We start from the raw sequence: 1,140,180 nt of genomic DNA, 5'->3' as shown, positions 1-1,140,180 counted from the left end.
GGTCAGCAGCAGCTAGGAGAACATAGATGCTTAGGGGGTGGGGAGTTGGTGGGGATTTCCTGAGCTAATACAGGTCTGAGCTGGTCAGGCTTCTGTGGAAGTTTCCAGCAGCATGCCCCTCCCTGACTTCCAAGAGTCCTCTTCCAGGGCAGACTGACTGGCTTGAATACCTTTTAGACAAAACTGAGGCCACAGGCATGGCCCGCTCCCTCTATTGGTAGAAGTGCTAGAGGCCTGCCTACACTATTTCAGTGTGATCCGTGACCCAGTGGTCTTGGTTGGGATCTGTCAAAACTCGGCAGAGAGAGGGAGGGGGCCTGGGTACCACAGGTGAGATCAGGTTCAGAAAACATGGGACTGCTATTGAATATTTGGCAATGGTGGGCTGGAGGATAGAAGGGGTGTCATTGCTTAAAGAAGTGCAGGGAGCCCGGGTTCGATCCCTGGTTGGGGAACTAGATCCCGCATGCATGCTGCAACTAAGAGTTCGCATGCCGCAACTAAGAAGCCCACATGCTGCAACTAAGAAATCCGCATTCCGCAACAAAGTTCCTGTGTGCCACAACTAAGACCCACTGCAGCCAAAATAAATAACAAATAAATAAATTAAAAAAAAAAAAAAAGAATACCTCTTGGATGCTTCAGTCTGCAAGGCCTGGACTGTGAGTGCTGGGCCCAAGGGAGAAAGCCTATGTCAAGGAAGGCAGGCCCTATCACAAAGGCTTATTTTCCACAATCATAATGTCCCTCCTTCCCCCAGTTCTGGCTGCTGCTCAAGTGTAGACACAAACACATCTCAGCTAGTAGCTCGTCCTCAGCTGCAGCTGGAATCCCAGCTCTGCTCAGGCACCTGCTGCCCAGACCCCAGAGAGCCCTGTGTTTCCTAAGGCATGTTGGTGCCAGCTTGCTTTGAAGGAAGTGAGGCCCCAAAAGAGGGAGGGACCATGGAACTCATGGTCTTGATGGTCGCAGGCCCAACATGAAGCATGGGCTGGGCAAAATAAAAGCCTAAGGTAGACTCTGGGTCACTACCTATACAGCCCCGCATGCTAGCCCTGTAGCAATTCAGGGGTCTCCGTGAGAACTTGGCCCGGGAGTAAGTCCCCATGCCAGCTCTGGCAACTATCTCACTGCCTGAAAGTCCCTTCCCCTCCCTGTGCTTCTGTTTCCCCCGTTGAGAGAGAGGATTGTTCTACCCTCAACTCCAGCTCTCATGTTCTGTATTGGGACAGGTAGAGTCTGACACTTGGTCAGAAGCAGGGCTGAGATATAGCAGCCCTTGTGTGAGTCACTGATCACTGTGTGCTCTGTGCCACCACCAGCCAGCAGGTTGTCTGGCCAACCTTACCTCAGTGCCCCTCAGCTCTTGGAGCTCTGGTTCTCTCTTGAAATTCAACATCCCAGGAGTTCCCTGGTTTCCTAGTGGTTAGGATTCCAGGCTTTCACTGCTGGGGCCTGGGTTCAGTCCCTGGTTGGGGAACTGAGATCCTGCAAGCCGTGCAGGCAGAAAAAGGAAGGAAGGAAGGAAGGAAGGAAGGAAGGAAGGAAGGAAGGAAGGAAGGAAGGAAGGAAGGAAGGAAGGAAGGGAGGGAGGGAGGGAGGGAGGGAGGGAGGGAGGGAGGGAGGGAGGGAGGGAGGGAGGAAGGAAGGAAGAAATTCAACATCCCACCAGGCATTGATGTCCTTGACTAGGGTACAATTTCCGGGGCACTGCTGGGGTCGGGTATTCAAGCCAAGCGTCTGGAGAGTCGCCACACACCTTGCACAGAGGATGATTCTTCTGGGAAACTCATATCAGCAACCACGGCCCCAGTCTGCTGTCCTGGGCCCCCTCTACTTAGATCAGGCTAATATGGTCTTTACGGAAAACCTCCTGGCCGCCCCCTCCACTGGATCTTTCCTGCCCGCGCATGGGTGAAGGGTATATGGCACAGTGATGGCAAACAAGGATGCTGCACTTGGGCCAAGCCAGGACCCAGGTCCAAAGTCAAGAATAAAGAGTAATTACCACCGGAAATCAGGACTTCAGATCTGCCTGACTAGCAAAGGCCACATTTGCCTCTCGGTAGCAGTTTCCCTTAAGTGGTGCAAGAACTAATAGTACCCCTGCCCCAGAGGTGTTGAGTCAGTGATGATACAGTCAGAGAGCCCTGGTGGAGCCAAACGTCTATCTATCACTGGCTTGTGTCTTTCAAGGAAACCTTAGCCAGTCTGTCCGGCAAGGTCTGTGCAGAGGCAAGAAACCAAAATACCCTAAGCCTCACTCCTTCCCTTGTTGCTTCCCAGTGTCCCATGATCCTGGGGCAGGCACGAGATGTGGGCAGCAAGGTCAGGGAACACAGTGTTTCCTGGCACCTGCTGAACGGCCGCAGCAAGGGACAGTTCCAGAGCCAACAGGATGATAGAAGCCAGCCAGAGGGCCCTTCCAACATCCTCTCTGTGGCAGGACAGGGCACAGGAGGCTCAGGGATGGAAGGGATTTGCACACCTCCTAATACCACTACCCCCTGCGTGTCTGACTCCCTTCAATTCCCCCTCCCTTGACCTTCCAGCCTCTGCTCGAATATCTTCCATGGCCAAAAACTCATTGGCTCTAACAGCTGCCCTTCAATCTTTGGGTGGTGAGTTACCACCACCTGAGCCAAAGTCTGTCTCCCCCTGCTGTTGACCCTCCAAGGGCCTCCATGCTGGAAGCTTCGCTGACTCGTTGCCCTGGACTTTGTTTGTCCTTTGATATTCACTTCCTTCCAAGTGATCCATCTGTATACTTTTCTCTCCAAATTAACCACAAGCCCCTCAAGGATGGGGAGTATGTTTTCTATTTTAACCTCTACTCACTTCAACTCAGTGAATATGTCACACGATGTCTGCCTGGGTGATCAGGCCTCTGCCCCCAAGAGATGTCTGATCGATATGGATTGACCAAGAGGAATCATTGCTTAGTTTCCACTCTGATTCTGGAGTACAGACAAGCCTTGAGGCTATGGGCTTCGCTGACCCATAACCTGCCCTTCATTCTGGCTGTTTACCAGCTCACGCTGACCTCCCAGCCTCTCAGTTCAAAGGCAGAGACCCAGATGTTACCCCCACTACAACCTTTCCTCTCACAATTCTTGATATCTAACGGTGCTACTGAAATATCAGGAAGTTATCTCCCAGGAATATGTGACTACAGAAAAAGAGTTTATACACCACACAGAAGAGTTTATGAACCCCTGGGGCAAGATGCTCCCTAGAGCGCTCCAGGCACTGATGAGCAAGCCCTGGGCCTCGGTGTCTTCATCTGTGAAATAGGGAGAAAAAGTCTACCTCATAGGTTTGCTGTGAAGATTCACTAAGGCGATACACTTAGCGCAGGTATAATCACTAAAATGAATGGCAGCTATTATCTCAGCTAACACCGAAATGATCAACACCAAACTAGCAACCGTCAACTGTGACTATTTCAAATGCCTTCCCTCCGAAGAATGAGCATGTGCATGTGTAATGGGTGTAGAGGGATGGGAGAGAAGACTTAGTCTAAAGTGACATTGGAATGACCATGCTGCCACCAACTGTGGAGTCAGCTTCTCCAGCTAGACACCACTCTATCTCTAGAAAACAGGTCTTGGTCTCAGACTTATTGAACCCAATTCCCCAACACAGCCACTGTTGAGAGCCCTGGAGCTAGATGACTTTGCCGGTGGTAGGTGTGCCAAGGAAATGACTGGCTGACCCAGTCCTCCCATCTACAGTGTCAGCGTCTGAGCTTCCCTCAGGAGCTGCCTTGCATTCTGTCCTCCTCCAGGCCTGCATTCAGCCCCCAAGGTGCAGCTGTCTCTTGCTTCTCCCCTCGTGGCAGCTGGGCCAAAGGCAGCTGAGCAGAGGAGGGTGAAGGGACATGATCATTTCTGTCACTCAGGACAGCCTTCCTCTGGCTGAGCAGCTGTCAGATGGCTTCTGCATTACAGATTTTCTTTCTCATCTGAGTATGCACCTGCCCTCTGAGGCCAAGCTGCCCAGTCTACTCAGGCCCACTGTCTCTCTTCTTACCTGAAAAACCCACCACTTTAAACAGCACCGAACTACTCTGATAGAAATGTGTAATGTTGGAGATGGGTTCCAGGCAGGGAACCAAGTAGCTTCTGGAAATACACTAGAAAGTCCAAAGTGGATGTGGCTGGTTCTTCCCTATGTGTGCTCATGCTGGGCAGAACAAAAAAGTGAAGGGATTCTGCCATCAAGCTCGGGAGGAAGGCATAGCATTTTCCTGCCCTCATTGCACGGACAGAGGGAGCAATCTGCCCAGGTCTCCCGGTGGAGGTAGGACATTACCCCCCTGCCCTGTGCTTCCAGAGGCTCTTGCTGAGGCATACCACACCACCTGTCCTAGGGTGGCCAACTGTCCCGGTTTGCTCAGGACTCAGGGAGTTCCCAGGATGCAAGACTTTCAATGTTAAAGTCAGGAGCACCCGGGGCAAACCCTGATGAGTTGGTCAACCTAGCCTGTGCCCAAAATAGCAAGTCTGGGCCAGAGGTCTCCAGCCTCCCATCCTGCTCTGGGCTTGACTGCCCACGATAGCTGCAGTGAACAAGGTACCATCTGACAGGAAAAGCAGCGGGGTAGCGAGGGTCAAGCTGCTATGAAAAGCCTCCCAAGGTGCCCTGCCCCATTTTCAGCAGCTCTGCTCCATCCTTTCAACAACCCCCTTCCCTTTCAACTATGAGCCTCTGTACAAAGCAAGAGAAAATGAGGGGGTAGGAAAATGATTCTGGGGTTCCCTCCAGACAGCCCATACCCTAGGATCCTGTTAACATCCCCAGGAATGCGGAGCCTCCCTGTGCTGCTCCTAGGCTCTGGGTCCTTCCTTGCCAAGTTAGTCTACCTGAGCAAAACTTCCCTGTGACTCAGGAGCCAAGAGGAGGCTGGCCGTCCCATCCCCCAGGGACAAATGACATGTCACCCTTAAGATACTGAAGTGTGCCTTAGGTATCACTGAAACAGCCTCCTCTTGTTCCTGGCCTGTTTTCCAGAGTTGATTCCTTGCATAATTGATAGAGCAGGGAGTAAACCACCTTGTCCCCTGACAGCACATCCAAGGGTGAGTAGGTTAGGTGCCTTGAGGACACAGGATCTTGGGACCAGGGCAGCCCCTCCCAACAAGAGCTGCTTTATTCCAGGGAATTCCCCAGGGTTGTGTGAGAAGACAGCCCCCGCTGACCGCAGAGGGCACCCTCAGGACCTTCCTATTGAGCTTCTGCTAGTTCTGGTACCAAAAAAAAACCCACCAGGAATGTTTCCCTCAGTCCAGCATAACCTCCTCCGGGAAGACTCCAGTCCCTAATGTCCCAAACCAAGGATGAGAAGCATCTGTCTACCCTGCTCCTTAGACAAAAAGGTCTTGAGGGGCCGCCTGGGAGGAGGCTGAATCACGCTGCGTCCCCAGCTGTGGACCCAGAAGGGCTTGTGAAGCTCAGCAACAAACAGGCTGCCATCCACTAGCCAGGCGCCATGGCTGGGCCACCAGAGAATTCCTGCCGGGAATGGAATCTGGACCAGACTCCACAGTCAACCATTCCTAGATGAGAGGAACCAGAGGCCTTGGACACCAGCACCACAGAGTCTTCATCCTGGGACTGCCTGTGGGCCATGCAGCCTAGGGAGCAGTCTGAGGAAGGCCTAGCTCTTGCACACCCTGTGAGGAGAGTACCGGGCCCACCTCCATGCCACCCACTTCCAGAGATCCAGAGAAGACCAGCAGGCCCCGCTGCCTGGGAGTCTTCTCTTCCCAGCTTCTGGGGAGCAGCTCTGCTGCTGAACAGGCTGGAGAGCTGCAATTATCGAGACAGGATAAGAGCTATTTTGAGAAGGAGCCGTCCTGCTGCCAAGGCTTTTGACTTCCTAAACTAAAACAAGATGCATAAAGAAAGAGGGCAAGCTGGAGGAAAACAGGGAGGAACTTGCTCTGTCAAAAGCATCACATCCTGAATGAGGGGAAATACTAATCCCTTCCCAAAGGTATAGGTTTGCATCAAGGGGTGAACAAGAGGCTGGCTGTTAAGATATCCCCCCGCCGCCGGCTTTGGGAAGGAGTGGGTAACCTGACCGCCTCCCCGCAAAGTCCCTGCTGACTCCCTCTCTCCTAAGACCCTCCAAGGGCACTTATTCAGTCTGTTGCATTCATTTGAACATTTGAGCACGGACTATTTCATATTGTTGTTTCAATGTTTCCTGCCCATATGTCTTATCTCCCCGTCCAGATGGTAAGTTTCTCAAGGCCAAAGAATGTGTGTGCGAGGCTTCAACGGTTTCCTCAATAGTGCCTAGCAGAGTGCTAAGCATCTGAATAAAAACTCTTTATGGAAGGAAGGGAGAAAAGGAGAAAGGAAGGAAGAGAGAAAGGCAGGAGGGAGAGAAGGATTTACTGTCTTGCATGGAGATAATCTCTAAAAGTAGCTGCTCCCACCCACAGCTGAGCCCAGGGCCCAGGGCTAGACAAGCAGCCATGGCAGAGGGGGGTGGCAGCCGCATTTCTGGCACATCCCCCGCAGCTGTTCTGGCTGTTGTCCCCTGCCACACGCACATCTCATTTGTCTTTTGCACCTGTAGTCAACTGTCCATCCTGGGCTAGTCCATTAGAGGCCATGCTGGACTTTGGGTAAGGGAGAGATATGGCAAGACAAAGAACAAAGGCAAAAGAGCTTGGACTATCTTATCAAACATGGACCAAGAAGAATGAAAGTACTTATAGGAACAACGCACTGTGAAATCAGGACACGCTTTGCCAAATTCAGGACACAGGGCTGCCGAGAGCAGAGTTCACCTTGTGCCTTTCCAAGTTGAGGACTCAAATAGTGTGTAACCCAGAAAAATGTCCCCTTTCTGGAGTGCCCTAGGCTGGAGAGGGGAGAGCCAAGCGGGATGGGTCCAGTCTATGGCTTCCCAGACAGCCTTCCCACAGAGCACTTGGCAGGATTCATCGTTTGCCAAAAGGTCTCTACTCCTTCTCTCCAGCGTTGCAACTAGCTCTGGTACCTTCATGTAAATGCCCCTCTGGGGAGATGCAGCCCCACAGGTGCACAGCTTGGCAAGTGGAACACAGGCTAGATTTCAGCCCCTGCTTCTCTGCCAGGTGCCCTTGTGCAGTGAACAACCTGCCCAACCATAGGGAGCACCTCTGTCTGTCTCCTTTCACATCTGCTTCCATTAAAGGGTAAGAGAGGCACCTGGATAAGGGGGAGCACGGAAAGACGGGAAGTAACTTCCCAGGGGCGTTCTTACCTCCTCATCTGTCATAATGGAGAGAGTAGAAGCCAGGCATTCCCAGGGGGTCAGCAAATGGAACTCAGAGAGTGCCAACAGGAGGGGAAAAAGAGAATTTTACTAAAGATGTCCAGTGAACTTGGGCACAACCTGGCCCAAATCCCTTCCTAGTCCAAAGTGGCCCAAATAACAATGGCTAGCATTTACTGTGTGCTCACTGTTGCCAGGCACCATGCTAAGTGCTTTACGTGTAATAGCTTGGTGAGTCCTTGCAGGAACCTTAAGAGGAAGCCATTGTTCCTAATAACAGATGGGGAAACTAATGATTGGAGAGGTAAAATAACTTACCCAAGGTCACAGTCAGAAAATAGTGGACACAGGGCTCAAACCCAATAATAAAATTCTAAAAACCTCTCCTTTATGGATCTTTGCTCCCTCTGAGGGGCAGGACTGCTGGTGGGGACTGGACTGCATTCCCAGGGCTCTCTCCTCTCTAGGAACGTCCTCATCTAGAGCCCTGGCCTCTCTTGTGCTCATAGGGCTGGAGCATGTTTTGGTCCATAACGCTTGAAGCAGGAATTCCTTGCCACTAAGATGCTCTGTATTAGGACTGGTTCCCACCTTCCCTCCTATCAGAGAGGTCAAGAGCACAAAGTGAGTGTGGGGGGAGGGGGGTCAGACCCTGGGGATTCTCAAGTTGGCTGGCTGCAGGACCCACTGATATCCTCACCTAGACATCCCTGGAGAGCCTGCCAGGGCGGCAGCCAATAAGTACCTCCCAGATCCTGGGATGGGGGCTTGAAGAGGGTTCTGAGGAAGCAGAGACACACGTGGGGATACCCCCTCAACCTGAATAAGTTTGGAGTTAGCCCTGAGTGAGACCATGAAGCAGATCACTTGTGTTAACGGGGCTTTTGATGTTTGCTTTTTATCACATGGTAGGTAAAGACCAGCTAATCTGAAAGGCCATGGGCTTAAATCGTTCTCCATTCCAAAAGTGACTCCTTCCCATTAAAAGGAGACTCTTGAGAATGAAAAAAGTTTCCAAGTCCCAAAGAAATGACTCTAATGGTAGAATTTTAGGCAAGATGAGACGTTCCTCTGCCCCTTCAAGTCAGAATCCCAGCACGGGCCATCCTAACAGATCTGGCTCTGCGGATACAGAGCCACCCTCCCAACTGTCCTCCTGCCTCCCAGCCCCCCAGAGTGGACCCACAGGAGGGAAAAGCACAGACCTTTTAGCCACCAGATGACACGATTGTACATTTCCTCAGAGACATCTGAAAGTAACAGAGATTGTTGCTCTTTTTTTCTCTCTGTGGGATACACGCCCCCTCCCCTCACTGCTTAACATCTCCCTTTCTAGCTCCACGTTTCTCCACACAAAGGTGCCCTCAGCCCTTGATGTCTCCAAGAAGCTCCTCCAGCCTGAGACTAAATATCACATTCCCACCCTCCCTCTCCCTTTTTCCCCACCCTCTCTTTGTGCCACTGTTAATGCCTCTCCCCCCTTGGAAGTCTAAGTCCCAGCTCATTTATGGCCCACTTTGTGGCCAGAATATTTACCTGAGGACCCTATTCTCTTTACCAGCTCAGTTCTTTATCTTCACTCTCGGGAAGTAGCTTCCCACCCTGCAAACCACTCTCTACTACCTTCCATTGAAAGGCTAAGCAGCGTTGCCTGGAAGAGTCAATGCCTGACTCTGGCCCAAGCATCGTCATCGATGTCATTAGCTTGGAGCTCAGAGAAGCTGGTGGGGAAGGAATGGAGCAATGGGCTCAAGGAGGGGTCTAACTTTGGCTCTGAAAGGAGGGCAGCTCTGAGGCCCAGAATGCAGAGGGAGAACTTCTTGCCCACCCCAGCGTCCCACCTCACTAAATTGGGGCTGCACCTGGGTAGTCTGCTTCTTCACATACCCAAGAAGAAAGCACTAAACCTTTGAATGGGTTGTTTGGAGGTGTGCTTGCGGACCTGTGACACTTCCCTCAGCGGTTCCGGGCTTGGAGACTCCTTTGGTGATGGTGGTGGTGATGGACTTGGCTTCCCTCTCGGGGACATGAGATCCTCACAGAAAGGGCTTGATTCCATTTCAAAAAAGGACGTTGAAGGGTCTACGGGAGAAGGGGACTCAGGCTCGGAATCAAGTGTTATTGGCTGGCTTTGGGGCATTTCAACTTCAGGGTTGAGTAAGGCCCACCATGAGGAGTCTGGCTCATATCTCGGTAAGGACCGAGGGGGTAAGGGCCGAGGGGTCAGTTCCAGTTCTGCATGGACAGAGGGCTTTCCAGAGGGCTCTGGATGCCTAAGTGTGGGTCCTGAGGACACATAATTACTTTTTGAGGGTCTTGTGGTATGCTGCTTATAGATGGGCTCTGGAGTGACAAACGTGGAAGATTTGCAGGGGCTCTCAGACATGGCTCGAGATGTCACACGGGAAGCTGACTGTCCCCCGGGGGAGATGGTGACCTTGTGGCCACCCTCACTGTCTCCTTGGATTGAGGCCTTCACGTTGGGCTCCACTTCTGATGATATTAAGACCTTTGGGAAGGACTTGGTTTCAGTGTAGACAGAATGCTTGCGGATAGACTCAGGCTCTGGGAGCATAGAAACTTTGCGTCCACCATCCAAATCTTTAAGGAAGGAGAGTCTGAGCGATGATTCCAAGTTCATACTTGTATGCAAGGCCTTAGGGTCTGTGTAAATTGAGTTTTGACAGCCCATTTCAGATTCTTGGCCAGGGGTCCGTCTCTGGGTCGGTCGAGAGACTGTACAGATGCGGCTGCCGCTGCGTTCCGGGCTAAAGGGTCTCCTTGGAGATCTGATATTAGCAGCAGTCAAACTCTTTCGAGTGGGTTCAGTTTGGACTGCTTCATCCTTTGGATAAACCAAAGGCCTATGGGGAACTCTGACCCCTTGTGGGTACTGGACCTTGGAGGGTGGGTCTTCTTCTAAGATTGTGAAGTTGTCCTTCTGGTTGACAAAACTCAACCGGCGAGAGGATTTGGCCTCCGGAATTAATGAGTAGCGATTATTGATATCACGCCCTGGTTTGCTCTCACCCCATCTTCTAGCTGCTTGCTCTCTGGATGTACTAACATTCTGCTGGATCTGGACGGCATGGCGGTATGCTTCAGATTTTGATCGGATCTCGGTTCGACAGCTGGGTGCTCCGGAGAGGCCTGGCCCTGAGTGGGGGGCGATAGATCCAGGGGACTCTGAGGCTAAGTGGGGAATGGTGGAATGCCCAGCTTCTGATCTTCGATGGGCTGAAGGGATCATGGAGGCCGTGCCACGCCGCTGGCTTGAGGCAAGATCGTATTCGTGTCCTCGCTGAGGGGTTGTGTTAGTAACCTCGGCCCCTTTCTGTGCTGAAACTGCGACCTTGGACCCACCTTTAGTCTTGACCATAGGATAGATTGAGCCTCTGTGGGTAGAGCCCATATTTTAACGGCTGGCTTGTATTCAGGGTCCTGATGAAGCCTGAATATTTACCCTCAGTTTTAAAACCTGCTGTTCTTGCACTCCCACAAAGGTGGCTGTTGCTCTCCAAGTGTCTCCAATAGTCCCCTTAGCTACCTGCCTGGTGATGTCATAAAGGAAGGAGCCTCCTATGAAATATTCTGGGATACAGCCACAATTCTTCAGATACTCTTATGTAGTAACTGCAAGGAAACTGTGGATTTGTCTTTGGAGCTGACACCACCAAAGCTTTGACCAAGCTCTCAGCAAAACAAGGATTCCCTGGTGTGTATAACGAAGGCTGTAGATCCTCCCTTACTCTCCCCAGGTTCTAGGAATTCCCAGAGACTCATCCAGAGAGAAGGAATCAGCCTGAACATGCTACTAAGGCAAGGCTACTCAAATCAATCACGCTGTGTAGCCCCAGTTTTAATAAGGTGCAAGGTACAAAATTGTCCCAATTTGGTTTGGAACTGCACTATATATAAGGCAAAAAAATAGAACTCCAGCTTTTTACAGGTTTCATGGGTGATTTGGTTGGTCCTGGGGTGAAAAGCCGGGTTGCTCAAATCCTAAATTCTCACACATTCTTGGCCCAGGAGTGAGTGTAGGATTGTAGAAGGGATTTGGAGTCAGTCATCGGTTTCAATCACAAATGGCTACTTGTGTACCTTGGACAAGTTACTTGACTTGCATGAGACTTGGTTTCTTCATCTGGAAACCATTGCCTGGTAGGTGCATGTCCCACAATAAATGTTAGTGTCCTTTCTCATGATTCCCTCCTCTCAGCTATCATGATCAGCTGGACTCCAGTCCTTTCTTGATTTGAAGAGTGACTTTCCAACTTGGATGAGCATTTTGGATAAGAGAGAGACACTGTCATCTTTCTCTGCCTTTCACACACTGGTTCTCCCAGTCTCTGACACAGACCCTACCGTATCCAGCATTTCACAGTTGACTCTGAAGGGTCATGGCAGTTATGGGATGTTCAGAATCACTGTTTCTGGATCTTTATATTCCGACTTGATTAGAGACATAAAGTTAAAATTTTTAAAAATCCACTTTTTTTTTTGGACACAATGTGCAGCTTGCGGGATCTTAGTTCTCCAACCAGGGATTGAACCCGGGCACCGGCAGTGAACGCACCAAGTGCTAATCACTGGACCACCAGGGAATTCCCGGAAAACCCACGTTTTTATGTATCAGGAATCTCAATAGATTGAGAAACTATGAGTTACTGACACAGGGCCTATTTAGCCTTCTCTCGCTCCCGAGTCCCAGGTCCTTCTCTCACTTCTGCTCCCTGATTCCCACCTGCACCCCAGGCTCAGGAAAGAGCAGCAATGTTTTGTAGTACATAGTTTTCACAGTGCAAGTGTTTCATCGTCTTGGTTAATTCCTAAGTATTTTATTCTCTTTGATGCTATTATAAATGGAATTGCTTTTATAATTTCCCTTTCAGATGGTTCATTGTTCATATATGGAAATGCAACGTATTTTGGTATGTTGCCTTTGTATCCTGCTACTTAGCTGAATTCATTGATTAGTTCTAATGTTTTTGTGTGTGGACTCTTTAGGGTTTTCCACATACAAGCTCATACCATCTGCAGAGATAATTTTACTTCTTCCTTTCTAATTTGTATGCCTTTTCTTTTTCTTGCCCAATTGCTCTGGCTAGAACTTCAAGAATTATATTGAATAGAAGTGGTGAAAGCAAGAATCCTTCTTTTCTTCCTAATCTTTGAGGAAAAGTTTTCAGTCTTTCCATACCATGGAGTATGATGTTTGCCATGGGCTTTCAAATATAGCTATTATATTGAGGTAATTTCCTTCTATTCCTAGTTTGTTGAATGTTTTTATCATGAAGGCTGTTGAATTTTCTCAAATGCTTTTTCTGCATCAATTGAGATGGTCATGTGGTTTTTTTCTTTCATTATATTGATACGGCATATTACATTGATTGATTTTTATATATTGAAACATCCTTGCATTCCAGGAATAAATCCCAGTTGGTCATGGTGTATAATCTTTTCAATATGCTGCTGAATCCTGTCTGCTAGTATTTTGTTGAGGATTTTTCCACCAATGTTCATAAAGGATATTGGTTTGTATTTTTTTCTTGTAGAGTCTTTGTCTGGCTTTGGTATCAGGGTAAAACTGGCCTCGGAATGAGTTAGGAAATGCTCCCTACTCTGTAGTTTTTTAGAAAAGTTTGAGGATTTGGTATTAGTTCTTCTTTAATTTTTTTTTAATATATATTTATTTATTTGGCTGTGCCGGGTCTTAGGTGCAGCATGCAGGATCTTTGTTGCAGCATGTGGGCTCCTTTAGTAGCAGCATGCAGGATCTAGTTCTGCAATCAGGGACTGAACCCAGGCCCTCTGCAATGGGAGTGTGGAGTCTTAGCCACGGGACCACCAGGGAAGTCGCTCTTCTTTAAATTTTTGGTAGGCAGTCCAGTGGTTAAGATTTCACACTCCCAATGCAGGGGTCATGGGTTCAATCCCTCGTTGAGGAACTAAGATCCCGCATGCTGCACAACATGGCCACAAAAAAAAATAATAAAATAAAATACAAAAAAAAGTTTGGTAGAATTCACCAGTGAAGCCATCAGGCCCAGGACTTTTTTTTTTTTAACATTTACTTTTTTTTTAAAATTTATTTTCTTAATTTTTTTGGCTGTGTCGGGTCTTAGTTGCAGCATGTGGGATCTTCGTTGAGGCATGCGGAATGTTTCATTGCGACGCATGGGCTTCTCTCTAGTTGTGGTGTACAGGTTTTCTCTCTCTAGTCATTGCACACAGGCTCTGGGGCTCATGGGCTCTGTAGTTTGTGGCACGCAGGTTCTCTCATTGAGGTGCGCAAGCTCAGTAGTTGTAGCGCACAGGCTTAGTTGCTCCATGGCATGTTGGATCTTAGTTCCCCTACCAGGGATTGAACCGGCATCCTCTGCATTGGAAGGTGAATTCTTTACCACTGGACCACCAGGGAAGTCCCCAGGACTTTTCTTTGTTGAAAGATTTTTCAATACTGATTCAAGCTCCTTACTAACTGTAGGTCTACTCAGATTTTCTATTTCTTTGTGATCTAGTCTTGGTAGGTTTTCTGTGTCTAAGAATTTGTCCATTCATCTAGGTTGTACAAAATTTTCTTTGTTGCATATAATTGTTCATAGTATTCTCTTATAATCCTTTTTATTTCTGTAGAATCAGTAGTAATAGTCTCACTTTAATTTCTGATTTTAGCAATTTGAGACTTTTTTTTCTTAGTCCATCTAGCTAAAGGTTTGTCAATTTTGTTGATCTTTTTGAAGAACCAACTTTTGGTTTCACTGGTGTTCTGTATTGTTTTCTATTCTCTATTTCATTTATCTTTGTTCTAATCTTTATTTCCTTTATTCTGCTAGTTTTGGGTTTAGTTTGTTTTTCTTTTCCTAGTTCCTTAAGTGATAAAGTTACATAGTTAACTTGAGATCCTTACTTTTTAGTAAATATTTATAGCTATAATTTTCCCACTTAGTACAGTTTTTGCTGTGCCCTGTAAGTGTTGGTATGTTGTGTTTTTGTTTTAATTCATCTCATAGCATTTTCTAATTTCTTGTGATTTCTTCTTTGATCCATTGGTTGTTTAAAAGCGTGTTAATTTCCACGATTTTTTGAATTTTCCAGTTTCCCTTTTTTGTTTGTTTGTTTTTTGTTTTGCGGTACGTGGGCCTCTCACCGCTGTGGCCTCTCCCGTCGCGGAGCACAGGCTCCGGACGCGCAGGCTCAGCGGCCATGGCTCACGGGCCCAGCCGCTCTGCGGCATGCGGGATCCTCCCGGACCGGGGCACGAACCCGTGTCCCCTGCATCGGCAGGCGGACTCTCAACCACTGCGCCACCAGGGAAGCCCCCAGTTTCCCTTTTGTTATTGATTTCTAACTTCATCCCAATGTGGTAAAAGAAGAGACTTCGTATATCTATCTTTTAAATGTTATTGAGATTTAATTTGTGGCCTAACATATGATCTATCCTGGAAAATGTTCCACGGGTACTTAAGAAGAACGTGTATTCTGTTATTGTTGTTGGGTAGAGTGTTTTGTATATGTCTATAAATCTACTTGGCTCGTTGTGTTGTTTAAGTCCTCTGTTTCCTTACTAATCTTCCGTCTGGTTGTTCTATCCGTTACTGTGAGTGGGTTTTTGAAGTCTCCAATTATTATTATAGAATTGTCTATTTCTCCCTGAAGTTCTGTCATTTTTTCTTTATATATTTTGACAGTCTATCATTAGGCACATAAATATTTATCATTATTATGTCTTCTTTCTGCATTGAACCTTTTATTAATATATAATGTCCTTCTTTGTCCCTTGTAAACTTTGATATAGTCAACTGTCTGATAGTATAGCCACCCCTGCTCTCTTTTGGTTACTATTTGCATGGAATACCGTTTACCATCCTTTCACTTTCAACCTGTTTGTGTCTTTGGATCTCAAGTGAGTCTCCTGTAGACAACATAGAGTTGGATCATGTATTTTTTTTTTTAACATCTTTATTGGAGTATAATTGCTTTACAATGGTGTGTTAGTTTCTGCTTTATAACAAAATGAATCAGCCACACATATACATACATCCCCGTATCTCCTCCCTCTGCATCTCCCTCCCACCCCCCCCATCCCACCCCTCTAGGTGGTCACAAAGCACCCAGCTGATCTCCCTGTGCTACGCGGCTGCTTCCGACTAGCTATCGGTTTTACATTTGGTAGTGTATATATGTCCATGCCACTCTCTTACTTTGTCCCAGCTTACCCTTCCCCCTCCCCGTGTCTTCAAGTCCATTCTCTAGTAGGTCTGTGTCTTTATTCCTGTCCTGCTCCTAGGTTCTTCATGACCATTTTTTTTTTTTTAGATTCCATATATATGTGTTAGCATACGGTATTTGTTTTTCTCTTCTTACTTCACTCTGTATGACAGACTCTAAGTCCATCCACACCTCACTACAAATAACTCAATTTCATTTCTTTTTATGGCTGAGTAATATTCCATTGTATATATGTGCCACATCTTCTTTATCCATTCATCTGTTGATGGACACTTAGGTTGCTTCCATGTCCTGGCTATTGTATATAGTGCTGCAATGAACATTGTGGTACATGACTCTTTTTGAATTATGGTTTTCTCAGGGTACATGCCCAGTAGTGGGATTGCTGGGTCATTTGGTAGTTCTATTTTTAGTTTTTTAAGGCACCTCCATACTGTTCTCCACAGTGGCTGTATTAATTTACTTTCCCACCAACAGTGCAAGAGGGCTCCCTTTTCTCCACAGCCTCTCCAGCATTTATTGTTTGTAGATTTTTTGATGATGGCCGTTCTGACTGGTGTGAGATGATATCTCATTGTAGTTTTGATTTGCATTTCTCTAATGATTAGTGATGTTGAGCATCCTTTCATGTGTTTGTTGGCAATCTGTATATCTTCTTTGGAGAAATGTTTATTTAGGTCTTTTGCCCATTTTTGGATTGGGTTGTTTGTTTTTTTGATATTAAGCTGCACGAGCTGCTTGTAAATTTTGGAGATTAATCCTCTGTCAGTTGCTTCATTTGCAAATATTTTCTCCCATTATGAGGGTTGTCTTTTTGTCTTGTTTATGGTTTCCTTTGCTGTACAAAAGCTTTTAAGTTTCATTAGGTCCCATTTGTTTATTTTTGTTTTTATTTCCATTTCTCTAGGAGGTGGGTCAAAAAGGATCTGGCTGTGATTTATGTCATAGAGTGTTCTGCCTATGTTTTCCTCTAGGATCATGTGTTTTTATCCATTCTGTCAATCTCTGTCTTTTGATTGGAGAGCTTGATTCAATTACATTTGAAATAATTCCTGATAAGGAGGGTCTTATTTCTGTCATTATGCTATTTGTTTTCTGTACGCCTTATAGCTTTTTGTCCCAAATTTCCTGCATTACTGTCTTTTGTGTTTAGTTGATTTTCTGTAGTGAAATGTTTAAATTCCTTTCTCTTTTCCTTTTGTCTATTTTCTTTAACTATTTCCTTTGTGGTAACCATGGGGATTACATTTAGCATCCTAAAGTTGTAACACTCTAAGTTGAATTTGTACCAGTTTAACTTCAATAACATACTAAAACTCTGCTCCTTTACATCTCCATCCCCACTCCTTTCAGTTGTTGATGATACAAAATTATAAACTGCATTTAAATGCATTAGTCCCTCAAATTATGTAGAAAGCAAGATATGGAGTTAACAAACCATAGTTACAGTAATACTAGCATTTACACTAATAACTGCTCTTTTTTCCCTTAAACGTATTAGTGTCTTAAATTATGTAGAAAACAAAAAGTGCATTTACAAACCATTGTTACAAGAATACTAGCTTTTATAATTACCCATGCATTTACCTTTATTGAGATCTTTATTTCTCCATGTGTCTTTGAGTTACTGTCTAGTATCCTTTCATTTCACCTTGCAGGACTCCCTTAATCATTTCTTACAGGGTAGGTCTGGTGCTTACAAACTCTCAGCTTTTGTTTATCTGGGAATATATTAATTTCTCCCTCACTTTTGAAGGACAGTTTTGTCATATACAGAATTCCTGGTTGACAGTTTTACTCTTCTAGCAATTTGAATATACCAACCCACTGTCTTCTGACCTTAAAATTTTCTGATGAGAAATTGTCTTCCGATAATCTTATTGAGGATTTCTTTATATGACTATTTGTCTCTCTCTTACTGCTTTCAAGATTTTCTCTTTGAGAACAAACGTACAGACACCAAAGGGGGGAAAGCAGCGAGGGTGTGTGTGTGATGAATTGGGAGATTGGGATTGACATGTATACACTGATGTGTATAAAATGGATGACTAATAAGAACCCACTGTATAAAAAAATAAATTAAAAAAAAGATTTTCTCTTTGCATTTGTCTCTTTAAAGTTTGATTAAATGAGTCTCAGTGTGGGGCTCTTTGAGCTCATCTTATTTGGAGTTTATTGAGATTCTTGAATGTTTATATTCATGTATTTAATCAAATTTGGGGAGTTTTTGGCCATTATTTCTTCAAATATTCTCTCTCCCCCTTTTTCTCTCTTCTCTTTCTAGGACTCCCACTATGCATATGTTGGTCTGCTTGATGGTGTCCTATAGGTCCCTTAAGGCTCTGTTCACTTTTCTTCAATCTTTTTTCTTTCTGTTCCTCAGACTTGGTAATTTCATTGCCCTAGCTTCAAGTTTCCTGATTCCTTCTTCTGCCTGCTCAAATCTGCCTTTGACTCCCTTTAGTGAATTTTTCATTTCAGATATTGTACTTTTCAGCTCCACAATTTCTTTTTGGTTTCTTTTTTTCTATCTCTTTACTGATATTTCACTTTTTTTTTACACATGATTTTCATGACTTTCTCTACATCTTCCTTTAGTTCTCTGAGCATCTTCAAAAGTTGTTTTAAAGTCTTTGTCTAGTATATCTGTCATCAGGTATTTTTCAGTGACAATTTCTGTTGATTTATTTCTTTCCTTTGAATGGGTCATCTTTTAAATTTTTTTTTTGTTTATGCTTTGCGATTTTTTTGTTGAACTGGACATTTGAATCTAATAATGTTATAACCCTGGAAATCACTTTTTAGCAGGGTCTATAATCCCCCTGCTCAACCTCCAGCCTTCTATCACCCTCCCCACAACTTACTTTGCTCAACCACACTGACCTTTTGCTGCTCCAGTGTGGCGCTTCCTGTGGGGTCTTTGCAGTTGCTTTTCTCCTTGCTGGAATGCTCACCCACCAGAGTCACAAAACCTGGCAACTTCTTTTCATTCCAGTAGAAGCTCAAAGGTCACTTCTTCAGAGCAGCCTTCCCTTGAATATCTTTTCTAATGTTAATTGTCCCCCTGTGGAATCGTTATCACTTTAACTTATTTATCTTCTTCATAGCACTTATTACTAATAAAACTATCTATTTATTCATTTAATGGCTGTAGACTCAAGGAGAGGAGGATTTCTGCTTTGTTCACTATTTCTCCAGCACCTAGAGTGGTGCCTGGCACAGAGAAGTCATTCAAAAAACATTTGTTGAATGTGAGACTGGATGCAGTAGGCCACTTGAGGAGGCTGTTGCAGTGGCCCGAGAGTTACTAGTGGTCAGATGAGGGTAGCAGCAGCAGAGACACAAAGAAGTGGGTATAAGGGACATGTGTTTTGGAGGTTGAAACAAAGAAGTCTTTTTTCTTTTCCAATTTTTTTTTATTGAAGTACAGTTGATTTACAATGTTGTGGCAATCTCTGCTGTACAGCAAAGTGACTCAGTTATACGCACACAGACATATATATATACACATATATATACATACGTATAGTTTGCATATATATATACATACACACACCCCCACACACATATATATATAGTTCACATCTACCAACCCGAAATTCCCAGTCCATCCCTCTCTTGGCAACCACAAGTCTGTTCTCTCTCTGAGTCTGTTTCTGTTTTGTAGATAGGTTCATTTGTGTCATATTTTAGATTCCACATATAAGTGATATCATACGGTATTTGTCTTTTTTTTTTTTTTTTGGCTGCACTGGGTCTTTAATGCTACACACGGGCTTTCTCTTTGTGGCGAGTGGGGGCTACTCTTCGTTGCGGTGAGCAGGCTTTTCATTGTGGTGCCTTCTCGTTGTGGAGCACAGGCTCTAGGCATGCAGGCTTCGGTAGGTGCAGCATGCGGACTCAGTAGTTGTGGCACGTGGGCCCTAGAGCACGCGGTCTTCAGTAGTTGTGGTGCGTGGGCTCAGTAGTTGTAGCGCACAGGCTTAGCTCTCCGTGGCATGTGGGATCTTCCGAGACCAGGGATCGAACCCATGTCCCCAGCATTGGCAGGCAGATTCTTAACTGCTGCACCACCAGGGAAGTCCCTGTCTTTCTCTTTCTTACTTCACTTAGTATAATCTCTAGCTGCATCCATGTGGTGGCAAATGGCATTTTTTTCTGTTTTATGGATGAGTAATATTCCATTGTGTATATGTACCACATCTTCTTTAACCATTCATCTGTTGATAGACATTTAGGTTGTTTCCATGTTTTGGCTATTGTGAATAGCGCTGCTGTGAACACTGGGGTGCATGTATCTTTTTGAATTAGAGTTCTGTCCAGGTATATTCCCAGGAGTGAGACTGCTGGATCATATGGTAATTCTATTTTTAGTTTTCTGAGGAACCTCCATACTGTTTTCCATAGTGGCTTTACCAACTTACATTCTCACCAACAGTGTAGGAGGGATCCCTTTTCTCCACATCCTCTCCAGAATTGAAACAAGTAAGTCTTAACACATTACTGACCAGGTGATTTTTGCAGAAACTAATGCTTGTGGCCATAATATGCCTCGGGCCAAAAATGTGTTAATGATTGATATTTTGATGTAAGGAGTGAAGGAATGGGAGGAGTCAAGAATGACTCCTGGGTTTCTGGTTTGAGTGGCTGAGTGAACAGTAATACCATTAGTTGGAAGGGGAATTCTGAAGATGAAGAAGGTTTGTGATTAAGACCATGGGTTCAGTTCTGGGTACTACCAGTAAGACACCTGAAAGAAACCCAAGTGGAGACACTGAATACATGGGTAGCTATATGGGCTCAGAGAAGAGGTCTGGTCGTAAACTTGCAATACAAATCTGGAAGTTGTCAGCATATAGAAGCTAAGTGAAGCAACAGGTGTGAGCAAAGTCTCTTAGGAGGAAAGCTTGAAGTAAGGAAAGGTAGAGGTGAAAGGAATGTAAAAAAACAATCCCTTTTAAAATCACATCAAAAAAAAGAAAAAAACCTTAGGAATAAACCTGACCAAGGAGGTGAAAGACATATATGCTGAGAACTATAAAACATTAATAAAGGAAACTAAAGATGATTCAAAGAAATGGAAAGGTATCCCATGCTCCTGGATTGGAAGAATTGTTAAAATGGCCATACCACCCAAAGCAATCTCCAGGCTTAATGTGATCCCTATCAAATTACCCTTGACATGTTTCACAGAACTAGAACAAATAATCCTAAAATTCATATGGAACCATAAAAGACCCATAATTGCCAAAGCAATCCTGAGGAAAAAGAACAAAGCAGGAGGCATAACCCTCCCAGACATCAGACAGTACTACAAAGCTACAGTAATCAAAGCAGACTGGTATTGGCACAAAAACAGACATATGGATCAACGGAACAGAATAGAGAGCCCCAAAACAAACTTAGGAGTTTTATGGTGTCATGTCTTATATTTAAGTCTGTAGGCCCATTTTGAGTTTATTTTTGTATATGGTGTGAAGGAGTGTCCTAACTTCATTGATTTACATGTGGCTGTCCAACTTTCCCACCACCACTTGCTGAAGAGACTGTCTTTTCTCCCATTGTATTATTCTTGCCTCCTTTGTTGAAGATTAATTGGCCATAGGTGTGTGGAAGAGAACACAGGCAAAACATTCTCTGACAAAAATAAAATCGTACCAATGTTTTCTTAGGTCAGTCTCCCAAGGCAACAGAAATAAAAGAAAAAATAAGCAAATGGGACCTAATCAAACTTACAAGCTTTTGTACAGCAAAGGAAACCATAAACAAAATGAAAAGCCAACTTAAAAGACTGGGAGAAAATATCTGTAAATGATGTGACCAACGAGGGCTTAATTTCCAAAATATACAAACAGCTCATACAACTCAATAACAAAAAAACAAACAACCTAATTGAAAAATGGGCAGAAGACCTAAACAGACATTTCTCCAAAGAAGACATACAGAGTGCCAACAGGTATGTGAAAAGATGCTCAACATTGCTAATTATTAGAGAAATGCAAATCAAAACTACAATGAGGTAGCACCTCACATTGGTCAAAATGGCCATCATTAAAAAGTCTACAAATAGCAAATATTGGAGAGGGTGTGGAGAAAAGGGAACCCTCGTACACTGTTGGTGGGAATGTAAATTGGTGCAGCCAGTATGGAGAACAGTACGGAAGTTCCTTAAAAAACTAAAAATAGAGTTGTCATATGATCCAGAAATCCCACCCTTGGGCATATATCCAGACAAAACTATAATTTAAAAGATACATGCACCCCTATGTTCAAAGCAGCACTATTCAGAATAGCCAAAACATAGAAACAACCTAACAGATGAATGGATTAAGAAGTCTCAACAGAGACTCAACAGATGAATGGATTAAGAAGATGTGGTACATATATACAATGGAATACTACTCAGCCATAAAAGTGAAAGAAAGAAAGAATGCCATTTGCAGCAACATGGATGGACCTAGACATTATCATACTAAGTGAAGTAAGTCAGACAGAGAAAGACAAATACCATATGATATCACTTACATGTGGAATCTAGAATATGACACAAATGAACTTATCTACAAAACAGAAACAGATTCACAGGTATTGATAACAGACTTGTTGTTACCAAGAGGGAGGGGGGTGGGGAAGGGATGGATTGGGAGTTTGGGATTAGCAGATACAAACTACTATATATAAAATAGATAAACAATAAGGTCCTACTGTATAGCACAGGGAATTATATTCAATATCCTGTGATAAAACATAATGAAAAAGAATAAAGAAAAGGATGTAGGTATATCTGAATTATTTTGCTGTTCAGCAGAAATTAACACAGCACTGTAACTCAGCTATACTTTAATAAAGTAAATTTTAAAAAGAAAAGGTAAAGGCAGAACCCCAAAGGAGGCTGAGATGGAATAACCAGAGAAATAGAAGGAAAACCAGATTGTAACATAAGGGAGCCAAGGGAACAGTCTGAGAGAGCAAACTGGACAACGAGGCCAGAAGAGTGTCCCTGGGATTTAGGAATATGGAAGTCATTGGTAACGTTAGGATTGCCTGAGAATGGAAGGAGCAGAGTTCAGATTATAGTGGGTTGAAGAGTGAGGCGGAGGTGAGGCACTAAAGACAGCAGGTGTAGACAACTCTTTTAAGAACTCTAACTGCAGTGGGGGAAAGAGATGGGGCGTGGCTGGAAAGGGACGTGGGATCCAGGGAATACTTTTTTTTTTTTTTTTTGGCCGCACCACACGGCATGAGGGATGCTAGTTCCCTGACCAGGGGTCGAACCAGTGCCCCCAACAATGGAAGCACAGAGTCTCAACCGCTGGACTGCCAGGAAAATCCAGGGAATACTTTTTAACAATGGGAAAAATCCAAGTGCGTCAACTGATGAAAAGAAGCTAATAAAGAAGGGGTTGGAGATACTAAGAAGGGAGATAATAACCTGAGAAGGATAACTCTGAGCAGACAGAAGATGAGACTGGCCTTGGATGGGAAGAGAGACACTTCCTTCAGTGTAACGTGGAGGAAAGTATCAATAGAAAGAATACATGTAGAAAAGGTCCACCTCTAGTTTAGGGTAGACTGATTTACCTACAACTGTTCTACCTACAACCGTTTACCTACAACTGTCACAGAGACAGATGTGACTACTTGTTAGTAGTGTTGGTGGTGGGAAGCTGATTTGTTCCCATCTGATGGCTAATTTCTCTGTAAAGTTGGAGGTAAGTCATCTGTTAAATGTTGATGGGAAGTGAAGAATAAAAGTTTGAAATAACAGCTGCTGAAGAGTAGGAAAAGCAGCATACTAAAGAAATACAGTGAGAGTGCCACGTGCAGGAAAAGCACCAAGTATATAAAGTACCTGGCACATAACAGGTGCTCCATAACCAATAAACAATATCTATCAACATTATTATTGTTAACATTGGCCAATATTACATAGTCACTGGCCAGACAGAAGAGTCTACTCTGTAGACAAAGGATTACAAACCACGTCAGTGCAAGTCTGTAGCCTTTATGAATACTAATAGATCATACTGTAATTTCATATCTTACCATTTATCATGATATGTCTATTAGCTCTTACATTTTTATGTATGTTGGTTTTGTCTCACCATATAAAGCTTTTTGAGAGGAAGTACTGCATGTTACTAAGTCTCTGTATCCCTCAAAGTTTCGTATTATTTGTAAAGTAATTTGTCATGGGTTTCCTCTGGTTACAATGGCAAGCCACTGTTTCCTTGCTTTAAAATGGTCAAATAAACTTGTACCTTCCTGTTTTATTTGTGCAGGGTAAAATTTTGGGGAGCTAAGAACTGTATGAATATGACCGTCCACAAGAGGAACTATCCGGTTTTCACAAACAAAAGACCTACTACCTACAGATAAAATGTTAGCTGGCTAGCACCGCACAAGAGGCTAAGTTAGAGAAAATATTGTGATCTTTCTTACCATAGTTTCATTCTTCTAAGACACTAAGGATGTGAGGTGTAAACTGAAATATACAGAGATGATGTTTGTTCACCTTAAAGAGTTCAAAATATTTTGGGCTTTTATTCCTACCTACACTTTTATCATGTAAGTCAATTGTAGCTGGAACGGGAATATGGCAATCCCGGTGAAGAGGAGGGCAATATTTCTGTAATAAAACATGGATGACTGGTGCCAGTTTGTACGATGGGTGGTAGCAGTAGTTATTTACTTGTCAAACTTTATAACAGAATTCAAAACTTCTTTGCGTGGCAGGTCCTCTCCCAACAACTAAAACACAGAAATATATCTTACAGCTGAAACCTAACTGATATTAAAAGGAAACATTTTATTATATAACAGGAGTTGAAGTGTTTGAAAATTTATATTAAAAAACCAAACACCATTCTGGACACAACGAGAAAGCTTTACAATCAAAACTACCGTTTACTTTTCAGAAATCTGACTGAAAACAAATGGTTAAATGTGCTGCAAACAAACAAGTCATTCTGTCTATTGTGGCGGCTAAACAAAGTGTGAGCAATGGAACCACTGCCCTAATGGTGACTGAAGCAGACGAGGGAAGAAGGGAGCTCATGAGCAGGATACTCAAACGCAGGCCAGGAGTCCATCTATGGTCCACTTCCGGTCAGTCTGGCAAGTCACTCTGATCCAGCACGATTATCCTGAACAAAAAAGGGAGTTTCGAGTTGGTGTGATGTTTCTTAAAGACACAAACAACAGCCTCTTTTTATTCAACTGAATTCAAAGGAAAGAAACTTTGATCTTTATAATCAAGCGAGATTATGATAAGCTAGTGTATCACGGAAATGTAAAGCATTTCGAGAACAGCATCTTCTGTACTCCCTCCATCTAAAACCGTTCTTGTGGGACCTCCCTGGTGGCGAAGTGGTTAAGAATCTGCCTGCCAATGCAGGGAACACGGGTTCGATCCCTGGTCTGGGAAGATCCCACATGCCGCGGAGCAGTTAAGTCCATGCGCCACAACCACTGAGCCTGCGTGCCACAACTACTGAGCACACGCGCCACAACTACTGAAGCCCACGCACTCTAGGGCCTGTGTGCTGTAACTACTGAGCCCGCGTGCTGCAACTACTGAAGCCCACACGCCTAGAGCCTATGCTCCGCAACAAGAGAAGCCACCACAATGAGAAGTCTGCTCACCGCAATGAAGAGTAGGCCCCGCTCGCTGCAACTAGAGAAAGCCCACGTGCAGCAACGAAGACCCAAGACAGCCAAAAAAAAAAAAAAACCCTTCTTGTGCTGTCTACCAATTATGTAATCAAAGTTGGCATTAATTTCCCCTTGTATTTTAATTAACTATAAACATTAGCATTTTTAAAACTGAGTAACTCTGAATTCAAGTCTTTGTCATTGATGTTTATTTAGATACTGGTACATGTTTAAAGTCTATTCATGTTGTCTATAAACAATGGACTTTGACTTACAAACATCTGACATCTCATTACCTGGATGGTTCGGACCAACCCAGTCGCTTCCAAAAACAGGGTTTTAGTTCCTCTTGATAGGAGGAAGAAAAAACAACTTGATTACTTCCTGGGTCAAAGGGTGAGAGCATTCAGAAGTCACATTAGTACTCTCTCTAGTTTAGGGTGGACTGTTTTCTCTCCATCAATTGTCTTCTTCTACAGAGATAGAATCTTTCTAAAAACACAGATACTGGGCTTCCACTCCTAACATCCTGCAGCTCCCTGTCATAGCAATGGACACAAATGATGCTAATTTCACAAAGTCCCTGCATTATGTTCTCGGTGAATTCAATACTAGCTGAACGCTCACACACTCTGGGCCTTGTGCCAGTCAGGGTCCTGGAGGAAACAGAATGCACCCCCAGGCCCTTTAATGAAGTGACTACTTACAGAGGTGTTGTCAGAATTAAGGGAGCAAACAAGGTATGGCAAAGCATCCAGCAACTAGCAGCAGTGGGAAGCCATTATCACCCCTAAGTCTGAAGAGACTGGGGTTGGGGGGGGAGAGGCGGGGCAGAACAGTTACTGGAACCCAGTGAGAGCTAGAACTGGGAAGGATGGGCTGCACCATAGAAGCTGTGCTTGTTGAGGGACCTCACTTCCACACAGAGATGAGGTGCTGAGGTAGGCAGTAAGGCAAGTAATATCCCAACTATCTGATCTTCTGCTGGGCTCTCCCATTGGCCAAGAGGAAGCCGGCTGGCCAGGAAGCCCAGCAGATTCAGTTCACAAGGGTCAGCATCCTGGGGCACAAAGCAGGGCAGAAAAAGGAGAAGAATGAGAATGGACTGGGGAAGGGATAAAAGGGATACCAGATGATCTGAAAGAGTTAATGACGCTAACTTCCTGAGTAGGAGGAACTTAAATATAGGAGGGCATCATTTGTGAATGGCGCCTTAAAGCTCTATCAAAACAGTTTTGAAATTAAGGTTTGTACTTTTCACATTACTTGTAGACGCCACTTAAATTCCACAATTTATGATTTCTTATCTTTTGAAGACACATTTGAAGGAAAACGTCTTTCCAGACAATATGAGCCTGGCTGAAGGCTTGCTTTAGAAATAGAATTGGCTATTGTTACTGTTTTGTGATAAAGACATAATTGGCATTTAACAGAAAACCTGGGCTGAACTACAGGGGAAAAGTGTAGGAGGATTATGTATAGCATCTGGGAAACATTTCTAAATAACTTTGATGCTCATGGAAGCCCAAGGACTCCAGGTTACATTGTAAATGAACATCCAACTCACCTTCTTCAGAAGTCCCTAAAAAGCTTTCTGATTTCCTTCTCTCTGGCGTGATGCTTTCTTCCCCTTTTCTCTTCTTTTCACCAACTTCTTGATCTTTGGTATTTGTCTCCCTTCAATGACAATGACTTTGGTCATTAAACCATGTGCACAATGGCCAGGGGAACAGCACTGCACTCCCAAGGAAATATGATAATAACTAGAGCTAACTGTGCGTTCCCTATGGAACAGTTCAAGTGCTGTAATGTATATTAACTCATTTAATTCTCATCACAACTATATAAGGTAGTTAAGTGATGAGAAAACTGAGGCACAAAGAAGTTAAATTAATGCCCAGTAAGTCCTAGAGCTGGGATGGACCCAGGAAGTCTGACTCAGACGCTGCTCTCAACCACTAGGCTGTATTGTCCCAAAGGAAAAAAGCATTTCACTTATGTTGTAATCGGTGTCCTTTTTACAACCACATGTATTTTTATTACCTTATCTTCATTTCCTAAAACTCTCAATATCTAACTGCAGTATCTAACAATTGAAAACCACATTTGTCAAACCAGTAAGCAGAAACCAACTCCCCACTCAACTATAAGCTCCTTAAGGGCAGAGACATCCTATCCCTCTGCATCTCTAGCCCCTAGCACAGTGCTCAGCTCACTGACAGTGCTCAAAAGATGATGGATGAATCAAACTGACATGGTTTAGGGACTTTTCTTCTGTTTTCATCTGGTGGATATTCAAAATAAAATATGCAAAGTGAGAGAGAAAATAAAGCCAACTAGGGTGAAAAGGATTTTTTTTCCTCCTAACCTCTCATCACTAATAGAATCACAGGCTCTAAAGTTGGAGGAGGTTATCTATTACCTCCGTCCAAATGCCCTGGACCAGAGAGTCATGCAGCCTACGCTCGGGTGGGAGGAGCTGCTGTTAAAGTTAGTGTAGAGGCAGCTGTTTCTCTATCAGATTGCTGTGGCCATTAGAAAGCTTGTGCTTTACTGAATAAAAATCTCTTACTCTGCAGTTTCTAGTCAGTGGCTCTGTCCTTTGGGGCAGAAGAGAGTAAGCTGACTCTCTTCACTTTACAATATTTCAGGTATTTGGGGGCAGCTATCAAATTCTCTACTCCATTTGCTCTTCTCAGACTGAGCCTTCCCAGCTCCTTCAGCTGTTCTCACATGACAAGGTTTCCAGACTTCTAGCTGTTCTGTGGCCACCCTCTTCTGTTTGTTGACCGTTAAAGTGTGACACCCCAAAGGAGCCCCACATGAGTTCCAGGAGTCCGCTAGCTAGCCTAAGACAGCACCGTGACCTGGGCTGCACATTTCTGTCTGTTCAGCATCAGTGCTGCACTGACCTTTTCAGCAACTGCATCAAGCTGAGGTCTCATGGAGTCGCTGTCCATGTCTTCTTCAGGGGGAATTTCTTGAATTCTTACCACATCTCAAAATGCATGCTAAATGCTGGGCGTATAAAAATAAGACGTACTTCCCATCTTCAATGAAATTACAGGTGAGTAGGAGCTTCCGATCAAAAAATGCTCCATTAGGTCAGATCTCTCACATTCTATACTTTTGGATCTAAATGCTCACTTTTATCTTTCAGAGAAATCTAACATTTCCACCTGTCAAGACCATTTTGAAGCCACAGTTTATCTGCCCATCACATTAGCATTTATCCTTAGATTTGTGTTATCTAAAAATTTGATAAGCATGCCTTTTCTGATTTAATTCGAATGACCAATGAAAATGTTGAAGGTGACAGGGCCTAGACACAGCAATCTTAGAGGCCTGTCTCTATACTAATATCAGTCTGCTAGTCAGTATCTTGAGCACTGTGGGTGGCTGGAGGAAGAGGAGGGAGACAGAAGGCGGTGCTGGCTTATCTAGAGCAATGTAACGCCATCACCAAACATTCCTTCTCCGAGGAGTCCATGTACTTCCTAAAAAACTAAAATCTATCTTTTTCAAAAAACTGAACTAAAATCTAGTCCCCCTTCCTAAAAAAGAAAAAAAAATGATCCCCTGATGGAGAAGAATAACCTTGCCGAGCACTTGGGGAGACCCTGTAGCTCCGTGCTGTCCTCAGGTGGCTGCAGCCATCTTTCCAGGTCCTCATCAAGCGTAGAGTGAGCTCTGTGCAAGGGCAAGTGAAGAGAATTGAGACAGCAATCATTCCCCTTCTCCCTTGACAAGGAGGCGTAGCACTCTGGAGCGGGAAAGGACCTTCAAACTCCTGCTTTCACTATACACATGAGAAAATGAGAGCTCGGTGAGACTGTACCTGGAGTTGTAGTGGTCACTCAGATCCGATTTAAATGTGCACCAGAACCCTCCTTTAGCCTCTTGACAAAAAAGCCCAAAGTGTGATATTAGACTCTGTCTCAATTCTAGATCATTACATCAATTTCCACCTGAGGCTAGAAATGTACACTCATTCCCACAAGTTTTTCAGATTAAGAACTGCCTCTGAGGCTACTGGATGCAGAGAATGTGTTTTCAGAAGGCCTGAAAAGTCCCAACCATCTGAAAAAATATCTTCCACTCTGGCTTGGTGCCAAGGACTGAGATGACTGAGCATCTGTGGGCATCTACCTGTGTCTAGCATAGCCAGCCCTTTTGAAAAAGGAAGAGACAATGATAATAGTAGCTAACTTTTGATAATGTGCAAAGCACTTCATATCTGTATAACCAAATGTAATTTGGCCTTCTTGAGCTACTCTTCTTTTGCCTTAAATAATGGCTAGATATTTACCGAAGGTGTTTGGGGGAGATGGAATGAATGGAGTTACATCATACATTATAGACAAAAGGTTCATAAAACTTTTAAAAGTTTACCTTCCTCCCCCTTTGCCTCTTTGTCTTCTCTGTCTCACCCCCACACACACACCAAAAAACCCTCTCCCCACTTCCTCTCAGGTCCCAGGGCTCTAGTCTCCTCACTTCCTGTCCAGGTCTCTCTCTTTTCCTTCCTTGTGGAGAATAGTTTAGCCCTTGAAGAGCGTGACAGAAACTGGATTCACTACCCAAAAGTTATTCATAACACTCTCCTCCCTTACCTTCCTCTTCTACAGCAGCTGAAAGCTAAAAACTCAATTTCCAGTCTCCCTGGCAACCAAGGGTGGCCATGCGTCACATCTGGCCAAGGAGATATAAGTAGGCATCTGCTGAGAAGGGCTTCTAGGAAAGCTTTTGCTTTCCAGATAAAAAGACATAAAGTTGGCTAGACTATTCCTTTGCCCCACCCTCTTATTTCTGCCTGGAGTATGGATAGCAGCCACCTTGTCCAGGAGTTGACAAGCCTGAAAACAAAGGCCAACATGCTATGTCTGGTAGAGCAGAAAGCTCAGAAGAGCCTAAGTCCCTGGTAGCATCATTGAGCTGCTACGCCAGCCATGCCCTGCCAACCTCCGGGCTTCATGTCATGTGAGACAAACTAATTTAAACACGATGGTGGGGTTTTCTAACGTTTGCAGCTGAAAGTATTCTGCAGGGCTTCCCCAAGGATTTGCTGGTCCAGGGTGAGGATGAAGCAAGTGGTGTAAGTGTAGATCCATAGCCTCTCTTTCTTTAAAACGTAAACATTTTGTTCATCATGGATTTGGTTTTGCATTAGTATTGATTTTTAAAAATATGGCATCAAAATAGTACTTTTCTTGACTTCTGAGTTTTTTGGTGCCTCCTTCAATTTTGTGCCCAAGGAGTGTGTTGCACTCACCTCCCTCGAGTCCTGGCCCTGAATAACAGTTCGGACAAAGCAAGAAATGTTAGGAGGCAAAGGAGGTGATCTGAAGTGGTTTACCTTACAACACAGGTCAAAGGAGAGCTCCAAGTCAAGAATGGAATTGGGTTTCTTGAGGCAAACTTGTGTTTTCAGACTGAATTGTCTGGATGGTTGCCTCCATCTTCTCTTATTTGGCTAGAAAGATCTAAAAATTCTCTTTAAAATGCTTTGAAAGAAACTGAAACCGATGTTTGCCTCACAAAATGAAGTAAAAATAAAAACAACAAACAACAACTTTACAAGAAAAAAATAAATAATCCTATTAAAAAATGGGCAAAAGGGCTTCCCTGGTGGCGCAGTGGTTGGGAGTCCGCCTGCCGATGCAGGGGACACGGGTTCGTGCCCTGGTCCGGGAAGATCCCACATGCCAGGGAGTGGCTGTGCTCCGCAGCGGGAGAGGCCACAACAGTGAGAGGCCCATATACCGCAAAAAAAAATAAATAAAAAAAAAAAAAAAAAAAAAAAATGGGCAAAGGACTAGGATATTTCTCCAAAGAAGATATATAAATGGCCTTCTGCATATGAAAAGATGCCCAACATCGCTAATCATTAGGGAAATGCAAATCAAAACCACAATGAGATATCACCTCGCACCTATCAAAAAAACAGAAACACCACCACCCTGGTGGTCCAGTGGTTAAAACTCCGCGCTTCCACTGCAGGGGGCACAGGTTCAATCCCTGGTCGGGGAACTAAGATCCCGCATGCCGCTTGGCACAGCCAAAAAAAAAAAAACAAAACAGAAAATAACAAGTATTGGCAAGGATCTGGAGAAAGTGGAAGCCTTGTACACTGTTTGTGGGAATGTAAAATGGTGCAGCTGTTGTGGAAAACAGGATGGCATTTCCTCAAAAAAATAAAAATAGATTTACCATATGATCCAGCAATACCACTTCTGGGTATATATCCAAAAGAAATGAAAGCAGGGTGTGTTGAAGAGCTATTTGCACACTCACACTCAGAGCAGCATTACAGTAGTCAAAAGGTGGAAGCAACCCAGTGTCCACTAACAGATGAATGGATAAACAAAATGTGATACACACACACACAATGGAATTCAGCCTTAAGAAGAAAGGAAATTCTGATGCATGCTACATGGATGAACCCTGAAGACATTATGCTGAGTGAAATAAGCCAGTGACAAAACAACAAACACCGGAGGGAGATGCAAGAGGGAGGGGATATGGTGATATATGTATACGTATAACTGATACACTTTGTTATACAGCAGAAACTAACACACCATTGTAAAGCAATTATACTCCAATAAAGATGTTCAAAAAAAAAAAAAGAATAGTGAAACTCAGAGAAACAGAGAGTAGAACTGTGGTTGCTGGGGACTGAGGGGAGGGGGAAATGGGGAGTTGTTGTTTAATGGGTATAGAGTTTCAGTTTTGCAAGATGAAAAAGTTCTGGAGATCAGTTGCACAACAATGTGAATATACGTAGCACTACTGAAATGTACACTTAAAAATTTTGTGTTATATGTATTTTATAACAATTAAGGACTTTTTAAAAAAAAACAAAAAAAGCCTTTTAGGAATAGGGGCTATAAGGATAGTATGACAAGAGACCATTATTTCCTTATTTGTCAATATCAGAAGAAAAACTAATATAAACTAACACTATAGTTTTTTCAAACACTTTAAAAAAAAAATCCAGCTTTTTCTGTTACCTCTCTGTATCCTCTTCTAGATCCTGAGTTTCTTTGGTCCAAAGCATACTGCTGTCTTCTTTATTACTGTTAGTTTCTTGTTCTTCTAAATGCCTTTGATCTAAAAACAGTTGAAAGACTTAACTTTAGAACAAAAAAAATTTTGAGAAAACCTGCCTTAAAATGGAGTGCAGGACTTCCCTGGTGGCCCAGTGGTTAAGAATCTGCCTGTCAATGCAGGGGACATGGGTTCAATCCCTGGTCCGGGAAGATCCCACATGCCGCGGAGCAACTAGATCTGTGCGCCACAACTACTGAGCCTGTGGTCTAAAGCCCGCAAGCCACAACTACTGAGCCCACGTGCCGCAACTACTAAAGCCCGTGCGCCTAGAGCCTGTGCTCTGCAACAAGAGAAGCCACCGCAGTGAGAAGCCCACACATCACAATGAAGAGTAGCCCCCCACTCGCCGCTACTAGAGAAAGCCCGTGTGCAGCAACGGAGACCCAACGCAGCCAAAAAAAAAAAAAAAAATGGAGTGCAAAAAATTAAGGCTAATCAGTGGACCCTGAAGTCTGCAATGCACGGGTTCCCCTCTTCCCACAAGAGCAGGGGGCCAGGTGGCAATCTGCAGGGCGCCTGTATCCACAGCAGCTGCTTCTGAGGTCTGGGGAGCTCTTTGCCAGGCGAAACGGCAGGAAGCCTTGCCTGTGCCAAGGCTCGAGAGAGACAGAGGAAAGAAATGGCACATAAAAGAGGAGGCAAGAGTCTCTGAAAACAAATTGTACAGATTTATTCTGGGGGGCCACCCTCTTCCCATTTGTTAGATGTTTCCAGATTGGAGCCAGGGAAGGAATTTGGGTGGGGAAGGGTAGTGCCCTTTACTGTATGCCAGGCATTTTACATATGCTATCTCATTTCATCCTGCCAGCAGTCCTATGAAGGGAAGGAGACTAACATTTGTTAAGTATCTTACAACGTACCAGGCACTATGCATGCACATCATTAGGTAGGAGTTATCATTCTCATTTTACATATGAGGATAACTGAAGCTCAGAGACACTAAACAGTCTGTCATACCAAAGTAAGTAGTGGAGTCAGAATTGAGGTGGAGTGTGCCTGACCTCAAGGTCCACACTCACCCAAATGTACCACTGTGCTTCCAAGGACAGTTACAGCAAAATCTGATGAGAAGGAGCTGGGGATTTGGCTTACCACTTGCAGCGATGCCCAGATGACTTGCTGTGTTCTCATCCCGCACTGTGGATGAGGCCTGCTGCCGCTTCAGGTGCTCTGTCACAACATAGAGCAGAAAGCAACTTATTTCTTCTTTTGCATGTCACATCATCCTCTAGGGCAGTGGTTCTCAAACAGTACTCCTCAGACCAGCAGCCTCAGTATAACCTGAGAACTTGTTAGGTATGCAAATTCTCAGGCCACATCTCAGGCTTACTGAATCAGAAACTCTGGGGGTGGGGATGGTGTAGCAAGCCCTCCAGGTGCTTCTGATGCCTGATGAAGTTTGAGAACCACTGCCTTAGGCATCCAATCCCACGTAACACTAAAAATAAAAGTAAAAATAATGATGATGGGGGCTTCCCTGGTGGCGCAGTGGTTGAGAGTCCACCTGCCGATGCAGGGGACACGGGTTCGTGCCCCGGTCCGGGAGGATCCCACATGTGGAGCGGCTGGGCCGCTGAGCCTGCGCGTCCAGAGCCTGCGCGTCCGGAGCCTGTGCTCCTCAATGGGAGAGGCCACAACAGTGAGAGGCCCGCATAACGCAAAAAAAAAAAAATGATCATGATAGGTAACACTTGCAGAGCTCTAAGTGGCAGGTACTATTTCTAATTTGCATACATTAATTCAAGATTAATATTCACAATTAATCTTCACAATACCCTATGAGATTGATCACATTATTGTTATTCTTGTTTAACAGATGAGGAAATTAAGGTAAAGAAAGGTTAAGGAGGGACTTCCCTGGCTGGTGGTCCAGTGGGTAAGACTCCACGCTCCCAATGCAGGGGGCCTGGGTTCAATCCCTGGTCAGTAGAACTAGATCCTGCATGCATGCCGCAGCAAAGATCCCGCGTGCCACAATGAAGACCCAGGGCAGCCAAGATAAATATTTTTTTTAAAAAAAGGAAGGCTAAGGAACTTGCCTAGAATCACACAGATACTAAGAGGTGTAACTGGACTTTGAATTCAGGCAGTCTAGCTCTAAGGCTTATGCTCTTAATCTCTACTTTATATACTCTCTCAAAAAGTTGGTAAATTCAGAGTAGTCCAAATCTTTCCCTATCTCTGTTGGCCTAAAGTACACATTTTTGATCTGGTCTGTAGAGAGACAAAAGGCAAAGAATAAAATTTCCAGTTCCTAACAAATTGATCGTTAGACTAAGACAAGCGTCTGCTAAACTCAGTGCACTGCTTCACGTGTGTCAGGCGCTCAGTTTCCTCAAAGTGCTCCCCAGAGCCCATCAGAGAGACAGCTGGGAGGCAGCACAGACGGGATCCCTGGGCTCACCGGCACGGCCCTGTTGTGTGCAGGCACAGGTCTTGCCCTTCTAGCAGGTCAGGAAGCAAGCCCTCCCTGGCAGCCCCTGGGCATCAAGGGGCCCCATAAGGTCATTTAATATAATCTGAAATTTTTAAATCCATTTTTATCTTTGTTAGAGGTAGTCCCTTGTTGATCTTACAAGATTCTAAAGGACCCTCCCCTTTAGGCCCTGGACGGAAGCCTGGAGTTGTGGATGTGTGCCCTTCAAAAGAGTAGGTGTCAGCTCCAGGTCACTCCCCAAAGCTCTCCTGAGAGGAAACAACGAGAGTGATGATAAACAATAATCAGGTAGGCACACCCGTTATTAGGAGAAACTACTCAGGTGCCCTCTGCCCTTTATCTTTCTGGAAAATTACTGACCCATCTCAAAGTACAAGACATCGCCTAGAAACCTGGCCCAGATAATTCCCATAAGCGAAATGAGGAAGAGTTTCTGCAGAGCACACTGGGGTACAGCAGTGCCAAGAAGCCGGCTGCAGAAGCCTGGTGACAGCTGCTGAGATGGGGGGTGGGGGTCCACATTGTGACTGCAGAGAGAGGAGAGCAGGATCCAGAGGAAAAGTATCGCTAAGGTCTAACTGCAAAGGAGCCTACAAGTACTGTCCTAAGCCGTGACCAAAAAACAGACGGCACTGAGAATCTACCTGAGCGGGACACGAGGGGCTGACCTCTACTCTCACAAGCAGTAGTTCCATGAGTATGTGAAGGAGAGCAACTGGAGGGGAGGAATTTGCAGGGACCCCTTAGGGGGTTCCAGGGGAGGCAGACTGGTGCCGGGGTGGGAGCCCTAAGAGCCAACAACCCTGTGACCCGCACAACCCTGTGGCACTGGGCGAGGGGTGTGGTGAGGCAAGAAGGGCCTATGACTACAGAAAAGAAAGAAACCGAGGGAGGCTTTGGCAGCTCTGACCGGCTCCACCCAAGTTTGTAAGGCCAACAAGCCAGGGGCTAGGGGTTGGGTAGCCTAGACCGTATCTGTCCATTGAGTCATTCAACTCCCTCTTCCTGATGAAACACAAAACCTCAGGGACCCTGAAAATCAAGAGATTCCCCTTAGGAAACTCCCTACTGTTCCCATACCAAGAACTGTACCATCAGAGGTCTGATGAGATGTGCCCTCTGAGAGTGAGGGGCTGGTCAGCCAGGCTGTCACGAAGAGGGCAGTCAGTCCTCGCTGGAGAAGCAAACCACCTGCCCCAAATGTTTCTATCACCATGCTCCATTTACTTTCAGCATCAGCTCAGCTGGGCAGGCCAGCTGATCAGCTGCAACTAAAATTGAGCAGGTATCCCTCAGTCTCTGCCTGAAATGGAAAATTCTGGTCTCATTAGGTCTTGTGCCACTGACTTCCCTGCCCTCAGGAAAGGGATTCATCCACAATGCCAATACCTTTAATATCTCCTGCTAATGGCAAAACAGAAAGCATGGGGTGTTTTGGCCGAGTTGCCAGACTTCAGTATAGCTGAAGTATGGCTAGTTTGGTGCAAAAAGGAGCTAAGAATTCTTTTAATAAAACAAGTTCATCATAATAAACCACTTGAACATTGTTATTTCCTCTTAGAATCATTACCGTAGGCCCTTTAAGTAACAAAATGACAACAGACACAGACCAATTATCCTGGCCAGGCTTCAGTAGTAGTCTGAGGCCCATTTTATTGGAAAACTGTCTCTTCCAGAATTCTGTACATTCAATCAAACCTTTATATGGCCTGCAGTACTAGTGCTCTCACCTGAGACAAAGAACCATATGTGGTCAGTGACCATAAGAAGCAGGGCCATGGAGTATATTCTGCATTGAGCATGCCTTACCGATTTCGTCAAGCAGCTCCTGAGGTGGTGGTGGCAGCTCATCAATGTGATGTTGCGAGATGGCTTCTACTAGTTCTTAAAAAAGATAAAGGAGAAAGTGACTTACTGCCTTCCTAGACCTGAACTAGGTTTTCGAGGCTTCGACGTGGATGTGACTTAGGATTTCTCAATGATGAAACAAGCTAAGATGGGGAGAAAACCTCTTATATTAACGGTCCTAATTGAGACTTCATATGTGAAAGGCTTTACTCTCCCTTTTACTCTAAACCCTTTCCTACATCACACCTCACCTCAGTACCACTTGATCTGTGCCCCTCCCCAAGGATATTTGAGGGAGGTGAGGTATAAATTCTTACTAAGAGGCTGGGGTTCCAATTTGGACCAAGACTGCTGGAGGGATATAGAAGCTCTAGACCCGTCAAAATGAAAAAGTGGGAGGCCTTTCTCTACAGATTATCAGGCCAGGGGATATGGGAGACCATACTCTGGGCCTTCACGTAAGGGCTCAATTATAACATTAACCAAAACCCCTCAGCATAGTTCACAATATCTCTATCCCCCTGAGGGAAATTCTGAGTTGTACCAAAGACACAAGACAATAAGATTAATGGAGCAAAGGCAATTACACCTCAAGAGCTGTTAACGCTCTCATACCCTTTGATCTGGAAATTGTCTTCTAAGACTCTATCCTAAGGAAAAGATCAGAGGTTCAGATAAAGATTTCTGTACAAAGAGCAAAAGTTGGAAAACAACATAAATCTTCAACATAAGGGCATGGTTAAGCAACATAAGTAGAATGGACTACTATGCAGCCATCACATATATTTATGAATAATTTTTACTGACAAGTAGAAATCCTAAAATATATCATTAAAGAAAAAGAAGCAGGCCAGAGCTGATACACTATATGATCTCAACTATGCTAAGAAAAAGAATATATATATATATATATATATACACAGCCCCCAAATATATATATATATATTCTTTTATATATATTTGGGGGCTGTGTGTATATATATATATATATACCAAAATACTACAAGAGGTTAAAAAATGATGGTAGAGGGACTTCCCTGGCAGTCCAGTGGTTAAGACTTCGCCTTCTAATGCAGGGGGTGCAGGTTTAATCCCTGGTTGGGGAGCTAAGATCCCACATGCCTCGAGGCCAAAAAACCAAAACATAAAACAGAAGCCATATTGTAACAAATTCAATAAAGACTTTAAAAATGGTCCACATCAAAAAAAAACTTAAAAAAAAATAATGGTAGAATGGTCGTGGTTTTCTCTTTTAAGCTCGTCTGTATTCTCTAAGTTTTCTATAATGAGCATGTTTTACTTTTATAGTCAGGGGAAATTAGCATTTTTGTTTGAATCTGCTATAGCCATCAAAGAAGAGATGAAGTCTCCCTTAAACTGGTTTACTATTATGAACTTGTATTTTAATATTAAACACAGGGTACCTTTTGGCAGGCTCCTCCTCTGAGTGGCACGGGATGATGTGTCAGGTGCCTTGGCAATGCTGGAGGAACCAGCCCCAGTAAATGCAGGCAATCTTTTCTACAAGTAAGACATAAACATGGTAACCGACACGTGTATTAAGCTAAAAAGGCCTGTTAAGCTCAGTCATTTCCAAGATTAATCTCGTGTATCACTGATGGAAGAAGCTACTTGTTTTGTTGACTGAGTCAAACATTCAAACGTTATCTCCTCTCGGAAGCCTTCCCACCCCCTTTGCCTCCACAGCGCTCAGTTTTTACCTCTGTGTTACATCCTGCCAGTCTTTCTCAACAGGCAGTGAGCTCCTTCAGGGCGCGGACTTTCCTAGTCACTATGCCTAGAAAAGGGCCTGGCATAGTGCCTGGCACTTAGAACCTGCCCCATTAACAGTTTGTTGAACAAGAGCATAAAATTCTTTATTTCCCTACTTCAGAGTGAGACCTTTTGTGAGTCAAATGCCCAGAGAAGATGACAGTCGATTTTTCACTGAGGGCCAAACAAGTAATCAATCTGCCTACAGAAAGGTCAGTCAACAGGTTTTTAATGAGCAGAACCAAGTAAGGAACTTTCAGTTTTCTTGAAGAGACTACACATATGAAGTATGAGGGAGAGAGAGAAAGGAAACCAACAAACAAACAGCACGGGGAGGGGAAGGAAGCAAGGAGAAGGTACCATTAAGTGTTTTTACTGCAGATTATTGGTTCAGGAGTTCAGAAAAGGTAGAGATCAATCGAAACTCTCAGAGAACTAACCAGAGGAGGCGTCAAGAAGGAAGCAGAACTCAAGCCTCCTCTTAGTATGTAAGACATGGTTAGGTAGAAAGAACAATGCAGATGAACAATGCATCATAAGCTATCGCAGCAGACGGATCTTTCGAGAAATCGACAAACATTACCTCTGGGGGAAAAAAGAGGGCACAAAAACCCAGGATCCATTCTACAATACAGACTCAGAGAGGAGCCCCAGGGAAGCCTGGAGAGGATCCAGCTTATTTCTTGCTTTCTTCGTAAAACAGACACGGAGAAATCTTGGCCTTTTGGATCACTGACACCTTTGGACTCACTCCAAGAGTGTGCAGCGCAGAGTCAGTATACTTACGAGATTAGTCAGTCTTGAAGGAAGAGTTTCAGAGGAAGTAAGAAGGGAGTCTAGGCTCTTTGCTTTCTCTCGGACAGTTGTAAATTTATCAGACAAAGTTTGAATAGATTCTTGACTCTTCCAGAACGAGGTAGACCCTGTTTTAACCTGAAACGTGATACTTTCAAGACAGTCCTTATACTGACTAGAAGCTGAAGAAATTGACCCTGTTGTAGAAAAGAGGGCAGTTAGTGTCTGAATCCTTTACATTATTTAAAAACAACAAAAAGAAGCCCCCACAAAACTCTATACCTGGAACAGGGATTTTCCAAATTGTCAATAACTGAAATAATCACTGATCACTGATGATAGTCTCTAAACTTGGGAGAGACTACAGGGAGATTATTTGAACCACAAATATACTGGAAAAAAGGACACTAGAGAGAGGATATTTGATGCTGGCTGTATGCAGTTGCAGGACCCAGAGCTATGTATGTTTAAGCACAAGGTACTGTTTTAAGTTACTAACTCTAGAGAATCCAATGTATTTGCACTAAATTCAACAGTGCTTCAAGTACAAAGTAGACTCTGCATTTGCATGTCTCTATTGCTAGAGTTTAAAAATCTCCTTATAGCTGGTTAATCACCACCACCACAGCTACCTGGCCTCCCATGGGATTATTCCCTTCAGCTCTGACCCTAAAGAAGCCCCTCTGTACTGTGACAAAACACTGTGGGTCTGCTCCTGCAGCCTGGCTTCCCATAGCCAGCGAGGCAGGGGCTGTTAGTCCCTTTCCCAGAACGTCCCCCTGCTAGTTATTACCTGGGCTGAGCGGAGTGCTGACACTAGTAGGTGCGTGGTTTATTTTGGGTGTTTTGCATAAGACTTCCTTAAAAGAACTGCCTTGTTCATAGGAGATACTAGACAGGTCTTGAATGTCTGTCAGTGATCTAAAGAATTAAAAGCACAGAGTAATTGGGAGATGTTTACAAAAATCAAATACTATATTCCTAAGAGGTACTTTTTAAAGATGCTCTTCACAAAAATCTTTATTTGGCAAGTGGCCAAAATCAGAGAATATCTTAGAATATCCATAAGATATCTATAAGATATGTAAGATATCTTAAAGAGAATATTAGAGAATATCTTAAAAAGAGATACTAACTTTAAACATATCTCAGCAGCTAAAAATAAATTCCATAGGTGAAAGTCTATTTATGTGGCAAACAGATTTAATCTACCTCAAGTATAAACTTCTATTCTTCTTATCCCTGTGTTTCCTTGATTAAGATGCTGTTAATTTAGATCACTCATCACAACAGTTTTTTGGTGAAAGAAGAAACAGGCTCACATTAAATGTATACATAAAAATGGGAAGAACACAGACTCCTACAAACAAGGAAATACTCTTCCCCTAAAACCAAGACTTTGCACAGAATCCTTAGGCAACTTTTGGTGGCCATACATGTCTTTCTCTTTCATTTCCTTTGGTGACTCCTTTAATGTCTCCTCTTGTTCGTCTTCAATACTGTAAGAGAGAAAGTGAGAAAACTATGTAAATCCCCTGTCAGCAGAGTGCAATATCGTGGTACAAGGCACCAGTTACTGGCCCAGTGTGAGAGGCAGCTGGAAGGGCACTAAGCTCAAAGTGGAAAGTGAGGGTTCTGATCCTGGCTCTGCTACTGACTAGCCACATGTTCTCAGGGATGTCTGGGTATCTGTTTCCTCTTCAGAGGCTGAATAAATACTCTCTAAGGGTCAGCCCATCTGAAATCAGCCAACGATGCTACTGGCTGAGCAAGCTCCTGAGGAAATCAACAGAGCATGGGAACTTTGCTGTGGATGGATGATGGAGCAAAGGGCACAGCCATGGGGCCTTACCAACTGTGAAACAGCTTCTTGGCATGGAGTATCAGGGGAGGCCAAGAGAGGCTTGTGCCAAAAAATGGCCAGAAAAGAATTCTGAAGACAAACTTGACCTGCTTCTACTTTAACCAATATTTAAGATTCATTTTCAATATTCAAACACAAACTATAAGCCAGATCCCATGCTAAATCCTTCCAAATGTTTCCAATGTTTTTAATTTTCCAATGTTTTTAATCTTTGCACAATCCTGTGACACCAATGGTATAAAGGAAAGAGCATGGATTTTGGATTGAGTTGTGACTATTAATTCTGTTCACTAAATATTTGTTTCTCCTGCTAAGCACAATGTAGGACAGTACTTTCTGGCCCTCCTAATTTACATAAATGGCCATATGACTTGTTTTAACCAGTGAAATGCAAGTGAAAGTGATGTGATTCACTTTGGGGCAGAAACTTTAAAAGCCTAGTGCACAATTCACCATGTTCCCTTTTTTCCTGCCTCAGTAAGAAAGGAAGCACAAAGACGGAGTCTCCCTCAGTGTGGATTTCTGATGGAAGGTAGAGTAGCACAGAACACTCCTGGTGATGGACGTGGAGCACGAGCACAAAATAAGTTTTTGTTGCTTTAAGCCACTAAAATCTGGGGGTTGTGTGTTACATAACATAATCTAGCCTATCCTAATGATATAGCTACTTACTAACTGTACAACCTAAGGAAAAAACCCTCTGCTTTCTGTATTGGCAAAATGAGAGGGTTGTTATATGAATTAGATTTGACAAAACAGAGTACCTGGCATATTGTCACTACTTAGGAAATACTAGCTATCATTATTATAGATAAGGAAACTGAGGTCCAGAAAAGAGAAAGTAAATTGAATGCTATTGTACCAGGCACTTCATCTCTGTTATTAGTTTTTGAATTAATCTTTTTATTTTGAAATAACTGTATGTATATTCACATGCAGTTCTTTTTCTTTTTTTTTTTTAATCTATGGCTGCGTTGGGTCTTTGTTGCTGCACTCTGGCTTTCTCTAGTCGCAGCGAGCGGGGGCTACTCTTCCTTGCGGTACACGGGCTTCTCATTGCGGTGGCTTCTCTTGTTGAGGAGCATGGGCTCTAGAGCGCAGGCTCAAGTAGTTGTGGCACACGGGCCTAGTTGCTTCGTGGCATGTGGGATCTTCCCAGACCAGGGCTCGAACCTGTGTCCCCTGCATTAGCAGGCGGATTCTTAACCACTGCACCACCAGGGAAGTCCACATGCAGTTTTAAGAAATACACTTTACCCAGCTTCCCTCAATGGTGACATCTTGCAAATCTATTGAGCAATATCATAACCAAGATATCAACATTGATACAGTCAAGATACAGAACATTTCCACCACAAGGACCCCTCACGTTGCCCTTTTATAGCCATGTCCATTTCCCCCCCACTCCCATCTCTTTCTTAACCCCTAGAAACCACTCATTTAGTCTTTATTTCTACAATTTTATCATTTCAAGAATGGTATAAATGTAGAATCATATAGTAAATAACTTTGCAGGGGTTGCTTTTTCCACTCAGCATAATTCTCTGGAGACTTGTCCCAGTTGCTGCATGTACCAACAGTTCATGCTTTTTTATTGCTGAGGAGCATTCCATGGTATGGATGTAACACAGTCCATTAAACCATTCACTTGTTAGATAACATCTGGGTTTCCAGATTTTGGCTATTATGAACAAAGTTTCTATAAACATTCATGTATGTGTTGGGTTTTTAAAATATTTATTTATTTATTTGTTTGTTTTTTGGCTGCATCGGGTCTTAGTTGCAGCATGCAGGCTCTTCATTGCAGTGTGCGGGCTTCTCTCTAGTTGTGGCATGCGGTTTTTCTCTCTCCAGTCGTGGTGCGCAGGCTCCAGAGCGTATGCGCTCTGTAGTTTGCAGCACGCGGGCTCTCTCGTTGAGGTGCACAAGCTCAGTCATTGTGGCACGTGGGCTTAGTTGCCCCGCCGCATGTGGGATCTTAGTTCCCTGACCAGGTATGGAGCCCATGTTCCCTGCATTGGAAGGCGGATTCTTTACCACTGGACCACCAGGGAAGTCCCATGTATGTGTTTTCATGTAAACATAATTCTTCATTTCTCTGGGTAAATGCCCAGAAGTCATATTATTACTTTTAATCTCTATGTCAACATTCCCAGTAAGAATTCTTTTCTTTTTTGAATTTAGAATCTTCCATTTATTCAATAGAATTGAAAATATATTATTTAAGAGAGGTGAAAAAATAAAACTCAATGTTGTCTACAGAAACTTTCCTTAACCAGATGGAATTTCTCTTTCTCATTTGTAAAAGTAAAAAAAAACAAAGTAGCTTTTTCTTTCAAAAGTAGTATGCACCCATGGTGGAACATTCCAACAGCAAAGAAGGTTATAAGAATAAAAGAAAAACCTCTGGACTCTCTCTCTAGAGTTAACCACTGTATAGACTTCCAGAAATGTCGACACACTACAAGGATTATAGGTATCTCCCTTCCCTCTCATTTTTACACAGATGGTATTAAATTACATACACTGTTGTGCATTTTTTTCAATTAACAATATGTCCAGTGATGATTCTTATTGCTATTTTACAAATGGGGAGCTAGAAGAGAGGGGTTGAGAAATTTGACCAAGTTAGAAAAGCAGAGTCAGGATCTGAATACAGATAACAACTCCTTTTCACGACGCCTCACAATTCTGCTGAACAAGTCCTCACAAAGCTAAGCTGCCCAAAGCTTACTGTTATAACATGGTGGCTATTATATTTGAAGAAGAGCAACATGTAAATATGGGGCATTACCATCAAATAACATTACTTCTTTGAGTCTGAAACTGTGAATAAAATAATAGCATAGGGGGCTTCCCTGGTGGCGCAGTGGTTGAGAGTCCGCCTGCCAATGCAGGGGACACGGGTTCGTGCCCCAGTCCGGGAAGATCCCACATGCCGCGGAGCGGCTGGGCCCGTGAGCCATGGCCACCGAGCCTGCGCGTCCGGAGCCTGTGCTCCACAACGGGAGAGGCCGCAGTAGTGAGAGGCCCGCGTACCGCAAAAAAAGTAAAAATAAAAAAAATAATAATAGCATATACCTTTGTATAGGTTGGAATTGAGACCTGGTCAAAATTTCAGCTTTCTTTCCAAGGTTTTTTCTCATTTGGAACTTTTCTTCACCTGAAAGAATAAAGTACATGCATTTTTTAGTGAATTTTTGCCAACCCAGATGATTACTTTCATTCTCGAGAATTTTCCTTGGTCTGATCCAGAATAAGAAATAATCTACATAAACAGAGTGCTTCCTAGTTGGGTTTGGAGTGAGCACTGTAGAAGAGGTTTTTGCTCTGAAAGTTTATTTCCCTTGCTCAGAGGGGAGAACTATATTCTGACTCTCAGAATACAATCAAGCCATTTACTGGCCTTTCAGTTATAACTGCACAGTTATTTCTGGAGACAAATGTTGTTTTGTCTTTTCAGGAAGGCAAACTGACCTGGTTCCTGTCAACAGACACCAGGGGGCGTTGAAACCAAGAACTGTTTGTTCACTAAAGATTCCAAATAGAAAAGACCACTAAGAGCAACTAAGAGCAACTAAGCCCCTGCACCACAACTAGTGAGCCCCCGTGCCACAACTACGGAAGCCCACACGCCTAGAGCCCGTGCTCCGCAACAAGAGAAGCCACTGCAATAAGAAGCCCGTGCACCACAAGGAAGAGTAGCCCCTGCTCGCCACAACTAGAGAAAAGCCTGCGTGCAGCAACAAAGACCCAGTGCAGCCAAAAATAAGTAAAATTAAATAAATAAATGAAAATTTTAAGAAAATGAAAAGACAAGACCAATGTTCTGGGCATTCCCAGAACATTAACTGTGTCTCTTGGCCACCAAACACCACTTAATGAGTGGGGATGGGGTCTTGAGTACTAAGGAGCTAATTCAACTGTCTTCTGTTCTCGTTGGCCTCAAGCATCTGAAGTCACTCCTCCCCAGCTCTTAGTAAGGCCTCTGGACACACGGGGCCAGTATCCATTTTCCTTTCCACCATTACATAGCTCTGGTTTATAGAGAAGAGGACAGACAGACCAGCCTGCCCCGCTGGCAAATGCTCATGATCCGCCTGCCATTCCTTAGGTCCAGGAGGTAGTCTGGTAGGCAATGGGAGGCCCACTATAAAAGTGCCACCTTCAGCAGAAGCCAAGCTACTCTGAAACCCCACCAGTGGAGAAGCCTAGGGGTTCTTCTTCTTTCCACCCCTTTTGAAATGCCTAGAAAGCGTAAACACCTGGAAAGCATAAATGAATTCCTAATAAGCACAATTTAGACCTGGAGGGGAACTTAGAGATTTTAGAGTGTAACTTTCTCCTTTACTTTACATGGAGGGAAAGTGGGGCCCTCAGGTGGAGTGACATGCCCAAGGTAATGCACAAAAAAAATCAGTGGCAGAACTGGGCTTGGAACCCAGCATGTATGCAACTTTTATCCCTGTTGTATTGCCTGGTATGGAGAGGATATATTGATATATCAGAGCCCTAGTGAAAAAGGGGGAGGAGAAGGGCTAAAAGGAGGAAACAGAGTAGAAATCAGAGGCTTCTACATGTACTTTAGATGTTTGTATCCAACTAGCCCTGGTTTTCTGACCTGCCTGCCCCATAACTTCTCTATCCTACTCAACTCTCTTCCAAACACTAGTGAAGTGGCCATGTACAGGTCAGGCTCACACAGAAAGTGATCATGGGCAGAGGCTCCACAGAAAGAGCTGGGTGGCCAGAGACCCAGGTTTGGGAACTTTAAATACATATTGTCGTGAGAATTTAACTGTTCATCTAAAAGCTTACAGCTTCTTAAAATGCTTGTGCCTGTGACGGGGGCCTGCATCAGGTTAGAGATGGCAGCTGGAGTATGCAGCAGGAGGAAGGGAGTATGGTCGGAACCTAAACCCACCCAGCCTGGGTTCAGACTGTTGAGACACGACCCTGGACCGAGCTACATGGCTTAGTAGGTGGATAACCCTGGTTTTAAAAATGGATGGTTGCATACCTTAAAAGAGCGAAAGTGCACAATTTTTAAAATGCCTGTATCAGAACCTGTGGTTCACTTGTATCTTGTCTTGTGTCACACCCCAGCTGCTGATCCAAGGTTAATTTACCATGTAACGGGAAGCAGTTGCTAAGCTATAGAGAACCCAAGGCCTCCCAAGGGAAGGACATTACATTCACTGTACTGTTGGCTATTATTAACCCTTTGCTAAGATGCCAAGCAACCAAAGGAAAATGATGGTGGAACTCTGCCTTTTGGGGAAGAAAAGGACATGGAAACCTAGTTCTGGTTGTTGCTGTGTCAATAACTAGCTGTGTGGCCTAGGTCAATCCCTCAGGTCAGCTCAGCAAAGATAACTGAACACACGCTATGTGCCACAAAAGAGCCTGAAATCTAGGGAAAGAGACTACAGGGGGAAAATAGAAGAAGAAGCAACTGCTATAACGTATGCTATAAGAATGCAAGGGGAGGTATAAATAACATGATGTATGGATGTCATGAGACTAGTGAGGGGCAGGGGAAATCACTGAGCCTAAGTTTTCTCATCTGTAAAATGAAAGGCCTGGAAGGTTATTTCTAAGGACCTTTCCAGCTCTAAACATGTGTGATCTGACAGAAAGTAAAGATGAGGGACTCTCAAAGGAATCTGCCCTGAGGGCTTATTACCAGAGGCTTGAGGTCGGGCACAAGCATGTTGTATTCCTTCAAAGTCTTCTTCAATGGGACTTGAGGTCTGCAAAAGAATGAAAGAGCAAAGAAAGGAGGGTCACTGGAGGCAGACATATCATCAGAAGGTGGAGAGAGAATTTCTTGATGTTCTTAAACCTTGAAAATCTTCATAAGGTTCCTACATCTTCTATAGAAAAAGAACAAACCTTCATCACAGACATTAAGAACTTATTTGTACTATGTGTTCTTCCTCAACAACAAGCCCTCCCCCACCTCCCATTCTGAGGTGGAATCGGGTGACTTTCCCCTTCATCATCCCCTCCTCACCACAACCTTCCAACAAAGATGTTTTGATTCCTGGGAGCTTTATCAGAAAAGCCAAAGAAGGTAGGAAAAACGGCCCAGACTGCAAAGCTACTCTATGGGGTGACCAGTCAGAACACTGGTTCCTTTGAGGGGAGGCAGGGAGTGGGAGGAAACACAAGGAGGTCTTTTGGGGGATCAAGAATGGTCTATTTCTTGATTTGGGTGCTGGCTACATGAGTGTGTTCAGCATGTAAAATTTCATGAGCTGTACACTAAAGACGTGTGTAGTCTTCTCCGTTATACTTTTTATATACATCTACATGTTACATGTATATACATATGTATGTTACATGTATATACATATGTATGTATATATACTTATACATTTCTATTAAAGATTTTCTTAATGTCCCAGTCCACCATAAAACCAAGAATGTTTAAAGGATTAATAATGGAAAATTGCTCTAACTGAGTTTTCAGAAGCGCCAACAAGTGGAAACTACGCGTTTTGATGCATTACTGAGTTCTTCTTGTCAGTCAAATGCTGTGACTGACATGTACAATCCTCTCTTTCCTCTTCCGTACCTTCCATATTGGTAAAAGAACCCCAAGAAGTGGCAGGTTAGGGGACAGGTGAGGTAAAAATAACATAAGTAAATAAGAGAATCCAATAAGTTTCATTTTATAAATGAAAATACTCTGTACAAACAGGTTCTTGCAAAAGCTAGGCAGATCCCAGAGAAAGCCCTGTGTACTGGACAGCCTCACATTCACTGCTGACACTGTGACTCTATTCCTGGCTCTCTCACCACTAAATCTGGCCAGGCCAGGGCTAATTCCCTACATCTGCGTTTGCCAGTTCTTCACACAGAGGAATAACAGCAGGCTGCCTTCTCTTCCCTTCAGGAAGGATGTGTGAATTGGGTAACATGAAGGAAAGTGTTTTGAAAAAAGAAGTACAAAGTGCTGTACAAATGCAGGAGCCACAATTTTGGGAGAAATTGCTTATGACCTTCAATATCAAAAATCTTATTTTTCACGTTTTTTCAAAACACACAAAAACACTGATAAATTGACATTATATACTTTTATGTGTAAGCTATTTTTCTTAATAAAAATAATTTTAAAGGAATAAGGCAACAGAAAAGCTGAAGATGTACTTTATACTGAACTGTAAATTTTTACCTCTAGGGGCTTCCCTGGTGGTGCAGTGGTTGAGAATACGCCTGCCAATGCAAGGGACACAAGTTCAAGCCCTGGTCCGGGAAGATCCCACATGCCGTGGAGCAGCTAAGCCTGTGCACCACAACTACTGAGCCTGTGCTCAAGAGCCCGCAAGCCACAACTACTGAAGCCCTCATGCCTAGAGCCCATGCTCCACAACAAGAGAAGCCACTGCAATGAGAAGCCTGGGCACCACAATGAAGAGTAGCCCCTGCTCACCTCAACTAGAGAAAGCCCACGCACAGCAACGAAGACCCAATGCAGCCAAAAATAAAAACAAACAAATAAATAAATTTATTAAAAAAAATTTTTTTACCTCTAGAGCCAAGTTTTCTTGAGCAGTTGAGGAGTAAAAATATTCATGGTCTGGAGTTAAAACTTCATCTGCTATGTCTTCAGAAGACTCTGGTGAACAAGTTGGTTGCACGGACTGATCCTATTAATAAGGTAGGAAATCACTTTTAAGTTGGTGTTTATTGTAAACAAATCCCTTTACAGCTGGATGCAGTGTTAATGATGGGGTATCAAAAATTACTCTGTGGTCGGGGTGACACTCTCTGAGACCTTCCTGCCTACTTGCACCTCTGACCCTCCTTCCCCACTGTGAGCTGTGACCCCCTGGAGCAGGCCCTCCTTCCCCACTGTGAGCTGTGAACCCCCTGGAGCAAATGTGACAAATGACAGTCCTGAATCTCAACATCCTTACCTGCACAGTGGAAGTGGGGGGAGGTTGGGTGACCTTTTTGCTCTAAAATTCACAGGAAGAAAAAAGTCCCTAGACAACTCAAGCTGGGGACTGAATTTAAACACCCTGATCCTCAAGAGCCTAGATACAGTCCATGTGTTGGCATTGTCCTCCAGGCTGAGGCTGCTCAGAACTGGGACCCCCTCAGGTATTCCCGTTTAAAGGCAAGTGAAGAAGCATGATTTTGGGGCTTCCCTGGTGGTGCAGTGGTTAAGAATCCGCCAATGCAGGGGACACAGGTTCGAGCCCTGGTCCAGGAATATCCCACATGCCGCGGAGCAACTAAGCCCGTGTGCCACAACTACTGAGCCTGCACTCTAGAGCCCGTGAGCCACAACTACAGAGCCTGCATGCCTGGAGCCCGTGCTCCACAACAAGAGAAGCCACCACAGTGAGAAGCCTGCGCACCGCAACGAAGAGCAGCCCCCGCTCTCCGCAACTAGAAAAAGCCCGCGTGCAGCAACAAAGACCCAACACAGCCAAAAATAAATAAATTAATTAAATAAATTTATAAATAAAAAAAAGAAGCATGATTTTAAAAATAGCAATGCAATCTCAACAATAAAAACAAAATAAAGTAAGTTATTTCTTCAGCATCTCCACTCTACCCCTTCCTTTTTTGCTCTTTCTCTACATTCAGGCCCTGATCACCACATGGCCAGACAACTGGCTCCTTTCCTCATCTTCAGTCATCCCTTTGCAGAGGTTTTGTGGTTTATTTCCTTGGACATTGCTTTTGCCATACTTCCTCCTCTGTGCACTTAGCAGCTGCTTTCCTCAACCTCTCCTGTCAAACTGAAATTTCTCAGACAAGCTTGGCCTCCCATACATTCCCCACTTCCCTGACAGAGATGCTTCCCAGCCAAGCCAGTATGCTGAATGTGGCACATCCTTCCAGCCCTCACATGGGAGAAAGAATAAATTGTCCTGTGAACAGTTTGTGTGCTATGATTACTACAATAGTATGTTCTTCAAAAGACCTCTAATGTTATCACACCTGGCTTTTTACATTGTTTCATTCTCAGCTGCTGTTTATATTCTTTAAATGATCCTGGGCCCACGTCAATGGTGATTACAAAAATTCTGGTTCCTTGCTCTGGCTGGACTATGGCCCAACTGCATGCCTGAAGAATGCACTAAATCCCGGAAGCAAGGCTGTAACCCCAATGCAAATGCTAGGATATGACTGTATCCCAGAGATCTTGCTGAGGCAGAGGTTTCAGGCATGAACACCTTCCTTCCACTGAGTTGAAAGCTGAATTTGGGTCTTAGGTGACATTCCAGGTGAAGGTACTCCCATCGCAACCCTGGCCTTGTACTTCAATCTGACCTGAGTCACGAGCTTTGGTAGCTGACCGTGCTTTAAGAGTTAGTCTTGGGACTTCCCTAGTGGCGCAGTGGTTAAGAATCTGCCTGCCAATGTAGGGGACATGGGATCGATCCCTGGTCCAGGAAGATCCCACATGACGTGGAGCAACTAAGCCCGTGCGCCACAACCACTGAGCCTGTGCTCTAGAGCCCGCGAGCCACAACTACTGAAGCCCTCGTGCCTAGGGCCCGTGCTCCACAACAAGAGAAGTCACCGCACTGAGAAGCCCGCACACCAAAACGAAGAGTAGACCCCACTCTCGCCACAACTAGAGAAAGCCTGCGCGCAGTAACGAAGACCCAGCACAGCCAAAAATTAATTAATTAATTAAGAAAAAAAAGAGTTGGTCTTGTCTAGCCAACTTGACAGAAAGCTCAAGGGTCAGAGCTGAATATAACATTTGTCTGTGTTTTCCCCAAGCTCCGATATACACAATGCTTTGAGTTGAACTAACTCAAAAAGTATCAGGCAGGGCTTCCCTGGTGGCGCAGTGGTTGAGAGTCCGCCTGCCGATGCAGGGGACACGGGTTCGTGCCCCCGTCCGGGAGGATCCCACGTGCCGCGGAGCGGCTGGGCCCGTGAGCCATGGCCGCTGAGCCTGCACGTCCGGAGCCTGTGCTCCGCAACGGGAGAGGCCACAACAGTGAGAGGCTTGCATACCGCAAAAAAAAAAAAAAAAAAGTATGAGGCAGGGAGGAAAGACTTCTTCTTTCATGTCAGAGACACGAGGGCACATGCTCCAACAAAAAAGAACTAAGACAGATATTATTTCAACGTCATAATACATGACAACTCAGTTCTAGTAGGTCTTTGGGTTCAAGTTGGCTCTCCAGGCAGTATGACTCACGCTGTAAGACTGCTCAACAACCACAGGTGCATCCGAATTTTCTTGAAGGACTTCCCCATGCTCTGGCTGCTCATTTTTTCTGGGGGGCAGGTGCCTGGTACCTAATAATTATAACACAATCATTGTCATTTGGTGATATTCAAATGGCATGGAAGGGGCGAAGGGTGGCATGAGAGAAGAGATGTAGGCATATTCTGCCAAGGGTGGCCATGTTTCATATGTCAAATCGAAGTGGAGACTGTTAGGCTAGTCTGGCCCCAGCACGTGGCCCTGGATCAGCCACCCTTTTGCCTACCCATTCAAGAGCGATGCTTGACAAGGAACAGATTTTAAATACCAAAAAAATCCAAACCAATAGATTTTCTACCTAAGATAAATAATAATTTAGATGTACCTTCCTTTGATTTGCAAACAACTGTGAAACGATATCCCATGCCCTGACTGCAAGCAAATTACCAGGTAGAAATACACACTCTTCAGTTTTCACCTACAAATCTCTAAAAGTGATGACAGTAAATGCCATTTGTCTCTAAGTTCCTCAGGCATAGACTCTCTGAGAGCCACTGGAATTTTTCTGGCTTAAAATGCAACGCAAAGAAGGGGGCAGTACGGAGTGGCCTTCCACCAATGCCTTCAGGTAAAAGGTTCGATTCTTTGTGAGGTTAGACCCAGATCCAGGGTCAGTGCATGGAGATTATTTTACTTCCTTTGGACAAAGGAATCTGCTCTGGTAATAGAAAAACTCATGAATCTCTGGACTTCTTTACCTGTCTGAAGGACAGTGGGATTAGAAGGATATGCTGCTTTCCCCTGGAATTCAGGATTCCCAGACAGGTAGGAAAGAAGACCAAAGGAAATATTCTAGGAGGTTTACTTATTTTTGAGAGCTGACAACTTGATAGAGCTCACCTACCCTGACTCGTCCAACTGAACTTACCGCTGAAACTTCGAGGCCCTGGCTGTCTGCCATGCTGGTCACTGCTGCGGTCACTGCTGCGGTCACTGCTGTCTGTTTTGTCACACTTGCCATTTCCTCCTGGCTCATCATTTTTCTTGGGATGCTCTACAGCTTGCTGCCAATCCACGTGCTCAGGGACCTTAATGGGGGGCTGCAGCAGGGGATCAGGCCTGTTTTCAGCCTCATTTTCTAAAGTCACACTACTCTGAGGATGCCAAGGAGGTACTGCCAGCTGCCCAGTAGCTGCTTTCTCTGCCATTTCTTTCACCTCCGCTGGATGTAAGAGAAAGCAGCGTTTAAAAGATCACTGTGAATGCTGGAAACAAAAGCTTTAGATTCTTAAAGAGTTATATCATATTTTATAGCTCATATTGTCACAATGATTGCGTTTTTGGAATTGCATCATCCTTAACTTGGCCTGAAGCAGAGGAGAGAATTGATGATAGAGTAAGGGAAAGGCAGAATTTCAGTTAGTTACAGTGCTTTTTGCTGAATTAGAGTAAAAAAGTAACAGGAAACTTGTAGACGGACCTTCTTGCTGTGAAGATTTTATAAGAAAATGACATCTGAAGCCCCTAGTCTGTAGAGACTCATGGAAGGAATTCCATTGAGTCTGTCTAGCCTTTCTAGACCACGCTGAGCTCATATTTGGGGAGTACGCATGTATGTGTTCATGTGTGTTTTCACTCCCATTTTCTCTACTTTTGCAATGTCACTTACAAGATTAGACTGATACAAAAGGATAATGCCCACAAAATATGTGAAAGTGACACTGCAAGCTCTCTACCTTAATAATGTTATATATTAAACATCTATATTGTGTGTTTTTACTGCATGTGTTATATAGCACACATACATATATATATATGTATACACATGTAAAATAGAAGAATTTCCTATATAGTACAGAAATGAATAAAGCACTTCTCTCTGCAGTGTGTAATCAGAAAGGTCTTGCTTTTAAAATGGAACGATCTAAAAAGAAAAGAATATGGGAGAACAATGCAATACAGGCTGTGTACTTACAGATGACAACAAGGTTAGAAAGATACTTTAAATTTCATTTTGTTCAACAGAATCCATGACTTTATACTCACTTTTCCATTTTAAGTGTATCTCTCCAGCATCTTCATTATTTCTTGACTTTGTGTTACAGATTTTAGAAGACACAGATTCCATACTGATCCTGAATTGCATAGATTTGGAGGAAGGGAGTGAGTGGACACAAACACATCAGTTTGCTCAAGTTCCTGGCACAACCCCAAGCCCATCAACCCACCCGGAGGACTGTCCCCTATTACTCTGAGCAGTTCCTGAGATTGCACTGACTCCGACCCACCACCAGGGAGCACTAGACTTCCCAACGTTCCGCCCGCAAGGCTCTACCTGGAAGAGCCTCGGCCAGGGGTGGATGACGTGAGTGGTCCCTGTGGGTGGCCTGGCACAGTGAGGAGTGCACCACTGAGCTGTGTCGTTCTGGTTTGGGCACTGGACTCTCTAGGCCTTCCCTGGCTAAGAAATAAAAGGAGTGGGTTAGAAGATCTCGAGGTAGAAGACCCACAACTGAAACACAGCTGCACCAGACAGAATCCTGGTTACTTGGGCTGTAGCAGAGCCCTGCCACAATGCCACAGAACATAGGTGAAGGTTCAGTAGCTGTTCCTGCCCTTTGATCAGAATCCTCTGGTAATATGCACACCTGCATATCAGTGATAGCACAATAGCTAACATTTATAAAGATGGTCTTGAGGCACCAGGGGCTCTGAAGAACATTCAGAGATCTTCAGCCTAGTTTCACTGAGTTCGAGACCATGTCCTGCCACTGGCTAGCTGTCTGACTTTGGCAAACTTCAATCTCTCTGGGCCAAGGTTTCCTCGTCTGCAAAACAAGGGAGTTTCTTTTTCCTCTAAATATTCCATTATAATATATACGTTATCACCTATTAAACTAACTCTTTGAAAATGTGTGATCTATGGCATATATGTGAATTCCCTTTTATCCAGAATACCCCACTCTCCCACTGGATCAGAGTGCAGAGACTTTTGAATTGGAAAGGTCACATCCAATCAGTTTCTTTGAAGAGCAATTTGGCAATAGCTATCAAGAATCTTTAAAATGTTCAAACCCTCTGAGCTAGTAACTCTGCTTCTGAGAATCTATCAAGGACATAACCCAAAATACAAAAAAAAAAATTTACTGACAAGTCACTGTAGCCCTATTCATAACAGGAAAACAAAAAATAAAGAATAAAACAACCTAAAATTCAACAATTGGGGAAATTCAACAATTTCAAAGTAAGTTTACAGGATGTTTTTAATAACAAGGGATAACCATGTTCTAAGATAAAGCAAAAACTGAGGATACAAAATTGCCTACATGTATATAATTACAATTTTTTTAAGCATACAGAAAGAGTAGGTGGATTGGTAGCAAAGTGTTAAACTTTTCTTTAGTCAGTTTTTGTTCTCCTGGGGGAAGAGGGTGGAGCTGGGCAGGCGAAGCCACAACTACAGCTTTTGCTTTGTCATCCAGTGGCTATACTATCACCCTATATGCCTCTGTCAATGATGTGACTGCTAAACTCTCTGATGCCAGTTAGGTGGTTCTTCAGTTAATTTCCTTTGTAAAGGTAAAATACACTGATCTAAAATGTCTGGGCATTTTCCTTGATTCTCCCTTAATGTACATATTTAACCAAAATGAATGGAACAGCAAATTTGTCATTAGTTTTAGTCACCACTGGGGGTACGTACAAAATTTTCTTTCCAGGAGGACTGACTTCAAGCTGTGGATTAATGTTGCCATTTAACCACAGAAAAGGAAAACTAAATTGATATAATACTCTATCTTGAAAAACATTTATTGCTCCATTAATAATTCCTCCTATGCAGGGACTGCCCTGGTGGTCCGGTGGGTAAGACTCCGTGCGTCCAATGCAGGGGGCCTGGGTTCGATCCCTGATCAGGAACTAGATCCTGCATGCATGCCACAGCTAAGAGTCCACATGCCACAACCAAGAGTTCTCATGCCGCAACTAAGTGTCTGCATTATGCAACTAAGAGTCCGCATGCCGCAACTAAGACCCGATGCAGCCAAAATAAATAAATAATTTAAAAATAATAATAATTCCTCTTATGCAAAATAAAATTTGTTTTACCTAAGTTCTTAAAAACCCAGCATACGCATACACTCTCCTTCTGGTGATTTGTGCTGAAACCAATTCATTTTGTTGATCTGGCTAAAAATCAGAGGCCGCAAGGTAACAATGATACTGTTCAACCCCCTCCTTCTGTCCCCCAGAGTCAGTGATGCTTATTTTGAACAACACTGGTTTTCACATAGTTTGGTTTCTGTAGCACTGGTGCATGGAATACTTGGCAATTCTTTTTATAAGAAAAACCATCTGGGGACTTCCCTGGTGGTCCAGTGGTTAAGAATCTGTGCTTCCAATGCAGGGGGTGCAAGTTCAGTACCTGGTTGGGGAACTAAGATCCCACGTGCTGCGCGGTGCAACCAAAAAAAAACAAAAAACCCACAATCTGGGCAGTTTCAGAAAGGCAGGATGCTTTACTTTTGACAACTGATGAGTTCTGTGTGGCTAACCTGCCAGCCACTTGATGTCCCCTGCAAGTCTCCATTATACCACTATTCTCACTTACGCAACGGAGAGAACTTGCCAAGATCTGTTTCTGTGTTACTATGCCCCATCTCTCACAATCTCTTTGTCACTAGACATATGAAGATCATTAAGTGGCCTCAGGGTCACATGGGAGTCTAAAGACATGGTGACACAAAGAACAATACAATGTTAACCCACCTGCTGGTATTTTGGTTCCTGTTTCTTTCCAAACTGTCCTTGGCTCCGTGAGTGGGCTGAAATTGTTCACCTCTGCTCTGTTTTCCAGGACCACAAAGAGATGGCAGCTTAAAAATCAGTAGACATGTTTCAGTGCTTTGATGAAGGAATTCCTCTTCCCTTCACTCTCACATTCTATATATATATATATATATATATATATATATATTTTTTTTTTTTTTTTTGGCTGCGTTGGGTCTTCGTTGCTGTGCGCAGGCTTTCTCTAGTTGCCGTGAGTGGGGGCTACTCTTCGTTGCGGTGCACAGGCTTCTCATTGTGGTGGCTTCTCTTGTTGTGGAGCATGGGCTCTAGGCGCGCGGGCTTCAGTAGTTGTGGCACGCACGGGCTTAGTTGCTCCGCGGCATGGGGGATCTTCCCGGACCAGGGCTCGAACATGTGTCCCCTGCATTGGCAGGCGGATTCTTAACCACTGGGCCACAAGGGAAGCCCCTTCACATTCTATTTTTAAAGCCATTCTCGCTAAGTGTGTAGAACTAACCAGACCTCTCAAGACAATTTCATTTTGCATGTTTCACATCTAGTAACGCATCTCTTAGCTGGAGGCCTATACATAGAAATGTTGGCCCCCAGGACTCCAGGCTGAACAGGGCACAAGTGGAGAAGGAGCAGACAAAATAGACATCAAAAATCCCCAAACTTGGACTTCCCTGGTGGCTCAGTGGTTAAGAATCCGCCTGCCAATGCAGGGGACACAGGTTCGAGCCCTGGTCCGGGAGGATCCCACATGCCGCGGAGCAGCTAAGCCCGTGCGCCACAACTGCCGAGCCTGCACTCTGGAGCCCAAGTGCCACAACCACTGAGCCCGAGCGCCACAACTACTGAAGCCCGCACGCCTAGAGCCCGTGCTCCGCAACATGACACCACAATCAGAAGCCCGCTCGCCGCAACTAGAGAAAGCCCGCGCGCAGCAACAAAGACCCAACGCAGCCAAAAATAAAAATAAATAAATACATACATAAATAAACAAATTTATTTTTTAAAAAAATCCCCAAACTTTCCCCTATATTATTTAAGGCAGCAGGTTTTGTGGCAGGAGCCCCAGGCCCTGGGTTCTAGTCTGACCTTTGCTCAGACTAACCTAAGAGAGCCTTATGTTTCAGTTTCCTCATCCATAAAACAGGGACCATAATATCTACCTAAATCCACCAGGGGGATGCTATGAAAATAAAACACAACAACAAAAAAAGGCCACAATACTTCGGAAATAGTAGAAGCAAAATAAATGAAAGTCTATGCCCTTTATCCAAAAGAAAGACTTTGGGATCTGCTTACTCCAATTTTAACAAACTTAGTTAATTATATTTCCTAACCTATTAAGGCAACAAATGTGAGATTTGGGGATGGCAGCAAGGTGCCTAAAGGTGAGAAGATACATAAAAATGATCATAATCTCTCTGGAATATGACCTCCAGAGGCTCTTCTGTGGCGGCAGCATTGTACCATGGAACATCACAATAACAGATGTTCAGAAAAATGTCATGGTCACCAAGGAAAGGCCAGTATATATTTAGAATATATCCAAAATAGGTATTTAGAATAATGGGAAGTTTGTAATGTTTTCATTCAGTATGATTAAAAATTTGAGAATGGAGAAATTAAAAGAATGAATTTCAATTGTCTGAAAAAATCATTGAGGTGAAAATGCCTTACTCCTGATTATGCTAGAAAACCAGGGCACACTTTTTAAAGAACAATTGAAATACGGTGTAATCGTTTTCCCCATAGTCTCATGTACTAGTAGGTGGCTTCCAACAATGACTGTCATCAATTCCTTCCCTCCCTGCCATTTGGGAGCTGGAATCTACTTCCCTCCCCTTGAATCTGTGCGGGCTTCATGACTTTGACCAACAGAAAAGCAGCAGAAGTGACACTGTCCTAGTTTTTAAGAGGCCTGGCCGCTTCAGCTTTCACTTGGGAAGCCAGCTGCCATGCTGCAGAGAAGCTTGGGTGAATGAAAAGCCAAGCGTGGAGAGAGGCCCTCTGGGGGAGCCTAAGGCACCAGACAGGTAAGTGAAGCCTTCTTGGACCTTCTTGCCCAGCCCAGCCTCCAGCTGAATGCAGTCGAGGGGGTGATCCCAGCCGGTGCCACATGGAATGGAGGAATCACTCAGTTAAGCCCTGTCTTATTCCTGACCCACAGAATTATGAGAAATAATAAAACATTGTTATTTTAAGTCACTAAGTTTGGGCTTTTGTTGTTGTTGTCAGACAGCAATAGGTAACCAAAACACAGTATACAATAAAAGTTATTTCTAATGGTTTTCTAGCAAACTCTAACTTCCAATAGAAACAGAAAAATTAAGAATCTAAGTAAATTCTTTGTGCCTCCTCTTTACATAAAAACAAATGCCAAGGCTTTTCCAAATGTTCTAAGTGAGGACTGAAGCCTCACTGAAATTCAGCAAGGAACAGTGAAACAGCACGAGACTGGGAGTCAGAAACCTGCCCCTGACCAGCTGTGGGCCTCGGCAGTAGCGCAGCAAGGCATGGGGGTTAAGTGGGAGTCGTCTGCCCTGTGCAGGCCTAAGTGGGTGCACTGCAGGTGGAGGATTTTAAAACAATAATAAAACTCACCAAAAGCCTGCTTTTTATTACCATGAGCCAGAAACTCTGAATAATTTTAGTAATAAGATCTTCCTTCCAATGGTGCTGACCTCTCCTACTCCACCCCGCTCTCAGCCACACCAGTGGACCTTGGAAAGTTTAAGTCTCTGAGCTTGAGCTTCACACTCTGTAAAAGGATGGGCTCGATCCACCTCTAAAATTCTGATTCAAGAGGCAGCCAGCTCTGCATGTGTGAACTTGTTCAAATTCATTCGTTTAGTCCTTCCCTCAATGACTGTTTATCAAGTACCTTCTACGTGCTAGGCCCCCTTCTTGGTGTGGGGACACAGCATGAGTAAGACCCGTCCTTAAGAAGCTCATGGAGGAACCACTCTTCAACCCATGGTTTCTCACATCCTCTGAGGCAACTTCTTTGACTATCGAGTCCCTCTGTCCCCCACTGGTGTCTGAAATACTCATAGTAGAGCCTGTGGTTCATTCATCATAATATCCCAGGGTCTAATAAATAGCCTCTTGCTCTATAAATGTTTGTTGAATGAGTGAATGAATGAATGAATAAGCAATTTAAAATGGGGATTAATACCTGCCCAAGATACCATATTTGGTGAGCTGAACTCTATAAAAGTGTCAATACTTGATTATTTTAACCTATAGAACAACAACTTCACATGGTTCAAACTTCTCTGAATTTACAGAGAAGGACATGGGCTGTGTGCTGGGTTTGGAACAGGAGGTGAAGAGTTATCTATCTTGGGCTTCCCTGGTGGCGCAGTGGTTGGGAGTCCGCCTGCCGATGCAGGGGACACGGGTTCGTGCCCCGGTCCGGGAAGATCCCACATGCCGCGGAGCGGCTGGGCCCGTGAGCCATGGCCGCTGAGCCTGCGCGTCCGGAGCCTGTGCTCCGCGGCGGGAGAGGCCACAATAGTGAGAGGCCCGCGAACCACAAAAAAAAAAAAAAAAAAAAAAAAGAGTTATCTATCTTGGAATTCCAACCTAGAGGCCTTACTTCCCAAAGCCAAGAGGACCCCACTGTGAGCTGGCTGTGCTGACATCAGTCCTTGCTCGCAGGTCAGGGGCAAGGCTGAGCCCGGCTCCAGATCCTGCTTGTGCTGCCCTGCCCCCACTTCTCAGCCTTACCTGTTGGCCCTTCTCCGGCTGAGCCCTAGTGCTTTCTTCAGGGACTTGGGGGAAAGGGGTGAAAGGTGTCCAGCCACAGCTGCTTCTTTTCTTGGACCTTTTGCCAAAATGTCCTCCTTGAAAGTCTCTCATTGTTCTTGGAGACTTTGCTAGGGTCGGGCAGTTGCCCTCAGTGTCCGGCTGCAGGTTCCCTGGCAGCTGCATGGCAGGAGGAATATAGCTTGAAGCTTGGGGGCCCAGGGCTGAAGGCCAGTCATAGCCGTTTGCAAACTCTCTTGAGGAAGCCCACAGAGACCTGCCCTCCTGCTCCTTCTGTGTCATCTCAAGCTTATCTATTTTCTGTTGAATACTCCTCAGCAAATTGGCATTCTGGTGCATTAAGGTCTGTGAAATCTTTAGATTCAGCACACACTTACTGATGTACTGCTCGGTCAGGGACCTGTTGCTCACGTTGCCCTTGGCTCCTCTGGCTGGCTCAGGCAGGCTGGGTGAACTCAGTGAACCACTCTGCCAGCCCCAGTCCTCAAAGGAGAGCTCCGTGTCAGCTTCTGAAGAGCTGCTGTCTTCATGGGAAAAACAGCATGCCTCTCTCTCCATCTTTTCCAACTCTTCTTCCATGGACTTGAGTTCATCTACCTGGTTTTGTCTGGCCCCCTCAAGAGATGAACCAGTTCCTGGGGGCTCTTCCTCTTTGTCATCTCCCATGTCCAGGCAGCCTGAGTAGATTTCGTTGATTTCGAAGCTGCAGAGGCTCGCCTGATCTGGGCTGGAGCTCCTGGCCTCTTCCCCCACAGAGCAAGCAGAAGAAGCAGCGTCTTGGTTCTGTGTCTCCTGGGCCTCCAGACTTGGGTCTGGGACCAGAGGCTCTGGTGTTGCTTTCTTGGTGAGAGTGGAGTGACCCCTTGGTGAATGAAGCTGACCACCTGCTGAAAAGAGTAGCAACATGCAGCTGATTAAAGTAATTGCAGCAGCTCAGCAGCCTTGGCTTGTTGCTCCAGCAGCATGAGAACACAGAAAAAAGCTTTTTATCTTCCCACTCCCTTTCCAGTTAGGAAGACTACCAGATACACACACAGAGGGTGAGAGGGTATTTCTAACTATTTTGACGTGGGTTGAGATAGAAAATTTGGGGGACTTCCCTGGTGGTGAAGTGGTTAAGACTGGGTGCTCCCAATGCAGGGGGCCTGGGTTCGATCCCTGGTCAGGGAACTAGATCCCACATGCATGCTGCAACTAAGGAGTCCACCTGCCACAACTAAGGAGCCCACCTGCTGCATCTAAGACCCAGTGCAACCAAATAAATATATATATATGTATATGTAAGAGAAAAAAAAAAAGAAAATTTGGGAAGGATCAAACCCGGGAGGAAATGTTCTAAGCCTAAGTTATAGTATGTTCAAAACATGCATAACTTCAGGACAAGCAAATTACAGGCCCCTGAATCTTAGGACTAAATTCATACTTTACACTAAAGGTGTTTGAATATTCATGTCAGTTCAAGTTGTGCTCTTTGTGAGCATCTGATAAAAGAAGCTGAGACACTGCCCAAGAAGCCACTGCACTGAGAGATAATACCTCAAAAAATAACTCCAGGACTGAATACCCACCACCCCTGGTTGATGGTGTAAGCTCGCAGAGAATGGGTCGAAGGAGCCAAAGTAATAAGAGCTTGGAGGGCCATTCTGGAGGCTTCCAGGCCTGTCCAAAGAGTCAGAGAATAGTCACTTGGCTAGAATCCAAAGGCCTATGTTCCAGGTGCGTAATAAACCTGGAATTGTGAGCAAGCCACAACCTCTCTGAACCTTAGTTTTCGCATCTGGAATATGAGGGCATCAAGCCAGATGATTGCAAGGTCCTTTCCAGCTCAGAGCTCTAAGGTATCCAAGTGTACTAAAAAGCAGTAAGGCTTTAGAAGAAAGGTTGGAAGGAAACACCAAAATGTTAACAAATTATTTCTGACGAATTAAAATGTTAAGTAATCTTCTTTGTATTGTTTAGAATTTTCTATAATGAGCAGATAATAGTTTTAAATTTTAAAATCACCATTTTTATTTGTGAAACAATTAAATACATTCCTAAATCATACTAGAAAGAAACAGATTGTTACTGCACAGTTCTGGATCCAATCAAGGTGTATATGGAGCCCAAAAAGTTTAACTTAATAATTTTAAGGATCTTGATTTTTCCCTAAGGCATCCATCCTTCCCAGTATAAGTTATGAGTATAGTTTGGAGGAGTTGATTAGTTACAGCTCTCAGAACACATTCATGTCAAAACCTGTGGGTTAAGGCCATACCTGCTTCCTTCAGCTCTTTTATTTGCAATGGATGTTCTGAAGTCACTCCTAAACAGACATTGACATCAGGATGGAGTTCATATCTCTGCACCCTGGGACTCTCAGTTGGCTGAGTTCTCTGGGCTCCAATAAAATCCTGTAACAAGGGAAGTACTGGCAAGGACATATCTGCAATCATCTGAATGTCACTGGTGTTTTAGAAACATATCTAGGTGTCAAACAAACCCCCCGTTACCCCAGTTGGGTAGACTGACTGTAGTCCTGATAAATGAATTAACTGTTAATTACCAATATTTAAAAAGTAATAACAGGGACTTCCCTGGTGGCACAGTGATTAAGAATCTGCCTGCCAATGCAGGGGACATGGGTTCAATCCCTGGTCCGGGAAGATCCCACATGCCGCGGAGCAACTAAGCTCGTGCACCGCAACTACTGAGCCGGCGCTCTAGAGCCTGCGAGTCACAACTACTGAGCCCGTGTGCCACAACTACTGAAGCCCGTGCCCCTAGAGCCCGTGCTCCCCAACAAGAGAAGACACCACAATGAGAAGCCTGCTCACCTCAACGAAGAGTAGCCCCCACTCGCCACAACTAGAGAAAGCCCACGTACAGCAACAAAGACCCAATGCAGCCAAAAATACAAAAAAAAATAATAAATTTTTAAGGAAAGTAGTAACAGTAGCTGTCATTCATTGAATCGCACTGTGTGCCTACAGGGTGTCCCTTTTATGTACTGACACTCCGCAGCCTCCCTCCACAATTCCCTGCTGCCCTCACCAAGTTAGGCAGTTAGAATTTTCTTGGGAACACAGAAAGGGTGTAATGAAATGAGGATTTCCAAAATATCCTACAACTTGGTCTCTAGCTTCTTCTTGGTCTCTAACTCCCTATCCCCTGAGATAGGTAAGCAGAAATAAACTCCCAACAACTTCACAGCTTACCTTTAAGTCATTTTTCAGAATATACTGGATATCTTGAAGGTTCATAGTTCGGTCTTTCTGCTTGACCTGGATGCCTGACTTAACAATGTCATAGTAAGGTTTCGGAAGCCTGACATCAGCTTCTAAATAATTTCCCGACACTATGGTTTCTTTAATAACTGAGCCATCTAAGTCATCCCAGGGTATGCTGTCTGTTAAGGAAAAAGCCATAGGAAGGAGAGACATTAAGAAATCACATGAAATTGTCTAACCTTTGTCAAGTCACTCAACCTCTTTAAAATTAACTTCTTTCTGTAGAAAAACTACCGGAAGCCCAATAACAAAGGAGAAACCACTTGACCCAAATAACAGGGAAATCCCTGCCACAGAGACAGGAAAAAATAGTGTCAGACTCATGTAGGTATGGACTCTCTGCTGGCAGACCTAGGGACCACAAGGGAATGTTTCCTGGTGTCAAGTAGGCTTGCCCAATACATTCATGTCATGGAAGGTGTGGTTTTTGCCTCTGAGACTGTAAACACTGCTAAATGGGGGCTGATTCTCACCCCCTTAGTGAATGTGGCATGTATGCCTTCACCTTAGAGTTCTATATGTTTGGAAGGGTTTCTATGTCTTTTAAGTGACACTGCTTATACATACGCTGGATTCTGGGTGTGTTTGATTTCACAGTTTACTTCTCAGAGGCCAGTCCTTTCCCCTCGTTTATAAGTTCTTAACATAGAGAACAGACTTGCGGTTGCCAAAAGGGATGGGGGAAAGGAGTTTGGAGTTGGTAGATGCAAACTATTACATTTAGAATGGATAGACAACAAGGTCCTAATGTATACCACAGGGAACTATATTCAATATTGAACTATAGGGCTTCCCTGGTGGTGCAGTGGTTAAGAGTCTGCCTGCTAATGCAGGGGACACGGGTTCGAGCCCTGGTCTGGGAGGATCCCACATGCCTGCCGTGGAGCAACTAGGCCCGTGAGCCACAACTACTGAACCTGCGTGTCTGGAGCCTGTGCTCCGCAACAAGAGAAGCCGCGATAGTGAGAGGCCCATGCACCGCGACGAAGAGTGGCCCCCACTTGCCATAACTAGAGAAAGCCCTCGCACAGAAACGAAGACCCAACACAGCAAAATAAATTAATTAATAAACTCCTACCCCAAACATCTTCTTTAAAAATATATATATATTGAACTATATTCAATATGGTTTTTCAATATGAGAAACCATAATGGAAAAGAATACAAAAAAAGAATGTATATATGTGTATAACTGAGTCCCTTTGCTGTACAGCAGAGATTGCACAACATTGTAAATCAACTATACTTCAATTTAAAAAAAGTTCTTAAGAGGCACCTTACAGAGACCCACCCCTAAGCATTGACAGCAATATTCAGTTTAAAAACGCTCCTTGGATTAAATGCATTACCACTGACAGGCTGATAGGTGAGCTTTGCTGAGTCTTAAAGAACAGGTTAAAAGAGAAAGATTTCTGGGAGATCATCTTATACCTTCCATAAACCCAAAGAGGTTTCCTTAAAGAAGTTTTTTTTGCCCGTGTCCTGCATTTTCATAAAACTAAGTAACACTTGGGGGAAAAAAAATTCAACCTAAGAATAGGGACTTTGGTCACCATCAATGAGCTCTTTGATCTACCTGTTAAAATCTCCTGTATGATCACAGAAAAGCTGTAGACGTCTGACTTCACTGTGGCTGCCTTCTGTAAGATCACCTCCGGGGCGGCCCAGTTGTAAAGCTGGGTGGGGAGGGATACTCGAGTCAGGTCCTTGTGTACACCTCCATCCCGGCTACGGAAGGAAACACAAAGTAGGGCTCATGTCTTAAAGGATCACTGTGATCACCATGCCGCACATGTGTGAAAACATTTGCCTCTGAAGCCTGACAACCTCCTTGAGCTTCCAGAAACCAGCTAGACCCTGAGCTAACCCACACTGCCTGCTATTCCAACGCCTGCAACTCCTTACCGTTCCTACCCGAGCAGGCCCTGCCCTGCCTCCCACCTCATCTGGCCGCTCTCTCCTGCTCACTCACTCCTCTCAAGTCACAGGGGCCCTCTTTCAGTTTCTCCAGCATGTCAAGTACATCACCACTTCAGGTCTGTGCACCAGTGGCTTCTTCTGCGTGGCATGCTCTGCCCACAGATCCTAGCACGACTGGCTGCTTCTTGTAATTAAAGTATTAGCTCATAACACATATATGTGGAATCTCAAAAAAAAAAAAAAAGGTTCTGAAGAACCTAGGGGCAGGGCAGGAATAAAGACGCAGACGTAGAGAATGGACCTGGGGACACGGGGAGGGGAAAGGGTAAGCTGGGACGAAGTGACAGAGTAGCATGGACATATATACGCTACCAAATGTAAAATAGATGGCTAGTGGGAAGCTGCTGCATAGCACAGGGAGATCAGCTCGGTGCTTTGTGACCACCTAGAGGGGTGGGATAGGGAGGGTGGGAGGGAGACGCAAGAGGGAGGGGATATGGGGATACATGTATACATATAGCTGATTCATTTTGTTATACAGCAGAAACTAACACAACAATGTAAAGCAATTATACTCCAATAAAGATGTAAAAAAAAAAGTATTAGCTCAAAAATCACCTCCTCGGAGAGGACTTACCTGACAACCTAATGTAAAGTAGTCCCAATTTATTGGCTTCAGAGCACTTATTATCTGAATTTCTTGTTCATTGATTTATTGTTTATAATCTGTCTCCCCTCCACCAAAGTCAGCTCCACGAGGGTAGGCCACTTATCTGTCTCTTGTATCACCGTATCTCTAAACTTATACCAGGGCCTCAATGCTTACCTTTTGATTGAATGAACCTAAGACCCTTTCAAGAACCCCCTCAAGCCCCACCTGCTTTATCAAAGCCTTCTGAGACTCTTCCAGCTCTTCGTGATTGCTTCTTTTCTGAGCTCTGCCCTCTTGGGAACGAGCCCTCTCAGTTTAGCACTCAAAGGTTCACTGATTGGCTTGAATAACTCAACTTCACAACCAGGCTCTTTGAGAACTAAGTCAGAGTATCCTAAATGTCTTCTGGGCCAAAGAGAGTCCTCAGGGTGACCAGCACTGACTTCTGCCCACAGCTGTCATGAGCATCAAATGAGATCACACGTGTGGGAACACTCGGTGAACCATAAAGCACTAAGCAAGTAAGGAATTAATATGAACATTATGGTAGGCATTTGGTAAAGACTTGGTGACTGCTGGTTGATAATTAAGAATTAAGTTTTTGGGAATTCCCTGGAGGTCCAGTGGTCAGGACTTGGCGCTGTTACTGCTGGGGCCCGGGTTCAGTCTCCCGCGGGGAACTAAGATCCTGCAAGCCGTGCAGCGTGGCCAAAAAAAAAAATTAAGTTCCTAAAAAGCAAGTAACCAGAAGTTCTTTTTGCTGGCAAAGGAAAGCTTTTAGAGGATGGGATGGACTTCTCAGACTTTGAACAAACTTCCCTAAGTAATATTTCTTCCGGTAGAACTTTTGATAGATGGCAATGAGTTCAGGAAGCCATGAAGCTATAAAAGACCGTATTTTTGTTTTGTTTTCTCTCTTTTTTTAAAAAAAAAGATGGTACATTTAGACTCTTTAGTTGTATTGCTCAATAGGCAAGTGTGGCCTAGGTGTCATGTGAACAGCGTGGATACACATGCAAATATTATATTAGTATCACAGGAAAAGCAATGTCGTGTTTTATTGTCAGAGAGATATTCTGAGGATCTAGCACACTTGGCTCTTCACCTCGTAGGCTGACTGTCCAAAGGAGACACTTACTGACCCTCTTGGGCCTCTCAGGCTGCCTAAGGCAAGGGACAAGTTATTTACAATCAGGATTTATATCCTTTCTCTTTTACTTCCACTCTTCTGATCCCTCTTCCTTCTCTGTTAACGCTAGTGGGGTGTAGGAAGGGAGTTTCTTTTCTGGCTGTCATTCCATGGTAGTTATTTTTCTGGGCTTCAGCTCTGACATCATTAAAATTACATTTGGCTATGGCTATGTGATACCACTTGCAAGGTCAATTCCAGCTCTAAAGATTCCATTAAGAAGGAGCTGAAGAATAGGAGAAACTGCTGTATCATTTTTACACCAAGAGATGGAGTGCTACCCTTAACGATGACATTCAACAACTGTACCGGCCTGAATAGAGTGCTACCAAAAATAAATGCAGAACTGAAAGCTGTTTTGTATTCTTGGGTAATCAACTCACATTATGAGCTGTCAAATGTTGCTGACGGACATTTCTGCCCAAAGTTCCATTCTGAGGTCAACAAGCCCAAAAGAACTCACACTTTCCTACCCATTTACTTCACAGCCCCTCACTTGACCAGTCTGTGGACCCCAGCTTCTCGGTGCATCTCACATCTTTCCCTTCTATTTTGGTTCCTTGGTCACCACCAGGCCCTGCCCTGTGGCCTCCTGGCTGGTTTTTCTACCTTCAACCTCCAATCCATCCTGCCCCTATAAGCCAGGAAACGTCCTCTACCACCTGATTCTAGCCACAGCTGGGTAACCTCAGACCACCTCTTCACCTCTCTGGGCCCCAGTTTCCTCTTCTATAAAAGGACAGCGTTGGGCCTGGCCATCTCCAAAGCTCCATTTCACCCTAGGATTCACATTTCTACTGGAGAGCTCAAGTCAAAGAAACTGTTATACCTCCATTTCAACAACAGATGGCGCCGCATCACTGGCAAACAGCTTGGGTTCTGTCAGCCTTCTTGAAAAGCCTGTTATCAACGGCAAAAATGTCCAAATCCCTTAGGTTCTACTGCCCTTGAACACACAGCCAAAGTGGTGAACCCTGTTCTGAATCATTTCAAAGTTTCCCTTCAGCTAGACTCAACCATTCACTTCAAATGCTTCCTGAGCACTTACTGTGTGGCAGGCTTGAGGTGGATGCTAAAGATGAACAACTCACGGTCCCTGCCCTCTCGGACGGAGCTCGCCACTGGGGGGGCAGAAACACTCGGCTGCAGGCGAGTGAAATATGCTCAGTGAGGTGGGGACAGGGCTTCAGTATAGGCTTCACGGGGTGTGGTGGGAGACTGTGTCAGAAGTGAGTTTAAAAGGATAAAAGGGAGTGTCAGGTACTCCGGAGGCAAGGAGCAGAGCGCTGGGAAATGGCGTGGACTGAAAGTGTCTTCAGATGGCCAGGCAGAGTGGGAGGTGATGAGCATGGCACTGTAGGCGGAGCCCGACCTTGGAAGGCTTCTCACCCTGCAAAGTGCCGGGACTTAATCTTCTAGGCCATGGGAGCCACTGGGATTGAGAATGGACCAGATCTGAGACTGAGCCACTCAACTGGCGACAGCTGTTTGACCTCCACCGGTTCCCACATGGAAAACTGCTCCAGTCACACCCTAACTGTTCCCCTGCTTCTCTCTCGTCCCGTCACAGCCCCTTCTCCACATGGCAGGAGTGAGGGGGTCTGCTTAACCTGTAAATTTCAGCCATGACACCATTCTGCTCAAAAAAAACATTCACAGCATCCCCGTGTTCTTAGGGTTAAATTCAAACTCTTTGCCAAGGTCCATGAGGTCAAGCACAATCTGGTCCCTGCTCCCCTCTCCAGGCAGAGAGACCAAGGGCTCATGCGGTCAAGGAACTGAGTCTTTCCACTTCATTCATTTAAACAACATGCTGAGTTCCCACTTATTCTAGGCATCTGAGACATGGCAGCGGATAAAACAGAAATCCCTGCCCTGGTAGAGGTTTTCATGTAGTGAGAGAAGTATATTATGAACATGTGAGCAGCAAAGACCTGCTGAGAGACTCAGAAACAAAGCCTCAGCGATGGTGGTAGGTGAGGACCAGGGTAGATGGAGGTAAGCAGATCTAAGCCATGGGTCTGCCCGTGGCTGAGGCCTCACAGCAGCACAGGAACCACCCTGGGCCTAGGGCTCAGAGCTGTGGACGACAGCAAGGAAGCACAGGGGAGATCCTCTGCTCCCCAGAACCTAGGGGCAGGAGATAGGAGCCAGCCCTCAACTCTCAGGAGGACTCTGACTCCTGCCAAATGGGAAGTGAAGCCCATCCACCAACCCTTGAATAAGGGCATTGTTTTTTGTCACTGCTTCCCTCACAGTACTGATCCCCACCCATCGGGACCAGGACCGCAACGCTCACCAGCACCCATCGCCTTCTCGCGCCTTCCAGGATGCACAGCTGTGGTGCATTTCCCAGCCTCCCTGCAGAGGTGACTGGGCTCTGGCCAGTGTAAAGCGGGAAGCGACAATGCACACGCTGCAGGTAGTCCCTAAGCCCCGCTGCGTCCCTCCAGGCTTGCTCTTGCTCGTTGACCAGCATGCAGAGGATACAGTGGGGGGACTGAGGCCTGGGGGATGGTGGAGCCACAGCGGGGAGGAACGTGGAACATAGTGAATGCCGCCACCACCCCCTCCCACACACACACACACACACCAGAGTGCAATGTGAGTGAGAAATACTTCGGTTGTGTGAAGCCACAGAAAATTTTGAAAACTTATACGTGCTGGCTAATGTGTGCTCATGCTTGTTATTAAAATGAGAATGTCCTGAGCAGAAATAACTTCCCCAAAGTCCCTCTAACCTTGGCTGACAGGGCAAGGCATTGGGAAACCTCCTCCTCCATGGATTGCCAGCTCAGCCCCCCAATGAGGAGTCAAGCCCAGATCAGATTCTCTCTCTATAGCAAAGCACCCCCAGGGAGATCCTGATTGGACGTCATGATTGAGGTGCACCCACCTTTCCATCATGTACTCCAGGTTGGTCAGCCTCGCTTCCCCTGTGGAGACGATGTGGATGGCGTAGGAGCTGAGGGAACGGTGGATAAAGCCCCGAGAATGCAGGTATCTCAGGGCGTCGGAGGTCTGGAGTAGCAGGTGCACGATCACCTCCATGTGCAGTATGGGGAACTGGGCCCGCTGCAAGCAAGAGATCAACCACCAGAACAAAGGGGACTGCGGCCCCCGACACTGTAGAATGCTTTGTAGTTTCCAAAGTCTTTTCAACTGATCTCCACGACAGCCACATAGTGTGCCCATTTCATAGCAGGGAACCTAAAGCTCAGGGAAGTTAAGTGATCGGCCTAAGGGCCCACTGACCCAGGGCCCCTGGCTCCAAACCGGGGTTCCTTTCCCTCAGCCAAGCTGCTTGATACCGTGAAAAATGAGGAGAAAAGTCCTCAAAGCCTGGTACACACCTCCAGAGTGGGCCTGCCACCACCAGCAATGCACCTGCCCCGCTCTCCATCCCCAGCCAAGCCTGTGCTGCGGGAGAACCTAGACACGTAAAGGACACTCCACCCCCTACCCCAGTCAGATGACCTAGAGAGATCATCCTAGGAGGACAGAAATTCACTCACACCAAAGTACCCAATCATAACAGGTCTCTCCCCAGAGAAGGGGCATTTTAAGTTAACGTCCTCACCCAAGGAGAGGAAAGGGAACTAGGACACTAACAGGAGGTGCTCAGGCAGGAGGAACGGCGAGCCATTTCAGGGAAGAGCCCTTCCTGGAGGATCTCTTCTCACTCCAGCCCAGGGTCTTTAGAACAAAGTCATGGAGAAAGGAAAACAAATCTTTCAGGACCTCTCTGAAGCCACATGTCAGCCCAAAGCATGTTTCCCAAGGAGTCTGTGGGTCAGGGAATATGTCCCTGCCTCCACCAGGAAGTCTGAAAAGGGAGAGGGGACTGATAAAGACTTGCATATAAAGGTCCTGCAGGGCACCAGTGAAAATACTGGGAAGTAAGACCAGAGGCTGTTTGATTATAGTTAGCTAAAAGTGTGGCTATGTGATTTCTGGGTCTACTGAGCTCTTAGATGTCTGATAAAAAAGCAAGACAAACAGTAATACAATCACACTCGTTCCAACGTGCTCATCAGCCTTACATGGTGTGTTATATAGCTCCCACAGAGTAAAGAATGAAGAGGTTTCTCAACTCTTCTGCTGGGGGAGAAGGAAGAGGGAGGAAGGGAAGGGAGAGCTGGGGCGGGGGGTGGGGGGGAGCAAGGGAAAAACCCAGGGAAACGGCCATTTACCCGTTCATGGAGGACAGAGAACAGCGTGCCGACGGCGACACGCTCGTACACGAGGCGGGTCTTCTGCAGGCCCTGGAACAGGCACACAGCCATCAGCTGTAGCAGGTGAGGGTGCCGCAACTTGCTGCAGAGGGAAGGAGGCTTCTGATGAGGCAGAGGGAAGAGGACATGATGGAAGATGGGCGCTTTCCTTTCTTCTTGGCACCCTGAACGCACTCCATACAAATACTATTTGCACAGAATGTTCTTCCAAGAAAGGGGGATAGGGTGGGAGTAGGGGTCTCTGTTGGTGGAACCCTTGACCTTTCACTGATCAGAACCTGAGGGCTTAGAGTCATCAACGACAATGTCACTAAGAGCTACTAAGCAAGGCACTTTACACACATCAACTTGATCCTAACAACCAGTTGCAAGAAAGGTACCATTACAGTTACACTCATTTTAGAGATGAGGAAACCAAGGTCAGGGAGATGTCAGGCCCAAGGTCATAGACCCTCACATCAAAATCCACGCTGTGGGGACTTCCCTGGTGGTCTAGCGCTTAAGAATACACCTTCTAATGCAGGGGACGTGGGTTTGATCCCTGGTCACGGAACTAAGATCCCACGTGCCACAGGGCAACTGAGCCCATGTGCTGCAACTACTGAGCCCGTGCACCGCAAAGGAAGATCCCGCGTGCTGCAATAAGACCCGACACGGCAATAAATAAATAAATATTAAAAAAAAAAATCCATGCTGCGTCTATGAGCCCTTCCAGCGTCCTTGAGTCCCTTTAGGATGACTTCTCCAAAAGGAAGGATCTGGCTTTACAGGAGTTGAGTGATTTCCTCAGGAGAGAACTCGATGAGCCAGGGCCTATTCCAAGGCCTCAGCAGCCCTGGTATGAAACCGAGGATGGATTTCCTGCCCCTTTGAAAGATTAACCCCTGAGCCACAGGAAACTTAAGGTACTGAGACCCATCAGCGTGTCCTCAAAGGAGAGACATGGTTCCTCAGACACGTGGGTCTCCAGCAGAGCCATGCTCTATGAAGATAGTCTTGCACACGCCGACCTGATGGGCACAGGGCCCAAAATAAGGTGGGCCTCAGGGGCTGCAGAAGAGCCCGCCAGGCCTGAAGGCTGCACCTCAGAGACATGTGTCATGGGGAGTTGGTCAGCTGACAGAACTGAGCCCCTACCGTCCCCACACTCAGGCTATTCATGAGTTCTTCTTCTTTCTTGGCAGCCCTGGGAAGTCAAATCAACCTACAATGAGGAAACGCTGAGGCTGAGGGGGCTGGTCTCCACCCTCAGGCACAGCCCTGCACAGCCCCGAACTTGGGTCTGAAATGCTCTTGGGTTTTCTTCTCACCTGCTGTGCTCTAGCTCAGCAATTAACAAGTCAGCCAGCCGCCGCCTGCGGCAGTGCGGGTGGGTGGGAAGATGCAGCTCCTTCACTGTGACCCTGCTCCCGTTCCACAGCAGGCTACAAGGGCAGGAGAGAGTGGGAGCAGAAGGGAGTGAGCAGCCACTGCTTCAGTGAGGAGCTCTGTAGCCAGAGATCAGAGAAGCAGTGTTTATACAGACTCTGTAAAGCCCCCACCCCAGCACTGCTGGGTCCTCCCTCCTACCACCCCCGGGGGCCTAAAGCACTTCAGGGACTTAGTGCAGGTGGCAGGAAGTCACTGAAGGATTTAAGGGAGGGAGGGACTTGATCAGGTTTGTATTTTAGAAAGACAAGGGTACCAGCAGCATGGGGAATGGGAGGGCAGGGGTGGTCTGGAGAATGAGACGCCAGTTAGGAGGCTAGCCTGGGGGAGGGACAGTGATGACGTGGGCAAAGGCCACAGCAGGGGACAGAAGAAGAGGGGATGTGACAACAGATCTGCGGCACGGGCAGGAAAACAAGAAGCATATCTGCAGGGGGTACAGAGCCTTGCGGGTCTGCAGAGGCCTTTTTAGAAGGGTGTGACTTCTAAGCAGGGAAGAGGCCGCCAGGTTCAAGGAGGACAAGAGACCTTGGCCAGGACAGCTCCTGTGATCCCGCAGCAGGCAGGCCTCTGGGGACTGAGAACGTCCCAGGGGCTTTCATCACAGCCAAATCCTAGTACTGCCGCCTCTGCTGCATTTGGCTGGTGAGAGCCATGCAGGGCTTCAGTACCCTTTGACCTGAGGCCAGACAGTCACCCCTATGCTGCCTCTAATTCTCTAGAGAGTAGAAAGGTTGAAACACTGTCATGAGTAATCTTTCAGAGCGGTTGTTCTCAACAAGGGGCCATTTGGCCTTGTCTGTAGACATTTTGGTTGTCACAATCACAAATGTAGGGGGTTGAGGGGAGGCAAACACAGCTGCTACTGGCATCTAGTGAGTAGAAACCAGGGACGCTCCTAAACATGCTACAGTGCACAGGACAGCCCCCAACAATAAAGGATAACAAAAATGTCAATGGTGTCCTGGCTGAGAAATCCTGATCTAGACATCTGCTTTTCAGTGTGTCCTTGTGTTTGGGCAGAAACCCTCCACACACAAGGATGTCACTAAAGTCCATCCTTCCTGTGGGACTAAGTCTCACCTCCACTGGCCAGCTTCCACTTACTTGGTCATGACCATGTAGGGGCCACTGAAGAAAGAGAAGGCGGGCTCATCGTCAGCTTGAATCACTTCCTTTTCTCCAATTACTGGAAGAGATCCTAGGTAAGCCAGCTGCGTGCCCCCTGTGAGATAAAACTGAAAGCAAAGCACAGCTTCACATGGTGGGGAGAAACTCCTCCAGAACTTTACCAGCCAGCTAAAAATAGAGAGAGCTGCTAGTTATCAATTTGCTGAATACCCCTATGCACCGGACATAATTCTTTTTATTATCTTTAATCTTCCAAGAGGCGCTGCAAGGTTGTAATACCCTTTCCCTTTTGCTGGCGAGGAAACCAGAGGCTCACGGAAAGAGGTCAGATGCCGGCCTGAAGCACCAGGCCTCAGGCGCCTCTTGAGACACCCACAGAACATGCCTGGGGCCTTCGCTGGGAATTAAAGGATCATTGTCTAAAACTCCCCAAATCTAGCCCAAAGGCATTCAAGAGAACTCTCCGAGGTTTTCATCATTTTTCAGTAAGGACAAGAACACTAAGAGGTGGTACTTGTCCTGCAAGAGCAGTAAAGAACAAAAAAAAAACACTTTGGAGAGGGAGTATTTTAACTTTCCACAGGAAGGAAGAGTTGGACACAGTTGTGGGCCCTGGGGCCAGAGCCAGGGCCGGGTGATTCCCCAGTTAGTCCTGCAAACATTGAGTGTTGGTAGCAACCTCTTACCTTTCCAAAGCCAAAGCTGTAGATATTTTGGGCAGAAATGACTCCAGCTTTAGGCAGTCGGTTAGGAGAGCCATTAGGGCTTCTAGAAATATTTAAAAGAGGAGGAGAAAAGTAAGGATTAACTACCCATATCTAGAGGAACAACGCTGAACCAAGCTGTCAGAATGCGTCGTTGGTTTTGTCTTTACTGCTTGACAGTGGAAGTCAGCCTCTGAGAGGGCCGCAGTGACTCCCATTTCCTGGTATTCATGCCCTTGTGTAGCCACACACAGGTCAGAGAGGGCTGGCCTGTTAACCTAATGGAATACTGCAGAAATGACGGAGTGGTGTGAGTTCCAAGGCCAGACCCCCGGGACTTCTGCCCTGATCTCTCTCGCAGCACTTGCTCTAGAGGAGGCCAGTTGCCATGTTGTGAGGACACTCCAGCAGCCTAATGGGGAGGCCCAACACCCAGCACCAATTTGCTAGCCATGCAAGTGAACCACCTTGGAACTGGATCCTCCAGTTCCAGATGATTGCAGCCCAAGCTGCATCTTGACCACATCTTCATGAGAAACCCTGAGCCAGAGCCACCCAACTCAGCCATTCCTATTGGAATGGCTGAGTTGGGTGTAGCCATTCCTGACCTACAGAAATTATGTGAGATACAAATATTTATTGTTGTTTGAAGCCACTAAGTTTGGGATTAGTACAACAGATAACGAACAGAGATGGTCAAAGTTGGAAAGAATCATAAAGCATACCTTGTCCAACTTTCTCATTTTACAGATGGGAAAAATGGAGCCAGAAAGGGGAAACCTGCTGGCCTGAGGTCACAAAACAGCAGCAGGGACTAGGCTTTGGCTCTTTTAGAAGGAACTTGGTCTGCCAAGATCCTAACGCTGGCAGGAGCGGAGGTGTGAGAGATGGAAGAGCTGAACCAAGCATGGGCTCCAAGGCCAGATGGGGGATTTGGGAGTTTAACCTGATAGCCTTGGGGAAGACCCTGAAAGGGTTTTTAGCAGTGAGTGGCACAATTCGATTTTCATTTTTAAAAGGTCATTCTGGATGTTGAGTAAAGAACCAAGATGGACAAGAGTGGCAGCCAGAAGAGCAGATAGGAGTAACTGGTCCTCGAGGGAATCGTTAACTCATCTTGCATGAGAAGCATCCAGGTCATGAGAGGAAAACCAGGACTCAGTGTGCACAGAATGGGATGCGGGAGCCTGTGAAGAGTGTGACAAGTCTACTCACCCTGATCACAGAAAAAGATGCTGTCAGAGAAAATCAAAATGGAAAGAATTTTCCACATATAAATCCTAAGTCTTAAAGCCCAGGGAACTTAAAATAACTCTCCTGAGCATGAAGAGAAGCCTGGATGGAGCTCACCTCCTGCAGCTGTGATGGGGACAAGGGGAGGCTGCCCACCCAGGTGGCAGCAAGTCTTACACCAGCTTAAAACAGCCCAAGGAACCTTAAATTAAGCATTTGTGTCTTTTGCAACCTTAGGATATAAAGGATGCATGTTCCAATAAAGGAACACGTTTTCCATGGTTCCGAGATGACAAAAAAAAAAAGCTAGCCAGCTGCTCTGCTAAGAAAGTGTTTTCTGCTGGGCAGCCCAGGCCTGAAAAGTTCCTTCCTTCCCTGCTAACCATGGGGTGGTTCCCACTGGAGCCCAGAATTCATTTCCCCCAGACGTTCCTGGAAGCCGGGGGACAACTGAAGGTTTTCATGGCAATGTCCTCTCCCTCCAAGCTCACCCCTTTGGGTGGGCCAGTTGCTGGAAGGGACCAATGTGGAGGGGACCGAGGGCTCCCACAAGGAAGGCGGGGGTGATGCAGAACATCCCAGTCTGCTTGAGGCAGCACTCACCCCTGCATGAGGCCCCCAAACCGGGGCAGGCCACAGATGAGCCGCTGAGGGGAGTCAATCTTCAGGAGGTCATAGGAGAAGCCCTGGATGATGGCCTGCATGTGCGCGGCACAGCGCTGCATGAACTCCACCATCTGCAACACACGGCAGAGACAGTCAATGCCCACACAGCTAATGGCCACCCTGGCCTTCAGTGGGATTGGAATGGTCTGAGGGGAGTGCTCTGAGGAGACAGAAGCCCCCCACAGGGAAATCTCGGGAAAGGGAAGGGCCCAAGTGACTTCCTAAAGATATGGAATGAGATATGGAATGAGATTCCATATCCTAAAGACATGGAATGAGATTTTCAGGGAGCTCATTTGGCAATAATTGCCTCCAAATCCTTCATTCAACGGATGAGGAAACTGAGGCAGGAGGAGTATTTTAACTTTTGTCCAAGGCCCAATAGCTATTGAGCAGGAGAACCAGAGGGAAGGGACTCTGCCCATCTCCCCCTTCCCTCCACGTGCCCTTTACATTTGTTAGATTATTTAGCCCTCATTAAAACACATTATGCCTGCCAGCGAGTGGCTACAGACAAGTTACTTAATGTCAATGCACTTCAGTTTCCTCATCTGTAAAATGGGGACAATAATAGTACCTACCTGAGAGGGTTGTTGTAAAGATTAAATGAGTATTTAATTTAATTCAGAACGTCTGATGCACGACAAGTGCTAGTTAAGGGTCAGACGAAATTACAGTTGTTCTCCCTCCCCACTGAATGGATGACCAGAAAAGTTCACTAGACTTGCCCAAGGTTTACAGTTGGTTAACTTGCTTCAACCCAGGCCTGTGTGTCCAATGTCAATGGCAAGGCCACTACAAGTCCTGTGCTGCCCTCAGGACCAGCCTCTGCCCCTGGGCGCCTGACTCCCAGCCCTGTGCTCTGCCTTGGTTGTGCCTGCAGAGCAGGCCCACACTTACCGCGGTGCCGCGTTCCTTCCCTGCTGCCAGAGCCCAGGTCTGCGGGCTCTGACCCCTCTCATCATGGAGTCGAAGATCACCCCCTGCATCCAGCAGTTTGCTGAGGATCCACTGATTGCCTGAAAACGCTGCTGCATGGATAGGAGTGCTCCCATCAAAGCAGCGGCTGGAGATGGGGGAGGGGTACAATGAGTGTCCATGGCAACACTCTTCCCCTTCCATGGGTAACACAGGGCTCCTTTTCTACAAAGGCAACCTTTGGTGATGAGAACTGTAACACCACCATTTGTGAGGCCTAACAACACCTATCTGGGGCCTCACAGAAGCTTTATATACATCCCCCTTTTCCATGTTTACCTCCACCCTTCAAGGCAGTATTATTTCTCAATTTATAGATGAGGAAACGAAAGGGCAAAGCCAAGATTCACACCCAGGTATGGGTCTGGTTCGAAATCCAGTGTTCTTTCCCCACAGCCCCCGATACTGGCTGCCCTGAAGCAATTTCTTCACGTCTGTAGCACCCTGTGGTCAGGCTGGTGAAGCACAGCCTCACCAGAGACCACCTCATGTGAGAATGTCTCTACCTCCCAAGTCCTATGGTGAGGCCCATAGACCTTGGCATCAGCAATCTGGTCAAGCATCTACAGCTCAGAAAAATTTAACCAAAACCAGTAAACTATCTGAGACATGAAGGGACAGCCTTTGTGAGATGTAGAGATGTGATGTGTAGCTGTGGTTTCCTAACCTGGTTGCACGTCAGAATCACCTGCAGAGCTTGCTTGCTCTTTTTTTTTTTTTGGCCGCACCCAGCAGCATGCGGGATCTTAGTTCCTTGACCAGGGATCAAACCCCCGCACTCCCTGCAGTTGGGAGTGTGGAGTCTTAACCACTGGACCACCAGGAAAGTCCCAGAGCTTGCTCTCTTTAATTTAAAATGAAACACAAATGGTAGGAGGAAGCAGAAAGGGAAGGAGAAGAAGAAATAAAATGAAAAAGGAGATAATAAAGATAAGAAGAAAGTCTCCCAATTCCAGACCCATACACAGTTCTCTTGCCGAGAGGCAGCTACTGTTACAAGTTTTTGTATCCTTCCAGAAATTTTCTATGCATATACAAGTAGGAATAAGAATATGCTATATTAGGAATTCCCTGGCAGTCCAGTGGTTAGGACTCAGCACTTTCACTGCTGAGGGCCTGAGTTCAATCCCTGGTCGGGGAACTAAGATCACACAAGCCGCATGGTGTGGCCAAAACAAAAAGAACGTGCTACATTAACTGTTATGCTTTTACATTTTTTCATTTAATAGTATATCTTGGAGGGAATTCCCTGGTGGCGCAGTGGTTAAGAATCCGCCTGCCAATGCAGGGGACACAGGTTCAAGCCCTGGTCCAGGAAGATCCCACATGCTGTGGAGCAACTAGGCCCATGCGCCACAACTACTGAGCCTGCGCTCTAGAGCCCGCAAGCCACAACTACTGAACCCACGTGCCACAACTACTGAAGCCCATGCGCCTACAGCCTGTGCTCTGCAACAAGAGAAGCCACAGCAATGAGAAGCCCACGCACTGCAACAAAGAACAGCCCCACTCGCCACAACTAGAGAAAGCCCACGTGCAGCAATGAAGACCCAACATGGCCATAAATAAATAAATAAATAAAAAATTTAAAGTATATGTTGGAGAATTTTCCATATGAGAACATACAAGTCACCTCAATTCTTTTTTAACAGCTGCATAGTATTCCAATGTACAGATTTACCATAATTTACTTAATAAGTCATTGGGATATTTGTCAAAAATACAGATTCTCAGACTATACAACAGACTGAATCATAACCTGCAAGCATAGAGCCCAGGAATGTGTACTTTTTACAAGTTCCCCAGCTGACGCCAATGAGGCTGGCCTGTACCCAGGCATCTGGGAACCGCTGGGATATCTCATTGTGAGCTCTCCCTTATTGCTGGGTCTGATAAGCAGTCCAGCACACTGCGCTATGGGAAATGTAATATTCTCCTTGCTTTATTATTTTTTTGTTTATTTAGTTATTTTGCGATACGTGGGCCTCTCACTGTCGTGGCCTCTCCCTTTGCGGAGCACAGGCTCCGGACGCACAGGCTCAGTGGCCATGGCTCACAGGCCCAGCCGCTCCGCGGCATGTGGGATCTTCCCAGACCGGGGCACGAACCCGTGACCCCTGCATTGGCAGGTGGACTCTCAACGACTGCACCACCAGCGAAGCCCCCTCCTTGCTTTAAAAATAAATTTGTATAATGTTTTACAGCCTTCTAATCATTCTTCCCATAAATAGTAAGAGAGCTGGGTAGGGAGAGAGAAGATATTATTTGTCATTTCTTGTGAATGCTAAGGAAGAAAAAAATAATGTTTTCTATACCCAACTAACCCTTACAAGGGAATCCAGGTCCAAGTGATATCAAAATGTGTATTGTTTTATTAATTTATCCTAGAGGTTGAGAACTGGAGGCCCACAGATTGATTTGGCAACCCAGAGGCATGTTTTATTTGGTCCACATAGTGTTTATAAAAAGAATTTAAAGTAATGGACAATACTTAACACTTTGGGGATTTCACAATAAAAACTGGGATTTCCAGCCTCTTGGAAATTTGGAAGATTTGGCCTCCATGGCTTCCTTTTCTGCCCAGCTGCAACAGATGCTCCTTAGACAGAGCCTGTACCCACTGACCCCACTTAGTCCTGCAGGCATCTGACTCTGTGACCTCAATAAGCCCAGGCCATCACAGCATTTCCACTGAGCACTTAGGAATACAACTTCCCTCCAGAAATTTCCCTTCCCTTGATGGAACATATTTTTAAGGTACATGAAAGCATTCCTATCACAAAATAAAAAGCTACAGGGTCTGCCTTCTTCCTCTTGATATTGTCCTTTCCCACCTCCCCCTGGCATCATGGGGATTTCTAAAAAGGGAACTTCTTCAGGTGCTGGGCTCCTGGTCTCAAACCCTATCATTAACACAATGCACCATTATGGACCAGCCATTTAAACTTTCTGGAATATTAAAGGTTTGAATAATTTCTTCTTTAAAGAACCTAGCTCTAAACTTCCACAAAACAGATGCAAATGCAGATGACTAGAAAATGCTGCATTTTTGCTGAGGAACTGCAGGGCTAATATGGCCTCTCTACAAAGCTGTTATCTGCAAACATCAAGTGAGATAGCCCTTTATTTCTGAGTTTTGATATTAAACACTGATACAGTAGAGACAAATATGCAAATATGCAAGTCCAGAAAAATTCTGGAAGGAAACAAAGCAAAATGTGCACTGTTGTTATGTCTGGGTTTCAGAATTCTCATGCTGATTGGTTTTTTTCTTTATACTTCTCCAAGCTTCCAAGGTTTTTCCCACTAAGCAAACAATCTTATAACAACATACAAGCTTTCAACATCAATACTTAAAAAAAAAAAATTAAGCGGCCTCCTTCTGTAAGATGGGAAAGCTATTTTATGACTTATGATTGTGTTTATTCTGGCATTCCTGTGAAAATCGGCTGGAATCATATAAACGCTCGAAATCTGTTTCTGGTTCTGTCCAATGGGAACTGTAAAAATACCTGCTGTTCCCTGTCGAAGAGCTGGTTGTAAAGCTTTAGTGAGCTAGTGCCTGGGAAGGCCCTGGAAAAAGCAAAAGTCCTCCACAAAGAGAAGAAATGTTCACTTGTCGTTGATTCATTACATTGTGTTGCTGTTCCATATTAAAATTTGGACTCAGATTCTTTTAAACCACAACTACAAAAGTCATCCTGACAAAGTGATGCCAAATATATTAATTGGTGAAGAACTTGGTTGTGGGGTATGTTAAAGTGCAGATCATAGAAACTACAAAGCGCGGTGGAAATACATAAACAGTACTTGTTAATGACTAAATGAGTAGAAAGGCTCACTTATTTCACAGGGTCTAGTAAAACTGCTTAGAAAACTCCTTATTTACAGTTAAAAGCATGTTTCTGGTAATTTCCTGGTGGTCCAATGGTTAGGTCTCTGTGCTTCCACTGCTGGGGGCCCAGGTTCCACCCCTGGTTGGGGAACTAAGACACTGCAAGTTGCACAACCAAAAAAGTGAAATAAACAAAAGCATGATTCAACGTTAGGTAATACAAATGTATTTCATTGGCATAAATTAGTGAAGGTTCTTTTAAAATCTTACCAAATTAGTTTCCAAATACTTCAATTCATTTTAAAAACTTATTTTCTAGGTAGTGATGTCATTGTACTTACTGATTTGGATCTGATCCATAATCCACCAGGACATCAACTAATTTTGTAAGGCCTAATAATGCGGCAATAAAAAGCGCTGTCTGGCCCAGGGAGTTAACTGCATCGACATACACGCCTGCAAAGAAAACACCAGGATCAACACAAACACACAACAAAAATTAAGCTTTGTTTTTACAGTATTTTTAATGTATTACTAATGCAATTTCCCTTTTTTTAAGAAAAAGAAAAATGATAAACCTTCAGTAGTCCAAATAACACAGAAAGTCTCATATCAAAAGTAAACCACCATCTTTACCTTAAAGTGCTAAATACAGGAAAACGTTGCTAAAACATTTCACCACACGCTGCTACGCGGAAAAGGAAAAGCAAATTAAAATTGCTCTTCATTTTAAAATTCACCAACAGCCAACAATTTATATCATACACTGTATAAAAAGCAACCCACAAAAAAAGCCCAACGTCACTACTCCAACCATTTGCTAAAAACAGACAAAAAGAACAAACCACAACACTATAATCTCACTACATGCACTGCCAGTAAGAAAAATAACAAAACCCAACTCTCAACTATACCCACTTCAAAACACTGAACTCACTCCTGACTTAAGCCACCACTACAAACCCGATACAGCAGTAACACCTTAAACAACATTTAACAGCAATTCCAAAACACGATAATAAAACAAAAAAACCCTCCCTAACCAACTTATGGTACATAACATATGCACATGCCCTCTGACGCCTCCCGCAATATCAACCAAAATATGACGAATGTCTATCCATAATACATTATTCAAACCGAAACCACTCAGACTGCGTTCATCTCCCTCTTACTCTTCAAAATGAAGAGAAGAACGATCATCAACGGCTAAAGGCAGCTGCAAACACAACACCAAAAGCCAACTTCACGCTCAGGAGAGAACGCTCCATCTCTTCCTCGTGGGTTCGGGTGCTCTACACGTTCAGAGAAACTTCTCTAGTAACGAACTATAGAAATGATCCCTGAAAGTATAGTCTTAACACAACCGTCGCTGTTCTTCCGAGGTGGAGGAAATGCACACATATTTTACTGATGGTTACTTTTTCTTACACCGCTATTCTTTTTGAAATGTACACTGGAATACGTTGTCTGAAGAATCTTTCCACTACCGAAGCCGACAAAGCATTTTGAACCCTTCTACGTTTCAGAAAACATTTCAAGTTGTCAATTTAATTAACATACGGTTTTTAAACAGCCAATCACACGCCAGTTATTTCCAACCCCGCCCCGTTTCGCGCAGCAGTTCCGCAGCATCAAGATTACGTAAAACGCTTACGACTACAACGTGCGCCGCAGTTTGAGGACTCGCCTCGTTTTAGCCTGGCGCTGGAAGTGAGATGTCTCACGAGAAAAACTTACAAGACAAAGTGGATGCTGAAAGCAAAGACCCGAAGCCAAAAACCTATGACGTTTGCAAAGCACACCATTTATGTTGTGATCAAAATAGCAAACATATAAATATTATTTGGAATTTTTTTCCAAACCAAGGAATATTTATGTAGATAAAAATTGTCTTTAAATAAGCAAGATAATACATCATTACCCTGCTTAAAGCTTTAGTAGCTTCCCAACTCTTGGGCTAAAGATAGAATTTCTCTAAATAGTTTACAGGGACTTCCCTGGGGTCCAGTGGTTAAGACTCCGCTTCCACCGCAGGGGGAGCCGGTTTCATCCCTGGTCAGGGAACTAGGATCCCGCATGCCACAAGGCAAGGCCAGAAAAGAAATACTTTACAAGGTCCAGCACAGCCTGGCCCATACGCACCTCTCCAGCCTTATTTTGCACCAAATTCCCTCCCCCTCACTTCAGCCATAATGAACCACGTACTGTTTTCCACATACTCATCGTGTTCCTTTGCACAAGCTGTTCTCTCCGCCAGGAACGTTAGAAACGGTGGATATTTCACCTAACTCTGGAATATTCAATAAACCAATACAACATGGTGCCTGGCTTGAAATAGTGGGAAGAAAGTTAAACTTCTCATAAAGCTTGAAAAAAACTGAAAAATGAGAAAACATTCACTGCTGGAGAAGAGGTGGGAAAACAGACACTCCTAAATGCAGTTGGCAGTGTGAACTGTTACAATGCTTTTGGAAAGCAATGCGGCAGTATCTATTAAAAACCTGAACCAGAAATCCTGCTTTGAATATTAAAAACCCATTATGTAAAGATTCATTACAAAGTATTTTATCAAAGCATTGTTTCTGGTTATACAAAACTGCAAAAAAATAAATCTTAATATCCACCATTAGAGGCACAGCTGAATAAATTATGGTACATACAGACAATAAAATATTAAGCAGTTAATTTAAATGAATTAGATCTCTATCAATTAGAATAGAGATAGACAAGATGTACTATTGAAAGCAAAAATCTAATAAGCAGGCAGGCAACTTTAGGGAGTTCAATCAATGAGTGGTATTAGCTAAAATGATGGATTTAAAGCATCTAACAGAGTTTAGCAAGTAACTACTCTATAAATATTAAAAATTAAAATCCCAACATTCTTGTAACCACTAATAGGATTTAAGCTTAAAAAATAATTTATTTTGTGCAAGTAATACAGGTGCTTTCAGGAATGCCAAATTCAGTGGCACCCCATGTCTTGCTATGTATAGTACTGTAATCACAAGTGGGGTCCAGCTGCTCGCCGCTCAAAAGCCAATAAAGAGGCAAGCTTGGTGGACAGGAAAGTTTGCTTTATTTTGATGCAGGCAACGGGGTGGGGGGGGAGGTGGACTCCTGTCCAAAGGCCGACTCCCCCACCCCAACCAGTGGACAAGAGCTTTTACAGAGGGAAAGGACTACATGCAGAACCAGCACAGTCAGCTCTGACAGTCATCTTGAAATTGGTCATGCAGTGGTCTAACCAGTGCCATCGTGACTGTTTTGGGTACACTTAATCTTCAGTTCCAAGGTTGGTTTGTTTCCATTTCTTTGCGGCAAATTATCAGAATTGTGGCAGCTTGTGTCACGACTACAGCCTGGTCATCATGTAGTTAACTTCTTCCACCTGGCTGGGGTTTCAGTATCTATAAGACAGCTCACGGGATGTGGCTCAGAATATTACCTATAACCCTCGAGAAGGAACTAAAGGTCCTTCACTTTGATTACTGACTAAACTATTATGGTTTTTCCTGTTTGACTGCTTTTCTTTGCTTCTGTATTTTATCACTCCTCTCATTAAACTTATTCTTTGGCTAAAGTTTTTCCACAGACAAAAGGCAGGCTGAGGACATCGAGGGCAAGGTCTATAGGGTCCTGCTCCGTTTCAGTAGAAGCTCTTTAACCTGGGATTTATGGCATCCTATAGTCTGGTTCCAAGCTGCCTTTGTCTTTACTTCCTAAAACATCTCGTACATAACCTATCCTTCAGACACAACACAAACACACACACACATACACACACACACACTAAACTACTTGCCATTTGTAGGCTCCTTTGTTCTTTTGCTCCTGTATAAATTCCCTCTGCTCCATATTCGTTGAATAAACAACCAAATAAATAATTATAAACTTACAGTATCAAATTATCATCTATTTTCTTTAAGCATTAAAAACAAAACAAAACAAAAAAACAGCACAGAGCCTCTGAATATCTGCTGATATTGCACAGGTTGATTTCTCATGATTTTGTTGTCTTTTCATGTTTCTTGAAATAAATAAGTGAATTTCAAAAAAAAATGAGAAAAGCAAGTTGCAGAATGTGTTTAGCATGATACCACTTTCGTAAAGGCAGGTTAGCAACTTTAGAATATATGTATATCTTTGATTCCACTGGTTAAAATAATCTCTTTTATTTCTTTATTTACTTTTTATTTTTGGCTGTGTTGGGCCTTCGTTGCTGCATGCAGGCTTTCTCTAGTTGCGGCGAGCGTGTGCTACTCTTTGTTGAGGTGTGTGGGCTTCTCAATGCAGTGGCTTCTCTTGTTGTGGAGCACGGGTTCTAGGTGTGCAGGCTTCAGTAGGTGTGGCACGTGGGCTCAGTAGTTGTGGTTCGCGGGCTCTAGAGCGCAGGCTCAGTAGTTGTGGCACACGGCCTTAGTTGTTCCGCAGCGTGTGGGATCTTCCCGGACCAGGGCTCAAACCGGTGTCCCCTGCACTGGCAGGTGGATTCTTAACCACTCTGTCACCAGGGAAGCCCCTGTTTATCCTTCCTTCTTCTTTTTTTGGCCGCACTGCACGGCTTGCAGGATGTTAGTTCCCCCACCAGGGATCAAAACCAGGCCCTCGGCAGTGAAAGCACGGAGTCCTAACCACTGGACAACCAGGGAACTCCCTGAATATATGCTGTTTAATAAGGGCAGTTTTCAAAGGCATTACCACCTCCAACACGAAATTAAGCCTGCTTTTACTTAAAGGGAACTATATCACATCATATTCAGTAGAATTAAGAGATTTTGTTGATTTTTCTAGCCCATGGGTCAATGACAAGTGTGATATATTAAGAGACCCAACATAAAACCAGAAGAGATTCCTAAAGTAGATGTCAGGAAAAATATCTGATTTATTAGCCTGGAAAAATTTAAAAGGGAGTCTCAAAAATCAGAAGAAAAATGTTTAGATGAAGAAAATGAAAAACAAATCAGCGTACTAGACTAACAAGGCGAATTTTAAATTGCATTTAGCTAAACAAGCATCATAGAAGAAAAAATCATAGCACTGAGGGGGAAAAGAACAAACCATCTTAAAACAATTAAGGATATATCACAATTATGTTTAAAGCTACTTTAAATCCATTTCCCTTGTAAACCTTCCTCTCCTATATATAGCTCACTACAAGATCTGTTTGTCAATCAACAGAATATGAAGGACCAGACATGTATCTATTTCCCTGCAGTATATTCCAGGCCTAATTTACCCAGGAAAAGTAGCAACAGCACAGAAACCCTTCATTCAAAAAGGCAGATGGAGGATACTAACTACTTTAACACCCATTGAAGGGGGGGGGAAAAAGACTCAATTGCCATAGACTGACAAAATCACCTTTAAGAATAACATGAAGAAGGCTTCCCTGCAGGTGCAGTGGTTAAGAATCCGCCTGCCAATGCAGGGGACACAGGTTCGAGCCCTGGCCCGGGACAATCTCACATGCCAGAGAGCAGCTAAGCCTGTGCGTCACAACTACTGAGCCTGCGCTCTAGAGCCCGAGCCAAAACTACTGAGCCCACGTGCTGCAACTACTGAAACCCACGCACGTAGAGCCCGTGCTCCACAACAAGGGAAGCCACTGCAAGGAGAAGCCCGTGCACCGCAGTGAAGAGTAGGCCCCACTTGACACAACTAGAGAAAACCTGCGAACAGCAAAGAGGACCCAACGCAGCCAAAGATAAATTTAGAAAAAAAAAAATTTATGAATAAAGTAACAAAAACTGTAGTTCTGTGGTGTTCTGCTGCTTTGGGGGAGCCGGAGGGATTCCCAAAATGTGGTAATTCTGTACATTTTTACTGAATTTTTTTAAACTTTAGACTTATCACCTTTATTTTTAAACATCAGCACGTCTGTTTAGAGTTTATTTTCATTTTTTGTCTTTTTTGGCCCCGCTGCGCAGCTTTCGGGATATTAGTTCCCTAACCAGGGACTGAACCGAAGCCCTGGTGGTGAAATCACCGAGTCCTAACCACCAGGGAATTCCCGTAGACTATATTCGTGAAAAAATCACTTGCCACTTGAATACGAAAGGTTATGCACCCCAACCCCTACAAACAAAAACAATCACTTCAAGGTGGGCTACCCTTTTCTTTCAAAAAAAAAAAGCAACCATTTATACAGGACTTTAAACATGTTCCAGATCATGTACTGACCCCTTAACTTGAATCACGCCGTTTCATATTGGAAATAACCCTAATCATCAAAAACTTTTAAAAAGCAAATACAATAAAAAAAAAACCCTTTATCAACAAATGATTGGAGAAAAGGGATATGAGATAAACACAAGAGACTTGACTGACAGGGAGCAAAAACGCCTCTGTAGATTTCAATTAAGAGATAAGGGTCTCCCAATGGAAAGGAACTCCCTTCTACAAAACAGAAATACAACGAAGATCCTCTCAACAACCAGAGAACCGAAAAACAGCATGGACAGCAGGAGAACTTGAACACTGACTGAAAAATCACACGGTAAGCCACCCCAAACCCTGGCTACCTACGGACTATCGCGAGACACAAAAAGTGAAGCAAACAAGAAAGAGAAACACGAAAAAAAGCCACCCCCACTGTTCTTTAACGAGACACAACTACAAACGAACCCACTCAGACGGCGCTCTCTCCCTCTTTCTCTCCCTAAGGAAGAGAAGAACGATCATCAATGGCTAGTGACAGCTGCAAAAACAACGCCAAGAGCCAGCTTCACGCTCAGGAAAGGACACTGCGTCTCCTCCTCGTGGGTTCGGGTGCTCTACACGTTCAGAGAAACTTCTCTAGTAACGAACTATAGAAATGATCCCTGAAAGTATAGTCTTGACCATAGCTCGCAAGTCACTGCTGGGTCTGTGGGAGCCGCACACTTTACACTGACGGCGAGATCGTTTCCCCGTTCCTAAGTCTCCTGGAAAAAAGAGAAAGAGCTCTTCCAATACAATCTTTCAAATGCTATCACTTACCAACTCATTTTAACATTTTAACTGGAAATGTAATTTAACAAGTTTTAAAACAGCCACACTTAATTAACATAATACTGAATGACAGCCAATGACAACCCGCGTCTTTAAAGCCCAGGAGGCGTTCCCTCCACAGATCTGGTAAAACCACCTCGCCCCTGAAAAGCTATAAAGGAAAGGGTGGGCCGTTGCCTTTGCTAGTGAGAACCTAGCTGATTCCATTGAGCAATAAGATATATGTAAGATATATATTATCTTAGCTGTTTCGTTCAAAGCTGTCCTACAGGTTTGACTTTCAAACTCTGGTAAGAGGTCACCGTGACTGAGGCAGGGAAAGGGGGACTGGGTGGCTGAGAACCAGCGCCGGAAGGCAGAACCTTTTGGCTTTTTACCACATGACCGTACTACCTGTTCACACTTTCTGAGTTTTTAAAAGACACCTGGTTGCTGCATCTGACATCATTTCTTCCCTCCACAAATACCTGAGTGCCAGCTACGACAATACTAGCTACCATTTATCGTGAGCTTGACAGGCACCGGTCATCGTTCTAAGCGCTTTAACTATGAGATCAATACAAGTATATGCCAGTTTTATGGACAGGGGAACTGAGGCACAGAAAGGCTAGGTAACTTGCCTGAGGTCTGTTAAACAGCCGAGCTGGTAGGTGTCACCTTAACCATCATCCCAGTTTTCCATGTTGTAAAATAAAGACACTCTAGGCACTGGGCAAACAGAGGCCCCTACTCACAAAAAGCTTACATTCTAGTGAGGGAGAGAGCTGACGACAAACACCCAAGAGGACCAGAGGATGAGGCACGCAGAGGATTTTAAGTGTCGAGACAGAGAGGGACTTGGTGGCTACTTTAGATCTGGGTGCTCAGGGAAGGCCTCTCTTTGGAGGTTGCATTTAAGCAGAGAAAACAACGAATGGAAGGCAAAGACCCAAGGAAAGGAACAAGGTTGTGTGTTTCAGCAACTGAAGACAGCTGGAGAACACAGGGTAGGAGGGAGGGGGCAGGTGCAGGCAGGCAGGCAGGCAGGTATCTGCGGATTTTCCAGGCAAGGCCTGGGGAGCCTGGATTTTAAGTGTGAAGGGAAGCCACTGGGAGGTCTGAAGCTGTGGAGACCACTTGTGAGGCCACTGCCACCGTGTCTGTAGGAGACAGCACGGTGGCTCGCATTTGGGCTCGGCAAGGAAGAAGGAGAAACGTGGGCTGTTCCGGAAGTTGAGCTGACAGGATGGGACTCACTGGTGGACTTGCTGCAGGAGGTGGGGTGGGGTGTCAGGGAAGGAGGTTTCAAAGGCTGACATGTTGGTTTGTGCCTGGAACAACTCAATGGATGGTGCTGCTACAGGGAAGACTGGGAAGAGACAGGGATTTCTCTTTTAAAGGAGGGGCTGCCTCACAATGGCGGAAGGGAGTGCTCAACTACCCTACTTGCTTTAACTGATTTAACCTTTAGAGCCACCCCACGTGTTGATGCTATTAGTACTACACCTACCTGCTTTACAGAGGGACAGACTGGGGTCAAGGAACTTCCCATGAACCCACAGCTAATAAATAACAGACCAAGGAGTCAATTCTAGAGCATATACCGCTTCTCTCACAGCTCCCGACCTTTAAAGAGGACCAAGGACTAATTTAGGCTCACAGTGAAAGCTTGGCCACTGCGGATCCAGAAGGAGAAAATCATGGAGGAACTACATGGTGCATGGCTACAGTGGAAGAAAGAGAAATGGACTGCAATCTGGGGATGTGCTTCCAAGACCAGGAGCTTCAATAGCAGGGAAGTGGAGCGGGCACACCCTCAGGAGGTGCCTTTTCCTCACCTGCTGCCTAGGGTGATTAGTTAATTCCTTCTTTATTCTCAACTCTCCTACCCCTCCTCACCAGCCTCCCTCAGCAATGATCTTTCCTCGTACTTGGCAAAGAACTAGAAGCCCATCAGTTGAAAAGCCCCCAGTGTGGTCACATTCCATGGAGGAACCCACCTACCTCTGAACTCCTCCTCTTCTCTGGCTGACTCAAAGGCTTCCTGCCTGGGGGGAGCTGCTCCCTCCCACAACTCAATTTCTCCTGTTCCACTCAGTCTTTCCAACTGCATTCTCACTTGCTCTCCCAACCTAATTAAACCCTAAATGCATCCCCCCATCTTACCGCTTCCCCCAGCTGAATGCACACCCACCCCTATGCTCTCCATCACAGCCTGAGTTCTCCTGGGAGCTCTTTCCACCAACTGGCAAGCCTTCACATCCCTCCAGTGATCAATCCACCCCTACCTAGCCAGTTTCTGTTTCCGTTTCCCACACAGGGCCAGTGGATACTTTTCCATCAGCATCTTAATGTCTCATCTGCTCTCCATACACTTCACTGTGTCCCGCTGGGCTTCCATCAAGCACCCTCATGCGGTTTGCCGCCCACCTCTCTGGCTGCTCCTTGGTCTGCTGTGGGAGTTCTAACTCCTTTGCCATACATCCGCTAAAAGTCAGAAATCTCTCCTAAACGTGCCCTAAACTGAACTCTACCATCACTGCCCACCCCATTGCACCACCTGATTCAGTTCCTCCTCCATTTCCCCCGTTAACACATGGAACCACCATCCACCCATCTGTTCAAGTCCCAAGACCCGGCAATTATCCTTGACAGCTCCTCTCGCCCATACCGTCAGTGAACCTGATGAAATAAAATGTTATATTTCAAGGCAGGACTAGAAAAAATTAAACATAAAATTCTCTGTGTGTGTGTGTGTGTGTGTGTGTGTGTTTGGGCCTCCTCCCTCCTTCCCAAGTGCAGTGTGCATCTGCATTACACGTTAATCAGAGCACCTCAAAGATGGGAGTGCCCGCTCAACCGTAAAGATCCATATTTCTTCTTCATTCTGACACCAGCAATGGGACTTCTTAAAAGAATAGAGTTCTTTCTGAACTCCATAAGGGGTCACGGCGTCTTGCTGCTTACTCTGTACAAGCTCACCTGGACTACCTGTTCCTTGGTGAACTTTATGTAAATTATCAGTATGTCATTTTGAGGTACTACAATTCTCTGTCTGGAAAACGTATATGACTGTGTCTTCGACTTCTAACAGCTTTCTGAAAATCTGCTTCTTGTGTTATAATCCTCAGATTGGCTCAAATAAAACTCCCTTTTTTTCCTTCTTGATAGTTAATTGAATTTTCGTCAACAAATCAACCCCCCCAAGTCCTGTCTACTTTACCACTTAAATATTTTTCATTTCTGGTGTTTCTCTATCATCGCTACCATCTTCTCCCAGGTAGATGAATGCAGTAGGTGCCTAACTGGTCCTCACACTTGCCACCTCACCCCTCCCCATAAGTATCATCGCCACATAGCTTTTAGAGTGACCTTAAAGTGCACAGCTGATGTAGTCACTCTCCTTCAATAGCTGCCCACTACCCTTAGCTCTCTGCCCACCGTGCTTTGGCCAAACTCCGCCTTCTTTCATTCCTCCTCTGCGCTAAAGTCCTATAAACCCTAGTCCTACATATGTCGTATTTCCTTAGCTTGGACTGAGATACAGAGAAAGAAATCACCATAGAGGCCAAGAAGGGACGTCTGCCTAGCTGTGTTGGGAGAGAGTGACTCGACTGACAGAAAGGAGAGTAGAGAAAGGGGAGGTAATTTTGTTTCAGTACCCTGGGGCTGCACCTGTTGTGTGAAAAAGCTCATGACCTGTAAATCCAATCAGAAAACAAAAACCAAACTGCATCTGACAGATTCTTCCTCATTTCACTGAAAAAAATCACGGCTTACACAATAGTCAGGTCAGGATAAAGACCACATCTACTACACAGGTTAAAAAGCGTTGTGCACCTGGAACACGTGAAAAACAAATACAGAAAACGGCCCCCTAGCGGAAACCAATCATCTACATTCTGAGACAGTAACATAAGAAGAAACCACTGAGATGGTGTTCCCTCCCTCTACTTACTCCTCCAGAGGAAAAGAACAGTCATCAAAGGCAAAAGGCAGTTACAGAAGCAATACCAAGAGCTGGCTTCACACTCAGAGGAGAACCCGCCTCCTCGTGGACTTCGAGGACTCTACACAGGAACCTTGGAACCTCGTCCAGTAACAACCTATAAAAATAACTCCTAAAACCATAATAATGGCTTTAACCCCACAACTCTGCTGGGTCCGTGGCAGCCACATACTTTTTATGGATGGTGACATTTTTCCACATTCCCCTCGTTTCAGAAATATCATATTAAATGATTTTCTTTTCTTTCTTGCTTGCTTTCTTTTCTTCCTTTCTTCCTCTCTCTCTCTCTCTCCTTCCTCTCTTCCTTTCCCTTTTTTTTTGATCACACCGTGCAGCTTACAGAATCTTAGTTCCCTGACCAGGCACTGAACCCGGGCCCTTGGCAGTGAAAGCGCTGAGTCCTAACCACTGGACCGTCAGGGAACTCCCAGGAATATCATATAAATGATTTTCAAACTGTTGTTACTGAGCCAAACTTGGGTCTACTTGCCCACACACAGTAAAGCCAATTGACTGACACTTGGCTGTGGTGATAGACGGTGCAGCAGTTCACTGCAGGGCGCCAAGCAAGGAGTTCAGGCCTCTTAAGCACTGGCTACCTGGACTCCTTGCTTGGTTCCCCGCACTAAATGCTGCACTTGCCTTCACCACAAGCTGGTGTCAGTAGATTGGCTTTACTGCAGGCGGGCAAGCGGATCCAAGTTTGGCTCGGTAACAATTTTGGACTCAAGACCTTGGCGTTGCCAGCAAAAGGTCCCATAGGGTCCTGTTCAGTTACACTGTCATTTCATACACAACTTTAAAAAATTCTGAACACTCTTAAGAGGTTTTGTTTGTTTGTTTGTTTTGTTTTTTCCTTTAAGGAACTAAGACTTAGGGATTTCCGTCGAGGTCCAGTGGTTAAGGCTCCACACTTCCATTGCAGGGGGCGTGGGTTTGATCCTTGATTCGGGAACTAAGATCCCGCATGCTGCATGGCTTGGCCAAAAAAAAAAAGGAAAAGGGATACTAAGACTTACAGTTCTTAATTGACCTATTACAGACAGACAGACAGACAGACAATCAGAACCTACTGCCTTTCTGTTTCTAAAAACACTAACAACACTGCCGGGACTAATTTAAGACAAAGGTGTGCTCAGGTGCCTCAGATTAGTTTTCAAATCTTAAATACTACAGGCGGTGTCTGTGGGTGAGATTATTTTATTTTAATAAGATTTATTATTTAAATATTACTATATTTAAATAATAATGATAAATATAACAACAAAATTTAAATAATATTTAAATATTTAGATAATATTTAAATAATAATAAAAGATCTTCTTTTAACCTTTTAAGATCCTAAATTTCGATTTGAGCCTTTTGAGACATTCTGCTGGTTACTCACGTGAGTGTGGATGTGAGGGGTGCATATTGGGCTCACCTGGGTAAGTATTTCTCTCAAAATAATGTACCGGGCCAATCTTAAGTGTGGAACAAAGAGGTGTATTTTGAAGCACTTCTCTTCATTTAAAAAAAATATATATAGGGCTTCCCTGGTGGCGCAGTGGTTAAGAATCAGGCGGGCCCAGCTTCGAGCCCTGGCCTGGAAGGATCTCACATGCTGGAGAGCAACTAAGCCCGTGTGCCACAACTACTGAGCATGCGCTCTAGGGCCCGCGAGTCACAACTACTGAAGCCTGCGTGCCTAGAACCCGTGCTCCGCAACAAGAGAAGCCACGCAGTGAGAAGCCCGCGCACCGCAACGAAGAGTAGCCCCCGCTCGCCACAACCAGGGGAAGCCCTTGCTCAGCAACGAAGACCCAACGCAGCCAAAGATGAATTAAAAAAAAAATTTTTTTTTTGAATAAAGTAACAAAAACTGTAGTTTTGTGGTATTCTGGTGTTTTGGGGGAGCCGGAGGGATTCCCGAAATGTGGTAATTCTGTACATTTTTACTGAATTTTTTTTAAACTTTTAATTGTTATCACCTTTATTGTTAATCAGCAGGTCTGTTTAAAGTTCACTTTCATTTTTGGTCTTTTTTGGCCCCGCTAGGCAGCTTTCCGGATCTTAGTTCCCTGACCAGGGACTGAACCAGAGCCCTGGCGGTGAAAACACCTAACCACCAGGAAATTCCCGTAGGCTATATTTGTGAAAAAGTCACTTGCCACCTGAATACGAAAGGTTATACACCCCCAACCCCTACCAACAAAAACCATCACTTCACGGCGGGCTACGCTTTTCTTTGAAAAAGAAAAAGCTATCATTTCTACAGTACTTTAATACTTCCAGGCCATGTACTAACCCCCTAACTTGGATCACGTCGTTTAATCTTGGAAATAACCCTAAAAGATGGAGGAAACGGAAACTTATAATGTGTCCCCTTGAAGTCTAGAATATTCATCATCAAAAATTTCTAAAAAACAAATACAGTGAAAAAAATACCCTTAATCAACAAATGATTGGAGAAAAAGGATATGAGATAAACACAAGGGACTTGACTGACAAGGAGCAAAACCACCTTCATAGATTACAATTAAGGAATAAGGAACTCCCTCCTACAAGTCAGAAATACAACAAAGATGAACAAGAAACAACAACCGGAGAACCCGGAAACAGCAAGGTAAGCAGCAGAACTTGAACACTCACTGAAATCACACGGTAAGCCACCCCAAACCCTGGCTACCTACGGACTATCGCGAGACACAAAAAGTGAAGCAAACAAGAAAGAGAAACACGAAAAGAAGCCACCCCCACTGTTCTTTAACGAGACACAACTACAAACGAACCCACTCAGACGGCGCTCTCTCCCTCTTTCTCTCCCTAAGGAAGAGAAGAACGATCATCAATGGCTAGTGACAGCTGCAAAAACAACGCCAAGAGCCAGCTTCACGCTCAGGAAAGGACACTGCGTCTCCTCCTCGTGGGTTCGGGTGCTCTACACGTTCAGAGAAACTTCTTTAGTAACGAACTATAGAAATGATCCCTGAAAGTATAGTCTTGACCACAGCTCGCAAGTCACTGCTGGGTCTGTGGGAGCCGCACACTTTACACTGACGGCGAGATCGTTTCCCCGTTCCTAAGTCTACTGGAAAAAAGAGAAAGAGCTCTTCCAATACAATCTTTCAAATGCTATCACTTACCAACTCATTTTAACATTTTAACTGGAAATGTAATTTAACAAGTTTTAAAACAGCCACACTTAATTAACATAATACTGAATGACAGCCAATGACAACCCGCGTCTTTAAAGCCCAGGAGGCGTTCCCTCCACAGATCTGGTAAAACCACCTCGCCCCTGAAAAGCTATAAAGGAAAGGGTGGGCCGTTGCCTTTGCTAGTGAGAACCTAGCTGATTCCATTGAGCAATAAGATATATGTAAGATATATATTATCTTAGCTGTTTCGTTCAAAGCTGTCCTACAGGTTTGACTTTCAAACTCTGGTAAGAGGTCACCGTGACTGAGGCAGGGAAAGGGGGACTGGGTGGCTGAGAACCAGCGCCGGAAGGCAGAACCTTTTGGCTTTTTACCACATGACCGTACTACCTGTTCACACTTTCTGAGTTTTTAAAAGACACCTGGTTGCTGCATCTGACATCATTTCTTCCCTCCACAAATACCTGAGTGCCAGCTACGACAATACTAGCTACCATTTATCGTGAGCTTGACAGGCACCGGTCATCGTTCTAAGCGCTTTAACTATGAGATCAATACAAGTATATGCCAGTTTTATGGACAGGGGAACTGAGGCACAGAAAGGCTAGGTAACTTGCCTGAGGTCTGTTAAACAGCCGAGCTGGTAGGTGTCACCTTAACCATCATCCCAGTTTTCCATGTTGTAAAATAAAGACACTCTAGGCACTGGGCAAACAGAGGCCCCTACTCACAAAAAGCTTACATTCTAGTGAGGGAGAGAGCTGACGACAAACACCCAAGAGGACCAGAGGATGAGGCACGCAGAGGATTTTAAGTGTCGAGACAGAGAGGGACTTGGTGGCTACTTTAGATCTGGGTGCTCAGGGAAGGCCTCTCTTTGGAGGTTGCATTTAAGCAGAGAAAACAACGAATGGAAGGCAAAGACCCAAGGAAAGGAACAAGGTTGTGTGTTTCAGCAACTGAAGACAGCTGGAGAACACAGGGTAGGAGGGAGGGGGCAGGTGCAGGCAGGCAGGCAGGCAGGTATCTGCGGATTTTCCAGGCAAGGCCTGGGGAGCCTGGATTTTAAGTGTGAAGGGAAGCCACTGGGAGGTCTGAAGCTGTGGAGACCACTTCTGAGGCCACTGCCACCGTGTCTGTAGGAGACAGCACGGTGGCTCGCATTTGGGCTCGGCAAGGAAGAAGGAGAAACGTGGGCTGTTCCGGAAGTTGAGCTGACAGGATGGGACTCACTGGTGGACTTGCTGCAGGAGGTGGGGTGGGGTGTCAGGGAAGGAGGTTTCAAAGGCTGACATGTTGGTTTGTGCCTGGAACAACTCAATGGATGGTGCTGCTACAGGGAAGACTGGGAAGAGACAGGGATTTCTCTTCTAAAGGAAGGGCTGCCTCACAATGGCGGAAGGGAGTGCTCGACTACTGTACTTGCTTTAACGATATTTCTAAAGCTTGAACTTTGAAACCACATGGTGAGTAAGGAAAAAAAGAAACCTAACTTGGTTAGAAACAACCTACATAGCTAAACCGCTATAAGTGTAAAAAAAAAAAAAGCACTCTGATTGTTCTTTAGCGGAACAGAATTACAAACAAAACCGCTCAATGAGCGTTCTCTTCTTAAGAACAAGACCGATCATCAACATGTAGTAGTAACTGTAAAAACAACACCAGGGGCCGCCTTCACGCTCAGAATAAAACACTACATCTCCACGGCTTCGGGTGTTCTAACATGGCCTTCAAACTTTATCTAACAACAAACCACAAAAATTAGCTTTATATCTACAACCTTAATCTGGACATCGAAGTCCCTGCTGGGTACGTGGCAGCCGCCCACCTTTTACTGATGGCGACAGTTTTGTCAAGTCCCTCGCCCCCGGAGAAACATTTTTTATCTTATATCCCATAACTACTCCGTGAAAGGGCAAAGTTCAAAACACCATTTTCGCCCGTAAACCTTCCAGAAACACTTCAAAGCAGCAACAGGCCTCATCAACATACGGCTTCCTGGCAGGCAATCACGCGCTGCGCGCATGACTCCTACCCAAGGCTGCTATTACCCCGTCCCCTGGGTCCAGGACGGGTCGCGTCGCCCCTCTGTAGGCTAAGCAAACGAGCTTCCCGCCACCGATCCCTCTGGACTGCCTCTTGCCTGCTGGAGAAATCCGCTGACTTGGAGAGACCAGGTTTCCTTTGCCTTGAAAAAGAGAGTTGGGGGAAGAAGGACAAAAGAGGGACACAGAACTAGTGTAATCCCGCATAATAACGAAGGTACCCATGGTGGTTTATGAGGGCCTTCTCCATGATAGGCATTTTAACCCATTGTCTCACTTCATCCTCTAAACAAGTGAAGGAAAAGGGTGTGATTATTTCCCCATTCTCATACATGCTGGCTAGAGCATCCGTCACACAGGTCCTCAAGTGAACCACAGGTAGGTACTAGGTACATGTGGCACTGGATCAAGTCTGGGTTCTTTCTGGAAAGCCAAGGTGTTTCCATCAGGAGTTCTAGTCTCCAATTGAATTCATTTCTCTAAGAAAGCACTAAAGGGAATTCCCTGGTGGTCCAGTGGTTAGGACTCCCCGCTTTCACGGCAGTGGGCTGGGGTTCGATCCCTGGTCGGAGAACTAAGATCCCACGCAGTGGCAAAAAATTTTTTTAAAAAGCACTAAATACACCATCCCTCAAAGTTCAGCCTTGAATGACTGATCTTCCTGGCTTCCAAATCTCAGAGGAAGCCGACCCATTTACTTGTGGCAAAAGTTGGTCCCAGGGACTTCCCTGGTGGCGCAGTGGTTAAGAATCCACCTGCCAATGCAGGGGACACGGGTCAAGCCCTGGTCCAGGAAGATCCCACATGCCGCGGAGCAACTAAGCCCGTGTGCCACAACTACTGAGCCTGCACACTAGAGCCCATGAGCCACAACTGCTGAGCCCTCATGCCACAACTACTGAAGTCTGCACGCCTAGAGCCTGTGCTCTGCAACAAGAGAAGCTAGCACAAAGAGAAGCCAGCACACCACAACAATGTGTAGCCCCCGCTCGCCACAACTAGAGAAAGCCTGCGCACAGCAAAGCAACGAAGACCCAACACAGCCAAAAATAAATAACAATAAAATAAAAAAATTTATTAAAAAAAAAAAAGTTGGTCCCAGCTTCTCCTCAAAGAACACACCTGATATACGATGGTGGGTAACTGTTTTCATCATTTAACTTCCTGTTGCAAAGATGCTTCTGACGTCCTCCAGCATGCCAGAAAGCACAGTACTGCATGGACATACACGTGGTTTCCTGAATCAACCACATTTTTATTGCATCATAGTGACATGACTAACGTGACTCTCAGGTTCATCTCATCTAACCACTTCTAATAGAATCTCCTTAGAGACAGCCAAATGCTCTGAATTAAATCCCTTCAGGGAAACGGACAGTGTTGGGGCAAAAAGTTCTGGGACACATCTCCTTGGGGTCAGAGCAGGTTCCTTATGTCTTAAAGAGTTATAAAGTGCCTTCCAGTCACTTTCACCCAAGGGCCCCTTGTCTTTGGTCTGGGCCCTTCCTTATCTAAGACTTTTCCACTCTGTGTTTCTCCACCCTTTCTGTGGATCCCTCACCATCCATGCCATCCCTTGGCCTCCTATGAGCAGATTCTCAGCTCTCGTCACCTTCTCCAGATGCCTTCCCTCACTTTCCCAGCTAACAGTGACCACTATGTGCTTTGTGTCCCTAATTATCCTTGTAAGTGCCTCTACATAGCTCACTGTGTTATAAATGCATTTATTTTCCCCTACTCAACTGTGAGGTCTTTAAAAGCAGGAACCAGGTCATATTTATCTTTGCATCTGCAGTCCCTTGCCAGCCATAGTAGATGCCCAACAAATGCAGACTAACTGAATGCATGATGAATCAATGTATGTATTGTTCTTTCCCTCAACCTGGTAACTGACATAACTGTTGGGAACCACCTGGTTTTCCCCTCCTTTTTTCTCTACTCCTGCCCCAACAAGGGCACCCTGTCTAAAACATTGAGATTCCTGCCAGCAGGGTTTTCAGCCCTCTTCGCTTGATCATCCTTGGTTTCAAAACATGGATATGCAGACAGATCTCTTCTGGGCTGCTGGCTCATATACCCAGCTTCTATTTGATATTCCACTTAGCTGAATCACAGGTGTCTAACTCAGCTGGTCCAGACTGACTTCCAATAGCTTCTTTCCCAAACCTATTCCTCTTTCTGGCAATGACACCACATTCAACCCAGTTGTTCAAACCAAAAACAAGTCATCCGACTCTTTTCTCCCTCTCCTCACATACCTCAGAGCCTTCCGCAGCCAGAGCAACCATTTAGAAATAGAACTCTACTCTCAGGTATCTGGCACAAGAGCTCCTACAACCCTTGGAATTTCCTTAGCGTTAGGAGTGATAAGCGTCTCTGGGATGCTGATGGGATGACTCTCGGCTGAGGGGTTCTGGGATAGCTTCAGGATGGGCTGGTCACCAGAAAGACCAAGACCAATTCATGATTAGAGGGTTGGGACTTTCAGCTCTGCCACAACCCTCCACTTCAAACCTTGTCCCACCTCCAGCAGGAGAGAGGGGCTGAAGATTGAGATCAGTCACCAATGGCCAAATCCATCATGCCTAAATAATGAAACCTCCATAAAACCCCTAACTGATCAGGTCTGGAGAACTTCCAGGTTGGTAAACTGACTGAAGTGCTGGAAGGGTGGTGTACCCCAAGAGGGCATGGAAGCTCCAAGCGCTCACACACACGCCATGCCTTGCCCTAAATCTCTTTCATCTGGCTGTTCCTGAATTGTGTTCTTTGTTGTAAACCATATTAATAATTACATAAAATGTTAATGGACTAAACCCTCCAGTTAAAAGGCAGAGAGTATCAGAATGGATTTTAAAGCACAAATCCCAACCCTGTGCTCTCTACAGAAGACATATGTTAACTCTAAAGATATTCCATAAATAGTAAGCATAAGGAGTCTGAAGCGGCTGTACAGCAGAAGAAGTAGACTTCAAGACAACGAGTATTACCAGAGCTACGAAGGGACATCTCATAATGATAATAGGGTCGATTCACCAGGAAGCTGTAACCATCCTAAATACGGAGGCACCTATTACCAAAATCCTTCCAACAGCCCACGAGGCCTGGTGTGGTTTCAGATTACCTTGCCAGCTTCACCCCCATACCACTCTCTCCCACCACTTTGCCTTTTCCTCCAACTCAAGTGATCCACACACTTCTCTTTTCTATCCTCAGGGCCTTTGCATCCCTTTAAACCTCCCTTGCCTCCAACTTTTACCTTTTACTTCTTTCCCGTCAACGTTTCTTCTTTAGGGCCCAAGCCTAAATATCACTTTCTCTTGGAATTTTCCCTTGATTACCTCCCAGATGAGGCTGAGATGTACCTTTTGTGTTCCTTCGCCTCCTGCCCTTCTCAGGACTGCAATTACCGACTCATGTCTGTTTCTTCTGCTGGATTATACTCTCTGGAAGGCAGGGCTGTACATCTTTCCTTGGCTGCTCTAACCCCGAGGCTCAATTAATATACATGTAATAAAAAAATGAATGAAGTCTGGTCTGAGGTTCTGGAACTCATCCTTTGGGTTTTAGAACTCATATAATCTGTAGTATCTGGTCTTCTGAGTGGGATGAACTAAGCAGGATGCGATCAGGAAACAACTTCTCCTCTACTACCCTCAAGGACACTCTGTCAGTTAGTTCTCGCAGCCCCTCTCCTGAGAGGCACCTCAGGCAGATTGCATGCTCTTTCAGTCACGCTGAGGTAGTCAAAGCACAGTCTCATTTCAGGTAATAAATTGCCCAGTCCTTCTGAAATCAAAACCTCTTCCTTGCTCTTCCACTCCTCTGATCTCAAGGCTGTTTCTGACAACTCCAGAGCTGAAGCAGGGAGAGAACCAATGAGAAGACAAGCGGCAAAGGCCTTTGTATTTAGCTGATGCTCTTTGTTGCCTGTGGCTTTGTCCTAATGCCTGCTCTTTTGTGGGAGGGGTTAGTGGGTCCTTCAGGTATCTCCACTCTACTGCACACCGCCCTAATGCAGGCCATTGCCCTCTCCTGCTGACTTCTTTTTTTTTTTTTAATTTTTATTGGAGTATAGTTGATTTACAATGTTGTGTTAGTTTCTGCTGTACAGCTAAGTGAATCAGTTATACATATACATATATCCACTCTTTTTTAGATTCTTTTCCCATATAGGTCATTATAGAGTACTGAGTAGAGTCCCCTATGCTACACAGTAGGTCCTTATTAGTTATCTGTTTTATATATAGTAGTGTGTGTATGTTAATCCCAATCTCCAAATTTATCCCTCCCGTCCCCTTTACACGCTGATAACCAAAAGTTTGTTTTCTACGTCTGTGACTCTCTTTCTGTTTTGTAAGTTCATTCGTTATCATTTTTTAAGATTCCACATATAAGCGATATCATATGGTATTTGTCTTTCTCTGTCTGACCTACTTCACTTAGTATGATAATCTCTAGGTCCATCCATGTTGATGCAAATGGCATTAATTCATCCTTTGTTATGTCTGAGTAATATTCCACCAGTTATAAGTACTACATCTTCTTTATCCATTCATCTGTTGATGGACATTTAGGTTGCTTCCATGTTTTGGCTATTATAAATAGTACTGCTATGAACACTGGGGTGCATGTATCTTTTTGAATTAGAGTTTTCTCCAGATATATGCCTAAGAGTGGTATATGGTAGTTCTATTTTTAGATTTTTTTCTTTTTTGCAGTACGCGGGCCTCTCACTGTTGTGGCCTCTCCCGTTGCGGAGCACAGGCTCCGGATGCGCAGGCTCAGCGGCCATGGCTCACGGGCCCAGCCGCTCCGCGGCATGTGGGATCTTCCCGGACCGGGGCATGAACCCGTGTCCCCTGCATCGGCAGGCGGACTCTCAACCACTGTGCCACCAGGGAAGCCCTATTTTTAGTTTTTTAAGAAACCTCCATACTGTTCTCCATAATGGTTGTACCAATTTCATTCTCACCAACAGTGTAGAAGGGTTCCGTTTTCTCCACAGCCTCTCCAGCATTTATTGTTTGTAGACTTTTTGATGACAGCCATTCTGACCAGTGTGAGATGATACCTCAATGTAGTTCTGGTTTTCATTTCTGCTGACTTCTTGCTACATCTCCAGCCTCTCTGTTGGGATTCTTCCTTTCTTCATAGGTGAGGTCCGTTTAGATGGCTCAGCTACTCTGCATAGAGTCCACCTACCCCACAACTGATGAAAGTATGGCTACTCCAGAAGCTGATCTCTTATGCTCATCCAGCCAACAAGAACTGCTCCAGGTAGGAGGCAGATGGCAGTCCTCCTGACCCCTAAATTCCAGGTAACATGCCAGGTTCTATTCATGCTACCTTGGTGGCAGCTGGGGTGGGCTGGCATGTTTCTGTTGTTCAGCAGGCTGGGCCATAGGCTCCCAACTCTCCTGCTTGTAGGCATCACACATCACAACTCTCTCCATGAGGTTCACCTGAATGGCCTCTTACTAGGCTTGAGGCTGGGAAAGAGGGAAAAGCCACAGCATTCTATTCCTGTGAATGCCTTTGAAACAATCTTTCCACTGACACTCCCACCGCTACCCCATCACCTTCTCTTAGATAGGCCTGACGTGGGTGATGGAGTTGAAGGTCCAAGATCATTTTGGCCATCTCCTAAGAAGCCTTGCTTTAGACTGTGGGGGCATTTATCACCCCTTGTTCTTCACTCTGAGGATTTAGAAGAAATTTCCAGGCACAGATAAAGTCCTGCTTCATATCCAGTTATACCTGTCAACCTCATCCCCTGCTCTAGTTTAATGTCAAAAATTTGAAGATGCATTAAGTCAGAGAAAGACAAGTATTGTATGATATCACTTATATGTGGAAGCTAAAAATAAAACAAACTAGTGAATCTGACAAAGAAGACTCACAGATATAGAGAACAAACTAGTCCTTACCAGTGGGGAGAAGGAAGTGGGGAGGAGCAGAACAGGGGTAGGGGATTAAGAGGTACAAACTACAATGTATAAAATAAGTAAGCTACAAGGGTATATCGTACAACACAGGGAATATAGCCAATAGCTTATAATAACTATAAGTGGAGTATAACTTTTAAAAATTGTGAATCACTATGTTGTACACCTGAAACTTACATAATATTGTATATTAACTGTACCTCAAAAAAAAGAGTTTTAAAAAAAAGAATTTGAAGATGCAGAACATTCAGGAGATGTCTAGGAGATAAAAAATGTCCTAGAACTCTGCTTCTGATACTGGAGGATGTGGATAGACAGACACTAGAAGTCATAGCATACCTATCTTGAACATCAATTTTTATATTAAAACATGAATGTGTTATGAGGTAAAGTGCAAAATCTTTGAGGGGGTAGAAAACAGAAACTTTCGAATAAATTGAGTTCACCATCAGCCACTTCATCTATAGATTCTAGGGGTGGTACATGGAAACCCTTGAGATCTTTTTTTTTTGGCCCACACTGCACAGCATGTGGGATCTTATTTCCCTGACCAGGGATAGAACCTGTGCCCCCTGCATTGGAAGCACGGAGTCTTAACCATTGGACTGCCAGGGAAGACCCCAGAAGCACCTGAAAAGTTTTTGAGAGAAGTATTTTTGGGGTAGCTGGGTCCTACAAAAACTGGTGTTACGGGACTTCCCTGGTGGTCCAGTGGGTAAGACTCCACGCTCCCAATGCAGGGGGCCCGGGTTCAATCTCTGGTCAGGGAACTAGATCCTGCATGCATGCCACAACTAAGAGCCCGCATGCTGCAACTAAGACCCGGCGCAGGCAAAATAAATAAATAAATAAACATTAAAAACAAAACAAAACTGGTGTTACCTTTCTGGAAGTCCTCAGGAATACTGTTGAGGCAAATAGAGAAACACTGTAGAAAAATTAGGTCACCCTGACTGTTCCACAAACCAGCTGAGAGAAGCCTTATAAGCCTTCCCTTTAATACTAAGGAGGAAGAGGGGGAATCTCACAGGTCTTCTGGTTATTTTAGAAAAAGCAGGTCTGGATCTCTAGATCAGGGGCAAATACCAGCAGAGGTTTTGTTTGTGTATGTTTTTTTGTGTTTGTTTGTTTGTTTGTTCTTTCGAAGATTGCCTGAGCTATGTTTCTTATTTCTGTCTGCTCTACAGGCTGAGGTGCCTGTAGCCTACAGCAAAAAACAGAAACAAACCCAAAACACCCTGAAAACAAAAGTACCAAGTGCCTCTAAAGAGCAAGGAAGAAGAGAGCTGTGAAAACTGGCCTTCTCTCCACCATAGGCCTCAGAAGACTTAGTGGGCAGAGTAGATTTGAAGGAGAAAAGGGAATCAGGCAGAATCCAAGGTGGGTGGCTGGGGCCTGAGGAGAAACCCTCAGGAGCCTAATGGTTGGAAGACTTTATGGTTCCTTAGCACATAACAAAACAAAACAGCCTCCACCAATTTAAGACCGCTACTGAACAATCTGACTGCACTGGTAAAGAACATCTCATCTCTAAACTTAACTTCCAGTTTCCCCAAGAACTCACAGTTTTATGATGTACCTGGTTTTCCTTCTGATGTTATTCAGTGATGTGAATCAAGTCACATCTGCCATTTCAATACGGTGCCTACCTTTCTTAAGAATCTTCTTCACTTTCACATAGTTCCCCTGTTTGACATACTCGTGAAGCTGTGCTTCCAAGGAGTCATTTCTTAACGAACCAAGTTGAACAGGACAGGGAACTGGAAGATGAACGGCCCGAGACATCCTGTTTCAAAAGAAAGCAACATGCTCTAACTGAATCAGAAATGCAAGGAAAAAAATGTCGATTCTTTCACATTTCTTTCACTTCTTGTCCATTTTCATTGATAATGAACAGCATTAGGGGACAATTACTGAAATTCTACAAGATTAGGGACTTCCCTGGTGGTCCAGTGGTTAAGACTCTGCGCTTCCACTGCCAGGGGCCCGGGTTTGATCCCTGGTCAGGGAACTAAGATCCCACATGCCGCGTGGCATGGCCAAAAAATGTAAAAATAAATTCTACAAGATTAAAGTTTATTCTCAATGTTACTGTTGAAATTGAAGAACTCAACATATTTATCATCAATTCCTTGAAGTGAAAAAGTGACGACTACCAAAAATTAAAATCAGAAATACATGTATTTGTTGCGTCATTAAGACAATTAGGAGAGTATTAACTTTGTGGGATTTTTTTGTTTTGTTTTTTGCGGCTTGCGGGATCTTAGTTCCCCGACCAGGGATTGAACCCACACCCTCGGGAGTGAAAGCACGGAGTCCTAACCATTGGACTGCCAGGGAATTCCCGGAGGGTATTAACTTTGAACGGCTAGTATACAAATGCAGTCATTTATGTAGGAAAGTAGATAGTATGTGTGTTGGGTTCCCCGTTCAGACTCTGAAGTTCTCGTCCTGGCTCTGTCACCTCCCTAACTGTGTGACCTTGGAGAAATTATATAACTGATGGGCCTCAATTTCCTCATCTGTAAATGGGGGTAATAATAACCAGAGAGCTGCTGAGACGTTAAATAAAATCTTAGAACTCTGTAAAGTGCTTAGAACTCTGCCTGGCACCAAGGAGCTCTCAGTAGCTGTTAGCTGCTACTGTGCACACAAGAACCATGCAAAGAAGTTTAAACTTTCCACAGGTGTAGCATCCACACCTGACCAGTGGTTGTGGTATACCTACCATGTGTCTCACAGGTGACAGGTACTGTGTAAGTCACCTAAAATAGGATCACTGTCATCACAATGCTTGGTCTAGCAGGGCAGACAAGTGGCACCAGGCTGGTATTCCCCAGACAGTGGATAAGAGGAGGAAGCCCCATTTGCATGAATCAACAAGCGTGCATATCAGGGGCATAACTGAGTGCTCCATGGAGAGACACAGAGGGTGGGATATGAGGTAAAGTGAAACAAACACCAGAAAGGTTGACACATTCTGTGGGTCTTCCCCAGCCAAGAGGCTTTTAGGTTACTGAGAAGTAACTCCCTTTTAATTTAACTACTGATAAAATGTGGAAATGCTAATAACTTGAGTGTTTTAACTTTATTTTCTCTGTATTTGTTACTAGCCATGTCAGTGCCTATAGCATCCTAGTAATCACAACATTGTTAAGCAAAGCGACTCAGAAAATATTGTTTGGTTTAAGTATGAGCTGAAGCTTTTATAACTTTCCTTCCCCACCCCACCCCCCTTTCTGCCTCCCTACTATTTCCAGGCATTAAAAAGGAGTAGCATATTTCTATTTGATTTACATAGATAAAGTCTTTGAAGAGGTGATTAAGTTAAAATGAGGCTGTTAGAATGAGGCCATAATCCAATACAATTGGTGTCCTTATAAGAAGAAGGAGACACCCAGGGCACTTGCACAGAGGAACAACCATGTGAATAGGCAGCAAGAGAGTGGCCATCTGCAAACCAAGGAGAGAAGCTTCAGAAGAACCCGGCCCTATCGGCACCTTGATCTTGGACTTCTAGCCTCCAGAACCTTCAGAAAGTAAATTTCTGTAGTTTAATCCATCCAGCCTGTAGTATTTTGTTATGGCAGTCCTAGCAAACTAATACACTAATAATAGCTAGATATGGCATATGAATATGCATATAGTTTTATTTTAGTTTAGTAAAGGCACGGGTCGTTTTAATAATTATAAAGGAAAAAGTTTAATATTTTAAATAAATATTAAAAAAATAAAAAGTGCTTATCACCAATTGAAATAATCTACTAAAAAAAAAAGTGGAAAATATTCCTGAAAGGGGAGTCTACAGTTACTATCTCCACTTCATTCATCCATTCAGCTGGAATGGTCTGCTAGTGTGTTATTCTCCCCCATACCCCTGACAGTGGGCTGCTGGCCAAAGCCCCCAATATCTTCTTCTTTCTAAAAAAATATTTATTTATTTGGCTGCGTCGGGTCTTAGTTGTGGTGTGAGGGTTATTCGTTGTTCCGTATGGGCTTAGTGGCCCCGCGGCATGTGGGATCTTAGTTCCCCAACCAGGGATCAAACCCACGTCCCCTGCATTGGAAGGAGGACTCTTAACCACTGGACGACCAGGGAAGTCCCCCAGTATCTTCTTACACCTGGACAAATCCAATGTGCATTTTCAGGCTCTGTCACACTGGAACGTTCGCCTGTATGTAACACTGCCTTTATTCCTTCTTTATTTTATTGTGGTAAAAATATACACAGCATTGGGCTTCCCTGGTGGCGCAGTGGTTGGGAGTGCGCCTGCCGATGCAGGGGACACGGGTTCGTGCCCCGGTCCGGGAAGATCCCACATGCTGCGGAGTGGCTGGGCCCGTGAGCCATGGCCGCTGAGCCTGCGCGTCCGGAGCCTGTGCTCCGCAACAGGAGAGGCCACAGCAGTGAGAGGCACGCGTACGGCAAAAAAAAAAAAAAAAAAAAAAAAAAATATACACACACACACACACACACACACACACACACACATACATAGTATTTACCACTTTAAACAAATTTAAAGTGTTCAGTGGCATGAATATATTCACACTGTCGTACTACAGTCACTACCATCCATCTCTCCATACCCCATTAGATACTAACTCTGCATTTTCTCCCTCTCCCCTCTCTCAGGCCCTGGCAACCACCAATTTACTTTCTGTGTCTATGAATTTGACTACACTTGGTGCTTCACGTAAGTGGAAACATTTATTTGTCCTTTTGTGACCCACGTATTTCACTATGTCCTCAAGATTCATCCATGTTGTAGCATATTTCAGAATATCCTTCCTTTTTTAAGGCTGAATAATTTCCCACTATGTATATACACCCCATTTTGTTTATCCATTAATCCATTGATGGACACGGGTTGATTCCACCTTTGGCTATTGTGAATAATGCTGCTATGAATATGAGTGTTCCAATATCTCTTTAAATCCGTTTTCAATTATTTAGGGTATATACCCAGAAGTAGAATTGTTGGATTAATTTTTTCAGGAATGGCCATACTGTTGAGAAATGGAATACTGCCTGCCATATCAGTAAACAAAGGATGTCACAGTCGTGATTGCAGCCGCCGCCGACGGTGAGCTAGTGAGCCCTGAGGGAACTCAGGAAAGAAAAGAATACCTGCCACCTAGCAGCCATCAGACTGCAGTCACTCCGTAGGGTGAACCCTGAGGAAACTCAGGATATGAAAACACAGGATACTGGCCCCAGATAGCTGAGGGGCACATCAGAGGAATGATTTCGGTGAGCCCAGACTCTTGCATCTTCCCATACACAGAAAAGCGCTAAATTCCTTACCTTAAGATATCTGGTTTTCTTTAATTAACAACAATCTTCTGACGTTCAGACTATCTACGCTCTGTTGCAAAACTCATATATCCTGGCTGGCCCCCTCACTTCCTCGGAGCAGTTCTCTCAGGGTTACTTGAGATGCTGCCTCCCAAGCTTTAAGTCCTAAAAATCCTCGCCAAATAAAACAAACTCTCAAGTTCTGGGTAGGTTGTGAATAATTTTTTAGTCGACACTGTTTGCTATAGTGGCTGGACCATTTACATTATCACCAGCACTGAAAAAGTGTCCCAATTTTTCCAGATTTTCACCAATACTTGTTTTATTATTTAGTAATAGTCATTTTTATGTTTTTCAACCTTTTAAAACTTTTTATTTAATTGCATTTACACCAACACATGATGACTACATTTTGACATAAAATGTTTAAAATAATACAGGTAAGTTTAAAACCGCAGACCCGCTTCAGTTTCATACGTTTTCTACTTTTTTTCCCTAAAGCTGGAGAACATGCACGTTCCTGAGAATCTGGCCTTCGACTGAACTAATCATTTACATGCTAACAACCACTCCCTGAATGTTTTTAGTCTTACTCCCTTTTCTTCTTCAATCATCCCACTCTTTAAAAATGCCGTCTGTAGAGTACATAGTGAGGTAACTTCACTCTAAATTCCCCCTACACATTTCACTGTCGTAAATTTGGTCGTTTTCCCCTCGATGGACGCCAGCATTCTGCAAGAACGATAAACGCTGAATTAACAAACATCATCGCACAACTGCGAATCAAAAACGAAATTTTAAAGTTCTTGGTTCTACAACATCCATACAATTCTTAGCTCTCACAGTTGTCCCAGAAACTCGGGATACTTTTTAGAGAAGTTTACCTCTGAAAACACCAAAACTATGAAAACCACCCCAAAACCGCATTCTAACAAAACAAAAACATTAAACGCAGTTATTACACGCTACTGAGATAATTAAAATCACCGAAATTTCTATTTTTAAACTAAGTTTATCAGGGGAAAGCGCGAACGCAGTCCCCCACTACCACAAATTATGCAGTCGAGTTTCCCACATTTGGGGAAATCGCAGGGGTCAGCACATCCGGAGTGCAATGGATAAGCCTCGCCCTGGGAAAACCACCTTCGTGATCATGGTATCTCCCCTGCCAGGTAAGTATGACTTGCTTCAGCTGCCTGGCACCTCACCCTCAGATACGAAACATTTGACACTTACGGTCACTCACTTCACGCAAGCTCTAGACCCTCACTTACGAATAAAAACTTCTCCAAACTATAAAAACCCTGACAAAAACATTTCGTATACCGGAAAACTTGCAAAATAATAATAAATGTATGTACAATGTGAGCAAGACCAGCAGACACTGCGCTCATTTACATACGCCAAGCACTTTTAATGACGTCATTCTTCTGCGCGGGACAAACCTATCCGGGGTTTTGTTGATGTGGTAGGCTAAATAATGAAAAACCCTCCGTCCGCCCTGTCTACATCCTAGTCTTCGCAACCTGTAAATATTACTTCCTTTTGTGTCACAACAGATTTTACAGATGTAATTAAAGCTTTGAAATTAGGTGGGGCAACAGCATAGCGAATTACCTAGAGACCACCAATGTAATCAGAAACCCTTACACAGAAGACACAGATATCAACAGAAGGTGCTAAGCAGCGGGCTTTCAAAGACAGCAGAAAAAAGCCGCAAACGGACTTGCCGGCAAAAAACAAGGGAATCACCTCCTAAATCTCGAACGTCTAAAGTAAAAGAACTTCGACTGTTTTAAGTCCCTAAAGCTGACAGTAACTCACTGCAAACGCAACGCGACGAACTCCCTCATCAAACAAAGAAACGTAAGTTTAAAAATACGTTAAAAAAGAAATAAAAACTGACGTACGGTTAAGCCCAGGAAACAAAAAATATTAAAATTATTATTAGGGCAAACCTAAAAAAAACTAAAAGCAACAATAAAAACCGCTAACTCACTAACAACATAACAAAAGACAAATACTTTCATTTCAACATTTCATATCAGGGGAGAGCGCGAACGCAGTCCCCCACTACCACAAATTATGCAGTCGAGTTTCCCACATTTGGGGAAATCGCAGGGGTCAGCACATCCGGAGTGCAATGGATAAGCCTCGCCCTGGGAAAACCACCTTCGTGATCATGGTATCTCCCCTGCCAGGTAAGTATGAATTGTAGTCACTCCCTGGCACCTCACCCTCGAACTCAGCACACAATACACTTATGGTCAATTATATTCCAAGTTCTTTAGGCCTTTGGTTGGAAACTGCAGGATTATTCATATGACACTGACCAGGATACATCCTTTGAACGTTCAGCGGAAATTCTGCCCAGCGAAGAACGAAATCCAACCAGCAGGCGACGCGCCCCTCATCTACATATCCCCGCCTCTTGTCACTCAACGTCACTCCTTTTGGAGAAGCGGTCAGTTCGCTCTAGCTATGCCTCGTGCCGACCCCAAAGACGATCATCGACAAGTGTAGCTGAAAAGATTGTTCAATTCCTTGTCTTGGCAGGCATACGCAAAAATTACGGCGTAGATTTGTCACACGTCCTAGTACTGCGCCGCAGGGGCGGGCAGGGCAGTTGCGGGCGGCCGGGGGCGCGCGGCCCTCAGAGGAAGAGGGCCGCACTGTCGGTTCTGCGAGCCTGACTCGCTGCTCCACTATGGGACTAGGTCATACCCTCAAGTCTCTCTCAACCTCCATTTCCCAAAAGTGTAAAGTGGGAATACTACTGCCTGCCTACTTCACAAGATTTCTGTGGGAGCTGAACAGGAGAACGCGGGTCAAACGCAGCCTCGAGCCCCTCACCCGACCCAGGCCATTCCGCTCCTGGACAGGTGTCCGTGCGGTTGGGGACGCAAATCCGACTTCAGCAAGATTCAAACCTCTGCATGCTCGGCGCAAAGATAAGCAGCACCTGGCCTGGATTTGGTAACAAAGCGAGCGCTCCTCTGTTCTTTTTGGACAGCGAAAATACATGACACACTGTTTTCCTTTCTGCCCTTGCTGGCTAGGCTCTCTGGGCAAAACAACTCTGCATCAACTAGGGCGTCAAGGACTTGGTGGTGTGCGGGAGGCAAAACTTTACCTCTCCTCTGTTAGGGTCTCCGGCCCAGCCTGAAAATTACACTGGCATAGACGGTTTACCAGGATAAAAGCATACATATTTATTTAACAGAAGTGTACAGGAGCCCTCATAAGGAAACGAAGGCCCAAAGAAGTGGAAATCTGAATGTTTTTATATTAAGTTGAACAACGAGTGACAACTGTGGAAAAGTAACTAACATATATGGGGAGGCTAAAGGAAGATAATTATTTTAACAAGACCTGTTTGTACAGAAATCTCGGCTTTGTCCCCCTTCTCTGCAATGTTTCTTTCCCCTGGGTTAGGGAAAACATCTTTCAGTTGGGAGTTTTACCTCCTGCTTCTAGGAAGACAAAAGGAGGTCAGACCACTCTTCTTACATACTTGCTGTTTTTCAGTGCTTTTAGCTCAAAATAATCCTTATGCTAAAGTGACACATTTTGGGGTGGCATATTTTTGCAACCCTTTGGTAGTTATTTCCCTTAGTCCATATGATTTTTTAAGTGCTTTGTTTTGCATTTTGGATGGTATTTTTAATTATTAAAATAGCGATGAAATTTTCCTTGCAGGTAATTAGGAAAAGACAGAAAAGTGTTTTTTAAATATTAAAATTAACCACATTCCCACTACGAAATTACCACTGTTAACACTTTGATATTATATATGGTAACTCCAAGTCTCTACGCATATATATTTTTAATACAATTATACTACACACGATGTTTTGTAACATTTTACATTCATGTTGTTATATGTTGTCATAGATAATTTATATCAATGTTCTATCGCTTCTAGTTTATTGCCATATATATATAAAACAATGAACAGCCTTGTAGCTATATCTTTGTGAATAATTAATGATGATTTCTTAGGGTAATTTCTAGTAGTTTTCTCTGTTATTTTAATATTTTAGTCATCTTAAGAAATACCTTAAATTATTTGAGGGAGGAGAGGTGACATATGATATTTTTAAACTCTAAAAACTACTTTTCCCTGCTTCCTTTCATCTTTCAAAGTCCAGATCTCTTTCTAATTTCAGGGTTCATAGTTAATTATAAAAAGAACTTCAAGTTTGTTAAGAAGGAGAGGAAAGCCTAAATTGCAGTAACACTGCATGCAAAAAAGGCAGCATATGAAATAGAATATATACTACGATTAAAACTGTTTCTAAAAAGGCAAAATTTAAGACACTTAAAGGAAATACATCAAAATGCAAAGTAACATAATCATATCAGTGTCAATACAGAAGAATGGACTAATGTATTTTCCCCTACATATTCTGTAACATGACTATATTACTTATAATGAAAAAATAATTTAACACTAATTATATACATCTACTGCCCAAAATATGTTCATACATTTTGACCCAGAAATGTCATTTAATTTAACTATAGAAAGTAATTCTAGAGAAAAACTATGCCCTATGCATAGGGTGTTCATTATAGAATTACAAAAAAATCAAAATCACCCAAAAACCCTAGAATCAAAGCAAGAGAGAAAGGGAGTATTAAGCAAACAATAATAATATAATAACGATTAACAATGTGAAAGACATTTTTATTATTTAAGGTTAAGAGGGAAAAAGGTTATGAAACGGTATGTATACCATGACTGGAATTTTGTAAAAATGTATATCCTTAAGGAAAATTACTGGAAGGAAATGCACTGAAATGATATCAGTATTACTGGTTGTGAGATACAGGTTACAGACTTTCAATGATATTGTTAGACTGTTTTTTTTTTTTTTCATACAGAGAAGACCAAGTCCTGGTGGAACCATGACAAGAAATAGCTGGCACAGTATTTAGTTTTGAACACAGGCTTTACCATCAGATAGACTTAGATTCAATTTGTGATTTTTATCATATTTTAGGTATCTGTGCTTGATTTTGTCCTCTAGGAACAATGATAATTATTAGTAATAATTATGGTGAATATATATGTGTATATATACATACATACACATACACATACATACATACATATATTTATACACAGAATAAAACAACTCAGTGACCAACTAACTCAAAGTCCCCAAATAAGCCAAAGTGGAGAGGCACAGACCCTCCCTCAGCACAGTAGGTATTTGGAGAGTTCCCACCTACCTGGGGAGTGGTGGCACCAGCACACTTACCAACCTCTCTCAGATCATGGCTTCCCCTGCCAACTAAGATTTCTGTCCCAACAGACATGGCCCTCACTCTGTGAGTCTCACCTCATCTCTGAATTTCCACCCATCTCTTAGCTTCATCCGAGTCAAGGAAAGGCTGATGTTCAGAAATATCATGAGCGTGGCAGTAATTTTTAAAAGCTGCCTTTTGTTATATAAGTTTACAGAGCAGGTTCAACTGTCAAGAAGTCCATGGTGCCAACACACTGAATCTAAATGTCTACTACCAGGAAAGCTTGAGCAATTCTACACTCTGCACAGACACCCTGCATTTCAGGGAGCTGAACCCATTCACTTCTGATGCACACTGGCCCCGGTTTTGCATTTCCATCCACAGGGCTCTGCAATATAAACCACAGTCACTCTACTTAGACATTTACTAGATACTCTCATCCACAAAGTGTGATCCAGCCCATCTCCGTTATATGATATAATTTCATTATTGAACTACCTTTCTAATTTCATTCTAGGCAGTTGGTTTGCTGTTTCCATCGTATCCCTGAATGCCACAGCACTGAGTCCTCTAGGACTATCTGTGTCCCCCACAGATATGATTTCACAGATATTCTAAAGCTCTTTTTGCTATGCTGAGGGAACTATTTCTTTCTTTTTAAAATTTTTATTGGCGTGCAGTTGATTTACAATGTTGTGTTAGTTTCAGGTGTACAGCAAAGTGAATCAGTTATACATATACATATATCCACTCTTTTTTAGATTCTTTTTCCATATAGGCCATTAGTGAGTATTGAGTAGAGTTCCCTGTGCTATACAGTCAGTCCATATGGGAACTATATTTCTGATAACCACATTGCCTACTCCAGTATTTTCAACATTCACAAATTGTCCTTGAGTTTCTGTGAGTGCTACTAATGATGGAAAAAACAAAAACAAAAACCTGTTCTCAAGTTGTTACTCGTGTAAGTAGTAACCTACAGCCACTTAAACTTAAGGTGCCAGCAACTAGCCTAGGCACGGGCGATACTAAGAGTAATAATGCAGAGAGAGATTCTGCCTGTAATAAATAAGATCACAACCTGTAGGGGAAACAGACCTGCCAGAATTATAGGAGAAGAGTAATGAGCACTAATAAAAGGGTTAAGGACCACATTATGACTCTGAAGGATCCTACACACTTTTGCCTTTGTGGACCCTTCCTCCATGAAATACGTGTAAAAAGATGACATTATTATATACAACATTTTCTTCCACCTAAAAATTCATCTTTTTTTCTTTTGATTTTAAAAGAAGTGCTTTATGCAGCACTGTGCCTACAGTACCTAGTAATGTTTAAGTCCTTTCTGGGTTCAGTGGTGGTTTGGGTGGATCCCAGGCAGCTTCGCAGACAGAGAGTTGAATGTTGAAGTATGCATTTTCAAGATTGATGAGGGGGACTTCCCTGGTGGCACAGTGGTTAAGAAACCGCCTGCCAATGCAGGGCACACGGGTTCGAGCCCTGGTCCGGGAAGATCCCACACACCGCTAGGCCCGTGTGCCACAACTACTGAGCCTGCACGCCACAATTACTGAAGCCCGCGTGTGTACAGCCCGTGCTCTGCAACGGGAAGCCACCGCAATGAGAAGCCCGCGCACCGCAATGAAGATAGCCCCTGCTCACCACAACCAGAGAAAGCCTGTGCGCAGCAACGAAGATGCAACACAGCCAATAAATAAATAAATAAAAACAGTGAATTGATTTAAAAAAATATATATATTGATGAGGGAAGACAGGGCATTCCAGGAAGAAGGAGCATGTTATAGAAGTAACACAGCCAGACCTCCTGGAGACTTTTTCAAAATAAGGGAGAAACGATGTCCAATAGAATATAATGTGAACAACATGTAATTTTAAGCTTTGGTAGCCATATATAAAAGGGTAAAAGAAACCACCTGAAAATAGTTTTAATAACCTGCTTTACTTATTCCAATATATCCAAAATGGTTATCACTGCAAAATTTAGCCAGCCTAAAAAAAATTGAGATATAGTAACACTCCTTTTTTACATAACTAAAAATGTTCAAAACCCTTTAGGTAAACCTGCCCTTATGGCAGGTCAACTCAGATCCTAAACGTCAGATGGCTGAAGTTAAACACAATCCTACCAGGAAAAACCCTATACCTGGCAAAAGAATGTTTCATGGTGGCTTAGCATTTAAGATCTTTATATCACTCTGTCTCTGTATCATATTCACCACCACCCACTACGTCATGTGATAAATCCTTCAGTATTAGATTAAAATGAGCTACTAGACCCTTAGAAAAGAGTCTTGAATGACATGTCTTTAAGATACAAAGAGAACAGGGAAAAGCATGAATGCAGTCCCCCACTACCACAAATTATGCAGTCGAGTTTCCCACATTTGGGGAAATCACAGGGGTCAGCACATCCGGAGTGCAATTGAGGCAGGAGATAGATGGGCTCCCGGCTAGACATTTACAACTGGCCTCCTGTTCACACTTCCTGAACAAGTGGGTGAGAAGAAGATGGGCTCCAGGCCAGACACTCATTACCAGCACCCCCGTTTACACTTCCTGAAGCAAGAGCCAAACGGGCTCTATGACTACATATTTATGACCTGACTCCTGTCTGTATTTCTAGATCTGCACTTCGATATAAAAACCAGCAACAGAAATAAGGTAAATAACAGGACATTGGACATTTTTATGGAAGGGACAGAGTGGAACTAAACCCTATTGAAAGATCAAGAGGTCATACATTTCCCATCCTTAGGGCAAGGAAAACATTGCACATGTGCAGAAAGCCTCCTTGGGGGTCAAAAAGAGGGGGCACCACCGCATAATTATGTGATGCTAAGGCTGTCCCATAGGCCTCTGGGCTGGAATCCATCTTGGAAAAAAGTTCAGCACGGCGTGTTGGGGCGGCTCCGAGGGCAGGTCAGGTGTGGAAAAAGAAACCAGATGATTGGCCAAAGGTAAACAAAGACCCGGAAGACCTGCCCTATATAAATGACCTAACCCCTTCTTTACTGCACTCCTCCTCATTAGGGAGGACGCCCACATCCTTTCTCTCTGGGTGTGCATCTCTGCCCTGCTTCTGTCTTAACTAAACAGTTTCTCTGTGTGCTCTCCCAGTTTTTGCCTCCGTGAGAAATGCATTTTTCACTGGGGGCAAGGGCCAGGGGGTGCAGTGGCTAAGATTCCTGGTTTTCATCCAGGCTACCCAGGTTCAACGCCTGGGCAGGGAATCAAGATCTCGCTTCAGGCCACCACTCACTGCTGCCTCTCCAAGATCACAACGGATAAGCCTCGCCCTGGATAAACCACCTACGTGATCCTGGTATCTCCCCTGCCAGGTCAGTATGAACCGAGGTTGACCCCAGCACTACCCGCGGCTGCGCACACCACCATAAGGCCTGGGTCACTCCTGAAAGGACTCCAATTGGCCTTTATCTTAGCGATCCAAATAAACAGATTTTCGAACTATCTTAGTACTGGTAATAGATAATCAAGCACGTCTTTCCAGGAAACGCGGTTCCAAATGCCCTGTGTCTTTCATGGACCTACTCCACCTCCCGCCTTAGGTCCCGCGCAGCCCGGCAGGTCCGAGCCGGCAGCCGCGCCTCCTGTGGGCTGCTTCGGGAGGCCGCTTCCTCCAGCAACCAGCCCGACCAGGATACTTTCCTGACACAAACCCACCCCTCTCCCAACGCTGGCGTAACTGAAGGTCTCCGGATCTCCTTGTGTGGAGTCCCCTGGAGCAAACGGACGCGACAGAGCTTTTTAGTCGCCAGCCGACTTCAGCCGGCGTCCTTGCCTGGATCGCAACGCTCCATACCAGCCCCGCACCATTTCCTCCCGTTCCAAGAGCGGGAGGAGCAGAGCATGAAATCGAGAATATCCTGGCTACGTGCTAGCGGTTGGACTCCAATTCAGTGCTCACACTGCACGATTCGAGATAAGCTTCTAGCCTCTGAATCGGCTCCTCAGTTTGTACAGAATGAGGAGGAACCATCCAGTCAGATCTCCCACTCAGCTCAGCGCCCCGCCCCCGCCCAGGCTTTGTCTCCTGCCCCTGCTCCTGCCCTGTTAACACGCACCCACCCCACCTTCTGAGAATGGACAGTGTCCTCAGCGAACAGACGGGGTCCATTCCTACCTTTCCCTCTGGAGTTTTTCTTTCTCCTGATCTCTGTGAGTTTCTCTTTTTCGCTAAGAGATATATGTGAAAAACCTGTTTTGTTGCTGTTCTATTCTCCCAGCATTTTATGTTTTGAACCAGGATTAAGTTTCTGTTAGCCTCCTGTCTACTTATTGCCAGAGAGGGCCGTCTGACCTCTCAGTTCACTAGACTCTTCACTCAAGATCCCATTTGACTCACTAGCCCCTCATCCACCTCATCCCCGCCCCCCGCCCACCATGCTGCAGCACAGCACACTTGCTCCACCTGGTCCTAGATCCAGGACTCATCTCCTCTACACCCATTCTCCCCAGCACTGCTGGAGGAAGTTGTGATTCTCCCACTCCAGATTCATGCAAACCGCACCCACATCTTCACTGCTACTTGGCTTTCCTTTTATACATATCTTTTAAATTCCCTCAACCCTGATGTTTCAAACCTCTACCTAAACCAGTGGTTCTCAGTGACCATGCCACCACTCCCAAGGGGTAGTTTTGAAAATCTGTGGGGACATTTTTGTTTCCTTGTGTTGTCATGCCAATCATTTACATATTAAAATATTTTACTATAACATTTTATTTTTATTTCTCCTTTATATTACAGTTAGGACATTTATATCATTTGTGGGGGAAGTATATGTAGTTATATTTTCTAGGAACATCTTGAACATTCGTATTTTCTACGAACATACTATGAATAATAAAGGAAACATTACTACTCGCCAAAGGGGACCCTAGGTTTGACAGAATTGAGAACCACAACTGTAATCCAATCACACCCATATATCCTCTTTGTAGGAGGGAGAATAATTTAGCTTCTCTTTTATTTCAAAAGTACAAATGAATGTTCTTTCCCATCATCTACTGAATCAATGTCTGGGTATGAGACCTGGGTGTGTGCACGTTTAACATGCTTTCCAGGTAATTCTTACACTGAAGTTTGAGAGCCACTGGGCCCAGCCTCTCTGTTGTGTCAGAGAAAGAGACATCACCTTTCTTCTTAAGCCTCTCGTTCCACATATGCTCCCAATCCCATCCTCTCTGATCTCAGCCCTTTCCATTGCCCTGGGTTTAGCACCTCTCCTTTCAAACATACAAAGGTGTCCCTTTATCCAGAAAAGGACAGACCCCCTACAGTACTATCCTCTTGCTTTCCATAGTCCCCCTACAGTACTATTCTCTTGCTCTCCTTTCTTGGATCTTAGGAGTTAATTCATTGGTTTAACATCACATTTATGGAATAGCTCCTACATGTCAAGACACTATTCTGTGGCTTTACAGATGTTATCTCATTCAATTCTCAACAATTCCTTTTTAGGTTGTGCAGACAAAAGAAGAGCAAAGAGTGTTTTGCTCAACATCGAATTCTGCAAAGATTAACCTGCTGCAGTCACTGACCAACAGTGCACTCTGTGCTTCAGACAGAAGAGATTAAGGCGATAAAAGGATGAAGCACTCTGTGCTCCAGTCTGAGGAAATTAAGACAATAAGAGGATGCTCTGTGCTTTGGACAAACAGGCTCTTAGATAGTTAGATGTATCTCAGGAAGAATTTTAATGAACCCAGCTTCTTGCATCTTCCCATACAGGGAAAAGAACGAAAATCATTAACTTGTGATGTATGTTCTTTGTGACTAGCAGTAATCTTTTACCAAGTTACATACCTGACTGCATGTATTCCCCACCAAAAAAATCATATATAAACTAGCCTCTCCCTCACCTCTTCAGAGCAGTTTCTCAGAGCTACTGAGAGGCTATCTCCTGGGCTATAGTCCTCAGTAAGACCCTGAAGCAAACTTAACTCACAATGTTTACATTGTGCATTTTTCTTTCTATTGGCAGTTGTCACTATTACTATTATTCCCCATTTTAGAGATGAAGAAAATGAGGTACAAGACAGTTAGCTAATTTACCTAAAACCACCCAGTTAGACAGTAGCAGAACTAGTGAGAGTCCATGTTCTTAACCTCTACACTCAGTGGCTTATAGACTGATACACAGTTGACCATTGATCAACACAGGTTTGAACTGCATGGATTCACTTATATGTGGATTTTTTCCATAAATAAGTACTACAGGATCCAAGGGTGCAGATACAGAGGAACTGCAGATACAGAGGGCCACCTATAAATTACACACAGATTTTTGACTGCATGGAGGGTTGGTGCCCCTAACCCCCGCATTTTTCAAGGGTCAAAGCCTCATTATAGTCAGAGTCTACTAACCTGTGGAGAAAACATCAGGTTAGAAAGATTGGGAGAATTAATCTCCCGAGAGCAAAGCTGGAAAATCCTCCGAAACAATTAAAGTCCCTTTGGCATCAGGGAACCTAAGAGAGCAAAGGATTAGGACCCTCTCAGCGTCATGTGGTCAAAGAAATAGCGGAAGGTGTCCTCAAGCCCTGGAACTATGGGGAGTTTCCAAGATGTACTGATTGTTTAATTTGTAGACTGATTTCTTCTTCAGCTTCAAACTGAGCAACTTGGTCTTCTCCACTCCATTCACTAAAAGTTACTAATGTGGCCAACACATATTATACTTGTTTTCTTGCCATTTCCCCCTACTGCATCAAAAGCAGAAAATGACTGCATTTTTTCAAAGCTCACTAATGACTACTGACTATGAAAGTGCTCACCTCTGCTCTCTCTCCAGCTTTTTTCAGGGGGGTTCCTTTTCCTCTCTTGTTCTCTAATTGAGGCAATTCTGCAAAGCCCAGTCCTTGACTGCTGTATTTTTCAGCTTGCATGCTCTTTCCTCAAAAATTGATCCCACCTTCCTGATGCCAAATATGATGTGAATTCAACTATTCAACTAGGCCCGTTCTATAGCTTGCTTCCAAATCTTCATCTCATACAATTATGTCTCAACCCCAGCAGAAATTTATAAATAATACTCATATCCTGGGCTGCTGATTAACTGAATGGCCTGTCATCTCTCCAATATAAACAGCCAGTAGTAGACTCCAGACAAATGTGAGTTACTGGTAACTAAATACTGCTGGGAGTGGGAGTGGCAGAGCACCTTCTGGACTAGACTTTCGGTAGACCACAACAAAAAGAGAGCCTCTGCTGCCACAAACTATAATTGGAAGAGTCAGGGGGTGAGCTGCAAACTGGGAAACCAATTCTGTGATCTCTTCACAGCCACAGCTGCATGATCTGGGCTTTTACTACGTAACCTCCTCAGTAATCACCATACCTTGCCTATACTTTCCCCTCCATCCCCGTTTACTCCTCACTTCCCAAAATACCTGTTGTTGGATTTACTTCTCCTCCAAGTAGCACAACCTCTTTAATATAGTAGCACATTTGATTTTTAAAGTAGAGACGTCATCCTAAAAGTAAAGGCTTTTAACTCACACAGCCTTTCATTTACATAATTACATCACAAGCTCCCAGCTGACACATAGTTCCCCCCAACCTCAAATTTAAAAGATAGGAAAACAAAAAAGCCAAACAAAAAAACACGTTTTGGGAAAGAAGTTCTGATTTTAAAAGTAACCATTCAGCCTTTGGGAAAACTGAAGAGTACAAAGGAAAAAAATCACGGCAAATTCTACATTTTATGGTGTTAAGTCTACCCGCCAGCTCCCCGCCGTGGTTTGTTCGTTTATTGCCATTCCTTCCCCCCTTTTTTTTTTCGGTATGCGGGCCTCTCACTGTTGTTGCCTCTCCCGTTGCGGAGCACAGGCTCAACGGCCATGGCTCACGAGCCCAGCCGCTCCGCGGCATGTGGGATCTTCCCAGACCGGGGCACGAACCCGTGTCCCCTGCATCGGCAGGCGGACTCTCAACCAATGCGTCACCAGGGAAGCCCAGAGTATTTGTCTTTATCTGACTTACTTCACTAACCATAATATGCTCTAGGTCGAGACTTCCCTGGCAGTCCAGTGGTTATTTTTGTTGTTGTTGTTGTTAATATTTATTTATTTATTTATTTGGCTGCATCAGGTCTTAGTTGCGGCACTCGGGATCTTCGTTGTGGCATGTGGGATGGATCTTTCATTGCAGTGTGCCGGCTCAGTTGCTCTGCAGCATGTGGCATCTTAGTTCCCTGACCAGGGATCGAACCCACATCCCCTGCATTGGAAGGCGGATTTTTAACCAGTGGACCACCAGGGAAGTCCTGGTCCAGTGGTTAAGACTTCGCCTTCTAATGCAGGGGATGCGGGTTTGATCCCTAGTCAGGGAGCTAAGATCCCACATGCCTTGTGGCCAAAAAACCAAAACATAAAACAGAAGCAATATTGTAACAAATTCAATAAAGACTTTAAAAATGGTCCCATCAAAAAATTTTTAAAAAGATTATAAACTTTAAAAAAAATGCTCTAGGTCTATCCATGTTGTTGCAAATGGCAGAAATGCATTCTTTTTTATGGCTGGTTAATATTCCATTGTGTGTGTATATCTATATCTATATATCTATATATCTTCTTTATCCATTCATCTGCTGATGGACACTTAGGTTGCTTCTATATATTAGCTATTGTATTAAACAATGCTGTTATGAACAACGGGGTGCATGTCATCTTTTTGAATTAGTGCTTTCATTTTTTTCGGATATATACTCAGGAGTGGAATTGCTGGATCATGTGGTAGTTCCATTTTTAATTTTTTTAGCACCCTTCATACTGTTTTCCACAGTGGTTGCACCAATTTACATTCCCACCAACAGTGTACAAGGATTCCCTTTTCTCCACATCCTTGCCAACATTTGTTATTTGTGGTCTTTTTGATGATAGCCATTCCGACAGGTATGAAAATCATGGTTTTGATCTGCATTTCTCTGATGATTAGCAGTGTTGAGTATATTTTCACATGCCTGTTGGCCATCTGTATATCTTCTTTGGAAGAATATCTATTCATGTCTTCTGCCCATTTTTAAATTGGGGGTTTTTTTGATATTGAGTTGTATGAGCTGTTTGTATATTTTGGATATTAACCTCTTATCGGTCATACCATTTGTAAATATTTTCTCCCATTCATTAGGTTGTCTTTTTGTTTTGTCGATGGTTTCCTTTGCTGTGCAAAAGTTTGTAAGCTTAGTTAGGTCCCATTTGCTTATTTTTGCTTTTGTTTCTTTTGCCTTAGGAGACATCTTAAAAAATATCAGTACGATTTTTTTTTAAAGCATTTATTTATTTATTTTTATTTGGTTGCGCCGGGTCTTAGTTGCGGCTCACGGGCTCCTTAGTTGTGGCATGCGAACTCTTAGTTGCGGCATGCATGTGGGATCTAGTTCCCTGACCAGGGATTGAACCCGGGCCCCCCACATTGGGAGCACAGTCTTAACCACTGTGCCACCAGGGAAGTCCCTCACTTATGATACATGCCAAAGAGTGTTCTGCTTTGTTCTTTTGTAGGAGCTTTATGGTTTCAGGTCTGAAATGACAGTTTTGAATGGATCAGCCTTAGGTTCTGAAATGGTTGTTTTTAAAAGGGGGGATTAAAAAAGCACACAGATTGAGTTGTTTCCATACTCTAGCAAAGTTAAACATCTATTCCCAGTAGTACAAGAGACTCCACCACAACTCAGAGAAAAAGTCTCTACAGACTGCAGCCTCTCTATTTTGTGCGTGTGTGTGAAGTTTTTTACATCAGGCCATGAGCCAACACCTGCCTCAATCACTGGAGCCTAAAGTCACTTCTTTATCACTGCTTACCCATGGAGCTAAGGGGATTGATTATAAACAGGGTGAAAAGAAGCCACCAGAACGACTAAGACAGCAGTATAACCCTGGTAAAATCATTTTGGAGTTGTACCAGAGATTGGCCTGGTTTCTGTCAAGTCAGTTTTAGGACACAGTAACACCCGTATGTGACCCTGAGCACAGTCCAGACTGTGCCTATATTACTGCCTCACTTTTTCTCTGCCTGGCATTCAGAGCTACTTCACCTACTAGACTGCAGGCCTCTAGAGCAGGGTTTTTCTTTTTTCTCTTTTTTTTCAGTAGTAATGATTTTGTGTATTTCATTCTATCTTTTTATTTTTTTATTACTTTTTTAAACATCTTTATTGGTGTAATGCAGGGCTTTTCTTGTTTGTTTCTTTTAAAATAGTTGGAATATGGGAATTCCCTGGCAGTCCAGTGGTTAAGACTCCGTGCTTCCACTGCAGGGGCCTGGGTTCGATCCCTGGTTGGGGAACTAAGATCCCACAAGCCACATGGCATGACCAGAAAAAAAAATAGTCAAAATAACACAACATATAATTACTACATATATTACTTTACCCATTAACTTCATACTCTCTTTAAAAACTTACAGGAAGCATAATTTTATTATTATTATTTTTTTATTTTTTATTTTTTTTGCAGTACGCGGGCCTCTCACTGTCGTGGCCTAGACCATTGCGGAGCACAGGCTCCGGATGCGCAGGCCCAGCGGCCATGGCTCACGGGCCCAGCTGCTCTGCGGCATGTGGGATCTTCCCGGACCAGGGCACGAACCCATGTCCCCTGCAACGGCAGGCGGACTCCCAACCACTGCACCACCAGGGAAGCACTAGGAAAGATAATTTTAAATTTCTGCATGACAGTCCATCTTATGACTGGATTGTAATTCATATAATCATTCCCCTTATTACTGGACATTTAGGTTGGTTCAATTTTTCACTACTGTAAATAATTCTGGGCTCTGGATAGAGATGGTACATTGAACATCTATAAATTTCACTTCCTTCCAAAACCCCACAAAAACTTCGGAAAAGAAATTTTTAAAAGGCAACAACTTTCAAGGATGGAGAGACAGAAGGGACATGAGCAACATATTTTTGATAGTTATAAATGAGAAATGACTGAACTAGACCAGGGACCCCCAAATCTTAAGCCAGTTCTGGGGAAAGCTGAAAACTAACCCAACTGACACTGCAGAGTACTCAAAAAACTCCAGATTTAACAGTGCCAGAACCTCTAGAACCAGGTGAAATGAGAGAATACTAAGAAACCAGGCTGATGGAAAGCTGTCTCAGAAAAGATGTCCAAACCCCTCTCTCCCCATGCTGCTGGATAACCGGCCCACCCTGGCACTATCTAGAGTGGTGAGAAAGACAGGAGGAAGGTACAACTGAGGTCCTCTGGAGAAGACCTGAAGCTCAGGTAAAAGTTTAAACAGTTACTGAAAAGAGGATGTACATATGCATTCCAAAGGCTAAATGCTGAGACCTCCTCCCTCTCATCCTCCATTTAGTTTCCAGAACGCTGGCAACCAAGCCTTTACCTTCCAGGATACTGAAAGATTCCTCTGAGTAATGTGAACACCCTAGAACAAAGTCCCAAAGATGTTGACATGGGCTTCCTCTACAAAGGTGTAGGGAGATCACTGCAGGGAAGCAGAAAGACCGTACAGCCTCACCTTGACCAGCTCCCTAATTGTTAACAGGAGGAGACAATCATAATAGCAGCTCAACCAAACAACCAAAAGAAGACAATATGGAGGAGACAGACGATGCAAAAGGAAAAAAACTAAAAAAGAAAATAAAACACAATCATTAAAACCTTCAGAGATATAAGAAGATTTTGCATCTGAAAAATAAGTACAAGAAGTTATACAAAGCAGAAACTGAGAACAACAAAAAAAGAGGTCTTAAAGATATGATTGTAGAAATAAAAAACAGAATACATGGGTTCAGCAAAAAAGATGAATAGATGGAAAATACATTTTTTTTCCTAATTAGAGGACCACTGTAGGAGTTCTAATAACCAAATATGGAGAGTTCTAGAAAAATTAAAAACCAAGGGGAGGGGACTTCCCTGGTGGCACAGTGGTTAAGAATCCGCCTGCCAATGCAGGAGATTCGGGTTCGAGCCCTGGTCTGGGAAAATCCCACATGCTGTGGAACAACTAAGCCCATGTGCCACAACTACTGAGGCTGCGCTCTAGAACCTGTGAGCCACAACTACTGAAGCCCACGCACCTAGAGCCTGTGCTCCACAACGAGAAGCCACTGCAATGAGAAGCCTGCACACCGCAACGAAGAGTACCCCCCACTCGCCGCAACTAGAGAAAGCCCGTGCACAGCAATGAAGACCCAATGCAGCCAAAAATCAATCAATCAATAAATTAATTAAATTAAATAACTATAATAAAAACCAAGGGGAGGAAATCACCAATGAAATAATTCAAGACAATTTCTCAACACGGAAGACTTTCTGGTCGAAAGGGTCCTCATCAAGTGCCCCATACAATGAATGGCTATAAGATACACATCATTAGGAAATTACAAAAAAATGAAAATAAAGAGATAATTCTTCAACTTTTCTGAAAATGAAAATATCAGTCACATATGTCATGTAAACAGTATAAGGAATTAGAAAGTCTTCTCAATAGCTTCTAGAGGCTGTAAGTCAAAAAGTGATGTCTTTCAAATCATGAAGAAAAAGTTAACTCCAACCTAGAATCTGATACCCATTTAAACTATTACACCTATGCAGCAATCTGAAAGAACAAAGGGTTTAGGTAAAAGAAAAATAGAAGTAGATAGATCTCCAGAAGAAAAAAAAAAACCTGCATTTAAACTAATAAGACTACCTGATATGATTTACCCTATGGAAAAACCAGAGGCTATTGGAAAGTGTGGGAAGAATTAGGAATAGGTAAAAGAAAAGTAACCAAATGAAAAAAGGTAAAAATTAAACAGAGGGGGAGAATTCCCTGGTGTCCAGTGGTTAGGATTCCACGCTTCCACTGCAGGGGGCACAGGTTCAATCCCTGGTGGGGGAACTAAGATCCTGCATGCTGCACTGCATGGCCAAAAAAAAAAAAACCACCAAAAGGGGAAAAAAACTAACCAGAGGAAAAATAAAATTAAAGGAAACAATGACATTCAATGACAATGCTCTGCTGTGAATAATGTTTGCCTAAGAATAATATGAACACTGAATACTGATTTAACCAAGTGATTTAACCAAATGGTTTTTAAACTAAATTAGGAAAAATAGAGAAGAAATGGTGGTGCAAGAGAGCTAAATCTTCATTTACATTATCAAAAATAGGCAATGTCAAAAATGGATGCATTAAAGGATAATATTTTAGATATTATTTAAATATCTAATTAGATATTATCTAAATATCTAGATATTTCTGGTTTAGAAACACAGAGGTTCATAAATTTCAGAAGAATCAAATTTTAGTTGTTTTTCGAGTGGAAAGTGTCTCCGTCTGAAGGGGACCTGGAGAACAGGAAGAAGTAGGCAAAGAACTTAGTTTAGAAACCTAAAAGGACTATTTGATTTTCTAAACGAAGTATATGTGTTATTTGGATACAAATTTTAAAAACATGCTGCAAAATATCTGTACTTTGTGTCTCTCATGTTCAGTTTTAAACAAAGGCCCCAGAACAGCACTCAGGTAACTATCTTTATCAGGTGAGTACTTAAACTTAGAAGCCAACTGAGGGATCATATTTTTATATTTCAGGCCCTGGTCAGATTGCTGAGGGTCAGGAAGTGACTAAGTACAGATGGACAAGGATTTGTTCTAAAAGAGAAGCAGCAGGAATTGCTTTTACAAGACAGGTAAACATGAGTGTGAAGATCACTAGAAATCCTCAGAATAGCTAGATCTGGAAACTAGGAAGAACCAGAACACACCATACCCTGAAACTGAAACGCAAGCAATCAGCAGCACATACAGGAATAGCAGCTGTTTGCAGATATATTCTAGTTTACAGCAATCCATTCTCAAAGACACTAGTAGGGGACCTTTAAAAATACCCACATCCAATCCAGATGAAGCATTCATTATATAATAAATGAGAGACGGATCTATTAAAACGGTTCAAAACTCCCAAATTCAGGTACTGCAAAGAAAAATAGCTACTTAAGAGAAAAACATCCTGGTTATTTCAACGCCCTCAAGAACCTAGTTTTCAAATTGAAACTAAACCAATCAGAATTAAACCTTAATTCTCGTTTTTCACCGTACACAAAATCAGGAAAAAACCAAATAAAATTAACATTCATTTCACTGCCACAAACTAAACGGGTCTTCTTGCTTTGAAAAAATACCGCGGAGCGGAAGTTAATCATCCCTTTGCCCAAAAGCGTAAAACTCACACTCTCCACCCTCATACCTCACACCAATATAAGACCCCATTAACTTGGACTCTACCTGCCTAGGAGGAGACGTGGGTACATTCTAATCTCAGCGCCCTCTCTAAGAAATCACCAACTCCGATTTTTAACTATCACAGGCAAAGTACGAAAAGAAATCTCCCCAGAAACAGAAAAACTGAGACAAATTTTTTCTCAGAACACTACCCCTAACGCGCCAGAAACTGCCCAACCCATAGAATAAAAACCTACGATAACGAAACTTCCTTTAATAAACAAAAGAAACAGGGGAGAGCGCGAACGCAGTCCCCCACTACCACAAATTATGCAGTCGAGTTTCCCACATTTGGGGAAATCGCAGGGGTCAGCACATCCGGAGTGCAATGGATAAGCCTCGCCCTGGGAAAACCACCTTCGTGATCATGGTGTCTCCCCTGCCAGGTAAGTATGAGCTGCTAGTATTCGCTGGTACCTCACCCTCAGATTCAAATCACTCTAAAGATAGGGTCACTTTTCTCATGCACTTTACAACCCAACCCCCACTGCTGGAATACAGTTTCCAAACTATAATTACCATGCAGCAATATTTTGTATATCTAGATATTGCCAAATCTTAGGAAATACAATGCCTAGTGTAAGAATTACCGGCAGTCACTGCTCTTATCTACATGTTCCACACCCCTTTTGCTGATCTCATTCACTGCGTCCTTTTCCTGGTATAGTTAGTGGAATGAAAAAGGCAAAGACGCTCTACGGATATAAAGGTAACAAATTCGTTCCTTCCTTCAAGGGCTTGGAGCTAATGACGTCGCTGTGATTCTGGCGCAGTTCAGCAAGCCAATATTCACGTAACAGAAAGAGCAAGTCTGAAAAGATGAAATTTGGCAAAAGTACATTAAAAAATTCAGTCCAGGAAGTGCTAAAAATAGGCTGTCAGTTCAAAGCTTCAAGCAAAAGTACAAAATATGCTCTTTCAAATATGCAGCATATGATCACCCTCACTTGCAAGAGCAGTTACACAAACACTAATTCTAAACCAAGTAAGTGGAAAACTCACAAAACGCTCCCTCCTACAGCAGGTATTTGGATAAGCCGTAGGGGGTCTGTTCAGCTGGAGTGTGATGACCCTCACCGTTGGAAATCACTTTTGTGATCAAGAGTGTCTCCTCTCCTAAGCAAGACTAAGTTGTGTTTCGATTTATCCTTAAACCCTGTTGTGCCCAACATTACAAGCACAGGGTCATTCGTTTGCTTTTTCATGGGTGTCTGAAATCCAAAACAAGACTACTGAAGAATCAATCTATCCTACAAGAAACTCTGGGGACTTCCCTGGTTGCACAGTGGTTGGGAACCCGCCTGCCAATGCAGGGGACAAGGGTTTGATCCCTCGTCCAGGAAGATCCCACATGCTGCAGAGCAACTAAGCCCGTGCACCCCAACTACTGAGCCTGCGCTCTAGAGCCCCTGAGCCACAACTACTGAGCCCACGTGCCACAACTGCTGAGCCCGCAGCCACAACTACTGAAGCCCGCACATCTAGAGCCCGTGCTCTGCAACAAGAGAAGCCACCGCAGTGAGAAGCACGTGCACCGCAATGAAGAGTAGCTCCTGCCCGCTGCAACTAGAGAAAGCCCACACACAGCAACGAAGACCCAACGCAGCCAAAAATAAATAAATAAAATAAATTAAAAAAAAAAAAAGAAACTCCTGGGCCCTCCTACAGTATATTAGCCACTTCAAAAAGGGCAAATCCCGTCTCAGGTACTGGTTAATGTATCACATATTCCACATCCACATAATCAATATTATCATTCTTCTTAATCTCTCCTTCCTGCGTCAGTGTATATTAGAATTGGAGTTTCCAAGTTTAACTGTTCTTCAGTTGTCTCTCCAAAATCACACTAGAACTACCCTACTTCTCAAGTCTTTTTATCCTACAGAGGGACTCTTCTGGTATTCTCTCCTCCATCAAAATAAATTAACCAGAGTTTTATATCTTTTTTTTTTTTTCCCACCTGCGCCACACAGCTTTTGCAGGATCTTAGTTCCTCCACCAGGGGTGGATCCTGGGCCCACCACAGTGAAAGCACTGGGTCCTAACCACTGGACCACCAGGGAATTCCCAAGTTTTGTATCTTTAAAACAGAAAGAAATAACACTATTTGTAAAAATTATCTTATTAAAAACCAGCAAGCAATAACTGAGAACACATAGGTATCTGAGATGGAGAGAGAAAAAAATACTGGGGTGGGTGGAAGAAGGAGGTCATGATGTGAACTGCAGCTATTCCTGAAGTCTGTCTACCAGTTTGATTTTTATAAACTCTCTCCTCCAAAGAAAGTATTATGTAACATATATACTCATATACACATATACATAAACATACATGCATATGTAATCTAGAAACAAAATATCTGCATTTTGTTTTGTGAAATAGAAGTTAGACATCTTGAAATCTGGTTGGGAACCACATACATAAGGGAAAAAAGTGGTATCTATGAAGTAGACTACTGTTATCACCAAACAACTCTTAAATTCAAAATGCCATTTTCAGAAGATCTGTGAGTAGCAGTGCTTTCTTTTTATTTATTTATAAAGTATAGTTGATTTACAATATTGTGTTAGGTTTGGGTGTAGAACAAAGTGATTCAGTGTATATATATATATATATATACACACACACACATATATATTTTTTAGATTCTTTTCACCATAGGTTATTACAAGATATTGAATTTAGTAACCTGTGTTATATAGTAAGTCTTTATTGCTTATCTATTTTATGTATAGTAGTTTGTATATGTTAATCCCATATTACTAATTTTCCCCTCCCCCTGCCTCCTTTCCCCTTTGGTAACCATAAGTTTTCTATGACTGTGAGTCTGTTTCTGTTTTTTACATAGATTCATTTGTATTATTTTTTAGATTCTGTATTGTGATATCATATTGTATTTGTCTTTCTCTGTCTGACTTACTTCACATAGTATATTCTCCAGGTCCATCCATGTTGTTGCAAAAGGCAATAATTTCATTCTTTTTTATGGTTGAGTAATATTCCATTATATATATACATACACACACACACACACACACACACACACATATACACACTGACCACATCTTAAACCAGTCATCTGTTGATGGGCACTTGGGTTGTTTCCATGTCTTTGCTATTGTAATAGTGCTAGCAGTGCTATTTTATTTTACTTTTCATTTCATTTCATTTCATTTCATTTCATTTCATTTCATTTTTTGGCTGCTCGGCTTGTGGGATGTTACTTCCCTGACCATGGAACAAACCCAAGCCCTTGGTGCAGTGAAAGTAACCACTGGACCACCAGGGAATTCCCTAGCAGCACTTTCTTAAATAACAGAGTCCTTCCCAAGGCTAGTTTCAGTGTTTCATGAGAACTTCATTGTTACTGACCTAGTTATCAAAATGTCTGTCCAAGACAGTCTGCCTTAGGGCAAAAGGTGACTGTCCATTCTCTTGTAGCTCAAGCACATTAAAACATTAATGCTACAATCCTCACAGAAGCCCTGCAGAGCTTAACATCCTTTGAGGAGAGCCACAACATTTCTTTGATGAGAAAAATATAAGGAAATACATGCGTTTATGTTAAATACTAACATAAGTTAGCATAGAAAAAGTAGAGAAGCTTCTTAGTTCATTTTACAAAGGTTGCAAAACTCTGCTGCCAGAAAGAGTATTATAGATGTAATCGTCTCACAGATTAATCTTACTTATGAACAAAAATGCAAATCTCTTAACTAAGCCTATAAAATCTTTATGACCCGAATCTAATAGAATATTAAAAGAACATACACAATAACTAAATAGGTTTTATACCAGGAATATAGGACCTACGTACATAAAAGTATATGATAGGGACTTCCCCAGGTGGTCCAGTGGTCAAGAATCCGAGCTTCCACTGCAGGGGTTCGGGTTCGGGGAACTCAGATCCCTCATACTTTGCAGCGCGGCCAAAAAAAAAAAAAGTATATGATAAAGGTAGCATTTCATATAGGTAGGGGAAAACATCAATTACCTAATAAAGAATACTTAGAAAATTGGCTCACCACTGGAAAGGAAAAAAAAAATGCTTCCTTCCTTCCTCCTACTTTACATTTTAAAAAATCAGATAGATTAAAATATTCAAATTAAATCATAAACCATATGTAGAAAAAATACAGATGATTATGCTTATAATAATTTTGAAGAAAAGAAAGACTTTTTTTTGGCTGAGCCTAATGGCTTGCAGGATCTTAGTTCCCTGCACCCCCAGCAGTGGAAGCCCAGAGTCCTAACCACTGGACCACCAGGGAATTCCCAAGAAAAGACTTTCTATGCATGTTACCAAAGTAAGAATTAAATGTAAGTTTGCATATACATAACCTCAATAAAATAGAAAACTTCATAAAGTTTAAATACACATGACAAAGTGGGAAGATATCTGCAGTATACAGATTAGGTAAATAGCCTGTATGATACAATATGCATGTGAGAGAGAGTTGGCAGCATATGGATTTTGGTTTTTTGTGTTTTTTTCTTTTTGGCTGTGTTGGGTCTTTGTTGCTGCGCGCGGGCTTTCCTCTGGTTGCGGCGAGTGGGGGCTACTCTTCGTTGTGGTGCGCGGGCTTCTCATGCAGTGGCTTCTCTTGTTGTGGAGCACAGGCTCTAGGCGCGTGGGCTTCAGTAGTTGTGGTGTGTGGGCTCAGTAGTTGTGGCTCGCGGGCTCTAGAGTGCAGGCTCAGTAGTTGTGGCACACGGGCTTCGTTGCTCTGTGGCATGTGGGATCTCCCCGGTCCAAAGCGCGAACCCGTGTCCCCTGCCTTGGCAGGTGGATTCTTAACCACTGTGCCACCAGGGAAGCCCTTCTGTGTTTTTTTTAAATTTATTTTTGGCTGCATCAGGTCTTCATTGCTGTGCATGGGCTTTCTCTAGTTGTGGCGAGCAGAGGCTACTCTTCATTGTGGTGTGAGGGCTTCTCATTGCGGTGGCTTCTCTTGTTGCAGAGGGCGGGCTCTAGGTGCACAGGTTTCAGTATTTGTGGCACAAGGGCTCAGTAGTTGTGGCACATGGGCTCTAGAGCACAGGCTCAGTAGTTGTGGTGCACAGGCTTAGTTGCTCCACAGCATGTGGGATCTTCCTGGACCAGGGCTCGAACCCGTGTACCCTGCCTTGACAGGCAGATCCTTAACCACTGCTCCACCACAGAAGTCCCTGGATTTCGGGTTTTAACATCAGACAAAACTGAGCAGAATGCTTGGCCTTTCATAATAAACATTAGTTATTGTTTCTAATAATAAAAACATAGACCTATTACAAATACATATTTTAATTAAAAGTAGCCTAGTTAGAGACTTCCCTGGTGGTCCACTGAATTGCCAGAGAATTCCCAAAGATGGTAAATTTTACGTTATGTGTATCTTGCCACTATTAAAAATTAAAAGTGGGCAAATGATATAATGAGACAGTTACAATGATAAAATACACTTGGCTAATAAAATTATTATATGAAAAGACTTTTAACCTCTCTTAGTCATAAAAGATAATAATAACCATTTAAAGTCAATTATACCTCAATTTTAAAAACTCACCATTTAAAGACTGCTAAAGGCCAGTGCTAGGGTGGAGGCAGGAAAACCAGTCCTCATACACTGTTAGTAGGAGTGTAAGTCGTGCAAACATTTGGCAATGAGATTCAAAATGGGGAATTCCTTGGTGGTCCAGTGGTTAGGACTTAACGCTTTCACTGCCGTGGCCCAGGGTTCAATCCCTGGTCAGGGACCTAAGATCCTGCAAGCCATGCGGCCTAGCCAAAAAATAAAAAAAAGATTCAAAATGAAAATGTGCATACTTTTTGACCTAGGAATTCTACTACCAGAAATGTATTGAGAGAGAGACAGAGAGAGAGCATGCGCTTGAGAGTAACCACAAGGGCACACATGGGCATCCTCGAAAAAGCGAGCTCCAGAGCACACAGTACCTCATCACAGCAAAAAACTGGAAATAATTCAACTGTCTTTATAGGCTACTGATTAGAAAGATGGGCCTTAGGACTGAATAATATCCAGCCATTAAACTTAATTTTAAAATAGTTTTTAATCATATGGAGAAAGTTTTTGACAAAATATTAAGTGAAAAACAAGATATATACATTTCTTCACAATTTGATCACAACTATCATAACTCAAATAAATGCATTATATGAAGTTATAAGAAGATTAAAATAAACCAAAATGTTAACACTATTATCTCTGAGTGAAACTGAGTCCCCTTAAAACTGAGTTCCTCTGCTGAGTTTATGATTAACCTCTCAATTCAGAACTTTATTCCCTTTCTTGTCCTCCACCTGTTTCCCCTCAAGACTGTGGGGTAGCAAAGAAAAGGGAGGGATTGTAACTGAGCAGGACCCTATGGGGCCTTCCCAGGACAGAACCCCTGTCCCCATGTCCTCTGCCTGCCTTTTGTTTGTAGAAAAACTTTAGCCTCCTAGGCCTTCCAAGAGTTCCAAAGAGTGAATTTAATCAGAGAAGTGAGAAAATGCACAAACAAAAGAAAACAATCAAGCAAAACAAAATAATAATAGTTAATAGCCATTAAACAAAGTCAAGGAAGTTTAGCTCCTCCTTAAGGGCTATAGATAATATTCTGAGCCATATTCTTGGGCTGTTTTGCAGATACTGAAACCCCCACTAGGTGAAAGAAGTTAACTGCATGCTGACCACAAGTACATTGACCCCAGACAGGCTGGAACCAGAATGCTGATGATGTTGACTCTCAATGACCTCAGCACCAACCAATCAGAAGAATGTCCATGAGCTGATCAAGCACCCCACAACCGTCTCTCTCATCCTGTCTTTAAGCCATTGGGGAGTTTGGGTCTTTTGATCATTAGCTGCCCATAGGCCTTGCTTGGCTTTACAATAAATGCTGTACTTTCCTTCACCACAACCCAGTGCCAGTAGATTGGCTTTACTGTGCATGGTGAGTTGACCCAAGTTTGGTTCAGTAACATGAACTGAAGAAAAGATCTATGAACATGGAAGCACCCTAAATGTCCATTGACAGATAAATGGATAAAGAAGATCTGGTACATATCTACACATACACACACACACACACACACACACAAAATGACATATTATTCAGCCATAAAAAAGAATGAAATAATGCCATTTCCATGGATGGACCTAGGGATTATCATACTGAGTGAAGTAAGTCAGATAAAGACAAATATCATATGATATCACTTATATGTGGAATCTAAAAAATATGATACAAATGAACTTATTTACAAAACAGAAACAGACTCACAGACATAGAAAACAAATTTATGGTTACCAAAGGGAAAAGGGCAGGGGGTTAAATTAGGAATTTGGGATTAACAGATAAACACTACTATAAATAAAATAGATAAACAACAAGGACCTATTGTAGGGCACAGGGAAGTATATTCAATATCTTATAATAGTGTATAATGAAAAGAATCTGAAAAAATATATATATATGTATAACTGAATCACTTTGCTATATACCTAAAACATTGTAAATCAATTATACTTCAATTAAAAAAATTTTAAATAACAAAATAAAATAAAAAAGAAAAGGTCTATAAATCAGTTTTATGTTCTTTATATTTTTGGTATTTTATTTGTTTTCTACTTCCCACACGTATATATTTCCCACCTACTTAAGAGTACAAAACAAAAAAAAAATGAGAGAGGTCAATCACCTAATCATCCATTCTTTTAACAAATATATACTGAGCACCTCCTATAAGCCATACACTGGGCTAGGGGCTCTAGGAAAACGAGTAAAATCCACATGGTCCCTGTTCTACTGAATCTTTCATTCTAGTTGGGTAGACATATGATAAATAACTGATCACACAAAGACATCTGGTGTTATGAGAGCCTTAAAGGGGAGATCTGATCTAGTTTCAAGGGGGCTTGTTGGAGGTAGAGGTTCAGAGTCAGAGAAGAGATCAATGAATGCTGAGATTTGAAGGATAAATAAATAGTAGTTAATTGGGTGAAGCAGTGAGGCATGTTGTGGCACACACATGGAATTAAGACCAGAGTGGCTGGAGTGTAAAGAGTAAAGGTGAGACAGGACTTCCCTGGTGGTCCAGTGGGTGAGATTCCACGCTCCCAATGCAGGGGGCCCAGGTTTGATTCCTGGTCGGGGAACTAGATCCTGCATGCATGCCGCAACTAAGAAGACTGCATGCTGCAACTAAGACCCGGGGCAGCCAAAATAAATAAATAGATAGATAGATAGATAGATAGATAAAAAAAAAAAAGAGTAAAGGGGAGAGAGGGAAAGGATGCAACTAAAGAGGAAACAGGAGCCAGAACATGCAAGACTTTTTGTAAGTCTTATTAAGAAATTTGGTCTTTATCCCAAGAGTAAAATAGGGAGTTATAGGAAATGAAATATACTCTAGAAAGGACCCTGTCTGCAGCATGGGAGAACAGACTAGAGGGAAGGGGAAGACAAGATGCAGAGAGACCTGCTAAAAGGCTCTTGCAGTACCTATAAGAGAAATGGTGGGGACTTCCCTGGAGGTCTAGTGGTTAGACTTCACCTTCTAATGCAGGGGGTGTGGGTTTGATCCCTGACCCCTGGTCGGGTAACTAAGATCCCACATGCCTCACAGCCAAAAAACCAAAACATAAAACAGAAGCCGTACTGTAACAAATTCAATAAAGAATTTGAAAATGGTCCACATAAAAAAAATCTTCAAAAAACAAAAAAGAGAGAAATGGTGACAGCTTGGCCTAGAAAAAGAGACATGGACATGATCGAGATATTTTAGAGAGAAAATTGATAGGGTTTGCGGTTATAGTGAAGATGGAGACTTAAAGGGAAGGAGGTGTGGAAGATTCCTAGGTTTCTGGTTTGTGCAGATGGAAGGACGGATATTCAGTTCACGGAGGTAGGGAATGCAGGAAGAGGACAAAAAGATTTTGGGATGGGCTGAAGATAATGAGTTAGGTTTAAGATAGGCTGAGTTGGAGATTTAGCACTGTGCTGTATGCAATTAGATATTTGCATCTGGAGGTCAGAGAACAGGTTAGAGCTAGAAAAATAAATTTACAAATTATTGGTGTATAGTCACTGAACTGTGAATGTGAATAAGAGAGACAGAGAGAGAATGAAAGAACCAGAAAGGAGAGGAGACAACAGAACTGGATAGTCAGTGAAAGGTCAGCTATGGGGCCTTATAGTAACATTTCATGCCCTGGTTATGGAGGATAAAATTGTAAGTGAGTCAGAAAAGCCAGATGCCTAGGAATGAAATCAGAGTGTGGCATCACAAAAGTCAAGTGAGAACAATGTCTAAGAGTCTGGGGACAACAAATATTTTGAGCTCCCATTATGTACAAGGCCTTGTGAAATTGATATTGCTATTCCAAATGTACATGTTTGAGGCCTTAAGCTTTATCACAACCATCTCTAAAGCTAAACCTTGATTCAGAGGTTTTTTCTTAGTCCAAACAGCACTCATTTATCTTTCCCATTCTCAAATTCACTTGAACACGCAAGGTCACCAGTTTTAAAAGTTCTATGTTCTTATGCTAAAAGAAAATAAACTTCTCAGCTATAACAGAAATATTCACATTATTCCTCTCCCACAGCTCTAGAAAATAGCCCACTCAGCATGAAAATGTGTCCTTATTTGAATACTTAATTATAGATATTGACAGCATATCGGTAACTCACGCCTACCCTTAGTATTGTATCTAGATTACAACACAAGTCAGAAAGGCAACACACCTCAATAATAATCCTGATTAAGGCTCCATGAGGGCATAGATTCTTTTGTTAGTCCTGTCACCCTGAACAAAACTAGTGGTTAAATATTTAATGTTGCTTAAGTGATCCAATCTTCAATGTGCTAGTTTTAAATTGGGACCTGGGTAAACTGTTCACAGGATTACTATAAGGATCAAGTCAAATAAAATAAAATACGTAAAAGCACTTTTCTTTGGCACTTTACAACTGTAGGCATTGTTTTCCTTTTAAAGGCTCATAGCATTGGCACTCTGAGCTAGGTGTTCAATGAGGCTTTATTCGACTGAATATACATATTATAATATTTTTAAGTGGAGAAAAAACTTAAGATTTATTATGTACCTTTTCTGTCTAAACACTTCATATTTGTTCATTTAATCTTTCTTACAACCCCTAATGGAAGAAATATTATTATCTTCCATTTGCAGGTGAGGAAACTGAGTAACTTGCTGAAAGTTTCACAGTTGGTTATTTCCCAAGATGTGATACAAACCCAAATTTGTATGACTCCAAAGCTCATGCTAGTTTCCCCATAACAGTACTTCTCAAAATCAAGTAACCCTAAATTGCAAAGGAAAATAATAACATACTCGCAGGAAAATCTGGGAGACTACTGAAATATCCAGTTTAAACTGGATCTTTCTTCAAACTATTATGTTTATCTTAAAATTTATACTCGCATTTTACTCTACAATATATTAATGCTTGTTTAACAGAAAATGTTTTAACTGGCTCACCACTTATCTCATTCAATTCTTCCCTCTCTAAAGAAATATTTGAGAAAACCTGACAGTATAGGAAGGTGCACCTTCCGTAAAAATCCCACAGCATTATTTCCTGGCGCCTGACCTCATAAAACTGGATCCCAGTTTGAAAGCCTGACTATAGAGCAAACTGCATTAAAGATATCTTAAGAATGATGATGAAAACAATAATTATTATAGCAACTCAAGGGTCAGGATAAGATATTAATGATGCGTAACAGTATAACTACAGATAGAGTCGACTAGTTTAACTCCCCACTGCTAATGAAACAAAATTCTAACACGACCGATTCCACCGCGTTTCACTGAACGACCTGAAGAGCTATCCCTGAGTATGTTAACACCATCTCTTCTTCACCCAGGACCCTGGTTACTTGATAAGTATAAGCATGAATTCTCCCAGTGGAAAACATTTATGTAATGTTCCCTGTATGTCCAGATGTGTAACACACTAGAAGATAAGCAACGTACAGAGTGGCAAATAAACCACATTTTGACTAGTCCTACCAGACTTTTCCTGCCCTATCAAATGGGGGACACATACTTCTAGAATTTTCCCCCCACCCCCACTCCAAGAGCTACCTCACAATTTGGAGGTAGCTCAGGGAAGAAAAAAGGGTACTAGGTTTTAACTTCGGTTTCAAAAAAACTGCTCTGAGATTCCATGTCCTTATGCTCCTTGCGGCATGGCTGTGGGCATTGGAAATGTGTAGGATTTGCTAACGCGGTCAGCACATTTCCTTCCTTAGAGCTTATGTACTTAAAGGGCTCTGATTTGCAATATTTAGGGAGTTCCTTTAAGCTAGGAAGAAAGGTCAAGGCTAAGAATCGTCGCCTAAAGGAACGGAATGAGTTTCTCCCTTAAATTATACTCTCCTGGGCAAGGAAAGACTTCACAAGCCACCTTCCAAACCGCCTCTCAATTCCCCCCCAAATTCTCTATTTTAGAAGTGGCCCCTTGCCAACTCAGTGCCAGAATAGGAGTTCTGGCGTAGCCCAACTCCTCCCGCTCAAGGACCGGAGGAGCCCACGCCCAGCCCACTATGGGGACTATACTTGCGTACTTATCCAGCTACTTCTAGGCAGGCCGTGAAGAACTAACGGTCTCAAACCATCACGCTCCAGACTCGACTCGCGCGCGGCAAGACGTGGGTGGCTGCGGGGATTCGGCGCCGACCGCGCCCAGAGGCTCTGGGGGGCTGTCCCACAATCCCTCGCGAGAGCGAGGGCGGGAAAGGTGAGGGGGCCTAGCAAGGGGGACATCCGGCAAGAAGACCCAAGACCCTGGAACCCTATTACAAGGATGGAGAGTATTCTTTATACGACTGTTCCGTACCCCAAACCGGTAACATGCCAGTGTCTGTGCGTATCTTAGCTCCCATTCGGGGAGATCATTCCTACTAACAACCTTGAGGCCTCCACCCAACAGTTCAGGGTGGAGGTGAGGAAATGTGGTAAGACCCACTGGGCCTGGCTTTGCATCTTGCGGTCTCCATCCATCTTTTTATTGTCAGGATGTACGTTTGATATGCAAACTTTAAATGGGATTTGGAAGAATCACGATGGAAACGGGGCAACGTATGTAAGTGACCAGACTTCCGCACAGCCGCAGAGCCGCAGAGCCCCAAAGCCCAAGGCCGCGTGCAGCCACGCCGCGGACCCCACCCTTCCGCCTTACGTCTGACGTCACGTGGCGTGGCGGGTGCGCGTGCGCGGGCTTGGCCGCTTCTGCGTCTGCGCAACTACGGGCGTAGGTGTTCGGCTTTGAAATGCAGCGGGATTTACTGAGTTTGCCCCTGTCCCCAGCGGTGAGGGTGAAGCTGGTGTCTGCAGGTTTCCAGACTGCTGAGGAACTCCTAGAGGTGAAACCCTCCGAGCTCAGCAAAGGTAACGGACTCCCATTACAAGCTGAGGCACTCTGGCCGCTGTCGGGGCCGCCTCCATCCCCGTTCTCGGCCAGATTCTGCCGCCGCCCACCGCCGCGTTTACACCGTGAAATAGCTCCTTGACTCCACTTAAGTGTGGTTTGAATGGTTAGAACTGTGGTCTTGGAAACATTCACCAGTTGCTTTCTCTGCCAGTGGCTGCTGAAGCCTCTGAGGATTATCTCATTTATACTCAAAAGAACCCTTTTAACGTGAACTATTATGTTCAGTATATAGATGAAGGAACTGATGCTTGGGAGGCTAAGTAACTTTTCATTATGAGTGGGCTAGGAAGTTGTGGAGGCAGGATTGAAATCCAGACAGGCTAATTTTCGCTGTTACAAAATCCAAGGGGCAGGGATTAAATTTAAGAAATGCACTGTTCGTGATAGGATGAGGTAAATTAAGAGTGACAAAGGGAGTAGAATCCCCAGAACCTGGAGAAAGCAGTAGAAAGAAGACATCGCTTCTCTTAATGTAATTCACTGAAAAAAAAAACCCCAAACTCACATTCCAGAACACTGTAGATTATATGTTGGTGGGAACCACTTCCTTCTGAGGTACACAAAAGTGAAGCTGTCTGCAGTCACTCTCACTGTGCACATTACACTACAGTATGCCCAGAACTGTGTTATTAAGATAGAACAGAATTTTAAGGCATTTCCCTTAACGATTGAAAAAAAGGTTTCAACTCTCCACTCAAGAACAAATGTTGTAAAGCCAATGTTAACTATTTGTCTTAAGTCTTATGCCAAAGACTGTATCCCCCAAAGTTTGATGGGCTCATTTTCATTCAACAGGTTGGTTTTACAAAAAAGAAATGAGAAAATCTGAATGATAATAGTAGCTAACAATTATTAAGCATTTTGGATGGGCTTAGTGTTCTACCAAGGTTTTTATGTGTGTTGTTTCATTCCCATTTTGTAGAAGAAAAGTCTGAGGCATAAAGAAGTAACTTGCCCATGCGTAGTAACTACATAGTAAGTGGTGCGGTCAGGAATGAGAAACCGAAGTAATCAGATGAGTTAAGGCTCTTAAATTGGATGGAATTTTCATTTCCTTAGGACCATTAATGTCTTTTGTTAGCACCAAATTTATAGTTCATATCCTTACCCAATCAAGCACTGATATATCAAACTCATAAGTGATATCCTCTCCATTATTTCTTCCATAAGCAGCTTGTTTTGTAATTTCCATTTTACTTCTTAGGCCATGTTGTCAGGAATGAAATTGTATAGTTGAGGAAGCATAAGTGTATTGTTTAAGCTATTGGTGCATAAAATAATTTTTCTTATTAAATAGTTTGCAGTGATCCATGAATTTTTCATTCCAATGTTTTCATGAATAATACATGCACGTGCACTTCTTAAATCTGCATCTTGTTTTAGGCAGTTAAAGAGGCCATTTTTCATTCTTTTCCAAAAAATAATTTGTATACCTTATGAGAGCAAGTTTATTATGGCTTCCTAAGACCAAAAGAGATAGTAAAAGACCAAAGATATAGTAAAAGGACCAAAAGGAAAAAAAAAGGACATTTTCATTTCTACCTTCTGAGATAGATACTCTTGTAGGTACTCAGAAATGCTTTAGAGGCTTAGGTTTCTCAATTCTGTTTCTGAGGTAATAGATAAATCTTTTAAGTATGTGAAGACTAAGAAAATATAGATAAAAGCCTTTATTAACTTGAAAAATTAAATAGTTAATCGAATGTTACATTTTTATGTTTCTGTACTCTTGGCATCATTCTTGTTATTTAAAAATTAAAGTTAATGAAGACAACTCAATAACATATGACTTTTAAATTTCTAAAATCAGATGTTTTTGTTTCTGTTTCTTACTTTCAGAAGTTGGGATATCTAAAGAGGAAGCCTTAGAAACTCTGCAAATTATACGAAGAGAATGTCTCACAAATAAAACAAGTTATTCTGGTACAGCTGAGTCAGGCAAGAAGTGCACAGCACTGGAACTTCTTGAGCAGGAGCATACCCAGAGTTTCATAATTACCTTCTGTTCAGCACTAGATAATATTCTTGGGGGTGGCATACCCTTAACCAAAACAACAGAAATTTGTGGTGCACCAGGTGTTGGAAAAACACAATTATGGTAAAATAAAATGTTCTCTTACATTTATGTAAGTAACAGAGTATTGTGTTGTGGGTATACAGTTAGGAGACCAAAAAAGGCATGTATGTGCTCTTAATTTTGTGTGTCTGTATGTGTGCATCAAACAAATCAACATTTGCCTTACTTCACCCCATCTTGATAAATTGATACAATTATTTTGATATTCAAAAGTGTTTCTTTTGCAACAGTATATTGTGGTCAGTGGGGTCAATAAGCAGTCTTCTACTTTATTATAGAATTAATTCCTGAGAATATATTTGAAAGCCAAATGTTTGAAAGTAGATTTTTGTATAATAAAGGGTTCCATTCCCAGAAGCCTAAAAACCACTAAAGAGTCCTTAATTGTGGTTTTATAGGCACACCCTCCCCCTAATCCATTCATCAATTGATTCACATATGTTTGGAGACGTGGAGAGTCAACCATCTCTGTTACTTTGCAGAGTATATTTATACCTATAAAATATTTAGTGGTATCTAATGGGTTGTGATTTGGAGTTTGAAAAACACTGCCTTAGATGATCATGATAATGATTTGGTCATTTCAGTTCTTTCTCTTGACAGTATGCAGTTGGCAGTAGATGTGCAGATACCAGAATGTTTTGGAGGAGTGGAAGGTGAAGCAGTTTTTATTGATACAGAGGGGAGTTTTATGGTTGATAGAGTGGTAGACCTTGCTAATGCCTGCATTCAGCACCTGCAGCTTATAGCAGAAACACATATGGGAGAAGGTAAGTTGGCAAGTGCTCTTTTTTCTGTATAATAAAAGTAATTTTCATTTGTATCCATCTCAAGCAAGAGACCATTTGGAACGTGAAGCTTAATGACCGTGTACTAGTATTAAACTCTCATACTTCTCTTACAAATTGAGAAATGCTACACCTGGGCTGGCCTTTTTGTCCCCTTTTATGGCCCTCACTTTCTACTGCAGGAGCTCTGAGACAAACCTATATTTCAATGTATGACTTCAAATCATCATGCTCTGGCCTGCCAGGTGTTAGCTAATGTTACTGGACACCTTACTGTGAGTATTAAATGTTGTGTCAATGCATTTAGTGTATATTGACTTTCATACTGGTTTTTCCAAAAACCAAGTGTGGCCTTGAAAAATCATGTCTGGAAATGTTTGGAAAATTAGGCTGATTGACCTTATGTGGCTCTGAGTAGTATGTAATTGACTTCACAACTATGTTAATTGTATTGTTAAAAGTGTTGGGAAGTTTTTCTGCGCTTATTATGTGGAAATAAAGTGTTAGATTAAAAAAGTTTTTTTTAAGGTAATTTGTTTTCTAGTTCTTGTCCTTCAGTTACTCATAAAATTAAATGGTTTCTGGTTTGACTGTTTTCTTTTGCTTTTCTTTTGCTTTATTGTATTTTATTTTTTGGATGTGCATTTTTTCTAGAAATGTTAAAAAACATAAAGCTTTTCCTAAGATGTTTGTATTCCCTTTAAATGAATATAATCAGCTGAATATTTTTATTTTCATTGTAGTACTAGGTGTCCTTTTTAACCAATGACCAGTATATCTATTGAAAGTCCTGTAAGCTATCCATGTCACAGGTGTAATTTGTAATAGTGTCTTAAGATCTTGTAAATATTGTGGATGTAGCACTGGAATATAGTTTTTAATGAGTGGTGTGTGATTAAGCTGTTGTTTTTTGGTTAAAAATGAACTGGTTAAATGTATATTTGTAATAGGAAATATTTTCTGAAATTTAATTTCTTGGTTTTTCTTTCAGCATTAAAACTTAAGTACATTTTTAAATGCAATGATTTTTAACTTGTTTCTCTCTGAAATATGTCCAGAACCAATCTGGTTATTTTTAAAAAAACAAATCTAAGGAGAGAATTTTATATCATTGTTTCTACTTAAATACCAAATTATACTGTGCCATTTAAGGGAAAAATATGCTGCTTTTCAACATTTTTCCTTTTAACTTTTAATTTGGAGTCTTATGAAAAAAACAAGAAAGAAGTTCCATTGTGTTACTTCTATTCAATGGAAGCCAATAACTAGAAATATGAAAAGATAGACATTAAAACTCTAGTTGTGTATGTGTCTAAATTTTTAGTCTAGTATGTAAGGAAACAGTGGAAAAGGTGAAAATAAGAGGTCAGGAATTATGAAATGATAGTTTGTGAAATGACAGGTAAAACTATTTTAAAATTGTTTTGTTGTTTATTTCAGAGCACCCAAAAGCTTTGCAGGATTTCACTCTTGAAAATATTCTTTCCCATATTTATTATTTTCGTTGTCGTGACTACACAGAGCTACTGGCACAAGTTTATCTGCTTCCAGACTTCCTTTCAGAACACTCAAAGGTATGGCTCAATGTTTATCAGGTTGAGGAGGCTCTCTTTTATTCCTGATTAGTTGATTGTTTTTATCATGAAAGGTGTTGGGTTTTGTCAGATGCTTTTTCGGAATCAACTGAGACGATTATGTGGCTTTTTTCGCCCATCCTATTAATCTGGTGTGTTTCATTGATTGATTTTCATATTAAACCACCTTTGCATTCCTAGGATAAATCCTGCTTGATCATGATATATAATCCTTTTAATATACTACAAGATTCAGTTTCCTAGTATTTTATTGAGGATTTTTACATCTGTAATTGGTCTGTGGTTTTCTTTGCTGGTGATGTCTTTGTCTGGCTTTGGTATCAGTGTAATATTGGCTTCATAAAATGAGTTAGGAAGTTCCCTTCTCTACTTTTCAGAATACTTTGAGAAAAATTGGTGTAAATTCTTTAAACATTTTATAGAATTCACTGGTGAAGCCATCTGGTCCTGATTTTTTCTTTGTTGAAAGGCTTTTGATTACTGATCCAATCTCTTGTTATAAATCTATTCAGATTTTCTGTGTCTTCAGTCAGTTTTGGTAGTTTGTGTCTTTCAATGAGTTTGTCCATTTCATCTAGGTTATCTGATTTTTTGGCATACAAATGTTCATTATATTCTCTTTGTTTTTTATTTCTATAAGATTAGTAGTAATGTCCTTACTTTCATTCCTGACTGGAGTGATTTGCACCTTCTCTCTTTTTCTTAGTCACTTTAGTTAAAGGCTTGTCAATTTTGTTGATCTTTTCAAAGAATCAACTTTTTTTCTTTTTCTTTTTTTTAAAAATCTCTCTCTTTTTTAAAAAACTAATTAATTAATTAATTTTATTTTTGGCTGCGTTGGGTCCTTCATAGCCGCGCGGGCTTTCTCTAGTTGTGGCGAGCAGGGGCTACTCTTCGTTGCAGTGCGTGGGCTTCTCATTGCGCTGGCTCCTCTTGCTGTGGAGCACGGGCTCTGGGCACGTGGGCTTCAGTAGTTGTGGCATGCAGGCTCAGTAGTTGTGGCGCACGGGCTTAGTTGCTCCACGGCATGTGGGATCTTCCCAGACTAGGGCTTGAACCTGTGTCCCCTGAACTGGCAGTCAGATTCTTAACCACTGCACCACCAGGGAAGTCCCTCAAAGAATCAACTTTTGATTTCAGTGATTTTTCCAATTGTTTGTCTCTTGTCTATTTTGATTATTTCAACTTTAATTTTCATTACTTTCTACTACTTTATTTGGGATTAGTTTGCTCTTCTTTTTCTGGTTCTTTTAAGTAGAATTTTAGGATATTGGTTTGAGATCTTTATTTCTTTTTAAAAAAACATTTATTTATTTATTTGCTGCACCATGTGGCTTGTGGAATCTTAGTTCCCCAACCAGGGATTGAATCCAGGCCCTTGGCAATGAGAGTGTGCAGTCCTAACTGCTGGACTGCCAGGAAATTCCCTTTTTAAAAAAAATATAGTTGTTTAGAGCTGTACATTCTCCTCTGAGCACTGCTTTTACTGTATCCCATAAATTTTGGTATGTTATTTTTTAATATTCATTTATCTTTAAGTACATTCAAATTTCCATTTTGAGTTCTTTGACTCTTTGTTTATTTAAGAGTGTGTTGGGCTTCGCTGGTGGCGCAGTTGTTGAGAGTCTGCCTGCCGATGCAGGGGACACGGGTTTGTGCCCCGGTCCGGGAAGATCCCACATGCCGCGGAGCGGCTGGGCCCATGAGCCATGGCCTCTGAGCCTGCGCGTCCAGAGCCTGTGCTCCGCAACGGGAGAGGCCACAACAGTGAGAGGCCCACGTACCGCAAAAAAAAAAAAAAAAAAAGAGTGTGTTGTTTGATTTCCACATATTTGTGAATTTTTCAAATGTCCTTTTGTTGGTTTCTAATTTTATTCCATTCTGGTCAGAGAAGATAACAATGATTCCATCTTTATAAATTTGAGACTTATTTTGTGACCTAACATCTGGTCTATGCAGGAGGACGTTCCATGTGCACTTGAGAAGAATGTGTAGTCTGCTGTTGAGTGGAGTGTTGTATGTATAGATCTGCTAATTCTAGTTGATTTATAGTGTTGTTAAGTTTTTTCTTTCCTTGTTTATCTTTTGTCCAGTTATATCCATCATTGAATATGAGCTGTTTGAAATTGCCAGTTATTACTGTAGAACTGTCTTGTTTCTTTCTTTGATTTAAAAAAAAATTTATTTTTAAAAATTATTAATTAATTAATTTTTGGCTGCATTGGGTCTCCTTTGCTGCACGCGGGCCTTCTCTAGTTGCAGCAAGTGGGGACTACTCTTCATTGAGGTGCGTGGGCTTCTCATTGCCGTGGCTTCTCTTGTTGAGGAGCACAGGCTCTAGGCATGCGGGCTTCAGTAGTTTTGGCTCGCGGACTCTAGAGCTCAGGCTCAGTAGATGTGATGCACCGGCTTAGTTGCTCCAAGGCGTGTGGAATCTTCCTTGACCAGAGCTCAAACCCATGTCCCCAGCATTGGCAGGTGGATTCTTAACCACTATGCCACCAGGAAAGTCCTCTTTCTTTAATTTTATCAGTTTTTGCTTTATATATTTTAGGGCTTTGTTGTTAGGTCTCTATATATTTATAATTGTTATATCTTCTTTTTGCTTTTTTTGGCTTTCGGGATCTTAGTTCCCTGACCAGGAATTGAACCCAGGCCATGGCAGTGAAAACACCAAGTCCTAACCACCGCACCGCCAGGGAATTCCCTATAATTGTTATATCTTCTTAATGGACTGACCCTTTTATTATTATACAGTGTCCTTCTTTGTCTCTTGTAACAGTATTTGTCTTAAAGTCTCTTTTGTCTGGCCACTCCAGCTCTCTTTGGTTACTGTTTGCAGGGAATATCTTTTTCCATCCTTTCACACCTAACTTGTATGTATCTTTGGACTTAAAGTGAGTTTCTTGTAGAAAGCCTACAGCTGGGTCATTTTTTAAATCCATTCTGCCAATCTCTGCCTTTTAATTGGAGAGTTTAATTCATTTACGTTTAACGTGCTTGCTCATAGGGAGGTACTTCTGCCATTTTGCTGGGTTTTTTTCTATATGTCTTATACCTTATTTCTCAATTTTTCCATTACTGCTTTCTTTTTTTTTATTAGATAGTTATTTTCTAGTATACCATTTTGATTCCCTTGTTTCTTTTACTATATATTTTTTAGTTATTAGTTGCAAAATTGCTGGATCATATGGTAATTCTATGTTTAACTTTTTGAGGCCTTGCAAAACTGTTTTTCACAGTTGCTGAACCATTTTACATTCCCACCACCAATGCAGTGGTAAATGGGATTGTTTCCTTAATTTCCCTTTCTGATCTTTTGTTGTTAGTGTATAGAAATGCAACAGATTTCTGTTTATTAATTTTGTATCCTGCAACTTTACCAAATTCATTGATGAGCTCTAATTACCGTTTATTTCTGGTTATAAATTATTTTCTGGGGAATTCCCTGATGGTCCAGTAGTTAGGGCTCTGTGCTCTCACTGCCAAGGGCCTGAGTTCGATCCCTGGTCAGGGAACTAAAACCCCAGAAGCCATGCGGTGTGGCCGTAAATAAATAAATAAATTTCTGTATTTTCCTCAAAATATGGACCATGAGGTTGACTATTACAGAATTTTCTTGCATTTTGTTTACATCAGGATTTTTCCCTAAGAGGTTTTCATCAATTTGAACTTTGCTGAACTTATTTATCCATATCTGACCTATGCCATTATTTGGCAAAATTAAGCTACCAATAAGCACTTGATGGCTGTCCAATTCAGCAAAGAAGTTGCTCCCCTCACTGAGGAACAGGTACTGTTTTAACATAAACGCTGGTTGCTATTTTTGCTTACATTAACAAGCATGATGAAAGTGAAACAACAGAGGTGTATTTTTTTGCTGAATTGATTAGCTTCCTGTGTTACTGTTGTTGAGGAATTTGATGAATTTTTACCATTTCTGTTTTTCCTTTTTTTCTTCCCCAACCTCCTAATTTATCTCTCTCCTCCCACCTTTCCCCTTTGGTAGCCATAAGTTTGTTTTCTAAGTCTGTGAGTCTGTTTCTGTTTTGTAAATAAGTTTGTATCATTTTTTAGATTTCACATATAAGTGATACCATATGATATTTGTCTGTCTGGCTTACTTAGTATGGTAATCTTTAGGTCTATTCATGTTGCTGCAAATGGCATTATTTGATTCTTTTTTATGGCTGAGTAATATTCCATTGTATATATGTACCACATCTTCTTTATCCATTCATCTGTTGATGGATATTTAGGTCGCTTCCATGTCCCGGTTATTGTAAATACTGCTCCAGTGAACATTTGGTGCATGTAAATATCTTTTCGAATTTTGGTTTTCTCCAGATTTATGCCCAGGAGTGCAATTGCTGGATCATATGGTAGCTCTATTTTTAGTTTTTTGAGGAACCTCCATGTTGTTCTCCATAGTGCCTGTAACAATTTACATTCCCACCAACAGTGTAGGAGTGTTCCCTTTTCTCCACACCCTCTCCATCATTTATTGTTTGTAGATTTTTTGATGATGGCCATTCTGACTGGTGTGAGGTGATACCTCACTGTAGTTTTGATTTGCATTTTTCCAATAATTAGCTATGTTGAGCATCTTTTCATGTGTTTGTTGGCCATCTGTATGTCTTCTTTGGAGAAATGTCTGTTTAGGTCTTCTGCCCATTTTTTGATTGGGTTGTTTGTTTTTTTGATACTGAGCTGCTTGTAAATTGTGGAGATTAATCTCGTCTGTTGCTTCATTTGCAAATATTTTCTCCCATACTGAGGGTTGTCTTTTTGTCTTGTTTATGGTTTACTTTGCTGTGCAAGAGCTTTTAAGTTTCATTAGGTCCCATTCGTTTATTTTTGTTTTTATTTTCGTTACTCTAGGAAGTGAGTCAAAAAAGATCTTGCTGTGATTTATGTCAAAGAGTGTTCTGCCTATGTTTTCCTCTAAGAGTTTGATAGTGTCTGGCGTTACATTTAGGTCTTTAATCCATTTTGAGTTTATTTTTGTGTATGGTGTTCATTCTTTTTCATGTAGCTGTCCAGTTTTCCCAGCACCACTTACTGAGGATTTTTCCCTAAGAGGTAAAAAGACCAGAAATCTAGATGACTGGTTGTGACAGGAAGTATGTTCTTAAGTGCTTCTCACAATTTTTATGTTCTTACATTCTTTCTTTATGGGGTCTTTTTTTTTTTTTTTTTTTGTGGTACTTGGGCCTCTCACTGTGGTGGCCTCTCCCATTGCGGAGCACAGGCTCTGGACGCGCAGGCTCAGCGGCTATGGCTCACGGGCCCAGCCACTCCGCGGCATGTGGGATCCTCCCGGACTGGGGCACGAACCCATGTCCCCTGCATCAGCAGACGGACCTTCAACCACTGCGCCACCAGGGAAGCCCTATGGGGTCTTTATTGAGCCTTATTTTGTGAAAATGGAAAATATGGTTATTTTGCTGACATTACAGTATTTTGATACATCCTCAGTTTTTTCATTTTCCTACACTGAACAATTTATCTGTGATATGGGAAAGACCTCATATCTCTAATAAACCACTCTTAGTGTCAGTGAATAGTAAGAAAAGAAGGAATATCAAATGGAGTCATCCCATGATCCATTTACCCAAAATTTCTTCTTTGTTAGTTGCACAAAGGAAAGAACTGCTGGCAGAAGGGAATTACACTACACAAAATGTTTCTGAAACATAAAGAGTTTAAAACTCTCTTGGATTCCTAATTTTTATTTTAAAAAATTCACTTTGGAGGGAATTCCCTTCCAGTGGTTAGGACTCTGCATTTCCACTGCAGTGGGCATGAGTTTGATCCCTGGTCGAGGGGAGCTAAGTTTCCTACAAGCCACAGGGCATGACCAAAATAAAAATTCACGCTGGTAACTTCTTTTCTTTAAGATTTTTTTTCTTGATGTGGACCATTTTTATTTTATTTTATTTATTTATTTAAATGGTTCTTTTCTCATTTTTTAAAAGATTTTTATTATTTATGGCTGCGTTGAGTCTTCATTGCTGCATGCGGGCTTTCTCTCGTTGCAGTGAGTGGGGGCTACTCTTCGTTGCGGTGTGTGGGCTTCTTGTTGCGGTGGCTTCTCTTGTTGCAGAGCACAGGCTGTAGATGCGCAGGCTTCAGTAGTTGTGGCTCTGGGTCTCTAGAGCACAGACTCAGTAGTTGTGGCACACGGGCTTAGTTGCTCCGCGGCATGTGGGATATTCCCAGACCAGGGCTCGAACCCATGTCCCCTGCATTGGTAGGCGGATTTTTAACCACTGCACCACCAGGGAAGTCCCTGATATGTACCACTTTTAAAGTCTTTATAGAATTTGTTTCAACATTGCTTCTGTTTTATATTTTGGTTTTTTGGCCGCGAGGCATGTGGGATCTTAGCTTCCCGACCAGGGATCAAACCTGCACCCCCTGCATTGAAAGATGAAGTCTTAACTACTGGACTGCAAGGGAAGTCCCATGTTGGTGACTTTTTAAGTTCAGCTTTTATGAGTTGAATGACAGTGCTTGTTTTTTGGTTTTTGTTTGTTTGTTTGTTTGACAATGCTTGTTTTATTCTACCCACTCACACTCTGTACTTCATCGACTTTCTGTCATTCGGTATAATCTGCCTTTTTGAGAGACCAAGGAAACTCACCAGAGAATATTCAGGAGCTTGCTCCCTAAACTTGGAGAAAAGCCATGAGTGTGACAGTTACCACTTAACAGAACGTCCAGATCTTTGTATTTCAGCCACTTTCAGTAAAATCTGTACTGTAGAGAGGAAAACAGCCTATTTCTATTCTTGCATTATAGGTTAGGCTGTATAGCTCCTCTGGTTTGAGCAGAGAGGTCCTTGGATGCCCTAGATATTTGGGACTCGTCGCGAATACCCTAGGACCAAAACTTGCAATTATATAGTGTTTTCCTGTGGAGTATTTTTCTTCTTTTGATTTGAGTTAATGATCATTCCTAGTTATTGGATTCATTTTCCAAAAGTAGAAGCATATTTCCTCATTTTTTTGTGTAGTTCACAATGCAATGGATACAGACAGAACACTTAAAAAAAATTTATTGAAGTATTGGTGATTTACAGTGTCTTGTTAATTTCTGCGGTACAGCAAAGTGATGCTTCCCTCCTTCACCCCCCTGCCCCTTGGCAACCACAAGTCTGTTCTCTACAGACACAACACATTTTTAAGGTCAATCTGATTATGACATTTTTTTCCCATCGCTTTATTAAAAGTCTAGACAACCAGCAAAACAAATCAAGTCCTGATCTGTAACTGATTTGCTTGCTGATTTCCATGTAGTAAATACTGCTATCGGGCTTCCCTGGTGGCGCAGTGGTTGAGAGTCCGCCTGCTGATGCAGGGGACACGGGTTCGTGCCCCGGTCCGGGAAGATCCCACATGCCGCGGAGCGGCTGGGCCCATGAGCCATGGCCTCTGGACCTGCGCGTCCGGAGCCTGTGCTCCGCAACGGGAGAGGTCCACATACCGCAAAAAAAAAAAAAAAAAAAAAAAAAAAAACACACACGAAAATACTCCTATCATGGCTGGTATCATGTATGATGTCATTGGACATGGAGTAGAGAAGAAACAATGCACATCATTATGTAATGTTTGCACTATAAAGGTAAAATAGATGTAAATAACCTTAAAAGCATAGATAATAGTAAAATGTAGTAGGAATGAGTTTTCAGTATTTATTATCCATATTTTAATGTATATAGCTTAATTTTACTAATGACTGTATTTAATGATGGATTTGTAAAATTTCTAAAAATTTAGCACCTGGCTCAGGAGCTTGTAGGATTTGGCCTCAGCACACCACTGATTCTTTCTGATGTAATTTCCTCCTGTTCCCCCTCACTACTTTTTTTCTGACCCTTTAAACATGCCAAACTTGTTTGTGTCTTAGGGCCTTTGCCCTTCCGCATCCTTGTATGTGGGTTGTCTTTCCCTCCTAGAAGTTCTTATCCAGGACTCAGTTCTATTGAGTCCTTACGGATGCCTTCCTTACATCTAGTCTAAGTTAGCTTCCCTCTACCCCTTCACCTACTTATTCTTTGTCATTTCACCCAGTTTTAGTTTCTTTTTTGCTCCTATCATCATCAGAAATTATCTTATTCAGAGCTTCTGAGTTGGTGAACCCGTTGGGGTGCTAGGAGAATGGCTCTCGGAGAGAACATGGAAGCTCCGTGTCCCTTCCCCATACCTTCTCTATGCATCTCTTCCATCTGGCTGTTCCTGAGTTATATCCTTCTTTTTTTTTTTTTTTAATTGAAGTGTAGTTGATTTACAATGTTGTGTTAGTTTCTGGTATACAGCAAAGTGATTTGGTTATACATATATACGCATATTCTTTTTCATATTTTTTTTCCATTGTACTTTATCACAGGCTATTGAATATAGTTCCCTGTTCTGTACAATAGGACCTTGTTGTTTATCTATTTTATATATAGTAGTTTGTACCTGCTAATCCCAAACTGCTAATTTATCCCTCCCCCATCCCCTTTCCTCTTTAGTAACTACAAGTTTGTTTTCTATGTCTGTGAGTCTGTTTCTGTTTTGTAAATAAGTTCACTTGTGTCATATTTTAGATTCCACAGGTAAGTGATATCATATGTATTTGTGTTTCTCTTTCTGACTTACTTCACTTAGTATGATAATCTCTAGGTCCATCCATGTTGCTGCACATGGCACTATTTCATTCATCTTTATGGCTGACTAGTATTCCATTGTGTATGTGTACCACAGTTTCTTTATCCCTTCATCTGTTGATGGACATTTAGGTTGCTTGCATGTCTTGGCTACTGTGAAAAGTGCTGCTATGAACATTGGGGTACATGTATCTTTTGAATTATAGTTTTCTCCAGATATATGCCTAGGAGTGGGATAGCTGGATCCTATGGCACTGAGTTATATCCTTTTATAATAAACTTGTAATTCATTGAGTAAAAAAAAAGAAATTATCTTATTCATATATTTGTTTGCACATTAATTGTCCCTTACTTCACTAGAACGTAAGCTCCAAGAGAACAGGGATCTTATTTCTTGTTCCCCAATGCCTGGAACAGTGACTAGCATATAGTAGGTGTCAAATAAATATTTGTTGAATGAAGGAATGAATAAAAGATATAAAAATGTCTTACTAAAACAGTGCTTCACAAAAGCTTGTTCTTTAGCTTAGTCCTTATTAGGTAGAAAAATATATATAATCTTATAGTATTTTGTTTGTTTACATTTAGATTAATTTCCAGATTCTATTTGTTCTTGGATCTTAGGTTATATATTATACTAACTTCACCATAAGAGCCATTATTTAGATCAGATTAGAAATGAAACTGTCATGAAAATGTTTATCATCTGTAAGTGAACTTTCTTGATTAGAATTCAAGACAAATCTGCCTCTTCCTGAACTCTATCTTATGACAGATTCTGTAATGGTTAGTTGCCCTATAGTATGTTTTAAATTAAGAAGAAAAAGTATATCAAAAATTAAGCTTTTGGAAAAAAAACAAAACAAAAAAAAAACGGAAGGGCTTCCCTGGTGGCGCAATGGTTGAGAGTTCACCCGCTGATGCAGGGGACACGGGTTCGTGCCCCAGTCCGGGAAGGTCCCACATGCCGCGGAGTGGCTGCGCCCGTGAGCCATGGCTGCTGAGCCTGTGCGTCTGGAGCCTGTTGCTCCGCAACGGGAGAGTCCACAACGGTGAGAGGCCCATGTACCGCAAAAAGAAAAAAAAAATTAAGCTTTTGAAAAAGGTTTTATAATTTAATATTTGAGCGTTTGGTTTTTTTTTTCAACATAAAAAGAACCCTGAAGGTAAAATTGACATTTAGTTGAGAAATTGGTTTTGCTAAGATTTCAAGTGCTTTTCATCAGTACACCTCTGTAAAGACTGGGTGTAGTGGCAAATTGCAAGAAAATTGTAATTGCCCCTTTTTCTTTTGTTGAATTACTTTTTTAAGATGATAAATTATCAAACCAGAGTACATTTTAACTTTTGGTGACTAGTGCAGAAAGCATTGAACAGATTTATACCTGACCAAAATGAAGCCTTTGGAGAGTTGGAAATAGAACCCTGGGTTTTAAGGTTTTTTGTTTTTTGTTTTCCTGTGATGGACTCTGCTTTTTGGTTGCCATTTATTATTTTATTTTAAATACCAAACCTAATATCATTATCTCTTCTTTATTTAGGTTCGATTAGTGATAGTGGATGGTATTGCTTTTCCTTTTCGTCATGACCTAGATGACCTATCTCTTCGTACTCGGTTACTAAATGGCCTAGCGCAGCAAATGATCAGCCTTGCAAATAACCACAGATTAGCTGTAAGTATTACTACTAAAGGGAGTTTTATTATAAAGTCAAGATTATATAAAATGTTAAAGTCTAGGGAATTCCCTGGCAGTCTAGTGGTTAGGATTTCATGCTTCCACTGAAGGGGGCACAGATTTGATCCCTGGTCAGGGAACTAAGATCCCGCATGCCACACGCACGACCAAACATAAATAAATAAATAAAAGTAAAAAAATAAAATGTTACAGTCTAGAAATAGCAAAAATAGAATTTGCTTGACTAAAAGCAAATAATATAGATATACAGTTCTGAATGTAGTTTTGTTTTGGTTTGGTTTCTATAAAAAATATTAAATCCAGTCATAAGTGTTGTATATCAGTTTTCCTGGCAAATGAAAAGCATAATCAAGATGCCATGTTATAAAAATGGACTTTGATAAAGAAATGCCATCTTTGATAATTGCATTGTTTTCTTTGTAACATACTTGACGTTTTTCAGGTGAGCTCTTCCAACATCCCCATTTTTCTTTTACTCTTGAGTCTTTGATTATTACGTAGTGTATAATCACAGACTCAGATAGAAAAATTACATAGTGTAAACAACCTAGATGTTTAGAGGTGGAGCTAATGCTTCTAGATTTGTAGTGTGAGGAGAGACATAAAGATAAGTTCAGAAGTAAAGAGATAAAAGGAGTGAGGTAGGGGATTCCATGGTGGTCCAGTGGTTAGGACTCTGCACTTCCACTGCAGTGGGTGCGAATTCGATCCCTGGTCGGGGAACTGAGATCCTGCGTGCTGTGTGTTTGTGGCCAAAAAAAACCAAAACAAAAACAAAAAAAAGGAGTGAGGTAAAAACTTTTTTTTATTGCCTGTTTTCACTTCTCTCTTTGCAATCTCATCCTACCACTGACACAAATATACACACTTGTCTGGGAGGGAGATGGGAGAAGATCAAACTGCTTACCTTGATTTTCTTGTCTTCACCGCCAATTAGAGTCCTTTGCACAAGGCTGTAATACATCATGTGTAAATAACTCCTCAATAAAATAATTTCAAAACATACTTTTTTCTTTTGAGTTTTTAGATTTTTTTTTGCCATATGCTGAAAACATAGTGTCCTGTCTTTGAATTATTTCTTGGCATTAATTTGTAATTTAGCATTCTGTTAATATCAGTGAAGAGTCCCCAGTAGGGGGCACTCAAGGCTAATGGGTTGCATAGTTCCTTAGGTTTTTGTTTTTTAACAGAAATAGCTTCATCTTTTCTGATTAAAAAAGTAATCTAGGGAGTTCCCTGGTGGTCTAGTGGTTAGGATTCCAGGCTTTCACTGCCATGGCCTGGGTTCAATCCCTGATTGGGGAACTGATATCCTGCAAGCTGTGCTGCACGGCTGAGCCAAAAAAAAAAAAAAGTAATCTACATAACAACATGGAATACTATGCAGTGTTTAAGAAGAGTAATGTAAATATACATGCACTAACATGGAAGAAGATATATCCAGATATATGAGTAAGTGAAAAAATTCAACTTACATAATAATATATTTAGGGTGATCCCAATTTTTTTTTTTTTTTTTTTTTTGCGGTACACAGGCCTCTCACTGTTGTGGCCTCTCCCGTTGCGGAGCACAGGCTCCTGATGCGCAGGCTCAGCGGCCAGGGCTCACGGGCCTAGCCGCTCCGCGGCATGTGGGATCTTCCCGGACCGAGGCACAAACCCGTGTCCCCTGCATTGGCAGGCAGACTCTCAACCACTGCGGCACCAGGGAAGCCCTGTGATCCCAATTTTTGAAGAAAACAGAAGTTATATATGTACATTTATATTTATACATATGAAGAAAAAGATCTGAAAGGACCAAAACATTTACAGTAGCTACTTCTAGAGGTAGGACTTTGTGGGTTGAGTGTATATTTTCTCCTCTTAGTTTAAAATTCTTCTTTACTTGATTTTTAATTTCCCAGTTAGCATCTATAGAAGCATGTATGACCTTTGCTAATAAGTACATTTTACAATTTTAAGTTATATTTGCTTGCTGTAAAAAAAGTTTTAAGCAATCAAAAGTGTAGAAAGTAAGCAATTATATTATCTATTACCCAGAGTTGATTATTGTTGAGTTTGTTGTATATATTTTTCCAAACTTATTCTGTGTAAACATTTACATATTTTTTAAGTGAAATCATATTAAAATCAATCAAACAAACAGTTGTTTTTTACTTAATATACTATGAACCTCTTCCCATACATACTAGTTTATAAATGTACCTTACCTTAACATCTATATAGTATTCTACTGTATGGTTGTGGCATAGTTTTTTAACCACCTCTCTCTCTATTGATCGTCTTTAAAGTTGGCTCCAGTGTTTCACCATGTAAAACACCATGTAAAACACTGGAGTCAACAACTTTATATATGCTTCTTTGTCCGTGTGTCCAGTCATTTCTGAAAGTATTAAGCCAGTGAGATATCCCTATTTTTAAACCTTTTGTAATATATTATCAAATTGCCCTCAGAAAGCGTATCCCAAAGTATATTCTCTACAACAATGAATGGGAATCCTTTCTTTTTTTTTTTTTTAGTTCAGTGGGGAAAAGATAGAATTTTATTTATTTTGTTGATTTGAATAGTATAAAGAACTCCCATATAACCTTTCCCAAGGTTTGCTTTTTCATTCTTATTCTCTCTCCCCACTCTCTTTCTATACATACACAAACACACACACAGAGTTTATGTATATATTTTTCTGAACACTTTGAAAAGAGTTGCATATATCATATCCTTTTATCTGATAATATTCAGTGTGTATTTCCTAAGAACAAGAAATATTCTCATATGTGTCCACAGTATAGTTATCAAATGTAGGAAATTTAATATTGATACAGCACTTTAGTATATAATCCATATTCCTGTTCTGTCAATTATCCCAACGATGTCCTTCACAGCAAATTTTTCCCGTTCTTTTTGCCAACTGGAATCGCATATTGCCTTTAGATGTTGTATCTCTTTAGTTGCCTTTCTTTGTTTTTGTGACATTGCTGTATTGAAGAATAGAAGCCAGTGATTTTAGAGATTATCTCTTAATTTTGGGTTTCTGTGGGGACTTCCCTGGCCGTCCAGTGGTTAAGACTCCACGCTCCCAATGCAGGGGCACGGACGGGTTCAATCCCTGGTTGGGGAACTAAGATCCCACATGCCACATGGCTTGGCAAAAAAAAAAAAAAGTTACAATTTTGGGTTTCTGTGATGTTTCCTCTTGATTAGATTCCAATTATACTTTTTTTCTAAAATAGAAGATAGACTTTTTTTTGAGATATTTTGATTTACAATATTATGTTAATTTCATGTGTATAACATGCATGAGAATTCTTGTTTTCCCACTTCTTTACCAACTTTGAGTCTTTTAAGTCTTTGCAGACTGATATGGAGGGAGTCCTTCTAGAGATGCATTTATTTGATTATTATCAGAAAAAAATTTAACAGCTCTATTAGATATAATTAACATAGCATAAAATTAACCCTTTTAAATCATAGTTCAGTGCTTTTTAGTATATTTGCAGAGTTGTGCAACCATCACAGCTATCTAATTTTAGAAAATTTCCGTCACCCCCAGAAAGAACTCCCTTACCCATTAACCATCATTCCCCATTGCACCCTTCCTTCAGCCACTAACAACCACTAGTCTGCTTTCTGTCTCTATGGATTTGTCTTTTTGGATATTTTATATAAATAGAATCATACAATATGTGGTCTTTTATGTCTGGCTTCTTCTTTTTTTTTTTTTTTTGCTGTATGAGGGCCTCTCACTGTTGTGGCCTCTCCTGTTGCGGAGCGCAGGCTCAGCGGCCATGGCCCGTGGGCCCAGCCACTCTGCGGCATGTGGGATCTTCCCGGACCGGGGCATGAACCCATGTCCCCTGCATCGGCAGGCAGACTCTCAACCACTGCACCACCAGGGAAGCCCACAGAAGTATTTTTAAAGCAGTGAAGTTTATAATTTTAAAGTGATTATTACTTCACTATTTTTTTAAATTAATTAATTTATTTATTTTTGGCTGCGTTGGGTCTTCCTTGCTACGCGCGGACTTTCTCTAATTGCGTTGCTGTTCGTGGACTTCTCATTGCGGTGGCTTCTCCCGTTGTGGAGCACCAGCTCTAGGCGTGCAGGCTCAGTAGTTGTGGCGCTCGGGCCTAGTTGCTCCGTGGTATGTGGGATCTTCCCAGACCAGGGCTCGGACCCTTGTTCCCTGCATTGGCATGCAGATTCTTAACCACTGCGCCACCAGGGAAGTCCCCACTTCACTATTTTAAGACCCATTCTTTTTTAATTTTTTTGGCCGTGCTGCGCAGCTTGCGGGATCTCAATTCCCCGACCAGGGATTGAACCCCGGGCCATGGCAGTGAAAGCCCATAATCCTATCCACTAGTCCACTAGGGAACTCCCAAGACTCATTCTTTAGGAGCTTGGAGTAATCACACAGTAATTTTCATTTATGTCATGGTAAACCCAACATTTTTGCAGAAATACTGTTAATTATAAGTATATGCTAACAATGCAAATTCTTATTTTGGGATGTTGAACAACTAGTAAGCCAGTATGTCTATTTACAATTTCCTCAAGATGTGTAATGGATAATGTGTAAGATGTGTAATATTCTCTAAGCCAATGCTGTCTGGTAGAGCTTTCTACAAAGAAGAAAATGCTCAGGACTTCCCTGGTGACACAGTAGTTTAGAATCCACCTGCCAATGCAGGGTACACGGGTTTGATCCCTGGCGTGAGAAGATCCCACATGTCATGGAGCAACTAAGCCTGTGCGCCACAACTACTGAGCCTGTGCTCTAGAACCCACAAGCCACAACTACTGAGCCCACGTGCCGCAACTACTGAAGCCTGCGCGCGTAGAGCCTGTGCTCTGCAACAGGAGAAACCACCGCAATGAGAAGCCCACCTACCACAATGAGGAGTAGCCCCCGCTCGCTGCAACTAGAGAAAGCCTGAACACAGCAACAAAGACTCAATGCAGCCAAAAAAAGAAAAAAAGATGAAAATGCTCAGTCTGATATAGTAGTTCCATGGGTGTTGAGCACTTGAAATGTGGCTAATGCTGCAGAGGAAGTGAATTTCTAGTTTTAATTAGTTTTAAAAAGCTATATGTGGCTCATGGCTGCAGAATTGAATAGTGCACCTTTAACCAAAAAGTGTTGGTGTAAGTAAATATCCCAGTTGCTAAAGATTAAACACTTGATAGTGTGTAAAGAGTATTGTTCAACATGTTGTGGATGCCAGTAAGACATATATTTTAGTGAATTACCAATTTAAATTCCTGCTTAGCTTGTTCTGAGATACCTGGAATAAGGTAACACATGGGAAAACCACTATGGCACTTAAGGGGAGAGGAACTAAGAGGAAGTGCTGTCATCCAGTTTGTGCTTGACTGAGATCTAGATGGATCACAGATTTCTCCTTCGTAGATAAACAGAAACTTTAGGGTGTTGACCACTGTGGTGGGAACAGCCAAACAGCCTTTTCTTTTCAGTTTTCTTAAGAAATAGATGACTTTTTTAGAGTAGGTATCTTTTCTTATTGCTTTTCTTAGAAGTTCTTTATCAGTTTCAGCTTGAAGTAGTATCTGTCTTATTTCTGGAGGGAAGATCTGTATTGGAACAATATTTAAAATAACCATTTCTGGAGAATTTTAGATGAGAAGGTGCCAGATAATCTGACTTTTACTATATTAAGGTAGCCTTAAGCACTTTCTTTATCTCTACTCTAAAATTACTATCTTTTGGTACTTCCCTGGAGGTCCAGTGGTTAAGACTTCGTGCTTCCACTGCAGGGGGCACGAATTCGATCCCTGGTTGAGGAACTAAGATCCCGCATGCCATGCGGTGCGGCCAAAGAATAAGTAAATAAAATAAAATTACTATCTTTCTAAACATGGAATCTTTTCTATAGGCCACTATCTAATCCAAAAGAATTAGCAATATTTTTAGGCTTGAGGGCATCTGTGAGTAAGGCAACACCTATAGCTCTATTACCAGCAGACTAGCATAGTCATAATTTTTGGGTCAGTTGATCTGTTACTGGGTTTTATCTTTTCCCAGTTCTTCTATTATACTGTGCTCTCTTTATGATTTTAGATCTCTTCTCATAATTCTTTGCCTCAGTTTTTTTTTTCTGTAAAATCATAAGTGGTAATACTGTCTCTCCCCTAAAAGTATAAACATTGAGTTATTTATTAAGGATTTTATATTCCTTTGAGTAAATATATTCTAGAGAGGCAACAGTGGTAAAGAACACAGATTCCCATGTTTCCTGTGCTCCTAGTTATGAAGTTTTTACACATGGTCTCTTTAGATCTTTATGTATTATCTACTATATTTTTTTCCTTCCATTATCACAATAAGAACTTCTTTGTTCTAGTCTGTTAAAAAATGTTTTATATTCAGTAGAATCATGTATTCAGATAATTTTACTCATTTTTATGGGTAATATCTAAAAAATATATGAGAAAAGTTTTCATTACCTACATATATCTTTCTTTAAATTAGATTATATTCAGAATACTAAAATCATGTGACTATTTACTTGATAAATTTGGGAGGAGACTCACCTAATTTTCTCACATTTTGTTTTTGTAGGTAATTTTAACCAATCAGATGACAACAAAGATTGATAAAAATCAGGCCTTGCTGGTTCCTGCACTGGGTAGGCAATTAATCAAATAAACATTTTTAAATACATTTTTTTCTACCTCTTTCATTTGATGCTTGTTGAGTACTGTAAGCTCCATGAAAGTAGAGAAGACTGTCTTATTCACTGATAAATCTTAGTGTGGAGCACAGTGCCTTTAGATACTGACTCATCCTTTCAGTTGTTTAACATTTATTGAGCATCTACTCTCTGGCAACTCTTGTGTCAGGTACTTAGCATATAAATATTCATAAGATGACTCCCTCAGAAAGCGCAGTCTTAGGAGGAGTGGTGAATCCATTTAAATACAAATCAAACTGTAATGAATAGGCTTATGACTCTAACCTTACTCGTGGCTTTGTTAGAACACAGTGCTTCAAGGTTTATTTGTACTAAAATCTTTAAGAATATTCTGTCAGAGCTTTTGCTTTTCTTCTGGTGGTCTGAAATACGTTAGTAAGCCTGATGATAAGGAAGATTGACAAATATGTTGACTCAAACTACGAAGTTTTCTAAAAGCAAATAGAGAATAGTGATAATGATCTGCAGTATTGCCACAGATAGGTGAAAATCTATTAATCTCAGGATGTTACCCATGTACCAGGTTTTTTGAAACCAGATATACTTTTGTTATGTTAAATTAAGCAAAGTAAAACTGTATTTGGTCAGAGGCATTCTGAGAGACTTATAACTCAGTCAGTTACCATGTTCTTTTTCCCTCAGGGGAAAGTTGGGGGCATGCTGCTACAATACGACTAATCTTTCATTGGGACCAGAAGCGAAGGTCAGTATAGAAATAAGTTAAAAATTCTGAGTATTGGGTTAATTACACTGAACATTTATCAGTTTCTTAGAGCTAGTCCAGTGGATGAGATCTGCAGTGCCCCATGAACTAAAGCTTTTGTTGCCTTCATTACCTAGAGCAAACATAGAAACATGTTGTTATACTGCACATTTAACTGCCTAGGAAATTCTTCGGAATATTGAAATGATGGGGTGCTCCTGAAATAAGTAGGTGGCCAAAGAATGCTACCTTCTAAAGCTCTTTGAAATCAAGTACCATTTATTAACCATGCAGAGGGAGGTAGGTACTCTGTGTTCCTGGAAGGGATTGAAAGAAGAGTAAAATCAGAACAAAAGGAAAACTTTTGAGGTTAGCTTTAGGTTATGTGGAAAATAGGATGGTTTTTCTTAGTTTGTTAATATATTTCCTGTGTGAAATTGTGTCTGTTTTTGTTTTCTTTTATATTTTCCTGTCCTACTTTTATTATCCAGTTACTTACTTGCCTTTCACAAGTGTTGTTCTTTAAAATAAAACTGTGGCAGCATGAAACCTTTGTTTTTAAAGCTGCTGAGCAAGTGAACAAACCACCTTTCATTTTTTTTAAATAGGCAATTGAAAGCCGTGGAGTCTTTTATTCTATACTTCTAGAAATGTCAGATTTATGCCAACATCTCTGCTTTGAAGTTAATTGGTATAACCTAGAGAACTTGGTTTGGAAATACTCCAATAAAATAGGGAAATTGAGACAGCATGTGGGCAAAAATGGAAAAAAGGATTGCTTAAAGACATATTGGGTCTGGTCAGAGATACTATCTATTTCTTTTTCTGCATTTCTTCATTCTTGTACAAAGTGAAAAAAATCAAGCCTGACCAAGTTAGGTTTTACTGACCCTGAGCTCATAGCTGACCCTATTATATTTGTATACATCTTTTATAACTAGTTCATGCAGTTTGTGTCTCTTTTAAAGCTGGCATTTCCAAAGACCTCAGGTAACTTTTTTTCCCCATAATACATAGTGCTTTACATTCAACTCCCATCCCTCCAATTCTGTAAATAAGTCATTGTGTACTGGATTCACAAAAGCAATTCTTTTCTCAGCAACAAACCGTATTGTAAAGATTGGCAGCAGTTCTCCAGATGAGAGTCTTTTGAACATATCGCTTATATTTTCCCAGATTTAGGTTTCTGGAAAGCACATACCACTATTTAAGTGTTATTAGAAGTTCCCCTTGAGCTAGTATACAGTAGTAGTCTTCCACTATTATTCTAGTATTACATACTCACTAATAGAATACATCTAAGAAGTGAGAAAAATAATAGGAGCAGAGAAAGATGTTTCTTTCATCTTTTTATGCATTCGTCAGAAGGAGAAGTTTGCTGCCTTTGTCAAATTCTAGAAGTTAGCATTGGTTAGGCACCCATGAGATCAGAAAATCATCCTTACTTTCTTAAGAGTTAACCATTTTATGACTTCAGCTTCTTACTAATCTTTCCCAAGAAATTGGTGGCGTAGAACACTGACATTGAATAGATAGATTTAGGGGAAATGTGCTGTTCTATGAATTTTTACCTGTATTCCATACTGTCATTTTAATAAGTGCTTGCTTGTGCTAGGTATTTAACTGGGCACCTTGTATACAACATTTCATATAATCCCTTCAATAGCTATTTAAAAAAAATTAAATATAGTTGATATACCCTATTATGGAAGTTACAGGTATACAGTATAGTGATTCACAATTTTTAAAGGTTATGCTCCATTTATAGTTATTATAAAATATTGGCTATATTTGCTGTGTTGTACAGTGTATCCTTGTAGCTTATTTTATACATAGTAGTTTGTACCTCTTAATCCCCTACTCCTGTATTGCCCCCTCCTTCTCCCCACTGGTAACCACTAATTTATTCTCTATATCTGTGAGTCCTTCAATAACTCTTAGAAAACGCTGTACCAATTATCACTAGCAGTGAGAAGATCAAGGCACAGAAAGATTAAAAAGTAGTAAATAATAGCTACCATTTTTTGAATATTTATTAACTGTTCTTTATTATGCTAAGTGCTCTGTGTATGTATATATATAATTTCATTTTATTTTCCAAATAACTATGAAATAGGTAGTAGTATCCACATTTTTTAGCTGACTTTATAATAGAGTCCATTCCTTTTCTCCTATAATTGCTGTTTCTAGAATGTTATTATATTATTGCATTGATTGCCAGCGAATCTGAAGGTGTAGCTCTTATCCTCCTTTTTAGGTAAAAACCTTTTTCTCCAAACTGCTTTTTTTCCTAGGCTGTAGATATATGATAAGTAATGTACATACTTTATAGAATCAGAATAAGTTGACCTCGTTTAATAAAATCAACATAGTTTTGTTCTTCATTGTTTGAAATCTGATATCTTTAAGTTATTAAAGTTGTATGAAATCTTGTATGTGTTTTAAAATTTAGTTTATCTTGAAAGGATGGAAATAGAAACTCATGCTGGGGGAAAATAGTTATAAAAATGAACACTTATAGTTTGAGCAGAAAACTAAAGACCTTGACTAGGCAAATTTACATGGAGAATTGAATTTAAGTGTTCCGCCTCATGCCCCAGTCCCTATCTTCACTAGAAACGCCTGATTTTTACCCTTTGATTAATAATGGAATAACATTCCAATAGTTATTAAGAAAATACTTTTGTCTCTGTCCGGTATGTTGTGTGGGTTTTCCTCCAGTTTGCATATTCATGATAAGATGAGGCCAAGATTGTTCAGAATTATACCACTGTTTGCCAAGGAGATCTGGTGGTAGAGTGGAGTAATACATCAACACCCCCGCGCAGTGTTTCATATGTGTCTCAGTTTTAAAGCACAAATTGTGCTTCTGTCTTGTTTTTTCCTGACCTAAACTATGTAGTTCAGCCATATGTTAAGCTTCATCTCAGCTGGGGCCATGAGCCAAGTGATTCTTTGGTTTAGTTTGTTGTTTAAAAAGATCTCTTGAGGGCTTCCCTGGTGACGCAGTGGTTGAGAGTCCGCCTGCCGATGCAGGGGACACGGGTTCGTGCCCCGGTCCAGGAAGATCCCATATGCCGCGGAGTGGCTGGGCCTGTGGGCCATGGCCGCTGAGCCTGCGCATCCGGAGCCTATGCTCCGCAACGGGAGAGGCCACAGCAGTGAGAGGCCCGCGTACCACAAAAAAAAAAAAATCTCTTGAGATGCAGACGTGAAATATAAATTTTATTTTTACCTAGAAATTTGAGGAAGATTTTCAACCTTAATACTTAATGCCCATTTGATGTTAGGATTATTAATAAACATATAAATGCTTCTTAAAATCTTATTTGCTTTTTAATAATTTTCTCAGAGAAGTTGGATGTACTGGGTACCTTTTTGGACATATGGTGATATGAGGTGATTTAGATACTACTTTTTCAGAAGGTTAGCTAATTTTTGTTTCATTGAATCAAAAAGTGTGATTTTTTGGGGGGGGCTTCCCTGGTGGCGCAGTGGTTGAGAGCCCGCCTGCCAATGCAGGGGACACGGGTTCGTGCCCCGGTCCGGGAAGATCCCACATGCCGCGGAGCGGCTGGGCCCGTGAGCCATGGCCGCTGAGCCTGCGCGTCCGGAGCCTGTGCTCCGCAACGGGAGAGACCACAACAGTGAGAGGCCCGCGTACCGCAAAACAAACAAACAAAAACAAAAGTGTGATTTTTTTAATAAGATAGATTTAAATACTCCATGCCTCTATTTTTTCTGTTTTATTTTGCGTTAAAGATAGACCATCAGCCCTAAAGCATTGTAAAAGTTGATGATTTCACTCCCTAACACAATTATTCTTATATTACATATTACTTAACAGTTATTTTATTTATGCAGACAGTTGCAATTACAAAGATATGACATTTTGGATTCTTCTATTCTCATCCTGACAGAACAAACCTAAAAGCTAATGGATGATGGTCTCTGATTGCTTCTCTTTTGAATTATGCCTGAGTAGGGGCCAATTTCAAAATTAAGAGAGTACCATCATAAACCAAGATGTCTTTTTGAATTATTTTTGAAAACAAATCAACATTATATGACATTTAAAGAAATGATCCGTTTAACTCTGAGAGGCTATGATTTTTCTCGAAGTTAGAATCCTTATTTTGTACAGTTATATCAGTTGTTTAAAATTGTGGTAAAGTAGGGAATTCCTTGGCGTCCAATGGTTAGGACTGCACTTCCACTGTAGGGGGGCACAGGTTCGATCCCTGCTCAGGGAACTAAGATCCTGCATTCTGCGTGCTGCGGCCAAAAAAAAAATTGTGGTAAAGTATATGTAACAAAGAATTTACCATTTTAACCATTTAAGTGTACGATTCTGTGGCGTGAAGTACATTCATATTATTTTACAGTCATCACCACCATCCATCTCCAGACCTTTTTCATCTTCCCAAACTGAAACTCCATGCTTATTAAATACTAATTCCCCATCCTCCCCTCCTACCAGCCCCTGGGAACCACCATTCTACCTTCTGTCTCTATGAATTTGACTGCTCTAGGCACCTCATATAAGCAGAAGCATACAATATTGGTCCTTTTGTGACTGGCTTTATTTGACTTAGCGTAAAGTCTTTAAGGTTCATTGTAGCATATGTCAGAATTCCTTTCCTTTTTAAGACTGAGCAATATTCCATGGTATGTATATACCACCTTTTGTTTATCCATTCATTCATCTGTCAGGCACTTGGGTTGCTTCTACCTTTTAGCTATTGTGAATAAATTATATCAGTTTTAAAGTAATTTTTAAAAGACACTTTAAAAGTTTTTGCTTAGGGACTTCCCTGGCGGTCCAGTGATTAAGACCCCATGCTTCCACTGCAGGGGGCGCGGGTTTGATCCCTGGTCAGGGAACTAAGATCCCACATGCCACATGGTGCGGCCAAAAAACAAAAAATTTTTTTTCTTATACAGTTAACCAGTGAACAACAAGGGTTTGAATTGCATGGGTCTACTTATAGGCAGATATTTTTCAATAAATGTAGTATCTGTATTTTCATTTTACAGATCTTTTAAGTGTGGGGAAGAGTTTTTTTGTGTTCAATTGGAGATTAGAGTATGTGGAGTTAAAAGAGCTAGGGTTTGAGTCCTGATTCTATCTAAACTGTTTCAGCTTCCTGCCCTTGGGTGACTCATTTATCAATTCCTTTGTTTTTGAAGCAGAGTATTTGGATTTTGGACTGCACAGGGTTGGTGCCCCTAACCCCTGCATTGTTCAAGGGTCATCTGTATTTGTTGCTGTTACGGTATTTGAGCATAGTTAATAAGAGTTTAGAATTTTATTTCTCAACTGCTTTCAGCTTTCAGTTTTATATTATTTACTTTGTAGAGTACACAATAAAATCATACCTAAACAGACCTTGTCCTGTTTTGACAGCGATTTTTCTGAACATAAGCATTTTGAAAGAATGTGTTTTCCTAGATTATTTGTATTAGTATAATATGAGTATGTGTTCCTCATTTAAATACCAAGAAATTGTCTTAATAATTCCATTATAACACGTAAAAAAATACACAAGTACTGTAGAAAATTTGAAAGATGTAGATAACTAAACAAAAAAACAACTTTTACCTTGTAACAACAACTTAACTTTTTGATTGTAGTTTTTTTTGGTTTTGTTTGTTTTAATATTTATTTATTTATTTTGGCTGCGCCAGATCTTAGTTGCAGCATGCATGTGGGATCTAGTTCCCCGACCAGGGATCGAACGCAGACCCCCTGCATTGGGAGCATGGAGTCTTACCCACTGGACCACCAGGGAAGTCCCTTTGATTGTAGTCTTTTAGTAATTTTTCTGTATAATGTATATGTACAAACATTCATAAATGTGGGCTCATACAGTATAACTTATACTTCATATATTATTAATATTTTCCAATCTCATTAAATATTTTCTTCCACTTTATTTTCTTAAGTGTAAATAGCATCTTGTCATGTATAAAATAATTTATTTGAATCAGTCATTGGCCTTTTTGGTTGTTTTAAAATTTCACTTATGTAAACAAATCTATTGTGGGTTTTTTTGTTTTTTTTAAATTTATTTTTATTTTTATTTTATTTTTGGCTATGTTGGGTCTTTGTTGCTGCACGCGGGCTTTCCCTGGTTGCGGCGAGCGGGGGCTATTCTTCGTTGCAGTGCGCGGGCTTCTCACTGCAGTGGAGCCTGGGCTCTAGGCGCGTGGGCTTCAGTAGTTGTGGCACATGGGCTCTGTAGTTGTGGCTCGCGGCTGTAGAGCACAGGCTCAGTAGTTGTGGCGCATGGGCTTATTTGCTCCGCGGCATGTGGGATCTTCCCAGACCAAGGCTCGAACCCATGTCCCCTGCATTGGCAGGCGGATCCTTAACCACTGTGCCACCGGGGAAGCCCGTATTGTTATTATATGTAATAATTATTACATGTATATATATAGCTCTTGTTTTAAGGGAGTATTTTTGATATTTCTTTGCTTTCTGTGTTCTTAGCGAACAAAATAATAGAATTATAGTAAAAAGCTATGAATTTAAATTATGAAATCAGTCGTCTGAACTAATTAATTAAGATCATGTGTTTGTGTATATTTATTCTTTTTCTCTAAGCAGGTTGGCAACATTGTACAAATCACCAAGCCAGAAGGATGCTACAGTACTATTTCAAATCACAGTCAGTATTATTTGGTTAGAGTGGGATTTTGGTGTTAGTGGGCAGTAATTATCTCAAGAGAGCATTTACAAATTGCTTCTGTTAACTTCTGTAGGCAGCAAGCATATTTGAGGACAGCTTTTGACGCTTAGAACATTATCCCCAAAATAGTAGTATATGTAAGAATTCTCTAGTCACAATTAAACTGAAATTTATTCTTAAGAACAGAGGAAATACTTATTTATAGGGGAGTGTGTTCCGTGCCATGTGTAATGTCAGGATATTAGATTTTTAAAGTGAAAGTCGTTAAAGATTTTCAGAAAAGAAAAAAATACCAGCATTACTCATTTTGATCTATCATAGTCATCAAATATATCCCACTTTTTTCTTTTTTTATTGAAGTATAGTTGATATGTAAAATTATATAAGTTACACGTGTACATTATAGTGATTCACAATTTTTAAAGGTTATACTCCATTTATAGTTATTGTAAAATACTGGCTATATTCCCCATGTTGTACAATAATATCCTGGTAGTTTATTTTATGCATAGTGTTGTAGTTTGTACATCTCAATCCCCTACCTCATTATTGCCCCTCCCCACTTTCCTCTTCCCACTGGTGACCACTAGTTTGTTCTCTGTATGTGTAAGTCTGCTTCTTTTTTGTTGTATTCACTAGTTTCTTGTTGTTTTTTTAGATTCCACATATAAGTGAAATATATCCCACTTTAAAGTGTTAATTTTCCAGTAATTTTACATCATAGAAAATAAATTTTTGGCTAAAATAATGCATATTTATCAATAGTGTTGAATCAGATATATTCTTAGTGTCTCATTTTTTAAGGACAAAAACAGAAATAGAAGGAGATTCTGAAACTGAATTATCTACTTAGTCTTTGCATTTAAAAGTGCATTTAAAGTATCTAATCGGGACATTTTATTTTAGAGTATTTATTTTTATTGGGGTATAGTTGTTTTACAATGTTGTGTTAGTTTCTATTGTACAGCGAAGTGGAGTTCCCTGTGCTATACAGCAGGTTCTCATTAGTTATCTGTTTTATACGTATTAGTGTATATATGTCAATCCCAATCTCCCAATTCATTAGAGTATTTAATTGTGAAAATATTTCTAAAGTACCTGAGTAATTAGTGCATGTTAATTCCTTTCACCTCTTCTAATAGAGCCACTGTCAAGTTTGTTAGGATTGACTTTTAGAGAATATTTTTATAATGTACTGTATTTCTGTGTATGTGTATGTATAAGTAAAGACATACACATACTCTAGATAAAAATTACCCTATTGTAGCCCTGGCTATCTTTGAGGTTTATCCTCTTCATTCACAGTGGTTGATAACTTCTATCCCAAGAATAAAGTAGCTCTTTTATCAATTACTTTAAAATATTTGGAAGACCAGTTGTTATTTTAGATGTTCTTAAAGCATACTTGTATATTTTTTCATTTTGCAGCCTCAGGGATTTAGAGATGCTGTTGTTGCTACTGCATGTTCATTGCAAACAGAAGGTTCATTGAATATCCGGAAGCGGTCACGGGACTCAGAGGAAGAAAAGGAATCCAAAGACTAGTCTCAGAGTATACATGTGTATTGATGCTGTGAGAGATGCAGTGCTTACAAGTAGTAGACTCGTTACTTTAGAATATAAACACTATGGCGTGAATGAATCCAGTCTATATTAAGTGAATGGTGAATGAATGGATCAGGTCTATATTAAGTGAAAACACTTAACAAATAGGATTCTCTGAAAGTTTTTCTAAACTAAGCAGTGTTCTACAGTTGTATTTAACCCTGTTTTCATTTTCAATAACATTCAGTAGAGATGATACAGTTATTGTATTTTGCAAATGTGGAAAGCTGATCGCTTGTGGCCAATCTGAATTTAATATTCAGACTGTTTTCTCCTCCTTTCTTTGCCAATTGCCTAGACATTTCTAGGAAGAAAAGATTTTTTTCACATTCCTATTGTGCTCTCCTCTTTAAATGTAGCTTTGATAATTCTTAAAAATGACATGTTTCCATTATGAAGAAAAGCCAGCACCATGAGTCAGCATATCATTACATTCAGTTTATGAGTAGGATACACATTTTGGATGACCAGTCTGATCTTAGTGACCCCGATCCTAAAATCTAAGTCATTTGTTCATTTTTTAATGTTATTTTGTAACATTAAAGGAAGGACTTTAGAGTTGTTATCCCATCTAGAACATTGACTGGAACATATATCTATGTTGTCAAGTTGATAAGCTCACAGTCATTTATTTCTATATTTTTGAAACATGGTGTGATCCAGTTCTAGGTGTATTGACATTTTTCCTTTGAATAATCTTAATACTGCTTGAATAAATTAAAAATTTGGATTCTTGAGTGGTTTCAAAATTTAAAAATGTTTTGGTACCTGGTTCTTAGTGCTTCTTAATTCATTTACAAAATTTACTTTAACTCCCAGTGGAAGAAAATTATTTAAGTAATTGAATATTATATACCGTGACAACCATATTTTCCAGACTTCAGTGACAGTTGGTATTTCCTGTCCCAGACTGAACACTAAATTCATAAAATTTAAAAAATGTAATTATTCTGTAATTGATTATACATAGACTAACCATAGTTGGCAAGGACTTTTTAAAGAATGAAAATAGGCACTGCTAACAATTATACCAGGACATAAATCAGGTCTGTCCCAGGCAAATCAGGCTTATGGTCATCCTAATTATGTAAGACTAATTTCAAATGACTACTTTAGTATAGGATAACTAATTGTAACTACCTTATTTTTGAGCACTTTAAGGCATATGGTTTTTTTTTTTTGTTTTTTTTTTTTTTGTGGTACGTGGGCCTCTCACTGTTGTGGCCTTTCCCGTTGCGGAGCACAGGCTCCAGACATGCAGGCTCAGCGGCCATGGCTCACGGGCCCAGCCGCTCCGCGGCATGTGGGATCTTCCCGGGCCGGGGCATGAACCCGCGTCCCCTGCATCGGCAGGCAGACTCTCAACCACTGCACCACCAGGGAAGCCCCATATGTTTTTATTATAATTAATGCAATCATTATAAAAAATTACCTGTCATTTTATATTCTATCTACTCAAATCATAACGTCAAGAGAGTAAGGGGGTTGTTAAGTGATAAATATCAGTGTTACCAGGCATCAGATACTGTTAAGAGATCATTTTATAAAGCATTATAACACTGTACTTTAAAAGAACTATGAGACCCCAAAATGGATTAAAGACCTAAATGTAAGGCCAGACACTATCAAACTCTTAGAGGAAAACATAGGCAGAACACTCTGACATAAATCACAAGATCCTTTTTGACTCACCTCCTAGAGAAATGGAAATAAACACAAAAATAAACAAATGGGACCTAATGAAACTTAAAAGCTTTTGCACAGTAAAGGAAACCATAAACAAGACAAAAAGACAACCCTCAGAATGGGAGAAAATATTTGCAAATGAAGCAACTGACAAAGAATTAATCTCCAAAATTTACAAGCAGCTCATGCAGCTCAATATCAAAAAAACAAACAACCCAATCCAAAAATGGGCAGAAGACCTAAATAAACATTTCTCCAAAGAAGATATACAGATTGCCAACAAACACATGAAAGAATGCTCAACATCATTAATCATTAGAGAAATGCAAATCAAAACTACAATGAGATATCATCTCACACCAGTCAGAATGGCCATCATCATCAAAAAATCTACAAACAATAAATGCTGGAGAGGGTGTGGAGAAAAGGGAGCCCTCTTGCACTGTTGGTGGGAATGTAAATTGATACAGCCACTATGGAGAACAGTATGGAGATTCCTTAAAAAACTAAAAATAGAACTACCATACGACCCAGCAATCCCACTACTGGGCATATACTCTGAGAAAACCATAATTCAAAAAGAGTCATGTACCAAAATGTTCATTGCAGCTCTATTTACAATAGCCAGGACATGGAAGCAACCTAAGTGTCCATCAACAGATGAATGGATAAAGAAGATGTGGCACGTATATACAATGGAATATTACTCAGCCATAAAAAGAAGTGAAATTGAGTTATGTGTAGTGAGGTGGATGGACCTAGAGTCTCATACGGAGTGAAGTAAGTCAGAAATACCATATGCTAACACATATATATGGAATCTAAGGGAAAAAAATGGTCATGGAGAACCGAGGGGCAAGACGTGAATAAAGACACAGACCTACTAGAGAATGGACTTGAGGATATGGGGAGGGGGAGGGGTAAGCTGGGACAAAGTGAGAGAGTGGCATGGACATATATACACTACCAAACGTAAAATAGATAGCTAGTGGGAAGCAGCCGCACAGCACAGAGAGATCAGCTCGGTGCTTTGTGACCACCTAGAGGGGTGGGAGGGAGGGAGACACGAGGGAAGAGAGATGGGAACATATGTATATGTATAACTGATTCACTTTGTTATAAAGCAGAAACCATTGTAAGGCAATTATATTCTAATAAAGATGTTAAAAAAAATGAGACCCTGAATATTGACAAAGCCAAGTGTATTTTTTTTTCAAGTGTATTTCTTTTTGTTGCAACTCTTTTTAAATAAAATTTTCATATAGCCTTTCAAAGTTGTGCTGCTGAAAAGATATTTATTTTTCTAGTTATAATATACACTTAGTCCGCTTGGGCTGCAGAAACAAAATACCATAGACTTACACAACAGAATTTTCTCATGGTATTTTCTCAGTGTCCCAGTATGGTCTGGTTCTGGTAAGGGCTGTCTTCCTTGCTTGCAGACAGCTGCCTTCTCACTGTTGGCTCACAAGGACTTTCCTAGGTGAATGCGCAGAGATAGAGACCGTTCTCTCTTCCTGTCTTATAAGACCACCAATCCTGTGAGAAATCCACCCTTATAACCTCATTTAACATTAATTACCTCCTAAAAGCCCTATCTCCAAATAGTCACATTGGAGGTAGGGCTTCAACATATGAATTTTGAGAGGACACATTTCAGTCCATAGCATTCTGCCGCTGGTCCCCGCAAATTCATGTCCTCACATGCAAAATACATTCTATCCCAACAGCCCCCAAAGTCTTAACTCATTCCAGCATCAACTCTAAAGTACAAAGTCTGATTAAAATAATCTCTAAATCAGATGCCAGTGAGATTCCAGGTACAGTTTTTTTTTTTTAATATTTATTTTTATTTGGTTGTGCTGGGTCTTAGTTGTGGCGTGTGAACTCTTAGTTGCGGCATACGTGTGGGATTTAGTTCCCTGACCAGGGATTGAACCCGGGCCGCCTGTGTTGGGAGTGGGGAAGTCCTCAGGTACAGTTCTTTCTGAGGCAGAATTCTTCTCCAGCTGTGAACCTGTGAAACCTGACAAGTCTTTCCGAAATACAATGGTAGGATAGACATTCTCATTCTAAAGGAAGAAATCAGAAGGAAAAATGGAGTGATGGGTCCCCAGGAAGTCCAAAACCTAGCCAGGCAAATTCCATTAGATCTTAAGGCTTGACATTAATCCTTTTTGGTTTGATACTCTGCCTTCCAGGCCCACTGGCATGGCAGCATCACCCCACAACTCTAGGTGGAGGTTCTGCCCCTGACCTCTGGCAGAGGCCATCTGGCCTGTTGAAAATGAGGTAGTATCCCTGATGACCTCTGAATGGCCTTCAGGGTCATTTTTCCCTCTTCTTGAAGAATAGCTGATGTTTGCAGCAAAATATCTCTCCAGTCCTTTCAAATCCAAGAAGTCGGTCAGCCTTCCTTCACTTTGTCCTGTCTCTATCCCCTTCAGTTCAAACTGGCATTGTTTTGGCTCTTATAATACCATAAGCTTTTTATGGAGTGATGATCCAGCCACACCCTTGATGTCCTCTTCAGAACATGCTGTCTAATTTGCAATATAGATAGGCTGAGAATTTTCCAAATTTTTAGGTTCCGGTTCCTTTTTGCTTAACAATTTCTTCATATATCTCATTTTGCATTTTACTATAAACAGGAGGAGCCAAGCCACTCCTTCAGTACTTCACTTAGAAACCTCAGCTAAATAGCCAGTTTCATTACTTGGAAGTTCTATCTTCCACAGAACACTAAATTCAGCCAGTTCTTTGCCACTTTATAACAAGGGTCACCTTTTCTCCAGTTTCCAATAACATGTTCCTCATTTCCATTTCAGATCTCACCAGAATCACCTTTAATACCCATATTTCTAGCATGCCACCTCCAAACTCTTCCAGCCTCCACCCATTACTGTTCCAAAGTTTCTTCCACATTTTTAGGTATTCCTTAAAGCAACACCCCGCTTCTCAATACTAAAATCTGTAGTAGTAGCTTGTGCTGCCGTGGCAAAATCCCATAGATTGGGTGGCTTAAAAGAAGTTTATTTTCTCACAGTTCTAGAGGCTAGAAGTCCAAGATAATGGTGCTAGCAGGTTGTTTCTGGTATAATAGGAGATCTCTTCCATGGCCTCTTCTCACTATGTTCTCACATGATGGTTAGAGATTGAGAGCATGAGTGAGCAAGCTTTCAGGTGTCTGTTCTTATAATGGTGCTAATTCTATCATAAGGACCCTGCTCTTCTGACCTCATTTAACCTTAATTACCTCCTAAAAGCCCTGTCACCAAGTATAATCACATTGGAGGTTAGAGAATAAGAATAACATAAGAACTTTGGGGAGACACAATTCAGTCTGTAACACTATAGGAAACAAAATACACATAAGTATAATTAAAAAAAATTATATAGTATTGTAACCTGCTTTTTAAAATTCTTAATATATCCTCATGTATTCCACATAACTAAATTTTTCTTTGACTTTTTAAAAAATAAATAAATTTATTTATTTATTTATGGCTGCATTGGGTTTTTGTTGCTCCGCGCGGGCTTTCTCTAGTTGCAGAGAGCGGGGGCTACTCTTCGTTGTGGTGCGCAGGCTTCTCGTTGCGGTGGCTTCTCGTGGAGCACGGGCTCTAGGCGCACGGGTTTCAGTAGTTGTGGTGTACGGGCTCAGTAGTTGTGGCTCATGGGCTCTAGAGCACAGGCTCAGTAGTTGTGGCGCACGGGCTTAGTTGGCTCCGCGGCATGTGGGATCTTCCTGGACCAAAGCTCGAACCCATGTCCCCTGCATTGGCAGGTGGATTCTTAACCACTGCGCCACCAGGGAAATCCCTCTGTGATAGTTTTTAATGGTTGTGCATACTCTTAAAACTTCTTTTTGGAGTTTTAGTTATTACTGTATTTTTAGTGTTATAAACAACACTTCTAATAAGCATGTAAGTTCCTTTTTAAAGAAATCGAAATTATGATTTGTATCATAATGTATGATTTGTATTAATTTCCTCTTGCTGCTTGTAATAAATTACTATAGGTTAGTGGCTTAAAAGAGCACAAGTCTGGGGAGTTCCCTGGCAGGCCAGTGGTTAGGACTTTGAACTCTTACTGCAGAGGGCCCGGGTTTGATCCCTGGTTGGGGAACTAAGATCCCAGAAGCCATGTGATGTGGTGCAGCCAAAAATAAAATAAAAATACAACAAGAACACAAGTCTGAAAGCAGTTTCAAAGGGCTAAAATCAAGGTGTCAGCAGGCCTGCATCCTCCTGGAGGGTCTTTGGGAAAATGTTTCGTTGCTTTTTCTAGCTTCTAGAAACTGCCTGCATTCCTTGGTTCATAGCCCATCTTCAAAGACTGCAGCGTAGCATCCTCCAGTCTCTCTCTTTCTATGTTTCCATCACCTTTTTCTCACTCTCCTCCTGCCCTCCCTTTAAAAGGACACTTGGGATTACATTTAGGGCCCAGTCAGATAATCCAGGATAATATCCCCATCTTGAGGTCTTAATTTAATCATATCTGCAAAGTCCCTTTCGCATGTAAATTAGGATTCACAAATTTCGAGGATTAGGATGGAAACGTTTTGGGGAAGCCACTATTCAGCCCCTCAAATCATGTGGCAACATGATTCAAGAAATAATGATCTTTGGGTAATTCATATGTAATATGCACATTAAAGTTCAAAAAGCACTGGGACAGATATTCTACCATTTTTCAACTTTTCATAGATGGTTATTCCCATTTATGAAACAGAAAGAAAAAAGAGGATAGTTCCTTAGCTTTTTGCAAGCTTTATTTTTAAGGAGTATATTTTTTCTTAATTATAAAATATGTAGAACAGGCATACCTCAGAAATAGTGTGGTTTGGTACCAGGCCACTGCAATAAAGCAAATATTAAAGCAAGTCACACAAAATTTTTTGGTTTCCCAGTACATACAAAAGTTTTGTTTATACCATACTGTAGTTTATTAAGTGTGCAGTAGCATTATGTCTAAAAAAAAAGTACACACCTTAATTAAAAATACTTTATTGCCTAAAAATACTTTATTGCTAAAAACTGCAAGCTTTCTTTTTTTTAAAATATAGCACTCTTTTTATATATATATTTTTTAATTTATTTATTTTTGGCTGCGTTGAGTCTTTGTTGCGGCGCACGGGCTCCAGAGCGCGTGGGCTCTGTATTTGCAGCACGCGGGCTTAGTTGCCTTGTGGTACGTGGGATCTTAGTTCCCTGACTAGGGATCAAACCTGCGTCCCCTGCATTGGAAGGTGGATTCTTAACCACTGGACCACGAGGGAAGTCCCTAAAAGCTGCAAGCTTTCAACGAGCCATAATCTTCTTGCAAGAGTAACAACAAAGATCGTTGATCACAGATCAACATAACAAATATAACAATAATGAAGTTTGAAATATTGCAAGAATTACTAAAAATGTGACACAGAGACATGAAATGAGCAAATACTGTTGGGAAAATGGCGCAATAAACTTGCTCAGTAAAGGGTTGTCACAAACCTTCAGTTTGTAAAAAATAATATCTGTGAAGCAAAATAAAATGAGATATGCCTGTAATTTTTAAAACATGCAGACACTTTTTAAAAGTAATTCTTCCTTGGTTTTACAAACATTTTATCCTTTATTGAAACTGTATTTTTTCCCAACGTATTATCACTTTTAGCTTCAATTTTGGAGATATGTAACACAAAATATATAGTGCCTTATGATTTTGAGACACTTTTACATCATTTAATTTGATCTTTCTAGCAACTCTGTCAGTTAGGTGTGATAGGCTGGCCTGTATGCTTTCATTCTTTTCATCTATCCATCCCTCCATCCCTCCATCAATCCATCCATCCATCTACTGCGTAACACATACACATTTAACAACGGCTTGTATGAATAAATATTTCCAATAAGATTTAGAACCTTTGGTCATGCATAGGATGGTGTTTCTGAACATTTTTTATTATAAAATAAATATAGGTAATTTAATAGTGGTCTTTAAAATTTTTTTTTTAAGATTGCGATAAAATAGTACTTAAAATTTGCCATTTTAACCATTTTTAAGTGTATAATTCAGTGACATTTTTAATTGTTGTAGGACCATCTCCACTATTTTATTTATTTTTTGGGGGTGTGTGTTGGGTCTTCGATGCTGCACGTGGGCTTTTTCTAGTTGCGGCCAGCAGGGGCTACTCTTCGTTGCGATGCACAGGCTTTTCATTGCAGTGGTTTCTCTTGTTGTGGATCATGGGCTCTAGGCGCGCAGGCTTCAGTATTTGTGGTGCATGGACTCAGTAGTTGTGGCACATGGGCTTAGTTGCTCCGCAGCATGTGGGATCTTCCTGACCAGAGATTGAACCCGTGTCCCCTGCATTGGCAGGCGGATTCTTTACCACTGTGCCACCAGGGAAGTCCCTCCAGTATTTTAAAAACTTTTCATCACCCCAAACAGAGACTCTGTACCCATTAAGCAATAACTCTTCATTATTTCCTCCACCAGCTCCTGGTAATCTCTACTCTACTTTCTATTTCTATGAATTTGCTTATCATATATATTTCATATAAGTGATAAGACTCATACAATGTTTTTCCTTTTGTGTCTGGCTTATTTCGCTTAGCATAATGTTTTCAAGGTTCATCCATGTTGTAGCATGTAGAAGAACTTCAGTCCTTTTTATGCCTATGTAATATTCCATTGTGTGTATATACCACATTTTGCTTATCCATTCATCTGTTGATAGACATTTGGGTGTTTCTAATAGTGTTTTAATATAACTGTATATGAGTAAACTTTTTGTTTCTTGAAACTTTTATTGATTTTTATTTATCAAGTTTGGGACAGTTAATTTGTCTTTGGAATATTTTCAAGCTATTCCTAGTAGCTTAAATTTTAACCCTAATAGACTTATTTTCATTTCCCAGATCAGCTATTTTAATTTTCTCTCCAATTACTGTATTTTGTTTTTCTTGTTAATAATGTTCTTACTAAAATGTTTACAACTAGTTACCAGTGATAAAATTAAAATAAAATGTGGTAGAGAGAAGATAGGACTAGAGTCAGAAGACCTGGATCCTAATTCCAGCCGAGACATTAATAAGCCATGTCAATTTAAACACCTTTATTTTCTCATGCCCTTCTCTTATAAAATTTATAAAATAAGATAGGACTGAGAGGAGCTTCAAGATGGCGAAAGAGTAAGACGTAGAGATCACCTTCCTCTCCACAAATACATCAGAAATATATCTACATGTGGAACAGCTCCTACAGAACACCTACTGAACGCTGGCAGAAGACCTCAGACCTCCCAAAAGGCAAGAAACTCCCCAGGTGCCTGGGTAGGGCAAAAGAAAAAAGAAAAAACAGACAAAAGAATAGGGACGGGACCTGCACCAGTGGGAGGGAGCCGTGAAGGAGGAAAGGTTTCCACACACTAGGAAGCCCCTTCGCGGGTGGAGACTGCGGGTGGCAGAGGGGGGAAGCTTTGGAGCCGTGGAGGAGAGCGCAGCAACAGGGGTGCGGAGGGCAAAGTGGAGAGATTCCCGCACAGAGGATCAGGGCCGACCAGCACTCACCAGCCCGAGAGGCTTGTCTGCTCACCCGCCGGGGCGGGCGGGTGTTGGGAGCTGAGGCTTGGGCTTCGGAGGTCGGACCCCAGGGAGAGGAGTGGGGTTGGCTGTGTGAACACAGCCTGAAGGGGGCTAGTGCGCCACAGCTAGCCAGGAGGGAGTCCAGGAAAAGTCTGGAACTGCTGAAGAGGCAAGAGACTTTTTCTTGCCTCTTTGTTTCCTGGTGCGCGAGGAGAGGGGATTAAGAACGCCGCTTAAAAGGAGCTCCGAGATGGGCGCGAGCTGCGGCTATCAGCGCGGACCCCAGAGACGGGCGTGGGACGCTAAGGCTGCTGCTGCCGCCACCAAGAAGCCTGTGTGCGAGCACAGGTCACTATCCACACTGCCCCTCCCGGGAGCCTGTGTAGCCCTGCCACTGCCAGGGTCCCGTGATCCAGGGACAACTTCCCAGGGAGAACGCACGGCGCCTTAGGCTGGTGCAATGTCATGCTGGCCTCTGCCGCCTAGGCTCGCCCCGCACTCTGTACCCCTCCGTCCCCCTGGCCTGAGTGAGCCAGAGCCCCCGAATCAGCTGCTCCTTTAACCCCATCCTGTCTGAGGGAAGAACAGACGCCCTCAGGCAACCTACACACAGAGGCGGGGCCAAATCCAAAACTGAACCCCAGGAGCTGTGCGAACGAAGAAGAGAAAGGGAAATTTCTCCCAGCAGCCTCAGGAGCAGCGGATTAAATCTCGAAAATCAACTTGATGTACCCTGTATCTGTGGAATACCTGAATAGACAACGAATCATCCCAAAATGAGGAGGTGGACTTTGGGAGCAAAGATATATATATTTTTTTCACTTTTTCTCTTTTTGTGAGTGTGTATGTGTATGCTTCTCTGTGTGATTTTGACTGTATAGCTTTGCTTTTACCATTTGTCCTAAGGTTCTGCCTGTATGTTTTTTTTGTTTTGGTTTGGCTTTTTTTACTTCTTAAAATTTTTTTCTTAATAATTATTTTTTATTTTGTTTTACTTTATCTTCTTTCTTTCTTTCTTTCCTTCTATATTTTTCTCCCTTTTATTCTGAGCCATGTGGATGACAGGCTCTTGGTGCTCTAGCCAGGCGTCAGGGCTGTGATTCTGAGGTGGGAGAGCCAAGTTCAGACACTGGTCCACAAGAGACCTCCCAACTCCACGTAATATCAAATGGCGAAAATCTCCCAGAGATCCCCATCTCAATGCCAAGACCCAACTTCACTCAACGACCAGCAAGCTGCAGTGCTGGACACTCTATGCCAAACAGCTAGCAAGACAGGAACAGTGTACGAAAGGGAGACCCCAAACACAGTAAGTTAAGCAAAATGAGAAGACAGAAAAACACACAGCAGATGAAGGAGCAAGGCAAAAACCCACCAGACCTAACAAAGGAAGAGGAAATAGGCAGTCTACCTGAAAAAGAATTCAGAATAATGATAGTAAAGATGATCCAAAATCTTGGAAATAGAATAGAGAAAATGCAAGAAACATTTAACAAGGGCCTAGAAGAACTAAAGAGCAAACAAACAGTGATGAAGAACACAATAAGTGAAATTAAAAATGCTCTAGAAGGGATCAATAGCAGAATAACTGAGGCAGCAGAACGGATAAGTGACCTGGAAGATAAAATAGTGGAAATAACTACTGCAGAGCAGAATAAAGAAAAAAGAATTAAAAGAATTGAGGACAGTCTCAGAGACCTCTGGGACAACATTAAACACACCAACATTTGAATTATAGGGGTGCCAGAAGAAGAAGAGAAAAAGAAAGGGACTGAGAAAATATTTGAAGAGATTATAGTTGAAAACTTCCCTAATATGGGAAAGGAAATAGTTAATCAAGTCCAGGAAGCAAAGAGAGTCCCATACAGGATAAATCCAAGGAGAAACTTGCCAAGACACATATTAATCAAACTCTCAAAAATTAAATACAAAGAACAAATATTAAAAGCAGCAAGGGAAAAACAACAAATAACACACAAGGGAATGCCCATAAGGTTAACAGCTGGTCTTTCAGCAGAAACTCAGCAAGCCAGAAGGGAGTGACAGGACATATTTAAAGTGATGAAGGAGAAAAACCTACAACCAAGATTACTCTACCCAGCAAGGATCTCATTCAGATTTGACAGAGAAATTAAAAGCTTTACAGACAAGCAAAAGCTAAGAGAATTCAGCACCACCATGGAGAACAGTATGGAGGTGCCTTAAAAAACTAAAAATAGAACTACCATATGACCCAGTAATCCCACTACTGGGCAAATACCCTGAGAAAACCATAATTCAAAAAGAGTCATGTACCAAAATGTTCATTGCAGCTCTATTTACAATAGACAGGACATGGAAGCAACCTAAGTGTCCATCAACAGATGAATGGATAAAGAAGATGTGGCACATATATACAATGGAATATTACTCAGCCATAAAAGGAAATGAAATTGAGTTATCTGTAGTGAGGTGGATGGACCTAGAGTCTGTCATTGAGAGTGAAGTAAGTCAGAAAGAGAAAAACAAATACCATATGCTAACACATATATATGGAATCTAAGAAAACAAAAATGGTCATGGAGAACCTAGGGGCAAGACGTGAATAAAGACACAGATCTACTAGAGAATGGACTTGAGGATATGAGGAGGGGGAAGGGTAAGCTGGGACAAAGTGAGAGAGTGGCATGGACATATATACGCTACCAAACGTAAAATAGATAGCTAGTGGGAAGCAGTTGCATGGCACAGGGAGATCAGCTTGGTGCTTTGTGACCACCTAGCTAGAGGAGTGGGATAGGGAGGATGGGAGGGAGGGAGACGCAAGAGGGAAGAGATATGGGAACGCATGTATATGTATAACTGATTTACTTTGTTATAAAGCAGAAACTAACACACCATTGTAAAGCAATTATACTCCAATAAAGATGTCAAAAAAAAAAGATAGGACTAAATGATTGCTAAATTCATTGGTCAAAATTTTGTGGTTTCTGTTTTTGCAGAGGCGTTTATTAAATATTCACTTTAAATGAACAATACTGGAAATATGGAAGAGTGACATTTACACATTTTTAATTTTAAAAATCAATAATTCTAGGGTTTCCATTCCAATATATTGCATTTCAATTTTGAGACATGATGTTGAAATGTTCTATTACGTTTTAGAAAAACCCACTGAGTTGCAGGAGAGAGGCTGGCTTAACGTCAGTGCCTAAATTTACTGTTACTGTTAGAATTTACAGAACATTTTGCTCCCTTAGAACTGATTTTGGCATAAAACATGTTGACAAGATTTCATGTGTTTTCGACCACAATATATTCCTTTGCCTGTTTTCAGTTTTAGTTCACCATTGACTTAGGCCTTTCTTGCTTCAGCTATCCATTTGACTCTCGTTATGTATAGTAAGATGTGAGTTTTTAAATACATCGATACTCAGATAGTGATTTTACATATAGCTTATTTTATGAGAATGTAAAAGTTGGGGTCACTCAGAAGAGCTTGAGAACTTATGGAAATTATGTTCTACCTATTTTCAAAATTTAAAAATTAACACAGATGAGAAAAAGTGAAGTAGCAAAGTAAAGAGAATTTATATTAAGTTATATAAACCAAGGCAAAGAGGAAAACATAATTGATTATATAACTCTTGGTCTAATAATGGGAAACATAATTGCTATCATTAGCTCTTCAAGAGAAAAATGTTTTTCTGGTCTTTGTTTTTTATTTTATTTTTTAATTTTTTTTTTTTACTAAGCAATATTTGCACAAGATTTGAAATTCAGTGAAAAGTAAGTCTTCTTTCCTCCCCTGTACCTTAGTCACTCAGTTCATTTTTAGGGGGCAGTCATCATTACCAGTTTCTTGTGTGATCTTCTAGAGCTATTCCATGTATCTAAAATATAAATATAATTTTTCTTCAACACCTAAATCTTAACCCAAACTGCACCTTATTTTTGTATTGGTACATATAGAATTTTCTCAATTAAAAAATTACTGTGTGATATTCCATTGTACCAATATCGTTTTATTTAATCATTCTTAAATTGATAGATATTTAGATTAATCAAATTTTTCGTGAGGATATAAGGAATTGGTCAGAGTGTATGTGCATTTAGAATTTTGATCGATGTTGCCCACATATCCTCCAGAGATACTACCAATGTATACTTCCACCAGTGTTCTTTGAGAGAGGCTGTTTATGCCCTTAACATCATATTTTATCTTTTTTGCCAATTTGATAAGTTTATTAAAATGACATCTCATAGTGTGATATTAACATTTTCTTGTTCTTTTCTCTTTTTATAAGTGAGTTTGAATGTTTTTTGATTTGCTTACAAGTTACTCTGTTTCCTTTTCTATGAACTGACTGTTCTTATTTTTTGTCCATTTTTTTATTGGGTGGTTGGTCTTTTTAATCTGTGAGAGTTCTTTACATATTAAGGAAGGTATTAGGCCTTTGTGATATGGCAGATATTTTCCCCAGTTTTTCTTATTTTTTTGTCTCACAGAAATTAGATATTTATGTTGTCAGTTTTTCACTTTTGTTTGAGTTGTGTGTCCTATTTAGACCTTCCCATTCTATGATTATTAAATAATCCCATTTTTTCTTAGAGAACTGTAAACAAATGTAATTTTATGTTTAAATCTCTCCATCTGGAATTTATTTGTATGTTAACCATGGCCTTGAGTTTTGAATTTGACAAAGGGCCCCTGAGTAAGAGGTGTCTCAGAAGGCAGTTAGATGAAAAATGCCAATGTATTCTATCTTATATCAGCCAAACTCTAAAGGCAAGTTCTATGTAGGACAATTAGTGAAATATGGTAGTATTATAGCTAATGCATTTTTCTTCATGAATTTTGGGGTTTATTCATTCATTTATTTAATAAATATTAATTTTTTTTTAATCAGCCAGAATTGGATTCTGTTTGTAGTGACAGAATCCGGTTGAATGTGCACTTTTCTCTCTTAACCTCTAAAGAATTATTCTAGTCCTTATTTCAGTCGTCATGTTAATCCTCTTTTGTGTCCCAAATCAACATGTTAAGCTCTATCACCCATGCTCCAAATCCACTGCAATCTGTTTTAAATTAACAATGTCATAGTTTTATCAAATATTTGACATATATAAAACCAAACCCATTTTTCCCCAAATTGGTTTCCTTTTTCTACTTCATTTCTCTTAATGTCAGAACCTTTCTCAAAGACTTACTCTCATAATAACTACATATCTAGTCAGTTGCCAAATTATTAATTCTATAACAGGTATGCTCAAGTGTCAGCAAGTTGTACTCTAAGAACTTGGAAATTAGAGAAATAAGTTTGTTTTTTGGCTGTGTTGGGTTTCATTGCTGCACGTGGGCTTTCTCTAGTTGCAGCGAGTGGGGGCCACTGTTCATTGTGGTGAGTGGGCTTCTCATTGCAGTGGCTTCTCGTTGCAGAGCATGGGCTCTAGGCATGCGGGCTTCAGTAGTTGTGGCACACAGGCTCAGTAGTTGTGGCACGCAGGCTCAGTAGTTGTGGCATACGGGCTTAGTTGCTCTGTGCCATGTGGGCTCTTCCCAGACCAGAGATCGAACCCGTGTCCCCTGCTTTGGCAGGCGGATTCTTAACCACTGCACCGCCAGGGAAGACCCTAGAGAAATAAGTTTGCTCTCAGGATTAAACTATGGAATCTTCAAGACCCCTTACTAATAGTAGCTAACATTTACTGTATGTTACAGAAATAATAGGAAGGCAGAAAAAGCCAGCTTGGAAATACATAACCTAGTTAATTAGTTCCAGAGCCCCAGACAGCAGGGACCATAGGAATGGTCTCATGGTAGGAGCCCACTGAGGTGAATGAACTATCACCCTTCTCTATCCTTATTACTTGGTCAGAATTCAAAGTCAGGGGAGAGAATATTCTACTGACATAACTTAGGTCAGTGTCTGACCCCGGAATGTGGTAGCATCTGGGGGAAAACGTCAGTACAGTTATATGTGGCTTCTGCAAGAGGAGGCCTACCAAAACTGCATACAGTGTAGGAGAGGTAATTCCCTCAAAGAGATTGAGATGCTGCTAGCAAAGGGGTATAGCTGCCGGGCAACCAAAAACAAGGAATGTACATTTTAATTTATGACTTGCTCAAAGTCATACTACTAGGAAACAGCCTATCCGAAAGTCAAAATAAGTCTAACTGCAGAGTCCACGCTCTTATATTAATGAAGTGGTTCTCAGCTTGGGGTGATTTTGCCTCCCAGGGGACATTTAGGAGATATGTTGCTCATCACAATAGCTAGGGACAGGTGCCACTGGCATCTAGTGGATAAAGATCAGGTATGCTGCTAAACATCCTAAAATGTACGTTACAGGCCCCCATAACAAAGAATTACTGGGCCCAAAATATCAATTACGTTTAGGTTAGAAACTCTAACCTGGGAAAATATGGCATAGGGCCATATTCTTTAAATGTGTCAATCAGAAGTGTTGGCAAGCAATAGAGTATGGTAGAAAAAGGATCAAAATGGAGCTAACTTTGGTTTAACCACTCAAGCCCTGCTCAAGGGAACGAGGGTCCTTCTTAGATTGGTCCTGATAGCTGATCCTGATTGTGGAAATGGTTGCATGAGGCTCTCTTGGTTTGATGCTTTAAATATGAAATGAACTCTTGTCTGATCCCATGCACGTTAGTTATCAATTTGTTGATAGTTTGATTTCCCAGGTACTTTGGTTATAGCCAGATTGATACAATTGTCTGGTCTCAATGGAAGTAGTAGTTCTCATTGTAAATTCATATGTTGTCATTGTGATTTTTATACATCAGTTTCTTATGAGATTTGTTAGTGTCAGTTAAGATACTTCCGTGTAAGTAAGTTTGGAAAACTCAAATTTCTTTTTTTCCCCCAGTTTATTGAGACATAATTCAAGGTGTACATAATGGTTTGACTTACATATATTGTAAAATGATTACTGCAATAAGTTTGGTTAGCATCCATCACCTCATACAGATACAATTAAAATAGAAAGCAAAAAGAAAAAAAATTTTTTCCTTGGGATGAGAACTGTTAGGATTTACTCTCTTGACTTTCATGTATATCATATAGCAGTGTTAACTATAATCATCATGCATGTATCCCTGATACTTATTCATCTTGTAACTGGAAGTTTGTACTTTTTGACCACCTTTCTCCAATTCCCCCTTCCCCAACACTGTGCCTCTGGTAACCTCAGATCTGATCTCATTTTCTATGGGTTTGTTTGTTTTCGATTCTATAAATATGTGAGCTCATACAGTGTTTGTCTTTCTCTGTGTGACTTACTTCACTTAGCATAATGCCCTCAATGCCCATCCATGCTGTTGCAAATGGCAGGATTTCCTCATTTTACTTTTTTTGGCCACACCACGCAGCATGTGGGATCTTAGTTCCCTGACCAGGGATCGAACCTGTGTCCCCTGCAGTGGAACTGTGGAGTCCTAACCACTGGACCTCCAGGGAAGTTCCCAGGATTTCCTCATTTTTTTTGTGGCTGAATAATATTCTATTGTATGTATGTATATGTATATATGCATATATATATATATATACATGTATTCCACAATTTCTTTATCCAATAATCCATTGATGGACACTTAGGTTGTGGAACACTCAAATTTCTGAGCTTCCAAGTTTAAGTTGCTAAACTTTGTCATAAATTCATGCAGGTAAATGTCACTATGGTAGTTTCAAGATGAATTCTTTGACACTTCTCCCATCAGGAGGTTGGGGTATATTATGTCCCCTTCTCTTGTATCCACATGTGCCTATTACTGCTTTGACCAATAGAGTACCACGGAAGTAATGCTATTGATTTATGACACCAGGTCACACCTTCTGTCTTATTCACTGAAATACTCAATCTTGGAACTCTAAGCTACCGTGTAAGACCTCTGATTGCCCTAAGGCCATTGGAGACGTTATGTGTGGGCATTACAGTTGACGGTCCCAGCTGAGCTCCCAGTTAACAGCCAGCCTCAACTGCCAGTTTGGCAACACAATCAAATTAATATCCTGAAAATAATTTACATATTAGTCATTTTATTGCTTAATTTTTTTTCAATATAAATGGAAAAAAGTAGAATATGAGTGAGTCTCTTGGACATCTAGCCATGATTTTATCCCTAACCAACTGCTATCAGGCTGCAACCTCACGAGACCTGCAAGTGAGAACCACCTAGCTGAGCCCAGTCAACCTACAGAGCTGTGAAATACAGTAAAGTGCTTTTTGTTTTATTTACTTATTTATTTATTGTGCTGTACACTCAACCTATAATGTTCTATTTTAATTGTCCTAATCGTTTTCAAATTTGTCTCCCAGTTACAGGTAGTGTTGTTCTTTTTTTTTTTTAATTTTTATTGGAGTATAGTTGATTTACAATGTTGTGTTAGTTTCAGGTGTACAGCAAAGTGAATCAGTTATACATATACATATATCCACTCTTTTTTAGATTGTTTTCCCATACACACCATTATAGAGTATTGAGTAGAGTTCCCTGTGCTATACAGTAGGTCCTTATTAGGTCGTTTTTGTTTTAGCCACTAAGTTTTGCAGTAGTTTGTTTTGCAGCAATAGATAGCCAGAATAGCCACTTGAGAGCCTCTCTGGGTGGGTTACTGGCTCTTCCTAAGTTGCATCTTCAGGTGTCTTCTTAGAATTTCAGATCTTCCTGTAGAGTGTCTTTTAGTTTCTTGTGTTCATCTTCATTCCCACTGACACCATTCTCTTCTGTACTCTCATTATCTTCCATTGCCCAACTGATCTTTCAGACTTCAGTGTTTCTTCTGAAAGAATATTTGTATATTAATTTTCTTAAAACACAGTTTTCATCATGTTTCTTTCAAAAATCAATATTTTTGCCAATATTTGGAACAAATGTAATTCCATCTCCCAGTACAGTTTAGAGCTAATCTTGAACTTTTGCCATGACCATAAACTTTATACCTTAAACAGTCATAAAATTATTTTTTCAGAGATACAAAATTCCAGGATTTTATGTGACACTTAAAAAAGATACTTGAAAAATAATTTTATATATGAATGACCCAAGTTCATTTTGCATAAATATTGATTTGCTGCCTTTGTGCAAATAACTGCAATACATTGTGCAAATAACTGCATGCATTCAGGTATATGGAGGTTCTTCAAATCTTAATAGCCCCAACTTGCAAAATTACTGGAAACCACATGTGCTATATTGGTGCCAGATATGTCATTTATAGATCACTCTTTCATAAGCCAGAAAACCAATTCATATGCCCAAATCATTTCCTTTCTGGAGAAGCTACATTGTATCAGCATGGTTACCATGTGTGGTAATTGGTAATGTCTGTGCCACATGGCTTACTTTACCCTTGTCCAACCCAGCTATTCTACCACTTATGATTACCATATGTTACAGCACTCTAGGTTAATGGAATCGTTTCCATCTTCCCCTCTAGTCACAAATGTCACTGTGGCTCAATTCCATCAGCTCCACACTCAATGAAGAATAAAGTGTCTGGTATTATCTGAGCATAGGAGACACCTTTGTGTGGAGTTTTCATATTTAGTTGTCTGCTTCCTTTTCATTTAAAAAAGCAGTTGGCAAAATAAAATAAAATAAAATAAAAAAGCAGTTGGACTTTTTGATGAATGCTCCAGAGTGGGTAATAGGCATCTGCTGACTAAAAGAGAACATGATCAATATCACTCAATTCTTGCATGTATTTATTCTAAGTAAATATATAAAGGGAATTAGGGCTTCCCTTGTGGCGCAGTGGTTAAGAATCCACCTGCCAATGCAGGGGACACGGGTTCGAGCCCTGGTCCTGGAAGATCCCACATGCTGTGGAGCAGCTAAGCCCGTGTGCCACAACTACTGAGCCTGCGCTCTAGAGCCCGTGAGGCACAACTACTGAGCCCGCGTGCTATAACTACTGAGCCCGCGTGCTATAACTACTGAAGCCCGCGCGCCTAAAGCCAATGCTCCGCAACAAGAGAAGCCACCGCAATGAGAAGCCCGTGCGCCGCAATGAAGAGTAGCCCCCACTCTCCACAACTAGAGAAAGCCCACGCACAGCAAGACGCAATGCAGACAAAAATAAATAAATTAATTAATTAAAAAAAAATTAGATAATATAGGTTTTTTTAACCACCATAAAGTGCTTTTTGGTTTTTGTAAAGTGAAAACTAGTAGCAAAATGTTGAAGTGGATTTTTTTGAGTCAATTCATTTTATTTTTTAATTTTTAAAAAATGTATTTATTTATTTGTCTGTGCTGGGTCTTAGTTGTGGCATGCGGGATCTTCGTTGTGGCGTGTGGGATCTTTAGTTGTGGCATGTGGGATCTTTTAGTTGCGGCATGCAGGATCTTTAGTTCTGGCATGCAATCTCTTAGTTGTGACATGTGGGATCTAGTTCCCTGACCAGGGATTGAACCCAGGCCACCTGCATTGGGAGCACGGAGTCTTAGCCACTGGACTACCAGGGAAGTCCCTGGAGTCAATTCATTTTAGAAGAACCATTTATTATAGAAGGAATATATTACATCTTTGCCATTTATAGTATCCTCATCAGAAATTACCATCAACACCTGCCCTCTTCCTATTTCATAAGCATGTCATAATAAGTTAATTTTTTTTTATTCCTCAAAGAACTAAGCAAGATTAAAAAAAGATTGTTATCATTAATGGTTAAAACATTAAGAAAAAAGTTAGAACCTGTTTTGGGGACTTCTTTGCTTTTTAAAACTGATGAAAATAGTGCATGTGGACCTGTTATTACCTGATGTGATTTTTAATTTTGACACCTGTGGACTCTTGCTGCAGTATGAACATATTAGCCATCAAGAGAAGAGGAATAAACAGTAATATAGCAGTAATATTTTTGGCAGCAAATGGATATGATTTAAAAGTTATAATATTAATCTAGGATGTAGAGGATGTAGGTAGGGTATATTGAGAAGAAAGGAGGAAGATGTTCTTATTTGAAAACATTTATGTGCTCAGTTTTTTCAGTTGACAGGTATTCTCTTGCTCCCTACAAGTCAGTTTGACAACACAATCGAATTAATATCTTTAAAAGTGGGCTTCCCTGGTGGTGCAGTGGTTAAGAATCTGCCTGCCGATGCAAGGGACACGGGTTCGAGCTCTAGTCCGGGAAGATCCCACATGCTGCGGAGCAACTAATCCCGTGCGCCACAATTACTGAGCCTGAGCTCTAGAGCCCGCAGGCCACAACTACTGAGCCCACATGCCACAGCTACTGAAGCCTGCGTGCCTGGAGCCTGTGCTCCACAACAAGAGAAGCCACGACAATAAGAAGCCCGTGCACTGCAACGAAGGGTAGCCCCCGCTCACCGCAACTAGAGAAAGCCCGCGCAGCAACAAAGACCCAAAGGAGCTAAAAATAAATAAAAAAATATGTATATCTTAAAAAGTACTTATATATTAGTTATCGTTCCATCAATTGAAAAAATATGAATGAGAAATTACACAGTTTTATATTTGCAATATAACATTCGTCATTAGGCCTAGCCTTAAACATTTGCCTAGGCACTAGACCAGAGATATATGTAAGTCCCTCTCACAGTTTCCCCAATTATTAACATCTTACACTAGTGAGGTACATTTGTTACAACTGATGAGCCAATATTGATACATTATTATTAACCAAAGTACATAGTTTACACTAGGAATCACTCTGTGTTGTATGTTCTATGGCTTTTGACAAATGTCTAATGATTTGTATCCACCATTGTAGTATCATACAGAATAGTCTTTGCTTCCCTAAAAATCCCATGTTCTACCTATTCATCCTTCCCTCCTTACCCTTGAACCACTAGCAGCCTATTCATAATTTTTAATTCCAGGAAATCATTTACTGCTGACTTCAAGTAAACTCAGTGTTCGAGTAGTACCTTTGAAGACCTAAACTTGCTTTAATGTCAGCTTGGTCCATTTAAGTTCTTTTATATATATATTTTATCATTCTTTAAAGTATTATTTGTTATTGTGTCAATTGAGATCCAGTTAAGAAAACAGAGGGAATAGAATACAGGAAATTGGTTACACAAGTGATAGAAGAGCTAAAAAGCCAAAAGGGGAAGGTGAGGCAGTGTCTTAGTCTGGTTGGGCTGCTAAAACAAAAAAACCATAAATATGGTGGCTTATAAACAACAGGAATTTATTTCTCACAGTTCTGGAGGCTAGGAGTTCCATGAACAGCGTTCTGGCAGATTCAGTGTCTGGCACAGACAGCAGGCTTTTTACTGTGTTCTCACATTTAGAAAGGAGAGGGGTCTCTCTTGGACCTCATTTTTTTTTTTTTAACATCTTTATTGGAGTATAATTGCTTTACAATGGTGTGTTAGTTTTTGCTTTACAACAAAGTGAATCAGCTATACATACACATATATCCCCATATCTCTTCCCTCTTGTGTCTCCCTCCCTCCCACCCTCCCTATCCCACCCCTCTAGGTGGTTGGACCTCATCTTTTTTTTTTTTTTCTTTTCAGTATGCGGTCCTTTCACTGTTGTGGCCTCTCCCGTTGCAGAGCACAGGCTCCGGACGCGCAGGCTCAGCAGCCATGACTCACGGGCCTAGCCGCTCCGCGGCATGTGGGATCTTCCCGGACCGGGGCACGAACCCGTGTCCCCTGCATCAGCAGGCAGACTCTCAACCACTGCGCCACCTGGGAAGCCCGGACCTCATCTTTAATGGCACTAATCCCATTCATGAGGGCTGTGCCCTCATAACCTAATCACTTCCCAAAGGCCCCACCTCCTAATACCTTCACTTTGGGGGTTTGGATTTAAACACATGAATTTTTGGAGAACACAAATATTCAGTCCATAGCAGGCAAGATTAGGAAGCTAAAACCAGCTACCATCGCTAGGCTGATGGACAAATGGAAGAAGATGATGTTTCTGGAGCTCAGGGACTGGTGTCACAGACAAAAGCTGGAATTCCAATGGACAGGTTTAGAGGGAGCAAAGCTATAAAGGAGATGCAGCAAGCATTAGGACTGAGGTAGGGGACAGGGAAGAAATATCTTGGCTTTTTTCCTTTCCTTCCACCTTCCAATTTCCTGCCGATGTCGCCCACTGGGCAAATCTCAACTGGAAGTCAGCTGTCAAGGAACCTGGTGAATGCAGCTTGAAAGAGTCAGTATCTCTACAATACAGAGGAGAGCAAGGTAGGAGAAGGAATGGATATGAGAACAAAAAGACTAAACAGTAGTCAATTCTTTTTAACTTTAAAAATCAACTTTATTGAGGTATAATTTACATACAATACACTTATTTAAAATGTACACTTTGATTATTTTTGACAAATACACCTATATAACCACCCAGTCAAGACATCAAACATTCTAATCACCCCCACAAAATTCTGTCTTAATCCTTTGCCATGAATCATCCACCCCACATCAGTCCTAGGCAATCACTAATCTGCTTTTTGTTACTATAGTTTTGCCTATTCTAGAATTTCATATAAATGGAATCGTGGAGTATGTACTCTTCTGCTCCTGGATTGTTTTTACTCAGCATGTTTTTGAGATTCACCCACGTTTTTGTGTTTATCAGTAGTTGATTTTTTTTTTTTTTTGCTGAGTTGTAGTCCATTGTATGAATATACTCTAATTTGTTTATCCGTTCATCTACTGATGGACATGTGGGTTATTTCCAAGTTTGAGCTGTTATGAATAAAGTTATTGAAAACATTTATATACAAGGTTTTTTTGGTGATGTGTATCTGTGTATGTGTTTGGTGGATGTGTTTTCATTTCTTGTGGGTAAATATTTGGGAGAGGGATTACTGGGTCATATAAGAAACTGCCCAACTCAACAATTCTCTTTAATCTTTTTTATTTTTTAAATTTTTATTCTTTTGGCCGCACTGTGCGGCTTGTGGGATCTTAGTTCCCTGACCAGGGATTGAGCCTGGGCCCTTGGCAGTGAAAGCACTGAGTCCCAGTCACTGGACCACCAGGGAATTCCCCTCTTTAATATTATAAATATCATCATTACAATGAATGTCAATGAAAGAACATGTGCATTTCCTCCAAAGAGCTAAGGGTTAGAGGGAGAACAATTCTTATGACAAATCTCAAAAAAAAAAAACTTAAAAACACTTAATACATATGTCTTTTATAGCTCAATATTTTAAAATAGACAGCAAGAAAGGGGATTAGGGAAGTATAAGAGGAGAGGAACTGAAGAGGAAAGTAAAGCAATGCAAAATAATGACTAAAAAGACTTCTTGACGATGGCAAAATCATCTTACACAGCTGCTCTGAGATCCCAGCACTGCTGTCAGCAACCTTCTGGCAAAGCTACTCTGTCAAATGGATGCAATAGGATCCATACTGATCTTTTGTAAAGAAATATCTTTATTAAACTAAGCAAACACACCTCTCATTTATAGTAATGTGGAGGTGTAGCCTTTTTCTTTTAGTAGTAATGTTTCCCCAACATATAACACTTCCCTTTGATATGTGGGTTGAGTCATAAATTAATGTCACAAATGAATGCCACCTAGGTGAGGGGGGCAACTACATTACAAAATAGGAAGGTGTAGCTTGATGTGAATTGTTACAGTTGACAGCTATGTACTCTTGAACTAAATGTCATCATGTCAAATTCTGAGATATTAAATAGTTGCTGGAATGTAAAATTGTGGACATTTTGATGTTTTGCAGCCTTATAAGTTTTGTCAATCTTTTCTAGACATTCTGAAACGGAAATGAACAGGTGGATTGAAAACAAAGACAAATGAGGAATTTAGAGACTATCTTGGCATCTCATAAAGAAGTTGCTCTACACTGGTGATGTTTTAAACAAAACACGTATAAATACATTTAGCTTGTCTGGAAACAGACTTATTTATTAGGTCTTTCCATTTACTTTTGAGACAAAAATAAGTAGTTACAGAGGACTCATGTGCATTACTCACTATACGCTTTCTATCGTGTATTAATTATTCTCAAGCTAGGAGAGAACGGATGTCTATTTTACATGATGCCATAATGTACATTAGTGAGATCAACCCATTTACTCTTAAAATAACGGTATCACGTCAGGGATTTAGAATACAGTATTATATGAAAACAGTTGGCAGGGAGACTCCTTCTGCCATTAATAACTGACTAGAAATGGTATTTCAGACCCTAAATCCAACTGAAACCCAGAAACAATAAATGGAGAGGATGGGGTGGATATTTTGTGAACATGTTTTTCAAAGTAGAGAAAGAATCACTATATTTTTGCTGAATTGTATGTTGCCGTGGACATGGCAGTATGCAGTAATGATGCTGTCATCTATACAGCTGTATAACAACACAGCTTCTCCCTCTCCCACCCCCCTCAGTAAGGCTTAAAAATAGTAGGTTTGTGTGTAGTTTGGTAAGAAAATTAGAATAATTTAAAGTTCTTCCAGTTTCAATCTACAAAAGAAAAAGGCTCAGGGGGATGGGGAAGAAGAGCAAACAAAATGTACCAAAAAATACATATTATGTAATAAAGTCTAATATATATTACACAGACACTAAAGAAGGGTGTCTTGGTGTGCTGGAAAACTGATGGCTTTGCAGTGGAAAGACCTGGATTTAGTCCTTGTTACATCACTTGCGTGTGACCTTGAGCAAAGTCGCAATGTATTTAAGTCTCAGTTTTCTCATCTATAAAATGGAATCATGGTAGTATCTTCTAACTTGAGGCACTATTGTAAGGATTAAAGGGATGAAAATGACTCGTAAACTATAAAGCCTTTTAAAAATAAGGCTTTATAGACGTATTATTACACTGTGGAATCTTCAGAGGCAGAGAAGAGTACAGGAAAAAGGGTCTAGACAGGCTTTGGAAGCTTACAACCTGGGTTCTAATTCCAATGCCATGGCTAGTAGCTTTGACACCTTGAAAAGAGGAAATGTACTTAGGGACTTCCCTGGTGGTCCAGTGGCTAAGACTTCGTGCTCCCAGTGCAGGGGGCCCGGGTTCCACCCCACCTGCCGCAGCTAAAAGATCCTGCACGCGACCGGGCAGCCAAATAAATAAATAAATGTTAAAAAAAAAAGGAGTGTACTTAATCCTGTTTCCTCTTTTTGAGAAATGAGGATAACACCACTTTCTTCACAGAATCAAATGAGAGAATGTAGGCAAAGGAAACTACCACTTGGTAGGTGTTGGATGCCTTCCCCCCGCAAACTATTAAATTAGTGTCATCAACAACAAAAGGTGTTCACACTGTGGTATCTTTCAACAGATAAGCACCCTAAAGCAAGGCAGGACAGATAAGGAAAACTGAATCCAAGTGGGAACCAACAGCTAGACCTGGAGATGTCTTAGTTCGGTCTTATCCACTTGAGGTTAGGATATGCATACAATGAAGACATTCAGAGTTGGAGAGGGGACAAGTCGAGTGCCCTTTCGACTCCGCGGACTCGACGGGAGGGAACCTGAAATTCTTAATTAGAGCCGGTTGCCATGGCGACAGTCTCTAGGCAGCGTGGGCTGAGCTCTTCGTAGGGCTAGAGGGTGGGCCGTCGCTGGACCCCGCGCGCGCGCCCGCGACCAACTTTCCCTCCAGACCAGAGAGGGGCAGCGCGCTCCGCCCCCGCCCCCGGGCCGCGCACGTCCGGGCTCGGCGACGCGCACGCCTGCGGGAGCCCTCTCCGAGGAACCTAGTGCTGATAGCTCGTGCCGGTGCGGCAGTTAACCGCCCTTGCAGGATCCCGAGGCTCGCGAGCAGCCCCCTCCCCTTCCTGGGCTTCCCCCACCCACTTCCCGGTCGGCTCCGGGGCATGAGCAGCGATGGCCGGCTGCAGCCCCGAGGAGAAAACTTACCGGCGCTTCCTGGAGCTATTCTTGGGCGAGTTTCGCGGACCGTGCGGCGGCGGCGAGCCCGAGCCGGAACCCGAACCCGAGTCGGAGCCCGAGCCCGAGCCCGAACTGGTAGCGGCTGAGGCGCCCGAGGCTTCGGTTGAGGAACCCGGGGAGGAGGCGGCCACTGTAGCCGCGACGGAGGAGGGGGAGCAAGAGCAGGAGCAAGACCCCGAGCCCGAGGAGGAGGTGGTGGCGGCGGAGGGCGAGGAGGAAGAGGCGGCGGCATCCCGGGGGCAGTCGGCCGTGCCACCGCCGCCGCAGCCCCAGCTGCCGCCGCTGCCCCCGCTCCCGCGGCCGCTGTCGGAGCGCATCACCCGCGAGGAGGTGGAGGGCGAGAGCCTGGACCTGTGCCTGCAGCAGCTCTACAAATAGTTAAGTAGCGGGGCTTGGTTGGGGGTGGGCCCGCTGTCCCCGCCTCGCCGGCCTCGACGCGACTCCCTCGGCCCCTCAAACTGCTCTTTCCGCTCTTCATGCCCCCCCCCCCCCCCAACGCTGGCGCCTGGCGCGGTTGAAAGCGCCCCCGCTGCTCGGACTTGGGCTGTTGTCTGCGAGCTGCCCACGCCAGCCGCGGCCCCCGCGCCTCCTACCCGGCCCGGGAGCCGCCCCCCGCGCCCTTCCGCCGGGCGCCGTCCCCTGCTTCCCGCTTCTCCCCTGCCGCCCACTTCTTGCTCCACTTCACACACCCTTTCCCCTTCGTGCCTTGCAAGGTCCTTCCTTCCAGTCTTGAGAGCTCCCTCTTCCCAGCTCTCTTCTTCCTCCTGGAGGTTTCTTCCCACCCGGGTCTGCCTGTTCCCAGCCTGAGTCCCGTGTTGTTTGGCGGCGGAGAGACGGGACTCCTTTCTAGGCAGAGCTGCTAGGTGCTTCCTGCGTAACCGCAACAAAGATGATAATCCCAGCCCCAGATCCACAGGAGGAGAGACTGGACTAGATTTTCTGTCGGGCTCTCGGTGTTGAAAGTGTAGATGGCTTAATACATGGAAGCCTAGTATCTTCGTCTAACGACATTTGATAACTCACAGTTGAGGGAGGTGGGAAGGAATTGGGAGGGACGAGTGAGCAAAATTTTACATGCGAGCCTTCAGGTGAAAGACAGTTGTAATTCGTTAAAGTGGAAAACTCTGGCTGGTTTGATAAAATTGCAATTAGGTGCAGTATTTTCAGTCCATTAAGTAGATGGGGTAGGGGAGAGAAAGCAGGTGGCTTAGCTACACAGATGAAAGTCTAAAATAGAAAGGTCAAGGCTTTTCGTTTCATCCCAGTTTTTATGGGCTTGAAATAGAAAGTTTACAATTGCTTTTCTTTCTAAATGGAATTGTTCTGAAATAATGACAAAGGAGAATACGAACAAGTTTCCGAGAACACTGGTAAACCTGGGGAGTCTTTCCCTATTCTGCTGATAGTTGTAATGAAAGGTGTTACTCTGTACCCCTCAGAAAGTTTACTACTGCAAGATTCATTGCAGTTAAATTCACTTCTTGGATCTTCTCAAAAACTTAGATTAAGAGAAGGACCTGGAAAGTAAATGTTTTGTCTTTATCCAACCTAACAGACACCTGATCAAATCACTCTTCCTGTTAAAACAGAGGCTTGTCAGTAGGGAAAAAGTATTTAAATGTCTGCTGTAGAAGTGGACCGTGTTGATGTCCCACACTTTACACTCTATTTAAAATTTAATTTTAAAATACTATCTGGTTACCAAAGTAATAATGCTTTTGGGGAAATGTAAAAGATAAAATGGCATGTAATACCACTACCCAGATATAAACAGTATTAACATCTTAGAGTATTTCTTCCTAGTGTTTGTAAAGTATCATAGAAAAAGGCGTATGAAATGTCATTTTTAATACTATATAAAGACACTTAAGACTTCCTGCTTAAAATAAAACGGAAACGTTTACCAAAGTGGAAGGGTGTATCTCAGCATCAGACTAATTCTATTTTGACAGTTCTTACCTTTACAAATGCAGTTGCAGAATTAAAGAAACACACATTTAAATATTAGAGAAGGTCCATTTTTAAAAAAAGAGTCATTACTTTAGAACAACTTTGAACATGTGCCAAAGTTTTTTAAAAAATGAAATCTATATAAAAGATGATGGTAAGTAGATGTGTGTTTTTCCACATGGAAAGGAAGCAAGATTTTCAATACATGTATAAACTAGAAAAGTATTTAAATTATAAAATGGCCATCTAATTGAGAACAGAAGTTTAGATTTGAAGTAAAACTAGCAAAATTAAAGTTGGAAAACATTATTTCACCTTAAATCAGAGATTTCATCATATATACTGTTTTGTGCAGAAGCTATTAACCTATTTTTATTCAGATATAAAATGGCTGGCTTGTTTATGTAAAGTATCTTCAAGGTCCTTAACAGATTAAAAACAAACAAACAAACCCCAAAGTCTCACAGTTTAAAAACACATACTTTTAATGCTTTTATTTTTTATTTTATTATTTATAAAGGAAAATCATATCACTTAGCCACAAGAATCAAGACTGGAACATTGGAGAGAGAGATCATTTTCCTGTTCGCTTTATTTTACAGATGAGAGAACTGAGGATCCAGATTCAGAAATGACAAATTATGTACAAATGATTCCAACATTTCCATAATCTCTGAACCTCAGAACTCTCTGACATATTTGAAATGTTGGGTTGTCAAATTTCCTAGGAAATACTTTGAAATAATTCTGATTAGGGATATGTTGGAATTGCTAATTTGGAGAAGGTGAAGATTTTTTTTTCCCAAAATATTTTCTCAAATACCCACTCTGTTTATTTTGGGAATTCTTAATATTCTTTAAAAGCTCTGTCATGCTTGTCAAATAGTGGTAAAATTCTTAAATGAAGTTACCTGAAATATATATTCACCAATTTCACAGTTGGGACTAATGTAAGAAGAAAATAACACTGCGTATAATAACAGTTTCATAAGTTTCTAGCGTGTTTTTTTTCTGTTAGTATTTTAGAAATATACAGTATGAAACTGCTAAACAGACTGAGGTTCGCTGAAGAAAAAAAGGGTGCTTACCTTCTCAATACTGTTTATGTATACACTGGCTGAAATTTTACTTTTAAAAATATAGTGAATGTTTTTCTCACTATTTTGCTTCTCTCAGAGGTTTTAGAATAAGAACAGATATATTTATCATTCTTCATTTTGGTAAGCACAAAGTTTAGGATTAGCTTGAGATAAGCAGTTACTTAGATAAGTAAAGGATCAAGGTTTGAATGGACAAAATATGGTTATAATTAGCAACTTAAAAGTTTTTCAGTGTTTGGGATAGAATTTTGCCGTTAGCCTTCAAAATAGGAAATATGTACTTAGATATTTCTCTGCTAGATATAAACATGTAACATTTTGAAAGAAAAATAATTCAAAATGGTAAAAATCCCCTTGGATGAGAAAGATGTCTGTTGTGGACTGTAAGTACTTTTTTAAAAAAAATTTATTTAATTTATTTATTTTTGGCTGCGTTGGGTCTTCGTTGCTCTGCCTGGGCTTTCTCTAGTTGCTGTGAGCGGGGACTACTCTTCGTTGTGATGCGCGGGCTTCTCATGCGGTGGCTTCTCTTGTTGTAGAGCACGGGCTCTAGGCGCACGGGCTCTAGGTGCGCAGGCTTCAGTAGTTGTGGCCCGCGGGCTCTAGAGCGCAGGCTCAGTAATTGTGGCACACGGCCTTCGTTGCTCTGTGGCATATGGGATCTTCCCAGACCAGGGCTCGAACCTGTGTCCCCTGCACTGGCAGGCAGATTCTTAACCACTGCGACACCAGGGAGCCCCCCTAAATACTTTTTATAAAGGACCATTTAAACAATTTTGTTTCAACTAATTAAACCTTAAGAATCAATAATAAATTCATGCAATACTTTAGAACTGTATCACTGAATTAGTCTATTACTTGTCAATAAAATATTCCAATGATTTGGAACCTTTAGCTGTTAGTATAAAAATTATCTCCTTTACTCCTTTAAACTAAAATGCCCCCCAAGAGATTAAAATAAATACTTTCTAATGATATAATATTAGGATTTCTGAGGTTAATGAATCTCTTTGAAAAGGTGGAGGTGAGATATTTTATAGCTTTGAAATAATTTGCCAATAAAATTTACAGCTGATCTTGTAGCAGATATGAATAACCTTGGCTAGGCTACATGGGTCAATACTGTATTCTGTTTCTCTATATTTTACTGGGGATAAATCTATTTGTTTTAACCCAGAAGAAACAAATACTCTGAAGTCTTTATTAGAGCTATATGTCATTACGTTTTTAGAGCAGTTTTTTCCTCAGTTATTCATTTAGTCTGGGTTGGACTTCTCAAGGGGGGAGACAGATGTCCCAGCAGCCTGACAAAGTTAAGTACGTACAGAAGGTTTACAGTAGTAATGAGGGTGGGCACTTTAAAAATGGCTTGGAAAAGAAAATCATTGTTTATAGATACTAATAATTCAGTTATATTGAGTTATGTGACTCATTAATGACTTTGAGATAGGTTAGAAAACCATTAAGCTTTGTCTGTGTATATATATGGAAAAATACATGGATGCAAGTTATGCTACTCATTTAGAGTACCTTTTTTTCTTATTAAAAGGTAGTAAGAAGTAGCAAAAAGAAGAAAATAAATACCAACCATTCAGTGTAAGCCATACTTTTCAGGTTTTTCTTCTACCTCTCGGGCTGCCACTTCTCTGTGAGCTTTTAATACTCTGCCTCACCCTTTTATATTGGTATTTGGTCCTTGGTCTTTTCTTTCTTTCTTTTTTTTTAAAAAAAATATTTATGTATTTGGTTGCACTGGCTCTTAGTTGCAGCAGGTGGGCTCCTTAGTTGTGGCACTTGGGCTCCTTAGTTGCAGCTTGCCAGCTCCTTACTTGTGGCAAGTGGGCTCCTTAGTTGCAGCATGCAGGCACCTTAGTTGTGGCATGTGAACTCTTGGTTGCGGCATGCATGTGGGGTCTAGTTCCCTGACCAAGGATGGAACCCCGGCCCCCTGCATTGGGAGCGCGGAGTCTCATCTACTGCGCCACCAGGGAAGTCCTGGTCCTTGGCCTTTTCAAGTGCGGTTGACTTATTTGTCTATAGTCAACATCAATCTCTCCCATGATTTTGGTTATTGTAGTTATGCTAATGGCTCCTGACTGTCTCCGTCCCTGCTTTGACTGCTAATTGAATGGCTCTATCTAGATGTCTAAGTATCTTCTCAAACTGTCCAAAACTGAATTTAATCCTCCAACTCCCTCTCTCCCCCCTGCAGAAGACAAAACTAAAACCTAATTCTCTTTTTGGTCGGTTCATCCCTGATTTCTCCTTCTCTCACCCTCACATTCAGTCAAATTTTGCCTTATAAATATCTCATAAATATGTCCTTCACCATCCCCACTGTTATTGTCATCTCTTCCCAGTCTTACTCTTCTCCAATATATTCTCCCCAGTGTAGCCAAAGTGATTCCTCTAGAGTCTAGATTATGTAGATTGACTAATTATCACCCACTGCTTAAACATTTTTACTCTTTCCGTGGAGTTAGCCAAACTGTGAGGTCAAAGGCACAGTCCTCCAGAAAGCCAGGTCTGCCTGAGGCAGAAGTTTGCAAGGAGTTAGGGTCTAAATACAAAGTTAGAGGGAAGAGTCCACACAAGACCACCCTCACTTCTGACACTGACTGTAAGTTTGGGGTTTCTCAAAAACACCTCCAGATTTGATAATTCACTAGAAAGAACTCGCTGAAAGCTATTATATTAATGGATTATGGTTCATTATAAGGAAAAGATACAAATTAGAACCAGCCGAAGGACGGGATGCATGAGGTGCTATCTAGAAGGGTTTCAAATGTGAAGCTTCCACTGTCCTCAGCAATGTGTTTCTCTCTCATGGAGTATTGCCAACCCAAGAAGCTCACCTGAGCTGCAGTGTCCAGAGTTTTTATTGGGACTTACTGATTGATTGCTCACATGGTTGAACTTAGTTTCCAGTCTCCCCTCAGGCTGATACCATGTGATCCAAGGGGCCCACCCGAATAACGAAGACAATCCTATTACTTTAGAAATAGGGATTTAGAGGTTACTCCCAGGAGCTGAGGACAAAGGCCAGACCTCTCTTTGGGCAAAGCCAATTATTTACTGTACACCTTCATCACCTATTTCTCCATTGCCCTCCAGATAAAATCCAAACAAAGCTTTATAATCTTATCAGCCTCATCCCTGAATCACTATCCACCCAGTCCATCCCACCTCTAGAAGCTACACTTCAGCTGTTTTAGACTATTAATATATTAGTTTGAATGTGTTGTGTTTGCTCTTACCTCTGCACCTTTGGACATAACATACTATTCCTTCTTCTTGAGCTACCATGCTATCCCACCCTCACCTCACCCAGTCCAATCTCTTACCCATTCTTTAGGTCTCCATCTAACGTCACTTCCTTTGTTCACCAACCTCACACTCAAAATGAGTTAGGTGTCTCTTCCACATCCTCTTACAGAATACCCAGTGCTTACTCCTTTTGTAGCACTTGTTTATTATTTTTTTGTCCACGAATATTTATATATCTTTTACTTGACTAATGGTCTTCAAAATAAGGTGTACCCAAAATAATCCATTTCAGTGAAGGAATAAAATATTAAAGTCTTTTTCCTTGTATACAAAATATGAACTTAAGGGAATTCCCTGGCTGACCAGTGGTTAGGACTCAGTACTTTCACTGCCGTGGCCTGGGTTGAGTCCCTGGTGGGGGAACTAAGATATCCTGCAAGACACACGGTGTGGCCAAAAAAAAATAATGAAGTTAGGTGCTAGTAATATTTGATATATTGATTGAGGTTGGCAGCTTGTTCTGTACGACAACTGACTTCATGTCAGACGTGGTAAATGAGGTATCCTGATGAAGTGCAAGTTTCTTAGCTTAGAAGAGTTGACAGTGGCACCCTTACTCCAATTTTCAGAACATTATGAATTATTTGTTTACCTGCTCTCATTAAATTGATTCATTGATTATATTTACTGGTTCTAACAAAATTAGCCCTTACAAAATAGACAGTTGACTTTAAAGATTCCTGCAAAGTGCTTGCTTTGACAGCACATATACTGAAATTGGAAGGATACAGAAGATTAGCATGGCCCTGCACAAAGATGACACGCAAATTCGTGAAGCATTCCTGAGGAGACTGTTGCTCGCCATGGCCGACGAAAAGCCCAAGGAAGGAGTCAAGACTGACAACAACGATCATAATAATTTGATGAGGCAGGATGGTTCTGTGGTGCAGTTTAAGATTAAGAGGCATACACCACTTAGTAAACTAATGAGAGCCTATTGTGAACAACAGGGTTTGTCAATGAGGCAGATCAGATTCCGATTTGATGGGCAGCCAATCAGTGAAACAGACACACCTGCACAGCTGAAAATGGAGGATGAAGATACAATAGATGTGTTCCAGCAGCAGACGGGAGGTGTCTACTAAAAAGGGAACCTGCTACTTTACTCCAGAATTGTTCCTCCAGACCAAGAAGACATTCTCAATTAGAAAACCGCAATTGGATTCCATCACATCCTGACTCCTGCTATATAGTTTCTCTATTCTTTCATTTTCCCCTTCTCCATTCCTTTATTGTATGTAAAGTAAACGGTATACAAGCATATTGCATTTTTTTTAAAGTAAATGGCCAATGGTATGTTTTGATCGACATCAGATGGAGATGGAATGGGGAAAAATACTGGTTCTGTGAAGATACCCCCTTTTCTCCATTAGTGGCATGCTCATCAGCTCTTATCTTTATATTCCGGTAAGTTATTTTGCTCTCACTGTTTAACAAAAAAAGAACAACATAAAAATTCTTGCATACCTTGTTCGATTGGAGAATTTTAATGTTTTTCATTTATCATTGTAAAACAAAGGACAATTTTACAACTTCTTTGTATGTAGCTGTTACATGTTACATGTTACAATCTGTCTTTAAGTAGGGATAAATTACTCTAAAAGAAATGAATCCTAGGTAGTTTTCCCTTCAAGTCAAGTTTAAATAAACTTCTTGTTTAAAATGAAAAAAAAGATTCCTGCAAAGAAATCATGGGTTGAACATAATATTTGTAATGCAAATGTAAAAAGGAACAAAACTTAAGAGCCTATATTTCTCCCATCTTTACTTATATTAGATTTTTTTAAAGGTGATTATATTTGATGAGAAATCCACAAAAATGGAACTATTAAGTAGATTATGTGGAATACAGCTTACTCAAAGAAATACTAATATATTGCTGGTGAGAGTGGTGTGTATGCATGGATGTGTATGTGTGGAATTTGTATTTGTATGTATACACACATGAGAAATGTGTATCTACATTTGGGGTGGGGGTATTCATGATGCTCCAAATTTTTTTTTCTTTTTTTTTTTTTAACATCTTTATTGGAGTCTAATTGCTTTACATTGTTGTATTAGTTTCTGCTGTATAACAAAGTGAATCAGCTATACATATACATATATCCCCATATCTCCTCCCTCTTGCATCTCCCTCCCACCCTCCCTATCCCACCCCTCTAGGTGGTCACAAAGCACCGAGCTGATCTCCCTGTGCTATGCGGCTGCTTCCCACTAGCTATCTGTTTTACATTTGGTAGTGTATATATGTCAGTGCCACTCTCTTACTTCGTCCCAGCTTACCCTTCCCCCTCCCTGTGTCCTCAGATCCATTCTCTACGTCTGTGTCTTTATTCCTGTCCTGCCCCTAGGTTCTTTAGAACCATTTTTTTTTTTTAGATTCCATATATATGTGTTAGCGTACAGTATTTGTTTTCTCTTTCTGACTTACTTTACTCTGTATGACAGACTCTAGGTCCATCCACCTCACTACAAATAACTCAATTTCATTTCTTTTTATGGCTGAGTAATATTCCATTGTATATATGTGCCACATCTTCTTTATCCATTCATCTGTCGATGACACTTAGGTTGTTTTCATGTCCTGGCTATCGTAAACAGAGCTGCAGTGAACACTGTGGTACATGACTTTTTTTTATTTTTTGCGGTACACGGGCCTCTCACTGTTGGGGCCTCTCCCGTTGCGGAGCACAGGCTCCGGACGTGCAGGCTCAGCGGCCATGGCTCACGGACTCGGCCGCTCCGCGGCATGTGGGATCTTTCCGGACCGGGGCACAAACCCGTGTCCCCTGCATCGGCAGGCAGACTCTCAACCACTGTGCCACCAGGGAAGCCCCATGACTCTTTTTGAGTTATCGTTTTCTCAGGGTATATGCCCAGTAGTGGGATTGCTGGGTCGTATGGTTGTTCTATTTTTAGTTTTTTGTGGAACCTCCATACTGTTCTCCATAGTGGCTGTATCAATTTACATTCCCACCAACAGTGCAAGAGGGTTCCCTTTTCTCCACACCCTCTCCAGCATTTATTGTTTCTAGATTTTTTGATGATGGACATTCTGACTGGTGTGAGGTGTTACCTCACTGTAGTTTTGATTTGCATTTCTCTAATGATTAGTGATGTTGAGCATCCTTTCATGTGTCCGTTAGCAATCTGTATGTCTTCTTTGGAGAAGTCTATTTAGGTCTTCTGCCCATTTTTGGATTGGGTTGTTTGTTTTTTTGATATTGAGCTGCATGAGCTGCTTGTAAATTTTAGAGATTAATCCTTTGTCAGTTGCTTCATTTGCAAATATTTTCTCTCATTCTGAGGGTTGTCTTTTCGTCTTGTTTATGGTTCCTCCAAATTTTTTTGATAGAGTGCTTGAGCAAGTGTTTGGAGACAGCTGCATTAGATTATAAGCTACATGTTTGCCATCACATCCCTAGGTCAGTAATGACAGGGACATATACAACACACAGTAAATATTTGCTGATCCAATGAATGAGCCAAGAGATTAAAAATAAGATATTATTCTTACTACTTTCAACTGCTTTTTAAAAAACTTAGTAAATTTTGCGATTCTCATATTTTTAAAACTTTTTATTATAGGAAATTTACAGTATATAAAAAATAGTGTCCTTACCACCCAACCTCAGCAATGATCAATTTGTGGCCAATCTTTTTTCATTTATATCTTCACACATCTCACCCTACCTCCCATTATTTATATTCTGTGTAATTTTTAAATGAATACACAGTAATTTGATCACAATTCTATTAAACATTTTAGGTGTTACCAATTTTTGGTTGCTGTAAGAATATTTTGATGGTCATCCTTTGAGCACACCTTTGGTTTTCTTAGAGTGTATTTATATATAGTATATAGATTACATTAAATATATTCACATATTTAAGGCTTTTGGTACATAGTTTTTAAGTGTCTTCTAACAAGGTTTTACTAGTTTACTCTCTAAGCAGCTATATATAAGAAAAATTATTGGTGTTACGAAATGATTTAAACATTTAGAAAATAACAGAAAATAATAAAAATATCCATATACCCACCATTCAGTTTCAACAAATTGTTTAAGATTATTTTAAGGAAATAAAACATTTCATAAGGAATTGAAGACTTTGTTGTCACTGTCTTCTATGAACCCATTCCCTTTTCTTTCTTTCCAGAGGTAATCTGGGAGTTTGGGGAATGTATCCTTCTGCTCTATATTTTTATATTTTTACTACACGCATATTTGTATGGTCAGTATATGGTGGGCTTTTTTTGTTTTTGTTTTCATAAGTAGCTATCTTGAGACTGACCTTTTTAAAAAAGATTTATTCATATTGATACACATAGATATAGTTTTTTCATTTTAGCTACTATATAGCATTCTATATGAGTGTATTTTATTTATCCAATTTCCTATTGATGGACAGTTGAGTTGTTTCTAATTTTTGCATGTTATGCACTATAATGGTTAAAAATAGCTGCTCTAGTGGGTAAATCCTGAAATCTCAAAAGCTTAACATAATGTTAGTTTATTTCTTGCTCATAGAGTACCTTCAGTGGAGAAGGTGCTGTGTTCTATGGAGTGATTAAGGGACTCAGGCTAATAGAGAGTCTGTCGTCTTCAATTTGTGGTTTCCAAGGTTGCTCTAGGCATCAAAATACATCCAGCAAACATAAGAGTGGAGAATGGTATTGGAGGTTTTTAGGGGCCAGTCCTTGGAAGTGGCATATATAATTTTGTTCACTTTCCATTGACTAGAATTCCAGTCACGTGACACCACCTAGGGCCCACAGTTACCAGCAAACAAGACTGGGAAATGTAGTCACTGGCTTGGCAGTTAAGAAACAACTTCATACCATGTAGAAAAAAAACCACATAACTTTGGTGGATAGCTGGTATTCTCTGCTTTACAAATAATTCTACAGTTTGGACATGTCTCCTTGTGCATGTGTTCATAGATTTCTGGAGTATATACCTAGAAATGGAATTGTCAGGTTGAAGTTACATACACTTTTACTTTGTTAGATATTGACAGATAACTTTGTCCAACAGCACTGTATGAGAGGTCTGGTTTCTCCATGTTCTCACTAATATTTGAATTGCAGTACTGCTTGGCTTGTATTTCTACACAGCTGTGTGCCATTAATGCCACTGAACTCTGTTGGAAAGAGGAGAATACTTATAGGTGACTGTGGTCTTGGTTTAGGGCATTTTGGAGGAGGACACTTGCCTAAAAGTCTAGACCAGTGCTGTCTAATAGAAACATAATTGAGCCACATATATAACTTAAAATTTTCTATTAACCACATTTTAAAAATGGAAAGTGAATTTAGTTTAATAATTTATTTTATTTAACCCAGTGTATCTAAATATGTTATCATTTAAACATGTGATCAGTATTAAAATATTATTGAGATATTTTTCATTTTTTATAGCAGTTTTCAAAATCCTGTTTGTATCTTACACGTAAAGCAGATCTCAATTGGAATATCACATTTAAAATATTCAGTAGCCACTTGCGGCTAGTGGCTACCATATTGAATGGCACAGGTTTAGATTTAATAACAAAAACTTTAATTCTGTAACACATATCTGACATTTAATTTCAAAGTCATATTCATTTATTTATTTAATATTTATTTATTTATTTGGTTGCCCCGGGTCTTAGTTGCGGCAGGCAGCCTCCTTAGTTGCAGCTCCAGGGCTCCTTAGTTGCAGCTCACTGGCTACTTAGTTGAGGTATGCAAATCTTAGTTGTGGCATGCATGTGAGATCTAGTTCCCTGAGCAAGGATTGAACCCAGGCCTCCTGCATTGGGGGCGCGGAGTCTTATTCACTGTGCCACCAGGGAAGTCCCTCAAACTCATATTTAAAGGGATGCTCACTCCACCCAATTCATATTTATCTAGCCTTTAGAGAAATAGCAAACTGAATTTGTTTTTCCTAGATTTCTTTCTATGACTAGAGAACCACACACACACACACACACACACACACACACACACACACACACACACACACACACACACACACACACACACGAGCTTTTAGTTATTTATTCTGGCCATGCTGTACGGCATGCAGAATCTTAGTTCTGTGACCAGGGATCGAACCCATGCCTCCTGCAGTGGAAATGCAGAGTCCTAATAACCACTGGACTGCCAGGGAAGTCTGGAGAATAATATGATTTAGATTTAGATTATCGAATTGTTAATTTCTCCTCACATAGTTTATAGTGTGGTAGTTTTCTATTGCTGTGTAACATGCTACTGAAACTTAGTGGCTTAAAACAACATCCATTTACTATCTTACAGTTTTGTAGGTCAGAAGTCTGTTAATGTTCAGCTGGGTTCTCTGCTTAAGGTCTCGAGTCAAGGCTGAAGTCAAAGTGTTGGCCAGGCTGGACTCTTACCTGGAGACTCAGGGGAAGACTCCACTTCCCAGCCCATTCAGGTTGTTAACGGTCTAGATCTTTGTTATAGATCTGAGGTTCCCATTTCCTTGCTGGCTGTGGGGTGGTGACGAGGTGGGCTGATTATCTATTGATAGAAACCACCCACTTTCCTTCTCATATGACCCTCTCTGTCTTCATACCAGCAGTGGCACATGCTTCCTCATGCTTCAGTCTCTCTGGCTTCCCCTACTATCAGTCAGAGAAAGCTCTATGCTTGTAAGGGCTCATGTGATTAGATCAGGTCCACCAAGATAATCTCCCTCTCTTAAGATCAACTTGCCATATAGTATAACACAATCACAGGAGTTATATCAAATTAGTATTCACAGATTTTAGTGAGCATCTTTGGGAGACCATTTTAGTAATTCTTTGTGCTACAGTAGAGAAAGAAGATGGAAGAACATTTTAATTATTTTGTTTAGAGGTCTTTTAATTTCACTTCTAAATGAAAGAAAAATACCTTTCCCGTTTCTTTTTGTCTCTACTCCCAACAGTGTGGTCCAAGCTTCCATCACCTCTTGGCTGGCGGTAGCGGTACTCCTAACTGCTATTGCTTTTTCCACGTTTCCCTCCCTTCAGTCAGTTTTCCGTATAACAGTTATCTGGGTCTCACCTTGCTCAGCCACTATGCTTTAGTCACAGTGGTCTTGATTTAATTCCCAGAAACTGCCATGCTCTGTCCTGCCTCAGGGACTCTGTATTTTTGTTTTGTTTGCCCAAGCACCTTGCCCCCTTCTCTACAACTGTCCAACTCAACCATTAGATCTTATCTTAAATATCTCTTTCTCATAGAGGTGTTTCTTTACCTATGGTCTAAATTAAGTCTTGGTTTTTGGTTTCCATGGTATCCTTTACTTTTTCTCTATATCCACTTATAATTTATACATATATGTATTCATGTGTTAGTTATTTGATGTCTCTGTCCCACACTGAGGGCAACAGATAAAGAATGTTTTGTTTACCTTTGTGTATCCAGCACCTAGTACAGGTCCTGGCACATAGTAGGCACTCATTAAATATTTATTGAATAAATGAATGAATCTTCAACTTTTTCTCTGCTCGGTCCAGGTTGTTTCCTTTCTAGATTTTTATAGGCCTATTCTCATTACCTTCTTTCTCTTTGTTATTATTTTCTTCCTTTGCTTTACTCTGAATGGTGGAGGAACGTGGCTTCCTGTTTTATGTTATTGTTGGTATGTATTAACATTTTCAACTAGTGGCAGAAATATGTTTGCAGGTTTTTTTTTTTTTTTTTTTTGCGGTACGCGGGCCTCTCACTGTTGTGGCTTCTCCCCTTGCGGATAACAGGCTCCGGACACGCAGGCTCAGTGGCCATGGCTCACGGGCCTAGCCGCTCCGCGGCATGTGGGATCTTCCTGGACCGGGGCACGAACCTGTGTCCCTGCATCGGCGGGCGGACTCTCAACCACTGCGCCACCAGGGAAGCCCTGCAGTTTTTATTACTGATTAACACTCCACAATTTTGTAAATGAAAATTTTTGTGGGCTTAGAAGAGTAGTCTTATGTAAATTCTTTGAGAATATTGTGAACAATGACAATTTTGAAGCATTATAATACTTTGTAGAGAGTAATGAGCTAGTTAAAAGGTTGAGAGTATTCTTAATTCCTTGTGTGTATTTTCACTTAAGATATTACCTTCTGGTATATAGCTCGGAGGAAAACCAGTCCATTACTTCCTATCTTAGTTTAAGTCATCAAAGAAAAAGAACCAAAAGACTTTAACACAACACTGTAAATCAACTATACTTCAATTAAAAAAAATAAATTAAAAAAAAAAAGAACCAAAAGACTAATCTGCTGGGTTAGAAATAGCAAAGATAAGTTTTTTCCTGGTGACTTGATTTCATAATGAATTATAAGATTCCTACAGAAACATTACAGTTTTTGTTTTTTATAGATTTGAAGCATTTGACCTGCTTCTACCACAAGGCACAGCCTCTGTCTGATCTTTGATATTTATTCACATTTTTCTACTTTGTGAATCTAAAAACAAAAACTAAAATAAAAAAATAAATAAAAAAAAATAAAGTTTTTAATAAGCTTGTTTCTTGAGAAGTATATTGTGCTACAGCCAGTTTTCACATTTGCATATAAAAATAAGCAACAAAAATATAATGCTTTTAAGTTGATATATATATATATAATTTATAAAATTGTCTTTGAGGTGTGTGGTATGTAAAATTCTTTCTTAGGCTAAAACTCTAGAGGGCAAGAATCATGCTCTAAACATGTTCTTCACTGAACCTAACAAGTTATCACATAAATATGAGAGGTGATAGTCATTAAATCAGGCTATCACTGCTTTTGCAATAGGAATGACCTCTGAAGTTTTGGAATTTGATTTCTGGCAACACTGAATATTTATTAGTTCATATAGTCTTGGTTTAGGCAGCTTATAAATAATCTCATATATTACTTAGAAGGAGACTTGTATTATTCACAGTCTACTTATACAATCAGAGGAACATAAATATTTTCAGTTTTTCAAGGTCATATGGAAAGTTAACTGTGCATCTAAAAATAATTTTCAGTTTTTTAAGGCAGATAAATACAACTTTGCATTTAAATACCCTTTACCAGGGTAGTTTCTAATCATAAATATCTTTCTATAAGACTTGGTTAGCAGTGTGAACCAGAGGTTTACACCTCTGCACCTGAAATAATAATTGTACAGCTAGTAGTAGTAAGCTGCTCCTGTTTCTTTTGTTGCTACTACATTTATTGAGAGCTTGCTCAGACACTGTTTTATATTTAATACCTCAATTAATCCTTGAAAAAACTGTTTGATGTTAGGTTCTATTATTAGCCCATTTTGCAGATGTGAAGGCCAAGGCACAGAAAGTTTAAAGAACTCAAGTTTCCACCATCGGTGGTGTCACTAGGACATGAACCCAGGCAGACTGATTCCAGGGGTTATAGCTATAAAGTTCATTTTATAATTTTCATGCTATGTTAGAAACATGTTTCTATAGGGAAAAATCACAGTGAAGATGCAGTTCAATTGTTTGAATTTTGAGCACTGCCATTTCTGAGTTTAGGCTCTTATTTCTTTCCTTGATTACTTTGGTAGCCTCCTAACTAATGTGCCTGCCGTTAGTCTCTTTTCCCTCTAATCTAGGCTCCCTGGGTTTTCTGACATAATTGAATTTTCTCTAAAGATATCAAATTATTTCTTGCCTCTCTGCCTTTGTAGATGCTATTTCTTCCTCATGGAACATCACTTTCTTGGCTAACTATAACTAACCTACCTTTTGACGGAGAGAGGGTGGTTGGATTTTTACTATCTTCAACCATAAAGTGCTATAGTATTAACTATAAATAAAGAACATGCTAAGGTTTTTGCATCAAGTATTTTTCTGAACTCTGGCCTCTCATGAAAGACAAGAAAAAACTAAAAATTCATGCTGCTTATTGAAAACACAGTTGAAATCCAGAAATTCTTTAAACAGTAGACTGACAGAAAGTTCACAACTTGGTATATAGCTCATAAGGTGCCTGGAGATTATTTTTTTCCATTTTGTACTTGACTAATCCTGTAATCTATTTCGATTTTTTTTTTTTTTTTTTTTTTTTTTTGCGGTACGCGGGCCTCTCACTGCTGTGGCCTCTCCCGTTGCGGAGCACAGGCTCCGGACGCGCAGGCCCAGTGGCCATGGCTCACGGGCCCAGCCGCTCCGTGGCATGTGGGACCCTCCCGGACTGGGGCACGAACCCATGTCCCCTGCATCGGCAGGTGGACTCCCAACCACTGCGCCACCAGGGAAGCCCTATTTCAATTTTTTAACTTCGGTATTAATTGTTGAAGTAGCCAAAGACACCTATTTTCTATAGATTTTTAATGCCTAATATAATAGCCATGTACGCAACACAGTGTTTCTTGGAAAGAAATCCTTAAAAATTTTTTTAAATTAAGTATAGAGAGAAGTATTCTTTTGTTCAATTAGTTTGCAATCTATATTAATGTCATATATTCAGTATGTTATCTTTTAGAAGCCAGTAAAATACATACTGGTCATTAATAAGCAGTGGATTATGGATTAAAGCAGTGATCACTTATATTCTAGAAGTGTATTCCCATCATTGGGTCCTTATGCTGTAACATAGTTTTGGAATCATTATCGTTGTAAAATCATTATTTCTTTGCATAATGCACTCAAGAGTGGCTCAAAATAAAGACTGTCTTTTAGTCAGAATTCCATTTTATATATTAAAATATCCAGTTTATGTTCAACATATACATGATATTAAAGTAAAACTATCCTTGACTATCAAGGAGAGGAGGAAATAGGACAAGTGATATCACCTTCTAATGTAGATCTGTACAAATATATTGAAGAAGTGCACAGGCACGCAGGTCCGGCGAGTGTAGGCGCAAAAAGGGCGCAGCTGGAGCGCAGCTGGGTGTCTGGCTTGCGGGTGTCCGAGCTGCTGCGGCCGGAGAGGAGTGGCCGGAACTGCTTGAATATCCACATTTCAGTTTCTGCACCATATCAAGAGTTTTAATTCATCATGGATAATCTGTTAGCAGAAGAAATTCAGCTGAGGGCTAACCAGGTTACTGATGAGTCTCTGGAAAGTACAAGGAGAATCCTGGGTTGAGCCACTGAGTCTCAGGATGCAGGAATCAAAACTATCACTATGCCGGATGAACAAGGGGAACAACTAAAATGCAAAGAAGAAGGCATGGACCAAATAAACAAAGACATGAGAGAAGCAGAGAAGACTTTAACAGAACTAAACAAGTGCTGTGGCTTTTGTCTATGCCCATGTAGTAGGACAAAGAACTTTTGAGTCTAGTAAAGCCTATAAGGCAACATGGGGAGGTGTTGGAGACAACTCTACTAGCAATGTAGTATCTAAGAAGCCAGGCCGAGTGACAAGTGGTCAGCCTCAGCAAGCAACCACAGCAGCAGCCAGCGGCTGATACATTAAATGTATAACAAATGATGCTAGGGAAGACGAAATAGAAGAGAACCTGACTCAAGTGGGCAGTATCCTAGGAAATCTAAAAAACATGGCCCTGGACTTAGGCAATGAGATTGAGGCTCAAAATCGACAAATAGAACGGATCACAGAAAAGGCTCACACCAACAAAGATCGTATTGACAATGCCAGTGCCAGAGCAAAGAAATGCATTGACAGCTAAAGCTACTGCTGTACTTTATCATTTATTCACCTCCCTAGCTCCTCCTTCAAAGCCATTACCTTTCCAGAGTTTGAAATTTTGGTTCCACACTTTTCTAATCGGGAGATGATGTGGAAGAAGATCTAGGAATAACAGCCCCTCTATTCTTTTATTTTCTCTTTTTCCCTTGAGGGTAGGCTGCTGCTTAGTTTTCCTTCTAGTATTTTCTTTCTTGGTCCATACTCTTAGGTTGGTTTTCATACATCATGTATAATGTTATTTTTCATTCTCTCCATTTACTTAGCAAGTTCTCCTGCTTTCACAATTTGGAAGCATTGCCAAAGGCAGTCATGTAAAAGGCAGTGGGGGCAGGCACAAGGAGGAAAGGTAAGAGATAAGAAGTTGTTACCTCAGTAAAACCTGCAGACCCTAAAGCCAAAAGTTGCATAACCACAGTGAAGATGTAGTTGGGTTTAATTTCTATTTAAGTTGCAGTTATTGCCAATTTAGGCCAATGCTTGGTTTTGGAGCCTGTATATACAGTATTTTTGTTATACATCACAACTTTGCAACCTCTGCTTCAAAAAAGAATAGAATGGGTTTTCTTAAAGTGAGCTTAATTTCTGAACTCCTGGTGATTCATCTATGTACATAGATGCTATGATCCCATTTTATATTGCACCATATAGGAACACATGGTATAAATGAATGGCTTTTTATTTTCATATTATTAATAGTATCATGGTCCCATTACAGGCCTATTAACCTCATAAATTTGTTATTAGTCTTTGAAGAAAAAATATGTAAATATGTATATATAATATGAGAATTTCTCTCTACAGCAGGGCTTAAAATTTTTTGGAAAAGTTTGACAAAGTACATCACGTGAATTCAGATTTACCTCAATGCCAAGAATTATGTTTGGATAGGAAAAAAGAAACTTGTTTTGATCTCAGGTAGAAACTAGTTAGATTGCTTTGAGTTTTATGTAGCTTTAAACTGTTCTTAAAACTAGAATTTATTCTGTTTAACTAAAAATGATTCAGAAAATTATGTCTTTGGTTTACTTATTGATGATTGCACTGTGATTCTCTTAGCCTTTTGTATTCAACTTCCAGAATCACATTTGTTTAGATCCTGAACAGTGTTATAAGAATCTGATTGGTATTTGTCACCTTTATTTAAAAACTAGCTCCTGCACGCTTCAAAGCTATTAATGTCGACTGGTTTGACCAATAACCACTGTTTGATCCTTACAATTAAATTTTGTAACTAAAAAAAAAAAAATATATATATATATGTATAAGATCAAAATACATTGAAAATCAAGTATAAAATAAAAGCATTCTCTCAGAATGAGGCCTTATAAATACTCAAACCAATTAAACATTACAGTGGAAAAGTTCATTAAATATTACATTAAGTAATTAGTAATTTTTATATTCCTACATAGGTCAAAATTACCAAACCATGAAACTGAATTTCTTCTCATTTCCCCAAGGATTATGAAAGAGATTTTAATTAAGCTTTGCTATGTTAAGAATTTCCTTGATTTTAGAAAGCTGTTTGTATGTTACTACAGCTTTTCTAAGTGACTGTCTACATAAAGATAGCCTTATGTGTGGCTTGGTAATTTTGTGGTTAATGTATACCACGAAAAAGTTATTATAGGAATTCAATTCATGAAGCATATATGATCAGCTATGTTCAAGCAAGATATTGAATTATTTGGTATTTTGTAATATGTATAATTAGTAGTAAATCCTAAAAAGAATATGATTATAGTTAAAGACAGTGTCCTTTCGTGAAACTAATGTTAATGGCGTTTGTTTTCTTATTCACTTGTTTTTCACCTCATTATAGAAAGAATTTCAAGTGGCAGATTAATTTTACTATAATGGGAGTAATTATTTAGTCATCAAAAAAAGTTAAGTGTCTACCATATGCTAAGCATTGTGGTAAATGCTGCTTATACAGAAATAAAATACATGTTCCTTTCCTCAAGAAGTGTGTGGTTTAGAGAAAAAGTCAGACAAGTTAACCAGCAAGTACAGTACAATGTGAGTACGATAAAAATTATTATTAACTCTGATATGTAGGAGGTGATATACTAAGCGCATTACATTGTTATTCACTATTTTTAAATCAGGAAATTAATATTTAATAACATTAGTTAACTCATCTAAGGTCACACAGTAAGTGGTAGAATCAGAATTTGAACTCAGATGTGTCTGACTCCAAAGCTTTTTATTTTGCTGCCTCCCTATACTGGTAAGAGTTAAGACAGAGTGATGCAGAGGATTTATGGAGACCGTAAGGTGGGTGTGCCAATGTAGGCTATTAGGTTCTGGAAGAGGATGCTTAAATTAAGTTTAAAAGACTAAATAGGAATTAGCCAAGAGGAAGAGGGAGCTGAAAAGCTTTCCAACGGAGATACTAACTTGTGCAAAGGCATAGAGATGAGAAAGCATAGCCCATTTGGGGCTTGTAAGCCCTTATTTCTCTGAATAAAGGAGAGTAAACCTGCAAAAAAAAACTGGAGAAATAACCCCCAAATCATTCATTAATTCATTTATTCAGTCAATATTGGGCACTGTAGACTCTATTCACTGCATCTCTGGGATGATATTGGAATTTTTAAAACTACAAGTCAGAGAAATGCCACTAATGTTAACAAAATGCCACATAATCAGGAAAGAGAAGAACTTTATGCTCTTCTGTCCTCTAATTTGTTTTATTTGGCTTTTAGAACAGTGGTTTCTAAATTGTAGAATCTCTCTCTCACTCTCTCTCTCTCTCTTTTTCTGATCATTTCTCTCATCATACTACCTGATGCCAAACTGTGGAGATTTTAGAACTGAAGGCTGCCTAAAGTGTTCTCAATTCAACTATTCTAAATTCTGTTTACTTCCTAAAGATTTAAGAAAGGCTAAGTATGTTCCTCTGTAGCAGTATCCCCTGTATGACCTTATCTTTCAGGGGATAAATGTACTAAAAGTACTAAAGCAGATCCTTTCAAGGACATGTTTGGAGAGATAGATGCACATCAAGCTGCTAGGTGGATATACAGGACAACGCAAGACCATGACCTGGTTAGAAATCAACATATAAAATCTAGGAGGTAGGGAATGGTTTTTCTGAGTTTGAAGGAGTGATGTTTATCATTAGACACATTCAACATTCAGTGATATGATTATTAGTTTGTTTTCTCCATCTTTACAATCCAAAGAGATAGTCTTCAACATTCATTTCAAATGCTGTCTTCTAGTAGAAGAATTTCCCTCAGATCAGCTGGAAGTAATTATTCCCTCTCCCGAACTTCCCAGCATTTTATCTGTATCTTTTAAAAATACATCCAGTAATTCCTTCCTTTTTATAATGTCATTTATATGCATGTCTCATCTCCTCATTTAAACTGTGCGTACCTTCATGTTTGACCCCCGGCACTAAGCTTTGTACGTATAAGGCATTGAGCTAATATTTAATGAATTAAAGCATAGCATCCCTATCATAAGCTAAATCATTAGGGCAGTGTTTCTTAAAGTGTTGGACATTAATTACTTACTTCCGGATCACCTGGAATGTGTTGTTCCAAATGCAAGTTCCTGTGCTTCTGCCCACACCTACTGAATGAGAATTTCTATGGTTTCCAGTAATCTTGTTTTGAGTAAAAACACTAGATAATTATGATGTACACTAAAGTTTGAGAACCCACTGCCTTAGGGAGAATGCAGGAATCCAAATTAAAATTACATTGAATTGCAGATGTGCTTAATGCTAAAAATAATAAAGTATAAACCATAATGGAAAAGAATATTAAAAAAGAATGTATATATGTGTATAACTGTATATATGTGTATAACTTGCTATACAGCAGAGATTGGCCCAACATTGTAAACAAACTATACTTCAATTAAAAAAAAAATAAAAAATAAAGTAGCGAGACTTCCCTGGTGGCGCAGTGGTTAAGAATCCGTCTGTCAATGCAGGACACACAGGTTCGATCCCTGGTCCAGGAAGACCCCACATGTCGCAGAGGAACTAAGCCTGTGCACCACAACTACCGAGCCTGTGCTCTAGAGCCCATGAACCACAACTACTGAAGCCCGCATGCCTAGAGCCCGTGCTCTGCAACAAGAGAAGCCACCGCAATGAGAAGCCTGCACACCACAACGAAGAGTAGCCCCCGCTTGCTGCAACTAGAGAAAGCCCGCGTGCAGCAAAGAAGACCCAACACAGCCAATAAATAAATAAATAAATTTATATTAAAAAACGGTAGCATTTTGTACATAGCATATAAGATGAAAGTATAAGAAGAAAGAACTGAACAGGAAGATATTTTCAGTGAAGTTTTTCTGTATGTCAGGAAAGATCAGTGTTCAGTATTCTGGAACTTTAGTCTTAAAAAGCATATTTAGATGTAAATAATTTAGAATATTGATGACCATTTTCTTTGAATGCATTTGAAGTAAAACACCATGGTTTTATAACTAAAGACTAAGAAAAGGTGCTTTGAACATTCTTATTGGCACGTTCTTGTATTGCTGTATGCATAGATGTCTTTTAAGGCATGATTTCCTATAATATAGTTTGTGACTCATAGTTTTATTGTAAGAAGTAGTGTGGTTTAGATACCATTTAACCATATATGCTTCTCCTTATCTTTAACAACACATTGTATTTTAGATTTACTTGTCTGTGAATGTTTTTATCTGTGACTTTTAAAAATATGAAATTGTTGATAGATTGTCAACTATCTTGACTTATGTATTGTTTAAATTGATAAGGGCTAGGATAAGCTGTAGCAAGCAACTCCAATATAGATCTTCATCATCCAGGTAGTTCTTTTATTTCTAAAATATAAATTGTTGGGCTTCCCTGGTGGTGTAGTGGTTAAGAATCCAATCCGCCTGCCAGTGCAGGTGACACGGGTTCAATCCCTAGTCTGGGAAGATCCCACGTGCTGTGGAGCAGCTAAGCCCACACACCACAACTACTGAGCCTGCACTCTGGAGCCTGTGAGCCACAACTACTGAAGCCCACACACCTAGAGCCTGTGCTCTGCAACAAGAGAAACCACCGCAATGAAAAGCCTGCGCACTGCAATGAAGAGTAGCCCCCGCTCGTCACAACTAGAGAAAGCCCATGCGCAGCAATGAAGACCCAACACAGCCAAAAATAAATTAAAAAAAAAATTAAAATATAAATTGTTTTATAAACTTAAGCTGTTCTTATAATAGTAATAAAGATAAGAAGTGCTTAAAAAGTGCTTATAATGTAGAGAACTGGTCCAGATACTATGTATATATTAATTCATTTAATTCTCACAACAACCAAATGAAGTAGGCAGTGTTATCAACCACACTTTGCAGATAAGGAAGCTAAGGTATTGAGAAAGAAATTTGTCCAAGTTCACGTAGCTGGTAAGTGGCTAGGATATGAACCCCTACAGAGTAGCTTCAGAGTCAGCACTCTTAACCACTCTGCAATAATGTTATTATTTTTTTTAACTAGCACATAACTTGACTTTGTCTTAGTCACTATCAGGAGCATTTTCCAGCAATAGTAATAATAATTGGCACATGTTTCCAAGTAAAAATTTTAAACAAATTCAGCGTATATCTAAACATCATCTTTTTTGAATGGTCTTAATGCTATTCTTACTTTTACTGATTTTACGTAGTAATATCAAGATTTCTTACTTAAAATTAGTTGGCTGTCAAAAGATTGTTTTGGCAATCTGATTGACACAAGTGAAAGTCCAGTAAGTTTATTTTATTAATTTAAGTTATTTTTAAAATTTTATTTGTTTTATTTTTTGGCTACGTTGGGTCTTCATTGCTGTGCACGGGCTTTCTTTATTTGAGGCGAGTAGGGGCTACTCTTTGTTGCGGTGCACAGGCTTCTTATTTAGGTGGCTTCCCTTGTTGAAGAGCATGGGCTCTGGGCGTGCGAGCTTCAGTAGTTGCAGCATGTGGGCTCAGTAGTTGTGGCACGCGGGCCCTAGAGTGTGTGGGCTTCAGTAGTTGTGGCATGTGGGCTCAGTAATTGTGGCTCACGGGCTCTAGAGTGCAGGCTCAGTAGTTGTGGCACACGGGCTTAGTTGCTCCGTGGCATGTGGGATCTTTCCGGACCAGGGGTTGAACCCGTGTCCCTGCAGTGGCAGGTGGTTTCTTAACCACTGCACCACCAGGGAAGTCCCAGGTCCAGTAATTTTAATTTTCAGAAGCTATTGGAACACTTAACAGATTTTTAAAAAACTATATTTATTTATTTATTTTTGGCTGCATTGGGTCTTCGTTGCTGCGTGTTGGCTTTCTTTAGTTGTGGTGGGTGGGGACTACTCTTCATTGTGGTGTGCGGGCTTCTCATCATGGTGGCTTCTCTTGTGGAGCATGGGCTCTAGGCCCATGGGCTTCAGCAGTTGTGGCACGCAGGCTCAGTAGTTGTGGCTTGTGGGTTGTAGAGCGCAGGCTCAGTAGTTGTGGCGCATGGGCCTAGTTGCTCCATGGCATGTGGGATCTTCCTGGACCAGAGCTCGAACCTGTGGCCCCTGCATTGGCAGGTGGGTTCTTAAAAGCCACTGTGCCACCAGGGAAGCTCCACTTAACAGATTTTTAGAAAATAAAAAAGCTAGATAAATTTTCATACTGATCATTTTTTAAAATTATATATACAAGATGTTTAGTAATACATATTCTTTTTGATAAAGCACTGAAGTTTTTCTCTACAAAAAGTACATTTTTTTTCAAATTTATTTTTTTGACCATCCTGACGCAAGGCATGTGGGATCTTATCACTAGTTCCCCAGCCAGGGATTGAAATCGCACCCCCTGCATTGGAAGCGTGGAGTCTTAACCATTGGACTGCCAGGGAATTCCCAAAAACTACATTTTTTTAATTGGTGTTTCTGTGGTACACATGAAAATATCTGTCCTTGGTCTGTGTCATTTCCTTATTTTTAATTCTACAAATTGGTCATTTTAGGTGTCATTAATTGTTTTGTTTCAATAAATAAATACTGAAGGTGATTAAACCACCTTGTAAAAATAGCTAACTTATGAATGCTATATAGTAGGCTGTGTTTTAATATGTTAATTGTTTTTAAAAATCTGTCCCATCAAAACACTAACTTGTTTAAAAAGTTCAGTTTTAAAATATCACCAACCTCTGTTATAATCAGGACAGCTCAGAAGAAGAGGAGACGTAAATTAGAGAAACCTGGAATGGAAAATAAAGAAGAGAAATTTTTTTACCCTTAGAATAAAGGGTTCCACAATGAGGAGGTGGGCTCTAAGAATCTTGAATAAGAAGATCATAGGTATGCCCAATTAAGTGGCTCTTAATAACATTATTTTTATTTTTTCAGTGCAAATTTACAATCTAGTAAACTGAAAAACAGATGAACATTGAATTATCTGTGGAATTCTTAAGGAAGGGTCACTTTTATATGGGAAAAGATATTTCTTGTACTTTTATCTTTTGATCTATATTTTGTCATTTTGTTAATGGTGGAAAGAGAATAAACATCATTTTTTATGAACAAAATATTTTTTTCTAAGTTTGAAACCAGTATGAACCTTGCTGTAAATATTTAAGTTTTTAAAAATATAAATTAAATATTTGATTGTGCTACTAAACGTGTCATTTTACCTGATGGCTAGGAGGAGTCAAACATAGTCAAGAGGGGTACCTAATGAGTACCTTTAGAGAGTACGTAAAGCATTTACTAACTGTAGGAAGAATGATCATGTCTTATTTCTCAAATAAATAGAATTTTAATTTACTTATGCAAGGAAGTTATTCTGTATTTACTTATTTTATGTAGAGTTTCCTACTAGAATATAAGCTCCCTGAAGGCAGGGACTCTGTTTTACTTACCATCCTATCCTCAATACCTAGAATACTGAATGCTGAGTACATAGTAGGTTTTCAGTAAGTACTTGATGAGTAAATGGAATAGATGTTTATACATGTTTTTTATTGTGGTGAAATATACATAATAATTAACATGTTTTAAATGGCATTTTTATATCTGGTTAGATAAAAGACACATGCTCATTGTAGAAATATTTGAAACTATTATGAAACAGAAAAGTTACTTGTAGTTTGCAACTTCAAATAGCCATTCTTTAGGAATATTTTTCTCTAATTCTTTTTTATGCAGATATATTTATAACTAAATTGAGATCACACATACACATAATACATATAGTTTTGTGCCCTGCTTTTTTAATTTAATACTTTCAAGTGAGCACTTTTCTAAATCATTAACTGTTACTTGAAAACATGTTAAAAGGTTGTTAAGGGTCTAAGTGCAGTTTTGCTCAAAATTCACAATAATAAATACATTTTACTTTGTGATTAAGACTATACATAAACATTTAATTGTATTAAAAATTGTAAAGCAGTAGTTATGAAGTGTGATGAATTCTGATTTTTTCATATGTTGTTTTTTTGAAATATGCTTGTCACATCCCTCCAAACTGATTTTGCATCTCAGTAATGGGTTGCAGCCTACAGTTGGAAAAGTACAGTTCTCTTGTATGAGTATTCTGTAATTCAGTTATGCCCCTTTTATTGGACAAATTCGGTTCTTTCCATTATTTTGCCGGTAGGTATAAGTTCTTAAAAGTGTGTTTGAGCATATTTGCTTAAGTAATTTATGCTGGTTATAATAAATTGTTGCTAAAGTGTTAAAATGTAAAAGTCTTCTTTATCAGTTTGATGTATATCCTTTCAGATTTTCTTTTTTTCATGCAAAGGTGAGATACACTGTCAAATTATTAAAATTATTTTTATGGCCCTCAGTAGAGTTTAATAACTTGCCTTACATTGGTCCTGGGCATGGGCGTTATGTAATTTTTGTTAATTTTTTCCTCCAGTTTTACTAGGACACAATTAACACATGATATTGTGTTATGAAAAGTGTGCAAAGTGTAAAGTGACTTTCAGATTTTTCTATGCAGTCATTCACTCTCTATATCAATCTCTATACACACATTTTTTTCCCTAAACAAAAATGCTGTTATTCTAACACCTTTTAAGTTTTTTAGTTAATGTATCATGGATATCTTTTCATATCAACATGTAAAAAGTTACACCATTCTTTTGTCTGCTGCCTAGTATTCTGTTATAGGTAGATCATATTCTAACCTTTCCATTGTTAATGAAGATTTTTGTGTTGCTTTTTTTTTGGGCCACACCACGTGGCTTGTGGAATCGTAGTTCCCCAACCAGGGATTGAACCCAGGGCCCCCAGCAGTGAAAGTGCAGAGTCCTAACCACTGGACTGCCAGGGAGTTCCCAGTTTGTACTACCTTTAATAGTATATGAGGGAAAAAATTTCCCCATAGTGTTAACATTGGATATTTTCAACCTCAATTTTTGCCAGTTTGATGAGCAAAAAGTCCCTTTTATAATTTGAATGTATTGGATTAGCATCTTTTCATATGCTTATTGGCGATTTATGTGTCTTCTACTAATGCTTGCTTACAGCCTTTGTGGATCTTTCTATTTATTATTGATTTGTAGGAAATCTTTATGTATTATGTTTATTAGCCTCTTGAGTATTATATGTTGCAAATGGCTTCTCCCAGTCTATAAATCGTCTTTGAAACTTTATTATGGAATCTTTTTCTATTTAGAAGTTTAACTTTTTGTACTTGATCAAATCAGCTTTTTTTTTTCTTTATGGATTCTGGGATTTGTATCATGTTTTAAAGGGTATAACTGACCTTCTCCACTTATTTTCTTATATTTTCCTCTATACTTATAGCTTTTCTTGTTTATTCATTGAGAATTAATTTTTGTTTTTTGTATTACATTTGGCTACTTAAAGTTGATATAATTATTACTTCTGATAACTAAACAACTCTTATAATAAGGAAGATGAGTGAGTTTCTTTTTTGTGACTTTTTAAAAATTTTTTTACATGTTTATTTTTATTTTTTTGGCTGCACTGTGTGACATGTGGCATCTTAGTTCCCTGACCAGGGATTGAACCCACGCCCCCTGGTTTGGAAGCACCAAGTCTTAACCACTGGACCACCAGGGAAGTTCCAATCAGTGAGTTTCTGAAGGAAGTTCTAATTTTGTTAAAATGCTTGAATTGATGGTAAATATAGTTGGTTTGAGCATGAATCTAAGCTTTATAAGGAGTTGGAGTAAGGGTAGATATTTTTTGGATAGGAAAACGTTTGAACAAAAGTGCAGATTTCTCAGCAGGCTTCACAGCCAATCAAGTTCATTTGAAACATAACAGTAGGTTATTTGACAAATTGTTGCCTTGCTGACATTTTCTCTCTTAGACTATAAGGGGAAAATATTTATATATTTGTATGAGAAAAAATCTTGAAGGGTATACAAAAATTATTAGCAGTGATTTTCTCTGGATGGAGAGATTTCAGATATATTTAATTTTTTTTTCTACTTTGTTTTACATTTTTATCACTAAAAATGTTATTTGTTTAGGGACTTCCCTGGTGGCACAGTGGTAAAGAATCCGCCTGCCAATGCAGGGGACACGGGTTCGATCCCTGGTCCGGGAAGATCCCGCATGCTATAGAGCAACTAAGCCCGTGTGCCACAACTACTGAGCCTGTGCTCAAGAGCCCATGAGCCACAACTACTGAGGCCACATGCCACAACTGCTGAAGCCCACATGCCTAGAGCCCGTGCTCCACAACAAGAGAAGCCACCACAATAAGAAGCCCGTGCACTGCATTGAAGAGTAGCCCCCGCTCACTGCAACTAGAGAAAGCCCGCGTGCAGCAACGAAGACCCAATGCAAAAAAAAAAAAAAAAAAAATGTTATTTGTTTAGTAAAAATAATATAGCCGGGAGGTAAAGAATGCAGTGAAGGATACTGCTACTCTGGATCTATTTATAGCCAATTCTTCTTAAGGAAGAATTGCTTGGTGGATAGAAATGAAAGAAACCTTTGGAGACAACGTGACCATATCATTATATAGTTTGTTATAGCTGGGGTAGAGAATTCTAGAAGTGGTCACATATATACATACTCTAGATTGTAGGAATAAAACTTATAAAAAGTAAACAAAAATATATATTGTCATGACCTTATGACCTGAGACTAGGAAAGGTGGGAAGAACACAAAAATAATTGGACAATTATACAGTTACAGATTATAACGAGTTTTTTAAAAGGCAAAAGCAAATAAAACTACTTTGACTCCACTTGGAGCAATCTTAGCTCAGGTTTTAAAAGGACATTTATAGAAGATGAATATATAAAAGTAACACAAACATTTAAGTGTGTCAGAAAAGCTAAAATCCGGAAATCACAGATGTGAGGAATATACTAAAGATAATTATAAAATCTTAGTTATATTCAGAAACAATAATAAGGAAGATACATGCTTACTTAATATTAACAGCTCTTATTTGGTTTCCATATTTTCTGTCAAGGAGAACAATCTTTATGCTGTAACAACAAAAAATTACCTAGTAAAGGAGAATTAAAGTCCAGTATAGGTGAAATTAATTAAGGAGGCATCTAACTGCTCAATAGGACTTATTTTCATAACCTGAACTAGTTATATCTGAGGATGCTGTGCATACTTGTAGGTGAGAAAGCTAAACTTTGAGAAATTATTGGGAATAAGAATGGAAGTGAGCAACAGGTGAGGACATTGGCAGCACGTTGATCAAATTCAGAAATGACACAAAGCTTGTTGGACTTTTATGCAAGAAATGAAAACAATTTGTAAGTCCATAGCAACAAGCACTTAACATATTGGTTTAAATAAGAAATTTAGTATAACTGAATATATAATCCTGCATTTGGGTTAAAAGAAAAATGAGTTGAAGAATTGATGAAAAAGGATAAATAGCCTAGCGGGAGTATTTATGACAAAGGGAATTTCCCTGTTGGTAAACTTAATATGAATCAGCAGCATGATTTGCCTGCCAAAATTTGATTATTATGGTTTTCTGAACAAGGGAAGTTAGGCCACACCTAGCCTGTATCCAGATTTAGGTACCACATTTGAGGAAATTAGCATAAGTCCCAATGACCGCAGTATCAGGCATTTGTGGTGTAGAAAAAGAAGTAGACTTAATGTGAACCATAAAGTAGCTCAGGTACCAAAGATTATAGAAAAACAACTTTCAAACCAACAGAAGGAAGAATTTTCTAGTGCTTAGAAAATAACAGGCTGCCTTGAGAGGCAGTGGTTTGTGTGTGTAGAGTTTGAGCAAGGCTACTTTACTACCCAGGTAAAGGTGATACAGAGGGTGTTAAAATTTAAATGACTTTTTTTTTTTTTTTTGGCTGTGTTGGGTCTTTAGTTGCTACGTGGGGCTTTCTCTCATTGCGGCGAGCGGGGGCTACTCTTTGTGTGGTACGCGGGCTTCTCATTGCGGTGGCTTCTCTTGTTGCAGAGGGCGGGGCTTCAGTAGTTGTGGCTCGCGGGCTGTTGAGCGCAGGCTCAGTAGTCATGGCGCATGGGCTTAGTTGCTCTGTGGCAAGTGGGATCTTCCCGGACCAGGGCTCGAACCCGTGTCCTCTGCATTGGCAGGTGGATTCTTAACCACTGTGCCACCAGGGAAGTCTTTAAATGACTTTTGAATGTATTGGTTTTGCATTTTTTCATATGCTATTCATCATTTGTATATCTTCCTTGGAGAATATCCACTCAAACCCTTTACTGTTTTTTACTTGGGCTATTTGTCATTTATTATTGAGTTGTAAAAGTTTTTTATATATTCTGGATACAAGTCCCTTATCAGATATATGATTTGTAAATATTTTCTCCCATCCTGTGGGTGTTTCACTTTCTTGATGGTATCATTTGCAGCACAGAAGTTTAAAATGTTTTATATAGTCCAATTTACATATGTACAGGCATACCTTGGAGATATTGCAGATTTGGTTCCAGGCCACTGTAATAAAGCAAATATTTCAGTAAAGCAAGTCACATAAATTTTTTGGTTTCCAAGTGCATATCAAAGTTACGTTTATACTACACTGTACTCTATTAAGTATGCAATAGCATTATATCTAAAAAACAATGTACATACCTTAATTAAAAAATACTGTATTGCTAAAAAATGCTAACCATCGTCTGAGCCTTCAGCGATTTTTAATCTTTTTGCTGGTGGAGGGTCTTGCCTTGATGTTGAGGGCTCCTGACTGATCAGCTGGTGGTGACTGCTGAAGGTTGGCGTGGCCGTGGCAATTTTTAAAAATAAGACAGCCATGAAGTTTGCCACATCAATTGACTCTTCCTTTTACAAACAATTTCTTTGTAGCATGCAGTGCTGTTTGATAGCATTTTATCTATGGTGGAACTTTTTCAAATTTGGAGTCAATCCTCTCAAACCCTGACACTGCTTTATCAACCAAGTTTATGTAATATTCTAAATCCTGTGTTGTCATTTCAACAGTCTTCACAACATCTTCACCAGGAGTAGGTTCCATCTCCAGAGTAGGTTCCACTTTCTTTATGCATTCATAAGAAGAACTCCTCATCACAGTTTTATCATGAGATTACAGTAATTCAGTCACGTCTTCAGGCTCTACTTCTAATATCGTTCTCTTGCTCTTTCTACCACATCTGCAATTATTTCCTCCACTAAAGTCTTGAACCTGTCAGAGTCATCCCTGAGGGTTGGAATCAAGTTCTTCCAAAGTTCTGTTAATGTTGATGATATTTTGACATCTTCCCACGAATCACACATGTTCTTAATGGCATCTAGAATGGTGAATCCTTTCCAGAAGGTTTTCAATTTACTTTGCTCAGATCCATCAGAGGTATTGCTATCTGTAGCAGCTATAGCCTTAAGAAATGTATTTCTTAAATAGTAAGACTTGAAAGTCAGTATTACTCCTTGATTCGTGGGCTGTAGAACAGATGTGTGTTAGCAGGCATGAAAATAACATTAATCTTGTGTATCTCCATCAGAGCTCTTGGGTGACCAGGTACATTGTCAAAGAGCAGTAGTATTTTGAAAGGAATCGTTTTTTCTGAGCAGTAGGTCCCAACAGTGTGCTTAAAATATTCAGTAACCCATGTTGTAAACAGAAGTGCTGTCATCCAGGCTTTGTTGTTCCGTTTGTAGAGCACAGGCAGGATAGATTTAGCATAAGTCTTAAGGACCCTAGGATTTTAAAGGCTACTGCAAGGTTATTAATTGGCCTGTTTTCAATATTCTCATGTCTCAGGGAATTAGGAGGCCCAAGGAGAGTGGGGGAGAGAGGGGACTGGCCGATTGGTGGAGCAATCAGAACACACACAACATTTAGTAAGATTGGTGTCTTATATGGTTCATGGCACTCCAAAACAATTACAACAGTAACATCAAAGATCGCTGGTCACAGACCATCATAACACAATATTAATGAAATATTGCAAGAATTACCAGAATGTGACAGTGACACGAAGCAAGCATATGCTGTTGGAAAAAATGGCACTGATAGACTTGCTTGACTCAAACAAGGTTGCCACAAACTTTCAATTTGTAAAAATAAGCAATATCTGGGAAGTGCAGTGAAGCAAAGCCCAATAAAGTGAGGTATGCCTGTATATTTTTTTACTTGTGCTTTTGGTGTTGCCTAAGTTAAGTTCACAAGGATTTGCTCCTGTGTTTTCTCCTAAGGGTTTTATAGTTTTAGCTCTTACATTTAGTTCTGTGATCCATTTTGAGTTAATTTTTGCGTATGGTAGGGGTAAGGGTCCAACTTCATTCTTTTGCATGTGGATATCCAGTTGTCCTAGCACCATTTGTTGAAAAGACTATTCTCTTCCTCATTGAATTGTCTTAACACTTGAATTTTTAAATAGTATAACTTTTATTTTTAGTAAGAAATATCAATATAATAACTATGGAAGATGAGAAACTAATGCATAATTCTACCACCCTTGCACAACTTCACTATTTTGTGTATTCCCTTCTAGTCCCCACCCCATAAACATACACATTTTATACACTTGCAATCATAATGTGCTAATTATATATAGTGCCTTTTTCACTTAGTACATGAATATAATACACACTTTCCATATTGCTGTATAGATTTCCAGATTATTTTTTGTTGTTGCCTAAATGTTTCATCTGCAGGCTCTTACATAATTTAATAAATCAGTCCCTTATTTTAGATATTAGGGTTTACTCTAATTTTTTATTACTTAAATAACATTGTAATGATAATCTTTGTGCATAACCTATTAGGCTACTGTTGGATAGTTTCCTTAGATAATTTTCTGGAAGGATTTCTTCCAACAAATACCAACTAGAGACTAGCTGTATAACTGATTTGGGGAATCCTGGGTTGCATGTATTGTTGTAGTTGTTGGCTCATTTAAGATACAATAGCCGCTGATACCTCTGACTGTGGTTCAGGCAATGTGCCAAATAGTTTGTGTGTGTAGTTATATTTAATTATCCTACAAATTCTATTAGATAAGGTATTCAAGGCCAAAGTTTGATAACTTGTCCAAAATTGTATAACTAATAAATGGCAAAAATGGTATACAGGACTTTGGCTGCAAAACTCCACTGGCTCCCAGACTGGACATAAACAATTATAATGGCAAGATTCTTACAGAGTAGGCTCTATTAAATTAGGTATTTTGTGCAGAAGTTCTCTGAATATACATGACTTGTTAAGTACGAATGCATTATTGGCCCAAAGGTTGTTTTTGTTTTTTTTGAGGTACGGGGGCCTCTCACTGTTGTGGCCTCTCCCGTTGCGGAACACAGGCTTCGGACGCGCAGGCTCAGCGGCCATGGCTCACGGGCCCAGCCGCTCCGCGGCATGTGGGATCTTCCCGGACCGGGGCACGAACCCGTGTCCCCTGCATCGGCAGGCGGACTCGCAACCACTGCGCCACCAGGGAAGCCCCCAAAGGTTGTTTTTTTTTTGTTTTTTTTTTTTGCGGTACGCGGGCCTCTCACTGTTGTGGCCTCTCCCGTTGCGGAGCACAGGCTCCGGACGCGCAGGCTCAGCAGCCATGGCTCACGGGCACAGCCGCTCCGCGGCATGTGGGATCTTCCCGGACCGGGGCACGAACCCGTGTCCCCTGCATCGGCAGGCGGACTCACAACCACTGCGCCACCAGGGAAGCCCCCAAAGGTTGTTTTTAAAAAATAGGAATTAAGACTGATTTTTCTCTGTAGATTTAATGATTCATTATTCTTGGACCCCATGAACTAATCATTTTGTATTATTTTCATTTGTGTAGTGTTGCCATTCCAGATGGTCTAGAGAGCATGCATAATCAATATAGAAATTGTTTCTTGACTCAATGTAATAAAAAAGAAAATGGAAAAGGAATTAGAAATCTTTGATACTTAAATGTAAATCAAAATTTACTGATATCTTAAATATATAAATTTTAGTATTTGGGGGAGAATATACACAATAGCATTTCTGATCAAGACATCTAAGTCCTATATAATGTATATTTAATTAATAGTGTTCAGCTGTTAGTAGCTATTTCAGTTGTAGAATTATTAAATGTGTTTAGTAGTTGAAATAATTGCCTACAACTCATAATTATTGCTCTAGCCTGAAATATAAAGAGGAAAATCAGAATTACAAGAATAAAATGATGCTTGAAAAGAAACAGTAATTTTGAAATGCTAATAGTCTGAAAAAAATGGCTCTGCTACGTTCAGAGATAAGTTTTTTCAAAGCATGAGAATGCCACTCCTTTATAGAAACTTTTGTTGCAGGTTTCTATTTTCACAGTCTTTCAGTACATCAAACTACATAAACTCTCTTTCCTTGATTTTCATCCAAAGAGGCTCTTTGCTTAAGATGGCGACTGGAGTAATTTGTATGCCCTAGACAGAAGAATGAGCCTCTTCAGTCTGGTGGGATAGTACTTTCATCAAGGTGTAACTTCAAGAGGGATCACATATAACTGTGAGGGAAGAAGGGTACATTTATTTTGCTGAAGAAGTCCATTTCCCCAAATGCCAATTCCCTGAATTTGCTTCTTTTTAACTAGAGTTAGTTGATCGGTTTTCATATTTTTAAGTAACATTTCAAAGAATATTCAGTTTGTTTCTCCTCTAATTCCTTGCTGCTATTAAGGAGGTGGACAGAGAAAAACTTTTCATATTCAAGAATATAATTGCAATGAATATATTCTTTATCAGTGGAGAATTTGGAGACTTCAGGCCTAGTCCTTTTCCTTTCTCTGCCTCTCAGTGTCTGGTGGCATTAGCGGGGATTTAGGGCAAACAAATTGAACGTTCCTTTAAATGCTGTTATGAAGACAAATCCTATCAACTCAAGACTTAAGGTGAGTTCAGTGAATTGGCCTTTAGATAAAATGATTTTTGGTAAATTTACTTTTGGCCAGTGACTCAGAGCTCACCTAACCAGCCAGATCAACTGAATTAATCCTAATAATGACATGGCAGATGCTTCAGGTATATTATTTTCATATCCTCAAGATTGAGAATTTTCATGACAGATCACAAAATGGGCTATCAAACTTAACATGAACGATGGCCTAGTAAAAGCAATTAGATGACCTTTTCTATCTTTTTTTTTTTTTTTTTTTTTTTTTTGGTACGCGGGCCTCTCACTGCTGTGCCTTTTCCTGTTGCGGAACACAGGCTTGGGACGTACAGGCTCAGCGGCCATGGCTCACGGGCCCAGCCGCACCGTGGCACGTGGGATCTTCCTGGACCGGGGCACGAACCCGTGTCGCCTGCATTGGCAGGCGGACTCTCAACCACTGCGCCACCAGGGAAGCCCCTTTTCTATCTTTTATGATGATAGACTTCTACACCTTGAGCCTCTCACTCTCACTGGAGCTCAAGCCCATATTTCTAAGAGAACATAGGAAGCATAGTCACTTTTCTTTTTAGTACATCCAGATCAAGATTCTGCCTCTTTCCTCACCAAATAGCACCTCTTTAGAATTTCTAAAGACTCAGTCATCTCATTCTTTTCCATCCCCACTTCTATTCAGTTATTCCCCACTTTCATTCTGTCATTTTTTTGAAATGTCTCAGAGTCTCTATTCTTATTGCAGCCACCTTAGTTCAGGTCTTCATTTTTATGCCTTTTAGTTGTTATCCTGCTTACATCCTTCTCTCTGGTAGTAGGTTAAATTTACACTGCTTTCATCATGTGTCTCTCTGAGGTAATCCGAGGAACTCTGCAGAATTCACTAGCTAACCTCTCCGTCTCAAGGTGTAGGATGTTTTATCAGAAGAGCGATGATCCAGTAGTGCTTTTCTTGTTAACTTGATTCTACCTGCTGTCTGAACAAAAGGCATCTTATTCTCATTTTTTCTACTTAGATGACTTCTAGATGTGACCCTTTGCATGGTACTTGTGATCCTAGCCTGTTGCCTTCTCCTGATGTGATACACAAGAACTCTGTTGCCTATTTCAGACGTTCAGCAAGCATTTGATTTTTATCTAATTCCATGCTCTCAATTTATCAAGTAATCTGTTTTCTCAGGCTTCAGTTAGATATCATTAAGATCTCTTCCCTGACCACTGGCACCATCACCCCCTCCCCCTCAAGATTGGGTTAGACATCTCATCCATGTTCAGTACAGTATGTATCTCACTATTTTGAAATAGCTAGTTTTTTTTTTCAGATATAATTGACATATAACAGTTTCAGATGGACAGTGTAATTCAGTGTTTGTATATATTGAAAAATGATGACAGTAAGTCTAGTTAACATTCATCACCATACATAATTACAATTTTTTTTTCTTGCAATGAGAACTTCTAAGATCTACTCTCTTAACAACTTTGAAATATACAGTATGGTACTAGTACAGTCACCATTGCTGTACATTACATCCCCCCGACTTTATTTTATAACTGGAAGTTTGTACCTTGGACTCCTTTCACCCACTTCTTCCGCCCTCACCCCCAGCCTCTGGCAACCACCAAATCTTTTATGAGAGTTCGGTTTTAAATTTTTTTTTAGATTCCCCGTAAAAGTGAGATCATATGATTTTTGTCTTTGTCTGACTTATTTCACTTAACATAATGCCCTCAAGGTCCATTAATATTGTTGTAAATGGCAATATTCCTTCTTTTTTATGGCTGAATAGCACTCCATTTTATATATATATACACACACACACACCCACACCCACATATATATATACACATACACATATATATACATATATACACACACACACATATATACCACATTTATCCATTCATCCATTGATGAACACTTAGGTTACTATCATGTCTTGGCTATTGTAAATCATGCTGCAGTGAACATGAGGGTGCAGATATCTTTTTGAGTTAGTGTTTTCATTTATGTAAGTTCCATTTTTATTTTTTTGAGGAATCTCCATGCTGTTTTCCATAGTGGCTATACCAATTTACACTCCCACCAACAGTGCACAAGAGTTCCTTTTTCTTCACATCCTTGCCAACACTTGTTATTTATTGTCTTTTAGATAATAGCCATTCTAACAAGTATAATATCTCATTGTGGTTTTGATTTGCATTTCCCTGATGATTAGTGATGTTGAGCATTTTTCATGTACCTGTTGACCATCTGTATGTCTTCTTTGGAAAAATGTCTAAGATCCTCTACCCATTTTAAAAATCACATTTTTTTTTTGCTATTGAGTTGTATGAGTTCTTTATATGTTTTGGAATATGAACACCTTGTCAGATACGTGATTTGAAAATATTTTCTCCCATTCAGTAGTTTGCCTTTTCATTTTGTTGCTGTGCAGAAGATTTTTAGTTTGATGTAGTGCCACTTGTTTATTTTTGCTTTTCTTGCCTTTGCTTTTAGTATCAAATCCAAAAAATCATTGCCATGACCAATGCCAAGGAACTTACTGCCTATGTTTTCTTCTAGGAGTTTTATGGTTTCAGGTCTTATGTTCAAGTCTTAGTCCATTTTGAGTTAATTTCTATGTATGGTATAAGATAATGGTCCAGTTTCACAGTTTTGTTTTTTTTAAGTTTTTCCCTTAAAAAAATTTTTTTTTAAATTTTTTGGCTGCACCATGCAACATGTGGGATCTTAGTTCCCCGACCAGGAATCGAACCCACACCCCCTGCATTGGAAACATGGAGTCTTTAACCACTGGACCGCCAGGGAAGTCCCAGTTTCAGAGTTTTGTTTGTTTTTATCATTGCCACCAGAAAGTAAAGTTCTTGAGGGCAGGCACTACGGAATTTTCAGTCTAGCACAATGTGTGGCAGTTCTTGTGTACTTGTGAAATTGTTATTGAATAAATGAATTAACTCAGCAAACATTTATTGAGGACTCAACTATGTGACAAACACGGTGATGTACATGTCATTGAAAAAGGCAGATCTGGTTTCTGCCTTTATGATCTGGTGGGAAAGGCAAATGCTAAACAAATGGCCGCTTAGGGTAGTCTGGTAGACACCATCAATTCCTTCCCTTTATATCCATGCATACTATTTGTCATGTCAAGAAGTAGAGTCTAGTTCTTTTTACCTTGAGTCTGAACTGGGCTCAATTCCTTGACCAAAACAATGTGGCAGAAGTGATGTTTTGGAACTTTTGAGACCAAGTCTTAAGAAGCCTTGCAGTTTCTACTTGGGTCTCTTAGAGTGTTTTCTCCTGGAATGATCCCTCTCAAAACCCAGCCACTATATTGTGAGAAACTGAAGCCACATGGAGAGGTTTTGTGTAGGCACTCAGTCCTAGCTGAGCTTTGATAACATCAACTTGCCATGTGAGAGAGCCCTCTTGGACAGCTAGTCCAGTTGAGCCTTTAGATGACTTCATTCTCCAGGACCATCTGACTACAACCACTTGTGAGAAGGTCAGGTGAGAACTACACAGCTAAGCCTTGTCAACCCACAGACTCTTGAAAGAGAATGAATTGTTTAAAGCAGCTAAATTTAGGGGTGGAGATGAACAGGAATAAAGGGAAAGCCTAATTTAGATGATCAGAGAAGCCAACCTATAATTGTTTAATAATGTTTTGTCTTTCCTGCTCAACTATGCATTTCATGAAGGCAGAGACTATATCTGTCCTGTTCTTAACTGTATCCCCAGTACGTGGCATATATGCTTAATATCTGCTGAAGTAATGGTGAAGAACTTTTACTAGATTCTCAAAGTAGTCGATAACTACAGAAAGGTTAAATTTACTTCATTAGCAGAAAAACATTCCTCCTTGTCCATCTTGTATAGCAATGCTTCCTTCTATTCAAGCACACAATTCCAGGTTTTCTGGACTGACTAAATACCCTACACCCAGGACTCAGGTGATTGGGGCATTGTTTGCCTTCCAGAGATTATGGCTGAGCACTAGGCCTTTGAACAACTTTGGGAACTTAATCATGATGGGGCACATCACATACATAGATGAGGTTAGGCAGATGATGGGAGGGACTGATGCCAAGGAGCGCAGAAGTGGGCCTACTTTCTGGAAGAAAACTAAGGCTCAGATGAAGTCTGTTATTCTATCAATATCCGCTGTAACCCTTACCTATTTTATTTTCTATTATTCCCCACATGAACAGTCTGCCTAATTTCATTTTAGTATGGTCCAGGAAGTAATTCTTTACTCAGGTTTTACTTAACATTGCTTCTTCCTCACACACCATTCTTATTCCTACCTTTGTGTCTTTCTTTGCATGTATCCTTCCCCTTCCCTTGATTTGCCTTTCCTCTCCTTTCTGTTTATATATATCTTCTGGGAGCTATTTTAAGTCCACTTTCTCTCTGAAAAGTTCCTGGAAGATTCCAATTTAAGTATATCTCTCTTCCCTGAGATTTTTGTTTTTTGCTTTACATGAAGTTTACTACCTTTTTAAAAAAATTAATTTGTTTATTTATCTTTGGCTGTGTTGGGTCTTCGTTGCTGCGTGTGGGCTTTCTTTAGTTGAGGCGAGCGGGGGCTATTCTTCCTTGCGGTGTGCGGGCTTCTCATTGCGGTGGCTTGTTGTGGAACACAGGCTCTAGGTGCACAGGCTTCAGTAGTTGTGGTGTGCAAGCTCAGTAGTTGTGGCGCACGGGCTTAGTTGCTCCGTGGCATGGGGGACCTTCCCAGACTGGGGCTTGAACCCGTGTCCCCTACATTGGCAGGCAGATTCTTAACCACTGCACCACCAGGGAAGCCCTAGCATTTCTTATAGTGCTGCAGAAACAAATTCAGTTTTCATTTATCTAATCATTTTCTAGTTCTTTTGTCATTATTGAAAGATATTGTCGCTGGAGATGAATTACGGGTTAGCAGGGTTGTTGTTTTTTTTCTTATATTACTTTAAGGATATCATTTCATTGTCTTCTTAGTCAGCTAAATTGTGTGATTTTTTCTGGCAGGTTTTAAGAGTTTCTCATCATATTTGATTTTCTTCAGGTTGACTGATGTGCCTTGATGTGGTTATCTATGTATTTCTCCTACTTGGGGTTCACTAAGCTTTTGAATTTGAAAATTTATGTCTTTCCAAAATTTGGGAAATTTTTGGTCATTATTTCTTCAAATGTATTTCTGCCTCATCCCTGTTTTCTCTTTTTGAGATACTAATTTGGTTTTATACCTTTTGCTATTAGCCCGCCAGTGACTGAGGATATGCCCTCTGACTTCCTGTTTTATTTTCTTATTCCTACGAAAACATTTCTCTCAGACTAGGTTTAATTCTCAGTTAGCCAGATTTTAGTGAATTATCCATATAGTTTATCAATATTTTATAGATCTTTGGAAGACATGGAAGTAGTAAGAGAAGGAAGATGGCATTTCAAGTGCATAAAAATAGTTTTGACTTCACATGTTGTGATTCACTTGTTTCGTTATTGTAATAAATTTGATTGAACTTTTAAAGATAGGCTGTCTATTTTGTACAGTTTCCAAACATTATAATCAGGTATAATAGTTCTTTGATACTCAAAAATTGTTTGAGAAAATATTAGTTAAAATGTACCCGTTACAGAATCTTTTTGCTGTTGCTCTCAAATGGTGCCATTATCCTCATATAAATACATAGATCCACTTGTATGTACTGATATAATTTTATTCCAGATATTCTGTGATAATATGTGACTTCACCAAAATAGCCCTGAGTGGGAGGAAAATTAACATACTAGTAGTGTTATAGGTATCAGAAAACAAACTACTCGCATTTTCTGATCGTTAAGGATCTGGAAATATTTTTTTCTTTTAATGTGAAGAAAGCAAATATGCTATCCTTGCGTCTGTGTAAAATCATTGCACCTATAAGAACAGGTAACCTAAAGGTATATGATTTATTAAAATATGGATCCAGAGAAGTTCTGGTAACTTTTTAGGGTGAGGCTCAGACTGTTCTGCTCATATATATTAATATATTGATTTTGATGTAGTCTTTTTAGAACAACAAGTTCCAACTTGTTAAACAAGAGGTATGGCTCATATGATCCCATTCACTAAAGAAGTATGACAGATTATAGTGTTTTAGACTTATGAAACTAAATAAGCATTAGAAAAGGATTCTTTTTTAATTTATTATTTATTTATTTATTTTTGCGGTACGCGGGCCTCTCACTGTTGTGGCCTCTCCTGTTGCGGAGCACAGGCTCCGGACGTGCAGGCCCAGTGGCCATGGCTCACGGGCCCAGCCGCTCCGCGGCATGCGGGATCTTCCCGGACCGGGGCACGAACCCATGTCCCCTGCATCGGCAGGCGGACTCTCATCCACTGCACCACCAGGGAAGCCCAAGGATTCTTTTTTTAAATAATTAATTTACTTTTGGCTGTGTTGGGTCTTTGGTGCTGTGCGTGGGCTTTTCTCTAGTTGCGGCGAGCGGGGGCTACTCTTCGTTGTGGTGTGCGGGCTTCTCATTGTGGTGGCTCCTCTTGTTGCGGATGGGCTCTAGGCATGCAGGCTTCATTAGTTGTGGCACTCGGGCTCGGTAGTTGTGGCTCACAGGCTGTAGAGCACAGGCTCAGTAGTTGTGGTGCATGGACTTAGTTGCTCCACAACATGTGGGATCTTCCCAGACCAGGGATCGAGCCCATATTCCCTGCTTTGGCAGGTGGATTCTTTTTTTTTTGTTTTTCAATTAATTAATTTATTTATTTTGCGGTACGCGGGCCTCTCACTGTTGTGGCCTCTCCCGTTGCGGAGCACAGGCTCCGGACGCGCAGGCTCAGCGGCCATGGCTCACGGGCCTAGCCGCCCCGCGGCATGTGGGATCTTCCCGGACCGGGGCAGGAACCCGTGTCCCCTGCATCAGCAGGCGGACTCTCAACCACTGCGCCACCAGGGAAGCCCGGCAGGTGGATTCTTAACCACTGCACCACCAGGGAAGTCCCAAGGATTCATTTTTTTTTTTCAACATTATATTCTCTTCTATATTCTGTCAGGTGCACAGAAATTACCTGGCTCTCTGTATAATGTGTATGTTTTGGACTCTGCAAAGGCAACAGCATAGGTATGAAGGAAGAGTTGTTTTATAGCTTAGGATGAGAATTGATAATTAATTTTTAATGTATTGACTTTGATTTTCAATGAATAAGTTGAGTTCAGGTACTCAGTACTTATACTATTACATTTTCTTCCGTATTCATTATCTTATTTCATACTGGCTTGTCTTCCCATCTATGGAAGAGTCAACAGGATCCAAAATTGTGGTTTTTATGAAGGAAAATAATAATTATGTGTAATATGAACAAAATATTTACCAGTATTAGTGTTAAGTCCTCTTTTCTAGCAGGTATGTAAAGAAAATGCTATAAAAAATGTAAAATTATTCTCCCCTTTGGAAAGTTAGTCCTCACTAATTATTATTTACATAAGAAAAAGGTAGAATTTAAAACACATAGGACACGTTTTCAGTAAAAAAAAAAAAAACCAACTAATTAAATCAAGACCATTTTTTCATATGTTGTTTTGTTTCAAACCCCTAAGTACTAAATGTAATAATTTTTGACAGCAGCAGTTCATGTGTTAAGTTTTGGAGTTTAGAAATATTATTCACTAACCATGAGTAAATCTCAGCAAGGAGTCATCTAGGTAAGAAGAATGCCATTTCTGTGAGAAAGATGCATTTAATCTAGTGATACTCTATGATGTCAAATGGTATAAAACATTTATTAAGCTGTGTAATAGATAGGACTCAGTTCTACTGTATCCCTGGAGCTCTAATAAATTTTTAACAAGGAAAAGTAGGAAAACCAGGGGTGTCTTCCCTTCTACAGTGCCCTAGGCATTTTTCTATCTTTGAGAAAGCCAGAAAAACATGGGCTAACTTTTCAAAGCCTCAGTTTCTTCATCTATGAAATAGTGGTAGGATTATTGTGAGCATCAAGTGATCAAATTATATGCAAAGCACCTAGCACAGTGCCTGGCATATGGCAAGTTCTTCTTATTATTAAAGATTTAAAATATACCATACTTTATTAGTACTAAACTAAACATAAGAGAGTTGCTGTGTTAATTTTTAAAATTAGCTCAATTAATGGTTTTCAGTTTTATGTGCTTCATGTTAATAAAACATAGAAAATGTAAAAAATGTAAAGATAATTCTAGTGATGTTCTTAATGATTCAAAGATGATGCTTTTGTCATTTATATATGTATGCATGGTTAGAGCAAGATGAACTGTTCATACCAAGCAGGGAGAATTTTTATATAAATTGGTCAAGGAACGTGCCACCTGATAGGACATTAGAGGAAAAATAAATTGGTAAGACTTACTATATGTCAAGTGCTATATATACTCTGTCTTGTTTAACTTCTTTAACAGCCCTCTGAAACTAGGAAGTATTTCAGTTTTGCAGGTAAGCAAACAGGCTTCAGGAATTAAAATAACTTGCTAAGGTCACGCAGCTTGTAGCGTCAGAATTGGGATTCATACCAATCGACTGCAAAATCCATGTTCTTTATTACTATCATTTTGCTGAGAAAATTAATAGGATCAGAAATGTAAACTATGTAGAAAAGAGGCTAAGATGGAAACAGTTAGTTGACAGTATAGGGATTTAGTTGAAAGAGTAATTAGATCCCTTTTCTAACTAATAAATGGTAAAAAAATATGATGGGAAAAAACTCAGTGTGTCAGAGTTTTTAGCTTTCTGCTCTTCCTCTGTGTGTTAATGTCAGTTCTGCCTTTGCTAATTCAATTTTCTCCATTTTCCCCTCCCTCCAAGGAGGGCTTAGCATTTGTCAGACTAGGTCTTTGGTGATTTGTAATGTAGAATTGAGAGACAGGGATGATGTAAAAGGAATATGAAAGTATCCACTGCAGGATAGTCTAATCATATTATTCCATGTTTTCTGCTTTGTACCTTGTCATAGTTGCATTAAAAAAAAACAAAAAACTTTTGGGGACTTCCCTGGTGGTCCAGTGGTTAAGACCCCATGCTTCTACCGCAGGAGTTGCAGGTTCGAGCCCTGGTCTGGGAACTAAGATCCCACATGCCACATGGCCAAAAAATTAAAAATAAATAATTAATACATTAAAAAAAAGTTTTCAGTGGAGTTCTTCAAATCTCACAGTGAATGCTAGTAGCTCCTAATTGTAGCAGTGTTAGAACATGTTTTATGTTGATAATACTCAAACAGATACAGGTACTTGAGTTTACTATGTTATTCTCTCTACTTTTGTATATGTTTGATATTTTCTATAATAAAGAAAATGTCTTAGTGATTATACTTGATTGTTAGGATCCTTCTGTAATCCTGGAATGTCAGAACTATATCTTGTATATTGTTTTTTTCTTTTTTCTTTTTTTTCTTTTTTGCGGTACGCGGGCCTCTCACTGTTGTGGCCTCTCCTGTTGCGGAGCACAGGCTCCGGACGCGCAGGCTCAGCGGCCATGGCTCACGGGCCCAGCCGCTCCGCGGCATGTGGGATCTTCCCGGACCGGGGCACGAACCCGCGTCCTCTGCATCGGCAGGCGGACTCTCAACCACTGCGCCACCAGTGAAGCCCTGTTGTATATTTTTGAGTGCCTTACATGTAGTAGCCACTCAATAAATAAACATCTGAGTTGAACCGAATATAATACTTTGTTGGTCAATTTTTAAAAATTTTATTTATTTATTATTCTTGGCTGCGTTGGGTCGTCATTGCTGTGCGCGGGCTTTCTCTAGTTGCGGCAAGCGGGGGCTACTCTTTGTTGCAGTGCACGGACTTCTTATTGTGGTGGCTTCTCTTGTTGGGGAGCGTGGGCTCTAGGCACGTGGGCTTCAGTAGTTGTGGCACGTGGGCTCAGTAGTTGTGGCACGCAGGCTCAGTAGTTGTGGCACGTGGGCTTAGTTGCTCCATGGCATATGGGATCTTCCCGGACCAGGGATCAAACCCATGTCCCCTGCATTGACAGGAGGATTCTTAACCACTGCGCCACCAGGGAAATCCTGTTGCTCAATTTTAAATGTAATGAATATTTAAGCAGTGGTTGATATATAAAGTAAAAATGGGCTTTTTGGTTAATACTGTTAAGGTGAGAAAATGTTCTGAAATTAGATAGTGGTGATGTTTGCAGAACTCTGTGAATATACTAAAACATTGAATTTTGAATACTTCAAATGAGTACGTTTTATAATGTGTGAATTATATCCCAATTTTAAAAAAGAATATAAAAATATGCAGAGACAAGATGTAAACTCAGAGAAGATAGTTGTAACACATATAACTGATAAAGGAAAGAACTCCCACAAATCAATAAGGAAAGACAACTCTATAGATAAATAGACAAATTACAGGAACAGGCACATCACAAAGAGGAAACAAGAGTAGCCAAGAAATACTAAAAAGATGCTCACCCTCATTAGAGATCAAAGAAATGCAAGTGGTAAATTCAATGAAACAAAATTTTTACACTTACCAGATTTGTGGAAATTAGAGTTGGATCATCCCAAGCATTGACAAAGATGTAGAGGAGCAAGAAGGCTTATATGTTGCTGGTGGGAATGTTAACTGGTACAATCACTTTTGAAAATATTTATCTGGTAAAATTGAAGATGCACATATCCTTTGATCCAGCAGTTCTACTCCTAGGGGTATGTGTATGTGTGTGTTTGTATATGCACCTATGTATGTGTATTCTGTCCTGTCCTCATTGAACTGTAATGACACCTTTATCAAGTCTTCACATTTTCACGGGCCTATTTCTGGGCTTTCTATTATTTTAAATGTGTTTGTTTATCTATGCATCAATTTTGTTCTGGCTTAATTACTGTAGTTTTAAAATAAGCCTTAACATCTACTAGGGTCACCTTCTTCAGAAGTGTTCTTCAGGAATGTTTTGACTATTCATGGTCCTTTGCTCTTCCATATAAACCTTAGGATCAGCTTGCAAGTCTTATGAGAAGTCCTGCTGGATTGTTATTGAGCTTATATTTAGTTACTTTGAATTTATGGGTCATTTTGAAAAGAATTTTCATGAAGATAATATATTTCTCCATTTATTTAGGGCTTTAGTATCTTTCAATCAAATTTTATAATTTTCTTTATAAAGATCTCATACTCTTTTGTTAGATTTATTTTTAGGGGTGTGTGTGTTGGAGAGAGAGAGAGAATAATGTGAATTTAAAAAGCAGCTTTATTGAGGTATAATTTACATTCCATAAAATTCACCCATTTTAAGTGTATAGTACAGTTCAGTGCGTTTAAGGAAATTTTCAGTTGTGCAGCCATCATCGCAATCTAATTTTAGAACTTTTTCATCACCTCAGAAAGAAACCTTGTACCCACTGGCACTCTGTACCCACCCCTGGCCCCAGGCAACTACTAATCTGGTAAACACACCGAAAAATCTTTTTATTATGGACATTTAAAAATAAATACACAGGGCTTCCCTGGTGGCGCAGTGATTGAGAGTCCGCCTGCCGATGCAGGGGACACGGGTTCGTGCCCCGGTCCGGGAAGATCCCACATGCCGCGGAGCGGCTGGGCCGGTGAGCCATGGCCGCTGAGCCTGCGCGTCCGAAGCCTGTGTTCCGCAACGGGAGAGGCCACAACAGTGAGAGGCCTGCGTACCGCAAAAATAATAAATAAATAAATACACAAAGTCAAGAAAATAGAACAATAACTCCAAAACAGCCAATTTGGTCAATCTTATTTTCCGTTTCCTCCAAATTCTGTCTAACCTCTCCTCTGGATTATTTTAAAACCTATCTCAGACATAATTTCATTTCTTTCATAAGTTTATATGTGTCTCCAAGATCTAAGGTCTCTTTTTAATTTATTTATTTATGGCTGCATTGGGTCTTCGTTTCTGCGTGTGGGCTTTCTCTCGTTGCGGCGAGCGGGGGCTACTCTTCGTTGTGTGTGGGCTTCTCATTGCGGTGGCTTCTCTTGTTGCAGAGCACAGGCTTTAGGTGCGCGGGCTTCAGTTGTGGCACGTGGGCTCAGCAGTTGTGGCTCACAGGCTCTAGAGCACAGGCTCAGTAGTTGTGGCTTGCGGGCTTAGTTGCTCCACGGCATGTGGGATCTTCCTGGAGCAGGGATAGAACCCGTGTCCCCTGCATTGGCAGGTGGATTCTTAACCACTGTGCCAACAGGGAAGTCCCAAAGGTCTCTTTTCAAAAAGCTTAACTACGATACCATTTTCACACCTAGAGAGATTAACAATAATTCTTTAGTGTCATCTAATATTCAGTCAGTTTTCAAAGCACTATTCAAAGCAATCTGTACTTTGCATTATTTTGATATGTCTCTTAAATCTCTTATAATCTGTAACAATTTCCTGACCCTCCTTTTTTTTCTTGCCACCTATTTGTTGAAGAAGCCAGATCATTTGTTGGTAATCTATAAAATGTTTTTTGTAAAATGGTAGGTAGTTTTGGAGCAGCACATGCTGTGCAGTAGAAATATAACATGAAACAAAAATGCAAGCCACATAATTAATTTAAAATTTTCTAATACCTGCATTAAAAAAGAAAAAGGTGAAATTAATTTTGACACATTTTAGTCAACCCAAGGTATCAAAAATATTATTTATATACTCAATATAAATAATTATATTTTACATTCCTTCTTATTTTTTGAAACCTGTTGTATAATTTACACTTACAGCATATCTCAATTCAGAGTGGGTACATTTCAGGTGCTCAGTAGCCACAGGTGACCAGTTAGTGACTACCAGATTGGGCAGTACAGCTCGAGAGGCTTGATCTGACTTAGGTTTGAGTCTTTGTCAAGAACAGTTCATAGGTGGTGCTTTGTATTTTATATTGCATTCCAGCAGTAGGCAAATAATGTCTTTTTTTTTTTATGTTAAGCTTGGTCCAAAGTTTCAGTTATTGTCAACCTGATCATTTAGACTTTTTCACCTAATGGTTTTAGCTGCCATTGATGATAATTGCCTACGTTCATATCTCATTAATTATTGAAAATGGTGACTGTCTAATTCTGTCATTACTTCTGCATCTAATAGCTGAATTTTTCTGTAAAGAATTTTCCCTAATCGTTTGCTTACTTCTCTATTAAAGTATTCTCTATCATAGTTATACTTTTTGTTATTAATTTTTAACTTAATTGAGTAGTGGTCAGAAAATATGGTCTGTAATATGATACAGTTTTTGAAATCTATTGAATCTTGCTTTATGGCCTATTGTATAGTCAGTTCTCAAAAAATATTTCATATGTGCTTGAACAGAATGTGTATGCACTAGTTGTTGGGTACATTACTAAATATGATTATAAAATAAAACTTGTTAATTATATCGTTCACATTTTTAGTATCTGTACTGATTTTTTTGTCTGATCTAATTACTGAAAGAGATGAGTTATAATTTCTTCTATTATGATAGTGAATTTATTGATTTATTCATATAATTCTATTGGTATTTGCTTTATATATTCTGGCATTTGGCTATTAGTTACACACAAGTTTAGAACTGTTATGTCTTCCTGGTGAATTGAACCTTTCATCATGTAGTGACCCTCTTTACTTTAGTAATACTTTTTGCACAAAAGTTTATCTTGTTTGATATTAATATTAGTATTGTCTGGTACAACTTTACTCATCCTTTTACTGTCAATTTCTTTTCTTATATTTTAGATGTCTCTTGAAAACATATATAGTTGGATTAAAAAAAATTTATTTATTTGGCTATACTGGGTGTTAGTTGAAGCACGCGGGATCTTTGTTGCCACGTGCAGGATCTTTGTTGAGGCATGCGGGATCTTTAGTTGCGGCATGTGGGATCTTCGGTTGCTGCATGCAAACTCTTAGTTGCGGCATGTGGGATCTAGTTCCCTGACCAGGGATTGAACCCGGGCCCCCTGCATTGGGAGCGTGGAGTCTTAGCCACCATTGAGCTACCAGGGAAGTCCCTATAGTTGGATTTTAATATTAAAAAATCTAGATTGACAGTCTTTTTAATTATAGATGTTAGTCCATTTACACTTTCTTTTATTACTGACATAGGTTTATTTCTACCATCTTTTATGTTTTTTATTGTCACACTTTCTCTGCTTGTTGTTGTTGTTCTTATGGTTCTTCTCTCTTCCTCCTCCCTTCCTCCTCCTTGTTTTCTTTTTCTTGTCCTTCTTTGGAATATACACACAATATATTTCTTTTACTGGTTATTCTAAAAATGTTAACACGTGTATTTAACCTAAAACCCAAAGTTAATCAATATATTTACCCAGTTTCCTTATATGACAAGGGCTTCTGAATGTTTAAATGCTGATAAATTTTCCTTAAGGGTGATTGTTTGTTGTCTGATATTTTAGTTCTATTTTTAAAAAATTTTAATTCTGCAAAGTAGACATCATTGTTATCATTTTATAAATAGATGTTTGTTTAGATTTATTCATGTTTATCTTTTTGTTGTTGTTAGAATTCCTGCATCTCAAGATAGACCTTTCTTCCAAATTCCCTTCTTACTAAAGTGCATAATTTAGAAGTGCATTTAAAGGTCTCTTAGGGGACTTCCCTAGTGGTCCAGTGGTTAAGCCTCCATGCTTCTAATGTAGGGGGCCCGAGTTTGATCCCTGGTCAGGGAACTAGATCCCACATGCATGCTGCAACTAAGAATTCCATGCCGCAACTGAAGATCCTGCATGCTGCAACTGAAAGTTTCTGCATGCTGCAGCTAATGAAATCCCATGCCCCAACGAAGATCTGCAACTAAGACCTGGTGCAGCCAAATAAATAAATAAATGTATATATATATTTTTATTTTTTATATTTTTATTTTTTTAAATGTATATATATATTTTTAAAAAGGTCTCAGTACTTAATGCTATCAGTTTTTGTTTGTTTGATCATGTCATTATTTGCTCTCACCCTTTAAAGACTGTTTTATGTATTTCAAATCCAGGTTGGTGGTTATTCTTTTAGCTCTTTTATAGTTATTATTCCTCTGTCTTCTGAGTTTTATTGTTGCTGTTGAGAAATCAGCTGTCAGTCTGTTTATCAGGTATCTGTTTTTTCTGTCTTGTGGCCTCTAAAATATTTTCTTTGCCTTTGGTTTTTCCAGTTTCCCCCACACTGTATATAGGGTGGTTTTCTTTTGTTATTATCTTGTTTGTGATTTGTTGGGCTCCCTGAATGTGAGAATCTGTGGTTTTCATCAAGCTTGAAAACTTAGCCATTATTTCTTCAAATATCGCCTCTTGTCTTGTCTCTCTGTTTTCTTCTTCTGGAACTCTAATTGGATTAAACATTAATTAGATTCTTAAACATTCTTACTTTTTCCTCTTTGTCTCTTAACTTCATCTCTATTATGTCTCCATTTTGTATCTGAGTAAATTCTTTGGATCTCTCTTCTAGTTCAAACTGTGAATTTTCACTTTAGGTTCATCTATCCTGCTGTGTAACCATCTACCAAGTTTCTAATTTTAATTATCCAGTTTCTAGAAATTCTATCAGGTTCCTTTTTAAATCTGCCTGCTTATTGAACGGAGTTTGTTCCTTATTCATATTTTTTTTTTTTTTTTTTTTGCGTTATGTGGGCCTCTCACTGTCGTGGCCTCTCTCGTTGCGGAGCACAGGCTCCGGACATGCTGGCTCAGCGGCCATGGCTTCTGGGCCTAGCCGCTCTGCGGCATGTGGGATCTTCCTGGACCAGGGCACGAACCCGTGTCCCCTGCATCGGCAGGTGGACTCTAAACCACTGTGCCACCAGGGAAGCCCCTTATTCATATTTTTATATCCTTTCTTGTTTCTTTAAATGTTGTTCGGCAGCTGTTAATTTTCACTGTCTTTGTGGGCATGAGTCTCATGTTTATTATTTTTGCTGACCCTTAATCACAGTGGCTTGTTTCCTATGTTTTGTGATTTTGATTGTGAGTTTATGTTAATTTATCTCAAGATAGTTTTCATAGTTTAGCCAGAATTTTTAGGTGACTTACAAGGTTTTTTTTCAGGGTACATTAGTGTTCTTTTTGCCTGAAATGGAAGATATAAGATATTTTTAGTTAATTAATTAGGAAAAAAATAGGAGAAATAATATATCTACAGCAACATAAAATGAGACTCTGTCTTTTAAAATAGAAATTTTAGAATTCATTCTTTGCACTGTCACATCTTTTGTATTGTTAACTGTTGTCTTAAACTGTAGGCATCTAAGTGTGAAGTGTCCTGTTTTACCTGTCTCTGTAAGATATTACTAATTATTGATTAGCAGGCATAAAGTGAATGCATTTGTGCTGTTCCTCTAATGTACATTTTCTTTTCTTTTTTTTTTTTTTTTTGCGTTACGCGGGCCTCTCACTGTTGTGGCCTCTCCCGCTGCGGAGCGCAGGCTCAGCGGCCATGGCTCACGGGCCCAGCCGCTGTGGGATCTTCCTGGATTGGGGCACGAACCTGTGTTCCCTGCGTCGGCAGGCGAACTCTCAACCACTGCGCCACCAGGGAAGCCCATTTTCTTTTTAAACTTCATATGATTAGCTGGAGAAGAGAATACAATTCATGAAGTGGAATACAATTCATGAAAAATGAAAATAATCTCCTTCTTTCCTTCAGTTTCTGTGGCTCAGTCTTAGGACCAAATAACGTATGAGTTATTTAGGGCAGCGGTTCTAATCTGTGATGTAGCAGTGAGATGAGAGAAATATTTTGAATCACCAGCATTAAGATATGATATTCATTATTATTCTGAAGTTATTTCATATGTTTTGTATGTTTTCTCCCCCAAAGAAAACCCAGGCTCTTTTATGGGAGAGACTGTCTTCTATATTTTGTCTATCTGTATCTTCTTTATGTCAAACTTCAGGCCCATATAAATCTCCAGCTTATTTAAAATACTTTTGTCTTGACTAGCTTGTACAATGGGATCTTTTTATCCTATTTCTCATGAAAACCTCATATTCTGGCATTTTTCTTACTATCACAGAAAAACTGTGCACATGGTGGAGAAAAACCCAATTTAAGTCAACTTAGTGGGACTTCCATATCTGTGGAAAAATCCTAAGATGTCTTTCTGGGCCATTTGCTTTTTGATATATCCATATTGTTCCTTATCCCAGTGAAAACAGATATGAGAGACTGTACTAGTCCTGTAATTAGCTAGTCCTGTAATTCTTGCCAGGATAGTAGGGGTTGCTCATTGTGAACACATTCTGCCGCCAACAGCTGAGTTGGAACATTGTGTTTATTTGTGAGAGGATTTAAGTATGAACAATTTGGTATAAAGATTAAATGAGGGAATAAATTCTACTGAAAAACCTGATGAAATCATTAATCTTTTAAAGAAACATTACTAAATTATAGGGAGGAGTTCATATTGAATATCACACTGAACATTGTAGAAATTGAAAAATCTTTGTATATTTCATTTAGAAGAGTTTTCTAGCTTTATTGTTGCCTTTTTTGAGCAGTGGACAGATGTACTGGGGGCAACCTAGCTTGGTGTAATAAGCAACAGATTAGAATATAGGGCAGAACTAGGTATATAATGTCAGGAGTCCAATTCAGTGTATATTTACTATGTACAAGAAACTTTTTTTTTTTTTTAACTTATTTTTGCTGTGTTGGGTCTTCTTTGCTGCACCCGGGCTTTCTCTAGTTGCGGCGAGCAGGGGCTACTCTTCGTTGCGATGTGTGGGCTTCTCACTGTGGTGGCTTCTCTTGTTGCGGAGCATGGGCTCTAGGTGCTCGGGCTTCAGTAGTTGTGGCACGTGGGTTCAGTAGTTGCGGCACTCAGGCTCAGTAGTTTGTGGGCTCTAGAGTGCAGGCTTAGTAGCTGTGGCACGCAGGCTTATTTGCTCTGTGGCATGTGGGATCTTCCTGGACCAGGGCTCGAACCCATGTCCCCTGTATTGGCAGGTGGATTCTTTTTTTGTTTTCTTACCTCAAATTATATTTCATTATATTTTGAACATATATCTCAAATATATACTTTTTTTAAAAACATCTTTATTGGAGTATAATTGCTTTACAATGGTGTGTTAGTTTCTGCTTTATAACAAAGTGAATCAGTTATACATATACATATGTTCCCATATCTCTGCCCTCTTGCGTCTCCCTCCCTCCTACCCTCCCTCTCCCATCTCTCTAGGTGGTCACAAAGCACCGAGCTGATCTCCCTGTGCTATGCGGCTGCTTCCCACTAGCTACCTATTTTACATTTGGCAGTGTATATATGTCCATGCCACTCTCTCACTTTGTCCCAGCTTACCCTTCCCCCCTCCGTGTCCTCAAGTCCATTCTCTAGTAGGTCTGCATCTTTATTCCCGTTTTGCCCCTAGGTTCTTCACGACCATTTTGTTTGTTTGTTTTTTAGATTCCATATATATGTGTTAGCATACGGTATTTGTTTTTCTCTTTCTTACTTCACTCTGTATGACAGACTCTAGGTCCATCCATCTCACTACAAATGACTCAATTTCGTTTCTTTTTATGGCTGAGTAATATTGCATTGTATATATGTGCCACATCTTCTTTATCCATTCCTCTGTTGATGAACACTTAGGTTGCTTCCATGTCCTGGCTATTGTAAATAGAGCTTCAGTGAACATTGTGGTACATGTCTCTTTTTGAATTATGGTTTTCTCAGGGTATATGCCCAGTAGTGGGATTTCTGGGTTGTATGGTAGTTGTTTTTAGTTTTCTAAGGAATCTCCATACTGTTCTCCATAGTGGCTGTATCAATTTACATTCCCACCAACAGTGCAAGAGGGTTCCCTTTTCTCCACACCCTCTCCAGCATTTATTGTTTGTAGATTTTTTGATGATGGCCATTCTGACCGGTGTGAGGTGATACCTCATTATAGTTTTGATTTGCATTTCTCTAATGATTAATGATGTTGAGCATTCTTTCATGTGTTTGTTGGCAGTCTGTATATCTTCTTTGGAGAAATGTCTATTTAGGTCTTCTGTCCATTTTTGGATTGTGTTTGTTTTTTTGATATTGAGCTGCATGAGCTGCTTGTATATTTTGGAGATTAATCCTTAGTCAGTTGCTTCATTTGCAAATATTTTCTCCCATTCTGAGAGTTGTCTTTTTGTCTTGTTTATGGTTTCCTTTGCTGTGCAAAAGCTTTTAACTTTCATTAGGTCCCATTTGTTTATTTTTGTTTTTATTTCCATTTTCTAGGAGGTGGGTCAAAAAGGATCTTGCTGTGATTTATGTCATAGAGTGTTCTGCCTATGTTTTCCTCTAGGACTTTGATAGTGTCTGGCCTTACATTTAGGTCTTTAATCCATTTTGAGTTTATTTTTGTGTATGTTGTTAGGGAGTGTTCTAATTTCATTCTTTTACATGTAGCTGTCTAGTTTTCCCAGCACCACTTATTGAAGAGGCTATCTTTTCTCCACTGTATATTCTTGCCTCCTTTATCAAAGTTAAGGTGACCATATGTGCATGGGTTTATCTCTGGGTTTTCTCTCCTGTTCCATTGCTCTGTGTTTCTGTTTTTGTGCCAGTACCATACTGTCTTGATTACTGTAGCTTTGTAGTATAAAGTCAGGGTGCTGGCAGGCGGATTCTAAACCACTGCACCACCAGAGAAGTCCCTGTACAAGAAACTTTGATAGACACTGTAGGCAGGGAGGGAGGTGGAGGTGGATGTAAGGATGAATAAGAAATAGTCTTTTAAGCAATGTAAAATCCAGTGGGAGAAATAGGATCAGTAAATAATAGAAAATAGAATTAAACGAATGTTAAACAGAATTTGCAGTAATAAGCCATAGGGGAACATAGGAAAGAGCAATGAAGATTGATTAGAGAATCAGAGAAGGTGTCAGCAAGAATGTGGCATTTAAGTTGATTCTGGAAAAGGAGTAGTATTCAGATAGATGGCAGGTGTTGAGAATAGGAGTGTGAGGATCTCATTTTGGGGGATTGGTAAATGTGAAGGCATGCATGGTTAAAGCCCTGATTTTATGGAAGGGTAAAGGAGAATGTAAGGCCAAACTATATGAGTATTTAATTTTTACTCTGTAATGTTAGTAACAACTAACATTTCTCCAATATTTTCATGTACTTATTTGAGACTTATAAGAACAGCTATGGGAGGTATTATTACTAGCCCCAATTTATACATGATCTTGTGTGATTTAGTGGAAATATCTGGATTTGTTATTTATTTTTTTAAATTGAAGTATAGTTAGTTTACAATGTTGTGTTAGTTTCAAGTGTACAGCAAAGTGATTCAGATATACATATGTATATGAATATATATATTTTTTCAAATTCTTTTCCATTATAGGTTATTAGAAGATATTGAATATACTCCTTATGCTATACAGTAGGTCCTTGTTGTGTATCTATTTTATTTTATTATTTTTTAAAAAATATTTATTTATTTGGCTGTGCTGGGTCTTAATTGCAGTACATGGGATCTTCATTGCCATGTGTGGGACCTTTGTTGCAGCATGCAGGATTTGTAGTTGCAGCATGTGGGATCTTTAGTTGCGGTATGCGAACTCTTAGTTGTGGCATGTGGGATCTAGTTCCCTGACCAGGGATTGGACCTGGGCCCCCTGCATTGGGAGCGCAGAGTCTTAGCTACTGGACCACCAGGGAAGTCCCTATCTATTATTATTATTTTTTTGGTTGCATTGGGTCTTAGTTGCAGGATCTTTGTTGCAGTATATGGGATCTTTTGTTGCATGGGCTTCTCTCTAGTTGTGGTGCGTGGGCTCCTCTTCAGCTGTGGTGCCTGGGCTTCAGGGCTTGCGAGCTCAGTAGTTGCGGCAGGCAGGCTCTCTAGTTGTGGCACGCAGGCTCTAGAGCGCACAGGCTTATTATTAGTTGCCCCGTGGCACGTGGGATCTTAGTTCCCTGACCAGGGATTGAACCTGTGTCCCCTGCATTGGAAGGTGGATTCTTAACCATTGGACCACCAGGGAAGTCCTGCCTATCTGTTTTATTTATAATAGTTTGTATCTGTTAATCCCAAACTCCTAATCTGTCCCTCGCCCTTCCCCTTTGGTGACCATAAGTTTGTTTTCTTTTTCTCTTTTTTTTTAAAATTTATTTGGCTGCACCAGGTCTTAGTTGCGGCACACAGGATCTTCACTGCAGCATGTGGGATCATTTTAGCTGCGGCATTTGGGATCCTTTAGTTGTGGCACGTGGGCTCTTTTGTTGCAGCATGCGGGATCTAGTTCCCTGACCGGGGATCAGACCTGGGCCCCCTGCATTGGGAGCGTGGAGTCTTAACCACTGGACCACCGGGGAAGTCCCAAGTTTGTTTTCTAATAGGTTGTTTCCAGGGATGCTACATAAGCTGTGCACCGCATTATTATAGGGGCAGCATTCACACAGACTAGGGATTGGCAGTTTTTTTCTGTAAAGGGCCAGATAGTAAGTATTTTAGGCTTTCCAAGCAACAAGGTATCTGCCTCAACTGCTCAGCCCTGCTGTGGTAGCACAAAATCAGCCATAGGCAGTATGTAAAGACATGGGTGTGGCTATATTCTAATAACATTTCACTTACAAAAACTGGTGTTGAGCCAGATTTGGCCCACAGCCCAAAGTTTGCTTACTCCTGACATAGACTGGGCACCCTTGAGCTCTGCACTTACATGGTATAGGTTGTTTTAAGGAATAATACATGAGTTATAGGAGTTATTTACAGCATGGTAATAGTTCTAACTTAGTGCATGTGGATGTTCAGTGGTAAAAGTCCATCCACCTTCCTCTCTTCCCTTTTAAAGTTATTGCCCTTAAATTCTTGGGTAAACCACTTAAACCTTTGCCCTTAACTTCAGAATTCTCAGTTAGTTGTGTAAGTCAGAGTGAAATCTTGAATGATGTTTTGAACTCCTTAAAATCAGTGTTAACTGGAAATTATGGCTGAGACATTGTTATAACTGAGTGCCACTTTATCCAGCAGTCTTAAACACAACATGATAGGAAGCTGGAAGTTTAAATTGACGGTACTGTTATTCAGTGTCTCATGTGATTTGTGTTTGTGTAAGCTAGGATTTTTACCTGGAGAGTGTATACTGCTTTGGCTCTCTTCAGAATTAGCATATGGAAGTAGTGCTGTCCTGATTTTGATCCCTGCCACATCAGACCACCACTGTATCATTCTTGAATGCAGTTAATAATTGGGAAAAAGCATATGTTCTACTAGAGATACCCAGAAGGGGTGAAGTGAATATGGGCTTTCTCTTGACTGTACCTAGTTATAGCTTTGTTAATGCTGTTCCTTTCAAGGCTTTTTTTTTAAAAATAATATTTGGAGATTTTTATCTGTCGTTTTTCTGCAGTTATCATGGTTTATTTTATGTATTTATTTTTGGCTGCATTGGGTCTTCATTGCTGGGCGGGTTTTCTCTAGTTGCGGTGAGCAGGGGCTAATCTTCTTGTGGTGCACAGGCTTCTCATTGCAGTGGCCTCTTGTTGCGGAACACGGGCTCTAGGCGTGAGGGCTTCAGTAGTTGTGGCATGCGGGCTCAGTAGTTGTGACTCGCGGGCTCTAGAGCGCAGGCTCAGTAGTTGTGGCACATGGGCTTAGTTACTCCATGACATGTGAGATCTTCCTGGATCAGGGCTCGAGCCTGTGTCTCCTGCATCGACAGACGGATTCTTAACCACTGCACCATCAGGGAAGCCCCTCAAGGCATATTTTTTATTTTTTTGTGTTTTTCTCAGTGCTTTGAAGAGTTTTCTTAATCAGATTATGTAAATCAAATTTTGATTATCTACTAGGGATTTTTTTTTTTTTTTTTGGCCTTACGCGGGCCTCTCACTGTTGTGGCCTCTCCCATTGCGGAGCACGGGCTCCGGACGCGCAGGCTCAGCGGCCATGGCTCACGGGCCCAGACAATCCGCGGCATGTGGGATCTTCCCGGACTGGGGCACAGGCCCGTATCCCCTGCATCGGCAGGCGGACTCTCAACCACTGCGCCACCAGGGAAGCCCTGTTTTTTGTTTTTTTTCCTGGCCATGCTGCACGGCTTGTGGGATCTTAGTTCCCCCACCAGGGATCAAATCTGGGCTCTCAGCAGTGAAAGTGTGGAGTCCTAACCAGCGGACCTCCAGGGAATTCTCTATTATCTGTTAATGGACACTTGTGCTATTTCCACTTTTTGACTATTGTAAATAATGCTTCTATGAACTTCGGTGTACAAATTATCTGAGTCCCTGCTTTCAACTCTTTTTGGTGTATACCTAGGAGTGGAATTATTGGATCATATGATAATTCTGTGTTTAACTTTGAGGAATCGCCAAACTTTTTCACAGTGACGGCACCAGGCGTTATGTTTTAAAAGATAGTTTTGGAAGGCTTTTTTTGAAAATATAGTATTTTCATTTTAACATATGAAGATGGCTTAGAATTTTATAAATGTGTTTTTTATGGGCAATAACATTTCTAGATTTGCCTTTTTAGTACTTTGCGGTTTTTCATTTCTCTAAATTTGAAGGAAGTGTTTTTTTTTGTTTGTTTGTTTTGCGGTATGCGGACCTCCCACTGCTGTGGCCTCTCCCGTTGTGGAGCACAGGCTCTGGACGCACAGACCCAGCGGCCATGGCTCACGGGCACAGCCGATCCGCGGCATGTGGGATCCTCCCAGACCGGGGCACGAACCTGCGTCCCCTGCATCGGCAGGCGGACTCTCAACCACTGCGCCACCAGGGAAGCCCGAAGGAAGTGTTTTTTGTTGTTGTTTTGTTTTGTTTTTTTAACATCTTTATTGGAGTATAATTGCCTTACAACGTTGTGTTAGTTTCTGCTGTATAACAAAGTGAATCAGCTATATGTATACATATATCGCCATATGCCCTCCCTCTTGCGCCTCCCTCCCACCCCTCTAGGTGGTCACAAAGCAACGAGCTGATCTCCCTGTACTGTGCAGCTGCTTCCCACTAGCTATCTATTTTACATTTGGCAGTATATATATGTCAGTGCTGCTCTCTTACTTCGTCCCAGCTTACCCTTTCCATCCCGCTGTGTCCTCAAGTCCACTTTCTACGTCTCCATCTTTATTCTTGTCCTACCCCTAGGTTCGTCAGAACCTTTTTTTTTTTTTTTAGATTCCGTATATATGTGTTAGCATACGGGATTTGTTTTTCTCTTTCTGACTTACTTCACTCTGTATGACAGACTCTAGGTCCATCTACCTCACTACAAATAACTCAATTTCGTTTCTTTTTATGGCTGAGTAATATTCCATTGTATATACATGCCACATCTTCTTTATCCATTCATCTGTTGATGGACACTTAGGTTGCTTCCATGTCCTAGCTATTGTAAATAGTGCTGCAGTGAACATTGTGGTACATGTCTCTTTTTGAATTATGGTTTTCTCAGGGTGTATGCCCAGGAGTGGGATTTCTGGGTCACATGGTAGTCTATTTTTAGTTTTTTAAGGAACCTCCCTACTGTTCTCCATAGTGGTTGTATCAGTTTACATTCCCACCAACAGTGCAAGAGGGTTCCCTTTCTCCACACCCTCTCGAGCATTATTTGTAGATTTTTTGATGATGACCATTCTGACTGGCGTGAGGTGATACCTCATTGTAGTTTTGATTTGCATTTCTCTAATGATTAATGATGTTGAGCATCCTTTCATGTGTTGGTTGGCAACCTGTATATCTTCTTCAGAGAAATGTCTATTTAGGTCTTCTGCCCATTTTTGGATTGTGTTGCTTGTTTTTTTGATATTGAGCTGCATGAGCTGCTTGTATATTTTGGAGATTAATCCTTAGTCAGTTGCTTCATTTGCAAATATTTTCTCCCATTCTGAGAGTTGTCTTTTTGTCTTGTTTATGCTTTCCTTTGCTGTACAAAAGCTTTTAACTTTCATTAGGTCCCATTTGTTTTTGTTCCCTTTCTCTGGGAGGTGGGTCAGAAAGGATCTTGTTGTGATTTATGTCAAAGAGTGTTCTTCCTATGTCTTCCTCTAGGAGTTTGATAGTGTCTGGCCTTACATTTAGGTCTTTAATCCATTTTGAGTTTATTTTTGTGTATGGTGTTAGGAAGTGTTCTAATTTCATTCTTTTACATGAAGCTGTCCAGTTTTCCCAGCACCACTTACTGAAGAGGCTGACTTTTCTCCATTGTATATTCTTGCCTCCTTTATCAAAGATAAGGTAACCATATGTGTATGGGTTTATCTTTGGGCTTTCTATCCTGTTCCATTGATCTATATTTCTGTTTTTGTGCCACTGCCATACTGTCTTGATTACTGTGGCTTTGTAGTATAGTCTGAAGTCAGGGCCTGATTCCTCCAACTCCGTTTTTCTTTCTGAAGATTGCTTTGGCTATTTGGGGTCTTTTGTGTTTCCATACAAATTGTGAAACTTTTTTTTTCTAGTTCTGTGAAAAATGCCATTTGTAGTTTGATAGGGATTGCATTGAATCTGTAGATTGCTTTGGGTAGTATAGTCAATTTCACAATGTTGATTCTTCCAATCGAAGAAATGGTATATCTCTCCAACTGTTTGTATCATCTTTAATTTATTTCATCAGTGTCTTATATTTTTCTGCCCACAGGTCTTTTGTCTCCTTAGGTAGGTTTATTCCTCGGTATTTTATTCTTTTCGTTGCAGTGGTGAATGGGATTGTTTCCTTAATTTCTCTTTCAGATTTTCTGTTGTTAGTGTATAGGAATGCAAGAGATTTCTGTGCATTAATTTTGTATCCTGCTACTTTACCACATTCACTGATTAGCTCTAGTAGTTTTCTGGTAGCATCTTTAGGATTCTGTATGTATAGTATCACGTCATCTGCAAACAGTGACAGTTTTACTTCTTGTTTTCTTTTTTTTTTTTCATTAATTTATTTATTTTTGGCTGTGTTGGGTCTTCGTTTCCTTGCGAGGGCTTTCTCTAGTTGTGGCAAGCGGGGGCCACTCTTCATCGCGGCGCGTGGACCTCTCACTATGGTGGCCTCTCTTGTTGTGGAGCACAGGCTCCAGATGCGCAGGCTCAGTAGTTGTGGCTCACGGACCTAGTTGCTCCGCAGCATGTGGGATCCTCCCAGACCAGGGCTCGAACCTGTGTCCCCTGCATTAGCAGGCAGATTCGCAACCACTGCGCTACCAGGGAAGCCCTACTTCTTGTTTTCTGATTTGGATTCCTTTTTTTTTGCGGTACATGGGCCTCTCAGTGTTGTGGCCTCTCCCGTTGCGGAGCACAGGCACCGGACGCTCAGGCTCAGCGGCCATGGCTCACGGGTCCAGCCACTCCGTGGCACATGTGGGATCTTCCCGGACCGGGGCATGAACCCGCATCCCCTGCATCGGCCGGTGGGCTCTCAACCACTGCGCCACCAGGGAAGCCCTGGATTCCTCTTATTTCTTTTTATTCTCTGATTGCCGTGGCTAAAACTTGCAAAACTATGTTGAATAATTGTGGTGAGAGTGGGCAACCTTGTCTTGTTCCTTAATAACTAAAGGAAATGGTTTCAGTTTTTCACCGTTGAGAATGATGTTGGCTGTGTGTTTGTCATATATGGCCTTTATTATGTTGAGGTAGGTTCCCTCTGTGCCCACTTTCTGGAGAGTTTTTATCATAAATGGGTGTTGAATTTTGTCAAAAGCTTTTTCTGCATCTGTTGAGATGATCATGTGGTTTTTATCCTTCAGTTTGTTAATATGGTGTATCACATTGATTGATTTGGGTATATTGAACAATCCTTGATTTCTGAAGGAAACGTTAAGTAGCCATTTCTTTGATATACATTCACTGAGAAGCTAGAAAAATTCTTACATTCCAGCAAGTGAAACATGCTATAAATAAATTATGCCACTTCTCAAACTAGTTAACACTCAGGGTTTCCAAGCATTCCGAAACTTGTATGGTAATAAAACTTTCTCCTAGAAAGTACTTGAGTTTCCCAAGAGGAATAAACTCTCTCTTTGTTTTTAAAGTTAAATTTGTACTGGATCTAGTCCATTATTAGTACCTTAGTTAAAAAGTAAATAATATTAAACAGGGTGAAAAAGAGACAGTATTTAATAACTGATAAATTTTATTGAATACTTGCTGTGTCCAGACTCTGTGCTGAGTACTTTAAACACATTATCTAATTCAACCCTCACAGCAACCACCAAGTAGGAACTCTTTATTGTCTTTATTTTACAGATGAGGAACATGAGGCATACAGAGAGGTTAAATAAGTTACCTAAGGCCACTCAAGCTAACAAGTAGTAGATTCATATTTAATTCAGGACATCTTTACCCAAAAGCATATTTTAGTGACTACTTGTTGGCACTAAGAAAGATAATAAATGTATCTTTATTCCTATCTTAATGAATTTACAGTAAAGGTGAGCCCAAACCTCTTCAGATTACTATTGTAAGGATACAGGGAAAAAGATAGTTGATTTTAATTATAGATATTTGCGGGCTACTTATTTCCATATACAGACTTTAATTAGTATAAGCTTTTATTTAATATAGTCCCCAAGTTCAGTATCTTCTTGGTATCTCATGCATTAGCAATCCATGTATAAGCCAGTGACACTAGATTATGTAGATCCTGGGTAAAATTTACTATTGATGGTTACCGTCTCCATTTTGTACTTTGTCATTTTGTAGTGCCTCTCTCTTACTTTCTTGAAACTTTCTTGCTTCCTGGAAATACCTCTTTATATAAGCTCCATAATGACAGGAATCTTTGAACAATGCCTAGTATATACTAAATGCTCAATAAGTCTTTGGTGAATAGATTTGTAAAGCTCTGTTTTCTCTTTATAAATCCTTATCAAATAAGATGATGAAATCTTGTACTGTAAATGTTGTTATGGTTGTTGACTCTCCATAGCCATACTTCTATTACATGTTTTTTCTTGAATAGATGAGAAACAATAAAACACAGTGATAAAGGGCATGGATTTCAGTATCAGAAGGACTTGGAATTAATTCTGGCTCCACTTACTAATTATGTAACCTTGAGCAAGGCACTTAGCCTCTCAAACCTCAAGTTTCTTATCAGGAAAATAGAAATCCTAACAGGATTGCTAGGAGGATTAAATAATAGAATATGTGTGATATGCTAAACTAAATCCAGGACCCATTTGAATGTGCAATAAATGTTATTTTTCTGTTTCAGATTACTTGGGAATCAACTATATAAGACATGATCAGTGTCTTAAAGGAATGTTCCTTTTATGCTGTAAATAGAAAACACATATACATAACTTTAAAACTCTGACAAAATATTTGAATAAGTTCGAATGAATAAAATAAAGACTGAATACACATTACTATTTTTAAAATTAAAAAAAATTTGTGTATTTTTGACAAAACTTATATGTATTTAAGGTATACATCTGATGTTTTGATATATGTATACATTGTAAAATAATTACCACAATCAAACTAATTAACATATCCATCACCTCCCATAGTTACTATTCTGTGGTAAGAACACTTGAGATTTACTCTTAAAAAATTTCAAGTGCAATACATTATCATTAACTATAGTCACCATGCTGTGAATTTATTCATTTTATAACTTGTACCCTTTGATCAATATTTCCTGTTTTCCCCTACCCCCTGGTCTCTGGTAATTACCATTCTACTCTCTATCACTGTGAGATTGACCTTTTTTTTTTTTTTTAAAGACTCCACATATAAGTGAGTTAATGTGATATATATCTTTCTGCATCTGGCTTATTTCACTTAGCATAACATCCTCCAGATTCATCCATGTTGTCACACATAGTGGGATTTACTTCTTTTTTAAGGCTGAATAATAATTATATATATATATATATATTTTTTTTTTTCATTATCCATTGATCAGTCCATGAACACTTAGGTTGTTTCCTTATCTTGGCTACTATGAGTATTGCAGTGAACATGGGAGTGAAGATGTCTCTTCAAGATAGTGATTTTATTTCCTTTGGATATACACCCAGAAGTGGGATTGCTGTATCATATGGTAGTTCTGTTTTTAAATTTTTGAGGAACTGCCATATTGTCTTCCATAATGGCTGTAGCAATTTACATTCCCACCAACAGTGCACAAGGGTTTCCTTTTCTCTACATCTGAGCACTTGTTATCTTTTGACTTTTTGATAATAGTCATTCTAACATGTATGAGGTGGTATCTCATTGTGGTTTTGATTTGCATTTCCCTGATGATTAGTGATGTTGAACATCTTTTCATGTACCTGTTGCCCATCTCTTTGTATTCTTTGGAAAAATGTCTCTTCAGGTCTTTTGTCCATTTTTAATCAGGTTGTTTTTTTTTGTTTGTTTTGTTTTGCTGGGTTTTTTTTTTTGCTATTTATTTTAGATATCAAAGTATCACTTGCAAATATTTCCCCCCCATTCTATTAGTTGCCTTTTCATTTTGTTGATTATTTCCTTTCCTGTGAAGAAACTTTTTAGTTTGATGTAGTGCCACTTGTCTATTTTTACTTTTGGTGCCTGTGCTTTTGGTGTCAAGTCCAAAATGATCATTGCCAAGACTAATATCCTTTTTTCTCCATATTTTCTTTTAGGAGTTTTATGGTTTCAGATCTTACATTTAAGTCTTTAATCCATTTTGAGTTCCCATCAGTTATTTCATCATAGTGTCCAAATTGTGCTCAAAGCTCAACAGAATTATTGTCTATGTGCTAAGTTATTTCATTAGGTATGCAAATTAAGCTATTTCATTTAGGTATACAAATAAGTGTTTAAAAATAAATACATTTAAAGTATATCATGAATAGGGCTTCCCTGGTGGTGCAGTGGTTGAGAGTCTGCCTGCCGATGCAGGGGACACGGGTTCGTGCCCCAGTCTGGGAAGATCCCACATGCTGTGGAGCGGCTAGGCCCGTGAGCCATGGCTGCTGAGCCTGTGCTCTGCAACGAGAGAGGCCACAACAGTGAGAGGGCTGCGTACCGCAAAAATAAATAAATAAATAAATAAAATAAAGTATATCATGAATAAATGAAATTACTTGTGGGAATAAGTCATAATTAGGAGTTAGTAGCAATAGTCCTACTGATTACTGTGCTGTATGAATAACAAACTATGATACTAAATTTTGTGTTATAATAAAACAAAACATGACTTAATCTGAAACACTTATTGGTGTACTTAATTCTAACTGTAAGGTATGATGTTTCAAGTGTAACTGGTAAGCAGTCCCTATAAGTGATTATACTCTCTCTATATACATATATAGGTATATATATAAAAAATTAATATTAATGTCCTTCAGCTAAACTTTGTGTTTTTATAGTCACCTGATTAGGAGGAAGGAGTTCACTAGAAAAAGAAGAAGCAATTTCATTTTAATGTGAAGATTCCTACACTCAAGCCTCTTTTCCAGTGGGTGCCACTCAGGGACCAGAATAATCATATATCTTTGTATAAACACTTTAGGTGTTTGATTTAACTTAGCTTAGAGCAAGCGGGTACTTTCCCAATATGATAGAAATGGACTCCTCATTGTAGAGCAAATATTAGGGCCTCAGGAAACTAGAAGAAGAGATGGAAGTAGAATAATAACTAAAGTCCTCTTCAACAGTGAAGGGAACTTATTTTAAGAACTGATGGGATTGGTGAAAGGGTTTTCTTAGGCTTACTAACTCCATTATTCTTTGCTAGAGGCAGGGATGGGAGTGAGCTGAATTGTGTGAAATCTGTCCTTTCCTAAGTTTTTCCCCTCATTCCATCTGTAATGACACCAGTTATTCAAGAGTTATGCACCTTTTAGTACAAACTACTTTAATCAGTTAGCTTTTCTAATAACTATGTGAGATGTATCAAGGTAAAGATTTTGAAAGGTGATCAAGGAAAAAGTAAGATAATTTTAAAACATTTTAAAGCATGAGTTGGTGAAGGCAAAGCTTTAAGTGGGAGTTGAGGTGGCAGCATCAGGGAGGAATCTGGCAGGCAGAAGATAAAGACTGCCCAGTTAGAGATGAGGATTACTAAAAAGAGAGATGGAAAGAAAGATATAATAATGGAAGTGGGCAAGTAACAACAGCAAAAACAAAAACAAAACAAAAAAAATGTGGAAAATAGATCAAAGAAAGGAGGCACTGAAACAAGGCACTGAATGAGATAAACAAGTATGTGAACAGGAACAGGTGTTATAAAATGTGAGCAGTGGTGGGTTGTTTACTTAGAAGGATAGTTGCTAACACTCTCTCTCTCTCTCTCTCTCTCTCTCTCTCTCACACACACACACTCTCACACTCTCACACTCTCATACTCTCATACTCTCATACCAGTCCCCCTCCTCCCCCAAAGCAGGAGAGAATATGAGTTTGCCTCTGATTTTGTTATGGGTTTAGCTAATATTTAGGGTTAGAACAAATTAAAACTATTTGTGGGAATTCCCTGCTGTCCAGTGGTTAGGACTCGGTGCTTTCACTGCCATGGCCCAGGTTGGATCCCTGGTCAGGGAATTAAGACCCCAAAAGCTGCATGGCACAGGCAAAAAAAAAAAAAAGTAAAAAGAGAAAATATATTTAAAAAAAAGCATTTGCCGTATTGTTAGCTGGTAGGAAGAGTGTCAAAGTTGGACATTCTTCTATTTCCATTTTCTGTTTCCATTTTGTTCTGGCCTCATACTAGGATTTAAGTGTTTCCTAAAATTAGAGTGTATTCACATTCCTAAAGGTATAGCCCATAGGCATTTATAAACTTGCTCTTTGATTAAGATAATTCCTATTTTAAACACTGATTGGCCATGAATAGAAAATGTGAAAGTGTGGGTCTAATAGGTGGTTCTTTTATGGAATACAGTGTGCTTTTTTTTTTTCCCTGTGGGAATTCTGATTATAACAAGCATAAGTTTAAGCCTCTGGTTGATAAAGCTGTGATATCAGACAGGTCTGCCATACTGCCAGGACTTGCTGCTGAAGAATATAGATTGTAATTGATTTTGTTGTTCAGGGTCTGTAACAACTGCAGGCTGCCAAAGTCAGTTGCACCACTCTTTCCTCCTTGTCACCTAAAATAGGAAGGCAGCAAAGTGTTGTGAAAAAGGTATGTCAGGAGAGCTGAGTTCTAATTATTCTTGCTCTTCTTGTTTGACCTAGGGCAAACCCTTCTAGCCTATTTTTTTCTGATTTTCAAAATGAGAATAATATCTCTCTTACCTATGTCAGCGCATTATTTGTACAGCAGATTATACAGTGTATGTGAGCACTTTTTAAACTATAAAGGCAAAGTATAAGAATAAAGTCTTAATCTCATTTTTGTCACCCAAGGAAAATTGTATCTAGTTGAAGAGAAGCTTAAATGGACATATTTCTGCCATATAAGCACTTCTGATAAATTGTTCAAGGAATGGAATGGGCAGGAAAGGAACTGTAAAAGTAACAGGAAAATAATCATGTGGGTACTTGCATGAAAGGCAGACTTACTTGAAATTCCAGGCACAGGAATAGTTTCTTAGAATTGTAATTATGCTGTTCTCCAAAAGATTTAGGTGAAAGGGAAAAGGCCTCATTTAATAATTGGATATGTTTTATATCAAAATACAACAGAAATGAATATAAGAGAATAGTTCTTAATGCCTCTCTTGTTAACCGATGAAATTTGGAAATAACATTGCTGCTGCTGTTTGGATTGCCCATTGTTTGGTTCTTAATTTTATTTCCTTAGGAAATTGTCTTTTGTACATTCTTTAATTTTGTAAAATTAAGCATGGATTATGTTAAATATAGACAAGGTGGAAATTTAATTTTCATACAAATTAATAGACTGTCCCCAAATATGCTGATGTCTAAGATACTATATTTGCTTTTAAAACATATGAATTATAATTGGAGAAAGGGGTTTGAAAGGAGATGAGCACATAGATGAAAATCTCAATCCAGGGTAGAAAAATGTATGTAACAATATCAGTCAAAATTTTTATTTATACGTAATTTAAAACTTTTTTTTCCTGTGATTAAAAACTGTAGGTTGACCTAAATATAGAGGTCTTAATGTGAGTGATCTATTGAGCCAACACTTTGTGAGACTGTGTAGCATGGGGACCCTGTGTAAGAACTGCTAATCAACTGCTACATGCTGAAGAATAAACCTTTTATTTTTAAATCGTGTGTACTCAGAACCTCATGTCAGAGAAGATAGACATTTCTCCAGTCTAAATATTATTAGTAATTTTAATTAAACCAATATAATCATTTTGAAAAGAGAAAGGATTCAGCAGTAAAATATTTATTCTATTTTTCTTAATGAATTTAATTTGCCTTAGCTGCTGGATAAATGTTGTTTTATGTGAATGCTACTGTTTACTTCTTTGTGGATTGTCTCACTTTTTTTTAACTATGGAGAGAAGAAATTCATTTAAAATATCTAAGCATATTTCAATTCAGGAAAAGGTTGACAGTTTAAAAGCTTTGTGTTTATATTGATATTTCTTCAGGAAACAATGCTGGCAGGCATTTTCTGACTTATTCTATATAGTTTATAGTATATTTTAAAATATAAAAATGTTTTACTTTTAATGGTCCCTGACACTTTTCTCAAGTTTATTCAGAACAAATGAAAACTCCTTTTGTGTCTTATAAAAGAATTTAGCTGGACAGATCCAGCTGTTGCATTTATAAATAGCTACAGATATCTACAGCAATAAAGGGTTTACTCAGGTTGTTATGGCAACTAAAATTCAGCAGAACCTCAAAGATAAGCTATATTGAAGGAAGAGAGTACTTTAAAGGTACATTTAATCCAATTATATGATAAAATTATTGCTTACTATCTATCATTTTAGATTGCAAGAGAGAAATTAGTTTTTTTTTCAGTTAAATGCTCATTCAGTAAACACTTATTAAGCACTTACTGTGTACCAGCATTGCAATATGCTCTCCCAAAGGATACAAAAACGAATGGACATAGTCCTTGCTCTGATAGAACTCACACTTTAGTGGGAAAAATGTCATATACGATAGATAATGATGTGATGGAAATACTAATAGATAAATTACAGAGGAAGGAGCCGTAAACTCCACCTGAGGTAGTTGAGGAAGACTTCATTGGTATCACCGTTATTATTTCTGATTGTTATAAATGTTATTTCTGATTGTTTTAAACATTTATAGGAGTTTAGGTTATTAGACCATTGCTGAGATTTCTTATTGTTTCCTCTGTATTACATAATGGTTTTATAATTGGATTTTATAATTTTGGATTATAATTTCATAATTTTGGATTAAGGGTGTAGATGATTCTCATCAATTACATGCATAAAAAAATGACATTAAATGTATTTTCTTCTGGAAACAACAATATTAGTAACATCATCAGCCTACATTTATTGAGCACTTCCAAGGTGCTGTAAGCATTGTCTTATTTAATCTTTTTAAAATAGCTTTATTTTTGTATAATTCACTTTCAATACAATTCACATACCACTTAAAGTATACACTTCAATGGCTGTTAGTATATTCACAGAGTTGTGCAACCATCACAATCACATTTTCATCACTGCGAAAGGAAACCTCACATCCTTTAGTTATCTCTCCCAATCTCCCCCACCCCCCAGATGGAGGCAGCCACTAATATACCTCTGTCCCTGTGGGTTTGCCTATTCTGGGTATTTCATATAAATGAAATTACACAGTAGGTGGTTCTTTGGGAATAATTTCTTTAATTTAGCATAATGTTTAAAAGGTTCATCCTTGTTGTACATATATCAGTACTTCATTTCTTTTTCTTTCTGAACAATATTACACTGTATGGATATATACCATATTTTGGTTATCCCTAAAAGAATGTTTCTTTTGGTTCGTGAGTATAATGAAACCTTTTTGATGCAATGCTAAATGTCCTTCCTGCCTGTTTGACTGCCTTTGGTATTTCTTACTTTTCCTTTGGTCTTACTGTTGCTGTCCTAGTCTAGACCATCTACTAAAATGGCAATCTCTTTTTTTATTATTAAATTTTACTGGAGTATGGTTGCTTTACAGTGTTGTGTTAGCCTCCACTGCACAACAAAATGAATCAGCCATACACATACAGATATCCCCACCCTTTTGGACTTCCCTCCCATTGGCAATCTCTTAATTGGTGTCAGTGGCCCTAATTTCTTTGAAAGAAAGACAATAAACAGTTACTGAGCACCTACCCTCTGCAAGGCACTTTATATTATATCTCATTTAATCCTTACCAGACAGGTTTTCTCATCACTTCAAGTTGAGGAAGCTGAAGTTCAGGGAGGTTAAGTAACCTGTCCCAGCTTTACAACTAGGACTTGACAGATCAGAGTTTATGATTCAAAAATCTATGTTTTTTCAACAATACGTGGTTCCTTCCAGTACATTTTAGAATTTTATCATATCTAGTTCAGTGATGGGTACATAGTGGGTGGTCAAAAATGCTTGCTTACTTGTATTGAATTCCTGTTTTAACACATCCTTACAGCATTTAAAAGCCAGAGAAGGACTAATGATCCTCTTACTATAAAATAATGATGCCTAAGGACTCACTCCACACTTCATCTTAGAGTAGACCTCTGTCCCTGGTATCTCTGCCCTTGAGTGTGTGGTGGTGTTTTTTAAAATCACTATATACCCTGTGCCAAGCACAGGCCTGGCACATAGTAGGTGCTCGATAAATATTTGTTGAAAGAATAATGAATGAGTTAGGTTTTAGTGGTCTCGAATCCATCAAAATTGAAAACAAAGGTCTTTAATTCACATACCTTGAGGGTAGTTGTTCTTCCAGTGGTTGTTTCTGGATCTGTATTTGCAGTCACCCCAGAGACTACAGGGAATCTATGAATCTAATGTAATAATATATTCACATGCAGAAAATAGAGATCTTGAGGAGTTACAGCTTGCATGTGAAGAAGGAGCCTTCACATCTTGAGAGTCTTGCTGTCTTAGAGCAAGCTTGTTTATTCAGAAGGAAAAAAAAAAATACAGGGAGAAACTAAAAACAGACAAAAGCTAAATGGACAGATCTTAGTAATGGGATGATATCCTGGATTCTGTTCCCAGCCTGGCAGCTGATTTACTTGGCTGCTCGCAGTCCCTGGCTTGCTCCCCCAGTAGTCTTATTTGCTTTACTAGTATAGGAGAGGGCTGTGGTGAGGGCATGGAGTGGGCATTGTGAAACCTTGATGACATTGATAGGCTGATGAGTCATCACCATAGAGACCAGCGGCATGCTCATCCTCTGGCAGTCTTGGTTTATTGGAAGTTGGAAGGGCTCTGGAAATACCTGTGAGCGTAGTTTGAAAAGTAAAATTTTCTTGAGAATGAAGGAATATAGGGTGGGTTTTTGTTTTATGAATATTAACCGTTGATCCCTTTTCTGGGGTTTTTAGTCATGGTCAGGAGTATTTGGAGATGAAGGAATGCTATTCTTTTATCTTTTGTTTCTTTGTTTGTAACTGCTTAATATTTGGGAATTGATGAACAGATCCAGCTGTTGCATTTATAAATAGCTACAGATATCTACAGCAATAAAGGGTTTACTCAGGTTGTTATGGCAACTAAAATTCAGCAGAACCTCAAAGATAAGCTATATTGAAGGAGGAGAGTACTTTAAAGGTACACTTAATCCAATTATATGATAAAATTATTGCTTACTGTCTATCATTTTAGATTGCAAGAGAGAAATTAGTTTTAAGTTGTCAATGTAAATGATTTTCCTTAACGTACAGAGATTCTAACTTACTGTCTGACTTTTTTAAGGCTTTGGATTGTGGTGATGTAGTGGTGATGGATTGTACTGACTCATTTAAACTTTTTCTTAGCTCTCTTTGTAATGAGTTGAATGCTTATTTAAATCTACTGTCTAGGATTGAGAGTGTGTTTTCGAGTCCATGGAATATGGCAAAGCCTGCATTGGGCTTTAAGTCCATGATCTTACACTAATGGTTTATCCAACTGAACTAACCAGTTAAAAATTTTTAAGGCCATTGAAATATGTATCTATTCGTTTATTGTTACACAGTAGGTCTGGGAGTAGAACATTGGAAACTGTAGATTTTAAAAATAATTTCATTTTTATTGGATGTAACACCTGCAGTTTTTTAGGGTAAAGTGAAATAGTATACTGTAAAGCTTATAATAAAAAAGAGCAATCTCTTACCCTTTTCTTCTCTACCCACAGTTCCTCCTCAGAGGCAACTTTTTTTTTTTTGGTTGCACATGCGGGATCCTAGTTCCCTGACCAGGGATCAAACCCCGTGCCCCTGCAGTGGAAGTGCTGAGTCTCAACCACTGGACCACCTGGGAATTCCCTGAGGCAACTATTTTTAATTCTTTAAGTTCTTTGTGGGATATACCTCTATGTCTCTAAAGAATGTTTCTATTGCTGTTTCATGCTTTTTCAATTTTATAATCTTTGTTTCTTATTCTAGAAAGTAAAGATTTAACAATCACAACTCCCGCTACCACTTACCCCCATCCCCCAGTATAATTATACGACAACTTTGGGTTGTAGGTTGAGAGTTATAATAAAGTAAAAATAATTTAAAACTTTTATTTTGAAATAATTTTAAACTCACATAGAAGTTGCAGAGATAGTAGAGAGTTCACATGTATTCTTCACCCAGTAGAAACAACTATCTCTGTAGGACTGATACACAGATTGGATGTCATTAGAAAAGTGTGGAAGAAAGGTGAGGCAAATCTGCTTTCTTTGCCAAGCCTCTGAAGCATACATTTCTACCAACAAATAAATGCAAATAGCAGGAATAAAAAGCCCAAAGCCAAATTCATAACATGAGTGTAAATGGATGAAAATTTATTACTACCTGGATCTGTGTGTATATATTTTGTTAAGATATTGAAAGAGAGAACTATAGGCTAAATTATATAACCATCGTATAATTATCACAACCAGAAAACTAACGTTAGTACAATACTGTTTATTAACTAAACTACAGACCTTATTTGGATTTCACCAAATTTTACATTAACTCTTAAAAACTTTTTTTCTGCTGTATAGGTCTATGAAATTTTATTACATGTATAAATTCATATAACCATCACCACAATTCGGGTATAGAACTCCCGGAGAAACTCCCACATGCTCTCCCAACCCTAACCTCTAGCAGCCACTGATCTGTTCTGTATCACTGTAATTTTGTCATTTCGAGAATGTTACATAAATCATATAATATGTGACCTTTTGAGATTTTTTTTCACTCAGCATTGTGCCCTGGAGCTCCATCTACACCATTACATATATCAGTAGTTCATGGGCTATTCCACAGCTTATTTTTCCATTCATCCATTGAAGGATATTTGTGTTGTTTCTAGCTTTTGACTATTACAAATAAAGCTTATTATGAACATTCATGTGGAGGTTTTTGTGTGAACATGTTTTAATTCTCTTGGGTAATACCCAGGAGTATGATTGTTGAGTTGTGTGGTGTTTGTTTAACTGTATGAGAAACTGCCAGTTTTCCAGGTGACAGTACCATTTTACGTTCCCACCAGCAGTGTATGAGAGATCCTGTTGCTCCACGTCCTTACTAGCACTTGGTATTTGTATTTGTTTCCTAGGGCTGCCGTAACAAATTATGTAAACGGGGTGGCAATTTATTCTGCCATAGTTATGTAGGCTAGAAGTCAGAAATCAGTTGTTGGCAGGGCCATGCTTTGAGGAAAAAAACCATCCCATGTGTTTGCCCTATCTTCTGGTGGTTGCCAGTAATCCTTGGTGTTCCTTGTGCTGTGGCAGTGTAACTCCAGTCTCTGCCTCTGTCTTCATATGGCTGTCTTCCTCTGTCTATGTATCTGCTCTATTTCTGTATGTTCACGTATGTTCTTCTTATAAGGACATCAGTCATTGAATTGAGGGCCTGTCCTGCTCCAGTATAACCCCATCTTAATTAAACATCTGCAAAGACCCTCTTTCTAAATAAGATCACATTCTGCATTCCAGGTAGATATGAATTTTCAGGGGGCACTATTAATCCCAGTATAGTATTGTCAGTATTTTTTATTTTAGCCTTTCTAATACATGTGTAGTGGTATCTCATGGTGGCTTTAATTTGCATTCTGTGATGGCTAATGATGTCGAACATCTTTTCATGTGCCTATTTGCCATGCATGTATCTTCTTTGGTTACATTTTTGCCTATTTTCTAATTGTTTATTTACTGTTGAGTTTAGAAAGTCCTTCGTATATTCTGGATATAATTACTATGTCAAACATGTGATTTGCTAGTACTGTTTTCTCCCAGTTTGTGACTGGTCTTTCTATTCTTTCAACAGTATCTTTCACAGAGCAAAAGTTTTTAATTTTGATAAAGTCCAACTTTTTATTTTATGAATTGTACTTTTGGTGTCGTATCTGTGAAGTTTTGGCCTAAATTGAGGTCACAAAGAGTTTCTCCTATATTTTCTCCTAGAAATTTTATAGTGTTACATTTAGATCTATAATCCATTTGGAGTTAATTTTTGTATAAATTGTGAGGTTTTGGTCAAGGTTCATTTTTTTGGATATAGATCCCTATTTGTTAAAAAGACTGTCCTTTCTTGATTGAATTGCTTTTATGCTTTGCCAAAAATTAGTGTGTCTATATGTGTGAGTCTATTTCTAGCGTCTTTATTCTGTTTTATTGATCTTGGTGTCTATCTCTCTACCAATACCACTATCTTCATTACTTTTATCTACAGTCTTTTTTTTTTTTAAATTGGAGTATAATTGCTTTACAACATTGTGTTAGCTTCTTCTGTACAGTGAAGTGCATCAGCTATATGTATACCTATATCCCCTCACTCTTGGACCTCCCTCCAACCCCTGCCCTCCATCCCACCCTTCTAGGTCGTCACAGAGCACTGAGCTGAGCTCCCTGTGCTGTATAACAGGTTCCCACTAGCTATCTATTTTACACATGGTACTGTATTTATGTCAAACCTCATCTCCCAATTCGTCCCAGCTTCCTCTTCTCCCACTGTGTCCACATGTCCATTCTCAATGTCTGTGTCTCTATTCCTGCCCTGCAAATAGGTTCATCTGTACCATTTTTCTAGATTGCACATATATATGCATTAATAGATGATATTTGTTTTTCTCTTTCTGGCTTACTTCACTCTGTATGACAGACTCTAGGTCCATCCACATCTCTGCAAATGCCCTAATTTCGTTCCTTTTTATGGCTGAGTAATATTCCATTGTATATATGTACCACATCTGCTTTATCCATTCATCTGTCATTGGACATTTAGGTTGTTTCCATGTCCTGGCTATTGTAAATAGTGCTGCAGTGAACCTTGGGGTACACGTGTCCTTTTGAATTATGGTTTTCTCAGGGTATATGCCCAGTAGTGGGATTGCTGGGTCATATGGTAGTTCTGTTTTTAGTTTTTTAAGAAACCTCCATACTGTTCTCCATAGTGGCTGTATCAGTTTACATTCCCACCAACAGTGCAAAAGGGTTCCCTTTTCTCCACACCCTCTCCAGCATTTATTGTTTGTAGATTTTTTGATGATGGCCATTCTGACCGGTGTGAGGTGATACCTCATTGTAGTTCTGATTTGCATTTCTCTAATATTTAGTGATGTTGAACATCTTTTCATGTGCCTCTTGGCCATCTGTATGTCTTCTTTGGTGAAATGTCTATTTAGCTCTTCTGCCCATTATTTGATTGGGTTGTTTGTTTTTTTGATATTGAGCTGCATGAGCTGTTTGTATATTTTGGAGATTAATCCTTTGTCCATTCCTTTATTTGCAAATATTTTCTCCCATTCTGAGGGTTGTCTTTTCATCTTGTTTACGGTTTCCTTTGCTGTGCAAAAGCTTTTAAGTTTCATTCGGTTTCATTTGCTTATTTTTGTTTTTATTTTCATTACTCTAAGAAGTGGGTCAAAAAAGATCTTGCTGTGATTTATGTCATAGGGTGTTCTTTCTCTGTTTTCCTCTAAGACTTTTATAGTGTCCAATCTTACATTTAGGTCTTTAATCCATTTTCAGTTTATTTTTGTGTGTGGTTTTAGGTAGTGTTCTAATTTAATTCTTTTACATGAAACCGTCCAGTTTTCCCAGCACCACTTACTGAAGAGGCTGTCTTTTCTCCATTGTATGTTCTTTCCTCTTTTGTCATAAATTAGGTGACCATATGTGAGTGGGTTTATCTCTGGGCTTTCTATCCTGTACCATTGATCTATATTTCTGTTTCTGTGCCAGTACCATACTGCATACTGTCTTGATTACTGTGGCTTTGTAGTATAGTCTGATGTCAGGGAGCCTGATTCCTCCAGCTCTGGTTTTCTTTATCAAGATTGCTTTGGCTATTTGGGGTCTTTTGTGTTTCCATACAAATTGTGAAACTTTTTTGTTCTAGTTCTGTGAAAAATGCCATTGGTAGTTTGATAGGGATTGCATTGAATCTGTAGATGGCTTTGGGTAGTAGAGTCATTTTCACAGTGTTGCTTCTTCCAATCCAAGAACATGGTATATCTCTCCATCTGTTTGCATCATCTTTAATTTCTTTCATCAGTGTCTTATAGTTTTCTGCATAGAGGTCTTTTGTCTCCTTAGGTAGGTTTATTCCTAGGTATTTTATTCTTTTTGTTGCAGTGGTAAATGGGAGTGTCTCCTTAATTTCTCTTTCTGATTTTTCATTGTTAGTGTATAGGAATGCAAGAGATTTCTGTGCATTAATTTTGTATCCTGCAACCTTACCAAATCCATTGATTAGCTCTAGTAGTTTTCTGGTAGCATCTTTAGGATTTTCTATGTATAGTATCATGTCGTCTGCAAACAGTGACAGTTTTACTTCTTCTTTTCCAATTTGTATTCCTTTTGTTTCTTTTTCTTCTCTGATTGCCATGGCTAGGGCTTCCAAAACTGTGTTGAATAAGAGTGGTGAGAGTGGACATCCTGGTCTTGTTCCTGATATTAGAGGAAATGCTTTCAGTTTTTCACCCTTGAGAATGATATTTTCTGTGGGTTTGTCATATATGGCCTTTATTATGTTGAGGTAGGTTCCCTCTGTGCCCACTTTCTGGAGAGTTTTTATCATAAATGGGTGTTGAATTTTGTCAAAAGCTTTTTCTGCATCTACTGAGATGATCATATTGTTTTTATCCGTCAGTTTGTTAACATGGTGTATCACACTGATTGACTTGCGTATATTGAAGAATCCTTGCATCCTGGGATAAATCCCACTTGATCATGGTGAATGATCCTTTTAATGTGTTGTTGGATTCTGTCTGCTAGTATGTTGTTCAGGATTTTTGCATCTATGTTCATCAGTGATATTGGCCTGTAGTTTTTTTTGTGTGTGTGATATCATTGGCTGGTTTTGGTATCAGGGTGATGGTGGCCTCGTAGAACAAATTTGGGAGTGTTCCTCCCTCTGCAATTTTTTTGAAGAACTTCAGAAGGATAGGGATAGCTCTTCTCTAAATATTTGATGTAATTTGCCTGTGAAGCCATCTGATCCTGGACTTTTGTTTGTTGGAAGATTTTTAACTATAGTTTCAATTTCATTACTTGTGATAGGTCTGTTTATACTTTCTAATTCTTCCTGGTTCAGTCTTGGAAAACTGTACCTTTCCAAGAATTTGTCCACTTCTTTGTGGTTGTCCATTTTACTGGCATATAGTTGTTTGTAGTAGTCTCTTATAATCCTTTGTATTTCTGCAGTGTCAGCTGTGATTTCTTCTGGCCTGAGAGTTTCTGCTGAAAAATCAGCTGATAGCCTTATAGGGATTCCTTTGTATGTTATTTTTTGCTTTTACCTTGCTGCTTTTAATATTTTTTCGTTGAATTTAATTTTTGTTAGTTTGATTAATATGTGTCTTGGTGTGTTTCTCATAGGATTTATCCTGTATGGGACTCTATGCACTTCCTGGACTTGGGTGACTATTTCCTTTCCCATGTTAGGGAAGTTTTCCTCTATAATCTCTTCAACTATTTTCTCACACCCTTTCTTTTTCTCTTCTTCTTCTGTGGCCCCTGTAATTTGAATGTTGATGCGTTTAGTGTTGTATCAGAGGTCTCTGAGATTGTCTTCAATCCTTTTTTTTTTTGTTCTGCTCCTCAGTAGTTATTTCCACCTTTCTGTCTTCCAGCTCACTTATTCGTTCTTCTGCCTCAGTTATTTTGTTATTGTTTCCTTCTAGTGTATTTTTCATTTCATTTTGTGTTGTTCATCTTTGTTCGTTCTTTAGTTCTTCAAGATTTTTGTTAAACATTTCTTGTATTTTCTCAATCTGTGCCTCCATTCTAATTCCAAAATTCTGGATCATCTTTACTATCATTACTCTGAATTCTTCTTCGGGTAGGTTGCCTACTTCCTCTTCATTTATTTGGTCTTGTAGGTTTTTACCTTGCTCCTTCATCAGTGACATATTATTTTATCATCTGATTTATTTTTTTGCTGGGTGAGATTGTGTTACTTTCTTACTGGTTGTTTGGCCTGAGGCTTCCAGCACTGGAGTTTGTAGGCTGTTGGGTAGAGCTGGGTCTTGGTGCTGAGATGAGGACCTCCAGGAGACCTCACTCTGATGAATATTCCCTGGGGTCTGAGATTCTCTGTTAGTCCAGTGGTTCGGCCTTGGAGCTCCCACCACAGGAGCTTTGGCCCGCCCCCTGGCTTGTGAACCAAGATCCCGCAAGCTGTGCAGGGTGGCCAAAAAAAAAAAAAAAAAAAGCAGAACAGTAACGAAGAGTAAAAAATAAAGTACGTTTAGAAAACTAACAGATATGTTAGAAAAAATTTAAAATAATAAAAATATAGGTGAAACAACAACTGGAAGGTAAAACAGAACCACAGTAGTAAAAAAGAAGAGAAAACCCCCCCCCCCCCGGAAAAGGCCTTGCCTGTGGGGGGCAGGGCTTACGCAGGGGCGGGGGTTAGGTGGCAGGCGGGGTCTCTGCTTGGGACCCACAGGGCAGGAAAAGGCCCTGGGGTGGGATGCGTGGCTTAGGCTCCTGGGCCAGGAGAGGCCCGGGAATGCCTCTGGCCTAGGAGGGTGGAGGACCACCAGGTCCAGGACCGCAGCAGGCTCCCTGGGCCCAAGTGGGCAGGGGAAACACCCTCTGCACCTCCCCTGATCCTCCAGTCCTGCAGGGTCCCTCCCACCATCTGCTTCTCTCTTTCCCCCTCCTCCCTCCCACGCCCCTAGGACCCACACGGCCCAGAGGAGGCCTCGGAGGGCAGAGGACCTGGCTCGGGAGCCCAGCAGGCTTCCCAGGGCCTGACTGGCCAGGGGTAACGCTAGGCACGCTCCCCCCGACCCTCCAGGCCCCCAAGGGTGTCTCCAGGAATGGGTACCCTTCCTTTCTCCCAGCCATCCTTCAGGGGCACTGGTCCTGTCTGGCCTCCACTTCTCCTCCCCCACTTACTTCCCCCCATGTCCTACACAGTTGCTCGGGGGTTCCTCCCATCTCCTTGGGCATAGAGGTTCCCCACCAGCGTTAGGCAGGTACCCTAGTTGTGGGGAGACGTGAACCCTGCGTCCTCCCACACTGCCATCTTGACTCCTTCCCCCATACATAGTAAGTCTTAAAAAGGATAGTGTGATACCTCCCATTTTCTTCTCTTTTTTTTCAAAATCACTTTAGCTATTCTGCCTTCTTTGCCTTTCCATATAAATTTTAGAAATAGCTTGTCTAAATCTACAAAAATATCCTGTTAAGATTTTTGTAAGAATTGCATTAAACCAATTTCAGATAGACTTTGAGAGAAATTTACTATGTTAAGTCTTCCAGTTCATGAACATGTTATGTCTCTGCAGTTACTTAGGCTATTTTTTATTTCTTTCATCAGCATTTTGTAGTTTTCAATACACATATCCTATATGTATGTTTTTAGATTTATATGTAAGTATTTGTATGGGAGAGCCAACCTCTACAGTGGCCCCCAGTGACCCCACCTTCTATGTTTATGCCTTTGTCTAGTCATCTTTCACATTTTATTATGGTGGGCCTATATAACCAATAGAATATGATAGAAGCATATGACTTCTGAGGCTACCTCATAAAAGACATGTGGCTTCTCCTTGCTTTCTGTCTTAGATCACTTGTTCTGCCAGCTGCCATGTCATGATAACACTCAGGCAGCCCTGTGTAGTGGCCGACATGGAGAGGAGCTGAGTCCTTCTGTCAGCAGAGGCTTCTTGCTAACAGCTAGTGAGTGAACCTGCTTGGAGGCAGATCATCCAGTCCCAGCAAAGCCTTTCGATGACTGCAACCCCTGGTCAACATTCTGACAGCAATTTCATGAGAGACCAAAGTCAGAACCATCCAGCTAACCCACTCCCAAATTCCTGATGCACAGCAACTGTTAGACAATAAATATTTGGTTTTTTTAAGCCACCAAATTTTAGAGTAATTTGCTATGTAGCAATAGATAACTAATACAACACCCAGTCTACAAATCATGAACACTGTTTTTCACAAGTGAAAAGTTATTGGTAACATCTCTTACGCCAATGAACAAAACCTATGGCATTAATTTAGATAAAGATGGCTGAAGAACTTATAACTCCCATTTAGACTGTAGACTTTCTTTAACTCTAAACTCAATCTCTACCTTCCAAACCAGTGCTGTCAGTTAGAAATATAATGTGAGCCACACAGGTAATTTAACATCTTCTAGTAGTTACACTTAAAAAGGTAAAAGGAAATTGGTGAAGTTAACTTTAATAATATGTTTATTTAAGCTAGTATATTGCAAAATATTGTGGTTTCAATGTGTAATCAGTATAAAAAGTTTTGAGATATTTTATATATATTTGTACTAAAACTTTGAAATACGCAGTATTTTTTTTTTTTTTTTTGCGGTACGCGGACCTGTCACTGTTTTGGCCTCTCCCGTTGCGGAGCACAGGCTCTGGACGTGCAGGCTCAGTGGCCATGGCTCACGGGCCCAGCTGCTCCGCGGCATGTGGGATCTTCCCGGACCGGGGCACGAACCTGCGTCCCCTGCATCGGCAGGCAGACTCTCAACCACTGCGCCACCAGGGAAGCCCTGCAGTATATTTTATACTTACAATATCTCTCAATTTGGACTAGCCACCTTTCAAGTGCTTAGTAGTCACAAGTGGCTAGTGGCTACTGTATTAGACAGTACAGCTCTAAACTTTAAGGTGCAGGGGACTTCTGGGTATGGGATAGTGAAGAGGTCAGCAAATATTCTCCCCAAAAGCAATTGTAAACTGGACAGAATTTTCAAAAACAACTATTTCAGTGCTCTGGAAAAGGCAAAAAATTGAGAAGTATATATTCATGAAAAGCTGCTGTAATTTCAGGTAAGAAAACAGTGGGAGCCTGTGACCTTTTCTGGGGCTGTTCCCATTCCTTTACCAGCTTTGTCAGCATGGTGGTTTTAGCAAGATGCAATTGGCCTTGAAAACCAGAAGCTTTATTGCTAGAGGGGGCAGATATGATTTTGAGCTGAAGATGAAAACCCTGGCAACATTATCGGTAAAAGTAGCAAATTTGATAGGAAATGAAAATCTGAAACTGTGCTAGCCTGAAGTTGCAGTCCCAATTAGGGTGAATGGAAGACCAGCCAGAAATCTGATGGGGAGACACTGGAAATGAGAAAGCCATAAAAGGGCTAGATAAGTTTTCCCCCCAGTCTCTGGAAGGCTGAAAGAAAGCAGAGGAGAGAATTGAAAGAGCCCAGCAGAAACTCTGGATGCACACCCCTCAGCCTATCACAGAAACATTAGAAGAAGGTGGAAACCTAATGGGCTTGATATGTTTGAGCACAATCTCTGTTCAGTCGTTGGCTGATCACTAAGCTATGCAGTCAGTGGGGTGATTCCTGGGAAGCAGGCTAAAAAAGAAAAATAATACAAGAATGAAAAGCAAACAAACTGAGCAGTAACAGCTGCACATCACGGGGAAGACAGTTACTACAGATTAAGTCCAGGTAACCACAACAACCTTTTGGAAAAAAGTGGGAATTCGGAGTTGCTACGGCATATTATTTAAAATTTTCAGTTTTCGAGAGCTTCAAGATGGCAGAGGAGTAAGACGTAGAGATCACCTTCCTCCCCACAAATATATCAGAAATACATCTACATGTGGAAAAACCCCTACCGAACACCTACTGAATGCTGGCAGAAGACCTCAGACTTCCCAAAAGGCAAGAAACTCCCCATGTACCTGGGTAGGGCAAAAGAAAAAAGAAAAAACAGACAAAAGAATAGGGACAGGACCTGCACCTCTGGGAAGGAGCTGTGAAGGAGGAAAGGTTTCCACACACTAGGAAGGCCCTTCGCGGGGGAAGACTGTGGGTGGCGGAGGGGGGGAAGAAGCTTCGGAGCCACGGAGGAGAGCGCAGCAGCAGGGGTGCGGAGGGCAAAGCGGAGAGATTCCCGCACAGAGGATCGGTGCTGACCAGCACTCACCAGCCCGAGAGGCTTGTCTGCTCACCCGCCGGGGCGGGCGGGGGCTGGGAGCTGAGGCTCTGGCTTAGGAGGTCAGATCCCAGGAAGAGGACTGGGGTTGGCTGCGTGAACACAGCCTGAAGGGGGCTAGTGAGCCACAGCTAGCCAGGAGGGAGTCCGGGAAAAAGTCTGGTATTGCCTAAGAGGCAAGAGACCATTGTTTTGGGGTGTGGAAGGAGAGGGGATTCAGAGCACTGCCTAAACGAGCTCCAGACACAGGTGCGAGCCGTGGCTATCAGCACAGACACCACAGACGGGCATGAAATGCTAAGGCTGCTGCTGCAGCCACCAAGAAGCCTGTGTGCGAGCACAGGTCACCATCCACACCTCCCTCCTGGGAGCCTGTGCAGCCCACCACTTCCAGGCTCCCATGATCCAGGGACCCCTTGCATGGGAGAAGATATGACATGCCTCAGGCTGTTGCAACGTCATGCCGACTTCTGCTGCCTGCAGGCTCGCCCCACATTCCATACCCCTCCCTCCTCCACTCCGGCCTGAGTGAACCCTAATCAGCCTCTCCTTTAGCCCCATCCTGTCTGAGCAAAGAACAGACACCCTCAGGCGACCTACACACAGAGGCGGGGCCAAATCCAAAGCTGAACCCCAGGAGCTGTGCGAACAAAGAAGAGAAAGGGAAATCTCCCAGCAGCCTCAGAAGCAGCGGATTAAATCCTCACAATCAACTTGATGTACCCTACATCTGTGGAATACCTGAATAGACAACAAATCATCCCAAATTAAGGAGGTGGACTTTGGGGGCACCTGTAGACTTGGGGTTTGCTTTCTGCATCTCATTTGTTTCTGGTTTTATGTTTATCTCAGTTTAGCATTTAGAGTTTATTTTTATTGGTAGGTTTGTTTATTGATTTGGTTGCTCTCTTCCTTTCTGCCTTTTTCTCTTTTTGTGAGTGTGTATGTCTATGCTTCCTTGGGTGATTTTGTCTGTATAGCTTTGCTTTTACCATTGGTCCTAGGCTTCTGTCTGTCCTTTTTTCTTTTTGTATAGGTTTTAGCACTTGTTATCATTGGTGGATTTGTTTTTTGGTTTGGTTGCTCTCCTTTCTTTCTTTTTTATTATTACTTTTCAATTTTTTATATTTTTAATAATTTTTTAAATTATTTATTTTAATTATTTTATTATTATTTTTTTCTTTCTTTCTTTTTTTCTCCCTTTTCTTCTGAACCATGTGGCTGAGGGTCTTGGTGCTCTGGCCGGGTGTCACGCCTCTGCCTCTGAGGTGGGAGAGCCAAGTTCAGGACATTGGCCCACCAGAGGCCTGCCAGTTCCACGAAATATCAAATTGCAAAAGCTTCCCAGAGATCTCCATCTCAGCGCTAAGACCCAGCTCCACTCAACAACCAACAAGCTCCAGTCCTGGACACCCTATGCCAAACAACTAGCAAGACAGGAACACAAGGCCACCCATTAGCAGAGAGGCTGCCTAAAATCATAATAAATTCACAGACACCCCAAAACACACCACCAAACGTGGCCCTGCCCACCAGAAAGACAAGATCCAGCCTCATCCACCACAACACAGGCACCAGTCCCCTCCACCAGGAAGCCAACACAACCCACTGAACCAACCTCACCCACTGGGGGCAGATACCAAAAACAGCAGGAACTACGAACCTGCAGCCTGCGAAAAGGAGACCCCAAACACAGTAAGTTAAGCAAAATGAGAAGACAGAGAAACACACAGCAGATGAAGGAGCAAGGTAAAAACCCACCAGACCAAACAAATGAAGAAGAAGTAGGCAGTCTACCTGAAAATGAATTCAGAGTAATGATAGTAAAGATGATCCAAAATCTTGGAAATAGAATGGAGAAAATACGGGAAATGTTTAACAAGGACCTAGAAGAACTAAAGAGCAAACAAACGATGAACAGCACAATAAATGAAATTAAAAATTCTCTGGAAGGAATCAATAGCAGAATAACTGAGGCAGAAGAACAGATAAGTGACCTGGATGATAAAATAGTGGAAATAACTACCACAGAGCAGAATAAAGAAAAAAGATGAAGAGAATTGAGGACAGTCTTAGAGACCTCTGGGACAACATTAAACGCTCCAACATGCGAATTATAGGGGTCCCAGAAGACGAGAAAAAGAAAGGGACTGAGAAAATATTTGAAGGGATAATAGTTGAAAACTTCCCTAATATGGGAAAGGAAATAATCAAGTCCAGGAAGCACAGAGAGTCCCATACAAGATAAATCCAAGGAGAAACACGCCAAGGCACATACTAATCAAGCTGTAAAATATTAAATACAAGGAAAAAATATTAAAAGCAGCAAAGGAAAAATGACAAATAACATACAAGGGAATCCCCATAAGGTTAATAGCTGATTTTTCAGCAGAAGCTCTGCAAGCCAGAAGGGAGTCGTAGGATATATTCAAAGTGATGAAAGGGAAAAACCTACAACCAAGATTACTCGACCCAGCAAGGATCTCATTCAGATTCAACGGAGAAATTAAAAACAAAAGCTAAGAGAATTCACCACCACCAAACCAGCTTTACAACAAATGCTAAAGGAACTTATCTAGGCAGGAAACACAAGAGAAGGAAAAGACCTACAGTAACAAACCCAAAACAATTAAGAAAATGGTAATAGGAACATACATATTGATAATTACCTTAAACGTAAATGGATTAAATGCTCCAACCAAAAGACAGACTGGCTGAATGGATACAAAAACAAGATCCATATATATGCTGTCTACAAGTGACCCACTTCAGACCTAGGGACACATATAGACTGAATGTAAGTGAAGAAAAAGATATTCCATGCAAATGGAAATCAAAAGAAGAGTGGAGTAGCAATTCTCATATCAGACAAAATCCACTTTAAATTAAAGACTATTACAAGAGACAAAGAAGGACACTACATAATGATCAAGGGATCGATCCAAGAAGAAGATATAACAATTGTAAATATTTATGCACCCAACGTAGGAGCACCTCAATACATAAGGCAAATGCTAATAGCTATAAAAGGGGAAATCAACAGTAACACAATCGCAATAGCGGACTTTAACACCCCACTTTCACCATTGGACAGATCATGCAAAATGAAAATAAATAAGGAAACACAAGCTTTAAATGATACATTGAATAAGATGGACTTAATAGGTATTTATAGGACATTCCATCCCAAAACAACAGAATACACTTCCTTCTCTAGTGCTCATGGAACATTCTCCAGGATAGATCATATCTAGGGTCACAAATCAAGCTTTGGTAAATTTAAGAAAATTGAAATCATATCAGGTATCTTTTCTGACCACAACACTATGAGACTGGATATCAATTACAGGAAAAAACCTGTAGAGCTTCCCTGGTGGCGCAGTGGTTGAGAGTCCGCCTGCTGATGCAGGGAACGTGGGTTCGTGCCCTGGTCTGGGAAGATTCCCACATGCCACGGAGCGGCTAGGCCCGTGAGCCATGGCCGCTGAGCTTGCGCGTCCGGAGCCTGTGCTGCGCAACGGGAGAGGCCACAACAGTGAGAGGCCTGCGTACCGCAAAAAAAAAAAAAAAAAAAAAAATCTAAAAAATACAAACACATGGAGACTAAACAATACACTACTTAATAACCAAGAGATCACTGAAGAAATCAAAAAAATACCTAGAAACAAATGACAGTGAAAACATGATGACCCAAAACCTATGGGATGCAATAAAAGCAGTTCTAAGAGGGAAGTTTATAGCAATACAGTCCTACCTCAAGAAACAGGAAACATCTCAAATAAACAACCTAACGTTACACCTAAAGCAATTAGGGAAAGAAGAACAAAATCTCCCAAAGTTAGCAGAAGGAAAGAAATCGTAAAGATCAGATCAGAAATAAATGAAAAAGAAATGAAGGAAACAATAGGAAAGATCAATACAACTAAAAGCTGGTTCTTTGAGAAGGTAAACAAAATTGATAAACCATTATCCAGACTTATCAAGAAAAAAAGAGAGAAGACTCAAATCAATAGAATTAGAAATGAAAAAGGAGAAATAACAACTGACACTGCGGAAATACAAAGGATCATGAGAGATTACTTCAAGTAACTATATGCCAGTAAAATGGACAACCTGGAAGAAATGGAAAAATTCGTAGAAAAGCACAACCTTGCAAGACTGAACCAGGAAGAAATAGAAAATATAAACAGACCAATCACTAGCACTGAAATTGAGACTGATTAAATATTTTCCAAGAAACAAAAGCCCAGGACCAGACGGCTTCACAGGTGAATTCTCTCAAACATTTAGAGAAGAACTAACACCTATCCTTCTCAAACTCTTCCAAAATATGGCAGAGGGTGGAACACTCCCAAACTCATTCTATGAGGCCAACATCACCCTGATACCAAAACCAAAGATGTCACAAGGAAAGAAAAGTACAGGCCAATATCACTGATGAACATAGATGCAAAAATCCTCAACAAAATACTAGCAAACAGAATCCAACAGCACAGTAAAAGGATCATAGACTGTGATCAAGTGGGGTTTATCTCAGGGTTGCAAGGATTCTACAAAGTACAGAAATAAATCAATGTGATACACCATATTAACAAATTGAAGGAGAAAAACCATATGATCATCTCAATAGATGCAAAAAAAGCTTTCGACAAAATTCAACACCCATTTATGATAAAAACCCTCCAGAAAGTAGGCATAGAGGGAACTTACCTCAATATAATAAAGGCACTATATGACAAGCCCACAGCCAACATCATTCTCAATGGTGAAAAACTGAAACCATTTCCTATAAGATCTGGAAAAAGACAAGGTTGTCCACTCTCACCACTGTTACGCAACATAGCTTTGGAAGTTCTGGCCACAGCAATCAGAGATGAAAAAGAAATAAAAGGAATCCAAATTGGAAAAGAAGAAGTAAAGCTGTCACTGTTTGCGGATGAAATGATATATACACAGAGAATCCTGAAGATGCTACCAGAAATCTGTTAGAGCTAATCAATGAATTTGGTAAAGTAGCAGGATACAAAATTAATGCACAGAAATCTCTTGCATTCCTATACACTAATGATGAAAAATCTGAAAGAGAAATTAAGGAGATACTCCCATTTACCATTGCAATAAAAAGAATAAAATACCTAGGAATAAACCTACCTAAGGAGACTAAAGACCTGTATGCAGAAAACTATAAGACACTGGTGAAAGAAATTAAAGGTGTTGCAAACAGATGGAGAGATATACTGTGTTCTTGGATTAGAAGAATCAACACTGTGAAAATGACTGTACTACCCAAAGCAATCTACAGATTCAGTGCAATGCCTATCAAACTACCAATGGCATTTTTCATAGATCTAGAACAAAAAAATTTTACAATTTGTATGGAAACACAAAAGAAGCCAAATAGTCAAAGCAATCTTCAGAAAGAAAACCAGAGCTGGAGGAATCAGGCTCCCTGACTTCAGACTATACTACAAAGCCACAGTAATCAAGACAGTATGGTACTGGCACAGAAACAGACATATAGATCAGTGGAACAGGATAGAATGCCCAGAGATAAACCCACGCACATATGGTCACCTTATTTTTTAAAAAGGCAAGAACATACAATGGAGAAAAGACAGCCTCTTCAGTAAGTGGTGCTGGGAAAACTGGACAGCTCCATGTAAAAGAATGAAATTAGAACACTTTCTAATACCATACCCAAAAATAAACTCACAATGGATTAAGACCTAGAGTAAGGTCAGACACTATAAAACTCTTAGAGGAAAACATAGGCAGAACACTCTGTGCCATAAATCACAGCAAAGATCCTTTTTGACCCACCTCGTAGAGAAATGGAAATAAAAAGAAAATAAACAAATGGGACCTAATGAAACTTCAAAGCTTTTGCACAGCAAAGGAAACCATAAGCAAGATGAAAAGACAACCCTCAGAATGGGAGAAAATATTTGCTAATGAAGCAACTGACAAAGGTTTAATCTCCAAAATTTATAAGCAGCTCATGCAGCTCAATATCAAAAAAACAACCCAATCCAATAATGGGCAGAAGACTTAAATAGACATTTCTCCAAAGAAGATATACAGGTTGCCAATAAACACATGAAAGGATGTTCAGCATCACTAATCATTAGAGAAATGCAAATCAAAACTAAAATGAGATATCACCTCACAGCAGTCAGAATAGCCATCATCAAAAAATCTACAAACAATAAATGCTGGAGAGGGTGTGGAGAAAAGGGAACCCTCTTACACTGTTGGTGGGAATGTAAATTGATGCAGCAACTATGGAGAACAGTATGGAGATTCCTTAAAAAACTAAAAATAGAACTACCATATGACCCAGCAATCCCACTACTGGGCATATACCCTGAGAAAACCATAATTCAAAAAGAGTCATGTACCACAGTTTTCATTGCAGCTCTGTTTACAATAGCCAGGACATGGAAGCAACCTAAGTGTCCATCAACAGATGAATGGATAAAGAAGATGTGGCACATATATACAATGGAATGTTACTCGGCCATAAAAAGAAATGAAATTGAGTTATTTGTAGTGAGGTGGATGGACTTAGAGTCTGTCATACAGAGGTAGTAAGTCAGAAAGAGGAAAAGGAATAGCGTATGCTAACACGTATATATGGAATCTAAAAAAAAAAAAAGGTCATGAAGAACCTATGGGCAGGACAGGAATAAGGATGCAGACGTAGAGAATGGACTTGAGAACACGGGAAGGGGGAAGGGTAAGCTGGGACAAAGTGAGAGAGTAGCATGGACACATATACACTGCCAATGTAAAATAGATAGCTAGTGGGAAGCTGCTGCATAGCACAGGGAGATCAGCTCAGTGCTTTGTGACCACCTAGAGGGGTGGGATAGGGAGGGTGGGAGGGAGACGCAGGAAGGAGGAGATTCGGGGATATATGTATATGTATAGCTGATTCACTTTGTTATAAAGCAGAAACACACCATTGTAAAGCAGTTATACTCCAATAAAGATGTAAAAAATTTCCAATTTTCAATGAGAAATTATGAGCCATACTCAGGAGAAAAAGCAGCCATTAGAAATTAACTCTGAGTGTGCTTGGATGTTGTATTTAGCAGTTAAAAGATTTTAAAACAGGTATTATAAATATGTTCAAGTAATTAAATCTGTAAACAAATAGAAACTAAAAGAACTAGATGGAAATTCTAGATTTGGAAAGTACAATACTGAAATAAAAATTCAGTAGATGGGTAACAGAAGGTTTGAGATGGCAGAAGAATGAGTTCGTGGATTGAAATATAGATCAAGAGAAAGTATCCAATCTGTAGAACAGAGAACAAGAGACTGAAGGAAAATGAACAGAACCTTAGAGACAAATGTGTACCCCTCTAAGTGTAAGAGGAGTTCCAGAAGGAGAGAAGAGAAAGAGGCAAAATAAGTATTTGAACTTATAATGGCTGAAAACTTTCTAAATTTGATGGAAAAACATTAATCTGCAGATCTAAGGAGGTCAGTAAACACCCAAGACCCAAAAAGATAAGCACAAAGAGAACCACGCCTAGATACATCATAGTCATAATCAAACTACTGAGAGAACCAAAGGCAAAGAGAAAATCTTGAAAGCAGCAAGAGAAAAATGATTCATTGTGTAAAAGGAAACAAATTGTATAACTGTTTCAGTGGAGGCCAGAAGGCAGTGGAATGCTGGGGGGTAAAAACATTGTCAATCAAGATTTCCATATTCAGCAGTACTGTGAGGGTGAAATAAAGACATTCCTAGATAAATACTGAGAAAATTACAAGATATACCAAAAGAAGTACTTCAGGATAAAGGGAAATGACACCAGACAATAACTCAAATACACAGGAATAAGAACACCAGAAATGGTAACCATTTGGGTAAATGTAAAAGATAGTATAAACATTTTTTTTCTTTAATTTTAGTAGTAGCTTTTCAAAATATAAGATTGTTGGGCCTTCCCTGGTAGTCCAGTGGTTCAGAATCTGTCTTGCAATGCAGGGGACGTTGGATCAGTCTCTGGTTGGAGCACTAAGATCCCACATGCCACGGGGCAACTAAGCCCTCACGCCACAACTAGAGAGCCTGTGTGCCACAACTACAGAGCCCATGAGCTCTGGAGCCCACGTGCTACAACTAGAGAGAAGCCTGAGTGCCACAACGAAAGATCCTGTGTGCCACAACTAAGACCCAATATAACCAATAAATAAATAAATATTTTTTAAAAAAAGATTGTATAAAGCAATAATTATAATACTGTTTGTTGGGCTTATAATGGATAGAAGTATTGTATATATAACAATACTAGGACAAAAGAAGGAGAAGAAAATGGAGCTATATTATAGCCAAGTTCCTGTATTTTACCGGAATTAGTATTAGCATTAAGTAGATTGTGATAAGATACGTAGTTTAATCTTTAGAGCAACCAATTAAGAGAAATATACTAGAATGTAATCCAAAATTATAGTTTAAAAATAAGAGAAATTAAAATCGTACCCCCCAAAATTGTCTAACATAAAAGAAGGCAGTAAAAGAAGAATAGAGAAACTAAAAAGCTGTAAGACGTACAGAAAACAGCAAAATAACAGACGTAAATCCAACCATATTGGTAATTGCATTAAATGTGAGTAGACCAAACTCTAAAATTTAGAGGGTAGGATTTTTTGCTTTTGTTATTTATGTGTGTGTGCATGTATGTACGTAATTCAGATACCTTGGAATGGATATTCCTGAATTATGGTGATTCAAATATTAACTAACTGCCCTTAGATTAGGGATGCTGTTTGTCATAATGGGGACGGGTGGTGAGGAGAATGTTCTTTTGGTATTTTGAGCAGGACAGTTTTTCATGAGGCAGGGTATCTTACGTGTTACAGGATATTTAGCATCCCTGAATCCTGCCCACAAATGCCAGTGGCAGCCCCACCCTCACCCCCAGGTTATGTTGTAGTAACAAAAGCTACCCCTCCACACAGACCTTTCTAGTATTCCTTGTGGGAGCATGCCACCTCACCTGTTACCATCCCATCTCACCCCTAACCTTATTGAGAAACAGAAGAGATTTAAACAAACCATCTCACTGTATACTAAAGTATTTTAAAGTATTTTTTACAGATAATATAACAAAGGAGAAAAGAACATATGCAAAGATCTGAGGACAATATAGCTTGTCATGTTTGAGGACCTGAAAGGAGACTGATATTACTGGGGAATTAGTGAGTAAAGAGGAAGGTGGCATATGATAACACTGAAAAGAGAAGCAGAGTTCAGTATGGGGCCTTTATAGATCATGATAAGGTTAGATTTTATTTTAAGTGAATTAGGAAGGTACTGAAGAATTTTAGGCATGTGAGTGACATGAGTGACATGATCTGATTATTGCTTAGGTAGACATATATAGCAATGCTTTTAATCTTTTTTTAACTTCAATTCACAGTAAGAGATGTATTGTGACTTACTACATACATGCAGTCACACACACACAAATACAACCTGAAATCAAAGTTTTATGAAACTTAATACAATAATGAACTCTGATATTTCTATTCATTTTTAAAAAACGTTCACTCATAGATTGATTTTACAACCCATAAAACAGACCCTCTGTTTGAAAGACCTGATTAATATGGCATATATGAAGAATATACATCTTTTTAGCTTTAGGGAAGACAGCTATGAAAAGTTATGAGTGAGGGGATTTTGAAGATAAATAAGGCAATTGAAATATAAAATTAAGTTTGTGTCTGTATGGTGTTAATACCTGATACATTGTTAATTTGTTCTATTCTAGAGCAAAGGCTATAGGCATTGAGTAAATTCTAAAGAGGAATGAGGTAAGAATGTTTTTCTTGTCAGTAGGGAAAATTTTCCGGGCCAGATATCTTTAATTCTGCCCAAATAAGGGAATTGTCTCTGAAAACAAGAGTTGACCCACTATTTTCCAAGTCTATAAGGGTACAGTATTTGTTTAGATTCTATATTAGTATCCTTCCCTCCTGACCTAATAGAGATCTTGTATATAATATAAACACCAATAAATTACCTGCATTATATTAGTGACTTTATTTAACACTTTCTTAATTTGAATACTGGTAGGAAATAATATTTTTTCTTTCCTGAGTGACAGTTTCTATAACTGCATTTACCAAGGAACTCATTCTCATCGTATATTCATCTCAAAAATATATATGTATTAAATATTTAAGATTAGACTTGAAGGAGTTGAGAAAGATCTAACCACATGAAGAGTGTTGGGGACAGGGGTCCAGACAGAAGGGTAAAAGCCATGAGGCAGTTGAGAGCCACCATCATGGCTGAAGCTTTGTGGATGAGGAAGAGGGTAACCAGATATAAAGTTGGAAAAGTTAGGCGGGAGTCAAGTCAGACCCTCATAGGGCCTTTGTGACTCCTATAGGGAGTTTGAATTTTTTTCTTAAGCAAAGAAGTACATGATCATATTTACTTTTTTTTTTTTTTTTTTTTTTGCGGTACGCGGGCCTCTCACTGTTGTGGCCTTTCCCGTTGCGGAGCACAGGCTCCGGACGCGCAGGCTCAGCGGCCATGGCTCATGGGCCCAGCCGCTCCGCGGCATGCGGGATCTTCCTGGACCAGGGGACAAACCCGTGTCCCCGGCATCGGCAGGCGGACTCTCAACCACTGCGCCACCAGGGAAGCCCCATATTTACATTTTAAGAAGATAACTCTGGCTGCTATGTGGAGAAAGGACTGGAAAAGGGTAAGAATTGAAGTAGGGAGGCCAATTGAGAGGCTGTTGCAGTAGTTTGCGTAGGCTAGGAATAATAGTCATTGGACTTTGGTGGTAGCCGAGGAGATGGAAGTGGATGGATTCAGGGTATATTTGGGGGATAGAATCAACAAAAGTTCCTGATAAATTAGATGTAGGGATGAGAGAAAGAGCAGAATCAAGAACTCCCAGGTTTGTGGGAGCGACTTGAGCAGCTGGGTGAATGTGGTACCATTTACTGTGTGGGGAAAATCATATAGGGCAGGGGCAAAGTTCAGGTGAATATACTAGTTTCCTAGGGCTTCCATGACAAAGTACCATGAACTGTTTGGCTCAAAACAACAGAAATTTATTCTTCCACACTTCTGGAGAGTAGACGTCAAAATTAAGGGGCTGCTCTAGACCTGTAGAGGAGAATCCTTTCTTGCCTATGCCTAGCTTCTGGTGGTGTGCCAGCAATCCTTGGAGCACTTCAGTCTTCTTCCATCATTACATGTCATTCTCCCCATGTGTGTATATGTCTCTGTGTGTTGTGTGTCTGTGTTTCAAGGATTGGAGCAAAAAATATACAGTATCAGCCTGGAGCACCTTGTAGTGGCAGAAAGTAAGGAAGGGCTTAAAAAAAAACAAATACCCCCCATTAGTGGGGGTATGCTTTAAATTTTTGAAGCATTTAAGGGCTTTAAAAAAAAAAAAGCATTAGGAACAAACTGAAAGCGCTCTTGATGGGCAAGCCTGGAAACATTTGAACAACAAAAAATAATATAGTACAGTTTAAAATAAATATCTGTGAGTCTATACTGATATAAATGAATAATTGGGTAAATTAATAAATGGAGATGAAGAGACAAATCTCTTCATACAGAATAATACCAAATTATGCAGGGGAGCATAACTCCCCACTCCTTAAGTATGGGCTGTGTACAGTGACTTCATTCCAAAGAATACAGTGTGGAAAGTGGGAACAGGGAGACACAGAGAGTAACTTTATAGGAGAAATCTGATGAACACTACTTCAGCCAGATGATCAAGGTCAACATCAGTAGTCATAAATCATTATAAATAGTATGTACCTTTGATATGATGTGATGAAAATGGTACTTAACCTCTATGACCTTCTTCACAAAAGTCCTTAATCCCAGTCTAACCATGAGAAAAGCATCACAAAAATTCTAATAGGGAAGCAGCCTACAATTTACCTGACCAGAACTACTCAAAACTGTCAAGATCCTAAAAAGAAACGAAGGAGCTAAGAGGAGCCTAAACAGATATGGTGACTAAATGTAAGTGGTATCCTAAATGGGATACTGGAACAGAAAGAGGCCATTATGTGAAAACTAAGGAAATCCAAATAAGCCATGGACTGCTTAATAACGTTTCAATATTAGTTCATAAATTGTAAGAAATGTACCATACTAATGTAATAATAGGGGAAACTGTGTGTATGTGTGTGTGTGGGGGTGATGATAAACTCTGCTTTATGCCCAGTTTGTCTTTAAATCTATAACTGTAAAAATATTTTTTGATTAACTAAAAGATAGTCCTGTGGAACAAAGAAGATCATAGGGAAAATGGTATGTATGAAGTGATTAGTCATAACTAAGAGCCCCAAGCATACAATTTAAACAAATGTTAGACCTTCAAAGGAAGGGGCAGGGTTTGTTTTGCAAGTATTTGTTTTAGGCAAATCACTGTAGTTTCTGTCACAGCATTTTCATGTGTTTCTGTATACCATATTACGGCTGAATATGGAGATGCATTATTTGGGGGATTCATTCCATAAGAATTAAATACTACTTTTTGAGAAGTGTGTTCCAATATTATTTTACCATATATACGTCCTGAGATATAAGAGAATTTTACTCATTTTAGAGATTAAAAACAAACGATCCATATTTACAAATGTACTGAATTATTATCTGAATTTATTGTGAAGATTTTCTAATATGATGAGTTGATTTAAAAAGTTACTGGGAATTCCCTGGCTGTCCAGTGGTTTGGATTCCACACTTCCACTGCAGGGGACCCAGGTACGAACACTAGTTGGGGAACTAAGATCCCACAAGATGTGTGACGTGGTCACAAAAAATAAAAGTTACCAAGATTTCTGGTATAAAATGAATTACAGGTAATTTTAATTTATATTACAAATGGGTATATGGACATGAATGATAAGGAAAACTTTAAAAGGAAGAAAGTAAAGTGTTTTAATAAAGATGAGAGTATAATGTTTATAGATTAAAACAGTGATGTCAGGTATAATTGTTCAGTTGAGATTAAAAACTATGAAGAAAAATGTAAATAAACATTGTATGAGTGCTGGCCTATATAATATATCCTTCAGTGTCTTATTTAGTTTGAAAAGAAATACAATTTTTTTTTTTTTTTCGGTACGCGGGCCTCTCACTGTTGTGGCCTCTCGTGTTGTGGAGCACAGGCTCTGGACGCACAGGCTCAGCGGCCATGGCTCACGGGCCTAGCTGCTCTGCGGCATGTGTGATCCTCCCAGACCGGGGCACGAACCCACGTCCCCTGCATCGGCAGGCGGACTTTCAACCACTGTGCCACCAGGGAAGCCCAGAAATACATAGTTTTTAAATTTTATTTAATTAATTAATTTATTTATTTTTGGCTGTGTTGGGTCTTCGTTGCTGTGCCCGGGCTTTCTCTAGTTGCAGCGAGCGGGGGCTATTCTTAATTGCGGTGCGCAGGTTTCTCATTGCAGTAGCTTCTCTTGTTGTGGAGCACAGGCTCTAGGCACGCGGGCTTCAGTAGTTGTGGCACGTGGCTTCAGTAGTTGTAGCTCATGGGCTCTAGAGCTCAGGCTCAGTAGTTGTGGTGCACGGGCTTAGTTGCTCCGCGGCATGTGGGATCCTCCCAGACCAGGGCTCAAACCAGTGTCCCCTACATTGGATTCTTAACCACTGCGTCACTAGAGAAGCCCCCCAGTGTGGGCTTTAAAAGATAGTTTATCACCTCTCCACATGGGGCTCTTGAAGGCTGTCATTAAACTTATTTCCATAAAAATGTGTTAATGGAATTTATTTCACTGTTGATTCTTATTTCTACCTAGAGTCTTTTATAGAGGCAGTATATTTTATAAGGATTCAGTGAAAAAAAGACATCAGCAGTCAATCTTTGGAATATTGGACATTTGCAAAAATGTGATTTTTGTGATATTTGCACCTGAATAAGAAAAACATACTAACTGGCATATCACATGATCCTACAGACAATTTGGTTTGAACTAAGACCAATGGTATTTAAAGGTTAAATTTTTTAAGTTAAATATTTCTGCTGATAATCTTTTATTCAAGTATTATTGGATGTTATCATTTTTCATTAGATTATTAGACTGGCTTCTCATACATGCATAGCTCATTTTATTGTCCTTAGCTTTGTTGTACTTTGCAGATGCTGCATTTTTTACAAATTGAAGTTTCGTGGCAACTGCACATTGAGCAAGTCCCTCAGTGCCATTTTTCCAACAGCATATGCTCACTTCATGTCTCTTTGGCACATTTTGGTAATTCTTACAATATTTCAAACTTTTTCCTTGTATTTTTTGTGGTGATCTGTGATCAGTAAATCTTTGATGTTGCTGTTGTAATAGTTTGGGGGCGTCATGAGCTGTGCTCATATAAGATGGCAAACTTAATCGATAAATGTGTGTGTTCTGACTGCTTCAGCAACAGGCCATTCCCCCACCTCTTTCCCTCTCCTCAGTCCTCCCTATTCCCTGAGACAATATTGAAGTTCAGCCAATTATTAACCATACAGTGGCCTCTAAGTGTTCAAGTGAAAGGAAGAGTTACATGTCTCTCACTTTAAATCAAAAACTAGAAATGAATTTCTCTGCAGGAAATAGCAAGAGAACCAGAATTAGAAGTGGATCCTGAAGATGTGACTGAATTGCTGCTATCATGATAAAACTTTAACAGATGAGGAGTTGCTTCTTATGGATGAGCAATGAAAGTGATTTCTTGAGATGGACTCTACTCCTGGTGATGATGTTGTGAAGACTGTTGAAATGACAACAAAGGATTTAGAATATTACATAAACTTAGTTGATAAAGCAGTGTCAGGGTTTGAGAGGATTGACTCCACATTTGAAAGAAGTTCTGTGGGTAAAATGCTGTCAAGCAGCATTGTATGCTACAGAGAAATCATTCACGAAAGGATGAGTCAATCAGTGCAGAAAACTTCATTGTTGTCTTATTTTAAGAAATTGCCACGCCCGCCCTGCCCCGCAGCCTTCAGCAACCACCGCCCTGATCAGTCAGCAGCCACTAACGTGGAGGCAGGACCCTCTGCCAGCAAAAAGATTATGACTTGCTGAAGGCTCAGATGACGGTTAGCATTCTTTAGCAAAAAAATGTTGTTTAATTTAGGTAGGTACATGGATCTTTTAGATATAAGGCTATTGCATACTTAGTAGACTGTACAGTATAGTGTAAACATAACTTTCATATGCACTTAGAAATGAAAAAATTTGTGTGACTCACTTTATTGTGATATTCATTTTATTATAGTGGTCTGAAACCGAAGCTGCAGTATCTCCAAGGTATGCCTGTACAGTTGATCCTTGAACAAAACCTGTTTGGACTGCATGGGTCCACTTATATACAGATTTTTTTCAATAGTAAATAGTACAGTGCTACACGATCCATGGGTTGGTTGAATCCTTGGATGTGGAACCTCAGATATGGAAGAACTGTGGATGCGGAGGTAGACTATAAGTTAGTTATGCGTTCAAGGAATGACGTGGTCACTTTGCCCATTATGATAGACTTTGTCTATGTATGAATGCCCAGTCTTAGTGTAGCCAATCATATAGGAGAATTGTGTGACGAAATAGGAATTTACTAGAATTTTCTGACATAGTACATATCTGGGTATGTTCTGGTAGTCATCATTAATTAGCATTTTCAGGAAGGACCCAATGGTAGCATATAGCAGCCTAGCAACTAGATTTATTTTACAGATTTATTCCTCTATAATTCAGGTCATGGTTCACGATTTTCAACCAAATGGGATTAGTTCTTTAAAATGGTATATCACTTCATATAATACAGAGATCATCTTCTGGAATAACAACACTCCTTTCAAATGTGAACCATAAATCAATCTTTTGTCTCCTAATTGGAGCTACTACTGTCCTACAGTTGAGGCTGTGGTCTTTTGTTCAGCAATATTCAACACTTAGACGAAGCTATCAAGATAATGAATGCAACTGAAAGAAATGGGTTTGTCAGATAGGGCAGTGAATCTTAGTAGAAATATTTAGTAGAAATGCTTATTCAGATTACTGTGCTCTTAAGAGTTAGTAATGGAATTTCAGATGAACTTATTTCTGAAGGGGCTATTATTTTTTTTAACAATATAGGAATATTTTCTCAAAATAATGACATTAAAATTCAAATTGTAAACTATATAGGAGAAAGCCTAGAGTTCTACTCCGAAGCTCTTTAGAACAACTTCCTGGAATAGCACATAATAGAAGTTTAAAAAAGATAAATAAAAATTGAAGTCAGTAAATTATTCAATTCTCTGGCCACTTGTGGTTTAAAAAAACATTTGATAAAACTTCTGTTCTAATAATTTGTGGAAGCTCCTCTATCATAGCAAATAATTTACGGTAAAAGTTCAATATGTTTACTATAAACACTACTTCCTACATATTATACTTCATTCCTCTAACAAATATTTTGAAATTTTTTTTCAGGTATATAATATCACACAAAGAACTGAGAACATTTTGGAGTTTTGTTTTACTTCCTTAAGTAATTACATTATTACCAAATCTCAGAGATGTGATTGAAAATATAATGCTCTTGATTTTTCATTCTTAACCTTTTTTTTATAAAGTCATTAAAATTTCTACTCACATTAGTTATGCCATTGTAGCTATAAACTCACGATTTACCCAAAACAACTTCAATTTACTACAGGTAAATTTTCATAACTCTTTGTAGGTTGCTCTGATTTACCATTTCAATATCAACAAAATTTAGGAATCACCCTCTGATATTTTCTGCAGATATATTCACAGACTGACAGCAGATATTTTACTGCACTATTTAGTTCTAAGTTATACCACCAGCATTATTGTTTTTCTAAAATATAGCACAGTCTTTTCTTAGGTTATCATTTTCAAGTGATCACAGTTCTCAAGAAAGAAACTGTACCAATGTGAGTCTGAAACATCAAATATTGAAGTAGAATTCCAGATTTGTCTTTCAAGTGATGAAAGACCATTTATCAAAAGAGATAAATTGTTTCTGGTGAGCTGATTGGCAAACAGAACAATAGCTAACAGCCAGATTGAAGTGTGATCTTAACCGGATTAGAATAAAACGCTCATAATGTTAGTTTTCTTTTTGCATGATTTTTGCACTACTGTGGAAATAAAGACCACCCAGAATGAGAACAAACAGGCTATAAATTCAAAGAAATTGAATAACAATTGGTAACAAGAAAATTACCACCATCACTTGCATTTGGCAGATGCACATGGGAGTGGGCAAGTTTTATGGTGAAAAAGAGAAAAGATACGCTGATTGGAGACTGTTTTGTGTGGGGAAGCTGAAATGCTAACTAGAAGCCAATCATCTTAGGTAATTGGTTTGGGAAGCATATTTGTCCTCTGGTTGGTGCTGAGTTGAAAGTGTGTGGTGGGCTGTGGAGGGGGAAAAAAAAAAAAAAGGAAGCTGGCAGTCATTGACCAAATCCTAACTTCTGAAGTGATTGCTGCAGAGATTGTGATTTGACTTCCCAGGTTGTTTGCCCTCCAAAGAGACTGTGTGTCAGAGTTGTATATGATCTGGTCGTTGTCTATTTGTATAATCAGTCTCTCACTACTGAAGAACAAATAGACTTAATGTTTTATGATTTTATCACTGATTATATTCTTGTAGCTTTGAGAGTTCTATCAAGATTCTAATAGTTATAGAAATCTCCCCAGATGAAAATAATATTTCATGTCTGAGAATATAAGATGAATTATGCCAGAGTGTTCATGCTGTAAGATGTCTATATGAAGATGTCATTACTCAGGTAGAAGTGGATTCTGGACCTCAGAGATACCAGTTAACAATAATAATATGTGCCTATGTGGGTCTTTTGAGAAGTTAGTGAGAATCTGGTTTGGACTACCTCAGAGAGCGTTTGGGTACTTTCTCAGTGACTTATTGGATAATTGGGACTTTAAAGATGTGTGGGAGAAAGTAACTGGCCTTTCCCCGTTGGAAACTCTGCACATTGTGATTTCCTATACAGCCTATAGAAAGGAGATTGGTTGGCTGTGATGAAGAGTATATATGAGTTCCTACACAGTTTTTTAAAATTTTTATTCTGAGAAATTACAATATTTAAAAATTTTAAATAAAAGTAATAAAACATGACTATATAAAGCTAAATTACCCTTTGTCCTCTCCCCACCCCATCTTTGTCTCATTTCTGTCTCTTTCCATGAGAGGCAACCTGTCGTGAATTTGATGTGCTTAACTCATAAAATTATTATTTCTAAAAACAATAGAACTTCTGTCTACTTAGCTAATTATAAATGTAAAAACAGAAGGTCTGAAAGACTGCTCTACAGATTTCTTTTAGATTAGTAAATAGCATAATGAACTTGAGAAACAACATTTTCTACCAAGTAGCTCTATAACCAAGTAGCTCTGTATTATATGTTACATAATATACGCTCTTTGTATCAGTATCAATTTGTCTAATTAGCAGCAGGCAACTAGGAAAGAAAAGGTTTGGAGAAAAGAACCTTATGAAAGAAAGTAAGGTTTAAATTGATGCCTTGAGGAATGTGGACAAAAGTGAGTCAAAGGATATCCTCTCTTGATCTTGGCTGAACCTGTAGTTAGGTCTCATAAATTTACTTTGATCTTTCTTTGCTTGGCTCTTATAGAAGCAATTCTTTGTTTCAAAATGAACAGGCAGTGCTCGCTTCGGCAGCACATATACTAAAATTGGAACGATACAGAGAAGATTAGCATGGCCCCTGCGCAAGGATGACACGCAAATTCGTGAAGTGTTCCGTATTTTTTAAAAAGTAACGGAATTGAGTTGTTTGTAGTGAGGTGGGTGGACCTAGAGTCTGTCATACAGAGTGAAGTAAGTCAGAAAGAGAAAAACACCCAAATACCGTATGCTAACACGTATATATGGAATTTAAGGGGAAAAAAATGTCATGAAGAACCTAGGGGTAAGACAGGAATAAAGACACAGACCTACTAGAGAATGGACTTGAGGATATGGGGAGGGGGAAGGGTAAGCTGGGACAAAGTGAGAGAGTGGCATGGACATATATACACTACCAAAGGTAAAATAGATAGCTAGTGGGAAGTAGCCGCATAGCACAGGGAGATCAGCTAGGTGGTTTGTGGCCACCTAGAGGGGGTGGGATAGGGAGGGTGGGAGGGAGGGAGACACAAGAAGGAAGAGATATGGGAACATGTATATGTATAACTGATTTACTTTGTCATAAAGCAGAAACTAACACACCATTGTAAAGCAATTATACTCCAATAAAGATGTTAAAAAAAAAACGAACAGGTACAATATACACAGTGGTCCCCCTTATCCTCAGTTTTACTTTGCGAGATAAACAAATTCATGCTAGTTTTACGGCCACAGTGCTTGATACAATGCTTAGTTAAGATGGAAAAGGCATTAAATTTGTACAATATTTTGAGAGAGAGACCACATTCACATAACTTTTATTACAGTATATTATTATTGCTCTATTTTATTATTAGTTGTTGTTAATCTCTTACTGTGCCTAATTTATAAATTAAACTTTATCCTAGGTGTGTATGTATAGGAAAAAGCATAGTATATCTAGAGTTCACTACTATTCATGGTTTTAGGCATCCGCTGGGGGGTCTTGGAACACATCCCACGTAGATAAGGGGGGACTCCATACTGTACTTCTAAATCTCAGTGTTTCAGGTATTGCCATTTTGAGACCCATATGGCAGAACAAAGTTCACTTTCCTAAAATTGTAATCAATTCTCCAAATATAAGTTATCTCATAAATTCCCATGTAAGAAAAGCTTTGGTCCCAGACATAATTTAAAAGACTCCTATTCATCTTGTTTTTAAACACTCCTGTAATTTTCATGGGCAATCACTGAACAAAGTTGAGTTGACTGAACAAAGAACTATATTCAGTAACTTATTTGAAATGTACTGTAATTAAGTCTGTTTTAGTTCTAACCTTACTAACATCATGGATAATACAAAAGGGGGGAAATGCAGCTTATCAAAGAAGAGACTCCGGAGATGGGATACAGTGAGTTTGAATCTCAGTGAAACATCCTGAGGATGTCAGCACATCAGCACTGTCAGTAATGAGAGAGATTTTACAAATACCTCATCTGAAGAGAATTACTCCATGGAATACATATGAGTATATATCTCTTCAGTGGATAAAGAGTTTATGTTTTTCTGTTGTTGGGATGGTACATTTTTTTAAACTGCATGATGAACACGAGATTTTATTTTGCTTCAAGTTTCATTTTTGCCCTTAAGAAGCACTCAAAATGCTATTCATACAGTAGTAGGTGTATTTGTAGTTTGTAGCATGCTTTCTTAGTTTCTCTTTCTGATAGTTTGCTGTTAGGGTATAAAAATGCAACCAAGTTTTTGCATATTGATTTTGTATCCTGCAACTTTACTGAATTTGTTTATTCTAACAGTTTTTAAATAAGTCTTTAGGGTTTTCTACATATAAGAGGATGTCATATGCAAACAAGTAATTTCACTTATTCTTCTCTAATCTGGATGATGTTAGCTGTGGGCTTGTCATATATGGCCTTTATTATGTTGAGTATATCCCCACTATACCTACTTTGTTGAGAGGTTTTTTTTTTTTTTTAATCGCAAATGGATGTTGAATTTTGTCAAATGCTTTCTCTGCGTCTATTAAGATGATATTTTTATCCTTCATTATGTTAATGTGATGTATCATATTGATTGATTTGTAGATGTTGAGCCATCCTTAAATCCCTGGATTAAATCCCACTTGATTATTATGTGTAATCCTTTTAATGTATTGTTGAATTTGGTTTGCTAATATTTTGTTGAGGATTTTTACATCCATGTGCATCAGGGATACTGGCCTGTAATTTTCTTTTCTTGTGGTGTCCTTGTCTGGCTTTGGTATCAGGGCAATGCTGACCTCATAAAATTAGTTTAGAAGTGTTCCTTCCTCTTTTTATATTTCTCTTAAAGTTTAATTTGTTTTAAGTATCTCTTGGAAATATTTTTTTCCTTAAAATTTTCTTTGCATGATTTCTTTCTACCTAATTGCTTTGTATTCTCTTACTGATTTTGGTCTCTGTCTTCCATATATAGACTTCCTTTAGGTTATCTTGTCATCTCAGCTGGCTGTTCTTTTTTTAAAAAATATTTATTTATTTATTTGGTTGTGCCGGGTCTTGGTTGCGGCAGGCGGGCTCCTTAGTTGTGGCAGGCGAGCTCCTTAGTTGTGGCATGTGAACTCTTAGTTGCAGCATGCATGTGGGATCTAGTTCCCTGACCAGGGATCGAACCTGGGCCCCATGCGTTGGGAGCATGGAGTCTTAACCACTGGACCACCAGGGACGTCCCTCAGCTGGCTGTTCTTAAGATTGGGAGGCCTAAGCACAAGAATAGGAGTTTTGAGTTTCATTCTAGTATAACCTGGTTGCGTCATTTGTTAGGGAATCTTCTGACCCTAACCCAGATTCATAAAAAAAAGTTTTCTAATTTGTCTGGCTAAATAGAATGGAGGAAGAGGACCACTAATCTTAGAATTCAGCATTTACTTATGCATGAAGTCATTTAATCCCTTTGTTTTTCACTATGGTACTTATTCCCTTAACTGCCTGGTGTCCCCTAATCAAGAATCCCTGTTTTACCCTCTCCAGGGGATAAGTGGCAGACTTCTGCCAGGATTAGGGAACTAGGGAGAGGCAGTCACCTAGGCATGTAGAACAGAGAGAGGGGACCTAGGGATCTAACAGCTTCTTAAACCGTTTTCACCCAGTTCTTATTTTATCCATCTCACTCCCCACTTACCTGCAGTTCTACAGGTACCTAAGTGTTGCCAGTTCTTGTTTGTTTAGAGGATTCTGTGGTATATATTGAGTTTGTTCTCAGCTTTCCTCACTGTTGGTTTTAGACTTGGCTTTCATCTGCTAAATCAGTTACCACTCTATCATCTACTTTCTGGTGTCCCAAAATCTGTTGTTGTTGTTTTCTTTTTCTCTTTGCCTTCTCACTCTTTGGGATTATGTATTTTAAAAAATTCCCCGTACTGGTGTTTTAGTGGAGTTTCTGGAGGGAGTAAATTGAATGTTCACGTTCAGTCTGCCGTCTTAGCCTGCCCTCTTAATATGATTTCTTTGGTAGAGAGGCAGCAGTACATAGTTGCTGAGAGTGTGAGTCATGGCACCAGACTGCTGCGGTTTGAACTCTGGCTCTGATACTTACTAGCTATTAGATTAACTTCTACATTCCTAATTTTCCTCATCTATAAAATGGGGACAATAATAATACCTACTTCATAGGCTGACTGGAGAATTAATTAGTTAATTAAAATTAATTTACTTAAAGCACTTAGAGCAATGCCTAGCACATATACTCTGCCTTTGATAAGTATTTGTTATTATTTTCTTCCATCTCTTTTCTTTGTCCTCTTTTCCTGGAACTCCTGTTAGTCAAAAGTAATCTCCCTAGATTGGTTCTTTAACTATCTTTTCTTTCACTTTTCCGTTTCATATTTAGTTCTACTTTCCTGAGGATTTGTACAACCTCTGTTTTATGCCTTATTTCAGCAATTATGTTTTAAGTATCAAATATCTCTTTTGATATATGATTTTAATCTTTCATGATTTCCTTACATTTCTGATGACTGTTGATGGTCTGTATATATTTGTTTTAAACTGATTAGAAGCTTTTTAGGAGTAAGAAGATTTATTGTGAGTAGCCTCATTTGGGGATGGAGACATGGCCGTACATCACTATGAGGAAGACTTTTCTCTAGGATTGCTCCGTTCCTCCAGAAAAAGACCTTACAAATTTCTTGCCCGGGCAATAAAATGCAAGTGTTTAAGGGTGGGGCGGGGTGGGTAGAGGAATGGTTAGAGGAATTAAAGTCCTGCCATTTGATATTTCGATAAATCCCTTACTTTTTATTCTGTCTCACTTCTAGTCTCTACCTTGCCCGGTGTCTCCTGATCTAGAACACTCCTTTTCAATTTCTCTAGAGGTAAACTTTCATTCTCTTATCAGGGCTGGAGTATGTGCATTTAGCTGCTGGCATTCTATATGTGGGAGTGGGGAGGGGAATCAATAATGCACATACATACACTTTTTAAAAAAAAATTTTATTGGAGTATACTTGATTTACAGTGTTGTATTAATTTCAGGCACATACATACACTTTCATCCTGTTTTTTCATTTTGTCCTTCCCCTCCACCCACTTGGTACTTCAAAGTCTGAGTGTTTCCCAGGTTCTTTGGGGGTGAATTGGCTCTCTTCTCACCAGTGACCCCCTGAGCTTATAGTTTCTTCCACCTAATAAATCACATACCACTCCTCCATTTGTTCTCCCTTTTCCAAAAGTGTATTGAAATATTTTATCTACTGTTGCCTTCTCTTTGGTTGCTTTCTCCTTGTGGATTTAAATCTTTTAATTTACTTTGCTGTCATTTTATAAGGAGAAGGGTTAAATGCATATACCTGATCTGCCATTTTTTAACCAGAAGTCATCAGATGAATGTTATTTTAAAAATATTTTATACTTGCTTTTAGTTATACTGCTTAATTATATAATGGATTGGCAATCTCTAACACCAGGAAAGAAAAGACCAATTTTCTTCCTATAGATGTAGAGGGTGGCTGCCATGACCTCACCTTCCTCCTTATAGCAAGCAAGTAGTAGTGAACAAACTCAGGTCATAGGATCCAGTGGAAAGAGTTCGAATTCTTACAGCCAGGGCAGGTTCCTCTACCTACAGATAATTCACTGGAGCTTGACTTCTCCATCTCTGCTAGGAACAGGTTTTACTCAACCACAATTCTATTTCCTTTACTTCCCCTCTTCCTCTCATCAATTCTAATTCTTGGCATTCATTGAGGGCTCCTCTTTTCTGACACATAAGAAAGATAAGGTCCCACCTTGGCAACTCTAAACAATATGTGGTATATCCATATAATAGACTACTATTTAGCAATTAAAACGAAAGTGGTATGTCCATGTAATGTAATACCATTTATCGGTAAAAAGGAACAAACTATTGATACATACTTCACCATGAAAGAACTTCAAAAATATTATACTAGGGACTTCCCTGGCAGTTCAGTGGTTAATACTCTGCGCTTCCACTTCAGGGTGCACAGGTTCGATCCCTGGTCTGGGAACTAAGATCCCACATGCAGTGCAGCGCAGCCAAAAAAATAAAAGAGTTGTTTTCCAAGGTGACCAATGAGCTATTTTTAAAAATTAAAAAAGCTTTTAATTTTTTTTTTTTTTTTTTTTTTTTTTTTTGTGGTACGTGGGCCTCTCACTGTTGTGGCCTCTCCCGTTGCGGAGCACAGTCTCTGGACGTGCAGGCTCAGCGGCCATGGCTCACGGGCCCAGCCGCTCCGCGGCATGTGGGATCTTCCCGGACCGGGGCACAAACCCGTGTCCCCTGCATCGGCAGGCGGACTCTCAACCACTGTGCCACCAAGGAAGCCCCCCAAAGCTTTTAATTTTTAAAAGCTATTCTTTTACTAGGTGAAAGAATCCAGATGCAAAGGACAAATAATTGTGATTATGTTTATATTAAATGTCCAGAAGAGACAAATCTAGAGAGAATGGCTTGACTGTTGGTGGGGGAGGCTGTGTGTGTATAAAGGCAAAGAGTGTGAGGGAGCTCTTGTGCTGTGAGCTTAAATTGCTCTAAAAAATCGTCTGTTAAAATGTAAATTCAAAAGGTCTTAAAATGGGATTTACACTTTAAATTATAGAAATGTAACCATTGCATATATAAAGCTCTTTGTATCCTGGCTAGCAAATTTAAACAAAATTATTATAGCATATAATTATTAATTTTTAGATTAACTTGTAGAGGTTTAGGTTTATTGATCTTATAAGTGAGACCTTCTTTTAATATAATTATTTGGGGACTTCCCCTGGCGGTCCAGTAGTTAAGACTCCAATGCAAGGGGCAAAGGTTCGATCCCTGGTTGGGGAACTAAGATCCCATGTGTCACACTGCCGGGGTCAAAAAATAATTATTATTTGGATTCATTTCATTCATAATTCATCAAATGTTTATTGAGTATCTTTTATGTGCTAGTACTAGTCTAGATCCTAAGGATACAGCCCTGAACAAAAACAAAGAACGCCTCTTCTTTCCAGGAACTTAAGTTCATTCTAATGGGCAAAAGACAGAAAATAAACACTAAATATTTCAGTCAGGTGGTTTTCATAAGTGCTATAAAGAAAAAAATAAAGGCAAGATAAGGGACTAGAGAATGATGGGGTAGGGGTGCCTAGGGAGTTTGATTATTTTTTTGTAAGTTAATCAAGGAAACCCTCTCTGATAAGATCAAGTAGATATCTGAAATAAGTGAAGGAGTGAGTGATGTAGGTATCTGGGTGAAAAGCTTTCTAGGCAGAAGAGTCAAGGAGTTCAGGGACAGTGAGGTGAGAGAATGCTTATTAGTAGGTTTGAGGAACAGCAGAGAGATTTGTGTGACTTAGAGTGAAGTGAAAGAAAGAGTATAAGAAGACAAGGTCAGAGAGGTGGCAGGGAATTAGATCAAATAGGGTCTTATAAACCACCATCAGAATTTTGAATTTTTCCCTGAATGAGATGGGAAGGCAATAGAGGGTTTTGAGCAGAGGAAGGACATGATCTGATTTATTTTTTAGCGAATCACTTTGGATGCTGTGTGGAAACTAGAGTATGAAGGGAAAAAGGTAGAAAAAGTGAGAGCAGTTTATAGGCTAACACAGTTGCCCAAGTGAGAAATGATGGTGGCTTAGACCAAAGAGGTAATCTTGGATGCAGTAAGAAAAGGTCAAGTTCTGCATATATTTTGAAGGAAGAAACAGTAGGATTTGTTTACGTGGTATATGAGAAAGGAAAAGAGTCAAGGATAAATCCAAGGAGTTTGGTTTTAGCAATTTGAAGAATGAAATTGCCATTTACTAAGATGGAGAAGGCTTGGGGAAAAAGCAGGCTTAAATTTAAGGGAAAATCAAGAGGTTGGTTTTGGACACATTCAGATGTGGCACCTATCTGAGTAGAAATACTGAGTATGTGTGGTTGGATATAAGAACCTGAAGTTCAGAAGAGAGGTATGACTGGAGATAACAAATTTAAGCATTATCTATAAGTGAGTGAAATCCATGGAACTGGCTTTACAATTACTATCTATTACAAAAATGAAAACTTGTACTATTTTTTCTTGCATTATGGGATGTTGATCTCTTGTTCTCTTCTGACCTCTTTAAACGGTGATTTTCATCCTTACTGCTTTTCTGTATTTTTAAATAGAATTTGAAATTATCAGAAGACTTTTATCTGTTAGCATTGTCAATCTCATTAGCTTCTGAAAACTATCTACCCAAACTATAAATGAATATTTAAAATGTGTAAGATGTAGCTCTTAATTGTAGAACTGTTGAATATAATTTAAAAGATGCAGGCCATTTACCAAAGGTGGAAAACGTGGCATTATAAACTTAAAATATAACATTTTTCAATCAGATAAGGATTTATGACATCATGACCCAAGTGTGTATGTGTTCTTTTAGGTTCATTTTGGTTTTTCGTTTTCTTTATTCTAATGAAAGAAAATGTGAATTTTTAAAGTATGTGCTTCAAAGCTATTGGTATAATTAATTACATGAAATGTAAATGTTAAGAAAAGTCTTCATAAAGTATTAAACAGTACAACTCACTTGTTCTACCTTTCTGTAAAGATTAACCTTATAGCAACAAGACTGTTAAAGGATATTACCTGCTTCTTTTTTATTATAATGAGCTACTTTGTGTGTGGGATCTTCTATGTTTTTTGCTCATTGGAATCACTTTGGGAAAGTAATAGTTCAGTTCTGTTAACTGATTGAGGAAACTGTTAAAAATAATCTTGGGATTTTTCTAATGCATAGTTTTTACCATACTGCTTTTACCATTATCCACAATAATACCTTGTAGAAATAACTAAATCAGTAAAATTATGCCACATCTGCTTCTGTAAATTTCTACTCCATCTCTTAAGTGGTTGCAAATATTTTAGCTATCTTTAAAGCAAGGTCTTTTTGCCCCCTACTAGAAACTTCAAAATGCCTCATAATATCTATGCTATTTAAAGTCTTTAAAGACTGTAAGTATGCATAATAAGCTGTCAGTTATCTTTATTATAGTTAATTATTCATTACTTATTCAAGACAAGGTACTATGCTATGTGTATCTAATCAAAGTAGTCAGTGGTTCCTATAAATAACTTTTATTCAAAGAAATATTTTGTTAACTAATGAATACACGCAAATGCACACACACACTGTTGATTCTCATTATTCACAGTAGTTATGTTCTATAAAGTCACCACAAACACTGAATTAGTGAATAATGAGCCATATTTCCTAGGGGAAATATAGAGTTAGGTTCCTGTGAGCCTCTCACAACGTTTTCATCAACCATTCGATACACCTCATTTTATGTGTGTTTGCGTTGATTCATTAACATTGAACTTACAGCCAACAGCACTATAACTCACGCCTGAATGAAGGTTATCGAATATGCTTGTTTTCTCCATAAGCACAACACAACCTTCCTGTGCTTAGGAACACTAGTTAGCACTTCAGCACTATGCTTGAGGACCATTTTAAACAGCAGAATCACCAACACAAAGCACAAAAATGAGACAGATGTGGCAGTAAATAGACTGTGAAAAGAACACTTTTTTAACAGTATGAAAGCTGAAACAAGAAGGCAGAGTAGTGAGTATTGCCTTGCTTGACCTCATCTTGGAGTGCGTGCTTGAGGCAACTCAATTTTTTTGTCACTCTGTGTATGTCCATAAATGACTGAGAAAACAGTAACTTCAGGGTTACAAATAAATTTTAGTGAGTACATAGGTGGATTTGCAAATAGAGACTCTGAATAATATGGACCTGATACATATATATATATATATTTTTTTTCATTCCTGCCTGAAGCACATCTTCCTTTCTTTTCTATCTCTTGACCTTCTACTCATTATTCAAGTTCCATCTTAAAGATTATCCTATCTCTGAAACCTTTCCCAGCTCTCTCAGACAGAATTAGCCTTCCCTCCAGTACTCATGGAGTGATCTCATATCGCCTTGTACATTTTTATAACATCTATTACATTTTATGTTAATATTTTTCAGGATTCTTTAGGCTATGAGCTCCTGAAGAACAGGGATCCTTTCTCATTCATTTCTGTATCCTTAGTACTTAACATAGGGTCTTTCACATAGTTAAAATTAAATAAATTGTAATTGAATAACTCAATTAAATCTCTCTGCAAATGGGTCTGTCTTAATTCAAAATTGCAGACTATATTGAAGTGGAAATCGTTACACATTTTATACCAGTGAATATCTCTTGTTATCTCTATTTTTATTGGTTCTTTTTTCATTTGGATGAAGCTGCTGTATTTGGAAAGGCATGAATAATGAACCAATCAGGTTTTTTTTTTTATTACCTTTTAAAGTTCTGTGCAAACATGGACTTACTGAGCACAGTAATGCACTAGGCTCTGTATCAAACTATCCTGATTCTAAACTGCAGAGGAGAAGGTTTATACTCAGGAAAAAATTAGGATACATGCTTATGCTAGATTTTGATTTTGAAATTTCCAAAAATACAGACTAGTATTGAAAAACGAACAAAGCAAAACCCCATAAACCCATGACCCATATTTAATGTTTTGCTATATTTATTTAAAGATTTTTTTAAAACTAAGCCTTGCAAATCTAAGTTGAAGGTCCTCTACATGCCCTTCCTTAATCCTGTGCCTGCCCCTTCCCTCCCACTGAAGCACTTCCCTGAATTTTGTATTTATCTTTCCCAGATAAGCCTTATATATGGGTAGATTTTAGGATGCTAGGGATCCTTCAGTGGTTTTTTGTTTGTTTGATTTTTAACAAAATATCATTCATTTAGTCTAGCATGTGGGATGAAAGTAGTCTTGTCGTCAGTTTCTATGTATACGCCTTTCTAGGGAACCCTTAATGAGATTGCTTTTTTCTCCCACGCCTTCAGATGTTTTGTTTGTAATCCCTTAATCTAAATTATAAATTTATCTTGCAGTATTATACTTCTTATGATGATGAACTTTTTATTAACAGCCATAATCAGTTCTGCTCATAAAGCCATCATTGTTTTGCTTCCAAAAAAAACTTTTTAGACTTCCAAAATGCAACAATTTCAATCATTCCGCTATAGGGGCTGTGAAGCACAAATAATACAAAAATGAACAATGAAAAACGTATACTAAAGTATATTAGAAACATACAGATTCATATTGTCATGTTTAGTTAGATAATTTATACCAAAAATTCATATTTTAAAAAATGTAATATTATTTTATTTCTGATAAATCTGACTTTGAATTGCCCAACCTGGTAAGATGGTGAGTCATATTAGTCATCATGGGAGCCCATGGAGAAGAATGAGGCTCACTTTCTTTCCTTCCTTTCTCCTCCCCGACCTAAGAATTTAAGGGCCTTTTAAAAGAAAACGAAGTGGGATGGGCTCACTTGTCTGCAGTTTATCATGATCCTAACTGCTATTCTTTTTTTTTTCCCTAACCTTTTAAATTTATTTATTTATTTATTTTTGGCTGAGTTGGGTCTTTTGTTGCTGCGCGCGGGCCTTTCTCTAGTTGCGGCGAGCGGGGGCTACTCTTCGTGGCGGTGCACTGGCTTCTCACTGCGGTGGCTTCTCTTGTTGCGGAGCACGGGCTCTAGGCGCATGGGCTTCAGTAGTTGTGGCACGTGGGCTCAGTAGTTGTGGCTCTTGGGCTCTAGAGCGCAGGCTCAGTAGTTGTGGCACATGGGCTTTGTTGCTCCGCGGCATGTGGGATCTTCCCACAGCTGGGCTCGAACCCGTGTCCCCTGCATTGGCAGGCAGATTCTTAACCACTGCGCCACCAGGGAAGCCCCTAACTGCTATTCTTATTTAAAAAGCCCATATGTTCCTTAAAGTAAGACGACATTACTGCTTTTCGGCCAAGTTTGTGCATGAGAGTCTCTGCTGATTTTGAGCTCCCCCAGGACCTAGAGTATAGCCTCCCAAGGTGCTCCGTGCAGCCATTCTTCTTGGTGGTCTTGCTATTTCCTTGAAGCACTGCTATGCAGTAGGATTCAGGTATCTGCTGTGCCTGATATTGCTGAACCTTTTCCATTCTGGGGAAATTGCCTTTGGGAGGCTCTTTCCCAGTCTCCCTGACAGGCCTCAGAAGCTTTGCCTTTAAATCAAACTCCCAAAAATGAAAGTTAGAAGGCAGATTATCCATGAGTAACTTCTATTTTCCATTCAGTAAAGATCTTCCATTAAATACGGAGCCCAAAGACCTGGTTACCTATTTAGAATGGGGAAGGAAGAAATAAATGGCGAATAAAATGCAAATTAAAATCTTAATAAGTTACCCTGAAACTCTTACATGTTCATCCATAGATGTACAGATGCCACCCCATCCTTCTACCTAGGGTTAATTATTAGCTTGTTCAGTTTTTATTGAGCACTTATGAATAATGGAAACATGAGTAATAAAATGAGTAAGTTGTATATTATATTTGTCTTGCTGTAAAAATCAGAGTAAAGCATCCTATTACGTAGGCTTTTTTCCTCAGTTATTTAGAAGGCAAATAATATCTCCCAAATAAAATATTATTGTATATTTTAATAGACATTAAGGAATGATAAAGTACCACAGATCTATAATGAGTCCATAAAACCCAGATCTGTTAAGTATCATTATGACTTTTACTTGAGCTTGAAATAATTTCAAGAACACTCAACAGGGACTTCCCTGGCAGGGCATGGGTTCAGTCCCTGGTTGGGGAACTGGGGAACTAAGATCCTGCATGCCTCGCGGTGTGGCCAAAAAAAAAAAAAAAAAAAAAAAGACTGGAGAATTTAAGAACACTCAACGATCATTATTGAGGCCTATACAATTCTGAGAGCTGAGATAGAATAAATTTGAGTACAATATGTCTTTACCCTTAAGAATCTTACAGACTAGTGAAAACTATACAAGCAAATAAATAATTCTAGTGTAATAAATGAAAAAGATGCTATGAAGATATACAAGTAGAAAGAAAGGAGTCAAAGAAGTTTCCTGAAGCAGGTAATGCTTTAAATGAGTTTTGTAAAGCCCAGTAAGGGTTGTTGACTAAGTGAAGAAGAAAAGAAAGGTGGTTCAAGCTGAGGAAATGACATCTATGAGTTTGTGTTAACATAAAAACAACAACAACAACAACACATAGTTATGGCTGCCTCTACTGTGTAAGTAGTTCCATGTGACTGGAGCAAAGGGTGCATGAGAGGGATAGGTTGAAGGCAGAGAGCATGGACCAGATATGATACATTAAGGTGTCTGGGGGCCTTTTGTCTACTTCTCCAGTAATCTTCCCACTGAAGACCTCCTTAGAGAAGTAAAGCTGGAAGAATTTTATTAAACTGCCTTCCTTTCCTATTTTGTTAAGTTTACCTTAACTCTTAGGTAACTACCTGTAAGTTCCTAATACAGTGCTATCCCATGGGGGAGCTATCTCTTAGCACCATAATGACATACAAGTAAGAGCTACCTTGATATTTTATTATCTTGTTGCTAACTATCTATTACTTTTCACTATACATAATTTAATTCTAGCAAACCACTACTGGCAACTGTGTTATTGAGTATTTGAAGTAATGGTGTTGTTACTCAGTAGAATGGAATAAAGGAGAAGAAAAAAGTGAAGAAAAGCAGTTAAAAGAATGGTTTTTATTAAACAGCAAGATCAGTTATAAACCTACACTATGAAAGTGACAACATTTATGTGAATACTTGAGGATAATTTTGAATAATCAGTCATTCTGCACGAACAATTTGTTTTCTCTAGCTAGCGATGAAGTACAGTTTCTTTGCAGTTTATTCTAAAGGTAGCTCTAGTAACCAGATACAGCCAAATGTCATACAATAAAAATCAATTACAACTAGGAAGTATTTAAAAAACTTCAGCCATTGGAAAAGCTAGTATAATTGTAACTGTTAGTCTGCCAAGAAGTGTACTAATTAGCCTCTGCCCTCATTGAAAGCAAGCAGGGTTAATGTCTTTGGCTTCATTAATTAATGTTTATAAATGGTATGCCTACTTTTCTGATTATAGCTAGAGGGAAGGTAAGGGAGACCATAGCTATGATGTTGCTTTAACTAGATAAAGTGGTTAACAATTGAGGTAAGGTGAGAAACTATTAAAATTCTTAGAGAACTGAATAAATTTTGATACTCATCTATATTTTTAAGAAATGTCCTTCATTTTACATTATGTATGTCTTATCTATGTGTATTTTATTATTTTATATAAAACACCAACAGCTAGAGTTTTAATTCTTATTTTTACTATGATTTTTTTTTAACTTTTTGTTTTTTGTTTTTTGGCCGAGCCTCCTGGCTTGCAGGATCTTAGTTCCCCAACCAGGGATTGAACCCGCACCCTAGGCAGTGAAAGCACGGAGTCCTAACCACTGGACCACCAGGGAATTCCCTTTACTATGATTTTTATAATGAGCATATTAATACTTTTATAATAAAAAACAAGATATTTCCATTTTGATAAAAAAGATGACAGTTTAAACTGAGGCGAAACTTTTCAATTCGCTATATAAATCAAAACTTTAAAATTATATTGTTGAAATTCAATAAGATAAGTTGGAGTTGAGACATTTCTCACTAGTTCAGCAAGTAAATACAAAATTTGCATTGCCAAAAATCCTAGTGCCTCTGTTTTAATTTTTATTATTATTATTTTTTAATTGAAGTATAGTTGATTTACAATGTTGTGTTAGTCTCAGGTGCATAGCAAAGTGATTCATATATTTTTTTTTTCAGATTTTTTCCACTATAGGTTATTATAAAATATTGAATATAGTTCCCTGTGCTATACAGTAGGTCCTTGTTGTTTATCTGTTTTATATATAGTAGTGTGTATCTGTTAATCCCAAACTCCTAATTTATCCCTCCCCCTGCCCCACCTTCCCCTTTGGTAATCATAAGTTTGTTTTCTATGTCTGTGAGTCTGTTTCTGTTTTGTAAATAAGTTCATTTGTATCATTTTTTAAGATTCTACATGTAAGTGATATCATATGATATATTTGTTTTTCTCTATCTGATTTACTTAGTATGATAATCTCTATGTCCATCCATGTTTCTGCAAATGGCATTATTTCATTCTTTTTTATGGTTGAGTAATATTCCATTGCATGTGTATACCACATCATCTTTATCGATTCATCTGTCCATGGACATTTAGGGTTGCTCGCATTGTCTCGGCTACTGTAAATAGTGCTGTAATGAACATTAGGGTGCATGTATCTTTTTGAATTAGAATTTTCTCCAGATATATGCCCAGGAGTGGGATTGCTGGATCATATGGCAACTTTATGTTTAATTTTTTGAGGAACCTCCGTACTGTTTTCCATAGTGGGTGTACCAATTTATTTTCCCACCAACAGTGTAGGAGGGTTCCCTTTTCTCCACACCCTCTCCAGCATTTATTTGTGGACTTTTTAATGATGGCCATTTTGACAGGTGTGAGGTGGCACCTCATTGTAGTTTTGATTTGCATGTCTCTAATAATTAGCGATGTTGAACATCTTTTCATGTGCCTGTTGGCCATCTGTATGTCTTCTTTGGAGAAAAGTCTATTTAGGTCTTCTGCCTATTTTTTGATTGGATTGTTTGTTTTCTTGATATTGAGCTGTATGAGCTGTTTGTATATTTTGGAAATTAATCCCTTTTTTTAAAATGGCATTGGTTGGGGCTTCCATGGTGGCGCAGTGGTTGAGAATCTGCCTGCTAATGCAGGGGACACGGGTTCGAGCCCTGGTCTGGGAGGATCCCACATGCCGCAGAGCAACTAGGCCCGTGAGCCACAACTACTGAGCCTGCGTGTCTGCAGCCTGTGCTCCGCAACAAGAGAGGCCGCGATAGTGAGAGGCCTGCGCACCACGATGAAGAGTGGTCCCCGCTTGCCACAACTAGAGAAAGCCCTTGCACAGAAACGAAGACGCAACACAGCCAAAAATAAATAAATTAATTAATAAACTCCCACCCCCAACATCTAAAAAAAAAAAAAAAAGGCATTGGTTGCGGTGACTTGTTAGCCAGCAAACACCCTTTGCCACATAGGGAGGAACAAATAGTAATGATCACTTAAACTTGTAGTGCTTGAGGTACATCAGATATAACTTAGTTGTTTTTTGTTTGGCTGCACTACGTGGCATGTGGGATCTTAGTCCCCTGACCAGGAATCGAACCTGCACCCCCTGCAATGGAAGCGCAGACTCTTAACCACTGGACCTCCAGGGAAGTCCCTAACTTTGTTTTTATTATATATCCAAACTGGGAGAGGGTGACTATCAACTTTTAATCATTATAATATGAGAAAGAGATGTCATACAGGTGAGTTGAATTCAGATATAACTGGATGACTTTATTTCCCCTTTTTGTATCAGCCTACTCTTATATGTTGCATGTCATTAACTGGTCTAGTATATATTTACAGATCAACCTTGAATTTGCTTCTGTAGGAATATAGTTGCTTAACTATGCTTAACATATGGATTTACCTTCCTCTAGGCACTCTCATGAGAAACAGCAGTTTAAGGAACTGCTAATGAGCAAATATCCTCTTAGCCCCAGTTCTTACCATTTTCTGCCTCTCAGCTGCCAAAGTGTTACCTCTGTCCAAAGATCTTGTAATTACCCGAAATTGCCCTGCCTCCAAAATTGTTAATTCAGACATTCCATTCATCAACCACATCCTCCTATTCTCCAAATGCATTTGTTCAAGTACCCTACTGCAACAGTTCTTTGATTTCATTAACACCTTCATTCAGTTGGTTCCCTTTTATTTTTACTCTCAAATTCATTCAACTTAGATTTTACCATTCTTCATTATAATCATGCTCTTGTATATACGATCAGGTCCTTTGCCCTTCTCTCTTTGTATACCATCTGCCTAGCAAAACCCTACCCCCACTTTCTCTGTGACTACTTGCAAACAACTGAGCAGTGCTCAAGAAAAATCCATAACCAGGCTTGTGGGCTCACTGTAAAATCATGATAAACAACCTCAGCTGAGTAGCTATTAACTCATTTTCTCTAGTAAGTTCACTCTTCCGCACTGCATATTTTCTATTTCATACTTTTTTGTCTGCTTAGACTTCCCGATGCCCTCTCCCTCCTTACCGCAGCTTGTCTCATAATTCATAGAGAAAATAGGAAAGACTGAATGAAAATTTCCTTTTCTCACAGACAGGAGTTCTACAGGCTCATCTGCATCTATCTTCTCCTCCTGTCCTCCTGTCAAAGACTGACCTCTCCACCTGTGACCTAAATTACGTCTTTTTCTGCTTGCTTAGAGAGAGGTCTAATTCCATATGCTACTGTCTCTTCTGCATCTTTAGCTTCTCCTTTTTTTTTTTTTTTTTACACTGGCTCTTTATTATCAGTATTCAAAGATATCACTTTAGTCTCTCCCATCTTTAAAAAAAGCCCTCTTCTAATTACTATTATCACACTTTTTTTCTTCTTTATAGCCAAACTTCTCAAAAGATTCGTCTCTATATCCTCACTTCTCACTGTTTTAAAGTTTTTGAAAACAATTTTTAAAGTTTTATTTTGACGAACAGAGTTTTTAACTTTAATATGATCAAATGTGTTAAACCTTTAAGATTAGAGTTTTGTGTGTCCTGTTTAAGAAAACTGTCTACACCAAGGTCCTGAAGATTGATTTTCTAATTTTAAACTACTGTTGTTTTCTGGAATAATTTTAACTTAGTTATTGTGTATTATTTAATTTGCTAATATTTTCTTTTGTACTTTTACAAAAATAGCCTGTATTTCCTTTTCTTTTACTGTCTTCTAATTTTGTTAGATTTTTGGTATCTAAGTTGTTCCTTTATAAAGAGAATTGGGATTTATTTCCTCTTTTTCTATCCTCTAGAATAGTTTGTGTAAGATTGGTGTTAATTTTTTCGTAAATGTTAGATTTAATTGTTGAAGCCACCTGGACTGGAATTTTTCATGGGAAAGTTTTAAATTGTGAATTCAAATTCTTTAATAGATTAAGGTCTATTCAGAATTTCTGTTCTATTTCTTCTTACAGAGTTTTGATAGGTTGTATTTTTCTAAGAGTTTATTTACTTTACCTAAATTTTAAAACATTAGCACCGGTTTTTCTTAAAATCCTTTTGGTTATTTGTTAACCTGTATGATTTATAACTCTATACTATTTTTCATTCCTGTTATCAGTAATTTATGCTTTCTTTCTTTTTGCCACACCAGGGTTGATAAATTTTATTAGTCTTTTTTTAAACTAGACTTTTCATTGTCTTAGTTGATCTTTGTTGTTGTATGTTTATTTTTTTCATTCATTAATTTCTTTTTTTCTTTCTAATATATCCATTTTATGAATTTCTTCTTAGTGTGGCTTTAACTGTGTCCCACAAATTTTGACATATAGTGTTTTCATTATCATTAGTTCAAAGTATTCTCTGTTTTCCACTGTGATTACATTTTGACCCATGGATCATATAGAAGCAAATTATACGATTTTCAAACAAATGGTGACTTTCTAGTTATCTCTTAAAGATTGATTTTTAGCTTAAGTTCACTGTGCTCTGAGAACATATTCTGTGTGATTTCTAACACAGGTTGTTGGAGCCTAAGTGAGGTGAGGAGAGTATCCATGTAGAGGAGCAATGTGATGTCAGGTTTTGAGGGTATCTGCATTGGTGGGGGGAAATCTATGTAGAGAGGTGATCCAAGTGGAGTAAGGAGAGCATCTATGTGGGAGGGTGGCCTAGAATACGGAGAAACATGTTTGTGTGAGATCATGGAAGCAGTAGCTCTGTCCCATTGTGGAATGTCAAAGCCCAAACAGCATGAGGAAGGTGTCCACGTCAGAGGCGTCTTGGCACAGGTTGTCAGAACTTGAATCAGGTGAAGTGGGTATCCACATAAAAGGGCATCCTGGCATTGATTGTTGGAGCCCAAGTGAGGTAAGGAGGGTGTCCATAAGCAGGGGAGAGGGCCGTTGGTGGATGGTATGGTGGGGTATATAAGAGCCTAAAAAGAGTGAAGAGGGATTACACGCAGGAAGGTAATAGTGTCATCACATTAGGAGTGTTAGAGACTAACCTAGGGTTAGGAGAGTATTTGCAGAGAGTGGAGGCACCTCTGACCAAGTGAGGGGCATTGGTGTCCAAGCAGGTTGAGGAGAGCAAGCACTGGAGCAAGGTAGGAGTGGGATAACGGTAATGGGGAATTGACTGCGTATGAGAGGATTGTTCATATTAAGGATATATTAAAGATAATAGGTAAATATATTAAGGATAGTAGGAGCCAAGTTTCTTACTGTCGGAATAGAGAATTGGACATATGGAAAGGAAGAAACCTAGAATGAGCTTTGTAGTGTTAAGTTGGAATTAGAGATTATCAGTGTGAACACATGGTTTTCTGTATCTGTGGACATATATATAGAAATAGAGATGAAATGTGTATATGTGTGTGTTCGTGTGCACACAGATATACATGTATATTTTTTCATACATATATTCTCTACTTGTGTCTACTGAGAAGGCCTGGAGGTAATTATATCCAATATCAGTGAGCACAACTAGTGCCAAAATAAGAGTTTCTGAATACTGTTACCCACTAAAAGGAACCAGAGTTATCTGTCAGAGTTGCTGATTCCAAGCTGGGGAAAGGATATAAAAGTCGATCCTAGAATATGTTGTGCCTGAAAATAAGAAGATGCTCAAAGAATGATGGAAAGATGTCAAAAAGACAGAAATAACCATTTTGAAAAAAAGATGAAGCAGTTTCTTATGAAAGTAATCATATATACACCTACCCAATACTCAGTCTTTATATCTTCAAATATTGCCTCTTCCTCATTGTTTCCTCTCTCCCTTTGGAAGTGTGATTAAATGTTAGACCTGCTCTTTATATCTTATATACTCTCTTACTTTTTTAAAATTGAAATATAGTTGATGTACAATATTATGTTAGTTCCAGGTCTACCACATAGTGATTTGACGTTTGCATGCATTATGAAAAGATCACAACAATAAATCTAGTACCCATCTGTCCCCATACAAAGTTATTACAGTATTATTGACCATATTCCTTATACTGCATATTACATCCCCATGGCTTATTTATTTTATAACTACGGGTGTGTACTTTTTTTTTTTTAATTTTTACTTATTTATTTATTTGGCTGCATCAGGTCTTAGTTGCGGCATGTGGGATCTTCATTGCGGCATGCAGGATCTTTTGTTGAGGCATGCGGGCTTCTCTCTAGTTGTGGTGCATGGGCTTCAGAGCGCACAGGCTCGGTAGTTGTGGTGCGCGGGCCCTAGAGCACGCAGGCTTAGTTGCCCCACGGCATGTGGGATCTTAGTTCCCCGACCAGGGATCAAACCTGCATCCCCTGCATTGGAAGGCATTCTTAACCACTGGACCACCAGGGAAGTCCCCAGGTTTGTACTTCTTAACCCCATTCATCTAACTCCCCACCGCCAACCTGCCACCCCTCTGGCAACTACCCATTTCTTCTCTGTATCTACGAGTCTGTTTTCATTTTGCTTTGTTTATTTTGTTTTTTAGATTCCACATATAAGTGAGATCATATGGTATTTTTCTTTCTGTGTCTAACTTACTTCACCTAGCATAATACCCTCTAGATCCATCCATGTTGTCACAAATGGCAAGATTTCATTTTTTACGGCTGAGTAATATTCCATCTTCTTTATGCATTCATCTATCAGTCAATGGACACTTAGGTTGGTTCCATGTCTTGGTTATTGTAAATAATGCTGCAGTGAACACTGACATGCATATATATATTTTTGAATTAGTTTTTGTTTTCTTTAGATAAAAACTGAGAAGTGAAATTGTTGGATCTTGTGGTGGTTCTATTTTTAATTTTTTGAGGAACCACCATACTGTTTTCCATAGTGGCTGTAACCATTTTACAACCCCAAACAGTGCAAGAAGATTCCCTTTTCTCCACATCCTCACTAACACTTGTTATTTGTGGCCTTTCTGTTGATAGCTGCTCTGACTGATGTGAGGTGGTATCTCTTTGTGGTTTTGGTTTGCATTTCCTTGATGATTAGTGATGTTGAGCATCTCTCCATGTGCCTTTTGGACAACAGTATGTCATCTTCGGAAAAATATCTATTCAGGTCTTCTGCCCCTTGTCTAATCAGGTTGTTTGTGTTTTTGATGTTGAGTTGTATGAGTTCTTTGTATTTTGGATATTAACCCCTTATTGAATAGATCATTTGCTAATATCTTCCCTCATTCAGCAGGCTGCCTTTTCATTTTGTTGATAGTGTCCTTCACTGTGCAAAAACTTTTTAGTTTGATGTCATCTCATTTATTTAGTTTTGCTTTTGCTTCCCTTGCCTGATGAGACGGATCCAAAAACTATTGTTAAGACCAATGTTAAAGAGTGTACCGCCTATGTTTTCTTCTGGGAGTTTTTTGGTTTCAGGTCTTACATTTATATCTTTAATCCATATTTGAGTTTGTTTTTGTATATGGTATGAGAAAGTTGTCTGCTTTGATTCTTTTGCATTTAGCTGTCCAGTTTTCCCAACACCATTTATTGAAGAGGCTGTCTTTTCCCCATTGTATATTCTTGCCTTTTCTGTAATACATTAACTAACCGTATAAGTGTGGGTTTATTTCTGGGCTCTCTATTCTGTCCCATTGATCTGTGTATCTGTTTTTATGCCAGTACCACACTGTTTTGTAGTATAGTTTGAAATCAAGAAGGATGATGCCTCCAGTTTTTCCTGCTTTCTCAAGACTGCTTGGGCTATTCAGGGTCTTTTGCATTTCCATACAAATATTAGGATTCTTTGTTCTAACTCTGTGAAAAATGCCCTTGGTATTTGGCAGGGATTGCATTGAATCTGTAGATTGCCGTGGGTAGTATGGTGATTTTAACAATATTAATTCTTCCAGTCCATGAGCACAGCATGTCTTTCCATTTGTTAGTGTTGTCTTCAGTTTCTTTCATCAATGTCCTATTAGTTTTCAGAGTACAGGTCTTTCACCTCCTTGGTCAGATTTATTCTTAGGTATTTTATTCTTTTTGATGCAATTGTAAATGGGACTGTTTTCTTTTTGCCTTTTTTTTTTTTTTGCGGTACGCGGGCCTCTCACTGCTGTAGCCTCTCCCGTTGCAGAGTGCAGGCTCAGCGGCCATGGCTCACGGGCCCAGCCGCTCCGCGGCATGTGGGATCTTCCCGGACCGGGGCACGAACCCGTGTCCCCTGCATCGGCAGGCGGACTCTCAACCACTGCACCACCAGGGAAGCCCCGGGACTGTTTTCTTAATTTCTCTTTCTGATACTTTGTTATTAGTGTATAGAAATGCAACAGATTTCTGTTGTATTTGTATCCTGCAACTTTACTGAAAGTTGTATCCTGCAACTTTACTGAATTCATTTATTTTAATAGTATTTTGGTGGTGGCTTTAGGATTTTCTATGTATAGTATCAACCTATCTGCAAACAGCGACAGTTTTACTTATTTTGTTCCCATTTGGATTCCTTTTATTTCTTGTCTGATTGCTGTGGCTAGGAGCTCTCTTACATTTTTCATCTCTTGCTGCTCTGTTGCATTATGGAGAATTTTTTTCATATTTATATTCTAATTTACTAGTATTCATTTTAATTGGATTTATTCCCCTCTTAGTCTGATCCATTGAGTTTATATTTTTAATTTCTAGATGTTTGGTTTGATTTTTTTTGGATCTGCTTGTTTTTTTTACTTAGATTTTTCAGGTCTTTTGTTTTTTAAAACATAGTAAACAGAATGATTTTATAGCCTGACACGGTAGTTCACATATCTGATTTTGAAGTTCTGTTATCTTTTGTTTCTGCTGACTGTTGCTCATGGTGACTTCTTTCCTTGTGTCCTTTGTACTTTTGACTATGAGCTATAATTTTCCTTGAAACTTTATGTGGAAAATTATTTGAGGCCTAGAATGAGGCTTGGATTCATCCAGACAGGATTTTGAGTTTGCTTCTGTTCGATGCCCTAAGGATATTACCAGACAACTTTCAAGTAAATTATTAACATAAATTTTCTTGGACTTTACAGATAGTATGATATGGGTTGCAATCCTTTGTGTGAGCCACACTGAGGTTACGAATTCACAGGATTTTTTTTTCCATCTCCACTCAATGCTGTGATTAAAAACAGGTTTTTTTCTAGCATTTGAAGTTGGGAGGGTGGCATTTCCAGTTTACCTTTACTCTGAGATGGGTGGTTTGGGAAGTCCATGCTTTATGAGGGTATCATTTATTAGATTTCCTGTTTGGGAATACTCTGGGCTTTGTCTCTTGACCTCCAAATCAACCTAAGCTCTGAAAATCAAAGCTTAGGTCACCAGTTAGCAAATGTCCTCAAGACAGAAGCTAGCTTCAGTGTTCATCTTACATCTCTGGGGGCTCCCTGCCTTCACTTAGTTTTTTGGTGAGTATCGCATGATTTTTGCTAACTCGTGGATATGTTAAAGAAGATTTTTAAATAGCATTTTTAATTATTTTCAGTGAAAGAGTTACTCTAAATACATAGTCTCATGCCAGAAGTTGAAGCTTACATAAAATATTTTTAAAAATTATTTTTAATATTGCACATGATACAAATTCAAAAGATACAAGTGGGGGGACTCCCCTGTTAGTTCAGTGGTTAAGACTTTGCCTTCCAGTGCAGGGGGCACAGGTTCAATCCCTGGTTAGGGAACTAAGATTCCACATGCCTTGCGGCCAAAAAACCAAAACATAAAACGGAAGCAATACTGTAACAAATTCAATTAAAAAAAACTTTAAAAAACAAACAAACAAAAAGATACAAGTGGGTATACAGTAAAAAAGTACGTCTTTCTCTCACCTCTGTCATTCAGCCCCTAATTCAGTTCCCATAGGAAGGCATTGTTATGTTTTCTATAACTGAATTATATATACTTACTCTATAATTCAGTGTCAGTTGGTTATTTTACACTAAAATAACCCAGATTAGTTTGTTATTTTCAAATTTCCTTTTTCAGGATCATCAGTGTTCCCTCTAGTTTTCTAAGCTGGAGCTTTTTTTGTATAAAAGTGATCTTTTATACATGAAATGACCAAGAATGTTTCAGAATGAATTTCAATTTGTGAGCCTAACTCAGAATTTGTATTTTATTTTTCATCATGAGAACTGCTAATGCATGAAAAGCATAAGGATGAAGATAATAGATTTATTTCTAAGGAAAAATATGTGGGTTCCTCTATCTCCAGTTTTTCATTTTAAATTTTGTAATAGAGTTCTCTTCATGGATATTCATTTAAATTAATCAGAAAACACTGTATGCTGCCCCCAAATTTTTTGTTATTCCTTTCTTCCTTCAGGTAACAAATACTAGTTATTTTACTACTCTGTGCCAGATATTGTCCTTTGTGCTAGGACTATAGCAGTGAACAGATTAAGTCCTGGCCTTCATGGAGAGCACTACTTTGGGGGAACAGACAGTGAACAAAAACAAACATGTATAATATATAAGGTAGGATGAGTTTATGGAGAAAAATAAAGGAAAGTAAGGGTCCTAGAAAGCACGAAGGATTGGGGAAGAGACTGCGGCATAATACAGGGTTAAGGTAGATTTGAGTCTCATATGAAGTAAGGTTATACTTTTTTCAGATAGAGGAGAAGTGCCTGGTATATTTGAGAAACAGGTGCCAGTGTGTTGTAAAGGAGTGGATAGTGGGGAGAGTTAGGGCTAAGAGTTGCTAGTGGGGAACAGACACAGATTATTCAGGGCATTGTAGACCATTGTGAGAACTTTGGCTTTACTTTGAATGTAATGGGAAGCCATTGGGTTTTGAGTGAGACATAATTTGACCTAAAACATTTTTCTTCCCAACTTTTTATTATGAAATTTTCCAAACATTTAAAACAGTTGAAAAAATACTAAAATGAGTATCCAGTTGCCCACCCTCTGGTTTCAGCAGCTCTTAACCTTTTGCCTTGTTTTGTCTGTCTGTCTATCTATTTTTGCTGAGCCATTTGAAAATTACAACACTTCATACTTAAAAAATAAGCATATTCGGGCTTCCCTGGTGGCGCAGTGGTTGAGAGTCCGCCTGCCGATGCAGGGGACACGGGTTCGTGCCCCCGGTTCGGGAAGATCCCATATGCCGCGGAGCGGCTGGGCCCGTGAGCCATGGCTGCTGAGCCTGCACGTTCGGAGCCTGTGCGCCGCAACTGGAGAGGTCACAACAGTGAGAGGCCCGCGTACCGCAAAAAAGAAAAAAAAAAAAAAACATATTCACCTACATAACCACAGTGCCACCATCTCATCTATTGACTCATATCCATTAATCATTCTTGCCTGAATTCATCATTTCACTGGAGTTTGACTTCAGTTTGGAGTTTGATCTATTTGGTTACAGTGTGGGAAATAGACTGTAAGTTTGTGTGGAGGCAGATTCCAGCTATTCAGCTATCACAGAAGATGGACTAGGGTGGTAGCTGTGGTGATGGTGAGAAGTGGTCACAATCTGGATATATTTTGAAGAAAAAGTCACCTGTATCTGCTGATGTAGGACTGAGAAAGAGGAGTCAAAGGTGACTTGAAGGCTTTTATCAATAAATGGAATTGCCATTTGCTGAAATTGGGAAGATGGTGGGAGGATCGGGTTTGGGAACTGGGAGTCAGGAGTCTGGCTTTAGTCATGTTAAGTTCAGAACATCTATCAGACTTGCAAGTTGAGTTATCGAGTAAGCAAGAGGAAATGGAGGCCTGGGGTTCAGATGAGAAGTTTGGGCTAGAAGTAAATATTAGGGGGTCATAAGGAAATAGTGGTTTTGAAAACCACGAGATGAGGTAAGATCATTTAGGGAATAAATATAGACAATAGTAGAGGTTCAAGGACTGACCCCTGGGGTACCTCAAAGTTTAGAAGTCAGAAACGGAGGATGAACCAGAAAACAAGACTGAGGAGGACATCACTATTTATTTAGAGAAACCGAGAGAGAGAGGTGGCCTAGAAATTATATCAAGAAGGAGGGGAGAGATTATGTCAAATGCTACCAATGGGTCAAATAAAGTAAGATTTGAGAAATTATCATTGGACTGGTCATTGGTGACCTTGTCAGAGACAGTTTTAGTGAACGGTTGGTTCAAGAGAAAATGGGAAGAAAGGAATTAAAGACAGTACGTACAGACATTTCTTTCATGGAATTTAGTTGTGTAGGAGAATAGTTAAGTGAGGGAATAACAGCCTTTAAAAAAATATATTGGAGCTATCATAGTATGTTTATATGCTGATAGGATATCCTATTTAGAGAGGGAAAAATTATGATAGAGTAGGGGCAGTTCCTGGAGTGCTGTCACTCTTACCAAGGACAAATTATGGTTGGCAATGAGCATGTGGAAATTCTCCATAAGACAAAAGACTTACTGGTGGAGCCAGAAATCCCCTCTACTGTGGGAGTTGTGTTATATATATAGCCAAGATGAACTCCCTTGTGAGTTCAATGATAGTAGAATTTTAAAAACCAAGGTAAATGACATTTAAAATTCTTTATTCTCTCGTTGAGTACTGTGAGTATGTACTAAAAATTTCATCGACATAATATTTTAAATCAGGCATTCCTCTTTAGAGACTATATTGAGATAAAAGAATAATATGGAAATTGTGAATTGCAGAATTATTATAGTGTGAAAATAGCATTGGGTAAGAACTTACCATTCTTCAGAAAATGAGAGGCCTATAGCTAGGTACTTTTATATCTTCACAGTTTGTATACCTTTTATTTCCTTTTCTTGCCTTGTTGCATTAACAAGGACTTCCAATAAGATGTTGGAAAGGAATGGTGGTGGGGGGGACATACTTGCTTGTACGTGATCTAAATGAGAAAGCTTTGAGTATCTCACCATTAAGTATGATGTTAGAGGTGTAGGTTTTTCTTAGATATTCTTTATCAAGTTGAAGGAAGTTCCCCTATATTCCTGGTTTAGAAGAGTTTTTATCATGAATGGGTGTTGGATTTTGTTAAATGCTTTTTCTGCATCTATTGATATGATCATGTGATTTTTCTTTTTTAAGTTTGTAGATGTGATAGATTACATTAATTGATTTTCAAATGTTGAATGAGCCTTACACACCTGAGATAAATCCCAGTTGGTCTTTGTGTGTAATTCTTTTTATACTTTAAAAAATTTGATTTGTTAATATTTTACTGAGGAGCTAGGTACTTAATCCATAGTATAAATTCCTTCCTTCTGGAAGAAAATCTCGTTATAAAGCTACTTTTGTGTTCTTCCATTAAAAAAACTATTTTGATTGATTTTGAGAGACAACTTATTGAAGTGACTAAGAGCAAAATGCCCAATTTTGAATCATGTGACTCTTGGCAAGTTACTTATACTTTCTGTGCTTCAGTTTCTTCAGCTATCATAGTATCTATCTCATAGGATTGTTTTGAAGAGTAAATGAGTTATTAAATCGAAAGCACTAAAAATAGTGCCTAGAATATTGTAAATACTGAATAAATATTGGCACTTTTTTTTTTTTTTTGCGGTACGCGGGCCTCTCACTGTTGTGGCCTCTCCTGTTGTGGAGCACAGGCCCCGGACGCGCAGGCTCAGCGGCCATGGCTCACGGGCCCAGCCGCTCCGCGGCATGTGGGATCTTCCCGGACCGGAGCACAAACCCATGTCCCCTGCATCGGCAGGCGGACTCTCAACCTCTGCGCCACCAGGGAAGCCCTTTCTTTTTTTTTTTTTTTTTTAACCTTGAGGAAAAGAACAAGCTGAACTTAAGAAACAAAGTAAAACATATGTTAATGTTTTGTTACCCACCTGTTACAGGAAACTGTCCTATAGCCATCTTTTGGATTTCTATTGCATCTAACATGTAAGTCTGTCTTAATTTTGTATAAAGATTATCTAACTAGGGTATCCTCCCCAGAAGTCTCTGATATTCTGAAGAGAAGAGACCATGTCCTATTCATTCATTCAGCCAGTCAACAAATATTTCAGTTCTATTTACCAGACACTATGGATAAGCAGTGAATAAAAAGATAATGTTTGCACTGAGTTTGCATTCTAAAGCAGGAAGCCACCATATCTTGGCTATTGTAAATAGTGCTGCAGTGAACATTGGGGTGCATGTATCCTTTTGGACCATGTTTTTCTCCAGATATATGCCCAGGAGTGGGATTGCAGTGTCATATGGTACCTCTATTTTCAGTTTTTTAAGGAACCTCCATACTGTTCTCCATAGTGGCTGTACCAACTTACATTCCCACCAACAGTGCAAAAGGGTTCCCTTTTCTCCATACCCTCTCCAGCATTTACTGTTTGTGGATTTTTTGCTGATAGCCATTCTGACTGGTATGAGGTGATATCTCCTTGTAGTTTTGATTTGCATTTCTCTAATAATTAGCGATGTTGAACATCTTTTCATGTGCCTCTTGGCTATCTTTATCTCTTCTTTGGAGAAATGTCTATTTAGTTCTTCTGCCCATTTTTTTTTATTTAAATAAATTTATTTATTTATTTATTTTTGGCTGTGTTGGGTCTTCGTTTCTGTGCGAGGGCTTTCTCTAGTTGCGGCGAGCAGGGGCCACTCTTCATCGCGGTGCGCGGGCCTCTCACTGTTGCGGCCTTCTCTTGTTGCGGAGCACAGGCTCCGGACGCGCAGGCTCAGTGGCCATGGCTCACGGGCACAGCTGCTCCGCGGCATGTGGGATCTTCCCGGACCGGGGCACGAACCCGTGTCCCCTGCATCGGCAGGCGGACTCTCAACCACTGCACCACCAGGGAAGCCCAAGTTTTAATTATTTTAATGGACTGTAAACCACTTTTTTTTTTAAATTTATTTTCTTTATTTTTGGCTGCGTTGGGTCTTCCTTGCTGCGGTCTGGCTTACTCTAGTTGTGGCGAGCGGGGGCTACCCTTCGTTGTGGTTCATGAGCTTCTCACTGCGGTGGCTTCTCTTGTTGCCAAGTGCGGGCTCTAGGCGCGCGGGCTTCAGTAGTTGTGGCGCATGGGCTCAGTAGTTGTGGCTCTTGGGCTCTAGAGTGCAGGCTCAGTAGTTGTGGCGCATGGGCTTAGTTGCTCCGTGGCATGTGGGATCTTCCCAGACCAGGGATCGAACCTGTGTCCCCTGCATTGGCAGGTGGATTCTTAACCACTGGGTTATATATTTTTCTATGCCCCACAGCACAAAAAGGGATCATTCTATCATGTTTTGCAGGCACTTAGTAAATATTAGTTGAATAAATGAATGATTAATCAAGCTTTTCTCTCATTTTAATAACTTGGAATATGTGGGCTGGCACAGATTTGTTAGTAATTCCAGTTATCTTGATACCTTTGAGTTCATCTGAGCTGTACTATATCTTGGACCTTAATTGTAATGAAGACAGTTGTAACTGGACCTTAACTGTAAACCTTAATTGTTTCTGAGAACCCATTTTAGTTCATTTTTAGCATTTTGCCTGATGCGTAAACAGTTTGGCAGAGAGTGGGAATGTGATATAGTGGAAGCAGTTGGCTTGCTGATGCAAGAACACTTTGAGTTTGTGATGCTTAGCTGTAGGTGCAGATGAGATACAATGCCACATGCTGTACGATATGCGTTAGAAACAGGTAGATTTTAATATGACCGTCTGAACTAAAACTAGCTTTTAGGCTTTTGTCATCCAAGTTAAAATCTGACATTAAAGATTTAATTTTAACAAATTAAAGAAATTTAAGAATATAATATAATTTGGCACCATTATTGTCTGAATAACGTACTCCTATCAAATCTGAGAAATTAGTTTTAGATATGAGCCCTTCATATTGAAGCATATCACTGTCCCAAAGTTATTTATTTGAGAGTATCCTCTCCATAATGTACATATTCAGAAAAACAGCTTTAATTTCCTGCTTTGGCTCTAATCATGTTAATTTAAATGTCTCTCTACATTTCTTCCCTCAATTTTCATTGTAACACAAGAATAGCGGATAACCTTTAACCACTTCCTGTGTACTAAAGAATAGTGTGGGCCTTAGGACCAGATGAAGTAAGCAACAATCTATGCGTGATTTCAGGGGGTGGTTTGAAGGCTGTTCTATTTTGAAATACTTCTACTGGTTAATAATGATATCTGAAATTACAGCACAAGAGGTTTGTTCCTTTGATTTAAGGTTTTGTTCTTGTTAAGAGGCAGATACCCATGAAGGATTTTTAAAACCTGTTTTTAGGTACTGTTCTAGGTAATGGAGACAAAAGCAGTGAACAAAACTGACTGTGTCCCTGTGGACAGACAATACATTCATAAATAAGTAATAAGAAAAATGGTAAGGAGCTGTTTTTTTCATACAGAGTGGGTAAGAAAACTCCCCTTTAATAATGTTACATTTGATGGTGACTTGAAGGAAGTCAGGGTATGAGCCATATGAATATCTGAAGGATCATTCCAAGCAGAGGAAATGATGCAAGGAACAAAGGGCCTGAAGTGACTGCATGATGGGTATGTTTGAGAAATTACAGGGAGGCCAGTATGACTAGAGTGGACTGAAGAAAGCGTAGAATTGTAGGACACGGTCAGCAAGGTAATGAGTGAGCTTATAAGTATGTAATCTTGAGCAGATTTTTTTTTAAATAAATTTTTTTGTTTTTAATAATTTTAGATTTACAAGAAGCTGTTAAGATAATATTACCATCTACCTCTTACTCAGTTTTCCCTACATCTTACATAACCATTATACCTTTGACAAAACTAAGAAACCAGAACTGGTACATTGCTATTAAATAAAATCCAGATTTAATATGAAGTCCACTTCATAGTTTTTCTGCTAATGTCCCTTTTCTGTTCCAGGACCCAATCCAGGCTACCGTATTACATTTAATCATCATGTCTCCTTAGTCTCTTCTGGTTTATGACAGTTGCTCAGTCTTCCCTTGTTTCCTGTGACCTTGACAGTCTTAAGGAACTCTGGCCAGGTGTTTTATAGAATGTTCTTCAACTGGATTTATCTGATAATGTTTTCTAAATGGCTAGACTGGTGTTACAGGTTTTTTAGAAGAAGACACAGAAGTGAAGTGCCCTTTTCCAGGAGGTGAGTTAACCCTGTCCCTGCCTTGAGGGCTGACTCACGTCCAAATGAAAATGTACGGGGAAACCTGGCAAACACTGTCTTAACCAAGTGGTCAAGGTTGATGTTACCAGTGATAAGTCATGTTGATAGGATGTAATCTGCTCAAGTGATGTTGAACAGATTTTGATACAGAGATAACATGGGAACAAAACCTGATTTTTGAGAAAGCTTTGTCCACTTTATGATTTTCTATAGACTGTACTCACTAAAAGTACACATAATCTGTGACAAAGTTAATTTAAATCTAGATTTTTGACATTTCTCCGTATCTTCCATGATTATTCACTGTTCAGCATCAAAGCTTGTCATTTTGTGGTGTGTGTATATGAGAGAGAGCGGGGAGGAGGGAGGAGAAGAGAGAGAAGGGACAGGGAGACAGGCTTTGTTTATGCCTGAGTTTGTAGTAATCCACAAGTATATCGTATCAGTAGTTGCAATGACCAAAGACTGTATTGAATCACATATGGTCACTAGGTAGTTAATTTGAGAAGTTTCACATCTTTATAACTCTCACTCAACTCAGAGTTGGCTGTGTTAAACACTATTATTATATCCCAAAAAGTTTTGTTTTTGTTGTAAATTCAAGGGACTTTAAAATGTTTATCTCTATTAAAATGCATTGTAGTTTATTTACTTTGCAATATGGAATGGAATAGTATTGGACTAGTGGATTGAAGATCTGTGTTCTAGGTTCTGTCCCATTACTTTGTAAGTGTGACTAATTTACCTAACTCATTTTTCATATCTATAAAATGGGAATAATCATATCTTATCTCCAGCTATGCCTGCTATTCAACATGCATTCTCAGAGGTGCTCCATTTAAATAGATTTTAAAGGCCATTAAATAGTTTGGGAAAAAATAATTTCTAGCAAAATATTTCAATTAAGCAGTTAATAGCTGCTCCTTACAGGTTGTTGTAAGGATTAAATGAGATCATATACATAAAGACAATGCCTGGCACATAATAAATTCTCAATAAACAGAAAATAGCTGATAGAGGTAGAATTTTCTATTGCCCTGTTTTCCTGATCCTATTTAAGTAAATATTCAGTTAAGCCTTGTTCATTCTTCGTAAGCCTTTGATAATTCCCTGTTGCTAAATAAATTTTATAATAGAAGCTAACTAATCAGATGTTATGGATACTATAGAAAGAATTCCTACCTAAAAACTGAAGGTTGACTACGTAACTTCTATGCTTCCTTCTGATTTTATGTTTTAATACCTATTATACCTACCCCACAGGGTTTGATAAGGGATAACCAAGATAATACATGTGAAAACCACTTTTAAATGTAAAGTAGGATACAAATATATGATATACCACTAATTAGCTAGTTGACAGAGTTTCCTTCAGTAACTATAAGAACTATCTATATTCACTGGAAATTAAAGGGTATACCTGATGTGTTAAGATTTTTTTTTTCTCGTGAGACCTAGAGTTTATTATTACTGTTGTAATTGTTGCTATTGTCTATTTGTTCATATTTGTTTTCCTAGCTAGAGAATTATAGCACTTTTTAAATATAGCATCCATTCAGTCCATTTACTTCTACGATAGTTTTTCCTGAGGCGATGCCGAGAGGTGCTGCTATGGTTAAGGTTATAATTCAGCATTTCCATTAAGGAGACGTCTTTCCAAAAACCATTTTAAAATAGGCAGTAGCTCTCTGCAATCAGATTCGTTCAGCTTGATGCCACTACTCATGGTTTAACTTAAACAGCACAGACCGATTTTATGGTGACTTCAGAAGGGAGGCTATAGCTGGAAAGCGGAATGATTTTGAGCCCTGCTCCAGTGTCTAGTGCCAATTATTTCTTCTTCTCGTTATGAGAATAACACATGCTTTGTACTGTTACGGTTCTTCTGCCAAAATAAAAAAAAAAATTATGACCATGTTTTTTTTTAAGTTTTTTCAGTTTTCATTTATTGACCTTACCAGATCATTTCAAATTCAAATTATACCACTATGAACAAAGGTTTTTTCCTAGATGTTTTTCATGTAATTCCTGAAAATAATTTCTCAGATCTCTCTCAGTACCAAAAGCCAGTGTGAGATTGTCATTTTGTCGCTGGTTGCTATATTTTGTTACTTCCCCCATCAACATTGCCATTTCTTTTCTTTTTTCTCCTTCTTCCCTAGTTTATTTTCTGAATTTAACAGTGGGGAATCCATTTGACTGTGCTCACAGCAGGTAATGAGTACTATAGTCACTGGATTGGTTTCTTTGGATGGTTAAAAGAATAAGGGTAATTAAGCTTTTCTGAAGCTGCCAACTGTCTTGGGGTTTGGTGCATATTTAAGGCTTATTTCAAATTAGGTCCTTCAGAAATTGAACTATTTAAACTGGTAGAATTCCTAAGGGCATATTCCTTTATCAGGTAGAGATTACTTAGATGACTGGAATTTGTGTCAAGTAAAAGAAAATCCTCTTTCACGTAAGGCTAGATTTAATGCTGTACTATCTCATTATGACTTATCATGTTTAATTTACAATTTTAGTTTGGTGCTTTTTACCTACCATAAATTTCCTAAAATAGCTTTTTACAAACTGAATAAGAAACATTTATTTAGATACTTTCAAAGATTCGGATTCAGGTGGATCTTTGCTTCTTGAATTCAAGATCTAAATCTAGATAACATATAGAAAAGACATTGTTTTGGGACTTCCCTGGTGGCTCAGTGGTTAAGAATCTGCCTACTAATGCAGGGGACACGGGTTCAAGCCCTGGTCCAGGAAGATCCCACACGACGCAGTGTAATTAATAAGCCCGTGCGCCACAGCTACTGAGCCTGCGCTCTAGGGCCCGCAAGCCACAGCTACTGAAGCCTGTGCACCCTAGAGCCTGTGCTCTGCAGCAAGAGAAGCCACCATGATGAGAAGCTCATGCACCGTATCGAAGAGCAGCCCACTCCCAACAACGTAGACCCAACGCAGCAAAAAAAAAAAAAAAAAAAGACATTGTTTTTATAAGCTATAGTCATGAGATCTAAATTTTATTCTAAGTAAACTGGGATGTTGGTATCGTTAAGACCCCAGGCATTCTAACGGAGCCATAAATAAGAGCAGAGCTACCGCTATTTCTAGTCAACATAGCACTGCCCACTTTCACCACTTCTATTCAACGTAGTACTGAATGTTCTAGTCAGAGCAATTAGACAAGAAAAGGAAATAAAAGACATTCATATTGGAAATGTAGAAGTAAAATGATATGTTTACAGATGATATGAGCTTATATGTAGAAAACCCAAAAGGTTCCACCAAAAAAAAAACCCCAACAACCTGTTAGAATTAATAAATGAATTCTGCAAAGTAGCAGGATACAAAGTCAACACACAAAAATCAATTGCATTTCTATATGTGAACAATCTGAAGAGGAAATTACAAAAACATTTTCATTCACCATAGCATCAAAAATGATAAAATACCTAGGAATTAATCTAACCGAGGAGGTGAAAGACTTTTATAATGAACTACAAAACATTGCTGAAAGAAATTAAAGAAGACATATAAATGGGAAGAAATCCCATGCTTGTGGATTGGAATATGTAATATTATTAAGATATCTACCCAAAGTGAAATACAGATTCAATGCAATCCCTATCAAAATCCCAATTATGTTTGTTGCAGAAATAGAAAAACCTATCCTAAAATTCATGTGAATCTCCAGGCATCCCAAATAGCTAAAACAAACTTGGGGGAAAAAATAGAACAAAATCAGAGGACTCATATTTCATAATTTTAAAACTTACTGTAATGCTTCAGTAATCAAAATGGTGTGGTACTGCATAAAGACAGACATAAAGACCAATGGAATAGTATAGAGAGCCGAAAAATAAACCCTCACATATATGGTGAAATTATTTTGGAAAGGGTTGTCAAGATCATTCAAAAGGCAAAGGAAAGTCTTTGCAGTAATGGTGCTGGGAAAACTGGATATCCACATGCAAAAGAATGAAGTTGGACCCTTACCTAACACGATAGACAAAAGTTTACTCAAAATGGATCAAAGGGGACTTCCCGGGTGGCGCAGTGGTTAAGAATCTGCCTGCCAATGCAGGGGACACGGGTTCGAGCCCTGGTCTGGGAAGATCCCACATGCCGCAGAGCCAATAAGCCCATGCGCCACAACTACTGAGCCTGTGCTCTAGAGCCCGCAAGCCACAGCTACTGAAGCCTGCGCACGTAGAGCCTGTGCTCTGCAACAAGAGAAGCCACCGCAATGAGAAGCCTGCGCACCACAACGAAGAGTAGCCCCCGCTCGCCACAACTAGAGAAAGCCTGAGTGCAGCAATGAAAACCCAACGTAGCCAAAAATAAAATTAATTAATTTTTAAAAATGGATCAAAGACTAAAATGTGAGACCTAAAACAGTAAAACTCCTAGGAGAAAATCTAGAGCAAAAGCTTTACAACACTGGATTTTACAATGATATGTTGGATATGACACCAACAGCATAGGCAACAAAAGAAAAAATCGACAAATTGGACTTCATAAAAATTAAAAATCTTGTGCATCAAAATATACTATCAACAGAGTAAAAAAGCAACCGACAGAGTGGAAGAAAATATTTGTAAATCATCTGTCTGATAAGGGATTAATATCCCGAGTACATAGAGAACTCTGAAAACTCAACAACAAAACAAACCCAATTCAAAAATGAGCAAAGGACTTGAATCGACATTTCTTCAAAGATAAGCAAATGGCCAATAAGCACGTGAAAATATGCTCAACATCACTAATTATTAGGGAAATGCAAATCAAAACTATAATGAGGTACAACCTCACATCCATTAGGATGGCTGCTATTGAAAAGAAAACAAAAAATAACAGGTGTTGGTGAGGATATGGAGAAATGGGGACCCTTGTGCACTGCTCATAGGAATGTAAAATTGTACAGCTGCTGTTGAAAACCGTATGATAGTTCCTCAAAAAAATTAAAAGTAGAATTACCATATTAGAATTACCCAAAAGAATTGAAAGCAAGAGATATTTGTGCACCTATGTTCATAGCAGTATTTTTCACAGTAATTAAAATATGGAAGTAACCCAAGTGTCCATCAACCTATGAATGGACAAGCAAAATGTGGTAAACAATGGCACATTGTTCAGCCTTAAAAAGGAATGAAATTCTGACATGCTACAACATGGCTGAACCTTGAGGACATTATGCTAAGTGAAAAGTCAGTAACAAAAAGAGAAATCTGTATGATTTCCCTTATACGAGGTACTACTGTAGTCAAAATCATGGAGACAGAAAGTAGAATGGTGGTTGCCAGGGGTTGGGGGAGGAGGGAATGGGGAGATAGGAGATTTGTTGTGGGGCATTTTATGAGTAGAGTTTCAGTTTTGCAAGGTGAGAAGAGTTCTGGAGATTGATGGTGGTGATGATTGCACGACATTGTGAATGTATTTAATACCACTGAACTGCACACTTAAAATGGTAAATTTTAATGTTATGTGTATTTTAACACAATAACAATTTTTTAAAAAGAGACAACGGAATAGAGAAAGTAGAGACAGCAAATACAAATTGCTCTTTCAAATTTGGTTGTAACAGGCAGCAGAGAAATGGAACATTGGCTGGGAAGGTGAGATTTTGGTCAAGAAACTTGTATTTTAACATTGGAGGTACTTTATACTGTTGGGGCTGATTTACAGAGAGAAAAATTGATAATATGAGAAGAAAATTGCAGGAGTAATATCCTTGGTGGTTTTAGAGGGGATGGAATCTGGTAGATAAGTGGAAGAGATGGCCTTATGTAGGAGCACGGACAGTTTTATCATTGTAATAGGGAGAAAGCGCTTACAGTTACAGGTGTACATAGTTTATGTGATGGGAGCTTATGTGAGTTCTAATCATTTGTTTTCTCAATGAGAATGAGGAGAGGGAAGGAAGAGAGAGTAAGCTGATTTAGAAAATATATAGTAAGTCGTTAAGCAACATTAAGGGCCCTCTTAAAGTTAGTGGTCATGAGTTAAAGGAAGACAAGTCAGTATGTTTGAATTTTACTTTTGTCACATTTGGCTGTTTGTGTGATGGCTGGAGTAAGGAGAGAGTTGGAGTTAACCAGGATTTTACAAAGTGGGTTTGGCAGAAGGATAAGTGACTTGAGAATTTACGCAAGGGGGTTATTATAAGGATGCACCGAGAAAGGAGAGTAGTGAAGACTGTAGGGAACATGGATTAAAGGTCCTGGTGGAGTTAAATTGTTGACGTCCATATTCTGTAGGGAGTGACTTGGAAAGGTAGGAGCTGGTAGATGGAGAGTGGGATGCTTGAAACGGGTATTATGAAGGCTCTTAGTAATGACGTGGCCTAGGGGATGATCATGGGACCGACTTGAAGTGGAGGACAAGATCATTGGAGGTGAGGAGGCCCATCTCCTCTGAATGTTGGAAGGATCATCTTTGTAGACACTGAAATCACTAAAAATTTATAAGAGCTGTGGTGGAAGGACAGTAATGTAGGTGCTAAATATTTGAGTAATGAGACCATATGATGTGGAGGTCTGCTGAAGACTGATGGTAGTAGGTAGTGAATGAATAGTCCAACAGCGTAGTTGTAAAGGGTTTTAGGGAGAAGGTAGGTGGCAATGACAAGCAAGAAACACATCTAACCTATCTCAAGGCCAGGTGATACAAGGATGAAAGAAAAAACTGAGAGGGCTCAAGGAAAACAGTATCTTCAAGGGAGTCAAGTATCGGTAATGCAAGAAGGTGAAAGGAATGGAATACTCAGAGAAGAGGCTGAAGACATGAGATTTGTTAACGATAGACCTTTAGTTCCAGAGAGCACAGTGGAAGCGTTGGGGAGGTTGAGTCTGGATTATTTTAAGGGACATACAGAGCTTAATGGAGATGAGAGACTGTGATATAAGGGATTACCTGGGAGATGTTGGCGTTTTGAGGTGACTGAGATATAGGACATGATTGGATTGATTCTTGGAGGAGATGATTCTCAAACCCTAGCCACTATGTCACCTAGGACTTCTAGATAGCTCATATAATAAAAACTGTCAGGCTTCCTGGTTATGCCATTGATTTATTTATTTTATTTCTAAAAGTAATATTATGTTATGATTACAAATTCAAATAATACAGAAAAGTGAAACTTTTCATTTCCTACTACTGCTGTCCAGTTATTTAGAAGTGTGTGTACATGTCAACACCTAAATCCCTTTTTAAAATACTGATTCTCTTACTTGCTTCTTTCTCTTAACAATATATCTTGGACATCTGTCTGCAGCAGAATATATAGGTTTACCTTATTCTTTTTACTGGCTTTTTTTTTTTTTGCTGTGCCACGCAGCTTGTGGGATCTTACTTCCCCAACCAGGGATTGAACCTGTGCCCCCTGCAGTGGAAGCACAGGGTGCTAACCACTGGACTGCCAGGGAATTCCCTGGCTTTTTAATGCATTTTGTTCCATTGTATTTAACCAGTGCCCTATTGATGGGACAGTTGGATTACTTCTAGGTTATCTCTGATTGACTAGAACTAAAAGAAGAGGGAAAAGGACTGCTGCTTTTTATTATAAGTCCTTTTGTATTTTTGATTTTTTATATAGTTAAAAATATATATGTTTGTACATATATTTTTGGTTTTTATATATGCTATCTAAAAGTTATAATGAAGAAACACAAATATTAATTCCCTTAGAGACCACAACCAATTAACTGTGCTGCGAGATTATTTTGTGTTTGTGTTCATCTCCTAATAAACTTTGCCACTTGTATTTAATTGAAGAGTAGCTTGAGATTTTAGAAGAAGCCCATTTAAGGAAAAACTGTTACCATTTACATGGTAAATGGACTATTTACATGGTCAAAATTGGATTGTCTTCAGTACAACATAACAAAAACAAAATAGAATAAGAAAGCTAGATATCAAGGCTGATAGAACTTTGCAACAATATCTACAACTTCAGGTTTAAAGTATTTAATTAAACCAACCTCATTTTCTAATGGAATTGACTTTTTATTTATTTATTTATTTTTAAATTTTTGGCTGCTTTGCGTCTTAGTTGCTGCGCATGGGCTTTCTCTAGTTGCAGCGAGCAGGGGCTACTCTTCATTGTGGTGCGCGGGCTTCTCATTGCAGTAGCTTCTCTTGTTGTGGTGGCTTCTCTTGTTGCGGTGGCTTCTCTTGTTGCGGTGGCTTCTCTTGTTGCGGAACATGGGCTCTAGGCAGGTGGGCTTCAGTAGTTGTGGCTTGCAGGCGTACTTGCTCTACAGCATGTGGAATCTTCCCGGACCAGCGATTGAACCCGTGTTCCCTGCATTGGCAGGCAGATTCATAACCGGTGGGCCACCAGTGAAGTCCCTGGAATTGACTTTATAATAGTAAATGTTATAAGTTCAAATGTATAAAATAAATGTGTACTTAAAACAAGTTATTCAGGGACTTCCCTGGTGGTCCAGTGGCTAAGACTCTGCGCTCCCTGTGCAGGGGGCCTGGGTTCGATCCCTGGTCAGGGAACTAGATCCCACATACTGCAAGTAAGACTTCGCATGCTGCAACTAAAGATCCCGCATGCCGCAACTAAGACCTGGCACAGCCAAATAAATAAATAAATATTTTTTAAAAATTTATTTATTTATTTTATTTTTGGCTGAGTTGGGTCTTCATTGCTCCGTGTGGGCTTTCTCAAATTGTGGCGAGCGGGGGCTACTCTTCGTTGTGGTGCGTGGGCATTTCATTGTGGTGGCTTCTCTTGTTGCAGAGCACAGGCTCTGTAGGCACACGGGCTTCAATAGTTGTGGCACGCGGGCTCAGTGGTTGTGGCTCGTGGGCTGTAGAGCACAGGCTCAGTAGTTGTGGCACACGGGCCTAGTTGCTCCGTGGCATGTGGGATCTTCCCAGACCAGGGCTCGAACCCATGTCCCCTGCATCAGCAGGCGGATTCCCAACCACTGCACCACCAGGGAAGTCCCTATTTTTAGTTTTTTTGAGAAACCTCCATACTGTTTTTCACAGTGGCTGCACCAATTTACATTCCCACCAAAAGTGTACGAGGGTTCCCTTTTCTCCACGTCCTCACCAACATTTGTTGTGTTCTTTCTGATGATAGCCATTCTGATAGGTGTGAGGTGGTATCTCATTGTGATTTTAATTTGTATCTGTCTGATTACTAGTGATGTTGAGCATCTTTTCATGCACCTGTTGGCCATCTGTATGTTTTCTTTGGAAAAATTCTATTCAGGTCTTCTGCCCATTTTTTTATTGGGTTGTTTGTTTTTTTGATGTTGAATTGTATGAGCTGCTTATATATTTGGGATATTAACCCCTTATCAGCCACATCATTTGAAAGTATTTTCTCCCATTCAGTAGGTTGTCTTTTCATTTTGTCAGTGGCTTCCTTTGCTGTGCAGAAGCTTTTAAGTTTAATTAGGTACCATTTGTTTATTTTCGCTTTTCTTTCCAGTGCTTTAGGGTGCAGATTCAAAAAACTATTGCTATGATTTATGTCAAAGAGTGTTCTGCCTATGTTTTCTTCTAGGAGTTTTATGGTTTCCAGTCTTACATTTAGGTCTGTAATCTATATTGAGTTTATTTTTGCATATGGTGTTAGAGAATGTTCTAGTTTCATTCTTTTACCTGTAGTTGTCCAGTTTTCCCAGCACCACTTATTGGAGTCTGTCTTTTCTCCATTGTAGAGTCTTGCCTCCTTTGTCATAGGTTAATTGATCATTAGTGTGTGGACTTACTTCTGGTCTCTCTGTTCTATTCCATTGATCTATGTCTCTGTTTTTGTGCCAGTACCACACTGTTTTGATGACTGTAGCTTTGTAGTATAGTTTGAAGTCAGACAGCATGATTCTTCCAGCTCTGTTCTTCTTTCTCAAGATCGTTTTGACTCTTCAGGGTCTTTTGTGTTTCCATACAAATTTTAAAATTACTTATTCTAGTTCTGTGAAAAATGCCCTTGGTATTTTCAGTAGGGATTGCATTGAATCTGTAGATTGTTATGAGTAGTATGGTCATTTTAGTAGTATTAATTCTTCTAATCCATCAACACAGTATATCTTTCCATCTGTTTGTGTCATCTTCAGTTTCTTTCATAAACTGCAGTATATTAACACAATGGAAAACTTCTCAGCAATAAAAAGGAATGGACTGTCAATGTACAATAATATGGATGAATCTCAAAAACATTTTGCTGAGTGAAAGAAGACTTACATAAAAAAGTACATGGGGCTTCCCTGGTGGCGCAGTGGTTGAGAATCCGCCTGCTGATGCAGGGGACGTGGGTTCGTGCCCCGTCCAGGAAGATCCCACATGCTGCGGAGCGGCTGGGCCCGTGAGCCATGGCCGCTGAGCCTGCGCGTCCGGAGCCTGTGCTCCGCAACGGGAGAGGCCACAACAGTGAGAGGCCCACGTACAAAAAAAAAAACCCCAAAAAACCAAGCCAAACAAAAAGTACATGGTTTTATGAGTCTGTTTATATTACTTTCAAGAAGAGATGCAACTAATCTGTGGTGTGAAAAGTGAGACTAGTGGGAAGCTGGGGGTGGAGAATAACTGAAAAGGAGCATGAAGGAACTTTCTTGAGTACTGATGATGTCCTGTAGCTTTGTAGGAGAGTTACATAGGTACATGCACTTGTTGAAATTCAGTGAAAATACATACAAGATTTGTGTATTTTATTGTATGTAGATTTTGCTAGAACAGATATTGAATTCTAGTTAGTAATATGCATATTAAAATATTTAAGGGTAAGTATACTGATATCAGCATGTTGCTTTAAAACATAAAAAATAAGATGGATTGATGGATTGATCAGTAAATAGATGGGTAGCAAAATATTAATGGAAGAATCTAAGTGATGAGATTGTGAATAGTTACTGTAAAATTCTTTTAACTTTTCTGTACATTTGAAAATTTTCATCATAGAATACTGAGAAAGCAAAAAGCATTTAATACCCTCAAAAGCAATTGCTTCCTTATTTACTTCACAGAGTGAAGCAATATAAGCAATTACCTTTGAAAGTTAAGTTACTTATTATGTTTCTGGCTGGATGTAAGTTGTCACAAAACTAATATGAAACACTGCTGGATTTATTTATGTTACCATGTTATTTTGTTTATATATGTCATTGAGAAATTAACTTACCTAATCTCAACTCATCATTTCAAATTCTGGTAAGTTTGGAAGATCTTAATGGGATAAATTGTCATTAGTTTCAGTATCAGGAAAATTTCTTCCTACCTCTGTCCTAAGAATTTATTTGAGGTTCGATCACAATTTATAAGAACCAAGTACGGGACTTCCCTGGTGGGGCAGTGGTTAAGACTCCACGCTCCCAGTGCAGGGGGCCTGGATTCAATCCCTGGTCAGGGAACTAGATCCCATGTGCATGCCGCAACTAAGAGTTTGCATGCCACAACTAAGGAACCCATGTGCTGCAACTAAGGAGCCTGCAAGCTGAAACTAAGGAGCCTGTGAGCCGCAACCAAGGAGCCCGCCTGCCGCTACTAAGACCCGGGGCAACCAAATAAATAAATACTAAGAAAAAAAGAAGCAGGTATTCGCAAGACTATTTGTTGGAATTTCTATATAATCATGTGGATTAAAATAAAGTAGGAAAGTAAATTACAGCTTTTTCTCCTTGGTGATTTATTTAAATTCTGGTGAATGCAGTTGGTTTTGCACATATGTTAGCTGTACAGACTAGAAAGAAGGAATCTACAACCTGCTACAGATTTTGCCTGGCTTCAGTTTTCCTTGGGCTTATTGGAATAATTTAGAGGGCAGGAAGGAGAATAAAAGGTAATTATAAACACTTTATAAATTTTGGTTGATTTGACATTTACTCTCAGTATTACTCAGTTGCTACACATTTATATTTAAACAGGATCTCAACATTCCATCCAAAATACATGCAACAAATAACTAAAGATTTTAAGTTTACAGAGAAGAATCTGAGGGCAAAATGCCTAATACAGGGTCATAGCATAAATTAAGTAGCATAGAATAGGAGTTTAGAATTACAGATTTTTCTCACACATCAATTTTCCTTCTGGAATCATTTCTTTGCCTAATTTATTATGCTTCATAGTTGAATGTATTTGATTCAACTCATTGAATATGCACTCCTCAAGAAAGTATTATTTTGTCTTGTTTGCCATAGTCAAGAATCAAGATAGACTTAATGCATGTGCCTCAATATTATGTGAGTAATTATCACTCTCTGTCTGAAAAGCAGTTCAGAGAGTGATAAAAAAAAAAAGTAAGGGCTCATTACAGACTTTAAAATAGTAGAATAACAATGACATTGTCTGCTTCTCTCAGAAATCGCCAGGAAAAAGAAGAAGGGGGATGAACAAGAAAGAAAAATACAAACTCCATCTTCAGTAAGAGTAGGATGTATCTGTTAACACCAAATCAGAAAATTAAGGGCTACCAAATGCAACAAAGACCAAGTGGGTTTCAGAAAATGATGAGATAGAATGCTTTCATCTGAAGACCTCAGTGAAAGCCAGTAAGGTGTATGCTCCAGAAAAGGTGGTATTCTTTGTGGGGGCAAAAATAATTTTGGAACCTTTCACAGGCTACCAGCAGGGACTCCTCAATACCTAGTTTGGCACCAAGAAAGAAAAGAGGATAAGTTGAGTGAGGAATTGGAAATACACCATATTTTTAAAAAATGTATTTATTTGTTTTTATTTTTGGCTGTGTGGGTCTTTGTTGCTGTGTGCGGGCTTTCTCTAGTTGCGACGAGCGGGGGCTACTCTTCGTTGTGGTGCGCGGGCCTCTCATTGTCGTGACTTCTCGTTGCAGAGCACGGGCTCTAGGTGCACAGGCTTCAGTAGTTGTGGCTCACTGACTTAGTTGCTCCACGGCATGTGGGATCTTCCCGGACCAGGGCTTAAACCCATGTGCCCTGCATTGGCAGGCGGATTCTTAACCTCTGCGCAGCCAGGGAAGTCCCAAGAGACTCTGTATCATTAGCAGCTTTGTTGGCTAGGGAGAAGTCAAGAATAAAATAACTCCCTCACACAACCTTGGGTCCTCAGAAACTTCATTCTGAGCTACATGAACGTCTTATGAAGAGCTGGTCCAGGAAAAACGTACTTCATTTATAGATTATTATCATAAAGGAACCAGCAGGGATTTTATATAAAGAGATTACAATTTTAGAAAGTTGAAGTAGGGACTTCCCTGGTAGTCGAGTTGTTGAGACCCTGCACTTCCACTGCAGGGGGCATAGGTTCGATCCCTGCTCAGGGAACTAAGATCGTGCATGCCGAGCAGCATGGCAACATAAATAAATAAAAATTTTAAAAAGTTGACATAAACAAAAATAAAATAAATGGCAATTGAAAAATATTCCTGATGAAAGTTGCAGTAAGATAAATTGTCTTGAATGATAATTTTAAAAAATTAATCTTGCAAGTTCTTTGATAAAAGTAGAACTCAAAGCAGAGAGGTCAAGGAAGGGTTAGTGCAAAAGGTGAAGTTTAGCTAACAGAGCTTGAAAAATAAGGGGAAGAGAAAAATTAAATTGTCAATGAAATGAGGGGCATATTGGAAGCAGGAAAAAGAAGAGACACTTCTGGAAAACACAGTAAGGTACACGGAGGGTAAAATTGAGAAAAAATGAACAAAATGAAATGGAACTTAACCACATGTCTAAAAGGAATAAAGACCCAGTGTTAGATGTGGCACATGGGTAAAGGAGAATAATTGTTGTCCTTGAAGAATAAAACTCAAGTAATACAATATAATATTTACAAGTATTTTTCAAAGGAACTGCTCAAAACAAATGCAGATTTGAATCTATAGATTGACAGGGCACATAATGAGTCAGGAAGAATTTACATAGAACAATTAACGTTAAGGCATAATCTAGTAGTGTTATTGTACTGCCAAAAAAAACTTTTTTAATGATTCCAGAGTAAAAGAATAAACATGACAGGGAGAAAGATTCAAATTGGTTTCAGAATTCTCAGAAAAGTTCAGTGTCAGAAGACAGTAGAGCAATGTAAAGTCCTCAAGGATGGGAAGTGTGACCTAAGAATTTTATATCTACTCAAACTGTTGTTCAGGTGAAAAGGCAATGGTTTTAAACATGCAAAAACTCAGAAAATATAATTTCCCTAATGCCTTCTTGAGAAACTACTGGAGGACATACTTTAGATAACCAAGTGATGAAAATATAGCAAAAGGCTTGATATGAGCATTGAATCCATAGGATTAATGGGGGGCTTACTATTCTAGGACAGAATTTATATATTATAAACTCTGACATGTAGATATTATATGACTCAGAAGCATTGGGAGGATAAGGGGGGGAGATAGTAGAAAGCTGTAAAACTACAGAGGATGTACTCTAGCAAAATCTAAAAAGCTAGTTGATAAGAAAAGAAGATGAGGGATCTAGGAAATGGGAAACCAAACACAGAAAAGCTCCATAAGAAAGTCCCAGGGTGTCATTTGTACAGCAAGACTGTAGAGTCCAGGGTTTTCCAGGAGAAAAAAGAGAAACTGATTTGCTTGAACATACGGAAAAAATCATTGAATCGTGTGCCACAATGTTGTTGGAGCATTTGGAAAGAATCACTGATAGGTATGTTGAAAACAAATCAAATGGGAAAAAGTGAGGCAATCATCAACTCTAGGGAAAAAAAGTTGTACAAGAAAGGAGTTGTGATCTTAGTATACGCTTCAGAAATTCACACTTTGTATACCTGGAATATATATATATTTATTTATTTTTTTGCTGTATGCAGGCCCCTCACTGTTGTGGCCTCTCCCATTGCGGAGCACAGGCTCCGGACGCGCAGGCTCAGCGGCCATATCAATATTGTATTCAGAATGTATATGTAACAGCTTATGACCTAAAGTAATATCTAGAAATAGTGATGCGGATTAGTAGAATCATTAAACAGCGTTCTATTTCTGGTTGTGTTTCAAAGAATAATTGTGTTTCATCTTAGTAAAGCCCCTGTTTTTTTTTTTAAAAAAATATATAGTTGGATATATAATATTATGTTAGTTTCAGGTGTACTACAGAGATTTGACATTCGCATACATTATGAAATGATCACCACAGTAAGTCCAGCACCCATCTGTCCCCATACAGTTATTACAATACTATTGAAGAGTATTCCTTATGCTGTGTATTATATCTCCACGGCTTATTTATTTTATAACTGAAGGTTTTTACCTCTTTATCTCCTCCACCTATTTTGTTCCCCACCCCCACCCCTCCCCTCTGGCAGCCACCTGGTTGTTCTCTGTATCTATGAGTCTGTTTTCATTTTTTTGTTTTTTGTTTTTTAGATTCCACATATAATTGAGATCATACAGTATTTGTCTTTCTCTGTTTGACTTATTTCCTGAGCATAATACCCTCTATATCCATTCATGTTGTCGCAATGGCAAAATTTCAATTTTTTATGGCTGAGTAATAATATTCCATTGTATGTATACACCACATCTTCTTTATCCATTCGTCTATTGACAGACACTTAGGTTGCTTCCATATCTTGGCTATTGTAAAAAGTGCTACAGTGAATTTCATGGTATATATATGCTTTCAAATTCATACTTTTTTAAGGTAAATACCCAGAAGTGAAATTGCTGGATCATATGGCAGTTCTATATTTAATTTTTTGAGGAACCATCATACTGTTTTCTGTAGTGGTTGTACCATTTTACAATCCCACCAACAGTACACGAAGATTCCGTTTTCTCCACATCCTCACCAACACCTGTTATTCGTGGTCTTTTTTTTTTTTTGCGGTACGCAGGCCTCTCACTGTTGTGGCCTCTCCCGTTGCGGAGCACAGGCTCCGGACGCGCAGGCTCAGCGGCCATGACTCACGGGCCCAGCCTCTCCGCGGCACGTGGGATCTTCCCGGACGGGGGCACGAACCCCTGTCCCCTGCATCGGCAGGCGGACTTTCAACCACTGCGCTACCAGGGAAGCCCTCATGGTCTTTTTGATGATAGCCATTCTGACAGGTATGAAATGGTATCCCTTTGTGGTTTTGATTTATATTTCCTTGATGATTAGTGATGTTGAGCATCTTTCCACGTGTCTGTTGGCTATCAGTATGTCTTATTTGGAAAAATGTCTATTCAGGCCCTCTGCCCATTGTCTAGTCAGGTTGTTTGTTTTTGTTGGTGTTGAGTTGTATGAGTGCTTTGTATACGGTAAGTCCCCTACATATGAACCTTCAAGTTGCAAACTTTCAAAGATGTGAACGTGGTCTTCAGCAACTTAGTGACCCTCAGTGACAAGCTGGAGCTAGATCTGCAAGAGGATGACTTCATCAAACTCCTTGCTGTGCAACACGAGGAGCTAACTAACGAAGACCTGGTGGAATCGGAGGCCCAGAGAAAGGACACAGAAACAAGAGGAAGAAGTAGTAACTGAAGAACCGAAGAGACTCACGATGCAGGAAATGACAAGGGGATTTTCTTTATTTGACCAGGCACTGTTAGTTTTAGAGGCACAGGACCCGAACATAGAACGGTACATGAGGGTTGCAGCCGCCATTCAGAATGCAATCCAGTGCTACTGTGTCATCTATGATGAGAAAAAAAGAGCTACTACCCAGACATCACTGGATCATTTTTTCAGGAGGGTAGATAGAATTGAATCCAGCAAGGAACCAGAACCTGTGCCATCACCGTCAGGTGTGAGTGAAACTGCAGCTTGCCCTCCATCTCCTATTGCTGACGATCCTTCAGCTCTACCATCTCCCACCTCCTCTCCCTCCTCCAGTAAGTCTTCTTGCCTGTTCACTTGATGCCAGCCCCTGTATGCCAGCTGTTGTACTGTACTACTGTACTTTTCAAGGTACTGTACTGTAATATTAAAAGTGTTTTCTTTATTTTTTGTGTTTTTTATGTATTATTTGTGTGAAAAGTATTATAAACCTATTACAGTACAGTACTATATAGCCGACTGTGTTAGTTGGATACCTAGGCTAACTTCGTTGGACTTATGAACAAATTGGACTTATGACGGTGCTCTCGGAACAGAACTCATGCGTATGTAGGGGACTTACTGTATTTTAGTGGTGGCTTTACGATTTTCTATATGTAGTATCAAGCCATCTGCAAATAGTGACAGTATTACTTCTTCCTTTCCAATTTGGATTTATTTTATTTCTTTTGCTTGTCTGACTTCTGTGGCTAGGACTTTCAGTACTATGTTGAATAAAAGTGGGGGCAATGGGCATTCTTGTCTTGTTCCTGATCTTAGAGGAAATGCTTTCAGGTTTTCATCGTTGACTGTGATGTTGGCTGTGGTTTGTAACTGTTGGCCTCTATTATGTTGAGCTATATTTTCTCTATACCTACTTTGATGAGGTTTTTTTTTTTATCACAAGTGGATGATGAATTTTGTCAGAAACTTTTATGCATCTGTTGAGATGATCATATGATTTTTATTCTTCAGTTTGTTAATGTGGTGTATCACATTGATTGATTTGTGTATATTGAACCATCCTTGCATCCCTGGGATAAATCCTACTCGATCATGGTGTATGATCCTTTTAATGTGTTGTTGAATTCAGTTTGCTAATATTTTGTTGAGGATTTTTACTTCTATGTTTATCAGTGATATTGGCCTCTAATTTTCATTTTTTGTGGTGTCTGGTTTTAGTGTCAGGGTAATGCTAACCTTATAGAATGAGTTTGGAAGCATTCCTTCCTCTCCAAATTTTTGGAATAGTTTGAGAAAGATAGGTGTTAACTCTTCTCTAAATGTTTGGTAGAATTCACCTGTGAAGCTCTCTGGTCCTGGACATTTATTTGTCAGGATTTTTTTTTTTAAACTGATTTTGTTTTAATTTTGTTTTAATTTTAATTTTTTAATTAAAAAATTTTTAATTTTAAACTGATTTAATTTAATTTTGTTACTAGTAATTGGTCTGTCCATATTTTCTATTTCTTTCTGATTCAGTCTTCAAGATTGTATGTTTCAGGCTTCCCTGGTGGTACAGTGGTTGAGAGTCTGCCTGCTGATGCAGGGGACACGGGTTCATGCCCCGGTCTGGGAAGATCCCACATGCCGCGGAACGGCTGGGCCCGTGAGCCATGGCCGCTGAGCCTGCGCGTCCGGAGCCTGTGCTCCACAATGGGAGAGGCCCCAACAGTGAGAGGCCCACGTACCGCAAAAAAAAAAAAAAAAAAAAAAAAAAAAGATTGTGTTTCTAGGAATTCACCTATTTCTTCTAGGATGACAAATTTATTGGCATGTCATTGTTCATAGTAATCTCTTATGATCCTCTGTATTTCTCTGGTGTCAGTTGTAACTTCTTTTTAATTTCTGATTTTTTAAATTTGAGCCTCTTTTTTTTTCTTGATGAGTCTGGCTTAAGGTTTATCAATTTCGTTTATATTTTTAAAGAACCAGCTCTTAGTTTCATCAGTGTTTTCTACTTCCTAGTCTTTATTTCATTTCTGCTCTGCTCTTTATTATTTCTTTCCTTCTACTAACTTTGAGTTTCCTTTGTTCTTCTTGTCGTTTCTTTAGATGTAAGTTTAGATTGCTTTTTTGAGATTTTTCATGTTTCCTGAGGTAGGCTTGTGTCACTAGACTTCCCTTTTAGAACTGCTTTTGCTGCATCCCATAGATTTTGGATCACTGTGTATCCAATGTACTACTGTCACTTTCTCCCTATATGTTTGTTAATATTTGCTTTATGTATTTAGATGCTTCTATGTTGGGTGCATATATATTTACAATTGCTATATCTTCTTGTTGGATTCATCACTCTATCATTATGTAATGTCATTCTTTGTCTTTATTATAGCTTTGTTTTAAAGGCTACTTTTTTAATATAAGTATTGCTACTCCATCTTTCTTTTTGTTTCCATTTGCATGGATTAACTTTTTCCATCCCCTCACTTTCACTCTGTGTGTATTTTTTTTTTTTATTTTAAAGAAATTATTATTGATGTTCGAAATTATTTAACGTCACGGATATTAGAACATGAATGAAAAAACCTCCACATGATTTTAAGAGTCTCCTATAATTTTTCTAATAGTTTACTATGTCTATTTTATTTTACATTTAGATCCTAATTCGTTAGGATTTTATGTTTGTGTGAGATATGCAATACAAAGAGATTTCCCCCGTTCAAGTGGAAAACCAATTGTCAACCATTCATTGAATAGTTCTGGCTTTCCCAGCTGACGTGAAATGCCTTCTTTCTCACTAGCTGAACCCCCTTTCCTGAGATGCCTCGTGAGTGTGCCCTGAAGTGAGTGAGGTAAGCTCACCAACCTGGGCTCCTCTTCTACAAGGCACAGCTACTGTCATAGCCTCTGCGGAGACAGCAGGGAGCATGCAACACATGGAAGTGCTCAGAGGCCATCAGCAAGAACCCCGCCCCATAATAACCAGGCAGTGTGGGAGCCTCAAGGCTCTGGTACTGACCACAGGGTGGGGGCTAAGGGGACGGCCGCCTGCTCAGCTAGGGGAAGCTTGCTCTCTTCAGCTGGTCCCGCTTCTCCTGCAGCTTGCACGCCTGGCTGTCCAAGCAGCTGACCCTGTGTTGCAGGGTCTTTAGCTTGCTGTTCTTCTCCTCCTGCTCCCATAGAAAGCACATTTTGTTCTTGTTCTGCCAGGATGAGAAGCAGCAGGACTGCAACAAACTGACGAGTTTGTAGGCCCCCAATGCTGCCAGGATGCTCTCCTTGATGAACATGGGGCTGGTGTCCCTGTGCTCACTTAGCACAGCTTCTGTGCCTGGCTTCAGGGTAACATCTGTTGGAGGGGTGGAGGGGCTCTGGGAGGGCTTCTGAGGCATTGCTGTGAGGGACAAACTTGTGGGGCTCTGTGCCAAGCCCTTCTTGGGCCCCAGGCTGGTTTTACTGCAGTCAGGCTCCATGTCTCTCTTCAGCCTCTGTCGGTCAGCAGGCTCTCAGGGGACAGACAGCCTCTTTCCGGCATGCTTGGAGGAGAAACTGTAAGAATGAAGTGAGCCAGTAAATTTGCAAGCCCCAGGTACTGGGGGGATAAAGTCATCCATGGAAATGCCACTCTTACCTACCAGGCCCCCATCAGGGGAGGTGGTGTTCTGATTGCCAGCATCTACAGCAGACATGTTTGCTTCTCCCTGGCTGTCTAATGCTGCGCTAGCCAGATCGGCTTCTGGAGTACTTCCAGAGGCTGCTGCACCAGTTTCTGACTGGTGGCTTCTGGGCTGGCCCTGGGTGCAGTTTTACCCTACAGTGCAGCTCACTTCAACTTGCAGGACTCCAGCTTGACCACTGGGTTTTCACTTGAGGATGTTGATGACCCTGCAGCTCCTTGCCTGTCTGCTTCACTCACATGTCCCCTCAAGCCCCCTGAGGACTTTCTGGTATCCGTTCTCCTGGTGCATCCACGGCCTCCAGCTCCCTTCTTCTCAGTGAGGTGGAAGATGGAAGTCATGGCCACGATCTTGAGCAGTCAGTGCTCATCCTCCAGCCCCGTGGAGAAGCTTTCTTTGGTGAAGTGTTCATTACTGTGGAAAGACTACTTAGTGGGGGTCCAGTTATCCTTCTGAACAGCCTTTAATAACTGGATCAGACATTTTGAGTCCCTTAGGGGGAAACCTGTGGCAGGAGACAGCGTGCTTCTCCCCCTTGCCCTGTCAGTTGGAGTAATTTACAGCTGCACAAAAGATCACCATCTCGGGCCTTGGGCTGTCCTGCCACTGCCAGGCTCCAGCCCTTGCCTCGTTGAGCCCAGACCAGGGCAGGACCGCCCTGAGGGGAGGGTGCAAGGCAACATGGCTGCAGGACATGGGAGCCTGGCACACAGCTCCCACTGTATGGCAAGATGGCAAGATGGCGGCACCCAGCTGCCTGCCACCTGGGCAGCCGGCCCTAGGCCTGTCTTTGTGTGTCTTTAGACCAGAAACGAGTGCTTGTAGGCAGTGTATATATGGGTCTTGTTATCCATTCAGCCACTCTATGTCTTTTGATTGGCGCATTTAGTCTGTTTACACTTAAAATAATTACTGATAGGTATGTACTTATTGCCATTTTGTTTTCTGCTTTTTTTAGTTCTTCTCTGTTCCTTTCTTCTCATTTTGCTCTATTCCCCTGTGATTTTTTTTTTTTTTGGCGGTACGCGGGCCTCTCACTGTTGTGGCCTCTCCCGTTGCGGAGCACAGGCTCCGGATGCACAGGCTCAGTGGCCATGGCTCGTGGGCCTAGCCGCTCCACGGCATGTGGGATCCTCCTGGACCGGGGCACGAACCCGTGTCCCCTGCATCGGCAGGCGGACTCTCAACCACTGCGCCACCAGGGAAGCCCCTCCCCTGTGATTTGATGACTATCTTTAGTGATTTGTTTGGATTCCTTTCTATTTTTTCTATATGTATCTATTGTAGGTTTTTGGTTTGTGGTTACCATGAGGTTCATATATAACAGTATATATATATATGTATGTATGAATGATTATTTTAAGTTGATTATCTCCTAAGTTCAAAGGCATTCTAATCGCCCTACATTTTTACTCCCCTCACCACATTTAATGTTTTTTTGTTTTAATTAATTATTATTTGTTTTTGGCTGTGTTGGGTCCTTGTTGCTGCACGTGGGCTTTCTGTAGTTGCGGCGAATGGGGGCTACTCTTTGTTGCAGTGTGGGGCTTCTCATTGTGGTGGCTTCTCTTGTTGCGGAGCAAGGGCTCTAGGCACGCGGGCTTCAGTAGTTGTGGCATGCGAGTTCAGTAGTTGCGGCTCGCGGGCTCTAGAGCGCAGACTCAGCAGTTGTGGCGCATGGGTTTGGTTGCTCCGCGGTATGTGGGATCTTCCCAGACCAGGGCTTGAACCCGTGTCCCCTGCATTGGCAGGCAGATTCTTAACCACTGCGCCACCAGGGAAGTCCCCACATTTAATGTTTTTGATGTTATATTTCACATCTTGTTGTTTTGTATATCCCTTAACTACTTGTAGATATAGATGGTTTTACTACCTTTTTTTTTTTTTTTGGTACGCGGGCCTCTCACTGTTTTGGCTTCTTCCATTGCGGAGCACAGGCTCCGGACGCGCAGGCTCAGCAGCCATGGCTCATGGGCCCAGCCGCTCTGCGGCATGTGGGATCTTCCCGGACCGGGGCACGAACCCGTGTCCCCTGCATCGGCAGGCGGACTCTCAACCACTGCGCCACCAGGGAAGCCCGGTTTTACTACTTTTGTCCTTTAACCTTCCTACGAGCTACATAAGTGATTGATCTATTACCTTTACTGTATGTTTGCCTTTACTAGTGAGATTTTTCTTTTCATAATTTTGATATTTCTAGTTGTGGCCTTTTCTTTCCTGTTTAGAGAAGTCCCTTGAACATTTCTCTTAAAGCTGGTTTAATGGTGCTAAATTTTTTAGCTTTTGTTTGTAAAACTTTCTGTCTCTGCTTCAAATCTGAATGATAACCTCGTCGGGTAGAGTATTCTTAGTAAGTTTTTTCCTCTTATCCCTTTGAATATATCATGTCACTCCCTTCTGGCCTGCAAAGTGTCTGCTAAAAAGTCAGCTGATAGTCTTATGGGAGTTCCCTAATACCTCACTAGTTGCTTTTCTCTTGCTGCTTTTAAGATTTTCTCTTTAATTTTTGCCATTTTCATTATAATGTGTCTTGGTATAAATCTCTCTGGGTTCATCTTGTTTGGGCTTCTCTGTGCTTCCTGGACCTGGATGTCTGTTTCCTTTCCCAGGTCAGGGAAGTTTTCAGTTATTATTTCTTCAAATAGTTCCTCTGCCCCTTTCCCTCTCTCCTCTCCTTCTGGGACTTCTATAATGTGAGCGTTATTATGCTTGATGTTGTCTCAGAGGTTTCTTAAACTATCCTGCTTTCTTTACAATTCTCTTCTCTGTTGAGTTTGGGTGATTTCTACTACTCTCTTTTCCAGATTGCTGATCCATGCCTCTGTATAATCCGATCTACCATTGATTACTTCTAGTGTATTTTAAAATTTCAGTTACTGTATGCTTTAGCTCTGTTTGGTTCTTCTTTATGTTTTGTCTTTGTTGAAATTCTCGCTGTTCCTCCATTCTTCTTCCACATTTGCTGAGCATCCTGACGATCATTACCTTGAACTCTTTATTGGGCAGATGGCTTATCTCCACATTTAGTTCTTTTTCTGAAGTTCTTGTCTTGTTCCATTGTTTGGGACATATTCCTCTGTATCCTCATTTTGCCCAATTATCTGTTTATTTCTATGTGTTAGGTCAGTTGATTATGTTTCCTGATCTTGAAGAAGTGGCCTTTTTTAGGAGACATCCTGTGGGGCCCCACAGCACACTCCCCTCTGGTCACCAGAGTTATATGCTCTAGGTGTGCTCCCTGTGTGGGCTGCATGGTCCCTTATGTTGTGATGAGCTGACTGCTGTAGGGGCACTGGTAGGCAGGGCTGGCCCCTGGTCTGGTTGGCCGTGAGGCTGTGTCTTGTGCAGTGGCTGTGCGCCCACTGGAGGGCAGGTTGACTCTGCAACCCAGGAGGTACATGGGGCTGCTGGCCTCCTGGTTGTTGGGCTGGGGCCCCCCATGGCTGTCTGCACAGCCTAGGGGGTTTGGAAGCCCCTGCTTTCTTAAAACTGGTCAATGGTTTAAAAATATTGATTGAATTAAAGTTCCTACTAAAAAGCCATACATATTTTAAATTTTTGAATACATTATCTCTTAGTGAAAGGGACTAGAGATAGCATAAACCAGTTACTTGAGTTGACAACAAAAGTGTAAATATGACCATAGTTCCTGTTTGCCAATGGTTATCACCTGTTTACTAATACTAGCCCAAGTTTCATAGCCTACATGTAAGAACTCAACATCATGTTATGTGACATACTCTTATGTAAATGTATTGATTTTCTCCTCTTAAGGAACATTCATTCTAAGAAGTTAGGGAATGGCTTAAATATATATCAATATAAATCAGAAAGACAGAAGTTTATTTATTCAGCAAATACTTATTGATCACTGTGTGCCAGGCACTGATCTGAGCATCAGACATCAATGACCAAAAGTAGACAAAAATATCTGCAGTCTAGTGGGAGAAGGAATGCAGTCATAAAATAAATGATAAACATAATAAGTAAGAAATGCATATTGTATACAAGAAATTGATGAAGGCTATGCAAAAAGAAAAAGACTTACAACATGATAAGAGGAATTCCAAGGGCAGGAAGAAGAGAAAGAACCATCAAATGAGATTGAGAAGACAGAATCCTGTGAGTGACAGAGGAGAGTGTGATGTTCTGGAAACCTAGAGAAGGGAGTTTATCAAAGTAGAGGGAATAATCAGCAGTCAGATGCTTCTAAGTGAGTCAGATCTGAGAACAGGGTGTAGGAGTTAGCAACAGGAAGGTACATTGATGATGTTGACAAGTTTCAGTTAACTTGTGCAGTTTCCTTTTGGTCATGGAAGAATAATGACGAAGAAGAGTTACTGCTAAGCTCTCTTCTTTTTTTTTTTTTCCGGTACGCGGGCCTCTCACTGTTGTGGCCTCTCCCGTTGCGGAGCACAGGCTCTGGACGCACAGGCTCAGCGGCCATGGCTCACGGGCCCAGCCGCTCCGCGGCACGCGGGATCCTCCCGGACCGGGGCACGAACCCGCGTCCCCTGCATCGGCAGGCGGACTCTCAACCACTGCGCCACCAGGGAAGCCCTAAGCTCTCTTCTTTTTGTGGTCTTATGACACTAGTGGTAGTTTGATATTTGGTAAATGTGTAACATCTAGGTTGCCATTCACAGAAAACTTAAGATCCTGCTGGCTATGCTTCAGTATCAACCTGGTCAGAGTGAACAAATGATTGTTAAGATTACACTGAGAGCAACAGCAGGGAATGAAATTTCTGTTGTAAGAACCCCAAACCCAGCACCTCAGGAGCCAGTCATTTGGTAGTTGGCATTATATATATTCAAGGCTAACTAAGAGAATCTGTGATGTGTGGGCATTATAATCAGCTGACTCCAGGTGGCGTTCCTGGAGGCTGCTATAGAAAGAAAGAAAATAGCTTAATGAGGAAGGAATTCAACCCTGAGTTTAACTCCATTTGGTCCACTAAGAAAAAGAATACCAAGTCTGGTGGAGAATTTGCCTTCTTTAATTTAATGTGTATTCTAGATTTAGAATACATATGATTAACTTGGGGGAGGGGAGTGATCAGAAACTTAACATTTACATGTTGTCACCCTAGCAAGGGCATATTGAGTAGACAGCATCATCGTGATACGTGGGCTGAGGTGAGGCTGCTTCAGATGAGTTTCTCTCAGAGTTAATTGACAGAAACTACCCACCTTCAAGAATTTTTATTACCTTAGGAATGCTATGCCAAGACTGAAACACAGCTGTGGGTGCTGTGCTGACGCCCACATTGCCAGTGTCAGGAAGGATGTACTTTTAAACCTCTAATTTCTCTAATAATGTCTTTAGTGATTTGTGTAGGTTTGGCATTGTGAGGAAAATGCTTCCTGGCTTGGTTTATAACAAGAATTCAGTTTGCAGTCTTAAAATGTGTATTGTCTTAATATGCATGTGGAAGATACTAACAAGTTAGAAAAAAGATCTGACTAAAATACTGTCCTGTCCATCTAACAAAACTTACCCACCCATGATATATGAAAATAAATGAAAATTAAATGTTTTATGCTAGAATAATCTATTTATCTATTGGTTCCTGTTTTATACCAAGATGGCAATATATAGTGCTGAAAGAGAGCCAGCTTTCATATTCAATTCCAATCTGACTCCTTTCCTTTTCTCTAATGGAAAAATTGGATTGGACTCATGTCAACCTGTAGAGTGGAGGAAGAATAAGCTTTTGTAAATAAATATTTTTAAAGAGGTAAGAAATAGCACTCTTTTTAAAAATTTATTTATTTATTTATTTTCGGTACGCGGGCCTCTCACTGTTGTGGCCTCTTCCGTTGCGGAGCACAGGCTCCGGACGCGCAGGCTCAGCGGCCATGGCTCACGGGCCCAGCCGCTCCGCGGCATGTGGGATCTTCCCGGACCGGGGCACGAACCTGTATCCCCTGCATCGGCAGGCGGACTCTCAACCACTGCGCCACCAGGGAACCCCAAAATAGTACTCTTTTGCTTGAAATATAAAGCTTCATAACCAGTTGGTAACTATATTATTTTATAGATGTTATGGCATGTTTCTTTTAATATATAAAATCTAAGGGATTCTTTCCTAACTGGTAGATTCACTGCAAGGATTGATTATATTTATCAAAATAAATATACATTCAGCTTTTAAGTAGACACTAGTACATAAAGCAGAATATCCCTATATTGCTTACAAAAGGAATATATAGAATTTATTTCCATTCTGCTGGTGTATATAAAAACATTTGTTTGGATCTGAAGTGTGTTAATTTTTACCTTTACATTGCCTTTGTCCCATCTTACAAACTCAAAACCTTATTGGAATAGAATCATAGAATTAGAATTTTAAACCTGGAAGAGACTTTAGAGTTATTTTATTTCAATTTCTTAATTTTTCTATTGAGGAACTAAAATCCAGAGAATTTAAGAGTCTTTGTTCAGGTTACCCAGCTAGAATTAGAACCCAGCTTTCTAACTCCTTATATTTATGCTATAATCTGTCTCCAACAAGTTAGTTGAATAGCAATTAAATAAGTTGGCAGAAACTTTAGGTCTCGCTTGTGTTTATGTCCAGGCTTCAAAGTGATCCCTAATTATTCTTTATCACTTAAAAAAATTCTTGCAAGCACATTAGGTGAAAGTAATGCTAGGGATTCTCCTATGACTTGGTCCTGTTATGAAATCTAAAGAAATCAATGCTCATCTAGAGCAAAAAACATGAACATACTCAGTACTGAAGTTTTCCTTCCTTGTGCTCCACTAATTATGATAATGATTTGAGTAGTTCCATAATGATTGTCTTAGTCTATTTGGGCAGCTTTAACAAATTACCATAGACTGGAAGGCTTATAAACAACAGAAGTTTATTTCTTACATTTCTGGAGGCTGGGAAGTCCAAGATCAAAGCCTGGGCAGATTTGGTATCTAGTGAGAGCATGCTTTCTGGCTTATAGATAATTGTCTTATCCTTGTGTCCTTACCTGGTGGAAGGGGCAAGGGAGCTCTCATGGGTCTCTTTTTCATAAGGGCACTAATCTCATTCATGAGGGCTCCACCCTCATCACCTAATTACCTCCCGAAGGTTCCACCTCCAAATTACATTACACTGGGGATTAAAATTTTAACATATGAATCTGGGTGGTGGGGGGGACAAACTTTCAGTCTGTAACAATGATTTAACATCCACCTCATCCTTAAATACTGCTCCCAGATATACTCTATGGCTTTTTAAAGGACTAATTTGGGAAAATACTGATTAAAATAAAATAGTATAAACACTGATAAGTACTGAACTGTTCAAGGTCACTAGGATACAACTGTATTTTTATAATTCAAAATCTTCCACCAGGCATGTTTTGGGTTGTGGTTATTTCTGAAATAGAATTGAGGAGTCGAGACTGACCTACTCAGATAAATAGTCTGAGGATAAAGATGACACTAGCCAATTTGAGCAGCAGGGAAGAAGAGTCAGAACATTTATGAATCTGAGTTTTATTTTGTGTGTCTGAAGAACTATTGTTAGCTTAAAGCAAGACCCTGTGCTTTGTTTATAGAGTTCAGTGTATGAAGTTTAATAGAGCTGGATTTCTGCTTCACCATACATAACATTGAAAAAGTCAGTATCCACAGAAATCCAAATATGCATTCATGTATTCATTGACAAATAGCTTTAATGAAGTGGAATTTTTTTTCTTTTTTGTGCTTGTGGGACCCTAATTCCCTGACCAGGGATTGAACCCAGGCCCTCACCTGGGCCCTCGGAAATGAGAGCAAGGACTCCCAACCATGGGACCATCAGGGAATTCCTGTGAAGTGGAATTTTTTTATGTATGTCACTGAACTTAAAAATTAAAACTAACCAGGGAATTCACTGGTGGCGCAGTAGTTAAGAACCACCTGCCAATGCAGGGGACATGGGTTCAATCCCACATGCCACGGAGCAACTAAGCCCATGCGCCACAACTACTGAGCCTGTGCGCCTAGAGCCCATGCTCCACAACAAGAGAAGCCACCGCAATGAGAAGCCCATGCACTTCAATGAAGAGTAGCCCCTGCTCACTGCAACTAGAGAAAGCCCGCGTGCAGGAATGAAGACCCAACACAGCCAAAAATTAATTAATTTAAAATAAATAAATAAAATTTAAAACTAACCAGACCCCTAATGATATCTCAACATTGTTCAAAAGGTGTTTATGCATATAGTTCGTATATGACTTAGACATAAACTAAAGATTTTATTTTTATCTATGACTATATAAAGTCTGTACTTGTATTCCCAAAACAAACAAGAAAGTAACAAATTGGTATGTATGAAAACGTATTTCCGTTTATTTGCAGGATGTGAACTGCTTGAAGATAGGAATGGTAATAAGCACTTATAAATATCTGTTAATATAAGTAAATAGCAAAAGAGTGTTCTTGGACTATATTTGAAGGGCCTTAACAAGATTAATTTGATTTTAAAAGAGCCAGTCCCCCAAAATGACACATACTGCAAAAGTTAAAAAATTTCTAATCATACTCTTCTTCAGCAATGTTCTCAACATAGTAACATTTGTAATCCCAGTTCCCCAGATTGCCTTGATTACTGGCCCTCCTCTGATATTTTCTATGTAATACATTTGCCAAACTTTAAAACTCTAAAACCTGCTGTATAGGGATCTTTCAAGTATTGTATGAGAAACGATGAAAGCAAGCAGTTTGCTATGTTATTATCATGTTAGTTTCTCTTGGTAGTTCTCTTAGAAATGACAAGCTTTAATGATAAGCTTTCATTTGAGTTGATCAAATATTCTCTGATGTGACTATGTTTTAAAATATATTTGCAATTCTGATTTTTCAGAAATAATCACTTTCAATCAGAGTCAAAACCATAGGAACTTATTCATGCTAAATGTTGTAGCTTTTTGACATGTAGGAATAGCTGATGTGGGTGAGGTGTCTAGCTTGATGTTTTATCTCTAGCTATTCATCAGCTAATCCTCCTCCCTACTTCACTGAAAATATTTTCATTCTGTCTGACAAAAAGTAAAAAATTACATTAACTGCGACTAAAAATGTATTGCAGATGACACATTAATGAGACTAATGGTTCTTGCCTTATTCTCTGAAGTTTTCACATTCTTACCTTTGGTGAACGAGATCCAGATAGTTTAATAATTATACAAAAGATATCCTTTATGGGGGCAACTCTTGGGAACAAGGTTGCAATAAAGGTTTTCAGGTTTTTTTAAACATTAATTTTAAAACAGCAAAGGGACCAAGTAAATGTTATAACTATATACTAAAAGTCCACTTGGGCAAAATATCTGGATGTGTCCAGTTAATCAAAATAAAGCGTGATGAAAGGTAAAGACAGGCAATGCTGACAAAGAGTTTAGGTCTATGAAGGAAGATTTTGACTCATCAAGAAAAATTCGGTTAACTTAGCATGAAAGGAGAAATGGCGATATTGTTTATAAAGCATTTGGATTTCAAAGGATGCCATCAATTTATTTCATAATTGTTAAAGGATAGTAACTTTCAAAAATTTTTTCATCATAATCAGGATTCAGTATATACTTAATATATATCTGGAATACTTACCTTTACCTCATGCACCTTATTCTATTTCCTTTTTTTAAAAAAAATGCTCACAGTTCATAAATTGATTTACCCACTAAATGGATCATAATCTACAATTTGAAGAATACTGATGAATGATAAACAGAATTTTCTAAGTTTTTTATTTTCCCTTGGGGACTTAGAACATAAACATTTTATCTCTTTCTAAACCACTCACTTTCTTGGTCCCACCTAAACCCTGTTATCACAAAAATTGCACCAGCTCCAAAATCATACACACAGGTATCCTGTTCTCAGACTACAACACTCCATCCTTTTAGGTTATATGCCCAAGTGCTACCACTACCACTAAAATTCTTTTTTGTTTGTTTTTAATATTTCTATAGTGTTATTTATTTTATTTTTTGCCTGCGTTGGGTCTTTGTTGCTGCGTGCGGGCTTTCTCTGGTTGCGGCGAGTGGGGCCTGCTCTTCGTTGCGGTGCGCAGGCTTCTCATTGCGGTGGCTTCTCTTGTTGTGGAGCACGGGCCCTAGAGCGCGCGGGCTTCAGTAGTTGGGGCTCACAGTCTCTAGAGCGCAGGCTCAGTAGTTGTGGCGCATGGGCTTAGCTGCTCCGCGGCATGTGGGATCTTCCCCTACCAGGGCTTGAACTTGTGTCCCCAGCATTGGCAGGCAGCTTCCCAACCACTGCGTCACAGGTTTTTAATTTTGATGTAGTTCAGTTTAACTCTTTTTTACTTTTGCTGCTTGTATTTTTGGTGTCATATTTAGGAAAGCCATTGCCTAATCCAAGGTCTTAAGGTTTTACTGCTGTGTTTTCTTTTAAGATTTTTATAGTTTTAGCTCTTATAATTAGGTCCATGATCCATTTTGAGTAAATTTTTGTATATGGTGTAAGGAAAGACACTAACTTGATTATTTTGTGTGTGGATGTCCAGTTGTCCCAGCACCATTTGTAGAAAGTACTGTTTTTTTCCCCATTGAATTGTCTTTGTGCCCAGTCAGTGATGATTTATTTACATGTTATTAAATTCAGTATCTGATTTTTCCCTTATCTTGTTTGACTTCTCAGTAGTATTGACACAGTTGACCATTCTGTTCTTCAAATATTCTACTCTCTTGGTTCACCTTTTACTTATCTTGCTGTCTTTCCAGTATTTATAGGTTCCTTATCTTCCACCAAGCTTCTCAGTGTTGGGTTTTCAGTTATTATGGCTGTGTAACAAATTAGCACAGAACTTAGTGGCATAAAACAATCATTTATGATGCTCATAGTTTCTTTGGGCCAGGAATTAAGACTGGGCAAAGCAGGGTCAGCTTATCTCTGTTCCAGGATGTCTGGGGCCTCAGGCTGGGACTGGTATCATCTGAAGGCCTTTGCCATTACATGTCAGGCAGTTGATAACAGCCATTGACTGGGAGCCTCAGCTGACACCCACATGAACCTGTCCATGTCCCAGAGGGAGGGGAATGGCAGAGGAAGGGGAGGAAAAGGAGAAAGGGGAGGAAGAGAGAGGAAGAGAGAAGAGAAAGCCAAGGGGAAGTCTTGTAGTCTTTTATGACCAAATCCCAGAAGTCACAGCATCACTCTTGCCACTTTTTTTTTTTTTCGTCAAAGTCTCATTCACATTCAAAGAAGGGAAAACAGATTCTGCCTCTTCACTTGGAACGGTAAAGTTCTTAAAGAGCATGTAGGACCAGAAATATTGCTGTGACCTTTTTTAGAGAAACAATCTGCCACCGTCTGTTCTGCCCGCACAATTCACATCCTTCCCACATGCAAAAAAATCACTCACCCTCCCCACAAAGTCTCCCAAAGTTTCATCCCTTAATGGCATCAGGCTCAGGCTTGAGGTTCAGGATCTCAGCGAGGTCAGGTCCAGGTGAGATTCCTTGGGTATAATTTCTTGATGACAGCTCCTTGAATATAGTTCCATTTGATTTGAAAACTTGGGGACTAAAGAGGCATATTATCTACCCCCTTCCCCACTACTACCCAACATACAATGCGTATGTTGGGAAGGTACTTACTATTCCAAAAGGGGGAAAACAGGAGGCACATAGAAGTCACTGGTCCATAGTAGTTCTCTTTTTATGTTTTCTCTATGTGATCTATTCTATTTCCATAGTTTAAAAAAAAAATTTTTTTTTTTTTTGGCCACGGTTCGCGGCTTGTGGGATCTTAGTTCCCCCGCCAGGGATGGAACCCATGCCCCCTGCAGTGGAATTGCGGAGTCCTAACCACTGGACTGCCAGGGAATTCCCCTCTATTTCCATAGTTTTAAATCCCATCCATACATTCATGACTTCCAAATTTCCTGACATCTCTGAGCTCCACACTAAAATATATAATTAGCCATCTGACACCTTCACAAGGATATCTCACAGATTTTTCCAACTTAACATGGCTAAAATGAATTCTTATTTTCTACTTTACCCTTTTCCTCCACAAATCTGTCTTTTCCTGGTTTCTTCATCTAGGTGAATGATGCCACCATTCACCGAGTTGCTCAGACCAAAACCTTAGGACTCAGCCTCATTCCTTTCTGTCTCTCACCTCTACATACAGTAATCAGCAGGTTCTATATTTTCTTTCTCCAAAATCACTTTTTTAAAAAAATCTCACCTGGATTACAACAGTCTCCTTATTGGTCACCCTCCTTCATTCTTGCTGCCGTCCAATTTTCTTTGACACAGCAGTCAAAGTAGTATTTTAATTAATATGCCTGGTTATGACACTGTCTAGCTCACAATCTTCAGTTACTTCCCCCTGCATTTTGAGTAAAAGATCCATGTAACTGGCCTGTTCCTGTTCCTCTGACCTTATTCCTCACTACTTTCCCCCTTACCCACTATACTTTATCTTCTTTGGGCTTCTTCCGGTTCCTCAAACATACCAAGCTTTCAGAAAGGGCCTGTACACATGCTGTTTTCTCTGTCTGGAATATTCTCCCCCAGCTTCCCACTTCCACATAACTGCGTCTTTCTCATCCTTTGAGGTATGGCATTCCTGACTATTCTAAGTAGGTACTTCCCTTTCATACTTTCAATCCTATTTGTTTCCTTTATAAAACGTATCGCAATTTTAAGTTATATCCTATCTGTTTACTTATCATCTGTCTCCCTAAGCCTCCCCAGGTCAGGGGCCATATCTGTATTATTCACCAGTGTATACCCAGTGCCTAGGTGACTGCCTACCATATTATATGCCCTCAACAAATATGTAGTGAATATTGTTTAAAGGTATAATTTTGTTTTGAGATAATGTTAATAATTAATAAGTAATTAGTAATAATTTAAAATGTGATGGTTCCTAATTCTTACTGAAATAGCCTTTTTTTTTCTCTTTTAGTAACTGCCCTTCCTTTTTGGCTGCTGCTTTAGCCAGAGCCACATCAGATGAAGTCCTTCAGAGTGATCTTTCTGCACATTATATTCCAAAGGAAACCGATGGCACAGAGGGGACTGTGGGTAAGTACTTTTCTGCATTATTTGTTTTAAAATATTAAAATCTTCTCCTGTGTAGTGATTCACAGAAAATGTCTACAAAATACTATATCTAATTATGTTTACCCACTGGTTGATTTTAATAGTAGTAGCAAGAGAAAAAAAAGCAAAAAAATTTTTTTCAAACTAATCAATAAAAGTAGGGAAAAGAGGGAAAAATACAGGCATATTTTGAAACCACATGAAGGTAACTGGAGTGAGAGATTATCGTAACAGTATGTTATCATAAATAATACCTAGATAAATGGAGAGGTGACAGTTATGTAATGTGATTTAATTGCCTGGATCATTGTACATCTTTTTTCCAGGTAAATTATGAGGCTTTAATTATTAACGAAGGCATGTTTATTAATGTGTTAGCCTTATACATATTTGACAGACTAAAAAAATACCAATTGTTGTAAAAATTAGGGAATGGCTACTCAAAATTGTTGGGAATTTTAATATTTCACTGTTTGTTCTATTTTAAGCATTTGCCTTTAAACATGGTGCAGAAGGAACAAAGCGTATATTAATGAATCAGGACAGCTGGATTCCAGAGAATGTGAGGCAGATATAAAAATAAACATTCTTATTCTTCCTTTATCTCTCTAGATAATTTTTGACAGAAAACTGGCAAAGAAGGAATTCCTCTGCTTGTTTTTACTGAGAGTAATTGATTCACTTGGAACCAAATTGTTCCAGAGTCAAGTTGGATGGAATTCCTGCTGCAAAGCATTGGTCTTTCCTCTTGTACTGATGCATGAAGTAAAAGCCCTATAATGAAAAGATGAGGGAGATTAAATTCTGCTTCACTGCAGCCAGGGTGATGGCTGACTCAGCTCCAGCTCAGTACAGTGACATTAACGACTGATGAGTAATTTACAGCTGTGAGGGGGTGGACTGCTACTTTGGACAATTTTCTCTTTTTCGCACCCTTTTTAATTTAATTTTATTTTTCCATTTCAAGCAGCAATTATTTATATACTGATGTTCTTACACCACTTCCTGCAGGAGAATACTTAACGTAGCAAGATGGAAGTGTTGCCCTACGTGCCTACTTTGGAAGAATTTTCTGAACCCCCATAAGATAGCGAAAGTGTAATTAAGGATTATTGTTTTGGTGGATATCATTGGTCATTCAGATTTCATATTTTCCCAAGAGACTACCCAGTAATGTCTCCGTGCCACTGCTGTGATTCAGAATGATCTATTATAGTTCCAGACTGTTTGCACGTCCTTCCTCTCTTTAACCCAAATCACTCAGTGTGAACTGCACTGAGGAGAATCTCTACAGGGCGTATTGTGTTTAGCCATACATCAGAGTGGGAAATGAGCATACTGAATAAGGCCTGCTGTCATTGTCTTAAAGGCACTGAAGTCCCCACTGAAATGCCCTTTGACTTTTCTCTTAGGTGTTTCCAAAAACAGACTTAAAGAAGAAAAATCCTTACCTTAAAGTTCTTTTTAATGTTTATGTCATCCCTAACAATGTTTGTTAAACAACCTTGCATTTCTGTTGGCAGACATAACTCCTGTCCAGAAAACCTAAAATCAATTTAAAATATACCAATGTAAAAATTAAAAACAAGAAGGTGAAAATGATCACTAATACAGAGGATATTAAAAGAAATTATGAAAACTTTGTGAAAATAAATTTGAAAACCTGGGTATCTTCTAGAAATATACAAGTTAACAAAACTTCACCTAAGAAGAAAGAAATTGAGAAGATTGTCAAAAAGGACAAAAGGCATAGGTGATTCTACAGGTGAACATTTTCAAACAAGACAGATAATTCCATTGCTTTTTAAAATGAATTATCCAATTGCATAGGGAAAGAAGGAAAATTTGCACAGCATAACACTGATACCAAAACTTGCCTAAGACAAAACTAAAATAAGGAATGAGAGATAAGTCTTAGTAATCAATGTAAAAAATCTTAAGTGAAATATTTGTATATTGAGTACAACAATTCATTTAATGAGTATTTTATTGAGGGCTTACTATAGCTTAGCACTGTCCTGGGGAAACAGCAGTGAAAAAAACAAAAATATTGGGACATTTATTACATAATTTGTATATTAATAGGTCAAAAGAAAAAAACAGAATAATCTCTAAGGATGCCCAAAGAAGCATTTGATAAACTTCAATATTCATTCCTAATTTTTAAAATACACTTAATAGAGTAGAACTAGATGGATACATCTTGGACACTGTAGGACCAGATTTGGCTCAAACCAAAAACCTAGCAGGTATGCTTAAAGTATATACTAAAGAATTTTTTAGCTGCAAGTGACCGCTGGCTTCAGCAAAACAATTTACTGGCTCCCCTTCAGGTAAGGGCTACACAGCTAGATTCAAGGCTTCACATGATGTCATAAAGACCTGGCATTTCTCCAACCATCAGCTGTACTCTTTTTCATCTTGATTTTATTTTCAGGTTCTGTGGGATGGCAAAATGGCTGCTAGGAGCACCAGATGTTCATCTGCCCAGGTTCAAAACAAGCAGGAAAATAAGAGCGACTTTACTCAGTTGCTCCTACATAAGTCACAGGATTCACTGTAATCAGCCCAGCTTAGGTTATTTCCCTTTCCTGAACGAATAACTGTGGCCAGAGGAATGTGGTTCCTAATTGGCTAGACCTGAATAACGTTTTACCCCTAGATGCACATGGACTGAGAGTAGAGAAGGAAATGTTCCTGGTAGAAAGAGGAATGTTTGCTAGGTGGCAAATAACACATGAAAACAAAGTTCTGACTCAGAGTAGCAAATAAATAAAATAACTAGGAATAAATTCAGTAAGAAATAAGAAGGACCTATGTTAAAACTCTATTGAGCAACAAACAAAGGATTTAAATTTATGAAACAGTATAACTTATTCCCGAATAAGACTTAATATGAAAAAGAAGTCAATTTTTTCCCAAATAACTCTGTAAATTCAATATGATCCCAAACACAATGGCAACACAGTTCCCCCTCAAACTTTGACAAAATAATTAGTTCATCTGGAAGAATAAACATGTCAAACTACCCAAGTGACGTCTTTTAAAGTTCAGAATGATAGGAAAATTAGTTCTCCTCATATTAAAGCACGTTATAAAGTTATAGTAATTTTTAAAGAATGGCGTCATTGTAGAAACAGTTGGAGAGATCAGTGAAGAAGAATTAACAACCAAGAAGCATACAAATATTTTAATATTTTAGTGGTTATTAAAGTTTGCTTATTCATTTATTTAGTCAACATCTTGTGAGCTCCTGCTATCTGCTAGGTACTTACTATGACTGATCCAGGACAATTAAGACACAGTCTCTATCTGCTATCTAATTTGGGAAAAGTAGAGCATGGGTGTGAGTCAGATAGACTCACAGATAGACTCACATAGACTCACAGGCAGTACTCACTGAGAATGGTATTGCCTGTTTGTGATATGTTCCAGAGACATAGAATGTAGCATATAGTCAATAAATGTTATACATTTTTTAAAACTGTGGTAAGAGCTATAATAGATGGTGTGATCAAAGACAGATCTAGTGGTCTACTGAATATCAGAGAAAGCTGGTATTGCTTCCCTTGATCAATTTAATCTGTCTACACCAGGGCTGTCCAGTAGACAGCACAATGATGGAAGTGTTCTCTACCTGCATTGTCCAATGTGGTAGCCAGTGGCCATATATAGTTACTGAGTACTTGAAATATAGCTAATGTGACCAAAAAACTGAATTTTAAATTTTATGTAATTTTAGTTAATTTAAAGTTAAATAGCCACATGTAGCTAGTAAACTACCTGAATGGACAGTAGAGGTATATATACTAAGAGTCATATAAACAGTAATAATCAAACCAAAGTATGATATAATGTTTTATATTATTATCTGGGAATCTGGGAACTATCCTGGTAGTTAATATCAGTTATTTGTTTCACCCCACCCCATGCTCCCTCAAAGTTTCTGAATTCACTTATTGTTTTGCAGTCTTCTGTTGTGATTGAGTCAAATGCACACCCAAATGTAGGGTCTGGATTTGGGGGGATATGCTGTTGCAGAGACCAGATGGGTTGGAGAGATACAAATAGGTAATTGCTGGCTGAAAGAGACAGTCTCTGGTAACTGGTGCTTTAAACAAACAAACAGAAAGATTGGAGTTGCTAAATGTTGGGTTGTCTACTGGCCTCAGTTTTTCCCTCTTATACACACCTCCTCAGGTTGTGCTTGCTCTTTGAACTTCTTTTCTCTTTCAAATGTACCCCTGACTTTCGGTTATATAAAAATGTCAAAGGGGACAAAGTCACAAACATGGTTTGCCACCCTGTACTATGTTAATGAGAAAAAGAAAAGCAACAAAAACCTTGAGACCAGATTTCTGAGTATAGTCACTGAAAGAAGAATTCTGAATAAGAAAACAGGTAAAGTTACAGATTAAGGCAACAGCAGGGTAAAGAATAAAGAAATGGGAGTCTAAGTTCCCAGGCCATTCTAGAACACGTAATCTCTCTTCTTTGAGATTTGTGCTCTAGATCAGAAGAGGTATGTGCAACATGTGTGCCAATCTGGCACACGTATTCTCAGGCTGTCAAGCTATATCTGATTGAGTAAAGTTAAAAAAAAATTTTTTTTGGAGAATTCTAAATTTTTTTACTTGGGATGTAGGGGGACCCTCTAAAATACTGGCCTGAGATAACCTAATCTTCCCTTGGTTATTTCAACAGCTGCAATTTGAGTAGAGGATCGCTTGAGTGGAGATGATGTGAGATACAGTCTCTTCAGTACTATTCAGTGTTGCTTGAAAGGCTTACACACCTGTCCATCCACTGAGGGATGCAAGGGAGCCTCAGAAGTGAGCTTAGTCTACTCCACTTAATGGGTCAAGTAGTAGACTTAATAGTCTAGGGTGAAGAATCGTCTGATTGCTATCTCTTTTCTTCTATCTAGGGTTATACACATAGACAGAATGTAAGCATGTTTTCCTTAGAGAAATATCAAACTTTTAGACTCATTTGTTAACCTCTTGGTTAAACTATTTAAGCTATTGCCTACCACTTTAATTTAAAAATACATCAGATAACAAAGATATATAATTTAGTTCTGAATTATAATCAGTTACAGGAAAGAAAAGTAAGGGAACTGGAGTGAGGTAAAGGAAAAGGTCAGGAAGAAAGAGAGAGACTTAAGACAAATGGTAATCAAAGTAAACTCTTCTTATTCGTGTTGTTTATAAATGAATGATCTGTTTTCATAAGGCTTTCATATTCCAATTAGTTGGATGACCACTGTTCATATTTCAGTCATTCTTCTAAGCACAGGGGGCTTGGGTTTCCAGATGATAACCTTGGCAGCCAAACAGAAGTGCTCTGAACTAGATGGTGTTGCCAGAGCACTTCACCGGCTGGAAGAACTCCAGCCTAGGAATAGATCAGCCCTGCTCAGAGGTTTTCTCCTCATGACATAAGGATATCTTAGTGGCAGCTGCTGGCTGATGGTTTTCTGCTAGATAGGTTGTCATTTTCTCTCTTCAGCAGCAACATTTCGCTTCTCTTGAGAAGGAGGAGCTTCTTCTATTAAGGAGGAGCTTGACCAAGGTGACCTACTTTGGTCTTTACCAAGCAGGCAAGTGAAAAGCAGTTTTACAAGGGTCTTCACTGGGGGTTTCTGTTTCTTTCACAGAGATTGAGACAGTGAAATTGGCCCGTTCTGTCTTCAGTAAACTACACGAGGTTTGCTGCAGCTGGGTGAAAGACTTCCCTCTCCGCAGGAGACCCCAGCTTTATTATGAGACGTCAATCCATGCCATCAAAAACATGCGCAGGAAAATGGAGGACAAACATGTCTGCATTCCTGACTTCAATATGCTCTTCAACCTAGAGGTAAAGGGCACTTCTGAAGTGTCAGTGAGATTTGGAAAGCAAAACACCACCACAGGCCTGTTTTCTACCGAGAGAACTTCTAATATGCTGTAGTAATATCTCTGATAGGTTCGAATAGGACTAAGGGCAAAGTGGCACAAATTTGCTTCCATTAGTTGAAAGGAAAGGAACTATTTTACGTTATTTTTTTTTTTAACATCTTTATTGGGGTATAATTGCTTTACAATGGTGTGTTAGTTTCTGCTTTATAACAAAGTGAATCAGTTATACATATACATATGTTCCCATATCTCTTCCCTCTTGCGTCTCCCTCCCTCCCACCCTCCCTATCCCACCCCTCCAGGCTGTCACAAAGCACCGAGCCAATATCCCCGTGCCATGCGGCTGCTTCCCACTAGCTATCTACCTTACTACGTTTGTTAGTGTGTATATGTCCATGACTCTCCCTCGCCCTGTCATAGCTCACCCTTCCCCCTCCCCATAACCTCAAGTCCGTTCTCTAGGAGGTCTGCGTCTTTATTCCTGCCTTACCCCTAGGTTCTTCATGACATTTTTTTTTTCTTAAATTCCATATATATGTGTTAGCATACGGTATTTGTCTTTTTCTTTCTGACTTACTTCACTGTGTATGACAGACTCTAGGTATTTTACGTTATTTTGAATCGGTAATGCATTCACATGGTTTAGAATTGGAAAATAAAAATCCCTCTCTTATCCTTGTCTCTCAGACACTTCATATCCCCTCCACGGAGGCAAGCAAAGTTACCAGACCTTGTGTAACCTTCCAGAGACATTCTATAAACATATAAACAAAAAAGAAAGCTGTTATATCTCAATAAAGCTGTTTTTAAAAGGAACCTATTTCTATAGTATAATCAAACGTTGTCTATTAAGTTCCCACATTACTATGTTTCTGAAGCAACACAAAACACAAACATAAAAGAATAAATTTAAGACTAAGACAGTTTTCTGATCTCATGTGACTTTACTTTTTAAATCTTGGTTTCTGAGATAGGAAAGTAGCTGGAATTGCATTTCATGAATCTCTGTGACTGACAAATTGGATCATATGAGCCTTGTCAATTTAATAACCATTTTCTTATCTTCCTCTTTTTTTTCTATTATGTTAATGCAAACAGATGTAGGTTTGTTTCCTATGCCTGTCACTTGCCGCTTTTCCTCACTCAAGTCCATAACTTAAAAAGTACAATGTAGTGATTTATACAAAGCACACTGTTTCCTTCATTTAGCAGCTAACTTTAAATTTTAGCTGACTGTCAAGGTCTGGTAAGCAGTGATGGTGGGCTGGTAATTGGTGCTTACGTTACAAGAAAGATCAGCTAATACCACACCCGTGCAAATGTAACCCCTAAAGGCTGTACTGTGATAAACAGCCCTTAAATCACTGCACCCACTTGAAGATTATACTCAGGTTTGAGGGCATCATGGCCGTTTGTTGACCTGGTTGGTTTTCATTTTGCCTCAAAAATCAACCCAAAGGCCTCACTCAGAAAGGAGCGCTTTGCTGTAGTGAAACAGACCTTGAGGGCAATTTGGGAACATATATTTAGACCCTTATAAATTTTCACACCCTTTTTAAATTTTTTTATTTATTTATTTTTGGCTGCGCATGTGCTTTCTCTAGTTGCGGCGAGCGGGGGCTACTCTTCGTTTTGGTTTGCCGGCTTTGCGGGCTTCTCATTGCGGTGGCTTCTCTTGTTGCGGAGCACAGGCTCTAGGCGCACGGGCTTCAGTAGTTGTGGCGCATGGGCTTAGCTGCTCCACGGCATGTGGGATCTTCCCGGACCAGGGCTCGAACCCGTGTCCCCTGCATTGGCAGGCGGATTCTTAACCACTGCACCACCAGGGTAGCCCCTCACACCCTTTGATTTGATAATTTCACTTTTTAAAAAAAAATATTTTATGTATTTAATTTTGGCTGCATTGGGTCTTCATTGCTGCGTGCGGGCTTTCTCTAGTTGCGGTGAGTGGGGGCTACTCTTCGTTGTGGTGTGCAGGCGTCTCATTGCGGTGGTTTCTCTTGTTGTGGAGCACAGGCTCTAGGCTCACAGGCTTCAGTAGTTGTGGCTCACGGGCTCTAGAGCGCAGGCTCAGTAGTCATGGCGCATGGGCTTAGTTGCTCTGTGGCAAGTGGGATCTTCCTGGCCCAGGGCGCGAACCCGTGTCCCCTGCATTGGCAGGTGGATTCTTAAGCACTGCGCCACCAGGGAAACCCGATAATTTCACTTTTACTTTTAGAAGGTAAAAGAAATGCAGGAAATTCTTACATGTTTTGTTTGACATAAATGTTTTACACAACATAATCACTAATAAAAAACTGGAAATGATCTAAGTCATATATAGGAAATGATTACTATGATATGCTCGTAAGATGTATAGTACTTATCCATTTAAATACTTAATGACTTGGGGGAAATGCTAATGATAAGGCAAATAACAAAAAGCAGGATATAAAATTTTATGTACATTATGATTCTAATTTTATTTTATTAAAAATTTACGTTTATAGAAAAAAGACTGGTTATCTGTGGATGGTGGGATTAGAGATATTTATTTCCTTCTGTACACTTCTTATTAGTCCAAGTAAACATACATTATCTTTTTTTAAAAACTGAAGTATAGTTGATTTACAGTGTTGTGTTAGTTTCTGGTGTACAGCAAGGTGATTCAGTTATTTTATATGAATATATATATATATATGTATTCTGAAGAATACATATATATATTCTTTTTCACATTCTTTTCCATTATGCCTTATTATAGGGTATTGAATATAGTTCCCTGTGCTAAACAGTAGGACCTTGTTGTTTATCAGTTTTATGTATTTTAGTTTGTATCTGCTAGTCCCAACCTCCTAGTTTATTTTTCCCCACCCACTTTCCCCTTTGGTAACCATAAGTTTGTTTTCTATGTCTGTGAGTCTGTTTCTGTTTCATAAATAAGTTCATTTGTGTCATATTTTAGATTCTACATATAAGTGATATATGGTATTTGTCTTTCTGTCTGACTTCACTTAGTATGATAATCTCTAGGCCCATCTATGTTGCTGCAAATGGCATTATTTCATTCTTTTTTACGGCTGAGTAATATTCCATTACACACACACACTCACACACATACCACATCTTCTTTATTCATTCATCTGTCGATGGACATTTAAGTTGCTTCCATAGACATACATTATCTTTATAACAGGGAAGACATCAGTATTTTTTTTAAAGAGATCCACTTGGCTCCTTTGTTTCTTCTGATGTTATATTGTTTAAGAATCTCCTCACCAATCTCACATTGTGTAAAGTTACATTCTCATGCCCACATAAAGCTATTATTGCCCTCTTCCTCTTTGTGATGATCCCATATCAGCCCACTCATCATTTAAAAACTGCTTGGATGAATTGGGAGATTGGGATTGACATATATACACTAATCTGTATAAAATGGATAACTAATAAGAACCTGCTATATAAAAAAATAAATAAAATTCAAAAATTCAAAAAAACCCCAAAACCAAAAAAACTGCTTGGACATGCAGTTTTTCAATTTTACCCTTATCCTGCCAATTGAGCTATTTAAAAATGAGTACATTAAAAAAAATTTACTGCTATTTATTTTAAATAAGAATTTTTTATCGAGGTATTTTGATTTATAATTAGTTTCAGGTGTGCAATATAGTGATTCAAAATTTTTATAGATTATAGTCCATTTAAAGTTATTATAAAATATTGGCTGTATTCCCTGTGCTATACATTATATCCTTGTAGCTTATTTATTTTATATATAGTCATTTGTGTCTCTTAATCCCCTACCCTTACATTGCCCCCACCCACTTCCCTCTCCCCTTGGTAACCACTAGTTTGTTCTCTGTATCTGTGAGCCTATTTCCATTTTGTTATATTCATTTCTTTTATTTAGATTGCACATACAAGTGATAACATACAGTATTTGTCTTTCTCTGTCTGACTTGTTTCACTAAACCTAATGCCCTCCAAGTCTATCCATGTTGTTGCAAATAGCAAAATTACATTCTTTTTTATGGCTGAGTACTATTCTATTTTGTGTGTGTGTGTATGTGTATACATACACACCACATCTCTTTATCCCTTTTTAAAAATTGAAGTATAGTTGATTTACATTATAATGTGTTTCAAGTGTACACCATAATGATTCAGTATTTTTACAGATTATATTCCATTAAAAGTTATTAGAAGAATAATGGCTATAATTCCCTGTACTATATAATATATCCTTGTTGCTTTTTTATTTTATACATAGTAGTTTATATCTCTGAATCCTATATCCCTATCTCACCCCTCCCCTCTTCCCACTCCCCACTGGTAACCACTAGTTTGTTTTCTATATCTGTGAGTCTGCTTCTGTTTTATTATATACGTTTGTTTGGTTTATTTTTTAGATTCTACATATAAGCGATATCACATAGTATTTGTCTTTCCCTGTTTGACTTATTTGACTAAGCATAATATTCTCTAGGTCTATCTGTGTTGCTGCAAATGGCAGAATTTCTTTTTTATGGCTGGATAATATATATCTATTTCACATCTTCTTTATCCACTCATCTATTGATGGACACTTGGGTTGTTTCCTTATCTTGGCAATTGTAAATAGTGCTGCTATGAACATTGAGATGCATGTATCTTTTTGAATTAGTGTTTTTGTTTTTTCTGGATATATACCCAGGAATGGAATTGCTGGATCATACGGTAGTTCTATTTTTAGTTTTTTGAGGAACATCCATGTTGTTTTCCACAGTGGCTGCATCAATTTACATCCCCATCAACAGTGTAGGAGGTTCCCTTTTCTCTACATTCTTTCCAGCATTTGTTACTTGTGTTCTTCCTGATGATGGCCATTCAGATAGGTGTGAGGTGATATCTCTTTGTTCTTTTGATTTGCATTTCTCTGATAATTAGCGATGTTGAGCATCTTTTCATATGCCTGTTAGTCATCTGTGTATCTTCTTTGGAAAAATGTCTGTTCAGGTCTTCTGCCCATTTTTTTTGATTGGGTTATTTGGGTTTTTTTTGATATTGACTCGTATGAACTATTTATATATATATAAATATATTTATATTTTATATATTTAATGTTTTTAACATATTATATATATTTTAATATAGTTTGGATATTACCCCCTTGTCGAAAAATGAGTACTTCTTTAGTACAAGGTAGAAATTCTACATGTCAGAGTTTTTTTCTAAAGAGTTCTGTTTATCAGTGTCATCTTCAGTGGCATTATAGATGGTTTGATTATATTGCTAAATTAACTAGTTGTAATAATCTGTATTAGATATAGATTTCATAATATTAGGTTGTATCGTTACTCTATGGACATTTATATTTGGTACTTTTGTAAATGTAATAGTTCGTTTCAAAAGAACTTTTTCAAAGCACAAATATACCTGTTGTTTTAGTATATTTTAGTAGTCCTTCCAAATCCCCATGAGATACCAACTCATCCCTACCTAATAGATGAAAAAACAAGCACAAGAAAATTATATGCTTTACTTTGTATATTTTATTCACTTTGAATGACAGGGCCTGGACTCAACTCTCCAAGAGCCCAAGGAAGAAGTCAAAGCTTCCAAATGAAAATTATTACATAGTGTTGCCTAAAAGGAGCCCAGAACTCAGTGAGAGTTCAGTGAGTTACAGATCTCCTAAGTGAGCCAGAGCTGAGATTTAAACACTTGAGTTGAGGAGAAAGAAAAAACTAAGTACTTAATGAGTTAAAGGTACTCTTGTGATTAGGCTTCCGTTGTCAAGACAAATCACAGGTTTGGAAGACTCTCTTCTGGCAGTTGCCACAGGGCTTCAAGCAGAGGGTGAGCTGGGAAATGTGAAGCTGCATCTTGAATCAGGGGATTAGGCAAAGACATAGACATCTGATGTGGTTCAAGTTTGGGTAACCAATTTAGAGACTGTGTTATTATTGTTATTTTTTTTTGCGGTACGCGGGCCTCTCACTGCTGTGGCCTCTCCCGTTGCGGAGCACAGGCTCCGGACGCGCAGGCTCAGCGGCCATGGCTCACGGGCCCAGCCGCTCCGCGGCATGTGGGATCTTCCCGGAGCGGGGCACAAACCCGCGTCCCCTGCATCGGCAGGCGGACTCTCAACCACTGCGCCACCAGGGAAGCCCAAGACTGTGTTATTTATGGTGAGAATACAGTGTGACCATGAATGATTTATGAAGGTGATATTATAGTTTAGAAGTATGTGTATGCTCTCATTTTCTCTGTGTATTTTAAACAATCTAACATAATTGGCCTTGTGCTTGGAAGGCCAGTTATTTCCTATTGTTCTCAGTTTCTGATTTTATTAAAGTACTTTCCTTTTGACAAAAATCCTCAATCCAGAACAGCCTTTGCTTTAATTCCTCCTCATATCTTTTCTTTCTCCCCCTCCCCACAACTTATAACAGCAACTTTGAAGCCAGTGTATGTAGGTGGTTTCCATGGTACAAGACAACAGCTTTCACAGTGAGAGAGGGCGCTTCAGCCTGAGCTAATTGGGCATGATGTGTTCCAGTGTTCTGGTGTGTAAACACAGATGCCCTAATGTTGCAGGTATTTTAGCATTTGATCAGGCACGTCAGAAAAGGGAAACATTTAGTCTCATTATCTGGGTGACAAAGCAGTGGAGGAGGATGGGCAGCAGTGCGGGGGACTGGCTCATTTGAGTCATGCTATACCTAACTCCCTTAACTGTTTCTGTGTTCCTATTGACAGGACCAGGAAGAACAAGCTTACTTTGCAGTGTTTGATGGCCATGGGGGAGTGGACGCTGCCATTTATGCCTCCATTCACCTGCATGTTAACTTAGTACGCCAGGAGATGTTCCCCCATGATCCTGCTGAGGCCCTGTGCCGGGCCTTCCGGGTCACTGACGAGCGGTTTGTACAGAAGGCAGCCAGGGAGGTATGCCGTTTCCACATAAATTCCAGCCATGATGCATTAGCTGAGATCTACTTGTTCTGCGGTTAAAAGGCTATTTTGGATTTTCTCTTGTGGTAGACATTATTTAAAGCTCTCTTCCAAACTATATTCTTGACACACAGTATTGGATTGTTGTAGTTCTGACTCTCTCTTTAGGAATAGATTTAGTGGGGTGCTAGGATGTACTGTATAGAAACTCCCAAGCTATAATTTTCTAGAAAGCCAGTCCATTGCTGGATTTGGCAGGTGACTTTTATCTTATTCACCATTGCCTGTCAGGTTCACACCAGGACCATCTCTCTAAGCAGACTTTTGCTGACAAAATCTGGATATGGTGATTAAAACAGTGGTCTGTAAAAGAGAAACAGAAGCTGGGATTTCTCGATACAGCTGGTTCTAAATGGGTCGGCAGTGTTTTGCTGTGTATCTCTTGAACAAAGTTTTGTTTGGAGAGAGTAAATCCTTAGATGATCCTTGAACTGATTTTCTCTTAACAGGAAGAAAGGTCAGAGCTCATGTCCTAATTTCTTAAGGTTAATCAGACCTAAGGTTTTACTCTGAATGAACGACAGGGGCTCTAAATTAAGATCTAAAAGTAAAAATTTTTATCTATTATCATTCTGGGCATTGGTACACAATTAACTACAGGACTCTATCTTCATTTCCAACTAGGGACTAACAGAAAGAGAATAACTTTTAATTTTAAAAAGTAATTGCAGAATTGTATACACACAGAAAATAAGATTCCTGCCCTATGACTTACACATTATTAACTCTTTTTGAAATGGACTTGGAGAGAACAGGGTAATCACTGAATCTTTTTCTTTGATCTCATAGTTATGCTACACAGCAACAGTGGGGTTTGGAATTAATGAAGCAATAATTCAGAACTACTTGGTGTTAAGCAAGGGCAATATTCTCTATCTCCCCACCTGCACCCCAGGTTTAGATTAATATGCAGATCCAACAATAGTAACCACTGTGGTCTGCAAATAGAGGTGGGGCTAGAAGACAAAATACAGTTGTTGACCTCAGACTTTGCCAGTCTCTGGAGGTCCGGCATTGCTTGGTTCTGCCTGTCTTGGAGCTGCCGGCTGTCATCATTCTGACTGAGGACAAGACCTGGCCCCTGAGAGGTGATCTGTAAATCATGAACGTGAAACTAAGAGAATCACCTTGTCTTCTTCATCCTCCGTTCTATCCCTTTTAGACTCTGTGTCCTCAAAATCATGGCTTTTTTTTCTGACCGTGTTCACCTCATTTGCTTTGCCAATGATCCTAGTGTCTCTTAGTCTTGCCAACAGTTCTCGTGAATAATTTAGGTTTGTCTCAGCAGTTACTTTTCTCCTTGTGCTTCCATGTGCTGCTAACTGCTGGGAAGAAAGTAGCTATTCCTGTTGTGCAGCAGCCCTGCCTCCTGTTCTCTCAGGGGCATATGTACTGAAGTGTCTTTATCGTGTGTTCCAGGGGGCTGAGGTTTTGAACATTCTGTGTGGGAAGACATTTTATTGGTGGGTGAGGATTTATAACAAACTTTCCCTATATAGGGAAAATGAGAAGTTGTTTTCTTATTGGATACAAGGGGCCTTCTACCATCTTGACGCATTGGTTCTAATTTAGGCCAAGTCCTTAGTAACAGAAAGTCATGCTCGTTTGGTAGTGACTCATGTCAAATGGAGATGTCATTTTAGGACAGTAGTATTAAGTACAGTGGTACTGAGCTATTGTGATGAAATTCCAGGCTGTTTGTTTTTTTATGCAATGTTCTGAAAGCAAAGGTCCCTAAAATTACTGTAGGAGATTTTATTTTTGTTTTTTAAAGGTACAAGCAACTTAGCACTCCAGGGGATGTATGTAATCTCTTGGCTCCTGTTTTAATATCCAGAGTATGGAAGCATTTGTTGTGTACACACCAGATGCTTTGTATGTTATTTTGTGAAGCCAGGACTCTCCCCCTGAACAAAACAGAGACCAGAGTATGGAAATCTTTACTCTAAGGATTGATATAGTGGCTTAGCACTGGACTAGGAGGAGAAAATTTCAGTTCTGTTCTAATCAGTTACCTGATCTTGGGCAAGTCACATAACCTGCCACAGTACCTGTGTATAAAATGGAATTGATAATTGTCTCTGCCTTGCACATCACAGATAAAATGGTCTGTATGTGTGTGTGCACATATAAACACATACAAGCACATAAGAATGCATTGAGAAATGGGAAGTGCTATTTGTGAAATCGAGCTATTAGTAGTCTAGCTTCCAACTGAAAAGTCTGTATTACCTATAAATTGCTTCTCAATGACAATTTGCTGTCTACTTATTTTTAGTGACTCTTATTTAAATTACTTTCAGAGCTTAAGATGCGGGACCACAGGAGTGGTGACTTTTATCAGAGGCAACATGCTACATGTGGCCTGGGTAGGTGATTCCCAGGTTATGCTTGTGAGAAAGGGCCAAGCTGTTGAACTAATGAAGCCACACAAACCGGACAGAGAGGTAAGTATGGTCTGTTCTGTTAGGGCACGTGCCACAAAGGCAGTCTTCTAGTCACGGATTTTCACGTACAATTATCACCATTATCTCAGTAACCACGCCCACCTTCCAAAGGAATGATAAAGAGAACGCGTTCCAGGAAGCTGATGAGTATTATATCTGTTGTTTACTGTTAAGGTAGATGAATAAATCCTGAATCCAGTTATTTGCTTCTTTCTATTACGTTACTGTACAGGACGAAAAGCAGCGAATTGAGGCCCTTGGAGGTTGTGTAGTCTGGTTTGGTGCCTGGAGGGTGAATGGAAGTCTGTCGGTCTCCAGAGCTATTGGTAGGAAAAACCGATTAATTTTTGTTTCTCCAAACTTCCTTTACCAGAACACTGTCTTATATTAATCTGATACAACAAGGGAACCTGAGAAGATAACAGATTTTCAGAGTGCTTATTACTGTTTAAAATAACATTTGGATAATGCTTCTTTTAATTAATTATTTAACCTACTCATTTATATAAATTCCATTCTTGAAAGAACTATATTAAGAAATGTTCTCTTACAAGTTTCTTTTTTTAATGGAAGCCTTTAATCTTTAGCATACAAATCTGCTTAAAACCACAGTGATTTTCCTTCCATTTTGGGTCATGCTTAGCTTAAATCAGTACTTTCCATAAAATAGAAGCTTCCCCCCCATATTTTACCTTGCTTATATCTTTAATTTTTTCAGTGAATTCTAAAATAACACAAATAATGTGTTTTTTAGATGAAAACAATTTTTACTATATTAAAATTAGAAAACTAATTTTACTGTATGTGGAATATAGTAATTTGTCAGATAACCCTGGGGTTTCAGCGAATCTGCTTCCCTGGACCTAAATTCTTTAAAAGAAGGGGAAGTCGATAAAACTCTTTGTCTAAAATTGAGAGAGTAAACAGCTGAGCTGTCTGGACAGAATGCAAAGGTGTGGTTCAAAGCATTGGGCTGTAGTGCTGTTTCTGTCTGTTTCACTTTTGCACCTGGGTCTGTTGCTTTAGGCTTCATGGCTCAGCTCCACTTTATGTGTTTTTAAAAAGAACAAATCAATGTGCATGTGTCTATATGGGTGGTATGCATATATGCATATAAACTGCAGTTCTCAGTCACTGCCTCCTAAATAAATGAAGTAGTTTGACATAGGGATAACATGGACAAATGGAATTGAGGTCTAATCCCCAAATTTTGCTTATCATTACCAAAATATTCCAGGAACATTAACAAAATCTCAAAGGACTGATTTCAGTTTCACCACTGATGTGATTTCCCTCCTACTCTTTGGGAAGGTGCTGGCAAGCTGTGAAGTGGCCCAAATGGGAGCAGCAGAGGCTGAGAGAGAAGGAGGAAGCTCAAAGATTCTGCAGTACCTCTTGAAAAACTGAGAGCTGGCTTTACCTTAGACTGAGGGAGTTATTAGGAACTCTGGAATAAGGCCAAAAGGGAGAAATTTCTGATTTCTAAAACACACCCTCAAATAGAATTATTTTTGACAACTCCAACCAAAGACCTCTTCTCTTGATCTGTCTTTGTCCGAGTATTTAGAAGTAACTTTAATGCTTGTTATAGAACCAACTTTATACTAGAGGATACTTATCATTTCTTGCTTCTAAAAATATGACACAAGGGGGAAAAGCAGGGAAAGAATGTCCTTGAATAAGTGACAATCTAAGAGAAAACCAGGCTGACTTCATAGAGGAAGTGACTTCTGAAGTGGACATGGAGGATAGTATGCAGAGAAGGACATCCCAGGTATGGCAAATACAAACACATGGGCATCTCAAAGGGCATGTCTTGTTTTAGGAACAGTGACAAGTGCAGGAGGCTGGGGCAGAGGGTGGGAGTGGGAAGAGATAAGTGTTGGCACCAGAGTACAAAGGGGCTTAAATGCCAGGCTAAGTGTCTGGACTTTGTCAGGTGAATAAGACGAGGGCCCATGTGGTCAGGTTTGTATTTATAAATATTTGTAATAATTATGGAAGACGAACTAGAGTAGAAAGCCTAGATGAGAGGTCATTCAGGAGGCTGTTGATACTACTTGTTTCAGAGATAGGACAGCTAAAAAAGGGATACAGAGGAGGGTATAAATTGCTGAGACAGAAACGACAGTTTGTGGGGGAAGAGGAAAGTTAACTTCCAGGTTTCGGACTTGTGTGACTGAGAAGACGATAAAACATTTGTAATAAAGCAGCAGCAGCAGTTTGGGAGTGGGGAGGAGGGCAGATAATGAGTTCATTTTGGACATATTTTATACTCTAGGTGCCTGTGGGATGTCTTGGAAGAGATAATTTATATGCAATTGGAAATACAGATCTGGACCTGAGCAGAGTTCTGAGTTAGAGATAGAGATATGGGAATTCACCCCATTTTGGCAATAATATTAGCAACCTGTGAAGTGATATATGTGTGTGTGTGTCTGTGTGTGTGTGTGTGTGTGTGTATATATATATTAGTTGAAACTACAGGAATGGATGACATTGCCCAGGAATATTTAGTGTGAAGAGAGACCAAGGATGAGACTCATTACTTGTAGAATAACATGAAGTCATGCTCTCTGGGTTTGTATCTTGGCTCTGCCACTTTACCAACTGTGGGTCTTGAGAAATTTACCGCACTTCTCTGTATCTGTTTGTCCCTTCGTAAAGCAGGAATAGTAACAGTATCTAACTCATAGAGTTTCTGTATTAAATGGCATAATACACACACCACACTTAGAACCCTGCCTGGCACAGTCTTAGCACACAATGATTTTTGGTGATTTTAAGTGAAGGAGCCAGTGAAGAAAATCAGGAAGGGATCAGAGACATAGAAATGGGGTATCACAGATGCTGGGGAAGGGGGTTTGTAGGAGTATGTAGTCAATAGGGTCAAATACTGCAGAGGTCAAGTCATAGAATTTTGAAAATAGAAAATGGTTGTGGATATAGGTGAATCACTAAAGATTTTTTTTTAAGTTGGAGGGAGGAATTGAGGGAATTCGGGCCTGATAAACTTAATTTTCTTTGAAGTAGGAAATTAGGCCATCTACCAAAATCCAATAACTTAATTGGAAAGAGTTGAAGAATGTGAGAAAGATTTGGAAAGCTCATGGAATAAAACAGGGGCTAAATAAGGACAAGAAAAAGGACTCCTGGGACTTCCCTGGTGGCGCAGTGGTTAAGAATCTGCCTGCCAATGCAGGGGACACAGGTTTGAGCCCTGGTCCGGGAAGATCCCACATGCCGCGGAGCAACTAAGCCCGTGCGCCACAACTACTAAGCCTGCGCTCTAGGGCCCGTGAGCCACAACTACTGAGCCCACACGCCTAGAGCCTGTGCTCCGCAACAAGAGAAGCTACCGCAATGAGAAGCCCATGCACTGCAACAAAGGGTAGCCCCCGCTCACCGCAACTAGAGGAAGCCAGGGCACAGCAATGGAGACCCAACACAGCCATAAATAAATTAATTAATTAATTAATTAAAAAAAAGAAAAAGGACTCCTGAGCAGAGTTCAACTCTGCTTAGAAAGTAAATAACACTTAACACTTTAAAAATACAACGCTTTTCAACTGTTTCTCCCCATGAGCCCTTCAGATTTATGATCCAAAGTTGACAAGAGGCACATGTTATCTAGCATATGCAGAGAGAAAGTTTTAGACAAAAGGATGTTGCCATTTCTACAATGGAATGGATAGTCATGCCCTCCCACCAAATTTGGGGGCAGAGTGTCATGAATTTGACATCCAACAGTAGATCAGGTGAAAAGCCAGAATTCTGGCAGCATTTTCTCTGTGCAGATCTTTGTATGTTCTGTTCCAACCTAACAGTTGCAGTAGCCTTTTAATTGAAGCACTAAGATTTTTGGGAACAGTATGACTCAGAACACATTTATTTTTAGAGTTGGAATTCAGAAAATAATGATGATAATAATACAGTCAGGTGGAGTAGGGAATGGGGAAATTTAGTAAAGTGGATTGGTGGAGGACACTGAATCCCCAGTGATTGGAAGTTTTGTTTTTTGGGTTTTTTTTTTGCGGTATGCGGGCCTCTCACCGTTGTGGCCTCTCCCGTTGCGGAGCACGGGCTCCGGACGCGCAGGCTCAACGGCCATGGCTCATGGGCCCAGCCGCTCCGTGGCATGTGGGATCTTCCCGGACCGGGGCACGAACCCACGTCCCCTGCATCGGCAGGTGGACTCCCAACCACTGCGCCACCAGGGAAGCCTGATTGGAAGTTTTAATTAGCTTTAACAGGCTACTGGGAGGTGCCATAGTATAGCAGTGAAGTTGACGAAATCAAAACCATACTTGAGGAAGATGGTTCTGGCTACCTTAGTCTGTGAAAAAGACTAGTTTCTTACTTTGTAGATAAACTAACCCAGGTAATTAAATATTAAGTAAGTATCTGTTGTTCAGGGTGTCCCGTCATGCAGCCTGCTCGATAGGGTATGTGGCCCACAGTGGTTCTAGCAGAGTTATCCATAGGGTTCCCATTGAGCTTTTTGGGCCTATCTGAGGATTAAACAGGGATGTGAAATATTGGAGAGAACTTTACTTGGGTAGGAGAGAACCTATAACAGATATCAGAAACAGTGACAATATGGCCACATCGTTTAATTAAGTATATGTAACTTCATTTTATCTTCCCCAATCAGATAGTTCAATTTTAGTACAATAAAATGGACAGTAATTGAAGAGGGTTTGTAAGTAACAAGTGCTAAGATCCAGATGCAGGCAGTCTGACTCCAGGGCTTGCACTGTTAACCACTAAGCTATATGCTACCACTTTAAGAATGATAAAGCATTTTGTAAAAAAAAATTTTTTTAAACTACTGTTTGCCAGTGAATTATGATACCCTAAACTAGGAACGATTGCTCAATACTCCATGTTTTTTATGTAAAGAGGTAAATGAGTATCCCTTGTAGTAATGTTATTTGGTTACCCAACAGGCAAAGGACCTGTTTGCTAAGGCTCTCTCCAAGTACTAAAGGAAAACAACGAATATAAACAAGCAAGGGATCTGGAAGTGCTCTGGATCTGAAAGTTCCAGAATGCTCTGTAGATGATGAATTATCTCAGTAATCTGGTGACAGAAACCTAGCTTAGTTGGGCCCCAGGTCTCCAGTCTGTTGCCACTCCAAGCACCCAATATTCAAGTACAAATTACTCCCTAACAGTTACCTCTGTGTCTTTGCTGATACTGTTCCCTCAACAGAGCACCCTTCTCTGCTTAGGCCATTTGAGCTGGCCATAAACGTTTTTACATGCAAGATAGACCAAAATCTGATGTATTTTCTAATGCCCACAGGAGATGCTGAACATAAGCCATATATCTGTGGGGATGCAGATTCTGCCTCTACTGTTCTGGATGGAACTGAAGACTACCTCATTCTGGCCTGTGATGGCTTCTATGACACCGTGAACCCTGATGAGGCAGTGAAAGTTGTGTCTGATCACTTGAAGGAGAATAATGGAGACAGCAGCATGGTTGCCCACAAATTAGTGGCATCAGCTCGTGATGCTGGGTCAAGTGATAACATCACTGTTATTGTGGTATTCCTGAGGGACATGAACAAAGCTGTAAATGTTAGTGAGGAATCAGATTGGACAGAGAACTCTTTTCAAGGAGGGCAAGAAGATGGTGGGGATGATAAGGAGAATCATGGAGAGTGCAAACGCCCTTGGCCTCAGCACCAGTGCTCAGCACCGGCCGATCTAGGCTATGATGGGCGTGTGGATTCGTTCACTGATAGAACTAGCCTGAGCCCAGGGTCCCAAGTCAACGTGCTGGAAGACCCAGGCTACCTAGATCTCACACAAATAGAAGCAAGCAAACCTCACAGTGCCCAGTTTTTGCCACCAGTTGAGAGGTTTGGTCCTGGTGCACCAAAGAAGGCAAATTTTATTAATGAGCTAATAATGGAGAAAAAATCAGTTCAATCATCATTGCCTGAACGGAGTGGTGCTGGAGAGTTTCCCTCTTCTTTTAATTTGGGTTCAACAGGGCAGCAGATATGCAGAATGGAGAGCTTGTCTCCTGTTTGTTCTAGGTTGGAAAATGAACAGTTCAAGTTCCTGGGAAAGAGAGTTTCTAGATTGTATCGTTTACACTACCACTACTCAAAGAGGCGGCACGGATTCAGATTTAATCCAAAGTTTTATTCTTTTCTCTCTGTTCGAGAGCCTTCCCACAAAACAGGCACTAGCCTGTCCTCACTTATTCGAAGTGGGAAGAGAAATAGGATGTTAAGAAGTTCTCTGCCATGGAGACAAAACAGTTGGAAAGGGTACAGTGAAAACATGATGGGGAAGCTTAAAAAGAGTAATGCTATTCCATACCCAGCTCTTCCCTGGAGTTTTAAAATATAATAAATAACTTTCTCTTTAAAGTAGGCTAGCTAGCTCTCCCCCAGTAAAGACATCACTATCAGAGTAGAAACAAGGTAGACATTTCTGAAATATTGTGTGCTTCATTATGAGCCATGGATGGCTCAACTCTTAAATGTAAATAGATCTCTAGGAAACTCACTACAGTGTTTTCAATCTAATAAAAAAGTACTGGCGGTTTCACTAGCAAAATTATACACCTGGTCCCAGTGACGTGTCTCTGTACCTACGTACCACCCCCACCCCATGACCCTTTCACGTCACTAGTGGAAGCTTGCAAGTTGGTTATTTCAGTCAGGAGATACAGTGTTGAAATCTCACAGCAGGTGAAATCTGTTCTGATGTGCCTAATAGATCTCTGGAAAACTTAATGCAGAATTAGATCTAGTTGGGGAATGTTCCTCAAAAGACTGGGGACTATAAGGGAAAGCCCCTCCCCTTTTTTGGTAGGTAAAAGGCTAAAAGCCACATGGGTTTTAACTGGTAACAATGAAAGTAGAAAACTAGTGTAAAAATGTCATATTCTCAGACTTGTGAGGTGGTATATAGTCAAACAGATTCACTAATTTTTTCCTGTAACATAGAAGACCAACAATGAAAATTTTTTGAATTAAAAAGTATTTCCTAGGGCTGTAGCTATTTGGGAGTTTCATAACCTGTTATGGTGCTTTTGACGGAATTATTATTATTTTTTAGAAGACTGCTGTCAATTGGTTTTAACCTATGATGCTAATGTGTTTTTCACTGTACCTTCATCTCAGGAGTAAACTTCTTTAATGGAGATGATTTCAGGTACAGATATACTAGAATCAAGTTGCCATTTTAAAAGAAAATCAAATAGTATTTCTATTTTTTTCTGCCTTTTTTTTTTTAAAAAAAAAGTTCAGACAGCAAAGGCATGTACTACGATCAAATAAAAAGTGGTGTTGGAGAATGAAAAATATTAGTTCTAACTTCTATAAAATTGTTTCCCCCAAGGGAATGAAATAATTGGTGTGGAAGAGGCTGAAAGTACTGCCTAAAGTGAGCCCAGAGGCCAGGTGCAAAGGAGAATGCAGATTACTGCAGCTGAGGTCTGTTTAGTTGTAAATTTGAGTCCTGCAGCGTCAGACCAAATAGTACACGTTTCTCTTTTCAATATTTATTTACATTTGATACTCTGAAATTGTCTGCTTTTTGTCATTTCTACAGTTTCAAGTCAGAACCATATCTGCAACTAGAGGCGGCAAATAAACTAATAATCAGATTCGTTCAGGGAGGCAGCCTGATTCTTTGAGAATCATGAGTGTCTCCACGTGACATTTTACCCTCCCCCAGTCGAGCATGGAGCAGCCACGCCGATGCACAGGAGCTGCCTGCTGCAGGGCTCACTCCCTCATACTGTTGGGAGGTGCTAAATGCTCTTGCTGGGAAACGTGCACTGAGCAATCCTGTTTTAACATAATACTAACACACTAATTACTTTATGTTCCCCAGACTCATAATGGAGGACTAAGATTCCTGGATCTTAAAAACAGAGGACTGCAGCGTATTTTGGGGTGCCAGTGTAGCTCTATCAAACAAATAAAAACAGATTCACTTTAGCAACAGATTGATAATCTACAGATCTTACTTTTTAAAGTTTGGATGTAAGTAGCGATTTTCAGTATTCGTTTTCCCTTATTTTGAAGTCATTTCTTCTCAAGTCTTGTGACACATGGCTGAAAAGGAGGGAGCACCCATGACTCCAACCGTAGTACCAGAATCTTTTCACCATCCTGATGCTTTACCCCCATACATGGACCTCACTCACATCTGTCATTTTTGGACGCCTAGATCTTGTTAACAACCCATCAGGTGCAGGGTCAGTTTCAAATCAAATTATCATCTAAGGAAGCAAGAAAACAGAGGCAGCAGAACACTGGTATATATTATAGCCCAAAGCACTAAGCTAAGGTAAAAATTTTTTAAAGATTTTTCTATAGTTGTCTATTGCTAATGATTTTGATCAGAATAAAGAAGGTGAAAGGAAATAAGGTACAAATGACAGGTTTTTTCAGTGGGGAAAAATGGTTGGATGAAATTGGGACTAAGAGACCACATCTTTAAGGGTCTGAATTTTGTAGGTGTAACTACATAAGCAGCGTTAACTCCATTTCTGATACCAGTAGCCCTCTAGAAAATAAAGCAAAGTAGTTCTAGTGTGGTCACGTTATAAGCCAATATTGTGAAAAATAGCAACCACTATTCATTTGTTCACGACATGCATATTTATAGAATAGTTAGGTACCACTTGTGAGGTAAGTCCTTTAAAATTCTATAATACATATTAAAGTAGTGGTTATTGGTCTGATATATACTGCTCTTGGTTCTATAAGCTAGATAAAAAGCAGTGCTTTGTGAAATGCAGTGTTATATCTTAATGCCACTGGTGATAGAAAGTAGTTCCCTTCAGTTCAAATCCTGTGCCCTTATCTGCTGCTTGCTGACGTAAGCAATAAGTCCCCCCTCGTACTAATGGTGTCTACACATTTCTGTAACTTGTATTTAATGATGGTGTATCTGGTGATTGTAAAAATATTAGACAGATATAAAAGTATATAATATATATTAACTGTTAATGCTGAGGTACAGTCTGAATTACGTGTCTTGTACTTTTATTCATTGTGTAATTTAGTGATGGTGGAAGTTCTACATTCAGTCCTTAAGATGGCAGTATCCCTTTTACAGTTTAACATGATCTGCATCAACCTGTCTGCTTGCTCAAGTTTTGTTAGAATAGGAAATAATAAATATAAAAAAGAAAGTGTAGTGCTGGTTAGGGAAACAGACTTCAAGTCACTAACTGAAGTCAATACAAACTCCTTGTACATTCACTGTGAGTTTCAAAGGGAATCAGTCCCTAATTTAAAGGTTTCCTTTGTTCACTTTCTGGATGTGTACTTTTGAGGGATATCTGAGGTTAAGCAACACTACGGCACCAAACACTGGGGCTATTAATCCCATTTAGGTCTGTACTGAAAAGGATGGTGGAAATACATGTATATAACTTTTCTTTACCTAAAAGTGCCATCCATTGTCCTTGAATTAATACAAAGTTACTGTTGCATTTAATTTAACTAGGAGGATCCTCGAAAGTTAACACCTTTTCCAAGGACAATGTCAACAATGTCAATGTCAACACTGAGTCTGATTCTGACCACATTTATAGTGGTACTACAATGTCAACGTGGTGGTATAGTGTCACACTGCATCTTCATGACAACCATACTCCTTTGTTGGAACACTGTGCCAGTAAGAAGCGCAACATCCAACGGGCAGATGAAATGATGCATAAAGAAGTTAAGTGTTTACAGATAAAACTGCTGTGGTTCCAGTACTTCCTTCCCCATCAAAGGCTTGCTGAGGCTTTGTGAGAAAGTGATCTAAATTATTATTTTAATGTTTGTTTAAACATAATTTGTTCACTCAGTGATCATTCACACCGAAGCAATGCCATAAAAGTTTTGGTCATACCATAATTCAGGAGAGTTAGTCTTTGGATCATAAATTAGAAAAAGAAAAGAACATGCTTCTTTTCACCTTTTAAAATCACATGACGGTAAAGGACAGATACCCACTCTTCTGTTCTGACCCGTGAATAGCTTAAATGCTTTTTTCCAAAACGAGATACTTCCAGTGTTGTGACTATTTCCCAGAAATGGTACTGTGTTGAAAAATAATTGTTACTTCCTCTAGCAGCATTTTATCTTGTTTTAAAGACGACTATATTGTACTAATCAGAAAATATGAACTAAGATAGGGAGCTCCAGACTGACACAGCAGTTGTTCTGGAAAAGGAAAATACTCTGATAAACTTTGATGTATGAAATAACGTACAGACACGTCAGTGTTACCTCTTACTCTAGGTGCTCTTTGGTGAGAGACAGGCTTTGTTCTCTTGTTCATGACATTTCTCTGCAAAGAATTCTCTATGGAGTGGAGCAAATGAAGTGAATCATTTCTTACCAAGCAAATTTATCAATTTATAAATCTTCTCTACAGGTCACTTTTGAGTTCAGTTGTAATCATGAGTGATCCTTCATATTTTATTAAAACTGTTCATTCAGGTAAGAAGTATGTTGGAATTTTGCCAATATCTTAATAAAACCCAGCAACTTAAAACCACTAGGCATTTGTCTTTTTTATTCAAAGGAAGGTTATTTCGTGCTGGGATTTAGGGTGATTCCCTCAGAGCTGAAAATAAAATCCTGAGGTGGCAGTTTTCTAAACCTCTTAAAGTGGGAACATTTTAAAAAGAAAGTTTGCTAAGTGCTGCTACAACTGTTATTCTCTCCCCAGAAAAACCAGAAGAGATATAGCTCATCTTACACGTTTCCCCCATCAGTTTAAATGTTGGGGGCAGCGGGTTATCCTAAAAGAAAGAGATGAATGAGGAACAGGACCTGCCAACGGCTAAGTGCTGACTCCGCCAATCTCCAACTACTTTATTCTTCAAACTCTGAGTCCAGCCCAAGTTCCTCCCTCTCCCTTAAGTAAGTCTTTTTCCCCTTTTCGTTTCAAACTGGAAGAAAGGAAATAATCAGGTGAATTGTGGCTGAAAGTCTGTCAGGAAGAATGCTTTAAGAGAGTAACAGGAGATAAAAAGAGAAAGAAAGGACAATGTGGGGGACAGAAATAAAGCTGATAAAACAAGACATCTCCGTCTAAGGGAATGGCATTAAACCCGAAAAATAAGTAAACCTAATCAATACACTGCATTCTTACCCTCCTCTCCCCACCATTAATTCCTAGAAAATTAATTTCATAGTTATAACAACCTTAAACTCCTAATTACTTAAATTCATTCAAGTACTTAGTATGACTCTATATAGACCCCAAAGAAGGAATAATTGAGAAAACAAAGTGAAGGTCTGCAAGAATCATGTACTTGCAAGAGTTTGCTAAAGCAGGGAATGAAAGAAAAGCAATATTATGATAAGTATTATTTATACTTGAAAAAAATCCCCTATTAGTATTCTTAGTTCAAAAGGAACATGCCTTTCTGAAGCAGTAGCACACAGCAAGATATTAAGCAAACCACTAAGTATACTGAACTCATTTGAATTTAATAGAAATTTATCTAAATTACCAAATTATCAAGTATGATTGCCTGAAATAAGGTGTTTAATTGTTCATTTCCTTTTTCCGTTACAAGTTTGTCGTCTGTCATTTTAACAGCAATTAGTAAAGAACACTCTTCCATTGCACTTCTTTAGGAAAACCTACTTCTGCTTGGCCAAGGAATAATCTCATGGAAGATCCTTTTTAATTTATATTTCAAACAAATCTAATTCCTCTCTGAGACCCAAAACTGTTTGTTAAGTGGTGATCAGGAGAAAAGTGCTCTCGCCCTGAGCAGCTGAGTTTAGCATGCTGCTTATGCTGAGCCTAAGACCCCCAGTCATGAAACCTCCAGATGAGATGTGCCCTGCTTCATGGTGCAAGCAGGGGCCCTTCACACACAGGTTCTGATTTTTCTTATCCTGCTTTAGGACTAGGGAAAAAATAAATGTGAAATATGTCAGGAATTATATGTATTTGGAGAAACCATCTTTCAAATGAGTAACTGGAATTTAACCCAAGATGAAAAAGTTGTCCCTGCCAGTTGTTAACACTGGGAGATCCTGGAGCTAGGGCATTCAGGGTGGGCAATTAAGCCAATAAGAGTTGCTGTGGGATCAAATGAAACTGAATGGCAGGGAGGCACATAAGGAGACAGACTTAACTGCCCTGCGGGACTCAGGCAAGGGCTCTGGCTGGGCAGAGGCTCTGCAGGAATGGAAGAGAAGACTCTCTGTAATAGGAAAAAAACACATAAATGTGCCAAGTGGAGAAAAAGGTTTTTAGAAACAGAGAAGTCCATATAATTTATGTCCCAAACTATACAATGACAGATGTCACCATTTGCTCTTAACCCTCCCTAGACAGAATTTTAAAACTTCTATGAAACTTCTGTAAGACTACGAAGCCATGTATGGCTGTATGTTAATATGGGAACTAGCGATAAATGAGGGGAAATCTAAAAATATCACTATGAAAGGACTAAGAGGAACAGAAACACACGCATGGCTCTTTCAGTTTTGTACTTCCCAAACTTTCTATAATCTTATCACCTTTATAATTAAAAGAAAAATAAAAAATTCTTTTGGATAGAAAACTAAGAATGGCTCATTACTTTCTGAATTGTGAATGCGAAATTAATTACGCTTATGTTTTTAATTCAAAAAATATATATATTTTGAAAACCACAGTACTTCCAGCTTCCAATTCTGAAATGCAGAGCTAAAGGGAATATTGCTTCCACCCTTACAAAAGAAAGTAAATAAAAGTCCAGATTAACTTCAAATTATGACTTTTTTCAAAGAGCTGAGGTTGCAACTGGCCCAAATCTAAAGAGGGGCAGGCACCTGCCTGCAAAGACGAGCCGTCGGCACTCGTTTACATAGGATAGCTATAAGCAGACACTGGAAGAAACTGTTCAGCATGAGTTAGTAATGAACTGGTGCTGACAGGACAGTGGGAAGTCCTGGGAGCTGCAGAAATTAGTGGAGTCTGCACTCTCTTGCAAACTCTACCAGGTGCTCAAAGAAAAGACTGGAAAGGGCCCTAAGGGTCAACTGTGGTTCAGACCCAGCAGTGGGATGTGGGAGAATCAAGAAACTATCAGACCCTTTCTCCCATCTCTCCTACATAAATGTTATTCTATGGGGGAAAAGGGCCACAAATGCTGCCACCCTTAGGGTACCTATGAAAAGTCACTGCAGCTGATGAAAGGGAACAGGGGAGAAAAACCCTACTCTTGAGGAGGCAGGAATATCACGGGGCCTACAACTAGCTGTGGAGGGGCAAGTGCATCAAGACACAGTAACCTGAAACACACAGTGCCTAAAGCTTCCCCTTAATCTGAGAATGTCAGTCCCTCCCCTGCCTCCAGTCAAGCTTCAAATAAATAACAGAACACTTCTGGGAGAAGGACAGGAAAGCAACAACAGCATCAGAGACTTAACAACTCTCTGAGGCACAGTACAAACGGAAGCCCTAAACTCAAGGTCGGAAGAGACACTGCTCTGGTAATCCATCCCCAATCAGGAATGCAATGTATTGCTATAGGAACTTGAAGCCACTAAGGTTAATGACAGCAACCATGAACCTCAAACCAAACACAACTTCTAACTAGATTAATTCAAATTCTGCAGTAAAGGTCTAAGCAGCAGGAAAGGCCTGCCCATTTTTAGACAGAAAAACCATTCATCAATCTACTGCCCTACACAAAATGTGCTGCTTTCAACAAAATACACAGATGCATCTGAAAACAAGAAAAGATGTGTTCTTAAGAGTGAATTAACCAGGGTAGTGGGTACTGGCAGGGAACCTGCCTCTCCCAGGTTCTCTCCAGGTGGCCTCCCCTCCCAGGCCCTCCTTGGGGACCTTTGTAACTTGAGCCAATTAAATTTGAGCTTGGTGGGAATGTAAACTGGTACAACCACTATGGAGAACAGTATGGAGGTTTCTTAAAAACCTAAAAATAGAGCTACCATATGATCCAGCAGTCCCATTCCTGGGCATATATCTGGAGAAAACCATAATTCGAAAAGATACATGCACCCCAATGTTCATAGCAGCACCATTTACAATAGCCAAGACATGGAAGCAATCTAAATGTCCATCAACAGAGGAGTGGATAAAGAAGATGTGGTGCATATACACAATGGAATATTATTTAGCCATAAAAAGAACAAAAGAATGCCATTTGTAGCAACATGAATGGACCTAGAGATTGTCATACTGAGTGAAGTAAGAGAAAGACAAATATCATATGATATCACTTATATGTGGAATCTAAAAAAATGGTACAAATGAATTTACTTACAAAACAGAGTTGCAGATGTAAAAAACAAATTTATGTTTGTAAATAAAAAACAAATTTATGTTTGTAAATACCTATACAGTAGGTCCTTAATTAGTTACCAGTGGAGAAGGGGGTGGGGAGGGATAAACTGGGTGATTGGGATTGATATATACACACTACAATATATAAAATAGATAACTAATTAAGGACCTACTGTATAGCACAGGGAACTCTACTCAATACTCTGTAATGACCTATATGGGAAAAGAATCTTAAAAAGAGTTAATAGATGTATATGTATAACTGATTCACTTTGCTGTACACCTGAAACTAACATAACATTGTAAATCAACTATACTCTAATAAAAATTTAAAAAAAAACATGAACTCCAAAAAATAAACAAACAAAAACAAAAAAACCACACACAGAGTGAAGTAACCATCAGAACCAGAATCTGATATGCCGAGGATTTTGGAGCTGACAGAATTTAAAATAACTATGGTTAATATGTTGTGGAAATGGTGGGCAAGATCATATGGGTGATTTCAGCAAAGAAACAGAAACTATAATAGAAATACCAGAAATGAAAAATACTGTAACAAAGATGATGAATGCCTTTGATGGGCTGATCAGTTGATCTACCATTGCTGAGAAGCGAATCAGAAAATTTAAAGATAAGTCAATAAAACTTACCTTAACTGAAACACAAGAAAAAGAATGAATGAGTAACAAAAGCAAAATAAATCCAGAACAGAACATATAAGAGCTATGGAACAGTACCAGTCTAACATACGCATAACTGGAAACCCTCATATGTCGCGGGTGGGAATGCAACGGCAGTGCCTTCTGGAAGCCTGGCAGTTTCTTATAAGGTTAAGCATATACCTGCCACATGACTCAGTGCAGTCAGTTCTGACACCAACGACCTGGAGTTAGGTTAAACTTCACAGGTTAAAGGCAAAGTCAGCCACAAGACTGCTCTCACTTCAGATACCAGCTGCAAGTTTGGGGTCCCCCACCAACCCTCCCCTAGGTGTGATTATTCACTAGAACAACTCAACAAAACTCAGGAAAATACTTACAATTCCAGTTTTATTATAGCAAAAAGATACCAATCAGAACCTGGCAAAGGGAGAGACACATAGGGTGAGGTAGAGGAGGGTTCCAGTGTGAAGCTTCCTTGTGATGAGGGCATGTTACCCTCCCAAAACATCAATTTATGACAGAGTACTGCCAACCAGGGAAGCTCAGCTGAGCTTCAATATCCATTACATAAGCATTACTGACTCACTAGCAATGAGTCTAAACTATTCAGCTGATAACATGTGACTCAGCGGCCCAATCCTCTAATCACATGGTTAGTCTTTCTGGCACGGCCAGTCCTTATCCTGAGTCATCTCATTAACTAAGCTATCAGGATCCACCATAAGTAACATAGACACTCCTATCGCTCAGGAAATTCCAAGGACTTAAGAGGCTATGTCCCAGGAACCAGGGACAAAGGCCAAATTCCTTATTACATACCCAGCAATCCCACTCCAAGGCAAACATTACCCTAGAGAATGACAACTTATGTTCACACACAAAAATCTACACACAAATGTTTATAAGGTTCATAATCACCCTAAACTAGAAATAACCCAAATGTCCTTCAATGGGTAAATGAATAAATCGTATACATCCATACAGTGAAATACTATTCATCAGTAAAAAGGAATAAAGTTCTGATTCACACAACAAGGTGGATGTCTACCCCTAGAGGGAATGCCAGACAGATACTTGTTAATTGAACCCCAGAGGTTTACCTCAATGGACTGTGTGAATTTGTATATGCTGCATATTTCTTTTTTTTTTTTTGCGGTACGCGGGCCTCTCACTATTGTGGCCTATTGTGGCCTCTCCCGTTGCAGAGCACAGGCTCCGCGGCCATGACTCACGGGCCCAGCCGCTCTGCGGCACGTGGGATCTTCCCGGACCAGGGCACGGACCCGTGTCCCCTGCATCGGCAGGCGGACTCTCAACCACTGCGCCACCAGGGAAGCCCATTTCTTACTATTTTTAAATTCACAAACAACAATACTTGAGGTGAGCTGGAGCCCAACAAAACAGACAGGACATGATTTTCTTCATCACAGGAGAACTGCTTTTGAGTACATCCTTTAGCTACCTACAAGTTTGGTTTTTTTTCATGAAACCTGTTATCAACTTTAATTATAAAAATAGAGAATTTTATGCCAGGAGGGCAGTTACAAACCATTTCTTTAGAAGCTTACATTTTTTACTTTTCAAGAGATAGACTTTATTCTTAATATAGAATCAGAAATCAGAATATGGTACAAATGGCTTGGGTTTCTAAAATATATGAGAAGATAATATACCAATTAAGTTCAAATAATTTTCCCTACAAAATTTTTGTGCAACCATAAAGAAATACCTTCAAAATTTTCTATAGCTATAACAACCAAAAATAGTCTTGCTGACACAGTGAACTCAAATTCCACCAATGTAAAAGGGTCTCAACCAATTCTCAATTCATCTAAAACAAGGGCAGCACTCCTAATTGCTTTTATACATAACTTGACAGCAAAAGAAAAGCCAAATAAAATACTCAAGATCCAAAATGTATTATAGTTCAAATATCCCTATGCCATTATGGGGAATCCACTGACTAAAAAGACCTCAAGGTCATTAAAAATAAGAGTAAGGGTTAAGAACATTTACAATTTAAAAACAAAAAACACAATGGATACTTCCCCCAAATAAAGGACAGAAGGACACCTCAAAATGCTATTGTAGGAGATGGTTCAAAATGGCGGAGTAGAAGGATGTGCTCTCACTCCCTCTTGTGAGAACACCAGAATCACAACTAACTGTTGAACAATCATCAACAGGAAGACACTGGAACTCACCAAAAGAGATACCCCACATCCAAAGACAAAGGAGAAGCCACAATGAGACGGTCGGAGGGGTGCAATCACAATAAAATCAAATCCCGTAACTGCTGCGTGGGTGACTCACAAACTGGAGAACACTTAGAACACAGAAGTCCAGCCACTGTGTGTGAAGGTTCTGAGCACCACGTCAGGATTCCAAACCTGGGGGTCTGGCGATGGGAGGAGGAATTCCTAGAGAATCAGACTCTGAAGCCTAGAGGGATTTGATTGCAGGACTTTGACAGGACTGGGGGAAACAGAGACTCCACTCTTGGAGGGCACACACAAACTTGTGTGTGCATCGGGACCCAGGGGAAGGAGCAGTGACCCCAGGGGAGACTGAACCAGACCTACCTGCTAGTGTTGGAGGGTCTCATGAAGAGGCCGGGGGTGGCTCTGTCTCACCGGGAGGACAAGGACACTGGCAGCAGAAGTTCTGGGAAGTACTTCTTGGCGTGAGCCCTCCCGGAGTCTGCCATTAGCACCACCAAAGAGCCCAGGGAGGCTCCAGTGTTGGGTCGCCTCAGGTCAAACAACCAACAGGGAGGGGACCCAGCCCCACCCATCAGCAGACAAGCGGATTAAAGTTTTACTGAGCTCGGCCCACCAGAGCAACAGCCAGCTCTACCCACCACCAGTCCCTCCCATTAGGAAACTTGCACAAACCTCTTAGATAGCCTCATCCACCAGAGGGCAGACAGCAGAAGCAAGAAGAACTACAATCCTGCAGCCTGTGGACCAAAAACCACATTCACAGAAAGACAAGATGAAAAGGCAGAGGGCTACGTACCAGATGAAGGAACATGATAAAACCCCAGAAAAACAACTAAATGGAGATAGGCAACCTTCCAGAAAAAGAATTCAGAATAATGATAGTGAAGATGATCCAGGACCTCGGAAAAAGAATGGAGGCAAAGATTGAGAAGATGCAAGAAATGTTTAACAAAGACCTAGAAGAATTAAAGAACAAACAAACAGAGATGAACAATACAATAACTGAAATGAAAAATACACTAGAAGGAATCAATAGCAGAATAACTGAGGCAGAAGAACGGATAAGTGAACTGGAAGACAGAATGATGGAATTCACTGCCATGGAACAGAAAAAGAAACAAGAATGAAAAGAAATGAAGACAGCCTAAGAGACCTCTGGGACAACATTAAACACAAAAACATTCGCATTATAGGGGTCCCAGAAGGAGAGAGAGAGAGAGAGAAAGGACCCGAAAAAATATTTGATGAGATAATAATCGAGAACTTCCCTAACATGGGAAAGGAAATAGCCACCCAAGTCCAGGAAGCGCAGAGAGTCCCATACAGGATAAACCCAAGAGGAAACACACCAAGACACACAGTAATCAAATTGGCAAAAATTAAAGATAAAGAAAAATTAATGAAAGCAAGGAACAATGACAAATAACATACAAGGGAACTCCCATAAGGTTAATAGCTGATTTCTCAGCAGAAACTCTAGAAGCCAGAGGGAGTGACATGATATACTTAAAGTGATGAAAGGGAAGAACCTACAACCAAAATTACTCTACCCAGCAAGAATCTCATTCAGATTTAATGGAGAAATCAAAAGCTTTACAGACAAGCAAAAGCTAAGACAATTCAGCACCACCAAACCAGCTCTACAACAAATGCTAAAGGAACTTCTCTAAGTGGGAAACACAAGAGAAGAAAAGGACCTACAAAAATAAAACCAAAACAATTAAGAAAATGGTAATATGAACATACATATCGATTATTATCTTAAATGTGAATGGATTAAATGCTTCAACCAAAAGACACAGGCTTGCTGAATGGATACAAAAACAAGACCTATATATGTGCTGTCTACAAGAGACCCACTTCAGACCTAGGGACACATACAGACTGAAAGTGAGGGGATGGAAAAGATATTCCATGCAAATGGAAATCAAAAGAAAGCTGCAGTAGCAATACTCATATCAGATAAAATAGACTTTAAAATAAAGAATGTTACAAGAGACAAGGAAGGACACCACATAATGATCAAGGGATCAATCCAAGAAGATGATATAACAATTATAAATATAGATGCACCCAACATAGAAGCACCTCAATACATAAGGCAACTGCTAACAGCTATAAAAGAGGAAATCGACAGTAACACAAGAATAGTAGGGGACTTTAACACCTCACTTACACCAATGGACAGATCATCCAAGCAGAAAATTAATAAGGAAAGACAAGCGTTAAATGACACAATAGACCAGATACAGTTAATTGATATTTATAGCACATTCCATCCCAAAACTGCAGATTACACTTTCTTCTCAAGTGTGCACGGAACATTCTCCAGGATAGATCACATCTTGGGTCACAAATCAAGCCTCAATAAATTTAAGAAAATTGAAATCATATCAAGCATCTTTTCTGATCACAATGCTATGAGGTTAGAAATCAATTACAGGGAAAATAATGTAAAAACCACAAACACATGGAGGCTAAACAATACATTACTAAGTAACCAAGAAATCACTGAAGAAATCAAAGAGGAAATCAAAAAATACCTAGAGACAAAAGACAATGAAAACACGATGATCCAAAACCTATGGGATGCGGCAAAAGCAGTTCTAAGAGGGAAGTTTATAGCTATACAAGCCTACCTCAAGAAACAAGAAAAATCTCAAATAAACAATCTAACCTTACACCTAAAGGAACTAGAGAAAGAAGAACAAACAACACTCAAAGTTAGCAGAAGGATAGAAATCATAAAGATCAGAGCAGAAATAAATGAAATACAAACAAAGAAAACAATAGCAAGGATCAATAAAACTAAAAGCTGGCTCTTTGAGAAGATAAACAAAATTGATAAACCATTAGCCAGACTCATCAAGAAAAAGAGGGAGAGGACTCAAATCAATAAAATTAGAAATGAAAAAGGAAAATTTACAACAGACACCATAGAAATACAAAGCATCATAAGAGACGACTACAAACAACTCTATGCCAATAAAATGTACAACCTGGAAGAAATGGACAAATCCTTAGGAATGCACAACCTTCTGAGACTGAACCAGGAAGAAATAGAAAATAGGAACAGACCAATCACAAGTAATGAAATTGAAACTGTGATTAAAAATCTTCCAACAAACAAACGTCTAGGACCAGATGGCTTCACTGGTGAATTCTATCGAACATTTAGAGAAGAGCTAACATCCATCCTTCTCAAACTCTTCCAAAAAATTGCAGAGGAAGGAACACTCCCAAACTCATTCTATAAGGCCACCATCACCTTGATACCAAAACCAGACAAAGATACTACAAAAAAAGAAAATTACAGACTAATATCACTGATGAATATAGATGCAAAAATTCTTAACAAAATACTAACAAACAGAATCCAATAACACATTAAAAGGATCATACACCATGATCAAGTGGGATTTATCCCAGGGATGCAAGGATTCTTCAATATACGTAAATCAATCAATGTGATACAAACTGAAGAATAAAAACCATATGATCATCTCAATAGATGCAGAAAAAGCCTTTGACAAAATTCAACACCCATTTATGATTAAAAACTCTCCAGAAAGTGGGCATAGAGGGAACCTACCTCAACATAATAAAGGCCATATATGACAAATCCACAGCAAACATCATTCTCAAGGGTGAAAAACTGAAAGCATTTCCGCTAAGATCAGGAACAAGACAAGGAGGTCCACTCTCACCACTATTATTCAACAAAGTTTTGGAAGTCCTAGCCATGGCAATCAGAGAAGAAAAAGAAATAAAACAAATACGAATTGGAAAAGAATAAGTAAAATTGTCACTATTTGCAGATGACATGATACTATATATAAAGAATCCTAAAGATGCCATCAGAAAACTACTAGAGCTAATCAATGAATTTGGTAAAGTTGCAGGATACAAAATTAATGCACAGAAATCTCTTGCATTTCTATACACTAACGAAAAATCTGAAAGAAAAATTAAGCAGACACTCCCATTTACCATTGCAACAAAAAGAATAAAATACCTAGGAATAAACCTACCTAGGGAGACAAAAGACCTGTATGCAGAAAGGTATAAAATACTGATGAAAAATTAAAGATGATACCAACAGATGGAGAGATATACCATGTTCTTAGATTGGAAGAATCAATATTGTGAAAATGACTATACTGCCCAAAGCAATCTACAGATTCAATGCAATCCCTATCAAATTACCAATGGCATCTTTCACAGAGCTAGAACAAAAAATCTTAAAATTTGTATGGAGACACAAAAGACCCCAAATAGCCAAAGCAGTCTTGAGGGAAAAAAATGGAGCTGGAGGAATCAGACTCCCTGACTTCAGCCTATACTACCAAGCTACAGTAATCAAGACAATATGGTACTGGCACAAAAACAGAAACACAGATCAATGCAACAAGATAGAAAGCCCAGAGATAAACCCACACACCTATGGTCAACTAATCTATGACAAAGGAGGCAAGGATATACAATGGAGAAAAGACAGTCTCTTCAATAAGTGGTGCTGGGAAAACTGGACAGCTACATGTATTAGAACACTCCCTAACACCATATACAAAAATAAACTCAAAATGGATTAGAGACCTAAATGTAAGACCAGACACTATAAAACTCTTAGAGGAAAACATAGGAAGAACACTCTTTGACATAAATCACAGCAAGATCTTTTTTGATCCACCTCCTAGAGTAATGAAAATAAAAACAAAAATAAACAAATGGGACCTAATGAAACTTCAAACTTTTGCACAGCAAAGGAAACCATAAACAAGACGAAAAGACAACCCTCAGAATGGGAGAAAATATTTGCAAATGAAGCAACAGACAAAGGATTAATCTCTAAAATATACAAGCAGCTCATGTGGCTTAACATCAAAAAAATAAACAACCCAATCCAAAACTGGGCAGAAGACCTAAATAGACATTTCTCCAAAGAAGACGTAACGATGGCCAAGAAGCACATGAAAAGCTGCTCAACATCACTAATTATTAGAGAAATGCAAATCAAAACTTCAATGAGGTATCACCTCACACCAGTTAGAATGGGCATCAACAGAAAATCTACAAACAACAAATGCTGGAGAGGGTGTGGAGAAAAGGGAACCCTCTTGCACTGTTGGTGGGAATGTAAATTGATACAGCCACTGGAGAACAGTAGGGAGGTTCCTTAAAAAACTAAAAGTAGATCTACCATATGACCCAGCAATCCCACTACTGGGCATATACCCAGAGAAAACCATAATTCAAAAAGACACATGAACCCACCCCAATGTTCACTGCAGCACTATTTACAATAGCTAGGTTGTGGAAGCAACCTAAATGCCCATCAACAGACGAATGGATAAAGACAATGTAGTACATATATACAATGGAATATTACTCAGCCACAAAAAGGCATGAAATTGGATCATTTGTAGAGACATGGATGGATCTAGAGACTGTCATACAGAGTGAAGTCAGTTAGAAAGAGAAAAACAAATATCGTATATTAATGCATATATGTGGAACCTAGAAAAATGGTACAGATGAACTGGTTTGCAGGGCAGAAATTGAGACACAGATGGAGAGAACAAATGTACAGACACCAAGGGGGAAAAGCAGCGGGGTGCTGGTGGTGGTGGTGGGATGGATTGGGAGATTGGGATTGATATGTATACACTGATGTGTATGAAACGGGTGACTAATAAGAACCTGCTGTATAAAAAAATAAAATAAAATTCAAAAATTCAAAAAAAAAAAGTTATTGTCTAGATTAATGACCCAAAAGAATCTCACGATTAAATCACTTGTGCTAAAAGCTCTTACAAGTAAATTTCCCCAAATGAACAGTCTATTCTCTGGCTTCTCTTAGTTCTTAACCACAGTGGTTTTCCATATTTTGAAAATAAGTTATAAAGGTACACTGGAAAGCACTCAGTTCTATATCATATACAGGTCAAGAAACAGCTACGCAATAGTGAGAGTTCCAAAGCAGAGTCAATCACTCTTGTCTTTATGAATTCTGATAAGCCTCAATTAAAAAATAAACCTCTACAAAATCAGTTCTTACAATGATTTGCTCAACACTAAAGGTGCAAAATTCTTACATTATAGTTTTACCCATTACAATGTAGCACAGAAATAAGTTTGATTTAGAATATGATCTCATCAAAATGTAATGAACATAAATACATTTCCAGCTAATAGAAAATGAAATGTGAAGAACTTACGCGTGATGTTTCAGAGCATTGCACGATAAGCTACCTAATAACCATACGACAGCAGCCAACGCTATCATGGTAGTAAGCAAATGCTAAATTTTAACTTCTCATGTGATTATACTACTTAAATATTTCCAACTAATTTAAGGAGAAGAAGTAACCACACATTACACATTATGGAGATCATAAATAAGTCTTCCAACTTCCCCATGCATCTACTTACAGCTCAACAGCCTCTATTATACACAGGCAATAGGAATAGGAAAAAGGGGGCTTCCTGCTCCACTTTTAATAAATTGCAGAGGCATAACATTTTCTCAGCATCATTTTATTAACAAAAAGTGCCAACTGTTTTGAAGAAAAGCAAACCATGAATCACACAGCATTCGGCAAGACACTAGACATGGAAAGGGGAACAATATTCATTAAGTAAAAAATAAGCAGATGAGATGCCTCTCACGTGTATATATTCATGCTTTTTCAATAGTCTCTTAGTCAACTTTCAGTGTAATTTTCACAAATAGCATAGCAGCTCAAAAACAAATGCAAGAGCACAATGATAAAGTTTGGCAATTATTTTGGACTATTTCTGAGTATGAAAGTAAACTTTATACCACAGTTTCATGTAAGCCACAGTACAATATATAAGAATCTTTAAATGTATTGACACTGAAATCAATGTCCAACTAATGAAAATAAAGGAGAAAACAGGGTTTTAAAATACCCGTTACATTATAATTGTTTAGTAAGAAGCAGAAAAAACGAAATAATTTTAAGTGTTCTTACATGTGTTCATACGACCAGAAACATAACCAATCCATATTAACTTAATTCATTTAAAATTACATTTGTAAAGGTCACACAAAAGAAAGCTTAGGTGTCATTAATTAGTGTGCCTGCACTTGAACAAACAAGAAAAGATAAATAAATTAACCTCAGTCAGTCAACATATTCTAAAGAGGAGAGTCAGTCTAGTGTTACTTCAGTTATCCACATAAAGTGTCTACAGGGAAGAATCTACACATTAGTAATATTTCTGCTCACTAATCTACAGGCACTAGTGAAACTATAAACTATAATTAAAACCCAAAATATAAAGGTGGTCATTTAAACACAACTGAGTGTCTAGCCAAGACAGAAGAGCACCGATGCTGAGCAGGTTACTGAGTGCATGCACTGTCTCCAGGTACGTTTCCTGGCAGTTAATTGCCCTTCTGTTACAGTAGACAAACTGCCTTTTATGAATATACTATTTACTAAATTAATTGAGGCTACACTGTTATTTTATTACATTACACAGAATTCTTCCCACACAACTTTTTCCTGTGTACTAATGTCTTACACTAGAATTGTGCTACTTTCTAAAGTTTCAGAATTACTATTTCAAGTAGAGATGATGAAAAAAATAAGACCAAATCTGATTATCTGACTGTTGACAAGTTTGAGCACCAACTACAGCAAAATTCAAGGTAGCTTGCAAGTCAGTTTTCTTGATTTGAAAATTACCTTCCACTGCTTTCATCAGTATTGAAGCTGAGATCTTCAGGGCCTATTTGTTCACCATCAGGAAAACTGGAACGTGTATCTAGGAGAAAAAAAAGAGTTAACATTTTTAAAAGACCAGTATTTTCTTTTCCTTATCTCGAAACGATCTTACCAAGTGTGTTATTTAAGTGATAAAGATGTGCTGGGTTGTGAACAAATCTCTATTTTTAGAGAATTTTTGATCTGAGTCAAGTGTAACAAGCACAAAGGGAAAATAAAGGAGAAAAAACCAAAATGTGTTAAAGACGCCCACAATTAGAGGTTGAAAGGCATTGCCTGACTTTGTCGCCCTGGGGACACTATGGGAGCAGCTAAAGAAGGGAATAGGAAATGATGACGATGTACACTCTAAAGACTGATTTTGTAAATATAAAATGTATTTCAAAGCCAATTAAACTGCGCATGCAAATATCACTACAAAAACTCATCGGCACTCAAGATAACTTGCCTGAAATTTGGCTGCTGCTTCTATAAGCAGAGAAGATTGCTAAGAGTACCTTAATACCTAAAAAATCATCAAGTGACTGAGTCTGTACTAAAAAAGACACTAGAATATCAGAGAAACATGTAAAATATAAAGCCGACAATTAGCATAAGCCTGACAATGTTGTTATTCCAGGAACTCTTACAGAGGAATGCTCAGACTGATCGTTAAGGTCTCTGGATAAAATATTAACAATGGGGGATGGACGTTAGACTTATTGTGGTGATCATTTTGCACTGTATACATATATCAAATCATTATGCTGTACACCTAAAATAAAACAAAACAAAATGCTAACAATGGGTTTCTCTCAGTCAGTTTTTTCCTGAGACTTTTTTAGGAGGAAGTGGTAATAAAATCAATGATTCCATAATCAGCATGCATTTCTAAGAAGTCAGAAAGAGTTATCTTTAAAAAAGTTCCCTTATTAGCTAGGCTACAAATATCTCTGAAAAGAAAAAAAAAAAATCTGAAACCTCCCCAGGGGCTGGCAACATTTTCTACAAAGGAGCAGATAGTAAATATTTAGGCACTGCAGGCCACAAATGTTCTCCATGGAAAATTCTTTTTTGTTTGGCTTTTTTTTTTTTTTTCCATTCTCAGGTCATGGGCTATACCAAAGCAGGTTGCCAACACTTGCTCCACCCAGTAAGTAGCACGCATTAGGTGGTGTCTGACCGCCTACCAAATTTTTTCAGTACGCGCACCATTTAGTTTATCCCACAGAATGTCGTCTCACAAATGACAATAATTTAAAAAAAGAAAAAGCAGCAGAAGCAGCAAAGCAGAAGAAGCAGAAGCAGAAAGAGAAGCAAAGGAAGCAGCAGAAGAGATGGTTTAATTAATCCCCATGAAATGACGTCATGGGTTGCACCTTCATCCGGCAGCCGTGCCATGAAGGAGTCGCTAAATCTGCCCAGGCTGGCGCGCTCCTCCTGCTCCTCGTCCTCAGCGTCACATTCAATATCACTGTCGCTACTCATTCCTGGCAGGAAAGAAGCAGAGAACGTGTTTCTGACAAGTAACCACTGCAAGAAAAAGGCAATCTCCCTATCATAAATTGAGATTCCTAGTGAATTTCACACTGAATGCCAAGAAAACAGATACCAAGCAAACAAAACAAAGAAAAAAGTAACCACACAAACCTAAGTTCTCTTTAGTTATTTAGAGCAGTATTTATTTTCGTCCTCAAAAACTGCCCTTTCTACAGTACCTGAAAAGTTAGAATTTGAAGGCAGTATTAATTTCATTATACTGAGAACACTTTTTCCAAGGCAAACATAGGTTTTTTCCCCCCTAAAGAGTCATAAGAGATAACAGCTCTTTTAATCCTGATTCAACAGTTTCTAGCCTAAAACATATATAAATATAAACACTCATAAATACAAATACATATTTACACTTATATTTAGCTGTGTGTATAAAAAAATTCCAGTAATTTTAGCAATAAATGAGTTACTATCCCATTTGGGCCTCCAATTTTGTTTTTTGCATATGAGTAGGTTTTTAAAAGAAAAGTTCTATAGAATTTTTATAGTACAGAAAGTACTTCTGTTTCAACAAGACAGTGATCAAGAAAATCTGAAAATCTTTCTGCTACAAACCCTTATAAACGCTAGATAAAATATAAACTTAAAAATTTTAATGAACAGCTATATTTAAAAGAATGAATGGAAATCCATAGGTATAGAGACAAAAAGGATATGGAAAACTAGTGGGGTAGATGCAGTTGCCCCAGAGAGCTTGATGCGGAAGTCTTTAATACTCTGTTGGGGATAGGAAAAAAACCTCTGGATCCACCATAGAAAGGGAGTTGAAAGTGAGACTAAAACTGCACTCCCTGCAAAAAGCTAAAACTCTTACTGAAAGAATAAACTAAATAATTCTGTCTACTGTCACAGGAAGACAGCAGGGAATTTTGTCTTGTTTCTGGGCTCAGCTCACCTCAGAATTCAAACTAAGGCCTGTGTGCATCATTTAAGTTTGGGATTAAGGTTGAGGTTCAAATCTTAGGAAAGTAACATAGAAACTGGTCAGGAGCTAGTGTGATCCGAATAAAGCAATTTATTCCTCTAGAGGGAAGGTTCTAGGTAAGATGAAGCAAGCATACTCCACCCCATCTTTCCCACTGAATGCAGCTATAAAACCTGGACAGAATGCATGAAGTGGCTACTTGAGGATTCTGAAAAGTAAATAGGGACAGGCATATTGGAGTAGACAAGAATTTGAAGTACCAACAAATTGGCAGATTTAAACAAGACCCAGAGTCTCATAAAATCATATTAAAAATGTCCAGGATACAATCCAAAATTGCTTCACTGTATGAAAAACCAGGTAAAGACAAGAACGAACATCAGTGCTGAGATGACAGAGATAATGTTGAAATTATCTAACACAGACTAAAGCAGATATAAAAATGCTCACGAATAGTCTTGAAACATATTTAAAAGACCTCTGTGGTGGGAAGCTTCCACAATCCAGGTCACAACAATTATAGTGGTGGGGGGTGGGGGGGATGATTCTCACAAGGGGTAGAAAAAGTCTCAAAAAGTTATGTTCCAATCAAAATTTACAAACAAGGCAGACAATCTACTTGAAGTAAGAGTCAGCAGATATACAAATAGAAGGACAATACCACGAATTTTTTCACAAAATAGAGTACAAAATTCTGTTTAATGTGGAAAAGGACAGATTTTTTTTAATTACTAGACTTTTCAGATATAGTCATTAAAATTAAACTATTAATAGATGAATTTAGGCAAGGTTGAAAAACTTAAAGACAGAACTGAGAAAATTAACCAGAGTTTTTAAGAACAATGAGATTGCCATTATAAAAAAAAGGTTAAGAAACACAGGGATAAAAAAGGAATGGTTCAAACTGTGTCAACTAGACAGCCATAAAGACAGCAAAGGAGAGACAATATATTAAGAGAAAATGGCCAAGAATTCTCCATAATTAATGAAAAACATTCTGAATTGAATGGAAATAAAAGTACAACATATCAAAAGTTTGGGGATGTGGCTATAGCAGTGCTTAAAGATAAAGTTACAGCATCAAATGCTTATATTAGAAGAGAAAAAGGCCTCAAAGTAATGGTCTAAGCATTTACTTTAAGAAACTAGAAAAAAAGTAAATAAACTTGGGTAAAAGGAAATAAAGAACAGAAATTAAATTAGCAGGAAAACAAAAGAAAAAGAAATCACTGAAACAAGAGTTGTTTGAAAACGCCAATAAAACTGAAAAGCTTCTAGGCAGACCAAGACAAAAGAGAGTAAAAAAAAAGGAATAAAAGAGGGGACATCACTAGAGATTCTACAGACATTAAAAGGGTAATAAGGGAACAGTATAAAAAACTTTATGCTCTTGAAATCAAGAACACTGATGAAATGGACAAATTCTTTGATAGACACAAACTACCAAAATTCATTCAGGTAAAAATAACCTGAATAGGTATTTTAAGTATTAAAGAAACAGAATTTGTAGCTTAAAAAACTATCAACAGGGACTTCCCTGGGACTTCCCAGGTGGCGCAGTGGTTAAGAATTGGCCTGCCAACGCAGGGGACAGGTTTGTGCCCTGGTCCGGGAACATCCCACATGCCGTGGAGCAACTAAGCCCGTGCGCCACAACTACTGAGCCTACGCTCTAGAGCCCGTGAGCCACAACTACTGAAGCCCGTGCGCCTAGAGCCCGTAATCTGCAACAAAAGAAGCCACTGCAATGAGAAGCCCATGCACCACAACGAAGAGTAGCCCCCGCTCGCCACAACTAGAGAGAAAGACCGCTCGCAGCAACGAAGACCCAACGCAGCCAAAAATAAATAAATAAATTTTAAGGGGGGAAAAAAAAAAGATCAACAAAGAAAACTGTAGCCCCAGATGGCTTTACTGGTGAATTCCTTCTCTTCTGTTTTCAATAAGAGTTTGTGTAGTACTACTTCTCCCTTAAATATTTTGAAGATAGGCTGGATGTGTGGACGTTTCTGAAATTTCCTTACTAAGCAAAGGAAAAAAACTTCCTGCTCTCAAGAGTGAAGAGTGATACTTAACTGTTAAGAGAATAAACCAGCTACTTGCATGAAGCACCACCTCCACCTTCTGGCCCTTCATGGAACTGCTGCTGAAAACTCAAACCCACATGAGTTACTCAAATTCTAGGCACAAATTTGACCTCTTCGTACTAGTGTTTCTGAACTCCTGACATATATTAACCTCCAGGATTCACAAACGAGGAACTGGAATTCTCAGGAATTCCCCAAATCTCAAGTTATTCTTTAAACACTTACAATATTTTTCAAACTCTAATAAAGTTATATATCTTTTAAAATTTTTGGTTAGTTTGTAGTATTTACAAGAACTGTAGCCTACAGTGAATATTCAAATACTGGAAAATGCTGTGAACATTACTGGGTAATAGTTGAATAATGTACACTTAGAACTCTTAGTAAGGTTTATAGCACTACATGGAATCACATCAAAAATGCCAATATGGGGGGGCTTCCCTGGTGGCTCGGCGGGTGGGAGTCCGCCTGCCGATGCAGGGGGCGCGGGTTCGTGCCCCGGTCCGGGAGGATCCCGCCTGCCGCCGGGCGGGTGGGCCCGTGGGCCGTGGCCGCTGGGCCTGCGCGTCCGGAGCCTGTGCTCCGCGGCGGGAGGGGCCGCAGCGGTGAGAGGCCCGCGTACCGCAAAAAAAAAAAAAGCCAATATGGGGACTTCCCTGGTGGCGCAGTGGTTAAGAATCCGCCTGCCAATGCAGGGAACACCGGTTCGAGCCCTGGTCCGGGAAGATCCCACATGCCGTGGAGCAACTAAGCCCGTGCACAACTACTGAGCCTGCGCTCTAGAGCCCGCTCGCCACAACTACTGAAGCCCGTGCGCCTAGAGTCCGTGCTCCGCAACAAGAGAAGCCACCGCAATGAGAAGCACGTGCACGAAGAGTAGTCCCCGCTCGCCACAACTAGAGAAAGCCCGTGCGCTGCAATGAAGACCAAACGTAGCCAAAAATAAATCTATTTTAAAAAATGCCAATATGAGGAATTCTTTTGCTTTTGAAACTTCCTATTTCTTGGAGCACCACTCACAGGATTCCTGTATAGTATAGTATAGACTCATTAATATTTACATAGCAGCAGACAGGGCCATGAACACATACTTATAAAATGGCAACAGCTACAGCCAGGGCTGATTTGACTGCAACTGCTTCTTTTCAAGGTGCTCCCATTGATCTTAACCTTTGATTCAAGGTACCAGCATTTCCAGTTTATACTTTCAACTTGCCATTAGTGGATTCTTCCAAAGCAGTCATGTTTCTCTGTTTTTTTCTGTTTTGTTTTGTTTTTAATTCATTTTTTGGCCACGTCATGCAGTGTGTGGGATCTTAGTTCCCCGACCAGGGACTGTTCCTGTGCCCCATGCAGTGAACACGTGGAGTCTTAACCACTGGACCGCCAGGAAGTCCCCATGTTTCTGTGTTGACTGTTAAGATTAACAGGAGAACTAGAATAATTTTTTCCAGTTTTCTGATTTCTTGACTTACTTTTCTTAGGATTCAGAAAAACATGCATTTCCCAAGAAGTGTTGGAAACAAATTCCTGCATGAAAACACTACTTGTTTTTTTATCAAGTCCTAAGATCTGAAGTTCCCTAGCTCTGTGAATGTAATGAGAAAAAAAATTGGTCTCTTGACCTCTAGCTTAATAGTTGACTTATGGGGTCACCAGGTCCTGTACAACCCATTGACATCAGTGAGAGCAAGTAAACACAACATAAGGTCAAATACTTTCATTTTTTGGAAATGAAAGTAGCTACTGTCAAGTAACAGGTCACAAGCTATTTGTTATGTGCCTTGCCCCATACACTGCAATGTCTACCCACTGCATTAAGGTTAAAGCAAACTAGTGATATTTCACCAACTATAAGAAATTTGAATACAGGACCTTTCTTAATCTCACCAGAAGGTGTCAACAAGTTTTCACAAAACTGGCTGTCAATGATAATTATTGTAAGATACCATTAAATGGAAGATGCTTCAGCGATGTTCATGTGGGGGAAAAAAAACCCAAAATCAACCCTGCATCTTTAAGTAAAATGTGAAATAAGGTATTTCTATATCAATCACCTACCATATTTTTTGAGTATCCACTATATGCTCAGTAGTCCAAAGCTAACTTATGAGTTATAACACCCTTATTCAGGGGTGCTCAAACTTCAGCTGCTTGGAAAATACATTAACCACCTGGTAGACCAAACACTAATGCTTCACTTGCCTTCCTCCTTTCCAGCAGAACCTCAATGTTGTTCAGCCGTCTTCCCTTCTCCAAGTGGCCACGTGGAATGGATCAGGGAGGGGAACCAAATGTTCAGACTTTGCCAAGTTTCCTTTTTTTTTCACTACTGATTAATGAGATGTGCTCTCATTGATAAACATTGATAAACAGAGACATATAAAATGAAATAATCCTCCCCTACTCCCAGAATGTTTTTCTGACTCCATATAAAGTTTGGAGCTGCAGCAACCACCTTGCCATCCTGAAGGGAGCTAAGCCAACTCACTTAGAATGGCAGAGCAAAAGATGGGGGGACGGGGCTGGTGGGAGGAAATGAGTTCTTGATGACATTAAGCAGGTAAATTTTCCAACCTTGAAACTGCCCTACCAGAGTTAGGTGAGACTTCTTGTTAATACAAGACAGTAAATCTTCCTATTGCTTAAACCAGCTGATTGGGTTTTTGTAACTTATGTCTTCATTGATACACCAAAAGGGATCAGCAATGCTGGAGCATCAGACTTGTGTACTGCTCTTAGATAGGGTGCCAGTAAGGTTTGCAATAGGCATGCCATGGCTTTCCCTGGGATGGGTGACACCCCTGACTTAATTGAAAAGGACTGTGCTAATTCAGAAGTCAATCGCATAGTCTCCAGTTTTAGAAAGAACAAGGAAGAGACCGGTCTACCTAAGGAATTCTGTAGGTATCAATTGGGGTAGGGGGTGTGTGAGAAGGAAATCAAGATTTTTGCAATGCAGCCATTAACTAGGAGATTAACACAAGGTTGTCCCATATGATCCCAGTTAGAAAGGAAAAGGCCTGTTGATGACTGTCAAGTCTAAGAAAAGTCACTTTTTATTGACTCTCAGGAACATTTAAGAGACCACTTTAGTTGTCCCAAATTCCCAACTAGTAAACACAAAGAATTTTAAAGTTTTAAAAACTTTAAAACTGGAAACTTTAAAAAAAATTTTAAAGTTTCTTCAAACAGCCTGGTAGTAGGGAGGGAGGAAGAGGAGAGGAAAGAGGCACCAATTTACAGTGACCTACCACAGAAAATTTTCTTTTAGGCATTCTGCTTAAGAATGAAGAGGCTCGTTATTCCTAAGCACAGATGTAAGACAACCCCACTCAACTTTTCACCAAGGCTTACCGGTGCGAAAAGTAAAGGTTTTCTTGAGAACTGGCTCCTGCTGATGATAGAATATACCCACAGCAGTAAGGCAGGCCCCATTCTCCTCTCACAAAGCAAATTTCAAAAGGCACAGAGCTCCTTTAGTTTACCTATTCCCCTCTTCCAGCCTTATCAATTAGTCTCCTCACTGCCTATCCTGGGACTCTAGTGGTAAATAAGCTGTTTAGATACCAACAAATTGCAATAGTGGACTTCCCTGGCACTACTGATTTGCATGTTTACAGTAACTTTTCTTATTGAGTTCTAGGTGCTTTGCATCACTACAACACTCCTTACATAAGAAAAAATGTGTTACTGAGTAACACTGACAGCACTAAATCTCAGATTCAAAGACTTGAAAGTGCAGAGCAGATCCTAAATGTGGCCAAGCAAATGCCTTTCTCCAGTTTAGGATAAGCTGTTTAAAAAAAGAAATGGAACTAATGTCAAAACTTAGGGGTTTTTTTTGGTGCTAACTAGCTATTTACATAGAAAAACTGCTGAGAAAATGTGAATTTATGAGATGAAGGCTGAAATTTAAAAGTCCAAGTTTAATTTAACATTCTTCTTTTACCAGTCTTCCTGTCCCCAGAGTTCCACACCCCATTCCCAGTCCCCAACTCAGTTAGAGTAGGAATTTTAAAACATAATTTTATTATTTCACTCCTTGCTTATATTCCATTCAAAGGACAAAGTCCAAATTCTAGCTAGACATACAGTATAATTCCTCATGATCTGACCTCTGCCTCCACTCTGGCCTCATCTTTCACCAGTCTTCACAACTCATACTAACTCATACTCATCCCTTAGGATGATCTTTCCAAGTGTGGACTAGGTTGGTAGAGAGGTGACAGTTAAGAGCATCGGCTCTGTGACTTTGAGTAAGGTAACTTACATCTCTAGGCCTCAGCCTACTCACCTGTAAAATCAGTATAATAAAGTAACCATGTAGGTCTGTACTGAGAAAACATAATACTGGTAAAGTCTTTAGCAGTCTTAATACCTAATGAGGGCTTGCAAATATTATCTATTATTTTTATTATTACATACCTGTTAGTTGAGCTCCCTATATACCCCATCACAGCACTCATCATTCCATATTATAATTGGCTATTAACTGGTCTCTAACACCTGTTGTTTGGTTTTCAATTGCTCTCCCTGCTCCCTTCCCACCACCACCAACACATACCCAGCATACTTGAGGACACCTTGCTCCCATCTGTAACTATGACCCACTCTGGCAAGTGATTCTTAAGGAGTTGTCACCCCTGGTTTGAGTTTTCAACTCAACCAGTGGTTCTCAACTGGGGATGATTTTGCCTCCCAGGGGACATTTGGCAATGTCTTGAGACATTTTTGGTTACTGTAATTCAGAGGAGGTACTACTAGCACCTAGTGGTTAAAAGCCAAGAATGCTGCTAAACATTCTACAATGCACAGGGCAGGCCCCTAATACAAAGAATCACCTGGCCCAAAATGTCAATGGCACCAAGGTAGAGAAACCCTGAACTAAACAGTAGGTTCAGGAATTACTTTATCACCAGCATCAAAACAATGCCAGACAAATTAGAAGCATTTCACAAATGGTGCATAAATAGAAGGAGCCTATAATTCCAGCACATGCTAAAACAATTTAAGCCACTACAATCTATAATCAGTATGTATAAATACATGGAAACTAGCTAAGCTAATCCTTATAGGTCCTTTCTATAAAGATCAATCATAATATATTTTTCCTGTTGTTTTAACAATCAACACTTCACTTTGAAAATCCTTTCCATTTAATTTCTACTGAAATAATGCTGCCCACCACAGGAGCACCAACTAAGATGGAAGACCAAAATGTTTAGTGTTCTTTAACTGAAAAGCCTGAAAATGCCACCACCCACACACACTCACAGAGCAGTCAGAGGTAGACGCTGGCACCTTTTATATATGCTTTGAGCTACAATTCATCAATCGTTGAAATTCAAATAAGTGCAGAGGTGGTAGGTGGCAGAGTTTCACTAAGAAATGAAAAATCTCAGTGTCAAATATCATTAATAAAGTTGACATGCTTTTCTGCTAACATATAAAGGACAAGCAAGGGCAACACACATAGCCTTGTTTCAAGCACCTTCTGTTAACTCAAAGTTACAAAAAAGTCTTTACACTTTCAGATAAAGAATAACGGACCTGGAAGAACACGCAGACAAATACTAGAAATGTAACTGAGAATGAACTGGCAGAGTAGAAGTCAGTTACCATAAAGGATTTTTTAAATGGTTAAAGTTTGGAATCCTTCTAAAAGAGCAAAGTAATCTATAAACATTAATCAAGACTGACTTTAAAAGACAAGGTACTTAACATTTAATATTCTAATTAGTTGTTTGGGGGCATGTTTTTCCTGTAAGACACTGAACATATCCAATTTAATCTTTTCATATCTAGCAAAACTTCAATGCCTATCATGTAGGTAGCATAACACATTTAATGAATGAGCAAATGAAGTATCTGCAGACTTTCTCCCTGTAAATGCCTGTTCTAGTAAGATGTCCTTTTATGTAGTCGATTATCCATTTTGCCTTCCATTGTGCTTAATGTCCTAGTAAATCAAACTCAGAGGCACAACAAATGCTGTTTTCAGATCAAGCATGTCAGATAGTAGATAACATCTCAGTAACTGTTTTATTAAACCAACCACTCCCGACCACCACCAAAAAAAGATTATTTCGCCTCCCGCCAACTATGACTTTACCATTCCTTACCTTCCTCTGGGGCAACTGAAGCTCCTTCAGGTAGTATAGGTTGTAATTCCCCAGTTTCAGTATTATTTTCCAAATCAGTCATTTGCATTCCTTCCAGACGACCTCCTTTAACACTAGTCCTCAAAGAGGGAGAAAATAACCTGATATTCTTGTATAACTAGTCACTGATACAATAATCTAGATTTTTTTCCTGTCCAGAAACTGAGCAAACTAAGTAGGGTATAGGGCACTGGTGTTTAATACTAAATTTCAAGTTTTACTTTTAAAAGATTCACTAGAAGACTCACAATGAAAGGTTATAAAGTGGTAGATTGCATCAACGTCAATATCCTCGTTGTGATAATATGTCAGCGTTTTGCAAAATGTTATAATTAGGGGAAACTGGATAAGGTACACAGGCTCCCTCTATTCTTTCTTATAATTGCATGTGAATCTACAATTATCTCAATAAGAATTCCAATTTAAAAATAAATATAAGTCCTTAATAACATGTTCTCACCAATATGGAAAGACTTTGGAGGTATACTGAGTGAGAAAACAAGGTGCACCTTTCGTATTAAAAAAGCTATATGGTCACTTAAATATTGCTTAAATATGCGTGAAAGCTGAGAAGACAGCATATACAAAAAATTAAAAACAGCAGGAATGTGTGTGGGCAGAAGGTTGGAAAACAAAGCAGATGGGAGACAAAGATGGGGAAATTTTAACTTAATATTCTTTTTTTTAACTTCCATTTTTGAACCATTTATTACTAGCATTTAAAATTTTTGCTTATACTACCTTAACGCAAGGAAAAAAAACACAAGCTGGAAAACACCACATGACCCAGGTTGGCAGTGTAATTAACTGTAAAATGAGGGTTATAGCTATGAGCTTTACACATTTATACAGGATTTTACAATCTAGAAAAAAGTGCACATTCGTACACATTTAATCTTTATGACTAAAGGCAGATATAAATCTCCATAACAAAATATAAAAACTAGTTGCAGCTTCATCTTGAAAGGAACATGTATAAAACCAGGCTAGGAAATGCGGAGGACCAGACAATCTCCAATGATTGTAACACCCTTCCACTGCTTAAACTTGAGCTAGAACAGAAAACAGCCACCAGCTGTCCTATTAGATTTGGTAATTATCCAGATCTTAAAACTCTATACAATTAAGTAAACTTAAGGGATATTAATCTTTCTCTAAATTTAATTCAAAGTTCTTTTCAAAGCCTCCAAGGTAGAATTATTCCATTGTTTAAAATTAGAAATGTATTTAATATGCATATATTAGATCAGCAAATGGATATTAATGGCTCATCTAGCACATTCACAGACAATACATTCCATAATCACTCTCTTTTAAATGGATGGAAGTTTAATTGACAATGTCGACTGGGTGACATGACTGGGATTTGAGTTTATGTTTGGGTGACATGACTGGGATTTGAGTTTATGTTTCCTGGGAGAGAGATAAAGGTACTGATGACCACATATATATATCCTTTTGGTAAATTCCAACTATGTGTTTTGAGGACACTTTCATAAAAGGGAAAAAAAAGGTGAGATGAAAGCAGAAAAGCAGTTTTAAAATAAAATCGCCAGAAGTGCTTTGTTCTATACAAAATTCATGTAAAAGACCTATGGGACATAATATAGCATAGCACAAATGTCTTTGAAAAATATGGGACAGATGGAAAAAAAAGTTGACCCAAAAATGTCACAAGGCAGAGGTCACCCAAGATTATATAACATTATTATCCTAACCAGTGAAAATGAGCTCTAATGTATTCAAACTGAACTTCTGGTACTATCTCATTCTGTGAAGAAAGAAAAAGGTAAGGTCTCTGATGCTTGAAGTTACATTTTAATACAACAAATAAACTGTCTGCTAAAAAATTAACAAACTAGAAGTTTATTATGTTCATTACGTTGTAGACTTAAAGTGCCAAACAAAACTATTAGCTATTATTCCATTACATAAACAAAAGAACTTAATTTACCCCAAGGTGACCATTTTTCTCCTTTTTTCAATAGTAGGTAAGCCACTGAAAACTGCAACCACAACAGCATCTGAATCCAAAGCTTGACACTGCCGGTCTTCAGATTTTGGCAGAATGTCACCGATACTGCCATGTGTCAAGGCTCGGGGAGAACTGTGCCTGCTCCCAGACTGAGAGCTTCCTGGGGAGCCTACAAAAAACGAAGGGGATATTCAGAAAGAAGGCAAACAAACAAAAAGTTCTCTCTCTAGTTTCCACGTTAGGAGATCTCACTATACATATAGTTTTAAACTGCAGGAAAACTCAAAAACAATTTTAAAATATAACCTAGTCTTTTTGATGCCAACTATTTAATATGCAGTCTAATGGCTGCACTTTCTTACTGATGGGTCTGTTCTGTGTGATCAAGGAACTTTCAAATTGAGTTTCAGCATTTTTGGTGCCTTTAGAGGTCTAAAGCTATACCATCAGATCAATTTCGAGTAACAGACATCTACCCACCAAGATCACATTCTAAACTCTCCAAACTTACCCTCAGACAGAGTTTGACAGTCTCCCTTTGAACGGCTATTTTCCCCAGAGTCTACTGCTCTTCGAAGTGACAGACTACCTGCTATACTGGACCGAGCTGGCTTGGGTGAATTACTCTTCTTATTTGTGGCTGTAAAGACATTTTAAAATATTTCTGATTATGATAAAATAGCACAAAACTTATTACCTAGGAAGTCAGAGAAAGATTTAATCTTATCATCCATGAAAGGTATTCCCATCTACTGTGTCCAAAAATAAACAGAACACTCTGGTCCCAACTGGTTTATTTGGGGTTTTATGCCAAAGGTATTCCTATTTTGCTGCTTGTGGAACAGTCTCAACTTACAAAAGTAGAAAATTATCAGTGAACTCCAAAAGAAGAATCGTACCAGACATGAACTCTAATCTCAGTTTAATTAAACTAAGTATTAACAACAGAACAATAACCACCAAAACACTTGGAAACTGTAGAATATTACTGGATTAAAAAGAAATGAACGCTAAATTAGAAACAAGCCACAATTATAATACTTCAAGATGTTTGTGGCTAAAACAGCAATTAGAGGAAAATGTATAGCCTTAAAATGAATTAATTAGGGCTCTCACTTTCCTGCCGGGGTCCTGCACTTCCCCGGTGCTGGGGCATCTCGACCTGCCAGCGCCACTGCCCCTGGTGATCTGGCATGGGATGGGAGACAGCTGTTGTAATCCCTTAAGCACGGGCACTATTAAACAAATGGTTGAGAAGAAAATACCTGGAATTTACGTCTTATCTTTAGAGATTGGGAAGATCCTGGTAGAGGATGTGGAGAACAGCTTCTTTTTGAATGTCAACTCCCAAGTAAAAATGGTGTGTCAGATTCTTGCTAAGGATCCTAAATTGCAGCAAGGCTACAATGCTATGGGATTCTCCTAGGGAGGCCAATTTCTGAGGGCAGTGGCTCAGAGATGCTCCTATGATCAATCTCATCTCAGTTGAGGGACAACATCAAGGTGTTTTTGGACTCCCTCACTGCCCAGGAGAGAGCTCTCACATCTGTGACTTGATCAGAAAAACAGTGAATGCTGGAGCTTACAACAAAGCTATACAAGAACGCCTGGTGCAAGCAGAATATTGGCACGACCCCATAAAGAAGGACATAGCAACCACAGCATCTTCTTGGCAGATACTAATCAGGAGAGAGGTGTCAATGAGTCCTACAAGAAAAACCTGATGGCCCTGAAGAAGTTTGTGGTGGTGAAATTCCTCAATGATTCCACTGTGGACCCCGTGGATTCTGAGTGGTTTGGATTTTACAGAAGTGGCCAAGCCAAGGAAATCATTCCCTTACAGGAGAGCACCCTGTACACACAGGACCCCCTGGGGCTAAAGGCAATGGACAACGCAGGACAGCTGGTGTTCCTGGCTCTCGAAGGGGACCATCTTCAACAGTCTGAAGCATGGTTTTATGCCCACATCATACCCTTCCTTGAGTGAAACCGTTGTAGTTTGCACCAGAGCTCAGGAAACCCCTCACGCTTCCAAACCAGTTCCCTCCATGGCCAAGCCTGAGCTCAGATCCAGCTAGCAACTAATCCTTCTCTTGTCACCATCTAACATGCCCTGCTTGGAAAGACCCAAGATTGGAATCTTATCCTTTGCCTCATCCTATCAGCATATGATGTTGAATGCAAGTTTAATTAGCTAAATAACCATGGAGATTGCTTTACAACTCTTTGATGTGGTCAGACTGTTTTAGGAATTAGGAGTTTGCTGCAGGTCAGTGGCAGAACTGTGCCCAGGCCCGGAAGAGACTGAACAAAGTAAACCAATGAGACAGAGTCTAAGGCAGATGCCTTTCTCAGGAAAATCTAGCCACATCTCAAACCAAGAGGCCAGTACCCAGGCCTGAGGTATTCACATAAATGCTTTCTCAGTTGTGCTGGTGGAGATTTGACCAGTGCTTGGAAAAGTATTGCTTGGATGATGTGTCCACATTATTTCTTGAGGCTGTCCTCCTCTCTGTGAGTGTGCTGCTTTTTGTGGTGTTTTAGCTATTATTAGACAAATTCCGGCAGCCCACCATCTTGCCTTGGTAGCACTTTTTTGTCTCCTCAGGTAGTGATGAATTAGTTGCTCTGTCACAAAAGCAGGGAAATAGCAGCCAAGGATTGCTTAAGGGAGGAAGTGTACCTATTGCTTAGCTTACACGGGGAGGGGGAGGTTTAAAGAAAAATGTAAAATGAAAAAGGAGGAGGTAGCTGGCTCTTTCCATTCCATCCTTGATGAACCTGTCCTTTCTAAATATGACTTGTGGTCCAGATTCTAGAGTCACTCTATTGCTGGCATTAGCAAAGAATGGGAGGAAAAATGTGAAGAGATCAGGCTTTCTAACTTCCAGCTCAAAAACCTGAGATTACTGCACACTTCAAACTACTTCTGCTGTGTTCTGTGAAAAAAAGACTGTTTGCTCAAAAAGCTTAGGGAGTATTCCATATCCCTTTTCTCCTCTTGAAGATCAACCCACCTTAGAATATTAAGGACTCTGAGAATTCCTGTTACAGTACAGAACACCAACCTTAATCTACCGTTTCCCACACTATTTGAGTGTGGACGTCTTAGCCCCTACTCCTTTATCCCATGAAAACCTAGCAACACTTTTTAGAAGACTGTTCTGCAGAATGCCAGTTTGCGGAAACGGTTAGCTGTACTTGGGGGAAGCACTTTGTTACTGCTGCAAAGTTTACCCTCTGTGATTTTTCTTTCACCTCTCTCAAGACTTTTCAACTAAGAGGATGAAAGGTAAGAAGTGGGGACGTGTGAAAATAATTCTATGAAGTTGTCTAAAATAAAGAGTAGCTTCTTAAAAAAAAAAAAAGAATTAGAAAAAACGGAAACTAAATGGCCTAACATGCATAAACTCAAGGAGATGGAAAAATGATAAAAAGAAATAAAAAGAAAGCAGAAGAGATGCATTAAAAGGTGACAGGGCTTCCCTGGTGGCGCAGTGGTTGAGAGTCTGCCTGCCGATGCAGGGGACACGGGTTCATGCCCCAGTCCGGGAAGATCCCACATGCCGCGGAGCGGCTGGGCCCGTGAGCCATGGCCGCTGAGCCTGCGTGTCCGGAGCCTGTGCTCCACAACGGGAGAGGCCACAGCAGTGAGGGGCCCGCGTACCGAAAAAAAAAAAAAAAAAAAAGGTAATAAACAGGTTCAACAAGGTAGTGGGATATAAGATCAACAATCAACTGACTTTTTATACATCAGCAAAGAACAAGCCGAGAATAAAATTAAGAAAACAATTCCATTTACAATAGCATCAAATAGAATAAAATACTTAGGGAAAAATTTAACAAAGAAATGTTAAGACTTGTATATTTTTGAAAGAAAATAAAGAAAAAAGGAAAAATATTCTGTGTTCATTAACTGGAAGACTTAATATTGTTAACATGGCAATACTCCCAAACTTGATCTACAATACAGATTCAACACAATCTCTATAAAAATTCCAACTGTCTTTTTTTTTTTTTTGCAGAAATTGACAAGCTGATCCTAAAATTCATAGAAAAATGCAGAAGATCCAGAATACCCCAAAACACTCTTGTATGGAGGACTCACACTTATGATTTCACAACTTGCCATAAAACTATAGTATCAAGATTGTGGTACTGGTGTAAAGACAGAAGTATAGACCAATGGAACAGAACTGAGAGTCCAGAAATAAACTCTTACATTTATGGTCAATTAATTTTTGACAAGGAGCCCAAGATAATTCAATGGGCAAAGAAAAAGAAAAGATGGACAATAACAAGTGTTGATAAGGATATGGAGAAATTGGAACCCTATATACTGCTGAAGAATGTAAAATGGTGCAGCTGCTTTGGAAACAGTATGGCTGTGCCTCAAAAAGTTAAACATAGTTCTCATACAATCCAGCAATTCCACTCCTAAGCATATACTTAAATAAAAACATATGTCCCCACAAAAAACTGTACATGAATGTTCATAGCATCATTATTCATAATAGCTAAAAAGTGGGGGAAAAAAATCCAAGCCCTCATCAACTGATGAGTAGATCAAACAAAAAGTGGTACCCACATACAATGAAGTATCATTCAGCCATAAAAAGGAATGAAATAATACATGCTACATTACAGATGGCCCTTGAACACAATATGCTAAGCCAGAGAAGCCAGATACAAAAGGCTTCATATTGTGTGATTCCATTTACATGAAAAGTCCAGAAGCAAATCCACACAGACAAAATAGATTAGCAGTTATCAGAGGGATAGGGGGAAGGGGAAGATGGGGAATAACAACTCATGGGTATGGAGTTTACAGCAAGAGTGAAAGCAGCTCTTTTGTCCCTTTCCTGTTTGCCCATTTCTGTTCCGCTCTAACCTTAAAAGAATCTAATTATAGGAATGAGATCACTAGGCAATTTAACCCAACTCTTGACTTTTGCTCTCCTGAATGCACACCATGCCTTGTTGATTCTTTTCCTAGAAAAAAAGAAGTAAGAATGAAGAATTTAGCAGTTTAAAAAAATGACTACCTTTCTACTCCCAACAGCCCCCCTAAGCAATCCTGCTTGGGATCACTTGGGCGAGGTAACATCTGAAGGGAGAGTCAGCCAATGTGCACACAGACTGGAGAATGATGCAGAACCCAACCTCCTGCCTCGATGATTCACTGAGGTTCCCCCCCACCCCCCCACCCCATTTTTCCCCTTAAAAACTGTCATGGCTAAGCATGATCTTCGCAGTTGGCCTCTGGACACAAGTCTACCGTCCCCCCAGACTGCCGGCTTTTCTGATTAAAGCACCTTTCCTTTCTACTGACACTTGCCTCTCAAATTATTGGCTTTGGAGCAGCAAGCAGCCGAACCTAAGTTTGGTAATAAGAGGAGGGATGAAAATGTCCTAGACTTAGATAATGGTGACTGTCACACAATTTTGTAAATATACTAAAAACTGCTGAATTGAACATCTGGGGAAAAAAGGTGCTGTGAGAAAAAATTATGACCAATTTCTCCACTGCAAAGTATACATAAACTATTGGTTAAGGGAAAAAAATGAAGAAGAGATGCATTAACAGAAACAAAGGCAGAAATTAACATAATAAAAAGAAGACACTAGATGAAATAAATCTAAGAACTAGGTCTTTGAAGACATGAATAAAATGGACAAGCCTCTAGCAAGTCAAATCAAGGGAAAAAATAAAACACAAATAAGCAATGATATAACTGAAAAAGTTAATATCCCATATGCAGAGGAAGTTTCTAAAATTTAAGGGAACAAATGACTTTATACCAATACATTTATCTAATAAAATTAATTTTCTAGGAAAATTAATTATGAAAACTGATTTAAGAAGCAGCAGAAATATGAGACCAATAAACACACAGAAATGAAAAAGGCTGTTAAAGTTTTATCCCTGAAAGAACCACTAGATAGCTTTATGGATGAGTTTCATTACACGTTTAACGAGCAGATAACATGTTAAAATAATTTTACAGCATAGAAAAGGACAAAAGCTTCTGAATTTATTCTAGGAGATTGGCATAAATTTGGAACTCAGATGTGTTAAGGATAGTATAATGAAATTATAGCTCAGTTTTACTTATTGACTACATAGTCAAGAATCCTAAGTATTAGCTAGGACTTCCCTGGCAGTCCAGTGATTAAGACTCCACACTTCCACTGCAGGGGGTGCAGGTTCGATCCCTGGTAGGGGGAACTAAAATCCCATATGCTGCGCAGCCAAAAAAAAAAAAGAATCCTAAGTATTAGCAAACTAAAAACAGCCAGTACAGTTAACCCTTGAAGAATAGGGGATTAGGGACGCCAACCCTCCACGCAGTCAAAAATCCAGGCATAACTTTAGAGTCGGCCCTCCTTATCAGTGGTTCAGCATCCAAAGACCCAGCCAACTGCGGATTTATTGAAAAAAATCTGTGGATAGGAGGACCCACACAGTTCAAAACCATGTTGTTCAAGGGTCAATGGTATATTAAAAAACTACAAACCAACACCAAGTAGAAAGACTCATTCTAGAATTTCAAGAATGGTCAGTATTAGATAAATAATATAATTCTCTGTGTTCACAGAGTAACAGGGCAAAATAATATGATTGTTTTGACTGACAATAAAAAAGCATTTGACATAATTCTACACAACTTCTTGACTTAAAAAAACTCTTAGTAAGTAGTGTTGACTGAAAAAAATGCACACCCTAAAAGTTGAGAATTATGTTTTATTTGGCAGAGTTTCTGAGGACTTCAAGCCCGGGAGGCAGCCTCTCAGAATAGTTCTGAGGGACTGTTCCAAAGAGGCAATGGAGGAGCCAGGATATATATGGGTTTTTTCAACAAAGGCCAGGTAGTTGGCACATCAAAAGATTACAGTCAGTTACAAAATATCAAAAAAAAAAAAAATCCCACAGATATCTCAAGTTAATGAATTAGCACTTTTCTACGTATGGGAAGATGCAAGCGTCTGGGCTAATTGAAATCATTCCTTTCTTTCTCATCCTGAATTCCCTCAGGACTCTCCCATTCTGAATTTCCTCACGCAGCTGCAACATCCTTTGTTTACTGATATGGCACACAACATTTTTTCATTCACAGTAGGAAAAGTGGTAGTTTGGTGTAATGGTGAAAGCCACAGGCTTTAAGGTTCAAGTTCTTAGCTCTGCAATTACCACTGTGAAACTCTAGGACCCTTTAATGCCCTGTGCCTCAGTTTCTTTATCTGTAAATTGGGGATAAAAATAACTTGCCTCATCGAGTTGTTGGGATTAAGTGAGTTAATACATGTGACTCAGAATAGTTAGAATGATACCTGGTACACAATAAACACTTAGTAAATGTTAACCATTATAGTAAATGTTAACCATTATTGTTGTTAGGAATAGAAGGATATATTTTTCAACTTGATAAAAACTACCTTTTGAAACATAGCAAAATTCGAATTTAATGAGATTAAGAACTAAAGGAATTCCCAAATGGAGTTGAAAACATTACAAAAATTCTATAATTGCTATTAGTTAACATTGTTCTGAGGTCCCAGCCTAGACAATGCAATATGAAAAGTAAATAGGCAGGAAAGGAGTGGATAAACGATGACTATTTCCTGATGATATGATTGTCTACATAGAAAATTCAATATAATTGACTAAAAAACTTAACAATTTAAAAAGTTCACTAAGTGGGTTGAATACATATTAAAACCAGTAGTCTTCCTGTATGTCAATAACTAATAATTAGAAAATATTATGAGGGGGAAAAGAGATCCCATCACAACAGCAACCTAAATTATAATATACCTAGAAATTAATAACAAGACACATGCAGAACTTATATGAAGAAAACTAAAACTCTGAAGAAGTATATGTCCATAACAGATGACTTGAACAAATGGAAACACCACATTCCTAAATTTGAATGTTTTAGTACTGAAAAGATGTCAATTCTTCAAATTAAATGTTAATTAATGCATTAAATGTAACACAATTCCAGTCAAAATTAATTTCTGGAAGAGTAAACATGTAAGAGCCATCAAAGAAGTTTTGAAAACAAAAATAAAATGAAGGCTACAATAGCTATGACATGGAAGCAACCTAAATGTCCATCAACAGAGGAATGGATAAAGAAGATGTGGTACATATATACAGTCAAATATTACTCAGCCATAAAAGAGAACAAAATAATGTCATTTGCAGCAACATGGATGGACCTAGAGATTCTCACGCTGAGTGAAGTAAGTCAGACAGAGAAAGACAAATATCACATGATGTTGCTTATATGTGGAATCTAAAAAAAGGCTACAAATGAACTTATCTACAAAACCGAAATAGAGTTACAGATGCAGAAAATAAACTTATGGTTACTGGGGAGTGGGGCTGGATAAATTGGAAGACTGGGATTGAGACATACACACTACTACATATAAAATAAATAACTAACAAGTACCTACTGTATAGTACAGGGAACTCTACTCAATACTCTGTAATGGCCTCTATGGGAAAAGAATCTAAAAAAGATTGGATTGTATGTATTTGTATAACAGAGTCACTTTGCTGTACAGCAGAAACTAACACAATATTGTAAATTACCCCAATAAAATTTTTTGAAAATTAAAATTAAAAAAAAAGAAGGCAAACATATCACAGTATTACAAACTATAAAACTACAATGGTTAAAAAAGTGTGGGTCTGGTACACAACACAACAAATATCTGGTTGAACAATATCAAATTGCTGTTTTTATATGTTAAAAAAAAGTTTCATGGGACTTCCCTGGTGGTCCAGTGGTTAAGAATCTGCCTTCCAATGCAGGGGACGCGGGTTCGATACCCGGTCGGGGAACTAGGATCCCACATGCTGAGGGGCAACTAAGCCTGCGTGCGCAACTACAGAGCCCATGCACTCTGGAGTCCATGCACTCTGGAACCCGTGCGCCACAACTAGAGAGAAGGCCGCATGCCACAACAAAGAGCCCGTGTGCTGCAACGAAAGATCCCGCACACCGCAACTCAGACCCGATGCAACCACAAATAAATAAATAAATATTAAAAAGAAAGAAAGAAAGAAAATGGTTTCTTGGGAATTCCCTGGCAGTCCAGTGGTTAGGACTCTGTGCTTCCATTACAGGGGGCACAGGTTCGATCCCTGGTCGGGGAACTAAAATCCTGCAAGCCGAGTGGTGTGGCCAGAAACAAACAAAAAGTCTCATATTGGCAATTTCACCTGGTTCAACCTCTATGAATGAATTTAAAAACAGAACTATGTAAATACGGCAATTTGGTCTATAATATAAAGGATGAGTTCCATATTGTTGAACAGAGCAGATTCTTCAAAAAACATGTTTCGTGGGCTTCCCTGGTGGCACAGCGGTTGAGAGTCTGCCTGCCAATGCAGGGGACACGGGTTCGTGCCCCGGTCCGGGAAGATCCCACATGCTGCGGAGCAGCTGGGCCCGTGAGCCATGGCCGCTGAGCCTGCGCGTCCAGAGCCTGTGCTCCACAACGGGAGAGGCCACAGCAGTGAGAGGCTCGCGTACCGCAAAAGAACAAAAAAAAAACAAAAAAAAACCCCACAAAGAACATGTTTCGTTTGGGTGGGTGGGTTGGGCAGGGGGGTGGATCACTGAACTTATTACCTCACACACCATCATGGAAAAAACAAATTACATATGGAATAATGACCTAAATGTAAAAAAGTTAAAAAACAAAACTAGAACTAAGGAAATAAGTGTTGTTTTTATAAACTTGGAGTTGAAAAGGCCTTCCAAATAAAAACATTAAATCCCCAAACCATGAATACTATTAATAGATCTTGAAATTTAAAAATTTAAAATTTCACGTTTACCAGAAAACAAAAACAAGTGACAACAGGGGAAGTATCTGCAGAAATATGTAACAAAAACTTTTTGCAAAAGTCCATCCAAAAAGCATCATTTCTTTTGGTTTTAAATTTTCATTTCCTTGACAACTAGATATGGTTGAGTATCTTTTCATACATTTACTGCCGTTTTGTATTTCTACTTATGTTAACAACCTAATCATAACCTTTACTCATTTTTCTATTATACTGTCATCTTTATTTAAGAGAATCCTATGTATTTGGCAATTATCCCCTTTCCTATTCATCTCTACTGTATTATTGCCATCAGTACCAAGCATTAATATATCCCATTTTAATAAACACACATATGGAGAGCCCAGAAATAAATCCTCATATACATGGTCAACCCAAGTATCCATCAAAAGATGAATGGGTGAACAAATGAGTATATACACACACAGTGGAATATTATGCAACCATAAAAAGGAAGAGAATATCAGCATCCCACAAGATATTCCTTGTGTCTGTTCATGAAACATCTATTCTTGAACAGATATTTGCACTGAATGGTACAACATGGATGAACCCTGAGAAGCTTATGCTAAGTGAAACAAGTCAACCACAAAAGGGCAAATACTCTATGTTTTCACTTATATGAGGTACCCAGAGAAATCAAATTCATACAGACAGAAAGCAAAATGGTTGCTGCCAGGAGATGGGGGGAGGAAGAAGGGAGAGCTACCATTTAATAGGTATAGAGACTCAGTTTTGCAAGATAAAAAAAAAAGTTCTGTGGATGGATGGTGGTGTTGCTGGCACAACAACGTGCATGTACTTAATGCCATTGATAGGTACACATAAAAAGGTGAAGATGGTAAATTTTGTTTAACAAAATGTGGTAAAATTTACCATGATTTAAAAAAAATTTTTTTTAAATTAAACACAATTAGCATATGAACCAGCAATCCCACTTTAGGTATATACCCCAAAAAACTGAAAGCAGAGACTTGAACAGGTATTTGCACACATGTGTTCATAGCTGCATTATTCATGACAGCCAAAAAGTGGAAACAACCCAAATGTCCATCAACAGATGAATGGGTAAACATAATGTAGTGTATATATATATACACACACACATACATACAAGGGAATATTACTTGGCCTGAAAAAGAAATGAATTTCTGACACTTGATACAATATGGATGAACCCTGAAGAAATTATGCTAAAGTGAAATAAGTCAGACACAAAAAGACAAATATTGTATGATTCCACTTATATGAGATATCTAGAATAGTTAAGTTTATAGAAACAGAAAGTATAATAGTAGTTACCAGAGGGTAGGGGAAAGGGGGAATGCCCAGTTACTGTTCGAAGGATATAGAATTTCAGTTTGGGATGATGAAAAAGTTCTGGAGGTGAATAGTGATGACTGTTGCACGACAGTGTGAATGTACTTAATGCCACTGAATTGTACAGTTAAAAATAGTTAAAATGGGGCTTCCCTGGTGGCGTAGTGGTTGAGAGTCCGCCTGCCAATGCAGGGGACACGGGTTCGTGCCCTGGTCTGGGAAGATCCCACATGCCGCGGAGCAGCTGGGCCCGTGAGCCATGGCTGCTGAGCCTGCGCGTCCGGAGCCTGTGCTCCGCAACGGGAGAGGCCACAACAGTGAGAGGCCCGCATAACGCAAAAAAAAAAAAAAAAAAAAAAAAAGTTAAAATGGTAAATTTTATGTTATGTATATGTACCACCAAAAACACCCAGGTAAGAAAAGCATATATGTTTAAGAAAATGAAAGAAAACAACACACAGATAACAAACTCTTTCCTGACTCCACAACCCCTCCAGGGACCACCCAATTTATTGTGACAGTTCTTGAAGGAGCTGCACAGACATGCTCTGCTTTCTCACCTCATTCACTTCTGCTATACCCCTAAATGGAAATGGTTCTTAAAAGGGTCACCCGCCCTTCATTTTGACGCCTCTCAATGATACAACCACTCCACTGTTTTGAGATGCATTTAAAAATTTTTTTGAGATTTCATTTCTTCTAGTTTTTCTCTGCCCTTAATGATTGCTCTTTTCAATTTCCTTTGCTGGCTTCCCCTTCATTACCAGGCCTTTAAATATTTAAGTGCCCAGAACCAAAATTTCTCCATTTAAATTCCCTTCATACTTGATCCCTGGCTTTAAACAACATCTGATACTGTTGACTTCCAACTGTTTATATCCAGCTTTAACCCCATATCCTTCAGACTTATGTAGCACTCAACTGCCTATGAGATATTTACTAGAGTATCTAGCAGACATCTCAAACCTAGTATGTTTAAAAAAGAACTCCCGACTTCCTGCCCCTATGGCACAACAATCCCCATATTTGATTTGTGTCTTTTTCCTTATTTGATTTGTGTCTCAATTAATGACACCACCTGTCACTAAGTTGCTCAGACCAAACACTGAAACATCATTCTTACTTTTTTTCTTTCCCTTAAACCTTTCTTACGAGGTTTGTGGGAAAGAACTGAGCCCTCCTGGTCTAAAATATCTAATGTATGTAATAGATTAACTTCTGTCCTATGTATCTAGAGTAGTACTAGTTATATACCATCCTTGGGAGAATTAAGAAAGGCTGGAAGACCATGAGCAAGCCCACCTACCCAGTGTAGTAACTCCAGAATAAGTCACCGTATTTCACACAAGCTATTGTTACAGGCTGTTTACTGGTCTCACAACTCCCACTCTCAACCCTTTTCAGACCCTTCTTCACACAACAAAGAAAGTCATCTCTGTAAAAAGGTATATCAGATCATAAACACCCCCCTGATTTTCATTCTCTAGAGATTTTCTCCTAAAATCAGAATAAAACTCAAACTCCTTATTGAGGTCTTATAAGACCTACCTGACCTAGATCCTGCCTACCTCTCTGACTTATTTCCTGCCACTCTCGCCTCTGCTTAATTCACCATGTTCAGCCCAAATGGTCTTCCTTCGAGCCTTCAAACATGCAGAGCAAATCCTTTATATGGGACTTTGCATTTTCCATTCTGTTTACCCTGAAGAATGCTTCCCCCAGATCTCTGCATGGCTGCCACCTTCTTAACCTTCAGATATCAGTTCAACTGTTCCCTCCTGAGAGACTTTCTGACTACCCTAACTAAAATAGCACACACCTCACTTGCTCTGCCCATCTCACTCTGTTGTTTCCTTCACGTACTTTTTACCAACTGAAATTATCTTTACTTGTCTACACATTTTAATGTCCAATTCCTATCACATGAATACATGGATGCAAGATCCACGAGGTTAAGGATTTTGTCTTGTTTGCTGACCCATATAGAATAAGCAACCAAGAAATGTTAGCTCTATTACACAGCAGAAAATACAGAGTCAGTTTTGGATGGGAGAAAAGGCTGTTTGCATTTGTAGTCTTAATTCATTGTGAGGGAGATGTTTGAATATTATTATTCTGAAAATAACCTGTCCTCTAGCTTCCCAAATGACACATGGAGAAATAAAACTAATAGGATCTTTTTCACTTACAGTTTCGTATGTAACAACTGGCAACTGATGACCTTGCCAAGAGCTCCATTCCCAAATCCTGTAATCTGCTAGAGTTCTCGGTTCCACATGCAGCCAGAGCTGCCTGGTCAACAGAAAGAAGGCCTGCCGGCATGTCTCCAGAAGCAGCATTGCTGCTTTTTATTTCTGGAAGTGTATTCTTTACATCAGTTTTCATGCATCGAACTTCAGCTATTTGAGTTTTGAGTCTTTTTAGCATCTTTAAATCAGAGGGAACTCGCCACATTGCCTGCTGCTTCCTTTGGTCTTTATCTTTTCGAGAACACGATGCTTCAGAGAGAAAGTGACAAGTCATGTTAATATAGACTTTAACATTCATGAAACCATTCTATACTGTGACTATAAGCAAATTTGAGGTGTAAATAACTTAAGGTGATTTAGGTGGTATCAACATAAAAGCATGCATTAAATCCCATTAATGAAAATAAAGACAGACACAAGTATCCTACTCTATTCACACCTACAAAGTTAAAATCTGGGTCACATTATAATCACTCAAATCTGAATTATGTATTTACTTCTAAAACTTTTAAAAGCTGCCCTACTGCCTGGGCTTTCTTCTTTATAGTTTTCCACTTTTCTCAAATTTTCTATACTGAGCTTTTATTATGTTCACAATAAAAAAAAACAGAAAAAACATAAACCTAGAAGCCACTTAGTCTAATATGCTATACATATTATATAAAAAATATATGCTAACTGAATTTAAAAAACTGATTTACTGAACTATCATCCAATGTAGATACAGCTATTAAGTGCCACGGAATATCATAAAAAACTAGTTCCTTGTTACTGAGTCTCTGCAGCCACTAAACTAACAATGCTTTCACTCTTCCAAGAGAAAGTAGTTAAAGTTGTTTTTAATTTCTTTTTGCCCACCCAAATATTAACAAGAGAGAAATGACCAAGGAAAACACACACTTTCTATGCAGGAAGAGCAAATGAGGTAGATATTTTGGAAATCAAAGAACATTATGACTGACGCAAAGCAAAAAGAAACCAAGTTGCCTACCCAAAAAAAAACACACACACACCCCAACAAACAGGGGACCAACAGGTACCCTAAGTAGACAAAAGAACAATTCGGAATGATAGCTGAACCTGCTTACACACTGTAACAATCTACTGCCATATAACAGGGCAAGGTAGCATCCTAGTGTGTACAACAGCTATCACCCCACTTCTACCATGCGAAAAGAACCCAGATTGTGTTCAGGTATTAGGTGGGCAGCAGTGTGCTCTGGACGGTTAGGTCCATCCTTTGTTCGGCCCCAGAGGATATGAGTCTAGGACTGGTCTAAGCTCATTCCTCTTTGAGCATTTAGGGTGGGCACATGACTCAGAGTTTCAGCCAAAAGCTGGGGGGAGCGAAGGCAGAGATTTTCTATCCTGATAGGGAGATTTTATTATGTTGGGTGATACAGATAATAAGTAGAGGAGCTTGAATTCAAACGAAGGAGTCTGCCTCCAAAGTCAGTGATCTTAATAAGTTTGCTCTCCAGCGTCACGGAATAAGTCTCTTTTCCATCCAGTCTTTTCTTTCCTGCTAGTAACATATTCTTGTGAATAAATGATGTATGAAGCTGTGGCAGTCATCTTATTGCCATGACAGAAGAGGCAAGAGAACTGCAGGAAGACCATCCCTTGCCCTGCCTTTAAATACCTGATGAACCTGGAATCACTTACCTCCAGACTTAATATGCATAATAAAGTGCCTTTATTATTATTAGCTAAGCCACGATTAGCAGCATTTTGTTACTTACAGTTGAAAGCAAGAATAAGAGAGAGGTTTTAGAAATCCAGGATTTGGTTGCAGATCTACCATTTAGTTGCTGTAACTTCCTTTAAGTCCTCCAACTTCTGAGTCCACTTATTATTTATTTGTAAAATGAAGACAATAATATACATGTAACAGGACGGTTGTGAAGCTCAGAAGATTTAATGTCTGTGAAAACACTCTGTAGCACATTTCCATTCAACCCATTGTCCACCAAGATGTCAGGGCAGTTTTCTAAAACCCAAATCAGGTATTACTTTCCCGCTTAGATTCACTGAGGAAAGCACCAGCATGGCACACAAGGCCCTACATTATCTGATTCCACCTTCACTCTCAGTGGCTTTATCTTCTGCCTCTATCCCAAACATATCCAATCTTTGGAACTGTTTGCATCTCTAACATACCAGCCATGTTCTATCTCGTTTTCATCCTTTTCACACGTCCTCTTTCCTTTGCTCTACTAACCCAAACTCATCAGGTGTAATCTGAAATGTCTCCTTCTTCAGGCACCTAAACCACCAGCTGCTCTCCCCTTCTTTCAAATCAATTCTCACCTAATTTTGTAGAGCACAGGGAGTCCACTTCTACTGCAGCACTTATCACATTACAGGAAGGAAGACAAACATGCAGAATGTGAACAACTTAAGGGCTGAGATTACATCTTAGTGATCTTTATATTCCAGGCCAAGCAACCTATGGCACAAAATACTCAAAATGTTTTGCTAAATAAAATCTTTGTGGCTCCCACCTCCCACCCCACATCCACCTGGACTTCAATATGAAAACCTGTATTAAACCACATGGTTCGGTTTATTATTACTAGAAACTGACAAGAATTTTTAAAAGTAGGAAGCCCAAATGGAAAAATACAAAACAGACTTAAACAAACCTCCATCATCTGAAAAATCAGTTAATAAACAATTACTGAGTTTGTTTCAAATGCTAAGCACTGTGCTACGCAGAGGATATAACAGTGAACAAGACGAACACCCGGTCTTTGCCCTCACAAAGCTCTCAATCCACTTCAGTACTGTGTGGTTAAGTGCTAAGACAGGAGAGTGTAAGGTGCTGTGGAATTTCACCAAAGGAACCTGACAACTTAAGGATACTTACTGCACTGAAGATGAGAAGCCTTCCTGAATTTGCCAAGTTATAAGGTTAATAGAACTGAGAGTCTCAGCTATAACACTTCTTTCATATCACTCAGTTGTACCTTTCAAGAACGACAATTCTCTACAGCTTCTCCTCCAGACTTCAGTATCTGTCAATGCTGTCACCCTTCTCCTGGTCACCTAAGCCACTTCAGAGTCCTCTTTACCATGTTACAATTAGTTGCCAAGCCCCATAAACTCTACCTTTACAAGCATAACTGTTTGCTATAAGTAAAATCTTAATTATACATTGCCTAGGTTAATCTGTTCCCTAGAGGTTAAGTACAACTTTTATAATGTCAAAAGATTCTGAAGACCTTATCCCAGCTCCACATATTTTTAAGCATATAATAATTGAGAAAATACACAGAAATGTAGGAATTTGTCCTCTCATACTAGGAACCACAAATAAACTTCTACAACTATACCCTGATTAGATTTTCATGTCTGATAGCTTTCTCAGCCCTGCAAGCTTTCTAAAATACAGTTTGAATCAAACTACTCCTAAACTAAAACAATGGCTCCCCACTGTCCACTATGAATAAATTCCTCAGGCAAGCATGAAAGGCCTTCCACAGAACAGATCCAACTTGACTTTCCACTTCTATTTACCACTACATGTACCTTAAAATCTAGTTCGGCTACATTATCTGTTGTTCAAACCCTGATGCCCCTTACGACGTTCTTTCTATGGCACAGTGGTTAAGAACAAAAACCTGCAGTGAGTCTGATACATGATAGGTGTTCACTCAATATGTGTTGAAAGAAACAAAAGGATAATAAAGGAAAACTAAGAACAACTCTATGCCAACAAATTTGAGAATCTAGATGTAATGGACCAATTCCTTGAAAGGCAATCTGCCAAAACTCACACAAGAAGAAATATACAATATGAATAGGCCTGCATCTATTAAACAAATTTAATCAGTAACTGATACCTTTCCAAAACAGAAAGCAACTGGCCCAGATGGGTCCACTGGTGAATTCTACCAAACATTTAAAGAAGAAATTATATAAGTTCTCTACAATCTCTGCAAGAAGCAGAGGGAACACTTCCTTACTCAATCTATGAGGTCAGCATTACTCTAATACCAAAACCAGACAAAGACATTACAAGAAAACTACAGATCAGTATCTCTGATGAACATGAAACCCTCAACAAAATATTAGCAAACTGAATTCAACAACATATTTAAAAACTCATACACCACAACCAAGTGGGATTTATCCCAGGTATGCAAGGCTGGTTCAACATTCGAAAATCAGTTAATGTAATCCATCACATCATATCAACAGATGCAAAAAAAAGCATTTGACAAAATCCGACAACCATTCACGATAAGACCTCAGAATAAAGGGGAACTTCCTTAACTTGATAAAGAATATCTATGGAAAACCTATAGGGCTTCCCTGGTGGTACAGTGGTTAAGAATCCGCCTGCCAATGCAGGGGACATGGGTTCGATCTCTGGTCTGGGAAGATCCCACATGCTGCGGAGCAACTAAGCCCGTGTGCCACAACTGCTGAGCCTGCACTCTAGAGCCCACGAGCCACAACTGCTGAGCCCTTGTGCCACAACTACTGAGCCCTTGTGCCACAACTACTGAAGCCTGCGCACTTAGAGCCCATGCTCCGCCACAAGAGAAGCCACCGCACTGCAATGAAGAGTAGCGCCTGCTCACCACAGTTAGAGAAAGGCTGCATGCAGCAATGAAGACCCAATGCAGCCAAAAATTTAAAATAATAAAATAAATTTATACATATAAAAAAAGAAAACCTACAGCTAGTATCATACTTTATGGTGAGAAACTTGAAGCTTTCCCATCAAGATCAGGAACACCTTTTCACCACTCCTTTTTAATCTCTACCGGAAGTTCTAGCTAATGCAGTATGACAAAAAAAGGAAATGAAAGTATACAGACTGAGAAGGAAAGAATATGCAAAGAATCAAAAATGAACATCGAAATCCAAGCAATCTTTTTAATAAAAAGAAAGCTGGATCTTTTTCTAACATTATCCTTTAAATATCCTCTCATAGAAAGGTTATCTTCATTTGGCTTCCATGACTCTGTTCTCTCTCCTTTCCAAAGCCTCTTCATCTGACTCATCTTCCACACACTCAATAAAAATAGATGTTCACCATGATTATGTCCCTAGCCCCTTTCTTTGAAAAACTCCTTGAAACTCACCCCTTTGCAATCTTACTCCCTTAGTTTTAATAAGCCAGTATCACTTCTAGGCAAATAACTGCCTGTATTCCAGTTCTTAATTTTTAGCTGTCTACTGGGCATCTCTACCGTGATATCCCACTGGTATGTCAAACTCAAGATGTTTAAATCCAAGCCTTGCTCTTTCTCTCTACTATTTCCCCCATCCTCCTTGTCATCAGCATGTTAATCACCTGGATTTGAAACTCAAGTCATCTCATTTATATTATTAATTTTAACAGAAAGCTAAACTTTCAGAGAACCAAGATCTTACTCTGTTTATGTAGTCTGCATTCTTTTTTTTCCGATGACATTGAATATTTTTCAAAAACATGTTTTACCTGTCTGTAAAATATGCTATTCCATGGCAAAACTGTAATTTTTCAACCATAACTGAATTGTTGGATATTTTCAACAACTCTGATTATTTTCTCTTTGGAATATATTCCTAGAAGTGAAGTTACAGGATTAAAGGATAGAGGTATTTTACACCTACTACAAAATTTTCCTTCAAAATTGTTAAACCAATGTATACATCTACCTACAGAAACAGAACTTGTCTGTTTCACTAGGTCTTTGCAAACAACGCTGGTTATAATTTTTTTTAATTAATTAACTTATTAATTTATTTTTGGCTGTGTTGGGTCTTCGTTTCTGTGCGAGGGCTTTCTCTAGCTGCGGCAAGCGGGGGCCACTCTTCATCGCGGTGCGCGGGCCTCTCACTATTGCGGCCTCTCTTGTTGCGGAGCACAGGCTCCAGACGCGCAGGCTCAGTAGTTGTGGCTCATGGGCCTAGTTGCTCCGCGACATGTGGGATCTTCCCGGACCAGGGCTTGAACCCGTGTCCCCTGCATTGGCAGGCAGATTCTCAACCACTGCGCCACCAGGGAAGCCCTAACACTGGTTATAATTTAAGCAAAACCTTTGCCGGTGTGATAAGTTGGGTTTTTTTTAAGGGTATTTCTTTGTTGATCACAAGAACTATGTGTAATTTTTATTTTCTTCTTTACAATTTTCTATATTTTAAAAGTTTTCTAGGGCTTCCCTGGTGGCGCAGTGGTTGAGAGTCCGCCTGCCAATGCAGGGGACACGGGTTCGTGCCCCGGTCCGGGAAGATCCCACATGCCACGTAGCAGCTAGGCCCGTGAGCCATGGCCGCTGAGCCTGTGCGTCTGGAGCCTGTGCTCCGCAACGGGAGAGGCCACAACAGTGAGAGGCCTGCGTACCACAAAAAAAAAAAAAAAAAAGTTTTCTAAAACAAAAATGTCTCAGAAAAAAAATGTAAAATTATTTACAATGTGGTAAGTACTACAAGAGTACAGGCATAATACAAAATGTACTTCGACCATAGATAAAATGCAACTGTTTCATAACCTGATTGGAGACACTCAGATTGAGGACCCAGGCTTCCAGGAAGTATACCTTAGGAAAAAAGAGGCCTAAATAATCCAAGCTCTGATCTATCCCCCACTAGAGCAGCTCTATTTCTCTGTTTTCTACACTGAGACTCTGCCTTAAATTCTACTTGAAAAATGAGTTCTGCTGCTTTAAAGAAGCATCAAAATCACTGTTGTAAATCATTGATTTAATCTGTATAGTAACTGTTGTTTAGGAAGGTAGAAAAATGTTCAGTAGGGACTTCCCTGGTGGTGCAGTGGTTAAGAATGTGCCTGCCAATGCAGGGGACACAGGTTCGATACCTGGTCTGGGAAGCATCCACATTCTGTGGAGCAACTAAGCCCGTGCACCACAACTACTGCGCCTGCGCTCTAGAGCCCGCGAGACATAACTATTGAGCCCACATGCCACAATTACTGAAGTCTGTGCTCCTAGAGCCTGTGCTCCACAACAAAGCAAAGCCACTGCAATGAGAAGCCATGCACTGCAACGAAGAATAGGCCCTGCTCGCTGCAACTAGAGAAAGCCTGCACACAGCAACAAAGACCCAACACAACCAAAAATTAAATATTCCTTAAAAAAAAAAAAAAAGAAAGAAAAATGTGCAGTATATTTTAGGAAGCTTTCCAACAAAAATGGTTTTTAAAATGTGTCATTTTAAAGTAAATGCCTATGTCTAAAAGTTTCAAAAAGTCCAGGTTTGACTATACATTTAAATTGTGTATGTGTATACAGTGTATTACAGTAACACAAATGTCACTCCTCTTTAACAAATAATTTTTCAAAAAAAAATACTAATTGGTATACATTTTTAGGCTATTAAACATCAAAACATAAGTAAACCTTCTTTTTCTATTTCTAACTTAGACACAGTTCCACTAAGAAGTTAGGGTATTCATGAAGCCTGCAAAACTTGAAGTCCATTCACAAAGAGGACAACTGTATTTCATATGGATCAAACGGTCAATCAGTCACAATCTAAAAGGCAAATCATATAAAAACCTTCTTACAGGCATTTTGACATTATTTTTGCACAAAACACCTTTGAACAATAACAACAAAAAATTGATTTGATTGATATATTTTTATAACATACAATGAAAAATCAATTTGCTACAGAAACATACCATGTTCCAACACTTAAGATACTTGGGTTCAAATTTAAGAGTTCTTCTGGAGAAGCACAGAAAAATGGGAAATTATTGTTAATATTTTACCTGTGGGCTGCAAAAGTGAAGCAGGCGGGCGAGGCTGTAAGCCCCACAGATTTTCCATACTGCTCCGGTCCTTAAGGTCCAACAAATGTATTAATATTAAAGGATCAATGTCTAATAAACTACTGGTAGCAGCAGAGGATAAATGTGCTCTTCTTGACATTCTGCTACTGGCACCCATATAGCCATGGTTACTACCTGCAAAAGAAAGAGATGTAGAAAATGAAAGCTATATAATTGGACAAATTTAATAAGAAAGAAAGAAAGAAAAAGTAAACTGGTTGATGTTGTTTGAATACTTGTGTATGGACCTCTTAGGAGTTGGTGTTCATGATAAGAAGCACAGAGAAGAAACCATATTGCCCAGAGAGGTGTACAAAGAACAGTGGCTGATGACTGGCCTCATTACTACTCAAAATTCAGGCATAATCCTCAACCCTATCCTGAACCCTAGAAATAAAAAGGTGACAATGTGTACAGTATATATGGTTAGGGGTATGAGGGTAAGGAAAAGGAGAACATATCGCATAACCCAGTGGTCTTGGATCAAAGTCAAGCTCCCTGGTATAACAGATCCCAAGGAACGAGACACCAAAATAGCAGAAGTCTTCTCCAGGTCTCTGGACAGCAAAATGCTCAGGTCATGACGGTTTGGCAGACATTTTTTCTAGTTTGATTAAATACTGAAGTACAGTTTGAAGATTTCAGACTTATCTTGCTGATGCATAATATAGACATCTGAAAATAATGTCATCTCTATATTACCTGTATTGATAATAAGCTCCTTAAGCCAAGGAAACCATCTGACTTCTCTCTAGCGCCTAGTACAATGCCTAACAAGTGTTAGATATGGAAATGTTGGTTAAAACTGACCTCCTTGGGCTTCCCTGGTGGCGCAGTGGTTGAGAGTCCGCCTGCCGATGCAGGGGACACGGGTTCGTGCCCCAGTCTGGGAAGATGCCGTGGAGCGGCTGGGCCCGTGAGCCATGGCCGCTGAGCCTGTGCGTCCGGAGCCTGTGCTCCGCAACAGGAGAGGCCACAGCAGTGAGAGGCCCGCGTACCGCAAAAAAAAAAAAAAAAAAAAAAAAAAAATTGACCTCCTTAAATAAAGCTATTTAAATATATTCTAAAGAAACACAACATTAAATAATGTTACATGCAGCAAAGTCTTAAAGTAGATAATATAAAAAATAGCATGAAATAATCAGGTTCTGACTATTCATGAGTGCTTCCAAAGAGATCTGGGGGAAAAACTTAGGAGAAAAGTTTAGTTATTCAGAAGCTTCAGGCCAGTTATTTACTTATATGTTTTTCATCTATGTTCACATTCTTATGTCCTTACCTTCTCCTACTTCTTCATTCTCTTCCTTTTTTTAAAAAAAAATTTATTTATTTTATTTATTTATTTTTGGCTGCATTGGGTCCTCGTTGCCGTGCGCGGGCTTTCTCTAGTTGTGGCGAGCAGGGTCTTCTCTTCGTGGCAGTGCGCGGACTTCTCATCACAGTGTCTTCTCCTGTGGCGAAGCATGGGCTCTGGGCACGCGGCCTTCAGTAGTTGTGGTTCGCGGGCTCTAGAGCGCAGGCTCAGTAGCTCCACGGCATGTGGGATCTTCCTGGACCAGGGCTCGAACCCGTGTCCCCTGCACTGGCAGGCGGATTCTTAACCACTGTGCCACCAGGGAAGTCCCCATCCTCTTCCTCTTCTAAGGATTATCCCATTGCCGATTTTTCTTTCAGCCTCTGTACCCACTGCAACTCCTATTTTAAAAGGCAGAAAACTATCCCCCCTCCACCTCGAAACTGTTTCTTATCCCTTTTCCTTTATTAGGGAGTTCCCGAATCAGGCTGCATATCAGTCAGCTGGAGGAATTTTTTAAATTCTTGGCCCTACTCTAGATGTACCGAACGAGAATATTAGAATGGGATCCAGGACCTTTTTCCAAAAAGCTACTCAGGTGGTTCTTGTTTAGTAAATAAACTCAGTAGCCCAGAGTATGGTATCTACCGTCTGGATATCTAGTTCTTCTTTAAAAAAAAAAATTGCTCATTCTCCCATGTTAAATGGACCTCCAGTACAGTAAGGAGCATTAACAGTCTTCTGTTTCTAACCCCTCTTCCAGGTCACTACTCTCACCAATGAACAAAAACTCCTTTCCTTTGTGGTTCATGCCCTTCAGCTACTCCCTCCCTCCCATGTTCCCACCCTTTCTACTCACTATCACATTCATCCATGGGCATCAAAGACTTTAGCATCTATTTCAGTTTCCCTCTCTCAGAGCTAACACTGCCATCATTCTGTGTGTGTGTGTGTGTGTGTGTGTGTGTGTGAGTGTGTGTGTGTGTGTGTGTGTCTGTCTGTCTGTCTCATACATAAGTATACAGCCTAGTGTATGGTCACAAATTAATGGCACCCCAAAATTCCTCCATGCCTCCTAAAATTGCTCACTAACCTTCCTCCTCAAAGGTAACTTCCATCCAGAGTTAAACACCATAGATTAGTTTTGCCTGTTTTTGAACTTTACATAAATGTTATGATAGAGTTGTACTCATATCCTGCTTCTTTGCTCAACATGATATTCATGAGATTCATCTATATTGTTATATATAGCAGTTTATTCATTTTCATTATTTCTGTGCAGGGCTCCAAAATGTGAATATATCCAGTTTCTTTCCTTATTACTATTAGGAAAGAATTTGGGTTGCTTTTAGCTTTTGGCTACTAGGAATAAAGCTACTGAACTTACAAGCAGATATCTACTCTTGAACTTCACTCGGGGGAAAAAAAAAAAAAAAACACCTCATGAAAAAGAAAACGGATCCTCTCCTCCTAAGCCAAGCAGATTAACCCTGCTAAAATATTACATCGATTTACCTAAGCTCTGTGCCTGGATGCATCAGAATGACATTCAAGGTTCTACACAGTCTAGACCCAAACTACCTTTCTAGTCTTCTCCAGTTTTTCACATCCTTTACTTTGTTATAAATTACATTTATATTTTTTAATTAAAAACACAAGAAAACAAAACCACCTGAAAAAGAACAATGCTGCTCTAAATTATCTTGTAAAATTCGACTGGCAAACACCACCTCCCACTCTGTTGGAACTGGGAAAGCCATAGGATGTGTTTGTTCAGCTTCAGCCCATATTGCCCAACAGTTTTCCAAAGGAGTGGTATCAATTTTCATTCCTACCAGCAGGCTATGAGAGTTTCCACCTCTCCAAATTCTTTCAATATTTAATATTGCCAGTTTAAAATGTATTAACCATTACAGTGGGTATGCAATGGTATCATAATGTGGTTTTTATCTGGCATTTCCTGAAAAAGAGAATGAACAGAATCTCGGAGACCTATGGGACCCCACCAAGTGTACCAACATACACATAATGGGAATTAGAGAGGAGGAGAAAAATTATTTGAAGAAAAATGGATAAAAATTTCCTACATATAATGAAATCTATTAATCTAAACATCCAAAAAACTCAACTCAACAAACTTCATGTAGGATAAACTCAAGAGATCCACACTGGAACACATCACAATTTGCGTTTCTCTGACAAAAGAGGCTGAGCACCTTTAAAAATGTGTACTGGTCACCTACACAGCCTCATTCGTGAAGTGTCTATTCTTGTCTTTTGTCTTTTTTACTAAAAGGTTGTCTTATCTTTTTCTTATTGATTTGTAAAAGTTCTTTATATATTATGGATAAAACTTTTGAATAATATTTTTAATTCATTTATTCTAATGAATAAAAATTCTGATACTTATTTTTAAAAAGCAATATACATTAATAGACCAGAATGCACACCTGCGGTCTTCTAAGCAACCAGTTATACGGGTCTGGAGATCAATACATGGGGGTCCCATAGGCCTCTCAAGACCAACATGGATCAAACGGAATATACTATCTTCTGCTCCTGGACTCATTCGCTTATGTAATGGCACGGGCTAACCTAGAAATGTTAAGCATCATCCCCACATCTCCACCAACTCCAACCAATCCAGTAAGACACTCGCAAGTTGTGTAGATACTATTTAACATCTCTCAAAAGGTTTCTTCTTCTTTACCTTGTCTGCTACTACCTTATTTTAGGCCCTGAAAATTTCTCTCCTGGAATATTGAGGTAGTTTTTTTTTCTTTCTTTCTTTTTTCTGGCCCTGCCACACAGCTTATAGGATCTTAATTCCCCAACCAGGGACTGAACCCGTGCCCTCAGCAGTGAAAGCATGGAGTCCTAACCACTGGACTCTCAGGGAATTCCCGCGGTAGTTTTCTAACTAATCTTAGCTCATCCATTTTCCATTATAAAGACAAATCTGATCACATTCGCTTTTAAAGACCTTTAGTGGGGACTTCCCTGGTGTTGCAGTGGTTAAGAATCCACCCGCTAATGCAGGGGACACAGGTTCGAGCCCTGGTCCGGGAAGATCCCACATGCCGCGGAGCAACTAAGCCCGTGTGCCACAACTACTGAGCCTGCGTACCACAACTACTGAAGCCCATGCGCCTAGAGTCCGTGCTCCACAACAAGAGAAGCCACCGCAATGAGAAGCCCGCACACCGCAACAAAGAGTAGCCCCTGCTCTCCGCAATTAGAGAAAAGCCCGCACGCAGCAACAAAGACCCAATGCACGTTTATTTATTTATTTAAAAAAAAAAAAAAAGACCTTTAAAGCCCAAACTCCTTAGTCTGGCAAATAAGACTTTCCATTACCTAATCTTGTTCCTGCTTACCAATCTCACACTGGCCTGCCCCCATATAAACTAAACTCTCAAATATTTGAAGTTCCCAAAAAGGACAATGCTGCGACTTCTGCCTAGAATGCCTTTGCTCTTTAATCTCATTATTTCCCTGTTCGCCTAATGAACTGAACTCATCTTTAAAGAGCAAGATCAAGTATCACTCTCTCTCTCTGAAACCTTTTTTCACCCATTTCCAATTAGCTGTTCTTTCCATTTTTGGTGTCACCCTGTATCTATATTTATAACCACGAAGTTTTACAATGACTAGTGCTGCAAAAGTGATGCTCATTCATTTTATAAACCCAATGAACAACACAATGGCTGATACCTAGTGGGTGTTCATTAAACATTTGTGGAACAAGGAACCTTAAAAATCTTTAACCTGAAATATATAACAGATGTTTTGAGTAATAACTTTATACAATGTCAATTTGTTTTACAAAAGTATTATACTGTCAAAACTTTTTAGTTCTCAAATTAGAAGTATTATTGCAGTGTTTCATAAGTTACACATGGCAGGCAATTATATCAACAGAATAGATTTTTCATACTCAGCTGATTCAACTAGCTAATGTTCTACATTAGAAAAATATTTAAAACCCTTTTCAGCACATATTATTAAGCCTAAATTCTCTTGCAACTAAAAGAAAATAACTGAATAAACTAAAAGCAATTCTTATGGGAATGAGGCCACCTGAGTCACTAAATATTTGTTTTAAGCTATATCATTATTTAATACTGTCTAAAAAATTAAATTTAGTAAATACTATTTTACTATATACCTAGGCTTCTGTATAAGAAAGATCTGTTTAACGGACAGCTTAACATCTTGATTGTAGTAGATCAAATACTTATAAGGCAAGTACAAAGGATAAAAGCTTATTATGTCCACAATAAGCAGTTAAGAGGTACACAAAACAAAAGAGGTAAAATATAACATAAAAACATTAAACATGGAGTGGGGGTGGGGAGGGGAATAAAAATTCAGGGTTGTTATAATGTATTCAAACTTAAGAGATCAGCAATTTAAAATAATCATGTGTCTGTCTGTATGTGTGTGTGTGTTACCTCATGGTAACCACAAACTAGAAAGCCATAGATACACACACAAAAAAGAGAAAGAAATCCAAACTAACACTAAAGATAGTCATCAAATCATAAGGGAAGAGAGCAAAAGAGGAATGGAACAAAAACGAAATACAGAAATGGAAAACTATTAACAAAAAGGCAATAAGTACATACCTATCAATAGTTACTTTAAACATAAATGCACTAAACCTACCAATCAAAAGACACAGAGTAGCCCAGGGGATACAAAAACAAGACCCATATATATGTGGCTACAAGACTCACTTCAGATCTAAAAACACCCACAGACTGAAAGTGACAGGATAGAAAAAGGTATTCCATAGAAACGGAAACAAAAAGAAACGTGGGGTAGCAATATTTACATCAGACAAAACAGACTTAAAACAAAGTCCATAACAAAGACAAAGAAGGTCAATATGTAATGGTAAGGGGATCAATCCAACAAGAAGATATAACAATTGTAAATAAATATGTACCCAACGTAGGAGCACCTAAGTATATAAAGCAAACGTTAATAGACATAAAGGGAGAAATAGACGGTAACACAATAATAGTAGGAGACTTTAACACCCCATTTATATCAATGGATAGATCATACAGACAGAAAATCAATAAGGAAACACTGGCATTTAATGACACATTAGACCACTGGTCTTAAATGACACATTAGTCCATCTATTAGATGGACTTAATAGAGATATATAGATATCGATCTCTATATACAGAATATCCTACCCAAAAGCAGCAGAGTTCACATTCTTTTCAAGTGCACAGGGAACATTATTCTCCAGGACAGATCACATGCTAGGCCACAAAACAAGTCTCAGGAAATTTAAGAATGAAATCATAACAAGCATCTTTTCTGACCACAACACTAAGAGACTAGAAATCAACTACAAGAAAAAAACTGCAAACAACACAAACATGTGGAGGCTAAACAATATGCTACTAATCAACTGAAGAAATCTACGAGGAAATAAAAAAATACCTGAGACAAATGAAAACAGAAACACGATGATCCAAAAAATCTATGGAACACAGCAAAAGCAATACTAAGGGAAAAGTTTACAGCAATACAAGCCTACCTCAGGAAGTAAGAAAAGTCTCAAATAAACAACATAACATTACAACTAAAGGAACTAGAAAAAAAAAAAAGAAAAAACAAAACCCAAAGTTAGTAGAAGGAAAGAAATAGTTACAACTGACACAACAGAAATACAAAGAGACATATCAGATCATAAGAGATTACTACAGACAATTATATGCCAATAAAATGGACAAACTAGAAGAAATGGATTATTACTAGAAATGTGCAGTCTCCCAAGACTGAATCAGGAAGAAATAGAAAATTAGGAACAGACTGATAACCAGTAATAAAATTTCAACTGAATCAGTAATTAAAAAAACTTAATTCCCAACAAACAAAAGTCCAGTACCATATGGCTTCACAGGTGAATTCTACCAAACATTTAAAGAGTTAACACCTATTCTTTTCAAACTATTCCAAAAAATTGAAGAGGAAGTAATGCTTCCAAACTCATTATATGAGGCCAGCACCACTCTGATACCAAAACCAAAGACACCACCAGAAAAGAAAATTACAGACCAATATCAATGATGAACGTAGTAACAAAAAGGCTCAACAAAACTTTAGCAAACAAAATTCAACAAAACATTAAAAAGATCAGACACTGTGATCAAGTGGGATTTATCCCAGGGATGCAAGGATGGCTCAATCAATGTGATACACCACATTAACAAATTACAGAATAAAAATTGCTCATCTTAATAAATTCAAGAAAAGCTTCTGACAAAATTCAACATCCATTTATGATAGAAACTATAAACAAAGTGGGTACAAAGGGAACATATCCCAACATAATAACAGCCATATAAAACAAGCTCACAGCTCACATCATACTCATCAGTGAAAAGATGAAAGCATTTCCTCTGTGATCAGGAACAAGACAAGGACGTCCACTCTCACCACTTTTATTCAACATAATACTGGAAGTCCTAGCCACAGCAATTAGACAGGAAGAAAATTTTTTTTAAAAATCCAAATTGGAAAGGAAGAAGTAAAACTGTCACTGTTTGCAGATGACATGATACTATACATAGAAAACCCTAAAGATACCACCAAAAAACTACTAGAACTCTTCAACAAATTCAGTAAAGTTTCAGGATACAAAATTAATACAAAACAAAAATCTGTTGCATATCTATACTCTAGTAACAAACTATCAGAAGGAGAAATTAGAAAATAATCTCATTTACAACTTCATTAAGGAGAAAAAAAACCCCCAGGAATAAATCTAACCAAGGAGATAAAAGAGTTGCACTCTGAAAACTGTTAAGACATTGATGAAAGAAACTGAAGACAACACAAATGGAAAGATACACTGTGCTCATAGATAGGAAGAATTAATATTGTTAAAATGACCATACTACCCAAGGCAATCTACAGATTCAAACACCAACAGCATTTTTCACAGAACTAGAACAAAGAATCCTAATATTTGTATGGAAACACAAAAGACCCTGAAGAGCCAAAGCAATCTAGAGAAAGAACGTAGCTGGAGGTATCATACTCCTTGATTTCAAACTACACTACAAAGCTACAGTCATCCAAACAGTATGGGGGACTTCCCTGGTGGTCCAGTGGTTAAGAATCCACCTTCCAATGCAGGGGACACGGGTTCAATCCCTGGCTGAGGGAACTAAGATCCCACATGCCGTGGGGCAACAAAGCCCACGCGCTCTGGAGCCTGCATGCCAGAACTAGAGAGAAACCCACACACCACAACTACTGAGCCTGTGCACTGCAACAAAAGATCCGGTGTGCCGCAACTAAGACCCGACGCAGCACCAGTAAAGTAGAAGTAGTACAAACTAGCTGATAATTGTTTTAGCCAAGTTTCCCATGCTTAATTAAATAAGTCCAAGAACACAAAAGAAACACCTACTATTTAAGTAAGGTTATCCTAGGAGGAGCAGTGTACTTTGGCAAAAAACTGGGTCCACGAAGACGATATGAGGTTCTAGTCTGGCTATACCAACAACTACCTATGTGATCTAAGCAACTAATCTCTGAGTTATTTCCACATATAAAATGAGTTCTCAAAAGGCCCTTTTTAAGTCAAAGATTCAACAATTCTATTCAGATTATTCTTATAATTGAGATAGGTATACAAGTAAGACTTATGTATCGTAAAAGACAGTTAAGTATATAAAAGTAGATAAGATGATGAGCTTTGGATTCAAATAAACTGAAAACTCTAATTCCTCTCTTTCATTTACTTAATTGTGAAAAGACAGCAAGTTGCTTAATTCCTTTACACATCAGTTTCTATAGCTATAAAAAGAAGATAATATTAAAACCTATCTCCAAGAATTTTATAGGCAAATGAGATAAGGTACACATAAAGTGCCTCTGCAAAGTGCCTGGTACATAAGAACACATTAAATTTTAGCTATTATTACTGTTTTAAATACTATTAGTAATTCACTCTAAAATCCATACATAAAATATAGTCCTTCTAACACCATGAACCATGTAGAGCAATGGCTGCCACATATCAAAATATGATACATTCAGAGAAGAGCAGAGAGAAGGCAGAACAGCTTGTGGGGCCTGGCCTCAGTACCTGAAGGTCCTGCTGCAGCTGCATCTGCCATGAGTTCTCCCTCTTCCAATTCCATGTTGTTGTATTCCACATCATTTTCTCCAGACCTAAGAATATATAAAATTCATCATTCCACACAGTAAGTACAATTAATATTACTTGTCACACCTCAGTGAACTTCATAACAATTGTGTATAGCTTTCTCCTGTGAAGTAATAGAATATTTCTAAATACAAAATTGAGGGAAAAGACTTTTGTCATTATCACATGTATGGGCAGTATTATTAATGTTCAATCTACCTTTTTAAAATACCAAGATAGGTTGGCAACATTTAATTTTTAAAATAGAAAATCTGAAAACCATTGTAAGCAGAAGAGATTATAGCTTCAAAGGATTTGTAACTTAATGGTAGTAAATTAGGCTTAACACAGTACACTTTAAGGTTAAGAAAGATGTTTAAATTACTGTATGTGACTAAACACTATTTTCTTAAAATACTATTTCAGAAAAGAGGGTGTTGTCTATCAAAACACAATCACCTTATTTTAAATGACAAAGTACTATATGGAACAGCACTAATCAGTGCTAGTTTTGAGTATTTAAAGTAGTCTTAAAATCAGTTCCCGGACTGACAGCACGAGGAGCTCTACCGATCTGCTTTCCAGTGACATTGGTGAAAATTATTTTTTAAAGCAACCATTTAGACTCTGGAAATGGTTCTTAGAGCATATAGCAAATGAAAACATCTCCTCAAAAAAATGTACTAAAATTTGGTAACAACAGTGAGCCTGTGGTACTTGAACCAAGACCACTCCCCACCCCCATTCAGTGATACAGAAATTCCACTTCAGACTGGTGCAGCCAAGAACATAGGGCTCCCATTTCCCACAGCTCCCCAATAGAAGGGCTATATTCCCAGGAGGAGTGAGACTTCAGCATTTCTCATCCTGTTCCCAGCTACCCGTGGCTGAGGCTAAAGTCAGGTGTATGTGACCAAGAGGTAGGGATTCCCTTCTTCTACCCAGACCCAAGGCTTTACCTTGGATGCAGCATGCTGAGGTAACTGGGGCCCAGATCCCCAGTGCCCCAATTCACTCATAAAGCAGAAGTCCCAGGCCTGAGAAGACAAACCGAAAAGATCTGAGGCTACAGCCCCCAACTTGCCCATCCACAATGGGTCAGCTTCTAAAGTGGGAGAAATAAGCACACCTTTGTGCTCACTCCAGCTTCAGAGCTCTGGCTCAGAGATTTTGCCTGCAGAAGGAAGCAGGCTCTAAAAACTGAGCCACAGAGAAAGGTGTAACACTATTAAGAACATAAAAAAATACTCTCAAATGGAATCCAGCAAAACATAAAAGGAATTACACACCAAGGCAGAATAGAATTTAACCAAGGAATACAAAGTTGGTTTAGAATCTGAAAATCAACTAATGTAAAACACCATATCAACAGAATATAAAAAAACAACTACATGATCATCTGAATAGATGCAGAAGGAGAATATGACAAAATCCAATACCCTTTCATAACAAAAACACTCAATAAACCAGGACTAGAAGGGCATAGATGTAAAACCCACAGCTAACATCACACTTAATGGTGAAAAACTGAACGCTTTCCCTCTAATATCAGGAATAAGACAAGAAAGAATGTCCACTCCCCGCAGTGGTTAAGAAGCCACCTGCCAATGGAGGGGACACGGGGTCGATTCCTGGTCTGGGAAGATCCCACATGCCGTGGAGCAACTAAGCCCCTGTGCCACAACTCCTGAGCCTGCGCTCTAGAGCCCATGAGCCATAACCACAACTACTGAGCCTTCGTACCACAACTACTGAAGCCCACGTGCCTAAAGCCCGTGCTCTGCAACAAGAGAAGCCACTGCAATGAGAAGCCTGTGCACCGCAACGAAGAGCCCCACTCACCGCAACTAGAGAAAGCCCACGTGCAGCAACAAAGACCTGATGCGGCCTAAATAAATAAATAAATCTATTAAAAAAAAAAAAGAATGTCCACTACCACCAATTCTATTCAACATTCTATGCAGTGAACTTAGGCAAGAAAAAGAGATAAAAGGCATCCAAATTGGAAAAAAAGAAGTAAAATTAAATCTATTTACAGATGTAATACTGTATATAGAAAAACCTAAAGAATCCATTAAAAAAACTATTAGAACTAATAAACGAGTTAGCAATGTTGCAAGAAACAAAAATCAACTGGATTTTCATGTACTTGCAAAAGAACAATACACAAAGGAAATTTAAAAAGAAAAGTCAATTGCATTTACAATAGCATAAAAAAGAATAAGATACTTAGGAATGAATTAAAAGATGTGTAAAACATATACTCTGAAAATTACAAAACACTGTTGAAAGATTAAAAACTTCTGATTGGCAAAAGATCCTGTTAAGAATATAAAAAGACAAGCTACAGAGTGGGAGAAGACAAGCTACAGAGTGGGAGAAAGTATTTGCAAAGCATGTATACAAATTTTACTGGGGAAAACTTGGCAAAGGGTATATGGGATCTTGTATTATTTCCTCCAACTGCAAGTGAATTTACAATTACCTCAAAATAAAAAGAAAAAAACAGCAGGAAGAAAATATATAATACTATCATAGAAAGACTGAGGTGGAGGAAGAGAAGAAAGGCCTACTTGATACATGTGTTCTAGTTAACTAAAAGCTGTTTATAATAACCATTACCCAAATCAACTGTGTATCTATTTCCCCATCTATACAAGGAACTGACCTTAATTTGTAAGAGCTAACAGTTTATGATTCCCCAGATGCTCAAATTAGCTCAAGATTAACTGTGCTGTTTCTATGAATTATATAAAACAGTTTGGATCAAGATATTATTATAGATTTATATAAAGGGAACATAATCAAATACCTTCTAGTAGAAAAAGCATTAAAAAGTCAATCTAATGAGATGCTGTGAATCCAATTTTACGTAAAATCCAATTGCCCTCAAAACTACCTTGAAAAAAGTCAAGAGACCTAACAGTCAAAGGAATTAATTCAGATAGAACCATGTATTTAAGCTATTATCAAGGTGGATTCCACTTTATAGAATCACCATCTAAAAGAATTTTCCATGTTAATTCAAATTAATCAGTTCTATTCTATATATTTAAGAATATCACTAATAATGATTTCTCATTTGGTGACTTAAAGGCTTCACATTTCAACTAACCCTTTTAGGCAATTTGCCACGTATGCTAAAGAGGGAACATTAAGTGAAAAAGGTCTATTTTGAGGAGCTAATTTGTGGAAATGGGGGGTGAGGTCAAACAGGGGGTTTAAAACTCTCACCTTACTCTTGTGAAATGGCTGGTGCCAGGGCTGGGACAGAGAAAGTACAAGATGAACCTGGAATGTCTTGTAGTGCCAGAAAATAAGAAAGTGCTTATAAAATAATGAGGACATCTAGAAAGGACACAGGAGTTTTTAAAAGGCTGCCACTGGCCAAATCTGGAACAATCCGAGCAATAAATTATGATAGTAAGTGGATTAAATGATTTAAAAATACAAAACTCCATGAGTCTATACTAATGAAATTAATTAGTTAATTAATGAATGGGGCAGAGGGGAAAGTTCTTCCTTAGAATAGAATTCCAATTAATAAACGTAGAAGGAATAATGGCATTAGAAAAATCATCATTCAGCAATCAACACAGTAATCTTTTTCAAGCAGGAATCACCAATGAATGATAAAATTAGTGGACTAAAGTACAACAAGAAATAAGATATTTACAGTCTCCAAATATGTCCCCACATAATACTTATTAATTACAAAGGGGAAAAGTAGAGCGATCTGGCAGATATCACCTTAACCAAGTATTCTAAATCAATCAACCATAATGGGACAGATTGAAGACATGCGCCTTCCACTGTCCCCTCATATTGATGCGCTGAAAAAGCTACATCATCACTTCTGTCTTATTCCTGCCAAAAGTGCATAACCTCCATCTAATTATGAGGAAATATCAGACTACTCCAAATTGAGGGACTTCCTACAAAATAACCACTCTGTATTTCTCTGAAGTGTCAAACTCATGAAAAACAAATTAAAAAAAAAAGACTACATGAACCAGATTGAAGCAGATTAAAGTGTCTTAACAAAAAGCAACATGTGGGGCTTCCCTGGTGGCACAGTGGTTGAGAGTCCACCTGCCGATGCAGGGGACACGGGTTCGTGCCCTGGTCTGGGAAGATCCCACATGCCGCGGAGTGGCTGGGCCCGTGAGCCATGGCCGCTGAGCCTGCGTGTCCAGAGCCTGTGCTCCGCAACCGGAGAGGCCACAACAGTGAGAGGCCCGTGTACCGCAAAAAAAAAAAAAAAAAAGCAACATGTGATCCTGAATTGGATCCTAAACCAGATAAAGGACATCACTGTCAAAATTTCTATAAGGTCATAGATTACAGTATTACATCAGTGTTAACTTCCTGATTTTGATAATGGTACTGAAATTACATAAGAGACATACTTGGTTTTAGAAGTACACAATGAGAAGTATATTCACTTAATCTCAAATGTCTCACAAAAAAGTTATATAGAGTGAGAGAAAAGAAACATAACAAAGCAAAATATTAAATTTGGGGAATTAATCTGGGCAAAGGAAATACGGGAATTCCCTGTTAATATTTTTGCAACTTTTCTTAAATATGAAATAATTGCAAAATTAAAGCTAAAGCAAAAACTAAAACTCAGTTTGGAACCCAGAGATGACAGGGAGGAAATCAGTTCACTCTTCCCTTCAAGTTCCTTTATTTATTTATATAAGATACTGTAGATCAAGAAAAAAAAATCCTTAATATCCACATTTTTAGGCCTAACTTAATTAATATGCTTCTAATAATTACCACTTAGATGATTTATAGTGGTAGTTAATGTGAACACTCACATGGTTTCTTCATCAATGTCATTTTCTTCCGTGTTACTTGTTGCTGTGGAACTGGCAGAAGAACTGCTGCCATCGAGATGATTTACTTCATCTTCACCAACAAGATCCAGATCCAGATCTCCATCTGAAAGCTCATGCTAGATTAAGGCAAAGAAAGAAGACTTCTATCTCAAATGTTTTCACTCAGCCCATGGCCCAAGCACCAGCACCAAAGAATAAGGTAATCATCAGAATTCTCCGCTCCTGTGCCTAGACTGCTGTGCCCTGTAGAGATAACTCACATAACCACACTACCTGGTACCACTAGTAAGTTATTTCTGCCAATGTCAGCTGGGCCTTCGATATGACTGGAAATGCTTCATACAGTCCACATCAGCTTCCTCACAAAGTAACATTTCAAACCATCACTCCTCAAGACCTATCTAACGTCTATTATCCTCAACGTGATTATAAAACCCTGTCACCTATCTACACAGAAAAACATATTGGCTATTAAGCATAAATGCCCACAACTTTCAGCTGCCCTACCTGCAAACTCCACCCTACCTTTAACTCATTCTATCAAAGGTTAACTGCTTCACCTGAGTGCTCCATTCCAACCTCTATTATCTCCTTAAATAAATGGTTTTGTTAATACCTGGACCTGATTTTCAATCTTTCTCCCCACTGGCTCCTTCATTATAACATATACCTGAAGCCTCAAAAAGAGCTTCTCTCTCCTTCTGTCTCTCATCTTAAACAATAACAACCACTTCTTGAAATCTCATTCTAGTTGTAGTTTAGCTGGGACAAAACCTGGCTATCTCCCAAAACCTAAATCATCCTACATACATAGGCAATGATAAGGTACTTTAACTAGATTCAGTGAACGGAAAGCAGACACCTTTTTTAAGATTTTTTTTCTAAATTTATTTATTTTTGGCTGCGTTGGGTCTTCGCTGCTGGGCACAGGCTTTCCCTAGTTGTGGCGAGTGGGGTTTACTCTTCGTTGCGGCATGTGGGCTTCTCATTGCGATGGCTCCTCCTGTTGCGGAGCACGGACTCTAGGCATGTGGGCTTCAGTAGTTGTGGCACATGGGCTCAGTAGTTGTGGCTCATGGGCTCTAGAGCGCAGGCTCAGTAGTTGCAGCACACGGGCTTAGTTGCTCCGCGGCATGTGGGATCTTCCTGGACCACGGCTCGAACCCGTGTCCCCTGCATCGGCTGGTGGATTCTCAACCACTGCGCCACCAGGGAAGCCCCAGGACACATTTTAAAAATCCACAACTTACATAGCTTCTAAAATGTACATCACAGTTTGTTTTGTAGAATGTACAGTTTTCTACAATAAATTAATTTTTAGAACCTTGAAATAATTTTGATGCAACAACTTCTGACTTATTAACAGTTATAAAAGGGCATACACTAATAATGAAAATATAAGTGGACAAGATTTTCAGCACATTGATTCCCCCTATCATATGTTGGAAACCATGATATCATTTCTCTTTTCAAACACAAAATGAATCTAAAATAGGTCTAATTATTACATGATAATCTTCATTCTGAATCTTCTCCTCATCTTCTTCATCCTCCTTGGCCTCTCTTACAGAAGCTGTAGTAGGACCATCTTGGAGAAGCATGTCAGCACATGATCCAGACTTCTTAGCTCGTGTCTCAGGAGTGTCATCATTTTGGGGGCTAAGATGATTATCTGGTGGTGACAAATCTCTTGATTTCTGAGTTCGAGACAACTCAATAGTAAGTCTCTTTTAAAACAAAACAACACAAGCAGAGTCATAAGCAGTCCTCCACTCGTACAGTAAAATTATTTCAAGCAAAAAAAAAACAAACCATATATCCAGATGTTCATAAAACCATTTCTTGCACCATCTATCTCATACCTTCCTGACTTTTGCTTATGGAAAAATCTATGACTAAGAAAAACTGCCCAATTTATTTTCATCTTTCTTCTCATTTCTAGCCCAAGCTACACAATCAGCAAACCGCATAGTAAATACAGGCAGTTTAACTTAACATAAAAATTTTTGAAAATATTCATCTTTTCCTCTCTCATATGTTAACCACTCTCAGCACTTCAAACTTCTCATCACATCCCCATATCCACTTGTAGAAAGAGACATTCCTTACATAATTTAGTTTACCATTGTAAAATAAAAATTCATTAACTGATCCTCCCCAGCGCTCAGTTCAACAATAGTGAGACTTCAAGATAGGGCAACATTCAATTGTTCCATAGTTTATAATCCTCTAAATTCAAACAGCATGGGAAAGAGAAATACCCAAGTCACTGAGAGAAACACAGAGTTTGCCTCAACTAGAGAAGTACTGTCCAATACAATTTTATGCAATGATGGAAATGTTCTACATCTGCAATTCCCAATACAAGCTAGCTACTGTAACTAAGGAACTGAATTTTTAATTTTAATTATGTCTACACAGCCACATGTGGCTAGTGGCTACTGAACTGGACAGTCCAGAATTAGAGGTTCAAAGGTAGTGAGAATAAAGAACAAGTGGATTTTTCTACAAAATTACAAACAGCAATAATATCCAAAATCTAATTACAAATGTAATACGCCGGTAAGACAATATGAAACACTAAAACCAAATATATGTTTTTTTGCTTACCTCTTTAAGGTTATTTATTTGTTGGATATAGCTAGTCTGTGCAGCTTCCAATTGAGTAATATACCAATGCTGGTCCCGGCATTTTTGAAAGAAAGTTGGTGAACGAACCTGAAACCTTAAAAGAATAACTGCACATGAAAAATAATCCAAACAGTAAAATATTATGAACCAAGCCTTAAGTCTATAACTATAAATTCTAGAATTTTAAGTTTACTTGATTACATTATAAGGCCAAAATTCAGAACTCAGAGCTCCTGGTATCTGCCATTTATATATGTAGTTCACAAATTATAATGACATGGTTCTGAAAAGTCAGTTGTCTAAATTCAAACTGTATTTTTCTAAAGAAATAACATTACACATCACAGTTAAACTTCCAAACTCATCTACTAAAACATATTTACTATAATAATCTAGCTCAAATACAGTGTTGATCATAGGCTGGGAAGAAGAGGATCACACTATGCAGGAAGGAGACAGCTAATGCCTTCCTTCTCCTTTCTTGCCTGTGTCAGACCCTAGTAAAACAGGCGAAGTTTGTTTCAGGCACTGCTCTTTGTCATTCCTTTTCTATCTCCCGTTCCCATATTTCCTACTCCACAGCAAAAAAAAAAAAAAAAAAAAAAAAATCACGTAAAGGGTCAACTACCCAGGACTGCTTTACTGTCCCTCAAAGAATTACATGCTCTGAATAACCTACATTCCCAACCCCATCCAGATAGCAGTTTAAAATCAAAACTCTCCATATATCACAATATGGCATATTTCAGCTGGGGTTAGGAAAAAAACAAGTATCTCTATATTAAAGCATATAAATGGATACACGATAGAATCTTGATCTCTTCAGAGTTATCGGTACTTTAAAAAAACTAATACTTATTAAAGCAAAAAACACCCGTCCCTACCTTTGTTAGATAGCTGAACATGACTACATTTACATTACTATGACTCCAATAAAGAGATGACTAAGGTCATAAAAAATGGCTGTTTTGGGCTTCCCTGGTGGTGCAGTGGTTGGCCGATGCAGGGGACGCAGGTTCGTGCCCCGGTCCGGGAGGATCCCACATGCCACGGAGCGGCTGGGCCCATGAGCCATGGCTGCTGGGCCTGCGCGTCCGGAGCCTGTGCTCCACAACGGGAGAGGCCACGGCAGTGAGAGGCCCGCGTACCGCAAAAAAAAAAAGGCTGTTTTGCAGGCTGGTAAAATTAGTATTTGAATAGTTTTACAATCCTCTCTGGTTAAAGTGTGAAACAGGAACAAATTATTCATATTTCTTTTAGTGAATAATTTAAGAAAACCTAAAAGGTTATAAAATGATACTAAAATAATCCCCCAAAAGAGATGACAAAAACATGAATTTTTTTCTACACTCAAAATGCAATAATCTCTTTTTATACATCCTTATTCTCCCAGAAAAGTTATGAAGAACACATAATAGTAAAGGGTGATATAACAGCAACTCATCCAGCATGCTCAAGGACAAAGAAATCAGAATAAGTGAAATTTAAAAGAGTATATTCAAATCTCTTTTAAGGAAAAGAGCTTTTAAAATTATTTGATGGAAACTTACTAAACTGTTAAACATTCTGAAACCACTCAGTTCAAAACATATTTGAATTTTTTTTTTAATTTTTAAATTTTTTAAATACATTTATTTTTGGCTCCATCTGCATTGGGTCTTTGTTGCTGCATGCGGGCTTTCTCTAGTTGTGGTGAGCGGGGGCTACACTTCATTGTGGTGCGTGGGCTTCTCATTGTGGTGGCTTCTCTTGTTACAGAGCACGGGCTCTAGGCACGCGGGTTTCAGTAGTGGCTCACAGGCTCTAGAGCGCAGGCTCAGTAGTTGTGGTGCATGGGCGTAGTTGCTCCACGGCATATGGGATCTTCCCAGACCAGGGATCAAACCCGTGCTCCCTGCATTAGCAGGCGGATTCTTAACCACTGTGCCACCAGGGAAGTCCCTGAATTTATTTATTTTTTTAAAACTCAAGCTTGCATTTTGATCATCAAATTAAACCATGGTGCAATGATGCCCCAAAACTGAATTACAAGGGTTACCCCAATATTAAATAGGGCTGTAGCTTTATAGTCACTGTTTATGTTCTGTCCTTTCTTGCAAATAACACAACAACTACCATCACTTAGTTTATTTTCATCAATTTTCATCTCTATTCCCTTACTTTTAATTTGCTGTTATCTAGAAGAAACTGAAAATCTTTTTGTTAAATTAAGCTTTCAAAACCAGTCATCCAAACATAATACACAATGCCAAGTGGAAAAAAATAAGCACTCGAGGGCTTCCCTGGTGGCGCAGTGGTTGAGAGTCCGCCTGCCGATGCAGGGGACGCGGGTTCGTGCCCCAGTCCGGGAAGATTCCACATGCCGCGAAGCGGCTAGGTCTGTGAGCCATGGCCGCTGAGCCTGCGCATCCGGAGCCTGTGCTCCACAACGAGAGAGGCCATAACAGTGAGAGGCCCGCGTACCACGAAAAAAAAAAAAAGCACTTGATCCCACACTATTCTTGGATTTCCAAATGGTGAGGTTGCTAGAAGTTCAATAGATAAATGGGACATTACCACATTTACTGGAAGTAGTAGTTTACTTTTTTGAAAAACTTTATTTTTGGCTGCATTGTGTCTTCGTTGGTGCACACGGGCTTTCTCTAGTTGTGGTGAGTGGGGGCTACTCTTCGTTGTGGTGCGTGGGCTTCTCATTGCGGTGGCTTGTTGCGGAGCATGGGCTTCTAGGCACTCGGGCTTCAGTAGTTGTGGTGCATGGGCTCAGTAGTTGTGGCTTGCAGGCTCTAGAGCACAGGCTTAGTAGTTGTGGCACATGGGCTTAGTTGCTCTGTGGCATGTGGGATCTTCCCAGTCCAGGGCTCGATCCCGAGTCCCCTGCACTGGCAGGCGGATTCTTAACCACTGAGCCATCAGGGAAGCCCCAGCAGTTTACTTTTTATGGAACTGCTAACTAGATGTCAAACACACTTCTGACTAACTTATTCACTGACCACACAGGACTTCTGAAATTAAATGGTTAAGAACATGGTAAGGTTAGAGTTAGAATGAATTTCAATATTCATCTTTGTTAAGTGAAAAGACTTTAAAATTCTGATGACATTATTTCCTGTGATAAAAGCCATAATATAAATGTTTCCTATTACCTTAAAATCACTGTATCATTTTGTCGATTCAAGTATCCTTCATTTGCAAGTAAGTCCAAACGGAAAAATCGATTATAACCCCAACATTCTCCAACTTCAAAGTCAGATGCAAATTCTCGAATGATATTTTTGGTAGGATCATTGCAGGACTGATGAACCATCTCTACACGGTATTCGTATCTAAAATTGAAAAGACTATTAATATAGAGTTAGTAAAGCAAGAATAAATGACATCAAAACATTAAGGTGATTAAGTACCTAAGAAGAAACTTAATGATATACACAGCTACATGTCTTTCAGAAAGGACTGTCACAACAGTAATATAAATGGGCTACCACAATATGATTGGCACTAGGTCTTTCTTCCCCTTTAAAAATGTTTACCAATATAGCAGGTATAAAATACCACCTCAAATAATGAATAAATTTTGTATAAAATAGTATTTTCAAAGTTACACATTTTAGCAACACTATGTATTTTTCCATATATTCATTACCTATGTTTCCTCACAATGTTCTGCCATTTTCTTTGAGGTAAATAAATAATAAATTTTGAATACTCTACTATATTTTTCCAATTCAAGTTATCATAAATCAACTGTGTATTCAGCAATTCAAGCCTATAAAATTTTCTAATAGAAAATAAGTATAAATGGGAAAGCCAGTAAATTTAGATTTCCGTATCTTATATAGTATAAAACTCTCAAGTCTTCGAAGTCATTTTTACTAAGAAAGTACTGCTATCGCAAGAAAGAGAAGTGAAAAAATAAAGATCATCAGAAGGAACATCCAACAGTAGCCATAAAGCTTCTTTTTTAGCAGAGATAAACTTTTAAAAGAAAAACCCAATACCTCAGTCTGCTATTTCTACTTGCAAAGGCAAAAGAAAAAATTACAGCTCTTTATCTACAAATAAACGTGTACAGGCGACCCTTAAACAACCTAAGTTCGAATTGCAATGGTCCACTTAACTGTGAATTTTTTTTTATATAGTAAATATTACAGTACTACACAATCTGCAGTTGTTTGAATCCAAGGATGTAGAACCATGGATACAGAGGAACCCAGGATAGGGAGGGCCAATTGTAAGTGACATGCAGATTTTTGACTGTGTGGAGGGTTGGCGCCCCTAAGCCCTGCGTTGTTCAAATGTCAACCGTATTTAAGTACTGTCAAATGATTTTTATATTAGTATGTCTCACAGTGCATTATACAGATTGATGGCACAAACTAATACAAAAGCTGTGATATTTTGTCTGCCTAATTATTATGGCAGTTGTAAGGCAAAGGGTGCCATTAAATGTCCAGAAATAAACCCCAATATCAGTGTGCAATTGGTTTTTGACAAGGGTTCTGACTCAACAGGGAAAAAAGTTTCTTCAACAAACAGTGCTGAGGGAATTCCCTGGTGTCCCAGTAGCTGGGACACTCTGCTTTCACTGCAGTGAAATGTTCAATCCCTAGTCAAGCAACTGGGATCCCACCAAAACAAAATAAATCAAAACAACAACAAAGGGCTTCCCTGGTGGCGCAGTGGTTGAGAGTCCGCCTGCCGATGCAGGGGACACGGGTTCGTGCCCCGGTCCAGTAAGATCCCACATGCCGCGGAGCAGCTGGGCCCGTGAGCCATGGCCGCTGAGCCTGTGCGTCCAGAGCCTGTGCTCCGCAACGCGAGAGGCCACAACAGTGAGAGGCCCGCGTACAAAAAAAAAAACAACAACAAAAAACCCAAATGGTGCTGAGAAAATCTGATTGCTACGTGCAAATTTCACATACAAATTTCATATGTATATTTCATATACAACTTTCTAATTTCATATACAAAAATTAACTCAAAATGGATCAATGACCTAAATGTAAGGGCTAAAACTATAAAACTCTTAGAAGAAAACACAGGGGTAAATATTCATGAATTTGAATTTGGCAATGGATTCGTAGATTTGACTCCAATAGTATGAACAAGTAAAGAAAAAATAGGTAATTTGGACTTCGCAAAAATTTAAAATTTTTGTGTATCAGAGGACATTATCAAGAAAGCAAAAATACAACCCACAGAATGGGAGAAAGTTTTCAAATCATATGTCTGATAAGGGTTTAGTATACAAAATGCAGAGAGAATTCTCAGAACTCAACAATTAAAAGACAAGCAACCTAATTTAAAAATGGAAAATAGACTTGAATTTCAGACATTTCTCCAAAGAAGATATACAAATGGCTAGAAAAACAAATGAAAAGATGTTCAATTTCACTGGTCATTAAGGAAATGCAAGTCAAAACCACAATGAGATACCACTCCATATTCACTAGGATGGCTATAAAATGTAATCTTAAAATGGTAGGAACAGAGAATGGTGCAGCCACTGTGGAGAACAGTTTGGTAATTTCTCAAAACGTTAAAAACACAGAATTAACATATGCCCATATAGAAACTTATACATGAATATTTATAGCAAGATTATTCGTAATAGCCAAAAGATGGAAGCAACCCATATGTCAATCAATAGATGAACTGATAAACAAATTGAGGTCCATACATACAATGGAATATTGTTCAGCCATATAAAGGAATGAAGTTTTGATATATGCTTCAACATTTGGAGAACCCTGAAAACACTATGCTAGGTAAACAGAAGCCAAACATAAACGATCCCAAATTGTATGAACTTCTATGTGAAATATCCAGAATAGGCAAATACACAGAGAAGAATAGTAGTCTAGGACTGGGGGAAGGAAGGGATGGGTACGAGGTGTTCTAGGATGATGAAAACATTCTGAAACTAGAGAGAGGTGGTGACTGTACAACACTGCAAATGCACTAAGTCCCACTGAATTGTGTATTTTTTATTTATTTATTTTTGGCTGCGTTGGGTCTTCATTGCGCGCAGGCTTTTCTCTAGTTGAGGCGAGCGGGGGCTACTCTTCATTGCGGTGGGTGGGCTTCTCATTGTGGTGGCTTCTCTTGTTGCAGAGCAAGGGCTCCAGGCGCACGGGCTTTAGTAGTTGTGGCGCATGGGCTTAGTTGCTCCGTGGCATGTGGGATCTTCCCGGACCAGGGCTCAAACCCGTGTCCCCTGCGTTGGCAGGCGGATTGTTAACCACGGCGCCACCAGGAAGTTCTTAAATTGTGTATTTTTAAATGGTTAATTACATATTATATGAATCTCACCTCAAAAAAATGTTTACTTTTATTTTAAAAATGAGTAGTAAAAAAATTCAAAATTCAGAGAAACAACCAAGAATATTGAAAATCTAAGGAGAAAGACATTAATGCAGATGGTTAAATACATCCAGGATCAAGACAGGTAAAAGTTTAAAATCAATATAGAACACTTTTTTAAAAATCAGTTTTTTATATGAAAAAGCATATAATGTTTGAAAAAAGATCATTGTTTCATCTGCATTAGTTCTTTAAAATCATGACAGAGATATACCTATGTTTCTATTAAATACAGCAATTAATCCAAGTTAAATTATTTATAGAGCATCTCAACCCTAATCTTAGATAAAACTAAAACCTCAAATTTGAATATTCCAACTTAAATTCCCTTCTTTTATCAAACTGAAAGTCTGAATGAATTTTAACAATTATTAACTTAAAATTTTAGTCTCATTAATATTACTCCCCAAGGGAAAGTTCTACTCTTTGCTTAAGCAACTCAAAGAAATTTCCTTCTCTAAAACAAAAGTCAGATTAGTAAATACTGTTAAGAGTCAATTCAAGGATGTCACTCATGCACAAATTTCCTCAGAAAGCCTACATAGGTGTATTATAACACACACAGTGAGAAAGATATTTAAGTATAATGAAATTATGAAAGTACTTCTGCAGGGTCCCAAGTGTTATTAAAATCTACTAGATAATACAATGATTTACATTTTTATTTCATACTTTGACAGTAAAACTACCTCACTGTTAAACTCTCAATTTCATAATTGAATGACATTTCAGTAATTAATAAGAAAGTATTCAAGACTCTTCTCTAGGCTTGCCGAAGTGTTAAGAGAATTAACAGGTAATAAGGGAATTCCCTGGCGGTCCAGTGGTTAGGACTCTGCGCTTTCACTGACAAGGGTGCGGGTTCAATCCCTAGTCAGGAAACTAATATCCCACAAGCTGCATGGCATGGCCAGAAAAAAAAAAAAAAGAGGATAAGATGTCTGTTTTTATCCAAATAGAACATTCTTATTAAGGTATTCAGATAATATCTAACAAATACACAAATTCTAATCTCTTTCAAGCTTAGTATCCTGAATGATAATATTTCATTACCACTGATAATGTTATTACTGCTTATAAGACAATGTAAACTAAGTTCCTGAAGTATATATGTCAACAATAAAAGTACCCAAGATGAAACCTGTACCAAAAACAATAGAAATGTCAAAATATCTACATACCAGTAAGAGAAGGAGAATCTTCCCAAGGCAAGAAACAGGTACAGACACATCTTGTTTTATTGTGTTTTTGCTTTATTGTACTTCACAGATATTACATTTTTACACATTGAAGGTTTGTGGCAACCTTACATCAAACAAGTCTATTGGCTCCACTTTTCCAACAGCATTTGGTCACTTCATGTCTGTGTCATTTTGGTAATTCTCACAATATTTCAAACTTTTACATTATTACTGTTACATCTGTTGTCATGATCTCTGACCAGTGACCTTCGATGGAATTGTTTTGGAGCGCCACAAACCACATCCATATAAGACGACAAACTTAACTGATCAATGTTACATGTGTTCTGATTGCTTCACCTATCAGCCATCTGTCCCTCCTCCCCGCCCATCTCTTTCCCTCTTCTTGGGCCTTCCTATTCCCTGAGACACAACAATATTGAAATTAGGCCAATTAATAACCCTACAATGGCCTCTAAGTGTTCAAGTGAAAGAAAAAGGTCACATGTCTTACTTTAAATTAAAAGCTAGAAATCATTAAGGCTAGTGAGGAAGACATGTTGAAAGCCAAGATAGGCCGAAAGCTAGGCCTCTTGTGCCAAACAGTTAGCCAAGTTGTGAATGAAAAGGAAAAATTCTTAAAAGCAAATTAAAAAGTGCTACTCCAGTGAAAACATGATTAAGAAAGCTAAACAGTTATTGCTGACATGAAGAAAGTTTTAGTGGTCTAGATAGAAGACCAAACCAGCTACAACACTCCCTCAAGCCAAAAGCTTAGTCCACAGTAAGGCCCTAACTCTCAATTCTACGAAGGCTGGGAGAGGCAAGGAAGCAGTAAAAGAAACGTCTGAAGCTAGCAGAGGTGGTTCATAAGGTTGAAGGAAAGAAGCTGTCTCCATAACATAGAAGTGCTGATATAGAAGCTGCAGCAAGTTATCCAGGAGAAGTAAATGCCTGGATCTGAAGCGTCCAAGGGCAGGTTGACTCTCTTGTCAGGAGCTAATGTAAGCTGGTGACTTAAAAGTTGAAGCTAATGCTCATTTACCATTCTGAAAATCCTAAGGCCCTTAACAATTATGTTAAATTTACTCTGCCTGTGCTCTATAAAGAGAACAACAAAGCCTGATGACAGCCCATCTCTTTACATATGGTTAACTGAATATTTTAAACCCACTTGAGATTTACCGCTCTAGAAAGAAAGATTTTTTGCAAAATATTACTGCTCATTGACAATGCACCTAGTCACCCTAGCGCTCTGATGGAGACGTACAAGGTTAACGCTGTTTTCATGCCTGCTAACACACATCCATTCTGCAGCCCACAGATCAAGGAGTAATTCTGACTTTCAAGTCTTAGTATTTAAGAAATATATTTCATAAGGCGATAGCTGCCGTAGACAGTGATTGCTCTGAGGGATCTGGGCAAAGTAAATTGAAAACCTTCTGGAAAGTATTCACCATTCTAGGTGCCATTAAGATCATTCATGATTTGTGGGAAGAGGTCAAAATATCAACATTAAGGAGACTTTGAAAGAACTTGATTCCAAACCTCACAGATGACTTTGAGTAGTTCAAGAATTCAGTGGAGGAAGTAACTGCAGATATCGTAAAAATAGCAAGAGAATAAGAATCAGAAGTAGAGCCTGAAGATGTGACTGAATTGCTACAATCTCATGATAAAACTTCAATGGATGAGGAGTTGCTTTTTATGGATAAGCAAAAAAAAAAACAAAACAAAACAACAGGGTTTCTTGAGATGGAATCTACTTCCAGGTGAAGATGCTGTAAAGATTGTTGAAATGACAGCAAAGGATTTAGAATATTACATCAACTTAGTTGATAAAGCAGAGTCAGGGTTTGAGAGGATTGAATCCAAATCTGAAAGAAGTTCTACTGTGGCTAAAATACTATCAAACAGCATTGCATGCTACAGAGAAATCATTCATGAAAGGACGAGTCAATCAATGCAGCAAACTTTACTGTTGTCTTGTTTAAAGAAATTGCTACACCCACCCCAGACTTCAGCAACAACCACCCTGATCAGTCAGCAGCCATCAAACACTGAGGCAAGACCCTCCACCAGCAAAAAGATTATGACTCAGTGGTGGTTAGCATTTTAGAGCAATGAAGTATTTTTAAATTAAGGTATGTACATTTTTTTTCAGACATACAGCTAGTGCACACTTACTAGACTGTAGTATAGTTTAAACATAACTTTTATATGCACCAAAAAAGCAAAATATTCATGTAACTTGCTTTATTGTGGTGGTCTGGAACCAAACCTGCAATATCTTGAAGTATGCCTGTATATAGGAAATAAATTAATCAAGAGACAAGAAGAGAACCAAGATTAATGGTAGCAACAGGGTTATGAACAAAATCCTATAATCACTAAACTTTTTACAATTCTGCCTAAGATCAACCACCTTCCCAATCACAAAGGCTGATTTCAGGGAATAAAACAGAGCTTGGTGGTTAAGAACAAAGAATACAGAGAAAGAAAAATCTATGTTAAAAAGACTGTACCTTAACAATGCTGAACTCAAGTGAATAACTTAGCTATGATATTTCCACCTGTGAAATGGGAGTGATAAATAGCATTTAACAGCTCACGAGGTGGTAGTAAAGCAAAGTGAGTTATACAAGGCACAGTGCATAGCACAAAGTATATATTCAGCAGACGTGAGCTGTTACAATAACAATACAGGTAAGTCCACTGTTTCAGATCACACAGGAGATTTGGAACAGAGCTATGACTAAAACATACTTTCAACTCAGAGGCCAGAATCCTTTCCATATTACTAGCATTATTCGTAGTTTGACTCACCAGTCATGGCAAGAATATTCTGCACTAAGGTTAGTCTATGTCAGAAGTTGTGTCACTGGGGGTCAGTTCCCACGATCCTTTCAGTGATCCAAAAAGTCAAAACTATCTTCATGATAACGCTAAGATGTTATTTGCCTTTTTCGCAGTGTTTGACGTTTGCACTAACGGTGCAAAAGCAACGGTAGTTAAAATGTACCAGTAATCATTATATTCACTGCTACACACTTTCAGATGGGAAAAAAAATTTTCAATGTCTCTCAAGAACGTCTTTGGGCTTCCCTGGTGGCGCAGTGGTTGAGAGTCCGCCTGCCGATGCAGGGGCCACGTGTTCGTGCCCCGGTCCGGGAGGATCCCACATGCCGCAGAGTGGCTGGGCCCGTGAGCCACGGCCGCTGAGCCTGCACTCCGCAACGGGAGAGGCCACAACAGTGAGAGGCCCGCATATCACAAAAAAAAAAAAAAAAAAAGAATCCGCCTGCCAATGCAGGGGACACAGGTTCGAGCCCTGGTCCGGGAAGATTTCACATGCCGTGGAGCAACTAAGCCCATGCCCCGCAACTACTGAGCCTGCGCTCTAGAGCCCGTGAGCCACAACTACTGAGCCCGTGTGCCACAACTACTGAAACTTGCACGCCTAGAGCCCGTGCTCCGCAACAAGAGAAGCCACCACAATGAGAAGCCCACGCACCTCAACAAAGAGCAGCCCTGCTCGCCTCAACTAGAGAAAGCCCATGCGCGGCAATGAAGACCCAACATAGCCAAAAATAAATAAATAAAATAAAGTTTTTTAGAAAAAGAATGTCTTTGAAGAAGTAGTAAAAATGATAAATGTTATTAAACCTTAATGCTTGGTGTCACAAATGGGAAATATACATAAAGTACTTATGCTGCATTGTGATATGCAATGGTTGCCTTGGAAAAATCACTTTGTTCAGCTGAGTTCCAATATCATCAGTCACTTTTTTTGGGAAACCTCAAATTCAGAGAACTGACAAACAATGGTTATTCGGTTGTGGATACCCAGCAGACATTTTCTGTGCCAAAACAACTAAGGAAAAGAACTGTCAGTGTTTGTTGCCAATGATAAAACACACTTTCAAGTGAAAAAACATAATCCTGGAAAATTTGTATGTACCACATGAGCTTAAAAGCTTTCCAATACTTCAAGACTTTCGTTGTGAAAACGGTGATATCCATGAATGTGACTGATACTGCATAATGAAATGTGTCAACACTACTTAGTAAGTTGTTATTTTCCAAATGATTATTCCATGTTGTTACAAAATCACGCATGAGTAAAAGATCCATGCAAAGTATAAGACAGACCAATGACATTTTACCAATGAGTAAAACAGCTTTAATGAAGTGTAACTGAAATGTATAATTTGGTAAGTTTCACACATATTTATATATACCCATAAAACCAACCCCATTATGACAATCAAGATACTAAACATATCCATCATCCCCAAAGTTTCCTCTGCCTTTTGTAATTCTTCCCTCTTACCTTCTCCCTCCACCTTCCACCCAACCTTAGCCCAGCCTGTCTGATCTCTAAGCAACCGCACACCTGCATTCTGTCACTATAGATTAGTTTGCATTTTTCTAGAGGTTTATATAAGTGGAATCATATATATCTCTTTTTTATCTGGCTGCTTTCACTAAGAATAATTAATTTAAAAGTCATTCCTAGGGACTTCCCTGGTGGTGGGTAAGACTGCGTGCTTCCAACGCAGGGGGCCTGGGTTCGATCCCTGGTCGGGGAACTAGATCCCACAGGCATGCCGCAACTAAGAGTCTGCATGCTACGACTAAAAGATCCTATAACTAAGACCTGGCACAGCCAAAATAAATAAGTAAATATTAAAAGAAATAAAAAAATAAGTCATTCTCATTGTTGCACGTTATCAACCGTTCATTACTTTTTATTGCTGAGTGTTATTCCACTGTATAGACATAACAAAATTTGCTTATCTAGTCATCTGTTGGTGGCAGTTAGGGTTGATTTTATTTGGCTATTCCAAATAAAGTTACCATGAACATTTCTGGAAGTCTCTGAATGGACATCTAGTTCCTTTTCTCTGGGGTGAATATCTAGGAGTCGTTTAGCTGAGTCACACAGTAAGTGTATGTTTAACTTTTTTTTTTTTTTTTTTGCGCGGTATGCGGGCCTCTCACTGTTGTGGCCTCTCCCGTTGCGGAGCACAGGCTCCGGACGCGCAGGCTCAGCGGCCATGGCTCACGGGCCCAGCCGCTCGGCAGCATGTGGGATCTTCCCGGACCGGGGCACGAACCCGTGTCCCCTGAATCGGCAGGTGGACTCTCAACCACTGTGCCACCAGGGAAGCCCATATGTCTAACTTTTTAACAAATCACCAAATGGTTTACAAAAGTGGTTGTATCATTTTACATTCCCACCAGAAACGTATAAGACTTCAAATTTCTCTATATTCTTGCCAACACGTGGTATGATCTCTGTAATTAGAGCCACTCTAATAGGACACAGTGGTATTGTAGATAAATTTCTCTTTTTTTTAATTTACTATTTTTTAAAAAATTTCTTTATTTTATTTATTTGTTTTTGGCTGCGTTGGGTCTTCATTGCTGCGTGTAGGCCTTCTCTAGTTGTGGAGAGCGGGGGCTACTCTTCGTTGCGGTGCACGGGCTCTAGGAGCGTGGGCTTCAGTAGCTGTGGCTCGCGGGCTCTAGAGTGCAGGCTCAGTAGTTATGGTGCACGGGCTTGGATGCTCCGTGGCATGTGGGATCCTCCTGAACCAGGGATCGAACCCATGACCCGTGCATTGGCAGGCAGATTCTTAACTACTGCGCCACCAGGGAAGTTCTGTAGATAAATTTGTTCCCCTAATCACTTATACTATTAAACATCTTACACAGGATTATTTTGCCATCCATAAATCTTCTTTAGTGGGGTGTCTGACAAACTATTTGCCCTTACGGAAAAGAGACCTTGTTTATTTTTTTATTGTTGAATTTCAAATTCCTTATATATTCTTGATACAAATCCACATAATTTGAAGAAGAGAACTTTACAATTCTCAAGATGCCTAATTTACAAATGTGTTTCTTTATGGATTGTGTTTTTCCATTGTAACTGAACTATCATTGCCCAACCCAAAGGAAAATTTTCTCCTATGTTGTGTCCAGTAAGTTTTATTGTTTTAGGACTTAAATCTAGGTCTATGATCAATTTTCAGTAAGTTTAAGTATATAGTGTGAGGTATGGATCCAAGTTCAATTTTTTTGCATATGCCAAATGTTCAAGCACAATTTGTTGAAAAGACTACACTTTCCCCATAGCACTGTCTTTGCGTCTTTGTCAAAAAATAGTTTCCTAATGAAAGTGTGTTTATTTCTAGAATCATAGTACAGGTATCCCCCATTTTTGAACATTCTCTTTATGCCACTTAACTTTTACAAAAGAACCTACACTAGTACCTGTTTTTGCTAACCAAAAGAAATCTGAAGAGAAATTTTGTTTTTACAAAAAAAGCTGAAAAGTGAAAACAGCATTCAGTGCTTATTTTGTAGAAAGTCATTATAGAGGCATGCTCCAAGCAGCAAGAGCGGCACCGCCAAGCTCCTTCCCTGGGAATCATACCCAGCATCTCAGTATCAAGCCGCCATAGCTTTGAACTGTGTCTGTGAGTATCTATGCTTCGTCCTGATATATTCTGTGCATCCATTAGCAAGATATGTCCTAAGGTAATTGTTCCTTCACTTTATGCCATTTCAGCCTACAAAAGGTTTCATAGGACCGCTCTCCTTTTGGACAGTGGAAGAAATCTGTATATTCCATTCTTCATCTGTCTATTCTTATGCTAATACTATGTTGTATCATGCTGATGCTGTGGCCTTATTATAAATCTTAGTCATATAGTATTAGCCCTCAAATTTTGTTGTCCTTTTGATTTCAATGATTTTCTCTACAGCATTTGTTTATTTCACTGCACTCTTTGATCTTTGTTATGTCCTTTCTTCTGTTTACTTTCCATTTAACTTCTTCTTTCTAGTTTATTAAAGTAGACATTGACATCACTGATTTAAGGCCTTTCTGCTTTTCACTTACGTAGGCATTTAGTGCTATAAATTTCCCCCTACCTACTGCTTTAGCAGCATTCTACAAATTCTGGTATGTTGTGTTTTCATTTTAATTCAGTTTAAAACACTTAAAAAGAAACTCTTATAATCTCCTCTTTGATCCAGGGGTTATTTAGAAGTGTGTTATTTAACTTTAAAATACGTCAGATTTTCAAAATATCTGTTACTAACATCTAAATTAATTCCATTATGGTAAAAAAACAATCTGAATGATTTGAATACTTATGAATTTATTGAGACATGTTCTATGTTCCAGAATATGGTCTTTCTTGGTAAATATTCTGTGCACACGTAAGAATAATTTGTATTCTGCTACTGTTGGATCACATGGTCTATAAATGTCAATCAGGTCAGGTTGGTTGACAGTGCTATTCAAATGTACTATAACCTTGATGATTTCTGCCTACCTGTTATATCAACTGAGAGATTAGTTTTTGTCTATTTCTCCTTATACTTCTATTAGTTTTTGTTTCATGTATTTTGAAGATCTGTTATCAGGGTATAAACAGAAATGTTTATAGTCGTTATATGTCCTCTTCATTAACTGATCCTTTTATCACTATGAAATAAAGTTCTTTATCTCTGGTAATATGCTTTCCTTTGAAATCTACTTTGATATTAAAACAACAGTTCCAACTTGGTTTTGATTAGTACTAGTATGGTATATCTTTACATTTAAAGTATGTTTCTTGGGGTTAGCATACACTTGAGTTTTGCTTTTTTAGGCAATCTGACAATCTCTGCCTTTTAACTGGGGTGTGTAGACCATTTATAGTACCACGTCTTGGTATCTGTCCCATCTGTTTTTTGTTACCTGTTATCTTTTCCTGCCTTCCTTAAGATTAGGATTTGTTTCAATTTTATCCCCTTTGTTGCTTTATAAACTAAATGTCTTTGTCATTTTAGCAGTGGCTTTATAGTTTATAGTTGTGGGAGGCTGAACAGTGTCCCCAAGATATCAATATCCTAATCTCTGGAACGTGTGAATGGGAATATACGTTGTGATTAAGCCAAGGATCCTGAGATGAGGGGACTATCCTGGAACATCCATGTGGACCCAGAATGTAACCATGAGTGTCACTGTAAGAGAAAAGAAGACGAAGATTTGACAGAAAAAAAGATAAGGCCATGTGACCAAAGGCAGAGACAGGAGTGACATGGTCACAAGCCCAGAAATGCTGGCAGCGAGCAGAAGCTGAAGGAGGCAAGAAATGGATCTCCCTTAGTGTCTCTGGAGCTAGTACAACCCTGCTGAAACCTCGATTTTGCCCTAGCAATAGTTTTTGGATTTCTGGCCTCCAAAACTGTGAGGGAAATTTTTCCTATTGTTTTAAGCTGCCAAACTTGTGGTAATTTGTTATAGCAGGCAACAGAAATAGGATAGTACATATCTTTAACTTATCACAGTCTAGCTTTAATTGTTATTATAACACTTCACATATACTGTCAGAATCTTACATTATACTTCCATGCTCTACTCTTTTGGCCTTTATACAGCTGTTGTTATCATGTATTTTGCTTCTACATAGGTTAAAAATCCCAAAATACAATGTTATCATTTTTTATTAAACAATTATCATTTAAAATTACTTTGGTAACAGAAAAAAAATTTTATTTAACCAGGCAATTTCCATTTCTGATGCTCTTCATTTCTTTGTTTAGATTCAGAGGTCCAACTGGTATTATTTCCTTTCTATCTGTAGCATGCACTTTAACATTTCTTATAGTCCAGGCCTGAAAATGTCTTAGTTTCTCTATATTTTTTAAGATATATTTTTGCTGATTATAGAATTCTAGGTTAATATTTCTTTCTTTCAATCCTTTAAAAGTGTTGCTGTATTATCATTTCACTTGTATTGTTTCCAGTGAGAAACCTGATTTCACCCTTATCTTTGTGCCTCTAAATATAACATCTTTTTTTTCACTGCCAGTTTAAGATTTTTTTATCACTGGCTTTGAGCAATTTGATTATTATGTGCTTTGGTGTTTTCTTCATGTTTCATGTGCTTGTAGTTCACTGAACTTCCTCAATCCGTGGATTTAATGCTTTCATCAAGTTCAGAAAGTATTTACTTTTTTCTTCCCATCCCCTCCTTTGAGGACTCCAGATATCTGTACATTAAGCTACTTCAAGCTGTTTTTCAGTTTAGGAATTCATTTTTCTATGTTCATATTTTGAATAGTTTCTACTGCTAATGCCTTCAAGTTCATTAATCTTTTCTTCTGCAATGTTTAATCTGTTGTTCATGCCATCCAGTGTATTTTTCATTTCAAATATAGTTCATTCTCAAGAAGTTCAATTTGGGTCTTTTATATCTTCCATATCTCTATTTAACTTCTGAACAAATGGAGTGGTTATAAAAACTGTCTTAAATATTCTCTCGTAATTCTCACATGAGAATCCAGTTGTCTTATTTTAAGCCATACAAAGATTTCCAAAAACACAAACAGTACAAGTTTTCTCATCAAATATTATTTTGCTTTAGAGAAAGTTACTATTCATTGAAATGTTATCTATGTTAATATACAATAGGTTATTATAAGTGAATTAATTTTTAAAATTTGTTTCAATTTCTAATTCAGAAAATACCAATAGATATAACCCACATTAAAAAAAAACAAACAAAAAAACAGTTCTTTATCAATTTAAATTAACTGATTACTCTCCTCAGTATTGGTTATATCTTCCTGCCCCTTTGCGCGCCAATTAATCTTTGACTGAACAACAGACATTGTAAACTTAACTTTGTTGGGTGCTGGATATTTTTGTAATCTTATAAATTTTCTTGCGCTCTGCTCTGGGATGCAGTTAGGTTACTTGGAAACAATTTGATCCTTTCAGGTCTTGCCTTTGTTAGATGGGTCTGGAGCAGTGTCCAGTCTAGGACTAACTGTTCCCCACTAGTGAGGCAAAAATTTCCTGAGTACTTCACCCAGTGTCCCATGGATTACAAGTTTCTCCACTATAGCGGTAGGAACTGACACAGTTACTAGCACCAGGCACCACTCCCTCTAATCCTTTCAAATGGTTATTCTGCCAACCTCAGGTAGGTTTCTTCACGTGCATGCCCTACTCTGTACTCTGCTGATATTTGAAGAGAACTCTCTGCAAGTTTCTGGAGTTCTTTGTGCAGCTCTCTCCTCTGGTGTTCTGTCCACTGCACTCTAGGTGCGCTGGTCTTCCTAGACACTCGGCACTGTTTCCTCAACTCAAGGAGTCAGCCAGACTCTTGCAGTGTGCCTCCACGTGTTACAGCCTGAAAACTTTCTCAAGGTTAAGCGAGGCAATCATAGATCTGATTTATTTATTTATTGTCTCTAGGGATTGTTTTCATTTGTTGTCTCATGTCCAGTGTCTAGGAAATGTTATTTTACTTTTCAGTTGTTGCAGAAGAAATGGTTACTTCCATTACTCCATCATAACTGGAAGCAGACATCTCATACCAAACCAACAGATTTTAATGTAACAGAGTGAAATAAATTCACTGATATGGTTCCAGATTTCATATTGCAAATTACATTTAAGAAACAACCACTTGTTCAATTTGGGGGTAAAATCAAAGATAATTCACAGTTATCTAAAACTGCTTTTTAAAGTGTTCCTCCCTAACAAAAAGATTAATGGTTGTCAGGGACTGGGTGGGGAGGGGAAAGGGAAGTGACTGCTAATGAGTACAGGGTTGCTTTGTGGGGTGATGAAATGTTCTGAAATTAGATATTGGTGATAGCTGTAGAATTCAGTGAATATACTAAAATCTACTGAATTGTACACTTATTTATAAGGTGAATTTTATGGTATGTGAATTGTATCTCATATAAAAAAAACTTTTCCCAACTACATATGAAATCCAAAATCCCTGAGGCCAGATTTTATACATATACGTCAACCAAAACAACTTATTACAGTAAATTGAAAAGCCATACATTAAGAGATTTTTTTAAAAACACAAAACAATAAGTTTTCTCACCAAGTATTATTTTGCTTTAGAAAAACAGTTATTCAAGAAAATGGTATTTATGTTAATATGTAATAGGTTTATTATTACTTTAAACTGAATTAATAAAAACTTAAAATTTTTTGTTTCAATTTCTAATTCAGAAAATATCAATAGATAAAACCCACATAAAGAAACACTCTTTGGGATTCCCAGTAAAATTTAATAAGAGTATAAAGAGTCCTGAGGCCATATAATTTGAGAACTGTCAGTCTATGCCATCATACTCTGCCAGGGATTCCATACTAGTATACATCTTAACAGACATAATGTAGTAATTAACAAAAGTAGTTAATAAAAAATGCTAAGAAGGTATGTAAATACACACTAAAGTTTGTTACTTAATTGCATGTCTTACTTGGAAGTTTCTGGCAAGCCAGCTGAGAGTTCCAGAAACACAGATAAGTAGTAACCACGAACAACTCCATTTCCATCCTTAAAAAAAAAACAGAAAAAGATGTTATACAAACTCCAGATCAATTTAAATGTAAAAATTTAAGCCACAATGAAACAAACAAAATACAGATATCTGGATGCCAAAGTAGTTTTAAGCTTAAAAACAATAAGAGATAATAAAAAGACCAAGAGGTCTGAATCTATAACAATTTAAAACTTTTGCAATTAAAAAAAAATATTAAAGCATACAAACTAAAGAAAATATCAACTACTATGAAAAGAGTTAAGAGTTTCAACACATACAGAACTCTTAATAATGAGCCTCCAAGAAAAATCAAAACCCCAAAGAAAAACGCCAAAAAAAGAAAAGCCTCAATTTCACTAGGAATGAGACAAAAAAAAAAAAGATATATAAGATCAAAAGAGAGTAAAACAGAAAAAGGTAACACTTGATTGATGTTGAAAGTAATTAAATATAATTTCTATGTGTTTTTTTTTGCGGTATGTGGGCCTCTCACTGCTACGGCCTCTCCCGTTGCGGAGCACGGGCTCTGGACGCACAGGCTCAGCGGCCATGGCTCATGGGACCAGCCGCGCCGCGGCATGTGGGATCTTCCCAGACCGGGGCACGAACCCACAATTTCTATGTTTTATATGTTAGGATTTCACATAAGATTCTGTCTGGAGATTGAAAAGCTGTTTAAATTTCTGTTACAGAGATTTTTATGAGTACAATTATTCCCCTCTGTATTTCTCCAGTACTGTGTGAGAAGATTATATTTGTTATAACTATGTGTAAAAAGATCTGTTTCCCCAACTAGACTGCGAGGGCTGAGGGCAGGAATATGTCTATAGAGGGGTACATGTACTTCTTAACCCCTTCATTTCTAGGCTACTTTGCTCCAAAAGGTCCTGAGGCAGCTTTCAGGGTTTGACATGGTAATCACTCAATAAATATTACGAATAAATCAATCATCACTTAAGTGAAAAAAGCTGGACACAAAAGCTTATATGTTGTATAATCCTACTATATGAAATTCTGGAAAAGCAAAACTATAGTAACAAAAACAGATCAGTGGTTGCAGAGAGGCCAGGAAAGGAGAAAAAAGGATTATGTGAAAAGGATAAATTACATAACTTCTGAGGGTGATAAAAGTCATGATTGTGACAATGATTATACAACTATATATATTTGTGAAAACTTGCTAAAATTAGTGAATATTACTGAACATAAATTATATAGCAAATTACACTGATTGTTAAAAATCAACCAATATCCTTGTTCAAATAGCTGGGGGTTTTTTCTTCTTTTAAATTATGCTCCTAAAACGATTTCCCTGGAATGAAATCAATTAATAAAAGATAATGAACATTTTTCACTCCTAATTTTAACAGATAATAAGATTAGAAATTTCTTTGACTTAATTTTTATCATAATCTTTTTATTTTTAAAATAAATTTATTTATTTATTTATTTTCGGCTACGTTGGGTCTGCGTTGCTGCGCGCAGGCTTTCTCTAGTTGCGGCGAGTGGGGGCCACTCTTCATTGCGGTGCACAGGCTTCTCATTGCAGTGGCTTCTCGTTGCAGAGCATGGGCTCTAGGCGCATGGGCTAGTATTTGTGGCACGAGGGCCTCAGTAGTTGTGGCACACGGGCTTAGTTGCTCCGTGGCATGTGGGATCTTCCCGGACCAGGGCTCAAACCCATGTCCCCTGCACTGTCAAGCAGATTCTTAACCACTGCGCCATCAGGGAAGCCCTATCATAATCTTAAGGAACAAAATTTTTACTACTTTTATTGACATGCCATCTGTACCTCTAACAAAATACTAGCTTTAAGAATTTTCTTTTCTTTTCTTTCTTTATTTATTTTTGGCTGCATTGGGTCCTCGTTGCTGCATGTGGGCTTTCTCTAGTTGCGGCGGGCGGAGGCTACTCTTTGTTGCAGTGTGCGGGCTTCTCATTGTGGTGGCTTCTCTTGCTGTGGAGCACGGGCTCTAGGCGCACGGGTTTCAGTAGCTGTGGCACGCGGGCTCAGTAGTTGTGGTGCATGGGCTCTGGAGCACAGGCTCAGTAGTTATGGCACACGGGCTTAGTTGCTCCACGGCATGTGGGATCTTCCCGGACGAGGGCTTGAACCCATGTCCCCTGCATTGGCAGGTGGATTCTTAACCACTGCACCACCAGGGAAGTCCCTAGCTTTAAGAATTTCAATACGCAGAGGATTCTGGAAAGACTGCCAAAATGGCAGCATAGTTTTTACAACTCTCTAAATCCAAACATAAAACAAAACAAAACAACTGAACAACAAAACCAAAAGCTCACAAACAACATTTATAACAAAATTAAATGACAGGTTATCTCCACAACCCCCAAAACATAAGCAGGTAAAGACATACCAATTATAACCACAAAGATCTGCATGATATCAACAGTGTGGGAGAAAGGAAAGAGAAGCAATGGGACATCTAATAGACCCGAAAGAAGGAAAACCACAAAATGGACAAAAGTTAGTCACTGAAAAGCATCACAAGCCACATATGACAGCTGAAACTGAAGAGTTGCTCAATATAATACCAACTGAGTATAAGGGGGCCTAATATTAAAAAGTCTGAAAACTAAACGCAGTCTAGTCACTCTAAACTCTTAAAAACGAATAAGTACGGCCTTTTAGGACAGGTCCAAAGACTGCAAAGGAAATGCTAGGAGGAAAATAAAAGATAAACAGCATAGAAATAATACAAACAAAGGAAGGAAAAGGTCCAGATGAGAAGGGGAGAAGAACGAGGAAATCTCTCAGAAAGCAAGGCACCAGATTTCTGATTGTTATCACACTGGCTGGCTATCCACATGCAAAAGAATGATGTCGGACCCCTACATCATAAAAAAATTAATTCAAAATAGATCAAAGATCTAAATATAAGTCCTAAAACTATAAAACCTTAGAAGAAAACATAGGGGAAAAGCTCCATGACATTGGAGTTGGTAAGGATTTCCTGGATATGAAACCAAAAGCAAAAATAGACAAACTGGACAACAACAAAATTAAGAACTTCTGTGCATCAAAGGACACAATCAACAGAGTAAAAAGAAACCTTACAGAATAGGAGAAAATACATGTAAATCAGGTATCTAATAAGGGGGTCAATATCCAGAATATATAAACTCCTACAACACAACAAAAAACTTGATTAAAAAATGGGCAAAGGACTTGAATACATATTTCTCTAAACAGGATATACAAATGGCCATGAATAAGCACATAAAAAGATGCTCAACAACATTAATCATTAGGGAAGTGCAAATCAAAACCACAATGAATTACCTCACACCCATCAGGATGGCTACTATCAAAGAAACAGAAAACAAAAAGTATTGACAAAGATATGGAAAAACTGGAACCCTTGTGCATTGTTGGTGGGAATGTAAAATGGTGCAACCATTGTAGATAACAATATGGTTCCTCAAAAAACTAAAAACAGAATTACCGTATGATCCAGCAATAGTATTTCTGGGCATATATCTGAAAGAATCAAAAGCAGGATATTGAAGAGATATTTGCACACCCATGTTCACAGCAGCATTAGTCACTATAGCCAACAGGTAGAAACAACCCAAGTGTCCACTGACAGATGAACGAATAAACAAAATGTGGTATATACATACAATGGAATATTATTCAGTCTTAAAAAGGAAGGAAATTCTGACACATGCTACAAAGTGGAGGAACCTTACAAACATTATGCTAAGTAAAAGAAGCAGTAACAAGAAGATGTTACTGTGTTACGATTCCACATACATGAAGTACCTAGAGTAGTCAAATTCATAGAGAAAGTAGAATGGTGGTTGCCAGGGGTTGAGAAGAGGGGGAAATGGGGAATTACTGTTTAACGGGCAGAAAGCTTCAGTTTTGCAAGTAGAAAGAGTTCTGGAAGTTGGTTACAAAACAATGTAAATATACTTAACAATACTAAATGTACACTTAGAAATGATAAAAATGGTAAATTTTATGTTATGCATCACTTACCAAGATTAAAAAAAGAGGAAATAAAGAGAATAACATCCCTACAGACAATGAAAGCACCCTAGAAAAACATACTCAAAGATCAAAATTGTAACCATTTCAAAAGAACCTAATAGACACTAAGAAAATAATATGACGGCCCACAGGAAGAAAAGAAAAAATAAGAAAATAATATGATATGAAAGAATAACACAAATCAGTATTAGAAAAACTCAGAAATCAGGTAATAGGACTAAGGAAAGAGAAATAAAAGGAAAAGTTATTTAAGAAATAAAGACTGAACTAAAAGGAACACAAGAGCAAATAAGCACAACAGTGTATATCTTTCAAAAAATAAGTGAACAAAAGAAAATTTTAAAAATTAAAAAGAAATGAAGAAAAAGCTGAAAAGTTCAGAGAGAAAGTGGTAAATATTGAAGACAGGCAAGGAAGATGTAAAATGAAGATAATACAAGTCCCAAGAGAGAAAACCAAAGACAGAAACAAAGTAAATATTTAAAACTATAATTCAGGAAACGTTTTCTTTAAAAAGTCTAAAACTACATATTGAAAGAGCCCAGCATGTAACTGAGAATACTGACCAAGAACAACCAAAACATACAGCAGTAAATTACTGGACTTAAAAAGAATTAGATTATTTGGGCACCTAGACAATATTAGCAAATGCCTTTTAAGGATCAGTTTATCATCAGACTTTACCAAAAGAAAATGGAATTGAATATTTAAGATACCCAGTGAAAGAAAACATGAGCCAAGAATTTTGCATCCAGCAATACTGACTTTAGCTTATAAAGGATACAAACTATTTTCAACACACAAAAATTCAGGAAATATTGCTTTCATTAGCCCTTCCAGTAGAATTTACTAGAGAACAAGCTTTGAACACCCTAACTGTTGTCCAGACATGGCATAGTGAAATGTGGAGAGTATATTTCCAAATAAAATTTTAAACATTTCTCAGTAATCAAATCAATGATGGAATTAGAGTTCCCCTTCTGAGATTTTTGTGTTTGTAAGGTGAAATAAGGCAAATAAGTGATTGATTATGAGATTATAATTCTATCACTTCCTATGGCTTCAAAAAGTAGGATTCCTAGAATAGAAGGAGATACAGGTGTAATGTAAAGAGACTATGTTTAAAAAACTCTATAATCCTTAATTTGAATTGTAAACATGAGCATTAACTCAGGAGTTATTTTATCTCTAAAAAATACATACATACATGTGACACCCTGATATTCTACAATTATATAGCAATTGTAAAGTGTTCATAAATATTTTTTCTCTATTAAGATCACTGGAGTTTTTCCCACTTCAATTTTAAGCACACTCCTACCCAGTTTTTCTCAAAGTATGGTCTTTGGGCTAAAAACAAACAAATAAAACTTCTAAAATGTATAACACCAAGAATGAACTAGGACTTTGGGTGATAATGTGTCAATGTAAATTCATCAAGTGCAAAAAATGTACCACTCTGGCACAGGGCATATTGATAGTGGCAGAGGCTGTGCATGTGTAGGGGCAGTGGGTGCGAATAGAGTTCTCTGTACTTTCCACTCAATTTTGCTGTTAACCTAAAACTGCTCTAAAAAATAGAGTCTATTAGATAAATTTTTAAATACATACATACATACATATTAATCCCTCCCCCTTCCCAAACCCCCACATACATTTGCCTATGTAATTCCCTAGTTCTGCTCATGAAGAAAGCCTAGAAACAGTGACTAACCTGGTAGAAATGAGCACCCTTAACGCCCAGTTTGGTCTTGAAATACAATTTTCCCACTAAAAGAAATCAGGGCTTTTTGGATAAAATGACCAATTTCAGGTACAGAGTAGGAAATGTACAAGATGAGACTAGAACATCTTGCCACAGAAGAGGACAAGAAAGCTAACTACTAGCGTCACTACTAGACTATTAGGGTCAGAGCAAAGTGACACAGAAGCCAACTTAAAGAGACTAAATATGTATAAATCCATGAGTTCATAATGATATTTTTTTTAAAAACCTAGTTAATTACTTTCAGAGAATAAGGAAAATCACTAAATAACAGGAAAGAGTCTTGCCTATTCTATATGAACTGTAATACTGGATAACCAAACAATAGGTAAAGGTAAGCATCTCTTTATAAAAGCATTACACGTAATAAGCAAAAAAGAAACAAAATGAGAATCACTACTCTGCAACTTCCAGTGAATTAACAGATGTAGGCAATGTGCATCAATATGACAAAAAGATATGCAACTAGATATGATGTGATAAAAGCACACACTACTGCTTATATTCTTGCCATAGGAATTGACTATGCAGCTCATCATACCACTGGGTCCAGCTACCAATATGCAGCAAATCTACAGGTCAAAGAAACATACTGGAATGCACCATGAGTATGCAGTCAACACACATGTGTTTCTGATGACCATCTGTAAATGTATTTTTTTTAATGATTTTTAAAATAAGAATTTTAAACATTTCTTCTAAATGTTAGTGAAATAAGGTTCAGTAATATGCCAGTGTTTACACTGTTTATATTTAACTCATTTTTTTCACAGGTTTAGCAACATATCCTATAAAGAAACAAAACTGTCATTATTTTAATTCCTTTCTCCACTAAAAAAGTGAACCAGTGTACTATAGAACCCTAAAAGAAAGATCTTGGTTTCAAAATTTATTAGAAATAATGAAAAACTTACTGGGTAAACTTTTAACCTCCAACAAAGTCCTGAAACTTGAAGAGGTGGACTGTAAACAGGATCTGCTCTCTGACGCAAAGTACTAAAGTAAAAGAAAACCAACTGAATCCCAAGATCAAAACTGTTGGGAAATAGCAAACAGGCAAAAACAAAACCCAACCACTTCATGTTACTTATTTGAAGTCCTGGACCAGTAAATGAAGGTGACTGAAGAAGTCAAGATTCCACTGTATAAATTTATATATACTAACATTCTGAAATAAAAGAAACTTTAATGATACAGAAATATTCAGCAGTATCTTTTAAGTTTCAGGTTAAAAAAAAACCCTCAAAATTTTGTCATTTAAGGGAAAAGAAAAATATAACTAAGTGCCTTGAATCTAATTACCACTTCAACAAACAGTCTTCCACCGTTAAAGGAAAAAAAAAAAGTTTCTTCCTCACATCCCCACAGTATAATTATCCTTTTCTAATATGGAAAAAAAATGTGGGGTAATCCTCGGTTTATATCTTAGTCACAGAATTATCCCATAAGAAAAAACAAATTAAGTGGGGAGTGGTATAAGTTCTCAGTTTGGCCTTAGTTTGATGGTATCACCTCTTGGGATTTTCTCTTCCCAAGGCAAGACCTTTTATATTCTTCATTCCCCACTTCCATGCTGCCCTTTAAGACAAGTCCCTTAGGACCTTTGTGTTTTAATATCTTGGCTTCTAATCTCAGAGAAAAAGCTGTAAAAGCTAACAAACTTAGCATGCAAGTTACAAAGCTTACAAATTTCTTACAATAATACCCTCCCATCCACAATTTCTTACTTCCCACCACTCTTATTTCTGAGGATGGGTAGGGGGGCTCATTGATCTCTATCATCCCATTCACCTTACCTTACTAGCAAAGGCTAAGTAGACCCTCTTCTTTAAAAAAAAAAAAAAAAAAGTTCCATTTCCCACCCTACAGGAGCAATCCATCTAGAAGATATAAAACAATCCAGACAAATGACCTCTATGTATCTAATACAAAACTTGTTTCTTCGAAGACTACACACTGAGTGACAAAGTTCATTAGGTCTGTATGCTACCCAGGAAGGACACCTACCTAGCTCTTACTTACGTACACATACAAAAAAACACTAAAGTTGTCAAAAACTCTTACCTGAAATTCTCTAAAACAAAAGTAGCTGAATCATAAGATGGTACCAACTCACTAAAAAGAAACAAAAGAGAAAAAAATTATTTGGCTTATACAAGTTTAACATTTAATTTAATTAAGAAACAAAGTCAGACTTCCCTGGTGGTGCAGTGGTTAACAATCTGCCTCCCAATGCAAGAGACACGGGTTCGATCCCTGGTCGGGGAAGATCCCACATGCCAGGGAGCAACTAAGCCTATGAGACACAACTACTGAAGCCCGCGTGCCCTAGAGCCTGCGCAGCAACTACTGAGCCCACGCGCCGCAACTACTGAAGCCCGCGTGCTGCAACTACTGAAGCCCGCGCTCCTAGAGCCCATGCTCCGCAACAAGAAGCCCGCGTACCGCAACGAAGAGTAGCCCCCACTTGCCACAACTAGAGAAAGCCCTCATTCAGCAATGAAGACCCAACGAAGCCCCCCAAAATAAATAAATCTTAATAAAAAAAAGAAACGAAGTTAAGTCTCTCAGTAACATCTTACAAATTTTATTAAACTAAAATAAGGCCTTAAGAAATATTTTTAAAACTTTATTAAACAACATTAAATCAAATGAATTCATAAAACCATCAAAAGCTGACATCAAAGGTTTGCAATTAAATTGGAGACTCAACAAATACTTTATAATATAGCTTTTTTAAAAAAAGGCAATATATGATTAAGTATTAAAATAACTATAAGAGATATTTAAAAACTAATATGGAAATAGGAAAAGAAAAAAGTTAGGTACTTAGGCTGGACACCTGAAATAGAAAACATATAAACTATTTTAAAAAATCAAAAGAAACAACAAAAGGATAAAATATTACAATAAATCCCCAAACTTCCTTCTTCGGAACAAATTATGAGGAATATTGACAGACCCTAAATACTTTGAGACTATTTACTAGCAAATAAATCTATACAATTTTATAGGATAAGAATACATAATCACATAGGGGTCAAGCAGGATAAGCACATTAACAGTTTCATGGCAAGGCAAGATTACCTAGGGAACTTTAGTTCCATACAGTCTTCTCCAAAGAGAACTAAACTACATCCATAGAGCTAAACTACATCTTCAAAGAGAACTAAACTACACCCACAGCACGCTAATAGTCTCTAGCACTGTCATTAGAACACCTCAAAAGTCAGAGATAGTAAAACATTTATGATAAAGACACTATCATACATGGTGTTGTAATGCAGTGTAATATATTTAATATATAAAATTATAAATTTACCAAAAAGATAAACTGCAAGCCATTGCACCACATATTCAGCTATATTTTCTAAAGTTCAATTCATGAAAATGTGTTATTACCAAAATAAGACATAAAATGCATCTAAAGCATTTTCACACTGTGACAGTACCTGAAGAAATTAGTGGTTTGCCAGTGAAAATATAGTATACATTATTAAAAATACATCAGTCTTATTTTATGGTTAAGTATATGTAGCTAAACAGCTCACATCTTTTTCACAAGTAGATGCGGTTTGCCTTGCAACTATTAACTGTAGAGCTATTATCCAATTGTCAAGCACCCCTAACCACAGCCCTAGTCAGTAGTTACCTTTTCTCACATTCCTCATTCCTAGATCCTTTTGTCTGGTTAATCCTTACAATTCCTTCAGATAACAAATTAGAAGTCACATACCTTTGGAGGTCTGCTCTAACTTCTCCCCACGATATGCTCTCTTAGCATTCAATATACACAAAACTCCAATTATCAGAATCAATGCAATTAATGCCTGGGAAGCCTTCCTGGAACCAAAAATCTAATCAGAGCTCCAAGGAATCTCTCCAGGATAGTCTTCAAATTTGGTCAAGTTATAATATGCTTTTGGCTATAATTTTGTGCAACTTCCAACCGCACAAACGTTGTTTAGTTCTCCCACTAAACATCTTTCAAAATGTCTACAGACATTATGCAGGCAATCCCCAGTTGCCTGCTGATCTTCATACTGTTTCTTCCACCATGTCCTTAATACTCGGTGTGATATATTTCCTTTGTTGTTGTTTTTGTTCTAAGACCAGAATATCATTGTCCTATTTTTAATCAGCTCTTGAGGGTCAAAGAGCTCACCAAGACACAAAATAAACAGAAGATGAAGAGGACATGTTTAACTTAGAACAGCGAGATAGAAAGCTTACAAGTTAATGCATACAGGTAGCTAAAGCTTACTAACCAAGAGGGTACAGTATGGCTCTCACTTGCTGAGAATAAATGTTAACATTCAGAGCACAGAAAACAATTATCAATCCTACTATGACATACTCCTACATATGTATAATATTTTAGCCAAAACTTTTCAGACACAAATAACATTATAATAAATTAGTGCTATGGGGAAGCATTAAAACAGGATACATATACTTCCCCTATCACCAGTCATCACATTTTATTTTATTACTGCTTCAATCACCTATCTTTTTCACTAAATCACATTATGAGGAAACAAGAACTCTCTATTGTGCTCTCTACTTGTATCTGGCACATACCTGGAACATAGCTGGCATTCAAATATACACTGAATGAATGGATATTTACAAATATTTGCTGGAAAATTCTTGTAATTTGGTAGAAGTATTTACTCAAAATTTCTTTTGCATTCTTTACATATATACACAAAGCCACAACGACCGCTAAGCCACCTAATTCTATCAATTCTACCATCCTTAAGTATTTATTAACATCTCCACATTATGCTCACTTGTTCAGAGGTTATCTATAATCATACTGGTGTTACCACTCTGTCTGCAAATAAGGCACAGCTTTATGTTCTCAAACTTTTATTTCTATACCTCTTCTACTCTGGTCTTTATGATGACTGGACTCATCTCACGATGGTGTCCGTGAAGCTTCACGGAATACGGAGAGGCTAGCCTCAAAACATCTCTAGCCCAGTATTCTGAAAAATACTGATTTGCAAATCTTTAGACCAGAGACTTCATCATGACTTAAGGGATGAACGGAAGAAAAATAGGGTAAGTATCCATTTTTCCCTTGAGAAAACAGACTGGTCAGCTACATAAAAACTGGTTTTCCATCCCAACTTGACCATTCTCCCAGAAACCAAAACTCTTTATGGACTGAGAACTGTACTTTTCTGCTATTTAAGTCCTCCCTGAGAGACTTAAATGCCCCAACAATACAGCCCTTCAAATTCTGGTTGAAATGATTTCTCTGCTGACTTCCAAATATAGCAGCTCTTATCACATCCCCATATTTTTGTTCATGTATACATATCCTATTCTCATCTGCCTAATGAAATTCTAAGTATCTTTCAAGGTCTTCCACAATTCCTTTCTAGGCTATGAAGTCATCTTTACCACAGCAGTCTACCCTGACTTCTCAGAATTTCTGATGTAACTAAGTAACAAATATTCAATTTTAATATACAATTCTCTACCATTTCATGTGGAATATATATCCAGTAAGATTACTTCCTCTTCCATGGCTCCTATGCAGGACTTACAACAGTGCTGAGCACATAGATGACCTTTAATAAATAACATTACTTTGTTTAATGACCTTTTATTCGCCATTGTGGCTCTATCACAAATCATCAACCGATGGAATATAAGGTACTCAGTTCCATGATCTCAAAGCTTAGAAACAATCACCGCTGCTTTGAACATCTAAACTTTGGTCTGTAACTTAATGTCCATAAATGCTAGCCTTTCTTTCTTCTTTTTACGTATGTATGTATGTATGTTTTTATTTATTTAATAATAAATAAAAAAAGACTGCGTTGGGTCTTCCTTACTTCACGCAGGCTTTCTCTAGTTGCCACAAGCAGGGGCTACTCTTCATTGCGGTGCACGGGCTTCTCATTGCAGTGGCTTCTCCTGTTGTGGAGCGTGGGCTCTAGGTGCACAGGCTTCATTAGTTGTGGCTCCCAAGCTCAGTAGTTGTGGCGCACGGGCTTAGTTGCTCCGTGGCACGTGGGATCTTCCCAGACCAGAGCTCGAACCCGTGTCCCCTGCACTGGCAGGCAGATTCTTAACCACTGCACCACCAGGGAAGCCCCTAGCCTTTCTTATTTGGCCTTCTTTTCTTTGCTGATCAATGAATCAACAGATGGAACACCTGCTTCCTCTATACTGCAAATCATAAACTAAGTTTCTAATAAAAATTACAGTTAAGTTATAAGGCAAGTTTTCCAGTAAGACAGTAAGGTTTACTAGAGAGGGAGAGGGCCCTAAGGTGACCTTTTCCCAGGGAAATCTCCTTAATTATCAGAGTTTTATTTTTTACTTTTTGGTGGTTTTTTTCTTTATTGATGTGCCTCCTACCTCCCCCATCCCAACCCCAGTTTCAGTCCCTTCCATCTATACCCAAAAAAGAAGGTAGTGAAAGGAAGGTATTATTGGGGTTCTGAGTCCCTTGTGCAATTAGAAAGGAAAAAGAAATCAAAATAGGGACTTCCCTGGTAGCAGTGGTTAAGAATCGGCCTGCCAATGCAGGGGACATGATTCGAGCCCTGGTCTGGGAAGATCCCACATGCCGTGGAGCAACTAAGCCCGTGCACCACAACTACTGAGCCTGCGTTCTACAGCCCATGAGCCACAACAACTGAGCCCACGTGCCATGACAACTGAAGCCCGCACACCTAGAGCCCAAGCTCCACAAGAGAAGCTACCACAATGAGAAGTCCACGCACTGCAACGAAGAGTAGTCCCTGCTCGCCGCAATTAGAGAAAGCCCGCACACAGCAACGAAGACCCAACACAGCCAAAAAAAATAATAATAAATAAATAAATTAAAAAAAAAAAATCAAAATAATCACTGGATGTGACAGAAACTGACACTCAAGAAGTCAAGCAGAGGGACTTCCCTGGTGGTCCAATGGCTAAGACTCCTCACTCCCAATGCAGGGTGTCCAGGTTTGTTCCCTGGTCAGGGAACTAGACCCCCACATGCCGCAACTGAAGATCCCACATGCCACAACGAAGATCCCACGTGTGGCAACTAAGACCTGGCGCAGTCAAATAAATAAATAAATATTTTTTTTAAAAAAAGAAGTCAAGCAGAGTTGCTTGCCTGATAACCTGTTGCAAGTAGTATCAGTATAGGAGTTTACCTCTATCAATGGTACCCAAACTTTACTGCAGAGTTACTTGAGGTGCTCAAGATTCATTTTCTAGATACCATCTCCAAAGACTGTCAGGGAACAGGCCTGAGAATTTTCATTTTGGAACAACACTCCTGACTCTGATACAGGAGATCCATGTACCCTATTCTGAATTGTAAAACCCTTATCTTCATATATGGTATTTATATCAAAACTCGTTTCATTCCACTGATGACGGATAGAGTAATTCAGAAAAGGTATCTTCAAAACTGACATGGCTGACCACACTATCAAAGAGGCAGCCTTGGAATATTAATGAATATCCCTGGTTGACTCAAATCTATTTAACAAGAGCAAATACCCAGCCCTTTTATTAATATTCAGTGCTTGAATAAGATATAAATATTTTATCTGGCTTGTTAGTTCACAAAGAAATGAAGACTTACCTTATTGGTCAGGGAGAACTACCTGAGTTCTAGTTGTTAGCAACAGCTTTCTTTTGAAACAAGTATATGCATTTGCACATAAACTTCAAAAGAAAATAAAGTAAAAAAAAATGTGTCGTACCTGGTAAAGTCTGGTGGAACAGGAGTGGTAACAAAGGACGCCATGGGCTTTCGATGAACTTGCTGAAACATCATGAGGATCTCTGAGCTCTTAGATATCAACTCACTCTTACTACAAGATCGCAACTGTTTGAGGAAAAGAACTGTCTGAATAAAAAAATTACTATGCATTGGCACCCCCAAAATCCTTAATAAAGAAGGAAAATGGAAATTATTCTGGTTATATACTGAAAAAACTGAGATAAAGAAAAATATTGGGTTGGCTAAAAGTTTTGTTCGGTTTTTTCTGTAAGCTGGCTGTAGTAGCACTTAGTTGTCTTTAACTTCATTCAAAAGTTTTGTTAGATTGTATGTGACAGCTGTCATATCAGGGTGCATTTAAAGAAAGACTTCTCAAAATTGGTGAATTTTTGTGTAGCCATTTTAACACTGAAGATGGAACAAAAAAAGCAACATTTTCGGCATATTATGCTTTATTATTTCAAGAAAGATAAAAACGCAACCAAAATGAAAAAAAAAGATTTGTGCAGCAAATGGAGAAGGTGTTGTGACTGATTGAACATGTCAAAAGTGTTTTGCAAAGTTTCGTGCTAGAGATTTCTCGCTGGACAATGCTCCACAGTCGGGCAGACAAGTTGAAGTTGAGAGCGGTCAAATTGAGACATTAATTGAGAACAATTGACGTTATACCATGCGGGAGATAGCCGACATACTCAAAATATCCAAATCAAGTGTTGAAAATCCTTTGCAACAGCTTGGTTATGTTCATTGCTTTGATGTTTGGGTTCCACATAAGTGAAAAAAACCTTCTTGACCATATTTCCACATGCGATTCTCTACTTAAACGTAATGAAAATATTCCGTTTTTAAAACAAGTTATGACAGGGCTTCCCTGGTGGCGCAGTGGTTGAGTCCGCCTGCCGATGCAGGGGACACGGGTTCGTGCCCCGGTCTGGGAAGATCCCACATGCCGCGGAGCGGCTGGGCCCGTGAGCCATGGCCGCTGAGCCTGTGCGTCCGGAGCCTGTGCTCCGCAACGGGAGAGGCCACAACAGTGAGAGGCCCGTGTACCGCAAAAAAAAAAAAAGTTATGACAGGCGATGAAAAGTGGATACTGAACAATAATGTGGAACAGAACAGATCATGGGGCGAGCAAAATGAACCACTACCAACCACACCAAAGGCCGGTCTTCATCCAAAGAAGGTGATGCTGTGTATATGGTGGGACTGGCAGGGAGTCCTCTATTATGAGCTCCTTCCAGAAAACCAAACAATTAATTCCAACAAGTACTGCTCCCAATCAGACCAACTGAAAGCAGCACTCAACAAAAAGCGTCAACAGAAAACGCATAATATTCCATCAGGACAACGCAAGTCCGCACTTTTTTTGATGACCAGGCAAAAACTGTTACAGCTTGGCTGGGACGTTCTGATTCATCTGCTGTATTCAACAGACACTGTACCTTCAGATTTCCATGTATTTAGGTCTTTACAAAATTCTTTTAATGGAAAAAATTTCAATTCCCTGGAAAACTGCAAAAGGCACCTGGAACAGTTCTTTGCTCAAAAAGATAAAAAGTTTTCAGAAGACGGAATTATGAAGTTGTCTGAAATATGGCAGAAGGTAGTGGAACAAAAGGGTGAATACGTTGTTCAATAAAGTTCTAGGTGAAAATGAAAAATGTGTCTTTTATTTTTACTTAAAAACCGAAGGCACTTTTTGGCCAACACAATAGCTTCTTTCAAAGTGGGTTTGAAAGTTAAGAATCTAGGTTTATTAATTTCCATTATAACAGTAAAGTTATTGAGTAAATGTATTTGATTTTAATGTATTTTTCTCTCATTGTATATTAGCATAAATCCAATTCTAAGCAACTACAAATGTATTTTAGACTGGTACAGTGAAGCCATTATGTATATAAATGAACAAACCCCTAAAAGTCAACGACCTTCAAACAAGGATTTCTCAAATTGCACTCCAGGGAACAGAGAAATGTTACGACCTAACACACAGAAAAAAGTCTTAACCTCTATCAATCTAGGAAACATTAAGTTATACCAAAGGTAAAAAGTGAGAAATCCAACTTTAGCAAAATAAGCATGGTAGTTAAAAGACTACTGATTCTGTACTCAAGACAACCAGTTTGAAGTCCCAGTCCTGCCACACACCAATTATGTGGCTCAGAGTCTGTTAATGTGTAAAACTGGAATAATATCTACCGCTGCTTGCTGTGCTGGTTTGTTAGATCAAGCATGAAGCTGTATGTGAGACAGCTTTGTAAACTGCTATGGGCTGAATCGTGTCCCCACCCCAAACTCATTTGTTCCAGTCCCAACCACCAGTACCTCATAGTGTAACTATATTTGGAGATAAGCCCTTCAGAGGACAAAACGAGAAGGCAGCCATCTGCAAGCCGGAGAGAGAGGTCTCAGGGAAAACCAAACTGCCAATACCTTGATCTTGGACTACCAGCCTCCAGAACACTGAGAAAATAAATCTCTGTTGTTTAAGCCTCTTAGTCTGTGGTGTTTTGTTACGGAAGCCCTAACAAACTAATACACTATCAAGTGCCATACAAATGATATTCAAAAACCCACGACAACTGGGTTTATGTCTTTTAGAAGATAGTTGCTTACAGCTCACCAAGAATAACGATATAACATAACTGGTATCATATGATAAATACCAAAATTTATAGCTTTCATTCAAATATTTATTGAATGCATACTATGTGTATCCTTCCTTGACCTTATTTCCTCCAAAGGTAGACTTTTAAATAGATACCTTTAATAAAGTTAAGGTAGTTCCTTTTACTCTTAGTTTGCTGAATAATTTGGCCATGAATGAGGATCGAATATAATTGAATGTTATTTTAAAAATTAATATTATTCTATTCATTTCTACTTATATGTTCATGTGGTTTTGCCCTTTAAACTCTTGAGTTACAATCAAGAGATTTTTCTGATAATGAAACATTCCTTTCATTCCTTTCATTAACCCTACCAAGTCTTGCTTTCTTGTTTTGTTTTAGTAAGTATCCTACTAATTTTGATTTGTCAGTATTTTAACATTATGGTATTTATGTTTATAATAGAGTTGGGCTTTAATTTTGTTTTCTTACAGTGTTCTTATGCTGACTCGTTATTAACATTACATCAATCTCAAAGACTGAGATGTTAGCTTTGGTACATTTTGTATTCTTTTAGGAAAAAAAAGTGCTTATGATAGATAACAGATATTTAAAGATCTGGTAAAAATTTTCCATTAGTCTGGATCTGATGTTTTTTGATGTCTTTTGACTATATACTTCCAATATAATTTACGTAATGTTTCTTACTTTAAATTATATTCTTTCTTAGGTCATTTTTGGTAATTACAATTTCCTGGAAAACTATCTTCTTCATGTAGATTCTACCTGAATAAAGTTGCTCATTTGTGTAAAGCACATAGAATAGTGCCTGGTATATAGTAAATGCTATATCCATAATTACTTTGTAAAATATTTTTATTATTTAAATTTCTACTATATTTGTAGTCACGTCCCATTTTTCTTCCCAATATACTGTTGGACATTTTCTTCATTTTTCCTAATCAACCTTGTTAGAGTATCTTCCATTAAATTAATTTATTCAAAGATCCAATACTGGGTATGTTGATCCTCTCAACTATTTCATGGCACTCTCTTGTTATTTCATCACTGCCTCTGTGATTTCCTTCCATTTTATGCTTCTATACCATTGTTCTTTTTTCTGTCTTTTTTCACTTATTCATAATTTCTTAAACTTCATTTTAGACTAAAAGTTTCCGTCTAAATATCCTGTAGCTACATCTATTTTAATAATTTATCATTCCAATGGCAATGTCCTCCTTCACTTAAGAACTATGGAGATATTTAACATATATTTAAATGCGTACTTACATACATATATGTAAATTTTTAAACTGTGTTTTTGATATCTATCTTAATTATACTGTGGTCACAGAACATGTTGTTTATATAAATTTATTAAATTTCTTCAGAATTCTATATACCTTAGTATGTGACAAAATGTTGAAACTGTTCCATGTGGACTTAAAAAGAATATATATTCTTCAGTTTGGGATTCAGAATTCCACATATACCTTTTAAATAAAGCTCTCAATTTTCTTTTTCAAAGATCTTCTATTCTTACAATCTTTTGTTAGTTGGAACTATTAGTTTATCAGATTTAAATAAAATAAAATAATTTATTTTTAATCACTCACTACAGATAGTAATTTTATGAAAATCTTATAATTCTGTCAGCATCTGCATTATATATAATGAATTTATGTTTTGGGAACACAAAATCATAACTGTCCTATCTTCCTAAGGTAGATTGTTCTCTTTTTATCACTCGTAATATTTTCACTTTAAATTTCTCATCATTCTCTAGATCTGTCTTAAGAAGTTCACCATGGGATTTTTAAAACTTCAATTTAATCCATTTACATTTATTTTTATTACTGATGTCAGTGTCATCCACTAATGACAATACACAAAATCCAAAAAAATACTCAACCTAAAAATAACCAAAAAAAAAAAAAAGGAACAAAGAGCAGGTGGAACAAACAGCAAGATATTAGACTCAAACTTCACCCTATAAGTGAGCACACTAAACATCCCAGTTAAAAGTCAAAGACTGTCAGAATGAATTAAAAAAACTAGAGCCAATTGTATGCTGCCTACAAGACACACACACTTTAAATATTTAGGAAAAAATACATTAAAAATAAAATGACAGAGTAAGATATGACATAGTAATACTAGTTAAAAGAAAGCTAAAATGGCTTTTTGACATCAAATAAACTAGATTTCAAAGCAAACAGGTCTTTCACACTGATAACGGAAACAATTCATCAAGAGAATATAACAGTCCTTGGACTTCCCTGGTAGCACAGTGGTTAAGAATCCGCTTGCGGGCTTCCCTGGTGGCGCAGTGGTTGAGAGTCCGCCTGCCAATGCAGGGGACACGGGTTCGTGCCCCGGTCCGGGAAGATCCCACATGCCGCAGAGCAGCTGGGCCCGTGAGCCATGGCCGCTGAGCCTGCACGTCCGGATCCTGTGCTCCGTAACAGGAGAGGCCACAACAGTGGGAGGCCCGCGTACCGGGGGAAAAAAAAAAAAAGAATCTGCTTGCCAATGCAGGGGACATGGGTTTCAGCCCTGGTCAGGGAAGATCCCACATACTGTGGAGCAACTAAGCCCGTGTGCCACAACTACTGAACCCTCGTGCCACAACTACTGAAGCCCGCACGCCTAGAGCCCATGCTCCACAACAAGAGAAGCCAACGCAATGAGAAGCACGCCCACCGCAACGAAGAGTAGCCCCCACGCGCCACAAGAAGAGAAAGCCCACGTGCAACAACGATCCAATGCAGCCAAAAATAAGTAAAATAAATAAATTTTTAAAAAGAAAGTTAAAAAAAAAGAATATAACAGTCCTAGATGTTTATGCCCCTACTAGTATGGCTTCAAAATTTATGAAATTGGGGACTTCCCGGGTGGTTCAGTGGTTAAGACTCCACACTCCCAATGCAGGGGGCCTGGATTTGATGCCTGGTCAGGGAACTAGATCCCGCATGCTGCAACTAAAAGATCCCATGTGCCACAACTAAGACCTGGCTCAGCCAAATAAATAAATATTTTTTAAAAAACAAAAACCAAACAAACAAAACCCAAAATATATGAAGCAAAAACCGAAAGAACTGCAAGAAACAGACAAATCCATAATTATTGCTAAAAATTTCAATACCCCTCTCTCAATAATTGATAAAACAAGGAGACAGAAAATTCGCAAGGATATAGTAGACTTGAATATCATCATCAACCAACTTGACCTGACATTATAGACTATCAGAAAAATCCCCAAATATTTGGAAACTACTTGAGTCAAAGAAGTCACAGGGGATATAAGAATGTATTTCAAACAGAAAGGTCTCAAATCAATAACCCCAGCTTCCACCCTAAGATTTTAGGAAAAAAAGAGCAAATGAAACTCAAGCTAAGCAAAAGAAAGAAAATAGTTAAATCAAAATAAAACTCAATAAAAAAGAAAGAAAAACAACAGAAAAAAACCAAAACGAAAACCAAAACCTAGTTGAGAAGATCAACAAAAATCAATATCCTCTAGCCAGACTGAGCAGGGAAAAAAGATAGAAGATACAAATTACCAATGTCAAGAGAGAAGTGACATTTCATTCTACAAATGTTAAAAGGATAATAAGGGAATATTATTAATTTTATGCCAATAAATTTAGCAAATTCAAATAAAATGGAATAATTACTTGAAAGACACAAACTACCAAAGCTCACTCAAGAAGAAGTAGGCAGGGACGTCCCGGGTGGCACAGTGGTTAAGAATCTGCCTGCCAATGCAGAGGACACGGGTTCGAGCCCTGGTCCAGGAAGATCCCACATGCCGTGGAGCAACTAAGCTCCTGTGCCACAACTACTGAGCCTGGACTCTACAGCCCGAGAGCCACATCTACTGAAGCTCGTGTGCCTAGAGCCCATGCTCCGCAACAAGAGAAGCCACCGCAATGAGAAGCCCTCCACCACAACAAAGAGTAGCCCCTGCTCGCCACAACTAGAGAAAGCCCGCACGCAGCAACGAAGACCCAATGCAGCCAAAAATAAATGAATGAATGAATGAATGAATGAATGAAAAAAAGAAGTAGTAGGCAATATGAACTGCCCTGTATCTAAATTTTTTTTTTTTTTGGTTGCACTGCGCAGCATATAAGATCTCAGTTCCCTGATCAGGGAATGAACCTGTGCCCTCTGCAGAGGAAGCACAGAGTCTTAACCACTGGACTAACAGGGAAGTCCCAAGAACTGCCCTGTATCTATTAAAGAAACTGAAAACTTTTTGTTTTCCTTTTTTCTTTCCACAAAGAAAACAAGGCCCAAATGGCTTCACTGGTGTATTCTATCAAACAACTAAGGAAGAAACATTATCAGTTCTACACAACTTCTTCCAAAATACTGAAGAGGGCATAATTTAAAGCTCATTCTTTAAGGTCAGCATTACTTTGATAACAAAGCCAGACAACAATTCTTTAAGAAAAGAAAACTACAGTCTAATATCCTTCATGCACAGAAGTGCAAAAATCTTAAACAAAATTTTAGTTAATCAAATCCAGTAATATATTAAAACGACAATACATCAATCAACTTAGGGTTTTTATCCCAGTATAAAAGTTGGTTTGATATTTTTCTTAAATGTTCATCTATTTTAAGAACTAAAAAGAAAAACCATATGATCATCTCAATATATGCAGAAAAAGAATTTGACAAAATCCAACATTCAATCCTAATGAAAACTCTCATCAAACGGAATAGAAACGAATTCCTAAACCTGATGAAGGACATCTACAATAAACCCACAGCTAACATCATACTTGAATCAACATTATACGAGAAGTTCTGGGCAGTAACACCTAACAAGAAATAAAAGGCAGCCAGATCAGAAAAAAATCTGTCTTGGACTTCCATGGTGGTCCACTGGCTAAGACTCTGCGCTCCAAATGCAGGCGGCCCGGGTTCAATCCCTGGGCAGGGAACTAAATCCCATATGCCGCAACTAAGAGTTCACATGCTGCAACTGAAGATCCCATGTGCCGCAACTAAGACCTAGCAGCCAAGTAAATAAATAAATAGAAAGACAGGAAAGGAAGGGGGAAGGGGGGAAAGGGAGAGGTAGGGAAGGAGGGAGGGAGGGAGGGAGGGAGGGAGGGAGGGAGGGAGGGAGGGAGGGAGGAAGGAATGAAGGAAGGAAGGAAGGAAGGAAATCTGTCTTTATTCAGAGATTACATGACTATCTGCAGGCAATCCAATGAATCTACAAGATAGCCACTAGAACTAATAAATGAATTTAGCAAAATCACAGGATACAAGATCAATATACAAAAATCAATTGTATAGATACAAGTCAGAAATTGGAATTTTTAAAAAACATCCTTTATCATATCAAAAATTCTGAAATACTGAATAAATCTGACGAAAGATGTGAAAAACTTGTACCTTGAAAGCTACAAAACACTGCTGAAATAAAGTCTTCATGAAATGAAGACTCAGTATTGCTAAAATATCACATCTCCCTAAATTGATCTATAGATACAATGTAATTCTAATCAAAACCCCAAAACTTTTTTTGGCAGAAATTAATAAGCTGATTCTAAAGTTCAGATAAAGATGCAAAGGATCTGGAATAACAAAAAACAACTCTAAAAAAAAAAGGAAGAGCAAAGTTGGAGAGCTAACACTGCCTTTTATTATAAAGCAACAATGATCAAAACAGTGCAGTAGTGTCATAAAATAAATCAATAGACAATGTGTATATGGACTAAGTTTTGAAAAAGATGCAAAGGCAATTCAGTGAAAAAAGGCTAGTCTTCAACAAATAGTGCTGGAAAAACTGGATAGCCATATATAAAAAACAAAAATAAAAAGACTACCTTGGATCCATACCTCACATACAAATATGGACCAGGGACTTCCCTGGTGGTCCAGTGGTTAAGACTCCACGCTCCCAATGCAGGGAGCCTGGGTTCGATCCCTGGTCAGGGAACTAGATCCTTCATGCCACAACTAAAATATCCTGAATACTGCAACTAAGACCTGGTGCAGCTAAATAAATAAATTTTTTTAAAAAAAGGATCAAAATGGATATGCCTAAATATAAAACCTAACACTACAAAACTTCTAGAAGAAAACACAGGAGAAAATCTTTGTCACCTTGGGTTAGGTAAAGATTTCTTAGCTATGACAGCAAAAGAACAAATCGGTAACTTACACTTCATCAAAATTTTAAAACTTCCCTTTAAAAGACACTTTCAAGAGAATGAAAAGACAAGCCATAGACTTGAAGAAAATCTTTGCAAAGTACATATCTAATAAAGGACTTCTATCCAGTTTTTTTATAAAGAACTCTCAAAACTCAGTAAGAAAACAAACAAGTCAATAAAATGATGGGCAAAAGATCTGAACTTCAAACAACAAAGAAGATCTGAACAGACACCTCAACAAAGAAGCTATATGGATGGCAAATAAGTTCAAGAAAGGATGCTTAGCATCATTAGGTATAAGGCAAATGCAAATTAAAACCATAATGAAATATTATTACACTCCTATGAGAACAGCTAAAATTAAAGATTGACTATATCATGTGTTAGCAAGGATGTGGAGGAACTGGCACTCTCAAAGACTACTGATGGAAATATAAATGGTACAATCTCTTTGGGAAAACAGACAGCATTTATTAAAAACCTAATCATGTATCTACCACTCTATCTTAGAGGAGGATCCAGGAGAAAAGGAAATATATGTCCATCTATAGATTTGTAAATGAATGTTCACTGCCACTTTATTTGTAAAACCCAAAACCAGAAAGCAAACCAAATGACCATAAACAGTTGAATGGAAAAACAAATTGTGGTATATACATACAATGGAATACTACTCAGCAATTAAAAAGGAAACAACTATTGATATATGAATGAACTGCAAAATAATTCTGCTAAGTAAAGGAAGTCAGACATAAAACAAGTATATAATGTGTATGATTCTAATTACATAAAATGCTAGAAAAGGCAAAATTATCTATAATGACAGAAAGGAGATAGGGGGTTGCCTGGAGAGGGAAGTGTTGGGAGAAGCAGGAGAATTTATACAGAGGCACAAAAAATTCTGGAGGAAAAAAGTTACTACTTTGACTATGGTGATAGTTTCGCAGGTGTATACATTTGTCAAACCTTATCAAATTATACACTTTAAATACATGCAGCTTATTTTTTGTCAATTATCCTTCAATAAAGCTGTTAAAAGAAAAAAAAAAGTGCACAGATCCCCAGATCCCACCCCTACTCCACTTATAGCTGGTTTAAATTTGTCCTATCACTCCAGCAGAAGGCTGCTAGTTTATTCTCTGGAAGGGATAAAATAAAATCTCTGGACTAGGAGAACAACATGCACAATTAAGAATGGGAATACTGGGGAATTCCCTGGCAGTCCAGTGGTTAGGACTCCGAGCTTTCACCACCGAGGGCTCTGGTTGGGGAAATGAGATTCCGCAAGCCGTGCAGCACGGTCAAAAAAAATACTGAAGAGAAAAACAATATATAAATACTTATGTACTGAACTCTACCAGCCAAACTATCAACCAAATGTAAAGATTGAATAAAAATATTTTCAGACATGCAGTCTCAAAAAATTTATTCTGATTACCCTTTCATGAAAGCCACAGAGGAAATGTGATACCAAAACAAACGTGTAAATCAAGAGCATGGAAGCCATGAAAATCAGGAATCAGGATTCTTGGGTTGAATCCCAAGAAAGAAATGAAGGGGATCCCCAGGATGATAATTAAGAGAACAACTGCATGAGACAGCTGTGTATCAGGCATAGAGAGGAATTCGAGAATTCCAAAAACCAAATTCAAGACAGATAAAATTATCAAATATTTATGTGACACTATACATTTTATTTATTCATTCACTATGTACTTTATCCCCACCTACCCCGAATCTAAATTATAAACTCTCTGAGGATTATTTTGCCATTGTGTCCACTGTTGTGTTCCAAAGCACCTAAAGCAATGCCTGCTATCTATTTGGTATGTAATAAAAACTTCCTTAATAAATAAAAATGCTAATTTTACCCTAAGAATCATTATGTGTAAGTAATTGGCAATAATATTCTATCTCGAAGTCACCACTTAAGTCACAATGTCAGAAGATTTTAATGTTTTAAAGATTCCTATTGGCTATTATTCCCAGTAAAAATAATTCTGTTTTTTTCAAAAACAAAATTAGTATTATTTTATCTAGTTCCCATACATGATGGAGAAACCTTGAATCAGCTGATTCCTATTTCATAAAAATCCCTACTATAGCACACAGATCCCCAGATCTTTTGATCTTACATAATCTGTCAAAAAACTTTTAAAGTACATGAACAGAAAAAGGATAAAGACTTTATCTCATTTCATTTAATATTTCATCACCTGGTGCTCTACTTCCTGAAGTAAGGATTCCAACAGTTCTGTTTCTTGTGTCAGAGATGTCTTCTGACCTATTTAAAAAACAGGAGAAGACCAACACTCAGGCTTCTTATGGTTCACGAATAAAGTTAAATTTCATTGAACATGTTCAATAACAAGGAATCAATCTCAAGTAAGCAAAACTTCTTCATTACAGCTACTCTAAAAATTTTTTCCAGAGTTTTAATTGTAGTAGCTTTGACAAGAGGATTTCAGAACCAACCCTAACTACAGTTACAAAGGACAATGCAGGGTCTATTAAATACTTCTAAGAAATATACAGTGACAGTATACTTTGTAATGAAATTAACATTATTGCTTCTTCTAAAGGAATATAAAGCTATAGAAAACTAACATTTTTAATCAATCAACTATTCTAAAATAATTCCTCCCCCCAAATTTAAATGCAGCCTAAAAAGATGAATGTAGTTAAGTGGGCCATTTGTTTATATTAAATGTCAGCAAGAGGTATGTGCTTTGAACATAATAGGAACCTGTAAAAAAGAATGTCCAGAGAGGAAAACAGTCTCAAAGAAGCTGGAAACACAGAAGGATAAAGGAATTATTGTTACAGAAATTATTATTATAGAGAAGCAAGAAAGAAACTGCTTTACATGACACAAAAACAAAACAAAACAAAAAAAAGATAGGCACGCTTGCCAAATCAGACCACCTACTTTGTAAATCACAAAGTCTGAAGAGCTGGAAGCATATCCCATGAAGTTAGCAGAAGTTGTATCAATTTGGTGTAATGTTAATTGATACAGAGGAACAATTAACAGGTAGAACTTCTATTTTTTAAAGCAATCTTTTCCTAGCCTATAATAACTCACCAACCACTGAACCTCAAGGAGGTTCAAAGCACCATGTACACAAGCAGCATAGAAAAACTCACCCATCAGTGTTATAAGCTTATTCTTCAGCTGTGTGTCTAACCGTGCAATCATCATCTCCACCGCATTTCTAATTTCCCGAACACGCTCATCTTTTGCACTTCTGACAGCTTCGACATTTCTTTCCTAGAAGATAAGCAGGTAAAAAAATTTTAGGACTCCTCTGGTGGCGCAGTGATTATGAATCCACCTGCCAATGCAGGGGACACGGGTTCGATCCCTAATCCGGGAAGATCCCACATGCCACGGAGCAACTAAGCCCGTGCGCCACAACTACTGAGCCTGTGCTCTAGAGCCCGCGAGCCACAACTACTGAGCCTTCGTGCCACAACTAGTGAAGCTCGTGCACATAGAGCCCATGCTCCACAACAAGAGAAGCCACTGCAATGAGAAGCCCGTACACCGCAACGAAGAGCAGCCGCTCGCCACAACTCGAGACGGCCCGTGCACAGCAACAAAGACCCAACGCAGCCAAAAATAAATAAATAAATTTATAAAAAAATTTTAATTGAAGAATTTTTTTAAATAGAAGTAAACAGACATTAATGCAATCACTGCAATTATTCTTAAAGTCAGCTGAATTCCTGAAACTCAGAAAAAAATTCTTAAACAATTAAAGCATAACAAAGTACACAATATTTTAACAGTTAAACAGAAAGATATGTAATTACAAAAAAAACTGCTTTGGGTAACACATACAAAACACATACTCAAAGCCCCAATCATATAGGAAACCACTGTTCAAAACCAAAAAATTATACTAAAGCCAGTTCACATCACACAAAACTCTAAAACAAATGAAAAATTTGAAAAACCACATCTACTCCAATTTACAAAGTTTTAAATGTTTTTCAGAACGAAACAAAGAAAAAAATAGGGTTTTTAAAGATTGCAGAGCACATAGTTTTTTTAATAGCATACTACCAAAAATAAAAAGCAATCTTTCCTATACTTAGTATTATTATAAGCACAAGCAGTGAAAATCTCAAACTAGAACAACCTCCCTAATGCCCAAATTAAAATGCTGTCAAGAGAAAATAATAGAAAAAAAGGTAACTAAACAAAGGCCAAACAGAAGCCATCCAACTTGTTTATATTCCAAAATGACTTTGTGTAGCATACATGTAACTCAAAAACATTATTTTCTGTATAAAGAATGTTACAAATGATGATCTCGATCTTGATTCCTACATGAGTACAATAAAGACAACATCTTGAGTTAGGAATGGTCTGCAAACCTCAGGAATAACTGTCATTCTGGTAACTTTAAACAAAATATATTCCAAAAGTATATTTAGTACTTAAATGTTTGATGCTTATTACATTTTCCCATAGAAATATTACAAATGGTAAATAGCTCACCAGAGCTCTTTGACCCATTCAGTATCTAAAGAGTAGTGTTAAATATTACTCTTTGAATTCTTCAGTTTTAATTCAGGACATCAGAAATAGTTCATTCCCTGGTAGCAGAAACTCTCCCAAAGAATGAATGACTTAATGACTGTAAAAGTCAATACTGATTCTGTTTAGGAGTCAATTATTGACTATGTAACAAACAGGTTTATTTAATTCATTCACTGATTCGCTATTTCTGCATAAGAGGAGGCAATTCTCTGGCTCCAACTTCAGAACAGGCAAGGGGTTTGGATGCAAATTCCTCAGCTAGTTTGAAGTTGGTGAGAACTATAAGTATATCTTATCAAAATTTCAAATCTTGAGTTCAACATCTGATTGGTTTATATTATGAAAAATATATATTATAGACTATAAAAGGGATAATGATCTTTCAGTAGTAGTCTTACCACTTCTTGAACTAAGCTGATCAGTTCCATGAGACGCCGACGAAGTTTGGCTACCTCTTCATTCACTTTAGTAACATGCTGCTCATAAATTTCCGCCAAAGGTTTAAAGGTATGTCCACCATGCTATTTAAAGTAATGAGTAGTTTTTGAACATTTCCATATATCTCATCTGCATTTACATTCCTTCCTTAACACTCTATGGATACTAATAAACTGGTAAATAATTTCAAATGAATTTTATCTTTTGGCTGCCTTCACTTTGTTAAAACAGGCCAGAGTTTGCTTAAAATCACTTGGCCCATATAGGAAATCCTTCAAGATTTTAGATAATGGACTTTAGCAAAATGTTTACTTATCTAGAAGTTTTCACTCATTAGAAAGAAGCAAAATCCTTAACAATGGCCCAAACCACCTGACACAACCTTATTTGTCACTCTTCTTTTGGTCAGTACTAGCCTTCTTCCATGACCTCAAACCTCTTCCCACAGCCCATTGCAAAAGAAACGTCTTATTCAAAAATAATTCTCTTTCATCCACCCTGTCCAAATTCTCCACCCACTTAACTCCTACTCAATCCTTTGGAGCTTAACTCAGGGTCAGGTCCCATGGTTATTCACTCTCATCAGCACTGTATACTTATTCCTAATATTTATCACAACAGTAATTAAGTACAGAACTAGTTGTTTGATATCTGCCGTGTTCATCTCTGAACCCCTAGTCTCTAGCACAAATGAATAAATTAGAAAGGTACTTGAGGAAGAAAGATTAAAAAAAAAATCATAAGAACTAGATGTCTGCATTCATATTGTTTCACAAATGTCTATAAAGTTTTTGTTCCATTTTAAAGAAACTAAAATTGGAAATCACAGCCAGGATATCAGATCAACTGATATGAGTAGACATTTTACAGGTTTTTAATTAAAATAAAATATTTATGTAAGGGTTGCACATCATACATCAAAATCTCCCAACAAAAGAAGTTTCTCTGGAATAAGAGAAGGTACAATACCTTCCGCTATAAAGCAGATACATTTAACTTTCATTCTATAAACAGAGTAAAATGATATTACTTTCTATCTAAAACAAACAAATATTTCAGTGCTTTCTACACTCTAAATAATATGCTGAATTTGTTCCGCTTACCATTCCTCCCCAAAGTGCACACTGATGGCAGATACACTTCTTACAAGTCCAGCAAAATACACTAAGTTTTTCATGGTGATTTTCACATCTATACATTATGAAAAAAAAGTACAGTTATAAATTAAATAAATTTAAAAACTGGAACATAGTTACTGCAACAAATTCCTAAGTTTGGGCAAACAGGTCAGTCAATTTTAAATGACTATATCTCAGGAAATATAAAATGTACTCCATGGCTTCTGTGAATTAAGCCGAACAATTACATGTAGAGACAATTTTTTTTAAGTATTGTTTTCATCCATCTATAAGGACTTTAAAATTACATGAAAAATGCAGACTAGTTTCTATTTAAAGTACAAAGATAACATCATTTCTGAGAAACTGTATAGACGATAAATTCTATCCTATTACTACATTTTGGGCAAATCAGATTATGTGTCCATGCCTACATGAGCATGTATGCATGCACACTTTTTCTACATGTGACCAAAGTCAACAATAACCAAGACACAGGTGATTAATTGCACAATACCAGATCCTCATTAGAAATGAACAATTCAATGTAAAAAAGTTTTCCCTTAAACTGAATAACCACAAGCAAAAGAATAAAGTTGGACATGGTTATTAATTGAATTGTGTGCCCCCAAATTCCTACACTGAAGCCCTAATGTAATTGTATTGGGAGTTAGGGCCTTTAAGGAGGTAATGAAGGTTAAATGAAATCACAGGGGTGGAGGCCTACCCAACAGGACTGGTGTCCTTACAAGAAGAGAATGAGACAGCAGGAGTGTGCACTCACAGAGAAAACGCCACGTGAGGATGGAGTGAGAAGTAGCTATATCCTAGTCAAGGAGAGAGGCCTCACCAGATACCAACCCTGACAATACCTTGACCTTGGACTACCAGCCTCTGAAACCATGAGAAAATAAATTTTGTTGTTTAAGCCACCCAGCCTGTGGTATTCTGTTATGGCAGCCCTAGTAGTTAAATACCTTTAAGTTAAATACCTTTAACTTATACCATATTAAAAAAGTAACTTAAAATAGATCAAAGACCTGAACATAAGACCTAAAATGATAAAACTCTTAAAAGAAAACACAGGAGAAAAGCTTCATGATACAGGATTTGGCAATGATTTCTTGGGTATGACACCAAAAGCACACACAACAAAAGTAAAAATAGATAAATTGGACTATATCAAAATTAACAACTTCTGTACATTAAAAGACACAATAAACAGAGAAAAAGGGCAATCTATGGAATGGGAGAAAATAGGAACAGAAAGTAAAATGGTGGGAAATAGGAAATTATTGTTTAATGAATTGAGAGCTTCAGATTTGCAAAATGAAAAAATTCTGGAGCTTTGCTGTACAACAACGTGCATACACTTAACACTATGAACTATATACTTAAAAATGGTTAAGATAGTAAATATTATGTTGTTTCTTTTGCCGCAATTTAAAAAATTGTTTCTCTTGCCTATAAAGGGGACACACTGTTGCAATTTTAAAAAGCTTTTCACTGATAAATCACACTGAGCTTACAGAAAATACCTAAATAGGTCGACAATTTGTATTTCTCATTTATAAGTAATCTGAATATCCAATAGGAAATTAATAAAAGCATGAAGAAACAGCATATTAGATACTATCTCATTTAGCATGATTTCCACACTACCGAATTTAGAATATAGCTTTTACAGTATAGGAAATTTATCAGAACCATTATTAATCAATGGCTTATATATAGGCACCTTTAGCAAACCCAAGGGGGGGCCAGTAGGCATCAAGAAGCAAAGAAGAAAGATTAGTAATTAGCAAATTGTGGCAGTTCTAATCCTTTATGAGAGGTTTTAATAAAAGAAGTCAGAGTTAGAAGGGTCTTTCCAAATAGAGACACCCACACCATGCCAGAAGAAAATTGTCTTAGTGTTCACCTAGGAAGCTTAAACTTTCAATAATGTCATTAAAATACCATGTGGCACAATCTATGAAACACTTGAACAAAGAAACTAAGGACATACTTGTCCTTTTCATTTTCTTCATGTTTGGTGAGACTGCAGAGTTGAAGAGTATCAAGCTGCTGTGTTACTTCTTCTGCCCAACGACAGTTGACTAGTTCTCGTAGCTGGAGTGGAGCACTGGAGAGAAAATATACATACATGTACTCTCAGTCAGGAATTTGAGATCATTTTCTAAAACACATTTCAAAGGTAAATACTGAGGTGACAAATGTGTTAACTCAATGGGGGGAATCCTTTCACAATGTATATGTGTATCAAACAATCACATTTTATACTTTAAATACCTTACAATTTTGTCAATTATACCTCAACAAAGCTGGAAAAAAAAAGGAAATTATAAATCAAGAAAAAATAAACACTCCTCAAAATAGGGCTCACAATCATATTCATACCATATTACTATCAAAATAGTAACAAAAACACAATGAAAAGTATGGTTTGTAACTTATTTTTACAAGAATGTATCATTTACAAAAAAAAATGAATAAAAAAATTAGCAATTCAGATTACAAACTGAATTCTTTTTTTTTTTTCCCCCAGTACGCGGGCCTCTCACTGCTGTGGCTTCTCCCGTTGCAGAGCACAGGCTCCGGACATGCAGGCTCAGCAGCCATGGCTCACGGGCCCAGCCGCTCCGCGGCATGTGGGATCTTCCCAGACCGGGGCACGAACCCGTGTCCCCTACATCGGCAGGCGGACTCTCAACCACTGTGCCACAAGGGAAGCCCCAAACTGAATTCTTAATTCCTTAGTCTAAAGCTATACTCTCCAAAGTGACAGCCACTACTCATATGTGACTATTTAAATTAAAAATTCAAATTAGTTAAAAAAAAAGAAAATTTCTTTACACAGTTACACTAGGCTTACTTCAAGTGCTCTACTGCCACAGTTGACAGCAAGGCTATAGAACATTTCCATCATACAGAAAGTTCTATTTGATACTGCTGATCTTCTTAAAAGTTAGTATGAAAAAAGTGAACAGTACATGAAGAAAAATGGGCAAAAGATATGAAGTAGTTTAAGAAAAAAAGAAATTATAAATGGCTAAAAATGTTTTAATAGATGCTCAGTTTCAATCATTTTTTTAAAAAGCAGATTAAAAACGAGATACCATTTTTCACTTAGCAGAATGACAAAAAAATAAATGACTGGTAATACCCAGTGTTGGCAAGAATGTGAGGAAGAAGCATTTTCAGTATCTATTATTAGGAACATAAAATGGTAAAAAGACCTTTCCCTTCAATGCAATCTGGCATCATTTGAAATAACCGAAAATGGAAACAACCTATATGTGTCTCAATATAAGCATAAAAAAAAAAAAATCGATGTATAATCTTACAGTGGATTATTATTCAAACACTGATTTTAAATGACATATATGTACATATGATCAATAAAGGCATCACCATATTTTACATGGAAAAAAAAGCAAAGCAAAATAATATTATATCATTTGTACTTTTTAAGAAAACATTTATATGTATACATCAGTACATATATAGAAAAATGTCTAGAAGAACAGGTATAGAAACCTAACACTAACAATTTCTTCTGAAAGTTAAATCATGAAAAAATCAAGTCAGGTATCAGAATCAGAAACCTTTTTATTACTATCTGGATTTTTTTTTAACAGAAACTTTATTTTTTTTTTAGTTATAAAAGGTAAGTTAAGAAGTTACACAATGATTTTCCAAAAGAAAGTAAACAATGTAATGTGTTCTACATAATTCTAAGTCAGGTAAATCAGTCTGCATTTCTTTATCGAGATAGATTGCTTATTTTCTTTTCAACTGTATTTGCAAGGAGTAGAAATGTGGCAGGTTGCAGAAAGAATGTTATGAGTATTAGGACACACGCTGACCCCATCACCTTACTACTTTCCAAATTCACAAATAATCATAGTAAAACACTTACCGGCAATGAGGACATTGAGCTCTCTGCTCTGTCAGCCAGCGCTAAGGAGGCAAAAAAATTAGATTTTGATTGTAGATAACACCATTAATTTGTACATACTGAAACCTTACATACCAAATTTAATGAGTTTAACTCTCTAGTGCCTGCATTAATTATAGAGATACATATAGAATAGCAGGCAATCTGTCTCATTATCATCGCGACAGGAATAAATTTTCAAAGGCACAGAACTCATTCCAAAATAATTACTAAGAAGCTATTCTCTCACAGGGAAGAAAGTGATCCTAGGACTCTGGATCTCACAGGGAAGGTGTGAATAATCTTCACAAAAATAATAATGATATTGTTACTACCCGCCCCCAAAATAAGCCACTATGATGATTTTCTTCTAACTAACCCACCACCATAAAATCTCTGAGGAATTTTAAGGTACTACTAAATTCCTTTTTGAAAAGCAATCTAATTGTAAGGTATATACATTATGGCTATATAAATTAGACAGAAAAACATAAATAAGCAATACAGCAAAACTTTGTCTTAAAAGAGTTCTACAGTTCAGTCATTTAAACATCTATATAACCTGGTTTCCTCGTAATTATAAAAAGTTTTACAAGAGAATAATATCTCTACTAAACCTCAAATTCTATTAATTTAACCATTTTAGTTATTATTGGATAGGGAGCAGTTTTACACCATATACAAAGGAGATGCTAATACCTTTCCAAAAACAATAGCTCCATGGTTAAATATTTTGTTTTAATTGTCTGGTAAACAGGTTTTGAGGTAAATAAATATATAATCCAATAGCTATGTACTCTCAATATCTGTTATTTCTGTTTATCCCTTCCTATTTCTATGAAAGAACCTAAGCTTTTACCTAAAGTCAAATAATTAACTCAGAAATAAAATTCCCAAGGAATCCTTAAAGAACAATAGAAGATTAAATAGGGGGAAGTGTACTTCATACCACAGAAAATAAAGCTGTAAGAAAAAAAATAGATGGGAAAGGATTCCATTAACAACCCTGAACATCATTTCTTTGGTCCCTGAGCAAAACAAGATTTAGGTCAGGTTTCTTTCCCTCAAACAATGCTCTGCTAAAGTCATAGCACTCCTCAAGAACTGGTCTCAGCCCACACCTCTCTAGCCTCATCTTCTACCTCACCCTAGGGGATCCAGCAAGATTAAGTCTTTAAATATGTTTCCCCTCTCTGCCCAGGATATTCAACAATTCTCTTTAACTAGATTATTCCGGCTCATCCTTTAGATTTCAGATTACATGTCACTTCCTCCAGAAAACTCCCTGACTGTCTATAGACTATTTAAATACCACTGTCATGCTTTACCACAGTAACCTATACTTCCCCTTTCATTGTACCTATAACACTTGGTATACTGACTTGTTTGTCTCCCCTGGCCTACTAAAGTAAAAGCCCTATAAAGGTTGGGACCATGGTAAGGAATGACACAGTCTATATTTTTTATTATGCCCCTCCCTTCCAGCCAAAACAGGCTTATTGCTATAATATATAACACTCTTGGCATCCTATTTGTGTATTTGCTTATACTGTTCCTCTATCCACGTGCTGTCCCATGGGAATGTCCACTGATTATGTCCATAATACTTTCCTGCCTATCCCAGGCTAGTGATCTTTCCCTTCTCTTATTATTTGTAGCATTTTTACCTTGTATTCTATAATCTAATTTAATCACAAAACAAATATGGCAATTTTAATACTTTGAGGAAAAACAATGTTTCTACCAAACCAAAACCAAAGGTAAGAACCAGTGATACAATATTAGTACTCAAATAATATTAAAGAAACACCTTTGTAGCAATTCCCTCACATTCAATTTAAGAATTAATTTCTCAGGCTTCCCTGGTGGCGCAGTGGTTAAGAATCTGCCTGCCAGTGCAGGGGACACAGGTTCTAGCCCTGGTCTGGGAAGATCCCACATGCTGCGGGGCAACTAAGTCCATGCGCCACAACTACTGAGCCTGCACTCTAGAGCCCGCGCACCTAGAGCCCGTGCTCCGCAACAAGAGAAGCCACTGCAGTGAGAAGCCCACGCACAGCAACAAAGAGTAGCCCCCGCTCGCTGCAACTAGAGAAAGCCTGCACGCAGCAAAGAAGACCCAACACAGCCAAAAATAAATAAATAAATAAAATTTAAAAAACAAGAATTAATTTCTCTCCTTCATTAAATGGAAGAATCACAAGCTTGAGACATTATTCAAACCTGAGTCGTATTCCTAGCTCTGGCACTTACTATGCGACACCAGACATGTGACTGATCTCAAGTTTCCTCATATGCAACAAGAGAATCAGCATTCCTACTCTGCAAAGCTGTTTAAGGGAAATCCTCAACAAAAACCTAGCAAACCAAATTCAAAAAGTGTATACACCTTGACCAGGTGGGATTTATTCCTGGGATACAAGGATAGTTCAACCTACAAAAATCATTCAATATAATACATCACATTAAGAAATATAATAATATATTATAATATAGTAATATATCAATATATCAATTATATCAATATATCAATTATATCAATTATATATATATCAATTATAATATATCAATATATCAATTAGATCAATATATCAATTAGATCAATTATATATATTATATATATAATTGATATATCAATATATATAGACATATATATCAATTAAATTGATATATCAATTATATATATCAATATATCAATCATATCAATTATATATATAATATATATCAATTATAATATAAATATATATAGATATATATAATTATCTATATCTATATATATTATATATAATTATATATAATTATATATATTATATATAATATATCAATTATATCAATATATCAATTATATATATCAATATATCAACTATATCAATATAATATATCAATTATATCAATTATATTATATATAATATATATAATATAATTGATATAATATATCAATTATATATATCAATATATATTGATATATATATATCAATTAAATTGATATATCAATATATATATCAATTATATCAATTATATATCAATTATAATATATCTATATATCATATATATAATTATATATATGATATATATAATACATCAATTATAATATATCAATATAATAATCACATTAAGAAAATGAAGGAAAAACCCACATGATCATCTCAACGGATACAGAAAAGGCATCTGACAAAATCTAATATCCTTTCATAATAAAAACACTCAGACTTCCCTGGTGGCGCAGTGGTTGAGAGTCCGCCTACTGATGCAGGGGGCACGGGTTCGTGCCCCTGTCCGAGAAGATCCCACATGCCGCAGAGCGGCTAGGCCCGTGAGCCATGGCCGCTGAGCCTGCGAGTCCGGAGCCTGTGCTCCGCAACGGGAGAGGCCACAACGAGAGGCCCGTGTACCACAAAAAAAATAAACAAACAAAGAAACACTCAAGAAACAGGAAAAGAAGGGAACTTCCTCAACTTGATAAAAGTTCATACATAAAAAACCCACAGCAAACATCATACTCAATGGTGAAAGACTGGAAACTTGTCACAAAGTTAGAGGACTCATATTTCCTGATTTCAAAGTTTACTACAAAGCTACAGTAAATTAAAAGTTTGGTACTGGCATAAGGACAATGAAATAGAATAGAGAGCCCAGAAATAAACAGAAAGGGACAAATATTCTATGATTCCATTTATATGAGGTAGTCAAATTCATAAAGAAGGAACAGTGGTTACCAGGGGTTGGGGGAGGGTAATGGACCAAAGTAATAAAACTACACATCCTTGTCTTTTTCCTGATCTTAAGGGGGAAGTATGTACTACTACATACCTATAAGAATGGCTAAAATTCAAGACTGAACATACCAATACCAAGTGTTGGCATTAACATGGAAGAATGGAAACTCTCATACACTGCTGTTGAGAATGTAAAATGATACAATTATTATAGAAAACAGTTTGACAATTTGTTAAGCAGTTAAACATACACCTACGATATGATATAGCCATTCCACTCCTATTTACCCAAGAGAAATGAAAGCTTAAGTCCACTGAAAGACTTGTATACAAACATTCATAGCAGTTTTCTTTGTAAATGCCCAAAACTAGAAGCAACCTGTATGTCCATCAGCAAGTGAATGGATAAACAAATTACGGCATATGCATACAACGGAATGCTACTATGCAGCAATAAAAAGAAATACTATTTTTTTAATTTTATTTATTTTTTTATATAGCAGGTTCTTATTAGTTATCTATTTTATACATATTGGTATATGTACGTCAATCCCAATCTCCCAATTTATCCCATCACCACCACCACCTCCCCCTGCCACTTTCCCCCCTTGGCGTCCATACATTTGTTCTCTACGTCTGTATCTCTATTTCTGCCCTGCAAACCGGTTCATCTGTACCATTTTAAAAAGGAATACTATTGATACAACAACATAGATGAATCTCAAAATAATTTTGCTGAGAGAAAAAAGCCAGACCCTTAAGAGTACATACTATAAGATTCCATTTGTATAAAATTCTAGAAAATGCAAACTTATTTATAGTGATAGAAAGCAGATCACTGGTTGCTTGAGAACAACACAAGAGGAGGCAGGGACTACCAAGAGGCACAAAGAAACTTCTGTGGATTAGAGATATGTTCATTATCTTGACTGTAGGGATGGTTTTTCAAGTGTATACATTTGTCAAAACTTATCAAACTGTGTACTTTAAATACGTGCAGTTTATTGTATGTCAAATATACCTAATTTTAAAAGGCTGAAAAATTAAGAACAAAGTCAATAATTACTGGCAAATTGCTACCAATGTTAAAAATCAAGAGGGGGTAAGAAAAAACTGGATGAGAAAGATGTGGCAAAATAACGGGAAAAAATACAAAAGAGCAACAGGTATTGAGAGAAAATCAACTGAGTACAGCTAGATAAATGAAGACCTGGCCTGAAAACACAGCCAGTGTTCCTGCTTTGGGGTATGCCTGTAGAGGCATCAGGGAGTCGTGGGTAGAGTGCTGGCCTGGGGATAAGTTTAGTCTTGGTCTGTCACCAACTACTACGTAACTTTGGACAAGTCTATTCATGCGTCTGGGCCTTAGTTTGTTAAAATGACACAAGTATCTGGACTGCCAAAGATAGTTCAATTTCTGTGGACAAATGAACAGAGATGAGATGGAAGAGAAGGAAAAGCATTCAAATAAACAATATTACAATATGATTGTGTGGAGTGCTCAGCGTCTCAAGGACTTTGCTCCTGTAATTACCCCTCCTCTCTCCAATTATTCTCGACTGGTTCAGTCCCAGGAAGGTATAAACCTTCTCCTAAAAGATGACTCTCAACATCCCCCTTCAACCCATTACCTTGTTTCTCCCCTTTACAACGAGATTCTGTGACAGTTTTTATACTTGCTGTCTCATTCTCCTCCCACTCTCTGACATCAAGTTTTTGCCCCCACTGTTCCACTGAAACTACTTATCGGGGTCACCAATAACCTACATATTCTCAAATCCAAGGGATTTCCCTGGTGGTCCAGTAGTTAAGACACTGCACTTCCTGGTCTGGGAACTAAGATCCCGCGTGCTGCGCAGTGCAGCCAAAAAAAAAAAAAGAAAGAAAAAATCAGATCCAATGGTCAATTCCCAGGCTAGAACCATATGACACAGCTAAACTACTCTCTTTTTTTTTTAGTTTTTTATTTTATTTATTTATTTATTTTTGGCTGTGTTGGGTCTTCGTTGCTGTGTGTGGGCTTTCTCTAGCTGCAGCAAGAGGAGGCTACTCTTTGTTGTGGTACACGAGCTTCTCATTGTGGTGGCTTCTCTTGTTGAGGACTCTAGGCACGCAGTCTTCAGTAGTTGTGGCACACAGGCTCAGTAGTTGTGGCTCGCAGGCTCTAGAGCACAGGCTCAGTAGTTGTGGCACACAGGCTTAGTTGCTCCACGGCATGTGGGATCTTCCTGGGCCAGGGATCGAACCCGTGTCCCCTGCATAGGCAGGCAGATTCTTAACCACTATGCCACCAGGGAAGCCCTAAACTACTCCTTTTTGAAACATGTTTTTCAGTTGAATTCTGTGATGCCTCACTACTCCTGGCTCCTTCTTATTATCCTGCTGAATCCTTCTCCTAACATCTAAACACTGAGTGACCCAGAGTTCAGACCTAAAAATCTCTTCCCACAGGAGGTAATCTGGTGGTCTCATCTAGTCCCCTGCCTTTAAATACTATCTATATGCTAATTATTCAATCTCTCTAACATCCCCTTCCTCAAATCCAGGTTCATTCCCCTTCCTCAAATCCAGGTTCATATTTCCAACTGTCAACCTCTCCAATTAGATGTATAATAAACATCTCAAACTTTACATATTAAAACAAAAAAACTTTATACATTAAAAGGGTGAATTTTATGTTATGTGAATTATATCTAAATTTTTTTAAGATTTTAAAAATTACAAGTATTGTAATAAAGTGAACTAGTCCAAAATTTTGAACTGGAGTATCACAGAGTCACAAATTGGTTTTTTGTTTCTTTTTTTTTTTTAAAGAAAGAACTATATTTAATCATACCGCGGGCTTCCCTGGTGGCACAGTGGTTAAGAATCAGCCTGCCAATGCAGGGGACATGGGTTTGAGCCCTGGTCCAGGAAGATCCAACATGCTGCGGAGCAACTAAACCCATGTGCCACAACTACCGAGCCCGCAAACCACTACTGAAGCCCTCGTGCCTACAGCCCGTACTCCGCAACAAGAGAAGTCACCGCAATGAGAAGCCAGCGCACCACAACAAAGAGTAGCCCCCAATCACCACAACTAAAGAAAGCCCACGTGCAGCAACGAAGACCCAATGCAGCCAATAATAAATTAATAATAAAAAATCATATTGCTCTCACTAGCAAAAACAATGGTTTTCTGTAGTTACTAAGTAAAATGTAATTTAAAAGTAAAAAAAGAAACACTTTTACATCTATAACCTACCCAAATCTGTTCTTCCCTCAGTTTTTTCTATTTCAGAATGGGAAACCATTAATTCACCCAGATGCTGTAAAAAACTTTCCTCACATCCCATCTGTATGAAAATCCATTGATTCTACCTTCAAAACATACCCAGAATTGCCCTATTTTTCACCACCTTCACTGTTACCATTCTGGTCTAAACTACCATTCATCTTTCACTAATAAAGCACATCCTAATTGCTCTCTTCACTCTCTCCCCATCTGCCTACAGTCCACTTTCCACACAGTAGCCAGAGTGATAGCTTTCAAAACATTAATTACTTCAAATCACTCAAAAGCTTTCAATAGCTAGCAGCACACTTAAAATAAAATCCAAGGTCTTGACCAAGGCCTCTAGCTACATCTTCAAACTCATTTCCTTTCCCTCTCTCCCTCTGTCCACTTTGCTCTAAACACACTGCTTCTTTGGCATTTCTCAACACACTAAACATATTTCTTTCTCACGGTGTTTGCCCCTTTTGATTTCTGTGCCTGGGACTTTCTTTCCCTACATATTCCCATCACTCTCATCCTGGTCTCTGCTCAAATGCCATCTACTCAGAGAGACCTTCCCAGATTACTCTAACTAAAATAGCTACCAACCTGCCAGTTACCTCTCGAAGTTCCTACTCTATACCCTCAACCAGTTTCATTTTTCTTTATGCTATGAAGAATATCTAACATATAGCCATTTACTTTTTTGCCTATATCCCAACTAGAAAACAAGTCAATTCCTTGAGAAGTCAGTGCCTAACTCCAAGTCCACAATTAATACTTGTTCAATGAATGAACAAATGAATGGTGAATTCAGGAACCAGAACAATTCTGAAAAAGGAAGGTTAGAACCATATTATTCAGAGAGTCTGAATATAAGGCTAATGTTCTTGGACTTTATCCTTCAGGCAATAAATCTCTGAGGCTTCTGGGAGGGAAAAAGAATGACATTACTGGAAAATATCAATATGGCAGCAGGATACAAAATGGACGAGAGAAGAAAAGACTCAAGACAGAGAGATCAGTTAGATAGTAACTATAATTATCTAAGCATGAGGTAATAGATGTCTGTATTTCTCTATTAGGATGGTAATAATAAGAACAGAAAGGTAGGACAGATATAAATGACACTAGGAGATAACTGACAAGACAAAAATTATTGGTGTCAGAGGTTTCAAGTTTGATTAGTAGAAAAGAACAAACAAACAAAAAAAGAATTCAAGAAGAGTCAATTTGAGAAAATAATAGGAAGAATTTGATCTAGAACAAAGTTCAAGATGCTGGAAGGACAATCAGATAAGACATTTATAGGTCAATGCTGAAGGAGTAGATTTAGGAGCCATGCACACAGATGATAGTTAAACCTGCAACAGTAAATCAAATTTCTCAAAGTAGATAAAAATTTCCCAGAAACTTCATAATAGAGAATGCCAGCGCAATATTTAAGAAATAAATACTTGTAAGGAACAGGAAGAGGAAGAGGAAAAGTGAAGAAATGAAGAATCAATGAGTGGACTTCCCTGGCAGTCCAGTGGTTAAGACTTCGCCTTCCAATGCAGGGGGTGTGGGTTTGATCCCTGGTCCAGGAGTTAAGATCCCACATGCCTCAGGGCCAAAAAACCAAAACACATAAAACAGAAGCAATATTGTAACAAATTCAATAAAGACTTTAAAAATGGTCCACATAAAAAAAAAAAAACTTAACAAAAAAAAGAATCAGTGAGGTATAAGGTAATAACCAGAGATCATAGATCATATGTATGCTGAACCTTCATCAAAAGAGCTGAGTCCAGATCTACTCTACCAATAAATTAACTACAGTGATAGAGGCCAATTACTTAATTTCTCTAGCTTCATTCAGCTTTACCATTTATAAAACATAATGATATGTATGAGTTGCTATTTTTACAATAGAATAATACAACACTTTACAAATGGAGAGTACATTTTAGTTTTTTTTTTAAACAAGTGTCCACCATCAGCCTTTTTCTTTTTTTGTTGTTGTGGACCTTTTTTTTTTTTTAATTTTTATTTTTGGCTGTGTTGGGTCTTCATTGCTGCACACGTGCCCCCCCTAGTTGCAGGGGGTAGGGGCCACTCTTCGCTACGGTGCGCAGGCTTCTCACTGCAGTGGCCTCTCCCGTTGCAGAACACGGGCTCCAAGCGTGCAGGCTTCAGTAGTTGTGGCTCGCGGGCTCTAGAGCACAGGCTCAGTATCTGTGGCGCAAGGGCTTCATTGCTCCATGGCATGTGGGATCATCCTGGACCAGGGCTCGAACCCGTGTCCCCTGCACTGGCAGGCGGATTCCTAACCACTGCGCCACCAGTAAAGTCCCGATGTGGGCCATTTTTAAAGTCTTTATTGAATTTGTTACAATATTACTTCTGTTTTATGTTTTGGTTTTTTGGTGGAGAGGCATGTGGGATCTTAGCTCCCCAACCAGGAATCGAACCTCCCACCCCCTGCATTGGAAGGTGAAGTCTTAACTACATTTTAGTTTCTAAATTACCTTTTAGCTTATCTCATTTAACGCCACAACCATCCTGTGAGACAGATCTTGTTATCCACATTCTATTGTTTGAGAAAACAATGCTAAGATCAAGTCTCTCAGTTTATGAGCGGGAGAACCAGCATGGTATGTAACTTAGGCCCTCTGTAGATGTGTAGTGTCAAAGAACACAGACTCTTGACCCAGGCTTCCTGGGTTCAAATCCAGCTCCATCATTTGCTAAATGTGTGACTGGAAGCAAATGATTTAAGTGTTACAGATATTACTCTTGACAAAGGGATATTTATCTTCCTCAGGCAGGAATAAGGAACCACAGAGAAATTTTGAGATGATGAGCGTGTTAGATGACTTTGACTTTCTCAATAAAGGAAATAATCTACTAAGAGTCATGTGGGCCAGGCAGTTTTCAACTATGGCCTGCAGATGTGTGACTGAATCCCCACACACAACCAAAATAAGCTCTTCTGCTTTATATCTTAAGCTTCCTAATAATTTTGTTTCTGGGGTTCACCTACATTCAATTTTTAAAGCCAATGGATTATATTCATCTTTAAAGTCTCTTTTAACTATAAGATTATATGATTTTATTATGTGCCTTTTAACCCATTACTAGCTTTTTCTCTATCTTACCCATCAAACAAGTATAAACTCTCCCTCCTGAGTCTCACAGCACTTTGTGAGGGCCTCTTTAGGACACTGCACATTCTTCAATATAAACACAAAGACCATTCTCTCAATTAGATTTAAGCTTCTGCAGGGCAGGCACTTCCATCACTTATCTTAGTATCCTCAACCCCAAACACAACGCAGGTAAGCACTTAGTAAGTACTTGTTAAATGTACAGTGATTTAATAATGTAAATATACTAAAATTACACTGGGCTTTGGTTTCCAGACACTTCATGGCAATTATGACTTGATGATTATTCATCTCCATAGTACTAAACAATACACATTGATGGTCTCCCTATTAAGAAACAATCATTTAAGACATTTTTAAAAGGACATAAAATGTAAAATTAAAACAAGATAAAGAAAATGGTTTTTACAATACACCCTATATATACTAAATGTATGTAAAAAGAGATACAACTTACCCTGATACAGCTGAAACAACAAAGCTTGGAGCAATGAGGACACAGGCGTGCATCCCGCAATTTCTCCATACAAATGAAACATCGGAAAACATCAGCAATGCTCTGAAAATAATAAAAGATATAAGGTTCACCAGATTACGCTACTGAATCATGAGTAAAAGGCATGCTTGCAATAATTCACCTGACAATTACATTTATTTTGGGTTGATAACATCCCAGTTTTAACTATATTCCATATCAGGACTTGGTTAGTCAAGGTCCAGGGTACCTCAGAACATCTCCTGGGAAAAAAATGCTTCCTTTTTTCTAAGCTTCACAGTGGTCCTAGTCTAAGAAAAGAATATGGAATGCAAACACAGACATGCACAAATATTTTCACGGAAACATCAATTATAATGGCAAGAATCTGGCTATAGCCCAAACGTCAAAATATTAAGTTACAGGAGTTAACATAGACTATGATAGTCACAGAAATATTTTTGAATTGTTTAATGATCAAAAAAAACCCTTATGATGTGTGACAGTAAGGAAAAAAAAGGCAAACTGTGACTGTATGAACACTATGAACTTGTGACTTTTTCTGCAATTTCCCCAAGGGGGATGCACTGCTTTTATAATTTAAGTATAAAAAGATACATTAATGGCAGCATACTTTGATCAAGAGAGAAACAATGTAATTCAGAATCCAGAAATCTGAATTTCTGCTCTGAATTTCTGCCATGCTGCTGCAACCAACTAGCTACTTATTTGAGCCTGAAATTCTGTCCGTATGGAGAATTTTGGTGGTAGCTCTATGAAGGCTTTGGGAAGAAAAAAAATACGTAAACAGAAGAAGCAGTATTATCTTTGCCAGCCTCAGATGAATCCATTTAGGCAGTATCTGACAAGAAAACAGATATAATTAAATGTAGGTTATTATATATTTTAAGTTTATTTTTACAGTACTCACATTTATTTTTACTCCATTCCAGAGGAATTAAACTCTTCTAAAACCAAGGTAAGGTTACAAAACTTTTATAATACTTTTACATGAGGAATTAAGGAGAAAATTACTCACGAGTCTAACCATGACTCTGCAGGACCAGAAAGAATCTGTGAGAATGCAGACGTTGGGGGATGGGGGGTACGGCGGGGGAAAATACGACCATTGGATGAACTAGTTTCAAGTGGAGTGCCCAGGTAATATAGCTGTTCCTTATCAACGATTTAGTATTTTAGTAATTGCAAGGTTCAAGTCTTGACAATTATTATTATTATACAATTATGTCCAATAAGCAATCTTTTTTAAGTTCCTAGCATTAACGTAAATACCCCAAACGTTTGAAATCATCGTTTACAAGAGTCATATATAAAAAGAATAGGTTGCTCTGGAAAACTACAGTCAAACAGGATAGTAAAATTATATCCTCAATCAATCTAGGAAGGGCAGATGTCTACAAAATGTACCGCTGGGAGGGAATGATTATCCATTCGGAGGGAGATTTGGATCCGCGCAAAAACTCGTAAGAACTGGTGGCGAGTCGCAGCGCACGTCCGTCTAAAGAATCTGCAGTTCTGCTCTGCACAGGCTGTAGTTTGCAGAAACCCTGTGGGGATGAGTACCCGTGCCAAAACATCCTGAAAACGCCAGGATACGCACCACCTGACTGCGGGTCAGAGCACAGGGCAGCCGGAGGGCTGCAGAACGAGCACGGCGTCCTCTGCACTGGGCCAGCCCCCTCCACAAAGGCAGCGGCGGGGTGGGGGGACTAGGGCAAGGCGTCCTACGAGAGGGTGGACTAGGGCAAAGCGCCTCGAATAAAGAACGCTCAGCGGGTGGCGAGGGAGACTAAGCACCACCTTCCTCAAGCCCCCTCACCTCCACACTCTGTTCATCCATTGCCTCCGGCTCTCGGCGGGGCGCTCGGCGACCCGCGGAGTCCGTGGTCTGACCTGTTAGGCGCCGGCCTGAGGTCACCAAGTCAAATCGCCGCGGAGAACAGCCGGGCGACTACATCAGGGGTCTCCGACCACCGCCCCACCTGCGTGCCCCATCGCTTCGGGCTCGGCGCCAGCTACCCACACTTCGCCATTTTTATCCGCGCGCCAGCCCTAGGGCGCAGTGGGAGGGTGAGCGGTAGCCACAAGCTTCTTTCCTCCCGGCTGAGCGGCCCGCCAGCGACCAAGCAGGAGCCTTGCCCACGTGACGCGGGCACGCGCCTATCAAACCGCAGCTGAAACCCGGCGGCGCTGGTCTTCCGCGACTCAGTTGCCGCTGGGAATTCGCAAACACCAACGGTAACCACGGTAGCGGAAGGTGCGGTGTGAGAAAAGGCGCGGCCCGCGTGCACGCATGCGCGCAGGCCGCAGCGCTAAGGGAGCGGACCAGCGGCGGGCGCCTAGTTCCCGCGGTGCAGGGGAGCACACGAGATTTGGCCGCTGGCTGCTGCAGAGTTGCGTGCCTTCGGCCCGTGTTAGCGCAGGCGGAGGAGGGCGCGGCGCTTGACCGCGCCCCGTCTCCCTCAGGGGAGGGGCGGCGCTCTACCCGTCTCAAACTTTCGCGCGCCGAAGGCTGGAGCCACCTGGAGGGTTTGTGGGAAATGCAGACTCCGGAGCCACACCCCTAGGTATTCGGACTCCGTGATTCTAGGGTGGGGCTCCACGAAATCGTTTTCAACAAATTCTCTCGGTGATTTGGCTGCAGGTGGCTTGTGGTCCGCACCTTGAGAAACTGTGGTGCAGAGGATTCGTGGCTAGTGCTGCTTTCTCGGGGAGCAAGCCCAGATTCTAAGGTTTTTAAGACTTCCGCCCCACGTACGGAAGCAAAGCTCCAGATTGTGAAGCTTAGAGCGGTAATTTCAGAGTCGGGAGTGGGAGGACGGGACCACGGACGGTGTAGACGTCAGACCCACACCCAACCACACTCGCCCTGCATTGCTTGGGGCTCGAGGTGAGCTATCGCCCTGAGACTGTGGAAAGTGCAAGAGTATCAGCTGTATTCAGCTTTCCCATATTGGCGTCTGCTTTCTACAGTTTTCTAGCGTAAGAAATGTTTAAAGATTGCAGAAATTGAAGGTGTGAGGCAAAGGATGTACATCAAATTCTTGAGTTTAATTTTTCCTTTCCAGTTTATTGCAAACAACTGTTACACTTAACGGAAAGTGAATGCACCTGAAAAGAATCAACAATTATCTAGGAAGAATTTCTTAAATATCAAAGCATTTGGACTTTCTTATAAGTAGTGGGCATAACAATTTTTTTTAACTCCATGAGCCATGTACAAAGATATAATTTAGGAATATTGTGCCTGAAAAAATTCTTTCAGCAAAAATCATTTATGGTCTTGGAACTACATAGAGGTGACAGTTGCACATCTTTTATACTAAAATGCCCTCAGTTGTACATTTTAATAATGGCAAATGGTTAATTTTATGGTATGTGAATTTTACCCCAATTTAAAAAGTTACTTGGGAAACACGGTACTATACTACTTGGGACTCAAAGGGTAATGAGAAGTGGTCTTTGCAACCCAGCATAGCAGAAAGCAAATAGGTAAAATTACAATGTATGATAAATATTAAAATAGGTTCTTGTACTAATAGATATATTTGCCCAAGAGCCCCAAAATGTTTAAAGATTTATTGCCATAGTTCATAACAGTGGAAAATTAGAAAACCCGTACAACTAATTAGGGGTCATTGCTTGCAAGCACTAAGTCAGATTCTGGCTAACTAAGCAAAAAAGGAATTTAGTTGGCAGGATGCTAAACTGCTGTGTGTCGTTGAGAAACCTGTCATGTGCTCTATTAGAATTCCTTAAGGAAAGGCTGACCTTGCCATCCTCCTTTACCCACCCTCCAAATCTCCTAACTTGTGTATTATACAGCTTAAACGCCTAAAGAGGAACTGGTAAAAATTATGGTAAATTTATATATACAGCTGTTCAAAAGAATGATATGAAGATACCAAAATTATTTTTAAGATAAAAAAAGGGTGCAGCTGCAGTACAGTATATAGTATCAGCCTATTTTTGTTTAAAATGTTTTTTAATTTGTATACATGTAGAAACATCTGAAAAAGTTGCAGTTATTTGGGAGAATAAGCATACTTATATTTTTTTAATTTCTTAAAATTAAAGTGTTTAAAATACAACCTAATTAAAATTAATTTGTATCACAACTTAAGACATAAAAACACTAGTAGTCACATAGGAGAAAACAATTATCCAGATGAGAAATAAAAAAGGTCTAAATTAGGTAGTAAGAGTGAAGGTAAAGTGAAGGTTGGATACAACAAACATTTCAAAGAATTATAGATTTCAAAGAATTATAGATTATAGAATTATAGATTTTATTAACTAAGAAGATAAAGGGATGCAAACTTTAATGCCAGCTAACAGAATAGTTGCTGTTAACAAAATAAGAAAATCTGTTAAGTATTCTGGACATGTTCAATTTGAATATTCAGGTAGAGGTTTTTATTGGAAATTTGGATCTAGGTCTAGTGAAATAAGTTATACTTGGGAATCATTCCCCAAAAGGGCAATAAATGAACCTTGGGAAATAAATGAATATATAAACAAGAGCAATTTTAAGAGGGATGAGGGGAAGAACCAACATTTAGAAGGTAACTTGTGAAGGAAGTCATACAGGAAAAACAGTACAATCTAGATTTTTTTCTGATTGAAAGCAAAACCCTTTAACACCAGTAACTTGTTAAGACCTCTTCATGATAACCACCATTTTTCAATATCACCATCACCATCACATCCCAGAGCCATACCATGACAGGAACTTCCTCAATATTCATTGCCTGAGTACTGAAGAAAAATATTATCTGTTACTAAGGTGTGACTTATTTATCTGTAATTTAAAAGGGGGGGGGGTTACTTTCTGTTCTCCAGATATTCAGAAGAGACAAGACAATTTTAACTGAAGCTACTCTTCCAACCCTGTCTGTCAGCTATTATAAGTTTGTTAATAACATAACAGAAAAAATTCTTTTAAAATTACATTAAAGTATAATTCTATAACCTGTAAAACTAACATTTGATACACTTTTCCTAATCTTTCAATGCCTTGTTTTTATGACATATATAGAAATATTTATTGAAGGACTACTAAATATCAAACCCTAATACTTTACCATCTTATTGTGCTTCCAGCCATCCTGACACACACAAGTCAAATGGTTTGCTCAGGGTCGTACAGCTAGAATTTAAAACCTGTGTTTACATATCGGGTATGAGTCCAAAGCCCAATCTTGACGACAAAGCTACAATATCTGCTTCTCCTCTTACCTATTTAGCATAGCTTTAACATTTCCCAGAACATTAACAGTAATAATTTACTGGCAACCTGACCTTCTGTTGTATAGATATACCATGATTTACTTTCATATTTACTTGCCATTAGTTTTTTTCTTTTTTTAAATAGGGAAGTTGACGCACGCGCGCACACACAAAACAAACTGGCAAGTAGCGGTTGCCAGTGATCCTCTCATTTCAGTTTCTTAGCTTTCATATACAGTAGAATGAACAATTACAGTAATATAGACCAGAGGAGAACAAAGGTAGTATTGAAGTATAACAGGGACAATCTAAAACAGCGTTTGAAAGCAGAGCTCATGCTGCTCAACATTAGCAGGAAGAAGGAATAGGACAAAAATAAAAGTGAGGCTGTCACAGAAAAGCCAGCTTATTACTAAGTTAGGTTTTATGGGAGACTGTTAAGTCACACATTAGCAGTCTCACCAATAATGTGACCACATCTGCAATCAGAATTTTCAATAATAAAATTATATACATATATATAACATAATACAAATTTTTTTTCTATCCTTTAATTTCCAAAGCATGTTCATTCACATTTGACTGACTGGTGGTACATAATTTTCTTTTACAATAGGCCAGGACATCTGTGTTATCCTGATTATACAAAAACAGATACAAAATGGTGTTGAGACTTGCCTGAAATTACAAGACTAAGTGTATACGCATATGTATGTTTAAATCTCTTTATTTCCATTCCATCCCTTTGGCTGAACATTATGAGTACAATATCTGCTCTTCTTCTTGTATTCCCCTCTCTCGTGGAAGGCATCACTATCCAGTAACCCAAGCCAAATCTCCTTTGTCATCCCCCCACCAACAGTCATCAAATGCTAACAAGACAGCTTCCTAAATCTCTCTGGAATTGATCTCTTCCCCATTAGAGTTCCCTTTTGCAAGTCCATTTCTTCATCATAAGTCTGACATGTGAGCTCTTAATTGCTCTGCCGCAGTTTTCTCTTCTTCAGTCAGTGGTAACAGCTACAAAACAAATGACAAAATCTTTATTTCAAAATCCCTTAAAACAACAAGGTCCTACTGTATACCACAGGGAACTATATTCAATATCCTGTGATAAATCAGGATGGAAAAGAATATGAAAAAGAATGTATATATGTATATAACTGAATCACTATGCTGAATAGCAGAAATTAACATATTGTAAATCAACTATACTTCAATAAAATTTTTTTTAATTAAAAAAATCTTTAAACACTGCTGAATTAATTTCTGCTTTGTTACACCAATAAATGTTTCCATAAGTTCATACTATGTATGTAATCACAAATTTAGGAAGGCAAGGAAAAAATACATATTGGCTATCTATATACAAGCTACTTTGATGTTTGAGTTTCCAAAGAACTTGCAATTAAATTGAAGAAACAAGACCAAGAAATCAAACAATTTAAGGAGAGTAATTTAACAGAACCAAGGAAGTCACATTTGAACAGCATATTCTAAAAGTACTTTGAAAAAGAAGTGGGAACAAAAATAGTCTGGAAGTTTCTTCAGAAGTAGAGATTTGGGTTAAATTTTGAAGGATAATTAAGATGCTTTTATCTGCAAGTAACAGAGACACATTTGAAAATGGATAAATAAGAAAATGTATTATCATTGCACAATAAATACAGAAGGGCAGGTTTCAGGGCTGGTTTATGCTCAACAATGTAAGGACTCAGTTTTTTCCATCTAACAGCTCTGATATCCTTGATGGTGGCTTTATCCTCAAGCTGACAGGAAAATGGCTCTAGCGGTGCTAGGTGTCACATCTGTACACAATGTTTAGAAGAAGTAAAGCTTTCTCTTCCCAGAGTTCTCTCAGCAGTGGGGAAACTCTTCCTAATTTCCTACTTTCAGACTTTCCCTCCTCATATGTCATTTGCGTTACAAACCTATTCCTGAACCAATGTTAGTTAAAGGAAAATCCATTCCCCTTGCAAATCAGGCACACCCCTGAAGCTGAGGATAGCAGCAACTTTACCTTAGGCCTGAGTCTGAGGAATGGCACACATCTCAAGAGAGTCAGTTATCTTTTAGGCAGGAAGAGAGAACAGATGCTGAGAAAACCACCAGCAAACAATTCACAAAAGCAGGTAGAAGGACTACTAAATAGCAAAAGGGAAGGGGACTTCCCTGGTGGCGCAGTGGTTAAAAATCTGCCTGCCAATTCAGGGGACATGGATTCAAGCCCTGGTCTGGGAAGATTTTCACATGCCGCAGAGCAACTAAGCCCACGCGCCACAACTACTGAGCCTGCGCCTAAAGCCCACGAGCCACAACTACTGAAGCCCACCCTCTGCAACAAGAGAAGCCACAGCAATGAGAAGTCTGCGCACCGCAACGAAGAGTAGCCCCTGCTCGCCGCAACTAGAGAAAGCCCACGCTCAGCAACGAAGACCCAACGCAGCCAAAAATAAATAAGTATATAAATTTATATATTAAAAAACAAAGAAAAGCCGAAGGCAAGTTGTAAGGGGCTTTCACGGAGCACCAACAAACAGGCTAGCTGAAACATAGGGTTAATGAGGAAATAATAGGAGGTAGGACCTGAAGAATCACTCAAATAGTTACAAATCTGCTTAACTATATAGGTCATCTCTAGAGAGACTGCCAAATCTGGAACACCTCGTACCTACAGAATCAGAAGCTCTAGGGCAATGCTGTCCAATAGAACTTGCTGTGATGCTGGAAATATTCTGTATCTGCACGGTCCAATCAGTAGATGAAGGACTGAATTTTTAATTTTATTTAATTACTTTTAATTTTAATTTATATAGCCACATGAGGCCATTGGACACCCCACCTGGTTTCGTTTATCAAGCCATCATTTGCCCAAAATGTTCACATGGATAAAATGAAAAACAATCATAGGCCTTACTGCAGCCCAAATAGTAAGAGAATTTCCCTCTTCTGTCTCAAAAACAGGAAAAGGCATTATTCTGGCAAGACTTTGTTCTCCATGAATCCATGTTTCTCATTGTGATCTCTGAAATTCAGAGAGATTTCAGACCATCTGTTTATAAAATAAAACTTCAGAGGTTTTCCAGGAGTTAACTAGTCTAAAATGTGTAGAAATTTTTCTTCTTTAATACAAATGTTTCAGAGCATCGATGGAATACCATACATTCTATCTTTAATGCCTTTTTAATTTTCTGTTTATTGCTATACTTTTGTTTGGGAGGGGTTGTTTTGCTATCTTCTATTTGGAACAAGTTTAGTCCTTTTTTTTCTTTTGATGGTCACCTTTACAATTAACTATATTTAAACCTCAGTGTCTTAACAGCAACTAAAAAGATCAGGAAATTAATATGTATTCCCTTCCTTCCACCTCCTTTTCTGTTCTTACCTCCCTATTTATTTTTTACTATTACCAATTCAAGTTTTTTTAATTCAAATATACATTTTCTGTCCTTCCAAATGAAAAACCACTCAACTTGATAAAAATCATAGCAAGATAATAACTGAACCGTTTTACTTTGTTTGCTTTCTTTTGTTTATGAACAAAGGACCATTTGCCCTAAGTAGAGATCCCTTTCTTGTTCTTCATGTTCCCAAAATAATTTTAAAAGCCCTTTTGGTTATTTTAGAAGTTTTCAGAATCCTCAGCTCAATCTAGCCTTTGGCTTTCTTAACTATTCTCACAGTTCTGACCATATGTCTAATATACCTCTTTTTATACTTGAAATTCCTTTACACGTCCTTTACGCTCTGGGCTCATACAACTATTTTTGGTTATATAACTCTCTATAGATGCCATTCCCTTTTCTTCCACATTTTGATCATAAAAATTTTCTCTTGGGCTTCGCTGGTGGTGCAGTGGTTGAGAGTCCGCCTGCCGATGCGGGGGACGCGGGTTCGTGCCCCGGTCTGGGAGGATCCCACGTGCCGCGGAGCGGCTGGGCCCCGTGAGCCAAGGCCGGTGGGCCTGCGCGTCCGGAGCCTGTGCTCCGCAACGGGAGAGGCCACAGCAGTGAGAGGCCCGCGTACTGCAAAAAAAAAAAAAAAAAAAAAAATTCCCTTAATTTTCTACTACTATCTCATTTTTAAACTAGTGGGTATAAGACCCACTATATTCAACACTTCCCAACTTGGCTATCATTGATTCTAAAATGTGATCTCCTTTTTCAAGGTTTATAACCTGCCTTTCAGTCATTTCTCCTTATTTGTCATCATCTGATCCAAAGAGAAAACCCTTAGCTTCCTACCTTTGATATAATTATTCCTCATTTCAGATACTTCTTTTAACTAAATGAAGACTTTTATAGATATTTAAATGATTTGACATCCCCTATCACTATCATAACTACTTTTCTGTACCACTTTTTTAATCTCAGAAATATGCCATTTATTTATTGTATCTAATGGAGACAATTTTTAGTAAATATTCAAAAAATCATTTTTCTTTCATTTTTCTCTTTACTCACCCAAATTTATTGTGCTTCAATAAATTCATGGATTTCTATACATATATGTTGATATATACATCCAGAACTACTCTTAGTCTCCTTCAAGATTTGTTTCCTTAGAACAAGTTTATGTGCTTCTGTTGTCAGGCTCTGATCACATGTACAATGAAGAATATGTGACTTGATTTTATTTATAAAGGTTATTACATCTTTTTTGCATTTTATTTATTAGCAGGTGACGCCACCCATACTGTTTAAATTCCTGCTCCCGATTCCCTCTGTGCCCTTTTTAATTGCCCTCCCCTCTTCCACTATTCATTTCTCCATGACATGCATTTAAGGTGTCATTTTATGATTTTTACCCAGGCACTGTTCTCTTTTCCTCCATTGGTAACATAAAGAATTCTTGATCAAATTAACCTGGGTAATCAACCTTTGAGATCTACTCTTGCTGCAAGCCTATAATTTAAGTAACTTAAGCCATAATTTAGTTCAGACTTGGCAAATAAATACCATGTATGCTGCCCCTAGCAGCATGCCACAGCAGATAGCTTTTTTGCCATGCCCAGACACAGCTCCTTAATACAGCATTCTAAGCAGGTGTTACCAGTTAACTGATTGGAGTTAGCACCAGAAATTAAAACCTATTGGACATCTTTTGTCCAGATAATTAAATTCAACTCTATGATTCCATCTACATTAGGCTATCTTTTCTTTCAAAAGCCCTCACCTTTGCATTGTAAATGAAAATGCGAGCAAACTCTTCAACTGGCTGTTCGAGATCTCAGTGCCTAGGTCAGCAGTTCATATTCTTTTTCCTACTCCAACATATCTAAAGAGTTTTACACATCAGTGATAGAGGATTACACTAAATGAGATTCTTACAGTAAATGAGAAGGGGGTGCAGAATGGAGGAAGAGGATGAAGGTCAGGCTTACCCAAGTCCACCAACCCAACTGAAGAAAAGGAGAACTAAAAAAAAGTCACTGGTATAGATGCTTTCTAGATTTCTCAGTCTCACTAGTTCTTACAGGAACCAGCAGAACTGGTAGATTTAATAAGTATTAGGAAGATTTCTCTTCTGCCATGGCTACATAATCCAAGACAGCATACCTCTTCATTAACCATGTCAAGTCCACCTGCTCATTTTAAAATAAAAGGAGGGAGACTTCCCTGGTGGTGCAGTGGCTAAGAATCCACCTGCCAATGCAGGGGACACGGGTTCGATCCCTGGTCCGGGAAGATTCCCACATGCTGCAGAGCAACTAAGCCCACGTGCCATAACTACTGAAGCCCAGGTGCCTAGAGCCCGTGCTCTGCAACAAGAGTAGCCACTGCAATAAGCCTGCGCACCACAACGAAGAGTAGCCCTGCTCACCGCATCTAGAGAAAGCCCGCGCACAGCAAAGAAGACCCAACACAGCCAAAAATAAATTAAATTTATAAAATAAAGAAGATGAGCGCTATTATACTTCAGGGAATCAGGAAAATCTCATTTCTATCAACAGTTCCAACTGCTGAATTTCAAAATGAGAGTTACTGGGGATTTATCTTTCAAAGAGAAATTCAGAATTAAAATTCTACAAATCCAACTGGTCAATTGAAAGCATTACCTTCAGGTCTGTTTGCTTTTGTAGTTCTTGTATCAAGGTCATAGTCTTATTGAAAGTAGCACAAATGCGGCTCTTAGTCTCTTTATGCTCGACAGCAATTGGTTTAAAGCGTGCATGCAAAGTTTGATATCGAGACTTTATTGCTGACAATTCCTTTAAGAGTGTAACAGGATTTTTCTACATCAGGAAAAAAATTAATATATATTAAACCTGGAAAGGAAAAATTAAGCTTCTTTTAAGAATTAAAATATATACAGCACATTCTACCATCCATTTAATAGAACACTGTATTTAATACACAACTATGGGACAGAGGATGGGAGGAAGGAAAAAAGAGAGAAGTATAAGACCTACATCCTATTCTCAAGGAATTTAAAGCCTAGGCACAGAAATAACCCCTCCCCTGCACACACACACACACACACACACACACACACACACAAAACAGCAATATTAAACAGCAAATAAGGTCACATTAGATATGTAATATTTGATGTATAGCTCACAATAATTAATTACACCATACTTCTAAAATACAGTTCTAAATGTTATTATAAAGAAGGTGATTTAAGGAACTGTTTTGATTTGTTGAATAAGACAACTTGAAACCACTTAGGATGAAATTCTTTTTTAATTAATTTATTTATTTTTGGCTGCATTGGGTCTTCATTGCTGCACACATGCTTTCTCTAGTTGAGGAGAGCGGGGCTACTCTTCGTTGCCGTAAGCGGGTTTCTCATTGCGTGGCTTCTCTTGTTGCAGAGCACAGGCTCTAGGCGCGCTGGTTCAGTAGTTGTGGCTCACGGTCTCTAGAGTGCAGGCTCAGTATTTGTGGCTCACGGGCTTATTTGCTTCGTGGCATGTGGGAACTTCCCGGACCAGGGCTGGAACCCGTGTCCCCTGCATTGGCAGGCAGATTCTTAACTACTGCGCCACCAGGGAAGTCCTGAAATTCTTAAATACACTGTCATGGGGCTAAAGTATGTATGAGCACCAATTCACTGACCTCACTATACAAAATGCATGCCAACTCAAGCAACTATATTTATAAATTACATTAGTTTTTCAAATTCATTTTGGAATATAAACCACTATTCCATAAAAGACATTTCAACTGGGTGCTTTCTGCCACTTGGTTATTCTTTTCATTCCCTAGTGGTTTCTTGGCAAACCCTCCAATACTAGCTATTCCAAACTTTCTCCACTCCCTCCAGTTCCCATCCACCCCTTCTTGGCAAAAGACCTCACCCCAACTACTTTACTGAGAAGACAGAAACCATCTAGGAGTTTCTACTACTGCGTTTTCACTGAAAATGAAAACACCATGGACATTCTGATCCTTACTTAGCCCCTAACACTACCACTATTTTTTTTTAATAAATTAGTTTATTTATTTATTTTTGGCTGCATTCGGTCTTCTTTGCTGCACGCGAGCTTTCTCTAGGTGCAGCAAGCGGGGGCTACTCTTGGTTGCGGTGTGCAGGCTTCTTATTGCCGTGGCTTCTCTTGTTGCGAGGCACAGGCTGTAGGGACACGGGCTTCAGTAGTTGCAGCACGCAGGCTCAGTAGTTGTGGCTCTCGGGCTCTAGAGCGCAGGCTCAGTAATTGTGGCGCATGCGCCTAGTTGTTCCACGGCATGTGGGATCTTCCCGGACGAGGGCTTGAACCCGTGTACCCTGCATTGGCAGGTGGATTCTCAACCACTGTGCCACCAGGGAAGTCCCACTACCACTATTATTGTTGTGTCCTCCCCATATCCTCCAGAACCTTAAATTTCCTATATTTCAATAATCTTTTCATACCTCCCTCTATACAGACCTCAAATATATATAAATTTTCCCTATACTGAGGGGAAAATTAACTCTTCTCTTGACTCTGTTGCAATTCAAAACCAGTTTCCTTTTTCTTACTCCATTTGCCACCAACCTTCTAGGTCCTATAATAATACATTTCCTAGGCCTTTTAATAATAAATAGCCCTGGGACTTCCCTGGTGGCACAGTCGTTAAGAATCCACCTGCCAATGCAGGAGACACGGGTTCAAGCCCTTGTCCGGGAAGATCCCACATGCCGTGGAGCAGCTAAGCCTGTGCGCCACAATTACTGAGCCTGCGCTCTAGAGCCTGCGAGCCACAACTACTGAGCCTGTGTGCTGCAACTACTGAAGCCCGTGCCCCTAGAGCCCGTGCCTCGCAACGAGAGGCCACAGCAATGAGAAGCCTGCGCACCGCAACCAAGAGTAGCCCCCGCTCGCCGCAACTAGAGAAAGCTCTGCGCACAGCAACAAAGACCCAAAGCAGCCAAAAATAAATAAATAAATAATAATAACAGAAGACCCCATAGACCAGAGTCCTTTGCCAAATTATTTTAAACAATCAAAAAGTCAGACTTGCTCTATAATTTTGATATCCCTCTTTTTGCCTCTCCTTATTTCTTTCCTATTTTAATCTTCTTAAAATGAACTCTTGATTTCCACAAAACTATAGTATCTTGCTTATCTTCCCACTCTTCAAGTATCTCCTTTGTGGACCCTACCTCATGGCTATAGTCAGAGGCTCAGTTCATGGCCCTCTACTCCCCTCTTCTTTGGAGACTGATAAATAAAGATGATTCTAACAGGAATGAATAAGAACAGAAAATCTAACTTAAAGACTGTTAAAATAACTCTGCAGAGAGTGACCAAGACCTATAGCATGAAGAGTAGAAGCAGGAAAAGGACAAAAGAGACACCATAAAAAAGTTAAGAAAACTTGTAGTATGTTTGATATGGGCAAAGAAATATAGATGACACCAAATGTATAGTCTGGCAAATACTGTATATTAAGATGCCTTTTGGGATATCTACTCAGTAAACACCCCAATGACACTGAGACCTGTACCCTAACCCTTCATTTCTCATAATGTATCTAGACATTCTAAGAGATTGCCAGTAGAAAAACTGGAAAATACAGTCAAAAAAATATCCTAAAAAGGAGGGGGGAAATAGACAAAATTGAAAGATAAGAAAAATAGAGGATAGATTCAGGAAGTCCAATATTTCAGTAATGGGAAAGGCCACAAAAGAGGATTTCTTTTCTTATGAATATATGGGTAAGAAAAGTGATATGACTTTAGATTCACGTGTTTCATATTTAAAGAGCCCCACCAAGTGACAGCACAGTTAATGAAAAGACCTACATCATAATCATAAAATAATTATAAAATTTCACAGCATAGATAAAATATTCTTAAAGTTCCAAGACAGATAGGTGTGCTGCAGGATTTGGGGGCGGGGTGGGGGGGGATGGAAGGTATAAAGTAAGAAGGAAGACAAATACAACTGATCAGGAATTAGAATGGCATCTATTTCTCAACAAGAACACTGGAAGCTAGGAAACCACAAAACCATGATTTTAAAATTAAGAGAAAATAATCTCTAACCTAGAATTCCATACTCAACCAAACCATCCATCAACTAAAGGATTAAATAAGGGTTAAGTAAATACATTTTCAAACATCTGACATCTCAAAGAGTGAAATATATGATCCAAACTAAAGGGAGTAAAACAAAGGGAATTACCAAAATTATGGTAAAGAAATTCCCAGCCATGCAGGAAGCCTGTAGAGCCGAAGGTTAGATTGGAGCAAGAGGACAGACAGCACACAAGGGATGTGGAAGAAAATGAAACTTAGGGATCATGTGATGTGTCTGACAATGTTGACAGGAGTTTAACGGTTCTGGTAGAAAAGTCTGAGGCTGAATTAATGATAAATGCATAGAAAAACTAAGAAAATTGAAGGGGAAAAAAAGAAAACAATTATTAGCTCCTGAAAAACAAGTTGTGTAAGAAAGGAAAAGCAAACATAGTATATTGCGCGACTTGGATAAAAGCAATATTTGCAGAGCCATAATTACTGTGATCTGAATGTGTCCCTGCAAAATTCGTTTGTTGAAACCTAACCCCCAAGGTGATGGAATTAAGAGGTGGGATCTTTGAGAGGTGATTATGTTATGAGGGTACAGCCATCACGAATGGGATTAGTGCTCTGATAGAAGAGGCCTTAGAGAGATCTTCCCCTTCTGCCATTTAAGGATACAACCAAAAGTCTGCAACCCAAAAGAAGGCCCCAGGGCTTCCCTGGTGGCGCAGTGGTAGAGAGTCCGCCTGCCGATGCAGGGGATACGGGTTCGTGCCCCGGTCTGGGAGGATCCCGCGTGCCGCGGAGCGGCTGGGCCCGTGAGTCATGGCCGCTGGGCCTGCGCGTCCGGAGCCTGTGCTCCGCAACGGGGGAGGCCACAACAGTGAGAGGCCCGCGTACCGCAAAAAAAAAAAAAAAAAAAAAAAAAAAAAAAAGTACCCAGTCTACTATTTTGTTATAGCAGCCCCCAAAACAGACTAAGACATAATAATATAAACAAATACTGAATGATATATCCAGAAATTGTGAAGATGAGGATACTTATGGATAGTAAAGTATTTAATCTTTATCGTCAATAACAGGAAGTTATTAATAATAACAGCTAAAATATATCGCATATTCTGGACCAAACAGTTCTAAACACATTATGTATATATATAATTTTATTCTCTCTTAACCTACAAAGTAGGCAGTAATAAACCATTTTATAGATGAGGAAACTAAGTACAGAGAGGTTAAGTGACTTGCCTAAGATCACAATGCAGAGCTGGGATTTGAACTAGAATAGTTTGTATCCAGGAAATCAGTAGATTTTTCAGATCAGAGGAAAAATAGCAATACAAGCATACTACTTAGAAATATAGAGGTAAATACAAGAAGATGCTGAAATATAAGTGTGAAACAAGGAATTACTATTTGTAACCATGTACTTCTGTGACTTTTCTAATTATTTATAAAAATTAATTTGACAAAAATAAAAGTTTCAGGTTGGGAGGAAAATTGATTTGAGGGTAGAGGACATCAACTGTGAGATGGCAGGGGATCAGGCAATTATAAATGATCTTTAGAATGGAGCTCAGTAGTGAATTGATCACTGTACATATAAACCATAAGAATAACGAATTCCCCAAATATTGATACAAATTTATAGGGGAAAAAAATGTGTTAAGAACTAATCCTGATGATCTCCCAAACTAGGAAAAAAGAAGGAATTGGTGAATAAGGTGTAAGGAATAAACAGCCATAGAGCTAAGAGTTAACGTAGGGTAGTTAGTCAATTACCCATACTACGTGTTTTGTGACAGTAACTGGGTCTAGTAAAATTGAGATGGCAATGATTAACTCAGGAAACGTGATTTTAGGACTTAGCACCACACCACAGAGGAAAACATTATTGTGCACACAGCCTGTTTTGAGTGACTGGCTTCTTGGGAGCCACCGTGTTCTTTTATTAGTGTTTGCAAACTATTCTGCACTTTATTTAATTTTGTGCCTATAACATTTCAGTTCGTTTTAGGGTTTTATTTATTGTAAGTGGGTGATCACTTTTGGTAGCTCACAAAAATATACAAGAAGTGTTCTGGTTATGACAGTGCTAGTGATGAGGAAGAAGAAAAGCCAACATGTGAGCAAAAAACTAAGTATTTTGAAAGAAACAAAAGGAAACATGCCATTAGTTGTGTTACTAAATTTAAAAGAACCTACAGGACTTCCCTGGTGGCACAGTGGTTAAGAATCCGCCTGCCAATGCGGGGGACACGGGTTCGAGCCCTGGTCCAGGAAGATCCCACACGCCGCAGAGCCAATAAGCCCGTGTGCCACAACTACTAAGCCCACGTGCCACAACTACTGAAGCCCACACGCCTAGAGCCCATGCTCCCTCTGCAACAAGAGAAGCCACTGCAACGAGAAGCCCGCGCACTGCAACAAAGAGTAGCCCCTGCTCGCCACAACTAGAGAAAGCCTGCGTGCAGCAACAAAGACCCAATGCAGCCAAAAATAAATTAATTAATTTAAAAAAAAAAAAAAAGAGGGCTTCCCTGGTGGCGCAGTGGTTGAGAGTCCGCCTGCCGATGCAGGGGACACGGGTTCGTGCCCTGGTCCAGCAACTAGGCCCATGAGTCACAACTACTGAGCCTGCATGTCTGGAGCCTTGTGCTCCGCAACAAGAGAGGCCGTGATAGTAAGAGGCCCACGAACCGCGATGAAGAGTGGCCCCCGCTTGCCACAACTCGAGAAAGCCCTCGCACAGAAACGAAGACCCAACATAGCAATAATTAATTAATTAATTAATAAACTCCTCCCCCCAACATCTTCTTTAAAAAAAAAAAAGGGCTTCCCTGGTGGCGCAGTGGTTGAGAGTCCGCCTGCCAATGCAGGGGACACGGGTTCGTGCCCCGGTCCGGGAAGATCCCACATGCCGTGGAGCTGCTGGGCACGTGAGCCATGGCCGCTGAGCCTGCGCGTCAGGAGCCTGTGCTCCGCAACGGGAGAGGCCACGGCAGTGAGAGGCCCGCGAACCCCAAAAAATAAAAATAAAAATAAGATACATGGACCCCAATGTTCATAGCAGGACTATTTACAATAGCCACGACATGAAAGCTACCTAAATGTCCATCGACAGATGAATGGATAAAGAAGATGTGGTATATGTATACAATGGAATACTACTCATCCATAAAATAGAATGAAATAATGCCATTTGCAGCAACATGGATGGATCTAGAGATTATCATACTAAGTGAAGTCAGAAAGAGAAAGACATATCATGATACCAGTTATATGTGGAATCTAAAAAAAAATGATACAAATGAACTTATTTACAAAACAGAAACAGACTCACAGTCATGGGAAACAAACTTACGGTTACCAAAGGGGAAGAGGCAGGGGAGGGATAAATTGGAAATTTGGGATTAACGGATATATACTACTGTATATAAAATAGATAACAACGACCTACTGTATAGCACAGGGAACTATACTCAATATCTTGTAATAACCTATAATGGAAAAGAATCTGAAAAAGAATATATATATATATGTGTGTATGTAAAACTGAATCACTTTGCTGTACACCTGAAACACTGTAAATCAACTATATGTCAATTAAAAAAAAAAACATGCTAAGTGAAAGAAACCAGACATAAAAGGCCACATATTGTATGATTCCATTTATATGAAATGTTCAGACAGCAAATCTGTAGAGTTTTCAGAGACAGAAAGTGGATTAGTAGTTGTTGGGAGCTGGCCAGGGGCAGGAGAAGTGGTCGTTAATGGGGAGAAACAGCTAATGGGTATGGGTTTCTTTTTGAGGTGATGAAAATATTCAAATATTTATTGTGATGATGGCTGTACAGTATACTAAATTACTAAAAATTCCAATGAACTAAATATACTAAAAACCACTGAACTGTATACTTTAAAAGGGTGAATTTCATGGTATGTGAATCATAGGTCAATAAAGCTGTTTAAAAAAAAAAGTTGTAGAAGAGAAAAACAACTGGAAGTGTAACTAAAATGAGAGATGGAAGGTGGAAGAAAAGGGGAAGCCCCACATGAAATGTTTTCCACATGGTACTCGAAAGATACTGACTCAGATGAGTGCTTTGGCCAGTCAATTAGGTGGTACCACTGGACCAGAATTGGTTGGTTGTTCTTCAGTAAAAGAGAAAAGAGGAAAAGACAAAGAAAAAGTCAAGTCAGTTAAGGAGGTAGAACAGTTAAAACTGTACTCCCATAGAATCCTGGCATTCCATTATTTCATGTAAAGCAGTAAAAACTGAACATTCACAATGCTTTCCCAATTTCATATAAAATGTTATTTTAATTTGCACTTCCACTCAATTCCTCCCAAATTTTAATTGTATAAATTTTTTGAGAAACAGGAAAATATGATATTTCTTGTCTGCTAGCAAATGCTATAAAAGATAAACATTAATGATTTAAGTGGTAAATTAATATTTTAAGTGCTAAATTAATTTTAGCAGACAATGCTTAAAAATTGTCTGCTTTATCTCTATAGATAGGCGTGTATACATGTAGTTATAATTTATGGCATATAAACAGATAATATTTCTAATCAACCTAAACTTAGAAATAACTAAGTACATAATTTTATGCAAAAATCACAGTTCATGTAACGAATTTAATAGTATATCATCATCTTCCTCAGAGAATATCATCACTGCTAGGATTTCTCCCCTCTTATTTAACCACTGCCCTAGAGGTATCTATATTCTCTCAGAATTTCAGAGGCTTCCATAGTGGTTTACACCTCTGGACTCAATAATTCTTATTTATGGGTTAAAAAAAAAAAGAGGAGCCACAAATTTCCTTGACTATGGGTATAATCTCTCCAATATTCTGTGACCAAGTTTCCAACACAAAAAAGAGTCTATAAATTTAATAATGTAATTGTTATAATCTACTACTATTAGAAATACTATCAGAAAATCTTTTAATAAAATATTCTGTTAAAAAAACATTTCTTTTTCAGATTACCTTGCCTGCTGAATCAGGATAATTAGTCTTGATTTCATATTCCAGCCTGTACTGAATGTAATCCAGATCAGAGTCAGCCTTCTGGAACTAAAGATCAGCAGAAATAATTATTTCATGAACTAGAAGATGTATTACTAAACATGATACTGTATTCTTTTTTCTTTATATTTTCACATATTTTAATATGATATACACTGATTTTGAAAATATGGAAATAGAAAAGTATACAGAACCTCCATCATCTAGAACATTGGTCCCCAACCTTTTTGACACAGGGACCCGTTTTGTGGAAGATGATTTTTCCACGGAATGGGGGAGTGGGCGGGGGTGGGGATAGGAGATGGTTCAGGCTGTAATGCAAGGGATCCGCAGATGAAGCTTCGCTCGCCCACCGCACACCTCCTACTGTGCTCACCTACTGTGCAGCCTGGTTCCTAACAGGGGGTTGGGGACCCCTGATCTAGAATACCCATGCTCTATTAAGAACTAGCAATGGCTTCAAGAATTCCCTAAGGTTACTAACATTCTCATCAAATAGGCAGTTTTTCTACCTCTGGTAGGATATGTGGTTTCAAATTAAAACACTGAACAAATTTATTTTCAGGGATACTCCGGCTGTTAACATAATTTGCAACCCCATTAACCAAAGAACTACAAATATGTGCCACACAGACCAAAATTGGAAGGCTTAAAGAGTCATAAATTACACAAAAAAAGCTACATTAATACAGGAGTAGCAGTCCGAATAACTCCAATTTATTTAACCTGGGTCCTAGCGTGAGACCTTGATCTGCAGTAAACTTCTAAGAGAGAAAAAGCAGAAAACTGCCATAGGCTGTAAAATACTTGTGCGTACACAGAGAAACGTTGGGAAGGATATAGATCAGGGTGTTAAAAGTGGTTTATTTCTGAATGTGATATAATCTACAAATTATTCTTAATTTGGGGGAATTCTACATCTTTTACTAGATCTTAAAGCATGTACTGCCTTGAATTTGTCAGGGAAACAACCACCATCCTTTGAGCTTACTGTGAAAGGCAAAACATGATTTCCTCAGGGAAGGTCTCCTGTTCATAGCCCACAGCTGAGAAGATTTTCTGACCTTTCTGTCAACTTAAGCTCTGGAATAAAGATTGCTTCTTGAAAATTTGGAGCCTTAATGGAAAAAGTATAAACCAACAAAAACTGTTAAAAGTAGTTCTCAGATCCAATGAGAAGCAGTATACAGATATTTTTATTATACAAAAAGTAAACCAAGGATTCTACTTTGGAAGGTAGAGTGAGGAAGAAAAAATGGCTCTCAGAAGTTAAAATGCTTCTGAAGTCAGAAGCTGTCACTATTGAACAGAATTTCAGAAAGAGATAAACTAAAGCTTCCATCACTAATAATTTCTCATCATTGGCCTAAATTTGATTGGAAAACTTTGCAATTAATAAAATTCTATCTTTATAACCAAAAACTTCTAGAGTAGAAATTGAAGAAAAGAGTCAGTCTTTGTTTTTAAAAATTTTCCAATAATCAGTATCTGATTTGCATCTCTAACGACAAGGAGTTGCTATGAGCCAGAAAAACAAATCTAGAAGTTCTCTATTTAAAAAGTGTTTATAATGTTTTCCAAAAACGGAGGCATTTCATTTGTCATATATACTTGTTCTATTAGCTGCCATGATTAAATCTATCAATAATTAGACTTCTTGAAGCATATTAGTAATTACTATATATGTATGTGTGTATATATAAAGAAATTCCTGTTGGCATAATTCCCACATTAAAATATGCTCAAGAATTGTCTTTTCCTTTATATAAAAAAGTACACTAACCTGTATGACATGTGGATGGAAAGTAGGGGGAGGGGATGGGGTAGAACAAATCAAATAAAGCAAAGGCTCTACACATTGAAGACCTGATTTGTTTTAATTATTGAAGTAGACCACAATTCTGTAGCTTTATGTATAATTCAAGGCCTGTATAACATGCTAAAGCATAATTTTAAATAAAAGTTTTTAAAACTTACTAAGTTACCACAAAATTCTTAGGATTATGGGATTTGTTGCTCCAGGGTTACCTTAAAATAGAATCTCTATTCTAGGAGTCCTTGTTTATGGAACAGATATTCTTAAGCCTATGTTTTTGTGTTTTTTAATTAATTTATTTATTTTTGGCTGTGTTGGGTCTTCGTTGCGCGTGGGCTTTCTCTAGCTGCGGTGAGCGGGGGCTACTCTTCGTTGTGGTGCGCGGGTGTCTCATTGCGGTGGCTTCTCCTGTTTTGGAGCACCGGCTCTAGGCGCAGCAGGCTTCAGTAGTTGTGGCACACAGGCTAAGTAGTTGTGCCTCACGAGCTCTAGAGCGCAGGCTCAGTAGTTGTGGCACACGGGCTTAGTTGCTCTGCGGCATGTGGGATCTTCCAGGACCAGGGCTCGAACCCATGTCCCCTGCATTGGCAGGCGGATTCTTAACACTGTGCCACCAGGGAAGGCCCAAGCCTATATATTTTTGTTTGTTTGTTTGTTTGCGGTATGCGGGCCTCTCACTGTTGTGGCCTCTCCCGTTGCGGAGCACAGGCTCCGGACACACAGGCTCAGCGGCCCTGGCTCACAGACCCAGCCGCTCCGCGGCATGTGGGATCCTCCTGACCAGGGAACGAACCCGTGTCCCCTGCATCGGCAGGCGGACTTTCAACCACTGCGCCACCAGGGAAGCCCAATGTTTTTTAACTTGATATTTTAGTTCTGCTTAAATTTATCTAGTATAATCCCACAGTCCATTTAACAATGTCTTCTCTTCAAGGGAGTGGTTTCAGCTATGGCTTCACGTAATACCTGGGGGTCCACAACGTACTAAAATCACCAATAGTACCAAAAAGAAGTGGTTCCTTCCCTTAAGTTTTTATATTTTAATAAGATACCAGGGGCTTCCCTGGTGGTCCAGTGGTTATCACTCGGCGCTCCCAGTGCAGGGGGCCCATGTTCAATCCCTGGTCAGGGAACTAGATCCCACATTGCACAACTACAAGATCCCACATGCCACAACTAAAATCCCGCGTTCTGCAACTAAGACCCAGCACAGCTAAATGAATGAATGAATGAATAAATAAGTGATACCAAAGAGTGTGCTTCCAATCAATGGCATGATGGAGCCGGCTAAATTTTTAGGAATTTTTGCAAGCCAATTGTTAAACACAGCCATCACTAAAAATTAAATTATTAAATTTACAACTAAATAATTAAAAACAAATATATACACAAAAACCATAACTTCCTAGTTATTTTACTATATTTTACTCTTATCTATGCTCTTGAGGTCTATCATATCTATACAGTAGAAATATATCACATGCTACTATTGCATGTCTTTCCAACTCCATTTTCAGTGACATCATGCTGATAGCTTAAACTCGGCTAGGATGGAAATACATACACCAGGGAAACTGGCAAATGCTAAAATTCAGGACTTCCCACTTTCCCACCACAGCTGCACTTATATGTATACCACTGCTTTCAAAAGGTTTTTAAAAAAATTTCCATCCCCCCTTTAAGTAATATACCCACACTTCTATTTGGAAAATATTTCAGAGAACAAATAGAATTTTAAACAGATTTTAAAAGACAGGGGGTACAGGGAATAGGGAGTTATTGTTTAACATGTGGAGTTTCAGTTTGGAAAGATGAAGTTCTGGGGATGGATGGTGGTGATGGTTGCACAATGATGAGAATGTACTTAACACTGCTGAGTTCTTTACGTTTTAAATGCCTAAAATGGTAAATTTTATGTGTATTTAACCACAATTTTAAAACTTTTTTAAAAGAGGAAAAACAGTTTGAGAGTAGAATGTTATCCTCCTTGAAGAACTGAACAGAACATTTTGTGATAAAACCTAGGGGAAGTATTTACTTATTAGCGAAGTCAGTGGGCTGTGGATTAAGCAGGGGACAAAAAAGGAAAAAGGGTGCCAATGCAATGTTGAGAAAGAGAAAAACAATGAAGATTCTCTGATCTGAACCCCTCATTTTATAAATGAAGAAATAGTCTAAGTGACTTCCCTCTAGTTCTATTTTCATTACTCTGTTTTTATGTAGTTAGACCAAAGTTATACATGACATTAAATCCAATAAGAATCACATAGATGGGGGAAAAATGTAAAGACTTTACCTAATATTAAATTTAAACAGTTTTTTTTAAGTTTTAAATCTAATATCTCTGCAGTTAGTCCATTAAAAAATTCTCTCTGAATATAACCTGGTAGTCTGGTACAGAAGAAAAGAAAATAAGAGGATTGAGATATGTGGCAGAAGTTCTAGTTCTGGTCTCACTAACCAGCTATGTGGCCTCCAGTACCTTCCCTCTGAGTCTCTCCTATTAAATGAGAGAGATGGAAATCTAGTCCCTTTCAACACTAAACTTCTATTATATCATTATACCACAAATAAACCAAAGTTTAATTTGTCAAAATGTTAAAATTAATGAAAGTGTTTCTTTTTCCTAATATATAAAAACTTGGGGCTTCCCTGGTGGTGCAGTGGTTAAGAATCCGCCTGCCAATCCAGGGGACACGGGTTGGAGGCCTGGTCTGGGAAGATCTCACATGCCTCAGAGCAACTAAGCCCGTGCGCCACAACTACTGAGCCTGCACTCTAGAGCCTGCGAGCCACAACTACTGAAGCCCGCATGCCACAACTACTGAAGCCCGCATGCCACAACTACTGAAGCTGCGTGCCTCGAGCCCGTGCTCTGCAACAAGAGAAGCCACCACAATGAGAAGCCTGTGCACCACAACAAAGAGTAGCTAGCCCCCACTGGCCGCAGCTAGAGAAAGCCCGCGCACAGCAACGAAGACCCAATGCAGCCAAAAATAAATTAAAAAAAAAAAATTTGACCTTTGAGTTTCAGATTTTAATGTATGTATTGAAAAGTAGCTTCTACTATTTGTTTTCTTCCTAAACAAAGATGACTGTTGCTTCAGTTTCAGCTGCATCATTTCTGCAACCTGCCCATTGTTCTTCCCAAACACCAAAACCCTATAAGCAATATTGCACTACTCAGAACTATTTACACAGCAGAGACAATATCGATAGGGTTCTAGGATCTGGTGATAAACAGGAAAATTTCTAGTTACACGGTAGGAAATTTACTGACCAATTATGACAGTCTCCAAAACTCATTAGTGTCTGATTAATGGAACAAAATGATATTGCTAAACTTCATTCACATTGGAAGCCTTGTAAACAATGAGGTTGCTGTTTAATTAGTTTTAGCTACCTGTCTTATTTTTAGGCATATTAGAATATTTAAAATAAAACTAGTGAATTTTTTAAAGCCCAAGACATTCATATTTCATATTCACAGTTTTTCTCTAAATCAGTAATAAAAATAAATGGGAAAAGTTTTATATCAATCCTAAGAGTGGTAAATGAAATATGCAATTTAGCTGGGAAAAGTCCATGGAAATCAATGTTAAAGCCCCAAAGACCACCAAATTACATTCTGCCAATTGGACATCCTTGGAAGAAGACTGGGATTGTAAGGATGATACTGTACAAATGGGAAAAAAATACTTCAGGAAATAATTTAGAGTTTTAGAGAGCATGCCACATATTTCACAAACACAACATTCCGTCATACTAGTTTTTATTATGATAAGCTTAAGGCTTTAGATAAAAGGCACACTGTATGACATACCACTCAAGTATTTGGCAGCAAGGAGAAAAGAACATAATTGCAGTACAGTTTAAAAAAATATTTCCTCTTTACAAAAACCCATAGATTCCCACTGCCACAAAAATGCTCCCTTTCAAAAGGACCAGCTCCAAACACATCGTCTTCTGAGAGAGCCTGTCTCAACATCAAAACACAGGGAAATGAAGGGGGAAAATATGGCAGCCTTGCCTCTGATGAGAGGAGTTGGTAGAGGTATGTTCTGGACTCAGTGGCTAGGCTTAGAAATACATTTTCCATAGAAACATTGTTTTAACGGCAAATTAGGTATCTTAACACTCCTAGATCTAGGTTAGCTGTATTATCAACCAAAGAAACTACTTAAAGCACCCCTTTCCTTACATTCCCATCTCTCCAATACAGGTTTAGAAACACCTTTATCTATTCTCATTTTATTTTTTTCATGGATAAAGTTTACCAAGTCATGTCTTATATTACAATCATTTGTTTGCATGGTAGTGTCACCATTTGATTTCAAGTTTCTTGCTGGCAAGAGACTTGTCTTTTCACTTCTATATCCCTGGTTTTTAATATGCAGTGAAAAAAGGGAATAGATTAAAGAACATTTATTCATTTGAAAGAACAGCCTGGGAATCCAACAACATTCTAAAGCCTGTTTTAATAAATATTTCAAGCTCTTAACCAGTTGAGCGCCACCTCTAATGTCTACACAGTCAAAATTGGTTTTTTGTATATTTCTGCCAGAGAGTTGACTATTATCCACTCTCTTCCAGAGAGAACAAACACATGTCTATGCTTGTCTGAAACAGATAAGCAGCAATATGCACAAGCACCCAGTTACAGACATGTTATTTCAGGCAAATAACAACATCAAAGCAGAAGAAAGTGTGAAGTTTCAGGTTCATCAGTTCCTAATCTGCAGACTTTTATGTAACAATTAAGAGAGTAGTACACATGAGCCTGACTTTATCAGTTAAAGTAGTCTACTTAACTTTTTTTAAGCTTTCAGGATCTTAGGTTATTTATGTTAACTGTGCTATGGACACATAATAGACTACAGGGATAGATTTTGATTTTCATAATATATAGAATGAACCTGGTTTAGAAAAAATAAAAATATACCTACAAAAGAATCTAGAATAGGGACTTCCCTGGTGGCACAGTGGTTAAGAATCCACCTGCCAACACAGGGGACAAAGGGTTCGATCCCTGGTCCAGGAAGATCCCACATGCTGCAGAGCAACTAAGCCCGTGCGCCACAACTACTGAGCCTGCGCTCTAGAGCCCACGAGCCACAACTACTGAGCCCGTGTGCCACAACTACTGAAGCCCACACACCTAGAGCCCGTGCTCCACAAGAGAAGCAACCGCCACGAGAAGCCCGCGCACCGCAACGAAGAGTAGCCCCCACTCGCCACAACTAGAGAAAGCCCACACGCATCAACATAGACCCAACGCAGCCAAAACTAAATAAATAAATAATAAATACATTTTTAAAAAAAAGAATCTAGACTATACAACGTAGTCTTTTTTTTTTAATTAATTAAAAATTTTATTTTTGGCTGCTTTGGGTCTTCATCGTTGGGGCTGTGTTGCTGAGTGGGGGCTTCTCTTCATTGCAGTGCACAGGCTTCTCATTGCAGTGGCTTCTCTTGTTGCGGAGCACGGGCTCTAGGCGTGCAGGCTTCAGTAGTTGTGGCACGCGGGCTCAGTAGTTGTGGCTTGCGGGCTCTAGAGCGCAGGCTCTGTAGTTGTGGCACACAGGCTTAGTTGCTCCATGGCATGTGGGATCTTCCCGGACCAGGGATCGAACTCTTTGTCTCCTGCGTTGGCAGGTGGATTCTTAACCACTGTGCCACCAGGGAAGTCCTCCTTTTCATTATTTTTTTTTTTAAAGACTTCTCTGTTATTTATGGTATCCTATGCCTTATAAATAGAGCAATAAAGAGTGTAGAACACAGAAATCAATATATAATTTTATCAGAAGGCATTAAATTTCCCTATATTTTATCCAAAACCTTAACTGGGTGTTTATATGTAATATGTTTATATTTTATCCAAAACCTTAACTGGGTGTTTATATTCTGAACACAGAAATCAATATATAATTTTATCAGAAGTCATTAAATTTCCCTATATTTTATCCAAAACCTTAACTGGGTGTTTATAAGATTTTTTTTTTAATTAAGGAACATAGGTTCATAATTACTACAGAACATGAATATTTACAATAATTTTAAATGTTTAGAATGTAATAAAGGAAGTGTGGTGGAGGTTTTCAACTTAATAGCTAGAACTGATTTTACTAGTTCTTCATCTCAACCCCCCTGCCCCCCATCTCAAAACTGTACTGACAACTTGCGGTTTCCCCCACTTGTGCAACACCTCTGTACTTTCACACGCACTGTTTCCTTTGCCTGGAAAGTTTTCTGTTTCCTTCACTGGCTAATCCCTACTCATCCTTCCAGTCTCAGATTACCTCTCACCTCTAACAAGAATCCTTCCCCAGGTTAGGTGCCTCTTTCCAATGTGCTCCCACAACAACTGACATTTACTTATCCCATCATGGCATCTGTCTCAATGTATTTAGCCATGTCTCCCAGATAAGTTCCTTAATATCTCTAGCCTCTGGTACCAGCCTGCCCTAGTAACACTTACCAAAAGAAAGTATGAAGTACTATCATCTAAAATTGGAGAAATTACAGAGAGGAGAGGAGGAATTAATAAGAACTACTACAACTCTCACATCTCCTAACAAAAATAAATTGTTCTGAAAAGCTAAATTTATTTTACAGTCACTAATCACTACATGAAAATCTTAAGTGAAAACTGAGATTATTTCCTCATTTATAAAATGAGAACAAAAACAATGAATTAAAGAAACAAGAATTGACTTATTTAGGACTTCCCTGGTGGTGCAGTGGTTAAGAATCCGCCTGCCAATGCAGGGGACACAGGTTCAAGCCCTGGTCCAGGAAGATCCCACATACCGCGGAGCAACTAAGCCCGTGTGCCACAACTACTGAGCCAGGGAACAACAACTACTGAAGCCCGTGCCCCCAGAGCCCGTGCTCCACAACAAGAGAAGCCACTGCAATGAGAAGCCTGTGCACCACAATGAAGAGTAGCCCCAGCTTGCTGCAACTAGAGAAAGCCCGCATGCAGCAACGAAGACCCAACACAGCCAAAAATTAATTAATTAATTAAAAAAAATCACACTAAGCAGGTTATAAAAAAAAGTAAGTAAGACCTATAAACTGAAAACTGCAAAACACTGTTGAGAGAAATTTTAAAAGACCTAATTAATGGAGAGATAATGTTCACGTATCAGAAGGCTCAATATTGTTAAGACAGCGATTCTCCCCAAATTGTTCTTTAGATTCAACATAATCCCAGTACACCTCTTTTTTTTATAGAAATTGACAGAAAAATTATGTGGAAATGTAAATTAATTTAAAAGTTTTAGAAAACAAGAGCAATGGGTGAAGCCTTATACTAGATGATTTCAAGGCTTCCTAACAAAAGTTAACTCAAAATGGACTGAGATCTAAATGTAAAAACTAAAACTATAAATCTTCTAGAAGAAAACATTTGTGACCTCGAGTTAAGCAAAGAATTCTTAGATAGAACACAGAAGGCATAAACCATAGAAGAATAAAATGTATAAACTGGACTCCATCAAAAAATTTTAAGGGAGAAGGCAAATAGATAAAATCAAAGGACTCTTGTAATAATAAAAAGACAGACAACTCAATTTGAAAATAGGCAAAAGATTTTAACAGATATTCACTAAAGAAGATATACCAACTTCAAATAAGCACATGAAAAGATGTTCAATACCATTAGCCATTAAGGAAATGCAAATTGAAACTATAATGAGATACCACTACACACCTACTAGAATGGCTAAAATGAAGAAGACTGACAATAGTACCAAGTGTTGGTGAGGACTTAGAGAAACTGGAACCCTAATACAGAGCTTTGAAAAAGATTTTAGCAGTTTCTTTTAAGATCAATCATACTTTTATCATGCTGCCCAAGAGAAATGAAAACATTATGTCCACATAAAGACTTGTATTATAATGTTTAGAACAACTATTCATAATAGGCAAAATCTTCAATTAACGATTCCATAATCTGGTGAAAGGATAAACAATTTGTGACATTCTAGACAATGGAATACTACTCGTCAATAAAAATGGTCCAACTCCTAATACATGCAACAACATGGGTAAATCTTAAAAGCATTATGCTAAGTGCAAGAAGCCAGACACGAAAGACTAGAAGGTTTGTGTTTATGATTTCATTTTTACGAACTTCTAGGAAAGGCAAAACTAGAGGTCTGTGGCTGCCAGGGAGTTTGGGAGGTTTACTGCAAAGGGTCATAAGGGAACTTTTTATGGTGAGGGAAATGTTCTATATCATGACTGGTGGTGGTGGTTACATGACTGTACACATTTATCAAAACTCATGAAATTGTACAACTAAAACTGTTGAGTTTTACTCTATGCAAATTATCTCAAACTGATTACAAAAAAACAAGTGATGGAGTCACATTTTATTATATCTCATAATTACAAAAAGAACATTAAGACATGCATTCTAAAGTTTTAAACTCAAGCATTTACTATACAATACACAAAATTAACACCACTTAAGATTTGAGGCAGGTTACCACAGGAAATATACAGCAAAGATTGTATTCATCACATACTAATTCATCTTCAAACTCAATTAAAGAAAACCTGAGATTTGTCAGAACCTATCCAAATCTGTAACAGAAAGCAAATGACAAAGTACTACTTGTTTAGACAAGCCATAACAACTTTAGCTATAAAATGTATCCTCTCAATGTGTTTCATAATGCATTACAGTGGTGAATTTTTAATTAGTTGAAAACATTTTTTTTTCAAATTATAACTTTCTAAAACATATACTTTGTAATAAAATTATATAGTTTTCAGCAACAAAGGTTGTGGTAAATTACTCACAGACACTGAAGAAAGATGTAAGGCAAGAACCAAAATTCTGGTGTACATTCTGCTTTCAGATGCTTTGACAATACTATTGCACTGCTAGCTGTAAAGTACAGTAGTGCAATAAAGTCAGAGCATTCGTCAGCAGTAATAGGTAGGAAAGACACACAAGAGCATCTTGCATCAGTTGAAGCTTCAGAGTGAAAAGAATACAAAGAAGGGTTGCCTCTTTGGACAGAAGACATCCAAAACCTAAGAACAGTTATATCAATGTTAAAGAAAAAAAAAAGAAGACTAGGATTTAAATATCAAAGTGGTATTGGTTTTTGACGACTAACCTATGATTAATATGCAAACTGAAAACATGCATAGATGTAGAAAGGAATTTTGTAAATATGTTATAAGCTGTATAAGTTATTCACATGGGTATTGTTAATACCTCAGGACTGGTATTAACAGGTTATAATTACTACTTAAGGCAAAGTTGTGAAAATATTTCTGTCATGAGATGTGTTGGTTAGCTCCTCCATAGCAATTGACCGATTAACTGCCATATAAAACTAGCCTTTTGAGTAAGATTACCAAAGAAAATAAATGAAAAGTGAAATAATATTTCCCAATTTCTATAAACCCTATCTCTCTCGAATCTAAACTACAATATAAAAAGCACTTACCATCTTATATCAAGAGTTCACAGACTTCCAGGGAATCAATGTCTCGTAAACAGGATACCATTAGAGCTACTTAACTGAATGCTATGAAAGGGGATTTTAAAATTTCAGATAACCCCTAAAACATCTTAAATATAAGAGGAACATCTCCATTTCCTTCAAGCGCAGAAAAATCAAAGAGAAAATAATAATGGGAGGAGGAGACGGCTCTGAGATTTAAGAGGTTTCCTTGGATTCAAGCCAATTAACATTCTAACCTTTTAACTGGTAAGAAACCATTGTGAAGTCAGATGTCAACACAGAAATAGAAATAGTATCATAGTATCACATTGCACTACCTTTTGTGTACAATCTCTACCTGTATCACAAAAGAAAGACACTAGCCAAATACCACTCAGTCAATAAGTGAAGGGAAAAAAGTTATAGAACAAAGATTACCCTACAATGAGTTTATTCCTCCATTAATAATGTTGACTGATGCAAAAACACTTTCCATTGTTTAAAATATCATACATTAAAGCATATATGTGGAATCGAGAAAAATGGTACAGATGAACCTGTTTGCAAGGCAGAAATAGAGACACATGTAGAGAACAAACATATGGACACCAAGGGGGGAAATGGGGGGTGGGATAAATTGGCAGATTGGGATTGACATGTATACACTAATATGTATAAAACAGATAAGCAATAAGAAAAAAATAAATAAAATTTTAAAAAACAAATGTTTAATTTTCTGAATCAGGTTAAAACTAGAAAAATATATGAAAATTTTAAACTTAAGAGGATCAGGATATTTGTCTGATATCTTAAAAAATTAAGATAAGTACTTTCTTTTCAAAGTTAGATAATAAGTATTCTATTTCACTTATTAAATATTCAACATTGGTTCCTCAACAAATCCTTTATTCAAGTAATATAAAACCAAAACTCAGAGGATTGTACAGGAAATCATTTACCTTTGGAATCTTAGAAAATAAACCAGTTCACAGATATAACATTTTTTTCTAAAAGCACATGGCAAATCTAAAGGTGAGATGTATGGTCTTATACTACCCAGCCAGTACAAAGCAGTAATAATAAAAGTGTAATTGTTCAAATACAATTTTTAAACCCTAATGATTATGGAAAGAAACTAATAATTTGAACAGGAAAAAAAAAGTTATGACTAAGTTAGTTAAAAGGAATTTAAGAAGATCTGTTTTCTTCTCTTCCTCTCATAAAAAGAATTTTTAAAAACTACCCCATCATTCAAACACCTAAAAGTTCGAGTCTGGCTACCTCATAATTTTCTAAAACCTACTTTTTTTTCAAGATGTACACGTAATTGCTTTCCCCTTAAAATAAAATGTGTTCAATCTTAAACATGTCCTGTGAGACTATTGACTCTAATGCAAACTTCAAAAAAGGCTTCATTGGTGCCTCAAAATTAAAAGCCAACTTGAGAGGGAAAAAAAAACTGTTAAAAGCAGAATTAGTATCATTTAGCATCTTACAATTAGGCAGAAATATCCATCTGGAGGGAGGAATTCATGATGGAGGAGATGGGCAAGACAATGTTAATATCTGTGCCTGTTGGTAGAATCAAATTACAATACTTAATACTGTTTTTTTGTTTTGTTTTTTGAAAGACAGTTAATGATAAGAATAACAAAACTTTGAACTAGAAGTTCATTATTTAGGGTTTGGAAAGCTGCAGGAAATTCTTCCTTCTTTGCTGCCATTTCTCACCTTCCCAATTCCCACACACACACCCCACAAAGAAAATCAAAATTCAAAACGTTAGAAGCAAATGAAAGTCAATTTTGTATATGAGAGCCACTACAATTCATTAATACATCAGAAGAAAACAGTAATAAGATATATCAAGGTCTCGCAATTTCTGGGGGTGAGGGTCTTCCAAGATCACTACACGTTGCAGATATTAAAGAGACCCAAGGTTCCGCTTGGAGAAGAGTAGCACAGGCACGAATGGTACTTAAGGAGTAACGCCAAGGAATGGCAGGGAGGAGAGGATTGTGATGGAGATTTTGGCTTTTTTACTTAATCTTGTTGTTTTTCTTTAACAAAAAAACGGACAGGAGTTCGATGATGGGTGCGTTCTCCAACTTCCCCACTCTAAAGGAAGCCAGCCCAATCCAAACACTCGTAATGCGTTGGGGGTAAAGGGACTGAAGATAAAACAAGGGAACTAACAAAAAAGCGCGGGCGATCCAGCCGGTAGTCTAGGGATGGGAGGGAGAGAATAAAGAGGACAAGTGAGGGAAGAATCCAAAGAAAAAACTAGTACGGCCCTCCAGTTTGGCGCCCTAGAGCAGGCCAAGCAGCCGCGGGAGTCCTTCCCAATTATTCGCCCCCGCCCCCTACTTTCACAATGAATGAAACTAGGCAACTCCAGAGCAGCGGAGCCTCCCACGTCCCAGGTCCCGCCCGCGCTCCAGGAAAAGAAGCTCGTGGTTGAGATTCCAAAGGCTCACACGTCTCCCCCACCGATGGGCCAAACTGGTCTAGGGGCTTCCTTGGCCGCTAGGAGGTTGTGCACGCAACAGCCTGCCCTGGGCTGAATATGAACGCTTCAGCCCTAAAGGGATTTCTCTCCCCCCTTCTCTGTTTATTCCCCACCCTCCATCCCCCTTTCTCGGACTGTGAAAAACCTCTCCCCTTCTTGGGGCGTTTAGAGACCATTACAGTCAGGTCTTTTTGGTGGAAATACACAGAACGCTGTTTGCACCAGCCACAGTTCCTTGAGAGGCGAAAGGTGAGGGCGAGGAACAAGGAATTCCAAAGGCCCCGGACCCCCAGCATCTCCCGCCATTTCCTTCACGAGTTTCCCGGATGTAATCCCTTCCCCCCGCGGCGGTTAAGAGACCAGGCGGCGGCGACTCCCTTTGGTGCAGGAGGAGGAGCTCGAGTCTAGTCCAGCCTCCTCCGCCCAGGGTTTCCGGCGACTCCAAATTGCGTTCCACATTGGAGGCCATCGGGGAAGAATAAACTACCCAGTAGATCTCCTTCATTTTACACTCACCATCAGTTCCAGCTTATCGACCTCCGCCTCCATGTTGAATAGTTGACATTCCTCAGACCGCGGCGGCGCTTAAGCCGCAAACCGTACTAGCACTGAGGGTCCCTATTGGACAGCTGTCATTCAACGTCTCGCGCTCATTGGTTCTGCCGCTTCACCGGCGCCCGCCCATTGGCGACTGGGAAACGCCCCTCCGCATGAAACACCTTTTCCTGTTGGGCAAGGACACAAAACGCCGCAGGAGGATTGGCTCCTGTACCCTTTTTTTTTTCCATTGGCTGCACCCTCATCTCTACTTTCAATTTCACAGTTAGAATTCAGCAGAGAAGAGCTTGCGATTGGTGTAATCGGAAGAAGAGCCAACCAATTACACAAAAGCTTCCAGAAACAGCAAAGAAGACGTGACACACCTTTCCTCTCCAGCTTCCCCTCCACTTCGCTCCCGCCTTCCTCCATATTCATACAAGAAGCGCCTCGGCTCTGATTGGTCGGAGTGTGGCTCTACCTCAGCCAATCACAAGCCAAGCTGTGATCCTACACTACACGCAGAGCGAATTGTGGAAAGACCAAGGCTACGATTGGTCCCTACACGATAAGGTTTTAATTTTGAATTTTTCTTTATGGCGAGGGAGAGGCCACTGCCGGGACCCCATCGAATCCCCGGACTCTTAGCCTAGTAAGTGCAGGGGTATCTTTCTACGTTACCTGGGCTCGCATCTTCCGTAGCTGGGCCTGTTGCTGCTTGTGGTCTTACGGTTTACAGAGGTGGGAAGTTTCGCTGGACTCGGAGGGGAGACGGATCGGAAAAGAGGAGGTTTAAGGCTGGGTAAGAAGTGCTCCGCCTGGCTCCACTTTAATCATACTTTTATTTAATTAACGCTCTTCAAAAATATGTTTTGGAGCAAAGTCGCCTTCCTTTTGCACAGTCCTTTACATATTTGCTGTTCCAAACGTGGTTCGCGGGCCAACAGCATCGGCATCACTTGGCTGCTTGTTTAAAATACAGATTATCTGGCTCCACCCAGACCTACTGAATCAGAATATGCATTTTAACAAGACCTCCCCCCGCCCCGTGATTCTTATGCACTTTAAGTTTGAGAACATACACTTTTTGATAGGGAGTAGTACTATGTTCCTTAATATAGTCTTAATATCGTCCGACTTTCTGGGAGAGTATCAGTTTAAAAAGTGTGTCCTTTTTTCTATGTGACTAGTACTGTGCTGGACTAAGCTTTAGGGAACCGCAATCTCTAGAGAAACAAGACAGGAGCTAACAAAATAATGCTGCACAACATAAAATGTAATTTAGATATAAGCAAGTACCAGCAATAGCCCTATGGATGTTCAAGAGGAATCAGTTGAACTGGTAATGGAAAGTGATTAATTGACAGAAAGCTGTTTGTGGGAGTGTAAACACAGTTTTTCCATAAAAATGTGTTTTAGGACAATATTAAAGAAATCCAATTGTCGTTTTTAAACCGAACAAAGGGCTCCTGTGCCCGCAGTGCAGAAAGCCAAACTGACAGCGGGAGCTTGCAGCAAAGATTTTATTGCAGGGAGCCAGGCGAGGAAGTGGGAGACAAGTCACTCCAACTGGTCTCTGAGTTAGGGGTTTTTAAAGGGGAAGAACAAAGGAGCTGAGGTTAATCATCTTAGTCATCTGCGGTCTACCCTGTCTTTAGTCCAGTGGTCTGTGGCCCCCGGGATCTATGTCAACATAATCTATAAAGGTCATCTTACCCTGGAAGATAATTCAGAACAGCAGATAAACAGTGATGTTTATCTGAAAGTTGTGCCTTAAGGCACCTGACTTTCATTACTTATTGTTGATTATGCAAACGTGATCCAACAGGTATGGGCTAGGCCAAAAGGGAACAAAAGAGGAAGAAGAAAAAGAACAAAAACCCGGGCATTAGTTTTCATTATAAATTAGACATAGGACTTGGTTTCAATTTCTGTTGCTGCCACAGCTTTGTAAGTACCCCCTGACCAAAAGCATTTTTTTGTATCACAGGGTGGAGTTTTAATAGAAGCAGCAGTGCCAACTCATGCAGAGGAGTGTAATTCTTACTCTATTATTTATTGCATCTTCCTACTGGAAATAGTTTTGGACCCATCCTTTAACCATATGAAGGTGCAGTATGATTTGAAGAATTAAAAATCTCCCTCACCAAGAGATTTTCTGGAATGGTATTAAAGCATATTCCTTAATCAAAATAGAGAACACTTGCTATTCTTTCATTCATTTATCGAATGAAATGGTATTTAATGCCTGCTATACTCTAGGTCCTGGGGAAACAGATGAATAAAATTTATCCTACCCTTGAAAAACTCAAATCCAGTGGGGTGACAAACATGCAAACAAAAATTACAATGCAATATAATAAATGTCACAATAAGGGTGTGTATAAAGTGCTATAGAAGCACAAAAGAGATGACGTATCAGCCAGTAAACATTCCATAAGGACAGAGACTATATTGTATCCTAGCACCTACCATAGTACCTGGAGGATTATAAGCACTCACCAAAAAGACAAAGAGAGACCTCCCTGGCAGTCCAGTGGTTAAGACTCTGCCCTTCCTTTGCCGAGGGCACTAGTTCAATCCCTGGCTGGGGGACTAAGATCCTGCATGTCGCAAGGCGTGGCAAAAAAAAAAGTAACTGAATCTGGAAGGCTACATAAATTGACCTGAAGGAGGATATCCCAAGCAGGGGGAAAGACTGATAACACTATAGAAAGTATCTGGTGTTTGGTTTGCCTGAAGTACAAACTGTTAATCATTAGAAGAGATGAGCCTGCAAAGGGCTGTTAGAGCTGAATTGTGAAAAGCTTTGAAAGGTATGCTAAGGAATTTGGTTTATCCAGTGGGTGATAAGTATCCTTCAAATGCTTTTAAACAGGGAATATCAGGGTCATATTTTTGTTTTAAAAGACTAACTCCAGATGCAACTAGAGATTATCATACTAAGTGAAGTAAGTCGGAAAGAGAAAGACAAATACCATATGATATCACTTATATGTGGAATCTAAAATATGGCACACATGAACCTATCTACAAAACAGAAACAAGACTCAAAGACATAGAGAACAGAGTTGTGGTTGCCAAGGGTGGTGGAGCGGGAGTCGGGGTGGGGGGGTGATGGACTGGGAGTTTGGGGTTGGTAGATGCAAACTATTACATTTAGAATGGATAAACAACAAGATCCTAATGTATAGCACAGGGAACTATATTCAATATCCTGTGATAAACCATAATGAAAAAGAATATTAAAAAGAAAAAGAATGTGTATAACTGAATCACTGTGCCGTACAGCAGAGATTAACACAACATTGTAAATCAACTATACATCAATTTAAAACATAATTTAAAAAAAAAAAAGACTAACTCCAGAACACTGTAGAAAATAAACTGGCAAGGAGAAGGACTGAAGGTAGGAAGATCACTGGAGGAACACTCAAATCCAAACTGAGGAACATTTTCCAAAACAACTAGCTGGAATTCTTCAAGAATATAAACATGAAGAAAGGCAAATACTTATATAAAAAGGCTGAGGAACTATTATAAATTAAAGGAGACTGAAGAGATACTACAGTTAAATGCAATGTGGAGAGGGACTTCCCTGGTGGAGTGGTAGATAAAAATCCACATGCCAGTGCGGGGGACATGGGTTTGATTCCTGGTCCAGGAAGATCCCACATGCTGCAGAGCAACTAAGCCCCTGTGCCACAACTACTGTGCCTGTGCTCTAGAGCACATGAGCCACAGCTACTGAAGCCTGCATGCTAGAGCCAGTGCACCGCAACAAGAGACACCACCACAAGGAGAAGTCCACACAGTGCAACGAAGAGTAGCCCCCTGCTCACCACAAGTAGAGAAAGCCCGCGTGCAGCAACGAAGACCCAATGCAGCCAAAAATAAATAAAATTAAATCTTTAAAAACAAATAAATAAATAAATGCAATGTGGAGAGGGAAAGGAAGCAGCTGTAAAGGATATTGTTCAGACTATTGAATAGTAATTGAATATGGACTATATTCAAAAGTAAAATTTCCTGATTGTGGTTTTGTAGAATAATGTCCATGTTCATGTAAGGAAACTGAAGCTAAAGTATCTCGGAGTGAAGTATGATGTCTGCAGCTAACTCTGCTCAGTCAAAAACTAAAAACTTTTATGCATGTGTAAGTATTTTTTATATTTATGTACGTTTATTATATATTATATTTTTTACTTTGAAAAGTTTCAAACCTTGAGAAAATTTACAGGAATAGTATAATAAATAGTCATATATCATGCACCTAGATTCACCAACTCTTATCTTTCTGTATAGGGGTGTGTCTGTGTAATATGATATGTAAAAATTATATAAATTACATAAACACGTGGTTATATATTTTATACATTATCATGTATAATATATATTGTACATTGCACACACATATATATATACCCCTATGAAGAGAGATAATTAACAGATAACAGTTGGTGAATCTAGGCAAATGATATATGAGTGTTAATTATACTATTCTTATAAATTTTCTCAAGGTTTGAAATTTTTCAAAATTAAAAGAGTAGGGGAAAATAGACTATATCAAAAGACAGGGCTTCCCTGGTGGCACAGTGGTTAAGAATCCGCCTGCTGATGCAAGGGACACAAGTTCGAGCCCTGGTCCAAATCCCACATGCCGCAGAGCAGCTAAGCCCATGTGCCACAACTACTGAGCCTGCGCTCTAGAGCCCGCAGGTCACAACTACTGAGCCCACATGCCACAACTACTGAAGCCTGTGTGCTCAGAGCCTGTGCTCTGCAACAAGAGAAGCCACTGCAATGAGAAGCCCGTGCACCACAAGGAAGAATAGCCCCCGCTCACTGCAACTAGAAAAAGCCCATGCACAGCAATGAAGACCCAACGCGGCCAAAAATTTAAAAAATTAAAAAATTAAAATTAAAAAAAGATGGAAAACTAGGGAGAGCCCAGGGAAAGATGGTGAAGGCAACTGAAGATACAAGACAGAAAGGGGAGGGATGGTAAGGAGAAGGGACAGGATGAATTAATCAGAGAATTATTTCTGATTCATGTTTATGAATAATATATAATTTTAATATAGTCTATTCTAATTTATTTATTTATTTTTGGCTGTGTTGGGTCTTTGTTTCTGTGCAAGGGCTTTCTCTAGTTGCAGCAAGCGGGGGCCACTCTTCATCGTGGTGCGCGAGCCTCTCACTATTGCGGCCTCTCTTGTTACGGAGCACACGTTCCAGATGCGCAGACTCAGTAGTTGTGGCTCACGGGCCTAGTTGCTCTGTGGCATGTGGAATCTTCCCCGACCAGGGCTCGAACCTGTGTCCCCTGCATTGGCAGGCAGATTCTCAACCACTGCACCACCAGGGAAGCCCGTATAGCCTATTCTATAATGGAGTATTCTAATTTCCTCACTTTTTCTTTTTTTTTTTTTAATGTTGTGGTACAGGTTTGTTTTTGTTTTTAATTGGCCTTAGATTCTTTTCAAAACAAGGCAAGTAAAAAGAAAGGAAGTATATTTTTCAATTTAAGAGATAGGAAAAATGCTTTGAGTAATCATGAAAGAATGAGCTTCTGTCTAGTGTTAGCAATTGGAATCCCACCTAATCTAGCAAAAAGAATTTGTATGTCTCATTACTCTTTTGGAAAGGGGACTTTACATGTCTCACCTAGATAAAGATTGCTCTGTACTCTTTTTATAATTGGACAGTTATCCTCTGCAGAGTATCTAAAGCTTTTAGTAAAGCAGTGATAATAAAACAAACCTTAGCTTGCTGTGTCCTCTGTCCTGTTTGAGGTAGGAATTCATTATCTTTCACTTTTGGAAGAGCTATGATTATTTTTTAATATAACGTTAATCTAGGAATTATCTCAGACTGCATCTTTCTATCCTGACAGATTTGACATATTCTCTTAATTCTCTGCATGTGTCAATTACTGTATTGAATTAGAAAGTTATTAAATAGTAATAATGACCCAGGGCCCAGGACATCCCCACACACACACACACACAGAGAAGAGAGAGGAGAAAATATGATTTAGTTCCCAGATTTTTTTTCATTTAAAAAATAATTTCTGGACTTCCCTAGTGGTCCAATGGTTAAGAACCCGCCTGCCAGTGCATGGGACATGGGTTCGATCCCTGGTCCAGGAAGATCCCACATGCCACGGGGCATCTAAGCCTATGCACCACAACTACTGAGCCCACACGCCACAACTACTGAAGTCCACGTGCCTAGAGCCCAAGCTCCAAAACAAGAGAAAAACCACCTCGATGAGAAGCCCACGCACTGCAATGAAGAGTAGCCCCGCTCGTCACAACTAGAGAAAGCCCGCATGCAGCAACGAAGACCCAACACAGCCAAAAAATAAAAATTTATAAATAAATTTATTAAGAAAAGAAAAGAAAAAGCCCGCACAGAGCAATGAAGACCCAGGGCAGCCAAAAAAATAATGATGATAATAATAATAATAATTTCCAAAATGACATACATTGGCTTATGTAGAACTCTTTAGAAATTTGAAGGCATGGGCGCTGGAACAACCACCAGGAAAGGGCTAGAAAATGATGGCCCAGTTTCAGAATGGTGGTACTCTTATTTTTCTAGCTAATAGTACATACCAAAGGTTAACTGTCCAATACTACCGGAAGGCTTTTTATATTTAGAAAGAAACAAACAAGAAACGATAGTCCTTTTAATCCTCTCTCTATAATCCTGACTCCCACTTGCCAAAGGCAACCCTATCCACTTTTGTAACTGTTTCTGGTGTTTACCTCCATGTTTCTAAGTAACATGTTTATAATACTCTTCCTTTTTTCTTCCCCCCAATGGGTTAAACATTATATAAATTTAGACAACTGCTGATTTCCACTTTCTTTCCTTCTTTCCTTCTGTCTTCCCAATATATCATAATTTTTAGTTAAATAAACATTCAGTGTTTATACTATAAAATATTTATAAAATATTTTATAAAATATTGTGTAACAGCTGAACATACAGTATTACTATGATTTCACTTCTTTTCTCCTAGAACTTTTTTCCTAGACTTTTTTTTTTTTTGCCACGCCCTGCAGCTTGTGGACTCTTAGTTCCCCAGCCAGGGATCAAACCCAGGCTATGGCAGTGAAAGCACCAGGGTCCTAACCACTGGACCTCCAGGCAATTCCCCCTCCTAGACTTTTTTCCTTAATATTTTATTTTTTTATTTAATTATTTTTAAACACAAATTTTTTTAAAATATTTATTTGTCTGCATTGGGTCTCAGTTGCGGCGCACAGTATCTTTCATTGCAGCACACAGGCTTCTCTCTAGTTGTGGCGTGGGCTCAGTAGTTGCAACAGGCAGGCTCTCTAGTGGTGCGTGGGCTTAGTTGCCCCACGGCATGTGGGATCTTAGTTCCCTGACCAGGGATCGAACCCGCATCCCCTGCATTGGAAGATGGATTCTTCACCACTGGACCACCAGGGAAGTCCCACCCCCTCCCAGACATTTTTAATATGCTTACTTTTTCAAGCTCTTATCAGTAACTTGGCCCTAACTTTACAGAAAAACAGCAAATTCTGCTCAGAATGATCAAACACACTAGGTAATTTATCCGTTTCTTTTTTTTTTCTCTTCCTGTTTATTTTGGTCTCTGCTCTTCATGGTAAAGACTTTTCCTAAAATGATTGATGATCCTTGGCTGTTATTTATCAAAGGAATACACAAAAAAGATAATTGATTGGCAGCTCAAAGTAGTGGAGGTGGATATTGTCAACCTGTGGGCACCACAGTGGGTAATTGATCATCAAGGACTTGGCCACTTTGGCTAGAACCCCAAATGTCAATATCTGTAGGTCTTTTTTCTTGGGCCAATTTCCCTGGAGAAGAATCTTCTAGTCTCCTCCAGGAGGAATGAGAGATGTGGGGGTTTGAGGCTGAGAATTAAGCTTGGTGGCCTGTAGGACTTCCCTGGTGGCGCAGTCGTTAAGAATCCACCTGCCAATGCAGGGGACACGGGTTCAAACCCTGGTCTGGTAGGATCCCACATGCCGCGGAGCAACTAAGCCCCTGCGCCACAACTACTGAGCCTGTGCCCTAGAGCCTGTGAGCCACAACTACTGAAGCCCATGTGCCACAACTACTGAAGCCTGCACGGCTAGAGCCTGTGCTCCACAACAAAGAGAAGCCACTGTAATAAGAAGTCCGCGCACCACAACAAAGAGTAGCCCCCACTCGCCACAACTAGAGAAAGCCCGCGCGCAGCAACGAAGACCCAACGCAGCCCAAAAACAAAAAAACAAAAAAAACTTGGTGACCTGTATTTTGGGAGCGGAGCTGAGGAAGGGGATTGAAAGTCTCACTTTTCAGTTAGGATCATCCCCCATCTTCTGTATAGTGACAGAGACATGACCCTGCTATGCTTGGTGACCCAAATTCACCTCTAGGTTCAACTTCTCCAGAGAATAAACCTGTCCATAAAATGAAAGCCAGGACACTGCCTGGCTGTAAGGATGGGAGGGCAGAAGTCAAAGTCCTATCCAATTCTTATAAAGACTTTTAATCAATCCAATTTAAGCCCTACCCCAAACCTTCAAAGGAGCTAGGTGCTTTCAAGTCCCGAATCTTCTCAGAGTTCTGGGAATGGTCTTGCTTCCTGTTGGCTTCCCTACCAGGCAGGCAAGCCTCAGCTTTCCTCTCCTTTGCCAAGTCAGTTACTACTACTTGTAGATGATGTAGTTCACATCTATCATCTATTATAGGGTCTACTCCCATTCTTCGTCCTGTGGGTTTATGCCTTTTTTATTCCTTTACTGCCTTTTTCATGATGTTTTCATGATGCTCCACCAGTAGTGTGCTAATAAATATTTATAAATATATATACATAATTTTATTATAAATTACTGATATTATATACTGTTATGATATATAACATAATTATTATAAGCAATGATAAAATATATAATACTCATAAATTTCATAGCCAATTGATTCTCACAAAATGCTATTATTGATTTTTATAGACTTCTTTTATTTGTAACCAACCTGTGGTTGCAATCTATGAACAAGCTTAGTCCCGATATGAATGTTGGTTTATATTTTCGTTTACTCTGTGAAGTAAGACAAAAGCAAAACACAAAGATTTATTTTGGAACTTCACTTCAGTAAGCAACCTCTGATGAATCAGGTAATCATTTTCAAATACTGGAATAATACTCCTCAATTTTTTTGTGCTATTCACAATGTAACTACAGACAAGATACACTTTTAAGTTTAATCTGCACTATTAACATTCTTTTCATCACTTTCTTAACAATCAACAAAATAATAAACCAAGCCTTAATTTGTAGTGTTTTATAATAGCCATGGTGTAAATTCTCCCATCATGGGCAATTTCAAGTTTCCAATATGAAGTCACTGAATGTGCAGTTGGGAAAAAATGAGCAATAATACACCATTCTAAAGCATTTTCACTGTATAGATACAATCAGGTAAAAAAAAAAAAAAACAAAACCTCAAGAGCATACATAATATTAAGATCATTAGGGAGTGGTGAGTTTTGTGTATTGATTATCTTTTAAAATATAAATTACCTAATTGTAAGTTTATATAACTTAATTTAAATGGTAGATTTGTTTAACAACTGGCTCACAGACTTCCTAAAAATGTAAAAGTCAGGGCTAATCCCTACACACCACTGGAGTGGAGGTTAAGGTATAGAGTCAATCCACTGAGTTTAACCAGAACATCCAGCTCCTTTCTAAAGTCTGTTTTCATAACTGAGGGATTGATTGGTGAATGTAGGAAAAAGGGAGGCCGGAGGCCAGTTCTCTGTGTCAGTTTGCTCTCTAACAAAAGACATCAAGGCAGGTGAGAGAGGGAACAGGAACAGAATGGGGGAGGGCTGTGAAGGGGCAGACGGAAGACAGGAAGGGGAGGTTACTGGGGAAATCTCAGATTCTGGGGATCCCAACCAGTGAACTCTGGGCCTTGGATAGAGGTTTCCAGTGACATTTCTTGACAGGTAGTCTTGGCCATGGATTTGATGAGGTTTAATTTCTTTTCCAAGCAACCATAAGTTTTTTGTTGCTTCCTGAGGCTTTCCTAAATATCTTCATTCATAGTATTTTTGTTTTGTGGGTTTTTTTTTAATCCTGTAGATATCCCTTGTGTTTAAAAATCCCCACTTAGCCTTTATTCATTATTTCAGTAGAAAGGAAAAGTGATGCAATAAAGGTGAAATCAGGTGTCTTGGGGTATGTCTCCCAAGGCTGTAAGAACAGTTAAGAAATACGCTGTTAATCTGAGGTCTGGCAATTTGTTAAATAAGATGCTATCAAGAAACTTTACTCCTAGACCAGTTGTTGACATACGTTCTATCACCCATTGCCATGGAGGGTGCCCTCTGCGAGTCCAGTGCTCTTGGAACTAAAACATTTCTTAGTTTTTACTATCCACATTGGAGCTGGGGGAGGTTCTCCAGACCTTGGAATCTGAGAGCTGAGCAAGCATAGAGCTACATACCAAGTGCTGGAGGGTTACAGGGTGAACAAAAGTGGAATGAATGTGTATTTTAAAGACCAATTGTTCCTATTCAAATGTAAGTTTGAAGAGAAGGAGGCCCAGCCTTTGAGACCATTTTTAGTTCTGCTACTTGAATAAGGACATCTTTGTTCCTCAGGTAGCAAAAACTGAAACCGGCAAAGCACTTTTTCACATCACACCAGCTCTGACTTAATTTTCTTCAGAAAAGGATTCTGGGTTAAAATCTAAATATACTAGTTAGTGTTTAAAAGTGCTTTAAAATAAATGTTTTGAAACACCCATGTCTTAGATTTGGGGTAATTGTTATTTTGTTGTATATCACCTATTCTACTATTGCATCACAGTGTATTAGGAAGAAAGTGGTCTTTGGAGACTTATGAATCTGGACTTAATGCTTTATTGCATTACATTGGATAAATCATCTCATCTTTCTAAGCCTCAATTTATTCTTATGTAAAAATGGGAATAAAAATCCTCTTCCTCAGGAAAAATACCTTGCACGGTAATGAAGATTCACTGAAAAAATGTATGTGAAGGTGTCTAAAAGTAAATGGGCATTATATAAATGGTTAGTTTTGTTTTTCTTTCACTACCAACTCAACTTTGTACATTGTAATCTCAGTAAATGTTACCAGCAAAGAAATTTACTTCCTTTTAATAACTGACATAACCCAACTGTAGCCATCTTCTCTGTTATTGCTACCGAATCAAACTCAGGTCCACTTACCCAACTCAGAGCAAAGCTGATCAACTGACACCAGGTTGTGGTGAAGGAAAGTACAGTGTTTATTGCAGGGCACCAAACAAGGAGAAAGGGCAGCTGGTGCTGAAAAGCGCCAAAGTCCTCGATGGCTTTCAGGCAAGGATTTTTTTTGGCTGCATCACACAGCATGCGGGAGTTCCCAGAACAGGGATCGAACCCACACCCCCTGCAGTGGAAGCATGGACTCTTAACCACTGAGCCACCAGGGAAGCCCAGGCAAGGATTTTTAAAGGCAGCATTAGGGGTGAGGGTAATAGGATGCCTGATCAGCTGGCGGACTTTCAACTTTTTGGTTGGTGGTAAGGTAACAGGGTGATATCTGGGGAATCTTAATCATCAACATTTATGGTTCTAACCAGTCTGGGGTCTAAGTGCTGGTGGTCAGCATGTGGTAACCATCTTTTACCTGGGGGGTGTGGTCTTAGATTCTGCAGGACAACACAAAGATATGCATCAGATCATTATATATATCCCTTGAGGAGGAACTAGGAGTCCTGTGACTCTGTTTTATCTCTGAACTATTGTTTAACCTATCATTGTTTCTGCATTCCCTCACTTCTCTAATTAGTAACTGCTTGAGTCTGCTCTTTGGAACTTGAGGAAGGCTTAGGAGACTGAAGTCTTTTTTCTACAAACAAGAGAAAGGGAACAAAAAGGGCTTTTGTACTGGGAAGGCCCTGAAAGGTCCTGCTTGATTTCATTATAAAGAAAGGGAAATTCACTTGACTTAATGAAGAAAAGCAAAACAAGCAAAACAAAAACAAAATTAGAGAGTAATATAATGCCAAAGCCAAGGTATCTCTAGAGATAGTTGAAATCTGGGTTTAAATTTTCCTCCAGTTTAGGGTGATCTTGGGTGGCTGTGAGGTGGCTCCAGCCTGCGGTGGCTTGAAGTGGGACCTCAGTTCCCTGACCAGGGATTGAACCCTGACCACAGCACTGCTCTGGTGCTTGTCTGCTTTGAAGAAAGAATTCGGCAAAGAGACAAAAAGTAGTGAGGCAAGTAACATGCTTATTAGGAGAGAAGATACATGCAGAGAAAGCACGAGTGAACTCAGAGAGCAAGAGAGAGAGAGTGGCACACACTTTTGGCGTGGATTATGTTACTTATATGGGGGCAGTTCTGGGTTACCTCTGGCCAATCATCTTGCTTTGTCTGACTTTGAGTCCATGTTTGGTCTGGCACAGGGCCCTCCCCTGTGTGCATGCACATCTTTTAGCCGAGATGGATTCCATCTTTGGTCTCTGAGGAGTTAGCAGAACATATTATGGTCTGGCTCCCCCTCCCCAAGGATCCTTTTTGCACATGTGTCGCTTGGGGGTCTCCTTGACCTCAAGAATGAGAAATATGTGGTCTCTTTAGCTTTTTATGCAAACAGAACTCAGCTCCTTCTTGCTCCTGCCATTATCTTCATCTTGAAATATCTGTCTACAGGGGATAGATTCCAGCTGCTCAGCCTGGGGCCCATCTATCTCCTGCCTCAAGGGGACTCTGGGTTGCTGGTGGTGACCTATTTCCTAACCAAGGTGGCGGTTACAAGAATGTGTTCACTTTGTGATAATTTATTGAAGTGTAGTTAAAACTTGTGTATTTTCTATGTATATGTATTATTCCTCAATAAAAAACGTAAAAACAAATTTTCTCTACAGAAACCATGCCCAAGTTCAAGCAACGAAGAAGAAAGCTAAAAGCCAAAGCGAAAAGATTTTTCAAAAGAAAAGAGGCCTCTCACTTTCAGTCTAAGCTAGTTACACCTCCCGCTCCACCACCCTCACCAGAAAGGTAAGGCGTAATATGGAACAGAGAAAATATTAAAAATCTGATCATTTTAGGAACAAGTTACCAGATTTAGCAAATAAAGATACAGAACACCCAGTTAAATTCGAATTTCAGATGAACAATGAATGAGTTTTTTGTATTGTCCCATGCAACATTTCTAACATACTTATACTAAAAAGTTATTCACCCTTTATCTGAAATTAAATTTTAACTGAGTGTCCTGATTTTATGTAGCGATCATAGCTTAAGAGTTCAAATGAAGTAAAAATCACAAGGAATTGTGTTTGAGGTGCACAGTAACTATTTTCTACTTTCCTAGTCGATTTAATTGTATAAACCTGGTAACTTAGTGATGAAAGAGGTGTATATGACTAAAACTTAAATCTTTATTTTGGTAAAGTTTGATCATTTATTCTCTGGGACTCAGGGCTTAAATGTGTTATTAAAAGAGACTCTAAAATCTAAGAACTCTAAGGCAGTAGGTTTCACAATAACATATTTATACATTTTTTGTTAAAGGTCTCTTTACAGAAAAAATTTTAAAACAAACAGACCCTCAAAAAACAGTAACCATGATACCATCCTTGACTCCTCTCTCTCCCGAATGTTGCAAAAGCCTTCTAACTGGTCTTCCTGCTCTGCCCTTGCTGCCTCTGCAGTGTATTTCAACATAGCAGCCAAAGTGAGCCTATTAAAATCATTTCGTATTGCTCCTCTGCTGAAATTCTCCAAGGTCTTCCTCTATCAGAGTAAAAATGAAAATCCTTTGTATGACCAACAAGACCTTTATGGTCTGATTCACATTATCTGTTAATCCTCTTCCTTCAATCTTTCCACCCTAGTCATCTGGCCTCCTTGCTATTCCTCAAACACCTCAGACAAACTCCCACCTCAGGGCCTTTGCACTTACTATTGCTCTTGCCAGGAATGCTCTTATCCCAAATATTTGCTCTGCTAGTTTCTTCACTTCCTTGACGTTTGTTCTCAAAAGTCACCTTTTCGGTGAGACATTCCCTGGCTACCCTATCTAAATTTTCACCTCCACCCAACGTTTCACATTCCCTCTCTTGCTTTATCTTTTGCTCCTTAGCATTTGTTCACTACCTAACAACCCACATATATTATTCATTTAGTTATTTTTACCTTTCTTCCATGAAACTGTAAATTCTATGAGGGCAGGATTTTTATCTATTTTGTTCATTACTAAATCTCAGATACCTATTTGTTTACTATGTTGTTTTATTTATTACTATTTATTTACTCAATAAATATTTGTTGCATAAGTTAATCTGGGAATTCTAGAAGTAAATGAAGAATTTGGCTTTAGATAGTCTCTGCTCCTGAGTCATACTATAAAACTAGCTTGTTATTTAATTAGACTTAGGAGTTAATTCTAATTCCAACTTAGGAGTTTTTGCTTTGTTTGGTTTTGTTTTTCCTACAGAGTGGTTATTCCTTCAACAGATACACCCCTTAGCAGAAGCTGGCTAAGACCGTCCTGGAACTTCAAATTTCCCAATTTTAAAGATGCAGTAAAGCTTTGGACAAATAGAGTATGGTCTATATACAACTGGTTTCAGAACTGCATGGCCTGGGTATGGGTTTGACATACATATTTTCAGCATTTCGGTTTTTCTGCATACTGGGTGTGTGTGTTCATGTGTGTGTGTGCTCAGGTCATCAGACACTCAGGCTAAACTCAGATGAGATGAAATTTTGTGGTCATGTCTGCCCTCAATTTTTTTTTTTTTTTTTTTGGCTGTACGCAGGCCTCTCACTGTTGTGGCCTCTCCCATTGCGGAGCACAGGCTCAGCGGTCATGGCTCACGGGCCCAGCCGCTCCGCGACATGTGGGATCTTCCCAGACCGGGGCACGAACCCGTGTCCCCTGCATCGGCAGGCAGACTCTCAACCACTGTGCCACCAGGGAAGCCCAATTTTTTTTTCAATAAAAAAAATTTTTTTAATTGAAATATAGTTGATTTACAATGTGTTAGTTTCAGGTATACTGCAAAGTGATTCAGTTACACACACACATACACACATATTTTCATAGTATTTTCCATTATAAATTATTATAAGATATTGAATATAGTTTCCTGTGCTATACAGTAGGTCCTTGTTATTGCCTTCACTTCTATAAAACATACATCAAACCACTTTCTTGTCCTTATCATATTGCTCATTGGATTCAGGCTTGATTATTTTTAATTTCAGAGTTTGGAAGTATTGAAAGACACCATCTTTCCATCCCGTTTCTGCCACCAAGAACTTCATAGTCTAAAACAACGGTTTCGCATTTTGGAAAGTGAATTACACAAGCTCCAGGAAGCATTGAAGGTTAGTATTATCAAATGAAAAACAAATCCAGAATTAGGTAAGGAGGGAAGGGGTTGTCCCCCATTGGAACCCCAGTGTGCTTTTACTAGAAGGAGGAGTGGCTACAGGCTAGTGCTAGTTCTGGGCATGTCTGCTCTCAGGTCTAGTCCTTAAACTTCAGAGGCTCTGCTGGAGGGGGGCTGACCCCTGCAGGCTACATTTCCCAAGCTCCATGTCATCTGGCTCCTGGTGTGCTGGACTAATGGGAGACACTGATGAGAGATTAGAAGGAGAGAGAGAATGGGGTATCTTTCCCCTTTGTTCTCTGTGTTGGGCAATTTCTCCAGCAATTGTCGTTGTTGCCTCCCTAACTCCAGCTCCCACTAGGTAAGTCAACCATGTTTCTAGATTCTCTGGGTTAACCCAGCTCCAGAGATCTGGTTATACTGTCCTTCTCTTTGGCCATGCAGTGTCAGGGTGTTCATGGCTTTATGACGTCGCTAATCTCTGGGATGCCTCACTGTCCCCTGCGTGCTTCTCAGCTCTTCCATCAGCAGTATAACCAACTCACTATATTACATGTCCCCTCTTCTAAATACTCAGGGTGGTTTCTATTTTCTTGACTGATGTAGGCAGGAGAAAACTATAAATATCCACTCTCTCCGAACTCCCCTAAGCAGGACCCCTATTCTCAGTGTCTAAAACCTAAAGAATAAACATTGTGCTCATTGGTTTGGAGAGACACTTCTGGGATTACACCCCTACTTCCAGAATTTGTGCCTCAAGATGAGCTAACCAGAGGAGGAAAGGCAAATCACCTCATTACCTGGACTTCACAACCTGGACCTCAGTTTCTTCATCTATAAAGTGGGAAGATGCCATCTGTAGTGAGCTGAATGATGGCCCCCCAAAAGACATGTCCAAGTCCTAATCCCTGGAACCTGTAAATATTACCTTTTTTGGGAAAAGGGTCTTTGCAGATATATAATTGAGTTAAGGATTTTGAGGTGAGGAGATCATACTTTATTATCTGGGTGGACCCTCAATCCAGTGACAAGTGTCCTTATAAAAGACACGCAGAGTAGAACATACAGAGAAGAGGAGAAGCAGTGGGACCACAGAGGCAGAGAGTGGAGTCATGGGGCCTCAAACCAAAGGATGCCAGTAGATTCCAGAAGCTGGAAGAGACAAGAAACAGATTCTTCCCTGGAGCCTTCATAGGGAGTGCAGTCCTACTGGCACCTTGATTTCAGTCTTCTAACCTCCAGGACTGTGAGAGAATGAATTTTGTTTTAAGCCACCAAGTTTGTGATACTTTGTTGCAGCAGCCTGTAGTGTGCCCCCGTACTTCTTAGGGTTGTTGTATTCATCTGCTAGGGCTGCCATGACAAAGTAGCACAGACTGGGTGACTTATACAATAAAAATTTATTTTCTCACAATTTTGGAGGCCAGAAGTCTAGGCTCAAGGTGTTGGTAGGGTTGGCTTCTTCTAATGACTTTCTCCTCGACTTGCCTTCTATGTCCTCAGATTGTCTTTTCTCTGTGCACATGCATCCCTGGTGTCTCCTGTTTGTTCAAGTTTCGTCTTTATAAAAGGACACCAGTCACATTGGATTAGAGCCCACCCTAATGGCTCCTTTTAATTTAATCACTTCTTTAAAGGCCCTATCTCCAAATACAATCACATTCTGAGGTACTGGGGGTTGAGGGTTCAATATATGAGTTGTAATGGGGGAGGACAATTCAGCCCATAACAGTCATGTTCCAGGCCCTTGAACTTTTTTATCAGCTCCTTGAACATACTATATTCTTGGTTGCATTGTTTTTCCCTCTGCCAGGAACTCTTCCCCCAGTTTTTCTCTCCCTTCTTCACCTGCTAAAGCTAAATTCATCTTTGAGATCATGGCTAAATATCACTCCCCAGACCTCTGACTATTTATGCTCACAGCACACTTCATGGCTCTTATTGAAGTATCATTTTGGTTTGTTTTGAATGTGTTTTGTGTATGTTTAATGTCTTGTCTTCCTCGCCAGACTGTCAGCTCGATGAGGTGACAGACAGGGCTCATATTGTACCCACAGTGCCTGGCATATAGCACACACAAAACAAATATATGAATGAATGAATGAGCTTGTGATAAATGAGAAAATATTACGGAGCATATGGTATACTGAGAAAGCATTCAATACGTGGTAGGTATGGTTTTGATGACTCTCAACCATAAGAACCAAATAAATCTGTTCTTCAGTTGCCAACTGTAACGTTTTCTTCCAGGCCGTCTCAGAAAATTCTTCCTGTCCAAGCTGTGGTCAGATGTGTCACATGCGTGGTAAACTTACAAATGTGCCTGCATGTGCTCTAACCACCCCTGGAGACTCCGAGGCTGTACTGCCCACCTCACTGCCACAGCCAGCCAGTCGTCATCCTCCGCCCCCGCCCCCGCCCCCGCCCCCTCCGCCCCCGCTCCCTCCGCCTCCACCACTGACAGCACCTTTGCTGCTCAGAAAATCTGATCTCACTAAGGCACATCAGGTAAAAAACAATCTAGTAAAGGTGTGTTTTGGTCAGTGTGTAATGAAGGAGTACAGCCAGGTGTCCTTTTAAGGCTGGGCTAAGGGCTTTGACAGGAAGGGCTGCATTTTGTTCTGTTTCCATATCTTAATTATGTCAATTATTGTTTTTAAAGACACAGTCCTCTGAGAGATCACGAAAGTGGGATTTGGAAATGAAAGTGATTTTTTTTCAAGGATAAATGAATGAAATCCAGCAAGGTGGGAGATTCCTGTTGGATTCTTTACAAAAATGGAAATTTCTCTGGGAAACCAAATTAAAAACAAAGATAGCTTAGTGAGTGAAGTCAGAATAAAAAGAATTTGTGGATCCTAAAGTATAATGCCATTAGGCTGGAGAACCAGTCTCCATTAGAGTTACTTATCTTCCAAGGGGACCAGAGTATTTGTGAATCACTAAGATAGGCCTGGCCCTATTTAAAAATCTGCTGAATTTTCACTACAGATATATTTGGTTGAAAATGGCTGAATTAAATGCAGAGCCTATTGTTATATTTGCCCTAATATATACCTCTTTGAATATACGTCCTTCCTCTATGGGAACTGAGTCATCCTTTTAGGGAGATCAGGCAAAACTTCACTTTGTTTTTTTTTTTTAACTTGCTCTTTAAAAAATTTTTTTAAATTAATTAACTTATTTTTATTTTTGGCTACGTTGGGTCTTCGTTACCGCACGCGGGCTCCCTCTAGTTGTGGCGAGCGGGGGCTACTCTTTGTTGCGGTGCACGGGCTTCTCATTGCAGTGGCTTCTCTTGTTGCGCAGCACGGGCTCTAGGCGCGCGGGCTTCAGTAGTTGTGGCGCACGGGTTTAGTAGTTGTGGCTCGCGGGCTCTAGAGCGCAGGCTCAGAAGTTGTGGCGCACGGGTTTCGTTGCTCCATGGCATGTGAGATCTTCCCGAACCAGGACTCGAACCCATGTCCCCTGCATTGGCAGGTGGATTCTTAACCACTGAGCCACCAGGGAAGTCCCCAAAATTTCACTTTGATTTAAGGAACTCCTTCATCTCCTGTCCTATTACAATGACTCCTAAGGAAGATGCATAGTTACAAGGAACTAGCCCATCTCTTACTATCAAAGCCTTACATTTTGGTGAATACTTTTCAATAGCCTTAGCATCCATGGATACTGAAAACAGAATTGTTCTTGGTTGAATGGAAAGAATTTGATAGGCTCCTAGGGGAAATAAGAGTTAATTTTTAAGTTAATTTTTAAAGAGTCTTTAAAAATTAGATTTGGATTTGCATTTGACTAGATGTCCTGGTTCCAATTTGAATTCTAACCTCTCCATGTATTTTAAGGCTGGACCATTAAAAAAAAATGTACCCATGCATATAACAGTTAAAGATCTACTGACTGTGAAATTAAAGAAGACACAGAGTTTTGATGAAAGGAGGAAGGTAAGATGTCATTGACCAAACATGTGGTCTTTCGGCTTTTAACCTGGTTGTCCCTTAATGGAAAATAAGCATAAGTCTTAAATATAGAAACCATTCTGAGGTAAGTATTTGATTTTTTTTTCTTGAGTAATTTTGGATCTCCTCAACAAAATAGGTAAATCCCCAAATTATTTAATTAGGCAGTTTTATCTACCAACCATTAGTTTGAAGAGGCAGAGATATACTTTGAAGCTTTGGAATAAAAATTGAATAGATATATCTTACACATATTCAGCACTCAAATATTTATTGTTTTAGTATGTTTACATTTTGAATGCTATTTTTAAATGTGTTTTTAATAGTGTCTCATTTTGTGATTAAAGCTTGTACCATCACCAAAGGCACAGAATCCACTAGTTACTGTCTCCGACCTGCGGTGCGTTTCCCTGAAACCGAAGTCCAAAGTGTTATCAACTCGAGTTACAAATGTCTTAATGTAAGGAAATACACAGTACTACACTCTACTGCTACTTAAAATAATGATTTTTTGCTTATTTCTAACTTTAAAAGTTACATGTGATCATTGAAAATTGAAATCTACAGAAACGTTTCAAGAAGAAAACAAAAATCATGCAAATAATCCTATCATTGGAGATAGCCACATACTGTTAACATACTGTTGTTTATCATTCTAGTCTTTCTCTGGACATATACTCTATTATTTCCATTTCATGATGCTGTTTATTACAAAATACACCATTGATTTAATAACAGATTGGGGGGGAAATATTATCAGGAATTTTCAAAGCAGCACAATTTCAGAAATAATAAAATAAGAAAACTAGTTTTCTTGGAATTAATGAAACATGATATGTTTATGTTTTGGAATCAATGAAATATGATATGTTTATGTGTGTACCTGTGTATAATCATTATACATACAGATATGGATTTTCCCATTAATATGTCATGAACTTTCCCATATCTCATTAAAAATTAGTTTAAACCATCATTTTGACTTCTTCAATAGATGCAGTTTTTTAATATGTGAATTTCATAGATAAAAATCCTGTTTTGAGACATTTAGGTTGTTTGTGATTTTTTTTTTTCTATAACTCTTCAGTAAACATCCTTGTCCATCATCTGTATGCATAGCTGAGTTTTGCCCTAAGATGGATTCTTACATGTGTAATTACTGAGTCAAAAACTATTACTTACTAGAATCACTATATCACTTTATGCTCCTATCTGCATCTACTGCTATTTTTAAATGTAATAAATAGTAACAAATGCAACAAACTACTTTCTAGGATGTTGCCTATAGAAATGACTGCTTTGCTTTGGAAAAATTATAAAATCTGGCAAGCTCTAACTTTTGTTTCTGTATTTTATCAGTACTCCTGGTAAAAGCCAGTTAGATCTGCGAAAACTACTCAGAAAAGTCGATGTAGAGAGGTAATCCACTCTCCTATCTTTATGCTTTCTAAATTCATTTGAAAATTCAGCATAAAACACAGCTCCTAATATTTTCAATACCTTTGCAGGAGCCCAGGTGGAACCCCACTTACCAATAAAGAAAATATGGAAACAGGAACTGGGCTGACCCCAGTAATGACCCAGGCCTTGAAGAGAAAGTTTCAGGTAAGCCTTTAGGGAAAAAAAGACTTTGGATCCTTTTCTTCAAATGTATTTATTTAGAATCATAATCTAAAGCATCTTTCTTAATAATAGTAATTTTAAAACAGTTCCTTATGCTTTATAAAGCACTTTCATATTTAGGCTTCAAGAAATTCTATGAGATAGCTAGGATTATCATCTCCACTTTAGCAATGAACGTCTGGCTTTATTAATTTCATTAATAAGTATTTATTAAGCACTTCCTATATGCCAGGCACTGTGCTGGAGTACCAGGGGTATAGTGGTAAGCAAAAACAGACACAGATCTGCTGTCTTGGATCTTTCGGTCTAGTGGGGAAAGTAGATATTAATCATATAATCACAATTTGTATAATTTTGCACTGAAGTAACTTCTGTGAAGGAAAGGAACAAGATTCTGTTGGGGGGAACTTGATCTAGCCTGGATGATCTAGGAAAGATTCCCTTAGGAAGGGATGAGGTAAGACTTGAAAGATGAATAGGCATTAACTGGAGAGGGTACCTGTGGAGTGAGCCCACCTTGGATGTCAGGGAGGAGAGCTCTAGGGAAAAAGAACAGCAGGTGCAATGGTCTCATTGTGGGAGAGATCACAGTCTATCTGAGGAATTGAAAAGTGGCCGGTGTGGCTGTAACAGAAAGATAGGAATAGAGATGGGGATAGGAGTCAGATCATGCAGAGCTGATAAGAAAAGGTCTTGGCAGCTTTCTTCTTTGTCACCTACATGTATGACCCATACACCAAAATCCAGTGCATCAGCTGGCCCTTGTGTGATTTCTTCCAAACCCTATTTGTCTCATCTCCCTGATCACCTCTATCATCAGATCTGTGAGAAGGAGCCATCCTTCCACCACCCCTGCTAGAGTGCTGGGGCACAGGGCTGCTGGCCTCTTTGGCTATGAAGCTTATATTTCCATCTCCCTCTGGGCCAAGAGACACACCACAAACTCCACTGCAGACACTCTTCCCACCCCAGCACTGTCCTCCCTTCCTTCATTCCCTTGTTAAGAATCAGTGCCTTTTGCAAAAGAAATAAATGCAAAAATAAACAAATGACAACTAATCAAACTTGTAAGCTTATACACAGCAAAGGAAACCATAAACAAAACAAAAAGAGAGCCTACAGGGACTTCCCTGGCAGTACAGTGGTTAAGACTTCACCTACCAATGCAGGGGGTGTGGGTTCAATTCCTGGTCAGGGAGCTAAGATCCCACATGCCTCTAGACCAAAAAACCAAAACATAAAACAGAAGCAATAATGTAACAAATTCAATAAAGACTTTAAAAATGGTCCACATCAAAAAAATCTTAAAAAAACAAAAAAGACAGCAGAATACAACCTGAATTTAAAAAAAAAAAAAAAAAAAAGGCAACATACAGACTGGGAGAAAATATTTGCAAACAATGTGACTGACAAGGGCTTAATTTCCAAAATATACAGACAGCTCATGCAACTCAATAACAAGAAAAACAAACAACCCAATCCAAAAAAATGGGCAGAAGACCTAAATAGACATTTCTCCAAAGAAGACATACAGATGGGCAACAGGAACATGAAAAGATGCTCCACATTGCTAATTATTGGAGAAATGCACTGGTCAGAATGGCCATCATCAAAAAGTCTACAAATAATAAATGCTAGAGAGGGTGTGGGTAAAAGGGAACACTCCTACACTGTCGGTGGAAATGTAAATTGGTGTAGCCACTATGGAAAACAGGATGGAGATTACTTAAAAAACTAAAAATAGAGTTACCATATGATCCAGCAATCCCACTACTGGGCATATATCCAGAAAAGACAAAAACTCTAATTAAAAGAGATACATGTACACCAATGTTCATAGCAGGACTACTTATAAATAGCCAAGACATGGAAGCAACCTAAATGTCCATCAGCAGATGAATGGATAAAGAAGATGTGGTACACACACACACGCGCAAACACACACGCAAACACACATACACAATGGAATAGTACTCAGTCATAAGAAAGAATGAAATACTGCCATTTGCAGCAACACAGATGGACCTAGAGATTGTCATACTAAGTGAAGTTAGGCAGAGAAAGACAAATATTATATATCACTTATATGGAATCTAAAAAAAATAATGCAAATTAACTTATTTACAAAACTGAAATAGACTCACAGACATAGAAAATAAACTTACAGTTACCAAAGGCGGGGGGTGGGGGGAGGGATAAATTGGGAACATGGGATTAACAGATACACACTACTATATATAAAATAGATAAACAACAAGGATTTACTGTATAGTGCAGGGAACTATATTCACTATCTTGTAATAACCTATAGTGGAAAAGAATCTGAAGCTGTACACCTGAAACTAATACAACATTGTAAATCAACTACCGTTTAAAAAAGAGAGAATCAGTGCCTTTTGCAGGACAGCTTTGTTTCCCTCTTGCCGATCAACTTGGTCCTCCTGGGCACTATATGACCTTCTTTGGAGGTGTGACTGGATTCCTCTTTCCTCCTTTTGGAGCATCCAATAGGAGTCCACCCCCAGATCCTTGGTAATACCACAAATTGTGATGGGCAGAGGGAAGAACCCTCACTTCCTTTCTTTGTTTAGCTCTAGGATCCTTTTTGTCCCTGCCCTACCCCATAACTACTATAGTGGGTTGCGTAATGTGGAAACAATTAAAAATATAATGAACGATAAACCCATATATTGAGCAATGACATCAAAAATCACACATAAGACCTATGCCATATGTTGTGCTCCTCAAAATCCACTTACTAGAAGATATCTAGTAAAAACTGTTGTTAGACATGGAATGACTTTTCCCACTCCTTAGACTTCCTTTTTCGTTTAATTCTGAAGCAACTGTATTAGTTAGGCTTTGCATTTGCCTACTCGTAATAGAAATCTGACTATAGTGACTTAACCAAATAAGGCCTTATTTTTCTTTTCTGCATATTGCCTTGGGAAATAGGCAGTGCGTAACGGGTACAGCAGCTTGACCATGTAATCACCTCTCTTCCATCCTTAATATGTGGCTTTCATCCTTACGGTGCAGAATATCAACACTTCCTGAAGCCTCACGTCCACATTGTAGGCAAGATAAGAAGGGCAAAGGGCAAAAGGGTGTGCTAACTAAGCTGCCTTTCATCTCTTTAAACAGGGGATATCCAGGAACTTCTGATAATATCAGGGAAGCTGGGGAAAAGTGGTTTTTAGAAACCAGATGCATTGCTGCCTTGCATAAAATCTGGGTTTTGTTAGTGAGGAAGAAGAAGAGCTGTGCTGGCCACAAGAACATCATTCATATTATACTTGGGACCTTTGTTTCTTTTCATAGCTGGCTCACCCTAGAAGCCCAACTCAAACTCTGCCACTTTCTACAAGCAGCTTTGATGAACAAAATGATGCCACCTCTGCCTGACTCCATACGATGATCCATAAAATATACAGATAATATTATCCCAATCCTTTTTTTAATGTAGTATGTATAAAGAATTATATTAATATATAATTCATTCGAAGAATTAAAATATGTATGGAGCCCATACATACTGTAGTATAAAGCAAGTATTAGGATATTTTCTAGTTTACATGATCAATAATAGAACAGATGGGAAAATGCAATCCCCAAAGTGATGTTTATCCTGCAATTACCAAATTTAGGTTGGGGAGATTATTCAAGTTTAACTGGATAACTCTAATTTTTACTCTATAGGTGCAGTTATGACATTAAGAAAATAACCTGGTGCCCATTCATCTTGGGTAGTCTCAGGTAATTGAAAAGCAAAGTATTTCAGCCTGTAAAGTTCATGCATTCATTAAGTGCTACAAACTTAACCATAAAAAACAGACCCTCTAGATTTTATTTCTGTTCCCTATAATCAATTAAGAAGTAAAACCATCCCCCATTCAAACCTAACTGTTCCAAAAGAATTTGAAACAAAAACTCCAATGTGACCTTAAAAATTAGAATATCATGGGACTTCCCTGGTGGTGCAGTGGATGGGACTCCGCTCTCCCAATGCAGGGGGCCTGGGTTCAATCCCTGGTCAGGGAACTAGATCCTGCATACATGCTGCAACTGAGAGTTCACATACTGCAACTAAGGAGCCTACATGCTGTAACTAAGGAGCTGGCAAGCTGCGACTAAGGAGCCCTGGAGCCACAGCTAAGGAGCCTGCCTGCTGCAACTAAGACCCGGCGTAACCAAAACAATAAATAAATGGTTTTTAAAAAAATTAGAATATCATTTCTAGCATCTTAGGTAGGTAGTTATATTTGGCTTACTGAAGTCTGAGATATTCCTCACTTTGATATCTGCTATCCACATTCATGACGCTAAATATAAATTTCATGAAGACCTCAACAGGAACCTTGTGTTTTCCACAGTGCCCCACCAAGGATTCTCTGAAGTCCATGGCAGGTTCACTGTGAGATCTGATTCCCTGTCCTCAGCCACCTATTGATTCAATAACAGTGATCACGCACACCTCACTGGATTTTGCTTTTTCCTGACAGTACAGGTTGACAGGTTTAGCAAATATAAACACATGACACTCCATCAAAGTCTAATTTCAGATAAACAACAAATAACTTTTAAGTATAAATATGTCCCATTAAACAATGAATAATTTTTTGAAGTTTAAATATGTCCCCAATATTGCATGGGACATATTTATACTAAAAAATTATTCGTTGTTTATCTGAAATTCAAATTCAACTGAACATCCTATATTTTATTTGGCAACCCTATCAGTCAGTCTTCTACAAAGTTGCCAATATCTGGGAGCCCCCAGTTTGTCAGACATGTCTACTTAGCAGTAGACACTACTCTAGCTTCAGCCAGGACCCCTAATCACTAATGCGATAAATATGGAAGAAGAGGAACTCTCATTAGGATGTGACTCTGAAGGCACAGGATTAGCTTTGATGCTGATAACTTCCGCTGCAGTTCCAAGAATAAGGATAGCATCTCCTCGTGGAGGGGAAACAAGGAGTGGCAGTTTTTCACTGAACTTTCTAGCCCGACAGGAAACAGCTACATAAGATGATATCTCTGAAATATCCCCTGGTTATCTCAGGCTAGAAAGATATTTTAGCAAATTCCCCAAAATGCCTATATTTCCTCAGATAAATATAGCTTTGAGATGCCAAATACAGTGTTGTGGAAAGTCACCAAACTGGAAGGCAGACGTGGGGACAGTGTTCTTTTTTTCATGAGACCCACATTTATATTTACATTTATGGATGCAAATTAAACAGATAATGGAAGTTAAGAAATATATCTGTTTCTGGGATTCCCTGGTGGCTCAGTGGTTAAGAATCCGCTTGCCAATGCAAGGGCCACGGGTTCGAGCCCTGGTCCGGGAAGATCCCACATGCCACGGAGCAACTAAGCCCATGTGCCACAACTACTGAGCCTGTGCTCTAGAGCCCGCGAGCCACAACTACTGAAGCCCGCGTGCCTAGAGCCCGTGCTCTGCAGCGAGAAGCCACGCAGTGCAATGAAGAGTAGCCCCCACTCGCCACAACTAGAGAAAGCCTGTGCACAGCAACGAAGACCCAATGCAGCCAAAAATAAGTAAATTTATATATAAAAAAAGAAATATGTCTGTTTCTAATAATTTTTTTAAACCTGCTACTATGTTTATATTAAGTGAAATTAAAGGGAATAATCACTGAGAATAAAGCCAGTGAGTATTTGTAAATATTTTCTGGGACATTTATAATGTTTATAATATTAATAAACCACTGTGTACTGTATCAATTTATTTTAAATGATTTGATCATTCTTGTGAGATAAAGGTTCATTTTTTAAAAAAACTATAGAAATCCTATAGATAAACATTTGTAAAGCTGCTATTACCGTTGTACCAGTATTGAAGTGTGTTCTGTCTTACATCTCTTACTAATTTTATGACAGGTTTTATACTGTACCCATTTGAGAATCCTGTAACTGCTATGGCCTCATTAAATTGTTGCTGATCATATGCTTCCAGTGTTTATTTTGAGACTGAGCCTTTGGTCGTTCTCTTCTTTAACATTTTTTTACTAGAAATATTACACATACAGAAAAGTACATAAAATATAAATATATAAATTAAATCATAAAACACTCATATAAACACCAAAAAAAGGGACATTTAAGTGCCTAGAAATCCTGCCTGTGTCCCTCCCTTATCTTAATACCTTTCCTTAAGAAGTAACTATGAAGGACTTCCCTGGTGGCGCAGTGGTTAAGAATCCACCCGTCAACTCAGGGCACATGGGTTCAAGCCCTGGCCTGGGAAGATCTCACATGTTGTGGAGCAACTAAGCTTGTGTGCCACAACTACTGAGCCTGTGCTCTAGAGCCCGCGAGCCACAACTACTGAGCTCACAACTACTGAAGCCCACACGCCTAGAGCCCACCACAATGAGAAGCCTGTGTACGGCAAGGAAGAGTAGCCTCCGCTCGCCGCAACTAGAGAAAGCCCGTAAGCAGCAATGAAGACCCAACGCGGCCAAAAATTAAATAATTAATTAAAAAACAAACAAACAAACAAAAACCCAGTAACTACTGATCTGCTTGCTTTTTTTTTTGCTTTGCCCTCTAAGTATGCACGCCTAAATGCTATGGTTTATTTTGCTCACTTTTGAACTCTATAAATAGAATCATACATTATATATTCTTTTGTTTTTGGCTTCTTTCAATCTACATTTAAGATTCAACCATATTATTGTGCAGTGCTATAGATAATTTATTTTTGATGTATATTAATTGATTTTGTTGTCAATGGACATTAAGGTTGTTTCTAGTTTTTGGCTATCATGAGCTATGCATGCCATTTTGAACATTCTTGAACATGTACATTTATGCAAGTGTTACTTTAGTGTGTATATCTAGGAGTGGAACTGCTAGGTTATAAAGCATGCCTATTTTCTAGATACTGTCAAACTGGTTTTCCAAGTGGTTGTACCAATCAATCTATGGTCCCTTCAGCAAAGTATGAGAGTTGTTACTCTTGTTTTCTTCTAGAGATTCTTTTTTTTTTTTTTTTTTTAACATCTATTGGAGACACAGACCTACTACAGAATGGACTTGAGGATACGGGGAGGGGGGAAGGGTAAGCTGGGACGAAGTGAGAGAGTAGCATTGACATATATACACTACCAAATGTAAAATAGATAGCTAGTGGGAAGCAGCTGCATAGAGAGTCTTTTCAATTTGGTTTCTCAACATTTTGTTTACTTGGGAAATCTATACAAATGGATGTGGTTAATATACACTTTTTCCTGGATTTGTAAGTCAAAGAATTGTTAAAATTATAGTAGCAAAGTCACATACTAAACATAGCAAATAATCTACATGATGAGGATCACAATATAATTTATGTGGATAAACATGTACAATTTCTTATCTTAGTTGGCTTTTAGAAGAGAGATAGAATCTGGACATATAGAAGTAGAGAAGCGAACAAGTAAAAACCAAATAGACAAACAAAATTTTTAAAAATACATTTGAAAGCCCACCTCTACTCCTTTCTAAATTCTTGTTAGTAAATAAGTGTTGATTGAGAAGAATTTATGGAAGCCCAACACAGCTTAATATATTAAAAATACCATCACCAGGACTTAGGACCCCTCCCTTCCTTTGAGAATTAAATGATAATTCTTCCCCCTAACCACTTTTCTTGCGATATAATTGACATATAATGTATTTGTTTAAGGTATACAACATAATGGTTTGATATATGTATCTATTGCAAACTGATTTCCACAATAAATTTAGTTAACCTTGGTCACCTTATATAGTTATAATATTTTTCCTGTGGTGAGAACTTTTAACATGTATCTCTTAGCAACTTTCAAATATACAATATTGTTAACTGTGTAGAGTCACCACGAAGTACATCACATCCCCAGAACTTATTTACCTTATAACTGGAAGTATGTACTTTTTGACCACCTTCATCCATTCCCCTCCTACCCATCATCCACCCCACTACCCCACCCACCTCCTCATCTGACAACCACCACTTTGTTCTCTGTTTCTGTTAGGTTTTTTTTTATTAGATTCCACAGATAAGTGAGATCATGCATAAATGAGATAATTCTTGGTAAGGACTTAGCACAGAGCCATACACAGAGTAACTAATCTGTTTGATTTTTATTGTGATCATTTTTTGACATCCAAGTAAGAGCTCATTAAACACAAATTAATCTCATCTCTACTTTAAAGCCAGAGTATTTTTCTTAAAGTAATAAATCTTAACTATTTGAACTTCCAGCCAGCTAAATCAAACATTGAATTAAGGCTTTCCACATTTCTTCAAGGAAGAATTTTTTTAATATTACACATTGAAGAAAGTGTTCATTGTAGAAAAATTAGAAAATAGAGATATAAAAATAAGAGTATGTCCACCCAAAAACCTGCCTACAGACGTTTATAGGAGCTTTATTCATAATTTCCAAAACTTGGAAGCAATTAAGATGTCTTTCAGTAGGTGAATAGGTAAATAAACTGTGGTACATCCAGATAATGGAATATTATTCAGCACAAAAAAGAAATGAGCTAGCAAATCATAAAATACACGGAAGAAACTTAAATGCATATTACTAAGTGAAGGGAGCCGATCTGAAAAGGCTATGCACTGTATGTATGATTCCAACTATATGACGTTCTGGTAAAGACAAAACTGTGGAGACAGTAAAAGATCAGTGGTAGCCAGGAGTTTGGGGGAAGGGAGAAATGAATAGGTAGAATGCATAGGATTTTTAGGGCGGTGAAACTATTCTATATGACACGTTAATGGTGGATACATATCCAAACCCAGAATGCACAGCACCAAGAATAAACCCTAATGGAAACTATGAATTTGGGAGTGATAATCATTTGTCAAAGTAGTTTCAGAGATTGTAACAAATGTACCACTCTGCAGCCCAGTGTTGATAGTAAAGGGACCTATGACTGTGTAGGGGCAAAGGGTATATGGGAACTCTGTACTTTGTGCTCAATCTCACTATGACCCTAAAACTGCTCTAAAGAAAAATCCATTTTTTTAAAAAGCAGGGAAAAAAGGAGTAAAGAAAAAAATTAAACAAATCCTAACACGTTTTAAACATTTTGGTATATATTCTTCTGAGTTTGATAATATTTTATTGTTGTTGTATTCCATAAACCTTTCAAAATCCCTGCCTTTTTTTTTTCCATTGATACGAGTCAAGAAAGAAATCTGTTCACCTTGCTTTGAAAGATGTTTTTAAAGTGGTGCTTCTCAAACTATAAAGTGTGTACAAATCATTAGGATTTATTGAAATTCATGTTCTGATTAGTAGGTCTGGGGTGGGGACTAAGATTCTGCATTTCTAACAAGCTCCTTCTTTGGGCTGCAGACTAATCCTTCTACAGCAAGGTTCTGGAGCTTAAAGTGAAACAGTTTCCTACTTTTAGAAGAGTGATTTGACACTCTTTTTTGTGGAATTTTTTTATTCCTTGAACTGCAAACTAACTGCTTCCAAGATGCTCGACATTGCTAATTATTAGAGAAATGCAAACCCAAAACTACAATGAGGTTATCACCTCTCACCGGTCAGAATGGCCATCATCAAAAAGTCTACAAATAATAAATGCTACAGAGGATGTGGGGAAAAGGAAACACTCCTACACTGTTGGTCTAAATGTAAATTGGTGCAGCCATTATGGAAAATAGTATGGAGGTTCCTTAAAAAAAACTAAAAATAGAGTTACCATATGATCCAGCAATCCCACTCCTCGGCACATACCCGGGAAAAGATGAAAACTCTAATTTGAAAAGATACATGCACCCCAATTGCACTATTTACAATAGCCAGGACATGAAAGCAACCTAAGTGTCCATCAACAGATGAATGAATAAAGAAGATGAGGCATATATAATATCATATATATGTGACATATATATGACATACACACACACATAATGGAATATTACTTGGCTATAAAAAAGAATAAAATATTGCCATTTGCAGCAACATGGATGGACCTAGAGATTATCATACTGAGTGAAGTAAGCCAGATAGAGAAAGACAAATATTATATCACTTATATGTGGAATCCAAAAAAACCCACAAATGAACTTATTTACAAAACAGAAATAGAGTCTCAGACATAGACAACAAACTTATGGTTACCAAAGGGGAAAAAGGAGGGGGGGTAAATTAGGAGTATGGGATTAAGAGATACACAGCAATATATATAAGATAGATAAATAACAAGGATTTACTGTATAGCACAGAGAACTATACTCAATATCTTGTAATAATCTATTATGGAAAAGCATCAGGAAAAAATATGTATAACTGAATCACTTTGATGTACACCTGAAACTAACACAACATTGTAAATCAACTATACTTCAATAAAAATAAAATAAAATCACTACTGGTAGTGAAAAAAAAGTTGGAGGTGAGATGAGTGGGTGGGTGAGTAGTTGTTTGTCAGAAAGAAAATACGATGTAGAAAGGATTGAGAGGTTAATGTGGTGAGGACAATAAACCTGTTGTAGATGCTCTATAAATATTTGACAAGAATTAAATCTAGCATAGTGTGAATATAATTCCTTTTCAAAACTACTTACTTCTGCCTTTATCTTGCATGTAATGTCATTTTAGATTGTCACAAACACAGCTCTCCTTTTCACTAAAATGATTTTGTAACTTTTAACATTCATTAAACGTTTTGTCTATCAAGAAGAACAAACAAAAAAAAAACCCTAACTGCTTCTAAATGTCTTTCTGATATTTCAATTCCTACAGTCTCCGGTTAAGGAAAATCTTAAATCAGCTGGGCTGTAGGACTAGGTAAAACCTTGGTGAAAAACTATGACAGGAGAAGCGAGAGGCGGAACCTAAAGTGAGAGGAAAGCAGGAACTGAAGAAGCGGAGGAGGGATTTCAAACTTGGACGAGAGCCGGTTCTGTTTACCGGAGGGACCGGAAGAACGCTAGAGTAGTCTCCGCACCATGGCGGGTCCTGTCAGTTTGAGAGAGCTTTTAATGGGCGCTTCAGCCTGGACAGGCTCTGAAAGTCCCGAGGGGTCCCCTACAGAGGGTGGTGGGAGCGCGGCTGGCGGACCGGAGCCTCCTTGGCGGGAGGATGAGATCTGCGTGGTGGGAATCTTCGGCAAGACGGCTCTGCGCCTGAATTCCGAGAAGTTTTCACTTGTGAACACCGTGTGCGACCGACAGGTTTTCCCCCTATTTCGCCGCCAAGATCCTGGAGACTCGGGGCCTGGAATCAGGACCGAGGCTGGGGTCGTCGGGGAGGCTGGTGGAGCCGGGGTCCCTGGCGCCGGGTCCGGTGATCCAGTTCGGGGAGGTGTAGCTGTCGCGGAAGGGAACCGAACTGAGCCAGGTTCCCAGGACTACAGCCTTCTGCAAGCCTATTACAACCAGGAAAGCAAAGTTCTGTATCTTCTTTTAACTTCCATCTGTGACAATTCCCAGCTTCTCCGGGCTTGTCGGGCCCTTCAGAGCGGGGAAGCTGGAGGTGGCCTCCCTTTACCTCATGCGGAAGCGCACGAGTTCTGGAAGCATCAAGAGAAACTGCAGTGCCTCAGTCTCCTTTACCTTTTCTCCGTCTGTCACATCTTGCTTCTGGTCCATCCCACTTGTTCCTTTGACATCACTTATGATCGAGTATTCAGAGCCCTGGATGGACTGAGACAGAAAGTACTACCCCTCCTCAAAACAGCCATTAAGGATTGTCCAGTTGGCAAAGACTGGAAGCTAAACTGCAGACCTTGCCCACCTAGACTCCTTTTCCTCTTTCAACTCAATGGAGCACTCAAGGTGGAACCCCCTCGGAATCAAGACCCAGCTCATCCAGAGAAGCCCAAGAAGCATTCTCCCAAAAGGAGACTGCAGCATGCCCTGGAAGACCAGATTTATAGAATCTTCCGGAAGAGTCGTGTCTTGACTAATCAGAGTATCAACTGCCTCTTTACTGTGCCGGCCAATCAGGCGTTTGTGTACATAGTTCCTGGAAGCCAGGAGGAGGACCCAGTAGGCATGTTGCTGGACCAACTTAGGAGTCATTGTACTGTGAAAGACCCTGAATCTTTGCTGGTCCCTGCACCCCTTTCTGGGTCCAGGCGATACCAGGTGATGAGGCAGCACAGCCGACAGCAGCTTTCTTTCCACACTGACACTAGCAGTTCCAGTTCTTCTGGGCAGCTAGTGGATTTCACTCTTCGGGAATTCCTATGGCAGCATGTAGAGCTAGTACTAAGCAAGAAAGGTTTTGATGACAGTGTGGGCAGGAACCCACAGCCTTCCCATTTTGAACTTCCTACTTATCAGAAGTGGATCTCAGCAGCTTCAAAACTGTACGAAGTAGCTATCGATGGGAAAGAGGAGGACCCGGGCTCTCCCACTGGGGAGCTAACGTCTAAGATTTTAAGCAGTATTAAAGTCTTGGAAGGGTTTTTGGATATTGACACAAAATTCTCAGAGAACCGGTGCCAGAAAGCTTTACCCATGGCCCATAGTGCCTACCAGTCAAATTTGCCTCATAATTACACAATGACTGTCCATAAGAATCAGCTTGCCCAGGCTCTTCGAGTATACAGTCAACATGCTAGGGGTCCAGCCTTTCACAAATATGCCATGCAGTTACACGAGGACTGCTACAAGTTTTGGAGCAATGGCCATCAGCTCTGTGAGGAGAGGAGTTTAACTGATCAACACTGTGTACATAAATTTCACTCCTTACCTAAATCAGGTGGCCAAAATTTTCTCAGTATTTTGAAATCAAAACTTTGAGCTGTGTTTTTATTCTTGTTTTAAGAGAGTGTTCATTATGTCTTTAAAAAGAGGGCCCTGCAGAAATTTACGTACATCAGATTTAAGTTTTTTCTCCTGCTGTAAAAAGAAAAATCAGCTATGACTACTAATTATGTTCTTGTATTTAAAGAATGAACCCTAGGGGATTAGTAAATGAGAACTATTAAATAATACAAAGTTTCAGGAATTTCATATTAACATTTTTACCTTTTGTTTAACTGAAATGAATATAGTGAAATGTATGGGCACTATGATGATGATAAAATTTACTTAGAGACCCTAAAAGTTTAGATTAAAAATACATATTATGTCATGTATTTTCACTTGCTTCTGTTAGATGTGTTTAGTCAAGTTTTTGTGTTTTGGGTGGTTTTTTACTTCTCATTTCCAAAGAACTGGTTGGAGAAATTTGGGGGTTAAGGTGCAATTGAATGCAAAATAAATTTGGGTCTGCATTGTGTGTAAAATTAATAGTGACTTATATTTTCCAGGAGAAAAACCAGAGCCTGATAGAAATCCTCCTGTGCTGTATCACAATAGCCGAGCTCGATCCACTGGTGCCTGTAACTGTGGAAGGAAACAGGCACCTCGAGATGATCCCTTTGATATCAAGGCAGCTAACTATGACTTTTATCAGGTAGACTCTACATTTTTTCCTCCTCTTCTCTCTCTCTTTTTTTTTTTTTTTTTTTGCTAATGACCATCTGAGTAAAAATATACTTTTTCAGGAGCAAAATATCTAGATAAGTAAATGTGACTTGCAGTGTGATATCTAACAAGGGAAATTTCTTTATATGTACTTATTTGCTTACCCATTAACTGTTGATCTTGCTTTTTAATGTGAAGCATGTGTTGTTTTCAGTGAAAGGTTCACAGGATTAGTTTGTTTTTTTCCTTCCTCCATAGCTTCTGGAAGAAAAATGTTGTGGAAAATTGGATCACATCAATTTCCCAGTATTTGAACCAAGTACTCCAGATCCTGCTCCTGCCAAAAACGAATCATCTCCTGCCCCTCCAGATGCAGATGCTGATAAACTTAAAGAAAAAGAACCTCAAACCCAAGGAGAGAGCACAAGCCTGAGTTTAGCTTTGAGCTTAGGCCAATCCACAGATAGTTTAGGTACCTATCCAGCTGACCCACAAGCAGGAGGAGATAATCCAGAAGTTCATGGTCAAGGAGAAGTAAAAACTGAGAAGAGACCAAACTTGGTTGATCGGCAGGCATCCACGGTTGAATATCTCCCGGGCATGCTACACTCAAATTGCCCCAAAGGTCTCCTACCTAAATTCTCCAGCTGGTCTTTGATTAAACTAGGCCCTGCTAAGTCTTATAACTTTCATACTGGTTTGGACCAACAGGGCTTCATTCCAGGAACAAACTATCTTATGCCTTGGGACATTGTCATCAGGACTAGGGCTGAAGATGAAGGAGACTTAGACACAAATTCTTGGCCTGCTCCAAATAAAGCTGTTCCTGGAAAGAGAAGTGCAGTTGTAATGGGAAGAGGAAGACGGCGAGATGACATAGCGCGAGCATTTGTGGGCTTTGAATATGAAGACTCTCGAGGACGAAGATTTATGTGCTCAGGACCTGACAAAGTAATGAAAGTAATGGGAAGTGGGCCCAAGGAATCAGCTTTAAAAGCCCTGAATAGTGATATGCCCTTATATATTCTGTCATCATCTCAGGGTAGAGGGCTAAAACCACATTATGCTCAACTTATGAGGCTTTTCGTTGTGGTTCCTGATGCTCCTTTGCAGATAATACTAATGCCTCAGGTAAGAAATATAACCCTTTTTGTCCTCAGACAAACCAAAAATGCTGATGCTTGTTTTGATTATATGAAAAAAGTACAGGGTATCAAACTAATTAAACAGGTCTTAATTTTAAATACCTCTTATACCTAACATTGTGTTTCTTGAAAAATAGATTGTAGGTGTGTTAATCAGTTCACCCATCAATTCACGTCATCTGGTTAGAGGCAGAACTTGAAGTTAAAAATCTGTAGAAAAGCAGGATAGTATTTGAGATTATTTAATGTAATATCAGATATGATTGGAGTTAAGAATGTACACATTACCTGCTTAATCTTATGTGCTCTGTGAACTTATCCTTTGTTTAGGCACTTATCTTTCAGGTGTTTCTTATTGAAATATATTAATCATATAACCTGTGTTTTTCAGGTTCAGCCAGGCCCACCACCATGTCCAGTATTCTACCCAGAAAAACAAGAAATAACTCTCCCACCTGATGGCCTCTGGGTTTTGAGATTTCCATACGCCTACGTGACTGAGAGAGGACCTTGTTTCCCTACGAAGGAAAATGTGCAGTTGATGAGTTACAAGGTGCTCCGTGGGGTTCTTAAAGCAGTAACACAATAAGTGTTTTCCAGCCAGTACAGTCCTAAACTGGAGCTGATTTTTGGTTTTGGTGTGTATGGGGTGATTTTTGGTGTGTGATACTGTGTTTTCTTGAACATAAAATGTGTTTTGGTTACAGGAGTTCAGTATTTGGACAGTAATTGTTCCACTATTTCATGATATTGTTGATACTTATTGTAAATGGGGGTACAGCTTCCTAATAAACATTGTTTATTCTAGAAAAGGACCTGAAATACATGGTTGATACCTCTACTCTCTCTTTGTTTCTGTTTCACTGTCCATAATAAAACATATTTCTATTATAACTGAATGTTGCATTATCAGGTTGAGCCAAAGCTTTGTTATTGCTAAAATGTTTTAGCTGGGATTTTCCTTAAAATGCTGCTCCTGAAATTATCTTCAAATCAAGATGATCCAGGGCTTCCCTGGTGGCGCAGTGGTTAAGAATCCACCTGCCAATACAGGGGACACAGTTTTGAGCCCTGGTCCAGAAAGATCCCACATGCTGCAGAGCAACTAAGCCCAGGCGCCACAACTACTGAGCCTGAGCTCTAGAGCTCGCAAGCCACAACTGCTGAAACTCGCGTGCCTAGAGCTTGTGCTCTGCAACAAGAGAAGCCACCGCAATGAGAAGCCCATGCACCACAATGAAGAGTAGCCCCTGCTCACCGCAACTAGAGAAAGCCCGTACACAGCAACGAAGGCCCAACGCAGCCAAAAAATAAATAAATTTTAAGAAAAGAAAAGGGGGAGAGAGAGAGAGAGAGGCAGAAACCACAGTATCTTTAAAAAAAAAAAACGAGATGATCCAGTAGGTTATCTGGTAATTGTATGAGGACTTAATTGCAAAAATATGTCCTACTGTTTGGCTTACCATTCTGGTACCTGAGTTACATTGTTTTGTTCTCACCATTTTATTCTTGGACTGATGAGATACCATATTTTAAATGAATGCTCTCTGAACTAAAACTTATTTATCCAGGATATTAGTACATACTATGAAACAATTTGCTAAGTGATACAAATTTTATCAATTCATATCGATGTTAACGTTCACCAGCATCAACATGATGACACTGATATATCACTAATTAGCTAAGTGTGCAAAATAAGTTAATATGCCAGAATTCTAATGTAACTGATTATATTTTCCTGGGCACATTGATTTTGAAATGCTGAGCAAATAGAATTGGAGATTTTAGTTGCAATATATATGAAATGTAGTATTTGTTTTTATTTATTTATTTATTTATGGCTGTGTTGGGTCTTCGTTGCTGCACGCAGGCTTTCTCTAGTTGCGGCGAGCGGGGGCTACTCTTCATTGTGATGCGTGGGCTTCTCATTGTGATGGCTTCTCTTGTTTGGAGCACGGGCTCTAGGCACGTGGGCTCAGTAGTTGTGGCGCACTGGCTTAGTTGCTCCACGGCATGTAGGATCTTGCTGGACCAGGGCTCGAACCTGTGTCCCCTGCATTGGCAGGTGGATTCTTAACCACCGTGCCACCAGGGAAGTCCCATGAAATGTAGTATTTGTTTAACACATCTTGCTACCAGCTTAAAACAGTTACTTACTTAGGTTTTGATTTTTAAATCTATATAGAGAAACACATAACTGGCAGCCAATTTAAAACTGTAATTTAATTAGGTGTATTTTTATGCCTATTTTACTGTAGTTTAATTAGGAAGAGAATCTGAGCCAATATGAAAATTAGTCTATATTCTTCTTTCATCTCAGCCTTATTTTTCATCCTTTTCCTTTGTATCTTTCACTCTTTTTATATCAGTTTTAAAAATCACAATTACTTTTGTATTAAGCATAGTCATTGGTAGTTGCATTTGGGAAGTATAGCTAGACTGTTCTGTAGGACATATACTAATAGTTGTATTGTTTTTTAATAGCTTCTAAGACTTGACTAACAGGTTGTGTAAGCTTGTAGGTCAGAGGAACTATAAGAAAGTAGTTTATGAGAACAGATAGATTTCAGAAGAGCAAACCTGTGTCTTTTTTTCTTTATTTCCTTTTTGATATCATTCTACATGGAACAACTTTACATTACTGCTTAAATTAGTAAGTAATTTTCCTTGATTATATTTGGTTACAGAAGCCACCTTAATTTGAATTTCTATAGCATTTTTAAATACAAAACTTTTTTTGTTTAAGTATTTACAGTGTTGTGTTAGTTCCTGGCACACAGCACAGTGATTCAGTTATATGTATATATATACATATTCTTTTTATTTTAATATACCCTTGTAACTTATTCATTTTGTGCATAATATTTTGTTCCATCTGTTTGTTTGTTTGTTTGTTTATTATTTGGCTGTGCTGGGCTGTGTTGCGGTGCGCGGGCTCCAGAGTGCACGGGCTCAGTAGTTGCGGTGCACAGACTTAGTTGCCCAGTGACATGCGGGATCTTAGTTCCCGGACCGGGGTCAGATCTGCGTCCCCTGCATTGGAAGGCAGCTTCTTAACCACTGGACCACCAGGAAAGTCCCTATATATGCATATTCTTTTTCACGTTCTTTTCCATTATGGTTTATTACAGGATATTGAATATAGTTCCCGGTGCTATACAGTAGGACCTTGTTTATCTTTTTTTTTAATTGGCCATGCCATGCAACTTGTGGGATCTTACTTAGTTCCCCAACTAGGGGTGGAACCTGGGCCCTCAGCAGTGAAAGCACAGAGTCCTATCCACTGGACTGCCAAGGAAGTCCCTATCATTTTATATACAATAATTTGTACCTGCTAATACCAAATTCCTAATTTATTCCTCCCCCACCCCCTTTCCCCTTTGTTAGCCATAAGTTTGTTTTCTATGTCTGTGAGTCTGTTTCTGTTTTGTAAATAAGTTCATTTGTGTCATATGTTGGATTTTACATGTAAGATATCATATGGTATTTGTCTTTCTCCTTCTGACTTACTTCACTTAGTAAATACAAAATTTTTATGCTATTTGTACTTATAACTTGCTTAAGATACAATTGCAGCACTTCTTCATGCTTGTTTTTATCCATAAATAAGTTTACAGGGTGTCACATTAGAGAAATGTGGACTATGCAGGTCTGTATTGCTTACTACCTTTCTCTTTAGTCCTACAAACCTTATTTCAGCAAACTTCAAACGTGATGGTTTTTTAAAAGAAATTATATTTCTTTTGTAGCAGCATTTGCATTGTCCTTTGCTTAGTAGATTTTTTTTTGAAATATAAGCAAATGTTTCAAATTGATTCTTTTTTAAGAATCACTAGGACAGAAGGGCATTCTTTGGCTTATTGGTAAGTCTTTTGATGTGTCCTTGAAGAGTTGTATAGAATTAAAATTTTTAGGAAGTAAATCATATTTTATTCAAGAGTGCTAACTATTTAAAGGACTACTATGATAAACCTTATAAAGTAAATTACATTAATCTAATTTTTTAAATGGTTTCATACGTTGGTTTACTTAAAATTAAGACTCCCCTGCACTACTTAAACAGTGAGTTTTGTTTCTTAGTTTAAATTAAAAATTTAAAAAGACTTTAAAGGAACAGGAAAAAAATTAGAAAAATGGAACTAGAGAAGCCTGATTTATAAAAATAACAATAGCTACTGTGTACTGAATGGCACACAATAATAATAGCTATTTCTTGAATATCCTCTTGTTAGGTAATTTAGTAAGCATTTTGTATACATTGCCTCTAATCCTCAGAGCACTGCAAGATAGATATCATCCATTTTATCAGGAAATTAAAGCTTGAGGTGATTAAATAATTTGTCCCAGGTCACATAGCTAGGAAGTAACAAAGTCAGAATTTAAATTGAGGACTCTGACTTCAAAGCTGTACTCTTCCTATGTTCTGCCTTCTTAGAAAATATAAAAATAAAACCTGCGTGTCAGTTTCTCCAGCTGAATATTTTGATTCTGGTCTTAAGACTTGTGAATAGGTGAGTTTTGGGGGTTTTTTTAAGATTTATTATTTGTTTACTTTATTATTTTTTTTGGCTGTGTTGGATCTTAGTTGTGGCATGCGGGATCTTCGTTGAGGCATGTGGGATCTTTTGTTGCGGCGTGTGGGTTTTTTCTCTCTCTGTAGTTGTGGTGCGTGCGTTCCAGAGCCCATGGGCTCTGTAGTTTGCGGTACGTGGGCTCTAGTTGAGGCACATGAACTCAGTAGTTGTGGCACGTGGGCTTAGCTGCCCCGCGTGGGATCTTAGTTCCCTGACCAGGGATCAAACCCACGTCCCCTGCATTGTAAGGCAGATTCTTTACCACTGGACCACCAGGGAAGTCCCCTGGGTGAGTTTTTAATGTCAGAAAAATGAGATATGGTAGACACTCTTAGAGGACTATATGACCACAGTTGCTTATTACTTCCTTTCTCCTACAAAGTTACATGTACTTGAGGATCAAGTGACTTATTTATTTGGCTGCCGGGTCTTAGTTGCGGCACGTGGGATCTTTGTTGAGGCATGCAAACTCTTAGTTGCTGCATGTGGGATCTAGTTCCCTGACCAGGGATCGAACCCGGGCCCCCTGCATTGGGAGCGTGGAGTCTTAGCCACTCGACCACCAGGGAAGTCTCGAGTATTGAGTGACTTTTATCCTTTATATTATCCTGGCTATTTTCTCAATATAAAAGCAAGACTCCTTAGTTTACAATCCCATGTAAAACAATTTTTGGTTTTGAACATACCTTTGTTGTTTTTGTAAAATGAATATGTAGTCATTGTATCTGTTATTGTTTCATAGGTTTTTTTTAAACAAAGATAAGAATAAGTTACCTGAAGTTCCACTGCTTTGCTAAATGCTCTCTGCTAACCAGTGGCAACATTTTAGTGAATATCCTTCTAAACATCTCATGCAGACAGTCACATGTGGATATGTATTCAATTTTACATAACTGCAATCATAGAATACGTCTTGTTCTGTAATCTGCTTTTTTTCACTCTACAGTATATGGTAGACATTTTTCCTGTCAATAAATGAATGTATTATTAATAGCTGCATTGTTTTCCCTTATCATGAATTATATAATCTGTCCTTTATTGTTTGATATTTAGGTTCTTTTAAATTTAGGGCTTCTATGAACGATGGAATACCAGGGTGCATACATCTTTTATTAATACTTGTGAAATTTTCTTTGCAGAATAAACTGTTAGGCCTGGGATTGATGGGTCAAGGGATATACACATTTTACGTTTTGATATATTTTGCTAAATTGCCCTGAAGAAAGTTGAACCATGCTCTAACCTAGTATCAGATTCCCACTGTTAGAGTTGAGAATCCTAATGGCAGTCTGCCAGTCTGTCTGCACACTAGCTGTTTATTGCAGCAGTTTTCTTATTTAGCATAGTATCACACTGTAATTTATGGGTTCCTTTAGAACTCTTGGGTAAATGCCTTCTGGTCCCAATGATCTATGTTCCTAGTCAATTGCATCTGCTATCTAGAACCCTAATAATTTGGGCAATACAGTTGTAGATGGGGTTGAAATGACAGGTTAAGGAAACATTTGACTAGCATGAATGTTCTTTTCACTATACCGCATCCTGGATCTGCTACCTCTGATATGCTTCCAAGGACACTTTTTAAGTGGGAATTTCCTTAATGCTATCTTCTATGAAGAGCAAGATTATTTTTCAAATCTTTTATTTTTCGTAAGATCAGTACTATCTTCTCCAACCCCTTGAACTGAGTTAAGATTGATGACCTTGTTGTTATATCAGCCACTAGCTGTATAGTCTTGGGCAAACTACTTAACCTCTCCAGATATCAGTTTTCTCTTCTCAATGAAACAGGCCAGTGATTTCTTTTTTTTTTTTTTCTTTTTTTTTTTTTTTGCGGTACGCGGGCCTCTCACTGTTGTGGCTTCTCCCGTTGCGGAGCACAGGCTCTGGACACGCAGGCTCAGCGGCCATGGCTCACGGGCCCAGCCGCTCTGCGGCATGTGGGATCTTCCCCGACTGGGGCACGAACCCGTATCCCCTGCATTGGCAGGCGGACTCTCAACCACTGTGCCACCAGGGAAGCCCGATTTCTTTTTTTTTTAAGTTTTTATTTTTCCTTATTTTTAACATTTTTTTGGCCATGCTGCACAGCATGCAGGATCTTAGTTTCCTGACCAGGGATGGAACCCATGCCCCATGCAGTGGAAGCCCAGAGTCTTAACCCCTGGACTATCAGGGAAGTCCCAGGCCAGTGATTTCTGATACTCTTTCTTTTCCAACATTTTCCCCCTATGATAATTGATTGCCTGTGCTAATTGCCTTTCTTGGCTTAAATAATGTCTTATTAACTTCGGAGTCTCATAAATTTCCCGCAAAATATGGCCTTCATCTTGGAAGATATCTCTCATCATATAAGTGCAATTTTTTAAAAGATGCTTTTCTACTATTATACTTTCACCTGTTCTTTCATTGGTGTTAATTTTCTTGGGCCTGCACTAAGGCATGTGTGCTCCTGCTTGGTTACTTATTTTGAATAATTCTGTATACTTTCCCCAACTTTGTTGCTGAATCCTAACCACTAGGCCACCAGGGAATTCCCTAGGATACTTTCAGTGCTTTCATTTTACTTCCTTAGATCCTCAAAATACTGCTCTGAGGTTAGATATTATTATCCCCCATTTTACAGATGTGAAACTGAGGCTTAAACTAAGTGATATGCCCAGAGTCACTCAGTTTATAAATAGCATAGCTATATCTATGGGTTCTAGGGACTTCCCTGGCAGCCCAGTGCTTAAGACTCCGTGCTTTCAGTGCGGGAGGTGTGGGTTCCATCCCTGTTTGGGGAACAAAGATCCCACATGCTGTGCAGTGTGGCCAAAAAGTAAATAAATAAATCAATCTATGGGTTCTACATTTAGAGCTCTGTCTGCTACGCCACTGGTGCCTCTATAGTTGAAGGTTAAATATTCTTAGTTACATTTTTTTTCCTGGTAATATTTATCATATACATATATCTATACTAATCATAAAGTAGTCATCAAATTTAAAGTTGCTGTCAAGAGAGATTTTGGAAAAGGGAAACAGAACCATGAGCACAGCTACTCTATAGGATATAATTTGACAGCCCTAAACAGATACTTTCCTTAATTCCTAACAAGGCAGTATTTTTCAACTTGTGAGTTCCCTTTAAATGTTGTTAATTTTAAGTTTGGTTGTATGTGGAAATTTTTATACTTAGTTCTCTTCTACAAAGGCTTTATCATTTCTTTGCGTATATTGGTGTTAGACCAAGAAATAAGACTACTGTGTTGGTAAACGGATGCAAAAGTCTTTCTCTGCAACTTTTTAAAATCTAATGAAGGCCTTTGTTTTCAAGAATCCTCCAAATTTTATTTACTCTTCTTAAAGGAAGGTAAAATCTTTGGGAAGTCATTATTAACAGAATGTGTGAGTTGGAAGTTATCATTTAGTAAAAAAATTCCTCATTTTACAGATAAGAAAACAGAAGAAAGAAATTTGCTTAAGGCCAGAGTCAAGAATCACATGATTTTAAATAATCACTGCATTCTACTTCTGTGAGAGACCTGTTTTTCTGGCCAAAATTTCTCCCTCAGCCCTGGGTTAATTCTTTTGCACTTAAATGTGGCTCTTAGAATTAGTAGTTTGTGTGGGATGAAAGGAAATTTAGTTTCCAGTCTTCCCAAGACTTTTAAGTTATAACCTATAACCTTGTCAACGTTTCCTTATTTTAAACGGACTTGTAAGTCAACAAACATTTGACTGCCTATCGCGTACAAGGCATGAGGTTTGCATTTTAACAGTAAAATGCGAGAGGAGAGGAACCATCCCTCAAATACTTGACTGATAAACTAGTACCTTTGATGGTATGTGTGACAAAAGGGAAAATTCTCCCTTGGCTGGACAAATGAGTGTGTTTATTATTTGTTTTCAGTAAGCTTTAACTCCTCCATCGGTAAGAGTTCTTTGCATTTCTTCGACTAGGGCTAAAGACGCGCCCTGGAATCATCCCTTTTTGATGTGAACTTTCTCATTATGTCAGGCCTTCCTGAAGGCTATCCTTGAATAGCCTTTTCGGTCCGAGTGATGGCGAAGGCACTGGCGGGTTTCCAAGCATTCGACTCAACTTGCGCTGCGAGTCGGACCACAAAGCTAGGTGACAAAAGCGGGCTCTGGGACCTTCGCCGGCTCATACCCTGCAGCCTGAGCGCGCCTGCGTGTCGGAGCCCCTTTGTTGCTTGGCTGCCAGAGTCCGGCTGCGCCTGCGTGTTGGGCCGGCGCCGGCAAGTGCGCTGCACCGCTGGCACCGGCTGGGGGCGAACAGACCTCTTCAGCAGCTGCCGCCGCCGCTGCAGCCGTTGCGACCGTCTCAGAGGAGTTCAGAGGGCCAGGCGGTGGGAGACTTCCCACAGGGTGGCTGAGATGTCGTCCACCGCGGCTTTTTACCTTCTCTCCACCCTGGGAGGGTACTTGGTGACTTCCTTCTTGTTGCTCAAATACCCGACCTTGCTGCACCAGAGAAAGAAGCAACGATTCCTCAGTAAACACATCTCTCACCGCGGAGGTGAGAGGGGTCCCCAGAACCAGGTGGCGGAGGTGGGGGAGGCCCCCCACCTTGCCCCAGCACGACTAGAGCTGAGGGTCCTCCGCAAAAGGCAGGCGGGTGGAAATACGTGAGAGTTTGAGGAAGGATGGGCGTGTGTGGATAGAGGGCTCCCCCGGAGGTGAAGGCAGTGTGGAGGGGAGGTCGCCTGAAGGAAGGAAAGGGGTCTTGAGACAGAGCCAAGGTGGGGACCTCTCGAGTGCGGCGATGTCAGGGGTTCTCAGAAGGAGGAAGGACCAGGGTGAGAATGAAAGGTAGATGGAGGTTTCTCGGAGGAGGGAAGGATGATGGCAAGCTACCTTCCTAGCAGTGAGGCACAAGTGGGGAGCACCGGGCCGAGCCGGGGGTACCCCGCAGTGGGGAACCGGGAACAGACTTGTTCCGAGACAGCCAGTGGCTGAGCTTGTGGGAAGATGGGGCGAACTGCTTCCAGGGCTGAGGAACTGCGTGAACCTGGAGCGTGGTGCAGCCTGGGCATCTGCAGTCCCTGGGGGCCGGTCCCAATTCACCCCTCCATCCCCCCATTCTAAGCATGATAATTGAGAAGAGGGGGAAACCGAGTCCCTGAGCCGGGGACACGTCCCAAGGTCACGGTTATAGCTTGGGCTGGACTGGGACAGAAACTGGAGCGTCCTGGTTCCCAAAGCTGCAAACCTCGCACCTGTTTTTTTTTTTTCCAACCCCACCTTGCACCCCAGCAGTGACCGGTGGATTTCCAAAGACAAAAAGATGATTTAGTTAATGACAGGACTGTATTGTTTGACGAAAACAAAGAAGTTTCTTTTGGAACAGCGTCTTGCCAAAAGGAATGTAGATGAACGCTCTCATTTCCCAGACAGCAGGCCAAATCTTTGCCTCTTCATTATTGTGCAATAATGTCTTTATTTCATTTCACGCATGGTGTATAAAATGTTGTGAGATTGGATTATTTCAATCAATTTTAGCTTGTTCTTTAGAGATGAATGTTAAACTAGGTTAAAATTGCTTGGAATTTACAGTCTAATACTTGAAATGGTAAAATTCTAGTTTACAGTCTAAAATTTGATTTAGTACCATGACTCCTTTGCTAACAAGAATTGGCCAGGAATAAAGGGTTTTTTTGTGTTTTGGGGTTTTTTTAATTTAATGAATTTATTTGTTGGCTGCATTGGGTCTTTGTTGCTGCCCGTGGGCTTTCTCTAGTTGCGGCAAGCGGGGAGCTACGCTTCATCGCGGTGCGCAGGCTTCTCATTGCAGTGGCTTCTCTTGTTGTGGACCACGGGCTCTAGGTGCGCGGGCTTCAGTAGTTGTGGCATGTGGGCTCAGTAGTTGTGGCACACGAGCTCTAGAGCGCAGGCTCAGTAGTTGTGGCACACAGGCTTAGTTGCTCCGCAGCATGTGGGATCTTCCCGGACCAGGGCTCGAACCCGTATCCCCTTCATTAGCAGACGGATTCTTAACCACTGCGCCACCAGGGAAGTCCCAGGAATAAGTTTTTAAATATCACAGAAGTACATTAGCATGCTCCTGTAAAATCTGTATAATTTAATCAGTTACACATAGTACTAAAGAGTGACTTCAGTGGTTATGCTAGTCTCCTACTCATGAAAAGTGTGAAAGGTTTTAAGGGATCTATCACCAGCTAAATGCCAAGTTATTTCTTATTTGGTTTACCTGTATTTTAATGGATACAAAGTTAAATTGTAGGATGACATATGACTACTAACGTGCCTTCAACCACTACAGCCAAAAAAACAACTTTTAGTGTTTGAGTTGTTGCCATAGAAGTATTTTCGATGGTAGTAGTCCTACTCGGGAGATAGTCAGTACCTTCTGCCAGTTGTGTTTACTGATTTAAAAAAAAGAAAAGTGTGCTTACTAAAAACCCAAAACAAAACTAGGTCCTCTAAAAAGCTATCTAAACGGTCGTTATGGGTGATCTAGATTTTATTTTAGAAGAAATAATCTTAACTCTGTAGGCTTGAAATACGTTTACAGTCCTAAATCACTGTAGTAAATTCCTGTGTGTTAGTGCTTAATATGCTTTTGTTGAGTATGTACGTCAAATAATACAGTTGAATCCAGGGTGATAGCGGATATATTTACTAAAAAACACTTTGTAACTCAAGATACTAAGTTTCTGGAAAATAATAGACTAGGAAGCAGTCAGCTTCTGCTTGCTTTTTATTTTTGTCTTGGACACTGATAACAGCAATCAGTGTTATCTGTGCAAACTTTTCCATGCATGTCACGAACATTTGGGCTAATTCTCTATTGCCCTAACTGCAAATACCTGATATTTCATGAAAACCAGATGTATGATCATTCCAAGATTGAAACATTGATCATTATATATGTATAAAGTATATACATCTGAATTGCTTTAACTTAAAACTCTTAATGTGTACTATATTATGTCTGCTATGAAAGCACTATCACCTGAGTCAGATTCTGGACCTATCACTAGTTAACCTTGGGAATAAGCCTTGGTTATTATAGAAGCAATATAACCTTGCTTCTCTTTGGGTTGTTATGAGGATTAGGTGTACAGAAAGCACTTTAAACACAGTAAAATTGTTTAGAAATATAAGCATGGATACAAGGGTCACATTTGTATTTTGCAATAGGACTTTGAGTTGAGTGAGAGAAAATGAGATCACCCTATACTTAATGTCTTAGTTTTAATGAACACTTTTGCCTTTTACTGATTGATTGCCCTTGAAAGTAGAAAATACTCTAATGTTTTAAAAATTAAGTGGTGTAGGCCTGCTTTGTTCTTACCTCATTAAAGCATACATTGTATTACATTATATTGTAATATCTGCTTCCCTTATTAGACTATGAGTTCCTCAAGGGCAGATTTTAGATTTTACTAATGCTTGGGTCTCTAGCCTCTAGTACAGATCCTAACATACACTTAAAATAATAGCTTGCTGTCTGCTAATTATCTGTTGTGTGCTAGATACTTTCCATGTCTTTCCTTATCTATTTGACCAAAGAACACTTTTTGTAACTACCGTGTATTGATGAAATACCAATAGGACCAAAGATGTACCCTTTGGGTTAAATCGAGAGCAAGTCATACTCTCAAAGTCTATTTTTATAATTTCTCTATGAAATTATGAATTTTATTAATATTTTTACAATTACATAAGTAACTCATATTCATTGTAGAAAACTTGGGAAATATAGAAATTAAAAAAGAAAAAATAGTTCCTAAAACTCACCATCCAGACATAATCTCTGTTAACATTTTGAAGTATGTCTTTTTTTTTTAATATTTATTTTTATTTATTTATTTGGCTGTCAGGTCTTAGCTACCGTACGTGGGATCTTCGTTGCCGTGTGTGGGATCTTTTAGATGTGGCATGCGAACTCTTAGTTGTGGCATGGGGGATCTAGTTCCCTGACCAGGGACTGAACCCGGGCGCACTGCACTGGGAGCGTGGAGTCTTAGCTACTGGACCACTAGGGCAGTCCCCTGAAGTGTATCCTTTAAGTACGTATTTTACTACATTTGGAATCATACCATATATACATATATTTCAAATGCCCACTGAGTTAACTAGAGTTAGGATAGCAGGGAAATAACTTTTTCATACTCCCTAAGCTATCTCTATGGGCCAATTGAATTAAGCAACAGGCTTTTAAAAAAGAGATTCATTTATTAGGGTTCGGTGGCCAAAGAATTAAAAAAAAAATCAACTGATAAATTCCTCACCTTACCTTTTAATCTTTCACCCTTGGTTGCAAGGCAAAGTACTGCCACAATCTGGGCATTTTGCCAGATTGATTTCAGAGGTGATAAGTTTGAGGGTAAATATTGCTCATGGACACTGGCTGCTTCTGAGTCCTAAACTTTGTTTGCTCAAGGAGGAAAGTGAGGCATCAGTTTGAGTCTCAAAGTGTCACTGGAAGTATTTTGGTTTTGGTTTTGTATGAGTGTGTAAAGGGAGGGTAAAAGCAGGTGTTATCTATATTTCCCTGTATTAAAAAAATTATACATATTACAAACTTAGAAAAATTAAATATCGTTATAGAAAAAGTTGAACGTATGACAAGATAGCAAAAACCACTTATTGAAAAGAGCACACATATGGTGGTTAGTTGGTAAATGCTGCCGCTGTATCGATATACACTTTGAATATCATCCTTCTATGCTATTGATGTGTTTAATTTTTTTCTTATATCTGCAAATATATATTTCACTAATATTTTCCCCTTGAAATATAGAAACAATTCCGCAGTGTTCCAGGGATCGCATATTGAGAAATGCTCTTTTGTATATACCATCTGTAGTCCTTACAAGCTCTTCATGCTCTTATGGAAATATATATAGTTTCCAAAGTGCACTATAAATGTTGAATGAACAAGTGAATTTAGAAGTGGAGAAGGAACTTACTTTGTTGCTTGATTTACTGAATAACAACTCCATTTTAAGTTGATATAAGGTTATGTCTTCAAACATTAAAATATGTTTTATTTGCACTAAGCTATCTTTTCCAATATCAGAAAAATTTTAATTTGGAAGTTGTTCTTTTGTGGCTGGTGCATATTGTCATATTTGTCATTGGCTTTATAAACATCACACACACACACACATATAGCATGTATACAAAAGATGTTAATGATAGTGGTCATTGGAGGATAACTGTAAAACAAGTGTACAATGTTTGTTGAATGTTTATTGGTATGTAAAACATTTGGGAGGTAAAAAGGAAACTGACCAGACATTTCTTTCCTTTACAGCATTTAAATCTAATTAAAGATACAAAAGAGAATGTTTCCTTTACTTTTCCTATCCTAACAGAAATTAACCAGTCACAAAGTAATTATGAGGTACTATTAAGAGAGGAAAGTTAACATAGAATGAAAAATTGGGAAATATAGCTTTGTATAGTATTAGGAAGTGAAGCTTTCTCAAAGAAGTGAAAAATGAGAACTGGCGGAGAGGGAGGCAGGGGGACATAAGCAGAGAAATTATGAACAAATTATAGTAGGACAGCATGTCAAATCTATGATACTCATCCTCATCCACATTTCATAATTAACTTCATAACTAATTAACAAACTTTTGTTTACATGTTGAATGGTTATTTGCAAAGCCAGGCATTAAGCTGCTTATTGAGGAAAAAGAAAAATTAACGGCAGGTGTGCTCTATGAATGATATGATGATAATTGAAAGGAGAAGGAATTCAAACCACTTCGTGAGAGAAGAGCTATCACCAAATAATTCTTTGGAGAGGAATGGCATACTTTTAAATTAGTCTACTTTTAAATTAGTCCCTTAGTTACTCTCGGGGCTTTCACCATATGAATCTTAACAAGTAATTTGTGGGTATTATCATTGTGGGATTTATCTTCAAGCTTTACAAACAAGTGTAAGAATATGGAAATAAGGACCAATACGAGTAACTTATCTGTAAAACTGAAATAAGGAGAAATATGAATGGAAGCATAGAAACTGCAGCATAGTTAGTGGTAAAAAGGGTGGGATCTGAAGTCATACTGCTTATGCTCGAAATTCAGTTCCCCTTGTTGGCTATGTGATCTTACCAATTTTATTTCCGGAGATGCCAGAAATCTTGCCATGGTTGTGGGCATTTTAATGAAATAATATATAGAGTGCTAAGCACAGTATCTAGCTTCTATTAATTATTAATATCTTGACCACCTTTTCAATATTTTATTTTATTTAGTACTGGCTATTAATTTTATAAAGTAGATCAAAGATCTTAATAATGCTTGCATGCTTAAGCTCTTAGGTTTAAATGAATTACAAATAAAATTAATATGGAAAGGAGACATAAAAGACAAACAGGTAGACTTTGAATGTAAATATTAGTAGTAAAAATTATATTAACTGTGGGGAAATTTATTTCAGATTTCTGAATCTCTATTTTATATTTTTCCTAACTCCTTTTCCTCAAAACAAAAAGAGCCAACTATAAGTATCTTTTGAACTTTTTATTATGGAACATTTTAATCATATACAAAAGTAGTAAGACTCTATCACTCAGATACAACTAATTATCAACTCATGCCCAATGTTGTTTCATCTGTATCCCTGCCCATTCTTCTCACCTGTACTATTTTGAAACAAATATCATATCGTTTCAAACTTAATAAATATTTGTTGAACACTGTTTTGCGGAATATTCTTACACATGTATATTACAAAGCCCTTGCTATTGAAATTTGAGAAGGCTTACTTTCCCATCCCAACTTTGGAACCAACTTAGAAATAAAATGCATGCAACAGAAAGATAGAGGTATGGGACTTCCCTGGCAGTCCAGTGGTTAAGACTCTGTGCTTCCACTGCAAGGGACTCAGGGAACTAAGATCCTGCATGCTGCGCTGAGCAGAAATTTTGTTCCTTCTGAGGGTGGGCCACTCCAAATTAAGGGGACTATGAAGGGCTGAGTCACAGATGGACGGACAGCTCTTTCTCCTACGTGGCTTCTGCTCCCATGGGGAGGAGTATATGAGGGAATAAAGAAGGGTTAAAAGTGTTCCTTCCATTCTTTTCCCTCCTTGCGGACTAGAGTGGAATTTTCCTTCACTAGGTGGGAACAGGTAGCTGGGGATAGATGTTCCTCTCAATACTTGCCTTCAAAAAGCCTTCTAGGGCTTCCCTGGTGGCGCAGTGGTTGAGAGTCCGCCTGCCGATGCAGGGGACACGGGTTCGTGCCCCAGTCCGGGAAGATCCCACATGCCGCGGAGCGGCTGGGCCCGTGAGCCATGACCGCTGAGCCTGCGTGTCCGGAGCCTGTGCTCCGCAACGGGAGAAGCCACAACAGTGAGAGGCCCGCGTACCGCAAAAAAAAAAAAAAAAAAAAAGCCGCCTCAGGGTTTAAGTGGTGTACCAGAATATAAAAAACATAGGACTTAGAAATAAAGGCTTTTTGAACAAACATTTAGGCATAGCATACATGTGGTAGCACTAACCTTAAGTGTACAGCTTAATATCTTTTTTAATATATGTGTACATCCAGGTAGCCATTTACTCAGATCAAGATATAGAACATTTCTAGAATCCCATAAGATTCCCTTGGTTCCCTTCCCAGTCTATCCTTCTCCATCCCCAGAGGTGACCACTCCTCTGACTTTTCTGATCATTGAATTTTTAAAACATTTATTTTATTTTTGGCTGCGTTGGGTCTTGGTTGCTGTGCGCAGGCTTTCTCTAGTTGCGGTGAGTGGGGGCTACTCTTCCTTGTGGTGCCCGGGCTTCTCATTGCAGTGGCTTCTCTTGTTGCGGAGCACGGGCTCTAGGCGCACGGGCTTCAGTAGTTGCGGCCCGAAGGCTCTAGAGCACAAGCTCAGTAGTTGTGGTACACGGGCTCAGTTGCTCCGCAGCATGTGGGATCTTTCTGGACCAGGGCTCGAACCCATGTCCCCTGCATTGGCAGGTGGATTGTTAACCACTGCACCACCAGGGAAGCCCTGATCCTTGATTATTTAAGACAGTGGTTTTCAAAGTGTGGTCTGTGGACTCCTGGGAGTCCCCAAGACCTTTCATGGGTCTACAAGGTCAAAATTATTTTCATAAGACATTACTTACCTTTTTCACCTTGTTGACATTTGTACTGATGGTGCAAAAGCAGTAGTCGGTAAAACTGCTGTTGCTTTAGCACAAATGAAAATACTGGTACCAAATGTACTAGTAGCCATTGTATTCCTCACCATCATGCACTCACATTTTTTTTTAAAAAGGCAGTTTCATTTAAGAATATCTTTGATGTATTAGAAAAATTATTAATTTTATTAAATTTCAATCCTTGAGTACACATAAGTTTTAATATTCTGTGTGACAAAATTGGAAGTACACAAAAATCACTTTTGCTGCATACCAAAGTAGGAAGATGATTGTCTTGAGGAAAAGTACTTGTGCAATTGCTTGAATTCTGAGCTGAATTAGCCTTTATTGTTTTCCACAGAACACCATTTTTTTTTTTTACATCTTTATTGGAGTATAATTGCTTTACAATGGTGTGTTAGTTTCTGCTTTATAACAAAGTGAATCAGTTATACATATACACATGTTCCCATACCTCTTCCCTCTTACGTCTCCCTCCCTCCCACCCTCCCTATCCCACCCCTCCAGGCGGTCACAAAGCACCAAGCTGATCTCCTGTGCTATGCGGCTGCTTCCCACTAGCTATCTACCTTACGTTTGGTAGTGTATATATGTCCATGCCTCTCTCTCTCTTTGTCACAGCTTACCATTCCCCCTCCCCATATCCTCAAGTCCATTCTCTAGTAGGTCTGTGTCTTTATTCCTGTCTTACCCCTAGGTTCTTCATGACATTTTTTTTCCCTTAAATTCCATATATATGTGTTAGCATACGGTATTTGTCTTCCTCTTTCTGACTTACTTCACTCTGTATGACAGACTCTAGGTCTATCCACCTCATTACAAATAGCTCAATTTCATTTCTTTTATGGCTGAGTAATATTCCATTGTACATATGTGCCACATCTTCTTTATCCATTCATCTGATGATGGACACTTACGTTGTTTCCATTTCCGGGCTATTGTAAATAGAGCTGCAATGAACATTTTGGTACATGACTCTTTTTTTTTTTTTGCGGCACACCGGCCTCTCACTGTTGTGGCCTCTCCCATTGCGGAGCACAGGCTCCGGACGCGCAGGCTCAGCGGCCATGGCTCATGGGCCTAGCCGCTCTGCGGCATGTGGGATCTTCCCAGACTGGGGCACGAACCCGTGTCCCCTGCATCGGCAGGCGGACTCTCAACCACTGCGCCACCAGGGAAGCTCCATGACTCTTTTTGAATTATGGTTTTCTCAGGGTATATGCCCAGTAGTGGGATTGCTGGGTCATATGGTAGTTCTATTTGTAGTTTTTTTAAGGAACCTCCACACTGTTCTCCACAGTGGCTGTATCAATTTACATTCCCACCAACAGTGCAAGAGGGTCACAGAACCCCATTTTCACTTAAAAAACTGACTGACGAACTGGTTATTCAGCCTTGAGTATTCAGCAGATATGTTCTTGAAAATTAATAAAGTGAGTCTGTCATTAGAATAAAAATAATCTAGCTGCCTTCTATTAAAGCAATGCCAATGATTAAATTTGAGCTTTCAAGCAAAAATTAGACTTCTGAAAAACTTATATCATCCACTGTGAGCTTGGTAGCTTTCCAATTTTTAAAGATTTTCCTGATGGTATCAGGTATTAACAAATGTGATTTTTAAAAAATATTGTGTAATGAAATGTGTCAGTATTTAGAAGATCAGCATAATTCAGTGAATCAGTATTTTCCAAAAAACCATGCATGGGTGAAAGATCCATTCAAAGTTCAAGATGGGCTAATCGATTTTCATGTAATAGAGTATGAAGAGGTCATTAATACGGTTCAGATTCCACATTACAACTAACTTTTAAGAATCTGCCATTTGTTGAATTTTGGTGCAGTATCACAGAAGAATCTTTCTTTTCCCACTATCTGTGTGAAGGTTGATATGTACGTATGAAGCAGATACGAGAATCTGGCTGCCTTCTATTAAGCCAGACATTAAAGAGATTTGCAAAAGTGTAAACCAATGCCACTCTTAGTGTTAAATATTTTTGTCAGATCGTTATTTTTCATAAAATGTTATGTTAACATGTAATGGATTTATTATTGTTATTTTCAAAGTTTTAAAATTTAGAAGTCAATTTCTAATATGTAATTATTAATGGATATAACCCACATAATCAAAAGCTCTTTGAGGGACTTCCCTGGTGGCGCAGTGGTTAAGAATCCTCCTGCCAGTGCTGGGGACACGGGTTTGAGCCCTGGCCCGGGAAGATCCCACATGCTGCAGAGCAACTAAGTCCCTGCACCACAACTACTGAGCCTGCATGCCACAACTACCGAAGCCCATGCGCCTAGAGCCCATGCTCCGCCACAAGACAAGCCACCGCAATGAGAAGCCTGCACATCGCAACGAAGAGTAGCCCCTGCTCGCCACATCTAGAGAAAGCCCTTGTGCAGCAACGAAGACCCAACGCAGCCAAAAATAAATAAATTAGTTAATTAATTTTTAAAAAATGCTTTAAAAAAAAGCTCTTTGAGGTACTCAGTAAGAGTCCTGAGACCAAAATGGTTAGGACCTGCTAGTTTAAGGCATTAACTCTTGACTGTAATAAGAATCATTGTAATCTGAAGTAATTTTTTTATAAAGTGCTTCACAGAGGAGTTGAGAAGTGAATATTTCCCCCCCACTCCACGCGGCTTGCAAGATCTTAGTTCCGTGCCCTCAGCAGTGAAAACACGGAGTCTTAACCACTGGACTGCCAGGGAATTCCCAAACGGATTGTTTATTGTACCAAAAAGCAAGGAAATTAAAAGGACACAGAAGTCAGCTTGAAGGAGCTAATGATGTTGACTTTGATTACTTGGTGAAAGTGGTGTCTGCCAGACTTTTCCATTGTGAAGTTACTTTTTCTCTTTGTAGTTAGTAAGTATTTTTGTAGGAAAGTACTTTGAAACCACATAAACACTCCATTCCTTATCAAACTTTTGGTCCAGTTATTAAAGTGGATTCAGAATATCCTATTTTGTTTAATGGTTTAAAGTTTGTTACTATCATTATTTTGATGCTAACATTGTCTCAGGTTTGGCCAGTGAGAGCTTCTTCAAACTGGCTTCTGTGTCCTGTTAACTTCCTTGCTTTTTGGTACAACAGGCAGCAGTTTAACCTAATCTACAAGTAACCATTTTAGCACTCTTTTCTTTTAGGTAGCATTCTAGAGTGCTTTGTTCTTGAATATTGATGATCTGTTTATAACATATTTCCTTAGTTTTTGACTAAAACAAGCACTGACTGGACTTTTAAAAGTCATTTAATGTCAAAAGAGCACTTACTTTTGAAAAAACTTTAATCTCCATATTTGCTTCATCTGTTTTCTATTGTGCTTTAACTCTAGTAATTAAAGTGAACCTAAAGTCAAAGTAGTAGCTTTTAAAAATATATATATATATTTATTTTGGCTCCACCGGCTCTTAGTTGCGGCACATGGGATCTTTAGTTGCAGCATACAAACTTCTTAGTTGTGGCAAACGGACTTCATAGTTGCAGCATGTGCACTCTTAGTTGTAGCATGCATGTGAAATCTAGTTCCCTGACCAGGGATCAAACCTGGGCCCTCTGCATTGGGAGTGTGGAGTTTTACCCACTGGACCACCAGGGAAGTCCCCAAAGTAGCTTGTTTCACATAGGTACCCCTTTCTCTCTGATAAACTGATGGAACTTTTAGAACATTAGGTTAATATATTCATTTCTTCATACCTTGTGTTTCTATTGATTATTAATTAGGTTGCCATAAAAATACAATCTAACATTATAAAAGAAGAAAACTCTAATACTCTCGCAAATATGTTCAGATGTTATTGTATGTAAGACATTTTAATTCTATTATTTGAACAGCACCTTAAACTTGAATTGTCTCTTTTGTTAAGAAGAAATTGTCGGGCTTCCCTGGTGGCGCAGTGGCTGAGAGTCTGCCTGCCAATGCAGGGGACACGGGTTCGAGCCCTGGTCTGGGAGGATCCCACATACCGTGGAGCAACTAAGCCCGTGAGCCACAACTACTGAGCCTGCGCATCTAGAGCCTGTGCTCCATAACAAGAGAAGCCACGACAATGAGAAGCCCGTGCACCGCGATGAAAAGTAGCCCCCGCTCACCGCAACTGGAGAAAGCCTGGGTACAGAAACGAAGACCCAACACTGCCAAAAATAAATAAATAAATGAATACATAAATTTATTTAAAAAAAAAAAAGAAATTGTCTGTTTTTCCAAGTATTTAGAAAAGTATTTCCAAAGTATTTTTCCTGTGCATTCCATTAATTATTGGGTGGCTAAAAAGTTCTTTTGGGTTTTTCTTCTCTGTTGTTTTTTTAAAAAATATTTATTTAGGCTGCTCCAGGTCTTAGTTGCATCATGTTAGCTCTTAGTTGTGACATGCATGTGGGATCTACTTCCCTGACCAGGGATTGAACCCAGGCCCCCTGCATTGAGAGTATGGAGTCTTAACCACTGGACCACCAGGGAAGTCCCTTCTCATCCTTATAGATAGGGAAGCTCAGCCATAGAAAGGTGAGGTAATTTTCCCAAGGTCACACAAGTATCAAACAGACTTGAGAGCAGAGATCCTAACTCCAGAGCCCCACCCTCAACTACTACACTCTATTACCCTCAGCCAAGATGATTAAAACAGTCACTTCTCTTAAGTAATTAATGGGAAAGGGAGAAAAGAGATGGGTAAACACTTTATGCTATAAATATGATAAATGCCTTAGTAGAAAGATGCGTGAGAGACCTTGGGGACCCAGAGGAGAGACACTTTAACTCTGAGGAGGTGTATATGTGCAAGTCCTCCTCTGTCTTTTCTATTATAGCTTTAAATGCATGTTTAGGTTCTTGTAACCCTCCTGCGTTGCTGTGGCTGTGCTTTGATCTTTGATTCTTCTTGGTGCAGCTAAAAGCAATTCAAAATACCCCTACATTCTTTAAAACACTTGTAATGTCTACATAATATACAAACATCATGATTCATTTGATGTATCTTTTTTAGGTGAATTTCTGGCAAAATAAAATGTTCAAATTAGCTTCAATTTAATGTTTTCACAGGTGCTGGAGAAAATTTGGAGAATACAATGGCAGCCTTTCAGCAGTAAGTATATAAAAAGGTATTCTTTTCTTTTACAGTTTATCTTTAAAGTGATGATGATTCACCAAGTGAGGATAGTACACGTGTAGCATCCACTTGTGGTAGTTGTTTCTATTTTATTAAAATGGCTTTTTTTTTTTTTTTTTAGTTAGTCTGAAGTGTTACAAAGAGTGTTTGGCTTCTGCATAACTGAAAAACTAGATCAGAGTTTTGGGTAATCAAAAGATACTATAGTTCCAAAGCTGAAAGAAGACATTTGTAACAAGGCACATACTGTGTGTAATGCTAATTAGCCTCAGAGAGAAAGAGAAAAGGAGAAAATGAAAACACTGTTACATTGGCTGTTATTTATGAGTAGGATTATGTGTCTACTCAGTAATTCTTCCACAGGTCAGGTCAAGCTGTCATCTGGTCTTTCTTCTTTGAAGGCTTAGGAGTGTTGATCTTATTTTTTAAAATCAGGTAAATTTTTTTTTCAATTTTTAGATTATTCATATTTCATATAGATGTCTTTTAGAGCACCTCACAGAGAAGCAGCCGGAGACACAGGAATGAAAGCTGATTGATACCTTGTTCTTTGTCTTAGAGTGAATGATTATCATCAGTCTGTGGTAATGGTGCGAACAGTTTTCTGTCCCCTGAAAAATAAGATGGGGAATGTGATAAGTTAACTCCCATGAAAAACATTACTATCCATATTTAGTAAGAAAAATATTTTCTTATGTAATTTTTGAGCCATTTTTATGTGTATAATTGGGGCCAATAAATCAGGATAATTTGGCTTAAGTTTTTGTTCTGCTTCTCATCATTCAAAGACACTTTAGAGATTACTTTTCCTGTTACCAGGTCCCAAGGTACTGCTTTTCCATAGTCTAGTTTCGTCTAAATCCTATCCTCCTGTATTTGTCATTGCTTACTCTTTTTGTTCTATAATGTGATGCTTTTGACTGTAATCTCAAGTCTCTTACAGCTCTAAAATGCAAAATCTTTCCTCCTGTCACTGACTGTGAAACAGAATAATTTAATTTAAATTACTTTGTTATCTTCTCTACTGAGATTATGTAGCTAGCTCCTATAGCAAAATATATTTAATTTTATGTGAACAGTTTTCACTGTGATATACACACACATATGCATACCCACGCACACCCTCATTCACTATCATTTATCCAATATTTGTTGCCTGTGTTGTAGTAATATATATTACCTGGGGAAAAACTGCTCATAACTTTGAGTGGTTTTTAGCATTCCTTTCTGTAAAAGTATATTATTTTGTAAGTTTTTCTCCATATTTTTTTTTGCTAAATCTTTACGCAACACCCTTATTTATGAAATTAAACTATTTCTAAGGATGGTACATTTGTATAATACATTATTTCTAAGGATGGTATCTAAATGTTTTTTATCTTTGAAGACTTTGATCCTCTGAAAAATTTTTTGATATTCAAAGAATAATTTAGATGGTTTTTACTTGCTAGATACAAAATTTCATTTCCAGTCTTCAAGCGGTTTGTTTTTATATTGTTTTGTTCAAGCAGTAACTATTGAAGAGTACTACAGTCTATCATGTGGTAGCTTTCTATAACTTTAGTTTTTTGGAGGTTTTTCTGGTACTTTAAAAGAAGAAAGCAACTCTTCCGTATGTTATTATTAGTGTTTATTAGATATATTTATTTGTAAGGCTGTTTGCTAATTGACTTTGAAATTTATAGAAAACCTAAATCAAATAGGCTTTAATTTTAAACTTAATTTTTGTTGTTGGTGGTGGTGATGATTTTGTTTTTTGTTTTGTTTTGTCTTATGCATCAGTGCTCTTACTTTCAATAAGTAGTTTTTTAAATTGTACTTTGTTTTCATTTATAAATATTCTATTTAACTGCTAGGACACTTAGAAAGTTTTTTTTTAATATGCCTACTTCATGAGCAACAAGAAAAAAATTGTTTAAGCGTACTATTTGTAAGATACTATATACTAAAAAGATAAAGAGTTATAATACATAATTGACGAAAGACAGACACTGTGCTTAATTATGGTATATGCTTGAAAGGATATATAGTTGAAGGAGAGATAGTAAAAAATACAATGAGCAGCTAAAACTTAGATCTTATTTATATATACGGTTAGACATATACTTCACAAAGCATGTATATTATGACATGGAGGTGAAGATGATATTAGAGAAAATATAAATAGTTGGTGTGGGAAGCCTAGTTAAGATTAACCAGAAAATTGAAAAGATACCAGGATTAGGAGAGCTATCATTTGGTGGAGAGGAAGAAGCTATTTTAAAAATGTGAAATGTTTGAGGTTAAGATGTGATGGTATGTGGACAAGATACATCTAGAAAATTGAAAGGACCTTAAGAATGCATGGAAAATTAATTCATTATATGTTCATTACATTATAGTAGGGCTAAAGAAGTAATTAGTACTGACACAGAGAAATAGTTACATCTCACAATTTATAAAAGTTCTTTAATGTGCTTTATAAAATAATTTAACAGACACCTTAAGTTATGAATGTGGTTCTTCTGGGATTCCTTGGGAGCCAGAATCCTTATTGATTTCTCAATCCCTAACATTTAGCTCTGGTGCTAATAGGTTCTCACTAATCACTTACTGAATCATACATGGAATGCGGCACTCAAGAACAAAGGAGAATATTGGGTGGTAGGATAAACTGGAAGATTGGGATTGACATATATACACTATTGATCCTATGTATAAAATAGATGACTAATGAGAACCTACTGTATAGCACAGGGAACTCTACTCAATGCTCTGTGGTGACCTAAATGAGAAGCAAATCCAAAAAAGAGGGGCCATATGTATACGTATAGCTGATTCACTCTGCTTTACAGTATAAACTAACACAATATTGTGAAGCAAGTAAACTCCAATAAAAAAAAAAGCAAAATTTTAACAGAAGACAGAGACAGAATCCCATTCATAATAAATATGTAACCAAAAACTAAGGAATTGTACTACAAAGATACACACACACACAGAGTCACTAAGCCCCTGAGTATGTAAAATCTGGTTCTTAAGAGCTAATAAAACTAGGTTATTAAACCAGGCTGCCTTTGTAAATACCCATAGGACAATTCGATCCCTGTGATATTACCACGAACGCTTAGAGAAAGAAACAAATTGTATTGGCAATAGCTGCAAGGATAAGTTGGCAGACAGTCAGAGTAATTAATCAGTGACCTGATTCTCATGATAAAATTCTTTAGAATGTCTAATTAATACAATACTAATTATCTCATCTCTGAAATGGGAATAATAATACAACCTCAATGTTTTGAGGAATAAATGAGATTCAAATAAATTCTTTAACATAGAGTCAGTTTTAAGTTATGATGCATTGTTTTTGTGAAGTTTGAAGTAATTTCACTTCTTTTAGAGCTAGAGTTTTTATTTCTTTTTCTGGAAATGTTGAAGCCTTGGCTTCCCTAGCTTTTTTCTGTGTTTGTCATCAGCTTATCAGAAATGCAACTATACAATGTTTGGTGTTTCAATTGAAGTAGATGCATATTGTTATTTATGGAAAAATTTGAAAGCCAAAGTGATTAAAAAAAAAGTTTTCTTGCTCTGTTCTAGCTGTTTGTGTATCAAATTTGAGATAATTTTATTAGAATAATTTACAAATTGCCCTAGATACACTTACTATTGTTCTAAATTTTTACTTATTAGCTGTTAATAAGAGATAAACATACAATAAATAGAAAAATTTTTTTATAATTCCTAAACATTTCTAAAAATATCCAACATTTCAGCTAAAGGCAAACTTTATACTTAGAAAGATTTTAGGTAATATGTATAATATTTTTTAAATACAGGAAAATATAGATAACCCCTGCTCTTACCCTCCTTTACACACTCATACAAAACCAAAACAAAAATAAAAGAAAGACATGTATGTGACCAAAAATCAGCAGTACCAACAGTACCAATTTTTTTTTTTTAGCTATATAAAGAATCTTGGAATTTTATTTTAAACCTGTTTGCTGGCTCTATATGTCACTTACAGTGTCTACATTTTTTATTCTTTTTTTAAAAAAACTAAACATAGTTTAACAATATTCAAGGAAATTTTAAAATACAGAAAAATAATTCTATCAACCTAAAACCTGTTTTTATTTGCCTATTTGTGTGGTTTTTTTAACATTTAATATTTATTTATTATTTATTTTGGCTGTGCTGGGTCTTAGTTGCGGCATGCAGACTCTTAGTTGCGGCAGGCATGTGGGAGCTAATTCCCTGACGTGGGATCTAATTCCCTGACCAGGGATCGAAGCCGGGCCCCTTTTTTTTTTTTTTTTTTTTTTTGTGGCACGTGGGCCTCTCACTGTTGTGGCCTCTCCCGTTGCAGAGCACAGGCTCAGCGGCCATGGCTCACGGGCCTAGCCGCTCCGCAGCCTGTGGGATCTTCCTGGACCGGGGCACGAACCCGTGTCCCCTGCATCAGCAGGCGGACTCTCAACCACTGTGCCACCAGGGAAGCCCGAACCCGGGCCCCTTGCATTGGGAGCACGGAGTCTTACCCACTGGGCCACCAGGGAAGTCCTTATTTGCCTACTTTTCGATTTTATTTTTACACATTTGTGGTTCTAGCAAACACACAACTGGCAAATAATCTCTTTTAAAGGTGGATGTCCTTTAGAAGAGGACATGTACAATTAACAATTATTTACATCTTAGTAAGAATTACATTAAGGAGCCAAGTTTGTTTGTTTTCCTCTAACAACTGGTGATAATCAGAACAATGAAAGGGAAGATTATTTAAGGAGAAGTAGAGGAGCGGTATGAGACTTTGGCACAAAACAGCAAGTGGTCATTGGGTCTTTTGGAGTGGGATTCTGATGGGCTTGGATCATCAGAAGAGACCAAGTATGAGAAAATTCCGAAGTGGTTGGCTCCAAAGGTAAATTTTGTCAGATATATATATATATATATATATATATACACACACACACACACACACACACACACACACACACACACACACACTTTATCAATGGGATCATACCATACCTACTTTTTTTTTTCATTTAGATTCAACAATGACATTCCATTGTTGGAATAAAAACTTCATTGAATAAAGTGAATACTTGATTCTTTGAAGTGTGGTACTTACTATGGCTATGGCTTATCATTGATGAACATTTAGGTGCTAGCTGGATGATAATTAATTAAAATTTAAAATGTTCATAGACATTTTGATAACCAAAATATGGCTTTGATATGGCTTTGATATGGCTTTGATAACCATTGATAACCAAAATATTCATTCTGCTCATTTATTTTTATTTTTTTTAATTAATTAATTTAATTTTGGCTGCATTGGGTCTTCTTTGCTGCATGCGGGCTTTCTCTAGTTGCGGCGAGCAGGGGCTACTCTTCGTTGTGGTGTGAGGGCTTCTCACTGCAGTGGCTTCTCTTGTTGCGGAGCACGGGCTCTAGGTGCACAGGCTTCAGTAGTCGTGGCTTGTGGGCTCTAGAGCGCAGGCTCAGTAGTTGTGGCGCACGGGCTTAGTTGCTCCGCGGCATGTGGGATCTTAGTTCCTGGACCAGGGCTCGAACCCGTGTCCCCTGCACTGGCAGGCGGATTCTTAACCACTGCGCCACCAGGGAAGTCCCTCTGCTCATTTAGAAATGTGTGAATACCTGCAATATGCCCAACATCGTGAACGTTGGAAAGTATGGAACAGACAGATACCTTCCTCACTAGGAATTTAGTATCTAGTTGTAGAGACATGACCTTATATGAAGTCATTTCCATTTCAAATTGTTTCCATCTTATAAAAAACAATTTGAATGTATAGGAATATATTACATAAACTGTAATTTATCTACTTTTACGTTTTCTCATTCCTGCTTTCTCACTCTGCTCACCCCAGCCCTTATTCTTTCCATTCCTGAATTTTAAAAAAGTAAAAGTTTCTTTCTAAAACTCTCTCCCTGCTGCACCCATGTTTACTTTTTTTTTCATCTTGAAATGTCACTGGTGGTAATTGATACATAAAGTGCTTACAAAAACAAACAAACAAGGGACTTCCCTGGAGGTCCAATGGTTAAGACTCTGCTCTTCCACTGCAGGGGTCACGGGTTTGATCCCTGGTCAGGGAACTAAGATCCTGCATGCTGCGCAGCCAAAAAACAAAAACAACAACAAAAAAACAAACATAAAGTGCTGTGTAGGCATTTTATATATACAGAGAGCTATCTCTTTTCATTCATTAATTCAATATTTAACAAATACATGGGACTTCCCTGGTGGAACAGTGGTTAAGAAATCCACCTCCCAATGCAGGGGACGTGAGTTTGATCCCTGGTTGGGGAACTAAGATCCCACATGCCGCGGGGCAAGTAAGCCCTCGCGCCACAACTACTGAGCCTGAGTGCCTCAACTAGAGAGCCCACATGCCACAAACTACAGAGCCCACGTGCTCTGGAGCCCGTGCACGACAACCAGAGAGAAAACCCGCATGCCACAACTAGAGAGAAGCCCACGTGCTGCAATGAAGAGCCCGTGCACTGCAAAAAAAAAAAAAAAAAAAAAAAAAAAGATCCCACATGCCTCAGCGAAGACCTGACACAGCTAAAAATAATAATTAAAAAAAATTTTAAAAAGTAAAAAAAAAAATACGTATGGAGTACCTGCTGTGCCCATCCCCATGCGTAGGCACTTGTTTACAATAGTAAACAAGCCATAGTTCACAAACCCTTTCGTCAGAGAGCACCTGTCTAATTGGGCAAGTAGGGGAAGATAAATAGATGTATTCAAAACAGTGTGGTAAGTACTCTGACACAGTAAACGCAGGTGCTACAGGAAGTCCTGGCAATTTGACAGATAACTGGTAGATAGGCTACAAAATCCAGTCTGGGGTCAGGGGATTAGGGAAGGTATCCTGAAGTGGTAGTTTTTAAGCTTACACCTGAAAGATGAATAAGAGTTAGCAGATAAGGGGAAGAAGAAAGACTTTTTAAAAAACTGCTGTTGTAGTATGTATAATATACATTCAGTAATATGCACAAATCTTAAGTGCACAGCCCAAAAAATTTTAATATATGTATACACCTTTGTGACCATCACCCAGATAAAATTATAGAACATTTCTAGCACCCCTGAAGGCACCCTTGTGACCTTTCCCAGCCTGTACTCCTTTCCCCTAGATAACCATTATTTTAGTTTCTATAACAGTAGATTGATTTTTTCTGTTCCTGATAACATAAATATCATCATACCGTATTTACACTTTTGTCTCTGGCTTTTCTTTCTTTCAATTTATATATGTAAATTCATCCATGATGTGTGAAATAATCTCGTACATGTTTTTTAATGGTCAAATGCATTCATCTCTCTCAGGTATATACTTAGCAGAAGTTGAATTGCTATGTCATAGGGTAGGTGGATATTTATACTTTTCAAAGGATTGTACCAACTTACACTCCACCAGCAATATATGAGAGTTCCATTTGCTCCACTGTCTTGCTAACTTACTGTCAGTCCTTTTAATTTTAGGCATTCTGATGGTGTATAGTGCTGTCTCGTAGTTTTAATATCCATTTCCCTGTTGAATTTTTTTTTTTTTTTTTTTTTTTTTTGGCTGCGTTGTGTCTTCGTTGCTGCGCGCGGGCTTTCTCTAGTTAGGATGAGTGGGGGCTACTCTTCGTTGCGGTGTGTGGGCTTCTCATTGTGGTGGCTTCTCTTGTTGCGGAGCATGGGCTCTAGGGCGTCTGGGCTTCAGAAGTTGTGGCTCATAGGCTCTAGAGCACAGGCTCAGTAGTTGTGGCACACGGGCTTAGTTGCTCCGAGGCATATGGGATCTTCCTGGACCAGGGCTCGAACCCATGCCCACTGCATTGGCAGGTGGATTCTTAACCACTGCACCACCAAGGAAGTCCTTCCTCCCTGTTGAATTTTGATGTTGAATTTCTGTTCATACGTTTATTCAACACTTGGAAATTCTCATTTGTGAAGTGAGAAAACAATTATATTGTTTTTCTGTGAAAGACATTTCAGACAGAGGAAGTATTTAGAGAGCATGGGGCTGCTTGGAGTGTAGGTGCAAGGTGGGGAGGAGGTGAAGAGAAGTAATATTATCATCACTGTTTTGCAAATAAGAAAACAAGCGTAAAGAACTTGCCCAAGTAAGTGGCAGAGCCAGGATTTGAATGCAGGCTCCAATGTCTGTGCTGCTTTTTTTTTCAGCTTTATTGAGGTATAATTGACAACATTATAATGTATTTAAAGTGTACAATGTGAAAATGATAATGTGTGTATACATTGTGAATACACATCCCTCACCTCACATATTTACCTTTTTTTTTCAGTGTTTGTGCTCTTAACCACTGTGGTATACCCTCTCTAAAAGTCGAAAGATCTTAGCGGTGAAAGAACCTTAGAGATTATCTTTCCAATGTTTTTCTTTTTTTAAAACAATTTTTAAATTGTTAAGTTTAAAATTTTAGTTTTATCATGGTAAAGTTTGCATAACATAAAATTTGACATTTTAACCATTTGTAAGTGTGCAGTACAGTGGCATTATGTATATCACATTGTTATGCAGCCATCACTACTATACATCTCTACAACTTTTTTTTCACCTTTTATTTTTTTCAGTTTTATTGAGAAATAATTGACATACATCACTGTATAAGAGTAAGGCATACAGCATGATGGTTTAATTTACATATATTGTGAAATGACTACCACAGTAGGTTCAGCTAACATCCATCCCCTCATAAGGATACAATAAAAAAAAATAAAGGAAAAAAATTCTCCTGTGAAAAGAACTCTTAGGATTTATTCTCTTAACAATTTTCCTATGTATCATAACAATAGTTAGCTATAGTCATCATGTTGTATATTACATCCTTAGCACTTATTTATCTTATAACTAGAAGTTTGTACCTTTCATCTCCAGAACTTTTTAGTCATCTCATACTAAAACTCTGTACCCATTAAATAATAACTACCCAAGCTCCCTGTCCCACAGCCCTGGTAACCACCATTATACTTTGTCTCTGTTAATTAAACTGTTCTAGGTACCTTGTATAAGTAGAATCATAAATATTGGTACTTTTGTTTTTGTTTTCACCTACCATAATGTCTACAAGGTTCATTCATATTGTCGTATATATCAGAATTTCCTTTCTTTTTAAAGACTGAATACTATTTCATTGTATGTATATGCCACATTTTGTGTATCCATTCATCAGTTGATGGACATTGGGTTGTTTCTACTTTTGGCTATTATGAATAACACTTCTATGAACATGGGTATAACAATATCTCTTCAAGTTCCTGCTTTCAATTCTTTTCTATATATAACCAGAGTGGAATTACTGTATCATATGGTTAACCTATGTTCAGTTTTTTTAGGAACTGCCATACTGGTTTCCATAGTGGCAGCACCATTTTACATTCCCACCAACAATGTATAAGGGTTCCAGTTTCCTCACATCTTGGCCAATACTTGTTTTTGTTTTTTTAATATTTATTTATTTATTTATTTTTGGCTGCATTGGGTCTTAGTTGTGGCAGATGGGATCTTTCGTTGCGGTGCATGGTCTCTTCCTTGTGGCACGTGAGCTTCTCTGTAGTTGTGGCGCACGGGCTCAGTAGTTGTGGCGCGTGGGCTCCAGAGCTCGTGCGCTCAGTAGTTGCAGTACGTGGGCTTAGATGCCCTGCAGCATGTGGGATCTTAGTTCCCCGACCAGGGATCGAACCCGCGTCCCCTGCATTGGAAGGCGGATTTTTAACCACTGGAACACCAGGGAAATCCCAATACTTGTTTTTTTGTTTTTCTTTTCCTCCCTTCCCTCTTTTCTTTCTTTCTTTTTTCTAATAGCCATTTGAATGAGAGTGAAGTATCTCATTGTGGGTTTTTTTTTTTTTTTTTTTTTGTGGTACGTGGGCCTCTCACTGCTGTGGCCTCTCCCACCGTGGAGCACAGGCTCCGGACGCGCAGGCTCAGTGGCCATGGCTCACAGGCCTAGCCGCTCCGCGGCATGGGGGATCCTCCTGGACCGGGGCACGAACCCGTGCATCAGCAGGCGGACTGTCAACCACTGAGCCACCAGGGAAGCCCCTCGTTGTGGTTTTGATTACATTTCTCTAATGATTAATGATGTTGAGCATCTTTTCATGTGTGCTGCACATCTTCTTTGCAAAATGTCTATTCATTTTTTAGTCTGATTGTCTTGTTGTCGTTGCATTTTAGGAATTCTTTATGTATTGTGGATGTTAATTCTTTATCAGATAGGTGATTTGCAAATACATTTTCCCATTCTATGGGTTGCCTTTTTAGTCTGTGCTTTTGCTGTCATATCCAAGAAATCATTGCCAAATCCAATGTCATGAAGCTTTTTCTGTATGTTTTCTTCTGAGATTTTTTCATTTGAGTTCTTACAGTTAGATCTTTGATCCATTTTGAGTTTATTTTTGGATATAGTTTTAGGTAAGAATTCAAATTCATTCTTTCACATGTGAATATCCAGTTTTCCCAATACCATTTGTTGAAAGGACTGCCCTTTCTCTAGTGAATGGTCTTTGCATCCTTGTCAAAAATCATTTGGCCATATGTGTGAAGGTTTACTTCTGGACTCTCTCTTCTATTGGTCTATATGTTGTCTTTAGGCCAGTACCACATTGTTTTGATTACTGTAGCTTTGTAGTAAGTTTGAAATTAGGAAGTGTGAGTCTTCCAACTTTCTTACTCTTTTTCAGGATTATTTCAGCTATTCAAGGTTCCTTGAGATTCCATATGAATTTTAGGATGGATTTTCTATTTCTGTAAAAAACATCATTGGGATTTTGATACAAGTTGCATTAAACCTGTACATCAATGTAGTATTTACATATTAACAATATTAAGTGTTCCAATCCATGAACATGGGGTGTCTTTCCATTTATTTATATCTTTAATTTCTTTCAACAATGTTTTGTAGTTTTCATTGTACAAGTCTTTCACCTCTTTAGTTAATTCCTAAGTTTGTATTCTTTTTGATGCAATTGTAAATGGAATTACTTCATGATTTCCTTTTTAGATTTTCATTATTATTGTATAGAAATAAAACTGATTTTTGTATGTTTGTTTTGTATTCCAGAACTTTACTGAGTTTGTTTATTAGTTCTGACAGTGGTGTATATGGAACCTTTATTTCTACATATAAGATTATGTCATCTGCAAATAGAGATAATTTTACTTCTTCTTTTCCAACTTGGATGCTTTTTTTTTTTCTTATTCGTTTGCCCTTCTAGAACTTACAATCCTATGCAGAATTTAAGTGGCAAAAGTGGGCATCCTTTTCTTGTTCTTTATGCTTTCATTTTACAGATGTGGAAATGTGGCTTCAGAGAGGAGCAGTTACTCACCCAAAGTTACCCAGCAAGTTCATAGCAAAGCAGGAACTGGTGCCCAAATCTCAACTTCTGGTCCAGTGTTCTTTCCTTTATACTGGGTTGCCAGAATTAAGGATTACTAGTTATGGAAAAGAGGCAACATGAGTCTCTTATTCTAAGTTCAGTTAGAATATTTTTATATCAATTATTCATATAGATAATAGTCTTGAGGAGAAATTTTAGTATTATGGGATTTTCTACTATTTTGATTTGTAACTCTGAACTTTTTCATCTAATGTATGTAACCTAAATGTTTACTTATGTTTCAGAATGTCATTATTCTTCTTTGTATTTCTTCAGTGCAGTTACAGTTGGAACTGATATGTTGGAATTGGACTGCCATATCACAAAAGATGAAGAAGTTGTAGTGTCACATGATGAGAACCTAAAGAGATCAACTGGAGTCAATGTAAACATCTCTGATCTCAAGTACTGTGTAAGTGAAAATGCATGATAAACTAATAACTAGTAGATATTAGGGCCTGTAGGATTTTTATAAACAGTGAGTGCCAGATAGCACGTCAATAAGTAATAATAAAAAAAGATAGTGTTTAAATAATGGATGTCAAAGGAAAGTTAAAAAACTATTCTGACTTACAGTGAGGATTTGTATTTATTGCGTACATCTGTGGAGACTTATTTTGATAACTATTTCAACAAAATTACCAAAGTCCTCAAATGTAAAGCTACTGGAGTTCAACTTATTTGACATATTCTACAATTTATTTGATTCAGATTAAATATATGAATTAGTTTTAGTCTTCAGGTATAGGAAAGAACCCTTTAAAAATCTGATTTTAGTAGTTACATGCTCATTATAGTAAATACTAATAAATGGAGGGAAAAATAATGCCTAATTCTACTACCTTAAAAAAAAGTATGTTAACAGGATACTATCTGTATGTATACCCTGAACGTTTTTTACATAGTTATGTTCTCATTGTATATTATTTATATTGTATTTTTAAACACTCTAACATCATGGCATGATATACATTTTTTCTTTTTTTAACAGACTTTTATTTTTTAGAACAGTTATAGATTCACAACAAAATTGATCAGAAAATATAGAGATTTCCCACATACTTTCTGACCTCACATAGGTACAGCCTCCCCCCACTATCAACATCCTGCACCAGAGTGGTACATTTGTTACAATTGGTGAATGTACACTGATACAGCATCATCACCCAAAATTCATAGCTTACATTAGGATTTATTTTTGGTGTTGTACATTCTATGGGTTTTGACATGACATTCATGAAAATGACATGAATCCACTAATATAATGTCATACAACATAGTTTCACTGCCCTAAAAATCCTCTGTACTCTGCCTATTCATCCTTCCTGCCCCCAACCCCTGACAATCACTAATCTTTTTACTGTCTCCATAGTTTTGCTTTTTCCAAAATGTCATATAGTTGGAATCACACAGTATTTAGCCTTTTCAGATTCTATGCTTATTTTTCAAAAACATTTCAGATGACTGAAGTTATTCCATTGAGTGGATATATAGTTGTCTTTAACCATTCCTATTTTGTTGGGCATTTGAATTAGTTCTCAGTTTTCACCATTATAAATAACACTGCACTGAACATCTATACGTGTAAAAATAAAGTTTTCTCTATGTTTAAAATTATTTCCCTATATTAACTCTCAGCAAGGAAATTATTGGGTAAAAGATTAGGAACATTATAGTTTCTTGATATATATTGAAAGTTGCTATTGCCAGCTTGCTCTTTTAAAGTGTTTAAAAGATTTTTTATATCTGATATTAAAAGAATTCCAAGTTTGCCACACCCTTACCATTTAGGGGCATTATAATTATACCAAGAATTTCCTAATTTGCTAGATTAAATTTTAATTAGCATTTGCTTATTAGTGAGTTTAAAGATTCTTCTTTATGATTTTTTTCCCCTTTGAATTGTCTATTCCTGACATTTGTCTACTGAGATCTTTGTGTATTTATTATTGACAAATGGTCCATATTAGACAGTACAGATTTCTTGTAGGTCATGAAAGTAAGTAATTATATGGTCAGTTTGCTGTTGGGGATGTTCTACTAATGAGTTTTCTATATAAACATTTGTAGTGTTTCATTTTTATGTTTTTCAAGAAGCAAATCTTTATGTCTTAATGTAAGACACTAAAATACTTTTATTTTTTGAGAGCTAACTTTTTTCAGTCATATCTTTTAAAGGAACTCCCACCTTACCTTGGAAAACTGGATGTCTCATTTCAAAAAGGTAATAATTTACATTTGCAGATTAAACATTTACACTAAAGTGTATTCATTTATGCTGAGAATTAGAAATACATTTGCATTATCTTGTGATAAGAAGTTCCAACTAAAAGTATTACCCTCAAAGCTTGTTTGCTCAGGCCTACAAATCTGAAATCTTGATGGTCATCTGACTCTGAGATTATGATGCCCAAAGATTTAACTGACTCATTCTATCTAAATTTATATACAGTTCATTTAAGCCTGAATATTAATTACGAGAAACCCATACTTCTAAAGCTTGTATACTTCCAAAGCTTCAAATTCTAGAATATTACTATAACTTGTAGTAAATAATCCAACATAAATAAGAAGAATAAATGAAAAGAAATTGAAGCGACCCCTTTCAGATCCTTACTGATTCTATAATTTTTTCATTCTGTGTTATTTAGCTACTCCATATTTTAAATTATTAAGAGTATTCCATTACTCAAATAAACCATCCATTTCTTAGTCATCTTCACTTTTTAATCACCAGCATAGCAGTTTTTTTTTTTCTTTTGAGGGAACATTTCGCACAAAGAGATATGTCCCTTGGCCCAATGTGTTAGTTATGTTAGGATGGAACATGTTAGGATGGAAAATACACAACCTCGAGATACAGGTGCTGAGCTACCTCACCTTCACAATTCAGCCTCATGTTTTGAATGATTTACATGTAACTCAGGAAAAGTGCAAAATGCTCATGTTATGGTCCTTGGTATGGCTTGCATATAGTTGAAACCTTGGTTAGGCCAAGGATATATTGATATTAATTTTCAAAAGAACTGTAACTGCTCTGTGAGCTAAATTTAAATTTGGCTGGTATAATTTCTCCTTGATTGAGAAACCTTAGAAAGCCAAATAAAAATCAGAAAACCGTTTGCATCAGTTATCTCTACGGGACGTTTCGATCTGATGTTTGTTGGACTTTGCCTTCTAGATAAGTATCATTAAGCTTTTATTGATTTGAGGAAACACCTTTTATTCTTTTTTTTTTAACATCTTTATTGGGGTATAATTGCTTTACAATTGTGTGACCTTTTATTCTTATAATTAGTAGGATTATACTTGCAAAGCTATTCAATATTTTTTTTTTTTTTTTTTTTTTTTTTTTTTTTTTTTTTTTTTTTTTGCGGTACGCAGGCCTCTCACTGTTGTGGCCTCTCCCGCTGTGGAGCACAGGCTCCGGACGCACAGGCTCAGTGGCCATGGCTCACGGGCCCAGCCGCTCCGCGGCATGTGGGATCTTCCCAGACTGGGGCACGAACCCGTGTCCCCTGCATCGGCAGGCGGACTCCCAACCACTGCGCCACCAGGGAAGCCCCCAAAGCTATTCAATATTGGTGTCAGTTGTGGACTTGGGAAGGTTAAGAAAATTTCATAAGTGAAGTTTTTCCTAGTTTTCCCTTTGTAGAGAGCAGAGCCAAAGCCTCACAAAGATTATGAGATGCTTTGAGAAAAAAATATATTTTAATTTTTTTCCTGGTTTTATACCTACCACATAAAGTCATAAAAGTTTTGAACTTGAAGAGACCTTTGAAACCATCTAATCCTGTCTCCTCCTGTTACAGGAAGGAAACAGAGTCCTAAAGATGTAAATGAACTTGATTAAGGTTGTAAAACAAATAAATGACAGAGCTGGAATTTGAAACTAGGTCTTCTTACCCGGCCAGTGTTCAGCTATCTATACTGCCTCTCTATCTGCAGAATCTCTTCAAATCCCATATTAATGGCAGTGCCACATACTCTCAAATTTAATAATTAACTTTTGTTCATATTGTATTCAACTCATATCATAATTAACTTAAAGACTATGCCTCCAATGTGAAGTTTACTGCATCTGAAACAGACTAATGTATAGTACTGTAAAAACTTGACTCAGATTAGGCAGAAAGTCGTTCATTATTTTACTCTTCTATTCCCCTGCTCGGAACTCTTGTTTTCTTTAAATACTGGAGAGAGGAGGAGGAGAAGAGAGAGAGAGCAAGAGAGAGAGCGAGAGAGCGAGAGAGCGAGAGAGCGAGAGCGAGAGCGAGAGAGAGTAAGAGTGTGTGTGTGTGTGTGTGTGTGTGTGTGTGTGTGTGTGTGTGTGTGAGTCAACTCTCAGAGGAATACAAATTTCAGGCCTCTTGCTTTCTTTGTGGTTCACAACTTAACTGGAGAAGAATTAAGTTTTTTCGCTTAAAAGATGCTTCGGGGCTTCCCTGGTAGCGCAGTGGTCGGGTGTCCGCCTGCCGATGCGGGGGGGGGGGGGGGGGCGGGTTTGTGCACCGGTCCGGGAGGATCCCACGTGCCGCGGAGCGGCTGGGCCCGTGAGCCATGGCCGCTGGGCCTGCGCGTCCGGAGCCTGTGCTCCGCAGCGGGAGAGGCCGCGGCAGTGAGAGGAGATGCTTCGATGTGCCACAGGCTACATTAAAAAGGAAACTTAAAGAAGGAACATAAAAATGTGTTAACCAAAGGGTTTGTTATTATCTATCCTGCTTACTTGAAAGCAACCTCTTTTTCATGGAAAATACACAATTTGGATAATCAGAGTTGACTATGGTGATAAGTTTTAAAGTTCTAGCATGCTCCAGAGCTACTTCACCTGTTCCATCACCCAACACATCCTATGGCATACTCCTAGTCTAAAGCTCTTGTTTTCCTGTTATTTTCCTCTTTCCCTTTTGGTAGTATTTCCCAGCTGGTTATTCTCTGCCCAAAACAATACTGGGACAACTTCTTCCTCCAACTCTTTTTCTATACTCTCTGCTGGCCAAGTCATCTAATTTAAATACCTTTACATCACTTTAGCACACATTTTTCTCTTAGCACTTTTTTATTTCCTTGTTTCCCCCACTGTTTGATGCAATATTATTCTTATTGTGTGATGTGTCATTTTGCTGTTCCAAAGTTAGTTTTGTCTGTTTGATCTCTTTCTAAATTGATCCTTGCATACATCTTACTTGGGTGTGAATAGCTATTGCCCATGGTAATTCTTTTGACTGCAAAATTAATTTTTCCACACTTAATAAGCTAACAAAATTTTTATTTAACTAGAATCGCATCGTCTGAATAGAGCTCTCTATAGTGATAGAAATGTTCTACACTTGCACTGTCTGATACAAGAGTCAATAGCCACACGTGACTGCTGAGCACTTGAAATGTGGCTAGTGCACCTGAGTAACTGAATTTTAAATTTTATTTCATTTTAATTTAAATAGCCCTATGTGGCTAGTGGCTACCCTATTGGACTGTGCAGATAGAACATCATGTTCAGACTTTTTAGGTTATAAGTAACAGAAACCAGTTTACACTAGCTTAAGGGGGAAAAAGACATTTATTTTATCATTAACTCTCTAAGATGTGGTGGATCTGATATTAAACATTTTTGGATCCTTGGGTACAAAAAAGGACTCTTCTGGCTTTATTCCATTGTTCTGCTTCTCTTGGGTCTTATGGATTTGGGCCATGTGGCAGGAACATGATCACTGATAACTGTAAATTCACATCCTGCCTGTACTGTGACCCCAGGGAAAGGAAAAGTTCTAGAGAAAGACACTGATTGGCCCAACTTGGATCATGTGTCCATCTTGAACTATTCACTGTGGACAAAGAGATAGGCTATTATGATTGGCCAGACCTAGGTCATATGCCTACTGTGAGAGTAAGTGGGGAGTGGGTCATGTTTTTGACAGCCCAACCAGAACAATTTGGAATGAAGGAGGTTTTCCAAGGGAAGGAAGGATGCTACGTAGGTAAAAACAATAGCTAATTTTTTTTTAATATATACATTTATTTATTTATTTACTTTTGGCTGCGTGGGTCTTCGTTTCTGTGCGTGGGCTTTCTCAAGTTTCGGTGAGAGGGAGCTACTCTTCATTGCAGTGTGCAGGCTTCTCATTGTGGTGGCTTCTCTTGTTGTGGATCACAGGCTCTAGGTGCGCTGGCTTCAGTAGTTGTGGGACTTGGGCTCAGTAGTTGTGGCTCGTGGATCTAGAGCGCAGCCTCAGTAGTTGTGGCACAACGGCTTAGTTGCTCCACGGCATGTGGGATCTTCCCAGACCAGGGTTTGAACGCAGGCGGATTCTTAACCACTGCACCACCAGGGAGGTCCCAATAGCTAAATTTTTATATATTAACAATAATTAACTTTTATAGTTCAGGGATTTCCCTGGTGGCGCAGTGGTTAAGAATCCGCCTGCCTATGCAGGGTGACACGGCTTCGATCCCTGCTCCGGGAAGATCCCATATGCCGTGGAGCAGCTAAAGCCCTGTGCTACAACTACTGAGCCTGTGCTCTAGAGCCTGCAAGCCACAACTACTGAGCCCGTATGCCACAACTACTGAAGCCTGTGCGCCTAGAACCCATGCCTCACAACAAGAGAAGCCACTGCAATGAGAAGCCCACACACCGCAACGAAGAGTAGCCCCGCTCACAGCAACTAGAGAAACCCTGTGAGCAGCAACGAAGACCCAATGCAGACATAAATAAATAAATAAATAAATAATTTTAAATTAACTTTTATAGTTCAATTCTGTAGTTTAAGTCCAAACTCTTTGAGTTTTAAGTACTTGAAATCCATCTCAGGATAGTTTGCTGTATTATTTTAATCTGGATTTTTTAAAAAAATTTATTTATTTTTAGCTGCATTGGGCCTTCGTTGCTGCTCGTGGGCTTTCTCTAGTTGTGGTACGTGGGCTCCTCATTGCGGTGGCTTCTTGTTGTGGAGCACGGGCTCTAGGTGTGTGGGCTTCAGTCGTTGTGGCACGTGGTCTCAGTAGTTGTGGCTCGTGGGCTCTAGAGCGCAGGCTCAGTAGTTGTGGCGCATGGGCTTAGTTGTTCCGCTGCATGTGAGATCTTCCCAGACCAGGGATCGAACCCATGTAACCCTGCATTAGCAGGTGGATTCTTAACCACTGCTCCACCAGGGAAGCCCTCAAGATAGTTTAAGAAAAGTTTATTAAAAAGAATTTATTTCTTCTCATAACTAAAGAGTGTAGAGGTTATATGCCTTCAAACATAACTGATTCCAGTTGCTCAAGCAATAATTTGTCTCTCTTATCTCCATTTCTTGGGTCTACTTTCATCGATGTTAGCTTTGTTCTCAGGCACACCTTCTCCACATAAAGATGGACCTCTGATAACATCAAAAGTATATGATCCGTTCAGCTGAGGATTTCAGACAACATCACCTGTGGTCCATATTGTTATGCTTAAAAGGTCATGTGCTTTCTCTGTGGCCAGGGAGGCAAAGCCAAATGATTGACAGTCCCATCAGAATGACCCAGAGCCCTATCTGAATTACAAGGGGTAGTAAAAAGGCAATAAGAATAGAATACAGAACAGACAAAACAGTAACAGATTTTTTCTTTTTTTTTCCCCCATTCACATCCTGCTTTTCACATGAGTCTTTATTAAAAAAAAGTTTTCTGACATGGATTTAATTTACTTTTTTTTGATATGCTTCTTTGTTTTGATTTGTCGTACAATGAAGATGAAATAAAGGATCTTTCACCATTTTGTTATTCACAGATTAGTGGAATTGACGTTTGAGGTGGAAAGGGAAATTTTATAATCGTTATATAGTATGTATAGTATATTATATAAGTGATTAGAGGCAAAAGGAACTAGGGAAAGAATAAAGAAAATGACCCTCAGGAAATAAAAAGAATGTTTAAAATCCTCTTCTGATTTTTTCATGACTCAGTTTTCTTTGAATAACTGCATTGATATAATTCTTCAACCCATTACTGATTAGCATGTATTTCCCTTGCCTAAACATATTCTCAATCTCTGAAAAATTCAATGATTATGTCACAGCAAAACTTTAGAAACAATCTCAGTATCCACTAGTAGGGTCAAGGGGATGAAAAAAAATTTTTTTCTTCTATCCTTTTAGGTTCTCAGCTGGACTCTGTAATAAAAAAAGAGATTAACAAGAGAAAAACAGAAGTTTATTAATATGTATGTGTCATAGGAGAAACTCAGGGATAAGTTTTTCAAAGGCATGGCTAGAACTTGAGTTTATATAGCATCTTAAACAAATATACAAAACAAACAAAAAAAACCAATAAATTTTCAGAGAAGTAACAAGACAAAGGAAAAGGACTTTGAGTGTCCAGGGTGGCAAATTGTGGAAAGGTAAATATATAGGGGATTAATGGAAGATAAAGGCTAGTCAGTAGTTTGTTATGTAGAGTCCTTTGGTGCTGACAAGGGTCAAGGGTTGCTGTTGATTAATTTTTGTATAATTTAAGTCTTATTTTTAGGCAGATAGGGGAAGGACAGAGAGCTTTTCTTGTATCTGCTGCTTCTCAATTGCATTCACTTCAAAATAATCCTTATGCCAAAATGGCATATTTTGCAGGGGCAAACTATGTTCCCCTTCAAGGGGAATGGTTCAATTTTAAAAATTAAATTGTTGTATAGCTACTCAGTGGAGTATTTTAAAACCTTTTAAAATAATAATTACAGAATAGGATCAGTGGATTATATCAATGTCAATATCATGGTTATGATATTGTACTGTAGTTTTGCAAGAGGTTACCATTGGGGAATCTGGGTAAAGCCTGCACAGATCTCTGTATTATTTCTTACAACTGCATGTGAATCTACAGTTATCTCAAAAAATTTAATGGAAAAAAATTTTAATCATAATCATAAATACAGCGTATTAACATGCAATACTTAGTTTTACTTATGTGAAAAAATCAGCTTAAAATCTGAAGGGACACTATATTATAACTCTAATTAGATTATGCATAGGAAGAAAAGAGGAGAGAAAATACACCAAATGATCACAATGGTTTTATCTAAGTTGTTGGATTTTTAGACGATTTTTCTTTTCTTCTTTATATTTTTCATCATTTTGTAAGTGTCCTACTATGACTACATACTATAACTTTTCTAATCATCAAAAAACTGTAAGTTATCTTTTAAAAATACATTTAAAAATCTTGCTTTCTCAGCATGCCAATGTGAAGGAAAAGATAACCGAATTCCATTACTGAAGGAAGTTTTTGAGGCCTTTCCTAACACTCCTATTAACATCGATATCAAAGTCAACAACAATTTGCTGATTAAGAAGGTACTTAAGGCATTGTGTCCTCTGAGTGTGTTGCATCCGATTTCATCCAAACTAAATAAGCCTAGAGTAGGTGCCTGCATAGATTGATAATGTTCAAGGAAATGTGATACTCTAGGGATCAGTATTGTTTCAAATACTGCCCTGGTAGAAGACATCACTGTACTGTAGGAAAGCCTGTTTCAGAGTGACTTGTCATGTCGCAGGCATGGATAAAAGTGAGCTTCTGTGAACCCATCGCTCTGGCATTTACCTAATTAACTTCTTCTAGTTTCACTTGTTTCACTTGTACTTAGTTTATAGCAAATTACTAAACAGTTGTCTTCTATTAAATAAATCATATAATGGTAAAATGTAATTTCTTGTACTTTATAAAATAATCTGAATTTGTGTATCAGTTCTTCCAAAATTTTATAGTATGCACTGGCAGATAGTCAGTTGTAATCCATTGTTTAAGTGAAATCATGTAAGTGGATTTACAAATAGGCACATGCATAAAATTTTGAATTTTCACATGTAGGTTTCAGAGTTGGTGAAGCAGTACAGACGAGAACACATAACAGTGTGGGGTAATGCCAGTTATGAAATTGTAGAAAAGTGCTACAAAGAGGTAAGCTTCATAAATGATACAGAATGATCTATTTTTGTTGCTGTTGTATATCTTTAAATGTTAAGTAAATACAGTAATAATTTTTTTTTAATATCTTTATTTCATAGCCTTGATGCAAAGGCAGACGGTACTGGATGGAAGCAACTAACCAGAAATTTATGAATAAAGATGATGAATTTATAGATAATGGATTTAGTAGAGATAGTGGACCTTGCAATTTAAGTTCAATATAATTGGACTGGCTCACAGAATTATTATTTTCACATGGTAATATTAGTTGTTTGCCAACATTTTATTAATTTTATTATGTATATTATAAAACAAAATATGATTTCTACTTTTTAGTGTCTAGTTTTTGTTAGTTAATCAAAATTTTTTGTGTAATTTTGAATTAACGAAAGTATTTAATCCTTCCACTCTATAGCTCAAGCTTTCTTTACCGTACCTCCCAAATAGAATTAATCAAATTAAGCCAGGATCATGATTATCAGGTAGTATATAAAAGTAGGGCCATCCACCAACTGAAATTTTTCTGTTTGAAGAAAATATATCTATAAAAAATTAAGTTGATATAGTTTGAAATGGTACACTAAGCCTCTATAAGCAAATTTAGCTGTATAATCAGCTAAGAGGATTTGAAATTCAAAGTGTTAAAAAACCTTAAACACTGAAGATTCTCTTTCAGAATACAAGTGATAGTGCAGAGGGAATACCATGACACAAGTAGTAATTCTAAAATACAAAGAATTCTTTTGAGAAGGTGTTCCTTCCTAGCAAAGAAGGCAAAAGCATAGACTCAAGAACCATTACAATTAAAAGTACAATTAAAAGTAATGAGGCTCTCATTAAGGCAAGTACGTTTTATTTATGTGCAGCAGGCTCTGTGAGATCCCAAGGTATCTGTGTACAAAAGGAGAGAACAGAATAATCAATGGGCTGAGTAGCTTCAGGTCTCCAACAATTTAGGACTGAGACTTCCATAGCTAATCATTGTCTGATAGTATTTTCACATGTCATTAAAAGGAAGATAGTATACTGGAGGCTTCATGACCGGCTGATCTTTTTACATCATTCAAAAAATTTTTTCAAATTAAAAAATAGTGATAATAGCAAATGCTAGAGAAGAAGAGGACAAACTGGATCTCACCTGCGTTGCTGGTGGGAATGTAAAATAGAACAGCCACTCTCTTAATTAGTTGGGTAGTTACTTACAAAACTAAGCATACACTTATCATATTAACCAGCAATCTTACTCTTGGGCATTTATCTCAGAAAAATGAAAACTATGCACACAAAAACCTATACATGAATGTTTATAGCAGATTTATTCACAATACCAAAATCCTAGAAATGAGCCAAATGCCCTTCAGTGAGTACGTGGCTGAACAAACTAACACATCCATACAATGTGATACTATTCAGCAGTAACGGGGAATGAATTACTGGCACATGCAACAACCTGGATGGTCCTAGAAGGCATTTTGCTTAGTGAGAAAAATTAAGCTCAAATGGTTATATGATTACATTTATATAACATTCTCAAGACTACAGACATGAAGAGCAGATTCGTGGCTCCCAGAGGACAGGGACTGGGTGTGGGTGCAAATACAAAGAAGTAGCAGGAGGGAGTTTCTGTGTGGTGATGGAACAGTTCTGCACCTTGATTGTGGTGGAGGTTACACAAATCTATACATGGGTTAAAATTGCATCGAACTGTACACATGCACAAATGAGCACAGGTTTTAAAAATGGTGAAAACCGAATAAGGTCTACAGTCTAACTAACAGTAATATATCAATGTCAATTCCTGGTTTTGATACAACTGGCTACATCAAATTTTACCATTTGGGGAAGCTGGGTTAAGGATATACAAGACTCTACTGTATTTTTTTTTTTTTTTTTTTTTTTTTTTTTTTTTGCGGTATGCGGGCCTCTCACTGTTGTGGCCTCTCCCGTTGCGGAGCACAGGCTCCGGATGCGCAGGCTCAGCGGCCATGGCTCACGGGGCCCAGCCGCTCCGCGGCATGTGGGATCCTCCCAGACTGGGGCACGAACCCGTGTTCCCTGCATCGGCAGGCGGACTCTCAACCACTGCGCCACCAGGGAAGCCCTCTACTGTATTTTTATAACTTCCTGTGACTCTATAATTATTTCAAAATTAAAAGTAAGTTCACTTTTGGTCCAGAATCACAGAACTTTTCCCTTGATTCACATATTTTTCTAGAAGCCTCTGGCTTTCTGTCATTTTAGAATTTAAAAACTCCAAAATTTTCAGCAGCAATTTTCAAACACCGCAGTAAGAATGTCTCAACAATAATTGTCATTCGTATTATGAACATGCTATATAATTAAGTCATGTATCTTTTACAATTCTTAAAGTATGATTTATGAGAATTTCATATTAGCTCTTTAATTCCCAGATGGTAGAAACTAAAAATATAAAAATAAAAGAAAGTGGGGGACACAGTGGTGCTGGGAAAAATATGTGGCACTTATTCTCATCTAATGACATTTTATTCGCTCATACTTAATGCAGTTGTTTTTATCCTTGGCTGTGTATTGGAATTACCGGAATTGTTTCAAAAAATACTAATGCCTGGGTGCCATTCCAGATATTCTAACTGAATACAGGGACAACCAGTTATTATGCCAGCGGTATGCCAGCATACCGCTCCTAGCCCTCTCCTACCAGTGACCTTGCATGGCTCTCCAGAGGTACCAGTTACTGTTTTTAGTTCTCTGGTTCCAAAGTTGCATAAGTTGTGAGGGTCAGCCCCTAGCCCTATTTCCTCCTATGAGCTCTGTTATTCTTAGTGTATGAATTTGCATAAATCAAAGTTTTTTCAGGGACTTGTATACTGTGTTGCAGCTGGAACACCTGTATATAAATAAACTGAAAATATTACAAAGCAGCATGTGAACTTAGGAGCAAAAGAAGTCCTCAAACTTATTTACTCCATTTTTTAAAAATAAAGAAGTAGGTAATTTAGAGCTAATATTGAAAATAAATTATGTTTTTGCATGATTTTTTCAATATATTACTTTTATTCAGAAATATTCAAATTTATTATAATGTTTATTTGTTTTAAAGACAGACATAGGAGGAGCTGGAGGAGGTGGGTATGGGGAGCTCTTTACTGGGTACAGAGTTTCAGTTTTGCAAGATGAAAAGAGTTCACATATATATGAAGCTTGCAGTTGAAGGGTTTGGGGATCTTGAACACATTTTGTAATAGAAACTTAGAAGGGTGGTTAGATTCTTAGACTAGTTTACAAAGTCCTATTTACATTTGAAAATATGTATATGTAGCTGAAAGGTGACATATTTTCAACACCATTAATATATATCTATATTCATATCTGTATCATATACTGTTTAAAAATTTATTATATATATGGTTATTGAATATGTAGAAGGTTACTGAATATTTTATTTCTTTATCTTGTTCCAATTAAATTTGGTATGTTTAATCTCTACTGATAAGGACAAGCAGTAACAGACAGAAATGGTATTGCAAAAGCAGAGAGTAGGGAATAGAGAAACTTGAGTATCAATTAATACTATAGGCCTCCAAGATAGATCCTGAGCCATTTGTCAAGGACTAGTCATTTCTAAGTGTGGTGTGTTAGAAATGGATGTTGATAATTCAGGGAGTACTTTTAACAGATGTCAAGACACAGTCTTGGGAAATTTTGAAGGTTGTGAAATAAACCTCTTTATTTGAACAATATTTGAACAATATTGTTTGTGTCTTTTAGAATTCAGAAATTCCTATACTCTTCAGTTTACAACGTGTTCTGCTCATTCTTGGCCTGTTCTTCACTGGCCTCTTGCCCTTTGTGCCCATTCGAGAACAGTTTTTTGAAATCCCAATGCCTTCTATCATACTGAAGTAAGTGGTTCCCCTGTTTTCATCAATTCTCAATTACAGGAAACCTAAGACGAAGACTTGTTGATATCAGTGATAAAGAATAGATTGCTCTAGTTATTTCCATATTTGATATAATTAAGATTCATTCTCTAAAATGAATAATAAAGGTTTTAAAGTATTTACCTGACCCATTTCAGGTAACAATGACTTTCAGTGCCTGTGTACTCAGAAGTCAGGTAAAAAGAATTGAGCTTAATCATTGAAACATCTAATAGCAATTGCCCTCCACCTTCCCTTACTTCCTTCTGCTTGATTGACAACTATACCCAGCTGAAATTCCATTAAGCTCCAAATTCACCACTAGTATTAAATCACCACCACCACCACCACAACAACAATGCAGAAAAACCTCTGGAGATGGGAGGAAGAAAAGGATAGAGTTAGTTTTTATAAAACTAACATATTTATGTAATTCCATATTTATGTAATTTCTCTGCTGGGTATAAAGCCTTGCTTTTCACACACTAATTTACTACAAAGATAAAAATATATAAAACACTTAGCATTGCCTGGCAAATAATAAGCAGTCAATAAATGATAACTTTTATTGTTAAATTATCTTTATCATTATTATTAGAGAGCTTCATCTCACAATCCCCTACCCTTATAATGTCATTCCTAGCTATACATTGCTAATAATAACCGAGCCATGACAAAGGAATTCAGAGCTTCTGAGGAGATCATTTAAATGTGACTTCACCTGCATGAAAACTCTTTTCATCCCCACAGAACTTCAAAAAAAATCAAGCTGAACATTAGTGCATAAGTCATTAGGAAATATCATTAAGAGAAACAAGTTGATCAGTACCCCTGTACTCAGCATCTATGTTTCATGCTTGTCTTCCAGTTTGAGTTTGTTAGTTATGAGTATGTTTATTTTATCTATTCCCAATTACATTTACTAGCAGTGTTTGTAGCTGTTTCTGAAACGAAACAGCAGAAATCATTCTTGTCTACAAACAAACCATTTTTGTTTGTTAGATTAAAATAATTCCTAACCATTTATTCCTAAAGTACTTAGCTTTCCTCTGGTCAAGAGTGTACTGTTGTGCTCTCTAGATCATCTCCATGTGTTCCTTTTAGAAGCAAATATTATTAAAAAATAGACATATGAACAAACTTCATAGAATTAATTTTTTTCTCTAAAAAATGATTATGGATTAAGACACTGGTAGGATATTATGTGTTTGTATATTTTATTATTTTTTTTTTAAATTTATTTTTGGCTGCATTGGGTCTTCGTTGCTGCGCACAGGCTTTCTCTAGTTTCGGCAAGCGGGGGCTACTCTTCGTTGCAGTGTGCGGGCTTCTCATTGCAGTGGCTTCTCTTGTTGCGGAGCACAAGTCCTAGAGTGCGTGGGCTTCAGTAGTTGTGGCTTGGGGTCTCGGTAGTTGTGGCTCGCGGCTCTAGAGCACAGGCTTAGTAGTTGTGGTTCACGGGCTTAGTTGCTCTGCAGCATGTGGGATCTTCCTGGACCAGGGATAGAGCCCGTGTTCCCTGCATTGGCAGGCAGATTCTTAACCACTGCGCCACCAGGGAAGTCCTTATTATTTTTTTTAATGAAAGACGGTACTTCCTAAGACAACATAATCATTTGTTGTCAATAACTAGTATTTTGAGTTATTAAATTCTTGGGATTCCTGAAATTGCAATCAGGACTTTCTACCTGGGCTAGAGTTAGTGGGAAAAGAGGAGTTTATTTAGAGAGCTTCAAATAAAAACTGAATTCAGAGAAAAAGACAAAAAATGAATTTAGTGGACTTCCCTGGTGGCGCAGTGGTTGAGAGTCTGCCTGCCAATGCAAGGGACATGGGTTCGATCCCTGGCCCAGGAAGATCCCACATGTCACGGAGCAACTAGGCCTGTGCACCACAGCCGCTGAGCCTGTGCTCTAGAGCCCGTGAGCCACAACTATTAAGCCCACGTGCCACAACTACTGAAGCCTGCGCGCCTAGAGCCTGTGCTCTGCAACAAGAGAAGCCATGACAACGAGAGGCCGCGCACCGCAACGAGGAGTAGCCCCTGCTCGCCGCAACTAGAGAAAGCCTGCGAGCAGCAACGAAGACCCAACCCAGCCAACAATAAAAATAAATAAATTTATTTTTTAAAAAATGAATTTAGTGTAGATAGGAGGAGTTAGAAAGGAAATAAGAAATGAAGATCTGGGGAGAATAAAAATCACTCTGTGCTGTTTAACTTAGAAAGAAGCTGAGGAATCTTCATAGTAGAGAGACTGACTAATCAGAGATGTCTCTGGACACAACCCAGAGTTAATGACACAGGTGCTGCTCTAGGCATCAAAGAGGTTGAAGAAGGAGCTCAGCTTAGGTCTAAAAGTCATGTATACTCTTTCAGTAGGAGAGATATTTTAAAAGGACAGGGCCTAGGTCTTAAAACATTGAAAGTGAAAGAAAAAAAATGCCTTTAGGGTTTTTTTAGTCTCATTTTTACCCCAAATATCTTTTAATCCATAGTAAATTTTGGTTGTGTGTTTAAATCTACTACATAACAAAATTACAGCAGACAAAGCAAAAGAAAGAGGCTTCACCAGAAAAGAGAAGAGACATGAGTTCTGGGCACCCAGGGTCTCTGGAAAGATAACTTATTAATTTTAACCTTTGAATTGTAGCAAAAAATTAGCTTGAAATCAATGAAAATAGAAAACCCAAATGGGCTTTGTTTGAACTTATTTTTGCCCTTTTCCAAATATTTTTTAAACATATACTAAGTGCAGACAAGGCACTCTTTTTGTTTTTGTACTTGTTTTATTTTATCACACTGATATATTCCTGTGTTTCTAATTTATGATTTAAATTTTTTTTTGCCTCAGGCTAAAAGAACCACACACCATGTCCAGAAGTCAAAAGTTTCTCATCTGGCTTTCTGATATGTAAGAATTTTAGTTTCTTGATATACAAATTATTGTTTTAACTCTATTAAATACGATGCTTATAGTTTAGAGCAGGCTTTCTACATGTAATTTGTAACAGGGATGTGTTGAACATCTACTATACAAACGGATGATGTATGAATCATTTAGAACTAGCTTAATTGCTAGTCACAAAACCTTAAGAAGAATTGAGAGATAATCTCATCAAACTCAGGAGAAAACTGAGCACCCACCTACCCGAAGTTAGATGATTTACAGTACTTGGCGTTATGTAGCTGGTTAGTAGCAGAGCCGGGATATATACCCATCACCTCTACTTAGTCACTCTTTCCATGAGCCTGCAGTCAAAAATACAGTGAAACGAAGTGTGTATAGCAATGCAATATATGTAAGAGTATATATTGACTAATGGCACATCTCTCAGGAAAATCTGCAGCGAGACTTAACAGCAAAAAGGAAGCCCTGTCTATATGGTGGGCATCTACTTTAGATAAAATGCGTTAAATTCTAAGACGTGTTGAGTTTAATGTTAGGTAAACCCCACAAAGTTATTGTGCTATACTTTGCTTTAAAGTGGAACCTTGAATGCTTAAGTAATAGTCATAAATCACAACCTTTTATCACTAGCTCCTCTTTCATAGAGTTGGAAAACTAGTTGTATCTTTTCTCTGTGCCACAGGGTTTCTTCTTTTCTGCTGTATTCCTGATTTAATTTCTAGTTTTTAAGGATGCATTTTTAATTGGTGTTAAATGCATATGATTTTTAGTTTCTGTTACTTAATCATTCTAATAGACATAAACAGAATAGAAATAGTATGTGTAGCTTTTCAGTACAGTAAGTTCCCATCTTGCTCAAGTGATTTGTATTCTAAAAGTTCATTTTTAAGTTAGTTATTTGGAACTGAAAAAAAATGCTTTTTTTCCCTATATAAAGGATAGTGTAATTAATGGACATCAGGTTTCTTTTTTTGATATACATTTATTTATTTATTTATTTTGGCTGTGTTGTGTCTTTGTTGCTGCACGGGGATTTTCTGTAGTTGTGGTGAGCGGGGGCTACTCTTAGTTGTGGTGGGTGGGCTTCTCATTGTGGTGGCTTCTCTTGTTGCGGAGCACGGGCTCTAGGAACGCAGGCTCCAGTAGTTGTGGCACGCAGGCTCAGTAGTTGTGACCCATGGGCTTAGTTGCTCTGCGACATGTGGGATCTTCCCAGACCAGGGCTCAAACCCGTGTCCTCTGCATTGGCAGGCGGATTCTTAACCACTGCGCCACCAGGGAAGTCCTGGACATTAAGTTTCTAAGATAGCTCACAAAAGACTAATTCATTTTGTAAATGGACTGTGATGTTATAGAATTTGACCCAAGTTCACTGCTTTATTTTAACTTGGAAAGTTAGGAACACCGACTTCCCAGTTATTTCTCACTCTCATTATGATGCCAGCAAGGAAAGTGAGGAAGCCCCTTCTGCACTGAGCTGCTTCAATAAGAATACATCTCCCGGGGATCTAGTGGCAGCAAGGAGTAGAAAGGAGTTTCAGCAGTTAAGATACAAATGCATCCACAGTAGCTATTATTGCTTGAGGCCGTTGGTTATATTGCCAAAACGTTGGGATTAAATTCAACTAGGAATTAGAAACTTTAAATTGACTGAGTTAGGACTGAGGACTAATTTTAGTGCTCCTTTAGGGCTAAGGAGTACCTAAATCTGTTGTGCTTTTCTTTTCTAGTCTACTAATGAGAAAAGCTTTGTTCGACCACCTCACTGCCCGAGGCATTCAGGTAAGCTTTTGGAATGATGCATTTTAGAAACAGCGTAGTTTAGCAGTTTAACACAAGTTTAAGGGGCAGGAACTTTTAACTGACTTACTATGGTCCTGACTCTGCTTCTGCTGCTTTACTGGTTCTCATATGAAGACCTTAAGCTCTGCCTTACAGTTAACAAGAAAGTATTGGCATTTCAGAATTCACCTGTGTATTGGTGAGAATAGTTGAAGCCGAGAGGTGGGACGGTCATATTTAATGAGCAAAGTGGACTTTGTTTAAAGGGCTCAACGATTTCTTAAAATTGCAGGTTATTAAAAGGTTATTTTTAAGTGTGCTGAGATTGTAGTGGATAAATGCTGCCATAAAAATAATTTTCTATTTTAACATTTCTTCTCATATTTCTCATGTTTCTAATTTTCAGGTGTACATTTGGGTATTAAATGAAGAGCAGGAATACAAAAGAGCTTTTGATTTGGGAGCAACTGGGGTGATGACAGACTATCCAACAAAACTTAAGGACTTTTTACATAATTTTTCAGAATAGAAAAGGAGGTACTCAGAAGCATTCAAAGAAAACATGAAAAGACTTAAGAAAAAAAATTGTTATTATTTCCCTAAGCCATTTCTGGAATGGTAAAAGGTTTAATCAGTTAAGTGTTTATTACCTCATTTTTAAGCCTGTCTGAGAATGTAGAAACTATATATTGTATATCTATTTTAAACAATATTGCATATTTTACATTTGTAAATAGTTTGTTTAGAAAGAAAACTGGTTATGAGATGTAAGTAGAAGATTATCGATCAAGATTTCTGTATATGATGCAGTATTCTACTATTATAAGTAATTCTGAAATCAAAGACTATTGGATAAATTTGACATTAGTCTTCACTGGAATAAGATCAACTAATCAGTAAGACAGAATTATTGAAGGCCATTACAGCTATCCGAGTTGTCTTCTTATTTCTAGGTACATCTTAGTTAAAGGGGAAAAATACAGTGAAAGGAGAGCTCGGAAATCAGTGATGTAATTATCTGACAAGTTGAACATTGTTAGTAGAAAGCAGACTCAAAGAAATAACTGAAAGTTTATTACATGATCAGAAATAAAATCTGTAGACTAAATTCGAATTTCTTGGTTGCTGTTGTCAATAGGGACATTCTATTTGGAATCTTTTTCAGGTATGTAACAAAGCTACTGTGTCTTTTTTTTTTGTAAACATTAAAATTGGACTTAATTGTAAATTAAGACAAGATGCAAATAGTCACATTTTTGTTTCCTCTAAAGAAATGTACATTTTCCATTGTTGGCAATGACTAACTGTCTGGACCTACATCTAGATTTTAAATAACATCTTGAATCCTAACAATCATATGAAACTGATGAAAGTGCGTATCACTGTGTCTAAAACTTATAGTATAAGCCACCTCCTCCTGATCTTTAAGAATCTATTCTTCTGAGTATTAGTGGAAAGAGAATTTCTCAAAGCATTAGGCATCACTTTCTCAGATTTTCTGACGTGACTTCATGTAAATCTGTTTCTAATCTTTTTGACTTACTTTCGTTATCTCTCTGGGAGGTAAGTATAATCTGGAACATTTGAAGTTTGCCAGCTAACAGCTACAAAGGATGATCATACTCTCCCACCTGGATGACATAAATGACATTTGGTTTTTTTGTTTAAACTGAAATAAAATTTTCAGAAACAAAGTAAGGGTTCTTCATTGATGGTGTTTTTGTTTTGCAGTCATAATTCCAAATATGCTTTATAACTTTTTTTCAGAATTTAATGAGATGGTAAATTGATAGTGTAACTAAATACACCTGAGACTTCTCTCTAGTGTAAGGAAAATAAAATATAGAAACACTTTTATGGTAAAGAAATTGCCGCTTGGTATTTGAGTAAATAACTTGGGCAGGTAATCCATTAAATCCATCATTTTCACTTTCGCTTATAGTAATTTATGATTATAGTTGCTAGAGATCTTTTTGATCATCTTTGATATAATTCTTTTTGCAATTTACCCTTTCCAGCTTTTGCTTTGTTATGATTCAGTTATGATGCAGTTCATATTATAGGGCAAGCATATCTTTTGTGTCAATCAGTAGAAGATAAAGTACCCAGCATGGTAAAGATGTTTAGAAAGTCATGTTTTAAAAGTTTGATGATTTTATAGTCAAGGTGACTTCAATTCATTTAATAAAAGTATAGTATCTATAACAGGAGAGTTATCAGATAACATCTGAATATTGCTTTTCTGATTGGGGCATCACATTTTAAAAGAGGTTAGATACCCTTTCATTCTGAGAGATATTGCTAGGCATTGCGTGGTAGGGAAGGCTAGAGAAGTGGTCAAAAGATGGGATTAGACCCTTTGCCTGGGATGAAGCTGGCACTAGATTTGACAGACCCAGGGACTTCCCTGGTGGTCCAGTTGTTAAGACTCTGCACTCCTAAAATGCAGGGGTCACGGGTTCAGTCCCTGGGTGGGGAACTAAGATCCCCACAAGCCATGAGGCGTGGCCTAAAAAAAAAAAAAAGATTTGACAGACCTATAGTCTAGCATGCCAGTAGAATCCTAAATACATGGCAGTGGACAGCAGTTACAGGTAGGTATTTCAGTAGGAAATTGGCATGAGGGAATTTTCTTTTCTTTTTTTTTTTATTTTTTTGTGGTACGCAGGCCTCTCACTGCTGTGGCCTCTCCCGTTGTGGAGCACAGTCTCCAGACGCTCAGGCTCAGCGGCCATGGCTCACGGGCCCAGCCGCTCCGCGGCATGTGGGATCTTCCTGGACCGGGGCACGAACCCGTATTCCCTGCATCAGCAGGTGAACTCTCAACCACTGCGCCACCAGGGAAGCCCGGGAATTTTATTTTCTTACTATCTTCTTTTTTTTTTTTTCTGGCCGCGTTGCGTGGCATGCGGGATCTTCCCCAGGATTGAAACTGTGTCCCCTGCATTGGGAGCATGGAGTCATAACCACTGGACCACCCGGGAAGTCCTGCCGGAATTTGTGAATTTTAACTTGAAGTAGTAAGAGTTTCTCTATAGGACTAGGGTCCGAGGCATGTTACCAAGGCAAAACAGGACACAAGTTACAAGAACTAGGACCCAGATCTTGGAAAGAAGCTCATTTAATAGAACCGAAAAACAGAGTGATAACACTGGACTAATTACAGTAGTAAGTTGACACTGAGTCCCAGAGCTGTTCAACGGCTCATTTCTGGCCAGGACTTGTTCTAGAAATTGGGGTGTGGCCCTGGCTACAGGTGGGCATCTAGTAGCCCAACTGTGGAGAAAGAATGGCTGCAGTGGGGTAGGAAAAGAGAACGTAAAGCATAAATCATCGTATGTCCTAGTATGGGAAATCATTGACACAAAATACAATGTGAACGATTCTGCTTAGAGTTGTACAGCATGGTGGGCCTGAAAAGGTTTAAAAAATATATATCAAGAGAGAATCTGCCATAGATAAAAAAAAAGTTTGCTTTCCAATTAAGGAAAGCCATGAATGCCAGGTTGAAGAGTTTGTTCTGAATCAAAAGTCATGTGTCAAGTAGGTGGCTAAACTTGAGATGTTAAAAACAAGAACTGAAACTGCCAGACAATAATATATCATAATCATTTCAGTACCAAAGGGAAGATGTAAATAGCAGTCAGAGACCAGGCACCAAAACGAGATCAGGACCAAAGTGGTCAGATCAAAGAGTCAAAGAGATCAGAATGCTGGGAGCATACCGACATAATTCATAAAGCCACTAGTGATGTTTATCTTTTTCTGCCTTTTTTGTATAACACTGACAAACTATTGTTTGGAAAGTTGGATCATCCTATAAGCTGAAATAAGGATATAAGCCTAGACCAGAGAATAGTCCAGAAACCAGGTCAGAAGGCTATACAGTTCCAATTAACATTAGATTGCATAAAAATTAATTTGGCAATAGTCTACAAGATGGAAACTCTTGCAGCAATCCAGGAATGAAGTAATACGTGTCCAGATGAAAGCAGGGGCAATATAAGTAGGGAAACAATGAATCTAAGCGTCTCTGTAACGGAAAAATTAATAAGTGACTAGATGAGCTTAAAAGGAGAAGAGAAAGTTCACTACTAACTCCAAAGCTGCAGGAAATGGGGAACTTGGAGAGGGGTCCAGTTTGGTGGTAAAAATAATGTATATGGGTACTCTTTGAAATGACAGAAAGGTGTTCGAGTTTAGGTATATTAGCCCTAGGATGAAAGGATAGATCTGGAAGAATAGATTTAGGAATTTTGTGTACTTTATAGATATTGTGAAGCTAGCACTTTATTTTTTAGCATAAATTTCAGCTGTTTTTATTTTTATTTACTTTTTAATGTTTATGTTTTTAATTTATTTTTTATGTATTTATTTTATTTTTGGTTGTGTTGGGTCTTCGTTGCTGCGTGTGGGCTTTCTCTAGTTGTGTTGAGCGGGGGCTACTCTTTGTTGTGGTGAGCAGACTTTTCATTGCGGTGGCTTCTCCCGTTGCGGAGCACGGGCTCTAGAGCTCAGGCTCAGTAGTTGTGGCACAGGGTCTTAGATACTCTGTGGCATGTGGGATCTTCCTGGACCAGGGATCAAACCCATGTCCGCTGCATTGGCAGGCGGATTCTTAACCACTGAGCCACCAGGGAAGTTCCAAAGCTAGCACTTTAAAGGTGATATTAGTTCCTTCTCAGTATTCTACTTGCAATTTGAATAGGTTGCTATGCCACCAGATGCCTACGTTGTGAATAGCATGCTTCATACCACAGTGAGACTGAATGATAACATTTTTCCCCACTCATTTATGCCCTCTTCTTTCAAAAGTAGAGAAGTCTATAATAAAAAGGCATAATTTTAACTCATTGCTTATGAAAATAATACAAATACATTGGTCTTGTTTGCCCACTAGTTTTTGTTTTTTGGGATTTTTTTTGCAGTACGCAGGCCTCTCATTGTTGTGGCCTCTCGCGTTGCGGACACAGGCTCCAGACGCACAGGCCCAGCGGCCATGGCTCACGAGCCCAGGCATGTGGGATCTTCCCGGACCGGGGCACGAACCCGTGTCCCCTGCATCGGCAGGCGGACTCCCAACCACTGCGCCACCAGGGAAGCCCCATTGCCCACTAGTTGTAAATTTTAGTTCCTTGAAGCCCCAAGACGGGGCCTAGGCAGCTTCTGCTGGGTGAGTTGGGATGGTTATGCTAAGAGGGGGCTGAGCAGGTATAGCTGGGTGTTACCCCTTCCCAGTCGACAAGCGCTGCTTCACTTTTTTCTGTTTCATATGTGAGTTCCACATAAAGTTTGACTTAGAAAAGGAGTTTTCTGCAAAAAAATTTTTTCTTTGCTTCTGTAATCTTTGATCTAAGACCTTTTCCCCCTTCAGCCTTGAGTAGAACCGCTCTTTCTTCCTTCCTTCCTAACTCACTCTAAGCCTTTTTCATTCAGTCAGTTCCTCAAGGGTTTATGGTCCTTTCTGGTCAAAAACTTTTCAAGAACAATGAGTTGGAGATATGAACAAGTAATCCACAAATATAAAAAGTCAACAATCAAAAAATGTTTCACCTCACTAGTAAAGACCTATAAATTCAAACAACGTTGAGTGAGATACCAATTTCTAACTTAGAAGGGCAAGAGTGAAAGCATTGGTGAGAGGCATGGGGAAACAGGCACTCATGAACTGTTGGTGGGAATATAAATTGGCAGAACACTTTGAGGATTAATTTGACAGTATTTTTAAATATATCCTTTCACTCCGAAGTTCCAGTGCTAGGAATAATATCCTAAGAAACTAGCAAGACAAGTACCCAAAGGTACATATGCATAGTGAAAAGTTAGAAACAATCTAAGTATGCAACATGAAGGAACTGGTTACATAAATTATGATAAATCCAAATAATGATATTATTAAAATATTAATGTTCTGTGTGTACTGATGTGAGATATTATTAAGTAAAAAGACTAAACCATAAGACCATATACTCTGTAATCAAAAAATATTTATACATATTCATTTAAAAAGCGAATGATAGCTACCAAAGTGTTAGTTGTGGTTTTTGTGATGATGGAATTATGAGTGACTTATTTTTACTTGTCTATGTTTTCTAATTTTTCTACAATTAATAGAGATCAATTATTTTTAAAAGAATTTGAAAATAAAATCCTTTCTAGCTACCACAGATTTGTTAGGTGTCCAGGGCCTTAGCAGGTGACTTTTTTCCAAATTCTTGAGAAGAGAAACCTTTAACTGCCAACTTGGAGTTGACCAAAGAATCCAGCTTTTCTGCTTAACCACTTCTTTCCAACAAATCAGGAAAGAGGGATTATGGCTTTGCTTTGGATATGATCCAGAAATTATCTGGACATTTTTTAAAAGTTCATAATTCCAGGGACTTCCCTGGTGGTGCAGTGGTTAAGAATCCACCTGCCAATTCAGCGGACACGGGTTTGAGCCCTGGTCCGGGAAGATCCCACCTGCCATGGAGCAACTAAGCCCGTGCGCCACAACTACTGAGCCTGCACTCTAGAGCCCGCGAGCCACAACTACTGAGCTTGCATGCCACAACTACTGAAGCCTGTGCGCCTAGAGCCTGTGCTCTGCAACAAGAGAAGCTACTGCAACAAGAAGCCCGCACACCACATCTGGAGTAGCTCCCGCTCGCCGCAACTAGAGAAAGCCCGCATGCAGCAACAAAGACCCAATGCAACCAAAAATAAATAAATAAAATAATTTTTAAAAATTCATAACTCCACAACTCAAAGACATTTACTTTTTATTAATTTTTTGCTCTATTTTCTTCTATCTTTTTACAGTGCATAGTTTTTGGGGTTTCTACATGGTAATGATTACAGTTATATGTACTTTTACATTTTGGGTTTTTTTCCACTTAATATTACATGAACAGTTTCCCATGTTATAAATTCTTTTAAAAAGGTAGAATGCTATTTAACCGAGTAGATGTGCCATGATTTACTGAACTATTTCCCTTCATTAGAAATTTGTTTCCAATTATTCATTATTATAAATAATGCTGTGATGAACATTCTTATGTATACCTCACCCCCTTATACTCAGTCATGAAATCCTAGATATCAAATCTATTTATTGATATTTCTTTTCAACCCCACTGCCACCATCCTAGTACAAGCTACCATCATCTATAGACTGGAACAATACAACTGCCTTCTTTTTTCTAAATTTAATGTAATTTATTTTGAATAGGTAATATACTCACTGGTTCATAGAGTACAAAAGGATATATGGTGAAATTTCTCTTTCCCATTCCTACCCTCCAATCACTGAATTCCCTCTCTGGAGGAAGTAGGAAATCAGTATGATCACATATTTATGCAGTGGGTATTTATTGAGCACCTCCTGTAGGTCAGTCACTTATTAGACCTGGAGGTATAATGGTAAGCCAGATAGACATCGTATATAGACTCATGGATCTTACATTCAGTTTGAGAATACAAACAAAAAAAGTGAACAAATGTTAATTTCAAGTTGAAGCAAATATTATGGACATAAACAAGGGACTGAGCTAAGGAAGAACAAAGTCAAGCGTATTCTAGGTAAAATGGTCAAGTTAGGTCTCTTTGAGGAGGTGGCATTTATACTGAGATCTAAAGCAAGAGGAATGAACCAACCAAAGAATAGGAGGAAGAGCACTCTAAGCAGATGGAAGAGCTTATGCAAAGGCCCGGAGGCAGGAAAGAGCTTGGTGGATACTAAGAATAAAAAGAAGAGGCAGGGCTTTCCTGGTGGTCCAGTGGTTAAGACTCGGCACTTCCAAATCAGGGGGCACAGGTTCGATCCCTGGTTGGGGGACTAGGATCCCACATGCCGCCAGGGGCGGCCAAAAAATAAAAATTAAAAAAAAAGAGTGGGATGTGACATAGTGAAGAGCTTAGCTATTCATGGGAAGAAGGACACTTACTCCATTGTAAATGAAAAAAATCAAGGTACAAATGAAAGCAGGGCTTTGTTCTTTGTTGGTGGGAAGATTAGAGTTTTCATCCAATGGTTTCTAATTTCTCGATGACAGGTGAGACAAGGTCTTTGCTAAAACTGGGAATGGAGAAAGGGGTGTAAAAGTTTTGAGGAAACAGGAGCCTTTCTGTCATAGTCACCTTGGGAAATGGGAATGTGTTCCTGTTAGAGAAACATAGTGGGATTCTTGGGATGTTCTGAGTGCTAATTGGAGGCTTGAGATTCTGCATTTAAAATGAAATGAATTCAGCTGTGATTTATCAAGAGTCAAACCTGTTGATAATTTGAATTAGGAGAGTAAAAAAATTCTTGAAAAAAGTGAGTGGGGGAAACGACTGAGCAGAGAGTTAAGCCTTAGAATATGCTCAAAGGAAACAGAGAATGTGTGGCCTGAGAAGTAGGGAAGTAGAGTGTCCTCAACCGCATGAAAGAAGAGAATTTAAGAAAGTGGTTATCAGCAGTGTCCCTAATAGGACATTGAGGTCAAGGAAGGCAAGGCCTGGAAAGGATGGCTGCCTCTGGTTTAAAAGGATTGCAGCTCTATTTACAATAGCCTGGAGATGGAAACAACATAAGTGCCCATCATTGGATGAATGGATAAAGAAGATGTGGCACATATATACAATGGAATATTACTCAGCCATAAAAAGAAACGAAATTGAGCTATTTGTAATGAGGTGGATAGACCTAGAGTCTGTCATACAGAGTGAAGTAAGTCAGAAAGAGAAAGACAAATACCGTACGCTAACACATATATATGGAATTTAAGGGAAAAAAATGTCATGAAGAACCTAAGGGTAAGACAGGAATAAAGACACAGACCTACTAGAGAATGGACTTGAGGATATGGGGAGGGGGAAGGGTAAGCTGGGACAAAGTGAGAGAGAGGCATGGACGTATATACACTACCAAACGTAAGGTAGATAGCTAGTGGGAAGCAGCCGCATAGCACAGGGAGATCAGCTCAGTGCTTTGTGACCGCCTGGAGGGGTGGGATAGGGAGGGTGGGAGGGAGGGAGATGCAAGAGGGAGGAGATATGGGAACATATGTATATGTATAACTGATTCACTTTGTTATAAAGCAGAAACTAACACACCATTGTAAAGCAATTATACTCTAATAAAGATGTAAAAAAAAAAAAAAAGGAGGCCTCCTTAACTGGGGTTTATTTATCCCTATGGTTGATGGAATTGATACCAGACTGCAAGGGGGAAGAGGACTGAATGGTATTAAGTGAGGCTAGTAAAAATCAGCCACTTATTCTAAGAAACTGGAGAACCAAGACGTTTGAAAAGGCAGCAGTATCAAGTGAGTTGTGTCCTAAATGGGGAGGCTTATGAATGTGTGAAAAGGTGAAGGAGCTAGTGTAGAGAGACTGGAAATATTGGAGAGAGAAGAACGTGGGCAAAGATCCCTTTCAAGACTGAATAGGTTGTAATTTATCCAACAAATATTTATGAATGCCTGACAAGCCAGGTACTTGGGTTACAGATGTATGTAAGCCATACAGAAAAATTCTTGCCCTCCTTGGTATGTATGGCTTAGTTAGTAGGTAATCAAGAGCTGAGAGAAGAGGAGGAAGAGGTATCTTTCTTTCTTATACTCCAGGGTAGACTGGGAGTGTACAACACTGGCATGTTTTTGCACTTGAAAGAAAATAGAAGAACTAAAGGTAGTGTATTAGTCTGCTCGGGCTGCCATAGCAAAATACCACAGATTGGGAGGCTTAAATGACAGAAATTAATTTTCTCAGTTCTGGAGGCTAGAAGTCCAAGATCGCGGTACCAGGAGGGGTGGTGTCTGGTGAGACCTTTCTTCCTGACTTGCAGATGGCTCCTTCTTGCTATATCCCCACATGGCCTTTTCTCTATATGCACACAGGGAGATCTCTGGTGTCTCTTTCTCCTATAAGGCAACAGTCCTATCAGATTAGGGCCCTAGTCTTATGACCTCATTTAATCTTAATTACTTCCTTAAAGGCCCTAATTCCAAATGCAGCCACACTGAGGTTTAGAGCCTCAACATAGGAACTTGGAGGGGGGACACAATTCAGTCCATAACGGGGGGGGATGGGGGGGTCAAAGTGGAAGAGCTGGAGATTGGTTACCTGTGGGGGGAGGTGGAGATAGGATGGGTAAATTGAGGAAATCTGAGAGAGCTGGAGCAGGAAGCACTTGTAGCTGACCATGGAGGGGCTAAAATAGGAAATCTAGTGTGGCCTGGAATTGTCGGAGAGGAGCTGCTGTGTATTTCTTAGTTTCCTAGGATACCTACTTGGAGATTTACGTAGATAGATGATACCAAACAAGCCCATAGGTTGTTAGAGAAGGAGAAAAAAAAAAACTCAAACGCCTTTTCAAACGTTTAAATTCAAATTAAGCTTCAAGTGTCAGTGGGTTCAAAAGTTTTGGTATTGCTGAATAATGGTAATATGTTACATTTATATAGCTATTTCGATTTTATTCACTTTTACATACATTCTCATGTGTTTCTCACAAAAACCTGGTAGAGCAGTTGATATTATCACATCCCCGTTTTTTAGATGAAACTAAAATTGGGGGAATTTATAAGGTCACCAGGCTAGAATTGGTGTGATTGGGTCTTCTTAACTTTTACACTCACTCTGATTTTTCTAACTTGTCTTCAATTCACTATTCAGTGCTGAGAGAAATATCAAAAAACAGGTAGAAGGGGAGGTCATAATGTGATCCTATGAAAAGTAAAATTTCCAAATAAAAGCTACAGAAGAGAAAATTCCCACATGTCAAATGTATGTTCTGTTCTCTGACATGACAATTTTTTTAATTGGAGTATAGTTGATTTAAAATGTTGTGTTAGTTTCTGCTGTACAACAAAGTGAATCAGTTATACATATACATATATGTACTCTTTTTTAGATTCTTTTCCCATATAGGTCATTACAGAGTATTGAGAAGAGTTCCCTGTGCTATACAGTAGATCCTTATTAGTTATCTGTTTTATATATAGTAGTATTACTTAAACAATGTTGACAGCACCGTGGAGATGGGAATCAATGGTTGATATTCCATCACTAACCAAAACCATTAAACATGGAAGTAAATGGAAAACTACCACCACTTTTCTGAGAAATTCAGAAATCTCAGATAAAAACAAAAACTAATATTAAACATTTGTGAAACTAACACCCAGAACTGACATTATATCTTATTTTATATGCTTTAGTTTTTTCTAACAGAAGAAATAAAACCTTACAGGTAAAATGGTATCTGATCCCTAACCCCAGTCAGAATCTCCTTCTGGTTTGTCCAGTGGAGAGCCCTAGTATGAGTTGAGACAGAGAGAAGAGAGAGAGAATGGTATTGCTTTTCCCAGGTTCCTTTCTATAAAATCAGTTTGGGCTGACTGAGTCCTTTAACTGAAGGGCAAGATTATTTCAAGCTGGCTCTGTCTCCAGGACACTCTCCTTCCAGGTTCCAGTAACAGCTCCCAAACTTTCTCCATTCTATGGGTGGTAAGAGCACTATTACTAGTCCTTGGACATTTTATTATCCTTGTGGTTTTCTCATACAGTTGTAGATTATGTCTTATTAAATAATACTCAAACTAGTCTAATTTGAGTATGCATCTGCTTCCTATTTATTCCCTGACCAATTCACTGGGGAAGCTAGCCAAAATGCACATTTTCAAGCCTTTGCCCCCTTTCTTTTCATTAATTCACTTAGTTATTCATTCACTCAACAGCTCTTTAAGTGCCCCATGTGCCTGGCACCAGGTAAGATGTTATGGGTACAAAGGTAACGAGACACAGTTCCTGCCTTTGAGAGAAGACACACAACAAGGAAGCAACTTAATCATGGCTAATGATTATGTGATAGAGGATTAAGGGAGCAGGTGGTAACTTTAGATTCAGTGACCAGGGAAGGCCTCTCTGTGGAGGTGGCATTTCAGCCTGAAACATGAGATAAAACCTGAGGGAAGGGCATTTGAGGCAGAAGAAACCACAAGTGCAAAAGGTGGGAGAGTGCTTGGTGTTTTCAAAGAGTAGAAAGGAAACCAGTGTGCTTGGAGCAAAGTAAACTGGAGATGCACCATAAGGCTGGAGAGCTAGGCAGGAATCAGATGGTGTAGGGCCTCCTGGACAGGCCATGGTAAAGAATTTGCATTTTGTTCCAAGGGCAATGAGGAACCATTAAGTATTTTAAGCAGAGGAGGGTTGTATATGTTTAAAGATTATTCTTGCTGCTGAGTAGGAATAGATTGGAAAAGGACAAGATGGAAGTAGAACCACAAATAACAAATGATGATGAGGTTGTGGAGAAAAAGGAAGCCTTGTATTACATGGTTGGTGGGAATGTAAATTGGTGCAGCCACTGTGGAAATTAGTATGGAGGTTCCTCAAAAAACTAAAAACAGAGTCTGATTGGGACTTCCCTGGGGGTGTAGTGGATAAGACTCTGTGCTCCCAATGCAGGGGGCCTGGGTTCGATCCCTGGTCAGGGAACTAGATCACACATGCATGTCACAACTAAGAGTTCACATGCCACAACCAAGGAGCCCATGAGCCACAACTAAGGAGCCTGCCTGCCACAACTAAGGTGTCGGTGCAACCAAATAAATAAATATTGAATAAATAAATAAATAAAAATAGAGTATGATCCAGCAAGTCCACTCCTTGGTATATATCCAAACAAAAACACTAAGTTGGTAAGATACATGCATCCCAATGTTCACAGCAGCACTATTTACAATAGCCAAGATATAGAAGCAACCTAAGTGTCCATCAACAGATGAATGGATAAAGAAGATGTGACATATATATATATATATATATATATATATATATATACACAATGAAATACTTCTCAGCCATAAAAAAAGAAGGAAATTTTGCCATTTACAACAACATGGATGGACTTGGAGGGCATTATGTTTAGTGAAATAAGTCAAAGATACTGAATGTTATCATTTATATGTAGAATCTAAAAACTAAACTAGTGAATATAACAAAAAAGAAAAAAAAGATGGAAATAGAGATATGGCAGTGAGAGTGAAGATGGAGAGAACTGGCTGGATTTGAGATGTATTTTGGAGGTAGAACCAGTGGACTTGGTGGAGGAAGAAATGGGAAAAACTCTAGGCTGACTGATAGATTTGACTTCTACAAGTGGATCATTGAATGGTGGAGTCCTTTACTGAGATTGGAAAGAAACATATTTCTGGAGGGAATATGAAAAATTCTGATTCAAGTCATTCTTTGAGAAACACTATCCACAGCCCGAGTACGCATGCTTAAAGCTCTACAAAATAACTAGACAACTCCGACCCTACTGTGGAAAAAGGAATGAAGTTAACATTTATCCAATATGTTTTGTATGCCAGGTGCCATCATACCTATCATCTTATTTAATCTTTATCGTAGTCCTATGATGTTATCTCCGGTTTACAGATGAGGAAACAGAAGCCCAGATGGGTTAAGTGACTCATAAAAGATTGCACAGCTAGTGAGGTGGTAAACTTGATATGCAAGCCTATTTCTTCAGAGACCGAGTTCAAAGCTGTTTCACCACACAACACTGCTGTTAAAAGGTGGGTTCTTTCCTCATAACTTTGGTCACTGAATTTCTTAAATATGACCATGGAAAGAGTGTGGTAAAAAGAATTAAATTAGCTCTTATGTAATTGTTTTCCTTTCTTTTCCAAGCAAGACTTTCGATTAAACAAATTCATGTTTGATATACATCAATGCTGGTCCTCTTCCAACTGTTGTATGATGTTACACAGGAGATTTTTTTTCATTTCCTCATTCTAACCATTTTCACCATATTATGAAATAAAGAAATTTGAGTTTTAAAAAATTCAGGAATTTCACCATTTCTCTTTTCTGCAATCTTTGAGGTCAAATATTAAAACTTACCAATGAAGAAACTACAGTTCTGTGTACTTTAGTAAAAGTTCAGATGCACTGTATAACTCTTTACAAGTTTTGCCCAGTGCCTTCTCTGTAGCTGATTTATTTCCCCTTTTCTTGGTTATATTCCTGCAGTCATCACTTTTAGGTCACGTGATTCTGAAATAAGAAACATTTAGGCAGTTTTGCAAAATGTAACAGGATACACTTTGTCCTATTAACCACTAACAGCGATCCAAATGTGATCTATCAAAAACTTAGATAAATGATATCATCTTGGAAGAAAAATACCTCTTGGCTCAATTGGGAAATGTTGAGAAGAACTATGGCAAATTTTTTCTCAAGAAAAAATTGTTGTTTTCCAAATTCACCAGTTTTTGAAATAACTTCACCCAAACAATTTGTTTTAAAAAGTTATCATAAGAATCCGCCTGCCAATGCAGGAGACACGGGTTCGAGCCCTGGTCTGGGAAGATCCCACATGCCGTGGAGCAACTAAGCCCATGCGCCACAACTACTGAGCCCGTGTGCCACAACTACTGAGCCTGTGCTCTAGAGCCCGTGCACTGCAACAAGAGAAGCCACCACAATGAGAAGCCCACGCACTGCAACCGAGAGTAGCCCCCACTCGCCACAGCTAGAGAAAGCCTGCATGCAGCAATGAAGACCCAACACAGCCATAAATAAATAAACAAATAAATAAAGTTATTTTTTTAAAAAGTTATCAGGACCACCTCATAATCATTAGAATGACTACTATTTAAGAAAATCCAGAAAATAACAAGTAGAGAAGAGGCTGTGGAGAAATTGGAACCCTCATGCCCTGTTGGGAATACAAAATAGTGTGACTGCTATAGAAAAAGTATAGGGCAATTCCTCAAAAAATGAAAACTAGTGTTACCTATGATCAACAATTCCATTTCTGGCTAAATATACAAAAGAATTGAAAGCAGGGGCTTGTCAAGATATTTGTACACCCATGTTCACAGGAGCATTATTCACGTTAGTCAAGGGGTGGAAGCAACCCAAGTGACCATCAAGAGATGAATGGATAAACAAAATGTGGTATGTACATACAATGGAATATTACTCAGCCTTAAAAAGGAAGGAAATTCTGCAATATGCTACAACATGGATGAACCTTGAGGACATTATGTTAAGTGAAATATGCCAGTCACAAAAAGACAAATATTGTATGAGTCCACTTAATGTGAAGTACCTAGAGTAATCAAATTCATGGAGACAGAAAGTAGAATGATGGTTGCCAGGGACTGGGGCAGAAAGGAATGAGGAGCTTTTGTTTAATGGATAGAGTTTCAGTTTTGTAAGATGAAAGAAGTTCTGGAAATAGGTGGTAGTGATGGGTGTACAACAATGTGAATAGATTTAATGCCACTGAACTGTACACTTAAAAATAGTTAAGATGGATTAAATAAAAACATGGTTTTAGAAAATAAGTTCAAAATAGATTTGGTAAATTTTGGGTGGTGGATAAATAGGGTTTTCCATCTACAGAGTCATCTCCAGAGGTTACAAGGGAGCCTGTAATTTCTGCTAACGTATACTACCTCAATCATTTGAAAACAAACTGTGAAAGTTTATGTGTGTGTAACTGGCCAACTGACATTTTATTAAAACTCCATCCAAAACAAACAAAAATTAAGATAGCATATTTTATATCATGTGTATTTCATCACAATTAAAAATTAAAAACCATTTTTAAAGTTATTTAGTAGGCCTAATAAGACCTTGACAATTTGGGAAGAGAAAAGTTTATTTCATCTGTCTTTTTTTTGGGGGGGATGGGGGGGACATGTCTTGCGGGATCTCAGTTCCCCAGCCAGGGATTGAACCCAGGCCCTCAGCAGTGAAAGCACCAAGTCCTAACCACTGGATCACCAGCAAATTCCCATTGCATCTGTCCTTAAACAAAATTGGAATAAATGGAAATATTTTAGATTTTTAATACTTTTAGAACATTAGCATTTACTGATCATCTATTCTAAACTTACCCGAACAGAAATACTTCTGTCCCTGATAGAAGAGCATTTACTCTCCAGTCATGTTCTTCCAGTGATTGAGAGCTTTCATAACTATGGGAAGCAACCCATTTCAGCTCCTTGATGTCCGCTTTGGTTTGCAACTCAAATTTCTTATGCTTTGCTGCTTTGTCCACCTCTAATCTACAAGAAAATCAATTTGTTGCACTAGAGTCTGTTCTATCCTGATACCACCATTTAAATGACTACACTTTATTTTATTTTTATTTTTTTAAAGAATCTGTCTCATGACAGTCTCCTAGGGGAGATGGGGAGGTGAGTGGGAGATGGCCTCAGAAGCCACTCATCCTCATCTTTGGAAGGATCACAAAGCTAAATGACTACACTTTATTAATGAATGTGCTTTCAGGGTCTGTGTTCTAACTTACATAACATTTTAGCATATGTGTTTTGGTCTTCAGGAAACATAATAGGGTAAAAATGTTATGTTTTTTAAATCCAACAATTACAGACACACGTAGAGTAAAAAAATGGATCTCTCATTCTTTATCTAGCTCCACATCCCAAAAATGACAATTGTTTGTCATGTGTTTGGAATATTTTCAAGTATAAACAAATCATTCCATTTTTATCACACATATCACACTATTCATATTGTTCTATGGCTTACTTTTCTCATTTTGCAATCTAGTCTGTGTTAATTATCCAAACGTATTCTATTCATGGGATATTTTGAGGCATTAGTGAACGCATAGTGTAGGCTACAACAATGCATTGGGAAGGATTTTCATGATACTGCTCTGTCTTACCTCTTCTTTATTTAAATGTGAAAATTTTCTCACAAAACAAGACTGATTTGAATAATATCTAACCTGAGCTCTGGTAAAACAAATTTAAAATCTGGCAAATTGCTTTTGAAGAGCTCCTATAGGAAACCATCAAAGTTAATGTGTTTTACTGTATTCTGAATTTCTGGTGTCTTTCTTTTGAGTTGTTTTTTAAAAACATATTTATTTATTTATTTGGCTGCCTTGGGTCTTAGTTGCAGCATGCAGGATCTTCGTTCTGGCGCGTGGCTTCTCTCTAGCTGTGGCGCTCAGGCTCTAGAACACACAGGCTCAGTATTTGCTGTACGTGGGCTTAGTTGTCCTGTGACATGTGGGATCTTAGTTCCCCGACCAGGGATCGAACCCAAGACCCCTGCATTAGAAGCCGAATTCTTAACCACCAAGCCACTGGGGAAGTCCCTCTTCTGAGTTCTTGAAACTATTAGCACCAATTCTTGAAAAATCCCTGACCAACAGAGAAATCCTGTAGCCTCACTAGTACCCTATTTTCTTCTGAGGATATTAATTGCTTCTTCCTGAGGGATCAGGTAGGGGCCACTTCTTTGCTCCATGTTCTTCCTCTACATTCTCTTTGAAATGGTCATATTTTGCTCCTTAACGTCTACATTCGTATGCAACTGGTATTTATTTTAGGGTCAAGTCAGAGATTCTGCCAGGCTTGGTAGAAACATCTATGACACTCCTGACATATAATGATTCAAATTGTAGGTGGAAACATCATTATGTACTCCAGGAACAAACTCTCAAGGACTGGGGGAGGATCCCCAGTAAAGATCTGCACTGTGTTTCCACTTCATCAAGTTTAAGACCCTTATGGGATATAACACCCAGATGTGTGGTTCTGGATTAAATCCTGTTTTTTGTTTGTTTGTTTGTTTTTGTTTTTTACATAAATGTATGTAGGTATTTATTTATTTATTTATTGGCTGTATTGGGTCTTCGTTGCTGCTCAAGGGCTTTCTCTAGTTGTGGTGAGTGGGGGTCACTCTTTGTTGCAGCGCGCAGGCTTCTCATTGCAGTGGCTTCTCTTGTTGCGGAGCACGGGCTCTAGGCGTGTGGGCTTCAGTAGTTGTGGCTTGCGGGCTCAATAGTTGTGGCTCATGGGCTTAGTTGCTCCACGGCATGTGGGATCCTCCCAGACCGGGGATTGAACCCGTGTCCCCTGCATTAGCAGGTGGATTCCCAACCACTGTGCCACCAGGGAAGTCCCTAAATCCTGGTTTTGATAAACCAGCTGTAAAGGCCATTTTGAGGTTGGTAAAATTTGTATATGGGTATTAAATGAGGTGAAGAATTATTGAAATTAATAGGTAGAGGTTAATAAATTGAAGGTCATAAAGCAACATGTATATAATCCCATTTGGTAAAAATGCATATATCTATATATCTTTCCATAGACAAATATCTCAATGGGATGTACAGGACTTCCCTGGTTGTCCAGTGGTTAAGACTCCACGCTTCCACTGCAGGGGCCGTGGGTTCAATCTCTGGTCAGGGAAGTTCTGCATGCTTGTATGGTGCAGCCAAAAGAAAAAAAAAGAATATACACTAAGGTAATCTTTGGTTGTGTTAGTATAACGTTTTTATATTTTCTACAATGCTCATAAACTGATTTTGTATAGTAAAACCTTATTTTTTATTAAAAAATAAAATAACTATAGGTTCTAGAAAAAATATAGATGTGAATTAAGTTCATTATAAAGATAATATTTCAAACCAGTGAGAAAATGTGGAATATTATATTTATGGTACTGTGACATCTGCTAATTACATGGGAAATAAAAAATAAAGAAGAATCCCTGTCACATATCTTATTACAAAATAAATTCTAAATTTATTTTAAATGTCATAAAATGAAACCATAAGAATTCTTTTTTTAAAAAAATAGGCTAAATTTATATGCTACCTCATATTTTAAAAGTCTTTTTAAAAAATAAAATCCAGGGGACTTCCCTGGTGGTCCAGTGGGTAAGATTCCACGCTTCCAATGCAGGGGACCCAGGTTTGATTCCTGGTTGGGGAACTAGATCCTGCAGGCATGCCGCAACTAAGAGTTCGCATGCTGCAACTAAGAGTCCTCATGCCTGGCGAGGATCCCGTGTGCCGCAACTAAGACCCAGCACAGCCAAAATAAATAAACAGACAAACAAACAAATAAATAAAATAAAAATAAAATCCAGAGGCTTGGGCCAAGAAGGTGGAGTAGAAAGACCCTGAGCTCACCTCCTCCCTTGGGCACTTCAAAGTTACAAGTATTTACAGAGCAACTACTGGTGAGAAAGACCTCAAGATTGGCAGAAAACATCTTCGACAAATAAAGATATAAAGAAGGCACTACAACAAGGTGGGTAGAGGAGCAGAGATTTGTATAGTCAAGACCCATACCCGTAGGGTGATGACCCACAAATGGGAGGATAATTACAGTTGCAGAGGTTCTCTGCAAGGAGTGAGAGGTCCGAGCCACACATCAGGCTCCCCAGCCCAGGGGTCCTGCACTGGGAAGATGAGCCCCAGAACATTTGGCTTTGAAGGCCAGTATGGCTTACTTTTGGGAGAACCAGAGGGCTGTAGGAAATAGAAATTCCCTTCTTAAAGAACTCACTCAAAGTCTCACATGCTCTGAAACCCAGGACAGAAGCAGTAACTTGAAAGAAGCCCAAGTCAGATCCACCTGCTGATCTTGGAGAGACGCCTATAGACGCAGGAGGCAACTGGAGCTCACCCTGGGGACATAGATGCTGGTGGCAGCCATTCTGGGAGCTCACTCTATCACTGGTGCTGACAAGCCCCATTCTGGGATCTTCCTCTAGCTTATTAGTGCTGTGACCTGGCCCCACCTAACAGCCTGTTGGCACCATAACTGGGACACCTCAGGCATCTAGCCAGGTGGGGACATAGCCACACCCACCAGCAGGCTGGCTGCCATAGGACCCTGTCACTATTTGCAGATGACATGACACTACACATAGAAAATTCTAAAGATGCCACCAAAAAACTATAGAACTCCTCAATAAATTCGGTAAAGTTGCAGGGTACAAAATTAATATACAGAAATGTGTTGTATCTCTATACATTTATAACTAACTATCAGAAAGAGAAATTAGGAAAACAATCCCATTGACAATTGCATCAAAGAGGATAAAATTCCAGGCTTCCCTGGTGACTCAGTGGTTAAGAATCTGTCCACCAATGTAGGGGACATGGGTTCGAGCCCTGGTCCGGGAAGATCCCACATGCTGCGGAGCAACTAAGCCCATGCACCACAACTACTGAGCCTGTGCTCTAGAGCCCGTGAGCCACAGCTACTGAGGCTGCGTGCCACAGCTACTGAAGCCCGCACACCTAGAGCCTGTGCTCCGCAACAAGAGAAGCCACCACAATGAGAAGCTCGTGCACCACAACAAATAGTAGCCCACGTTCACCACAACTAGAGAAAGCCTGCATGCAGCAACGAAGACCAAATGCTGCCAAAAATAAAGAAAAAAAAAGGAATAAAATTCCTAGAACTAAATCTAACTAAGGAGGTAAAAGACCTATACTCAAATAACTATGACAGTGATGAAAGAATTGAAGAAGACACACAAAAAATGTAAAGATATACCCTGCTTATGAATTGGAAGAATTAATATTTTTAAAATGACCATACTACCCAAGGCAATCTACAGATTCAATGCAATCCCTATCAAAATACTAATGACATTTCTCACAAAACCAGAACAAATAATTCTAAAATTTGTATGGAAACACAAAAGATCCCAAATAGCCAAAACAATCTTGAGAAAGAACAAAGCTGGAGGTATCACACTCCCTGATTATGAACTATACTACAAAGCTACAGTAATTAAAACAGTTTGGTATTGGCACAAAAACAGACACATAGGTAAACGGAACAGAGTAGAGAGCCCACTTGAATGAGCAATTAATCTATGACAAAGGAGGCAAGAATATACAGGGGGGACAAGAAAATCTCTTCAATGAATGGTGTTGGGAAAATTGGACAGCTACATGCAAAAGAATAAAACTAAACTATTTTCTCACACTGTACACAAAAATAGATTTTAAATGGATTAAAGACTTAAATGTAAGATGTGAAACAATAAAAGTTCTAGAAGAAAACATAGGCAGTAGGCTCTTTGACATTGGTCTTAGTGATTTTTTTTTTTTTTTTTTGGATATGTCTCCTCAAGCAAGGGAAACAAAAGCAAAAATAATCAAATGGGATGACATCAAACTAAAAAGCTTTTGCACAGCAAACTACAACAAAACAAAAAGGCCACTTTTTAATGGGAGAAGATATCTGCAGATAATATATCTAAGAAGTTAATATCCAAAATATACAAAGAACTCATAAAACTCACATCAAAAAAATAAACAACCTGATTAAAAAATAGGCAGATGATCTGAAGAGATATTTTTCCAAAGAAGACATACAGATGGCCAACAGATGCATGAGCATCCTTGCTCAACATCACTAATCATCAGGGAAATGCAAAACCACAATGAGATATCACCTCATAACTGTCAGAAGGCTGTTATCAAAAAGGCAACAAATAACAAATGTTGGCAACAGATGTGAAGAAAAGAGAACACTCATGCACTGTTGGGTGGGAATGAAAATTTGTGCATCCACTATGGGAAACAGTATGGAGATTCCTCAAAAAATTAAAAATAGAACTACCATATAATCCAATAATTTCACTCCTGGATATTTATGTGAAGAAAATGAAAACACTAATTAGAACAGATATATGCGCCCCTATGTTCATTGTGCATTATTTACGATAGCCATGTTGTGGAAGCAACCTAAGTACCCATCAATAGATGAATGGATAAAGGTGTATAGCACATATATATAATGGAATATTATTCAGCCATGAAAAAAGAATGAAGTCTTGCCATTTGTGACAACATGAATGGACCTAGAGGGTGTTATGCTAAGAGAAATAAGTCAGACAAATACTATATGAGTTCACTTATATGTGAAATCTAAAAAGTAAAACAAATGAACAAACATAAAACAGAAATAGAGTCATAGATACATAGAATAAACAGGTGGTTGCCAGTGGCAGGGGAGGGGAGGAAAGAAATATGTGAGGAAGATTAAAGGTACAAATTTCTAGTTGCAAAATAAATGAGTCATGGGTATGAAATGTACAGTGTTGAGAATATAGTTTATAACTATGTAATATCTTTGTATGGTGACAGATTGTAACTAGACTTATTGTGGTAATAATTGTGAAATATATAGAAACATGAAATCACCATGTGTAACAGGAACTAACATAGTGTTGTAGGTCAATTATACTTCAAAAACAAACAAACTCATATAAAAGGAGATCAGGGCTTCACTGGTGGCGCAGTGGTTAACAATCCGCCTGTCAATGCAGGGGACACGGGTGTTCCAGCCCTGGTCCGGGAAGATTCCACATGCCATGGAGCAACTAAGCCTGTGCACCACAACTACTGAGCCTGCGTGCCACAACTACTGAAGCCCATGCACCTAGAGCCCACGCTCCGCACCAAGAGAAGCCACCGCAACAAAGAGTAGCTTCCGCTCACCGCAACTAGAGAAAACCCCACGCGCAGCAACAAAGACCCAATACAGCCAAAAATAAAATAAATAAATAAGAAAAAAATGGAGATCAGATTTGTGGTTACCTGAGATGGCGAGGGTTCAGGGGTACAAACTTCCAGTTATAAGATAAATAAGTACTAGGGATGTACCACATGATAAACACAACTAACACTGCTATATGTTATCTATAAAAGTTGTTGAGAGTGTAAATCCTAAGAGTTCTCATCACAGGGAAATTTTTTCTTCTATTTTTAAAAATTTGTATCTATGTGAGATGATGAATGTTCACCAAACTTACTGTGATAATCATTTCATGATGTATATAAGTCAAATCATTGCTGTATACCTTAAACATATATAGTGCTGTATGTAAATTATACTTCAATAAAACTGGAAGAAAATAAATAAAATCAAAAAGCAAAGAAGAACATTGATACTTTTGACTATAGAAAAATCAAACCTTCTGGAATTGTATGATACATGAATTATATCCCAATGAAGCATTAAAAATTTAAATTTCCTTTGTGTCCAAAAATACCCTCAAGTCAAACTGTGAAAAATATTTGCAGCACATATGGTAGTTAAAGGATTAAGTTCTTTAGTGTACACAGAGCTCATACAAATGGTGAAAAAAAAATCCAAAAGAAATAGCAGCAAATGATATAAATAGACAAGTTAGAGAAAATCAAAAAACTTTGAAAGTAAATTTTTTGTTTTAAACAAAAAGTTTTGAAGGTATTTGATCTTTAGAATTTATCCATGGTGCTTTTCATCCCCAGAGCCTCCAATCCTACTTGATCTTTTAATTGCCTGATATCTCTGCCATTTTACTCTCTGGTTAGTTTAATTAATTGGAACCTGAGTTAATGAGATGCCAGTGTGACTTTGAGCCCCATCAGAATGTGCCACTTCTTGAGGAGAAGAACTGTTTCATATCACTGAACTCTGACAAGCTGCTTCACAAGTGTGTGCCATTATTCTCAGAAAATCTGAGAGAAATGTGGCTGGGTCGCTGCAAACTGCTGAGAAAGCTCTAAGCACAATATCCAACAGATATTGTTATAAAATTATCTTCAAAATAATAGGCATCAGTACTATCAGCCTTGGAGTGACATTTTTCCTTAAAAGCGCACATTCAATTTCCTTTATTTATTTATTTAATTTTTTTTTTTGGCTGCATCACACAGCTTGCAGGATCTTATTTCCCCAGCCAGGGATCGAACCTGTAGCCCCTGCATTGACGCTTGACTGTAATAAGAACCATTGTAATCTGAAGTAATTTTTTAAAAAGTGCTTCACGGAGGAGTTGAGAAGTACATTACCACCCCACCCCACCCCCCCACCCCCCTACCCCCCCCACCCCCACCCCCGCTGCACGCAGCTTGCAGGATCTTAGTTCTCAGCCTTCGGCAGTGAAAACACGGAGTCTTAACCACTGGACCACCAGGGAATTCCCTCAATTTCCTTAATTTAATACACATATGTGGAGTGTCTAATGTGTATAAAACTCTGTGGTTGGACCCTACCCTCAGGAAAATCATATTTTATTTATTTATTTATTTAGGTTTCTGTATCTTTAATATTTTTTAATTGAAGTGTAGTTGATTTACAAAGTTGTGCTAATTTCTGCTGTATAGCAAAGTGACTCAGTTATACACATATATACATTCTTTTTTATATTCTTTTCCATTATGGTTCATCCCAGGATATTAGATATAGTTCCCTGTGCTATACAGCAGGACCTTGTTGTTTAAGGAAAATCATCTTTTAGAGAGAAAGACTCAGAAGAAGAGCTTAATGGTCCAAGGACAGTTTCTAACTTGGCATCTTATATTCGGTTACTACCCTGTTATTAATCCACAAACTATAGTAAAAATTGCTACATAATAACTGATACTTATAGAGTAGAGTATTCCTTCAGTCAAAATTAAGTGTCTTCTACATACCAGGCACTGTCCTAGACATTGGGGATTTGATAAGGAATAAGGTGCGGTTCTTACTCTCAAGGAATTGGAGAGGAATTATAATTTATAAGGCATTTTTATATACGTTGTCTTCCTTGATTCTCACAGAAGTCCTGTGAGGTAATCATGAAGAGACAGAGGCTCAGAGAGTGCCAAGAATTGCCCAAGGTCGATGATGAAATAAATCACAGAGTATTCACACAGAGGTTTTCAAAGGCAAAGCTCATGATATATACAAGAAGGATTTAGTATCTGAATTTGGAGAGAATCTGGAGATCTGACTTCGTTCTCTGTATTTCCTGTCTTGTTATGGTAGGTGAAAGGAAAATTTTTATTCTTAGCTGGTAGTGCATTTGTATTTAATATTTTGGAGAACCAGCAGTGTTCTGGCTGTTTACCTCTTTAGACAACGATCTTTGAAAGGTCTTCAATGATAGCATAAACGCTCCAAAGTGCTCTCGTTGGAATTTTTGTTGGTGTCATAAAACTAAAGTAAATTCTGTCCCGTGGAGTAGAGATTTCTTACATTTTTCTTTTTGTCTGCAACGTGTAGCGAAGGCATATATTTCACTTTCCCTTGGGGTTACAGCCACACACAAGAAACAGCTTTTATTGCCTTGAGCTTCTGGAATGCAGGAAACTCATCTCATTCACCTCTGCTATTTACCTCTTTCCCAACTCGGCAAAACGCATAGGAGGTACATGATAGATCTTCGTTAAAACGTCAAGTTGAAGAGAGTTAGGAAAGAGAAACTGAACTATGGAAACTCTCATTTTGGGTAGACAACAACAACAACAACATACTTCAGGGTTAATATTTCAGATAATTTAGTTAATCCCATATTTGCAATTAAAAAAATTAGGTAAGGGATCTATGAATTTCTTTCCGTATTTATTGAAGATAAAATGGCTTCCTGTGTGTTAATAAGAGCATTCTGGTTTGGGTTTTGTTTTGTTTTGGTCTTTGAAAAACTCTTCAAGAAGGAAAGGCTTTGACTGCAGGAAGAGGAGGTATAGAGGTTGAGCAGTGTCGTCAACATGACTCTGTTTATACTGGCCCAAGGCTTGTCTGATGTTGGCCAACCCAGTAAGTTGGAACCAGAAATAAATCTTCCTGTGGAGACTTCACTCAGTAATAACTATACTTGCCCTTTGACATGAGCACAGAGAGGGAGACAAGGGGCCACTAGGTTCCTGAGGACTCTAATCCTGAAACCGAGCAGAGGTCTCAAGTGTTGCTGGTTCAGTTTCCCCAAAACAATCAGAGGCCAAGAACCAAATGGCTCATTTGTTGCTTGAAGAAAGTATGAGATACAGTAGCCAACTTTCCTCATTAAGTATGTGCAGATATTTGAGTGCAGTATTTGACAAATATTGGAGTGCGCACATGTAAAGGTTCTAGTGTACCATAGTGAAAAAAGACAGGCAAGGTCTCTATTCTGAAAATCCATTCTAAAATTTTAATCCACCTGTGTGCATGTTGACTGAATCATCATTGTCTAATTTCTGTCTCTAAGCACCCTTTTGTCTTTTACTAACTCACCATGGAAAAGAACAATCTGAGAGCAGAAAACATGAATAGTATCTGATTCTAGCTGATTAAATGGATTAGTATCCCTTTCCTTACTTGGAAAAGTGATCACTCTCCTTTCTACTGCCTGGAAAGAATGAACACCAAGTGCTGCAAGTAAAAGCTATATACATGCAACATTAAAGAGTTTTGTTTCTGTGCTTTTCCATTTCTACGATGTGTCCTCAATTGCATTTTGGAAATATAAATTCCTTCAACTGTGATTTCTACATTGTATATACTGGTGTGATATCGAGTAGGTAGTTGGCAAACGTTCTGTAAAGAACTAGTCAGTAAATATTTTAGGCTTTGCAGGCTATAGGGTCTCTGTCATGACTACTCAGCTCTGCTGTTACAATGCAAAAGCAACCAGAGAGCCTACCTAGATGGATAAGTAGGATTGTGTTCCAATTTAAGTTTATTTATGAACACTGAAATTTGCATTTTATGTAATTTTCCCATTTCACAAAATATTCTTCTCCTTTTGATGTTTTCAACCATCTAAAAATGTAGAAACCATTCTTAGCTTTTGGGCTAGCCAAAAAAAAAAAAAAAAAAAAAACCCAAGAAAACCCCCAGAAAACCCAAGCAATATTTAGCCCATGAGTCATACTTTGCTAATCCCTGACATAAAGGACTAGTTAGTTCAGTTAATTAGGACCTGGTGATGAGGCCAAGTCTGTGGATTTAATCCTCATGTGAATGAGCAAACCAGCTTTGCACTGGTGAACCTGTAGCAATCTCAAATTCCACCCTCAGTTCTGGCTGCTGACTTGAAGATGTGGGCACCGGGACAAGCCAGCAAAAGATGCCATTTCCTCATGCTTTCATGTCTAGTGTGCCTTGCTGATGATTATTCACACTTTTCCTGTCACTTGAAAGTTTTTGAATTCCCCTTTTTCAGAGTAGGTGACACAAATTGTAGTGTGCACTTATCTTACCCCCTTATTAAGGCAATAAAGACAGAAATCCATGGGGGTTTGCTGTTGTCATGTAGGAAAACTGGCTCATAAGCATTTTGGATAATTTTCTGAGAAAGCCCAACAGCTGTGTTGTGCATATTTAATACTAATCTTGAACTTTTTATTGACCAGGATCATTTCATTCTGTGAATGCCCTAAGCAATTCCCTTAATTTTGCTCTTGCAGTAGGAAATAAGAGGAGTACTGCTGTTTCTTGTTTAGGTCATTTTTGAACAGTTTTGTAAGACTCAGAGTTCTATTTGCCTTAACTAAGCATTGCAGATAGCTTTGCCCTATTTTCTTACGAGACAGCGTTAGCTTTCCTGACCTAGATTCTCATGCCGCTTTCACACCTCTTAATTCTGTTTTTGAAATGGCTTTGTAGTTGAGGTGAAGCAACTGGCCATGGGGGATTTGTGAAGCATTTAGAGCCCTTGGAGGAGACGTAAACAAAGCCACTCTTTGTCAGTTATAATTGTAAACTGGCTTAAATTCCTCCAGTAGAAATGATTTTTTTGATTACAGGTGTAAGTAGGTTCAAGGCGATTACAGAAAAGTTTTCACATGGAATAATTCCTAAACTTTACGTTACTATTTTGAGGTTTGAAGGATTGACTCCTGCTGGGTTCTCTGTGTGATCAATTATACCAGAAAGTTTGTGCAAAAAATCTGGAACCATGCTTGATACTCTCTTTTTCTTCTACCCCAATCCCATGAAAGAACCCTGTCAAATCTACTTTCAAAATGTATGCAAAATCAGATCCCTTCTGACTTTTTCCTGTATTGCCGCAACTCTGAGCCAAGCCAAACCATCCCTCTCCTGGATTACTGCAAAAGCTTTCCCTGCTTCTTCCCTGCTCTGCTTCTTCCATTGCTCTTCTTCAGTCTTTTCTCAACAGAGCAGCCAAAGCGGTCCAGTTAAAAACTTAAGTCAGGGGCTTCCCTGGTGGTACAGTGGTTGAGAGTCCGCCTGCCGATGCGGGAGACGCGGGTTTGTGCCCCGGTCCGGGAGGATCCCACGTGCCGCGGAGCGGGGGGACCCGCGAGCCATGGCCGCTGAGCCTGCGCGTCCGGAGCCTGTGCTCCGCGACGGGAGAGGCCACAGCAGTGAGAGGCCCGCGCACCGCAAGCAAGCAAACAAAAACTCACTCACAAAGTCTCACAAGCTCTGAGACCCAGGGCAGAAACAGTAACTTGAAAGAAGCCCAATTCAGGCCCACCTGCTGATCTTGGAGCCTCCTATAGGGGCAGGAAGCAACTGGAGCTCAACCTGGGGACATAGATGCTGGTGGCAACCATTTTGGGAGCTCATTCTACCACGGTGCTGACAAGCCCCATTTTGGAGTCTTCCTCTAGCTTATTAGTGCTGTGACCTGGCCCCACCCACCAGCCTGTTGGCACCATAACTGGGACACCTCAGGCCAAGCATCTAGCCGGGTGGGGACATAGCCACACCCACCAGCGGGCCGACTGCCTTAGGACTCCTTGAGTGTCCTGCTGCCCCGGGACCCAGCCTGATCCACCAGAGACTCCAGGAGCTGGCTTTGCCCTCCAGCGGCCAGCAATAGCTCTGGGAATACCTGGGCCCCAGCCCTGCCCACCAGCAGATGGACAACAGCCCCAGGACCACCTCAGCCCCACAGCCTGCCATGTCAGAACCCAGGCCACCAGCAAGCCAGCATCAGCCCTAGGACCCCCTGGGCCCTGACCACACCTACCAGTTGGCCAATGCCAGCTCTGGGACATTTTGGGCCCCTCAGCCAGTGACCCTGGAATCCAGCCCAACCCACCAGCAGGCAGATACAGCTTCAGGACACCCCATACCCCACATCCAGCCATGTCAAGAATTGGCCCTGCCTACCAGCAGGTCAATACTAGCTCTAGGACCTCCAGGGCTCTGCAGCCAAAGACCCTGGGATCTGGCCCCACCCACCAGCAGCTGGCAGCCTCTGCACAAGGCAGGGCCTGGCAAGCAACTGGACTGGGGGCAGCCACACCTATCAGACTGCCACATTCTATGAGGCCGGCATCACCCTGTTACCCAAACTAGACAAAGATATCACACACACACACAAAAATTACAGGCCAGTATCACTGATGAACAAAGATGCAAAAATCCTCAACAAAATATTAGCAAGACAAATTCAACAGTACATTAAAAGGATCCCACACCATGATCAAATGAGATTTATTCCCAGGATGCAAGGATGATTCAATATGTGAAAATCAATCAATGTAATACACAACATTAACAACTGAAGAATAAAAGATCATGTCAATAGATGCAGAAACAAGCTTTTGACAAAGTTCAACTTCCATTTATGATAAAAACTCTCCACAAATGTGGGTATAGAGTTAACATACATCAACATAATAAAGGCCATATGTGACAAGCCCACAGCTAATATCATACTCAGTGGTGAAAAGCTGAAAAAACATTCTCTCTAAGATCAGGAATAAGATAAGTATGTCCACTTTTATTTAACATGCTATTGGCAGTCCTAGCCACAGCAATCAGACAAGAAAAAGAAATAAAAGAAATCCAAATTTCAAAGGACAAAGTAACACTGTCACTGTTTGCAGATGATGTAATACTATACATAGAAAATCCTAAAGATGTCACCAAACAACTACTAGAACTCATCAATTGGTAAAGCTCAGAATACAAAATTAATATAGACAAATCTGTTGTGTTCCTATACACTAACAACAAGCTATCAGAAAGAGAAATTAAGAAAACAATCCCATTGACAATTGCATCAAAAAGAATAAAATACCTAGGAATAAATCTAACTAAGGAGGTAAAAGACTTGTACTCAAAAAACTGTAAGACACTGATGAAAGAAATAGAAGAAAACACATACACAAAAATGAAAAGTTATACGCTGCTCATGGATTGGAAGAATTAATATTGTTAAAATGACCATACTACCCAAGACAATCTACAGATTCAGTGAAATTCTTATCAAAATACCAATGACATTTTCACAGAACCAGAACAAATAATTCTAAAATTTTTATGGAAACACAAAAGATCCCAAATAACCAAAACAATCTTGAGAAAGAACAAAGCTGGAGTATCACATGCCCTGATTACAAACTATATTACAAAGCTACGGTAATTAAAACAGTATGGTATCAGCACAAAAACAGACACATAGATCAATGAAACAGAATAGAGAGCTCAGAAATAAACCCACACTTAAACGGACAATTAATATATGACAAAGGAGGCAAGAATTGGGAAAAGATGGGGAAAAGACAGCCTCTTCAATAAATGTTGTTGGGAAAACGTGACAGCTACCTGCAAAAGAATCAAACTGAACTTTCTCTCACATCATGTATAAAAATAAATTTGAAAAGGATTAAATCCTTAAATGCAAGACCCGAAACCATAAAACTTCTAGAAGAAAAGATAGGCAGTATGCTCTTTGACATCAGTCTTAGGAAAAAAATTTTGGATATGCCTCCTTAAGCAAGGGAAACAAAAGCAACAATAATCAAATGGGATGACATCAAACTAAAAAGCTTTTGCACAGCAAAGGAAACTATCAACAAAACAAAAATGCTACCTACTGAATGTGAGAAGATATTTGCAAATTATATAAGGGGTTAAGATCCAAAATATACAAAGAACTCACACAACTCAATATCAAAAAAATAAACAACCTGATTAAAAAATGGGCAGAGAGGACTTCCCTGGTGGCGCAGTGGTTGAGGGTCCGCCTGCCAATTCAGGGGACACGGGTTCGTGCCCCGGTCCGGCAAGATCCCACATGCCGCGGAGCGGCTGGGCCCGTGAGCCATGGCTGCTGAGCCTGCGCGTCCGGAGCCTGTGCTCCGCAACGGGAGAGGCCACAACAGTGAGAGGCCCTCATACCGCAAAAAAAAAAAAAAAAAGGGCAGAGGATCTGAAGAGTTATTTTTCTAAAGAAGACATACAGACAGCCAACAGATGCATGAGCTTCTTTGCTCAACGTCACTAATCGTCAGGGAAATGCAAATCAAAACCACAATGAGACATGACCTCATACCTGTCAGAATGGCTATTATCAAAAAGACAACAAATAATAAGTGTTGGCAACAGATGTGAAGAAAAGAGGACCCTCACGCACTGTTGGTGGGAATGAAAATTTATGCATCCACTATGGAAAACAGTATGGAGATTCCTCAAAAAATTAAAAATATGGGAATTCCCTGGTGGTCCATGGGTTGGGGCTTGGTGCTTTCACTGCTGGGGCCTGGGTTCAATCTCTGGTCAGGGAACTAAGATCCCGCAAGCCATGCATTGAGGCCAAAAATAAAAAAATAAAAATAAATAAAAAATAGAACTACCAACCAAGCAAAGAGGAGATTGGTTCAAGATGGCAGAGTAGATGGAGGTGTGATCACTCCCTCTTACAAGAGCACCGGAATCACAACTGCTGAACAATCATCGACAGGAAGACACTGGAACTCACAAAAAAGATACCCCACATGTAAAGACAAAGGAGAAGCCGCAGTGAGATGGTAGGAGGGGCACAATCACAATAAAAATCAAACCCCATAACTGCTGGGCGAGTGACTCACAAACTGGAGAACACGTATACCACAGAAGTCCACCCACTGAAGTGAAGGTTCTGAGCCCCACGTCAGGCTTCCCAACCTAGGGGTCCGGCAATGGGAGGAAGAATTCCTAGAGAATCAGACTTTGAAGGCTAGCGGGATTTGATTGCAGGACTTCGACAGGACTGGGGGAAACAGAGACTTCACTCTTGGAGGGCACACAAAAAGTAGTGTGTGCATCAGGAACCACGGGAAGGAGCAGTGACCCCATAGGAGACTGTACTAGACCTATCTGCTAGTGTTGGAGGGTCTCCTGCACAGGTGGGGGGTGGCTGTGGCTCACCATGGGGACAAGGACACTGGCAGCAGAAATTCTGGGAAGTACTCCTTGATGTGAGCCCTCTCAGAGTCCGCCATTAACCCCACCAAAGAGCCGGGTAGGCTCCAGTGCTGGGTCACCTCAGGCCAAATAACCAACAGGGAGGGAACCCAGCCCCACCCATCAGCAGACAAGTAGGTTAAAGTTTTACTGAGCTCTACCCACCAGAGCAACAGCCAGCTCTACCCACCACCAGTCCCTCCCATCAGGAAACTTGCACAAGCCTCTTAGATAGCCTCATCCATCAGAGGGCAGACAGCAGAAGCAAGAAGAACTACAATCCTGCAGCCTGTGGAACAAAAACCACATTCACAGAAAGACAAGATGAAAAGGCAGAGGGCCACGTACCAGATGAAGGAACATGATAAAACCCCAGAAAAACAACTAAATGGAGATAGGCAACCTTCCAGAAAAAGAATTCAGAATACTGATAGTGAAGATGATCCAGGACCTCGGAAAAAGAATGGAGGCAAAGATTGAGAAGATGCAAGAAATGTTTAACAAAGATCTAGAAGAATTAAAGAACAAACAGAGATGAACAATAAAATAACTGAAATGAAAAATACACTAGAAGGAATCAATAGCAGAATAACTGAGGCAGAAGAACGCATAAGTGAACTGGAAGACAGAATGGTGGAATTCACTGCCATGGAACAGAAAAAGAAACAAGAATGAAAAGAAATGAAGACAGCCTAAGAGACCTCTGGGACAACATTAAACACAAAAACATTCGCATTATAGGGGTCCCAGAAGGAGAGAGAGAGAGAAAGGACCCGAGAAAATATTTGAAGAGATAATAGTCGAAAACTTCCCTAACATGGGAAAGGAAATAGCCACCCAAGTCCAGGAATCACAGAGAGTTCCAGGCAGGATAAACCCAATGAGAAACATGCCGAGACACATAGTAATCAAATTGACAAAAATTAAAGACAAAGAAAAATGATTGAAAGCAACAAGGGAAAAACAACAAATAACATACAAGGGAACTCCCATAAGGTTAACAGCTGATTTCTCAGTAGAAACTCTACAAGCCAGAAGGGAGTGGCATGATATATTTAAAGTGATGAAAGGGAAGAACCTACAAGCATGATTACTCTACCCAGCAAGGATCTCATTCAGATTCCACAGAGAAATCAAAAGCTTTACAGACAAGCAAAAGCTAAGAGAATTCAGGACCACCAAACCAGCTCTACAACAAATGCTAAAGGAACTTCTCTAAGTGAGAAACACAAGAGAAGAAAAGGACCTACAAAAACAAACCCATAACAATTAGAGAAAATGGTAATAGGAACATACATATTGATAATTACCTTAAATGTGAATGGATTAAATGCTCCAACCAAAAGACACAGCCTCGCTGAATAGATACAAAAACAAGACCCATATATATGCTGTCTACAAGAGACCCACTTCAGACCTAGGGACACATACAGACTGAAAGTGAGGGGATGGAAAAAGATACAGGATCATATCAGTCCCCAGAGGATCTGGGAGCTTTAAGCAAATCATTCAAGTCATGTAGGTGGTAATGGGCAGGAGTGAATTTTGTACCCAGGTTGTGTAATTTCAAATTCTGTGTTCCTATCCACTCTGCTACGTTGCCATACTGTTCATACTTTTTGACCCTAGAATCTGACTCCTAGAAAGGAAACCTAAGGAAACACTTAACTGTAGAAAAACACTATGTTGCAGTGTTAGAAAAGGGAAAAATTGACACAATGTTATTGTCTAACAATAGAAGAATGGCTGTAGTATGTTGCAACTATGTTATGGAATATCATAGAGACATTAAAAAAGATAATAGAGACTCTAGGAATATGAAAAAATTTTCAGATAAAATATTCAGTGAAAAAAGCAGAATATGCATGGTCATATTCATCAGTTGCCACAGCATAAAAATATGTATGTATAGGAAATACAGTTGAAAGTATTTGTGGATTGTGGTTGTTCAATTGGACTGGCTAAAATTTTTTCCCTCAAGACTGTTCTTAGTTTTAAAACAATTATCTGAAATGAACAATTTTATCACATAATCCCCTTCTCAAAACACTGGCCCCAGTCTAATTTCTTTCTTACCTGTACCTCTTCTGCTCAGAACAGCTCCCTGTTTCCATTTGCTTCTGTAGAGCTCTGTAGCACGAGCTCTTGCCACTCAGGTCCATGTGCACAAGATTGGCCCAAAAAGAAACTGCACATTTCCCAAAAAAAAAGAAAAGAAAAGAAAAGAAAAGAAACTGCACATGTCTAGAAGTCACTTCACCATTTCTTCTATCTCTGTTGTGATCAGTAGTGTTGAGCTGCGTATTTTATTGAAGAATTTGTTCTTTTACTTTTCCCACAAAAAAGGGTCTTCCCCCCGTCCCTGTTATAACAATATTCCTTTGAGCATAGCTGTCACCTTTATACACCTGTATACAGCTGTTGGCCACAGGGCTTCTCAACCTCAGCATTATTGATATGTCAGCTCAGATAATTCTTTGTTGTATGTGTCCTGTGCATTGTAGGATGCTTAGCAGAATCCCTGCCCTCTTCATACTAGATGTCAGTAGCATCACCCCCCAAAAGTGTGACAACCAAAGACATATCCAGATATTGCCAAATGTTCCCTGGGGCTGGGGGCCAAAATCACTCTTGATTGAGAACGACCGGACAACTGGAGGGATGTTGGTGGCATAGTGAGAACCTGTAGCTGACTGGTTATGCCCTTATTTAGCCACAAGAGGTCTCCCTAGACCCCATTATGGTTCTATTCTGGAACACACAGGGCTATGGCCACTACCAAGTAGGTTAATTGTCATGACTTGGTGGGTGACGACAGCAAGAGGTTTATGAACAAAAGCATTTGATCAATCTTCTGTGCGGAAGAATTCCAAATAAACCACGTAGATATGGCACTCTAAAGGAGGGGAGCTTAATTCCCATAGTGTAGTTTGTACATGCTAATTTGCTGCCAAAGAAAGGGGAGTGTGGAGTAACTGCAGTGGAGAAACCTGACAAACACGACCTCAGCCAGGTGACAGAGGTCAACAACAATGAATCATAATGATAGTATGTACCTTTGACATGGGTGATGAAAATGGCACTTTACCCCTGTGATCCTCCTCCCCAAACCTCATGACCCCAGTCTAATCATGAGAAAAACATCAGACAAATTCCAATAGAGGGGCATCCTACAAATACCTGACCAGGACTGCCCAAAACTGTCAAGGTCATTAAAAATAAGGGAAGTCTGAGAAACTGTTGTAGCCAAGAGGAGCTCGGAGACATGACAACTAAAGATAAGGTGGTACCTGAATGAGATTCTGGAACAGAAAAAGGGCACTAGGTAAAAATTAAGGAAACCGGAATAACTACAAACTTTAATTAATAATAAAGTGTCAACATGGGTTCATTAATTATAACAAATGTACCATACTAATAAATATTTTTAATAATAGGGGAAACTGTGTGCAGGGGAAGGATCATATGGGAACTCTGTCCTCTGCTTCATTTTTCTGTAAATCTAAAACTGCTCTAAAAATTAGGTCTATAAATTTTTTTAAAAGCACCTGGGGACTCCCCTGGCGATCCAGTGGGTCCAGTGGTTAAGGCTCTGCGCTTCCACTGTAGGGGGCACGGGTTCAATCCCTGGTCAGGGAATTAAGATCCCACATGCCATGTGGTATGGCCAAAAAAATTTTTTTAAAAAGCACCTGATCAAGCCCTGCCTTGGTAAAATAAACAAAGAAAAATTTTAAATGGTGGATTTGCTAGAATTCTGATTTCCGATTTAAAAGGAATCATTTGATGACTGTAGTGAGAAATACCACTATCAAGTACCAATCAAGCCCCTCATTTTCTGCAGAGTATCAGGTAAGAAAGCCAAAGATTGATACTGCAGAGAACTTTGAATAAAGGAGGTCAACTACTTTAAATAATTCTTTTTTAAAAAAATTATTTATTTATTTATTTTTGGCTGCGTTGGGTCTTTGTTGCCACGCATGGGCTCTCAGAGTTGCAGCAAGCAGGGGCTATTCTTTGCTGCGGTGTGTGGACTTCTCATTGCGGTGGCTTCTCTTGCTGTGGAGCATGGGCTCTAGGCACGTGGGCTTCAGTAGTTGTGGCATGTGGGCTCAGTAGTTGTGGCTCACGGGCTTAGTTGCTCCATGGCATGTGGGATCTTCCCGGACCAGGGATTGAACCCGTGTCCCCTGCATTGGCAGGAGGATTCTTAACCACTGCGCCACCAGGGAAGTCCCGACTTTAAATAATTCTTGGAAATTATTTCTATCCTCACAAGTAGGTAAATGTGTCATGATCATATAATGAGAATATCAACAATTATATCTCACTGATACCCCCTTTGAAGGTGGTATTCCAGGACAATATCCAGTAGAGGAAAATTGAGTCTCAGAGAGATTATATATCTGCCCAATATCATAAAACTAATATGTGAGAAAACTAAAACTCAAATTTTTACATCTGATTTTACAACTTTGCTTTTAACTCCTGTGCAATATTTCCTCCCTATATGTGACAGCTGAGGTTATGCATGTCACTGTAGAGTATATATTACGTAATTTAAAAAGTGCTAAACAGGGGCTTCCCTGGTGGCGCAGTGGTTAAGAATCCGCCTGCCAATGCAGGGGACACGGTTCTAAGCCCTGGTCTGGGAAGATCCCACACGCTGCAGAGCAACTAAGCCCGTGCGCCACAGCTACTGAGCCTGCGTGCCACAACTACTGAAGCCTGTGTGCCTAGAGCCCGTGCTCTGCAACAAAGAAGCCACCACAATTAGAAGGCCGCGCACCGCAATGACGAATAGTCCCCGCTCGCCACAACTAGAGAAAGCCTGAGTGCAGCAACGAAGACCCAATGCAGCCAAAAAAAAAAAAAAAAAAGTGCTGAACAAAAACCAGAAGTCTGTATCCTCAGTTGGCTCAGGATACCAATTTCCTTACCAGAAAATTGTGGATAATAATACCTGTCCTGTTTACCTCACTGGGTTATTTTGAGTCAAAGGAAAGAATATATGAGAAAATGTCTTGGAACCTGTGAAGTGTGGCATTGTATCATTAACACATGTTTACTTGTGCAGCTTTTTGCAAATATCTCTGTGAGCTAATTGCAGAATGGAATTTGTGGAGATGATGGAGGGAGCTTTAGACTAGAAGCTTTTTTTCTAGCTTTAGCTTAGAAAAGAATTGTATCAGCCTCAAATCCTCCCTTGGAGGATAAGATCCCAAGTCTGTGGTCTTCACCACTGACTGCACTTATCACCTGGGGGCTTTTAAAGGCATCCATGCCCAGGTTCCACCCCAGACTAATTAAATCACAATTGCTAGGAGTTCAGCACAGGCATTGCTATGTTTGAAAAGCTCTCCAGGTGACTCTAATATGCAACCAAGGCTGAGAACGCAGGCAGTCCTAATTGATCTAAAGTCAGCCCAGTTCCATGGGGCCCACCCTACCTTTCCTGCATAGGCTGCTCTTCACTCCTAGAAATTGCTGGAGTTGGAATATTGCCATCAGGCAGTGAGGCAAAAATAAAAGTCTGGTCAGCCAAGCTGCTGAGACAGCTGATGATATTGTCATTTGAGTAAAGGAAATGGATCTATGTCAGTTTTATTCAAAGAAGGAAGAGTCCGGGAGGGAGAATGCTTCGGAGGCCGGCTGTGCAATCATCTAGCAGTCTGCTGCAGCAGCAGGCCAGGAGAGCAGAGAGGCAGTTTGGAGCCTATGTAAACTCAGCTCTGCGGGTCAGTTTATCTTGGCTATTGTGTTGTCTGAAGAGCCTTTGTTGGGAGCCTGGGCCTTGGTGCCTGGCAGACCAAAGCAACAATCAGCTTTCAAGTTAGTGAATTAACACTGTTCAAAAACTGAGAGCACAGAAGAAAAAGCTGTTGGGCAAGAAGAGCATTAGATGTGCTACAGAATGAATACAATTCAGAGCTAGAAACTCCCTTCTTTTAGAAACAAGGCCCAGGTTCCTATATGTATCACTTTTCAGGGTCTTCGGTAAAAGAATTTAGGTTATAGCATTGCCAGGAGAGAGTACTGAGATGAAGTCATCTGGGGAAACTGAGGGTCCCTGTCTTCTAGGGTCTGGGCATCACTCTGACCAATCCAGGAATTCATTTTGTCATAACACTTAGAGGTGAGCAGCCTCTCGGGGCTGGACCCACATTAACCAAGCTCACAAGAGTCCAATATTGGAATAATGCAATGACCAGGCATTGACACTGTATGGTACGTTCTCAAACATCTGTAAGAAAGACAACATGTGGAGCCACATCAGAACCATAAATTATACTTGAAAATCAAGCATATAATTAAGGGGACTTCCCTGGCGGTTCGGTGGTTAAGACTCCGCACTTCCAATGCAGGGGGAGTGGGTTTGATCCCTGGTCAGGGAACTAAGACCCCACATGACGCTTGGTGTGGCCAAAAAATAAAAAAATAAAAAGAATATAATTGAGAAATGAGTTAGGTGATCTTACAAGACGGTATCATCAAGCTACAGTAGCTGGATTCATTCAGCCTCTCTGTAGGGGTGACCCATTAGCAGAATAAAATATCCCAGATTCTGGCTGGGCACCTTCTGTCTGAATCACATTGGAGAGTCACTGACGAATTCTTGCTCTTCAGGGGTCATTTTTTCAAACCAGGGGTCTCCAAACATTTCTGGTTATACGTTCCTAACAGCAACAACAACAACAAAAATAAATCCATTTTTTCAAATCATCTGTGGATAATTTTGAATTTTTTTGGTATCTTCTTGTCAGATCCGACAAGAAGGTTATTGCTTTTTACTGAGTAATGTGGCTGACAGCTTATATTAAGGGTAAGAGAAATGTCAACCCCACCACTTTCTTGCTGGCTTGGGCTTCTATTATTAGCATTATCTTTAATTTGCTGTTTCTTTGCAGGAAACTCGGGACGCTCTTGTCCATTTTATGAGGGTTAACTTAGTGAAAACTGAACACCGTAGTATAATACAATCTGTAAATCCATTAAACAGGGCACATTAAACTGCAAGTTTCCCCAGGCTCTGCTGAGAGGAAACCATTGAATGAGGTGACACTGTCAACCCTCCAGTCGTGGAATTCCCATTCTTTGCTGGGATATCTCAGTAATGAAGGAGGCTATTCTTCAGACAATATATAACACAATGCACTCACTCAGAGACTAGACTATTTTACAGCTTTGGGTACAATAGCAATACGTATACAATCGTTCTTACTTAGAAATTATGCCCTAATCCCTAATTGAATATGGACACTCCTAAATCTCTATCTACCCATTTACTGACGAAGGGAGTCTTTTGTGTAGATGTCCAATCTCTTCCATCACATTTTTTTTTTTTTTTTTTTTTTGCGGTACGTGGGCCTCTCACTGTTGCGGCCTCTCCTGTTGCTGAGCACAGGCTCCGGACGCGCAGGCTCAGCGGCCATGGCTCACGGGCCCAGCCGCTCCGCGGCATGTGGGATCTTCCCAGACCGGGGCACGAACCCGTGTCCCCTGCATCGGCAGGCGGACTCTCAACCACTGCGCCACCAGGGAAGCCCTCTTCCATCACATTTTGATTCTCCTTATTGTTACTGCTGGAGGCGAACTTTACCTGAAGCTCTGAGGGCGCCTAAGGACTGTACTGCTCCACACAGAACCACAAAGTGAGTATGAGAGAGCTATAGTCATCATCTCATTTGACTATTAGGAGAAGGGTTTTATTTAAACTCAGAAGCAAAACAGTTAAAAGCAGAACTAATTTGGTTGAAAGGATCAGGATGAACTAGCTTCACCCCTCTCTCTTCAGAGACTTCCATTCCTGAAGCTTTCCACTGGGTTTGAAAATCATGGTTCTGGAACATTTAAAAATTGGCTGAGATGGAATTTTGTTGTAATTGGTGTGGTGCTATAGGCGAGTCTGCAGGAACTTGAAACAAAGGAGATGCCATGCACGGTTTGTCTGCGATGAATTAAGAACAAAAGGAAGTCTTCTGATCCATGGCTTTCTCCCAAAGCTATCATAGCGTAGGGTTTTAGTGTTTGGACTCTACAGTCAGACTGCATTGGATTGTTCTTTTTATGTCCTCCGTAGAAAAGTTAACTTTATTTTTTAATAGGTAATACATACACATGATACTAAATGGTAAGCCTCCCTCCCATTCCTCACCCCCAGGCTCCCAGTCCTTCTCCCAGCAGCAGCCACAGGTACCAGCTTCTTGAGCTTTCTCCTAGAGATAGTAAAGGCATATTCAAGCATACTTCTATACATTCTCTATATATTTATATTAAAAAAAATAAATGGTGGCATACTTTGTACCATAGTTCTGCCCCATGCCTTTTTCTCCCCCTGAATTCTTGGAGTTTGTTCATTCAATTCATCTATTTAACATACTTATTAAGCATTATGCTAGATTGAAATATTGTTCTCCACTCCTCATAAGAGGGTTATACATCCTGCTCTCTGCCGTGTGACTTTTGAGGCTCTTTCTGTAAAGAAGGTGAAGTATACTTCTCTTCTCTCTTGACTTTGGACTTGGCCATATGATTTTCTTTTTTTTTTTGCGGTACATGGGCCTCTCACTGTTGTGGCCTCTCCCGTTGCAGAGCACAGCCTCCGGATGCGCAGGCTCAGCGGCCATGGCTCACAGGCCCAGCCGCTCCGCGGCATGTGGGATCCTCCCGGACCGGGGCACGAACCCGGCAGGCGGACTCTCAACCACTGCGCCACCAGGGAAGCCCTTGCCCACATGATTTTCTTTGACCAGTGGATTGCAGGCCTAAGTGACAATGTGTCACTCAAAGTAGAGGCTTTAAGAGGCATTGTATGTTACCATGTACTTATACATCCGTGGTCCCTAAACAAGAAGACACTAGAAGACAACCTCAACCCAGCCTGTGACCCTCAGCCTGGAGCAGTGCCACCATAGCTACCTGACATATCCATGAGAAAAAAATAAATGTGTTTTGTGTGTATGTGTGGGTTAACCACTGATATTTTGGAATTGTTTGTTATCACAGCCAGAAGCAAACTGAGAACCCTATGTGCCCAGGTACTATTCTAGGTGCTTAGGTTCATTGGGGAACCAAACAAAGATCCTTGCCCCCATGGAGTAGCTATGTATAAACCTGCCTCTTTTTAAAGGCTGCAGAGTATTCTTTCATGCAGAGGCATTGTAATGTATTCAACCAGTCCTTTATGGATGGATTTAGGTTATTTCAAAGCATTAGTTTTAAAAGATGAAAATCATACTTCCAATATAAATGCACAGAAACTGTATATTAAAGTTTTATTTAACTCATTAATGAAGAAACCACCAGGATGACAAGTGAGTTCAAAACATAATATGCAAGTTGAAAATCGTAAAGTCAGTGGATAAAAAGAAATTCTGAAATAACTTTGCTAATTTTGGTAGATAACTGGCTAATGTCCTATAGGGTGAAAATAATAACATTTGAGGTTCTCTTCTATTGAACAGAAAAAAATAATCATCCCCCATTATCAGTTTTAGAGCGTTGTAAAATTTCTGGGCTTTAGGGCTTCCCTGGTGGCGCAGTGGTTGAGAGTCCACCTGCCGATGGAGGGGACGCGGGTTCGTGCCCCGGTCTGGAAAGATCCCACATGCCGCAGAGCGGCTGGGCCCGTGAGCCATGGCCGCTGAGCCTGCGCGTCGGGAGCCTATGCTCCGCAACGGGAGAGGCCACAACAGTGAGAGGCCCGTGTACCGCAAAAAAAAAAAAAAAAAATTTCTGGGCTTTAATCAACTGCAAAGTTACATTTCCCAGAGAGTCAGAGTTTTTGCTAATACTAACAATATTACAATATCTTTTAATATCATCTTTGTGCACATGCGTGAGTCTATCTTAAAGACAAATTCCTACAAGTGAAATTTCTGAGTATATTTTGAGAGAGGTTGTCAAATTGCCCTTCATAGAAACTGTCCCAATTTACCTTTACTGCAAACAACATATGAGTGGCTGTTCTGTCACATCTTCTCCAACACAGTGTTATTGAGCTTTTTACTACTTTCCAATCTGATAAGATAAAAATAGTACCTCATTGTAATTTTAATTTACTTTTTTTCTTGTTATAACTATAGCTGAATATTTTTTCACATCTTTACAAGTTATTTCTTTTTCCTCTACTGTGAATTGTCACTTCCTATTTTTGCCTTCAGAAGAATTAGCCCTTAGTCTGTCACATGTGTTCCAAATATTTTTTTTCACAGATTCAGACATATTTCTAATTGTAGTTCTACTATTTACTAGCTGTGTCACTTTGGGCAAGTTACTTAACCTCTCTGAACCTAAGTTACTTATCTGTAAAGTAGGGATAATAATGTAGTCCTCAATCCCATATTTGAAACGCTGGCATAGATGTGTTTTAGATTCTAGAAACTTTCAGTGCATATACTGCATATTACATAAAACACTAGGGAGTATGAGCTCTTCCGAACATTAATATTCCTCTAAGAAACATATGAACATACTAGATGAGATTAATAAAGCCTATGGATGACCTCATGTCAGCTGAAGTTTGCCATCAAATGAGCTATGTCAAATTTTTTGTTTTTTGAAAGTGGAGCATAAGAAAATCTTCTATGGTTTATTACATCAATTTAAAAATTGTGCAGGGAACTTCCCCGGTGGCAGAGTAGTTAAGAATCCGCCTGTCAATGCAGGGGACACGGGTTTGATCCCTGGCCCGGGAAGATCCCACATGCCAGGAAGCAACTAAGCCCGTGTGCCACAACTACTGAGCCTGTGCTCTAGAGCCCGTGAGCCACAACTACTGAGCCCGAGCGCCACAATTACTGAAGCCTGCGCACCTAGAGCCTGTGCTCCGCAACAAGAGAAGCCACCGCAATGCGAAGCCCGCGCACCGGAATGAAGAGTAGCCCCCGCTCGCCACGACTACAGAAAGCCCACACGCAGCAACGAAGACCCAATGCAGCCAAAAATAAAAATAAAAAAAAATTTTTTTTAATTGTGCAGAAGAGAGACATCCTCAATGGTACTGTAACTGATTATGACATATAACATATTGATTAGACAAATACTGAGACTAGCCCACATGGGAAGGACTGGAAATTAAAAGATACTCAATGAGAGTACTATTAGTAGCTTGTGAAAATAAAGAAGGAAAATACAATTCCTGTATCCTCCCAAATATTTTTTACCCTACAGATTTTAGTTATTTTATTTTTTATAAAATTATTTATTATTTATTTTTGGCTGTGTTGGGTCTTCATTGCGGTGCGGGGGCTTCTCACTGTGTGGCTTCTCTTGTTGCAGAGCATGGGCGCACCGGCTTCAGTACTGTATCACTCAGGCTCAGTAGCTGTGGCACACGGGCTTAGTTGTTTCACGGCATGTGGGATCTTCCGAGACCAGGGCTCAAACCCGTGTCCCCTGCATTGGCAGGCGGATTCTTAACCACTGCGCCACCAGGGAAGTCCCCAGATTTTAGTTATTGAATACTATTGACTTGTTATTGTTCCATATGAGCTGTGTCAAGCTTACTTTTAATTTTTAGAGCTTTTTGGATTTTGGAACTGTGGTTAAGGTATGTAGACCCACTGGTATCTTCCTCATAAGGTTGTTGTGAAGGTTGGATTAAATTAAGCAATGCATGTAAAGTGTCTGTACCAGCTCCCAGAACACAGGAAACACCACGTAAATATTATAGTTTCCATTGTTGTTTTCAGGATGGAAGTGCTAAGCCCTTACACCTCTTGTTTCTGGGCACTTTGAATTTTGCTTTGTTGGGTAGTCTGATGTTCAGATGAGTTTCCTTGTAAAAGGGATTGGGATATTTGAAGAGGAGAGGAGAGAAGCATTTGTCCTCTTTGATGGTGTAGAAGAAAGAGAATGAATGGGATTTGAAGCCAGATAGATTAGGGTTCAAATTCCATAGGATCAGCTTCTTTAAAAAATGGGGGAAAATACCTATCTTGCAGGTTGCTTTGAGGATTAAATATAACAAGATAGAATAGAAACTGCTCTGTCCACAACATGTGCTCAATAAATTAGAGCAGCTGTTTTGTTCAGAGTGTGTTCAGGAGGGCTGATGTATAACCCTTACCCACTTACAGTCTGAAAGGCACATAATCAGCCACTTTCATGACTGAAAGTGAGGAACTTGGACAAGGATCAGAGAAAGCATTTATTGTACATAAAGAAACAAAGCACTGTTGCCATGATGTGTCTGCAGGAAAATGGCACCAGGCCCTCCTCTGTGATGTAACGTCATGGGACTTTCCTTGTGGGGGGAGATGGGAGTGAAGCCTGGGAGGAGCAACTCCCCCTCCCCAGACAGGCAGAGGGGAATGTTTTCCCAGGTGGTATGGTAGTGTGACAGCCTGTAGCCTTTAGCATTCAGGAAGTTTCCATTGTGCTGTGATTTTAAAATGTAGGCAGCTCCTTTCATTATAGAATATCCTAAAGTTTCAGGTTAATCTTTTCATACTATGAAGTAAGACTGTTATCTGTTAATCAGTAGACTCTGAGGACAGAACCTATCCATTCCTGCTTGGATCCCTACTGGATTCAAATCAAATATAAACCTGGAGGGAGGGCCTGCCATGTGCCAGGTGCTAAACATACAAAGACGATCTGATAAGGTTGCAGCCCAGGAGGAACTGGCAGAGAGAATGGATAACTGAGAACCCTTACTAAGGAGTGTAGAGTGCTGAGTGATGTAATAGAGTTGTGAATACAGTGCTATGGAAGGTATTGAGAAGAGAAAGATTAGTTTTTCTAGAGAGGTTAGGGGAAACTCTTCCAGAAAAGTGACACTTGATCTGATCTTTGGATTGAGTCATCAAGCAAAAGGCTTTGAGATGGAATGAGGAAAGAGCAAAGACGGAAAGGAGATATAGGGAAGTGAAAGAAACTGCAGGAGATGGTGTAGGAGGTGATGCACATATTCATTCATTTGTTCAGTTATTTATTCAACAAGTATTGGTTGAGTGCCAGAAACTGTTGCTGGCACTGGGGATACAACAGGAAGCAAGACAGACAAAGTCCCGGACGCTCTCATGGAGTTTACACTTCAGAGGTGGGTGAGACAGAAAACAAATAAAAACACGAAGAAAGTAATTTCAGGGAGAGATATGTGTTATGCAAAGTTGCGGGACTTCCCTGGCAGTGCAGTGGTTAAGAATCCGCCTGCCAGTGCAGGGGACACAGGTTCGAGCCCTGGTCTGGGAGGATCCCACATGCCGCGGACAAACTAAGCCCGTGCGCCACAACTACTGAGACTGCAAGCCACAACTACTGAATCCGGCGCCCCAGAGCCCATGCTCCGCAACAAGAGAAGCCATGGCAGTGAGAAGCCAGCTCACCACAACTAGAGAAAGCCCGCACGCAGCAACGAAGACCCAATGCAGCCAAAAATAAATAAATAAAATTTAAAAAGAAAAAAGAAAGAAAAGTTGGGAGTAGGTAGAATAGAGGGTACCCTGGGGGGCATGTAAGTATCGGGGGGGCCTCTATGGAGGAAATGTTTGACCTGAAAACCAAGCGGTGAGGAGGCAGCCTTCTGGAGACAGTGTTCTAGGTGGATGGGACAGCAAATACAAACACTATAACAAGACCAGGCCCAGCGTATTTGAGGAACAGAAAGGTGGCCAGCTTGACTGGAGCAGCATGAGCAAAGGAGCAACAGGGAAAGACCAGAGAGGTTGGCTTAGTAGGGCCCTGTGGCCATCGTAAGGAGTTTGTTTTGAGGAACTACCATCTGGCGGCTGTGTAGAGACTGGAAGCAGGGAGGTGAGTTGGCAGGCTGTTGCAACATCTAGGCAAGAGGTGTTGGTGGCTCTGACCAGGGTGGTAGCAGCAGAGACAGACGTGTTCAGAGCAAATATGTATTTCTGAAGTAGAGCTGACAGGACCTGCTGATGCACTGGTGGTGGGGGTTGAGGGAAAGGAGGATGGAATCATGTCAAATGCTATGAGAAGTTAAGATGAGCACATAAAAGTGACCTTTTCACGGTAGTAGTGATGTCAATGTGGCAACAGTAGGAATGTGGGATTGGAGAAAGGGGATGCTGGAAAATAATTGCTGGGAAGGCTTTGGCAATGAATGAATTTGGCCACACACAGAGGAGACAAGGGTCCTGGGCCACTGACAAAGCCAAGCTGATATCCTGTCTGCGAGGCTAGGAACTTCTCAAACTTTTACTGCTAGGGGGAAAAAAAAAGCCCTCTGGCTACATTTGAACAAATTTACTTACTTCTCTCCCTATATTTTTTCCACCTCATTTTTGCCCTACGGGATAAATATCTGTCAGTTCTCACACACTCTCCCTAGGCCTCAGGGTCTCTCCTCTTGGTAGATTCTTCAGAAAACTACCATCCAAGCCAAGCAGGAAGTTCTGCACAGAATAGGCACTGAGTAAATGTGTACTGAGGGGCCATTCGAGGTGCTTTCAGAGAGGAAGAGAAGTTGCTTCTCCTACTTTGTTTCACTTCTACCTTCTGGCCTAACAACTCACAGTGCTTGGCTCTTCTGCCTGGGAGGAGGCACCATCAACCTTAGTACACCCTTTTTTTGGTTGGTTGCCGGCTGGTTCTATTGTCTCCAGGTCTTGCAAGTCCCGCTGCCTCTTCCAGTTCCCTGCATACACACGGCAGGCCTGCAGGGGTCCTCACATCTCTCTCTTGAACCACCCCACCAGGCTTGTCCTCCTTAGCTCACATTATCTTTTATTTAAACAGAAAACGGTAGCCACCAATCTTGTTACATAACATACCAATATCCTAGGGTGTTAAACTAATGCAACATCTACTGTTGGGGAGTGGTGATCTGGCAACATGAATATTCACTAGGAGAATATTGCTGAAACATTGTAACGAGTTTGACTTTCTGGCCCTGATTAGATTTTGGAGAGGTAAGGGACTTTAGAGATCATCCTATTTCAATTTTCTTTGTTTTAAACTGTGGAAACCAAGGCCTAGAGAGACAAAGAAATTTGCCCAAGAGGCAGATGAGCGCAGAAATCAAACTCTAAAGAATCCACCACCTCTTCATAGATTAAGTATTAAACGTTTCTTGTTCATGATTCTTTCTCACCTGAAAAGCATTTTAAAAAAATCTGTTTTAAACTTTCCAACTTTGTCAACTGTGAACAGTGACAAGGTGTTCTTGCTTACACTGAAACTGCTTACACTGAGACTGATACATGTGTATGATACCGATTTTTTGAGGTATTTTTTGTTGCTTTTACTATCGTTTTATTAACATTAGGACTGGATTCACATCCAACCATGCAAGGTATATTAACTGAATACAATTTGAATGCAAAATATATTAACTGAATCAAATATCTATCTATTTATCTATCTCTGACTAGGGATCAAACCCATGCCCCCTGCACTAGGAGCGCAGTCTTAACCCCTGGACCGTCTGGGAAGTCCCTGAATCAAATATATTTTAAAGACTGCCAGGTGGCGTTGCGGTGAAGTTTGAGCCACCTGGGGATCTACCCCGTACCATTCTCCATTTATGTGCAAACCAGTGGGGAAGAGGGCTGAAGTCAGCAGCACCCCCAGAAGCATCTCGCATTCTGACAGCAGCTCAATAAAACATCGCATTTCCTACTGCTCTCTGAGGAACTGCAGAACTAACAGTGGCCAACTGAAAAGGCTGGGTTGCTCTCTGCCCCTGATCCCTGGCAGCATTCTTTCTCAAACTGACCTTTTTCTTGCTGGGAGACTGCCCCACTCCACCCACCTGGTGCCTCCCTAGATTTCCTGACTGCCCTGGGCTTATTTTTTTAACCTTCTCTTCCTTGAAAAGCACCACTCCACTGACCCAGAACGTGGGCGCCTCCCCTATGATCACTGACCATCCTACTCTCCGGGGCGTACCATTTCTCTTTAAAAGCCTTGGAAAATCAGCAGCAGTTGGGGGCTAGGTACCTTCCAATTCCTGTAATGCCTCGTTCCTACTTTTAATTCGCCAAATTTGAGAGAGCAGAGAGAAAAGGGGAAATGCCTTGCTTCTGAGTAGGTCCTGGCTGGGCCCCGTCGGGCTGGCACTGTCTTATTTAATTCAACTGCCCCGGTTCCCAAGAGCTTCCTCAGGTAACTTAGCCTCTGAGTTAGGGATACCTACGGTGGGAGGAGGGAGTTAGAGAGTAGAAGAAGCACTATAAAGCTTCCCCTCTCCCTACCCCGGGTTCTGGAAATTCCAGCCTTGAAGCGGGCACAAACTCCAAACCCAAATAGACGGCCTCCTCCCGAGCGCCGAGAGCCTACCCATCCTCATCACCCTTTCTCCCTCTTCCTCCGGCCAGTTGCCCTGCTTGGCCAGGCTCCGCTGGCTGAGCCTCATAGGGCCTGGCCGGGCACTCGCCACACTCCCCTCACCCAAGCCCTGCCAGGGCCGAGAGGTGGGGGGTGGGAGGTAGGGGAAGCAGGGGGCGGAGTTCCGTCCTTCGCTGATTGGCTCAAGACGGATGGGCTGCGGCCGGGCCCAGCCAACCCGCGGCGTGTTGCTATGTGCTGAGCCGAGGGGATAGGCGCGGGGGCGCGTCCGTCACCAGGCAGCCCCCGGCCCCGACTCGGAGGGATGCGGAGTGGCGGCGGCGGCAGTGGCGGAGACTGTGGCTTTAAGAGCGCGCCCAGAGCCCGGGATCCGGCCGGGCGGTCCTTTGCTGCTGCGCACCCCCGCGGAGCCAAGCTCAGAGCTGGCCGGACCGGGCTGCCTGCTGCCCGGTAAGCAGACGCGAGCACTGAGCGAGCCGGGCGTGCGTGGGCGTGGGGCGCGCTGTCAGCGCGGGCGCCCGACCCCCCATCACTGGGCGCAGGTCCCGTGGTCCCTGCGGCCCGGCTCCCCCGGAGCGCGCGGCACCCTCTGCCCAGCGCGGCCGAGGCGGGGTCCGGTGGGGGGGTCACCCTGGGGGCCGCGGGCACAGGGGGCGGGGAGCGGGCCGCCGGGGCCACGTGACCGGTTTGTTTACAAACACTGCCGGGGCCTTGGCGGCGGCCCGCGGTAGGAGCCGAGAAGGCATGGGTTCCCAGGTCGGGGGCCCGGGACCTGTGCGAGGAGCGGGGCTAGTAGGGCGCGCGCGGTTTGGCGGGGCGGTAGGGGGGTGACCTGGAGACCTGGTCGCTGCTTCTTCCTGAGCATAGTTCCCGCGGGTTCGGAGTCTGTGGGGGGCAGGGTGGGAGCTTCGGGCGTTTTCGGTCCCCGGTGTCGCTGGGTGTCCGCTGGAGACACTGGGTCCGGGGGCGCCGCCCTCGGTGCCCCCGCCTTTGGGGGACTGGCTGCCCTCAAGACTCCGAGGAGCGCTTGGCCGGCCCTGGGCCGAGGTAACCGCAGCCGAGTTCCTGCCTGGCCGCTTCCCGGCGCCTCCCCAGTGCCCTTGCCAAAGGGGTGGGCGCGAGTTCACTCCTGCCCGACGGAATTAAGGGGCCTCTCCAGCGAGTACCTTTCGGGAACTTGCGCTGAGGGGCAGCGCCGATCTCTCACTGCTTCCAGTTCACCCTCGGCCGCTGACTTCCTCTGGATGTCTTTACCCAAGTGGTGGCTTTTCTCTAGTTGGCGGGTGGGGGGAACCACCTGTTCTTTTGGACCCAGCCCAGGAGACTGCCACCTCTGACTTCACTCTCAGCTTACGAGAGCTTACAAAGCCAAGTGAGTGAGTGTCCTCCGTTTATTTCTGTTATGTAGCTGACCCTCCCGCAGTCCCGCGGCTGTGAATGGCACGGGAAAATGCTCCTGGGCTTCGCTGGGTTTTTTGCTCTCTGGCCTCCTTGTCAGTTTGCTCTCCTGGGGTCTTGAGGCTCTTTTCAGTAAGTCCTTGCTTCTGGTGAGTCTGAAAGCTAACAACACAGCTAGCTACCATCTTTTCCCCCTTGCCCTTCCTCCCATGTTCCTCTCTTCTGGTCAGGCAAGATGTGCAAGATGGGACTCCCTGTCCTAGAGCATTGGGCAAGAAGGGAAGCTGTCTGATTGCGTGTGCCCCACTTGCTCCCAGAACATTAGCCATGCATGGAACCTAGGGAACTGAGAGGTTACGCGACTTGTCCAAGGCAACTCATGTCGCTGGTGCTGGGGTGAGACTTGACCATTCACCCTTTCCTGACTTTCCTTTGACCTCGTCACTGCCACAGGACTGCAAAGATGAGTTGAACCTGACTTCTGTCTATCCCTTATACTGAGACTGAGCCTCCTCTGACCCCCCATTCCCCCCCATGGGGAACATTTTAATTCCTCTAAACTGTGACAGTGAGTGGCTACAGGTTCTTTACCAAGGAACAGGTCCAGCCTGAGGAGAGTTGTGCAAATTTCTCTTTGGCACCTTTCCTTATCCCCAGCTCCATGATAAGGGTCTCAGGCAGGAGCAGAGTGTGGGCCTTGGGCTCATCCCCCTCCTTAGTTTGGCTTTGCCTTATCAGTTTAGGATTTGATAACAGCCTTTCTGTCTTGATATCTTGTGCTTGAACTAAACTCCAGAAGCTTGGAATTAGGGGTGGAAAATGAAAATAAACGCATGTGCAAGAATATTGTTTTCCTTTTTCCCTCTAGGATAGTGGTTTTCAAACTCTGAGTGGGATCCACAGTGAGGAATACATTTTACATCCCTGCACAGAGGTCCACAAGTGCATAAGTTCCCAGAAACAATAATTGCCCTGACTACCTGCAGTGTGTTCTATTTATAATTTTTTCCTACTTACTTAAAAAAAAAAAATCAACTGCTGGTCATGACTCATTTATTTGGTTTCTTGACCAAACGGGTCACGGCCCACAGTTTAAGAAACATTGCTGTAGAGCAGAGGTCCTCAAACTTAAATCTGCATAAAGATGACCCAGGTAGTGTTTAAAAATGCAGTATGTAAGTCCAGTCTGGAGATGTTTATTCTCAGTGGGGCACATTTTTAATAAATGGGCCATGAGGTTGTGAGACAGGTGGTTGATAAGAAACCCTGAACTAGTGGGAATTGGGGGCAATGTACAATGAAAGACATTAACTTAGATAAGAAGAATGCAAAGCCTTAGTCAGATATGTGAGCCATACTCTATGCAAACCCAGGATCCCTCATCTGTCACACTAGCCCAGGCTAGTCTAAGGGTATAGTGTTGTTTGATTTCAGCTGTCATGAGGCATTGGCCCTAAGAGATAGCCCCCCTTCCCTCCCCACATCCCTGCACTCCAGCCCACTTGAGGGCTGCTGTTCATGGTTCTGTACCACTGGATGTTTCTAGGTGTGTGGGGTTGGGGTCATGAGTAGTGCTGTTGAGCCTGCTGTATTATTCACAGATTTATGTGAATTTTCACTATTTTAATGACTTTAATGGTTTTGAGTCAATGACACAGTCATTGCGCCTGGGACATGAACAGTTTGGGCAGCAGAAAAGGTTGATTTTAATATCTGTGTATTCCAGGCTGTGTAATCTAGGAGAAGGGCAGACTGGTGATTTTATTTTTGTTAGGCATGGGGAGGGGAGCCAGGGGCTTGTCTGTCAACAGTTAATAAGAAGAGGTGCAAGTTTCCCCAACCCCTTGCCTGCCTCAGCCCTGGTTCTTTCCTGTGTAACAGCTCAGCTCCTGTGTGCAGGTGGATCTTGTTAGTATTCTGGTTTCTGATGCTGTTACCTCTGTCTCTACTTTCAAGCATAAACATACACACACCTGATGCTTCCACATGTTGTATGTTTCCCTCTTATTGTGTCCAAACATGTTGGTAAAAGAAATTTCCTTGAATTTATCAAAGCTACAATTTAGCTTCAAAGAGAACTTTAAATTATCCAAATTCAAATTCAACTGTGGTCCTTCCTGCCAAGGGTATGCCTTATATGGGAACACTAACTGTAGGATTGTTGAAATTAACTTTAATAATGTTCAGTTTGGTCAAGCAGCTCACATTAACGTTTAGTTTTGAGCCTATGGAAAAAAAGGAAACAACAAAAGGATGGCATATCCTAGGATAGGAAAAGCAGGTGGGATTCAAATTGAGGTCTGGATCAATTTTCTTTGTAAATTATCTTGGCATTTCCCTAGGGTCTGTCAACCAAACCACTAGTTGCTCTGACAGTTGCATTCCCTTAGCATGATGGGGGGGTATAAAGCTCTGGAAAAGGAAGTGTTCTTTTGAATTTTAGCATCCAATGATGGAAAGCCAGGGCCTACAGGCTAAAGGGATTCTGTTAAGAGTTTAGTGATATTATCCCTAACAAAAGGTGATACTGCACCTGCCTGAATTTCCCTGGGAGCTGTAAATACAGCACTGGAGGTTTATAAAGTAAATAGGATTATGCCACTCCCATGTTTACAACTTTCACATTGCCCTTCAGAAATAATCCACCCCCTTTCCCTGTAGGCATTGCAGACCTCTCCCCCGTCCCATCCCAACTTCTCCCCCCCCCCCCGCCCCCCCAGCTCCTACCAGCCCTCACCTGGTCCATTCTGCTTCAGTCCAGCTCCAACTGCACTAGCCTTCCTGAGATTTCTAAAACAAGTAAAGTTTGTTTTTGTCCTTGGGCCTTTCTACTGGTAGTCACTGGTCTCCAAATTTTTGCATGATTGGCTTCCTACACTTGGGTCTCAGAGAGCCCCTCCCTGACCTGTTATCTAGAACAGTCCTCCATCCCTGCCCCTCAGCCCTTCTTAATCCCCTTAATTTTTTTTTTTTTCCAAAGCACTTTAATACCATCTGGAAATGCACTGTCTACTTGATGGCTGGATTGGAAGCCCCTCTGTCTTGCTCACTGCTGACAGTGCCTAGCAGGGAGTAGCACAGGATAAATATCTAATTGTTGGTGGAATGAATGAATGACCAAGAGAGCCAAGGTTTAGAGTCTTTAAGAGTAAGAAATAATACTTATTATCAAGAGAAGAGGAGGAAAAGAAGTTTACTCTCTTTTCCTCGGAATTCCTTGGAATTCCTTTCTTTTGAGATTTCTGCTTTTCACAATATTTTTCATCCTTTTATTTTTTTTATGGGTTGCCAAAGTCTCTAAAAGCTCCATTGTTATTTTTTTGTTGTTAATAACTCTTGCCTCCCCTACAAGCCTTATTCTAGGCTTCACTGTTCTGACAAACAAGCATTTCTATCAGTAATCACATTTCATTAATACTAGGCACTATAAGTAGAGCTAAGAGCCTTGGCTTTGGAACCAGAAAGATCTGAATAATTAGCTCTGTGACCTAGGACAATTTGCTAAAATTCTCTACATCTCTGTTCCTTATTTGTAAAATGGGACTAATAATAGTTACTATCATACAGGATTGATGGGAAGATTCAATGAGAGAATGCACGGGAACCCAGACACAGAGCCTGGCACATAAGCTCTTGGTATTAGCTATTAATAACAAGACTAATATTAATAGTCAGATTCCCTCTCTCACTGGCAGGAATTCCCTATCCATTGATTTGGGAGTGGGCAGTAAGAGGGGGAAAACTCCCAAATTTTAAATTAGTGTAAGTAAATGAAGACCAAAAATGTCACTTAGATTTATCAGAACTGGAATGGAATTTAGAAGTCATCTAATTGCACACTGCTACCCAACTCTTAATAAACATCCATGTGGAAGAAGTAATATTTATAGAAGTGTTTGGAAGAATATGTTGTCTACCTGGTCTTAGTTTTATCCTTGAATTAAGCCGGGCCAACTGAAAGCTGCATACTTGGGCCATGTTACCTCAGCCTCTCCAGAATTGTTTTCACTGAGATGAACTTGGGTGTCCTGCCCTTTGCTTTATGGAGGGACGCTGCCCAAAATAGCTTTATATAACTTGCTACTACATTTCTTATAAGAATTTATATTGTTGAAGACTTAAGCTACAACTGCACTTAATGTCTCTGTTAAGTTAATCAGAGAAATTGCTTTCAGAACCCAGTGCTAGGAAAAGCTTTGCCTCTCCCAAGGAACTGGCATGATTTTTCTTTGTGGACAATTGGATATAACTGATCATGTTTCTCTTTTTTGCTTTGGCTGCCAGGAAGCAGAGAAACAAATTTGTGGCTTGACTTTAGTAACTGTCGGGCCCTGCATCCCAATTTTTTCCAGTGTTAACCCTATAATTTTATTTTCTTTGCTTTCAAGTTAATGGTTTATAACTCTATTGATTAGATATATGCTGGACTGGGTATTAAAATCCACTTTAGGTGTTACATTTTAGAGATATAGACATTGAGGCCCAAACAGGCAAAAAGGACTTGCTTAGGACAGAACTAATTTGGGCAAAGTACAGACTGTAAATCATATCTTTTATTTCTCAGGTCCAAGGCTCTTACTACTCCTGTACATTCTGGAAAAGTACAAACTTCTGACTTAAACTCTAAATTACCCATAATGTCTCAATACTAGGCAAAGCCTTCCTTCCCTCTGTGATGGGACAAAGCAACATCTGCCAATGAGTTGTGGCACTGCCACTCTGATTCCTGTTTCCTGGCTGGGTCAGCAGCACTGAGCTCTCCTGTCTCCTGAGTTGCAGGGCAGTCAGCCCTCCCCCATGGTCTTGAGAATGTAGTATGTCCAGACTTAGTGGGTTTTATGTGAAATTAGCTTGCCTGCTCAGAATGAAATTAGCCTCTAGTGTCTGGAGTTCCCTCGGCTATTTCTTGCCATGAAAGGAAGGCTTGATATCCAGATGGCATATGGATGCCACTGAGGCTCAAACAGGATCTGCCGGGTGTGAACAGTGGTTGAGTTTGGTTGGGCAGAAGAAAGTGGTTTTATTCTATCTGATATGAAATTTAGTTATAGGAAATATTGACCTGCCTAATGATTTGTTTTGTTTTCCCATGGTGTTCTGGGTGGGAGTACCTGGGGCAAGAGAGCATAGGCTTGGAACATATCCTGCCTGAGGAAAATTTTGATTCCTATTTTGAGATAGAGAAGAGGAACCTCTGGCCTGGGGCTGAAACTCAATCTTTTATTTTGTTTTATTTTATTTTCCTGGGTATTCATCATTCAACAGATAATTAGACCTTTGGGAGAAAAAGGTAAGTCATAATATGGCCCCTGCCCCTAAGAGCATATCCTCAAATAGGAGTGATTAAGACATCTATGTCAGTAACCAGAGTACAAGGTAGAAAGGGTTTAAGTTCATTACAGAGATACAGAAAGAAGGGTAGGCATTTTGGAGATGTGGCTGGGAAGAATGAAGAGGATTTAAACATGCAGAAACACGCCAGGGGAAACAGTGTGTGCAAAGGCACCGAGGTAATGACGTGACAGGTAATGTATGAGGAATGCTCAGGAGGCATATGAGATGCAGGAAGGAGATATTGCTTGGGCTACCATTGCTACAGTTTAGAGGAGCTCCATAGATGTGGACCGTGACTTAACATTTGCAGTAGAACTCTGGAGGATGAAGGCTAGCTGATATAGATAATAGGCATCCTCAAAAGTGAGACTAGGGCTTCGCTGGTGGCACAGAGGTTGAGAGTCTGCCTGCCGCTGCAGGGGATGTGGGTTCGTGCCCCGGTCCGGGAGGATCCCACATGCCGCGGAGCAGCTGGGTGCATGAGCCATGGCCGCTGAGCCTGCGCGTCCGGAGCCTGTGCTCTGCAACGGGAGAGGCCACAGCAGTGAGAGGCCTGCGTACCGCAAAAAAAAAAGTGAGACTATCCCTAGGGATTCTCAAACCTGGTTGCCTTAAGAATTCCTGGCCCAGCCAAAAGCCTATAAAATCAGAATTTAATACCTACACTTCCCCCACCCCAATTTCCCAGGTTTTCCTAATGCAGACCACCCCACACACGTCTGAGGTCTGGAAATCACTAAGGTAGTTGCTCTCCCTGGCAGATACCAACTACTAAACATCCTTAACCTTTGGCCTCCTTTCCCTTAGTTTCTATTTTTGCCTCTTCCTTTTCTTCTTTTGTTTGTATGTTCCTGTGTGTCATCCATTATGTTTGTTTTCCCTTTATCTCTTCTTTTATCACCATTTTGGTCTTTGTCTGTTGGGGGTCCCTACCTAAGGTGACCCACCACCAAATGGACCATAAAGTAGAAATGAATTCTCTTTCAGCATTTGCTGTGCTAATGGTATAAACATGTGTATTATGTAAATATAAATTAGATAGGGCTTTTGGTTAGTTTTGCTTACATGATTCTTAATTTGTTTTATTTAGGATTGGAGGGAAGAAGTATCCCGCACATGCCTGCAGCCTTAAAGCTAAATATCCCATTAGCATGAAGAGATGATAAGAACTGAAAACTAGCTTTTTCTTGTGCCTAATCTGTTGTCCCACCTTCTGATTCAGGTTATTCCCTTCCCTTATTTGTTTTCTCAGGTTTCTGCAATTACAAGTTGATGCATTGAGCCAACCCTGACAGCCTGAAGATGTTTTAAGAGAACTTGACATCTTTGTTTTGCATTGTAATTAATTGACTTAGACTCTCCCTCTGGGAGATAGTCTGCTCCTTTTAGAGGGCTCAAGTACCAAGGATGCACATCTTCAGACCCCCCTCTGTCATGTCTTGGTTGAAGGATCCCCTGGGGGGTGGAGGTTGAGGGGGGCTGTTCCCAGGATCCCAGTTATGGTACTTTCTAGTAGAGTGACCTTGGGCAAATTGCTTAACTTCTCTTGAGCTTTTTCCTCATCTTTCAAATAGGAGTAATCATCATAATGCCTGCCTCTCTGGGTTGTTGTGAGGACTGAGATAATGCATATCAAGTACTTGGCCCCTTATGGGCCCATAGTACGAAATTAATAAATTGTAGAGTCCTGGAGGCTTACTGACAGTTGCTGAAGGGCCTCAGATGACTCTCCCTATCTCCTCCCCTCCTTTCCCACCCTCCTTCAACCAACACTTTCTGAGCTCTTGGTGCCAGTGGGGCTTTGGGCTAGCTATGATGGGTGATTAACCAGACATGGTCTCTGGATGTGGTCAGGAACAGCACACAGCCTAGTGGGAAGATTGACCCATAAACTACTAGCTTTGTGGAGGTTTCTAAATTATATGAAAAAGCTGCACTGGCAATGTGCATGGCTCCCCTTAGTGTGCCAGGCCTGAAAGGAAAAGAAGCTGTCTTTCTTATTAAAATCTATCTCCCATTCCCATAATAGGAGAAATCCAGAAATTTGCTCTAGAATCAGTCTGTCTTCCCCACCCTATTCATTTTCCGCTGCTTCAATAAATGGCAACGCTAGATGACAGTTTAATTCTTAGAACAAAATGCATCCATCTTTGGGTTGGTGATGGCTGGGACTTTGGACATACAATAGGCATCCTTTTGAAAGTGCCTCTGCCCTTTTTTTCTCTTGAGTTTTAAGTTCAATTTCCAAATTCCAGTCGTGGAAAGGCAGGGAGCCCAGCCACAGATGTGAGAGTCTAGAGTTTTGGATTTATTTGAAATGGGAGATTAAAGTGAGAAAGCCAAAGGCATGCTGACAGCTGAACAATAGAAATTTATTGGCAGATTTGGGATGGATGGTTTGTAATTAATTGAGGCCCCAGCTGTGCCCTCGGGGAGCAGCAGTTAAAGAGAAATCAAGGTCACACAGTGCCCATATTCCGAAAGACATTCATTTAGTCAGTAAATAATATTGGATATTTGAGTGTGTGGGACACAGATGACAATCAAATAATCATCTCAATAAAACTACAACTGTGAAAAGTGCTATGCCTCTGGAATCGGGGGCCTGACTTAGTGGGTGTTGGAGGAGGCTAAAGGGAGGGTTCCCTGGTGAAGTAGCCTGAAGACTGGCCATCTCTTACTCTGCTTTTCAAGACGTTGTTTTCTTGATAGATCTTCTAAATGTCTGTTTTTACATTACAGTTCAAGTGTAGCCTTGTCTGGGGACAGAGGAGTGGACCCAATCTCTCTTTGGGTCCGAGATCATGGGAAGAAAGTATTCGCTTTGTGTTGACCAGGATTATCATCTCTGACCATGGCCAAATACAAAGTGCAGGACTGATGCCGAGGGCGGCAGTCTCTGGGAGCTGCAGAAAAGGGTGGATCTGGTTTCTCTGAAATGTGGAGCAGAGGCAGGACGGAGGGACCCCTTCCCTCTTAGCCTGCACCAAGTCTACCACTGCGTTTTCCCTGGCTCAGTCTTGCCTAGAACAGCAGCTCAGACTGCCGTGGGGGGGTTGTGGGGATCAACCTGGAAGGGTTTCTCTAGGGGTCCAGAAGCTGCTGCCAGCCTGGGGAGGGTCCCTCGGGAAGCTGCCCTAGGTGACACACAGAAATGGTGGGAAGGCCCAGGTGAGACAGCATGGGAAATATTTCTGCCGTCAGACAGCAGCTGGGTAAAACCATCAGAGGTTCTTGTGGTGTGGCCCATCAGAGATATGGCTCCACAGTCCTGAGTTGCAGCCTCAGGACTCAGGACTTGCAGCCCAAGTAAGTTTACATCATAAGAGTTTGCTAGTTTCCAAACTTTGTGGAGCATTAATGGCGTGTGAGTCCCATGTAATGCTCAGAATTCAGTATTTTAAATTGTACTGGATAGTGGCAAAGCAAGGAGACTAAAAAATATCAGCTTTACAGGGCAGCACGGTGCCAGTGATGGTCATTCAGTTTAGTTAGTTAACATTTATCAAGAATCTCCAATGTGCTGGATACTAGGAGTCCTGGGGAACCAAGGCGGGTAGAGACTGGACTTCTGACTGCAGGAATTTTCCAGTCTGGGAGACACACAACGGTGGTGTGTTAAAGTGTCATTCCAGAGAATAGTTTTTTTCATGCTGGAAGAAGGGGGTCCCCAGCTCTGCTTAGGGTCTTATTTGAGCTGGATATTAAGGGATGAGCAGGCATTTCCCGGGCAGAGAAGACAGGTTAAGGCTTTGCAGGAGGCTGAAATAACTTGAGAAAAGGTGGTGAACGAGCTTGGTCAGCTGGGGAAGCAGGTTTGAAGTGGGGTGGGAAGGTGATGAGAAGATAAGGAGAATTGGGCCCAGGTTCTCCGTGCCACCTAAGGGGTTGGACCTTGTCCTGTAGGCTGCTAGGAAACCACTGGAGGCTTTGAAACATGAGAGAGATGTGATCAGATTGTGCTGTATACATAGAATTCTAGAATGGGCTGGAGAGGTAAGAGCTGAGTCAGGGAGACCAGTTTAGGAGGTTCAGGATGAGAGGGGACGGGGCTCACACAATGTGCTGGCTGTGACTGGGGATGGCAACGGGAGGGTGGATTGAGAGGCACAACCAACTGTCTAGGGGACAGATGGAGTGTGACATAGAAGAGAGAGAGAATAAAGGGTGTTTCCTGCTTGGGCAGCTGGACCTTCAGGAGGAAGGAACAGAAGGGGGGTGAAGGGGATAGGATCAGGGGGAAGGGAAAAGACGGTGCTGGCTTTGGGAGTTTGAAGTGCCTTCCTAGGAGCCAGAAAAAGGCCCCCTTTAGAAAGGAATCCAGGGTTCAGGAGCAGGGGACAGAGGTGTTTAGAAGACTTGGGTATGGGTGAGAAATCTGGGGGCGGGAAGCACCTAGGCATATGGTGGAAGAGCAGCCAGGGAGATTGGGGCTCAGTCAGAGACACAGAAGAACCCAGAGAGACAAGATGAGGCCCATAAGGGAGAGTTTCAGAGAAAAAACAGCCCATGAGAGAGCTGAATGCAGCACCAGGGCCAAATAGCGTTAGCATTCAAAAGTATTAGTGTTTGGACTTGGCATGTTGGAGGCTGCCCATATTTTTGTTACTCAAAAGCCTGGTTGTGATAAATGATATTCATGGAGCATTGCCAGAAGGCTCTGTAGCTCTTCCATTCCTCTGGAGAGCTGATATCACTGGATCCAGCCAGACCATCAGGATCTGGGTCCTTGGGCTGCCACGTCCTTGGGCTGCCCTGATTTGACCCCATGTAGAATCCCTTTTACTGAATTGCTCTTTGGTGTTCATTACGCTGGCCGTGTTCATGGAGGGGCCTGTAAGAAAGTCTTGCAAGAGGGTTCCATGGTGGGGAGGGCTGATGTGCGCTGGGGCTCTGTGCGCTGGGTTGTTCATTGTCTCCTGTGACCACCCACAGGAGAAATAAATGTCTCTCAGAAAATCTGTATCCTGAACAACCAAGATGCTTTTATTTCATAGGAAATATAAACCTTATAACTGCTGGTATTTTCTTTCCTGCCTTGGTTACTGGGGAGCTCAAAGCCAAATTTGCAGTTGAAATTCAGTAAATATTAAGCAATTTAATAGTATGCATTTCTGTGTCCTAACCCTCCTTTTGTTCTTTTATTCCTCCTATCGTAATTTCTTAATCTATTTTAATAGTATAGTATTGTTTATGTTTTTGTAAGCCACCTTAAATCCTTTTTGGACCTTGGAGTTGTATAAGAAAAAGAAGAAAGCCATTGATGAACTTTAGCCAAGCGTCCTTGGTAATAAATCTTCGGACACATCATTTTTGGTTGAAATTGTAGAAACAACCCAAAGTGATATCTGATCTCTTCATAGCCAGCTAGCAACAGCTACTTCTATGTAATAACTAGTAAATTACATGCAGGTTTCAGAATGTTCAAGGGGAAGTGCCTCTTCTCTGTGCCATGTTCTAACAGATGTAAGCCTCACATGGGGGCCTCGCAGGCAGAGTGCTGAACTAAGGACCATGTGATAAATATATTGCTTTGCTAACAGATGTTGCAAAGCACCGTCCAGCCATATCCAAGTGGACTCTGCGAGACTGGCAGGTCCTGTGACCTCGCTGAAATCAAGGTCTTAACAGAATAAAGGTGGGTGGATGGGTACTCAGTTCTGGGGCAGGGTTCAGCTGGCAGAGACATCATTACAACATGAAATCAGGACTTCAGGAGGTGAAGGAACCCTAGAGATCATGTAGGATTATCATCTGACAGATAATGCTCCTGAAATCAAGACTAGGCCCTGTATCCAGCATAGAGATGAATGGTTTGTTTTGTTTATGAAAGAGAGTGGTTTCTCTTTTTTTTTAATTAATTAATTTATTTTTATTTGTTGATTTTTGGCTGCGTTGGGTCTTCGTTGCTGCACGCGGGCTTTCTCTAGTTGTGGCGAGCTGGGGCTACTCTTCGTTGTGGTGTGCGGGCTTCTCTTTTTTTTAAAAAAAAAATTTGATTTTATTTATTTTTGGCTGTGTTGGGTCTTTGTTGCTGCTAGGTGCGGCAGCGGGGGCTACTCTTTGTTGCGGTGCGCGGGCTTCTCATTGCGGTGGCTTCCCGGGCTCTAGAGTGCAGGCTCAGTAGTTGTGGCGCACAGGCTTAGTCGCTTCGCGGTATGTGGGATCTTCCTGGACCACGGCTCAAACCCATGTCTCCTGCACTGGCAGGCAGATTCTTAACCACTGTGTCACCAGGGAAGCCCAAGAGTGGTTTCTTGACTATCCAAACTGGTTTTTATTATCAGCTGGATGGATTTGAAGTACCACCTGGGTCCAGAGCTATAAAGTTGTTAACTATGAAGTGATAGCATTGCTTTCCCAGTACGTCTTGCACATCAGATCGTGGCGGTTTTGATAGCGGAGTTTCAGTAAAGTTGTCAGTAGTGGCCTCATCCTGGGATTAGTAGAGTCAGTGCAGACTGCAGAGGTAACTTCCACTTCACTAAGTAGGTGATGGAATGGTCTATTGTTTGGAATGATATTGCAATAATGTCAGATTCCCAGCTAAGCCACCAAAACCTACTAAAACCACAGTATACCTTTAAGTGGATTAATTTAGGCCTAACCCTCTAGCCACCATGAGTCAACCGGGCAGACAGGAGCACTGCTCATTTGGGTCTTGTGAACAGGAACAGTTCCCACGCTTTTTCTCCCTTCCTGGTAAGGATGATCACAGCTAATCAAGGTTATTGAGTACTAATGATGTGCCAGGTGCTATGCTGAATGCTTCACTTGCCTTATGTCATTTGACGCTTTTGTCTCCTCCATGAAGTAGGCACTGTTATTCCCTTTCAGGCAACTTGCCCAGTGGTGATGCAGCTAGTGAGAAGAACCAAAACAGAATCCAAGTCCATCTGTCTCTAATGCTGTCCTCCTCACCAGTGGACGACACCACCACCCACTTCTCTTTGTGGCAGCCCAGGGAAACTGGGTCTCTATGCTCCCTGGTCTGAGTCCAGGATTCTGATGAGATTAGGAATGGGGAAGGAGGACTACCCTCTTGGGATAGGGGCTTTCCACAGCCATTCTGTCTCTTTGTTTTTTTCTGTCTCCAGTCCCAGAAATGGCTTACCTATCCCCCTTCCACTGTCACCTATTTATTGCCTCCAATCAGGGCTTCTCTCTTTGCTCCTGGAACAGACTACTCAGTCATGCTCCTACCCTCCTGTCCTTAAAGCCTCTTCAGGCTTTCTAAGAGTTCCTACAATAAGTAAGAGATGGAGAAAGCTGGGAAATGGTTAAGCTGTTACCTCAACAGATATATATATATATGTGTATGTATGTGTATCTATATATATAAATATTTACTATAGTATATTTTAACCTAGACCCTGTGAGTGTGAAAAATGGGCATGGATGCCAATGACAGGCCTTTGATTAACATCCAGGACTTAAAAAACCTTCTGTTGCCTAGAAGAACTGTAGTTACGGGCATCTCAGCACAGGATCTGAGGGGGGGCTATCGGGGAGAATAGGGTTCCATGGGGCCAGAGTCATTCTGCGTCCTGCTTCGTTACTGGCAGGGGGAAGGGAGGAGCCTCAATCATTTGTGCTACCCACATGGATGAGTAGACTGGTCTAGTCCGCAGCCCAAGGAGAAGCAGGGGTAGTTCAGTCCAACAGTGGCCGCTACTGTGTGCTCTGTGCTGCCGAGTTCAGGGGGTACAGAAACAACTAAAATGTGGTCCCTACTCTTGGCACTTACCTCTAGCAGAGGATACAGAGGCAGAAGAGAATAATTTCAGTTTCAACAGGGTAAGTGTTAAGATGGAGGTGAGCACAGAGGATGGGTCAAGAAGTCCAATGCTGAGGGGATATTTGAGCTGAGTCTTAATGGACAAGTAAGGGCCTGGTGAGGAGGTGGGAAGGATATGTCAGATGGAGGGAATGGCATCAGCAAAACCACGGAAGGGTGAAATGCAGGTGTGGTGTATTCGGGGGAACTACAGAGAGTTTGGCTGGCAAATCTGAACACTTAGGAGACTGTTCCTGACACACAATAGACCCTTAAAAGCAGTTCAAAAGATGGAGTATACAGAGTATGAGAGGTGAGTCTCTCATGGACGCCATTCATGGATGTCAATGGTTGTCAGCAATAATACACACTTGGAATTTACTGGGTGCTTACTACATGCCAGGTGCATATGCTGAGTACTGTATGTGTATTAGCTTAGTTAATTCTCACAAGAGCCTTATGAGGTCAATATTAGTGTTCCTAGGTTTTGATGAGAAGAGCAAGGTCCAGAGAGGTTAAGTAAGTTGTTCAAGGTCACACGGCTAGAAAATTATAGAACTGAGATTTGAAACTCTCGGAGTCTGATTTCAGAACCTGTCTTTTTAAAAAAATTGAGTTATAATTAACGTACAATATAATATTCATTTTCTGTGTACAACATAGTGATTCAATATGTTTATACATTATGAAATTATCACCACAATAAGACCTGTTACCAGCCGTCATCATCCGTCACCATACAAAGTAATTACGGTATTGTTGACTATATTCCCTATGTGTACATTTCATCCTCATGACATTTATTTTATAGCTGGAAGTTTGTACCTCACCTATTTCATTTGTCCCCCCCGCACTCCTCTCCTCTCTGGCAACCACCAGTTTGTTCTCTGTATCTACGACTCTGTTTTATTATGTTGGTTTATTTGCTTTGTATTTTAGACATGTAAGTGAAATCATATGGTATTTGTTTTTCTCTGACTTATTTTACCTTGCACAATACCCTCCAGGTCCAACCGTGTAGCTGCAGATGGCAAGATTTCATTTGTTTCTATGGCTGAGTAATATTCCATTTTATATATATATATATACACACACATACACCGCATTCCTATTCATCTATCGATGGACACTTACATTGCTTCCATGTCTTGGCTATTGTAAATAGTGTTGCAATGAACATAGAGGTGCATAGATCTTTTTGAATTAGTGTTTTTGTTTTCTTTAGTTAAATATCCAGAACCCATCTGCTTACCCACTGTCCCGTATTGCCTTTCTGAAGGACATGAAAGTGATGACATGGTGAGATCTGCTTTTTTTTTTCCTTTTCCTCCTCCTTTAGTTCTTTCTTTCTTTCTTTTTAACGTTTTTATTGGAGTATAATTGCTTTACAATGGTGTGTTAGTTTCTGCTTTATAACAAAGTGAATCAGCCATACATATACATATATCCCCCTAACTCCTCCCTCTTGCATCTCCCTCCCACCCTCCCTATCCCACCCCTCTAGGTGGTCACAAAACACCAAGCTGATCTCCCTGTGCTATGCAGTCTGCGTCTTTATTCTGTCCTGCCCCAAGGTTCTTCACAACCATTTTTTTTTCCTTTTTTTTTTTAGATTCCATATATATGTGTTAGCATACAGTATTTGTTTTTCTCTTTCTGACTTACTTCACTCTGTATGACAGACTCTAGGGCATCCACCTCACTACAAATAACTCAATTTCATTTCTTTTTATGGCTGAGTAATAATCCATTGTATATATGTGCCACATCTTCTTTATCCATTCATCTGTTGATGGGCATTTAGGTTGCTTCCATGTCCTGGCTATTGTAAATAGAGCTGCAATGAACATTGTGGTACATGACTCTTTTTGAATTATGGTTTTCTCAGGGTATATTCCCAGTAGTGGGATTACTGGGTCATATGGTAATTCTATTTTTAGTTTTTTAAGGAACCTCCATACTGTTCTCCATAGTGGCTGTATCAATTTACATTCCACCAACAGTGTATGAGGCTTCCCTTTTCTCCACACCCTCTCCAGCATTTATTGTTTGTGAGATCTGCTTTTTAAATGCATAACACTGGCTGAAATGCAGAGGGTGAATTTAAGGGGGAAAGGAGGCTCAGGGGCCTGCCAGGGCTGTGTGAATCAGAGATGCTGGGTTCCTGGCAGTGCTTTTAGGGCCTTTGGGAGCATGGCCACTGGGGAAACCGCCTCTTAGGGAGATACTCCTATGGTTCCTCCAGGGTCATCATCACCTTGTCTTACCTTGAGAAGAGAATTCTAGGTTTAGAGAAACGTCATCCCAGTAGTACCATCTACCTTGCTTGAAGACAAGCTAGAGAGTCCTCATGGAAGTGGCAGGAAAACTATGTATGTCTCTGAACTCTTCGGCCTCCTTTTTCTTCTCTTTTTAAGTAGCAACATATATTTTTAAAAATTCATTAACCACTAAAAATAATAATAGCTACAATTTTGGTGTGTTTTGTGTGCCAGCACTGTGTATGTACTTACATCAGTCTCATTTAATCCTCATAACCCTGTGTATGTTGGTCTTCTTAGAATTGGGGAAGCTGAGGGTCAGAGTGGTTGAATAACTTGCCAAAGTCACTCATTTAGAACGGAGTAGAGCTGGCTTCTGATTCCAGAGCCCACTTCTTTTCCAGACAGTCTTTACCTACCCTCCTCCAATACACCCCACAAAAACAGCAACGCTGAGGCACATCTAGGGGTGGTCCTGTCCTGTGGCTGGAGGTGTCACTTCCCCTGGCAAGTTCTACCTTCTCGGTTTCTGTGGCTCTGTGTGTGGCGGTACAATCTTGTTCCCACATCATTTTTCCAGTTCCTTCCCGACTTATCTGAGGAATTCGTACCTCCTACCCCTCCATCCTGGGGATACTCAGAAGGTTCTGTTTTGAGTTCCACCTGCAATTGTGGCTCCTTGTGGAAAAGGCCAGCCCGTGAGGTGGGACGGCCAGGTTTGCTGTGCGCTCCCTATGCGTTTGGCTCTCAGAGTGGTGTACCTAAGGTCTTTGTTTTTAATCATAATAGTTCACATCTTTGCTTTCCGTGCTGCCCAGTGGGAGCCAGCTGGAGGTGGTAGCAAATCTTCCTTTAATTTCCACTGTGATGGATTATTACTTCATTTAAAATGGTGTTTAATTTGTACACGTGCCCTGAGGCTTTAAAAAAGCGAACTCATTTGATTATTGTTGGAAATCAGTTTAGACTCCACAGTATGTTCAGCGGGTTGGACTCATGAAGCCCCATGGAGCCTGTGGCCCCATTAACAGGTACCAGAGTACAAAAATTAAAATGTGGTGAGTTCTACAGCCCCATACCCTTAATTTCTTCCATAAAAAAACCCCAAACAAACATCTGTTTCATCTTCCTTCCTAAAAACTGACTTCTTTTTTACTTCCTTTTTAAAAACAGACTTCTTTTTAAAGCAGCTTTTAATATTTTCCCTTAAGAGGGAAGAAGACAGTAATAGGTGATTATTTTTTGGCCCCTAGCTCTCACGTTTTTTTCTCACTCATCCCGTTCTTTCCTTTATTCTCAGGCACGAGGACCCCCTCTTGATTCTCCTTCACTTTGCTTTCCACTTTCCTTCTCTCATTCCTTCTTCCTTTTTTTTTTTTTTTTTTTTTGCGGTATGCAGGCCTCTCACTGTTGTGGCCCCTCCTGTTGCGGAGCACAGGCTCCGGACGCGCAGGCTCAGCGGCCATGGCTCACGGGCCCAGCCGCTCCGCGGCATGTGGGATCTTCCCGGACCGGGGCACGAACCCCTGTCCCCTGCATCGGCAGGCGGACTCTCAACCACTGCGCCACCAGGGAAGCCCTCTCATTCCTTCTTGATTGCCCTGTACCAGTGGGCCAAGATTCATATTTCAGCAAGCCACTTTTTCTTTTCTTCCTTCTTGGGTAAGGAGTCACTTTTGTGGGTGCCTGTCAATCCCTAGCAAAGAGTGAGAGGACCAGAATGACCATAGGGCAAAGTCCAAGGCCTGCAGCCTAGGCTCTCTGGGGCTTTTCCAGTACCAGGCAGCCTGGGATGTTGCTTGCATGGTCTCTTTTTAAGTTCTGAGCTGTGGTGTGCAATGAATGTGTTTGTATGTGACATACTCACATTTAATGCAGACTGTGAATGCTGATTTCTCCAAAGGTAGCCATGAATAAGTTTTGAGATTCACATTTGAAGCTGAGCATAAACCGGCAGAAACCCCTGCCGGTGAACTTTTTTTGGGTTTCCTACAGAAGAGAAGTGAGAAAAGAAATAATTCTACTCTGGGGAAAGGCATAATTTAGAAGCCGTCAGCATGTGTAAGAAAACAGACTCTGTGGCTGCTCTGTAAACCCAGACTGGCAGCCAGGGCTCATTGTTTCCTTTCCTTCCTTCAGCGTTTGTATAAGGCGAATGGGGCCAGCGCCTCTCCAGCTCCCCACCGGGCAGCTGAGGCTGTGGACTTCAGAAGCGGCTGGCCTGGGGCAAGCCTCCCGCTTGCTTCCCCTGCCTCCGTCTTTCCTGTTCCTTACCCCCTGACCTATCACCCCTTACTTTCCTGGAAATACTGTCCTTCCTGAGAGTGGAACAGGAGTATTGGAAGGTTCAAGGATATTTCAGGAAACCCCAAGTGGGGTATTTAGCTCTTTCTACCACCTCTTCCACTTCAACACCCAACAACATTGGTCTACCATGGGCTTTCGTTTTGACCACTCACCTTCCACTTCCACTTCCACTTCCACTATGCCTGGGTGAGACGCAGGGGTTCTGATCCAAGGGGTCGTGTTATCTCTGTGTATGGCCAGGCCTACCTCCGAGGCAAAGCTGGGGAGGTTAATTCTCACCCCCATATTCTTGAAGTATTTCTGTGATGTTCAGTTTAATCTGATTACTCATCTTTAAAATTAGCGGTGGGAGACCGAGCAGGGGAGACATTATGCCTGGGCCCCTGTAGGTCTGAATCCCTTCAACAGTTGGACATCTTGTGTAATTGGTCACCCTGGGTGTGGAGCTTGCTTGGCTCAGCTCCTCAAGGGACATGCAGGGTAAAGGATAGTGACCCCTGCTGTCCTGCAGCCTAGTGCTGGCCGGTGGTGTTGGCCACTCAGGAAGCTCTGTGGAGGCCCAGGGGTATAGTGGCCTTTGGTGACATTATGGTGGGAAGGATGTCGGGGAAGAGGGCAGCTTCCCTGCTGAAGATTCGGTTCCAGTGAGGTTCAGAGGAAAAAAAGGACTATGATCTGTGGGCTTTCTCCAAACATCCAGATGGGCCCCAGGCATAGTCCAGCAAGGAAGATCTGATTCTGTTTGTCTTCCTCCCCTGTCTCTCTAAATAATTTTATCTTCAAAGCATGACGCAGGCGTTCATTAACACTCTGGCTCTCCTGGGAGGTAGGCAAGTGAGAACACCACCCCCGTCAGTGAAGCCCAGGGAATAGGTAGGTCCAGGAGCCTCAGGTACGTGAGCCACAGAGAAACGGAGCGGATCTCAGACCTCGGGGTTTTGCCCTCAGACCTTTACTCGGACGTACCCTAGGCGGCCCTAGGAGCCACCCCTCTTTCTCAGTTTCCTTCTTTCCCATTAGAATAAAAAAGCTGAGGCTGTGGAAGGAAAAATGCTGGGTACTGTGGGATGAGTAATGGAAAATTTGAGAGTTGAAGAGAAATTCTGGTCAGATTCACTGTCGTTGTGAATTTCAGATTCAGGATCCTGATTATGCCTTTAGTTTCATTAATTTACTTGCTTTAAAAAAATGTGCTGAGCATCTACTTCTGGGCAAGGTATTACAAACAGAATCACTTCTCCTAGAAGTACTGGCTAGCTGCGAGGGATCCTGCTGGCTGGGAACTTGATCCTTTGTATCCCATGCTTGGTTCATAAGCAAAAGATGTTGGCTCATAAGCAAAAGATGTTGCCTCTTCAGATGGTGGTTGCAAGTGCTGGAGGACTCCTGGCATCTGGAAATGGGTGAGAAATCCACTTGTGACTGTTGATGTAGCAAATCTCTAGAGACTAAACTTTTCAAGCCATTTATCTTGGTTGGATCAGGAGATCCTTAGGAGTCCTCTCCCTGGGGTTGGAGGTAGCATATCTTTAAGCCTGGCCTTTTCTAGGGCTCCCTAGGAATGGTGATCATGCCGGTTTGCTAGATGTTGGTAGGGTAACTCCTGAGAGCCCTGAGTTGATACTGAACCTCCGACTCTAGAATTGCAGCAATGTTGGGATCTCCATTGGTTTCTTTCTTATTCATGGGGCATCTTGGCACAATGTAAGAACAGAGGAGGGGGGTCATTTTATCCTGTAAATGTTGCCCTCTCTCGGGTGGCAGTTGGACTCTACTGTACTGGCTTTGCAGGAAGCCCAGCCCCATCAGCTAATGATATTCCTTATCTTGGCACTGCAGGCTGCTGAGAACCAGCCCTAGACCTCTGCTTGAGGGTCCTTCCTCTGAAGACATCACCAGTGTGTGGAGCCCGCCCCACACCCACCCCCTGCCAAACCACGGCCTTTACCTGTGTCTTCCGGTGTTTCCCGTGCGACCCATCCTGTGGGAGTGCCTCGTGGGCCGCCCCAGAGTTCACCCCACACTCAGCAGCGCCAATGGTGAAGATGACAAGATCCAAGACTTTCCAGGCATATCTGCCCTCTTGCCACCGGACCTACAGCTGCATTCACTGCAGAGCCCACTTGGCCAATCATGATGAACTTATTTCCAAGGTACATGTTCCCTGCAGGCCTTCCTTGCCTACCTTGGGGGAGGGCACTTCTGGCTCCTAGGTTTGCAGACGTTTATGAGCTCTGCCAAAGGGCCCGGAACATTTGTATTCCTTCTTTTGTCCAGGGAGGGCTGACCCAAATGGCTGTCTCACTCAGCTGAGAAATAACTCGGAGTTAGGGGGAGAGTGTACTCGTTTAATCTGTAACTTTGGAAAGTAAATGTCATCCCTGTTGAGTCTGTGGGGGCTGGGGGCTCGCGAGCCGGAGGGGAGAGGGGCTAAAGGGATTGGAGCCTTGCGCTCTGCCTGCCTGGGCTGTATTGGCAGGTGCATGCGGTGTAGGGTGCTGCCTGCCTAGAAAGGAATTCTGAGAAAGGTGGTCTCTTGTAGGAGAGGTTAATGGCTGAAATGAGAGAGGGGAATGTTGCTTTTTAAGCCCCTAGGGAAGGTTACCAGATGATTTAGTTACTAAAATGGGTGGCCTTTGGAGGACCAAAAGTGGCTTGGTGAAGAGCTGACCCACTGGCTTGTCGGGACCTTTCGGGCTTCTACGTGAGGTGAAATGGCATGACGTTTGGTCACAATCAGAAGAAAGAGTGGAACCCCATTTTCCCTGAGGAGCCTTGGCACCTGCTTCCTGAAGTTGGGGTGGGGGGATTATTAACAAATAAGTAAACCTAATGTCCCGTTGAGCAGTCCAGACACTGGCTCCTTCAGGCAGCATTCAGAGGGGAGCTGCTCCCTCCTGGCCCCAAGCTTCTTGCCAAGGGAGGAGAAACAGCTTTAGTAGGCTGCAGGAAAAGGAGAAAGAGCTCATGGGGGACTTTTCGCTTTAAAAAGCATCCTTCTTCAGAACCTGGACTTCATGCCATTAAAGTAAAAAAAAACAAAACAAAAAACATTTATGCGGACTCAGACAAAGTTTAAAAACAAAAAAATTTAGTGTTCTTGATCTGTTTACAAGAACTGCTAGAAAAGGTGGCATCACTTTCCCTGCCTCTGGCTCGGTAGCCCCGGGCAGAGCCGGAGGAAGGATCAGCAGTTACAGAACAGCCCTGTCCAGCTGGCTGATCTGACAGGAAGTGGAGAAGCTGCTTGAACAACCACGTCTGTTAGTGGGGATTCTCAAATCAGGACTGCAGATGGAAGAACTCCTCCTTCTAGGCCTCTTCTAGGGTCTAGGGTTACCAAAAGGCTTGAACCCTGCAGCCCTCAGAGTCCTGGTCTCTGGCCCACTTTCCCTTCTCTAGGTTTCTGCTAATTACTCTCCTCTATGCTATTTGTGTTCCAGCCAGCCTATAGCTTCCTTCTCTGTCAGCTAACTCATCTTGTCTCAGATTCCTCTTGGACCTTTGGGGAACCCCTGGAGCCTGGAAGTTTGGATGTGGGGAGGCTATGTCAGTGAGAGGAGAGGGGAGTCAGTCCTCTTCACTTTGGAAGCTTGGAGGGAAAGTATGAGTTGTCCTACTTCTGGAAATCTCCAGAGGAGTAGAAGCCAAGACATCTTTTTAATATCCAGAAGTACTGTGGGGACTTCCCTGGTGGTGCAGTGGTTAAGAATCTGCCTGCCAATGCAGGGGACACGGGTTCGAGCCCTGGTCCGGGAAGATCCCACATGCCACGGAGCAACTAAGCCCTTGAGCCACAACTACTGAGCCTGCACTCTAGAGCCCACGAGCCACAGCTACTGAGCCCACGAGCCACAACTACTGAAGCCCATGCATCTAGAGCCCATGCTGCACAACAAGAGAAGCCACCACAATGAGAAGCCCGTGCACTGCAATGAAGAGTAGCCCCCGCTCGCCGCAACTAGAGAGAAAGCCCGCACACAGCAACGAAGACCCAATGCAGCTAAAAATAAATAACTAAATTTATTAAAAGAAAAAAAAAGAAGTACTGTGTATCGTAAGAAGTGGAGGTAACCGTAAACTGTATTTAAGCACCTTCTGTGTGCTAAAAACTGCTACTTAACACTTTATAAATATTATCTCACTTAACCCTCATAAGAAGCCTTTAAGGTAGGTGATGTTAGTTATATATTATATGGATGGAGAAGCTGAGACTCATACAAGTTGTCTAAGAACTCAGGTCTTGAGTTCTCAAAGAAGAGAGAGCAATTACTTTGAGCGTGTTCAAGAAAAATTTCTGGAAGAGGTGGTATTTGAGCTGGGCCTTGTGAAATGGTCAGAAGGGAGTATGCGGGGATGACAGTGGCCTTCAGAGTTGATGTCTTACCTCTTTGGCTGGTACACAGGGCCTTGGATGATGTGGCAGAGCCTAGCTTTTGAGTTAGGGTCCCTGCTGCTTCCTTGATTTATGTTCCAACCACTTGGAACTGAGCAACATTTCCCTGGACATGAAGATAGGGGTGTTTCGGGCCTCTGTGCTTCAGCCAAAAGCATCCGTTTTTCTTTACCTCCTTCCTCTCTCACAGGAGCTCTTACCCATCCTTTTCCTCCTGGGGCCATGTCCTATTAGCTTTGTATCTCTGGGTCAGAATCTGACCCATAGCAAGAGCTCAATAAATGGTCAGATAAACAGATGGATGGCTCTTGAGCCTTGGGAGAAGATGAGTGATGAGCAAAGAAGACTGTTGGCCTCATGTCCTCCTTTCTGCCCCTTTTGGGGCAGAAAGGCTCCTTCACAAGTCCAGGCCAAAGTCAGCACAGGCTGCAGTTTCATTGGCTACAACCCGTGTACAGATGGGGTGCATTAGAGCTTGATGATTAAAGAGTTGTGTTAAATGCCTGACGGTGGGGAGAGAGTGAGGGAACTGTGGCTGGCATTGCACAAAGATTCCTTTATTTCATTCCACAGCCACCCCCGGCGTTAAATAATCTATAGATTCTTATGCAGGTCCACTTAATGGAAAGATCACTGCCCCAGCCCCCTCCTTGGAAAATGGGCCTTTCATTTTGTTCCTCTCTTCCATTTAAGAAAGTTCAGGGAGAGAATGTTTCTCCTGTTCTCCCCTCTTGACATAATCTCCTATGCGGTTTCAGAATCCACCCAGTGGGAGTTAGGAGCTGGGAAGCAGCTAACTGGAGCAGCAGTGTAATTAAATGATACTTTGTACTTGTAACAGAGACTTTCATCTGGAAGCTTGACATTCCATTGTTTGTTGTTTTTTTTTTTAAAAAAAAGTGAGTCTGCCTTCATTATGGAGAAGCCAACACAAAGGTCCAGAGAACTAAAGCTCAGAGCACGTGGCTAGCAGAGAACTGGGAACAGAATCAGGACTTCGGGCTCCCGTCTTCTCAGCACGGCTAAGCCGCCGTGGAAATGTGTAGTTGTCAAGTTTTAAACAGTTAGGGTCTGTACTGATGTGGTGGAAAGACTCCTGCACTAGGCCCTTCTGTCTTCCCAGCTTGCTCCAGATTCCTAGAGGCCTGGAATCAGCTGTCCAACCTCTGAGTCTCAGCTTCTCACTAGTAAAATGAGTTAAATAATATTTGCTGTGTCTAATGGCTAGCAGTTAGCACTCGTGTGCTTACTGTGTGCCATGGCCGGAACAGTCCTAGGAGGTAGCCTTACCTTATTTGAGAGTGGGGGGAGTAGGCTTACCTCATTGGGTTGTTAGGAGGCTGGATGAGATCATCGATGTGTGGGTGGCTTGCAAATCACAAAGCTCTATGCAAATGTAAAGTAGTCCCTTTGCTTCTCTTGGCCTTGAGGTCCAAAAAAAAAAAAAAAAACAAAACAAAGCAAGGAGGTGGGGTGGAGGGGATTGTTACTGCCTAAGCAACTTTACTTTAGCCAAGATAGTTTCACTTTAGAACCTGGAGCACAGGAGTTGGATTTGAGAGAATAAGGCAATGGAAGAGAAGGACAGCCAAGTTGTGTGTGTTGGCAGAAAGGTAAGAGCATTTGCTCTGTAGGACGCTGGGGGGTGCGGGGCGTTGGGGGTGCTTTTTGAATCGATGACAGAACTATCTAGGGAATGTGCTGAGGCCTCCTACAATTTCTTTCTTCGGGGGTGCTGTGGTCTAAATGCTGAAGTGTTTGCACGCAGAGGTATTTTGAGTTGGCACGAGGAATTGCTCACGCTGTTGTTTCTCACTTAATGGTGCAAGTCACAGTATAAAAATATACTTTGGTTATAAAATAATAATAGTTTCAATTGGAACAGTTAGTTGCCCCCAGTGAAAACAATCTAATGCTCATTTCAGTGGATACTATCTATTATGGAAACCTGGATCTTTGCAAGACTTTCCATAAAAATTATCTGTAGTCAGTCCTTCCCTTGCCTCCCTCCTGCTAGCCCTTCAGTGGTGTTGCAAGTAGGCCATTTAAGAATGGTGAATTGGATTAATCTATCATGAACCCACTTTGGGGACGGTGGCTTCATTCCAAGACACAGGTTGCACTAAGTGCCCTGGGTCCTTAGAGGGAAGGTGTTGGAGGCTGTGGAGTGGGCAACTCAGTGACAGCCTGGGGTTACACAGCCTCAGGGTCGGGCTTCTCTGCCTCACACCCCTCAGCTGCTGTCTGTGTGAGGAGCTGGGCCTCTTCTGAGGCTGCAGTCTAATTAGGAGGCAGGTTCTTTTTGTTCCCTGTGGGGTTCCATTGGGCTCACAGTGGTGACATTTTGGTTTTTCCTTCCTGCCTAGACATAAGCCGCAGCATAGCTTTGAGAAAAGTGTCAGGGAGGAAGATGCTGTGAAGCCTGAAGACTTGTATTGATCTGGTGGCTGCTGAGAGGCCCACTCTGCCCTCGGCCTCCCACCTCTGCTTCTGAGCACTAGCGTTCTACACCAGTGACTCTCAAAAAGTCTTGTACCCCAACACAGTGACTTAGAGGTTGTGGGCAAAGAGGGAGTACCGTCCCATCCTGTCAACTCTACGTTTCAGGTATTTGTTTCTCTTAATCCCCACTACCCACCAGCTTGTCTTTAATGTGCAATAAAACTAACTTTCCAAAATATTAATGCAGTTATTTGTGTCCTGAAAAAACTTCATGTAAAAAATAAATACAGGAACAGAACTTCTAAAAATCTATTCATTTCTTTTCCTCTAGGTGCCCTGGAAAATGTTACAGTGAGCATCAGATTGTATTAGTTGTGTTAGTGACCTCTGTGTCCCATTAAAAGGCATAATTCCTAAAGAACGTATACAATAAGATACGGCTTTTGAAGATAATTCTGTGAGCTTATCTATCTTGCAAAATATATGTCATATTGTAGTTTTATTAATTGAGAGGTTTTGGTATCCAGTGGATGACAATTATTTTTACAAAAACCATAATTCAGTAAAATTAGTTTTTCTATTCTAGCAGGAGAGGGAAAAAAGCCAGATTGCATGTAAACCTATAAATGTCTGTCTCATTATAAGTGCCCATTTTTTTGTTTCCAAAGTAGTGGAAACCCAGGGCCAGAGTGATTGTTAGGTTTTAAGAAACAAAAGGTTGAGAACAATCACCGTTGCAGGACCCATACCATATAGCGGCACCTTTGCTTCTTTTGCAATGTTTGCAAGACACTGTTATGTGTTTGTCAGTTTCCTAAAGAGCATTTCTGAGGTGCAGTAAAGGCAGAATTAATAAATTATGGAAGAGTTCCAACATACACCAATAAGCCCAGTTTAAAAACACATTCAATCAATTTAGCTTTTGTAAAGAAAATCACATATCCAACCTAAAACTACTTACTTCTTTCCCTCAGCTATTTGATCTTTGAAAGCCCTAATCTCCTACTAATGAAGTGTTAGTTCTGGAGGGGTACAGATAAGCTATCTGTCGACCACCCAGGAAGGGTGACAGGTGAACCCCGTCTACAGCAAATCTCCAAAGGAATGTGGTTAGATTACAGTGTTTCTTGGTGAAAAGAAACTATTTAGAGTTTGTAAGATAGAACATCTTATGATATCTTCTCCTCATGGGCGCAGAGATTGAATCAAGTCAGGGTGAGATAAATCATAAATTAGGCTGGTACAATTTGTACAGCATAAGTGTTCAAAGTTGGGACCACCTTAACTGGATCTCAGAGGCCTCTGGTACATGTGGGTGATGGCAGTGGGGACTGTGCCTATAACTTGCTCTTTTGTCTCATTGGCTCTGTTCTATTATTGCACGAATACAAAATATGTAATGTGGTGGGGTGCACTGTACTAGATATGATACTACCCTCGAGGATTTTACCCTCAAGAACTTTCACTCTAGTCTGGGGAGATAAAAGGTTCATAAGTCATCCCTTTTTTTTCCCTTAGAACAATTTAACACAAAATATACACATGTATAGCTCCTGAGATGTTACAACAAATTTAAAATATGTAGATCAACATGATCCAAATCGTTTCCAAGACACCATTATGGTGGTTCAACAACCATTTTTTTTTTTTTTTTTTTTTTATTCAGTACGTGGGCCTCTCACTGTTGTGGCCTCTCCCGTTGCGGAGCACAGGCTCTGGACACGCAGGCTCAGCGGCCATGGCTCACGGGCCCAGCCGCTCCGCGGCATGTGGAATCTTCCCGGACCGGGGCATGAACCCGTGTCCCCTGCATTGGCAGGCGGACTCTCAACCACTGCGCCACCAGGGAAGCTCCCAACAACCATTTTATAGTGTATACTGAATGGATGTCCACATCATGCCACAAAACCCTACTCTTTGTTTCCAAATTTGAAAGCTAGTCCTCCAGAGCAGGGGGCCAGTCAGCCTCTATAGACACAACATCCAGCTCAGGAATGTCTGCAGTCACATTAATCAGAGTCAGTGTTCGGCCTGGTTCTTCCAAAGCCTCCGTGTATAAACTCTTTATTGTAGGTTCCAACTTGAATCTTTAGATAGAGGCAAAAACGATGCCCATCCACATAGCATGTCTCCATAGAGTGAATGGTGTGAGTTCTCACAGCTAAGGGCCTCTGATAAAGGACCCGTAAAGGTGTTTTCTGGGCGCTCTCCAAGTCCCATCTGGTTGTGGTTCCTTCTTTATACGTTTAGTTGTAGAAGATCCTTTCTGCTAGTCTTCAGGTCGTTCCCCAGGTCATTATAGCTGCTCTATAAATAGTTGTAATTTAGGTGTGCCCATGGGAGGAGGTGAGCTCAGGGTCTTCCTACCCCACTGTCTTGGCCCCTCCCCCATAAGTTGTCCCTTCTTGAAGTTTGTATGGTCAACCCTCTGTATCCACAGTTCCACATCTGGGGATTCAACCAACAGTGGATCAAAAATAATTCAGGGGCTTCCCTGGTGGCGCAGTGGTTGAGAGTCCGCCTGCCGATGCAGGGGACATGGGTTTGTGCCCCCGTCCAGGAAGATCCCACATGCCGTGGAGCGGCTGGGCCTGTGAGCCATGGCCACTGAGCCTGCGCGTCCGGAGCCTGTGCTCCGCAGCGGGAGAGGCCACGACAGTGAGAGGCCCAAGTACCAAAAAAAAAAAAAAAAAAAAAAAAAAATTCAGGAAAAAATTCCAGAAAGTTCCAAAAAGCAAAACTTGAATTTGCTACATGCATGCTGGCAACTATTTACGTAGCGTTTACATTGTATTAGGTGTTATAAATAACCTAGAGGTGATTTAAAGTATAGTAGTTTATATGCAAATACCATGTCATTTTATATAAGGGACTTGAGCATCCTTGAATTTCAGTATCTGAGGTGGGTTCTGGGACCAGTCCCCTGTGGACACAGTGGGATGACTGTCCTTCACCTTGTGGTTTTTTTATGTGTCTCTCTCTTTTTTTTTTGGCCACACTGCACGGCTTGTGGGATCTTAGGTCCCCAACCAGGGATTGAACCCGGGCCCTGGCAATGAAAGCACTGAGTCCTAACCACTGGATGGCCAGGAAATTCCCCACCTTATATTTATCTTAAACCATTTATCAAAGTATAACGATGAATGTCTCCCATTAGTCTGTGAACTACTTGTGGAGATAATTGTGACGTCATCTTTGTGTCTCTAGCACCCAGCACAGCTCCTAAAGACTGGTAAATTTTCAGTGAATATCTGAGCAAATAACTGTTAGTTCTCTAAGATAGAGACAGAATAAGGGGCTCTTAATCTGGGGTCCATGGGCTGGCTTCAAGGGATTTCTGTAAAGTATGTTTAATTCTATGTGTATGTATATTTTTCTAGGGAGGGTTCCATAGCTTTCATTAGGTTCTCAAAGGATTGTTGATCAAAAAAACCCCCTTAAGATCCATCTGTCTAGAAACAGAAGTTCTGGGAAGACTTGGTAGAAGTGACACTGAGATGTACCTTGAGGCAAGAACCTAGACGTGTGGAAATGGATGGGGAGGGACTGGTAAAAGGAGCATCACGAACAAAGAAGTAGAGGCCAGGAGTGTGTGGGGAGGAGCCATTCTTTTGGGCAACATGGAGAGCTGTGCGAAAACGGATTGAAAGAGTAGGCTGACGCCAGGTTGTTGGGAGAATAGAAGTTCGGACCTTATTTTGCTGGCAGTTGGGCGCCACTGAAGACTTCTTTTTTTTTTAATTAGGTTGCGCTGTGTCTTAGTTGCAGCAGGCGGGCTCCTTAGTTGTGGCTCACCAGCTCCTTAGTTGTGACATGCAAACTCTTAGTTGTGGCATGCATCTGGGATCTAGTTCCCTGACCAGGGATTGAACCTGGGCCCCCTGCATTGGGAGTGCGGAGTCTTAACCATTGCACCATCAGGGAAGTCCCATCACTGAAGACTTTTGAGCAAGTAATGACATGACCAGAGCTTTGCTTTTAGATGGCAGGTGTCGTGGTATCCTAGGTGAACTGCTGAAGAAGAGACTAGAATTGGGGAAACGAGTGTATATGCACCTCAGTGGTCTGCAGGTGGTCCAGGCACATGGTGGTCATTCAGTACATACTTGTTGATCACCACTTGGGAAAGAACTACAAGCATTCTAGGGCTTAGAAAAATTCTCTCTATCATTTATAGCCATGAACAAGAGGAATTGAGTTCAGGAAGTCACACTCTTTGGTTGGGAGGCAGACCTGTCCTACAGTCTGTGAAAATTGATGATCTGGGTGGGCATAAGTAGAATTGTTCACCAATTTATTACCAAAGGAACTGCTAGGGACCAAGTCAAGTGAATCATCTGTGTTTTTTGCTGTGGACTGCAGGCAGCTGGAGCACAAATCTGCTCAAATGTGGTCCTTTCTATGTGGTTGCTTTAAATACCAAAAGGAAATGTTGACTTGAGCTATGAGGCATACCCTGAAAATTAATTCTGTGGTTTGCAAATGCCTGTAAGATTCCAGTCCTAAGATTGGTTTGTATGTTCGTGCTTCAGCATTCAGCAAGGACGCTGGTGATTGCAAGCCTGTGTTTCTCGTGAAAACCCGGACTCTTTTCAGCAGGGTGTTCTCCCTGGGAAGCAAGAAGTAGATGCAGAACCCCTGCCCCTGTGTTTTTATTTGAGCACCAGCACTCCCTAGGTCTCTGGAATGGTAAAGCTGCACCATTGCTTCTTTGGCTGTTTGTATTTTGGGGTCTGACTGGAATCTACCATTATACACTAATTGTTCAGTTCAATTATATATATATATATATATATATATATATATATATAGTATTTTAAGGATATACATTAAATTTTTATTATGAAATATACAGAAAAAGATGCATAGAACACAAATGTATGGCTTAAAGAATTGCTTATCTAACCACTACCCAGTTCAAGTAACTGAATGTAGATCATTGACAGAACTCTAAAAGCCAACAGTTATTCTCAACCTTCCCCTTGAATGTTACCATTATCCTGATTTGTGTAGGAATTTCCTCCTTTCTCTTCATATTTTAACCACCAAGGTGTATATTCAGTACTTGAACATTTAGATTTGCCTGTTTCTGAAATGTACATAAATAAAATTTCTCTGTATAAATCTTTCATGTCTTCCTTCCTTTGCTCAATATTACATTTTAAAGATTTATTCATCTTGTTATGTGTAGCTACAGCTTTTGGTTGTTGGTGGCGATGCTGTATAGAGTTCAATAATATTTTTTGTGTTTCAAACAACATGCCAGGCCTAGGCTGGGTGCTAGGGATAGAGAGAAGCCAACAGGATTCCTACACTCAGAGAGCCTGTGATCTTTGGGGTACATGGGAATGTAAGCCTCACTACGGAGGGCAGAAGAATGGTACAGATGAGGTTGTACTGGTGCCAGGATGAAAAACACAGGATGAAAAATCTACATTGCTGCTATTAACTATTATTTATTGAAGATCTACTGTGTGTTAGGGACTCCTTACTTTACAACATCCCTTCAAGGTGGGGATTAAGTGACTTGCCTAAAGCCATGGGGTAGCAAAAACATATGGGATACAGGTCTAGCTAGATCTGTACCCTCTTTCATAGCTTGACCTAGGTAGCTCCTTTTGGCATTGACTATTTTCTGGGTCTCAGTACTATTGGTGGTAAATCCTACCCCTTCTCCCCTCCTATCATTTCTCTTGCCTGGAGAATGCTTCTTTTTCTCTATTCAATTTCTACCCATTCTTGAAGACCAGCTTAAGTATTTTTTTCTAGGATGTCTTCCTGGACTATAGGATTCTCTCCCTCCACTGGACATCTGTAGTACTCACTGTCTGGTTGTTCATATGGCAATTAGTAATGACTCTTGTAATAATACGGTCTGTGTTTTTGTGGTTACATGCACTTTTATGTGTAATTGTCTTGTTTCCTAATAAGATTCTAAATAACCTGGAGTCACAGACTTTCCGAATGCCCTTGGCCCTGGGTTTTTCTAGTTCAACTCCTCATTTTACAGATTAGGAAACCGAGTGCCTCTTAACTTTGTACTTTGCCACCTCCTCCCTGCCACACACGCCACCTACTGCCTTACACATAAGGGGTGCTTGAAAATGCTAGAGGCAGCCCTGGAGGAGAGGGCTGGCAGCTGGGATAATGAAAGTATCAAGCTGTGAGGTCTTGGGCAAGATTGTTCTCTCAGGCTCTCCCTTTTCTTCATCCACCCAATCCAAATGAGGCATTAGATTAGACTGTCATTAAAGGTTCTTTCCACCTCCCCCATCCTCTGATTCTAATATAGCAGCAGCAGATGATACAAGGCAACGTAACTTAGTGGTTAACAGTGTAACGTCTGAGTCAGGCTACCTGGGTTCAAACCTTGGCTTCTTTGCCTATTAGTTATGCAAGTTAAGTAACCTCTCTGTGTCTTGGTGCCCTCATTGGGAAAAGGGGAATCATATTAATGTTAGATATCTATAAGATTTTTGTGGCAATTAAGTGAGGCAATCAATATAAAGTACTTCTCACAGTGCCTGACATATAGTAAATGCTCAGTAAATGTTCTATCTATGAATATCGTTAAGCAAAAAACAGAAAGTGGCACTCAAACATAATCAGGTCCTGACACCCGTAACAGTTCTGGCATATTCACTCCTTCCATTTTTTGAGTCTCAGGTATTGCCCTTTAGCTATACGGTGTTGTCAGTAGGCTTCTGAGACCCGTATAAGTCTCTGGTTCTTTATAGTAATTCCAAAGGGACCAACACGTTTCTGGAGGTAATTGAATGGCAGCAGCAGCAGCTTCCATTCTGCTTTTGGGGGGCCTTACCTGCAAGTAGCTGGGAGGCCTCTCTAGAATTTAAATGGAAAAATCTGCCCCCTACCCCCCTTCCCTTCCTGTCTGCCAGGTGGTTATTTTGCCCGTGAACCACACATCAGCCAGTTACAGAAACCTCAAACTACCATGACAACAGCAGCCCGGGCAGCTGGAAGAGAATTCCGGGCCTGAGTGTTGCAGCAGTAGCTGAGAATTGCTTCTCAGTTTGGTTCACCCTGTGACGTTCCACGGTGGGGGGCTGGGGCGAGTTTCTTTTGAATGAAGCCATTTTTCTTTCTTTCCTTTTTTTTTTTTGTTACAGAAAGATGGTTTTCATTATTTATTTATTTAGGCTGTGTTGGGTCTTCGTTGCTGCATGCAGGCTTTTCTCTGGTTGAGGTGAGCGGGAGCTACTCTTTGTTGAGGCGCCCAGGCTTCTCTTTGCAGTGGCTTCTCTTGTCGCGGAGCACGGGCTCTAGGTACGCGGGCTTTAAAAGTTGTAGTTCTTGGGCTCATTCGTTGTGGCTCGCAGGCTCTAGAGCGCAGGCTCAGTAGTTGTGGCACACGGGCTTAGTTGCTCCGCGGCATGTGGGATCTTCCCGGACCAGGTCTTGAACCCGTGTCCACTGCATTGGCAGGTGGATACTTAACCACTGCACCACCAGGGACGTCCCTGCCATTTTTCTTATCTTTGAAAACAAACCCAAAAAAGAATCTCTGATGCCTTTGTTTCCAAAGCACTCAGCCAACTCCTGAGGGGAGGGTTTGACCTGGTGACCCAGAGTATCGTCTCTGGGGTCAGGGCTGCTTAGCCAAGGAGAACCTTAGCTCTCTGCTTCCATCCCCTCCCTGCCTGTTGCTGGTGGCTGGACAGTGACTCAGGAGAGGAGGAGGGAGGAGAGGAAGAGAGGAGGAGACAGCTCCACCAGCTGCTGCTAAAAACAACAACATCTAATCAGTCCATAAACTCCCTCCCCTCCAGAGCACAGTGATGTCAAGAGGCAGAGCAGGTGGCATGGACTCTCCCCTCCCCCTATCCCCTAATGCCTTTGGATCTTTGAAGGGACAATTTATGGTTGTCAAAAGGAAAATTATCTCTCTTTGCGGGGGGAGGGGTGGCAGGAAATTCCTTCTCTTCCCTTTCAGGACTGGTCCCACCAAGAGCATTCCCTGTAACTTCAACTCTAACAGGTAAATGAGGGGCCTGGAAGAGCATTCCCTTGCCGAAACAAAAGATCCTGGTGTGAAGCCTACTGCACTAAGCCCAACCAGTTCTGCTTTCAGTGAGCTCCTCTGACCTGTTAGATACGAGAGATACAGTGGCAAACAGATGTATAACTTGCCCTCACCCAACTTGTACCCAGACTCCAGTCTGAAGAAGCACCTGGCAGCAGTACAAGTGGGGAGATCCATCGTGAGCCTGGTACCCAGGGTTGTCTGGAGCAGCTGAGAGGCCGGCATGTTGTTCCATGTTGTTTTCTACCCAATTTGCCTGATTTTCATGAGATGCCCAAATATGTACAGCTTTCCCCCTGATTACCCCTGCTTCCCCTGCAGTGTCAGCCCGAGCTGTAAAGCTGCCAGCCGGGCTCTTGCAGCTTGAGGTGGCCAGCGAATCAGACCTGCTGTCCTCTGATATGTCTTTGGAGGAATGTCTGTTCTTAGGACCAGGCCTCTTTGCTGGTTTGCTTACTTTACCCACAGCCGGTCCCTCCCCTTTACATGCTGAATGTTCCAAATGACAGGTAAGGCTCTGAGGAACCTTTAAGGTTCATCCTAGACACATTCACCCAGGAAACCTAAGGAGAGAGGAAGTGAGAAAAAATAGACTTCTTGGAGCTCCTTTAAGCTCCAAGTCGCCGTATATCTTGATCCTCCCCTTAGCAGGAGAAAGAAAAACAGCAAAGTGTATCGGTGGGGGAGGAGAGTTCCTCCCAGTCTGTCTCCTTCTCTAGAAGAACAACAGGCCAGTCTGCCCTGGGCACTATGGGGCCAGGTGCTGGGTAAGTACACGAGGAAGGAAAGCTGATAAGATAAGGTCTGACAAATCTAGGTCACCAGGCTGCTCCAGGCACCTGTGTGACTAGTCACCTTGAAACGGACAGGAGGGAGGATGGACTTTGTTCGGGGCACAGACTAGCTGACTTCCCAGGCCTTTGTTTGTTTGTTTATTTAATACACATTTCTTGATCACCATTAAATGCCAGGTCCTGTGCTTAGGTGTTCCAGGCTCCTGTGTGCCTCTGGTAGGCAAAATCTCCTCCTGGATCCCAGGCCTGTAACCAGTACTAAAAAAAGAAATGACATCATGCAAAAGCCATTTGGTCCACTAACTTCCAGAGTGGGAGCAGCCAGACTCTTGGTAGAAGGGAAGGGCTGTTTGGAGTCTTCATTCCCTTCAGCTCGATCAGGGGTCAGCAAAACTTTACCTGTAAAGGCCAGATAATAGTATTTCAGGCTTTGATGGCCATAGGGTTTCAACTCTGCAGCCATAGTGGATACATAAACAAATGAGCCTGACTCTGTTCTAGTAACACTTTACTTACAAAACAGGTGAGAGGCCCCATTTGGCCCTAGTGCATTGTTTGCTGACCCCTGAATAGAAGATTGGAATGACAGTTGTGAAATGGGTGTTGGAGAAATGAGTTTATGTGATTTCAGGAGGCATCCCAAATCAACACAGTGGCTTCACTTGGTAGGGATAGTATAGGACTTGATGCACTATGCTCAATGGCAAGGTCTGATTGACACCAGAGAATTCTACTGCACAGGCCAAACTTCAACCTCAGCCATCTAGCACGCTGGTTCCCACCAAAGGTTACAGGGTAACCAAGCCAGACAGAGCACACAATTTCATACAATCTCATCACTTATGTGGGAAAACAATATGGGGCCCTGTGGATGGCAAGTCATTGGCACCACCTTAAAAGCCCTGAATAAAGGGTCAGGCCACCTCTGCTCTAGGGCCTGGCTCTGCCACTGACTTTTTTATTTATTTATTTGGCTGCGTCGGGTCTTAGTTGCGGCACGTGGGATCTTCGTTGTGGCGTGCAGGGTCTTTCACTGTGGCACGTGGGCTCTTCATTGTGGCGCGTGGGAACTTCTCTCTAGTTGCGGCGCACGGGCTCAGTAGTTGTGGCGCATGGGCTTAGTTGTCCCGTGGCATGTGGGATCTTAGTTCCCTGACCAGGGATCGAAGTCACGTCCCCTTCATTGGAAGGTGGATTCTTAACCACTGGACCACCAGGGAAATCCCGCCACTAACTGTGGAGGGTGGCATTGGATAATGACCGCTCTCTGACCATTTAGCACATACTGAGTACTACTGTATGAGGCACTGGGGATACAGAAATGGACACAACAAAATTCTTGCCCTTAAGTAGCTCATGATCTAGTGGGGAAGACAAATAGGTGAACTATTATACGAGGTAGTGAAACACAGGCTTTGAGTAGGTGCTTATTCAGGCTGCTGTGGGGGCAAAGAGCAAGATGAGTGTTTATTAAGTGAAGAAGAAAGGGGAGTCCATTCTGAGCAGAGGCATAGAAACATTCTAGAGGAGATCCAGCCTTGGGGACCACAGGTAAGAGATGGAGAGGGCATGTAGAGGGAAGCAGGAGGTCAGCAGGGATGGGTCACATAGCGCCCAGAAGGCCCAGCTAAGGTGTTTAGACTCAATTGTGTATGCTGCATGCTCTGGGGAGCCACGGAAAGTTTTTAAGCAAGGGAGTAATAGCATGTGGTTCATACTGCACTCGACTTCTCTCTAACTTCTACAGACTGTATATCCGTGAGCTTTGTGTGAAGAGGAATGTTGATATTGTATAAAGTTAATAAGCACCGATAATTAAGCCAGTGGCTGTAATTAATAACCAGGGTCAGTCCCTTCCTGGTGATGCCTTCAGCTAAACAGCAACCAGATAAATCATTGGCAAACACCAGGCACCCATAACTGAGAAGAGGGCCCTTCAGAGTGCTCCAGGACCTGGATTCCCTGCTTTTCTGGGTAAGATACTCCCTCTCATGTGACCCTCCTGGCTTCTTGAGGCTCACTCACTGAGTCATCATAAGCTGGCCGTTGCAACCCCACATGTCTGAGTTTTTCTGTTACTTTAAAGGGAGAACTGAGTTGCAGAATTCAGGTGCCTTTGGTGTAGTTTTGAAGTTTAGGACAGGGAAAAGTGAAGGCGGAAAATAAGTGGCTTCTGCAATAGGCATGGCTTTCAGGGCCTAAGAGTAGTTGAAACTGGCATTGGAAAGTGGGGATTCTTAGGCAGTGATTCCCGAATCTGACAGTACATCAGAATAAGCTGGGATAAAAAGGCTGGTTTTTATCCAAAGGTCCCACCTCCAGAAATTCCTATTCTGTAGGTCTGAATGTGACTGGGAATCAGAGCCCCTAATGGGGGAAAGAAACAAGTCACCTAGGACACCAGATTTAAGGAGGCACTCACTCCATTATATGTCATTACAGGATATTGAGTATAGTTCCCTGTGCTATACAATAGGTCCTTGTTGTTTACCTGTTTTATATGTAGTAGTATGTATCTGTTAATCCCAAATTCCTAACATCTCACTCCCCACCCCCCATCCCCTTAAGTAACCATAAGTTTGTTTTCTTTGTCTGAGTCTATTTCTGTTTTGTAAATAAGTTCATTTGTATCATGTTTTTAGATTCCACATGTAAATGATATCATATGGTATTTGTCTTTCTCTGACTTGCTTCACTTAGCATAATGCCTCCAGGTTCGTCCATGTTGCTGCAAATGGCGTTATTTCATTATTTCTTTATTGTTGAGTAGTATTCCGTTGTATATATGTACCACATCTTCTTTATCCATTCATTTGTCATGGACATTTAGGTTGCTTCCATGTCTTGGCTATTGTAAATAGTGTCGCTATGAACATTGGGGTGCATGTATCTTTTTGAATTAGAATTTTCTCCATATATGTGCCCAGGAGTGGGATTGCTGGATCTTCTGGCAACTCTATTTTTAGTTTTTTAAGGAACCTCCATACTGTTTTCCATAGTGGCTGCACCAATTTACATTTCCCACCAACAGTATAGAAGGGTTCCCTTTTCTCCTGTTGTTCCCATTTTCAGATGAAGAAAGTGAGGCTTAGGCAAATTGAGTTGATCAAGGGGACTCCGCTAGGAAATGGTAGAACCAGAGTTGGAACTCAGGTGTGACCCACCAGGCCACTCCCCTAAGTGCTCTACCACAGGGCCTATTTCTTGCTCTGAATTAGCAAAGGAACTTAGCCCAGCCCCCTCTCTTGGTCCTTCCCAGGCAGTCTGCCTGGCTCTGAAATCTCCAGGTAACTTCCTATACCTGGGGTTTAGCACTTGGACCAAACATGACACCCCAGCTCTCCTTTGGGTGTCCTTTTGTTTGTGTTAATGGGTTTCCTGACATGTACAGCCATGGCAAACTGGGGAAGGGGCAGAGGAAGGGCACAGGTGATCTTTGGCAGGGGCAGAAGAAGAGTTATTCTTTCTTAAGCTGTTTACTGATTAACTCCCTTTGCTCCTGAAACCAGAAAGAAGAGGAACTCAAGACTCAGCAGAGCTCAGAAGCCCCAATTGATTTGTGGTCCAACTGGGTCAGGGGGAGTGACCCTGTGCAGTGGCCTTTTTTTTCTTCCCCCCAGGGACCTGTATGCCACAGCTCACTAGAGCAGAGTTCCATGCCACTGAGGGGAGGGATTCCAGCCCTGCTCCCTTCTCCCACACTCCCAGCCCCCCAGCCCAGAGGGGTTAGATCTCCTGTGAGGCGCATGTCTACCTATTCAGTCCCTTCCTCCCTGGCCCTCTGGCTGGGCTCCTACTGGTGTTAAGTTGCCCCAAATACCCAGTCTCTTATTTCACATCCTCAGGCAAAGATCCCACAGCCAAGGTGCCCTTTCAGCTTAGCTTTCCCATCGGCTGCTCACTGACAGATAAGCTTCTAAGAGGAGGGAAGAGGGAGGGTGGAGAGGTGGGTAAAACCTGGGGCAGACCCCTTTGTCCCTGTGTCATAGGGTGCAGCGGGTCCTGTAGCTCCCCAGCTTTGTGTTTGGCGGGGCAAGCCCTGGGTGGTGGCCAGCTGCCTGGCCCCTGTCCTTTACTGGCAAATGGAGCTTGACTTGGCTAAGGCATACTTGTACATACGCTAAGCTTTACCTTAGGCTAGAAGTTGGAGGCTGAACATTTGTAAGTGTCAAGAGACAAGGAAACTCGGTGTTCAGTGTGTGGGCTGGGAGAATGCAGGGGTTCCTGAGCCAGGCTCTGTTTCTGTATAATCTGCAATGGCCGTGCCAGACTCCCTGTCCAGACCTCGCAGAGATGTTTCATTCCTCGGGCTGGATGGAACTGACACACGAGTGCTGCTGCGAGTTGGGAGGGGGAAGAAGCCAGTGGACAAAACGTTCCTGCGCCTGGGTGGACCAGCACAGCACAGGCTGGGTCCCTGGGAGGAGAGATGAAGCCTTTCTCCTTTCTTTAGCCAGTCCATATCTTGAGTCACAAATGAGTTACTGCCAGATGAACTGGTATTAGTTTACCTTTCTGAAGTGATAGATGCACTTAAAATAAAAATGAGAGTGACCAGGAAGCTTGCACAGTTAGCTTTGCCAGTCTCACTGGTTTGGGAGATGAACCCTGGAGTTAGTACACTCACTCCATTACAGAACTGGGCCTCTGTGTACAAGTTGGTGTCCAGAATATATTTAAAATGATATCCAGAGTATCCAGAGACTATTTTAAAAACGTGTACAGAAAGGTAGCAATTAAATGTTTCTCTTGGAGTAAGCCTGGCCTCTGAATTCTCCCAGGAACCCTTGCCTAGGGAAGACGATTAAAAATAGATCTGAGTAGCACTTCCTGCTTGGCAGATGGCTGATAGCAAATGCTAGGGCTTGCAGCTGACCTTTCCTTTCTGAAATCTGCTCTGTGTTTCCATGATGCTAATTGAGTCCCTCTCTAGACCTAATCAAAGTGCTGGTTGCAAAAAAACACGGCTTGCTGTCCTGGCTGGGCTCAGTTCAGGGAGCAACTTGAAAGTGCTGGGATTTGCATGGGAACACCCACTCTGTGGTCCAACTGGCTGATCCTTGTTTTAAAACTAACAAGGTCTGCTTTCAAATTTGCTGTCTAGTGCTATTAAGGATCCCACGCCCTGTCCGCTCCCATCCACAGGAAAGATCAGTGGAGAGGGGAGTGATGTGTACACAATGGACAGTGCTCACACACACTTCCAGACGAAGTAGCTGCCCAGAAGAGAGACAGGGCCTTTTTGAGATTGAACTTCCAGGTGTGACTCTGTCCCCATCAGCTGCCTTATAAAACAGGGATAATACCTGAGGCAATGCCCTGACTTGGCATCCAACTATGGGAGATAAAAGATATCACTGTTTTTCTTATTATGTAGCAAATATCTAGGGACCACTGCTGACTTCTCATGGAGTTATTATCCTCCCCTGGGAAAGAGATGGGCATATAGACAGGCTGTGCTGAGGCTATACTAGGTCCTCGCCATCTTCTTCACCCTACTTTGTCTCCCAGGAGAGCCCTCTGCTGGAATTGAAGCATCTTCTGGGCAGAGCTGCTCACTACACACTCTGGGGCTGAGCAAGGTCTGGGACATTAAATATTTGTTGATTTAGATCTCCCCCCTTCCCCCCGCCCCCCGCCATTTAAAAACTATCATAGACTGCTTTAGTGTGACAAAACCTTTTTGCCTGGGAGATGATTTTCTAGTGCCTGATATTTCACAATGTACCTCAGGCTTTTTTGTTGGCCAGGGGAAAATGTTGAGCACCAGAATAGGTGAAAGGGATTTAAGTCTCTGTGTCTTGAGGATGAGTCTTAGCCAGGACTTAGATAAGATAGACCAGCTGATGAGCAGAAAAGCCCTTTTATGCAGATAAACAGGAAGTTTAAAAACACAAGAAAAGAGGTCTAACTCTGACTCAGAAATGTTCATTTAATGTGCAAGGCGTCTGCTCTCTTGAGAATATGGCCTCATGGAATATTCGCCCTCGTAAGGAACCTCACTCAACCCCCTCATTTCACAGATGATGCAACTCCCAGTTCACAGGATCAGGGGTCTGCCTAAGGAAGTCATGCTGGTCGGAGGCAGATGATCTAGCCTTGCCTGGCAGGGGTGGGAGGGGGTCAGCTCGTTGTTCTGACCCAGTCGTGTTCTGTTTCTAGAGGGAATACTGAGAACCACCAGTGCCCAACTTTTGCACGTTGGCAAGCCCTTTATGCTCACATCTTTCTAACATTTGTATGCTCAAGTCTCTTTCATAAGAGCTCTCTGGCTGTGGTTTCTTCAAGCCCTTTTAAATAACATTGTCTCTTCGTTGGTAACTATTTCATATAACTCTCTACTCCTAACTCAGCCCCGTCCCTGGGGGTATATGAATACAGAGGTTAAATGTAGATATATGCTAATACGCCACAGGTGGAAAGTCTAGTGCTGGACATCTGCCATGAGGGGTGGGGGAGAACACAGTACTTGGCCTACTTCAGTTTGTATGTACAACCTGAAGCCTGACTGTTTAAGCAAGGCCTGGTGTTTTGATTAGCATTTCCAGGAGAGGAGAGTGTTGAAAGTGTTTAGGGAATACCTAGTATGAAATGAAAAATCAGGTTAAAAACACGGTGGTTTTTTACTCCCCCAGTGAAAGGGGCCCGGGTTCGATCCCTGGTCAGGGAACTAGATCCCGCATGCTGCAACTAAGAGTTCCCATGCTGCAACTGAGGATCCCACATGCCGCAGCGAAGATAACGCGTGCTGCAACTAAGACCCAATGCAGCCAAATAAATAAATAAAACAAAACAAAACAACAACAACAAAAAACACAGTGGTAGACTCAACGAGGGTGAAACCGTGCTGTGTACAGGAAATTTGAAGGAGCTGGTAGAAGGAAGGATGCTACCGCTTCTCGAGGGCCTGGCGTATGCCAGGCACTTTACTGTCTGTGAGGTGGGTGTTATTAGCCCATTTGACAGGTGAGGAACTTGAGAACAGAGAGGTGAATGTACCTAAGAGCATACAATAGAGAAAGTGCCAGAACTGGGATTTGAATCTAGTTCATCTACTGAACTGGGAGAGGCTTAGCCCACAGAAGGAGACCTTGGTATGGGCAAAGCTGTAAAGTTATTTGGCACCAAAGGATGTAAAGATGGAGTATTCAGGGAGCTCTCAGGAGTTGAGCTCGTAGAAGGAGTTCTGGTACTGTCAGAACTGCTGGCAGTGGAATGGGCTTTCTGAGGAGGCATTCCCTATCCCTGGAAGGATTTAAGCAGAGGTTTGGTAGAAATGTGGACAAGAGCTTTGCATCAGGTGTGTAATTGACTTTGGGGCTCCTCAAATTCCAGTGACCTATGAAATTAAAACTGGATAAAGTCATAAGTATATTTTGTTTTGTTTTGAGATCCTCCACTCTACCCAACCTACAATCCACTGCATGGGATTCCTGCAGACTGCAATTAGTTAAGTGTTTCTCTTTTTGAAAACCCCCCAAAGCATTCTTCTGGGTTCTCTGCTCATTCTTTGCCATGAAGTCCAGGTGCCAAAAAAAAAAAAGCGGGGGGGGGGGGTACTTTAAAGGGCTTCTTTACCTTAATTATTTTTTCCCACGAGTTTTGAAACGAGAATCATTCATTCAGTAGTTAGCTGGGAAGGCTGTTTTCAGGTTAGGTTGCAGAGAACATTCTCTTGGTGGTCCTGTCAGCCTTAAGCATTGTAAGTTTACAAATTAAATTTTATCCATTCACCCAAGAGTGACCAAGCTCTGGTGAAGTGATTCACCCTAACACAACTCGTAGGAAGCTAACTGGTAGACCAGAATTCTAATTAATTTACAGTGGAGCAGATAATCCCGAAAGCTTGGACTGTGTGTTATCTTCCTTGAAGGTAAACCCACTGAGTGAGAGAATTAAATTTAGGCAGTTGCTAAGTAAATATGGAGTCAGGGCAGAGGAAGGTGAATAACCTAAGAGACTTTCATCAGTTCTGACAGCTTAATCCATCCTTCTTCTTCAAAGAGACAGATTTTCCAAGTGAACACATTCTAGAAAAATCTTGGGACCTGGAGTCAGAAGCTGTTGGTTTAAGTTCTGACCTTGACTTACAAGCTTTGTGAAACTGGGTAAGTCACTCAACAGCTCTGGACCTCAGATTCCTCCTCTGTTGGTTTGAAGGTTAATCAGTTAATATATGTGAAAGTGCTTTGTACGTTCTGAGGTCCTGTAAGCGTGTCAGTATTAGTCTAATTCTGTTGAGCTCCTTTCTTTTAGGAAGTCACTTGGACAACACCCTTGTCATGCCATCTTCATTTTCCCCTAGATTTTGGAGCCACACTGCCTGGATCTCTGTCATGTATTGGTATTTGATGCTGGGCATACGTCTTAACCTCTGCCTTGCTTTCCTCATCTGTCAAATGGGAACGATAAAAGTACCTCCCTCATCAGATTGTTGAGAGGATTAAATTACTTGGCTTATGTAAAACAGTTTGAATCTGTCTGGCATATAGTAGGCACTGTATAAATGTGAGCTGTGACTGCTGTTATTTCACCATTTCCAATTTATTTTAATGAGCCACCTCAGTCTCATCTGTAAACTGCCTCCAGTTTCACCGTAGTGATTGCTTGTTAGAAAACGTTTAAAAAGCAACCCCCTCCGCGGCATGTGGCTTTAGTCTTGGAGGAAAACCTCTTCCGGCCTTTCTGCCTGGATTGGTTACAGGGGAAGACTTGCCTTGAGAGTCTGTAGGTTTTGCCCACTGACTTTCCAGCAATCCTCTGTAGTGTCAGGACATTTCCATTCGCCAATGCCCAGGTGGTTTTGGGAGCAGAGGTGTAGATTGAAACATAAATCCAGGAAATTGACTGTGTTCTTCCTAGGTGTATTAACTTGCATTGTCTTCTTAACTTCAGCAGCTCATAGTGAATTGTTTTCAAAGGCCTGATGATTTTCAAAAGTTTCACACACATGATTTCATATAATCCCATAATAACCCTTTTAAAAAAAATCCTACCCCTATGTTGCCCCTCCTCCCTTCCTCTCCCCACTGGTAACCACTAGTGTGTTCTCTATATCTGTGAGTCTGCTTCTTTTTTGTTTTATTTGCTAGTTTGTTGTGTTTTTAAGATTCCACATATAAGTGAAATACAGTATTTGTCTTTTTCTGTCTGACTTCCTTCACTTAGAATAATACACTCCAAGTCCATCCATGTTGCTGCAAATGGCAAAATTTCACTCTTTTTTTACATCTGACTAGTATTCCGTTGTGTATCTATATCACATCTTCTTTTTTTTTTAACATCTTTATTGGAGTATAATTACTTTACAATGGTGTGTTAGTTTCTGCTTTATAACAAAGGGAATCAGCTATACATATACATATATCCCCATATCTCCTCCCTCTTGGGTCTCCCTCTCACCCTCCCTATCGCACCCCTCTAGGTGGTCACAAACCACCTAGCTGATCTCCCTGTGCTATGCGGCTGCTTCCCATAGCTATGTATTTTACATTTGGTAGTGTATATATGTCCATGCCAATCTCTCACTTTGTCACAGCTTACCCTTCCCCCTCCCCATGTCCTCAAGTCTATTCTCTATGTCTGTGTCTTTATTCCTGTCCTGCCCCTAGGTTCTTCAGAACCACTTTTTTCTTTTTTTAGATTCCATATGTATACCACATCTTCTTTTTGTTTGTTTGTTTTTGCTTTTTTTTTGCGGTACGCGGGCCTCTCACTGTTGTGGCCCCTCCCGTTGCGGAGCACAGGCTCCGGACGCACAGGCTCAGCGGCCATGGCTCACGGGCCTAGCCGCTCCGCGGCATGTGGGATCCTCTCGGACCAGGGCTCGAACCCGTGTCCCCTGCATCAGTAGACGGACTCTCAACCACTGCGCCACCAGGGAAGCCCCCACGTCTTCTTTATCCATTCATCTGTTGATGGACACTTAGGTTGCTTCCATACCTTGGCTACTGCAGATAATGCTGCTGTGAACATTGGGGTGCAGGTATCTTTTCAAATTAGTGTTTTGGTTTTTTCAAATGTATACCTGATGGTGGAAGTGGAAGGGCCTGGTGTTTTTTTTTTTTTTTTAATAAATTTATTTATTCATTTAATTTAATTTTTTGTTTTTTGGCTGCATTGTGTCTTCGCTTGCATGTGGGTTTTCTCTAGTTGCTGAGGGGGGGACTACTCTTTGTTGTGGTGCGCGGGCTTCTCACTGCGGTGGCTTCTCTTGTTGCAGAGCACAGGCTCTAGGCGCGTGGGCTTCAGTAGTTGTGGCACACGGGCTTCAGTAGTTGGGACTCGCAGGCTGTAGAGTGAAGGCTCAGTAGTGGTGGGGCACGGGCTTAGTCGCTCCGCGGCATGTGGGATCTTCCCGGACCAGGGCTCGAACCTGTGTCCCCTGCATTGGCAGGCGGATTCTTAACCACTGCGCCACCAGGGAAGCCCGGCCTGATGGTTTTGAGAGAAATTTGAGCTCCATTATTTCAGCCCCTAAAAGTTTTAGTTTTATATTTGAACTGCAAAGGACCCAGCTATTAACAACTGGCTGCCATTACATCCTGATTCCACCTGTTCACTCTCTAACTCGGAAGCCAGTCTCCCGGAACAGACATGTCAGCCTTTCTTCTGTAGAGGATGGGGCTTGTCTGATCATACGAATCCCCTGCTCTTTAACCCTGTGGAGAATGCATGTTTTCCAGGCCTTCTCTATGGAGAACAGGAGGGAGTGCAGGTTGAGAGCTGGCGGCATCTGCTGAATTGAAAGGTCTGATCGTTAAATGATTTAAGTGACTTAGATCCCGAAATCTCCACATTTCAGCAATTAAATGTGGCCCCCAGGCCTCAGGCCCTACACCACCTTTTGTTTTTGCCATTCAGTTCCTTGCATAGTTTGCATCGTGTATGCTCCCATGCCCTTGGAATTTTATGACTCCACACAGCAGATATTTCCTCCTTTAGAGCCAGTCCCTTCCCTGCCCCTCCCTCCATCTGTTTCAGGAATGGGAGAGCAGTTGAGATCTACCAAAGCTCGAAGCCAGCCAAAGAGGGCTGGAAGCAGCCATGCTTCTGCCCCTAGGCAACACACATGGCTTTTTACCCCATCTTGAAGTTTCTAGACAGATGTGTGAAAACTTTTTGTAAGCCATGAACACATACAAATGGCTTTGTTCTTTCCTAGTCTTTCCTGGTGACCTGTGTCCTAGTGTGGAAGTCATACAGAGTCAGGAAATTCTTCCCTTATAATTAACCCAAGTCTCTCTTATTTCCTTCTATTTCCTCTTGTTCTTATTGCAGAGAAGATGGAAGAAATCCCCTTTAATCTTCTTTCCTCTTAGCTAACTGTTCAGTTTTCTTTAAACTGCACCAGGTTCTAATTGTGGAAGTTTTCATCATTTTCATTGTTCTTTATTACCACCCTTCCCACTTTCTCCATATGCTTCCTCAAGGGTGAAATCCAAACAAGATCCAGTATTATTTTGCTTGGGTTTCAGCTCTTTGGAATGGAACCTGTGGTTTACTTTGACCCTGAATAGCAAACTCTACCAGGCTTTACCATGGATGCAGAAAGGAATGAGAAAGGAAAAGGGACTGCCCTGACCTTCCCCAGCAAAATGTTGAGGTGCGACATTTAGCCAACACCCCAAGGCAGGAGTTTTACAAATCCTCCATTGTATCTCTATCTAATACCTCTGTTACCTTCTCACTGAGATGGTACATAGTATAGCATATAGTACCTTGAGCAGATCCATAGAGACAGAAAGTAAGTTTGTGGTTGCCAGGGACAGGGGAAATGCAAGGTGACTGGTAATGATGCAAGATTTCTTTTGGGGGTGTGAAAATGCTCTGCAATTAGATAGTGGTGTGGTTGCACAATCTTGTGAATACACCAAGAGCCCCTGAATTGTATACATTAAGGGTGACTTTTGGGACTTCTCTGGTGGTCCAGTGGTTAAGACTCTGAGCTCCCAATGCAGAGGGCCTGGGTTTTATCCCTGGTCAGGGAACTAAGATCCCACATACCGCAACTAAGCCTGCGCTCCACAGCTACTGAGCCTGTGTGCTCTAGAGCCCGCGTGCCGCAACTAGAGAAGTCTGCGTGCTGCAGTGAAGACCCAGCACAGCCAAAATAAATAAATTAATTATTTTTTTAAAAAGGTAACTTTTATGGTAAGGTTCTATCTGTCTATCTACCTATCATACCTTGAAGTTTATGGAGTACCTCTTTCATATATAGTATCTCATTTATTTCTTATACAGATCTGGTGTGAGTGTGAATAATATATTATTGTGCCCATTTTACAGATTAGAAAATTGAGTCTCAGAGAAATTAATTGGCTTGACCAAGTTAGTAACACAGTGAGTATATGGCCAAGCGGGGCTCAAACTCTGGCAGTCCTGCCTCTTCAAAGCCCATGTAATGAATGCTGTACCTATGGATGGTAGGTTGGAGAAGTAAGCACCAGGTGCTTTAAAATACTCATATTATTACAAGTGGAAAGGATCATGGGGAGCTTCAGTTCCATCCCTACATTTTTATGGATATTGAGTTACAAAGAGTGGAAGAGTGGCCTTATGCCATAATATAGAGAAAGGGGGACACCAAAGTCACTGAAGAAAAGAATTTTGAAGAACCAAATAGATGAAAGTCAACCTTTTCTTCTCTCTTCTCCAGGCTCCTGAAAAGGCCAAAAAGGGAAGGTAGGGAACTGATCTTTTTACTCTGCACTTTTTTTTTTTTTTTTTTGCGGTACACGGGCCTCTCACTGTTGTGGCCTCTCCTGTTGCGGAGCACAGTCTCCGGACGAGCAGGCTCAGCGGCCATGGCTCACGGGCCCAGCCGCTCCGCGGCACGTGGGATCTTCCCGGACCGGGGCACGAACCCGCGTCCCCTGCATCGGCAGGCGGACTCTCAACCACTGCGCCACCAGGGAAGCCCTACTCTGCACTTCTGTTTACCTTGTTTTACTTCTTGTTCTCAACAACTTGGAAAATAGGCATGGTTTCCATCTGCAGATGTAAAAGATGTGGCAGCCGAGAGAGGCTAAATAATTCTCCCAAGGTCAAGTAGCTATTAAGTTGAAGTTGTAAAACCAGGGTTTTATCCTGAATTTCTGAGCCAAGGTGAGATCCTCTTATCATACGAAGATATGCACGGGCTGGTCTAGCTTCCAGATGTTACAGCTGAGTAGTCAGGTGGGTATCTGCTTCCCTCATCTCTGGGCACTTCCTGGGGCACATACTCGGTTGATGATGGTTGACGTTCCCAGAGAGAGGCGATTGAGAGGCTCTGCTTCATGCTAGGAGGACTTCATGCCTGAGCCTGTTCAAGTGAAGGAGGAGCCCACATGTTTGCTCTGTTGCCACCTTCCCCCCACAAGTATTCATTTTTTTTCAATGGTCCTGCTACTTTTTAAAAGGAATTGCTGCCTTCCAGACTTTCAAAGGGGCCAGAAATCAGTGGTTTGGGCTACTAAACAGGAAACTCAAAGCCCTTTCCGTTCCTTTGAGCTGGCTGGAAGGGCTGGGCCTGGAACTATTACCTTCCTTCAAAGGACAGAAGAAAAGTTTTGTATAATTTAAAAAACAAAAACAAGAAAACCTTTTCTGGAGTCCTGAATACCAGCCTTCATTGATATACAACATGGAAGAGAGCTGCCTTGTTGCCTGGCAGTAATGACAGCAAACAAATGTGTCCGACAGTCTGTTTGGGATCTCCTGGTCTGAAATTCTGTTTGCTTCATTCTAATTGCTTCCTTCACTTCCTTTCAGTCTCCCCACCTTGGGTACCACCCTCACTCAAGGGAGCGCCAGACCGTGCCTCTTTGTGCCAGGCTGGGCTGGGGCCCACAGGAGACAGTGACCCAGCCGGGCTATTCTTGTCTCTGTCTCTTTGCAAGATGCCTGTTGTTCTCTGTGAATGTTTTTCTCATCATAAATGTTGGCTTGGCAGGGGCCCAGGGTGGAAGCCACGGTGGAAAAGCTTCCAGAATCCTGCCTCAGAGATTCAGCTGGTCCTGAGTGCCAGGCTGAGGAGACAGGCTCGTAGATACTGTCGCTGGGGAGGTACCTCTGTAGGTATTGCCACCAAGACGGCCCTGATTGGGTTCGGCACCCTTTGCAGAGTGTGGACCTCTGCCAGCACTCTCTCTCGAAGAATAGGCCTGGAGGAACCGTGGTGGCCTTGTGAGGCGCCTCTGGGCCTGGCTGGCAACTCTCTTCCCTGCCATGTGCCCTCCCCCACCCTACTCTCTAGGAATTCGAATCTGTGTCAGGCCAGAGAAAGTGACTCTCAGGCCCTGCCTGAAACAGATTGGAACCCCCAGAACAGTGACCTCCAAACCTTTAAAATCACATACCCCTACCAGTAAAGTGTTTGAGCATGTATTCCTAATATGTCTACTTACTTATAAATGGTATACATGGGTTACTATGTAATACCTACATTATAAACAAATATTAGAAAACTTTAATAATTTCTGTAATTTAAAAGGATGGAAGAAAAAATAAAACAATTGTAAATTTGCTTTTAATCTTATTTTATTGAAGGTATATATGATTGAATATGCCCTCTTTTTAGGAAAAAAAAAATCTTGGTTTATCACTTTGTGATTCAGTGATTCAGAGGTGTGTCCCTAGGAAAGTATACTTCTATACTTCATTTTAACAGTTGCCCGTAATGAAAACTTCCTTACAAAGGTAGATTCAAATGGAACATTTGCATCCTTGAGCTTACAAAAATCATGATCCCCATTTTCCAACCCACCCACCAGTTATACAAAGGTTTTTGCTGAACTTTGTAGTTTAGAAAAGTACCTTTTAACGAGACTTCAAACTCCTCTGAAGCTCTTTGTTTGGAATACTTTTAAATAGATCAGGAAATTTTTTACAATTCCTAATTGTACAAATATAGGAGTACGGTGTTCAGATATAGGAGAGTTTAGAGATGGCTTATTTTAAAATTTTTATTGGATTTCACCAACAAGAGTGAATTTTACTGTATGTAAATTTAAAAATTAAAAAATCCAATGAGTTTTGACAAATGCATAGACTTATGCACCACTGAAATCAAGGTAAGAAAATTCCAACTCCTGTGTTACCCCTGTGTAGTCACACTTTCCCCTTACCTATAACCTTTGGCAACCAATGATCTTCTTAGCTAAAGCATTTCAGATTCATCCATGTTATGTGTATTAACATAGGTTTTCATTTCGTTTGAGTAATCGAAACTGCCAAACTCTTATCCAAATGGCTGTGCCATTTTGCAATGTCTGAATTGCAGTTGCTACACATTCTTGAGTGCACTTAGTTTTGTCAGTTTAAAAAAAATTTTTGGACCATTTTAATGTGTGTATAGTGATATCTCAATTATGTTTTTCAGTTCTCATTCCCCTAATGACTAGTGATGTTGAGCATCTTTGCATGGGCCTGTTTCCCATCTGTTTATATGTGGTGAAGTCTGTTCAAATCTCTGCCCATTTTAAAATTGGGTTTCTTGTTTTATTATTGAATTTTGAGAGTTCTTTGTATATTTTAGATACAAGTCCTTTGTTAGACAAGTGATTTGTAGATATTTTCTCCCAGTCTATGACTTATCTTTTCATTCTCTTAAAAGTGTTTTTCAGAGCAAAAGTTTAAAATTTTGATGAAATTTAGCAGTTTTTTCTTTTATAAATTGTGTTCCTGGTGTAGTATCTAAGAAATGTTTTCTAACGCAAGGTCACAAAGATTTTCTCCTGCATTTTCTTTTGAATATCCTCCATTTTAATTTTTGTACAGGCATATCAATTCTGAACTCCAAAGATCATATAAAATGAAAGCATTGCTAAATACTGTTTAGTGAAACTTTTTTTTTTAAAGATAAACTTAAATAGATAAAATTTCTAGTATTTTCCCCCTACCCTGAAGGATTGTCTGGTGTACCTTCTGGGGAGACTGCTGCCCTGAAAAGCTTTGCAGTGCTGCCTCTCTCCCTGCATTCCCATTGTGCCCAGCAGGTAGCAGGTGATCTGTGAGTCTTTGAGAAGTGAATGTCTTTTCCTGCCATAAATGGTGAAGCTGTGTTACTTCATGTTGTCGTTTTCCAGTCTGCTTTCTTCTAGAATTTGTTTTCCCATAACCACGTTCTTCTAAGCTCTAGCTTGAAGATCTTGATAAAAATTTCCTCGAGGGTGGCACTCCCAATTATCCATAATGTAGGACCACAGAATTATATGAGAATATAATTTTGGAGCTGGAAGAAGACTTGGAGGTCAACTAGTCCAAATCCCTTATTAAAATCAAACCAAAAATAAATTAACTCTGGTAAATTCACAGACTGGAATATGACTCAGCAATGAAAAGAGAATGAACTATTGATATATACAGCAACATAGATGAATCTTAAAAGAATTATGCTGTGTGAAAGAAGCCAGGCAAGAAACACTACATGCTGTATGATTTCATTTATTAAAAATTATGGAAAATACAAGCTATAGTGACAGTAGACAGTGTCTGCCTGAGGATGAGTGGGAAGAGAGTGAGGAGAGAAGAGATGGCCGGATTGAGGGACATGAGGAAACTTTTGGGTGTGACAGATAGTCCATAATATTGGTTGTGGTGATGATTTCACAGGTATATGCAGGTATCAAAACTCATCAAATAGTACACTTTAAATATACACACTTTATTATTGTATGTCAGATATATACCAATAAAGCCATTTAAAGAACAAAAAAAAGGAAATTAGAGGCAATTGACTCATGCAATAAATATTTTATAAATGATGGCCAGATTCATGCTATGTGTTGTGAGTTCAGAGAGAGATTGAAGACATGGTTCATGCCTTCAGGGAGCTCACAATCTAGTAAGTGAGTTAGACAGAAAGACAATTTAAATCCAGTATGCTAAGAGCTAAGAAAAAGGAACAGGCAGGGAACAAGAGGAGTCCAGTACATGGGTACCAATGGGTACCTCTTCCTGGGGAGGTCAGAGAAAGCCTTACGAAAGAGAGGAAGCTGAGCTCAGGCTTAGGATTGGTCAAGTGGAGGAGACTCCCCATCTCAGGGAAGATGGTGGTCAGAGTTGGTGAAATGCAAGTTCCAGGAATTGCACGTGGTTCGGCCTGACTAGAGCAAAGGACACAGTGGGGAAGTAGCAAGAGAAGAGACTGCAGAGGTTGGTGGGACCAGATCGTGAAGCTTTTGCTATCCTGGCGCTGCTTGAATGTCTTGTGCTCCAAAGTTGAACTAACAGGTTGGCCAAATATAGGGTCTGTGTTGCTGGGACATTGTCTCATCCAAACACTTGGCATGGACTTCCGGGTTCCAGGTTTCGAGGCTGTGACACTCCTATTCGTGCTCAGTGCTAACCTGGAGCTCTTATGTTCCCCGGGGATGTTTCAAGACCCAAAGGAAAGAGAGCTGGTTTCAGCCTGAGCAGCAGCTGGGGAACATCTGCTTGCTCCTCAGAGCTGCACCTGGGAACCAAGGCTTCTGGTACATTTGTATGTTGGAGGCAACCAACAATCTAGCTTCCCCAAAGGCAGTTTTTCCACAAGTCAAGAATTTTACCTTTCTCTCCGGCTGGCAGCACTGATCCCTAAAGTCCTGTGCTTCTGACAACAGCTGTCTCATGGGCAGTGATCTGTGTCCCGTCTGGTTCTCTCCTACCCTTTGGTCATCTGTTAACCAGTCACCCATAGACTTCTCCAGCCACTGAATAGCAGAGGTCATGGGAGAGTCCTTTATTTGTTTGTTTGTTTATTTATTTTAAGAGTGGTCTTAGAGCAGACCAGGATGTTTAATTCAGGGTACAGTTGTCAGGCCACATTAAAAATGCAGGCAGAAATGCAGTACATGGACGGCTGATGTCAGCCAGACGTTTCAGTGTAACCAGAGGAGGAAAACACGGATAGGGCCTGTGTTAATGGAAGTAGATGCCAAGTCGCACGGCAAGCTCTGGCTCCTGTTTCTCCTGTTCCCTGCCATCCTCCAGCCAGAAGAAAGAAGCTCCTCTTTAAGCTGGAAGTGAAAGTGGGATTACTGTTTAATGAGCATTCCTGTGATCTAGAGCTGACGTTGCTTACACCTCAGAAGGAGAGCTTTCGTGCTGCCGTTTGGGAGGATGGTAACTCATCTAGCAGTTAAGATCTCCAAGAAAGCAAGACCAGTGAGAAGTGTGGGTTTGGTGGTTTATTCTTACCTTGGGGATTCTTTGCTGTCTGCAGGGTCGAACCAAGAGGGCAAGCAGAGGTGCTTGTGCTGGTTTCCATGCCCTAGCCGACCTTGAGAGCTGTGGGCAGTACGGGTGGCTGAAATCCAGTGGGTCCAGGAAAGGCCAGTGTGGATTCATGATATTTTCTTACCTGGGCTGGTGAAAACAGTCCGAGCGTGGGCTGTCCCGGGCTCTGTAGCTCTGTTTATTCTGCCTTCTCCTCCTCCCACCATGCCATCTGCTAGCTGGAGGGTTAACTGGCTCACTGCTCCCTGTTAGCCGTGTCAGCCCTGCAAGGTCATGACTGTTGTGCTTTGGGGCTGGTTTCCCGAATGGGTGGGTGAAACGGATCTCTAACTATCGATTTGTCTTCTTGCATTTCAGTCGTTCCAAGGAAGTCAAGGACGAGCATACCTCTTTAACTCAGTGTGAGTGTCTCTGAATGGTACATCCATTGTTCGGTGCAAATTTTGAGGGGTGGGGAAAAGCAACGCTCAATGATAATTAAACAATGGAACCTGTCCTCTCTGACACACACATACACACACACACACACACACACACACACACACACACACACACACCCATGGAGCATTATTTACCACAAGCTGTAGCCAGTCATCCTTGGGGACTTTGCGGGGGGGCGGTGGGCATCATCTTTGGCTAAAAGTAATATAGTCACTACCCCCAGTAAGTACAGAGGGCTGTAGTCTCCTAGGGAAGAAGCTGAAGTGCTTCTGAGAGCTTCAACATGGGAGGTCTCATAACTAGACCTGAGATGTGTCTCTGGGGAAGAGAAGGAGGGTGAACAGAGGACCCAGGGTCTGCTGGAGGACTAAGGTTGGAGGAGCCTTCATAAAGTGGAGTTAGTGAAGAGCCTTCATCCCCTCCTACAGATGCACAGTCTGCCACAGCCCTCAGCATTGCTTACAGCTTTCTCTAGGAAAGCAAGCCTGATGAACTGTGAAAATGGAGATCTAGCGTGTTCAGTCTAAAATAATAGGTGCTCTGTGAAGGAGTCTATGTATTTGATAGATGGGGCTCACCCATCCTTGTGATCAGGACAGGACTGTGCCGTCATGATTGACATCTCTGGCTGCAATCAGTCCTCAGGAAGCTCTGAGGACCTGTGCTCATGGCTGTGGACTTCAGTGTGGTTGTCAGTTTGTCCCCTTAAATCACAAGGCTAAAAGCATTTGTTAGAAAAATCCTGAGCAAAGTCTCAACCATAAAGACTTCTTTTAGTAGACTCATTGAATCAGAACTTGCAGATCTGAAATGCATCTCAACGGAGACGTTTGCATGTGGCTACCTTTTCGGAGGTTATTCCTGGTTTCAGTTAGAGACGATGCTCTTCTCAGTGTTGGCTTCCCTTCAGGCAGCTGTACTCAGTTAATTTTTTGCTGGGAGTCCAGCTTGAACAACTGATGGTGAGCACGTGCCTGACGCCCCACTCTCTCTCTCTGTCCCTTGGCACAGAGTTAACGTGGGCTGCGGGCCGGCAGAAGAGCGCGTGTTGCTAACAGGACTGCACGCCGTCGCAGACATTTACTGTGAAAACTGCAAAACCACTCTGGGCTGGAAATATGTAAGTACCAAAGAGTCTGACTGGTGGAGAGAGGGCCATGAAGGAACTAGCTGAGAGCCGCACATTAGAAGAATGTTTTCTTCTACCTGCCTCCCGTGGCCTTGTGGGATTATCTTTGACCAGGATGGGAAACTGAGCTCAAAGAGCAGTTCCTGGCACACTTCTGTTTGCCACACTCATCCCCTTTACACTGACAGTCCACCCCTCCTACTCCTTTCTTCACCTGCTCCTGATACACGTGCACGCACACACACACACACACACACACACACACACACCCTCTCTAATTAATAATAATAGTAATAGTAATAATAACAATGGCACATAACATTTCCTGACAACTTACTGTGTTCCAGACGTACATTATTTTATTTACTCTTCACAGAATCCTTAGAGGATAAGGATTTACCCATTTTAATCCCTAGTTTATGGGTGACGAAACTGAGGCTTAGGGAGGTTAATAGTATGTCCAGTGTTGTCTAGCCATTACATGGCCAAACGAGGATAGGAGTCCAGGTGGTGGTCCGACTGCAGAGCCCATGTTCTTTGATGCTCCAGTAAATGTCCCCAAAACATCTCTTAGGTCCCAGACCCTGTGCTAGGCATCATCAAATATTGTGTTAATTAATGTCCACTGTCAGATATAGTCATGGCTGGACTTGCCCAACTGGACATTTATTCCTGCACTGTTTAACTCAATAGATATTTTTAACATCTCCTTGGTACCTAGGAGAGTAGGCAGTCCCTTGCCAGGGTGAGAGGAGGTATATGTGTTCAGTGAAAGTCAACCTGTATTATTGTTATTATTATTATTGGCAGATCTTTTCACAGTGCTTTTCTCTGCCCTCTCTCTCATTGTGGGAATATTGAAAAATGAGTCTTCCTGTTTCTGGGAGGGCAATTTATTCCATGTAAAATGCCTCAAATCCCCTGTCCTGTCCGTTGCAGAGCATCAGTGTGGGGCTGGCTCATAGGACCTGCCGTTAGCTAGCTTGGGAAGGAGCCTGAAGGAGTAGTCAGAACCGCCCACAGCGTGTTGAGGTTGCATCAGTGTAGGTTTGTTGACTGCAGTAAATGCCCCACTCTGCAGGACTTTGATAGTGGGGGAGCTCGTGCACACGTGGGAGCAGGGAGCATAGGGGAAATCTCTGTGCCTCGTGCTCCTTTTTGTGATGAACCTAAAACTGCTCTAAAAATATGAGTGTATGTGAAAAAAGATGTTGAGCCAAAGAAGCCAGACATGAAAGTATGATTCCATTTAAATAAAGTTCAAAAATGTGCAGATCTTGGGGAGTTACCTGGTGGCCTAGTGGTTAGGATTCCGGGCTTTCACTGCTGTGGCCCGGGTTCAGTCCCTGGGTGGGGAACTGAGATTCCACAAGCTCCGTGGCTTGGCCAAAAAAAAAAAAAAAAAAAAAAGTGCAGACCTAAAAAACTGCTGCAGGTGGAGTCTGCAGTGCAGCAGCATGGCCTTTAGATTCCATCTTTTCATGTCTTCCTTGAAACGTTCAGAATGAGAATGAAAAAACCTGGACACTGTGTTTCATGATGCCAAGAAGGTTTAACCACAGCTTCCTACGGGAGAAACTGGCCTTGGCCCTTCTCCCCCTGTATGGCCACTGGTCCCCTCTGAGTGATCTGGGGGCCACAGGTCTGGTTTTGATTATCCAAAAGTGTTCTGCTGCTTCTTTGTTTCCCAGCTTCTTGGCTGTCTTATTCCTTGAACATGTGCTGGATTTATATACAGAAGATAAATCTGACTTGGTTGGTTTTGCTCCTTTCTTCAGGTAAAATGATTCAGTCCTTTGACAAAGCTTTATTAAGAACCTTTGTGCTGGATACAAAAGTGAATGAGATCTAGTTCTTGCCCTCAGGGTGTTTATAGTCATGATACCAAGGGGGAAAACCACAGGTGAAGTTACAACAGCTGGACAGGACAGCAGAGGAACATCCATCTCCCCAGACATTCATTGATCACCTCTTACATGCCAGGCCCAGTGCTCCAACCTTTCATTCGATTATTCCTTCCGACCCTTATAATAACCCTGTGAAGTACTTGTAATTATCCCAATTTTGTAAACAGAAAGTTTATAATTTTGTAAATTGTAAAAGGAAGTCAGATGCTTAAATGATGCTTCTGATGCTAGGAAGCAGTAGACGTGGGGTTTAGGGGGGATGTTTGTTTCAATTCCAGATCTAGTGCTGTCTACTGGAATCCAGTTGTGACATTTTGTAAGTGCCCTGTGGCTTGGGGGGTGTTGACTTTTTTCTTTCTTTTTTTTTTGTTTAATAGGGACACACTGTCACTTTGCTAGTTTTGTTTTTTCCTCCTCTCTATCCTGAATACACTACTGTGGAACAATAGGTCCTATTCCCAAACCACATTCCTCTGGTTGTGTACACATCACACACACACACACACACACACACACACACACAAACGGAGCTGGGGAATAATGAGGTGTCAGGGAAATTACTGCTGAGCCCACAGCTCTTGTATGTGTGTGGTGTGTTTGCACTTTCTCTCGGTGCCCCTCCCCTCTCCGCTATGTGGAATGATTCCTCTCTCAACAAGAGGCTCGAGTCTGAACTCTTGTTCTGAGACCCGGAGCCCCTGAGCTCTAGAACAGAAGATACAGTCCATACAAATGCTGCCCGGAATCTATCGACAGTAGGATTTATTTAACTCCTTCCTAATTTAGGGACTCGGGAGGGAGAGCTGATGTCCACTGCTCTGCACAATGAGCTTTGCCATCTGATGACCCTGATACCCAGTGTTTTTCAGATGATATACCAAGATGGTTTTTTGTATCTGTGTCTGCAAATAGAATGTCACCTTGACCCTACACCTATGCAGGACTTATTTCTGTGGGGCTTATTAGCTGGGAGAGCCTGCAGTGCTGTAAGTTTCAGCTGGTAACCTCCCAGCTGGTTTGCATTGGGTTTGCCCTTCTCTGGAGGCCTGGCAGCTGGGTAGGGCTCAAGGGCTGCCAGGTCGTTCAGCCTGGAGTTCATACAGCTCCTTTTTCCCTGGAGAAAAGCAATGATGGAAAAACAAACTTAACACATCTGACATGGAAATAGCAAGATAAGAAATAAAAGAGAGACCTGTTTGGCCTCACAATCTATTTTGTTTCTGTCCCTGAATGTCTTTTCTCTAAGCCTAACAAGCACAGTTTAAAATAATGACACAGTGGGAATTCCCTGGCAGTCCAGTGTTTAGGACTCCGGGCTTTCACTGCCGAGGGCTCGAGTTTAATCTCTGGTCGGGGAACTAAGATCCCAGAAGCCACAACAGACCGGCCAAAAAATAATAATAAAATAAAATAATGACACAGAAACTTTATGGATACCTCCATAGGGCAGATTTCTGGTAAACATCAGAAACCAAGTGCCCCTAAGATTTTATACACACACACACACGCACACTCACACGCGCACGCACACACACACACACACACATACAGATGGATCTATCAATGAACAAAACATGAAGTTTATCTTGCGGTAGTGGGAGACAGACAAAACACAAAATAGATATGCAAGTTATACTGCATGTTTGAATGTGGTAAGTGCTGTGGAGAAAAATAAAGCAGGAAAAGAGGGGGGTGGGGAGGGATTGCTGCCTGGGAAGTTGTGATTTTTGGTAAAGACCTTACTGAGATGGTGACGTTTGGCCAGAGACTTGAATGAGCAAAGATCCTGAAGAAACGCTATTGCAAATACTGAGAAAATATTTAGAATGTTTAAATTCAGAACATTTAAATTTAAAAATATTTAAATTCTATTGTAAATATAGAGAAAGCCCTGCTGATGCCTCAGTGCTGCAGTTAAGCCACGGGGACATAGTGTGCTGAGTGGTAGGAATTCTCAGTGAGTCTGGGTGACGCCGGAGCCGGACTTCAGTGGTCCTGATACCTGTCGTTGGCCCCGCCTTGGTTCCTATGCTCCCAAAAGTCATCTGCTTGTCTTTGGTCACTCAGTGTCTTTTCTCTTCCTTTGTGTTTCCTAGGAACATGCCTTTGAAAGCAGCCAGAAATATAAAGAAGGCAAATACATCATTGAGCTAGCACACATGATCAAGGACAATGGCTGGGACTGATTGGAGAGCATCTACCCAACCCAGTGTCCACGTGAATGCCATCCAACCGAACATTCTACCCAAGCGTGAGAGAGTGACTGAACACTTGGTTCCATCCATTTAGGGGCCTTGCCATCTGGGGCATTCTCCCACCCTGCCACCATCTTTCTGGTGACCAGCCTCTAAATTGCTGTCTCTCTGTCTCTTTGCTTTGTATCTGTTTGTGAGTTGATCCTGGCTTCTCTCTCTGTTCTAGTGTTGGCTGAAAGCAAAACAACAAAAGGAACAGATGCCTGCCCGCATGGCGGCAGCCCACATTGATAAAGGGCCCAGGGCCCTTGAAGAGCTGCCTGATGGCCTCTTGTCAGGAGAACAGTGGCACAGCACAGGGGTGTGAGGAAGAGGGGAACCAGGAGGGTCCCGGGTGGGTAGGGGACGGGAGGGTAGAGGTAGGAACAAACTTGTGCTGCTCCTGGAGACCTGGGAACTTAGGCTTGAAATAATCGACTTGTCTAAAAGGACAAAGAGAAAAAAAAATACCTCATGACTGCATTCTCTCTGATCAGAAGCTTCTGTTCCTGACACCAAATGTGCCAGGTTAGCAAATGAGCACAAGAAGTGGCCCTTATTCTAGCTGGCAGGGCAGGGGCCGGCCTGGTTCCCCTGGGCCGAGCTGGGGGGTGTCCTGGCAGCAATGAGGGACTCGGGAAAAGCCCACATGGTTTTGATGACTCTGATGCCTCACTGCTCCTCTGGGTAATCATCTTTGCCTCTTCAGCCACTGTAGGTGACAGGAGAGGGGACTGCCATTTGCAATGGGTGCAAGATCCAAACGTCCCAAAGGCTTTGACCAGCAACCGAGTAAAATCAGTGATTGAGGGTAACAGGGAACAAAGGGGGATGCAGTTTAGGTGCTCCTGCAGAAATGGCTCTGATACTGGGCCAGAGAAAATAAAAAGTAGAACCAGTTAGCAGTTCTGACTGACCTTTTTTTCTGAACCTTAGTAAGAGAAGAGCATTGTGGCAAGGAAGGGAGGGTGGGGCGGGGCAGTGCCGGGAATAGTTTAGGTTTGAACCATAACAGGTTAAGTGCATCTTCTTCTTTGGTATGCAGTGGCTTCACTGAGATCAGCAATTCTTTGTACGCAGAGTTTTGGGTGTTTTTCTCCAGTTCTATCATTGTAGATCCTGGAAAACAAAGTCCCAAGGCTTCGAGCTTAGTGATAACCTGGCCGGTAGATTCCTCATGCCCCTAGCTGTTCTCTTTTACTTGCGTGTGTTGTGTGGAGACAAATCTGTCAATGTGATCCAGCGATGGGAAGGTCTCAGATTTGATGTCAAACGGCAAGTTATAAATTCCAGTATTACACCCCACTCCCCGCCTCCCCATCCAAAGTTCATTATATTAGGGAAGTGGAGAACAAATCCCTGTAAGGCTCTTGAGAGAGAGAGGAGTTTGTTACGTTTAATCAACACTGTGAAGTCTGTTCTACAGCAATTTAGCCAGTACACGGTGCATGACCGAAACTCATTTAACTGAGTTAATTTCATTGCTTAGACTGAAAATATTATTATTGCTAAGATATGTGTAGGTTATGTTAGGTAATTCTCAGCATCTCATTCCCCAAGTAGGCTGATCCTATAGGAAAATTCACCTTAAAAGTCACAAAAGAGTGAGTTCATGGAGATGAGAACCTGTAAAATTCTTAACGAAGATTAAAGCGGCCAACCCAGGACATTTTCAGAATTGAGCCAAATTCCCAGAGGGGGCGAGTCTGTTGTGGAAATGCCTTTTTGAGTCTCTGTGTGCTGATTGTGGAACGAGGGGCTGAGATGGGTGTGGTCCTGCCCAGCCACACGTTTAGCAGCAGACAGCTTCTGTAAGACAAAGAAGATTCTTAAAAATCGAATTTTGTTCCCGAAGGCTTCTTGCCCACATCTTTTGGTGCTTTTAGTAGCCTGGGAGATTAAGTTGTTCTCTCCACGTTACTAAAAAGCAGACTGAGGTTCAGAAGAAGTCTTTTCATTTCCAATCCCAGAGAAATAGTTCCTCTGGCTCCCAGGCCCCAGATCTCAATTAAAAAAAAAAAAATTCAACTTTCACATTCCTAAGCTGGCTTGCCAGCATAGAAATCATAGATTCCCCTCCCCATCCCTGCTGAAGGGATAACAAAATCATTTCTGTATTTTTAGTAGCCCCTTGACTCAGGAAACGTCCTGGCTATTGATAATCCTTTCCATAAAAAGAAGACGGTATGGGGGGTTGGGGAGGACATGGGTAGGTGTGTAAGAACGGAGCGTGGTGATATAGAAACTGGACATGAGGTCCCCTAGAATTTTCAAGGGGCAGAGGAGACTGATGTGCCACTGTGTCTGTGGGGATGGGGCCTCTGACTCTTACACAGATCAGAGCAGGCTCCAGTTAGACCCCGGTTCTGGTATTTTTTTCAATTACTATCCGTTGAGCATCCAATGGGCGCACGGCACTGTACTTGGTGCCAGAGATCTGAGCAGAATGTTGCAACAGGGGAAGAAAACCCAACTCGTTAGGCTTTCCCTTTGTGTCAACCAAAAGTACTTCTTATAACTTTAGCTTCATTCATGCTTGTCTATCTACCGTCTATAGTATTGGAGAGACCGCAGCTGAGCGATGGAGATGCGTCAACTCAAGGCCTCAGTCAGTTCCTTTCTTAGTTTCCTCACCAAATTATTGACTCAGAGCATAACCAAAGACCTCATCCATTCACCCCTGGGAGGTTCGGGGAATTGGAGTTCAATGATAAAGCTAGGGTGGGGTGCAGGGAGTAGGGAAGGGGAGAAGAAGTGAGAAGGGAAAAGGTATAAAACCTTTTATTTATACTGAGGTTCAGAAGAAGTTTTATACCTCAGCCAGCAGCTGCCTTCATTTTCAACCGAAGTCCAACCGGCAGACTCTAGTTCCGTCTCCCCTGTACCTCCCTAGGTCATATGGCCTCCGCGGTCCTGGATTACACCCAGCCTGCCGGGAGGGATGTTAGTCTCGGGCTGCCGATGTCCACCGATCGTCAGCTGGGCCTGCCTGAGTGCTCCCCCGATTCCCCAGACAGCAGAGTAAATCTTTACTGGTGGATCAGTGTGTAAAAGAGAGGTGTCCCCTTGACAAAAAGATTTTCAAGTGGATATATAAGAAACAGTTGCTTGTGAAATATACTTTTGTAAATAATATTTAATTTTTTAAATAATATATTTGGTGCTGTTTTCTCAGATCCCCTGAGAGCACTTTTTATTTTCATTTTTAAATGCTGTGGTTTCCTCTGCATTTCTTGAAGTATATCTTAAGGGAAACAGTGATCACCAATATACTCTTAAAAAAGAAAAAAGAAAAAAAAAGATCTCCATCACTTTAGTCTGGACGGAGGCAATAAAGCAATGCCTCTCTGCATTTCTTCCCAAAGGAACAGACTCTGCAGCACATTACCAAGTTGAGAATTGAAATATTTTGTTGCACCACTATTGGCTAGAAAAGAAAATAGATAAAATCAAATAAATTTAGTAACAAATTAGAGTGATTCCTCTTGTTGGAAGAATTTCCAACAGTTTGGAATCTCGGAGTCTTGTTTTTACTTGTGTGTGTGTGTGTGTGTGTGTGTGTGTGTGTGTGTGTGTGTGTGTGTGTAAAGCACTTTGGATTGTGCCTCCTGTTTTCGTTTTTATTGGGGACACTGTACCTACAGTTTACACCTTGGGCACATAAGATTTTTCTTCTCTTTTTCTCTGGTGGTTTTGTTTCTGAGCGGACCAACAGCACAGCCCTCGAGGACTTTGTTTTCCTGAGCATGGAGCTGTTGCCTGTTTGCTCCTTTTGTCTTTCTTTGTGTGCTCAACTTTTACAGACTGTAAAGGAAATCTGTTGTTGTGAAGATCAAGCAGAGTCAAAGCTGTGTTTCTCACTGAGATGTGAGTGTATTCATCATGAACCCAGGGCTCCAGCTGTTGTGGAAGCCACATCATGTTAAACATTAAACTGGTTTGGGTAGAAAGAACGTCAATAAAATAATACACATACCTTGGAGGTAAACACCTTTTTTTTTTTTTTTTTTTAAGGTCAGATTGCCTCAGGTTCAGTAAGAGGCTGGGAAATCAAATCTTGAACACAATCATCTTACATATTTTAAAAAAAGAGTCTGCTCAAATGAGAAAACATGCTAGTGGTCTAGTTCAAGGAAAGAGATATTTAATATTTAAAAATAAAATACAGTCGTGAAATTGGCCAGCAGTGAAAGGTAAAGCCAAGAAGAAACAAGCTGTTCTCATATTACCAAATTCTGTCTGTCCCTGTGTTTTTGTATAACATTTTGGTGAAAGTGAGAGTCAGTTCCCTTTTCCAACCTGCAGAGACTATCTTTCAATACAGACTCTATTTATGCTTGTGTTTACAAACTGTATTTGTTGGGTTTGGGTTTTGTTTTTCTTTCTTTTTTTTTTTTAATTAAAAATTTTTTTTCAGTGGCATTTTCAGGTCACTTTGCTTCAATAACAAAGATAATTATTTTCAAGTAATTTGTCTTCACCTTTTCCTGTATTTGTACATAGTGATTCAATATTAGAGAAAAGTGCATTGTTTCTGTCATATTTCCAATCTGTGTTGGTGCTCATTTGAGAAAATAAAGTTTTCAAATATTAATTCTCTGGAGGGCTCATCTGTCTTAATTGACCCAGCATGTTTTATCTTGACATTTAACATTTAAAGTAACTGACAGACCTTTAGGTGGTCATCTGTCTAACCCTATTCACAGATCTGTCAACTGAGGCCCTGAGGGGTTATTTTCCCTAAGGACACTTGGCTGATTGATGAATACAAATCAGGTCTTCTGTTTATCTACAAACATTTCTCCTGGCTTTGGAGATCAGAAATGCAGAAATGTATCATTTCTGTCTACTAAGCCCCGTATTCTTAGACTCTGCAAGCTTTTCTGTTAATATCAATTTTCTTTAGAGATAGAAATACATTAGGTGAAGGGGAAAAAAAGTAAAACAACAAAATAATGTCAAAAAGAGGCAACATTATCTCTGAATGGTTGGCTAACAAAGGGAGATACATATTCACAGTTATAATATATGGAAAATCAAGTCTTCTCACTCACTGGACAAATATTAAACATCTGTTAGGTTCTAGCCACTGAGTAAGGCAATTCGACCATCCTAATGAAGCAGCTGTTTTTTTCCCCAAGTACCTTTCCTCCAGTCTCGTCCATAGGTACACACAACCTTGCATAGCCAGTCATTATAAGTACAGTTTTAACAAGGCTAAACATATTTGCCTAGACATCATCAATTTATACTATATATATATATTTTTTTAATTTTATTTATTTATTTATTCATTTATTTTTGGCTGTGTTGGGTCTTCGTTTCCGTGCGTGGGCTTTCTCTAGTTGCGGCGAGCGGGGTCGCGGCCTCTCTTGTTGCAGAGCACAAGCTCCAGACGCGCTGGCTCAGAAGTTGTGGCTCACGGGCCCAGTTGCTCCGCGGCATGTGGGATCCTCCCAGACCAGGGCTCGAACCCGTGTCCCCTGCATTGGCAGGCAGATTCTCAACCACTGCGCCACCAGGGAAGCCCTATACTATATTTTAAAGCACTTTTTCAAAAGCTTGCATCCATAACTTATAGCGTTCCCACCTTGTGCAGGCAACCAAAGTAGCAAAGAGGATATTAAAGCCACACAAGTGTATGTGTTTGTGAGTTTTCACATTGGTGATAATACTTGAAAAGCCTATTCCCTATAAAATAGGAAATACCTTCTCTACTTCCCTAGACTTTTTACTTACCTATTCTGGGCCCAGCTACAGTTAACTTTTATTTGTCCTTGAGTGCATTATCTTATTCCTGTGACCTGTTTTGCTTCAGTGCCTATGCCTGTTATCATTTCATTCTTGTTTGCCTTTGGCAGGCAGGGAGGAGAGAAAAGATAACATGTGCAGGAGACAACCAGTCTCAAACCAGCAGCCCTTGGATCCTCTCACCTTTCCAAGCTCTCATAGCCCACAGTGGCTGTCCAGGAGATCACGCTGGAAGAAAGGGAGGGGAGAGCAAAGATGCTCATGGAGTGCTTGGTTTGCGTGAGACCCTGTGTTGGGTGCTTTGCTTCCGTGACCTCACGTAGGATCTTCACAATGAGGTACTTACTTCCTCATATCATTCTAGGAGTCCTTCCCACCCTGTGGGAAAACAGTGACAAATGCTGATCGTCCTCATTTTGTAGATGACAGAATTGAGGTTTGCTAGTGACAGGATCAGGAATCGTAGTCCGTGGGACTTCACAGCCCTATGTTCTTTGTTCTTTCCCTACACCATGTTCCAAATTTCAGCCTCTCTCTTCTCCAGCCTCTTCTTTCTTTTTTTTTTTTGGGCCGCGCCATGTGGCATGCAGGATTGCATGCAGACTAGGGATTGAACCCATGCCCCTTACAGTGGAAGCGTGGAGTCGTAACCACTGGACCGCCAGGGGATTCCTCTCTAGCCTTAATTCTAGTGTGGCTTCACAAGGCACTTTCCCAGTACTGATGAACCTATTTGCAGGGCAGGAAAAGAGACAGACGTAGAGAACAGACTTGTGGACCCGGGAGCGGGGAAGTGGGGGGGGGGGAATGAATTGAGAGAGTAGCATTGACATATATACGCTACCTTGTGTAAAATAGATAGCTGGTGGGAAGCTGCTGTATAGCACAGGGAGCTCAGCTCTGTGCTCTCTGATGACCAGAGGGGTGGGATAGGAGGAGTGGGAGGAAGTCTCAAGAGAGAGGGGTTATATGTATACGTATAGCTGATTCACTTCGTTGTACAGCAGAAACTAACACAACATTGTATGTAAAGCAATTATACTCCAGAAAAAAAAAAAGACACTTTCCCAGTCTGCCCACCATGACTGCCTAATAAATAGGGTTCAGGGAATGCAAATTAGAAAATTAAACAAAGCCGCAAAGGTCAATGCTACCTACAAAGTATTGTGTATTCCACAGCTGAATATAAGCAGGGCTTTGTTGTTTTTTAATACTCGGTAATGGATTACATATGTAATCCTTGGCCCCTTGATTAATAGTAGGTACTTAATAAGTGCTTGGTGAACACTGAATTAATGTGGAGACTTAACAGGTTAAGAAAAAAGTCTCTTTAACATGTTAGTTTCCCTAAGAGAAGAATGGAGAAGAGGTTAGCATTAAATATTACATAAAGTAAATGGTTACACCATGAGCAATCAGTTTACTAATTTGCATTTATTTATTCAGCAAGTACTTTGGGGGCATCTATTATGTGCCTAGTCTAGTCAGGAAACTAACCCCAGGGAGCAGAAAAGCAGGGGTACTGATTGTGCGGAGTGAGAACAAAGGGTTATGCATGGCTCTCCCTACTGTTGGCCGAATATCTAGCCACATGGACCACGACCCTCAGGCAGCTGTTTCCTGCAGAAGCAATTGCTCATAAATCCTTTAATCTGAACCCAATAATAGTGTACCAGAGCAGGGCACAGGGCAAGCCTGGAATTAGAACACGTGGTTTCAAATACTGGTTTCCCTTAATAAAAAGGTAATCTATGGAAAGGGCTAGCCCAGTGCCTGGTAAAGAGTCAATGATAATAAAATGATTGTTATCATTATGAATTGCTCAAGTCTGTTTTGTATTTGGAGTGGGGTAAAGAAGACTATTGTATTTTGCTCTTTATGTATATTTTTTGTTGAATTTCAAAACAATCCCACGAAGCATCCCCATTTTACAGAGGAAGAAACTGAGGTTCAGAGAGCATAAATAACATGTCCATGGAAGAGCTGGGATTTTTTTTTTAACTCTGATTCTGAAGCCCACACCATATCTGTGTCCCCAGCCTGCTGTTCAGGAAAAACGAATAACTACCAAATAGGAAACTTTCTGGCAGATCTGACTAAGCACACACCCAAAATGTCATGGCTATTTTGCTCTCTCATATTTTATTCTTTTTTCATGAAATGGAAACCCTGGCTTTTCCACTGGAAGCCAAGAGCTTAGAACCGAGGAAGAGTTGTTGTATTATACCTTTATTTTACAGGATTTCATGGCTGTTGATTGCAGCACTATTATTTTTCATTTCTTTTGAGGGGAAAAAAAAGTGTTACTTTCAGTTGTTCAGACTGATTTAAAAGACAGAAACCCAAAAACTTACCCACGCAGAAGTGAGTAAAGTATCCTAACACATGGCATTTCTATGGGGCCATTGGGGGTGATGCTCCAGGCCAGCTTGAACAAGCCAAGATTAAAAGTTCATGTTGCAGAAAGATTCTTCTAATTCCCAACTGTTGTAGGATCGTTTTTTTATGAGAGACAGAATGGCTAGAGAAGCTGAATTTTTCAAGGCATGAGCAAATTATTTGAAAGCTATGACAGAACTAGCGAGTTATATTTACTTTGAATTAAAATCATGTTAATGATTTATCCCAAGCTCAGGTATTAGCAAGGTCAGATAGAAAGAAGGTTACTTTGGAGTTGGACAGATGGGGGTTTGAAGCCTGACTGCATGCTTATCCATTGATCACTCTGAGGAAGTCACTGCAATTCTCAGGACTAGTTTCCATCATTTGTAAATTGGGGGTACCAGCAACGATGCATAAGTTACTGTGAGGATCAGATAGCAGCCATAAAGGGCTCAGCACATTGCCCAGACCAAATAGGGCTTAACATGTGTCACTTGTCCTTTTTTATTTGCTGAGTGATTGGAACTCACTGTTATGGGCACTACTAGCACATAGGATATTTAGGACCCAATAGTCATCCCTCCACAAAGGAGGCTGACACCCAGGGAAGTTAAGAAACCAGCACTTGGTCACGGGCCTGGTAAGTTTCCAGAAATGGAACTGAAACCCAGGGCACCTAGGCAATCAGATGAGTGGTCCCTGCACCACGCTGCTTTTATTTTATTGCTTTTATTCTGAGAGAAGAGTGTGTACTTTTATGGGAAAGAAAAAAAAAAAAGGGTGTCAGCTAGAAAAACATCCTTGCATTTTAGGATCCTGTTTGAAATGTTTGTAGTAACCATCCTTGGGTCGTCTTCAATAAAGCAAAATTTGCTCATTATCCTTACACCCTGGACTGATGTGCTAGCCACTTGTAGGAGAAGAAGCAGGATGTTCTCAGATGAGCTCACCTCCCTAGCCTCCCTGGACTGCCTGCCTCCGATTCTGAGCCACTTCTCCAAAGCGCGGCCACACAAGCACAGCAACCAAGCAGCTGAATCAGGGATGTTTTATTTATGGCTTTAATAATGAAATCTCTTGGGAAAACTTTGGTTTCCCATTCCCAGAAGCAAAAATTCATCCACAGAATGTTCTTGAAATTTATTACTGTTTATGTGTTTTGTGTGTGTGTGTCTACCATAGTCTTTGAGCCACCTTAGTAGTGTTTAAAACATCCCTTCACAAAAGAAGGATAATTTGAGCTGATGTTCATTGGGCTGGTATGTTCTGAACCAAGCCAGCACAGTGTCAGAAATTGAGAATAGGGGTTGATCACTCTGCTGATGACACAGTCCTATATTGAACATGGTATTTATTACCAAAACTGCCATGAGTCCAACAGGGGCTTGTTTTAGCTTTGTCCAGTTCCCAGACCCTTATTTCCATGGCCATTGGAAGAATAGCACCCACATCTCCTGGAGGCACTCAGGCTTGAAGTCGTTTCCATGGTGACGAGACATACCCAGGGCTCAGGTTTCATTTCGTGTATATATCTCAACAATATTATAAAGAAAGTACCAGCGAGAATGTCAGCCACATGAGGGAGGCAGGTTGAGGAAAGGGAAAGCCACTAACCTTCTGGGGCCCTGGCTATAGGAGGGAGCTCTGGGAGTTTCTGCCTAACCAGGGGGAGTTGGGTAGTCATCTTGCAAAGAAAAGGTCAGTTACCACTGACATAACTGGTTTGAACCTGTTGTGTCCAATGTATCGGATATTTCATCTTGCCTTGGGTAGAGCTAGATTCAGCCTGAGGGAGACTTACCTGAAAAAGCAGATAAGGCAGACAGAACTCAACAGGGGAATTCCTGGAGAGATCTTTTCTGCCTGTGGGCATGAGACTACCAGGCACTTGGGGATTAAAAAGCAGGCTTCCAGGCTTTAGTTAGCTGTGTGACCTTGGATAGGTTGGTTACCTTTTGAGGCTCAGCTGACTCATCTGTAAAAGAGGATTATTGTAAGGACTAAGTGAGATGATGTACATTAAGTGCCCGGCACCCCAGAGCTGAAGAAATGTTGGTTATTGTTGCTTAAATAGTGGTAAAGGCAAAGCACGGATGTGTGCTATTCAAAGTGGAAAAGTGTATGTGCACCAATAGTCAAATGACAAGGATTATTAGTAGGCTGGTTTATAATTATCCTTTTTCTTTGCATGCACTTTCTGAACATGTTTTATTTTATATTTCTTTATTTCGGTATATTTGGCAAATATTAAATATCCCCAAGGACAATAACTTACCCATTCTTTCAACAAGTCTTTTGTTTCTTTTATACATTTATTTATTTTATTTATTTTATTTTTGGCTGTGTTGGGTCTTGGTTGCTGCGTGCGGGCTTTCTCTAGTTGCGGCGAGCAGGGGCTACTCTTCGCTGCGGTGCGCGGGCTTCTCATTGCGGTGGCTTCTCTTGTTGCGGAGCACAGGCTCTAGGCACGTGGGCTTCAGTAGCTGTGGCACATGGGCTCAGTAGTTGTGGCTTGTGGGCTCTAGAGCGCAGGCTCAGTAGTTGTGGCACACGAGCTTAGTTGCTCTGCGGCATGTGGGATCTTCCCGGACCAGGGCTCGAACCTGTGTCCCCTGCATTGGCAGGGGGACTCTTAACTACTGCGCCACCAGGGAAGCCCCAGCAAGTCTTTTTTCTTTCTTTCTTTTTTTTTTTTTTTTTAGATGTTGGGGGTGGGAGTTTATTTTATTAATTAATTAATTTATGGCTGTGTTGGGTCTTCGTTTCTGTGCGAGGGCTTTCTCTAGTTGTGGCAAGCGGGGGCCGCTCTTCATCGTGGTGCGCGGGCCTCTCACTATCGCGGCCTCTCTTGTTGCGGAGCACAGGCTCCAGATGCGCAGGCTCAGTAGTTGTGACTCACGGGCCTAGTTGCTCCGCGGCATGTGGGATCCTCCCAGACCAGGGCTCGAACCCGTGTCCCCCTGCATTAGCAGGCAGATTCTCAACCACTGCGCCACCAGGGAAGCCCCCCAGCAAGTCTTTTTGAGCCAGGCATTGTGCTAGGGATAACTAGACTAGGTCCCTGCCCTCAGGGAGTTTCATCAATCTCTTCAGCGCGTGCTTGTGTAACAAGGGAGAGAGAGGTTGCCCAGTAAAGAAAAGCTCAGAGTTACCACAGCAGTTACTGGCTTGGGCTAGAAAGTATAGTTCTAGAAAGGCTTCACAGCAGCCCCTTGCTGCCTGTCTCCCACTGGGTGCTTTTAGCACTTGACTCAGGCCTCTTCGATGGCCCTTACCAAGTTTATTGTCTATCTCCTTCCTTAGGACCCCTTCCTGGGCAGGGACCCAGACTCTTTATAGCCGAGCAGTGAATGTTTAATGAACAAATAATCGTGGGGAGTTCCCTGGTGGCCTAGTGGTTAGGATTCCGGCCTTTCACAGCCATGGCCCAGGTTCAATACCTGATGGGGGAACTGAGGTCCCGCAAGCCGCGTGGCCAAAAAAAAATATTGTGTGGATGTAAGGGATGGTCAGCCAGCCAACAAAAGTATTATTCCTTTCAATCCCAACCCAAAAGGAAACATGATATTTATTGAACGTACGTGGAGGAAAGGAAAGATTGCTTCACCTTTTACCTTCCTTCCACTGGAAACAATAAGGTAAATGAGAGTTTACTTTTTATTTATTTATTTATTTATTTTCAGCCGCGCCGCACAGCTTGCAGGACCTTTGTTCCCAGATCAGGAATTGAACCCAGGCCCTCGGCAGTGAAAGCATGGAGTCCTAACCACTGGACCGCCAGGGAATTCCTGAGAAAAGTTTAGAAGACAGGAAAGGTAACTAAAGTGAGCATGTTTGTTTGTTTGTTTTGCGGTACGCGGGCCTCTCACTGTTGTGGCCTCTCCCGTTGCGGAGCACAGGCTCTGGATGTGCAGGCTCAGCGGCCATGGCTCACAGGCCCAGCTTCTCCGCGGCATGTGGGATCCTTCCGGACCGGGGCACGAACCCGCGTCCCCTGCATCGGCAGGCGGACTCTCAACCACTGCGCTACCAGGGAAGCCCTAAAGTGGGCATGTTTTACATCTCCTGGTGGGAGTGAAGGTTCTTAAATGGTTTCATTCAGTCTAACCAACTACAAGTGGTGGGGAGCGTGGGGTGGCGGGCAGTCACTCATGTAATAGCAAGGCAGGAGGATTTCTCCACCTGGGGTAGGCCGGACAGAGAGCTGGGCAATCTTGGGGGAACAAACATGAGTTATTTCAGCTGTCTGGTCAGAGGGTGATGAGCAGTCTGCTGCCCGAGGAAAGTCCTCACCAGTATGGCCTGGATGCCAACAAGTTGAGGTTCCCTATCACTCAGTCATAGGCTGGGAAGCTGGTGAACAGGGACTCTAATCCTTCTTGTGGGTCCCATTAAGTTCAGCCTCTACATCTCCAGGCCCCGCTAATCATTTCCTCTTCCTCTCTCTTCCCTATCTCTCAGGGTCTAGGGAATCCCTTTCAAGTGAAGGACAGAAGTGAGGAAATCTTGCTTTCATTTATGGTGTTTTCTCCCACATACCTTGTTCTTGCCTAAAGTCCTTTTTTCTTACCCTTGATGACCTAGGATTTTGAAACTCGAAACTCAAAAGCTAGAGAAATACAAATATTTTTTCAAATCAGATGTAATTTACAGACAGCAAAATTTACTTTGTTAGGTATACAGTTCTATGAGTTTTGACAAATGTGTACGGTCATGTAACTAATCATCACCACAATCAAGATAGAGAATATTTCCTTCACCTCAAAAAGTTCCTTCATGTCCCTCTTCTAATGAACCCACTTCTCCCATCCCCAGCCCCTGACAACCGCTGATCTGTTTTCTGTTCCTATAGTTCTGCCTTTTCCAGAAGGCCATGTAATAAGCAGCCTTCTGAATCTGGCTTCTTTCCTAACGCTTTAACATAATACTTGAGAGGTTCATCCACGCTATTGCATGTATCTGTAAGTCATTCCTTTTAATTGCTTAATAGTATTTCATTCTATGGATATACCACAGTATTTTCACCAGTTGATGAACATTTGTGTTGTGTCCAGTTTCTGGCTGTTATGAAAAAGCTGCTATTAACATCTGTGGACAGGTTTTGTTATGTATTTTGTATATATTTTCACTTTTCTTGGGTAAATGCTTAGCTGTAAGATTGTTAGGTCACATGGCAAGTGGATGTTTAAATTTAGAAGAAACCATCAAACTTTTTCCAAAGGGGCTGTGCCGTTTCGCATTCCCGCCAGCAGTGCGTGAGAGGTCTGGTTGCTCCACATCTGTGTCAGTACTCAGAATTGCCTGTCTGTTTATTTTTCAGTTTAGTCATTCTGATAGATGTGGATACTCCTTTTTTTTTTTTCTTTCTGATTTCTACTGACACGTTTCTCCTTTGGGATAAATGTGCAGAAAATCCTATCTGACCAAATAAAGCCAAGAGGAAATTTAAGAGGAAATTTACATAATAAGCAAAAATATATTTTGCTTCGTAAGAAAACACAAAGATAAGAATGAAAAAATGAAGATGTGAGGAGCAGGTGTTGGGAAGAGGGACTGAGGTATGGGGTCTCAACCTTTCCAGGATGGTTCCTTTTTGTTACCCATCTAGGTAGGACACATACCTTTGGCCAAATTTTCTGATTAATCCATTGGGAAAAATTCACTTCTGCTCTCAGCATAGATTATAAAACCCACCACTTTTTGTTAACCCCTGTTTTCCACCTTAGTCTCCTTTAAACCAGAAATGCCAGCTCTCACAGAAAGATGGGTGGGACAATGGCATTGCTAAAATAGCCACATGGAAAATGATTATAAAAGATACACATGCAAAGGAAGACCTCACCCTTGACCCAAAATTATGTTATTTTTTAGTTCTTTAGAAAGTGATTTGACATGAAGAGTCTTTGAATTCTTCTGAGGACTCATCTTTTTTTTTTCTTGTCACTCCTCATTCACTTCATTGGCACACACATTTTCAGGATAATCTTGCAAGTTATATCTCGGTCATTTAGTTCCAGGCTCCATTGAGACTATTATGGCCTCTGAAAGAGGCTGTTTGCATCGAGATCCAGAAAACTCAGGTCTGAAATAGAGACTACAACCCCCTCCTTATGCATGAAAATTGAAAGGAAGGCATTTCTTCCAGCTGTATTTGGGACACACACCAGGGGCTTTGTTTATCCATGGTTGCACCTCTGTGCAGCCAGCAAAAGGAACAAAACACCCCACATCCTACCCTGACAGTCTATGTCCCACTTCCTTTCATCCAAGGAGAAATTGCTGCTTGTATCCAAAGCTGCTTACACCTATCACCTCTCTTTTACCAAATGCAAGGGACAGCAAGGGGGCAGAGGGGTGGGAATTTTGAAGAATTCAGGTAATCTGCTGACTGGTTGGCAAGGCTTATTTTTGGTTTCTAGGTAATAAATCATGACTTACAAGCAGAAGGCTACTCCTGGCTTCAGCCGTCATCTGCAACCATACTCCCCAAGGCCCTGTATCCAGGGTGACCCAATACTTTGGCAAATGGAGAGCATGCGGAAACGGAGCGTTCATGTTTGAGAACCAGACTCTAGACATTTGGTTCAAAAAGTGATGGTGACACAATGGGGTCAAGCGATGCTGTCAGGAAGATAGCTACTAATAATAGCTCATATGTATTGAGCACTTGCTCTGTGCCAGCCACCAGACACTCCACATGGTCTTTTTTTTTTTTGGCCACACCACACGGCTTATGGGATTTTACTTCCCTGACTAGGGATCGAACCTGGGGCCCAGGCAGTGAGAGTGCTGAGTCCTAACCACTGGACCGACAGGGAATTCCCATGTTCTTTTTTTTTTTAATTAATTAATTAATTAATTTATGGCTGTGTTGGGTCTTCGTTTCTGTACGAGGGCTTTCTCTAGTTGCGGTAAGCAGAGCCACTCTTCATCGCGGTGCGCGGGCCTCTCACTATTGCGGCGTCTCTTGTTGTGGAGCACAGGCTCCAGATGCGCAGGCTCAGTAGTTGTGGCTCACGGGCCTAGTTGCTCCACGGCATGTGGGATCCTCCCAGACCAGGGCTCGAACCCGTGTCCCCTGCATTGGCAGGCAGATTCTCAACCACTGCACCACCAGGGAAGCCCACCTGTTCTTTATTTTTTTATTAGCCCTCTCATTAGCCCTATGATAGGTCCTATTGATATTATTAACTCAGTTTTACTGAGGCTTAGTGAGAGAGTGACTTTTACCTAAGGGCCCATAGCAGATGGTAGAGCCAAGTTAAAAGCAGGTAATGCAAGGGACTTTCCTGGTGGCCCAGTGGGTAAGGCTCTGTGCTCCCAATGCAGGGAGCCCGGGTTCAATCCTTGGTTGGGGAACTAGATCCTGCAGGCATGCTGCAGCTAAGACCCAGTGCAGCCAAAACAAATAAATAAATAAATATTTTTTAAAGATGTTAAAACCAGGGCTTCCCTGGTGGCGCAGTGATTGAGAGTCCGCCTGCCGATGCAGGGGACACGGGTTCGTGCGCCGGTCTGGGAAGATGCCACATGCCGCGGAGCGGCTGGGCCCGTGAGCCATGGCCGCTGCGCCTGCGCGTCCGGAGCCTGTGCTCCGCAACGGGAGATGCCACAACAGTGAGAGGCCCGCGTACCGCAGGAAAAAAAAAAAAAAAAAAAGTTAAAACCAGGTGATGTGAGTCTTCATTCTTAACAACTACTAAATTCTATCTCAACTAGAGCCCCATTGCAGCAAAAATCCACAGGTAGATAAGTCTAACAACGGGAAAATGTGAAGACCAAAATTTCCCAGATTTTGAATTCTACTTCGAAAATCAATTCATTTCAACAAGTCATTCATTTAACAAAGATTTATGAACATATACAGATGCTGGGCATACAATAGTAACAAGATAACTATGGTTCCCTCCCTCATGGACCTGACAATCTTAAAGAGAAAGAGTTTGTAGAGAGACAATTACAGTAAAAAATGATGTATTTTATCAGAGCTATGAAGGCACAATGCCAAAGGGAAGGAAGAGGCACCTACATCTGATTGTGAGAGTGAGGAAAAGCAGCTGAGTCTCAAAGAATAAAGAGAAATCACCCAATAGGCAAAGTGTGTATGTGTGTGTGTGCCTGCACACATGTGTGTACAGGTGCTTGTGCATATGGGGTGGGGTACTGCACAGAGGGGAAAAGGAAGCATAGTGTTCATACCTGGTGTGCCTGGAACACAGGGTTCAAGGGAAACAGCAGGAGCGGAGGATGAGGCTGCACAAGGAGGTCAGGACCAGGTCTTTGAAGGGCCTTACAAGGGCCTTTAACTCACAGGCAACAAGAAGCCATTAAAGGATTTTGAGCAGAAGCATGACATAGTCAGATGGGTATCAAGGGAATTCCCTGGTGCTCTAGTGGTTAGGACTCTGCGCTTTCACTACTGTGGGCCCAGGTTCAATCCCTGGTTGGGGAACTTCACCATGAGGTAATGTAATGGTTAACTGCATGTGGCTCCAGACTGCACTGGTTGCATACACTTCATAGCAATGTGACTTGGCCAAGGTATTAATACTTAAACCCACCTGCCTCGGTCTTCTCATCTGTAACATGAGGACACAATAGTACTTACAGCAAAGAGTTGTGGCTAACATCAGATGAGATCCATGCGTCGAGAACAGTGTCTGGCACAGTAAGTGCTCAACAAATTTTCTGTATACATCATTTTAGTATGAGAAGGGGAGGAATCTAGGCTGGGTCCCGGGTTCCTGACCTGGGTCACTGTCAATGTCAACTAGGTGCAGGCTACTCTCCCTGAGAAGGTTGTAATCTAATAGAGCACCTACTGAAAAAACATTGTGAAACTGTTCCTAATGGGCCACAACTAAGATTTGATGTACTTGTTGAGCCACGGAAGTAATAAGTGACACTCCTGAGTAGCTCCAGGTTCTGGGCTGCCTGACTCATAGCAAGATTTTCTGCCTTTGTTCTCAGAAGATATTTTTCAAATATCAAAAATAGTTCATGTGATCCTAATGCTCTTAAAGTAATCCCGGGTCACTGAAAAAAGTACTAGCTACTAGGAAATGCTCCCTGAAAAGATAATTTCTTCAAATATCTAAGTTTAAAAAAAAATTTAACAAAGCTTTCTAGAACTTTCTGTCTCCCCTGCACGCCCCTCCCCCCCCAGGTGAATTCTATCTCCTCTGAATTCCTGGGAGTAACGTTAGTGGGAATTTATGCTTGGCTCTTCTATTTTTTCCTTTCAGGAGTAGATCTGAATCTACTCCTTCCAGTTTGAATCTCTTTTACTTTCAGAGAGACACTATGGTATAAATGATTTTCAGCATGTGGTGTTGCCTTCTAGCCATCCATCTGTTCATCCATCCTTGGATCCATCCACCCACCCACCCACCCATCCATATACCCACCCAGACCCTTTGACTGTGTGGTACACTGGTGAAGAGCCTAGAGTTTGGAGCCAGAAACACCACTATTAAACTTTACCACTTAGTACTTACAAGACCTTGAGGCTGTCATGTGACCTCTCTGAACCCAACTCCTTGTTTGTAAAATGAGGATACAAACAAGTATCTCCTCGCATTTGTCTTGTGAGAATTCAATGAGAATGACTATTAAGCATGAAGCACAGCACGGGGCATGGACTACATGCTCAGTCATTGGTATATGTTTGCCTTTATTATTCTGCAAACCAGACGTTGTGCCAGTCACTGAGCACACAGCAGTGAACAAGAGAGTTAGGGGCCCGGCCTTCATGGAATGTATAGTCCAGAAGAGGAGAAAGACATGGAATTAGTCATTTCTCCCAAACAAACCCATCTCATTAAACAGTACTACTATTCTCCCAGTTTATTAGGTTCAAAATCTAGGAGTCATCTTTGGTTCCTATCAACCCCCCCTTCCCCCTCCCCGCACACCCAGCCCCCATATCTAACCCATAGCTAAGTCCTGTTAGCTGTACCCTCAAAAGATATCTCAAATCTGGCCAGTTTTTACCATCTCCTCTTGCCTGGACTCATGGCAACGACCTCCTTAACTGGTCTCCTTACTTTCATTCATGCACCTTATAGCACATTTCCAAGAATAGCCACAGGGATCTTTTCAAAGCTTAAATCAGGGACTTCCCTGGTGGTGCAGTGCTTAAGAATCTGCCTGCAAATGCAAGGGACACGGGTTCGGGCCCTGGTCCGGGAAGATCCCACATGTCGCGGAGCGACTAAGCCTGTGTGCCAAAACTACTAAGCCTGTGCTCTAGAGCCTGCAAACCACAACTACTGAGCCCATGTGCCACTACTGAAGCCCGCGCACCTAGAGCCTGTGCTCCACAAAATGAGAAGCCACAGCAACAAGAAGCCCGCGCACCGCGAGGAAGAGTAGCCCACGCTCGCCGCAGCTAGAGAAAGCCCGCGCACAGAAATGAAGACACAACGCAGCCAAAAAAAAAAAAAAAAAATCAAAGCATAAATCAGATGTTGCCGGTCCTCTGCTTAAAACCCTGCAGTTAGAATAAAATTCAACCTTCAAGGCCCTACTTGCTCTCATACCTGCGGTCACACTACCACAGCCACCTGGACAGTCATTCTGTGCCTTGAAGCATGAAGCTCTTCCCATCCTCCTATGCCTGCCTCCTCCTCACCCACCAGGCCTCTGCTCAGATGGCATCTCCTCAAAGGGGCATCTCTGACCACTGCACCTCATTACCCCCACCCCCATCACTCTATCCTCTTACCTTGTTTTATTTTCTTGATATCACTTCTCTTTTTTTCTGTCTCTTTCTCCCTCTCGCCCCTCCTTCCTCCCTTCCTTCCTTCCTCTTTCTCCCTCCCTCTTTTAAAAATCTCTACATATAACTGGTCTCCATGAGGGACAGGACTTTGTCTTCTTGCCTCCGTATCCATGTGCCTTGAATAGTACTCGGCACATAGTAACTGCTCCATAAATATTTTCTGAATTAATGATTGAAGGACTGAGTGAATAGTAAAGTCTGTGTGATCACAAGAACAGTATGGCTGGGGCAGCGTGGTGATGCCTGCTCAACTATGTACTGGAAAAGACTTCCATCTGTCTCAAACTGAAATTCAGTCCTGCCTGATAGCAAGAACTTGGACTAGAATTTTCTTAGGATTCCTTCCAATCCGAGATTCTGGGATCCATACCTTTTACTGTGTCCTGAAGTGTCCTCCTTTCACCTGGTTCTTAGCAATACTCATATTAAAGAGCTGCTGTGGCCAAATGGTTGGTGAAATGGAGACCTGGCCACCATTCTTGAAAGAGCCATGGATCACCTTCCTAAAAGAGGCACTGCCAGAACTCTACTGAGGTTATTTTATAGCTGATATCATAACAAAGGCTCCCATTTGTAGTGCACTACTGTGTTTCATCCACCTTGCCTCCCTCTTGGCTAATTCTTACATCCAGTCTGCAGAGTAAGCAATTTCTCCCTCCTCGTCTTGCATGTAAGGAACCTGAGGCCCAGAGAAGACCCCTGACTTGCCCAAGGTCACAGAGCTGGTTAGAGTGGGGAGCTGGGGGGCTTCCCTGGTCCAGTGGGTAAGACTCCGTGCTCCCAAGGCAGGGGGCCTGGGTTCGATCCCTGGTCAGGGAACTGGATCCCGCATGCATGCTGCAACTAAGAAGCCCACATGCTGCAACTAAGAGTCCACATGCTGCAACTAAAAGATCCCACATGTTGCAAGGAATATCCCGTGTGCTGCAACTAAGATCTGGGGCAGACAAAATAAATATAAAAAATATATATACATTAAAAAAAAATAGTGGGGAGCTGGGATTCAAATCCACGTCTGTCTGGCTCTGATATCTGGGCTGGTTCCCCAACAGTCTAGAGCAGGGGTCCCCAACCCCCGGGCCACAGACCAGTAAGGGTCTGTAGCCTGTTAGGAACAAGGCCGCACAGCAGGAGGTGAGTGGCATGCCAGCAAGCAAAGATTCACCTGCTGCTCCCCACCACTCCCCACCGCTCCCCACCACTCCCCACCGCTCCCCACCGCTCCCCACCGCTCCCCATCGCTCCCCACCGCTCCCCACCGCTCCCCATCGCTCCCCACCACTCCCCACCACTCCCCACCGCTCCCCACCACTCCCCACCGCTCCCCACCGCTCCCCATCGCTCCCCACCACTCCCCACTGCTCCCCATCGCTCCCCATTGCTCGCATTACTGCCTGAACCATTGCCCCCCCTCCGTCCGTGAAAAAATCGTCTTCTACGAAACCGGTCCCTGGTGCCAGAAAGGTTGGGGACCGCTGGTCTAGAGGGCCAACTCCTTAATGTAGGCGGTAGATGGCACTGATGTCAACCTAGCTGATACTAATTTAGGAAAACAATCCTGAGATAAAGAGTTGGAGAAAGAAGACTCTGTGATTAGCCTGCTGGCCCAGCAGGAATGATGGGTTTTATCTATTGCAGGTCAGAGCTATTTGGCTTCTGGAGATTCAAGGACAGGCCTGTGGGGACCTTGGAGAAAACTGTTTTCAAAGACAGTGAGCCCATGATGGGCTCCTCTGGGCTGTGCCAGTGGTGGGCAATGTCCTCACCGTAATGAGAACCTGTCAGGTGAGAGGAACAAGGAAGGGTTTGTAGGGAAACGTGTGCCAGGAAGGCCCTGGACAGAGGACAAATGGGAGCTGGGGTGCAGGAGAGAGAAGAGAAGTAGATATGCCCACAGTATCTACTTCTTTTGTAGTCCCCTTCCTTCTCCCAGGACGTTCTTCACTGCATCCCTGGCTGAGGTACCCTTTTCTTCTTATAGTCTTTCATTGGGAGAGAAGGGAATTAGCTGAGCAGTGAGGGGGGACCTCCATAGACAATTGCCACCGAAATCCCACCAAGTTTTTAAATGTCACCTCCTCAGAGTGGCCTCCCTTGACCTTCTCCTCTAAATAAGACACCCCTCACCCCCACCATCATTCTCTCTCTCTTTTTTTTTTTTGTTTGCTGAGCTGAGCAGCTTGTGGGATCTTAGTTCCCTGACCAGGGATTGAACCTGGGCCCGCGGCAGTGAAAGCCTGGAGTCCTAACCACTGGACGACCAGGGAACTCCCCCCACTATCATTCTCTATTACTGCACCCGAGCACTTCTCTTACCACCATTTCTCACAACTGGAATTACATACTTACTAATTTTCACATTCTGTGTCTAATTCTCCCCCTAGGGCAAAGACCATCATTTTTTTTATTCACCAGTGTGTGTTCAGAACCAGAACGGGGCTGGTGTGAGGGAAATGTTCAACAACTATTTGTTGCATGAGCGAAGGAATGAATGGTGTCTGGGTGGCTGATCCTCAGACGGGTGGTCTCTGTGGCATGGAAATAAATCACAGTGTGTTCATTCCCCTCAACGTCTGCGTATGAGGAAAATCATGTTAGGTTAATACCAAGGATAGGTCCAAAGGGGAAGTCAGGACCACTCCCCAAGAGGTGTCTGAGGAAGTCCTACCCCTTTGCCGACTGAGGTGCAGGGCATTGGGCGCTGCTTTTTTTCTTTGTGGTACGCGGGCCTCTCACTGTTGTGGCCTCTCCCGTTGCACAGCACAGGCTCCGGACGCGCAGGCTCAGCGGCCATGGCTCACGGGCCCAGCCACTCCGCGGCACGTGGGATCTTCCCGGACCGGGGCACGAACCCGCGTCCCCTGCATCGGCAGGTGGACTCTCAACCACTGCGCCACCAGGGAAGCCCTGGGGACTGCTTTTATGGAAACGAGCCTAAGTCAGCTCAGCCCTGGTCTCTCCTCCCCACACCAGCCCCCACTCAGTGCCCAGCGGGGGGCAGGTCATGCTGGGGCTTGCCCCACGTTGTGCTGCCAGGAGCTCCCGCCAGCTCCTATCAGGTATATGCCGGCTGTTGGCAAGCGAGAAGGAAGCGAGCTGTTGCAAGAACAAAGTCTGTCACCCTCCTAGACTGCAAGTAGTAGCTGAGGGAAGCCAGCTGGTACCGGGTTAAGGGGACCGTTATTTGCCATCTTATAAGCAGGTGTTTGAGGGTCAGATTATTTCTCAGCAGGTTGAAAAACGGGGCAGGCATGATGTTTTGCTTCTCCTTTGGCCTTCCTGAGAGCAGGGTTCGCCCATGACGTCTGATTGTCCTGGTTCTTTTAAGGGGGACCTTGAAATGTAGCTGAGCATACAGACCCTACACTGTGCCTACCCATTCTTCCCAGTGCCATCCTTTGTTTCTCAACTGTGAGACCTCCGATAAATGTCACGAGAGAAGATAAATGGAGGCAGGAGACTCCTCACTATGGCCTCAGCGAGATGCATCACAGTCCAGATTGGGCCTCCCTTTGGGACTTCTAGATGGTAGGAATCTAAGGAAGGGAAACAGAGTTCTGCTTGTTCTTCTGGGCTTTCACATCAGAGATGTTCCCATCGTGGGTCTGCACATTTAGAGATGATGGTCATTTTTTTTCCCACTAGTGTGAGGGGCTTAGATGACCTTGATTTGCCCTCACATTTTATTTTCTTTTAATTTTAAAAAATTATTTTATTTATTTATTTTTGGCTGCATTGGGTCTTCGTTGCTGTGCACGGGCTTTTCTCTAGTAGCGGCAAGCAGGGGCTACTCTTCATTGCGGTGTGCGAGCTTCTCATTGCAGTGGCCTCTCGTTGCGGAGCACAGGCTCTAGGCGTGTGGGCTTCAGTAGTTGTGGCATGCGGGCTCAGTAGTTGTGGCTTGCAGGCTCTAGAGCGCAGGCTCAGTAGTTGTGGCGCACGGGCTTAGTTGCTCTGCGGCATGTGGGATCTTCCCGGACCAGGGCTTGAACCCACGTGCCCTGCATTGGCAGGTGGATTCCCAACCACTGCGCCGCCAGGGAAGCCCCACATTTTATTTTCTGGAAATAAAGTTAAGACTGTTTATTGATCACCTACTATATTCCAGGCACTGTACTCGGCACATTTTCCAAAGTTGTCTCACTTCACTGGTATAAAACCATTTCAGGCTAGATTATTATTTCTTTTATATACATGAGAAGATGGAGGTTCAGAAAAATAAAATAAATTTACTAAGCCCCTCAGCTGAGAGACTGAGTCATAATTTGTACTCAGGTTGCTCGGCTCCTAAATTTGTGTGTTCTTCCCATCCAGGACCCATGAAGGACAAGAATGCTGGAACAAATTACAGGGTAACCCAAATACATTACTCATCAGTATGAATCTAACACTAAAGATTGTTTAGCTGTTTGCTTTTACTGGAAAGTGACAGAGGAGGGGGAGGAGGGGGGCATTTTTCTTTTGCTGGGGTTCAGTCGGCTCTCGGCACCCTGTCCTGTCCAGACAACCCGAGCCTCTCTAAGTAGGCCACCTTGCTACTGTAGTGTCAGAGAAAAGGTGACTTCTGTAGGGACTAATGTTAACTTGGCCCAAACTTCCATCCAAGGTAGCTGAAGGATCTGCATCATTGGATAAGAACCACACTTTTTCAGTCCAGGAATATCTGTGGGGATAAAAGCTCCAATAAAATGAAAGTTAGCCTGTATTATCGTCTCCTGCCCTAAACCAGAGGCATCTCAGCAAGACAGAAACCCCAAAGCAGTGTCTTGTCTCGGAGACCAGTGACTTAGTCACCTGGACCTCTATCCTTCTGCAGGAGACAAGCCTCTGCCTCTGCCGTCTGGGATGGAGCCTGAGCTCTCCCAGCCCTCGGCAGCCCAGCTCCAGGAAGTTTGCTGCTTCCTTATCTGAGATGTATTATTAAACTGTGATCATACTGTGAGAGGAGCCAGCCAAAGCAGTGGCTATTAATAGGGAGGTGAAGAAAGCTGACTCAGGAGGAAGCTGACTTAGACAGGAGGGGCGAGCCTGGCCACCTTGGCCTACAATCCTTGGCCAGAGGTCAGCGAGAGAGAGAGACCTGAGCTCTTTTCGTTCCTGGGCCAGAGTCAGCACTGTCTGGATTTCTCAACTTTGGAAATAGAAACCTGAAGCAGTCCTGATCAAAGGGATATACAGCTGTCTTTCCCAGGTCCTTGGGGAGTCTCAGAGCCCTGAGAACAAATAAATAGCTACGACTCAGCAGAGCTGCAACCCTTCCCTCACGATGTCATCGGTCGGTGCGTCTTGGAAAGGTGCTGGGGCTACATTTCTGTGGTCTCCCTCAACTGCGAAGCCAGGGCTGACCCAGCCCTTGGCTGGCCAGACCTTCCCATTGACAGAGACGTCAGAGCAGGAGATTCTATTTCTGGCTTCTTGATAAGGCTTGGGAAAGTGGGCGTTACAGAAAGGTGCGAGGGGAGAATGAAGGGCATGGTGCAGAAGGGCCTGACAATGTGGGAGAAAGTTTTCAGTAATTTCTGTTGATGTGATGCTTTCTTCAGGGAGTTAAGACTTTAGCCATTTGGTAGACTTGCCCTCCTCTGGCAGCTGGAAGCAGGATAGATTCCAAAATCTGGCTATGGCATGCCACAGGAAAAATAGAAGTGCTCCTGGATGCTGGGTTCAGCGTATCCCTTACTCTGTGCCAGGCTCTGAAAGAACACATGTTCTGCATATGTTGCTGCATTTAGTCTGCACCAGCCCCCACACGGGGGTATTATTACCCCTCTTCTAAGGGGAAAAAAGTGAGATTCAGAAGGGTAAAGTGACTTGGTCACACAGTAGGTGACAAAGATAGTACTAAAAACTAGGTCTGTCTGAGGCCAGAAGAAAAGCCAGGCTTCCTGCCTCTGTGCCTAAAGCACATCCCTACCTTTTCTGCTTCTTCTACCTTGACCCAGCTGTCCCCCCTCTGTTGCTAGTCCAGTACTCATGCTGAGGTCAAGGTGGGAAAGGTCTGTATGTGTGTTGCTGGGAGGTGCTGAGAAGTGGGGGAGTGATATGTTACAATCTTCTCACCTTTCTTTTAGTTGGTTAGTTGGTTAGTTGAGGTATGTTTCCTCAAAGTAGAAGATTCATTTTGGTTCCTGGATCTCTGAAGAATGCAGATAGGATGTGGGAGACTTTTTCCCCTTCCTTCCTAAATATATTTATTAAGTACCTATTGGGCTCAGCTCTGGGTGGCCTGGGCACTCTCAGATTATAGGACAATTGAATGACAGCATGGATCTGGTATTTTTCTCTGCTGTTTTTCACGTATCCTAGGAACTATCCATGTGTGTATATCTCTTTAGAGTTACAAAGGTGTCATAATCTACACAGTTATATGTATCTATAAAGTACTTCTTCACAGAAAAGAAAGAAGTGACTTTCCTTCCACTGATTGTCATATGGGCCACTTCCTGAACTTGAAAGAAATTCCGGGATCCCAAACTCCAGGTCCTAAACTCCAGCACTTACATGAGGAAAGAGTTTCAGCCCCCAGCAGTCAGGGCACCCTAAATACTGAGGTGGGACCAGACCAAGCTTGGTAGTTTCCAAGCCCTCAGGCAGTAGATCATCTAGGCTCTTGTTTTGGGGTCTTATGTACTCTTTTGGTCAATTCTTTTTTTCTTCCTCTTTTGGAAAGACAAACAGGTAGCCTACCAGCAACAACAGTCAACAGGATGATGGCAGCATCTAGGTTCAGAGGGCAGCCTCCTCTCACTGGAGTCAAAGTTAATTAATTCCCACTGCACCTTGAACTAGGTCACCTGCGCGTCTGTGCTGGGGCCTGAAGGGGAGGGCGTTTCTAGTCTGGCTCTTGGTGCACGTCCTGGGCAGGGGACGTGGAGAAGTGGGTATATTTCACCTTTGCGTGGGGTTGTCTCTCCTCTTCTCCCCCAGGGAGGTGACCATTTTCAGATCTGTGGGTGGGGAGGAAAATCTTCTCTTCCAGAAATAATCTCTTTCTGCAGCGGGGTTTGAAGCTGGACCAAAAGCTGCTAGTGCTATTTTTACCCAGCTTGCAGTTCAGGGTGTAAATAGCAACTCTGGCTGTTTTTTCCCACAGCTGACAACAGAGTCGACCTCTTCGAGGCAAAGGCATTCTGGTGTTTTGCAGAGAGGAAGCAACAGAGGTTGTCCTGGGGCCCAGGGGATGATTCCTTGACCACTGGGTCAGTGTAGAAACAGGGGCGGCATCTCCATGGCTCTGTTGTCTCGGGCTCAGCTGTAAACACCAGGCCCCGTGATAGCTGCTCCGCTGAGGCTGATTTAAGGAAGCTCGATGTGGAATCAGGAGGGGAAGTCTCGGCCTGAGCTGCTGAGGGTTCCAGGAGCCTGAGCTCCCCCTGACTGCCCCCTTGCCCCACCTCTCTTGCATTAGCAAGCACATCCTCCGAGGTTGCTGCCCTTGGAGGCTTCCTTGCCCCAAACCCACCAGATCAGGAGCTGAAGAAAGATAGAAAAAAAAAATCCACTCAAGGCTGCCCAGATGACAGAATGTCTCTATAAATATCCGCCTCCTGGTTCTCAAGTGATTGGAGGCCCCGCAGTCTTCAGTGTTGGAAGTGTCATTAAGAGGGTATTGGTGAGAGCGCTGGCTCCCTCCATGCCACGTGTGAGCAGAAGCTCAGAAACTCACCAAAGCCTTGGGTTATGTCTCCACGTGGCTTGGGTGAGGTGGGTGGGAAGTTCAGCTTCACAGAGGGCCCTCCTTGGTGTGGCTGATGGGCAAGATAAACTAGCAAAGACTGAGCTGTGCCCATCGCAGTTGGCAATTCTCTATTGCTTTCCTTCGGGGGAACAAATAAACTTCAGTGGCTTTTCTCTGAGGCCAAGTTTTTTACCCAAATCTTTCCCTGAGGGCTTTGGTCTGAAATTAGAAAGGAGTTATGAGTCAGCTCTTTGTTATGAATTACACAGCAACTCCTTATGGAACTGCCCATTCCTTTCCTTAGGTACATACATATCAATCAGAGAATTTCTCAAAGATCTACCACACACTCAGAACTGGGCATTTAGGCACATGGTTCAAGTTTCAGGTTCTTCCAGTAGATGATGTGTGGGGTAGGAAAAGGATTGAGGAAAGGCAAGCAGTGAGTAATCCCCAAATGTGCTTTTTTGGAAATGGTTTCTGTGTAACTCCTTGAAATTGATTCTGGGCTGCTGTTAATTGCAAAACTCATTGCCAATTATCATAGCTAAAGGGACATTGGAGAGCTTCTCATGGTAAAAATAGGGGCAGGTAATAGATGAGAAAACAGCTTTGCCTTGGAGAAGAGAGGATGGGAACATATTGTTTCAATCTGGGTTTCCACTGTTAGCTTGGGTTCTCTCCGGGGACCGGCCAATGAAACCTGCTTCCTGACCTCCAGCAAGAAGTCTGCCAGAGAGCTTCTCAGGATGAGATCAAAGCTTTGTCTTAGCAGCCTGACCAGAAGAGATCCATGCTGGGTTCAGGGCATCCTGGCCCTAACTGTGCTCAGTCACATTAAACAGCCAACACCACTCCTTGCAGTAAAACCCGCTGAATTTTACATGTATTATTGGCTAATTGGGGGGATTATTGTTGTCCAGTTGATGTGGTAATTGTTTTGTCCACCAAACTTCAAATTGACAAACAATGGGTTTTTTGGAATGCCTCTTGAAGCTGTAATAGTAAATGTTTACCTTAAAAAACAAAAAAACCTGGAGCAGGAAGAAGTGCCCTGGTGAAGAAAATGAAAAGCATGTGCAGTCATATTGCTAAACTGACCATTTGTTTCGAAAAATGCTTCCAGTTCCAGCCTTGACATTGGGCAAGTTGGGAACACTGTAACAGACTTCCTGTCTAATATTTCCCTAGATTCCTGGAATCCAATTTGAAGTGCCGTTTCCCCTACGCCACCAAGGAGTTAAACTTTGGCTCTGCTCTCTGGTGACTAATAGGCACCGTGTGGCTCTGAGATCAGCGAGAAAGAAACTGACAGTCGGCGTGGGAAGTGTGTGAGATTTCAGTGCTCTTCAAATGCCTTTGATGGGCATGATGTGCGAGCACAAGGATGATTGCCATCGAGTGCCCTCGATTGTGTACTTTTATCATGAATTCTTGGTTCTTCCTTTGAACTTTGCATGATTTTAAATGAAGATCTTTAACTCCTGTGGGAGCTTGATTACTGTGGTGTGTGAGGTCATTCCATGGAGAATGATATTTTAGACAGCAAACATATTTCATCACTTTCAAAAAGAACCCATTTTGATTGAAAAGAAAGCAGAATCAACTGACCTGACCAAACCACGCTTGACTTGGGCTAGAGAGAGGCCGTCTTTCCACTCTTGCTAGTTTTCTTCCTGGTGAAAGAAGCCCAATTAGCATAACACTCCCGACTGCTCTCCACCCTCTCATTCTTCCCTGGGAAGGAGGAGTGGTTTAATAGGACTGTGGAGTTTCGGAGGAGAATCTGTGCCTCTTTAGTATCTCCTCTTCCTTTCCTCTTGGGAGCCCACACTGCTCCTGCAGGGTGGGAAGGGGTGGCCCATTTTGGCCCAGCTGCGTGTCACTGAGTGGCCAGGTCTATCTAATGCTGAGTTTGAGTATTGGGAAGCTCATGTACCTGACAATATAAGCCACATTCTCTAAATGTCAGGTTTATCAGATATAAAGGGCATTTGGGGTCCTCATCTAGCTTACTGTTATCTTACCTCTGATTTAGTTCAAAAACTTGCGGAGAAAAGGGGGTGATTGCTATCTTGGGGCCTCCTCGAAGCCCCCAACATTTACTGGGAGACTTCCTGGTGGTTAGAAAAAGCCTTGTGTTGGGTTGAGATCCTGGTGTCTAGATCCACATCACTACTTTCCTACAGATCACCAAGTTCCTTAGCTGTCAAATGGGTAAAGGGGAGTTTATAGGGTGTTCCTTCCAGCTGAAATGTGTCCATTCAAGATTTGTTTATTGAATGTCTACTACATGCCAAGGGTGATCAAGATGGACCCTCTCTGTTGTCACACCGTTTATAATGTAACTAGGGTGTATCAATTAGAAATTTAATGTTCCAAGTGAAATAAAACAACTTCAAACAAGCTTAAGCAATAAAGAAAATTTATTGGCTCACCGGGGATCCAGGAATCAAACAACAGGGCTCCATTGCTTGGCTCTGTTCCCCTGAGCGGGATGCGTTCTGTCGCGGCCGCATGATGGAAGCCCTCCCCTCTCCTGGCGGCTTCAACCTTTCCACTACGGCTGCAGCGGAAATTGGGTACGTCATTTACCACTTGGCCTAAGAAGAGCTCAAGTCCCAGCATCCCCTGCACACCTCTGAGGTCCATTCTGACGAGACCATTCTAGGTCACAGACCATCCTTAAAGTAACGACCTGGCTCAGTGTGATGGGATGCACTGATGGGCTTAAACCCAGTGGAGCCCATCCCACGTGACTCAGAAATTCGTGGACCCTACCCTCAGTGCGGCCGGGCACAGGGGGCGAAGAGCTACGGGCGCGGTGAGACAGCGGGCGTCCAGGCGGCTGCGAGCAGAGCGCCCCCCGCCGTCGTAGTGAGCGCGGTGGTGGGGCTCAGGCTGGGCTGTGGGGGGCTCTCGGAGGGGGGTCTCAGGAGCCCCTGGGGCCGCCGGAGGGGTGGGAGGGCCTGCTTAGGAATGGGATGGGCCCAACGGCCTTCCTCGAGGCAGCGTGGGAGGGTATGGCCCCAGGGAGTGCTCCAGCCTTTTTAAAATTTTATTTATGTTTTATTTTTGGATGCTTTTGAGTCTTCGTTGCTGCACGCGGGCTTTTCTCTGGTTGCTACTCTTCGTTGCGGTGCACAGCCTTCTCATTGCGGTGGCTTCTCTTGTTGGGAGCACGGGCTCTAGGCGCGTGGGCTTCAGTAGTTGTGCACCGGCTTAGTTGCTCCGTAGCATGGGGGATCTTCCGGGACCAGGGCTCGAACCCGTGTCTCCTGCATTGACAGGCAGATTCTTAACCACTGTGCCACCAGGGAAGCCGGTGCTCCAGGCTTCGTGTCCTCCCTTCCCGTGGGTGTAAAAAGAAAAAGAAAAGGAAAAAAAAAAAAAAAAAAAAGAAGGAAGGAAGGAAGAAAAATTGGGGGACCTATTAGGAAGAGAGAAGGAGCAGCAGGCAATAACTGTCCATAATATTGTAGAAGGAAAAGAAAATACATAAAATGATTCTGCTCGGAGGGAACAATTCAGCTTGCAGAAAACACAGATATCCCGTTATTACCTGGTGAGTCAAGCACAGGCCTAGGAATCAGAGATCTGGATTCTGAATTCTGTGCAGGGCCCCATTAACAACAGGCCCCTTAAGTCATGGAGGTTAATAGACTTTGCTCCTTGATTTGGCCCCTTAGGAACTGCCCGCCAGTTGGACTGTCCTGCTTTGTGGTCCCCTTTTTCTTTATGGAAAGGAGGATAAGGTGCCTGAGAGGACTGAGGTGATAGCCACACAGCACCGGTCACTAAATAAACCCAAGCTATCTGCTGGCCTCTGCTTGTTATTCTCTCAGATTTATGGACATTCAGCCAGCGGTTTAGGGGTTAAACATTAACCACACGGGAGTAGATTAGCACCATAGGAGCCACAGGACTTCAGTGTACTAAGTTCAAAAGGTCTGTGTGAAACGATATATAACCCAAATGAGCTGAAAACAGACAGAAATGACATCAAACATGCAGGGTAGGAAATGACATCAAACATGCAGGGTAGGAAGAGTGCTCCAGCTAAGTGACTGTAAAACTAGTTTCATTTGGGGGCGAAAGTTGGAGAAGGAGTGGGCCATGGCTGGATTTAAGTGAATCTTGTTTTAAGACATAAACAAATATATAGGGTTACATTGAAAGATTGCAATCAATTACAGTCTCAGTCCTTTGAACGCCCAACGGCAACAGTTTATTTGCACCTTTCTTATCGTTCTTATTCTGACTCGTATCACAGTCAGTTATTTATTCATTCAGTTATTCGGTCAGCCTCTCATTGAACATTTAAGGCAGGCTTGCTATGCACCAAGTACAGTGTCAAAGGCCAGTATACAAAACAGAGTGAGATGTGGTCCCTACATTCCAGGGACTCAGTCCAGGAGGGGAGGAGGCATATAAAAAAATAACTATAACATGAGAGGTACCATAACAGAAGCATGCACTGAGTGCTTGGAGGTGAAGTCTTTACAAAGGAGGTTACACTTGATCTTGAAGATAACAGGAGTTTTCTAGGCTGAAATTCCAGATTATCTGCAAAGTCCCTGAAGGAGGAGCCAGCATGGTGTGTGAGGAAATGGGAAATAGTTTTGTATGGAGGGATCTTGAGGTATGTAGGGAGAGTGTCAGAAGAGGAGGTTGAAAAGGTAGGTGGGGTAAGAGGTAAGTCGCTAGAGCTTCATGCATAGATCTCGCTATGGGCTTTGGACTTTATTTTACAGATCAAAGGGATTTGTTGAAAGACTTTAAGTAAAGGAAGGATAATATTAGGTTTGGGCTTTAGAAAGACAATCTGGCATCGGTCTGAAGGAAGGGTTATTGTGGGGAGGAACTGGAGGCAAAGAAATCAACAGGGAAATATTTCAGCAGGTAAATCAACAGGGAGGTGAGAAGTGATAAGGTCTTGATAGTTGAAAAGAGGGAACAGAATGGGTTCAAGGAAGAACTGAGAGACTAATGGGAGTTAATGTGGGAAAGGAAGAAGTTAAAGATGACTTAAGAAGTTAAACCTGGACTTCCCTGGTAGCGCAGTGGTTAAGAATCTGCCTGCCAACACAGGGGACTGGGTTCGAGCCCTGGTCCGGGGAGATCCCACATGCCACGGAGTAACTAAGCCTGTGTGCCACAATTACTAAGCCTGTGCTCTAGAGCCTGCGAGCCACAACTACTGAGCCTGCGGGCCACAACTACTGAAGCCTGTGCACCTAGAGCCCGTGCTCTGCAACAAGAGAAGCCACCACAATGAGAAGCCTGTGCACCACAATGAAGAGTAGCACCCCCATCTCTGCAACTAGAGAAAGCCCACACGCAACAATGAAGAACCAATGCAGCCAAATATAAATAAATTAATTAATTAAAAAAAAGAAGTTAAACCTGCTGTATAAAAAATAAATAAATAAAATTTTTTAAAAAAGGTTAAGAATCAGTAGCCAGGGCAGCTGAGGAAATGAAGGTTCCATTAACTACAGTAGGTAATACAAGAAGAACACGTTTGGGAGGAAAGATAAAGACATGCTGCCTTTAAGATGCCCACGTGATATTCAGATAGGCAAGCCCATCTGTTAGAAACATCTGTCTAGAGTTGAGCCTAGAGATGGACTAAGGTTTAGGCAGGTGCTGAGGCCATGGAATTAAATGGCACAGACCAGACCACTGAAGGGCAAAGCTTTTGACATTAGGAGCTTGATAGTCCCCAAAACCCCTGGCGAAGTACTTTGCATAAAGCAGGCAGTATGTATGTAAAAATCTACAGAAACATACATAGACATACAAGTTTGGAAATTGCTAGTAATAGCTAGATGCCCAGAGACCTCAAATTTGGAGCCACTGCAATTTTAAAGACTTATTTTAGGGCAAAGGGGCAATAAGAAGAGTACAACTAACAAACTATTCTGCATAAAATAAATAAGGAACAAGGATATACTGTACAGCACAGGCAAACAAAGCCATTATTTTGTAACAGTTTTTTTTGGCCACACACTGTGGCTTGTGGGATCTTAGTTCCCTGATCAGGGATTGAACCTGAGCCCTCAGTGGAGTCCTAACCATTGGACCACGAGGGAATTCCCTATTTTGTAATAATTTTAAATGGAGTATAATCTATAAAAACTGTTGAATCACTATGTTGTACACCTGAAACTAATATAATATTGTAAATCAACTATACTTCAATAAAAAAGAGTACAACTAACATACTAATATTCAAAGAGATTTTAGCCTTCCCCCTAATTCCATTGAAAAGTACTGTTATCACCTTTGCAGTGGTCTTTCAGAGAAGATGAATGGTTAATACTATAAAATGAAGGAGCTGGGGAAACACAGTTTATCAGAATAGGGGAGTTCAGTCGCAGTTGCTGGAACACAGAAATTGGTGTCAATGTGTTTGACCTTCAGCAAAGTCATTCTGAGGGCAACTTCATGGTGTTTTAGGAACTAAGCAATGTTTTCATCAAATGTCATACAATGCAGGACTTCCCTGGTAGCACAGTGGTTAAGAATCTGCCTGCCAATGCAGGGGACATGGGTTCGAGCCCTGATCTGGGAAGATGCCACATGCCACGGAGCAACTAAGCCCATGCGCTCACAACTACTGAGCCTGCATGTCACGACTACTGAAGCCTCTGCACCTAGAGCCCGTGCTCCGCAACAAGGGAAGCTACTGCAATAAGCCTGCGCACCGCAACAAAGAGTAGCCCCGATACAACTAGAGAAAGCCCGCGCACAGCAATGAAGACCCAGTGCAGCCAAAAATAATAAATAAATTAATTAACTAATTTTAAAAATGTCATACAGTGTTACAATTCTTTTGCATTTACTCATTCTTCCAACATTGAGCACTTCACATGTTCTAGATGCTGTGCTAGGGACAAAAGACATCTTCCCATCCCTCAAAGAGCTCATAGTCAGTCCAGTAGAGGTGGGTAGGGGGATATAGAGAAGGGAATACAATTCAAATATACTGTGAAGTGCTATGGTAGAGGTAAGCACCGTATGCAATTAAAGACAGAGAAGGACAACTGAACGCAGAGGGTAGGAAGTGAGGGTGGTGACATGGTTAGAGAAGTTTTTCCAGAAGAGACAACACCTGGGCCATGTGATACAAGGAGGAGGTGAGGTTGCAGATCAAGGGGAGAGCAACTGTAAAGGCAAGGAAGAACAGAATTCATTATGGCTGAACATAGACTACGTGGAGGGGAAAGGCAAGAGATGAGCTGGGAGATGTGGACGAGGACTTTATTAGGCCCCTAGAAGCCCTTCTGTGCAGTCTGAACTTTTAGCCTGAAAGCAACAGAGCCATTGAAGGATTCTTATAGAGGACTTCAAAGTAAGTCTTTTGCTTTTGACATTTTTCTTATTTCCCATTCTCTCTCCCTGTCTCTTTCTCTTCCTCTCTCTCTCCCCTCTTCCCTTCCTTTTTCTTCCTTTCCTCCTCCCTCCCTCCTTTTCTCCCTCCCTCCCTTCCTCCCCCCCTTCCTTCCTTCCCTCCTTCCCACAAGCATGCTTTTGGAAATTGCAACTGATCTGGCCTATACCTAAAGAATAAGGGAATTATTTATGATTTGTCCATGCTTGGGCTAGAGAAAAAGGAGTTATAGATCCCTGAGTCCTGACCTTTGTTGGCAAACAGAGTGAGAGGATCCCAGAAAGAATTTATATCACCTAGAGACTTTCCTTCCAGTCAAATCTGGAGATGTGTTCGGTTTTAATAAAGGTACTGTTACCTCCAAGGTGTGGACAGGAAACTTAACTGAAGAGAGGTCTACACTCTTGCTGCTTAAAATGAGGTCCCTGGTCCGGTGGAATCAGCATCACCAGGGAGCTGGTTAGAGAAATAGAATCTCAAGCACCACCCCAAACCGGAATGAGGATCTGCATTATTAACAAGATGCCTGGGGGACTTGTCTGGTGGTCCAGTGGTTAAGAATCCACCTTCCAATGCAGGGGACACAGGTTCGATCCCTGGTTGGGGAACTAAGATCCCACATGCCACGGGGCGACTACTGAGCCCGTGAGCTCCAGAGCGCAAGCGCCACAACTGGAGAGAAGCCCGTGCGCCGCAGCGAAGATCCCGCAAGCCACAACTAAGACCCAGTGCAGCCAAATAATTAAATAAATAAATATTAAAAACAAACAAACAAAAACAAGATGCCCTGGTGATTCCCAGGTACATTCAAGTTTGAAAAGTCCTGATTTACAAGACAGGAAAACTGCTTAGTTGGTAGAACGTGTCACAATGTTGCAATCTTAAGGTTTTTTTGCAGGGCTAAGTGACATGTAATCAGTTTGTCAACCCCTATGATTATGATTTATGTCCAAAAGTAAACTCGATCGAGGGTTAAACTGTTGGTACTCCACTAAACATTTCCAAGAAATCTCCTTGGAGTCAATGAGGTTGAGATCCCTTTAAATGAAGGGCTTGCCCTGTGGTTGATGGGTGAAAGATTCATCTTTTCACGCCATTGTGACAAAATAAACAAAACACAAATTTACCATTTTAACAATTTTTAAGTGTACAATTCAGTAGCAATAAGTACATTCACATTGTTATGCAGCCATCTATCTCCAGAACTTTTCATCTTCCCAAGCTGAAACTCTGTACCCACTAAACAATAACTCCCCTTTCCCCCACCTCATGTCTCTTGGCAACCACCTTTCTGCTTTCTGTGTCTATGAGGTAGACTATTCTAGGTACTTCATACGAGTGGAATCATACAGTATTTGTGCTTTTGTGATTGGCTTTTTCACTTAGCATAATGTCTTCAAGGTTCATCCCTGCTGTAGCTTGTATCAGAACTTCCTTCCTTTTTAAGGCTAAATAATATTCCATTATATGTATATACAATATTTTATTTATCATTTATCCATCGGTGGTCATTTGGGTTTTTCTCCATTTTTTTAGCTCTTGTGAATAATGCTGCTATGAACGTGGATGTAGAAAGATTCATTCTTATAACCGGGCATTCACACCAGGAAGGCAGCTCTCCTTTCCCAGCTTATCCACATTATTTCCTAGAAGTATACCACAAGGAACATTATAAAATTCACAGTTAATGGATGTTCTAAATGAATTTTCTTTAATATGTCAAGTCTCTAGTTGACTCCTCATTAAGAAAAGGGAATTTGCTGTTGTTTGGAGCGAAATGTCTGTTCCATTTAGCGTCTCTGTCTGGGAGCAATGGCCTCCTGAATACAAACTGAGAGTCACAGCTAAGGCATTAATTTGTAAAAGCTCAAGTATTGATTTGGTGAAGCCATTCTCTCCCCTGATGCTGTTCCTATCAACCCAAATTATCTCTGTGACTATAGGAACCATTTTTTTCCCTGGGTGTGCTGGGCAGCTGGTGACAAGTTCCTTGACGATAGGCTCTGACAGAGACGAACAGTCAGCTGCTCCTGGGCAATCTGGGTCTTCCCTGCCAGAGTGTTACTGGGCAGAGGAACTTGCAGCCCTGAAGCCAAGGGGTAGATGCCCACCGGGACAGACTCAGGGCTCCATCCTGATTTCAGTGACCCGTACCAGGGCTCAGATAAGGGGAAGAGTCCTTGAGCTTACGGTGGAACTATTCTAAAGAATTATTTAAAGCGTATTAGCTCCTCATAATGATCACATTTCTCTTCTGGAGTCTCCAGTTTACTTGTGCCACTTCAGGAAGCTGGGGATTGGGGTGGGGGAAAGGGCGAGGGGGGGCAGGTTCTCCTTATGCGCTTTCCCACAGGCATCCAGTGGGGGTGCTCTCATAACCCTCCATTTCATCCCCACTGTTTCATCCCTGGAACAACTCTGGTTTATCCGATATGCCTGTGAAGGGGAGAGGGTTACAATCACACCATTTGGAAAATGAACACTGAAACGCTGGATTTCATCTTCTGTGCAATCACTTTTGCTTTGCAAACTAAATCTAGACATAAAGACAGGGGAACCACTAAGTCGCCCATTTTCATGTTAATTCCTGGCCTTCAAGGATGATTAACTTTACCTAGAAACTGTAAACATATTTGGGCTAATCGTTTATGAGATCTGATTAAGAGCTTTACAGAGAAGATTTGCACCACGTTAGAAAGGCTCTAGCAACTCGGGAGAGTGCACATATAAGGAATTTCCTTTTACCCAATTATAAAAGAAGAGCTAGAAATCACAGCCAACTACCCAAGAAAGGGGTGAGGATCTCCTGCCTTTCAGAATTCAAAGGAAAGAAAGTTTGCATATTGGTGAGAACATTTGAAGAATTCCCATGAAAACCATTGATTAAACCAAAATACGTAACATGAGATGAGATTATATGTGTGTACAGCTACAGCAACCTGTGGCATGCTGGAAGGATCCAGTGAGAGTCCGGACACAGGCATAAAATAATCAAGTATCTATAGGCCACTGCCTAGACTTTACAATTTGCCCCTGATCTGTCCAAAAGAAAGACCTTTTCCTCTCCATTCATACATACTTATCAAAATTTCACTGCTCGTGGGAAGACTGCCCAGGCTGACCCCTCTTAACTGTAATCATCCTTTTGCACGCTCTCAAAATATGTGTCCTAGGGCAGCCCACATGGCGTTAATAACACATTTCTCTTTTTTTTTTAATTTTACTTTTTATTTTTGTCTGCGTTGTGTCTTCATTGCTGCGCGTGGGCTTTCTCTAGTTGCGGCAAGTGGGAGCTACTCTTCGTTGCGGTGCACAGGCTTCTCACTGTGGTGGCTTCTCTTGTTGCGGAGCCTGGGCTCTAGGCTCGCGGGCTTCAGTAGTTGTGGCGCATGGGCTTAGTTGCTCCACTGCACGTGGGATCTTCCCTGACCAGGGATTGAACCCGTGTCCCCTGCATTGGCAAGTGGATTCTTAACCACTGTGCCACCAGGCAGTCCCAATAACACATTTATTTATTTATTTATTTATTTGCAGTACGCGGGCCTCTCACTGTTGTGGCCTCTCCTGTTGCGGAGCACAGGCTCCGGACGCACGGGCCCAGCCGCTCCACGTCATGTGGGATCCTCCTGGACCGGGGCACGAACCCATGTCCCCTGCATCGGCAGGCAGACTCTCAACCACTGCGCCACCAGGGAAGCCCCCAGTAACACATTTCTTAATGGTCATTTGCATGACATTTTTCATGAAAAATGTGGTTTGAGCTGTTAATCTATAAGCTCCCTGAGGTAGGGACTATTTGGGGAGAGGGAGGTTGTTGTCTGTTGTTGGTTTTGGCCTTTTTTCTAGAATGTCCTAAAGCAGCCCTTCTCACACTTTAACATGCATGGGAATCAACAGGGGATCTTGCTAAAATGGAGATGTTGATTTAGCAGGAATGGGTTGGGGCAGAGATTCTCCACTTTTACCCAGCTTCCAGGTGTTGCTGCTGGTTGGAAGACCACAATTTGAATGCAAAGGCCCTATAACACCCAGTAAGGTGTTTCAAAATAAACAAGTAACACTTTCTATTGGTAATAGTTCTGGGAAAATGCCTCTTCTGGGGCCTGACCCCTTCAGGCACATGCTACCTTGCAATAAGGCCTTATCTTTTGATCACTAGACTGTCCCCTAAACCAATGGAAGCCTGAGGACATGATTTTATTATAGTGCGGTTTGGATTTGTGTTTAAATTCCAGGAATATGAGCGGTCTTACTCATGTAATTTGAAAGGCTTGGTGAGTTATTTGGGTGTACATAGCCCAGCCGTGCCAAGCTAGGCCACCCTTGATAAGAGCCACAGTGATACTATCTGGCGCCGTAAAAGGGAGCACACGCCAGACTGCACAGAGTGCTGAGAGCTGTTACTCCCCTTCTGGCATAGGGGCCCTGAATTTTCTCCCCAGTGGTTTAGGTAGGTAGAAGCAGTGTTTACCTATGTCTGGTAAGTCTCTGTTTCCTAAGTCCTGCTCTGTTACAGGCAGAGACACCCCTTTTCTCTTTTAAAAAATTTTTATTGGAATATAGTGAATTTGCAATGTTGTATACAGCAAAGTGAATCAGTTATACATATACGTATATCCACTCTTTTTTAGGTTCTTTTCCCATACAAGCCATTACAGAGTATTGAGTAGAGTTCCCTGTGCTATACAGTAGGTCCTTATTAGTTATCTATTTTATATATGCGCCTTTTCACTTCACCTTCGAAACTAGGAAAATTAGTCTTTATTCTAAGCAGACCTCAGTAAATGCTTTTTAACCAGAGGGAGAGGTCAGAAGGATAAGCTGGCACCACTGAAAGTGCAAAGACAGCTACCTAGACTCAAGTCAAACCTCTCAAAACCTCGGTTTACTTGTCATAGAGTCAAGGTGTTGGACTGGAAGATTCTTATCAGCCCTTAAAGTCTGTGATTCTAATCAGCATATCAGGGAAAGGCACAGAAGGAGACAAGAATTCTACACCTGGCTACCTGAGGGCACAGTGTGACTGGGAGCCTCTGGGCTCTTATCCTCTGCCTGGTCTCAGCCCAAATGCTTGCCCTGAGATGATGCTAAGTTATCCCTTCCTAGACAATTTGGTGCCTCACATCCGCCAGCCTGTTGTAGAAAGACTAGAAAAGATATGCCCTGTGCTGCCACCTAACGGTTCCTGTTCTATCAAGGTGATTCTTCAGCACCATTTGGATATTGTACAATCTTTAGGCCCTTTTATACATAATCCATCAGCTATGAGAATCAACAAAAGAGAATAAAAATAGGGTACTTCCAGGTGCCGTCTCATTAAGGGAATCAGGGACTATGACTGTAAGAACTATAAGGGTTTTTTAAACATTGTCATTTCCTCCTTATTGTTATTTCCTGTCTGTTTCCCTGTAGTGATTAGCAGTAAAACTCTAAAAACAAAAAGGGCCAAGGTGTTTGTTTTCAAGGACAGTGAGGAAGCAGGGAGCTGGGGAAACTGAACTCCAGGGTTTGAGGTAAACAACTCCAGGAGATGGAGTGGGTGGAGGGAGCTGAATAGCTGAAAGGAAAGCAGGCTGAGTCCTCAGGCTTGCTTGAAAAAGGAAAGAGGGGATGGGAGAATGAACTTGCCTTCTAGTTGGAATGAAGGGAACGGTCTTAATAGCATTGTTGTTCTTTCCTATTTTGTCTTCAGATGTACCAGTCTGTTTTCAAGCCCAGGAAACGAAGCAAATGTATAGCTAGTGTTGTAGTTTAGGGGCCTTTGTAGCAAATGATACTCCTCTAGAGTAAGGATTCTAGATGCAAATGTCTACAGAAATGCTAGGCAGATAAGGTACCTGGATGGGGGCAGCCTGGGGTCAGGCTATAGGGAGTAGTGGGGACTGTGGTGAATTGGAGGGCACTTACTCCATCTAAGGAGGTAACAGCTACTCAGCCCCAGGTGGTTATGGCCCTAACCGAAATATGTACCCATATTGCCTGATCGTTCAAATTTTCAAGAGAAGCGGGAAATTTGAATTATTAGTGAAGTCGCCTTATTTTTTAATATTGGCCGCTAATGCTGCTTTGAAAACAAACAGCAGCACTGTGTGTGCCAAATAAAACATGTTGATGAGACATATTTAGCCCAAAGTCCAGCTCTTTGAAAAGTTGGATCTAGAGCAATTTGCATTCTAGAATCTTAAAGCACTAACATGCTCCTGGCAAGGCATGTGGTCTTCTGTCAACAATAGCAAACTACAGTCCAACAAGCAAACACCAGATAAATCGAGGAAGTATAAAATGCTTTGTGTTTAGATTTGTTCATTTGTTAATTTTTCATATCCAGCTGGAAAGCCTTGAGTGTATTCATTCAATAAATCAAGAAGCATTTATTGAGCACCTAATATGTGCTAAGTACTGATAAATAAAACTTTTTCTGTAAAGGGCCAGAGAGTAAATATTTTAGGCTTTGAGGGCCATACAGTCCCCCACAAAACTACTCAGCTCTGCCCATTAGAATTGCAAAGCAGACTTAGACAGTATATAAACAGATGGGTATGGCTGTTTTCCAAAAAATCTTTATTTACAACGGGCAGTGGTTCAGATTTGGCCCATAGTCCATAGTTTACCAATCCCTGATCTAGAATATCTGAGAGCTTGCAGCCTAATGCAACAGTTTTCTTTAAGGAGTCCTACATGTTTATGCTTTACCTATTAAGACACGGGTTTAGGGTGGTATCACCATGATTTTAAACTTATTGCTGTAAGTAAGATGCCCAAAACAGCTCTCTATTATCATTTAGTATAAGATAAACTACCATAACTATTCTGTAAACATAAGCAAGTTACTATAAACATTGGAAATAATTCTGGTCCTACCTAGCTACTGAAGTTAGCTTGGCAAGGCTGTCTGAATATGAATTGAATGTAGGATAATTCTTCATAAAGAGAACCATTTACATAGGAGAACAGTGAATATTTGACTGAGCCACTTACCTCAGTGGAGTGATTCAATGCTTGTTTTCTTGGATTTGAATCTGTTGTGAAGAGGCAACACAAAGCTGAACACACCTGTTTGTTTCCTGAGTCCTAGGATTTACTACTTGGAACTTTCATAAGTATGTTCTAAAAAGAGGACAAATGAAGCAATATATCTCTTTCATCTTTATATTCTCAATGAGGTAATAGTACATAGAAGATGCTCAAAATTTTTTTGCTTTATGAATGGGAGGCATACAGATTGTGGCCAAGTTAATTTCTCCTGATGTAACTTTTATGAACTATCAACTAAAGATGCCTAGCTGTTTATATGGCTGTAGATACTGTGTATTGGTTACTGAAATGTATTTGTAACCTCTTTCTCCTTTGCTTTCTTCTACGATAGACTCCCCTGTAGGTAAGGAGACCATATATTCCAATTCTGACCAACAAGTTATAAATCCAAGTACCTGCTGGGGTCTTCAAAGAAAGTTCCCTAATAGGGACTGATTCAGTTTGCCCTCATATCCCTTCTCTTTTCTTCCTAATCTAGAACATAGATGCAGTACCTTAGCAGTTCAGTAGCATTTTGAAACCATGAGGATAAAAGCAACAGACTGAGGATGGTGGAGTGGAAAGAAAGAGGAAGTTCTGATGATATCACTGAGCAGCTCCACTAGCCCTTTGTTTTTTGTTTTGGCTGTGCCATGCAGCATTCGGGATCTTAGTTCACTGACCAGGGATCAACCCCATGCCCCCTGCAGTGGAAGTGCGGAGTCCTAAACACTGGCCCACCAGGGAAGTTCCAGCTCCACTAGCCCTGAACTGACCACCTTTGGGTTTCTTTTTTTTTTTTTAATTTATTCTATTTATTTTATTATTATTATCTTTTTTGGCTGCATTGGGTCTTCGTTGCTGCACGCAGGCTTTCTCTAGTTGTGGCGAGCAGGGGCTACTCTTTGTTGTGGTGTGCAGGCTTCTCATTGCGGTGGCTTCTCTTGTTGCGGAGCACGGGCTCTGGACACGCGGGCTTCAGTAGTTGTGGCTCGCGGGCTCTAGAGCACAGGCTCAGTAGCTGTGGTGGAGGGGCTTAGCTGCTCCGTGGCATGTGGGATCTTCCCAGACCAGGGATCGAACCCGTGTCCCCTGCATTGGCAAGCGGATTCTTAACCATTGCACCATCAGGGAAGTCCGGGTTTTTTATTACATAAGAAAAAAAAAAAGTCCCTGAGGGGTAAAGCCATTATTATCTGGTCTTTTATTACTTGCAACCCAACCCAATCTTATCTAATTGGGGCTATTTAGAGTTTCTTTCTAGCCTCATACTTCATCACCATTGCTCAGGAAATGAAATTTCTGGCATCCAATGTAGTCATATTAATTCTCCAACTCTTCCTATGTCGCTTTAAAGAGTTGGGTTAAAGACATTTGAAATCTTGTTACAAACCCAAATAATATGTAATGATCAAAATTCATTGGTTTTCTTAGGAAGTCCTATTATAATGCATCAACTTCAAAGAAAATGTTCTATAATACAGCTTCTAAGAAATCAAAGGTGTCAACAGATTCTTTCTGAACTAGTTAGGTAGCAAATATTTTAGGCCAAGAAACCATCCAAAAAGTAGTTAAAATATATGAGTATATTTTACACTTTAAAGTTTCATGGCCCCTAAAACCATCATATTTTGTGACATATACATTAGATTATTATAAAGACCTTTCAAATTTTGGTTTTTAAGAGCTCCCAGATGCCAAATTTTGGACAATTTCAGCATAAAAAGAAATTAATAATGGTAATAGATTGTAACACATTAAAAGAAAAGTAAAAAAAAATCTATGAATTCACAGTGATTCACAAGCATGTCAGCTAATAAATGTAGACAAATGATAGAATTAGAGTTTGCAACTGCCAATGTAATAATTGATTCAGAGTAGGATCACTAATGAATGATAAAGCCTTTGAGTGAAAGGATTTTGGGGAACAAGATAATCATATGGTTTCAAAGTAGCATCCTACATTGGGAATTCCCTGGCGGTCCAGTGGTTAGGACTCTGCGCTTTCACTGTTAAGGGTCTGGGTTCAATCCCTGGTCGGGGAACTGAGATGCCTCAAGCCACATGGCGTGGCCAAATAAATAAATAAATACAAATAAATAAATGCGGCAAAGTAGCATCCTTCAGGTCAATTAATAATTCCAAAGGGAAAATGTATCTTTCTTTCTTTCTTTTTTTTTTTTTTTGCTCACTGCTGTGGCCTCTTCCATTGCGGAGCACAGGCTCCGGACGCGCAGGCTCAGCGGCCATGGCTCACGGGCCTAGCCACTCCGTGTCATGTGGGATCTTCCCAGACCAGGGCACGAACCCGTGTCCCCTGCATCGGCAGGCAGACTCTCAACCACTGCGCCACCAGGGAAGCCCCTGGGAAAATGTATCTTTACCATGGAAAGATCTGTCAGACACCATCTTAACCAAGAGCTAAAACTTGGCATCATCAATAGTAAGACAACAGGCAGTGTTCTGATCTTATGCACTAAGACGTACACAATACCCCCTATGCAGAGTTCTTGAATGCTTAATCTGAATCTAAACATAAGGAAACAATTAGGCAAACCCAGAATTTGGAAGAATCTGCAAGACCACTGGCTTGGATTCTCTGAAAAGTTCAATGTCATGGAAAACACCAAAAGGTGGAGATTTTTCTAGATTAAAAGAAACTAAAGAGATAACGACCAAATGCAACGTGTAAACCTTTATTAGACTTTGCATTAGGAGGGAAAAATCCAACAGTAAAATAAATTTTAAAGACCGCTGGAGAAATCTGAATATAGATAGGATATTAAAGTATATTATTGAATTAATGTTAATTTTCTTAAGTGTGGTAGTAATGGTATTGTGGTTGTTTGCTAAAATGTCCTTTTTCTAGGAGATCCATATGGAGATATTTAGGGGTGAAGTGTCATGATGGCTGCATCCTACTTTTTAAAGTATGGTGTGTGTGTGTGTGTGTGTGTGTGTGTGTGTCAGAGAGGACAGGGATTTCCTGAGACATGGGACAATCAAGGCTAAAATAGGGACAGTCCTGGGCAAACTGGAATGGCTGGTCATCCCAACCATTCTGCGACTTGTGTCACCTATGTGACCTTGAGCAAATCATCATTTAGCTTCCCAGAGTCTTGGCTTCCTCATCTATACAAAGGATATTATCTACATGTTACAACATGGATATACCTTGAAAACATTATGCGAAGTGAAAGAAGCTAGACACAAAAGCCACATATTGTGTGATTCCATTTATATGAAATTTCCCACATAGGCAAATCCATAGAGACAGAAAGCCGATTAGTGGTTGCCAGGGCCTTGGGGGAGGATATGGGGAATGACTGCTAAGGAGTATGAGATTTCTTTTTGGGGTGATGAAAATATTCTAGAATTAGATATCAGTGGTCACACAACTCTGTAAATGTACCACTGAATTGTACATTTTAAGAGGGTAAATTTTGTGGCATATTATTTATATCTCAATAAAGCTGTTATTTTAAAAATTCAGTAACATAAAGCTTCCGGGAATTCCCTGGTGGTCCAGTGGTTAAGACTCCACGCCTTCACTGCCGAGGGCCCAGATTCAATCCCTGGCCGGGGTATTAAGATCCCACAAGCTGCAAGGTGCAGCCAAAAAAAAGAATTACCTGTTTAATAGTTTTACTGATATATAGTTCACATACCATACAATTCGGTTCACCCATTTAAGTAAAATTCAATCGTTTTTACTATATTGATAGAGATGGGCAACCGTCACCACAATCAATTTTAGAATTTTTTTTTTTCGTATTTTGGTGGCATGCGGGATGGTTCCTCAACCAGGGATGGAACACGGCCTCTGCAGTGAACATGCCAAATCCTAACCACTAGGCCACCAGGGAACTTGCCAATTTTAGAACATTTTTATCGCTCCAAAAAGGAACCCCATGCCCATTAGCAGTCACTCCCCATTTTCCTCCATCTCTCCACAGCGCTAGGCAACAACTAATCTGCGTTCTGTCTCAATGGATTTGCCTATTCTTTTTTATTTATTTATTAACTTTTGACTGCATTTGGGTCTTTGTTGCTGCATGTGGGCTTTCTCTAGTTGTGGTGAGCGGGGGCCGCTCTTCGTTGCAGTGCGTAGGTTTCTCATTGTGGTGGCTTCTTATGTGGCGGAGCACGGGCTCTAGGAGCGCGGGCTTCAGTAGTTGTGGCACGTGGGCTCAGTAGTTGTGGCTTGCGGGCTCTAGAGCACAGGCTCAGTAGTTGTGGTGCATGGGCTTGTTGCTCCGCAGCATGTGGGATCTTCCAGGACCAAGGCTTGAACCTGTGTCCCCTGCATTGATAGGCGGATTCTTAACCTCTCTGCCACCAGGGAAGGCCCCAATTTGCCTATTCTTAGGAGTGGAATTGCTGAATTGTTGAGTTATACGGTAAGTCTATGTTATTTTTTGGGGGGGCCATGTCCTGCACCTTGTGGAATCTTAGTTCCCCAACCAGGGATTGAACCCAGGCCCTCTTCAGTGAAAGCGCCGATTCCTAACCACTGGACTGTCAGGGAATTCCCAAACAGATAATATTTTTTAAATATTTTAGGCTAAAAAAAGGAGATTGAAATACTTGTGTGAGATCTAAATGAGTCTTTGCTCTTATAACGCCTCATGCCACCCTCCCCAACACATATTATCATATCAAATCACCACTCAGTACGCCTTTGTCTTGCCCTTAGATAATAACAACTTTCTAATTCACCCAGGGCCAGCTCCTGGGTGTTCAACCTGTGAGTCATACAAGATTCCATACTCAGAAGTATGGTTGAATACTTCTGATTCCATACTCAGAAGTATGGTTTGAATACCAAACTACATTTGGTTGAATGCTCTGCTGTCACCATGTTGAAATTCTTTTTTTGTTGTTGATGTTTTTTGTTTTGTTTTTGTTTTGAAGTTCTTAATAATTTTTGAACAAGGTGCAGGCACCCCTATTTTCATTTTGCACTGGGCTCTGCAAATTTTGTAGCTGTCCTCAATCCACCTTTGTACCCCAGCGCTTAGAACAGTACTGATGCTGTATAGGTGTTCAATAAAGGTTAATTCTCTTTCCTGGTCCCTGTACCCTGAGATGTCCCTCGGACAGTGCATTGATCTTCAACACAGATTTACCCAGAGCCTCATCTGTGCCAGGAACTGTGTCAGCAGCTGGGGACACAGTCAGGAGCCAAAGCAGGCAGCTGAGGCCCCCTCCCCCTTCACAGCAGGGGAACTGCTCAGAAGGCTGTTCACGCAGGCAGATGAGCCCACCTAACCATTTGTCTGAAACAGCAATGACAGCGTCTGACTCATCTGTACTTTTAGTTAGAGAAAAATACATCACCTTGGGATCCTTATTTTGCGAGTTCTGCTTTGTTACAGGAAATAGAAAGCTCTGATAACTGAGGATGGAACTTCAGTTCTTCTCCATGGCGTGAATAAAAAGTCTACTTCGCCTTTTTCAGTATGTTTGTGGTGTCTAGCACATTGACATCTGGTATTAAAGAAATCTGTCAGCACCTTTCAATTCAATTCCGTTTCTATGTACAAAACACTGTGCTAGGCACTGCTGATAGGAAGATCCTTGCTGGATTTTTTTAAGCTCATCACACAAGCTCTTTGTTGTTGTTGTTGTTTTTTAAATATTTATTTATTTTTCTGCACCAGGTCTTAGTTGCGGACTTGGGATCTTCATTGCAGCATGCGGGATCTTTTTAGTTGCGGCATGAGGGCCCTTAGTTGTGGCATGCATGCGGGAACTGTTCCCTGACCAGAGATTGAACCTGGGCCCCCTGCATCGGGAGTGTGGAGTCTTAACCACTGGACCACCAGGGAAGTCCTTGATCACACAAGCTCTTTGGACAAAGATTATGGTGGGCTACAACTTCATGCGGAGTCAGCAGAGAGCAGTAGTCAAACTAAAATCCCTGATTTAACTGGCTCCCACTTGCTAAATGTTTTTACTAGCTCTGAGTCCCAGGGGCAATTCCTTAGTCTTTCTAAACTTCAGTTTTTTGTTTCTTGTTTTTTTTTTTTTTGTTTTTTTTTTTTGCAGTACGCGGGGCCTCTCACTGTTGTGGCCTCTCCCGTTGCAGAGCACAGGCTCCGGATGCGCAGGCTCAGCGGCCATGGCTCACGGGCCTAGCCGCTCCGCGGCATGTGGGATCTTCCCGGACCGGGGCACGAACCCGTGTCCCCTGCATCGGCAGGCAGACTCTCAACCACTGCGCCACCAGGGAAGCCCTAAACTTCAGTTTTTTAATCATTTGATACAACCCTGGTGTCAAAGGGCTGTTGTCAAGATTAGATGAGATAATGCACACACAGTGTCTGGCTCTTAGTGAGAAAGCCACAATAAAAACAAAACCTAAAACATCTTGTAAAATTGAGCTATTTTGCCTCATAATGGCTAAATGATACCATTCCTGGCACATAGCCCTGAGTCATAAAATACCTCTGTCTGCAACTTCTATTTGTCCAGTTAGAGGTGAGGGCAAGCAACTTCAGCCAGCATCACCCAGCACTGTGAAGTCAGTGAGGCCATCTTCTCTGCTTTCAGCCTCGATAGTGACCCACACACTCCCAGGCACACACTGTCTTTTTTCAGGGACGCTGAGCAGTGGGGCTGGAATGCCTGCAGCTGCTGGTGCGGCTGCTTGGGGGAGAAGGTTTGACCTGTCCTGGAATCTTCAGCTTCTTTGGAACCCGAAGCCCACTCCTCCCCAGCACAGTCTGCTCACTGAGCACCTAAAGACTCGGGATCTCCCCCGTCCCCCCACCTCCCATCATTGGCCAGTCGTTCGAAGTGGCTATACCCCCAAGGACAGGGGCATGATCTTGGACAAGACAGGTGGGCAATTCTACAGAAAATACTAATGTGTTAGAAGGAAGAGACAAAACTTAGACTTATATAGAAGATATAAATAAACTCCTAGATTGTTTGATAATCTAGTTAATGAAAATGAGGGAGGGACTTCCCTGATAGCGCAGTGGATAAGACTCCACCCTCCCAATGCAGGGGGCCCGGGTTTGATCCCCGGTCAGGGAATTAGATCCCACAGGCATGCCGCAACTAAGAGTTCGCATGCCACAACTAAGGAGCCCGGGAGCCACAACTAAGACCCGGCGCAACCAAATAAATAAATATTAAAAAGAAAAAGAAAAGAAAATGAGGGAATCATAAGAACCCATCAAAAAAAGATTTTGAGTTCTTGCTGATTTGATGTGAAATATCAATGTCAATGAAAATAGCATAACACTCGGAATTTACCACTAAAATAAGGATTTCAACAACAAACCGGGGACTTCCCTGATGGTGCAGTGGTTAAGAATCCGCCTGCCAATTCAGGGGATACAGGTTTGAGCCTTGGTCTGGGAAGATCCCACATGCCATGGAGCAGCTAAGCCCGGGAACCACAACTACTGAGCCTGCGCTCTAGAGCCCGCAAGCCACAACTACTGAAGCCCACACACCTAGAGCCTGTGCTCTGCAACAAGAGAAACCACCGCAATGAAAAGTCTGCGCACTGCAAGGAAGAGTAGCCCCCGCTTGCCACAACTGAGAAAGCTGGCACCCAGCAACGAAGACCCAACGCAGCCAAAACTAAGTTAATTAATTAAAAACAAAGAAAGAAAAACAACAAACCGGTTAAATGGTTATTGTCAAATCAAAGAATAGTTAAGATTAATTTTTAACAGGAAAGCATGAAATGGCTCGAAATCTTATAGCTCGTCTGCTAAATTTGACATCAGTCCTAAAATTTTACATAATAATGAGTCGTGAAGCTGAAAGAAGCTCTTCTAAATGATGATAAAAAACAAAATTTTGAGCAACAAAGCTGGAGGAAGGATGAATTATCTTTCTATCCTCTCTTTAGGAAATGAAATTCAAGATGATATAAAAATTTGTTATCTTTTGAAGGGACAAAGAATTGGTAGCCAAAAAATGTAGAAAAAAATAGTTGTGTTAATCAGTTAATTCATAAAAACATCATATTCTGTTATTTTTCTGAACTCAGTGATATCTGTAATATTTGTAAGCCTTTGTAAGTTTGAAATTTATTGTAGTTTCCATTCGGATTCTAAATAACTATTCATTTTCAATTTAATTTTTTTGTAAAAATACCCCAACTTTTTTTTTTAATTTATTTTTTTAACCCCAACTTTTTGAATGTATTATGTGAAATGGACTAACAAAGACATTTAAATTCAGATTAAAGTGGTATAGATCTAGTGTAAATTATTTATTTATTATCAGACAAGAAGAGTTAGAATATATAATATTGTTCATTACTTTATAATAATAAAGTGTAGCTGAAACGACAATTTTTTTATAAGGATCATAATAAAATACATATTATTTTTCAGTAATTGTGAATTAGTGCACATATTGATCAGGTGCTTTCAATTTAATTTTTTTTTTTTTTTTTTGCGGTACGCAGGCCTCTCACTGTTGTGGCCTCTCCCATTGCGGAGCACAGGCTCCGGACGTGAAGGCTCAGCGGCCATGGCTCACGGGCCCAGCCGCTCCGCGGCATGTGGGATCTTCCCGGACCTGGGGCACGAACCCGCGTCCCCTGCATCGGCAGGCGGACTCTCAACCACTGCGCCACCAGGGAAGCCCTCAATTTAATTTTTTATTTGTGATTTTATATTTTTTCTTAAAGAGGCTACTCTCCTTCCCCCCAAATAAATTGTATAAGTTTCAGGTTCCACAAAACCTAAATCTGCCCATGGGTATAAAATGAGGTCTGGCTTTGTTGGCTAAGGGAGGGATCTGGATTTTCTTCTAGGTATGATGGGAAGCTATTAAAGGTTTTTGGTTACACAAATGACATGAACTGACTGATAATTTAGAAAGATTGCTCTGGCTGCTGGGTTATATGCAATTAACATGGTGTTAGTGGGGACATGAAGGAGGGGGGCTATGTCCATGCTTATGGTGATGAGGTGTGGGGCGTGGCCACAGCTGTGCAACACCCAGACTCTATATAGAGAAAAAACGAGGACAGGGGTTTGGGGCAGGAGGTGATAAGCCCCAACTGGAAGAAGATAAAATAACCCTGGGTGGATTCAGAATTATTGAGGAAGAGATCGACTTTCTTATAGGATGGGGGCCTGAGTTAAGGGAATTGTGATCTGAGAAGGCTGGAGGGCTTAGGGACATGGGGAATAAATTACTGGTAGGGAGAGAATAAAAAGACACAAAAGGAATGAAACATGGGACACCAAGGATAAAGGGAGAAGTTGAGAGATTAGTTGGACAAAAACAAGGATAATTAATAATAATAACCAACACTTCCATAGTGCTCACCTTGTGCCACATTCTGTGCTTTGCATGCATTAACCTATTTTTTTTCTTTTTAAAATTTTATTTATTTATTTATTTATTTATTATTTTTGGCTGCGTTGGGTCTTCGTTGCTGTGCGTAGGCTTTCTCTAGTTGCTGCGAGCGGGGGTACTCTTCGCTGTGGTGCACGGGCTTCTCATTGCAGTGGCTTCTCCTGTTGCGGAGCACAGGCTCTAGGTGCACGGGCTTCAGAAGTTATGGCACGCGGGCTCAGTATATGTGGCTTGTGGGCTCTAGAGTGCAGGCTCAGTAGTTGTGGTGCATGGGCTTAGTTGCTCCGCGGCATGTGGGCTCTTCCCAGATCAGGGCTCGAACCCACGTCCCCTGCGTTGGCAGGTGGATTCTTAACCACTGCGCCACCATGGAAGCCCCATTAACCCATTATTTTAGAAAGATGGTCTGCAGTTGGATTGTGGTATGTTCTAAGTACCAGGCCAGGAAATATGGGCATATATTATTTTATTGACAGTGAGGAATCACTAAAGGTTTTTGAGCAGATATGATTAGAAAATAAAAGAGAAGAATAAAGGTTGCTTAGATAGGGGAACCAAAAGGACCCCTGAAATTTTGAGTAAATATTTGTGGGAATAGCCATAGATTTCTTTTTCTGGAGGAGAAAATCCATAACTTCAATCCAATCACAAAGGTAGATACTTCAAAAAGGGCTAGAAACCACTGGCTGAGCAGTTTCAAGCCCAGATGACCAGCAGGATGGCAATAGTGGTCAGGCAAAAGAGGTCCCAAGGCAAGAAATAAGGAGGTGGGGTTGGCTGGAAGAGAATAGAGATGATCCCTTCCCTCTGATATCTATTGCTTTCACGATGCTGTAGGCGGACCTTCCAGTGGGCACTAGGGATGGAAAACCCAGGCCTGTCAGAGACAGAGCGAGGTCACAGACACAAGCAGGGAGTGGCCTCCATCACAGGCCAGAGTTTGAATGGCACTGTCAAGGAAAACAGAAAAGGAGGCCAAGGACAGATCTTTGAACATATTTAATCTGTCTGCTCTGCCTTTTCCTAAGTGCTTTCTGACAGATTATTTTTCTCTACACAGGAAATTCACATTTTGAACTTTAGTTCCTAAAATACATTAAATCACACTTTGGCTTTGGAGGAGGGGCAGGAGGGGATGCACATAATGACTACTTAAGTGGTTCACTTCTCATCTGAGGAAATTATCTTTTCAAAACGATCAAGGTGCTTCTGACCCTGTTCAAGAGAGTGTGGGTATTTTTGAGCTAAGTTAGGAAGCGTGTAGGATAATTGTTAGCACTCAGAGGACCTAGTTCTAGCCCAGTGCTGAAATTTCAGGAACCCACAGAATTCCTTCTCTCCCTGCAGGGAAAGGAAAAGATCTCTGTTACCCTTTCCCTGCTCATTACAGAAAAGCTACTTAAAATATTTGGGTAGATTGCAAACTGATAGCCCTAGCCTGGGTCAGTGGTCATAACTCAGCTATACTGTTGTGTAGAAATATCCCCGAGAATACCAGCATTTCCCCAAGGGTTTGTGTAATTTTGTATGGGCGCTTAATTTCAAGAAGAAAGGAGCAGAAGTTCTAATAGGTCATACCCAGAAACTACTTAGTCAGCAACATCATGGAAGTTTGTGGAAGCAGTAAAATGTCTAAAGTGGCCATCATGGTCCCCATAGTTATCTTATTGAATGTTCACACTTTACCAGGCACTGGGTTAAGGCTATATATTCATTATTCATTTAATTTCTGCAAAAATCCCATAAGATATATTTGGTTTATGGGCCTCATTTTATGCATGCAGAAGCTGAGGCTTAATGAGCAATATTCATGCCCATAACCACTGCCAGACTGTTCCTGCTTTACTCTGGGGCACAGCTCATCTGCAGACCTTTATATGACCATAGTCGAGCCTTGTAGGCCCAGATTGTCCATACAAGGGGCAGTAATAAACACACTTAGATCTACCAAGTTGCACTATAACCCTGTTTACCTGTGCATTCTCCCACCTGGTTCTGAACCTTGCCTGTCTGGCTCTAAATGCTCTCACTTCTATGAACTTCAAACATTGCTGGCTTGGGACTTCCCTGGCGGTCCAGTGGTTAAGACTGCGCGTTTCCACTGCCGGGAACGTGGGTTCGATCCCTGGTCGGGGAAATAAGATCCCCGTGGCCAAAAAAACTAAAAAAACATTGCTGGCTTCCCTCAGGATGCATCTGGGTGTAGCCCCAGTACCTGCAGAGGTTGGGGCACAGCTGAAAAAGCAGGGGCCTGGATTAGCACATGCCCTGAGGTGAGGCCTGAGGAAGTCCGCTCAGGTAAACAGTAGAAGCACTGGCAGATTAGGAATACAGGACAGGTGTCAGGGGACGGCCTTTCCCCACCTCTATCCCCTTTTATGGGTTGAGTTGTGTCTCCTCAAAATTCATATCTTGAAGTCCTAAGCCCCAGTGTCTCAGAATGTGATCTTATTTGGAAATAGGATCCTTGCAGATAGAATTAGTTAATTGAGGTCATTAAGGTGGACCCTAAGCCAATATGACTGTTGTCCTTATAAGGGGTAGTTTGACACAGAGACACACACACAAAGAATGTCATGTGAAGATGAGGACAGAGATCAGGGTGATGCTTCTACAAGCCAAGGAATGCCAAAGATTGCCAGCAAAGCAGCAGAAGCTAGCACGGAACAGAATGTTCCTCACAGCTCTCAGAAGGAACCAATGCAGCTAACACCTTGGGCTCATACCTCTAGCTTCCAGAATGTGAGACAATAGATATCTGTTGTTGAAACCACACAGTTTGTGTTACTTTATTGCAGCAGCCCTAGAAAACAGATACACTCCCTTTCTCTAAAATTATAGAGCGGTTCCACTCTGCTTCCTGGTTTCCTGAACCAAGGCCTCAGAGGCGGTGGCTCTGAAGAGAACGTTTCAAACAAAATGGCCCTGCAGAGCTTGCAAGGGTTGCAGAGCTCACTGGAAGTCAGCAGGTAGAGCGGCATGGAGACCTCCAAACCTGCCTTGCACTTGGAGGACACTCTGTCTTATGTGCACTATGGCCTGAAGGAGGGGGCCCCAGATGTAGAGCTGGGTGCTAACTCTCTTGAGGGATTAAAGTATTCAACCCCCAACTCATGGATTTTGTTTAATCTGGATCCTAAAAGTCTTTGTTCTCAGACTCTCTCCCCATCATTCTCATCAGGCTGTTACCAACTTGCTTCCAGCCACCTGATGAAAGCAGCGGGTTTCCATGGTTACCCACAAGCATGCAGCAAGGTTTCATTCCTAGGAGGCTCCAGGATTAGGCAAATAACAAAGACAGGGCCTCTGGCACACTGAAAATAACCTGGATCCAATGACCCGCATGGGATACCATCGGCAACTGGGTCTCAGAAGCAAGTCAGAAGCCTAGTTGTTAGAGCTGGTCATGAAGGCAGAGGCAGAGCAGCAGCCATACTTAGTACTACCGTCTGGCAGATTCTGAGCCCCTTCCTATTAAGGAGGTGCTACACCAAGCACTTCACGGGCATTACCACCTTTTGGTCCTTGTTTACTAAAGCCCTCTGGTTTTTTTTTTTTGCGGTACGCGGGCCTCCTACTGTTGTGGCCTCTCCCGCTGCGGAGCACAGGCTCCGGACGCGCAGGCTCAGCGGCCATGGCTCACGGGCTCAGCCGCTCCGCGGCATGTGGGATCTTCCCAGACTGGGGCACGAACCCGTGTCCCCTGCATCGGCAGGCGGACTCGCAACCACTGCGCCACCAGGGAAGCCCAACTAGCCTTTTATTTTTATACGTCATTAAAAAGTAAAAAACAAAACAAAAAATCACTGATGCTTCTACACTATACCTTCTGAAGTTCTTTTTTTTTTGCATAATAAATTCCTATTTGAGTTTTATAAAGTAATCTACTAACTATTTTGAATACTGGAAAATAAAGGGAATGAACCAAGCATTATTCTGCCATTCTGCTTTGCCTATTCTAACTGTATCCTTGGGTAGCCAAATGTAGATAAGGAAAGATTCCTCTTTATGGAGCTCTTTCAGATAACAAGTGAAGAAAAGAGTCTTTGAAACAAAATACCACCATTTTGTAATTCTTAATAAATTAATGGATCTAGACATTGAGCATCAATGACCACTGATGTCACAAAAAAAGAGACAACCAGATATTATGTGCCTCCCGATGAAAAAACTCAATACGACCTCTGAAGGTGTGTTGCCAAAAAAATCAAACTAGAATCTGATTAGCATCAATATCCAACTACCAATATACAGGAAATACAGATTAAAAACAACAAACAAACAGGAAAAATTGCACCACTGGGATGCAGTCAGCAAAATCCAGATTATGGAAAAGTTTATAGGACAAACAACCCAGTTTATTCAACTAATAAATTGCAAAAAAATAGAAAAACGGGATGGTGGGGGATTTTGAAATTTAAGGGAATTTTAAAGACATATTGACAAATTGCAGTATGTGACCTTTATTTTAATCCTGATTTAAACATATTAAAGAAAATTATGACATTATGAGATATTGGAAGTTTAAATGCCAACTAAATATGATATTAAGTGATTATTGTTAATCTTCAAAATAATACAGGAGTTGGGGAAGCAAGTGGAGGTATAGATGAACCAAAGTTGGCCGTGAGTTGATAATTTTTTTTTTGGCCGCAGTGTGTAGCTGATGAGATCTTAGCTCCCCGACCAGGGATTGAACCCGGGCCATGGCAGTGAAAGCGTTGATTCATAACCACTGGACTGTCAGGGAATTCCTGAGTTTATAATTTTTGAAGTTGGGTAATGGGCACACAGGAGTTCATCATACCATTCAGCTTGCTTTTATATGTTTGAAATTCTCTATAATAAAAAGTTAAAAATGTAACCTTGAGATAGTTACAATCCAAACTAAATGAAACATCTTATAAAGGGTAAGCTGACTATGCTCCCAATTATCCACCTGGCCGTGGTGATTCTGAAGACATAGCCCCCAAATTCTTTGACACTCTCTCCATTAAGTGGGGGCTTCTATTTCTCTGCCTTTTGATTCTGAATGAACTTGTGATTGTTCTGCCCCATAAAATTCAGAGGAAGTGATGGTATGTGACGTCTGAGGCTGGGTCACAAAAGGTGCTGCAACTTCCTCCAGGTACTCTTGGGACACGGCTCTGTGGGAAGCCAGCCACCATTTAAGTAGTCTGACAACTGTGAGACCACCTTGCTGGAGAGAGGTTTTTTCTCAGGTTTTATTTCAGTCTTTAAAACAATTTTTTCCCCCACAGCTTGAAACATAACTTACAGTTTAGCACGTACAGTGGCTAAACCTCTATGATTTAATATTTTCCTTTTTGAAAAACAGACAAAACCCCCAGGCTGAAGAATCAAGAACTTTCCACAGGAATATTCGAAAAGGGGGGGTGGTGCAGGGAGCTTTAAAACTACAAAATAAAGAAATGGGAAGCTGGGTTTGTGCATAGGGGCCTCTCACTGGGTATTCTTTTTTTTATTCCCCTGAGGTTTTTGTTTTTTTTTCTTTTTGCCACACTGCGTGGCTTGCGGAATCTTAATTCCCAGACCGGGACCCCTGCATTGGAAGCAGTGGAGTCCTAACCACTGGATCGCCAGGAATTCCCTTGCTGGATATTCTTTTCCATGTCTCCTTTTATTACAAAGGCTACCACCCCTGACTTCTGATAAGCTGAGAGGTAGAGTTCTGGAAAGCAGGTACTGTCAAGAAGACAGAGGCTCTAGCAGCTACCCAGATCTACTCTTTGAAAACATGAGTATTGTGTCTGAAAGAGCCGTTAATCTATTTGGATATCCATATTTTCTCTTATGAATTGAGGTATAGGAAGTGACTTAGGTCACTTCTAAGAATCCTTCTAGTTCTAGCATTTTCTAATCAGTAACAACAAATAAGCAAATTTTTTTACATTACTCATCCAGTTTTTCACTTATCTTTTATTTAAACAGCATGATTAAAAAAATTTTTATTGAAGTATAGTTGATTTACAATGTTGTGTTAATTTCTTCTTACAGCAAAGTGACTCAGTTATGCATATATATGTATACTCTTTTTCATATTCTTTTCCATTATGGTTTGTCACACAATATTGAATATAGTTCCCTGTGCTATACAGTATGACTTTGTTGTTTATCCATCCTATATATAATAGTTCGTGCTAATCCCAAACTCCCATTCCTTCCCTCCACTACCCCCTCACACCCTTGGCAACCACAAGCCTGTTCTCTATATCTGTGAGTCTTAAACAGCATCATTTATTAAATTTTTCAACAAATATCTGACTCAGACACTGTTGCTAAGTGCTGAGCACTGTTCTTACATCATCTAAGGGAACTTGACCTTTTTTTAAAATTGAAATATAGATGATTTACCATATTGTTAGTTTCAGGTGTACAGCAAGTGATTTGGTTATACATATATATGTATATATTTTATTCTTTTTTAAAATTTTTTTCCATTGTAGGTTATTATAAGACATTGCACATAGTTCCCTGGGCTATACCGTGAGTCCTTGTTGTTTATCTGTTTTACATATGGTAGTGTGTATCTGTTAATCCCATACTCCTAATTTATACCTACCCCCCTCCACTTCCTAAGGGAACTTGTTGATCCAAATTTAGAAATGGCATAAGCAGAGAAACTGGTCCACATCCCAATTGCCCCTTCCCCCCAACCTCCTTCGTGTTTTTGCAGGTTTACTAGAGTCAGCACTAAAACACTCTTTTCATGTTTTTTAAAATCTTTTCTGAAGAAAATGCCTTTTTATTCAGAAATTACCATATACAATACTGGACTCTGTTCATTTGGGTATATAAATCTCAAGGAAATTGGCTTGGGTACATAAATATGGAGGAAATTGGCCTTAAATTCTAGGTAGCTCCATGGCAAAACTGCTACAAAAATAAATAACAATATTATTTTATGCAGTGCTGTTTGGTAATCTTAGGGTACATTTCTGGACTGACATTTGGAGTTCTGGCTTTGTTCTTAGGCTAGAAATGAGAAGAGCTAAATGAAATGATAAGTTAATGTCTTCTTTGCTTAGGCAAAATGATGAGAATGTGGGCCTAAGAGAAATTAATTTGAATTTTAAAGAAATGTCCAAGGTCAACCTGGGCTCCAGTTCAAAAATTTTGTTTGCTTACTGTGGTTTCATTAAAAAAACCCCACTAATTTTATAATGTTAATCCAGTGTGTATGTATGTATATGTATGTGTGTGTGTATGTATATATCAGTGTGTAAAATTCTTTCATTATAAACACGCTCAGTAGTTGTGGCACATGAGCTTAGTTGCTCCGCGGCATGTGGGATCTTTCCAGACCAGGGCTCGAACCCTAGTCCCCTGCATTGGCAGGCAGATTCTTAACCACTGCACCACCAGGGAAGCCTCCTTAGAATTCTTTTAATGCAGGTGAGTTGGAAAAACACTCCTGTATTTCTCCTTGATTCTCACCATATTACCACACGATACTTCTGACAAAAAATGTGTGGGTTTTCCACACATCAAGCAACTACCAACACCAGCTGAGTGTCCTACAATTCAATTCAGCTCTGACACCATCTACCTGGATTTAACTTAATCTGTTGAATCCACAGGTTAAGGTGTCAATAGCACAAAACTCTCCCCACTCCAGATTGTAATTGCAAGTCCCAGATAATCACCTGTACTTCTGACCCATGGGCAATAAATCAGGGTTCCCATGCACCCCTCCTTGGGTTCAGAAATTTGCAAAAACCATCACAGAACTCAGGGAAACACTTTCTTATGGTTACTGGTTTATTATAATGGATATAATAAAAGATATGAATGAACACCAGATGTAGAGATACATAGGATGTGGTCTGAAAGTGTCCGAAGTGAAGCAGCTTCTGTCCCTGGGGAATTGGGTGTACCAACCTCCTGGCACATGGATGCATTCACCAACCCAGAAGCTCTGTGAACCCTGTGTTATTGGGATGTTTATGAAGGCTTCATTACAGAGGCATGATCGATCATTAATTACATTTCCAGGCTCTCTCCCTTCTCTGGAGAAAGGTGGGAGGAGGGAGATGAAATTTCCAAGCTTCTGTTCATGGCATGATCTTTCTGGAGACCAGCCCCCATCCAGGAGCCCACCAAGAGTCAACTCGTTAGAACAAAAGACATTCCTATCACCCAGGAAATTTCAAAGGATTTAGAGGATCGGTGTCAGATTCTCCTATCACTTAGGAAATTATAAAGATCTTAGGAACTCTATGCCAAGAACCAGGAGCAGTATTATTTCACAGTAGATTATTTCTATAAAATGGTATCTCACTTTTAACTTTGTGACACAGCCTCCAAGATTTTAACTGTCATGATGCTACCTTATTAAAAATAGTAGCATCAGTGATAATAATAATTAACAGTTATGGAGTGCCAGGCACTATGTTAAAAGCTGTCTATGCATAATTTCATTCAAAGCTCACCACAACTTTATGAGGTTGATATTGTTATTGGCCGCATTTCATAAATAAGGACACTAAGGACTTATATCGAGTCAGTGGAAAGTCCCAGACTCCCACCCAAGTATTGGGTTGACCAAAAATTTCCTTTGAAAAAAAAAAAAAATTTCCTTTGGTTTTTAAGTAAAAATAAAAGACACATTTTTCATTTTCACCAAGATCTTTATTGAATAACGTATTCACCATTTTGTTCCATTACCTTCTGCCATTTTTCGGGCAACTTCATAATTCCATCTTCCCAGGACTTTTATGTTTTTGAGCAAAGAACTGTTCCAGGTGCCTTTTACAGTCTTCCAGGGAATTTAAATTTTTTCCATTAAGAGAATTTTGTAAAGACCGAAATAAATGGAAATCTGAAGGTGCAAAATCTGGTGAATACGGTGGATGAATCAGAACTTCCCAGCCAAGCTGTAACAGTTTTTGCCTGGTCATCAAAGAAACATGCAGACTTGTGTTATCCTGATGGAAGATTATGCGTTTTCTGTTGACTAATTCTGGACGCTTTTCATCGCGTGCATTGAGAGCAGTACTTGTTGGAATTAATCGTTCCGGAAAGAGCTCATAATAGAGGACTCCCTTCCAATCGCACCATATACACAACGTCATCTTCTTAGGATGAAGACCAGCCTTTGGTGTGGTTGGTGGTGGTTCATTTCGCTTGCCCCACGATCTCTTCCGTTCCACAATATTGTACAGTATCCATTTTTCATCGGCCATCACAATTTGTTTTAAAAATGGAATGCTTTCATTACGTTTCAGCAGAGAATTCCATGGTCAAGAAGGTTTTTTTCACTTAACTTATGTGGAACCCAAACATCAAAGCGATGAACATAACCAAGCTGTTGCAAAGGATTTTCAGCGCTTGATTTGGATGTTTTGAGTATGTCGGCTATCTCCCGCCTGGTATAACGTTGATTGTTCTCAGTTAATGTCTCGACTTGATCACTATCAACTTGAACTGGTCTATCCAACAGTGGAGCATGGTCCAGCGAGAAATCTCCAGCACAAAACATCACAAAACTCTTTTTACACGTTCGATCAGTCACAGCACCTTCTCCATACACTGCACAAATCTTTTTTTGCATTTCGGTTGCCTTTTTACCTTTCTTGAAATAATAAAGCATTATATGCTGAAAACGTTGCTTTTTTTTTTTCCATCTTCAATATTAAAATGGCTACACAAAAATTCACTCATTTTGATAGTTTTTTTTTTAAAAAATGCACCCGGATATGACAGCTGTCACAATACAACCTAACAAAATTGTTTCGAATGAGGTTAAAGACAATTAAGTGCTACTAGAGCCATCTTATGGAAAAAAAACGAACCAACGTTTTGACCAACCCAATATATTTAAGTCAAGCCTGTGTGCTTTTAACCTCTAAACCATCTTTCCTCTATAATTAGGAAATTAAGGCTGAGCAGGATCATTTATTTATACCATTGCCTCGTTCCAGAAGGGATTTCAGGCATCTGGTTAAGTAACTTGTCCAAGATTACCCAGACAATAAGTGGCAGAGCCAGGAATCCAATCTCTTTGTTTCACGAACTGTATAAACTAAGTGAGATAACACAGATGTAAACCTACATCATATATTTCCTCATAACCATGAGAAGGGGAAATGGGGACATTTTCTTTGGCTTTCATTTTCATTCTGGTTGGATATGTTCTCAGTGTTAGAGTTCCTTGCTGTATCTTCTGAGAAGGGATGAATAGAACAAGAGGGGTTCAGAATAAAAGGACTGGGCAGTACGTACATAGGCTGCCCACGGTGGGCAGATGAAAAGGCCTGAGACCTCGTGAGAAATGTGCTTGGTACGTGGCAGGCAACCTGCAAACACAGCTTAGTAAATAAACAGAGTTCAGGAGGAAGGGTAAGAAAGAGCAAAGAGAGGGTGAAATGGGCAGACAGACAGAGGAAGCCAAGTATTAGAGGAAGTGGAGGGAAGGCAAAGGGAGTGGGGAAGGGAACACATATCTGTTCAAGAGAGAGAATAAAAATAATAATTGAATTTGGTTGTGCAAATTTTCAGAGAAGAACGGTATGAAAGGTAAACACCACCAGAACAGCCAGTTTTTAAAAAACCGCATATCCTAGAGTATCTCTCAAATCAGGGACAGTCCCCTTCAAGTCTGAGCAACTAACAGTTTCATCAATCCCTCTTAGTCCTTTCTTCTTCTTGAATGTAGCATTGTCCCTCTTCAGACAAATATTTAATCCATTTCTTTGGGTCCCAAAGACCCAATCCAAACAGGATTGTGTAAAAAAATGGTATTTTCTTGGGAATTCCCTGGCGGTCCAGTGGTTAGGATTCGGCGCTTTCACTGCCGTGGCCTGGGTTCAATCCCTGGTTGGGGAACTAAGATCCTGCAAGGCTCGGCCAAAAAAACAGTGGCCTTTTCTTGGCAATACCTTGAAAAAATAAATAGAGTGAAACATACACTCATATTTTCGTATGTGCCTAAAAAGTGGAACATTCATTTGCTTTCAGTTTGAATTATTATAAAAACATTGCAGAACTTGTTCTTTTTTTTTTTTTTTTAATGAAGGAGCCTGTCTCAATTTAGTATCCTTAACCAAATATGCTTTAGTCTCAGGGCAAGAACTGGCTATAAAGAAAATATAGCTCTTTTAAGAGCAGCTCTTTAGCCCTGGCTGTTCACTGAAAGCTAACTATGAAGGCAAGATGCATTTGAAACTCTTCTCATTAAGAGCCATGATGTTTTACTTAAGTTGGACTTGGCCACTCTGGATAATGTGAAACAGAAATCACTTATTGAGAGGCAGGGACAGGAAGAGGAAATGGCTGCCTGGGAACTAGAGTTCTCCAAAGGTGATAGGTATATTTATTAATCTCCTGGGACCTACATTCAGTTAGCAACTTGAGCTGACTAGCATGTGTGTGGGGTAATGTTTAAATCGTTAAAGTGCACGAATACGAACTTAACATCACAGGAATTTATCTCCTCCCCCACCCCTCCTCTGTAGACATTTCCTCTTTTACCTAAACTATGCAAACAACATTCAAAAAAAGCAATCCAATTCAGACTTGTTGGATAGAATCTTGTGGAATATTGATCATGAGAATTTCTCTTTTGCCACCAGACGCCGACAGAAAGTTCTCTGTTGTAAGTCAATTAATCCAGGGCAAAGAAATTTCCCAATCTCCTTGAGTTTAGTTTGGAATTCTTCCTTCTTTCTCCAAAAGTGGCATAATGTATATATTTATTTTTAAATATATGTATTATATATATTTTAATGTAAGCAATTTAATCTTGTTTTAAGGATTAAAAAAATAAGATAATTGAAGGAGTTGCAAATTCAACAAAGTAAACAGCACAAAGTAAACAGTATTTCTGGAAATATTGTACATAGAAACGCACGAGGTAGAAAATGTACCATGATAGCCAGTGGCTAAAAGCCTGACCTAAATTAAATTTAATCCCTCATTGATTACTTTGTAAAACCTCAGGTCTAATACAAACAATAGACATGACACACAAATGTGACAGAGGCACAAATGCATTAGACTTCAACGCCCAATAAAATGATATGAGACATAGAAGATCTGTGCTCTGATACTATTTTTAAAAATTGTGATGTTCTCAGCTCTAAGAACCCCTGAAAGAAAAATGACTCATTTTATAAATGCATTTTTGTAAGCGAAGTGGATTTAGAATTTAATGGTGACATTTAGTCATTATAAAGCAGACAATTTCATGAAGAGTAATTTGATATTTATAACAGCATCATTATCAATTAAATTTATAAAGAGTAAAAGTGAATCAAAAGTCCTCGATGAGCAAAGATAGAGAAGTGGGAGCTGTAATGGGGTTGTCAGCTGTTAAGAGAGAAGAAAAACAAAGGAAGGTTGTAATTTTTGTTGCTGTTCATTTTTAATTCCACTGATCTTTAGGTGTGCATCATGATAGAATCAAAGGCCTTTAGTATGAGGTAAATGTATGTAAATTCAGATTTCTTGATGGCCAAATCTTCTTGTGGATTTCATTGTCTCCCTTATTTTTCTCTTTGTCTTAGTCATCTAATAGACTAGTTTCTCTTCTGCAAGGTTTCCTAAAGATTTTGTTTTGTAGCAATTTCTGGTTGGTGACCAGTACATGAAAGACAGTTGTTTACTACATTCTAAAAATGCCACAAAGGAGTGTTTCCATTTCTTTGGTTACACATTCCTGTCTATTCAAATTGTGAACCAACTTGCTTTTCTGTTGCTTGTACTTTATGGCCTCATGTGCTCTGTACTACCTTCTGAGGACAATGCAGGTATTGTAAACGTCAGAAACATATGTAAGCAGTCAAACTCCATTGTATAATATATTGTGCCAAGAATGTATTTTTCACACATGGTGTGTTAGTGAAGAAATAGAACCTTGAAAATAAAGTGTTTTCTATTAGGTAGAAAATGGTAGGTGCCCCAGGGCAAAAATTAATTGATGCTCAGGCATAACCTATTGCTTGAAAGCTTGCTGATTTTACAAGTGTAAATCTGTGAGCTAAATCACATTTTGAGCCTAAGGATTCATGACTAGGATAAGTTTAATGCTGAATTAGCTCTTATAAAATGTGCTTTCTTAGAATAATAGCATTAGCTCCAAATTATATGTTCTTTGGTTGCCTTATTGCACCCAAAACAAAATTAGTGAAATTTGACCATAGCATAAAACATTTACCTTAATTAATAATAACCCATATTTGAGCATAAAGTATGTTCAGTAATTGTTCCCTGAGATTCAAGCATCTGAAAATGCATTCACAACATCACCTGACCAGCAAACAAATATTTCATTTTTAGGACTGAAAAGATGAAGTTTTAACCCTTAATTATTAAGGCTATGTTTTACAGAAACTATAGTATATTGTTTTAAGTTCTTTTTTTCTTTGTGAATGTCTGCTTTGAATTTTCATTTATTCCTTGGGGTTTGTGGTTTGGTAAAACACAATGGCAAGTGCATTTATCTAAAAATTAAAAAAAAATTTTTTTCTCCTGACTCTTCTAACTGCCCAACTGAAATTTGAGAAGATCAAAAGGAAAGTAAGCAATAGATGCTGATTTTTTTAAAGGATAAAATGTCTGGCTCATTTACTTCTAATTAAGGTCTGCATGAAACCATTAAAGTGGAAATGTGTTTATGTAACCCACTTAAAAGCTAACCAATCCAGAGAAAACAGCCATCACTGGGTGTGTCAATACACAGTTTTGTAATATAAGAAAAGAAAAAGTGACCTGAAAAATAAGATCCAAAGGTTAGTTCCTTTCTTAAAATAATTTCCCTCTACTAAATATATGAGTACCCAAATGAACATTCACAGATGGTGGTTTGCCTCTACGTATTAGGAGAAAACAATAATGAACACGCTGTGCAGAGAAATTGATTTCTTTATTCACCCACAGTTATTCAGCATTCAGTTGTGTGCCAAGCACTGTGTTCTGTCTATCCAAGTGTCCAATGCCTAATAGAATAAGGTGAATTATCGTGTCTCTCTGCAGTGAAATTATAAGTGTATCTGTAGATAGCCTTTCATTTTCAACCCCTTGTTTCCTTGACGTTCATATTCTTTTAGACTTTTTTCTCTCATATTGAAGGCTAAGTATAATTTTTAGGAAAAGTTTAATTTTATTTATTTATTTTTTGGCTGTGCTGAGCTGCTTGTGGTATCTTAGTTCCCCAACCAGGGATCTAACCTGGGCTCCCAGCAGTGAGAGCGCTGAGTCCTAACCACTGGAATTCCTGAAAAAGGTTAATTTCAGATCTTCCACCATATAGGCTTAATCTGAAAATGTTCTCTTTCACATTGTTCCAAGTAAATTATTCTATTTTTTTAGGGCTGAGTTCTGAGGCTGTTGGGCCTGCTTAAGCCACTGTCTGTGGAAAAGTTTAGTAAGGTATCCATGAATGTAAGATCATGTAGGTCAGTGTATTACTTTGATCAGAGATTTTTTGCCCAACAAAGAGGACTAAGTTTGACATTTTTCAAAACCATGAATCATTTGGTAGCAATATATACTCTCTTTCTGGGATATTTGCCTATGTCCTTGTCAATGCTAAATTCTCTTTTTGGTCTAAAAATTTAGACTTCTTGGCAGTTTAATTTTCATAGCTATACCCCCCTCTACCACCGGCAATAGTCTATTTGTTAGTATTCAGATTGGACTTTCTAGATTATATTTCTTTTAACTTTAGAGTTAGACCCTTATTTTGGCTCCTTGATTTGAATTCTCTAACTCTGGTGAGATAGGATTCTCCAGTATTAAACTAAGATGTCTCCAGGGTAACAGAGCAGAGAAGTGGTAGGATATGCTAAATAAGGTTCTGAGCTATTTCAAATATTGTGTGGAAAACAACCAGGAATAATCAAAGGCACTATAGAATATCAAAGAAAGGCACTCTGAATGAACCTATATTGAAGAAACAAAATGCATGTAAAACAGAGCCAAGCATGCTGTCTTTTGTATAACAAAAAGGGGGAATTAAAATATATATATTCATATTTGATTATATTTGCATAAAGAAACACTGGAAGAATAAACAAAAAACAATAAAAATTATTACCCATGAAGTAAAAGAGCTGAAAGGGGAAAAGGGAAGGTATAGAACATTTTTGTGGGCTTCCCTGGTGGCACAGTGGTTAAGAATCTGCCTGACAATGCAGGGAACACAGGTTTGAGCCCTGCTCGGGGAACTCCCACGTGCTGTGGAGCAACTAAGCCCGTGTGCCGCAACTACTGAGCCTGTGCTCTAGAGCCCACAAGCCACAACTACTGAGCCCTGGCGCCACAACTACTGAAGCCCACACGCCTAGAGCCTATGCTCTGCAACAAGAGAAGCCACTGCAATGAGAAGCCAGCGCACCGCAATGAAGAGTAGCCCCCGCTCACCGCAACTAGAGAAAGCCGTGCGCAGCGACTAAGACCCAATGCAGCCAAAAAAAAAAAAAAAAAAAAAAAATTAACCAAAACTTAAAATAAAAAAGAACATTTTTGTATTTAGTTTGACTTTTGAATCATGAAATATAAAATTAAATTAAATTAAAAATCACCTGGAAGATCAGGATCCCCAATCAGTAGATTGGGATCTATAAAGTTATCTTTAGCTGTCCCAGGTAGATTCTCATGCCAGTTGTGTCCACCAGCCCCATGAATTCTCAACTTACTCTCCTCTCTTGCTCAAGTACTAAATTTTCTGCACCTGTATTTGCAGGTGTCAGAAAACTCAACTCAAATTGATCTCAGCAAAAAAAGGAATTTATTGACTGTGGTAAGCCAAAAAGTCCAGGCATAGATCTTCAGGCACAACTTGATTCAGGCATTAAACTAGAGAATACTAGGATCCACTGTTCTATTTACTTCCTCATAATTAGTTCTATTCTGTATTTGCCAAGGAATGGTCCCTGGCCACTACAGGCTATCAAAATCAAGACAACTAATCATACTTTTCCTCTAATAGCTCCAATAAAAGTCCCAGAATTAAGTCCTATGGGTTTTGATTGGCCTCTGTTGAATCATGTGCCCATCTCCCAACCCATCACTGTAACCAAAATGATAGCATGCCATCATTGGCTTAGTCTAGGTCACATGTTCCACTGTTGGAGAAGGAGCAAGTGAGCTTCATCTGAAGTGCATTAGGCACAGAGAAGGAGAGGAGTAATCCCCCAGAGTGAAACCAGGGTATACTGTCAGGAAGGATGTTAAATGCTGGGCAGTCAAAACGTTCACCGTGGACTTCCCTGGTGGCGCAGTGGTTAAGAATCTGCCTGCCAATGCAGAGGACACGGGTTCGAGCCCTGGTCCAAGCCCTAAGTCCAGGAAGATCCCACGTGACGCGGAGCAACTAAGCCCCTGCGCCACAGCTACTGAGCCTGCGCTCTAGAGCCCGCGAGCCACAACTACTGAAGCTCGCGTGCCTAGAGCCCCTGCTCCACAAGAGAAGCCACCGCAATGAGAAGCCCGCGCACCGCAACGAAGAGTAGCGCCCGCTCGCCACAACTAGAGAAAGCCTGCGCAGCAATGCAGCCAAAAAAATGTTCCCCACAACACGAACTCAGAAAGACTCCTCATCCCCTTAGGGACTCTCAGTGCTCACTCGCAACAGACAGCTCCCGCTTTGGAGAGATGACCAAAAGTAGCTTTTTAAAAGACGTTTGAGACTCCGGAATTAAAATGAGTTTCTCAGCCTGAATTAGGCTATGCAGATAACATTTTACTTTTCAAAGCAGGTCAGAAAAATTGCTGTGTTAATCAAGAAAGAGAAAAGTTAAATAAAAATTGTTTATTTCCCAAAGACTGAAATTTATGAAACAGGTCACGATGAACAGTTTAATAGAGCTGCCTTTCTTGAGTTAGACAAGACAATAAACTCTCTTTGTGTGATTCTTTTGTTATGAAACCTGGGTAATTATTTGGGCCTTTAAACCCCCTTTTAATGTGTATTATTTCTGAATGATGATGATAGCCAGTTTTTAAATAAATAGATAAATAAATACTCCACAAGGGAAAGACTGAAAGGAGACATTCTTTCCAGGGGAGGCTCTGCCCTGTTATTCCATGGCTGGTCTCTATTAGCTTTGTGCCACCACACATTAGTGAATACGACAGAGGCGTAAAGAAGATGCCCATAGGTCTGGGGAAGATTTCCATTTTCGAACACTTCAGTGCAGGACACATAATCAGTTTGAGTGCATGAATAAAACTCTACTATATATAGTATGAGTGAATTCCAGGATGCAAACTACATATAGTTGAGCTAAAAAGCCAGTTCGGTGTCATGTTACTCAGCTTGGCAATGTTTGAAACATTAAACAGTTCTTGCCAGTCATTCCTTGTTGGACGCTGGTCCTTACTAGTGCCTCCTTTGTGCACCCTTACTTTCAGCTGGTCTGTTTTCATAAGTCTCTTTTTGGACTTGTGTCAAGTGGGAGCTGCTTCTGTCTGACTTCCTCGTACTGAGATGACTTTAGCTTTTCTAAGCAGGAAGAGCTCAGGGCAGCAATCTGGTTGGGGAATTGCCTGGAATCTTTTGGCGGGTTACTTGGAGGGTGCACTGGAGACTACAGAGGAGGGAGGGCTAAAGAGCTCACCCTAGGCTATCTTTTGGTGCTGTCACTACCTGTATATACCTGTTTGTTGTCTTATAGACACTGCTTATTCTGTCATGCACTTGTCCAGCCAGTTAAGCTAAGCTCACCCAACAGAAAGTCTCTTAATTATTCTCTGAAGTGCCCATTTCCATCAGCAGGGCATTGAGAGATCCTATGAGCATTTATTTGGACACTGGAGATGTAAAAATGAACAAGATTGTCCTTGTCCCAAGTTGTTCATGGTCTAAAGTGGAATGGGGGTAAAGGGACATACAAAAACAAAAATAAAACATATACAATGACTGTACTTTAATGGTGCTCTGTAAAAGTAACAGTGTGGGCCCAGGTGAAGGTTCCATATACCTCAGATTGCTCTCTCTCTTTGTATCTCCTCTCTCTAGTCTAGAGCAACTCATATTTCATTTTTTTCCTCACATTCAACTCATTTCACAAATGTATATTGAGTACTGACTCTGCTCATGGCTGAGGCTGCAGCTATGTTGGAATTTTATTCTAGTTTGGGAATCAGATGATAAACAAATCAACAAATAAGATATTATATAGTGATAAATAAAACAGGCTAAGTGTAGCTAATGACTGCTGGTGGGGAGGCGGTGGGTGTCAAAGGGGAAAGGTCGCAACCACAAGCACAGAGGTCAGGGAAGGCCTTTTTTGGAGAGGGCACATGTGAGCTGAGACCTGATTGGTAAGAAATAAGCAGCCATGGGGAGAGTTGAAGGAAGAGCGCTGCTGGCAGGTAAAACTGGAAGGTGGGAGAAGGTTTAGGGTGTTACAGGAATGGAGAGAAGGCCACATGACTAGAACCTAGAGTTAAGGGGGAGAATGACAGGAATTGAGGTCAGAGAAATCAGCAGGGGCCCCATCCTGAGGGCTGGAGCTCACGTTTGAATTTTGGCTCAGTGCAATTTAGAGAGGGGGAAATACTTTTTCCAGGGATCAGATATTCATATTTCTCATCCAGGGTACTCTCTTCAGCATCTAAAGAAAACAGAATTACTAATTAAAATATTGGCTGCTTGGTGAGAACAGAATTAGAGCAAAGGTAAGTGAAAGGTCTTGAGGGATGTTTTACATGGTCTACCGAAGGGTCCACACCATTGAGGATTTTCCCTTTTCAGTGTCTGGATATTTGAGCAGCAGATATACTACCCTTCCTTGAACAAATTTCAGTCCCCAGGTTTCCTTCTTTTTTAGGTTTGACTGTCCATTTGTCTTTATTCTTTTTTAAAAAAAATAAGCTGTAGTAACTACTTTTAATGTTTTTATTTTATTTTATTTTATTTATTTATTTATGGCTGTGTTGAGTCTTCATTGCTGCACGCAGGCTTTCTCTAGTTGTGGCGAGGTGGGGCTACGCTTCATTGCGGTGCAAGGGCTTTTCATTGCAGTGACTTCTCTTGTTGCGGAGCAGAGGCTCTGTGCACGCAGGCTTCAGTAGTTGCAGCACGTGGGCTCAGTAGTTGTGGCTCGCAGGCTCTAGAGCGCAGGCTCAGTAGTTGTGGTGCATGGGCTTAGTTGCTCTGCGGCATGTGGGAACTTCCCGGACCAGGGATCGAACCTGTGTCCCCTGCATTGTCAGGCGGATTCTTAACCCCTGCGCCACCAGGAAAGCCCCCATTTGTCTTTATTCTTTTACAAAAAAAATTATTTATTTATTTTTGGCTGCATTGGGTCTTTGTTGCTGTGCACGGGCTTTCTCTAGTTGCAGCGAGCGGGGGCTACTCTTCATTCTGGTGCACGGGCTTCTCATTGCGGTGGCTTCTGTTGTTGTGGACCACGGGCTGTAAGGCACGCAGGCTTCAATAGTTGTGGCTCGCGGGCTTAGTTGCTCTGCGTCATGTGGGATCTTCCCAGACCAAGGATTGAACCCGTGTCCCCTGCATTGGCAGGCGGATTCTTAACCACTGCACAGCCAGGGGAGTGCTGTCTTTATTCGTTATCACACTGTCACCTTTCCTCACTGCCACAACTTTCGATGCACTGAGGATTCTCAGTTTAGAGATGAAATTTAATCACCTCAAGAATCTAATCCAAAGTCTTTTCTACCATGGATCTTCATGGGAAGTATATAGTTATATAATATCCCATCCATGTTTAGTGAATGGCTGTCAGAATCAACCCCAGAGAGTGAGACCTCCTGACTCGGTCTTTTGGTTTGGAGGTGAGTCTTTCTTTCAGGCTTGTCACCCTATAATCACTGAATGATTATGGTTTTAACATAAGATAGAATCTTTACCCAAAGAATCTGTCCACCTAGCAACTTTAGAACCCATACAAAATAAGGAGATTCTTCTTTGGGGATCTCATTTGCTCATTCATTCAAGTCCCTGGAAGCCCAGGCAGTGCAATGGGCACGGGGAAAAAAAGAGGTGCGTGATGTGTTCCTAGCCCCCGAGTCTGATAAAGCTTTCATGTATATCTCTGGTTCTTAAAATGAACAAATTGTCCACTAACAAACTGCGTACTTATAACTGCCCTGGATTTGCAAGGTGTGTTCTCCATGCAGCTTACAAATATCTGCCTTTAATTATCTTTCAAAGACTAATAGCCACCACAGCTTCTGGTTTCTCCTCTCTCCTCCCTCTTCCTGCTTTCTACCTCCAGGGCCCTTGTTGCTGTTGCCATGACAACCGGAATGGAAAAGCCTCAGAATCTTATCTCTTACTATGGGTATGTGCCTCCCTATAAGGACATTATTGTACATCAGCCACACTGGATTCTAGGGGCTGTTCTTTAAATATACCATTAAGTCATGTTGAAATTGGAACCCTAGAGGCAAGATTATGATGGTATTTAGTCAAGGACCTAAGAATTCTCAAGTCTTTCTTTCAACTGGTCATCTCTTTCTTTGAGATCTTCAAAGAAAATATGTGCACTAATGACAAATCAAGGTATAGGAATGCTTTTTTACTAAGTGGGACTTCACATCTAAACCCCAGTTCTAGTAAGTACATCCAGGCCTGGGGGAGATCCCTCTACTTCCTCCTCTCTATAAACAGCTCCAATACCCAGCCTGTGGCCCAAGCCAGAAAACTGGGAGTCATTCTTGATTCTTCCCTTTCTCTTGCCTCCCTCCGTACCTAGCCCTTCCCAAATCCTATGGGCTCTGCCTCTACAAACACTCAAAGATGTCTGCTTCTCTGCATCTCCACTCCACCTCTTTAGAACAAAATGTAGTCATCTTCTGTCTGGGTTATTTTATTATAATAGCATTCTGATTCTACTTGTTTTTCCCCGAAGCCCTTCTCCCTAAAGCAGCTAGAGTGCCCTTTGAAAAAGATAAATTCAGACCATTTCACTGTGCTCTTTAAAACTCTTTGTGCCTCCCATTATACTTGGAATAAAATCCGTACTCTTCACCCTGGCCTACAGGGCCCTGCTCTGAGTTCCCTGAGCAACTGTCCAGCCTCACTGGGTACCACTCTCCACCTGGCCCCCACTCCACTCACACTTTCCTTCCTTCAGCTCCCCATGTGCCTTGCAAATATCTGTCTTGAATTTCCTCCGAAGTCGAACAGCTGCCATAGTCCTGGTTTTCCCACCAAACTCTTTTCTCAACTTTCAGCCTTTACATTCTCAGCTCCTTCTGCCTGAAACATGTTTCCCCCTGCTTTTTTTTTTTTTATGTATTTATTTATTTTTATTTTTGACTGCATTGGGTCTTCGTTGCTGCATGCAGGCTTTCTCTAGTTGTGGCGAGCGGGGGCTACTCTTCTTTGCGGTGCAGGGGCTTCTCATCTCCGTGGCTTCTCTTGCTGCGGAGCACGGGCTCTAGGCACGTGGGCTTCAGCAGTTGTGGCTCGCGGGCTCTAGAGCGCAGGCTCAGTAGTTGTGGCCCATGGGCTTAGTTGCTCTGCAGCATGTGGGATCTTCCCAGACCAGGGCTCGAACCCGTGTTCCCTGCTTTGGCAGGTGGGCTCTTAACCACTGGGCCACCAGGGAAGCCCTCCCCCTGCCCTTTGCCAGCTCTTTGCACAGTTCTGTTTCCTTCTCAACCTTGAGGTCTAAGTTAAATGTCACTTTCTCAGCAAGGCCTTCTCTACCACCCTATCCAAAATTACCCTCTCCACCAATGATCCTCTATCAATACACCCTGTTTATTTCCTACATAATATTTCCCAGAACATCCAACTCTTCTGTTTATTCATCTGTGTATTTACTAAGTTTGCCTTCCCAGCTAGGAAAATAAATTCCTTGAAGGCAGGGACTAGATCTGTTTTATTCACAATCAATGGCACATAGGAGGAGCATAATGTCTGTTAGATACGTGAAGGATCCTGCCTGAAATTCTGCGCGCAAGAAAGGAATAAGAAACGCTTTTTCCTCTTCTTCCTTCCCTCTCTCAGTCAGGGTATTGATGGATGGAATTCCACTCAGATGGTACAAATGAAGAGATGTTAATGAAGATTTTTTTTTTTTTTTTTTATGAAGAGACTTTTGACTGAGGCAGGGGTGGGGTTAAGAGAACCAACACAGGTTGTTGAGATACCAAAGAGTAGCAAGAGCAGGGAGAGGTTATACCTCTAAGACAAGGGGAGGGGATGGAGGGGGGGAGGGAAGGAGAATGAATGAATGATGTTCCCAGAGCCCGGTAAGAGCTAGAGCTGTGGAGGAGGGGCTGCCCAGCTAGAGATGTAGCCCCTGCCAGATTGGCAGCAGCTATGCAAGACAGGAACAGATGAAGAAACACCCCATCCTCTCTCTCCTCTTCGCTTGTCTCTGATCCATGCCCCTCCTTGGCCAAAGCCAAGCGAAGGAACCCAGATAAGTGAATCCATTTGTAGCCCAGTCTTCCAGAGCACAGAGCAGGTGATAAATGGAGAATAATCGGCACAGATGTTGTCTTCTAGCAGCTGGAACTCAGGATGGTCTTGCTCCTATTGACCTAGAGGTCAATCAGATTTGGAGTTTATGCTTGGAATTTAACTACCACTTATACTATTATGCCTAAGGAAAAAACATTTGGATTTTGAAACAACCAACTAAGTAATAAACTTGGGAACACAATTCACTAGGGCATCGGAGCCTGCCTTTAGAGTGAATGAGTGGGTGAGTTGTTTTTATTATTAATAAGCACAGCACAGCCTACTCAGAAAAAGAAAACTCCTATAATCTTATCTGGCTACCTATAAATCAAATTATGGAGCATTTTGGTGCTATCCATAGTATCCTCACAAAATAGATGGGACCAGTATTTGGCAAATTTGATTTCTGGTTTCTTTCAAACCAATTACAGAGAAAATGTAGCCACAACATTTTTTCTGAGGCAAAAAGCTTTAAGTCTTTGAGTTCTAGTTTCCATCCTGCTCTGAACAGCTGTTGTGTGAGAATGTCCATTTCGGACTCATTTTACTCTGTACCCAGAGTAATACAGAATTGCACCCAGTTGATTTTTTAAAAAAATGTATTGAAGTATAATTGATTTACAATGTTGTGTTAATTTCTGCTGTACAGCAAAGTGACTCAGTTATACATATATATATATTCTTTTTCATATTCTTTTCCATTATGGTTTATCACAGGATATTGAATATAGTTCCCTGTGCTATACAGTAAGACCTTGTGGCTTGCCCATCCCATATATACTAGTTTGCATCTGCTCATCCCAAACTTCCAATCCTTCCCTCCCCCACCCAGCCCTTGGCAACCACAAGTCTGTTCTCTATGTCTTTGAGTCTGTTTCTGTTTCAGAGATATGTTCACTTGTGTCACATTTTAGATTCCGCATATAAGTGATGTCATATGGTATTTGTCTTTGACTTACTGCACTTGGTATGGTAATCTCTAGGTCCATCCATGTTGCTGCAAATGGCATTATTTCATTCCTTTTTAAGGCTGAGTAATATTTGTAACCAGCTGATTTTAAGGATATTGGTCATCTTGGAGTTTTCGTAAGGTTTTACAGACATATGCTGGGGGGGAAATGAGAAGTGAGATGCAAGTCTTCCTGAAAGATGATAATGCTGCTTGGGGAAAAAAGTCATTTCATCTTTATAACTCTAGCAGTCGGAGCTGGAGTTGGGTTGTATGGCTGGGGAGAATCACAATATTAATATACAGCTTCTCTCTAGAAACCTTTATTTTAGAGTACAACTTGAACACTGAGACAGCTATATTGAATGTCTAAATAGGAGCAGAAGGGTCTTAGGACAGAGGAGCAGCTGCCCAATTTGTTGTATCATCTTTGTTAATTAAGTGCTAGATCTGTGGATGGAGCATCATAGTAGCAAACAGCAACCTCATTTTCAATTCATTTTTCTCTTGCTTAGAATGTTCTAAATATTGGAAACAAAAACTACCAATATTTAATTGGAATGTCCCCACTTTGTCTACTCTGCATGGTGTAACAGGAAAGCATAAAATATACTTACTGTGTTTATTGATTAATTTATGCTCAGAAAGTAATAGGATGCTAGTTTAAGAGAGGCTGCATTTTATCTTCCCTCTGTGTAGAAAATGTAGAAGAGTCAAATTGCTCTAAGCTCTCAAATGCTTGAAACACAGAGGCTTGTAAGGAAAATCAAATCTGCCTCTGATTTCCTTGTGTTCTGAGATTCCACAGACAGAAAATTCTCTCCTAAAAGAAGTACATACCGCCTGGCACATGTCCTGAGAGAAGCAAAGCAGGGTGGATGGTAGAGTGAAATATAAGCTCAGTGAAAGAATACTTGGAAAGCCACTTCATAACAATAAAGATCTTAATTAAATCACCCAGGACCTTATTCCATAATGATATGCACCAGGTGTTTCTGCTTCCATTTAATCAGCTCAGCATTGTTCCTCTTTGAGAAATGACACATACTGTTGGGGTGTATCCAGCTGAAACACACATCAACATAACGTGCAATGCTTTTAGAATGTGTTCTCTCTCTCTCTCTCCCCAAATATATATAAATATACATATATAAACATATATGTATATATATATAGCCTCATTTCTTTCACTATCTGTGGACTGATCTTAATGGGTCACCCAGGATGAGGGATGAAGTAGAAATAAGGTAGTTCCATGTTTATAGACACAAAAACACAGTAACTGTAGTTTTATGGAAACTAAGCTTAAGAAATGCAAGGCGTTCACTGGTTTCTCTCAGAAGTCTCTCAGATATAGGAGAAATATGTGTGAGCTTTGGGCTTTCATTTATCCAAATATGAGGAATTTATTTGCTAGAGTCAACCGACTGATAGTGGATGGAAAAGATTAGTGCAGGTCCTGCTTGGCAGGCGTCTCGGCAGAAACCCATATGATCTATGACATTGATTATAATTATTTTTCCATCATTCCCAGGTTACGTTCTTAGCAGGAATGCGAGCCAACTCTTTCCCTAGGAAGGCTCCTGCTGTGAAACCATCTTTGGCAATGAATCTTTAACAAAAGATCAGGAACTTGACATTTATTTTTAAGCATGAGAAGAAAATTTGTGCAATGTTGGAAGCAAATATGGGATAGGAAGAGCTTCTAACCAGTTGCAGGAGTAGCAGTGGAACAGGAAGAAATGTTATATGACAGGCCAGTGGCTTTACTTTTGTGAAATAGCAACTAATGACTAGGTATGGAATATGTAGACTACGTATATAATGTTAAGCTGTAATGTCTCTCTCTCTTTTTTTTTAAGAAAAACCTACCTAAATTCTTTTTTTTTCTTTTTTAATATTTATTTATTTAAGGACTTCCTTGGTGGTGCAGTGGTTAAGATTCTGAGCTCCCAATGCAGGGGGCCTGGGTTCGATCCTTGGTCAGGGAACTAGATCCCACATGCCTGCCACAACTAAGAGTTCGAATGTCACAACTGAGGAGCCCACCTGCCACAACTAAGACCCGGGGCAATCAAATAAATAAATAAATATTTTAAATTATTTATTTGGTTGCCCCGGGTCTTAGTTGCGGCACTTGGGATCTTCATTGCAGCGTGCGGGATCTTTAGTTGTGGCGTGTAGGATCTAATTCCCTGACCAGGGATTGAACCCAGGCCCCTGCATTGGGAGCGTGGAGTCTTAACCCCTGGACCACCAGGGAAGTCCCTTTAATGTCTTTTTAAAGTAGAAGATGTGGGAGCAATGTGTATGTTATTTTGGATCAGGTGTGTCTTTATGATTTTATATTCAACTGATCATCAAGGAGATTGTTAGGACACTGGTTGTAAGAGAAATTTAGGATGATATATTAAGAAACAGGAAGAACAATCATTTTCATTCTAATTGACTAGATCAACAGAGATTAAAAAAATTTTTTTTCAGAAAGAGCATGTGCAGTACAATTTGTGAATTCATTCATCTGAGTTGGGGGGTGAGTTCTTGGTGGAAAGGTTAAATAAAGTACTCTGGATGCTTCCAGGAGGTGAGAATTTTTCATCCTCACCCTGTCCACCTACAGTGAGGAAATTTCTTCAAAATTAATTTAAAAAGCAACAGAGGCAGAAAATGGCATGGCTGTCAGAAAATTACCAAATTAAACATAAAAGAGTGTCAGCTTCTCTCTTAAAGGATGGTTATTTCTATTTCATGGCTTAGTGCACTGTAAGGATTAGTGTCTCCATTAAAATCAAATGCAGAATATAATTAAGTAAATCCTTCAGGTTACATGTCTTTTAAAATTCTAGTAGCTGAAGGACTCACCAGAGGAAGTAATAAGTACTTTAATAAATGTCCTGTACCATAAGTTTAGTTCAGATGTGACAAAGTCAGCATAAGCCCAATCATAGTTTATAAGCACTGGACTGGTAAGTGTTTTTTGGTATTTTTGTTTTTGATGAGTTAGAATTTTCTAACCTTTTGGATGAAGTTCCTAATGGCATTCTTCTTCCTACCTTTATGAAAACTTTAGCCCAGGTAGATGTGTACATGCTTATAGATGAGAATGAGATAAAATGAAAAGTGTTGATTTAAAAAGGAAACCACATATTATTGAAAACTGAAATGTATCACAGTAACGGACCTGTGAATGCTACATCAAAACTCATTGTGGAGGATAAATTACCCACCCTTGTAATAGAGTTTTAAAATATGGAAAATGTATACTGTTCCTCATGTCTTAACATGTAGGTTTACATTTGGTTACATAATCACAATTCAATTTCCATCTCACCTTTGATGGCCATTATCATATCAATACAAAATCACATTTCTAGAAACCATTACCATTACTTGTACTTGCATTGTTTCTTTTAAAAACCTTCTTGGTTTGGCATAGGTGGAGATGTTAATGGTAATGGGAAAAAAGATAATAACGGTTCTCTACTGCTAGGCAAATGAACATATCCACCAGGATGGAGGAGAGCTAAAGAATTCCCATTCATACATAGGCTGCCTTATCTCTTCATTAGCATAACAGCTAACATTTACCAGATGTGCAAGCGTGTCTGCTAAACATTTTACATGCATTCTCTCACTTAATTCTCATAAAAATCTTAAATATTTTATATATTTAAGCCCCCCCACAATCCAATGAGAGAAGTAATAATAGCCTCATTTTATACTGAGAAAACTGAAGCTTAGAGAGTTTAAGTTATTTGCCCAAAATCACGCAGGGAGGAAGTCATCTCTTGTAACCATCTGTGTCAGCTGTGTCTTCCAGGAAGCTAAGAGTGCAAGGAGTTGATTTGGGTAAAGTGCCTGTGAAATAAAAAACGGGGAGGAAGCAGAATGAGATAAGGAAAGCCTTTGGGCAATGATTCAAATCTGACACTTGTGAAAGAAAAGTGGGGAAGAAACAGGATTGAACAAGGAGTGACGTGGAACTCAGTGCAGATCTGACAAAGTTTTGACCAACTCAGTGGGATGCTCTGAAGTGAAGATTGCCAATTAGAGGAGATCCATGTTGGGCAGAAATAGTTCAGGCCCTAGTTAAACAACCATGTTCAGTTATTGTCTAGGGGAGATTCAGGAAGAGTGTGGCCTCAGCTCAAAAACTGAGGTACATTCTGAAGATGCTGCAACTGGATGCTGTCAAGCCAATTGCTCTCCTAGCAGCTGGCTGGATGGAAGTACTTTCTGGAAGGGAGATCCAAGTGGTGCATCTTTCTGATGGCCACAGTCTACCCCCTGGCACCATGCAGACCCACTTCTTTCACATTTGGGAACAGCTCCTCCAGGGTTCCAGTGCACCTTTCTTCTTGCAGAGAAACTTAGAAGAGGGATATTAGTGGGATAAACTATAGTCCTTATCACTGCAGTTGGTCTTGGGGCCACACCTGGTACTCATGTTTTCCTCTCTCCACTAACCATTCTAAATTTACTTGCCCTTAGCTATCATCTCTATTTGCTTCAGCAACTTACCTGGTGGTGGAACACAACCTTCACTTCTGAGGGGTCTGACCCAGTGGTAATCATACCTTTCTCAGGTTGAGGTTGCTGTGTTTGTCCGTATACATTCTTAGTTGGGCAAGTGAATACCCAAATGGGTCACCCGAGTTCCACACATATCCTTCCTTGCCCCTATTTTTTTTTTTTTTTTTTTTTTGCGGTACACGGGCCTCTCACTGTTGTGGCCTCTCCCGTTGCGGAGCACAGGCTCCAGACGCACAGGCTCAGCGGCCATGGCTCACGGGCCCAGCCTCTCTGCGGCATGTGGGATCTTCCCGGACCGGGGCACGAACCCGTGTCCCCTGCATTGGCAGGCGGACTCTCAACCACTGCGCCACCAGGGAAGCCCCATGACTTTTTATTAGGGCAACTGATCTCAGCCTCCTACTTCTTGCTTTCTTTTGACTATATATTAAGCAATACCCACATTAGGTGTCCATCTATTTTGCCCCTTGGGATGCCCCTTGGGATGTCATATTCTTTTTTTTTTTTTCCGGTACCCCTGGGGGGGCTCGAGGGGGATGTCATATTCTCTCTCTTATTTATTTATTGTTTTGGCCGCGCCTTGCAGCTTGTGGGATCTTAGTTCCCCAAACAGGGACTGAACCTGGGTTTCGGCAGTGAAAGTGCAGGATCCCAACCGCTGGACCGTCAGGGAATTCCCGGGATGTCATATTCTATCGACCATCCCCACAGTTCTCTTTGGGTCAAGCCCCCTTGACTGCTGTTCTGCTGGTCATTACAGTAAATGTGACCCCCCCCAGATCCTGGTGGTTAAGTGCTGCCCCCTGACCTCTAGTGCTTCAGGGCCCCATGAGGCCCATTTCTGTCAGTAAGCCAAGCTCTGTGACAATCTCTCCTACTGGCAGCCTTAGCCGTCCCTGAACTTCTTACTGTTCAGGTGTCCCTCTCTCTACCATATTCCTGAAGGCTTTGGCAAATGAAGTATATGTGGGGTTTGATCTGGTTCGATCCATGGCCTATGTGTGCAACATAATCTTCTGGTGGGTCTTTCGGCCTCACATAAAATATCTATTCCAACATGCTTACCTCCCTCAGCTTCTTCTTCTTTTTTTAAAGACACTGTACAGTTTAATTAATTAATTAATTGATTGATTTATTTAGGTTGCGCTGGGTCTTAGCTGTGGCAGGCACATTCCTTAGTTGCAGTTCTTGGGCTCATTAGTTGTGGCTCGGCGGCTCCTTAGTTGTGGCATGCATGTGGGATCCCATTCCCTGACCAGGTATCAAACCCACATCCCCTGCATTGGAAGGTGGATTCTTTACCACTGGACCACCAGGGAAGTTCCCCTCTCTCAGCTTCTTTATTCCTTCCTCTGTCATCTGTCAGGGCAATGCAGACATTTTGACTTCACTGAGAGTGGACGTACTTCAAAGAGCCACCTCAGCAGTGAGTTTTCCCCTTCCTCTGAGGCCCTTGCCAAGGGTTAAATCCCATATGCTGGGAGAATAAGGACATAGGATTTCAAGAAATTTTTTTCACCAGTGTTATGTTCTGGGACCCTTAGTCACACACCCTCAAAATACAGTCCCACCAGTACTCTGGCTCCTACTGGGACATGCTGGCTTGTTTTTGCAGCTCTGTTGGGGGATAGTCCCTTTTCTCGCTTCTCAGACCCAGCTGAATTATGCTGCAACTTAACATGGTTGTGGACCTTTCAGCCAGGAGAGGAGGCGAGGTAGACGCTGAGAGAGATCCCTGTTTTCTTGTGAGACTGAGGCTTCTACAGTGTCTTTTTACCCCTGGGAGTGCTCGCTCTAAGTAGGGAGGGGAGCACCTCTGCAGTCTCTGAGGGTTCAGCAGAGTCAAGGGAGTCAAAATAGTCAGGGGGTACTCCAGATCTTCTCATCTCATGTGTCAGGGTCCCAGGTTTCATATACCAGGGCCCTGACCATAACAGACCATACATGGCATAACAAACTCAGCTTCAATCATGTTAGAAGCTTTTCAACTCAGGAATTCCCTGGCAGTCCCTGGCAGGGACTTCCCTAGCAGTCCAGTGGTTAGGACACAGGTTCAATCCCTGGTCAGGGAACTAAGATCCTGCAAGCCACATGGTGCGGCCAAAAAAAGAAAAGAAAGAAAGAAAGAAAATGGGGACTTTCCTGGTGGTCCTGTGGTTAAGACTTGCGCTTCCAATGCAGGGGGCCCGGGTTCAATCCATGGTCAAGGAACTAGATCCTGCACACCACAACTGAAGATCTGGCAGGGTGCAACTAAGATCTGACACAGCCAAATAAATAAATATATTTTAAAAAGAAAGAAAGAAGAAGAGAGACTTCTCTGTGGCACAGTGGTTAAGAATCCGCCTGCCAATGCAGGGGACATGGATTCAAGCCCTGGTCCGGGAAAATCCCACAGGCCATGGAGCAACAAAGCCCGTGCACCACAACTACTAAGCCTGCACTCTAGAGCCCACAAGCCACAACTACTGAGCCCATGCGCTACAACTACTGAAGCCCATGCACCTAGAGCCTGTACTCCGCAACAAGAGAAGACACCACAATGAGAAGCATGCACACCGCAAGGAAGAGTAGCCCCTGCTTGCCGCAGCTAGAGAAAGCCCATGTGCAGCAACAAAGACCCAACACTGCCAAAAATAAATAAATAATAAATAAATAAATAAAATTTTAAAAAGGAAAATATTTGCAAATGAATCAACGGACAAAGGATTAATCTCCAAAATATATAAACAGCTCATTCAGCTCAATATTAAAAAAACAAACAACACAATCAAAAAATGGGCAGAAGACCTAAATAGACATTTCTCCAAAGAAGACATACGGATGGCCAAGAAGCACATGAAAAGCTGCTCAACATCACTAATTATTAGAGAAATGCAAATCAAAACTACAATGAGAAAAAAAAAAAAAAACTACAATGAGGTATCACCTCACACCAGTTAGAATGGGCATCATCAGAAAATCTACAAACAAATGCTGGAGAGGGTGTGGAGAAAAGGGAACCCTCTTGCACTGTTGGTGGGAATGTAAATTGATACAGCCACTATGGAGAACAGTATGGAGGTTCCTTAAAACACTAAAAATAGAACTACCATATGACCAGCAATCCCACTACTGGGCATATACCCAGAGAAAACCATAATTCAAAAAGACACATGCACCCCAATGTACATTGCAGCACTATTTACAATACCCAGGTCATGGAAGAAACCTAAGTGTCCATCGACAGATGAATAGATAAAGAAGATGTGGTACATATAGACAATGGAATATTAATCAGCCATAAAAAGGAATGAAACTGGGTCATTTGTAGAGACGTGGATGAATCTAGAGATGGTCATACAGAGCGAAGGAAGTCAGAAAGAGAAAAACAAATATTGCTTATTAACACATATATGTGGAACCTAGAAAAACGGTACAGATTAACCAGTTTACAGGGCAGAAATTGAGGCAGAGTTGTAGAGAACAAACATATGGACACCAAGGGGGGAAAGCGGCAGGGGGTGGGGGGGGTGGGATGAATTGGGCAATTGGGATTGACATGTATACACTGATGTGTATAAAAGTGATGAGTAATAAGAACCTGCTGTATAAAAAAATAAATAAAATTCAAAAGAAAAAAAGAAAGCTCTTCAACTCTAATGATTACATCTGTAGTTTGGTCTTCAGCTTTTTCTGCTCCCCCCTTGGCGGAATAAGGGCCTCTTTATAAGCTACAAAGGGAATGAGAAGTGTTCTTTTCTTCTGCTTGGAGCTCTAAGGACATTAACCTGCCACTGCTGGTCACCATTTTCCTACCATGAAATGAAAGTGTGCCTGAGAATAAAGCCAGCACAGAGGGAGAAAAAGCAGAGACATCAAGAGACCTGTGGTCCTGATAACATCACTGAAGCCCCTGACTCCAGATACGCCTGAAGTCAGCATATTCCTGGACTTTTTTAGTTACATAAGCCAATACGTACATTTTGCTTCTTTTAGATCATTGAAGCTGGGTTTTCTATCACTTGGAAATAACTAACTTCTGATAGGCATTCATTTAGTCAGTCAATATTGAATATTTTCAGCATTTCAGACATTGTTCCAGTACAGGAATGTAGCAGTGAACAAAACAGGCAACTGTCTGTTGGTCTGGAACTTACATTCTTGTGGGAAGAACTGAAGAAGAAGAAAAAGGTAAATATATAGACATATGTCGATTAGTGATAAGCTTTGTGTGGGAAAAATGAAGCCCTGTAAAGGAAAGAACATGTTATAGGGGACTCAGGGACAGCTTCACTGATATGGTAACTTTGAGCAGAGACCTAAGATACGTTGAAGGAGAGAGCCACGAGAGAAGCAGTAGGAGGGTTCCAGAAAGAGGAAACGGCAAGTTCAAAGGTCCCAAGGAGGAAGTTTGCTTGCAGAGCAATGAGGCCAGTGTTGGGAGTGTGGTGAGCAAGGAGGTGTGGGTAGAAGATGAAGTGAGAAAAGTATCAGGTTCAAACTATCAAGCCCTCACCAGCCGTTGGAGCTTTGTGGTTTTACGTCATGTGTGATGGGAATCCATTGGAGGGTTTTAAGAAAAGGAATGACATGGGCTAACATATTTTCAAAGAATTAATTTGGGTGTTGAATGGAGGGGGCAAGGGCAGAAGAATGGAATGTCGGTAGGAGATTGCAGTAATCCAGATTAGAGATGATAGTGGTTTAGGGAGGGGTAGGTAGTGCAGGGGACATGGAGAAGTGGACGGAAGTGGGGTATATTCTGAATATAGAGCAGATGGGATTTGTTCATGAATTGGATGTGAGGATGGAAAAAAAGAGATGAGTCAAGGATGACTCTAACGTTTGTGGCCTGAGCAACTGGAAGTTCGGGATAAAATTGCAGTCCTTTTTTTTATTAAGTCTGAGATGCCTGAGATACCCAAGGTCTGCTGCCGAGACTTTCAGGGTAGAGGCATAGAATAGAGATAGACATTTGGGAGTCATCAGTCATACATGGTATATATACATATATTTTTTTGGCCGTGCCGCCTGCCTTGCAGGATCTCATTTCCCCCAACAGGGATTGAACCCGTGACCCCTGCAGTGGAAGCGAGGAGTCTTAACCACCAGACTGCCAGGGAGGTCCCAGTGCATAGATGGTATTTAAAGCTGTGAAACTGAATGAAACATGAGTATAGACAGAGAAGAGATATGAGGGCTGAGTCGTGGGACATTCCCGTGTTCAGAGCTCAGAGAGTCGAGGAGGAACCAGTAATGAAGACTGAGAAGGAACGGCTATTGCAGCAGCTGCTTTTGTATACCCGGAAGAAAATGGGTTAAGGAGGAAGTGATCAGCTATAGGAAGGTACAAAAGGTACTGATTGCTGTGGACAAGGAAAATGAGGGCCGGAAATTTATTACTGGATTGAGCAATGTGGAGCTTTTAGCACTTACTGCAGTCTTGCATACTATCAATTGACATTTGTTTATTTTTTATCTCCTCCCATTTAGATGTAACCTCTGCAACATTTTGTTTTGTTCACTACGACATTCCTAGTGCCTAATAGTGCCTGGTATATGGTAAGTGGTCAACAAATATTTCTCAAAAAGTATCTCTTGAATGGAAAAATGTGAAAAACAAGAAAAACGTGCATTTTATTTCTCTATTCCTTTGTACGTAGGTAGCTTGTATTCTATATTTCGACAGAGGAAGTAATGGTATAGCATTAGGTTTTGAATTATGTTGAAAATTTGGCAAGGGATTTAACCTCACTAAGCTTCTATTTGCTTATTGGTAAAAGGAGAGTGATAATAATATGTTTGAGAATGTACCCCCCAAAATGTCCCGTAAGTACTCAATTAATGCTTTGTAAATCTGAAGGGGTCACATGGACCAGAACACAGTGACATGCAAATTTATTTTAGATAAATAAGTGGTTTGACATGGGAAGTTTCATTTATTTGAGGAGTCTGAAAAAAGGAAATGTGGCTAGTAGGTTGCATTTCCAACAAAAAGCATTTGCGTGTGTCTCAGGATGAGATAAGGGCCATAATACATTGAGATTAGTCTTGCTATTATGGTTGTTTAACACTGAAATGTAATAGCTTTGATGCTTTTTATTTTTTGTATTTTTGTCTTGTAGATTCTATAGTTCAAGTACCATTATACTATAGATCTAAGATAGGTAGACTTTGGTAAGGCCACTTCCTCTAGACCTACACCTCTCCCTAGATTGCCCAGATCTGAATCTTAAAGAAGGCACAGAGTTGGCTAGAGCAGATGCCAAGGCTTGGAAAAACTGCAAATTCATTGTGATCTAAGCGTTAACCTTAAAAGGTTAACTAGGAAGTTCTTAAAGGATCTTGTCGGTTTAAAATAAGTAAAGATTATATTTTAAAAGAGATTGGCCTTTAGCAGGGGAAAAATGTGCTGAGTGAAGAGGTGGGATAACAAGTCGAGTTAAGTTCTGGATTATCACTTAAGCAGCCTGGGCAAGCAGCCAAATCTCTTGGGTTAATATTTCTTTTCCCTTCTTGTCCAGGATTAGGCAACAACATAGCCTTCTGTCATTTTGCATTTCTTTGTCTGTTAAACAAGTCAACAGGTGATAACCTGAAGTCCCTTTGGACCCAGAATATTTGGCGAACACCGTACCCTTAGTAGATGCCCAGAATGGATGACATTTTGGTATTGATGTATTGATACTGGACATCTTGGGGTGGTGATGACTGAAGTTCTGGTTCTTTGGAAATTAGTGCTCATGGACAGGTAATAGCCATTACAAGATGCTAAGAACTTGAAAGACAAATTATTTAGAGAAAATCTCCAAGGGTAAACTTCCAAATGGGGACAGAGTTTGTATTAGCATGCCAAGTCTTCTACCTCTCTTGATAATACTACCTTTTGCTGTGAAATGTGGGTTATTAGTGATAGGGGAAGAGAGACTGACTCAGAAAGGATGTCAAAATGTGGCAATAAGAAAAAAGATTTTTAAGACTTAGTGTTCCCTTCATGGAAATGGCTCAAAGCATCACATTGTGGATTCCATTTTTGTACTTGGGCTTCATAAGGACAATAACATCTCCCAAGTTACTAAATCTCACTGGTCTTTGCCATTATTATTACCTCATTTATTTAACACTTCCTAATATTAGACATTGTGTTAGCTGTTTTACATATAGTATTCATTTACTTCTCACAGGAAAACGTTATGAGATCGGCACTATTAACCTTCTCACTTCATACAAGGAAAACTGAGGCTTAATCCCAGTATCAGTAAGACCTTTGTGATGTGCAGCATCTGGTTAGTGGGAAATAAGTGACTAGCTGAGGTGCTAAGAAGGAAAAACAAACACAGTTAAGAGCAATTTAACAAAGGCTAGAGTGTAGTTATCATGGAACAAGAGGATGCAGAGCTCAGAAAAGTGCTTTCCCACTGTTTCCAGGGCTCTGATGAAAAGAAACATGTATATTAGATTAAAAAAATTTTTTATTGGAGTATAGTTGATTTACAATGTTGTGTTAGTTTCAGGTGTACAGCAAAGTGCTTCAGTTATATCTGTATATATATACACATAATTTTTGTGCATATATGTATATGTTCTTTTTCAGATTTTTTTCTATTATAGGTTATTACAAGATAATGAGTAGAGTTCCCTGTGCTATACAGTAGGTCCTTGTTGGTTATCTGTTTTTGTTTTTGTTTTTTTTTGCAGTACGCGGGCCTCTCACTGTTGTGGCCTCTCCCGTTGCGGAGCACAGGCTCCCGACGCGCAGGCTCAGTGGCCATGGCTCACGGGCCCAGCTGCCCCGCGGCATGTGGGATCTTCCCGGACCGGGGCACGAACCCGTGTCCCCTGCATTGGCAGGCGGACTCTCAACCACTGTGCCACCAGGGAAGCCCTGGTTATCTGTTTTATATATAGTAGTGTGTATGTCAATCCCAAACTTCTAATTTATGCCTCCCCCACCGACATTAGATGTTTTATTCATTCACATTTTGCTTCTTTCCATGAGTTGGACCCTATATTGTGACTGGGAATATGATAATGAACAAATGCAGCTTGCAGGCTATTGAAAGACAGATAATTCAAATAATGGTATTAATAATATAAGTGCTATAATACAGAGCAATGTTTCCAAGACTTTTCTGAAGGAATCCCCTGGGTGACTTGATAATACAGATTATCAGCCTTCTCCCATAGAAATTCTGAGGTCCTAGATTATGCTTTTTAACAAGCACCATAGTTGAGTCTTAGATTCAGGAAAGTTTGGGTGTGTGCCCAAGTATTTTGAGTGATCAGAGGTGGGGTGTCTTCCCAGCCTGGGGCGTTAAGGATGGCTTCACAGAGGAGATGGCAACTGGAGAGGAGGTGTGGGGTAAGGGGGTATTCCATCCCTCAGCAAGGGGGCCCATGTGTTCCAAGGTATGGAAGTGAGAGCAAGCATTAACCTATCTAGGATGCTGGCAGTAATTAGACACCACTGGACCACGAAAGATAGAAAGGGAAATAGCAAAGGATAAGACTGGGGAGACGGCTTCCCTGGTGGCGCAATGGTTGAGAGTCTGCCTGTCGATGAAAGGGACGCGGGTTCGTGCCCCGGTCCGGGAGGGTCCCACGTGCTGCGGAGCGGCTGCGCCCGTGAGCCATGGCCGCTGAGCCTGCGTGTCCGGAGCCTGTTGCTCCGCAACGGGAGAGGCCATAGCAGTGAGAGGCCCACATACAGCAAAAAAAAAAAAAAAAAAAAAAAAGACTGGGGAGAAAGTTGGAGTCCAGATTATGAGGATCCTGGAATGCCATGTGAAGAAATTTAGATTTTAAGAGATGATTTTTAGACTGCCTCAGCCTTTATATAATTTACATTTTTATATTTATGTTATTTATGTTCATATTGCATCTATAATAATTGGATATTATATATTATTTATAAAATAGTTGCACAGTATTTGTATATGTATGTATTAATATTAGATACCATTCACCTAATATTTATATATTATTATAGTAGGATATATTATTACATTTATAGCTTTTCTATGTAATGAAATTAATTCATTTTTAATTTTCCTTAGACAAGACTTGGTGTTGCATGACAGAGGAATGAGAGATTTGTTTATTTGGTCCTCAGCAGAAGAGTCATGTTGCTGGGAGCAGATGTGGTCAGATTAAGGGAGGGAAACAACATGAGTGAACCAAGATAGAGAGGCAGGCTTCACAGGGAAAGGTCTGGGAAAGACTGGAGTAGCATGTCCTCCCTCTTGAGAGCTTCTATGTTCAAACCAAAAGAGAATTTTCTACTTTGCTTTTATAAGACTGGATGTTTTCTATATGAAACCAGATCTAAACATTTAGGTATAAAATACTGAAATCGAAAAATGCTTTTAAAAATGTATATTTGGGGCTTCCCTGGTGGCGCAGTGGTTGAGAGTCCGCCTGCCGATGCAGGGGACATGGGTTCGTGCCTCGGTCCGGGAAGGTCCCACATGCCGCAGAGCGGCTAGGCCCGTGAGCCATGGCCGCTGAGCCTGCACGTCCGGAGCCTGTGCTCTGCAACGGGAGAGGCCACAACAGTGAGAGGCCCACATACTGCAAAAAAAAAAAAAAAAAAATGTATATTTGATCACTAAGGATAAGAAACCCTCTATATTAATTCCAAGGACTACTACATGCTCAGATGTCCCCCTGCTCCAGGGAAACCTTCTCTGCCTTCTTTCCTCTGTCTCACTCTAGTTCAGGCGCCTCTCCTCCAGGCTTCTGTAATATCCTGTGTGGACCTAACCACATCGCACATGCATATTATATCCTTATTTTTTATATGTTTATTATTGCATATTACATGCTTATTTGTCTGTCTTTATATCCATAGGAATGAGCAAAGGCACAAAATGAGTTAGTGTTTTTTTTGAATGAAAGAAAAAGAGATTGAATAAGAGAGAGAGAAAGAATACTGTGTTTATTCTTTGAAACCATATTATTATCAGGACTTTTGACTACTCTGAACTGAATTGATGAATAAATGCTTTTTCTCAACAACTTAGGGAAGCCTGTATTTGATGTGGTTTAAAAGCACAGATAACAGTTCCTCTGTTAGTATGAATTTGTGCAGTAATTTCAAAACTAGGGTTGGTATATATCACATTTAAGCCACACTGCTCACAGATCACATATAATGTTATATATGTTTTAAGGAGGACATTTCAAGTCAGAAGTTCTAAAGGAGAGAAAGGCAAAAAATTAATATTACCTTCTAGAATTTTAACCCATTTATGCTTTTTGCTAAGAACAATTTTTGCTCAAAACCCATTAGATTTATATGTAACATATATAAAAACTCCAGAACAGAAAGCTATTTTTTTGTATTTCACATTATTGATTCTCTCAATTTAGATGGGAAACATTTAAAAATAGTTTCCATTTCATCTTTAATTTGGTTTAGCCCTGATTTTTTAGACTGGCTTAGTATCTTGTGATTATTGTATCAACACAATGAAATATTTCAAAACAACCTTTCTTTTGTAAAACAATTAGATTTATAGAAAAAGAACCCATGCTTTTTTCTTTTGTTGGGTCACTTCAAATTTTCATTATTGAAAACTTTCCATTTTCTTTTAATGGTTACAAATCTATTATTTTAAAATAATTTTTCTAGAAAAAAACATTTATTTGACAATTATTACTTTAAAATAAAGCCTTGGGTTAAAAAGTTATTTGGATATTTGTGACAACTGAAACATAAAACATGTGACATGAAAATGTCAGGCTTCAGAAAAGATTGGCTTTGGTGAAGAGATATCATGCTGAATGTGGACATGTGTTCTCTATAAGAACGATATGTATTAGAAGGTACTGTTATCTATATAAATCTTAATTGAGTGGAGAATTGTACATCTGTCCAATGACTTTTTGTGAAAAAGTTAATTCATTTTAGGAAAAGAAGTAAAATTACTAAACAGAACAAAATATTTAGAAGAAAAAAAACCTGTGAGTCCATTAGCAATTTGGATTCAGGCAATTTATCCAAGGAAATAGTTGTTTGCACTTATGAAATCAGGGCAAAATGTTGATAGTTTTCATTTTCTCTGGTTGGACCATCTCATTTAGAATCATGGATGGTTGAAATAAAACAGATTCTTAGACATCATCTGGGTCAGGGATTCCTGACACTTATTGTGCATCAGAATTACCTGAGAAGGAATTCCCTGGCAATCTAGTGGTTACAACTCTGCGCTTCCACTGCTGGGGGCAAGGTTCAATCCCTGGTCGGGGAACTAAGATCCCACAAGCCGAGGCATGGCCAAAAAACAAAAACAAAAACAAAACCTGAGAAGCTTTAAAAAATGCCCATATGCAGGCCCCAACACTTTGCCTCCCATCTCCCAACCATCAGACTCAACTGGTCTGGCATGGGGCACAGCATCAATATGAGTGTATGTGTGTGTGTGCGTGTTAAAATGTACAAAATATGAAATTCACCATCTTAACCATTTTTAAGTGTGCAGTTCAGTGGCATTAAGTATATCCACATTGTTATGCAACTACCACCGCCATCCACCTCCAGAACTTTTTCATCTTCCCAAACAGAAACTCTGTACCCATTAAAAAATAACTCCATATTCCCTCCTCCTCCTAGCTCTTGGTAATCACCATCCTAGTTGCTGTCTTTATGAGTTTGACTATGCTACGTATCTCATATAAGTGGAATCATGCAATATTTATCATTTTGTATCTGGCTTAGTTTAGTTCACTTAGCATAATGTCTTCAAGGTTCATCCACATGGTAGCATGTATCAGAATGCATTCCTTTTCAAGCTGGTAGCATCAGTAGTTTTAAAAGCTCCCCAGGGTTGGACTTCCCTGGTGGTGCAGTGGTTACAAATCCACCTGCCAATGCAGGGAACACGGGTTCGAGCCCTGGCCCGAAAGATCCCACATGCCGCAGAGCACCTAAGCCCGTGAGCCACAACTACTGAAGCCTGCACACCTAGAGCCCGTGCTCCAAAACAAGAGAAGCCACCGCAATGAGAAGCGCGCGCACCGCAAAGAGTAGCCCCGGCTCGCTGCAACTAGTGAAAGCCTGCGCAGCAACGAAGACCCAATGCAGACAAAGATAAATAAATAAATAAATTTATTTTAAAAAAAGCTCCCCAGGGTTTTCCCTGGTGGCGCAGTGGTTGAGAATCCGCCTGCCAATGCAGGGGACATGTGTTCGATCCCTAGTCCAGGAAGATCCCACATGCCGCGGAGCAACTAAGCCCGCAAGCCACAACTACTGAGCCCATGTGCCAAAACTACTGAAGCCCGTGCGCCTAGAGCCCATGTTCTGCAACAAAGAGAAGCCACCACAATGAGAAGCTCGTGCACCACAACGAAGAGTAGCCCCTACTCGCTGCAACTAGAGAAAGCCCATGCGCAGCAACAAAGACCCATTGCAGCCAAAATAAATAAATAAATAATAATAAAATAAAATTGAAAAATAAAAGCTCGTCAGGTGATTCTAACGTGCAACCAGAGCTGAGACCCACTCATTTCATCCAACTCCTTCCTTATATTCAGATGAGAAAATTGAAGTTCAGAGAGAGGAAGTGACATTCACTTGTCCTCTCATTCAGCACATACTTTCTGCCCATCTACCATGTTCCAGGCACTGTGCTGGGTATACTTAAACTCACACAAGGCTGAGTAAATTGGGACTCACATCTTCTAATTTGAACTCTTGGAAGCTTCACAGGTTGCCCTGTTATAATACACCCTTTCCTTGTGTTTGAAAAACTTCAAACTTCAACAACAGTAAAATAGTATTTTAGACTCTGGGGCTATTTGGGGAACCAATTTTTAATATGCTTTTATCTAGAGTTCTATTTAGAATCATTTTACTTTCTCTAATTATAATCAAAGTTGAATATAGTAATCATGAATCAAGCCAAACTATTAATTTAGTTGAGAAGAGCTGATTTACAGTAACTTTAAGTTTACCCTCTAGATCAAGAACTACCTGGTAAATAAAAAAATAAGAGAAAAGCCTTAAAATGCTATTTCTCTAAAAGATGGGTGGGAAAGCTCCAGCCTTCAATTTGATTTCATCTGGCCATAGGAAAAATCCAAAGAATTTATGCCTAAGGCCATGAAATTATAACCTTATTTTAAAGTATATAATAGCAGTGCCCTTAAAATGTACTTTTGTATAATAAAAATCCTCCAAGAGTCTAAAAAAACAACTTAAAAAAGCAAATAAAAGGAACATTTCATATTTCTTTAAAGATAAAATAATAAATTCATTTTACATATATAAATTTTTTATTGTGGTAAAATATGTTTGACATAAAATTTACCATTTTAACCGTTTTTGTGTTCAATTCAATGGCAATAAGTACATTCACAGTGTTGTGTAACAATCACCAGTATCTATTTTCAGAACTTTTTATCATCCCAAATAGAAACTCTGTACCCATTAAACATTAACTCCCTTTCCCCTCTCCTGCAGCTCCTGGTAACATCTTTACTTTGTGTCTATTAATTTGCCTATTCTAGGTACCTCCGATAAATGGAATCATAAAATATTTGTCCTTTGTGTCTGGTTTATTGCACTTAGCATAATGCTCTCAAGATTCATCCATGTTGCAGCACGTGTCAGAATTTTATTCCTTTTTAAGGCTAAATAATATTCCATTGCATGTATATACATTTTGTTTATCCATTCATTTGTTCATAGATATTTGGCTTGTTTCTACTTTTTGGCTGTTGTGGATAATGCTGCTATGAATGTGGGTATACAAATATCTGTTCAAATCCCTGCTTTCAATTCTTTGGGTATATACCTAAAAGTGAAATTGCCGGATCATATGGTAATTCTGTGTTTAAATTTTTGAGGAACTGCCTTACTATTTTCCACAGTAACTGCACAATTTTACATTCCCACTAGCAGTGCACAAGGGTTCCAATTTCTCAAATACTCTCCAACTTAAGCAAAATTTTAACCTTTATTTATATAACCCTTGATATTAAGAAGTTTCTAACCCCTTCATCTTTAATTATTCTGCATTTCCAGGTTGCATGGTTGTTTTTCAGCCCAATATAAATGTTCAAATTCTTATTCTTCTATCCCACACATCTACCTTCTCTGAATATAAAAGCAATATGTACTCATTCAAGACCTACAATTCATATAATCCACATTTCTCCAGGTTTCACCAAGCTGAGAGTACTGATGTGGCCACATTAACAATAGTATCTGAAATTTTACTGCCTCTTGTAAGTCTGCCTTCCTCCTAATCTGCCCTGCCTGAGGTATTCCTGAAAGTCCTCAAGAAACCCCTGCGTGAACTGGGGTATAGTCACTGATGTAATTCCTTGGGAAGCCACTGGAGGGCGGCAGCTCATGCCCACCCCTTACACTAGCCCTGGAGTTAGTCCCAGTCAGGCCAACTGCATTTCTTTTTCTTTCTTTCTTTCTTTTTAATGTTGATAATTGAGAAGTATAGTCCTTTTTAAACATATATATATATATTTATTTATTTATTTGGCTGTGTCAGGTCTTAGTTGCGGCGCGCGGGCTTCTCTCTAGTTGTGGCACGGGCTCTAGAGCGCACAGGCTCAGTAGTCCCACAGCATGTGGTTCTTAGTTCCCCCACCAGGGATCGAACCCGCCTACCCAACATTGGAAGGCGGATACTTTTTTTTTTAATAAATTTATTTATATTTTATTTATTTTTGGCTTCATTGGGTCTTCGTTGCTGCGCATGGGCTTTCTCTAGTTGCAGTGAGCAGGGGCTACACTACGTTGCAGTGCGCGGGCTTCTCATTGTAGTGGCTTCTCATGTGGCGGAGCACGGGCTCTAGGAGCGCGGGCTTCAGTAGTTGTGGCACGTGGGCTCAGTAGTTGTGACTCACGGGCTCTAGAGTGCTCAGTAGTTGTGGCGCACAAGCTTAGTTGCTCCACAGCATGTGGGATCTTCCCAGACCAGGGATTGAACCCGTGTCCCTTGCATTGACTGGCAGATTCTTAACCACTGTGCCACCAGGGAAGTCCCCCAACTGCATTTCTGAATGAGCAAACTCTCAAAGTGCTGCACGGCAATTACTATAAAGAAACAGGGGAATATCCGTCTTCCATACTCTTGGTCACACTTTGTCACCTGGGTTTCTAGAGTCCCATGTGGAAACTCAAGCACAAGTCCGAATCCAAGAGAACTCAAATCTCACAACTAATGGAGGGGACTTCCCTGACTTCCCTGGTGGCAAAGTGGTTAAGAATCCGCCTGCCAATGCAGGGGACACGGGTTCAAGCCCTGGTCCGGGAAGATCCCACATGTCACGGAGCAACTAAGCCCTTGTGCCACAACTACTGAACCTGCGCTCTAGAGCCCACGAGCCACAACTACTGAGCCCTGCGTGCTGCAACTCCTGAAGCTCGTGCACCTAGAGCCCGTGCTCCGCAACAAGAGAAACCACTGCAATAAGAAGCCTGCGCACCGCAACAAAGAGCAGCCCCCGCTCACTGCAGCTAGAGAAAGCCCACGCACAGCAACGAAGACCCAACGCAGCCAAAAATAAATAAATTAAATAAATAAATTAAAAAAAAAACCACCACCAACAACAACAACTGATGGAGAAAGTGGAAAAAAAAAATACCCCTGACAGCTGATAGCTGGCCATAGTGTTCCCCTATTGAAGATAAACAGTTTCAAAGAGTAACAGTTGGGGCTTCCCTGGTAGCGCAGTGGTTGAGAGTCCGCCTGCCGATGCAGGGCACACGGGTTCGTGCCCCGGTCCGGGAAGATCCCACATGCCGCGGAGCGGCTGCGCCCATGAGCCATGGCCGCTGAGCCTGCGTGTCCGGAGCCTGTGCTCCGCAATGGGAGAGACCACAACAGTGAGAGGCCCGCATACCGCAAAAAAAAAAAAAAAAAAAAAAGAGTAACAATTATCACACAATAATGGTGGAAAAAGACCACACCATAATCATATCTAAACACAGAAATAAGGGCATTAAACCACCACAAAAATATCCAAACACTCTCCTATTCTAGCTACATGAATGAATTACCTACCTACTTCTTAGGTAAAAATTAAGATCCCCAATCATCGAAGGCTTCTTGACAGAACTCAAATCTAGAGCAAACCCTTGTTTCTTCCTAAATCAACCAGCCCAAGTCCAAATCCTAACAAGACCTTCCTTACTCGTTCTTAACCTAGACACCCCCAGGTCCTGGAGTGTGCATTCCCCCTTGCTTCAGTAGCAAGCTTATAAACCTAACTTCACCTGACAGCAGTTGTATCTCTGGTGGTCTTTGATTGGCAAGCTTTAAACATCTGGTGATGTTTCAGAGATTTAGGCTGTGGTCCCTATCTGACCGCTCTGCTTCCTCATTGCCTTCATCCCCCTTCCTCTCATAAACATTCTCAAGCAAGCTGGTGCCTGCAGAATGACTAGGTGTTAGGTGAAAAAAATTTATTCTGTATTTTCTGAAAATTTACAGTGAACATGGAATACTTCTATAATAAAAAAAGAATTATACCTTTAAAATAATAGTACCTAAGAAGATACTCTTTTGCCCACTAATCCACTGGTAGGGAGACTTTGAACACCCCTATAATCTTCTCCTTGCTTTACACATCAAAATAACTACTATATCCTTTCTCTTTTTATCAGTTTTCTACCCCTTCATTACTCCTCTTTTTTTTTTTTTTTTTTACTTTTTACTCCCCAAATGCTTATTTTCTTGGCTTAGACACATATATTCAGTTCTTTTATTCCAGTCTTCCCGCTGTGAGTTCTAAGGTAAGGCCTGTGAGCTCTTCAACGGATAGCAGCTTCTGGCAGAGATGGTACCACATCTTCCTGCCCAGCTTGGCAAAAATCAGTACTTGATCATGGCTCTCCTTTCCACTGACCCTGAGAAGGGTCTTGAAATGCTGCACAACACAGCAGTCTTGGTCGCTACAACTGGCATACTGAGGCTGACCTTCTCGATGAAAATGGCTTATCATCTCCTGACACAGGTAACAATCTTGACAACTAAATCCCCCCTTTTCATAATTTGTGATCATGTCACCCAGACTGGGGTAATACTTACTCTTGAACAGCCTTTAAAGAAAACGATATTGGAAGGGTGATATTTAAACTACTTAGGTTTGAAGGACAAATTGTTCATTTTTCTTGTTCTCTAAATTACTCATTTTAATGAGGAACATGTAAGAAATGCTGTTAATTACGAATAGATCTATCTTATCCAATATGAGACCTTTATGTAATAACAAACTATTTTCCTTTATTAAATCTTTTACTTCCTAAATCTTCAATAAAAATTTTTTTACTTATTGAGTACCCCCCTCAATTCATCTCAACCAATGAGATTCTTAGAGTTTCTACTACATTTAATATTTCAGAGTCATGCATATCCTTTTGTATGTCTCTCTAAATAAATTCAAACTAAAGCACTTATAACTTGTAAAAACTTTAGTTCTGAAAAATATATGTCCCAGATCAGCCCAAAGGAACGCATAGGAGCCATTTTCGTTTTTAGTACAGAACTCTGTACAATGTGACCATCAGAAACAGTTTTATATTTTCTTGTTCCTATAGGCATTATGTATTTTTTATGACTGAAAAGCTTTACCAGTTCTCAGTGTGGGGCCCAGATGAAAATCTTTCAAGTTCAGAGTATGCAAATTTATCTTAAATAAAAGACTGCAGACACAAATGGAAAAATATTAGTAAGATAGTGTTCCCAGTTGCATTCCTGAGGCATATCTTGATTCTGATCAAAAGGCCTAAAGGTTTTTTGAGAGGTAGAGGAAGGGGGAAAAAGAAACCTGTTTTGCCTTTTCTTTTTATTTAATGGCTAATTAATATATCTGTTAGTACTTAATTTGTATATAATCAAAGTAAACATTTATCTTAGGCTTTCCATGTGCCATGCCCTCTTTTAAGAGTTTCACGTGTATTAGCTTGTTTACCCCTTAAACAACCCTAAGAGATCAGTACTATTCTTATGCCTGTTTTGCAAATGTATAAACTGAGCCACAGAGAGATTAATAAATTACCAATGTTGCCCACTAAGTCAGTGGTAAAGCCAATATTAAATTCCGGAAGTCACAGTCGTGACCTCTTCTCTACTGGATAGAACCTCCTGAGATAGTAACCCGGCCCTCACCCTCTCCCTGATCCAAGCTGGGCCACCCTAGGCCAGTTGAACACTCTCTCCCCATAATTCCTGTCTCAAGTCACGGGAAAAAAGGCTGCAAATGTTTGGAGTCTGTGCATCCTGGTTGAGGGGATATCCTGACAGACCACCCGTGCCACGAACTTTTCCTCAATTCTAGTCCCTGACCCTCCAGATCTGCCCTGTTTCCAGCTTGGATCCAAGCTGGCTTTGCCAGCCTTCCCGTGGATTCTGTCAGCTTGTCACCTAACTTCCAACAAATTCCCTTCTGCTTGAGTTGCCAGAATGGGTTTCTATTTCTTGCAACCAAAGAATGTGAATGGATCCCATTGGAAGTTAGGGAAGATGTCTATTTCTTTAGATTTTCTCTGTGGCACTAGTGCTGTCCCAAGGGAGGTATGTATTTCATCACTGAGAAGGGCTAGCCCTGCAGTTCAGCTGCCTAAATTCCCTCCTAGGCCCATCACTTACTAGGCTCTCATCTGTAAAATCGGGCTAATAGTAGTACCTGTCTCAAAGAGTTGTTGTGAAGATTAAATGTGAGAAACATATAAAGTGCTTGGAAGGGTATTTGGCATATACTTAGCATCCAATAAATATTACCTTTTCTATTACCATCCTCTGTATTTCTAGTAAATTGAAATCATTCCAGTTATAAATGCAATATACAGTAATAACTTTAATTCAACATTAAAATTTAATCCTCCATATATAAGTTCTCACATTTGTAAGTAAGGTATTAACTTAATTTACAAATCTTCTCCAGAGAGAAAATTTCTGAATAAATCTATGTTTATGAAAAGATGTGCTTTAGGTTCTGCAACAGTCTCTCATTTTAATACATATTTTGTCTAGTAAAATATCTCTTCTTATTTTAGCTATTGCCTGAGAGACAATGTTGTGAATACATTAATTTTTCATATAAGGAGGTGAATGTCTGTAAAGAAACATTGTAATAAATCTTTATTCCTGCTGAGAAGATAATCTTAAAATCTGTATAGATAAAGCCACTTCAGTTTATTTTGTATAATTAACGAAATTTTAAAATATGAGTTCTGGGACTGCCCTGGTGGTCCAGTGGTTAAGACTCCATGTTCCCAGTGCAGGGGGCCTGGGTTTGATCTCTGGTCAGGGAACTAGATCCCACGTGCCACAACTAAGACCCAGCACAGCCAAATAAATAAATATTAAAAAATAAAATAGGGCTTCCCTGGTGGCACAGTGGTTGAGAGTCTGCCTGCCGATGCAGGGGACACGGGTTCGTGCCCTGATCCGGGAAGATCCCACATGCCGCAGAGCGGCTGGGCCCGTGAGCCATGGCTGCTGAGCCTGCGCGTCTGGAGCCTGTGCTCTGCAACGGGAGAGGCCACAACAGTGAGAGGCCCGCGTACCGCAAAAAAAACACAACATTCTCAGAGAGATAAAGGAGGATACGCACTCATGAAATAATAAAGAGCCCATGGAAATTGAAAACTTTGTAGCAAGAGCAAAAATTTTAATAAATGATTTGGAAGATAAAGTTGAGGAATCTTCCAGAAAGAAGAAAAAAACCCAAAAGATGGAAATTGGAGAGAAGAAAAGTATAGGATCACTGCAGAACATCCAATTTCCACCTAAAATGTGAACACCTCCAAGGAAAGGGTTTTTTACGTTTTGTATATTGCGTAGAACAAAACCAGACACAGGGTAGGTCCTCAATATGTATATATTTTAATGAAAAGCGTTCAAGAAATAAGAACGGGGAAAGTAGAAAGGAGCAAGTTATCAAAGAAAATTTTCAGCATAATTTCCAGAGTTAAAAAGATCCGCTTAGCATAAGGAATGGGGAAAGACCCACATCAAGATACATGATTGTGAAACTTTAGAACATCAGAGACAAAGCTTCCAGAGAGAAGAAAAAAAAACATGCAAAAGATCAAGAATCAGAGCTGCTTTGAACTTCCCAAGAGCAAAGCAGGAACTGTGTCAGACATCAGTTAGGAGTCATCATCATGTGATTTTTATACATTCTTTCAAATGTCCTATGTTACAGAGAAACCTATTTCACTCATGCCCAATGACAGAGAGCAATCTACTTTAATATCATGTAAAATTAGTCCCTATTTGCAAGTAACTAAATTAAACTAAATTCTTTCAAAATTTTGTCACCAAAGATGAAAGGCAAGTTCACATCTTAAGTTTTGTGGCTTGATATAATTCCGTGGTGCCAATTAAAATTAAACCCATTAACTAGTCAATCTATCGAATGTGCCCTCGTTGTATGCAATTGCAACAAGGAGAAAATGGAGGCAAAAAGTGGAAATTATACAATACAGAATTGATTCTCAAATGTTTATTAATAAAGTAAAAAAACTAATAACGCTTATCTCTAGTTAGTATTCTTGTGGTGACCAGGGCTAGTGATAGTGTCACGAGGCTCCACATGTCTGGATTGTTGATTTTTGAATGTCCAGGCCCTTTCAGTTGTAAATGATAGAAGCTCAACTCAACCTAATTTTAGCAATGAAGAGAATGTTCCAGGAAGTAGAAAGTCCAAGGAGTGGGTCCTGCTTCTAGCATAACTGGATCTAAGGGTGCAAATCGCATCATTAGATCTCTCCTTCTACCTTTCTCTTTGCACCTTTCCCTCTTGCTTCTATTTTTCTCTGTGTGGCTGCATTTTCAGGCAGGCTGTCTCCACATGGGACCAAAGGTAGCCACCAAACAGTCCAGGCTTACATAATTCACACAACTAGCATTCCAAAGATAAGAGCGCAACTTTTGCTGCCCCAGCATTTGCATCAGTCTTTGGAAAGAACTTACATTATGTCACTTGCTCCCTCCTGAACCGAGTGTGTGTCTAGGGGAATTAAGTACTCTGATTGGGCAGCATGGTTCATAAACCCATGCAACTGACAGGCCCACCAGAATCCCATAGAGTGGGAGGGAGAGAGCTTTCAAAAGGAAAGAATGGGAGAAGATTCCTCCATACCCACCACCCCAAAAGTAACAGATGGCCACTTACATGAGATTTTCCCCTAGGAGTCAAAATTCTTCATGCTATAGGAGACTAAATAAAACTCAATGGTTTTATGAAGGGCATACTTGAGAAAATTGTCACCTTGAAGTGATGGATGGCTTAATTAGAATTTAAAAAAGAAAAAAACTCAACCCACAATATTATCCAAATTACTGGAGGTATAACATCCTTGGTTTCTAGGAGATATGTAAAAGATTTGCTTGTATTTTTAATTTGTAAGTAAATGGTGCCAGGTTTCTAGTTTGAAACCAAAGCCACATCTTTATCCATAGAACTTCACACAGAGAGGCACATCTTGGGAGGTGAATACAAATCTCAAACTATTCCTGTTCAAATGTGCCCCAAAATTGTACCTAACATTTGCTGGTCATGATATGCTCACAACCCTGGGTTCTTCAAATCAGAAGTGGACTCCTCCTCTTTTAAAAAATATCTCTCTTCTACTACTTTAATACAGTTCCGGAACTTGATCTGACCAAAACACATTCTATTAAACTTGCATAGTAAATCATGTTCTCTTGTATCTGTCAGAACCTGCCTGACTTCCAACTTCTATATCCTCCCTCTCCCCGCAGATACCAACTATCTAGCCCCTAAAATAAACCTCAGCTTCTGGAAGGCATCCTGCCCATCACCCAGGGACTTGGCACACAAAGTTATACTCACTGCTAGACTAGCTCTGACCTCATGCTTCAGTAACTGGGCTTCTGACTTGTCTTCAAGACCACACTTTCTGGTTATCAGTTCTAGTAACTACATCTCTGTCTGTTTCCTGTGCCAGAATCCCTGACTTAGAAACCTGCTGAAAATCACATTCTCTCTAGACCTGGAGGGTCTGCCTTGTTCTTTCTTTCTTTTTTTTTTTTTTTTTGGCGGTATGTGGGCCTTTCACTGTTGTGGCTTCTCCCGTTGCGGAGCACAGGCTCTGGACGTGCAGGCTCAGCGGCCATGGCTCACGAGCCCAGCCGCTCCATGGCATGTGGGATCCTCCCGGACCAGGGCACGAACCCACGTCCCCTGCATCGGCAGGCAGACTCTCAACCACTGCGCCACCAGGGAAGCCCTTCCTTTTTTTTTTTTTTTTTTTTTTTTTTAACATCTTTATTGCAGTATAATTGCTTTACAATGGTGTGTTAGTTTCTGCTGTATAACAAGGTGAATCAGCTATGCATATACATATATCCCCATATCCCCTCCCTCTCGTGTCTCCCTCCCACCCTCCCTATCCCACCCCTCTAGGTGGTTACAAAGCACTGAGTTGATCCCCCTGTGCTATGCGGCTGCTTCCCATAGCTATCTATTTTACATTTGGTAGTGTACATATGTCCGTGCCACTCTCTCACTTCATCCTAGCTTACCCTTCCCCCTCCCCATGTCCTCAAGTCCATTCTCTATGTCTGAGTCTGCCTTGTTCTTATCACTCCCCATTCTTTTCATACCAGGGACTGAAGGTACGCACTGTTGATCTGAAACAAATAGACTGCCAGATATTTCTTCAGCAAAGATGGGCTTATTCAGAATCAGCAGGGAATTGCAATTCAGGGTCTACAACCATGGCGAGCCACGTGCAAGTCCCCACACAGCCAGGGAAGAGAACGCTTTTCTAGGGGGGAAAAGGAAGGTGGGAGGGCTGTGGTAAACAAAGAGTCCACGACTTTTCATTGGCTGAGTCCTTGCCAGGAAAGGAGTCTTTCTTCCTCCCGTTGAGCTCTGCTATCGGCACAGGATGTGAGAATCTCCCCATTCTGGCCTCCCAACTCAATTGAGATTTCTGTTTATTAAATTTTTACAGCACCATAACCTCAGCCTGAATACCTGACAGATAAGTGACTGTCAATATTTGGAGATCTATGTAGAGAAACCTTAAACATCTACCATCTGATGCTTTGTGACCACCTAGAGTGGTGGGATAGGGAGGGTGGGAGGGAGACACGAGAGGGAGGGGATATGGGGATATATGTATACGTATAGCTGATTCACTTTGTTATACAGCAGAAACTAACACAACATTGTAAAGCAATTATACTCCAATAAAGACGTTTAATAAAAAAAATCTACCATCTGAGACCTTCCAGCTTCTTTGTGTTGGGCCCATGTTTCCTGGATTGTAGCCTGCTGTCTCTTACTGAGCCTTCCAGAGGTAGACTTAGTCTCAGCCTCTGTTGCTCTGTCTTTCCCTTCCTATGCCTATTTTACCTCCGTGGGGGGAACCTGCTTACAGCCCTTCTCTATACGTCTGAGGAGAGCAAGGTTATTTCCTATCCTGCTGCAATTTTCTCAATATCCTGAGTTTCACTTCATGAAAAAGTTACTCTTTAAGAAGAGTAATTTAATTGGGTGCTTGGAGAAGAAGCCCAAGCTGGATTGTAGGAATTTTTATACTTCTTTTGTGCTACACTCATACAAATAATTTATCCTTAACTTCCTTTATCATTCCGGATTTTGTTGTTTTTGTCTCTCCAGCATCTTTAGCATTGGGGAACTGACCCTTCCCGTTTCATAGGACTGAGTCACAGAACTCTGACGGTCTTTGTCCCAAGGGTTAACCCATGGCCAGGACCTGGCCATGATCTAACCAGATCAGTCCCTTCCCCTGACTGGCCAGCTAGAGAGACCTTCCCTAGGATTTGATGTATTCAAGTTTGGAGAGAAAAGTGGGGTAGTTGTGCTGTGATGTAGCCTGGGGCTACTGGAGCTGTCTTACCCACCATGTAGAAAAAGGCTGAAGACACCAAGAATGAAGAGATGAAGCTAAGATATGAAGATACAAAGTCGGAGAATAAAGTCAAGCCAAGTAGAGATGAGAAATGAGATATGGAAACTTTTAACACACACTCCTGTTCTTCCCAGTACGTGAACCGGTTAGCTGCTTTTTTTTTTTTTTTTTTTGGCTTTAGCTAGTTTGAGTTGAATTTTTGTCTTTATAATTAAGAGTCCCAACTAACAGAACTCTATTTCAAGATATTAACATATCTAACCAAAACCCATCTGCTGAAGGTCTGGGAGCTAATCTCTCCCCTATCTTCCCTTTCAAGTTCTAACCCAGTGGAAAGGAGATGTAGGGAGAGTTGTTTCCTTATAAGTTGTGTTGGGAATTCCCTGGCCGTCCAGTGGTTAGGACTCAGTGCTTTCACTGCCATGGGCCTGGGTTTGATCCCTGGTCAGGGAACTAAGATCCTGCAAGCCGCATTGTATGGCCAATAATAATAATAATAAACTGTGTGAATATAATTTGGCTTTAGCCTGAGGCTAAATTAGGGCTAATCTCAATTCCCCACTTATCCAGGCCTGTCAACCCATCTTTAGGGAGGGTTGGGTCTGCAAGGAAGACACTCCCTCAACCAGTGGTGCTTAGGGTCATGACCTGCCTCACAAATCCTGTCACCTGCAGAACAGACAGCATAACAACCACAGTTAATAGTGAAGCCTCTGGACTCCCCTTTTCAGTGCAGAGTTCCTGCTTCCAATGTCTTGTCTTGATGTCACTAATTACATAAGTCACCCTTACTTGATGGTGTTCTCAGGGAATCAATTTCTACAGACGTTTTTCTTCTTCTGGAATGTGAAGGAGAGTCACTCCCCTTCTTGGGTCCTTCTGTCCCTTCCTTAGCACCTTGCCCTAGCTCCTCCCATGTTATTCATAATACTTTACCCACAGGGGTTGGCATAAGGCTCAGGATGGTACAATCAGAGCTCGTCTCTTGACTCTGAACAGAATTACAACAGAATATGCCCCCTTCCTCAGAGAATGCCACCTTCAAAATCACTCTCCTTTCTCAGGGCCTTCATACAAACTATTCCTTCAAATGGAATGCTTTTCCCTGTCCTCTCATTTGACTAGCCTTTTGTCTTTCTTTAAGCCTCTGATGAAATAAAATTCATACTTTACGGCAAGACAAAAATTTAAGCATAACATTTTTCTCTGCCCGTTTAGGCCTCCTCCCCCCCCTTAATGTGTGTTGTGCATTCATGTTTACCAGCCCTCCTTAGGAGATAACATTCCCTCTTAATCTTGTAAAGGGTCATCATGACCCATTACTTGCTTTGTACATGCAGATCTGGATCGTATAAACTGTCAATATGTCATTTGATGTATAACTTTTTGTCTCAAAAATGTATAACTGTGCTTTGACCTCTAATGGGTGGAACAGTCCTCAGAGCTTTCTAAAAGACTGTCTCCCAGGTTATAACCCTCAGGTTGTCTCGAATAAAATTTTCCATTCTTTTCTTAGATCGACTATTGATTAACTTTTTGGTCAATGCCTCAAATATGACTTCCTCAGCTTAAACAGTAGCTCCTCAGAGAGGTTTTCCCTGACAGTTCTATTGAAGCTAGGACCTTCCTTATGATCTCCATCTCAACCCCTTATTTTACAACAAAAAGAAATGATCATTGTATAAACTGATGTAAGAAAATAGAATATATTTACTGCTAAAAATGAAATGAAGAAGTACATTGACATATCTTTTAAAAATACACTATAAAAGAAAAATGGTCCCCAACCTGGATGGGGAAGAAATTAGCATCCCTAATAAAATGCTTAAGGAGTTTTCTAAAATTTAACTGGTTAGAACTTATTCTAGAAAAACCAGTCACCTATCAATTTAACTGAGTAGAGTGACCTAAATAAACATTCTTTTATATTCGATCTAAAAATGATTAACCTATTTTCCTATAAAATAAATAACATCTTATAGTATCTTTACTTGCTATATTTGTTCATAACTTGTTTCTGGTCTTTTCCTTGCACTAGACCATAACCTATGAAACTGTAACCTCCAATAAGACAGAGACCAGGTTTGTATTACTTATTTCCAGGAAAAATTAGCACAGTACCTGGTAAATAGTGGGAGTTGCCATGATATTTGTTAAATTAATCAGTAATAAGTGAGTAAAATTTAAATGTGTGCCCATTTATAGAGTAGATACATTTAAATAAAAATTAGTGTGAATCTCCTCTTTTCTTGTGGTGGGATTCAGGACAAGTTACCCCAAAATGTGGCACCTTGGCTTTTGAATATTTTAAACTGAAAGGGTTTGAGAAAAATGGCAAAAGCAGTAAGGTCACACTGACTTTCCCCTTGCCCTTCTCCCCTGAAACTTGTCATAAAACCCTCAGGTAAGAGATGCCCTCCTGAAACGGAGCAAGACCCTATGGTCCTCGCCCCCCGCGTCCTCAGCCTGCCTTTTGTCTGTGGAAAAACTTCAGCCAAAGAATACGTTTAATCAGAGAAATGAGAAAATGCAGAAGCAAATAGAAACAGTCTAACAAGACTAAATAATAATAGCTTAGTCATTAAGCATAGTCAGGGACCTTTAGTTCCTTCTCAAGGGCTATAGATAATATTCTGAGCCATAGCCTGTGAGCTGTTTTACAGATACGGAAACATCCACCAGGTGGAAGAAGTTAACTACATGATGCAGACTGTGGCCATGACATAAGCTGCCACAATTCCGAGAATATGCCTCAAAGAAATGGAAACAAACTGACCCTGGAACTGAAGATTAACTGTACTTAAAACAATCAAAATGATGCTGGTCAGACCACTGCATGACCAATTTCAAGACGACTGTCAGAGCTGACTGTGCTGTTGCTGCCTGTAGCCCCCTCCCTCTGTCTATAAAAGCTCTTGCCCCCTGATTGTCAGGGGCGAGGGAGAGTCTGCCTTTGGACAGGAGTCCAACCCCTCCACCCCCCAGTTGCCACATCCAAAATAAAGCAAACCTTCCTTTCCACCAACCTTGCCTATTTATTGGCTTTTGAGCAGCGAGCAGCCAGACCGCACTTTTGGTTACACTCCCTGTATGTGGAGGAAGGGAGCATCCTTACCTCTTGAGACAAAGGGATCTGAAGAAGAATCCTAACAGACAGGACTTGCTAATTTCCGCTCAATTTACGACCCTTACTTCCTACTCCTTATCCTATCATATTTTTACACAACTGCCCACACTTCATCAAACCTAGCATAAGTATACACAGGTCTGGTTTTTTGGGGTTTTCATTTCCATTTGAAGATACCATGTCACACAATACTTATATTAACTTTGTATTCTTTTCTCTTGTTAATCTGTCTTTGTCAGATTAATTTTCAGACCCAGAAGGAGACCCTAAGAAGGATGAGGAAAATTTTTTCCTCCCCTACACTTGTGAAAAATAAACATGAAAAGAAAGGCGTCCCTTTTTCTCTCTCCAACCTGTAACACTTGACATTCCTTGGCCCCTCGGAGGCCACTCTCAAATGTCATCTCATCCAAACAACAGGAATCCCACTGCAAAAATGTTCGTGCGTACTAATTTTTTACTGAAGGTTTCATGGGAGAGAGAGAGGTGGTTATGTAATATACCACGGCAGCATCTTTTTCAAAAAAAAAACACTTTTAATTTTATATTGGAGTATAGTTGATAAACAATGTTGTGTTAATTTTGGGTGTACAGCAAAGTGATTCAGTTATATATACACATGTATCTATTCTTTTTCAAATTCTTTTCTCATTTAGGTTGTTATAGAATACTGAGCAGAGTTCCTTGTGCTATACGGTAGGTCCTTGTTGGTTATCCATTTTAAATATAGCAGTGCATACATGTCAATCCCTAACTCCCTAACTATCAGCAGCATCTTTTAAATACCTACCTGAACACTTCTCTCTCCCTGAAGTTTCTCCAGCATCAGCCTCTCGTCTTTCTCATTTTTCTTTCTCAAATCCATTCAACCTCCCTCCCTGTCTTTGTAAATAAATTTATTTATTTACTTATTTATGGCTGCGCTGGGGCTTCGTTGCTGAGCGCGGGCTTTCTGTAGTTGTGGTGAGCCGGGCTACTCTTCGTTGCAGTGCGCAGGCTTCTCATTGCGGTGGCTTCTCTTGACACCCTTGTGGCACATGGGCTTAGTTGCTCCACGGCATGTGGGATCTTCCCGGACTAGGGCTCGAACCTGTGTCCCCTGAATTGGCAAGTGGATTCTTAACCACTGTGCCACCAGGGAAGTCCCCCCTCCCTGCCTTTGACACTCTCATTTCTCCTTCTCCTCCTCTTTCTCCCCAAGTTCTTTGCCTTTGGGTCTCTTCCCATTTCTAAAGTGGAACAAGTGGCCCTCTTTTGTTTTTGTTTTATTTGATTTTATTTATTTATTTTTATTATTTTTGGCTATGTTGGGTCTTTGTCGTTGCCCACGGGCTTTCTCTAGTTGCGACGAGCAAGGGCCACTCTTCGTTGCGGTGCGTGGGCTTCTCATTGTGGTAGCTTCTCTTGTTGCAGAGCACGGGCTCTAGGCTCACGGGCTTCAGTAGTTGTGGCATGCAGGCTCAGAGTTGTGGCACACAGGCTTAGTTGCTCTGCAGCATGTGGGATCTTCCCAGACCAGGGATCAAACCCGTGTTCCCTGCATTGGTAGGCAGATTCTTAACCACTGCACCACCAGGGAAGTCCCCAAGTGGCCCTCTTTTGACTTCTTCAGTTTACATCCCTACCTCCTCAGTAGGTACTCTGAAGGCTTTCCATCATTAATAGAAGATGGGAGAGAGGAAGGGACGGCAAATAACTGATTTGTTTTCTTTTTCTTTTTCATATTCCTTTTGTTTGAAATTGCAAAAAGTGAGAAATTGAGTGTGCAATACAGCAGAGAAAACAACAAAATATGAAGCCTGCACCTAAGGGGTCTGCAGGGACAATCATTTGTACCAAATGGATCGTCAGTTGGGCACTAAAAGGATTAAGTGATTTGTCTTGGCTTTTGTACTTCATTAATGCCAAAATGGCTAGTTTATAAGTCATTAACACATCAACAGGTAAGGCTTCTCTGGGTAACTGTTAGGGAACCATTGTCCAAGACTGCCTGCCCTGGCCAGGCATGATAATAACCACTGCGTGAGTTGTCTCACTACAGGAGGTCCCGATAAGAACAGGGAACTGACAAGCTGTTGCCAACTGGAAGAATTTGGAAGGGGTCAAAAGGAGAGAGGAGATGCCAGCCCATAATATGTCCTGCCAACCTCCCAGAAACCCCCCTGCTGGAAACCATCTTGACTGAGAGATGCCCATACCACCAAGGAAGGGCCTTGAATCAGACCAAATATGGGCCCAGGCAAGATGATTGGCCAGAGACAACTGGGAAGGCTAACCCCACTACCAGAAACCCTGAGACTGCAAGCCACGCGGCAGAGAAGTTCTCCTGGGTTCCCTTACCCTGTTGCTCTCCACTTGAGCATCCCTTTCCAATAAAGTCTTCTGTTTGTCAGTATGTGTGTCTCCTCAGACAATTCACTTCCAAGTGTTAGACAAGAGCCCACTCTCGGGCCCTGGAAGGGGATTCCCTTCCAGTAACATAACTTCTAAAAGAATGCATTACAAATAACCTCTGTATGATTAACTCACTTAATCCTTTCTCATTTAAGGTGTCTTTTATTGTCTTCCAGATGCAATTTTTTTCCAATAAAAAAAATGTATTGCTAAATCCTTCACTGAACTAGTAAGTGCTTGAGATACAATAGGCCTCCTGCATGTCTTCCTTCCTTTTGCCAATGTGGGCTACCAATTACACGAATGTAGGTCTAAGGACACTGGAGAAGAAATTTTCAGACTCAGACCATTCAAACAAATGATTAATGTCCAACCAAGAGCTCATTCTATATGGGACAAAAATAGATGGAATGTGTTATTTGTGGTTCAGCTTGGCTTGCTTTTTTTTTGACAGCACAGAACTGATTTCATTTTTATATCCTGCTCTTTTCTCTACAGTGACTTAGAAACATAGGTTATAGAAACTTTCAAAAGAGTTATCTATTTCCAGTGGCCCAAAATGGATATTTAAAAGGGTCTAAAAGCAAAATAGACTGCAGGAACTTCCCTGGTGGTGCAGTGCTTAAGAATCAGCCTGCCAACACAGGGGACATGGGTCCAGGAAGATCCCACATGCCTCAGAGCAACTAAGCCCCTGTGCCACAACTACAGAGCCTGCACTCTAGAGCCCGTGAGTCACAACTACTGAGCCAGCATGCTACAACTACTGAAACCCGAGGCCCAGAGCCTGTGCTCCACAACAAGAGAAGCTACCGCAACGAGAAGCCTGCACACCACAACGAAGAGTAGCCCCTGCTCGCCACAACTAGAGAAAGCCCACATGCAGCAACGAAGACCCAACGAAGCCAAAAATAAATTAATTAATTAAAAAAAAAAACAAAATAGACTGCAATTCACTGTAGTGCTGTTTTCAGTATAATTTGAATTTTTTTTTGTTAAAGACACACACTTTTTACACTGATTATAAAAGAAATATATATCTATTGTGAAAATTTATATCATCAGTAATTCCAAAACCCGAAAGTAATGACTATTGACATTTTGGGATATTTTCTTTCAGTCTTTTCTCTACAGATCGGATCAGTTTCAAGGGCATGAGACCTATGCAGTCACAGAGGACTCATGTTCAGAAGGGTCGTACATTTGGCTTAAGACTCTACTGTTGCTATCTTGAAATTATTGATAATTTTTGAACAACAGGTTCTGCATTTTCATTTTGTACTGGGCCCTGCAAATTATGTGGCCCGTTCTGTCTATAAATGTTTATGCACACACATACTGATTGTATATACATATACATATATTACATGCATGTATACAATATATTTATAATCTGTCATTAAAATCCTAGAATTCTTTTTCTTTTTAAAAAATTTTTATTGGAGTATAGTTACTTTGTTTCATTTTATTTTTATTGGGGTGTAGTTGTTTTACAATGTTGTGTTAGTTTCTACTGTACAGTGAAGTGGAGTTCCTTGTGCTATACAGCAGGTTCTTATTAGTTATCTATTTTATACATATTAGTGTATATATGTCAATCCCAATCTGCCAATTCATCCCACTGCAATTTTTTGGCCACACCACGTGGCATGTGGGATCTTCGTTCCTCAACCAGGGATCGAACCTGTGCTGCCTGCTGTGGAAGCACAGTCTTAACCACTGAACCACCAGGGAAGTTGCTGCAAATGTTATTTTTAATATTTGAGTAATATTTCATCATATGGAAACATAATCACTTATTTAATTACGTTTCTATTTTTGGTACCTAGATTGTATAAAATTTTTTACTGTTATAAATAAAGATGAGGAACAACTTTTTATATTATTTTAAAAATGTATTTCTAATTATTTCCTTAAAATAACATCCCAGAAGTAAAACTGAAGGGATAAACAGATTTGACCATTTTTGGAACTTTGTATTTAAATTGCCACCTAGCTTTCCAGAAGGAATACTATTACCAGAAGAGTGTAAGAAACTCTCTCTTCATATCCTCAACAGCAAAAAATATAATTAAAAAAATATATATATATATTTTTGTAACGTCTTTATTGGAGTATAATTGCTTTACAATGGTGTGTTAGTTTCTGCTTTATAACAAAGTGAATCAGTTATACATACACATATGTTCCCATATCTCCTCCCTCTTGGGTCTCCCTCCCTCCCACCCTCCTTATCCCACCCCTCTAGGTGGTCACAAACCACCTAGCTGATTTGGGGGACTTCCCTGATGGCACAGTGGTTAAGAATCCACCTCTCAATGCAGGGGACATGGGTTTTATCTCTGGTCTGGGAAAATCCCACATGCCACAGAGCAACTGAGACCATGTGCTACAACTACTGAACCTGCACTCTAGAGCCCTTGAGCCACAGCTACTGAGCTCATGCTCTGCAACTACTGAAGCCCACGCACCTAGAGCCCGTGTTCCACAACAAGAGAAGCCACGGCAAGGAGAAACCCGCGCACTGCAAGGAAGACACAACGCAGCCGAAAAATAAAATAAAATAAAATAAAATAAGAAGTTTTTGGCAATCAGAGCTGTTAAAAAAATTTTGGCAGTTGAATAAGTTAAAATGTTATCCATTTATCTTAATTGATGTTTCTTTGACTACTGGTAAAGGAAATTTTAAACAATATATATTTATTAGTCATTTTTATTTTTATTTTTTGGAATTGCCCCAGAATGCAAACTTGTCAGTACGGTTTTTAAGACCGTTGTGTCCTCCCACTCCAGCTTTATCTTCCACCACTTCTCTCCTTCTCACCCCCACCCAAATCTATTCTAAGCTCCAGCTATACTGAAATTTATTCAGTTCCTATAAGTTGTCATGCTTTCTCTTGCTTCTGGCCCTTTAAATATTCTGCGTACAGTTTCTGGACATCTCTTCCTATATCTCTTTTTCTGGTTAGCTTCTATTTGTCCCTCAGCTCTCAACTTAAATATAACTTCCCTTGAAAGCCTTCCCTGAACCTCAAATTAGGTTGGGTGCCCCCGCTAGAGGCCAACCTTGCCCCTTCTTTTTAAAATAAACATATTATGTTGAAATAATTTTAAATTTATAGAAGAGCTTACAAGGATAATAGAGTTCCCATATACCCTTCACCCAGCTTCCCCTAATAAGAACATCTTACATAATAGTGTACATTTGTCAAAACTAAAACATGAAAGCAGATATGATACTATTAACTAAACTACATACTAATTTTTCCACTAATGTTCTCTTTCTGTTCCAGGATCCAATTTAGGAGACAACACTGCATTTAGGGATCTTAGTTCCCTGACCAGGGATTGATCCCAGGCCCTCAGCAGTGAAAGCGTGGGGTTATAACCACTGGACCGCCAGGGAAGTCCCTAGTCTGCTGTACTTCTTATGTTTTAGTACTTTATATTTTATTCCAATTGCATCCCCTTGTAGAATATAACTTCTGTGAGAGCAGGGACTATGTATTTTTCACCATTGCATCCCCCCGTTCTTACAATATCCATAGTAAGTAGGTGACATATATGACTGAGTATAAGGCAAGATTTTTCTTAAAGAATCTTCCAATAAAAGGGGAAACCACCTTTCACTTAAGTTCTTACAAAATCTCTTATATTGTGGTATATATTCGCAATGATTTTACTCAAAACTATAAAATACCGTTCAAGGAACACACATCAGCCTGAAATGACCTCATTAAATGCTGGATGCTTGTAGAGATATTCTGTTGGAATTGGTAAAAATGCAGGCAAAACCATTTAAAAACATTTAGTTATCCACGTTTTGGGAGTTGTGACCTCAGAGTTGCAAGGGCTGGATGTCCTTATAAACAAGGCTTTTAAAAGGAGACGGAGAAAAAAAAAAAGGAGATGGAGACTGAAGGACAAAGGCTTCTTATAAAGTTCACTTTAAAAAGCAATGCAGGACTTCCCTCGTGGCGCAGTGGTTAAGAATCCACCTGCCAATGCAGGGGACACAGTTTTGAGCCCTGGTCCTGGAAGATCCCACATGCCATGGAGCAATTAAGCCCACGAGCCGCTGAGCCTGCGAGCCACAACTACAGAAGCCCGCGCACCTAGAGCTCGTGCTCTGCAACGAGGAGAAGCCAGTGCAATGAGAAGCCCGCGCACCGCAGCCAAGAGTAGCCCCCACCCCCCGCAACTGCAGAAAGCCTGTGCGTAGCAATGAAGACCCAGTGCAGCCAAAAATAAAATTAATTACTTAATTAATTAAAAAAAAAAAGAATTGACCATCTAACCTGGTGAAGACCATTCAACTCTTCAATTCTGGGGTCAAATACCTGTCCAGGTTAAGTGAAATCTTATTTGGAGTTCCTCATTCTTAGATGTCTTATCAATCAAGATAATCGTCAATAATTGACATCTGCTGTCTCATTCTCTGAGAAGTCTTTCATCTCTACCTAATTTCAACCTGATATTTACTACATGAGAATTCTCCTCTTGAGCCCTCTTGGCCAGGATCCTTTTTCAGACTTTCCAAGTTCTTCACCTGGTTAAGGACACTTCAGGTACCCTACATGGAAATGAGGGCTCACTTTCCAGTATCTGTATCTGGAAGGAACATAACTCTGTGCAGCATGTAACTTCATGAAATCTTCTTGGAGAATAAAGTTTTTCTTCTCTGAATCTCATTCATTTCTGTAGCTTGTATACCTCATGTACACGTGAGGAGTAGTCACCAGGCAGTTATATAGAAGGAACTGCCGGCTCTCTGTACTTCATGAAACCTGTTTGGGAAGTAAAGCTGAATTAACATCAATTGTATCTCCCGGGGTACAATGCTCTGTACAATGTGTCCTGCCTATAATTTGCTTGGAGAAAGTTGTTATCAGAAGTTGTGTCTTGCTCAGAGAAGCCATGATGCTCTACATCTCTCAGGCTACTTCTTTACTCCCTGGCCACAGGCTTGACCCGGAGTTCTAATCCTAAAGAAATGTTCATTCCCTAAATACCCCAGTCACATCTTCTTTCTCTTTCTTCCTGAAGGTCGTCATAGTTGTCTATTCAAAAGAGCACAGAGTTTAAAAACAACCCTCCCTACTGTGTTTTTTTCCATAACAATTATCGTCATCCAGCGTAATAAATGTTATCTGTTCCCAGGATTTATTGTATGTTTCCTCTCACTAAAATGCACGCTCCCGGAGTTCCCTGGTGGTCCAGTGGTTAAGATTCTGTGCTTCCAAAGCAAGGGGTGTGGCTTCGATCCCTGGTCGGGGAACTAAGATCCCACATGCTGCAGGGTGCAGGCAAATAAATAAATAAATAAATAAAACGCATGCTCTCTAATGCAGGAATTTTTGTCTGTTTTATTTACTGTTGTAGTCCTAGTGCTTAGAAAAGTGCTTAACACATAGTAGGGGCTTAATAAATATCTGTTGATAAAATTAATGATGCCCAACCTATAGAACAAAGAATATATTCAAGATTAACTATATCGTGTATAGGGTTTAATGCAGTTCGTCATTTCAAATTGTGAAACGAAATTCTCAAAGTTTTACACACACACACACACACACACACACAAAACAACCCACTACTTTGGAAGAGAATGTACACATGTGGAAGAAATGAGGTGTGGAATTAAGGAATTTAGACTAGAAATACCACGGAGGAGTGAGCACTTGGGGACAGGTTAGATATAGCTATATATCACACATGCAGCTTGGGTCTTGGTTGCTAGAAATAATTGCCCTGAATAATTTCTGGGAGTTTCTGCCATCCATGATCTTCTTGGCTTCACCTGTCCCTGGGGCTTGGCCACTTGGCTTGCTTCCTTGCCAAAGAGGTTTTTAGGAGATACTGGCAGAGTCAGGGTTTTATAACCATGGGAATGGGGCAAGGCAGACTCCTGAGGGTGAGGAGTGGGTTGCAACAGCAGCTTCAGGAACCTGGTTCCACCTGACTGGACCCAGGCAGGCTCTAGTTTCCCCAGGGGTCTCTTGGAGAAGCAGGTAACTCAGAAATGCATGGGAGATTAATTGTTTGCCCCTTTTTCCTGTCCTTCAACAGATTGTTCTGAGGCCCATACATCATCTCCAGAGAGGTCCCAGTCAACCAAGCAACCAGTTGTGTCTCTTTGAGAAACTAGGGCACTTTCCTCCTTACTCTTCCTTCCCTGGAATTGCACTCAACTGCCCTCTCCACCCGTATCCTATGCGCAATAAAAATGAACTCGCTAAGCTTTGTCTCAGGCTTTGTTTTCTAGAAAACCCAGGCTAGGCCATAAAGAAGAGGGAGGATTTGTCATAATTCAGTTTCAAAAAGATTACACTAAACCATAGACATGTCTTAGCGTTCAAGTCCTTCTCTCATGCTTACGACAAGGAAAGTATGTTTCAACTTCAAAATAGTTAAAATATTACTATTGTCGACTTTAAAAAAATGCACACACACAAAAAAGAAAAATGCGCAACGTGAGAGTGGCGAGTTAAGTTTTATTTGGAGCCAAAGGAGGACTGCAGCCCCGGAGACAGCATTTCAGATAGCTCTGAGAAACTGCTCCAAAGAGGTAGCGGGGGAAAGTCAGTATATATGTGATTTTGGTGAAGGGGGAGTTCATGCAATCGAGCACATATTTTTTTCATAGAGGGTTTCTGCCAGTCATGAGGAGCAGTGGTCACCATAAAGGATTCTAGTGCTTTTCTAGATATGAGGAGATATAAGAATTGGGCTCATAAAATTAGCTCCTGAAAATATCTATCTGAAGACCTATTCTGCCAGTTTTTCCCAGAGCACAGAGCGCCTCATTTCTGCTCTCCACCCGAACTCCTTTCAGGGGGTGTTGAAAGTCAGCAGCTGCAGCAGCACATGATTTACTCCTTGTAGAGGTAGATGGCAAGTGTCAGTGGAAAATGCCAATTTGTAGTTGACACTATCTAGCAAAAGTCAAATAACCATAAAGTAAAAAATTGGTAGAATTTCAAATGAAGACGGAAAGACATGGAGATGAGGTATTGTAGTCAGAAAAACTTGTTTAAAATTTATTCATTCACTCAACAAAGAATATAAAGCACTAATCTAGGTGCTGGAGATACAGTAGAAAACAAGACATATGGACTCTTCTTCCCCAAGGAGCTTAAATACTACTGGAGGAGACAAATAAGAAATATTTAATATAATATTTGTCAGATGTAATGTCAGATGGTAATAAATGATATGAGGAAAAATAAAGAGCAGGGGATGGATAGAGAGTAATGAAATACTCTTTTAGGTATCATGGTCAGGGAAGGCCTCTCTGTGAAGAAAACCTAAGCAGAGACTTTCCTGAAGTCGGAGAGGGATCCATGGGAAATTCCAAGGACTAGCACCCAGCTCTGCACGCTCATAAGCTATTTGTTAGATTAGCTTTGAACTGAGAATAAATAAACAGAGTAAGGGAAGGAGATGTTTCTGCCTTTCCTTTTTATCTCAAAATCATCTAAGCCTGAACCTCTCCTAAATTCCTCTTGGTGGCTAGTTGTTTTTTTTAAATTAATCAACTTATTAGAAGTCAAAGATACTTCACTGCAAGATTGTTTCTAATCTTTTCTAGCCCCGTTATCGCTATTTATTTATGCATCTCATATCCATGTAAAATAGTATACACTTTGAAAGCAAAGTCTATATATTTCCAGCATTATATTTCCTGAAATACCTAGTATGGTTTCTATCATAGAGTCAGCAAATACTTATTTGTCGAATTTAAATTTTTATTTTTATTACCATAAGTACTACTGGGGACAAAATCATCTGACTTCTTAAAATTCCTAAATCACAAATAAATGTTTAGTTTAGCCTCTTTGAAACTATATTTATGCATGCACTGATTAAAAAAAATAAAATATGTGGTCTTGGACCAGTTTACCTAACCTCCCTAAGCCTCAGTGTACTGTAGGGCAAATACAAATAATAATTCTTATTTCACAGAACTTGTTGGTGTAAGAATTAAAAAAGGAACATAAATCATCTAGGATAGGACCAGACACATGGTAGTGTTTAATGAGTTTTTGGTAACCAAGGTATAAGGAATTTTCAAGGTTAATCTAGACCAGGTTATTTGATCATGTAAAGAATGTGCTAGTTTTTTGTTAACAACATTTGTTATTAGTTATTTCCCATAATGAAACCATGATATTCTCACAAGATTCTTTCTTTAATCAGCTTTATTGAGGTATAATTTCTATGCAATAAAATTAATCAATTTTCAGCGTATAGTCTTTGAAGAATGCATACAGTTGTGTAATCACCCCCACAAACAATACATAGAATATTAACATCACTGTCAAAAGTTCCCTTACACCGCCTTTGCAGGAAGTTCCATCCTTCTACCTCCAGACCTGGCAACCACTGAATTATTTTCGGCAAAAGATACTTTTCATTTATTAAGCCAATAATTATGAAGTCTTTCTATTTGGAAGTCCTTTAGCTAGACACTTCATAGAATACAAAGATAAGTAAGACAGTGTGTGTCCTTAAATAACTTAAAATCTAGTCTAGTTTTATGTAATTTTGAGATTACTTGTCTACAAATAATGTGGGACTGAATTTCTGTATGTATATTATTATGCCTACTAAAAAGGAATAGGAAGAACAAATATTGCAAATGATTCCCTTACTTTTTAGAACACTGAATGAGAACAGGTACCTTCATGAATGACACTAATTATGATTTCTTTAAAAAGGCACAAATTTGTGATTGCATCATGATCCAGATAATTATTTAAAAGTAAACTGTTTTTAAAGTTAAGTAACAAATGGACTTCCCTGGTGGTACAGTGGTTAAGAATCCGCCTGCCACGTGTTCGAGCCCTGGTCCGGGAAGATCTCACAGGCCACAGAGCGACTAAGCCTGTGTGCCACAACTATTCAGGCTGCGCTCTAGAACTTGCGAGCCACAACTACTGAAGTCAGCGTGCCTAGAGCCTGTGTTCCGCAACAAGAGAAGCCCCCGCAGTGAGAAGCCCGTGCACCACAACACAGAGTAGCCCCCGCTCACCGCAACTAGAGAAAGCCCTGTACAGAGCAACGAAGACTCAACGCAGCCAAAAATAAATAAATAAATTTATTTTTAAAAATAAAATAAAATTAAATTAAGTAACAAACATATCAGAAAAAAGTGTAGAAATCGTAAGTGTGCAGCTTGATCTTTCCAGGTTATTTAATGTCAACCTAGACCAACTCTCTGACCAATACAGTAAAAAGGCAACATCCTAAAGCCTTTTGGTTTAGGTAGAATAATTACATCGTTGAAAAAAAGAAAGAGATAAGAGAATAATGTTCTGCAAAGGCTCACAAAGAATTGTGGGATGGCACAATGAATGGAGAAAATGGATGGCACATTAAAATTCATGAGGAAATGCCAGTTAAATTCCATGAATAACAAAGTGATTATTGTGCAGGATCGGGTTTCTCTTTCATCACTACAGAAAGACACAAAATCATTATTGTGATCTGCCATGTGGTTTTCCTTTGTTATTAGTTGCTGGGACTGCCCTATTAAATGTTTCGTGTTACCCAGGGGAACAGTCACAGTGGTGAGGAACGGTGGTCGCAGTGCACGTGGCTTTCTATGGTTCTAATTGTAAGTGCATTTAGACCAGAGGAAAGGAACAAATTAAAAAGAAGGGCAGAACGGCTGGGTGGGCATTTTCTTGTGATTACAAAGAACCGAGTCTATCCTTAACCTTACTGCCCCTTGCTTCCCGCTTTACACCTGCCAATTCCAGAACAAGCAAAACTGGTATTTGCATTTGGAGCCTCCTTGGCCAATACAATGGGGACCACAGGTAATTTCAAAAGCGGTAATACATGCAGATTGAGGAGAAGTATTAACATCAGGAGAAAAAACAATCTGGAAAAATAATCCTTTGAAGATGTGTGTAGAGGGGTCAAAATTTTATCCACAATATAGTTTCAATATGCACAGAAAATGCTGTTCTTTATTTTCTTTGATGGACCTAATTTTCCTTGCAAACTTCCATACTGGGAGGAAAAAAACCCCCAAACTTTAAGCTTGTCAATTCAAAATAACTTTTTTTTCTAGTTTAAATAATAGTCACTTTTGAATAATACGTTTTCTTTTGGGTAGGTGCAAAAATCTTTCACATTTCTTTCCCCTTACCCTTGCTTCTCTTCAACATAGTGTCTAGATGTATAGAAGGATTTGTGACCTAGTGGTGGCAAGGAGAGGAGAGGCCTCAGATGTCTGTGCGGTCTCAGGATGCAAGTTTGTCCCTGTGGCGGAACAGCATCTCTGTTGACTGGTGGCCATTGAAGGCCCCTTTGAGATGTAGCGGGTCTCACCTGACCTTTGGGCAGTGTGCTGGTATCATCACTGGGTCTGTGTTTTGCCATTTGCTCTATACACTGCATGCAGCCTCTTAGTTGCACTAGACTCATCCTCATTTCTGTGCTCTCTCACCAGGATCCCCTGCAAGTCACACAGGAGCCAGGACCAGTGCTTCAAGCTGATCCATCCACCGACTTCTGTTACTGCTGTACAATCACCGTACTGGCTTTTGCACTGAGTCAAATAGAAGCAGGGCATGAGCCCTTTTATTTTCAGCTTTCTCCTCACTCTGTCTAGCATATGCTCCTTCTCTAGAAGGTTGCCCTGGAGAAAGGCACTCAAGACACAGGGGACTAACTCCTCTTTCCCCTTTCAGGGCCACCATTCACCTTCCACTCCCTCTCTCTCTCTCTGAACAGGCTTTCTCTATATCCTCCTGCTTCACTAGAAGGAGGTGGGCACTGGATGGTTCCACCTTAATGGCAGACAGGAGTGATCCTAATAGGGTAAGTTGTCTTCCCCTGCAAGACAATTGGAAACTGGGGGTTTACAAAATATTTATTTTTCCCAAATATTGTTCCAATTTCTTTTTGAAGGAGCATGGCAAATGCTCCTTAATTATATATGCCATAGTGTTCAAAAATTATGACCACCTAGGAGAGACAAAAGAAATTTGTGATTTCATATTTTAGGCTGCTCATTATTTAGGCCTTTTATGAAAACAGAATTTCAAAAAGACTTTCAAAAAATTTCTATTTGAACCCTGAGATAGGTTACTTTAAAGAAGAGTGCATTCCAGTTCTTATTTGGAGGACTTTAATCCCATTTCTTTTTTGTTTGGCCCTTTCCTCTCTTCTCTGTCTTCTCCAACATCAAAGATTCATATAACTCTCCCAATGACAAAAGACCCACAATTGCCTTGAACCTATGGATGGTCAGAAAAACAAAAACATGGAAGCACCAAAGTTCCCGTAGGAAGTGTATACCTTTTACTTGCTTCTATTTCTTTCCTTCCTTTGAAAACTACTGAACCTTTGTGAGAAGAGTGTTTTGGATGCATCATAATATGTGCAGAAATACAGCATTGGATCTCAAGGATCTTCTACCTTCAACTTCTCTGCAGTAGAGGGTCAAAGAGATAACCAGGAAGACATGTGACATGGTACATTGTCTCTCCTATGAGCTATGTTCACAACTGATGTGGAAAAGACAACTTTGCTGTCTCCTTCAATGTCCTCGTAACCAGTAAGATGCTTATAAATATTTAATTATTGATTTGCACAAATAGGCTTATTTATTGAGATATTTCTGAAATGTTTTGAGAGTTTTTAATGTAGCGTTAATATGTCAGATATATAGAAAAGTATAGAAAATAACATGATAAACATTTCTGTACTGAAGAGCAAGTCTTTTTTGTTTGTTTTGTTTTGTTTTTAGGCTGCGCTAAGCAGCATGTGGGATCTTAGTTCCCCTACCAGGGATCGAAATCGTACCCCCTGCAGTGGAAGAGCAGAGTCCTAACCACTGCACCACCAGGGAAGTCTCTTAACAGCAAATCTTAACATGTTGCCATATTTGTTTCAGATTCTTTTAAAAGAAATAAAAATTAAAAATACAGTTGAAGCAACCATACCATCATCTCGTTCCCCTTCCCACTTACCACAGGCAACCAGTGTCCAGAAGTTAGTATGTATCCCATATTTTTTGTAATTTTACTACAGAGATATGTGTCCATAAGCAATGTTATTATTTTTTGTGTTTAAAATTTTATTTAAATGTTACCATGCTGTAAGTACACTTTTGCAACTTTACTAATATAGTAGAGTTTATTTCTACTTTCTTATTTTTTGTTTTCTATTTATCATGCTTTTATTTCTCTTCCTTTTCTATACTTTCCTGCCTTCTCTTACGTTACTGAGTTATCTTTTTCCCCACTTTTGCTGGCTTGAACATTACACCTTAAAAAATATTAACCTTGATTTATTATGGGAATAAAAAGGATTTTCTCTGGTAAACAGGTGGGGTTTCAGATTTACTTACATAAACATTTATGTGATACATAAAAAGTATCAGAAAACAAACTATGCTATTTTCTTATAGGCTTACACATTTTGAAATCTATCTTTTCTTCACTGTAATTATATATAAGCTTTAAACTTTTTTTTGTTTTCTTTATTTTTCCTTGGATTCTTTCTCTTTTGGTGAGAAGTTCATGGTTGTCAAGTATATTTTTTTCATAGTAGTAAAACTAACAAGAACTTAACTTTGCTTATGTTTTACATTTATATAACAATATACACTTCTTTCTTTTTATTTATTCAGTGTTTACCCTTAAATTTATAACATGCACACTCAACCAAGCCTAAGATATCGTCAGCCTCTTTCAAACAATATGAAATCTTAGAAGCTTCAACCCTCCCATCATTATTTTTATTTTTTAAATTTATTTATTTTATTATTTATTTTTGGCTGCCTTGTGTCTTTGTTGCTGGGTGCGGGCTTTCTCTAGTTGCCGCAAATGAGGGCTACTCTCTGTTGCAGAGCTCGGGCTTCTCATTGTGGTGACTTCTCTTGTGGAGCACGGGCTCTAGGCTTGTGGGCTTCAGTAGTTGTGGCATCCTGGCTCAGTAGTTGTGGCTCGTGGCTCTAGAACACAGGCTCAGTAGCTGTGGAGCGCGGGCTTAGTTGCTCCACCCCATGTGGGATCTTCCTGGACCAGGGTTCGAACCAGTGTCCCCTGAATTGGCAGATGGATTCTTAGCCACTGCACCACCAGGGAAACCCCATTTATGTTATTATAGTAATTTGGTTTCACCTTTTCAAATACCCTCTCAACTTAGAAATAAGTGTCAATATTGCTTTTTAACACTCAATATTAATTTAGATTTACCAATATTTTTCACTAACTATTATGTCCACAATTAGTACTTTTAGCCAAAGTTTTTTCCTGGCTTCATCGTGCTTCATCTTGAAGTATATACTTGAGCAGATTTTAAGCAACAATTTATTATTATTAAACTATTTTAGTATTTGTCTGAAAATAACTTCAGTCTCACTTTGAAATGATACTTTGAGTATAGACTTCTTGATTATTTTCCCTTAACAATGTGGTAATACCTGTCATTCTATTGTCTTTCCTCTATTTTTATTGATGAGAAATCTGCTGATAATGTCTTATTTTTCCCTTGTAGGAAAGGTTTTTTATCTTGTTACTTTTAAGATTTTCTCTCCTTCTGTTGTGTTCTATGTTTCACTTTGTTTAGGTATATATCATTTTTATTTTTTAGTTTGTGGCTCAGTGATTATCTACTCAAATATTGCTTCTTTCCTATTTTGTTTATTCTATCACTCTGGAATTCCTTTTCAATATATATTGGGTCTTCTCAATTCTAGTCTCCATATCTCTTAATTTCTTTTTCATATTTTCCATCTCTTCATAGTTATGTGCTGCATTCTGAGTGATTTCCTAAGCTCTGTCTTCTACTTTATGATTTTCTCTTGACTTGTTTAAACTGTCCATGGACTTTTAAATTTCAATGAATATATTTTTAATTTTTTTTTTTTTTTGCGGTACGCGGGCCTCTCCCGTTGTGGAGCACAGGCTCCGGACACACAGGCTCAGAGGCCATGGCTCACGGGCCCAGCCACTCCACGGCATGTGGGATCTTCCTGGACCGGGGCACAAACCCGTGTCCCCTGCATCGGCAGGTGGACTCTCAACCACTGTGCCACCAGGGAAGCCTTATTTTTAATTATTTAATGTTTAATTTTATTATTTTTATAAACCTTCCTATTTGTTTTTGTAATGTTCTCTTGTTTCATTATTGATCTGTTAAAAATCTTTTTAATAATTTAAAACATTTAAAAAGTTTTAATAAAAATAAAGTTAGTGACGCATTCAATAAGGAGGCCACAAACAGCTGGCAGAAAGAGCAATGGCCTGAGATTTGGAAAGCTGTACCCTGGACTTTGCACTGCCTCTGTCTAGCTGTATGACCATGGGCAAGTCACTGGAGATATTAAGATCCCCGTTTCCTCATCTCTAAAAGGGAGGCTAGCACTCTCTACAGTTTAAAAGTCCATAATTCTAGGTAGTGCAGAGATAGATAGTGTCATAGGAAAATACCTCAAAATTCTGACACTACTAAATGAAATGAAATGAGAGACAGGAAAACCGAGACACAAACTGCTCTTTTTATTGATTGATTGATTGATTCAGTTTTTTCCTTTTTTCATTTATTTAGATTTCACATATAAGGGATAGCAAACAGTATTTGTCATTCTCTGTCTGACTTATCTCATTCAGCCTAATGTCTCAAGGTCCGTCCATGCTTTCAACAACTTTTTAAATTCAAGTATAGCTGATTTACAATGTTGTGTTAATTACTGGTGTACAGCAAAGTGACTCAGTTATAATATATATACATTCTTTTTCATATTCTTTTCCATTACGGTTTATCACAGGATATTGAATATAGTTCCCTGTGCTATACAGTAGGATCTTGTTGTTTATCCAAACTGCTCTTTAAAAATAGGGTGTAATTGGGCTTCCCTGGTGGCGCAGTGGTTGAGAGTCCGCCTGCCAATGCAGGGGACGCGGGTTCATGCCCCGGCCCGGGAGGATCCGCGGAGCGGCTGGGCCCGTGAGCCATGGCCGCTGAGCCTGCGCGTCCGGAGCCTGTGCTCCACAGCGGGAGAGGCCACAGCAGTGAGAGGCCCGTGTACACCACCCCCGCCCCCCCAAAAAAAAACTTTAGAAGAAAACACATGAGAAAATCTTTCTGACCTTGGATTAGGCAAAGATTTCTTAGGTACCACACCAAAAACACAGTCAAAAGAAAAAACACTGATAAATTGGACTTCATCAAAATTAAAAACTTCTCTTTGAGAGACACAATTAAGAAAACTAAAAGGCAAGCCACAGACTAGGTCAAAATGTTTGCAAAGCACGTATCTGATAAAAGACTTGAATCCAGAATCCATAAGGAATTCTCAAAACTTAATTAAAAAATAAGTAACCTCTCCCTCCCACACACAAGTGGGCAAAAGATTTGAACAGACATCTCACCAAAGATATGCAGACTACAAATAAATACATAAAATATGTTCAAAATCATTGTCATAGGGATATGCAAATTAAAACCACAATGACATACCACTACTACCTATTATTAGAATGGGTAAAACAAACAAACAGACAAACTGAAAATATCAAGTCCTAGCAAGAATGCAGAGCAACTGGAATTCTCACACATGGTTGGTAGAAGCACAAAAGAGACCAGCCACTTTGGAAAAAGGGTTTGGCAGTTTCTTGTAAACATACATTTATCATTCGACCCAGCAATTCCACTCCTAGGTATTTACTCAAGAGAAATGAAAACATATGGTCACTCAAAAACCTGTATGTGAATGTTTATAGTGACTTTGTACATAATCACCAAGAACTAGAAACAACATAAATGTCCCTGAATTAATGAATTGATAAATTTTGATACATCCATACAGCAGAATACTACTCAGCAATAAAAAGGATTACATTTTTAATACACACTACAACTGTATTCGACTACAGCTGAATCCCAAAGTAATTATGCTGAATGAAAGAAGCTAGATGAGAAAAGAGTACATACTGTATGATTCCATTCATTTTGGAAGAGGCAAAACTAAAGAGACAGAAAACCAATTAGTGGTTGCCAGGGCCTAGAGGTGAAAGAAGTGATTGACTACAGAGGAGCACAAGGTAATTTGTTAGAATAATGTAACTGTTTTATATCTTTATTATAGTGGTGGTTACATATCATATACACTTGTCAAAATTCATAAAATGTATACAACTATACACTAAAAATGATGCTTTTTACTACTTGGAAATTATGCCTCAATAAAGCTTACCACACCCCCAAAGACTTATACACAGGCTCTATCACAGATTTTAATGGTCATACTTGAAAGTATAAGCTCCTTTCTTTCTCCTACGAGAAAATTGTATCATAAGAAATCAATAAGGACAACAAAAACTAAAAAATTTAAACGTAAAATACTTGCAATACAAAATCTATGTGCTTTGAAATAAGTAATATTAAATATGTATGGTATTTACTTGCTGGTAATTTCAATCTTTTTCACTTTTTGATTTTACAAGTTAAATGTCAATGAAATTTTTTTTTTTTTTCTAGAGAAATAGTACTGTTTCATTTTTCCTTCAAATAATGTTGATGCTGACGTTTCTCAAATAAACCCAGCTTGCCACCTTCAGGCAAATGAAAGATTTACAGAGGCCATCACCAGTGACAGAACATCAATTTTGCAGATTCCTCAATCATCCATAATTAATAATGTTTTGGTCACCCTATTAGTGTCTTTGTGAGATTTCCTCAATCCAGAATCTTTCCCTGGCATTTACTGAAATCTTTCCAACTTTCAAAGCTCAGTTCAAATGACATTAACTCCAAAAAGTCTTTCCTCATCACTCTAGCTAGTTTTTCCTCCTTTAAATATTTAGCTCCTTGACTGCTTGCAGGTAGTGATAATCTCTTACGCATATTTTTATGCCCCTTTATGGCTATTAAGAAGGGTAAATAATATAGTTGTGCATTCTAATGTTTACTGAGTGAACACATGAATGAATGAATAGGAAGTTAGAGTACCCATTGAGCTTTTATTTGAAAGAGTTCCTATTTTACTGATAGAATAATGGGAATGCCACACATTCATGCACCATTATATGCATATGTGTAAAGCATCAATTTTCATTGATAATGACTAAAAGTGCCTCAATTTTTATTAACCTCTCAATTAAATAATATTATTGATGAATGATTAATGACTGCTTGGTAAGTGGCCTTGTGATACTTACTCAAATCTTAATATCTGGACACCAAAAAAAAATAAAAAAAGAGAGAAGAAAGTAGGATGATGTTGTTTTTTACCTTTGAACTGAAAGGTGGGTACTTCTCTAAGTTCTATGGTATGGCCATCTAAATATTTCCCTCCAAATGCCTAAATTGCTAACATCCTACATGCATGTTAATAGAATATGTAACTAGCATGGGGTCCACTACCTCACTCATAGGAAAATTCCCTATTGTTTCTGTCTAACTCTGGTTAGGGAGTGAGATTCTTCATGCTTCCATTCCTTCCAGAACATACAACCTCCCCTCTCTCTTTCCAGGCTTACATGTATCCAGGACTGCTAAGTGGCTAACTAGTTACAGCTTTGGTTTTTTATTTATTTTTAAAAGGAGGAATGGTCCACACTTCAGATGGCTTATCTTCTTGAATGCCTGCCGCTAGAACTTTCTAACGAAAGATTCTCTTTCTCTTGCCTACTTTGAGGGCTCCTTATTCCTTCGATCAGTTCTTCCTTTCTCATTACATTCTCCCTTCTCTCTGCCCTCTCTAGGCTCAGTCTTATCTGTCTGAGAGAGGCAATAACCAGTTCTTCAAGCATGCCCAGGTGGCTCTGATCTCGGCATTTAGGTTAGCAGTGTCATTGGATCTTTGTTTCTGCTCTGGTGAGGGCTGGGGCAGAAGAAAAGTCTTTAGTTTACAAGTAAGACAGAAATAAAGGAGGGAAATAGGGAGGAACAATCAGATTCATATTTTGGGATACAAATCTGTCACAAATGCAGGTTCATTTTACCTACTTTGACTAAAAGTTTGTTCTCTCTCTTCCAGACCTGCATTCATTCTCAAAATGTGAACTTTTTCTCCCTCATCAGTACCTCCGTGTTTCAAGTCTCCTAAACACACCTTCTAATTATACCCCAATGATACCATTGACCATGAATCATCACACATACACTGTAGCAGCAGCATCTTTTTCTGGCTATTCTCTTCTCTCCTTTCATTTACCTTAGTTGATTCTAACCATACATCTCCAAATGCATTAAATACCTTAAGTACCTTTTCAGTTTGCCCTCTATTTCTCTTCCCACCCACTTACAGTCTGGCTCCTATCTACTTCTCTTTACCAGACAACTATCGTTTTGGTCAAGTTCATGGATTAAAAAAAAAAATCCATGAACTTTGACACTATTGCTCACTCTCTTGACTTCCAGTTATGATTAGCTTTCTACATGCTGCCATTTGTCTGGTGTTTTTGACTTTCTGTATTTCATTGTATGAATATCTTTGATCATTTTCCTTTCTATCCCAGTTAAACTATAACAATGGTTCTATACTCTCCTTTCTTTCTTGAAGAGGATTTAAAATCCTATTACATTTTTTAAAATCTAATACTGAGCCTCTTTCCTGTCTTCTGGATGCTCTGAAGTAGATTGCTTAGATTCAAGAACATTTTGAAAGACTGCTTATGAAGCAATAGCAGCAGGGTGCAAGTCATACTTTTCACACTTCTTTGAATATCATTTCCTTCAGGTTTTTTTTTAAATTAATTAATTAATTTTTGGCTGTGTTGGATCTTTGTTGCTGCACGCGGGCTTTCTCTAGTTGCAGTGAGCGGGGGCTACTTTTTGTTGCGGTGAGCCCGTTTCTCATTGTGGTGGCTTCTCTTGTTGCGGAGCATGGGCCCTGGGCACACGGGCTCAGTTTCTCCGCGGCATGTGGGATCTTCCCGGACCAGGGCTCGAACCGGTGTCGCCTGCATCAGCAGTCAGATTCTTAACCGCTGCGCCACCAGGGAAGTCCTCCTTCAGCTTTTTCTTTTTCTACCCAAAGATAAAAGGAAATAGATTCAATGTTGTTGAGAACACTGACTTTTCTTCTCAGATTAAACCCATGTATTTTCTAGTTTCATTCTATATTTGTATCTTGTTTGCCATTGCAATTTGTAAACTTACTGAGCAGGAAATAGTTGTTGTTCTTTCAATTTGGAATAGCCCTAAGCACATGGTTATTAATGGTGACATGTTTTAAACGTCCTTGGTTTTAAAATCAACAACGTTAAACATCATTTGAGTTTTTCACTTTTACTTTTCTTTATTCTTGGCTTGCAGGTTTTATTCTGGATACTCTCACTATGTGGTTCTCATACGAGAATGGAGTCATTCTATAATAGTTGATTTACAAACATTGGAAGAAAATATATTAGCCACCGAGATTTAGATAATTCCATCTCCCATTACAGTACAGTGGTATTAGTGTGACTTTGAAATCTAGTCGTATTACCTCTGTTTTGAGGCAAATATGTGAGCTTTGATTCCCATATATGAAAATTAGTGATAATAACCTACTTGTATGGGTTTTTGTGAAGAATAAGTGAAAAAATTTATATTACATGCTTGACTGCTAAGTGCTTAATAAATGGTAACTGTCATTGGTCTGAAATTATTCTGCTCATTTTCTTAAAAGTGACTACCATGCCCTGTACTCACCAATACCTTGCCTATACTACAAATGTATTTTTGCTTTTTTTGTGGTTTTTCTGAGTTGTGATATTTTGAATTCTAACAGAATGCAGGATGTTGGGGAATTCCTTTAATGGATGAGAGAAATCTGGGATGTTCTCCTATTATCTCATTTATTCCTGTAGCTCCCAGGTTTGGAGATATAAAGTTGTTAGAAAGTTGCTCTCACTCACTTGCATTTTAGGAGACGTTAATCAGTCCCATTTAAAAGGAGTTGGTATACATATATTTTAAATAAGCACAGAAAAATCTTGGGGTCCAATGACATCTTTTGAAGCCTGGTTGGATAGGAGAATAGTGAACTTTAGTTAAAGTGACAACTTGAGCTGTCTTTTTTGGCAGTAAGTGTTGGTTAATTCTAACAGCAGGAATGATTGAAAAGTCCAAGAAACAATCTTCTCGCATGGATTTTGTTACGATTGACACTACTTACAAAATTGTAAGGTTCTACAACAGAAAGACCTGCTTCCCAAAGTACCCTTTCTGAAAATTCACCCCACCCCGATTGTTGCATATCTGTTTAATTTTTCAGTTTTTGTGGTTTCCAAGGAATCCACAACCATTAAAAATGAGCTTAACTCCTCTGGAGGTCAATCATTCATTCATCCATCAGCGAATTCAAAAAATATTGACGGTCCAGTTCGAATCACTTTGCTGTGCTCCATGTACCATGATTTTCTAAAGTTGTCGCCCTTGCGTCTAGTTGGGGGAAAGGGGAAGAAAATAAACATGGAAATAAATTAAAATGCAGGGTCCTATGAAGGAACTGGACAGCGTGGGGGACCTAAGTTTTGGACACTACGGAAATAGAAGTTCAGCTCTGCAACTCATGAGCTGTGTGCCTTGAACAGGTCATTTCAGGATGAGCAAGGTGAGAATGTCGTGGAACGCCGAACTCTAGGATGGTTCCAGCTCCTGGCAAAGGGTCACATCACGGTAGGTCTGTGAAGGTAGGATAGGCTTGCAGTGACCACTGAGAAAAAAAAGGTGTCGCCTGGCCCTTTTGCGCACAAGAGGAGAAACAGGAGGGGTCCCTTCGGGACTTCTGGGCTGGCTTCGCCGGCGGAGCCGCAGCGCACGTCGGCGTTTGGCGGGAAACACTCGAGCGTGGGCCCTCTGCTCGCGGCCGGGTGGCAACGGTTGGGCACCTCTCCGGCTGCCTCGCGCCACGTCATCGAACAGCTCCTCCTCCCCTCGCTCGAGTCGCACGCGCGGAAGTAAACACCTTGACGTCATCAGGGCGCGTCTTCGCCTTTCCCCTCCCATCTTCCCAGAACGGTGGACGTGCTCACCTCCGCTCTGGGCCAGGTCTATGTCCCGGTTTCCCGCCGTCGCGGGCAGGGCGCCAAGGCGGCAGGAGGAAGGTGAGCAATCAAGAGACCTCCAAGAAGAGCGGCCTTCGGCAGTTCCCATCGCGGATAGAGGTGCGGTCCGCGGGACGCTACGGAGGCCAGCGGGAGTTATGGCATGGGGGTTCTGGGGGGGGATAAAAGTCCGCCTTAGGCAGGCAGAGAAGAGTAGGGGGGGAGGCCGCAGCGTTCCTGTCGCTCTCCAAGCCGGAGGGGAACTTTGCATCCAGTGAGGACTTTGGTCTAGAGGGGGGCGGTCCCAGACCCAAGTTGGGTGAAAACCCTGCTGGGGGACAAAAAAGTGAACCCCAACGCCGAAACGCGTTCTGCTCTTAAATGGGCTCATAAAGCCTTTGTTCTCTACCCATCCATTCCCGCCTCCCCCCCCTCCGCCCCTTCGTCGGGCCGCCAGCCTGCCTTTGGGTACGGTATGAGGGAGCCAGTTTCCAGGAGCCAGTTTCCATGGTTACCCACCACTTGGCCTTCTGGGATATCAGTCACTCTGAACAGGGACCTAACTTGAACCGTGAATCAGAAGCAAACACAGGTGGCTTTTAATTCAGCTGAGAGTTTTTCTGCTGTGTTCCAGGTTTTGGTCTATTGTTTAATAAAATTGGGTTTTGTACTTCTGTATAGGTATGCTTGCAAATACATTGCCTTGTGCTAGGCTTAACTTTGTCAGCTACTTTGAGTCATGCGTTAGCAAATGCACAAGTTGATTTCACTAAAAAGTTGCTCTGGGTTTATAAACCCTCGCTTGCAAATTGGATGTAGGTGATTTAACTGAAGAGTCATGGGTTGATTATTTCCAGCCCTGAAATTCTATTGTCATTCCCTTTTCAGTTTTGGGAGATTGAATGAGAGATATCTTTACAGGCCTTTGAATTGCACAATTTTTCCCCCTGTCATTACAGAAGAGAAAGGATGCACATCACAGGAGGGAGGAACTACTCCAACTTTTCCTATTCAAAAACAAAGAAAAAAGCTTATTCAAGCTGTGAGGGACAATTCATTCCTTATTGTTACTGGAAATACAGGAAGTGGTAAAACAACTCAACTCCCAAAATATCTATATGAAGCAGGTAATTTTATTCTGGGAAAATATTGGGATTACTTTAAAAATATCCTCTTAAAACCTAATAGGACTTCTGTATTACACAAATGCCCATCATTTGTTTTATAGTCCCAGTTCTTGTCTTGGCACACTGTCCCTACATCTTCCTTGCTTTTTTACGGTCTTATTTCAGATTAGTTGAAATGGCATTTTCAGTTATCATAATAACTCCAAATAGAATTATAGGTAGATGTTGATTCTGTGCTATAGAATAAGGTTGTCTTGCAGTAGACTGTTGACCACTGGTACTGAAATAATTTTCCGAGGGAAGGGATATATTGATATCTGCTGCTGACATTAGTATTTCTTGGTTCTATCTCCAGAGTGTTATCAGGTAACTGTTTATTCCTTGACTCTCCTAACACCAAGCCAGCTAACAAATTATCCTTACGGTGTCTTTCCCTTCAATACGGTAAAAGTTTCTATCATAAGGTTGGTATAGAGCAAAATTATGTTGGATATTATAAAAATTTCGTAGTGTATATTAACTTACTCTAATGCATCAAATCTAAGATGCCGTCTATTAAGACACACCCCTATTTTACATACTATTAATGAAAAAAAAATGCCATCAGTTATAAGATGCATCTCCCTTTCAAAGATATTAAAATAGTAAAATATGCCTGTAGAATCTATGAAAAGTGGTATATTTAAACTTCTGTGGTAAAGTTAAATCCATTTTAGGAAGTGTGTGGAATTTTATGGATTCCTAGGGGTTAAAAATTCTTGGCTTACTCTTTAGAGTAAATCTTTAGACTGAAATTGAAAAAAATTAATTAAAATATATACATTTAGAACAGCTATTAATATGTAGTCTTATTTTTAATTAATACTTAAATTTCCATGGTGCACATGTAATACAGTGTGTTGTTAATTGGCAGAGTTTTCTTTTAGAAACACTTGAACAGTTTGTATTGATTGACCAGAAACAATTTAGCTCTAATGGGAAGCAATTGTTAACATTTTTGTGTGTTTTTACTTCTGGTTTTGATAGGGTTTTCACAACATGGTATGATTGGTGTGACTCAGCCACGAAAAGTAGCTGCCATATCTGTTGCTCAGAGGGTTGCTGAAGAAATGAAATGCACTTTGGGATCCAAAGTAGGATACCAAGTTCGTTTTGACGATTGCAGCTCTAAGGTACAAAAGTTTTGCTTGTATTTAATTAAGTACTGTAAATTTATAGAAAGAGTGAGAAAGTGATGAAAGATTTTGACTTCAAAATTCCATTTATATTTTAAAGAAACAAAGCCTCAGATTAGAATTAATTTGTGTTGCCCATTGTTAATGCTCTAGTCCTGGGGTGTCTAATTCATCCCATTTTCTCCCTTCTCAATTAGTTTATGTGACAGTTATGTTGATTTTTCACAGGACTGTCATGTATTTTAGCTGTAAGGATCCTTGGCATGTAACTTACATTTGTATTCTTTCAAAATATTTTTTATTGCAGTAAAATGCACATAAAATAAAAGTTACCATTTGTATTACTTTTAAACCATTTTTAGGTGAACAATTCAGTAGCATTAAGTTCATTCATAGTGTTGTGTAACCACTACTGCTATCTATTTTCAGAATGTTTTCACCATCCCAACCAAAAACTCTGTATCTACTAAACAGTAGCTCCACATTCACATCTCCCCGCCCCTAGTCCCTGGTAACTTCTATTCTGCTTTATGTCTCTATACATTTCCATATTCTAAGTACCCTGTACAAGTGGAATCGTACAATATTTTGTCCTTTGTGTCTGACTTATTTCATTTAGCTGAAGTTTTCAAGGTTCATCCATATTGTACGGTTATATTCTTAAAGTCAGTGGAAAACTGACAGCTTAATGAACAAAGTCATTGATCAAGTATTTATTGAGCATCTTCTGTATTCATGGCAATAGTTCATAGTTACAATTTATATTCCTTCAGGATTTCTTAATCCTGTACCAGATACAAAACAATCTCTGATTTGCCTATGGTCCCTGATAGGAATGGTCATCAACAGTGGCAAAGAATGACTCCCCAAAATACTGTCTTTGCCTTCCTAGTGGTCACTGCTGGGGATTTTTCTTTCTTTTTTTCTTCCTTTGTTTTATGGATATCATTGCTGTTAACTCCTCCTCTGGACCTTACTCTCAGTGTGTTTTTTTTTTTTTTTTTTTGGCGGTACGCAGGCCTCTCACTGTTGTGGCCTCTCCCGTTGCGGAGCACAGGCTCCGGACACACAGGCTCAGCAGCCATGGCTCACGGGCCCAGCCGCTCCGCGGCATGTGGGATCTTCCCGGATCGGGGCACGAACCCGTGTCCACTGCATCGGCAGGCGGACTCTCAACCACTGCACCACCAGGGAAGCCCTCTCACCTTGTTTTAATTCTAGTCAACTGACCCTATTTTTGTAACAGGAAAGTGGTCAAGGAAGAAGAGAGTGAGAGAAATGGTGCACCTACCTTTTCTCTTGAGTCCTCTAAAATAGCAGCTGAGACAGGGAGATGAATTCCATTTCATTATTGTTTTCCCACAACTTGCTCATCTGAAGTCATTACATTATCTTAACCACTTTCCACTGACTTCATTGTATTTCCTTATTGGTCACTTTAGTTTGCTTTATTCCAGAATATTCACCTTAGTTCCTTATCCCTGTCTCTGTATAGATCACGTTTCGTAATTTACCATCCATGTTAGTAGACATGTTATTAGACTATTTTATGTACTCTTATTTCATCAGATTAGTTTGGTCACTTAATATCTGTACATCTGAGGGGGAAAATTTAGTTTGCAAAGCAGGGATGAATTACTGTGATTTTATTTTTATGTATATGTTAATGTACTCTGCTGTTTGAACATTAGGAAACAGCAATCAAATACATGACAGATGGATGTTTACTGAAACATATTCTGGGAGATCCAAATCTTACCAAGTTCAGTGTCATTATATTGGATGAAGCCCATGAGAGAACTCTAACTACAGTGAGTATTTTACTGTATCAGTTATTTATTAGACAGTTTACTTCTTTTGGGTAGCTTTGTACTGTATAGTGAATTGCCTTCTCTTACTTACATTTTAATCTATTCAAATGGGAATCCTTTGGTTAGGAGAGCAAAATATTTAAAATAAATTGGTTGTTATGTACACTTGTGACTTATTAGAAATTTACTTTTCTTTCAGGACATCTTATTTGGTTTATTGAAGAAGCTGTTTCAGGAGAAGTCTCCTAATAGGAAAGAGCATTTAAAGGTGGTAGTGATGTCAGCAACTATGGAATTAGCCAAGCTCTCTGCATTCTTTGGAAATTGTCCAATATTTGATATACCTGGAAGGCTTTATCCGGTCAGAGAAAAATTCTGCAATTTGATTGGTCCACGAGATAGAGAAAATACTGCATATATTCAAGCGGTATTACTTGGCATCCTTTTTATGTCTTTTCTATATCTATGATTCTAGTTGATTGAGTAGTTTGATAATTTATTTGTCTCTATTATTTTAATGGCAGCCCTCATAGGTCCTAGGACTTTTTTTAAAAAAGATTTATTATTTATTTATTTACTTATTTTTGGCTGTGTCGGGTCTTAGTTGCAGCACGCAAGATCTTCATTGAGGCACGCAGGATCTTTTGTTGTGGCGTGTGGGCTCTTCTTTGTGGTGCACGGGCTTCTCTCTAGTTGTGGTTTGCACGCAGGCTCCAGGGCACGTGGGCTCTGTGGTTTGCAGCACGCAGGCTCTAGTTGAGGCATGCAAGCTCAGTAGTTGTGGCACGTGGGCTTAGTTGCCCCGCGGCATGTGGGATCTTAGTTGCCTGACCAGGGATTGAACCCACATCCCCTGCATTGGAAGGTGGATTCATTACCACTGGACCACCAGGGAAGTCCCAGGTCCTAGGACTTTCGAGAATCAAGTTTAATTTTTCTGTGGAACTAGGGGAGGTGGTGGTGGTGGGGGGACTGTATTTCCACTAGCATATTATGCTTGTGTTTCTTGCTTTAGATTGTGAAAGTGACCATGGATATCCATTTGAATGAAATGGCTGGAGACATCTTGGTTTTTCTGACTGGTGAGCATTCAGTACCAGGTTTTAAAAGTTTACTATTTGTACAAGGGAGCGGGGCACCATGATAGAGTGTTACCTTTGTTGGAAAATCTAGGCTCTACTCATGTTATCCTAGCCTTTTATGATTTTCTGAGTAGTTTTAGATATTATATCTATTACAAGATATATAAGGTAATTCTACACTGCCCTAAAAACCATGAGTCTCATTAGTAAACATAGGTAAAATACACTTTTAGTAGAAAGATATTAAACGGTAAAATATTAATATTTTTATTACTCTATCTTATATAGAGCTGTTAACCACACTAAACAGTCCTGGATCTGAATGATTAATTTCATTATTTCAAAAGACATACTACTAGCTCCTTTCTTCTTTGAGTGGTGGGATGGTACTGTGTGGTAGCAGTACATAAGGTGTAGAATCCATGTCTCGTAGACAAGCCTTTTTTGGAGGTCAAAAATAGAAATAGTTAAATCTCAGACTAGTGTGATTTTTCAAGTAGCAGCATCCTACTAACAGATATGAGTAATTTCATGGCTCACCTCCTACACTGCCTTGTACCCCTGTCAGAAGTGAGACATTGTAACAATCTCTTAGCCTTTTTGAGGTACTTAATTAAGCATTTTGAAATACACCTAAATGTAGTATCTCCTGGACTAGCCTCCCCTATGGTAATGATTAACTTTATTGAGTCTTCCTCAAATATACCATATTAGCAAGATGAAAGGCTTTATGACTATAAACATTTTTATTCCTTTAGAGATTTAAATTCCTTGGAAACTTTCTTCTATTTTTAATTTTATTATTGTTGAGATTGAGTACAATTTATGTGTTCATCTACCTTAGATCAAATGAGAGATTTAAAATAACTATTATGTAAAACCAATATTAATCTAGAAGGGTTTTTTTTTATTCTTAAATTGATTTTACTGTTCAGTTGCTGACATTATTTTCTCCCCTCATTTCAGGTCAGTTTGAAATCGAAAAAAGTTGTGAGTTACTTTTTCAGATGGCAGAGTCTGTTGATTATGATTATGATGTCCAAGATACCACTCTAGATGGCTTGCTAATATTGCCGTGTTATGGATCTATGACAACAGGTAATTCCTCACTAGAACAGAAAATTTGATTTTTAAAACTTTTAATTGAATAATAACATGTATACAGAACAGTGTTCAGATCTTAGGTGTTTAGGTCAGTGAATTTCACAAAGTGAACTCACCTTTGTAACCAACACCCAGATCAAGAAACAGAGCATTAGGAGAACCAATCAGCATCCCTTTGAGAGAAGTGATTTTTTTTTCTTGAAATCTTTTCACATTCACTTTTTCAAGACCTTGGACATCTATCCCCCTTACTATTGTTAAGAGTGGCCTATGTCTTATCCCAGCAGAACAAAAATATTGTTGGTAATTTTTTGAAATTAAGGCTATAATTCCTTGATAGTAGTACCATAAGTCAAATCTGATTTGCCACTGCCACGGAATTTCTAGAAATTTTGTATATCCTTATATATCTGAAACAAACCAGTGGATTGTTTTCTTTTTATGTAGCTACACACATTAGTCTACTTTTCAAGTGCGATGTTGTTCTTTTTTAAGTTCAAAGAGCAAATGCAAACTCTTATTCTATTTGTTCATAATATTGTTGAATGAGGTTTAGAATTTGTTTTATAAAACTATTTTATTATGGAATTTGACTTGTAAAAGCAAAGGGAAGTTAACCTGCAGCCTCCTATTTGAAGTTTGATTGGGATTAGCATTTAATGTAATGCAAAAAGCATTTAAATGTTTTTATATTTTACGTGTAGTTTTGTTTCTGTTGAGTAGGTGGTTCTTATCCTTATATTAACGAAAAATGTTCAGGAATATATGTGTTGGTAAATAACCATAGACCATGTGCTATTTTGGAAATCTTTTTTGTGATGATATTGGGCCCTTGCTCTCAACATTGAGATCTATTTTAGATTTTTACAACTTAAAGGGAATTTGTAGGGTCATTATTAGATATTTAATGTTCTCATTGTTTTTTTTGAGATTTTATCTACTAACTTTTATAATTTACTTTATAACTGATAAGATAATTCAAAACCTGTTGCAGTTGCTTTGTTGTTAACTATTAACAATATATATATTTTTTCTTTTTCTATATAAAGTAAATAATTTCATTCTTTCCATTTTACTGCCATATTGAAAATAATGTTCTCTATCTGCCATTGCTTCTTGATTATCTTCCTGAAATTCAGTTTTTGTACTATTAAAGGTTGCTAGTGACCTCCTGTTCCTCAAATACCATGGCTTTTTTCTATTTGTATTTTGATTTTGTGTTAATATAAGTCTCCTTAAATGCTGTTGTTTAGGATAATTATTTGGTTCTCCTGACCACTATTTCTATAAGGCTGCTGTCTTCCCACGCTCCCTGGCCTTTGTTCCCTTCTGAATGTGACTGTTCCCTAAGGTTTCATCCTTAGCTTGCTGTTTTCTTAGAATTCTCTGTTTTGGAGAGGTTGGCTCCTAGGATTCATCTGTCACTTTGTGATGACTCCTGAAAGCTGTCTCTAGTTCAGTCTCCTGCACTCTAGACCTGGTGGGTCTCACAGGGCTTTCTGGTCTGTGCATCCTAGATCATACAATCCAAACAAGTGGCAACTCCTACAGGTTTTCTTTTACCTTTATCTTGTCCAGATCACTCATTTTTCTTTTTTTTTTTCTCATTGTCATCATTAGAATTGGGATCCTCAGTTTGCTTTCCTGAGCTGTTAACATATCCTGCTAACTTGTTTTCCCTGATTTAATCTACCATCCTACCTGCCATGATAAACATAATCTTCCAAAAGCACAGCTCTGATTGTGTCAGTCTCCTGTTGGGTACCTTCATCCATTTCCTATTGCCAACTGAATTATAATGTGAACTTAATAACTTGGTATTCATTATCCTTCCAGTATGACTTCTACCAGCTTTCAGCCCTAATTCCCAGTGTATGTGATTTTCTTTGTTGGTGTATATGCGTAAATGGTAAAGATGTGGGATTGGGTGTGAGTAGAGCCATTATTAAAGGGTTTTGTTTGTTCATTTTAGTTTCTCTTCCGGTTCCAAGGACACTGTAAGGGTGAGCTACTGGTGATCCATTATGATCATAACAATATTTATTGTAGCAGTTTATAACAGTGCAAAGAGGCATTCAGATGGAGCTGATGAGGTACTAAGTAATGGGTGAGGTGGAGTTGGATGAAGTAGGGAGAGGGTGGCAGGTTCCTGGGATCTAAGGCTTTCTTTCTAAGCCTGGTAAATACAATATAGCACTTATTTTCTTTATTATTGCTACTTTGGGTTGTGGGGAGAGACACATAACATTATCATGTTATTTCCTTTATTTCCTGTTAGCTTCAGGAACAGAAAACTTGCACTGGGGAGTGAGGAGTGGGAAGAAGAGTTTCCTGCTTATAGCCTGGAGTGAGGGGGTACAAATGGACCTAGGTTTAGTGAATAAGTAAAAATTATGAGGTGGATATTTTATATTTGCTCTTATTTCTGGGCTAGCCATGAGGGTGGCTGACTGTTTCAAAGGGACATCTTAAAATACCTCCCTACTTGACATAAAAAATTCTCATCTGTCAAATGTGAAGAGGTGCTGTGGTATCCCTTGTACTACCAGGGTCATGTGACCCTGCTCCCTGGGCTGAACTCCCCCAAGCCCCAGCCTTTGCAATGTTCACTCAAACTCAAAATGTAAGAGAGATTTTTGATTCCTTTTCTTCCCACAACATTTTTGTGACTCTGTGTTTGCTCTTTCCTGAACTTGTACTCCTCCTTTCCCTTTTATTCTCCCTTTTCACTGGTTGAAATATGCTATTTTGTTTCACAAGTGCAACCAACTCCATAAGAACCTTTCCTGATTTCCCTCCTCACAGCTGGTTTTTCTCTCTTCTTCATTTGAACCTCATTGTGCTTTACTGTATCTCTTGTGGCACTTAACACATTTATCTTGTGTTACGATTTTCTCATCCCCTCTATGAGATTGTGAACTTCCTGAGGTCAAGTACTAAACACTGAAAAAGTCCTGACTAAGTATTTGTTAAATTGAGTTCCAGATTTTTTACTTTCTGCTGGATATTCTATTAATGTCTTACACCAAACACTATGTCTGAACCTTTTTCTTGTTTCTCTCAAACCTTTTCCCTCTTCTGACTTCCCCCTTTTTGTTTAGGTCTTACACTCCTTCAGGTTGGTCATGCATTTAGGGAAAGCTGAACCCTCACAAAAATTTATGAACTGAAATATACCTGTTACTTCATAAGTGACAGTTATTTGCATGGAATTAGACACTTTTAGCACTGACGTAATTATCTAATTCAGTGCTTCTTAGCCTTTTGTGGAGGGTGGGGATCTCAGATTTTTATTTTTAAGTAATGAAAGCCTGGCTGTTTTTCTAGAAAAATGCACATATACCCATATATATATATTTGCATAATCAGATTTTTTTATTTTACAGATAGAGGCTAAGTGATGTTCCTGAGGTCACATGGTGAATCTACATTTGATAACTGGTTATATATTCAGTAGTGGAGAATCTAACAGTACATGTGTTTCCAGAATAGATGAAGAAAAGGAGAGGAGTTTTACCTTGGATTAGTGTACAACATTTTAAAAGGGGAAAACCTACTCATTCAGATTATTGCATAAATCCAAAAATAGTTTTTTTTCCTTCTGCTTGCAAACCAAAGCTATTACTTCAATATAGCAAGTACCAAGTGTCTAAGATAGTTTCCTTAAATGTTAAGATTAAAGATGTGGGGGAATAAGGCTAATGAGTTTCACATAAAAACTTTTAGTCTATGTGGAGTCTCCCCAAATGGGAAAAATTTTCTTTTGTCTTAAAAAGAAATATATACTTTTTAAAAACAATAAAATCAGCAAAGAAAAATAAACTTACTCAGATGCCACCAACATGATTAAGTGATAATCAGTATTAATATTTTGAGGCATATTGTTCTGACCTTTTTATTTATGCATTTAGATATATTTTATTGTTTAGTGTTTTTTTTTAACAAAAATGGATTTATTTTACATATGCTCCTTCATTTTTCTTTTTTGCCCTTTGTAGAAGTTTTAAAAGTATAGAAAAGTACAAAAAAAATCCATTTTCCACTATGCAGAACTAATAGTTGGTGTCTCTCTTTTAAGAAAAATTACTCAATTGAGGGAAAATAATACAGTTTCATTATAAAGAATTCAAGCAGTGTACAGTTTTACAAAGGTAAAAGTAAAGAAATCACCTCAAACTCCATCCAGAAATAACCGTCTTTAACATTAGAAAAAACATTATTCAGATCTGTGTGTGTGTGTGTGTGTGTGTGTGTGTATGTATGTATGTATGTATGTATGTGTGTACATATAGAGGGATAAGTAAGTAGTTAGATAGGTTGACAAATACTTTTTTTAAGAGAGAGATTATACTATTAGCTGCTTTTTAAAAAAGTATTTAATTTTTCTTGAATTGAAGGAATTGTTAACTTCAAGAATATCTTTCTTTACCACATGAGATAATATTTTATAAAAGAGTGCTTTAAAGTTTAAAAGGATGAAAAATATTAAGCTGAAGTTAACATCTTCTTTTTAGACTATATTTGATTGGAGATCTTATCTGTTGCCTGATTTGAAAGATGAGCACTTAAGTACTGATATTCTTCTATATCCTCCCCTTCTGATTTTTGTTAGTTATTTTTACATTGTTCAGTTGTATTCAGTATTTACTATCAATCCTTTTACCATGGTTTTTCCATTTCTAAGTTACTTTCAGTTAATTATAGATTGGCTAGATTTTAACCTTTTTTTTTTTTTTTAATAGAAGAGCTCTTGGGTGTTATTTTTTTTTTTTTTGTAGTTCTTTTGTTTAAGAATGTGTGGCTTTTGCCTTTATACTTGAGCTACATCTTGGCTGGGTTTTATGTTCTTGGGTCACACTTTCTTTTCCTTAGAACTTGGTAGACGTTGTCCAGTTGTCTTCTGGCATTGAATGTTGCTGCGGAGAAGTCTGAGGCCAACCTGATTTTTTTTCCCCTCCTTGTAAGTGATTTGCTTTTTCTGTCTGATTGCCTGAAAATTTCTATTTTTATCCTTAAAGTTCAATAGTTTTTAATTAGAATATTTTTTGGTGTTGAGTGTTTTATAGTAAAATTGTCCTGGAATTTTATGTGCTCTTTTTAAAAATCAACTTTATTGAGGTATAATTTACATACAATAAACTGTGCCTGCTTTAAGTATATAGTTCAGTGAGTTTTGACAATGTATATACCTGTGTAACTACCACCACAAACAAGATAAATTATTCTTAGTTGCTCTTTTGATCTGCAAATTCAATTCTTTATTTCAAGGAAATTCTCTTGGGTTATATCTTTGTATATAACTCTTGTCTATTTATTGGTTTCCTACTTCAGAGTTACCAATTATTCTTATGTTGGATTGCATGTCTTCCATATTTTTTAGCTTCCTTCTAGTTACTTTATCTTTTCAACTGCACTTACTGATTATCTCAAGCCTTTTCTCTATGTCAGAAGTTTGATTTCAGCTGTATTAGTGAGAATTCTCAAGATATTTTTGACTTACCCAAAAATGACTTCGGGGGGGGGTAGAGTTTGAGCTGAGCAGTGTTGTACCTCTTTTATTCTGTTCCAGAATCATCTTTTTTCCCCCTTTGATTGACAATTTCTGTTTATAGCTTTATGTTCCTTTTATACACATATTCTCTCTCTCTCTCTCTCTCTCTCTCTCTCTCTCTCTCTCTCTCACACACACACACACACACACACACACACACACACTTTCTCTCTCTCTCAAACACGTTTCTGCTTTGGGATCAATTTGGAACAAATTCTTTGAGGACGTTTCAGTTGGCCTTAACATATGTCACATACATGTATCTTAGTAGCATTACTCCATTAAGAGCGTTCAGTGGTCTCTCCTCAGTATCCTTATTTCTTGGTAGATTTTGGAAAACCTTTCTGCCTCTTTGCCAATCCCCCCCACCACCGTTAATTTACACTCTAGTACCTTATTAGGTGCATGGAGGTAATCAGGAGAATTGCTACATCTTAATGAAAATATTCAGTTTCCCTTTTTCTTTGTGGAAAGTGAGAATGTGCTTTAGGATATATGTATTTAACTTTTTCCCAAACCTTTATAAACAAACATAAAATTGGCATGTGTTTATACTTGTGGAATATGGTGAAAGTATGTGGGTAAAATGTAAATGTGAAACAAACGTGAGTCTTGTCAAAACAGCAGTTTCAGGCCTTTTTTTTTTTTTTGCGGTACGCGGGCCTCTCACTGTTGTGGCCTCTCCCGTTGTGGAGCACAGCCTCCGGACGCGCAGGCTCAGCGGCCATGGCTCACGGGCTCAGCTGCTCCGCGGCATGTGGGATCTTCCCGGACCGGGGCATGAACCTGTGTCCCCTGCATCGGCAGGCGGACTCTCAACCACTGCGCCACCAGGGAAGCCCTCTAGCACTTTTTTACTTGTGAAATTAATTTTAGAATGATTTTTAGAAAAATAGCAGCAATACTTGACTTGGTTTTAAACTTGCCTGTCTATATGTAAATCCTGGGCAAGCTGCTTGACCTCTCTGGGCTTTAGTGTTCTCATCTGTAAAATGAGATAGTTGGCCTAGTAACATAATTTTAAAACTGTGATTGTCTGTGCCACTCCTTTTCCCCTTCATAATAGTTCAACTTTGGTCTGTTTTATATATTGCGGATACATGGATCTTTTTAAAATTTTCTTTGGAAACAGGTTTTGTACTTTATTTAAAAACAGGTTTGGTTAAGATTTTCTTGGCTGCTGAAAAGAAAACAACTTGAGGTTGTTCAGGTAGAAAGAGTGAATTTTCTGAACAAATTTCCAAATATCTCGTGGAAATTGCAGCCAGGCATTTAAAATTTTTCTCTTTTTAAAGGATATATATGTACTTACTGTTCTAATGTATAACATAAAATAGTAAACACATATAAAATAAAAAGTTTAAAAGGATGTTATGAGAAATATAAATAGACATGCTAATGATTTCTTTTCATACCCCAATCGATTGACTTGTATACTCCCTGGAATTATTACTCCTAATTTTTGGATGTCATTGAAATAGATGATCTACCCAAATCCCTTGCTTGACCTCTCTAGCTTAAGTGATCTTTTCCTTCATCCCACCATGGCCACCCCTTCAAAAATTTAACGTTGTAGACTTTGTCATTATCTTCATTTCTGATCTCAGTTTTAAACCTCTTTCTGATGATTACTTCCTGTCTCTGCCAGCTCACTCTTCTGTTCCTAATTCAACAATTTTCAGATTGCATTGAGATTTGTCTTATCACTTATCTCCTTTTGCCTATGCCGTAATCATTTCCTTGCAAACATTAACTCTCTTGTCCTGTTCTCTGCTTAACCTGTCAGGAGGGCAAGTCTGGTCAAATCCACCTTTCTGCTTATTTTACACTCAGGCCTGAGAATTGCCAGCAACCCAGAAATACTCTCTTGTGAACTCTCATGGATGATTCATTTTTTAATCTCTTTAGACTAGCTTTCCTGCATATATATTAGTCACTTCCCTATGGTTCACAAGTTAATTCTTTCTCTTTGCAAGAAACTGGCTTAATCAAATTGAGCATCTCTTGGACCTTATTCCAAATTCACAGGAGAATGAGACTGGCCCAGTTGAAGGGAGATGTTTATCTTTGGTGCCACAAACTATGGCCAGAGGAGCAAGGTATCATACTATAAGCATCGCTGCTGAGGCCCACCCTTCAGAATGTGTGGATAGTGGAAATAAGGGTGGTGTTACTTGTTTAGAGTTGGAGTGATGAATTGGGCAGACACCTGAAAAAGTAAAAACTGCCTTAGCTAATCAGTCTTTAAAGCATAGAGAGGTTCTTAATCTGTTGTCCATGGATAGACTTCAGAGTCGTAAACACCCTGTTATTTGAAAATTTTTTTGTGTATGTACATATGTGACTTTTAATGGAGACAAGGCCCACAGTTTTTAAATAGTCTCTAAGGGAGCTATGACCTGTATAAAGGACTCTGCTGTAGGGTTTATTTTAGCAATGATCATCTGTGATGCCATGGATCTAGAGATCTTAATAGTGAAAGATGAGGAAAAATAGTTTTTGCTATTATATTTTGAATTCAAGATAATTAAAGAGTGAAGAAAATAACTTTTAATGAAAAGAAGTGAGTTTTTCAAAACTTCAGTTTGACAAATGCATGTTGTAAATTAGTATTTTCTCTTTACATATATTTTAGATCAACAGAGAAGAATATTTTTGCCACCTCCACCTGGAATTAGAAAATGCGTCATATCCACCAATATTTCTGCAACATCTTTGACAATAGATGGAATCAGGTATAACTTTAAAATTCCTTTTAAAGCTGAGGAAGCCACTTAGCTAATCATAAAGCATTAAGTTTGTGTCTCTGTGCCCTCCACTAATTCCCTTCTCACTTTTTTAACCTGTAATCACCTATCATATTTTGTAATTATTGATTGCTCTGAATAGGAAATGGAGTAGGAGGTGCACATAGTATTTCTGTTCACACTTTTTTTTTTTTTTTTTTTTTGCGGTACGCGGGCCTCTCACCGTTGTGGCCTCTCCCGTTGCGGAGCACAGGCTCCGGACGCGCAGGCTCAGCGGCCATGGCTCACGGGCCCAGCCGCTCCGCGGCATGTGGGATCTTCCCAGACCAGGGCACGAACCCGTGTCCCCTGCATCAGCAGGCGGACTCTCAACTACTGCACCACCAGGGAAGCCTGTTCACACTTTTAAAATACTGGTACTTGGTAACATGTAGCTTTCTCTTCCCAAATTTAAGATTATGTGTGATGTTTCATGGGTTTCTTTAAATGGGAAGCCAAACTTGTTTTTTCTATATTACATTACCAGCAGGTACCTAAGATGATCTGATATTCCCTTCTTACCTGTCAGCTCCACTTCACATAGTAAGCTTTGCATATCCAAGTGTTTATCTGGAGGTAATGTTGCTTGCTTTTCACCCTTTTGTGAAATGGACTTTTATTTTTCAGTGTAATCAGTGATGCCATCAAATTTTGGAGTAAATTTTGTAGTGAAACACTTATCAGTCTAAGTCTAGACTGATAGCTAATGTGAAGTTCTTTCAGACTGTTGAACCACATTCCTTCTCAATATTTATCTTTTACCCAATATATTTTATGTCCTTAACTAAGTCTGCCTCTGCCACAGGAAGGCTGGACCTGACCCAGAGATCCTATATGTTTCTTTTGGGTAAAATGATCATCCAGATATAAGAGGAAGTTTAATTTCCTCTGCTTTTCTCTTTGCTTTAAAAATAATGGTTTCATTAAGGGCTTAGGTAAGCAGCTGTCTTGAGTAAATTAAGCTCTGCCATTTTCTGTTTCCAGCAAAGGCAAAAGTCATTAAATAGCATGTTTCAGAATGTTCCCTAAGTGAATGATAGACTTAATACTGTTCCTAACTTAGTTTTTTACCTGACTTATTCTCCGTTTAGTTGGCTTAAAGTGGCATAGTTAAAGGCTAACTGGAATTAGGTTCTGAACCTGTTAGAATGGTTTAGAGCTGATTTTCAAGTTTATTTTTTTAATGGGAGAACATAAAATTAACATTGAAAAGTGAATAATTAAGTAGTATTTATTACATACATAATGTTGTGCAACTACTACCTTTATCTAGTTCTAAAACATTTCATCACCCCCAAATAAACACCTGTACACTTTAAGGGGTTGCTCCCCATTTGCGCCTCCACCCCAGCCCCTGGCGACCACCCCTTTCTGTTTCTATGGATATCCTATTCTAGATATCTCATATAAATGGAATCATACAATATGTTACCTTTTGTGCCTGGTTTCTTCCACTCAGCATGTTTTTTGAGGTTCATCCATGTTGTAGCATGTATCAGTACTTCATTCCTTTCTGTGGCTGAATAATATTCTGTTATATTTGTATACCATAATTTGTTCATCCTTTCGTCCCTTAGTGGTTAATGGACATCTAGGCTGTTTCTACCTTTTGGCTCTTATAGTCCTCCTACAGTGCTACTATGAACATATGGCTACAAGTATTTGTTGAGTACTTGTTTTCAGTTCTTTTGAAAATTTCAGCCTAGGAATGGAACTTCTGGGTCATATGGTAATTCTATGTTTAATGTTTTGAGGACCCTCCAAACCATTTTCCACACTGCCTGAACCATTTTACGTTTCCAGTAGCAGTGTATGGGGTTTCCAATTTCTTGACTTTCAAGTTTTACACTTAACTTAAAAGTTGTTACGTAGTTGTTCGTTTGGTAGAAAAGGAGTACCCAAAGTGGTTAAAAATTAACAAGTCTTTCCTTATTTTATAGAAACTTACCTTTTTTTCATTGTACTTAGATATGTGGTAGACGGTGGCTTCGTGAAGCAGTTAAATCACAATCCCAGACTAGGATTGGACATCCTAGAGGTGGTTCCGATTTCAAAGTAAGTCTCTGTGTTAAGCCTTTTTGTTCAAAGAACAGTTGATTAGATAATTTCTGATTGGTTTGGGGAAGGAAGTGAATTACTTAGAAAAATCGCAGAACATTTTGGGGACTTTGTTTTTTGTTTGTTTGTTTTTTCTTCTAAAGGAGTGAGGCCTTACAGCGAAGTGGCCGAGCTGGCAGGACTTCCTCAGGAAAATGCTTTCGCATCTATAGTAAAGATTTTTGGAACCAGTGTATGCCTGACCATGTGATCCCTGAGATTAAGAGAACTAGTTTGACATCTGTAGTTCTGACCTTAAAGTGCCTTGCCATACACGACGTAATAAGGTATGTAGACAACTTGAAAAAAAGAAAAATTTGTTAGGGAGTAAGGTTATTCCTCAGAAATTTTTTTGAAGTATTTGACTCGTATGTCCCTACGTTTCAAGGTTCAGCTAAACCCAAATACAGGGCTTCTTTGCATTGCTTTACTGGGATTTGATCCCTTGCTCGTATTCTAACCTTGGCTTAATGGAGTTTTCATGCTGATGTTTATTTGGATAATTTAATGACCACTGTTTATCTGTAATGAAAGGTGTACAGTGACCCTAATGCCACTCAGAAAGTGTTGTTTTTTTTTTTTTTTTTTTGGTAGCATCTTTTGTATGGCCAGCATGGTACCAAGTACGATGAGAGACAGAATAATACTCTTTAGTAGGTTTTTGCTTTCACTAAGCTTAAATTATAATGGGGAAATGAGATTCGACACGAAGCAAAAAATAGAACAACTGTTAAATTAGTTAAATGTTGAAGAATATAATTAGTATAGGACAGAATATTGTAGGGGCTTGAAATTTCATATTATGAAATTTATGGTAGAAGAAATAATGAAAGCAAGTATTATCTTGGTTTTAATTTTGGTCTTAATTGGAAATGTTAAAGTGTGAGGAACGTTGAGAGAAGGTGACCATGCCTTCTTTAAATGCATAATAAGAAAGGAAGTAATTACTAGGTGCATCCAAATATGTATTGTATACTCTTAGAAAGCCATCTAAGATTTTTTTATAGTTATTATCATAAGACTAGAGGTTTTCTTCTTTTTTTAAAATTTATTTATTTTGGCTGCGCCGGGTCTTTGTTGCGGCATGTTTAGTTGCGGCACGTGGGATATTTTTTTAGTTGCAGCATGTGGGATTCTTAGTTGCAGCATGTGGACTCTTAGTTGCGGCATGCATGCAGGAACTAGTTCCCCAGCCAGGGATTGAACCCGGGCCCCCTGCATTGGGAGTGTGGCGTCTTACCTACTGGACCACCAGGGAAATCCCGAGACTAGAGATTTTCTAGATGAGAATATAAATCCTAGAAAGAGGAAAGCAAATATGTAAAATTCTAACTGATATCATAAATAATACTAATGAGAAAGAAAAGCCATTTAAAGAAATCTAAATGGCCAAACAGATGAACCCATATTTAAAAGTATTATTTATAAAGGCTAACAGCAGCATATAATCAAGAATAAATATATATTAGAAAAATAGGAACAATAATTACTCAATATCATCTGCACTGAGGTTTTTTTTTTTGCGGTACACGGGCCTCTCACCGTTGTGGCCTCTCCCGTTGCGGAGCACAGGCTCCGGACGCGCAGGCTTAGCGGCCATGGCTCACGGGCCTAGCCGCTCAGCAGCATGTGGGATCTTCCCGGACTGGGGCACGAACCCATGTCCCCTGCATCGGCAGGCGGATTCTCAACCACTGCGCCACCAGGGAAGCCCTGCATGAGTTATTTTTTCATCTTAAGTTTTAAGACTTAGAATGTAATGAAAGTTCTTAAAATGCTAGAGACCAGAAAAAAAAAAAAAAGACTTCTCTCCCCCACCCCCCCTTTTTTTCTCCCAGTTTTATTGAGATATAATTGATATACAGCACTGTATAAGTTTAAGGAGTACAGCATAATGACTTACATACATCATGAAATGATTACCACAATAAGTGTAATGAACATCATCTCATACAGATAAAATATTAAAGAAATAGGAAAAAATTTTTTACCTCATGATGAGAATTCTTAGGATTTACTCTCGTAACAGCTTTCGTATATAACATACAGCAGTGATAATTATATTTATCATGTTGTGTCTCCCTGCTCTTTTTAAGATGTGTGCAGAATATGGGCAGGTACAACCAGAATTTGGAATAGGTGGTATAGTATTCATAGGTGACAGAAAGAAAATGGAACTTTTCAGTTATTATTTTGCCTCCCCCTTTCTCCTCCGTTAGGAATGATTTTAAAACTGAAAAGATAAGAACAAGTCTAGATAAGAAGGAATTAATGACCAATATCGATTAGGAAATAATGAGAGAAAACCTAATGACCATAAATGAGTTTGTATTGTGGCTTTAGACATTATTTCCATGGTACCAGAAGAACTTGCAGATATAATGTCAGAGATATCGTGGGGCGTCTCTGAGAAATTATGCAGAACAGGTTACCAGAAAATTGTGAGAAACTCAAAAATCAATTTTCCATTTAAGAAGAGGGCAGGTTATAGAAACAACTGCCCAGTAAGCTTGACATGATTCTTAGCAGATTCTAGCATAGATTATTGGAAAATGGTTTAAGAGAATATAATATATTTTTTAAAATATTTATTTATTTATTTGTCTGTGTTGGGTCTTTGTTGCAGCAAGTGGGATCTTTCCTTGTAGTGTGTGGGCTTCTCTCTAGTCGTGGAGCGGGCTCTAGAGCGTGTGAGCCCTGTAGTTTGCAGCACGCGGGCTCTAGTTGAGGTGCGCGAGCTCAGTAGTTGTGGTGCACAGGCTTAGTTGCCCCGCGGCATGTGGGATCTTAGTTCCCCGAGCAGGGATCAAACCGTGTCCCTTGCATTGGAAGGCGGATTCTCTACCACTGGACCACCAGGGAAGTCCCTAAGAGAATACAATGTTGATTTGTAATCATCAATGTGAATCAAAATGGTTCACAAAGAATATGTTATCATAAACCATTTTCTTTTCAGTTTGAAGGCAGGACCATCCACTTAATGGATGCACCACAAGGATTTATTGATTGATAACCTAATGTCTCTTGTTTTCAACACAATATTTAACAAGATTACATTGACGTATTTGTGAATAAGATGTGACAGTACTGCTGAATTAGGGTATATTTGCCAAATAGCCGAATCCAGAAAGTACTGATTAATTGCTCACCAAGCCTTGATGAAGGTTTTACTGGTAGTATGCTGAATTTCACTCTTTCCTGATAAGCAGTTTTAATGAAAATATTAAATAAAGATATTGAAGTCATGATTACCAGATTTTTGGAAAATATCTTCATTTCTAATGGGTAGATGATTAAAACCAAGATTTAGAATGGTCTCAATAGGCCAGAACCTTGGGCAAAAATCAACAAGGTAAAAGTCTGAAGGGGTACACCTTAAATCTTACGTTTTGGTTGCACATTAAAGAAATTCAGTGCGGAAAAGATCTGAAATTATCAGATCACCACAAACATAATATGAGCTTGCAATTATTACTATGTTTAAAGAACAATTTTAAAAATTCCACTGGCATAAACTTTGGTTATATTAATAAACCACAGTGTCCAGGTGATTGGGAATTATAGCATTCCTGTTCTGTGTTGGTCACTGTACATTTGGAGTTCAATTTTGCATGTCATCGAGTTTTATCAGGAGTTTGACGAACTAGATTGTTTCTAAAAAATGCTAAATATGGTTGGTGGGTCTCTTAGAAACCAAGTAATACAAGGAGAGTTTGACAGAATTGGTAATTGGTATAATCAAGGGAGAGAAATAATTGTAGTTTTTACAAATCTAAAATGGCTCTTATCTAGAAGAGGAAGCTGACTAGTCTGGTATTGCTCTAGGATAGGAGTCGTAAAATATGGTCTAGGCTCACTGACTGTTTTTGTAAATAAAATTTTATTGGAACACAGCCACGCCCATTCATTATGTATGGCTGCTTTTGCTTCAGCAGCAGAGTTGAGTAATTGTGACAGCGACCATATGGCCTGTAAAACCTAAAATATTTACTATCTGGCCTTCTTTAGAAAGTGCTTGCCAACTCTTGCTCTAGCAGATACCAGGACTTGTTGGTACAAGTTGTAGGAAAGCTGACGGTAGAACAGTCTACCAGATTTTTGTTTATAAATAGAGTTGTCAATCCTCGAATGGACTTTTGTGTAAGGTATTAGACCTTTTGTCCTCTGTTGGACCTTTTTCAAGGTGGGAAATTGGAGTAGATGATTTAGTATCTCAAAACTAACGGTGGAAAAAAAAAATCCAGTGCAGAATAATATTAAGTGATTATTGTTCCTGGGGTGGGGGGATATATATTCACACTTGGTTATATGCCACTCTGCTGTCCTTTGTGAATATTATTTTTTTCCATATTTAAAGAAATATTTATTTTCAAGTGTGAAATAGATCCATGTTCTAGAGGCATCTGAATAGTCGTACTGTACTTTGTGAATATTGTTAATTGTCTTATGTTTATAAATGATATTATGGTATGTAAGAGAATGTCCTTATTTTCAGGGGATGTACTCTGAAATATTTTGGGGGTAAATTGGCATTACATTTGCAACCTGTTTGCAGGTAGTTCAGGAGAAAATAAGTACATACACATCCATACATACAATAAAGTAAATTGGTTAAATTAATTTAAGATATTTATCATTTCATTAAAAACCATTTTGAGGTACTATTAAATAATTTGTCATTTTTCGCCACTTTCAGTTAATTTTCCTTCACTGTTTTATAAAATTGTAATAAAAATTATAGATTACAGAACAGAGTAGACTTGATATTGGCTATGAAGAATGGGGAAGGGTTAAGATAAGTAGAGAGGAATGGTGAGAGTGTTCCAGCTAAGGGGGAATCAAAAAGAAGGGCTTTTTTTTTTTTTTTTTGCGGTACGCGGGCCTCCCACTGTTGTGGCCTCTCCCATTGTGGAGCACTGGCTTCGGACATGCAGGCTCAGTGGCCATGGCTCACGGGCCCAGCCGCTCTGCGGCATGTGGGATCTTCCCGGACCGGGGCACGAACCCACGTCCCCTGCATCAGCAGGCGGACTCTCAACCACTGAGCCACCAGGGAAGCCCAAGAAGGGCTTCTTGAATTAAATAGAAGAGTGTGATTCAGAAAAAAAATTTCCTCCTTTGCTGAATGCTGATCACAATCATAGAATGCTTTGAAAAAAAAAAAAAGACAGAAAAGAAAGACTTGAAAAACAGAAGTAAAACCTTTTAAAGGAATTTTCAAATCTGTATAAAATCTTGCCATGTTCAAGGAATGGAATCTCATTTTATGTCTCATTTAAACACACAGGTTTCCCTATTTGGATCCACCTAATGAGAGACTTATTTTGGAAGCTCTTAAACAACTCTACCAGTGTGATGCTATTGACAGGTAAAAAACAAACAAAAAACGAAAACAAAACCAACCACAGTAGATATTAATCTCTTTTTAAAATAGGGTTCTTTTTTTTTTTTTTTTTTTTTTTTTGTGGTACGCGGGCCTCTCACTGTTGTGGCCTCTCCCGTTGCGGAGCACAGGCTCTGACACGCAGGCTTAGTGGCCATGGCTCACGGGCCTAGCCGCTCCGCGGCATGTGGGATCTTCCTGGACTGGGACACAAACCTGTATCCCCTGCATTGGCAGGCGGACTCTCAACCGCTGCGCTACCAGGGAAGCCCTGGGTTCTTTTTTTTAAATTATTTATTTTTTATTTATTTATGTTTGGCTGCATTGGGTCTTTGTTGCTTCGCACAGGCTTTCTCTAGTTGTGGCGAGGTGGGGCTATTGTGGTGCATGGGCCCCTCATTGCGGTGGCTTCTCCTGTTGCAGAGCACGGGCTCTAGGCACGTGGGCTTCATTAGTTGTGGCACACGGGCTCAGTAGTTGTGGCTCGTGGGCTCTAGAGTGAAGGCTCAGTAGTTGTGGCACACAGGCTCAGCTGCTCCGTGGCACGTGGGATCCTCCCAGACCAGGGCTCGAACCTGTGTCCCCTGCACTGGCAGGCGGATTCCCAACCACTGTGCCACCAGGGAAGCCCTAAAATAGGGTTCTTAATACTTTCCTTTATCATTAGTAAGTGATTTGTTTGAATTGAATGGATTGCTTTCCCTGAAATTAAAAGTTGTCCTCAATCTTTCTTCACCACAGTTCTGAAATTGTACCATAAAACTGTTTTGTTTAGTATTGATATTATTTAACAAGTAATTTCTTTCTTTTTTTTTTTTTTTTTTTTTTTTTGTACTTTCTGACTGCTTTCATCCAATTCTCCCTCCCTTCTCACCCACTTCTGGTAACTACAAATCTGATCTCTTTTTCTATAAGTTTGTATGTTTGTTTGCTTTTGAAGTATAATTGACCTACAACACTATGTTTTTCCCTAACAAGTAATTTCTGAGTACCACTTCAGTGCCAGGCATTATGCTGGGTACATCAAAATGATGAGACCCAGAGTCCTTGTTCTCATGATTGTGTGATAGGAAAAGATGTGGTAATTATCACTGTCTCATTTCTTTAAGGACATTTTCCGTGCTTCTGTAGCATTGTGTGTCTTTTATTATACTACTTTATTCTGCCTCATTGTTTAGTTTTTTGGATATATAGGCCCTTGAGAGCAAGGAATTTATCATCTTTATATTTCTCTTATCAATGAACACAGTGTATCATATTTCTTATCTTGAATTGAATTTCTGGAGGTAATTTAAAGTAATCTAAATTATATCTGACTTATTCTGAATGATAAACATTTCCTTTGTACTCTCCCAAGGTAGAAAGACTTAAAAACTTTTTCTTTCCATTAAGGAGTGGCCATGTGACCAGATTGGGTTTGTCTATGGTAGAATTTCCTCTCCCTCCACATCTGACATGTGCAGTAATAAAGGCTGCTTCTCTGGACTGTGAAGACCTATTACTTCCAATAGCAGCAATGCTGTCTGTGGAAAATGTCTTCATTAGACCTGGTAAGAAGTTTATTGATGAGTTTTCTTTTCTAATTAATAGATTTTATTTTTTAGAGCAGTTTTAGCTTTCTAGAAAAAATGAGGGAAAGTACAAACACAGAGTTTTCCCTATTATTAACATCTTTCATTAGTGTGGTACCTTCATTACAATTAATGAGCCAATATTGATACATTATTATTAATTAAGGGATCACTGTTTGTATTGTGAATTCTGTGGGTTTTGACAAATCTGTAATGACACATACTCACCATCAGAATATTGTGCAGAATAGTTTCACTGCCCTAAACGTTTCCCATGTTCCACTTAGTCATTCCTACATCCCTTCCCCCAAACTCTTAGCAACCACTGATCTTTTTACTGTCTTCATAGTTGTGCCTTTTCCAGAATGCCATATAATTGGAATCATACAATATGTAGCCTTTTCAGATTGACTTCCTTAACTTAGCAATGTGCTTTTACGGTTCCTCTATGTCCTTTTTTTTTTTTTTTTTTTTTTTGGAGTATGGTTGCTTTACAATGTTGTGTTAGCATCCACTGCACAACAAAATGAATCAGCCATACACATACAGATATCCCCTCCATTTTGGACTTCCCTCCCGTTTAGGTTACCACAGTGCATTAGGTAGAGTTCCCTGTGCTATATAGTATGTTCCCATCAGTTGTCTATTTTATACATAGTATTGAAAATGTATATGTGTCAATCCCAGTCTCACAATTCCTCCCACCCCACCCCTTTCCCCTTTGGTATCCATACATTTGTTCTCTACGTCTGTCTCTATTTCTGCTTTGCAAATAAGATCATCTATACCATTTTTCTAGATTCCACATATATGTGTTATTATATGATATTTGCTTTTCTCTTTCTGACTTACTTCACTCTGTATGACACTCTCTAGGTCCATCCACATCTCTACAAATGACCCAGTTTCATTCCCTTTTATGGCTGAGTAATATTCCATTGTATATATGTACCATCCTCCATGTCTTTCTGTGGCATGATAGCTCATTTCTTTTTATTGCTGAATAAAATTCCATTGTGTGCAATTTGTTTATCCATTCAGATATTGAAGAACATCTTGGTTGCTTTCAAGTCTTGGCAGTTATGGATAAAGCTGCTCTAAACATTTGTGTACATGTTTTTGTGTGAACATCGATTGTCAACTCATTGCCAAACTGTATGATAAGAATATGTTTAGATTTGTGAGAAACTGCCCAACTATCTTCCGAAGTGTCTGCACCATTTTGCATTCCCACCAGCAATGAGCCTGAGATTCCTGTTTCTCCACATCCTCAACAGCTTTCAGTGTTGGCAGTGTTTTGGGTTTTGGCTATTCTCATAGGTGTGTAGTGGTATTTCATTGTTGTTTTAATTTGCAGATCCCTGATAACATATGATGTTAACTGTCTTTTCATATGCTCATTTGCCATTTGTGTATCTCCTTTGGTGAGGTGTCTGTTCCAGCCTTTTTTAATCAGGTTATTTGTTTTCTTATTGTTGAGTTTTAAGAGTTCATTGTATGTTTTGGATAACAGTTCTTTATCAGAAATGTCTTTTGCAAATATTTTTTCCCAGTCTGTGACTTGTTTTCTCATTCTCTTGACATTGTCTTTCACAGAACAAAAGTTTTTAATTTTAATGAAGTCCAGCTTATCAATTATTTCTTTGATGGGTCATGCCTTTGTGTTATATCTGAAAAGTCATCACCATACCCAAGTTCATCTAGATTTTCTCCTATGTCATCTTGTAGGAGTTGATGTCCTTTTGTTCCAGCCCCATTTATTCAAGACTCCTTTCTCCATTGTAATTCCTTTGCTCCTTTGTCAGAGTTAATTTGGTTGAATTTGTGTGGATCTATTTCTGGGCCTTGTATTCTGTTCCATTGATCTGTTTTCCTATTCTTCTGTCTGTACCACACTTTCTTGATTATTGAAGCTTTATAATAACTCTTGAACCTGGATAGAATCATTTATCCAGCTTTTCTCTTTCCCTTCAGTATTGTTTTGACTATTCTGGGTCTTTTCCCTTTCTATATAAACTTTAAACCCAGTTTGTTGATATCCACAAAATAACTTTCTGAGACTTTAATTGAGATTATATATTTTTTAATAAGATTTTTTAAATATTTATTTTATTTATTATTTATTTTTGGCTGCGTTGGGTCTTCGTTGCTATGCACGGGCTTTCTCTAGTTGTGGCGAGCAGGGGCTACTCCTTGTTGCGGTGCGTGGGCTTCTCATTGCGGTGGCTTCTCTTGTTGTGGAGCACGGGCTCTAGGCACGCGGGCTTCAGTAGTTTTGGCACGAGGGCTCAGTAGTTGTGGCTCACAGGCTCTAGAGCGCAGGCTCAGAGTTGTGGCACACAGGCTTAGTTGTTCTGCGGCATGTGGTGTCTTCCTGGACCAGGGCTCGAACCCGTGTCCCCTGCATTGGCAGGCAGATTCTTAACCACTGCACCACCAGGGAAGCCCCTAATTGAGATTATATTGACTCTATAGATCAAATGGGAAAGAAGTGACATCTTGACAGTATTGTCTTCCTATCCATGTACAAGGAATATCTGTTTATTTAGATCCCCAGTAATTCACTGAACATTTTTTTGATTACCATATAACTAGCCCTACGAAAGATGAAACTGAAGATAAACAATTTTTTTCATTTTGTTATTCTTTAACTTAGTTTTTTGAAATAGGGAGTATATAACGTTCCTGGCTGAAAGTTAATTTCCTTTCACTGGTAAAGGAAGATAGTATGGTGAACCTTTGCCCTGTTATAATACATTAGTAATATATTAACCTTTTTTTTTTTCTACAATCAAAAAAAAAAGGTAGGTCAGCCCTTGTACACTTAGAGAATTGTTTTGAAGTTTCCATGTCTTTAGCCTTCTGCTTCTTTCCTTTCTTAGTGTGTCAGTACAGGGTACAACTTGGTTCATCACACGTGAGCTTTGCTTTCTTCTAGTGCGTGGTGGGGAGGGTTGGGGGGGTGGTTCACAATTTTTTTTTTCCAAAGAGCTTCTGAGTAGATAGTATATCTTACCTGCAACCAATACTAACAATAGTGTGCTATCTCACTGGCCAAATCCCTTTATGATTGTGAGTGTTGGGTCCAGATTGGTTTATTATTGTGATGGTTATAATGGAGGATACGTTTCTCTATAAAAATACTCTGTAGTTTAATTAGTGTGCTACCTATCCCAAATAGATTGCAGTGTAGTTTTTAAGTGTCAGAATTTTGATTCTAGTAGTACCCTAATTGCAGGGTTTTTTTTTTTTCTAGTATAATACTATATGCAGTAAATAAGGTTGGCTGGCTTTCATTAGGTAGTATCAAAGCTAAAAATACTATTTAAAAAAACTATTACAGAGTATTGAAATGGGGGTCAAGAGCTCAGGATTCTAACCTGACTCACTGCTACCTAATTATCTGACTGTTGGCCTAGTTTTTCTGGACTTCATTTGTAAAACCAGGGAGCTGGATTAAGGTGATCCAACTCCAACAGTCTTGTAATGCCAGAAAAAAGGAAATGTTTTTCCTTGTTGGAATATTGAAATAGATGAAACTAGTCTGGTGTTACATTTTTTTGTGTGTGTGGAGGTGGGGTATAACATTTTATTGTAATACAATTTCAAACTTACAGAAATGTTGAAAGAGTAGTAAAAGAATTTTTTTTTAACTTTCATCTAGTTTCAGCAGTTTTTAACATTCTCCTGCATTTGCTTTATAATTCTCTCTGTGCATGTATACATATACGTATTTATTTATTATTTTTTATTTTTTGGCTGTGTTGCTGTGTGTGGGCTTTCTCTAGTTGTGGTGAGCGGGGGCTACTCTTTGTTGAGGTGCGTGGGCTTCTCATTGCTGTGGCTCCTCTTGTTGTGGAGCACGGGCTTTGGCGTGTGGGCTACAGTAGTTGCAGCATGCAGGCTCAGTAGTTGCGGCACATGCACCCTAGAGCACACGGGCTTCAGTAGTTGTGGCCTGTGGGCTCTAGAGTGCAGGCTCAGTAGTTGTGGCTCATGGGCCTAGCTGCTCCGAGGCATGTGGAATCTTCCTGGACCAGGGATTGAACCCACGTCCCCCTCACTGGCAGGCAGACTCTTAACCACTGCACCACCAGGGAAGTCCCTACATATATGTATTTATAAATATGCACTTTATTTCTTTTTCTGAATCATTTGAGAGTAAATTGGAAACATTGTGCTCCCTTACCACAAAACATTTACATGTACGTTTACCAAGAACATGGGCAATCTCTTACTTAACCATAGTACATTTATCAAAATTAGGAAAGTTAACTGATACAATGCTGTTATCTAGTCCAGAGTCCATATTCAAATTGTCCATTGTCCCTAGAGTATACAGAAGTAGTTTCAGAATTGCTAAGCTATACCACTGTGAAAGGCAGTCCTGTATAAGTAGAGTTCAATATTTGCTTATAGTTGTGTTTTGTTTTTTTTTTGAGGCAAAATCTACATGTAGTGAAGAGTATAAATCCTAAGTGTATAATTCAGTGAATTTTGTGAAATAAATTTACCAATGTACCCTACACGCCTGTCAAGATATAGAACAGTTTATCACTCCAGAAAATTCTCTCAGTGCCCGTTCTCAGATTCCATCCTACCTCCCCCCAGCAAGCCACTTTTCTGACTTTTTTCAGGTTAGTTTTGCCCCTTCTGAAACTTCACATAAATAGAATTATACAGTACGTGCTTTTTTGTGTTTGGCTTCTTTTGGTCAACATATTGTATGTGAGATTCATACATGTTCTTGTATGTATCAGTGCTTTGTTCTTTTTATTGTTGAGTAGTATCCTGTTGTATACTACAATTAGTTTATCCATTATCCTATTGATGGACATTTGAATTGTTTCTTGTTTGACGCCATTTATAAATACAGCTATTTTGAAAATTCTTGTGCAAGTCTTTTGTAGATATATATTTTTATTTTTCTGAGATAAATACCTAGGAGAAAAATAGCTGCATTACTGAGTTTAACTCTAAGAAATTGCCAAATCTTTTCCCACAGTGTCTCTACCATTTAAAAATCACATCAACAGTGTTTGAGAGTGCAACTTGCACTACATGTCCTCCTCAACATTTGGTGTTGCCAATCACTTTCATTTTATATATTCTGTTATATATTAGTGATACCTCTTTGTGGTTTTAATTTGCATTTTCCTGATGACGAATAATTTTGAGCACTTTTTTGTGTGATTATTGATCATTTATCTGTCTTTGTGAAGTATCTATTATAGTCCTTTGCCCATGTTTTAAATTAAAAAAATATATATATATTGAATCTGGTAGTTCTTTATTCTAGGTACAAGTTATTTGTTAGGTATGAGTTGTGCATATTTTCTTCCCAGCCTGTGGCTTTTCTGTTTGCTTTTTTCACAGTGTCTTTTGATGAGAGAGGTTTTGAATTTTGAAGAAGTCTTACGATATCAATTTTTGTGTGTGTGTGGTTATTGCTTTCTGCATGGTAAGAAATGTTTTCCTGCCCCAAGATAGTAAAAATATGCTTCTCTCTTGTATCTCTATTGATACTTCGATCTAGAAGCTTTACAGTTTCTAGCCATTAAGTTTAGGACAGTAATCCATCTGAAATTAAGCTTTGTATATGGTGTGAGGTAGGGGTCTAGATTACTTTTTTCCTGTGAATATCCACTTTTTCCAGGACATTTGTTGAAAAGATTTACTTTCCTGCATTGAGTTGCTTTGGCACCTTTGTTAAAAATCTGTGAAAAGTAGGGGGACTTCCCTGGTGGTCCAGTGGTTAAGACTCCATATTTCCACTGCAGGGGGCACGGGTTCTATCCCTGGCCAGGGAACTAAGATCCCACATGCTGCGCAGTGTGGCACGGCCAAAAAAAGAAGTTAAAAAAAAAAAACCTTATTAAAAAAAAGTCTGCAGAAAGTATATGTGTAATAGTCTATTTCTGGACTTTATTTTATTCCATAGATCTATTTGTCTATCCTTATGTCAGTGCCAACTTTGTATTGATTACATAGCTTATGATAAATTTTGAAATCAGCTAGAAAAAGCAGAATATTTATATTTTCAGTATTGTTTTGATTATTCTATATTCTTTATATTTCCATATAAATTTTAAAATCAGCATATTAGTTTCTTAAAAATAAGCCTGCTAAGAATTTAGATAGAGATTGTATTGAAAACTTTGCTGGCTTTTTGCCATTTCTTAACATATCCTTGTTCTATTGTTGTCATATATATTATATTTACATACATTATAAACCCCACAATACAGTATTGTAATTTTTCCCTTAAACCTTCATATGTCTTTGAAAGAAGTTAAGAGAAGAAGAGAAAAATTAAGTCTTTTCCATAGCTAGAAGTAAAAGTCCAGGTGTTAGTTTTTAAACTCTTATTTAGAACCCTCTATCTGTGGGTGGACTGCTGACTCAGTTTTTTAGCCTTTCAGGTTGTTCAGGTCTTAAGTTTTGATTATGTGGGTTTTTTTTTTTGTTTTTTTTTTATTAAGTCCTTGAGGTGGTTTTTGGTATCTTGAAGGCCTTTATTTGGGATCTACACTTTAGCAATTCCAGGAAAAGGGAGACTTTCCTTTGCTAGCCTAATACTTGGCCTTAGATATCTATGGACATAGGTCATTATAATTCTTTAGAATATTGAGATAATAGCCAATAGGAATACGTCTTGTATTCTGTGCTTTGATTTGATGGGAAATTTTTGAGTAAGTCTTGCCCTTTTGAAGCACGTGATATCAGTGATGTTAATGGATATGAAGCATGAATTACCCTGAAAGCCCTCAGGTAACACATAGATTTATCAGTGTTTCTAAATTCCATGCAATGAAAACATAACTGTAAAGCAATGGCCTTATCTATTGTCTTGTCAGATTTAAGATTAAGTTTATTTTCCTTAGATACTGACCTAGGCCCTCTTTTTAAAAAGTAGGTAATACATGTGTTGCTATTGTCAAATATATTACATTTCTATGTTATAGGCCCAACAATACAATTTTATAGATAATGTTTCATGCAATTTCTTTTAAATACATAAGGGAATAGAAGAAATAATCAATAATAATATAATCATACTCTTTTAAAAAATTTACCTACATTTTAACTTTTACCAGTGCTCTTTTTTAGTGTCATTCAGATTACCATCTTGTGTCACTTCCTTCAGCCTGAATAACTTCTTTTATTATTAATTGTAAGGCAGGTATGCTAGCAATGAATTCTTTCAGGTTTTGTTTTCCAGGAATGCCTTTATTTTGCCTTCATTTTGAAAGATAGTTTTGCTGGATATAGGATTCTTAGTTAATGGTGGTTTTCTTTCAGCATTATATTATCCCACAGTCCTTTGGCCTCCATCATTTCTATTGAAATTCGACTTTTAATTTTATTGAAGTTCTTTTGTTCACAACAAGTAAATTTTCTCTTGCTCCCTTCAGTATTTTGGCTGTTATATGTCTGTGGATCACTTTGCTTTTATCCTACTTGGAGTTCATTAAGCTTCTTGAATGTGTAGATAAATGTTTTCCATCAAATTTTGGAATTTCTCAGCCATTATTTTCTCAAAAAATTTTCTGCCCCTTTCTCTGTCCTCTTCTTCTGGCACTCCCATTATGCATATGTTGGTGTGCTTAATGATGTCCCGTATTTCTCTGAGACTCTTTGGATTGCCTGATCTCTCTTGATCTATATTTTGCTGATTCTTTCTCCTGTGAGTCCAAATCTACTGTCGAACTCCACTTAGTGAAGTTTTTGTTTTGTTTATTGTACATTTCCATTTCAGCAGTCAGCCACTGATTGGTTGGAGGTTGTTCCTAACCCCCTTAAGCCACTGGTGTTTGCACCCTTTACTGTTGGATTTATGTTGTGTGGCTTGAAGACTATTTTCACAGTTCAGGGAGTTTATGAGTTTGTCCTGTGTTCAGCCAAAGACAGAGGCTCAGATGTTCCCTCTCCTTTTGCTTCTTGGGCATCTGCACAGTCTTCCAGAGCATCAGGACAAACTATGATTTTTGCAGTTTTCTCTGATATTTCTGTTAAATGTTTGGCTGGTTTCATTTATTACAAACTCATAGGTAACATCATACTCAGTGGTGAAAAGCTAAAACCTTTTCTCTAAAGCAGGAACAAAACAAGGATGTGCACTCTAGCCACATCTGTTCAACATAGTATTGGAAGTCTGAGCCACAGCAGTCAGACAAGAAAAAGAAATAAAAGGCATCCAAATTGGAAGGGAAGAAGTAAAACTGTCACTGTTTGCAGATGACATGATACTGTACATAGAAAACTCTGAAGTCTGCATCAAAAAATTATTAGAATTAATAGATGAATTCAGTAAAGTTGCAGGATACAAAATTAGTATTCAGAAATCTGTTGATTTTCTGTACACTAATAGTGAACTATCAGAAATAGGAAGCAAGAAACTAATTTATTTTAAATTACATCAAAAAGAATAAAATACCTAGGAATAAACTTAACCAAAGAAGTGAAAGACCTATACTGTGAAGATTATAAATCATTGATGAAGGAAATTGAAGATGGTACAAAGAAATGGAATGGTATCTCATGTTCCTGGGTTGGAAGACTTAATATTGTTAAAATGTCCACACAACTCAAAGCAATCTGTGGATTTAATGCAATCCCTTTCAAAATACCCGTGACATTTTTCACAGAACTAGGACAAATAATCCTAAAATTCGTATGGAACCACAAAAGACCCTGAATTGCCAAAGCAATCTTGAGAAAAAAGAACAAAGCTGGAGGTGTCATACTCCTTGACTTCAGACTGTACTACAAAGCTACAGTAATCAAAGCAGCATGATACTGGCTCAGAAACAGACATATAGATCAACAGAACAGAATAGAGAGCCCAAAAATAAACCCATGCACTTATGGTCCATTACTCTATGACAAAGGAGTCAAGAATATATACAATGGAGAAAAGACAGTCTCTTCAATAAATGGTGTTGGGAAAACTAGACAGCTATATACATGTAGAATGTATGAAAAAGAATGTATAAAAGAATGAAATTAGAACGTTTTCTCACTCCATGTATAAAAATAAACCCCAAATGGATTAAAGACCTGAAGCCATAAAACTCATAGAATAGAACATAGGCAGAACATTCTTTGACATAAATCATAGCAATATTTTTTTGGATCTGTCTTCTAAGGCAAAAGAAACAAAAGCAAAAATAAACAAGTGGAACCTAATTCAACTTAAAAGCTTTTACGCAGCAAAGGAAATGATTGACAAAACAAAAAGACAACCTACTGAATGGGAGAAAATATTTGCAAGTGATATGACTGAGAAGGGGTTAATATCCAAAATATATAAATAGTGCTTGCAACTAAATATCAAAAAAACAAACAGCCTGATTGAAAAATGGGCGGGGAATTCCTTGATTGTCCAATGGTTAAGACTCCGTGCTTTTGCTGTCGAGGGCTTGGGTTCAGTCCCTGGTTGGGGAACTACAATATCCCACAAGCCCTGCAGCAAAAAAGGGGGTGCAGAAGACCTGAATAGACATTATTCCAAAGAAGATATACAGATGGCCCAACAGGTACATGAAAAAATGCTCAACATTGCTAATTATCAGAGAAATACAAATCAGAACCACAATGAGATATCACCTTGACACCTGTCAGAATGACTATCATCAAAAAGTCTACACATAATAAATGTGGTGAGGATGTGGAGGAAAGGGAACCCTAGTATACTGTTGGTGGGAATGTAAATTGGTGCATGCAGTGTGGAAAACAGAATGGAGTTTCCTCAAAAACACTAAAAATAGAACTACCTTATCATCCAGCAATTCCACTTCTGGGTATACATTTGAAGCAAATGAAAACACTAATTTGAAAAGGTAACATGTATCCCAGTTATAGCATTGTAGCAGCATTATTTACAATAGCCAAGATATGGAAGCAACCTAAGTGTTCATCAACAGATGAATGGTTAAAGAAGATATGGTGTATATATATATATACATATATATACACACACACACACACACACACACACACACACACACACACACACACACACACAATGGGATATATCTTAGCTGTAAAAAAGAATGAAATTCTGCCATTTGCAACAATGTGGATGAAATAAGTCAGACAGAGAAAGACAAATACTCTGTTATCACTTATATGTAGAACCTAAAAAATAAATGAATTTACATAACAAAACAGAAACAGACTCACAGATATAGAAAACAAACTAGTGGTTACCAGTGGGAAGAGAGAAGGGGGGATGGATAATATCGTGGTGTGGGATTAACAGATGCAAACTACTATGTATAAAATAAATGAGCAACAAGGATATATTTTTCAGCACAGGGAAATATAGCCATTATTTTGTAATAACTTATTTTTTTAAATAAATTTATTTATTTATTTTTGGCTGTGTTGGGTCTTCGCTGCCGCACGCAGGCCCTCCCCAGCTGCAGCAAGTGGGGGCTACTCTTCGTTCGGTGCACGGGCCTCTCACCGCAGCGGCCTCTCCTGTTGCAGAGCACGGCCTCCAGGCACACATGCTTCAGTAGTTGTGGCTTGCAGGCTCCAGAGCGCAGGCTCAGCAGCTGTGGCACACGGGCCCAGTTGCTCCGTGGCATGTGGGATCCTCCAGGACCAGGGCTTGAACCTGCGTCCCCTGCACTGTCAGGTGGATTCCCAACCACTGAGCCACCAGGGAAGTCCCTGTAATAACTTTAGATGGAGTATAATCTATAAAAATACTGAATCACTCTGTTGTACACCTGCAACTATTATAATATTATAAGTCAACCATGCTTCAATAAAAATAGTTTGGCTGCTCTACTTCAATTTTTGCTGGTCTGCCTCTATTGATATTACGCCAAGCTGTCATTCTCCATGGATTGGTAGCTGATTGATCTGTTTTTGACAGTGCCCTGGGGCATAAATTGCTCCGTAGTCTGATCCAAATAAAGTTAGGCACCTTGGCAAGAGCATTCCTTGGTATCATCCAGGTCTGATTCCTTGAGGCAACAATTGCTACCTGTTTCTTATTCATACTTAAAGAGACACTCTTGCTATATGTACATATATGACCTAGGCTTAATTTTTTTTTTTAATTTATTTTTGGCTGCTTTGGTTCTTTGTTCCTGTGCACAGCTTTCTTTAGTTGCGGCGAGTGGGGGCTACTCTTTGTTGCGGTGTGCAGGCTTCTCATTGCGGTGGCTTCTCTTGTTGCAGAGCACAGGCTCTAGGCGTGCGGACTTCAGTAGTTGTGGCACGCGGGCTCTAGAGCACAGGCTCAGTAGTTGTGGCACACGGGCTTAGTTGCTCCGCGGCATGTGGGATCTTCCCAGACCAGGGCTTGAACCCGTGTCCCCTGCATTGGCAGGCAGATTCTTAACCACTGCGCCACCAGGGAAGCCCCTAGGCTTAATTTTTAAACCTGGATTGATGAAGCAGGCTTCAGCTGTTACAAAATGCAGCTTCACTTTTTGAGCATGTGACTTGCTGAGATCTTGCTACACCCTAAAATATGTATTCATCGTCCAACTGCTTTTAAGTGCATTTATAGTCTTTATAGGTTAAGCATTTCTTTCTGGCTTGCGTCTTAGTCATTGTAGATCACCTAATTTAGTTTATTATATACTTATTGGTAAAACTGGCTAGTATTTTCAGATCTAACATTGAATAAAGATTTTAAACATCAAAATGATGATTTTGCTCTAGTAAACTGTGTACACAGCGTCTGCTAGTATAGATATTGCTTTAGAAGTCAGACAGTGGAGTGAGGGCTCTTAAATGTTTTTAAGGTGGTAAACAGCATCACCTTAAAATGGAACAAATTTAAAATAACATTGTGTTGGTTTTTAAGTTTTTAATTATTTTAACTGTGACATTTTTAGAAATAAATCATACTTTATGTGTATGTGTCACTTACAGCCTTACTCCCCTGCTTCAGCTCTGAGGATTGTTGTTATTAAAACCCTTTCTGTGTAATAGTTTTATTTTCTGATTGGTTGTTATATAGAAAAGTATTAACTTATCTTCCCAAAGAGAGAAGTTCAGCTGATAGAGCCTTGTGTTGCTGCTTCAGCTTCTTATTTAGTTTTTGCCTCAGTAGCATTATTTGCATGAGTTAAAACTGATAATAGAATTTCAATCTGGGGAAAGATAATAAACTAAAGAAAATGACAAGTCTGCTGGGAAAGTAATTAAAGATGGATAGTCAAACTACTGTTTAGTCAGAGTATAAACTTGCTGAGATTGTAGGAACTGTGTGTGATATGGTTTTTTACTTTCCTATAGAAATCCTGAATTTACTATGGGACTTCTGCCAGTTTTAATTTTAATTAATTAGGTTATTTTTAAGAGAAGAGATAGGGAAAAGGAACAAAAATATGTTCTGTATTTTCTCTTGACTTTGAGAGTAACAGGGGGAGAGAGAGAGACAGAGAGAAGGTAGTAGCAATGTGGGAAGGACAGCCAGAAAAGCAGTGTGCTCTCTACATTTTTTAAAGTGTGAGCAGGTAGCCACTCTTTAAACAACAGAGATCCAACACTAACCATGCAGTTAATCTTTACAAAATATAAACTGAGTTTAGAACTGTAATCCACTAAAATTTATTGTAGTTATTATGACATTTTATTAAGAGATGGTAAGCCATTTGTGTAAATTGTTGTAGTAGGTATTACAGCTAAATTGAACATTTCTAGGGTCAGCTGGAGGCAGAGAAGAGAAGAACTGAACCATAATAGGAAGCTTCTCTGAGGCTTCATAGCCCAGAGGTCGGAGGAGGCTGGGACTTTACATTTGTATGGCAGGGATACCACAGTTCAAGGATGCAGCAGCCCCTGGCTGATAGGTAGGCTTGTCTCTTAGTGTTGGAGCCAAGACAGAGTTGATGCTTGAGTCTAGTGCATAGTACCTTCTGGGCAGTGGTGTTTGGGTGCATGAAATTAGATGTTTTGGCTTAAAAATCAATATCCATGACTGGTTCAAGAGATAGTCATTATATCTTCACCTTGGCAGGGCCATTTGTATGGCCATATTTGCTCTCCTTTTGTCTCTAGCTGCTTCCTTCAGTTGTTACCCAGGTCACATAGGTGGAAGCCACTTAAAGCCTGGGATAGAAGACTTTATATCTTCATGAGTGTTTCATTTAATCAGATTGCTTTCTTCCTAATACCAGGAACTGATGCTTTGCACATTCACGTTGTAGTCTGTCTAAGTGCTGCTGCCTGGAATTGGGCAGCATGGTGCCTCTGCCAAATCTAGCTGCGATGGGCATACTGAACGAGTAGGGTGGGGGTTTGATGCCCTACAATGAGGGAAGAAGCCCTAGGACCTTTTGACAAAAAAGGGGGGGGTTAAGTTTAGAAACAGGCAAAACACTTCTTTGGGGTTAGAAGTCAGGATATGGGTTATCCTTGTGGACGGGAATGGGTAGTTATTGGAAGGAGAGCAAAAAAAGGGCTCTGGGATGCTGGTAATATGCTGCTTGTTGATCTGGGTGTTGGGTACATTGGTATGTTATATTTGTGACCACTCATTGACCTGTACACTTTTGACCTGTGTAGTTTTCTGTATGCATGATATACTTCAATATAAAGTTAAAAAAGAAAAGTTTGTCGTAGTTCATTTCTGCATATATGATGGTCCTAATTGTCCATAATTAGGAATTGGATAAATAGAGTCTGGTTAAATTGTGTTGTGTTCCTTATACCCCTGAGAAATACAATGTAGGTATGTTTGAGAATGAATAATTCTATATGTACTTACATTAAGCTGTTACTAATAAAGGAAATTTCAGAAGGTATATCCCACTTATGTAAAAATAAACGATTATACACAATGCTTGTATATATATAGAAAATATCTTGAAGGACACACACTAAATAATTAACAGTGGTTAGCCTTGAGGATTGGTTTATGGGTAATGTAACAAAGTGGGGAACATTGAACTTTTACGTAAGTATTTTTTACTGTGAGCATGGGTTACTCTTATGGTAAAACCAATACTAAATTCTAAATACTTTTTGGGAGGAATAATGTTGCTATTCTGGTAAAATCTCCAAAGTGTGATTAAAGAAGAAAAGGAATTGTGGGAGTAGAGACCCCCCAGAAGAGTTAATGTACTTCTCCCTTATTGCACCTCAGAGGGCGAGGCAGATTTTAATGAGCTTGAATAAACAAAGTGAATATAGGCACTTGATGTAAAGTAGAACTAAACTGCCTTTCCAATTGTCGTTTTAGTTGATCCAGAGTACCAGAAGGAAGCAGAACAGAGACATCGAGAATTGGCAGCTAAAGCTGGAGGATTTAATGACTTTGCGACTTTAGCTGTCATCTTTGAACAGTGCAAATCAAGGTATGTGAGATAGTTCTTCGTACTGGAAAGTGTTAGTTTGAAATATATCTTCAATATAGTATATTATTTTAGACAGTAAGGTTCAGTGGGAATGATACTGACCTCAAGGTATTTTTGTGAACATTAGTGGGATTTCTCTGTCAGGTGACTATGACTTAGTAGTCATTTATTGCATAACATTAGTTCTCTTCTTTCTTCTCCCCTTAAACCTTTCCTGAAAACTGACCTTATAGAATTTTGGCTCTGTATAAGTAGCTTAGTTGAGAAAATGATTGGATATTTGTTAAAGCGTATATGAATAAAAAGGAACCCATTTCCAAATCATGTTTTAATTCACTTAGAGGCACCTGCATTAACTTGTTAAAGCATATATGAATAAAAAGAAACCCATTTTACGAATCATGTTTTAATTCACTTACAGGCACCTGCATTAATTTGTTTTTTCAAATTCCTTAAAGTGCTTTTTTATTAATTGGACAGGTCTCATAAAAGAGCTGACAGTTGCTATGGGTTTCTAGTTGTGTAATAGAAATGAGAACGTTAGACTGTCTTTCACTCATAGAAGATATTTTTGAGACACCAATATTTTTGTTTTGCAGTGGAGCTCCAGCTTCGTGGTGCCAGAAACATTGGATTCATTGGAGGTGCTTATTTTCTGCATTTCGTGTTGAAGCTCAACTTAGAGAACTGATCAGGAAGCTTAAACAGGTGATTGCTATAATGTTTTTTTCCTTGAGTAGCATTTTGGCAAGGCCTTCTGAGTACTCTACCCCAAACCATATATATTGTAAGGTGTTGAAGAATGGTTTGTAGGAACAGGCACCGTTCCTGACCCTGTGCGAGCACACAGCTCTATTATCCCTTATCCTTTTGGGAGGCTCTTTTCCTGGCCTTGGGTAATTTCCTCACATTCATATGCTTACCATTATTCAGTTGAACTCTTGAGGCCCTTCTGCATATCTCTGGAGTTCTCTATGCAGATCTCTTCTCTCCTGAACTCTGGCCTGGGAACTCTAGCCATCCTGGTCTTCCTGGATTCTCAGCTCAGTCTCTTTAACTCTGGGAGTTCTCCACGTTCCACTTGGGTTTTTCCTTTCCTGCACCTTCGTCCAGAATCTTTCTCAAGGTTGACTGTAAGCTGGGGCAGTTGTTGGACTTACTTCATTTATTTTCCCTACTTCATTTATTTCTCAGAGGTCACTGTCCTTTATTGCTTGATATATAGTGTTTTGGAGATGATTATTTCATATGCTTTGTCCATTTTTTGGTTGGTTCAAGCAGAAGGGTAAATCTGGTCCCTCTTACTCCATATTGGCCAGAAACAGAAGTCTTTAGAAATGTGGATTTTTCAAACTAAAAGATTATTTCAAATTGTTCTGTGAGATTTACCACTGTACATGTATTCTTTCTATAGCAAAGTGACTTCCCAAGAGAGACCTTTGAAGGCCCTAAACATGAAGTACTGCGAAGATGTCTTTGTGCAGGTTATTTCAAAAATGTAGCTCGCAGGTAAGCAGTAAGAGCTTGAGAGATGGATAGAGAAATACAACCGTATTTGATAATATTAAATATTTAATATTAAAGACAGTTTGATTTAAACTCTGTTTAAATCAAATTATGATGACATCAATTACAGTGACCCTTTTCATAATTGTCACTTGTGCAAGGGGAGCTGCAGTGGCTGAGAGCAAGATATTGAAGCTCTTGTGGGGCAGGAGGGGAGTCTGTAGGACAGCTGTCCAGCATGGGGTATTAGTGCCTAAGTTAAGTGACACTGGTTTTCTTGCAGAGGGGTGGCTCTTTGTGGAGTGTGAAAGCCAAATAGGTTGAGGATGGCATCCCTGAGGAAGGGTAGTTTGGTGTGGAATGTCAGGTCTTGAGCAGGATTGGGGAAGGTACTTACATGGGAGTTATTTGGTATTGAGTGTCAGAGTCTGAGTGTAGGGAGGGAGGCCATCTTTGTAGGGAAAGGGGTAAGAGTGGTGGTGATGGGAGATTCGTTATATACAGGGGAATTGATCACATAATTGAATATATTAAGGCAAATGGTGAAGGGAGTTAGAAATGCTGAAAGGGAGAAAACAAGAATGAGCCCTGTGGAGTTGATTGGAATTTCAGGTATTATGGGTTTTTTAATTAGTTAATTAATTTATTTATTTATGGCTGCATTGGGTCTTCGTTGCTGCACATGGACTTTTTCTAGTTGTGGCAAGTGGGAGCTACTCTTCGTCATGGTGTGCAGGCTTCTCATGCGGTGGCTTCTCTTGTTGTGGAGTGCAGGCTGTGGGCGCGTGGGCTTCAGTAGTTGTGGCACACAGGCTCAGTAGTTGTGGCTCATGGGCTCTACAGCACAGATTCGGTAGTTGTGGCGCACGGGCTTAGTTGCTCCGCAGCATGTGAGATCTTCCCGGACCAGGGCTCGAACCCATGTCCCCTGCACTGGCAGGCAGCTTCTTAACCACTGCACCACCAGGAAAGTCTGGTATACAGTTTTTACTATAGTTAGATGGATGGATAGATAGATATGGTAATAAAAATAGATGGTACTGTGTGTGTGTGTGTGTAATATGTATTTGTATGTATGTAAATATGTAACCTAACTATGAGATGGACTGGAAGCAATGACACTATAATAGCAATGAATATACTTTGTGCCCAGATCTTGACTTGGAACAACCATCTGCCACATAAAAGACCCAGGGCTCTTTGGAGAAATAGGGCTGGGAAAGTACATGATGAGCCCGAAATATCTTATTTTGCCAGCAAGCAAAGTAGTGATCAGTGAAGGTTGAGGCCATGTCAGAAGTACAAAGGAGCCAGCTTGAATAGGTCCCAGCTGATCAAAGATGGGATATTTTGAGCATTGAAATAAATAATGATAGTAATGGATTATATAACCCATTGAATAAAATGTGAAATCATGGGTCTATAATCATATAAATTAATAAATGAGTAAATTAAAAGTTTAATGACAAATAGAATTATTTACATAGTTGAGCACCTCTCCACAAAACTCTTGTTAATTACAAAGGGAAAAAGTAACTTCTCACTGAAGAAGCCTGGCAGATGTTACCTAGATCAAGCAACAAATCAAAATCATGTTCCTCCTGATAGGATATAATGAAAACACAGCAACACTTCTGTGATATTCCTGCCAAAGATCTGTAACCTGAATCTAATCATCCTAAAACAGACAAAATCAAATTGAGGCACATACTACAAAATAACTAGCTGATAATTTAAAGGTGTCAAGATCATGAAGGTCAAAGGAAGACTGGGGAGTATTCCAGAATGAAGGAGACTAAGGGGCCATAAAATGTAAAGTCAGTAAATGATTCTGAACTGGATCCTTTTACTATAAAGGATATTATTAGGACATTTGGTAAACTTCATTGGGTTCTGAGGATTAGATGCTAGTAATGTGTCAGTGTTAATTCCCTGGTTTTGATGGTTGTATTATGGTTATATAGGAGAATATTCTTGATTATAGGAAATGCACACTCAGGTATTTGGGGATGATGGGTCATAAGTTTGGCTACTAACTTTCAAATGGTTGAAGAAAAAAAGATTTTTGTACTGTCCAAATATGTACTGTGTAGATATATATACAAATAATTATAATGCAGTCTGATCTGGGTTATAATAGGAATATATGTGAAGTTCTGTAGGAAATCAGTTGTGATGATTGAGCTCTAAGGCATAATTTTGACAAGTTTTTGGAATAACATATATATAGGGAAGTATAGAAGAGGATAAGAATTTAAAGTTAACACGAATTAGAAAAAATGCAGATGAAATGTTCTAATTATCATATATTTTTTTGAATTTTTGAATTTTATTTATTTTTTTATACAGCAGGTTCTTATGAGTTATCCATTTTATACATATTAGTGTATACATGTCAATCCCAGTCTCCCAGTTCATCCCACCACCACCACCGCCCACTCCACTGCCGCTATCCCCCCTTGGTGTCCATACATTTGTTCTCTACATCTCTGTCTCAATTTCTGCCCTGTAAACCAGTTCATCTATACCATTTTTCTAGGTTCCACGTTATGTACATTAATATATGATATTTGGTTTTCTTTTTATGACTTACTTCACTCTGTATGACAGTCTCTAGATTCATCCACGTCTCTACAAATGACCCAGTTTCGTTCCTTTTTATGGCTGAGTAATACTCCATTGTATATATGTACCACATCTTCTTTATCCATTCATCTGTTGATGGGCATTTAGGTTGCTTCCATGACCTGGCTATTGTAAGTAGTGCTGCAATGAACATTGAGGTGCATGTGTCTTTTTGAATTATGGTTTTCTCTGGGTATATGCCCAGTAGTGGGATTGCTGGGTTATACGCTAATTCTATTTTTAGTTTTTTAAGGAACCTCCATACTGTTCTCCATAGTGGCTGTATCAATTTACATTCCCACCAACAGTGCAAGAGGGTTCCCTTTTCTTCACACCCTCTCCAGCCTTTGTTGTTTGTAGATTTTCTCATGATGCCCATTCTGACTGGTGTGAGGTGATACCTCATTGTAGTTTTGATTTGCATTTCTCTAATAATTAGTGATGTTGAGCAGCTTTTCATGTGCTTCTTGGCCATCTGTATGTCTTCTTTGGAGAAATGTCTATTTAGGTCTTCTGCCCATTTTTGGATTGGATTGTTTGTTTTTTTTAATATTGAGCTGCATGAGCTGTTTATATATTTTGGAAATGAATCCTTTGTCCATTGATTCGTTTGCAAATATTTCCTCCCATTCTGAGGGTTGTCTTTTCGTCCTGTTTGTAGTTTCCTTTGCTTTGCAAAGCTTTTAAGTTTCATTAGGTCCCGTTTGTTTATTTTTGTTTTTATTTCCATTACTCTAGGAGGTGGATCAAAAAAGATCTTGCTGTGATTTACGTCAAAGAGTGTTCTTCCTATATTTTCCTCTAAGAGTTTTATAGTCTCCGGTCTTACATTTAGGTCTTTAATCCACTTTGAGTTTATTTTTGTGTATGGTGTTAGGGAGTGTTCTAATTTCATTCTTTTACATGTAGCTGTCCAGTTTTCCCAGCACCACTTATTGAAGAGGCTGTCTTTTCTCCATTGTATATCCTTGCCTCCTTTGTCCTAGATTAGTTGACCATAGGTGCATGGGTTTATCTCTGGGCTTTCTATCTTGTTCCATTGATCTATGTTTCTGTTTTCGTGCCAGTACCATATTGTCTTCATTACTGTAGCTTGGTAGTATAGTCTGAAGTCAGGGAGTCTGATTCCTCTAGCTCTGTTTTTTTCCCTCAAGACTGCTTTGGCTATTCGGGGTCTTTTGTGTCTCCATACAAATTTTAAGGTTTTTTGTTTTAGTTCTGAAAACAATGCCATTGGTAATTTGATAGGGATTGCATTGAATCTGTAGATTGCTCTGGGTAGTATAGTCATTTTCACAATATTGATTCTTCCAATCCAAGAACATGGGATATCTCTCCATATGTTTGTATCATATTTAATTTCTTTCATCAGTGTCTTATAGTTTTCTGCATACAGGTCTTTTGTCTCCCTAGGTAGGTTTATTCCTAAGTATTTTATTCTTTGTGTTGCAGTGGTAAATGGTAGTGTTTCCTTAATTTCTCTTTCAGATTTTTCACCATTAGTGTATAGGAATGCAAGAGATTTCTGTGCATTAATTTTGTATCCTGCAACTTTACCAAATTCATTGATTAGCTCTAGTAGTTTTCTAGTAGTTTTCTTAGGATTCTCTATGTATAGTATCATGTCATCTGCAAACAGTGACAGTTTTACTTCTTCTTTTCCAATTTGTATTCCTTTTATTTCTTTTTCTTCTCTGATTGCTATGGCTAGGACTTCCAAAACTATGTTGAATAATAGTGGTGAGAGTGGACATCCTTGTCTTGTTCCTGATCTTAGAGGAAATGCTTCAGTTTTTCACCACTGAGAATGATGTTTGCTGTGGGTTTGTTGTATGTGGCCTTTATTATGTTGAGGTAGGCTCCCTCTGTGCCCACTTTCTGGAGAGTTTTTATCATAAATGGGTGTTGAATTTTGTCAAAAGCTTTTTCTGCATCTTTTGGGGTGATCATATGGTTTTTACTTTTCAGCTTGTTAGTATGATGTATCACACTGATTGTTTTGCCTATATCGAAGAATCCTTGCATCCCTGGGATAAATCCCACTTGATCATGGTGTATGATCCTTTTAATGTGTTGTTGGATTCTGTTTGCTGGTATTTTGTTGAGGATTGTTGCATCTGTGTTCATCAGTGACATTGGCCTGTAGTTTTCATTCTTTGTGACATCTTTGTCTGATTTTGGTATCAGGGTGATGGTGGCCTCATAGAATGAGTTTGGGAGTGTTCCTTCCTCTGCAGTTTTTTGGAAGAGTTTGAAGAGGTTGGGTGTTAGCTCTACTCTAAATGTTTGATAGAATTCATCTGTGAAGGCATCTGGTCCTGGACTTTTGTTTGTTGGAAGATTTTTAATCACAGTTTCAATTTCATTACTTGTGATTGATCTGTTCATATTTTCTGTTTCTTCCAGGTTCAGTCTTGGAAGGTTATACCTTTCTAAGAATTTGTCCATTTCTTCCAGGTTGTCCATTTTATTGGCATAGAGTTGCTTGTAGTAGTCTCTTAGGATGCTTTGTATTTCTGTGGTGTCTGCTCTCCTTTTCCATTTCTAATTTTATTGATTTGAGCCCTCTCCCTCTTTTTCGTGATGAATCTCGGTAATGGTTTATCAATTTTGTTTATCTTCTCAAAGAACCAGCTTTTAGTTTTATTGATCTTTGCTATTGTTTTCTTTGTTTCTGTTTCATTGATTTCTTTCCTTCTGCTAACTTTGGGTTTTGTTTGTTCTTCTTTCTCTAATTCCTTTAGTATGGTTAGATTGTTTGAGATTTTTCCTGTTTCTTGAGATAGGCTTGTATTGGTATAAACTTCCCTCTTAGAACTGCTTTTGCCGCATCCCATAGGTTTTGGATCATCGTGTTTTCACTGTCATTTGTCTCTAGGTATCTTTTGATTTCCTCTCTGATTTCTTCAGTGATCTCTTGGTTATTTAGCAGCATGTTATTTAGCCTCCATGTGTTTGTGTTTTTTACGTTTTTTTCCCCTGTAATTGATTTCTAATCTCATAGCGTTGTGGTCAGAAAAGATGTTTGATATGATTTCAGTTTTCTTAAATTTACTGAGGCTTGATTTGTGACCCAAAATGTGATCTATCCTGGAGAATGTTACGTGCACACTTGAGAAGAAAGTGTAATCTGCTGTTTTTGGATGGAATGTCCTATAAATATCAATTAAATCTATCTGGTCTGTTGTGTCATTTAAAGCTTGTGTTTCCTTATTAATTTTCTGTTCAGATGATCTGTCCATTGGTGTAAGTGAGGTGTCAAAGTGCCCCACTATTATTGTGTTACTGTCGATTTCCTCTTTTATGGCTGTTAGCAGTTGCCTTATGTATTGAGGTGCTCCTATGTTGGGTGCATATATATTTATAATTGTTATATCTTCTTGGATTGATCCCTTGATCATTATGTAGTGTCTTTCCTTGTCTCTTGTAACATTCTTTATTTTAAAGTCTGTTTTATCTGGTATGAGTATTGCTATTCCAGCTTTCTTTTGATTTCCATTTGCATGGAATATCTTTTTCCATCCCCTCACTTTCAGTCTGTATGTGTCCCTAGGTCTGAAGTGGGTCTCTTGTAGACAGCATATATATGGGTCTTGTTTTGGTATCCATTCAGCGAGCCTGTGTCTTTTGGTTGGAGCATTTAATCCATTCATGTTTAAGGTAATTATCGATATGTATGTTCCTGTTACCATTTTCTTAATTGTTATGGGTTTGTTTGTGTAGGTCCTTTTCTTCTCTTGTGTTTCTCACTTGGAGAAGTTTCCTTTAGCGTTTGTTGCATAGCTGGTTTGGTGGTGCTGAATTCTCTTAGCTTTTGCTTGTCTGTAAAGCTTTTCATTTCTCTGTCGAATCTGAATGAGATCCTTGCCAGATAGAGTAATCTTGGTTGTAGGCTCTTCTCTTTCATCACAGTCATGCCACTCCCTTTTGGCTTGTAGAGTTTCTGCTGAGAAATCAGCTGTTAACCTTATGCGAGTTCCCTTGTATGTTATTTTTCGTTTTTCCCTTGCTGCTTTCAATAATTTTTCTTTGTCTTTAATTTTTACCAGTTTGATTGCTATGTGTCTTGGCGTGTCTGTCCTTGGGTTTGTCCTGTATGGGACTCTGAGCTTCCTGGACTTGGGTGGCTATTTCCTTTCCCACGTTAGGGAAGTTTTCGACTATTATCTCTTCAAATATTTTCTCGGGTCCTTTCTCTCTCTCTCTCCTTCTGGGACCCCTATAATGCGAATGTTTTTGTGTTTAATGTTGTCCCAGAGGTCTCTTAGGCTGTCTTCATTTCTTTTCATTCTTGTTTCTTTTTCTGTTCCATGGCAGTGAATTCCATCATTCTGTCTTCCAGTTCACTTACCCGTTCTTCTGCCTCAGTTATTCTGCTATTGATTCCTTCTAGTGTGTTTTTCATTTCAGTTATTGTATTGTTCATATCTGTTTGTTTGTTCTTTAATTCTTCTAGGTCTTTGTTAAACATTTCTTGCATCTTCTTGATCTTTGCCTCCATTCTTTTTCTGAGGTCCTGGATCATCTTCACTATCATTATTCTGAATTCTTTTTCTGGAAGGTTGCCTATCTCCACTTCATTTAGTTGTTTTTCTGGGGTTTTATCTTGTTCCTTCATCTGGTACATAGCCCTCTGCCTTTTCATCTTGTCCATCTTTCCGTGAATGTGGTTGTTGTTCCACAGGCTGCAGGACTGTAGTTCTTCTTGCTTCTGCTCTAATTATCACATTTTAGAATAGTGAAAATTACCTATACCCTTGAAAGGAGATGTAGCATAATATAATGTGAAGAATACTGTATTTAAGTCAGAAGACCTATGTTTAGGACTTGCCTCATCATACATTAGCTCTTTGACTTGAGAAAGCTATCTAATTTATTTGAATCTCAGTTTTGAGCTTTTAATAAAGTACCTGGCTCTCAAAACTCATAGGCTTATTTGAGGTTTTATTATGAAAGCATTTTGGAAATTCTCAAGCACAAATACAATATTATTGTTAATATTGCTATTTATTGACCAGAAATGTTTATACTTAATTAAAATGACTATTTAAGTTGTATCATTAGTTCTTTTTTTTTTTGGCTGCACCGCGCAGCTTGTGGAGTTTTAGTTCCCCAACCAGGGATCAAACCCAGGCCCTTGGCAGTGAGAGCACAGAGTCCTAACCACTGGACTGCCAGGGAATTTCCTGTATCATTAGTTTTAAGATGAATTGGTAGAGGGGACTTCCCTGGTGGCGCAGTGGTTAAGAATCTGCCTGCCAATGCAGGAGACACTGGTTTGAGCCCTGGTCTGGGAAGATCCCACATGTCGCAGAGCAACTAAGCCCGTGTGCCACAACTACTGAGCCTGCGCTCTAGAGCCCATGAGCCACAACTACTGAGCCCATGTGCCACAACTACTAAAGCCCACACACCTAGAGCCTGTGCTCTGCAACAAGAGAAGCCACCGCGATGAGAAGCACGTGCACACAGCAAAGAGTAGCCCCCACTCGCCGCAACTTGAGAAAACCTGCGCGGAGCAATGAAAACCCAACGCAGCCAAAAATTAATTAATTAATTGATTAAGAAAAAAAGATCAATTGGTAGAGAAGTTATAGTGACAGTTGAATAAATATAAACCTCTGCTTATAGCAATCTTTGTAGTAGAACGTATAATTTTTCATCGTTAGTGCTCTACAGTGAAACTTATTTAGTGCTCTAAACTTATTTCATTGCTTTTACTGTTCTTGTCTTTATCCTTTGGTTTTTTGGTTCTTAGGTCTGTTGGGAGAACGTTTTGCACAATGGATGGGCGTGGAAGCCCAGTTCACATTCATCCTTCCTCAGCAGTAAGTACCTTGTTTTTAATAAAAGGAAGAAATTTCTTCCTTTTGTAAAGGAAGGTGTAGGAATTTCTTCCTTTTGTAAAGGTATAGGAACAAATAATATACAGATGTCTTCTACTTTTCTCTTTTGAGGATAAGTTTAGCATGTATCTATATGACATAAAGGTATTGGTTGGCCTATGCCTCCTGTTTGATTGAAGAATATAGAAATTAATTCAGAAGAGTTTGGGCTGTTGGTATTTGGTTGGTCTAATGTGCAATAAGGCAGGTTATTGAATTATCATCCTTAAATGAATTCTTTTGTGTAGCTTCATGAACAGGAAACCAAACTTGAATGGATCATTTTCCATGAGGTATTAGTTACCACCAAAGTCTACGCAAGAATTGTGTGTCCAATCCGTTATGAATGGGTGAGAGACTTGTTACCCAAGTTGCATGAATTTAATGCACATGATTTGAGCAGTGTGGCCCGACGTGAAATGAGAGAAGATGCAAGAAGGAGGTGGACCAATAAGGAAAATGTAAAGCATCTAAAGGGTGAGTGAATCGCTTGTTCTAGAGCATAAGTGTCCAAATTCTCATATAATTACAGAAAAACTGTTACAGAGCTTAGATTCTGGCTCTGTCTCCTCAGAAAAGCAAAGAGTTGTCATGAGTCTCAGACTTACTTTGACTTCCTTCTTTCCTTCCAGTTAATCATGTTTTCCTTAACCCCTCTGTTCAACAACATTATTATTATTATTATTTTAATTATTATTATTATTATTTTTTGCATTTCTCGGGCCTCTCACTTGTTGTGGCCTCTCCCGTTGCGGAGTATAGGCTCCGGACGCGCAGGGCCAGCGGCCACGGCTCACGAGCCTAGCCGCTCCATGGCATGTGGGATCTTCCTGGACCGGGGCACGAACCCGTGTCCCCTGCATTGGCAGGCAGACTCTCAACCACTGCGCCACCAGGGAAGCCCCAGCAACATTATCAATAACAATATCTATAGAACTTTTTTGCCACATGCTAACAACTTGCATTACCCCATTAAATATTCACAATAACTCTGTGAAGTAACTGCATATCCCTACTTTATAGATGAGGAAATACTTAGCAGTATACAATAATTTGCTGAAAATCCCAAAGCTAATATTTGGTGAATCTGGATTTTGAATCCAAGGAATTTGACTCTGTGGCCTCTACTCTTAACTATTATGCCATATTGCTTCCCAGTAGTGCTTTACTATTTTTATTTTGTTTATAAAATTTTGTGAATTATTACTGCAGAACATCCTTTTTTTTTTTTCAGGAGATTTTTCCTTGAAATGTTAGGTCCCTAGTTGTGAGGCATAAACTGTTGTGGTACTGAACTAGGACAGAAAGCTTAATTCTCAGCTCACAAATAAAAAGAGCTTTTCAGTAAAGCTTTTTGAGGCTGATTGATGCAGCAAATTGTATTATCCTTATTTAACATCACTGAGAAATAGAATGGTGGGGAATTTTGCCCAAGGTCATTGGAAATGTTAACTACTCTGTTTTGTTGTAGTGTATAACCACACTACATGTTTGACTTAGGGTCAATTTTTCTGACTCCTCAGACCTCTATGCTCTTATTTTATTTATTTATTCATTCATTCATTTGGCTGCCCCAGGTCTTAGTTGTGGCACGCAGGATCTTTTTAGTTGCAGCATGTGGGATCTAGTTCCCTGATCAGGGATTGAACCCTGGCCCCCTGCACTGGGTGTGCAGTCTTAGCCACTGGACCACTTGGGAAGTCCTTTTATGCTCTTATTTTTATCCATCAATTATATCATTTCTTTTGAAAGGGCAAAATTTAATTTCCTTCTTTTCCCCTTAACATTAAAAAATCAGAGCATCTCTTTCTCTTAACGTTTCTAATACTGAAACTCAAAACTAAAATTTTATTGGATTAATTTGTAATGTTTTCAGATGGAATACCAAAAGAAGTCCTAAAGAAAATGCAAAGAAGAAATGATGATAAATCCATATCAGACGCACGTGCTCGTTTCCTTGAGAGAAAGCAGCAGAGGTCCCAGGATCACAGTGACACCCTGAAGGAAACAGGCTAAGCAGTGAACCCTCCAATTCAGGAAGTAGGAAAAGCAGCCAGAAAATGTGCTTCTGCTTTGCCATTTATGTCAGACAGCACTACCAAGAGGAAGTGGTCAGCAGCTGTTTTTAGCATACGAGTTAAAAGCAAATCAAAGCTCATCAGTACCAATAAATGGAATTTTCAAAGAAAAGATTGAGCTGCCATAGTCATAGGAAATGATATATGAAACCAATGAAAGACAATATATGTGATATTTTCCTCACTTCAATTTTGCTGGCCTTAACTGGTATCAAATGCTGTCAGTGAGATATTTTCAAAGAACATTGAATTGTATTTAATCAGCGTGTATTTCATTTGCATTGAAGCATTAAAAATTATTTTCCTTAAATCTCTTTAAGGCCTTCTTGTTGCTATTAGAATAGTATTATATCAGGTTATCAGGTATGTGACCATTCCCTTCTGAAGGCTGAACATAAAAGAGGTTTTTACTGAGCAATACTTAGATGTCTAACCGTTTAATTGCTACAGAGCTTTATAGATACTTAGAGAAAAGACTTAATCAATTAGTAAATAAGAAAATTGCCTATGGCAAGATTCTTTGTTGAATTAATATTAATCCTTAAGTTGATTTTTCTGGGATTATACAAATTCCTTTTTATATAAAAGTATATTGTTTAAAACAGTAGCTATAGCCATTAACCAAAGGACAGATGATATATATATGTTCTTTTTTTAGCTGTCCCTACATACTTGTATCAGCACCATGTATGTAGGTGTGACAGTGTTTCAAACAGCCCTTCCACCTGGCCTACTCTCTTGCCTCCAGCTGCTTGGGTAGGACCATTTAAACTTCTATTACGCCGATCTTGAAATGGGATTTTCAAAGCAGCCAACACTGCATCACCAGTGTTTCAAATTGGAACCTTGAGGCTAGTTAGTATCACACTCAGGCCACACTCAGCACTTGTCCACTCTGTTGTTTACTGCCTTGTATTCTAGTTATTTGTGTATTTGTCTGTCTCCCCCACTAGATTATACGCTCCTTGTGGGCAGGGACTATGTCTTTTTCATCTTTGTATCTTTCATGGCACCTAGCACAGTGCTTTGCACATAGTAGTCAATGTTTGTTAAATAAAGCTATTAGTGTCGTTCAAATTCAAAAGGCAGTATAATGTGTGTTTTTAGATATTTTCTGTAAAATTTAAGAATTTAAAATTTTAATAGATAACTCACTCTTTCGCAGTTACTTCCTTTGGCATCTAAACAATTTTCTGTTCAATATTAGAAACTTGAAGTCTTTATTGAAAAATCACATGAGGACCCAAATCCATGTTTGTTCTTGAAGTAAGGTGAGTGGTGATGGTTTCTTGGAACATTCCTAGCATTGTTAATTTGTTCTTCTAACCTTCAGTGCTCAAGACACTGTTTCAGCACATTAGTCCTATCAGTTTCTCTTCCCAGGTATGTATCAGTGCATTTCCTTAGACGTGGTGGGGGTGTATGTGGATTCTTGGAATTACAGCTCTTTTATTTCAGTAAGTTTTTATTAAGCACACATTCTAAATCTATAGTCTATATCTATAATTTCATCAGTTTTCCCAATCATGTCCTTTATAGCATTTTCCCCCAGTTCAGGATCCAGTCAAGAATCGTGTATTGTATTTAATCTCCTTTAATCTAGAAAAGGTCTTCTGTCTTTGTCTTTCGCATTTAACATTTTTTAAAATTGAAGTGTAGGGAATTTGGGATTAACAGACACACACTACTATATATAAAGTAGGTAAACAATAAGGACCTGCTGTATAGCACAGGGAACTATATTCAGTATCTTATAATAACCTATAATGGACAAGAATGTGAAAAAGAATATATATGTATGTATATATAGTTGAATTACTTTGCTGTACACCTGAAACATTGTAAATCAACTATACTTCAATTAAAAAATAATTTAAAAAGTAAACTGGAGTAAATTGACCTACAACACTGTGTTATTTCCAGGTGCACAACACAGTGATTTGATATTTCTATACATTGCCAAATGATCATCACAATAAGTCTAGTTACCATCTGTCACCATACAAAGTTATTACAATATTATTGACTGTATTCCCCATGCTGTACATTTCATCCCGATGACTCATTTATTTTGTACCTCTGAAGGTACAGACCTGAAGAGTGTACCTCTTGGTCTCCCTCACCTATTTCACTCATCCACCTACTCCTCCTTCTCCTCTGGCAGCCACCTGTTTGTTCTCTGTATCTATGACTCTTTCTGTTTATGTTTGTTCATTTGTTTTATTTTTCAGATTCCACATATAAGTAAAATCATACGGTATTTGTCGTTCTCTGACTTATTTCACTTAGCATAATACCCTCTAGGTCCATTCATGTTGTTGCAAATGGAAAGGTTTCTTTTTTTTTTTTTATGGCTAATACTCCATTGTAAATATATATACCACATCTTCTTAATCCATTCATCCATCAATAGATACTTAGGTTGCTTCCATATCTTGGCTATTATAAACAATGCTGCAATGAACATAGGGTTGCATATAGTTTTTCAAATTAGTGTTTTCTTCAGAAAAATACCCAGAAGTGGAATTGCTAGGTGTATGGCAGTTCTATTTTTAATTTATTGAGGAACCTCCATCCTGTTTTCCATAGTGGCTGTACCAACTTACATTCCCACCAACAGTGTACAAGGGTTCCCTTTTCTCCATGTCCTTGCCTACATGTATTTTTTGTCTTTCACATTTAACATTTGAATAACAGTTTTGACATTTTTTAATAATACAGGTTAGTTATTTTATAGTATATCCTCAATTTGGATTTCTCTAATGTTTTCCTCATGGTTTTGCATTTGTGACTGGAATACTGCATAAGTGATACACTGTCTTTCCCAAGGCATTAAATCTGGAGGTACATGGTATTTGCCCCTTATTGCTGATATTAATTTTGATTAATTGGTTAGGGTGTTTTTGATTTCTTCAGTCTAGTTACTCTCTTTTTTATTATTATTAATTAATTTATTTTTGGCTGCGTTGGGTCTTTGTTGCTGCACTCAGGCCCTCTCTAGTTGTGGTGAGTGGGGGGGGGGCATTCGTCGTTGCAGTGCACAGGCCTCTCATTGTGGTGGCTTCTCGTTGTGGAGCACGGGCTCTAGGTGCGTGGGCTTCAGTAGTTGTGGCACGCGGGCTCAGTAGTTGTGGCACACAGGCTTAGTGGCTCCATGGCATGTGGGATCTTCCTGGACCAGGCCTCGAACCTGTGTCCCCTGCATTGGCGAGCGGATTCTTAACAACTGTGCCACCAGGGAAGTCCCAAGTCTAGTTATTCTTATAATTAATAAGTAATTTGTGGGAGGGATACTTTGAGATTATGTGAAATAGCCTGTTCCTTATAAATTATTACCCTCTGTTTTTATCATCAACTGATGATTCTTGCCTGAATCAGTTTATTCTTATGGTTGCAAAATGGTGCTTTTTTTTTTTCCTATACAGGTGATCCTTGAACAACATGGGTTTGAACTGCGTGGGTCCAGTTATATGTTTTTTATTTTTTTCAATGAATACGTAGTATAGTATTGTACTACATGATCTGTGGTTGATTGAATCTGAGGATGCAAAACCATTGATATGGAGGTCTGACTGTAAAGTTATACGACGATTTTCGAATACTGGGAGGGTGGGCACCCCTAAACACCGAGTTGTTGAAGGGTCAACTGTATTTATTTGTTGACATTATATTGTAAGGAAGAGCTTTCCTCGAAGAAGAATTTCCAATAAACACTTGGTTGCTAGGAACAGCATAAATCAAGACAGAGAATTAGAAAGCCCAGGGGGTATTTGAGAGGGGTGGCAAACAGTCTAGTTTATTTGGTGCATTGAGCATAAATAGAATAATAGGTTGAAAATATTGGTTGAGGACAGATTATGGAAGGCTTTGAAAGCCAAACTATGGAATTTGGACTTACTTTGTACTATATATGAATTTGTTGGAGGGGAATGTCACCATTACATTTCTAAGGTAATTGTGACAATGGTATTTTTTTGTTTTTTTAACAAATTTATTTTATTTACTTATTTTTGGCTGTGGTGGGTCTTCGCTGCTGCGCGCGGGCTTTCTATAGTTGCGGCGAGCGGGGGCTACTCTTCGTTGCAGTGTGCGGGCTTCTCATTGCGGAGCACGGGCTCTAGGCACACGGGCTTCAGTAGTTGCAGCATGCGGGCTCAGTAGTTGTGGCTCATGGGCTCTAGAGCACAGGCTTAGTAGTTGGGGCACACGGGCACACGGGCCCAGTAGTTGTGGCTTACGGGCTCTAGAGCACAGGCTCAGTAGTTGTGGCGCATGGGCTTAGTTGCTCCACGGCATGTGGGATCTTCCCGGACCAGGGATCGAACCTGTGTCCCCTGCATTGGCAGGCGGATTCTCAACCACTGCGCCACCAGGGAAGCCCTGTGACAATGGTGTTGATAAGAAGAATTGATTTCTACTGAGAGGGCTGTGAGAAAAGTAGTATGGGAGGAATACTGGATCCAGTTAAGAAGGAGAAGGAGTCTTGGAGGAAAAGGTAGTGATTATGGAAAAGTCTGTTCTTAAAAGAATGATTCACCTTTAAATTACCAAATGAAACAAAAAGAAACAAATGAAGATGAATGTTATCACAGAAAAATGGTCAAAAGACATGGTCAGTCATTTTATAAAAGGAAACATTGAATGGTCAATAAATAAAATACTGAATCTTACTAGTAATTCGGGTAATGCAGTTGAAAATAAGTGAGATGCCATTCTTTTCCATCAGATTGGCAACAATTAATATATGCCTAAAAAGTGTTGTCATAGGATAAATTGCTCTTATTTTAGAGAACATTTTGGCAATATCTAGTAAAAGTGAAGATGTACACAACCTGTGACCCAGCAAGCCCAACTTTAAATTTATATCCTAGGAACTCTCTGAGAGTATATAAAATACTCTGTTTCTAGTAAAATTTGACTCCTATAGATTTAGAATCAGTTTGATGATTTATGTTACATGCAGCATTTATAAAAATGTTATATACTTCATTGTTTCTAGCAGTAAAAAATTGAAAATTATATACATAGCTATCAATAGGGAAATGAAACTGAGATATGTTATTATGGTCGAATTCTTTACATCAGTGAAAGCGATTTTTGAGACTCCTGTTGCCTACTCTGCAGCACAGATGAACCACTTTACATTCCTAACAGCAATGTTGTAAAGTACCTGTCTTACTGTACTGTACTGTCTTACCTGTCTTGTGGTCCCTCAAAAATGTTTTCGTAATTATAGACAAAAAAGTGCCTCATTATTATGTTAATTTACATATTTAGATATTCAGCTCTTTTTCCTTAAATTGTCTACAAGAAATGAAATTAATGAAATTAACTGATTTGAATTTGATAGGGCCAGATAGTATTTTAGACTTTCAAGGCATACAGTCTCTGTTGCAGCTACTGTGCTGTTGTAGTATAAAAGTAGCCATAGACAGTACATAAACAAATGGATATGGATGTGTTCCAATAAAACTTTATGGACAATGAAATTTGAATTTCATATAATTTTCACATGTCAGGAAATATTCTTTTTTTTTTTTTTTTTGCGGTACGCGGGCCTCTCACTGCTGTGGCCTCTCCCACTGCGGAGCACAGGCTCCGGACGCGCAGGCTCCGTGGCCATGGCTCACGGACCCAGCCGCTCCGCGGCATGTGGGATCTTCCCGGACCAGGGCACGAACCTGTGTCCCCTGCATCGGCAGGCGGACTCTCAACCACTGCGCCACCAGGGGAGCCCCAGCAAATATTCTTTTGATTTTATTTTTCACCACTTGCACTTTATTCCAGAAAAGCTACTTTTCACGAACCCATTCTAATTCAAATTATTTCAATTGAAAGAAAAGATCTTAATTTCAAGAAATACTGAATTTTTTTGGTTTTTACTTTTTCTTTTATTTATTTATGCATGCATGCATGCATGCCACGCCACGAAGCTTGTGGGATCTTAGTTTCCTGACCAGGGATCGAACCCGGGGCACAGAAGCGAAAGCACCGAGTCCTAACCACTGGACCGCCAGGGAATTCCCAACTTTTTCTTTTCTTTATAGCAGAGCTGACAGGATTGAACATGTCAGGAATCAAAAAATTTAATTTGTAATCTGTATTCTCGCAAAGATTTTCAAAGTAACCTGTATTACTTGTTCGCTGCTCCTTTAACCTGAAAATATGAATAATATAAAACTCTTGTGGGGACTTCCCTGGTGGCACAGTGGTTAAGAATCTGCCTGCCAATGCAGGGGACATGGGTTTGAGCCCTGGTCCGGGAAGATCCCACACGCCGCGGATCAACTAAGCCCGTGCGCCACAACTACTGAGCCTGCGCTCTAGAGCCCGCGTGCCACAACTACTGCAGCCCGTGTGCCTAGAGCCTATGCTCCTCAACAAAGAGAAGCCACCGCAATGAGAAGCCCGCACACCGCAACAAAGAGTGGCCCCTGCTCGCCGCAACTAGAGAAAGCCCGCACACAGCAACAAACACCCAACTCAGCCAAAAAATAAATAAGTAAATTTATATAAAAAAAATAACTTGTGAAGCTATTGAAGATTTTTCAAAGAGAAGAATCATATTATTTGTCCAGATAAAATCTAAGATGTGTTTCTCAACCTAATATTACTTGGTTCTCAGCTAAATCATAAGAAGTAAGATGGGATAACCCAAAATACAGCCTAGCACAATTTGGTGCTTTTTGTATATGGTTGGTATTTATAAATGATTGTTGTGCTAACTCCAGGTGTGATTATTAACAACATAAGTTGGCCTGGGCTTCAAATTAAATAGGTAATATAGTTGATAAATGCTATAATAGCTTAAGAAGTAGGGTAAATAGATTTTAAGGTGAGTTTTTAAGTAAGGGTAGGACTTGGACTAGAATGAAAAAGGAGACAGAATTTGTGTGGTTGGAGAGAGGAATAAGAGATAAACAGTGGAAAGATTATCAGTGTCACCTTGAGAAGGGCTTTTAAAAAATGAAGCGTTTTGAGGTTTCCAATTCTGTAACTAGGGTTAACACTAAATAGGTCATATGAAGCATAATTTGAGTGCCACTCATTCTTGCAGATAGAAAAATTTGAAAGTCAGCTTGGACTGGGGTTTTCTTTTTACAGTGTGCAGCACTTATAGACTGCCATTGTGTGCTAGTTTGCTACTCCATCTAGTTCCCATTCAAGAAATGGTATTTTTAAGGCCTCTGCAGTAATGAAGAGTATAATCTTATCTCTATATCTGATCTGATGGCTTAGCTTGATAGACCCAAAATATGGAGACAATAAAGATCTGTCTTTATCAGGTTAGTTCTCACCCTGTGGAAAGCTTTATATTTGCGTGACCAACTTTATAAAGTGGCATAACCTAGAGACGTTTTCATGCCTTTTGGTGCTAATAGGGCTGGCTTAGAAAAGAAAAATAAAATTTAAATCAGTAAATATGTAGGAAAAAAATAAGGTCGGTGTATTTTTCATTACTGGAGTGTCATGGAATGAACAGTAATTATATGGTTGTATACTGTACAACATTAAACTCACAGTTATTTGGAATATGAGCAACAAGGAAAAGGAAGTAAACAGGCTTTGGGTTTGTTTTACATAATGCACTTTTATCAGCCATGACACATTGAGGTATAAGGCATTTAAAAAACAGTAATTTCTCGTGTGTCCTATATTTGGTACATATTGAGATCAGGCTAAATATACACTAGCAAGAGTAGTATACCAAAACTTCACAGTGATTAACCTGAGGCCTTTAAGATTCAGAATTTATTTCCCCATATAAAAATATTTTTTAAAGCCTTTCAAAAGATTTTAACATTAAGTATTTAACTTTTCATTGTTATGTACTGAAGTGTTTGTTGACCGAGTAAATGACATTTCCTTGACTTTGCTATTATTGAGTTAATGAAAACTTTGTTTACCAAATCTCAGTCCTTAATATTCTCTTCTGAGGAGGAGTTTATCACCATTACAAGGGTGCATAGGTGCACTGCTACTTGTAGAACTATCTATCCTTGGAGTGTGACAGAATTTTAAGATTGCTGACAGAACATGTTTGTTGTGGGTTCTACCCTGCTTTGGAGACAGTAATAACTCCAGGAGGTAAAAAGAGACAGTTCTACATATTTAGAAAGGGGGGGAAATAGCCCAAAACAATCATTCCCACATCCTGGCCCTCATGGCCCTTTCATTCTGTAGATCCTCTCAAGCTTCTTTTACCTTTTGTTTTTCCATTTGAAAGGGATGTTGTGACTAGCATCTGTTGATCAGTAGTGTTATAACTCTTCTGGTTTTTCTTTCCCCAAAGCTCTGTGTATCACTATATTTGAACCAACTTTCCTGAAATGACTTTTTAAGGTAATGTTATGAGCTACTTCATTCCTCTGCTGGGATCTGATTTAACCTTTAGAAAACATGGGAGGGGCCTATATAATATGCTAGATTCCAGACTGTATTTCCACAGGGCTAGTCTTGACTGTTCACTTGGAACATGCTTGATCCTGACACAGAATAGATTCACTACAGATCTTATTGCTGTCCATGACACATTATAAAACTTGTGTATATAAATTAGGTTTAGCACAAGCCTGAGCAGTGAGTGATAACTGAGTTTAAGTTAAGGTCCATTTCATACTAATATAAGACCGTGAAAATTTTCTTCTTGCTTTGTAAATGTTTTTTTTGGGTGAGCTTTGCCTATAATCAGTGCCTTGTACAGGACCAAAATAAAGTGGTTATTTATGTTGACTGATACCTGAGCCACTTATTGGCCTTTGATAGGGTCTTTATCTAATCCTGCTGGGATTCATATCAGTGGCCCTAGGGGGCTGAGATGTTTCTCAAAGATGCCGTTTAAATGGCAAAACCACTCATCTTATTTAGGTAATGCTAAAGTATATCCCTTTTGGTTTCATTAAAATCTGAACTTTAAATATTTGGTACAGTGGGTTGGGTTTAAACTTCTGCTTTAAAATTAATCTCTTAATGTTTGAGAAACGCCTTTACTTTGTGGCTTTTGCAATGCAGCTAGTTCACGCTGTTTTTAAAAGGTCAAGTTAAAAGGCAGGGGCCTTAAATCCAGGGTTGCTTGAAGATGAAAAACTACAGCGGAATCCTACAATGAAAAGTTTTTCTGATGTGTCATTCCCATTGGAGGATATATATATATGTACATATATGTAAAACAGGTCCTGGCATAAAATATAAAATTAGGGACACAATAAAGTTTTCTTGTATAGGTTTTGAGAAACTGGCATTCCTCAAAATAGCAGATGAGCAATGCAGTTTTTGCTAATGGCACTTGCTGTGACTCAGAGCAAGGACCTACTATTGAATATTCTGCTAAAATACCTTCAAATTCAAAGAATTGGACGATTTATTAACATGGCTACTTTACTAAAACATTTTCTGAAACCAAAAGCCATGATGATAATACATTTATAGCCTTATTAAAAGACTCTGTCATAGTTGGATAACCTAATAAACCAGAAAACTTTTTTTTTTTTTCCTACCTTCTCTAACTTAAGGTAGTGCCTGAAAACAAAGGCATTCAGTTACTGTTCAGGTAACCGTTAACAATGATTCAGCCTTCTGGGCTTCTAAACCAAGTATTGACAACCTTTTGTCCTGCCTCTACACCTTTAGCAAAAACAGTGTGCTACCATAAAAAGCTCTCTCATTACCTCAGCCAAAATCATTAATCTTTAAAAGGCATTGGTTTGGGTTTTGGGTTGGTTTTTTTTTAACGTTTATCATCTAGTACATTTTTTTCTCTTGAAAATTTTTGGAGTTATTGATTTGAAGGAAAGAGTTCAAAATGAGCTGGTATACTGTAATCTATTTTTCTTCTCTCTAAATGATTCTGAAAACAACGCATTCATTAGATTTCTGTGTGATGACACAGCAGTCACTCTCAGTGCAGTTTTGGTTAGATATTCCACACCAAATATCCAAGCTAAAATCAATTGCTTTGGGGATTCTCAACGTCTTTAAAATTACAGGTCTGTCTGAAAATGCAAGACAGTTATTAAGAAAGAAAATTTTGGTGGCCAGTTCATAATATAGCTCTTGTAACCCAGATTCTGAGATTGGAAATGTAACTTGATTAAGCTACTGCTTTAACTGTAATAAAACAGTAACTCCTTTAGATTTTTAATTTAGAATTTGTATACTTCCAAAAAAGATTCAAAGTAGCTATACTATTAAAGTGGTATTAGAAAGGTCATTTCGAATGCTGCAGAATACAGAACATCTTCAAGTATTTGGCTTAACAAAACATAATGAAATTTTGCCAAGCATAAATATTCACTCTGATGACATGGTGGCAAGGCTTTTCTTTGCCCAACAGTCTCTGTCTGCTCTCTTAACTGCCAAAGATTCTCTCACCCTCGGTATGTGAGGTATACTTTGGGAAAAACATTAAAAGCAATTTAAATGATTAAGCAAATTCTCAGCAAAACTGCTTAACACACAAAATTATTGTATACCTAATAGAGTTTTCTGTTTAACTGGAAAGGTTACTAAAAATAATGGGTAATTGAATTCTTCCTCAGGATCTTTCTGGAACAGCAATCACATCTCTTTAAGATGAAAAGCATGGAACGAAATTCTTTTATGCTTTATTGTATTTGTGCTATTATGAAATATTATTACAGCTTATACTTTAGCAATAAAGTACTGGGAAGATTATTAATCGATAATGAATACCGTAGATACCTTAATGCTGTTAGAAGACACGATGCCCCCAGCTTTGAAGCGTTTGCATTCCCAAACACTGCTAGTTTACACTGGTGAGGAGGTCCCACTGAAATACAGCGCTAATAGTTAATCCCTTTCTCCAAGAGTGTACCTTAGCCACACCGAGGAAAAACATTAAGGTTTTACAAACCACCTTTAACCTAATTATCTAAATCTTTGAGGCTCATTAATTATTTGATATGGCTGGAAAAAAAAATCCTGCTATAATTTTAGTCCAATTTTTTAGCGTATTTATGACACTCAAATTCTTCACCAAATTTCTCAGCTAGACCCATATATATGTACATCCGCCAAAATGTCCGCAGAAACGTTAAGAAAGGCTATCACAAGGCCAGTTTGAGATACCTCATAAATGGCCTTCACTGCCCTTTGAGTCAATTGTTTAACGTCCCAAGAGACTACTAGTTCTGTTAGAACCTAAGCGTCAGCTTCTCCAACCCTCAGAAGGGCGTGCGTAAGGACAGATAGGATTTTTAAACCCCATTTCAGTGTTTCAGTGCCCCCCTCCCTGGGCTATAACAAACCACCCACCACAAGAGACTAGGCGGGGGAGGAGCGCTGCAGCCGGCTGCCAAGAGCGCTTTGCAGGGGGGCCGTTTCCCTGAGTCACGGAGAGGGCGGGAGGCTGGGCCCATCTGCCCACGCCACGTCCCCTTCGTAAGGGACTACGTTTAAATACGCAGGGCCCACTGGGAAAGGGAGCAGCACCGCCATTCCTCAAGGCGGCCCAACAGCCACCTCATTCCCAGGAGACGCCGCACTTCCCTAGAACTCGCTCTGCATTCCGGCAGCAATCAGTAGACCTTTCCTGACCAGCATCACGTGCACCCGGAAGTACGTGGGTGAGACCCAAAGCGCCCACGGAAATGACGTTGGTCGCCCCTAGTCGCATGATGTGGCAAAATGCGAAAAAAAAGGGGGGGGAGGGAAAAGCAGGCGGCTGGGGAAGGTGATGAGACAAAAAGTAGTCCCTCCGATTCCTCTATTTATCTCCGTGTCGCAGCAGTAAGCGAGGTCCTCAGCGCCCTGCGCCCCACGCGCCGAATTCCTGCGCTCCGATGCATCGCGGCGCTCCGTGGAGGAGTACATAAGGCGGAGGGGGTGAGGTGACCTGGGCGGAGTTCTGTCGCCAGGATCCTTCCGCAGGGCTAAACCGTTTCCGGAGTCTGCGCTGCGCCCGGTTCCGCCATTGCGGCTCTCGCGGACCCTGGAGCCTCCGCCCCCGACCTGAGCTCTTTCGTCTGCCTGCCAGTTTCCTGCGTCCCCGGAGACTCTCCTGCTGAGCCCAGCCTCCCCCCTCCCCCTTCTCCTCCTCTCCCTTGGAGAGCCCGGGCAGCCACTGCCCCACAGCCCCAGTGACAGGAGGAGACCATACACCCCCGACAGCGCCATGGCCCAGATTCTGCCAATTCGTTTTCAGGAGCATCTTCAGGTGCGGTGGGCCCGAGCTAGTGAGGGCTGTGGAGAGAGGGAGGTAGGAAGGAAGAAGCTGGAGTCTGAGCCCAAGCAAAAAGAGGAGAACCGGGGGGAGGGGGGATGGTGGTGGTGGTGGTATCGGTTCCTGGGGTAGATGGAGGATGGGGCACTATCTTGGAAAGCTTGAAGGGTTAAATGATGTGGGGCTTGGGTGGAAAGGAAGCGAGTCGGGGTGCATAGGGCAGTGAGGCCATACCTGGGTTTGAAGGCCTCTCTATCTTCGCTTCCTGGATGGCAAGAACTGCGTATAATAACCCTTCCACCCCGGTTTTATTCAGTTCATTCATTTGGGTACGTTGCGGGGCGTGGGGGGGGGCGTTCTCCCGCGTTTCTTCCGGAGCAAGAATTCTCTTCCCCTAGGGCAGCGCAGGCTGTCACCTCCCATTGCCCTCTTCCCTTTCCCCCATCGTGTCTGCACCCGGGAGTTGTGGCGCGGGTGGGTTGGGGAGAGGCAACCTTTTTTCTTCCTCCCTCTGCGGCTCTCAACGGGAAAGGCACCTTCCCCGGGCATGCGGAGAACGGCAGTGGCTCCTCTCTTGCCTTCCCCGAGGCAGTAGGAACTGGGAAGCTCACTGAAGGAAAAAAAAAGAGGATAGAATGGGGGAACGTATTTCTCAGGGCGGTGTCAATTTCAGAGTGCGTGGGGTCAATGTTCCTAAGGGGACTCGCCTTTTTTCACTTTCTTGATGTCTCTGGGCATGGTGCGGCTTTTATCCCCTCTTCGGTTCTAGAAGGGAGAAAAGAGTTGTTCAGAGGTTATCTTTGGAGCAGCTAGTTGGCTTGGCGTGAGTACTTTCCTCAGGATTGCATGGAATTGAACGACCCCTGGGGATAGAGCACACCTGCCCTGAGATATGCAAGGTTATTTGGTCTGTAATTGGTTTCCTTTAGTAGGTTCTAGAGTTCTTCCCCATGGTGCATTATCCTGTAGGCAACAGACTGTCTTATCTGGCAGCTTGCCCGTAGCGGGCCCGGGCAGGTGATCATTGGAGGACTTGACTGAATTAAGTCTCTTCTAAGCTTCTGATTTTCCTGGTTCACCAATCTGGTTTTACTTTGGCTGAAATAATTTATTAATAAAGTATGCTTTCTTTCTAATTACCTCCTTAAAGAGGTCTGTCTCAGCTCAGTCATTTGAAGGACTAATTCGTAATGATAAGAGATGCCAGTGGTTTGACATGACACTAATACTAGTGGCCTCTTGGACACTTTACCATTGAAGGCTGTTTACTTTCTGACATTGTTATAACAATAAATAAATGTTAATTAAAAGGTTTAATATTCTGGCTATCAACATGATTTCATTTTTTTTACAGGTATCACCTTTGCTTGCATCAGCAAGGCTTCTTTGTCTTGAAATGTAATGAATTATAAATCTTTACTCAAAAAATGAGTTAAGTAATGTACTTTATTCAGTCATTTTTGGTTTTCAGATAACTCATCTGATGTAATAGAACACTATTTTACAAAAGGTTAAAAAACATTGTGACAGAATGGACACAGAAGTTTTTGTTTATGCTCCATCCAAATTTGTATTGCTGTGGTTACTTCTGTTGAATGTGGAGTGTTAGGAAAATAACGTTTTTGAGTGTGAGGGGAAAACACAACCTTGTCCTGACACTAAAGTGCTTCTGGAATATAATCTTCCTGCAGACAAAAGTGTGTAAAATCATACACAAGAAAAGCAGTTATAGTTGCTGTTTACTTTACAAAACAGATATAGCCCACTAGTAAATCTTGTTTCTTGACTGTTGGTGGTTTGAGCAATAGTTTTGCATTTCTATTAATGAGGAGACAAGGTTGTTGAATAATCCCAAAGACTGGACTCCAACCATGTCACTGATTGAAGACAGATTTAATATGGGTCTGATTTCTAAGTGGTTCAAAGTTTTTGCAGACACTTGAGTGAAGCCATTTCCTTCTCAAATACTTGAAGAGTTGCATATAAAGTTGCTTTGCAAATAAACTTGAAGAATTCAGTCATTCAGTTTTTGGAGTAGTATATATGCCATGACTAAGTTTAAGCGTGCTTTGGTGACTGTGTACTCAAGCTGATAATGATTAATTATTGTGCAGAGCCCCAGTCACCAACCTCTTCCAGGATAATATAATTCCTGACTTTTCATTTTTATCCCTTGCTGTATAAAAATTAATAAGGATTATTTTAATTGGCAACTTAGGTCTTTGACCTCTCAACCCCTGCCAGTTTGCTAAGTAGCAGAAAACTTTCTGAAACACTTAGGATAAAAATTGGGAACAAGAATTGAGGAACTTGGTGTAGAGTTAACCTGTGAAATCTTCAAAGCGTGAACTGTAAATAAATTTATTTTTATACCATGGAACTACTTTGGCCAGCTGAAGGGTCTGTCATCAAGGACTCAGAAGTACATCAAATGAAGCTTAATATTTTAAGTTATAAAGAAGTTTTTATTTCTTTTTTAGGATGTTGAGGCTGATAGCAGTGAACAGATGAGTGCCTATTTGAGCAAGATTTTGCTAGGATTGTAGGTTCTGAAAAAAATCCTAGGCTACCTATAGTGTTGCCTGCAACTCTGATTTCTTGGCTTATTAAGTATCTTTATGCCAATTGACATATTCTGCTGTATTCCCGGGTTCTTTGGGTCTGAAATTAAGTCTCCCAACCCTGCTCTTTTCCCTTTGATCCATAAACGTGTTGTGCATTCAATGGTAGGGGTTCTTGCTATGATTATTTTAATTTGCAAAGAGAAAGCAATGCTGAGTATTACTGGGATATGTTATATGCTTAACCGTACTTCCTGGAAGAGGCATACTGCTTGGAATTATGTTGCAGTCTACTTTAGGAATAGCTTCCGAGTTTAAGATGTATCAAGGTTTTCAGAATTTTCCTAATGGTCAGTTTACTCAACTTAAAGGGGTGTGGCTAATTCTAGTGAATGTGCTTTCACTCTGTTTAGGAAATAATTTAAGGCCTGAAACTGTGTGTAGAATCACAATCATTTTCATTTTGGTGTGCAGTGAAATACATGATTTCAGGAACCTTAACTTAATGATATTTGAATTATATTTAACAGGATGTTTTTCTGTCTTTGTTACTGCGTGGCTTTTGCTTTTTGAGAGTTACTATCCAATAGAACTTTCTTCCATGATGAAAATTTATACTAGCTACATAGCCATATTGAGCACTTGAAATGTGGTTATTGTGACTGAGGGACTAAATTTTTACTTTTATTTCTTTTCAATTAATGTAAATGTAAATAGCTACATAAAGCTATTGACTACGACATGGGACTGCGCAATTACAGGCCATTCTGATGTGCTTTTTAAGAGTGAAGATTTATCTGGCCACCTATATTTATATGTTTAGAACATTTTGTTACTAAAATTAAAACATTCACTAATAGAAAGTGTTGGTTGAATACTGTCTCTTTTGGGAAGTGATTATGAACAGTGACTAGTGAATGGAAGGAGCAGCAGACTTTCTTGTGAGAGTCTGTTGTGTCCTATGAATGTGGCTGGGTGCTTCCACGTCTTCATCTAATTCCCCCAGATATCCTTCTTAAACAGTAGGAGAAAGTGAGACTCAAACTAGTGCCCTAGGGAACCTGTCAGAGTGGGATTTGAACCTAGGTCTTCTGACACTAAATATTTTGAAGAAAAATAATGATTGACCTTAAGAGGAGAAGTTATTAGTATCCTAGTGTGCTTTTTTATCTGTTGGACTTTTCCCTGAGAAGGTGACTTCTCTTCTGGTTTAACATGTGGTTAATGATGCCATATAGTAGACAGATCAGGGGTTTGGAGGTTGTTGAGACCACTTCCATCCAGTAGAAAAATATGAGCCACATCTGTAATTTTACATTTTCTAGTGGCCATATTAAAAGTAAAAAACAGGTGAAATTAATGTCTCATTTAACTCAGTGTACCCCAAATGTTATAATTTCACCATGCAATCAGTATAAACTTTTCAGATGAGATATTTTACATTCCTTTTTGGGGGGTACTGAATTTTCAAAATCTGCTATGTATTTTACACTTAGAGCACATCTCAATTCAGACCCTATTTTCATTGGATATATTTGACCTGTATTTAGCTTTCATAAAATTTACAGTTGAAAAAGCAGGTTTGCACACGTAGGTTGTTCCAAACATAAGTTTTCCATAATTGACTCGATTAACAGTTACTATTTAATTTTAATTAACTTAAAGTTGAATTACTATTTAATTTTAATTAACTTAAACTTGAAAATTGAGTCAGAGTAGCCACATTTGAAGTTCTCAGAACCACATGTGGCTTGTGAAATGTCGCTACAGTATTGGAGAAGGCAGGTTAAGACTAACCTCTTGCTCCTTTTTCTCTGTAAAATATGTGTACTACCTCACAAAGTTACCGTGAAGATCTGAGATCATGTATGTGAAAGTACTTGGTGTAGCATTTGAAGGGTATTAATTGTTGGCTATATAATTTTTGTCCAGTATATTCTATTCAGGTATCTATCTCTTAACCAGTGACAACATTTTATTTTGCAGATTTAAGACCTAGATTTTTATGGTTTATAAATATTTGGTACTCACCTGAGATTTGAATATTTACTATATACCAACAATTTTGTTACACTCGGGACAAAGTGGTGAACAAAACTGACTGCAGCTTGCATTTGTGCTTGCATTGATTAGTTGGCAGAGGCTGTCCACACATAATTGTAACCATGGATGTTGCTGAATGTTTGATATTGTGCAGGATTTAATACAAATATTCATGTGACACAAAATTGATTCTGCTCTGAAACTGCTCAAAAGGAAGAAAAAATTTTAATTAATCTTTTATAATAGCCCGTGAGTGCTCACATGTGCCGTTGGTACATCTTTAATTAGTGTTCCTTGGTCAGACTCCTGATAAACCACATCTGATAAATTACCCACCTGGAATGCCAGTCAGGCCTTTGTTAGTATTTATATGTCCTATAAGATGGTAGTGCAGAAGTGTATGTTCTCACTTAGATAGGAAGTGAGTTCATAGCTGATATTTTAGTCCTTCATATTAGAACAAGGCTGTTTTTTAAAATTTATTTACATAGCCATGCTAAAGCTATTTCATAAAATCAAATTCTAAGCCGTAGCAAAGTTTCCAGTTCTTGGGTATCTTTTCTTTTTTTCCCCCACCGTTACTTGGCCAAGTGCCTGAGGCTAATGCTCTTAACTCGGGGTGGCAGGAGGCTTGGATCTGAATGTATTATGCAAAACCCATCTGTCAGACTCAGATTTTTGTGTCTCTTCTTTTGTGTTATGAAAGACATAATTTAAGATAGTTTACATAATTTATGATAGTTTATCCTAGTTCAGAGGGAATAACTATTCATCAAATCCTAATTGTCCTGAAATCTACAAGATCAGAATAAATTGACCATTATAGCTATTTGAGCACCTACTGTGTGCCAAGACCTCTGCTAAATCTTTTATGTTCATGATCTCATTTGATTGGCAAGAACATCCCTTCAGGTAGGTAGGGTTAGCCTTATTTTGCAGATGGGGAAACTGAAGTTCATAGCAGTTAACCTGTAGAGTCACACAGCTAGTGAGTGGGTGGTAATATTTGCTCTTCTTTCATTGTGGCACATTGCCTCATTTGGTGAATGATCTGTATAATTTGTATGTATGCTGTGGTGTTCTTTGATGTATACATTCTACTAGTATGTTTTTAGGTCAGTAGTTTTTATGAGAAAATTAGGGGCCAGTGAACCAACACCTGGATTTTCTATGCCTTAAACGGTTATTGAGATGATGTTTTTTAAAGGGCTTTATCCACGTTCCCACTAAAAAATTGTGCAGAATGATTGGAATCAGGTTAACTTGTAATAACCAAGATTATCTATATCCCTGTCATAAGGCTAAACTTCTCAAATTTCTCTTAGACTTTTCCTTAGTGACAAGAGAGTGAATAAGTTCCAGCCTGAAGCCACTTGTGAAAGCAGGAAACTTCTGCTTTCTATTTTACTGTATTATTTATGTTTTTGTGTTTATTCTAATGTAAAACGTGAATAGAACTCAAGGAAGACTGTTATGCTTGGGGAGGGAGGATGGGAAAAGTGGGAGTAGAACATGCTTCCTCAGTTTGAATAGCATAACCGTAGAGGGGAATATGGTTACACATTTGTAGGATTGTGCTTTGGAGACAGAACTGCCAGTAATACTGGTACTTCCTTTTCTGAATCATTGGGTAAGTAAGGACTTTTCTTTAAGTTCTGAAGTACAGCAGATTTTATTATTTATTTATTTGGCTGCGGCATGCAGCATGCGGGATCTTAGTTCCCTAACCAGGATCGAACCTGTGCCCCCTGCACTGGAAGCGCGGAGTCTTAACTGCTGGACCACCAGGGAAGTCCCCTGAAGTACGGCAGATTCTAAAGCTTATTTTTGAAAGAATAGGAACTGGGTCCATTAAAACCATATGGTCACGTTAAAAAATTTAAATTCTGCAATATACCGTTGTGGAAAATGTTTCACATGTTTAATCCGAGCTCTTATCTTTTCAGCTTTTCTCAACTTCCTCTTTTATTATATTTAAAACAATACTTTCTGGCAGTTATAAAGTTAGCCTATAGTATGTGGTTGTATTTATATCATGATACTTAGCCCATACAGATATTAATCCTTAGCCCCTATGCTGGAGGGGAGTCTCTCTTTATCCAGTTGAGTTGAACATATATGCTATGCTCAAGGAAAAAATTACCCATTTATCCAGTTATTGAAGACAAGATCTTAGAGTTACACCAGACTCTCTTCTTCTCATTTTCTACATCCAGTCCATTTCTGAAGTAGGGAAGGTGATTGCAGTGTTTAATGACCCCCGTCTGTTGAAACTGGGAAACATGGTAGATGAAAAATGAGAATTGGGTTGAGAGTTGCCTTCGTCTATTTCTGACCAGCTGCTCATCTGAGAAAGAGGACTTAAAAACCACTAAAGTGGACAGAGGGAAGCCAAAGACTATCTACATATGTTCAGCTTGGCAAAAAACTAACTTTGGGTAGATCTCATTATTTGAGGATTAATAATTAGGGAAATAAACCTATAGGGAGAACATGGTTTACAAAATCCATCTCTTTCCCAACTCTCTACAGTACTTTACATTCTTTCCTATTGAACTATGCAAATCTAAGGCAGGTGTCTTTTTTTAACCATAAAATATTCCGCAGGAAAAAGTTTCCTTATATTAAAAGTCTTACCAAGTGTCTGTATTACTGAGTCCTTTACAGTTGCTTCTGTTTGAATTGAATACTACAACACTGTTCAGGGAAGGCTACCATGGACTTGAAATCAGCTGGATTGGTAAGAGGTAAATTTAACACACCTAATAATTATTCCTCTCTGTATGGCTTCACAATTACAACTGTTGGATGTTGTAAGCAAACATTTTAAATTTCACTCATAAACCAGTCCATTAGGGAGGTGTTTCTGGAGACTGTAATCCAAAAACAAGTGTAAAAACACCTCTCCTAATACAGAAATAGAAATTTGAGGCATGTTATAAATTTCCCATGATGGTACCATAATGAATTTTTAAAAAGCACTTTGATGGAATGCAGATGACTTTCCACTGCTAACGAAGACACTGATGTAAAAAATGCGCATGAAGAGTTTAGAATGGTTTCTGAAATATGAACAGTAGAAAAACATTTCCGAGTTAATTATTTTATAATTTTAAATGTCTATATAAACTGTCAAATGACTACATGAATTATATATTAAGCACATCTAAAATTAAAATTAACCATTTTAAAGTGAACAATATAGTGGTATTTAGTAAGTTCAGTGTTTTGCAACCATCACCTGTATCTAGTTCTAAAACATTTCATTACCCCAAAAGGAAACTTCATATCCATTAAGCAGTCTCCTTCCTCCCTCCTCCCATCCCCCAGCAACCACTAATATGCTTTCTGTCTCTATGAATTTATCTATTCCTATAAATGGAATCATACAATGTGTGACCTTTTGTTGTCTAATTTCCTTCACTAAGCATACTGTTTGAGGTTTATCCATGTAGTATGTATCAGTACTTTATTCATTTATGGCTGAGTAATACTCCATTGAATGGATATACCACATTTTATTTGTCCTTTCATTGATCCATGAACATTTGGATTCTTTCCACCTGTTGGGTATTGTGAACAGTGCTGCTGCGAACATTACAGGTTTTTGTTTGAATACATATTTTTAGTTCTTTTGGATATATACCGAGGAGTGGAATTGTTGGGTCATATGGTAACTCTATATTTTAACTTTTTGAGGGACTGCCCAACTTTTTCACAGCAGCTACACCACTTTACATCCCCATCAGCAGTATATGAGAGTTGCAATATTTCCACATTCTCTCCAGCAGCTATCAAAAGCTTTTTTGGATGACCAGGGAATAGTCTACTTGGGAAAATGAATACCCTATTTGGTGTTTTTTACTTCCATGTGTTCTCTCCCAATCTTTGTAGCTCTGCCCTCCCTTAAATCGTGTGTCCTGCTTTAGATTGCATTTCCATAACCAGTCATAGCTTGGGTAGCATTCAGTTGTTATGTGCCAGCTGAATGGCATTTATACAGGAAAGGGCATAACCTTGGGGAGTCATACCTATCTGCAAGGTTTGAGGTGTAAAAACTTCCCTGTATTTCCCTGCAGCTTGGTCAGAATTGATACGTGATATTTCATCAAATTATTGGATTATTATTTTTAAAGAACGAGTTACATTTAAAGGTTTTTTAATTTTCCAGTTAGTAGTTGGCTACAAGTAGGAAAGATTCTTTGAGTCTCTTGATAGTTTACCAAAGCTAGTAGTCTTATAGTTCCTGTCTCCAACTGTGGTTCCTTCCTGAATGTATTACTTAACAATATGGAGTGACCAGAGTAAAAAAATTCTCCTGGGCTTCCCTGGTGGTGCAGTGGTTGAGAGTCCACCTGCCGATGCAGAGGACACGGGTTCATGCCCCGGTCCGGGAAGATCCTACATGCCGCGGAGCCTGCGCGTCCGGAGCCTGTGCTCCGCAACAGGAGAGGCCACAACAGTGAGAGGCCCGCGTACCGCAAAAAAAAAAAAAAAAATTCTCCTGAGAATGATTGCCTCAAACACTAACATGGAGTAGAAATAAATCTATATGTTTAAGTGTGGGGTCCACAAGGGCATTTTTATTTGTTGCTTAAAATGTGTGGAGCACATAGAAAACAATGGCTGGTATACTGTTGATGAAAGAATTAAAGGAATGCTGCACTTTCAGCATTTTTATTTATTTCCTGTAGAAGACAGAAACTGCAGTTTTTATTTGACATTCTGCTAGTTTCCTGGAAGGGCTCAATGAAGTTACTGTTGTCAGCATTTTCTTCACTGTGATTAATATTAGTGAAGGTAGAGGATGTTTTGGAACTTTTAAAGGAAGTTATGCTGAGTGAAATCCTTGGGATAGGAAGTTAACCACATCTTCAAGCACCTAAAAATATCTGTATTGGGTGACATCCAAGTATCAGCAGGACTCGAAAATTGTTGACCTCTTAACTCTATAGCAGTAACACTTAAGTCTTTGTCAAGATACAAGATTCATTTACAGAAAAGGTAACTGAAATAGGATTATACATAGAGCACAGCACAAAATGTCCTTGTCTGAAATACAGTAGCTGTACATGCTTCCTTTACATTCTAACAATTCAGATGAAACGAGGAAGGAACTGGAAAGTGTAAAGCCAAGCACTAATTGTGAAACATAATCCTTAATAATGCTGTCATAAACACAAATTTTCTTTTTTTTTTTTTTTTTGCGTTACGCGGGCCTCCCACTGCTGTGGCCTCTCCCGTTGCGGAGCACAGGCTCCGGACGCGCAGGCTCAGCGGCCATGGCTCACGCGTCCAGCCGCTCCACGGCATGTGGGATCTTCCCGGACCGGGGCACGAACCCGTGTCCCCTGCATCGGCAGGTGGACTCTCAACCACTGCACCACCAGGGAAGCCCCATAAACACAAATTTTAATGTATTTTGATTTTCAGCTGGTAAATGAGTTCTGTTCTGAGTCTACTAGTCATTCATTAGGAAGGATACTTACCGGGTGTGCTTATAAAGAAGTCTATTTCCAATGAGTGTTCCTATCTGATCACATGTAATAAGCGCTGGTTGAAATTAGTAAGCTCAAAGCAAACTTATTACTCCTTTAATTATGTGATATTTGTAGGCACAGACACAACTGTGATTGATTGCTGAGACAGACGTTGTGCTGATGGAGAGTATCATCTTTAGCCAGTCAGAGAATTGGGCATTGAAAAAGTAGTCTGGTTTTCCTTGGTTGAATTGTCATATGCCAGAATTTTCTACCCTTTTTATTTTATTATTTTAACTTTTGGCTGCACAATGTAGCCTGCGGGATCCTAGTTCCCCGACCATGGATCGAACCCGCACCCCCCACAGTGGAAGCTTGGAGTCCCAACCACTGGACCACCAGGGAAGTCCCTCTACCCTTTTTAATACATGTATACTATTGGATTAAATATATACATATATATATATATAGATAGAGAGAGAGAGTCCATTCAGTTCCTTTAACAATATTTTCATAGTTTGATCACTAATGTAGTCTACTAAGATGCTGACTCACCATCAGTGGGTTTCCTGATTCCTTGATATAAGAAGGCTTTGCTAGCTGTCTTTAGTAACAAGAATTTTGAAAAAAGCAAGTTGGGTTTCCCTGGATTTGACTATGTAATGTTAGTAGCATGACATCAGACCCAACCTGTTTTAGAATAGTTGTCATGATACCATAGTCCCAGAGCTAAATAACTGTAAAAGGATAGAAATCCCTAAAATAGAGTGCTTATGTGCCCCCACTGTGTTCTAAGTGCTTGCTGTATGTTAAATCACTTAAAACCTTTTGTGCAGCACCTAGGCATGCCTTGCTCCCCCTCAAACAGGGATGGACACTTTCTCTTTTCTGTTTGTCACATGTACAATTAAATCGAGTACAGTTTCAAAACCAAGACAAGAAAAAACAAAGCTTAAAGCATTAAAAACTGATGAGTATGTAACTTAGATTTCTGAATCTAATACTGCTGAAGTTAAAACAATTTTTTTTACCAGATTTAATTTTAATACAATCTCTTTCACAGTTAACATTGTTGAAATTGGGGATTCATCTTACCGTTGTATACTCTTTACCCAAAAGCTTTATGATATTGATGAGCATCTTAGAAACTGAGGCAGTGGTAGTTTCTCAGGCACAGAGATGGGCCTTTCTTTTCTCATGTTCTCTGAAGGAATTACATCTTATTATTATCTGTACCTTCTCAGTACTTCTCAGTCCCTTATAACTTGGGCCTTAGCTATTTGAATGTTTAGTGACTTCTTGAAAGAGGCACCGAGACTTAGGTGTGCTGTTCCTTGGGCTCTTTCTTGTGCTACCATTGAACTTTGTAGATTTTTTTTCCCCAAAGCCTCCCACAGATATCTGGACTTTGAAACCTGAAAGTTCTAGTTTTCCCTGCTTCCCCTTGTCAGAAATCCTTATATAAGATGAAAGTGTTTCTTTGCCAACTATCCTTTATATTTTACCAGAGTTTAATGTAAAAGAAGTTCTCCCTTTCTCCTTGTCAGATTCCCAAGAAAAACTTCTGAAAACAGTGCTCTCCAGTAGAACTGTGCAATGATGGAAATGTTCTGTATTCTGTGCCTTCCAATACAGTAGTCACATGTGATAGTTGAGTACTTGAAATGAGATTGATGTGAATGAGGAACTGAATTTTAAATTTTATTTACTGAACAAAATTAAATAGCTGCATGGACCAGTGGCTGCCATACTGGACAGTGTAGCAAACCTCTCAGTTCTGATAGGGCAGACATTATACAGCTCCTTTACAGAGCATAAACTCTTTCTCTGGAATTATGTCACTCTTTGAATGGTTTGATTTTCATCTTTACCTTTTGAAGTTGTGTTCTTCCTTCCTGCCCTATAGGTAAATTGCCTAATAAAAGTCTAATCCCTACAATTGCAATGTAATTTTCAAGTTCTGTAACCTATAAGAGCAGAGATTCATCCCTCTTTTAAAACTTAAAAAAAAAAATTGCAAGGTTTTATAATACTGGGAAGAGCATATACCCAATCATCTAGATTTTTAATAATATTTTGCTGTATTTGCTTTTTTGTTTTAATTAAACATTTTTTAAAATTCAGGCTGTTGTGACATTTTATAAATATTCCAGCATGCATCTTTAGAAGATAAGGACATTTTCTTACAATCACGATATCATTATAGCATCCTAATAGTTAACAGTTCCTCAGTATCTAAAAACCAGTCCGAATTCAGATTGGCCCCAAATGTTATTTGGTTTCTTTAAAGCAGGATCCAAGCAAGATCTACATGTTGCTTTCAGTTGCGACTCTTAAGTTTCTTGTAAGAAACGTTTTATTCATACAGAGTTTGAGATTTACGGAAAAGTTTGAAGAATGGTACAAAGATTCTTTGTACACTTTACCCAGATGTGTCAGTTCTTATCATTTTTTACATTTGACTTATCCTCTTTAACCTCTCTACGTACATTTTTTACTGAACTGTTTGAAAGTAGTTTGCTGATGTGATGTCTCTTTGCCACTGCATACTTTAGTGGGGGTTTTTTTGTTTTTTTTTGTTTTTTTTTGCGGTACGCGGGCCTCTCACTGTTGTGGCCTCTCCCGTTGCGGAGCACAGGCTCTGGACGCGCAGGCTCAGCGACCATGGCTCACGGGCCCAGCTGCTCCGCGGCATGTGGGATCTTCCCGGACAGGGGCACGAACCCGTGTCCCCTGCATCGGCAAGAGGACCCTCAACCACTGCGCCACCAGGGAAGCCCGGGAGATATTTTGAGACTTTGTAAATATGTGTTACTCCTCAAAATTTCATCCATTAATTTAATATCCATTGATGATCCTTGCCCAAATCAATTATTGTGTTGACTGCAAAATACTGACTTTTAAAGAATTCCATTGATCTTTCACCATTTTTTTAAAAAATTAGGGTATAGTTGCTGTACAATGTTGTGTTAGTTTCTGCTGTCTTTCACCATTTTTAAGTTAGCTTTCTTCTCCAAGAAACAACTTTTCCTTTTATATTTATTATATTAGTGTTGGACTCCTGGGTTTCATAAATCTCTTTTAATCTATAATTGTCCTGAAAAGTAATTAGCAGTATACATATAGTAAAGGAATGTTGTCCTTCTGTGTAAGAATATTTAGGCCTCCAGAATTTTAGGCATATTGAAAAGAAGAGATGGGAGAGGCTTTCATTCTTTAAGAAAGTTTTTTTATTTGAGGAGCTTAAGGTTTAGTTGGATAAATGGATCTGAAATTGTGGGGCATGGGCAGATTAGGAAAAGTTGGGAAATTTTGGTTTTGGAAAGGTTTGGTAGAAGGGAGAGAAAGAGGCAGTGTATGTCTCTGAACCAGGTAGTTTCAACTCTTCTGCACGCTAAGGGGAGAAACGCTGAGCCTGCTTTCCATTTCACCTTCTATTTCTTAGCCTTGAGCTCTTTACAGTAAAGAATTTTTTATGATACTGACCTTATGCCTTTTGTTTGCATTAGCTTTCCCGGCTTGCTCCCTAAACGAAGGTGTAGGAGACATATTTGCCAAGTTTGTTAGAAAGCCTTAGCAATACTGTTCCATAGTGCCCCTAAAAATAAGAATTGAAATAAAATAGGGTTACTTAGCATGAATATGTTACATGATTCCATGTTATGTGATTTTGAAGATTCTGATCTCTACCTAACTTTATTTAAAAAAATTTTTTTTAAGTCTTTATTGAATTTGTTACAATATTGCTTTTTTAATATAAATTTATTTATTTTATTTTATTTATTTTATTTTTGGCTGCATTGGGTCTTCGTTGCTGCACGCAGGCTTTCTCTAGTTGCAGCGAGCCGGGGCTACTCTTCGTTGCGGTGCGCGGGCTTCTCATTTTGGTGGCTTCTCTTGTTGGGAGCACGGGCTCAAGGCACGCGGGCTCCAGTAGTTGTGGCTTGCGGGCTCTAGAGCTCAGGCTTAGTAGTTGTGGTGCACAGGCTTAGTTGCTCTGTGGCATGTGGGATCTTCCTGGACCAGGGCTCGAACCCATGTCTCCTGCATTGGCAGGCGGATTCTTAACCACTGTGCCACCAGGTTAGCCCCTGCTTCTGTTTTATGCTTTGGTGTTTTTGGCTGTGAGGCATGTGGGATCTTAGCTCCCCGACCGGAAATTGAACCTGCATGCCCTGCATTGGAAGGTGAAGTCTTAACTACTGGACCGCCAAGGAAGTCCCTCTACCTAAATTTAGTTAGGCAAATTAAAGAGCAGAATTGGAAATTTTAAAAAGTAATTTCCTTTTCTTGAAAGAAAAAACAAACAAAAATTCAGTGTCTAATAAGTTAAGCACCCAGAGACCAGTAATCTTTTATCAGTAATCAAAAGAAATACACACCCAGAATTTCAGCCAACTTCTAGGACAGCTGTATTAAGCAGATAAAATGCAAATACAAAAAAAGCTTACCTTGAGCTGGCCTAAGTACTGATGTGTTATATGTACTAATAGTATCTATTGAAGTTTTATTATGTGTAAGGCACTGCTCTGAAAGCACTTCACATTAAATCCTCACAATTGTGGGATATGTACTATCATCTCACATGTTTCAGGTGAGGAAATGGATATACAGAGATAATTGATTTGCCCATGATCATTTATGTGGCAAAACTAGGGCTAAACCCAGACATTTTGGCTCTTATGAGGAATCCACAGAACTAATTCTGGATAGCACTTGTAGTTTATAATCAGAGTTATACATTTGTACAGTAATTGTCTACTTGAATGAAGAAACCCTCTGTGTTCTCTAGGTTATGGGGAATCTGAAACACTATTTTTCACTTCAAAACTAAGAATGCAGTGTCTTACTTTTTTCTCTTGGCATGTTAATCCAAATTGGGGTGAGGAGGGGAGCAGAGGGAAAAGGAATCATTTTTTTATCGTTTGTAAAATGTAATTCCAGGGCACTCCAGAGTTTTGGGTGTGCTGATTAACAGTAAATCTATTAATATTTACAGTCAGCCCTCCCCTCCATATCTGTGGTTTCCCATCCATATGAAGGACTTTCCAGCATCTGTGGATTTTTGGTATCTGCGAGGGGTCCTGAAACCAATCCCCAGTGGATACTGAGGGATGGACAACTGAACTTATTTTTTGGAATCTGAACTAGACTTACGTGTCAAGTCCTACAGTATTGCCACTTACAGACCAGTGTCCAAAATCTAGCCTGGAAACTAAACAAATTACACAGTTTGGGTGGCTTTCTTTAAAGGGGGAGCAGTTTTGTGCATGTGCCATTAGTGTTTTTTTTTAAAGGGAGAATGGAAATACATACTTTCATGTGTGCATAGGATATCCAAGATGGAAAAGTATCTCTAATTGCTAGGGGGAGAGAGGTATTACTGGAAACGTGGAGTGGGTGACTTTTCATAGTGTATATACCCTTTTGTATAGTATGAATTATTTGCCATGTACATGTAATAACTATTCAAAAAAAGTAATCCCTTTTCTTGGGCCTAAGTTTATTGACTCCATATTCTTATTTTATAACAGCAAAATAAAAGTTCTTTGAAGTTTAAAAAAAAACACTTTATTATAGAAACTTCCAAGTATATCTCAAAATAGAATGTCCCCATCTTCAACAGTAGCAACACTTTGCCAATTGAGAGGATAAAAAATGTGGCCAGAATTCTGATATTGTTGTATATTTTCTGTAAATAGCTGCAAGTTTGGAGATGCTTATACGGTCTCTGAATTTATTAGTGGTTTCTTCTACAGTCTGTAATTCAGTTTCTGTGGTAGATAGCTCATACACCATCAGACCTTTATGATTGACTAGAATATCTTATGGCTAGTATGTGCTGTTTTGAAAATGAAATCTGTTTAAAAACATTACGGTGTTTTTTGGCTTTTTTTGTCTGCGCTGAGTGGCTTGCGGGATCCTAGTTCCCTGACCAGGGATCAAACCCGGGCCTCCATCAGTGGAAGTACGGAGTCCTAACCTCTGGACCACCAGGGAATTCCCTATGTTGTATTTTAAAGTTTTAATCTGTATGAATATTGCTAGACACAGTTATCTAGTATGTGTGATAATGATCCTATTTTATGATCCTATTTTATATGATCCTTTTATGATCCTTTTATATGATCCTATTTTAAGAGTGCACCTAACCCAGAATTGTGATTAATGATGGTGACCTGTCCTATGACTGTTCTGGGATGTTTTCCTTTTGAACATATCCTAGGAAAATATGGGAAGAATTGGTGAGCGTTCTGGGCATTCTCACTGAAAAGTATCACCAGTAAGGAAAAATTCTTACTGACATTATTTGAAGAGAAGGGAGCAAATGTAACTTTCTGTTAACTGATAGGAATAGGTCACTTGAAGTTCTGTCACTTATCCTAACAACTGGGATAGGCTTTTTAGGAAGGAGAAGTTTCCTATTTAGTTGTATAAATGGGCATTACTTAAGTAGGCTCCTTAAAATGTCTAAATATGTGGATTGGTGAGAATTTGCCATCTACCTCTTGTTTAATTTTGTTTTTTAAATAAAGGGTGTATGTTTGTTTCACATGGAGTACATTCTTGATAGAGAAGACTAAAAATATATATATGCATAGCTTTCTTGGTAGAATGTGTTTAATGAGAAAAGAAAATAAGGATCACCTAAATTGTGAGGAGTACAGGAACCCCACCCGCTTTGAACCAGATCTTTGCCTTTTCTGCAAATAAAACAGCTCTGAGGCTGAAGGTCAGTGCTGAATTTTGACAACATGTGCCTTTCTTGCTGCATTTATCTGGAGATCTAGCTGGGAATAAGAAACACATATTTCTTGACTTACCTTTTTTCCTCCTCTTTGCTGCCTTTTCTAATAGTGTTTTCTTCTCTTACAGTTGTCTTGTACCTGCCTCTTATGTGGAGGGGTGAAAAGGAATCTATTAGAATCATTTATGGGTTCAATTAGTAATGTTTGTGGTCTGCATCCTTGTTTTACTTTTAATTTTACTGTTTGACTAACACTATTTGTTTTTACTTTCTCAGACATTGTAGGATTTAAGCTGTGACAGTTGGGACTCAAAATCGCCTTAGGTGAATGCTTGGTAGTGACTTAGAAGCATAGAATTCTTATTTTACAGAGTAGTCTAGAAGATAACTTGTTGCTTTTACATATATAGTTCTGGGAGCTCTAGGATCTACTGGAATATTTTTTTAATTATTGGAAAGGTAACTATCAATTAAGCTTAAGAGTCTGAGGACTGGTCTACTCAGAAAAACGAATGTACCCACCTCACGTGAAACTAGACGAACAATTTGGTTTGTACAAGGCTTCCTTTAAGCCCACACACAGTGTCTTCATATATTGTTGAGGACCACTTATATTTATCTTCCTCCATTAGTTCTGAAACTAAAAGTCACTAAAAGTTAAAGTTAGGAAGAAATTAAAATTAATAATTCATAAAGTTTTGTTGTAACCAAACTCATATATAAGTTACATATCTCACAGCTTGTGTATTTGCCTTGCACTGCAGCAGATACTTGAGCTTGTACAACTAGTTAATCTTCTACTTTATTACCATGTTTGTGGTAATAGTTAGACAATTGCTTGCCTCCTTGCCCTGGTATTCAGTGACTTAAGTTACTGTAACTATACTTCATAATTGGTTGTGCCTGCAGTCATTGAGGTATAAGAGGGAAGTGAAAGTAAAATGTAGTCTCTTAATCTTATATCTTTTTGAGATCCTGGTCTGGTTATAGTTAAGCACTATTGGCAGAAGAGTTTGACAAAAGAATTTAAGTTAAATACATTTAATTTGGCTCAGCCAGTCCACAAGAGAGTAGTGACAGTGATGGTCTCTGGGAAGGGAAATAGGCTATCTGGGGAACAAAGGCAGGAGGAAGACTTGATTTTTTTTTTTGCTTCCTGCGCTTTTAAATTTTTGTTTGATTTTGTTCTATGTGAATTTGTTATCTATTGGAGGAAAGGAAAAAAACAAAAAACCCTAGGCTGGTCAAAGCTAAGAAAGCCTTCCAATAGCCTTTGAGTGGTACTTAGTCTATTATACTACATTTAGTCACTCAGAGAAATGACCCACTCTGGTAGAAGTCTTCTTTTAACAAGTGCCTTTTGTTCTTAATACACTTAACTAGTTTTCAAAGACCTGCTGTCTTTAGGTCCTATATATTCGCTTAGCAAATACTTTAATAGCTTCTGAGTACACAAAGCAAATCTGATTCCATTATTTTCCTTGTTAAAATCCTTAAGTAGCTTCCTTTACCTATAGAATAAATTCAGAATTCTTACTGGGGTACATTTAGCTTATCAGTCTAGCCCTTGCTTGTGTTTATAACCTTAATTCTCTACTCTGAAAGCCTTTCATAGTCTATGTTCCCAATGTTACAAAAGTACTTACAGTTCCCTTAGCAGACCACACTTTTGTATCTCTAGGCCTTAGCATTTGTTCTTCCTTCTGTTGAGCGTTCACGTTCATTCCCTTGCCTGTAGGCCTCCTTTGACAGGATCTCTTTTTCCTATCTTGGTTTTGGCACTTTTTGCAAAGTATTGTCTGTCTGCGCTGGCTAATCCAAGTTCCTTTAGACCAAGAACCCTGTGAAATTTTTAAGTCTCTCATTTTATGCTGTAATTTAATTTTCAGATTCCTGAGGTCCAGTGCATATGAACAAGTAACTACTAATTGCTAAAGGGGATTAGAGAGGACAGATGCAGTAGTTCAAAGATCTTAAACCAAGAAGCATTGATTACCTCAGGTCCCTTAACCCATAAAGGCTAGCTCTCAGATGTAGCTCTTTCCTTTATCTTTATATCTATTTATTCTGCCTCTTAGTTGTAAACAGAGGGTTATACATCTCAAGTTACAACTACAAGGTTATAACAAAACAATTGAATGCCATATTTGTTGGAAGAGAGAAGGTCCATTATAGTAATTGCCTCACTTGAATCAATGGAGTTGTCACTGTTGACCTTGAAGCAATAATGGTTAAGTGAGGATTTGTAATGATAACAATACATGAATATCAAGTCTTTCTAATTCGCTTTGTAATATGATTTATTAATATTTTTTGTTTTTTTCCCTCAGCTCCAAAACCTGGGTATAAACCCAGCAAACATCGGCTTCAGTACCCTGACTATGGAGTCAGACAAATTCATCTGCATTAGAGAGAAAGTAGGAGAGCAGGCCCAGGTGGTAATTATTGATATGAATGACCCAAGTAATCCAATTCGAAGACCAATTTCAGCAGACAGCGCCATCATGAATCCAGCCAGCAAAGTAATTGCACTAAAAGGTATAAAAAGATCGTGGGGTTTTTTTCTTAAAACTCTTTTCCATGTATAATTTATTCAAATACAATAATTAGGATCTATTTTTTTAGTATATTGATTAAATTTGGTTAAATAGATCTGCAAAGTTAAAGCTGTTACTGTATTTGATTTTTAACTACTTTCATGACTTACTAGGCATATTTCTGTGAGATGTCTTACTTTCTACGCATAAGATTTACTTGGAAAATTTTAAGTTTTAGATTAAATGAATTTAAATTTTATACCTACAGTGTGATAAGATTGTACTGAAAACATAACTCCATATACAGAAGACATAAGAAATTAGTGATTCATATTCTGGAATAAAATGTACTTTACTAATATTAGCACCTAAACATTGCAGAAGTTTGTTGTGATGATAAACTTGCTCTTCATGCTGTTCCTTTTTTATGCTTCAGGCTTGTGTTTCATTTAGATTATCAAGTTCTAAAAATGGCTTGAATTTACACTCATTTTTAAAAGTGTGTGTGTGTATAGGTGGGTATTAAATTTTTGGAATCAACGGTGTTAGAGTTTATTCAGACTAACTTTTTAATTGTCACAACAGGGAACTGTACAGCCTGTCAATCTAAACAGAGTTCAGAGAACCTCATACTCTCTGGGAGTCTATGTTAATTTTTTGCCTTTGAACTATAGACTGAGTGAAATTGACCGTTTAAAACGGGTTTTTAAGAGGGCTAGGTAACAAACTGGCTGAATCTGAAAGGCACATTTAATTGCCTATTTTTTGCTTTGTCGTTTTTCTTCTCGGTTGTAGGAGGAAGAGTTCAGATTCCTAGTAATTTCTTGATAAATTTGTGGGTGACTTGTTAGAGGTGCTGAAGTATTTAAATAGACTTTTAAATACATTTTTTTCCCACATGATTTATACTTTGTATTTAGTAGTAACTCTGGTTGGAGATTAAATTGGTTGGCTGAGGGTCGGGGGGCAAGCATATTCAAACAAATAAGTCTCCATTACATATCCAAGATAGGAGTTGATCTCATCTCAAGGAAAGATGGTCCAGCTTTTACCTGGGATACTTGCTTTGTGGCAGTGATCTATTATTTGCTTCCATTAAACAATACATATTATACTTTAAGGTATTAAGCTCCCTTCAGCCTCCTTAAAGAATTTAAATTCAACTGCTTAGCAGCTCTCACACCTCTATTAAAAGGCCATCGTTTTAATTTTCTCAAAATTCTTTGCTATTTTTAATGTTATTGTTATTTTATCACATTTCTTAATGCTTTCTTATGTGTGCAGATGGTGAGTTATCTTAAATTAGATTGTATTAGTTATTGTCCTGTTCTATAAAAAGAATAAATTGAAATGATTTGTGCCTGTATGTCTACATTACAGAGTTAAGCTGTCATCCCTGCCCTCCTCCCGAAACCACCCCACCAACCCCTTTCATGTAAAGAATAAAATGTATAATTAACTAGGGGTTGGGGAAGACAGCAGAGGAAAGTACGTCATTCCCAAATACTACTTCCCTCTGAATCCAGTTTCAAATCCCTTGGTTTCTTTTTATAAACAGGACTATAACTCTCACAATTGTTCAAGTCTGGTTGTGGTTTACATATTGTGTGGGATGGGAATAACATTCTTCGTTTTATGGAAGAAGCTTTTACCCATGTAGTAATTAGGAAGGGTCGTGGTACAAAGCTGTATGTTTTGTGTCCCGTCCCATCCCTCTCTCGACCCCCACTCTCACCTCCATACTATCTTATAATTTTTGTTCTTCAGGAGCCAGATTCTCTATGGCTCAGTAATGGAGTTTTCCTTAGTCTCCAAGGACTAATCTGAATTAGATAGCCTAGTGTCAGCCGTGGGCTTTTGACCTCTAGTCATTTAAACCAAATCACTTTTCGGACTGTGATGGATTTCAAATTATAAGTACAAGCCTTTGCATCTGACTCAGTGAACTGTTAACATTCAAGGCAAATTTCATCCTTCTTTTACTAAATGTTTGCTGTCTTAATTGGATGAAGCTTGAATTTTGTTCTTAGCTCTAGTATATTAACATCTGAAACTGTCCTCCTTTGTCTCCCTCTCCTTTTCTCCAGCACCCCTACCTTCCCTTTGTATCTTAAACCAACTAAACGTAGCATGCACTTCTCTTATGTGCTAGTGGTACAAGGTAGAGTTGAAGTATATCCTCTTCCAAAGAGAAGTTTCCACGAGATTTAGTTGAATGGTGGGGGGGTGGGGGTGGGGCGGGGAAGGCTGCCTTTTAAAAAGTAGACATTTTCCCCATGTGCTTGAATCAGATTTGCTTTGTTCTGTGTACCTACCACTAACTCACTTTATGGGTAAGCATTCTTAATTAAGCATGAAGATTACAACTTGTTTTCCATTGTTAAGTGAGCTGTTCTTTAGACTCATTAGTTGAGATTTAGAATTCTCTGGAAGTCATACTGTCTGTTTAAAATGTCTTGATTAGAGGTGATAGAGTTTTTGCATCACAGGTGTAGACTACCCAGTTTCAGCTATCTCTTCAATGGTTGCTAGTCTGTCAGTGTGACTTCTGTAGTTGGTTATTAGTCTCATGATAGAACCATTTTGTTTGGCGGTTACAGATTTTGCTGCAGAGAGAGTCTAGTCTAGCTAGATATTAATTTATCCTGAACTTTGCTTTCTTAGTGATTCATAATTCTTAATTTTGTTTTTAGCTGGGAAAACTCTTCAGATATTTAACATTGAAATGAAAAGTAAAATGAAGGCCCATACCATGACCGATGATGTCACCTTCTGGAAATGGATCTCTTTGAATACGGTTGCTCTTGTTACGGACAATGCAGTTTATCATTGGAGTATGGAAGGAGAGTCTCAGCCGGTGAAAATGTTTGATCGTCATTCTAGCCTTGCAGGGTGCCAGATTATCAATTATCGTACTGATGCAAAGCAAAAGTGGTTACTTCTGACTGGCATATCTGCACAGGTAACATTTTTCTAGTTTTTAATAAAGAAAAGGTTTAGAGAATTAATGGGCTCAGAATGCAGTTTATTTTGAAATTAGGTTGTCTTTGCAAATCTGATTTATTTTGGAAGACTGTTTTTTTTTCCTTCCTTTTTTTTTGTTTTTAGGAAACAGAGGTTGCTGGCTTAATGCTTTTATACTAACATACAGTTCAGAGTACTCTTACCAAGGTGTTTTTAGGTCTTATTTGCAGGTTGAGTGGATAATGAGTTCCTGTATGAATGATTTGGAATTTATTGTGGATATTTACTGCAAAATGAGTACTCCTATATCTTTCTTTTTTTAAAGATAGTGTAAAGAGATGGTTGTATATGAGGCACATTTTAAACATTCATGTTAACGCTTTAATAAGAGAGTGTTTGCAGCTAAATTTTAAATTAAGAGGTATCAAATCTACATTGAGAGACTAACAAGGAATTGTAAATTCTTGTAAGGCATTCTAGTTATTTCAGTAGTTGTTGAATCTGGGAGTTATTGGGTCCCCAAACTTTATTCTGCTTGATCTTTTGTAGCAAAATCGTGTGGTAGGAGCTATGCAGTTATATTCTGTAGATAGGAAAGTGTCTCAGCCCATTGAAGGACATGCGGCTAGCTTCGCACAGTTTAAGATGGAAGGAAATGCGGAAGAATCGACGTTATTTTGTTTTGCAGTACGGGGTCAAGCTGGAGGGAAGGTAAGTTTTGCCTTTGGAAATTGTTTTAGTGAGAACTTACCTTTTTTGTTTTTCTGTTACTAATTAATTTGTTACCTAATTTCAAAATAGTCTTCTCCCTTTCTTGCTAATTTGTTTTTAACATTCAGATTTGTGGTGACTTAATTTGTTTCAATTCTGTTTCTAGTGATACTTGTCCAAAATGAATGTTCTTTAACAACTTATTTGTATCAGCTGTTTATAGTAAGACTTTATTTTCATTGCCTTTACCAAAGGCCTTAATTTGATGTTTTTCAACTTTACTGCGCATAAGAATCACTAGGGTGGCTAAAATGTACATTTGTGTGCCTTCCATCTAGAGAGTCTGATTCAGTAAGTGGAGCTCATAATGTGCATTTTAAAAGCTCTAGGTGACTAGATAGAATGTGGACCACAATTTCAGTACCATTGCCTTAAATCAGAGCTTCTCAACGCTGACTATACATTGAAATCACCTGGACAAATTGAAGTACTTTGTAAGGTTCTTAGTTTCAGACAACAGAAACAGGGTGTGGTTGATTAGAGCATAAAAAATTGAATGAAAGGATAATGGATAGTTTTCAATAGCTAGGAAGGTTAAGAACCAAGCTTGGAAAATTAGGAGGAATAAGGGAGAATGGGCAGCAGCCAAAAGTCCTGACACAGAACTCTGCGGACCTGCTGCTGCTATGATTGCACTGCTGGATGCCACAGTTAGCACTGCTGCCCCTGGAAACTCAGTTTGACTGCTTTTCTCATTGCCATAGCAGAATCTCTGAAGTCTTAATATTTTTCCATGCTAAGTAGTTTTTAAAAATCAAGACAGAGATTGCCTAAAATATGGTAATCAATAGCCTTTAAGCTGGATGGCTAGTCATCCTAGTTAAGGATGAGACCACCCTAATAACTTTCATATGGTTATATATCTTGGAAACGGAATTATTTATTGTTTTAGTCCATTCTTGACATGACTAACCAAAATATATAATACTCTTTCATTGACATTATTTGCTTTCTCTTGCCTCGCTCACTGATGTGAAGCATCGGACATTTAAAATCAGAATGTTCTCATCCAAATTTGTGAGGTGTATGTGATTAGAGCGACAACTCAGCCAGCTTAAGTGCATACTTACCTAAAGTGCATACTTTAGAGTAGGTGTGGGCAGAGAAGAATTTAACAACTTAAGTTAGATTTCTATTTGGAAAAACTAAATTATAATCAAAAGCCCTTTTGTGGATATTGTTTCACCATTCTTAATTTAAAGTAGATTGAGGTGTGATTGAGCTATTCAACCGACTTTTTAAAATTTTTATCTTGAAATAATACATATTATTCATAGGAAGCTGCAAAGACAGTACAGAGAAATCCCATGCCCTTTACCTAGTTTACCCCAAAGGTTACATAGCGATGTAGTACAGTAGATAAACCAGAAGTTGACATTGGTTCAATTGTGTCATTTTATCATGAATAGATTCAAGGTACATACTATTCCGTCACCACAAAGATTTCCCTCTTGCTACCCCTTTACAGTCACAACCACTTACCTCTCCCTTACCATCTTTAACTCCTGAAAATCACTAATACTCTCCATTACTAGAATTTTGTCTCTTCAAGAATGCTATGTAGGACTTCCTTGGTGGCGCAGTGGTTGAGAGTCCACCTGCCAATGCAGGGGACGTGGGTTCGTGCCCTGGTCCGGGAGGATCCCGCGTGCCGCGGAGCGGCTGGGCCCGTGAGCCATGGCCTCTGGGCCTGCGCGTCCGGAGCCTGTGCTCCGCGGCGGGAGAGGCCACAGCAGTGAGAGGCCCGCGTACCGCAAAAAAAAAAAAAAAAAAGAATGCTATGTAAACAGAATCATATAGTATGTGATCTTCTGAGAGTGCCTTTTTTGTGTGTGTTCTCACGGGGCACAGTGTCCGTGAACGTTCATTTTATTACTGAGGAGTTCCATGGTATGGTTGTACCATATAGTTTAATGTTCACCTATCATAGGACATTTTGGTTGTTTTTAGTTTGGGGCTACAAATAAAGCTGCTATGGTCCTTTTAGCATTTGATCATAAGTTTTATTTTCTTTTGAACAGCTACATATCATTGAAGTTGGCACACCACCTACAGGGAACCAACCCTTTCCAAAGAAGGCAGTGGATGTTTTCTTTCCTCCAGAAGCACAAAATGACTTTCCTGTTGCAATGCAGGTATTTTAAGCAAAACAAATGAACTTAAAATCTCTCCTCTTAACACAATTCAAAAACTACAACTGATAGTCAATATAATTTAAGTGGTACCTTTACTCAAAAATAGTTTGTTAGTGAAACTTTGTAAAGTAATACTCTTTCTTTAATGTAATATATAAATTGGGTTATCCCAGGTTGTTCAGTATGATGTTTTTCTCTTTTATCTTATACAGTTTATTAATATTCTTGTGTTTTATGTAAGAGCTTGGGATATCCCATATTTGAATTTGCTGTAAAAATGAGGAAACCATAAATACTAGCTTTTAATTTTTCATGTAAGCCTCTTGTCAAAGTTCTAGAATTTCACCATCTCTAAAATGGAATTGGACTAAATTTTCTGTTTATAGATTCATTATTTTACTGAACTGTTGATTTTCTTTATACAGATCAGTGAAAAGCATGACGTAGTATTCTTGATTACTAAGTATGGTTATATCCACCTGTATGATCTTGAGACTGGTACCTGCATCTACATGAATAGAATCAGTGGAGAAACAATCTTTGTCACTGCACCTCATGAAGCCACAGCTGGAATAATTGGAGTAAACAGAAAGGGACAAGTAAGGAAACCTTGAAAATTAAATTAAGTGATAAAATAAAATAGCACTTATTAGTGTTAGCTTTTTTCAAAAAGTAAATGGTAACTTTGGATGTCAGAAAATAATATATACCTAAAAATGCAGAAGCATATGATAACAGTCTCTCTTTAACACTGTCTCAGAGAAACTATTTGGCATACAGTATAGCCACCTAGGATTGTGTGTGTGTCTCTATTATCAAGAGAAGTAACTCTTCATGCAAAGAAACTAGTAGGGTCATATTTGACAGACTGTGTACTTTTTTTTTTTGGCTGCACCTTGCAGCCTGTGGGATCTTAGTTACCTGTCCAGGGATTGAAGCCGGACTCCAGCAGTGAAAGCGCCAAGTCCTAACCACTGGACCAACGAGAATTCCGAGATTGTATACTTTTTATAGGGGTTTTCTTCCTATGATCTCTCTAAGACAAATTATCAACTACAAGGAAAAGAATTCTTCTTACATCTTTTTCCCTACCTCTTTAATTATTACTAAATGTTTAATGTTGGAAGGTGATATGTTACAGTAGCTATGATATGTTCAGTGAGGGTACTTGAAAAGTTATCCAATTAGGGAGTATATTAGCTGTTCTGAATTTGTCACATTTGACATACCTCCTCATACCACCTAACACAAGTGATCCTTTTTCTGTGTTTTAGTGTTTTAATGTAATTTAAAATATACCAGGAAGTATCTTTTTCCCTAAAAAAAAAAATGGTTAAATTTTCAAAAACAGTACTGTTACTGGCCTTGCCTTTTACTAGTTTTCCTCCAAATAAGTATTTTCCCTAGATGGTAAGCAAAAGAAGTAGATAGGTTTTTTCTCCTTTATTCTGTTAATTTCCAGAAAATGGTATGTATATGAAGAGAGAAATACTCTAGAGAAAGAGAGTCTTCCCCTACTTACGCATCCTCTCCCTCAATTCCACAGCTGGTTAGGTGCTTCTGCTCTATGTCCCCAGATCTTAGGTAGCCCTCTTCATGGCACTTACCACAATGAATTACAGTTGTTTCAGTCACTATTCTCCCTTAGGAAAGGGGCTTTTCTTTGTTTAATTGTATTTCTACACCAGTCAGTGTCTGGCACAAAAGCTACTTTAAAAATTTAGTAGCGTTCATCTATTCAGTTGCATGTGTCTCTCTTGGAAAAATCAAGAATGAATGGGTCTTTTGGTGAACTAGGTTAGTGATAATTTTATAATGATAAATTTGTTAAGCCAGAGACTACTGTTTTTTGGGGTTTTTTTTGAGACTATTATTTGAACTAAAGTATCTTGCATAATTTTACCATATATATTTAATATTCATAACTTTAATTCTGGGAACTTACTGATTGTTTTCCTCCCCTTCCCCCCACAAATTTTCTGTGCCAGCTGCTTTGAATAAGAAGGTGAATGTTTACAGTAACCTTTAGGCTTCAGGGCTTTACTCTTTTGATCAGAGCCAACCAACTATAGCTGGACCTATGCCCTGAAGGAATGAGTGTGTGGTTTCTGTTGGTTGAAAAATCAAAAGTGATCAAGATGACATTGTTGCCAATATCTAGCTTACATTCTGAACTTGGTAGAACAGAGTACTTTAGAAGGTACAGGAACCTTCTTAGAAGTACAGGAACTTTCTTTGTCCCCTGTAGATCTTAAGTACTGGTTTCTAGAAATCTGCTAGTACAGTCTAAAAGTAGGATAAAGATGAAACTGGTTTGGTGTTTGGGGAAGACTACAGAAAGTATAGTTAGAAGCGGGTTTGTTCATCTCCCTTATTTTTCCTAGGAGGTAAGTATTAAATTAAAGATGGGTGGAATGCAAATGACTATAAAGAAAGTAATTCTTCCTTTTTTTAAAAGGTGTGTCTTAATACGGAGTAGAGTGACACATTGCAGATATAAGATGTCCTAAGCTTTTGGCGATGGGGGTCAGATCTGTAGAAATGAAAGAATTTCGGAGGTTAAAATTTTTTTACTTTCCTCAAAAGGAATAATAGAACAGGCAAATCGATATTACCTATCTGTTTGGTTATTGAGTTCTCATTTATTTAACAAATATTAAGCATTTACTTTGTGCTAAACACTGCCTGGTGCTAATAATACAATTAAACAAAGATAAGTCCCTTTCCTTATGTGGAATAGTGACTGAGAAACACTTAGATGAGAAATAATAGTATGAGAACTGCTGTTAGGGGTAATATAAGTAGTTTACTGGGATGTATACCCGCTCTGGTGTTGGGGAGAGGAATGGATGCATAGTGAAGGGCTCCCTTTCTCTTTGGCAATTGACAGGAATTCAGCTTTTAAGCAGTGTTCTGTGACTTATTAGGAGGACTGAGGGTAGATAATTGTTCTTCAAAAAGAAGCAATTAGAAGTTCCTCTTCACTGGTGCCACATTTATTAAGTACCTACTGTATACCTTGCAGTATATAAGGTGCCTGAGGATTCAGTGGTCCTCCCCTCATTGAGTATATAATCTGGACTCTGGGAATGTAAATGTAATTAACATTACTGAAAAATACTAGAGTTAGAAGGAATGTACCTTAAACTTCTTCCAGATGAACTCATACCATGTTAAGAATGAATGAATGGTAGCAAAGCAGTTAGAGTTTGGACAGTATGAAGTGGGGAGTTATTTATATTATAAGATGGCCATATTTTAGGAACCCGCAAATAGCTTAGTACCCTTTAGTCTTTTCTGCCCTCTTTTTTTTTCTTTTTTCTTTTTTTTAATGGCAATAAGAAAGCAGCTGTCACAGTTTTATTACCTTTGTGACTCAGTAGTCATCAGCTCTAAATGGATTTGGTTTCACTGATGCTCACATGAACACATTGCAGCTATTCATTAGATCTTAAATTGCAGGTTCTCTCAGTATGTGTGGAAGAAGAAAACATAATTCCTTATATCACCAATGTCCTACAAAATCCTGATTTGGCCCTGAGAATGGCTGTACGTAACAACTTGGCTGGTGCTGAAGAACTCTTTGCCCGGAAATTTAATGCTCTTTTTGCCCAGGGAAATTACTCAGAGGCAGCAAAGGTGGCTGCTAATGCACCAAAGGTAAATAGTTATGAAAGTGAAGTTGCCATGATTGGATTAATGCTAATATGCTCTATTTCTAATACTGTTAGTTAGAACTAGAACCAGCTTTCCACAGAGAAACTAACCTTTTTTAGGATGTGTTTTCCAGTAGAATGAGTTACTTGTCAGTACCTCTAGATTTAATTACTTTTCTGTGCTCTAGATTTGGGTAGCTTTTTAAAACCCAGGATGTCAGAATGATATATAGATCTAACAAGCTGTGATTTACATAGATGTAATACTGTTTAGTTACTCAGTTGTTATACTGTTTGATCTTATCTGTGATAGCTACTGATTTTATTTCTAAGAGTTGAAAATTAAACACATCCTGTTCAATTTATGGTAGGAAGAGTTGTCTCAAGTTGAGCTGAATTTATCCTCATCACCTTTGTATTATGTTGGACTGAATTAACACCTTACTCCCTGAGCAGTGTAATGAAATTTCCACTTAACCTAATGTGAACCTGGAATAATATCTAGTTGTAACTATTATTGTCTTACACATTGACATTATTATAATTAGGTTGGTATGTTCCTGATTCAGGATAATCTCATAACATTGAACCAGAAGTGTGACTGAATCTTTACTATTCAATATATTGAAGATTTGAGGTTTGGTTTTAGTAGATGGAATCATGCCTTTAAAATTGACTTAAGAGACCCATGGAGTTATTAGTGTGATGTTGGATCATCTTTAAAAGGAGTCTGTAACATTTCTGTTTCTTAAAGGGAATCCTTCGTACCCCAGACACCATCCGTCGGTTCCAGAGTGTCCCAGCTCAGCCAGGTCAAACTTCTCCCCTACTTCAGTACTTTGGAATCCTTTTGGACCAGGGCCAGCTAAACAAATATGAATCCTTAGAACTGTGTAGGCCTGTACTTCAGCAAGGGCGGAAACAGCTTTTGGAGAAATGGTTAAAAGAAGATAAGGTATATTAACTTCTGTTAACATATTTTCGCTTTGATTAAATACGATGTTAGCAAGTTAAAAACATAGGCTGTGCCAGAACGTTTCCATCCATTATTTATTGCTTGTAGGAATAGAACAAGAATAAACATTGCATGAGATGCATAAACTTGTTTCCTTTTGAAAATGTATTTATTTTGTGGCATGTTGAGGGTAGGATATCTATTTTAAAATGGAATCCAGGATTACTTGCTTGGTGGTTAAAACTACTAATCTGGAAGCAAATTGCTATCCTTTTGCTTTAGGAAAAGCTTAGTGTGAGATGCTTTGCGCATTCATATTTGTCAACGTATGTAACACTCACTTGGACCTAAGAATGTATTCCTTTCTCCCACATCCCACACTTGATATGCCCAGTAGTTTCAACCATACAACATCATATCTTTTCTTGTAGAACTTCCCAGGTATCAAAACTGTGATATTTGCTGCTAGTAACCATGTTTGGGTGTGCAAGGGAAACATGTTATATAAAACGTTGGCTCGGAAATACGTTAACAAGACAGCAGGGCTGTCTAATTAGCAGTTATACAGATTCCCAAAGAGATTTCACAGAATGTTAATTGGCATTACCTGAAAAAATATTTAACTTAGTTTCTTGAAATTATTTAACTATAAATCTTTAAAAACTGTTGTTAACCAGCTTTCTTTACTGTAAGATTTCTCTATGCCTTTTAAATTCACTCAGTACTTACTAATTTCTTTTTACATAGAGTATCTAATGGTATTATGTTTTCTGGAGCACATTATGGAAAATGTGGCTTATTTGTAAGGCAACTAACAAGTTTAAACAATCCTTTAGTGGTATTATTCCTTTCATACTTTTCTCCACAAAGTGGCAATATTGAATTGCCATGTCTTATGCCAGTGTCAAGAACTGAGGTGGTACTCTTTATAGCACTCTGAGTACTGAATAACTTTTAATGTTAGACCTTTTGGCTTTAGTGTTATGTTGGTTATATTTTTACATTACTAATTGTAAGTCCTTGTTTCTTGACCCAGCTTCTGGCAGTCTTATAGGATATTGGAGGATAGTACTTCGGAGTTGGGATGCTTGGACAGGAGTCTGCTGAAGAGTAGTTACTAGCCACATAGCGAGTATTTGAGGTCCATCCTAATTGCTTAAGATAAGGGAGGATGGGAACAACCAAGGTAACTGAGTTGACCAATATAAGTGTGAAAGCTTTTTGGGTATCATTACCTTTTTTGGCGAATGGTCACATAGGATTCATTTGTGGTAAAAAGGACACTGGTCAACTCTTCATTAGTTAGCGTGTTTGGTTGAGAGGTGTAGACTCTGAGAGAACTTCTCATTGAATGTCGGTGATAATCATAGAAAGTCAACTCTAGTATATAAAGCAGAACTCTTTTAGAGAAGCTGCTTTCCAGATTGGGCAGCTGACTAAGGCAGGTTGAATAGTACAGAGGAGGGTATCTGCATGTATGCCACCTAAAAATTCTAAAATTTTTATCTGTTTGACCTCTTGAAATTAATGTCCTGCTTTATAACCTTAAATCCAAAAATCAAGAAGATAATGAAGCTTAGATCCTTCAGACATACAGATTATACCCTAATTTTAGTAATGGTCTTTATGGTAAGCCTCATCTGGCTCCTTGAATGTCAGATTTTCATTTCATAACATTACATTAGGAGCTGCATTATTCTTGAAAAATTAAGACCATGTGGGTCTGATATCTGAATACTCTCAATAGTTAGAGGAGCAAGATTCTGCTTTTTAAGTATTTATATTCCTAACAAGGTAATTGGTAGTATCTGTACATGTGAAGTCTTGGTGGGTTTTTATCCTTGATTAAGTAGAATGTGTGGAGAATTCTGAGTTATTGCTGTGAATACAAAATCAAGAGTCTTGGGCTTCCCTGGTGGCGCAGTGGTTAAGAGTCCGCCTGCCAATGCAGGGGACACAAGTTCGAGCCCTGGTCCGGGAAGATCCCATATGCCGTGGAGCAACTAAGCCCGTGTGCCACAACTACTGAGCCTGCACTCTAGAGCCCACGAGCCACAACTACTGAAGCCCGTGCGCCTAGAACTCGTGCTCCGTAATAGGAGAAGCCACCTCAATGAGAAGCCCGTGCTCCACAACGAAGAGTAGCCCCTGCTCTTCGCAACTAGAGAAAGCCTGCACGTGGCAACGAAGACAACACAGCCAAAAATAAATACATTAATTAATTAATTAATTAATTAAAAAATCAAGAGTCTTTATAACCACAACCCCTGCATATTTATAATACATTCTGGGACAACTGAGAAACTAAGTGCCTGTCATGTTAGTTTTTATTTATATTGGAAGTAGTGTCAATTGCTGATTTATACAGCAGCTCATGGCTTACTAAACAATCTCTTTTTCCTTTGGACAGCTGGAATGCTCTGAAGAACTGGGAGACCTTGTGAAATCTGTGGACCCTACATTGGCACTTAGTGTGTACCTAAGGGCTAATGTGCCAAATAAAGTCATTCAGTGCTTTGCAGAAACAGGTCAAGTCCAGAAGATTGTTTTATATGCTAAAAAAGTGAGTTCAATGAAACAGATTCTCCACATAAATTCATTAAAACATTAAGAGAGAAATTAGCTTATAGTAACTCTCAGTGACTTTAATAGTGAATTTCCTTAAATATTTATAATTACTTGGAAAAGTATAAAAATGCTGTTATGGCTCGCATATAGAATTACACTTCAAAAATGGAGACAGTTACTCTTGCATGGCTTATAGAATTTAAGCTGCTAGGGCATGTTTAACCTGTTAGAACAGATTTTTTTGGTGGTCAATGAGACTGAATAAGCCAATTATAAAAATGTATAGCTATTTGTTCAAATATGTTATCACCAAGGTGTCTATTTGTCTTGTATAAACCAAGATCAAATTGAGCATCTAAGTTAAAACTGAATTTGTATTTTCACCATTAACTCTGTCTGTAGTAGCAAGATTCTATTGCAGAAAAAGCCTTTAAATGATATAAAAATGGAACTTTGTAGAAGGGCTTAAGTTTTTGTCTCTTTGTAGGTTGGATATACTCCAGACTGGATCTTTCTGCTGAGAAATGTTATGCGAATCAGTCCAGATCAGGGGCAGCAGTTTGCTCAAATGTTAGTTCAGGATGAAGAACCTCTTGCTGATATCACACAGGTAAAGGAGTTAAAATGTATTTTGTAGAAGTATAGAGAATGGGGGAGATCTGAGTTTAAACAACTTTGGAGAAGAATGGGTTAACTTTTTTATCTGTAGAAATTAGAGCTGTGTTGATCTACATAGATAAACCTTAAGTACGTTACCAAAAAAGCAAGTTGCAGAAGAGTGGACAGTCAGATACCATCTATATACAGTTCTAAAACATGCAGAACAAATACCATCTCATTTAGAGTGGTATATGTGTTAAAAATATGAAAAATATATGGGAATAATAAAACACAAAGGATAGCCGCTGCCACTAGGTGAAGGGAGAGGGAAGAGATGCATATATGAAGTGGGAGTCACAGACTCTTTCATTTTTATGCTTTTGTATATTTTAAATAGTTCATCAGGGAATTCCCTGGCGGTCCAGTGGTTAGGAGTCCGTGCTTCCACCACACGGGGTACGGGTTCGATCCCTGGTCGGGGAACTAAGGTCCTGCATGCCGTGTGGCGTGGCATGCATGCATGCATGCATGCATCAATCAATCAGTCATCAAAATTTTAAATCTATCAATTTATATTCTGCTATTATATAGTATCTTGAAATATTTTGTGGTTGTTTTTACTAGAACTAAAAGTAACTCCAGAAGACAAAAACTTACTCTTAAATTATGACGTTATGCTGTCCAAATAATATTCTTTAAATCTGGGATTTGATCTGGCAGTGTTTTATATGTGAAGAAAGAGATAATGTTTCATTTCCTTTCATTTACATATATTGTCAACAGTATCATAAAGCAGCTTTTAAGTATCTTAAAACAATTTCCTTTAAATCTTTTTTTTGCAGATTGTCGATGTGTTTATGGAATACAATCTAATTCAGCAGTGTACTGCATTCTTGCTTGATGCACTGAAGAATAATCGCCCATCTGAAGGTCCTTTACAGACAAGGTTGCTTGAGATGAACCTTATGCATGCACCTCAAGTACGTGTTTTCATGCTTTCTAGGCATGTTTCCAACACTGCTTTTGTAGTTATTCAGAGCTTCTTAGATTATTTGAAGCTACTGACATGCCTGTTCCTCATTTTAGAAAATTTAGCTAACATTCTTTTGTACTTTCTCTCCTTTACCAATTAATTCACTGTTGAATCTTAATATGTAATCTGCATATGGAGTTACTGATATAAATGGAGTAGTAAAAAAAGCTCATCCTTTTTATGGTTTTATAGGTCGCAGATGCTATTCTAGGGAATCAGATGTTCACGCATTATGACCGGGCTCATATCGCTCAGCTGTGTGAGAAGGCGGGCCTCCTGCAGCGTGCTTTAGAACACTTCACTGACTTATATGATATAAAGCGTGCAGTTGTTCATACCCATCTTCTTAACCCTGAGGTATTTTAGGCTCTTACCTAACTATTAGTTATGATTAATTGGTATACCGAAAATGTGTTTGTGTTACTGAATGATAGTAATTTCATACCACCATTAGGTTTAACATTGTTTCATTTATTTATTTACTTATTTATTTTGTCCTCTAGTGGTTAGTGAATTACTTTGGGTCCTTATCAGTAGAAGACTCCCTGGAATGCCTCAGAGCCATGCTATCTGCCAATATTCGTCAGAATCTACAGATCTGTGTGCAAGTGGCTTCTAAGTATCACGAACAACTGTCCACTCAGTCTCTGATTGAACTTTTTGAATCTTTCAAGAGTTTTGAAGGTAATTAGGAGTTTGAGTTGTTTTAAATTATTTAAGGTAGCCAAGAGGGTTATTGTTAAACGGACAGTGTCATAGGCTATATGGACTTGTCATAGGCTGTTGGAAATTCTTTCTACAAGCTTACTTTGATGGGATATTTTAAGTCGTCTTATTCAGTAACTATTGTCAGGCATATTCTATACCAGGTTCTATACCAGGTTCCAGGGACATGCGGTGAAGAAGACTGTCTGCATGGATATTTTATAGGTGAATTAAAGGCAAAATTTTAAGATACAAATATATGTAGTAGCTTTGTCATAATTGTATAAGATGAAAATACTAATGATCAGGTATGTAATGATTGTGTTTATATTGTCTGACTCTTATAATGGCAAACGATTCTAGCCAAGGAAATTTTGTGACTTGTCCCTGTAGCAGGTTTTCTCAACCTCAGCGATACAGACATATTGGGCTGGATAATTTGTTGTGTTGGGGGGTACATTTTTGTATGCATGCAGGATATTTAGCAGCATTGCTGGCTTCAGTCCACTGGATGCCAGGAGCATCAGCTCCACCAATTGTGACCACTAAAATGTCTCCAGACCTTGCTCAATGTCTCCTGGGAAGAAAACCATCTTGCCCCCAGTTGAGAACCACTGTTGTGCTGAGTTTTTTTTTTTTTTTTTTTTTAATTGCGGTACGCGGGCCTCTCCCGTTGCGGAGCACAGGCTCCGGACGTGCAGGCTCAGCGGCCATGGCTCACGGGCCCAGCCGCTCCACGGCTTGTGGGATCTTCCTGGACCGGGGCACGAACCTGTGTCCCCTGCGTCGGCAGGTGGACTCTCAACCACTGCGCCACCAGGGAAGCCCTATGCTGAGTATTAATGTAATCACTGTTGGTGGCTTTTAGGTTCATTAGCTAAATATCTGGTCTCTACTTACCTTTTCTTCCCTCTTCTTGTAGTACTGCTCTAGACAGAAGGAATAAGCGATTCCTACTAGTTTTCTTAATTTTTTCAGTTTCTGTGTTAACTGTGCACTACATTTATACTGTTCATTCAGTACAGTAGCCACTAGCCACATGTAGCTATGTAAATTTAAAGTAATTAAAATTGAATACAATTAAAAATTTAGTTCTTCAGTCACACTAGCTACATTTCAGGTGCTCAATAGCCACGTGTGGTTAGTGGCTACTGTATTAGATAGTGTAGATATAGAATATTTGCATCATTGCAGAAAATTCTGTTGAACGGCACTGCATTAAATTCTTTTTAAGCTACTTTTGTGTGTTTCCTATTAACTGCGTATAGAGAAACACCTGCTATAGTGGACTTCATTTAAAATTTCTCATATGGAATATGGTATGATAATTAGCTTTGATATTAAATAGCTGTCACCTATTTCTCAACTACTAGAAAACATTGAATTTTCTGTTCTGTAGGGATTAAAGTACAAATCCATTTATTGAACTGATTAGTGGACTATTTAATATTCTTATTGAGCTTTTTGAGCAACCAGTTTTTATTTGGGACTATTCAGTATAACTGTGGGGGTTTTTGCTTGTTTTTTAAATTGAGGTATAATTGACATAATGTTTTTTAATTGCTTAAGTATTTTTCAGGTCTGTCGTTCTCAAAGGTACACCTGTGCTTAATTTCAATTATTTGTTTCTTTAAGGTCTTTTTTATTTTCTGGGATCCATTGTTAACTTTAGTCAGGACCCAGATGTGCACTTTAAATATATTCAGGCAGCTTGCAAGACAGGGCAGATCAAAGAAGTAGAAAGAATCTGCAGAGAAAGCAACTGCTATGATCCTGAGCGAGTCAAGAATTTTCTCAAGGTAAGAGTAATGCATTTTCTGGTTGGGTTGAAGATCGGCAGTTCTGCAAAGGTTTGCTCACAGTTTTAAAATATTTTTTTCCCCTAAAAGTGAAATTCTTAGCATTCTCAAATTGTATGCTGAATTATTTCTTCCAAATTTAATATTCTGTGGTTTCCTTTGAAATAAGGAAGGAAATTGGTAAGTAATACTTAAGAATGACCATCTGTTTAAATGAAGAGGAAAATAACACTATCTCTAAGGAATTTCCTTTCTTTCACTTTAATTTTAGAAGAAAATTTTTGAAAAATGATTGTAGATGCTCAGTGTTTAGAATATCATTTAGGCTCTTTTTGAATATTAAGATCAGCTTGCCCTCAGTGTTATTTTAAGGGGCCTGTATTATATGCAAAGGGTTCTGTTGTGTAAAGGACATAGGTTAATCTCTGTCGTTGACTAGCCTAACTCTAGAAACTAAATATTAATCATGTGTAATTCATAAATTGAAGGTACAATTGAACAAAAAAACCCTCAGCTTTGTGACACGAATTTGGTTATGGAGAAGTAAGAACTGCCTGTGTTGGAATGAAGAGTAATTGTTTGAAGATTCTTAGACCTTTACAGCATACCTGAGGGCAGTTAATTTTTGTTTAATGGTTAACTTAACTTTACCTTTATTCTCATACCTACTAATTACTTTGTGAGGAAGGTAAGACTTTAAAATTGGTAGTCGTTTATAAAAATTAGGAAAACTACAGAACATTCAGATCCCCCCAAAATACATATTTACGTATTTTACATTTATATTAAAAATATATTAAATGATTCCAGAGATTGTATATAAAGTTCTTAAGTATTTTTTTCCTCTGGAAGAATTTTAGATTGAAACTAAAACCAAAATGTTCATTGTGCAATTTAGTAGGAAAGAACAGGCTTTTCTTACTCCTACACTGATCATTTTTAGATAATCTATAGTTGTTTTAGCTGATTCTTCTTCTGAAGAACTTAATACCTAGATTAAATAGCTAAACCCCTAGGTGTTTTAGTGTAATGATGTAGTTAAAGTGCTGAAGTTGCCCTATGTTTTATATTAAAAGATAAACATTCCCCAGAAGTATAGCTTTATAATGTCTTGGCCATCATGAATATTCTGCGGAGCCTGGCTAGTATATGTTTGAACCCATGACTTCCTGGTGTCAGAAAAAAAACGTCCAAATGAGAAAGATTTGATACTCTATGCTTGACTAGTGTACCCATAACACCAGTCCAGTTCCTCCTTTGAGTGACAGTACTGTTTCCTTTTTTTAAAAATACTACCAGATCCACACTGATTTGTTTTCATTAAGCTCTCAGCTTTTATGCTTCAATTGTAATTTCTTGAGCATTGGGTTGTAATATTTGAGTTGTCATATATATGTAAAGCAGGACTAAGTTAACTATTTTCACCTAATTATGATGACCTTGAGCTTCATAAAAAACCCTCAGGAAACTAGGATGTGGCCGTCTTACATTGCTTATTCCATGAGATCTAATTAGATGAGGAATCCCCCTCCATACTTGTGAATTGGATACAAGTCTAATAGAGGAGAGTGGATGTGAATTATGGGCTTTTGAAAAGTCAGACATGGTTCAAATTCCTTTTCTTTCTATAAAGCTGTTAACCTCAGGCCAGTTAACTAAGGTGCCTCAGCCTTGGTTTCTTCAACCACAAGCTGTGTTTATCAAGTACCTTGTATGCCATAGGTGTTCAAGTGATAACCATGGTTAATAAGCTGTGTTGGTGGGCCTTGGAAATAACGTATTGTCAGCCTTTCTAGCAGGCAAGTTTTGTTTCTTTTTGGTTTTAAGTTATTCCTGACTCCTTGAAGGAATTTTAATACCAGCCTGAGTTAGAGGAAAAAACCTAGTCTCTTATCATTAAATAATCTGAGATGGGAGCTCAGTGCTAATATGCTACTGTTGGATATTCAGCCTTTCACCCCAGTAATGAGAATGAACATACTAAACCATTTACTCACTTTCCTTATTGATCTGTAGTTTGTAGCAGGTTGCTACATTTCATCATCACTGTTATTAAACTTCATTTTGGAGTTACTAGCTGTATTATAACTGGTGTTGTATGCAAACTGTGATAATAAGAAAAATACTTCTCTGAATCTAATCTTGAACATTAGACAAGTGCCAATTACATGCTAGCCACCAGGAATACAGAGGTTGATAGAATATGAGTTCTCCTTTAGAGTAACCTGTAAGCAGGATGAAATAGTGTCAGTAGCATTATTTGGCTCGTGCCCTAACCTTGTGGAACTGTAGCCTTGCATAGAAAATGTAAAACTGTTCTTTAGACCCATGCCTCTTGCTACCTTTGATCTTATTTTCCAGGTTTTGTTTCAACCTCACTGGCCTGCTTGCTATTCCTGGAACTCCCCAAACCCTCTGCTGCCCCAGGGCCTTTGCTTGTGCCCTTTCCCACTTACCTCTCAGACCTTCATGACCTGCTCCCTTACCTTCTTTCAGATTTCCAGTCAAATGTCACGAGAAAGGATGTCTCAGATTACCCTGTCTAAAATAAAATCTATTCCAGTTCCATCCTCACTTCCCCCTTGTCTTGTTCTCTTTTTCTTTATAACACTTAGCATTGTCTCTTCCCACTAGAATGTAAGTCTCTTTGGGGAATGCTTACTTTGTTCCCTGCTATATCTCCAAACTTTACGTTTAAGAAAACCTGAATATGTTTATATAATTGCAATTTTGATCCTAAAATTTCTAATCATAATACCTAAAGGGTAACCTTTAAATAAAAATTTTAAATATTAATAGCATTATTTTCATATATGAAATCATATGCAAATTTAGGTAATCAAGAAAGTATCCCAGTTTTTGTCTGCTTTTTTCAAATTTAAATTTTCTTTGTGAATACAAATAGTTGTCTTTTGCAGCAGAAATCTTAAACCATCCACGCGTGAGACTAGAATACCTAAGTAATCTTAGATTACTTGCCAAGTATGTTTTCTCCCTAAGTGGTAAAATGCAGAAGGTAATATTTTATATGTATATTAAACAAGATAAAGAAGATTAGTGTGTTGATGTGTGTTTAGTAGGAAAAACTTGGCCTGCTAAAATCTTTTGCATAGGTAGATCAAACATTCTCTTTAGAAATGATTATAGCAGCTCTTAGTACAGAGTTTCCATGGTGCTAAATAATACTTGCTTTAGACTTTCCTTGATGGGAAAAATCTGCAGCTGGACTTCCACTTCAGATTTACAGCCATTTTTTTGTTTGTTTGTTTGTTTAATTCAGGATTTCTTATGACTCCAGATTTAGTTTAGTGTTCTCTGAACACTTCATAGATTAATTATAATTGTTTATAATTGGGTGACTTATAAGTGCTAGACTTAGGATTTATTCTAGCCTTGCAAATAACGTTTTTTGTGGCTGTCATTGAGGAAAGTCCTGTCCTGCTTAGTTCTTCTTCAGTAGACAATCCATAGAGGAATCATTTACTGAGGAATGTTTCACTGTATATAAATGAATTCCTGATGGAAACTGTTGTTTTTTGTGCTGTACCTAATGTCTGTGGAATGTAACAGGACATGTATCAGGTAAATGCCCAGTACAGGTGTTACCTACCTGTCTATAACATCTATGTCAATCTGTAAGTAGGATTATAGCTTGGTATTTGTAACGGTAAAAGCAGTTGGCAATTTAAAGATGCTTTAAATGCTTTTTATCTTTTAAATCTTTTTTTTTTTTTTATAGCAACATGTGGTATATTTAAATTCATGGCCATCACTATCATGCTGCTCCTTTTAGGCTTCATTATAACAGTGTTAGAAGACGGCCATATAGATTGGAATGGGGAGGGGTAAAAAGTCATCAGTTTGAAACAAAAGTGAGCCAATATGCCTAATTTTGACAGTGTGACTATACCTCTTAAATCAACTACAAATTCAGTTGTTACTATTAATGAAAGTAGTCCCAGTATAATGATTTTATATCCTGAGCGCCACTGATGGCTCACAAGTCTTGTTACTTTTTTTGTAAAGGATTGTATGTGGAAAGGACCTGGTATTTTGCTGTGACTCTAGGTATTACTTCATAAAAATTTATGGAAACTGGGTTGGGCACTTTTAAGAGTAGCCAAGTTTATGTGAGCCTCTCCCACAAGTGTAGAACAGATTCTCATATTTTACACTGATAAACTCACAGAAGAAGAAAATTAAGGTTTCTTTTTTTTTTTCCAGGAAGCAAAGCTAACAGATCAGTTACCACTTATCATTGTGTGTGATCGATTTGACTTTGTCCATGATTTGGTGCTCTATTTATATAGAAATAATCTTCAAAAGTATATAGAGATATATGTACAGAAGGTAAGTAATACTTAGATAACTTTAAAATATAATCTTGTAGATTTTACTGCTCACACTGGAAATCTTCATCCTTTTGAAACTCTGTGTCCAGTAAGAGTGGTCTGCTACAATGGCTTTCAACTTTTTTTTTTTTCCAGCAGAATCCTTTCTTTGATTAAAATTTTACGTGCATTCCAAGTAGGTAAAACAAAACAGAACTGCTGTAGTTGAAAAAATTGAGTGGCCTACACCCTACTTATTTGATAGCCTTTGTGGTATCCGTATGGAGGCCATAGGCTGCAAAGCATAGTATTAAAACCATCTTAAATAAAGATATTAGAAACTTCACCTTCTAACTCCAGAAATAGAAAGGCAGTTTTGCTATGATGGAGGCCTTTTGTTTTCACAGTCATTCTGTGACTTTAGCTTCTTTGGACTTATTTGTCCTTTGGAGCAATGCTGAAGTAATTAATTAACCAAGGCAGACTTCCTGCTAAATATCTTTGTCTAGTTGTAAATTTAGACTCAGTTTATTACTGAATTTTAAAACTGAGCTTGAAGAGGGAAATGAGTTTTATTTTTTAAAACTCCTTTTGGTTTTGCTTATTAGTAACGTAATGACCTTCTTCTTCTTCTTTTTTTTTTTTAAACCATAGGTGAATCCAAGTCGACTTCCTGTGGTTATTGGAGGATTACTTGATGTTGATTGCTCTGAAGATGTCATTAAAAACTTGATTCTTGTTGTAAGAGGTCAATTCTCTACTGATGAGCTTGTTGCTGAGGTTGAAAAAAGAAACAGGTGTAGTACTGTTTTAATCTTCATAACTAAAGATAAATTATTAGTCTCTTTTAGCTTGGTAATGAATAGAAGTATGACCTGTCAGTTGCCTAAAAGCTACTCAGTAACTCATGGACCTTAATTCCCTGGAGATACCTAATTTAGAAGTGATAAGCTAGCTGTAGCTTGCTCTATTTCTGAAAAAAAAACAAACAAAACTGTTTTCTGAACTATTACAGCTGTCATATAGAATATCTGTTAATCTAGTTGATCACCTTCTTTGCATATTTATACACAGAGTCAAACCATGTAGCTATATGTTTTTAATGTAAACTATGTAAAAAGCCTCCTTTTGGTTAGGTATGATACCACCATATTTAATGACTAATTCTTCTCTGATAAATTCTTCTCAAGCATGACAAAAGAAAAGAGTTGCCTGTGTAACTCTGGGTTAAACTCATTTTTAAATTGAACCTTGATATGATAATATGAATTATGAATTTCCAGTAGAGGAGAACATAGTGTGAGTGCTTCTAATACTTATACAGTGAAGTCTTTTTTTAGCCGGGACATTTTGTGTTCAGAAAGTGCTGATGTAGTAAATGAGGTTAGTGGGTTGGTACAATAGTAGGAGGTTGGTATAATAGTAGGAGGTTACTGTAGCTATGAAAAGGTTATCAAGAATGGGGTTTAATTTTAACCTGAGGTGGTACAGGTGTTCTGCTAATGGTATTCATAGAGTTTATATCTGAATGTTTCAAACATTCAGAAAATGTTTGAGAAATTTTTAAAGTTTGAGACTAAAGTGATTATAGGTTGTAACAATTTTGTTATTTAAACCATGGTAAAAGAGTGTTGGTCATCTGGACCATTGAAATATAAGCTATAACTTAGCAAAACCATGGCCCTTGGTGGAGTGATTGTATGACTGCTAGAGGTATTAAAGCTAGAGCTTCTAAAGCTACCAGATTTTTTTCCCAGTATATATTTAGGGTACTATTTCTTTTGGCTTTAGGTAATGTTGTATGTTACTTGTGTGAAAATTAAAAGGAACTTCAGATAATCAGGCCTATTTTTTCATACCACATCTCTATCCTACTCCTAAACAAAACTTATCCAAAGTCCAGCCATTTTGTCCAGTTTTAAGAACAATCTATGAACCTATAATCTTCTTTTTTCTATATCCTGTCTAGATAATGTAGCAGATAGATCTGGGAGAGTATGAAAGACAGTCTTATATATACCTTCTGTGTAATCTTGGGCAAATCATTTAACCATCTCCAAGTCTTAGTTTCGCAATTTGTAGTAGGCGTGTTGAGAATTCAAAATAGTGTATGGGAAAGTACATTATAGACCATAAGGTACTTACATAGTGTGTCAAGAATGTGCTATTTATAATATAATATGTGTATATGTGGGGTTTTTTTGTGTGTTTCTTTTCCTTTTTTTTTTTTTTTTTTTTTTTTTTTACTAGATTGAAACTGCTTCTGCCTTGGCTGGAGGCTAGAATTCATGAGGGCTGTGAAGAGCCTGCTACTCACAATGCTTTAGCCAAAATCTACATAGACAGTAATAACAACCCAGAGCGATTTCTTCGGGAAAATCCTTATTATGACAGTCGTGTTGTTGGAAAGTATTGTGAGAAGAGAGATCCACATCTAGCCTGTGTTGCTTATGAACGTGGCCAGTGTGATCTGGAACTTATTAATGTGAGTACTGCTAGCTGAACGTGTACAGAGAAGACTGCATTTTTTTTTTTTCAAAGTAAATTTATTTATTTATTTTTGGCTGTGTTGGGTCTTTGTTGCTGTGTGTGGGGTTTCTCTAATTGTGGCGAGCGGTGCTGCTCTTCGTTGCGGTGCGCGGGCTTCTCATCGTGGTGGCTTCTCTTGTTGCGGAGCACGGCCTCTAGGCGCACAGGCTTCAGTAGTTGTGGCACGCGGGCTCAGTAGTTGGGGCTTACGGGCTCTAGAGCACAGGCTCAGTAGTTGTGGCGCACAGGCTTAGTTGCTCCGCAGCATGTGGGATCTTCCCCGATCGAGCCCACGTCTCCTGCATTGGCAGGTGGACTCTTAACCACTGTGCCACCGGGGAAGTCCCAAGACTGCATTTTTTTAAAAACCTGATATATAATGTTGGATTAGTGAATTTTGAGAGTTTCAGAGTGGTTTTAGGTAATATGGAGCATCTTTGGAAGATACATGCTCTTTTAAAAAACTTTGCTGATAATTATGAACTTAAACTGGCTCAAGTAGTTGATTAAGCTTATATTCACCCATTAACATTTAACCCCGCTAGTTTTATCACTTATGTTCTCATACACTCATATGTACACACACACATATATGTATATGTTTATATATATGTGTATGTATGTATAGACACATCTAAATTTTTAACCATATGCGAATAAATTGCATACCTCATGGCCTTATACCTCTTCATTGTGTATTTATTAAGAATAAGGATATTCTCTTTCATAACCACATTGTAGATGGCAACCTCAGTCAGTCTGACCCAAGTAGAATACTTTTTACAGTCTGTTTTATTCCAGTTTTGTCAATTGACCCAGTAATGTCTTTTAAAAGAAATTTTTTCCCTCCAGTCTAGGATTACATATTGCATGTACTTGTCATATCTATCTTGTCTCTTTTAATCCAAAACAATTCTTTACACTTTCTTTGTCTTTTATTGACAGACATAACTGTAAAAAGTCTTTTTCTCTATGTGTAACTTTTTATTGAGGTAAAATTCACATTACATTAACCATTTGAAAGGGAACGATTCAGTTGCAGTACATTTACAATGTTGTAATCACTACACCTCTCTCTAGTTCCAAATTTTCATTGCCACATGAGGAAATCCAGTCCTCATTAAGCAGTTGCTCCACATTCCTGCCTCCTTCCAGCCCCTGACAACCTCCAAACTGCCTTCCGTCTCTGTGGATTCACCTATTCTGTATATTTCTTATAAATGAAAAGTCTTTTTTAAAAAAATAGAATGTTCTTCGCTTTGAGTTTCTCTTATCGTTCCTCCTGATTAGATTTAGATTGTACGTTTCCATCCAAAATTTATTACTTAAGTGATGTTTTGTTTTTCTCATGCTATAACATGCAGAAGCACCTAATGTCCTTTTGTCCTTCATTTTGGGGGTCACTTTTTATCAAGTTGTCAATTTCTCCTATTGTATAAATAGATTTCCCCTTGCAGATATATTTCCCCTTGCAGATATTAAGTACTTTGTGAAGAGACATTTAAGACAATGCGAGAATCCTACTGTGTGTGTGTGTGTTTGCGTGTGTGTGTGCGTGCGTGTGTGTGTATGTATGGCTCCCCTGCCCCCCAGTTTTGAATCTATTGATTCTTATTCAACCAGTCTTAATGTGTTGGTTGCAAAATAATGATTTTCCAACTTTATCCCTTTCTCCGCATTTATCAGTCAGCATGCATATATTCATGCACTCATGAGTTCTGTGGGTTATAATCCATTGTTTTGATTTTCAAATTACTCCAGTTTTGACTGATAAAAATCCCATCAACCTGCCTCTCATGGCTTTGTGTCATGGTCTCATTGCTCTTGGAGCACTTTTTTGTTTCCTGGCCCAACAAGTTATACCATGCTCATTTTATACCCTCCCCAGCCCTGGATCATTCATTTTTCTGGGGAACTTTGATCCCTTTTAGTGGGGAGTACCATTAGAAACCCAGATCTAGGCTCTAGGTATATTTCCTTCTAGGGTCTTCCAGTGGTCAGAGCTAGGATATAATGCATCTATGTACATACACATTAATATATGAATATATGTATGCATATACACATGGGAAAATAAACACACAAGAATAGTTAGTAAAACACTGAAAAGAAACCTATGAAGGTGCACTAGCCCTACCAGTTATTAAAGCACATTACAGAGCCTCTGTAATTAAAACTTGGCATCCTGGTGCATGAATAGATAGTCTAGTAGAGTAGAATATGAAGTCCAAATATAGATCCCACATCAGGGTGCTTTTTAAAAGCCTCCAAAAATTAATAAGTATGTTTTTTCTGTTGATTGAATTTTAATAAGAAAAATATGGTTGTGACCTATTAAAGATACATGTAAAAGTAATGGATTTTTTTTTTGCTATAAAAAAATAAACTAGGTATAATGATAGGAAATAACCTTTTAAAAGTAAAGTCAGTCTATAAAAAGGTTTTATCTCTTACCATGAAATTAATCTTTAATATCATTTAGGTTTGCAATGAGAATTCCCTCTTCAAAAGTCTTTCCCGCTATCTGGTACGGCGAAAAGATCCAGAACTGTGGGGTAGTGTGCTGCTGGAAAGCAATCCTTACAGGAGACCTCTCATCGATCAGGTAAAATTGGCAAATGTGTTTAAGGCTCCTCTTTTTAGCTATGAATAACACCTTTTGCCTCATCATATACCAAATATACTCAAATGGATCATATTTAACTATGAGAGATGGCAGTAAAAAGTAGAAGAAAATAAAAATTGTACTAAAATATATATATATCATAAATGTTAACAAAAGTGAAATATATCTTCTCGAAGAAAATACATCCCGAAAGAGAGAATTTAATTATATAAGACTTCCTCAATTCATCATAGTTAAAAGGATAACAGTAAATTAAACATTTAATAAAATGAATAAGAATTGCTATTTACTAATACCTGAGAAGTGACTCAGTTGATTAGAAACGTTCAAGACAGTGGTAAATCAGCAAAGGATAAGAATTGGTGAGAAAATACAAATGACCTAGTGGGTAAATGTTAAATAAATCTCAATAGAGTAAGCATAGACCTGCAAAGGAGATGCGGGTTTATATCTATATAAAAATTGAAAACATTTTTTAAAACCTTAAAAATTGAAGATTGTTAATAATGGTTCTAAAATTGTTGGTAGAAGTATAAATATAGAAGGGAATAAATTAAAGAATATTAATTTTTCATTCTTAGGAAGCATTTCTAAGGAAAATTCCCAAGTTAATACAAAGCTTCCTAGAAAAAATGTTCATTGGTGCATCTGGGAACTATGCAAATAGCCAGAAATAGAGGAATTACTGAGTATATAATGCCACATCTGTATGGTTGAATTGTATGTAATCATTAAAGTGATAATGAGGAGTGGTTATTATGGATAATATTTTAATCAGGGAAAAGCTAGAAATTATGTAATTAGGGTGATTTTTTTTCAAGAGAACGAAAGTATACATGTTACAGGTATATGTGGATTTATGTAAAAAGACCTTTGGGTGGTAAATTTAAAGGTATTTTATCTTGTTCCTTCTTCTCTGCCTATTTCATTTTCTACTGAGGCCAGCTTATTCTTATTAGATAATATCATCAAAACCACCTTGACTCTCAGTACTTATTCACTGTATATCCTCTGCAGGTTGTACAGACAGCCTTGTCTGAGACTCAGGACCCTGAAGAAGTGTCAGTAACTGTCAAGGCTTTTATGACTGCAGACCTTCCTAATGAACTCATTGAACTGTTGGAGAAAATTGTCCTTGATAACTCTGTATTCAGTGAACACAGGTATCCTGTGAAGAGGGATCTATTGGCTCTTTATAGTTAGTCTTTAATTATAGCCTGTCAGTTTGGAGAAGGAACAGAGACAAAGATTAAAGAATGTTGTCTAAATTCTCACTTTTCTAATACCCTCTTGTCACCCTACCTCCTGAGGCGAAATACTCTTTAGCTGCAGTGTTTTTTCTTTATGACTAATGAGCTTTTCAAACATTGCATTCAAATCTTTCTTTCTTAAAGGAATCTGCAAAACCTCCTCATCCTCACTGCAATCAAGGCTGACCGTACCCGTGTTATGGAATATATTAACCGCCTGGATAATTATGATGCCCCAGATATTGCCAATATCGCCATCAGCAATGAGCTGTTTGAAGAAGCATTTGCCATTTTTCGGAAATTTGACGTCAATACTTCAGCAGTGCAGGTAAATCTACAGATTACCTGAGTTGATTTACTAAATGTAGTACCTTGTCTTGATTCAATGTATGTATTGTCCTGTGAGAATGGGCATAATTTATTGCTGTGGCAATAGAAGAGCAATAAAATCCTAACCGTTTAAATGTAATTGCTGTGTGGTAAGATTCATTGTACTGTAACTCTGATTAAAAATTGGTTGCCTAGGTCTTGATCGAACATATTGGAAACTTAGATCGGGCATATGAATTTGCTGAACGCTGCAATGAACCTGCAGTCTGGAGTCAGCTCGCAAAAGCCCAGCTACAGAAAGGAATGGTGAAAGAAGCCATTGATTCTTACATCAAAGCAGATGATCCTTCATCCTACATGGAAGTTGTTCAGGCTGCCAATACTAGTGGTATGACTTCTCACTTTTATGTGTTTGCCACCTCAGAAAATGTACCTAAGCTAAGCATTAAGTTATATGTCTCTTCTGTATTAAGTAGGAGTTAGAGACTGCATGGCTGTTTGCCCTCCGTCTTAGTTCAGATAAAGAGAATCTGTTTTGTGAATTTAAAAGTTCCATGGGGAAGTTTAATTTTCTGTTTTGAAGTCTCAAAATTCTCACCTATCTCTAATCCAATAACTTTAAGGAAAAAGGGGATTCACCTATTCATTTGGTCAGTAATAATACAGAGGCATAATAGAAGTTTCACTATTTTGATGCCTTTCACTGTTTATATTTGTTATTCTCTATACTGTCTCTTTGAAGGGGAAATTAATAGCAATTCTCATTTGCTTCAGTGAAAAGATAAATGTTGGTATGTTAGTGTTTGGGTTTACTTATTTGTTTTTCTATACCTAGGAAACTGGGAAGAACTGGTGAAGTACTTGCAGATGGCCCGTAAGAAGGCTCGTGAATCCTATGTGGAGACAGAATTGATATTTGCACTGGCTAAAACGAACCGCCTTGCAGAGTTAGAAGAGTTCATCAATGGGCCAAATAACGCTCATATCCAGCAAGTGGGTTTCCTGTTCCGATTTTTTTTTTTAGGAGTGTAAAAATAGTTGAGCAACTTCATTAGCTTAGTAGGATCAAGAAGTGGCAACTGAAAGTTTCTAAGGAAAAATATTGTTTCTTAGTATTAAATTGAGTTGTAACTTTGGAAAGAAGATTAAGTTTAGGCTTACTGAAAATGGTTTTTGTTTTTTTTTCAGGTTGGTGACCGCTGTTATGATGAAAAAATGTATGATGCTGCTAAGTTGTTGTACAATAATGTTTCCAATTTTGGACGCTTGGCATCTACTCTGGTTCACCTGGGTGAATATCAGGCAGCTGTTGATGGAGCTAGGAAAGCTAACAGTACTCGAACATGGAAAGAGGTAATCTAAACAACAGTTTGAGTGAAGAATTAAGATGCTATTTAGGAATGTTCTTTAAACTGATTAATTGAATTAACCAGCCATGTTTACACTTGAGTTCACATAATTGCAATTCTTTAAATTGTAGGTCTGCTTTGCCTGTGTAGATGGGAAAGAGTTCCGTCTCGCTCAAATGTGTGGGCTTCATATTGTAGTACATGCAGATGAATTGGAGGAACTTATCAACTACTATCAGGTAATTAACTGAGTCTTTTGTATTAACTGAGATCTTTTGCCACAGATATTCTTGTCTTTAATTGCATTTTTCTCTTATTTAGGACCGTGGATATTTTGAAGAGCTGATAACCATGTTGGAAGCAGCACTGGGACTTGAGCGAGCTCATATGGGAATGTTCACCGAATTAGCTATTCTGTATTCTAAGTTTAAGCCACAGAAAATGCGGGAGCACCTGGAGCTGTTCTGGTCCAGAGTGAACATTCCTAAGGTAACCAACCTTTAATTTTAAGGCAACTCTGTAGCTAAAATGAATACTTTAATTTTAATTAAAAGAAAGGTGTTTTTTGCTGTTAATTAGAATTAGAGACCCCTATCTATCTAAAGCAATTAAATCTTTCTTATGCAGGTGCTAAGAGCTGCAGAACAAGCTCATCTTTGGGCAGAATTGGTGTTTTTGTATGACAAGTACGAAGAATATGATAATGCCATAATTACCATGATGAATCATCCGACTGATGCGTGGAAAGAAGGGCAGTTCAAAGATATCATTACCAAGGTGTGTACCTTCTTCAGAAGAGAAAGTCTTCAGAAAGAGAAAGCTCATTAGGAAGTAACTCTACCTCATGTATGGATTTTTGCTGTTTTAGGTTGCCAATGTGGAACTATACTACAGAGCAATACAATTCTACTTAGAATTCAAGCCACTGTTGTTAAATGATTTGCTGATGGTGCTGTCTCCACGGTTGGATCATACTCGTGCAGTCAATTATTTCAGCAAGGTAATAATTTTTAAAACCTCAAAACTTCATAGCAAGGAGCTAAGACATTCTTGGATAACTTTTGTCCATGGAACTTTAGCAATGTACGACATTTGTAACAAACTCTTATTTTAAAGGTTAAACAGCTACCACTGGTGAAACCATATTTGCGTTCAGTCCAGAACCACAACAACAAATCTGTGAATGAATCACTGAACAACCTCTTTATTACAGAAGAAGATTATCAGGTAAAACTTTTTGGTTCTTTCATGTATTCTCAAAACTCAGGTTATCGTTGAGTTGTAAAGTTGGTATGTTCTGCAGTAAAAACAAAAAGCCCATCATCCCTTAGGACTGTAAATAGTAGGTACTTGAGTGCCACAGATCTAAATTTAGTGAAGTTTTCAGGATTGGTAAATCTGATGTCTCCTAATTAAATGCCAAGTTTGCAGAATTCTGCCTAGATCTTGTCCAAGTTAATGCTTTAGAAAAATACCTAAACATCTAGACTGTAGACTGCATTGAAAAAGTTTTTGAGCTCTAAAACTAGTCCATAAAACTTACACAGTATTAACTCTTTTAGTCTTTTTCTTGCCCAAGAGCATATTAGTACCTGTCTCTTAGTAAACTTTCCCTTGTGAAGGATTTTGCAAAAACAGAATTAAAGTTAAGCTAGTTGCCTTTGTCTTTCTCTTACTGTCAACATGGTTTTTTTTCAGTCTCAGATCCCATGCTGATCTCTATGACTGAATATCATGTTGAGTTGTATCAGGAGTTTACCTAGAGCATAAAACCTTACCCTCCAGATTACAAATCCTTCCAATTTCATAACCATTCGCGTTAGTCCTTGATACTGAAAACTTTGGAGAAAAACATGGTACCTTTAGAAATTTTATAGTGCCTTGAAGGACTTTATTGTTAAACAGTTAGATTGAGGAATGTTGATACTTGTTCATATTACAACTTTGCGGTTTGATTCTTGAATCTAGGCTGTCGTATTACAATAATGGCTCATTGATCAAGAACGATGGGACATAAAATTTAAACTAAAATGAAATACTGGTTTGGCATTTGAATGGCTTTGTTTTATTTTTTTAAGGCTCTGCGAACATCGATAGATGCTTATGACAACTTTGACAATATCTCGCTTGCTCAGCGTTTGGAAAAACATGAACTCATTGAGTTCAGAAGAATTGCTGCTTATCTCTTCAAAGGCAACAATCGCTGGAAACAGAGTGTGGAGCTGTGCAAGAAAGATAGCCTGTACAAGGTGAATAAAGTTGGTGGGGGTGGGGCTCTTAAGCCAAATACTAGATGATCTGTGTTAACCCTGGAATGGTATATTATAAGTGGTTATGGTCTATAAAAGTATTAGTTTTTGCAAGTATGAGAACTGCCTTTAAGCTCCTGCTTGAGGAGATGATAATTAAGTCGATTTCTTGATTCTGGAGGCTGTCTTATGTTTATGTCAAACGTCTCTTTGTTTTTAAAAAAAAAAAAAGCTTTACCTTGTCTTTTCCTTTTCTTTCAGGAAATCCTTAATTTAAATGATATAACTGGGAGGTTTTTTCCCCATTGTATTACTTAGTTTACCAGTTCAGTGTATTTGAATTTAATGTTTGACCTTCATCCTTTCCTTTAAATAGGATGCAATGCAGTATGCCTCTGAATCTAAAGATACTGAGTTGGCTGAAGAACTCCTACAGTGGTTTTTGCAGGAAGAAAAAAGAGAGTGCTTTGGAGCTTGTCTCTTTACTTGTTATGATCTTTTAAGGCCAGATGTTGTCCTGGAAACTGCATGGAGGCACAATATCATGGATTTTGCCATGCCCTATTTCATCCAGGTCATGAAGGAATACCTGACAAAGGTAATGGCACCGCTGAGAACTAATTATCTTGAGGATATGTAAAATTCCATGTACAGACTTTGTTTTCAAATGTTTTTTTCTCTAGTAGAAGTAATTTAGTTGATCATAAAATATTCCTATCCTCCAGTAATTTTTAATATCTCACAAATGACATTGAATGGAAAGGGAACTCAAACATAACTTGTCAGAATGTTTACCCTCAGAATACCTCAGAATGTATTTCTGAGGGGCGAATAGTATTATGTCCATGTTGTATGGGTTTTTTTGTTTTTGTTTTTTTTTTAATGTTTGATAGAAACCTTTTTGTCAAAATAATGTCTTCCTCAAATCAATTCTTGTAACTCAGATGACCATAACTTAGTAGTGTAGATTCCCTTCTGTTTGGTCGGTTCTTGACTTTAATATGTATGTCTGTTTCCCCTAGGGAAGCTACACCTATATTCTTAATAACCTGTTAATCTTCTCAATATTTTGATAGTTTAACCCCTTATTTAAAAATATTGTAGGAGGTTAACAATTAATGACACATTTCGTAAAAGTGCATTAAACAAGCTGGGGGTATAATCATTTTATAAAATTCACTTATTCATCTTAATGTCCATTTTTGATGTTAAGATGTTTTTTACTTACCCCTGTCCTCAACAGTTACTAGCTTCCATACTATAGAACATATTTAAATGGTCCTAAAGAATCCATTTTGTCAAAGCAAAACATGCTTATTAAAATCAGAGTTTCATATCTGATCTCTTCAAAATGCCTGAGTTAAAGTAGGGGGAAGAGCACTACTAACAACCCCCAGTATAACTGAATATTTCCTTGGGCTGCCATCTAATTAGATATCATGTGTTAGTTATAATTTTTTAAGAATTAACATTTTCTGTGTATAAACTGCTTAAAGTCCAGCGTAAGAGGAAAAACATTCGCCTTGTGTCTTAGCCATAGATGAGAATAGCTTCTTTTCTTATGCATAATGCCAACTTGTGAGACCTGGCTCTAAGCTGCTGTTAACCGAAGTGCTGTAAATTTTACTAGTGATTAAGCTGCTTTCTTTCACACTGACTCTAGCATAAACTCTTCTGCGATAAGCTCTGAAGTTAAAAAAAAAAAAAAATTCTAAGTTTTGCTTCCAGTATGCCCTTATTTTCACTTTTCTCATACCTTTTTTAGTGGTTAGATGTTTCTCCCCTAAACCTTTGTTGCTGATTCTACCTTTTTATGCTCAATATGGAATTTGATTTTTTTCTAAGCTGCACCTTCTGAATTCCTTTGCAGGTTGATGCAATAAAGGAAAAGGTGAAAGTTGATTCTTTTCCATCTTTAAGTCTGGAGGACTAAGTCTAAGGAATTTGCATGATTTTTTTTCCTTCCTTTTCTACACTGCTGCTGCTGCTTTTTCCCCCGATAAATTTTCACTAAAGCCTCTGCAAGTCCCTTGAAACATAACTATAATAGAGCTCTAGGACATTAGTAGATGTTTGCTACTAATCGGCTAATAGGCTTTAGGAAGGGCAGGAGGCTAATCAGTAGTTGGTTCACAGTCTCTCTTAAATATATTATTAAAAACTGAGCATGTTGAGTTTCCATATTAATTCCAAAGTTTCAGGAAATTTCTCTTCCCTGTCAGGGTATCTGGACCATAATAGGATTTTCTCAATACTCTAAGTAAAATTAAACAGCCTCTGGTTTTATTTTGTAAGCGTGCCTGACAGTTGCTGAATTTATATATGTATATACATGCCCTAAAAGGCTTTTTGGGGTTTTTTTTGGTATTGAAGGACTGTGATCCAGTTTCTGATCTCTTGATTCTTACTAATTTTTTGCTGAAAGTAGATACGAGAGATACTAGCTGCTTCCGAAGAGACTTTCCTCATGTTTCTCCAGGTGTCCAGTTCTTATGGTGCTAGTCCATTTTCAAGAGGAATCAAAACTTTTAAAATCATCAGAGTAGCTTGCTGTAATTGTTGCTAAGCAACATGGATTATTTCTGTATATAATGAAACAATATTAACTTATACTTTCTGTAATAAGGTACATCTCTGAAGCTACAAATTTGCTCTTATCCATCCGTTGGCTTGTCCAAGGTCAAATTTAGGTACCTTTTGGTCACTGCTTCCTTCATTGGCTTGTCTCCATCCCAGTGTAAATGAAACAAACTTAACAAACTTACCTCTGGTATCAAATTGTGGTGAGAAAAGGGTGGGAAGGTAAAGGACAGTTGAAACAATTTAAAAGAATTTGGAGGGGGGACAGTGCCTTGGAATTATGTTGAACCAAACTGGAGTCACCATTGGAACTTAGGGCAAACCTGAGTAAAATGCATCGTGTGTGAGGCCCTTCAGCAGCTAGTAAGCAAGGCAGTTAGAAAGCGTGTGTGTGAAAAATAGGTAATTGAACTGCAGTGTTATGCATTGTTTTAAATCAAGCATGTACAACAGTCGTTGCAATTACATCATACTACTTTTGAAACTCTTAAAGCATTGCTGTGGGCTGTGTGTGTTTCTTGAGAGCCTGTATAGCAACAGTCATCTTCAGATCTCACTTCTTGCTTCAGTACTTTTGCCTTTTTTTCATGCACACATACACCAAAGTAACTGACTGCATGTTAACTTTTCCTCTGCAGCATATTGCAGTCTTTGTGGAAAAGCCTTTTACATTATAGTGAATTTTCAGTAGTACAGATGGAACTGAACTCAGTGACATACTTACCTGTAATTTTTCTTTTTTAATCCAAGGATCAGAAACTTTTGTTACAGCTCTTAACAAAAGCTTGTGTTCATAAAAGCCTTCTCTGCTTTTCTTTTTTGAGCAGTCTAAATTGGGTCAGTGGAAACAATAATTGGATGTTGCTGTGCCAGAGGCTGTCCCATTAAATAGAAAAATCAAAAATTTTTTTGCTTAGCTTGATATTACTCCTTCAAAGTTGTTACTTTTTGTTTCGTCCCTATGCCCAACCTGCCTATGTCTGTGCCTGGGCATTGTGACATTGCTAGCTCTTCTAAGTCTTTAATGTACTTCTGTAATAGGACTTCTGTCTTCAACATCTGACTCAGACATTAACTTTTAAACACGTGTTCACTTTAGATTCCTTTCCTTGAAAGTCTGGAAATGTATTATGCAGTGGTGGTTTTTTGTTGTTGTTTGATTTTTCTTCTTAGAAGTTATTAACATACACGCATCCATATTTTTTTTGTATAACCTCTTTAGCTATACTTATAGTTTTGTATAACTATTTAGGTTAACAAAACCCCATCTGACTGCCCTTGATGGCACACACTGTGCTTTAAATTATAAAGCTGCAGTAATTTTTGTTTTAAGTTTGGGTGCCAAACAGTGGGTGTTTCTCATGGTACTTATACTGCATAGTAGTCTTTAATTCGATATTGGGGTAATTTGTAACACATGAGCACTTAGGTTATAAAATAGAAAAATGGTATACAAAAGCAAACTAACCCATCTTCCTAGGGTAGAAAAGCCACATTTTATCTGAAGATGTCTAGAGTCTACCTGAGCTTACTTTTCTCACATTTTGCTCCCTGACAAATTAGGATGGATTAGACGCACATTTATGGTATTTAATAGAAACAGTTAAAATATGTATAAAATACTGTCCTAACCTTAATGGCCTATGTGAGGATTGAAACACTATTTTAAACAATTTCAAATAGAGACTAGGCGCTGCTTTAACCTTTTTGGGACCCAGTCTATAATAGCCTTTTCAGTGAAGTCTGCATGTCTTTTTTTGTGAGTGATTTTTCACTATTGCCTTTTTTGAAGAACATGCAGTGAACATTCATAAAAAAGTTCTTTCCTGCACTCTGCCTTCCCATCTCAGCGCACTTAGGAAAGCCACTATAATAGATAACATTGAGATTTGAAGTTTAGTTTTACTTCAAGTATAATGATAGACCAACTATAAGACTTTTAAATACAGTCTAAGAGACAAATATAGTACAGTTTAAAAGGTAAATGGAAGTGGTATGGTGGAGATTCCCTAATCCCAGTGTCCTAATGTCATTCTCCCCAGTCCTTCACAGAATTCCAGATTCAAATCATGTTAATCCTAGAAGGAACTCTGTAGATTATCTCATTCAACTGACTCACTATATAGACAAGGAAATTTGAGGGTCAGTACAATGGTTTGCCAAGGTCACACAACTAGTTAGTGGAAGGATCTATGTATTCCAGCTCTTTTCTTCCACTAATATATTTGGACTCCTCTACAGTATTATTTCTGTCTGATACTATCCAGTTTTACTTAGAATGGCTAGCATATAGTAGCCACTTGCTTCTTTGGCTTAATTAAAAGCAAAAAATGTCTTCCTCAAAGAAGTTGGGGGAAAATCAGGCATTCCTAGTTCCTTCTTAGAAAACAGAGCATCAACACATGCAGCCTGTCTTTATATAAAAAGATTGAATGTGGAGCCACTTGAATCTTAAACTTCAGTCCACACGTTATCAGTATTGACAGAAGCTGTGCACAGTTGGCAAAAGATAGCTCATTCTGCACAAGTGCTTATCCAGTCACTAGACTCATTTCACTTTTTTGAATACCATTTCCTTTGGGGAGGGAAGTCTTGCCAGGTCATGAGTTCATTATTATTATCTTTGATAGGGTTTAAACTTCATTTGAGAAAGTGGTTCCTTCTCGTTGTCTCCCTCCCTCAGGCTGGCTGCATCCTAGCATGCCCAGTTTTAGCCTGGCGTGAGCTTTTATGGCATTTATAAATCCCTCCTTCCTGAGGGTTTATAATGACAGTGCTAAAAATCACCTTGACTGAAGTATGAACATTGCCATTGAATTTTAGGGGGGCTGAGAATGTTCTTTCTACTCTAGTCTGTTTTATTTTGACAAAATTTAACATACTAAGGCTTTTCCACTTTCTGCCATAAACTAGGTTTATAATACTTTTGAGGTGCTAATTACCATTCCCTGTTTTTCTCCAGGTGGATAAATTAGATGCTTCAGAATCACTGAGAAAAGAAGAAGAACAAGCTACAGAGACTCAACCTATTGTTTATGGTAATCTCTTTCTCTCTTTAACCTCACAGAAATATAGTAGACAAACAGTTCATTCTGTGGGGATTCTATCTCAAAATAGAAATGTAGTAAGCTCTAAAGTGCAAAAAGCTCACTGAGTTAAGGAATAAGTCTATTATTTTTTTTCTGAAAACAGTCTTAAAGTGGGCATTGACATTATTCACTAAGATGATCTTTTTTTTTTTTTTTTTTTCTGTTGCTTTACTCACTAAGATAATCTTAAATGCAAAGGTAATCTCAAAAAACAGTCAGTTGGGGCTTCCCTGGTGGCGCAGTGGTTGGGAGTCCGCCTGCCAATGCAGAGGACACGGGTTCGTGCCCTGGTCCGGGAAGATCCCACATGCCGTGGAGCGGCTAGGCCTGTGAGCCACGGCTGCTGGGCCTGTGCGTCTGGAGCCTGTGCTCCGCAACTGGAGAGGCCACAATAGTGAGAGGCCCGCGTACCACAAAAAAAAAAAAGTCAGTTGAGATCATAACCTAATTTACCTAATGCCTGGTCACTGATTGCTTATTCATGAATTATTGAGAAAGATGTGTGGGTGAGCTCAATTTTCAGAAGTACAAAAGGTGAGAGAACATGCCAAGGTCATCTTAAGTGTACTTTACAGAAATAGTACATCTCTTTAAATTCTGACTAGGACAGAGAACTGGATAGCATTTCCATTTGAGAACTTTCCAGAGAGATAGGATCTTCAGACTCTCAGTGAATATTTAAGGCAATTTAATTTCTTCTTACATGTGCCTTTCTGAAATACTTCCCCTTTCCATTTCACTCATGGTGAACAGATTGATTTGAGCAACGAATTTGAAGGGTATAGTTTACAGCACTTTAAGCAGGTGGTGTTGGGAGGAGGGTATAAAATCATGGCTGCTGTATCTCAACCTGCTAAAGGGAATGATAGTATACAAATCTCTTATGCCATTATCTCTTTTTTACTATAGATAAGGACTTTGGGAATTTAGAGGACAGGGTAGTTTTGATAAAGTTGGAGAACATAAAGTAGATTCTTAGAGATGGGAGCAAGATGTTTGACATATTTGATATAGGAAACAGTAGAAACAAAAACAGGGTGGATGTAATAATTGGGGGGCATCTACTGAATTTGGCTTATCTTCAGGGTATTTAAATGCATAGTCAGTGCTTGTAGGCAGTTGAAAATGGGGTTGAGCCAAGGACAGCTGTGACAGTGCCACCTTCTCACCATTCCACCTGCCCAGCCGGCTAAGGAGAGGCATGATGTGGCACTACTTTGGCACTTCTTTCAAGCCTCTCCTTCCCTCCCCCTCAATTGCCTTGAAGTCTCTGCTGTTTGTCAGAGATTTGCAAACTCATGGGGTTTTTCTTTGTTGTTCTTGTTTTCTCATCATTCCATTGTGATACTAAGAAACTAAGAAGCTTAATGAAAAAATAAAATGCTTATGTTGTTAAAAAAAAAAAAAAGAAAATGGGGTTGAAATTTCAAGGTAGATGTCAGTATCAAGGTTAGAAGTGTTTTTTTAATAAACTGCTGGTTCCTGAAGAGTTCACTCACTGAAGACGGTTTTGGTTGTTATTCACAAAAAAGGAGAGACATGAGGTCACTTGTGGGAGAAATCTCGCCCTAGGTTTACGTTATAGTGGGAGATTAAGAGTAGTACCTCTTTTGCAGGGGGTGGGGAGAGGTGTTAGGTGTATTCTCCCTCTAAATAAGCCAGATTCTCAACAGGTCGTTTCCTGTATGTGTCAATAACTATTTAAACTTCATGAGAGTGTTAACTTAGTATTTGAAAGAGGTTGTATCCTCTAATGTATTTCACACCTAATGCATATTTGAATATGCCTTGTCTTTGACTTCTTTTTTTTTTTAGTACTGGATACTTTGCTAGAAATGCATTTGGTTTTGTTACCATTTAGACATGTCCAAATCAGGAATTTAAATCTAACTATAAAAGTTCAGTTGTGTTAAAAATATATCTGTTAAAAAATTGTTCCCCTGTGCTAATTATATTGTCACCAAATAAAATGTGCAAACACCGTGTGGTGATAGGCTTATTGCTAGATGTCTTGCCTAAGCATGTCGAGCATGCATGTGCTTATTGCTTTAAATGATGTATGAAGTAACATAATCACTGTTACAGTTCTGGCCTTCAGCCCTGCACGGTTTTTGTTGGCTGTTTAGGCAGGACCCTTCTCAGGGTGACTGTCATGGTGAAATTGAGACAGGCAGAAGTGCCCCCACAAAATTCATTCAAAGTAGAATGAATTATGTTGCTAGAGTAGGGAGACTGGGGTGTGATCATCCTACGATGCTAACAGTTTCTCCCACCTCCTTGCCCCCCACCCCTGCTCCTTTTTGTTTTCTTCTGTAGGTCAGCCCCAGTTGATGCTGACAGCAGGACCCAGTGTTGCAGTCCCTCCCCAGGCACCTTTTGGTTATGGTTATACTGCACCACCCTATGGGCAGCCACAGCCTGGCTTTGGGTACAGCATGTGAGACGGAAAGCTGATCCTGTAGTCGCCTATTTTCGTACCGAAACATCGTCTCTACCCGCTTCTCAGTTTATAACGGGGAAAACAGGCACATGTTCTTGTAACCTTTATTTCATGAAGGACTACTTTTTGTTTCTAACTGTAAACTTGGATCACGTATGTTAAAAGCTTATTTCACATTCCACATCATTTTAGAATTTATTTTCAAAGGGGAATAGTTTCAGTGTTTTATTCACTTGGGCTTTTTTTCTTCCCCCTCATTCTTTGAAGAAGTGCTTAATATTCAATCTGTTGTGAAGAACCTGATTTGCACTCCGTAGTGTTTAAAGAAAAAAAAAAAACTCTAATATTGAATCTCTTAAATTTAGTGTATGTAAACAGCTTACAGTATGTATTGTCTAAATGCATTTAAATCTCTTTTATTCAAAGAAAAGCTAAAGCAGAAATATTGGTATGTGACCATGCAAGACTGTCAATGCCAACAGAGACAACACTAATCAGCATATCCTACACTGGACTGCAGTGCTCTCCAAATTGTTTGAAAAATGCATTACAGACAACTTGCCTGACTTTTAAATGAGCGTAAAAGGCCCTCTAACCTATGCAGGTTTCCTCATTACACATATAGAAAATGCTAGTGTGGTTTTGCTCACTTCATATGTAACAGGTGCCCTTATGTTGTGCTGTATCCTGTGCTTTTTTTGTGGGACCATTCCATTCAGGAACAAAGAGCACCATGATTCCAATCTGTGTGTATTTACTAACCCTTCCCTGAGGTTTGTGTATGTTGGATATTGTGGTGTTTTAGATCACTGAGTGTACAGAAGAAAGAATTCAAACAAAATATTGCTGTTCTTCAGTTTTGTTTGTGGAATTTGAAATTACTCAAATTTAAAATAAATTACTGGACTGTGGAAATAACATGTAGAATGGCAGTTTTACTTAAATATCTCTCAAACTTAAACCAAAAGAACCATTTCATATTGGATACTGAGGCAGTATAGGAAGGCATGAGAGCAAAAGTGGAATGAAGATTGGGACGTGTGAAAACACTGCATTACACTGCGTGCACTCCAGTAGTTAATAAGGTACATGCAGTTGTCTAAAGAACCAGTCAGTGCTGAAGTGGGCTACACTTCTACTACCTCCATCATTTTAACCAAGGGGGCACTTTAGGTGTTTATCTAAGTATTTCATTTATGAAGAGATCATGGATGTTAAATTATATTGAAGTAAGACTATACAAGCATGTAGTTAACATGCTGTTCTTCAGCATGAATTGTAAAGGCCCCCAAATTGTGGGTATTTTAAGTTGATTGCTTTTAAACCAGTGTTTGAATTCAAGTTTTTTTGCTTATGGCTGAGAATGTTACTCTAAGTTCATTTCACTGTTAATTCTCAATAGTTAGAGCCCCCTAACCTAGCTTTGTATTGTTCTGTAACTCTAGGTCAAGCCATTGACCATAAACTCCACAGAATGTTTTTTTAAAACTTAGAACTCCTGCTTTTCCCCACCTTCACCTCCTCCCAACCCCCCAATCTTCCTATAGGAAATTATAGTATTAGTTGAAAAAATCCCTTTTCCTTCCTTGGCTTGTCATAGGGAAAACACCTTGCTGCTCAGGTCCTGGGCATCCTGTTGTTTCTCCTGGATCTCAGCCCCCTTCCTTCATCTTTGTCAAAATCAAGAGATTTTTCTCTTTTCCCTTCCCATTTAATAGAAACAAGTTAAAATACTTTAGTAAAGGTTTTCTTACAGCATACTTAAAGAGTTTTGTTTGTTTGTTTTTTGAAGCCTTGTTTTAATCTGGTGCTATGTCTGTGATACTGAGTTGCCCCTTAAAACCATCCATAATGGGCTACAGTAGAAAGGGAAACTGATGCAGGATATAACTTAGGTTCAAATTGAGAGCAAGCTGAACTTCTGAGCTTGTTCCTTCACCTGTAAGTTAACACTATGAGTAATTTTCAGGATTATTTGTAGGAGTGTGTTTAAATTACAAAACACCTAGCTCAATACTGGGCAGTAGTAAGTACTGTACAATAAGAGACAATGAATTGGTAATAAACTGTAATTTAAGGGATCTTCCCTAACTTTCCTCTGAATAGGATGATGGTCGACGGTCTGGGAGAAGGAACTAAAAACAAAACCAAGAGTACTAAGAGTTCTTTACCACTCTCTAAAGGTAACTGAACCAGGAGGGAAGAAGGGGAAAGAGATTCATAGGAAACTTTTCAGGAGGTAAACAGTTATCTGCCTCCCTAGGAAGAACACTTCTTCCTCTTCCTCCCTAGTATCCAAATATAGACATTATACCAAAAAAAAAATCTGATAATTGTTGACAGTCATTTCAACAGACATTGGTACAATAGCAAGAGACTGATGATCTCCAAGTAGGGCTGCTTTAATTTTCCATAAATTGATTTAGTCATGCAGATATTCTCACTGTCATGCAGGGGTCCCCAACACCTGGGGACCTGTTAGGAATGGGGCCTCACAGCAGGAGGTGAGCAGTGGGTGAGAGAGTGAAGCTTCACCTGTATTTACAGCCACTCCCCATTGCTCGCATTACCACCTGAACTCCACCTCCTGTCAGATCAGAAGCAGCATTAGATTCTCATAGGAGCATGAACCCTACTGTGAACTGTGCATGCAAGGGATCTAGGTTGCGTGTTCCTTGTGAGAATCTAATGCCTGATGATCTGAGGTGGAGCTGAGACAGTGATGCCAGCGCTGGGGAGCGGCTGCAAGTACAGATTATCATTAGCAGAGAGGTTTGACTGCAGACTCTCATCAAAACCCTATGAGTGGCAAGTGACAACAAGCTCAGGGCTCCCAGTGATTCTGCATTATAAAGAGCTGTATAATTATTTCATTATATATTACAATATAATAATAAAGTGCACAATAAATGTAATGTGTGTGAATCATCCCAAAACCACCCCCTGCCCCCACCCCAGTCCGTTTAAAAATTATCTTCCATGAAACCAGTCCCTCGTGCCAAAAAGGTTGGGGACCGCTGCTGTAGCGGTTCTCAAACTTCTTCTTAGGATCCTTTTTATTCTCAAATTACTGAAGATCCCAAAGAGCTCTAGTTTATGTGGGGTTTTATCTATTCATACTTACTGTATTTTAGTAGTTAAAACAATTTTTTTAAACTATTAACCATTTAAATATGACTAATAAACTCATTGAACGTTAACGTAAGCAATAATGAATTAACCATATTTCCCCAACCAAAAGTGAAGCAAGAAGAATGGCATTGTACTATTTTTTACAAGTCTCTTTAAAGTTTGTTGTAACAGAAGACTGCTGGACTCTCATAACTACTTCTGCATTCAATCTGTTATGTTTTGAAGTATATGAAGAAAATCTGGCCTCATACAGATATTTAATAAGGAAAGGAAGGAGTATTTTAATAGCTTTTCCAGATACTTGTGGTTAGTTGAAATGTGGACTCTTTTTGTAGTTATATCTGCCAAACATCCAGGTCTGGTTAACTAGATTTTGTCAGTTCTTGCAAGTAAAAATGTTTGATGACAAAAGCAGCTAGTTCAGCTCAGGACTCAGCCACAAGTGTTTTTCCTCAAGATGACAGTCACACTTCAGTGTGCACCAGAAGCGTTTGATGTTACATAAAATATAAAAACAAACAGTCAAGGATCAAATTTAATAATTTTTTACTGCTTCTTCAAGGACATGAAGTGAAATTTTTTAAACTAAGTGTAGGGCAGTGAAAACTACAATGACAACTGGTACAGGTAGGTGCCCCTGCCTTGATTTGTGAAAGGTGCCAGCAGTATTACCCACCATTGCCTTTTTATCATCACTGCCAATGTCAAAACAGTGGAAAAGGAAAAGAATGTCTTAGTATTAGGAAAATTGTTTTGACCCCCTGCAAGTGTCTTAGAGACCCCAAGGGCTCTGCAGAGTATACTTTGTGAACCATAAGAGTATGAACCCTATAAAATAAATATGAAAGTACAGGTGAGCTAGAAAACAAACATGATGTTTCCATAACTACCAGAATTTGTGTACTATTCATCCTAGTAGATATGCCATGATTTATTAAAATAATACTTATATCAGCCACAGCAGGCCATCCTGTTGGGAATGCACTTTTGAACCTAGAACCATCAGTCTCTGAGGCAAGCCTCAGAAATTACCGAAGCCAGAATCATACATTTAGGATTGGGTTCTTTTCAACTCAGTTACATGCTGTTGCATCACTTTCCAATCCAGTATAAACATTCTATTTAGAAACAGTTGATATTGTAGCATCCTTCACAGTTGCAATTTCTTCTGTGCTGTCAGATGCCAGTGTAAACTATAAAACTGACAAAATAGAACCTTTAAGACTGGCTGCAGTAGTCTTTAGTGTTCTGCCCAGACTCCACTGACCTTGGAGCTTGCGGTTGTGCTATATTACTGCCTACGTTGAAGTTAACTGCTAACTAATGCTAATTGCTGAAGTTAACCATGGAGAGCTGCAGTCACTTAACATGTGCCTGTTACCAAAATTCTCCCTGACATCATCATAGTTCTTAGGGATATACTGAAACTAGAAATCCTGTCAGGATCCCTTTTTGCAAAAAAGCAGTCAGGAAGCTATGTGGCTCTTGGGAGCTGGAACCTTCATATTCTGGGCAGCTGGTATAACGTAATTATTGGAATTATGTCATGCTAAGTGTATAACGATCAAAAGGGAAATAAGGTGCCCTTAAATAATTGTCCAGTTCTTAAGTTCTAGGTAAAGAAATAGTGGGATGTTGGGCTAAGCTACATTCACTTTACAATTACCATAAATTCCTACGTGGGCCCATTATCACCTTCAAGGTCCATACAAGTCACTTCGCAAGTTTCAATGCCTTCATTGTTAGGAAAGGGGGGAACTAAGGAGATGTAGGACCACTGCTGAGAAACTTTAGCCAGTGTGGGTTAGGGAGTGAACATGAAACACAGCACGGGTGGGTTATATCAGTGCTATAAAACCTCAGCTTTAAGACAAAGTTAGATTTTAAACCCATGATCTATTAATAATATAGGCAGTCATACAAAAACTGAAGGCAGGAAAAACAAACTACAGTTTGCACCTAATGGTAGTACCCCTGACCCCTGATCCTCCAAGGTGGGTAATAGAAGAGCTATTAACACACAAAGGGACCAAACCACACATAGGAAATGCTGTTTCCCACCTCGTAATCAATTTTATTGTGACCTTTGCCTCTCATCTTAAATATTTCTTGTTTCAGCACCCATCTCTTGAACCACCAGGACTATTTATTAACCAAACTTTTTTTTTTTTTTTCAGCCCAAGATAACTGTGTAACCAGGCCAAGTACATGATAGAAGAACACAGGAATGGATTTTCATCTCAAGAATACATAAGTTGGGGGAAAAAACTCAGCTTTTATTGTTAGAATTTGACAGTTTCAAACCCTTGTGGTGGTGGGATGACCATCATCATACAATATTCCACCTAGTAAAGTTTTAGGTGGCCAGTGACCTTATCAATTAGGTCTACTGGTCCTGGCCCAATTCCTAGAACAGTTCGAGAGCCTGGTGCAATCTGAGTACGTCCTGCATCTTCGATTAAACTTACAGTCAGTCCCAGAATTTCTGCATGGGTCAATAATTCAACTAGAGTTTTTTCATCAGGAGCTCTGACCACCACTTTGGGCTGGCCACAGTTTTCCCATTGTTTGAGTAATTCAGGGTTTCTCCTTCGAATTTGCTTGTAGGCAGAAACAGCAGCATGAGAGCACTGGGCAGCCACTTTCCCTTTTCCCATCTTTAAGTCACTTCGAACCACAAGGATCATTTTGTACTCCCCACCCTCTCCTAAGATGCTTGCTTCTGTTCTGGTGTCAGTGTCTGTCTCGCTCACTGAGCTCTTGGGGATCATTCTAAAGCGTTCTCGGAGTCTCCAGCCCAGGCACATGCCACAAGCAATGCCGGCAGCCATGCTGAGTGCACCAGGATTAGTCAAATATTCCATAACCAAGGGTTTGGAGAGCATCTGAAAGGAAAAGAAAGTTGTCACTATCTAGCAGTGGAAAGTTACAGGCTTATCAGATAAAACATCCTGACAGTATATAAGCAGCAATATTTTAATTCATCCAGAAAAAAGGCAAAATATGTTTTGGATCTTAGGCATGTACTATTTTTTCTCCCCTGCGTACTAGAAAAGGTTCAATACAGGTGAAGCAGTTTAGGTCATTTTGAATCTCAATGTGAGGAGTACATCTCTTTCTTGGATACAACAAAGCTCCGTTCCTCAATTTTTGCTAAGTCTTGTGGAGAAAGGAAATGTTCTGTTTTACCAAGATGCCTAAAGGATCTAGAGAAACCAAGATTAACTCACTCTTTCTGGAATATAGTGAGTGCTTATTTACTTGTGTCTTCGTACTGCACTAATTCTTAATGGGGATGGTACCAACCCCTCAGAGAAGTTCCTGGTTGTCACAACAACGGGCCTGGAGTGAGGTGCGCTGCTGACATTTACTAGACCTTGGCATGGAATGCTAAAAGCCTTACACGTGAAGATTTGTCCCACTGGACATTACTGTAGATGAAAAACTATTAATGTCTGAGAGTAGAACCCAATTTCATTTTGCATACGAACACAAAGTATTTTTTGCATAGTTTTAACACTCAATTTACCAGTAGTATAACTATCATATAAATCAAAGGAAGATAATCCTTTATCCTTATTATGTTAGAAATTCCTGTTACCCCAGCAAAGCTGTTCATGGTATTTGAATCATCAATAAAGCACTTATATCAGTCTACATTTGAGACTGTTGGATTCATGACGCTTCAGTGTATAGGCACAAACAGTCATCAGTTTCTTCTAGTGGAATAAATAGTATCTAAGCATTTATACATTGAAATACATGGGGCCATCATGTTTGTAGAACTTACAAGTGGTGCCCTTGGAATTGTACAGTGCATAATCTGTGTGGCATAGATGGCAGTCCTGGAAATACATATTTTACCATAAAGTTCTTTTTTATTCTCTTTTTTGTTAAAATTAGAACATATTAATGTTTTTGAAATTATATGGTAGGCAAAGTATGCAATGTTATCAAATATTTTAAAATGAGAATATAGGGAATCAAACTTTTTGAGATGTAATTCACATACTACAAAATTCACCTTTTTAGCATACAATTCAGTGTTTTTTAATATATCTACAATGTTGTACAACCATCACCACTATCTAATTCCACAACATTTTCACTGCCCCAAAAAGAAACCCCTACACCCATTAGTAGTCCCTTCCCATTTCTCCCTCACCCAGTCTCTGGTAACCACTAATCTACTTTGTCTTTATGGATTTGCCTATTCTGGACATTCATATAAATCAAACCATACAATATGTGGCCTTTTGTTTCAGGCTTCTATCATCCAGCATGATATTTTCAAGGTTCATCCACACTGTAGCATGTATCAATACTTCATTCCTTTTTTTTAAAAAATTTATTTATTTGTTTTTGGCTGTGTTGGGTCTTCGTTTCTGCGCGAGGGCTTCCTCTAGTTGCGGCAAGTGGGGGCCACTCTTCATCGCGGTGTGCGGGCCTCTCACTGTCGCAGCCTCTCGTTGCGGAGCACAGGCTCCAGACGCGCAGCCTCAGTAGTTGTGGCTCACGGGCCCAGTTGCTCTGCAGCATGTGGGATCCTCCCAGACCAGGGCTCGAACCCGTGTCCCCTGCATTGGCAGGCAGATTCTCAACCACTGCGCCACCAAGGAAGCCCCTTCATTCCTTTTTTTACTGATGAATAATATTCCATTGTATGGGTATACCACATATTATTTATCTGTTCATCAGTTGATGGACATCTGGGTTGTTTCTACCTTTTGGCTACTATTAATAATGCTGCTATAAATACAAGTTTTTGTGTGGACATTTGTTTTCACTTGTCTTGGGCTTATACCTAGAAGTCTCACTGCTGGGTCATACAGCAACTCTGTAACTTTGAGGACCTGCCAAACTATTATCTAAAATGGCTATATCATTTTACATTCGTTGCAAGTGACTTTATTTTTTTAAAAACTGTGTGTTGGGCCTGGTAGGGTTGAGAGCGCTTCTCTAGTGCCTTATGACTGAAGTCTCTAATTCAGAAACAAAAAAACCAATACCTTTGCAAACAGATCTTCATATAAGTTATGGCTGTCTCCAGCTCTCAAAGAAGGATTGGGAGGATTATGAGATAAATTGGGCTAACAGACCTTCAGTAATTGTTAGAGAATGATGGAGTACACTTAATATCTGAAGGAAAAGAAAATGACTATAAATTCTTTTGTCTCCAAACTATAAAAATATAATTTAACACATTACACTGCTATACTATGTATCTTGCTTTTCTAAGTCAAACGTACAGTTAATAAAAAAGTGAAACAACCCAATGTCCCCACATTTGCAATGTCAAATTCAAACCCTGCCCTCCCCAGAACAAAACTAATTTCCCTGAAATTGCTACTTAATGTTATAAAACCTGTATCTCCACTTCCTTGGAGTCCATCAGAATCCTTTACTATTCAGTTGCTTTCTGAACACCTACCAAAAAATCTCTGCATTTTATAGTAGTTCATGCATCTCCTTCTCTAGTTGGATCCTGTCTGGAGCTACCTTTTTTTTTTTTTAAATGGTTCAATTTCTCCATATCCTCACTAACACTTGTTATTTTCTTTCTTTCTTTCTTTTTTAAAATTTATTTATTTTTGGCTGGGTTGGGTCTTTGTTGCTGCGCACGGGCTTCCTCTAGTTGCGCAAGCAGGGGGCTACTCTTCACTGTGGTGCATAGGCTTCTCATTGCGGTGGCTCCTCTATGTTGTGGAGCATGGGCTCTATGTGCGTGGGCTTCAGCAGTTGTAGCACACGGGCTCAGTAGTTGTGGCTCGTGGGCTCTAGAGCGCAGGCTCAGCTGTGGTGCACGGGCTTAGGTGCTCCGCAGCGTGTGGGATCTTCCCCGACCAGGACTCAAACCCGTGTCCCCTGCATTGGCAGGCGGATTCTTAACCACTGCACCACCAGGGAAGTCCCTGGAGCTGCCTTCTTAAATGGCCAACTTTTACAGATACAGAGGCAGGAATACCAGGACAATGTGGTGAGGAACGTATTTCCAGAAGCTGAGAGCACTCTGAGACAGTCCATTAGTTTTGGGAAAAAACTAATGTGGGGTAGTTGTGGGGCAGAAGGTAGTTTGAGGCGGGGTCAAGAAAGAGAAACAAAGTGAAAGCAAAGCAGAAAGAAAAAGCAACAGATACAAGGGGCTGTGAAGAAAAAGGAAAGGTTTTTTTTTTTCCCTCTTAGGATGGAAAGATGAGTATATACAAATGTTGAACATATTTATATGTTAATGGATGGACCCAGAGAAAAGGTAGGTAGATGCTCAAGATAGGGAAAGAATAATTAATAATACAAAGCAGTAGGTGGGAGGCACCTAAGTCCCTGTGAAGAGATTTGGTCTTGGAAAGAAGGGACATCTTTCCCAATGTGACAGGTTTAGATGCAGGTAGGGCTGTGGATTTGGAAGCAGGAAATTGTTTCTTGGAGTTATTTTGTACAAAAGTCAAAGTTGAGAAGAGGAAGACTGAAATAAAAGTTACAGCAAAACACAGCAGGATTGCAGAGGAACATTGAAAACATGGTTAGGATTAGTAATGATTTTATAACGGTACCATACCTACCAGTTATGATCTTCTCCAGCAGTACTTAGCAGCCTGAGTATAGGTAAAAATATAGAAGAGATGACTTCATACTTCACAGAGAAAATAGAAGCCAGAAGACTAAAACCACATAACCTCTGCCTCCAAACATATAAACTAAATCTGCTGTACCTATATTCTTCCTTCATCCTCCCCATCTACGACAGATAGTTGGATTTATCCAAGTTTGAATTCTACTAAGAGTAAGCACCAAGATAAGGGGCATAAGGGAATTTAGGGTGAAGGCAAGAATGTTTGAAATGATAAGCCATGAAATCCACATTCTTATAAAATGATTTAAGGACAGGAAGGTGACAGAGGATATGCACATGCTATTAAGAAAAGGTATGATGGAAGTAAGCTGGAAAGGCAGATGGCTGTGGTTAGAGAGAGATGTCTGGGGTTTTGAGTTTGGAAATGGAACATTATAACGTGATGGAAAGTCCCGAGTGTAGCTACAGAAATAGGTTATCTGAATTATAGTCAGAAGTGTGTCATTAAGCTCATCTGCTTTCTTAATTCTTTTATTTTTATGATATATTGCCTCTTTCCTCCCACAAATATTAACTGGTTCTGCTCTAGGATCTGGGGGAATACAGGAGCACACAAAGGAGAAAAAGTCCCTTCTCTCATGGAGCTTATGTTCTGGTAGTGGTTTAGAGATGACTCAGTCCTAATTTTGAATTTCTTTCATTTTATTTTAAGAAAACTTCATGTTGTCATAGCTCAAAGCTTCAGTGGTACTTTGAAAGTATTGTGTCATTTGATCCACATAACTGTAAGAAGTTAGCATTAATTCTATATATTGAAAATGAGGAAACTGAGGCAAAGAGAAGTTAAAAAAAACCCAAATGTTTGCTGACTTCCTATGTACCAGACACATACCTTGTGAGACTAGGAATACGGTGAACAATACAGGCCACTGCCAGTTGTTCAGAGATGAGTGGAGGAGAAGACAAATAATTACATGGCTGGTAAATGTTATGAAAAGGCATTAGGGAGAACTTCCTTGGTGGTCCAGTGGTTAAGAATCTGCCTTCCAGGACTTCCCTGGTGGTGCAGTGGTTAAGAATCTGCCTGCCAATGCAGGGGACATGGGTTCGATCCCTGGTCTGGGAAGATCCTACATGCCAAGGAGCAACTACACCCGTGTGCCACAACTACTGAGCCTGTGCTCTAGAGCCCTTGAGCCACAACTCCTGAGCCCACGCACCACAACCACTGAAGCCCATGCACCTAGAGCCCGTGCTCCACAACAAGAGAAGCCACCACAATGAGAAGCCTGCGCACTGCAACGGAGAGGAGCCCCTGCTCACCACAACTAGAGAAAGCTGGCGTGCAGCAACGAAGACCCAACGCAGCCAAAAAACAAAAAAACAAACAAAAAAAAGAGTCTGCCTTCTAATGCAGGGGACACAGGTTCGATACTTGGTTGGGGAACTAAGATCCCACATGCTGCGGGGCAACTAAGCCTGCGTGCTGCAACTACTGAGCCCACGTGCCACAACTACAGACCTTACGTGCTCTGGAGCCCACATACTATAACTAGAGAGCCTGTGAGCCGCAACTACTGAGCCCTCGTGCCACAACTAGAGATCCCGTGCATAACAACTACAGAGGAGCCCGTATGCCGCAACGAAGAACCTGCGCACTGCAATGAAAGATCCCACGTGCCGCAACTAAGACCTGACACAGCCATAAATAAATAAATACATACATAAATATTTTTTTAAAAAAAGGTGTTGGGGAGTACATAAAGTGCTTTAGCTCAGTGTAGGAGGTCAGGGAAGGCCTCGTCAAAGAAATATTTAAAATGCAACAAAGGATCAGTAAGAAGATAGAAGGATGGAAGATCATTTCAGGCAGAAAGAACACCAAGTGGGCAGGCCAGAGGAGAGAAATACAATATGTCAAATGACCTGAAAGCAGTCCAGACTGCTGGAAGGTGGAGAGAAAGAGCTGCAGAGAACAAAGTGAGAAAGAAGGGCAGATCACAGAAGGCCTTGTAAGCCATGTTAGATGGTTTGGAATTTACCTTAAGGACAATGAGAAGCTGCTGCAGGGAAATGATTTTCGTTTTCTAAGAGATCACCTGGGACTTCAGTATAAAGAATGAATTAGAAGCTGGTAAGAACAGATACAGGGGATTGATCAGGAGGCTGCTATAATGTAATCATAGTAACAGTTAATAATTGCTAAATTAGGTTTTATATTAGGTGTACATTAGGTATTGACACTCTACATGAATTGTCTCCTTCAATGTTCCCAACAGTCCTTTAAGGTAAATACAGATTATCCCCATTTTTTCAGATGTGAAAATTGGGGTACAGAGAATATAAGTAGCTCACCCAAGTTCACAAAGCTAGTAAATGGTAGCCTGACTCCAGAGCCTGTGTCCTTAACACTACTGTGTTGCCTTTCCCAGTAGTCTAGATGAGATGACAGTCACTCAGAGAAGAGTAGTGACAATGGGAAAGGAAAGAAGTGGCTGAGGCACACCTGTATGATTTGGTGACTCACTGGAAGTCTGATGATAAAAGAAAGGGAGAAGTTTAGAATGACACCTAGATTTGAACAAATGGAGATTGCAAGTATACTATTTACTGATGAAGGGATTCTGGTGAAAGAGAAGGTTTGAAAGTAAAAGATACTAAAATCAGTTTTAGATATATTACGTCTGGTTTGACCAAAAGACATCCTGGTTGAGATGTCCAGGAAAAAAAAAAAAAGATATATCATTTAAGAGGTCAGAAGATAAGCTTAGGCTAGAAATACATATTTAAAAGAAATTAATATATAACTGAGATTACTGAAGTGATGAAAGTGGGTAAGGCCACTGGGTCAAGTATATCGAGGGAAGAAATGGCTAAACAGAACCTTGAGGAAACAAGCATTTAGGGATAAAAGGAGAATGACAAGGAATGACCATCATAAATGGTTAAGTCATCAGCACCTAGTTTCAGTCCTCTTTCACTGGTGTGCCTAAAATGGTGACAGGGCTGTACTGACATGGTACTTTAAGGCTCTAGACGCCTTTGCAGCCACAAAAAAAGAAAATAAAATTTAATTCTTACTAGAACCCACATCATCTCATAATGCATCTATCATTTAGTTACTACATGATGCTTACATATCAGCAGGACTTCTCTCTGATAATCTAACAACCAGACTACAAATAGAACAAATATTCAATTATATATATATATATAAATACACACACACACACACACACACACACAAACTTCTATGTCAAGAATTAGAAGGATTCTCTGCACCAATTTCTAGGTTGCAAAATAACCAAATATCCCACATACCAGACTCAGGTACTATCTGGAGAAAGGAACTACACATGAGTATGTGTTGAACATACTCGTCTAAAAGGTCATGATGGAAAGTTTCGCATTTTCTCAGCTTTATTTAAAAACAGATATACCAGTAAGAGTCATCATAAACAGAAAGCAGAAAAAGTTCCAGAAATAACCAAGCTTGTTTATCACTTCTGTCCCATATCTTATGAGGTCTCTAATTCTAAAATGTTGAAATTAATACTAGCATCTCTATTCTTTACGATGTTCTAATCTCCTATCAGCCTGATCAGATCAACATCTAACTCCTGTAAAAAGTGTTTCAGCCTGTCCCCTTTTCTGCATATCTATTATAAACATGTATCAATAAACCCAGTGCTTGAGACTAAGGTAAAAATAACTATCTTAGTCTCATAGACAATCCCGGGCAATGACGGCACTGCCAAAAGAACATGTCCTATAAAACCCTCCTCTTGGTGCCTTCTAATTTCTCAGCCAGATTAAACCTCTTTCACCAATGCTCATGATTCCATTACCTTCTGAGGCATGCTACTACCCCCATTTATCCTGTTCCACTGGCTACCGCTCCTTGGCCTTTTCCAACCTAAAAATCCTTCCTCTTTGACCCTTAAACCACTGCCTCACTTTTCCTCTTCCCTTCATCTCTAAACTTCTTCAGTTACCTGTCTCCCTTCCCCACTCACCTGAAACTGCTAAGGAATCAGACACCAGTTAATTGCCAAACGCAGCTGCCTCTTTTTAGGCCTCATCTTGAGTTTTCTGCACCACTCACTGACAACTTTTCTTTAAGCTTTCTTCCCTTGAATTCTTTAACCCAACGTTCACCCTAGTATCATCCTATCTTTCTGACACCTTTTTTCCAGTCTCTTTTTCTGGTTGTATGTCCTCTGTTGTCTCCTGCTGTATGTATTATCCAAGCTTACACATTTGGGCCTCTTTTCAGTCTGTACCTACGTTGTCCTATACAGCAACCATTAGCCAAACGTAGTCATTTAAACTTAAATTAAAACTAAATGAAAATTCAGTTCTTCAGTTACATTTAACAATATTTCAAGTGCTCAATAGCTCAACAGCTTAAAAGTGGCTAGCTGCCACTCTATGAGTTAGCGAGATATGGAACATTTCCATGACTGCAGAAAGTTCTATTGGACAGTGCTGGTTTATATACTCTCTTTCCATTCAATCAATTAATCAAGCAATATTTACTGAGGGCCTATTGTGCACAGTTCTGGACCCTGGAGAAGAGCACTGAACAATCTAGTAGGAGGAGATAGACAATAAATAGTTTGTGAAATGAAGAATCTCACTCATTCCTGAATTAACAAATGCTGAGGATTCCTAGAGCGTCTCCCTGGGCACCACACTTGAACTTCCAACTTCTGCTAGATTTTACCACTTAGATGTCTATGAAGTGGTCTAAACTGTGTCCTACACTGAACTCAGTATCTTCCCTTCCCTCTCAAACTTCCTGTAATCTTTCCATATTTGGTTCACTTGTGCCCTAGTTCATCCTAGTCCATCTGCCATTATAATTAATTGTACTTCTAAAGCACAAATCTGATCCTGTAATTTCTCTGCTCGAAAATCACTGGATAAAAGCCTAAGGAATAAGGAAACCAAGTCCCCCTAAAACTGAGTCCCTTACCGAGTTTATGATTAATCTCTCTAACCAAAACTTTATCCCTTTTCTTGTCCGCGGTGACCTCAACCCTGCACTAACTGAATACTAACCAACCAGAGTTGATGACTAAAATTGTTGTCAATAACACTGTCAATACACTAAAACTGCTGTTGTAGATATCATCTACCACTCAGGTTGTTTCTCCAGGGCAAGATGAGCTAACAGACCTCGAGCCATAGACCACCTGGCCAGAGAATCATAAACCAGAGACATCCTGACTCCTGAAACTACAATTAAGGAAAGTCACAGAAATGTTACAAGATGATTAATTCCAGCCTCTTTGTTCTTCCCCTTTAAAAAAAACCCTAACTCAAACACCAAGTTGGAGTGGATTTGAAGCTTGTCTCCCACTCCCTTGCTTGGGGCCCTGCAATAAAGACTGTGCTTTCTTTCACCACAACCCGGTGTTAGTACCCTTTGGGTACCCGTTTGCTACCCGTTGGGTGAGTGGACCCAAGTTTGGTGGGGTAACAATAAAACATAAATCCCTTTGCAGGAATTCAAAGAACTACGCAATTTGGTTTCAACCTACTTTATCCTCCTCTCCTGCTACACAGTGTACTATTCAGCCACACCAAATGACTAGGTATTTTCAAGCAGCAATCTCTCCCTGAAATAATTTTCTCCAATTAAACACACAAAAAATCCTCTTCACCCATGAAGGTGTAGTTCAAACCAAACCTGTCTCTTAAGTCTTTACCACCCCCCAGTCAGTCTTAATTATTTACTTTCCAGAGCCGCTGTAACAATAACACATAACCACTGTAGAGCATAATTCTCAACGTCTAGTACAGTGCCTGGGATTGTTAACGTATTAAATACTCCTTTAGACATTATGTCTGTGTGACACAAGGAGGCAATTTTTCGATCATATTCTTGGAGGCCTTTTCTTTCCTCGTAGGACTCAACAACTTGCTACGCTGTGGGTACTCAATAAATACTCAGCAGAGTGTGAGGCCTGCTCGGTATTTTCTCACATTCGGAACGAATCCATCAATGCTGCCTCAATGGAGGCGTTGCCTGGGAACTAGAAATTCTGGGTCCTTCCCCTCCCCAGCAGCTTGGTCCTTTCTTCCAAAAGACGACTGGCCGAACCGGAACAGTGGCTCCGGCGGCCACTGGGCGGAAGACAGTTTACGAAGAAGATGAAAGGGTAAGGGGGTGGTTATAAAATTAGATAGGAAGAAACATTCCAATTGGAGACAAAATGAAGAACATCCCCCTACCTGTGAGAGGCTGACCTACCTAGAAGACCTCTCCTCCAACTCAGCTGCGGCTTTGCGTTCCTCACTTCTGGGTAACAGACTCTTCTCTCGCGCGAGTTACCCCTTCCGGGGTTCCTTGACAACAAGTTCCGGATCAAGAACCGCGAAGAGAACAGTCATTCTTCCTCTCGCCCCGCCCACAAGTCCCTAACCCACACTCGAACTGAAATCCCGCGACTGTCAGCTGAGGGGGTCGAAAGGAGGGGGGAACGTTTTTCTTCTGGAGGCGGTCTCCCGGAGGGGAAACGGACCGGAAGTGACGTAAGCTAGTTCCGGTTGGCCGGAGCCCTGCGGCGGGTGTGAGAGTCAGTCGTGAGCCGCTTCCAGGATCCGAGATCAGGAGATCCGGAGAAGCCGGAGTCAGAGCGGGTAGGTAAGCGAGAGCGGGGAATTGGGGACGGACGCCTGAGGCTATCCTCAGAGCTTGGCTTCTTCTGCACTTAGACGGTGCAGATCTAGGGCACCGTGATTTTGACTTCAAGCAGTGCTTTAGAGCGCTGCTGACTGTCTCAGTCTGGCAGTAGATATTTGGGACACCTCCCCGTAGTTGGCCACCCGTACTGGACTCCCAACCATTCCCTCTCATCAAGGCGAACTTGGAAGCCGTTCTGAGCTTCTGTAGAGTACCCATCTCCTCTTCCTCTCTGGGTGTCTAGGACCTTAGAGTAAACGAGGAAGGTCTTCCTTGCTGATGACCAAGCTGTTTCTCAGCATTTGTCCGTTGGTTTCTTGCCCCCCCCACCCCGCCAACCACTAGCACATGATTCTGTTTTGTAACCATTTCTAAACAAAATTCAGACGTGCAAGTGCCTTCTAAAGCGTTGGTGGCCAAGGGAATGGGGCCTTCCCTCCGTAGATCTCTTGCAGAGGACCTTCACGTTATTTCCCACTACTTTCATGAAGAATAGCGTTCTCTGCCTTTTCCAAATCCCTGACCCCCTGAATTTCTTTACAGTGGAGGTATTTGCAATAAAACATGAAGGTTAGCTTAATCTCTAAACTTTCAGTAAGCCGTATGTGACCCTGTGTCACGCTGCTTAAGATTATTTGTGACCTCCAGTAAGTTTTGCACTGTTGTCTTTTGTTTTCCTGCAAATTCATGCAAAACTCTCATATAGGCTCTGGCACTGTTTACCTGTCTTGATAACATAGCTCCTTTTCCTAACTTTAATGTCTTTCAGTTCTCCTTTGGGGCTTGTCAGAAATTCTGTAGACAGATTGCACTGATCCTTTGGAGAAGTTCGTACAAGTATTTCTAATGTTGTAATGATAGAGAATTTAATGTTCTGCTACTACCTATTAATTGTATTATCATTAGCCCTGATTTTCGTTGTGTATTCTTAGCATAAATGATGATAGTAAGAAACTGCTATTTACTAGGCAACATTTTATGCATTATAGATTATTTTTTTATTGACCTTTGGAAGAGGTGGTGGTACCCAGACAAATGTGACAAATGTGGCCAATTTGTGTACGTGTGAAATGACTCTACAGTAGAAATCTTTTATATTTTACTTATTTGCCTGTATTATTTTAAAACACTGGAGCATTTTTTTTTCCTTTGAGGAATATATCCTACTTGATTAATATAGTTTAATTCCTTGATTCACAGTCCAGAATAACCAAGTTTCTGAAATACTTCAGTAAATGTTTTAATACCTTTTAGCAATTTAATGCTTTAGAGCTAGTTTAATCAATTTGTTGTTTATTTACATATTGTTCTTATTTTTGAGTTAGAAATTTTTTTCACACTTGTCTTTGAAGCGAGGCAAAAAATTTTTGAAATGTGGAATTATATAAATTAGATGTTACTATTTTTAACAGCTGGTAAATTTGCTTTTTTACTTTATAACTGCCACACCTGGTCTTATATTCTTTTTGTTCAGTCCAGTTATCCAGGGACTGATTATCCAAACTTTCTCACTTTCCAACTTCTTCCTGCCTTTGGCTTGAATTACCAGTTTTTAGGATTGCAAACATCATTAAACTTTAAATCAGAAGACCTAGATTGGAATCTTGGCTCCAACACTTATTGAGCATAGGTTGGCAAGTTACCTAACTTTCTGAGCTGATCTGAATTGTGTTGATTAAAGTACTGCTCACTTCATAGGATTTTTACAGCGATGAAGGGAGATAGTAAATGTGAAATCACTATGTAAATGAAAATATTGTCATTTTACTCTGAAAGCAGGAAATATATCAGTGCAGAATACTGTTACTTTGCATCATTTCAAAATTTGATGTTTTATATTAAGTGTGTTATTTATCTGAAATTTGTCACACACTTTCCTGAGATGATCTTTGCCCTCCTTTTGAACGCAATAAAAGCTAATCAGGAATAGTTTGAAACTGTAATCCACTGTATTAGTCACCTTGGTTTATAAGTAGGTGACTTCAGAATGAGTTTAGTTTTGCATTTGGGAGTTTAAATTTGATCCTTTTTGGCCATCAGGTATTGTTACTTAAGAATTTCCACGTGCAGAGGAAGTTGAACTTTTGGGCACTTACATATAGTTAACTAAAGCCTTACTTACTTATATTATTTCACTGAAACCTATTGAAAGCAATATTTAGAATTAGAAGCAACCTCTGTGAACACAGAGTTAGATTCTTCTCATCTAACAGAGGAGAAAATTAGGGCCCAGAAACAATCAGTAATTGGTTTGCCTGAGGTCATATGGCTTAGGTAGCGCCAGAGCCTGAACTGGAACTGAGGTCCCAAGTGTTCTTTCTTTCTGCTAAGGTTGTCTCCAGGCATCTTTATTTGGTTTCGCAGTATTTCTTGGTTTGCATGAAAATGGTTTTCTTATGTATTAAAGGGATCTGTATGTGTATGTACATTTTTTTCCCTTTTTACCTGATTTTCAGTCTTGTAAATTCTAGGAAAACAAAAACTATGCTTGGCAAAATTTGTGGTGGAATGGAATAAGGATAGAAAAAAGTTAGTTCTGTTCTTCAGAATAGTTATTCTGAGTTCATGCTTCATTACTATCAGGTATCAAGGTGTCTTCTTTCTGGCAAGTGGAAAAGACAGAGGATCTTTGTAACACATGTCTCTACTGAGTGAGTGTCATTGCTAATGATAGGAGGAAACTATAATAATTTCTTTGCTCCTGATAAAAAATTTTCCCAAGCTGTTTGTAATTTTAATATAATTATTTCATTCTAGGTAAATAGCCACTGTAGAAGAGTTTATTTTTTGTCTTGGTGAGAATCCTTTTGCTTCCATTGATTTCACAAAACTTGTTTAGTCTCTGACTATAATTTAAAGAGTTTGTCAGTGTTCCAGAAATAAAAAAATCTTCTTAGTAGGTCACCGTGGTGTTTTCTCTTGTTCTAGAGGTTCATTAATAAAACCTTGGTCTTTATAGATTTTCCTGGAAGGACTACGTAGATAGTGTTAAGAGCCTAGGCTATGAATTTAGATTGCCTTAGTTCAAATTCCAGGTCTACTACTGTGCAACCCTTGGGCTAGTCTAGTTACTTAACCTCTTATTATCTCAGTTTCCTCCTAGATATTGAAGTTAGTACACACCTTTATTGTTAGGGTTAAGTGAATAGATTTAAGTAAAGCATTTAGAACAGTGCCTGGCATATAGTTAACCATGATTGTTGTGTCATCATTATCATATGGCCGCAGTTACTAAGAACTTTTTCCAGCCCTCTTTCGAAAGCATATCTTTGTGTTCCTGCTTACTTGATTATTGTTTGCTCATTATTAATGAAGTTTCAGTAAATATATATATATGTATATATTCACATTTCGTGAATGTTTTACAACATATGCGGGATTCTTAACCAAATGAGTCATTCTTGTAGGCCATTATCTCAACCTTTTTGTGTTATTAACAGTTTACATTATATGTGTAAGCCACAACACAGAATTTGAGAATTGAAATTTGGGGGTTTGATATTTAACAATGTCTTCTAGCACTTACTTTCTTTGCATGAGCAGATTATTTTGCAGTGATATCTATTGTCATATTTATCTGTTCATTCATCCAATCAGTGAACAAACATCTTGTGTCTTAAGCCTTTTACCAGGTTCTGGGAAAAACAGTGGGGAACAAAAACTAATAGATATTTTAGTTAGGAGCCTGACAGAGAGAAAAAAATAATACAAAAATGAAAGAATAAGGGCTTCCCTGATGGCGCAGTGGTTGGGAGTCCGCCTGCTAATGCAGGGGACACGGGTTCGTGCCCTGGTCTGGGAGGATCCCACATGCCGCGGAGCGGCTGGGCCCATGAGCCATGGCTGCTGAGCCTGCGCATCCGGAGCCTGTGCTCCACAACAGGAGAGGCCACAACAGTGAGAGGCCTGCGTACCACAAAAAAAAAAAAAAGGAAGAATAAGCACAGTGTCATAAATGTTATGAAGGAAACAATCAAGGGTCTGAGAGAGATTTAATGTGGATATATGCTTGTTTAAGACTCTAGTATCGTACACCTAGAATATAGTGACATGAGATGAGATAAGAAACGTTCATGGTCCAAGTTATGTAGAACTTTGCAGGCCATGAAAATGAGTTTGGATTTGATTTTGAGTGTAATTAGGAAGTCATTCTACAGTTACAAGTAGAGTAGTATGATTTATAAGTAGTTTACTCTTGCTCATGTGTGAAGGATGAATTGAAGGGGACAAGAGTAGAAATGGAGAGAGACGTTAGGAGTCCATTGAGTAGTCCAAGCGAGAGATGAAAATGGCCTGGACCAGAGTGGTGGCAAAAAAGTGGAGAGCAGTGGGTGGATACTACATATATCTGGAACAGGATTGGTCCTGGATTAGATGTGAGGTGTAAGGAATTGAGAAGAGTCAAGGATGGCTGTGCCTCTGGATTCAGTAACTTGGTGGATGGTTGTGCCAAGTAGTGGGAGAGGGAAGGTTTTGGGAGGGCCAAGTTTGTTACAGGAAGAGGGCTGGGGAGGGAGAAAAAAGCGCGTGTTGAATTTGAGGTGCCTGGGAATCATCTAAGTGCTGCTATTAGGTGTTGCAATCTAGAGGTCAGGACGAAAAATACAAATTCAAGCTAGTATTTTAAACCGTGCAGCTAGATAAGTCACTTGGGGGAAACAGGGAAGAGGAGAGGTCCCAGGTCAGGTAAAAGAGAGCTGGCAAAGGAGACTAAGGAGTGTTTAAAGAAAGAATGATGGGGTACACAGAACTCATAAAAGTGGTTCCACCTAGAGAGTACTAGACAGATGAGCGACAGAGGGGAGCAAGATTTTTCATTTTTTAAAAATTTTATATGTTAGAGCATGCGGAAGTCTTTGCTTATTAAGAATTCTCTTAAGAAATGGTCAGGTCTGTCAAATGCCACTCTCTGGTCTATATGAGGAGAGAATAAAGTCCAGTAAGGTTGAATTGGTTGATCTGACTAGCTACTTCTAACCTCATCATTGTTTGTTTTTTTTTTGCGGTACGCGGGCTTCTCACTGTTGTGGCCTCTCCCGTTGCGGAGCACAGGCTCCGGATGCACAGGCTCAATGGCCATGGCTCACGGGCCTAGCCACTCCACGGCATGTGGGATCTTCCCAGACCAGGGCACGAACCCGTGTCCCCTGCATCGGCGGGCGGATTCTCAACCACTGCGCCACCAGGGAAGCCCTAAACTCATCATTTGAGTCTGGTTCCTTCCAGAAACTTTCAGGTCACCACATTTGAAAAGCGTTTAATCAAGCGAATATACAAGATTCTTCTGCTCCTTATAAGTTTTTAAGATCTATTTAGAGGAGATATTATTTTTTATACATATTTTTCAATTTTTACTTTAAAGTAATTATAGGAAGTTGCAGAGATAGTACAGAGTATGATTGGTAGCTGTATGATAATTGCATGTTTAGTTGTTTTTTTTTTTTTGAGGGGGACCCCGCACCATGTGGCATGCGGATGTGGGATCTTAGTTCCCCACCCAGGGATCGAACCTGGGCCCTTGGCAATGAGAACATGGAGTCCTAACTACTGGACTGCCAGGGGATTCCCTAGAGGAGCTTTTAGTACTGCTTCTATGGGGCAGAGGAATTTTCTTTAATTTTTTAAAATAATCAGAGAGTATCTATAGTATTTCTATATCTATGAAACTGTAAGTTTTAGAAACTTAAGTGTTTGAATTTATCAGTAACCTTAATAACTATTGGTAAGTGGAACATGCCAGACAGACTCCTGCCTCAAAGTCTTTGCACTTTTTTTTTTTCTTTCCCTACAGTGCTCTTACCCATATTTTTCCATGGTCCTTTTCTAATGTCAGATTCTCAGATAAAGCTTCTCTATCCACCCTGTTAAATATTGTGCACAGACACATACATATGCACACATACCAAATTTCTTTATTTTTCATTTGTAGTACTTACTACTATCTGATAATATGTTTGAATATTTGTCTGTTTACTGCTGTGTCTCTAGCATCTCACACTGTGCCTGGCACATAGTATGTACTCAGTAAATATTTGTTAAATGAGTAAATGAAAAATTTATTTTCACAGCTGTGTAATATTTCATTGTACCTTAATTTATTTATCTGTTCTCCTGACAGTGGACATTTGAGTAGTTTATAGCTTTTGCTATTAAGACCAATGTTGCTAAAAATATTATTGTACATATTGGCTCTTCACATGTGCAAGAGGTTCTTTTGGCTATGTACCTAGGCATAGAATTCTAACAAGGGTATGCCAGTATTCAGCTTTACAAGTTGTTTCCCAAACTCTGCTATTGTCGTCCTTCCTAATTCTTGCCAAAGAATGCATGTAAAGAGTGATGTAGTGGATTATAGATTCTTCTCATCATCGTATGCATACCCCTCTGCAATATGATTTTACTTCTAGAGTCTCTTATTCCATCCCTTGACTCTGTACTTGGCTTTGTGACTTGCTCTGGCCAAAGGGACATCAGCAAGTGTGACACAAGGAGAGACTTGAAAAGCACTTGTACATTGGGTCCTGTCTTCTCTTACTGCTCTTTTGAACCCAGAGCCCACCATGTGGGAAAAGCCCAGGCTAACGTACTGGGGCATAGAGGACTAGCTGGACCAAAACAAGGCATCTCAGCTCAGACCTGCCTAGCTTAAGAGCCAAGCTAGCCCAGAGCAGAACTGCCCAACCTAATTCACAGAATCATGAAAAATACTAAATGATTTTTTAAGTTGCTAAGTTTTGGAGTTACGTTGTTAAACATAGCAAAAGATAATGGATATACAACACTGTAAATTAACTATACTCCAATAAAAATTTACAAAAAAAAGATAATGGATACAAATGATACCTCATTGTGATCTTGGTTTATATTTTTAGGATGTCAGTGAGGTCAAGTAGATCCTCTGCTGTGAAATACCTCTTCATGTCTTTTGCCTGTTTTAGTTTTGTAGGATTATTTGTCTTTTTCTTAATAATTTAAAATTATTATCTGCCTACTAGTCCTTTTCGGTTATATCTTTCTGTGGTTTGTCTTCTCACTTAAGATATCTTGTGATGAATTTAAATTTTAATTTCAATGTTGTCCAATTTATCAGTCTTTTTCTTTATGGTCAGCTCTTGCGTATGTCTCAAGAAATCCTTTCCTACCCCAAGGCAGAAAGGCATTTATGTTTTCTTCTGAAAGTTTTGCTTCTTGACTTTTAAATCTTCAGCCCATTTGGAATTAAATTTTATGTGTGGTTCAAAGTAGGGATCCAGATTTTGTTTTCTTTTATGGATAATCAGTTTGATCCCCACTGATCTATCTTGCCATCTCTGTCATGTAGAGTTCCAAATATACAAGAATCTTTTGAGAAACGACATTTTCTGTTTCTTGGTCAGTTTGTCTATCGCCATACCTATAAAACACATCTTCATTATTTATTACTCTAACATATGTACAGAGAGATAGATATACTCTGGGTTCGAGAACTTTGTCAGATACGTGTATTGCAAGTATTTTCTCTCATTCTGTGGCTTACCTTTTTTTTTCTTAACAATGTGTTTCAAAGAGCAAAAGGTTTTAAATTTGTTAAAGTCCAGTTTATACATTTTTTTCTCTTATGGTGCATGCTTTTTAAATCCTAAGAAATATTTGTCTACCCCAAGATCACCAAGATTTTTCCTGTGTTGTTTTGGGTTTTTTTTTTTTCTGGAAGCTTTATGGTTTTAGTTCTTGCATTTAGATCTGTGATCCATTTCAAATCAGGTGTTACATATGAGAGAGGGTCAATGTTCACTTTTTTCATAAGAACGTTCAGTTGAAGTAGACATTCCTTTCACCATTAAATTGCCTTGTACTTTTGTAGAAAAGTAATTGACCCTATGTATGTGGGTCTATTTCTGTATTATCTGTTCTGTTCCATTGATCTGTATCTATCCTTTTGCCAAAACCACACTGTCATGATTACTGTAGCTTTAAAGTAAAGCAAGACTTGAAATCAATTAGTGCAAGTCTTACACCTCTATTCCTTATCCAAATTGTTTTAGCTATTCTAAATTCTTTGCATTTCCATATAATTTTGAATCCATTTGTCACTTTCAATTTTTAAAAAAAGCCTGCTTGAGTTTTGGTTGAGATTGCATTAAAGCTATACATTAGTTTGAGGGAAATTAAAATAGTAACAATATTGAGACTTCCAAATGATGAACATATGTATTTTCCTATTTATTTAGGCCCTCTGTGATTTCTTTTAAAAAAATTTTTTAGAATAGGTCTTGTATGTATTTTGTCAAACTTACCTCTAAGTCCCTCTCAGTACATGAACTTTTTTTTTTAGACCCACAAAATATTTTTATTGAATTTTTTTCTTTTTAACTGTATATCCTCCCCTTGGTATAGGTGAAAATCTAAATCTCATAAAAATAGTAGTTGAAAACAGAATTTTATATATATATACACACACACACACACACATATTTATATACCTCAGAGATTGAATTGACAGTAAGCATAATTTTTCCTTAGAACCAAATGGATATATAAATCATATATGAATACCTAAGGATCATCTAAAGATGAGATATTCATGATTATTTCTAGGCCACATGCAGAACAAGTATATACATTGTGACATCAATAAATACTTTCTGAATTAATGAAAACAAAAGATCTGGGCTTCCCTGGTGGCGCAGTAGGGCTTCTCTGGTGGCGCAGTGGTTGAGAGTCTGCCTGCCGATGCAGGGAACACGGGTTCGAGCCCCGGTCTGGGAAGATCCCACTGCCGCGGAGAGGCTGGGCCCGTGAGCCACGGCCGCTGAGCCTGCGCGTCCGGAGCCTGTGCTCCGCAGCAGGAGAGGCCACAACAGTGAGAGGCCCTAGTACTGCAAAAAAAAAAAAAAAAATCTCAGGAGGTTTGTGAGTCTTACAACATGTTGTCTTCAATATTTCTTTCGTTGTTTGCTAAGTGGACATAGATATCTATTTAACATTATGTCCTTAGACTTCTGCCAAAAGCCTGTGTTGAAATGACCATGCAAGGAATATTTTGGCATCTTTCATAAAACTGCAATCTGGGGACTACATGAACTTTAAAAAAATTCAACTTTCTGTGTTTTCCAAGTATATAATAGAGTATTGATTTTGACCTTTAACCTGTGACCTTGCTAAAATTCACTTATTAGTTCTAGTAGTTCTGAGCATTTTTCAGTTTTCTCTTATTTTGACCCGAGTTATTTAGAACTGTGTGCCTTAACTTCTAATTGTGTACAAATCTTACATTTTTGTTGCTAAAGTTTGACCTAATTTCTGGGTTGAGAATGTGGTCTGTGATGCCCATTGTTTGGAATTTGTTGTGACTTATTTCTTGGCTTAATTATGATAAGTGGCTTATGAAAAAATATGTATTCGCTAATTGCCAGATGCTGAATTTTATACATATCCCCCCTATATTTTATTTCTTAATTTTATTGTTAAAATCTTCTATCTTATTGAATGTCTTGTTTTTGTTTGCTTGAAATATCAGTTATGAATAGTTGCTTTGAAATCTCCCAATATAATATTGGATTTATTCATATATCTGTGTATCTTTATCTATTTTTATGTTGTAATTTTTTTTCCCCCCGGTACGCGGGCCTCTCACTGTTGTGGCCTCTACCGTTGCGGAGAACGGGCTCCGGATGTGCAGGCTCAGCGGCCATGGCTCACGGGCCCAGCCGCTCTGCGGCATGTGGGATCTTCCTGGACCAGGGCACGAACCCATGTCCGCTGCATCGGCAGGCGGACTCTCAACCACTGCGCCACCAGGGAAGCCCCTGTGTTGCAAATTTTGATGCTATATTCTATTAGGTGAATTCAAATTTAGAATTGTTGTATCTTCCTGGTGAGTTGAACCTTTTATCATTGTCCTCTTTCCCTAATAATGACTTTTGTCTTTTTTTTTTTTATTTTCAACCTTTTTTAAAAATTTTATATATTTATTTATTTGTTTATTTTTGGCTGCGGTGGGTCTTTGTTGCATGCGGGCTTTCTCTGGTTACGGTGAGCGGGGGCTACTCTTCGTTGAGGGGCACGGGCTTCTCACTGCGGTGGCTTCTCTTGTTGCAGAGCACGGGCTCTAGGCACTCGGGCTTCAGTAGTTGTGGCTCGCGGGCTCTAGAGTGCAGGCTCAGTAGTTGTGGCGCACGGGCTTAGTTGCTCCGCGGCATGTGGGATCTTCCTGGACCAGGGTTCGAACCCGTGTCCCCCTGCATTGGCAGCCGGATTTTTAACCACTGCGCCACTAGGGAAGCCCACTACCTTAATTCTTGACCTTACTCTTACTCGCCCATCTTTTTGATGAAAATGTTTTGCTAAAATTGCACTGGTTATGAAAAACTGAATGAACATTTAAGAAGTAGATTGAGAGAAAATGAAAAATGGGATTTTTCAAGTTGTAATTTCACAAGTTATGCATTTTCCCTGTGAAAATAAAATCATGTTTTTACGCATAGGAACATAAGATATTTTTACATATTGAAAAGTGAGAGATGAAGAAACCTTCCCCAAAACCTATCAGACTTGCAAAAAGGGAGTCCCTAAAGTGTCTTCCAGGTTGTATCTTTTTAAAATTTGGATTTATTTTTTTTTATTTTTTTTTTTGTGGTACGCGGGCCTCTCACTGTTGTGGCCTCTCCCGTTGCGGGGCACAGGCTCCAGATGCACAGGCCCAGCAGCCGTGGCTCACAGGCCTAGCCGCTCCACGGCATGTGGGATCTTCCCGGACCTGGGAATGAACCCGTGTCCCCTGCATCGGCGGGTGGACTCTCAACCACTGCACCACCAGGGAAGCCCTAAAATTTGGATTTTTACTTAAAATTTTATCTAATTAAAAGTTAGATCTGGAACAGTGGCCTTTTTCAACAGTTAGACTATGATGAGTTGAGTATACTTTATACTTCACTTAATTAAGTTGAGGGACGTTTTAGGCCAGAAAAATATACACTTATAACCTGCTAACCCATTATTAGGAGATTTATGGAGATTTTGAATTCTTTTGTTACCTAACTTGGGATTTTAACTTTTTAATTTCCCAAAGCTTTAGAAAGTTCAGAAAGATTCAAGGAATGTTTTTCATATATTCTCATTCAAATAATGACTTTTCAGAGAACACATTGTTAAACTGTTGCTACCATGTGATAGATACTCTCTGGCTCTCAAAGCCAGATGATCTGATAGTCACTCTGATACTGTGCATGGTGTTGGAATTATCTTTGTCTTTATACTCCTGCACAAGCAGAAAACTATATCAAAACCTCACTGGTCAAGATATATTACTCTTCGCTTACAGTATTTATTTATTAAGTTTCCAAGCATAAATTGCAGTTTCTTAATGGTTTTACGGGAAATCTACAGCTATTTTGGAACAGTCTGTGACTCAATGTACTAAATAATCCAACCAAGGACACACACTCTGAAAGCAAGAAAGGTTACCGAAAGATATAATATTCTCAAGTTGGATATCTTTATATGCCTTGTATGATTGAGAAAGCTGACTTGATATTTTTGCAAGAAAGTAGAATCATATGATTTTTTTTTTTTTAACATCTTTATTGGAGTATAATTGCTCCACAATGGTGTGTTAGTTTCTGCTTTATAACAAAGTGAATCAGCTATACATATACATACGCCCCCACATCTCTTCCCTCTTGCGTCTCCCTCCCTCCCACCCTCCCTATCCCATCCCTCTAGGTGGTCACAAAGCACCAAGCTGATCTCCCTGTGCTATGCGGCTGCTTCCCACTAGCTATCTGTTTTACATTTGGTAGTGTATATATGTCCATGCCACTCTCTCACTTCATCCCAGCTTACCCTTCCCCCTCCCCATGTCCTCAAGTCCGTTCTCTACATCTGTGTCCTTATTCCTGTCCTGCCTCTTGGTTCATCGGAACCTTTTTTTTTTTTTTGGATTCCATACATGATTTTCTTAAAAGGAAGTTTGTTCATTTTATTTTGGAATTCAGTGATGAAGAAAATTAGAATCAGTGGCTTCACTATATTTTGTTTTTATTTTCATCTTGGTCAATTCTCCATTAACTCATTACTCAGTGAATTGCCATTTTCATGTCATCCTTAAATGTTTTTTGTGTCGCTTTGGGGAACTCACAGTAATTTACTTTTACATTGTTTTTGCATTACAAGGGTAGCTAATGTTTAAAATGAATGGAGTATTATAGTCTTAGCACACTGGATATACAGCCTACAAAGAACCTTTGTGAGCTGATTTTAGCAGTATTTTCTGAGCACTTCTGCCAGAAACAAACAAAAAAACTCCACATGTTTTAATATCAAACTTTTAAGTGCTTCAGCTGTATTTAAAATCTGCTGGTTACAGCCTTTTAAAGCATTTCTTGCATCTAGATATATCTTCACAATGAAAATAATTTGATGTTTGAGTTATGCTTCTTTTCTATTTCTGTCTTCTCATCCCATCCACATACCTATAGAGTTTATTTCAACAATTTCATTCTTAGAAACAAAACTAACTTGGATGCATGCTGTTCAAATTGATATTACAACAGTCTCACTACAGGGCTGCATTGAATGTCAAAATATGTCATGTGCTAGATTCCTTTTTGAGGAGATTTCAGTCTTTTAAACAGGCTAGTAATACTTTGGATTCATTCCCATATCTGACTCACACCGTTTAGTAACAAATTTCCAAAATTCATGCTACCTCATTAAACTGTGAAAAGTGGCTCTCCTTAAAAATGATTATTGCCTCTTACCCTACCTGCATTGGCTAGAGCTTTTTTACCCTGTAATAATTTTTTTAATATAAATTTATTTATTTATTTTTGGCTGTGTTGGGTCGTCCTTGCTGCGCGTGGGCTTTCTCTAGTTGCAGCGAGCGGGGGCTACTCTTCGTTGCAGTGTGCAGGCTTCTCATTGCAGTGGCTTCTCTTGTTGCAGAGCATGGGCTCTAGGCCTGTGGGCTTCAGTAGTTGTGGCACACGGGCTCTAGAGCGCAGGCTCGATAGTTGTTGCTCCGCGGCATGTGGGATCTTCCCAGACCAGGGATCACCCCTGGGTCCCCTGCATTGGCAGGCGGATTCTTAACCACTGCGCCACCAGGGAAGTCCCTACCCTGTAATAATTTTTAACAGATTGTCCTTTTGGTACTTTTCAAACTGTTTGCATTGATGAAAAATAACTTATTTTTGTTATCCAACATAAACTAAGATTTTTCTGTGGATGCTTCTGTAGAAATCAGTTGTGCAGTCTCTTCTATAGTATAGAAATACGGAAAACAAATGTCTGTAAGGGAACACTTGGGTAGTTTTGACTATGATTATTTTGGAAAATTGAGACATTCATGGAAAGGGTGTGGAGAAGCTAACATTAAGTGCCTGCTATGTGCCAGACTCTGTGCAGGACAATTATGTATAATTGTTTTTTGAAGTAGAGAAAATAAATAACCGAGAGTCCCCCAAAGCAACACAAAAGACATTTAAGGATGGCATGAAAATAGGAATGGGGATATTTTACAAATAAACTCAAGTGCAGAGGCTTAAATTACTTACCCAAGGCTATGCAACTAGTAAGTGATGTTGGTAGGATTCTTTTAGCTCCAAAGAAGTTAAACTACTTTCAGGTGGGAAGGGGAACAGAATTAGAATAGCGTGGATGCATTCAGTCTTGGAGTGTGGAGTACAGGTGAAATGCTGCTTGCCCTGATTTGGCCCTCAAATAGACATATTGGCAGCTTTGGGACACCGAATTTATGTTCTCAGTTCTGGGTGCTGGAAGTCCAAAATTAAGGTGCTAGCTGTCTTCCTGGCTTGTACATGGCTGCCTTCTTGTTGTGTCCTCACATGGCCTTTCCTTTGTGTGCATGCAGAGAGAGTGTCTCTTTTCTCCTCTTATAAGGACACCAGTTCTATCTGACTAGGGCCCCACCCTTAGAACCTCATTTAACCTTAATTACCTGCTTAAAGGCCCCAACTATAAATACAGTCACATTGGGGATTAGGGCTTCAGCATATGAATGGGGGAGGGGTACAATACAGCCCATAACTAGCATATTCTCTCCTTACAGAGTAATTGTGTTATAAGAAATCTATATTTGGTCTTTGTCCCAGTTCCTGGCACAAAGCTCCTAAATTCTTTGTAGTTTTCCTGAGTAATGTGAGTGATAAGAACATCTTCTTTTATAATGAGGCAACTTTTGTCCGGCCCCTAGTTGCCTCCAGGATGGGGACTAGTCACCAAAAAAACCAAAGCATGATTAGAGGTTGGAACTTTCAGCCTCAACCCCCAACTTCTCTGTAGGGGAGTGGGGCTATAAATTGGCAAAAGTTTTTCAAAAATTGTTTTTTATTTTTATTTGTTTATTTTTAAATTTATTTTATTTTATTATTTTTTTGCAACTCTGGATACTTTATTGTATCAAAGAGGAACTTGAAAACAGTTACATATTATCTAGGAAATAACATAATGAGATCAATGTATATTCATGTCTATGGGAGTTGGCCAAAGCCAAATTTATGAGAAAACATCTTGAATAACTGAAAAAGAATAAAAACTAAATACTTAAGAGTATTAAAAGGAAACAATGAGGGCTTCCCTGGTGGCGCAGTGGTTGAGAGTCCGCCTGCCGATGCAGAGGACACGGGTTCGTGCCCCGGTCGCGGAGCAGCTGGGCTAGTGAGCCATGGCCGCTGAGCCTGCGCGTCTAGAGCCTGTGCTCTGCAACGGGAGAGGCCACAACAGTGAGAGACTTGCGTACCGCAAAAAAAAAAAAAAAAAAAAAGGAAACAATGAAATACACCTATGGAAAACAGACTTAATAAAGTTAACACTGATATTAATATATTAAAAGGGAAAATATAGTCAGAAATTATAAGAGCTTGTTCTTTGGAAGGGAAAACCAAAACGGTAGACTAAACTATGCTAGCTGAATAAAGGAAAAAAGGGATGATACAGAAATATAAAATTCGGAATGAGAAAAGTAAATAATCGCAGATATACCTTTGGGTTATCTCCATTTTCAAAATAAATTTGAAAGCCAAAACAAAGTTACCAGAGAGCTACTTCTTTAAAAATTGCTCCAGGCCCACATTATTTCATGGGTAAATTTTTTCCCATTTTCAAGAGGATCTGCTATTAAAGTTGTTCTAGTTCACACAGAAAGTTTTCCAGTTCTCTTTATAAAGCCACAATAACACTGATAAAATCTAGCAAAGATAGCACTAAAAACAGTCACTTTTGAATATTGATGTAAATATAAATTAGTATCAAACGGAGTCCCACATTACATTAAAAGTATAAAAAATGACACTGATTTTGTAGAAATGTAGTCAATATTGGGAAATCTGTTAGTAAACAGTAAAGTAATAAAAAAGACACCTCTAATAAAATTCGACATCCATTCTTTTTTTCTTTTTAACATTTTTTTTATTCAAACAGAAAGTCACAAAAGTTATAATCATCCTCATCAGTTCACTCAGTCCCATGTAATTAATTTTTTTTATCTTGATCTTTATGAATTCATCAGTTTTCCATTAGAGTTCTGAAAATGCTCACTAATTCAGTTCAGCAGTATAGTCAGTTACCAGAAACCTGTACTTGTCAGAGTCTTTTCCATGAATTCCTTGAAGATGAAACCCTTTTATAGGAACATTTTTGCAAAAGCGTCAGAGTATACCCAGAATTGTCTGTAAATGACAAAAGACTTAAAAATGACCACGGTTAAAGATTTGATGGAAGTTCATAATGCAATTGACAAGGAAATTTAGTTATTTAGTTATTTAGTTATTTCTGAGATATACATTTTAAAGTAATATTTAGTTATTTCTGAGATATACATTTTAAAGTAATAATTAGAATTATGACTTATAACATTATACCAGAACATATAAGATCCTTAGGAATTTCATGTAATGTCTGAAACATTTACGTTAACATATTTCCATACAAATAATCCAAAGAAAGTTTAGTATTAGTTTTTTTTTTTTATACAGCAGGTTCTTATTAGTCATCAGTTTTATACACATCAGTGTATACACGTCAATCCCAATCGCCCAATTCAGCACACCACCATCCCCACCCCGCCGTGATTTTCCCTCATTGGTGTCCATACATTTGTTCTCTACATCTGTGTCTGAACTTCTGCCCTGCAAACCAGTTCATCTGTACCATTTTTCTAGTTCCACATACGTGCGTTAATATACGATATTTCTTTTTTCTCTTTCTGACTTACTTCACTCTGTATGACACTCTCTAGATCCATCCACGTCTCAACGAATGACTCAATTTCGTTCCTTTTTATGGCTGAGTAATATTCCATTGTATATATGTACCACAACTTCTTTATCCATTCGTCTGTCGATGGGCATTTAGGGTGCGTCCATGACCTGGCTATTGTAAATAGTGCTGCAGTGAACAGTGGGTTGCATGTGTCTTTTTGAATTATGGTTTTCTCTGGGTATATGCCCAGTAGTGGGATTGCTGGGTCATACAGTAATTCTATTTTTAGTTTTTTAAGGAACCTCCATACTGTTCTCCGTAGTGGCTATATCAATTTACATTCCCACCAACAGTGCAAGAGGGTTCGCTTTTCTCCACACCCTCTCCAGCATTTGTTGTTTGTAGATTTTCTGATGATGCCCGTTCTAACTGGTGTGAGGTCATACCTCATTGAAGTTTTGATTTGCATTTCTCTAATAATTAGTGATGTTGAGCAACTTTTCATGTGCTTTTTGGCCATCTGTATGTCTTCTTTGGAGAAATGTCTATTTAGGTCTTCTGCCCATTTTTGTTTTTGGTTTTTTTTTTGCAGTACGCGGGCCTCTCACTGTTGTGGCCTTTCCCGTTGCGGAGCACAGGCTCCGGACGCGCAGGCTCAGCAGCCATGGCTCACGGGCCCAGCCACTCCACGGCATGTGGGATCTTCCAGGACCGGGGCACGAACCTGTGTCCCCTGCATCGGCAGGCAGATTCTCAACCACTGTGCCACCAGGGAAGCCCCTTCTGCCCATTTTTGGATTGCGTTGTTTGTTTCTTTAATATGAGCTACATGAGCTGTTTATATGTTTTGGAGATTAATCCTTTGTCTGTTGATTCGTTTGCAAATATTTTCTCCCATTCTGAGGGTTGTCTTTTAGTTTTGTTTATGGTTTCCTTTGCTGTGCAAAAGCTTTGACGTTTCATTAGGTCCCATTTGTTTATTTTTGCTTCTATTTCCATTACTCTAGGAGGTGGATCAAAAAAGATCTTGCTGTGATTTATGTCATAGAGTGTTCTTCCTATGTTTTCCTCTAAGAGTTTTATAGTGGCCGGTCCTACATTTAGGCCTAGAATCCATTTTGACTTTACTTTTGTGTATGGTGTTAGGGAGTGTTCTAATTTCATTCTTTCACAGGTAGCTGTCCAGTTTTCCCAGCACCACTTATTGAAGAGACTGTCTTTTCTCCATTGTATATCTTTGCCTCCTTTGTCATAGATTAGTTGACCATAGGTACGTGGGTTTATCTCTGGGCTTTCTATCTTGTCCCATTGATCTATATTTCTGTTTTTGTGCCAGTACCATATTGTCTTGATTACTGTAGATTGGTAGTATAGTCTGAAGTCAGGGAGTCTGATTCCTCCAGCTCCGTTTTTTTTCCCTCAAGACTGCTTTGGCTATTCGGGGTCTTTTGTGTCTCCATACAAATTTTAAGATGATTTGTTCTATTTCTGTAAACAATGCCATTGGTAATTTGATAGAGATTGCATTGAATCTGTAGATTGCTTTGGGTAGTGTAGTCATTTTCACAATGTTGATTCTTCCAATCCAAGAACATGATATATCTCTCCATCTGTTGGTATCATCTTTAATTTATTTCATCAGTGCCTTATAGTTTTCTGCATACAGGTCTTTTGTCTCCCTAGGTAGGTTTATTCCTAGGTATTTTATTCTTTTTGTAGCAGTGGTAAATGGTAGTGTTTCCTTAATTTCTCTTTCAGATTTTTCACCATTAGTGTATAGGAATGCAAGAAATTTCTGTGCATTAATTTTGTATCCTGCAACTTTACCAAATTCATTGATTAGCTTTAGTAGTTTTCTAGTAGTTTTCTTAGGATTTTCTATGTATAGTATCATGTCATCTGCAAACAGTGACAGTTTTACTTCTTTTCCAATTTGTATTCCTTTTATTTCTTTTTCTTCTCTGATTGCTGTGGCTAGGACTTCCAAAACTATGTTGAATAAAAGTGGTGAGAGTGGACATCCTTGTCTCGTTCCTGATCTTAGAGGAAATGCTTTCAGGTTTTCTCCTTTGAGAATGATGTTTGCTGTGGGTTTGTCATATACGGCCTTTATTGTGTTAAGGTAGGTTCCCTCTGTGCCCACTTTCTGGAGAGGTTTTATCATAAATTGATGTTGAATTTTTTCAAAAGCTTTTTCTGCATCTATTGAGATGATTATATGGTTTTTATTCTTCAATTTGTTAATATGGTATATCACATTGATTGATTTGTGTATATTGAAGAATCCTTTCATCCCTGGGATAAATTCCACTTGATCATGGTGTATGATCCTTTTAATGTGTTGTTGGATTCTGTTTGCTAGTATTCTGTTGAGGATTTTTGAATCTATATTCATCAGTGATATTGGTCTATAATTTTCTTTTTTTGTAGTATCTTTGTCTGGTTTTGGTATCGGGGTGATGATGGCCTCATAGAATGAGATTGGGAGTGTTCCTTCCTCTGCAATTTTTTTGGAAGTGTTTGAGAAGGATGGGTGTTAGCTCTTCTCTAAATGTTTGATAGAATTCACCTGTGAAGCCATTTGGTCCTGGACTTTTGTTTGTTGGAAGATTTGTAATCACAGTTTCAATTTCATTACTTGTGATTGGGCTTTTCATATTTTCTGTTTCTTCATGGTTCCGTCTTGGAAAGTTATACCTTTCTAAGAATTTGTCCATTTCTTCCAGGTTGTCCATTTTATTGGCATACAATTGCTTGTAGTAGTCTCTTAGGATGCTTTTTATTTCTGCGGTGTCTGTTGTAACTTCTTTTTCATTTCTAATTTTATTGATTTGAGTCCTCTCCCTCTTTTTTGTGATGAGTCCGGCTAATTGTTTATCAATTTTGTTTATCTTCTCAAAGAGCCAGCTTTTACTTTATTGATCTTTGCTATTGATTTCTTTGTTTGTATTTCATTTATTTCTGCTCTGATCTTTATGATTTCTTTCCTTCTGTTAACTTTGGGTTTTGTTTGTTCTTCTTTCTCTGGTTCCTTTAGGTGTAAGGTTAGATTGTTTATTTGAGATTTTTCTTGTTTCTTGAGGTAGGCTTGTATAGCTATAAACTTCCCTCTTAATACTGCTTTTGCTGCATCCCATAGGTTTTGGATCATCGTGTTTTCATTGTCATTTGTCTCTAGGTATATTTTGATTTCCTCTTTGATTTCTTCAGTGATCTCTTAGTTATTTAGGAAGGTATTGTTTAGCCTCCATGTGTTTGTGTTTTTTACGTTTTTTTCCCTGTAATTGATTTCTAATCTCATAGCGTTGTGGTCAGAAAAGATGCTTGATATGATTTCAGTTTTCTTAAATTTACTGAGGCTTGATTTGTGACCCAAGATGTTATCTTTTCTGGAGAATGTTCCATGCGCACTTGAGAAGAAAGTGTAATCTGCTGTTTTTGGATGGAATGTCCTATAAATATCAATTAAATCTATCTGGTCTATTGTGTCATTTAAAGCTTCTGTTTCCTTATTTATTTTAATTTTGGATGATCTGTCCATTGGTGTAAGTGAGGTGTTAAAGTCCCTCACTATTACTGTGTTACTGTCGATTTCCTCTTTTATGGCTCTTAGCGGTTGTCTTATGTATTGCGGTGCTCCTATGTTGGGTGCATATATATTTATAATTGTCATATCTTCTTCTTGGATTGATCCCTTGATCATTATGTAGTGTCCTTCCTTGTCTCTTGTAACATTCTTTATTTTAAAGTCTATTTTATCTGATAGGAGTGTATAGCTACTCCAGCTTTCTTTTGATTTCCATTTGCATAGAATATCTTTTTCCATCCCCTCACTTTCAGTCTGTATGTGTCCCTAGGTCTGAAGTGGGTCTCTTGTAGACAGCATATATATGGGTCTTGTTTTTGTATCCATTCAGCCAGTCTGTGTCTTTAGGTTGGAGCATTGAATCCATTCACATTTAAGATAATAATCGATATGTATGTTCGTATTACCATTTTCTTAATTGTTTTGGGTTTGTTTTTGTAGGTCCTTTTCTTCTCTTGTGTTTCCCACTTAGAGAAGTTCCTTTAGCATTTGTTGTAGAGCTGGTTTGGTGGTGCTGAATTCTCTTAGCTTTTGCTTGTCTGTAAAGCTTTTGATTTCTCCATCGAATCTGAATGAGATCCTTGCCCGCCAGAGTAATCTTGGTTGTAGGTCCTTCCCTTTCATCACTAAGTATATCATGCCACCCGCTTCTGGCTTGCAGAGTTTCTGCTGAGAAATCAGCTGTTAACCTTATGCGAGTTCTGTTGTATGTTATTTTTCGTTTTTCCCTTGCTGCTTTCAATAATTTTTCTTTGTCTTTTAATTTTTGCCAATTTGATTACTATGTGTCTCAGCGTGTTTCCTCCTTGGTTTTATCCTGTCTGGGACTTACTGTGCTTCCTGGACTTGGGTGGCTATTTCCTTTCCCATGATAGGGAAGTTTTCAACTATAATCTCTTCAGATATTTTCTCTGGTCCTTTCTGTCTCTCTTCTCCTTCTAGGACCCGTATAATGCGAATGTTGTTGCATTTAATGTTGTCCCAGAGGTCTCTTAGGCTGCCTTCATTTCTTTCCATTCTTTTTTCTTTATTCTGTTCCACAGCAGTGAATTCCACCATTCTGTCTTCCAGTTCACTTATGCATTCTTCTGCCTCAGTTATTCTGCTATTGATTCCTTCTAGTGTATTTTTCATTTCAGTTATTGTATTACTCATCTCTGTTTGTTTGTTCTTTAATTCTTCTAGATCTTTGTTAAACATTTCTTGCATCTTCTCGATCTTTGCCTCCATTCTTTTTCTGAGGTCCTGGATCATCTTCAATATCATTATTCTGAATTCTTTTTCTGGAAGGTTGCCTATCTCCACTTCATTTAGTTGTTTTTCTGGGGTTTTATCTTGTTCTTTCATCTGGTACATAGCCCTCTGCCTTTTCATCTTGTCTGTCTTTCTGTGAATGTGGTTTTTGTTCCACAGGCTACAGGATTGTAGTTCTTGCTTCTGCTGTCTGCCGTCTGGTGGATGAGGCTATCTAAGAGGCTTGTGGAAGTTTCCTGATGGGAGGGACTGGTGGTGGGTAGAGCTGGCTGTTGCTCTGGTGGGCAGAGCTCAGCAAAACTTTAATCCACTTGACTGTTGATGGGTGGGGCTGGGTTCCCTCCCTGTTCGTTGTTTGGCCTGAGGCAACCCAACACTGGAGCCTACCTGGGCTCTTTGGTGGGGCTAATGACAGACTCTGGAAGGGCTCTTGCCAAGGAGTACTTCCCAGAACTTCTGCTGCCAGTGTCCTTGTCTTCACATTGAGCCACAGCCACCCCCCGCATCTGCAGGAGGCCCTCCAACACTAGCAGGTAGGTCTGGTTCAGTCTCCCCTGGGGTCACTGCTCCTACCCCTGGGTCCCGATGCGCACACTGCTTTGTGTGTGCCCTCCAAGAGTGCAGTCTCTGTTTCCCCTAGTCCTGTTGAAGTCCTGCAGTCAATTCCCACTAGGCTTCAAAGTCTGATTCTCTAGGAATTCCTCCTCCCGTTGCCTGACCCCCAGGTTGGGAAGCCTGACTTGGGGCTCAGAACCTTCACTCCAGTGGGTGGACTTCTGTGGTATACGTGTTCTCCAGTCTGTGAGTCACCCACCCAGCAGTTATGGGATTTGATTTTACTGTGATTGTGCCCCTCCTACTGTCTCATTGTGGCTTCTCCTTTGTCTTTGGATGTGGGATATCTGTTTTGGTGAGTTCCAGTGTCTTCCTGTCGATGATTGTCCAGCAGCTAGTTGTGATTCTGGTGTTCTCACAAGAGGGAGTGAGAGCACGTCCTTCTACTCTGCCATCTTGGTTCCTCCTCTATTTTATTTTTATTTTTATTTTTGGCTGTGTTGCGTCTTTGTTGCTGCATGCAGGCTTTCTCTAGTTGCAGTGAGCGGGGGCTACTCTTTGTTGCGGTGCTCGGCCTTCTCATTGTGGTGACTTCTCTTGTTGCAGAGCACAGGCTCTAGGCGCACAGGCTTCAGTAGCTGTGGCACATAGGCTCAGTAGTTGTCGCTCACGGGCTCTAGATTGCAGACTCAGTAGTTGTGGCGCATGGGTTTAGTTGCTCCACAGCATGTGGGATCTTCCCTGACCAGGGATCGAACCCATGTCCCCTGCATTGGCAGGCAGATTCTTAACCATTGCAGGGAAGCCCCCCAAAATTGTTTTTTATATTGTGAATTTATTTTGTTTGTAAAGAAGTAGACGGATTAAAAGAAAATAACTTAGTCTCCTATGCTATTTCTTACAAAACAAAATTCCAGACTTTTTTTCTAGAAAATTTTTTGAGTAGGAAATGTCTGTAGACTGTTTTCTTTTTTAGCATATTGTGTAAGAACACATTATTTGCTCAAATAAAAATTCCTGTTGAAATATCTTTAAAAACATCTTTGAATAATTGCATAATACCATTTTTATTAAGTAAGAACTTAAATGGACCCAAGTTGTTTTGGATAAAACTCTTTCCGTCTCTTAAAGATGATACTATGGGAAGGAGTATAACTGGGGAAATGAGCTCAATTATCAGTGTTTTGCAGGGGAAAGGTTTTAGAGTGTTTTCTTCATAACACATAAGCTCTTTTGTGCCTTCTTATATCTTTTCATCACAGAGTAATTAAATGTTATTTATTGTGATGTAGGTGAAGGGCTGTTCATCTCTAAAATGAATTGCCTATAGAATTTGGCTGAATATGAGTTCGCACAGTTTTCAGAACTTAAGTATGGCTTCAAGTTGAATGATTGGAAGATGGAAAATCTTTAACTCCTTTATCATATGGTCAATTTCAAATATATTCTATTAATTTTATTAATAAAACCAGAAAGCATGATTTGTGGAATAGATTTACATTTTGCGAACTTACTGTGATGCTTTGATCTTATAGAGTTTCACAATTTATCTTCGTCTTTCTTTTTTTGTAATTGCTTGTCTTTTGAAAACATCTTCACAGAACTCTGACTTAAATTTGCAGAATCAAATTTCAGCTTCTGGTACTACTCTGAATGTATTGCCCTCTGAGCTCCCATACTTTTTCCTGTACTTTCTTTCTCCTTATCATCGTTATAAACCAGTATATATTGAGTTCATATAGAAAGGTGGGAAAATATACTAGTACTTTATGTACATTACATTATTTAATCCTCAGAGTAACCCTTTGTGTGTCATGTTATCTCTATTTTACGAATTAAAGAAAGTGATATTTAGGGAGATTTAGAAACTTGCCAAAGCTCAAAATAGATACTTGTGAAGTTTGGGTTTGAATCCAGTTCTGTTAGATTCTAAAACCTGTTTTCTTCCCACTAAGTTATTTGCTGTATATCTGTTTCATTGTTTTATATTATAATTGAAGTCTTGTGCTCATCTGGCTTCCCTACCAGATTATGACCTGCTCGAGGAGAAGGATCTTGTCTTATTCACATTTATATCTTCAGTGCCCATTACTGACCCCAGAACTTTTATAATGAGTGTTGAATGAAAGACACTGACGTCACTGATATGGTAGCAGTGAGGCATGTGCTATGAAGTAGTTTCTCTAGTATAGACAGTTTCTAGGTTTACTGTGTCAGATACCTCCTACCCTTTCCATGTATTGCCATTTATATCTTTTCATTTATATCTTTTCATACACACCCTTGCATGCCCAAACACACACTCTTTCATCCTCATTAATCCTGTGAAAGTGAGAATTTTTGTCCTTCTTTTGTAGATCCAGAGAATCAAGATCTAGAAAAAATGAGACTTGCTTAAGGTCACACAACTAGTTAGTGGCAAATCTGGTATGCAAATCTAGGTTTTAGACTTATAATCATCTGCTCCAGGCTATCCATCTGTGCTAATGGAAACCTATACTTTATTTCCTAATATGTTTATTTGTTTATTGAGAAATGAAGGCAACAAAACACAGGTGTCCACAAATGGATTGTGTCTAAAAGGAGAGACCTTCTGTTGGAGTGATGAATGTACGCTCTTTGTTCTGTCTTTATAGTCTTTCACTTATTTTCCTTTATGAGGCCTAAAATATGGTTAGAATTTTAGTCAAGAGATAAAATAGCTCCAGCTAACAAACCATAGGAAGATTGAACCCATGACCATGTCATATTCTAATCAGCTGAGTATAATAGTAGCAGGACTCATGGCACATGCAGAGGACTCAGCATTGAGACTTTGAAGTGATATGCTTTTTGAGTAGAAAGATTTGCTTTACCAGCACCTGAAAGAATGATACCTGCACAGGTAATCTGGTGTTTTCGTGTAGAATAATTATGTCAGCACAATTTATATGTTGTAATACAGGTATTAAAGTAAAAATTTATATCTTATACCTATACCTGTAATATGAATCATGCTATAAAGAGTACATTTAACTTATCTTAAACTTAAACATTTTTCACCTTCTGTGCCCATATCTTTTTTTTTTTCAGTAGAATTGTTTCCTAAATAAAATTGATCTTGGATCTGTGTGTCAGCATTTTTGACATGTTTGATAATATAATCATTTTTTAAAGTAATGCTAAAAGGACAGAAAGATTGGTAAAATTTGTGTAGATAGTATGTATGGTATTCAATTTTGAATTAGAAAGACTTTAGACCTTATAGGTTATCAGTACTTGAAGGTGCTAGTATTTTATATCCTTGTGTGGACAAATTGCCTCCGAATTTTAATCTGGAAAATCACTGGGATAACTGTTTGGAAAAGGATTACAACAACATGGCTTTTATATTTTTAATACTTCTACTACAGTTTCTATACAAATTATTAAATCTTGATTATAAAAGAGAAAATTAAGGTATAAACACATTATTGAGATAGCATGTGGGGATTATTCCCATGTTGTTTCTGTATTCAGTTTCATTCAGCCACAGATGCAAAGCAGAAGTATGTAACATATCACTGGATTTTATTTTGTTTTATTAGCTCCTCAAGAGTTATTGATCTATGAAATGGCAGAGAATGGAAAAAATTGTGACCAGAGACGTGTAGCAATGAACAAGGAACAATATAATGGAAACTTCACAGGTGAAGTATGGTGGTTTGGAGGGAGAAGATCTATGGGTTTAAATGATATCTTTTTCATTGGAATAAATTAGAAATATATTATATCTAATATTTATTATCTTTTGTTAACAAAATAATATCTTATATAATAATATAGGATACATAAAATTCTTATAAATCTTGTAAAAGATTGATTATCTTTTGCTTCATCTTCATAGTAAATTAAATTATGGGTATATAAGGGCCTATGAGGGGATTTTTCACAGCGATAGCAGAAGCAGCCTGGCCATCAGCAGTGTTCTAGGTACAAGATTATTATTTTTTAATCTTGTGGTGTGGTAAATATTTATTTGGCTTTGTTTGGCACTTAGTTTTATCATGCTATTTTGTAACTTTAGAAGTAGATTATAAATTTACTTATTACGCTAATCCTAATTTTATAATTATCCAAAAAGTCAGAATGTGATTATTGTGGATTTATTTTTAAATTTTAGTTTGAAACAAATAAATTTATATTTTAACCAAACTAGGAATTTGTGGTGAATTTCAGTATATTTGACTCTTATTCACACATTTACCCTGAAAATTACAGCTATTATATAGATGATTTAAGTAGGAACTTTCCTTTTTCTGTTTAAAAGAAAATGAAAGGTTTTCCTTTTCTGTTAATTGTAATGGTTTTCTTTTTAACTTCTAAATCGTTTGGCATCTCAAACACATTGCAAATAATACTTCAGCATGGTAATATTATATCATAGAAATTTTCTTCTATTAGTAGAATTGCAAGCTATTTGAAGTAGTAGTTTCCATTTGTTTGATTTGATCACTGCATTGCCTTGCAGAACGTATTTTGCAGCACTTATTGACTTTTGGGTTACTTTGGTTGTCAATAAGTTTTGCATCGTTTCAACAGGAGTTTCAGGATTTGGAAATAGACATTGCATATATCGTAGTCTCATCCCATTAGGAGCTTTTGCATGTTATTTTTTCTTTCCTTTCTTTCAACAAGCACATACATTTATGTATTCTTCCACTACTGCCCACCCCTTTGGAATTTAAAATTAATGTTAGAATGACACACTTTCTATTCTGTACCATGGTGTGTGTTGTTTGGGGTTTTTTACTTAATATTTCCTAGAGGTTGTACATGAAGAACTTATTCTTTGTTATGGCTGCTTAGTATTTCATTGTACAAGTCTATCATATTTTAATAGCTCCTCTGTCCTCTGTTGGTAACATTTGTTTATAATATTTTGCTAGAACCAATAACACTGTATTGAATAAACTTGTACAAAAGTCATTTCTCCTTACAGCTAATCATTCTTAGAAATGGAATTATTAGGTGACAGGGTATATGCATTTATAATTTCGAGAGATGATGCTGAGAGAGTTACTATTATTACCAATAATAACTAACCTTAATTGCACATATACATACATGTATTAACTCATTTAATCTTTACAAAACACTAAAAAGTAAGTACTATTTTTATCTTCATTTTAGAGAAGAGAAAACTGAGGCATAGAAAGGGTAATTAACTTACCCAAGATCACATGACTAGTAGATGGCAGTGCCAGGATTTGGAACCAAGTAGTTTGCATTCACGTTTTGAGCTCTAAACCACTTTGTTCTATGATATGGTGCTAAATTGCCCTTCATAGAAAGTGGGCTAATTTAGCATTCCAGTAATGTATAAGAAAAGAAACTTGTGTCCTGACAATAAAATAACTCCAAAAATAATGGTAAGAGTAGAACAGCAGGACATAGCCTAGACTTGTCACAATGTGAACCAGATTGTTTTTTGAGGTTTATATGCAGTCCTTCAGATGTGGGATGGGAAGGTAGGTGAATAATGAAAGTAACTGGAAAAAGTGAGCATCCTGTTTTAACTTCTACACTAATGTTTTTCAGATCCCTCTTCAGTGAATGAAAAGAAGAGGAGGGATCGGGAAGAAAGGCAGAATATTGTCCTGTGGAGACAGCCACTCGTTACCTTGCAGTATTTTTCTCTGGAAATCCTAGTAATCTTGAAGGAATGGACCTCAAGGTAAAGAGTCTTCCGTTTCCTTTTATATAAACCGTATTTACTAATTTTAGAAATCTTCAACAGTCTCCCTGCCACCTGCTCTATCAAAATGGGTTAATTAAATTTAGAATGTTATAGGAACATACTTATTTTCCTTTTTATGTGTAGTTTGAAGAAAAATAGATTAGGGAAACTTGTTGCTATTTGTTCACTGGATTGTTACAGTTGACCTTTGTCTCATGTTGAATCTTTTATGCAGAGGAGAGCACTGAAAACAAGAAGTTTTTTCTTCTGGCTTTACCTTCAGGAGAAATCAGGCCTGAGTACATTAAATACACTGATTCTTTAGTAGGTCAAGGTTCAGGATACGTGGCACTACTGATAGTTTGAGCCAATAAAAAAGGACTCTGCCATGGAAATTGTGTTTGATCTTTAAATTTAGTGCTTGTAAGCCCTGTTTCTGATATTGTAAAGAGCAAGTTGAACTTTTACTTGCCTTAATCATTTTCTGGTTTACTTTTCCAAGTTATCTGTAATAATATCTTACCTTTTTATGTGCTCACAGTTTATAAAGCATTTTGTAACACTTTTTTTTTTTTTTTTGCGGTACGTGGGCCTCTCACTGTTGTGGCCTCTCCCGTTGCGGAGCACAGGCTCCGGACGCGCAGGCTCAGCGGCCATGGCTCACGGGCCCAGCCGCTCCGCAGCATGTGGGATCTTCCCGGACCGGGGCACAAACCTGTGTCGCCTGCATCGGCAGGCAGACTCTCAACCACTGCGCCACCAGGGAAGCCCTGTAACACTTTTTAAGTTCATTTGATCCTTATAGCAATTCCATGAAGAAGGTAAAATAAGTATATGATCATCATGATTTTAAAAACAAGAAACAGAATCAGATTGGTTGAGTGTCTTACTCAAAGTACAGTACTTAAGAGACTCTGATCCAAGTCCTCTGACTAAAGGCCAGTGCCCTTTCCATTATATCATAATGCCTGTCCCAATTAGAAGTTGGGATATGTATAAAAGATTAGTTTTGGGGTATGGGAAAGGCTATGATGGAATTTCTTTTTCTTTTTTTATAAAGTTGTTTATGTTTGCTTATTTATTTATTTATTTATGGCTGCACTGGGTCCTCGTTGCTGCGCAGGCTTTCTTTAGTCACGGTGAGTGGCAGCCACTCTTCGCTGCTGTGCGTGGGCCTCTCATCGTGGTGGCTTCTCTTGTTGCGGAACACGGGCTCTAGGCACGGGGGCTTCAGTAGTTGTGGCGCACGGGCTTAGTTGCTCTGTGGCATGTGGGATCCTTCTGAACCAGGGCTCGAACCCGTGTTCCCCGCACTGGCAGGCGGATTCTTAACCAATTGCGCCACGAGGGAAGGCCCTACAATGGGGTTTCTAATAAGAAATTCGATTCTATACCCAAGTATCTGGTCTTGACCCCCTTCTGTACCCCCAAGAGACCATAATGTTTAAAAACAAAAGAGCTCAATCCAGCAAGAACAACTTCTAAAGCTGAGCTAAGTAACCTAATTGCTTCAATAAGAAATGTTTTGAGAGTGATGAATCCTGAAACTGAGACTGTGACATATTTCATTTTTTTTAATTTGTTTTTAAGATTATGGCATCGTCAAAGCATTGTGGTGTCTTTTTTACTGCTGCTTGCTGTGCTTATAGCTACGTATTATGTTGAAGGAGCACATCAACAGGTAAGAGGTTCAGCACCTCTGTTTCTATTCTTGTACCTTCCCTAATCCCAGTTTCAAAATGGAGCTTTTGTGGATTTCATTGATTTTTTAAAAAAATTTATCTCATAACTGGTATCTTAATGTCTTACTTTTAAGGCCAAATATTAAAAATATTCTTGTGGTAGTTCATGGCTGCTCAGCATTTGTATTGGATATATATCATTCCTTTTCACCTTTAAGGATTTAAATGTAACTTTCCTAACAGTGTTTAGTCAAAGCAGCATGAATCCTTTAATCACTACCAAAGTCTTCATATTTTTTGTAACACACTCCTATGATCCATCCAAGCTGATATACTCATCCTAGATTGAAGGTTAGGTTTTATATGTATAGAGTGGGGGGAAGTTCACTTGCCTATCATCTGTACAGCATAAATGAAGGGAAAATAGGACATTTTGTTAATAACTTGATAAAATTGCAAAACGTTAATGTATTCTATTAGGAAATAGTTCTAAAATGGTATCATTTCATATTTTAGAGCAGTTTACCTCTAAATGCATCAAAATGCTGATGGTGATTATCTCTGGGGGGGTGGAGATTATGGGTAATTGTTTTTTATTTTACGCTTTTATGTTTTTCTAGTTGTCTGTAATAAACATATATTGCCTGTAAAATTAGAACAACAAATGGCATTAAAAATGGGGAGGGAAAAATTAAAAAATAAATTAAAAAAAATAAAAATGGGGAGGAGCAGCAGTTTACCTCTAATCAGAGAAGTTTTTATACTTATAAATGCAGTAGTTGTGGCTCACGGGCTTAGTTGCTCCGCGGCAAGTGGGATCCTCCTGGACCAGGGCTCGAACCTGTGTCCCCGGCATTGGCAGGCAGATTCTTAACCACTGCGCCACCAGGGAAGTCCCTATCATGCTTTCTTAAACAAAATTTTTATAACTTTTAAGTATCTTTAAATTTTTTATTCTCATAGTTATCAATAATTTGCATTTTTTGTATAAATGTCATTGTAATAATAGGACTTTTAAAATGTAGAAGTGAGCTTTAGTCCAGTTACATGATTTTTTTTGCCATCTCTGCTACCACATATTAGAGGAATTTGGACTCTTCAAGGAGCTTTTAATCTTAATACTTTCTTCCTATTGGAAACTTAGTTGGTTTGTTTTATTTTTATTATAGTTGATAAATACCATATTTCTGCTTAAGAATTCTAATTTTGTTTTCACCTCATCCCTTTTGTTTTTCAGTATGTGCAACGTATAGAGAAACAGTTTCTTTTGTATGCCTACTGGATAGGCTTAGGAATTTTGTCTTCTGTTGGGCTTGGAACAGGGCTGCACACCTTTCTGCTTTATCTGGTAAGAATAATTTTAATAAGCAAGATTGAAAGAGATTATGTTTTAATTGGTGCTTTTACTATAGAAGTTAAAACTCTAGGATTTTTACTTAATTACCTTTGTGGTTTATATGTATTCTAATCCTCAAGGCAGTGATTTGGAATTCTGTTTTGTTTTTCCTTTTGGGTTGAGAATTTAAAAAGAAAAGGGAGGCAGAACCCTTAGGCAAATGAGATTGTTTACTTATATTAATTCAGCCAGGAAATGTTTTTTCCTTCCAGATTTTGGAATAATGGTTCTCTTGCTTATGCAATTGTCTTTGTAATAGTTGAAGTTATTTAATTATACAAAATTCCATGTAAGACTTAGAATTAATTTGGTCAGTTATTTTCTCTGTTAATCTGCAAATGAGCAATGGTATCTTCCCTCACGTCCTCAAACACCATGTACATACTGGATAGTTATTTTGGTAATCTTATTGAGTGCAGTTAAAGAAGTATTACATGCGTATAGCTAATGCTTTCTTAAACTTTTAAATCAAAGTATAAAATGTACCCCTCCTAAAAAGTATTTTTTTTTACTTAGTTGAAATGAGAGAGATAAAAGATAGGTTTTCTTTGGGATATTTGCAAATATACTGAAATAATGGCAGGGCTAGGACTAGGAGGTGACAAGCAAGACATCTAGGGCATAGAATTTACATTGGCACTTTTAGGGTCATGTAAATGTGGGGTTGATGAGTGAATGCCTCATTGAATTTTGTGCCCTGGATGCCTCTCTCGTTTCACTCTATTCCTGTCTCTGAATAATATATTGAAAACAATTTCACATTTGAAAACAGCTTGATCTTGATGGAGAAAACAGGTGAAAAGTCACAGCAGTACTGATTCTGAATATAGTTCAACAGTTCAAACACTTCCAATCTCTGTGCTTCCGTGAATTCATTTCTGAAGCAGGTATGATAAATATTAAGAAATGATTATTCAGAAGGCTGCTGAATTAATGGTCTGAAGAATAATTTAAGAATTAATCTATAAGGGGGCTTCCCTGGTGGCGCAGTGGTTGGGAGTCCACCTGCCGATGCAGGGGACGCGGGTTCGTGCCCCAGTCCGGGAGGATCCCACAGGCCGCGGAGCGACGGGGCCCCTGAGCCATGGCCGCTGGGCCTGCGTGTCTGGAGCCTGTGCTCCGCAGCGGGAGGGGCCGCGGCAGTGGGAGGCCCGCGTACCGCAAAAAAAAAAAAAAAAAAAGAAAAGAAAAGAATTAACCTATAATACATAGCTTCTGTAAGTTTATGGGAGTTTAAAACATGGAATTTTAGAATTCCATTCATGATTGCTTGCTGATTTTATCCCAGATAGAAACATAAATCCTAGATAAGTAACCCATATCAGTGTTTCTTTAATAACTACATTCTAGAAGTATAATGCTGTACTAGAGGTTGAGGCAGAGGGAAAAAAAGGAATTACAGGTTACAGGTTACCTTTCTGTTCTTTTCTAGACCTGTCCTCTTAGATTCCTTAGGAAAACCAGACTAAAGAACTCATTTGTAGCATTTGATTTATTTGGAAGTATTTGAAAAGCAACCCAGAGAACAGATTCTGCTGGATCTTAAAACGAATTCTAATGAACCGTATAATTCCCATAATAAGTAAGAATAAAGAAATTTGAAACATGGAAGTTTCATGTTTCCTGTTTCTTTTTATATCCTTGAGAAACCCTTATAAAATGTGTTGATGTGAAAACATTATTATTTTAATTCCACTGATCTATGTATCCAGTAGAGGATTTAAAACATATAAATAAGAATTTATTACAAAATTCATTTGCGGGAAAAGTCAAGTCTTTTTTTCCATAAACTAAGTAGTTATTTCTGCCCTTGATCAGAGTGCAGGTTTAAGGGAATGTAGTTAGATTTTTCACAAGTTTAGAAAGAATTCTTCAAGAGCTATTTGAAGGAAAGTATCACTCTCTCATTATACTCAGGGCCATATGTATTATACTAGTTAAGCAAGTGTGGAGATAAAATCAAGGAACATCTGAAGCTGTGTTGCATTATACATAAAAGCCATATAAAAACATTGTGGGATTATCATTGCTAATAATAAACTGGGGTCCAGAGTGGATCAGGCCATGTGTTTCAGAATTAGGTTAATTTGATTTCTGTTTGTGAGTAGCATTTAGAATTATTTTAAATGCCCTAAAATTAAATAGAAGCAAATAACCAGATTTGTGTTTTATGAATATATAATTCTGGCTATAGTGTGGGTGATAGATCGAAGGTGGAAGAGAAAATGGTCAGTTAATGGTAATCCTTCTGAGGACACAGGCTTCCATGGAGGTAGCAAGAAGTATGGAGAGGAAGAGGTATTTACTAAAAAAAGAATATGCAGAGAAACTAAGCAGAGTGAAGGCAGAAGGTGGCATAAACCTTTAATATTTCAAGAGAGTGGTTGGAGTGGCAGTGGCACTGGATAAAACAGGGCAAATCTTAGGGAAATTTTATTTGTTTAGTGTGGAGGAAGAAGGAGCCAAAGATTACTGTTGGTTTTTGACTTAAGTGAGAAGATGTTGTTACCATTAACTGAATAGAAACCTGTCATGTGGTCACTTGTTCATTCAGTACACAGTGTAAGTTCTGAAAAGAGAAATTTAAACGGATTTGTAATTATGTTGCAAGGTAGATGAGATCTTCACCTGATCCCAGTGGGTTGCTGGTGCCAGTGGTTGGATGGAAAGGAAAGGGAAATTTGTAAAGGACTAAGAACACTTTCTTTTCCTTTCTCTTTTTAATTAATAGGCTTTATTTTACAGACCAGTTTTAGGTTTATACAAAAATTGAGCAGAAAGGATAGAATTCCCGTATACCTTTACACATACACAGACACGCACACAGAGCATTTCCCTATTTTTTTTTAACGTGAGGTATAATTGACATACAACATTGTATTTCAGCTGTACAACATAATGATAGTTTCCCCTATTATTAGTATTATTAATATTATATTTTTCACAAGTCTAATGATTAATTAGTGTTATTTCCCCTATTATCTCGCTTTACTGTGGTACATTTGTTACAACTGAGGAACCAATACTGATACATTACTAACTAAAGCCCATTGTTTACATTAGAGTTCACTCTGTGTTCTATAGTTCTGTGGGTTTTGACAAGGGCTTAATGTTATGCATTCTCCATTACAGTGTCACAGAATAGTTTCACTTCCCTAAAAATACCCTGTGCTACACCTGTTTATTCCTATGCTTCTCCTTCCCCCTATCCACAAACCCTTAGAAACCACTGATCTTTTGCTATCTGTATAAGTTTTGGCTTTGTTCAGAATGTCATATAGTTGGGATTATGCAGTATGTGTCTTTTTCTGCCTGGCTTTTTTCGCTTAGCAATATGGTTTTAAAGTTCCTCTGTGGTCATACAGAGTGAAGTGAGTCAGAAAGAGAAAGACAAATACCGTATGCTAACACATATATATGGAATCTAAGAAGAAAAAAAATGTCATGAAGAACCTAGGGGTAAGACGGGAATAAAGACACAGACCTACTAGAGAATGGACTTGAGGATATGGGGAAGGGGAAGGGTAAGCTGTGACAAAGTGAGAGAGTGGCATGGACATATATACACTAACAAACGTAAAATAGATAGCTAGTGGGAAGCAGCCGCATAGCACAGGGAGATCAGCTCAGTGGTTTGTGATCACCTAGAGGGGTGGGATAAGGAAGGTGGGAGGGAGGGAGACGCAAGAGGGAAGAGATATGGGAACATATGTATATGTATAACTGATTCACTTTGTTATAAAGCAGAAACTAACCATTGTAAAGCAATTATACTCCAATAAAGATGTTAAAAAAAAAATAAAGTTCCTCTGTGTCTTCATGGCTTGATACCTCATTTCTTTTTATTGCTGAATAATATTCCATTTTCTGGATGTACCACCACAGTTTGTTTATCCATTCACTTATTGAAGGATATCATTGTTGTTTCCAAGTTATGGCAATTAGGAATAAAGATGCTGTAAACATTCATGTGCAAGTTTTGGGGGGTATATAAGAATTCTACTCATTTGGGTAAATACCTAGGGGCATGGTTTGTGGATTGTGTATGTTAATTGGTGATATATAGGAAAGCAATTGACTTTTGTGTATTTAGCTTGTATTCCGTAACCTTGCTGTAATCACTTAATAGTTTCAGGACTTTGTTGTCAATTCTTTAGGATTTTCTATATAGATAACCATGTTGTCTGCAAATACAGTTTTACTTCTTCTCAGTCTGTATACCCTTTCTTTTTTTATCCCCCCTGTCTTATTGCATTAGCTAGGTCTTCCAGTCTGATGTTGAAGTGGTGAGAGGGACATTCTCCCTTGTTCCCAACCTTAATGGGGAAGCCTTTACTTTCTCACCATTAAGTATCATGTTAGCTGTAGGTTTTTGTAGATTTTCTTATCAAGTTGATAAAGCTCACTTCTATTCCTAGTTTGCTGCGAGTTGTGTTTGTTTTGGGGATTTTTTTTTTTTGAGAGTTTTTATCACGAATGAGTGTTGATTTTGCCAAAAGAACACTTTTTTAGACAATAGTGATCAAAAATGGATAAAAGGGGGGCTTCCCTGGTGGCGCAGTGGTTGAGAGTCCGCCTGCCGATGCAGGGGACACGGGTTCGTGCCCCGGTCCGGGAGGATCCCACATGCCGCGGAGCGGCTGGGCCTGTGAGCCATGGCCGCTGAACCTGCGCGTCCAGAGCCTGTGCTCCACAACGGGAGAGGCCACAGCGGTGAGAGGCCCGCGTACTGCAAAAAAAAAAAAAAAAAAAAAATGGATAAAAGGCCAATATAGCAAACAAATTCAGTATGTAAAGGCTTGAAGAGCAGTATGTTAATGTTAAAAAGAAATATAAAGAGATACCCAGCATATGCCATTTCCATTTGAGCAGATTATCTTTAGTTCTTAGATCTGTTAGTTCTTGGACACAGGATTCCTTCCAGGATTCCCTAGGTATAACACGGAAAATGAAGGAAAACAAGCATTTGCAAAAAATAATTTTTAGGGAAGTCAAACAAAAGGAAGATAAAAGACGTCACTGGTTTTTGTTTATTTTCAATTACCTGGTTGGGATGGAAGTCAGATTACAAGAAGTTAACCATAGCTACTACTACTACTAATACTGAAAATGGCAAACATTTTCATCATCATTGTCATCAGAGTAATTCTAGTTGAAATCAGTTCTATTTTTTTTTAAAATAAATTTATTTATTTATTTATTTTTGGCTGCGTTGGGTCTTCGTTGCTGTGCATGGGCTTTCTCTAGTTGTGGCAAGGGAGGGCTACTCTTCATTGCGGTGAGCAGGCTTCTCATTGTGGTGGCTTCTCTTGTTGTGGAGCATGGGCTCTAGGCGCGTGGGCTTTAGTAGCTGTGGCATGCGGGCTCAGTAGTTGTGGCTCACGGGCCCTAGAGTGCAGGTTCAGTAGTTGTGGCACACAGGCTTAGTTGTTCCGCGGCATGTGGGATCTTCCTGGACCAGGGATCGAACCTGTGTCCCCTGCATTGGCAGGCAGATTCTTAACCACTGCGCCACCAGGGAAGTCCCAGTTTATTATTTTTTATCCATATTTGGTATTCATTTTTGTGGGGAGATGTTGCATCCCCATCCTGTTGAACTCCAGCCATATGATTTGCTTTGAAATGTGAGCATAAGTGATAGGTGTTGCTTCCTGGCAGATGCTTCAAGGTTTGTCATACTGTCTTTCACCTGGAGCCTGAGTCTCTGACTGTGATGAACAGATTCCCTTTGCTAGCCTCTGATGGATATGTAGAGTAAGGGAGAAATAAATTTAGTTGTCTTAAGCTACTGAGATTTTGGGGCTGTTTGTTGTTAAAACCTATCCTGACTGATAGACTAGCTAACACTTACTGAATGTTTTCCCATGCTAGGCTTTTTGCTCAGCACTTTACATGAATTATGTCATGTAGTCCTCCCAAGAGCCATGGTAGTCAATAACCAATAGTGTAGCAAATGTATAGTAAAAAAATTTCATGAGTAAGTATAGACTGTGCATTTGTGAACTTTGGCAATTGTGGAGAAAAATAGCCAGGAAACCAAAGGCAAAGCAGAATCGAATAAAGGTTTAAGAATTTGATCTCTGTTATTATTTAAGAAGCTATTCAAAACTCTGGTTAGATTTTTAAAACATAACATTTTCTTGGTGATAGATGGTTGACACAGTTTTATCCTTATAGATCACCATTCCTTTTGTTTTATATTTGTCAAATGTGATTGTATCTGGAAAGTCCTAATTACACCTCCTTTCATTTATGAGCCCTTACATAATCACTTAGGGAGATGTGACGTTAACATTCTCATGTCATACATTTTTGTGCTGATGAAATAGGCACTCTTTCCATATACCCATATAACTCTCAGTCAAGAAAGCAATTAACTATATTAGGAGAGAAGTCTGGTCAGAAAAATGATCCTTCTTTTGACAATAATTTACAGCAAAACAGGTGAAAAAGAAACTGAGTTTAACAAAGGGAAAAGATTTAATTCATTCTCGATCATGGTTCTCTTTACTGGAAATTATGGCTTTAAAGTGAAATAGGAACATTTTTCCTGCATAGACAGACTTTCTCAATTACGTTCTTCCCAGCATGGAAGTTAACCTCTTTTGGAAGTAATCATTTAGTTAATTTTAACTCATTGTGCAACTAAATGGTGATTACAAATGTTACTGTATTTCCTAAAATATTATATACCTATATATCTGTCTTTAAAATGGAAAAGTTACCTTGATTTTTGAGTTTATCAATCAACAATTTCATTTATATTTTTAGATATAATTGAAAAGTTTTAACTTAATTCAGATGTCCTGAAAATTGTCATCACTTCTTTAAACATTAGATGTAAAAATAGTTGTTTGATTAAATTTTAAAATTAAATTTAGTGAAAATCAACAAGGAAGAATGACTACTATCAAATTTTGTAAATTGATTTGGGAAATCTAGTAGTTTGCCGAGAACAGATATGTAGCCACAAAGGAAGAGTTAGATACTGTTTATGCAGGAATAGTGATTGCTAACCAGAGAGGAAGAGGTGAAGGGGAAAGTGAATGGACTCCTTCTCAAGGCTCAAGGGGTGTTGGTTGGGCCTCTAGGTTAGTTGGTTTGTTCCATTAATTCTAACAGTCAACACATGGGCTTCAGGAGGGCTGTTAATTCCCTGAACACTATACTTGTTATGTGTCTTCGCAAATATGCATCTTTCTGGCAGAAAAGGCCTATAGTATTAGATTCTCCAGATTCTGTAACCCATAAAATGTTAAGAACCACTCTTATAGGACTTTTTTTTCTAACTATGGCTATATTAGTTTGCCACTAGGTGGCATTGCTAATACAACCAATATACTATACTATATTTGCAGGTTCTATTCTGGATAAATATGAAGCCCTCAAATAAATTAGAGGCATATTCTATTATTTATCTGTATTTATGACTATATAATGCCAATTAATGCATGTGAATGAAAATAAGTTTTCTTAATAGTTTTGCACATTCATTAATTAGTTTCACAGTTATTAGACTTTCCATTGTGATATATATTTACATGCAGGACATACTCCCATGGCATGCATAGTTTCAGATGTAATGCCATAATTCTATCTTTTTCTTTAATATTTAAGAATATGCAGTTGATGGAGGGTGATTTTGTTATGGGACTAAAATCTTTTATTCCTATCATGGGAGATACTTAATAGGGCATATTCAGAGCTGGATTTGAATGCATAGTCAGATATTACTAACTCTGTGATATTTGGCAAATATCTTAACTTTTTAAGCCTCAGTTTATTCAACTGTAAATGGAAAAGATAATAATAGTACCTATCTCATAAGGCTGTTTGGAGGATTAAATGAAATAAAACATGTACACTTTTCATTCAGTGGCTAGTATATATAAGGTGCTCAGTAAATGTTAAGCGACTATTATAATAATTATTGTCATTTTTCTTGCTCTGATTTTATTTTTAAAACAATCATTTTCAATTTTCCTGCTTTAGCTATTATTCTTAAGAAACTATAAGCAAAATTTCCCACAACTGATTTTAATGTAGCAGAGTGTAATACCATAGTTGAAAACCGCAGATTACTGTTCCATTTTCAGTGACAATAGATTAGGCCGTTTGGATCAACTTGCTTGTGAAAGTATCTTAAAAAGTTGATAAAAATTTAAAACATCTGTTTAAAGCCACCATAGAGATAAAAAGATAGCAGAGAATTACAAGGCCAACATCTAGATTAAAGGGGAAACCCAGAGAGGTGAAACCAGTTAAGTATATGGCCTTAATAAACCTGCAGGCTTTGGATTGGAACCTGATGGGCCACACTTTAAACATAAGGATGAACTAGATACAAATCAGCCCATACAGGGACTGAAGCTCAGGCTAAATCTTAAGTCTCGAGGAAAATAAAATAATCCTAGGCATCACATTATATTTAAAAAAAAAAAGTCTAGCACTCAATCAAAAGGAATCAGATATCTGAAGCAACATGATAATTTGGTCGAAACAAGAAATAAGAGAAATAGATCCATAGGGGATCTATTTAATGAAGTTATTAGATGTATACTTTAATCCAAAATCAATGTGTTTCAAGGAAGTAAAAAACAAGTTTGAGTATTTTTGCAGAGATTGAAAACTACAGAGGAGAGCAAGTGAAAATTTTGAATTAAAAAAACATTATCTGAAATGAAGAACTCAATTAATGGACTTCAGTAGACAGCAGCTAAGACAGGACTAATAAACTGCAAAATCGGCCAGAGAAAAATATCCAGAACAAAAAAGGAGAGATAGAGAAAAAGACATACTATCTTCAGAGGAATTTCAGTAAGACTGATATGCTGTCATTGATTTTTTTTTTGTTTCAGAGATGAAGGACAATTTATTTTTCACAGCAATAGCAGTAGCAAGTGCATCAGCTTTTTTTTTTTTAATTGGGGTATAGTTGCTTTACAATGTTGTGTTAGTTTCTGCTGTACAGTGAGGTGAATCAGCTATATGTATACATATATCCCCTCTTTTTTGGATTTCCTTGCCATTTAGGTCACCACAGAACATTGAGTAGAGTAAAAGTCAGCTGACAGTGGAATATCTTTAAAGGTCTAAAAGAAAATAACTACCAACAGAAGATATTCAAAGTGTGCCCTGAACAGTATAAAATAAAGATACTTGCAGAAAAACAGAGCAGTTTGCCACCAGCAAACATGCTCTAAAGGAAATACTAAAAAGTGTTCTTTGAATGGAAGGAAAGTGATTCTAGATTGAAGCTCAGATTCAGGAACGAATAAAGATTAAGAAAAGGGTATATATATGGGTAAATTTAAATTAAGATTGACATTATGGTTTTTTTTCTTTTTTTGTTTTGTCTTTCTATTTTTTTGACATTATGGTTTTTAAATTTATTTTATTTATTTACTTTTGGCTGCGTTGGGTCTTCGTTGCTGCGTGCGGGCTTTCTCTAGTTGTGGTGAGCAGGGGCTTCTCATTGTGGTGGCTTCTCTTGTTGTGGAGCACGGGCTCTAGGCGCACAGGCTTCAGTAGTTGTGGCTCGCGGGCTCTAGAACGCAGGCTCAGTGGTTGCAGCGCATGGGCTTAGTTGCTCCGCGGCATGTGGGATCTTCCCTGACCAGGGCTCGAACCCGTGTCCCCTGCATTGGCAGGTGGATTCTTAACCACTGCGCCACCAGGGAAGCCCAACATTATGTTTTTAATGATAATGTAGTGATAATGTTTTGAGACATTTAAAGTATTTAGAGGGAATTAAAATACATCATCTGCAAATCACATGTGGAGTAATTGAAATTAAATTATTCTAAAGTCTTTGCATTGCCCTAGAAAAGGTAAGATATTAATTTATATGCCATTAATTAATAAAGATCTATATTATAATCTTTAGGGTAAGTAGTACAAGAATATATAACTATCAAGCTAATAGGCACAAGTAAAAACCAAGTAATTTTTAAAAAGCCAAGCCAAAAGAAGGAAAGAAAGCAGACAAAAGGAACATAGAACAGGCAGGATAAGTAGTAAGCATTCAGTGGTATATTTAAATCCAAATATATCAATAAATGGAATAAATGTTTCTTCCAGTTATCCAAATAAATATTTTAAAATATTCAGCTATTTGCTAAATCCAGCCTTCATACCTAAAATATACACAGAAAGATTAACGGTAAAGGATGGAAAAAGATGAGCCATTTGATGCCAACCAAGAAGCAGCTCATGTAGTTATATTGAAATCAAAGTAAAGTATGAGGCAAGAAGAATTAATAGATAGAATGTGTTTGTTGGTAATAATAAAAGACTCCGTTCACCAGGAAGATATAACAGGTCTAAATTTGTATTTAATAATATATACTCAACTTATGGAAAGCAGAACTTGGCAGAAATTTAGAGAAGGAGATAACTTCCACAAACTTGGAGAATAGGGAAGTGTAACACAGTTACTGGCTATACGGTCAACGTGTATGTAACAACTGTGTTTCTGTATACTACAATAAACATTTAGAGTGAAAATTTTGGAAAGCATCATTTATAATAACATTTTTTTGAAAAGCAAATACCTAGGAATAAATCTAACAAAAGATGTGCTTGGCCTCTATATAAAATTATAAAATATTGTTGGAAGCAAAAAGATTTAGGTAACAGAAGGTATATATTATTTTCATGGATTAGAAGACACAATATTGTAGCTGTTCTTCCCAATTTTGTTTACATAATCAATGCAATATCAGTCAAAACTTGAGTAGGTATTTTTGTAGAAATTGACAAAGTAATTGAAAAAAGATTTTCATCCTTGAAGCTTTGCAGTAAATCTTGATAACCAATAGGATGTGTCCCTCTTGTGTGTTTCTAATATTTCTTGATCTGGATAGAGGATACCTGTGTCTGAAATAATTCATTAAGATGATTGCATTATGCACTTTTCTATATGTACTATACTTAAATAAATACTCTGTTTTAGTACATCTGCTCTTTTGTTTTAGAATTTTGAAGTCATTTTGCGTAAATACACCTGTAATAGATGTTTAATTCGTGAGCTAATTTTGTCTGGCAAGTAGTGCAAGTTTACTGATTTCATTCATTTACTTTACTCGTGTTTTTTGTAAGTAGATCAGATGCAAAAAAAGGTTCTGTGGCTGGTAAATTTTTCTAAGATCATACCTTCTAAGCCCTCTTCTCTTGGATACTAATTTCCAGAAATCCATTAACGAATTTATTTTAGTCTTAGCATGTATGTAGCAGGTTTCCATTCCAGGCCATCCAGGAATGCTTATTTACTAGTGGAAATAATGCCCAGAGTGAAAACAAGTTAATGAAGAGAACATGGCTGCTGTTAACCTCTTTGTTGTATCTCTGTGTTTGAATGTGTCAAAATTTTCACCTTAATAATGATTTGACCCAAGGGGAGGCAGCCCAGGGGCAGCACTTTTGCTGAAAAGGGACCGTAAAGGGATAGTAAATATTTTAGGCTTGCGGGCTAGGCAATCTCTTTTGTAACTCCTCAGATCTGTCATGGTAATAAGAAAGCATCCAGGGACAGTGTGTAGGAATGAATGTGACTGTTTTCCAGTCAACCTTTATTCACAAAGAGAGGTAGCCGACTGGATTTGATCTGCCGGCTGTAGTTTGCTAACCGTTGCTCTAACTCATGGGATGACAGTAGTACACCAGAAGAAGCATATTGAGCTTGGGAGCCTTAGTGAGCTAGCCACCCCCTAAGGATTTTTACGTGACACGTTATGCATTTGATTCCTCCATTTGCCAAAAAAGGATTAGCACTTCTCCCAGATCATAATATTAGACTTAACATGATGTTTTAGAAGAGAATATAGTTGTGTGAGTGCTTGAGTGGTCTGTAAGACCATCAAGGGGAAAAAAAAACAACTTTTCATGAAGAGAAAAGTAAAAGAATTTCTTCCAAATGAGCTGCCTGATGACAGCAAAATTTAGTTCTAATCTCATGTTTTAAACCATTGATGTGTGCAATTATTAAATACCGGTCTTCACAACACAGCACTTATTTAGAGAAATAAATAATTTGTGGATTACGTTTAGATTGATACAAACAATTAGGAGAAGTGATAGGGTAATTTCAGTAGCCACCTTAAAATTATTTCCCATTACTAGAATATATGATTCATAATATATTTATAATAATAACCTGGTAAAAAACCAGTTTAACAGGAACTTTGGTGCTTCATAATGAGAAATATATCTCAGACATGCTCCTTATATGCATTCACATTATTATTCCTCAAGTTATAAGACAAGCAGATGATTTAAGAGCCATTTGTAAACTGTATGCCATTAATGATTATAAAGTCTGTTCTATTTCACAGTAACAAAGGAAATGAGTCCTTCGGCAGGAATTTACAAATAATGTGGTACATGAACAGTTTTTGACACTAGGTGGAGCAGTTTCCCGGAGAAAGGCTTCCCAAGCCCTATATTCCTTTCAAAATAAGCCCAGCTCTTAGACAAAGAACTCTGAGAACAAAAACTATCAACAATCATTAAAAACTGTTAAAGGCACTCAAATATTGAGCTATAAATAGAAGGCTGAATATATTTTGCAGATAATTTTTCTCTTTGTCATATATTTTAACCACTGAATTCTCTCACCTTTGGGGATCAAAATGGTAGGGATTTTCTTTTTTTTTTTTTAATTTTTATTTATTTATTTTTGGTTCTTCGTTTCTGTGCGAGGGCTTTCTCTAGTTGCGGCAAGCGGGGGCCACTCTTCATCGTGGTGCGCGGGCCTCTCATTATCGCGGCCTCTCTTGTTGCGGAGCACAGGCTCCAGACGCGCAGGCTCAGTAGTTGTGGCTCATGGGCCCAGTTGCTCCGCGGCACGTGGGATCCTCCCAGACCAGGGCTCGAACCCGTGTCCCCTGCGTTAGCAGACAGATTCTCAGCCACTGCGCCACCAGGGAAGCCCTGGTAGGGATTTTCACATTAGAACTGCCCTATCTAGATGGCAGTTGGTATGTAGAAAAGTTTGGGAACTATTCAGTTACATTGTAGAGTAGATCAAGGTTTATAAGAAGATATAACATCAAGACATTCTTATCTGAATGGTATTTATGAGTCATTTGTTTAATATGACGATTTTAAATTAAGAATATAGTTTTACAGATAAAAATTGGTAGTTTAAATTCACTGGAATTAAGTTAGTAGATGTCAAGAGTGTTTTAAGTACCATGAGAAACCATGGCCATAAAACTGTAAGTTCAGAATGCAGTTATCAGGTGTAAAAATAAGATATAAATGAATAAAGAATTCTACTTAAAAATAAAAACAAAATATGACCTTTTTAAAAATTTTTTATTAATTTATTTTTGTCTGTGTTGGGTCTTTGTCGCTGCACACAGGCTTTCTCTAGTGGCGGAGAGGGGGGGCTACTTTTCATTGCAGTGTGCGAGCTTCTCACTGCAGTGGCTTCTCTTGTTGCGGAGCACAGGCTCTAGGCATGCGGGCTTCAGTAGTTGTGGCACACGGGCTCAGTAGTTGTGGCTCACGGGCTCAGTAGTTGTGGTGCACAGGCTTAGTTGCTCCACAGCATGCGGGATCTTCCTGGATCAGGGATCGAACCCATGTCCCCTGCATTGGCAGGAGGATTCTTAACCATTGCACCACCAGGGAAGTCCCCAAAAATGACCATTTTAATAGAAAAAAATTTTGGAAAAAATGTTTGGCTCTTTGTTATAAAATAAGTACAGGGAAAGTTAATTGTGAGATATTTGCCCCTGTGTAAGATTCAGAGGTCTGTTTCTGCCTTAACATTTAGGATCATTTCATCACTAAAATGGGGTAAAAATTTTACATTAAAAAAAACCCAACATGTTGATCACTATCAAATGTTTAAAGAATATCTCTGTCTATAGCACCCTGTTTCCTTTAGTGAACAAGTACTTTATAGTATGTATATAATACTTTATAGTACTGTTTATATATATATATATAAAGCTGTTTCTTACACGTTTTGACTCTTGGCTGTTTATTGCCTAAAGTAAGTGTTATTTGGAGAACTGCATGGACATAGATTGAAGTGAAATAGCGAAGCAGTTTCAGTAAGAGAACTATTGTAGTAATTGTTTAATGCCACGAGGTGGAATAATTCTTTTAAAAATTGTTAGCCAACCTGTTCACTATTTTTCCTGCTTGACTTCTGATTGTTTCTCCATAGCTTACGTGTGTATCCCTTAATAAGACAGAAAAAGAGAAGAAATTGCCAAAAGTAAGGTTCTAGTGTGACTTAATATTGCTCTTTATAGGTATAATGACTCTGGCTATAAGCATGCAGTGACTCAGGGCTCTTGCGGGAAGACCAACAGGCCCTTCTTAGAAAGGGTCTGTTTGCCTTTTTTTGATGAGGGCATGATCAGCTATTCTCCCTGTCTTTCCCCAAGGAATGACTCATGTATTAACTCTTAAGAGCATCACCACATCAAAAGTAGAAACCAGGGTCTCCAGGACATAGGGCTGAGTTTTCACCAAACAGAAGGGTATGCACAGACTGACTGACTTCCTGCCCTTAAGTCACTATTTATTAATGTGTGTTTAAATGAAATCTAAGAAGATTCAGTTTTGCTGAAATCTGTTCTGTTGGGTATAATTTTAAACAATTTCTAACCTTTTTAAAAGCTCTTTTTATAAATATGTGGTCCATTCCTCCTAAACACTTAAACCAACTTTATGATCAAAATTGCTTAGGTTGGGCTTCCCTGGTGGCGCAGTGGTTGAGAGTCTGCCTGCCAATGCAGGGGACGCGGGTTCGTGCCCCAGTCCTGGAGGATCCCACATGCCGCGGAGCGGCTGGGCCCGTGAGCCATGGCCACTGAGCCTGCGCGTCCGGAGCCTGTGCTCTGCAACGGGAGAGGCCACAACAGTGAGAGGCCCACGTACCGCAAAAAAAAAAAAAAAAATTGCTTAGGTTTAGAGAAGAAAAGTGAAATATGTCTTTATTTATGGATTGATTGAATATAATAAAAATGACTTTAAAAATAGGTCCTTATAACCTGAAGCATGAACTATAGAGTTTACACATTTTTTGTTTTGGTTATTTTATGCTTATCGTAACACTTTTACTACATAATCTCACACATTGCTGTGTTACCTAGGTTGTGCAGGCATTATTATCATTATTTTCAGGCTTTTCATCAAATGAGGAATGTGAGATAGAAGTCTGATTACATCTAGTAAGTTACTCACAGGAACTAAAATCCACATTAACTAATGGCCAAATTACTGCTTTTTTACATATTACACTGCATTTTATAGGGAGGGACCAGGGGCTTAAATTTGTAAACTTGGGACCTTCTTCACAAAAAGAATATAAACACTAGTTAAACTTCTCAGTGCCCATTTGGAATCAACAGTTTTATGCTCTAGCCTTCTAGAATTTTTTCTTGTTTACCATAACCTTAGGTAAGTTGTTTTCTGACTGCGATGAGAAAAGCAATGATTCAAAGAATTTGAAGAGTACAATTCCTGTTTGTAAAAGCATTTCTAAACTCCCCTAAAAGTTGGACTTAAAGAAAACAAAGGTTTTGCAAGTCATACACACAACCATCTGTCATCTCCTTTCATTTATTTATCACCCAGATATTACTAATGAATCACATTCCAGGCTAACCACTGACTCCTTTTGTTCCTCAGTGAAGGAGTGTGGCAAACAAATGTTTTCCCAGTGAATCAGCAGAGGATTCTTGATTTTATTACCTTTGTCCTAAACTTTCCAGACAAAACTAATTGGGAATTTTGCCTTTGGGATCTCAGTTGACTTCTGTGTGTGGATGATGAATTAGGCTATGAACTGACATTACAGATGTGCAAACAACTCCAGTCTTTAGGAATGTTTTATCAGTTCTGAGGGAGCTGCCTACAGTGGAAGAATGTCTGTCTGTCTGTCTGCTCATCTTCCTTAAAAACCTCATACAGGGACTTCCCTGGCGGTCCAGTGGTTAAGACTCTGCACTTCCAATGCAGGGGACACAGGTTCGATCCCTGGTCAGGGAACTAAGATCCCACATGCTGCTGGGCGCTGCCAAAAAAAACCCAAAAAACCCTCATACATACACATACTGCGCTCTTAATGTGACATCATATTCTGCATCTTGGTTGGTAAAAAGGCTTGGCTAAATTAGGCTTATAATTAACTAATATGATCATTTTAGGTTTTCACTTTTTAAAAAATGTCTCTGGAAGAAAGGGCCCCCAAATGAACTGAACAATAAAGTTAAAAATCCAGAAAACACTTTTCCTTAAATGAAGCAGCAATACATAGACTAGTTTGTCATTTACTGATATGATTTTTTTTCAGGTTTTAAGATGTGACTGTCTCACACCTTTCTTACAAAGATCCTAATTTGTATTTGTGGCACCAGGACTGCTTTCTCAGGGCTTACATAGGTACTACGTTATTATCAGGGCACTACTTAGAATTGCTCTTCTCTACTGGATTAGGATATTTTTGTGTGTTATAATTTCAGGAATGATAATTTTACCTCTAGGATAATTTTTTTTAATTCTAAATTTCTCTTAATTTGAAAGAGCTAGTAGGATATTTACTATTCGTGAATGAATGTAAATTGTAGAAGTGTAACTTTTAAAATTTATCTTAAAAGAATGTCTTAAGTTAAAATACTCTTTCCACAAATACCTATATCTGCTCTTATTAGAAATCCTACCCCCTGATCTAACTGTGGTTTTGCTCTCACCCAGCCATCTTCTTGCCTGGCCAAGCACTACATCTTTTATCCTGGACAAAGCAAAATTATTCCATTATCAAAACTTTGGAAAATATAGTGTAATGCAGCTCATGAGACTAAGATATATGAGGCTTTGAACTGAAGCAAAACCAGATGTTTGATATGTCACAAATAGCTGAACTATCTTGTTGAGTTGACTTCACTTAGCATGAGTATACTGAAGTACCCACCCACCCCAAAAAAGGACCCTGAAAACCTGTCACTGATGAGAGTGTAACTTTTCATCACAGTCATAAAATTTGACCTTCGTATCATTAAAGGGAACTTCCATTGGCAGTAATTAGGAACTCTCAGGGGGAGTTAGTGAATGTTACTTATGACCTGGTTGGTAACTAGGAAATTCATAGAGCTTCCTGTGCTGGGGAATAACAACCTGGGCTGTACATAGCTGTTTAACTTCCTTTGATTACCACTATATAGATTAAAGGACACTGTCCTTAAATAGAAAAATTAACCTTTGAGGACTATCATTTGCTACTTTTCCTTAAGAAGTACTCCTTGTATTGATCTTTACTTACCTTGCCACATGGCACATTCTTTTCAGTGTGCTGAGATTCATTTTATACCACAGTATATGGTCTATCTTGGTGACTGGATTTCGTGTATACTTGAAAAGAATATGTATTTGGCTATTTTTGGGTGTAGTGTTCCATATTGTTCAAGTGTTCTATATCCATACTGGTTTTCAGTCTATTTATTCTATCAACTAAAAAGAGAAGTGTGTTGAAATTTCAACTCTAATTGTGGATTTGTTTATTTCTCTTTTTAGTTCTATTAGTTTTTGTTTTATGTATTTTGACATTCTGTTATTAGGTGCCTGCACATTTAGGATTATTCTGTCTTCCTGAGAATTAGCCCTTTTATCATTATGAAATGTCCTTTTTCATCTCTAGTAATATACCCTCTCCTGAAATCTACTTAATCTGGTATTAATGTAGAATACTCTTTCTTTGTATTATTATGTTTACATGGTTTAACTTTTTTCATCCCTTTACCTTTACTTTTGGATCTGGATATTTAAAATGGGCTTTTTATGGACAGCATGTACTGAGGTCTTGCTCTTTAATGCAGTGTGACACTCTCTGCCTTTTCATTTGTATGTTTGGCCCATTTGCAAGTAATGTCGTTGTCAGTATGGTTGGGTTTAAGTCTATCATCAAACTGTTGGTCCCACCTATTTTTTATTCTTTTCCTGCCTTCTTTTGAATTGAACTTTTTTTTTTGGTATATATAATGTAACCACATTACAGTATTATACTCCATTTTCTCCCTCCCATACTTTATGCTGTTGTCATGTCATGTTGTTGTCATACTTCTACATATGTCATAGCTTTTGCTTTAAGCAACTAGTTCTTTTTTTAAGAGATTTTAAAATGAGGAAAAAAGGTGTTCTCTGTTTCCAGTGCTCTTCACTCTTTTATGTACATTAAAGTTTCCATCTGGTATCACTTTTCTTCTATCTGAGAACTTCCTTTAACATTTATCTCCTGGAACAAATTCTTTTGGCTTTTGTATGTCTGAAAATGTTATTATTTCATCTTTATTTTTGAAATATATTTTCCCTGAATTCTAGATTCACAGATCTTGTTTTTTCCTTTCAGCACTTTAGAGAAGTAATTCTATTGTCTTTTGGTCTGTTTCTGATGAGAAGTCCTATCTCTATTTCCCTGTAGATGACTCAGTCATAACTTGGAAATATTGTGGGTTTGGTTCTAGACCACTGCAATAAAACGAATATGGTGATATATAGCAAGTCACACGAATTTTTTGGTTTCCCAGTGCATCTAAAAGTTATGTTTACAATATAATGTACTCTATTAAGTGTCTAAAAAAACAATATATGTACCTTAATTTAAAAATAATGCTGTTGGGGGCTTCCCTGGTGGCGCAGTGGTTGAGAGTCCGCCTGCCGATGCAGGGGACACGGGTTCGTGCTCCAGTTCGGGAAGATCCCACATGCCGCGGAGCGGCTGGGCCCGTGAGCCATGGCCGCTGAGCCTGCGCGTCCGGAGCCTGTGCTCCACAACGGGAGAGGCCACAACAGTGAGAGGCCCGCGTACCGCAAAAAAAAAAAATAATAATGCTGTTGGAAAAATGGTGCCAATAGACTTGCTTGACGCAGGATTGCCAAAACCTTTAATTTGTAAAAATCACAATGTCTGCAAAGTGCATTAAAGTGAGGTATGCCTGTAATGTGTTTTTATCGCCTCGGATTGCTTTTAAGACTTTCTTGATATTGCTGAATTATAGGATTTGATTCTCAGCAATTTGATTATGTGTTTTATTTTCTTTATGTTGATCTTGACTTAGGTTTGTTGAATTTCTTAAATCTATGAGTTGATGGATTGATATTTTTCATCAAATCTTGAAAATACTTGGCCATCCCTTCCCCAATGTGTGTGTGTGTGCACACACACACTTCACCCTCTCTTTCTGGGGTTCCAGTTACATGTATATTAGACTGTTTGGTATTATTCCACAGGTTACTGAGGTTCATTTCTTCCATAGCCTTTACTCTCTGTGTCCTTTAGTTCAAATACTTTCTATTGCCTTGTCTTCAAGTTCTCTAATATTTTCTTCTGTGGCATCTAATCTGTTGATTATCCAATGAATTTTCCTATTCGTATATTATATTTTCAGCTCTGTAAGTTCCATTTGGTTTTTTTTATACTTTATATATATATATATATTTTTAAACTAGGTTTATTCAGTGGACTGAATCCAATACACCCTCTACATCTGCTGTTCTTTTTTTTTTATTTTAAATTTATTTATTTTATTTTTGGCTGCTTTGGGTCTTCGTTGCTGCGCATGGGCTTTCTCTAGTTGTGACAAGCAGGGGCCACTCTTTCTTGTGGTGCACAGGCTTCTCACTGCGGTGGCCTCTCCTGTCGCAGAGCATGAGCTCTAGGCACATGGGCTTCAGTAGTTGTGGCTCGCGGGCTCTAGAGTGCACACTCAGCAGTTGTGGCACATGGGCCTAGTTGCTCCGCGGCATGTGAGATCTTCCCGGACCAGGGCTCGAACCTGTGTCCCTTGCATTGGCAGGTGGATTCTTAACCACTGCACCACCAGGGAAGCCCATTTTGTTTTCTTCTTATACTTTATATTTCTTCCCTCATTGTGTTTCTCTTTTCCTTTAAATCAGGGATCAGCAAACCATTTCTGTAAAGGGCCATATAATAAGTGTTTTAGACTTCATAGGCCATAGAGTCTCTGTCAGAGCTACTCAGTTTTGCCATTACAGCACAGAATTAGACAGAGATGATACGTAAATAAATATACATGGCTGCATTCTTTGAAACTTTATTTGTAAAACTGGTGGTGGGCTAAATTTGGCCCCTGGGCTGAAGTTTGGCAATTGTTGCTTTAAATCTTTGAACATATTTATATTCACTGTTTTTAAGTCCTTGTCTGCTAATTCCATAATCTCTGACATTTCTGGGTCTGTTTCTATTGATTAATGTTTCTCCAGGTTATGTGTCGTATTTTCCAAACTGCTTCACGTCATATATAGTTATTCCTTATTGGATGCTGGAATGTGGTATTAAGTTGTTGATTGTATGGATTTTGTTACCTTCTTTTACAGAGTGTCAATTTTTTGTTTTGGGGGCAGTACCAGTGGATCAACTTGATCTATTTAAGGCTTTTTTAAAAACCCTATTATGGTCTGTCTAGAGTAGCTTTTACTGTAGGCTCTTTCCAAGGTCTTCCCTGAATGTTGAGTCTCTCCACTCTAGCTAGATGAAGTTCAAGTGTTTCCCAGCCCTGTGTGAAGTCTAGGAATTGTTCAGCTTACAACCCTCTATTGTTCTTTTCTCACTAATTGTACTTTGCCTGGCCTTATGAAATCTCATCATAGCATGCAGTGGAGCTTTGTGTGCCAGAGTCTCAAGGGGACCCCCATGCACACGTGTAGAGTCCTTTCTCTGCATAGCTTTCTCTTCACGAGTATTCTGCGCCACAGATTTTAACCACTTAGCCCCCCTGAACTCAGATTTTCTTCTCAGTGCAGCAAGACCACCATGCTTTGCTTAGGGTCTTTGTCTTTGGACTATGGATTTTACTGCAGACACAGAATGTGTCTACAAGTGGAAAGCCAGAGTCATCACAAGGCTTCCTCATTTGTATCCCTTCTCTCAGCAGTCAGAAGTATTATACTGCCTGTGGTACAGTGTCTGAAAAAAATTGTTCCACGTATTCTGTTTAGTTTTCCAGTTGTTTAGTGTAGGAGTGTACGTCTCTACCAGTTGCTTCATGATATGAGGCAGAAAACCCTCAGCTACAGGCCAGGATCTCTAGCTCATATATATCAATACTTGCATACTCCCATGAGAGCTGGAATGTCCTGCTCAGTACATTGTGTTATTTTTATGTTTTACAGTGGATCTTTCCAGGTAGACTTTGCTGCTTATACTGTAGCTGTTTGTCTTTATCCCTCATCTCTTCATTTAGTATGGTTTAAATGTGATTCTTTCATATTTGATACATTGTAGTAGGAATTGTAGGTTTTAGGAAACAGACTTAAAAGGTAGTTTGAATATGTGTAAGTTTTAAAATTCTCTTAATCAAAATGATTGTTTTTTAGTTTTTGTGTTTGGATTTTTCATGTAAACTAATATTTATCTTAGTTAAGTCTGTTATATTTAGGAACCATTAACCTATAATGTTGAAAAGAACTTGTGAGGTTTTCTATCAGTTAACACAGTCTAAACTAAAATGTCAAGGTACAGGTTAAATGGGCTCTTGAGAATGAACAAAGGACAAGAAGCTGAGTTATTCATGTTCATTTTGTCTGGGAACCACCACATCTGCCTCTAAGGCTGAGTAATCATGACCTATTAGTGTGGTTATGGAAAGTATATATCAGTTTCACTGTGTGAACCATCTTTTCTTTAGGGAAAATATTCTCATCAGATTGCTGAAAATTTCCCTTTTTAGAACATTTAAAATTAAAACTATGAATCAGTCTTTTATCTTGTTGGATAACCTGTTTAATCTGTTGGGGTGCATATTTTATTCTTGTTTCTGGAATAGAAATGTAGGTTTTTCCTTCCTATATAATCCCAGAAATCTTATAATTTTAATGTCTAGGATGGTTCAATTTTTTTTCACCTAGAGTTCATTTCTAGAGGACAGTTGTAGGGATGTCATGGACAGACTCTTCAATTTCTTTTGTTTTGCCTAGTAGTATCACATTTCTCTTTTGTGTTTTCAAACAGTAAATGTGGAAGTTACAGGGGTTTTTAAAAAATATTTATTTTCTTTACTTTTTTTGGCTGTGATGGGTCTTAGTTGTGGCACGCAGGATCTTCATTGAGGCACGCGGGATCTTTCGTTGCAGCATGTGGACTTCTCTCTAGTTGTGGCACACAGGCTCCAGGGCACGTAGGCTCTGTAGTTGTGGCGTGCAGGCTTCAGAGCACATGGGCGCTGTAATTTTGCGGCAGGTGGGCTCTCTCATTGAGGCACACAAGCTCAGTAGTTGTGGTGTGTGGGCTTAGTTGCCCCGCAGCATGTGGGATCTTAGTTCCCTGACCAGGGATCGAACCCGTATCCCCTGCATTTGAAGGCGGATTCTTTACCACTGGGCTGCCAGGGAAGTCCCCCCCCACTTTTTTAAATTGCATCTGATGTTAGCTATAAGTAAGTGTACAGTGAGAAATTTTTCACTAATTATTTAGTTACTCTGAATTCTAGAGACTTTAAACTTGGGTTTGTGTGTGTGTGTAGGATCACAAAATAATTCTTTTTCCTTTAACTGAAATCTCTTTTGTGCACATAATATTCAAAGAAACAGTTGTAGATTTCATGGTTAATCACAACTTTTCAATAAAAGTTCCTTTTTTAGAGATTCTATAATCATTTTTTAAACTTATTATCACTATTTATTGATTTCTGTGAATTAAAATTCAAGAAAAAGATGAACAGACTAAAAATTCACATAAATTTTTTTTTTTTGGTCCAGAAGAAAACCTTATAGTTAATTGAGTCAGTGCTAAGTGTAGGATTTCACTTTTTAGATTTTTATTTGAACACAAAATGCAACTGTATTTAGGGAGAAATGTAGCTTAGATTTATGAATGTCTTTCTTTTTCGTATTAACATGCAACAGAAAAATTTGTTTAATGTCACCTTTTATCTAGATAGCAGTAGGAGTTCTTTCATGTTTTATTTCCATCACTACATCTTATGCACTTTGTCTTTGAGCCACAAATTCTTTCACCATGTGGTTTAAAAAGACTTTCTTATGGGCTTCCCTGGTGGCACAGTGGTTGAGAGTCCTCCTGCCGATGCAGGGGACACGGGTTCGTGCCCCAGTCTGGGAAGATCCCACATGCCACGGAGCGGCTAGGCCCGTGAGCCATGGCCGCTGAGCCTGCGCATCCGGAGCCTGTGCTCCTCAACAGGAGAGGCCACAACAGTGAGAGGCCCGCGTACCGCAAAAAATAAATAAATAAATAAAAAGGCTTTCTTATATCCAAAGATCACTTACTGTATGTGTATCTATATATACATACATATGTATGTGTGTGTATCTATATATACATACATATGTATGTGTGTGTATCTATATATACATACATATGTATGTGTGTGTATCTATATATACATACATATATATGTGTGTGTATATAATTTTATTCTACAAATACAGTACTTTTGTTCATAACAGCTAATGGCTAATACTTTTTGAGGGCTTATTATATGCCCAGCACTGTTCTAAGCCTAGTACTTTATATGTGTGTTACAGTAACATGTTAAGAATATCCAACTTCTAAAGCTTACACTTCATGAGAACTTTGGAAATTAGTAATAGATTTTATTGACATCTTGATTATGTTAGGGGTTTTTGAATTTTGGAGCTAGATAAAAACATAGGATGAATCTAATTCTTTTGCCTTGCAGAACAGTAGCTTGAGGTCCAGAAAGGTTAAGTGACTTGTCTGAGTTCGCTTATTTTCTGACACCTAATAGCCTATTAGAACCTAACCTATTTGAAACTCTAAAGGAGCTTGTTTAAAACATACAGGTTGGGGGACTTCCCTGGTGGCACAGTGGTTAAGAATCTGTCTGCCAATGCAGGGGACACGAGTTCGAGCCCTGGTCCGGGAAGATCCCACATGGTGCAAAGCAACTAAGCCCATGTGCCACAACTACTGAGCCTGTGCTCTAGAGCCTGCAAGCCCACATGCCGCAACTGCTGAAGCCGGCGCGCCTAGAGCCCATGCTCCGCAACAAGACAAGCCACCTCAATGAGAAACCCGCACTCTGCAACCAAGAGTAGCCCCTGCTCGCTGCTACTAGAGAAAGCCTGCACTCAGCAACAAAGACCCAACGCAACCAAAAATAAAAATAAATAAATTTTTTAAAAAATCAATTAGTTAAAATAAATAAATACAGGTTGGGAATTCCCTGATGGTCCAGTGGTAAAGAATCTGCCTTAAAATGCAGAGGTGCAGGTTTGATTCCTGGTCGGGGAACTGGGATTCCACATGCCTCAGGGCAACTAAGTCCGCACACCACAACTACTAAAGCTTACATGCCTCAACTAGAGAGCCTGCGTGCCCGCAAACTACAGAGGCCACATGCTCTGGAACCCGTGTGCCACAACTACAGAGCCCAGGCACCCTGAAAGCCTGTGCGCCACAACTAGAGAGAAGCCTGCGTGCCACAACGAAAGATCCTGAAAGATCCCGCATGCCTCAACGAAGATCCTGCATGCCACAACTAAGACTCGATGCAGCCTAAAATAAAACAAATGATAAATAAATCTTAAAAAAAAAACTGAATCTTAAAAAATAATAAAAATAAAATAAAACATACAGGTTCCCATGTCCACCTATTGAATCAACTTATGCTTAGGGGACCCTGAAATTTCTATTTTTAACAAAGTCCATAGTTGATTCTTATGCAGACACCTCGTCATGGCATACATGTTAATTTGGAAACCACTGTGTTTAAACCTTTATCACACATCTAAATGTTAATTCATTTTAATCTATATGATTATTATTAATTTGTAATATTTCTAAATAAAGGTACAAAGTAGCCCAAAAGCTTCCATAGAGAAAATTAATTTAAAAGAAAAACTAACTGATACTGATTCCACAGTTTTATTTTTGTTTTGGGATGTCAGTGGGAAAGATAAGTGATGTAATTACTTCATCAATTTTTTTTTTTGAAGTATAGTTAATTTACAATGTGTTAGTTTCAAGTGTATAGCAAAGTGATTCAGTTATATATGTGTGTGTGTGTGTGTGTATATATATATATATATATAGTTTTTCAGATTCTCTTCCATTTTAGGTCATTGCAAGATACTTAGTAGAGTTTCCTGTGCAATACAGTAGGTCCTTGGTTACCGATTTTATATGTAGTAGTGTGTATCTGCTAATCCCAAACTCCTAATTTCCCACCCCCACCCCCACTGTCCCCTTTGGTAACCGTAAGTTTGTTTTCTATGTCTGCATCAACTGTTTTTTAAGTAAGGACAAAATATAGTATTCTCAAATTATGCCTAAAGGAATAGGGGCACAGGAGGTTTTTATCACAGGGGATGGCATTCTTACAAATGAGATATGTGGATAAATAAAATAAGAATCAAGACAGAAATCATATGGTTTCCAGGGTCTGGTGTTGGGGGAAGGAGATTGACTACAAAAGGACACAAGGGAACTTTCTGCAGTGACGGGACTGTTCTGTACCTTTATCTTGATAGGTTATGATTATACGACTGAATATAATTGTCAAAGCTTATTGAACTACTGACCTAAAAAAATGGCTCTTACTATATGTAAATTATACCTGAGTAAATTTGAAATTGGTTTTTAAGAAAGCAAACCAAAGAGATTCTGGAAAGGATTATTTTTTCAAATTATCAGTTGCATCTTGAAATATTAGGTAGATTCTTGTTCTTTAAAAGCTAACATTTTTCTATTAATATAGAGTGATTAAGGTACCATTAAAATCGCATGTCTATTAATAATTGCTTTCTCTTTAATATTTCTCATCAGAGATTTCTCATATTTTTTTGTAGGGTCCACATATAGCTTCAGTTACATTAGCTGCTTATGAATGCAATTCAGTTAATTTCCCTGAACCACCCTATCCTGATCAGATTATTTGTCCAGATGAAGAGGGCACTGAAGGAACCATTTCTTTATGGAGCATCATCTCAAAAGTTAGGATTGAGGCCTGCATGTGGGTAAGATGTCCGTTTTCATATTTGTTCAAAATTAACCTCACTGTCTTGATTCTTTGTACCTCATTGAAATTGAAGCCAGACATATACCAAGTCAGTAGATAATTAATTCATAAAGTTACCAGCTACCTAGCTTCCATGTAAAAGAAACCTTTAGAGCTTCTCCTGTTCATGAATAACATTCAGAAGGAAGGCAGGAAACCTTAGGTACCAGGAAGCATTGATACCAAGTAGACAATAGCAGGGAAAAGGAGTATAGATGGTGCAACTATACTACTTTGTAAAGTTTTACTAACGTTTATAAAACTTGATAAACACATAGCAAATGGTTATATATCAGTCCAAATTAGGTAAGTATTATATGTCTCTCTCCTAGATTTAAATACTCTGTGTTTATTCTTAGAAGACTCATTTCATTTTCTGAGTTGTTATAATGCTAAAGTAAGTTCAGACATTTCTTAATAAACTAAGCTTTACTGTATTGGAGGTATCAGACTATATGGTGACCTTACTTTCAGAAGTTCCAATTATTCTTTTTATGGCTTAATATATTTTGGGAAATTTTGGACTACATGATCAATGGTAGATGTATTTTAATCTGCATATCCACACAAAGCATTTTTTATATGCTTAAATTCATTCACATGTATATCATTGAGGAATAGTTCATTTGCTAAAGACTTTCTATTACCATTTGAATTATTTTTTAATTCATCATTTGGAATCACTAAGTTTTATGTTCCCTGTAACTTTTTTTCCCCTAACAGTTTCTTATAAAATGAAAAATGTGGAACACATCACTTAAAACTCTTAATTAAAATGAACGTGAATAGAATGCCCACAGAAGAGGCAGAGTTTTCAAACACATTCAAGCGTTTATGTCGTGTTTTAAAAGAATTAAAAGGGAAATGCCATATATTGAATTTGTTGAATATGAAAGACAGGAAAAATTGTCATATTTCCTGTTACTCTTTTATAAATACTGGAAACAAATTCATTATACTAGTTGCATATGTATTATAAATTTTACCACATTAGTCTTTTTTTTTAACATCTTTATTGGAGTATAATTGCTTTACAATGGTGTGTTAGTTTCTGCTTTACAATGGTGTGTTAGTTTCTGCTTTACACATTTGTCTTTTGATGAAAAGCTATTAATAAGATAACTAGATTCTCAGAACATGCTAGAAAAGGAGTATGTATATAGCCTTCAATTTTCTGTTGTTCTTTTGTTCTTTCAAAAATGATTTATGTGGCTAGATTAACACTAATGCCAACAAAGAAAATTTTTCATCCCAGCTGGCAGTGATAACTGCTTCTTCCAAAGTGCATATTGTCTGAAGCACTCATTTGGCCTGGCTCCATGCATGCCTCAAATTAGTTAAATTGGCTGGTGTAGTGGCTTACTTCCCCAAATAAATTTTAAGCTCCTCAAAAAATTCAGACTGTACCTTAAATTTATTACTCACAGCAATCAGCATTAGGCTTTGCTCATAGTTCAAGAATACCAATAGGGCTTCCCTGGTGACGCAGTGGTTGAGAGTCCACCCGCCGATGCAGGGGACACGGGTTCGTGCCCCGGTCCAGGAAGATCCCACATGCCGCGGAGCGGCTGGGCCCGTGAGCCATGGCCGCTGAGACTGCACATCTGGAGCCTGTGCTCCTCAACGGGAGAGGCCACAACAGTGAGAGGCCCGCATACCGGAAAAAAAAAAGAATACCAATAAATACTGATTGTCTGAATGTTTGTTTGTTCTTCATATTCCCTTCTTTGAAACTGTCTTTTGTTATGTAAAAAAGGTAGCACATATCAAGTTCTGCTTAAATTCGTTCCTTTTGTTTTCACCATTTACAAAGAGTCCTTTCATCAAAGGATGCTGGGAAAACTGAATATCCACATACAAAAGAGAGAGGTTGGATCCTTATCTTACACCATATGTAAAAATTAACTCAAAATTCATCAAAGACCTAAACTTAAGAGTTAAAACTATAAGACACTTAGAAGAAAATATAGAAACAAATCTGCCTGGTGATTTGGCAGTGGTTCTTAAATAAGACATCGAAAGCAGAGGCAACAAAAGAAAAAAATAGATAAATTGAACTTAGCTAAAATAAAACTTCTTGTACATCAAAGGACACACTATCAAGAGAGTTAAAAGACAACCCACAAAAAGGGAGAAAATGTTTAAAAGTCATATGTCAGATAAGGGTTTAATATTCAGTATGTTTAAAGAACTACACAACTCAACAACAAAAAGACAAACAACCCAATTAAAAAATGGGCAAAGGATTTGAATAAACATTTCTCCAAGGAAGACATACAAATGGCCAATAAGTGCACAGAAAGATTCTCAATATCATTAGTCATTGGGGAAATGCAAATCCAAACCAGAAGGAAATACCTCTTCACACAGATTAGGATGGCTGTTATTTTTTTAGAAAACGAAAAATAACAAGTGTTGGTGAAGATGTGGAGAAATTGGAGCCCTCTTAGATTGCTGGTGGGAATGTAAAGTGATTTAGTTGCTGTGGAAAAGAGTTTGGTGGTTTCTCAAAAATGTAAATGTACATTTACTATGTGACCCTCCTCTAATTCCATTCCTACGTAAATACCCAAAAGAACTGAAAACTGGGACTCTAATATGTACAGAAACTTGTAGTTCATTGTTCAGCAACATTATTCACATTATCAGAAAGGTGGAAACAATCCAAGTGTCTCTTAACAGATAAATGGATAAACAAAGAGTATTATATACACATAATAGAATACTGTTCAGCCATAAAAAGGAATGAAGTTCTTATACATGCTGCAATATAGGTGAACCTAGAAAAACATTATGGTAAATGAAATAAGCCAGACATAGAAAGACAGATATTGTATGATTCCACTTATATGAGCTATCTGGACAATTTAGATTCATAGAGACAGAAAGTAGGTTTGAGGTTACTAGCGTTGTGGGAATGAGAAGTTAATGTTTAATGGGTATAGAGTTTCCATTTGGGTGAAGAAAAATATTGAAAATATAATGATGATGGTTGCACAACATTGTGAATACAACTAATGCCACTAAATTTTATATTTAAAAATGGTTAACTGGGATACACTCATAAAAAGTCAATACTGGGACTTCCCTGGTGGTCCAGCAGTTAAGACTCCACTGTGTTCACAATGCAGGGGGCCCGGGTTCGATCCCTGGTCTGGAAACTAGATCCCGCACACCACAACTAAAGACCTGGCGCAGCCAAATAAATAAATAAATGTTAAAAAAAAAAAAAGTCAATACTACTGAAGTTGAGAAATGTTGATTTAGAGTGTATTGGCCTTGATTCTTATATTTTACCCTTTCATAAAATTGATCCCATTTGTGTTCACATCCATATATTTTTTTTTCAGGGGATGTCTTGCTTGATTAAAAACTGTTATGTTATTTAAAATTTTTACCTAATTTGTACTTTACGAAGTAAAATATCTTTACAGACTTCACTATCATTATAAATATAGTAAATCAGTAAAATCATTAAAATACATAGTACCTCCAATTATAAGATAAAGACCAGGGTCTACCTCAGTTTCAACTTGTTCACATAAGTCTTTGGAGCCCATTAAAATGAATTGTTTGGTGTTGCTGATAAGTAGGTTACCTTTTTTTCAGTTTTTATCTTTTTCATCTTTCACAATTTGACTATATCACTAGTGTAAGGCTTCACAAATTTTCTTTTCAGTTATAAATTCCAATAATAGTTATTAAACCTCCAAGCATTGGAGATTCAGAGTGAGCAAAACTTAACAGTCTCTACCCTCATGGAGCTTTACATTCTAGTGAGGGAAATAATTATGGAAAACTGTATATATAAGTATTGTTGAAAAATTATATATATAAATATTTAAACAAATTGAGATAAGTGCTATGAAGGAGAAATTTATTGCATAACACAAAAATGTTTTCCTAGTCTGCGATTCAGGGAAGATTTCCTTGAAATAGCAGTGTTTCAATGGATATCTAAGGATAATAAGGAGTACAGTGAGGAGGCAGGATGGTGGCAGGGCAGAGGAGAGGAGGCATGTGTGATGACTTTCAGATAGAGAACATCACCTTTTTTTTTTTTTAACTTCTTTATTGGAGTATAATTGCTTTACAATGGTGTGTTAGTTTCTGCTTTATAACAAAGTGAATCAGTTATACATATACATATGTCCCATACCTCTTCCCTCTTGCATCTCCCTCCCTCCCACCCTCCCTACCCCACCCCTCTACGTGGTCACAAAGCACTGGGCTGATCTCCCTGTGCTATGCAGCTGCTTCCCACTAGCTATCTATTTTACGTTTGGTAGTGTTTATATGTCCATGACACTCTCTCACTTTGTCCCAGCTTCCCCTTCCCCTTCCCCGTATCCTCAAGTCCATTCTCTAGTAGATCTGCATCTTTATTCCCGTCTTGCCCCTAGTTCTTCTGACCTTTTTTTTTTTTTTAGATTCCATATATACGTGTTAGCATACAGTATTTGTTTTTCTCTTTCTGACTTAGTTCACTCTGTATGACAGTCTGTAGGTCCATCCACCTCACTATAAATAACTCAGTTTCGTTCCTTTTTATGGCTGAGTAATATTCCATTGTATATATGTGCCACATCTTCTTTATCCATTCATCTGTCGATGGGCACTTATGTTGCTTCCATGTCCTAGCTATTGTAAATAGAGCTGCAGTGAACATTGTGGTACATGACTCTTTTTGTTGTTGTCCATTTTATTGGCATATAGTTGCTTGTAGTAATCTCTCAGGGTATATGCCCAGTAGTGGGATTGCTGGGTCGTATGGTAGTTCTATTTTTACTTTTTTAAGGAACCTCCATACTGTTCTCCATAGTGGCTGTATCAGTTTACATTCCCACCAACAGTGCAAGAGGGTTCCCTTTTCTCCACACCATCTCCAGCAATTATTATTTGTACATTTTTTGATGATGGCCATTCTGACCAGTGTGAGATGATAACTCATCGTAGGTTTTTTTTGTTTGTTTGTTTGTTTGTTTTTGCACTATGCGGGCCTCTCACTGTTGTGGCCTCTCCTGTTGTGGAGCACAGGCTCCAGACACACAGGCTCAGAGGCCATGGCTCACGGGCCTAGCCACTCCGCGGCATGTGGGATCTTCCCGGACCGGGGCATGAACCCGTGTCCCGTGCATCGGCAGGCGGACTCTAAACCACTGCGCCACCAGGGAAGCCCCCTCATTGTAGTTTTGATTTGCATTTCTCTAATGATTAATGATGTTGAGCATTCTTTCATGTGTTTGTTAGCAATCTGTATATCTTCTTTGGAGAAATGTCTATTTAGGTCTTCTGCCCATTTTTGGACTGTGTTGTTTGTTTTTTTTTGATATTGAGTTGCATGAGCTGCTTGTAAATTTTGGAGATTAATCCTTTGTCAGTTGCTTCATTTGCAAACATTTTCTCCAATTCTGAGGGTTGACTTTTCGTCTTGCTTATGCTTTCTTTTGCTGTGCAAAAGCTTTTAAGTTTCATTAGGTCCCATTTGTTTATTTTTGGTTTTATTTCCATTTCTCTAGGAGGTGGGTCAAAAAGGATCTTGCTGTGATTTATGTCATAGAGTGTTCTGCCTTTGTTTTCCTCTAAGAGTTTGATAGTGTCTGGTCTTACATTTAGGTCTTTAATCCATTTTGAGTTTATTTTTGTGTATGGTGTTAGAGAGTGTTCTAATTTCATTCTTTTACATGTAGCTGTCCAGTTTTCCCAGTACCACTTATTGAAGAGGCTGTCTTTCCTCCGCTGTATATTCTTGCCTCCTTTATCAAAGATAAGGTGACTGTATGTGCGTGGGTTTATCTCTGGGCTTTCTATCCTGTTCCATTGATCTACATTTCTGTTTCTGTGCCAGTACCATACTGTCTTGATTACGGTAGCTTTGTAGTATAGTCTGAAGTCAGGGAGACTGATTCCTCCAGCTCTGTTTTTCTTTCTCAAGGTGCTTTGGCTCTTCAGGGTCTTTTGTGTTTCCATACAAATTGTGAAATTTTTTGTTCTAGTTCTGTGAAAAATGCCATTGGTAGCTTGATAGGGATTGCATTGAATCTGTAGATTGCTTTGGGTAGTAGAGTCATTTTCACAATGTTGATTCTCCAAGCCAAGAACGTGGTATATCTCCATGTATTTATATCATCTTTAATTTCTTTCATCAGTGTCTTATAATTTTCTGCATACAGGTCTTTTGTCTCCTTAGGTAGGTTTATTCCTAGATATTTTATTCTTTTTGTAGCAATGGTAAATGGGAGTGTTTTCTTAATTTCACTTTCAGATTTTTCATCATTAGTGTATAGGAATGCAAGAGATTTCTGTGCATTCATTTTGTATCCTGCTACTTTACCAAATTCATTGATTAGCTCTAGTAGTTTTCTGTAGCATCTTTAGGATTCTCTATGTAGAGTATCATGTCATCTGCAAACAGTGACAGCTTTACTTCTTCTTTTCCGATTTGGATTCCTTTCATTTTTTTTTCTTCTCTGAATGCTGTGGCTAAAACTTCCCAAACTATGTTGAATGATAGTGGTGAGAGTGGGCAACCTTGTCTTGTTCCTGATCTTAGTGGAAATGCTTTCAGTTTTTTACCATTGAGGATGATGTTGGCTGTGGGTTTGTCATATATGGCCTTTATTATGTTGAGGATTGTTCCCTCTATGCCTACTTTTTGGAGGGTTTTTATCATAAATGGGTGTTGAATTTTGTTGAAAGCTTTCTCTGCATCTATTGAGATGATCATATGATTTTTCTCCCTCAATTTGTTGATATGATGTATTACATTGATTGATTTGTGTATATTGAAGAATCCTTGCATTCCTGGAATAAACCCCACTTGATCATAGTGTATGATCCTTTTAATGTGCTGTTGGATTCTGTTTGCTAGTATTTTGTTGAGGATATTTGCATCTGTGTTCATCAGTGATATTGGCCTGTAGTTTTCTTTCTTTGTGATATCTTTGTCTGGTTTTGGTATCAAGGTGATGGTGGCCTCGTAGAATGAGTTTGGGAGTGTTCCTCCCTCTGCTACATTTTGGAAGAGTTTGAGAAGGGTAGGTGTTAGCTCTTCTGTAAATGTTTGATAGAATTCACCTGTGAAGCCATCTGGTCCTAGGCTTTTGTTTGTTGGAAGATTTTTAATCACAGTTTCAATTTCAGTGCTTGTGATTGGTCTGTTCATATTTTCTGTTTCTTCCTGGTTCAGTCTCAGAAGGTTGTGCATTTCTAAGAATTTGTCCATTTCTTCCAGGTTGTCCATTTTATTGGCATATAGTTGCTTGTAGTAATCTCTCATGATCCTCTGTATTTCTGCCGTGTCAGTTGTTACTTCTCCTTTTTCATTTCTAATTCTATTGATTTGAGTCTTCTCCCTTTTTTTCTTGATGAGTCTGGCTAATGGTTTATCAATTTTGTTTATCTTCTCAAAGAACCAGCTTTTACTTTTATTGATCTTTGCTGTCATTGCCTTCATTTCTTTTTGATTTATTTCTGATCTGATCTTTATGATTTCTTTCCTTCTGTTAACTTTGGGGTTTTTTTGTTCTTTCTGTAATTGCTTTAGGTGTAAGGTTACGTTGTTTATTTGAGATGTTTCTTGTTTCTTAAGGTAGGATTGTATTGCTATAAACTTCCCTCTTAGAACTGCTTTTGCTGCATCCATAGGTTTTGGATCGTCGTGTTTTCATTGTCATTTGTTTCTAGGTATTTTTTGATTTCCTCTTTGATTTCTTCAGTGATCTCTTGGTTATTAAGTAGTGTGTTGTTTAGCCTCCGTGTGTTTGTATTTCTTACAGATTTTTTCCTGTAATTGATATCTAGTCTCATAACGTTGTGGTCCGAAAAGATACTTGATATAATTTCAGTTTTCTTAACTTTACCAAGGCTTGATTTGTGACCCAAGATATGATCTATCCTGGAGAATGTTCCATGAGCACTTGAGAAGAATATGTATTCTGTTGTTTTGGGATGGAATGTCCTATAAATATCAATTAAGTCCATCTTGTTTAATGTATCATTTAAAGCTTGTGTTTTCTTATTTATTTTCATTTTGGATGATGTGTCCATTGGTGCAAATGGGGTGTTAAAGTCCTCTACTATGATTGTGTTACTGTTGATTTACCTTTTTATGACTGTTACTATTTGCCTTATGTATTGAGGTGCTCCTATGTTGGGTGCATAGATATTTACAATTGTTATATCTTCTTCTTGGATTGATCCCTTGATCATTATGTAGTGTCCTTCTTTGTTTCTTGTAATAGTCTTTGTTTTAAAGTCTATTTTGTCTTATATGAGAATTGCTACTCCAGCTTTCTTTTGATATCCGTTTGCATGGAATATTTTTTTCCATCCCCTCACTTCAGTCTTTATGTGTCCGTAGGTCTGAAGTGGGTTTCTTATAGACAACATATATACGGGTCTTGTTTTTGTATCCATTCAGCCAATCTATGTCTTTTGGTTGGAGCATTTAATCCATTTACATTGAAGGTAATTATCGATATATATGTTCCTATTACCATTTTCTTAATTGTTTGGGGTTTATTATTGTAGGTCTTTTCCTTCTCTTGTGTTTCCTGCCCAGAGAAGTTCTTTAGCATTTGTTGTAAAGCTGGTTTGGTGGTGCTGAATTCTCTTAGCTTTTGCTTGTCTGTAAAGGTTTTAATTTCTCTGTCAAATCTGAATGAGATCTTTGCTGGGTAGAGTAATCTTGGTTGTAGGTTTTTCCCTTTCATTACTTTAAATATGTCCTGCCACTCCCTTCTGCTTGCAGAGTTTCTGCTGAAAGATCAGCTGTTAACCTTATGGGGATTTCCTTATGTGTTATTTGTTGTTTTTCCCTTGCTGCTTTTAATATTTGTTCTTTGTATTTAATTTTTGATAGTTTGATTAATTTGTGTCTTGGCCTGTTTCTCCTTGGATTTATCCTGTATGGGACTCTCTGGGCTTCCTGGACTTGATTAACTATTTTCTTTCCCATATTAGGGAAGTTTTCAACTATAGTCTCTTCAAATATTTTCTCAGTCCCTTTCTTTTTCTCTTCTTCTTCTGGTACCCCTGTAATTCGAATTGGTGCGTTTAATGTTGTCCCAGAGGTCTCTGAGACTGTCCTCAATTCTTTTCATTCTTTTTTCTTTATTCTTCTCTGAAGTAGTTATTTCCACTATTTTATCTTCCAGGTCACTTATCCGCTCTTCTGCCTCTGTTATTCCGCTATTGATCCCTTGTAGAGAATTTTTAATTTCGTTTATTGTGTTGTTCATCACTGTTTGTTTGCTTTTTAGTTCTTCTAGGTCCTTGTTAAACATTTCTTTTATTTTCTCCATTCTGTTTCCAAGATTTTGCATCATTTTTACTATCATTATTCTGAATTGTTTTTCAGGTAGACTGCCTATTTCCTCTTCATTTGTTAGGTCTGGTGGGTTTTTAGAACATCACCTTTTAAGCTCATTTATTTTCTTTTTTTTTTAAAGACTTATTTTATTATTTATTTATTTTATTTATTTTTGGCTGTGTCGGTTCTTAGTTGCGGCACGCGGGATCTTTTGTTGAGGCATGCAGGGTCTTCGTTGCGGTACGCGGGCTTCTCTCTAGTTGTAGCATTGGGTTTTCTCTTCTCTAGTTGTGGCACGCAGGCTCCAGGGCATGTGGGATCTGCAGTTGTGGCTTGTTGGTTCCAGAGCACATGGGCTGTGTAGTTGAGGCTCACAAGCTCATTGGTTGTGGCGCACAGGCTTAGTTTCCCCTCAACACGTGGGATCTTAGTTCCCTGAGCAGGGATCGAACCCATGTCTCCTGCATTATAATGTACATTTTACCACTGGACTACCAGGGAAGTCCCTAAACTCAATTATTTGTTAAGTTCGTGGTTTTGTTTTTTGGGAGTTTTTTTCCTATTGTGGTAAAATGTACATAACATAGTTTACCATTTAATCATGTTTAAGTGCACAATTTACTGGCATTAAGTACATTCACAGTGTTGTGTAACCATCACCAATATCTACTTCCAGAACTTTTCTGTCATCCACAAACAGAAACTCTGTACCCATTAAACAATAACTCCTCATTCCCTCCTCTCCCCAGCCCCTGGGGAGAGAGTAACCTCTCGACTTTCTGCCTCTGTGAATTTGCCTATTCTTGATATCCAGTATAAATGGAATCATACAGTATCTGTCCGTTTGTGTCTGGCTTACTTCACCTAGCATAATGTTTTCAAGTTTCATCCATGTTGTAGCATGTATCAGAACTTCATTCCTTTCTGAAGTCATTTTAAAACTGACCTTAAGGGAAACTGGAAGCACATTTTCTCTCTTTTTTTCGTTTGTAAAACAATCTGCTAATTTTACTAGAATTGGTATAATTGTGGGGTTTTTTTTTTTTGTGGTCCGCGGGCCTCTCACTGTTGTGGCCTCTCCCGTTGCGGAGCACAGACTACGGACGCGCAGGCTCAGCGGCCATGGCTCATGGGCCCAGCCGCTCCGCGGCATGTGGGATCTTCCTGGACCGGGGCACGAACCCATGTACCCTGCATCGGCAGGTGGAATCTCAACCACTGCACCACCAGGGAAGCCCGGTATAATTGTTTTTTAAACATTGCTGTAAAAGCCTTGAATTTCTCAGTGGTTCCAAGTTACCCTCCAAACTTTGGCTTCTAACCTCTGTTTCATGTTTGCAGTTGGAACATTTAATAGAAAGTGGTTTTGTTTTTAAAGATTATTAACACACTGATAATGCCAAACTACTGTAATTTCTGAGTAGTCAGCATATGTAAAATTTTCTACTCCCCAGATTTTTACCATTAAACTTACAGTTCGTAACATAGAAAAGCAAGGTGCTGGTGATTTACCTGTGAATCCAGTTGACAAAACTTTTGAAAGCACAAAAATTTAGGATTTTTGCCCTCCCCAAAATCTTTTAATAAAATTGACACTCCAGTAAGATATTGTGTTTCTCTATTGGTTTTGCATATTTTGTGCATATTAAACTCTTCTCCAATTCAAGAAGCAAGGACTTCAGGGTAATAAATTGATATGCATGGACAGTGTTTAGAAGAGCTTTCTGAATTATCGCTTGACTAAATACCATTTGTCTTTCTTTTGCAATAAGGAAGCCAGTCATTTCTTCCCCTTAATTAAACTTGGGCTGACAGCTTTTAGTGTTCCACAATTTAGTTTTGTTTTTTTATGTTGATTTTGCAAGAATTATAAAATTGTTTTGTAAGAATCATGAAATTATGGGACTTCAGTATCTAATTTGAGATAACTGACCAAACAAACTTCTGTGTCTGGAATATAATGTGTCTTAAGGAGACCTGTCTGGATGACTGTATTTCCTTTTTATTTATATGCATAAAAATTAGAACACTGGCTGATGATCACCATTCTTACTCCTTGCTAATATGGGAAAACATGGACAGAATTAAAATATAACAATGAATATGGTCAACTAAGTATAATACAGTATGTAGCTCTTGATTTCATTTCAATCCATTACTACTTCCTTTTTAACTTTAGGGAAACTTGTCATGAGTTTGAATCATATGATTGCTTTCAGAACTATTGAACATTTGACTTAACATGTTTTAAGAGAAGTTTATGTTTTGAATAAAATGTTGCAATTAAATTTTCTTCCTACTTTCTGTCATGAAAAATTTTTTTTTAAGTAGAGGGAATTATATAATTAATTCAATATATTATCACCCAACTTCCGCTAATATTAACTCCTGGCTAATACTTTCATCTAGACCCCTCCTCACACTGCTCACAATTATCTTGAAGCATATTCCAGGTAACATATCATATTTTATCTGTAAATATATCAACCTTAGGACTTAAAAAACATTGTCACGCTGAAGAGAACTTAGGAATAGTCTCTTCAAATCAGTTACCCAGTTAGTGTTCAGATTTTTCTGAATGTGTTTATTTCTTTGTTTTTCTTTTCAAATATATTCATTGATGAAACTGGATTGTTTGTCAAGTATAGTTTTCCACAGTCTGAATTTTACTGATTGTATTCCAGTTGGTGTAATTTAAATATGTTTCTCTGTTTCCTGTGAATTGATAGCTGGGTTGAGAGGCTTGAAAAAAAAATTTTTTTTTACAAGAATACACTTTATAGTCTTACGTATTCTATCACGAAGTGCAATAATGTCTGGTTGTCTTTCTGTTTATGATATTAACACCATTATTATATAAGTCCATTATTTTACTAGGGTTTATAAAATGGGGGCATTCAGTTGCATCGTTTTTTTCTTTAGTTATTGACTGGAATACTTTTATAAAGAGAAACTTCTCCTTATCACCAATTTGGTTATCCTGAGATATCTTCCATATAGGTAAGACAGGATAAATAATTGATTGTTTCTCTTTATTTACCAGTTTTAAAAATAATTAGTTGGTTCTCTAACATCCTCCAAAGGTGACTAAATTAACTTCTCTTGTTTAGCAAAATATGATTTGTGTTTTCTTCCTATATCTTTCTTTGTATATATATATCTCCCCTCTCCCTCTTCTCTCTGTTCTTTAACTAAATATGGTCTTATTCTTTTGGCACTTAAGTATGTTCTTTTCATAACTCTTGGTTCACATGTGGATAATGCTTACACTTGGAGATGATTGATTTCACACACTGGAGTATAACACTGTGATTGTAAAATGTTTGAATTTCGTAATGTCCCTTGGGGATTTTTGTCAAGGCATTTGCAGGCAGAGCCATAGGACATAGCAAAGTTGCTTCTGAAAACTACCAAAGCTTTTTCATTCACTATGACTCAAGGCAGAGAAGCATAGCTCAAAGTTAAGAATTCTCCCAGAGACTACAGGCCTCTTGCATTATTATCTATCCTGTATTTAAGCCGTATATGTCCAAACCAAGTTCCTGATTCTTTTACCTTTGTTTTCATCCTTATGTTCTAAGTTGATTTAAAAAGAAAATTCTCTTCAAAAACAAGAATCCACAAAGTGACTGAAACATGAGTCACTCAGTGTCCTGAGGAAATCAACATTTTTCCTGTGGTGAAAATTTATCCATCCTAATGTTGAGATTTCAAGGGGCTTCCTGACCACAGTGTGTTAAAAGCTTTAACTCTGAACAAAAATGTTGTATTGGGATTAAAACAACATCCTCAATATCGGAAGGTTTCCTATATATCTAACAGCTATACTAGTGAATGCTCATTAGCAAATCATTTGGATATTTGAAAAGGGGGGGAACTGACAAAAGTAACAGTGTATGTATATATATATATATATTTACATATAAAAGCTAAAAAACTAAATCAAATGAGTGGTTATAACAAAACAGAAACAGAATTTCAGATACAGAGAACAAGCTAGTGGTTGCCATTGGGGAGAGGGAAGTGGGGAGGAGGGAACAAGATAGCCATAGGGGATTAAGAGGTACAAACTACTGTGTATAAAATAAATAAGCTACAAGGAAAATAGGCCAACAGTTTATAATAACTTTAAATAGAGTATAGTCTATAAAAATTTTGAATAACTGTTTTATACCTGAAACTAATATTATATTATAAATCAACTATACTTCAATAAAAAAAAAGAAATAACATTTCAAAAGTCTAGAAAACCATGTGCTATTTCTTTTTTTTTAAATTTTTATTGGAGTATAGTTGCTTTACAATATTGTGTTAGTTTCTGCTGTTTCTTTACCAAGTTCTTGTTTAAATTATCATTTATTTGGCAAGTGAAGTTTTTAACTTGCTTTGCTGTGTGAAATTTTAAAAAGGGATGTTTTCCCAGGCTGAAACAATAAATGTCACTGCAGTTTAAAAAAAAAAAAAACTAGTGTTTTTTTTTTCTTATTCTCTGACAGGTTTATTAGCTTTCAAATTAATGTAGGTTTTTAATCCCAACACAACAATATTGTGTTGTTTCAGCAAAGTGAATCAGCTGTACGTATACATATATCTCCTCTTTTTTGGATTTCCTTCGCATTTCGGTCAACACAGAGCACTGAGTAGAGTTCCCTGTGCAATACAGTAGGTTCTCATTAGTTATCTATTTTATACATATTATCAATAGTGTATATATGTCAATCCCAATCTCCCAATTCATCCCACCCACCCCTGCTATTTCTAAACTTAATAAAATGAAAAGAAATGTAAAAAGTAAGAACAGAGGATATAAGTAGAGATGCTAGAGAACTAACATTAATTTAGTGTCTGCAGCGTACCAGGGATTGTCTAAGAGTTTTATGTATGTTATCTGGCTTGGCATTGTGTAGGTCGATATTAGGGTATGATTTAAACTCATGTCCTCCTGATTGTGTAATATATCTTTTCCTCCCTAATACATGCATCTTAACATGCTTTTGGTGATATTGAAAAATAAAGATTTGATCCGCTTAGTATCACTGTGTTGAGAAAATCTCATGTAAGTATTTTGGTTTTTTTACGTAGGGTATTGGTACAGCGATCGGAGAGCTGCCTCCATATTTTATGGCCAGGGCAGCTCGCCTCTCAGGTGCTGAACCAGATGATGAAGACTATCAGGAATTTGAAGAGATGCTGGAACATGCAGAGACTGCACAAGTAAGATCAGTGGGGAAAAAAATAGAATACTTTAATTATCCCTTAAAGAGGTTATGATTAAGGTAAAATTTTTAATAGTTACTCTGAAGAAGAAAACTGCCAATGTAAACACATAGTTTAGTATAAAATATTTAGAAAAGCTGAAATATGAAAATGATTATACTCATGATCTTAGAATAGAGAAATACAGAAAGAGTCAACAAGACAACTCAGACTAAACCAGGGTAAATTCATGTGGCCAGGGAGGTTAAGGAGCTGAAACATTATTTGTCCATTATGTGTTTATAAGTATTACCAAGCAGACCAGTGAATAAGTAAGGGGGATAAATAGGTGGACCAGACTGTGAATCCAAAATAATAGAACTTCCTAATTAATTTTTTGAAAATAACACCAAAATAGTTTACCATGTTTAGAGGAAACTTAACTCCCGATTAAGAAGGGGCAATTAAGATAAACTTATCCTTTGTTGCAGGGGGTGGGGGGGTGGGGTGGGGGGAGGCTGAGGCCTTTTTCACCTGAGCACAAACTATATATCAACATGTATCTTAGTGTTACAAAATAGGTGTTGTTTCTTTGTAGGAAAATTCCTACGAACATTATTAACTGATTGAGTCTCCATCTTAGGGAGGATAGTAGAAATCAATATAGACATAAATAAAAAGGATATAAATGAGATTCTTGAAAGTTTTCATATAAAATACATCTCACTCCCCAGATTTGATCTAAATTGTCTTATTATTGTGCATCTGTAAGTGCATGTGCCCACGTAAGTACGCATAGATTTTTTTGTTCAATGAGTTCATAGTTTTCTTCTCAGTGGAATCTGAAACCCCAAACCCACTACCCTAGAGAGGGAAAAAGATATTTTTTTTAAATGGCAGGTGTCCTTTTTTTAAAAAAGCATTATTAAATGGAAATCAACTATGGATAGTTATAGTTTTTAATTGAAAACAAACTTTCAAATATGAATGTAGAATAGCCAAACATAAAACAAAGCAGTCAGAGAGCTATGGCCATCTCTCTGCATGGAAAGAGGCAAATTGTCCTTGTATCTGCTTTGTTTTAACCAAATATTGTGCCTTTCTTCCTCACATCATAATGTTTATATTAATGCTAATAATTATTACTAATAATTACTAATAATACTTTTTAATTATTTTTAATGCTTTTTAAACTCCACTATCTGATTTGACCCTAGTGTTAACTCTGAGGTAGTATGGAAAGGTACCATTTTTCTAATTTTATAGAAAACTGCAAAACTAGAAATTGTTACCTCCCAAGTTTTATATGCTTAGAAGTAGAGCTGGAACCAGAACTCAGAATGGCAGCATCACTGGTAAATTCCATTTACTGAAACAATGTCCATCTATAGACATAGGTGGTTGAGTATCCCGATTTGTGATAACTGATACCTCTGTCATTTGTGGCACTAATTAATGCATGTCATTTAACATATCAAAACCTTTTATCATCTATATAAAATCAGCAAGTTGAAGTAGAATCAGTCTGAGATGGTGTGCAGCTTTAAATTTTCATGCTGTGGTTGGATACCAAACAGGTATAACTACTGTTCTCTATTAAGCCAACTAATGTATTGTGATTATTTTCCTTAAAGTTTTTTTGTTTTGGAATTAATATTTTTTTATTTGCATAGTTTCCTCAATCTCTTCTTTCTACCAGCTCTGTGAAACACTTCTCAAGATCACTTTCCACTTGGTAACGCACTTAAATTAATATCATTTCTGTTTTTCTTCTTCGAGTCATCACTCTGGATTCCCCCATGCTCCCGCTCTAGTCTGTATGTGGTGTTTTCTTGGCCCTCTGCGCCATTGCTTCTCTCTTGATTTGGATCCCTTATCTTGCTCTTTCTTGATTTACTCCCTAATTTTAGTTGAACATATTCTGCGGTACCTTTCTGAGAAAGGATAAGTAGAAGGAAAATTCTTAAAATGCTGTATTCTTCATTCACACTTAATCAGTTAGATGAATATAGGATTCTAAGTTGAAATCATTTTTTAATTTAAAATTTGGAAGGCATTTCTCAATCATCTTCAGGCTTCTGGTGTTGATAGTGATATACCTAATGCCATGCTGAGCCCTCTTTATAGGTAATCTTTTTGGTTGTTTTGGTTTTTTCTGTAGAAGCGTGTAGATTCATTATCTGAGGTATGGGTCCTTTTTAATATTTATTCTGCTAGGCACTCAGGAAACTTGTGAACCTAGAGTCCACTAGTTTTGGGAAACATTCTTTTTTTTTTTTTTAATAAATTTATTTATTTTTGGCTGCCTTGGGTCTTCGTTGCTGCACACGGGCTTTCTCCAGTTGCGGTGAACAGGGACTACTCTTCGTTGCAGTGCACTGGTTTCTCATTGCGGTGGCTTCTCTTGTTGCAGAGCGTGGGCTCTAGGTGCGCGGGCTTCAGTAGTTGCAGCACACAGCCTCAGTAGTTGTGGCTCGCAGGCTCTAGAGCACAGGTTCAGTAGTTGTGGTGCACGGGCTTAGTTGCTCTGTGACATGTGGGATCTTCCCGGACCAGGGATCGAACCCGTGTCCCATGCATTGGCAGGTGGATTCTCAACCACTGCTCCACCAGGGAAGCCCCATTCTTGTATTTTTTCTGTGTCAGTTTACCCTCTTTGGTCTCTACTCTTGCTTTCTGGAATTACCATTATTTTGATATTGGGGCTCCAACACCCATCATTTTAATTTTTTAAATAATTTTCCTCCTAATATTTATCTCATTTTACTTTGTATGCAATTTCCTCAACTTTACCTTCTATAATCTAATATTAAAATGTTTTTCCACTGTCATATATTTATTTTCAAAAAGCAATTTGTATTATACTTCCCCAAAAATGGCTTATCCTATCTTTTTGAAGGTACTTCGTTTCTTCAAGTTTTCAATACTCCAGGCATTTCTTTTTTTTTTCACCTTTGTCTGTTCTGTTTCCTGTTGGAAGCTTTCCTCAAAGTCTGGTGATCCTTGTTTTTCTATTTATATGTAAGAATAAGGCACATAAAACCCAAATGGAAGCTATGTGTGTGGAGGCAAGGTATAGGAGTGGCAGGCCACCCGGTTTATTGGAAACTCTGTATATCAGTTTTTGTGCATCTTTCCTTTGGGGTAGTTCAGTTTCTTTAGTGTTGGATCTTCCAGTTCCTTGCCTTGGGAATATAAATCTTGCTGCTGACATTCTAAAGCTAAGCTGTAGAAGGCGAGTTAGAGATCTTCATTTACTGAGTAGACTTTCACTTAACCTACTTTGTGGTAAGACCGTGGATGCCTGCGCAAAGATATCCTGAGTCCAGAACCTTTGGTATACTTTCTAGAGACTATACTTGATGTCTTTTTCGGAACTAGGGGAGGAAGCTGTCTGGCTGTGCTAAGTACTTTGTATATAGTCTCCTTGTTTTCAGCCCTACCCCAGTTTCTTCTGCAGTTCTGCTGATGATCCTTTGTGGAGTTCTGTAGTGCAAATCACTTTGCTTCTCTTCTATATCTTCCACTGCAGCCTCTCTGGTATAATCTTTTCTTCCCATCTGCCCGTCTTCATTTATTAACACTAGTTTCATCAAAGACAGAGTTCAGTGTTTCTATTTGGAATTATTATTAAGATAAAGGGTGTTCCAGTTATCTATTGCTGAGTAATAACCCCCCCCCCAGTATTTAGTGCTTTGAAACAAGCATAGTTTATATTGCTCACAGCTGTGCAATTTCGGCAAAATGGCTTGACTGTAAATCGGAGTATCTACCTCCAAGATGGTTTGCTTATATAACTGACAAGTTGATTCTGTCTGTTGGTTTGGAGTTCAGTTGGACTGTTGGTTTGGGACCTCAGGTTACTCTTCATGAGGCTTCTTGGGTTTCCTCATATCATGGCACCTGAGTTCTAACAAGTGTTCTGAAAAAACCTTGCTGGAAGATGCAAGGCTTCTTGTAACCTAACCTCAGAAATCCCAGTCACTTTGCCACACTGTGTTTAGTGAAGTAGGTCACTAAAGCCAGCCCAGATTCAGAGAGGGGAATTAGACCCACCTCTCAGTGAGAGGAGTAAGTAAAGAATTTGTAACCATCTTTAACCTATCACAGGGGCAACGATCTTATTTGGTCATCTTGAAATAGAACACTTACTATACAAACTAGAATTTCTCTAGGAGGGGGAATGGGATGGTAATTGATCTTGAAATCATATAATGTGAGAAACTGTTGAAAAGAATTTAGACATGTTTCCTTGAAAGGGGGAATTGATGAGCTTGTCAGATATTCAGAAGTTGTTATACTCGTGAGTTATACTCATGCTGAGAAACTATAGAGGTAAACTTTGTCTTAGAATTAGCCAGTGAAAGTTTTCTGAGGCTCACGTTGGCTCAATATTAAAAAAAAATTGTGTACAAATGGAATTGCTATTTCAAAAAAGAATGAGTTCCTTATCTCCCTCTATGTGATACCTTTCATGGATCCATGCATAGCGACTCCCTGCGTTGAGTAGAACATTAGCTGGATGACTCATTTCATTCTTCACAATTTTTTTATTCTTGGATTATAAATAATACATTCTGTAAATTTGTTACCATCTAAAAGCTCAACTTCCAAAAATTCAGGTCTCCTAGAATTTGATGAAGAAGTAAATCACTCTTCATCTTATACGTGTAATTTGAGCTCTCAAAGACTTTTACATCTTGAAGACTCTAAATCTTTATCTACCATTAGGGTAATAATCTTTTTCCTTCATCCCTTATGGCCATTTTTTTTTTTTTTTTTTTTTTTTTTGGCTGCGTTGGGTCTTCGTTGCTGCGTGCGGGCTTTCTCTAGTTGCAGCGAGCAGGGGCTACTCTTCGTTGCAGTGCGTGGGCTTCTCGTGGTGGCTTCTCTTGCTGTGGAGCATGAGCTCTAGGTGCACAGGCTTCAGTAGTTGCAGCACGCGGCCTCAGTAGCTGTGGCACGTGGGCCCTAGAGCATGTGGGCTTCAGTAGTTGTGGCACGTGGGCTCAGTAGTTGTGGCACACAGGCTTAGTTGCTCCATGGCATATGGGATCTTCCCGGACCAGGGATTGAACTTGTGTCCCCTGCATTGGCAGGCGGATTCTTAACCACTGTGCCACCAAGGAGGTCCCCACAATACTTCTGATGGTCATGAGGTTTGACTGTTTTCATCCTATAAAGCCAATAATTACCATCCCTGTTTTAGGATAAACTTTATATTTCTTATTCCCTAATTTCATATTTGCTTATATTAAAAAATCAAGTAAGCAGAACGTACACTTCTGTTTCATGTTCTTTAGTCAGAAATTATATACTCTTTATGAACATTTTATTTAAAATTTTTACCCCAAATTACAATTGTATGTACTGTCAATTATTTATATAAACTAGAAAACAATATAATAAAAGAGTAACTTATTCCTGACAATTTTGTCATCTTCCCTATTAATTTTCTAAGGTCAATAAAAATCTGTGTGTAAGGCACTTATATGAAGTGCCTTGGTACAAACACAATGAAGTAGAAGATATTTTGCCTGATTTGAATAGGAAAAACATTCAGGAACACACAGCTGGTGAATCTCAGAGCCAACACCCAACGCAGTTTTCTGACTTTGAGATTAGTGCTTTGCTTACTGTAAGCCAGCATAGCAACATTTTCATCCAGGTTAATGCAACAAAAAATGAAGAACTGATTTAAAAAATTTTTTTTCTTTCTGTTACATTTGAATTGATTTTTCTTTTCTTTCTTTATTGCCTTTCATGCTTTTTTTCACCAGTATCCATCAGTTTTGTGGCTTATTATAGATTTCAATATACGTAGGTTTATTTATCCCTACATACTTTTTCCCAGGTGTAGACAAGGGGTTATGAGGTTTTTAACTTTTGTTTATTTATTTTGCAGGTTGGGGAGGGGGCTGTTGCCAGTTTTCCACATTTTAAGTTAGCTGAGAGAGTACTAATGTTTTAATTCATTAGTCAAAGAGTTTTGCAAAATAAGTTTGTCAAATATAAGGTTTTCGTTTTTGTCTGTTCTTGCTTAACACTGTGTAGAATATTACTATATCCAAGTAAGATACCTCACCTACTTTTTTTTCGGTTTTTTTTGTTTGTTTGTTTTTAATTTGGCTGAGTTGGGTCTTAGTTGCAGCACACAGGATCTTTCATTGCAGTGAGCGGGCTTCTCTCTAGTTGTGGCGTGTGGGCTCCATAGTTATGGCAGACGGGCTCAGTTGCCCCATGGCATGTGGGATCTTAATTCCCCAACCAGGGATCAAACCTGCGTCTCCTGCACTGGAAGGGGCGGATTCTTAACCACTGGACCACCAGGGAAGTCCCTCCTCAGCTGTCCTGATACACTTTTGTGATGCATCCTTGTGTTTGTTTTTCATTTTCACTATGCAAATAAATTTACAACAGTTTTGTCATTTTATGTCTAGATCAGTGATATTGCAAACATTTTTTTTTTTTTTTTTTGCGGTACACAGGCCTCTCACTGTTGTGGCCTCTCCCGTTGCGGAGCACAGGCTCCGGACGCGCAGGCTCAGCAGCCATGGCTCACGGGCCCAGCCGCTCCACGGCATGCGGGATCCTCCCGGACCGGGGCACGAACCCGTGTCCCCTGCATTGGCAGGCGGACTCTCAACCACTGCGCCACCCGGGAAGCCCACATTTTTTGTTTTTAGTAACAAATTTGTCTTAGGCTCTTTGCTTCTGTTACTTTTTCCAGGTTTCCATATTTTCAAATTATGTTAGTGCTTATAAATTGAAACATTCCAGAAGTATTAAAGTAAAAAGTGAAAGCGCACACGCACCTACTCCCCAAAGTAGGATAATAACCACCATATTCTAGACTGTTTTCTGTGTATGGAACACTTTTTTTTAATAAAAGCTAAAATCATACCATATATATTAGTCTTAGATTCCTTTTTCACATATATATCATAGACATTTGATACTGATTTTTTGAATTGTGTTCTTATTACAAAGTGATTACGTACAGCTCATTGTAGAAAATTGGTATTTGTATACTTAAAAAAAAATCCCTTCATTCTTTTTCTCTGTAAATATTTTTGAGTGAATCATATTCAGTTTATTGTTTTATGACTTGTTTTGAATATAAAAGCATACTGTGAACATTTTTCAGTCATCAAATATTTTCCACATCTTTGGTTTTTTTAGTAATTTTGTGACTACAAAGTATGTTTATTGTATAAAATGTTGAAACCACAGAAAAAAACCCTTTCGTCTAATTGGTTCGTTTACCCATTTTTTTATATTTAGTGTATTTTTCATTTTCTTATTGATTGACATTTTTAAGGGGATTCCTTTTGTCATGTACTGCCAGTAATTTTTCCATATTGTTCACTGTGTGTTTTACTATGTTTTGCTTTTTGGATAAAGAAGTTCACATTTTTGTCTTTATTCCAATATCTTAGATGTTTCCTTTTGGAGTCGTGCCTAAAATTATCTTCCTGAACCCTTATGATTATGTAGTAGATATTCTGCTGCATTTCCTTTTAGTATTTTTATGGTTTTATTCTTTTACCTTTAAATCTTTTGTCTGTTAAAATATTTTTACCAATCATATAATGTAGGAATCTAAGTTTCTCTTTTTCAGGTCATTACCTATTTGTGTATTGTTCTAACACTATTTTTCCAGTGATTTTAACATGTTAGTTTTCTCTTAGGTTTTTTTTTTTTTTTTTTTTTTGCGGGACGCGGGCCTCTCACTGTTGTGGCCTCTCCCGTTGCGGAGCACAGGCTCCGGACGCGCAGGCTCAGCGGCCATGGCTCACGGGCCCAGCCTCTCCACGGCATGTGGGATCCTCCCGGACCGGGGCACAAACCCACGTCCCCTGCATCGGCAGGCGGACTCTCAACCACTGTGCCACCAGGGAAGCCCCTTTCTTAGGTTTTATTGTTATAAGGTGGATATTATATTTTTGTAAATAGTTATTAATGGTATATAAAAAGATACTAGGTTTTTATTTGGTAATCTATAAGTTTCCTGACATCTTTTTAGTTATAGCTTATTGATTGTGGTTGTGATTTTAAAGTTTTTATAGTAATCAGTTTCATAAAGATCCAAAAGTTTATGTGACGTTGGTGCTGGAATTTCCTCATAGGTGCATGTATTTTGTAAAACCCCCAGTTTGACAAGAGCAATAAAAAAGTTGGATCAGCTGTAGCTAAAATAGCAAATTAAGTAAAATGAAATGGGGTGGGAAATGTGTTTTTTATTCTTGAAGGTAAAGGCCTTTGGTAGAATAAGTTTATCAGCAGGAAGAGTGAAAAAAACCTTGGCTCTCGTTGCTTTACCGTGTGCTCTCCAACTAGGTTAAAGGGTGTATATGCTTTTACTAGGAAACTGTTTCTAGGTAACAATTTTAAAGCTAAGTATTTACTTAAATTCCAGTTTTGACTGATGGTTGGATTTTGTTCTGTAGGTATTTGGGAGAGAAAATAAGATTATTAATGCATTTATTTGAATTATGATTCTTTATGGTACCTACTTTATTTTTGTGACTACAGTATTGAGATTGGGCAGTATTTTTCCACTAAGCTGACTTCCTTTTGCTCTTGGCTTTCTATCATGTTTTTACTAGATGTCTGTGGGAGGTAGACATGAATGAATGTAGCTTCCTATGACCTTGAACAATTCTAGCATCATTTATAAGAGTTACATCTAGAGAGCTGTTATGTGCTTTGTGGACTGTTTCATGCAAGGTTTAATTATTCCCCTTATGATCTTTTTCTTCTTTGTTCCTGATTTCTGTTAATGATATCACTGTCCTCATAATCACTTGGAGTCAAAATTTGAATCATCTGACTCCCTCCTCACTTCGCATATCCAGTCATTCTTCAGGCCTGTTGATTCTACCTCCACGGTATCTTCAAATTCATCCTCTCTTTTCCCTTCCCACTGCTGGTTCATGCCTTTATCACTTCTCCACTGAACATTTATAGTGACTTCCTGATAGGTCTCCTCTTTACTAGCCTTTTTTCCTCCAATCTATTTCCACAGAAAGCAACAAAAAACAATTTTCTGAAAAATACCTCTGGTCATGGAACTTTGCTGCTCAAAAATCTTCCCAGTCCCTGGAAATTGTCTCTTGCTGTATCTTTCCTGTGTCACTTATCACTTTCTACCTTCTTTTAGAACTGTCTGTGGGCTTTTCTCTTCTTACCCAGGAGTTTGTAAGCTCCTTGAGAGGAGGCCACAAAAATATTTGTATTTTTGGCTGCGCCTGCATGGTCTTGCACATACTACTCATGCAGTAGATACTTTGAATGAACTAAGAAATATCAGTTAAGAGAGAAAATGTACCATTACATGAAACATGTTCACTTAATATTCAGTCTTTTTTATTAACATCACAAATAAGATTTTTTATTTGTCACCCTCACAAGTCTGAATTTTAAACAGTTTTTTGGACTGGTGGCTCATATCCATCAGCTTGTTCAAGTTTAGCACCTGTCTCATCCCCAGTAGCTTTTCCAGAACTACTGCCTTCATCATGAAACATGAGTTTTCCCATTTCAAACTTGGGGTTTACTTTTCTAACAGAGACATCATAGAGCAGATAAATAGGTTGGCAAGCCTTTTCCATGTCTTTTCCAATGCTGTCTAGAATCAGTTTTTTGACAATTTCCTTCAAGTCATCTTCTGGTTTTGGCAGACCTGTTGGTGCTAACAATGAGGTTTTCTGAATCTGATTGTTGCATTTTTTAGTAAAAACAGCACTGGATAGACGAAGTTAATAATCATCAGTAGACTTGACATCAACATGAGCTTCAGTCATGGGCTGCCATTTTTTGACCGTGGAACACATTTTGTCATAAGCAAGATCCATGCCACGGAGATTAGACAGTTTTTGCCCTGAACATCCTCAGTAATTAGCTTGAATTTTCTAAATGCAACTTCATCATTCTGCAGATCAGCAAAGCTCACTTCAAAACATGACCCTTGAGGCCATCCAATGTGATTTTGATTCCTTGAGTTTTTGTGACCAGTTTTTCCTGTATTTTTATATTGAACATACCTGGTGCTTTCACATCATACCGATCTTTCTTAGAAAATGGATCAACCACTTTCCCCTAGGCTCCCTTTTTGCTGCCTTTTGTAAGGTGCTTATTCTTGCAGACTGCTGTGTTGCTGCTCAGCCAAAAGGGAATATTCAGTCTTACTCCACTGCAAAAGAAAATATAAAATACGGTGAACACAGAAATCATCTTACATAAAAAAGGTTGAACTGTTTTGCATCTTTGAGTTTAATAATCATCTGATTGTAAAGCACTACAGAATTTACAGAATCTTTCATTCAAAAATAAATCATCTGAGAGCAAGGGTTGAAGATAATATAGTAGACATCATTAAGTTAAATGACTTATAATTTTGAATTCACATTAAGTAAAATAGTGCTTGTAAAGTTCTATACTTTAGAAAAAAATAAAGGTTATTGTGGTGACTTGTTTATTCTATAAGCTGTATAACCAAAGAAAAAGGTAAATTAAAGACATGAGGAATAAAAGAGTTTGAAAAAATAAAGTAACTTATTTGCTTGATGTACCCTAAAAGATTAGGGCAGCCACTGTTATTGAAGTAATGGGGAACGGGAGCATGGGTGGTTGTATTTTTGTGTTTAAAACTTACACAATAGGGTAGGAATGTTGTACATACTTACTTAGAAGAATATGGTTTGAATAAGTTTGCTTTCCTAAACGACATCTGTCCAAGTGACCTAGCTGGTTGGATTCTTTTTCATAAAATATTAGGTTGCTGACTGTGAAAGTTATTATCACTATAGAAAATTGAGAATTAAGTTAGAAATAAGAAATTTAAATTTCTTAGAACTTATCTTTTAAAATAATACAGTCTTTTCCTCCATATTTATAGTGGTTAGCTTTTCTTTCTGTTGGGTATAATTCATGAGTCTGTACACCACCTTAGATTAACTAGTTCCTCAAAGGCTGTTTTATAATTTCTGGATTTAATTTTATTTTAAGGGAACGTTTCTTAGCTTCTGTTTAGGACAGCAGTATTTAAATTAATTAATACTTGCTACTTACACTTAGTCTGATTTATTGAAACTAAGTCCCCAAGTTAAGTTTAAATACTAATATCTTTTACTAGCTTGTATTAAATATATTTAAGGCTGAAAATACCTTTTTGGGGGGGTTTAATAGGATCCATTTCCTATTCAGAAATTTCAAGTTATTTACATTATTTTATTAGTGAAAACACATAAGTGATGAACCAAAAAGAGTTCATCAGTTGTAATATAGTTTTTTTTTTAGAATACTGAGTAATATCTTTTTTTAATTGAAATATAGTTGATTTACAGTGTTTCAGGTGTACAGCAAAGTGATTCAGTTATATGTGTATATATATATTCTTTTTCAGATTCTGTTCCATTGTAGGTCATTACAAGATATTGAATACAGTGTAGTTCTCATTCTTATGGCTAGTGCATTTTCTTTGTATGCAGAATAGATTACCCAGTGAACATCCCCCGAAGTACAAGGTGATAATTAAAGGGGTTTTTGGGGGGGGGGGTTGGCATTCTTTTGATAATGATAGAATATATGTTTGATCATTTGAGTTTAAAGACAATGGGAAAGCATTTAATAATGATTATTTATACATTCGCTGAAGTGCTTTAACCTTCCTTTGATGCTATTTTTTGTTAAGCACATTTTCCTATGAAGTGTTTGTAGTTGCACACACCATGTCAGTGCCTGCTGGTTGTTCCTCCTGTGAAGTATCTGTTCTTTTATATACAGAGATTTATGAAAGAGTTCATGGTGTGGATGATCAGAAACCCAACAGGACTCATTTTCATATAATTTAGTGCCAGTTGAACACTCTGGGTGCTGGTTGTTGCTGGGACCTGTTTTTGACTCTGTTGAACCTTTACTGGCTGTGGTTTGTCTGGCCATCACATGACTTCTCTGAAAATTCCCCCTCCCCTTCATTTCCAGTAAACTGTTTGAGTAGGAGTGAGTCAGAGTGAAACCAGCTTCCCTGTAACCACAGGGCTTGTTAAAGAATTTGTCAACGTGGACTCTAGAGGGTTTGCATTAAGCTTTGCAGTAACTGCTATGGTTTGTGTTGCGTCAGGAGTTCCACAGAAAAGCTTCCTGTTCTCAAGATCTCTTGCTTGTTTGCAAAGGGTTAAACTGATCAACTTTACCATAATGAACATTAGAGACACATGTTAAACACATTTATTTATCACTTAAAGGCTGTGTCAAAGCTACCAAGGCTTATTGTAGTTTCTCTTTTCAGAATCACCCAACCACACCCAACAACGTTAAGTTTTTGAAAAGGCAGGCCTGCTAGATCTTCTTTCAGAGCTGGCTCATAATTTTACCACAAAGTACCATCGAGATTAAGCAATTTTAAGTGTCTCTTTTGAAGGATTCTGTTGCAAGATATTGCGACTACTAGCACAGTTAGCTTTTTGTACACAAAGGTCACTTACTTGCATTTGGTTCAACAAGAAAAGGTAGCACTTAAAATAGTTCTGTAGTTGTAGTTTCTAAGCACACTTAGCATGAATTATGATGGAATTCTTAATACCTCATTTTATTTGCTTTCTCAGGAAGATTTCACTTTATTTTGAATTCTTCTCTTGCCCCTCCACTCCCAGACTTTTAATCTTTCTTCGTTTTCTGACTCTTCTCATTTTCTTTAACCCATTCTTATAGTAGTATTAACAGGAAAGAGAGTCGCAATTTGATTCAAACTGCCAAATAAGTGGCCACTGGGAAACTTGTCTGCTCATCGTGCACTCCTGAACCCGTTTATTTTTACACGTTCGTTTCTGTATTTAACCATGTCATCTTGGCCAGACTTTTATTTTAAAAATAAATTTAAAGATTACATTTAAACTTAACCTCCTAAAAATCATTTTTATTCTGCTTACCTTTTTTGTAACAAAATAAATTTAGGGAAAAGAACATGGTAGAAAATTTTGAGCTAATTATTCCTCACAGGAAAGAATACTACAGAATAATGGAAGTTTAAAATTGTTTATATTCTAACAATGTTCACGAGCTCTCAGTGATCAAATTAAAATAGAAGAGAAACACTAGTTTTGATGAAGAAGCATTCTAATTGAAATTAGATGATTTAAAAATGAAAATAAGAGGTTAATACAGTCATGTACAAAGCGCAATAAGTAATAAATGTTTAAGATTTTTCTTGTTAGTTTGCTTTAGACATTGGAGAAAAATATAGTTTTGTTTTATGTCTGCTTCGTTCTTCTCATTTGCACACCTGTTTACAGCTATGGGGTGGAGGGGATAAGCATTAGACAGGCATTAGGTTACCTTTGTTAAACTAATTTAAAGATTTTACTCAGGTTTGTGTTTCAAACACCTTTTGTAAAATGCCTTTAGAAAGGCCCCTTTCATTGAAACTTAGACCAACAGACTGTATGTATGCTATGCTTTTGCTCGAGTTTGCAAATCAGTAACACACTAAATACACATCCACCCTCTGTTGTAACTGCTGAATGCTCCTAGGGATCCTGGCCTGAGATCAGAGTTAGTGCAAGACATTGACAGCAGAATAACTATTATGCTCATTTCCTATTACAAAAGGTGTTTTTGTTTCTAATTCGTCAAGGTTCTTGGTTTGTCGTAACAGATAGGCAGTTCTTTCTTGCTGAGTATTTAAGAAAATTTCTCTTGGTAGAGTGTTCTTCCCATTTTCCTGTCTTGGGCCTCACCATGTAATAAACATGACTAGCGTGCTTTTAAACTAAAGGGCTATGTAGAGACACCAGGAAATAGGCATGGTAATTAATACAGTGCTCCCCTCAAAAGTAGGCATGTAGTCTAGACTTCCTTATGCACTTTCCCTGATAAGGGTCTGCATCCATTAATTTATCAAAACTTGTAAAAATTTATTTTTACTACTTCTTGAGGTAAAGACTTCAGTAAGTTCATAGGCTGTTATTTAAAGCCATGCTTCCATTTGTTTGTTTTAAATTTGCCTCTTTCACGTTATAAAGGGCGCTACCCTCATTCTAGTATTGTAAGATTTTTTTAAACACTTTTCCTTTCCTCTTTCCATAACTTTATAGATTTTAATCAGTTACCTTTTCAGCCTTTCTAAAAAAATAATCATTTACTTTTTATATCTAATAACCCCAAACTCTTTGATCATTTTAATTCGTGCTCCCCCCATGGATCTTTATCTAATCCTTTTACATTTTTTTCTGACATGAAGTTGTCAGAACTGCATATGATTTTTCAGGGACAACTACACTACTGTACTTGTGTTTTTTCAGATTTCTACAACCACAGTCCTCTTTGGCAATGCATTTTGCTGATGTTTTTAATAAATTGTTTACTTCATGTTTACTTCAATAAACTGTTTACTTGGGAGACCACTCCCAGTTCCCTTTCCTTTGTTCATAACTGGAAACTTTTATAACCCATCACTTTATCTATCTATCTATCTATATCTATCTATATATATATATATATATTTTTTTTTTTTTAGCCACGTTGCATGGCTTGCAGGATCTTAGCTCCCTGACCAGGAATCGAACCCAGGTTCTCAGCAGTGAAAGCAGTGTCCTAATCACTGGACTGCCAGGGAATTCCCCATCATTTTACATTTAAATAATTTTTCCCTAAATGTGTTATCTTACTGTTATCCACTTTGAAACTTACCTTCCACGTTTCCTTTTTCTCTCTCAAGTTTACATGATCTTTAAATATATTGCCATGATTTTGGCACTTTATAATTTTAATTTCAGCTGTAGGTTTAGAACTTAAACTCTGTTCCTTTTTTCAGGACCATTTATAAACTTGTTAAGTGGGATGAATGGGTCTATCTTAGGAAAGAATCCCACTATTTACATTTCTCATCATAGAGATGATCCCATTTATCTTTATCCTTTGTTTTCGGTCTGTTAAGTTTCCTGTCCCTGACAATTTTGTAAATTCTGTACTGACCTAGTTTTCATAGCTTTGCATGTCTGAGTTCATCTCAACCATTTTTACTTTTTTCCCCCTTTTTTTCATTCACAGTATTATTGTTTTTACATACACAGTAGATTGTGATATGCTTTTTGTTTAAATTCCAGTTTTAATCTGGAAATAAAAGTTATTCATTAGTTACTTACAACCAAAATACAATCAATTATAAATGCTAAAAATGAAGGGTGATTTTTTTTCCCCCCTAGCATCAACTAAGATTTGGTAAATACCCTTTCTGGTGAGACATGAGAAGATCACATGAGGAGATATTGGCTTCAGACAGGAAAAAAGAGAGAAGAAAAGAAAAATGCATTACTTGTGTAATGTGTCATTTCTAATAAATCTTGCATACTCAGACATTTTCCCTGAGTGTCTAGAGCGCTGTTGTTCTTCTTGGGCTACAGTGTTCGTTGTTATTTCAAGTAGAGGCCAGGCAGGCACTGATAGGAATGGATGCCGGCCTGCCTGCCTTCCTAAGAATTACCATATGGTTTCTTTTCAACAGAAAGCTAAGCAGGGATAGAGGGAGGAAAAGGAAGCAGCAGATACTGGCTGGTTTTACTGCTGGTAGCTTGGACTGTGAAAAGGAGGAAAAAACTCTGTGTAGTTATCTGGAACTTCCAAAAATACTGCTCTGCTTTTTATCTGAAAATGTTAGCAAATGCTGATGGTCAGACCCTGAGAAAGTCTCCTGAAACCTTATTTCTTCCATCTCTTCTTTGCTCCTAGACTACCCAAGAGATATTTTATGTCTAATAGATGATTTGTGAGTTTTACGGTTAGTAATCATGGTGAGGTGACCATTACAGATGTAAATAACTAAAGAATTTCCTCTTATTTCCTGGAGACAAGAATATGTTGATTAAGAACTAGCATTCATGTGTAGTAATCTCATCCACCCTTACCCTCTTGTCATGGAGTATTTGGTAAACTACTTGGTTGCACTGCAAGGCAGATTTGATAAATTTTCAATTCTTAATGCATTTCCTTCCTTTCCTCCTTCCTGCTTTATAGCCCTCTTCCTTCCTTGATATTAACATGTTGCTCTTCTCTTTTTGAAATTAGAAACAAAACAAAACAAAAGCCTCTTATCCCCTCAACTTGTGATGTTGCCCTGGAACTGAGCTCACATAGTGTCTAAAAATTCTGACAAGGTATTTTATTTCGTTGGTTCCCAGGGTTTCTTTCTTGATAGTAATGTCAAGTAATATCCGTCTAAACAATTTTGTCCCATAATCAGTTTTGTCTCTTAATTATCATGGTGACAGATATTATTATCATCATTTTGCAGAAAAGATGAAGAAACTGTGGCTCAGGGAAGTTTGAAAACAACAAGTTGGTGCTCTATCGTTTGATGTTGCAGTAAATCTGTAGAACTGGTGTTCTTATATTGTTTCTCTTTTTCATGCTTTCCTTTTCATTTTTTCAGTTTCCGTTTCAAACTCAGTAGGTTTCCTGAGTCATCTCTTTCCCCATCTCTACCAATTGCAACCCACCCACCATCCCCATATACACACTGGATTATTTATCTCTCAAGAGAAAAAACTTGCTGGAACAGTCTTCCTCTACATTCTTAGCCTGGCTTATTCCCTCACCTCCTTTAGGTTTTTAATCAAATGTTACCTTTTCTGTCAGGCCTTCTCCAACCATCGTATTTAAAATTACAACTTGCCTGCCACCCCATTTTGTAGTTTTTGTCTCCTCCCATTAAACTGTAAGCTCCATGAGGATCCAGATTATCAGTTTGATTCAGTGTTGTATCCGTTGCTCCTGTAATAGCATTTGGCATTGTAGTAAACACTTGCTAAATGTTTATAGAATTAATGGTCAAACCACAATGTCCTCATCTTTATATTCTTTATTACCATGCATGCATATACCATATATATATGGTAGTTACCAGCTTTTTTGGGTTGAATTTAATTGCTTTTAAATAAGAATTTTGGCTCTACTTTTGTCTTCTAAAATTCTGTATGGGTAAAAACTATATGTAGTTTTCCCAAAACTCAGCACTTAAAGCTTTTCTTTTCCTCCTCTTTTCATGGTTGAATTTATTCAGTCTTCATATGTTTGAGTTATCAAAGCTACTAATTACCACAGACAGACTCATTAGAACCATCTGTAGGAAAGTAAAAAGGTTTAGATTTTTTTTCAATTGAGATTTATTATCAACTGGCAACATGGAAACAATATTAAGAGTAATTTATGTTATAACCACTTTTGAAAAGTGTTTGGCACTGTCTACATAAACATACCCTACGATCTAGCAGTTCCATTTTGTAGATTTATACCTAGAAGAAAGATGCTCCAGAAGACTTGACAAGAGTAGTCATAGCAGCATTATTTGTAATAACCCCAAACTAGAAACAACCCTAATGTCCACCAACAGTAGAATAAATAAATTGTGGTATATTCATACAAAGGCAGCAAATTGATTATTGCCACGTGCAATAGCAGGAGTGAATCACATGGACATAATGTTGACCTACAGAAGCCAGAAATAAAAGAGGACCTACTGTATAATTCCATTTATATAAAGTTCAAAAATAGGCAAGCTACATTTATAGTAATAGAAGTCAATGATAGTGGTTATTTTGGGAGAAGAAGTAATTACTAGTAGTGCCACCAGTGGGGTTTCTGGAGTTCTGGTAATGTTCTGTATCTGGATCTTGGTGGTAGTTACATGGGTGTGTTCATTGTAAAATTTCACCAAGATGTATATTTTAGATTTATGTACATTACTGTGTATCTGCTGTACAGCTAAAAAAAAAAATAGTTTTACCACCCTCCCACCAAAGTAGATTTGGTAATAAATATACGAGTACATGTAGAAATTCATTTAATTATATAGCTGATATAGCTGATATCTTTCTATTTTAGGCACAACTCTCTGAAATGTGTGTCACTCATGGACCTTTATTTTTTACTATACCCCATGTTACAGACTACATTGATTGTACTTAGGGCCTATGCGTGTGTAACTGAAATAATGTTTTGTGAAACAGTATTTACTTGTATCACATGTACTGATCTCACATTTTTATTCTGTTCATTAAAAAGATGCTATTTGTGACCAACTAAATTTTCACAATATGCAGTCTAATAAAACCATACTAAATAATAGAAATGTATAAATATGAACAGGAGCAAAATCTGAATTTTCAGATTTCTAGATGGATCAGGTTTTTAGTACGTATTAAATTTAGCTAGTTGCCAAAACAAATGGTTCTTACTATTTCAAAAAATACACAGATCTTCTTTGTGTTCATTTTTAGACATGACTTCATAGATTTTGATTAATGTGTGATTTGATTTTTATATGTATATGTTTTATGTGTAATCCCCCCTTTTTCAAAGGGGAAAAGATGGTGTTTATGTTCTTCAATTTTATTTTTAATGTGTCAGAGAGAAGGAAACCATATCCCATTTTTAGATAATGACAAAAGCAAGCAATAGATAATTCTAGCTAGAAAATCCAATACTGTTTTATAATCATTATTTTTAACTTCCTAAAAAGTAGTGTATCGGATGGGATATGAAGACAATAAAACAAATGTTTACTCGTTACACATTGGAGTACACAGATTTCTCGTATTTGTTATTTACAGTTTTGATTTTTGCCCCATCTGTGAACCATCTAAGGAACCATTAGTTCCTTATTGTTTTTTTTCCTTCTTTTTAACTGCTGAATCCTTATTTTTCTTAATTGAGATAAATTGACATCTAACATTGTATTAGTTTTAGATGTACAACATAATGATTTGATGTATGTATATACTGCAAAATTATTACCACAATAAGTTTAGTTAACATCCATCACCACATATTGTTACAAATTTTTTTTCTTGTGATGAGAACTTTTAAGATCTCTCTTAACTTTCAAATATACAGTACAGTCCTGTTAATCAGAATCACCATGCTGTACATTACATCCCCAGAACTTATTTATCTTTTAACTGGAAGTTTGTATCTTTTGACCACCTATGCCCGTATCACCCATCCTCCATCCATCTGCCTCTGGCAGTCACCAACCTGGTTTTCTGTATGTATGATCTCAGGGTTTTTTTTTTAGATTGCACATATAAAGTGAGATCATATAGTATTTGTCTTTCTCTGACTTATTTGACTTAACATAATGCCGTCGAAATCTATCCATGTTGTTGCAGATGGCAAGATTTCCTTCTTTTTTATGACTGAATAATATTACAATGTGTGTCTTTCTATCTTTATGTATATATCCCACATTTTCTTTATTCATCATCAATAGACACTTAGGTTCTTTCCATGTCTTGGCTATTGTAAGTAATAATATTTCAATAAACCTGGGCGGGGGGTGTTGCAGATATTTTTTCAAGATAGTGATTTCATTTCTTTTGGACCAAAACCCAGAAGTGAAATTGTTCGGTCATATGGTAGTTCTAATTTTAATTTTTCGAGTACCCTTCATACTGGCTGTACCCATTCCCACCAACAGTGCACGTCTTTTTCTCCTCAGCTTTGCCAACATTTGTTATCTCTCTTTTTATTTTATTTTATTTTATTTTATTTTATTTATTTATTTATTTATTTTTTGCGGTACGTGGGCCTCTCACTGCTGTGGCCTCTCCCGTTGCAAAGCACAGGCTCCAGACGCGCAGGCTCAGCGGCCATGGCTCACGGGCCCAGCCGCTCCGCGGCATGTGGGGTCCTCCCGGACCGGGGCACGAACCCGTGTCCCCTGCATCGGCAGGCGGACTCTCAACCACTGCGCCACCAGGGAAGCCCTTTTTTTAGTTTTTAATGTTTATTTATTTTTGGCTGCGTCACATCTTAATTGCGGCACACAAGATCTTTCATTGCGGTGCACGGGCTCTTCGTTGCGGTGTGCGGGCTTTTCTCTAGTTGCGGCATGCAGGCTCCACAGTGCATGGCTTTGTAGTTGCCGCACGTGGACTTAGTTGCCCCGCGGCATGTGGGATATTAGTTCCCTGACCAGGGATTGAACCCGCGTCCCCTGCATTGAAAGGTGGAATCTTAACCACTGGACCACCAGGGAAATCCGAACACTTGTTATCGCTTGTCTGTTCTATGATAGCCATTCTAATAGTTGTGAGGTGATATCTCATTATGGTTTTGATTTTCCTGATGATTAGTGTTGTTGAGCACCTTTTCATGTACCTGTTTGCCATATGTGCATCTTTTTGGAAAAATATCTGTTCATATCCTCTACCTATTTTTTAATCAGATTTTCTTCTATTGAATTGTGTGAGTTCCCTATTTATTTTGGATATTAACCCCTTGTTAGATACATGGTTTGCAAAAATTTTCTTCCAGTTGTTATGTTGCGTTTTCATGTTGTTGATGGTTTCCTTTGCTGTACAAAGCTTTTTAATTTGATGTAATCCTACTTGTTTATTTTTGGTTTTGTTGCCTTTGCTTTGGTGTCATATCCAAAAATCATTGCTAAGACCAAAGTCAAGGGGCTTACCCCCTATGTTTTCTTCTAGGAGTTTTATGGTTTCAGATCATATGTTCTAGTGTTTAATCCATCTTGAATTGATTTTTGTGTGTGGTGTAAGATAGGGGTCCAGTTTGATTCTTTTGCATGTGGCTATCTAATTTTTTTCATCACTGTTTATTGAAGAGACTATTCTTTCCCCATTGTATATATATATATATATTTTTGGCGGTACACGGGCCTCTCACTGCTGTGGCCTCTCCCATTGCGGAGCACAGGCTCCGGACATGCAGGCCCAGCAGCCTAGCCGCTCCACGGCATGTGGGATCCTCCCGGACCGGGGCACAAACCCATGTCCCCTGCATTGGCAGGCGGACTCTCAACCACTGGGCCACCAGGGAAGCCCCACCCCATTGTATATTCTTGGCTCCTTTGTCATAAATTAATATTTCATATATGTGAGGGTTTATTTCTGGGCTCTCTATTCTTTTCCATTGATCTGTGTGTCAGTTTTTAAGCCAGTATCATACAGTTTTGATTACTGTAGCTTTATAATACAGTTTGGAATCAGAAAGCATGATGGCCCCAGCTTTGTTCATCTTTACTAAGAGTGCTTTGGCTATTCTGGGTCTTCTGTCATTCTATACAGATTTGGGGATTGTTTGTTCTATTTCTGTGACAAATGCCATTGGAATTTTGTTTGAGATTGCATTGAATCTGTAGATTGTTTTGAGTAGTATGGACACTCTAACAATATTCTTCCAACCCATGAGCATATAATGTCTTTCCATTTATTTGTGTCTTCTTCAATTTCTTTCCTCAGTGTCTTATAGCTTTCAGTGTGCAGGTTTTTTATCTCCTTGGTTAAATGTATTCCCAGGTATTTTATTCTTTTTTGGTGCAATTGTAAATGCAAATGTTTTCTTAATTTCTCTTTCTGATAGTTCATTATTAGTGTATAGAAACACAATAGATTTTTTTTTGGCTGCATTGGGTCTTTTTTTTGCAGCACATGGGCTTTCTCTCTAGTTGTGGCGAGCAGGGGCTACTCTTTGTTGTGGTGTGCGGGCTTTTCATTGTGGTGGCTTCTCTTTGTTGCAGAGCATGGGCTCTAGGCATGTGGGTTTCCATAGCTGTGGCACGCGGGCTCTAGAGCACAGGCTCAGTAGTTGTGGCGCACAGGCTTAGTTGCTCTGCAGCATGTGGGATCTTTCCGGAGCAGGGCTCAAACCCATGTCCCCTGTATTGGCAGGCGGATTCTTAACCACTGGGCCACCAGGGAAGTCCCCACAATAGATTTTTGTATATTGATTTTTTATTCTCCAACTTGACTGAATTAGTTGATTAGTTCTAATAGTTTTCTGGTGGAGTTTTTAGGATTTTCTGTATATAACATCAGGTCATCTGCCAACAGAGAGGGTTTTACTTTTTCATTTCCCATTTGAATAAAAATGATAAGAGAGTAAGCATCCTGTCTTCTTCTTAATCTTAGAGGAAAAGCTTTCAGTTTTTCACAAGACTATGATATTAGCTGTGGGCTTGTCATATATGGCCTAATTCCCTCTGGACCCACTTTGTTGAGAATTTGTATGATGATTTTTCCTTTTTTTTTGAGGATTTTTGCATCTGTGTTCATCAGGGATATTGGCCAATAATTTTCTTTACTTGTAGTGTCCTTGTCTGGTTTTGGTTTTGGGGTAATGCTGGCCTCTTAAAATGAATTTGCAAGTGATCCCTCCTCTTCAGTTTTTTGGAAGAGTTTGAGAAGAGTGGTGTTAGTTCTTTAAATATATGGTGGAATTCAGTAGTGAAACCATGTGTTCCTGGACTTTGTTGGGAGATTTTTGATTACTAATTCAATCTCCTTACTAGTAATTAGTCTGTTCAGATTTCTTATTTCTTCATGATTCAGTGTTGGTAGGTTGTAGGTTTCTAGAAATGTATACATTTCTCTAGGTTGTTCAATTTTTCAGCATGTCATTGTTCATAATAGACTCTTATGAATCTTTGTAGTTATGTGGTGTCAGTTGTCATATCTCCTCTTTCATTTTTTACTTTATTTATTTAAGCCCCCTTTTTTCTTGGTGAGTCTAGCTAAAGTTTTGTCTAATTTATCTTCTCCAAAAATCATCTTAGTTTCATTGAATTCTTCTATTGTTTTTCTAGTCTATTTCATTTATTTCCACTATGATCTTTGTTATTTCCTTCCTTCCACTAACTTTGGGCTTAGTTTGTGCTTTGTGTTCTAGTTCCTTGAGGTATAAAGTTAGGTTGTTTGAGATCTTGTTCTTAATGTATGCATTTATCACTATGAATATCCCTCTTAGAACTGCTTTTGCTGCATCCCTTAAGCTTTCCTATTTTGTGTTTCCAATTTCATTTGTCTCAAGATATTTTTTTAATTTCACTTTTGAGTTCCTTGACCCATTGGTCGTTCAATAGCATGTTGTTAAATCTTCACACATTTGTGAATTTTCCAATTTTCTTCTTGAAATTGATTTTTAGTTTTATACCACTGTGGCCAGAAGAGATACTTGATATGATTTCAGTCTTCTTAAATTTATTAATACTTGTCTTATGTTCTAATAAATGATCTATCCTGGATAATGTTCCATGTGTGCTAAAGAAGAATGTATATTCTGATGCTTTTGGGTGGCATGTTCTGTAAATGTCTGTTAAGTCCCACTAGTCTTATGTGTCATTTAAGTCCAATGTTTCCTTATTGATTTTCAGTCTGGTTGATCTATCCATCGGTAAAAGTGGAGTATTGTATTGAAGTCTCCTACTGTTATTGTATTGCTGTCTATTTCTCCTTTTAGATATGTTAATATTACTTTCTTAAAAAAAATATTACTTTCTTATTTTGGTATCTCTTAGTCCACTATAATCTTGTGGGTCTCATGGACACAAGTCCTGTTGACTTTCAAATCTAGATGTTTTGGGGGCCTGTCTATCAGGTGGAAGTCTTAAAAGTTGGGTCATCAGGTGTGGGTTTGTGGGGAGCCAAGCGTTTTGCTCTACAGGAAGAAGATGGGAGTTGTGAGTTCAGAGTGTTCATGGGAGAAGGTGAGTTCAAGAGCTTCTTCCTCTGTTGGCATCCTGAATGAGAACTGTCTAATCTCTTATTAAAAGTTCTAAATCTGTAAATTATTTCTAGAATAAAATTGCTTTCCTGAAATGTGTTTATATGATGTATTCTATTTGCTCTATTATAGAATTCTACCCTAATTTCCAATTTAAATAGGAATTCCAGGGATCATCTCTGATTTAATAATGTAAAAGCTATAAATTGGATATTGAAACTTTCATTTTCAAAAGTAGTTGCACCACTCCGTTCTGATCACTTTTTTTGGTAAATGTATGTGTATTTTGTAATCCAGCATCCTGTAGGTACTGAATTAAAAATTTATAATTAGTTTCTATTGTCACAATCACTTTACTTCGTCAAATTAATATCCCTACTTTATCTTGTAATTCTAGAGTTTGTTTCTTAGCAATCTTCATCTTACAAGTTTGTGTGAGTCCATTATAATTCAAAAAAAGAACAGGGACTTCCCTGGCAGTCCAGTAGTTAAGACTTCGCCTTCCAATGCAGGGAGTGCAGGTTTGATCCCTGATTGGGAAGCTAAGATCCCACGTGGCTCATGTCCAAAAAAGCCAAAAACAGAGAACAGCAGCAATGTTGCAACAAAGACTTCCAAAAAAATGGTCAACATCAAAAAAACCTTAAAAAAAAAATAAAAAAGAATAGATGATATGTGACTCTTTTGAAATTATACTACATTTAAAGGAGACCTCAAATATGCAATATTAAAAACATCAGTTACATTAATGATATTGTTGAGGATGTCAACACTAAAGTAAACTATTTTGTTCACTTTGAATTTAATAAATTAATGCTCTATGTCTTTCTGTGAAAATAGCTCATAAAGAGTCCTGATAACAGGTAGGAAATTGCAGTTAGGAAACATTTTATTCTGTTTTGTTTTGTTTTGTTTGCGGTACGCGGGCCTCTCACTGTTGTGGCTTCTCCTGTTGCGGAGCACAGGCTCTGGACGTGCAGGCTCAGCGGCCATTGCTCACAGGCCCAGCCGCTCCGCGGCATGTGGGATCTTCCCAGACCGGGGCATGAACCCGTGTCCCCTGCGTCGGCAGGCGAACTCTCAACCACCGTGCTACCAGGGAAGCCCTTTATTCTGTTTTTAAGAGGAGAAAGATTTAAAAATTATGAGTTATGTTTCATTGTAGTTTCTGTGAAGATAATAATTAATCGTACCCATTAACTGTGTTCTTTACCATGTGTAAAATATTAGTCATTGTAGAAAATACTTAATTACATGGTTATTAGGATCTTAACAAGTTAATATTTCAAACTGATTGTCCATGATGCTGAAACAGCTTACAACATTAAGTCATCATTACTATTTAGCTCCATTTCTGGTTAATAGAGAATAATATGACACAACATATTTGACTGGGACACAGGAATTAACAAGTCATTTTTAGATGCCAAAAGAACTTCACAAATACAGTAGATATTAACACAAATTCCTCTTATACACAAGAAATTATTGAAACAGTTGCTCTGTGGTTTTTAGTATTGACCCTGCAGCCACTTCAGTGTCAAACCCAAGAAGAGCAATAGCTCAGCAGAAGTTTTAACATAGGGAATTCCCTGGTGGTCCATTGGTTAGGATTCCAGGCTTTCAGTGCCAGGGGCCCAGGTTCAATCCCTAGTCGGGGAACTAAGATACCGCAAGCCACACGGCACAGCCAAAAAAAATAAAAATAAGATAAAATTCTTTAAAATATATATATATTTTAAAGAAAAGAAGTTTTAACATATAACATGTTAAGAAGGCAGTTAATTTATAAAACTGCTGACCTGTTACCTCACACTGATGGTGATAGTTCAGCTCAAACTAACATAAGGTATTAACCGAATACATACTTACCTCCAGTAATAATGCATTCATTTTACATGTTTAGGGATTATCTGTTGCTTTGAAAGAAATCTTGGAATTTAATGTGATCCCTTATCATGAAAATGAAAAGATTTTCTGTTACCATTTGAAGATAAACATTATTTTATATATTTAGATCTAAGTTGACTTCTTCAGTTCAAAAATTAGTATTTTGCAAGCTAATTATTATAATTAGCTGTACAGTTTCTCTTTTCTTAATCTTAAATATATTTCTTAGGAAGACGAAATGTGAAACAAAAGTAGTGCAGGAATATTCATACTTGAAGGCATTGTCTGTTTTTCTTTATTAATCCTTGAAATCTCAGTAGTAAGGACTTATTGTAACTTTTCTTCATCTGCCTTCTGTAGTCATTGGAGAAATGTTCCTGGTGTATCTCATTCTTACTTTCAGAAGCACGATTGGTTACGTACATAATCACTATCAGTAGGAGTGGGAAAGATAATTTTATTTACTTGTATTTTGTTTATTTACTTTTAAAAAGTAGAAAATGATATATGATTACTAGTTGTAAATGCATGCTGCTTATTTAGATAGAGCTAGAGGATGAAACCCCTCTCAGGCACTTAAAATTGTGAAATACTTGAGCATTGTGAAATGTGAATCCAGCGAAATGAAACTATTAAAAGGAATTTGGTTTTAGTTGTACAGATTTTTTTTTAATGAAGAATGACAATTGAGGAAGTAAGTAATCTGATTGAACTTGCTACACAGTTCCCACAAACGCAAAAAAAGAAAACGATTAAAATGAAATATTAATTTGATATTTAACTTGAATTTTGAATCTCACATATTAATTTGTTAAACTTTTCCTTTAAATTATTGTTGTTTATTATTATTGGCGCACAGTTTTTCTTGGCTAGTTTATTTTATCTGATGGCCTAAAAAGAATAGCAAATTTTGTTTGAAATTGTTCTTTTTAAACTTTAGTAAAAGAAGGGTTTTTTTCCTGTTTTTGTGTGCGTGTGTGTGTGTGTGTGTGTGTGAGAGAGAGAGAGTTGTGTTTATTGTCTAACATTATACCTATAGTACATTTTTCTCTCTTTACTTTAAAAGCAAACACAAACAGAAATATTTTAATGCATAGAAAATGTTAGCTTTACATCATTAGAAAGCTGTCAAATAAATGCAAATAATGAAGAAGTACTGAAGTTGTTTAAAAATAACTTCTAAAATTGCAGAGCAACAAACAAGGAACATATAATTACCTTTAAGATGTAGAACATTTTAGACAATTAAAAAATGATGTTTTTAATAAATGTTAACAAAGCCTTTAAACCCATATCAGTAAGTTTTGAATATGACTTTGAATGTGAAATAAGTTTAAAATAAAAACAACAAAATATAGTTGTGTTTATGAAATCTAAACATGAGTTAATTTACCACTGTAAAGTATTTCAGATTTGGTGCAAATACTAGTGTAATGCTGCCTTGAGTTTGTTTTCATTACTCCGGCAAGGAAAAACATCAAGAAAATTCTTCCTCGAGCTGCATACTCAGCTTCTGTTGGTTTCTTGTGATGAAAGCAACTGTGCAGACTTATTAGCTTAATTTAAATAAACTTTTATGAATTATTAATATATAAATGTAATTTTAATTCCAAGAATATTGTGAAAGACCTGGAAAATAAATTATAGGAAGTGAAAGTAGCATGGTCATGGTGTGTATGTGTGTGTGTGTGTGTGTGTGTGTGTGTGTGTAACACATAGTAAGATTTATGAAATCCATTTTCATTAGATGACTTTCAGACTTTTTAAAAAGTAAAACTCCCCATTAAAAAGGCACTTAACTTATTTTCCTTGTAAAATATGCCAGCTAAAAATTAATTAAAAACAAAAGAGTAAAGGGAACTTTCTATTATACTTATTTGGGTAGAGTAACGCTTTTCCTTCAAACAAAGATTCTTGAAGCACCGTTAAGGATAATTGATGATGGGCACCCAGGCATCCGAAAGAACAAGGAGTTTCTTTTCATTTTTTTCTTGTCTAATTTCTGTTAAGTAAAGAGATTCTGCCAAGGGATAAAATAGTTCCTTACTTTCAGGATGTTTTAAAAAATATGATTCCTTGAACATCTCTAGGCTTAAATATTTTTGTTAGTTTGTATGTTAGCTGATCTGCATAATGTTAAACATTTTTTCCTTTATATAAGCCAATTAGTATAATCATACCTCTTTTTCAATTTAAATGTATGGGTGTATGTATCTCTATAATAGAAAAATACCATCAGTTTAAAATGATGACACTATCATAGTCACTTGGTTGAAATAAATATAAGAATCTAAAGCCTTGAAATTAAGATAAAGGAAAACAGGATAGCATACCTTTTATATACAACACCTTGTTGATCTTGTCTACATTATTTTATGCAAAAAACTAATTTTTTGTAATTTTATACACTGAAGACTGCATAAATGCTGCGATAGAAAAATGTTCCCACATTAGTCTGACTTGGCAAATAGGTTTATAAAAAGTTTTGTTGTCTTTAAAATAAAATTTGTATAGTTTTTGTTTTGTTTTACTTTTTCTTCACAATTGAGTACCATCTTTCACTAAAGTAGATCTGCTATGAAGATATCAAGGGCTGTGAAGGAAGGCGTTTTCCTGAATTTATATTTTTAACTCTTGGGCTATATTAATTAAAATTTCATAACTAATTTATAATATAATAGTATTATTTGGTATTTTTAAAACTCAAAACATTTCTATTCATTATGGCCAGTTTTTATTTAGTGCTCTGATGAATTACAAATTTAGTAATTTGTGACTTATGTAAATTATTCAAGGCAATTGGATGTATAGTTTTAAATAAGTTATATAGGAAAACTGATTTCTTTATATATTCCTAACCAGTTTTTAAATCAATAAAATCAGTATTTCACTCTTAATGCAGTCAATGTTAATTTAAGAAAAAAATTAAATCTTCAGTTAGAAATATGAAAAAAATAGAGAACCTTTTGCAGCAATAATTTAGTTGTTTAAAAATATTAAATCTGATATATTTTATTTACTAGACGAGTAAGCCTAATCCCAAAAAGAAAAATTCTGTCTTTGAAAATACATTGCAAAATTACAAAATTGCATTGTAGAATTTAGTTAATGATTAACTTTGATAGCCTATATGTTTGAACTTGAAAGTATTTGTATTAACTGTTAATATCTGTTAATATCTCTTTTTTTAATTTATTTTATTTGTTTATTTTTGGCTGTGCTGGGCCTTCGTTGCTGCTCACGGGCTTTCTCTAGTTGTGGTGAGCGGGGGCTACTCTTTGTGGCGGTGCATGGGCCTCTCATCGCAGTGGCCTCTCTTGTTGCTGAACACAGGCTCTAGGCACGTGGGCTTCAGTAGTTATGGCACACAGGCTCAGTAGTTGTGGCTCTTGGGCTCTAGAGCGCAGGCTCAGTAGTCGTGGCGCACGGGCCTAGTTGCTCCCCTGCATGTGGGATCCTCCCAGACAAGGGCTCGAACCCGTGTCCCCTGCATTGACAGGCGGACTCCTAACCATTGTGCCACCAGGGAAGCCCTGTTAATATCTTTTCAAATATATATTATTGGTTTAATTCCTTTGACTTTCTCACCATCCTCAGCAAGTAAGTAGGTGGAAGGTCTTTTTTTTTTTTTAATTTCAGTCTTCACTGTTGTACTTTGATACAGCTGTTCAACATAATATTATGGGTTAAAGTGGCTTTGTCTGTTTGTTTTTTGAATCTACAACTTCTGTTGTGGATTAGGGAAGTGCTTTCAACCCTCTTCCTGGTCTATGAAGGAACCTTCTATCACTTATATTATGACCATTCTATAAGATTGTTGACTATTAGAGTATGTTGAGCTAAAGAGAGAGGAGTGTTCTATGACGTGAACACTTCTAAAAAGACATTCACACATTAGGTAATATCTTTTAATTGTATCAGTTATTTTCATTGAAATTTTGATTGGAGTATATACCATTTCAAAACCAGAAAACAGGTAAAGTCAAATTTCAGACTGGTACTTTTAAGAAAAAATATATGTAATTACAGCACCCTCATGCTAGAAAAGAAAATCGTGGAAATAAATTGGCCAGTCAAATGCATGTTTCAGCCTGGGAGGTAGAAGAGTGAAATAAAAAGAGCAGTGATTTTAGAGCCTGAAGTATCTACTCTGCCTACACCCGAGAATTATTGAAAGGCTCCAATAAAATGTTTGTGAAAACCGTTTTATATAACTAGCACAAACTGTGTAAATGTAGGATGTTCTTTGTTTTGTGGGGTAATGAATGGTTAGTTATTGCCACATAACTGTTTTTTTTTCCATCTTTTGGCCAATGATCAGTAGAGGTGTCTTCATTGGCTATCTTGAAAAATCCTGTGGTTTCCTACCCTGATATTAATGAGGGAGTAAGTCTGATGAGTTAATTAAAGGAAAGAGAAAGAGATATGTGGTAGACTAGCATTTCCAAAAGAATGGGTTGATTCATGGTTGGTTTATAACATTTTGTTCATCCCTAGCTAATCCAGAGAGAACCCAAAAAATAAAGTAACAGTGTTTTGGCTTATTCTTGAAATGTGATAAAAGTTTATCTTTAAGGATGTGTAGTTAATGTTTTATCAAGATTTTATTTGCATGTTTTTCAGTGCACCCTGCTGTGATTTTTTTTAAATCATTCATCTTATTAAATGAATCAATGATTTCAGATTATGAGACATTTGATATTATAAACTCTGTAAAGAGCCATCTTTCTTTCTTCCTTCTACTTTTCATTAATGTTTTGATATCCTCCTTTTATACAGGACTTCGCCTCCCGGGCTAAACTGGCAGTTCAAAACCTAGTACAGAAGGTTGGATTTTTTGGAATTTTGGCCTGTGCTTCGGTAAGTGAATTGTATTTAAATAGTAGATTTAATGAAGAGTGGCCCCTGCTTGCCACAACTAGAGAAAGCCCTCACACAGAAACGAAGACCCAACAAAGCAAAAATTAATTAATTAATTAATAAACTCCTACCCCAACATCTTCTTTAAAAAAAAAAATAGTAGATTTATATTTCGATCCAATTTGTTTTTAAAAGTACATGACTGGGGCTTCCCTTGGTGGCGCAGTGGTTGAGAGTCTGCCTGGCGATGCAGGGGACGCGGGTTCATTCCCCGGTCCAGGAAGATCCCACATGCCGCGGAGCGGCTAAGCCCGTGAGCCATGGCCGCTGAGAATGTGCCTCTGGAGCCTGTGCTCCGCAGCGGGAGAGGCCACAACAGTGAGAGTCCCGCATACCGCAAAAAAAAAAAAAAAAAAAAAGTACATGACTGAATGAAAAAATAATTATCACTTTTAACAGGTATATAATGTTATTAATCATTCACCTTACTGATCAAATGAGCTGTTTTCTGTTGGATAGGTTTCTATGTTGTTTATTGACTTTCAAGCATTTTATCATACCATGATGACTTCAGACCTAAATGGCTTGATTCAGTAAGAAAAAAGACAAAATCCATCTTTCTCATGAAGAATATATAATGAAGTGCATTTAAGCAAATAACAATGACTTCATTCTTTCCAGAGTTACAGATAGGTAGTCTTTTTCCAAAGCTTCAGGCATTAGTTATAAGGAAGAATTCATATAAAACCTCCTTAAGTGACTTTAACACCTAGCTAGGTAATTGAAACATCTGTGGCAAGGTTAAGGACATCTTTGGCTACAGTGAATTAAGAAGCTATTTGTGTCAAAAACTTAATTAGGACTTCCCTGGTGGCGTGGTGGTTAGGAATCTGCCTGCCAATGCAGGGGACACAGGTTCAAACCCTAGTCCGGGAAGATCCCACATGCCTCAGAGCAACTAAGCCCATGCACTGCAACTACTGAGCCTGCACTCTAGAGCCCATGAGCCACGACTACTGACCCACGTGCCACAACTACTGAAGCCCGCGTGCCTAGAGCCCATGCTTCACAACAAGAGAAGCCACAACAATGAGAATCCCACGCACCACAACAAAGAGTGGCCCCTGCTCTCCGCAACTAGAGAAAGCCTGTATACAGCGATGAAGACCCAGCACAGCCAAAAATAAAAATAAAATTTAAAAAAAGAAAAAAGAAGTTACTAACTGTATATAAAAAAATAACTCTATAAAAAAATAACTCAATGTCTCAAATTGCAGATTTATGAAATTGACATTCCTTGATGAGTTGGTGTTTATCCTGGTCCTTTTCTAATATAATAGATACAGTTACATTTGAAATGGGGTGTTTTGGTCAAAGTTTTCTTTGGTAGTCTGTACACAATTCTTGGTAGTTCAGTGGTAGATTTGACCAGAATAACTAGATGTATCTAGTTGATATGATAAAAGCTTCAATTATAAGTAAAATTCAGAAAATTATTGTCTACTGACCCACAGTTACTTTATCCATTATGTATTAGAACTTGAATATATCCTTGAGTACCCCTTTCCTCACCTTAGCAAAGTAAATGGCCAAAAAGGGAAGACATTTGGTGCCAAAATTTCTAATGTGATATCAACATTCTAGAGATATTCTAAACTATACATGTGCCTCAATTACTATCTTTTGACCCTGGCTATACTAGAAATTTTTGTAATCTAACTTTTCTTTTCAGTGTAGAAGCTCTTTATCACAATATTGATCTCAACTATTTGAGCAATGTGTAGGTATGTTGTAGTGTGACGTAGTGGGATGAGAATTGGTTTTGGAGTCAGGCTTACTTGGGTTCCTAAACCAGGTTTGCCTCTTAGCTATGTAGTCTCAGTGTCAATTTACTCTCCTTGAGCCCTAGTTTTCTAATGTTTAAAATGGGGCAATAGGGACTTCCCTGGTGGTCCACTGTGTAAGACTCCGCACTCCCAATGCAGGGGGCCCGGGTTCGATCCCTGGTCGGGGAACTAGATCCTGCATGTATGCCGCAACTAAAGATCCTGCATGCCACAATGAAGATCCCACGTGCCACAACTAAGACCCAGTGCAGCCTAAATAAATAAATAATTTTTTTTTTTTAATGAGTTAGTAAGACACTCATTACAAAGGTTGATGTGAGGATTTAAGATAATATATATGAACTAACACAGTGCCTGGAAGGTGAACTAAGACAGAGCTCCACCATTTTTTATTGTTATTCATCAGCTTTGTATCAACCCCTGACTGCTTGAATGAAGAAGTGAAAGCTGTATTCCCTTTCCTCAAGGATTCTGAAGTCTAGTGAGGGAGACAGTTTAAATACAATAATAAGTGAAAGGTGCTGTGGAAGCCCAGCAGAATAGGATTAAGCTGAGAGGACTAAAGAACGATAATGTCCTTAGTTTAGAAGCTAAGAGAACAGTGGGAGAGCCATGTTGCCTGTGTTGAAATCCTGAAATCATGCTCTGCTGCCATTAATACTGGACAAATTGCTTAATCTGTCTGTCTCACTTTTCCTATAAAATGGATGTAATATCATATAGCATTGTTTTGGGAATTAAGTGAGTTGATGATGTAGAAACCTTAGAAAAGTACCTAACAACTCAATAAAAGTTAGCTTTCATTATTCCTGGGGAAAATACAAGAACCTTTGATTTATTAAAGCAAAAAATATTTATTCTTTGGCACTCATCTATGCCTGTGTCTTCCCTGCTAAAATTCCACTTTCTATACTAGCCAATCTTCTTTTTTTTTTTTTTTTTTTTTTTTTTTTTTTTTTTTTTTAGCCAATCTTCTTTATATTTGACTAGGAATAGTCAATAGCCAACATAAATTAATAGATCGATTTGACCCTCTAAGAACTTTTTACTAGGAAATTGTTAATACTTATATTAAAGTATTAAAAGTATGTGTACTTGATTTAAGGTAAGAAGGTAAGTAGAGGGTAAGGTAGGAAGAAGTTCGTTTTTGATAAATTTATTTATTTATTTTATTTATATTTGGCTGCATTGGGTCTCTGTTGCTGTGCACGGGCTTTCCCTAATTGAGGCAAGTGGGGGCTACTCTTCATTGTGGTGCGTGGGCTTCTCGTTGCCGCGGTTTCTCTTGTTGCGGAGCACGGGCTCTAGGCATGCGAGCTTCAGTAGTTGAGGCACACGGGCTCAGTAGTTGTGGCTCGCTGGCTCTAGAGCTCAGGCTCAGTAGTTGTGGCACACGTGTTTAGTTGCTCCGCAGCACGTGGGATCTTCCCGGGCCAGGGCTCAAACCCGTGTCCCCTGCATTGGCAGGCGGATTCTTAACCACTGTGCCACCAGAGAAGCCCAGAAGTTTATTTATTAGTTAGTTATTTTGTTGTTAACATTTAAACTAAGGTAAAACTCGTAATTGAGGGAAAATCTCAAAGCTACTTAGTAGTTCTTTTAATTCTAATCTTCCTTTCTGTGTATTTAGTTAACAATTGAAAAAAGTAACATGCATATGTAACAACAAATTCGTTGATTATGCTCTTCTGAGAGTATCCAACATAAAACTTCTAATTTTTATCTACTCTGATTACATATCTTGTGTACTTTAATTTCCATTTCAATATGCTGTGGAGCCTGATAATAAAGGAAAACAATTAAAATTTTAATTCATGGAGTTGTGAGAGTCATATGAGAAAATATAAGAAATGACAGTTGTAAGGATGTGGAAGTGACATTGTTATTAAATGGTTATAAGACAGATGCAATTGCATAAAGCATTTGAATTTGGATAAGAAAAATAAAATTAAGCTATTGAATCTGAGTTTTATTAACAGAAGAATACTTGAATTCTGATTTAGTTATGTTATTGTTTTTGAAAGAACATTTGTGACAAATACCTTTTAAACAACTGGGCTTTTATTTGAAAGTCCAAACACAAAATTATATAAATTAATTAGCTTATAAATGGTTCCACCAACAGACACAGGACAAGAGTACCTCTGTGGGAGAAAAATGGATGAAGTGCTCAAAAAGAGCTTGTGGTTTCTTTGCATTTTTACATGAAATTATCTATTAGCATTCTTGAAACGTGGGAATGTTCAGAAAAGGTATTTGTTGTGAATCACTTCTTTGTCTGGGACTGAGTATTCACAACATCTGAATCTGTGCTCTTGTATTTCCACCCTTGATTTTCTTTGTAGAATGAATCACATGACCCCATGGCCTTGGGCTGTCATAGATAGAAAAAATTCATTATTTGTATTTTACTTTATGTTGAGAAATGAAAGCATGGCCACCTATAAATGTATTTGTGAATTTACAAGAATGTTTTCTGTAGATGTGAGTACTTTCTAGATAATCTTTTTCTTCATTTATACCTCACCTTATAAAACAGCTACCAAATGGTCAAGTATCTACTGAATGGAATTAAATTCCTGTTGATCCATTGGCTTTATCTAGTTTTAATGTGATGAAAAAAAGTATATTTATGGGGCATTAGTCATAAGTAGTGCAAACAAAAGGACAGCTGTGTTTGCTTTGAACAAATTAAGCAACTGCCTGGGATGAATATGTGACACAACTTATAGAGACATTAGAATACTTGTCAAACTATCCAGACAGTCTAGTACTGATCAGGGAACCCATACCTCTCTTTCCAGTGGTAGACAAGGCTTAACACATAATTCCACACACCTATAGGTGGTAAAATTAAACTGTTTTTTGGATTATTTATGGACGTTCCATTTTAATTTTTTCTTTTTTTAAATAGATTCCAAATCCTCTGTTTGATCTGGCTGGAATAACATGTGGACACTTTCTTGTACCTTTTTGGACTTTCTTTGGTGCAACCCTGATTGGAAAAGCAATAATTAAAATGCATATCCAGGTAATTATACCCTTTTGACTCCCTGTTTAATGATGATGAACCCCTTAAAAGACACTGAAAACATATTCTCCTTGCTCTCTCCAAGGCAAATTGTTAAGATTTTGGTTCTGCTTCTTGGTTGGTAGCATGCTTAGGTATTCAGCCACGGAACATCGTTTGGAAGTTAGTGGATTTCGGGCAGGTTTTCCCTACTCCTATTGGAAAGTTGTTCCCCTTTATTATTTTTTTTCCTTGTTTTATTTCTTTCCTTCTTTTTTCCTCCCTCCCTTCCTTTCTCTCTTTCTTTCTTTATTTCACTTTTGCCTTGTGAAACTTGTTTATCCAAGAATTTTACCAAACGAAAATAGTGTTCCTGTATAGGAAAATGCACACCATATTAACATATGTAGTCCAAAGATGTTTTATCCTTACTGACCATAGGCTGAGGAAGTAGTCCCTTTCATTAATTCTACTTTTCTTTCTCACGTTCTATATATAACACTTCCTCTCAAGGCACAAATATCCTTTACAAAATACCAGCCAGATGTTAATGTGGACAATGGGGAAGAAAGGGGCCCTGAGGAGGCAAAGAGATGTGGGTTTTGGTTAGAGATGTGAGAATCTGTTGATCTTCAAAGACACTCTTAACAAAATCTTTAGGATAGGGCTGTGTGTGTGTGTGTGTGTGTAAATAGGGGAGAGAAAAGAGGCCAATAACTTAAATGAGAGGAAATGGATATATGCTTCTAGGACTGTGATATGAATCGATAGGTGTGGTATAAAAGGCAAATCTTACTAGAATAAAATAAAATTAACGTGGAAAGAATGTCTTCATTAATGAGGTTTGCAAGAAGGAAGCATTCACCAAAGGAAGGGCAAGAACAGTGAGTAATGTCTATGCCCTGGTCTGATTCCTTAATAATTAAAAGCACATCTATCCCCCAAGTTTTTGCTTACCACCTCTTTACCTCCAGTTCTTAGAAGAGAAGAATGAAAAAGGAAAACTTCAGCTGCTTCTACCTGCCCAGTTTCTCATATTAGACTTTGGCATTTAGGATGAGTTTATTGAGCTTGTCATCTACTCTCTGGCCATGCTAATCACTCAGAATTTCAAGGCTTTATTTTTCCTCCTTCAAGGAATATAATTGCTCCTACTTACGTTAAGTGTATTGTTCAATGACGATGGGTTTTTAAATACTGGAATGCTAGTTACTTTGGGAAAGATTTAAAATACTATAATAGGGTTTTTCAAATGATAAAATCATTTAGCTTTTTGAAGTCCTTTGAAAGTATTAATACCTAAGGAACAATAACAGATTATTTTAATTCCCTTTATAACAGCAACTTTTCTAGGAATCCATAAATTTAATGTATCCTGCTTTATGTACTAACTTTCTATAAAATACAATAAAATATATTATGCTAAAAGTACCCTATAGTTATAGGGTATGTAACTTATCAGACTTTTCATTATAGCATATTCAAAAATAGTATATTTTTTTAATATTCTCAGTAGATTTTTTCAAGTTATCATAATAATGCTTAATGTTTTAATAGAGTACTTTACACTTTAAAGTGTATGCCACCCGATTTAATTCTCATAATCCTGGGATAGAGAAATTACTACTCCCATTTTGTAATTATCAAACTTAGAGAGGGAAATAGGTAATAGTTGCCTAAAAGAATAAGTAACAGCTGGAATTTGAACCAGAGTCAGCTTCAAGTTCAGTGTTCTTTCCACTCTTTTGCAATGCCTTCTTAACTGTATTTATATGATCACGAAAACGGAATTGTTTAATACCTGCTGTTTATCAGGACCTGTGCCAGGCAGTTTGCATGGTTATCTCAGAACAATCCTGTGAGGTGGTTATTATCCCCATTTCATAGATGGGAGGGACTAGAATTCAAACCAAAATCGTGCTATCTGTTAAACCTCCCCTAAAAGTTTGAAATCAGCCCACCTAATAATGTTAATTAAGGATTTCTCTTTCTACTGGACAAGTTCAATTCCTCAGCCTGTAGAAGTTCCCTTAGAAATATTTCCTTTCTCCTAAATGATGAAGAAAATAAGGAGTCAGCATACTCATATAATATTTCATGTACCATATAATTTACTTATCATGTGTATTATTTATTGCCTTTCAACTTTCCCCCTACCGCCACACATACGTGTACAGAAATATAAGCTCCATGAGGGCAGAGGTTTTTGTTTCTTGGCTCCCTAAGGTATTCTAGTGCCTAGAATAGCATCTGACATGTCCTTGGCGCTCGGTAAATATTTAATATATGAATCAGTCTAAGATACTTCTTTCCATTGGAGGACCCTTCTTTTATAGATATATAGTTTCTTCTTTGTTCATTCTGGCACCATTAGTTCCCTACACCCATATATATATTTTTTTAATTATTCCTACTCTACCCTTATTTCCTCTGTGCACATGGTTGACATGGCTGACTGGGCTCTTTGGGGATCTGTGCCTTTTGTTTATTTGGTAGAATCCCCACCCAGACCTCAAGCTTGAATGATTCTGAGACATATGTTCTTAAATGTCTTGCCCAGCACAGTGAATTTTCAAGCTGTTATATATAAGAAGAAAGTCTTGTTTTGTTTCAAGAAAGTCTAATTGTGCAATTATCTGGGCATTGGCTTATTTTGAATGTTAGGAAATGATGGTAGGGAACACATGGTGGTGAAATCACTGAGAGGCAAACCATTACCTCTGTTTCTTAGTAAAAGATTTATAGCTCCTGGGCTTTCCTGGTGGCGCAGTGGTTGAGAGTACGCCTGCCGATGCAGGGGACATGGGTTCGTGCCCCGGTCTGGGAAGATCCCACATGCCGCGGAGTGGCTGGACCCGTGAGCCATGGCCGCTGAGCCTGCGCGTCCAGAGCCTGGGCTCCGTAACGGGAGAGGCCACAACAGTGAGAGGTCCGCGTCCCGCAAAAAAAAAAAAAAAAAAAGATTTATAGCTCCAATTAACTGGCTTTTAGTATGGATACTAGAAGAGTCCCCATATATTAATGCTTTTCTCCCTAAATGATCTCTTGTAATTGTCTTATTAGTTTCATAATCTTCATACACCATTTGTGTAGGATTGTTGATAAATCATCATCCATCTTGTAATTGTTTGATATCTATATGTGCTTACTTTTTTCATGAGATAAGTAAATACCTTTTTCACATTAATAGATACATAAACAAACACCAAAAAGGACTGTGAACTTATTTTTTTAGTCTTATTTCCTCACACATATCCAGCTGTGCAGCTGCCAATGTCTTTGTTAACTGTAGGACATTAAGAAAATATCATTGCCTTATTAGTCTTCTACCTGAAATAATGAGCTTTAGTCTGAATTAGCCACTTTCCTGAGATTCATAATGGATGGCTAAAAAGAAGACTATTGTTATTTATTTTATTTCTCTTCTCTCCCATTTGGTTACATAGGCTATAGTTACTATTTAACAACAGTAACAAAGCACTGGAGAGTTTGTTATCAGGAACTGGGAGAGAGAATCTAGAATTAGTCATATTTATTCAGAGAATTATTCTCAGTCCTTTAAAGCTAAACCTTAATATCACCTTCTTGAATCTCTAATTAATTGTACTTATATGACCTTTTCTTTCTCTCAACTCCTGTAACACATTGTTTTCACCGCTAATGACATTTACAGTTTATATCTTTTGTACTTAACCATCTTTCTACTATGTATAGAAAAATTTTTTAATTTCTTCAGGGTATTGAAGAAGTATTCTTCCCATCTTTGTGTTCCCTGAAAGCCCTTAATAATGCTTATATTATCCGTAGTAAATACTTTTTGTAACATTTGTTGAGTTGAAAATATTTGCTACCTGTTAGCCTAAAGGCATCTTTACTTGTAAGTTACGTATCAACATCTTTAATTAATAAAGAATACCTCAATAATACCAAATTGGCAATGACCCAGGTCTGATAACGATCCCCCAAAACTTGTTGATGCCTTTGCTTGTACCCGAAACCTGAAATTCCAGGTTCATTCAGGATCTGAGAATGGAACTTTCATGATACTTTTATAAGAACTGTCCAGGAAGGACATAGTCTTTTCAAAGATCCTCTTGATTAGATTTAGCCCAGACACCTATCATCAGGCTGATAAGCTTTAATTTCAGTGGTGGAGGCTATATGGGAACCCATGACTTTAGTTGTATACACCATTCTAAAACACATAGAACGGGCTTCCCTGGTGGCGCAGTGGTTAAGAATCCGCCTGCCAATGCAGGGGACACGGGTTCAAGCCCTGGTCCAGGAAGATCCCATATGCCGCGGAGTAGCTAAGCCCGTGAGCCACAATTACTGAGCCCACATGCCACAACTGCTGAAGCCCGCATGCCAGGAGTCTGTGCTCTGCAACAAGAGAAGCCACCACAATGAGAAGCCCACGCACCGCAACGAAGAGTAGCCCCCGCTCTCTGCAACTAGAGAAAGCCCACGCACAGCAATGAAGACCCAACACAGCCAAAAATAAATAAATAAAATAAAATAAAACACATAGAACATGTGGAACATCCACCCAGCCTTGGGTTTCATGACTCACATTTCTCCCTCAGACATGGTCACGTATCCTGGCAAGACTAGAACTGTACTTAAGGAAAAACATCTTTAAAATACAAAGTAGATAGCATTTGTCAAATGGTGTTTTGTTTTGTTTCTTAAAATTTTTTTAAATTGCAATTAGCAGCAGCATGGTCACCTTTTTAGACTATTATCAGAATTGTGAATTTATATTGTGTTTTTTTTTTTGATGAGAAATATTTATTTTAACTGGCATTTTCTTTACAGAAAATCTTCGTTATCATAACATTCAGCAAACACATAGTGGAGCAGATGGTGGCTTTCATTGGGTGAGTAATTCTTTAAGGACTAATATTATCATGGTTTGAATGGGAAGAAATATATAAAAAAGACTTCGTTGGTATAGAATTTTTGTGATAGCTCTTTATTTTTTGAGAAGGAAAAATCTTTTGCCCTGTTATTATTTAAATTGAAGGTGAACCTCGTTCCCTACAGCAGGGAAGGATGAAGCTCAGATTATCCTTGTTTAATATTAAACCAAACATGTATCAAGTCATATAATTCTTGATTTAAAAGAAGCTTTGCAGTTTTAGACTTGCCCCTCCAAAGAAGTATGAAATTCTCTTTATGTAAAAGACATGTGTATATAGTTAGAGTTTAATGGTGCTTTGGTACAATGCTATGACTTTTAGCCAAAATTGGATGCCAGATACACAGTTGTATTTCATTTATATATAAATCTTACATAAAATATTAATATTTCATTAAATAAGGCATGATATTACCAAAATATGTGTTCTGAATCTATTACTTCACTAGAGAAAAATTAGGCCATTTTAAAAGGCTAAACTATCCAAAGCATTTATTTTTGTGTTTAAAGAAGTCAGACCAGTTTTAACATATGTTTTAAATGACAGTGTCACAAATTTTTTGGAGTTTACTTTGATAAAACAGTAAAGAAAGACCTGTTTAGTTAATCAAATTAATGTCAACTGGAATGTGAATCCTACCGGATATTAAATGAACCCTTTTTTTTTCAATATATGATTTTTTATTCAGTGTTTACAGGTGAGAGGTTTTCTTTTCATTTAATAGTGTTAACTGCCCTATGGTGGAAAAGTGTTAAGTTGGAATGCCCTTTATGTAGTTTTAACACAAATCTCTATTTTAAAAGCCATTTATAAAACAAGATGTTTATGAAAATATTCACTATTAAACAACTGCCACTTGGTAGTGAGCTCATGAGTATTAGTTTTATTATTCTTTGAACCATGCACTATATATTATACTTACTCTTTTCTATATATGATATATTCTATGATAAAATAGTTTTTAATATTTTCTACTTAGGTATTAATGTAATAATTGAGGAAAAACATATTCTTGAGAATATACTCAGTGGAGCCAGCTAATGATTTTATTACTTCCTAAGCTTCTGATTAGAAATATGGATTATGGCTTGTAAATTAAATTTTAATTACTCCAGTTTTTTGTTGCCTGAATTCTTACAAAGTGGTTTATAGGTCATCATATATCACATTCGAAAAGAAAGAGGGAATATTCTTGTCCCTTTTTTTAAAATAAGAAGACATTTCATCCGTTCCTACAGATTATTGTGCCACCTTGAGAGAATTCTGAGGGACATGTAGGACTACCACACAAACCACACAGACCCACACATTGTAGGAATGGCTTTGCACGCAGCATCCTACATTCTTTCTTTCTCCTTTTTCCATACTGAACATTTGTAGAAGGAAGTTTTCTAGCTACTTCTACATCCTCGCCACTACCACCTTTTGTTTCCCCAGCTTTTGGAGCTTCTAAGAAGTTATATTAGTTAGCTACCTATCTCAAACACCCACATCCAGTTTCATTTCCTTCCAATCAGTTCATCATACTGCAGTTAGTAACCTTTTAAAAATCATACCTGAGCCTGCCACCACCACTGTCCTCACTCCGCAGTTCCTCCACTTCTTGAAACCCTTCACTTGTTTTCCCCTTCATTCTTAAGATAAAGCTAAAACTCCTTACTGGGTCTCTATAGCCTTGAATGAGCTATCCCCTATAGTTTTCTCTGCTTGAGTCTCTCACCATTGGTCTTTGCTCAGGCTTTTCCCTTTGTCCTGTTCAGGGTTTCTCAACCTTGGCACTATTGACATTTTAGGCCAGATAAGATGTCTTTGTTGTGGGGGACTGTCCTGTGCATTGTAAGATATTTAGCTGCGTCCTTTTCCTCTACTCACTAGATGCCAATAGTGTCTCCCAGTTGTGACAATCAAAAATGTCCCCAAACATTGCCAAATGTTCCATGGCAAGTAAACCACCACTGTCACCACCAATCCCATTGAGAATCACTGGCCTAGATAATGTCCTTTGGATTTCAGCTACTATATTCACAAAAACACCTTCCCTGACTAGGTCACAATTACCCTCTTTCCTAGGGACCTCTTTTCTCAGCAGTATGTACTACATGCACTGACAGTTGTATTTTTACATTCATGTTTGAGGGTGTATGATTACTGTCCTCTTACAACTAACCTGTAAACTTCTTAATGGCAGAGGCCATGCCTATTTTTGTTCGCTGTTGTGTCCATAGCATCTGGCATCTTGATTGACGCATAGCAGGTGCTTGATAAATATCTGGTGAATAAATGAACAGGTGGCGTCCAAATAAAGATCTGGTCAGTAAGAATCAGCAAATTATTTGTAGAGCCCAGATTCTTCTGTTTCCCCAGCCTTTGGAGTTTCTAAGAAATTATATTAATTATCTACAGTAAATAGCAATGAACGTATCTTTAAGCTTAGGCCAATGTATTAAAGTTAGAATTTCTTATTCCTTATGTTTTTCAAAATCAGTAGTCCTGGGCTTCCCTGGTGGCGCAGTGGTTGAGAGTCTTCCTGTCAATGCAGGGGACACGGGTTCGAGCCCTGGTCCAGGAAGATCCCACATGCCATGGAGCAGCTAAGCCCACGTGCCACAGCTACTGAAGCCCACATGCCTAGAGCCCATACTCTGCAACAGGAGAGGCCACTGCAATGAGGGGCCCGCGCACCGTAACAAAGAGTGGCCCCCACTCGCCGCAACTAGAGAGGGCCCGTACGTGGCAACGAAGACCCAATGCAGCCAAAATTTAATTAATTAATTAATTAATTAATTAAAAAATCAGTAGCCCCTCCCCTTAACTATCTCCTCTAGCACAGCCCCTCAAAAAAAAAAAAAAGAAATTCCAGTGATTCTTCTTAAAGATGGTTTTGCATAAAGTTATTCTAAGATATTCAAGGCCTAGTGGAATGGGTGGTGGTTTTGTTTTGTTTTGCGTGTGTCTTATTTTAAAAACTGTTTGCAACAGACAAATGTTGCAACGTCCTGATATCTTCATCTTTTCCCCAGTACTGTCTACAGGGATTACCCATCAACTTCTTTTCTAGATAAACTATTAAGCAGTATAAATAATTAGACTTAGCTGTAATAATAATTCTTTATTACCACATGCTAATGGGTATCTTTTTCATCTTAGTCTGTAATAAAATTATCTTTTAATCAGATTCTCTAACTGAGCTTGACATGGTTTGTTTTCCTACATTTTGAAGTAGGAAATGCTATATAAGTGTTCATATGATAATAAATTAAGATAAATAGTATCACCAAACCTAGACTGAAAATTAAGTTAAACCAGGAGAATGAATCTTTAGAAGACCTAAATTTGTTCTTTTATATCATAATAAATAGCTTAGCAATTTATTTCAGAAAAGGGAAGGAGAACAGTCAGATTGATTCCCTAGACTCATTGTTGAGTTGAACTGAAAATACTACATGTAATTTGCTATAGAAACATTCTCCTTTGATTGTTCTCCCTTTTCACACTGTAAAAACTACTGATATAAATGGTGTGTGTATATATATATATATATATATATATATATATATATATATATATGGCAAATCATCAAACTAAACTAGAAAGTTTGGAATACAGCCTTTTTTTGCGGGGGGCTGTGTTGGGTCTTGTTGCTGCACGTGGGCTTTCTCTAGTTGTAGCAAGTGGGGGCTACTCTTAGTTGCGGTGCGCGGGCTTCTCATTGCGGTGGCTTCTCTTGTTGTGGAGCAGGGGCTCTATGCATGCAGGCTTCAGCAGTTGCAGCACATGGGCTCAGTAGTTGTGGTATGCAGGCCCTAGAGCACAGGCTCAGTAGTTGTGGCACACGAGCTTAGTTGCTCCGCGGCATATGGGATCTTCCGGGATCAAACCCGTGTCCCCTGCATTGGCAGGCGGATTCTTAACCACTGCGCCACCAGGGAAGTCCTGGAATCCTTTTGAAGGATGTTTAAAACTATGTGCCCACAATTAAGAGGGTGGTGAATTGCCATGGTAGAGTAAATATCAAAAGAAAAGACCAAGAAAAAGTCAGCAACAGTTCAAATTTAAAATAAAATTATGAGATACTAAGGCAAGGAAGAATGAAAAAATGAATCCCAAGAGTAAGGACAGCTATGGAGTGAAATATGAAAAGAACACACAGGCTTTAGACAAAACCAATCTATGTTTGAATATAAACTCTGCCACAGGCCAGTTATTTATTTCCTGTCTGTATCCACTTTTAGCTGCTGTTCTCTCAAATAATATATTTTCTTTGAGTAGCATTTCTTCCCCAGTTCAGGAGGCCACTGGTAATCTTTCCAACTTCCAGTCAAAATGTAAAATGTCCTGTCTCAAAATATCTTAGAGTGTAGTTGAAATGTACTCATATCAAGTGATTTAAAATTCTAAGCCATGTGGATTTTTAAAATGCCTTTCCTCTCAATTTTTATGTTGCCTGTGTTCTCATCTCATTTTCCAAAGTTTCTACTGACTGTGAATGGAAAGGTAGCATGCTAGGTGACTACTTTGTATGCTCTCAGAGAAGATTGAGGGAAGGCCTACTTCTCCTTAAAGGAAGTTCCCATTTCTTTACTCTCTGATCAGTAAAATACCTTTTATCAGGACAAAGTTTTTCATCAAAGATTATACAAATAATTCTTGAGGTTACTATTTATTAAACATAGTAGCACTTTACATGCAATTGTTATTACTATTTACTTCTTTTTTTTTTAACTTTTTATTTTATTTATTTATCTTTGGCTGCATTGGGTCTTCGTTGTGGTGCGTGAGCTTCTCATTGCGGTGGCTTCTCTTGTTGCAGAGCACGGGCTCTAGAGTGCAGGCTCAGTAGTTGTGGCACATGGGGTCAGTAGTTGTGGCTCACCAGCTCTAGAGCGCAGGCTCAGTAGTTGTGGCATACGGGCTTAGTTGCTCCGCGGCATGTGGGATCTTCCCAGACCAGGGCTCGAACCCGTGTCCCCTGCATTAGCAGGCGTATTCTTAACCACTGTGCCACCAGGGAAGTCCCTTTTTTTGCTGTTTTGGACAATGCTTCTGTGAGCATTTCTTAGTGCAAGATAGATGAGCACATAGTGGAACCTAGAATATGATAAAAGGGACAACATAGAAGAGGGAAAAGATGAATGAAAGAGAGACTGGACATAAGCAAGATAACCCTTCATTGTGATAAGTTAACTTAGTTTTGTCTAGGGTCAAATTTTGTCTAGGCAGGTGTGCCTGTGGCCTGCCATGTCAGGCTACTCACCTCCCCAGGTGTCAGGGAAAGAATTATTTAGTGTTGACCATTGCATCTCTGGTGGTGAGGTTTAGGATCAGTTTTATACAGATTTGAATGCTATACTGATGACTGAAAGAAATATCCCTTTCCCCAAATGGCTTCTAGTCTCAGTGTAACTATGGAATGGCCCAGCTACATAAGTGTGCCTTTGGACTGTGGTATTTTTAGTATAGTTTATCATGGTATGACAGTCCTAACGTCCCAGAGAGAATATAAGACCTACCTCCAAAATGTATTGTAATTTTAAGAGTAAATAATTCCCCTCCCTTGACCAGAAATAATTATTTGTAGATTTATTTCTTGGACAGTTCTGGAAAGTAATCATTAGTATCCCTGGGCTTAGGGAAAGGTATCCCTATTACCTATTCCTAAATCAAAGGGCTGTCTAGTTATATATGAAAATCTGAATAGATGTAATGAATCAGTTACATATTCTGAAAGGTTAGAACAGATAATAGCCTTGAAAAAGCCTTTTGGTTTATAGTATGTTTGGCAAGAGGACAGAGAAAAGGTTCTGAAAAAAGATTAGGCATGTAATGGAGTTTTTCACTCTCTGATATCCTAAGCTGAAGTAAGTCAGAGGACAGAACCAAAGAACCAGGGAACTTTAGAGCTTCTAAGACCTTACATTTGTTGCAGTCTTTCTTTCTTTCTTTTCTTTCTTCCTTCCTTCCTTCCTTTCTTTCTTCTTTCTTTCTTTCTCTTTCTTTCTTTGACTTTAAACTTATTTTTATTTAATTTTAGATTTTCTCCAATGAGAGAGACCTGGACATATTTCTTAAAGAGCATGACCAAGTCTAACTTTAAAATCATGATTAAAATGACATGTTCTGATATTCTCACCAAATAGAGGATGAGAATTCCCAGAAAATAACATTAAGCATATGACTCGTAACAAACCATATGCAGAACATTGGCTCATTGTCAGGTTGCCAGAGTCTTATTGGAAGACAAAGTCCCCAGTTTTACCACACAAGAAAATTTCCATAACTCAGTCATTGAACTCGGGGGATGGGGTTGGCTGGAGCAGGGACTTTTTTACCAGATACAGAATGTTCCATGCTCTTCTTTGCTGTCTCCTATTTCTAAGTTAACTTGACATTTGACCTCAAGAGTCAGACTTGCCTGTGGCAAGAGAGATCATTTTAACCAGTGAGTAATAAAGTGCTTGAATCTTAATGTTGTTTCTTGTTCCTCACTCTGTAAGTGGTCAGAATGAGCCATATTGGTCTGGACTTTTTCTTCTACAGAAAGAAAATCTACCCTTTCATTTTATTATTTTTATTTATTTATTTATTTACTTTGGCTGTGTTGGGTCTTCATTGCTGCACACGGGTTTTCTCTAATTTGCGGCGAGAGGGGGCTACTCTTTGTTGCAGTGCGCAGGCTTCTAACTGCAGTGGCTTCTCTTGTTGCAGAGCACAGGCTTTAGGCGCGCGGGCTTCAGTGGTTGTGGTACGTGGTCTCTGTAGTTGTGGCTCACGGGGCCCAGAGCACAGGCTCAGTAGTTGTGGCGCATGGGCTCAGTTTCTCCGCAGCATGTGGGATCTTCCCGGACCAGGGCTCGAACCCGTGTCCCCTGCATTGGCAGATGGATTCTTAACCACTGCACCACCAGGGAAGTCCCTACCCTTTCATTTTAAAATACACAAACCTGGTTTATGTATTTGATTCTCTTTGACTTTTTTTGGTCATTGTCAGAAAAAGTTATGGAAGTGTGGAACACAAATAACTGTATTAATCGGAGGAGGATACAGAGGTTTTAAGACCCCAGCTGCTGAGAATCAGTTGTACATGCTGATTTTAATATAATCTTCTGTACTTCAGATAGAAAATTCCTTCTTTTTCGTGTCCTCTTCCTGTAGTTTATCTTCTCTTTTGACTCTTAACTCCTTTGTATTTTTCTTATAGATATTGGGAGGTAGATAGTTAAAGGTTAAAGCAAGAACACTGGAGTTAGACTGTAAGGTGAGAAATGGACATTGTATTAGGAAGTTACTATTAACCATAATTAGAGCATTTCTGTAGAATGATGAAAACTAAAACCCAATTATATTAACCTACATAGTGGGTAAAGAAAAAGTCAGGCCAAGGTCATACCTGACGCATTTTAAGTGTTCTATAAATATTTGTTGACTAATTGAATTCATTTATTCATTATTAGGAGAGACCTCTGTGTATTTTAGGCTGAGGGAAATACTCTGGTTAAAAGCTAGAGATGGAAAATACAAATGAAGAAAAGGAAGGACGTGGGTTGGATATAACATTTAGTAAGCACTCAGTGTGCCAGATGCTTTACATTTGTTTTTGTGAATATGCATAATAAAATCTATAAGGTACTTGCTATCACTGTCTTCATGGGGAAACTGAAACATATTTAAATTCATGTAAATGGTAAGAGCTGTAAGGAGATAGGATCAAAAGCCTGAGTGGTTTGATTTATTCTCCTTAACCACTTCTTCCTTCAAAACTGGAATGAAGGGACTTCCCTGGTGGCACAGTGGTTAAGAAGCCGCCTGCCAATGCAGGGGACACGGGTTCAAGCCCTGGTCCGGGAAGATCCCACATGCCTTGGAGCAACTAACGCCGTGCCCACAACTACTGAGCCTGCGCTCTAGAGCCCGCGTGCCACAGCTACTGAGGTAATCTTGAAGTTGGAGATGTGGACGAGAGTGCTAGTTTCAAATGGCTGCCTCGTGAATGTGTTAGGGAGTCAGCATGAGTTCTTTCTGTCTACTATCCTTGTTCACACTTGTATTGACCTGGCACAGCTGAAACTAGTTACTGCCGGTGTTACTTTGAGAAACCTACTGGGTTTTGTACTGTAGGTTTAAATGCATTTTTTTTTTCCTCTCCCTCTCATCACCCTTCTAGATTAAGTTCATTGAGGGCAGAGATCCTGGCTTTTGTTTTTAAGGTTATCTACTGCATTTAGCGAGTTTCTGCCTAATGGTTGGAGTAACTAGATTTTTCTTGATAAATTTAAATTCGTTTTCAATGCTGTCACTTTTTTCACTCACAGTCAAGCCACTTTGAATGATATAAAGGCCAGTGAGCTTCCGTGCTATTTCACCTTAAATTTGAAATTCCGCAAACTATTCTTTATTCTTGACCTTTGGGTCTGCGGGTCCCTGTTGCTGATTTCTTTCTTTCTTAGAACTCAGTGGGTCATCCAACCAGCAGCAGTTGATTTTTAACAGGGTTTTGTTTTAGCAGCCAATCACTTTTACTTGGTTCTTATATGAGACCACTTCTTTAGCTCTGCCCTCCTTCGTTAACATAAATGCCTGTTTGGCTTCTATTGCTCAACTCAAAATTCTGAAATGAGGTTTTGTTTTCAAAAGCTGCCCTTTAATGATAGCATATTTCAAAGAGTATGTGCTAATTGTGAGGAGGTCTTACCTTCATCCTGATTCTTATAGAAAACAATTCCAAATGTTCAAAAGCAAGTGCAGGGCTTCCCTGGTGGCACAGTGGTTAAGAATCCGCCTGCCAATGCAGGGGACACGGGTTCAAGCCCTGGTCTGGGAAGATCCCACGTGCTGCGGAGCAACTAAGTCCTTGTGTCACAACTACTGAGCCTGCGCTCTAGAGCCTGTGAGCCACAACTACTGAGCCTGCGTGCCACAACTACTAAAGCCTGTGCGCCTAGAGCCCATGCTCGGCAGCAAGAGAAGCCACTGCAATGAGAAGCCCGCACACTGCAACGAAGAGTAACCCCTGCTCGCTGCAACTAGAGAAAGCCCGCATGCAGCAACGAAGACCCAATGCAGCCAAAAATAAACAAATAAATTTTTTTTAAAAAGGAAAGCAAGTGCAATTGAGGGTTACTTTTTTTTGAAAGACGCCTGTGATAGAAATATGCTGTGAGGCAGTAGAAACAGTACACCTGATGTTTCTGGATAAAGCAGTGGTCTTCCTTCTACACAGCCACTAGGAAACTGACGGTGTCATCACCATGGTGTCATGGTGTCAGTTCTACTCAGCGCACAATGGACTAACTTGAGTACAAAAGAGGTTTTAATAATTTGAAAGGGGCACAGCTGTGAATGAAATTCAAGATGTTTTAATCCCAAATCCTGAGGTTGAATCACAACGAATTTTAGATGGTACCAGAGACTATCAACTCAAACTTGTATATATGATAAAGCCCTAGATTTTAACTCTTTCATTTCAGTCACATGGGATTACTGGATCCCATTTTTACCGGGTTAAATATGTTTATTTGCAGCCAACACCAGTTCATTTACTTGTCATATTCCTGGGTGCATGGATTAATTAGGGATCAATTTGTATCTTTTTTTCTTTTTTCTTTCTCTAATCTCTGAGGACTTAAAGGCTATAAATATTAATGGATTTTAGCATGATGGCCTTTGGCTTCTTCAGAAAGATTGTTTGATAAATTACTTCCCCTCTGCCTTGCCTGCCTCTTCTCCTGAGCAGTCTACCTAAGGAGGAAAGACTTTTTGTTTCATTTGCAGGGAAATCTATCATTGTTGAATCAGGTCAGGAGTCTGAGATCCATTCTGTGTGACTATGAATAGAGTTCTAGTATTGGTCGGGGCCCCAGGGAAACTGGTGGTTAAATACTGTGAGAATCTTTATCAGACAGGAAATGACAACTCATTAAAGTACTAACCGTTAAGCCTGTTTAGATCCTGGCCTCCCTGCCCAGTGGGGGCAGGGCCGGGGGTGGGGTTGGTTATGGTGGTGTGGTGTTTAACTCTACAGTGTTTGACCAACATGTGCACGTTTCTGAAAACAAAGAATTATTTATAAGACTGTTATCAAGAAAGGGACTTGCTAGGCCATCTTGTCACTGAACTTCTACCTACCGTATTATCATTGCCTCTTTTGTTCAGAAGACAGATCAGCATGTAATGGAGGTGGGATAGGGAGGGGCTTTTATTTCATCCCTGAAAATATATCCTACCAGTACCTTAATTGTAAAATTTAATCTCTTTAGCAGAAGAGCCTGTAGCTTCAGTCTAGAAGAGTCTGTTTACGGCTGTACTTACTTCTCAGCTCCCAGGACAAATCTCAATTGATAGAATTCTCTGGAGTCAAATTTGACTTATTGATTTACATACAATGATCCTCACCCAATCAAGAAAATTCTAAAGACCCTGATATTCATTTAAAACATAAATATAAGTTTAACTGTGGGCACAGGATTTCAGTCTCTTGAGATTTGGCTATTCAGGTTCTTAAAGGCCCTCTTTATAGGAGCCACTATAAAGGATGGAAGGATGAGCAAAAAAGAGACACTTAATCTGGATCTTTGTAGAAATAGCTTTCTTTTCTCTAATATGTTACCTAAGAGTTTTGCCTTGAGTTGTTCTGCTAACTAAGCCTTAAGATATTTTTGACCTTTTGGGAACAAGGTATAGTATCTGTACCCCTTGTGGTTTAGTTTCCTGGTCTAAACCAGTGGTCTCCACCATTGGAGTGGGACTAAAATAGAACTTCTATTTATATTTATTTTCATCTTTGTTATTTTTTGTGTATTTTGTAATGTACATAACATTATTATGGTAGTATATGTACATATAATTTATATGGCTATACATACATGGAGGATATAGTTTACCATCAGTCTGATTGGCACTCCCTCAATCCACATGTCAGAATATCACAAATCATGGATTACAAACATAGGCTAGGGTTAGAGTAAGAGTTCCATGGTACAAAAGGGGCTTACAGTGGGCATGCTGCAATTTATTGTTTTTTCTATGTCCCATTAATCAGAAATATTTGCTAATGATAGCATGAAAGCTGTCATAATTAGTAAGACATTTAGTAACAATTTAAAAATTTTTAAGATTCCATCCATATTTTATCCATTTTAATTTGTATTTGTACATTTTACTATTTGCGTAAGTACAAATATCAAAAATGTTCGCAGACCATTGGTCTAGGCTCCTCTGCCCTTAAAAGCTGCTTTTGGTGCTATCAAAAAGTAGTCTACTTCAAAAGATCTCTATTATGCTTTCTGAATTATAGCAGCAGTAGACTTGATTAAACCTTTCCTTTCCCTTTCTTTTAATACTACCCCTGACCTGAATCTTCTTCTAAAAACATTTTCTCACATTCATAAGCTTTCCGCGGTTTAACTAACCACACCCTGAGAGTGTTATTTCCATGTTCTGATTAATCATTAGAGGAATGTTAAATAAATCAGCCTCAAAGTACTGCACAAATAGTGAAACGAAGGTTAAAAAAAATTTTTTTTGCACATACTTTTTTTTTCTGAGAAAGATAAAGGCTTACTGCCCTATAGCCTTACTAGGAATCCACGTCAGACAGTATATTTTCTGGAACGCCAATGATATGACTTACACAATCACATTAATGCTAAGATCTTCAAAAAAAGTGGTTAACAAAGCAGAGCCTGTATTAAAAATTTACTTTATTAATACCTGTTTAATTCCCATAGGCATTTCAACTGCTTAACCTTATATAGGTCCTGTGTAAATAGGGCTAAACAAGACAAATCAATTTTTAAAAAGTTTATGTTACTTCTGTGTCATTAAGCACTGTGCCCCAGTTTCATGATGGCACATAATAATAAAAAACACTCATCTGGGTGGAAAAATCCAAACAGAATCATGAACAGGAAAATTTCGGGTCTTTTAATAGCAAGTCCTAGATTGATGACTATGTCTGTAATGGAGAAGAGAATCAAAGTAAATCAAATGGTGTGTTTTTTATATCTGGTGAACCAATTTGTTTGAGACCTACAAAATTTGAAAGGAGTCCCTTGAAAACAGAATAACAATGACCGATGAATTTTTTGGAATAGGTGTCTGCTCATAAAATGAAAATTTAAGCATTGTGAAAAACTGGAGTACTCACATCACCCACTCTATGCAACCTCTGCCGATTGTGATGCTTCCTCTGGTAGATTTTCTGGCTTTTTGTGGGAACACAATGCAGACCTTTATTTATAATGAGTCAATATGGGGAGAGTTTAAAATACAGATTTCTTATCAGATAAGTGATTCCACAAACAGAGTCACAGATGCATTAAAAAACATAGAAAAATAATAGATTTTGTTTGCATAATGGTCAGGGCCCTTGACAGAATTTTGCAAAGAAGTTTGTCTTGTTTTTGTTTTAACACATACTAAGTATATAAGCATGGCAAAATATTGTTCCCATGAAACCACTTTTGAGCTCTGAGTGGGTTTATTAGACTTCTGTGGAATTTTTTCTTTACTTTTTCTCCCTTCTTTTGTTTGCATTTTCTGAGGTGTTTTGTTTGTTTCTTTCTTTCTTTATTAAAATCAGTAACAAAAGTTCAAAAATTGCCATTAGAATAAGTTGTTGGAAATTTGTTTCTTCATGAATTATATTATCTGAAAAATGTGTGTGCCAAGAAAATAAATATCAAGATATTACTATCCACAAAAATTTTTTTACCCACTATGCTGAAGGTCTACAGCAAGGAAAAGTAGATGAGATCAATTTTATTCTTGCTTTTGTTTTCCTTTGTTTTTTCTTTTCTTCTTTAAGGTTTTCTCACCTAGAGAAAATGGCTGTTTACGGCTAGTTTAAGTATATTTAAATCCAACCACTGACTGGAAAATAGTAACTAATACTTTGAACTTAATCAGCACCTAATGACAGATGGAGAACTTCACCCACCCACCATGGGTTGAGATGAGGGTCCTTAGCCAGGTGCACAAGGTACTCTGAATTCAATGGCTTTCAGAAAATGGCATTTATTTCCTGAGCCAACTATAAAGAGACACTGAACTGTGATGCGAGTTATTCCTTCCTCATGTGTGTACCTTAAATTAATCCTAAATGTAAGAATGGACTCTTACTTGTGTCTGCTGCTTGAAAATAACTTGAGGGATGAAGTCATGAGATGGCGCTATTGTTTTCCTTAAATGTATGTTAAGAGTGAAAACTGTAATTTCAATTTTTATCTAAAGAACTTAAAGAACTTTCGTGTTAATTAAGAAAACTTTAGTGTAAGAGTGCTTTGTATAAGCTGAGGCATGTGTGGCCTTAAGCCATGGTTTGTAGACATAGAGAAATGAAAATAAAACTAAAATTTTGATGAATATATTTAAAAAAGTAAGAGGACCTGACGAATAATTCATTATGTAACACTTAATACCTAGTTTTCAAATATGTTAACTTTTTAGATTTTTTCAGATCATGTGGCATTTTTTCATAATAGTTTTGGTTAATATCTTGCTGTAAAAACTTTTAACTTCTCTATTTTCACCAGTTCCTAGTCTCTTATGAAAAACTGAATCTCCCATCCCACCACCAAAAACTCTCTAAAGCATGTAACAAACACCATAGCCCCTTGAAAAATTAATCTCTGCATTAGCCCAAGATAATTCTTTGAAAGTTACACATCATGTAAATGTGTAATGACATATATTCTCTATCAGCTAAAAAAGTAGGTCTTAATGGACTTACAATGGCAAATCATTTATGGTTTCCAGTTATTTTGAAAGGAATCTAGAATGATTGTTGCCAGTCCCTTCCTCATTCCCCTCAACAACAACAGCAAAGTAGAACCTTTCTACCATTGGGTCTTGGTTCTTAATTTTCTCTTTAAATAATGGCTTGACCCTGGAGCCCAAGAATGATTTGAGGAAAACTGTAAGCCATATTTTTGCTTAACGTCAGTCTGAAGTTAGAGGTCTGAAGAAAGAACAAGACACATAATGGAACCCAACTCTTGGAGGACATCAAAAAGGGAATTTTCAAGTCATTTCTTGTACAACCTAGCTGTTCAAATAAGCATACAATCATTTCAGCCTCTCTAAATAAGTTTTTTTTTAACTTTCAAAAAAAAAAAAACTGGCTTGACTATAGCCATCCTTGGGAGTTTAAAATAATGACATAAGTTATTGTTATTAAGGGTGAAAGAATCAATTTCTGGGAATTCCCTGGCAGTCCAGTGGTTAGGACTCGGCACTTTCACTGCCATGGACCTGGGTTCAATCCCTAGTCGGGGAACTAAGATCCTGCAAGCTGTGCCTGTGGCCAAAAGAATTTCTGAAGGAAAGTTCTTATAAATCTGTAATCTTCAAAGCCAATCTTTTTGTGCATTTATTTTACTGGATTTTTTTTTATATTCATGTGGTTTAGTTCAAGTGTAAGTGGATGAGCTATTTGCATTCCTTTATGCATTATATAAAGAACTACCCAAGGGAAGTCTGTTTTAAAGAGAAGGTTTGTACTATGTTGCTCCTGTGTAGAAGAATCATTACTAATAAACAGCAACAGAGCTCAGAGACAGCTCTTATGGTTTATCGTACTAATGTAAGGCCATGTAACAGTCTATGAGAGGAGTTAACCCACAGTCTCCCTCCCTTCTCCGTTTTCTTTTTTTTTTTTTTTAATATTTACTTATTTATGTGGGATCTTTAGTTGCGGCACGCAGGACCATTTTTTAGTTGCAGCATGCGGGATCTAGTTCCCCGACCAGGTATTGAACCCAGGCCCCCTGAATTGGGAGTGCAGAGTATTAATCACTGGACCACGGGGGATGTCCCACTTCTCCATCTTTGATGTCTGTCATACAGGTCTTCTGGAATCATCAATGCACTCATTGCTTCTACTACATATGTCTATCCAGGCCTTTTTACATATCCTTCAGTATTCATTAAAGGACTTTTTAAACAACTTCACCCCACACTGATCTCTCTTTTTTCCCTTCACTTTCTTTGGAGTATATCTTCTGTACCAAAAAGTTGAGAAATTTATTATTGATTTATAAATTCTTTTGTTTGCAAATCAGGTCGTGTGTGTGTGTGTGTGTGTGTGTGTGTGTGTTTTGAATCCCTGTAATGATTTTAAGTTCTTGGACATAGACTATTTCTTGCAGTTTTTTTCTTTCCCCATAGTACCAATTACAGTGTTGGATATAAAATAAGGACTCCATTAGGGGTGTGGTGGTTGATAATTAAAAGGATCAAAGAAAAGTGTCAGCCAGGAGTTATGTATTTGTTCACCTCTTGTAAATATAGTAGCAAGAAATTTCTCTTCCTCTACTCCTGCTTTTTGTTACAGAAAGCAGCAACTGAATTGTTCTAGAAAAAGGGCAGTGAAGTTAATTTAATACTTACTTTAAAAAGGAGAACATAAGGCACTGTTGCAAATACATAAAATACCTTTTGCTGGCCCCAGGAAAAAGATTGGGCTCATTTAGCTTTTAGCCCTATTATTATCAGATGAGAAAATAAAGGGTATAGAAAATAGAGATGTTTGGTTTTCTAAGTTGCCCCAAGTTACCATTTTTTTAAAATGCCTGCAAGCATTTCTAAAACAGAAGCCTGGTACCTACAGTTGCCAAACCGGTTTAACAGCACTACCTCCACATATTCTAGGTGAGAGGGAGCTCCGAGTACATAAACTTATCAGAGATCACTGTCCCAATCATCTCAGAACAAGTTGTTTAGTAATGTACTGTAGTTTCTGTGCAAACCACCTACCATAAACCACGAAGTGATTCAAGGTTCGCAGTTCCTTCTTTGTTCCTTTGTTAATCACTGACTTCTGACTAGTGGGAGGTGCCTCCCAAATTTGCTAATGCATTCTTTTTGGATAAGGATGACGCACAGATTGTCCTAATAAGGACTTGGATTGAGAAAGCACCGCCCCCTCTGAGAAGATGGGACAAGTCAGAGAGAGGGCGGGCAGTTTCTTTTTCAACTAGGGATGACACAAGCATAAGTCATTTCCTTATTAATCGGTTCAAACCAGTTCTTACAGGAACTGGTGGTGATAAATGTGAGACTTCTCAGAAGTCATTCATTTTATTCTTTGTACCACACCAGTGTGCAGCATCAGCTGAGAGCTGGCCTCACTCTGAGAACTAACTCTTCTACTAGAAGGGACTCTCAGCTCCTATTTTCTTCTTAAACATTTGGAGGGAGAGCTTTTTCTCCTTTATGGGGTTGTGAAAGGATGAATTCTGATCCATTGAAAAGAGTTCACAGGATTTCGCCAGCTCTGCTGATTGTTGTTGGGTTTTTTCCTCCTTCTATCTAATCCCTGCTTTTTGAGTTGAGGCGGTAAGTGGATTTTTCTTTAACATTTTTCCTGCTTTTCTTCCCAAATGTATCTTTTCCCTTGGGTTATTGTACCCTGCTTCCAGTGCTGTCCCTGGCATAGGTCCATCTCTGCAGAAGCCATTCCAGGAATACCTGGAGGCCCAGCGTCAGAAGCTTCACCACAAAAGCGAAACGGGCGCACCACAGGTGAGACTTTCCTCTATCTTCTCTTCCCCCCCACTCCCCACAGTTGCAGGGCGAAGTTACATTCACAGCACTCACTGGCATTTTTAGGCAAATAGAGTGAGGTTTGTCAGTCTTAGCAGAAGTTTGAGGCTCGGTTTACTCCCTACTGGCAAATGTGCCTTTGTCTAGATCAGAAAATGTATTGATAACTTCTATTTTGTACATCTTCTCCCAAAAACAAGCCTTGGGCTAATGAAAAATAATGGATCTGTTATGTAGAATGAGTTATTACCTTGATCTTAAATTATTTATTTATAAGTAGCAAGTATACTTTCCAAGTGAATTAAAAAGTTAAAATTTATAGCATAACAAAGTATTGGACTTACTGAGTTCATCTGAATATCTTCCTTCATTTTTGCTCTATTTTTCTTTTCACAGATGGGAAAATAATTTTTTTTAATATAAACCAAAGCTGTTAACATAACTGAACTTAAAAACTTAATTAAATTAAGCCTGCCTTTTCTATAAACAGTTTTGCAGCAAAGGAAATGACTAGAAGAGGATGAGTAAGCAATAACCTGAAATGGGAAACTTGAAGGAAGCATAGTGTTTTTCTTGTTTGGTTGGGTTTTTTTGTTTTTTGATGGCCTTACACTCTTTACGTGGCCCTTTGCTGCCCTCAGTTGACCAAACATGACTCCAGAAATAGATAACATTTATATTTTAAAAGCTGCTCCTAATCCTGGAACAAGAATATATACACGTGTAACTATCTTGACACTACTCTCTGAAAGTATCTCCATGGTGACTTCAGATAGTAAGATTTAATCAAAGACATTATGTAGTGAAAGATAAGAGATGACTTCACACTCACCCCATTCTAAATTATATGACTCAACATTGACTTTATATCTAACAAAGTGAAATCTTAATAGCTGGGTATAAGAAAGCCTGAATGTAGATTTCACAGTAGCTGAAGACACAAGACTTTTCATTTTTAATTGTTTAGGCTTTATAAGTTGTAAGCTCCAGGTTCTCATTATTTTCGTTAAAACATGGTAGGTGGTCCCCTTTTTACTACTGAACTAATGGAGCATTTCTTGTGGATTGTTCTGCCTTTCTTCCTGCAGGGAGAAAACTGGTTGTCCTGGATGTTTGAGAAGTTGGTTGTTGTAATGGTGTGTTACTTCATCCTGTCCATCATTAACTCCATGGCACAAAGTTATGCCAAACGAATCCAGCAGCGGTTGAACTCAGAGGAGAAAACTAAATAAGCAGAAAAGTTTTAACTGCAAAAATTTAAATGGACGGGTTCTGCCTTAAATTGGGAGGACTCCAAACCAGGAAGGAAAATTCCCTTTTCCAACCTGTATCAATTTTAATTTTTTTTTTTCCCCTGAAAGCAGTTTAGTCCATATCTTGCACTGACAATACTCTTCCTTTGTTAAGGTAAGGTATCCACCGTCAATTCAACCCAAATTGTATTTTATTAGGGTGGAATGTGATATTAAGCAGCAAACTTAACAAAAACTGGCCTTCTACTTGTTATTTTCAAAAGCCCACATGGTACAATTAAAGAATTCTGGACACCAAAAAAAAAATGGTTCCTAAGTATGTCCAATATGTCAAGCTTTTTAGGCATGTCACAAATGACTTCTTTGTTTTCCTAAGTCATCAAAAGTGTATATAAATTATACTAGATTGGATAACAGTCTTGCATGTCTATCATGGTAAAATTTAATATGCCATCCTGCCCAACCCTTCCTCTCCCACCTTTGAAAAAAGGCCATTTTATGATGCATTGCACACCCTCTTGGGAAGCTGATCTTTCAATTTTGAGACAGTATAAGGAAAATCTTGTTGGTGTCTCACAAATGAGCTGACACCATTTTTTATTCTGTATATTTAGAATGAAGTCATGAAAAAACTTTATAAAGACATCTTTGATCATTCCAAAATTGTGTCCGTTTTCTTGAGCGTTTTGATATTTTTACTTCCTTTTAGCTTCTACCAACTAAATACAACCTTGCCATATCCACCTACAACCGCAGTTTCTTAAGCCTTCATTTATTTGCATGAAAGGGCCACCACCGAAGCATTTTTTGTTGGGCTGGAATTGGGCAGCTGGCTACACACTGCTGAAATGGCACCTTAGGGACTGGTATATCAAGGGGACTCCTTGGCTTGTGAAAACAGGAGGGATGATAGTATACAAATCACAGGACATGGAGAGAAAAATGACTCGTTTTTTAAAAAAAACAAGCTTTCTCATATCTTAATTTTTAGCCCAGCACGTACTCTGATTTTAACAGACAGAAATCTACTTTTATATGTAACCTCATTTTCTTGCCTTTCTTCAGTAAGTGTTTTGTTCTTATGTGATTTTTCCTTTGGGATGTTTCTGGTCGAACTTGGTCATTTTGTTTTGCTTGGGAAAAAATAAACAGTTTCACTTTTTTCCTTTAGGAAAATTGGTACTGACATTATGTTGAGTGTAGAATTGGGTTTAAGTCTCAACAGGCCAGAAATGCCTGGTTTTATCAAATCCTGCCTGAATGTCTGCTTGTTTTGCCTACCGTCGTGACATCTCCATGGCTGTACCACCTTGTCGGGTAGCTTATCAGACTGATGTTGACTGTTGAATCTCATGGCAACAGCAGTCGATGGGCTGTCTGACATTTTGGTATCTTTCATCTGACCATCCATATCAAATGTTCCCATTCAAACATTACCGAGCATCATGGTTTACGATTAAAAAAACTGGTCCTTATGTCTACTGGCACTTTGAATCTTTTATGCCATGATATCGTAGCAGTATCATGAGGATTCTATGGAAATTGGGATAGTCTCTGTGATCAAAGCTAAATAAAGGTCAAGCAACGTGCCTTGTGGGTTTTGGAAAGGTTACTTCTTAACAGTCTTTTTCCCCCCACCCAGAAACTTTCTAGCAGTATGACAGTTACTTACATGAAAAGCAGTACCCAAATGCTTTATTTTAAACAGATTCACATTAACCAGTATAATTTTTTAGATTCTTTAGCGTTAGTATAAGTCTCTAAATCAGCTTCCAGTTGTGTTTCATCTCCTTCACCTGCATTTTATTTGATGTTTGTCTGAAGAAAGGAAAGAGGAAAGCAAATATGATTTGTACTGTTTGTACTAAATCTTTGGGATTTGTTGGTAAATTTATTTCAGGGTAAAGTATAAGAAAAACAAAGACTAGT

The 1,140,180-nt window shown here is 39.5% G+C and overlaps 14 protein-coding genes, 1 long non-coding RNA gene and 5 pseudogenes across 33 annotated transcripts; 12 read left to right on the top strand and 8 right to left on the bottom strand.

Annotated features, from left to right (window-relative positions):
• Positions 1-24,331: 24,331 nt before the first annotated feature.
• TEX14 (testis expressed 14, intercellular bridge forming factor) lies at positions 24,332-104,888 on the bottom strand (the record flags this gene model as incomplete). The annotated part of the gene is made up of 32 exons (XM_082679879.1): positions 24,332-24,651; positions 25,456-25,543; positions 26,727-26,836; positions 28,757-28,849; positions 32,173-32,272; positions 33,365-33,442; positions 36,519-36,593; positions 37,982-38,078; positions 39,117-39,322; positions 39,919-40,046; positions 40,562-40,624; positions 44,071-44,152; positions 46,676-46,742; positions 48,525-48,644; positions 51,170-51,270; positions 52,107-52,400; positions 53,225-53,313; positions 53,514-53,639; positions 55,946-56,052; positions 59,840-60,630; positions 62,004-62,139; positions 62,944-63,134; positions 64,592-64,743; positions 69,673-69,851; positions 70,970-71,093; positions 72,322-72,435; positions 73,547-73,677; positions 74,257-74,338; positions 76,111-76,244; positions 77,074-77,239; positions 81,328-81,442; positions 104,753-104,888. 32 exons carry the CDS (start codon positions 104,886-104,888, stop codon positions 24,615-24,617), a joined length of 4,512 nt encoding a protein of 1,503 aa, XP_082536005.1. The 3' UTR covers positions 24,332-24,614.
• Positions 104,889-140,225: 35,337 nt separating this feature from the next.
• On the top strand, positions 140,226-172,752 carry RAD51C (RAD51 paralog C). 2 transcript variants are annotated; one of them, XM_082679998.1, is made up of 9 exons: positions 140,226-140,346; positions 142,229-142,487; positions 143,070-143,236; positions 144,695-144,828; positions 155,044-155,175; positions 161,782-161,848; positions 162,557-162,617; positions 169,228-169,288; positions 170,738-172,752. In XM_082679998.1, exons 1-9 carry the CDS (start codon positions 140,229-140,231, stop codon positions 170,852-170,854), a joined length of 1,116 nt encoding a protein of 371 aa, XP_082536124.1. In that variant the 5' UTR covers positions 140,226-140,228; the 3' UTR covers positions 170,855-172,752. The 2 variants fall into 2 exon arrangements, with proteins under 2 accessions (XP_082536124.1, XP_082536123.1); XM_082679997.1 differs by having other exon boundaries at positions 169,225-169,288.
• A 24,209-nt stretch (positions 172,753-196,961) lies between these two features.
• On the top strand, positions 196,962-383,558 carry PPM1E (protein phosphatase, Mg2+/Mn2+ dependent 1E; the record flags this gene model as incomplete). The annotated part of the gene is made up of 7 exons (XM_082678834.1): positions 196,962-197,404; positions 361,728-361,846; positions 367,524-367,723; positions 374,488-374,676; positions 377,046-377,189; positions 377,422-377,515; positions 382,498-383,558. 7 exons carry the CDS (start codon positions 196,962-196,964, stop codon positions 383,556-383,558), a joined length of 2,250 nt encoding a protein of 749 aa, XP_082534960.1.
• LOC309838035 (small ubiquitin-related modifier 2-like) lies at positions 204,207-204,507 on the top strand. The gene has a single exon (XM_082678957.1). The coding sequence runs from the start codon at positions 204,208-204,210 to the stop codon at positions 204,487-204,489; it is 282 nt and encodes a 93-aa protein (XP_082535083.1). The 5' UTR covers position 204,207; the 3' UTR covers positions 204,490-204,507.
• Positions 214,376-215,012, top strand: LOC309837629 (synaptosomal-associated protein 23-like; annotated as a pseudogene). Its single transcript has 2 exons — positions 214,376-214,637; positions 214,798-215,012. The product of its transcript is annotated as a synaptosomal-associated protein 23-like (transcript).
• On the bottom strand, positions 348,186-348,818 carry LOC309837879 (peroxynitrite isomerase THAP4-like; annotated as a pseudogene). The gene has a single exon. The product of its transcript is annotated as a peroxynitrite isomerase THAP4-like (transcript).
• On the bottom strand, positions 362,543-516,981 carry TRIM37 (tripartite motif containing 37; the record flags this gene model as incomplete). Of its 4 annotated transcripts, XM_082678832.1 has the most annotated exons (26): positions 516,688-516,981; positions 514,830-514,931; positions 504,234-504,274; positions 502,320-502,436; positions 500,297-500,384; positions 499,154-499,276; positions 497,354-497,477; positions 496,423-496,490; positions 485,399-485,523; positions 479,739-479,789; positions 478,589-478,670; positions 471,832-471,908; positions 456,136-456,315; positions 452,972-453,086; positions 451,870-452,088; positions 450,341-450,477; positions 445,455-445,540; positions 435,979-436,173; positions 428,190-428,498; positions 415,324-415,452; positions 414,792-414,981; positions 412,799-412,917; positions 403,487-403,597; positions 402,090-402,168; positions 363,316-363,409; positions 362,543-362,638 (listed from the first exon to the last, which is right to left on the bottom strand). In XM_082678832.1, the coding sequence occupies exons 1-26, from the start codon at positions 516,706-516,708 to the stop codon at positions 362,543-362,545; spliced, it is 3,078 nt and encodes a 1,025-aa protein (XP_082534958.1). In that variant the 5' UTR covers positions 516,709-516,981. The 4 variants fall into 4 exon arrangements, with proteins under 4 accessions (XP_082534958.1, XP_082534955.1, XP_082534956.1 ...); XM_082678829.1 differs by lacking the exons at positions 362,543-362,638; positions 363,316-363,409 and adding an exon at positions 385,387-385,443; XM_082678830.1 differs by lacking the exons at positions 362,543-362,638; positions 363,316-363,409 and having other exon boundaries at positions 400,924-402,168; positions 412,799-412,911.
• On the top strand, positions 415,620-416,799 carry LOC309837878 (palmitoyl-protein thioesterase 1-like; annotated as a pseudogene). Its single transcript has 2 exons — positions 415,620-415,672; positions 415,920-416,799. The product of its transcript is annotated as a palmitoyl-protein thioesterase 1-like (transcript).
• A 112-nt stretch (positions 516,982-517,093) lies between the features above and the next one.
• On the top strand, positions 517,094-573,321 carry PRR11 (proline rich 11; the record flags this gene model as incomplete). The annotated part of the gene is made up of 10 exons (XM_082679926.1): positions 517,094-517,106; positions 561,860-561,992; positions 563,434-563,584; positions 564,207-564,329; positions 566,585-566,842; positions 568,180-568,278; positions 568,641-568,753; positions 569,653-569,712; positions 569,802-569,898; positions 573,238-573,321. The coding sequence occupies exons 2-10, from the start codon at positions 561,865-561,867 to the stop codon at positions 573,319-573,321; spliced, it is 1,113 nt and encodes a 370-aa protein (XP_082536052.1). The 5' UTR covers positions 517,094-517,106; positions 561,860-561,864.
• On the bottom strand, positions 520,809-549,004 carry LOC309838654 (SKA complex subunit 2). The gene is made up of 4 exons (XM_082679878.1): positions 548,902-549,004; positions 534,555-534,641; positions 526,156-526,332; positions 520,809-521,117 (listed from the first exon to the last, which is right to left on the bottom strand). The coding sequence occupies exons 1-4, from the start codon at positions 548,932-548,934 to the stop codon at positions 521,049-521,051; spliced, it is 366 nt and encodes a 121-aa protein (XP_082536004.1). The 5' UTR covers positions 548,935-549,004; the 3' UTR covers positions 520,809-521,048.
• LOC309837877 lies at positions 548,697-548,854 on the bottom strand (annotated as a pseudogene). Its single transcript has one exon. The product of its transcript is annotated as an uncharacterized misc_RNA (transcript).
• Positions 573,322-580,867: 7,546 nt separating the features above from the next.
• On the top strand, positions 580,868-585,359 carry SMG8 (SMG8 nonsense mediated mRNA decay factor). The gene is made up of 4 exons (XM_082678828.1): positions 580,868-582,641; positions 583,195-583,340; positions 583,610-584,482; positions 584,888-585,359. Exons 1-4 carry the CDS (start codon positions 580,883-580,885, stop codon positions 585,083-585,085), a joined length of 2,976 nt encoding a protein of 991 aa, XP_082534954.1. The 5' UTR covers positions 580,868-580,882; the 3' UTR covers positions 585,086-585,359.
• Positions 585,360-593,453: 8,094 nt separating this feature from the next.
• GDPD1 (glycerophosphodiester phosphodiesterase domain containing 1) lies at positions 593,454-636,791 on the top strand (the record flags this gene model as incomplete). Its single annotated transcript, XM_082679694.1, has 10 exons — positions 593,454-593,595; positions 606,258-606,300; positions 618,011-618,146; positions 619,913-619,958; positions 626,927-627,045; positions 627,563-627,652; positions 631,412-631,545; positions 634,416-634,475; positions 636,203-636,254; positions 636,661-636,791. The coding sequence occupies 10 exons, from the start codon at positions 593,454-593,456 to the stop codon at positions 636,781-636,783; spliced, it is 945 nt and encodes a 314-aa protein (XP_082535820.1). The 3' UTR covers positions 636,784-636,791.
• LOC309838556 lies at positions 628,310-685,468 on the bottom strand. The gene is made up of 4 exons (XR_014298362.1): positions 685,390-685,468; positions 670,043-670,154; positions 650,130-650,282; positions 628,310-628,552 (listed from the first exon to the last, which is right to left on the bottom strand). It is a non-coding gene; the product is annotated as an uncharacterized lncRNA (long non-coding RNA).
• On the top strand, positions 684,520-747,424 carry YPEL2 (yippee like 2). Of its 3 annotated transcripts, XM_082679696.1 has the most exons (6): positions 684,520-684,673; positions 699,958-700,031; positions 705,140-705,453; positions 737,538-737,581; positions 738,633-738,741; positions 742,754-747,424. In XM_082679696.1, the coding sequence occupies exons 3-6, from the start codon at positions 705,337-705,339 to the stop codon at positions 742,841-742,843; spliced, it is 360 nt and encodes a 119-aa protein (XP_082535822.1). In that variant the 5' UTR covers positions 684,520-684,673; positions 699,958-700,031; positions 705,140-705,336; the 3' UTR covers positions 742,844-747,424. The 3 variants fall into 3 exon arrangements, with proteins under 3 accessions (XP_082535822.1, XP_082535821.1, XP_082535823.1); XM_082679695.1 differs by lacking the exon at positions 699,958-700,031; XM_082679697.1 differs by lacking the exons at positions 684,520-684,673; positions 699,958-700,031; positions 705,140-705,453 and adding an exon at positions 736,895-737,117.
• A 124,044-nt stretch (positions 747,425-871,468) lies between these two features.
• DHX40 (DEAH-box helicase 40) lies at positions 871,469-923,342 on the top strand. Of its 2 annotated transcripts, none has more exons than XM_082679525.1 (18): positions 871,469-871,567; positions 872,467-872,634; positions 873,661-873,806; positions 875,501-875,620; positions 875,820-876,047; positions 876,636-876,702; positions 877,669-877,800; positions 885,993-886,092; positions 888,112-888,198; positions 888,345-888,527; positions 893,528-893,608; positions 895,016-895,173; positions 909,407-909,521; positions 910,121-910,229; positions 910,936-911,030; positions 919,411-919,480; positions 919,786-920,014; positions 921,414-923,342. In XM_082679525.1, exons 1-18 carry the CDS (start codon positions 871,516-871,518, stop codon positions 921,551-921,553), a joined length of 2,280 nt encoding a protein of 759 aa, XP_082535651.1. In that variant the 5' UTR covers positions 871,469-871,515; the 3' UTR covers positions 921,554-923,342. The 2 variants fall into 2 exon arrangements, with proteins under 2 accessions (XP_082535651.1, XP_082535650.1); XM_082679524.1 differs by having other exon boundaries at positions 871,471-871,627.
• Positions 923,343-933,500: 10,158 nt separating this feature from the next.
• On the top strand, positions 933,501-998,572 carry CLTC (clathrin heavy chain). Of its 4 annotated transcripts, none has more exons than XM_082678433.1 (33): positions 933,501-933,790; positions 952,959-953,166; positions 955,859-956,127; positions 956,679-956,840; positions 958,922-959,035; positions 959,461-959,634; positions 962,498-962,695; positions 963,446-963,646; positions 966,057-966,209; positions 966,702-966,824; positions 967,657-967,794; positions 968,040-968,204; positions 968,351-968,531; positions 970,188-970,351; positions 974,576-974,701; positions 975,337-975,479; positions 976,933-977,167; positions 979,694-979,816; positions 980,855-981,000; positions 981,232-981,415; positions 981,613-981,805; positions 982,253-982,410; positions 982,606-982,770; positions 982,898-983,005; positions 983,088-983,255; positions 983,394-983,543; positions 983,635-983,766; positions 983,883-983,993; positions 984,845-985,015; positions 985,392-985,613; positions 986,886-986,906; positions 990,558-990,633; positions 998,434-998,572. In XM_082678433.1, the coding sequence occupies exons 1-33, from the start codon at positions 933,749-933,751 to the stop codon at positions 998,466-998,468; spliced, it is 4,959 nt and encodes a 1,652-aa protein (XP_082534559.1). In that variant the 5' UTR covers positions 933,501-933,748; the 3' UTR covers positions 998,469-998,572. The 4 variants fall into 4 exon arrangements, with proteins under 4 accessions (XP_082534559.1, XP_082534557.1, XP_082534560.1 ...); XM_082678431.1 differs by lacking the exon at positions 998,434-998,572 and adding an exon at positions 993,001-994,042; XM_082678434.1 differs by lacking the exon at positions 986,886-986,906.
• Positions 998,573-998,592: 20 nt separating this feature from the next.
• Positions 998,593-1,009,189, bottom strand: PTRH2 (peptidyl-tRNA hydrolase 2). Of its 2 annotated transcripts, none has more exons than XM_082678438.1 (2): positions 1,009,087-1,009,189; positions 998,593-999,141 (listed from the first exon to the last, which is right to left on the bottom strand). In XM_082678438.1, the coding sequence occupies exon 2, from the start codon at positions 999,139-999,141 to the stop codon at positions 998,602-998,604; it is 540 nt and encodes a 179-aa protein (XP_082534564.1). In that variant the 5' UTR covers positions 1,009,087-1,009,189; the 3' UTR covers positions 998,593-998,601. The 2 variants fall into 2 exon arrangements, with proteins under 2 accessions (XP_082534564.1, XP_082534565.1); XM_082678439.1 differs by having other exon boundaries at positions 1,009,068-1,009,178.
• A 164-nt stretch (positions 1,009,190-1,009,353) lies between these two features.
• Positions 1,009,354-1,139,378, top strand: VMP1 (vacuole membrane protein 1). 3 transcript variants are annotated; one of them, XM_082678437.1, is made up of 13 exons: positions 1,009,354-1,009,475; positions 1,034,680-1,034,781; positions 1,036,673-1,036,808; positions 1,038,402-1,038,492; positions 1,039,731-1,039,841; positions 1,054,069-1,054,119; positions 1,065,693-1,065,860; positions 1,080,297-1,080,428; positions 1,110,600-1,110,680; positions 1,115,442-1,115,558; positions 1,120,356-1,120,417; positions 1,136,875-1,136,977; positions 1,138,087-1,139,378. In XM_082678437.1, exons 2-13 carry the CDS (start codon positions 1,034,706-1,034,708, stop codon positions 1,138,228-1,138,230), a joined length of 1,272 nt encoding a protein of 423 aa, XP_082534563.1. In that variant the 5' UTR covers positions 1,009,354-1,009,475; positions 1,034,680-1,034,705; the 3' UTR covers positions 1,138,231-1,139,378. The 3 variants fall into 3 exon arrangements, with proteins under 3 accessions (XP_082534563.1, XP_082534561.1, XP_082534562.1); XM_082678435.1 differs by lacking the exon at positions 1,054,069-1,054,119 and having other exon boundaries at positions 1,009,356-1,009,475; XM_082678436.1 differs by lacking the exon at positions 1,054,069-1,054,119 and having other exon boundaries at positions 1,009,380-1,009,479.
• On the bottom strand, positions 1,089,833-1,090,556 carry LOC309838739 (small ribosomal subunit protein eS1-like; annotated as a pseudogene). Its single transcript has one exon. The product of its transcript is annotated as a small ribosomal subunit protein eS1-like (transcript).
• Positions 1,139,379-1,140,180: the final 802 nt, after the last annotated feature.

This window comes from Grampus griseus (assembly GCF_964374135.1).
Source record: "Grampus griseus genome assembly, chromosome: 20".
NCBI classification, from domain to species: domain Eukaryota; kingdom Metazoa; phylum Chordata; class Mammalia; order Artiodactyla; family Delphinidae; genus Grampus; species Grampus griseus.
This window is presented reverse-complemented; position numbering and strand designations above follow the sequence as displayed.

Excerpts from the sequence above, each read along its gene's own strand:
- LOC309838035 (XM_082678957.1), top strand. The coding sequence starts at position 204,208 with ATGGCCGACGAAAAGCCCAAGGAAGGAGTCAAGACTGACAACAACGAT.
- DHX40 (XM_082679524.1), top strand. The coding sequence starts at position 871,516 with ATGTCCCGGTTTCCCGCCGTCGCGGGCAGGGCGCCAAGGCGGCAGGAG. Across the intron at positions 875,621-875,819 it reads ATGAGAGAACTCTAACTACA|GACATCTTATTTGGTTTATT; the intron begins GTGAGTATTTTA and ends CTTTTCTTTCAG. Across the intron at positions 910,230-910,935 it reads TGATCAGGAAGCTTAAACAG|CAAAGTGACTTCCCAAGAGA; the intron begins GTGATTGCTATA and ends TTCTTTCTATAG.
- CLTC (XM_082678431.1), top strand. The coding sequence starts at position 933,749 with ATGGCCCAGATTCTGCCAATTCGTTTTCAGGAGCATCTTCAG. Across the intron at positions 966,210-966,701 it reads TTGTTTTATATGCTAAAAAA|GTTGGATATACTCCAGACTG; the intron begins GTGAGTTCAATG and ends GTCTCTTTGTAG. Across the intron at positions 982,771-982,897 it reads GTACTCGAACATGGAAAGAG|GTCTGCTTTGCCTGTGTAGA; the intron begins GTAATCTAAACA and ends TTTAAATTGTAG.
- SMG8 (XM_082678828.1), top strand. The coding sequence starts at position 580,883 with ATGGCGGGTCCTGTCAGTTTGAGAGAGCTTTTAATGGGCGCTTCAGCC. Across the intron at positions 583,341-583,609 it reads CTAACTATGACTTTTATCAG|CTTCTGGAAGAAAAATGTTG; the intron begins GTAGACTCTACA and ends CTTCCTCCATAG. Across the intron at positions 584,483-584,887 it reads AGATAATACTAATGCCTCAG|GTTCAGCCAGGCCCACCACC; the intron begins GTAAGAAATATA and ends TGTGTTTTTCAG.
- RAD51C (XM_082679997.1), top strand. The coding sequence starts at position 140,229 with ATGCAGCGGGATTTACTGAGTTTGCCCCTGTCCCCAGCGGTGAGGGTG. Across the intron at positions 143,237-144,694 it reads AGAAACACATATGGGAGAAG|AGCACCCAAAAGCTTTGCAG; the intron begins GTAAGTTGGCAA and ends TGTTTATTTCAG. Across the intron at positions 161,849-162,556 it reads CTTGCTGGTTCCTGCACTGG|GGGAAAGTTGGGGGCATGCT; the intron begins GTAGGCAATTAA and ends TTTTTCCCTCAG.
- LOC309838654 (XM_082679878.1), bottom strand. The coding sequence starts at position 548,934 with ATGGAGGCGGAGGTCGATAAGCTGGAACTGATG. Across the intron at positions 526,333-534,554 it reads ATCCTGATTCAGCAGGCAAG|AAAAATCCTGTTACACTCTT; the intron begins GTAATCTGAAAA and ends TTCCTGATGTAG. Across the intron at positions 521,118-526,155 it reads AAAAGCAAACAGACCTGAAG|CTGTTACCACTGACTGAAGA; the intron begins GTAATGCTTTCA and ends TTTGTTTTGTAG.
- PTRH2 (XM_082678438.1), bottom strand. The coding sequence starts at position 999,141 with ATGCTCTCCAAACCCTTGGTTATGGAATATTTGACTAATCCTGGTGCA.
- YPEL2 (XM_082679695.1), top strand. The coding sequence starts at position 705,337 with ATGGTGAAGATGACAAGATCCAAGACTTTCCAGGCATATCTGCCCTCT. Across the intron at positions 737,582-738,632 it reads GCATACCTCTTTAACTCAGT|AGTTAACGTGGGCTGCGGGC; the intron begins GTGAGTGTCTCT and ends CCCTTGGCACAG. Across the intron at positions 738,742-742,753 it reads CCACTCTGGGCTGGAAATAT|GAACATGCCTTTGAAAGCAG; the intron begins GTAAGTACCAAA and ends TGTGTTTCCTAG.
- VMP1 (XM_082678437.1), top strand. The coding sequence starts at position 1,034,706 with ATGGCAGAGAATGGAAAAAATTGTGACCAGAGACGTGTAGCAATGAAC. Across the intron at positions 1,034,782-1,036,672 it reads ATATAATGGAAACTTCACAG|ATCCCTCTTCAGTGAATGAA; the intron begins GTGAAGTATGGT and ends AATGTTTTTCAG. Across the intron at positions 1,036,809-1,038,401 it reads TTGAAGGAATGGACCTCAAG|ATTATGGCATCGTCAAAGCA; the intron begins GTAAAGAGTCTT and ends TTTGTTTTTAAG.